At 46.5% G+C, this 963,753-nt stretch overlaps 4 protein-coding genes and 2 pseudogenes across 8 annotated transcripts; 3 read left to right on the forward strand and 3 right to left on the reverse strand.

Annotated features, from left to right (window-relative positions):
• The first annotated feature begins 61,857 nt into the window (after positions 1-61,857).
• Positions 61,858-179,230, forward strand: LOC119956056 (AP-1 complex subunit beta-1). Of its 4 annotated transcripts, XM_038782909.1 has the most exons (24): positions 61,859-62,018; positions 78,577-78,635; positions 91,095-91,200; positions 98,125-98,260; positions 100,935-101,180; positions 112,709-112,899; positions 113,295-113,516; positions 117,184-117,304; positions 120,662-120,757; positions 121,424-121,539; positions 122,963-123,128; positions 123,531-123,629; positions 137,099-137,358; positions 139,164-139,371; positions 140,129-140,149; positions 140,387-140,416; positions 145,654-145,785; positions 148,206-148,351; positions 150,326-150,455; positions 160,074-160,158; positions 170,053-170,139; positions 173,797-173,951; positions 176,896-176,904; positions 178,536-179,230. In XM_038782909.1, exons 2-24 carry the CDS (start codon positions 78,599-78,601, stop codon positions 178,608-178,610), a joined length of 2,874 nt encoding a protein of 957 aa, XP_038638837.1. In that variant the 5' UTR covers positions 61,859-62,018; positions 78,577-78,598; the 3' UTR covers positions 178,611-179,230. The 4 variants fall into 4 exon arrangements, with proteins under 4 accessions (XP_038638922.1, XP_038639095.1, XP_038638837.1 ...); XM_038782994.1 differs by lacking the exon at positions 176,896-176,904 and having other exon boundaries at positions 61,858-62,018; XM_038783078.1 differs by lacking the exon at positions 140,129-140,149.
• Positions 179,231-316,199: 136,969 nt separating this feature from the next.
• gas2l1 (growth arrest-specific 2 like 1) lies at positions 316,200-383,611 on the reverse strand. Its single transcript, XM_038783291.1, has 5 exons — positions 382,716-383,611; positions 342,144-342,251; positions 338,297-338,393; positions 331,615-331,984; positions 316,200-318,698 (listed from the first exon to the last, which is right to left on the reverse strand). The coding sequence occupies exons 1-5, from the start codon at positions 383,331-383,333 to the stop codon at positions 316,889-316,891; spliced, it is 3,003 nt and encodes a 1,000-aa protein (XP_038639219.1). The 5' UTR covers positions 383,334-383,611; the 3' UTR covers positions 316,200-316,888.
• Positions 383,612-423,928: 40,317 nt separating this feature from the next.
• Positions 423,929-453,693, reverse strand: LOC119956457 (annotated as a pseudogene).
• A 154-nt stretch (positions 453,694-453,847) lies between these two features.
• Positions 453,848-507,398, forward strand: LOC119956294 (rhomboid domain-containing protein 3-like). Its single transcript, XM_038783419.1, is given in 6 exon segments — positions 453,848-454,475; positions 487,715-488,095; positions 491,212-491,229; positions 491,232-491,364; positions 504,742-505,167; positions 507,057-507,398. Coding segments are annotated over 6 exon segments (1,302 nt in total). The 5' UTR covers positions 453,848-454,288; the 3' UTR covers positions 507,214-507,398.
• A 432-nt stretch (positions 507,399-507,830) lies between these two features.
• Positions 507,831-949,670, reverse strand: emid1 (EMI domain containing 1). Of its 2 annotated transcripts, XM_038783542.1 has the most exons (14): positions 949,558-949,670; positions 944,317-944,420; positions 718,322-718,408; positions 656,354-656,415; positions 650,966-651,110; positions 603,164-603,235; positions 570,737-570,901; positions 546,730-546,819; positions 542,992-543,044; positions 542,127-542,189; positions 539,113-539,157; positions 527,492-527,536; positions 521,599-521,683; positions 507,831-509,708 (listed from the first exon to the last, which is right to left on the reverse strand). In XM_038783542.1, exons 1-14 carry the CDS (start codon positions 949,578-949,580, stop codon positions 509,578-509,580), a joined length of 1,170 nt encoding a protein of 389 aa, XP_038639470.1. In that variant the 5' UTR covers positions 949,581-949,670; the 3' UTR covers positions 507,831-509,577. The 2 variants fall into 2 exon arrangements, with proteins under 2 accessions (XP_038639470.1, XP_038639558.1); XM_038783630.1 differs by lacking the exon at positions 521,599-521,683.
• On the forward strand, positions 646,088-647,685 carry LOC119956539 (annotated as a pseudogene).
• Positions 949,671-963,753: the final 14,083 nt, after the last annotated feature.

Genomic DNA, 963,753 nt, shown 5'->3' on the forward strand with positions numbered 1-963,753 from the left:
GAATAATGATTTTCATTCCACTTAACAGCAGTCGCAAACTTTGATCACTCTAGCTTGGGACCACCACCCCACCCCACCCCACCCCACCCCACCCCTCCCCTCATCTTCATTCCCAAAACTCAACTGCACACTGGCGCGGGATCTATGTTGGCTAATTTTTCACTAGCAAGCTGCAATGGGGCACCAGTTCACTGACTTGGGTGCAGTGGTCAGGAAAAAATATCCAGTATATATATATATATATTAACTTGTGCATGTTTAATTCAAAGTGCAGTTACATTTATGGAGTTTCTTCTTCAACAGGATCAGCAGAATATTAATACAGATACGGTTTGGTCCAGAATCCATGTATTCAAATTACCTTTTGGCAGATGCTAAACAAATTTAGTTTCAATTCTCCGAACTCCAGCAAAATGCTGTAACAGCAGAAAACGTGCAAAGTCTTGAAACAAAAATCTACATTTGGTGAAGCTGTTGAACTCCCACAGCATGTTCTCATTCGCAGCTCTCCCAGGGAGGAAAAGCGAATGTTGGATAGCCATGATGGTGAGAGATTGAAGCACACTCCTCTCGGCGATTTATACAGTTATTGTGCAATTGTTATTCACCAGCTGAAAAGTGGCTGTTAGAAATTTGGCAGTATTTGCATTGTGCTCCCAAAAAAAAACTTTTCCAGTGCTCTTGAGAAAATTAATGATCATTGACAGATTTGCACCATTCCTGCTTTGAAAGAACAGTTTATGTCTGGAACCTTAAATCATCCCAACTGATGGGGATAACAGTTGCCTCTATTTTTTAGCTAGTTATAAGAGAAATATATGAAGGCAGTCAAAATCCCAGTTCTCATACATCACCACTGTCTTAAATACCAAAGTATGTGTGTCAGCTATGGCTTAATTGATAGAATTCTCCTTTGTGTTGGAAGGTTGTGGGTTTAACTCCCATGCCAGGACTTGGCAGAAAGATCAAAGCTCAGACTCCAGTGCAGAACTGTAAAAGAACCCTTGGCATTATTTCAAAGAAGAGCAGAGTAATTATAGTTATCTTTCAATTAACATCAGAAAACATAATCTGGTCATTATCACATTGCTGCCTAAGGGGCCTTGCCATGCTCAAATTAGCTGCCATGTTTCCTCCACCACAACAGTGCCTATACTTCAAAAATACTTAATTGGGGGCAGCACGGTGGCCTAGTGGTTAGCACAACCGCCTCACGGCGCTGAGGTCCCAGGTTCGATCCCGGCTCTGGGTCACTGTCCGTGTGGAGTTTGCACATTCTCCCCGTGTCTGCGTGGGTTTCGCCCCCACAACCCAAAAATGTGCAGAGTAGGTGGATTGGCCATGCTAAATTGCCCCTTAATCGGAAAAAATAATTGGGTAATCTAAATTTATAAAAAAAAAAAAATACTTAATTGGCTGTTAAGTGCTTTGGGATGTTCTGTGGTGGTGAATAGCCCTATATATCAGGTCTTTTAAAATAAGCTTCTCTTGAAGATATTTGTTCACCGATGAACTATTTACTGATTTACAGCCAAAAACATCGGCCCTTAACCTCCAGTTAGCGGCGGAAAGCCAGGGCCACAGATTCCGAGGAGGAAAAACGCACACTTGCCTGCGCTCAGATATCACAGCAAACCTTCCTCTTGGTGTGGCAGCCTTGGGCCTCTAGCGCAAAAGTCTGCGCAGGCTCCAACACGGTGCAGGAGGCGTGCAGTCCCACCCCCTTCTGACGGCCCTGGTTAGGAACACCCATTGAGGGCAGGTACTTAAGGTGCAGATTTATATTGAAGACAGTAGGCAACGTATTTACAATCATCTATTTGTGTCACAGGTAGGCTTACATTACACTGCAATGAAGTTACTGTGAAAATCCCCAAGTTGCCACACTCCGACGCCTGTTTGGGTACACCGAAGGACAATTCAGAATGCCCAATTCACCTAACAAGCACGTCTTTCGGGACGTGTGGGAGGAAACCGGAGCACCCAGAGGAAACCCAAGCAGACACTGGGAGAGTGTGCAGACTCCGCACAGACAGTGACCCAAGCCGGGAATCGAACCCGGGTCACTGCTGCTGTGAAGCAACAGTGCTAACCTATGTGAAATGTTTAAAAGTCGTAGAAGTTTTTTGGGATTTTTTTTGTTCTTTTATACAGGCATTGATGTTATTTGTTCTTTTGAAGTAGTTTTTTTTGATTATAGGTGATTATTTATAAGTGAACATAGATTTGGTTATTAGTTTTAAATCTGAGAAACTATTTAAATCTGCACTATATTGTTATATAACTTTGCAAGTGGCATGCTTAAAAATGTTCATTTTTTAATTTAGATTATAGTCATAAGATTTTAAAAGTGCGCCAGGGCTTTTTGCTGTCACTGTCCTTGTAACATCTGATATTTTTTTAATTTGTGTTTCTGGAATCATAGATTCACTGCAGTGCAGAAGAAAGCCATTCAGCCCATCCAGTCTGTACCAATGTTCCAAAAGAGCACCCTACTCAGGCCCACGACGCCCCCCCCCCCCCCCCCCCCCCCCCAGCCTCGTAACCTCATCTAACCTTTGGAATCTGCACATCTTTGGACTGTGTTCATAAGTTAATAAGATATAGAAGCAGAATTAGGCCATTCGCCCATCAAGTCTGAACCGCCATCCGATCTTGGCTGATATGTTCCTCATCTGTTACCTACAATGCTACAGACCAAGAGCTGGATTGTAAAATCAGCCAGAGCATCTGTGAGAGGAAAGCGAAGCACCCAGACCAAACAGCAGTGGCACAGTGGTTAGCATTGCTGCCTTGCAGCGCCAGAGACCCAGGTTCAATTCTCGCCTTGGGCGACTGTGGAGTTTGTACGTTCTCACCGTGTCTGCATGGGTTTCCTGTGGGTGCTGCAGTTTCCAAATGGCACCCGTATTATTTTGTTTCTGCCTTGTTTACTTCAATTATTCATTTATAATTATCTCATAATTAAATGTTCTGTTGTGATGTTTTAATACGACATTTGTAGAAGCTTGTAAATTTCAATGGAAAACATTGAACAAAAATTATTTTATAAGTACAAAACTTTGAAACTAGTTAACATTTAACATGTTTAACTTTATCAGCTGCACAATGACATAAACTAACTCGACTTTTACAACTTCCTTGCAGTAAGATGTATTTTCTTACTTAAACACAACGGGTCAATAAAATATGTTTCCACATAATATTACAGAAGCCTGGTCACCCCTCAACAATGGCTAAGATACAGCATCAGACGTGTAACTTTTTTAAAGTTTCAGACTGTGCAGAAAGACCGATTCATTCCAGGAGTGATAATATAAGAATTAGGGCTTGTTTTTTTTTTTATTCACAAAACTTTATTAAAATAAAACAATATTTGAATTTTTACTTCACAGTTCTAACACTAACAGATTACATGCAGTTTCTTGAGCTTAACACTAGTTCCCATTAAAACAACGCTTTGCATGCAAATACAGCTCTTGTTCCATTTACATGTACAGGCAAAGGCAACACTGCATTTTGAAAGAAATCTTTCTTCTCTTGGTGACATCCATTCAGAACCCTTTTCCAAAACTTTCTCTGTGGTATTTTCATGACCTCCTCCATGGCTGCTCACATCCGTCTCTCTGTTCCAAATTAATTCTCTGCCCAACCTTTCAAACGAAGGTCCTTTTCTGAGATGTCCAGACTGGAACTCAACTGTAATGTGGGCTTGATAGCCCACTCCCGTTTACACAAGAGACCAGAGCTCCCATACACTTAGTCCTCCATTGACTGACAAATGGGTTGTCAGACTCTATAATGAGATAATGGTTTGTCAAACAAGGTTGTTCCAAATGAAATGAAATGAAAATTGCTTATTGTCACAAGTAGGCTTCAATTAAAGTTACTGTGAAAATGCCCTAGTCGCCACATTCCGGCACCTGTTCGGGGAGGCTGGTACAGGAATTGAACCGTGCTGCTGGCCTGCCTTGGTCTGCTTTAAAAGCCAGCTATTTAGCCCTGTGCTAAACCAGCCCCATGACAATGGATCTCAAGTGAATCACCTTATGCATTCCCTAATGAGTTCCATTCTGAATGCGCCACATTCTGAATGTGGCTCAGCCAGGTTTGGGCATATCCCTTTGATTCTGCTATTTGCAGTCATTTTTTTCTTTTCAGTCTGTTGTAACCCTAAATTGCCTGCTATATCTTGGACCCCATTTCTAATATCTTCCATAACCTGGACCCCATTTCCGAACCCAAGTTCCTAACATCTCCCTATCATGACAATAAAGACAGCTCTGTCTTTTTGTAAAGGGGAGGGAAGTGGGGGAAAGGGGAGGGAGGGTTTTGACATATCAATTGTTAATTTTACAAGCTCTATGTCTGAAAGCAGCAGCTGCCAGGCGATCTCGAATGGCCCTTGCGTCACCTGGAGCTTGGAATTGTACGTCTGCACCAGGAGGCATGTCTGCATCAGGTTTCACATTACCTTCCTCCAGCTCGTCCATTTCTGGTGGCAAGACATCTTACGGGTGAAGTCTCAGTCCATGCTGAATGGCAAAGTTGTGCAATGCACAACACACTATAACAATGTTTGAGACTATCTCTGGTGCAGACTATAACATACCCCCTGACCTGTGCAGACATTGAAAACGTGATTTCAAAACATTAATTGTCCACTCCACTACTTGCACAGTTGTATCACTCCTGTGCTTCATTGTTGGTCCTCCAGAATGGTATCATAAGCCATGCATTCAATAGGTATCCCTCATCACCCAGTAACCATCATTTAATTCCTTGTGGTATTGTCATGAACCAGTGTAACATTGAGCTTTCAAACACAAATGAGTCATGGGCAATTCCCGGTTGTTTGCATTTACACTGAGGATCCTCGTGTGTGCATCACACACTATCATCACATTTGATCAATGAAACAATGTAATTTCTTGGTGCCTTCAATGCAATATGTGTTCCATCCACTGTCCCGATTACTTTTGGGAAACCAACAATCCTGTAGAAAGACAAAGAGCCATCCGGACTCGAAACGTTAGCTGTTAGACCTGCTGAGATTGTCCAGTATTTTCTGTTTTTGTTTCATGTTCCAGCATCCGCAGCAATTTGCTTTTATCCTGTACAACGTGATGGACCTCTCCTACATCTTCATAGGGGATGTGTCAAAAATAATAAGCTCCAACGCCTTACGATAAACTGCATTCATTACCTGGCGAACGCAAGTCCTCGCAGTTATCTGTGAAATGTTACATGTGTCGCTAATGCCAAGTTGAGAGGACCCAGATGCAAAAACATTCAGCGCTGTTGTGAGTTTAATTTCCACTATTAAGATAGTGCGGCAGTTAGACTTTGGCTTCAGGTCTTCCTTCAACATTTCATAAAGGTGTCCTATTGCTGCCTTGCTGAAGCAGTCAGCTGGCATACATCTGCTCTGACATCATTTCATATGATGTCCTTTGACTGTACATACTTTGGGGGGGGGGGGGGGGGGCGGCAAAGGAGCCCAAGAAGGGAATACCGGCAACCGAGTGTTCAAGGTTCCAACTCCATCTACAGGTTTGTTGACGATACGACCGTAGTGGGCCGGATCTCGAATAACAACGAGTCAGAATACAGGAGGGAGATAGAGAACCTAGTGGAGTGGTGCAGCAACAACAATCTCTCACTCAATGCCAGCAAAACTAAAGAGCTGGTCATTGACTTCAGGAAGCAAAGTACCTGAAGAAGGAGCCGTGCTCCGAAAGCTCGTGTTTGAAACAAACCTGTTGGACTTTAACCTGGTGTTGTAAGACTTCTTACTATACTGTCAGCATCAAAGGGGCCAAGGTGGAGATGGTGAGCAGTTTCAAATTCCTAGGGGTGCACATCTCCAAAAATCTGTCCTGGTCCACCCACGTCAACGCTACCACCAAGAAAGCACAACAGCACCTATACTTCCTCAGGAAACTAAGGAAATTTGGCATGCCCACATTAACCCTTACCAACCTTTACAGATGCATCATAGAAAGCATCCTATCTGGCTGCATCACAGCCTGGTATGGCAACTGCTCGGCCCAGGACTACAAGAAACTTCAGAGAGTCGTGTTCACCGCCCAGTCCATCACACAAACCTGCCTCCCATCCATTGACTCCAGCTACACCTCCTGCTGCCTGGGGAAAGCGGGCAGCATAATCAAAGACCACTCCCACCCGGTTTACTCACTCTTCCAACTTCTTCCATCGGGCAGGAGATACAGAACACGCAAGAACAGACTCAAAAACAGCTTCTTCCCCACTGTCACCAGACTCCTAAATGACCCTCTTATGGACTGACCTCATTAACACTACACCCTGTATGCTTCAACCGATGCCGATGCTTATGTAGTTACATTGTATACCTTATGTTGCCCTATTATGTATTTTCTTTTATTCCCTTTTCTTCCCATGTACTTAATGATCTGTTGAGCTGCTCGCTGAAAAATACTTTTCACTGTACCTCGGTACACGTGACAATAAACAAATTAAATCCAATCCAATCCATCCCACCTTTTGATTGAAGGGACTCAATTCTTCAGGAACATACGTCGGCAAGAGGAAGGCCCAAAAAGGAGCCTGAGAAAGAGATACCCACGACCTAGAGTCCAAGGTTCAATCCCACCTTTTGGAAACTCCTGCCAAGTGAGTGATTGAAGATACGGCTCTAGGATCGGGCACATGAGCCACGCAAGGACCCACTGAACCCATGACCAGTAATACAGAGTATCTTAAGTGGATAATCATACTCGCTAGTAAGTGATCAGCCCATTTGATCTGTTATAGTTCCTTTATTTTTTTTAAAATTTAGAGTACCAAATTATTTTTTTCTAATAAAGGGGCAATTTTAGCGTTGCTAATTCACCTAGCCTGCACATCTTTGGGTTGTGGAGGTGAAAGCCATGCAGACACGGGGAGAATGTGCAAACTCCACACAGGCCGGGATTGAACCCAGGCCCTCAGCACCGTAGGCTGCAGTGTTAACCACTTCACCACCGTGTCGCCCCTCCATTATAGTTCCTTTAAACGAATAACATCCTCATGACAAACCAAAGTAAAAAAGATCTTTCTTTCACTTTCTATGACTTCAAACTCACTTCGTACAGTGAAGTACTTTTTTAATGGAATTAACAGGCTCATGATAAACCAAAGTAAAAAAAAATAAAAATATAACTTCCTTTCACTTTCTTTGCATTTTAGACATATTTATAAACGCTAAACACTAACAATATAAAACTTCAACCAACCAAACAAATGTTTCCTGCCTCTGCTCAATGATCCTGGACCAAGGAAAAAAAAGTGCAAATAAAAAGGTGGAAAAACTTCCCTAACATTAGGGCAGGTCAACCAAGTTGTGATGTCCCTGGATTTTTAATTCAGCAGGTCCAGCATAGTGCGAGTTTAATCTTGTAAAAGAAAAAGGGGGCTGGGAGTTTGAACACCGCACGCTTCTAGCACGCATGCCCATGTGTCCACACTTCCAGGTCGTCACGCTGCTCATTAAGTTGGGGACCCGAAAGGAAGTTATGGGCCAGCGTGGTGCAATAAAAATATAAACTGAAATTTTAAAAGATTAGTTCCCCCTTGAGAAAATATATAGAATAAAAATGATCTGCAAGATCGCTTATATGTCTCAACAGATTTACACCCCGGAAGTATTTTTCTCTCTTATTTTTACAGTTATTCCAATAAAGTCCTATGTTCAGCAGTGTTCTTTTTCCACTCATACAGCAAATTGGCATGTAATAATTGGACCCCAGCTAAACCCCTGCAGAAGACGTGTATAATGGGAGCAAAGACTTGGGTTTGCAATTTGAAGTGTTTGGCTTGATTGATTAGTTGAAAAAATAATGGTGGAGGTATTTGGCAGGCAACTGAACTATTTCTGCTGATTTAACACTCAATTACAATCGAGGCTCCTCGCCAACACACATACTACACCGTAGTGACAGGCAGCTTTCCAGTAATGATCTCATCGTAATCTTCTACAAGGTCACCGCACTGTACCTAAAATCTTTAAGGCTACTGAAAGCAACTGCAGTCACTCATTTATCATTGTAGCTGATGGAATCAGTTGGTAATATTGTGATTCTGATAATCTATCAAAAACAGCAAAAGAATTGGGGTTATAATATTGCTGTTCATGTGCTGGGTAGTTGTAATGTCGGTGACTGGACTGAGTTGACAATTGTATCTTACTAAGCAAAGGCAGCCAGAAATAAAAACAGCAAATGCTGGAAATACTGAGCAGCTCTAGCAGAACAGGGTAGGCAGCTGTGGGGTGTTACCATTGGACCATGAATCCAGAGAACCAGGATAATGCTCTGGGACGCGGGTTTGAATCCCACTATGGCAGACGAATAAAACAATCTGGAGTTCAGTATCTAATGATGACAATAATTAGCTGTCCGAGTGCTAAAGGGCATGACTGCTTGACTGAGTCTGCGTTTTGTGTTGAGGGAACCAACAAGAGAGAAAAACATACTTGACCTCATCCTCACCAACCTGCCTGTTGCAGATACATCTGTCCATGACAGTATTGGTAGGATTCCAAAGATGTGCAAGTTAGCTGGAATGGGCATGCTAAATCACCCTCCGTGTCCAGGGATATGCACGTTAGATTATGGGGATAGGGTGGGAATGGACCTGGGTCAAGTGCTGTTTTGGAGGGTTGGTACATATGTGATGGGCTGAATGGCCTCCTTCTGCACTGTAAGCATTTTATTTTTCTTGAGCGACCACAGTACAGTCTTTGTGGAGACAAAATCCTGTGTTCACTTTGAGGAAACCCTCCATCGTGTTGTGTGGCATTACCAATGTGCTGAATAGGATAGATTTCAAACAGATCCCGCAACTTCAGACTAGGCAACCATGAGGCACTGTGGACCATCAACAGCAGCAGCAGAATTGTACTCAACCACAATTTGTAATCTCACGGCCCAGCACATCCCCCACTCTACCATTATCATTCAGCCAGTGGATCAACCCTGGTTCGACAAAGAGTGGAGTAGGGCATGCTGGGAGCAGCGCCAAACATACCTAAAAATGAGATGGGAAACTGGTGAAGCTACAACACAGGACTACTTACATGCCAAATAACATAAGCAGCAAATGATAGACAGAGCTAACCAATCCCACAACCAATGGATCAAATTTAAGTTCTGCAGTCTTGCCACATCCAGTCGTGAATGGTGGTGGAGAATTAAACAATGAACTGGAGAAGGAGGCTCCACAACTATCTCCATCCTCAATGAAGGGGAGCCAGAACATCAGTGCAAAAGGTGACACTGAGGCATTTGCCACAATCTTCAACCAGAAGCCAGAAGTGCATAGTGGCCCACTCTGGAATTCCCAGCATCACAGATGCCAGTCTTCAGCCTATTCGAGTCATCCCACATGGTATCAAGAAAAAGCTGACGGCATTGGATACTGCAAAGGCTATAGGCCCTGACAATATTCAATAGTACTGAAGTCTTGTGCTCCAGAACCTGTCGCACCCCTAGCCAAGCTGTTTCAGTACAGCTACAACACTGGCATCTACCCAGCAATGTAAACAAATTGCGTCGGTATGTCCTGTACACAAATAGCAGGTCAAATCTATAGGTATGTCAGGAACAAAAGAATGACTAGAGTAAGATTAGGGCCAATCAAGGATAGTAGTGGAAAGTTGTGTGTGGAATCAGAGGAGATAGGGGAAGCGTTAAATGGATATTTTACGTCAGTGTTTACACTGGAGAAAGACAATGTTGTCGAGGAGAATACTCAGGTACAGTCGACCAGGCTCGATGGGATTGAGGTTCACAAGGAGGAGGTGTTAGCAATTTTGGAAAGTGTAAAAACAGATAAGTCCTCTGGGCCAGATGGGATTTATCCTAGGATTCTCTGGGAAGCCACGGAGGAGATTGCTGAGCCTTTGTCCTTGATCTTTATGTCGTCTTTGTCGACAGGAATAGTGCCGGAAGACTGGAGGGTAGCAAATGTTGTCCCCTTGTTCAAGAAGGGGAGTAGAGACAACCCTGGTAATTATAGACCTGTGACCCTTACTTCGGTTGTGGGTAAAATGTTGGAAAAGGTTATAAGAGATAGGGTTTATAATCATCTTGAAAAGAACAAGTTGATTAGCGATACTCAACACGGTTTTGTGAAGGGTAGGTCATGCCTCACAAATTTTATTGAGTTTTTTGAGAAGGTGACCAAACAGGTGATTGAGGGTAAAGTGGTTGGTGTGGTGTATATGGATTTCAGTAAGGCGTTTGATAAGGTTCCCCACGATAGGCTATTGCAGAAAATACGGAAGTATGGGATTGAAGGTGATTTAGCGGTTTGGATCAGTAATTGGCTAGCTGAAAGAAGACAGAGGGTGGTGGTTGATGGCAAATGTTCATCCTGGAGTTCAGTTACTAGTGGTGTACCGCAAGGATCTGTTTTGGGGCCACTGCTGTTCGTCATTTTTATAAATGACCTGAAAGAGGGTGTAGAAGGATGGGTTAGTAAATTTGCAGATGACACGAAGGTCGGTGGAGTTGTGGATAGTGCTGAAGGATGTTATTGGATTCAGAGGGACATAAATAAGCTGCAGAGCTGGGTTGAGAGGTGGCAGATGGAGTTTAATGCAGAAAAGTGTGCGGTGGACAGGAATAGGGTATAGAGGAGCAAAGGAGGGGTATACAGGGGAGGAGGGTAGAGGGAGAGACCGGGGGGGGGGGGGGCACACAGGGAGGGAGAGACCAGGGAGGGGAAAGATAGGGACAAAGGGACAAAAGAGGCCAGAAAAGGAACAGGGCTACAAAGTACCACAACCAAGGGCTCGGAACAAGGAACCGCTGCAAGCACCCACCCAGTACGGTCTGTGGGCAAAGGGGCCCCCCAGAGTGTAGGGGACTACCCGCGTGGCGGACACACAGTGGACGGCCATGGCGGGTGCCCCCAGGACAAGGGGAAACCCCGGAGCGCAGAGACCCGACCGCATGGGGAGAGCAGTGGTAGCGGCCATCCTGGACGGCCCCCTAACAAAGGGAAACCCCGGAGGGCAGGGGCTCGTCCACCAGACAAACATGGTTAATCCCACAGGAATGAGGGGGCAGAAGCCCCCCACCAGGATAATCACCTGGAACGTAAGGGGACTTAACGGCCCAGTGAAGAGATCTAGAGTCCTCACCCACCTCAGAAACATGAGGGCCGACATAGTCTTCCTCCAAGAGACGCATCTGAGGGAGCAGGACCAACTGCGGGTAAGAAAGGGTTGGGTGGGACAAACCTACCATTCCTGCTATGGGACAAGGGCCAGGGGGGTGGCGATACTGATCGGCAAGAGGACAATGTTTAGGGCGACAAAGACGGTTACAGACCCAGGGGGGCGGTATGTCATGGTCAGCGGGGCCCTGGATGGGGCGCCGGTAGTCCTAGTCAACGTGTACGCGCCCAACTGGGACGACACGAGCTTCATCCAAAAGACCATGGCAGAAATCCCGGACATAGCGACGCATCGACTAATCATGGGGGGGACTTCAACTGTGTACAGGATCCAAAGACAGACAGATCAAACCCCAAAACGGGGAAAACCTCAAGCATGGCAAGGGAACTCAGTCACTATATGGAGCAGATGGGAGCAGTAGACCCCTGGAGATTCACCCACCCGGGGGAGAAAGAATTCTCCTTCTTCTCCCCAGTACACAACGTGTTCACCAGAATTGACTTCTTTGTGGTGGGGAAAACGGTGCTTCCAGGGATAGACAAAGTGGAATACTCCGCAATTGTGATATCAGTCCACGCCCCACACTACATGGACGTGCGGCTGGAGACGGGAAGGGCCCAGCGCCCCACATGGAGGTTGGACGGTGCCTTACTAGCTGACAAGGCCTTCAGCGAAAGGATAGCGCGGGCCATAGCGGAATACACGGAGAACAACCAAAACGGGGAGGTATCATCCTCCACGTTCTGGGAAGCGCTTAAGGCCGTACTAAGAGGGGAAATCATTGCCTTCAAAGCGCAAAGAGATAGGGAGGAAAGGGTGGCTGGGCAGAAGCTGGTCGACTCCATACTGGAGGTAGACCGTAAATACTCCGAGGCCCCGACCGTAGAGCTCCTGGCGGAGAGAAAAGAACTACAAAGGAACTTTGACCTGCTCTCCACCAGGAAAGCAGTGCACCAACTCCGCCAGGCGCGCGGGACCCTGTACGAACACGGAGACAAAGCCAGCCGCCTGTTGGCACACCAGCTGAGAAAGCAGGCAGCCACCAGAGAAATTGGGCAAATCAGAGGTACCAGAGGCACGTGGGAAACAGAACCAGAGAGGATTAACAAAACCTTCAAGGCCTTCTACCAAGAGCTGTACACCTCAGAGCCCCCAACGGGGAAGGCTGGGATGAACCGGTTCCTTGATGGACTGGACATACCAGTCATGGGAGAGGGCAGGAAACGGGACCTGGAAGCACCACTAGCACTGGGAGAGATCATGGACAGCATTAGCTCCATGCAGACGGGGAAGGCGCCGGGACCGGACGGATTCCCGGCGGACTTCTACAAAGAATTTGCGACAGCGCTGGCCCCGCACCTGCGGGAGATGTTCACAGACTCGCTAGCTAGGGGCACACTGCCACCCACATTAGCACAGGCCTCAATCTCGCTGATACCTAAGAAAGACAAAGACCCAACGGAATGTGGGTCATACAGACCCATATCTCTGCTGAACGCAGACGCCAAAATACTGGCCAAAATCCTAGCCAAAAGGCTAGAAGACTGTGTACCTGAGGTGGTCACAGAGGACCAGACGGGCTTCGTCAAAGGTAGACAGCTTATCGCGAACATCAGGCGCCTGCTGAACGTGATAATGACCCCCTCCGGGGAGAGAACACAAGAGGTGATCGTCTCCCTGGACGCAGAAAAGGCCTTCGACAGAGTCGCATGGAAATACCTCATTACAGGTACTGGAGCGGTTCGGGCTTGGAACAGGGTTCACCGCGTGGGTAAAGCTCCTATACAACGCCCCCACGGACCAACAATACCAACTCCCAATACTTCCAGCTGCACAGGGGCACCAGACAAGGATGCCCACTGTCCCCACTGCTGTTCGCACTAGCAATCGAACCGCTAGCAATTGCGCTAAGTGCAGCAAAAAATTGGAGGGGGATCCGAAGGGGAGGCAGAGAGCACAGAGTCTCACTCTATGAAGATGATCTGCTCCTCTACATCTCGGACCCACAAAGCAGCATGGACGGAATCATCGTGCTCCTGAAAGAGTTTGGAGCCTTCTCGGGCTACAAACTCAACATGAGCAAAAGCGAGATCTTCACAGTACACCAGCAGGGGGGGGGGGGGGGGGGGGGGCAGCACTAAAGGGGCTGCCGTTCAAACAAGCCCGACATAAATTCCGCTACCTGGGGATCCAAATAGCCCATGACTGGAAAGGGATCCACAAATGGAACCTCACCAGCCTGGCGGAGGAAGTAAAAAAGGACCTGCAAAGATGGAACACACTCCCGCTCTCCCTCGCGGGGAGAGTCCAGACGATCAAAATGAACGTATTGCCCAGGTTCCTCTTCCTGTTTAGATCCATTCCGATCTACATCCCCAAGGCCTTTTCAAAGCGCTGGACAAACATATCATGGCGTTCGTATGGGGGGGTAAAAATGCTAGGATCCCAAAGAAGGTCCTACAGAAAACAAAATCCAGGGGGGGGCTAGCCCTCCCGAATCTACAATTCTACCACTGGGCGGCAACAGCCGAGCGAGTAAGGGGATGGATCCAGGAGCCAGAAGCCGAGTGGGTGCGTGCGGAGAAGGCCTCCTGCATGGGGACCTCCCTCCGGGCCCTCGCCACGGCAGCACTCCCATCCCCACCCAAAAAACACTCCAGCAGCCCAGTGGTGACAGCCACCCTCCAATCCTGGAACCAACTGCGGCAGCAATTTGGCCTGAACAAAATGTCGGACAAGGCTCCCATCTGCAACAACCATAGGTTCAAACCAGCACTGACTGACGCCACCTTCAAAAGGTGGAGGCAGGACGGGGGGACACTGACAGTCAGGGACCTATACACGGACGACAGGATCGCAACACTGGACGAACTGACAGAGAAATTTCGGCTAGCTGGGGGGAACGAGCTACGGTACCTGCAGCTCAAAAACTTCCTACGAAAGGAGACAAGGACGTACCCCCAACCGCCACGACAGACACTACTGGAAGACCTACTGGACGCAAGTATCCTAGAGAAAGGGAACTGTAGCGACGTGTATGACCGACTGGTAGAAAGGGACGACACCGTACTGGACGCAACAAGAAGGAAATGGGAGGACGACCTGGGGATGGAGATAGGGTGGGGACTCTGGAGCGAAGCATTGCATAGGGTCAACTCCACCTCCACGTGCGCAAGGCTCAGCCTGACGCAACTAAAAGTGGTACATAGAGCCCACTTAACGAGAAACCGTATGAGTAGGTTCTTCCCGGAGGTGGAGGACAGATGTGAACGGTGCCAAAGAGGTCCAGCCAATCCCGCCCACATGTTCTGGTCTTGCCCCAGACTTGTGGAGTACTGGACAGCCTTCTTCGAGGCTATGTCCAAAGTGGTGGGGGTGAGGGTGGAGCCATGCCCGATAGTGGCGGTCTTCGGGGTTTCAGACCAGCCAGATCTATTCCTGGGGAGGAGGGCCGACGCCCTTGCCTTTGCCTCCCTGATCGCCCGCCGTAGAATCCTGTTTGGCTGGCGGTCAGCAGCACCGCCCAGAGCTGCAGACTGGCTGTCCGACCTCTCGGATTCTCTCCAAATGGAGAAAATCAAATTCGCCATCCGAGGGTCGGACGACGGCTTCCACAGAACGTGGGAGCCATTCATGCAACTGTTCCGGGACCTGTTTGTGGCCAACGTACAAGAGGAAGAATAGTCGGGGGAAGGTAGCCGGGGGGGGGGGGGGGGGGGGGGGGGGGGTGTACGGGTTCGTTACGGGTTCGTTACGGGGGTTTGATGGCTAGCTAAGGCCCAAAACCAAATTAAATAAATGCCAATAAACATGTTGGGGAATGTAAAATATGTATGCCGGCTAAAGGGGGAGGCCACAGTTATTACTACGAAGATGCTTACCTGTAAATATATATGTTAATTTTTGCGTGTTCTTTTTTTTCTCTCTCTCTAACAATTTGTAATTTGTTCAATATAAAACATGAAAACTGAATAAAAAACATTTATAAAAAAAGAAAAGTGTGCGGTGGTTCACTTTGGAAGGAGTAACAGGAATGCAGAGTACTGGGCTAATGGCAAGATTCTTGGTAGTGTAGATGAAAGAGAGATCTCGGCATCCAGGTACATAAATCCCTGAAAGTTGCCACCCAGGTTAATAGGGCTGTTAAGAAGGCATATAGTGTGCTAGCCTTTATCAGCAGGGGGATTGAGTTTCGGAGCCACAAGGTCATGCTGCAGCTGTTCAAAACTCTGGTGCGGCTGCACCTGGAGTACTGCGTGCAGTTCTGGTCACCACATTATAGGAAGGATGTGGAAGCTTTGGAAAGGGTTCAGAGGAGATTTACTAGGATGTTGCCTGGTATGGAGGGAAGATCTTACGAGGAAAGGCTCAGGGACTTGAGGTTGTTTTCATTACAGAAGAGAAGGCTGAGAGGTGACTTAATAGAGACATATAAGATAGTCAGAGGGTTAGATAGGGTGGACAGTGAGAGTCTTTTTCCTCGGATGGTGATGACCAACACGAGGGGACATAGCTTTAAATTGAGGGGTGGTAGATATAGGACAGATGTCAGAGGCAGTTTATTTACTCAGAGAGTAGTAGGGGTGTGGAACGCCCTGCCTGCAACAGTAATAGACTCACCAAATTTAAGGGCATTTAAGTGGTCACTGGATAGACATATGGATGAAAATGGACTAGTGTAGGTCAGATAGGCTTCAGATGGTTTCACGGGTCGGCGCAACATCGAGGGCCGAAGGGCCCGTACTGCGCTGTAATGTTCTATGATCTATGTTCTAAATCCAACCTGGCTAATTAGCGTATCATCAGCCTACGCTCGATCACCAGAAAAATGATTGAAGGGATCATTAACAGTGCCATCAAGCACCACTTGCTGAGCAATAACCTACTCACTGACACTCAGTTTGGGTTCTGCCAGGGTCACTCAGCTCCTGGTCTCATTTCAAACATGGACAAAAAAGCTGAACGCTAAAGGTGAGGTGAGAGGCCCTTGACATCATTTGGCAGCATTTGACTGAGTATGGCATCCTGAGCCCTACCACAACTAGCGTGAATGGGAATCAGGGGGAAACTCTCTGCTGGACAGTGTTATGCCTAACACAAAGGAAGATGGTTCAGGTTGCTGGAGGTCAGTCATATCAGCTCCAGGAAACCATTGCCGGAGTTCCTGAAGGGAATATTCTACACCCAACCTTTTTCAGCTGCTCCATCAAGGTCAGAAGTGGGGGTGCTTGCGGATGACTGCAACAATTGATTAATACTGAGTTTGCACACTCCACAGAACTATAACTAGTAATCAAGTAATTAATATTAAAGTATTGACTATTTCAACTACACGTGCTAACTGTGCTGTGATCTACCTCTCATACACTCTGCTGTCTAGTCACTCCTGTTTGGAAGAGAGACCAAGATCCTCAAGGTGCTTGTATTTATAGTGGGATCCAGTGGTGCCCTCTAGTGGTTGTGTTACACTGAGATGTAAAATTTAAAAAAAAATTCAGAGTACCCAATTCATTTTTTCCAATTAAGGAGCAATTTAGAGTGGCCAATCCACCTATCCCTGCACATCTTTGGGTTGTGGGAGCGAAACCCATGCAAACACAGGGAGAATGTGCAAATTCCACACGGACAGTGACCCAGAGCCGGAATCGAACCTCGGACTTGGGCGCCATGAGGCAGCAGTGCTAACTATTGCGCCATCGTGTTGTCCTGAGATGTAATAATTAACCCTTCAGTTATCTGTATATACACATATCATTACACCCTCCACACCAAGCTCCACTCCAGCTGAAAACCTATTCACATAAATACTTCATTTTCCCTTTTCATGTTTCCGTTTCATTGTCTTCACCAATCCCTTTAAACATAGGTTCCCCAAATATTAAAAACGTTCATGTTTCTAAATTCTATTTTGGATGAATAAAATTTAAAATGTCTGCCCCTGTTCGCTCACTACACCTGTAAGATGCAAATATTCCTTGCCACCTTTGAACATCTTTTGAAATGCAATAATTACACAACAATTTGAAAACTTAATCCCAAATGTCAACCCACCATAAGGCTGCCTTACAAATGCAAAGAGACAACACCTTTATTCTTTCATTCTTTATACTCCAGATTCCAAAAACCTCTCCTTCAATGAACCCTGGACACACAGTCACAGCTTTTCTCGCTTACATACAATATATGCATGACACACAAAAAAATATGAACTATACACATTGTTTTGTTATGCTCTTGACGTAGCATAAGCTGCTTCCTTGATGTGCACTCTGACAAAGGAAGGTTCAGACTTGGAGATAGCTTTAACACATTTATTAAACTGTTAACAATTCTCCTACTTGGATTCGACTCTCCTGTTAATCCTGCTTTAGCTACTCAGACTCACAAACCAGTCTGCTAAAATCCAGGTGGTGGGTGTGATGTGTTTCAATCAACCCTGTATTCACTCACTAAGAGTCTCCACTGGAAAGAGGAAGATCATGTGTGCTGTGTCCTTTTATATGGGTTGGTGTAATGCCACCCTGTGGTAGTGTTACATCTGTGTGTATCGTGAATGCCCATTGGTCGTGTCCTATCTTCCTGACCTATTGGTTGAATATCTGTGTGTCATGTCTCTGGTGCTCCCTATAGTGTCTATCTAGTCTACGTGTATTTACATTAACCCCTTGTGTATTTACAGTGATGCATATTACTACATCCCCCCTTTTTCCATGTTACATATTTCCTGTACAGTGTTAAAGAAAATTGAACAAAAACAGGTAGATAGGTGATGCTATATACAAGTTATGATAACAGTAATCATTCAACAATAAGTCCAAATCATATGCATGAGTCCAAAATTCATTAATTATTATGGTTGCGTGTCTTTCTTGTTTGGTTGGTGAGGTGGTGATGTTGATGTTGGCATTGCTTTGTAAACGCCGTCAGCGTCCATGTGCGTAAGGAACCAAGAAGTGTTCAAATCACTTTGTTGTCTGATTTGGAGTCTTTTTTTCTTCCGATGCTTGTGGTAGCGATGTATGCAATCTGTGTCGTCCTGCCATGGTATGTCATTGTACTGAGCTGAGCAGTAACAGTGTCCTGCATTTGCAGAGTTGTACCATGTCGTACCAGTCGTAGTTCCAGTGGCTTTGTGTCTGTCGTGCTTGTTGTCGATGCTGTTGCCTTTGGTACGCTTCTTGTTATTGTCTTTGATGTTGTTGTTGTGTTGGTTGGTTTTGTTGCCGTGTTTGCTGCGCTCAAGGACCACACTCTGGATAATACTAGTCCTTCACACAGTTACTCGTGTCAGCGTGCTTTGCAGCGTCTGCTGTTTCCTTGAGCGTGCCGTCACTGAGTTTGTGGCGCTCCCCGTCTGGAGTCATGTCCGGCTTACTTGAATCAGTTTTGGCTTGTCGATTCTTCCCGTCTGGAGTCTGGTCTGTTTCACCTGAGTCAGTTTTGGCTTCTTGATGCTCCACGTCCGGAGTCATAACATTCAGGAATGCATTTGCTTGTGGAGAGGCTCGAGCGAATGAGGTTTGAAGTAACGTGGAGTCACCAGAGTCACCAGTAGTCTCACTGTGATTGTCGAGTGCCTCTGTACACACTAGCTGAGCTCTGTCACATTGCACATCTTGTATAGGAAGTGGGATGCTGTCGTCACTTGTCTCACATACAGTGGGTAGAGCCTCAGTGTCTTCTTGTTGTTCACTTGAGCGTGGTAGACTGTCATCGTCTTCCTGCTGTGCACTTGAGCATGGCAGACTGTCATAGTCTTTCTGTTATTCACTTGAGCGTGGCAGACTTGCATCGTCTGCTGATGGTTGCTCAGAGGAGGTTGCTAGACTCTCATGGTCTTGTTCATGCAAGGACTGCGCTTTGGAGTCTTGCATTCCTTCCACCGTGGAGTCCGTCCACGAGCTCGCTGTGGAGGCTTGTGTCCCTGGAGGCACTTTCTGTGTGGAGTCGTGCATTGATCTCGCTGTAGCATCTTTCATTGCTTTCTATGTGGAGTCGGGGACTCTTCGTGGTGCGTGGACCACTCTCTGTGTGGAGTCGGGGACTCTTCGTGGTGCATGGACCACTCTCTGTGTGGCAGCATGCCGCTCTCTGTGGGCTTGTACCACTCTCTGTCTCTCGGTGTCAGGCCGCAGCATAATCCTGCACTCACGAGTCGGGATGTCATATATGCTGGGCTGAAGATCCTCAAATCCGAAGAACTCGTCGTCGGGGTCTTCAATGTAGAACACGTCTAGTTGCGTTTTGGATTTGGTACTGGGGTAGACACCTCCCAAGGTGAAATCTTCGTCTGAGTCGTTGTCTTCCAAGACCATATCATCACGTTTTGTGTCGGAGCTGGCAATGGGCTCGCGATGTCCAAAGAAGAATTCAAGGTCTGAGTCATAGTCTTCAAGAACTGTATCATCTCTTTGGGCGGTGCTAACTGCTTGTTGCAGGGTTCTGCGGAGTTTACTTTCAGCTACTGGTCGAATTTCAGGCATTGTGATGTCGTTCTAGGTGAAAGAATTGGGTTTTACGGCTTTAAAACTTATTTTTCGTGTTTTGGGACATTTCCCCTTTAAGTGGGCATGGTGCAGGGCCTCTGACGTCACCAAGCGTGTGGCGTAGGTTGTAGGAAACGATTGTGCATGCGCATATTGCTGTTCCTTTACTGGGGGCCTTTTTCACAATTGCGCATGCACGGCTTCTCGCGCATGCGCAAACAGACCTTCCCGTTCTGTGTGCTCTTCACGCAACTGTGCATGTGCGGCACATTTTCCAAGATGGCCGCCAATGAAAACTGCAGATTTCTACAGTGGAAAGCCTACCTTCGCCTCATGGTGAGTTTTGGCGCCTCTTTTACCTTTTCTTCTTGTATGTTCCTCGCAGAATTCTTGGAATTTGTCCAGGACTGCTTGGAAGTTGCTCTTGTTTTGCCCCTTTGAGTATTTGAAGGTCTGGAAGATTTCAGCTGCTTCTGGACCCGCGATGGTAAGTAGAATCTTTATTTTCTCTGCATCCGCCATGCCATCTAGGTCAGACGCTACCAGGTAGATCTCGAATCTCTGCCTGAACGCACACCAGTTTTCACTGAGATTGCCTTGGTACCTGAGCTGCTGTGGAACCGGAATCCCGAACCTCATCTTGCCTGAGTGCTGTCGCTGGTTGTCACTGTTTGCTGAGTTGTAACTATATGGATTTAAACGGGTCACTCCTGGGTACCATGGCTTGTTATGCTCTTGACGTAGCATAAGCTGCTTCCTTAATGTACATTCTGACAAAGGAAGGTTCAGACTTGGAGATAGCTTTAACACATTTATTAAACTGTTAACAATTCTCCTACTTGGATTTGACTCTCCTGTTAATCCTGCTATAGCTAGGGCAGCACGGTGGCCTAGTGGTTAGCACAACCGCCTCACGGCGCTGAGGTCCCAGGTTCGATCCCGGCTCTGGGTCACTGTCTGTGTGGAGTTTGCACATTCTCCCCGTGTCTGCATGGATTTCGCCCCCACAACCCAAAAATGTGCAGAGTATGTGGATTGGCCACGCTAAATTGCCCCTTAATAGAAAAAATAATTGGGTAATCTAAATTTAAAAAAAAAAAAAAAAATCCTGCTGTAGCTACTCAGACTGCCTCACAGCGCCGAGGACCTGGGTTCAATCCCGGCCCCAGGTCACTGCCTGTGTGGAGTTTGCACATTCTCCCCATGTCTGCATGTGTTTCACCCCCACAACCCAAAGACAGTGGCGTGCAGAGGTCTGGTGATGCCCGGGGCAAATCTTGATTGTATGCCCCTAGGACTCAAGTATAAGGCCTAATATACTGAGAAATATTATGAGAAAGGAAAACATTTTGAATATATAAACACAGATGAAACATGAAATAACGCTTTATTCGATTTTAATATAAATCAATCAAATTTATTAAGTTCTTTTCCCCAAATGATACCTCCTGTCACAAAACACCTGAACTACTTCACTTTTTACATCAGCTGTGAGAAATTATTTTTCAATGCTTATTAAAGCCAGGTTGGTCAGTCGCTCCTGTGACATAGAAGACCTCAGATATGTTTTTATTAATTTCAGTTTTGAAAATGACCTTTCACAGCTTGCGACTGAAAATGCGATTGTAAGCAGTAATCTGTACGAAACACACAGCGTCGGAAAGACATCCCTCCCATACTGCAGTAAAGACTCCAGAGCATCTTTAGGATCAGGGGGAACTCTATTCCCTCCAGCTCGAAGGAGCATCACAAAATCAATAATTTTGTCATATAACTGAATTGCAACCACATCATTGTCATAATAATTTGCAAAGTCTGAACATTCCTTTTTTAATTTCTCGCTTTCTTGTTCATCTTCAATCACTCCTGAATTCAAGTTCAGAAGAAAAGAAAATCGGTCACTGAGTCTTTGAAGACGGACACTGCGGTCTTCAATTTCAGTTTTTAATCTGTTCACAATCTCTACCATTACTCTATTCATTTCTTCTTGTGCCGTCAGTCCACTATCTCTTGCTGACTCTCCAGGCATTATTCTTCTTCTCCTTGTTCGTGCAATTGGTATTTCCCAATTTTGACAATATTCATTGGCTAAATCTATTGCATTGTGGATAATTTCATCATTCTTCAAATTCAAGATATGAATAAGTCCTCTCAGATCACAAGAAGCTTCATGGAACCCCATTTTCGGATCCTGCAAACGTTTTGAGACTTTATCCACTGATGATAAAACTGAGTACCAAAAATTTAATAAAGCTATAAACGGGAACTGTTGAATAGAGTTCAGTAGCGATCCTGCATCAAATTTAGTTTCCCTTGAAAATTCTCCTTCCAGCAGGTGTTGAAGGCTTGCAATAACGTTGTCACACTCTTCGTGGATTACTTGCACAGCATCATGGCTGGAACTCCATCTTATGTCACACTGTCTTTTCACAGTCCGAGTGACAAATGATTTTAACACATCCCAACGAGAAGTAGATGAAGAAAAAAAAGTAGAGTTTTTCTAGAATGCCAAAAAATGTAACAACAACAGGTTGCACCTCACTTGCATGGACACAAAGAAGCCAAAATCGCTTCTTTGCAAAAATATGCAAATATCTTCTTTATTTTCTTCACATGGATCATCATCCTGACAACGAGACTGAGGAGAGAGTATTATGTTCTGACCGAGCTGAATCCGTATCAGAAAAATCCTTCTCTGCACCCACATCATCTTTTACTTCTCCAGGTTCTCCTACTTCTTCTTTACTTCTTTTTATCCATGCATCTAATGCCCCTCTTTGATGGGACTCTTCTTCGACTCTGGCCCTCTTTTTTTTCCTGTTCTGTGCTCCACTCGGTTGTACACGAAATACTCGTAACATTTCATTTTCTATCTCAAAAACCGTAAGACGCATGAGAAAATGGGAAGAAAATGGTAAACAATCGGTCAGTTGCAGACGGATAAACCATATTTCATTTCTTTGTTCCTTCGTATCAAATTATTTCACACTGATTCTCCACTGATAATTTTGTGCAATTTATATCATAGACTTGCAAATTAGTGGTATCTGTATTCGAATATTAGCATGTTAAGGAATAAATGTCTCCTATTCTGAGATTAAATGCCATAGCAGTCCTCTGATCATCCAGGCTTCACTCTTACTACATCCCACGTAAATATTTCATTAAATATCCCCAAAAAACCTATAAAAACCGTAGTTGCACCTGTTCTAGAGCTATTCACTGACCCGAGTAGGTAAAAAAACTAATCTAGATGCACAAAAAGCTGAAGAAAAGACGAGTTATGACTCGAGGAAACGCAGGAACGAACAGCCACGTCTGCTTGTTGCTTTTGATGGTTGCACCACGTACATCATGCGCATGCGTGTGGGGGGGATGGGGAGAAGGACCATTTTCTCTAGACAGAAAGGGTACACCATGTTAAAGGAATAAAGGGCTAACAACTGCCTCTGCAGTGTGGTGAGCCTCCAAAAATTGATTTATCACCGCTGAAATTTTAAAATGACTATCTTATTTCCTTCTCTGGGGCAGCACGGTGGCCTAGTGGTTAGCACAACCGCCTCACGGAACTGAGGTCCCAGGTTCGATCCCGGCTCTGGGTCAATGTCCGTGTGGAGTTTGCACATTCTCCCCGTGTCTGTGTTGGTTTCGCCCCCACAACCGAAAAAATGTGCAGAGTAGGTGGATTGGCCACGCTAAATTGCCCCTTAATTGAAAAAAATAATTGGGTAATCTAAATTTTAAAAAAAAATTTAAAAAAAAAAAAAAAAAAAATTTTTTTTTTTTTCCTTCTCTGATTGGATGCCCCCATCCAATGGATGCCCGGGGCCAATGCACCATCGGCCCCCCCCTCTGCACGCCACTGCCCAAAGATGTGCAGCTTAGGTGGATTGGCCACGCTAAATTTCCCTTAATTGGAAAAAAAGAATGGAGTACTCTGAATTTATTTTTTAAAAAGGGTAGGCAGTTGTTCGCCAATGTTTGGAAACTGTTTGATGTTGTTTTGCCCCCTCTTTAGCCCCTAAGCCAGAGGTAGTGATCTCATTAGTTGCGGAAATGGCGTTTGATAGGGTGGAGTGCAATTATTTGTTTGAAATCCTCAGGAGCCTAGATTTATAGCTTGGATCCAGCTCTTGTATAGGTCCCCATCGCCAGCGTTCATAATAATGCTTTGTATGTTCCCTTTTTGGAGGCCATCAATTGGATTGAATTAAATTGATTTTTGGAGCAAGCAAAGAGGTGGTTTTGGGGCTTGCCCCATCCACTCCGTGCCTTGGTTTTGTAACTCTGAGAAAGGAATTAATTGAAAGAAAAATTTATAACACTTGCCTGCTTTTGGCACAGTATGACCCCTTCCTCTGACAAATTGTAATATTGCAGTTAATATCATGCACCTCAGACTAAGCACAGTGTAGGGAATGGCACAAAGTAGTAACCCTACTATCAATCTGTTCAATCTCATCCTGCATAAACACTTGCCGAGTGTGAGGCCGTATACCATCAGCTTGGAAACAAATACTGGCACAACCTTCGGTCTAATACACTCTCAGAAAAAAATGATAGTTTACCTGTTCTTAACTTACCTGTGAGTCAAACAATGTTGCTGATAGCCTGAATTTTGTCTTTGTTGTACTTCTGTGACAGATATACAGTAGATAATATACATCCGTGACAATAAGATTTTGTCATTTTGAGCTCTCTAGGTTTTTGCCTTTTGCAGGCCAGTTGGTGTAAATCATGCTGATGACTCCAGCAATCCCACATAACATTTTTTTTTACCTAAGTCACGCTATAAATAAATCAATACAGTCCAATAAAAATGTAGCAATAGAATCAAATGAGGTCTTCCATCAAATTATTTGACACCACTCTTGTGTCTTAAAAATGATTAAATGTTTTAATAGAGCGGACACACATGTAGTAGAAGCAGAATACTCTAAACATCTCACAATATAAAATTTGTTGTGAGATCTGTGAAAGTTATTCGGTCCACTTTGTGTGGTATAAAATTGTTTTTTCATAGTTTACCATTGAATGTTTCCTATATATGGAGTTGAAAAAAGTGAGACATACTGTTGAAGTTTTTTGTCTTATACTCATTAGGATAGATTCAGAAGAATATCAATTCTAAAGGGAACAATCATTTATACTACATGAGGAGAGAGCCCAATGGATATGACTTTGGACCCGTCATTCAGAACGATGTGCATTTTGTTGATAGTCACACTAGTTAAGGATGACTTCTGGTCCCTTTGTTGGGCTTACAGATATGTATGTTTGGGTTAGCCTTGGAACCTTACAACGCTGCCAAAGATTTATGCTGCATGTGAAAAATCAGCCAAGTTGTTGGGCATCCCACATTATGTGTGTGCTAGATCAGCTAGGCATGTTTTCATTGGACACTGGGTTGTGGTAGGATAGATGGGAGTACAGGAGTTCAAACTCAGCAAATACCTCTTCCTGTTTGATTTGGAATGAAGGCTTACCAAAATTGAAACCATGCGCAGGAATAAGTTCCTCGCTTTCAGAGAGTACTATGTGTTTGGAGGTGTCACTAATTGCGCTGCCAATCTGCTTCGGTGTAAAGTGAGTTTACAGTGCAGGTGTGCTTCAAGTAGGTATTGTTTATGGTGCAGTCATTTATAGCAGAGCAAAAGGATCAAATCGAAAAATAAATTTACACACCTCAGACTATGTGTGGTGTAGGGAATGGCGCAAATTAGTAACCCTACCATCAAACTGTTCAATGTCATCCTGCATAAGTGTGGGACTGTGTCTCACTTTAGTACTATCAGCCAGGAAATTAACACTAGCATGACCTTGGGTCTAATACACTCACAGGAAAATTTGATAGCTGACTTACCTGTGAGTTAAACTATGTTGCTGATACACTGAATTTTGTCTTTGTTGCACTTCTGCCTCCGGTATACAGTCACTTGCACTCACCTGTCCTGATGAGTGCAAGACAAAAAACTTTGTCTGTGTTTGTCTTTTTTCAGCAATGCTCAAATTCTGAGCTCCCAGTCGACTATAGGTGGAGTTATAGAGCAAAATAAAAATAGACTTAATAGAAATCTCAAAAGGATGCCACGTGAAGCAATAGAATGCTTGGAAGAGTCAAATTTAAGTGCCAGTCCTGCTCGAAAATTAATTGCTTGCCTCCTATGGGCCCCTTATATGGTTCTAAGAAATTAGGCAAAGTGTATGATGGAACTGTGCAGTCTGTAGCCGCTGAATAAATATTGGCAGCATTGGAGGTGATTGTGGTAATGAACCAAAAGACGGTTGAGAAGGATGATGAGACAGCATTGAACATGGCTAAAATTCCCAAAATCAAAGCATTGAAAGGAATATTATGCGGAGTTTCAGTTTTCCAGTTCCCTTGACCCTACTCCCACTAAACTGCTGATCACCAACCTTCCTCTTCTGACCCCCATGTTAATCTATATTGTTGGTGGTTCTCTCTCTTCAGGCAAAATCGCACTGTCCTTAAAAACAGCTGTTCAATCTCCAACTTCCCTTTCCTCAGGAAACATCCCAAAATCTGTGCTTTCCTAGAATTCCAGTTTGGCCATGTCACAGTATCAAAACAGCTCTTAACAAAGTCACAAATGACATTCTGTGTGAGTGATGAAGGCAAGGTATCCCACCTTGCCCTTCTTGACCTGTCTGCAGCCTTTGACACAGTTGACCTCCCAATCCTCCTTCAATGTCTTTCTATAGCTGTGTGGTTCAGGTGTCTGAAGGGTTTATTCTCATCTATCTAAGACTAGCCAGAATACCCTGTTGGTGGGCAAGGAGGGGAGGCACAGTGTTACACTGGGGGGGGGGGGGGTTGTTGGGGTGGCGGGAGCAGCCAGGGTCAGCAGGAGTCAGCTGACTTATGGGAGTACAATGAGAGGAGCAATGCAGCTAGGGGGGGCCCTAGCTTAAGGGGGGGGGGGGTGGTGGGTAGTGGGGGGGGGGGGGGGTACCGGGTTGCTGCTGGAAGGGCCGAAGGGGAACTGAGGCTTTTAGGAGGGGTCGGGACGAGGATCTGCCACTGTGGGGAATGGGCCGTGCGGGGGACGCGGGCACGTGGCTGGCCTAGGAAGAGCCATAGAGCTATGGCTGATCGGCGGGGGGGGTGGCAAATAGCCCCCCGATTCGGCTGGTCACCTGGAATGTAAGGAGTCTGAATGGAACGGTCAAGCGGGCCCGGGTGGTCGCGCATCTGAAGGGGCTGAGGGCGGATGTGGCCATGCTACAGGAGACGCACCTTAGGGTGGTGGATCAGGTAAGGTTGAGAAAGGGGTGGGTTGGACAAGTGTTCCATTCGGGGTTAGATTCGAAGAACTGGGGGATGACGATTTTGGTGGGGAAGAGAGTGTCGTTTGTGGCGTCGAGTGTGGTGGCGGATAGCAGTGGCAGATATGTGATGGTAAGCGTTAAGCTCCAGGGGGAGCGGGTGGTGCTGTTTAATGTATATGCCCCGAACTGGGATGATGCGGGCCTCATGCGGCGTATGTTGGGCCGGATTCCAGTCCTTGAGACAGGGGGTTTAATAATGGGAGGGGATTTTAACACAGTGCTGGACCCAGCACTCGATCGCTCTAGGTCCAGGACGGATAAGAGGCCGGCAGCGGCCAAAGTGCTGAGGGGGTTCATGGACCAGATGGGAGGGGTGGATCCTTGGAGATTCATGAGGCCGGGGGTTAGGGAATTTTCATTCTTCTCCCATGTCCACAAGGCTTACTCCCGGATTTACTTTTTTGTTTTGAGCAGGGTGTTGATTCCGAGGGTGGAAGGTGCGGAATACTCGGCGATAGCCATTTCAGACCACGCCCCGCATTGGGTAGATCTAGAGCTGGGGGAGGGGAGGGACCAATGCCCGATGTGGCGGTTAGATGTGGGGCTGCTGTCGGACGAGGAGGCGTGCGGGCGGGTCCGGAGGTGTATAGAGGGGTACCTAGAAATTAACGATAACGGGGAGGTGCAGGTAGGGGTGGTCTGGGAGGCGCTGAAGGCGGTGGTTAAGGGAGAGCTGATCTCCATCAGGGCGCATAGGGAGAGGGGGGAGAAGAGGGAGTGGGAGAGGCTGGTGGAAGAAATGGTGAGGGTGGACAGGTGGTACGCGGAGGTCCTGAGGGAAGGGCTGTTGAGGAAGCGTCGTAGCCTCCAAGCGGAGTTCGATCTATTGACCACCAGGAAGGCGGAGGCGCCGTGGAGGAGGGCACAGGGGGCGGTATACCAATACGGGGAAAAGGTGAGTCGGATGCTGGCGCACCAGCTCCGGAAGCGGGAGGCGGCTAGGGAGATAGGGGGAGTTAGGGATGGAGGAGGGAGTCTGGTACGAAGTGCGAGGGGCATCAACGGGGTCTTCAGGACTTTTTATGAGGAACTATACTGGTCAGTGCCCCCAGTGGAGGAGGGAGGGATGGACAAGCTAAGGTTTCCGAGAGTGGGGGAGGAGCAGGTGGGTGGGTTGGGGGCACCAGTTGGGCTGGAGGAGCTGGTTAACGCAATGGGGAGCATGCAGTCGGAGAAGGCACCGGGACCCGATGGGTTCCCGGTTGAATTCTATAAGAAGTTTTCAGACCTGCTGGGCCCGCTGCTAGTGAGGACCCTTAATGAGGCAAAGGAGGGGGGGGCTCTGCCCCCGACAATGTCCAGGGCGCTGATCTCACTGATTCTGAAGCGGGATAAGGATCCCCTTCAGTGCGGGTCATATAGACCGATTTTGCTCCTGAATGTGGACGTGAAACTGCTAGCGAAGATATTGGCCAGGAGGGTGGAGGACATCTTGCTGCAGGTCATACACGAGGATCAAAATGGGTTTTTGTGAAGGGGCGGCAGTTGAATGTTAATGTACGGAGGCTTCTGTATGTTATAATGATGCCGGCAGTGGATGGGGAGGCGGAGATAGTGGCGGCGATGGATGCGGAGAAGGCCTTTGATAGGTTGGAGTGGGGATACCTGTGGGAGGTGTTGAAAAGGTTCGGGTTTGGAGAGGGATTTATTAGGTGGGTGAGGCTGCTGTATGAAGCCCCGGTGGCAAGTGTGGTTACGAATGGGAGGAGGTCGGAGAATTTTCGACTGTACCGGGGGACGAGGCAGGGGTGCCCCCTGTCTCCCCTGCTGTTTGCGCTGGCGATCGAACCCCTGGCCATGGCGCTGAGGGAGTCGAGGAACTGGAGGCGGATAGTGCCGGGGGGGGGGGGGGGGGGGGGGGGGGAGGAGCATCGACTGTCGTTATACGCAGATGATTTATTGTTGTACGTGGCAGACCCTGTGGAGGGAATGCCGGAGGTGATAAAGATTCTTGGGGAGTTCAGGGACTTCTCCAGGTATAAGCTATATGTGGGGAAGAGTGAGCTGGTGGTAGTGCATCCGGGGGACCAGGAGAGAGGGATTGGGGAGCTCCCACTGAAAAGGGCGGAGAGGAGTTTCAGGTACCTGGGGGTCCAGATAGCCAGGAGCTGAGGGGCCCTGCACAGGCTCAACTGTACGAAGCTGGTGGAGCAGATGGAGGAGGAGTTTAAGAGGTGGGCTGCGTTGCCACTCTCCCTAGCGGGCAGGGTCCAGTCTGTCAAAATGACTGTGCTCCCGAGGTTTCTGTTCCTCTTCCAGTGCCTCCCTATCATGATTCCGAAGGCTTTTTTTAGGAGGGTCAAGAGGAGTATTATGGGGTTTGTGTGGGCGCAGCAGAACCCAAGGGTGAGGAGGGTATTCCTGGAGCGGGGTAGGGATGTGGGGGGTTGGCGTTGCCCAACATATGTGGGTACTACTGGGCCGCCAATATGGCGATGATATGTAGGTGGGTGATGGAGAGGGTGGGGGCGGCATGGAAGAGGATGGAGGTGGCGTCCTGTGTGGGCACGAGCCTGGAGTTACTGGTGACGGCGCCGTTGCCGCTCCCCCCAACAAGATATACTACGGGTCCGGTGGTGGCGGTGATGGAACCATCAATTCACCAGACACGTGTTTCCGATATGAATCTAGGCTTTAATCAACTTACTGCAGAGCCAGCCTGTTACCTATTAGAATTAGAATTAGAACATTACAGCACAGAACAGGCCCTTCGGCCCTCGATGTTGTGCCGAGCAATGATCACCCTACTCAAACCCACGTATCCACCCTATACCCGTAACCCAACAACTCCCCCTTAACCTTACTTTTTAGGACACTACGGGCAATTTAGCATGGCCAATCCACCTAACCCGCACATCTTTGGACTGTGGGAGGAAACCGGAGCACCCGGAGGAAACCCACGCACACACGGGGAGGACGTGCAGACTCCACACAGACAGTGACCCAGCCGGGAACCGAACCTGGGACCCTGGAGCTGTGAAGCATTGATGCTAACCAGTATGCTACCGTGCTGCCCACCTGTTGATGAACTCTGTGAACTGCAGGCTGACTCTGGACAAGGGTATTTCTACAGCAGCACTAGGGGAAGGAGTCATGGGCGGAGCCAAGGGTACAAGCTCCTGAGCATTCCCAGAGCTACTCCCCCTAGTGGTCGGTTAACGCTACTGCGCTTACAATATACAGTGTGAATTTACCATGTTATATTCACCACATTCACCCCCTGCAAAAAAATCAAATCTGGCGGGGGTGGTGGTTTACAAAGTCAGTCTGTCCGGTGGTCGAACTGTCCGCAGTGATCTGCGGAGCACCGGGGTTGCAGCTTCTTGCGGTGGCTGGATGGGTGTTGTGTGCTGGGGTACGATGGCGGACTCCAGGGAGGGTTGTATCCGAGCTTCATACTCTCCTGGTTTGTCCTGGGACTGGGGGCGCTGGGGGCTGACCGGCGTGGGTGCGCGGAACTGGTGGAGCGAGCCCGTGGGCTCGGGAGCGCGAGGGGACGGCAGCATGGGGTGTAGGGTGAGGGGTCCTTCTGTGGGGGTCGAGGGAGCGCTGGATCCGGCGGGTGCCAGATCCCGGAGGGATACAGTGTCCTGACGGGCGTCAGGGAACTCGACGAATGCGTACGGGGGATTGGAGTGGAGCAGGCGCACCTTCTCAACAAGGGGGTTGGTTTTGTGTGCCCTGACGTGTTTCCTCAGAAGTACGGGGCCCGGCCATGCCGGAAGTGAGACCCCCGTGGTAGTGCCCCTGGAAAAAATGAAGAGCCTCTTGTGAGGGGACTGATTGGTCGCTGTGCACAAAAGGGACCTAATAGCATGGAGCGCGTCTGGAAGGACTTCCTGCCACTGGGGGATTTGGAGCTTTCTAGACCGGAGGGTCAGTAGGACGGTCTTCCAGACCGTCGCGTTCTCCCTCTCCACCTGCCCGTTCCCCCTGGGGTAGTAGCTGGTAGTCCTGCTCGAGGCAATGCCCTTGTCGAGCAGGTACTGACGCAGCTCGTCGCTCATGAAGGACGAACCCCGGTCGCTGTGTACGTAGCTGGGGAAACCAAACAGGGTGAAGATGCTATGCAGGGCCCTAATGACTGTGTGGGAGGTCATGTCGGGGCACGGGATAGCAAATGGGAAACAGGAGAACTCATCTATGACGTTTAGAAAGTAAACGTTCTTGTTAGTTGAGGGGAGTGGCCCTTTGAAATTAATCGTGAGGCGTTCAAAGGGCCAAGAAGCCTTGACCAGGTGGGCCCTGTCTGGTCTATAGAAGTGCGGTTTGCACTCCGCACAGATCGGGCATTCCCTGGTGACCGCTTTTACCTCCTCGTTGGAGAAAGGCAGGGTTCGGGCTCTGATGTAGTGGGCGAGCCGGGTGACCCCCGGGTGGCAGAGGTCATTGTGGATGACTTTCAATCGGTCAATCTGCGCGTTGGCGCATGTCCCATAGGGCATCCGGAGGCTCGTTGAGCTTCCCGGGTCGATACTTAATGTCATAATTGTAGGTGGAGAGTTCGATCCTCCACCTCAGAATTTTGTCGTTTTGCCCCTTTGCGAGTTGTCAAACATGAAGGCAACCGATCTTTGGTCGGTGATGAGGGTGAACCTCCTACCTGCGAGGTAGTGCCTCCAGTGACGAATAGCCTCCACAATGGCTTGTGCTTCTTTCTCGACTGAGGAGTGTCGGAGTTCTGAAGCGGAGAGGGTACGGGAGAAAAATGCGACTGGTCTCCCTGCCTGATTTAACGTGGCTGCAAGAGCTACCTCTGAGGCGTCGCTCTCAACCTGAAAGGGAGTGGATTCATCCACCGCCCGCATGACCGCTTTGGCGATGTCCTCCTTGATGCCGTCGAAGGCCTGGCGTGCCTCAGCTGACAGGGGAAATCGTGTGGCCCTAAAGAGTGGGCGGGCTTTGTCCGCATATTGAGGGACCCACTGAGCGTAATAGGAGAAGAAGCTCAAGCACCGTTTGAGGGCCTTGGGGCAATGGGGAAGGGGAAGTTCTAAGAGGGGGCGCATACGGTCCGGGTCTGGGCCCTGGACTCCGTTTTCCACGACATAGCCGAGGATGGCCAGTCTGTTTGTGCGGAAAACGCATTTCTCCTTGTTATAAGTGAGATTCAGTTTCTGTGCCGTCTGGAGAAAACGGTGGAGGTTGGCGTCGTGGTCCTGCTGGTCATAGCCGCAGATGGTGACATTGTCCAAGTACGGAAACGTGGCCCGCAGCCCGTACTGGTCCACCATTCGGTCCATTGCTTGTTGGAACACCGAGACCCCATTAATGATGCCGAAAGGGACCCGGAGGAAATGGAAGAGGCGGCCATCGGCCTCGAATGCCGTGTAGTGGCGGTCCTCCGGGCGGATTGGGAGCTGGTGGTATGCAGACTTCAGATCCACCGTGGAAAAGAGCCGGTACTGGGCGATCTGGTTTACCATGTCTGCAATCCTGGGGAGGGGATACGCGTCGAGGAGCGTAAATCTATTTATGGTCTGACTATAGTCGACAACAATGCTGAATTTTTCCCCGGTCTTAACGACCACCACCTGAGCTCTCCATTGCTGGCCTCTATAATCCCCTCACTGAGAAGCCTTCGGACCTCTGCTCTGATAAATACCCTATCCTGCAGGCTGTACCGCCTGCTACAAGTGGCTACGGGTTTACAGTCCTTTGTGAGATTGGCGAAGACAGGAGGGGGGGGGATTCGCAGCGTAGCGAGGCTGCAGATCGTGAGTGGGGGCAGGGGCCCTCCGAAGCTGAGGGTGAGGCTCTTAAGGTTACATTGGAAGTCTAGTCCTAATAATAGTGGTGCGCAGAGTTCGGGCAAAACGTAGAGTTAGAATTTTGAGTAGCTAGCGCCACTGATTGTGAGAGTCGCGGCGGTGCGCCCCTGGATCTGGATGGAATGGGAGCCTGAAGCGAGCGAGATAGTTTGCCGCGCGGGGAAAACGGGGAGCGAACAGCGCCTTACCAGGTCTGGATGTATGAAGCTCTCTGTGCTCCCGGAGTCGAAGGGGCATGGCGTTTTCTACCCATTGATTTGGACCTCTGCCATCGAATTTCGCAGATGCTTCGGGCGTGATTGGTCCAGAGTGACTGCGCTGAGTTGCGGGTAGTCGGCGGCTCGATCAGCTGTGCTGGAATGGCCCCGTGATGACTGCCCTCTGAGTTCATAGTCGTACTCTTCCGATGAGTTGTCCGAGCGTAGAGGTGCCGGTCGGGCCCATGGATCGCATGTGGCGGGCGGCGAGGAAGATGCGTCAAAGATGGCGGCCCCCATGAGTCGCACGTGGCTGGCCGCGTGGTGGAGGTTTTCCAAGATGGCGGCCCCCATGGATCGCACGTGGCGGGAAGGGGCGGAGTCGGGGCATAGGCCGCAGCATTTCGGGCCCCGCGGGCCTGCGGGAGTGGGGAGCGATTAATTTGTGCCGCTGGGGAGTTGGAAGCTGGGGCCCTTTTAGCAAGGCACACTCTTGCATAGTGGCCTTTCCGCCCGCAGCTGCTGCAGGTCGCGTTGCGGGCCGGGCAGTGCTGCCGCGGGTGCTGATTCTGGCCGCAGAAATGGCAGGCTGGAGCAGCATAGTGGCTGGCTGGAGCGGCGTAGTGTCTGGCTGGGGCAGCATGGTGGCTGGGCGGCCGCGTAGCATAGGCCTGGGGGAGTCGATGGTCGGGGGCCCATGATTGGGTCGCGGGGTCCGTGGGGAACGAGTTAAGGCTGCGGAAGGAGACCTCCATCGTGGTCGCAGCTTCCACAGTCGCTTCTAAGTCTTGGGCCCCCTTTTCCAGCAGCTGTTGGCGCACATAATTAGACCTGAGGCCCGCTACAAAAACATCGCGTACAGCAAGTTCTCTGTGATCGGCCTCGGTAACCGCTTGATAATTACAGTCATTTGACAAGTTATTGAGTTCCTTTAAAAATTCGGCGAATGATTCTGTAGACCACTGGCGGCGAGTCGTGAACACATGGCGTGCGTAAACTTCGTTAATAGGCCTTACATTAATTTTATCGAGAACTGCTAGCGCTGCAGTATATGAACCGGCCGAGTTTAGTTGCGTAGAGATTCTGTGGCTCACCCTCGCGTGCAGTAGACTTAGCTTCTGTTTCTCTGTCGTTTCGGCTGTGCTCGCTTCTGCCAGGTAGGCCTTAAAGCACCGCAACCAGTGGGAGAAGATTTCTTTAGCCTCTGCATCCTGCGGGTCGAGTTCCAGGCGTCCAGGCTTGAGGGCCGATTCCATGATCGATCTTTACTATTCTTAAGTTGATTAAATTGATGGAACCATCAATTCACCAGACACGTGTTTCTGATATGAATCTAGGCTTTAATCAACTTACTTCAGAGCCAGACTGTTACCTGCTGATGTTCTCTCTGTGAACTGCAAACTGACTTTGGACAAGGGTATTTATACAGCAGCACTAGGGGGAGGAGTCATGGGCGGAGCCAAAGGTGAAGCCCTGTGCAAGCTCCTGAGTATTCCCAGAGCTACTCCCCCTAGTGGTCGGGTAACACTACTGCGCTTACAATATACAGTGTGAATCTACCATGTTATATTCACCACAGGTGGCTACCCTCAAAATCTGGGGGCAGTGGAAGTGGCATAGGGGTGAGGTGAAGGCTTCAGTTTGGTCCCCGATACGGTGGAACCAGCGGTTTGTACCAGGGAGGATGGACGGAGGGTTTCTGAGCTGGCACAGGGCAGGTATCAGGCGGATGGGGGACCTCTTTCCCGATGGGAAGTTTGCGACCCTAGAGGAGTTGGAGGGAAGGTTGGGCCTTCCCCCAGGTAACACCTTCAGATACATGCAGGTAAGGGCGTTTGTCAGGCAGCAGGTGGCGGAGTTTCCACTGTTGCCGTCAAGGGGGGTTCAGGACAGGGTGCTCTCGGGACGTGGGTCGGTGAGGTGAGGATTTCGGCAATCTACCAAGTGATGCAGGAGGGGGAGGAGGCCTCGGTGGAAGAGCTGAAAGATGGAATTCCTTGCCCAGTGAAGCAGTTGAGGCTCCTTCATTAAATGTTTTTAAGGTAAAGATAGATAGATTTTTGAAGAATAAAGGGATTAAGGGTTATGGTGTTCGGGCCAGAAAGTGGAGCTGAGTCCACAAAAGATCAGCCATGATCTCATTGAATGGCGGAGCAGGCTCCTAGTCCTACTCCTGCTCCTAGTTCTTATGTTCTTAGGTTCTTATAAGTGGGAGGAGGAGTTGGGAGAGGAGATCGATGAGGGGACATGGGCTCAGCCATGTTTTCAACTTCCTCCAGGGTTATGCTCTTCCCTATCTGTAATCACCACCAGCCCCTTAATCTCCCAAGAAATCTGCACCTATCTAATTCTGGCCTCTTGAATATTCCCAGCCTGAATTGCTCCACCGTTGGTGGCCATATTTTCAGTTGCTCAACTCTAAACTCTGGGGTTCCCTCCTACACCTTTCTACCTCACCTTTCTCCCCTAAAACACTCCGTAAAACCTACATCTTTGCCCAAGCTTGTCATCATCTCCTAGTGTTGATCAGTCATGCTTGCTTTCTAATATTCTTGTGAAGTACCTTGGGATGTTTAATTACATTAAAGGCATCTCATAAATTGTCGTTGTTGAATACAGTTCGACCATCCTTGTTCAGGTGGATTCAGATATTTGAGCCAGTAAAGAAACAGGTCTAAATAAATAACAAGGAAAGATTTCCTCTGTATGGTAAACTTGAATTTTGATGTTGTGCATATAATGTGTGTGTGAAGAGAAGTTAACAAGCTTTCCATTTTGTGTGCTTCCCGTTTTCAGTTCACACCACTGGCTACCAGCAATGCAAAAAAGTGAGCCAAATGTCTAAGTCTCTCAGTCTCCATCCACTGGGCTTCCTTGTGTCACATGGAAACTGGGTCATTTGTGGCCCGAGGCTAAAGCTTCAGAGGAACTCAGAGGAGACTGCTTCTATTAGCTGAGGCATAGAATGTAAGAAGAGGGAGGTTATGATGGAGCTGTATAATACTGTCTTTAGGTCACAGCTCAAGAGTACTATGTGGAGTTCTGGTCACCAGAGTATAGGGGGGATGTGATTGCGCTAGAAAGGGTGCAGAGGAGATTCACCAGGAAGTTCCCTGGGCTGGAGCATTTCAGCTATGAAGAGAGACTGGTGAGGCTGGGGTCTCCACATTGACAATACCCTCCATTGAGGATAACACCTCAACAACAAGGACACCTACATAAGACTGCTGTTCATAGACTACAGCTTCGCCTTCAACACCATTATCCCGACAAGACTAATAACCAATCTTGGACTTGACCCCTCCCTGTGCAGCTGGATACTTGACTTCCTCACCAACAGACCGCAATCTGTCAGGATAGGCAACAGCACCTCCTCCACAATAGTCCTCAACACCGGAGCCCCACAAGGATGTGTGTTCAGTCCTTGACTGTACTCCTTATACACACATGACTGTGTGGCAAGATGTGACTCCAACTCAATCTATAAGTTTGCGGATGACATGACTGTGGTGGGCCATATCTCAAATAATGACAAATCAGCCTACAGGAAGGAGATAAATCACTTGGTTGCATGGTGTACCGAAAACAACCTCTCTCTAAATGTCGGAAAGACCAAGGAACTGATCATCGACTTCAGGAAGCGTAGCACGACACACACTCCCATCTGCATCAATGGCTCCGAAGTGGAGATGGTCGATAGCTTTAGGTTCCTGGGGGTCACCATCGCCAACAGTTTGTCCTGGTCCACTCGCATTGATGCAACAGTCAAGAAATCTCAACAACGTCTCTACTTCCTTCGGAAGCTGAAGAACTTTGGCATGTCTGCATCAACTCTCACACACCTCTACAGATGTGCCATAGAGAGCATCCTATCCAGCTGCATCACAGGTTGGTATAGCAACTGTTCATCCAAGATAGCATGAAACTGCAGAGTGTGGTGAACTCAACTCAACCCATCACACAAGCTTTCCACCCTCACATTGATTCTGTCTACACCTCCCGCTGCCTCAGGAAGGCAGACAGCATTATCAGAGACCCCTCCCACTCAGACATTGCCATCTTCCAGACCCTTCTATCAGGCAGAAGTTACAGAAGGTCTGAAGACCCGCACATCCAGACATAGGAGTAGCTTCTTCCCCACAGCTACAAGACTCCTCAACGACTCCCCCTTGGATTGATCTGTTCCCTGTAAGAACACTATTCAGAATGCCCTATGCTGCTCTTGCACATGCATTTGCTTTGTTTGGCCCCTTGTTCCGCACTGTAACCAATCACTGTTTGTCGATGTACCATTTGTCAATGTACTCTGTTAGTAACTCTGTTTTGTCTACTATGTACGTACTGTGTACTTTCCCTTGAAAAATACTTTTCACTGTACTTCAGTACATGTGACGAAATCAAAAAAATCCATCGGGTTGAGGGGCAGTACCACCATGGTAAATAGGATAGATTTTGAACAGATCTAGAAACTCAAAACTGGGCAACCATGAGACGCTGTGGGCCATCAGCAGCAGTAAAACTGTACTCAGACATATCCCCCACTCTACCATTATCACCACTCCAGGGGATCAACTATGGTTTAATGAAGAATGAGGGAGGGCATGTCAGGAGCAGCACCAGAAATACCTAAAAATGAGGGGTCACCTGGTGAAGCTACAATGAAGGAATACTTGCTTGCCGAATGTAATATATACGGATTATTGTAGTTGTGTTCAATGTCTCTTTCAAAACCGAGTCATGTCTGGGTGCTCCGGTTTCCTCCCACAGTCCAAAGATGTGCAGGTTAGGTGGATTGGCCATGATAAATTGCCCTTAGTGCCCAAAATTGCTCTGAGTGTTGGGTGGGGTTACTGGGTTATGGGAATAGGGTGGAGGTGAGGGCTTGGGTAGGGTGCTCTTTCCAAGAGCCGATGCAGACTCGATGGGCCGAATGGCCTCCTGCTGCACTGTAAATTCTAAGAATTCTATGAATTCTATGTGACATGTGTGATGTCATTGGCTACTTTGCAGGCTTTTGCCCTTAGCCTAATACAGTGAAGACCAATTTGATAAACCTCTATTAAAGTTGCTTTCATGTGTATTAGCAAACTATTTCTTTTGTACTGTTAGTCTAAAGATGCAACAGTTTACAAAAAGAAAACTGGCGACAAGGAACAGATCAGAAAAATGTTTTTTCAAAAAGAAGTGAAATGCCAAACTTGGTCAGGACTTTACAGTCAAAGTAGAAGAGTTGAATTGCTTCAGCAGATCAATCAATCAAGCAGATTAACGGAAGGTCAGAAATTGCACCTGGCATTGGAACTGGTACAGTCTTGGGGCAAAAAGTCAAAGGAAGGGCCTGTACCAATTTTAAATCAGCGATCCAGGGAGTTCAGGCTGCAGAGCTCACCAAGTGCAGTACACTTAGACAGAGGGGTAGCGCGGGGCACAGAACAAAAGATTCTCAACTTACGATGGAAGTTGAGGATGGCACGGTAGCACAATGGTTAGCACCGTTGCTTCACGGCACACCAGGGACCCTGTTCGATTCCTGGCTTGGGTTACTGTCTGTGCGGAGTTTGCACGTTCTCCCTGTGTCTGCGTGGGTTTCCTCCGGGTGCTCCGGTTTCCTCCCACAGGTCCTGAAAGATGTGCAGGTTAGGTGAATTGGACATTCTAATCTCTTCCTCAGTGTACCCGAACAGGTGCTGTTGTGTGGCATTTTCACAGTAACTTCATTGCAGTGTTAATGTAAGCCTACCTGTGTCACTAATAAAGATTATTATTATTAAAGCTGTTTCAACTTTGTTTAAGGACCATTAATTCAAGGGAATTAATTCCAATACCATTGAAAATAGGAAATTCTGGCGCGATGGGCAAATTTGATGAAGACTCAGAACAGGATGTTATACTCAGAAAGATTTGATTATTATATTCCAGCCAATAAAATTTCAGAAGATATTAAGTAAGGTCCCTGCATTCCTAAATACAATTGAAAGCAAAACTTTCAATTTGCTAAGGAGCTTGGTTCAGCCTGAGAAACCTGGGGATAAGACATTACAAGAATTGATAAAATATTAGAAGACCATTGTGCACCAAAGTTGTTAATTATTGCGGAAAGGTTTCGATCTCATCGAGGGAATCAGAAGGGGAAAATATTGCAAAGTTCATCGCAACCCTCAAGCAACTTGAAGAGTTTTGCAAATTTGGCGACTCGTTAGATGACTCAATGAGAGATTGTTTAGTGTGTGGTTTGAAAAATGAGAGCATTCAGTGCAGATTATGGAACAAAATCCAAGTCTGAATGGAGCTCATGGCTAAGGAGGCTTCTGAGCTCAGAGCAAGTACAAGCATCCATAACCTAGCTGCTGGTCAGAAGAGGTTTACCCAGTAACGGGTGTTATCGCTGTGCAAAACAGGTCTTTCACAGTGCAAGGACAGCTAATGTAAAAATTATGGCAGAAATGGCCACACAGCAAGAGCTTGCTGGAGTAAAATAACAGGCTGAAATTCTCCGCCTCACACTGCAGGTAGTAAAGTATCTAGTGAGGCGTAAAATACAGCATTGGCGTAAAACGGATGGGCGGGCGCTGATCCATTTCCGATGCCCCGGACCCCGCTGGCATCGGGAACGAGGTCATTTAGACCCATTTGCATCCAATTACCAGACCAGGCACCATATTCTCTGGGCCCGTGTGTTTCTCCAGTCCTCTAGGCGGGGAATCATGTGGGCAAGAATTACTACAGGTATGGACAAGTGTGGCCCTGACGTGATGGTCCTTAAGAGTAAGGGTAAGGAAACACGGCGGCTGTCCCCATTTCATCCATGGCAGTGGCCTCCAATTCCAGGGCAAACTCTGCACGTTGACTGTGCTGGTCCATTCGAGGGGCACATGTTCATGGTCATTGTATACGCAAGTGGCCTGAGGTCTCCATGAAGTCAACAACCGTGGAACAAACCACTGAGAAACTCGATATGACCTTTGCGAGATTCAGAAAACTAGAGCAAATCGTAAGTGACAATGGGCCATAGTTTACAACCAATGAGTTTGAAGACTAGTTAAAGATGTTTGAAATTCAATATGTGAAGTCAGCACCTTACCACCCATCCATAAATGGTATAGCCTAAAGGTTTGTCCAGTCCTTGAAGCATGCATTGAAAGCTACTGAGGACCAAGGTTCAAATTGCCTTGTGAAGGTTTTTAGCAACATACCAAAATGCAACACATGTGACTACATAAAATTCCCCAGTTTTGCTATTGATGAAAAGAAAGCTGAGGACTACCGAATAATAATAATCTTTAAAGTAGGCTGAAATTAACACTGCAATGAAGTTACTGTGAAAATCCCCTAGTCACTACATTCCGCCGCCTGTTCAATTCATCAGGGGCTGGTTTAGCACAGTGGGCTAAACAGCTGGCTTGTAAAGGCTAGCATCGCGGGTTCAATTCCCGTACGAGCCTCCCCAAACAGGGGCCGGAATGTGGCGACTAGGGGTTTTTCACAGTAACTTCATTTGAAGCCTACTTGTGACAATAAGCGATTTTCATTTCATTTCATTTCATTTATCTAACAGCACGTCTTTCAGGACTTGAGGGAGGAAAGCGGAGCACCCGGAGGAAACCCACGTAGACACGGGGAGAACTTGCAGACTCCACACAGACAGTGACCCAAGCCGGGAATCAAACCCGGGTCCCTGGCGCTGTGAAGCAACGGTGCTAACCAATGTGCTACCGTGCCACCCTTTGGTTTAGAACAGAATCAGAATCCCGGCAGTGCAGAAGGAGGCCATTCGGCCCAACAATTCTGCAATGACCCTTCGAAAGACCACCCTATGTCGGCCCAATCCCTCGCCTTATTCCTGCAACCACACACAAGGGGCAATTGATCATGACCAATCCACCTAGCCTGCACATCTTTTGACTGGGAGGAAACCGGAGCACCCTTAGGAAACCATGCAGACACGCGAAGAACGTGCAGACTCCACACCGACAGTCCCCCAAGGAATCGAACCCGGGGTCCCTGGCGCTATGAGGCAGCAGTGCTAACCACTGTACCACTGTGCCATCCCAAAAATTTAAAAATGTACTCTTGCCAGAGGAGACATCTGACATAGTAGAGCAAAACCAATAGTCTCCGGTCTTTGAGATGAGAAAGTAACTCAAGTAAATGCTCATTTCAACAAGAATAGGTGTTAACGTGCAGCTACACCACTAGTGAGAAGTGGAACCTGTGACAGAGTTAGTTCAGACTGGTCCAATATCCTACACGGTCCAAACGACAGACAAACTCATGTGGAGACGCCATGCGGATCAATTATTGTCAACACGTGTTCATGTGCCAGTGCTAGAAATACCTCAAGAGGTCATGGTCTCCGTTCCATTTGACTGTGTAACTTTTAGTCCATCTACAGAAGCAGAGATTGCATCAGAAGTACCTGCAACTACTAGTCTTCCCTTGGGAAAAGAGACTGGAATATCTTCTAGAGTAGAGCCATCTGCTGGAGATGCTGAAAAAATACATCTGAGATCGAGAATAACTATGAGAGCGATTGAACGGTTACGCTGCGCCCGAATAGCAGCGTTCCCCGGCGCCACATGGCTCAAAGAAGCTGGTGGCCAGTAGAATCCGGGATTCCCTACATCCGGGATCTGCCCAGTTCGCAATGCCTCATGAGATCTAACGTGATCTCACAAGACGTTGTGATGTGAATCCCACCCATTGTGGGCAGTATTATTTTTTGGCTGATCTGCATATTAGAGCCATATAGCTAGTCTCACTGCAATATGCAGTTTCGCGAGGCATTGGTAACTATACCCTTCACCATGGAGACCTCGGGCGAGCGCCATTCAGTACTGTTATCCACAAGTCTCCACAAATGGGGACCAGACGGAATGGCGCTCATGGGGGTCTCTCAGGGAATCGGAGGCCCCCAGCTGCATGCCCTTTGGGAATACCAGGGCACTGCCAGTGTACCAGGTTGACACTGCCAGGGTGCCAGACTGGCACTGCCAAGTGCATAGGTCTCACAATGCCATCTCCAAGGTACTATGCAGGCATTTTTCATGCAGCGGCGATCGGGCTGGGGGTGCCTTGCGTGGGTGTTGGGGTGGCATCAAGGCAGCATTTGACTGAGTGTGGCATCTCAAGCCCTATCACAACTAGAGTGAATGGCAATCGTGAGAAACTCTCTGCTGAAAGGAGCCATACAAAGTAAGATGGTTGTGGTTCTTGGAGGTCAATCGTCTCAGTTCCAGGACATCACTGTTGGAGTTCGTCAGGGTAGTGTCCAGATCCAGCCGTATTCTGCTTCTTCATCAATGACCTTGTTTCCATCATAAGGTTAGATGTGAGGACGCTAAGGGCAGCACGGTGACGCAATGGTTAGCACTGCTGCCTCACAGCACTGAGGACCCGGGTTTAATCCCGGCCTCGGGTCACTGGCCATGTGGAGTTTGCACATTCTCCCTGTGTCTGCATCGGCCTCACCCCCAAAACCCATAGATGTGCAGGGTATGTGGATTGGCTGCACAAAATTGCCCATTAATTGGGGGAAAAAAAGAAGTGGGGATGTTCTCTGATGACTGCACAATGTTCAGCACCATTCATGACACCTCAGACAGTCCATGTTCAAATGCATCTTGACGTGGACAATATCCAAGCTTGGGCTGACAAGCGGCAAGTAACATTCATGCCACACAAGATGACCATCTCCAACAAGGCAGAATCTAACCATCTCCCCTTGATATTCAACGCCATTACCGTCTCTGAATCCTCCACTATCAACATCCTGCGGGTTACCAGAAACTGAACATATCAGCGGCAAGGAATTCTGCGGTGAATAACTCACCTCCTGACTCCCAAAACCTGTCCACTGTCTACTAGGCAGCAGTCAATAGTGCTTTGGAATTCTCCCCACTTGGCTGATGGAGTGCAGCTCCAACAACACTCAGGTTGCTCAATGCTATGCGGGCAAATCAGCATGCAAGGTAATAGTTGGGCCGATCAGGCAGGGAAAGACCTATTAGAGCAGGAACGGGTGGGGATGCAGACTCCAGGAATAGCAGCCGTGGAGGCCGCAGGCAATGCTGATATTGACGTAAGGCAGGTGCAAGAACAAGCACTAGTGGAGGAAAAGGGGAGGTGGAGAAATAACGGGAGATGGATAGGACATAATGGAATATGGAGGAGAGGGGGAAAGATAATAGCGAGGCCGTGCAACAATCCCTGTTAGGCATATACCATGGACAAGCGCACACAGAAAGAGACAATATGATCAAACTATTAAAGGAATGTCGGTGGTGGAAGGGAATGGGCAGGGCTGTGACCAAATTCTGCCAGCGATGCATACACTGCACCCTGGTGGAACCAGGCCGTCCCTGCAAGATAAATGGGAAGTCAGCCCCTGGCCAAAGGGACCAGGGGGAAATTTGCAACTAGATTTTACTGGGCCTTTGCCTTGGGTACAGGGTAGAACATACTGTTTGGTGATTGTAGATCAATTCACCCGGTGGGTGGAAACATTCCCTTATAAGGACGCCACTGCTAGTACCGTGGCTTTGATATTGGCTTTGATATTTGATAATGAAATAATACCAAGGTGGGAGGTGCCCCTCCAATTGGATTCTGACCAAGGGGCCCATTTCACAGGAAAGTCATGAAGCAGGCTTGTAGGGTTTTGGGAATCCGGCAAAGATTCCACATCTCATACCATCATCAAAGCTCGAGAATGCTGGATCGGATGAACCGGACCTTAAAAAATAGCCTAGTCAAAGCGATATTGCAGGAAGGGAATAATTGGGTGTGGGCCCTGCCCGCAATATTGTTGCGACAAAGAGCCGCCCCCGCCCGGGGAACGGGTCTAGCCCCTTTTGAGTTAATGGCAGGAAGAACGATGCGCCTCCCGGTGGAGGTGATAACTGGAGGGGCGGAACTTGCGATAAACAAAGGCACTGTACTCCAATGCATGAACAATCTGGTAAACCGCCTGCATGTCCTTAAGGGTCAGGTAATTGCACAGCAACAGCATACAGATTGGACCAAACTGACTGGAAAGGATACCCCAAAATTACCAACACCAGGAGATAGGGTCACGGTCAAACTCATGATAGGTAAAAAGGACCAGGGTTTGATGGGAGGGACCCTATGCAGTAATCATTGCTGGGCAAACATGTCCCTTGATAGACGAGAAACCCGGTCCGTGGTGGCGGCACTGGACGCAGTTGAAATCATACCCTCATGAGCTGTCCCATAGTCACAAGGATTGAGAGAACCCTCCGGTGGGTCAGCGAACCTAAGGAGCAGGGGGTTGCCACCTGCGGCACTTGTAATGGGAATTATCTGGATTTGTAGTTGGGCCACCAGAGTGGCTCAGGATATGGGACTAAGGCACGGAGAGGATGTATACGAGGAAGGAGTGGCGATGATGTGAATGATGTAATACTAATTGAGCGCCGGAAGGCGTTTGTTTATTCCCACAGGATTCTATTGCTAGCACACCTCGGGATCCTATCTCATCTCTGGTTGCAGCTATCAACATCGACTGCCTCGCCAGGGATGTGGAAGGAGCGGGCATTGCTGAACCAAAGACCAATGATCGCATGTATACTAATGTCACGCGGCTGCGTCGGGATGCTGTTAATGTTATGAGAATTGCAAAGGGGAGGAGTGGTATAGGTTTTTTTTCTGATGGGACTCAGGATGTATGCACAAACAGGACTCTATATGTCCCTGCGGGGCGGCTTATACGAATTACATGCAATTCTGAAATACCTGATCCCTATATCAGTTGGGAATCCAGGATCATGGGAGTTACAGGCGATACAAAAAGCTGGGACGTAGGACCTTTGCCCCCAGGCAGGATGACATTGTTTTTTTAAAATGACCAATCAGAGAACGTTAAATGCCATCGATGGCCCAAATCACCCGATTGTGAAATAGAAAGTTATAGGGGACCGTCTGGAAATTCACTGCACAGATCCCTGCCAGGCACCTAATCGTACTGACAATTATGAAATGATATGTGATAGATTAACAGCTTTGTATCGGGGAAGTGAGGTAGGCAGCCAGTCAACACAGAAGCCCGAGAATCGGGTGGAATATTGTAGGAAGCAAGGACCCCATGGGATACAGGTGGCCTACCACCGCCACTGTGACACCAGCGAGCTCTGGCTCGATTACAACCACGAGTCCAAGGACAACCCCCAAGCCCGACTGTGATGAGCATATCACTAGCCACACTGTGGGACACGGGTTAGTTCTGACCCTCACTGATGAATCGGTGATGATGATGAATCAGTGACGATAGTATCAGGATATGAACATGTAAGAGTTATGATTAATCTCGCCAACTTACACTTACCAGTCTATTGCTATGGTCAAGGATTGTTTGTAGCCTTGGAGAGGGGGATTTTGGACGGGAGTGGAGTGAAAATACGTAAGCGACAATAGAGAAACATAGTGGAACTGAACGCCCTTGACATTGCGGAGATAAGTGAAGAGATTGAGGTTATGAAAAGATAAATGAGAGCTGCGGTTCAGGATATATACCAGGATGCCGAAACGGCTACAGACCTTAGCCAGCAAGTCAATCAGCTTGTGTGAAAGGCACTTAAATAGTTGTAGCCATATCAGACAACAATTCATGAGTTACGTTGTAACAACTATACCAAGCGAGGCATTGTGTGTGAATTGCCTGGGCATAATGTTGTTCTAACCAATTTATCTGAGTCTATTACCATTGGCCGACATGAACTAACTCCATACGGGGATGTGCCCAACGTGGAAGCAGATGACCTTGAGCGAACTGACGATGACCAACGGATTCACCGATACATCCGGAACGGACTTCCATGCGGACTTCTTTGTGAAACAATCCAGGATGCGGGTTTGCTGTTCTACTTCTCACAATGTGGAGATGCCAGCGTTGGACTGGGGTGAGCACAGTAAGAAATCTTACAACACCAGGTTAAAGTCCAACAGGTTAGTTTCAAGCACTAGCTTTCGGAGCACTGCTCCTTCCTCAGGTGAGGAAGGTGATTCACCTGAGGAAGGAGCAGTGTTCCGAAAGCTAGTGTTTGAAACAAACCTGTTGGACTTTAACCTGGTGTTGTAAGACTTCTTACTCTACTTCTCACAGACAATGAATTCACAGCAAATTACTAGTAAGCATAGCTGTCAAGGATTAGGATCAATCATGTGCTGCTTGCAATTCTATTGATTCACCTGAGGAAGGAGCAGTGCTCCGAAAGCTAGTGTTTGAAACAAACCTGTTGGACTTTAACCTGGTGTTTTAAGACTTCTTACTGTGCTCACCCCAGTCCAACGCCGGCATCTCCACTTCATGCAATTCTATTGGGTGAAGTTTAAACATTGCTTGCAATTCTATTGGATAAATTTAAACGTAGCAGCTTCAGGGATTGGATCGCGTCCAACTGGGATGGGCTATTGATTTTTGAAAGTTGTATAAGTACTGTGTTCTGGCATTTGTTCAGCAGAACAGGTCTTTGACAGATATCCAGGTCTGTTCTCCGTGTACACGTAACAAGCTTGATTAAATAGCCATCTTGTCCAGATTGTCGATGTGTATTTTCCTCTCTCTACTGAGTTGAGCCACAGGGAATAACCCCACGTGGAATCTGACTCAATCCACGGGTCTTGAAACCGCTCCTACAATATTGGCTGAGACAGTGACACCCACATCCCTTGAATTAATTTTTTAAAACTGTTTTAATTAACAATTCAGTGCCATCAGCTGTAGTAACAGTTACAGTGCAAATTACACCAGAAGTAGTTCACATTTCTTCTTTAATGCCAGGTCTTTTTTCAAAGTCCTGGAACACTCACAACTTAAAACTGCACCTTGTATATCAGAGGCACCCTGTATAATTAGATCCCCAATACATGGCTTGTATCTCTCACTCAGCATGATCCCCTTTTATTTATGTTTTGTAACTGAATAATTTTGGAATAAAATACATTTTTTTTAAAAATCATTGTAATAGGATATCAAAGATACGCATTCATACGAGGAGTAACACATTTTGGGGACAGGAGCATAAAACCCACAAACATTATTCTGGTTACTATGCCCTGGCTCAGTTGTTTCAATTGATTCCTGAGCAGAATGTTAACCTGGAACCTGGGCAGGAAGGGTATTTGATGAGAACGTCAACATTTCTTCCAGTCTAATAACAGCAAAAGTGAAATCACTTTCTGCACATACATGCATCTAACCTTTACACCATCAAATTCCCAGCCACCACCACTTTGAACTGAAGAGGTTTGGAATCTTGGAATGCTGCTGGACTCAAACTCAACTTAATTCCCTCAATTACCAAGTACTTTCTCCCACCTCCACAATTATTCATCCCCGACACCTCAAAGTCTGTGTCTTACATCTTGAGTTTATCCGAGGAAAGTTAAGCTTTCCTTGCTGACCGAATTTCAATTGCCATAGGTTACCACTCATTCAACATGATGCATCATGCTTCCTCCTCTGCACAAAATCCCACACTTATATCACAAACATCCCTTCCAAATGTCATTCCCTCCACTTTTGTACTAAGTTCAATCAAATTTCTCATTCTTGCTTTCAAGCATCTGTATGCTTGCCTTATCTACCTTAACAATGTCCTGAGCCTTACAGCATGTACTGTCCCCAATTTATTTCATATTGAGATACTGCATGTGCCCAGGTCCACAATTCTGTGCCTTGTTCCTGTCCTCTGGAACTATCTGCCTGATTCTTGCTGTTAGGCTCCAAAGGTAACACTGCAATAAAACTCAAAAGCAAGTCTTGACTTGTTCAACTTCAAGCTTATTGTGCCTCACAATGACACAATGACACCTCCATCAAGACATCCAGTGCCTTCTGAATCCCCATTATATATATATATATATATATATACGGTCTATCAAACAATAAGTGTTGTCTATTAAACAATTAAAACTTCAATTCGAACTTAAGCACTGGGAAACATTAACTCCTTCCAAACAGACCACCCTCTTAAAAAAAAAGAATCTTTGAAGTAAATTACATGGAATGTCCGGCTGTTAGGAGGCCCGGTGAAATGGGTGAGAGTTTTCACAAACTTGAAAAGTAAAAAAACTGATGTGGGGCTGTTGCAGGAAACTCACTTGCGAGTGAAGGACCAGGTAAGGCACCGTAAAGGGTGGGTGAGTCTCTGTTCTATTCGGGCTTTGATAGTAGGGCGCAGGGAGCGGCAGTTCCCATAAACAAAAGAATCTGGTTCCAGATGGAGAAGGTGGTGGAAGATCGGGGGAGAGGTACGTGATGGGTGATGGGAGAGCTGGAGGGTAAATCGGTGGTTTTGGTGAACGCTTATTCACCGAATTGGGACGATGTTGGCTTTCTGAAGAGGAGAATGGTGGTGATCCCGGGCATGAACACACACCCATTGATTCTGTGGGGGACGGACCTGAATATGTGAATATGGGCTTGAACCCAAAAGAGGACTGCTCAAGGCTAAAGTGACATACCCCTTTGTGGGGGGGGGGGGGGGGGGGGGGGGGGGTGCTAAGGTATTGGCGACGTTAATTAAAGAAATGGGGGGGTGGACCCATGGTGATTCTTCCTACCAGGGAGAGAAAATTTTCCTTCTCAGCAGTGCCAAAGGTCTGCTCGCAGATCGACTTTGTTATAATGGGGGCTTTGCTACCAAGGGTAAGGAAAGAGGAGTACTCTGCGATTGTAATTTCCAACCCCGCTCCGCAGCTGGTGAATGTGGTTTTGGAAAGGGGCCTGGCTCACCTACCGGCGTGGAGTTTGGATGTGGGGCTGTTAGCCGACCTGGGGTTTTGTGTAAAGATGGCCGAGGTGTTGGATGATAATGTAGAGTTCAACAGGAATGGGGAGGGTTTGCACGCAGTGTTGTGGGAAGCTCTGAAAGTGGTGACGATGAGAGGGGAGGCGATTGTTTATAAGGCGCAGGTGGATAGGGAAGCGAGGGAGGAATGGAAGCAGTTGGTGGATGAGATATTGGAGGTGGATGGGAAGTATTTGGAGGCTCCTAGCCCAGAACTTTTGGCAAACAGGAATCTGTTGCAGGCAGAGTTTGACCTGCTGTCCATGGATGAGGCAGTGGTTCGTAGACAGATTGTTCCAGCTGCATTTATTGAGGGAGGGTTTCAGAGTGCCCTTGTAGCATTTCCTCTGCCCCCTTAGTGATCAGTTGACATTGCAGAGATTGGAGTAGAGCACTTGTTTCGAGAGTCTTGTGTTGGCATGTGGATGATGTGGGTCGCCTATCGCAGTTGGTTGAGCGTGACCAGTGCCTTGATACTGGGGATAATTGGCCCGGGAGAGGACGCTCATATTGGTACGCCTATCCTGCCAGTGGATTTGCAGGATTTTGCGGAGGCAACGTTGGTGTTATCTCTCCAGTGATTTGAGGTGTCTGTTGTACATTGTCCGTGTTTCTGATGTATACAGGAGGGCAGGGACCAGGGCTGCTCTGTAGACCGTGAACTTGGTGGTGTGTTTGAGGTCTCGATCTGTTCCTCAGGCATCCGAAGGCTGTACTGGCGCATTGGAGGCGATGCTAGATTTTGTCATCAATTTCTGCTCGCACCGAGAGGAGGCTCCAGAGGTATGGAAAATTATCTTTAATTATCTTAAACTTTCAGAGCGCCCTCTGTGTTTGGCGCCTCTTTCGGAGGATGAGAAGAAAAATTTATCTTTGAAGCTGATGTCCCTGTAAGTAAGCAGCTTTAATATCTATCAACTTGCATTCCCAAGCATTTGTGGCCATCAGAGCCAAGAAGATCTTCAAAATGACTTCCATTGCGGCCATGGAGTGATGTTGCATGACCTCCAGGTTTTTCATGTGTTGCTGGTTGGAGGAATTGGTAATCAATACGCCATCCAGATAAACCTCTACCTGTGGTCATCCTCAGAGTTTATTCTCCATCACTTGTTGGAATATGGTACATGCTGAAGAAACCCCGAATGGCAGCCTGGTGTACTCGTACAAACCCCTGTGTGTGTTGATGGTTACATATTTTTGCAAGGCCAGGCCCAGAACTAATTGAAGATAAGCGTGGCCCACAGGGGGCCAGAACGGTTCACGCCACTCCAGCCTCCCTTCCCGGCGCCAAATGGGCAGCGCGCCAACCCGCAAATGTGCGGGGGACTTCTTCAGCCCCGACTCAACATGGCGTCAGTGTTCAGGGGCCAGCCGCGCAGGGAAGTAGGCCCTCGGGGGGGTGGGGGGGAGGACGGCCCGCCAATTGGTGGCCACGATCGCAGTCCAGACCCCATCAGAGGCCCCCCCCGGTGAAGTATCGCTTTTCCCCGCCCCACAGGCCGCATCTCCCGACCCTTCGCGCAGAGTTCCCGCCCGCAGCGACCAGGGGTGAATGGTGCCAGCGGGACTGTGTCGTATCCGCGTGGCCGCTCAGCCCATCCGGGCCAGAGAATCGGCGGTCTCGCTGATTCCAGCGGCCAGCGCCTCGTCAAACGTGCCAGCGCAAATGCCGCCGATTCTGCACACCTCAGAGAATAGTGCACCGGCATCGGGGCGTCGTGGCGCGGTTGCAGCGATTCTCTGGCCCGGCGCGGGGCTCGGCGAATCGCCCCCTTGAGGTCCCAGCACCGATTCCTGTGGCATTCCACTAGCTACAGTTCACCAAACTGAAAACAACCCACTGTTCAATAGCTAATCCTCTATCTATAATGTGTCACCTCCGGCGCCAGTGAGTTACTTGCCACAGACGTCCCAGACTCTTACCTGGTCCTACAGCTGCATATTTACATGGCTTGTCCAGTTCATATTTCGTTCAATATGAAATCCCAGGATATGAAAGGTGATGGATTCAATGATTGTAATAACATTGAATGTCCAGGGGAGATAGTCTACTTTGCACTTGTTCCACATCTCCTCATCCTCAGAATTGAAATACACAGGGTGAGTTCAGTAATTACAGACTGTGTAGGAGACTGAAGAAAGAAAAGAGATATAATGATATACCATCGGCTTTGTTTAAATTAACGGTAGTTAATCAAGCACAATTTTAGAAAGTTTTGGTTACAGAACTGTCAATCATAGAATGGTTATATTACAGAAGGAGGCCCATCATGTTTGTAGCAATTCTCTACTACAGTCCCACCCTCGGGCCTTACCCCAGAGCCCTGCAAATCTTTTCTCTTGAGATAATTAGCCAAGTCCCATTTTAAAAAGATCTTGGTATGAGGGGCAAGGTACTGACATGGAGAGAGGATTGGCCGACTGGCAGAAGGCAGAGAGTGGGGATAAAGGGGTCTTTTTCAGGATGGAGCCGGTGACTAGTGGTGATCCGCAGTGTTCATGTTGGGACTACAGCTATTCACGATACACATTAATGATCTGAAAGAAGGAACTGAGGGCATTGTTGCTAAGTTTGCAGATAATACAAAGATATTGTAAAGGGACAGGTTGTGTTGAGGAAGCAGAGAGGCAGGTTAGGATAGGTTAGGACAGTGGGCAATGGAGTGGCAGATGGAATACAATGTGGAAAAGTGTGAGGTTATGCACTATGGTAGGAAGAATAAAAGCATTTCTAAATGGGAAACGGCTTCAGAAATCAGAAGCACAAAACGATCTTGGAGTCTTAGTTCAGGATTCTCTTAGGGTTTGTGGTGATCGTAGATTTGACTAGATGCAATACAACTGAGCAAACACTAGAGGGAGCACGGGAGAGCTATAAATACACCGGGACAGGAAGTGAGAACACACTTCACGGAAGGCAGAACTCGTAGCAGCACACAGACACAAGCAGGCAGCATTTGAGGTAGCCGTAAGTTAAGCTCTGAAGAGAGAACGAATTCACAATAAAGCATCTTCTCCACATTTGAGACTACGAGCTTTATTAAGACACGAGGAACAACACATGGTACCAGGAGTAGCCTCAGACGCTTACTACAGGACAACTCAGCTGCAGATACAGAAAGAACAAAATGCCATGGAAATCTCTGACTGGACATTCGACTTGGGAAGACATCGCTGATTGGAGGATGTGGCTTGGATACCCACCTCAGCTGGACACGACTGGCAATGTAAGAAATGTCTGGAAAATGTTTCGAGGAACAACACAGGGTTAACCTGCAGATTCAGTTGGCAGTTAAGAAGGCAAATGCAATGTTGGCATTTATGTCAAGAGGGCTAGAGATCAAGAGCAGGGATGTACATCTGAGGCTGTATAAGGCTCTGGTCAGATCCCATTTGGAATATTGTGAGCAGTTTTTGAAACTCACAGAATACTGAGAGGCCTAGATAGAGTGGAAGTGGAGAGGATGTTTCCAGTAGTAGGAAAAGCTAGAACCTGAGGGCACAGCGTCAGACTAAAGGGATGACCCTTTAAAACAGCAATGAGGAGGAATTTCTACAGCCAGAGGGGGTGAATCTGTGGAACTCATTGCCACAGAAGACTGTGGAGGTCATGTCACTGAATGTATTTAATATATAGATAGATTCTTGATTAATGGGGGAGAAGGCAAGAAAATGGGGATGAGAAACATATCAGCCATGATTGAATGGCAGAGCAGACTCGATGGACTGAATGGCCTAATTCTGCTCCTATATCTTATGGTCTAAAAGCTACAATTGAATCCGCCTCCGCAACTCTCAGGTACTTCCAGATCCGATCAAAATAAATATCCCCCTCTTCTATTCTTTTGTTTCTGTTTGAAGGTGATAGGATAGTAAGATTCTGCTAAGGGGGGGAGGGGGGGACCTCTGTCTGGGCCTTGGGGGATTGTTTGTTTGTTTGAGTGTTTGATGTTATTGTGCTGAAAACTTATGTTAAGAGGTGGGGGGAGGGGATCCGGCAGGTGGTAGAATGTTAGGCGCCAGGGGCAAGAGCTGCTGGGCTAGCTGGATAGCTAGTTAATGGAAGCAAAGTGGGGGGAGAGCTGAGGAGAGATGGAGTGGTGGGGGGAGTGGAGTGACGAGTAAGGGACTTTCGGGGGATTGGAGCTGGAGAGTAGAGGGCGGAAGCTGCCGAGGGGCGGACCAAGGGAGGTGCGGGGCATGGGCTACGGGCTGGCCTAGGAAAGGTCATGGCTGATCAACAGGGAGGGGGGGGGCGACCCCCCCCCCCACCAGACTGATTACGTGGAATGTTCGTGGACTGAATGGGCTGGTCAAAAGGGCCCATGTGTTCGCACACATGTTAAAAGCGGACTTGGCCGTGCTACAGGAGACACACTTGAAGCTGGGAGACCAATTCAGATTGAAGAAGGGATGGGTCGGACAGGTGTTCCATTCGGGACTGGACTTTAAAACAAGGGGGATGGCCATCCTGATTAACAAGAGGGTGGCATTTGAGGTGGGGAGGATAGAGGCAGATCCGGGGGGTAGATTTATTATGGTCAGTGGGAAGCTGGCAGTAGTGCTGGTAAATATATACGCCCCAAACTGGGATGATGTAGCGTTTGTCAGGAAGGTGCTGGGAAAGATCCCTGATCTGGACTCGCACCGGCAGGTTATGGGGGGTGACTTCAACGCGGTGCTGGATCCAAGACTATTGTTAGCGGGGGTGGGGAACACTGAGTACTCAGCAATAGTGGTGTCAGACCATGTGTCACATTGGGTAGACCTACGGGCAAGCACGGGAAAGTCTCAGCGCCCACAGTGGAGATTAGATGTCGGCTGCTAGCGGACGATAAGATCTGTGAGCGAGTGAGGGAGGCCATTCGGGGGTACGTATAAAACAATGATACGGAAGAGACCGCGGCGGGAGTGGTTTGTGAGGCATTGAAGGCGGTTATCAGAGGGGAATTTATTTTGATTCAAGCCCATAGGGAGAAAACTGAGCGGGTGGAGCTGGACAGATTGGTAGGAGAAATCTTACAGGTGGACAGGAGGTATGCGGAGTCTCCGAATGAGGAGCTCCTGAGGGAGCGTCAGAGACTCCAAATGGAATTTGGGCTTCTTTCCTCTGGTAAGGCGGAGGGGCAGCTGAGGAGGGCAACAGGGGCAATATATGAATATGGGGAGAAAGCTAGCAGGATGATGGCAGATCAGCTGAGGAAGCAGGAGGCGGCGGGAGAAATAGGGAAACTAAAGGATATGAGAGGGAAGATAGTGATAGATCCGGGGGCGGTTAATGACGTGTTCCGCGAATTTTATAGTTGGTTATATGAGTCAGAACCCCCAGCTGGGGAGGAGGGTATGAATCAATTCCTCGAGAGGTTGGAGTTCCCGAAGGTAGATGAGGAGCTGGTGGAAGACCTGGTGGGCCCAATTTGGCTTGGGGAGGTGGTAGATAGGTTGGGGGCGGTGCATTCGGGTAAGGCCCCGGGACCTGATGGATTCCTAGTGGAATTTTATAAAACGTTCTCTGGGTTACTGGGGCTGCTCCTGCTTAAGGCTTTTAACGAATCTCGGGAGCTGGGAGTACTCCCCCCCAACGCTATCACACGCATCAATTTCTCTCATCCTGAAGCGAGATAAGGACCCGGAGAACTGTGAATCGTACAGAGCAATTTCCCTGCTGAATGTTGTTGCTAAATTGCTGGCAAAGATCTTGGCCACTAGTATAGAAGATTGCATCCCAGAGGTAATCGGGGAGGATCAGATGGGATTTGTGAAGGGCAGGCACCTGACGTCCAATATTAGACGGCTCCTTGATGTCATAATGATGCCAGCGGAGGGGCGCGATGTTGAGGTGGTAGTAGCCATGGACACGGAGCAGGCTTTCGACCGGGTGGAGTGGAAATACCTATGGGACATTTTAGGCAGGTTTGGGTTTGGACAGGGATTTGTGAATTGGGTCCTGCTGTTATACCAGGCTCCAGTGCTAAATGTAAGAAACAACCGAGTCCGGTCAGAGTATTTTAGTCTCTGCAGGGAGACAAGACAGGAATGTCCGCTCTCCCCATTACTGTTTCCTCTGGCCATAGAGCCCTTGGCAATGGCCCTTAGATCATCAAATGCCTGGCGGGGATAGTGAGCGAGTGGGGTGGGGGTGGGGAGAGCACAGAGTCTCTCTATATGCGGGCAATTTGTTGCACTATGTCACAGACCCGGTGGGGGTGTGGCCAGCTAAAATGGTGTCCAGCAAGGAATGATGGGAAAAGTGGTCAAGGGTATGGACAAGCAAGCTACAGGCTGATCAAATAAAACTACAGGCTTTGCAGACTTCAAAAAAATTCACAGCTTGATGCAAATAACATACGTCAAAGGCTATCTCCAAGCCACCAACAGGATCAATGGAGCTGTCTTGTTAATCACAATTATTTACCGCACACAGCGACACCTAACTTCCTTATTTGGAAGGCCCTACATGTTTCCAACACTTTCAAGTATGGCCACTGAGTGCCCACCCCAAAATTGATGTGGCAGCCCCTGATTGGATTTTATCGATCAGACTGATTGAGCTTGTGGTAGTCACCACTACATCGGATCAGCGACAGAAGCACCCTCAGAAGCACAGAAGCTACAGATTCTGTACGCACGGTTGAGCTCCGATATTTTTCCCCTCATCCGGGACGCGCCCAACTATACTGAGGCCATGAATCTCCTGAAAGAGAACTACAGACAGCCGATCAACAATCTCTACGCCAGGCACCACCTGTCCACGTGGCAACAACTCCCCGGTGAGTCATTGGAAGATTTCTGGTGTGCCCTGCACGCCCTGGCGAGGAACTGCGATTGCCATGCAGTTTCGGCTGTTGAACATTCCGAACTCCTAATCAGGGACGCTTTCGTTATGGGCATAGGATCGGCATACATCCGCCAGCACCTCTTAGAAGGGGGTACGCTCGACCTCACGGCGATTAAGAAACTCGCAACCTCGCTAACAGTAGCCTCCCGTAATGTACAAGCGTGCGACCCCGACCCCACCAGCGACCGCCCTCAGCCAACCCCAAGCCTGCACCGCGTAGCAGCCAGCCAACCCCAGGGGGGCCCAAGTGCTATTTTTGCGGGCAAAGCACCCCCGGCAGCACTGCCTGGCACGGAGTGCACTCTGCAAGGCCTGCGGGAAAAAGGGACATTTCGCTGCGGTGTGCCAGGCCCGGTCAATCGCTGCTGTAATCAGTCCCATTGTTCTTGCACCCCCCCCCCAATGTGCGACCCGTGGGCGCCGCAATTTTCACCACCGCAACTCACGTGCGGCCCATGGGCGCTGCCATCTTCCCCTCTTCAGACCTCGTGTGGCCCGTGGGCGTTGCTATCTTCCCCCCATCAGACCTTGTGCGGCCCGTGGGCGCCACCATCTTTAACGCCACCATCTTTGGCGCCATTTTGGACGGCGCCTCATGACTCCTGCTCGTTCGGCACTCATCGCCCGCAACCGCCGCCAACCAGCCCGGGGCCCACCAACACCAGCCGCAGCTCGGATCCATCACTCTCGACCAGTCCCGGCCACACAACCTCGCAACCGCGACGACGACGGTGAAAGTCGATGGCCACGAGACACCTTGCCTTCTCGATACCGGGAGCACGGAGAGCTTCATCCACCCCGATACGGTAAGGCGCTGCTCCCTCGTGGTACACCCCATTACCCAACGAATCTCCCTGGCCTCCAGATCCCACTCCGTGGAGATCCAGGGGTACTGCACCGCCACCCTCACCATCCAGGGCGTAGAGTTCAGCAACCTCCGACTCTATGTCCTCCCCAACCTCTGCGCTGCTGCCTTGCTACTTGGCCTGGATTTCCAGTGCAACCTGCAAAATCGAACTCTGAAATTCAGCGGGCTGGTACCATCCCTTATTGTATGCGGCATCACGACCCTTAAGGTCGACCCACCTTCCCTGTTTGTGAACCTCACCCCAGATTGCAAACCCGTCGCCACCAGGAGCAGATGGTACAGTGCCCAGGACAGGACCTTCATCAGGTCGGAGGTCCAGCGGCTACTGCGGGAAGGCATCATTGAGGCCAGCAACAGCCCCTGGAGAGCCCAAGTGGTAGTTGTAAAGACTGGGGAGAAACGCAGGATGGTCATTGATTACAGTCAGACCATCAATCGGTACACACAACTCGACGCGTACCCCCTCCCACGCATATCTGATATGGTCAATCAGATTGCACAGTACCGGGTCTTCTCTACAGTGGACATGAAATCTGCCTATCACCAGCTCCCCATCTGCCAATAGGCTGCATTTGAAGCAGACGGCCACCTTTACCACTTCCTTAGGATTCCCTTTGGCATCACTAATGGGGTCTCGGTCCTCCAATGGGGAGATGGACTGAATGGTTGACCGGTACGGACTGTGGGCTACCTTCCCGTACCTGGATAACATCACCATCTGTGGCCACGACCAGCAGGACCATGACGCTAACCTCTCCAAATTTCTCCACACCACCAAACTCCTGAACCTAACGTATAACAAAGAGAAGTGCGTGTTCAGCACCAACCGCTTAGCCATCCTCAGCTATGTTGTGCAAAATGGAGTTCTAAGGCCCGACCCCAACCGCATGCCCCCCTCCCCCATTGCCCTAAGGCCCTCAAACGATGCCTGGGGTTCTTCCATTACTATGCCCAGTGGGTCCCTAATTATGCGGACAAGGCCCGCCCACTCATTCATTCCGCAGTTTTCCCCCTGACGGCTGAGGCTCACCAGGGCTTCAACCGTATCAAGACTGACATCGCCAAGGCCACGATGCATGTGATCGATGAGACCCTCCCCTTCCAAGTCGAGAGTGCTGCATCAGACGTTGCTCTGGCTGCCACCCTCAACCAGGCAGGCAGACTTGTGGCATTCTTTTCCCGCACCCTCCACTCCTCTGAAATACGAAAACTCACCACTATTCTTAGAATTCCCCCTATACCAAAAAGGGCCGACATTCTAAGTGGTGAACAGGGATTCTCACTCCCTCACTCCAAAGCAGGCTTCGGTGGGTGCTATTCAGGTCAAACTATATTTTCAAGTTATCCCCCGGTATAATCCATACCTTCACTGAAGATTTCATCTACTTACCACTTAGTAGCATTGATCCTGGGTTCCGCATTACTAAGTAAGTAAAGTAGATTTAGGAATAACCACTGTTTCAGGTTAAATTAAGTTATTTTATTATTATATTTTTTCTTTTAAAAGGTGCAATCACTTTCTTTACAGAAAAGTAAAAAGATCTTGCTTCTGGAGATCCTTCTGGTTAGTTGAAGGGACCTTCAGGCCCAACTTGACAATCAATCTTCTTTTTAAAATCTGGTCTTCTTTAGATGTATTCGCTGGTGAGCTCGGTTGCTATGTCCTATCTTTCCCATGTACCGAGCTGTGAGAGCTGGCTCTGCTAGCTGTCCCCATTCTTCGGGTTTATATTCTCTTTCTCACAGTTATTAAGTTTTTATGACTTTATTGTAAAGTAACTTTATTTCCCTTGGATTGTAAAAGGTACCTTTAATCTGAATTTTTCTAACACAACTAAGTATTCATTTTGGGCATGGCCTCAGCCCTCAGGTCTGATTACATTGTCCTTTGTGATGTTCAAAGTTCCTTTGTGATATTCAAAAATGCTTTGGTTTCAAGAGGTGTTACTTTTAATTCCTATCATTTCTATAGTTTTATTTTCTAATTGTGTCCCCAGCTCATAATTTTGACTTTGATTTTGACTTTAAATTGTTTCTCATAGACTGATAGTCTCCAATTTTCTTTGATTTACCTGGTGTTCGCAGAACTTCACACCTAGAATTGTCACCAAATTCAACTGAACCTCATCCTTTCCTTTCCAGCTGCTTACTAAGAGAGTTAATTTCAATGAAGGTGTGAAATATTGCTTTTAGCTGTATGCTAAAAATCGACTTGGTTATAACTTGAAAGGTTTACATTTATCACTTAGCTCAACTGAAACCCTGATCCATGCTTTTCCAGATGCTTAGTAAGATAGTTACTTTCAATGAAGTTGTGAGCCATTGTTTTTAGCTTCATACAAAAGTCCTGTTTGTTTGGGAGAAGGAATCTGCATTTTATAATCTTGCTCTTTGCAGCTGCTATTAACCCTTTGTGGGATCTTTTCCTGTATCCTCTCATGTTTCTCTCAGACCAGATATTACCAGACTTCCATGTTTCAAATTACACATCTTTCCATATTATCAATTGCACTATCCCGAGGTACATGTGCCAGCGCACAAGTGGACCAGCTCCGGGCCCTACACGATGGTCTCTGTCACCCATGGGTCACCCGGTTCTTTCACTTCATAAAGGCCTGCAACCTACCCTACTCCATTGCGGAAGTCAGGACAGTCACCAAAGACTGCCAGGTCTGCACCGGGTGCAAACTGCACTTCTACCAGCCAGACCGAGCACACCTGTTGAAGGCCTCCCGTCCCTTTGAACACCCCAGCATGGACTTCAAAGGGCCCTGGCTTCCCTCGCCTCCCCCTGAGGGGGTTACAAGATAAGGTGATGCCAAAAACAGTTGGAGAGGGGAGGGTCTCGGAGATATACAAGGAGCTGATGGAGTGGGAAGGGGCCCCTATCAGGGAGGTGAAGAGGAAGTGGGAAGAGGAGCTGGGTGGGGAGATAAAATTCGAGCTGTGGGGAAAAGCCCTGAAGATAGTCAATTCATCCTCCTCGTGTGCCAAACTTAGCTTGATCCAGTTCAAGGTGGTCCACAGGGTCCATATGACAGCCCGGATGAGCAGGTTCTTTGATGAGGTGGAGGACAGATGTAGGCACTGTGGGGTAGCCCGGTTAACCACGTTCATATGTTTTGGGCATGTCTGAAGTTGACGGGATTCTGGCAGGGATTTGCGGACGTTATGTCAGAGGTCCTGGAAGGAAGAGTAACTCCGAGTCCAGATTTGGCAATATTTGGGGTATCGGAAGAACCAGGGGCGAAGGGGGGGAGGGAGGCCAATGTTCTGGCCTTCTCCACCCTTGTGGCCCGGAGACGGATTTTGCTGGGGTGGAAGGACTCGGAGCCCCCGGTCAGGAGTGTGGGCAGCGATATGGCAGGTTTTTCAGTCTGGAGAAAATTAAATTCGCTTTGAGAGGGCCAATTCAAGGGTTCGCCCTGAGTAGGCAGCCGTTCATAGACTACTTAAAGGAAAATTGAACGTCAGCAGTAAAGTCGGGGAGGGGAAGTTGGGGGGGGCGGGGGGGGGGGGGGGGGGGGGGGGGGGGGAGGAAACCAGGAGGCATGGCAATGTTACAATGGGACAGAGAGTACAGTTTACGGCAGCTAGGAAATAGAGCGGGGGGAGTAGGAGGTGTTATTCTATAGGTATTTTTTTTCTCTTTTTCTTTACATGTGGCGGCCCGCTCGTTTGTTTAAGAGATGTTAATGTGTTAAACTGTGAAAATTACAAATGCTTCAATAAAATATTTTCTAAAAAAAAATTCCCCCAGAAATCTGCTTCTTTCAGCAACTCCACAAGTTCAATACGAGCTTGCAAACATGGCCCTCTGTCCGTTAAGACAGAAAGTTGCAGTTGAGAATTGTGGAATTATTTGGAAGTAAGTTTTGTGAAGAATTTTCAGATGCCGTGATATTGTTTTTTGTGAGGCGGGGGTTTCCTGGGGTCTTACAATATTTATCAGTCAACATTAATCAAAAATAGATTATGTGATTTGGTCAGTAGCGGCTTGATGGGCTGAAGGGTCTCTTCTGTACTATTTAATTTTATATTGCATGGCTGTCGAGTGTCTTACTTTGCACAAGTTGGCTGCCTGTATTACACATTTCAAAAATGTACTTCATTGCCTATATAGAAGTGCCTTCTGGTTGTGATGGGGTACTCCATGAATTCTTTTGAATTAGAGATTAAATAAGTGATGCACTGATGTGACCATCAATTCACTCGTGACACGATAGGAAGTAAACTGTGGTTTTAATAGACTTACAACTGAGCCTGCCTGCGACCAGAAGAACTGAGGGCAGACTCACAAGGCTGCAGCGCTTTATACTTCCGGTAGTGGGAGGGGCCATGGGCGGAACCAAGGGTGGAGCCCTGTACAAGCTCCTCATCTCCCCCTGTGGGCAGAGCCGCGCAACCTCTCACAGACAGAGCCCACAAGGACACAATGCTATACAGTGTGAACGCAATACTATACAGTGTGAATTACATGATGTACATTCACCACATGCACTATCAATTACGACGAGAGTGTAATCAAGGCTTTATCACGGAGAGATGTGTAGCCTACCACAGCTGCTGCCGAAATGGCTGCACAGTAGCGTTGTGGATAGCGCAATTCCTTCACAGCTCCAGGGTCCCAGGTTCGATTCCCGGCTTGGGTCACTGTCTGTGCGGAGTCTGCACATCCTCCCCGTGTGTGCGTGGGTTTCCTCCGGGTGCTCCGGTTTCCTCCCACAGTCCAAAGATGTGCAGGTTGGGTGGATTGGCCATGATAAATTGCCCTTAGATCCAAAATTGCCCTTAGTGTTGGGTGGGGTTACTGGGTTATGGGGATAGGGTGGAGGTGTTGACCTCGGGTAGGGTGCTCTTTCCAAGAGCCGGTGCAGACTCAATGGGCCGAGTGGCCTCCTTCTGCACTGTAAATTCTATAAGCTCGGAAAGCCCACACATTTATACTCCGCCGCCTTGTGGGCGGGGCCAGCAGGCAGGAATCTACACCACCCGCCCCCCCCCCCCCCCCGTACCTGTAGTACAGGGACCTTACCGTAATACACCTCATATCTCATATGCGATATATACAATATAACAGTGGTAACTACCACAATAAGCCACTCATGAGGATTATGTGTTGTCTACTTTGGGGAGGACAACAGCAACTGTTGATTTGTGTGGGAAATCTCTTGATCTACGTGAGGTGGTGGGGTTGACAGTGGTGGTGGGGTTGGCAGTGGGTGTGCCAAGCTGCCCACATTCACTTTTGGTGCAAAGCCGCCTGCATTGCACCTGTTGGGGGAGCCAGGGGCCCCGGCCCCTGAGCCGGAAGCTGACCCCGACCTGGTTTGTTTCCGGTGCAGCTGGTGACAGCTCAGCTTGGCGACAGGCGGACATCTTGAAGCTTCAGTTAGCGTGAGGAGGAGGAACAGGGGAAGGAGGGAGTCGATCCGCCGGCCGGGGGCCCCTCTGGACCAGCGACTGGACTCAATTCAAACGACTGAAAGGAGCGGCGCGGTGAGTGCTCTCGCCCGGCTTTCCTGCTGTTAAAATGTGAAGGGCAGAATGTTGTGGCGGAAGCGGGCCGGAAGTTGGGATCTGATGGGCAGCGGGCGGCTCGGCCGTTCACATTCTCCGGGGGGCTGGCGGGCGGCGGAGAGCTGGGCCTCCCGGGGCAGGAACTACCTGGGCCTCCCGGGGCAGGAACTACCTGGGCCTGGCCTTCCCGGACACGCACCTCCCACCCGGCCGGAGCCTGCGACCCTCAGTTTGACCGGGGCAGGTGGAAAGTGTCTGACCCGCCCCCTTCTCTCCTCCAGGCAGAAGTTGACAAGCCTCCGATACAATCTCATCTCTTTTTTAAAAATATGAATCGTGTGTGCTCCCTTAAAAATAAACAGTTTGCATAAGAGTTTAATCCGAGTCCTCTTTCCCCCCCCCCCCCCCCCCCCCATTTCTGAGTCATTACTCAGGGCGCCCTGATTTTGATAAGCCCCTGTTTTGAGAATAAACTTGCATTTAGGTAGCTCCCCCCCCCCCCCCCCCCCCCCGAAGATCTTTGAACGAATGCCTTTTGAAGTGCAGTAACTCATTTAGGAAAACATCGAAGAGAGAGTTCTTGGGCCGAGTGACAGGGTTTGGAGGGGCTGAAGGTCCTTCAACTTTGGAATTCAGGCACCGAGAAAATCGACTGCAGAGTTGTGTTTGCCGTGGGCAGATAGTGAGAGGAAAATTCTGGTCCACTGACCCCTACCTACATCGATCGCTCTTTGGGTATTAGATTCAACTGGTGCCTGCAGCATTACAACATTCCTAGCCTCTCTCAGTTTGGAAATGCTTCATTTTGACTTATCAAAAGTCACCTTTATCATGAAGTTTTAAAAGATGTTCACATTTAATTGGCTCTTATTCTGTTGTGTATGCAGTACTTCAGCTCATCCTTGGCAAAAGCACAGAAATTGGCTGTGAACCATTTTAGTATACTTAACCTGTTTCTGGTGAGTGACTGGAAAGTAAAAGTTGTTCATGTGATAGCTGTGCAATACAAAAAAATGCAGAACTGTAACAAAAGAGCAGGGGGTTTGGACTAATTGGATGGATCTTTCAATGACACAATAGGTTGAATAATTCTGAATGTGGTGTATGATGTTTCAATAATCCAATATTTAATTACATAGAACTTTACAGTACAAAATCAGGCTATTTGACCCAGTAGGTTTCTGCAACTGTTAACGTTCCATAATTTCCACCTAATGACAATTGCTTCACAGCTCCAGGGTCCCAGGTTCGATTCCGGCTTGGGTCACTGTCTGTGCGGAGTCTGCACATCCTCCCTGTGTGTGCGTGGGTTTCCTCCCACAGTCCAAAGATATGCAGGTTAGGTGGATTAGCCATGATAAATTGCCCTTAGTGTTGGGTGGGGTTATGGGGATAGGGTGGAGGTGTTGACCTTGGGTAGGGTGCTCTTTCCAGGAACCGGTGCAGACTCGATGGGCCGAATAACCACCTCCTGCACTGTAAATTCTATGATAATGCATTTTTGCACTTTTTATGGCTTTGTTTGCTTGTGTTGCTATTTTTATTTATTTATTTGTACTCCATGATCCTGTTGTGCCTCTACCCAATTTCGGCTGTTTCCAATGAATATTCTTTGGAAAAGTCTTCCTTATCCTTTCCCCAGAGTGCATCACCTCTCACTTATCTATATTGAAATTAATTTGTTGTTTACATATCCACTCGGGTTGTTAAGTTTGTTTTGTATGTTGTCAGTTTTCCTCAGTATCAACCACATACTCCAACTTGGTGCCGTCTGCAAGTTTTGATATACTTCTGATTCCTGAATCAAAATATTTTTGTAAAATGTGGTTGCCGCAACAATCCATGTGAAACAATACCTCCCACCTTTGTCAGTCTGAGTAACTACTTTTAATCCCTTTTTGCTTTTATAGTCAGCTATCTATCCATTCTGCTTCTTATTCTGAGTCCCATAGGCTCTGACTGTAGTCCAAATCTGCTATCTGGTACCTTGAAGATCTTTTTAAAGTCATCTATGTGCATCTAATGAATTACCTTTTCTGTTACTTTTTTGAAAATATTTTTATTAAGGCATTTATAAATTTTTAACAACAATTTTCAAGAGGAAAAACAATAAAGTAAATAGCACCCACCCAATCATCAACGACACCCAGCCAAGGTGGATTACATACACAGTCCTCCAGTCCCCCTCCCCCACTAACTATTCCTGCCTCAACCAACCCCTCCCTCCCTTAACACCCCCCCCCCCTTTTGTATCTGCTGACAGCTTAATTTTCCGCAAAGAAGTCTATAAATGGCTGCCACCTCCGGATGAACTTTAGCGTCTATCCTCTCAAGGTGAACTTGATCTTCTAGTGATGGGCAAGCTAATGGGGCTAAAGGTAGACAAGTCTCCTGGCCCTGATGGAATGCATCCCAGAGTACTAAAAGCGATGGCTAGGGAAATTGCAAATGCACTAGTGATAATTTACCAAAATTCACTAGACTCTAAGGTGGTCCCGGCCCGGTGGATTGGAAATTAGCAAACGTGACACCATTGTTTAAAAAAGGTAGGCAAAAAGCGGGTAATTATAGGCCAGTTAGCTTAACTTCGGTAGTCGGGAAAATGCTGGAATCTATCATCAAGGAAGAAATAGCGAGGCATCTGGATGGAAATTGTCCCATTGGGCAGACGCAGCGTGGGTTCATAAAGGGCAGGTCATGCCTAACTAATTTAGTGGAATTTTTTGAGGACATTACCAGTGCGGTAGATAATGGGGAGCCAGTGGATGTGGTATATTTGGATTTCAAGAAAGCTTTTGACAAGGTGCCACACAAAAGGTTGCTAAATAAGATAAAGATGCATGGCATTAAGGGTAAAGTAGTAGCATGCATAGATGATTGGTTAAATAATAGAAAGCAAAGATTGGGGATTAATGGGTGTTTCTCTGGTTGGCAATCAGTAGCTAGTGGTGTCCCTCAGGGATCAGTATTGGGTCCACAATTGTTTACAATTTACATAGATGATTTGGAGTTTGTGACCAACTGCAATGTGTCCAAGTTTGCAGATGAAACTAAGATGAGTGGTAAAGCAAAAAGTGCAGAGGATACCGGAAGTCTGCAGTGGGATTTGGATAGGTTAAGTGAATGGGCTAGACTCTGGCAGATGGAATTCGATGCTGACAAATGTGGGGTTATCCATTTTGGAAGGAATAACAGCAAAAGGGATTATTATTTAAATGATAAAATATTAAAACATGCTTTGTGCAGAGAGACCTGGGTGTGCTAGTGCATGAGTCGCAAAAAATTGGTTGACAGGTGCAACAGGTGATTAAGAAGGCAAATGGGGTTTTGTCCTTCAGTGCCAGAGGGATGGAGTTTAAGACTAGGGAGGTTATGCTGCAGTTGTATAAAGTGTTAGTGAGGCCACACCTGGTGTATGGTGTTCAGTTTTGGACTCCTTACCTGAGTAAGGACGTACTGGTGCTGGAGGGTGTGCAGAGGAGATTCACTAGGTTAATCCCAGAGTTGAGGGGGTTGGATTACGAGGAGAGGTTGAGTAGACTGGGACTGTACTCGTTGGAATTTAGAAGGATGCGACGGGACCTTATAGAAGCATATAAATTATGAAGGGAATAGATAGGATAGATGTGGGCAGGTTGTTTCCGTTGGCGGGTGAAAGCAGAACTAGGGGGCATAGCCTCAAAATAAGTGGACGTAGATTTAGGACTGAGTTGAGGAGGAACTTCTTCACCCAAAGGGTTGTGAAACTATGGAATTCCTTGCGTGAAGCAGTTGAGGCTCCTTCATTAAATGTTTTTAAGATAAAGATAGTTTTTTGAAGAATAAAGGGATTAAGGATTATGGTGTTCGAGATGGAAAGTGGAGCTGAGTCCACAAAAGATCAGCTGTGATCTCATTGAATGGCGGAGCAGGCTCGAGGGGCCAGATGGCCTACTCCTGCTCCTAGTTCTTATGTTCCTATTCTTATGTTCCTAGTTCTTACGTTCTCAAGCCTGAGAAACTCGGCCATGTCAGTAACCCATACCCCCGATTTCGAGGGTTTTGAGTCCCTCCGTGCCAATAATATCTGTCTCTGGGCTACCAGGGAGGCAAAGGCCAAACATCAGCCTCTTTCGCCCCTGGACGTCCGGATCGTCCAACACACCAAATATCGGCACCTCTGGATTCAGAACCACCCAACCGTACCTTCAATACTGTGGACGTGACGTGGGAAAATCCTTGCCAGAATCCGCTCGGCTTCGGATATGCCCAAAACATAATTGTGGTGTGCGGGCCCTCCCGCGCACCACCCAAACCACATCTAAAACTGCAGTCAATAAGCAGATCCCCTAACCGCTCGATCCCAGCTCACTGCCACCTCCGAAACCCCCTGCATCCAGACCCCCGGTGCAAACCGATTATTATTATCGTCTACCCCTTCAAAGAACCTGTTCATACAGTCCACAGTCGTATGCGTCCTGTGGGCCACCTTGAATTGTATCAGGCCTGGCACATGACGAGGATGCGTTAACCCTGCTCAGGACATCTTCCCACAATCCCGCCTCTACTTCCTTTTCCGACCCTCCCATTTTCGCGTTACTTCCCCTATTGGGGTTCCCTCCCATTCCATGAGCTCTTTATCAATTTCCGAGACCTTCCCCTCCCCCACTTCCATTTTCAACACTGTCTTATCCTGTATCCCCTGGGACGGTAGCTGTGGAAAGGCCGAAACCTGCCTCCGTGCAAAGTTCCTCAGCTACAGGTAGCGGAACACATTCCCACCAGGCAGCCCAAACTCTTCCTCCAAATCCTCCAAGCACAGAAAACTGCCATCAATAAACAGGTCCCCTAACCGCTCGCTGCCACCTCCGAGACCCCCCATCCAGCCCCCCCCCGTGCAAACCGATGATTGCCACAGATAGGTGTCTATACCGACGCCCCCTCCACTCCCATGTGCTTCCGTGACTGTCCCCACCCACTCAAAGCCGCCACTACCACCGGACTTGTGGAGTACCGGGCCGGCAGGAATGGTGCCGTTACCGGTGCCCCTAAACTTGTGCCCCTACGTGATACCGCTCCCAAACCAACCCGCCCCCCACTATCCACTTTGTGATCTTATCTTATGAACCTTGTTCATCTTGGGTATTCCTTTTTTGAAGTACTGCTTTTCGAACAATCTATCTTTCGATCAATTGATAGTTCGAGAAATGATTTTACGAGCAATTGACTTCGAGCAATTACCTTTCGAGCAGTTGATTTCGAGAAATTTACCTGGAACCATTTGGCTTGGCCAATCCACCTATCCTGCACATCTTTGGGTTGCGGGGTTGAGACACACGCAAACAGTGGCCCAGGGCTGAGATTGTACCCGAATCCTTGGCACCTTGAGGCAGCAGTGCTAACCACTGTGTGTCTTTAACCTTTTGGATTTATTTTAATGTCCTATCCAGCTCATCTATCTTCCTGGTTAAAAACTGAGGATAATGAACTATTCGGAACTTCTTCTGTCTCTGTCTTTATTTAGTCCCGATCACCCATCACTCCTGTACTTACTGACCTACTTTGTCTCCAATTCCAGCAATGCCTCAATTTTAAAATCCTCATCCTATTTGTCCAATTCCTGTGTGTGACCTTACCTTTACCTACTGCTAGCTTCCACCAGCCCTCTGTGATCTTCTGGCCTTTTATGTATCCCCAATTTTAATTGCTCCATTATTTGTAGCTATGCTTTGTTTCCTAAGCCCTAAACTCTTACATTGTTTCTTCAACCTCTCAGCTTCTCTACCTGTATCCTCCTCCAAAATGAAACTTAAACCTATACTGCACAACTTGGTGTCAAATTTAGTTTGATAATGCTCCGGAAGCACCATGGGACATTTACTATGTTAACGGTGGCCTATAAATTGCAAGTTCTTTGAATTTATCTTGTGCATCCCTTAGTGGTTTTATCTTTACCTTAAATTTTGATTGTTATAATAACGATCTTTATTGTCACAAGTAGTCTTAAATTAACACTGCAATGAAGTTACTGTGAAAATCCCTTCGTCGCCAAACTCCGGCGCCTGTTCGGGTACACAGAGGGAGAATTCAGAATGTCCAATTCACCTAACAAGCATATCTTTTGGGACTTCTGGGAGGAAACCGGTGCACCCGGAGTAAACCCATGCAGACACTGGGAGAATGTGCAGACTCCATACAGACAGCGATCCAAGCCGGGAATCGAACCTGGAACCCTGGAGCTGTGAAGCAACAGTGCTAACTACTGTGCTGCATTGCCACCTAATGAAAGTGGAGAGTATAGGCTGTATCTGTAAAATACTTAATTTTATATTTTTTGTCATTTTTGTTTTTTTATTTCCTAACCTCTCCATTTCCTTTTGTCATCTTTTTCTTCAGGGTCTATAAAAATTTTCATCCATTTCAGTTTTTATTCATCCATGGGGATTCATTATTAGCAAGTTCCTTTGTGGGTGTTTGTAGGACATACATCTTCAGAACATTCTTGATCAATTGTCATTCTATCTTGCAATAGTTCCATCCTCAACCCCCTGTAATTAGTTTTTTAAAACCTATCTGTTACATTGGTTTTTGTCTGTCTTGTGTCTCCCTCGATTATTATCGGAAATAGTTTTCCTAGACGGCCGTCTACCCTTATTTCTCTTATGGTTTGATTCCCACTTGTAGACCTTTATGTTGCTGACCTTGGGTACTGGGAAAGAAAGAACATCTCTGTTTCAAACCTCCTCTTTGTCACTGCTGCTTGTTGGTGGAGGTGGTAGAAATCTCCCATGATTATTATTTTATGTCTTTCGCTAATTTCATAAACTTGTTCAAGGCTGTAATAGGTACATTTTTAATCAGTAAGGAATCCAGGGTTATGGGGATAAGGCGGTAAAGTGGAGTGGAGGATTATTATATCTGATCAGTTATGATCTCATTGGATAGTGGAGCAGATTAGATGGGCCATACTTCTCCTACATTTTAATATCTTATTTCTGATGATCTCTTCCACCATTAGGTGGTCTGCAGTTTACTCATATAAGCATAACCCATTTCTTCTTATTCTATGTCTTAATTTGTATGAATTCTGTTTTTTTAATTGTTTTTCTACTGCTCTTTCTGATAGTACAGCTACCTCACCACACATCCTCTTCTCTCTCCTTTTCTAATATATTGTCCTTTCCTAATATATAGTATCCTGCAATATTTAACTGCCAGCTGTGTTCTTTATGTAACCATGCTTCTGTTAGTCCTGCATCTGATTCCTGTCCAAGAATTATTGCCTCCACTTTCCCCAGACACCATGTATGTTGCAGAGCAGCCGGTTTTGTTTATTTTTATCAGTTCTTCTGCTCTCTATACTTATGTTCTATAAATGTATCTGTTCCCTGACTCTTTATCATACAATTTACAGTGCAGAAGGAGGCCATTCAGCCCATCGAGTCTGCACCGGCTCTTGGAAAGAGCACCCTACCCAAGGTTAACAACTCCACCCTATCCCCATAACCCAGTAACCCCACCCAACACTAAGGGCAATTTATCATGGCCAATCCACTTAACCTGCACATCTTTGGACTGTGGGAGGAAACCGGAGCACCCGGAGGAAACCCACGCACACACGGGGAGGATGTGCAGACTCCGCACAGTGACCCAAGCCGGAATTGAACCTGGGACCCTGGAGCTGTGAAGCGATTGTGCTATCCACAATGCTACCGTGCTGCCCTGCTCCTGTTATTCCTTGCCTTCATCTATTCTTTACTCTCAGCGCCTTCATGGTTATATCTTAAGGTTGCTGTTATTTGTACCTTATCTCCTCCCACCTTTGTATATTAATAGTTTCAAGTCTTATCTATATCCTTATTAATCTTTCCTCTGTGACCTTGTCTTATTCTGCCCCAGCTGTATGGATCCTTCTTGTTCCAATGATCCATGAAATGTAATTCTACCTCCCTACACTCTTTCAACCATGCAGTCTCCTATTCTAGTTTCTATCCTGTGCCAGTTCTTACGTGGCCTGGGCAGTACTTTACCTCCCGGGCAATTCTATATTTAATTTAGTTCATAGCCCCTGTTACTCCCTCAGCAGGATCTCCTCCCTGCTCTTTCCTATGTCATTGGTCCTGCAAGAAGAATTTAGGGAACTAGTAGGAGAGTGAAAAGCAGGACCTCAAAGGTTGTAATCTTTGGTTCACACCCAGTCCCATGTGCCAGTGAGGCTTGGAATAGTAGATTAGAGCAGATCAAGGAGTGGCTGAAGAGATGGTGTAGGAGGGAGGACTTCAGATTCCTGGATCACTGTGTCAGTTTCTGCTGGGCAAGTGGTAGAAGTTTCAGTGCAGGAGTATTTTGTTGACAGTGACCATAACTACCGAGGATTTAATGTTGTTATGGAAAGTGACACAGGCTGGACTGGAAAATAGGGTCTTAATTTGGGCCACTTAATAGGATAAGACAGATCTGACCAAAGTCAACTGAGAGCAGTACTTGTAGTAAAATCTACATTAGAGCAGCGGGCTTCACTCAAAAAGGAAATAGAGAGACTACAGAGCCTATATGTTCCTGTAAAGGTGAAGGGTAGCAGCAACATGTTCTGGATGTCAAGGGATATCCAGGGTTGGATAGTGAAACAAAGGGAGGCTTATAGCAGATATCGAGGGCTCAAGACAGCGGAGGCCCTAGAGGAGTATAGAAAATGCAGGGTGTTACATAAAAAGGAAATTAGGCAGCGAAGAGGGGACATAAAAAAACACTGGTTGTCAAAATAAAGTAAAATCCAAAGGTGTTTTTGAAGTATATTAAGGGCAAGAGGTTGACCAGGGAAAGAGTAGGATCTAACGTGGCAATCTGTGTGTGGAGCTAAAAGATGGGGATGTTTTAAATGAGTAGTTTGCATCTGTGTTCACTATGGAGAAGGACAAAGTAGGTGTAGAAATCAGTGAGGGGGAACTATCACGTACTTGAACAAATTAACATTGAGAGGGAGGAAGCAGTAACAGTTTTGGTGAGTTTAAAAGTTGATAAATCCCCAGGGCCAGATGAAATGTATCTCAGGTTTCGGTCGGAGGTAAGGGTGGAGATTGTAGAGACTCTGACAATTTTTAAATCTTCTCTGGCCACAGGAGAGGTGCCAAGGGCTGGAATGATGCAGCTAATGTGGGACTATTATGCAAGAAAGATGGTAGGAATAAACCAGGAAATTACAGGCCAGTGAGTCTAACTTCAGTGGTAGGGAAACTATTGGAAAACATTCTAAGGGACAGAATTAATCCTCACTCGGGGAGGCAAGGATTAATGAAGGATAGTCAGCATGGCTTTGTCAAAGAGAGATCATGGGCTGGATTCACCATCCCGCCGCACCACATTTCTGGTTCAACGCGCTGGCGGGATGCTCCATTAAGCCGTCGGGGAAACCCCTGGGCTGCTGGCAAAACTGAGCATGCCGTCGCCGGAGAATCCAGTCCCATGTCTTACAAATTTGATTGAATTTTTCAAGGAGGTGACTAGATGTATAGATGAGGGTAATGCAGTTGATGTAGCCTGCATGAACTTCAATAAGGCTTTTGACAAGACTGAACAAGAAGGTAAGAGCCCATGGGATCCAGAGCAATTTGGCAAATTGGATCTAAAATTGGCTTTGTGGCAGGAGGCAGAAGATGATGGTCGAAGGTAGTTCTTATGACTAGAAATCTGTGTCCAGTGGTACACCACAGGGATTGGCGCAGGGCCCTTTGCTGTTTGTAGTGAATATCAGAGGTATGATCAGTAAATTGACAGATGACACAAAAATTGAGGGTGTGGTAAGTAGCGAGGAGGAAAGCTTTGAATTATAGGATGATACAGATGTGCTGGTCGGATGGGCAGAACAATGGCAAATGGAATTTAACACTGAAAGTGAGGTAATGCATTTTGGGAGGCAAGGCAAGGGAATATACAATGAATGGTAGGTCCCTAGGAAGTACAATGAATGGTAGGACCCTAGGAAGTACAAAGGTTCAAAGGGACCTTGGTGTGCATGTCCATAGATCCCTGAAGACAGCAGGATAGATAGGTAAGAATACTTGCCTTTATTAGCTGAGGTATAGAATTTAAGAGCAGGGAGGTTACGATGGAGCTGTATAAAATGCTGGTTAGGCATAGCTGGAGTACAGTGTGCAGTTATGGTTGCCACACATTAGGAAGGAAGTGATCGCACTGGAGAGGGTGCAGTGAGAGTCACCAGGATGTTGCCCAAGTTGGAGCATTTCAGCTATGAAGAGAAACTAGATACTGAGGTTGTTTTCTTTGGAGCAGAGAAAGCTGAGGGTGGACCTGATTGAAGTGTGCACATTAATGGGGGGCATAGATAGGGTAGATGGGAAGGAACTTTTATCCTTAGCGGAGGAGTCGATAACCAGGGAGCATAGATTTAAGGTAAGGGGCAGGAGGTTTAGATGGGGTGTGAGGGAAACCCTTTTCTTTTTTCTAAAAATAATTATTCAAATTTTCACAAAATATCAATAACAAAAAATACTAAGAAAATAAATAAATAAATTAACGCCCGTCATTGGCAAAGAACAAATATACACGTCCCTTCAGCCCAAAACAAAGACACGACCCTCCCCCGGGTTGCTGCTGCTGCTGGTCTTTTTTTACTGTTCTGCCAGGAAATCTAGGAATGGTTGCCGCCTCCTGAAGAACCCCTGCACTGATCCCCTTAGGGCAAATTTCACCCCCTCCAATTTAATAAACCCCGCCATATCGTTGATCCAGGCCTCCACGCTTGGGGGCCTCGCATCCTCCCACTGAAGAAGAATCCTCCGCCGGGCTACTAGGGACGCAAAGGCCAGAATGCCGGTCTCTTTCGCCTCCTGCACTCCCGGCTCCTCTGCAACCCCAAATATTGCGAGCCCCCAGACCAGTTTGACCCTGGATCCTACCACCCTCGACACTGTCCTTGCTACGCCCTTCCAAAATTCCCCCAGTGCTGGGCATGCCCAGAACATATGGGCATGGTTTGCTGGGCTCCCTGAGCACCTAATACACCTGTCCTCGCTCCCAAAGAACCAGCTCATCCTTGTCCCGGTCATCTGAGCCCTATGCAGCACCTTAAACTGTATGAGGCTAAGCCTCGCACAAGAAGAGGAGGAGTTCACCCTTCCTAGGGCATTCGCCCACGTCCCCTCCTCACCCAGCTCCTCCTTCCATTTACCCTTCAGCTCCTCCACTGAGGCCTCGTCTACCTCCTGCATCACTTGGTACGTTGCCGAGATCCTCCCCTCTCCAACCCACACCCCCGAGAGCACCCTGTCCTCCTGGACCCCACACGGCGGCAACAGAGGGAACTCCGCCACCTGCCGCCTGACATACACCCTTACCTGCATGTACCTAAAGGTGTTCCCCGGTGGGAGCCCGAACTTCCCTTCCTCACCCAACCTAACAAACTTCCCATCTACAAACGGGTCCCTCAACCTCCTAACACCTGCCCTGTGCCAACTAGGAACCCGCCGTCAATTCTCCCCGGGACAAACTGGTGGTTCCCCCATATCGGGGACCCCATCTAGGCCCCCATCTCCCCCCTGTGCCGTCTCCATTGCCCCCAAATTTTGAAAGTAGCCACCACCACCGGGCTCGTGGTATACCTCGTTGGAGGGAGCGGCAGCGGTGCCGTTACCAGCGCCTCCAGGCTCGTGCCCACACAGGACGCCATTTTCATCCTCTTCCATGCTGCCCCTTCCCCGTCCATCACCCACTTACGCACCATCGCTGCATTGGCAGCCCAATAATATCCACAGAGGTTGGGCAGCGCCAGCCTCCCCTATCCCTGCCCCGCTCCAGGAACATCCTTCTTACCCTCGGGGTCCCGTGCGCCCACACAAACCCCGTAATGCTCCTGTTAACCCGCCTGAAAAAGGCCTTCGGGATAAGGATGGGGAGGCACTGGAACAGGAACAGAAATCTCGGGAGCACCGTACCCGTGACTGATTGCACCCTACCTGCCAGAGACAGCGGCCCATGTCCCATCTCTTAAACTCCTCCTCCATTTGCTCCACCAGCCTTGTGAGGTTAAGCTTATGCAAGGCCCCCCAGCTCCTGGCCACCTGGACCCTCAAGTACCTGAAGCTCCTCTCCGCCCTTTTTAGTGGGAGCCTACCAATCCCCCCCTCCTGATCCTCCGGGTGTAGAATGAACAGCTCGCTCTTCCCCAAGTTGAGCTTGTACCCTGAGAAATCCCCAAATTCCCTGAGAATCCTTATCACCTCCGGCATTCCCCCCACCGGGTCCGCCACATACAACAATAGGTCATCCGCATAGAGCGACACTCGGTGTTCCTCCCCACCCCGCACCAGCCCCCTCCAGTTCCTTGGCTCCCTCAGCGCCATGGCCAGGGGTTCAATTGCCAGCGCAAAAAGCAGGGGGGACAAGGGACACCCCTGCCTCGTCCCTTGGTATAACTTAAAATACTCCGACCTCCTCCTATTCGTGGCCACGCTCGCCATCGGGGCCTCATATAACAGCCTCACCCACCTGACAAACCCCTCCCCAAACCCGAACCATACCAGCACCTCCCACAAGTACCCCCACTCAACCCTATTAAAGGCCTTCTCCGCGTCCAACTCCACCACTATCTCCACCTCCCCTTCTACCGCCGGCATCATTATAACATTCAAGAGCCTCCGTATGTTAGTATTCAGCTGCCTCCCTTTCACGAACCCCGTTTGATCCTCGTGGATAACATGCAGCACACAGTCCTCTTCGCCAACAGCTTGGCGTCTACATTTAAGAGTGAGATCGGCCTGTATGACCCACACTGCAGGAGATCCTTGTCCCGCTTAAGGATCAAAGAAATCAGCGCCCGAGACATCGTCAGAGGCAGAGCCCCCCCTTCCCTTGCCTTGTTGAAGGTCCTAACCAACAGGGGGCCCAACAGGTCTGCATACATCTTATAGAATTCGACCGGGAACCCATCCGGCCCCGGCGCCTTCCCTGACTGCATGCTCCCTATCCCTTTGACCAGCTCCTCCAGCTCAACCGGCGCCCCCAGTCCCTCCACCTGTCCCTCCTCCACCCTCGGGAATCTCAGCCGGTCCAAAAAGTGCCCCATCCCCCCTCCTCCGCTGGGGGTTCGGACCGATACAGTTCCTCATAAAAGTCCCTGAAGACCCCATTAATGTCTACCCCCCTTCGCACCACATTCCCTCCCCTATCCTTAACTCCACCAATCTCCCTGGCCGCATCCCGCTTACGGAGCTGGTGCGCCAGCATCCTGCTCGCCTTTTCCCCATATTCATACACCGCTCCCTGTGCCTTCCTCCACTGAGCTTCCGCCTTTCTGGTAGTCAACAAGTCGAACTTGGCCTGCAGGTTATGTCACTCCCCCAACAATCTCTCCTCCGGAGCCTCCGCGTATCTCCTGTCCACCCTCACCATCTCCCCTACCAGTCTCTCCCTCTCTGCTCTCTCCTCTCCCTGTGGGCTCAAATGTAGATCAACTCCTCCCCCCTAACCACTGCCTTCAGCGCCTCCCAGAACGTCCCCACTCGGACCTCCCCATTGTCATTAGCCTCCAGGTACCTCTCAATACATCCTCGAACCCGCCCGCCCACCTCCTCGTCCGCCAGCAGCCCCACCTCCAAGCACCAAAGCGGGCGCTGGTGTCTCTCCTCCCCCAGCTCGTAGTCCACCCAGTGCGGGGCATGGTCAGAAATGGCTATTGCCGAATACTCAGCATCCTCCACCCTCGCAATCAGCGCCCTACTGATAACGAAAAAATCAATCCGGGAATAGGCCTTATGCACATGGGGAAAGTATGAAAATTCCCTGGCCCTCGGCCTCACAAACCTCCATTGATCCACCCCTCCCATCTGGTCCATAAACCCCCTTAACACCTTAGCCGCCGCTGGCCTCCTACCCGCCCTGGATCTGGATCGATCCAGTGCCGGATCCAGCACCGTGTTAAAATCCCCCCCCCCATTATCGGGCCCCCCGCCTCCAAATCTGGAATCCGGCCCGACATGCGCCGCATGAAACCCGCATCGTCCCAATTCGGGGCGTATACATTGACCACCACCCGCTCCCCCTGCAGCTTGCCGCTTACCATCACAAAGCTCCCGCTGCTGTCTGCCACCACATTCGACGCCTCAAACGACATCCTCTTCCCCGCCAGGATCGCCCCCCCCCCCCGATTTTTTGCATCCAGCCCCGAATGAAACACCTGGCCTACCCATCTCTTCCTCAATCTAACCTGATCCGCCACCTTCAGGTGCGTCTCCTGAAGCATGGCCACATCCGCCTTCAGGTGCGCAAACATGCGGGCCCATTTGACCGGCCCATTCAGTCCCCTGACATTCCAGGTTATCAGCTGGATCAGGAGGCTACCTGCCCCCCTCCCCCACCGACTAGCCATTACCTTTCCTCAGCCCGCCACGTGCACGTGCCCCCCGCTCCTGTTCCCTGCGGCGGCAAACCCCCAATCCCGACCCCCTCTACATACTCCAGCACCTTCTTGGCCGTTCCAGCAGCAACCCGGTACCCCCCCCCCCCCCCCCCCCCCCCCAAAGCCCAAGCTAGGACCCCCCCCCTAGCTGCGTTGCTCCCTCCATTGCACTCCCGCAAGTCAGCTGACCCCGACCACTCCTCCGACCCCTCCCAGCGTTGGGGCTTCCCCTCCTCCCTAGTGTCCACCAGCAAGCTTTCCTCCTCCCCCTCCCGCTCTCAAGCAGGAAAAAGCCCGCTTCCCAGCTCAGGCCCCTCCCCCCTCAGCGCGGGAAAAAGCCCGCGCTTTCCACCTGCCCGACCCCACCTCCTCTAAAGCAGCTCCCTTTACCGGCCCGGTCCTGTCGCGGGACCCCAGCCCCACTTTACACCATCAGCCCCCCACACTGCAGGCCTGCCCCCCCTCCTCGAGCCCATCCAACAAACCCCAGCAGAAAACAGTACCCCACCCGCCTGAAAACAACAAAGAACCAACATTAAACAGAGAACCCCCCCTCAAAATATAACAGTTACATGCAGACCCCCTCACCCAACCCTCAGTTTGAGTCCAACTTCTCGGCCTGCACAAAGGCCCACGCCTCCTCCGGGGACTCAAAGTAAAAGTGTCGGTCCTTGTAGGTGACCCACAAACGCGCCGGCTGCAGCATGCCGAACTTCACTCCCTTCCTGTGCAGCACCGCCTTCGTCCGATTGTACCCGGCCCTCTTCTTTGCCACCTCTGCACTCCAGTCCTGGTAGATCCGTACCACCGCGTTCTCCCACCTACTGCTCCGCTCCTTCTTGGCCCAACTGAGCACACACTCCTGGTCAGCAAACAGGTGGAACCGCACCAGCACCGCCCGTGGCGGCTCATTCAGCTTGGGTCGTCTTGCCAATATTCTGTGGGCCCCCTCTAGCTCCAGGGGCCCCTGAAAGGACCCAGCTCCCATCAGCGAATTTAGCATGATGACCACGTAGGCCCCCATGTCTGACCCCTCCAGCCCTTTCGGATGGCCCAGGGTCCGCAGATTTTTCCGCCTCGACTGGTTCTCCATCTCCTCGAACCTCTCCTGCCATTTTATATGGAGCGCCTCATGCATCACCACCTTCACCACGAGGCCTAAGGTCTCGTCCTCTCTTTCGGATGCTTTTTGTCGGATCTCTCGGATCGCCACCCCCTGGGCCGTCTGGGTCTCCAGCAGGTTGTCAATTGAAGCCTTCAACGGCTCCAGCAGCTCCGCTTTAAGCTTCCTGAAGCAGCGCTAGAGAGTCTCCTGCTGCTCCTGCGCCCACTGCCTCCTGGTCTCCGCCTGCTGCCATCTTGTGCTTCTTCCCTCGCTTCTGCTTTGGCGCTGCAACAACTTTCTTACTCGCCCTACTCCTGGTCCAGGCCATATACTGCTGGGGAAATTTTGCTGACTCCTTCCCACGTCGGGAAACGTCGACAAAGTACCGCTGGGGCCCTAAAAAGAGCCCAAAAGTCCGTTCCTGGCGGGAGCTGCCGAACCTGCGGCTTGGCTCCGCATAGCCGCAACCGGAGGTCCCGGGGAAACCCTTTTCATCCAGAGGGTGGTAGGAATCTGGAACTCATTGCCTGAAAGATCGGTAGAGGCAGGAATCCTCGCAACATTTATGAAGTATTTGATTGAGTACTTGAAATGTCAAAACATACAAGGCTACGGGCCAAGTGCTGGATTAGAGTCGATAGATGCTTAATGCCAGCACGGACACAATGGGCCAAAGGGCCTTTTCCTTGCTGTAAAAAGTCTATGACTCTGACTCCTGATATAAACCATAACATCAGGTCTGCCCCACCTCTAAATTTCCTACAGTAAAATCATTGCTACTTTATGAATTTTGATATGTGCAAGAAAATTAAAGAAGTTCAAAATTGTTACTGGAGCAAGGAATAAAACATTTTACCATAAATTTTAATATTTTTGAATGAATAACTGCAAACTGCTAAAACGCAGGCGAGTTTCAAAAGGAATTTCAGTGCAGGGCCATTGTACCTCAAAACTGATTAATCAGTAACTTCACTTTTTCCTGTTTGGAATATTCATGTTGCTGGTTCAGCAGGAAAATCAACTTTTTTTTTTCTTTTTAGGAAACCTAACCCGAGGATCACCATGACGGATTCAAAGTATTTTACGACAACCAAGAAAGGTAGCAATATTTCTGTCAGTGTCTCTTTTATTTCAGCAAATATAAAATTGTTAAAAAATTATGAACCACAAGTAAACTAATATAGCTTTATAATTTATGCAAACACAAATCTAAATGGAGCAGATTTAAGATTTAGATTATTGATGGGTCAGTCACAGTAACATGTTCAGAATATTCAGATTCTACTGGCTCCCTTCTTCTGTTTTTATTTCCTTCACTGTGAAAGTTTGAAGCTTGAAACTGTTGGGCTATATAAAATACTGTTTGTGGTTGTGGTAGTTTACAAATGGATACAACAGGACGCTTATTGCACTGAAAGAATGTTTCCTGTACAGTCCACATGATGTACACTGACAACTGAAATCTGTTATATATGAAGTCAGTCTGGAGTTGCGCTCAAGCAGGAGTTTTTTCACAGGTACTTGTTTATGTAGTTCTGGCTTGCAGGCGAATACTATATAGACATTGGTGTAGGTAACAGAATTCCTAGTTGAGCTTTTTTGTAATTTAGCAGTGTTCTGCAGACAAAAGGCACCATGCCAAAGCTGGAAGAAGGGATCATTCTCTTAATACGTTTTCAATGTAACTATTTATCATAGCCTAACTAAAAAAACAAATTACAAGGCAGTACAAATTTAGTGAAAAGAGATGATGTGCACAGTTGGAAAGAGTAAGAGAAATATGGTAGGAATGCACAGCCTAAATGAGAAGTGACAACCTCAGCAATCTGCCCGTCGTAGAGATCAGTGAAAGCTTCAGTGGAAAATTTGAGATGGTATTGCACTTGGATAGGATACCCATAATCTCTAGTTCACCCAAGACTTCAGTTGTCATAGCTTTAAATTATGAGGCAGAAGACTTTCAATGGCCAAATGGCCTCCTATACTGTAGGAATTCTATGTAATAGCCTTCTAGCACTATGATGTCTGGCAAAGAACGTAGAAAGGGGTGACACAGTGGTTAGCACTGCTGCCACATAGTGCCTGGGACCAGGGTTTAATTCCAGCCGTGGGTGTCTAACTGTATGGAGTTTGCACATTGTCTCCGTGTTTGCGTGGGTTTCCTCCAGGTGCTCCGGTTTCCTCCCACAGTCCAAAGAAGTGCAGGTTAGGTGGATTGGCTATGCTAAATTGCCCCTTAGTGTCCAAAGATGTGCAGGTTAGGTGAGGTTACGGGGATAGGTTGGGGGAGTGGACCTGGGTAGGATACTTTTCAGAGGGTCAGTGCAGATTCGATGGGCAGAATGGCCTCCTTCTGCATTGCAGGAATTCTATGTTTCTATTCTATGGTGTTCAGTTCTTCCTGCAGGTGATTGTAAATTTCACTCTAAACCGTTTTAAATTTTTACAGAAGTCCTAATGTATCAGTTAACAGATTTAAATGAGATGAACTCGATCTGGGAAGGGTTTTAAAAATGTATCGCTTCCAATAAAGTATATTGAGTTTAAAAAAAAAAAATTTTGAGCACCCAATTCTCTTTATCCAACTAAGGGGAAATTTAGCGTGGCCAATCCACCTACTTTGCACATCTTTTGAGTTGTGGGGGTGATACCCACGCTTGACATTGGGAGAATGCGCAAACTCCATATGGACAGTGACCCTGGGCTGGGATCGAACCTGAGTCCTCAGCGCCGTGAGGCAGCAGTGCTAACCAATGTGCCACCATGCTGCCCATAAAGTATATTGAGTTACTGCTGTAAATTTGGTGCCAATAAAAGTTCAATTTTGTGAAGTGTTCTTTCACATTTTAGTATTATTTTGCCTTTCTTGCATAAAGAATCATCACCCCCATGACATTCAGTGCATCACCATCACTGAATCCCCCACTATTCGCATCCTGGGGCTTACTATTAACCAGAAACTGAACCTGATGAACCATATAAATACTGTGGCTACAAGAGCATGTTGGAGGCTAGTATTCTTGATGCAAATAACTCACCTCTGTCAACTCAATAACTGCCCAAAACTTGACCATCTACTGGCGCAAGTTTGCAGTGTGACCTAACACTGTTCACTTGTCTCGATGAGTGCAGCTCTGACAATACTCAAGGAGCTCAATGCCATTCAGGACAAAGCAGCCCATTTGATTGGCACCCCACCTTAAAGCATTCACTCCCACCACTAACAGCGCACAGTGAAAGCAGTGTGTACCATCTGCAAGATGCACTGCAGGAACTTACTAAAGCTCCTTACACAGCACCTTCCAAGCCCACATCCACCACCATCTAGAAGGACAAGGGCAGCAGATGGATGGGAGCACCACCACCTGAAAGGTCCCCTCCAAGTCTCTCTCACCATCTTGACTTGGAAATATATCTGAAACTTCACCGTCGCTGGGTTAAAATCCTGGAATTCGCCACATGATCTGCAGCGGTTCAAGAAGGGAGCACATCATCACCAAACAGCAAGCAACAGACAGAGCTAAGTGTTTCTACAATTAATGCATCAGATCTAATAATAGAACATAGAATTTACAGTGCAGGAGGAGGCCATTCTGCACACTGAGTCTGCACCGGCCCTTGGAAAGAGCTCTCTACCTAAGCCTACATCTCCACCCTATCCCAGTAACCCCACCTAACCCTTTTTTTTTTAAACCCTTGAGTGCAATTTACCATGGCCAACCCACCTAACCTGCACTTCTTTGGACCGTGGGAGGAAACCGGAGCATCCAGAAGAATCCCGCGCAGACACGGGAGAACGTGTAGACTCAGCACAGACAGTGACCCAAGCGGGAATCGAACCTGGGACCCTGGTGCTGTGAAGCAACAGTGCTAACAACTGTGCTACCATGCCGCCCTAAGCTCTGCAGTCCCGCCACATCCAGTCATGAATGGTGGTGGACAATTAAATTTCCTGGAGGAGGAAGAGGCTCCACAAATATCCTCATCCTCAATGATGGAGGAGCCAGCACATATGTGCAAAAGACAAAGCTGAGACATTCACAAAAATCTTCAGCCAGAAATGCTGAGTGGATAATCCATCTCTGTCTTCTCCTGAAGTCCCCAGGATCATTGATGTCAGTCTTTAGCCAATCACTCCACGTGGTACTAAAGACAGCTAACAGCACTGGACACTGCTAAGGCTATGGGCCCTGGCAATATTCCGGCAATAGTGCTGAAGACTCGTTCTTCAGAACTTGCTGCACCCCTAGCCAAGCTGTTCCAGTACAGCTACAACAGTAGCATCTACCCGGCAATGTGGAAAATTGCCCAAATGTGTCCTGTACACAAGAAACAGGACAAATGTAACCCAGCCTTATCAGTCCACTCTCCATCATCAAAGTGATGGAAGGAGTCAACAGTGCTACCAAATGACACTTAACCGGCAATAACCTGCTCATGGATGCTCAGTTTGGGTTCCTCCAGGGTGACTCAGCTCCTGACCTCATTACAGCCTTGGTTCAAACATGGACAAAAGAGCTGAATTCCAGAGGTGAGGTGAGAGTGACTGCTCTCGACATCAAGGCAGCATTTAACCGAGTGTGGCATCAAGGAGCCCTAGCTAAACTGGAGTCAATGGGAATCAGGGGTGAAACTCTCCGCTGGTTGGAGTCATGTCTGGCACAAAGGAAGATTGTTGTGGTGGTTGGATGTCAATCACCTCAGCTGCCGGAGATCACCCTGCAGGAGTTCCCCAGGGTAGTGTCCTAGGCCCAACCATCTTCAACTGCTTAATCAATGATCTCCCTTCCATCAGAAGGTCGGAATGAGGATGTTTGCGGATGACTGCACAATGTTGAGCACCATTCGCAACTCCTCAGGCAATGAAGCATCCATGTCCAAATGCAGCAAGACATGGACAATATCCAGGCTTGGGCTGACAAGTGGCAAGTTACACTCGTGCCACCAAGTGCCAGGCAATGACCATCTCCTAAAGTGAGGATCCAACCACAGCCCCATGACACTCGATGGCATTACAATCACTGAATCCCCCACAATCAACATCCTGGGGGTTACCATTGAACAGAAACTGAACTGGACTAGCTATATTGATACTGCGGCTACCAGGGCAGGTCAAAGACTAGGAATCCTAAGGTGAGTAACTCACCCCCCCCCCCCCCCCCCCCCCCCCCCCCCCCCCCCCCCAACCAAAGCATGTCTACCATCTACAAGGCTCAAGTCAGGAGTGCAATGGAATACTCTGTCCTTGCCTGGGTGAGTGCAGCTCCAACAGCACTCAAGAAGCTCAACACCATCCAGGCAAAGCAGTCCGCTTGATTGCTCCCCTTTCCACAAGCATTCAAACCCTTCACCACTGACGAACAGTGGCAGCCGTGTATACCATCTACAAGATGCACTGCAGGAACTCACTAAGGGTCCTCAGACAGCACCTTCCAAACCCACATCTACTACCATCCTAGAAGGACAAGGGGAGCAGATACCCGGTAACCCCACCGCCTGGAGGTTCCCGCCTAAGTTACTCACCACTGTTTTGGGCCAGTGTTTAGAGAACACCAGAGTGTATCGTGGAGTTCACCTGACCCACGTTTAATAGATTTTGGTTATGAGATGGGGGGGGGGGGGGGGGGGGCACACAAGGGTCCACTCTACAGGTGTGATGTAACAGAGATCTAAAGTACTTGTAAAACAAAACAATGTTGATTCTATGAATCCAGTTAACATTTTATAAGCACACTGTAAACATCTTAGCAACTATCAACTCAAATACGCCCCCTAAAGAATACAGTACTCTATAAGTAACCCATAATCTTTCCAAGCAACATCCATAATACAATCTTTAACAAAGATAGCAGGTTTAAAATTCTCTACTGAGAGCGGTTATCACTTTTAAATTAGCAAGTGACCGGAAGACTTTCTTTACAGCAAGAGAGATCAGAATTACATCTTGTTTGGCTGGATGCAGCTTCACTCTGAAAACTAAACTAAACACACAATGTAGCTGCCAGCTCAAAAACGAAAGTAAAAACAGACAGCCCAGCTCCACCCACACATTGACATCACTGCAGCTACTTGATAAACACCCATTCCTTAAAGGTACATCCACTAAAGTTATTTGATAAACATTCAAATCTTAAAGGTACTCTCACATGACATCTCCGCCCCAAGAAAAAAAAACCCGTCAACTTCAAGATGGTTTCATTTTTCACCTTTTCATTTTCCTTTAAGAAATATTGACAGTGAATATAGTTTTTTTTTTAACAAAACAAAACACGCAAACATTTATAATATAGTCCATTTTAGTTCTTCTTCCTCCAACTGGAATCCCTCTTGATTTATAGTTTCTTTGGACAAGAAGATCTCTGCACGATCCATCCATTTCTCTACGCCTCAGCATTTTTCTTTAAAGTCAGATACTTTAGTTCAATCCGATCACTGAGCCCTTGTAATTCTCCAACACAGGAGCATTGGTTAACACAGCCTTCAGGCAGACAAATGCCTGTTGACACTCCACTGTCCACTTAAATTTGCTACGCTTCTTTAGCACGTTCGTCAGTGGTGCAACCACGCTACTAGAATTTGGCACAAATATTTAGTAGAATCCACTCATGCCGAGAAATTGCATTATTTCCCTTCGTGTCAAGGGTATTGGAAACTCCGCAATAACTTTTGTTTTCACTTCCCGTGGGACCATTCGACCCTGAATGATTGTATGGCCCAGGAAAGTGACTTGGGATTTCTAAATTCACTTTTGGCTAGGTTTACCACCAAACTCACCTCCTGAAGTTAATCAAATAACTCCATCAGATGTTTTAAATGTTCTTTCCATGTCTGACTGAAAATTCCCAGATTGTCGATGTATACCACACAATTGGGTAATCTTGAAACAATTTTGTTAGTTAAGCATTGAAATGCGGCTGGGGTGTTTTTCATGCCAAATGGCATAACTTCGAATTGGTATATACCATCCGGAGTCACAAAAGCTGAAATCTCCTTTGCCTATTCCGATAAAGGTACCTGCCAGTAACCTTTAAGTAAATCCAGTTTGGAAATAACAGCTGATTGTCCTTCCTTCTCAATGCAATCCTCCAAACGTGGGATAGGATAAGAATCCGTTCTATAACTGCATTAACCTTTCTGTGGTCCACACACAACCGTTGGGTGCAGTCTGGTTTCGGTTTCATCACTATGGGTGAACCCCATTGGCTGCAACCCACTTCAATTATGCCATTTTTAAGCATACTTTCAATTTTTGTGCTAACCTGTGCCAATTGTAAGGGGTTAAGTCCATATGGACGTTGTTTAATTGGAACAGCATTTCCCACATCTACATCATGTATAGCCATTTTAGTAGGTCCCAACTTATCTCCACAAACTTGCCCATGTGATAGCAATAACTCTTTCAGGTCAGTTCTTTTTTCCTCTGGAAGGTAACTCAACAATTTATCACAATTTTCAAGAACATCCTCGTTTTCCAATTTAATTTGAGGAATGTCAAATTCAAAGTCATCTGGATTTGGTTCTTCACTTTGAGTTAGAATCATTAAAACCTCCTCCGTTTGCTCTCTTTCCCTTTCAAACTACCTTTTAAGCATATTCACATGACACGCTCGTTGTGTTTTCCTTCTATCTGGCGTTCTTACCACATAATTCACCTCAATTTCCTTTTAATCTGATAAGATCCACAAAACCTTGCTTTTAAAGGTTCACCTACCACTACTAAAACTTTAATTCCACTGGCAAAACTATGAACTTTGGATTTCTTGTCCGCTACCTATTTCAACACATTTTGCGCAACTTTTAAATGTTATCTAGCCAACTCCCCTGCTCTAATTGATCATTCCCTAAAAAAAATTTTTTAATTTAGAGTACCCAATTAATTTTTTTCAATTAAGGGGCAATTTAGCGTGGCCAATCCACCTATCCTGCACATCTTTTGAGTTGTGGGGGAGAAGCCCACGCAAACACTGGGAGAACGTGCAAACTCCACACGGACAGTGACCCAGAGCCAGGATCGAACCTGGGACCTCGGCGCCATGAGGCAGCAATGATAACCACTGCGCCACCGTGCTGCCCTCGTTCCCTAAAATTTGACACTTAATCCAATAATGTAAGCTCCGACTGCTCACTCATCAATTTTTCCTTAATCAATTTAAGTGGTCTTCTTACTTCATGACCAAACATTAGTTCAAAGCGACTGAATTTGGTTGACTCATTAGGTGTATCCCTAATTGCAAACAGTACGAATGGAATTCCTTTATCCCAATCATCTGGATAATCGTGACAATAAGCCCTCAACATTGTCTTTAATGTCTGATGCCACATTTCTAACACTCCCTGTGATTCTGGATGGTATGCAGTTGATTTAAAAAATTTTATTTCTAAGCTAACCTTTGAATAATCTTGAGGTAAAATTTGATCCTTGATCCGATTGTATTTCTGTGGGTAGTCCATATCTAGTAAAGAATTTAAGTATCTCCTCCGCAATCTTTTTAGCTGTAATATTGCATGCTGGAATGGCCTCTGGAAACCTAGTAGACACCTCCATTATAGTCAAAAGATATTGATTCCCATTTTTCGTTTTAGGAAGCGGTCCTATGCAATCAATTAAGACCCTTGTAAAAGGTTCCTGAAATGCTGGAATTGGTATTAAGGGCGCTGGTTTTATCACTGTTTGAGGTTTCCCTATCACTTGTCATGTGTGACATGATCAACAAAATTTAACTACATCTTTATGTAGTCCAGGTCAATGAAAATGTTTTGGGATTTTAGCTTGAGTTTTCCTTAGTCCCAAATGACCTCCCACTGGTACCACGTGCTACTCGCAACACCTCCTTTCTATTCCCTACCGGCATTACTACTTGATGAACTTCTACCCACTTTTCATCCGCCTGCATATGTAAAGGTCTTACGGTAATAACATTTCTTAAAGGTACATCCATTACAGCTATTTGATAAACACCCATTTCTTAAAGGTATTCTCACATGACACCACCCTGACTTGGAAATTTATTGCTGTTCCTTCACTGTCGCTGGGGCAACATCCTGGAACTCCCTCCCTAACAGCACAATGGGTTACCTATACCTCCAGGAATGCAGCAGTTCAAGAAGGCAACTCACCACCACCTTCTGAAGGGCAACTCGGGATGGGCAATGAATACTGGCCTCGCCAGTGATGGTCATATTCCCCCAAAAAGCTCACATTTGTATTAGCACTTTTCTTGTCCTCAAGACCTCCCCCAAGTACTTTACAGTAGATTAAGTACTTTTTTGGAGTGTAATAGCTATTTTAATGGCAGAAACGCAGCAACCGATTTAAGCATGGTTCCACAAAGAGCAATGAGATAATAACTCGATAATCTGATTTTTAATGGTGTTTGAGGGATAAAGAATGGTCAAGGTACATGGACAGATCTTCTCTGTTCTTTTTTTAAAAGTTGTGCCCTGTAACAATTTTTGAGAAAATCCTACTTTAGCTATAGAATCAGAGGAATTTATATAATTTTAAAAAGAAGGCAGTTTGGCTCCTCATATTTGTGCTGTCCGAAAAAGAACAAGCCACCCTTACAGCACGGTAGCATTGTGGATAGCACAATCACTTCACAGCTCCAGGGTCCCAGGTTCGACTCCGGCTTGGGTCACTGTCTGTGCGGAGTCTGCACATCCTCCCCATGTGTGCGTGGGTTTCCTCCGGGTGCTCCGGTTTCCTCCCACAGTCCAAAGATGTGCAGGTTAGGTGGATTGGCCATGATAAATTGCCCTTAGTGTCCAAAATTGCCCTTAGTGTTGGGTGTGGTTACTGGGTTATGGGGATAGGGTGAAGGTGTTAACCTTGGGTAGGGTGCTCTTTCCAAGAGCCGGGGCAGACTCGATGGGCCGAATGGCCTCCTTCTGCATTGTAAAATTCTATGATAATTCCATTTTCCAGTCTTTGGGCTGTAGTCTTTAAGCGCATACTCATACTTTTTAAATGGAGTGAGGTCCTGCCTCTAGAGGGTCCTGCTATCAGGCAGTGAGTTCCAGATCCCTGCTACCCTCTGGGTGCAAAGATTTCTTTATTTAAAATCTGTGCCCCCAATTATTGACCTCTGCACAGAGAAAAGGCCCTTCTTTCCAATCTATCTTGGCCCTTCATAATTTTATGCCCCTAAATTAAATCTCCTGCCTCCTCCATTGCAAAGAAAAGAATCCCAGTCTTTTCAATCTTTTCTTGCAGCTAAAATGCAACAGACCTGGCAAAATCTCCTGGTCCTCATCACGTGGGATCACGTCCTTCCAGTAATATGACAAGAAATGTATGCAGTTTTATTTGAATGACACCTCAATTCAAGGAACCTTTCCTCAGTGTTGCACAATGTGGCAGTATAGATTTAGTACTAAAGTCTCACAATTTTCTGAGTTGACATATGCTTCTAAATAATTTACTATATATAAATAATAAAATGTTGTATTTTTAATGGTTTTGCAATCGTCTTTCTCCAGTCCCTTTATCCACCATGTAATGCTAGAATGTATCTAAAGTTTCAAGCAAGCTGCTGTGACTGTTGTTCAGTATATGGTGACTAAAGATAAGATTACTACATGCCTATTCCTCCTTCTAATCAGCTACACTTTTATTACGATAACTAAACTATATCGTGCCTGACCCACAATGATTTGGTTTTTACTAAGAAACTGGACTAAGCAGAATTTGACAAACAAATTTTTGATGTGAGCTCCATTGTAGTGGCAATGTTTCCTAATGGACTTAACTAGAGCATCATCACTGTAGTTATGTAGCACATTAGAGCACATACATGCAAGTACAATGTGAGACTTGAATTGAACATTATAATTAGATTGTTGATTTTAATTAGCATGTATTTAAAGGATGTTATGTTTACAAATCCCAGTTCTGTTGGTGCTTACTTTTTCAAATTTGAGATTTGTCTACTGTTGATTGGTTACAAGGTTGTAGTGACATTGATGCCTTCTCCAAAGCATGTTCTTCGGCTCTATTTACATTTTCTCTGAAGGCATTAGTAGGTTCAAGTGATGTATTGTAGTGAATGTTATTCTATCCATACAGGACCCAAGGACAAAGTAGGTTATGGCCTTTCTGTTATGGATATCTCTGAGTGGGGCAAGTTAAAAGATGTGCTCTGGTTTCAAACTTGTGCTGTGTTTCTGATGACAACTTTGGCAACTGCATCGAGATTTTGTAAGCACTGAAAGATTACCAGTATTGAATTACTTTTGGGTTCAGTGCAGGACAGGCCTCGTTGTGCCAGTGGGGTAAAGAAATGTTGGTACCCCTGGGCACCACATTCCACAATGAAGGAGCAGGGGTGGTTGCTGGGGATAGATGGAAAAATTATTCCATCTTCAAGAGAGCACTCAGTCTGTCACTTCTTTCATTTCTTTTACTACATTTTATTTGGCTAATTGAAATTCTGTTGAGCTTTGCATGTGAAAATTGTAAAATCTAATATTATAAACAAGAAAAGTCATTCCAAAAGAATTGTGCTGCAGTTTGCCCCAGTTGAGGTGATTATTATTAGCATTTGCCACTAATTCTATCTCCTTTCTTGGCCATTGTCTCAATATTAACAAGACTATTCATAATCTATCATCTTTGATTCTGAGGTGCATTTTGGATCCATGTACTCTCCATTATAAAGATTGCCTACTTTCACCTCCACAGCATTTTACACCTCTGTCCATCTTTCACTGAAACTCCCATTCTTGCCTATTTCACCTCCAACACATTTCAATGCTTTCTGGCCATTCTTCAACCTCTATAAACATCAGCTCATCCAAAACTCTGCCACTCGTATTTTGCACCAAATCCAAGTGGTCCATTGCTCCTTTTCTTGCTAACCTGCATTGGCTCCTAATCCCCCAGCATCTCTCTATCTCTGTAATGTTCTCTGACCGTAAAACACTGCCCAGCCTTCACACACTCCATTTTCATTTGGGTCTTCACCTGAGTATTGTAACGGTCAAATCAATATTGGTACTAAAGTTGATGGAAGCTTCCTCGTTTTATAATGTATTGACCTGTTCACCAAACTTGAAATGTGGATTGTGTGGAGCAATGGGAAAGCAAATTTTGCTCAACGGAAAAGAAATAGTCATTCATGATAGCCGCAGGCAATGTGCCTGGTAAGCTCTGGCTGGCCTGAAATGTACCGCACAGGCCTTGTTTTGTGATAAATAGTGTGTGCAGCCGCACAAATAATTTAAAGGACTAGAAAAAGCAGATGAATCCAACAACTTCATTTTAAAAGGAAACAGGGTGTGATGAATGTACAAAATATTATATTTTATACTTTATATTTGTGGCAGTAATATTGTTAAAACCCCTGGTTTAAAATACATACAGACTGGGTCTCTACTCAAGCTGTAATTGGAGTCATAAAAGGTGAGATAATCATTCATTCCAACCACTTAGTTGGTTATAGATAAAGGTCTAGTGGAATAGTGTTGTGATTGCTGAAGATTCCCTGGAATGTAGATAATTTATGAGGGATTCTATTATGCTAGCTAAGCAGGACATGCAACTTAGTGGGATACATTTGAAGTCATTAATGGAAGAAGCCAGGTCCGTCTGTCGTTTTGCCATCTGTTCTGGGATTTTAAATTTAATAGCAGTTTTGCCAAATGCTGTTAGGTTGAGCAGAAGTGTACTGAATCCGCTGTTGAAAGGATCTCTTTCCAAAAGTCTCTGCACAGCTAAGCAAGAAACCTGTTCTGTTAACTTTATTTATAAGTGGCAATAGTATTGGCTTGCTTAATTGGAATTAGTAAGAAGTCTTACAACATCAGGTTAAAGTCCAACAGGTTTGTTTCAAACACTAGCTTTCGGAGCGCAGCTCCTTCCTCAGGTCTGAGGAAGGAGCAGTGCTCCGAAAGCCAGTGTTTGAAACAAACCTGTTGAATTTTAACCTGGTGTTGTAAGACTTCTTACTATGCTCACCCCAGTCCAAAGGTGGCATCTCCACATCATAATTGGAATTAGTGGCAGGTGTAGATAGTAAGTTCAAGTTTTTCCTTTTATTTAAGAACTGTTGAACTGATAATTGTAAAGCTATTCCTATGATAATGTGGTTGATTCTGTGTTTAAATTAAAGTTTGTTTTAACATAAATGATGCCTATTGGTTAGAATCATTACTCCAGGGGTGAAGAATTCTTTCCTCACAGTTTTATACATTGAAAAACTGTCGAGGCTCTTGTATGGTACCCTAACAAAAGTTGCGATCTGGTCCGTTTGCCTAACAATGGCCGGGAGTAAACATTTTAATGAAATGTAGCAAAGAATAATTGGCAATCTTCTATGCGATTGCAGGTACAAAATAATTCCAATTGGCTCACGGTAACACTGTTTGTTTGCTTGATTCCATTCAACTTGAAGATGTTGGAAGTTGTTAAATATGCTTAACTTGCTGTGATGTGCTGGTGAATGGCAGTTGGTGAATTTTAAAGTATATATTTCTGGAAAATGAACAGCTACTAAGTATCATGTTGCTATGGCTACAGTAAAACCTCTGTTAAGATAAATTATGCCATAATTTTCTTTAGGAGAAATCTTTGAACTCAAAGCAGAGCTCAACAGTGACAAGAAGGAAAAGAAGAAAGAAGCAGTGAAGAAAGTGATTGCTTCAATGACTGTTGGGAAGGATGTCAGGTATACACAATGTTATATATTTTAGCAATTCTGCATTGTAGGATTGGATGGGAGAAAGTTTCAGTTAGTTCTCGTTGAGATTATGCTAACCTGGGCTATACTTTACAAATTGGGTTTACAGAATGTTTGCATATATGAAGCATTCAGGTCTTAATCTTGCATTTCTTAGCATCAGTATCATGCCCATTCAAAGTTTGCAAAATTCCACTTGTACAGCCCATATGGTGGAATGATAAAATATTATGCAACTTTTTAAAAACTAAATATGCAGCAAATATTTTAAAAATGTTTAATTGTATTTTCATTTTGTTTGTGCACAGGTGACAGTTATGTGAACATATACTGATCCAAAATTATAGTCTCTTTATAACGTGCATCTGTTAAACTTTTTCTATATGCCTAATGGCTGTTGCATCTGATAGTTCTGATGTAATTACTTCTGTTTCAGAATATTGGTGGAATGTTTGAGTTCCCTTCGTCAATATGAGATGTTTTTTAAAATACATTTAGAGTACCCAATTATTTTTTCCCAATTAAGGGGCAATTTAGCATGGCCAATCCACCTACCCTGCACATCTTTGGGTTGTGGGGGTGAGACGCAGACATGGCTACATGGGGAGAATGTACAGACTCCACGCGGACACCGGGGTCCTCAGCGCCGTGAAGCAGCAGTGCTAATCACTGTGCCACCGTGCTGCCCTGGTCAAAATGAGATTTGTATTGGTGACTGTTGAAGAGTTAAGTAGATTATATCTAAATAGGAGAGGTAAGGGCAGCACAGTGGCGCAGTATGTTAGCCCTGTTGCCTCACGGTGCCGAGGTCCCAAGTTCGAACACGGCTCTCGGTCACTGTCCGTGTGGAATTTACACATTCTCCCCGTGTTTGCGTGGGTTTTGCCCCCACAACCGAAAGATGTGCAGGGTAGGTGGATTGGCCGCACTAAATTGCCCCTTAATTGGAAAAAATTAATGGGTATTCTAAATTTATTTTTAAAAATAGGAGAGGTCATAATGTATTGTTGGAACAGTCAAATAAGGAAGTGACAAGATTTTGATCTAGGAATGAGGGAGTTGGAAGGCAGGGAAATAACAATAATCAAGATCAAGCAATAGATGAGGGAGAAATCGATAATATGCAGAAAACAATGAATGAAAGGGCTATGAGTGAAAGGATAAAATGAGGAAGAATAGTTATGATTAGGGAAAAGACTACAAGATTCCTTTGTCAAACAGTGTTCTGTGCTGCTGTATGCTTTTTTAGTAGCTTTCTGAACTCATCCTACTACATTGCTTATGTAAACACCCAAGATTTCTCTTCCTGCACCACCTCAAAAATGTTCTTGTTCTACCTACCAAAGTATATCAATTTACATTTCTGAGCTAAACCTCAACCGTCATGTATGTGCCCATTTCACCAGCCCGTCCACATCTTCCTGCAGCTGTTGTTATCCTCCTCATTGTTTACCATATTTTTAAGATTCATGTCATATGCATTATTTGAAATTTAGCCTTGTATACCCTGATCCAGGTTATTAAATGTATATCAAAGACAGCAGTGGGCCCAACTGCTCTTTTCCATATGCATTATTAACCTCTACTTGGTTATATAAGGCATAATATCAAAGTATGTACATGTCACAAATCTCAGAATTTATACTTTTTGGTAGGGAGAATGAGGAGCGGCAAGATAAATAAAATCGACTTAATAGAGTATAGAAAGAAAAAGCGCGCTCTGGGGATGAGCATAAGCAATTTATTGAAGATGGCGGGACAGGTTGACAAAGCTGTTAAAAAGGCAACAGTTCATCAGTACTCTCTGCTTACTGTCCCTAAACTACATATTCACAAAGCCAATGCACCTTTGAATCCATGAGCTTCAATTTTACTAATCAGTCTATCATCTGGTAATTCATCAAATGCCTTTTGAAAGTCCACATGCACAACACATACTACTCCTTCGTCAATCTTGTCTGTTACTTCATTAAAGAACTCTGTCAAGTTTTGCAGACATGATTTGCCAACAACAAAACCATACTACCCTTTGTTTATTAACCTGCATTTTTCCATTTTATCTTGCAGTATTGTCTTGATGCTTTCCCACCACAGGCATTAGACTGATGGCTGGTAATTGACAGGCTTAACCTTTTACCCCTTTGGGAGCTGGGGAAGCAGTAACTGAGGCGGAGGAGCAGTGAGAGCCAGGAACCAGTAATCAAGACCAGGGAGTGGCATGAGCGAGGGGTCAGTAACTGGGACCTGAAAATGGTGCGAGGGGGACAGTAACCTGAGCTGGGAACAGCATAAATCGGGTCAGCGACCATTACCTCAGGCCAGAGGGCAGCAAGAGCTATACTCTAATATGTAGTATATGAGGCTGGGAGCAGCGGGATCCCAGACCCCAGTATTGAAAGGCTGGGGAGTGGCAAGAGCCAGGAACCAGTAATGGAGGTAAGGGAGTGGCAAGAGCTGGGGCAGTAATGGAGGCTGGAAGAGCTGGGGGCAGTGTCCGAGGAGCTGGGAGAACCAGGGAAGTAACTGATGTCAGGGAGCAGGGAGAGCCTGTGGAGTAACCGAGGTCAGGCAGCAGGGAGAACAAGGGCTGTAATCAAGGCTGAGGAGTGGGGAGAGCTAGGGGCGGTAACTAGGGTCTGAGAGCAAGGCGAGTCGGAAGCGGTAACCAAAGCCAGGAGTAGGGAATGCTGGGGGTAGTAACTGAGGCCAAGGAACACTGTGAGCTGGGAATAGTGACCAAGGCTGGAGTGTAGGTAGAGCTGGAGGCGGTAACTGAGGCCAGGGAGCACGGATAGCCGGTGGTAGTAACAGAGCCACGAGTGTAACTAACGGGGGGCAATAACTGAGGCTGAGGTATAGTGAGAGCTGGAGGCAGTAACCAATGCTGAGGTGCAGGGAGAACTACGGGCAAGTAATTGCAGCTTGTGCAAAGCCTCCACCAAACAAATTACTGACCAATCAAAAAATGCTGATAGATAAAAACTATTGCTACAACACCTTGGGCTAGTGTGCAGTCAATTCCAGCCCCACTTGACCATGAGTCGCAACACAATTGAAAATAACTATTAATTCTTCAAAAATACCCAAGGTCTTTGGCTGTCCAATAATTCTGGTCACCAGGATTGTAAATTTAAACACAATTTTTATTATTAATAATAACCATGATTAACTAGGCAGCAAATGCAACTGGTTAACTATTACCTAATTCCTAACCCCCATTCTTTAACTCGCCCCACCCTCTCTACCGGTAGCACAGTCGTTAGCACTGTTGCTTCACAGCGCCAGGGTCCAGGTTCGATCCCAGCTGGCTCGGAGTCTGCACGTTCTCCCCGTGTCTGCATGGGTTTCTTCCGGGTGCTCTGGTTTCCTCCCACAAGTCCCAAAAGACATGCTGTTAGGTAATTTGGACATTCTGAATTCTCCCTCGTGTACCTGAACGGGCGCCGAAATGTGGCGACTGGGGGCTTTTCACAGTAATTTCATTGCACTGTGAATGTAAGCCTACTTGTGCCAATAAAGATTATTCTTCTATATTACACACACGTGCACAAGCACACATACGACAGACAAACACAGAGGGGAAAGAGGGTGTAAAGAAGAATAATACAAAAAGTAAAAGAATAAAAGTCTCTGTTTCAGATGGACGCTTTCCAGTTTGATTCTTTCAGGGTAGCTTTCAGTTGGATGAGGTCTTTGCTTTCAGTCTGTTATGGTTTTCACTGTAGATTCATCAGCATCTCAAGACTTCTCTGCAGATTCAGAAACAGCAGGCAAGAAACGTTTGTGGAGAGAGAGCAACTCACGACTTCTTCTCTAAGCATCCAAGACCGTTCCTCCTATTTCTGCGCCCTCTGAAAACATCCCACTTGGGATCACTCTCTGTCACCAGGCAGAATAAGGTCTTTGGCCAAATCATTGGCCTCCAGCCAACCAATTAAACCTAATCCCTCTGATCTCTCGGGTGCCAGAAAGTCTGAGTTCATCTGTTCAAAAGCTACATTTTCATAGCACTGTGTATTTTTTGCAACTTTGAGTTCCACACTTCTTGTGCTTGACTTAAAGATATATGTCCATTAAATATCCATGAATCAAAAATGATAATGACAAAGAAATGGGAAATAAGGGGATCAGCAGAAAGGGCCCAGACATTATTACAGATTAGGAGGAGAACACGTCAGAGGACTGATGTTGCACAGTGATCTGTTAAAGCCACACCTTGAATGCCAAATTTAATTTCAAAGTACAAGGAAAACAGCCTAGTTCAGGGAATTACCACAGACAGTTGTGTCTCAAAATCTGGGGAAAAATACATTTTGACCTTGAAGGGTGACTGTAAGCAACCTGGGATGTTTGTAAAGTATGGCATAGAAAATTTAAATCTCAATAGCCTTTTCAGGTTAATGCAGAATGAGCAGATATGAAACCGACAAAAGACAATCTCTGTAAATGTCGAGAAGCACTTGTAAAGGGTGATTAATATCTGTAATGGCCTTACAGCAGGGTGTTGGAGGCAAAGATCTGGAATTCTTAGATTTCTATGCAACATTGAGCTTATTTGTGTTTGGCCTTTGAAAGAATGATCAACAATCGTTCAATGATAAAGTTCATGTATAGTCTACTTTAGATAATCTAGTGCAGGGGTGGGCAAACTTTTCCGTGCAAGGGCCACATTCAGAAATTCACAATTCACAAAGGGCCGCATAGTATATTATGTAAAATAATTACTTCACCCGGTTATGATTCTGGGCGCCTCATATGAGAGGTGGCAAATGGAGTTTAATGTGGAGAAGTGTGAGGTGATTCACTTTGGAAAGAATAACAGGAATGCGGAATATTTGGCTAATGGTAAAATTCTTGGTAGTGTGGATGAGCAGAGGGATCTCGGTGTCCATGTACATAGATCCCTGAAAGTTGCCACCCAGGTTGATAGGGTTGTGAAGAAGGTCTATGGTGTGATGGCCTTTATTGGTAGAGGGATTGAGTTCCGGAGCCATGAGGTCATGTTGCAGTTGTACAAAACTCTAGTACGGCCGCATTTGGAGTATTGCGTACAGTTCTGGTCGCCCCATTATAGGAAGGACGTAGAAGCTTTGGAACGGGTGCAGAGGAGATTTACCAGGATGTTGCCTGGTATGGAGGGAAAATCTTATGAGGAAAGGCTGATGGACTTGAGGTTGTTTTCGTTAGAGAGAAGAAGGTTAAGAGGTGACCTAATAGAGGCATACAAAATGATCAGAGGGTTAGATAGGGTGGACAGCGAGAGCCTTCTCCCGCGGATGGAGGTGGCTATCACGAGGGGACATAGCCTTAAATTGAAGGGTAATAGATATAGGACAGAGGTCAGAGGTGGGTTTTTTACGCAAAGAGTGGTGAGGCCGTGGAATGCCCTACCTGCAACAGTAGTGAACTCGCCAACATTGAGGGCATTTAAAAGTTTATTGGATAAGCATATGGATGATAAGGGCATAGTGTAGGTTAGATGGCCTTTAGTTTTTTTTCCATGTCGGTGCAACATTGAGGGCCGAAGGGCCTGTACTGCGCTGTATCGTTCTATGTTCTATGTTCTATATAGAACATAGAACAGTACAGCACAGAACAGGCCCTTCGGCCCTCGACGTTGTGCCGAGCAATGATCACCCTACTCAAGTCAACGTATCCACCCTATACCAGTAAGTAACCCAACAGCCCCCCCCCCATTAACCTTAAAAAAAAATTTAAAAAAAATTTTTTTTTTTTCTTTTTTTTTTAATGACTTGCTGGGCCGCAGAAATACCTTTGGCGGGCCGTATGCGGCCCGCGGGCCGTAGTTTGCCCACCCCTGATCTAGTGGGTAATTCAATTAAGTGGGGAAAATAAAACTAATCATTTGAACATAGCAATATAAACAAGGCAGCAAAGTGAGATTTTGTTTAAAATTTGAGCTATCGGTTAATCTGCAATTTAAAAATATGGGATGTGGGGGCCATTGGCTAGGCCAGTATTTATTGCCCATTACTAATTGCCCTTGAAAAGGGAGTTTTTGCCAGCTTTGAATTTAAAATTGTACATTATACCATAATGGCACTCTTGATTGCTCATACTGCAGATGATTTTATTAGAATTAGTGTCAATGCTAAACACTTAAGTATATGTATAAATTAAGCTCTTTTGAATCCATAGTGAAAATATAGAATATTTTGTTATGCAGAATTTGTTAGAGGTCTTGGTCCCACAAACGCCTCTTGTTCTTTTGTCCCCTTCACTATTAGAAAATGTATGCACCGTTGATGATTTTGCAAGTTAGTTCCCCCTGCATTTGTGACCAACATTCTGAATTGTATATAAATACAAACTTCAAAAAAAAAAGTTTAAATTAACCCCTGTCGCCAAATGATCATAACTATGGATCATAATATGAACAGCACAATTTGTACTTTGATGCAGGTTTTTAATGACCTAGAACTATGCGATGGAGCTTGTGGATCAATGTTGAGCACATTCTTAATGGCTCTTAATGGCTCATGCGAAAATTCTACTGTTGTAGTTCAAGCACCTTGTTTGGTTTTTAAAATAATTGATTGCGTATGCCTGCTCTCCAAAGATTTCACTGATGAGCAATTGAGCAAACTTTCCAGCATCGAAGGGAACAGAAGAACAATTGGTCCCTTTTGTGGGACAGGGAATTCTATAACAAGTTTTGAAAAATGAAATAATTATGCAACAAAAGCATTTTTAAGTACATAGGTTGATCTCCGGTGTTTAAGTATTATTTAGCTAATTCTATAATGAACATTCTAGAAATGTATTCACATGACCCCAGTGTGATATAAGGATGCAAATTCAATTTTAAATGGCCATTTCTTTAATTTGCCAGAACGGCCCAATGATTTGTGAATTTCTTACTTGTTTCTTACTTTATCTTGTTCTCAATAGTGCCCTCTTTCCTGATGTTGTTAACTGCATGCAGACAGATAACTTGGAGCTGAAGAAGCTGGTGTACCTCTATCTAATGAACTATGCTAAGAGCCAGCCTGATATGGCAATTATGGCTGTCAACACTTTTGTTAAGGTATGTATTTTGATAAATTGTTTCAGATTTTTAAAAACTTATTGTTTTTATTTTTATCTCACATCAAACACACAAAATGATTATGATTGTACAATCATCAGTACTAGTGACAGAAATGTAAAAGAAGCAAACTTTGAATTTGCATGTACAGACATGTTATTAGGCTGGGGTAAGGGTGGGGATGATGGGGGCGGGACACTCGCTCTCGTTGGATTAGTTCATGTGAACAGCATTCCCATTACTGGGATCCACCTTCAAAAGCATAATGCATGTATGATTCTTTCTATCTCAAATAGCTCTTTGCCCTTCGATAACCACGATTCATTGGCTGGGCATCCGGCTTTCAGCTAACTGATGGCTTTAATGGCAGCTATAAGCAAAATTTGCAAAAGATAATATTTTCTCCCTCCCATCCCTGCTGGAATTGTCCCAATTGAGCAGTTTGGGAGTCTGTGAGATGTCCATGTGGAATGCCTTAGTCAAGCCTCCCCGAACAGGTGCCAGAATGTGGCGACTAGGGGCTTTTCACAGTAACTTCATTTGAAGCCTACTTATGACTAGCGATTTTCATTTCATTTTTTCATGTTCTAAATATCCTATCCCAGTATTCCTTTAACTTTGGGCATGACCAGAAAGTGTGTAAGTAATGACCAATTGGTTCCCCACAGCCTCTGCAACAATTGCTTGTATGGGAGGAGCCAACTTTTACAGTAATATGTGGTGTCCTGAAGTACCTGAGTAATGAGATTCCATTTGTATTCTTTCAAGTATCAAGATGGGCCTTAGAACAGATTTCATTCCAGCCTTCCATCGGTATCTCCTGTTCTGGTTCTGCCTCCCATTTCCTATTGGTGTATAAATAATTACTAGTCATCATGGATTGAGTAAAGTCTGATATGTATAGGATATTACTTTTCTCCCAGTGGGAAGGGAGAGAGCTCAGAGAACCTTTAAATCAACAAAGCAAAGCTATTCACCCCACTAAATGGGTCGTTTTGTATAGTAACAAGGAATCTGCAGAGCAAACCTGCCGGTGCTCAGGCCTTCAGCTGCATTGGTGTTCTGACAGCTTAGCGAACTCTCCCATCAAGATGGACACAGGGGTGGCACAGTGGTTAGCACTGGGACTGCGGGGCTGTGGACCCGGGTTCGAATCCCGGCCCTGGGTCACTGTCCCTGTGGAGTTTGCACATTCTCCCTGTGTCTGCGTGGATTCACCCCCACAACTCAAAGATGTGCAGGTTAGGTGGATTGGCCACGCTAAATTTCCCCTTTATTGGGAAAAAACATAATTGGATACTGTAAATTTATTTTAAAAAATAGACGGGCACAGTCGCCTGCGCTTTGCTCCAGTCCACTCGGACTCTCTTCCCTCCATTCCACCCTATTCAAAACTGGCTAAGAACTTCTCAAACATTTCTGAATAAATTTGGGGCTGGTTAGCACAGTGGGCTAAATAGCTGGCTTGTAATGCAGAACAAGGCAGCAATCCTGGTTCAATCCCCGTACCAGCCTTCCCGAACAGGTGCCAGAATGTGGAAGTAACAAAGATGATTGAAGGTAGGGCAGTGGATGTTGTCTACATGGACTTCAGTAAGACCTTTGACAAGGTCCCTCATGGCAGATTGGTACAGAAGGTGATGTCACAGGGATCAGGGGTGGACTGGCAAGATGGATACGGAACTTGCTCGGTCACAGAAGACAGATGGTAGCAGTGGTAGGGTACTTTTCTGAATGGAGGGCTGTGACTAGTGGTGTTCCATAGGGATCAGTGCTGGGGCCTTTGCTGTTCATGGTATATATAAATGATTTGGAGGAAAATGTAACTGGTCTGATTAGTAAGTTTGCGGATGACTCAAAGGTTGGTGGAATTGCGGATAACAATGAGGACTGTCAGAGGATGCAGCAGGATATAGATCAGTTGGATACTTGGGCGGAGAGATGGCAGATGGAGTTTAATCCGGACAAATGTGAGGAATTGCTAGCTACCACATTTCCTTCTGACTTTTTTTCCTCAAAATCAGTGTGTTATGGTGGTTGTGCAGTGCGGGATACCTTCTACTACCTTGCAAAGGTTATTTGTGAATAAGGCGTGAATTAAGTATGCATGTTTGCATGCAGGGGCTGGTTTAGCTCAAGGGGCTGGTTTAGCTCACAAGGCTAAATCACTGGCTTATAAAGCAGACCAAGCAGGCCAGCAGCACGGTTCGATTCCCGTACCAGCCTCCCCGGACAGGCGCCGGAATGTGGCGACTAGGGGCTTTTCACAGTAACTTAATTGAAGTCTACTCGTGACAATAAGCGATTTTCATTTTCATTTCATGTTTTCAGATGGGGGTGTTGGATTGCAGCTACAAGCAGGGATTCTGGTTACTTTACTTTCTGTTTATTCTAGTTAGATTAATTCAGCACGCACAAGGGAATCTGGAACTTTGTGCTTTTGTAGTTAAAGACCAGCTATGCAAGCTGCAAGCCATCAACTGAGTTCAACAAATATATTAATTTTTCAAACTTCCAATATGCAATCTAAGTACTTTCGTTCTCCTCTTAACCTCAGTATCATGCTGAAATGCCATATGTTCTGCATAACTGAATGCAAATATGGATACTGTTTTGATGCAGTGTCTTTCTTTTTTAAAGCTATGATTAAGTTTGTTGGTTGGTTTAATTTCAGGACTGTGAAGATCCCAATCCACTTATTAGAGCGCTGGCAGTAAGAACCATGGGCTGCATCCGTGTAGATAAAATCACAGAGTACCTGTGTGAGCCTCTGCGAAAATGTCTAAAGGATGAAGATCCCTATGTGCGAAAGACTGCTGCTGTCTGTGTAGCTAAACTGCATGATATCAATGCACAGCTGGTCGAGGATCAGGGATTTCTGGACACTCTGAAGGACTTGATATCTGACTCCAATCCAATGGTAAACAAATTATTTAACTTTCTCCCATCATATCTGTAGACATTAATATAAAACCTCTTGCTGACTGGTAAAGGTAGGAATGATATTGTGAATTCATGAGATCAGTAGCTGAACTTTAATCTCATATTAGTATGCAGGTTTTTCCATTCCTTTCGAAATGAAAAAAATGCTGTTGTAGTGAAGTGCAGGATGTAAAGTCAAAGTGCAGAGCACACAGCAGATTAGACGGCATTTGTAAAAAAAGAGAAGAATGTTAATTTTTTTTTGGGTATAATGACCCATTTGGTTTTAATGAAAGGTTATATCTGAAGTGTTAACATTTTGTTATAGATGCTGCAGACTTGACTTACCAGGATTTTTTCACCCGAGATTTCTAGCATCTGTGTTATTTTATTTTTTACAGGCTTTTAGGAGCTTAACTTCATATTCATTCTGCTGATGCAGTCATCTAATTTAACAGACTTTCTTGCTTTGTACCTCCTCCTCAGCTTAAACATTTGGATAGCTGCTGAGCTTTTAATAAATTATAGCTTACTTTTTCCACCAAATAAATTTTTCCAGTGATGTGACTATGTCCATGAGGATGTCAAGTGTTGAAACCAGAAGAGTTTTCAATTTATTGACTTTGCAGTTTCTCCTCTTGTGCCTTTTCAATGTTATTAGTTAACAGGCACTTAAAGTTACTTTATTTACTTATTTTGTAAACTCCACCAGCTGATCTAGTTGAGAAGGCACAATGCAGCACAGATCTGATCTATGTAATATTATTAATGTCACAAGTAGGCTTACATCAGCACTGCAATGAAATACTGTGAAAATCCCCTAGTCACCACACTACAGCACCTGTTCGGGTACACTGAGGGAGAATTCAGAATGTCCAATTCACCTAACAGCACGTCTTTCGGACTTGTTGGAGAAAACCAGAGCACCTGGAGGCAACCCACTCAGACATGGGGAGAACGTGCAGACTCCGCACTGCTGGAATCGAACCTGGGTCCCTACTGCTATGATGCAACAGTGCTAACCACTGTTCTATCGTGTTTCACATATATGCAAATTGGAGGATGTTGTGGGAGAGAGTGCAGCTATTCGGCTATAGTATACTTCAGTCTCTCATTCATGAGTGGTCAGAGGAGATTCTTGGAGTTTTAAAATAAAGCCTTTATTATTAGCTATAGCCACGGCTCCAGGCTCCCTATAATCAAGAATAATAATCTTTATTATTGTCACAAGTAGATCCACATTAACACTGCAATGAAGTTTCTGTGAAAATCCCCCAGTTGCTACACTCCGGCACCTGTTTGGGTACACAGAGGGAGAATTCAGAGTGTCTAATTCACCTAACAAGCATGCCTTTCGGGCCTAATGTAGCCGTGGTCCTTGAATGTAAACAGTCTGAGTTGAAGCATTTGGTTTCTCATCACTGTTTCATTTGTCTTTGAGAATTTAGCAGCCAGCAGCTTGTGATTTTTAGCTTGTATAACTTTTAACCCTTTCAGAGGTGATTCTTTTGTTTAGTGCAGCACTAAAGAAACTGGACAGAAGCTTCCTACTCACCTGATAATGAGGGGAATTTTTTAAATCTTATAATTAATTTAAAGTTTCTAAATTACTGGATGGTAGTGCACTATAAATCAAAAGCTTTGTGAGTTCATGACTTGCAACTTGAGCACAAAATTTAGGGTAACAACTTCAATGCAGTACCGTGGGAAGATTGCATAATCAGAAATACTTGGATGATGCATTGCATTGAGGGCCTGTTGTCAGCTTGTTCGGGGGATGTATTGCAGCATTTAAAAAATAGGTTGTCCCTTGTGTTCAGATTGACATTCAATAGTCAATGCATTACCATCAAAAGCAACATAACCAACCAATCATTGACTTATTTTCCTGCCTGTGGTATTCAGATTGTGTTTAGCCACTTAACTGAACTATATTCAAAAGACATTAATCACCTTTGAAAAAATTGGGATGGCCTGAGGTAATGCTGAAGCTCTGCATAAATGAAAGTTTGTACAAATTGCAGAGCCGTTGGCAATGATCTTTTCGTCCTCGCTGTCAACAAGGGTTGTACCAGAGAATTGGAGAGTGGCGAATGTCGTGCCCCTGTTCAAAAAAGGGAATAGGGATAACCCTGGGAATTACAGGCCAGTTAGTCTTACTTCGGTGGTAGGCAAAGTAATGGAAAGGGTACTGAGGGATAGGATTTCTGAGCATCTGGAAAGGCATTGCTTGATTAGGGATAGTCAGCACGGATTTGTGAGGGGTAGGTCTTGCCTTACAAGTCTTATTGAATTCTTTGAGGAGGTGACCAAGCATGTGGATGAAGGTAAAGCACTGGATGTAGTGTACATGGATTTTAGTAAGGCATTTGATAAGGTTCCCCATGGTAGGCTTATGCAGAAAGTAAGGAGGCATGGGATAGTGGGAAATTTGGCCCGTTGGATAACAAACTGGCTAACCGATAGAAGACAGAGAGTGGTGGTGGATGGCAAATATTCAGCCTGGAGCCCAGTTACCAGTGGCGTACCGCAGGGATCAGTTCTGGGTCCTCTGCTGTTTGTGATTTTCATTAACGACTTGGATGAGGGAGTTGAAGGGTGGGTCAGTAAATTTGCAGATGATACGAAGATTGGTGGAGTTGTGGATAGTGAGGAGGGCTGTTGTCGGCTTCAAAGAGACATAGATAGAATGCAGAGCTGGGCTGAGAAGTGGCAGATGGAGTTTAACCCTGACAAGTGTGAGGTTGTCCATTTTGGAAGGACAAATCTGAATGCGGAATACAGGGTTAATGGTATGGTTCTTGGCAATGTGGAGGAGCAGAGAGATCTTGGGGTCTATGTTCATAGTTCTTTGAAAGTTGCCACTCAAGTGGATAGAGCTGTGAAGAAGGCCTATGGTGTGCTAGCGTTCATTAGCAGAGGGATTGAATTTAAGAGCCGTGAGGTGATGATGCAGCTGTACAAAACCTTGGTCAGGCCTCGTTTGGAGTAGTGTGTGCAGTTCTGGTCACCTCATTTTAGGAAGGATGTGGAAGCTTTGGAAAAGGTGCAAAGGAGATTTACCAGGATGTTGCCTGGAATGGAGAGTAGGTCATACGAGGAAAGGTTGAGGGTGCTAGGCCTTTTCTCATTAGAACGGAGAAGGATGAGGGGCGACTTGATAGAGGTTTATAAGATGATCAGGGGAATAGATAGAGTAGACAGTCAGAGACTTTTTCCCCGGGTGGAACACACCATTACAAGGGGACATAAATTTAAGATAAATGGTGGAAGATATAGAGGGGATGTCAGAGGTAGGTTCTTTACCCAGAGAGTAGTGGGGGCATGGAATGCACTGCCTGTGGTAGTAGTTGAGTCAGAAAAGTTAGGGACCCTAAAGCGGCTATTGGATAGGTACTTGGATTAGGGTAGAATAATGGAGTGTAGGTTAACCTCTTAAGGGCAGCACGGTAGCATTGTGGATAGCACAATTGCTTCACAGCTCCAGGGTCCCAAGTTCGATTTCGACTTGGGTCACTTGTGTGGAGTCTGCACATCCTCCCCGTGACTGCGTGGGTTTCCTCCGGGTACTCCGGTTTCCTCCCACAGTCCAAAGATGTGCAGGTTGTGTGGATTGGCCATGAAAAATTGTCCAAAATTCTATGATTAACCTAGGACAAAAGTTCGGTGCAACATCATGGGCCGAAGGGCCTGTTCTGTGCTGTATTTCTCTATCTATCTATCTCATTGCCTTGTGGGGATTTAAACGGGCAAGATGTCTACCTGATATCCTGATCAGGTTAGACAGGAGAGGAATTAGTAATCTTCAAGTGCCTTTTTATTACTGGACATTTACTTTTGATCAGATTGTCTTCTGGAAAAAAAATAATTATTGATTTAAGACTTTTGAGTGTGAAGCCAATATAAACTACTCAGCATATTCAATTCCCCAAGGTATGTGACTTCAAACGTGCTTATTTAATGACTTGTCCGTACCACCTTTTTCACCACTTGTATTTGATCTCTGTACTAGTGGTATTTGAGGTTAGGTATCGGGTAGCTAACGTGCTCAATAGGTGGCAAAGCGAAAATTAATAGAAAAAATCATTGGGGCTAGCTGTATTTGCATTTTTCCATGCAAAAATGTTTAACTTTTGTTATGAACCCTGCTGTATTCAATGCGGGGGCATCCCAAATTCCAGAAGGGAAACTTGGTTCACCAATTGTTAACTATTCTTTACTTTTTATTTAATTCCAACTTCCTAACACTTTGCCGTTCAATTCTCCTAAACTGTAATCAATGTTAAGCAAACTAAAATATCTTTCAAATTTAGTCAAACCTGCCGTGAATGTACTGCTAATAGAATGGTAATTAACCACATTAATCAGAAAATAATAACGTGGCATACTCGTAGACCTATTTCTTATAAGGCCCCTTGAGGGTGCCCCACCATTCTATGAAAGTATGACTGACCGTTGACCAATTCCACTATTCTGCAGGATTCTCATTTCTCTTAATACCCTTAGGCTCCAAAAATCTATCTATCTCGGCCTTGACTGTGCTCAACGAATGAGCATCTACAGCCTTCTGCTGCAGTGAGTTTCAAAAGCCCATCCTGAATCTATGACCCCAATTCCAGGCTCTTCAGCTGAGCATCTAGCCCCTCAATGTCTACCCTGTCAAGTGCTCTCAGCCTTGTATGTTGCATGTTTCACAGTAGAACAGTGGGTGGCACTGTTGCTTCACAGCTCCAGGGTCCCAGGTTCGATTCCCGGCTTGGGTTACTGTCTGTTTGGCGTCTGCATGTACTCCCTGTGTCTGCCTGGGTTTCCTCCGACTGCTCCGGTTTCCTCCCGCAAGTCCTGAAAGACGTGCTATTTGGACATTCTGAATTTCCCTCCCTGTTCCCGAACAGGCACCGGAATGTGGCAACTAGGGGCTTTTCACAGTAACTTCATTGCAGTGTTAATGTAAGCCTACTTGTGAGAATAAAGATTATTATTGTTATTAGTATACAAGCACTTTCAGAAGAGGACAAGTAAAAAGCCAACAAGCACAGTAAGAACACTGCTGCCTCAGATGGCTGGTTACATCTCAATCCTCTGATCTTTTTACTGAATTATCAGTTTCAGGTGGGTTGCTTTGGGAAGGTTCAAACAAACATTCGTACTCTCCGTCTTCTCTGTATTGTGTGATTTTTTTAAAAATTGCCTCCAAGAAGAAGTCGGGCACACCTTTGAGCAACTAGTTTCAGAGCTACCCCGTCACTCATCAATAAAAGTGCAAATGGCGGGGTTGGAGGGTGAGTGCTGGATGGGGCGCAATGTTTTTTTAAAATTTGATTGACTGTCTCGAATTATTTTCCCAATTTTCCGTTCTTGCCAATAACAGCACATACTGAAACATGGAAGCTGGCTGTTCGCCAGTACATAAACTGATACACTCTTAGCTGGCAGCTCATTTTTCTTGAGAGTCGGTAATTCTAAATGACCTCCAAAGCTGAAGTTTTGGTCTCATTAAAATGAAACGTACTTGGAATGCTAGATCTGCAATGGATTTGAGTTCTAAGTAGACTCCCCGAGCTAACTTTCTTTTTTAATAGTGTAATTTTCTTTTTTAAATGACCATGACTGTCATTTGTTCAACCTATTCAGTTAACTTCATTAAAATTATCTTGCAATTTTGATCTTCTGTCCTAAAACTTATAATTTTTATTAATATGATGAACTGTTAGAAAAGGGAACAATAATTGCACAATATAAATCTTTCTTTCATGAACTTGTGTTTCTATTGATGCATGTGGGTAACCAAGACAAAATACTCAAGACTCAGTCTCCTTAGCATTTTCCCTCTGATAGGTAGTGCCTGTACTGCAGTGGAGGAGGCTACCTATCTCCTCATGCTCACCTAACCTGGCTCAAAGAAACTCTAGTAATACAATGAGGTGGAAGTGTTGTTATTACTTTCTGCCACAAGGTGCTACTATATGATGGAACAGACTAAAATAGTATTCAACCTGCTGCCTTGATACTCCGCAAGAAGGTGGAAAATCAATGGCCAAATGCAATTGTGTTTAGTAAAATAACTGAATGAGGATATTATAAAAATATCATGCCACCTTTTTTCAGAAAAAAATTCTACCTTTTGTTTATGATTCCACAACAATTAAGCAAAATTGTGACTTTTGTTCATAACCAAGTTTTGGAAATCAAAATTGCAGAGATAATTTTTATGAAGCTATTGCCAATAACTCTGGTGCCGCCGTCCAGATTTGTGCTTCCCTGAACTTCCCATGATCAGTATGTTTGTAAGAGGTCTGTGTTTTCTTATCCTCAGCGTGAGTGTCCTAGTTAATTCCAGCAGCAAGCTTTTTGTGAGTTTAAAATTAAACGTTATTTATTACCCCATACTTACAGTTACTAAAATATTTCACACCCATACTCTCAAAGATTGGTTACAGATGAAAATAATATACAGCTTATAAGTACCTCGGTCTCTTTTGTGGTAGGCCCATAGTTTCATAGATGAAGTTGATGCTTTAGTTAAAGAGAAGGTCTTCTAAAACAAAGGATCTGCAGCAGGCTGTGAGATTTCTTATAGTCAAATATCTAGGAGGTTGGTTCTCAAGTGAACTCTAGCCGGAGCAGGTTGGGGAACCCTTCTCTCTGGTGAGGTCTTCCACTTTCAAGATATTGCTATTTATTACCGTGGCTGCTTGGATGAATAGCAGTTAGTTTGATGGCTTTCAGTGGGACACTCCATCTGCAGAACAGCTTCTAGTTAATTTAAAAGCAGACCGGAAACGTGACTATAATCATGTAACCGTTTAAAGTTCAAAGTCCTTTTACCAAACAAAAGGGTGGTGTTGCATGTTGATTCCAAGCATCCTATGTTGTTGTTCGACACCTTGAGTTTCACTCAGGCTAGTTTGGATGAGGGTAACTATCATAATACAATGGAAGATTAATAGGATCTAGTCACATCCAGTTTGCATTCGTTGAGTTGCGATGTCCCCTTTTTCCAGGGGGAATCAGAGTCAGGGCCATGGGAACTCTATAGCCCATTTGTGTTGATTCATCCTTAAACCAAGGGGACGTGTGAATTCCCTGGATGGTTGCAAATACCCATATTTAATTAAATATTTACGGAGGGCACGGTGGCGTAGTGGGTAGCACTGCTGCCTCACAGCGCTGAGGACCAGGGTGCGATCCTGGTCCCAGGTTACTGATGATGTGGAGTTTGCACATTCTCCCTGTGTCTGCGTGCTCCACAAATATCCCACCCCAATCCCATCCTTAAGTGTAGGAGTTCCTCTGGACACTGCCCAGCTATCTTCAGCTATTTCATTGATGATCTTTCTCACATAAGGTTAAAAGCACAGATCTTTACTGCTAATCGCATATGTTTAGTTCCTTTTGAAACTCGTGCTGAGGCAGCCTGTGCTTACATGCAACAAGACGTAAGTGCAACATTCCGGCTTGGACGGATAAGTCACTAGTAACATTTGTGCCACTTAAGTTATTGAATCCCCAATTCTAATTAATTATTGCCAAGAGGTAAATGTGCTGTCCACCAAACAATATAGTGAGTTCAATGTTATCCTTAGTATCCTGTCATCTTATCTGTGCCAATAACTGATAACTCTAAAACATTACTTTGTGGTTATTTGTGTTGAACATAACTGCAGTGTATCTTGTACATTTACTGTAAAGTATGACTTGCACTACCTACCCTTCAAGAATTCTTTAAATAATACAGCATTATAAGCTTGTGATGCTTCAGATAAATTGTTTTCAGATATTTTGAAATGCCTGGATTGTGTACGGAGGCAAGACATTTTTGGTTTTGCGTTATGCTGATGCAGCCTATCTTGGCGTTGTCTTCTGGTACTACATGTTATTGTGCCATCTAAGCTATCAGTCATTCTTCACAACTTCTGAAGTAATCCAGAAACATTAGCTGCACAACAATTTGATAATGAGAATGTATAATTTTATGCTTAGATAATAAAATAAATGGAATTTAATGGGTGCACTGTCAGTATGAAGATAATATTTAAATCTAGATTGCTCCTAAGGAGAAGGTGAACAAGCTTTTTACATAATTCTGAGTTGCGAAGTATTCGGGTTTCCCTGAAGCAAAGTTAGTTTAAACATTTCCATGCTGATGTAGTGACGTTTGTACCCTTTTAAAAATAAATTTAGAGTGCCCATTAATTATTATTTTTCCAATTATGAAGCAATTTGGTGTGGCCAATCCACTTTACCTGCACATTTTTGGATGGTGGGGGTGAAACCCACGCTGACACAGGGAGAATGTGCAAACTCCACACAGACAGTGGCCTGGCGCTGGGATTGAACCCGGGTCCTCAGCGCCGTTAGGCAGTAGTGCTAACCACTGCGCCGCGTGCCACCCTCTTCCTGTAGTACCCTTCCTAAGTTTTGAGCTCCATACTCTGGCCAAAAATGTTTTGAATAGATGTTCTTCGTAAGCTGCCTACAAGAAGCTATTCAAGAGGCCTGGAAGTGCATTACTGGGGGTAGTCTGGAAGGCGTAATAAGGCGTTATCCTTGCAGTAGCTCAGCTTGTTTCTCATGCGGGCTTTCTTTTTTGAATAACAGAATTATTATTTTGAATGCTAGTGATTCATTTCCAGAAGATTTTTCAAGGTGAAGTTTCATAGAATTTCATAGAATCTACAGTGCAGAAGGAGGCCATTCAGCCCATCATGTCCGCACCGACCCTTGGAAAGAGCACCCTACTTAAGCCCCACTCCTCCATCCTAACCCCTTTATGCCCGTAACCCAACCCAACATTTCTGGACACTAAGGGCAATTTAGAATGGCCAATCCACCTGACCTGCACGTCTTTGGACTGTGGGAGGAAACCGGAGCACCCGGAGGAAACCCACGCAGACACTGGGAGAACGTGCAGACTCCACACAGACAGTGACCCAAGCCTGGAATTGAACCTTCGGCCCTGGAACTGCGAAGCAACTGTGCTAACCACTATATGCTACCGTGCTGCCAAGTTACCTCTGCAAGTCTGAAAGCAGTTACTGTTGGATTAGTATCTTTTTTACCTTGAATGCATTAGGTTTAAAACATTACTTAATAACAAGCTGTGCTGGCCTGTATCAAAATCTGTGTAGATTGGTGCCTTTTGCATCATGTTAATGCATTAGGATCGAGTAGGGAATTACTTGATATCAAGCTAACTTGGCCTGTATCAAATGTGATATTTTTTAATGGAATATTTTCTAAATACATGTCATCAAAAATATCGGTTTGATCGTCAACTTTTTTAAACCTGGTTAAAAGTTCAAATCTTTTTACCCCCCAGGTCAAAATGCTGCAGCTATTTTGAAATCTGAGCTTTTTTGTGCTGGTGTTGGTGAGTTAGTTCAAGGGTATAGCCTAAAGTAGATTGAGAGTAAGGCGAGAGCATTAAATAAGAAGATTGACACAGAGAAAAGGAAGAGCAGATTAATCTTAGAAATTATTGTTATTGAAGGAATAAAGTGGGAAGAAATTTTGAAAAACTTTTGCTATAGCAAATAGGGTTTAAATAGGCATAGTGTAATCAGCTAGTTAACCAGTAAGTTAAGCAGTCAATACATTGTGATTCAATGCGGTATACTATTATATTGCAACATAGAGTGGATGATTCAAGAAAGTCTGTGCAGATTCTCATTTTACTGACTTGTGATCTTGCATGAGTAGCCTGGGGATTATACTGAACAGTTTTGTAATGAATTGTGAATAATTTTTAGTTTTGTAAATGTCAAGGATGGAAAAAGAAATCTGACCATGCTTAAAAATATTGAAGTTTATAGTGTTCTGATTAGAGCAAGTTACAACTGCTACCCAGTTGTTCCTTACCACTATGGCTCCAGCATAGCTTTTGACTCGACAGAATGATTCTTCAGTTCTGAAAGCTTTTCTCTTGCTGCAGCTGATTACCATTCATAATATATAACATGCTCATATTTTCAATGTTCCATGAATCAACATGACCTTTAGGTATACATACTTCAGTAAATCTTAAGTTTACATGATTATGGACAAAGCCCTGAACTACATTAGAATTTTATTCAGTTGTTCTTGCAGCAAATAAAATCACCACAAGGAGGGGGGATTGCACAGAACATTTTTTCTGTGAACAGCAAGAACCATCCTGTGCTGTAGTGGTTGATCTATTAAGGGGTGCAATCTATTCATCTTAAACCTTTGTGTGCAGATTAGCTGCTGGAATGTTTTGTAATTTCTTTTCCACTGTGGGTGTGTGGCTGATATTGGTGTTGAAAAGAACATTACCATACTGATGTTTAACCTAGATTTTAGTCATAAATTACTGCTGCTAGTTTGCAAATCTATGATAAGATGGTGACAAACCCTATGTTGCTAGAATTGCAATTCTGTAGCTGGCAGTTTTGCTCATTTTTCCTCTGGAACTTTGTATATTATACATAATGTCTCCTTGGAGCCTAGTATTTAAGTTCACTTGGCTTTTCAAGATGAGAGATTTTTGCTATCCATATCCAGTTGATTAAATTTGTTTGGGAGTGAAGCTTTTGTCATTGTCCACTTATTAGTGCTTTTTTAAAAGTCAGTCTCCGGGTTTCACTGATTTAATACAGCTGAATGGCTTGCTAGACCACTATAGAGGCCAATTAACGGTCAACCACATTGCGGGACTGTAGTCACATGTAGGCCAGACCAGGCGGCATGGTAGCACAGTGGTTAGCACTGTTGCTTCACAGCGCCAGGCACCCGGGTTTGATTCCTGGCTTAGGTCACTTTCAGTGCAGAGTCTACGTGTTCTCCCCGTGTCTGCGTGGGTTTCCTTCAGGTGCTCTGGTTTCCTCCCACAAGTCCCGAAAAACATGCTTGTTAGGTGAATTGGACATTCTGATTTCTCCTTCAGTATTTCCGAACAGGCGACTAGGGGATTTTCGCAGTAACTTCATTGCAGTGTAATATAAGCCTACTTGTGACACTAAAAAAGATTATTATTATTATTATAAGGACATGCACATGTCTGTGGTGGCTGATGTTTCATTCAGTCTACCCTTATTTAGTGCCAAATACTTTAAGCACATATTAAGGTTTTAAATTACCCACTTCTATCCAATAAGCATACTGATGTGACCCATTATATTTAATCACAGAACTTAACATCTACAGGAAATGTATGTTATGCAGAAGATATTGTCATAATCACTGATGCCACAGAACCCAATCTTTTTAAACTGAAAATATCCAAGGATTCTTATTTTTAAATGTCTTGCCCTGTTGTTATATGGAAGAGTTACAATTAAACCTATGATATTTCTTTTGACTTAGATGAATGTTTAATTATTTTAATCCTTTCCCAAATACGATGGTAAACCATTCAATTCAATTATGAACTCTTGTAATTGTGACCAAAAATGTTAAGTCTGGTTTAAATGTCCAAGTGTTGGAACTGCAAAATATTTTCTTTTTAAGTCATTCTGATGTGAATGTGTTCTTTTCACTAAATTGCCCTAACTCTTTGACCTGCAGGTGGTGGCAAATGCTGTGGCAGCTCTCTCAGAGATTGCAGAGTCCCATCCAAATAGCAACTTGTTAGACCTCAACCCTCAGACTATCAATAAACTTTTAACAGCCTTAAATGAATGTACTGAATGGGGACAGATATTTATCCTGGATTGTTTAGCCAATTATAGCCCAAAAGATGACAGAGAGGCTCAAAGGTAAAAAACAGAAGTGGCAACTTGAAATATTTTCTTACCTTACAATAAAATTAGGTGTTATAGCTAATGTCAGATTTAACCATGTAATGATAGAAAGTAAACTTGCATCTGGTAACTATGCTGTTTTTATTCCTCCATAACTGTTTTATATTAATTGAAAAAAAGGTTGCACAAGTTATTTAATTCTTAATAAACAGAATTTGCAACAACAACCTGATTCTTAAAATTTGGGGATCTTATAGACAGTTATTTATCATTTGAAATTTGATTCTTGAGTTAAATTGTTGCTAAAGTTGAAAATATTAATCTTTCATTCCTGGTGTTTCAGAATAATGTACAAAATGTGTTTAAGATGTTGTGGACCTTTAATTTAACCAAAATCTCTTGTCTGATAGCATTTGTGAGCGTGTGACACCACGTTTATCTCATGCTAACTCAGCTGTTGTCCTGTCTGCTGTAAAAGTTCTGATGAAGTTCATGGAAATGTTGTCAAAAGACTTGGATTACTATGGCACTTTGCTGAAGAAACTGGCACCCCCACTAGTAACACTGCTGTCTGCAGAACCCGAGCTTCAATATGTGGCCCTCAGGAACATTAACCTCATTGTACAGAAAAGGTAATGTACTATGCGATTACAGTTGTTGTAGAAAAGGAGTGTTTTTGTAACAAGTCACAAGTTTCCACGAATGCATGTTTTAAATTATTACAACACCAACATTTAAGTGGGGAATCTTACCAGTTTGGCAGTTAACATTTTTCATTTATTGGCTCAAATGTTAGCATTTTCTCCTGAGTCAGAAGGTTTTGGGTTTTAATTCCCACTCCAAAAAAAGTGAATGTTTCATCTCCGTTGACATTTAGTGCAGAATTTAAAGAGCACTGCATTGTCTGAGATGCCATCTATTGGATGAGGCTTTGTCTGTTGTCCAGGTCAATGTAAAAGAACCATTGCATTTTTTTTGAAGATCAGGGGAATTCTATGTTTTTCTGGCTGGTGTTTAATCCTCAACAATTACCAGCAAACACATTTGCTCATTCATCTGATTGCTAGGTGTGGGACCTTGCTGAGTACAAATTTGCTGTTATTCCTACAAAACAATAATTCCACAATAATTCACTGGCTGTGAAGTGCCTTGGGATGGTCTGAGCACATGGAAGATTCCATATGAATGCAACTCCCTTTTTTTTCTTTGTAAAACTATGATTTTACATAATTTCATTCACAGTTGTTTGGCTTACAGTATATTAGTACGTCTTCAAGGTATAAAGCTAATTGACGTACTTGAATTTTGTCTGCGAGTTTTACATAAACTTGTTTGCTATCGTCTACTGCCTGTTTGATTCAAATTTCTACGACAGGATAGTAAGGAAGATGGAACATTTTAAATTGATACAGCCGGAAGTGTTAGATTAGGACACTTAATGCCGCATCTAAATATGCTATTTGTCACCAGAGAATGTTCATTGTTGACGTTACTTTTTAAAATAAATTTAGAGTGCCCAATTCTTTTTTTTCCAATTAAGGGACAATTTAGCATGGCCAATTCAGCTACCATGCACATCATTGGGTTGAGGAGGTAAGACCCACGCAGACACGGGGTAGAATGTGCAAATTCTACACGGATAGTCACTCATGCCAGGATTGAACCCGGGTTCCCAGCACTGTGCCGTCCGCATTGCTCATATTACTGAAATAGAACGTTTAATTTCCCAATACTAAGATTCTGGTTGGGGATCAAGGCTTTTCTGCTCTACAGTTCTACCCACTGATGCAAATACCTCCAGCAAACCTTTCTCTTGAGCCAATTATCCCACTCCAGCCCCCAACTTGACATGGCCCCCATTTGAGGTTCCTAAATCCATAAAGTTGAGAATATGGGTAGCACAAGTGGATAGCGCTGTGGCTTCACAGCTCCAGGGTCCCAGGTTCGATTCCCCACTGGGTCACTGTCTGTCTGCACGTTCTCCCCGTGTCTGCGTGGGTTTCCTCCGGGTGCTCTGGTTTCCTCCCACAGTCCAAAAATGTGCAGGTTAGGTGGATTGGCCATGATAAATTGCCCTTAGTGACCAAAAAGGTTAGGTGGGGTTATTGGGATATGGGAATAGGGTGGAAGTGAGGGCTTAAGTGGGTTGGTGCAGACTCGATGGGCTGAATGGCCTCTTTCTGCACTGTATGTTCTATGTTCTAATATCTGATCCACAACTAATTTAGTCAAATGTCATTTTTCCTGGCTGGACCATGGTCAAGTGCTGCGTTCTCCCCTGCCAAAACATCCACTACCCCAGGATCACCTTGGACAGCAATAGTAACTCACTTCACGAATTGTTTCCTTAAGGTCCCCTTGCCTGCCCTGCACACCATCACCTCCAAAATTAAGTGCAAGGAACTCATGGGCTTCTTTATCATTAAGGTTGAGTCTGTCTCTTTAGTGGTCTTGGCTGTTCCTCCCCGTTCCCACTTCCACAGGTAAAAACTGCTGTATCCTCGCTCTCCTCTCCTCTCTCTCTCTCTCTCTCTCTCTCTCTCTCTCTCTCTCTCTCGCACCCCCATCCCCCTTTAGGCTTGACCCACGCTTTAGCCTTGAGTCTGCCTCTCTCACTTGCATACTCTCTCTTCTCTCGTTCTCTGAGTTCATCGTTCCCAGGGGTACCACTCCCTCTTAAATTAGTAAATTTCCACAAAGCTGCCTGCATTATTACTGCCATCTTTTTCAAAAAAATACTAACCTTGAACCTTCGCTTTGAAAACTACCACTTCCTTTCAGCCCTTGAACTCATTGGCATTCCCCATCTTTCTTATAACCCAATATTGAAATTTTCCAATCTGACCACAGCACCAAAATAGTTCTAACTGAAGTAATCGACATGCCATGATAATGATGCATTATCACGCCTTTACTCTGATAGCAAATGGTTGTGATTTATTTTTTAAACCAATAATGATCTGGTCGAGGATTTTATCCAAGTTTCCCTTAGCACATGCAATGAGGTTTATATAAAATAAATATGCATTTGTACACATGTGACTTAGATCATTTTATGCATTATGCCAACTAGATTGCAAGCTTCTCTCTCAACCTCGCGGCCTGTTGTTTTTACCTGGTCTGTTTACGTGCGACTCAGCAACATGGTTGACACTCCAGCAAGCTACTCAGTTCAAGGGCAATCAGGGATGGGCAATAAATTCTGGCCCAGCCAGTGATGCCCACAGCCCATAAAGAATTTTTGAAAACATTCTGTGAATTGGGCAAATATTAACAAAATATAAAAATTCTTTTTTCTTTGATATTAAACGCCTAAACCTTATATTCCAACTGAAAGGTGACTGCTGATTCCTGACTTACTGTACACGTTTCATTGTGTAGACTTTGTGCACAAGTGACATTCTAATGAAGGCTGCATAGATAAGAATGCAGATTTTTCCTTGGAAGATTGTAAATTGTGCCTATCTTAAATAAATGCAGCAAAATCCTCAAAACAAGAATGTAAGCTGGAGGAGCAGAAATAGACCTTTCAGCCCTTCGAGCCTGCTCCACAAGCCTGTAAAATCATGACTGATCTGCTGTGCTCAATATTCCACTTTTCTTTCTGACCCCATAACCCATGACAATCAAAAATCTGTATCAAACTCAGCCTTGAATATATTCAATGACCCAACCTCCGCATCTCACTGACAGGAGCAAATAACAACCCTCTGAGAGACAAAAACCTACATTAGCTCGGCATCTGAACCAATAGAGGCATGTTCATATTTCAAGGGGGTACCTTGTGAACATCACAATAGATATTTTGATTGGCTCTTATATTAGTTGTTCAACCTAATGCAGTGGTATTCATCTCGAGTGCTAGCATAGATAACTTCAGTTATGGTATAAACTTCAGTTTGGGTACAGCGGGTTGAATTATATAATTTCTCTGACAATTGCATTAGAGATGGTTGGAATTATACAGTGGACTAAGTATACTTTCAAGTTAATACAGTTGGTGACAGTACATATAAACTTGCATAAAATCTTATAGATACCTGGTAATATATCGCTAAGAAAATTCAATGCTGCCCACCGGTTATCTTGCAAAATGATTCACAGTTGCTGCTTGTTTAGATATACTGCAATCTTGAATGATTCCACGGTGTGACATTTCTTTATGCCGTCTACCCTATAAGTGCCATGCATAATTAAATGGTTGTGCTTCATTTCTTAATTGCAGACATGAATTGGAAAATGTTATTCCAAGATTTGGGAATCTAGTAAATGTACTATGATTTCCTTTTTTTTTAACAGGCCTGAGATTCTGAAGCATGAAATGAAGGTTTTCTTTGTAAAATACAATGATCCGATTTATGTGAAACTGGAAAAACTGGACATTATGATTCGCTTGGCTTCTCAAGCCAACATTGCACAGGTTAGTAACTGAAATGCACTGTCTGAATTATGTTAATAATGGAAAATACCTAAAATACTCAGGTCTGGCAGCATCTGTGGAGGGAGAAACGGAGTTAACGATTCAAGTCGATGGTATTCAGTTCTGGTGAAAGGCCATTGAGCTGACAGGTTAACTTTGTTTCTCTCTACAGACATGCTGTAAATTTCCAGCATTTTTTGTTTATTTCAGATTTTAAGCATCTGCAGTATTTTACTTTTTGAATTATGTTAGTGTTCTTGTGTGAAAAAAGAGCCTTCACTAACTGGTCAAGTTGGCCATGCATTATGAGCACTTCATTTTCAAATTCGGTTCACATTAATGCAGCAACTTGTATTTTACTTGCACTTTGGATAATTGTTCAGACTTGGCATGTTGTGTGTATGATTGTTGAAAACGTTGCGAATATACAATAATTTTATTTTGAGTAGAAAGTGATGAGGTTAGAATACTGAATAAATCTAATGCTTTTTATCCCAGTAAATGTTTGAATTGTTTTCTAACTTTGCGCCCCCACACCATTAAAAACAACTATAGATTGTTTTTTTGTTATGTGCTCTGTTGACATATTGGGTTAGTCATGAGCATTGAAATAATTTTCCCAGTAATGTTTACGAGCAATAACTGGTTACATTTGAGTGACCTTTAATTCATATAGGCTTGGCTAGCCTTTTGTTTGCAGAGATGCTGAGCCATCCTTGCAGATAGGGAAAGTTTTATTGTGTTCAAATTGGCATTCGTGTTTGTGTTGTTTTGATGCCATTCGGCCATATCTGGTGAATTAACAGTAAAATTAGACCACGGACACGGAGAAATAGGGTGGCCTGCTAACTTATTTCACTAGGTTTGTTTTATTGTAACCTGTTTATTCATGTTTTTATTGTATTTCATCGAAGACGCCATGCATATTTATACTACTGCTTGGTTTGGGATTTTTGGAATTCAGTGATAAAATACAGCAATTAAAATAGTTTTTTGAATAATTGTGTAATATTTGAGTGAATTTTTGAAGTGACAACCATTTTACAGTTATTTAACAATAAGCTGGCATCTTCTCCCTTTGATAGGGTGGCACGGTGGTGCAGTGGTTAGCACTGTTGCCTCACTGCGCCGAAGACCTGGGTTCGATCCCGGCCCCGGGTCACTGTCCGTGTGGAGTTTGCACATTCTCCCAGTGTCAGTGTGGGTTCCACCCCCACAACCCACAACTGCAGGATAGGTGGATTGGCCAAGTTAAATTATCCCTTAATTAGAAAAAAATGAATTGGGCAGTTTAAATGTTTTTTTAAATCTTCTCCCTTTGATACTCAAGTAGCCTTTTATGAACAGACCCATTCTACCAACAACAGTAGCAAGCTGACAGTTCCACGTCTCTCAAACCGTTATTTTCCAAAATCCCTTCCTGTAATAATTGGGTCTTAATTATTTCACACATTCGTATGCTCTTAAGCCAGGTTGATTTGTGTTGCAATCTTTTCCTCATGAGAAAAATCCTTGTTCAACAAAACACTAGAGTACGTAAATTAATTTAATGGTAGTGTGAACTTGGCAGTTAAGAAATAATTTTTTTAACTTCCAAAAAAACTTTAACTCTGTCGTTTATCACTAAACATTGACAAGCAAATGTTCCTTTTTAAGTTGGGGAAATCCATATGTAGACAACAGAAGTAACAGTGATGTGACCTAATGATCAGGTAACAAAGTTTTTACCTTGTAAAACCTTTGTGCAGCCTTTCACTTGTTTTTTAAACTGGAATTTAAATCTGGCCGTGGCGAGACTAGGGCTGTAACTTGAAGCAGTGGGGCCGTTATCTGGGACATATCACAGAGGCGCTGGGGAACCCCACCTCCCCGGAAGCTCTCAGATAAAGATTGCAAAGCATTGGTTGGAAAGTTTAAATTCCTTCAGGCAATTGCCCTGCACCAGGAACCATCCGAAAATGCGATTTTTGAATTGCAATCCTCTGATGATTCCGACTGTCGTACAGCAGTACTTTAGAACATAGAATATACAGTGCAGAAGTAGGCCATTCGGCCCATCGAGTCTGCATCGACCAACTTAAGCCCCCACTTCCACCCTATCCCCTTTATCCCCATAACCCCTTCTAACCTTTTTGGACACTAAGGGCAATTTAGCATGGCCAATCCACCTAACCTGCAAGTCTTTGGATTGTGGGAGGAAACCGGAGCACCCGGAGGAAACCCACGCAGACACTGGTAGAACGTGCAGACTCCGCACAGACAGTGAGCCAGCAAGGAATCGAACCTGGGACCCTGGCGCTGTGAAGGCTCAGTGCTAGCCACTTGTGCTACCGTGCTGCCCAGAAAAAGGCTGGACAAATTAAAACCACATTTGTAGCCTCTGGTAACTAGTATACTGTTTCCCATCCATCTCACCCTCCCCCTCCCCACCCACTTCCAAAACCCACATGGGAACCCTCCACGCTCCCAAATCTACACACCTGCCGACCACCCCTCAAGTCCTATCTGCTTATGCATATGCATTTACATTCTCCCCAGTTTGTCAAAGTGGCTTGACCTTTAAACCTATCTGGTTCAAAGCAGCTGGTGCTGTAAAAAAATGAGTGTGGCCTGCTTACCTTAAACTGAGCTGTATTTGACTGTAGGTCATGGGAATCTACTGTGCTACACAAATCTTACTGGGCCTGAGATGGAAGGTCAGATGAGATAGCAGCGGTTGGATTTCAAAGTAAATAATTACAAGTGGAATGGCAGTCCAACTCAATTGCCACTACAGGCAAGATACAGGCAGGCTATGTTTTGAAAATGATGCCGGTTACATTAAGACTCATTATACAATCACTCGCTTGATGCAAATTTGGAGATTATGTAATATCCCAATTTAATATAGATATAGAAATGTGCAAATGGAGCACATCCATAGGACCATAGAATTCCTACAGTGCAGGAGAAGGCCATTCGGCCCATCAAGTCTGCACCAACCCTCTGAAAGAGCACCCTACCTAGGCCCACGCCCCAGTCCTATCCCTGCAACCCCACCTAACCTGCACATCTTTGGGCACTAAGAGGCAATTTAGCATTGCCAATCCACCTAACTTGCACCTCTTTGGACTACGGGAGGAAACTCACGCAGGCACAGGGTGAAAGTGCAAACTGCAGTCACCCAAGGCTGGAATTGAACCCGGGTACCTTCATGGTGAGGCAGCAATGCCAACCACTATGCCATCATGCTGGCCCCCATTTTTGACTGTTGCCACAAAATGCCGCAATGCCAGAATGTTGAACTATTGACTCAGTTGGTTAATTATTGCATACAGCTTCTGATTAGCTTATATTAATTACCTCTCCAACTTGCAGGTTTTGGCAGAATTGAAGGAATATGCAACAGAAGTGGATGTTGACTTTGTACGGAAGGCCGTACGCGCAATTGGACGGTGTGCTATTAAAGTTGAGGTAAATAATAAATTAGAAGTATTAATATCTGTGCAGTTGAAAATCTCAAATCCAGTTTGTAATCCAATACTTTCTGAATCAAGAATTTACATGATGCGAAATGGTTTTTGGTTTTCTATCTTTTCAGCAGCCAGGAATAATTTACTGAGACTTGCCAGTTTCATGCCAAGAACTGAATTCAATCATACTAACAGTCCAAAGATGTTAGGTGGAGTTATGGGGATAGGGTGGGGGAAGTGAGCCTAGGTAGAATGCTCTTTTGGAGGGTCGGTGCAGACTAGATGGGCCGAATGGCCTCCTTTTCACTAGGGATTCAATGATGCAATGCCAAGACCTCAAATTGATTGGAATGTAAAATAATACATTAGCACAGTATGAGTTAACTATACTGTTTAGAGAAATAATTGAATGAATGCAGTGGTTTGGCACAGACTACTTATTATATAGCTAATAACTCTGCAAAACCTAGTTAGCACACAATTGCTGTGAACTTTTAATGCAGCTTTAATCCTGTTTGTGGAATTTTAGGAGTATTTTATCGGGGTGGAAGGAGAGAATTAACATTCGTTGTGATGTAAAACACTAACATTAAAATCTGGTAATGGCCTTTTTGATTTGATATAAAACTCTGCAGTACGCACTAACATAATGAATGGTTTGTTGCAGCAATCAGCGGAGCGCTGTGTGAGCACATTACTTGACCTCATTCAAACAAAGGTAAATTACGTTGTTCAGGAAGCCATAATAGTCATCAAGGACATTTTCCGCAAGTACCCAAACAAGTAGGTTACATTTAGTTCTCTTTCTGGTAATATAGCTATTTGATGTCCTTGCATTTTTTCATTTCACCAAGCTCAGAGGCAACATGTGATCATATATTAAGTGTATGTGCATTTCTTGCTGTGTACATATGTCGCCATAGTCGCCATACTCCGATCCCTGTTCGGGTACACTGAGGGAGAATTCAGAATGTCCAATTCACTCAACAAGCACATCTTTCGGGACTTGTGGTAGAAAACCAGAGCACCCGGAGGAAATCCATGCAGACACGGGGAGAACGTGCAGACTCCACACAGACAGTAACCCAAGCCGAGAATTGAATGTGGGACCCTGGTGCTATGTTGCAACAGTGCTAACCACTGTGCCGCCGTTTTGTGCTGTAACAATTCTATGATTCAATTACTCAGTCAAGACTGGTCTTTTTTAATTCCTTGAGTTTAGCATGTTTATCGTACAAATGAGAATGGAGAGAGACTCCACTGTGGTAATGTATAAAATAAATATAGCTGCAAGAAAAGGGAAACTTTCATTGGAAGACAAAAGCACCCTAAGTTTGCAAGTATGCTTGTATTTTATTTTGTTTCCCACCCTTTTGTTTTTCCTTCTTAAACCTTGGGACTCTTTGTTAACACTTGTTTTACACCATTGCCTGATTCCAGAGGAAGGTGGCTTGGTGACATTTTCTCTTCTCTCTTCACCCCATTAGTGGGATAGTTAGCTCACTTGAGCCTTTGAATGCCGTTGGTTGACTTTATCATAGAATTTACAGTGCAGAAGGAGGCCATTCGGCCCATCGGGTCTGCACGTGCTTTATCATAGAATGTACAGTGCAGAAGGAAGCCATTCGGCCCATCGAGTCTGCACCGGCTCTTAGAAAGAGCACCTTGCTTAAGACCACGCATCCGCATAATCCAGTAACCCCACCTAACCTAAGGGCAACTTAGCATGGCCAATCCACCTACCTGCACATCTTTGGACTGTGGGAGGAAACCGGAGCACCCGGAGGAAACCCACGCAGACACTGGGTGAACGTGCAGACTCCACACAGACAGTGACCCAAGCCGGGAATCTTTGAGTCTTTAGCTTTTGTTTGAATAATGTAAAACCTTTAGGTACATTTTAATGCACAATTGTTTGAAATAAGTATGTAAATCTTAGACTGCACAAGCACCACAACTGCATTGCCGTTACAATGATACGAAGAAGATGTAATATAAATTCAGCAATGTCTCCACTAAATCGTACTTCCTTCTCCGGTGTTTGGCTCCTCTTCAATCTGTGTTAAGTTAGGCCCTGACATTATACATTATAACTTGTAAATGAATGTACGTGCTAAAATAGCCAAAGTGTTCCACGGATATGGATTTTAAAAATATATATATATTTGTTGATATCACTGCCTGATGAATCTTGCTTATCGTCAAGGTATGAAAGTGTTATTGCTACACTTTGTGAAAACCTTGATTCACTGGATGAACCAGAAGCACGAGCAGCCATGATCTGGATAGTGGGTGAATATGCAGAAAGAATCGACAATGCTGATGAATTATTAGAGAGCTTCTTGGAAGGATTCCATGACGAAAGCACTCAGGTAAGACATTGGGCTTAGGTTTTCCAATATTCCAAATAAGTGAGTGCCATTTTTAGACCTAAAATGAGGCAACTTCCTCTGACAGTCAGAATTATTTAACGTACCCCATGTTTTAGCATCACCTGCAAACTTGGACAGTTGCTACCGTAGCTCTTCATCCAAATAACTGAATATTACTGAGATTCCAAAGTATTAATAAGGTTTGTTAATTGCTGGTATATACATTTTCTATGTCAGGGTGCTTTGCGATTCATGTGCTATCCACAAGGTTGTTTCGTTTTTGAATACAGCGTACCATTTTCATTTTATTTCTCAGATTGCATCAAATGAAGTCTTGACTGCTGCTTGTCAGGTGAAAAGACTGTCATGAGGAATCATTAATTGTTTTATCTTTTGTGACAGGTTCAACTTCAACTTTTGACAGCTATTGTGAAACTGTTCTTAAAAAAACCGACTGAGACACAGGAACTGGTGCAGCAGGTTCTCAGCTTGGCTACACAGGTTTGTTTACATTTCTCCATTAGTTTAGTAAACCTGACTGGAGATTGGAATGCAGCTGTATATTGTAATCCAATACTGCAGGTTTTTATTTTTGCTGAAAATCTTTTCATAGTACTGTCATGATCTCTGTAGCGACCAAGAACAAAAAAAGAATTTCCCAGTGACTGAGTGAAATTACTAAAGAACAAGATTTTACGTTTTGAGACTTTTACTGTAACAAACAAACTCAAATCAACATAGACCAAACATTACTTGACAAGCAACTGAAGAAAACATACTTCTCCTTTAATGGACACAATCAAAATACTTTGGACCGAGCTCTAGGGCAGTGTAACCGGGGGGTAGCCCAAAGATTCGATGGGGGAATCACTTCCTAGGAAATTGCTGTGCAAACCTTACCTGGGAAGTGCAAACATCTGATGGGCAATTGCTCTGCACTAGGAACCATCCAAAAATGTGATTTAAATTGCAAACTTTGGATGGTTCCGACTTGTCTTCGACCAATAGTTATCCAAAAAATGTTAGAACAATTAAGACCACTTCTGGGTAACTATTGTACAGACCCACAGTGACCCCCCCCCCCCCCCCCCCCCCCCCCCCCCCCACACACTCAGGGCACACAAGTAAGAACCAAGTAGCAATTCCGACTCTGCCACTCCACGGACGTTCAGGCCCTTTATGACATGTTTATACTTTATGCCATGCTCCCATCCGGTAACGTAGTCTTGAAGTTCAAGTTCAAATTCTTTGCAGCTTTTCAACAAGTTCCCTTCCACCTGCCATGCCAGAGCACGTCTTCTAATCTCCTTTCAGTCTTCTGTGCATCCCCAAATGACTTCCAGCAACAAGGTTCACTCTGGCAACTCTTTTTAAATCACAACAAATCTGGCTCTTTGAACAGAGAACTAGCTCCCACTAGTCTCCTATTAGTCTCCTACAAGACAATTTTGTACTCTGCTTTTCACAGCAGCAACTGTTTCTGTCTGCCTTTCTATGTCTCTGTGTCAGCCTCAATTTTTCACCCCAGAAATACATGTTTCCCTTGCCATATACTGTAAGTCAGCACATTGGATCAAGGAGGCAAGTGTAACCGGAAAAAAAACAGAAAAAAAAAATGCACAGGAGCTTAAGACGCCCTCGCAGAGCTAGCTGCAAATGGTATAGTGAGTGACAAATAGAAATGGACCATCCTACAAAACAACTGAGGTGTAAAGCTATTTTCAAGCTAAAAGTCGTAATATTTTGCTAATTCTTCAAATAACTGTGCTGCAGCGAAGGATTTGGTATTTGCAAAAAAAATTGGTGTAAGGATGGAAGGAGGAAGACTCTGCCCTGAAGAAAATGGCAAGAGCAAATATGCTATCCAAAAAGGATCCATTCACTGGCCTGATTTTAAGAAGCATGCATTGGAATAGGTACTCAAATCATTAGAATGTTTACATCCCCACCAGAAATGCAATGCGTAAATACAGTTAAGTGGGCAAAATCAGACAGTTGGTGTAGCCACGTTTTGAACCAAAACAGTCTGGTGTTGAAGTAGGAGACCAAGGTTGCCCAGAGACTACCAAAAGACCTCTGCCAAACATACCAGTTTCCAGGATTCTTCATCAGACAGTGGCAAAAATATGAGTGCCCATTAAGTAACATTGGCAAAATGGATGAAATGCTGATGAATTTTGATATGCCCAGCAGCCAAACTATCAGGTGGAAACAATCAAAAGCAGTTCTAGTGAAAACAGGACATGAGAAAACAAGATTCATGGTGGCACTAGCCTGCATGGCCAACAAAACTAAATTAAAGTTTACGGGAGTTTTCAAACATAAAACCATGCTGATTTCAAGTTCCATACAGGGGATGTTATGCATGTCTGTGACAATGGTTGAATGGTTGATGATGGTGTGAGACGGGTCCTATCCTGGGCCCTTTCCTTCACTGTCAATGGTTTGTTTTGCTCTCACAGCTTTGTGAGAGGCCTTCTGGTCCCCTTGTGTTCTTTCTTGGCATTTCTTTGCCCCCCCCCCTTAAGAATGCAGCCTATTAATGTGGGACAGGGCTTTGGACCTGGTGTAGGAAGGGCGCCTGGCTGTCCTTGGGCTGGCATCTTTCTGTGCTGTAACTTTTCTATGACGCTATGTTCAGATGCCAAATCAAAAGGTACCTACAAAGAAATAGCATCCACTTTGGAGTTACTCATGTGAATCTAATGACCTTAGATCAGCCTTTGGATGCATACCTCAACAAGCTATTCAAAGATTGTGTTCAGGACGAAAATGGAATAGGTGCTCGGTTGACAGGGAAAAAAACCTTCAAGAGTGGAAATATGCACTAAGTGCCATTAGATTAGTTCAGTGAATAGAGAGGACCACATCTGATCCAGAGTGGGATCCTTACAAGATGGCACAGTCAAAGTGATTTGTATTTGATTAACTGCATTGGATATCAAGACAATGAATTTTGAGTTTTAAAATGCTTTAATTGTGGATAACGGTATTTTTGTGCAAGTAATGAATTAATTCAATAATCCATGCCACATTAGTATGAATTATCAGTATTGTTTTTTCATTTATCAAAATGATAACTACCCCACACCTAGTTCACAGTTTATACTTGATTTTATAAGCCGACCCCCATTTTTATGGGAAGGATTTTTGGAAGTTGTCTTGTATGCCACAATCCACAGCAGTTAATTACATGGCATGGTTGGATGTAGGAAAGTTGTATTTAACCACTGAAATGGTATATCTTACCAAAAACCATTTTCCTTTTGTAACAGGACTAGCCAGAGTTCTTCGCTTTCATGTTTTGCATCCTTATAAATTTGAGCTATAGCTTTTGAAAGAACTCTTTTCTTCAAAAGGCTTCCCAAAGTAACAGTGATTTGATAATTTGGTATTGAGGTTCGCTGGTAATTGAGTACATTGTGGTTGTATTTAAATTGATCCAAAGAATCTTTTATTTGATTCTGACTATTTGTTTCAATATGAGAGTGAGATTGACATATAACATCTTTTGTTTATAATTGGAATTGAGCAAGAATTTTTCTGGTTTTGTGCAGATTTATTTTGCATTGACCAATTTGTGTGTATGACTCCACATTGTGAAAATATGTGTGCAAATAGAGTTAGAAACTTAATAAAGGAGTTCAAAATTATGAGGCATTTTAATAAAGTAGATTGGGAGAAACGGTTTCCACTATGTAGTCCGTAAATTGAGCAAAGATTTAGGATAATTGTCAAAGGAATCTATTGGGGGTGGGAGGTCAAGGTGCAGGAAATCAGAAAATTGTTACAATTTTGAATGCATTAATTGAAAGGGTGGTGGAAAGATTCATTGGCACCTTTGAAAGGCAAATTGCATACGTACTCAAAAGGAAAAGCTGGGAGGCTATCGATTGAAACTAATTGGATAACTCTTAAAGGAGCCAGCGTAGACTCAATGGACCAAATGGTAGTCTTCTGTGCTGTATAGCTTAGTGCATTCAATGCTAAATGCTGGATACAAGTTGCAGCTCTGAAAATTCATCCATACTTCTTTGAATGAATGAATTAATTTTGCATTTTTTAACATCTTATCAAGTCTTTCAAGTATCTCATCCTTCACAACCAATATCCTTTGAAGTATAGCCTATATCATGTTGGGATCAGAAAACAACAACAAATTGCAAGCGAACAGACTTCAAGGCACATGCAGTCAGCTGGAGTAAAAGTACTATTGAGCAATTTCCAAAGAAAATCATAGAATTTACAGTGCAGAAGGAGGCCATTCGGCCCATCGAGTCCTCACTGGCTCTTGGAAAGAGCACCCTACCCAAGGTCCACACCTCCACCCTACCCCCATAACCCAGTAACCCCACCCAACACTAAGGGCAATTTTGGACACTAAGGGCAATTTAGCATGGCCAATCCCCAGGACCGGATGGGATCTATCCCAGGTTACTGAGGGAAGCGAGGGACGAAATAGCTGGGGCCTTAACAGATATCTCTGCAGCATCCTTGAGCACGGGTGAGGTCCCGGAGGACTGGAGAATTGCTAATGTTGTCCCTTTGTTTAAGAAGGTTAGCAGGGGTAATCCAGGGAATTATAGACCTGTGAGCTTGATGTCAGTGATAGGCAAACTTTTGGAGAAAATACTGAGGCATAGGATCTATTCACGTTTGGAAGAAAATAGACTTATCAGTGATAGACAGCATGGTTTTGTGCAGGGAAGGTCATGTCTTACAAACCTAATAAAATTCTTTGAGGAAGTGATAAAGTTAATTGATGAGGGAAGGGCTGTAGATGTCATATACATGGACTTCAGTAAGGCGTTTGATAAAGTTTCCCATGGCAGGCTGATGGAAAAAGTGAAGTCGTATGGGGTTCAGGGTGTACTAGCTACATGGATAAAGAACTGGCTGGGCAACAGGAGACAGAGAATAGTGGTGGAAGGGAGTGTCTCAAAATGGAGAAAGGTGACTAGTGGTGTTCCACAGGGATCGTGCTCGAACCACTGTTGTTTGTGATATACATAAATGATCTGGACGAAGGTATAGGTGGTTTGATTAGCAAGTTTGCAGATGATACTAAGATTGGTGGAGTTGCAGATAGCGAGGAGGACTGTCAGAGAATACAGCAAAATATAGATAGATTGGAGAGTTGGGCAAAGAAATGGCAGATGGAGTTCAATCCAGGCAAATGTGAGGTGATGCATTTTGGAAGATCAAATTCAAGAGCGGACTATATGGTCAATGGAAGAGTCCTGGGGAAAATTGATGTACAGCGAGATCTGGGAGTTCAGGTCCATTGTACCCTGAATGTGTCAACGTAGGTTGATAGAGTGGTCAAGAAGGCATACAGCATGCTTGCCTTCATCGGACGGGGTATTGAGTACAAGAGTTGGCAGGTCATGTTACAGTTGTATAGGACTTTGGTTCGGCCACATTTGGAATACTGCGTGCAGTTCTGGTCGACACATTACCAGAAGGATGTGGATGCTTTAGAGAGGGTGCAGAGGAGGTTCACCAGGATGTTGACTGGTATGGAGGGTGCTAGCTATGAAGAAAGGTTGAGTAGATTAGGATTATTTTCGTTGGAAAGACGGAGGTTGAGGGGGAACCTGATTGACGTCTACAAAATTATGAGAGGTATGGACAGGGTGGATAGCAACAAGCTTTTTCCAAGAGTGGGGGTGTCAATTACAAGGGGCCATGATTTCAAGGTGAGAGGGGGAAAGTTTAAGGGAGATGTGCGTGGAAAGTTTTTTACGCAGAGGGTGGTGGGTGCCTGGAACGCTTTGCCAGCGGAGGTGGTAGAGGCGGGCACGATAGCATCATTTAAGATGCTTCTAGATAGATATATGAACGGGCGGGGAACAGAGGGAAGTAGATCCTTGGAAAATAGGCGACAGATTTAGATAAAGGATCTGGATCGGCGCAGGCTGGGAGGGCTGTAGGGCCTGTTCCTGTGCTGTAAATTTCCTTTGTTCTTTGTTTAATCCACCTAACCTGCACATCTTTGGGACTGTGGAAGGAAACCGGAGCACCCGGAGGAAACCCACGCACACACGGGGAGAATGTGCAGTCTCCGCACAGACAGTGACCCACGCCGGGAATCGAACCTGGGACCCTGGAGCTGTGAAGCAATTGTGCTAACCACAATGTTACCGTGCTGCCCAAAATCTTGCAACCAAAAGTCAACAGTATATGAAATAACTACTAATTGAAATGGGCTGAAAGGGAATCCCATGAAATTGAACCAAATATGTTTTCCAAAACTCTATTTGGCCCACAGCTTGGTTCTTCAACTGAGCATCTACTATTGTTTACAATGTGATCGACATAAAATTACAAAATGCACAGCAAAATTATTAAATTTAACTATATTGTTCCTCTGACACATTTTTCAGGCTCGTCTCAAACGTGAGCTGTGTTTGTGGGTGTTCCTAGTACATACATGTAGCTGAAGCTTCTATGGCACAGCACTACAGTTCACAGCACAGTGCGGTTCACATGTATTTGTGCCTCCAACTCTGAGTTTTATGACTCTGACTTTGATGGCAATTTTGACCATTCATAGAGCTAGGATTTGCTGAGTATAAAAATCAACTGTATACCTTTCCCTCACCTGTTGAATGGGTTATTGAATAAGGCTTAACGAGTAGAAAAGTAGAGGCTGAAAATGCCATAATGTACTCCGTACCATTTGCTAATCTTTTTGTAGATCATGCAGAGTTCTTCCAGAGTTGCGTTCCCATTGAATGAACATTTACTGCCAGAATAATAGTTTCTTAATTAATAAAGCAATGACAGTGAATATTTTCTAGATTGCCTCCTTTATTCAATATTTTGGTGACGGATATAGCAATTAAAAGTCAAGTATTGTGTGCCACAATAATAATAATAATCATTTTTTTTATAAATGTTTTTTATTGAGTTTTCATATTTTATATATGACAAATTACAAATTATTAGAGAGAAAAAAAAAGAAAACACAAAAATTTAACATGAATATCTTCATAACAACAATTGCAGCCGCCCCCTTTAGCCAGCATACATATTTTACAATCCCCAATATGGCCGAGGCACATGTTTATAGGCATTTATTTATAGTTTGGTTTTGGGCCTTGGCTTGCCAGCAAACCCCCATAACGAGCCCGTAACCCCCCCCCCCCCAATTCCCGTCCATTTTCCCCTGATTCTTGGCCACCCGACTATTCTTCCTCTTGTACGTTGGCCACAAACGGGTCCCGGAACAGTTGCATGAATGGCTCCCACGTTCTGTGGAAGCCGTCGTCCGACCCTCGGATGGCGAATTTGATTTTCTCCATTTGGAGAGATTCCGAGAGGTCGGACAGCCAGTCTGCAGCTCTGGGCGGTGCTGCTGACCGCCAGCCAAACAGGATTCTACGGCGGGCGATCAGGGAGGCAAAGGCAAGGGCATCCGCCCTCCTCCCCAGGAATAGATCTGGCTGGTCTGAAACCCCGAAGACCGCCACTATCGGGCATGGCTCCACCCTCACCCCACCACTTTGGACATAGCCTCGAAGAAGGCTGTCCAGTACTCCACAAGTCTGGGGCAAGACCAGAACATATGGGCTTGGTTGGCCGGGCCTCTTTGGCACCGCTCACATCTGTCCTCCACCTCCAGGAAGAACCTACTCATACGGTTTCTCGTTAAGTGGGCTTTATGTACCACTTTTAGTTGCGTCAGGCTGAGCCTTGCACATGTGGAGGTGGAGTTGACCCTATGCAGTGCTTCGCTCCAGAGTCCCCACCCTATCTCCATCCCCAGGTCGTCCTCCCGTTTCCTTCTTGTTGCGTCCAGTACGGTGTCGTTCCTATCTACCAGTCGGCCATACATGTCACTGCAGTTTCCTTTCTCTAGGATACTTGCGTCCAGTAGGTCTTCCAGTAGTGTCTGTCGTGGCGGTTGTGGGTACGTCCTTGTCTCCTTTTGTAGGAAGTTTTTGAGCTGCAGGTACCGTAGCTCGTTCCCCCCAGCTAGCTGAAATTTCTCTGTCAGTTCATCCAGTGTTGCGATCCTGTCGTCCGTGTATAGGTCCCTGACTGTCAGTGTCCCCCCCGTCCTGTCTCCACCTTTTGAAGGTGGCGTCAGTCAGTGCTGGTTTGAACCTATGGTTGTTGCAGATGGGAGCCTTGTCCGACATTTTGTACAGGCCAAATTGCTGCCGCAGTTGGTTCCAGGATTGGAGGGTGGCTGTCACCACTGGGCTGCTGGAGTGTTTTTTGGGTGGGGATGGGAGTGCTGCCGTGGTGAGGGCCCGGAGGGAGGTCCCCATGCAGGAGGCCTCCTCCGCACGCACCTACTCGGCTTCTGGCTCCTGGATCCATCCCCTTACTCGCTCGGCTGTTGCCGCCCAGTGGTAGAATTGTAGATTTGGGAGGGCTAGCCCCCCCCTGTATTTTGTTTTTTGTAGGACCTTCTTTGGGATCCTAGCATTTTTACCCCCCCATACGAACGCCATGATAAGTTTGTCCAGCGCTTTGAAAAAGGCCTTGGGGATGTAGATCGGAATGGATATAAACAGGAAGAGGAACCTGGGCAGTACGTTCATTTTGATCGTCTGGACTCTCCCCGCGAGGGAGAGCAGGAGTGTGTTCCATGTTTGCAGGTCCTTTTTAACTTCCTCCGTCAGGCTGGTGAGGTTCCATTTGTGGATCCCTTTCCAGTCATGGGCTATTTGGATCCCCAGGTAACGGAATTTTTGTCGGGCTTGTTTGAACGGCAGCCCCGTGTACTGGGAAGATCTCGCTTTTGCTCATGTTGAGTTTGTAGCCCGAGAAGGCTCCAAACTCTTTCAGGAGCGCGATGATTCCGTCCATGCTGCTTTGTGGGTCCGAGATATAGAGGAGCAGATCATCCGCATAGAGTGAGACTCTGTGCTCTCTACCTCCCCTTCGGATCCCCCTCCAATTTTTTGCTGCCCTGAGCGCAATTGCTAGCGGTTCGATTGCTAGTGCGAACAGCAGCGGGGACAGTGGGCATCCTTGTCTGGTGCCCCTGTGCAGCTGGAAGTATTGGGAGCTGGTATTGTTGGTCCGTACACTCGCCATGGGAGCGTTGTATAGGAGCTTTACCCAAGCGGTGAACCCTGTTCCCAGCCCGAACCGCTCCAGTACCTCTATGAGGTATTTCCATTCGACTCTGTCGAAGGCCTTTTCTGCGTCCAGGGAGACGATCACCTCTTGTGTTCTCTCCCCGGAGGGGGTCATTATCACGTTCAGCAGGCGCCTGATGTTCGCGGTAAGCTGTCTGCCTTTGACGAAGCCCGTCTGGTCCTCTGTGACCACCTCAGGTACACAGTCTTCTAGCCTTTTGGCTAGGATTTTGGCCAGTATTTTGGCGTCTGCGTTCAGCAGAGATATGGGTCTGTATGACCCACATTCCGTTGGGTCTTTGTCTTTCTTAGGTATCAGCGAGATTGAGGCCTGTGCTAATGTGGGTGGCAGTGTGCCCCTAGCTAGCGAGTCTGTGAACATCTCCCGCAGGTGCGGGGCCAGCGCTGTCGCGAATTCTTTGTAGAAGTCCGCCGGGAATCCGTCCGGTCCCGGCGCCTTCCCCGTCTGCATGGAGCTAATGCTCTCCATGATCTCTCCCAGTGCTAGTGGTGCTTCCAGATCCCGTTTTCTGCCCTCTCCCACGACTGGTATGTCCAGTCCATCAAGAAACCGGTTCATCCCAGCCTTCCCCGTTGGGGGCTCTGAGGTGTACAGCTCTTGGTAGAAGGCCTTGAAGGTTTTGTTAATCCTCTCTGGTTCTGTTTCCCACGTGCCTCTGGTACCTCTGATTTGCGCAATTTCTCTGCTGGCTGCCTGCTTTCTCAGCTGGTGTGCCAACAGGCGGCTGGCTTTGTCTCCGTGTTCGTACAGGGCCCCGCGTGCCTGGCGGAGTTGGTGTACTGCTTTCCTGGTGGAGAGCAGGTCAAAGTTCCTTTGTAATTCTTTTCTCTCCGCCAGGAGCTCTACGGTCGGGGCCTCGGAGTATTTACGGTCTACCTCCAGTATGGAGTCGACCAGTTTCTGCCTAGCCACCCTTTCCTCCCTATCTCTTTGCGCTTTGTAGGCAATGATTTCCCCTCTTAGTACGGCCTTAAGCGCTTCCCAGAACGTGGAGGATGAGACCTCCCCGTTTTGGTTGTTCTCCGTGTATTCCGCTATGGCCCGCGCTATCCTTTCGCTGAAGGCCTTGTCAGCTAGTAAGGCACCGTCCAACCTCCATGTGGGGCGCTGGGCCCTTCCCGTCTCCAGCCGCACGTCCATGTAGTGTGGGGCGTGGTCTGATATCACAATTGCGGAGTATTCCACCTTGTCTATCCCTGGAAGCACCGTTTTCCCCACCACAAAGAAGTCAATTCTGGTGTACACGTTGTGTACTGGGGAGAAGAAAGAGAATTCTTTCTCCCCCGGGTGGGTGAATCTCCAGGGGTCCACTGCTCCCATCTGCTCCATATAGTGACTGAGTTCCCTTGCCATGTTTGAGGTTTTCCCCGTTCTGGGGTTTGATCTGTCCGTCTTTGGATCCTGTACACAGTTGAAGTCCCCCCCCCATGATTAGTCGGTGCGTCGCTATGTCCGGGATTTCTGCCATGGTCTTTTGGATGATGCTCGTGTCGTCCCAGTTGGGCGCGTACACGTTGACTAGAACTACCGGCGCCCCATCCAGGGCCCCGCTGACCATGATATACCGCCCCCCCTGGGTCTGTAACCGTCTTTGTCGCCCTAAACATTGTCCTCTTGCCAATCAGGATCGCCACCCCCCTGGCCCTTGTCCCATAACAGGAATGATAGGTTTGTCCCACCCAGCCCTTTCTTACCCGCAGTTGGTCCTGCTCCCTCAGGTGCGTCTCTTGGAGGAAGACTATGTCGGCCCTCATATTTCTGAGGTGGGTGAGGACTCTAGATCTCTTCACTGGGCCGTTAAGTCCCCTTACGTTCCAGGTGACTATCCTGGTGGGGGGCTTCTGCCCCCTCGCTCCTGTGGGATTAACCATATTTGTCCGGTGGACGCGCCCCTGCCCTCTGGGGTTTCCCTTTGTTAGGGGGCCGTCCAGGATGGCCACTATCACTGCTCTCCCCATGCGGTCGGGTCTCTGCGCTCCGGGGTTTCCCCTTGTCCCGGGGGCACCCGCCATGGCCGTCCACTGTGTGTCCGCCACGCGGGTAGTCCCCTGCACTCCGGGGGGCCTCTTCGCTCACAGACCATACTAGGTGGGTGCTTGCAGCGGTTCCCTGTTTCGGGCCCTTGGTTGTGGCACTTTGTGGCCCTGTTCCTTTTCTGGCCTCTTTTGTCCCTTTGTCCCTGCATTTCCCCTCCCTGGTCTCTCGCACCCCGAGTGCCCCCCCCCCCCCCCCCCCCCCGCTCTCTCCCTTTTCACCCCTCCCCTGTATACCCCTCCTTTGCCCCTCTCCCCCTATTCCTGTCCCCATTTGCTCTCCCGTCTTTGATGGGTGATCCCCCCCTCTCCTGCCTGGCGCCTTCCCCCCTGTTGGGGGTGCGCTGCGGCCCTGCTTTGTTGCGTGCCCCCGTCGCTAGCTTTCCTGCTAGCGCAGTGGCTCCCCTCTCGGAGGTTGCTGTCTCACTTCTCCTCTCCCTTCTCCAATACTCCCGTTCCCTCGTGCTGGGGCCTGGCCTCCCACCTGGAGCGGTCCCTTGGGCAGTGGGTTTTTTTTTGTTCTGGGTGTTCCTGCCGGGGGGGAGGGGGCTGGCTTTGCCTCCCCCCCCGTCGGCATGCCGTTTCTCCTTGCCATGGGCCCCTCGTCCCTACCTCCCATGGCGTTTTTCCAGCCCGTGCTCCTCGACGAACCTATTCGCCTCAGCAGGGGCTGTAAAGAAATATTCCTTGTTTTGGTATGTGACCCAGAATTTTGCTGGGTACAGCATACCAAAACGCACTTTGCTTTTGTAGAGAGCTGCTTTCGCTCTGTTGAACTCAGCCCGTCTCTTAGTTGTGTCCGATCCAAGATCCTCGTAGACTCGGATGGCGTGCCCGTTCCATTTGCAGGCTCTATTTTCCTTGGCCCAGCGCAGGATTGTCTCACTATCCCGGTACCGGTGCAGTTTGGCTGTGACTGCTCTCGGTTGTTCCCCTGCCTTGGGCTTCGGGCGCAGTGACCGATGAGCTCTGTCCATTTCCGGTGGGGTGGGAAAAGTGCCCCCCCCCCCCCCCCCCCCCCCCCCCCCCCAACTAAGGAGCCCAGCATCGCAGCCACGAATGTTGTGGGGTTTCTGCCCTTGATCCCCTCTGGCAGGCCCATTATCCTAACATTTTGCCTTCGCGAGCTGTTCTCCTGGTCGTCTACCCTGCCCTTCAGGCTCCCCTGTGTTGCACCCAGTCTCGCCACTTCCCTCTCCAGGGCCGTGACCCGGTCGCTCATGTCGGTCGCTGCTTTCTCCAGCTCTTTAATGGTTGCCTCATGGGCTTCCAGTTTCTCCCCTTGGGCATCCACTTTCTCCTCCAATCTGGTCAGAGCCTGCTTTACCCCTGACATGGCCCTGGCCACTGCTGTCTGTACTGCGGCCTCTCCCTCCGCTTTCAACTCTGCCTTGATTGCCTGCAGCTGCTCCCTCACCACCTCGGCAAAGGCTGCCTTCCAATTCACGCCCCCCTCTAACCCCAGGGGAGAGGGGTACCTGTCTGTCCAGCTCTTTTTGATGCGGCGATACATCCTTCCCGCCGCTTCGTGTGCTGATTCGTTCGCCCGAGCTGGCTTGCCCTTTGCCCCATCTACTTCTGGTGCCCCCTTTCTCTTGGCACCCTTCTGGCATTTTTTTCTCCCCCTTCCCTTTCATCTTTTCTTCTCCCCTTGTTTTTCTTTTCCGCACCCTATTTTTATTTTATTTATTATTATTTTTTTTTTAAATTTATTCCCCCCCCCCCCCCCTTCTTTCCTTTACCCCTTTATTTTATTTATTTATTTCTTAATTATTTTCTCTCCTCCTCCCCGCTTTTATGCAACTCCTCTCCGATGGGCTTACTTTTGCTGGGAGCGAGTGTAAAAAGAGAGAAAATAGTATATACTCCCCCCTTTCTCTTTACCAGTTTTCTTTTGGGTTTTTTTTTAAACAGAAATATAAGTCTTTTTTTTTTGTTTTCTCTGCCCCTTCCTTTCTCCTCACTCACCCAGGAGAGAGAGAGAGAGAGGCTTTTGCCCAGTCCCTTTGTTCTTGCCACGTGGTGGTCGCTGCCGTTTGGGGGGGAGGAGGGTGGTGGGCCGGTGGTCGCTGCCGGTTTGGGGGGGGGGGGGGGGTGTCCCCGCTGCCGCACTTTGCACCCCGCGGCCGCACTTTGCACCCCGCGACCTCCTGGTCGCTGCCTCCGGCTTGGCCCCCCTTTTGGTCCCGCACCGCTCCTGGCCTGCGTTGGGGGGGGGGGGGGGCCTGCCGCTGCCGCACCGCTCCTGGCCTGCGTTGGGAGGGGGGGGGAGGGAGGGCCTGCTGCTGCCGCCGCACCGCTCCTTGCCTGCGTTGGGGGGGGTGGGGTTGGACCTGCCGCCGTCAAGCCCCGCCGCTGCCGCCAAGCCCCGCTGTCGCTGCCGCCAAGCCCCGCTGCCGCCGAGCCCCTCTGTCGCCGCCGCCGAGTCCCTCTGCCGCCGCCACCAAGCCCCGTCGCCGCCGCCACCAAGCCCCGTCGCCGCCGCCACCAAGCCCCGCCACCGCCGCCGATGATCCTCCGCCGACCGGCCTGCCCGGGGGGTCCCTTCCCTGCTCTCTGCCGCTTGCGGGAGCCCCTCTCCCTGCGACCGCTTCGCTCGCCGACCAGAAGGACTATATAATAATCATTTATTGTCACAAGTAGGCTTCAATGAAGTTACTGTGAAAAGCCCCTAGTCGCCACATTCCGGCGCCTGTTCGGGGAGGCCGGTACGGGAATTGAACTTGCGCTGCTGGTCTTGTTCTGCATTACAAGCCATCATTGATCTATACTGTGGGCATATTTACTATTTCAGTGACACCTTTTTTAATATTGCAGGATTCTGACAACCCTGATCTGAGAGACCGTGGCTATATATACTGGCGTCTACTTTCTACAGATCCAGTAGCAGCAAAGGAAGTTGTGTTGGCAGAGAAACCCTTGATTTCAGAAGAAACTGACCTGATTGAACCAACCCTCCTTGATGAATTAATTTGCCACATAGGAACATTGGCTTCTGTGTACCATAAACCACCCAGTGCATTTGTGGAAGGCAGCCGTGGTGTTCAGCACAAGAGACTACCCCCAAGATCCGGATCGTAAGTGAAAGTTCCAACGGCACTATCTGACTCTCCTCCTCCTGTTTCCTCTCTCTCCTCTTCTCCTCCTCTCCTCTCCCTCCCCCCCCCCCCCCCCCCCCCCCCCCCCCCCCCCCCAACCACCACCACCGCCCTTACAATTTCCAGATTTTACTGAGGACAAATTACCGTAACGGCTTCCCCGAACAGGTACCGGAATGTGGCGACTAGGGGCTTTTCACAGTAACTTCATTTGAAGCCTACTTGTGACAATGAGCGATTTTCATTTTCAACAGCAATTCTAGGGGTTTTGGTTCCGCTTTTACGAACCAGACTGATCTTTAAAGTTTGGGGTCGCCTGGGTCACCACTTAACTACAGCTTTTTAATGTGCAAGACCTACTCAATGAAAAAGGCAGCTGTCATATGTGAAATGAAATGAAAATCGCTTATTGTCACGAGTAGGCTTCAATGAAGTTACTGTGAAAAGCCCCTAGTCGCCACATTCCGGCGCCTGTCCGGGGGGGGCTGGTACGGGAATCGAACCGTGCTGCTGGCCTGCTTGGTCTGCTTTAAAAGCCAGCGATTTAGCCTGGTGAGCTAAACCAGCCCCTTGAAATAGCTGAATATGTCAGCTATTCTGTGAAAGAAACCCATCTGATATGTGAAATTTGCCTGACTCACTTATTTTACGAGTAAGTATGAGGGACCTTTAACTGAGAAATGAAGGAGTCATTGTGCACAAACTAAATGATTTGTTTATCAGTAATTTGTTTTCCATTTCAATTTGGGCATTTCCCTTTAACGATTGAGTTTGCCCAATAGTAATGAGAGGGAATCTTTTCCCAAATCTCTCACTTTTTCGAACAAAGCTATAGGTTGGCCCAACGAATGTTTCAAATTCCTTTTGACACTATACTGCTTCTCACTTTTCTCAAACAACCAACTTGAGATCACAAAATTGTGATGGAGAGAAAGCACAAGCCACATGACCAGAGTTGGTCACAGATTCAGACTACTTGGGTGGGATTCTCCCAGCCCCGCACTGGGCTGGAGAATCCCCACGAACGGTGGGGGGAACCTCCGATTTGGCCTGGCCCGCGATTGGGACCCACCGATCGGCGGGTCAGCCTCTGTGGCTGGGGGCCTCCTTTCCTACACGCCAGCCCCTGTAGCCCTGCGCCATGTTGCGTCGGGGCTGGTGCGTTGAAGGAAGCCATTGCGCGTTGGCACCGGCGCCACTGCGCATGTTCTCGTTGGCGCAACTGCACTTGCGCGGCTCCCAGTTCACGCCGGCACCTGCAGCTAGAGCTGCGCGAACCGCTCCAGCGCTGTGCTGGCCCCCTGTAGGGGCCAGAATTAGACGTGGGAGCGGCCCGTTCACGCTGTCGTAAAACACGGAAAACATGGAGAATCCCGCCCCCTATCTTGCCTACCTTTAGACACTGCACTCCATTGCTGTCCAAATCTGCTTTATCATCATCCTCAACAGACAATACTGGACAATCTCAGCAGGCCTGACAACATCTGTTGAGAAAGAAGGAAGCAAATGTTTCAAGTCTGGATGACTCTTTGTCAAAGCTTTGTCATCCAGACTCCCTTCTTTCTCCACAGATGCTGTCAAACCTGCTGTGATTGTCCAGTATTTTCTACTTTTGTTTCAGATTCCAGCATCTGCAGTAATTTGCTTTTATCACTTTCAGAATCATTCGGCTTTTTTGTCCCTTGTCCTCTTTGTGAGGAGTGCAGTAGAACTATAATTACTATTTTTTTAGTAATGCCAAAAGGATGTAAGTAATCCTCATGTCTAATTTCCTCTCATCTCAGAAATGAAAGTACCGAGAGTCCAGATGTTGCCCCGTCAGCTACTGCACAGCCTTCTGAGCAGCAACCAGCCGTAATTCCATCCCAGGGAGACCTGTTGGGTGATCTACTGAATCTAGACCTTGGTCCTCCAGTCAATGTTCCCCCTATCCCCTCATCAACAGTTCAAATGGGAGCCATGGACCTTCTTGGTGGTGGATTGGACAGTTTGGTAGGCAAATAATCATAGGGCTTTAACTGTATTTTAGTTTTCAAGCTTCTTCAGGAATTGTCAGTTCACCTGTCAAAGTTAATTCAAATGTTATGATGCCGGTGTATTTTATTTGGTTGTAGAGCTCAGTCGGGATTTTAGTCCCTTGTCAAATAACATTTTTATGGGGTTTAAAAGCAGAATAACTTTATTTTAAAATTTCCTATATCAAGAAGTATTTTCTTCATCTTAGTATGAAAAATAATATTAATAATATTGTTAATCAGCTTTTATTCATTATTTATGGGGTTTAAAAGCAGAATAACTTTATTTTAAAATTTCCTATATCAAGAAGTATTTTCTTCATCTTAGTATGAAAAATAATATTAATAATATTGTTAATCAGCTTTTATTCATTATTTTGGTGTTGCATTTTGCCTCTTGTCCTCCAATGTTGCCTTAACTAATAGTTGCCTATTGCTTGTAGTACGTTGACATTTAGATTTTAACAATTCTATAATGTCAAGCTGCTTTAATGAGTTACTTCAGAAATTCCACAGATGCACTGAAATATTAAACATTTGACATTGTAGAGTCAGCACTGAATTAATGTTTTATTTTTGGGTTGATATACCTTTAGTTGGTGTAGCTGATGTACGTATACTAATAATGCTGTGTTTTCTTCTTTGAATTTATGCTGTTCCTTTTTTTCACTCTACTTCTGCTTGCATGTGAATGTCCTTGCGTTGCCTCTGTCTTTACGTATTCGTGTCTGGAGATGGGCGATGAGACCGAAGGGGTATGATGCTCTGTCCTTTTGGCTGGTGATTTTTGTTTCCAAGTTAAAGTTGCAGGCTAATTATATTTTATGAATTATGTAATTCCTGATCACAGTAGCAATAATTTGGGCTCATTCGTGAGGGGGGGAATCAACATTTTACATGTTGTAGAGTAAAATTTATACTTTTGTCATTATTATTCAGAATTTACTTTTTGATCTGCAATGTGTAATCAAACTATTTTGTTTTTCTTTTAGCTTGGTGGAGATCTAAGTGGAAGCCCTGCAGTAAGTTGTATATCTAATTCATAAAATATGAAAAATAGTATGTCACATGCCCAGTTTTTTTAAAGAGAGAAAAGATATAATGATTTCATACTTTTGCTTTTGACCTAATTAACTGGAACTAATACACTTTCCACATGTACCCTCACCTGACTACAAATCAAACCAACCAAACTCCTGTTTAAATCGGTACCGCTTCAATCTTAATTATTGGACTTCATGGCTTAAAAGGTTGTTTTTAAAAATAAAAAAGGAAAGCCAGATTGAACTGTAACTGATGTAACTATTGATTCAAGCATGCAGAGCAATTACATATTACACTCTTCAAGAAACGCACACATGCACTTCGGCAGCAAGAACACACAATGCATTGTGCACTGCATTGATGTTCCTTATGAAACAGATCACCTAATTCTCTGAGATTGTGCCACAATGAGATCTGGTAATTTACCTATAATTTTTGAACGTTCATTGCCATTTTAAAGTAGTACCAGGTCAAATTAAATTGGACGAATTCAGTAGGCCATCTGATTTGAGCGATTAGAAAAGCCGATAACCGACTTCCAGTGACGGCGGGCGGGAGGCAGCCGCACAGTGGAGGGCTCCTGCTCAGGAAAAGGAATTTCGGAGTTTTAACGCCCGGTCCCGGGGGCAACGGAGGCTGAGAAGGCTGTAAGAAGGCACAGGGAGGAGAAATGTCCAAGTTTGGGAGAAAAACGGCCGTAAAAAAGGGGGTGAACGGAAGTCCGCCGGGGAGTGAAAAGGTCAGCACAGGAACTGTAAGGAAAGCGGAGGCTGGTGCACCAAGGGTGGTCGCATCGCTCACAGCAGTAGAAATGACCACGGTGATGGCTATGGAACTTTAAAAACCGTTCACAAAACACATGGAAGTAATGAAGAAGGAGATGGGGACAGTATTGAAAGTGCTGGTGGAGGAGGTGATTGCCCCGGTGAGGGCAGCGGTGGAGGTGCAGGAGCAAGGTGAGACACTGAAGGAAGTGGAAGAGGCGTTATCGCAGCACAGTGATCAACTCACCTCGATGGGGAAGGAGGTGCTGAGGGTGATAGAGACCAACAAGGGACTGCGAGCCAAAATGGAAGACCTGTAAAACCGATCCAGGTGACAGAATCTGAGGATTGTGGGTCTGCCCGAAGGGGTGGAAGGCCTGAGGCCGACGGAGTATTTTGCCACGACGTTGGCAAAGCTATTGGGGAAGGGGGGATGATCCCTCCCAATATGAACTGGATCGGACTCATCGGTCGTGGAGGCCTATACCAAAGGCGAGTGAGCCGCCAAGAGTAGAACTCCTGTGTTAGCGTGACGGAGAAATTCCTGTGCTGGGCAAAGCAGAAGCGGGTGGTGCAATGGGCTGGAGCTGGTATACGCATACACCAGGACTTGACGGTGGAGCTGGCAAGGAGGCGGCTGCCTTCAGCCGGGTGAAGAAGGCATTATACATCAGCACGGTGAAGTGCGGCATAGTATGTCCAGCTAAGTTGAGGGTGACCTACAAATCCAAGGGCTTTTATTTTGGGACGGCGGAAGCAGCGGAGGAGTTTGCGAAGGCAGAAGGACTGTGGCATAATAGAGAAATGGTCGTGTACCGATGTAACCTCATGTAACTTTATTTTTTCACTCAGTGTTGGTGTATGTACTAAATGAGTCGACGCTGTATATATTTGGACAAGGGAAGTGATGGGACTTTGATTTGCAATGATGGTTCTTTGGGGCTTGGGTAAGTATGCGGGGGTTGTGTGCTAAAGGAGATTTCTTGGTTTTCCTGGGACCGGGCAAGGGGGATGGAGACCCAGGCGGGGGCCTCCACGTTGGCAGGTTTAAGCCGGCAGTGAATGGGAGTGAGTTGGGGGGAGGGGCTGCGACCATCGGAGCCTGGTAGAACAGGTTTCGGTGAGTTTAGCTGGGGTGAAAAGTTGGGGGAAGGAACCAAGGTTGGGGGGAGGAGTTTACAAGAGGAAGTGGAGGGGAGGAGTCTGGGGGGGGGGGGGGGGTCTACAATTCATGGGTGTCATTCACGGTACTCTTTCGGGGATCAGATGGCATTGAATATTGGGGGGGGGGGGGGGGGGCGGAGAGGTTGGGGGGTGGATTGGCGATTCCTGATTCCTTTTTCCTTTTTTTTCCACCTTGGGAGATTTAGGTTTAGGTTTATTCGATGCTTATATTGTCAGGTGGGTTGTTGTTTGGGGGGTGGTGGGAGGATGGGATCACTGTTGTTAATAAGGGGATTGACATTGTATTCGTTACTGTTTACTGTTTGTTGGTGGGGTGTAAATTCTGAAGAAAATGTGAAAATGGAGAATAAAAATATTTATAAAAAGAAAAGCCGATAACCCAGTCTGACCATTGCTACAGGATCGGTTTTAATTGAAAGAAACTATGTGTGCGATTCAGCGACCGTGTTGCGTGACCGACACGAACCATTTTGAGATTAAGCTGATAACCTATAACAAGTCACGCTGGGTGACTAGCAGGAGCGGGCAAAATCAAGATTTGCGCCCAGCACAAACCATTGTGCGATTCACGTGGCCTGCTCCTACTGGCGACTTCTGGATTTTGCCCAAAAATGGAGAGAACATCTTTGACCCTAATTTGCATGCATTTCAATCTCATTGAAGCGATTGAAGCCGAATACAGCAGCCTCCTAGGGATTACCCGACTCCTCAGTAGGAAGTCAGGCTGACGTCGTTTAGTATCCAGGTCGGGGGTCACTCCTAGGCCAGGGGGTGAGGAGCCTTACTTCTGTAAGGTTTTCAAGCCATCTTTAAATGTTGTGGAGACCCATAACGGGGGCAACCGCAGCAGCCGTCTGTCCTACCAAACTGTTCTCTCATCAATTTCACCCCCTTTGGCTGTGAGCAGCCTCTAGCTTCACAGTTGAAGGCTATTTCAAATGAGAAATAAGCCTTGTTAGTTGTGAGAGCACTTCAAGCTGCAAGTTGTGGTTGCTGCTTCCTGGTGGCTGCAGATGCCTGGCGGCTGTTGTTGCTGTTTCGTTCCTTTTCTGTAGCTGGAAAGAAGTACGATTTTTTTATAAGACATCTGTGTCCTGGAACATCGGGCTCAGGGGGTCATGTGAGTCCAGAAGGCTATCCAGTTTGAGGCAAGACGACGCTGCAGAATCTTGTATGCGACATTATTCCAAATCGGCCACCTGCTAACGCCGTTGCAGAAATGCTTTCACAGATTGCCGATGCTTTTGTTGCTGGTGTGGTGAGTGCTGTATGCAACTGGCACTTCACTGCAGGTAAAACATACTGGGAGGCAAGGTGTTCAACTACACCTTGAGCGCCAGTGGAATATGTGGATGCCAGGATTTGGTTCCGAAGAGATTGGGCCGTGCGGGAGGGCCTGCACAGCTGAAGTTCCTGGATGGAGAATGGCACTGATGACATGTAACAAGTCACATTGATGAACAGATCGTTTTTACAACAAAGTTCTGGACATGATAACACATTTTGAGGGGTGATGCCTTGTGTTTGATTTGTTTTGTGAAAATTAGCTGATATAGTTTTGTATTGGTACCAATATAGAATGGTGACGTGTGGTTATTGTGATATGTGGAATGTTACACAGTTAATTTTCAAATCTTTGGTACTATTGAACGTTTAATAAATAAAATATTCTCAACTCTCTCAAGTGCCTCCATGAAGGCACAGATGCCATGTCCCAAAGGATGATTAGTACACTGCATGTCCAGCAAACCTTGATGCCTGAACAGTGTGCCTGAACCCTAGGAGCATCAGCACCATAGAGCAGGGCTTCACCCCTGAGGATCCTCTCGCAGCCAATGGGCAAATGTCTGGATAAGCACGGTCTCCCTAATGTTCCTGGGAGAGGTCTATGTTTAGGAGCTCCTGATCTGGCCGGGGGCAAGTGTGCACAGCAAGGTTTCCCAGCACAACTGCCTCACTGGATGGCACTCTGAGAGAAGGCGGGACAATCATGCTCGGGGGACTTGAGCATTCGGGATGGAAGCCTTAACGGACTGTAGGTCTCTCTCCTCCAATTTCTTCCGGATAAAACTATGTTTTCTGGTGTGGATCCCGCAGAGGCTGCCTTCACTGTGCTTGTCACAGTTGAGGCAGGCAGGCACCGTAGAAGGCAACAGCAATAACACAGGCTGGAGGTCTGTGTGTGCCTGTGTTCATGTGCAGGGGACTGCAGTACAGGCTGAGGGCACCACTAAGGGAGGCCAGTGATGGCCCAAGATGTACAGACATTGTTGGTCATTCCATGAGCTGACGGACAGCATAAGCGCAGAAGACGCCATCTCAACAGAGAGACAGTGCAGCACCTGTGCCATGTCCTTGAAGGTCACCAGAGCCCTCAACTTATGCCACTGGGTCATTCCAAGGCTCAAGCGAAGACCCGATCTTCTGCCCATGGTGCATCTGTGTGGTGACAGCTGCTCTGTATGCCTGAGCTTCAGGCTACATCAAATTCGACCTGGACCAGGCCCACCAAGGTGCCCAGGCTGAGGATTTGCCGTCATCGGCGGGATGCCCTAGATCCAGGGGTGATTGATGGCACACATGTCGCTCTGCGAGCACTGGGGCATCAAGGAGTGTCCGATATTTACAGGAAGGGGATCCACTTCCTGTATGTTCAGATCGTGTGCAACCACTGCCTCAGAATCATGCATGTGTGTGCCCGCAACCTGGGGGCGTGCGTGACAGGCAAGTCCTGGGGCACTCATCCCCGAGGATGACAGGTTGGCTCGTGGGGGGCAACGGTTACCTGCTGAGGACATGGCTGATGACGCCAGTGTGGAGTCCTGAGACCGAGGCATAGACCCATACAATGAAGCCCACGTTGCCACATGTGCTGTCGATGAGCAGTGCATCAGGCTGCTGAAAATGCAGTTCCGATGCTTTGACCGCGCTGGTGGTGTCCTGCAAAACCAGACTAAACTTTGACGTGTTGAATCGTGCCCTATCTATCTGTATGATGAAATGTATTTTTAAAACATGGTGTTAATTCACTACGTTCACACTCCGTTGTTTCAGTTTCTGCTTTTAGTTACTTGGTTTAATTTCTCTTTAATATATATCACAAAATGTAGCAAATCTAGATTATTTATATTCATTGACATCTATGGCCTAATGAATAATAAACTTGTTTTGTTTTAAAATTGCACACAAATAAAACTAGTAAGCAACAAGTTTTATAATGTATGAAATACAAGATGTAACAAATATGTATTTTATTTTCCATACAGATTGGTGCTGGCTATGGAACTCCTGCAGTCATGCCGACATCCTTAAATGCACCAATTGGAGGTGGCTTAAGTGAACTGTTTGATCTTGGTGGAATGGGCATGCCATCTGGTTCTTTTGTGGCACCTAAAACTGTAAGAATTGTTTATTTGCGTTTCATGTTTTTTCAAGAACAGATTATCCCATCTCCTGACTGCCTAACCGAAGTGCCTTTTGTTGCCCTGATCCCATATCCACACCATTGTCCCCAAGGAAAAGATCTGCCCAGGTGTGACTCTTGATTGTTTTTCTTCCACCTGCAGAGAGATGAAACAGCCTTCACTGGTTACCTTCCCACTCAATCTGGCTTGTATCAAAAACTGAATGTAGCAGGAATCAAATCTGTATTGACCCTTACTCTAAGTGGCTCAACGTGTTAGAACTATAACATTCAGCACTACCACATTACTTTTAACATCTACCCAAATGAATCTGGCTTGCACTACTAGTGACTATCATTGCAGTTGCTACTTTGTATATGCCCAGAGATAACTTTACTACTCTGTTTTACCAATTTCATTCTGTAAAATATTCTAAATACAATATAATGGTGTTTAAAGTATATCAAAATACATCAACATGCTCCATGATGCTAATTGAGAATTTAAAATCTGATGAGGCCATTTAGATTAGAGGATGTAACAGTTATATGTTTGTAACTGGACAAACATTTTTCTTATGACTTGTTAATCTTGCCTTAACATTGCACAATAATGAAGGTGTAAACCAACAAAAATTGGCAATTTGACAGGTTGGGACATTTGGGGCAAGTGAATTGAAAATGGAAGACTCCTGTGCATAGGATTTAGTACCAGCACATTTTGTAACAAATAGCATTTTGCAGCTCAATATAGTGCATTTTCATTTCCATGTAACCATAGAATCCCTACAGTGCAGAAGGAGACCATTCGGCCCATTGAGTCTACACCGACTCTTTGAAAGAGCACCCTACCAAAGCCCACTCACCCGCTCTATCCCTGTAACCCCACCTAACCTGCATATCTTTGGACACTAAGGGGCAATTTTAGCATGCCCAATTCACTTAACATGCACATCTTTGGACTGTAGGAGGAAACCGGAGTACCCGGAGGAATCCCACGCAGACATGGGGAGAATGTGCAAGCTCCACAGTCGCCCAAGTCCAGAATTGAACTCTGGTCCCTGGCGCTGTAATGTGGCAACAAGAACTATGTTTTGTACAGTTGTGGCCCAACTTTCTTTAAATGAGGCAGCACGGTGGTGCAGTGGGTAGCATTGCTGTCACACGGCGCCGAGGTCCCAGGTTTGATCCCGGCCCTGTGTCATGGTCTGTGTGGAGTTTGCACATACTCCCTGTATTTGCGTGGGTTTCGCCCTCACAACCCAAAAGATGTGCACGGTAGGCGGATTGGCCATGCTAAACTTCCCCTTAATTGGAAAAAATTAATTGGGTATTCTAAATGTCTACAGAAAAGCTTCCTTTAAATTACTTTCCTCAGATAGTGCTTCATACCATAGGCTTTATGATACGTGGGGTATCACAACAGATCCAGTTTTGCTCTCCTCCAGACATTCACAACTGTTCCTTTTCAGCAGGGAGCACTTAATAATGACCTAATAATCATGTCATCTTCAACTATATAACCACGATTTTCCGGTACTTCCCACCGGTGGGATCTTCTGGCCTCACCAAAGGTGGCTCTCGGCGGCGGGACGTGCATGCCACGCAAAATGCCGTAGACATCGGTGGGATCAGAAGATCCTGCTGGCAGCTAATGGAGAACTGCCTCCGGCGGCAGAAAACATGCTGCGAGTGGTCAGGAGATCCCATCCTGCGTCTTCCACTCTAGCTGACCTGTTGAAAATAGGCTAGTTTTCTGTAGCAAGCAATTTTTGCATTATTGAGAATCAGTATATTTTATAGTAATCATATTTTTAATCAAACCATTACGCCACTTATTTGAGCACTTCTTACTGGCTTACTAATTAAACATTATTGAGTATGAATTCATGGAGGGCAGCACGGTGGCGCAGTGGGTTAGCACTGCGGCCTCACGGCGCTGGGATCCCAGGTTCGATCCCGGCTCTGGGTCACTGACCATGTGGAGTTTGCACATTCTCCCGTGTTTGCGTGGGTTTTGCCCCCACAACCCAAAAATGTGCAAGTTAGGTGGATTGGCCACGCTAAATTGCCCCTTAATTGGAAAAAATGAATTGGGTGCTCTAAATTTATAAATAAATAAATATGAATAAATATAAATCTAGTAGCTGAAATTAGCCCCATCGTAATCTTACTAAATTTTCCAAAACCCTAGATGCATTTAGTGTTGCTTGATTTGTTTCTCTAGAAAACTAATTTCAGCCTTTAAAAGGCTGTAAAATGCACTGTACAACTTATATTCTTAACATTGACTGGATGACTTTAAGCTTTCTGGAAAACTGGCATGCAACACAATTTAAGATTCTGTGAAATAGTAACGTATTTTCTTGGTTCATTAGGAAACTGTTTTAATTTATAACATTTTTGTTCCACCAGATTTGGTTGCCTGCAGCAAAAGCCAAAGGTCTTGAGATTTCTGGCACATTTTCACGCCGCATGGGCCATATCTATATGGATATCTCTTTGATGAACAAAGCCATGCAAGTAATGACTGACTTTGCAATCCAGTTTAACAGAAATAGGTGAGAATTGAATTCAACTGGAGTTTAAACAGCATTTTTTAATGCAGCAGATAATTTTGCAATATTATCATGCTTGCATGAAACCCTCCCATCATTCAAGCCACCTGTGATGGAAATGTCACATTTATGTACTTTCTTGAGACTAGAATATAAATAAGTAAGATGTGTTGTGATAATGCAGCATTTCTGAGAAATTTATGGGAGGAACTAAATTGCAGTGAGTTGTCAATAGAGCAAAATGTATTCTTCCTTTGAAGAAATTATACTTTTTTAAAAAGAAAAATGGGGATTTCCAACGAGAGAGAATCTCGCCATCTCTCTTTGACATTCAGTGACACTACTGACATTGAATCCCCCACTATCAACATTCTGAGGGTTTACCGTGACCAGAAAATGCTCACCTGTCTGGCAGTAAGGAACCTACCCCAGCCCTAGTGGATAGTGTTTTGCTAAGCATCGCAAACCTGAGAGGTGAGCTACTCATTGCAGAATTCACAGCCTCTGATCTGCTCTTGTATCACAGTATTTGTTTATCTGGTCCAGTTCATTTTCTAATCTCCGCAAACACAAATGATCACATGTCAAATTCTTTCTTCAATTGCTTTCTAGAGGCCAATCTCTCAATTTCTGAGTTTACCTATTTGCCAATGGTGTTGTCCCTTGAAGACTAATTTTGAATTAGAAAACCGCACTCAGGGGAATAATATAGTAGTCTATCTCAGTAATATCATAGCCCAACCGGGAAGAAAATCCCCTTGCAAATGAATCAACCAACAAGATTTAATCATCCATAAGTATTTAAATGCAGTCTAAAAATGTTAAATAATTTTTACTGCAATTATTGTTTATCACTTCAAAGTGGCTAATGGAATGTTATAATTCAGATGTTTGCAGGTTTTAAGCACTTTCAGCAGTCTCTGATGATGATTCCTTCCAAAATTGACAAATGTATGATACTTCAAATCTCTGAGAAGTTGACTGAAGAGACTGTGTAATGAGTTAATCATTTGGTGGTTGTCAAATTTTCTGCAGCTGGGGAAAGCTCAATGTAAACTATTAAGATTGATTCAAGAGTGTTTGTGGAAGCTTGTGCCTTCACTGCTTTTATGTCCATTTTACTTTATTGATGTTTCTAGATTGCCTTTTTCCCTGACTAATTATTTTCTACCTTTCGGTCCATTCATAGATCATAGAATTTAGAGTGCAGAAGGAGGCCATTCGGCCCATCGAGTCTGCAGCAGCCCTTGGAAAGAGCACCCTACTTAAACCCACACCTCCACCCTATCCCCGTAACCCCACCCAACCTTTTTGGACATTATCATGGGCAATCCACCTAATCTGTACATCTTTGGACTGTGGGAGGAAACCGGAGCACCCGGAGGAAACCCACGCAGACACGGGGAGAACGTGCAAACTCCGCACAGACAGTGACCCAAGCCGGGAATCGAATCTGGGACCCTGGAGCTGTGAAGCAACTGTGCTAACCACTGTGCTACCGTGCTGCCCCTTTTACTGCCCCATTTTATTATCATCATTCACCTTCTGCCATTAAACATGTATTTTCCAGGTGTTCATATAGAATTAGAGACGACGCAAAGATTGTGTTTTACACAGCAAATTGTTGTGATCTGTAATTGACTATGAAAGCGTGGTGGAAGTCGACTCAAAAGTAATTTTCAAAAGGAAATTGGATGAACATTTGAAGAGAAAATAATTACAGGGGTATGAGGGAAGCATAGTAAAGTGGTGTTAGTTTGGATAGCTCTAGCAAATAGTCAGCACAGGCATGATGGGCTAAATGACCTGTACTGTATCATTCTACAATTCTATAAATGTATGAAAGATACGTACTTGCAAGCCATGTTATATGATGCCAATATTTTTAAGCCCACATCAGACCACTGAGGAGGATTTAAAAAGCAGCATACGTTTTGCTTTAGTAACTTTGTATTTTCTTGGTTCTTTGTTTCATAGCTTTGGCATGGCACCGGCTGCTCCCCTACAGGTCAATGCCCCACTTGCGCCTAACCAGACAATTGAAGCTTCCCTCCCTCTGAATACAGTTGGTCCAGTTATGAAGATGGATCCCCTCACCAACCTACAGGTCTGAGTTAAACTGAGGTTTTTGGCAACTGCAGATTATTATAACTTCCATTCTTTCCCATCTCTTATTTACACACAACCTGCATTATTTCAGTAAGAATTGAAGGGGAGACTTCTGGTGGCGGCCATGAGGTGAAAGGTCGCACATAAGGTGGCTCTTGCTTGGGGATTTGTTTTTTTTTTACCCATTTAACGGGTGCTGTTTAGGAAGAAAATTGGTGCAGTTTTAGAGTTTTGGTTCCTCCTCCAGAATGTGATATCTGAAGGTTATAATAGAAGGGACAAGTCTAATAAGGGGTCCTTGCCTGACTTGAAGGTCCTCGTGTGGCAAAAGCGGAGAAAATGGCGGAGGCCCCTTTGTCATCATTGCCCTCTCAGTGGACAACTGAGAGACAGGTGGAATTCCTAATGGAGGAGTTAAAGAAACAGAGGCAAGCGGCCTCTGATGACCTGGTGAAGGCGATTGAGGTGGTGGTGGTATCCGTTTGTGTAAGTTTGGACTGGGTGCAACAATGGCTGGAGGCGCAGGGCTCAATGATTCAGAACGTGGAGGAGGAGACAGTCACGAACCATAGTGAATCAAATCGCCTCCTTGGCGGTGTTTCGGGGGGGTGGGGGGGCAGAAGATATTGATGGCCAAGGCCGATGAACTGGAGAATCGCTCCAGACATCAAAATTCGAGGATTGTTGGCCATGCTAGAGGGCACAGAAGGTGCGAGTGCCACGGATTGTGTAGTGAAGATGTTTAAGCAGCTGGTGGGGGAAGGAGGTCTTCTCAAACCCTCACAAAGTAGACTGGACCCCGCCGCTAGTTGCAACGGAAGCCCAGATCTGGGGAACCGCCACAACCAATCATAGTCCAACTCCACAGGTATTTGGATAAGGAAAAGATCCTGAGGTGGTCGAAGGACACTCGAGAATGTAGATGGGAGGGCCATCCTGTCAGAATCTATCAGGACGTTGGGGCAGAACTGGTAAAAAGGCATGCTGGGTTTGATAAGGTTAAGGCGGTTCCTTACAAGAGCAAAGTGCAGTTTGTAGCGATGTACCAGGCTCGCCTTTGAGCCACATTCAGGGACAGGGATCACTATTTCGATACATTGGAGAAGGTGAATGACTTTGTAAAAAAGCATGGACTGGGGGAGAATTGAATGAAGTTGTTGGCAACACCCGAGTGTTGGCTTTTTCTAATATTTCTGTTATTTTGTAGCCTTTTTTCTGGATTATTGGTGATTATTATTGTATTGTTGGAAGTTGTTGGTCGTGTTGGGTGGGGGGGAAGACGAGAGGGTCTGGATGTGGGGGGGTTCTGACTAGATTGTTTGTTATTAAAATTGGGTTCAGATAGGGGCTGTTTGTTGATTCATTGGGTGTATAACTTTGATTTTCCCCCAGGTTTGGGTAGTCCTGCTAGCAGTTATGCTAATTAACAGGAGCAAAGTGAGGGAAAAAGCTGCGGTTGGTTATCTGGAGTGGGGAAGTGATTGTTCTTGGTTTTTTTTGTTCATTTAAGGTAACAGGCCTAGGTGGTTGTATTTTCTTCGTTTGGATAGGGGAATGGGGATTATTGGTAGTTGAGTGGCATGTTTGTTTGATGCTCGAGGGGGGAGTGGGGGGCGGATAGATTGCTGATGATGAAAGTTATGTTGTTGATGTACTGGTTTGAGTGTGGTAGCCCATCTTGGGTGGACCTGGAGCCAATGCGAGGTGGGGCCCTGTCAGATTTCCTTGTTGGTGGGATGTGGCTGATCATGGTAGGGAGGGGTGTCCAGAGGCTCCCATCATGCTAGGTATATGGAAAGTGAGGGGGTTAAATGGGCCAGTTAAAAGGTCTTGTGTTTGCCTATCTAAAGAGTTTGAAGGCAGACATGGTCTTCTTGCTGGAGACACATCTGAAAGTTCGAGATCAGACAAGTCTGTGGAATGGGTGGAAGAGGCAAGTGCGGACTTCATCAAAGGAGTGTTGGAGGCCATCCCTGAGCTTGCCTCTCATCAGTTGATTATCAGGGAGGACTTTAATTGAATGTTAGACTCCAGGCTGAATAGGTCGAGCCCCAAATCCTTTACAGCATCGGGAGTGGCTAAGGAGTTGCGAATGTTCATGGAGCAGATGGGTGGGTTGAACATGTGGAGATTTCGATACCCGAGGGAGAAGGAATTTACCTTCTTTTCGCATGTGCCTGTATTGATTTTTTTGTAGTAGGGAAGTTGTTTTCTTACCGGGATTTTAGGGGCAGGGTACTCAACGATAGTAATATCAGATCATGCCCCACACTATGTGGATATGAGGTTGGAGACAGGTCGCTTTCAGAGACCCCCATGGAGGTTGGACATGGGGCTGCTTGCAGACTAGCGATTTTAGGAGAGGATAGCTTCTGCAATTGGAAATTATGTGGATTTTAATACGAATGAGATTTCACCTTCCACGTTTCAGGAAGCACTGGAGGCGATCATCGGGGGGAGATAATTTCATTTGAGGCTCATAGAGATAAGTCTGGTAAGGTGGAGAGGCAGAGGTTGGTGGATTCCATCCTCAAGGTGAATCATCAATATCCTGCTGCCCCAACGACGGAGTGTTAGCGGAGAGGAAGAAGCGACAGATGGGGTTTGCGTTAGTGTCGATGGGGAAGACGGTGAGCCAGCTTCTTTGTTCAAGGGGGATATTTTACGAGTATGGGAATAAGGCTAGCCAGTTATTGGCTCAACAATGGAGGCATCAGGCAATGCCGCAGGAGCTGGCAGTGTCGCAGGAGCTGAAAGCACTTGGTTTGGAGGAATTTATGAATTGTCTTTGTTCAGTGCATTCAGGGAAGGCACCAGGCCCAAATGGTTTCCCTGTCCATGACTGTGTTGGGACCGCACCTGTTGGACATGTTTAATGATTCTCTGTCCCGGGGGTTGTTACCGGCCATACTGACGCAGGCATTGAGCTCCCTGATCTTGAAAAAAGATAAAGATCCCAAAGGGCGGCACAGTCGTTAGCACTGCTGCCTCACAGCGCCAGGAACCCGGGTTCGATTCTGACCTCCGGTGACGGTGTGGAGTTTGCACATTTTCCCTGTATCTGCATGGGTTCCCTCCGGTGCTGTGGTATCCTCCCACAGTCCAAAAATGTGCTGTTTGGATGGATTGCCTATGTTAAATTGTCCCTTAGGGTTGGGTTGCTGATCGGGCAGCACGGTAGCATGGTGGTTAGCATAAATGCTTCACAGCTCCAGGGTCCCAGGTTCGGTTCCCGGCTGGGTCACTGTCTGTGCGGAGTCTGCACGTCCTCCCCGTGTGTGCGTGGGTTTCCTCCGGGTGCTCCGGTTTCCTCCCACAGTCCAAAGATGTGCGGGTTAGGTGGATTGGCCATGCTAAATTGCCCGTAGTGTACCAAAAAGTAAGGTTGGGTGGGGGGGGGTACGGGTATAGGGTGGGTTTGAGTAGGGTGATCATTGCTCGGCACAACATCGAGGGCCGAAGGGCCTGTTCTGTGCTGTACTGTTCTATGTTCTAATAGTGCAGGGGATTGGGTGAATGTGCCGAATGACTTCCTCCTGCACTGTACGGATTATTTGAGTGTGGGTCATATGGTTCCAGCTTTGTTTTGAATGTAGATGCAGAGTTGCTGGCTATAAGGTGCTGGCAGCCTGGTTGAAGGGATGCCTGCCGGGGATAATTTCTGAAAAGTTTTGTTAAGGGCCGTTAGTTGTTAACTAACATTAGGAGACTGCTGAATGTGGTGCTGTTGCCCTCCTCGGGGGTGGATCCAGAGGTAATCATCTCAATGGACTCTATAAAAAGCATTTGACCGGGTGGAGTGAAGGTATCGTTTTGAGTTATTGGGGTGGTTTGGCTTTGGACCAAATTCATTTTGGGGATTAGGCTTTTGTATAGGGCAACCATTGTGAGCGTCCATACCAATGGATTGAGTTTGGTGTACTTTTGGTTATATAGGGGTACAAGGCAGGGATGGCCACTCTTTGCTTTGGTGATTGAGACGTTGGCCATTGCACTTAGGTAGTCGACTGGGTGGAAGGCTATAGGTAGGGGAGGTAGGGAATATAGGGTGTCCCTGTATGTGGACGATCTGTTGTTATGTCATGGAACCTCTCTCCAATGAGGGTCCTTAAGATGTTTGGTTCCTCCTCTGGATATAGATTGAATGTGGGCAAGAGCAAGGTTTTCCACTGAACCCTCCGGAGATGGGAGCAGATCTGGGGAGGCTACCATTTTGGCTGGCCAGGTCTAGGTTTAGGTATCTGGAAATACGGGTACCTCATGATTGAGCCTTGTTGCATAAGTTCCAGTCTGGGTGGGTGAGCTGGAAGGGAAGTTCAGGCTCCCCCTGGGGAACACCTTTAGGTACATGCAAGTAAGGGTGTTTGTCAGGTGGCAGGTGGCGGGGTTCCCCCTGCTGCCGCCGCGTGGGGTCCAGGAGAGGGTGCTCTCGGGGGTATGGGTTGGAGAGGGGAGGATCTCGGACGTGTACCAGGTGATGCAGGAGGTAGACGAGGCCTCGGTGGAGGAGCTGAAAGATAAATGGGAGGAGGAGCTGGGTGAGGAGATTGAGGAGGGGACGTGGGCGGATGCCCTAGAAAGGGTGAACTCCTCCTCTTCATGTGCGAGGCTTAGCCTCATACAGTTTAAGGTACTGCATAGGGCTCATATGACCGGGACAAGGATGAGCCGTTTTTTTGGGACCGAGGACAGGTGTATTAGGTGCTCAGGGAGCCCAGCAAACCATGTCCACATGTTCTGGGCATGCCCAGCGCTGGGGGAGTTTTGGAAGGGTGTAGCAAGTACGGTATCGAGGGTGGTAGGATCCAGGGTCAATCCAGGCTGGGGACTCGCAATATTTGGGGTTGCAGTGGAGCCAGGAGTGCAGGAGGTGAAAGAGGCCGGTGTTCTGGCCTTTGCGTCCCTAGTAGCCCGGCGGAGGATTCTTCTTCAGTGGAAGGATGCGAGGCCCCCAAGCGTGGAGGCCTGGGTCAACGATATGGCGGGTTTATTAAATTGGAGAGGATGAAATTTGCCCTAAGGGGGTCAGTGCAGGGGTTTTTCAAGAGATGGCAACCATTCCTAGATCTCCTGGCAGAACGGTAAAAACAAAAGGTCAGCAGCAACAGCAACCCGGGGGGGGGGGGGGGGGGGGGGGGGGTGTTGTCTCTTTGTTTTGGGTTGAATATCTGTTTTTTGCCAATGACGGGCGTTAATTTGTTGTTTCTCTTTTGTATTTACGGCGGGGGGGGTTCTGTTTTTTTTTGTTCTTAGAATTTTCTGTTGTTTTCTTTTTTGTGAAAATTTGAAAATTTGAATAAAAATTATTTTTTTTAAAAAGTTCCAGTCTGGTAGGGGAGATGCAGGCAGATTTGAAGATGTGGGATGCCCTCCTATTGTCTTTGGCGGGAAAGGTACAGGCGATTAAGATAAACACTTTACCGAAGTTATTGTTTGTGTTTCAATGTCTTCCAGTTTTTCTTCCAAAGTCTTTTTTCAACAAGTTCATTTTGACTTTTGTTTGGGTGGGTAAGACCACTCCTTGGATTCAAAGGGCTTTCTTGAAGAGGGGTGGGGGGGGGGGGGGGGGGGTGGGGGAGGGGGGAGAGAGAGGTGTTGGCACTAACTAACTTGTTGTATTAGGTTGATACACTGGGTGGCAAATGTTGAGAAAGTGCAGGGGAGGTTTTGGAAGCCAGAGTCGGTATGGGAGTAGATGGAGGCGGCTTCTTGTATAGTTTCGAGCTTGCAGGCACTTGTTACTGCTTCTCTTCGGCTAGGTTCTCTTCGAGCCCAGTGATAATAGCCTCTCTAAAGCACTTTAAATTAGGGTCTATGTCACTACTGGTGCCGATCTGTGGGAACCATAGGTTTGTACCGGCTGGGGTGGTCTTGGCATATAAGATCTGGAAGAGGGAGGGGGTTGAGAGGTTTAGGGATTTGTTCGTGGAGGGTAGGTTTGCTGAACTGGTGGAGTTAGTGGAGAAGTTTCAACTCCCGAGAGGGAATAAGTTTAGGTATTTGCAGGTACAAAACTTGGTAACGAGCTCTGTTCATTTCCTGGGTTGCCAGCAACTTCACTTATGTTTAAGGTGTTGTCTCTTGACGCGATAGGGTAGAGAAGATATCAGACATAGCTGAAGTAAAGGAGAAATGAGAGGAAGAGTTAGGTTTGGTTTTGGGGGCGGGGGTTATCAATCGAGGCTCTGCATAGGTTTAACTCCTGTGTACAAGGTGAAGTTTTATACAGTTTAAAATAGTGCAGAGTGCGCACTTGACCACGGCAGGTATGAGTGGGTTCTTCCTAGGGGTAGAGGTTGATTTGAGCGTTGTTTAAGGGGACCGACGAACCACGCGCACATGTATTGATTTTGCCCTAAGCTGGTTAAGTTCTGGGTTTTCTTCTTTAAAACAATGTTGGAGATTTTGGGAGTTAGAGTGGAGCCATGCCCAATGGTGGCGATCTTTGGAGTGTCGGACGCGGCTGCAGGAGGGGAGGAAGGCTGATGTCTTGGCCCTCGCCTCTCTAATAGCACTGAGGCAAGTCTTGCTCGAATGGAGGACAAAGCTTTGGCTTTGGTGTGCAATTAAGGTCAAACTAATTGTGTAAGTATTGGGACATTGAAAAAATGCAAGCAAAATAATAATTTTAGTGAGGTTATGATGCCAGCGTAAGTTAAGGTTTCAGGCTAGAGATCTATCTGTGGAGTTTGCCTTCAGTGACTCCCAAATGTAGTTGAAAAACTGTGCAATCCCATTAATTTTAGTTTGCACATTTCTTCTGCATAGAGGAGAGGAAGAAAGAAGATACTTTATAATCATAAATTCGAGCTTTAGGTTCATTTAGGTTTTTAGGGTTTGAAGAATACCCTTAATAGTTTGAATGCTTGTCGAAGAGGTACTTTTACTTAAATGACTGTTTGATTCTCTAAAGTGTTTTGAAAGCAGCGCTTAAGTTGATTGCTAATCACTCTTGATGCCAACCTATGGTTAGTGGCCAACTGCCATAATTTATGCTTGGAGCCACATCTTCTAGTATTTAACACTTCTGTATCTGGTGTTATAATTAAAAAAATAGTGCATACCTACATCTTCAACTTAGTGCATTTGCCTGGATCACAAAGTTATGCTGTGACTTTAATACAACTCCATATAATTGCCAACTTTCACAAATATTAAATATAAAAATCACTTGTCAGTTTCACATGCTGTCTGTGTGTGAATCATGGATAGAGAGAAATCAAAACAATTCCAAATTATTTGTGATGTACCTCTGTCCTGCTTAAGGATCTGCTTTTAAGCATGTTTCACTAATCCAGAGTCAAACTAGATTAATAGATTAACTATTAATTGTAGTGTTTCCTAATAGCAGGGTCTGTGCAGCTACTTTTCTTATGACAATCTAGCATTGTCAATGTTTCTGAATTGCTATTATATTCACTGAAGGGCTTGTTGCACCATCTTGGTGAATCTGTACCCTTGTCCTCCTGTACTAGGTGTAAACTGAATAGAAGACAAGGAAGGACCCACCAATCTACCCCATGCAGTAGACATGGGGCAGATTTTGCTGGTGCAAGGTATCTAACAGCATCTACCATTAGACTTGTCCTTGTGCAAATAGCTTTTAAATTTGTTGCATGGCAAGTCAGAAAATGTAAGCTGATAACAGTGAAGTGAGGGAAACCAGGTATTTGGAACCTGAGTGATCAGGGAACACTCCCATGTACCTCAGTGACCAATAAAATTGAAGGATTGGGGAGAAACTGCACAAGTACTGAGATGGAATTGTAGAGTGGATGAATTTACCGTCAAATCTGGTAAATTAATAAAAATAGAGAGGGAAACAAAGATTAGATTAAGAGAGGAAGAAAATATAGAAAGTTTTGAAAATTGACATTTTTCAATTTTAAAATGCTTAATTCCATGAATGCCTAAAGGGATGTGGCCCCACACTTGGTAATTTTCAGTGATAGTGAGATTGGTTGATGGTAACTAGCACTTCTCCCCTCGTAATACGGATACTGCACATGAACTGGCCATGCTTACCCTTCCATGACCAGTTTAGTTCATATATACTTTGCAAATATAGAAACTTCACCCTATTCAGTGCGGCTTAAGGGTGAGGCAGATAGTGACATGACGCTTCTGCAAAGTTAATGGCTGAGTAACAGACTTACACAGCATCCTTGGGGTATTCAACCCCTTGCCTGAAGTTGCTGTACCATTTGTGTATAAATAACAGCAAGCACTGTAACCACAGCACGGTAGCACAGTGATTAGCACAGTTGCTTCACAGGTCCAGGGTCCCAGGTTCGATTCCCGGCTTGGGTCACCTGTCTGTACGGAGTCTACACATTCTCCCCGTGTCTGCGTGGGTTTCCTCCGGGTGTTCTGGTTTCCTCCCACAGTTCAAAGATGTGCAGGTTAGGTGGATTGGCCATGCTAAATTGCCCTTAGTGTCCAAAAAAAAAAGGTTAGGTGGGGTTGTTGGTTCATGGGGATATGGTGGAGGTGTGGGCTTGGGTAGGGTGCTCTTTCGTGTGGGCTGGTGCAAACTCGATGGGCCGAATGGCCTCCTTCTGCACACTAAATTCTATGATTACTGTTGTATTGGCAAAATCTGACCCATAATAACCTTGCACATCATCTTTTCCAACTCTTAGAAATGCTATTTCCAGGCAGAGGAAAAATTATATTCTGTCCAACTCTCCAATACACTCATGTAAGCAGCATGAGGCTACAGTTTCCTGCAATGGAATGTTATCCAAACTGAGTAATGTAAACTCCCAGAGCAGAATACTTTTATTCAAAGATGAAAGTACCATTTTTAGTAGTGCTTGTTTTCAGTTCCATTCAAACTACTCTAAAATTAATGGTTCATACGTAATGTGAAACCACTTTTCACACAACCAGTTTCTATGACAGAATCTTTAATGTAAAACTATATTTAGAATTCTTCCAGGAGAATTATTGTAATTCAAAACAAATTATTAGAATCTGCCAAATGCTGCTTTTGAGGAAATAATTTGAGAGAAAAGAAATAGTGCCTGAGCTTATATCAGTGGTGGGCAACCTGCAGCCCAGGGGCCACATGCGGCCCACCTGGGTTCTCAGTGCAGCCCACAAGACATTTTGTTGACCGTTGCCCATGCGCAGGGTTGCCACATTCCGTTGATTTATGTCCAGCCGTTCTTTTGAAACCTGTGTGAATGAAATGATCCACACATAAAGAAAGGGCAAATGAAGTGAGGTGCGTGCTGATTGCTCACAACATTGACTGTGAAAGCTGTGTGCTTCTTCTGCATCCAAAGTCAAAATATTTATTTTGTTTTTGCCATTTGAAGTTGATATTATTTCTATTATGTAAATGATTAAGCAATTTTTATAACACTTTATGAAATATTTGGTGTGTATTTAACATTATTCACGGGGGGTCATGGTTAGTGCAAAAGCCTGATTTAAGTCTTGTAGCTCACTGGAAGACGACTCATGTGGCCCACTCACTAGCCTAGGTTCCCCATCACTGATCTTTGTAGCGTAGCATTTCTATACAATGACAGTACACATGATACAGGAAAATCGCTATCATTTAAAAGACTTTACTTACCATAAGTGTAATGTTTACTTTTATCAACAGGTTGCAGTAAAGAATAATATTGATGTCTTCTACTTCAGTTGCCTGTACCCAATTAACATGTTGTTTGTGGAAGATGGAAAGATGGGTGAGTGTTTTCAGTAATCCTGGAGCAGTTGCTCAGGATGATTGAAAGAGGGCTTTAATTGGCAGTGGCAAACATTACAAAGATCTTTTGAAGATGGAACAAAACATTGTTTACTTGGGATTGTATATCATGGAATTCTGTGTGCTGTATCTGATATGTAGAAACTGAAAGAATGCAAAACTAGGTTTGAATTTTTGCACATTTCTGGGTCATTATTTCAGTGTACCTTTCATGTTGCGTGTTGCTGATATCTTGTATTGAAAGTTTTATCCCCATTCTATTGTTGTGATCCCTGTGGAGACCAACAAATCAAAAGAATCAAACTTACAGAACAATACCAATAAAAAGCCAAATGGACAGGATTTCACTTTTATTACTTTAATAATCCAACCAAAAATCAACATAAATGAAAGAGGTGAATCACAGCCAATATAATCACGGTCAAGCTATTCTCTCCAACTTCACCTTGATGTTCTGTCTCTTCCTTTCATCACTGATTTGTATGGCATGGATTCTCAAACCATGGTAATCAATTTCCTTTTTCTCAAACCCCTTACATTTTCATCCTCCCTGCTAGGCATCCTGACACACTCTCTTCGCCACTCATTCCTTCCCCTTCTCCTCCTCCTTCAGTTCCTTGACCATTCCAGGGACTGTTAAGGGTGTAGGTTCAGTGGGAGCTGTCACCGACATGATGGGAGATTTTGGGGAGGTGGGGGGGAGCGGGAATTACACAGGCCTGTCAGATTTAATCAGGCAGTCCCCTCAACACTTAAGACACCATGTTCAGCCCCAAAGCCCTTCAAAACTCCATCTTCAGAAAGAATTCCAGTTGAATCCCTTTAAAATAAGAAATTGCTTTTAACTTGACTTTTCTTATCTCTGCTACAAGATACTGCCTTGAGGTTTCTTTCTGTAAACTGACCCACACACAACTCTCCACAGTCTACCTGCACTGCTGGACAATCAACAGCTTCTGAGCTTTTTATGGCCCTGTGTCTTTTTCTGGTTTCAACCAGGTTTAGCTTCACCCAGAAACCCAAGACCACTTCCTCATTTCCCAGAAAACTAAAGTTGCTGTTTCCCTTTCAATTGATGTCTGACAAAAACAAAAAACAAGCTTTGAAATCAGGGTCAGTGCAGCCAACAGAATATTAGACCAGTCATTTGTTCAGACAACAGCTTGCACATGCTTACACTGATGTCTCAAACTGCGGTTTCCAGCACAATATACGCAAAAGTGTTCAGTCCTTTTGAAGATTGCACTCTGATTATGCAGCTTTCCAAGTCTTTTCTCTCTGACGGCACTGTTGTTATTGCAATCAAGTTTGTGAATATCTTTCAATATTTGACATGTTCAAAATGTGTAGGTTAGGTGAATTGGCCATGCTAAATTGTCCCTAGGTGGGGTTACTGGGATAAGGTGGGGGATTGGGCCTAGGTAGGGTGCTCTTTCAGAGGGTCGTGCAGACTCAATGCACTGAATGGCCTCCTTCTACACTGTAGGGATTGTATAATTAATAATAATCGCTTATTGTCACAAGTAGGCTTCAATGAAGTTACTGTGAAAAGCCCATGGTCGCCACATTCCGGCGCCTGTTCCGGGAGGCTGGTATGGGAATTGAACCCGCGCTGCTGGCCTTGTTCTGCATTACAAGCCAGCTGTTCAGCCCACTGTGCTAAACCAGCCCCTTGCTGATTGTATGTACGTTTGTTTTAAATTTGGTTAGAATCAGATAACGCACATCAGTTTATCAATCTTCGCTGACTTTTTGAATCAGCTTTCCACTTGGTCCCATTTTCCTGTTCAATATCTGTACCCTTTTAAATTTTTCTTTCTCATACTTTTATCCATTTTGCTTTAATAAGCTGCAAGGATTCTGCTTCTACTATTGTTTCTAGTTTCCTTTCCTAACAACCCTCTGATTTAAAAAGAAAATTTAGTTCCTTTTTGACCCACTTGGGCCTAATACTTTATTCTTTCAAATTGAGCATGTCAAAATTGTGACCTTACTCACCCTCATTATTGTGACCTTGGCTGTGTGCATAAAATGTAAAATATACAACTTCAAGTATGAGGCAGTCTGGTAGTGTAGCTATATTATTTGGGCAGTACAGTAGCATAGTGGTTAGCACAATTGCTTCACAGCTTCAGGGTCCCAGGTTCGATTCCCGGCTTGGGTCACTGTCTGTGCGGAGTCTGCATGTTCTCCCCTTGCGTGCGTGGGTTTGCTCCGGTTTCCTCCCATAGTCCAATGATGTGCAGGCTAGGTGGATTGGCCATGCTAAATTGCACTTAGTGTTGGGTGGGGTTACTAGGTTATGGGGATAGGGTGGAGGTGTGGACTTGGGTAGGGTGCTCTTTCAAAGAGCCGGTGCAGACTAGATGGGCCGAATGACCTCCTCCTGCACTGTAAATTCTATGATTATAGAAGAGTTCCTGTGGACAGCTTGCTGAAGGGGTATTCATACAAATCTCTGTTCCAGGTGGCTGGGATTGATGCTTGTTGGTCGTTCTGAGTTAGTGTGTTTAACACTCCTCCAATAGAGGCAGTGTGCTTAACACTCGTTTGGCTCTGTTTCTTATTTCTATGCTCTGGAGTCGCCAGGTGCCGTAAGAGACACCGTCACAAGTGCTAAGGTCAAGTTCAAGTCAATAAAGTCATACACCGATTAGTAAGTCCAAAACAATTAGAGTTTATTATAACAATTATAATAAATACTCATGCACACGCTAAAAGACTAACTTACTTCTACTATTAAACGACTAATACTTATCTAAGTAGGAACAAGCAAGGTCAGGGAACAAGGCCTTTGTTCCTTTCTGGTCTGCAACTTCTGTTCGCTAATAGTCGGCAAGAGTATAAGCAATGCCTGGGTCACGTAGCGATCGTCGTTTTGGCACTTACTTATCGATGGCTGCTGCTCAACGGCTGGTGTAAAAGACAGGATCTGGAGGCTGGAGTCGGAGGCCGGAGACAGGAGGCAACAGGAGACAGCAGGAGCCAGCAGGAGCCGGAGACAAAACAGGCCGAACCATGTGCGGGACCTTCTTTTTATAGGTCCCCAGAGGTCCGTGCCCCTTGGGGCGGGCTCTCTCACCTGCTGGGGATCGATTGGGTCTTTCCCAATCGATATGATTCGAACCCCCCTATCCTAGGGTCGTTCCTTGATGGCTGGGGCGGTTCTTAGGGCTTATTGTCCTGGTTTCGTTGGCGCCATCCTGTCTGCTTAGCTATTGAAAAGTATCGATAGATACTTAAATGTATCTATTGTATCTGGGACTGTCCCGGTATCACCTCATTAGTATGCAGATCATTTTCCCATTAACATCGCTGCCTGGACTCTGCAGCTGTGGGGAAACAGGTTTTTGCAAATGTCTGAATGCTGCAAGCTTCTGCAAGCTGTTTGCTCTTTACTGTCCGTTTTTCCCTGCAGTCTTTGCAGTTCTCCATTTTGTATACTGGTGTCCATTTTAGATGGCTACATGCTAAACTTTGAAGCCCCAACATAACCTATTCTACATTTCTAATGTCATATTCATCCAAATATAAAATTGTCAGGATAGAAGTTTGGATGTGATTGGCCTCCAGTCTTTCCCAAGTGTCTATCGTAACTCTTGTTCTCGGACAGTTGAAGATCCTTTTGGAGATCTAAGAAAACATCTTGATAACACGTTTCCTTGCAGTAAGCAAATTCATTTCCTACTATTGACGTTAAGTCTTTAAGATGTAGGAGCAGAAGCACGCCATTTGGCCCATTGAGTCTGCTCTGCCATTCAATGAGATTATGACTGATCTGATAATCCTCAACTCCACTTTCCCACCTTATCCCCATAACCTTTGATTCCTTTACTGATTTAAAATCTGTCAATCTCAGCCTTGAACATACTTAGCGCCCCAACCGCTACAGCCCTCTGCGGTTAAGAATTTGATAGATTCACCACCCTCTGAGAGAAGAAATCCTCCTAATCTCTGTCTGAAATTATTCCTTCTGGTTTTACATTTTCCCACAAGAGTAAATAATCTCTCAGCATCTACTGTCTCAATAAGGTTGCCTCTCATTCTTCTAAATGTCAATGGGTTCAGGCCGAACCCATCCAACATCCCCTCGAAAGGAAATCCGTCCACATGGTGAACCTTCTCTGGACTGCTTCCAATGCCAATATATCTTTCCTTGGATAAGGGGCTAACATTGTTCCCAGTATTGCAGGTGTGATCTAACTAATACCTTGTATAATTTTAGCAAGACTTCCTTATTTTTATACTCCATTCCCTATGAAATAAAGGCGAATATTCCATCTGCTGAAATGGCATGCTAGCTTTTTGTGAGTTATGCACTAGGACCACCAAATCCCTCTGTGCTGCAGCTTTCTGCAGTCTTTCTCCATTCAAATAATATTTAGCTCCTTTATTCTTCCTCCCAAAGGGCATAATACATTCTCCTACATTATATTCGAAATGCCAAGTTTTTGTCTGTCACCTTCCCTGTCCATGCAATGTCTGATCTAATCTTATCCAATTTTCGAAAGAAGGCCTTTGGCACAAAGATCAGAAATGTCTGGAATATGAACAGGAGCTTCAGTAGAATGTCCATCTTCACCACTTAGACCCTCCCTGCCAGAGTTAGGTGAAATGAAATGAAATGAAAATCGCTTATTGTCATAAGTAGGCTTCAAATGAAGTTACTATGAAAAGCCCCTAGTTGTCACATTCCGGCACCTGTTCGGGGAGGCTGGTATGGGAATTGAACCGTGCTGCTGGCCTGCCTTTGTCTGCTTTCAAAGCCAGCGATTTAGCCTTGCAAAGTGTTCCACCTCTTCAGATCCTCCCTAACCTCCTCCACCAGCTTTGTTAGATTCCATTTATGTAGCATCGCCCATTCCCTCGCCACCTGAATCCACAGGTATCTGAACCTGTCTCTGGCCACTTTGAATGGCAACCCCACTAGGTTGGCTCGCCAAACCCAACTTATTCACTGGGAAAACGTCACTTTTCCCTACATTTAGCTTATATCCTGAGAACGCCTCAAACTTCCCCAACAGGCCCATGATCCTCTCCATGCTCTCCATCGGGTCTGAAACATACAATAGTGGGTCGTCCAAGTATAGCAACACCTCTTTGTCCCCTCATAATCACTTGCCACTCTGTCAATCCCCTAAGAGCCATTGCCAGAAGCTCTATCGCTAGTGCAAACCACAGCGGTGACAGCGGGCACCTCTGCCCTGTTTCCCTGTGCAGTTCCAAGTTTTGTGAGCCCATGTCGTTGGTCCGCACACTCGCCTTCGGTGTCACGAATAACAGGCACACCAATGCTGCAAACATCAGCCCAAACCTTCCCAGGACCTCAGACAGGTACCGCCACTCCACCCAGTCACATGCCTTCTCCGTGTCATGGACACCTCTACCCCCGGTACCTGAGCTCTCGACTGGGTCATGACCACATTTAATAGCCCCTGTATATTACTAGAAAGCTTCCTGCCCTTCACGAAATCTGTCTGGTCCTCTCCAACCACCCCCGGCACACATCCTTCCTGCCACCAACTTAGCCAGCACTTTCACATTCATGTTTAACAACGATATGCACAAATGCGACCCACATTCCAATGGGTCATTCCCCTTCTTTGGTATTAATGTGATTGTTGCCTGCATCATCATCTCCGGCAACTCCCCCTTCTACAGCGTCTCATTAAATGCCCCCGAGAGATGTGGCACCAGGTCCATCGCAAACTCCTTATAGAATTCTGGCGGGTAACCATCAGGCCCCGGGGCCTTCCCCACCTTCATACCCCTTATACTGTCCAATACCTCCCTCAGCCCCAAGGGTTCCTCCAGCGCTTGCCTCATCTCTTCCTCAAAATGTGGAAACTCCAGTTAATCTTAAAAACTGTTCCGTGTCCCCTTCTTCATCCCCTGGGACCGCCCTGTACAGCTCCTTATAATAATCCCTAAACGCTTTGTTTATCTTCTCCGGCTCCGACACAACATCCCCTGCCCCAGTCCGTATCTTCAATATTTCCCTGGATGCGGCCTGCCTTCGTAGCTGATGCGCTAACATTCGACTCACTTTTTCCCCGTATTCGTACTGCACCCATTGCCCTATGCATCTGTCCTACCGCCCTTCCTGTCGTCAACTAATCAAATTGCCCCTGCAATTTTTTCCTCCTCGTTAATCCCTCTGTGGTGGCCGCCCTTGAATACTCCCTATCTACGTCAACTCCCTTGTTCATATTCCTCCCTCCTTTCCCTATCCGCATGTGCCTTGAACGAGATAATCTCTCCTCAGACACTGCTTTTAGCAATTCCCAAAATGTTGCCCCCAGCACCTCCACATTTTGGTTCAGTTCTACATAATCTTTAATCACAGCCTGCACTCTATGACAAAACCCTTTATCTGCCAACCCCAAATCGGGCCTCCACCCTGGCCTCTGCTCCCGTACCGATATAAACTGAATCTCCAGCCAATGGGGCGCATTTTCCGAGATTACTATCCCCGCATACTCTGCCCCTCCACCCCAACCAAAACCTCCAAGCTCACCACAAAAATGTTGATTCTTGAATACACCCTATAAACATGTAAGGAAAAGGAATACTCCGTTCCCCTCTTGAAGCGCCGCAATCCATCATGCCCATATTTTCCACAAACCCGCCCAGCTCCTTTGCCATTCGTATCCTACCCTGATGCTTGATCTATCTACCCTCGGCTCTAGGACACAATTAAAATTTCTTCCCATAATCAACTGGTGCGTGGCCAAGTCCAGGATCGCTGCCAGCAACCCCCTCCTAAAACCTACATTGTCCCAATTCAGTGCATATGCATTCACCGGTATCACCGCTGTCCCTTCTAATACCCCATCACATATCTCCCACCCGGGTCCCTCACATCCTTTGCTCTCGCAAACTCCATTTTCTTGCTGATCAAAATACCTACACCCCCTCCCCCCCTGACTTTGAATCAAACCCCGAGTGGAAAACCAGTCCCACCCATCCCTTTCTTAGCCTAACCTGGTCCTTCATGTGGAGGTGCATCTCCTGAAGAAAGACCACCTCCACTTTTAAACTCCTTAGGTGCGTAAAGACCCAAGATCTTTTCACCGGTCCATTGAGCCCTCACATGTTCCATGTTATCAGCAGTGCCGGATCCATTCCCCTCTACCATCCTCCCCTTTCTCCACCCTGACCATGTTTTTTTCTCCAACCTAGCCGCATTGCAGTCTCCCACGGCCACTTCTCTCGGCTTTCTCCTCCACCTCACTTCCGCTCACCAGCATTACCTGCCAGCATGGCAGCTCTTGCCCAAAGGTGCCTTTTTCTGACTCCCCACCCTCGCCTCTTCGTTCTGTGAAGAAGGCTTCCCGCTGACCTCCCCCTGCCCCACCCAAACAAAGGTTCATCTCGAACCACAGGTCACCTTGCCCCAAAAAACGAACAAAAAGAAAAACACGGCCATAGGCCGGGGGTGGGGGGGGGGGGGGGGGGGGGGGCTGGGCTGGGCGGCAGCCGTCCCCTTACAAACCTTTCACCACTGCTACCCTTTGCGACCCGACAGAAAAGAGAACAAAAACCCTCCACATCAGAGGTTTTAAAAAAAAACTCCCTCAACCCCTACTCTACAAGGTATTCTCCATTATTCCAGAGTGCCAGCACCTCCCTCTCTCAAAATTGTTCAGTTCTCCCCCAGTTTATGCTAATTGATAAAGTCATTGGCCGCTTCTGGGGTCTCAAAATAATATTCCCGGCCTTCATACGTCACCCATAGTTTCGCCGGGTAGAGCACCCCAAACATGATCTGCCATTGATATAACACCGGTCCTTGGCTCTGTTGTACCCTGCACGCCATTTTGCCAATTCAGCTCCAATGTCCTGGTATATTCAGACCTTGTTCCCCTCCCATTCGCAGTTCCGCTTCTCCCTGGCCCACTGCAAGATCTTCTCTTTCTCCACAAACTTGTAGAGTCTCACGCTCACAACCCGCAGTGACTCCCCAGCTTTTGGCTTCTGCCTCCGAGAAATGTGCACTCTGTCCACCTCAGGGGCCTTATCCTGCATCCCCTCCGCCACCAGTCCAGCCAGCATCCTCGAAACGTACCAGAGGGTGGTTTAGCACACTGGGCTAAATCGCTGGCTTTTAAAGCAGACCAAGGCAGGCCAGCAGCACGGTTCAATTCCCGTACCAGCCTCCCCGAACAGGCGCCGGAATGTGGCGACTAGGGGCTTTTCACAGTAACTTTATTGAAGCCTACTCGTAACAATAAGCAATTTTCATTTCATTTCATGACACTCGCACCTTCCACACCTTCAGACAGGCCCACTATTCGCAGATTCTGTCTCCTCGACCTGTTTCCACCCTGCTCTTCCACCTTTGCTCTCCATGCCTTGCAAAGGTCACCAGCAGACAAGCACTCCCAAGGGGGAACCTCTCTTTCGACCTTCAGTTACACTTTTCCGTCGAAGTTACACCTGATATCAGATTTAAAAGAGCTCTTTTCTACACCTTCAAGTAGGAACTGCTTTGTGTGCAACCACTCACACCATGGCTGCCACTGAACGTCTGTATTTAATTAATCAGCTGCTTCTTTTATCCATGGATGTGTCACCTCTGATTTGGACAAACCCCTTGTATTGGTGCTAAATCCCTCCATAGCACTAATGTGCCCATTCTTTATATGACCGTGGCTGTTCACTTGTGGAAGGCATTAAAGCTAAGCTTGATCATGTTCCCATCTGACTTCTAAGTGTACTTTCACAGTCCTGCAATTGGCCTCATCACTCTGAAATCTGATACTGTGATAAGGGAATAATCCACACTGGCATGAGAATGTCTGGGTGGAGGTGAAACAGACTGGGGCTTTGCCGATCACTATCAAATAAGCCTCATAATCCTTTCATAATGGTGCAGGCCAAAGAGGCCAAATGACCTACTCCTGTTCCTACCTATTATTTCAGCGTTCCCAGACCTTTTCGTTGAGGTACTAGCAGCTCCTAGCATCTGAGTTTGCACTGGCTTGTGCTTTTAAACAACTTAGATATTGTAAAGCCGTCTAAATGTAGGTTGTCAACTGACTTCAGGGAGAATGTTGTTATGTAATCTGGGCGGCGCGGTGGTTAGCTCTGCTGCCTCGCGGCGCTGAGGACCCGGGTTTTATCCGGGCCCTGGGTCACTGTCCGTGTGGACTTTGCACGTTCTCCCCGTGTCTGCGTGGGTCTCGCCCCCACAACACCAAAAAAAGGTGAATTCGTAGGGTAGGTGAATTGGCCGTGCTAAATTGCCCCTTAATTGGAAAAAGGTAATTGGATACTCTAAATTTAATTTTTTTTTAAATAACCCTTAGATCAGTGCGTACCAAAATTTTTCCCACTGTGGTCCCATTTTGGAGCTTGAAAATTGTCATGCCCTCCCAGTGAGAGTAAGGGGTAGAACTTTGGGAGAGTTTGGGAGGGTTTCTGGGCGAGGTAGGATGGAGCTGAAAAGGAGTGGTGTAGGGTTGATGTGGTGCTGAGAACAGAGTGGGGAAAGGCTGTGAGAATTGGGATGGGATAGCTGTGGGGGAGGTTGGTATGGTGTTGGTGGCATTTTGCAGACTCTGGAGGCAGTGATCAAGCCTCGGAACTGATTTAATTTGGCTATGTCGACCCGACCAAGATCAGAAATAAATCATGCACACACATGGCAAAGGATGTCTGAGCTAATCTTTGGACTGTCCCCATCTCAGTCGCTGCTCCACAGTCACCATTGTTGCCGAGGAGGTGAGGGACCTCATGACTGGAATTGCTAATCACAGCCCACAGTATGGAAACCCCGAGTTAGAATGAGCAGCAACAGAATATTTTTGATAACTGTTGGATCCAATGAGAATCCTGTAGAATCAGTAGCTCCCATTTATTTCCTGTGCAGATCGACAGATCTTTCTGGCAACCTGGAAAGACATTCCAAATGAGAATGAAGTACAATTCCAGATCAAAGACTGCCACCTTAATGCAGGTAAGATATGGATTTATTTTAACATTATGGAATAAATATCAGGTGCTTGGCATCACTAAATTACAGTAATTAAATTATAACTAGGTTGTGACCTGCATTGTCTTCACAATGGAACCAGTTTATTCCGTATATTTTTGTGTTGCTGTCTGTTTGAAAAATAACATCAAAGATCAGCTATCATAGATGCGGAGTTTGCACAATTACTGGACCCACTAGGTTGGAGACCTGAACCACAACTTCTCTGAGAAACGATGCAATATCAAGTGCAGTTTGAAGCAAGTTTCTTGATTGTGCCCAAAGTTCCTTGATGTAACCCAACTGCGTTTTAGTGGAATGATGTTCAAATCCTACTATTTAAATGACTGCACTTGCCTCTTTTGATTTCATAAATTTTCATTTAGGTGTTGTTGTATTTCTGTACATTTAACTGCTTTGTGAAAGCAATATGTCATTCTTACTCAAGAAGAGTCATACGGACTTGAAACATTGGGCACGATTCGTCCAAGAACAAGTGTCATTTTGGGCGAGTTTGGCGGAGTGATTCACGCTAGCATTTTTGTGAGATCCAAACTGGTATTCACCCACATTTAGTCTTTTTTTTTGGAGCTTGGGAAGTTTCTCACCGGTAATTTCCACCCATAGAATTTTATTCAGCAGTGGAGAACTAAACTCACTGGCCAGACTGGCTCCTCATAGATCGGGGTTCCATTTTGAAAGGGTGCTCCAATCTCAGTGAGGTTGAGGGTCCCCTCCACCCAAGGACATGGACCGTTGAACCCCCCCCCCCAATCACTAAATCACTAAAGGTTAGTATGAGGCCCCCGCCCCCTCCTCCACCACCCAGGCATGTGGACATCAGGGCATCACCATGCCCCCTCAAGTGAGCATATCCCGCTATAGGGTCACTGAGGGCCCCCATCTTTAGGACCCCTTTCATCGGCATGGCCCCCCTCAGGCCCTGCCCCGTCCCCACCCACTCATTGGGGGGTTGGGGGGGGGGGGGGGGGGTGCTTCAATGGCCCCCTGAAGTGGCCATCACGTCTGGTCTCCATTTTTGGGGCCAGTGATAATCTGCACCAAATGAGGCCTCACTGGTGCGGCTGGTGATTCCTGGGAGCGGGGAGAATGCAACCTCAAACGGACTGAGCATATTTAGATGAATCATATGAACCCAGCGAGGACGTGATCCAGATCGTGCCGCGTATAGCAAGTCGGGTGACTTGCGATCAGCTTGCCGCCCGGTGCGAAGCCTGTTTTTGGCCTCTCCTGCGATGTACCTGAAGCAATGGCACTGTTGGAAAATCGTGCCCATTTACTCTGTTTTCTTTCACAGATGCTGCCAGACATGCTGAGAATTTCCAGTATATTCTGTTTTGTCATTTTTATTGTCCTTCCAGAAAACTACCAAGGCATCTCTAATGATTTCCAATTTTGTTGAAATGTTATCTCTGTTTTTCTCTCCACAGATGACACCAGATCTGCTAAGTATGCCCAGCGTTTTCTGTTTGTTTCAGATTTCAAACATCCGCAGTATTTTGCTTTGTAATGTTCTATTATGGAATTACAATCTTAAATAACTGCAGAATACTTTAATCTATAGACCTGCATTAACAACAGGGATGTTTTCAAAATTCCTGGTCCGTCTTTGTATCGTCATTGAATTTGGTATTGCTCAGGCCAGTTAAATTTCTGGAGAGAGGGTTGGTTAGTTCTGTTGGCTGTACGGCTGGTTCATGATGCGGAGCGACACTAATAGGCTGAGGCTATTCATAAAGGCCCTTTCTTTTCAACCTTGCCCCTCACCTGAGGTGTGCTGACCCTCAGGTTAAATCATCACAGTCTGTTCTCTCTCAAAAGGAGAGATCTGCCTATGGCCCTCTGGGACTTTGGTGTCTTTGATTTGCAGGAGTGAATTTTTCTTCCCTGTATTGATATGTGCTTTAGGGTATGTTTGTCCTTTGATGATCTTAAATAACACTTTGGGAATTTGAATCTTGAGATTTTTTTTTGTCTATTACTCTTATTCGTGAAAGTTTTAGGCTAGGTTATTTGAAGCAATCAACTTTAATCTGTAACGGCTATTAAATACAAACAACATTTAATCTTGAAAACTACCTCGTAGCAAAGAACCAAAAGGACTCAAAAGGTTAACTCTTTTATCTCCTTACAGATGGGTGCCAGATAGTTGGGTTTTTCCAGCATCCTCTGTTGTTTCAGATACAACTGCAGTGTTTTGCTTATTTTAGTAATCATTCGAGCCTGACGTGTTTACATCCTTTAAATTGAAAGAGTTTCCTTTTAAAATCAAATCTGTACATATTTCCAGCTTTTGCACAGTACAAACCTCCAAATGTGCAAAAACTCTAATGATGTCTTTCAAGGGATTTAATATTATTGAAGCAAAGTGGTTCAGCTGTAACACAGTGCTGCTGAAACCCTATTTTTAAAAATAAATTTAAAGTATCCAATTGATTTTTCTTCCATTTAAGAGGCAATTCAGCGTGGCCAGTCCACTTACCCTGCACATCTTTGGGTTGTGGGGGTGAGACCCATGCAGGCACGGGGAGAATGTGCAAATTCCACATGGACAGTGACCCAGGGCCAGGATCGAACCCGGGTCCTCGGTGCTGTGGGGCAGCAGTGCTAACCAATGTGCCACCGTGCTGCCTCAATGCTGATGAAACCAGCTTTGTTGTATTCTGGGAAGCATCATGCCCTGATCTGTCAATTGAATTAAAAAGTTTCCGTTGAATTGTCATTGGTCAAAATAGAATCATTTATTTTAAGCAATAATGTGAAAAGATGGCTCTCTCTTAATTGGGAAATCCTTAGAGTTGATCTTTATGCTGTGCATTGCACATGAAATATAACTAAAATGGATATATGTGGAAAGTTGATTACCATATACCACAAAGTTTCTGAATTGTTTTAAATTGCTGAGATCAAATTTTTGTTGCTTAAATTAGTAACAATAAATAATGTAGTCTCGATAGATTTAAATGGATTATGTAATAATATGATGGCCTGGGATTTGTATGAGCATGTAAAGCTGCAGTGAAAACATTGCTACAAGTTAACAAATTAATAATTAGACTTCGGAAAACAATCTTGAAAAAAAGTTAGATTTGTATTTAATTGCATCTAATGATATGAATTTTTATGCTTTGGCACAGACTACCTTGATTGAGGGAGCGCACAGGTGGCATGTATCCGCTGTATAAATTGGGTGCAAGGAACTGTTTGAGAGAGTCTTGCGCTTTATATTTTTCTATTCTACTTACTTTTTCTCCCCCCCAGGTTGCCTACTGAAATTAGGGCGTTCAATAACCTGAAGCCTTTAAATTTGCATCTCGTGACTATTCGGTTCATTTATGATATTAGCTACCCACACGTTCAGCAACCTGAAACCATTAAATTTGCATCTTGTGCCTATTGAATTCATTGACAGTGCTACCTACTGACACATTTCTATCAGTTATAAAGGCTTGCGTCAAAAATAGTCTTTAATGCTGATGGCTCAGAGCTCTTCAGTGATAACGTAATAAATACTAATAATGGTGGATGCTGCAAATATGCACACTTGAGTTTGAATAAGAGATTTTATCTCTTTTTTTATTACGTTTGATCGCTGAAAATAATTGTTTTCTAAACTTGCAGATGCCGTCACTAATAAGCTTCAAAGCAATAATATTTTCACTGTTGCGAAGAGGAATGTTGAAGGGCAAGATATGTTATATCAGTCCCTAAAACTGACCAATGGAATCTGGATTTTAGCAGAGCTTAGGATCCAACCAGGCAATCCCAATTACACGGTAAGTGTTAAACAATATCTCCTTTATGCTTTTAAAGCTTTTACTTTATTGTTTAATATTTGAAATTCTTTCTCTTGTGTAATTACACAAAACTATATCAGATAGGTTAAGTGTAGGTATTGTCTTCATTTTGTGATGTGTTGTGTAGAATCTGCTTTTAATGTACTTAATATATAGCAATTTAGTTTATCACCATTCATTTAACAACAGCAAATACAAAATTACATGCCATCAAAGCTTTTTATCTTGCACTCATCCAAACAGATTTGTAAGAATACCAAATCTTAAAGGGAACAACAATTTATACTGAATGAGAGGAGGGTGCTGATTGGTTGGCAAGTCGGCTGTGGTAGAAGTGTTGCCATGCAGAATGCAGCAGAGGACAATTAACTGCCAAGCTTTTGTTTAAATTCAAAGTAGGCTGGTAAATTCTGGTCAAGTCATTGCCATCTGGAATGAACCAGGAAATGACTGTCCCCAAGCTTTCTTTAGTTGAAAAGGTGCAAAATGTGGTCATGTTCTTTCTATTTGTAAAAGACTGGATCCCTGAGCTCTGCTGAATATATGTAGTTCCTGGCACACACAGGTGAGACTCACTGTGCCTGACTGACTATCTTAAATTGGTTGTTCATGTAATACTGGAACACAATCAGGATTACTTAGCAAGTGTTGCCATATCGCTGAGTCACATCTAATGTTGGACACCATGGGCGGAATTCTCCGCAGGGGGCCGAATTCGTGAAGGCTGTCGTGAACTCGGCCGAGGTTCACGACGGCCTCGGAGCCCGCTCCCCGCACCTAATTCACCCCCACCCAGGGGGCTAGGAGCGGGCCTCCGTCTTTCTCGGCAGCGACCTCGTCACGCCGAGAATGTGAAGTCATCCACGCATGCGCGGGTTGCTGGTTCCAACCCGCGCATGCGCGGTGGCCATCTTTCTCCTCAGCCGCCCGGCAAGACGTGGCGGCTTGACCTTGCCGGACGGTGGAGGGGAAAGAGTGCGTCCGTTTTGGACGCTGGCCCGACGATCGGTGGGCACCGATCGTGGGCCTGTCCCCTCCCGAGCACAGTCGCGGTGCTCCCGTCCAAATCGGGCCCCTAGATGCCCCAAATCGGGCCCCTAGATGCCCCAAACGGGTTGCTGTGATGTGGTTGCTGCCGTGGTGAAATGGGCGTGAAGGGCCGGCCCATCGGGCTCGGAGAATCGCCGTTCGCCGTGAAAAACAGTAAGCGGCAATTTTTCCGAGAGGGGGGGAGAATCGCTGGGGGCCCCAGGGACGCGTAAAAAGTGTCGGGAGTCCCTCCCGCGATTCTCCCACGCCATGTGGGGAGCGGAGAATTCTGCCCCATGTTCTGAGTTTTGCAAGCATGGGCTAGTTGAGTACAGTCACTACTTTGCCTATTGCGAATAGACAAAGGGATGTGCTATTTAATATGATCCCCCAGTTGTTGGGCCTGCATACCTGGCATTTCATTGGCACTGAAATTCCTATACCACATTACTCCTTTGTGTGGTAGGCAGAATGTCTTTTTGGCTTGAAGGCAGCTTCCTATTAGTGGAGAATACCACTCATGTTGCCACTGCAAAGAAACAGTGTGAAATGTCTAGCTTGAGCTGTTGCTCAAAATTTTGAGGCACCTTGCACTTCCAAGATAATCTGAAGTAGACTGGTCATTTTTTGGGACCAAACGTGTGGCAGCCCTGGGCCCATTCATGAGTTTGTGCAATACTCAGCAAGCAATGATCTGTCAGCTAATCATTACTCCACAGGATTGCTTTGATGCACCCTATTTTGGCATCAAGCTTGCATGGTGAGCAAATGGCTCGGACCCTATTTATGAGGTTGCCAATGAGGGCAATCTTGTAGCAGGTGGAATTGTACAAATCCTGACAAGTGGGCTTGCGGTAGACTCTCAAAATTTAGAATATGGTGGCCAACCTTTGATGTGAGTCTGCAATTAGACAGCACTTGCTAAATGATCCTGATTGTGCTAAGAATTACACACTCAACCAATTTACGATTATCATATTGGTTCATGGTATGGCTCGCTCACCCATACCAGAAGCTGCATATTTTCACACACATGGCCTTGTCCTTTGCAAAGAGAATGAACATATCCAGGTCTTGTTCCTTTTTCAACTAAGCAAAATCTTGGGGGAAGCCATTCCCTGGTTCACTCCTGGTGGCAGTGTCTTGACCAATCAGAGTTGATCTGCCTGGTTTGAATTTGAACAAAAGCTTGACAGTTAACTGTTCCCTGCTGCGCTTTCCATAGCAATCAGTCAAATTGCCAACAAAGCAGCACTGACTTCTCATGAAGGAGAAATCGTTATTCCCTTTGAAATTTGATATTATTGTGAATCTGTCTGGATGAGTGCAAGACGAAAATCTTTGGCAACATCTTATTTTTCTCAGCAATGCTCCAATTCTGTACTACCAAACAAACATCAAGTACTAATTCTGGAAACCTGTTAACAAGCTACTTGCTTATTGGCAGCTTTACAGACATTCTTCTTTTCACTTGAAGTGGAATACGATGAGTGGAATGTCTCCTATTATAAATTTCACAATTAATTCAGAATAATGTTTCATTCATTCAAGTTGTGATGTCTTGCATAAAATAGTTTTGCTCTCTACTGTACTCCTAAATTGTCCACTGTTTAGAAGTGAATTTATTTACTGTTAAATATTAAACATAGTAATATAATGCACTTTGTTCGTCTAGATTATTTTTGTTGCCTTGTTCTGTAATATGCATCATTGTTTAGTCTTCCCTATGTGTCTGTTCTTAATGTTTTGCACTGTTATGTCCCTACATGCCATTTGTATATTAATCAAGACTAGTTTTTTTCTATTTGTGTTGGGAAAGGCTGTAGTATTTTATAGTTATCTTTTTTTTCCCTTTGTTGCATGCCTGCCATGGTGGTTTTGTCCTACGGGTCAGGATTTGGAGGTTAGCAATTCATTTAATTTTAGTCAGTTGCAAAACTTGCCACTTCCATACTTTGCCCTATGCTTCTGCAGCGTCTATTTTGCTATGCTTTGCTGGCTAGCTTTTTCCTGATGCCTGTTTTCAGTGTCACTGATTCACTATCCCAAGATAACTGAATCAGCCTTGTGCCATCAGCTCCTCAATTAAGTAGCTGATTGGAACTTTAAATAATAAATTATGGGTTTACTTTGGTTCAGACAAGGCTGAAATTACTTTCAGAACTGGTTTCTGGTTTTAGAATCTTTTTTTAGCAATGTGATTTATCATTGCTATAAATTCCAAAGCTACTTGCAAGAGCTTAACTGTGAATTAAGTGTCCTCATTTAAAAATATATTTGTGATCACAGTTTTGTTTGTTTTTTTTCTCACTGAAACCGACAATTCCTCATCATGAGATTAATTGTAAATTTAAAAGGAGATGGAAGCTACAGAGTTATTTTTTTTTAAAGTGGAATTTATATTTTATCTGGCATTGTGGGCTGTTTAGTTTTAGCAAATTGATTACTCCCTTGCTTTTTTTTAATCCAACATGTTTTGCTTACAGCACTCCATGTTTAATTGGCATCAATTTTGGGGAGGGGAAATTAGTACTCGCTCTAGGTGAGCAGCTGAATTTGATGCTATGTGACATGTTGTATAATTAGCTGTTTGAATATTTGTATGAAAAAAAATTGACGTTAATGTTGTAAACCAGAAGCCAGTAGGCAAATTCAGAATGATGAAAAATATTTGCGCCAATAATGCAATCGTGCCATTGCAAGACCCCCCACCCCCTGCCATATGACACTTATTCCAAAGTAATGTTATATAGGGTATGCATATATATGAGGATGAACACCAATTTATTCATTCTTTTCAGTTTTCATGTCTTTTCTGCTTGCTAATTAGAAAAATCACTCTGTTCTGTTTATTGTGTGAAATCCAAAGGAAGATGACAAGCACTTATTGCTTTGTCTCTGATGGAAATCAATGATGTATCAGTAACATTTTACATGAGTGTAAATTGGGTATTTACTATATCCTTTTAAGTAAAAAAATATTTGTTACATAAAACTGCAGCTATGTCTTTCACATATATCTTCGACCTATTCCTTACATGTGGTGGTTCCTGTTGCTGCAACCTTTGCTGATTACAAATTGTATAATTCATACAATGTAATGAAATAGAGTGGTTTTCAGTGGAGGCCTTTATTTGAAGAGGCTGTGTTTCATTACCCGTTTTGAACATTGTCTGCTAGTATGAATGGGCAGTTTACAGTCATCAGTTTCATATTCAATGCGATGCTGGTTTGATCACTGTTAAGTTCATGAAGTACCAGATGGTGTTCTTTTTCAAACTGTTGCCATGGTAAAGGCTAAATTTGTTTAAAGCAGCTTAAGTAATTAAAATCACAATTCTTAGAGGTAATATTTCAATGGCCATATTTTCATAATTAACACATAATGTGATGTCCTCATTGAAAGGACATTTTTCTTAAATTTCTCTAATGTTCAATCTTCAGACAAGCTACAGTGACGAGATACTCTCAGTATAGCTAATCCAGCATGTAACTCTGACCTTACACTGTTGTGCTATTGACTCTTTGTTGCAGTTATCACTGAAATGCAGAGCCCCAGAGGTATCCCAACATGTTTTCCAGGCATACGAAGTAATTTTGAAGAATTGAGCAGTTTAAGGACACAACGCTGGCGGAAGATCCCTGCAGTTGTGGTGTTTATTCAGAAGCCTATAAGCACTGATAATGGACGGAAATTATATATGTGACACACTGGTGTCACTGAAGAAGTTGCATTATTGTGAAGGGTATTTATTATATACTCAAGATCTCAAGAGTATATTGACCCATTAACACTAAAGTCTATTGTATAATCCTAGTATATCTAAATCCATTATTCCATTGATGATGCATTCTAAATACAAAATTCAAATATTTGCTATGTTGATTTGTCTCAAAACCTGGTCATCTGAATGTAATGTAATATCATGACATGGTGAATTGCCTAGTGTGTGAAAAGGCTGTGCTCAATTCACCGCCATTCCAGCTGTTGGGTAATTGTCCTAGTTCGAATTTGTATCTTCTTCATAATGTGTGATGTGACTTAAAAATTTTGTGGTATGACATTTTATGTGTATTTGTACACGAGTAATATGGTTCATGCTGATAATATGCTCTTTGGGTTCCACCATTGCAGCTGATGTCAAGGTGTTGATCAGTGGTCATATCAGAAATAAACTGGACTTGTGGGGAAAAGGTACCCAGGAGACTGATTTGAATGTATAACAAAATGCCATTTTTATTTTACTAGTGTCTCTTTGGCACACTAGCTTTAGTGGATTTAGTGTTTGGTTCAATTTATGATCAATTTTGCTAGGTTAATTTGTTCCCTTAATTTTAAACTATGTTGAACAGCAATTAACATCCTAATTACAAAGTTGAGTAGATTTGCAGAATATAAAAACAGGCTCACAGAAATTATTACAGTGCCATCAATATTTTCAGAAATATATTTGGCTGCTGCTCCTACATATCTGCTGCTGAAGTGAGCAAATGTATGGTAGCTAAATTTGCTAATGACACAAAATAGACAGGAAAGTAAGTTGTCAAGAGTCTACAAAGTGATTCAGATAGATTATGCGGGCAAAAATTTGGCAGATGGAATATAATGTGGGAATCTATGAACTTGTCCACTTCGGCAAGAAGAATAGCAAAGCAGTTTTAAATTAATTTAAGGATGTGGGCGTTGCTGGCTAGATCTGATTCTGGGTCTGTAAGACTCTAGGCGCGATTCTCCGCTCCCCACGCCGGGTGGGAGGATCGCGGGAGGGCCCCCCGACTAATTTCACGACCCCCTGGCGCCCCCCGCGATTCTCTCCCCCCCCCCCCCCCCCGCTCAGACGAATCGCTGCTCGCCGTTTTTTTACGGCGACCGGCGATTCTCCGACCCGGATGGGCCGAGCGGCCTGCCGTTCGCGACCGTTTCACGACGGCGGCAACCACACCTGATCGCTGCCGTCGTGAAATCGCCGTGAGATGCCCTTTTGGGGCTTGTAGGGGGCCTGGTGGGGAATGAGCACCACGACTGTGCTCGGCAGGGGACAGGCCCGCGATCGGTGCCCACCAATCGTCAGGCCGGCGTCTCAATCAGATGCACTATTTCCCCTCCGCCGCCCCGCAAGATCAAGCCGCCATGTGTTGTGGGGCGGCTGAGGGGAAAGACGGCCACCGCGCATGCGCGGGTTCGAGCTGTCAGCCATCGTGGCGTCAGCCGCGCATGCGTGGTTTGGTGCCGGCCAACCTCCGCATGCTGACGTCACATAGGCGCCGCCGTCGCGTCATTCTCGCCGCGCTGCCTTGACGCAAGCGTCAAGGCCCGGCGGCCGAGAATAACGGAGCGCCGCTCCTAGTCCCCCAGGTGGGGGTGAATTTGGTGAGAGGAGCGGGCTCCGAGGCCATCGTGAAACTCGGCCGAGTTCACGACAGCCTTCACGAATTTACCCGGGAGCGGAGAATCGCGCCCTCTGAGTCTGAGACTCTGGGTCTGTACTTGTTGGAATTCAGAAGGATGGGGGGGGGATCTTATTGAAACTTACAGGATACTGAGAGGCCTGGATAGAGTGGACGTGGAGAGGATATTTCCACTAGTAGGAAAAACAAGAACCCAAGGCCACAGCCTCAGACTGAATGGCAATCCTTTAAAACATAAGATGAGGAGGAATTTCTTCAGCCAGAGGGTGGTGAATCTGTGGAACTCTTTGCCACAGAAGAGTGTGGAGGCCAAATCACTGAGTGTCTTTAAGACAAAGATAGCTAGGTTCTTGATTAATAAGGGGTTATGAGGAGAAGGCAGGAGAATGGGGATGAGAAACATATCAGCCATGATTGAATGACTGAGCAGACGTGATGAGCTGAATAGCCCAATTCTGCTCCTATGTCTTTTGGCCTTGAGAAGGTGGTGGTGAGCTGCCTTCTAGGCAGGTACAGCAAGTGATTAGGAAAACAAATGGAATATTGGCATTTATTGCCAGGGGAATAGAACATAAAAGTAAGGATGTTTTACTGTAACTGAGATCATATCTGACCATGTCTCCTTATTTGAAAAATAATATAATTGCAATAGAACTAATTCAGAGAATGTTCACTTGACTTGTTCCAAGGGGGAAGGGCTTATCTTGTGAGGAAAGGTTGAACAGTTTTGGGCCAATGGTGTTGCCGTTTAGAAGAATGAGAGGTGAGCTTATTGAACCGTAAAAGATCCTGAGGGGGTTTGATAATGTGGATACCGTGAGGATGGTTCTCTTGTGGGGGAGACTAGAACAAGGAGATACAATTTTTGTGGACAGCACGGTAGCACAAGTGGATAGCACTGTGGCTTCACAGCGCCAGGGTCCCAGGTTCGATTCCTCGCTGGGTCACTGTCTGTGCGGCGTCTGCACGTTCTCCCTGTGTCTGTGTGGGTTTCCTCCGAGTGCTCCGGTTTCCTCCCACAGTCCAAAGACGGCAGGTTAGGTGGATTGGCCATAATAAATTGCCCTTAGTGACCAAAAAGGTTAGGAGGGGTTCATAGAATCTACAGTGCAGAAGGAGGCCACCCGGCCCATCGAGTCCGCACCGGCCCCCGGAAAGAGCACCCCACCCAAGCCCACAACACCCCATCCCCATAACCCAACAACCCCACTCAACCAACACTGAGGGCAATTTTGGGTTACAGGGATAGAGTGGAAGTGAAGGCTTAAATGGATCGGTGCAGACTCGATGGGCCGAATGGCCTCCTGCTCTATATTCTATTTTCAACATGGATATGAGATTTATTTTCTCTGAGGGTCTTTAGTCTGTGGAAATATCTTCCAGAGAGCAGTAGAAGCTGGGTTATTGAATATAATCAGGCTGAGTTAGACCAATTTTTGATCAACAAGGGAGTTGAGAGTTATGGGGCAGAAAGAAGTGTTGAGGCCACAGTCGAGTCGGCCATGATCTTATTATATGGCAGAGCAGGCTCAGAGGGCTGAATGGCATGCTCTTCCTAATTCTTGTAAGTCACATTAGTACCACTTTGATTAAATATAGTGCAAGTCTTGGTAAAAATTTTATTTTTTAAATCACAAAAGTAAATCACTTCAAAAGCAGTTGAGCTGACTTTAGGTGACTTCAGGGCATGCTGGCCCTAAATCTTTGCTCTTGCATTATATGCGAGCTGGCCTTTTTATTTGAAGCTATGAAAATGATCAGCACGGGGATCTAGCAGAAATATTTCAGAAGAGACACAAACGATCGATCATGTGAGTATTTGTGCATGGTGATGTTTTGGAGTAAAATTGATGGTAAATCAGATCCACGCAAATTTTGGAAGGTGGAGAGAGGAAACCGTGCAACTCATTTTAACAATGAAACATTGTCAAATTGTCAAACTGCTGGTGTGGGTGCTTTGGGCACCGTGGGACAGTATTTGGGCATCGCACTGCAGTGTACATTATTCATTAAAGGACTCTCCCACTTATTGTGGGACAGATTTTCCAGTTGAAGCCTGTAGTAAAAGATAGAAAATATGGAGAAAAATTACAAACCTCACCAGTTTCAATTCTTTCACTTGTACCCGATATGAACTAGAATGGATGAATCTAATGAACCAAATAGCTTTTATCACCTAAAATTACCTTGTGAACTTAAGCACTTAATTTGGAATTCAAAGGTGGAAGACATACTTGGGGAACTGCTGGGTCAAGTCCCTATGCAACTACTATTTCCTTGGGGAGGGAAGCAATATCCTCAAGGTTAGTTGGCCTAAACCTTTCAATTTAACTTAAGGAATTGAGTTTAGTTTATTTTTATAATTGTTACATAGATTTACAGAACAAAATATTTAACCTTGGATATTTTAAATAACAAATCAAGTTAGCTAAGACTGAGTTATTATAAATCTTGAAAATTAAAAGCTTTTGTCAAGCCTTGTCTCAGTGACCTATCCCAATTCTATGTAATGTGCGCTGCATCAAATAAGTTTTACATTGAAGAATATGGAAAGAAAATTAATCTGTTTATGACGATGAAGCAGGGTAGATTGTGTTTCTGCCGGCATTTTATTTCAACCACAGAGAGGACCACGGACGTCAGTCTCAAATTACTGGTATACATGACCAGAACTAGGTTAGATGTTCAGTAGCTCTATTCCCAGAAAATCATGGACCTCTATGCAACAGGTTGGTGACTCAATCAGTGAATGTGAATTTGATAACTTTTAAAATGAAAGCTGGACCAATTTCTGGCTGGAGCAGAGATCACCTCGTACAAAAGGTAGGTGCTATATAACGTTAATCAGGAGTAGAGTTTCAGTCACCTGGAATGAGAAGAGGAATTTTACAGATTTATTTTGCCCTAATTGGTCTGGACCTTTATATTTGCTTCTGTTGTGAGATGGCTTTCAGAGGTTGGGGACTGATTTTATATATTTTGATGCAAAAGGCATCATATGTTAGGAAAATTGGGTAAAACTTTTGGTCTTTTTGTGTCTGTTCTTATTCATATGTTCATAATTGCAGTTGGTGCATTCTGTAATCATGCTCTAGTAGATTTTAATACAGCAGAGTATATGGGCGGCACGGTAGTACAGTGGTTAGCACTGTTGCTTCACAGCGCCAGGGACCCAGGTTCAATTTTCGGCTTGGGTCATTGTCTGTGCGGAGTCTGCACGTTCTCCCCGTGTCTGCGTGGGTTTCCACCGGGTGCTCTGGTTTCCCCCCACAAGTCCTGAAAGAGGTGCTGTTAGGTGAATTGGACATTCTGAATTCTCCATTGGTGTACCCTTACAGATGCCATTGTGTGGCGACTAGGGGTTTTCTAGTAACTTCAGTGCAGTGTTAATTTACCATTGTCCTCTATTGCCTCACTTTCATTATCCAACTTAGGGCTGTACTTGCTTCATTATAGCCTGCAAATCAGAGCAGCACGTTAGCACAGTTGCTTCACAGCTCCAGGGTCCCAGGTTTGATTCCCGGCTTGGGTCACTATGCAGAGTCTGCAAGTTCTCCCTGTGTCTGCGTGGGTTTCCTCCGGGTGCTCCGGTTTCTCCCACAATCCAAAGATGTGCAGGTAAGGTGGATTGGCCATTCTAAATTGCCCTTCGTGTCCAAAAAGTTTAGGTGGGATTACAGGGATAAAGGGGATAGGGTGGAGGCGTGGGGCTTAAATAGGGTGCTCTTTCCAATGGCCAATGCAGACTAGATGGGCCGAATGGCCCCCTTCTGCACTGTAAATTCTATGATTGTAGATCATTTCTAGCACTTTATTTTCCAGCTCCACAGTTACCTCCAGAGTTCACCAAGTATCCTTTCGTTATCATCCTCTACATATCACTTGGTGACAGCAACTAAGTCATTTGGCCGTCTTCTACATGTAGGCTGATGACACCCAATTCTATCACTCAACACCTTTGCTGTCTCTTGTGTTAGCAGACTATCTTCTAACCCTAACCCTAATGTGGCAGCCAATCTTGACTGAGACACCAGTTACTCCAGCCAAAGCTATTGTTTGTGCTCCTCGCCACTCCACACAACTTCCCACTCTCGCCGATTATCTCAGGCTGATCCAGACTAAGGCCTCAGCATCCTATTCAACCTCGATCTGAGCTACCAATCCCATTCCCTTTCCATCATTAAAACTCTACGTCCATTTGTGTGTCCAGCTCCAGCTGAAATGCACATCCAAGATTTGTCACCTCCAGGTGCAACTTTTCAGTTGATCCAACATTCTGTTAGTATCCCCAAGCACCTAGAATTTCTGTCCTCTTCTATTTTATCTGTTATTCCTCCCTTCAGCTATTCAAATACTTTGTGTCCTAAAATACGATGGAGGAAATTAGGAAACAATGTTGAGCCCAAGATACAATTCCAGTCAAATTTCAGTCTTTGATGCTGCATAATCAATCACCAGGGACCCAAACAAAATTGCACTACACTGCAGCAACTTTCAGACTGAAAAAGCTATATTATGTAAGTTGCTTGAATTCTTTAACAATCTAAATTATAACAGTAATTTGGATTTTAAAGGTATGGATTTTAAAACATTAACAAGTAACATCTGCTTTATATTAAAGCACCCTTTACCAATTGTCAATTTAACATAGTACTCCTGGCCTTGATGAAGGATTCAAACCCTATTTCAGGCACCTGAGCAGACATTTAGCCTTACTTTGATTACTGGTCAACTTCTATTTTGGGGCCCTTTCTGTTCCTCCAATTCAATTTTTTTACTACATGCCCAGCACTACTGTCCTTGCTGACCTACATTGGCCCTCAGTTCCCTACTGGCTCCTAATTAAAATTCTCATCCTTGTGTTTAAGTTCCCTCATGGCTTTGCCCCTCCCTAGCTCTGTAACCTTCTAGGTCATGTAAATCTCGCCAACCCCAAATTTTCCATTCTGCTGACTTTAGTCGCCATTTTGCAGCACGGTGATTCCTTAACTGGCTAGGGTGCAAGCCCTGGAATTCCCTTCCTCAGCTGTTCAACCTCCCTTTTGCCCCTTAAATAAATCCTTAAAGACCACCACTTTGACAAAGTACTTGGTTGCCTTTTTGGTATCCGCTTCATTGGGTTGCTGTTGATTTTTGCCTGACAATGCCCATAGCACTATAGGCAGTTTTGTTATGCCACAGGTTGAACCCAAATGCAAGTACTGAAGGTCAGTTGCGCTATCATAGGGCAGGACAGTGGTGCAGTGGGTTAGCCCTGTTGCCTCACGGCGCCGAGGTCCCAGGTTTGATCCTGGCTCTGGGTCACTGTCCGTGTGGAGTTTGCACATTCTCCCCGTGTTTGCGTGGGTTTCGCCCCCACAATCCAAATTTGTGCAGGCTAGGTGGATTGACCATGCAAAATTGCCCCTTGATTGGAAAAAATTGATTGGGTACACTAAATTTTAAATAAATAAATAAGTAGCGCTATCATGTAGATGAGACATCAAATTCAGAAAAGATTCCACGAAGAGCAGAAGAGTCCTGGTAGACAATGATATTGACGATAGATTCACCAGCTATTTATTGCAGTTTATGGAATTTGCTGCGATTGCTTATCACAGTGACTGCAAAGGACCTGCAGGTGAGAAAGGTGATATTTAAATATAAGTTGATTGATTCATTCTTTATAACAGAGATCCACTGTTTCCTGGTCATCATTTTCGTTACCATGCAATAAATAAAGTACACAAGGTTGGACTGCAATCTTCTTTGTGTCTTTTTCTTTCCTGGACCAGGGAGGATTTTAATTTTTGAAACTTACCATCCTATGGCTTTACTTTGAGGTCCATTGAGCCTCAAATCAGACTGGTAGATTTCAGCTCTGCCTAGTGAAAACGTAAGTTTGGGATATTATAGAGTAGAAAGTTTTGGAATTATGAATGAAAAGTCCAGTTTAGTTCATATATACTGTCCCTTTCCTTAAGTACAATGAACTAACAACTCAGTGTAGTTCATGCATTTTACTTTCCATTCATCTCCAATTTCTTGATGAGTGTGCCATAGAAGCATCAAATTAAAGACGCAGGCCATTTAACCCACTGCACCTGTGCTAGTGCCAACTGTTTAACCAGATATCTCTTCCCATTTCTTTTGCATCTTTTTATTCTTCCTTTTCAACGACCTATTCAATTTACTTTTAACAGTCTCTGCAAAATAAACATTTATGGCAAAGCATCTCACAGTTCTTCTACCATCTCGAGTGAGGGAACAAAATTTAACCAGTGTTGGAAATTGTACATTAAATTGGCAACTGATGGAAACATTTTCATTGTTACAACTATATTTCTCATCTACACTAGCAAGAATATGTGTTGCTGTATGTACTCTTGTATTTTAATATTTAATTTAATATTAGTTGCCATGCAGTTAAATGATTGTCAGAAGAAATCTTTCATTCTTACACCAATAAAAGTACAGTTGACTATTAGGCTTGCACTGCAGTAATGGAATTTTACAGTGACGACACCAGTGTACAGTTACTAAATGCTCGAATGATCAGATCATAACCAACATAATTGATTTAGTGCATGTTTAAACATTTACGGATTTTTCCTATATGAGGTTCATCTCAATGACACATCAAGTATGGCTCAACACACCGGCACTTTTGTTTTTAAAAGGATATTTTATTCCAAATGTAAACAACAGCAAAACTACATTCCAACAAAAGTTTTTTTTAAATTTAGAGTACCCAATTATTTTATTGCAATTAAGAGGCAATTTAGATATCCCCCCCCCCCCCCCCCCTCCGGCGATGAACAGCTCCTCAAATATCACCATGAACAGCCTCCGCCGTACTTCAAAGCCCTCTTCTGATTCCCTTAAGGCTAACTTAATATTTTCCAACTGGAGAAACTCATTCAGGTCTTCCAGCCAAGCGGCAACCCACAGTGGTGTATCTGACCTCCAATTCAAAAGGATCCATTGCCGGGTAATCAGAGGCGAAGGCTACAACATCGGCCCCCTTTCCCTCCAACAGCTCTGGTACCTCCAAAACACCAAAGATTGCCACCTTGGGGTCCGGCTGATCCTCGGCCCTCATTATCCTCGATAAGGTCCCAAACGCTGCCCCCCAGAAGCTCTCCAACTTCTCGCAACCCCAAAACGTGAACATGATTCGCAGGCACGCCCTCACATATCACATCAATCCTTTACCCAGGGAAGAACTCACTTATATGAGTACCCTGTGCACCACTTTAAACTGAATCAAGCTCATTCTAGCACAGGAGGAATTTGAGCTCATTCACTACATCGCTTCACACCAGAGCCCCCATCCTATCTTCTTCCCCAACTCCTCCCCCCCCCCCCCCCATTTTCCACTTAATCCTTTCCACTAGCCCCTTGCCCTGCTCTCCAGACACCCGTATATGTCCCGATCCTGCCCTCCCCCACCTCATCTGGGAGCAGCAATTTCTCCAGCAGTGTGTACTCCGGTAGTTGGAACATCGTCTCACCTTTCGTGCAAAGTTTCGCCCCTGCTAGTACCTAAACTCACTCCCCCTTTTCAACTCAAACCTCTCCGCAACTCATCCAATCCAGCAAATTTCCCCTCTGAGAACATATCCCTCACCCGCTCCAACCCCTCCTCCATCCACTGCCGATACAACCCATCCAGATCTCATCAGCCCCCCTCCAGTCAACACCGACATTTTGATTGAATTTAAAGTGTCACCTCAGCTGATGCCAAATCTTAATAGTCGACTCCTCCACTGGACTCCCCGCATATTTACCCGGGGCTAACTGCAACTGGGCCATCACCAGGGCCTTCAAACTTGAGTCCCAACAGGGCTCCTTCTCCAACTTGATCCACTCCGCCCCCCACCACCACCTCACTCCACATTCGCTGCCCAGCAGTAATGCATCAGGTTCGGGAGCACCAACCCTCCTCTCTGCCTCTGTAGCAGGGCCGTCTTCACCCTCGGTACCTTCCCTGCCCACACAAATTCCGAGATCAACACCATTTTCTGCAAAAAGGCATTGGGGAGAAAAATCATGAGGGACTGGAAAACAAACTGGAACCTTGGCAGCACGTTCGTTTATAGCACCTGTACCCTCCCAGCCAATGTCAAGTGCAATGTATCCCACCTTAACCTCTTTCACTAACCCTGTCCAGTTCCACTTTGCATTGTGGCCCACTCGTGTTATCTGAATCCCTAGATACCCAAACCACTCTCTTGCAACCTTAAATGGTACCCCCCCCCCCCCCCCGGTTTGCCCCCTACCGCGAACACCCCACTCTTCCTTACGTTTAACTTGTTAGCCAGAAAAGTTCCGAATCTCTCTGACAAGCCCATAATTCTGCCCATACTTTCCAATGGGTCTGACACAAGCAACAACAGGTCGTCCACATACAGTGATATCCAGTGCTCCCTAACCACCCTCACGATCCCTCGCTACTCAGCCAATGCCTGAAGGGCACTTGACAAGGGCTCGATCGGCAACACAAATAATAATGTTGACAGTAGGCACCCCACCTTGTCTCACTATTCAACCTCAAATACCCCAAACCCGTCTCATTGGTTGGACACTCGCCATGGGGGTCGGGTGGGGGGGGGGGGGGGGGGGGAGGGCGCATACAACAATCAAACCCATGCCACAAATATCAATCTAAACCTAAACCTTCCCTGAACATCAAACTGGAACTTCAACTTGGAAATGCATGATAAAATAGGACTGAGTCACCAGGGCTTCGCCAAGGGCAGGTCATGCCTGACAAATCTATTAAAAGTTATTTGAGGAGTTAACAAGGAAGTTAGACAAAGGAGAACCAGTGGACATGATCTATTTAGGTTTCCAGAAGGCTTTTCACAAGGTGCTGTATAAATAAGTTAAGAGCCCATGGTGTTACGGGTAGGATTCTGGCATGAATAGAAGATTGGCTGACTAGCAGAAGGCAGAGAATGGGGATAAAAGGGGTCTTTTTCAGGCTGGCAGCCAGTGACTAGTGATGTGCCTCGGGTCAGTGTTGGGACCACAACCTTTTACAATATACATTAACGATCTGGAAGAATGAACTAAGGGCACTGTTGCTAAGTTTGCAGATGATACAAAGGTCTGCAGAGGAACAGGAACAGAGGAAGCAGAGAGCTGCAGCAGGACTTGGACAGGTTAGGAGAGTGGGCAAAGTGACAGATGGAATATAATGTGGAAAAGTGTGAGATTATGCACTTTGGTTGGAAGACTGGAGGCGCCGACTATTTTCTAAATGGGAAAGGCTTCGGAAATCAAAAGCACAAAGGGACTTAAGAGAATCTTGAACTAGGATTCCTAAGGTTAACATGCAGGTTCAGTTGGCAGTTAGGAAGGCTAATGCAATGTTGGCATTCATGTTGAGAGGGCTAGAATACAAGAGCAGGAATGATCTTCTGCGGCTGTATAGCACTCTGGTCAGACCCCATTTGGAGTATTGTGAGCATTTTGGACCTTGTATCTAAGGAAGGATATGTTGGCCTTGGAAAGGGTCCAGAGGAGGTTCACAAGAATAATCCCTGGAATTAAGAGTTTGTCATACGAGGAGTGGTTGAGGAGTCTGAGTCTGTACTTGTTGGAATTCAGAAGGATGAGGGGGGGATCTTATTGAAACTTACAGGATACTGAGAGGCCTGGATAGAGTGGACGTGGAGAGGATGTTTCCACTAGTAGGAAAAAACTAGAACCCAAGGCCACAGCCTCAGACTGAAGGGACCACTCTTTAAAACTGAGATGAGGAGGAATTTCTTCAGCCAGAGAGTAGTGAATCTGGAACTCATTGCCACAGAAGGCTGTGGAGGCCAAATCACTGAGTATCTTTAAGACAGCGATAGATAGCAGTGGTTAGCACTGCTGCCTCAAGACGCTGAGGACCAGGGTTCGATCCCGGCCCCTGGTCACTGTCCTTGTGGAGTTTGTACATTTTCCCCGTGTCTGCATGGGTCTCACCACACAACCCAAAGATGTGCAGGGTAGGTGGATTGGCCATGCTAAATTATCCCTTAATTGGGGGAAAAAAAGAATTGGGTACTTTAAATTTTTTTTTTTAAGTACCCAATTCTTTTTTTCCCCCAATTAAGGGGTAATTTAGCATGGCCAATCCACCTGCCCTGCACATCTTTGGGTTGTGTGGTGAGACCCATGCAGTCACTATTTTTAAAGATAGTGATGGATAGATTCTTGATTAATAAGGGGATCAGGGTTCATGGGGAGACGGCAGGAGAATGGGGATGAGAAAAATATACGCCCCGATTGAATGGCGGAGCAGACTCGATGGGCCAAATGGCTTAATTATGCTTTGTCTTATGGCCTAACTCTACCTGGTCAAATGCCTTCTCCATGGCCACAATCACCTCTGTCTCCCAGCCCCCTAACGGGATCATAATTGCATTCAGCAACCACCTAATGTTACTAGAAAGTTACCTCCCGCGGTCTCAGGAACCACCTCTGGGACACACTCCTTCAGCCTACATGCTAACACCTTCGCCAAGACTTTCACATCCATATTTAGCAATGAAATGGGCCTGTAGGACCCACACTCCAGTGGGTCCTCTTTTTTTGGAATCAACAAAATGACACCTGCGCTAATGTAGCCAGCAACTCCCCTTTTCCACCACCTTACTAGACATACCAGGTGGGGGGGGCCAACTCTGTCGCAAACTGCTTGTGAAACTCCACCGGAAAGCAGTCCGGTCCTGGTGCCTACACGACTGCATCCTACAAATCCATCACCTCCCTTACCTCCCTTAACCCCAACGGCTCTTGTAATGCCTGCCTCTTCCCCTCCTCCAGCTCTGAGAACTCCAACTCATCCAGAAACTGCCCCAATAAATAACAGCAAAATTACTGCTGGAATCTGAAACCAAAGAGAAAATGCTGGAAAATCTCAGTAGGTCTGGCAGCATCTGTAGGGAAAGAGCTCACGTTTTGAGTCCAATGACTCTTTGTCAAAACTGCCCCATATGCTCCGCCTCCCCGACCAGCTCAGCCCTATACAACCATTCGTCGAAAGCTGTGAAAACCTAATTTATCCTCTCCAGTTCCAACACCACCTCTCCCATCTCCGCCCTCACCTGCAAAATTTCCCTGGATGCTGCCTGATGCTGCAACTGGTGGGTCAATGTACGACTCACCTTCTCTCTGTACTCAGACTGCATCCCCCTTGCCCTCCGCAGCTGCCCCACTGCTTTACCCATTGTCAACTGATCAAACTGCCCCTACACCAACTTCCTCTCTGCAACAGCTCCTCCGTGGGGGCAGCCGAGAATCTCCTGTCCACCACAACTATCTTGTCCAATAACCCCAGGTGCTCCTGCCTCTTCATCCTATTCCTATGGGCCTTGAATTAAATAATTTCCCCTCAGACACCACGTTCAAGGCCTCCCAAAACGTAGCTACCGACACCTCACCATTCTGGTTGAGCTCCACATAGTTCTTAATCGCCACCCTCATCTTCCCACAAAATTCCTTATCAGACAAAAGTCCTGAGTTCAACCTCCACCCCGGTTTCTGCACCTGTCCCAAACAAAGTCTCACATCTCACCAGTACAGCGCATGGTCTGAGATCACAGCTCCTGCATATTCCACCCCTACTGTCCCCAACAGAACCGCTCGGCTCACCACGAACAAAATCGATCCTGGAATACACCCTATACACATGTGAGAGGAAGGAATACTCCCCTCCTCCAAGTTTCTGAACCTCCACAGATCCACCATCCCCATCCTTTCCATGAACCCTCCCAGCTCTTTTGTCATTCTTGACCTTCCCATTGTCTTAGGACTCATCCTATCCAACCATGGCTCCATTACACAATTAAAATCCCCCCCACCCCCATGATCAACTGGTGAGAGTCCAGGTCCAGAATTGCTCCCAGTAACCTCTTTACAAAACCAACATCGACCCAATTAGGCACAAACAGATTTACCAACACCACCAGCATCCTCTCTAACACCTCACACACTATCAAATACCTACTCTTCTCCACCCCCCCCCCCCCCCCCCCCCATCCCGGTTCCCACACCTCTTTGCCCCTGTAAACCCCATTTTCTTGCTCAATTAAATGGCCACACCTCTTGACCTCAAATCAAACCCCAAGTTAAACACTTGTCCCACCCATCCCTTCCTCAGCTTCGTCTGACCTTTCATCTGGCGATGTCTCTTGCAAGAAAATCAAGCTCTTTTTTTTTTAACAGACAATTTTATTGAGGTATTTTTGGCATTGTAAACAGTAATAATATATATTAGTGTGCAGATACCAATTACAAAAAACATTGTGCAAATAACAGTACCACTCTCGCAGATAGACCCGCCTATTCCTCCCTCCTACTCAACACTATTCTACCCCCTCCCAACCCCCCCAACCCCCGCTGACGATTAGTTCCCCGCGAAGAAGTCGATGAATGGTTTCCACCTCCAGGCAAACCCCGATAGTGATCCTCGTAAGGTGAACTTGATTTTTTTCCAAGCCGAGAAAGCTTGCCATGACCGACAGCCATACTTCGATCCTTGGGGGCTTTGAGTCCCTCCAGGCCAACAGTATTCGTCGCCGGGCTATCAGGGAAGCAAAGGCCACAATGTCGGCCTCTATCCCCTCCTGTACTCCCAGGTCTTCTGACACCCCAAAAACCGCCACCTCTGGACTCATCGCCACCCTTGTTTTCAGTACCCGGGATATGACGTCCGCAAATCCCTGCTAGTATCCCCTGAGTTTTGGACACGTCCAGAACATGTGGACATGGTTCGCTGGTCCTCCCCCACATCTAGCACACTTGTCCTCCAGCCCAAAGAATTTGCTCATCCGGGCCACCGTCATGTGGGCCCGATGAACCACCTTGAACTGAATCAGGCCGAGCCTGTCACATGTTGCGGTTGCATTTACCCTCCTCAGAACGTCTGCCCATAAGCCTCCCTCCAACTCCCCACCAAGCTCCTCCTCCCACTTAAGTTTCAGTTCCTCGGTCCCTGTGTCCTCCGCTCCCATAAGCTCCTTATAAATATCTGAGACTCTCCCCTCTCCTACCTCACCCCTGGAAATTACCCTGTCCTGGATCCCCCTTGGTGGAAGGCGTGGAAAGGACGGGACCTGTCTACGTACCAAATCCCGCACCTGCAAGTACTGAAAGTCATTCCCCTCGCCAACCCGAACTTCCCCTCCAGCGCCCTCATGTTCGCGAAGCTCCCTTCCAGGAACAAGTCGCCCATCCTTCCCACCCCCGCCCTCCGCCACGCTCGAAACCCGCCATCCATCTTCCCCGGGACAAATCGGTGATTGTCACATATTGGGGACCAGACTGACACTCCCACTTCCCCCGCATGCTTCCTCCATTGGCCCCAAATCTGCAAAGTCGCCACCACTATAGGGCTGGTGGAGTACCTGGCCGGCGGGAACGGCAGGGGAGCCGTGACCAGGGCTGCCAAGCTGGTGCCACTGCAAGAAGCAGCCTCCACCCACTCCCAAACCGACCCCGTACCCACCATCGATTTCCTTATGGCTATGTTAGCCGCCCAGTAGTAGTTGCTGAGGTTCGGCAACACCAGCCCCCCCCCTCGCTACGGTTCCGTTCCAGTATCCCCCTCTTTACCCGCGGGGACCTCCCCTCCCAAACAAATCCCAGGATGAATTTATTGATTCTTTTAAAGAAGGACCGCGGAATGAAAATAGGGAGACACTGAAAAATAAACAGGATTCTCGTGAGGATCGTCATCTTCACCGTCTGTACTCTCCCCGCTAGTGACAGCGGGAGTGCATCCCACCTCCGAAACTCGATCCTCATTTGCTCCACCAGCCTGGGCAAGTTCAACTTATGCATCTTACCCCAGTCGCGTGCCACTTGTATCCCTAGCTACCTAAAACTTTCCCCAACCAGCCTAAATGGTAGCTCCCTCAGCCTATTCTCCTGACCCCCTCGCCTGCACCACAAACATCTCGCTTTTTGCCATGTTCAACTTGTAGCCCAAAAACCGGCCAAACTCCCCTAGGATTTCCATAATCCCGTCCATCCCTGCCGCTGGATCTGACACATACAAGAGCAGGTCGTCCGCGTAGAGCAAGACCTTGTGTTCTATCCCCCCTCTGACCATTCCCTTCCATCCCCTCGCCGCTCTCAGAGCAATTGCCAGCGGTTCTATGGCCAACGCAAACAGCAGTGGAGAGAGGGGGCATCCCTGTCTTGTCCTGCGGTGTAGTCTAGATACTCAGATGTCGTCCTGTTCGTCCTTACACTAGCCTCCGGGACCTGATATAGCAGTTTAACCCAGTCCACAAAGCCCTCTCCAAACCCAAACCGTCCCAGCACCTCCCATAAATAGTCCCACTCCACCCGGTCAAAAGCCTTTTCGGCATCCATTGCCACCACTACCTCCACCTCTCTGCCCTCCGGGGGCATCATAATCACATTGAGTAGCCTTCTTAGATTGGCTACTAGCTGCCGGCCCTTAACAAACCCCGTTTGGTCCTCCACAATCACGTCTGGTACGCAGTCTTCAATTCTGGATGCCAGGATCTTGGCCAGCAGTTTAGCGTCTACATTAATCAGGGAGATTGGCCTATAGGACCCACAGACCCCCGGATCCTTATCCTGTTTTAATGTCAGCGAGATGGTGGCTTCGGACATCGTCGGGGGTAGCACCCCATTGTCCCTCGCCTCGTTAAACACCCTAACCAGAACCGGCCCCAGTCTACCCGCAAACGTTTTGAAGAACTCCACTGGATACCCAGCCGGCCCCGGGGCTTTACCCGACTGCATGGCCTTCCGACCCCCCCATTACTTCTTCAGCTCTAATCGGGGCCCCCAGCCCCTCAACCATCCCCCTGCCCAACCTTTGAGAAGGTCAGCCCATCTAAGAAGCGCCTCATTCCCTCCTGCCCCGTGGGGGGTTCCGAGGTATACAGCTTACTGTAAAAGTCCCTGAAAACCCTGTTCGGTCCTGCCAGGTCTCCCACCCAGTTCCCTGCCCCGTCCATTACCGTCCCGATCTCCCTGGCCGCCTCCCTCTTCCTAAGTTGCTGTGCAAGCATTCTGCTGGCTTTCTCCCCATACTCATACACCGCGCCCCTGGCCTTTCTGAGTTGCTCTACGGCCTTCCCAGTGGATAGCGCTCCCAGCTCCGCCTGCAGTCTCCGTCATTCCCTAAGTAGCTCTGCCCTCGGGGAGTCCGCATATTCCCTATCCATCCGTGTCATCTCCTGCACCAGACTGTCCATCTCTGCACTGTCCGTTCTGTCCCTATGGGCTCGGATTGAGATCAGTTCCCCTCTCACCACCGCCTTCAGCACCTCCCAGAGCACCGCTGCTGAGACTTCCCCTGTATCGTTGACCTGCAGGTAGTCCTGCATGCATTTCCCCACTCTCACACACCCTCTCCTCTGCCAACAATACCACCTCTAACCTCCATTGTGGGCGCTGGTAACTTTCTTTGCAGACCTGCAGGTCGACCCAATGTGGAGCATGGTCCGAAATAGTGATCACCGAGTATTCTGTATCCCTCACCCCCTCCAAAAAGTCCCTACTCATAATAAAGAAGTCAATACGAGGATAAACCTTGTGAACATGTGAATAGAACGAGAACTCCTTCCCCGTCGGCAGGCGGATTCTCCAGGGGTCTACCCCCCCGCCCATTTGTTCCATGAACCCTCTCAGTTATCTTGCCATGGCCGGGACCCTACCCGTTCTGGAGCACGACGGTCCAGGTCGGGCTCGAGGACTGTATTAAAGTCCCCATCCATAATCAACTTGTGCGAATCTAAGTCGGGGATTTTCCCCAGCAGCCTTTCGATGAAATCTACATCATCCCAGTTTGGAGCGTAAACATTTACTAGGACCACCTTCACTCCCTCAAGCTTGTCCCGGACCACAAGAAATCTACCACCCACATCCTCAACTGTGCTGTCCGCCTCAAACTTAACCCGTTTGTTAATCATGATCGCGACCCCTCTGGTCTTGGCGTCAAGCCCCAAATGGAACACCTGGCTAACCCAGCCCTTCCGTAATCTAATCTGGTCCGCCTCTTTCAAATGCGTCTCCTGCAGCAACATTACATCCGCCTTCAGAGCCCGTAAGTGCGTGAACACACGTGTCCTCTTGACCGGCCTGTTTAATCCTCTAACATTCCAGGTGATCAGCCTAGTTGGAGGGCACCCTGCGCCCCCCCCCCCTATCCCCCCCCCCCCCCCACCCCCCCCAACGCCGATTAGCCATCCCCCTTCTTGGGCCCACCCCCTGCCCATGTGTCGCACCTCCCCTGGTCCGCCTCTTGGCAGCTCCCACCCCCGACCCCTTCCCTGTTACCTGGTTCAGTTCTCTCCCTTGTCAGCTAACCCCTGCCATATACTGGCTGTATACACACCCCCCATGTCGCTCCCGTTGACTAGCTCAAAGCAGCTAGCCTGGTGGCTCTCAACTCCGGTGCCACCATGTCTCACACCTATTGTCCCCACCCCCCATCAACACCACCTCCCCAGAACAGCCCTGTTTGAGCAATCACTCTGGGACCGAGACAGAGAGAAAACAAACTAAGAACAAACCAACATTCCCAAAAAAAAGAGAACCCGAACAGCCCCCCAGTACCCAACAACTTAAACTTTAACTATCACTTTGGCTTTAACTTTGAAACGTTCAAACAGGCAAACACAAGAACACCCCCAGTTGTAAGTAAAAGAGCATGCCGAACGACATCGCTAACACGAAGGGCAATCTGTGAACAACTGCAGACATCCCTTAGCACACTCTAACTTGAGTCCATGGGTCCTCAGTTCGGCATCAGTCCATGCCCCTTAGCGAAGTCCATCGCTTCCTCCGGGTCGTCAAAATAATGTTGCTGTTCCCGGTATGTGACCCAAAGCCGCGCCGGGAAAAGTAGCCCAAACTTGACCTTTTTAAACAGAATCTCTTTAATTTGTCTGTAGGCTGCCCTCCTTCTGGCCACCTCCTGGCTCAGATCCTGGTAGATGCGCAGGACACTGTTGTTCCATGAGCAGCTCCTCATGCACTTGGCCGCTCCTTGTCCACGAACCTATGGAACCTGACCACCATCGCCCGGGCCCCCCCCCTCACCCGGGCCCCCCACACCCCCCTCGTTGCTGCCTCACCTGCACTCTCTGTGCCCTGTCCAGCTCCAACGGACGCAGGAAGAAATCATCCCCCACCAGCTTCTGAACATATCTGCCACATATGCCGTGGCATCCACTCCCTCGGCCCCCTCCGGGAGCCCAATGATTCTCAGATTCTGCCGGCGAGACCTAATTTCCAGGTCCTCCAGCTTGTCCATCAGCGTTGCTGCTCCTACAAATTACTAATTTCCACGTCCGCTACCGTTTGGAAATCCGCCTACTCCTCCACTGTCTTCGCCAGTGCCTGGATATTCTTATCCTGAGCATCCAGCCTCTGGTCAAGTTGCTCCACCACTTTCTGGAGCGGTTCCAAATTACCCCGCTTCAGTGCTGTGAAGCTCTCTTTCATGACCTGCAGCATATTGTCCAGCGCTGCCTTGACCGTCCTTTCCGTGGTCCGGTCATCGGCCATCTTTCCTCCCACTTGAGCTTCCACACCACCTTTGTTCAGCCCCTTCTTCGCCTGTTTTCGCTCCCTTCTGCTCCTTAAGTCCATACAACTCTGTATGGATTCAGATCTAGAGTGCTATTGTTTTTCACTCCAGTGCTCAAAAGTTCAAAAAGTCGGGGGAAAAGGTCTTAAAGTCAGACTGGAGCGAGAGCCACCAAATGTGCGACTTACTCCCTCATAGCCGCCACCGGAAGTCAAAAATCAAGCTCTTAAGGTGTGCGAACACCTGGGACCTCTTGACTGGCCCATTCAGCCTGCAGAAGTTCCATATCACAATTCTCACCGGAGGCTTATGGATTCACAGATTGCCCTTCGTGTTAGCTCTGCCTTGCCATTTTCGCTAAATAAATATTAGCAAAGGCATCAACACATCCCAAAAATACAACCACTGCAAAAAAAACATCAAACACACAAAAAGCCTCCTGAAAAAAGTAGGGGGGAAGCAATCGCCCTCTTAAAAATTTGCAGCTTCTTAACTTTCCCCCACATAGGCAAACAAGAATAATAACAGAACTCGCCCCGACTTATGAGCCCTGATAAAGTAATTTGCCGCCTCCAGTGTCCCAAAGTAATATTCCCAGCATCATAGGTTACCCAAAGTCTGGCTGGTACAACACCACAAATCGAATCTGTCACCGGTATAGCACTGCCTTGGCCTTGTTGAACCCCACTTGCATCCTGGCCAACTCCGCTCAAATGTCCTGATAAATCCGGACTTGATTTCCCTCTCATTCATAGAACTGTTTCACCCTGGCCCACCTCAGGATATTTCTGGACAATCACTGTCCGCGGTGGCTCCCCCCGCTCTCGGCTTCTGCCTCAAGGGCCTCTGGGGCCCGATCCACTTCTGGGGCCTTATCCAACAACCTCTCCTCCACAAACCTGACCAATGACCTCTTGATGTATTTTGTAGCACTCATTCCCTCCATTCCCTCCGGAAGACCCACAATCCGTGGGTTTTGTCACCTGGATACTTCCTGGTCCTTCACGTTTGACTTGCACGGATCCCCCAGGATCATCACCTCTGCCTCCAAAGGCACAATACAGTCACTCTGGTCAGACACCACCTTCCCCACCTCCTGGATCATCTCCCCGTGTCTCGAGGCACTCTTCCACCCGTTCCAGGGACCTGCAGAGAGGTGCCACCACCCCCTCAATCGCCTTTGACCAGTCGCTCTGCCTTTCCTTCCGTTGCTGCTAAAACTCCTCTTTAATGAAGATCATCAATTGCTCCATCTGCAGCTTTCCCGCCGCCGTCGAACCTTTGCCCCTCTGCCATCTTCATAATTGGCACTGCGCCATGAGTCTCCTCCAACTTTTTCGCCAGGTCTTTCACTGACGGTAGCATGGTAGTGCAGTGGTTAGCACTGCTGCCTCATGGCGCCGAGGACCCGTGTTAGATCCCAGCCCTGGGTCACCGTCTGTGTGGAGTTTGCACATTCTCCCCGTGTTTGCGTGGGTCTCACACCCCCACAACCCAAAGCTGTGCAGGGTAGGTGGATTGGCCACGCTAATTTGCTTCTTAATTGGGGAAAAAAAGAATTGGGCACTTTAAATTTAAAACAAAAAGTCTTCAGCCAGGCCTGATGGCCAGTAAACATGCCTTCCAGGAGAGAACTTCGTCCCCTACACTCTCCGCTCCACTCTCCTGCCAAATCTACCCAAAGCACGAGTGAAAAGGGTCAAACCCCAACCCACCTTCAAACAGGAGCACCCTGTGTGCGACCACTCACTCCATGGCTGCTGCTGGAAGTCCCACACTGGCACTTCTAACAAACTGCTGAAGTGCAATTTGCTTTGATTTTGTGCCCATGATTATCCATGTGCCATATTGATAACCTTGCTTATAATATTAGAGAGGAAGAAAGTAATAAAGGATGGCACAGTGGTTAGCACTATTAGCTCAGCGTCAGAGACCTGGGTCCAATTCCGATCTTGGGTCACTGTCTGTGTGGAGTTTGCACATTCTCCGTGTCTGTGTGGGTTTCCTCCGGGTGCTCCAGTTTCCTCCTACTGTCCAAAGATGTGCAGTTTAGGTGGATTGACCATGCTAAATTATCCCTTAGTGTCCTACGGTTAGGTGGAGTTGTGGATTACAGGGATAGGGTGGGGGCGTGGGCCTCGGTTAGGTGCTCTTTCAGAGGGTCAGTGTAAACTCGATGGGCCGAATGACCTCCTTCTGCACTGTAGGGTTTCTAGGTGCTTCTCTCAAACACTGTGAAGCAGGTGTTAGTGCTGTGAAAGGACTGGAAATAAAGTTTGTGCCTGGGAAACGATGCATGACAAAAAGTGGATTGAGGTATATAGTAGACAAAGTACCTTGTTAAAATCCAGATCAGACAATAACTATTAAATGTACCCTGTGCTGTTATTATACAGTGCCCTAATTCAGCAAGCTGTCCTGTGGCATTTCATAATCCAGAGATTGGAGCCGAGTCGGAAAGAAAATTAAGGATGGTAGTTGAAAAGATGAAACTTTTGGAAGTTGGTGTCAGCCTTGGCTCAGTGCTATCTCAGTTGCATCTGGGTCGCAAAATTGCAGTTTCTAATCCTACTCCAGAGAATTAAGAATATTACTGAGGCTGACACCTTACAACAGTAACATTTTAAACTCTGATGCCTTTGTTTTCTTTTTTCAAATGTTCTCTTCGCTAGGGTGTTGATCAATTGACCATGCTGCGTGTGTGAACTTAGATCAGACATGTTCACATGTCTACATCAGGGGAAGAGAGAAAACATGATGGTGAAACCTAAACGTGCCTGTGCTTAATATCTGCACACACCCAGGAATTTTCCTGAAGGGATAATTCTCCCAGCCCAAAGCTGCTGACATTAATTGTAATATGATTGTAGCATCTCACCTTTTGCTGTGGTTGAGATCAGATAACTTGCCAAAAACCTTTAAGTTCTAAGACCTGTAATGTCCAATTTCATACAACGGCAAGCTTTTGTCAACTGAGCCATTTAGAAAAGAGTTGTGTAACAGTATCGATCACCATTTTTAAGAAGTCAAATATCTTTTAGGAAATATTTGTGGCTTGTGAAAACATTGAAAACTTTGAAAAGAATTGAAATGTTAAAGGTTGTAAACTTTTGTATTGATGTATTAAAAGTTATTAGATAATTAAATGATCAAACCTTGCAATAGAAAGCACCCAACTGAGCTTCCTCTGGCCACTTTCCCTCTTGCACTTGCATAATAGTGGATATTATAAATGCTTGATCAGCATTTGTGGTGGAGATAATAGTCAAAATGCGATTAGGAAATCATCAATATTGAGCACTTTTCTTCAATGGTCTTTTGCTTCTGTATTAGAAAATGTTCTATTTTATTCACATGTGTTTGAATGATTAAAGTATATTTTAACCAATTGGCATGTGTCAAATACATTAATTGCAAACACTTCTATAATTGAAGATTAAGTTATTTTGCACTTTTTAATGGAAGCTATAGTGAAAAGTGTAGAGTGCATATGCATGCTTTATCACATGTTGTAAGACTGATCTGTAATTTGCAATTCTAATCTGCAGGGTGGTTATTATGATTCCAATCCTACACAAATCCATTCATTGCTGGATCAATATGTAAATATGGATTCTTATGTCAAGATTGATTAAATGTCAATGCCTGGTTAAGTGATAGACATCTTTTAAAGCTCCCCCCTTTTCAACACTTGCATATTAATCATTAGCTTGGAATAACTTGAGTAAAACAAACTGCTGGATGATATCACATGAAACTGAACAACTGGGTGTTTGTTTCTGCACTGACTTTTGAATTTAAGAATGTTTGCTTCTAATGTACGGTAATCAAATTTTCTGACGTGCAACCCCTCCATTATTTCATGTGATCCATTAAACTACAGTGGAGCAGTAACTGGACACTGATATAATGGCTTCATCAATTTAACTTTAGTTACTTTGTGGAACTACTCTTGTGCAAATGTAGTCATTGTGTTCTGGCCAGTATAAGAGATGAAATATGTTCTTCCACTTACTCTGATAATTGACCCATTATATTGAAATACATACGATTCACTGAGATCATTGTGTGGAACTGCTAGCATAGTATCACTATTGAAGTACAGTGATCTTTCATTTCCTACTCTCCAGCTCTCTACTTTGTCAAAATTTGAAAATACACCTGGGGGAGGGGCGAATAATTGGACCTCAATTCCTTTAAGTAAGATGAACAACCGCATTTTGAAAGCCAAGTACAACATTCAATGACTTGGTCCTTTGTAACAGCCAACTATGGGGTATTTAAATGAAAGCTAAAAATACATTTTATAATTTTTCTAAACTGATTGTAAATCAGGCCAGTTAGCATAATGCTACTCTTAATTAACTTAACTGCACCTTGTCTTTGTAAAGTTAGAATGTAATATTTTTTCAATAACAAGGAATGACTATTTCCAATTAATCCATATTGGCCTCCCAAAGCTAGTCTCGGTATTTAATAAAACGTGTGCTAATAAAAATGTGGAGACTGTTAACTCGAGCTCCTTGCATTGCAATGTTACTGAAGTAGAATGGAAAACATTGAGAGAAGGCACAAATTGTCAGGTGCTTTAAGGTGAGTGATGTCAAGTGACGTGAAATGGGTCATGTTTCCACTTTTGTGCTGAATATTACTGCAACATACTCTACAAGCAGCCAAGCTGAGTTGCTACTTAATACCATTCACACACAACTGATGGAGAGAACAGGAACTTGTTGTGGTGAATGTAATTCACACTGTATTGTATTGTATGATATTATGTCCTTGTGGGCTCTGCCTGTGAGCCGTTGCGCAGCTCTGCCCATAGGGGGAGATGAGGAGCTTGTACAGGGCTCCACCCTCGGCTCCGCCCATGGCCCCTCCCACTACCGGAAGTATAAAGTGCTGCAGCCATGTGAGCCTGCCCTCAGTTCCTCTGGTCGCAGGCAGGCTCAGTTGTAAGACTATTAAATTGATGTGACCACCAATTCACTCGGAACACGATTGGAAGTAAACTGTGGTTTTAATAGTCTTACAACTGAGCCTGCCTGAGTGACCATCACTTGTTTCATCAATTATTTTAATATTATGTGTGACAGCAACAGGTTATTCAGGACAAACACTACTCTGTCACGGAAGAAACTTGCATGTTTTAAAATACTGGTTGCAGTATTGTAATGCAGATTGGACTGATTTGGTAGTGGTGGTGTTGGGGGGAGGGGAGGTGGGGGGGGGGAGGAGTTGGGGACAAAAGTCCACATGTTGTAAAAGGAGCCAGCATGCTCTGAGCCTCAACTTCTGATCCTTTCCAGCCTTCCCACCAATTTATCTGCCCCAGCACACATTGGTCAGCATTGGATTTAGATTTTGTTTATTGTCACGTGAAACAAAGTACAGTGAAAAGTATTTTTCTGCGAGCAGCTCAACAGATCATTAAGTACATGAAAAGAAAAGGTAATAAAAGAAAACCATAATTGGGAAACACAAGGTACACAATGTAACTACATAAACACTGGCATCGGGTGAAGCATACAGGGGTAGTGTTAATGAGGTCAGTCCATAAGAGGGTCGTTTAGTGGTCTGGTAACAGCGGGGAAGAAGCTGTTTTTGAGTCTGTTCGTGCGTATTCTCAGACTTTTGTGTCTCCTGCCCGATGGAAGTTGGAAGAGGGAGTAAGCCGGGTGGGAGGGGTCTTTGATTATGCTGCCCGCTTTCCCCAGGCAGAGGGAGGTGTAGATGGAGTCAATGAATGGGAGGCGCTTTGTGTGATGGACTGGGTGGTGTTAATGGCTCTCTGAAGTTTCTTGCGGTCCTGGGCCGAGCAGTTGCCATACCAGGCTGTGATGCAGCCAGATAGAATGCTTTCTGTGGTGCATCTGTAAAAGTTGGTAAGAGTTAACGTGGACATGCAGAATTTCCTTAGTTTCCTGAGGAAGTACAGGCAGTGTTGTGCTTTCTTGATGGTAGCGTCGACTTGGGTGGACCAGGACAGATTTTGGAGATGTGTACCCCTAGGAATTTGAAACTGCTAACCATCTCCACCTTGGCCCCGTTGATGCTGACAGGGGTGTGTACAGTACTTTGCTTTCTGAAGTCAATGACCAGCTCTTTAGTTTTGCTGGCATTGAGGGAGAGATTGTTGTCGCTACACCACTCCACTAGGTTCTCTATCTTCCTCCTGTATTCTGACTCGTCGTTATTCGAGATCCGGCCCACTATGGTCGTATCGTAAGCAAACTTGTAGATGGAGTTGGAACCAAATTTTGCCACGCAGTCGTGTGCGTACAGGAAGTATAGTTGGGGGCTAAATACACAGCCTTGTGGGGCCCCAGTATTGAGAACTATTGTGGAGGACATGTTGTTGTTTACTCTTATTGATTGTGGTCTGCGGGTTAGAAAGTCGAGGATACAGTTAGAGTGAGGAGCTAAGTACTAGGTTTTGGAGCTTTGATATAAGCTTGGCTGGGATTATGGTGTTGAAGGCGGAGCTGTGGTCAATAAATGGGAGTCTGATGTAGGAGTCCCTGCTGTTGAGATGCCGCAGGGATGAGTGTGGGGCCAAGGAGATGACGTCTGCTGTGGATTGGTTGTGGCTGTATGCGAATTGCAGTGGATCAAGGCGTTCTGGGAGTATGGAGGTGATACGCTTCATGACCAACCTTTCGAAGCATTTCATTACAACTGAAGTCAGGGCCACCGGGCGGTAGTCATTGAGGCACGTTGCCTAGTTTTCTTTGGCACTGGAAGATGGTCTTCTTCTTGAAGCAGGTAGGGACCTCGGAGAGGAGTAGGGACAGGTTAAAATGTCCACGAATATATCTGCCAGCTGGTCCGCACAGGCTCTTAGTGCATGACCTGGAATCCCATCCGGACCCTTCGTCTTCCGAGGGTTCACTTTCAGGAATGCCAATCTGACTTTGGAAGCTGTGATGGTGGGTATGGGTGTGTTGTGGGCTGCTGGGGCACTCAACAGCGGATCGTTGGTTTCCTGCTCGAACCGAGCATAGAATGCATTGAGTTCATCGATGAGGGGTGCGCTGCTGCTGGAGATAGTGCTCGGCTTTGCTTTGTAACCCGTTATATTGTTTAGGCCTTGCCACAACCGCCTAGAGTCTGTAACGCTAGTCTGTGACTCTAACTTGGTCTGATATTCTCTCTTGGCATCTCAGATGGCTTTGCGGAGGTCTTACCTGGATTTCCTGTATAGGTCAGGGTCGCCTGACTTGAACGCCTCAGACCTGTCCTTCAGGGGCTGGTTTAGCACAGGGCTAAATCGCTGACTTTGAAAGCAGACCAAGGCAGGCCAGCAGCATGGTTCAATTCCCATACCAGCCTCCCCAAACAGGTGCCAGAATGTGGGAACTTGGGGCTTTTCACAGTAACTTCATTTGAAGCCTACTTGTGACAATAAGCGATTTTCATTTTCATTTCAGTAGGGAGTCAGTCATGGTTTGAGCCATGGTTTCAGGTTGGGGAATTTGGCGTGCAGTCATCCACACATTTGCTGATGAAGTCTGTGACGGTGGTGGCATACTCATTTAAGTTGGCCGCTGAATTCTTAAATATGGACCAATCCACCATCTCCAAGCTGTCACGTAGGAGCTCTTCTGTTAACTCGGACCAGCACTGCACAACCTTCTTAGCTGGATTCTCCCGCTTGAGTTTCTGCTTGTATGCCGGGAGAAGGAGCACCGTCTTATGGTCTGATTTCCCAAAGTGCGGTCAGGGGACGGAACGGTAGGCTCCCTTGATTTTTGAATAGCAGTGGTCAAGAGTTTTGTCATCCATGGTGGGACAGGAGATGTGGGACAGGAGGTGGAATTTTGGCAGTACACTCTTGAGGTTGGCCTTGTTGAAGTCTCCGGTCACGATGAACAAGGTCTCCAGGTGTTCTGTTTTGTTGTTGCTTATAACTGTGTACAGTTCGTCCAGCACCACCTTCACTTCTGTCTGGGGTGGGATGTAGACCGCTGTGATAATGGCTGAAGTGAACTCACGTGGAAGATAGTATGGGGCGGCACTTTACGGTCAGGTATTCCAGGTCCGGGGAGCAGTCGGTCACCAGGGTCGCCACATCCAAGCACCAGGAGGAGTTGATGAGGAGACAAACCCCTCCACCTTTTGCTTTGCTGGATAATTATCAACTGCTGGACCTGTGTGTAGCACAGAGACCTGGATTCTCTGTTCCTGAGACAAAGTGTTGATGCTGAAGCAGGATTCATGGACTTCCACAACAGCCAAACGGGCGCCGCACCTGGACCGACTCTGCGACCGTTGAGGTGCTGGCACCAGCGCCACGTGGAACACAATCAATTCAAATGAAAAACAGTGGATGGGGGGGAGGGGGGTTCGCCAGGTCCGTGATTGACACTCGGGAGGCTGAAAAGCTGCAGCTGCATATACCACACTGCACTCCCCACAGACACTCATCCCAGCAACAAGATGGCACCGGTTACGCTGCAACCCATACAGCTGATGGGTCGGCTGGGGCTAGAGGGCACCTGGGGGGTGCCCTGGGAGGACACCTATGTGACCTGTGGCTCTAAATTCACAGTGGGCTGTCAGAGGCATGTGTAGCTGCATGGCTGCCTTTCCGGCTGCAGCAATGGGGTTCCGTGCCTATCCATCCCGATCCCACAGCCCACCACCTGGCCACCACACTGCTACTCCTCCCGGCTCTGATAGAAGCCAGCCAACCATGCCACGATGCCAGTTCCATGATTTTCAGGCATAAGTGAATCCCGCCATTGGCCATCGGGAATGAGAAGAATACCAGGTTGGGCCGGCTAAGGAAATGCAAACGGTGTTTACCGTATGTGCATTCTGGACCGCATTCATGTCGCTGTCAAGGTGACGGAGAGTTGCGATTTGCCGTCAAATCGCCGCCCGCCGCGATTTTGGCGTCAGAACCTATTCTCCGCCTGTAGAAACTGACTATTTTCTAATACACCAGATAGGTAATAGCGTAAATATTAAACCCCAGTTTTTACCCATTTTAAATTAAGGATTTCAGCACTCTCATAACCTCAGGTCATTTTAAAACATAGCTTCAACAGAACTCAGAAACCGCATAATTCATGATAGATTAAAACAGCATTCTTATTCAGCTAACAAATACGTTTGCAAGATAACTAAGCAGTCCAAGGACAGGGCAGGCTCCATGACAACAGCATAGCAATGGTACAGTAACCTAAAGGAGCCATTGTCCTAACAGTCAAGCCAGCAATAATCCAGTTCAAGCCAAATCGCATTCCATAACACATATAAGAATTCATTTATGAAACATTTCAAGTTAATGTTGCACGTTAAAGGCAGACAGCTAACCATCAAATCAAACTTATTTGATTCTAACCCAAACTAATTAGGATTACATAGGGGTGTAGATAGATGGCTAAAGACTGATATGATTTAGTATAACCATGATAGATTGTATGGCCATTTTTCATTCATGAATCATCTATACCTTGATCTAACTTACTCGCTGTCGCTCTATTTTTCATACTTTCACTTTCCAACTCTGACTCTTGAAGTAAATGCAAGCTGTTTTGCCATAAGCAAGAAAATAATTTCTGTATTATTTGAAAGTTATACTGTCTACAAATTGCTTCCCTTTGAGTTCTTTTTCTGGCTGGACTTATTAGAGAGTAAGAGTTAAGTGATTCTCAATTGTAATCAATTGTAATTAACTAGAGTCAATTAGGGCAGCACGGTAGCATGGTGGTTAGCATAAATGCTTCACAGCTCCAGGGTCCCCGGTTCGATTCCCGGCTGGGTCACTGTCTGTGTGGAGTCTGCACGTCCTCCCCCTGTGTGCGTGGGTTTCCTCCGGGTGCTCCGGTTTCCTCCCACAGTCCAAAGATGTGCGGGTTAGGTGGATTGGCCATGCTAAATTGCCCGTAGTGTCCTAAAAAGTAAGGTTGGGGGGGGGGGGGGGTTTGTTGGGTTATGGGTATAGGGTGGATACGTGGGTTTGAGTAGGGTGATCATTGCTCGGCACAACATCGAGGGCCGAAGGGCCTGTTCTGTGCTGTACTGTTCTATGTTCTATGTTCTAGAGTCAATAAAACAATTCTAATTTGCACCCGAGAAGTGTTAACTCAAATTACTACTGAGTTTTAGTGTTCGCAAGTACCACTAGATCCGCATGGTAGATCTCTACACCGCCCAATCTTGTTTCCTGATTTTGGAGTCAGCCAACGGAGAATCCCGCCCCTTGGGCTGTTTAGCACAGGGCTAAATCGCTGGCTTTGAAAGCAGGCCAGCAGCACGGTTCGATTCCTGTAATAGCATCCCCGAACAGGCGCTGGAATGTGGCGACTAGGGGCTTTTCACAGTAACTTCATTTGAAGCCTACTCGTGACAATAAAGCAATTTTCATTTTCATTTGTTTCTCTTGAAAATGAAAAATGAAATAAAAATCGCTTACAAGTAGGCTTCAAAGTTACTGAAGTTACTGTGAAAAACCCCTCGTCGCCACATTCCGGCGCCTGTTCGGGGAGGCTGGTATGGGAATTGAACACGCGCTGCTGGCCTTGATCTGCTTTACAAGCCAGCTATTTAGCCCACTGTGCTAAACCAGCCCCTCAGTTGTACAACTGAAGTGTGTGGGGAGTATCTTAGTTAATTTTCCTTGGTCATCTTGAGGCGGTTTTGGCTTTGTCGTCCTTTTCAAAAGCAAAATACTGTGTGTGCTGGAAATACCTCATCTGAAATAAAAACCAAAGATGCTGGAAATATTCTGCAGGTCTGGCAGTGTTGGTGGAAGAAAAACAGAATTAATGTTTCAATCAATGACCTATTGTTGAATAAATTATGGTAGATTCTCAGGGGAAAACCAGTGGAAACGTTTTCTAACCCTTATAAAGTAACCACATAGGATCTGTATTTTAACTAAACTGTTAAAATCTTATCAGCTTCGGATAAGTAAGATTTCACTTAACACTTCTTATTTGAACAATAAAGCCACATTTCAATTCGTAAGCTAACTCAGCAATAAAAAGGAGAGAAAAAGACGAATGTCACAGGATACGTGCCGGATCATGTCTGATCCAGTAATGGTTTACAATGAGTTATGGGTATACTATTGCTACAACTTGCTTTTTAAACGGAGGTTAATGACCAAACAGTTGCATGCGATTATGAAAAATTAACCATTTGTGAATTGTATTCTAATTCACTGCAAGTAATTACTCGTGATTACTTCATGCACCCTGCTGCCAATGATGCACAAGTAACATTCAAAAATCCAAGGCAACCTCAACTGCAAAATAAAACAGCACTTAAATAGCGGGGGAAAGCTTGTAATACTTAAAAGTGCTCATCAGGGATTAGTTTAAGCCAAGGGCCACAGCTGACTAATAGTTTCTCCCTGTCAAATATCATTTGCAGACTTGTTGAACCCACAATGTGCATAATGATAAGAACATGAATATTAGTTTCCTTAGACATAAGTATGAAGTGCATTTAAATAGAGAATTTCTTGTGGTACGATAAAGATTGTAAACATACATCTGTACTTCCTGAGTAAATTCAACACCCTGAGTAAATCTAACACTCCTCAAACTAAAGGATACCGGCGCTGCAAATGGAACCACACCCGAGGTCAATATAGTTATTTTCCGTAAAGGTGACGGTCCTCCTGAGATTCCTGTTCGTGTTTCAATGTCTCCCCATCTTTATTCTGCGGTGCTTTTTTAAACGGGTCAACAAAGTGATCACTGGCTTTGTTTGCGCGGGCAAGACCCCGCGGGTAAGGAAGGTAATGCTTGAGCGGAGTTGGGGAGAGGGCGGGCTGGCGCTGCCAAATTTTAGTAACTATTACTGGGCAGCGAATATAGCCATGATCAGGAAGTGGGTGGTGGGGGAGCGGTCGGCATGGGAGGGTATGGAGGCGTCTTCATGCAAGGGCACCAGTTTGGGGGTGTTGGTAACTGCGTCTCTGCCGTTACCGCCGGCACGGTACTCCACCAGCCCCGTGGTGGTGGCGGCCCTGAGAATCTGGGGGCAATGGAGGAGACATGTGGGAGCAAAGGGAGCATCGGTCTGGTCCTCAATCTGCGATAATCACTGGTTCGCCCCGGGGAGTATGGATAGGGGGTTCCGGATATGGCAGAGAGCAGGGATTGAGAGGATATGTTTATAGAGGGGAGCTTTCCGAGTACAAGGGCGCTGGAGAAGTTTGGGTTGGCGAGGGGAAACAAATTCAGGTATCTGCAGGTGCGGGACTTCTTACGTAAACAGGTGTCAACCTTCCCGCTCCTACCGCTAAGGGGGATTCAGGACAGGGTAGTTTCCAGAGGGTGGGTAGGAGAAGGGAGCGTCTCTGACATTTATAAGGAACTTATGGGGTCAGAGGAAACGCAGACCGAGGAGCTGAAGCGCATGTGGGAGGAGGAGCTGGGAGGAGAGATAGAGGATGGTTTATGGGCGGACGCATTGAGTAGAGTCAACGTGTCTGCAACATGTGCCAGGTTCAGCCTGATACAATTCAAGGTCGTTCACCGGGCTCACATGACAGTGGCCTGGGTGAGCAGATACTTTGGGGTGGAAGACAGGTGTGCAAAATGTGCGGGAGGACCAGCGAACCATGTCCATGTGGAGTTTGCACATGAAATTAAATGAAATGACATGAAATTCGCTTGTTGTCACGAGTAGGCTTCAATGAAGTTACTGTGTGATGTGACCATCAATTCACTCGGAACACGATTGGAAGTAAACTGTGGTTTTAATAGTCTTACAACTGAGCCTGCCTGCGACCAGAAGAACTGAGGGCAGGCTCACACGGCTGCAGCACTTTATACTTCCGGTAGTGGGAGGGGCCATTGGCGAAGCTATGGGCAGAGCTGAGGGTGGAGCCCTGTACAAGCTCCTTATCTCCCCCTATGGGCAGAGTCGCGCAACGGCTCACAGACCGAGCCCACAAGGACATAATACTATATAATACAATACAGTGTGAATTATAATACAGTATGACTTCACCACATTCACCCCCTGTAAAACAAATCAAGTCCGGCGGGGGTGATGGGTCTACAGGTTGAGCCGGTCCGGTGGCCGAGTCGTCCTTTGGGATCGGCGGAGCACCGGGGTTGCAGCCTCTTTGGGTCGGTGTGGGTATGATGGTGGACTCCGGGGGTATTTCGGTCTGAGCTTCATTCCTGACCGGTGCGATGGGCGAAGGGGGCGCAGAGCGTGGACAGGGAACCTATAGGCACGGGGGCGCAGGGCGTGGGGGGTTGGGTGGGGTGTAGTGTGAGGGGTACTTCGGCGGTGATGGTGGTAGTAGTGGATCCTGCAGGCACCAGGTCCCGGAGGGAAACAGTGTCCCGACGGCCGTCGGGGTATTCAATAAAGGCGTAGTGGGGGTTCGAGTGAAGCAGTAGCACTCTCTCTACTAGCGGGTCCGTTTTGTGTATCCGGATGTGCTTCCGGAGGAGAACCGGGCCAGGTGTCCTCAACCAGGATAGGAGCGAAGCCCCCGCGGTCGTTCGTGAGGGGTCTGGTTGGTGGCGCTGCACAGAAGGGACCTAATTGCATGGAGCGCGTCGGGGAGGACCTCCTGCCAGTGGGAGGTTGGGAGATTCCTGGACCATAGGGTCATTAGGACGGTCTTCCAGACCGTCGCGTTCTCCCTCTCCACCTGCCCGTTCCCCCTGGGGTTGTAGCTGGTACTCCTGCTCGAGGCAATGTCCTTGTCGAGCAGGTACTGACGTATCTCGTCGCTCATGAAGGACGAACCCCTGTCACTGTGTACGTAGCTGGGGAAACCAAACAGGGTGAAGACACTGTGCAGGGCTCTGATGACTGTGTGGGAGGTCATATCGGGGCATGGGATAGCAAAGGGGAAGCGGGAGAATTCGTCGATGACGTTAAGAAAGTACACATTTCGATTGGACGAGGGGAGTTGTCCTTTGAAATTGATGCTCAGACGTTCAAAGGGCCGGGAAGCCTTTACCAGGTGGGCTTTGTCTGGTCTATAGAAGTGCGGTTTACACTCCGCGCAGATCGGGCAATCCCTGGTGATGGCTTTTACCTCCTCGGTGGAGAAAGGCAGATTTCGGGCTTTGACGTACTGGGCGAGCCGGGTGACCCCCAGGTGGCAAAGGTCATTGTGGATAGCCTTCAGGCGGTCGTCTTGCGCGCTGGGGCATTTGCCGCGGGACAGGGCATCTGGGGGCTCGTTGAGCTTCCCCGGTCAATATAGGATATCGTAATCATAGGTGGAGAGTTCGATCCTCCACCGCAAGATTTTATCATTTTTCATTTTGCCCCTTTGCGAGTTGTCAAACATGAAGGCAACCGATCTTTGGTCGGTGATGAGGGTGAACCTCCTACCTGCGAGGTATTGCCTCCAGTGCCGTACGGCTTCCACAATAGCTTGAGCTTCTTTTTCAACTGAGGAGTGTCGAAGTTCAGAAGCGGAGAGGGTCCGGGAGAAGAAAGCTACTGGTCTCCCTGCCTGATTCAGAGTGGCAGCGAGAGCGACCTCTGAGGCGTCGCTCTCCAGCTGGAAGGGGACGGATTCATCCACCGCCCGCATGGCTGCTTTGGCGGTGTCCTCCTTGATGCTGTTGAAGGCCTGGCAGGCCTCAGCTGACAGCGGGAAGAGTGTGGTCTTAAATAGTGGGCGGGCTTTGTCCGCGTACTGGGTGACCCACTGGGCGTAATAGGAGAAAAATCCAAGGCACCTCTTGAGGGCCCTGGGACAAATAAGGAGGGGGAGTTGTAAGAGGGGGCGCATACGGTCCGGGTCGGGGCCCAGGACTCCGTTTTCCATGACATAGCTGAGGATGGCTAGTCTGGTTGTGCGAAAAACGCATTTCTCCTTATTGTAGGTGAGATTGAGTTTCTGGGCGGTTTGGTGAAATCGGTGGAGATTGGCGTTGTGGTCCTGCTGATCATGGCCGCAGATGGTGACATTGTCCAAGTACGGAAACGTGGCCCGCAGCCCGTACTGGTCCACCATTCGGTCCATTGTTCGTTGGAACATCGAGACCCATTCGTGACGCCAAGGGGGACCCGGAGGAAATGGAAGAGGCGGCCATCGGCCTCGAACGCTGTGTAGTGGCGGTCCTCCGGGCGGATTGGGAGCTGGTGGTAAGCAGGCTTCAGATCCACCGTGGAGAATATGCGGTACTGGGCGATCTGATTAACCATGTCTGCAATTCTGGGAAGGGAATACGCATCGAGGTACGTGAACCGGTTAATGGTTTGGCTGTAATCAACCACCATCCGGAACTTTTCCCCGGTCTTTACGACCACCACCTGAGCTCTCCAGGGGCTATTACTGGCCTCTATGACTCCCTCACGTAGGAGCCGCTGGACTTCGGCTCTGATGAATACTCTGTCCTGCAGGCTGTACCGCCTGCTGCGAGTGGCTACTGGTTTACAGTTAGCCGTTAGGTTAGCGAAGAGTGGAGGGGGGTCGATTTTTAGGGTCGCTAAACTGTAAATAGTGAGTTGGGGTAGTGGTCCGCCGAAGCTGAGTGTGAGGCTCTTGAGGTTGCAGTGAAAGTCGAGCCCGAGTAAGAGTGGGGTGCAGAGGTCGGGGAGTACGTACAGCTGGAAATTAGAGTAGCTGGCGCCCTGAATCGTTAGGGTCGCGACGGTACACTTTTGTATGTGGACCGAGTGCGAGCCAGAGGCGAAGGAGATAGTTTGCCGTGCAGGGAAGATAGGGAGCGAACCGCGTGTTACCAGGTCAGGATGTACGAAGCTCTCGGTGCTCCCGGAGTCGAAGAGGCACGGTGTCCTGTACCCGTTGATTCGAACGGACATCACTGAGCTCTGGAGGTGCTTCGGATGCGACTGGTCCAACGTGACTGCGTTGCGTTGCGGGTAGTCGGCGGCTCGATCAGCAGTGCTGGAGTGGCCCCGTGATGACTGTCCGCTGAGGTTGTAGTCGTTGAGGTGAACTTCGGTTGATGACCAAGATGGTGGCCCCCGTTGATCGCACGTGGTGGGTGATGAAGAAGATGGCGTCCAAGATAACCGCCCCCGTGGATCGCACGTGGTGGGCGGCGAGGAAGGTGGTGTCCAAGATGGCGGCTCCCATGACTCGCACGTGGCCGGCCGCGTGGAGGAGGATTGTCAAGATGGCGCCCCCATGAGTCGCACATGTCGGTTGGAGGTGGAGTCGGCATACCCGCTGCAGCATTACGGGGTCTGCGGGCCTGTGAGTTTGGGAGGCGAGTGCTCTGTACTGCGGGGGAGTTAGAAAGTTTCGATTTCGCCAGGCATACTCTGGCATAATGTCCTTTGCGACCACAGCTGCTGCAGGTCGCGTTGCGGGCCGGGCAGTGCTGCCGTAGGTGTTGGGACTGGCCACAAAAATGGCACGCTGGCGCTCCATAGTGAGTGGGTGGCCGCGCGGCGCAGGCCTGGGGCAGTCGCTAGTCGGGGGTCCACGATGGGGTCGCTTGGTCCTCGGGGAATGAGTTTAGACTTCGGAACGCGACCTCCATGGTAGTTGCTAACACTACTGTGTCTTCCAAGTTCTGGGCCCCTTTCTCAAGTAATCGCTGGCGCACATAGTTAGACCTGAGCCCCGCAACGTATACATCAAGGACAGCGAGTTCATATGCTGGGAGGCCGTTACAGCCTGAAAGTTGCAGTCCCAAGCAAGGGCTTTTAAGTCACACAGGAAGTCTTCCAGCGACTAAGCGGAGCGCTGGCGGCGGGTAGTGAAAATGTGCCACGCGTAGACCTCGTTAATCGGCCGCACATACAATCGGTTGGGCATAGCAAGGGCCTGAGTATATGAGGTGGTACAACTGGGTTGCGTAGAGATACGATGGCTCACCCGTGTGTGCAGTAGTCTGAGTTTCTGCTCCTCTGTAGTCTTGGATGTGCTTGATTCAGCCAGGTAGGCCTTGAAACATCGAAGCCAGTGTAGGAAGATTTCCTTCGCCTCAGCAGCCTGCGGGTCGAGTTCTAGTCGATCAGGTTTGAGGGCTGATTCTATAGTAGTTTTCTTCAAGTTTTCTAAGACTATTAAATTGATGTGACCATCAATTCACTCAGAACACAATTGGAAGTAAACTGTGGTTTTAATAGTCTTACAACTGAGCCTGCCTGCGACCAGAAGAACTGAGGGCAGGTTCACATGGCTGCAGCACTTTATACTTCCGGTAGTGGGAGGAGCCATGGGCAGAGCCAAGGGTGGAGCCCTGTACAAGCTCCTCATCTCCCTCTATGGGCAGAGCCGCACAACGGCTCACAGGCAGAGCCCACAAGGATGTAATACTATATAATACAATACAGTGTGAATTACAATACAGTATGAATTTACCACACTGTGAAAAGCCCCTAGTCGCCACATTCCAGCACCTGTCCGGGGATGCTGGTACGGGAATCGAACCGTGCTGCTGGCCTGTTTGGTCTGCTTTAAAAGCCAGCAATTTAGCCCGGTGAGCTAAACCAGCCCCTTGGAGAAAAAAAAAATCGCTTATTGTCACGAGTAGGTTTCAAATTAAGTTACTGTGAAAAGCCCCTAGTCGCCACATTCCGGCACCTGTTTGGAGAGCCTGTTCCGGGAATTGAACCGTGCTGCTGACCTGCTTGGTCTGCTTTCAAAGCCAATGATTTAACCCTGTGCTAAACAGCCCCTGTTTTACATTCTCCCCATGTTTGTGTGGGTTTCGTCCCCACAACCCAAACGTGCAGGGTAGGTGGACTGGCCATGCTAAATTGCCCCTTAATTGGAAAAAATGAATTGGATACTCTAAATTAAAAAAAACAAAACAAGGGTGGCACTGAGTCCAGAGGTGGCGATTTTCGGGGTGTCGGAAGATCCGGGAATCCAGGAGGAGAAAGAGGCAGACGTTCTGGTCTTTGCTTCCCGGGTAGCCCAGATACGGATACTATTAGCTTGGAGGGACTCAAAGCCCCCGAAGTCGGAGACCTGGCTATCGGACATGGCTAGCTTTCTCTGTTTGGAGAAAATCAAGTTCACCTTGAGAGGGTCACTGTTAGGGTTCGCCCGGAGGTGGCAACCGTTCGTCGACTCTTCGCGGAAAATTAATCGTCAGCAGAAGGGGGGGGGGGGGGGGGCTTAGTTTAGCTTTGAGTAGGGGGTTAATAAAGGTGGGACCTGTAAGGGAGGGAGACGGCTTTTGCTCTATGTTTATAGTTTCATGTACAATGTTTATTTTGTTGTTGTTATAATACCAAAAATACCTCAATAAAATGTTTATTAAAAAATATATATAGTTATTTTGCAATTAAGGGGCAATTTAGCGTGGCCAATCCAGGCACATCTTCGGGTCGTGGGGGGTGTGACCCACACAGACACAGAGGATTTGTACAAACTCCACATGAATAGTGACCCGGGGCCAGGATCGAATCCGGGTCCTCCAGGGTCAATATAGTGAAGACCAAATGCAGAATGGTGCACTCTGCACCAAAAATCCAGAATTCCTCTTGGTTCCCAACCTCCAAAGAGCAGTTTGTCGTACCCCTGGGCTATATTTTTCATTTGTGCAGCAACTATTCTGGGTTCTGTTGGGGAGATTACCAATTAATGATGAGATAATCACTGTGTGGGACGGTGGATAATTGGGTACTGGTAAGCAAGCTGAGGCTATCCAGATTTGGAACACTCCAGCAAGCAGGCTAGGGAAAAATTCATTCCAAAGTTGTATTTCATTTTAACTAAAAAAGAAAAGTCCAATAAATCATCCCGTTTCCAAACGTGGCAGTATAATCTGTAGGTTTATTTGACACCCACAACTGTTTAAAGCTTCATATCCAGTTTCTTCAATACTCAGAACAAAAGCAGGTCCAATCCACAGCACCACAACCTACACTATGGGTAGAGCACGGAGGCAGGTCTCAAATCCAACCCCAGGTAGAACAGCGATCAAACCCTGTGCTGTTGGCACCAATTTAATCCATGCCATCCATCCACCCAAAGTTGCAACATTTTTACATGCACGTTGTAATCTGGAGCGATGGTAACCACTCCAATTTTCCTTTCATCACATGGCTGAGCAAGGCTTTATCCCACTCTTACCATCTACCATTGCAGTATATTGGAAACTCAGCCTGTGTAGCTGCGTTATGAATGCATCTTTCTTAGTCACCAAGTCCTGGAGTGCGATTTGAGCCTGGATCCTCTGGCTCCGAGGCAGGGACACTACCTATTGTGCCAGAGGACCTCTAAAATTGTTCGTTTATGGAAACAAACAAGACATTGAAGCACTGAAGACATTGCAAAGAAAAGCAGTCTTAGTCCGGTGGTGCCTCTGGGTCAGAAAGTCCAGCGTTCACAACCAACTCGAGTCTTCAGTTGGCGTTTATGCTCTATGTGAGCTTCTTGCCACCTTCCTTCATTTAACACTATCTGCACATTTTCCCTTTCTTACTCTCCAACTATCCAGCTTCCCCATAAAGGCATCTACGCTATTTGCCTCAACTACTCCATGTGGTAGCAAGTTCAACATTCTAATCATTTTCTGGTAAAAACATTGCTCCTGACTTTATCGGATTTATTTATTGGAATTAGTTTCAGTTGGGATTCTTACAATTTTGAATGGATTATCATAGTAAGTATGCCTAACATTCTAGATATGAAGAAGGAATAAAAAGCACTTGAATGATTTAGTTGATTAAACCAGTGATCTATCTAGACCAAGGAGGTCCTAGGTTCTAGGTCCTAGGTTCATAAAGTCATACAGCGCAGAAAAGGCCCTTCGACCATCGACAATAACTACCCCAAATCAAGCGCTAATCCCACTTGCTAGCACTTGTCCCATATCCCTAAATGTGATGACGTTCAGCTCTTTGTTTGTGTTGAATTATCTGAGAAGACCTACATCTGCCGTCTAGGCCTTTGAATTAAGGATGGGGAAATCCAGTAGGGTTCTCCTTTCTCAGTCCTTCCCATTGATCCCTGCTGTAAATGTACTTATGGAAATTAAGGATAAATCAGCTTTGGTTTGAATGTCTGCCGATTCATGGTGTCATGGGAGAAAAACTTTCCCAGGGTGGAGGTGTCAGTCACTAAGGGGCATAGGTTTAAGGTCCGTGGGCAAAGTTTAGAGGAGATGTGCGAGGCAGGTTTTTTACACAGAGGTTAGTGAGTGCCTGGAACGCGCTGCCTTGGGAGGTTGTGGAAGCAGATACATTAACGGCGTTCAAAAGGCATCTCGACAAATACATGGATAGGATGGCTATGGAGGGATATGGCACAAGGAAGTGCTGAGGGTTTTGGCTCAGGGTGGTATCATGACTGGTACATGTTTGGAGGGCCGAAGGACCTGTTCCTATGCTGTATTGTTCTTTGTTCTTTGTATGAAACTGGAGGGAACCCAATTCTTTGACGGATGTGAGAAATTTTAATATTTTAAAGTTTGTATTTAGTATTTTTGCCGTGTTTACAAAGGGAGAGAATCATCTGATTTTTGCACGGGCAAGGTAACCTCTTGTTTTTATTTTTCCAATTAAGGGGCAATTTAGTATGGCCACTCCACCTACTCTGCACATCTTTGGGTTGTGGGGGTGAGACCCATGCAGACACGGGGAGAATGTGCAAACTCCACACGGACGGTGACCCGCGATTGAATCAGATCCTCGGTGCCCTGAGGCAGCAGTGCTAACAACTGCACCACCGTGCTGTCCTTAAAAGTAACCTTTTGTAACAAGGCACAAGAATGAGGTGTGCTTTTGGATTACAGGTGGCAACATTAATGCGAGGGGCCAGGTTTGTCAGTTGCAAGGGCAGCACGGTGGCGCAGTGGGTTAGCCCTGCTGCCTCACGGCGCCGAGGTCCCAGGTTCGATCCCGGCTCTGGGTCACTGTCCGTGTGGAGTTTGCACATTCTCCCCGTGTTTGCGTGGGTTTTGCCCCCACAACCCAAAGATGTGCAAGGTAGGCGGATAGGCCACACTAAATTGTCCCTTAATTGGAACAAAAAAGAAAAAAAAAAGGTTTGTCAGTTGCTTCTGGAACACCAAGTTGGACAGATGGGGTTTAGTTTGGTTCTAAATCAATAACTCTCTCCCAAAGACTGACTCAAAATTGGCAAATAATACCTAATAATACCTGATTGTTAACATTATTCACTGTAGCTATATCTATGTGGAGGCAGGTTAGAAAACAAGTAAAACGTCGTAAATGTTAAATGTAAGCTATTCCTTTGTTGCTATTGTGTTTTCGATTCTGGCCCCGGGTCTCTGTCTGTGTGGAGTTTGCACATTCTCCCCGTGTTTGCGTGGGTTTCGCCCCCACATCCCAAAGATGTGCAGGGTAGGTGGATTGGCCACGCTAAATTGCCCCTTAATTGGGGGGAAACAAATTGGGTACTCTAAAAGTTTTTAAAGGTGCCTGCTGGCCAATGTTATTACTCCTGTGGCGCAGTAACATTATCTCAATTTTCTAAAATAAAAAATTGGGTTATTTTGGGGGATCCCATAACAAATTGGAGTTTTCATTCTTGGATCAATAACAATTGAGTTCTAGTCCGGGATCTCAACAAGAGTTTGGCGTTCTGGTCCAGACCCCATAATAATTCCCAAAGGTTTGTATCTTGGCTGCTGTCAACGGCTTGAGGAAAAGCATGAGAGGTGTTTAAAAAAAAGTTGATGAAAACATTTTTTAAATGTAAGAAAGTCTTGGCGAGCCTGTGCAATTTCCACATTGCGGACTCCTGGTCACACAATATGCTGACACAATTTAGCCTCCCACATGAAGAAAGGGCTTTTCAGCAAAGGTATCCGGTGGGTGGGTCGTGCCTGTAGAGCTGTACTCTAATATTGTTTAGTGCCTTCAGGCAGGACAAGATAAAATGTGAGGAAATAAAAATGGGCAGAAACACTGACTGACTATATTCCTATTTTTTAATAAATCAAATAACCAATTAAAACTGGCTGACTATATCGATACATAAACCAATCGATTGAATTCAATCTGCACCCCTGGGGCCGACAGCTGTTGCAAATTAGGGCTTTTCCTGTGACATAATAACCTCAACATGTCCAAATAATGCAAAACAGCAGTCAATAAAGCCAATTAAATGCAGAATGACATGGTCAAAGCTGTCGAAGGCAAATTAGAGAAAGCTGCGATCAAGCTGTACAGTGGGATCCTCAGATCAAAAGTTGATTACTGTGAAACGAGGGAGATATTAAAGCCCTGGAGGCAGTGTAAAGAAGGACTTCAAGTGTCAGCCTTGGCTCAATAGTAGCATTCATGCTTCTGAGTCAGAAAGACGTATGTTCAGACTCCACTCAAATCATGTCAGTACATATTCTAGGCTGACACCTCAGTGCAGTGTATAGAGAGGGCTGCATTCTCAGAGGTGCTGTGGGATGAGGTTTTTAAAAATAAATTTAGAGTACCCAATACTTTTTTTCCAATTAAGGGGCAATTTAGCGTGGCCAATCCACCTAACCGGCACATCTTTGGGTTGTGGGGGTGAGACCCACACAGACACGGGGAGAATGGCAGGGGGGGTGGCAACCAGAGCGCTAGTTTAGAAGGTGTAAAAACTGAAGGAGAAATAGAGCACAAAATAAGAGAACAACATCACCCTGTGTGCTCAAACGCAGTGGTTTGAAGTGTATTTGTTTCAACGCCAGCTGTATAGCGGTTAAGGCAGATTAATTTAGAGCACTTATTAGTACTTGAAATTACGATATCGTGGCTATCACAGATACATGGTTAAAGGAAGGGCAGGATTGGCAGCTGAACGTTGGAGGATATAGATGCTTCAGGAGAGATGGAGTGGATGTAAAAGGGGTGGGGGAGTAGCATGACTGGTCAAGGAGAATATTAAAGCCGTACTGCGGGAGAATACCTCGGAGGGCTCATACAATGAGGCAATCTGGGTAGCGCTCAGGAACAGGAAGAGGGCAATCACAATGTTGGGTGTTTATTACAGGCCCCCAACTGCCAGCGAGAGTTAGAGGAGCAGACAGGTAGAAAGATTTTGGATAGCTGCAAAAGTAACAGAGTTGTTATGGTAGGGGATTTTAGTTTCCCTTATATTGACTGGGACTCACTTAGTGCCAGGGGTTTGGATGGGGCAGAGTTTGTATGGTGTATCCAGGAAGGCTTCTTGATGCAATATGTAGTAGTCCAACTGGGGAAGGGACAGTACTGGATCTGGTATTGGGGAATGAGCCTGGACAGGTGGCTGAGGTTTCAGTAGGGGAACATTGTGGGAGTAGTGACCACAATTCTGTACGTTTTAGGGTACTTTTGGACAGGGATGAGGGTAAACTGGGGAAAGGCAAATTACGATAACATTGGACAGGAATTGAAGAATTTGGATTGGGTGCGGCTGTTGGATAATAAATCAATATCGGACGTGTGGGAGTCTTTCAAGTGACAGTTGATTAAGATTCAGGAAAGTCACAGAGTGCTAGAAGGAAGAAACCAGACACCAAATATCGAGGCATTGGGTAACGACCGGCAGAACAGAGGTAAGAGACCCTCTTTACAGTCTGCAGCCGTTTAGAGTCAGTTGACCACTTACGCATCCCTTACAAAAATGTCCGGGTTAATATCGGTCCAAATCCCAGTAACGATGTCTGGAGCGTGATTCTCCGATGCCGCGCCGGAGCGATCTCGCTGTCGTGAACTCCGTCGAGTTTCACGACGGCGCGAAACGGCCCCGATCACGACCACTTCTGGCCCCGGAAATGGGCTAGCATCGGGGCCGCGTGGAACACAGGGGGCATGGCGTGAAACGCGCATCATCAGCGCGCGATGCCCGAATGGCGCCGCGTCTTAAAAGGCGCGATCCGTGCAAGGAAGGACCCGGAGCTGAAGAGGGAGGAAGATAACTGAGCCACGGAGGGCCGCCCCGAGGTTCCATAATACGGACCTGGGTACCCTCCTCGATGAGGTGGAGCAGTACAGGGGCATCCTCTGCCCAAGACGAGGGCATCGCCACCCTCTAGCGCAGTGCGACGGGCCTGGCGTGAGGTGGGCACGGCAGTGAGTGCTGTGGGGCAGACCCCTCGGTCTGGGGAGCAGTGTCGAAAGAGGCTCCACAACCTCGCCAGGGCTGCCAGGGTAAGTGCCAATTTAAATTTCTCCTCCAAAGCTTTCAAGCTGGGAAAGCTCCCGGGCGGAATTCTCCGCTCCCGGGAAAAATCGGGAGGGCGCTCGTGAACTTGGCCGAGTTTCATGACGGCCTCGGAGGCCGCTCTTCGCCCCCTATTCTCCCCTCCCGGCGGGGCTAGGAGCGGCACTCCGTAACTCTCGAGCGCCTATGTGACGCCAGCTGCGCATGCGCAGGTTGGCTGGCTCCAACTCGCGCATGCGCGGCTGATGTCACGACGGCTGATAGCTCGAACTCGCGCATGCGCGGTGGCCTTCTTTCCCCACAGCCGCCCCGCAAGACGGAGCGACTTGATCTTGTGGGGCGGCGGAGGGGAAATAGTGCGGCCGATTGAGACGCCGGCCCGACGATCGGTGGGCACCGATCGCAGGCCTGTCCCCTCCCGAGCACAGTCATGGTGCTCATTCCCCACCCAGGCCCCCTACAAGCCCCAAAACGGGCATCTCACAGCGATTTCACAACGGTAGCAACCAAGTGTGGTTGCCGCCGTCGTGAAACGGTCGTGAATGGCAGGCCGCCTGGCCCATCCGGGTCGGAGAATCGCCGGTCACCGTAAAAAACAGCGAGCGGTGATTCTTCCGAGCGGGGGGGGGGGGGGGGTGGGAGAATCGCGGGGGGCGCCAGGGGGTCGTGAAATTAGTCGGGGGGGGGGCCCTCCCGCAATTCCTCCATGAGGGTGCCTCTGGGTCACAACCATCCCCCCCCCATGTCCCTCATCACCACCACCCCCACTCCCCCCCCGGACACGAGGGGGGGGGGGGGCGAGAGTGAGTGGAGGGGGGTGAACAACGTTGTAACAGACCCACATGAGCGCTGCGACTCCCTGGAGAGATGCCATGGTGTGGCTCCAACTTTCCCCCCACACGGCATTAACGTAGCCTTTAACTGAACGCCCTGATGACACCCGCCTAATTGTGATGCTCTATCCATGCCCCCCCACCCCCCAACAGGACAAGAGGACAAGACTGCTCACAACAACCGGGAGCGTAATAGAACCGGAGGGGGTTCGCCCGTGCTGCACCCCCTAACAGTCTTTGAGCAGAGGGCACTGGACCTCGCTGGGAGATCCGCCACCCGGGAGGTCACGCAATGCGAGGTTGGAGGCGCAGAAGGAGGTGAGACAATGCTGCTTTCCCCCCCCCCCCCCCGAGCCCGTCATCGCCCCCCTCACACTCTGCCCACTGGACCATCCATCCTCTCTCCCCTCACACTCTGCCCACTGGACCACCCATCCTCTCTCCCCTCACACTCTGGCCACTGGACCATCCATCCTCTCTCCCCTCACACTCTGCCCACTGGACCACCCATCCTCTCTCCCCTCACACTCTGCCCACTGGACCACCCATCCTCTCTCCCCTCACACTCTGGCCACTGGACCACCCATCCTCTCTCCCCTCACACTCTGCCCACTGGACCACCCATCCTCTCTCCCCTCACACTCTGCCCACTGGACCACCCATCCTCTCTCCCCTCACACTCTGGCCACTGGACCACCCATCCTCTCTCCCATCACACTCTGCCCACTGGACCACCCATCCTCTCTCCCATCACAGTCTGTCCACTGGACCACCCGTCCTCTCTCCCCTCACACTCTGCCCACTGGACCACCCATCCTCTCTCCCCTCACGCTCTGCCCACTGGACCACCCATCCTCTCTCCCCTCACACTCTGCCCACTGGACCACCCTTCCTTTCTCCCCTCACACTCTGCCCACTGGACCACCCATCCTCTCTCCCCTCACACTCTGCCCACTGGACCACCCATCCTCTCTCCCCTCACACTCTGCCCACTGGCCCACCGTACACCCGGCCGAGTGTGTCTAACGAACCCCATATCATTCTGTTCCCCAGGGCCAGCCGACGAACGTCCAGGGCCGTCTTGTGCCACACAGAGCCGACCATCCGCAACGACACCCGCACCTAGGGTCGCACGCTAGAGGGTGGCAGGAGGTCGGCCAGGAGGGCCATCCTCTAAATCCGGGACTCTGGAGGGGGCCGTACAGAGGACGGACAGTGACGACTATCATGGCTGTGCGTTGCCCGAGGGTCGGGCCGTGAGACAACACAGTCACGGGGACAGGACGGGGTCTGTAGACCTAGACGCACAGAGGACGGCCACGCAGTCAACGGACTCACCCGCTGCGGACCTTTACATGGGCCGCGTGCGTCCTGCGCTGGGCCATGAGTGGGATCAGGACACAACGGACGTACTGACGGACTTGCGGCACTGCTGTCTCCCACACCATCCACCATCCCAGAGACACTGACCTCGGTTGGGCAATTAAGTGATGAGGCTCCTGGGCCACGGTCTCGTGTGCACCACACAGCTGAGCCGGTACAGCAGGTGGAGGTCGGAGCAGCCGAGGGGCTGGACGGTCGGAGGGCAACCCAGGCCCAGCATCCAGCTGGCGGCCAGACGTTTCCCGGGTTCCTGGATTTACTCGACCCACCCGGACACCCAATGCATTTGGAAACCCAGGGACACTATGACAGGATGAGGGCCGTCTTCCAGCAGCTGCAGATGCAGTTGGAGGAGTCCATCCATGTCCAGGAGCAGGGAGTGGTGGCGCTCATCGCAGCCACCCAGGCCGACACCGCACGGGTGGCTTCCGCAGTCGAGGCAATGGGTGAAATGGTTTTGGCCATGGGTCAGGTTCTGCAAGGCATTGGGCTTAATGTGTACGTGTCATCCATGGCCCAGGAGAGGGCTGCCCTCTCACAGGCAGCAATGCGACAGAGCCAAAATGACATTGCCGCCGCGCTACGGGCCCTGGCCGAGTCTCACCAGGCCATGGCCCAGTCCCAGCACGCCATGGCCCAGTCCCAGCACGCCATGGCACAGTCCCAGCACGCCATGGCACAGTCCCAGCACGCCATGGCACAGTCCCAGCACGCCATGGCACAGTCCCAGCAGGCCATGGCACAGTCCCAGCACGCCATGGCACAGTCCCAGCACGCCATGGCACAGTCCCAGCACGCCATGGCACAGTCCCAGCACGCCATGGCACAGTCCCAGCACGCCATGGCACAGTCCCAGCACGCCATGGCACAGTCCCAGCACGCCATGGCACAGTCCCAGCAGGCCATGGCACAGTCCCAGCACGCCATGGCACAGTCCCAGCAGGCCATGGCACAGTCCCAGCACGCCATGGCACAGTCCCAGCAGTCAGTCGCGGAGAGCATCGACCGCCTGACGCACGTGCTGGATGGCGTCGCGCACTCACAGGTTGAGGTCGCACAGTCCCTGGCAGGAATGTCTCACTCCCTGGACTCCGTCTCTGCGAACATTCGGACCCTGGTCGATACCGTTGCAGGCCTCCAGGACTGGCAGCGCCAGGTGTCGGTGGGGCGATAGGGCACGTCTCCGATAGCACCTCCAACCCACAGTGAGGCCCAGGGGACACCGGGCTCCCCGAGGGAGGAGGAGGTTCTGGGGCACGTCCAATTAACTCCATCACAGGGCGTCCCTGACCGCTCGGCCTCCCCCCGTCCTGTCCCTGGCGCATCCAGTGGGCAGCGGGCAGAGCAGGGTGGCACCACGTCATCCAACACGCCTTCCGAGCAGCCTGGCTCATCAAGGCCGGGTCGCCCCAGGAAACGAGTGCCGACGGGGAGCCATGTCGTGGGGCGTGATTCTCAGCAGTCCGCCTCCACTCCCGCTGTACCATCTCGGGATTCACCTAGACGTAGGGCCCGTAAGGCAAGGAAGTTGGACACATAGTAAGTTGGCATGGGTGCAGGGCACAGTTTAGTTGTAGGGGCTAGGGCATCTGTATATAACCTTCACTCTTAAACTCACTGTTGCACCTAACCTGTAAGACTCTGTGCTATCTCTGGTGCCAAGTGGCTCCTGATGGTGACCGACTGTCACTGGGGTTGACAAGTGGTTAAACGTCGGTGCCGGATGTGGAGTCCCTTCTCCCCTCCCCCTCCCACAGTCAGACACCGTAGTCTTCGCCACTCCAACGCCAGCTACCCCATACGGGGACGTGATGGAGTGTCCCTGACGGACGCAGCGACCACCGAGATGGATGGTTCAGCTATTGCCATGGGTCAGACTCTCTCTAACGATTCTGAGCTCACAGCTCATCGCAGAGCGGGCTGTCATCATTCACCATGACACTGATCACACCCGCTGACACAACCATCAATGTAGTGCTATACCGTAGTGCCGCAGTGGTAAGGTGATGAGGAATTGGAGCAGTGTTCACGGAGGGGGGGGGGGGGGGGCTGTGTGCTGTCCGTGTGCACGACTGACGATGCAAGTGGTACTGTTCAGCGATCCCCTCCCACGCGGTGCGTGAACCTTGCGGACACCAATGCGTTACGTGCCCGTTGTCCTCGACAGTGCCGTCGTGCAGCCTCCTGGACATTACCAGCACCTGGGTCGTATCTGTGTCCTGCTTCTCACGCCCCACCCTGCTGCACGCCATCCTCCTCCACCTCCTCCTCCTCATCCTCCTCCTCCTCATCCTCCTCCTCATCTTCCTCCTCTTCGTTAGCGTTAGCACCGCTGCCATCGGCTTCTCCCTCCGACTCCTCCACCAGAGCATCTCCCCTCTGCATCGCGATGTTGTGCAGCGGACAGCAGACCACAACTATGCGATCAACCCTGTCGGGCCGGTACTGCAGGGCCCCTCCGGAGCGGTCCAGGCATCTGAATCTCATCTTCAGCAGGCCAAAGCACCGCTCCACCACACCCCTGGTTGCTGCATGGGCCTCATTGTATAGGGTCTCCGCCATGACCTCAATGGATAACCCCTGTCGCCCAGCAACCAGCCCCTCAGCCGGGGGGTGGCGTCCCTCGAACATTGCGGGAATGAACGACTGCGCAAGAATGTAGGTGTCATGCACACTCCCGGGGAACCTTGCGCACATGTGCATGATCCTCATGTGGGCGTTGCAGACCACCTGGATGCTCATGGAGTATGTGCCCTTCCTGTTTGTGAACACTTCCCTGTTGCCTGCAGGCGAGCGCATGGGGACGTGAACACCATCGATCACTCCCTGGACCATTGGTATCCCGGCCACCTTGGCGAATCCACAGGCTCGTGCTTCTTGATTTGCTCGGTCCTCGGGAAAGGTGATGTAGCGGTCCGCGATGGCGAACATGGCGTTGGTCACGTCCCGGATGCACCTGTGGACTGATGCCTGTGAGATCCCAGATAGGTCCCCGCTCGGAGCCTGGAAGGAACCGTAGCGTAGAGGTTTAGGGCCACCGTCACCTTGACGGATACTGGTATGGCGGGTCCTCCTCCCATTCCACATGGGATGAGGTGCGCCACGAGGTGGCAGATATGTGCGACCGTCTCCCTGCTGAACAGGAGTCTCCTCCTGCAGGTGAGGTCCGGTAGGGCCTCGAATGACATTCGGTCACGGTACACACTCGGCTTTGATGGCCGCCTGTGGCGCCCAGACTCCACCATCAGTGGCTCCTCCTCCTCCCCCCCATCCACTTTGACATCAGTGCCCGCATCCTGTGCCGTCCTCAGTGTTTGGGGGTCAATGTTCCCCTTGGCATCCCCCTGGACATACCGACCATGAGAGCCTGCGGCCTGTACGGCGACGATGGGCCACTCCGCGGCCATTCCCTCTGCTGCTGCAGCTGCCCCTGAATCCACTATGGGATGTCGCTGTGGACGCTGCTGGATGTCCAACTGCAGTGCAGCGGCCCCAACCACTGGGGTGAACATCGCCGTTCGGTTCGAATACATTATGGTCACCTACAGAAGGGTGGTGGGGGGCAGGGAAACGACATGTTAGACGGAGGTTATTCAACATCTCGGCAGCCGCCTGCCACGGGATACCTGTGTGTCCCGGTGGCCTGGTCGCGCTGCTGACACGCGGCCAGCCTAACCCCTGGTCACTTTCTGCGTCCAACGGTCAGTTAAGAACGTCCTCCTCACCGGTGCGTCAGTGGGCTGTACCCATCAGCCACAGGGCAACCAGCGGCCGTGTCCTCGTCACCGTCCTGCCATGGCAGGGCGGCTGAGATGTGTCATCTGCGGATGGACGACCCCCTCCACTCCCTCCCTCTCCCGCTCCCACCTCCACTCCCTCCCTCTCCCCCCTCCCACCTCCACTCCCTCCCTCTCCCCCTCCCACCTCCACTCCCTCCCTCTCCTCTCTCCCCCTCCCACCTCCACTCCCTCCCTCTCCCCCTCCCACCTCCACTCCCTCCCTCTCCCCTCTCCCCCTCCCACCTCCACTCCCTCCCTCTCCCCCTCCCACCTCCACTCCCTCCCTCTCCCCCTCCCACCTCCACTCCCTCCCTCTCCCCCTCCCACCTCCACTCCCTCCCTCTCCCCTTCCCACCTCCACTCCCTCCCTCTCCCCCTCCCACCTCCCCTCCCTCCCTCTCCCCCTCCCACCTCCACTCCCTCCCTCTCCCCCTCCACCTCCACTCCCTCCCTCTCTCCCCTCCCACCTCCATTCCCTCCCTCTCCCCCCCCACCTCCACTCCCTCCCTCTCCCCCTCCCACCTCCACTCCCTCCCTCTCCCCCTCCCACCTCCACTCCCTCCCTCTCCCCCTCCTACCTCCCCTCCCTCCCCTCTCCCCCTCCCACCCTCCACTCCCTCCCTCTCCCCCTCCCACCTCCACTCCCTCCCTCTCCCCCTCCCACCTACACTCCCTCCCTCTCCCCCCCCTCCCACTTCCACTCCCCCCCCCCCCCCCCGCCGTTGGCCGCAGCGTTCTCGGGGAAGCCTTCCCCAGTCTGCGGAGACTCCGGAACAGTCCGCTCACCTCCTTGCTGCTCAGTGTCTCAGGTGATTCTCTGGCTTGCATCGCATTTGATTTCGTCTGATTTCGCCTGTTGGGAGAATCGCGGGAGCGCGTCGGACAGGCGTTGCGTGAATAACTGGCGCCCCTGGTGCTTGATAGTATATATATATATATTATACAGATATATATGTATTGCGATCCCCCCGACTAAAGAATAGTCTGCGACTTGAGGCCCAAGATTCATAAAATATTATTGAAGGAAAAAACATAGGAGTTGAAATAGCGGCTGGAAATCTGCCTACAACTTCTAGGGGCAGCCGAGCCCCACCAGATATTTCTGCAGAAGAAATGTTGCAGATAACAAAGGCTCATACGGTAGCACAGTGGTTGCTTCACAGCACCAGACTCTCATGTTCGATTCCCGGCTTGGGTCACTGTCTGTGCGGAGTCTGCACATACTCCCTGTGTCTGCGTGGGTTGCCTCCGGCTGCTCCGGTTTCCTCCCACAAGTCCCAAAAGAAATGCTGTTAGATAATTTGGACATTCTGAAATTCTCCCTCCGTGTACCCGAATAAGCGCCGGGACGTGACAACTGGGGATTTTTCACAGTAACTTCATTGCAGTGTTAATGTGAGCCTACTTGTGACAATAAAGATTATTATTATTATTATATAGAGCAGCGATTTGACTTGGCTGAAGCCAGTACAGAGATTAAGGAAAAGTGTGGTACCTCCACAGGACAATTGACCTTGGAAGATATTAGAAGGTTCTGAGGAAAAATGACACATATGAAAGACCAACTGAAAGTACTGTGCGAACATATCCAGGTAAGAAATATTGAAGCAGTGGCTTTTGCTACTGCGGGGAGAAAAATGTCAGAAAAAATTTATTTGAGCTGCAGAGAAATATTAGCTTGTATTGTCCTGAGCCAAGATCAGATTATAAACTTGCAGTTTGGAAGTGATCTAATTTGAATTCTTTCAAACAAATTGCAATTAAGTTAACTATTTCAGCAGGCAATTGATTGGTTTTTAAATTGCTCAGAAACTTATGAGTCTAAATTACTCGCTATCAGGTTTAATTGCTGATTTATGGGAACTCAATGACACCAGTTAAAAGCGGCCGTTTATTTTTAAGAATAATATTTTATTCAAGTATTTGAAAATTTTTATAACAATAACAAAAAAATGGCATCAACATGGTAAAATAAACATTTCTCCCTCCAGTCCAATCTTCACACATCTCAACCATACAACAATAATCCGCCCCCCCACTCCCCCCCCCCCCCACCCCCCTCCCCAGAATACTGCATCTGTTGACATTTTTAATTTTCCCCGAGAAAGTCGACGAACGGCTGCCACTTACGGGAGAACACTAACATTGACCCTCTTAAGGCAAACTTTATTTTCTTGAGACCGAAAAACCCAGCCATGTCACTAACCCAGGTCTCTACACTCGGGGGCTTCGAGTCCCTCCACATTAATAAGATCCGTCTCCGGGCTGCCAGGGAAGCAAAGGCCAGGACGTCGGCCTCTTTCACCCCCTGAACTCCCGGATCCTCCGACACTCCAAAGATCGCTACCTCCGGACTCAGCATCACCCATGGTTTTAGCACCGTGAACATTGCTTAAGCAAATCCGTCTCAAAACCCTGTAAGCTTCGGGCATGCCCAAAACATGTGGACATGATTCGCTGGGCTTCCCGCGCACCTCGCACACCTATCCTCTACTCCGAAAAACTTGCTCATCCCAGCCACTGCCATGTGTGCCCTGTGGACTACCTTAAATTGTATCAGGCTAAGCCTGGTGCACGATGAAGAGGTATTAACCCTGCTTATATAGGCCCGCCTCTATCTTGCCTCCTAGCTCGTCCTCCCACTTGTCCTTAAGCTCCTCCACCGGAGTTTCCTCCGCCTCTGAAAGCTCCTGGTTAATATCCGATATATTCCCCTCTCCCACCCAGGTACTGGAAACTACTCTATCCTGTATCCCCCATGGCGGCAGCAGCGGAAAGGCCGGAACCTGTTTTCCCGGGATGTCGCATACCTGCAAATACCTAAAACCATTCCCTGCTGGCAATTTAAATTTCTCCTCCAAATCTTTCAAGCTGGGAAAGCTCCCATCTATAAATAGATCTGCCATCCTTCTAATTCCTGCCCTCTGCCAACTCCGGAACCTGCCATCGAGCCTACCCAGTATAAACTTGTGGTTGTTATAAATCGGGGTCCAAATCGTCCCCCCTCCACTCTCTTATATCTCCTCCACTGCCCTCAGATCCTCAGAGCTGCCACTACCACCGGACTTGTGGAGTATCGGGCCGGCAAGAACGGCAGAGGTGCCGTTACCAATGCTCCCAGACTGGTGTCTTTACATGACGGTGCCTCCATCCACTCCCATGCCGACCCCTCCCCCACTACCCACTTCCTGATCATGGCTATATTAGCTGACCAGTAGTAATTGCAGAAGTTCGGCAGCACCAACCCACCCTCCCCCGACTGCGCTCCAGCAACACTTTCTTCACTCGGGGGGTTTTACCCGCCCACACAAAGCCCCAAATAATCTTATTCACCCGCTTGAAAAAGGCCTCAGGAATGAAGATGAGGACGCACTGAAAGACAAACAGAAATCTGGGAGGACCGTCATTTTCATGGTCGGTATCCTCCCCGCCAGTGATAGCGGGAAATGTCCCATCTCTTAAAGTCCCCTTCCATTTGTTCTACCAACCAAGATAGGTTTAACTTGTGTAGTACCTCCCATTTCCGGGCCACCTGTATTCCCAGATATTGAATGCTCTTCTCTACCATTCTTTTTTTTTAAAATTTAGTGTACCCAATTCATTTCTTCCAATTAAGGGGCAATTTAGCGTGGCCAATCCACCTACCCTGCACATAGTTTCATAGAATTTACAGTGCAGAAGGAGGCCATTCAGCCCATCGTGTCTGCACCATCTCTTGGAAAGAGCACCCTACCCAAGGTCAACACCTCCACCCTACCCCCATAACCCAGTAACCCCACCCAACACTAAGGGCAATTTTGGACACCAATGGCAATTTATCATGGCCAATCCACCTAACCTGCACATCTTTGGACTGTGGGAGGAAACCCACGCACACACGGGGAGGATGTGCAGACTCCGCACAGGATTGAACCTGGGACCTCGGCGTCATGCGGCAGCAATGAAATGAAATGAAAATCGCTTATTGTCACAAGTAGACATCAAATGAAGTTATTGTGAAAAGCCCCTAGTCGCCACATTCCGGCGCCTGTTCAGGGAGGCTGCTACGGGAATTGATCCGTGCTGCTGACCTGCCTTGGTCTGCTTTAAAAGCCAGCGATTTAGCCCTGTGCTAAACCAGCCCCTATGCTAACCACTGTGCCACCGTGCTGCCCTCTCCCGACCATTCTAAGTGGCAGCTCTCCCAGTCTCTTCTCCTGCCCTCTTGCCTGGATAAAGGCAGACGTTTTAAGCATGCTCTGAGGAATTTGAAACAAATGATAGACCTCTGTTAGAGAACAAAGGTTTTGTAGGTCATAACTAGTTTGAGTGAAAATATCTTTGTGATCTGAATTTAAGGATAGGTGATGCTATTAAATCAGATGTTGATGACTGGCTTAAACGAAAAGAGAAAGATAAATGGATCAAATAACAAATTTAAGTGTTATCATACCGCAGAATGGAGTATCTCATTTTAACCAAGAGAGTGTAAGCTTGCAGTCCTTTGTCTCTTTAAAAATCTGTAGCGGGGAGAAGGCTGATGATTAACTTTGTTTGAACTTAACGAGCAAATGAATCTCTGTGTTTTGTTTCTTTACGTGAATGTTCGTAGAGTCATCGTTAAGGTTTATCTTTATGTGGAATTAACCTAGTCTGGAGTTTTTTTAATTACAGACATTCATGGAACGTTACAACAGAAACACAATGACATTGACTTAATTAATTTGTTGTTTTAAAGCATTTTATATGTTTCACTGCTTCTGTATGAATGATATTTCTGCGTGTCTGTTTCAAGTGTTGATGTTTTCTTTAAAAAAAATTTTTTTAGAGTACCCAATTATTATTTTTTTCCAATTAAGGGCCAATTTAGCATGGCCAATCCACCTAACCTGCACATCTTTGGGTTTGTGGGGGTGAAACACATGCAGACACGGGGAGAATGTGAACACTCCAAAGGGACAGTGACACAGGACCGGGATTCGAACTCAGGTCCTCAGCTGTAGTCCCAGTGCTAACCACTGCATTGACGTGCTGCCCTGTGTTGATGCTTTCTGTCATAATTGTAATCTTTGAGCAAACAGTTAACAACACCCGGAGTCATGTTTTTCTGGCCAGAGGTATGATTCCAGGATATTTGTGATCAACATGTGGGAATCTTAATCCGGATACAAATTCACACATGTAAGAGTGAGATAATTTTATTTTAATAGGATTTATTGGAATTTGGGAGATCCAAAATAATTATGGCCAATCTTGTGTTGGATTGATCTTGTGTTAAAACTTCTTGTCAGGTTCAAAAAAAAGAATGATTCCAAACAGAACTGACACAAGAAAGACATTTTAAAAATTCTGAAATCAGAGTGTGAAGTAGAGATGATATTTCTCCTTGGGTCAAAACAAGTGGTGGTGACGTAGTGACGTCCAGTTGAAATCTTTTACTCCACCCCTTGCCTGTTAACAGCTGAAGATGTATTTAGATTTTTACAGGAATTGGGAATTAAAAATTTTAAGTTTGAATTGTTAGATATGTGCCAATTAATTCCGCCCCAAGCACAATGGATCTTTTGCATTTTACTTTATAGGAAACTGCAAAAAGGGGAGCGGCCATTCAGTGAGAAGTTGTAACAGACAGAATAGATGGAGGTCGCATTCACCAGTCTTTGACAAGTCGGAACAACAGAGCCGGCATTGTGTTTACCAGATTTCACTTTCCCCCTTCCACATATATGGCCATAATAATGGGAATCATTACATTGCCATACTGTCCCAACAATATGATGATTATAAGTGACCTGTAGTCTGTTCCGCCAACAGGCAATCAGCAATTGCTATTCAATATAGGAAATCCATATAGAACACCCCTTAGTGCAGTTTCTGATCATGGGAAGATTGAAAATGATCTCAGATGCTAGAAGGGCTCAATGGGAGTGTCTATTACTTAAATGGGTGAGTTACAGTAGTTAAGGACAAGAAGAACAACCAAGTGGGATACATGGATATTGAGGAAAAGAGGGCAGCATGGTGGCCCAATGGTTAGCACTGCTGCCTCGCGGCGCCGAGGTCCCAGGTTCAATCCCGGCTCTGGGTAACTGTTCGTGTGGAACATTCTCCCTGTGTTTGTGTGGGCACACAACTCAAAGATGTGCAGGGTAGGTGGATTGGCCACGCTAAATTGTCCCTTAATTGAAAATAATGAATTGGGTGCTCTAAATTTATGTTATGTGCAGATTGGAATTGAAGAAGTGAGTAGGGCGGGAGAAGAGCGATGAGAAGACCTGTTTGCCGATGGGATAGATTGGATGAATGAAGAGTCAAGAACAGGATGGGCAATAGTTGAACAAGACGGGATGAAAATAAAAGTGGAATCTATTTGACGGGTAATGAGAGCAATGATGATGTAAAAAAAAAATACAGTTTAGCTGGTGTCCATGTACATAAGAACAAAGCCTCTTTTGAAGAAGAAATCTTGCAACTTAAGACAAAGAAGAGATGAACTGGACATTACTAAAAATCTGAAAGCTAACAACACTGTTGTTTGAATTTGGAACAATTCTGCGATGTAGACAGACAATGTAATTTAACAAGTTACGTTAAAAAAAGATGTAATTTAAGACAAAGAACAAGCAATCATAATGTTACTGCCTGGAATTAAATGCAAATATTTGATTTCTATTTTAAACATGAAGGTATTTTATTGGACTGCAAGATTTCTCCAGGGGAAGTTTATCAATTTATCAGCCTCCTCTGGACTTTCCCCTTCATATTAATGCCAGATTGAAATATTCCATTGAATTGCACCCAATATTCCAATTCCCATTTCCTGTTTTGATTTCATGTCTCGATAATCTACCCTCAATTATTTAATCCTAACGCAACCATGAGCCCTACAAATGTCATGAATCATACAAAAGATAGCTAATAGCACCTCCACAGCCCTGTTCAAGATTTCCACCGAAATGCTAGCTATCCGTACTGTGGCCTTGCCAAATCGAATGGCTCTTGATTACATTCTGGCTGAGAGAGGTGAGACATGTGCCCTGATTGGGTCAGAATGTTGTATTTACATTCCAGATAGCTCCAAATAGATCACTGAATTGGCAAAACACATCCAGAAGGAGGTTGAAAAACTTAAGCAAACCAAGTCCAGCACCCTTTGAAGTTGGGCTATTGGGTGGCTAGGGTCCTTGGGAGCCACAGAGGTGCTAGACTTGTTCATGTTCTTTGTAGTCATTTTTGCTATGTATGTTTCATTTCTGATGATCAAATGAATCTGCAAGAGAATGGCAAAAAGCCCTGAAATGGCGCCTCTGTATTTGTTTAGACAAATACCTCCACGGGGTAGAAGCAGTTCTTACTATTAGACCCAAGTACTTGCAACTCTTTAAAGGCTCCCCATTCCAGTGGTGAAGGCTGCTCCTAAACAAAGGAACCATCAAAGGTAACTGTGAATGTGTTCCTCTTGACCTTTATTTCTTTTGTTTTCCTTTCTGCTTTATTTTAATTATATTTCATTCTATTAGGTTTAGAAGAATCAAAAGGAGGTCTGATAGAGTCTAGTTTTATTCATGTGGGAGCTAATTGAATGCATAAAACCATTAAACAAAATATTAAAAGTGTCTTGAATGTGGGAACCGAGTCATTTTCTTATACAATGAATTAACCACTGTATTCAATACTGAAAACAGAGTGTTCCTTGTGTAATCAATTAATCAATTTTAGTTAGGTCTCTGCCTAGCTATGAAACATGGCAAAGCATGAGAAAACATATCCAGTGCTTTAAATTATTTTTATTGCCATTTTTCAATTATTAAAGAGTTACAATTTAATGACTAGTGCACCTGATATGGACATGTTGTACAGTTTCTTATTTACATGCATTTTAACATACATTCACCCTGTCCATCCTTCCCCCTCCCTCCTGTTGGTAATCCCCTCTTCCGCCCTGAGTGTCATACTACTGAGCTCCGTTCCTCTTTTTTCCTTTTTTGTTGTTGTCCTTATGGGTTTGGGTAGAGGAGGGCTCCCTTGGGTTCCCTACTCACCTGCTCTCCCCTTCCTCCTTTGCTCCTCCTTGTTGCATGAATTTTTGTCTGCTCTCCCCTGTCTCTCCCTCTTTCCCTAGTCGCTGTTGGCCTCAAACAGGCCTTGGAACAGCCTGACGAATAGCCTCCACATTTTGTGGAAGCCCTCGTCCAACCCTCAGATGGTGTACTTAATCTTCTCCAGGTGGATAAATTCCAACAAGTCTGCCAGCCAATCTGCTGCTGTGGGTGTTGCTGCCGATAGCCAGCTGAGCAGGATTCTCCGGCGTGTGATTAAGGAAGCAAAAGCCAGGGCGTCAGCCCTCTTCCCCATATATAGTTCTGGCACCAGTATTTTTCCTAAGACTGCGCAAGCAAACGCTAAGCTAGTTTTGATAGGCACCAATCAATCTCAAGTAAAGTCCAGTGTTTGATTGACAAATTACACTCTAAGTAACAGACATTCATTTGAACAAACCAGGAGGGCCCAGCTAAGAATTAGAAGCCAATGAACATAAATGAGGAGTTAAACCAGAGATAAGAATTCCCTTAAAAATAAGACCTTGTGTTTGAGGTTCTTTGTTCCTGAATTCTTGAATCATCTTTCTGTTTGTTTGTGTTTAGTGATTTCTTTTGTGCTTATGCTTTTGCCATGTGCTTGACTTTTATCTGTATTGTTTGATATTTTGTTTCTGAGTTTTATTCAGTTCTTATTCAAGTGTATACCAGCGAGTAACTAACAACAACATCATATTTTTTGACAACTCCATCAGCCGGACTATCGATTCTTTTTAGAAGAGAAAAATAAAAGTCCCTATAGCTGGCCAACAATTATCGTCCAGTGACCACCACCAACAAATATTATCTAGTCCTATCATCTGATTGTCATTTGTGGAAGATTGATGTGTGCACATTGACGATATAACAACGGTGATTAGGAATAGAAATGTACTTGTTTGGCTGTGAGGGATGTTAGGCTGTCTGGTGCTTTTTGATGATGGCTCAGTGGCAAAGAACTGATAAATGATGAAAGACTTGGGAAGACTGGATATTTTGTCAGCCACAGTTCAGTCACGATGTCTTTTCCTCAGGGACAGGAAGTCTTCTCTTCAAGCCCCACTGCAGAACTTCACAGATTCTTGGCTAGTATTTCAGTGCCATACTGACAGTGTGTGACGCTATTCAAGGTGCCGCCTTTTCAATGAGAAACTAAACTAAAGTCTCCATCTGCCCTCTCAGGTGGGTGGAAACGATTCCATGACATTAATCAAAGAGAATTAGGACAGTTCTGCTGAGGATATGCCAAACATTAATCCTTTAACTGTCATTAAAATAGATTACCTGGTCATTGATCTCATTGATTCTTGTGATGAATTGCATGTCAAAATTAGCAGCCACATTTCCTACGTTATAATGGTGTGTCCACTTCAAAAGCAGTTTGCAGGCTCTGAGATACATTGAGGTGCCCTGAAATGCAAGGTGCACATAAATGCAAAGTTATCGATTTATGGCCAACTGGATGAATGGAACACATTATGATGGACAGACATGGAATGCCCCAGATTTGAAACCTGGTTCGTGCTGAATTAGCTGATCACAGCTAAAATAATAAGAATTTACAACTTGATTTAAGCACCAAAGGTCTATTCCGGACCTATGACCGGTGCCTCAAATTGTGATTACATATAGATTAGGAGAGGGCATTCAGCCTGTCATTGCTTACAAGTGAAGCATAATCACTTTAATGGCGACAGAGGCCAGCACCCAGGGAAAAAACAATCACAGAATCTCAGAATTGTTACTCCACAGATGGAGGCCATTTGGCCCATCATGTCTGCTCTGCCACCAAAACAGCATCGTAACTTAGTGCCATTCCCCTGTCTTTTTCCCCGTACCCCTTGACATTGTTTCTATTCAAGTAATCAGCCCATGCCCTCTTGAAGGCCTCAACTGGACCTGCCTCCACCACACGTTCAGGCAGTGCATTCGAATCAGACCTGAACCATTCACTGTGTGAAAAGGTTCTTGTTCTTCGCATCACACTTCCAAAAAAACTTAGAAAATTCTGACAGGATTAGACAGATGGTGGGGGAGTCCAAAACTAGGGGTCATAGTTTGAGGAAAAGGGGTAAACCTTTTAGGACTGAGGTGAGCAGAAATTCCGTCACCCAGAGAATGGTGAATCCGTGGAATACACTACCCCAAAAAGTAGCTGAGGTGAAAACATTGTGTAGTTTGAAGACGGAATTAGATATAGCTCTTGGGGCTAAAGGGATCAAGGGATATGGTGGGGGGGGGGGGGGGGGGGGGGGGGGAGAGACAGGATTAGGGTATTGAACTTGATGATCAGCCATGACCATAATGAATGGTGGAGCAGGCTTGAAGGGCCGAATGGCTTCCTCCTGCTTCTATTTTCTATGTATGTACAGTGTCTTTGTTTGCAAGTCACTTTGAATCGGTGTCCTCTCGTTCTCGATCCTTTTATCTTGGACAGTTATCTTGAAGTCATGACCGACTTGCATACTTCAACTAATATTAAATTATTGGAGTGAATTCTTAGGGACAGAATTTATACCCATTTGGAAACAAATGGACTCATCAGCGGCAGCATAGTTTGTGAAGGAGAGGTTGTGCCTCACTAACTTGATCATGTTTTTTTGAGGAGGTAGTAAAGATGATCGATGAGGGGAGGGCGATGGATGTTGTTTACATGGACTTCAGTAAAGCCTTTGACAAGGTGCCTCATGGCAGACTGGTACAAAAGGTGAAGTCAAACGATTTCAGAGGTGAGGTGGCAAGATGGATAGAGAACTGCCTTGGTCAGAGAAAGGCAGAGGGTAACAATTGAAGAGTGTTTTTCTGAATGGAAGATTGTGACTAGTGATGTTCCACAGGGATTGGTGATGGGGTCTCTGTTGTTGTAGTATACATAAACGATTTGGAGGAAAATGTAGCTGTTCTGATTAGTAAGTTCGCCGATGACACCAAAGTTGGTGGGGTGGCAGATAGTATTTGGGATTATCAGAGGATACAGCAGGACGTAGATAGGTTGGAGACTTGGGCAGAAAAATAGCAAATGGAGTTTAATCCCCCCATAACAGCCGAAAGATGGAGGAATAGATTGGGCGGCAGATCTTGGATCTATGTTGTTGTCATGGGTGACTTCAACTTCCCTAATATTGACTGCAACATCCTTAGTGCAAATGGTTTAGATGGAGCAGATTTTGTCCGATGTGTCCAGGAAGGATTCCTGACTCAATATGTAGATAGGTCAAATAGGGGGAAGGACATATTGGACCAGGGCAGGTGTCAGATGGCTCGGTGGGAGAGCACTTCGGTGACAGTGACCACAAATGAAATGAAATGAAATGACCTTTACAATAGTCATGGAGAGGGATAGGAACAGATAGCATTGGAAGGTATTTAATTGGGGGAGGGGAAATTATACTGCTATTAGACAGGTGCTGAGGAGCATAATTTGGAAACAGATGTTCTCAGGGAAATGCATAACAGTAATGTGGGGGTTGTTTAAGGAGCACTTGCTGCGAGTGCTGGATTGTTTTATCCCACTGAGACAAGGAAGGAATGGTAAGGTGAAGGAGCCTTGGATGACAAGAGAAGTGGAACTTCTAGTCAAGAGGAAGAAGGAAGCTTACGTAAGGTTGAGGAAGCAAGGATCTGGCATGGCTCTAAAGGGTTACAAGGTAGCCAGGAAGGAACTCAAAAATGGACTTAAGAGAGCTAGAAGGGGCATGAAAAAGCCCTGGTGGGAAGGATTAGGGAAAACCACAAGGCGTTCTACACTTATCTGAGAAATAAGAGGATGAACAGAGTGAGAGTAGGGCCGATCAGGGATAGTGGAGGGAACTTGTGCCTTGACTCTGAGGATGTAGGGGAGACCCTAAATGAACAGTTTGTTTCAGTATTCACCAGAGAGAAGGACCTTGTTGCTCAGGAGAACAGCATGAACCAGATTAATAGGCTAGAACAGGTTGATATTAAGAAGAAGGAGGTGCTCGAAATTTTGAAAAAAATCGGAAAAGATAATTCCCCTGGGCCAGATGGGATATATCCATGGTTACTACGGGAAGCGAGGGAGAAGATTGTTGTTCCATTGGCGATGATCTTTGCATCCTCACTCTCCACTGGAGTAGTACCAGATTATTGGAAGGAGGTGAATGTTGTTCCCCTGTTCAAGAAAGTGAATCGGGAAATCCCTGGGATTTACAGACCAGTCAGTCTTACATCTGTGGTGAGCAAAATATTGGAAAGGATTCTGAGAGATAGGGGCTGGGATTCTCCGAGCCTCTGTACCGCAATTGCGCTCAGCGTCGGGGCGGGGAATGGGGTGTCGGGCCAGCGATTGGGTCTGACGCCTTCGCGCGATTCTCCGGCGACCGGAGAATCAGCGTCAGGTGAAAGAGACCCCCGTGGCGATTCTCCGCGGACGATCGGCCGAGTTCCCGCCCGCATGGTACACGTATGGTTCCACCTGGTGGGAGCTCAGAGCCACGGCTGCGGTGGCCGTCCTGGTGGTGGTGGGGGGCGGGGGTCCGGGGGGGGATCCGTCACCGGCGGTAGGGGTCCTCCACGACGGCCAAGCACCCAATCGGGGGCCATCAATCGGTGGGCGCATGCGATCTGGGGGGGACTTACTTCATTGGCAACAGCCCGTTGTGTGGGTCCACCATGTCGGGCGTGTCCGGCGTCGTAGATGGCCACCGTGCGCATGTGTGGACCTACGGCCGGAAGTGCAGGGCCCCGTAACCACAGGTGGAGCTGCGTGGAGCACTCCAGGGTACTGCTAACCCCCTTAAAAATGGAGATTCACTCTGGACTTTTTTCTAGAAAGAGGTCCGGAGTGATTTGTGCCCGTTTTCTTGCGGGCGTATGGACATAGCCCCGTTATTGAAGAATCCCGCCCTGGATTTATGACTATTTAGAAAAACATAGTTTAATTAAAGATAGCCAGTGTGGCTTTGTGAGGAGCAGGTCATGCCTCACAAGCCTCATTGAATTCTTTGAGGATGTGACGAGACACATTGATGAAGGTCAGGCAGTGGATGTGGTGTATATGGACTTCAGTAAGGCATTTGATAAGGTTCTCCATGGTAAGCTCATTCAGAAAGTCAGGGGGCATGGGAAATTTGGCTGTCTGGATACAGAATTGGTTGGCCGAAAGAAGACAGCGGGTGGTAGTGGATGGAAAGTATTCCGCCTGGAGGTCGGTGACCAGTGGTGCCCTTCAGGGATCTGTTCTGAGACCTCTGATCTTTGTGGTTTTTTTATAAATGACTTGGATGAGGAAGTGGAAGGGTGGGTTAGTAAGTTTACCAATGACACGAAGGTTGGTGGAGTTGTAGCTAGTGTCGAGGGCTGTTGCAGGCTACAACAGGATATTGACAAGATGCAGAGCTGGGTTGAGAATTGGCAGATGGAATTCAACCTTAATAAATGTGAAGTGATTCATTTTGGAAGGTTGAATTTGAATGCTGAATACAGGGTTAAAGGCAGGATTCTTGGAAGTGTGGAGGAACAGAGGGCTATTGGGTTCCACGTACATAGATCCCTCAAAGTTGCCACCCAGGTTGATAGGATTGTTAAGAAGGCATATGGTGTGTTGGCTTTCATTAACGGGGATTGAGTTTAAGAGCCACAAGGTTTTGCTGCAGCTTTATAAAACCCTGGTCAGGGTTGGTTTAGCACAGGGATAAACAGCTGGCTTTTAAAGCAGACCAAGGCAGGACAGCAGCACGGTTCAATTCCCATACCAGCCTCCCTGAACAGGCGCCGGAACATGGCGACTAGGGGCTTTTCACAGTAACTTCATTTGAAGCCTACTTGTGACAATAAGCGATTTTCATTTCACTTGGAATATTGTGTCCAGTTCTGGTCGCCTCATTATAGGAAGGATGTGGATGTTTTGGAGAGGGTGCAGAGAAGATTTACCAGGATGCTGCCTGGACTGGAGGACATGTCTTATGAAGAAAGGTTGAGGGAGTTAGGGCTTTTCTCACTGGAGCGAAGAAGGAAGAGAGGTGACTTGATAGAGGTGTATAAGGTGATGAGAGGCATGGATAGAGTGGATCTCCAGAGACTTTTCCCCAGGGTGGAAATGGCTGTCACTAGAGGCATAATTTTAAGGTGATTGGAGGAAGGTATAGGGGAGATGTCAGAGGTGGGTTCTTTACACAGAGAGTTGTGGGTGCGTGGAATGCACTGCCAGCGGAGGTGGTGGAGTCAGAGTCATTAGGGATATTTAAATGACTCTTGGACAGGCACATGGACAGCAGTAAATTGAAGGAGTTTAGGTTAGGTTGATCTTAGATTGGGATAAGTGGTCGGCACAACATCATGGACGAAGGGGCTGTACTGTGCTGTACTGTTCTATGTTCTATGTTCTAATTGTGAGGTAATGCATTTTGGTAGGTCTAAAATAGAGGGGAAATATACTGTAAATGGCAAAACACTTAGGAATATAGAAAATCAGAGAGATCTGTGCGTACAAGTCCACAGATCTTTGAAAGTGGAAAACACAAATGGACAAGGTAGTCAAGAAAGCATATGGAATGCTTGCCTTCATTGGACTGGGCATCGAGTATAAAAACTGGCAATTCATGCTACAGTTGTATAGAACCTCGGTGAGGCCGCACTTGGAATATTGCGCACAATTCTGGTCGCTACACTACCAGACGGATGTGGAGACATTGGAGAGGGTGCAGAAGAGGTTTACCAGGATGTTGCCTGGTCTGGAGGGTGTTAGCTGGGGCTGGTTTAGCACACTGGGCTAAATCGCTGGCTTTTAAAGCAGACTAACGCAAGCCAGCAGCACGGTTCAATTCCTGTACCGGCCTCCCTGAACAGGCGCCGGAATGTGGCGACTAGGGGCTTTTCACAGTAACTTCATTGAAGCCTACTCGTGACAATAAGCGATTTTCATCTTCAATTTCAGAGGGGAAAAAAGCATTTTACTCCAAGTTTGGATATCGCGGAGGAACACTAGTAATGTACAATTTAAATATTGAATCTGCTGTATGGACTCCAGTTATACTTGATAAATGTCCATTCAACTTGGCAGCAATACTGAATGGACTAAACTAAACTGTTATCAATTCTAGAATTATTTATACTTTTTTTTGTTGTTGTGGTGGTTGTGTAAAGTTCCTTTGTTTAATTGGAAGTGATCTGACCTCAGGTTTATAGTGTTTATCCCAATGTCATTCTTAATGTGAGAGAGCACTGAAGAGCAAATCGGAAATATGGAATCTCAATGAGGGCAGCGAGAACCCAAAGAGACCCCTTCCCCCACAAAGCAGCAATTTGAGGAGAGACCATAAGACCATAAAAAATAGCAACAGGAGTAGGCCGTTCGGCCCCTCTAGCCTGCTCCCCCATGTAAAAAGATCAAGGCTGATCCAACATTTCTCACGCCCACTTTCCTGCCCTTCCCCCGTAACCCTTGATTCCCTCACTGATCAAGACCTTGTCAAGCCCTTAACAATACTACATGTTTAATGAGATCACCTCTCATTATTCTAAATTCCAATGAAGGTGAACTTGCTTCCCGAAACCTGCCTCTAGATTTTGATTAAGCAAACACATATGTTTCAAATATCAATTATATCTAAAATTAACAACTAGAATTTGCTTGCTTATCTTGATGCAGAGTCCTTGGGGAGAGAAATCTTTGTTAGGACCAAGCTGAGAACCTTCTGCTAAGCTTAGAACTGTGGACGCAATTCTTTTGTCCAGTCATTTCTTTCCTATTACGTATAAATCTTAAACAATAATGTTATCATGGTATGTTTTCTATTTTTTTTTAGGTAGCAAACACAGATGTATGTGCTAGTTTACACTGTGGTTGGCTTTTATCATGCAGAAAATGTTGCAGACGAAACGAAAGGCTACTGTAAAATACTCTAAGATTGAAGCTCAATTTGAACTACACTATGACTGGCCCCTCCCATTAATTACAACGGCTGCACTCAAAGCATACAGCATTCTTTTGTCCTACATTACAAGATGTGCCTTGATTTGTATAGCCAGGCTCAAATTGTTTCAACATTACATTAGTTCTCTATCTGCAAATGGGTGAAATGACTTTTAAAATCTAATCGCCAGGGGCAGCATGGTGGCGCAGTGGTTATCACTCCTGCCTCATGACAGCAGCACGGTGGCATAGTGGTTACCATTGCTGTCTCACGGTGCCGAGGTCCCAGGTTCGATCCCGGCTCTGGGTCACAGTGCGTGTGGAGTTTGCACATTCTCCCCGTGTCTGCGTGGGTCTAACCCCCACAACCAAAAGATGTGCAGGGTAGGTGGATTTGCCACACTAATAGGAAAAAAAAGAATTGGGTACTCTAAATCTATTTTTAAAAAGAAACAAAATCTATTAGTGAAACAATCAGAAAAAAATCACTAATTTTTAATCACAACACTAGCAGACATACTGATTGTAAGCATTTTAAGCTGGGTTTTAATAATATTACTGCAAAAATCAGAAAACATGACAATTTTCTTAGATCCATCACACCGGTTTATGTCATATGCTTGATTTAACTTGTAATATTGAAAACCGTATTCCCAGCTCCATTCGTGTTTCATTGAGTTGACGAAGGCAAAACTTTTTCAATTGTAAAATATAATATAAAACAAAGAAAGTTAAAATACAAATATATTTTGGAGACTGTGTGTGGGTGTGGGTTATAGAGGAAAGGGAGGTGACGATTGAGGGCAGCATAGTGGCCCAGTGGCTAACATTGCTGACACACATCACCAGCAACCCAGGTTCTATTCCGGCCTTGTGTGCCTGTGTGGAGTTTGCATATACTCCCTGTGTCTGTGTGGGCTTCCTCCGGGTGCTCCTGTTTCTTCCCACAGTGCAAAGATGTGGATTGACCATGATCAATGCGTGCGGTTACAGGGGAATAGGGTGGGAGTGCGCCGAGGTAGAATGCTCTTTTAGAGCAGATTCAATAGGCCTCATGGCCTCCTTCTGTACTGTAGGGATTCTATGGATCTAATCTATGGCTCGAAACAGTGTCGAGGTCATGTGATAAGCGCGCTGTCCAGGACAAGGATATCTGAAAAGTTGAATTCTCATCCAAACTTTAGCCTCCATGGAATGAAAAGTGGGCATTTACTGTAATGCTGGTGGTGCTGTGCCTCATTTCTCTGCAAGAGGTCTTGAAGATTATGGAAGGGTTTGATTGGGTAAATCAAGAGAAGATACTTCAATCTGTGGGAAAGATTGAAAACTAGGAACCATAAATGATAGACAAGTAGGGATGGGCAAGAAGTGCTGGCCTAGCCAGTGACTCCCACAACCCCTGAAAATGTACATTTTTAAAGAGTGGGCCAAATGGCCTGTTTCAGCACTGCACACATGCTGTTCAATCCTATTACATTGGCCAAATTCAATAGGGAATTCAGAAGAAACTTCTGAAATTGTTAGAAATTGGAACTCACTACTACCAGGGGTCACTTAGACAATTGTCATTCAAGGGAAAGCTAAAAAAAACCATGAGGGAGAAAGGAATCGCAGATTATGCTCATAGGATGCGATAGGAGAAGCAAAACATTCGCACATAGCTCTACCCCTATAAGGCCACGAGAAGCAGAAGCACGGAAGAATATTTCCCCTCATCGCCATACACCATCCTGACTTGGAAATGTTACGCCGTCCCTTCACAGTCTCTGGGTCAAAATAGTAGAACTCCCTTCCGAACAGCACTGTGGGTGTATCTACGCCACGTGGACAGCAGCAGTTCAAGAGCTCAGCATCAACTTCACAAGGACAAGTAGGGATGGGCAAGAACAAAGAACAAACAAAGAACAAAGAAAAGTACAGCACAGGAACAGGCCCTTCGGCCCTCCAAGCCTGTGCCGACCACGCTGCCCGTCTAAACTGAATCTTCTACACTTCCGGGGTCTGTATCCCTCTATTCCCATCCTATTCATGTATTTGCCAAGATGCCCCTTAAAACATCACTATCGTCCCTGCTTCCACCACCTGCATCAAGTTCCAGGCACCCACCACCCTCTGTGTGAAAAACTTGCCTCGTACATCTCCTCTAAACCTTGCCCCTCACACCTTAAACCTATGCCCCCTAGTAATTGACCCCTCTACCTGGGAAAAAGTCTCTGACTATCCACCCTGTCTATGCCCCTCATAATTTTGTAGATCTCTATCAGGTCGCCCCACAACTTCCGTTGTTCCAGTGAGAACAAACCGAGTTTATTCAACTGCTCCTCATAGCTAATGTCCTTCATGCCAGGCAACATCCTGGTAAATCTCTTTGCACCCTCTCTAAAATTTCCACATCCTTCTGGTCGTGTGGCGACCAAAATTGAACACTATACTCCAAGTGTGGTGTTTTTGAAAACTCACCACTATTCTTAGAATTCCCCCTATACCAAAAAGGGCCGACATTCTAATTGGTGAACAGGGATTCTCACTCCCTGACTCCGATGCAGGCTTCGGTGGGTGCCATTCAGGTCAAACTATATTTTCAAGTTATCCCCCGGTATAACCCATACCTTCACCGAAGATTTTATCTACTTACCACTTAGTAGCATCAATGTCCTGGGTCCTGCATTGCTAAGTAAGTAAAGTAGACTTTTGGAAAAAAACACTTTTTCAGGTTAAGTTAAGTTACTTTATTATTATATTTTTTCTTTTAAAAGCTGCAAACACTTTCTTTACAGAAAGGTAAAAAGATCTTGCTTCTGGATCCTGCTGGTTGGTTGAAGGGACCTTCAGGCCCACCTTGACAATCAATCTTCTTTAAAGTCTGGTCTTCTTGGGATGTATTCACTGGTTAGCTCTGTTGATGTGTCATGTCGATCCATGTGCTGAGCTATAAGAGTTAACTCTGCTAGCTATCTCTCAGCTGACTCTGACTCCTGTTTAAATTCTAGTCTTCCTTAGATGTATAACTGTTTAACCTCGGCTGCTTGTCTTGTCTTTCCCATGACCGAGCTGTGAGAGCTGAAATATGCTTCTCTCCTCTCTCTGAATTCTCCTCCCCTCCTGTTGCTGTTCTGCTTCTGCTCCCTGGGTTATATTCTCTTTCTACCAATTATTAAGTTTTTAGAGCCTTATTGTAAATTAACTTATTTCACTTTGATTGTTTAAAAAGTATCTTTGATGTAAACATTCTTATACAACTAATTATTCATTTTGGGCATAACCTCACCTCTCAGATCTGATTACATTGTCCTTTGTGATGTTCAAAGTTCCTTTGTTTTCAATAGAGGTGTTACTTTTAATTCTGTGATTTCGAATTGTTTAATTTTCCAATTGTCCCCAGCTCATAACTTTGCCTTTGATTTTGACTTTAAATTATGTTTCTTGTAGAACATAGAACAGTACAGCACAGAACAGGCCCCACGGCCCTCAATGTTGTGCCGAGCCATGACCACCCCATTCAAACCCACGCACCCACCCCACACCCGTAACCCAACAACCCCCCCCCCTTAACCCTACCCCATTTTAGGGCAACTAATTAGGACACTACGGGCAATTTAGCATGGCCAATCCACCTAACCCGCACATCTTTGGACTGTGGGAGGAAACCGGAGCACCCGGAGGAAACCCACGCACACAGGGGGAGGACGTGCAGACTCCACACAGACAGTGACCCAGCCGGAATCGAACCTGGGACCCTGGAGCTGTGAAGCATTTATGCTAACCACCATGCTACCCTGCTGCCCCAAACAGGTTGTCTCTAATTTTCTTTTAATTGACTTGATGTTAGTAGAATTTCACACTTAGAATTGACACCAAATTCGACTGAGCATATCCATCCTTTCCAGCTGTTTACTAAGAGAGTTAATTTCAGTGAAGGTGTGAAACCTTTGCTTTTAACTATATGCTAAAATCCACTTGGTTATGACTTGAAAGACCTGCCTGTTTTAAACATTTGTCACTTAATTCAATTGAAACTCTCATCCATGCTTTTCCAGATAATTCCTAAGATAGTTACATTCAATGAAGGTGTGAGCCATTGTTTTAGCTTATTACATGAATCCTGTGTGTTTGCTAAGCCTGCTTGTGAGAAAGAATCTGCATTTTATAATCCTGCTCTTTGCAGCTGCTAGTAACCTTTTGTGGGATCTTTCCCTGTATCCTCTCAGACCAGATATTGCCAGACTTCCATGTTTCAAATGACACATTGTTCTGTATTTTCAAGAACAGTGGCCTAACTAAAGTTCTATACATCTGCAACATGACTTGCCAATTTTTATACTCAATGCCCCGGCCAATAAAGGCAAGCATGCCGTATGCCTTCTTGACTACCTTCTCCACCTGTGTTGCCCCTTTCAGTGACTTTGGACCTCTACACCTAGATCTGTCTGACTGTCAATACTCTTGAGGGTTCTACCATTCACTGTATATTCCCTACCTGCATTAGACCTTCCAAAATACATTACCTCACATTTGTCCGGATTAACTCCATCTGCCATCTCTCCGCCCAAGTCTCCAAACGATCTAAATCCTGCTGTATCCTCTGACAGTCCTCACCGCTATCCGCAATTCCACCAACTTTTGTGTCGTCTGCAAACTTACTAATCAGACCAGTTACATTTTCCTCCAAATCATTTATATATATATTATGAACAATGGTCCCAGCACTGATCCCTGCGGAACACCACTAGTCACAGCCCTCCAATTAGAAAAGGACCCTTCCATTGCTACTCTCTGCCTTCTATGACCTAGCCAGTTTTGTATCCATCTTGCTCGATCACCTCTGATCCCGTGTGACTTCACCTTTTGTACCAGTCTGCCATGAGCGACCTTGTCAAAGGCCTAACTGAAGTCCATATAGACAACATCCACTGCCCTACCTGCATCAATCATCTTTGTGACCTCCTCGAAAAACTCTATCAAGTTAGTGAGACACGGCCTCCCATTCACAAAACCGTGCTGCCTCTCGCTAATACGTCCATTTGCTTCCAAATGGGAGTAGATCCTGTCTCGAAGAATTATCTCCAGTAATTTCCCTACCACTGATGTAAGGCTCACCGGCCTGTAGTTCCCTGGATTATCCTTGGTGCCCTTCTTAAACAAAGGAATAACATTGGCTACTCTCCAGTCCTCCGGGACATCACGTAAAGACAGTGAGGTTCCAAAGATTTCTGTCAAGGCCTCAGCAATTTGCTCTCTTGCCTCCTTCAGTATTCTGGGGTAGATCCCATCAGGCCCTGGGGACTTATCTACCGTAATAATTTTCAAGATGCCCAAAACCTCTTCTTTTTGGATCTCCATGTGACCCACGCTATCTACACACCCTTCTCCCGACTCAACATCCACTAATTCCTTCTCTTTGGTGAATACTGATGCAAAGTATTCATTTCGTACCTCACCTATTTCCTCTGGCTCCACACATAGATTCCCTTGGCTATCCTTCAGTGGGCCAACCCTTTCCCTGGCTACCCTCTTGCTTTTTATGTATGTGTAAAAAGCCTTGGGATTTTCCTTAACCCTATTTGCCAATGACTTTTCTTCACCCCTTCTAACCCTCCTGACTCCTTGCTTAAGTTCCTTCCTACTTTCCTTATATTCCACACAGGCTTCCTCTGTTCCCAGACTTCTAGCCCTGACAATGCCTCCTTTTTCTTTTTGACGAGGCCTACAATATCTCTCGTCATCCAAGGATCCTGAAATTTGCTGTATTTATCCTTCTTCCTCACAGGAACATGCTAATCCTAAATTCCTTTCAACTGACATTTGAAAACCTCCAACATGTCAAATGTTGATTTACCCTCAAACATCCGCCCCCAATCTATGTTCTTCAGTTCCCGCCTAATATTGTTACAACTAGCCTTCCCCCAATTTAGCACATTCACCCGAGGACCACTCTTATCCTTGTTCACCAGCACTTTACTGAATTGTGGTCACTGTTCCCGAAATGCTCCCCTACTGAAACTTCTACCACCTGGACGGACTCATTCCCCAGTACCAGGTCCAGTACAGCCCCTTCCCTAGTTGGACTATCTATATTGTTTTAAGAAGCCCTCCTGGATGCTCCTTACAAACTCTGCCCTGTCCAAGCCCCTAGCACTAAGTGAGTCCCAGTCAATATTGGGGAAGTTAAAGTCTCCCATCACAACATCCCTGTTGCTTTAACTCCTTTCCAAAATCTGTCTACCTATCTGCTCCTCTATCTTCCACTGGCTTTTGGGTGGTCTGTAGTAAACCCCCAACATTGTGGCTGCACTCTTCTTATTCCTGATCTCTACCCATAATAGCCTCGCTGCCTTCTGAGATGTCCTCCTGCAGTACAGCTGTGGTATTCTCCCTAACCAGTAGCCCAACTTCTCCACCCCTTTTACATTCCTCTCTATCCCACCTGAAACATCTAAATCCTGGAACGTTCAGCTGCCAATCCTGTCCTTCCCTCAACCAGATCTCTGTGATGGCAACAATATCATAGTTCCAAGTACTAATCCAAGCTCTAAGTTCATCTGCCTTACCTGCTTTGCTTCTTGCATTAAAAGATATGCACTTCAGGCCACCAGCCCTGCTATGTTCAGCAACATCTCCCTGTCTGCTCTTCCTTAGAGCCATACTGGCCCTATTCCTAGTTCTCCCTCAATTTCTTTCACCTTCTAACCTATTTCTCCGGTACCCACCCCCCTGCCATACCGTGTGACACTCGCGGCCAGGATATTTATGCCTCTCCAGTTTAGATGCAACCCGTCCTTCTTATACAGGTCACACCTGCCCTGGAAGAGCTCCCAGTTGTCCAGATAACGGAAACCCTCCCCCCTACACCATCTGTTTAGCCACGTGTTTAGCTGCTCTATCTTCCTATTTCTAGCCTCACTGGCATGTGGCACAGGGAGTAATCCTGAAATTACCACCCTAGAGGTCCTGCCTTTTAACTTTCTGCCTAGCTCCCTGAATTCCTGCTGCAGGACCTCATTCCCCTTCCTGCCTATAGCGTTAGTCCCAATATGTACCATGACCTCTGCCTGTTTGCCCTCCCCCTTCAGGATGCCCGCTACCCGTTCTGAGACATCCTGGACCCTGGCACCAGGGAGGCAACATGCCATCCTGGAGTCTCTTTCATGCCCACAGAAGCGCCTATCTGTGCCCCTGACTATAGAGTCCATGACTATTGCTCTCCTGCGCTTTGACCCTCCCTGCTGAACATCAGAGCCAGCCATGGTGCCACTGCTCTGGCTGCTGCTGTTTTCCCCGATCGGCTATTCCCCCCAACAGTATCCAAAGGGGTATACCTGTTCGAGAGGGGGTCAACCACAGGGGATTCCTGCACTGACTGCCTGCCCCTTCTGGTGGTCACCCATCTTTCTTCGTGCACCTTGGGTGTGACCACATCTCTATCACTCCTATCTATGACGCTTTCCGCCACCAGCATAGTCCTAATTGCATCCGATTACTGCTCCAACCGAACCACTCGGTCTGTGAGGAGCTGCCACTGGTTACACGTCCAGCAGATGTAGTCGACCGGAACGCTGGAAGCGTCACAGATCTGCCACATCTCACAGTTGGAGCACTGCACCCCACCGATTGACATTTAAGCACTAATTAATTAATTTAAAATAAACACTTTAATTATTGTTAGATTGAGTTACAAGTAACTATATGGCCCTGACGCTAGATTTGCTGGTGTACCCTTAGCCCCTCCACAATTGATCATGGCTGCACGGTAGCACAGTGGTTAGCACTGTTGTTTCACAGCGCCAGGGTCCTGGGTTCGATTCCCGGCTTGGGTCACATTTGTGCAGAGTCTGCACGTTCTCCCCGTGTCTGCGTGGGTTTCCTCCGGGTGCTCGGATTCCTTCCATAAATCCCGAAGGACGCGCTTGTGAGCTGAATCTGACATTCTGAATTCTCCCTCAGTGTACCCGAAGAGGCGCTGTGGTGTTTTTTTTATTTGTTCATTTGGGCGTTGCAGGCTGTGCCAGCATTTATCGTTCTGCGCTGTATCGTTCTATGTTCTATGTTCTATGTTTCATGGTTATCACTGAACTGTGGTAACTAGGGGACTTTCTCAGTAACTTTGTTGCAGTGTTAATGTAAGCCTACTTGTGACACTTATAAAGATTATTATTCTTATTATGAACTTTCAGGAAGGTGTTTGAACAATGGCAAATTGATTTTGCTGAAATCAGGAATAGTTTAGCCAATTAAAATGCTTCAACGAGCATGTTAAACTGCTTGTCAAACAGCTAACGAGCAGCTTAACCAGCTCAAGTCTTTGAAACCTTGCTGACATAACTATGTAGCATGCAATGTTTGCAGTTAATAGCTCAGTTGAAAGTATAGATGCTTGCTGTGCCACAAGTCCTTAAATGTGCATCTATTAGTAATTCTTCTGTTTTTGTACATAATCCTGTGTTGATGGATTGTTTGTGGGAGTTCTGCATAGAACTCAAAACTACAAATCCACTGACTCCTGGTGCAGGACTATAAATATCATAAAAAGTGACAAGGAAATTACACCTCACAGTAAATAGTGTAATGTGGCAGGTGTACAGTATTTTGCAATGCAATATAAAGAACCCCTAATTAAGTGCATTCCAGTTGAGATTAGAATACCTGAGAAGCCTGGATGTGTTTTTAAAATATTTTTATTGGCATTTGTATTTAAAAACAGAGATCCGTAGACAAAGAACAATACAAGAACAATGGTAATAGAAGTTAACACAATAAAACCGACAAAACATGAGCTGTCCGTGACTGAGGTCCCAGTAATATGTTACATGATTTGCAATAGTGTTCGATAGACAGTATTTTGAAGGCTTCTTCCTGGGGTTCCTACCGCTGTTGCACCCAGCTTTGTCCATATATTTACATACGTTGCTGGAACCCATCCCGCCGGTTATGCCGGTTATCTCTGATTCTCTGGTGCGAGGGGGGCTTCTTTCCCCCCTAAAGTTTTGAGGGAGGGTGGGATGGTCCATTTCCCGATTTAGCCTTTATGGGAGGGGTTTGTGTTCCCTCCTGTGGGAGTCGTCCTCCCCGTTCCTTCTCAACTGGCTATGCTAAATTGCTCTTAAGTGACCACAAAGGTTAGGAGGGGTTATTGGGTTAAGGGGATAGGGTGGAAGTGAGGGCTTAAGTGGGTCGATGCAGACTTGATGGGCCGAATCGTCTTCTGCACTGTATGTTCTGTATGTATGGAAGCTTCCTTCCATCCAGGTGACATTTCCTACCCCCACCATCCTACCCACTTCCCTAACTGTCTCCACCCTCCCCCATCTCCCCAAGTTAACTGCTGGTTGCGAACAGATCCATAAAGAGGCTTGTGAACTTTTTCCATGTGCCATGGGATCTCTCCTTGGACCCTTATTGCAAATTTTATTTTTTCTAATCTCAGTAACTCAGCCTGGTCAGCGAGCCCCTCCGAGGGCCTGGGTGGCGCTGCTGACTTCCAACCTAACAGAAGTCTCTGTCTGGCGATCAGTGAGGTGAAGACCAGGGTGTCTGCCCCCTTTCCCGTCCAGAGCTCTGTGTGGTCTGACACCCCAAAGACCACTACAGTTCTACCTCAACCTTCATCACTCTGGACATAGCCTTGAGGATGACTGTCCTGAACTTCCTGTGTCTCTCAGGACTCAGGGTATGGTTGGCCGAGCCTCCCTGACACCGCTCGCATTTATTCTCCATCTCTGGGAAGAACCCGCTCATGCATGTTTTGGTGAGGTGCGCCCTGTGTACCACCTTGAGCAGCATCAGGTTTAGCCTGGTGCAGGAGGAGGTGGAGTTGATCCTGTGCAGTGCCTTGGATCCAGAGTCCTCCCCCTATCTCCATGCCCATCTCCTCCCCCTATTTCCATCTGGCCTCGTCCAGTGGGGTCCTGACCTTTTCTATGAGTCATCTGTAGATGTCGCCACTCTTGTCATTTCTTAACCAGTCCAGCCCTAACATTGTGTCCAGAAATGTCCGCCCAGGTCTCCGGGGAACGTTTTTGACTCATGAATGTGTTTTTCTCATTTAAAAAAAATTATTGTACGTGAAGACATAAATTGAAAAGACATCCAAGTAATCGAACATGATTTACGAAAGGAATACTCAATCAGCTTCTCCAATATCTTGTTCAGTCATGTGGAATATTAGATTGAAAAGAATGTGCTCTGCTGTTTCTAACACTATGTTGCAACTTGTGGGTCATTATTCTCCTTGGCTTCTCACAGGCCTGGTATACAAACATTAGGTGAAGAACATTCTTATGTATGACCTCACACAGACTTTCATAACAATAGGAAGAACTGTATTGGATTCCATAAGCTGCCTAATCAAGCATTGTCAGTGCAACAAAACTCCGTCAGTGCGTTTTAGCACTGGAATGCTGAATGAGCCTTTACTGTTCAGTTGCAAAGCTAGTTAAACAACTGCCAACTCCCAGAAAGAGTAATTTCTGTACATGTACTGCTCAAGAATTGTTTCTGGGTTTTGAACTTCAAAACCTGAAATCTGAGACAAAGTCAAATACAATCATTCCATGATAATAGCAGATTAAACCTTGGTAGATTTATTAGAATTATAGTAATTCTGTTTGTAATATACTGATTCTGTTCATTCAGTAATGGCAGTTTACTGTGTTCACTGAATTATGTAATGTAATGTTGCTATTCATCTCCACCTTCCCATGTTAAGATAATGCAGTATCACAAAGATGCTTCTGATGGTAACATGATTTTTGCAGATTTGTGACCGGTCTGGGAGTTTTCTCTGCACTCCGTTATTTGTCCCTATTTCCCAACTGTCCTATATGCACTGTTTAAGTCCACCTCTTGTCATAATATACACACAGGTATATGATGGTGCACAGACAGGCAGTGATTGGCACACAGGATGACCAGTGAACACACAGAACACAGCAGCCAATCACCAGACAGGACACGACCACTATAAAACCAGAGGGCACTAGTTTTCCCGCTCTCTTGGGATCCAGCTCCGAGACAGTCAGAGCCCGTGAGCAGCAACTAGAACATACACCATGTGGCAGTAAGATAGTCTGGTCAGGTTAGCCTCAGGTCTCCAGTCAAGTCAGCATAGTGTCAACCCACAGTTAAAGTATGTGTGATAGTTAAGAGTTCAATAAAATCGGGCAGCACGGTGGCCTAGTGGTTAGCACAACCGCCTCACGGCGCTGAGGTCCCAGGTTCGATCCCGGCTCTGGGTCACTGTCCGTGTGGAGTTTGCACATTCTCCCCGTGTCTGCGTGGGTTTCGCCCCCACAACCCAAAAATGTGCAGAGTAGGTGGATTGGCCACGCTAAATTGCCCCCTTAATTGGAAAAAATAATTGGCTAATCTAAATTTAAAAAAAAAAGAGTTCAATAAAATCGAGTTGCATTTCTTCAAGTGTTGGAGGCCTGTCTCTCTCACTGCTGCAGTAAACGCAGTCCTCGCAGACCCAGTTTACCCAACACATCACCTCTCACAGCTTCCCTTCTGCTGGTCTACTTTGATCAGGTGCAATATGTGCAGCCAACAGTGTTTTAAAAGGGAGCAATGTTAGAAGTGAACAAAACCCTCTAATAGTCTGTTCTCCACAAGCTGCAGCACCTACTTTTTAAAAAATAAATTTTTAAAATTTACTACCCAATTTTTTTTTCAAATTATGGGGATATTTAGTGTGGTCAATTCACCTATCCTGCACATTTTTTGGGGTTTTGGGGGTGCGACCCACGCAGACACGGGAAGAATGTGCAAATTCTACATGGCAGTGACCCGGGGCCAGGATCGAACACAGGTCCTCGGTGCCGTGAGGCAGCAGTGCTAACCACTGTGCCACCATGCCACCCCAGCTGCACTTACTATAACCATTTATTCAGTTAATAGATATAACCACAGGAGCAGCATCAATCCCTTTGTACTGCTGCAAAGTTAAACCTTTGTCTGAATCTAGCGCTCAGTGATATCTTTATGCCTCAAGAGCCTTTCACTGAATTCAAGGGCAGGGTTCTCCGGTCGCCGACACCAAAATCGTATTCAGCGATTGGCCGGAGAATCCCCATTTGTGCCGATATTGGGGGCGGTGCTGTTTTTGCGATGATCTGCCGCCTTGAAAATAGCGTACTCGAAGAGTATGCCGCACGTCGTCGGGTCGGCCTCACGACATCACTTGAGCCCACTTCCTGACGCCGTGGACCACTTATTCTTTTTTTTCATGAACCCGCGTGGCGGCTGCGGACTGAGTCCCGCGTCGCCACAGTTGGGAGGAGTCGTTCCACTGGCAGGGGGGGGCTTTAGCGGGGGTTGGGGGCACTGGTGGGGGGTGGTCCAGGGGTGATGAGGGGGGGGTTACTGGGAGCTAGTATGTGGCAGGCCGGGACAGTGCGCAGCCGGTGCCATGTTGCATGGCTTGGCCGCTGCAGGTCACCGGCGTGTGCATGCGTGGCCACGGACCAGGAAATTCTCCGGCCGTATCCCCAGGTAAAGCCCCCCACCAGACGGAGGATCGGTGCAGCTTTTGCGCTGAGTTTTCTGGCGTAAAACGCCACTGTACCCACGCCAGTGTCAGCACTTAGTCTTCAAATTGGACAATCCAGCCCCTTATCTCTACACAAATATCAAACTAATTTCAATACAACATGCAACACCCCTAACCCTTACAGGTTTCCAAGGAGAACCCTAGTTATGACTGTAACATTCTGTAGTCTCCCCTTCCTTCGATATGTATGGTATGTGTTGTCTGTATAGCATGCAAGAAACTCTTCACTGTATACTAATACATGTGACAATAATAAATCAAATCAAAGATTGATGCTGTTAATTGGCCTATGCAGTATGTCTGAGATGATTTTGCAAAGGACGTGAAACTGAAGCTTACACCGATGTTCTCATAGAAAGTTGGTGTCATAGAAAAGTTGGAGTAGAGCTGATGAAGACTTGGATAAGTCTGAGTACATACAGTTAAAAGAAAATGATCTGGCTGATTAATTTCATTCTCAGTGTCAGCACGTTGCTCAGTAGTTATTAACTTAAAGAGAGATTAATATTAATGAAATCAAAGTCTTTACAAGTTTATGCTCTATTCTTAAAAGCAAAAGCTTTAATTCTATAGCAAATATTAATATGCAGCCACGTGGTCTCAACCAATTACAGCTCTCTGACATTCACGGCCTTTTTAAAAATTCATTTACAGGATGTGGGTATCACTGGTTAGGCCAACATTTATTGTGTTGAAGGTCAGGGCTTAGAAACTCCAAAGTGTATTATGAAGCTCACCTGAGCTATAACTTTTATGTTGAATTTGGCTGGGATGAGCCTTCACTTCAAGTGTGATTCATCAGACTTCCTAGGCACTTTTAGCAAAACAAAGTTTATTATAAGAATGTAGTTAACATATATAATACAGTTAGCAAGAAGGTATTCTCAATTACAAACATGAAAAAACACACAACAGCTACAGTAATCTATATATCTCTTATATAACTCTTAATGAATCCTCCTTAATAGCTGTTCCAATTCAATACAAAATCCAATAAACCAAAACCCCTTTCAAGGGCGTGGCCCAGCGCACTGTAATCTCACTTGAATGGGACAGGTCCTTTCCCTGAAATCCAGCCTCCAACCAGCAGATTCAAAATTCCTTCCAGAAAGCAACTTTATCTTTAAAGTACCAAGGCAGTTTGCCGCACACAGTGTGCTTTCAGTTCACTGGAACAGCTTCTAAAATAAAAACAGAGACAAGAGGGAAACACTGTTTTTTTTTCTTCTGCAGTTCCAAAGCAACAAACCAAAACTGAAACCCAAATACTAAACCCCCTCTCACCTGACAGCCACAGCCCAGCTCCTCCCACAAATGACATCACTGAAGCCGTGCTACAAGCCATGTGGTCAAACAAAACCATTCTTAAAGGGGCACTCACATGACAATTGCCCATCCTAGTTGCCCTTCAGAGGGTGGTGCTGAGTTGCCTTCTTGAACCGCTGCAGTCCTTCGGGTGTAGTACACCCACTGTGCTGTTAGAAAGGGAGTTCCAGGATGTTGCCCCAGCGACAGTGAAGGAACAGCGATATATTTCCAAGTCAGGGTGGTGAGTGACTTGGAGGGGAACCCCCAGGTTGTGGTGTCACCGGGTATCTGCTGCTCTTGCCTTTCTAGATGGTAGTGGTCATGGATTTGGAAGGTGCTGACTAAGGAACCTTAGTCAGGTTACTTGGTGAGTTACTGCAGTGCATCTTGTAGATAGTACACATCACTGCCACTGTTCGTCGGTGGTGGAGGGTTTGAATGTTTGTGGAAGGGGGAACAATCAAGCGGACTGCTTTGTCCTGGTTGGTGTTGAGCTTCTTGAGTGTTGTTGGAGCTGCACGCATCCAGGCAAGTCCGGACTTGTGCCTTGTAGATGGTTGACAGGCTTTGGGGGGGGGGTCAGGAGGTGAGTTACTCACCGTAGGATTCCTACCCTTTGACCTGCCCTGGCAGCCACAGTATTAATGTGGTTAGTCCAGTTCGGTTTCTGATCAATGGTAACCCCCAGGATGTTGATTGTGTGGGATTCAGCGATGGTAATGCCATTGAATGTCAAGGGGCGATGGTTAGATCCCCTCTTGTAGGAGATGGTCATTGCCTGACATTTGTGTGGCGCGAATGTAACTTGCCAATTGTCAGTCCAAGCCTGGATATTATCCAGGTCTTGCTGCATTTGGACATGGACTGCTTCATTATCTGGGGAGTCCGGAATGGTGCTAAGCATTGTGCAGTCATCCACAAATCCCCACTTCTGACCTTATGATGGAAGGCAGGTCATTGATGAAGCAGCCGAAGATGGTTGCCTAGGAGTTTAGGGATTGTTAAGTTTAAGAAATTATGCGTTAACAAATTCAGAGACTGCTACTCCCTGTCATATCTAAACATTAATATAAAACAACTTGTAAATCTCCTTAGGATCATTGAAGTTTGCAGTACAAAAAGAAGAGATTTAGTTCATTTTATACGTTTTGTTTAACTTTCTGATACCAAACCAAAACTAGTTATATATTTTATCTCTCCATCGCCAAAATCTGTCTGTTTTATATACTTACTCATTTTTCCTTGAAACATGCAAGTCTCTGCCTCAATTATTCCCAGTGGCAAAGCATTCCATGCTGCAAATCTTCCTACTTGAAGAAATTTCTCCAACAGTCTCTTCTCATTCTATTATTGACTATTTTAAATTAATAGCCCTTTGTCACTGACTCCCCAACTAGTGGAAAGACTGGAGCTGAAAGTGGTCTTGGGCATCTCATGTGGAACGCGATAGTGAAGTAGCAATCAAAGACAATGAGCAAGAACCAGGTAATGGTAAACAGGGCCGGCTCAAGGCACCGGCAACTCGGGCAGTCGCCCGGGGCGCCATGTGCTAGGGGGCGCCAGACTCGGGTCCCGCGCATGCGCAGTTGGGCCGGTGCCAACCAGCGCATGCGCGGTGGCCGCCCTCCCCCGCTGTGGCCGCCCTCCCCCAGGGGAATGGGACAGTTCAGCGCCGACGTTTCAGCGCTGCCGTTTCAGCGCCTGGACGTTTCAGCGTCAAAAATTTCAGCGCCAAAAATTTCAGCTGGCCAGCGCTCATTCATTCACAGGTCACTTTACAAGCGCAACGAGATTAACAGGGGAGCCAAAAAGCTGCAGTGCAAAGGTGGTGACACAGGTATACTTAGTTATAACACTTAGTTATTTGGCCTTTTTTTGGAGTTTTATTACTGTGTGCTAAGTGGTGTGCAGAACCCAGATACAGAAGCCTCACCCCCAAGGTCTGCTTAAATGTCATGTCTGATGCTTTTAAAATTTGCTTCTCTTTAAACATGGGGATAAAAATCCCATGCTCTTTAAACATAGGGGAGAAAAAGCTGAAACTGTCAGTGAGAGTTTTGAAAAACCCTCCGTTGAACTACATGTCATCTGGTGTAGGTTAGAAAACAATTTACCATCTGCTCATGCGGTTTCAATAATCAATAATCAATTATCACTCCCCCCAAGGACTATTATTATGACTGCATCCCGCTCCTTTCATTCTTTTCGTCTCTCTTGAGGGTGTTATTTCTAATCATGGTGCACTCTGTTGGTCGGGTTAGTTTCCCGGGGTCCCCCTGGCTGGGGCTGGAGTGATTATCCTTTTCCTCTTAATATGAATGGGGACAGTACATTTTCCCTGCTGGGACGGGAGAGGTTTGGATTTGGATGGGGTGCAGGTCCAATGATATGGCCAGTATCCTGTTGTCCCTGGTACTTGGGATGTTCCTTCTGGAGGATGCTTATGAGGGGCAGTTCCCCAAGGTCTTGTTTTTCCTGCTGTATGATTTTTTTTTTCTGGTGCTGAAAAGTCCTGGCGCTGAAGCGGCGGCGCTGAAACATACCGCACCCCTCCCCCAGGGCGGCCCCCCCCCCGCGGGTCCGCCCCCCCCCGCCCTCCCCTCGGGTCCGCCCCCCCCGCCCTCCCCCCGGGTCCGCCCCCCCCCCCCCCCCCGCGGGTCCGCCCCCCCCCCAGGCCCCCCCAGGCCCCGCCCCCCTGCCAGGCCCCCCCCTGCCAGGCCCCGCCCTCCCTCCCAGGCCCCGCCCCCCCCAGCCCCCCCCTCCCAGGCCCCCCCCCTCCCAGGCCCCGCCCCCCCTCCCAGGCCCCGCCCCCCCTCCCCAAGGGCGCCGAAGTTCAGCTTGCCCGGGGCGCCAGCAACCCTAGGGCCGGCGCTGATGGTAAAACAAGATGACCATTTCACTATTGGGCAGTTTGCACCATCACCCAAAAACAATTTCAGCCCCAGTCTTTCCAAATTTATCCTATTGGAACATCGTATGATTTCTAAACCTTCTATTCGATCTCATTTAACTTTCTCTGCTCCAGTGAAAATAGTCCCAGCGTCTCTCTTCATTTAAAAAAACAATTTGAATACCGAATTCATTTTTTCCAATTAAGGGGCAATTTAGTGTGGCCAATCCACCTACCCTGCACATCTTTGGGTTGTGGGGGCAAAACTCACACAAACACAGGGAAAATGTGCAAACTCCAAACTGACAGTGACCCAGAGCCGGGATCGAACCTGGGACCTCGGCGCCGTGAGGCAGCAGGGCTAACCCACTGCACCACCGTGCTGCCCCGCGTCTCTCTTAATAATGAATGCTTCCTATCCCAATGAATCTACACAGTGCACTGTCTACAGCTTTAACCTTATTTCTATATGTGCAAACACAAACTACAAACAGTCTTCCAACTGTGTCCTAACCAGTAACTACGTACCATCCTGTGTCCCTGAGCCTGTGAGAGGAAAGATCAGCCAGTATTCTTGAATCTGATTGCTATCTAAGAATGCTTTGCAGGAGTGTGTTACTGGCTTCAGGGTGGGACTAAGCTTGAACTTAGCCAAGGATCGACTTCTCTACACTCCCAGTCCATGTTCACATATATAGCATGGACATGCAGAGAAGGTTTTAGAGAGCTGCTGCAGTGTTTAAAGAACATAATCCTTTAGGACAGAAAGGGTAAAAGGAGAAAATCATAAGGGGAGTAGGACAGAGAGACATTCCATCTGGCATTGGTGTGATATTTGTGTTCCCCTGCCAGTTGCCTTGTGGCTCTCTGATAGCCACTGCCATGCACCACAGAACCTTTTATCATTTAACCTCCCTTGCCCTTCCTCTCAATCACAGACTTTTCATTTTGTTCTCCTTCCCACCTTTCCCATTTTCATTTGTTCAATACATATTACATTTCTAACTTCACCAAGTTCAAATGAAAGGCCACTGACCTGTAGTGTTAGCTCTGTGTCTCGTTCCACAGGAGGCATGGTGAATAGTTAGTACTGCTGCCTCACAGCGCCAGAGACCCAGGTTCAATTCCGGCCTTGGCTGGAGATTGTACGTTCTCCCTGTGGTTTCCTCCGTGTGCTCTGGTTTCCCCCACAGTCCAAAGATGCGCAGGTTAGGTGAATTGGCCATGCTAAATTGCTGTTTAGTGGTCAGAGATGTGCAGGTTAGGTGGCGTTAGGGGGATGGGGAGGGGTGTGGGCCTAGGTTTGTTGCTCTCTCAGCAGTCAATGGGCCAAATGGTCTCCTTCTGCACTTTAGGGATTCTATGGTTCTAGATGCTGCAAGACCTGCTGTGTATTTCCAGCATTTTCTGTTTTAGTTTAAACAGACATGACAAGCCTTTCACAAATCCATGTTGACCCCTGGACCTGTCCAAGTTGTCCGTCACTCACCCCCTGATCCATTAATTTTCCCACAACTGATGTGAAATCTGCAGTTACCTGGTTTCTTCCTTCATCCCTTCTTAAACAATGGAGTGTCACTTGAAATATTTTAATATGAAATGGCACTGCCCATGTGGCACTGCCAGCTGGCAAGGGCACTGTCAGGGAGCCAGGTTGGCACTGCCAAGGTGCCAAGCTGGCATTTTGTATGCACAAGCGATTGGGCTGGCCTGCCATGGGTGGGTATTGGGGAGGAGGGAGGCAAGCTGGGGACCCTCCCATAGTGCACTCGGGCTGGGGGTGGTCGGGGTCGCTTCGGGGGTCTCGGAAATAGCTCCCCTATGTACGAAACGGGGCGATGTGCGGCCACGGCCTTGCATTCCCCGCTGCAGCCCCTGATAGAATGCGAATCGTGTTATACAGCCATGTGTTTCTCGGTGCTGCAAGCGCTGGGATACAAGCAGCTAAATGCGCTCGCTATGGAACTTTGTTCCCAATTAGTTGATACACGCCCAATGACTAAGTATTATTTGATAGTGGTGGGGAAGTCGCTGGCAGAACTGGAGGGAACTCCCTCAAAAACCCACCACAAATGAATTTAGAAACTAATCCAAGGGCAACACGGTGGCGCAGTGGTTAGCACTGGGACTATGGTGCTGAGGACCCGGGTTTGAATCCCAGCTCTGGGTCACTGTCCGTGCGGAGTTTGCACATTCTCCCCATGTCTGCGTGGGTTTCACCCCCACAACCCAAAGATGTGCAGGTTGGTGGATTGGCCAGGCCAAATTGCCCCTTAATTGGAACCGTGAGGCAGAAGTGCTAACCACTGCACCACCATGCTGCTCAGGAATGTATAATAGGGGACAAAGAAATGGCTGAGCAACTGAATACATACTTTGATTCTGTCTTCACAAAAGAGGACACAAATAGGATTTATGCTTATTTAGAAAAACATAGTTTGATTAAAGATAGTCAGCATGGCTTTGTGAGGGGCAGGTCATGCCTCACAAGCTTCATTGAATTCTTTGAGGATGTGACGAGACACATTGATGAAGGTTGGGCAGTGGATGTGGTGTATATGGATTTCAGTAAGGCATTTGATAAGGTTCCCCATGGTAGGCTCGTTCAGAAAGTTAGGGGGCATGGGATACAGGGAAATTTGGATGTCTGGATACAGAATTGGTTGGCCGAAAGAAGACAGTGAGTGGTAGTGGATGGAAAGTATTCTGGCTGGAGGTCGATGACCAGTGGTGTCCCGCAGAGATCTGTTCTGGGACCTCTGCTCTTTGTGGTTTTTTATAAATGACTTGGATGAGGAAGTGGAAGGGTGGGTTAGTAAGTTTACCAATGACACGAAGGTTGGGGGAGTTGTCGACAGTGTCAAGGGCTGTTGCAGGTTACAACAGGACATCGACAGAATGCAGAGCTGGGCTGAGAAGTGGTCGATGGAGTTCAACCTAGATAAATGTGAAGTGATTCATTTTGGCAGGTTGAATTTGAATGCTGAATACAGGGTTAAAGGCAGGATTCTTGGAAGTGTGGAGGGACAGAGGGGTCTTGGGGTCCATGTACATAGATCCCTCAAAGTTGATAGGGTTGTTAAGAAGGCGTATGGTGTGTTGGCTTTCATTAACAGGGGGACTGAGTTTAAGAGCCGCGAGGTTTTGCTGCAGCTTTATAAAACCCTGGTTAGACCACACTTGGAATATTGTGTCCAGTTCTCTTCACCTCATTATAGGAAGGATGTGGATGCTTTGGGGAGGGTGCAGAGGAGATTTACCAGGATGCTGCCTGGACTGGAGGACATGTTTTATGAAGAAAGGTTGAGTCAAGGAAAATTGAACGTCAGCAGTAAGGAAGGGTTGGATAAATGGTGGGGGAGGAAAACAGGCGACATGGCAATGTTAGATAAGGACAGGGAACTTAGTATACGGGTAATTAGGGGATAGGGCGGGTTAGTAGGGGACGTTGTTTACTGTTTTTTGTTTTTTAGGTATTTTGCATGTGTTGGCCCACGCAGTTGTTTAAGAAATGGTCATGTGTTAAACTGTGAAAATTACAAACGCTTCAATTAAATATTTTCTTTAAAAAAATGAAGAAAGGTTGAGGGAGCTCGGGCTTTTCTCACTGGAGCGAAGAAGGAAGAGAGGTGTCTTGATAGAGGTGTACAAGGTAATGAGAGGTATGGATAGAGTGGATAGCCAGGGCGGAAATGGATGTCACTAGGGGACATAATGTTCAGGTGATTGGAGGAAGGTATAGGGGAGATGTCAGGGGTCGGTTCTTTACACAGAGTGGTGGGTGCGTGGAATGCACTGCCAGCAGAGATGGTGGAGTCAGAGCCATTTAGGACATTTAAGCGACTCTTGGACAGGCACATGGACTGCAGTAAATTGAAGGGGTGTACGTTAAGTTGATCTTAGATTAGGATAAATTGTCAGCACAACATCGTGGGCCGAAGGGCCTGTACTGTGCTGTACTGTTCTTTGTTCTATGTTTTAAATACCAGATACCAGAAATGTTGGAGAATGCAAGATTTAGTGAGAGGGAAGAATTGAGGATATGCAATATTAGTCGAAAAATGGTGCTGGGAAAATTGATGGGATTGAAGGCTGATAAATCCCCAGGGCCTGATAATCTACATCCCAGAGTACTTGAGGAAGTGGCTCCGGAAATAGTGGATGCATTTGTGGTCATCTTCCAGGATTCTATAGACTCTGGAGATTGGAGGGTAGCTCATGTCACTCCAATATTCAAAAAGGGAGGTAGAGAGAAAATAGGGAATTATAGACCAGTAAACCTAACATCGGTATTGGGAAAATTCTTAAATCCATTATCAAGAACTTTATAGCAAAGCATTTAGAAAACAATGACAGGATCAGACGGAGTCAGCGTGGATTTATGAAGGGGAAATCATGCTGGACAAATCTATTGGAGTTCTTTAAAGATGTAACTAGTAGAGTTGACAAGTCATTGCGGTATATTTGGACTTTCAGAAAGCATTTGACAAAGTCCCGCATGAGAGATTATCATGCAAATTTCAAGTGCATGGGATTGGGGGAAATGTATTGAGATGGATAGAAAGCTGGTTGGCAGAAAGGAAACAAAGAGGAGGAATTAATGGGTCCTTTTCAAATTGGCAGGCAGCAACTAGTAGGGTGTCACAGGGATCGGTGCTGAAACCCCAGCTATTCACAATATATATGAATGATTTGGATGAGGGAACAAAATGTAACATCTCAAAGTTTGCAGATGATACCAAGTTGGATGGGAGGGTGAACTGTGACAAAGATTCAGAGATCCTACAGCATGATCTGGACAGGTTGGGTGAGTGGGCAAATCAATGGCAAATGCAAGATAATTTGCATTAATGTGAAGTTAATCACTTTGGAAGCAAAAACAAGAAGGCAGATTATTACCTGAATGGCTGTAAATTGGGAGAGGGGAGTGTGCAGTGGGACCTGGGGCTCCTTGTGCACCATTCGCTGAAGGTAAGCATGCAGGTGCAGCAGGCGGCAAAGAAGGCTCATGGTATGTTGGCTTTCATTGCGAGAGGTTTTGAGTACAGAAGCAGGGATGTGTTGCAATTGTACAGTGCCTTGGTGAGGCCACACCTCGAATATTGTGTGCAGTTTTGGTCTCCTTTTCTGAGGAAGGATTTACCAGACTGATTCCAGAAATGGCAGGACTGACGTAGGAGGAGAGATTGACTAGGTTAGGATTGTTCTCGCTGGAGTTCAGACCAATGAGGGGGATCTCATAGAGACTTATAAAATTCTAACAGGACTAGGTAGGGCGGATGCAGGAGGATGTTCTCAATGGTGGGTGTGTCCAGAACCAGGGTCAAAGTCTGAGGATTCGGAGTAGACCATTTAGGACAGAGATGAGGAGACATTTCTTCACCCGAAGAGTGGTGGGCCTGTGGAATTCATTACCATGGGAAGTAGTTGAGACTAAAACATTGAATACACTTAAGAAGTGGCTCGATATTGCACTTGAGGCGAATGGGATCAAGGGCTATGGGGCGAAAATAGGATTAAGCTATTGAGTTGGATGATCAGCCATAATCGTGATGAATGACGGAGCAAGCTCGAAGGGCCAAATGGCCTCCTCCTGCTCCTATCGCCTATGTTTCTATGACCGGGTAGATCCTGAGAGGATGGTTTCTCTTGTTAGAGAGTCTAGGACTAGAGGGCATAATCTCAGAGCAAAGGGGTCAACCAGTTAAGACAGAGATGAGGAGGAATTTCTTCTCTCAGCGGGTAGTGAATCTGTGAAGTTCTTTACCACAGAGAGCTGTAGATGCTGGGTTGTTAAGTATGCTCAAGGCTGAGATAGACATTTTTAATCAGTAAGAGAATCAATGATTATGGGGATAAAACGGGGACAGTGGAGTTGAGAATTATCATTCCAGATCAGTTGTGATGTCATTGAGTGGCAGAGCAGACCCGCTGGGCCAAATGGCATGCTTCTGCTCCCACATCTTATGGTCAGTGCTCAGTTGGAGCAAAACTGAAGAACAAGGACATGTGGAGGAGGGGTAGTGTTGTAGAGGTCTACAGCACAGAATAGGCCATTTGGCCATCGCATCAGCGCCAGTCAAAAACAACCACCTAAGTATTCTAATTCCATTTTCCAACACTTGGCCCATAGCCTTAGAACATAGAACATAGAACAGTACAGCACAGAACAGGCCCTTCGGCCCTCAATGTTGTGCCGAACAATGATCACCCTACTCAAACCCACGTATCCATCCTGTACCCATAACCCAAGAACCCCTTCCCCCCCCCCCCCCCCCAACCTTTACTTTTTAGGACACTACGGGCAATTTAGCATAGCCAATCCACCTAACCCGCACATCTTTGGACTGTGGGAGGAAACCGGAGCACCCGGAGGAAACCCACGCACACACGGGGAGGACGTGCAGACTCCGCACAGACAGTGACCCAGCCGGGAATCGAACCGGGGACCCTGGAGCTGTGAAGCATTTATGCTAACCACCATGCTACCGTGTTGCCCTTGTATGCACAGCTACATATTTCTTCAATGTTATGAGGGTTTCTGCCTCCACCACACTTTCAGGCAGTGAATTCCAGACTCCCACAACCCTCTGGGTGAAAAGATTTTTCTTCTCATCCCCTCTAAACCTCCTGCTCCTTATCTTAAATCTATGCCTGGTCATTGATCCCTCCCCCAAGGGAAAAGTTTCTTCCTGCCCCTCATAATTTTGTACATCCCAATCATGACCACCCCCCCCCCCCCCCCCCCCACCCCCACCCCCACCCCCCCCCCCCCCACCAGTCTCCTCTGCTCCAAGGAAAACAACCCCAATCTATCTAATCTCTCTTCATAGCTCAAACTCTCCAGCCCAAGCAACATCCTGGTAAATCTCCTCTGCATCCTTTCCAGTACTTTCCCATCCCTCCCTATGATGTGGACCCCAGAACTGTACATAATACTCTAGCAGTGACCTTACCAATGATTTATACAGTTCCAGCATAACGTCACTGCTCTTAATCTCTATGCCTCGGCTAATAAAGGCAAGTGTACTTATGGTATGCCTTCTGTTTTAAAAAAATATATTTTAATAACATTTTTCACTTTACAAAATACAAAATAAACAAATCCCTACAAATGGAATACCATTTAAAACCCCTACCCTTGAAAGAAAAGACCCCAAACCACTAACTTCCCCCTACCCCCCCCCCACCCCCCACCCCGACCCACTGACTGTGATGGATTTAAAGATAGAAGACAAAGGTTTCCACCTCCAGTAGGCCCGCGCCCAGATCCCACCCAAGACGGCCACCAATCCTGCCTCTAACACGAGGCAAAGAAAAGCCCTTAGTTCCAGTCCGATCTCTATCCCTCCCCCACAGCATATGCCTTCTTAACCACTGCATCTGCCTGCCCTGCTACCTTAAGGGACTGGTGTACACACACATCAAGGTCCCTCTAAACCTTGGTGCTTCCCAGGGTCCTGCCGTTCATCATGTATTCCCCTTGTCCTGTTTGTCCTGCCCAAGTACATCACCTCACACTTATCCAGACTTAATTCTATTTGCCACTGATCAGCCCATCTGTCCAGCCCATCAGTATCCTCCTGTCATGTAAGGCTATCCTTCTCACTATTTACCACCCCACCAATTTTCATATCATCCGCGAACTTACTGATAAACCTTCCTACATTCATATCTAAATCATTTATATAAACCACAAACTACAAGGGCCCCAGCACCAATCCCTGCAGGACCCCACTAGACAGAGGCTTCCAGTCAGAAGCACACTCCTCAACCATCACCCTCTGCTTCCTGCCACTCAGCCAATTGGCCAAATGTCCTTGGATCCCATGGGCTCTCATCTTTGCTATCAGTTTCCTATGTGGGACCTTACCAGAAGCCTTGCTGAAGTCCAAGTAGACAAAGTCAAATGCATTGCCCTCATCTACACAACTGGTCACCTCTTTGAAAAATTCAATCATGTTGGTCAGGCATGACTGTAATACCTGCTCCAAATGCAGATTAATTCTGTCTCTCAGAATTTCTCCAATAATTTCCCCAGCACTGAGGTTAGACTGACTGTCCTGTAGTTTCCTAGTTTATATCCCCCTCCCTTCTTGAATTATGGTACCACGTTGGCTATCCTCCAGTCCTCTGGCACCTCTCCTGCAGCTGCAGAGGAATTGAAAATTATTGCCAACGCCCCTGTTATTTCCTCCCTTGTCTTATTCAACAAGACAAGGGAACCGTAAAACATGACATTCAAAAAGGAGGGTTCACGATTTAGGGGAAAGTTCACAGTTATTGAAGTTATTGAACTCGATGTTGAGTCCGGAAGGCCAGAGGGCCTCTTTCTCTGCTGTATGACTCTATGCTGTAACATAGATCTTAGCCAGCATTTTCTTTTTTTATTTCAGATTTCCAGCAGCCACAGCATTTTGCTATTAATCTTGAGGATCTCTTGCATTTTCTAGTCAGCAAACATAGTCCTGTCAGCACAAGTGATGCACATGAGGGTTAGGAAGCCAACAAGCAATCCCCTTCATTGGATCCCTAATTTTTTTTTTTAATTAAGGGGCAATTTAATGTGACCAATTCACCTACCCTGCACATCTTTGGGTTGGGGGGGGGGGGGGGGGAGTGAGACCCACGCAGACGCGGGGAGAACGTGCGAACTCCACACGGACAGTGACCCGGGGCCATGATCGAACCCGGGTCCTCGGTGCCGTGAGGCAGCAATGCTAACCACTGTGCCACCCTGCCCCCCCCCCCCCCCCCCCAGGAAAGCTGGAGTGGCTTTTCTAAATAAACCATTGGAGTCATCAAATGTAAGCCAAGCAAAGGGGCAAAATCAATTAGGAACAAAACCATAAACAATTTTTTAAAAATTAAATAATATCAATATTTTATTATAATCTGCAGTTCCTGTAGTGCCCACCAGTCTTGAACAAGTGTTCTTGTGGACACCGTGTGCACCTTCTCCACTTTCACTTTCACCGTTACCTCAGTGATATAAACCATTGTTGTCGGGTGCAAGTCTTGTGATTGTAATCTTTAACACGCGGCATTCATGATTTGATTATAGTTTTATGTGGAGATGCTGGAGCCAACCAGATTGGCATAAGGAGGAAGGAACTACTGTGAGAATCACCACAGGTCTCTCTTGTGGCCATGCTTGTACAAGGAACACAAAAGGTTAGCAAGCAGCCGCAGCAAACAATTAGGAAGCCAAATGGCAGTTTGGCCTTTATTACAAGAAGCCAGTTTCAGAACAGTCTTGTCACAGCCCTGGCAGCACCCAAAGGGAAATTGAACAGAGGAAGAAGTCTCAACTTTATTGTAGAGTTTGATCTTCAATAAGAGGTAGCTATGATAAAAACAATAAACTTGCTAACACCAAGGTGACTGTACGCGCCAAATGTGGGCGGGTGAGCTGTGAGGAAGATGTAGGGTTGCTTCAGTGTCTAACAAATTGAGATGTGGAGATGCCGGCGTTGGACTGGGGTGAGCACAGTAAGAAGTCTTACAACACCAGGTTAAAGTCCAACATGTTTGTTTCAAACACTAGCTTTCGGAGCCCAGCTCCTTCCTCAGGTGAATGGTTATAGATTAGGGGAAGGGGAATATCTAAGGAGACCTGGGTCGTTGAAAGTAAGCATGCAGGTGCAGCAGCCGACGAATAAGGCAAATGGTATGTTGATCTTCATAGTGGGAGTGTTCGAGTACAGGAGCGGGTATGTCTTGCTGCAATTATTCAGGGTCTGGTAGGACCACACCTGGAATGTTGTGTGCAGATTCGGTCTCCTTATCTCGAGGGAGTGCTGTGAAACTTTACCAGACGAGAGACTTCCAGTGGTGGACATGGAGTGAGTTGTCGCACACAGGGCAGCTCCAGCCATTTTTACCCAAAAGCGTGGGAATGTCAACAGGGAAGTGCTGCTGAAGGTGTGGAGAAGTACCTACCGTGAGTGGCATCTCAGACCCGGCAGAAGAAGATTAAAGACCTGGAGGAGACATTTGGTGCAGTAGCAATTGGTAAGATGGCGGAGGGGGGAAGGGTTGTCGCAAGTTGGAAACCCCCAGATGGAGCAGTTGATGGTGTTTATTAGAGAGGAGTTCCGCCAGCAGCAAAAGGAGATGCATGAGGATTGGTCTAAGGCCATCGAGGGGCAGTAGCATCTCTGAAAGGATCAATGGAGAGAGTCGAGAAGTGTCTGGGGCACAGGGGTCGCAGATCCAGGAGAAGGAGAAGGTGATGGCTGATCACAGTGATCAGGTGGTGGCATTGGAGGTGGAGGGGGTGGCTCCTGGGGGGACCTTTGCAAGTTGCTAAAGGTAAAGGAAGAGGAGCATGAGAACCAATCCAGAAGGCAGAACGTGCGCATCGTTGGCATGTCTGAGGGTGTGGAAAGCACAAGTGCCACGAGATATGTCTCAAGGATACTGGCGGGGCTGATGGCGGAGGAGGTGCTGGACAAGGACCCGGAGGTGGACAGGGCGCACTGGTTCCTAAGGCAGAATCCAAAAGCGGGAGAACTGCCATGGACGGTGATTGTGAGGCTCAATAAGTTTGTGGAGAAGGAGAATATCCTGCAGTTGGCCAGGGAGAAGGGGAACTGCGAATGGGAGGGGAACAGGGTCCGAATGTATCAGGAAATAGGAGCGCAGCTGGAGAAAAGGCACGCCGTGTTCAACAAAGCCAAAGCGGTTCTATACCGAAGGCAGATGAAGTCTGGGGTACTGTATCCGGCAAAACTGTGGGAGACTTTTGAAGGCTGGGAGTACTATTTTGAAACTCCAGAGGAAACCAATGACTGGGGTAGAACTGAACGTTGATGGGAGACAAAGGAGCTGGAACAACAGAGATTGGAAAATGTGGGTATTGTAGGGGCCAGAGGGTGGGGGGCCTTTTCTCAGGTGGGGTGAATTTACTTTTGTGATTGTTTGCTAAGGGGCAATAAGTTTGTAAGGGGTAACTGCCCCCCACCCCCCGCCATTTGTGTTTTTTCTTTTAGGAGGGGGTGATCTGTGGTTTTGGATCTGTCTTTGTGGGAAGGGTGGGGTCCATGGGGTGCCAGTTGCACAGACCAAGGAGGAAAGGGTGAGGGGAGGGGGAGGGGTATATAGGAGGAGCCTTCGGGCAGGAGCTGCCAGGCTTGCAGGTAATGCTGGTCGACAGAAGTGAGGTGGGGGAGATGGCCGCGAGGGTTGGCCAAGTTGGGGTGGTGCTAGGGGGAGGGGTTGTGGGGAGAGTAGGGGAGGGGAATGCAACTTGTCAGTGTTGGCGTAGCAATGGGGTCATGGGTGGAGAAGGGGGCCATCTTGAATGGATCTGGTTAAGGCAAAATTAAAGGGGGCAGAATTGAAAAGGGACGATGGCGGGCAGTAGAGGGGAATGGAGGCGCAGGCCTCTGGTAAGGTTCGTAACATGGAATGTACGTGGACTGAACGGCCGGAGAAGAGGTCTCGGGTCTTCGCGAACCTGAGGAGCTTGAAGGCTGGGGTGGTCTTTCTGCAGGTTCAGGAGAGGATTGGTGGGTCGGGTATTTCACTCGGGGTTTGATTCAAAGTCGCAGTGGGTGGCAATCCTGTTGAGCAAAAGGACGGGGTTTGTAGGTGCCAAGGAAATGCGGGACTGAGGGAGGGGGGATACAGGTTAGAGTGATCGGGGTGTTGGAGGGGAAGCTAGTGGTGTTAGTGAATGTTTATGTGCCGCATTGGGACGACGCGGGGTTTGTGAAGGGGTTGCTGGGAACGATACCAAAAGTGGACATGCATCAGTTAATTATGGGGGGGTGATTTTAATTGCGAGCTGGAACCGAGGGTGGACAGGTCGAGCCCTAAGTCAATGGTTGAGGATGGTGAAGGAGATGGAAGAGGTTATGGAAAGGATGGAAATGGTGGATCCGTGGAGGCTTAAGAACCTGGGGGAGAGAGAGTATTCCTTCTCGCAGGTATATAAGGTATAGTCCAGAATTGACTTTTTCATAGTGAGCCGAGTGGTGTTGGTAGGGGTGATGCGGACTGAGTATATGGGAATTGTGATCTCAGACCATGCGCCGCACTGGCTGGAGGTTAGACTTAGCTCGAGGCAGGAGCAGAGGCTGAGATGGAGATTAGATTTTGGGCTTTTAGCGGACAAAGGGTTCTGTGAGAAGGTGCGGTCAGTGATCAGAGACCGTGTGGAGTTGAATCAGAATGAGGAGAATATCGGCAGGCACATTTAAAAAAATAAATTTAGAGTACCCAATTGGTTTTTTTTTCCCAATTAAGGGGCAATTTAACGTGGCCAAGCCCCCTAGCCTGCATATCTTTGGATTGTTGGGGTGAAACCCACGCAGACACGGGGAGATTGTGCAAACTCCACACGGACAGTGACCCAGAGCCGGGATCAAACCTGGGACTTTGGCGCCATGAGGCAGCAGTGCTATCCACTGCACCACCGTGCTGCCCTAACTGGCCTATAGTTAAATGCTTTTAGTTTCCTTCCTTTTTTAAATAAAGGTATTGTATTGGCAGTTTTTCGATCCTCTGGGACTTTTCCCAGATTTAATGGTTGAAATCCATAGAATCCCTACAGTTCAGAAGGAGGCCATTTGGCCCATCGAGCCTGCACTGACCCTCTGAAAGAGTACCTCACCTACGCCCGCTCCCCCCCGCCTCATTCCCGTAACCTACCTAATCTGCACATCTTTGGACTGTGGGGAAACCGGATCACCCAAAGGAAACTCAGGCAGACATGGGTGAACATGCAAACTTCCCACAGTCACCCAAGGGTGGAATTGAACCCCCCGGGTCCCTGGCACTGTGATGCAGCAGTGCAAATCCATGTGCCACCGTTCACTTCTTAAACAATTACTACAGTAGTCCCCCTTTATAACGCGGGTGTTGGGGTCCAAGACCCCCACCCGCGTTGTAACCGAGCCGCGGATATCCATGATGGGGGTTTTAAATTTATTTTAAAATCTATGCTAGCGCTTCCCATTGTGAGTCTGGGGGGGGGGGGGGGGGAGAGGTCAGACCCCCGTAGACTCACAATGGGAAGCGCTAGCATAGATTTTTAAATAAATTTAAAACCCCCATCGTGGATCCAATTAAAATTTCAGCGGCCGGCTCACTTTGATCCGGAGAGAAGCTGCTCTCAGTGAAATAATCAGCCGGCCGCTGAAATTGACACTGCCGGCTGCTGTCGCCCTCCAATCCAACTTTAAAGTTTTAATGTTTCTGATTGGAGGGAGAGAGCAGCCGGCAGTGTCAATTTCTTTTTTTTTCCTCCGGCTTGCCCCCTCTCCCCCCACATCCTCCAACTAGAACCCTCTCCCCCCACACCCTCCGGCTCGCCCCCTCTACCCCCCCAACACCCTCCGGCTCGCCCCCGCAGGGGGGTCTCCCCCACACCCGCAGGGGGGGTCTCCCCCACACCCGCAGGGGGGTCTCCCCCACACCCGCAGGGGGGTCCCCCCCACACCCGCAGGGGGGGTCCCCCCCACACCCGCAGAGGGGGTTCCCCCACACCCGCCCCCCCTCCTCTCCCCCCCCCAACACCCGCCCCCCCTCCTCTCCCCCCCCAACACCCGCCCCCCCTCCTCTCCCCCCCAACACCCGCCCCCCCTCCTCTCCCCCCCAACACCCGCCCCCCCCTCCTCTCCCCCCCAACACCCGCCCCCCCAACACCCGACCCCCCCCCAACACCCCCCCAACACCCGACCCCCCCCAACACCCCCCCCCCAACACCCCCCCCAACACCCCCCCCAACACCTGAACCCCCCCAACACCCGACCCCCCCCAACACCCCCCACCAACACCCGACCCCCCTCCAACACCCGACCCCCCTCCAACACCCGCCCCCCCTCCACTCCCCCCCAACACCCGCCCCCCCCTCCTCTCCCCCCCAACACCCGCCCCCCCTCCACTCCCCCCAACACCCCGCCCCCCCTCCTCTCCCCCCCAACACCCGCCCCCCCTCCACTCCCCCCAACACCCGCCCCCCCCTCCACCCGCCCCCCCTCCACTCCCCCCCAACACCCGCCCCCCCTCCACTCCCCCCCAACACCCGCCCCCCTCCACTCCCCCCCAACACCCGCCCCCCCTCCTCTCCCCCCCAACACCCGACCCCCCCCCAACACCCCCCTCCAACACCCGCCCCCCCTCCACTCCCCCCCAAAACCCGCCCCCCCCTCCACTCCCCCCCAACACCCGCCCCCCCCTCCTCTCCCCCCCAACACCCGCCCCCCCTCCACTCCCCCCCAACACCCGCCCCCCCTCCACTCCCCCCCCAACACCCGCCCCCCCTCCACCCGCCCCCCCTCCACTCCCCCCCAACACCCGCCCCCCCTCCACTCGCCCCCCCTCCACTCGCCCCCCCTCCACTCCCCCCCAACACCCGCCCCCCTCCACCCCCCCCCAACACCCGCCCCCCTCCACTCCCCCCCAACACCCGCCCCCCTCCACTCCCCCCCAACACCCGCCCCCCCCTCTTCTCCCCCCCCAACACCCGCCCCCCCTCTTCTCCCCCCCAACACCCGCCCCCCCTCTTCTCCCCCCCAACACCCGCCCCCCCTCTTCCTCCCCCCCCTCTTCTCCCCCCCCTTCTCCCCCCCTCTTCTCCCCCCTCTTCTCCCCCCCTCTTCTCCCCCCTCTTCTCCCCCCCCTCTTCTCCCCCCCCTCTTCGCCCCCCCCCTCTTCTCCCCCCCCTTCTCCCCCCCCTCTTCTCCCCCCCTCTTCTCCCCCCCCCTCTTCTCCCCCCCCTCTTCTCCCCCCCCACACCCGCCCCCCAACACCCGCCCCCTCCCTTCTCCCCCCCAACACCCGCCCCCTCCCTTCCCCCCCCCCAACACCCGCCCCCTCCCTTCTCCCCCCCCCAACACCCGCCCCCTCCCTTCTCCCCCCCCCAACACCCGCCCCCTCCCTTCTCCCCCCCAACACCCGCCCCCTCCCTTCTCCCCCCCCCCAACACCCGCCCCCTCCCTTCTCCCCCCCCCCAACACCCGCCTTCTCCCTTCTCCCCCCCCCCCCAACACCCGCCCCCCCCTCGGCAGTGTCAATTTCAGCGGCCAGCTGATTGTTTCAGTGAGAGCAGCTTCCCTCTCTGGATCAAAGTGAGCCGGCCGCTGAAATTGACACTGCCCGCTGCTCTCTACCTCCAATCCAACTTTTAAGTTTTAATGTTTCTGATTGGAGGGGAGAGCAGCCGGCAGTGTCAATTTCAGCGGACGGCTCACTTTGATCCGGAGAGGGAAACTGCTCTCTCACTGAAACAATCAGCTGGCCGCTGAAATTGACACTGCCGGCTGCTCTCCCCTCCAATCAGAAACATTAAAACTTAAAAGTTGGATTGGAGGGAGAGAGCAGCGGGCAGTGTCAATTTCAGCGGCCGGCTGATTATTTCAGTGAGAGCAGCTTCCCTCTCCGGAGCCGGCCGCTGAAATTGACACAACTGACAGTTGGGGTCCATCAGCCCCCCCGCGGTATATCGCGAACCGCGGTATTGCGGAGCGCGGTATAACGGGGGACTACTGTACTAGTGCATCCACTATCTCTGTAGCTACTTCCTTTAATATCCTGCGATGCAGCCCATCAGGTCCAGGTGACTTATCGGCCTTTAGCCCCATTAATTTCCCTAGTACCTTTTCCTTATTGTTATTGTATTTATTTCCTTCTCCCTTTTGCCCCTTGACTATTTATTTTGGGAATGTTATTAGTATCTTCCACCGTGAAGACTGACACAAAGTATTTGTGTAATTCCTCTGCCATTTCCTGGTTTCCCATTATTATTTACCCATTAGGGGCCTATGTTCACTTGTTCACTTTGGCCTCTCTCTTTCTTTTTATATATTTAAAGAAGCCCTCACGTTCCATTTTATATTACTTGCTAGTTTACCCTCATTGTTCATCTTCTCCCTCTTAATTGTTTTTGCTCATCTTTTGTTGGTTTTTAAAACTTTCCAATCCTCTGGCTCATCACTAATCTTTGCCACATTATTGGCGGTATTCTCCGCTCCCGGGACTAATAGTCCGCGCCATCATGAACGCCATCGCATTTCACAATGGCGCGAACAGGTCCCGGGCACAATCTATTCTGGCCCCACAGGGGGCCAGCACGGTGCTGGAGTGGTTCACGCCACTCCAGCGTCCCTACATGGCGCCAAATAGGCGCCGTGCCAACCCGCACATGCGCAGTTGGGGGAAGCTCATTCCTGCGCATGAGCAGTTGGGCCGCGCCATCCTGCGCATGCGCGGGAAACCTCTTACGCGCGCTGGCCCCTCACCAATATGATGCTGGTGTTCTGGGGCCAGCCGCAGAAGGAGGTAGGCCCGGGGGGGGGGGGGGGGAGAGAGGCCGGCCCGCCGATCGGTGGGTCCCGATCGCGGGCCAGACCCCATCGGCGGACCCCCCCGGTGAAGGAGCCCCCCCCCCCCCTCTCCTCCCAGCCCACCTGCCCAGCGTTCCCGCACAGTTCCCGCCAACAGCGACCAGAGTGGACATCGCCGGCGGGAACCTGTCATGTTGGAGTGGCCGCTCGGTCCATCTGGGCCGTAGAATCGCCGCTCGCCGTTTGCTGTGATTCTCCGAGCGGCCGCTTGTTTCGGGGGGGTGGGAGAATCCCGTACGGGGGTCGGGGTGGCTTGGCGCGATTCTTGTGGCACTGGTTTCGGGGGGGGTGGGAGAATCGTGTACGGGGGTCGGGGTGGCTTGGCGCGATTCGCGTGGCGCCCTGGCGATTCTCCCACCTGGCGTCGGATGGGGGGGAGAATACTGCCCTATATGTTTTTTCTTTCAATTTAATACTATCCTTCACTTCCTTGGTTAACCATGGTTAATTTATCTCCTTCCCAGAATCCTTCTTCCTCACTGGGAAATATTTTAGTTGTGAGTCATGAACTATTGTCTGCCATTGCTGATCAACTCTCTTTCCTGCTAAACTCCTCTGGCCGTCCACTCCAGCCAACTCTGCCCTCATTCCTTTATAATTACCCTTATTTAAGTTAAAACAGTTGTGGCTGACCCAAGTTTCTCACTCTCGAATTGAATGCTACATTCTACCATGTTACGGTCACTGCTTCCGAGGAGATCTTTCACTCTGAGATTGTTTTTGTAACCTGTCTCATTACACATTACTGAATCCAAAATAACCTGATCTCTGGTTGGATTCACAATATATTGTTCTCGGAAACTGTCCTGAATACAATATAAATTCTTCCTCATAGCTGCACCTGCCAGTTTGATTTTCCCAATCCACATGAAGATTATAGTCACCCATCATTAAAGTACTGCCTTATTTAACATGCCTCTATTATCTCCTGATTTATTCTCAGTCCTACAGTGGAGCCACTGTTTGTGGGGCCTATAGGCTACTCCCATCAGTGTCACCTTCTCCTTGCTATTTCTTACCTCCACCCATATAGATTCTATGTCTTATGATCCAAGATCATTTCTTGCTTTTGTAGTTATTCCATCTCGTACTAACAAAGCTACTCCTGCCCCCACACCCTTTCCTTTCTGCCGGTCCTTACGAAAAGTCACATACCCTCGAATACTTAGTTCCAAGTTTAAAAAATTTAAAAAAAAATTTAGAGTACCTAATTGCTTTTTTCCACTGAAGGGGCAATTTAGCATATTCAATCCTCCTAACCTGCACATCTTTGGGTTGTGGGGGCGAAACGCACGCAAACACAGGGAGAATGTGCAAACTCCACACGGACAGTGACCCAGAGCCGGGATCGAACCTGGGACCTCGACGCCGTGAGACTGCAGTGGTACCACTGTGCTGCCCCTTAGTTCCCAGTTTTGATCTCCCTGTAACCAAGTCTCTGTAATGGATATGAGATCATACCCAGCTACCTCAATTTGTGCTGTTAGTTCATTTATTTTGTGCCAAATGCTACGTGTGTTTCAGTAAAGAACCATTAATTTTGCCCCGTTACCATTTTTTCTCTTTTTGACACTATTTGTTGTTTTTTTAAGTTTGAACACTCTCTCCCTTCCTGTCACACTTCCTCCCACAGTCCAAAGATGTGCAGGTTGGGTGGACCGGCCATGATAAAATTGCCCCTTAGTGTCCAAAACGTTAGGTGTAGCTACTGGATTACGGGGATAGGGTGGGGGGCGTGTGCTTAGAAAGGTGCTCTTTCAGAGGATTGGCGAAGACCCGATGGGCCGAATGGCCTCCTTTTGCACTGTAGGGATTCTATGAACAGTGTCTATTGCGCTATGTATACTAACCCCAACAACATTTCTCTTTTCTCCCCCCCACATGAATGGCTCGCTATACCGTGAAGATATGGTCAGTTTGCTCATCCTCCCTACAGTCCCCACTCTTATACAAACAGGGGGCAAGAATCCTGAACCTATTGGACAAGGGCCAAGGGCAGGGCAGAGGCTGAGGCTCCTGTAGTGCTTCTTCTTGTGTCCCTCTACCTCCTTCACCTGTAGTCACACCCTCCCTTCCCTGACCACTGAACAAATTCAAGGTAGTTACTCTAAGGCATGTGACTGTCTCCTGAAACACAGCTTCCAGGTAACTTTCCCCCTCCCTGATGTGTTGTGATGTGTGAAGCTCAAACTCCAACTCATTAACTCTGTGCCTCGAGCAACCAGCATTTGCTACAAATGTGGTTGCTGTGGACTACAATGGGGTCCACCCACCCCCCTCAAGTGGAAGCTACAACACAACGCCTTGTCCTGCATCCCTATTTTATTTAATTATATTTTCAATTAGTTTCAATTTTACTACGGATCTTTAGTTTTCACACTAACCTTTTCTATCTAGCCTTCAATCTTGAAGTAAGTCTGAATAGACAGAAGAGAGAAATACTCGACTACAGAACACCTACGTGATATTACAAGGGCATGTTCACTCGAGGTTATAGGACTGCTGCAACCGATCTCCCAGCTCCCTGGCCTTGTTCTGCTCCTGCCCCCACTGATACAGCCATACCTCTCTCCCCACTTCCATAAACTCTGACAATTACCTCAACTCCAGAGTCTCACTCATTGCAGCTCATAATTGAGGCCTGTTTTATACTTCAACCTCTCCTGTTTCAGGAACAAGTCTTAGTCAGTTAGTAACTGCCCTAATAAACTTCCCTGGCCTGCTCCAAGAGGATACCTTGTTTTTTTTACTATCCTTAGGCTTGAAAAACTTAAATGTCTACCCTTCAATTGTCAGCAAATTGTGCCAGATTTTATTCTTTTAAACTCCCACACTTACCTCAACTCCAGAGTCTCACTCATTGCAGAATGCACTTTTAAGGCGTTTTACTTCTCGCAGTCTCTCCAGCATTGGATCCAGCATTTTCTTTGATTTCATTGAATTTACAGTGCAAAAAGAGGCCATTTGGCCCATCGAGTCTGCACCAGCACTTGGAAAGAGCACCCTACCTAAGCCCACGCCTCCACCCTATCCCCGTAACCCAGTAACCTCAAGAATCGAACCAGGTGTGCAGCAGTGAAAGCTCTGAATCCTAATCCTAACCACTAGACTACTACGGACTTAGAAAAAACTCCACATGGACAGTGACACAGGGCAGGATCGAACCTGTGACCTCAGCGCTGTGAGGCAGCAGTGCTAACCACTGCGCCACCATGCTTCAGATCCTAAAGGTTGTTTCTCTTGAAAGGGGGGTGGGTTAGATTGTCTTAGAGTTTTCTTCAGTTCTTGCCTGAAGCCACTGACTCATACTCCAAAGGGACCAGTTACCGAAGTAGTTAATATTTATGTATTCCATTACGTTTAGCACTGAGGACATTACAGGGTTCTACATTCCTAAACAATGACTCAGTTGTACTGAACATTATAAAATTCTTCACAAGACCAACCTTGTTCTGCAGCAAAGTGAGTTTTTGTGCCTTTGCCAATGAATTGATCCAGTACTACTTCTGCAACTTCCCAAGTCTGTCAGGAAAAACTGTGCCTCTCTATTGCACCACCAGCAGCTGATCATTTAACAACATTGACAGGAGGCTACAAGTGATAACGCAGATGCACTTTACGTGGGTACATGCAATTGGTGAGAAGGATCTGATAAACTGGGGGACGCAATTTGTTAAAATGCATTTCCGAAAGCAGAAAATCTTGAACACATTCAAATTGTGAAGACTGTCTGGGCTCAAACCCCCTTTCAACACTGGAGAATTGACAATTCAGTGACAAGCTGAGGTAGTGCTTCATTGTTAGAGATGGTGTCTTGCAGATCAAACCTTAAACTATGGTGCCACCTGGCTATATGACCAGAAGACGTAGTAGCAGAAGTAGGCCATGTGACCCATCAGTTCTGCTTACCATTCAACCTGATCATGACTGATCTGATGATAACCCTCAACTCCACTTTCCCATCGTGGGCGGAATTCTCCGACCCCCTGCAGGGTCGGAGAATCGTCCAGGGCCTTCGTAAATCCCGCCCCCGCTGTGGCCTGAATTCTCCACCACCCGGGAATCGGCGGGGGTGGGAATCACGGCGCGCCGGTCGGCTGGTCCCCCGCGCCGGTCAGCGGGCCCCCTGTGGCGATTCTCTGGCCCGCAATGGGCCGAAGTCCCGCCTCTGTCAGGCCTCTCCCGCCGACGTGGTTTAAACCACCTCTGGTGCCGGCGGGAGCAGGAGGCGCGAGTGGGCCCCGGGATCCTAGGGGGGGGGGGGGGGCGCGGGGCGATCTGACCCCGGGGGGTGCCCCCAAGGTGGCCTGGCCCACGATCGAGGCCCACCGATTGGCGGGCGGGCCTGTGCCGTGGGGGCACTCTTTTTCTTCCGCCACCGCCAAGGCCTCCACCATAAGAACATAAGAACTAGGAGCAGGAGTAGGCCATCTGGCCCCTCGAGCCTGCTCCGCCATTCAATGAGATCATGGCTGATCTTTTGTGGACTCAGCTCCACTTTCCGGCCCGAACACCATAACCCTTAATCCCTTTATTCTTCAAAAAACTATCTATCTTTACCTTAAAAACATGTAATGAAGGAGCCTCAACTGCTTCACTGGGCAAGGAATTCCATAGATTCACAACCCTTTGGGTGAAGAAGTTCCTCCTAAACTCAGTCCTAAATCTACTTCCCCTTATTTTGAGGCTATGCCCCCTAGTTCTGCTGTCACCCGCCAGTGGAAACAACCTGCCCGCATCTATCCTATCTATTCCCTTCATAATTTAAAATGTTTCTATAAGATCCCCCCTCATCCTTCTAAATTCCAACGAGTACAGTCAGAGTCTACTCAACCTCTCCTCATAATCCAACCCCTTCAGCTCTGGGATTAACCTAGTGAATCTCCTCTGCACACCCTCCAGCGCCAGTACGTCCTTTCTCAAGTAAGGAGACCAAAACTGAACACAATACTCCAGGTGTGGCCGCACTAACACCTTATACAATTGCAACATAACCTCCCTAGTCTTAAACTCCATCCCTCTAGCAATGAAGGACAAAATTCCATTTGCCTTCTTAATCACCTGTTGCACTTGTAAACCAACCTTCTGTGACTCATGCACTAGCACACCCAAGTCTCTCTGAACAGCGGCATGCTTTAATATTTTATCATTTAAATAATAATCCCGTTTGCTGTTATTCCTACCAAAATGGATAACCTCACATTTGTCAACATTGTATTCCATGGCGGAGGTGGAAGAACCCCCTCCACCGCACATGCGCTGGGGTGACATCAGCGGCCACTGACGCTCTGGCGCATGCGCGGACTCACGCCGACCAGCGAAGGCCTTTCGGCCAGCCCTGATGCCGATCGGCGGGGCGCAAAGGCCGTTGGCGCCGGTCGGAGGAGCGGGAGCCACTCCGGCGCGGGCCTAGCCCCTAAACGTGCGGAGAATTCCGCACCTTTTGGGGAGGCCCGACGCCGGAGTGGTTCTTGCCACTCCGGTATGCCGGGATCCCCCGCCCCACCGGATAGAGGAGAATCCAGGCCCTTATCTCCATAACACTTGATTTCTGTACTGGATAAAAACCTGTCTAACTCAAAACATATTGAATGACCCAGTGTCCCAAAGATGTGCAGGCTAGATGTATTGGCCACACTAAATTGCCCTTAATTGGAAAAAATGAATTGGGTACTCTAAATTTGTGGCCTTGGAGTGTAGCTCAGTGGGATAGCCAGCTGGTTTGTGATGCAGAACATGGCCAACAGCGCGTGTTCAATTCCCTTACCGGCTTACCTGAACAGGCGCTGGAATGTGGCGACTAGGGGCTTTTCACAGTAACTTCATACTTGGGACAATAAAAGGTTATTGTTATTATTTAAATCCAGAATCCCTACAGTGCAGAAGAAGGCCATTCAGTCCATCAAGTCTGCACTCCAAAAGAGAAATCTACCTATCCAGCTCCCCTGCTCGATCCCTGTCACCCCAAGCATTGATCATGGCCTAATAATATTCACCTCATCTGCACATTTGTAGACTGCGAGAGGAAACTGGAACTCCCGGTGGAAAACCACGCAGACAAGGGGAGAACGTGCAAACTCAAGACAGTCACCCAAGAATCAAGCCCGGGTTCCTTGTGCTGAGGCTGCAGTGCTAACCACTGTGCCACCCCTTACTCTGTGATTGTGCCCCCCCACGAGGGGAAACGACCTCTCAGCATCTACCCTGTCAAGCCTCCCGAGAAACCTGTATGTCTCAATAATTCCACCTGTCATTCTTCTAAATTCCAATGAGTACAGACCCAACCTACGGAACCTCTCCTCACAACCATATCCAAGATCAACCTAGTGAATCTTCTCTAGACTCCCTCCAATACCAGTATATCTTTCCTTCGATATAATAATGTAACATCACAAGTAGGCTTACAACACTGCAGTGAAGTTACTGTGAAAAGCCCCTAGTCACCACATTCTGGCGCCTGTTTGAGTACACAAAGGGAGAATTCAGAATGTTCAATTCACCTAACAGCATGTCCTTCGAGCTTGTGGGAGCTTCCGAGCATCCGCAGGGAGAACGTGCAGACTCCACACAGTGACCCAAGCCGGGAATCGAACCTGGAGCCCTGGTGCTGTGACACATAAGTGCTAACCACTGTGCTACCATGCTGCAGGTAAGGGGACCAAAACTGTTCACAATATTCCAGGCATGGCCTAATTAGTGCCTTGTATAGTCTTAGTAAGACTTCCCTATTTTTATACTCCATTACCTTTGAAATGAAGACAAACATTCTATTTGTCTTCCTTATTGCTGAGCCTGCATGCTAGCTTTATGAAATTCATGAGGACCCCAAAATCTCTCAGATTTCTGCAGTCTTTCTCCATTTAAATAATAACCAGCTCCTTTATTCCTCCTACCAAAGTCTTTTTAAAAAAATACAAATATAGAATATCCAATTTTTTATTTTTCCTCAATTAAGGGCAATTTAGCATGACCAATCCACCTACTCTGTACATCTTTTTGGGTTGTGGGGGTGAGACCCACACAGACACGGGGAGAATGTGCAAACTCCACACAGACAGTGACCTGAGGCCGGGATCGAACCAGGGTCCTTGGCTCCTTTAAGTGGCAGTGCTAACCACTGAACCACAGTGCTGCCCTTTCATCCTACTACATTTTTGTGTCATCCTCAAACTTGGTAATAATGCATTCACTTCCCTTGTCCAAGTCATTAACATATATTGTAAATAATTGTGCTCCCAGTGGCACTCCACTAATTCCACATTGCCATCCTGAAAATACCCCTCTTATCCTAATACTCTGTCTTCTATCAGTTACCCAATCTTCTATCTATGCCAATATACAACCCGCAACACAATGGGCTCAAATCTTATTAAGTAGCCCTTTGTGCAGTAAGTTATCGAACGCGTTTTGTAAATCCAAGTATCATAGATTATAGAATTTATGATCTATGAGGAGGCCATATGGCCCATCGAGTCTGCACTGGCCCTTACAAAGAACACCCTACTCAAGCCCACGTATCTACCCTATCCCTGTAACCCCACCCCCCCGCCTTAACCTTGGAATTAAAGGCAATTTAGCATGGTCAATCCACCTAACCTGCACATCTTTGGACTGTGGGAGGAAACCGGAGCACCTGGAGGAAACCCACACAGACACGGGGAGAATGTGCAGACTCCACACAGACAATGACCCAGCTGGGAATCGAACCTGGGACCCTGGAGCTGTGAAGCACCTGTGCTAACCACTATGATACTGTGCTGCCCAATAGATTACATCTATTGGTTCTGCTTATCTATCATGCTTGTTCCCACTTCAAAGAATTCTAATAACTTGGTCGGGCATGATTTCTCCTTCATGAACCCATGCTCACGCTGCTGGTTACATTACGTATTTCTAAACGTTCTGCCATTATATTTTTTATAATGGACTCTAACATTTTCCCAATGACAGAAATTAAGCTAACTGGTCAATAGTTACCTGCGTTTTGTTTCCCTCCCTTTTTGAATAAGGGTGTTAGGTTGGCATTTTTCCAATCCTCTGGGACTTTCCCAGCATTTAAGGGGACTTTCCCAGCATTTAAGAATTCTTGGAAGATTACTACCAGCGCATCCACTATCTCTGTAGCCACTTCCTTTAATATCCTGGGATAGAACCCATCAGGCCCAGGGGACATTGCCTTTAGCACCAATAATTTCCCTGGTACTTTTTCTCATGTGCATTATTGTATGTATTTCCTTCTCCCCTTCATTACATAGCATTTTTGGAATGTTATTAATGTCTTCTCCCACAAATACTAATGCAAAAGTATTTATTTAAATCCTCTGCTATTTCCCTGGTTCCAAGGGGGCTATGTTCACTTTAGCTCTCTTCCTTTTTATATGTTTAAAGAAGCTCTTACTGTCAGCTTTTGTATTATTTGCTCATTTACATAGTTTATCTTCTCCCTCTTTATTATTGTTTTGCTCTTCTTTTGTTTGATTTAAAAATTTTGAATCCTCTGGTGTACCACTAATCTTTGTCCCATTGTATGTTTTTTTATCTGTTTGATATGATCCTTAACTTCCTTGGTTAACCAATGTTGATTGATCCCCTTCCTGGAATCCTTCTTCCTCACTAGCATATGAAAATGAAAATCGCTTATTGTCACGAGTAGGCTTCAATGAAGTTACTGTGAAAAGCCCCTAGTCGCCACATTCCGGCGCCTGTCCGGGGAGGCTGGTACGGGAAACAAACCGTGCTGCTGGCCTGCTTGGTCTGCTTTAAAAGCCAGCGATTTAGCTCAGTGAGCTATATAACAGATGATTCAACAAATCACACAATGCAACAACATTTGAAGAGCTGCAGGAGGTGGTATGGTCAACATTTATCCATGAAGCAATATCAAAAATAAATCAAAATACTTCAGATGCTGGAAAGCGAAAATGAAATCAGAAATATTCGCCAGTTCAGACAGCATTGCAGAAATAAGAAAAGCTGACATTTCAACTCTCCCTGACCTGAGTATTTTCAGCATTTTTTTTTACAAGATCAAAAGTAATTTGCTACTTTTGGGATCCTGCTGTGCATAAAGTGGCTGCTAAGTTTGCACAGAAAGCAAATGTGACCGTGTTCTGAATGCAATTCATTGGCTGTGAACATATTGGGGTGTTGAGGATTTGAAAAGTGCTACAAAACCACCAGTTCTTTATTAACAGTGTGAGGGAACCAGGGCTCGTCTATATTTATTGATATATCAGTTTTTATTTTAAACCTTTTATTATCACAAGTATGAAGTACTGTGAAAAGCCCCTAGTCGCCACATTCCAGCATCTGTTCAGGTAAGCCAGTACAGGAATTGAACCTGCGCTGCTGGCCTTGTTCTGCATCACAAACCGGTTGTCTAGCCCACTGAGCTAAAGTTGACCTTTGCTCCAGTGGGGAGTCAACGGCTTCAGGATAGGAGAGAAAAACAAACAAACAATTTAATACAGATAAAGAATTTAGAAAATTAACATTTGCTACTTTCCATTTATTTAAACAAGGGCACCAAAGCAAGTCTTGATTATCATTGTTGGGAATAAGAGATGATGTGGAGATGCCGGCGTTGGACTGGGGTGAGCACAGTAAGAAGTCTGACAACACCAGGTTAAAGTCCAACATGTTCGTTTCAAACACTAGCTTTCGGAGCACTGCTCCTCATTCACCTGAGGAAGGAGCAGTGCTCCAAAAGCTAGTGTTTGAAACAAACATGTTGGACTTTAACCTGGTGTTGTAAGACTTCTTACCGGGAATAAGAGAGACCTACAAATACAACGCTTCATAAGTGTCCTGATGAAGATGTGGAAATATGGTTACATCGAGGGCTCGGCGTGATACAACTGGCACATTTTACTTCTGTTTCAAGAACTGAGCAGCACGGTGGGGTGAGGCTGCAGACACGTGCTCCTATCCATTTGTACCCAAGGGGCACTGCAGAGAAAAAGGTGCAATGTTAAATTTTGTAATTTCTTCTGTCATGATCGCTTTTTTAGCTTTCCTGGAATTAATAGATCTTACTGTGAACAGGAAAATTGTGGAATATAAAAAAGGGTTTCCTTAACGGAATATATCAGGCATTTTCGGAGTGGGGGTCATGACTCGCAAGTGGGTCACGGGCGGGTGTCGGGAGGGTCGCGGAGCCATCCATCGCATCATTCCTGATCGCGTGAATTCAGGTGCAATGGCTGCAGCAGACGGCTTTTAAAAATGCCGGCTGCGAACGGTTTTTAAAATGCGGGCGCGCTACGCATGCATGCTCGCTCATCAGTGCGCATGCCCAGAGCCCAGAGAGAAACACCACTGGTCCAGGAGAGGATTTAAAAAAAATTTAATTCAGTCTTCCTGCATCTGTCTTGAATATGCTCAATGGCTGAGCCTGTAGAACTCTCTTTGATAGTGAATTTTTGAGATTTTAAAAGATTCACAATACTTTGAGTTAAGTAATTACTCCTCATCTATTCTAAAATCATTGCATTGTAATTTGCAGACTATATCTCCAGGCTGTAAACCACCCACCTGAGGAAAACTTGCATTCTGCATCTGCTCGGTAGAGTCCTGACAGAATAATGCGTTTCAATGCAGTCCGTTCACATTCTTCACTACTCTAGACTATAGAATATAAGGCAAGGCTCACCTCTCACATTAAAGGTAATAGAAAATGGTGGGTCGCGAATGTCGGTCGTCGTGGGTCGCCAAAACCGGCCGGCTTGAATCGCAAAGGTCGGCTGACGTGGGTCGCGAAGGATGGCTGGTTGGTAAAAATGGGTCCTGGGCAAAAAAGTTTGAAAAGCCCTGGAATAGATTCAAATTCAGATTTGCGTCTCTGGCTGGATTTACTGCGAACGTTTGCTGGATCACATTTATCAACATTTTTCAGTAATACTATTTAACACGGTCAATTTTTATAGCTGAGGTTTCCTCCGTTCTTTAATAATTTTCCACATTTCTTGAGCTTTATGGGGGCAAAGAAATGGGCCCCATCAAATTAACTAAATTTGGAAAAATAGGATTTGGAAATAAACTATTTACGCACTGAACCAAACACTATCCAGGGATTGAAAAATCATTGGAGGGGTTTCTGTATGAGGAACAGGAAATCAGGGCCAAACCAATGCATCCATAAACATGTTTCCGCATATACACTGGTGCCAGTCAGCTATACCTCTGAACCTCCATTGCCTCAGGTCTCGAATTTCGCCTCCAATTTCAATTTCCTCCAGTAAAACATCAAGGCGTTCATCACTGCCCCCGCCACTTCATAACCTCGCCATCAATTCCATCCTCCCAACCAGCCCAACCAGACTGCTCGCTATCTCAGCCCAACCAGACTGCTCGCTATCTCAGCCCAACTAGACTGCTCGCTATCTCAAAGAGCAAAGAAAAGTACAGCACAGGAACAGGCCCTTCAGCCCTCCAAGCCTGTGCCGACCATGCTGCCCGTCTAAACTAAAATCTTCTACAGTTCCAGGGTCCGTATCCCTCTATTCCCATCCTTTCATGTATTTGTCGAGATGCCCCTTAAATATCACTATCGTCCCTCCTTATACTACCTCCTCCAGCAGCGAGTTCCAGGCACCCACTACCCTCTGTGTAAAAAACTTGCCTTGTACATTTCCTCTAAACCTTGCCCCTCGCATCTTAAACCTATGCCACCTAGTAATTTACCCCTCCACCCTGGGAAAATGTCTCTGACTATCCACTCTGTCTACGCCCCTCATAATTTTGTAGACCTCTATCAGGTCGCCCCTCAACCTCCTTTGTTCCAGTGAGAACAAACCAAGTTTATTCAACCTCTCCTCATAACTAATACCCTCCATACCAGGCAACATCCTGGTAAATCTCTTCTGCACCCTCTCCAAAGCCTCCACATTCTTCTGGCAGTGTCCTAATCTCAGTGTCCTAATCAATCTCAAAATGAACTTTGTAGCTAACACAGCACAAAGATCCATTTCCATCTCTAATGTCACCCACCTCTATGCTTGCCTCAACCCATCTGCTGATGGCACCGTCATTTGGATTGTCCACATCAGGCTCAACTCAGAGCCAGCCTCCCATCCTTCACATTTCTCTTAGGCTCGACTAACTGTACCTTACCCCACACCCAAGTCATGCTCGCTTACGTTCTATCCTTTTTGAACTACAATCTTTATCACTGGAATATAAGGAATTCACCACCAAGCTCCACAAGCCTGTTCTGCCAGTGAATAGACCTTACCTTCCATTCTCAAATCCCACCTCCAAATCCCTAGGAATTCCTTAGCGTCTAGAAATTCTAGATCAATCTCAGACTTGAATATAATCTGTGGCTGAGCCCTGAGCACTTAGCTCGTAGGGGTAGAGAATGTTCACAACCCTTTTTTTTTAAAATAATTTTTATTAAAATTTTTCAACAACACATTTTCTCCCAACAGTTGAAGTAAACAAGGTGTAAAACTAAACAGAAACAGAAATCCCCCCCAATACAGAGTAATAAATTAATAACTAATAACAATACAAGAAAAAAAAAATAGCAAACACGCCGTTGCAAAAACAAACCCCCTTGACAAATCCCGAACCGCCCCTCACCCCCCCCCCCCCCCCCCCCCCCCCCCCGGTTGCTGCTGAGACTGACCACCCTCTACCTCTCCGCCAGGAAATCAAGAAAAGGCTGCCACCGTCGGAAGAACCCTTGTACCGACCCCCTCAGGGCAATCTTTTTTTTTTTATAAATGTTTTTATTCAGTTTTCATATTTTATATTGAACAAATTACAAATTGTTAGGAGAGAAAAAAAAAACAAACACGCAAAAATTAACATACATATTTACAGGTAAGCATCTTCGTAGTAGTAACTGCGCCCCCCCCCCCCCCCCCCCCTCAACATGTTTATTTAGTTTGGTTTTGGGCCTTAGCTAGCCATCGAACCCCCGTAACGAACCTGTAGCCCCCCCCCCCCCTCCCGCTACCTTCCCCCGACTATTCTTCCTCTTGTACGTTGGCCACAAATAGGTCCCGGAACAGTTGCATGAATGGCTCCCACGTTCTGTGGAAGCCGTCGTCCGACACTCGGATGGCAAATTTGATTTTCTCCATTTGGAGAGATTCCGAGAGGTCGGACAGCCAGTCTGCAGCTCTGGGCGGTGCTGCTGACCGCCAGCCAAACAGGATTCTACGGCGGGCGATCAGGGAGGCAAAGGCAAGGGCGTCCGCCCTCCTCCCCAGGAATAGATCTGGCTGTTCTGAAACCCCGAAGACCGCCACTATCGGGCATGGCTCCACCCTCACTCCCACCACTTTGGACATAACCTCGAAGAAGGCTGTCCAGTACTCCACGAGTCTGGGACAAGACCAGAACATGTGGGCGTGGTTGGCTGGGCCTCTTTGGCACCGTTCACATCTGTCTTCCACCTCCGGGAAGAACCTACTCATACGGGTTCTTGTTAAGTGGGCTCTATGTACCACTTTTAGTTGCGTCAGGCTGAGCCTTGCGCACGTGGAGGTGGAGTTGACCCTATGCAGTGCTTCGCTCCAGAGTCCCCACCCTATCTCCATCCCCAGGTCGTCCTCCCATTTCCTCCTTGTTGCGTCCAGTACGGTGTCGTCCCTATCTACCAGTCGGTCATACATGTCACTACAGTTCCCTTTCTCTAGGATACTTGCGTCCAGTAGGTCTTCCAGTAGTGTCTGTCGTGGCGGTTGTGGGTACGTCCTTGTCTCCTTTCGTAGGAAGTTTTTGAGCTGCAGGTACCGTAGCTCGTTCCCCCCAGCTAGCTGAAATTTCTCTGTCAGTTCGTCCAGTGTTGCGATCCTGTCGTCCGTGTATAGGTCCCTGACTGTCAGTGTCCCCCCGTCCTGCCTCCACCTTTTGAAGGTGGCGTCAGTCAGTGCTGGTGTGAACCTATGGTTGTTGCAGATGGGAGCCCTGTTCGACATTTTGGTCAGGCCAAGTTGCTGCCGCAGTTGGTTCCAGGATTGGAGGGTGGCTGTCACCACTGGGCTGCTGGAGTGTTTTTTGGGTGGGGATGGGAGTGCTGCCGTGGCGAGGGCCCGGAGGGAGGTTCCCATGCAGGAGGCCTCCTCCGCACGCACCCACTCAGCTTCTGGCTCCTGGATCCATCCCCTTACTCGCTCGGCTGTTGCTGCCCAGTGGTAGAATTGTAGATTCGGGAGGGCTAACCCTCCCCTGGTTTTTGTTTTTTGTAAGACCTTCTTTGGGATCCTAGCATTTTTACCCCCCCATACGAACGCCATGATGAGTTTGTCCAGCGCTTTGAAAAAGGCCTTGGGGATGTAGATCGGAATGGATCTAAACAGGAAGAGGAACCTGGGCAGTACGTTCATTTTGATCGTCTGAACTCTCCCCGCGAGGGAGAGCGGGAGTGTGTTCCATCTTTGCAGGTCCTTTTTAACTTCCTCCGTCAGGCTGGTGAGGTTCCATTTGTGGATCCCTTTCCAGTCATGGGCTATTTGGATCCCCAGGTAGCGGAATTTATGTCGGGCTTGTTTGAACGGCAGCCCCTTTAGTGCTGCCCCCCCCCCCCCCCCCCCCCCCCCCTTGCGGGTGTACTGGGAAGATCTCACTTTTGCTCATGTTGAGTTTGTAGCCCGAGAAGGCTCCAAACTCTTTCAGGAGCGCGATGATTCCGTCCATGCTGCTTTGTGGGTCCGAGATATAGAGGAGCAGATCATCCGCATAGAGTGAGACTCTGTGCTCTCTACCTCCCCTTCGGATCCCCCTCCAATTTTTTGCTGCCCTGAGCGCGATTGCTAGCGGTTCAATTGCTAGTGCGAACAGCAGCGGGGACAGTGGGCATCCTTGTCTGGTGCCCCTGTGCAGCTGGAAGTATTGGGAGTTGGTATTGTTCTCAGGGCAATCTTAATCTTCTCCAGCCTGATGAACTCGGCCATGTCATTGATCCAGGCCTCTGGGCTCAGGGGCTCCGCGTCCCTCCACTGTAAGAGAATCCTACGCTGGGCTACTAGAGACGCAAAGGCCAGGATACCGGCCTCTCTCGCCTCCTGCACTCCCGGCTCCGATGCTACGCCAAAGATCGCGAGCCCCCAGCCTGCTTCCACCCTGGAACCGACCACCTTGGACAAGGTCCCCGCCACCCCCTTCCAAAACCCCTCCAATGCCGGACACGCCTAGAACATGTGGGCCTCCCAAACACCTCCCACATCTGTCCTCTCCCCCAAAGAACCGGCTCATTCTGGCCCCAGTCATGTGCGCTCTATGCAGCACCTTCAGCTGAATTAAGCTGAGCCGTGCACAAGAAGAGGACGAATTCACACTCCCCAGGGCATCCACCCATGTCCCATCATCAATCTCTTCCCCTAGCTTCTCCTCCCACTTCGCTTTCAGCTCCTCCACCGAGGCCTCCTCCTTTTCCTGCATCATCAGATAAATCGCCGAGATCCTCCCCTCACCAACCCACATCCCCGAGAGCACCCTATCCTGCACCCCCCTAGGCGGCAGGAGCGGGAACTCTGCCACCTGCCGCTTAACAAACTCCCTGATCTGCATATACCTGAAAGCATTCCCAGGGGTGAGGCCCCACTTCCCCTCCAACTCCACTAAAGTCGCAAACGCTCCATCGGGGAAAAGGTCCCCCATCCGCCTGATGCCTGCCCTATGCCAACTCAAAAACCCACCATCCATTCTCCCTGGTGCAAACCGGTGATTGCCCCGTATCGGGGCGCACACTGAGGCCTTCACTTCCCCCCTGTGCCGCCTCCACTGCCCCCAAATTTTGAGGGACGCCACCACCACCGGACACGTGGAATATCTTGCCGGGGGGAGCGGAAGCGGGGCCATCACCAATGCGCCCAAACTCGTACCCACACAGGACGCCACCTCCAGCCTCTTCCATGCGGCACCCTCCCCCCACAGTACCCACAATACCCACACAGGTTGGGCAGTGCCAAACCGCCTGCCTCCCTTCTTCGCTCCAGGAATACCCTCCTTACTCTCGGGGCCTTCCGCGCCCACACAAACCCCAGAATACTCTTATTCACCCTTTTGAAAAAAGCCTTCGGAATCAATATGGGGAGGCACTGGAAAAGAAACAAAAACCTCGGGAGCACCGTCATTTTAACCGACTGGACCCTGCCTGCCAACGAAAGCAGGTGCAGAAGGATCTAGACAGTTTGGGAGAGTGGTGCAGGAAATGGCTGATGCAATTCAACGTGAGAAAATGTGAGGTCTTGCACTTTGGAAAAAAGAATCCAAGCATAGACTACTTTCTAAACGGTGAGAAAATTCATAAAGCCAAAGTACAAAGGGATCTAGGAGTGCTAGTCGAGGATTCCCTAAAGGTAAACATGCAGGTTGAATCTGTGATTAAGAAAGCGAATGCAATGTTGTCATTTATCTCAAGAGGGTTGGAATATAAAAGCAGCGATGTGCTACTGGGCCTTTATAAGGCTCTGGTTAGGCCCCATTTGGAGTACTGTGTCCAGTTTTGGGCCCCACATCTCAGGAAGGACATACTGGCACTGGAGCGTGTCCAGCGGAGATTCACACGGATGATCCCTGGAATGGCGGGTCTAACATATGATGAACGGCTGAGGATCCTGGGATTGTATTCATTGGAGTTTAGAAGGTTAAGGGGAGATCTAATAGAAACTTACAAGATAATACATGGCTTAGAAAGGGTGGACGCAAAGAAACTGTTTCCGTTAGGCGAGGAGACGAGGACCCGTGGGCACAGCCTTAGAATTAGAGGGGGTAAATTCAGAACAGAAATGCGGAGACATTTCTTTAGCCAGAGAGTGATGGGCCTGTGGAATTCATTGCCGCGGAGTGCAGTGGAGGCCGGGACGCTAAATGGCTTCAAGGCAGAGATAGATAAATTCTTGATGTCGCGAGGAATTAAGGGCTACGGGGAGAATGCTGGTAGGTGGAGTTGAAATGCCCATCAGCCATGATTGAATGGCGGAGTGGACTCGATGGGCCGAATGGCCTTACTTCCACTCCTATGTCTTATGGTCTTATGGAAAGCGGCAGCGCGTCCCACCTCCTGAACTCTTCCTCCATCTGTTCCACCAGCCTCGAAAAGTTAAGCCTGTGCAGGGCTCCCCAGTTCCTAGCTATCTGGAGCCCAAGATATCTAAAGCTCCTCTCCACCCTCTTCAACGGGAGCTCTCCTATCTCCCTCTCCTGGTCCCCCAGGTGCAGCACAAACAGCTCACTCTTCCCCACATTGAGCTTGTAGCCCGAAAAGTTCCCAAGTATCTTCAACATCTCTGGCATCCCCCCAGCTGGATCCGCGACGTACAACAGTAAATCGTCTGCGTACAATGACAACCAGTGCTCCCCCCCCCCCCCCCCCCCCCCCCCGCACAATCCCCCTCCAGTTCTTCGAATCCCTCAGCGCCATGGCCAAGGGCTCAATCGCCAATGAGAAGAGCAGGGGAGACAAGGTGCACCCCTGCCTCGTCTCCCGGGAAAGCCGGAAGTCCTCCGACCTCCTCCCGTTCGTCACCACACTCGCCACCGGGGAGCTGTACAGCAACCTCACCCAGCTGATGAATCCCTCACCAAACCCAAACCTCCTCAGCACTTCCCACAGGTAACTCCACTCCACCCTGTCAAAAGCTTTCTCCGCATAAATCGATGCTACTATTTCTGCCTCCCCAGCCACCGGCCCCATCATCATAACATCAAGAAGCCGCTGTACGTTGACATTCAGCTGCCTCCCCTTCACAAATCCCGTTTGGTCCTCATGGATAACCATCGGGACCACATCTTCCACCCTTCTGGACAGTACCTAGGCTGATTCCGGAGTTGAGGGGGTTATTGTATGAGGAGAGGCTGAGTAGATTGGGATTATATTCACTGGAATTCAGAAGGTTGAGGGGGGATCTAATAGAAACATATAAAATTTTGAAGGGAATGGATAAGATAGAAGTAGAAAGGCTGTTTCCACTGGTAGGTGAAAGTAGGACAAGAGGGCATAGCCTCAAGATTAGGGGGAGCAGATTTAGGACTGAATCAAGGAGGAACTTCTTCACTCAGAGGGTGGTTAAAGTATGGATGCTACTTCATTGAATATATTTAAAGATGGGTAGATGTTTTTTTGAAAAATAAAGGAATTACGGGGTATGGCGAGAATGTCTGTAAGTGGTTCTGAGACCACGAAAAGATCAGACATGATCTTATAGAATGGCGGAGCAGGCTCGAAGGGCCGGACGGTCTACTTCTGCTCCTAGTCCTTATGTTCTTTGCCAACAACTTTGCGTCCACGCTAAGGAGCGAGATCGGCCTATAGGACCCACACTGGAGGGGGTCCTTGTCCCGCTTCAGGATCAAAGAGATGATTGCCCTAGACATCGTCGGGGGCAGAGCCCCCCACCCCCCTCCCTCGCCTTGTTCAGGGTCCTTACAAGCAGCGGGCACAGCAGATCTGAAAACTTCTTGTAAATTTCCGCCGGGAACCCGTCAGGTGCCGGCGCTTTCCCTGTCTGCAGGCTCCCCAGCGCCTCCATCAGCTCCCCCAACTCGATTGGGGCCCCCAGACCCTCCACCCGCTCATCCTCTACTCTTGGGAACTCCAGCCCATCCAGAAAGCGGTCCTTCCTGCCCACCTCCCTAGGGGGCACCGCCTGGTACAGCCCCTTGTAAAAGGATCTGAACACCCCATTGATGTCCCTGCCACCCCACACCAGGTTCCCTCTCGCATCTGTGACTCCCCCTATCTCTCTCGCTGCCTCCCGCTTCCGGAGCTGGTGGGCCAGCATCCAACTTGCCTTCTCCCCGTACTCATATACCGCCCCCTGCGCCCTCCTCCACTGCGCCTCTGCCTTCCGGGTGGCCAATATATCGAACTCCGCTTGCAGACTGCGCCGCTTCCTCAAAAGCCCCTCCTCCGGGACATCCGCATACCTCCTGTCCACCCTTACCATTTCCTCCACCAGACTCTCCCTCTCGATCCTCTCCCCCCTCTCCCTATACGCCCGAATGGATATAAGCTCCCCTCTAACTACTGCCTTTAGCGCTTCCCAGACCACCCCAACTTGCACCTCCCCGTGTCATTAGCTTCCAAATACCCCTCTATACCCCTACAGACCCGGCCACACACTTCCTCCTCTGCCAGAAGCCCCACATCTAACCTCCACAGCGGGCGCTGATCCTTCCCCTCCCCCAGCTCCAGGTCCACCGAATGCGGAGCATGGTCAGATATGGCTATCTCCGAATATCCCCACCACTCTCAGGATTAGCGCCCTGCTGAGAACAAAAAAGTCAATCCGGGAATAAGCCTTGTGAACATGGAAGAAAAAGGAGAACTCCCTACCCTCCGGCTTCAAGAACCTCCAGGGGTCTACCCCTCCCATCTGATCCATGATCCCCCTCAGCACCAAGGCCGCTGCCGGCCTCCTGCCCGTCCTAGACTTCGAGCGATCCAGAGCCGGATCCAGCACCGTATTAAAGTCCCCACCCAGGATCAAACCCCCCGTCTCCAGGTCCGGGATCTGGCTCAGCTAGCGCCGCATGAAGCCCGCATCTTCCCGTTGGGGGCGTACACTTTGACCAGAACCACCCTCTCCCCTTGAAGCCTACCACTCACCATTACATATCTACCTCCACTGTCCGCCACCGCATTAGACGCAACAAACGACAAGCTCTTCCCGACTAAGATCGCCACCCCTCGATTCTTCGCATCGAGCCCTGAGTGAAACACCTGTCCTACCCAGCCTCTTCTCAGCCTCACCTGATCCGCCACCTTAAGGTGCGTCTCCTGGAGTTTGGCTACATCTGCTCCCAGGCCCCTCAGGCGTGCCAAGACCCGGGACCGCTTCACCGGTCCATTCAGCCCCCTCACGTTCCATGTGACCAGCCGAATCTGGGAGGTCTTCCCCCTCTCCCTCTGCGCCGATCAGCGATAGCTCTCCCATGGCTCACCACGTGCCCAGGGAACCTCCCAGGCCCATTCCCCATGGTGGCAGACCCCCCTCCCAGCCCCCCCCTTCACCAGCCGTTTCCCTACGGCCCCTGCAGCAGCAACCCGGTACCACTCCCTATTCCTCCCCCCCCCCCCCCCCCCCCCCGAGCTGTTCGGAACCCTTTTGAGTGAAGACATTTCTCTTCATGTGTCTCGGGACAAGAGATAGGTGTTGTGTTATTCACCCTGGGGTAACACGGACTGCAACACGATGCAGGTAAACGATAAAGCATACAGCAAATGTGGGCGTTGGTTCGATAAGATTTATTGAACTTCTGTAACAAAACACACAGCTGCCTGTGGGTTGACTCTCTACTACTTTAAGTAAACTAACTCTAACTATCTAGACCAGGCTAGCTCTGATCCATGTGTAGAAAGTGTTGATTGATATGTACACCCTGACTGTCACTACAGTTGTCACCAGTGGAAAAGATGTGGAGATGCCGGCGTTGGACTGGGGTGAGCACAGTAAGAAGTCTGACAACACCAGGTTAAAGTCCAACATGTTGTTTCAAACACTAGCTTTCGGAGCACTGCTCCTTCCTTAGGTGAATGGAGGAAGGAGGAGGAATGAGGAAGGAGCAGTGCTCCGAAAGCTAGTGTTTGAAACAAATATGTTGGACTTTAACCTGGTGTTGTAAGACTTCTTACAGTGGAAAAGGGACAGAGTGCTGATGCCTCGTGTGTTTTATATTTGGAAGCCCCCCTCTGGTGTTCAGTCTGGTGATTGGTTATGTTCTGTTCTGTATGTTGATTGGCTCACCTGGGTGTCTGTCATTGCCTGATTTTACTTCATGATGTAACAATAGGAACAAGAGTAGGCCATTCAGCCTATTGAGCCTACTCTACCATTCAATATGGTCATTGCTGATCAGGCACTTCAGTGTCACACACTAACAGGGGACAAAGGAACATAGAACAGCCATGTCAGACAAAGATCCCTAGCTCTATATTGTCCACCCAGGGGAAACAGCCTCTTAGCATCTCCCCTTTGAAACAAGCTATAACTTTGTGCATTTTCAACTCTCGTCATGACTTCTTTGCAGGTTCCACATCGTGAATTCCTACCACAAATATTTTTCCACTTCCCTCACGACTACCCAACAACCAGCATAGAAGAGTTGAGGAACCTGTGAAAGTTTTATTGTTTGTTAAATTCATGGCCTGACCACATACATAAAAGGAAGTTTAAGAATATTTAAATATTGCATGGACCACTCCCCTGTTTGCACAATATAGAAAAGTCAGTTGGTGGACGAACTTCATAACAAATAACTAACTTCAAAACTAATGAAACAAAATGTCCGTGAGGACAGTAAGTAGCAGACCACAAATATCGTGGGACACTCAACAAACTTGAAACTAATAATCTGTTGGCCATTGCAGAACAAAAACAATTCAATGTTATATCTACACATTTGACTATAACCTTTCTTTTTTTCCATTTAAAATACTTTTATTCTCCATTTTCACATTTTCTTCAAAATTTACACCCCACCCACAAGCGGTAAACAGTAACAAATACAAAGTCAATTCCCTTATCAACAACAACGATCCCATCCTCCCTGCACCCTAAACAATGACCCCTCTTGCAATATAAGCATCAAATAAAACAAACCCTCCCACAGCGGGACAATCAAAGGAGGAAAAAAACAGAAAAAAAGTAAAAAGGAATCAGGAATCGCCTATGGTCACCGTTGACCTATAGAGTTCCCCCCCCCCCCCCAACATTCAATGCCATCCAATCCCCGAAAGAGTACCGTACATGACACGAACATATTACGAGCCCTCCCCCCTCCCCTCCACTTCCTTTTACAAAACTCCTCCTGCCAACATCTGTTCCTTCCCCCCAACTTTCCACCCCGGCTAGACTCATCGGGCCCTGTTCTGCCAGGCTCCGATGGCCGCAGCCCCTCACCCCACCTAACTCCCGTTCACTGGCCGGCTTAAACCGGCCAACGTGGTGGCCCCCGCCCGGGTCGCTTTCCCCCTTGCCCGGTCCCAGGAAAACTAAGAACTCCCCTTTAGCACACAGACCCCGCATACACACCCAAGCCTCAAAGAACCATACTTGCAAGCAAAGGTCCCATCTCTTCCCTTGTCCAAGTATATACAACATTAGCTCATTTAGCACATACACCAAACGCAGTGAAAAATACAGTTACATGAGGCTACATCGATACATGTTCACTTCTCAATTCGGCCACAGTCCTTCTGCCTTTGCAAACTCCTCCGCTGCTTCCGCCGTCCCAAAATAAAGATCCTTGGATTTGTAGGTCATACTATGCCGCACTACACCTTGCTGATGTACAGTGCCTTCTTCACCCGGCTGAAGGCAGCCCGCCTCCTCACCTAACCCTAACCATGTAGTCCTAATATATGCGTATACCAGCTCCAGCCCACTGCACCACCCGCTTCTGCTTTGCCCAGTACAGGACCTTCTCCTTCACATTGAACCTACGAAAACACAAAGTTACTACACTTGGCGATTCACTCTCCTTTGGTACAGGCCTCCACGACCGATGAGCCCGATCCAGTTCATATCGGGAGGGGTCATCCCCCTCCCACAATAGCTTCACCAACATCGTGGCAAAATACACAATTGGCCTCGGACCTTACACTCCTTCAGGAAGTGATCCTCAGATTCTGTCGCCTGGATCTGTTTTCCAAGTCATCCATTTTGGCTCGCAGATCCTTGTTGATCTCCATCACCTTCCGCATCTCCTTCCCCATCAAGGTAAGTTGATCACCGTGCTGCAATAATGTCTCTTCCACTTCCTTCAGTGCCGCACCTTGCTCCCGCACCTCCGCCACTGCGCTCAATACCGCCGCCCTCACCGGGGCAGTCGCCGCCTCCACCAGCACTTTCAATACAATCCCCATCTCCTTCCTCATCGCCTCCATGTGTTTTATGAACTGCCTTTCGAGGTCCGCTGCCATCGTCTTAGTCATTTCTTCAGCTGTGGGCAATACGGCCTCCCCTGATGCCCCAGCCTCCACTTTCCTTGCCGTCCCCGCGGTGACCTTTCCACTCCCCGCCGGACTTTCAGCTGCTTTTTTCATGGCCATTTTTTATCTTGTTTTTGACATTTTTCTTCACTGTGCCTTCTCCCTGCTTTTGCCGCCTCTGTAGCCCCTGGGACCGGGCGTTAATCCCCGAAAATGCCGCTCCCGAACGGGAGCCCTCCAATGTGCGGCTGCCACCCGCCTGCCATCACCATAAGTCCGACTATAACCTTTCTTTAAATATTATCAATGTACCTCAAGAATCCATGTCCCATCACTTTAATAGGGGAAAATTGTTGCCAATTTGCACTGGAGACGTCAATAATGTTGCTCTTTTTAACTGGATGCTGATAGTTATTAATGATAATATTGCTTTTCAGAGTCGCCCAGGTATCAAATGATACCACCACAAGGTTTTACCGGATATCGGTTTAATGCAGAGGAACAAGACCTTTGTTCGGATCTTGCATGGCTGGGTCTGGAAAAGTGACTTCGTTTCTGCTGGGCTCATCCGTCTGGTAGCGATCGTTGTTCTTGAACTTGCTTCTGGTCGTGATGCTGCAATTGGTTTTAGGCGTAAGCCGGTGCGCCGGGGCCAAAAGAGACTGAACACATGGCAGTGTCTCTTTTTATCCTTCGGGGGTGTCGTGCTCTTTTGGGCGATCCTTTGGACCCAATAATTCAGTAGGCTTCAATTACTGCCTTCACTTTTAGCCAATAAAGTGGCGGGGCGCGTCCTGGTGGCTGGGCGTGTCCTGAGCGATCATTGACCTTGGCTGTTTGGGCTTCCTGGGTGAAGGGAGTGGCACCGATGAGTCTGTATCTGATACCCGAGTACAAGTCTTTTGTTCTGGGGAAATGAGCCATTAGAATGCAAATCAGCTGGGGATTTCGATCGTGTCTGGTTATCTAGTGGCAAATATACACTTAAGCTCTGAGTTCGTTTGGATCCCGCATTGGCCATAATTCCCGTGATTCTTTGCAAGTGGCCATATTTCCCTTTGTAAGTGGCCATCACAGATGGCTACATCCTGTCCTTTTGATCCTGAACGCGAAGCGTGGTGGATCACACTATTGATCCCTCATCCGTCTTTGGTGTGCCGATTACCCTTGGTCAAGGACAGGCTCTATACTACTCTGTCCTACGTTTTTGGAGCATTTACCTAAGTTGTTAATACATCACACATTCATAAACTCTTAAGGGGCCACTATAAACATTTAATCATTACACATTTAACTTATTTACACAAGGGAACCTCGAACTGTCATTACCTAAGCTACTCTCATGCTGCTGGCAAATAACAAACAGAACTTATGTACAATACAAACATTTTAAACAAAAAGCAGTATCATATCTCTACTTAATCCATTACAATCTTTATTTCATCGGAAAAAAAAGGTTTAAAAGGTTTGTGGGGTTTGTTGGATTCCAAGGAAAGGGACTCGGGAGTGGGTATACCGGGGAGCGGGAGGCTCTTCTTCGCCATTTGCGGAGTCTAGGTGTCTGATCAACACTGCAGAGTATTGCTATTACCAAGAGGGCTTCTATTGTATAGGAGAGGGAATGCCACTTTACAATTTTTTCGCTTCATGTGAGGTGTGGTGTCCGGGCTAGGGGTCTCATATTGTATGGTCATGTCCGGAGCCGCTGTGGTGTGGCGTACAAAGGCTGTCAACACGCGCAACTGTAGGGATCCAATGATGATCATAATGGAGGTCATCACTTCTGTCTTCATCTTCTTGTCTTTTTGTTCTTCATATATTCCTGAGGGTGCAAGCATACTATCTGTTATTACCCTTGGTTAATATCTAATTCTCTTCTGAACTTCAATTACCCATTAGAATCGTCACCATGTTTGACTCCCTCTTTTTTAAAAAATATTCATTTTGGAGGTAAGACATCAGAAAAAAAATATTCTGTTAAAGTGCAAGGAATCTCGCAGCTTGTGGTCAATGCGTAGAGAAGCAAAATTGGTTCCAACCAAGTGTGTTGAACATGTAAATAGCAGTTGGGGTAGCGACCAAAGAGTCGCTGAATGTAAAGAGTTGAGTGCAGAAACCACACGCAAAAAGAACAGATAAGGGGAAATAAAGGCCTGCCAAGGACAGTAAGGAGTGTTCTTTTTATAATATATTTATTCAAATTTTCAACTATTTTCAACAAGACACTCCAAACAGAAAAAGGAATCAAGCACAAAACAAGCAAAAATTATACATGGGAATTCCAACAAAATACAATAACCCCCATTTAACAGATAAACGTGGCAGTAAGGAAAATGGCCCACTCTAATCTAAACAAAAAAGAAAAACTAACCCCCCCACACCTCTTCTTCCCCCCCCCCCCCCCCCCCCCCCCCCCCCGGGTTGCTACTGCTGTTGACCTCCACCTAACGTTCCGCGAGAAAGTCTAGGAACGGTTGCCACTGCCTGAAGAACCCTTCCACAGACCCTCGCAAGGCAAACTTTATCCTTTCCAGCTTGATGAACCCTGCATTATCGGTAATCCAAGCTTCCACGCTTGGGGGCTTCGCGTCCCTCCACATTAGTAGGATCCTCCGCCGGGCTACCAGGGACGCAAAGGCCAGAACACCGGCCTCTTTCGGCTCCTGCACTCTCGGCTCGTCCGATATCCCGAATAATGCTATCCCCCAGCTCGGCTTGACCCGGGTGTTCATCACTTTGGACATAGTCCTTGCAAAGCCCCTCCAGAACCCCTCCAGTGCCGGGCACATCCAGAACATATGGCCGTGATTTGCCGGGCTCCCCAAGCACCTCCCACACCTGTCCTCTACCCCAAAAAACCTACTCATCCTTGCTCCCGTCATATGCGCCCTATGAACAACTTTGAACTGTATTAGGCTGAGCCGGGGGCAGGAGGAGGAGGAAGTAACCCTACTCAGGGCATCAGCCCAGAGATCCTCATCCAGCTCCTCCCCGAGGGCTCTCTCATCTGGGTGGTCTCTTTAATTAGGGTGACTCTTTAATAAGGGTTCTGTGGAGGGTCACTTTCATTAGGGGGGGTCTCTGGGATTCTTTACAAATGGGGGTCTCTTAAATTGGGGGAGTCTCTGGTGGTGGGAGCATGGGGGGGGGGGGTTTGTGTTTTATGTTCCCGCACCTCCTGGTGCACAAGGCAGACTTTCATCTGCTCCAATTGGCAGATTTTTCCTGAAACACTTTGCTAGCCTGACGCCAGAGAACTATAGCTCGAGGGACACCACTCCACATCAAGTATGGCCGACCAGGAGTCGCTCTCGCTCCTACCTCCTGCCATTGGCATAATGGAAGGATTTTGCACATTGATACTTGTTTGGCTGTGTTGTGAACATACATTGCAACAAGATCCTCTGCCGGGCTACTAGGGACGCAAAGGCCAAAACACCGGCCTCTCTCGCCTCCTGCACTCCCGGCTCCACCGCAACACCAAAAATCGCGAGTCCCCAGCCTGGCTTGACCCTGGATCCTACCACCCTCGACACCGTCCTCGCCACCCCCTTCCAGAATTCTTCCAGTGCCGGGCATGCCCTGAACATATGGGCATGGTTCGCTGGACTCCCCGAACACCTGTCTTCGCCCCCAAAGAACCTACTCATCCTAGTCCCGGACATATGGGCCCGGTGCAGCATCTTGAATTGGATGAGGCTAAGCCGCGCACATGAGGAGGAAGAGTTAACCCTCTCCAGGGTATCGCCCATGTCCCATCCTCGATCTGCTCCCCCAGCTCCCCCTCCCACTTAGCCTTTAGCTCCTCTACTGACGCCTCTCCACCTCCTGCATTACCTTTTAGATATCAGATACCTTCCCATCCCCGGCCCAGACCCCCGAAAGCACCCTGACCCTCACCCCCCCTCGCGGGCAGCAAAGGGAATCCCTCCACCTGCCGCCTAGCAAACGCCTTTACCTGCAGGTACCTGAACATGTTCCCCGAGGGGAGCTCAAATTTCTCCTCCAACTCTCCCAGGCTCGCAAACCTCCCGTCAATGAACAGGTCCCTCAGCTTCTTTTTCCATTAGCAGTGGTGGAGGAACCATCTACATAAATTTTTTAAGAGTTATCTGTGATCGGGGGATTCTGTGCTTTACTATCTACACGTGGGTGTAGTGATTTTGGAATAAAGGGTCCTGTGTGTTGTTTGGCTGCAATGATCTGGCACTCATGTGGGGTTCCTTCATACTGTAAATTTTCCACTAAAAATGTGTGGGTCTTTGTCCGTTTAACGTGATGTCCTTTCCTTGTAATAAGTGTCCAGCAAGCTGCTCTGATCTGGCTAACTGAACCGTCCTTTAACCTACGATCTAACGGTAGCTGCATTGGGGTGTGCTCGGTTAAAATTGTTACGGGGTTGAAGCAGGTGTTATATGCGCAGTATTGAACTGCCCAAACGATTGCGAGCAAGTGCCGTTCGCAGGCTGTAAATCCTTGCTCCACTGGATCCAAAACTCGTGAGGCATAGGCTACGGGTTCTAAACGATCATGTCTTTCTTGGAGTAGCACGGCCGATAGAAGTACCGACCACCGACTGAACCCTATGCCATATGGAGAGTGTGGGTCTGGTACCTGCAAAGCGGGGGCTGTACCTAGGGCATGTTTTAATGCATCAATACGGGCAGCACGGTAGCATGGTGGTTAGCATAAATGCTTCACAGCTTCAGGTTCCCAGGTTCGATTCCCGGCTGGGTCACTGTTTGTGCGGAGTCTGCACATCCTCCCCGTGTGTGCGTGGGTTTCCTCCAGGTGCTCCGGTTTCCTCCCACAGTCCAAAGATGTGCGGGTTAGGTGGATTGGCCAGGCTAAATTGCCTTTAGTGTCCTAAAAAATAAGGTTAATGGGAGTTGTTGGGTTACTGGGATAGGTATACGTGGGCTTGAGTAGGGTGATGATTGCTCGGCACAACATCGAGGGCCGAAGGGCCTGTTCTGTGCTGTACTGTTCTAATTCTAATTCTAATAGCATCCGTGTGCTGTGGAAGCCATTCCCATGGGGCGTTCTTTTTAAGGAGCTCGGAAAGTGGGGCTGTCTTCATGGCAAAACCATCTATATGATTCCTACAATACCCAGCTAATCTTAAAAATGACCAGAGTGCAGTGACATTGTGGGGCCGGGGCAATTTAACTATTGATTCAATCCGTTTCTGTTCTATCTCTCTTTTTCCATGATAATGGTGGCTAGGTAAAGGAAGTTTTCTTTTAGGATCTGGGCTTTTTTCAGGTTAACTTTACATCCAATTGAGTGTAGGAGACCTAGTAATTTGGAAAGAGGCTTAATGTGCATGCCTTCCCTTATGTCAGTTTGTAGCAGCAAGTCATCCACATACTGAATGAGGCATTCAGGTCAGGAAAATTTGGATAGTCCGTTTGCCAATTGTCAGTGAAAAATGGAGGGGAAGTTGTGGAAACCTTGAGGAAGGCATGTCCATGTATATTGCTGTCCTTGGAACATGAAGGCGAATTTGTATTGGCAATTCTTATCTAAAGGAATGAACCAAAAGCCACTGCTAATGTCCAGCACAGTAAAGTACTTAGCATGTACTCCCTGCTTTAGCATTGTTTCGGGACTCATGGCAATGGTGGGGGCTGCTAATGGGGTAACTTTATTGATTACTTTATCTCTGTAATCTGTGGTTAGTCTGCATGAACCGTCTGGTTTTCTTACGGGCCAAATTGGGGCCTTGTTTGTTGAGGATACAGGCTGAATTACGCCTTGATCTAGCGAGCTTTGTATTACTTTTGCAATCTCGCCCTCGGCTTACTGTGGGAAACTGTATTGCTTCTGGGGGTTAGGATTGGGACCTGTAATGGTGACCGTTCCTGGAATTTTTCCGCGATCGTGCTTGTGCTGGGCAAAGGATGTTTTCTGACTTCTTAGGACCTCTCTAATTGTCTTATCTGTGGTAATCGCTTGTGGGTCAAACCAATAATCTCCCACTGAGCATATTCTGTGTTCGTAGTCTCCTACTGTAAGTGTGGCAGGGTCTCTTGCTGTTCTGGCCATTTTCCAAACACACTTATTCACGGGGTCAAAGGAAAGGTTGTGTGAGCCCATGAAGTCGATTCCTAAAACGTGCTCTGCTGTTTGGGGCAAATCTACTAAAACAATGGGGTGCTTGGTATTTATGTTTCCGAATTGAATATCTACGGGGGCCGTAATGTATCCCTGCTGTACATGTCCTGTAAATCCACTAAGAGTGATGGTGTCTGTGGTGGGACATTTGTCGCGCTGACACATTGTGGATGAGTTTAAAGTAGTGCGGGACCCTCCTGTGTCCCAAAAGAACTCTACTGGATGTCCCCGGACTGTGTCTGTGACTACTGGTCTGCCTGATTTGTCACGGAGACCCAGGTTGCCGAGTCCGAACACGGTCAATCTGTGCTATTGGTCGCTGCATTATCTGATCGGGTTCTAATGCTATGTACGGGCCTAACATTGTTCCTAGGTGGGGCGTTCGATTGCTGGTTTGGTGGGGGGGGGGGGGGGGGGGGGGGGGGGCATTGCATTCGCAGGCGTAATGTCCCTTTTGTCCACAATTATAGCAACCTCGTGGTGCCTGTGCTCTGGGGTGCTGTCCTTCGTTTCTACCCTCATTTACCCATGCGGGGTGCTGATGTGTCCTGACTGGGTTCATATTCACTTCTGCCTTCTCCTGATCTGCCTTTCTATGTAGGGATTGTTCCCAAGCTCTGGAGTCTCTTTAAAACCCACACTTCATTATGTGTGGTGTCTGCGGGGTCATAATTCACACAGGCTTTTTGACCTGCTTCTCTGGCGTGTGGGCCCATTTGGTTGTGTTGTCATTATCTAAGTGTGCATGGACTAACTCCCAAAGACCGCTTTAAAATGGATCCAAAGGCATCCTGCGTATGCAGTTGGATGCTCTCCCTTCTTTTGTCTACAACGGTTTAGACCTTCTATGGGGTCTCCTCTACTGTAACCAATTGCATTTAAAATAGCTGTCTTCATGTCCTGGAGGCTTCCTCCTCCTACATTCTGTAGGTCTGGTAATGCTGAGCTAACGGATGGGTCAAGGCTCATTACTATAAGCTTCACTTCCTCTGGTTTGTCCAGACCGTCCATAACTGTCTGTTGTCTTACTCGCTCAAAGAAATGATGCAGGTCTGCTGTGGGTTGGAATGGTTCTATTTTGTCGCACGCATCTCTCAATTGTGTGATGGTTAGTGGGGTGGCGTACATGAAATTGGGCTCATCATCAATCGGTGACTTGCGCTGCGTGGTGACTGGATTCATGGGGTTGTGTTCTGCCTGTACAGTCGGTGGTGCGGATGGTTTCCTTTTCGGGGCCTGGGGGCTCTATTCTAATTCTCAGTGTCTTCTACATATCTATGGGCAATTTCATTGACTTCCTGCCAATTGGGACCATTTTCCTGATCTAAATTCGGTCAAAAGGTGTCTCTGAATCCGTTGTGCACTGAGAGCAGTGACTGTAACCTGGCTATGTTGCCTACGTTTGGTGTGATCTACTGAACTCTGCCTTTGTTCCATTGTGGAACTATGGAGTGCTCGTAAAGCTGCCTTCAAATCTGCGTATTGTTTCTTTAACTGTTCTACCTGTTGTTCCGTCTCTTCTCTTACCAAAACTGCGCATTGTGTATGCTGATAGACCTTATTGTCTGGTGTCTGAAAGCTGCTTAGGTGAACTGTACAAGATTGGTGTGCCCATTTGACATCAGCCATCTTGTTGTCTTTAGCTGCTCTCAGAGTTGTGTCATGTGCGAGTACCTTTAAGAAATGGTTGTGTATATAAATATCGGTAGTGAGAGTACGTTTAAGAAATGGGTGTTTACTACTGCAGTGATGTCTGAGAGTGGGTGGAGCTGGGCTGTCTGCCAGCTTTTTACTTTCATTTTTGGCTGTTTGCTGCAGGGTGTGCTTTATTTTTGTTTTCAGTGTTGGAGCTGAAGCCTGACCAAGCAGGTGTACTGCTGTTCTCTCTGCCACGAAAAGACTATCTCTTCATCATTTGGTGAATTCAGAATTATAAATGTTTTCACTAGTGTCTTTAGCCTGATATGCTTCTGTTAAAGGTTTTGTTTTTAAGTCGTATGGATGTTAAAAGGAAAGCTTAAAAGATTACCTAGTGTTGTAGTCTTTGGGGGCTGTATTTGAATTGAAGGTTGCTAAATGTTCACTATGTTTTAAAACGTTCACTATGTTTTAAAAAGGTTAACTTGAATTCATAAAATAAACATGGTTTTGCTTTAAAAAATACTTTTCCATTTCTGTTGTACCACACCTGTAGAGTGGGCCGTGTGCCCCCCATACCACAAGTTGTGGGTCAGGTGAACTCCATGATACACTTTGGGGTTCTCTAAACCCTGGCCCATAACAGTTGCTCATTAACTTTCTCAGTCACTAAAATTTCCCTCACTCTTCTCCTCTTTGGTTGATTAGAGTGCAGGACAGACATATCCCTGTGAACATGAGGGATAGAAATGGCAAGATTAGGGAACCATGGATGAAAAAGGAAAAAGGAAGCATACATAAGATCGAGGCAACTCAAAACTGATGAAGCTTTGGAGGAATATCGGGAAAGTAGGACGAATCTCAAATGCGCAATAAAGAGGGCTAAAAGGGGTCATGAAATATCTTTGGTTAACAGGGTTATGGAAAGTCCCAAAGCCTTTTATTCGTATATAAGGAGCAAGAGGGTAACTAGAGAAAGGATTGGCCCATTCAAAGACAAAAAAAGAGTATTTATGCGTGGAGTCAGAGGAAATGGGTGAGATTCTTAATGAGTATTTTGCATCGGTATTCACAAAGGAGAGGGACAAGACGGATGTTGAGGCTAGGGATGGATGTTTAAATACTCTAGGTCAAGTTGTCATACGGAAGGGGGAAGTTTTGGGTATTCTAAAAGACATTAAAGGTGGACAAGTCTCCAGGACCGGATGGGATCTACCCCAGGTTACTGAGGGAAGCGAGGGTCGAAATAGCTGGGGCCTTAACAGCTATCTTTGCAGCATTCTTGAGCACAGGTGAGGTCCCGGAGGACTGGAGAATTGCTAATGTCGTCCCTTTGTTTAAGAAGGGTAGCAGGGATAATCCAGGGAATTATAGACCTGTGAGCTTGACGTCAGTGGTAGGCAAACTGTTGTAGAAGATACTGAGGGATAGGATCTATTCACATCTGGAAGAAAATAGACTTATCAGTGATAGGCATGGTTTTGTGCAGGGAAGGTCATGTCTTACAAACCTAATAGAATTCTTTGAGGAAGTGATAAAGTTAATTGATGAGGGAAGGGCTGTAGATGTCATATACATGGACTTTAGTAAGGCGTTTGATAAAGTTTCCCATGGCAGGTTGATAGAAAAAGTGAAGTCGTATGGGGTTCAGGGTGTACTAGCTAGATGGATAAAGAACTGGCTGGGCAACAGGAGTCAGAGAGTAGTGGTGGAAGGGAGTGTCTCAAAATGGAGAAGGGTGACTAGTGGTGTTCCACAGGGATCCGTGCTCGGACTACTGTTGTTTGTGATATACATAAATGACCTGGAGGAAGGTATAGGTGGTCTGATTAGCAAGTTTGCAGGTGATACTAAGATTGGTGGAGTTGCAGATAGCGAGGAGGACTGTCGGAGAATACAGCAAAATATAGATAGATTGGAGAGTTGGGCAGAGAAATGGCAGATGGAGTTCAATCCAGGCAAATGCGAGGTGATGCATTTTGGGAGATCAAATTCAAGAGCGGACTATATGGTCAATGGAAGAGTCCTGGGGAAAACTGATGTACAGAGAGATCTGGGAGCTCAGGTCCATTGTACCCTGAAGGTGGCAACGCAGGTTGATAGAGTGGTCAAGAAGGCATACAGCATGCTTGCCTTCATCGGACGGGGTATTGAGTACAAGAGTTGGCAGGTCATGTTACAGTTGTATAGGACTTTGGTTAGGCCACATTTGGAATACTGTGTGCAGTTCTGGTCGCCACATTACCAGAAGGATGTGGATGCTTTAGAGAGGGTGCAGAGGAGGTTCACCAGGATGTTGCCTGGTATAGAGGGTGCTAGCTATGAAGAAAGGTTGAGTAGTTTAGGATTGTTTTTGTTGGAAAGACAGAGGTTGAGGGGGGACCTGATTGAGGTCTACAAAATTATGAGAGATATGGACAGGGTGGATAGCCACAAGCTTTTTGCAAGATTGGGGTGTCAATTACAAGGGGTCACGATTTCAAAGTGAGAGGGGGAAAGTTTAAGGGAGATGTGCGTGGAAAGCTTTTTACACAGAGGGTGGTGGGTGCTGGAACGCTTTGCCAGCGGAGGTGGTAGGGGCGGGCACGATAGCATCATTTAAGAAGCATCTAGACAGGTATATGAATGGGCGGGAACAGAGGGATGTAGACCTCGGAAAATAGGAGACAGGTTTAGATAAAGGATCTGGATCGGAGCAGGCTGGGAGGGCCAAAGGGCCTGTTCCTGTGCTGTAATTTTCTTTGTTCTTTCTCTACAAGGTGTCTGTGGAGCGTCCTTATGATCTCCTCTGTGCTTCGCAATTGTGCCAGACAGGACACGATTGCCATCGGCTTACGAACTGTTCCTACATTCTTTTTATGTATCTCAGTTAGGTTATCCCACCAGGTTTGTCCTATACTACCTGGACCTGACTCTTCATTCAAACAAAACTCTGACCAGAGGGGCCATCCTTTCCTCTTCAAATACTTTCTCAATTCCTCTTCCCATATGGGGCACTGCTCTGCTCTACTTGTTGCTGCGACCTCGGGTTCCTGCGGATTCATTTGCCATTCCATTGCCTTTGCTGCCATTGCTACTAGTATCTCTTTTCCTCGACCGTAAATTTGGGACAGGGGGGAAATAGTGCGGCGATTTGAACAGCGGGTATCGCCCGAGTTATTTTCCGGTTGACAATACTCCCGATAGTTTTACGCAAAATCTAACGAGTTTACCTTATATCCCTGTTAGTATGCATGCAAATTAATACACACTTCCGAATCTTGGAGATTTGATCGATACGGGCCTTACACTGGTGGATTCTTTCACTTTTCCTCAATTGGATTTCTAATTCAAAGTTTTGTGGGTTCTCCCAAAGTGACAAAATCACTTCTCAGTCGAATCCCATCAAAGTTCGCCAATAATGTTGCCAATTCACACCGGAGATGCCAATAATGTTGCTCTTTTTAACTGGATACCAATAGTTATTAATGATAATATTGCTATTTAGAGTCGCCAGTTAATGATACCACCACAAGGCTTTACCAGATATCGATCAAAGACCAAACAACCAGTTAGTCAGTTCAAGTTCAATGATACTTTATTTACACACAAGAATTACTTTGACATGCAACATAAAACACTATGAACTAAATTACACCTAACACTACAACAACCTGTACATAACGTCAGGCACCTGGCTTTATGCAGAGGAACAAGGCCTTTGTTCGGATCTTGCATGGTTGGGTCTGGAGAAGTGACTTTGTTTCTGCTGGGCTCATCCGTCTGGTAGCAATCGTTGGTCTTGAACTTGCTTCTGGTCGTGATGCTGCAATTGGTTTTAGGCATAAGCCGGGGCCAGGAGAGTGCCGGTGCGCCGGGGCCAAAAGAGACTGAACACATGGCAGTGTCTCTTTTTATCCTTCGGACCCAATAGTTCATCAGGCTTCAATTACTGCCTTCGATTTTAGCCAATAAAGGGGCGGGTGCCTTGATGGCTGGGCGTGCCCTGAGCGGTCAGTGACCTTGGCTGTTTGGGCTTCCTGGGTGAAGGGAGTGGCGCCGATGAGTCTGTAGCTGTATCTGATACCCGAGTCCAAGTCTTTTGTTCTGGGGAAATGGGCCATTAGAATGCAAATTGGCTGGGGGTTCAATTGTGTCTGGATATCTACAGGCAAATATGCACTTAAGCTCTTGAGTTCGTCTGGATCCCACATTGGCCATATTTCCTGTGATTCTTTGCAAGTGGCCATATTTCCCTTTGTAAGTGGCCATCCCAGATGGCTACAAAATTAATTAAGATTTTTAAAAAACTGAAAATGCTGAATACCCAGGGCAGATCAGTCAGCATCCATAAAGAGAAGGCAGGTGATATTGTTTAGACATTGCACTGTATCCCCCAAGGTTCTGATGAAGGCATACGTCCAAATCATCCCAACTTGTTTTTCCTCTTTGACTTACAAATTTGCCTCTTTCAGAGATAGCAGAAAACTTCAGACAGGAACCACATCTAATTTCTCTAAAAAAAAGACTTTATTACACTTTATTTTTTAAAATAATACAATTAGGATGTGACATTGCTTTGAAATAAACTACATTTACAAATATTGCAAATTTTTGGTACATGTTCCTTTTCTTCCGTGACATCACCCGATCCCAAATGTCAAGTTTCAAACCGTTTGCATTCTCATTTGTTCCACTCCAAAGGAGGGCAGACCCACACATTGTCCATTGCAAACGCAAACAATTTACATCTGGTGTATGCTCCTTTATATTTAAATGACTAGAAGCATTACCTTAAGGCAAGGGTGGGGGTATAGGCAAGATATTTGTTTTGCAGGACTGTGCATTGCCTTACTATTTACATATGCACTGCACAACATGTTCTCAAGGATTTTATCAAAACTGTGGTAGCATTTTGGTCAGTAACCTTTCTCCAAAATTTCTCATCACTTTTACTGTTTCCCAAAAAGTTATACTCAATTAATAATCTCAGTTAAAGATGTCGGTCCTCTGAATTGTTGCACCATCCCTGCTAAATTTTATTTCCTCTTGTACAGACAGGAGAACCTTATTTCACCAATTATAATTCAGAATAAATGTTTGATTCAAGCCAAGTTTAACTTGCTATAAGCAAATCCCATCTATCCTCAAGACCTTAAAAAAAATGTATTTAAACAAGTCCTGTTATGTACAAAGGATAACCTTTCTTTGTCTTTGCATTACCATTACTGAGCCATTTGTTAAGTCCTTGACAAGACAAAGTAAGGGAAAGCACAGACAGGTCCGGTCTGTCCCACCCTTCACATTTTAGACCTTTTTTACCCTAGTACGGTTAACTTTTTATTTGAATTCTTGAAGTCAGAATGGATTGGTTTCCCAATAATTTATCGAAAGGCGGAGAGGCAAAGGGGAGTGAGTGAGAGAGAATCAGAGGGCAAAGATTCAGAAAGGCAGAATTCTGGCATGAGGAACAATCACTAACAGTCGAGGGAAACAGCAAACACCTGCAAACAAATCTGCACTTTTGTACCATTTTACATGGTAGACTGGATCTGCCAAGCGTCCTTTGCTGTACTATTGTTCATAAAAGCACCTATTTTGTTAGTGCATTCAAGACACCAGCTGCCTTTCTGGAGACAGTGTGCACATCCTGTTGAAATAGTCCAAGATTCATTTCAAGTGCCAAATACTAAATGAAACAACAATCATTATTCATTCATTGACTCGTCCAATGTAGGAATTCCAATCGCAGGCAAAGGATTACAGTTTCTTAATTATTCAACTTTTCAATGCAAGAAGCACTGTGCAAATTAGCGTTCTGATGTGCGATCTCACAAATCTGGCTGCGTTTTCAAGTTCGAAGAAATTAGTGAAGAGTTTATCAGGATTTTGCGGTGTGGTTTAATGTGCCACAATTAATATATACACATCCTAGTGCCAGTGACCCTGAGCAGAACAGCTGTTCACTACAATCAGTGTTTATCAAATTATTCTTTCAAGAGCTAAAAGTTCTTTAAAACACATTTTCCCCAGTTGTAATTGCATAGTTATAACAGCATACTTAATAACAATTTTACACTTTGAGTATATATCATGCCAGAAAAAAAACCAAAATACCCCACAACCAACCCCCTAAATATATGCTTTCCACACTTGAGCCAATATTCCATAAGAATGTCAGTTTTGCATTAGGTTAATACAGTATATACTTAACACTTCACCATGCAAACAATGCTCCTGCAAATAGCAGCAACACGATTAGATCTACAATTAGACACAGCACCTAACATTTTAAAAGGAATGTGTGTCAGTCAATGTGCAGGTTGTATTCAAGCTGTTAATTTGTACAAGAGATTATCTGGAGCTGTGTGAAGTAAAGTCAGTACTAGAGGACAGGTTGTTTCAACAGAAATAATTCATTCATGTTGTAAATTCAAATCCAGAATCAAAATTTATAAATGAGAAAGGGGAGAAATGCCAATGACAGAGTCAGAACTGGTAAATCGGGGGTTTGATTTGGAGATGCAAGCACTAAAACGTAGGGAATTTCTAGGAAAATATCTCCCAATTACCTCATCAGTCTGGCCATGGGACAAACGTTGGAGAAACACCAGCACATGCACGGTTCCATTTACTTCAGACTGCTGTGCGGCAGGCCTATGTTTATCAATAATTTAACAGATCAAAAAAATAATCACAGTTTGCACTAGGCAGTTATTAGGAAAACACCGTGCTAACATATACATTCCCGGAAAATGCCGATAATTTAAAATGTTTCATCCACTGGTGGATGGTAAAGTGGGAATTTGTAAATAATAGCAATAGGGAGAAAATTCAAGCATAAAATAGTGTACAGGAGGCTCACTTAAAGCAGGACAAAGCCCACAAATGTTTAGAAGTTTGCAATTACACCTTGTAATGAATGAATTGGTGATAGTTGATATAGTTTCAGAGATAAAATCAACCCAATCTTTGGTAAACAGCATAAATAAAATCAATGGGTACCTCTGCGGTGACCTAAATTATTAGGAAGTATCTAACGGCGTGCTGATCTCCCTGGTCTTGAGTCACAAGCGTCATTGGTGTTGGGTCCAATTCCGCTTCTTGGCTTGAGTTGGTGCCCAGTCTCCAATCTGCTCAGGCGGGGCAATGCTGAGGCACTGTAGCAACATTTAATCCTGGCACAGGCTTGGGCTTGGAGCATGAACTCGTAGCCGTCCAAGCAATCTAAGCTTGGTCTTTCCTGAAGTTAATGAGTTGAGCATGTCACCATGCAGGCTTTGGGAGCACCAATGCACTGTGACATGAAATGGCAGCACCTGGGTTCATGCCTTTAATGCCCAAATTCTCGACATGAGAAGTGACAGACAGCAGGGCAGCCTCCAGATACTTCCAGGAGGTCACCAAGCCAACCCTGGCTGTACTTGTACACATCCCGGTGGCTGGGCGTAAAAGTGTTTGTTGCGGAAGCAACTGGGAGAAACAAAACATTACAAAAAGGAGAAATCCCCACCCTCCCGAAAACCTGGCAAACCATGTATCATGGAATAGTAAGTTATTGTGACATAAAAATCAGTGTTTAAAATGCTGTGCAGATGTTTCCAGTTGTGACTGACAAAGTGCGCCTATTGCAGAACCATGCTGTGGCCTTAATGAATTGGGAATAATAACCTAAATGAAACAAGCTGCTTTGGGATGGACTAGGAAAGCCTCGCACTTAAAGCAGATCGGTCAAGCACTGAAGAAGTGAGCCATAAACATTGCACAATAAGCCAAGAACTGACTCAAATCCCAATATTCAACATTGCTACGGTGACTGCAATGGAAAGTTTGTTTTCTATTTAAATGAACACCATTAAAATTACTCCTCCAGGAACAGAGAACAATCCAGGGCTAGATATTGAGACAATAGCATTGATTATCTCCTGATTAATACTATTTAGCAGCATAAATCGCACAGAGCCCCACTTCTGCAGGTACTGGGCAAGATACCAGTGCACAATGGGTAAAGTGTTTGGGTAACGTGTAAACAATACATAAGCGTCAGAGCTGTGCCCACCATTACTGTCTCTTTAAAATGGCTAATCCCTTATCTAGGCCTACCCGTAAGGATTTTAATGTTCGTAAGTTCTGTTTAAAGCTCAGTGCTGAATTTACTCTCCGAAGGTCAGGAGCCATTTCCCCAACGAGTTAACAATGGACAATTTGGCAGTAATGGCGATACTTGTTGCTCAGCAAAGCTGTAGTTAAAGTCATTGGATAGTCAGAGCATTCACACTCCAGTCAAAGGCAAAACAATCTCCTCTCTACACTTGTCCTGCCAAAGAACCATTCCGACTTGCGGCAGCACAGACGAAGCAACAGGCCTCGGGTCTGACAAAATAAAATGCCAAAAATAAAAAACCAATGTGGGGGACAAGGAATTAACTTTCAATTCTGTACCCGGTGGAGAGAATTCACTTCACACCAAGCACAAGTGACTAGCTGTGAACTACATGGTGCATTTATTAATGAACTAGAGTTAAATTAGAAACTTGAATGGGCAGATTTGGCTGCTGTTTACCCGCCCCCCCCCCCCCCCCCCCCCCCCCCACAAAATCCGGCTGGGCACATGTCTGGGTCAAAGCACTGGCTGGAGGGGTGGGTTTCTTTCATATTATCTTTTAAATGCAAACATTGATCATTTGATGCAAATCCATCCCAGCTCTCCCTCACTCTCTCACACGCACACAGAACAGGTTCCCAAACAGAACCAAGCAGCTGTCACATATCCAGACAGATTTGCCTAGAATGGTACAAAATGATCCAGGTTCAGACTTTATATTATTTAACAAAAAGGACCAAATACCACCATCCCTTGAACTGACAGAACTCAACACTAACCACAGCTCAATAGTCCTGGTAACAGGTCGACACATAATGTAGAAGAATCCAATATAAATCAGCTATGATCGAGTATCAGCAGTGATCTCTGCCCTGCCTGCTGTGTGCGCTGCAAAACTGAAGATAGGCAGGTAATCTGAAGGCTCTTGTCATCCCAACTATCAATCAATTAATTTCTCCTCTCAAACATTTCCCAATGTAGTACAGGCCGCCAGCCTTTACTTCAATATTCATTATATTGAGAGATTAAGGTTTCAAAGCTTCCTGAAATGCATTCAACCGGAGATGCTTATAATAGTTTGGTTCATTTCAAATCAATACAAGTGCAAAAGCAAAACAAAGATTTTAAAAGCCGTAAACACAAGGGGTTCATTAGTTAGGTTAGACCCAGGAGCCTTCTCCGTGGTTGACAGGTGGTGTTTCCCTTCCATCCGAGGTGGGTGAAGGCAGGAGGTCCTCTCTAGAACTCTGAAGTTCTTCTTTGTGCAAGAGTATTTTCTGCTTCAATTTCCGTCGAGAGTGGCTGCCGTCTTGGAGAGAAATCTGAGGCGACCGTGGGGACTTCAGCCCTGGTCTACAGCTGACTGGTGTGGGGATTTGAGAGGGCCTCCTTTCTGGTCGATTGTCCGTTCGTGGTCGAATCTTGGGACGAAGCTTCATCTTGTAGACAGAGGGCACTCGGTCAGGTTTCTTTAGCCCTTTCTTAGGTCTCATTTGTACAGCAGGTTTGTGGCGGGAATTTAGCTGGACATTAATAGACGACTCACTGGACGTCTCAATGAAGGACCCCTCACTGTTCTCATTCGCTTGATCATCATCCATGTTCAGAGTGGTAATTTTGTCCACTGTATTAAAGTCCTCCTGTTCAGTGTAGGGGGTGTCTCCATTCGGTTCTTCCTCCTGTTCTGCTGGACCGCCCTGGCTGGAGACATTGTGCAGGTCCATCATATAGAATTTCTTTTCAGCCAAAGGACTCGACAGTATAGGCTCCCTTACATTCTCTATAGTTTTTAGAACATTATGACACCCTCCATTCCATTCGGAGCCATCTACAGTGTCCGCCTGACCACATCCTTCCTGGATCTCACTTACCGCTGAATTACAGTCACCGTACGAATGCCCCAGTGGCACTGGTGTCAGTTTTTCTGCATCCTCTTTTTGCCTTTCTCCAAGTTGATTTTGCAGCATATTCACTACATTTATGGATGAAGTAGAGGAGGTTGTGGAGCAGTATGCAGAATCAGGCATCCTCTGCTCTGCTTTTTCCACTGGTTGGGCTGAATTAGTATCGAGAAGCATTATAATGGTCTCATCGCCACCACTCTCTGACATGACCCGCTTTGTATTTGCCAGAAACTCCTGCTCAAAGCTCCTGTACACTTCTTGTTCTTTATTGGGATCGATGCTTTGGGTCAAGTTGAATATTTCCTCTGAGCCACCCGTCTCGGATGAGGGGCTTGGAGGACAGCCATTTGTGTCACTGCAGTCACTGCCATGGGAATCTACACAAACATTTAATGTGTTTCGATTATCATAATGCAACATCTGCGGATTCCTTCTCCCAGTTCTAGAGGATGGCATTGGTTGCCTGCATGACGACGTTTTAGGCACAGGACTAGATGATCTAACGGGCACAGAAGTCTTCCCCTTGGTGACTGCAGAAGTTGAACATTTTGTCTCCGCCTGTGTTGCATGCAAATGATTCAAGGCAAATGGAGCCGGTGATTTGGCTCTAGGCATTCTTTTATTTGGTTTTCCTTTATCGTTCTTTGTTTCATCTGCCCAACCCCAGGAATGAAGCCCCTCCTTCCCTCGGTTGATCATCAGGACTTCATCGCTGTTTTGTGACTTTCCCTTTTTGTTCTGGTTCACCGCCCTGTTGGGCTCTCGGGAAATACGTGCGGTGCCATGGCTCCGCAGAGTTGTGCTCGGGTACTGGCTCTGTCCTTCACATCCTGCACTCGGATCAGATGAGTCACTCTTTCGTCTCATTTGAGCAGTCCTTCTCTTTGAATCTTGTTGTGCCCCATTTCTTTTTATCACATGTTCACCTGCTGTTCTGTTTGTAATCAAAATATCATCATCACTCAAGGCTTTACAAGCAGAAAGTGGTGTTTTCTGTCTTCTCGCCTGCGTGGGGATATTTTCACGGTCACCTGGTTGCCGCCGAGGTGTTGATGATTCTCTTGGCCTAAAATGCACAGAAAACAATTTTATCCAAAGATGATTTAATCTGATATACAACGGGACTGATTAAAATAATAATCAGTTGCACACTTATGCCATTGTTCATGGCAGCAGTTTGACATACTCTCCCAATGTTTCTGTATCCTGCTGGGACAGTCACAACACTAATTTGAAACAATATATAGTTCATATAAAATTAGAAAGATATCCCCCTCAGGTGGCCCACACATTATTCAACAATGAGGTTCAAACAGATGCTTGGGTGAGTGAGCTTTGAAGATGGCCTATTAAAAGGAGTTGGCTGGTTTAGGAAGGAAATTAGAGTACATAACTAGGCAAAAGCTGCAATGGCCGGACAAGGCGAGCCAAAAGAAAATGGGCGGCTTAGGTTTATAGGGGGCTGGACCCGTGGAAGGGAAAGGCTAATAATGAATTAAAATAAAGGATAAAAAGGTGTATCTTCAAGATGAGGGAACAAGGTCTAACGTAGGTCATTCAAGGACAGCCACGATGGATTAGTGGGACATTGCAGGATAAAAAATGGGCAGCAAAAGTTATTAGATTTAGAATTTTGCTATGTAACTGGCCAAACTTTGATCACTTGCAGCCCTTCTATCTATCAGGGCAGCACGGTAGCACAAGTGGATAGCACTGTGGCTTCACAGCGCCAGGGTCCCAGGTTTGATTCCCCTGCTGGGTCACTGTGCGGAGTCTGCACGTTCTCCCAGTGTCGGCGTGGGTTTACTCCGGGTGCTCCGGTTTCCTCCCACAGTCCAAAGACGTGCAGGTAAGGTAGATTGGCCATGATAAATTGCCCTTAGTGACCCAAAAAGTTCGGAGGGGTTATTGGGCTACGGGGATGGGGTGGAGGTGGGGACTTAAGTGGGTCAGTGCAGACTTGATGGGCTGAATGGCCTCCTTCTGCACTGTATGTTCTATGTTCAACCCCGGGAAATAAGAAAACATGAAGTGAGTTATTTAGGAGTTTTGGATGAGCTGAAATTTGGAGGGTGAAGAATGGCAGAGTTAGACGATTACATTTTCCATGAAGCACAAGACTCCAATGCTCCCATTAACTTACATATATGGCATACTGCCCAAAATGACCACCCTTGGCGTTCTGGTTTAAGGTTTAATCACCCAATGAGGCACAGTATATTTCTATTCTCCAGACATGAATTACAGAATCACAGAATACTACAGTGCAGAAGAGGCCTTTCGGCCCATCGAGTCCACACCGACATATGAAAGTCCCTGACCTGCCCACCTAATCCCACTTGCCAGCACTTAAGTCATGATGTGCCAAGTACTCATGAAATTAAAATGAAATGAAATGAAACCAGGTACTTTTTAAAGGATGTGAGGCATCGCGCCTCTACCACCCTCCCAGGTAGTGCATTCCAGACCATCACCATTCTCTGGGTAAAAAAGGCTTTCCTCAAAACCCCCCTAAACCTCCCACCCCTCACTCTGAACTTGTGTCCCCTCGTAACTGACCCTTCAACTGAGGGGAACAGCTGCTCCCTGTCCACACCCCTCATAATCTTGTATGCCTCAATCAGGTCATCCCTCAGTCTTCTCTGCTCCAGCAAAATCAATCAAAGCCGATCCAACCTCTCTTTATAATTTAAATGTTCCTTTCTCGGCAACATCCTGGTGCATCTTCTCTACACCCACTGCAGTGCAATTACATCCTTCCTATAATGTAGCAACCAGAACTGCACACAGTACTCCAGCTATGACCTCACTAAAGTTCCATACAGCTCCATCCTGACCTCCCTGCTTTTGTAATCAATGCCCCGATTGATAAAAGTGAGTGCCCCATATGCCTTTTTCACCACCCTATTAACTTGACCTTCTGCCTTCAGAGATCTATGGACAAACACGCCAAGGACCCTTTGTTCTTCGGAACTTCCCAGTGTCAGTCCTTTCACTGTATACTTCCTTGTTAAATTACTCCTTCCAAAGTGAATCACCTCACACTTTCCGGGGTTAAATTCAATCTGCCACTTATCCACCCATTTGACCATCCTATCTGTAACTTCCTGTAACCCAAGACACTCAATCTCACTGTTAACCATCCGGCCAATCTTTGTGTCATCCGCAAATGTCCTGATCCTAACCCTTTTGTTATCTATGTCATCTCTGGGAGAGAAAAAATCAGTGCAATTATAACTGCTCCCTGTCTTTATCTATAGACATTACATATACACACACACTGCACAATGGGTTGGCCTAACAAGTGGCCATTCTTTCGGAAATAGTGATAAACTGGTAGTACCCATGCAATATTCCATCAGCAAACTTCGCCTGGAGAGGAAGCCAATTGGAAAAAAATGGGAAGAGGAAAAAAGACTACTAAACAGAAACACTTCACCTGATATTCAATATAATAATAATAATAATAATAATATTATTGTCACAAGTATGAAGTCACTGTGAAAAGCCCCTAGTCGCCACATTCCGGCGCGCTGTTCAGGTAAGCTGGGACAGGAACTGAACCCGCGCTGTTGGCCTTGGTCTGCATTACAAACCAGCTGTCTAGGCCACTGAGCTAAATCAGCCCTTTGTACAGAATTCAAATTAAATGGAAAGTCCCATGTTTTTCATGTATGGAACGATCTGTCTGGACTGTACACAGAACAATACCTTTCCACTGTACATCGGTAGACGTGACAATAAATCTAAATCAACAGCTCCAGGAGATCACCGCACTGAAGCAGTACTGATAGCCCATAGCAGTATAACAGAGCTAAACTGTAGGCTCATACCACTGCTCCACACCCTCGGTACTGCCCACACATGACAAAGATACTGTAAATAACTAATCAGAAAATTCAACCACATTTGGTACTGTACTGAGGTAATAGCCAAGGACTGGTGGGCAGGAGGGAACACAAGGCTGGAATTATTAATAAGGTTTTAAAAAATGAGATTCGGTACAAAATAAAAATGAGGCAACTTTGTTGGTATTAATTGTGCTGCTTTCAATTTTGCCACATCTGTCTAACTTAACAAGAGGGAAATACATGATACTCCAAAGTTGTGATGGCTTTACTGGTACCGCAGAGGATCACATTATTAAATGTAAAATCATGCTAATCTTTCATGGGACCACCCTAACAACAAATGAACAGGGTGAAAATCAATGGCAATCAGAAATGAGGTAATCAAAGCAAGATATTTACAGTATATCTGTCACCGGCAACACTCCTACATGAAGGGCAATTCCTCATTTCAAGGAGGGTTTGGTTGTCATGATTGAACGAGCATTTGCCCGATTAACCCCATTGACGTTCTTGCATCTGAAACTACCATGCCCAATAAAGATGGCAATCGATGTAATTTAATAGCTTCAATCTTTCTGAGCACTCAAGGATATTTGATTCACTTATGCAATACAGTACTGTAGAAACTGGTCCGTTTATACTATATGGCAGAACACCACAGTGCAAACTAATTGTGAAAGCAACTGTTGTTCTCCGAACCAGCACTTCAAACATGAGCCATTCCCCTGTCCCCTGAGGGACAGGTCAAACAATATAGTCTTGGCACTGAATTTGGAGATGCTGTCTGCAGCAAACAGAATATAAATGCTGAATTTGGACGAGCAATTAAAATCATTTATTCAAATCTATACCGGGCTCTCAATTGTTACAACTTGCTTTAGGACAATCATTTCCTCAAGTTGGTCTATGGGTCACATGACTATGTTATTGCAGTGGTGACATCAAAGTAACCTCAGTGACCTGAGACCAGTGTCACGCGAGGCCTGCTCTTTACTGCCATTAACAGTTTCACCATGACCAAACATGTAATAATAAAATTATAGATATGGAAGAGCATAACAGCTCCCTTCTTATGATTCACGTCATCATCGGAATCCCTTGATTAAATAACATTACTCACTTCCTGCTACCTAGGATTTTTTTTTAAAAATCCTGTACACAGTATGCAGAACAAAAGTATTGACTGTAACATGACTGTCCTTTTGATCAGATCTGACTGAAGCCTGTTTAAACTGTTTAAGTACGAAACTATATGGCGATGTACTGCAATCACATTATTGGTCTCTTCCTGACTCGTTACAAAATTAAATCTATAATAAAATAAGAAATGCTCTCTTTGTCCAGGAAACCAGGAATGCTTACTTTTTCCTTGGCACGGCCTCTTGTGGACTGCCATTCCCTGCACCATACCTTCAATGTTCAAGGCCCCAAGGTAAGAATTCTGGGAGCGATTCTCCGCTCCGCAGGCCAAGTGCCCGTGCAGTCGTGAACGCCGTCGCGAGGAGGGGGCCTAAATGGTGCTGGAGTGGTACACGCCACGCCAGCGTCCCTACGCGGTTCCAAATGGGCACCGCGCCAACCCACGCAGTTGGGCCGTGCCAACTTGCGCATGCGTGGGGAACTTCTATGCGCGCCGGCCCCGACGCAATATGGCGTGGGTGTTCAGGGGCCGGCCACGGCGGAATGTAGGCCCCGGGGAGGCAGAGGCCTGCCCGCCGATCGGTGGGCCCCGATCGCGGGCCAGACCCCTTCAGAGTACCCCTCCCGGTGAAGGAGACCCCCCTCTCCCCCAACAGGCCGTCCCCCCCGAGCGTTCCCGCAGTGTTCCCGCCGGCAGCGACCTGGGGTGGACGGCGCTGGTGGGACCCTTTCGTGTCGGAGCGGCCGCTCGTCCCATTCGGGCCGGAGAATCGCCACTCGCCTCCGAGCGGCCCGGCACTGGTTTCCGGGGGGGGGGGGGGGGGGGGGGGGGAGGGGAGATCGCGTGTGGGCGTAGGGCGGCGTGGCTCGATTCGCGCGGCACCCCGGCGATTCTCCCACCAGGCATTTTTGGGGGGGGGGGGGGGGGGGGGGGGGGGGGGACAAAGGAGAATACCGCCCATTCTTTCTAAACCTCTCTATCTCTCCCTCTCCTCCTTTAAGAATTACCTCTTTATCAAAGCTTTTGTTCACACATCCTAATACCCTCCGTGTGATCCTAATGATCCCGTGTCAAATTTAGTCAAATTATGCTGCTGTGAAGTGCCTTGGGATGTTTTCCTTTATTAAATGGCACTATTATAAATACATATATGGTACGGTGGTACAGTGATTATAGCACTGCTGCCTCACAACACCAGGGACCCGGGTTCAATTCCAGCCTTGGGTGACCGTCTGTGTGCGAGTCTGCACTTTCTCCCCACGTCCGTGTGGGTTTTCTCCGGGTGCTCCGGTTTCCTCCCACAGTCCAAGCACGTGCAGATTAGGTGTATTGGCCTTGATAAATTGCCCCTTAGTGTCCAGGGATGTGCAGGTTAGGCAAAGTTACGGGGATGGGGCAGGGTGCTCTTTCGAATGTCGGTGCAGATTTGATGGGCCAATTGGCCTTCTTCGGAACTGGAGGGATTCCATATAGCTGTGGATAGTCTTCCACTACTTAAGCCTTCTTCCCCACATAGCATTAGATCAGAAGTAGTTACACCGTGTAAGATTTTGCATGCATGAAAAAGAAATTATCTCAATGCCCATGCCAGGAACAGATTGGAACTTGTTAATTCCCGATACCTGACCGTCAGCAGATAAATTCTTAAAATCATATTTAATCATACAGTTAAATGCAGTCTCATGCAAACCTACACGTGCAAATACTTAACAAGTTCAAACTTGCTGTTCACTGAATCATTTCCAAATCTACAGTCAGATCGCTCTCCAGGATGTTTCCACATTCACATTGCTAGGACTTGGAGATGATGTGTGGCCAGATGGGGTAATGAAGAATGATAATTTCTCATACCAGAGATCGTGCTTTGGAACTCATGAAATCGCTGCAGAATGCCGATTATATTTATATTCAGATTGCTCCTGCACCCCAAAACTGATCCAAGAACCCGGAAAGTTAATCGCTTGCATACAATTATCGTATCATCTACAGTGCAGAAGGAGGCCATTCGGTTCATCAAGTCTGCACCGGCCCTTTGGAAAGAGCACCCCACCCAAGCCCACACCTCCACCCTATCCCCGTAACCCAAACTAATCTTTTTGGACACGAAGGGCAATTTAACATGGCCAATGCACCTAACACATCTTTGGACTGTGGGAGGAAACCAGAGCACCCGGAGGAAACCCACGCACACACGAGGAGAACGTGTGGACTCTGCACAGACAGTGACCCAAGCTGGGAATCGAACCTGGGACCCTGAGGCTGTGAAGGAACTGTGCTAACCACTGTGCTACCATGTCACCCAGCATCAAACCGATAGGAAGGTGAAATAGTGCGACAAGCTGCTTATTTATAATTTCCAAAATCTGCTTAGAAAACAACTTCTTTTAAAATTATGTTAATTCCCGTTTGTTAGTGTTGTGAAATGGAATAATATAAAAATGCTTCCAAGTCAGGTACACCATGATAAGTGGAGTGCCTCCTCCGTATCAACAGCCCATCACATCGGAACCTTAGAAAAGAACCCCCTATTGCAGCAGAATGCCATTTTCCATGTCTCACATTTATTTATTTATAAATTTAGAGTACCCAATTATTCTTTCCAATTAAGGGGCAATTTAGCGTTCCCAATCCACCTAACCTGCACATCTTTGGCGTTATGGGGGCGAAACCCATGCAGACACGGGGAGAATGTGCAAACTCCACACGGACAGTGACCCAGGGCCGGGTTTGAACCCAGGTCCTTGGCGCTATGAGGCAGCAGTGCTAACCACTGCATGACCAAGCCGCCCACATGTCTCACATTTAACACTGACCAAAATTGGCAATTAAGTTGCATAAAAAAAAGAAAAAATGGGTAAGATGTAAAACAAGCTGCCGATTTACTACTGTTCCAAGATAATTTCACCCACTTTTTAAAAAATTCATTTACAGGATGTGGGTATCGCTGCTGGGTCAGAATTTATTGCCCATTCCTAATTTCCCTTGAAAAGGTGGTGGCGAGCTGCGTTCTTGAACCGCTGCAGTCCCCGAGGTTTAGGCACATACATAGCGCTGTTAGGGAGGGAGTTCCAGGGTTTGACCCAGCAAAGTGAAGGAACAGTGATATATTTCCAAGTCAGGATAGTGAGGTGACTTGGAGGGGAACCTCCAACTGGTGGTGTTTCCATGCATCTGTTGCCCTTTTCTTCTAGGATGTTAGTGGGTTTGGAAGATGCTGCCTGAGAAGCTTTAGTGAGTTACCACAGTGCATCTTGTAGATGGTACACACGGCTGCTACTGTGCATCAGTGGTGAAGGGAGTGAATGTCTGTGGAAGGGATATCAATCAAGGGGCTTTGTCCTGGATGGTGTTGAGCTTCTTGAGATTTGGAGCTGCACTCATCCAGGCAAATGGAGAGCATTCCATCACACTCCTGACTTGCGGCTTGTAGAGTCAGATGGTGACATACTTACCGCAGGTGGTTCGGTGGGTAGCATAGTGGTTACCACTGCTGACTCACTGGGCCAGGGACCCGGGTTCAATTCCAACCTTGGGTGATTCTTTTGTGGAGTTTGCATGTTAACCCGTGTCTGTGTGCGTTTCCCCCGGGTGCTCCGGATTCCTCCCACAGTCCAAAGATGTGCAGGTTACGTGGACTGGCCATGATAAAAGTATCCTTCAATTGTCCAGGAATATGCTGTTTAGGTTCTGGGCATTGGGTGGGGAAGTTGCTCTTTCAGAGGGTTGGTGCAGACATGATGGGCCGAATGGGCTCCATGAGAATTCCTAGCCTCTGACCTGCCATTATAGCCACAGTATTTATACGGCTAGTCCAGTTCAGGTTCTAGTCGATCGTAATCCCCAGGGTGTCCATGTCAAATTAAAGAACAGTTCAATGCTATTGGGCTGTGCCCTTTAGAAAGCGGATTAAGACTGCACAAACGGAATTCATATCGGACCCATTGGAGGCGACTTTCATTCCCGTGTGAGGTAGAAAATGTTCAGTTCATTGCACCTCATGAACTGTTAGGATTTTTATTTTACTGAATATTTTCAATTTAAAGTAATGTACTAAAAGGACCTGCTTTTAAAATCAGCCTGAACAGATATAATTGGCTGATGAATAATTCATGCTATTGATCGGAAATGAATTAGCAGAACACTGGATTGGAAGTGCAGCGACAGTGGGGAGGTCAGACTTTGCTTCCATAGGCCGGATGTTTCATGATTTATACTAAGCACCAAGCAGCCAGTAGCTTCTCTATTCTATGAGAAATGATTTCAGAGTCACATTAATCTGAAACTCAGGAGAGGGAAAAAGTGTTTTTAAGTATGTCATACTGCATCAGTAAAACCGGGGAAGTGGTCAACCTCTCAGTACCAAAACCTTCAGCTATCATGCTGCACAGTACATACCAGAAACCCACTTTCAAAACCCATCACCCGTATTTTCACGTCCTCAACTTCGAAATGCGAGGTTATCCGCATTTATAGCAAAAAGAGGAAGGCAGATTATTATTTGAATGGGTGTAAATTGTGAAAGGTGGATACTCGGAGACCTTGATGTCCTCGTGCATCAGTCGCTGAAGGTAAGCACGTAGGTACAGCAGGCAGTAAAGAAGGCAAATGGTGTGTTGGCCTTCATAAGCGAGAGGTTTCGAGTATAGGAGTAGGGATGTTTTACGGCAATTGTATAGGGTACTGTTGAGGCCATATCTGGAGTATTCTGTGCAGTTTTAGTGTCCTTATCTGAGGATGTTCTTGCTATGGAGGGAGTGCAGCGAAGGTTTACCAGGCCGAATCCATGGATGGCATAACTGTCATATGAGGAGAGACTAAATTGGTTAGGATTATATTCATTGGAGTTCACGAGGGTCAGAGGGATCTCAGAAACTTACAAAATTCTAATAGGATTAGACAGGGTAGATTCAGAAAGAAAGTTCCCAATGGTGGTGGAGCCCAGAACTAGGGGTCATAGTTTGAGGATAAGAAGTAAACCTTTTAGGACTGAGGAGAGGAGAAATTTCTTCACCCAGAGTGGTGAATCTGTGGAATTCGCTGCCACAGAAAGGAGTTGAGGCCGAAACGTTGTGTAATGTCAAGGAGGAATTAGATATAACTCTTGGGGCTAAAGAAATTAAGGCATACGAGGGGGAAGGCGGGTTCAGGGTATTGAACTTGATGATCAGCCATGGTCACAACGAATGGTGAAGTAGGCTCGAAGGGCCAAATGGCCTCCTTCTGCTTCTATCTTCTATGTTTCAAAAACATTGTACGCCTACCTGTTGGGTCCCTCAACATTTGCTCAGGTCTCATTTAATGCTTGGGACATTTTACTATATTTAAAGTCCTATATAAATGCAAATTGCTGTTATTTGAGTTAGAGACTCTATTTGTTGAAAACTTCCCTCAATGAAGGAGTTTCGAGTTGCTGAAATCATGTACCTTCTATCAGGAGCTACAATTCTTACTCGGCCATAATGCAGATTCAAGCTGGACGAGTTCAAATAAAGTCGGAAATTTCCAAGCGGAGAATTTGCGAAGGGCATGCCGAGGAACATCCCATTTTAAAGCTGAGTCTGCACTAAGCAAGACGGGTGGGATTCTGCGGCCCCGCTGCAGTGAATGGGGGATTTGGCCGAGTGTCAAATTCTTGGTCCTGGCTGGCAACAGCAGTGGACAGACTCGCAGTGGAGCAACTGGAGACTAAGACGACCATGAATGGCTTTAGCAACTTTGCAGTAGGAAAGAAAATCAGCACCCAGGATTCTGCACTTCTTCCTGATCTAAAATGAAAAAATCCGGCTTGGAATGACATGTAGTTAAGATCAGAAACAGTGCAGAAAGCACACAGATAGAGGCACTGATTGTCTAGGTTCACGCAGGAGGAACGAGTACTTAGGTTAACAGGGCTGCTGGCACCACAATCCATTAAGAATCGACCCCATCAACAGGCACAGTGGTTAGCACTACTGCATCACGGCACTGAGAACCTGGGTTTGATCCCGGCCCGGGTCACTATCCGTGTGGAGTTTGCACATTCTCCCGGTGTTTGCGTTTGTCTCATCCCCACAATCCAAAGATGTGCCGGGCAGGTGAATTGGGCACACTCAATTGGGAAAAAAAAAGAACTGGGTACACTAAATTTAAAATAAACTCTAACCAAATCCAGGGGTAGAACAGTGGCGCAGTGGTTAGCATGGCTGCATCACGGCACCGAGGACCTGGGTTCGATGCCAGCCCACTGTCCGTGTGGAGTTTGAACATTCGCCCAGTGTCTGCGTGGGTCTCACCCCAAAAGATGTGCAGGGTAGGTGGAATGGCCACAATAAATTGCCCCTTAATTGGGAAAAAAAAAATTGGGAACCTCTGACCAAACTCTGTCTTGAACGTCGGCTGAAAAGCATCTTTACATTTTGCGAACAGTAAACTACAGGTCATTCCTTCATCTGAGCTGTCTTTAGTATATTGATGTATCCAGGATGCCTATCCTCTAGTAGGCATGGTGGGAAGGAAGGGAAGGTTAATAGTTGACACTATCATGAACACAATTATCATGCTTAATCCTTTAAAAACAATTGGGTCTTTGTGTCTACTTTTATCACAGGTTGACTTCTTTGCAATTTTTTGAACCTTGTACTGTGATTAAATTATGGCATAGCCTACGTTTGGTACATAAGTAGTGGACTTCGAAACTCATTTGTCAATTTCCATCTGCTAAGACAGATTTGTCAATTTCCATCTGCTAAGACAGACAAGAGAAAATGGTCACAAACAGAAAGCCAATAGTCTGCCCCAGATGAGGGTGGCGATGTGAATTGGTCCTCACTTTCAGACTGGGGTAGAGGCATTTTGATCTACTCCTTTGGGGGAAACAGTCAAGGTCAGGTGGAATGCTGATTTTACACACTCTTACCCTCCTCTGACCTGTAGCATTTTGCCCAACTCAAATTGTGGACAGACAGGTTAGTTTAAAATTACCACTACCCAGGTCCGAAGCAAGATGTACTTGAAGTGCCAAAAAGCATGACTCATACTGTAACTGCACAAAAGTTAAAGATGTTCAATTCTTCAAAGCTACAGCAGGCTTCATTAGTGTGAATAATGCTGGCTCCTTCTGATCAACTGGTTTTCACTTCATCTCAGCTTCTCAAGGGCTGAGGCCCATAATCCAGGCTAATACCAAGGTTGAAAAGAGGGAGAGTAAAATAATCAAGGACCAACTTTTTCTTGCAAGCCAGACAAATGAAAGCATGATTTCAAAGTAATAATATTCATTTTCCAGTAACTTGCATGCAGAGCGATTAATAAACTTTAACTGACTCAAACAATCAGGAAGAAGAACTATAAAAGCCATATTTTCTCTCAGAAGAAATCAAGCAAAAGCACTGGACAACGTGACGCACGTTGTGTAAAGGTCGATGCTGACTGGAGAAATAACTTTTCAACAAAGACATTCAAAGTGGAGCATTGTTGTTTTCTGGCCCTTCAACAGGAAATCAGCAGAAGACTGAGCCCTTAAACCTTGCAGGCTTTGGCCTGATCTAATTCCATTAGCTTGTTCCAGATTGCAAGTGGAGATATTTTTGTTAAACTTAATGACCCTTCGACATCAAGGCTAATGCTCACAATGCCTTCTGATAAATATCAAGTGACAAATCTGTTCCTTTGATCAGGTGCATGCGTAGATATCAGCACTTTCAATTATTGCCTTAACCCGAAAATGAAAGCATTAGCCTCAAACCTTTTGAATGTGCTTATTTATACATTTTACTTTTAAAAAAATATTTAAACCCCTTCAGCAGTATTAATAATACCTCTCCTTGGGGACTTATCAGGAGATAGGGCTCAACCGGTATAGCAAAAGGGACTTTATAATTAGTCCCATTAGTCTAAGGAAACCAAACACAAAAACAGCATTCCTGATGGTTATTTTCCAACTCCTGTTAAAATATATTTTATATATATATACACATTTTTAAAAAAGGGGACAATGATGGCTGCGATGAATCTCCGTGATCTTGCTCACACAGAAAACGGTCACATCGGTGACGTACCAGATCACTGTGTGATCATTCTCGAGGAGTATTTTTGGTGGGGGGGGGGGGGGGGGGGGGATTACCTTGACGGCAATAATCAGGCCAACCAAGATTGGCAACTTTCATCCTCTTAAGTGAAAAGTAGGGTCCACACCAGTTTGATAGAAATCTCTGCTCAGAATGAAACTGGCATTAATTTCAGTCTGAATTACAGGTGACTAATCTCCTAACCAAAGCCTATATTCTGATTTTGTAACTGCTCCACTCCCATGCCACTTCATATATTTTATTGTGGGATATCTCCAATATTCGGTGCCTTACTTAACCAGATAAAATACTTTATACTTCGCTCATCCTATAAGCCACAGACTGCCATCCATAATGAACATATTCAAAAGGTTCATAAGCACGTTGTAGTAAACGTATTGTACTAACCGTTCACCACTGTACTGCATTGTATCACACTGTTGCCCATGTGGGCTCCACCCATGCACCATTGTACTGTACTACACGGAATGTATCATGTTGGTGCCGTTGTGGGCTCCGCCCCCTTGAGGGGAGTTATAAAGAGCAGCTGCCCTGTAGGCGGCTCACTTGCAGAGCAGTCGCAGACAGGCACTAGTTAAATAAAGGGGTATGCCTTGAAGAGCATCTTAAATGATAATAAGAAGTTGCTAGAGGGTAGGGAGGCAATTGGAGAGCTTGGGTGCTGGGTTGCTGAAGACATCGCTGACAATGTTGGAGCCATTACAATTGGGGAGGCACAAGAGGCCAGAATTAGCAATGCTCAAAAAACTCAAGTGGATTACCTGGCTGGAAGGGGTTAGAGATTTTCAAATAAGGGAGAAGAATTTTAAAATTTAGATAGAACTAAACCAAGAGAAAGGGTAGGTCACTATATTTAATAGTTATGTGGGCTTCAAATTTTAGAAGAATCATAGATGTACAATAAAATGTAAATAAAAGAGTTACCTCCCAGGGCTTGAAGGTCTTGGTTTTGACGGATCGTATGATTGGGAAGGTCTTCCTGCAAGCCCGCTTAGTGACTGCGTGGAGCGTTTGTTTACCTCCACTGGTCTACGAGCTGGGTTGATAGATGCATTCTGGTGTCTTGCCGTTGGGTTTTTGCTCTCTGTGTTAGTTGGGCCGATTGGTGTTTGTTTCATAGGTGCCAACTCTGTTGCAGATGGTGTCCTACTGTCCATTTGAACATAATTTTCATGCATTTTCTGAGTGCTTGAGCCTTCAGGATAGTGCCCCGGTCCAGGACTTGGTGTTCTAGAGGTACGTGGACTGGTGCTCAGGCCGGTCTTTGCATGCCTTGATGCTGCCGGGCGGTGTACTGTCAAAATTAAGGGTATGTATATGAATTATGCAATTGTATACATCATAGAAAGTTGAAGGTAGGAGGCCTGTTAGATACGTGCTGGAATAGTCAAGAATAAAAGTAACAAAGGCATGAAAATTATAATTTGAAGCACAGGAAAGTGGCATTTGGCTCAAATGGTTCAAACTAGTGTTTATGCTTTACGCGAATAACCTTCCATCTTTGCAGTTCCAGGGCAAAGCGTAGGGGTAAGTTGTTATTCAGCAATAGAGAGAAAGAAAAAAAAAGAGATTTCTGTTCAACTGTTCCTTGCACAACCCAGGACTGGAGTGGTTAATTTTGATACTTTTAACTACTTCTTCAGCAAGATCAGTTGCCCGTGTGGAGTTTGCACATTCTCCCCATGTCTGTGTGGGTTTCATCCCCACAACCCAAAGATGTTCAGGGTAGGTGGATTAGCCATGCTAAAAAATTGTTGCCTTAATTGGAAAAAACGAATTGGGTATTCTAAATTAAAAACAAAGAACTTCTTTAGCAAGACCAGCAAATATGGCACAGGCAAGGATGTGAACTCAGAATCTTGGGTGCCTTTAGGGCTCAGAGCAGGTGTCTTTGGGGCTGAAATTAAACCTTAACCAGAGTGTAAAACTAGGTGATGTTCACTTCGACCTACATCATTGATAAGGAAGGAAGACACTTCGATCTACATCATTGGTAAGGAAGGAAGACACTTCGATCTACATCATTGGTAAGGAAGACTGGGTCATTTATCTAAACAGACAATCAACCCGTTAATTGTGCACCTCCAAGGGCAGCACGGTGGCGCAGTGGTTAGCCCTGCTGCCTCACGGCACCGAGGTCCCAGGTTCGATCCCGGCTCTGGGTCACTCCCCTTGTGGAGTTTGCATATTCTACCCACGTTTGCGTGGGTTTCGTCTCCACAACCCAAAGATGTGCAGGCTAGGTGGATTGGCCACGCTAAATTGCCCCTTAATTGGAAAAATGAATTGGGTACTCTAATTATTTTTTAAAAAAATTTAAATTGTGCACCTCCATTGAAGTGGAATTTCACCCTTTGTCTCGATCATTATGATGGCACTGACTACATGCATTGTATCGAACAGCAGAAACTAGCTTATGTTTCAAGGACACAACACAATATTGACAAGATAGGTGGTCATGTGGTCTCGCGCACTGGAGTACTCTGTAATCGATGTGTTATCCTCCATGCAAGAGGATATGCATTTTTAGAACGTTTAACAACTGTGATGACCTGATCAATGCACTAATAATAATCTTTATTGTCACATGTAGGCTTACATTAACAGTGCAATGAAGTTACTGTGAAAAGCCCTGAGACGCCACATTCCAGCGTCTGCTCGGGTACACAGAGGGAGAATTCAGAATGTCCAATTCACCTCACAGCAAGTCTTTCGGGACTTGTGAGAGGAAACTGGAGCACCCAAAGGAAACCCACGCAGATACAGGGAGAACGTGCAAACTCCACATAGACAGTGACCCAGCTGGGAATCGAACCTGGGACCCTGGGGCTGTGAAGTCACAGTGCTAACCACTGTACTATTAGAGGTGGCAAGAAGCACGCAGCGATAAATCATACCTGCGTAGCACTGAACACGATTCTGGACTTTAAGGATTTTCTAATTTGCTTCTGCACTTGTGTATCCCCCTAAGTTCAGCACAAAGCAGCAGAGAAGAGTCTTTGCCTCTGGAGCAGTCAGTTATGTACGGCTGAAAACTCAAGGGAAGCAACTGTTCCTCCATTGTTAATACCGAGGATGGAAACCACCTCACTCTGAACACATTCTTTCTGGCTCACTTGGGTTGGGCACAGCTCAGCTTTGAGTCAGGCACCAGCTACCAGGACACAGCCCAGAATAGTTCATGGTAAGCTGCCAAGACTGCAATCTCTTTCATTTGCACTTGTATTTTAATGCAAGCTTGCTCACCCATGAGAATTTGGCAACACTAACTTCTTAGAAGTGTCAGTTCCCTACATGCAGGAGTGGGACGTTGCAATAAAGGTTTTTCCGACCTCCCCAGTAGCATGTATCTCGGTGATAGGGTTAGAGGATTGGTCGTCTCGGTGATTTATGGGAGGATTTTGGAGGAAGATACTGGCTAGGATTCTGCAATATGGTGGCTACGTGTTGATTGATGCCGGCATAAACACCAGAGTGTTTCACGCTGGCGTAACGGGCCTCCTGGCCCATCATGGTGCCGGAGTGCTCCACGCAGCGCTGGCGCCGATGCGCTGCCCTGCACTGCCGATCGCGGGTCTGGCTGTCGTGGAGACCCCCCCCCTCACGGAGTCTGATCCCCCCCGCCCCCCCCCGACCAGGACGGCCACCATGGGCCGCGGGTCTGAACTCCCGGCGGGTGGAACCATGTTAGAACCACGCCGATGGGAACTTGGCCGGTCGACCATGGAGAATCGCCGACTGGCACCGCATCAGCCGCGCACTCGCAACTGGCGGCGATTCTCTGGTTGCTGGAGGATTGCGTCCCGGCGTCGCGGGCCATCTCGGCGTCAACTCCGATTCTCCAAGCTGGCGCAGGCCCGGAGAATCCCGAATGTCTCCGGAGAGGGTTATGGTCAAGTGGGAGGAGGAGTTGTTGATGGTGCAGGTGCGGAAGGATTGGAGTTGGATTTTGTTTATTGTCACGTGTACCTAGGTACAGTGAAAAGTATTTTGCAGCGAACAACTCAACAGATCATTAAGTACAGAGAGCAGGTTGGGCAGAGAGGGGGAAAGAGGCCAAGACTCCAGCCCTCCCACATCTGGGCAAGTTAGCAAAGGAGGACGTGAGCGAGCCAGTGAAGGGTAAGTGAAGAGGGAAGCCATATAATTGTGTGCAATAGTAATAAAAATGCTTCTGTAAATGGTTCTCCATGTCCTGCAGCTCTCGAGTGTCTGCAGATCGTATGCAGCTGTAAAGTTCAGAAAGTCTGGCCACCTCTATGCACTCAATGTCTGTCGCCCATAGTTTACCTTCCTGGCTGTACATCTGGGCTGGGGTGAGGAGTGGTGATGAGGAAGTGGTTGAAGAAAACAAAACAGCAAATTAGGACAAAAAAACAGAGAAAGGCATTCAGAGTTAAAACAAATTAACCCAATGGTCTAACAAATAAAGGTATTAGCCAGCATCGAGACCAGGGTAATACGAAGTTCTATTATTAAGAGGTATTGGGTTACATCTTAGCTGTTGCAGCAATCTGCAACTCCAGGCCAAGAGGAGGGATGACTCAGATCGCATCCCTGATCACAGGCCAGTGACCATTGCAAGGACAGAAACATGTTTAGTTACAATACTCTCCTTAGCCTGATAGATCACTGGCCCTCTCCATCTCGGTTCAACATGAGAAATGGTTATGTAACTGAGGCAGTAACTGAACTGCCAGGAGTCATGGAACAAAGCCAACACGTTCAGGTGAGAGGGTGGAGCAATGGAAAATTCAATTTAATAAAAATGAACAATTAATAGCTCACAATGCTTTCACAATTGCAGTACTACTTGGATTGAAATATCTTCAAAAACATTTTTACTGTTTTCACAAGAGAATATCACTCTAGGGCCAAGGCCTTTGTTTCTAAACGTGCGTCAAGTTATGAAACGGGCAGTTCGACTGTTTCTGTCTCCAAGAATTCCAAGTGAAGAAGCCAAGGCTGCGCGCCCAGGCCCCAGGACAAGTAGAAGCTTAATTACAGGAAATCGCTTGTCAAACCCGATGAGTAATTTGAGTCGAGCTATTCTAGACAGGGGTACACAACCTGGGGATCTCGATCGCCTTTTCACCCAACACCCACACACTTCCTGCAGCAGTCGCTAGATGATTTATCAGGATTGGAAAACCTGGCTGATTTTTCTCTTTCTAATCAAGGCACTTTGGGGTCGAGAATTGAACCCGCGCTGCTAGCGTCGTTGTGCATTACAAGCCAGCTGTTTAGCCCACTGTGCTAAACCGGTAAAGAAGGCTATGTTGATGGGGTTAGATAAAAGGGTTAAGAGGTTTGTGTGGATTATAAACAATGAAATGAGATGGACCTTTTGGGCTAAAAAGGCCAGTTACCGTGTTATAAATACTCTAGTTCTGACGATAGAGCAACAACATGAGGTGTTCTTCAACGCTATCAATATTGATTTATAAAATTAGACCCTTGGAAAAACAGTGGATCCCAGTTGTTTTTTAAAAAATATATCTAGAGTACCCAATTTGATTTTTCCAATTAAGGGACAATTTAGCATGACCACTCCGTCTACCCTGTACATCTGTGTTGGGAGGGTGAGACCCACGCAGACACATGGAGAAGTGCAAACACCACATGGACAGTAACCCGGGACCAGGATCGAACTAGAGTCCTCGGCGCCTTGAGGCAGCAGTGCTAAACACTGCGCTACCGTTCCGCCCCAGGATCCCAATTGTTATTAGTGGTCTGAAGGTTTCCAAATGAACAAATTGCGCTTACATAGTACCATTAACATTGGAAGGCATGGGCACAGAGTCTCGCTGTATGCGGACGACCTGCTTCTGTATGTTTTAGATCCAATTGAGGGAATGGAAGAAATCATGGGACTTTTAGGGGAATTCGGCCGGTTTTCAGGGTATAAGCTTAATATGGGGAAGAGCGAGATGTTTGTGGTCCAGGCGAGTAGTCAGGAGAGGTGACTGGGGGAAACTGCCGTTTGGATTGGCAAGGGGCAGTTTCAGGTACCTAGGTATCCAAGTGGCGTGGCATTGGGACCAGCTACATAATTTAAATTGGTCGGTTGGTGGATCAGATTAAAGATGATTTCCGGAGATGGGATGCGCTCCCGTTGTCTATAGCTGGTAGAGACCAAATGGTGAAAATGACAGTCCTCCCGAGATTCCTGTTTGTATTTCAATGTCTCCCCATCTTCATTGCATGGTCTTTTTAAAGTGGGTCAATAAAGTTATAGCGGGCTTTGTATTGGGAGGTGGGGGGGGGGGGGGGGGGGGGGGGGGGGAGGAGTCCCCGCGAGTGAGGAGGGTAATGCTCGAGTGGAGTCGGGGAGAGGGAGGACTGGCGCTGTCGAACTTCAGCAATTATTACTGGGCGGCTAACATAGCCATGATTAGGAAGTGGCTGGTGGGGGGGGGGTTTGCCCCGGGGAGAATGGATTGGGGGGGGGGGGGTCCCCAATGTGGCGGGGATTGAGAGGATGAAGGACTTTTTATAAAGGGGAGCTTTCCGAATACGAGGGCGCTGGAGGAGAAGTTTGCATTGGCGGGGGAAACGAATTTCAATATCTGCACCTGCGTAGACAGGTACCAGCCTTCTCACTTCTGCCGCTAAGGGGGTTCAGGACAGGGTAGTTTCCAGAGGATGGAGAGGTGAGAGGAGCGTTTCTGACATTTATAAGGAACTTCTGGGATCAGAGGAGGCGCAGACTCAGAAGCTGAAGCGAAATTGGGAGAAGGAGCTGGGGGGAGAGATAGAGGAGGGCCTTTGGGCGGACGCGTTGAGTAGAGTCAACCCAACCGCAACTTGTGCCAGACTCGGCCTGATTCAATTCAAGGTCATTCACCGGGCTCACATGACAGTGGCCCAGATGAGCAGTTTCTTTGGGGTGGAAGATAGGTGTGCAAAATGCGCGGGAGGACTAGCGAACCATGTCCACATGTTCTGGGCATGTCCAAGGCTAAGGGGATTTTGGCAGGGGTTTGCTGACGTCATGTCCAAGGTATTAAAAACAAGGGTGGCATTGAGTCCAGAGGGGGCGATTTTCGGGGTGTTGCAGGATCCGGGAATCCAGGAGGAGAAAGACGTTCTGGCCTTTGCTTGCCTGGTAGCCCGGAGGCGGATATTACTAGCATGGCCCCCGAAGTCGGAGACCTGGCTATCGGACATGGTTAGCTTTCTCTGGCTGGAGAAAATTAAGTTTGCCTTGGAGGTGGCAACCGTTCATCGACTTCTTTGCGGAGAATTAATCCTCAGCAGAAGTGGGGGGGGGGGGGGGGGGGGTTAGGTCAGCGTAGATTAGGGGGTTAATTAATGGTGGGACCTGTGGCGGAGGGAGGTGGTATTTGCACTATGTTTATATTTTTATGTACATAGTTTATATTGCTACTGTTACAATGCCAAAAAATACCTCAATAAAATGTTTATTTAAAAAAATATTGGAAGGCATAAAAGAGTTTGACAAATTTTGCATTCAAAGTAATAGTAAACAAAATGCTGACAAAAACATCAGCTGACTATAGTTACTAACAGGAACTAACGAGGTTTGAAAAAGAAACACGGCGAGATGAGAGGAAGTGGAATCTATCTCGCGGTGCACACTTACAAAACGAAGAGCATCTACAGGGATCGTGTTTGTTCAGGTAATGTTCAAGTGTATCCCACCCTCCTCCGACACGCACCATCACATGATTTCTAAGAACCTGCAGAAATGAAGCAACATGATTGATGTGTGTTGGTACGCAAATGGTTTCTAAACATTCAGATAAGCAGTAATTTGCTTTCTTTATAAATTTAGAGTGCCCAATTTTTTTCCCACAATTAAAGGGCAATTTAGCGTGGCCAATCCACCTATCCTTCACATCTTTGGGTTGTGGGGGCGAGACCCACACCGACACGGGGAGAATGTGCAAGCTCCACACGGACAGTGACCCGGAGCCGGGATCGAACCCGGGTCCTCAGCTCCATGAGGCAGCAGTGCTAACTACTGCACCGCCGTGCCGCCCAGCAGTGCTTTTCTTTAAGTCCTGAGATTTCATAAGTGAGATTGATAGATTGTAGGGTCAAGATCACCTAGAAAAGGGACAAAATAGGCATGCACCTCATTAAGCAAATGATAGTAGGTAGATAGTCATTTGATAGGAGGTAGATAGTCATTTCATACATTTACCATCCTTTAGGCTTCCTGAGCAAACTTGTACTTTTAGTGTTATCCATACAAATATAAAGATATAGCACTGTGTAATGGCTGGAGGATTGGTGACCAAACCCATCACGTGCCTAGCATGAGCAAATTACTCTGGAATTCCAGAATCATAGATTACTCTAGTTTCCTGTGCCCATTCACACCATGGCCTGTTTTGTGTTTCACATCTTCTAGGGACAGTTTGAACTCTTCAGGAGTAACAAGCCTTTCCTCTGACCCCAACCTCTTGATGGTCTTTAGCCCTAGCTAAAACTGACCTTGATGTCCATTTCCTAGGTCATTCCATCGATCAGTTCAACAGCAATGACCAAGGATACATTATTTATTGTTGAACTCTGCTGATTTTGCAATTTGCACTCAAGCAATGGGTTGAAACTCATTTCATGCATTTTTTTTCTTTACTGGGAGAAGATCTGAACCGAGTTCAAACTCGGACGTGAGCTGAAAGGCAAGTATGAGAATTCACTCTCCCACCTTGTTCCTATCAACTCAACTGCTCCCAACCCCACCTAATACTGTAGTTCACCGCACCGCCCTGTTCCTCATCCATCATCCTTGCCACCCAAGTTCGACAAATCTCTGTAATTTGATTTACTTCTGCTTCTTTCCCCTCAGTAACACAAATGTGATTTTGTGTCAATGCTGCATCTTATCTGCAGTGCACACATATTAGCAGTGAAATTAAAACATCAGGAAGATAAAACAAGACCATATCCATTAACACCAAGATTTTATTAATAGTGAATTGAATAAATAGTGAAATAGGAAGAATGGACAAGGTCAAAGGAGTGAATGATAACGGTGGTATTTTCTCTGCTTAAAATGTAAGCCTGACTAATATTTATTTCCTTTAGCTTTCCCAACTTGGAGCTGCAGTTCACACAAAAAAAACATATCTGCAATTGCATTCTGAGAGAAATAGGGAGCTAAATTAAACAAAGGAACAGTCTACCCTCACAGCCCATCTCTTTGACAACACATTATGCTTTGGAATAGACTCAAAGCGAAGTATCAAAAAATTGTTTTCTCTTCAACGCAGCTCTTTGATTCTGTAACCCATAAGAATAATATCTAATGGACGTAATCCCCCTCTCTCCAAATTCCCTGGGTCCACCAAGAGGTCCAGATGTCTCACCCATTGTTAACAACTATTTTCACCATCAACTCTGAGCTGTACGATAATCATAGGTTTATTACCCACCCAAGCTTATTTAGTTTTCCGTTACATTAAAATTGTATTTAGTTTCTGAACCACCATTTATCTACAACATTTTTATCTAAGACTAAAAGTTATATTCTAAAACATATAAATTATGAACTAGATCGTCACAATGCGCTGAATGAAGATGTGATATGATGTCAACCACTCTGACGTAATCAGTTACCGTCACAGAAACAGTGGTGATCGCATCTAAATAACTGTGCAGATGAAGCCCACTCAATCCATTATGACCCAAGCAAGTACCTTGAACTCCCCTATTCTTTTCCCATAGCTTTGAAAATGTATTCCTCCTTCAAGCATTTACTTAGCCAATTCACTTTTGGAAGTTACTTTTGAATCTGCTTTCAGGTAGCGTGCTCCAGATCATTTAAAAAGTAACAAATGGTATTGACATTTTGCTGCTTTGCAGCCCATGGGTGGAATTCAACAGAAAAAATTCTAAGTTCATTTGTGTGGGGGGGGGGGGGGGGGGGGTTGTGTGTGTGTGTTCCAGGAAGTTTCCCTCCGGCTCTGCCGGTGAGTTCCCCACTGTTATCAAACGACACGTAGTCGCTCTTTTAGGCCCTGGGGAGTTTTTCACCAGTTTAGCCCACACTTTGAATTTTGTTTAGCACCAGGGAGCTGAACTCAGATCAGGCGCCATTTTGAAAAGGTACCCCAATCTCCATATATGAGCTTGTGGGCCCCCCACAACCCCCATCCATGGGAAATGTCACTCCCCACACATGGGCACAACCCCCCCACCCCAAGTGAGAGCATGCTCCCCAGAGAGTGCACCCTACCTCCAGGATTGCATCCCCCCCTCAACCTCCCCAGAGGCCCTTACTTAACTGCCATGCATCCCTGCCCACCCCACCCCACCCCTTTAATGGACATGGCCCCCTTTGGGCCCTGATCCTTAGCAGTGCCACAGTGGCACCTGGTCACCCTTGCACTGCCACCCTGGCAGTGCTCCTGCTAGCTTGATAATGCCATCTGTGCACCTTGGCAGTGCCAAGGCAAAGTGCCTGCATTCCATGGGGAGGGGTAGGGAGCCACCATGCACTATTGCTGACTGCCCAGGGGCCTCAGATGGCCGGTGGATCCCGGTAAGAGTGCCTAAGTAGGTTTAAAACCTACTTAGATTGGTCACACCTCTTTTGGGTGTGCTTCAGATTCTGCTGCCACGCAGGACTTGGGTAGATCCAGCAAGGTGAAGGCTGCCAGGAAGCCCGCAAGAGGACTCTCCCGCGATCTACCCGTCGCATTGTGCTCTCGCTCGAGCGCAATATGGCCACAAAATCACGCCCAATGAATTTGATTCCCTATCAGTAACGATTTTGTGCAGAACACAAACTATTTGTATTTTCTAAGTTCAAACATGTCTCAAGTTTGCAAATCTTTTTAGAAAAACATTTGGGGACGTTCAATGGGTGGCTGTTACGGGTCCATTGAAAGATGAACGGTCGCTTCCCTCCTGGCACAGGGAGCTTAGTCACCCTGCTGAGTAGCAGAGTCTTGGAGAGACACAGAAAATGGCTGAAGCAACATTTGTTGGGAAATAGAGGCTCCCCCACAAACAAGTATTCTAAAAATGATTGCCTTTGTGCTTGTTGGGCGTCTTGAACTGAGATTATATTGCAAAATTGACAGAGTCAACCTTTGACTGCCTTTTGTTGCAAAACAAGCTAAGACAAAGTCCGCTGATAAATATCTTTAAATGTTTTTTCATGTGTTGAAGTTAGAATGCACATTCTGCTCCTTGTTATAGTTTTCAGTGTGTTGAGAGTGCAAATTCTCCCTTCCTTCCAATCCTAAATATGTGCCATTTTTACTAATTCTTAACATCCACCTCCCTCAGTGAATAATAGTTTGGCATTATCCACTCTAGGGAGGAAAATTATAATATTTTGACCATCATTGCTGTATAAATTTACAGACTTTGTGTAGTATTGTTACATGCAGTTCCTTCAGGGAGTGCACTTGTGGTCGTTTATTACAACTTTTAAGTACAAAATTGAAATGGTTATAGCATAAAGCTCTTACTCTGATGAAGATCAGTGTGCTGGTCTCACCGACTTTATATTTACCCTCAGATACTTTTGTCATGGGGAACTGAGATGGACAGGTGCAGTAGCCAAGGATCTCACGGACCTGAGAGAGAGGGAGAGAGAAGAACTAGTAATCAAATTAATAAATGCAATTTACCCATTTACATCGAGTGACTCTAATCTTCACGCTGCACTCCTGTATTGTAAAAACCAACAACATCAAGATCTCCTAATTTTCTTTTTAAACACCAATAAAAACATCCTTCACTTATAATGGGTCTTTTCTTACATCATGATGGTATAACCCACATTCTCCGCAACAAGTAATGCGAACAATCTTGCACTCAGTTCCCACCATGTAAAGAATGAAGCCTGAAGGTATTCTGCAGCTCTGTCCATAAGAGAAAAGTAATAATATAAAAACTAAGCTCTTCACATTGCAAAGACCCATTCACAGTAGAAATTAATAGAAAAGTGCTGATGGCATGACGGTGCAGTGGTTAGCACTGCTGCCTCATGCCACCAAGGATCTGGGTTCGATCCTGGCCCCGGGTCACTATCCGTGTGGAGTTTGCACATTCTCCCCAGTATCTGCTTCAAAAGATAAGCACGGTAGGTGGAGTGGCCACGCTAAATTGCCCCTTAATAAAATAAAGAAAAAGGCAAGTTAAGTTTCCTAGCCCAGCAACTGTCCAGTCTTAGTCTGCCCTAGGTGGCTAAGAGGAAAATAAGGAGTGCTTCCTGCACCAGAGAGCTCTTGTGCAGTTCCCAGCAATGAGCGAAGAACAATGTGGGCATGAGCTACAAAATAAGTGCTCGACTGCTCTTTCAGCAGAGGTGATCTGGTGAACAGATGGTGGCAGTAGGATGTGGGGTGGGGGTTGGTTTGGGGCAGTGCGATTATGGGTGAAGATCACGTAAAGAGAACTAGGGGGGAGGAAAGTCAGCATTATAACCTACCAAAAAAAAAGGAAAAATTAAGCCAATTCAGCATGGACTGTTGCACTTATACTGATGACCACACCTAACTGTTTCAAACACAACATACAATGAAAAATCCATGGCATTATGAACATTAGCAAAAGTACATTGCACTTCATTTCTTCAATAAACGCCCATGGAGTGCCCCGACACGCCTCACCCCCAGTTGAAAGGATTAGAGCATTGCCAGAAAAAGTAGCTTTCTGCAGCTTTTGGTTTCAACACCATTGGATGGCCATCGCAGTTTGTCATGCAAAATAGTTTCCAAGGCTTCGGGGAGTGTGTGTAGGAATGGAATGAGGGCAAATGCACAAATCAGCAGGGACGTGGTGCTCCTGTACACAGCCTTTTAATATATACATTTTGCTTTGTCAATATCCATTTGTAAACTGTGTAAACTTTGCTACCGCCAGTTTGTGAAATTCTCACATCATTTGGTATAACGCGGCTGGTGGAAAAATAAACTGTGGTGTCAGCTGAGTACATGCCAGCTGCTGAACAAGTGAGGCAGTGAGCTGTATTGCAGGATTGTTAGAAGCTTCTATCCATTCAAGGCAAAAATGCAAGTTCAGGCAAGAACAGAAGAATTAGTTTCATGACCACAGAACTGAATAGCTCTTCGCACTCTCCGCTGCTTTAATGTCCCTTAAGATGATACCAAATTGGCAATTATGCAGCCCTCTCTATTTTATTACAAGAGTCTGAAAGCAATTTTGATTTTAAAAAATCAAGATATTGTACACACGGGGGCCGCAGAATAGTGATCTGACTCAGATTTCAGATACCTCACATGCAGGCCTCTGGATCTCAGACGGAGATGTCAAATGATTCTCCCCCCCCCCCCCCCCCCCCCCACCCCCCCCCCCCCCCCCCCCCCCCCCCCCCCCCCCCCCCCCCCCCCCCCCCCCCCCCCCCCCCCCCCCCCCCCCCTCCCCCGCCCCGGAGAGAGGAAGGAGAAATTGGAAAGTACAGTCAATAGATTTGCTGTCAGCTGGCTCTCCAGACACACTGACAAGTCAGGCTCCAGTCTACCATATGGGTCTCAGGAGGACACAACACAAAGAAGAACAACACTCAAAATTGTGAAAGATGCAAATAAATTAATATGTCAATCATCTCTGAAGCAGGAGAAATGTTTTGTGATCTTTTGTCTTTCTTGAACAATTTCAACCCAATAGGCCCCAGGTCTGAAGGCCTATACGTCAGCGCTTGAGTTGCTTTTCAGTAACCGCAGAGTCAGCGATGGGTGGAAGATAAACTATTGTGACTCAAAGTGCTGAGCTCTCTACAGAAATTCAAAGTGCCATTTACATATTTTAACAATGCAGCTATAGAAGTCTCATCTGAAACTATTTGTGAATCACGGATTTTGAAAGGCAGGTAAATACTTGCTGAATTGATACACCTGCTGAGACGCTTTTTTCTTCTTCTTTTTTTAAATTAAGGGCCAATTTAGCATGGCCGATCCACCTACCCTGCACATTGTGGTGGGTGACACCCACCCAGACACGTGGAGTATGTGCAAACTCCACACGGACAGCGACTGGGATCGAACCCGGGACCGTGTCGCCGTGAGGCAGTAGTGCTAACCACTGCGCCACCGTGCCACCCTACTTGCTGAGAGACTTAACATTTAAATTTGCCTCGTCATCCCACACAACCCACCGTGTTTGCTAGATCCATTGATGCATGGAGCTGAGGGTCGGGAAGGTTATATTTGTTAATTAGGTGGAGTTAGAATTGGAGACTTTTTTTGAAGTATAGAAAGGGAGTGTCGGTATTGAAGATATTCCAAATGATTTCAAAATAGGACAAGATCATATTATTTAGTTCAAAACATTCCTTCCAGAGTCACATGTGCAACTACAAAAAATCACTCGGGTCTCACCATGAGCCAGCATTATTCTATTTTGTTTCTACCACAAGCATCTGAATTAGTAGCTATGTCAAATCATTGGTCCGGACATGATCTATTGGTCAGGAAAAACAACAGCTAAAATGACAAACTAAGAGCATTTTCTAGACTGGCAGTCTAGGAGGTCTCGTGCCACAGTGGGTAGCATCACTGCCTCGCAGTCAGAAGCTCCTGGTTCGAGCCCTACCCCAGGACTTGATGGCCAAGGAGGGTGCTTTCATGATGTGGTCAAACAGTTGAGTGTCAACCTGCAAACCCTTCCAAACACACCAATGGCTGGTGGTAAGAGTAAGAGAGACTCCTGGTCAGCCACGCTGGATATGGAGTGGTGCCTCTCAAGCTATACGGCCCTGGCGACTGACTAGCGGGAATTACTCACTATGGAATAGATGAAAGTCTGCTTTAGTGCAGCACTAGGTGCGGAAAGATAATTGGATCCAGTGCCGTACAACAGACACATGAGCAAATGTGAGCTCATGGAATAAAAAGGGGCAGGAACAACATGGATACAAAACTGGCTGAGTGACAGGAAATGAGCTCCGGTTAATGGATGAGGTTTGTAGCGAGGTTCCAGTGGGACCCTTGCTTTCCTGAAATATAATAAAACCGGAGATCTTGCTGTTCGGGTCACAATTTCTAAATTTGCGGTTGACACAAAACGTCTCTGTATGCACTGCGTACAGTTCTGGTCGCCACATTACCAAAAGGATGTGGATGCTTTGGAGAAGGTGCAGAGGAGGTTCACAAGGATGTTGCCTGGTATGGAGGACGCTAGCTATGAAGAGAGGTTGAGTAGATTAGGATTATTTTCATTAGAAAGACGGAGGTTGAGGGGGGACCTCATCGAGGTCTACAAAATCACGAGAGGTATAGACAGGGTGGATAGCAAGAAGCTTTTTCCCCCAGGGTGGGGACTCAATTACTAGGGGTCACGAGTTCAAGGTGAGGGGGAAAAGTTTAAGGGAGATATGCGTGGAAAGTTCTTTATGCAGAGGGTGGTGGGTGCCTGGAATGCATTGCCAGCGGAGGTGGTAGAAGCGGGCACGATAGCGTCATTAAAATATATCTAGACAGATACATGAATGGGCAGGGAGCAGAGGGATACAGATCCTTAGAAAATAGGCGACAGTTTTAGATAGAGGATCTGGATCATTGCAGGCTTGGAGGGCCGAAGATCCTGTTCCTGTGCTGTAATCTTTCTTTGTTCTTTGTCTCATTATTCACCTGAATCTTTACCTCAATCATGAGAACGAGCTCCAACAACCAGGGAAACTGGCCAAGCTCAAGAGTGGGGTCAAGGGCAATCCTTTTCTCGTCAGCTTGGATATAGTCTGTCTCTTTCGTAGGGACCATGAATTAGATTCAGTTTGAATTGGTTTTTGGAGCAAACAAGGAGATGGATTAACGGGTGACCTGTCCATTCTGCACATTAGCTTTGTAACTCTTGAGAAAGGAATTGTTTTTTTTTTTAAATCAGGGAAACTGGGCGCTGGTATGAGCCACCGGGGAAGAACCAAAATCTTCAATACAGTTGCTTCATTTCCATCCAGCTTTAGAACATGTAGGAGGCTAGCAACCTCAGGGAGACTTTTTTAAATTAATTTGTAACTTGTTTTCAATTACAAAGCTGGAGTCTCCAGCTGCATGTGGACCATTGTGTGGCTCTTGAATCTGGGAAGAGCAAAATAAAATAAATGTAGATTAGTGCTGACCAGAGGGCACCTAAATGCAAGCTTCTGCTCTGAGGGCGCTGTGGATACACATTAACAGCTTATCCCAGCAGCTGCTACTGTCTGTAAACACAAACTAAACCACATGGTTTGTGATAAACTAGAACTAAAAACACTTCTAAATGACATCTGTGGATTTGAACAGGGATCAGGCCCTGAAGAGGCCAGCACTCTCATAACAGCAATATGCCCCAAACCGGTTGCACCATGTGCTCAGTCAGCTGATGCAGGGTGGGACATGTGAAGGAGCATCACCACATGTGTGTACCTGTGCAGTGGCACTCCTATGCTGCGGAGAAAACCAGGTCGTCCTGTGCTTGCAGTTCACTTCTTCTAGCCATGCAGATTAAAATCTGCTCACTAGCAATAGTTGCCTCAGATGTGAAGTTTAAATGGGTGGGCGAAGGATCATTCAGAGTCACCAATAAATAGGGAAAAAAGGCACTTTCCAAGTCTAGATCACTCCTCATTTATAGTGGGTGGAGTGTTCTGTAGCCAGTTATGTACCTGCTGTTGGCCGGGTTGAGAGAAGTGAACACTGGCACCCTAATGTGTGCGCTCACTGGATACATTAATTCAGCTTTCAGGACCGCTTGTAGTTTAATTTTTATTCTGCCGCTCTTTCAACAACCCAGCCTCCGGGGCCTCCGAATACCTCCTATCTACCTGCAGGATCTTATCCACCAGCCTCACCATCTCAGCCCGCTCCGTCTTGTCCCTATGTGCCTGTATCGATATAAACTCCCCCCGACCGCTGCCATAAGCGCCTCCCATATCGTGGAGGCCGAAACCTCACCCATAACATTAAGCGACCCTCACCCACCTCCTCATCTGCTAACAATCCCACATCCAACCTCCATTGCGGGCACTGCACTGCCCCCCTCCGCTCCACTTGCAAGCCCATCTACTGCAGCACGTGGTCCGAGACCATAATCGATGAACACTCTGAGCAGATCACCCCTGCCAGCAGAGTCTTATCCATCAATGAAGTAGTCGATCCGGGAGTACACCCTATGCACATGGGCGAAGTACCAAAATTCCTTTGCTGTCGGACTCCCAAACCTCCACTGGTCCACTCCCCCCCCCATAAACCCTTTTAACTCCCTTGCCACCGCCGATACCCTCCCCGACCGTGGACTCAACCGGTCCTCCCCCCCCCCCCATTATCACCGGTGGGAGTCCAGGTCCGGAATCTTTCCTAGCACCCGCCTCATGAATTCAACGTCATCCCAATTTGGGGCATAGACGATCACCAGCACCACTGACATCCCCTCCAATTTCTCACTAACCATCACAAACCTTGCCCCCCCCCCCCCCCCCCCCCCCCCCCCTCCCGAATCTGCTACTGGATTCCGAACCTCAAACACTACCCACTTATTTATTAGCACCACTACCCCATGCATCTTCATGTTTAATCCTGAATGATTAGTTTAATTTTTATTAATATCTTTTGCTAGTTATTTAGAATTCCTACAGTGCAGAGGAGACCATTTTGCCCATCGGGTCTGCATCGGCCCTCTGAAAGAGCACCACACCTAGGCCCACTCCCCCACCTCATCCCCAATGAACCTACACATTTTTGAACACTAAGGGACAATTTATCATGGCCAATCCAACTAACCTGCACCTCTCTGGACTGTGGGAGGAAACCAGAGCAGCCGGAGGAAACCCACGCAGACATGGGGAGAAAGTACAAACTCCACACAGTCACCCAAGGCCCGAACCGAACCGGGGTCCCTGGTGCTGTGAGGCAGCAGTGATAACCACTGTGCCACCCCTTTTCTTTCCTGGTTTTCCTCTCCAATATCACCCCAACCCCTTCCTCAAGTAACATACTCTTAGGCCTTTAAGATGCTTCAGGGATGTTAACTAAGAAAAAAAATATTTTGATCGTAAGGAATCATACATTCCACCTGCAGACAAAAAATTTGACAAATCAGCCAGCTTTGGGAATTAAAATTGTGGGTTGATTTTAAGCGCAAACTGATACACATACTCTATGACAGTGCATACATTTACCAATGTCCTGTGTCATCAAGGTGACATTATTTTATAATTTCAATTGGTAAATGGTATATTGTTTTCCATGCAATTTAATATATTTAACAGGCTAATTGGTGTAGAAATTGACAATGAATCACTTTTGTGAAGTCTACAAACATCACTTTCAAATTATAAATTACTCTTTCCAATATCATTAAATTATTTTAGATGTTGGGTCAAATTTTAAACAGTGAACCAGCTCATTACTACAAGATGTTTTAAACAATAAGCAATGTGGGTGTTCATTGTGCCTGCTATAATTACAGCATCAATCATTTACAACTTAAATACGCAAAACCAATTTGCATAGCTAAATACTTGCAAGTCAAAATGAAATTATATTAGCCCTGAGATAGTTTTGAAAGTTGATCATTACTATGCCAGAACTTATAACACTTTCATCAAATTGTCCCATAAACTTTGATCACCATTTCACCTTCTTTCCATTTGCCTTTAAATGCAAAAGCTCTTCAAGCTAAACTCATTCTCATTTTGCACTATCCGATTACACATTCAGCAGGGGGTCAGCTAGCTGGACGGCTGGTTCGTGATGGTTCAATTCCCGGACCATCCCCCTTGCCTGGGATGTGGCCCTCAGGTTAAATCACCACCAGTCACTTCTCAAAGGGGACAGCAACCTCTGATCTTCTGGGACAGTGGCGACACTGACATTTATACATCCAGCTCAGATGTCAAATCTTTTTGATAAGGAATGGCTTGGTCATGATGAGGTTTCATTGCGATCCCTCCCGTGATCCAACTGTTTGCTGACACTCGCTGTCATGTTCATACATCAAATATTGCCACTTAGGTGAGGTACTGGGCTATATCAAGCACCAAGCCCTTCCGAAAGGTAAAGGAGAAAAGGAAAAAAGGGCAGCACGGTGTCACAGTGGTCGGGACTGCCGCCTTACAGCACCAGGGGGGCTAGGTAGCATCAGGGGGGCTAGGTAGGGTGTTCTTGGTCGGGACAGCGCAGAATGGCCTCCTTCTGCCCGGTTGCAATTCTATGGACAACGGAGAATAGCAGTGGCGACTGGCGTGGGAACAGCAGGATAAAAAGTCTGGGGATTGTTAGAGTTGAATAAATATTTAGAAGTGCCACTATCAGTGTGGTGAATATTTCACTTGTAAAGTTCCGACAAGGGTGCGGATTTTCTGCGTTGGTCCAGTTTCCCTTCTGGATCTCAGGCGGGTTTTTAAAAATCCCCATAACCCTTATTTCAATGAGTGAACAGGAACTCCATATACAATCAACACAAGGGGTAGCTGCTCAGTCCCACTATGTGTGCTCTGAAAATGCTCACTTTAAATAATCTTTTATTAACCTTGCTTGGCCTGGTTTGGAAGAATTTGTTTAAAACATTACCACAGGGTGCGTTTCAGCGTTTGTTTGCAATCTGAAGTTTACATCACAAATATGTCACAAGCACTTCTGGCAGGCTCATAAAGGCTCAAAAGAAAAACCGCTTTGTGGTCAAGGAAACCCTATATTGGCACGTCTTAGATACAAAATATTGCTGACTTGACCAGGCATAGTTCATTGGTGATGTACTACCGCAGCCGACCCCGCCTCTCCCCCCCCCCCCCCCCCTCCCCCACACCCTTTCCTTGAGAATTTTGAAGTATGCTCCCACCCATCCTTCTGCCCCTTTGTGGAAGCCAGTCCCAATTCTGGACTGAAGTCAAAAGTGCTGAAAGCATTGGTAAAATGTTCATTTTGTTCAACCCTATAACAAAATAAACACTTAACTGCTGAAATATTACAAACTGTCCCATTTTCAAGAGATTTAGTTCCTTGCTCTTCCCAGTTTACCATGCTTGCTCAAATCAAAAGACTGGCAATCTACTTCCAATTATCTGCCCCAATGTTCATAGGGAAATGGGAACCATCTGCAGAACAACAGCTCCAGAAATAATGGCTGGCACGGTAGCGTAGTGGTTAGCACTGTTGCTTCACAGCGCCAGGGTCCCAGGTTTGATTCCTGGCTTGGGTCTCCGTGCAGAATCCGCACATTCTCCCCGTGTCTGCGTGGGTTTCCGCCGGGTGTTCCGGTTTCCTCCCACGAGTCCCGAAAGACATGCTGCGCGGTTATTTGGACATTTTGAATTCTCCCTCAGTGTACCCAAACAGGATTTTCACAGTAACCTCATTGCAGTGTTACTGTAAGCCTACATGAAATGAAAATCGCTTATTGTCACGAGTAGGCTTCAATGAAGTTAGTGTGAAAGTCCCTAGTCGCCACATTCCGGCGCCTGTCCGGGGAGGCTGGTACGGGAATCGAACCGTGCTGTTGGCCTTCTTGGTCTGCTTTAAAAGCCAGCGATTTAGCTCAGTGAGCTAAACCAGCCCCTCTTGAGGCAATAATAATAGTAATAGTTATTATTATTATTATTATTCCCTCTGCAACATTTCTGCCGTTCCTCCCCCGAATGCAGTTCCTCGCCCACCTACTCACTCTGGAGTCATGGAGACGTCCACTGGCCATCAAGGTGGCCATTCTCTAGTTTACACTGATAGTTGCACAAAATATTCTGTACACAGGATGTGCAAGTTCTCAAATAGTGTAACGAAACACAACCTAATATGGCTGCAAGTTCCAATCAGTTAGTACAACAACACTCCAGACATGCTGGATAGGCATCAGTTACTGTCCATCCGACGACACCCAACGCAATGAAAAGATATCCACAGAAGGCTAGAAAATCTGGTGGCTCAGACGTTAGGTTTGGCCCTTCATGAGGGTGCCTAGGATGGCTGTTCTGTGTCGTTTACAACTGCCTCAAAATGAGATAAAGTATGGAGGTCCACAAGGTCAGGACTTACATTGAGAATTCCGATGACCCTATCCTTCAGGAATCTGGTGTAACCAAAGGTATGTGTCCTGGGGCTCTAAGAAGGGATCACTTTTCTTTTATAATTCCTATGGCTGACAAACATCCTCATTGTTCCTCTTTGGCGCAGGTGCCTGCTCTTGCAATAATAATGAGCTTGACCTCCATGAATAATGCGAGTATTTTGGGGTTATGGGGCTGTTTAGCACACTGGGCTAAATCGCTGGCTTTGAAAGCAGACCAAGGCAGGCCAGCAGCACGGTTTGATTCCCGTAACAGCCTCCCCGAACAGGTGCTGGAATGTGGCGACTAGGGGCTTTTCACAGTAACTTCATTGAAGCCTACTCGTGACAATAAGCAATTTTCATTTTTCATTTCATCATGTTTAGAATGTGGCCTGCTGCAGACTTCTAACCCCAAAATGCCAATTAACAAAAACGTACCCATTGTGAACTTCACCTGTTATAATCACGTCTCAGTGCATACTTCAAGAACCAGTACACAAGTCATCTCAAAGCCTCGGTACAATTTTTAACATGCATCAATTAATGTGCTATTATAATGGGCAGCACGGTAGCATATTGGTTAGCACAATTGCTTCACAGCTCCAGGATCCCAGGTTCGATATCCGGCTTGGGTCACTGTCTGTGCGGAGTCTGCACGTTCTCCCAGTGTGTGCGTGGGTTTCCTTCCACAGTCCAAAGATGTGCAGGTTAGGTGGATTGGCCATGGTAAATTGCCCTTAGTGTCCAAAATTGGGGTTACTGGGTTATGGGGGTAGGATGGAGGTGTGGGCTTGGGTAGGGTGCTCTTTCCGGTGCAGACACGATGGGCCATGGCTTCCTTCTGCACTGTAAATTCTTATGAAATCTATATATACACACTGATATTATTTACCATCAAATTGTGATCATACTGCATTGACAATAGTGCAGGGATCGACAGAGGAAAAAGGGACAGCAATACTTAAAATAACAGCATGCAAAAAAAGTAATCTTGCGCACGTTATAAATGGAAGGAAAACATGAACAAACTGAAATATAGGATATCATATCAGCAATGGGAAATACTATATCATCGCTTTTGAAAACACGAAGATGAAGAGTACAAATCAAACAGGTTCTACTAAAGGGAAAAAAGGATCTAATTCAAGAGAGAAAAGGGAAATTTGGCCAAATCTAAAAAATGGAAATATTTAGTGCATACAGGGAAGATAATTAAATGAATAGTTTAATATCTAGCAAATCTCTTATAAATGGTGATGAGAAAGATTAGGAGGGTTTAAAAGTATTGTAATAAGGCAATGCAAACATTTTCTACAGTTCATATTAACGGTACATGAGGATGGTTATGGAAGAAATTCGGTACTGTAGCCACCTGGGGTGGCCACATCCCGATTCCAAAATAGATACTCACCAAGAGTACAGGAAAAATGGACAGCACTAGAAAAACAAGCAGGTGCAAGGTTTCCTGTGGTTTGGAACTTGCAGAACCCAGACAGAACTGAAACTACAAGCCATTAGCATAGTAATGAGCTATCTCCGGGGACAAAAGAAACATTGAAACAATCGGTACCAGGACAGACTCCCCGGCGCCAGTGGAAGCTAAAACAAAGGCAGGCCAACGGTTACATAGAGCCCGCCCAACGATCAGGGAACGTTATTGGAGAGAATCGATACAAACGATTGGGACATGGTCCAATTAATTGGGAGCAAGTCCAGGGTCCGCCCAGAAGGGCACGAAAGCCTGGGGGCTATAAAGCAGAGTCCCCAAGGTCAGTTCGCTCTCTTATTTTCTCCATCTCCACCTTGGCCTTTGTCTCTCAGCGACGAGAGGCCGCCAAGCACCAGCCAAGTAAGTCTAAGGTCAACGCACGCTACAAGATAGACGCTCCTAGCTACTATTCTATACCAATTCGAAGCCAACAGTATCAGAACCGGACAACGGCCATTGTTCCTCTGACTGAGTGGGCCACTCAAAGTTAAGTATAGGCTTTTAGTAGTAGTTGCAGTTTAGTGAGTAGAGTTTGTGCATGAGTAATAATTGACTGTGTGTAAATAAATGTGCATTGATTTCAAACTTACTAACTGGTGTATCGAGTCATTGATCAGTATTCGGTTTTGAACCTTATGGTGGTATCAGAAAGATACCTGCCGACTCTTGAGCAAAGGTTATTAAAACAGAGCAAATTAAGGGAAAGCATAACGAGCAACAGTACCCAAAATGCTGCTGTATCATAAAATCACAGAATCACTACGGTGCAGAAGGAGGCCATTTGGCCCAGCGAGTCTGCACAAACCCTCTGAAAGAGCACCTTACCCATGTCCACTCCCCCCATGCACCCCGCCCTATCCCTGTAACCAAACCTGCACATCGCAGGACACAAAGGGGGATTTAGCATGGCCAATCCACCCAAACTGCACATTTTTGAACTGTGGGAGAAAACTCAGGAAACCCACGCAGACACGGGGAGAATGTACAAACTCCACACAGTCACAAAAGGATTTATACCTGGGTCCCTGACGCTGTGAGGCTGCAGTGCTAACCACCATGTACAGTGGAAAGTTGCATAAATACTGTGCCTCTATATTTTGAGAGAGGTGGATTTTTTTCCCCCCTATTAAGTGCCAATTTAGTGTGCCCAATCCACCTACCATGCATATCTTTGGGTTATGGTGGTGAAACCTATGCAGACACAGAGAGAATGTACAAACTCCACACGGACAGTGACTCGAGGATAGAATTTTGAAAAAAGTTCTGTGTTATGTAAAATTGTACCAGATGAGTGGAAAACACAGACCCTTTGAAACAGCATCATACTTAGGACCAATCCCCCACTCTATCCCTGTAACCCCACCTAGGGGCAATTTAGCATGACCAATCCACCTAACCTGCACAACTTTGGACTTTGGGAGGAAACCAGAGCACTCGGAGGAAACCCACGCAGACACAGGAAGAAGGTGAAAACTCCACAAAGACAGTCACCCGAGCTCAAAATATAACCCAGATTGCTTACAGATAGCATCCTATCCAGCTGCATCACAGCTTGGGTGTGGCAATTGCTCGGTTCTTGTAAGAAACTACAGAGATTAGTGAACACAGCCGAGTGCATCATGTGAAACCGCCTCCCATCCATTGACTCTATCTACACCTTCCCGCTGCCTTGGGAAAGTGGGCAGCATAATCAAAGACCCCACCCCGGTTATTCTCTCTTCCATCGGGCAGGGGATACAAAAGTCTGGGAACACGCACCAACGGGTTCAAAAACAGCTCGTGTATTTAGGCATGCCCTATGTTTTTTCAAGCATGGAACGATCTGCCTGCACGGTAAATGTGACAATTAATCAAATCTGGCTCTATGAGGCAGCAGTGCTAACCACTATGCCATGCTGCCCCTCCTCACCCTGACCTGGAGATCAAGAGTTGTCCTGCTGCTTTTCTTGACAACCATTGGCCAGCACCTTCTCATTACCTTGCCAGTACTGGTAGTTTTTAGAAACTTATTTGTATTACAGATTGATCATGACTAAAATGCTGTGACTTTAACAACACATTCTTCATTTTAAAGAGGCTATAACTGTGCAATTGAGTTAAAGAAATCTATGGGCAGCACGGTGGCGCAGTGGTTAGCACTGCTGCCTCAAGGCGCCGAGGACCTGGGTTTGATCCCAGCCCCGGGTCACTGTCCGTGTGGAGTTTGCACATTATACCGTGTCTGCGTGGGTCTCACCCCCACAACCCTAAGATGTGCAGGGTAGGTGGATTAGCCATGCTAAAGTGCCCCTTAATTGGAAAAATATTTTTTTTTAAAAGGGAAAAAACATCTATTTTCAGTTTCCCTAACAGCATGCCTAACGCAGACAGGGTAAAGTCTACATTAAACATAGAGAAACTGGGTACAATCCTAAAGCAGTTTGATAACACTCAGTGTCCCGGCAGTCTAGTACTGATTATGCAAGTGGAAGGCTCTTTCTTGCTCACCAAATATTTCTGACACTGCAAATGTCGACACACTTCAGTTTCATAGCTTGGTGACTGTGATCATTCTGTCGGATCACAGATACATTATTTTGTTTGAATAGAACAATGAGCTCTGCTCTGTCACTTCCAGCACACCCGCAGCTTGGGATGAATCACTGCATTTTCCCTCCCTGAATGGAGAGTTTACAAGCTTCGTAATCCTATTCTGTGTTCAGCCTTCCTCTAATACTGAAGAGCTGATAAATCTATTTTAGTCCTAACTTGAACAGCAGCAAGTTCTCTGGCCTGAAGATGTGACGTTCACTACAGCTGGAGCTGAAGGGCAGTGTTTTGCTTCAGGGCTTCAAGCACAATGCAGTGCCCAGCCAGCCATTCTACAAACTTGGTTTCCAGACAATCGTCACTCTTGTTTCTCAGAGAATTCATACTGCAAAGCCAGCATTTCAGCAAACTGTTATGAAACCAGACCCCAGCATGAGTCAACGTCTTTGGGGAGAGAAGGGAGGTGGAAGAAAATAGATGCATACAGATGTTAAAAAATATATACTTTCCTGGATTTTCTTATTTTTAAATTTCATTTTAGAACATCGCTGGACCAGAAAATTGTTTCAAAGGCTGGGTTTTCTTTCTTAAAAAAAAGTTTCCCTCTTGAAATTGATTCAGAAAGATAGAATAAACCGATCAAATGTTCGATAGATAATTAAAACATAAGATTGGTGTATACAGGTGGTTAACTAGTCCTTAGGGGAGCATGGCGGTGCAGTGGTTAGCACCGCTGCCTCACGGTGCCAAGGACCCGGGTCAGTGTCCTTGTGGAGTTTGCACATTTTCCCTGCGTCTGCGTGAGTCTCACCCCCACAAACCAAAAAAAAATGTGCAGGGTAGGTGAATCGGCCACGCGAAAGACCCCTTAATTGAAAAAAAGAATTGGGTACTCTAAATTTATATATTTTTTAAAACTAGTCCCCCAGATTAAAGCAACGGGAACCTTTTTCCACTCACAAGACCTCAAACTGGTCATGGGTCACTTCCCAGCAAGGATGTTGAAAACATCCCCGAAGGTTCAAAACGTTCTGACCAGAGTTTAGATCCACAACTGGGAAATGGTTATGGAACAATAATGAAGCAAGCTCTACTGCTCCTTTCCCTCCCCACAGATAGCACCAAAGTCACTTCAGGACAATTTTGAAAGGCCATAAAACTTGCTGATAAGTTTACAGTTAAGCAAAGCAGCAAGTCTTCCATGTCGTGTTATGGGAGAGAACAAAGGAGTGGGCCAAGTGATGGAGCTTTCAAAGTCCTGGCATAGGCCATGATATGCCAAATTTCCCATGCCTCTACTCCAAATCACATACCCTTCTACTTGCTTACAGAATCAGGATCAGAGAATTGTTATGGATCGACATGACTGGGTGTGCCGTTGTTGGGTGTGTCTGGTAGTCAGATCAATGCTGGGTGAGCCATTTGATTTGATACAGCAAAGTGGCTTGCCAGGGACATTTCAAAGAACAAAGAAACGTACAGCACAGGAACAGGCTCTTTGGGCCTCCCAGCCTGCGCCAACCATGTTGCCTGTCTAAACTAAAATCTGCTACACTTCCAGGGTCTATATCTCTCTATTCTCATCCTATTCATGTATTTGTCAAGATGCCCCTTAAACGTCACTATCATCCCTGCTTCCACCACCTCCTCCGGCAGCGAGTTCCAGGCACCCACCTTGCCTCGTACATCTCCTCTAAACCTTGCCCCTCGCACCTTCAACCTATGCCCCCTAGTAATTGACCCCTCTACCCTGGGGAAAAAGTCTCTGACTATCCACTCTGTCTATGCCCCTCATAATTTTGTAGACCTCTACCAGGTCGCCCCTCAACCTCCGTCGTTCCAGTGAGACAAACCGAGTTTATTCAACCTATCCCCACAGCTAATGCCCTCCATACCAGGCAATATACTGGTAAATCACTTCTGCACCCTCTCTAAAGCCTCCACATCCTTCTGGTCGTGTGGCAACCAGAACTGAATACTATACTCCAAGTGTGGCCTAACTAAGGTTCTGTACAGCTGCAACATGACTTGCCAATTTTTATACTCAATGCCCCAGCCAATGAAGGTAAGCATGCCGTATGCCTTCTTGACTACCTTCTCCACCTGTGTTGCCCCTTTCAGTGACCTGTGGACCTGTACACCTAGATCTCTCTGACTATCAATACTCTTGAGGGTTCTACAATTCACTGTATATTCTCTACCTGCATTAGACCTTCCAAAATGCATTATCTCACATTGCCCGGATTAAACTCCACAATTGATTTGATATCACCCATGTACTTTCCCCACATTCACACTTTATTTCTCAGCTACCTGTCTGTCACAGCAAAACACATTACTCCATTTAAGGGTAACTGAAATCTGCACACAGAACGTGCTCACTCAATAGAATGCACATTCTGTCTTTGTACAGGCACAACAATGCACCTACCCAAATCAAAGCTGCCAATGTTTTTTGACCACGTGCTCATCCACCTCCAAAAAGGCGCATGCACAAGTGTTGGAGTTTAATCAGCTGAAACCAGGTAATGGGTCGCAGGTAAATTTGCCATTGCTCAACCAGGTTCACATTAACAGTTAGGGCCCAGGTTGACAAGGTTATCTGGAGCTGAGCAAATGGAATCCCAAACTCCAGCGATGAGTCTCCCTTTCCAGTTTTCATTAATGAACTAAACTGCTGGTCAATTGTTATCACTACCCTGGAATAATATGGTTCTGCTTGATCAGGTGTCAGGTTATGAACTCTGACACAGACTTTGCTCAATCATAAAACCTCAACCTGAAAGAAAACAAGCTTACCGCTCCCCTCTGCACCCCGCAAACGTCACTAATTGATCAGACATCTGACAAGTGTTGAGTGGAGCCCTTGCCAAGTGCCTAACAGGTTCGAGGTGTTTCCCACAGGTCTATGTTCACCAGGGAGTATTTTAGAATGTCATAATAACTTGTTTTCTGTGAAACGGAGGGAAAATAGTACACGGTAAAGTTCTTTGGAGCTCGTCTCAAAGCTGGAAAACATAATGGAGTTCAAGTGATGGACTGGAAAAATGTTGACATTTGGGTGATTTAGGAATGGCACCATTGCAATTCAGAGGGAAGTTAAGATGTAACTACGTGGCTGTGGATTTGGAGTCACATGTAGGCCAGATCACTTAAGGATGGCGGATTTCCTTCTCTAAAAATGAACATTAGTGAACCAGATGGGTTTTTTTTACGGCAGTAGTTAAAAGTTTTTTATTTACATAGTTTTACATAGAATTTACAGTGCAGAAGGAGGCCATTTGGCCCATCGAGTCTGCACCGGCTCTTGGAAAGAGCACCCTACCCCCTACCCAAGGTCAACACCTCCACCCTATCCCCATAACTCAGCAACCCCACCCAACACTAAGGGCAATTTTGGACACTAAGGGCAATTTATCATGGCCAATCCACCTAACCCGCACATCTTTGGAATCATTAATTCCAACTGCCATGCTGGGGTTTGAACACGTGACCTCATTAAGTCCAGTGACATTACTACTATCCCCCCCCCCCCCCCCCCCCCAAAAGAGCCTAGTAAGCAGGTGGTAGCTGTATTCCTCGAGAAGGTTGATGGAAGTGTTTGCTCTGGCAAACACATCAGTCATCTGTCTAATGCAAAAAAACAGATAATACAGATTTCCCGTGTGGCTTAGAACTGGAGACAAAGTGGTTGAAGGTTGCAGTAGGAAATGCAGTTAGTTGCAGAGATATTAAATCTTTGACAGCCTCCTTGTGCACTGCTCCTCAGAGCTGCAGGCACGTTGAACTGGGTCAATAAATCACTTTGGGAGGATAAAGATTCCTGTGAGCTTGCCTCTTACTTGTTCTTTCTTCTTGCTCTTCCTCTTGCCCACATGAAATTCATCTAATTAACAAGACATCACAATGCAATACAAGCAAAACACCTCCCAAATATCACACCATTTTACTAAAGCGTCTGCGTGGGCTTCCTCCGGGTGCTCCGGTTGCCTCCCACTCGTCCCTAAAGACGGGCTTGTTAGATGAATTAGTTCTCCCTCTGTGTACCCAAACAGGCACTGCTGTGTGGCGACTAGAAGATTTTCACGTAACTTCATTGTAGTGTTAATGTAAGCCTACTTGTGGCACTAATAAAGATTATTATTAATGCAGTTGAGGATGCCTTCAAATACCATGAGAAGTGGTTACCTTCTGGTGTACACTTTTCATGGTTTGTAGGCAGGGCCAGTAACTATTAAAGCAGCACAGGCATACATGGGATGTGGACTGGCTGGGCTAACCTTCATTCCCTTTCTCAATTACCTTAATGAACGTGGTGAACTGCCATCTTTAACCACTGCAGTCCATGTGTTGTAGGAACATCCACAGTGCTTTTGGGAATCGGGTTCTGGGATTTTGTCACAGCAGTGGGGAAGGAACAGCATACATTTCCAAGTCAGGATGGTGCATGACTTGGAGGGGAGCTTACAGGTGGTGGTGCTCCCATGCATTTACTGCCCTTGCCCTAGGTGTTGGAAGTTTGGAGATTTGAAGCTGCCTTGGTAAGTTGCAGAAGTGCCTCTTGAAGATTGCACACACTGTTGCTACTGTGCTTCAGTCGTGGTGAGTGGATTTTGAAGCTGTGGATGGAGTGCCAATAAAAGCGGTTGCTTTGTCCTGGATGGTGTTGAGCTTCTCGAGTTTTGTTGGAGCTGCACTCATCCAGGAAGAGAGTATTCCATCACACTCCTGACTTGCGCCTTGTACATAGTGGACCGGGTTTAGGGAGTCAGGAGGAAAGATACTCACCACAGGATTACTAGCCTTTGATCTACTCTTGTAGCTGCAGTATTTATATGGCTAGTCCAGTTCAGTTTCTGATCAATCAGAAACCTCAGGATGCTGCTTATTGGGGGTTTAGTGATGGCAATGTCATTGACCATCAACAGGTCTTTTTGGCATCACGAGCTTTCGGAATGATTCCAAAGAAATCTGGTGTTGTAAAACTTCTTACTGTGCCCACCCAGTCCAATGCCGGCATCGCCATGGCATTGAATATCAAGGGGAGATAATTAGATTCTCTCTTCTTGGAAATGTTCATTACCTGGCACTTGTGTGCCACTTATTATTATGCATCAGCCCAGGCCTGAATATTGTCCAGGACTTCCTATTTTGGACACAGATTGCTTCAACATGATGGCATCAGAGGTTCCGATTACATCATTTGATCCCAATTAGCATGTTTATGGGTGCCCAAGCCAAGGTCTATCTGAAAATCGGAATGATCAGGCAACCGATCAGTTCTGGGGCTCACGCAACATTGGCCCTCTCCCAAAGAGTGACTAGCTGTAGTTTTGAAAAAGCTTTCCAAACAAACTGAACTAACTTGTTAAAAACAATAAAAACTCATTATCTCCGTTTATTGCTTCATCAGCACTGAAAATCTTACTAGTTAATCCTTTACTGGAGCTCCAGGATATGAAAGATATGATTTGCGCAACGATGACAGTTTTTGAATAATGGCAAGATGGAACTGCTGAATATAATGACCGTTTTAATAAGTTATAAAACTTTAGGTCATTGGGAAAACATTGTGTTGGCATAGACTTGTTTTTAAAAACTTGTCTCCCAAAATTAACTGTCCTCATATAGAATAATCCAATTCCTGGTATTAAGAGTTCTAGTAGTGGACACCCAAATTGGTTACAAATGTAATACGGGAATAGTGTAGATGGGCTTTAGATTGGTTTCACAGGTCGGCACAACATCGAGGGCCGAAGGGCCTGTACTGCGCTGTAATGTTCTATAGCATCATTAATACAGAGCTGTAAATCATTAAAATTCACTCGCATGTGAACTTCACATCCTCATTTTTAAAAAAAGACTCCCATTAGGCCTTTGGCTAAATTATTATTATTTTTTTAAAAATTTAGATTACCCAATTATTTTTTCCAATTAAGGGGCAATTTAGCGTAGCCAATCCACCTACTCTGCACATTTTTGGGTTGTGGGGGCGAAACCCACGCAGACACAGGGAGAATGTGCAAACCCCACACAGACAGTGACCCAGAGCCAGGATCGAACCTGGGACCTCAGCGCCGTGAGGTGGTTGTGCTAACCACTAGGCCATCATGCTGCCCTTTGGCTAAATTATTTGCACCTAAACACATGGCAGACTGAAAATGAAAGTTCTTTTTTGGGTCGCAAACATCTGACTCACATAGCCAAAAATAAAGATAAATCTTGGATTTATTGTAGGCTATAATACCGATTCTGATGACTGGTTTAAATAGTATTCTACTTCCTGATGAGCTATACAGAATTATAATTAACTTGCATGGATGCCTGATTCAAGTGACGAAATGTAATTGCCTCTTATCTCCCAGTTTGCTGGGCTCTGCTCCGGAATGATTCTGTTTATTGTCTTCAAAACGTAATAGCAATAAGTTTAAAAAGTAGAAACTTAGTTGATTTTTATGATGGCACACACTGGGATATGGGTTTGCGGCCTGAACAGAGTGCCCAATATCTCACCCCGTGGTTACTTTCTAGTATAAATCTGATCTAGCCACCTGTGAAGGGCATTGCCCAATCTTGTCCTCACTCAAATCTCCATACATGCTTCCGAAAAACTGGTTTGCAAAAGTGGGGAAACAGCTGTCTTTTCTCTCTCATGGCTCAAACCAAGTGTAGAACCTTAGCTACCATTTTGTTAACCTAGCATATATACTAGAAACTACACTTAGGGGGTTTCTAGGGGCTGGTTTAGCACAGTAGGCTAAACAGCTGGCTTGTAACGCAGAACACGGCAGCAGCGCTGGTTCAATTCCTGTACCGGCCTTCCCGAACAGACGGCAGAATGTGGCGACTAGGGGCTTTTCATAGCAACTTCATTGAAGCCTACGTATGACAATAAGCGATTATTATTTGACCGTATATACTTCTGTATAATTATCAGAGGAGTCATTTGGGAGGCCTCCAGAAATGGGAGAGCTCCTTCCAACATTGAAATGGTTCTGCAGAGATCAATTTAATGTTGAAAATATTTGCAGATGCAGAATAAATGCAAGCGAGGGCAATTTAAACTCAAGTGACCAGATTTAGCGTCTAGCCTCAGGCCATTATCCAACCTCCTCAACAAATGGTTTCTTGGAAAGAGCATAAGCTTTGCTGCAACAACAAAAATAATAGAGCTTACAATAAATAATTCAACGACTGATATCAAAATCTCTGGCATGAATCAAAAGCACAAGAGCATGGGAATTGAGAGACCAGAAAAGTGAACCCACAGTCCACCTATTTTGCCTTCCACCATCCGAATGGAGTTGCTGACTCATCATAGCAATCACTCCCCTCTCCATTCATCAGCAAGAAACTGAAGACAGGAAATGAGGTAAGCCCCAATGGTGGAAGGCCTTGGGAATTATAGGTCCAAAGCTATCGGCTGCTACTCTTACCACACATTGTGTTACTTTGGGATACAGTATTTTAGTAACTTTGGGACAGTGCAAGTTGTATAACAGAGGGATGTCCATTATCACAAATGCCTGACATATTAAATATTGATTTACGGTTGTATAGTGATGAGTATATTTTCCCAACATTTTCTACTTCTAGCAAGAAAGAGCACTTCTAGAGCAGTTTTCCCTTCTCTATATTCACATCCAACTCTTCATTTAAAAATAATGAACACATTGATCAACCTATTCAAATAATTACAATGATTCCCTGTGATGAGCATCCTTGATCGTCAGCAGGATACATGGCAATGAGAACCAAATTAAAAAGCGACAACAAAAAAAGAACATTTAATTAGAACCCTTGTTCTACAAACATCAAGGTACAATATTTAATTGAAACTTATAGCTACGAATTCTACTTGGGCCTCACTGCTAAATCGCTGGCTTTGAAAGCAGGCCAGCAGCACGGTTCGATTCCCGTAACAACCTCCCCGAACAGGCGCCGGAATGTGGCGACTAGGGGCTTTTCACAGTAACTTCATTTGAAGCCTACTCGTGACAATAAGCGATTTTCATTTCATTTTTTTATCACTAAGGCAAACCTCAATTAATTTCAAACTTGTCATTCTTGTAAGGGATTTGTCGGATACAAAATTCAAAAGAGAACACGGCAAAAAGATTGATTATGTGGAGAGAAGAGTGTTTCTGGAGTGACTTGTTGAACCAAAGAAGTTGGGGCAGGTTAGAAATCAGTCAAGATACCATCAATCAGTCCTGCTCGGTCAGCTTCAGTCCAACACTGTATGGGATGTAGCTCCACGGCACCTCCTGCGAACATGATAGCCTTAGGAGTGTCCATAAATATTTTCTTGACTCTTTTCTCAAAACATTTAATTTTGTTTTGCCTAGAATGGACTCTTAATAGTTAACTATGAATGCAAGCGCATCAGTATGGTACTTTGGCTGTGGCCGGTATTGGGGCTACCTATCTGATAGACTAGCCTGAAGATGGGACTATGTCTACTTAAGTTGCACTATTTTCACTTTTAAACAGTTGGACCAATGTGCCACCTTTATAGCTTTAAAAACTGGACAGGTACTTCATACTTTTAAAAAAAAAAAACGACAATTTTCTAACGTTAAGAAATTTGAGCAGTTCTTGAAGCCAGTAGAAACTCGTATCGAGTGTTTGATTGTGCATGGTTGGCACTCTCTTTTTCCCTCACATATCAATGGAAGGAGGTTAGCACTATGGTTCACAGCGCCAGGGTCCCAGGTTCGATTCCCCGCTGGGTTACTGTGGTGATCCACTGTGTTAAATGTGTGCACCTGTATTAGGGGATGTACGGTAGGACCAACACTACAGGTTCGCCGGTAGCCCCTGCCGGCTAGCTCCGCCCACAAGGAGCCGTATAAATATGCATGACCTCCTCCTGATCAGCCATTCTGCCAGCTGCAGTAGGAGGCCACACATCTGACTGTAATAAAGCCACAGTTGTACCAATCTGAGTCTTTCATGCAATTGATAGTGCATCAGTTACTGTCTGTGCAGAGTCCCGCACGTTCTCCCAGTGTCTGCGTGTGTTTCCTCCGTGTGCTCCGGTTTCCTCCCACATGTCCCGAAAGACATGCTATTAGGTAATTTGGATATTGAATTTTCCTGAACAGGCGCCATTATGTGGTGACTAGGGGCTTTTCACAGTAACTTCATTGCAGTGTTAACATAAGCATACTTGTGACAATAAAGATTATTATTAAGGAGGTTGCATCGCTACAATACAAATAGCTCCTATAAAAAGCATCACATTTTATACCAGTAACTGCAATACAACTTCATATCATATTAACCATGCAAATTGATGCATCTTGCAAATTGGTTGAACCTTAATCATTTTGCTCTAATCTTCTGGCAGTCAATAATAAAAAATGTTGATGTATTCACATTGGTCTCTCTTCTTTTAAGTTAATTTAGCTGACAAAAGGAGATGCACAAAAAACTGCACTGAGCAACAAATCTCTCAGCACTTTGATCCTTGGGATAAAAAGCTTTTTTGGCAGCATCTCAAATTTGGCCCTGGCAACAGCAAAGCGTAAGTAAGCATCAAGAAAAAAAACCACCAAAAATACATCAACATTGTTCTTCCTCTTCAATTGTTCCTAGAGCACTTGCGTATGTGGAAACATACCAGACTTCCATTCGGATATCACAGCGTAACGATAGAATGGGCGTACCAGTTTTTATGGCTTAAAATAAAATTGGAAAAACACTGATTAAAAATATATTCTCTTTTGATTGAAAACACAACACAAGCCTTAGAAATTAAACTTATTATGGTCAACAACCGGACACCAAAAGGGCTGACCATAAACAAATCAAAGCAGTCGGGGGTCCAATGCCTGATTAGCCAGTGTGTTATTGAAGGGTTCGGTGTGTATATGTCTGCGGTCATCACCGTAAATGATCAAAGATCCTGCTTCTGTTCACTCTTTAGCCTGACCTAAAGAATGAGTGGTGGCGGTGGCCTTGGTAAAGAGGAATTGGTGAGCGTTACTAATGTTTCGTTTTTAAAGTCAGAAGAAATAGTGTTTCGAGTATAATAAGTAAAGTAAGGTCCATTGTACAGATATAATAGTCTTTAAACTAGTGGAAGAGGAGTAAGTGTAAGTCACGGCAGGGCAGCTTGGGAATGTGAAATGCTCCTTCTGTGCGATGTGGGAAGTCAGGCACACTTCCAGCGTCCAGAGCGACCACGTGTGCAGGCGGTGTCTTCAGCTGCAGCTACTCGGAATCCACATTTCAGATCTGGGCATGTGGCTGGAGTCACTGTGGAGTATCCGCAAGGCTGAGATCTTTGTGGATCGCGCGTACAAGGAGGTGCTCACAACACAAGTAAAGAGTAAGATGGCAGAAAGGGAACAGGTGACCACCAAACAGAGTAAAAACATTAGGCAGGCAGTACAGGAATCCCTTGAATCCATCTCCTTCCTGACAGATATAATGTTTTGAACATTGCTGGGGGAGATGATTTCTCAGGGGAATGCAGCAAGAGCTAAACGTGTGGCACCATGTCTGGCTCCTTGGGGAAGGCTGTGGGGGCTACGGTTACTGAGGGGAGAGAAAGAACGAATGGGAGAGCAATAGTGATAGGGGATTCTTTCATAAGAAAATGAAATGAAAATCACTTATTGTCACAAGTAGGCTTCAATTAAGTTACTGTGAAAAGCCCCTAGTCGCCACATTCCGGCGCCTGTCCGGGGAGGCTGTTACGGGAACATACAGCGCAGGAGGCTATTTGACTCATTGAATCTGCACCGACCCACTTAAGCCCTCACTTCCACCCTATCCCCGTAACCCAATAATCCCATCTAACCTTTTTGGACACTAAGGGCAATTTAGCATGGCCAATCCACCTAACCTGCACGTCTTTGGACTGTGGGAGGAAACCCACGAAGACACGGGGAGAACGTGCAGACTCTGCACAGACAGTGACCCAGCGGGGAATCGAACCTGGGACCCTGGCGCTGTGAAGCCACAGTGCTAGCCACTTGCGCTACCATGCTGCCCTAAGGGGATATTTAAGGAATGAATGTATTCTTTCTGGCACAAAAACACAAGAAATATGGCCCAACCATGTCGTACAAAATAAATTAAGGATAGTATGAGATCCAAAGAGGAGTTATATAAAGTTGCTCGAAAAAGCAGCAAGCCTGAGGAATAGCAGCAGTTTGGAATTCAGCAAAAGTGGACGCACATATTGCTCAAGAGATGTAAAAAAAAATGGAGAGTAAATGTGCAAGGAACATAAAAGCGGACTGTAAAAGCTTCTTTTGGTATGAAAAGATTAGTGCAGACAAACGTAGGTGTTATACAGTCCGATACGGGAGAATCTGTAATAGAGAAAAAGGAAATGGAAATGCAATTAAACAACTACTCTAGATCTTTCTTCATGGAGGAAGACACAAATAACTTCCCAGAAATGCTCGGGAACTATGGATCTAGTGAGAAAGAGGAATTGACGGAGTTATAAAAAAATGTGCTGGAGAAATTAATTGGACTCAAAGCTGATAAATCTCCAGAGTCTGATAATCTACCTCACGGGGTACTGCTAAAGGAGGTGGCCATGGAAATAGTGAATGCATTGATCATCATCTTCCAAAATCCTGTAGAATCTGGAATCGTTCCAGCAGATTGGAGGGTGGAAAATGTAACACCACTATTTTTTTTTTTTTTAAAAGGGAGGGGAGCGAGAAAACTGGGAATTACAGATCAGTTAGTCGAACATCAGAAGTAGGGAAAATGCTGAGTCTATTATAGATTCCGTGGTAACAGGACGCTTAAAATATCAACTCGATTAAACAAAGCCAACATGGATTTGCGAAAGGGAAATCACGTTCGACAAACCTCCTGGAGTTTGAGGACGTAACTAGTGGAATACATGAGAGAACCAGTGTATTTGGATTTTCAGAAAGGTTTCGATAATGACCCACATAAGAGGTTAGTGTGCAAATTAAAGCACATGGGATTGGGGGTAATATACTATACTGGCATGGATTGAGAATTGGTTAGCAGACAGGAAACATCGAATAGGAATAAATGGGTCAAAGTGGCAGGCAGTGAATAATGGGTTCCCCCACAGGGATCAGTGTGTGTGCCCCAATTCACAATATCAGTGATTTGGATGAGGGAACCAAATGTAATATTTCCAATTTTGCTGACGATATGAAATTTGGTGTGAACATGAATGGTGAGGAGGATGTCAAGAAGCTTCATGGTGATTTAGACAAGTTGAATGGGCAGACAAATACATGGCAGAAGCAGTAAAACATGGATAATGCGAAGTTATCAACTTCGGACAGAGAAACAAAATGGCAGAATATTATTTAAATGGTGATAGATTGGGAAATGTTGAAGTACAAAAAGACCTGGGTGCCCTGTATACCAGTCACTGAAAGTAAGCATGCAGGCATGGCAAGCAGGCAAATGGTATGTTGCTCATCATCGCAAGAAAGGTCTCGAGTACAACAGCAAGGATGTCTTATCGGTGCTGTGCAAGGCCTTGGTGAGACCACACCTGGAGTATTTTGTGACGTTTTGGTCTCCTCACCTAAGAAAGAATATACTTGCCATTAAGAGAGTGCAGCGAAGGTTCATCAGAATGGAATACCAGGATTGTCTTAAGAGGAGAGACTGGGTCGACAAGGCCTGAATTCACTGGAGTTTAGAAGAATGAGAGGCCATCTCGTAGAACATACAGTGCAGACGGAGGCCATTCAGCCCATCGGGTCTGCAACGACCCACTTAAGCCCTCACTTCCTCCCTATCCCCGTAGCCCAATAACCCCTCCTAACCTTTATTGGACACTAAGGAACAATTTATCATGGCCAATCCACCTAACTTGCACATCTTTGGACTGTGGGAGGAAACCGGAGCACCCGGAGGAAACCCACGCGGACACGGGAAGAACGTGCAGACTCCGCACAGACAGTGACCCAGCGGGGAATCGAACCTGGGACCCTGGCGCTGTGAAGCCACAGTGCTATCCACTTGTGCAACCGTGCCTCATTGAAATGTAAACAATTCTGACAGGCCTGGACAGACCGGATGCAGGGATGCGGTTTCCCATGGCAGGGAGAGGGTAATAGGACAATGGGTCACAGTTTCAAGATATGGGGTAGGCCATTTAGGGTTGAGATGTGGAGAAGGCCAAGCCGCAGAATATATTGAAGAAGGAAATAGGTAGATGCCGGCACACTTAAAGGCATGATATGATACGGGGAGAGGGTAGTAGGAGTATGGTGTTGAGACAGAAGATCAGCCATGATCATATTGAATGGTGGAGCAGGCTTAGGGACCGAATGGCCTAATCCAGCTCCTATTTTCTATGCTTTTACATTTTCTAGGCAGCTCAATTGGACTGATGGAGATGATGGTAGTTGTTCATCCATGGAACCACACCAGAGGATGAATTAGCACTTTGCACAAAGGTGAAGGAAAAAGAAAGTCTGATTTCAACATGCTAAAAGTCAACGTTATCAACTGAATGCCACCTCCCAAAATTCTAGGATCCTTGCGAAAATAGGCAAGTTAAATAAAAACGTATTCTGCATTAGCACTTTCGGGAGTGAAGTCAAAAGTGATGGAACCATCGTCTGGAGGTTATTTCGTTAGATAGCTTTCACGGCCTTAATGGCATCATAACAGGTGCGTTTATCCAAAACCTTTAAAACTGAAATTAATCCATATGTGTCTAGATTCCAAAGACAAAAATATCTGAAGCAGCTCTGCAGGAAGCGCACTGGAGACAAGAAGCAAGAATTTCAAATTCTACAGGTGCTTTGTTTGTTCAACTTTTCCAATGCAATCAATCCGAAGTATCATTTTACCAACCCCTTATTTCCATTCTGGGTAGAAAGCAATCCTGTGCAAATTACTGGGACGTTCTGAGAACTAAGTGACTCAGATGCAACCTCAATCTGCAAAGCAAATCTTCATTGGTGCATTAGCTGTTCCAAATGCTCCCGACACAATGATCCCCTACACTGGGAAGGTCCAACATCTAACGATGCAGAAATTACCCAATATTTTTTAATTCACTCGCTTGGCCTGTTACAGGTTATGATCTAATATGGTGCTTACTACTGCATCACTTTCATTCGCTTCAGATTCAATCAGCAATGTTGCTGAATGGCCAGACAAAAATAAATAAATTATTTTTAACCTACAAACCTCTTTTTCTGGGTTAGTTCCATTCAGGTTAATAACTCAACCACTGCATTCTTTGAAATTGAACAAGTGTGAAACAGATATTGAAACTTCAATATTAAGTAACATTAGGAGACGAGTAAAGGGAACCAAAACTGCCATGATCCATCAGAAAAAACATTGCATGGAAAGACCCTTCAGCAAAACAATTTTTTTTAAAAACAAAATGCAATAACAAAGCCAACCCAATTCAAATTACAGTTATCCTGGTTCCAGCTGCACTTACTAGTTCACATCCGTGACAGAGGTTAACCTCCTATAATTATATACGCTAAAATTTCTGTACTGCTAATACTGCAAGCAGAGAGAAAATCTCTGAACTATAGACATCGGTTACAATGAATGTCAGCATTGTAATAGATACACATTCTAAAATAGCAGTTCTCCCATGGCTCAGGTGTACTGTTGAAATTTTCCTTCTTCCCATTTCTGCCCATGTTCTTTCCTCCATTCCTGAAGGTGCTCACCAATGACTAGGACATGACGTGCAGGCACTGGATGCCTTCTTGTCCTTCAATCAAGAGGCCATTCTTTGATGCTTAACAGTGAGCCTCGACTTGTTGGTACCATAGACAATAGAAGCAGGAGTAGGTCGTTTGACCCTCCGAGCCTGCTCCGCCATTCATTATGATCATGGCTGATCATCCAACTCAGTAAGAAAGAGCAATAGACCCGAGGTTTGCGAACAGTTTAAAATTCAGCAAAGTAGACCAAGGGATTGATTAAGAAGCGGAAAATACAATTTAAAAGTAAATTAGCGGGAAATATAAAAACTGACTGTGAAAATTTCTATAGGTATGTAAAGAGAAAAAGATTAATAGAAACTAATGTAATAATAAAAGCTTACAGTCAGAAATGGGGGAATTCAAGGGCAGCACGGTGGCACAGTGGTTAGCATTGCTGCCTACGGCGCTGAGGACCCGGGTTAGAATCCCGGCCCTGGGTCACTGTCCGTGTGGAGTTTGCACATTCTCCCCGTGTCAGCGTGGGTTTCACCCCCTCAGCCCAAAGATGTGCAGGATAGGTAGATTGAACACTCTAAATTGCCCCTTAATTGGAAAAAATAATTGGGTACTCTAAATTTTAAAAAAAATGGGGGAATTCATAACGGGAACAAAGTAATGGCTGAGAAACTAAATTCGTCCTTTACTTCTGTCTTCACAAAGGAAAATATGAATAACGTACCAGAAGTTCTGAGACACACAAGTTTTAGTGAGGAGCTGAAGGAAATTAGTACGAGTAAAGAAATGGTTTGGAGGAAATTACTGGGATTGAAGGCAGACAAATCTCCAGGGCCTGATAATCTTCATCCCAGAGTATTTAAGGAAGTGGCCCTAGAAATAGTAGATCCATTGGTGGTCATTTTCCAAATTCTTTGGACTCTGGAATTGTTCCTACAGATTGGAGAGCAATGAATGTAGTGCCACTATTTAAGAAGGGAGGTAGGGCAAAAACGGGAAACTATAGACCAGTGAGCCTAACATCAGTAGTCAGGAAGTTCCTGGAGTCAATTATCAAGGATTTCATAGAACAGCATTTGGAAAGCAGTGGTGTAATCAGACAAAGTCAGCATTGATTTATTAAAGGAAAATCAGGCTTGACAAATCTACTGGAATTCTTTGAAGATGTAACTAGTAGAGTTGACCAAGGAGAACCTGTGGATGTGGTTTATTTAGACTTTCAGAAGGCTTTTGACAAGGTCTCACATGGCAGATTAATATGTAACGTTAAAGTACATGGGATTAAGAGTAGTGACATGAGATGGATAGAAAGCTGGTTAGCAGACAGGAAGCAAAAAGTTGGAATAAATGGGTCTTTTTCTGATTGCGAGATAGTGACTAGTGGGGTACCACAAAGATCTGTGCTAGGACCCTAACTGTTGACATTATATATTAATGATTTGGACAAGGGAACTAAATGCATTGTCTCCAAATTTGCAGGTGATACTATGTTAGGTGGGAGGGTGAACTGTGAGGAGGACACAGAGCAGCTTCAGCAGGATTGGGACAGGCTGAATGAATGGGCACATACATTCTGGATAAATGAGAGATTATCTGCTTCGGTAGCAAAATTATGAAGGCAGATTATTATCTGAATGGGTGTAAATTGAGAGAGGTGGATACTCAGTGAGACCTTGGTGTCCTCGTGCATCAGTCGCTGAAAGTAAGCATGCAGGTACAGCAGGCAGTAAAGAGGCAAATGGTGTGTTGGCCTTCATAGCGAGAGGATTTGAGTACAGGAACAGAGATGTTTTACTGCAATTGTATAAGGCATTGGTGAGGCCACAAATGAAGTATTATGCAGTTTTGGTGTCTTTATCTGAGGAAGGATGTTCTTGCTATGGAGGGAGTGCAGCGAAGGTTTACCAGGCTGATTCCTGGGATGGCAGAACGGTCATACGAGGAGTGATTAATTGGTTAAACAACACGGTGATGCAGTGGTTTGCACTGCTGTCTCACGGCGTGGAGGTCCTGGGTTCGATCCTGGCCCCAGGTCACTGTACAAACTCCCGTGTTCTGTGTGGGTCTCACCCCCACAACCCAAAGATGTGCAGGGTAGGTGGATTGGCCACGCTAAATTGCCTCTTAATTGGAAGAGAGAGAATTGGGTACTCTAAATTTATATTAAGAAAAAGAGAGTGATCTCAGAAACTTAAAAGTTCTAACAGGATTAGACAGGGTAGATTCAGAAAGAATATTCCCAATGGTAGGGGAGTCCAGAACTAGAGGTCATAGTTTGAGGATAAGGGTTCGTCCTTTTAGGACTGAGGTGAGGTGAAATTTCTTCACCCAAAGAGGTGAATCTGTGGAATTTGCTACCACAGAACATTGATGAGGCCAAAATGGTGCTAATTTTAGAAGGAATTAGATATAGCTCATGGGGCTAATGGGATCAAGGGTTATTTGGGGGGGGGGGGGGTGGAATCAGGGTATTGAACTTGATGATCATAATGAATGGTGTGTTATAGGCCAGGGTTTAGAGAACCCCAAATTGTATCATGGAGTTCACCGGACCCACAACTTTTAATAGACTGTGGTATGGGGAGCACACGGCCCACTCTACAGGTGTGGTGCAGCAGAAAAGGACAAGTATTTTTTAAAGCAAAACAATGTTTATTCTATGAATGCAAGTTAGCCTTTTTAAAACAAACATTGAACATCTAAACAACCATTAATTCAAATACAATCCCAAAGACTACAACACTAAGTAACCCTGTAAGCTGTCCTTTTAACATCCAAAAGACTTAACAAACCTTCAAACAGGAGCACATTATGTTTACATTCAATACTGAGAATTTTTACAATTCTGGGTTCACCAAGTGATCCATAGTCTTTGGGTGGCAGAGATCAATCGTACAGCTCTTTTTTAAAATTTCAGATGCAGCTCACTGAAAAACAGACACACCTACACTTTTCTCAAACTGAAACTAAAAAGCAGAAGTAGAGCTCAGCTCCACCTACACTCTAATATCACTCCAGTAACATGAGCAGCTCCATTTCTTAAAGGTACATTTCATAAACATCCATTTCTTAAAAGGTCCTCTCACATGACAGGTGGAACAGGTACGAAGGGCTAAATGGCCTCCTCCTGATTCTGTTTTCTATGTAACGTGTTCCCACTGTTTCCCCATAATTCTTTGAATTTTTTCACCGCAAGTGCTATACCTAACTCCTTCTTGTAAACATAGAAGGTTTTGGCCTCAACTGCTTACTGTGGTAGAGAATTCCACAGGCTCACCACTCTCGAAGACATTTCTCCTCATCTCAGTCCTAAATGGTTTACCCCATACACTTTAGACTGTGACACGTGGTTCTGGACTCCCACACCATTGGAACTTCCATCCACCCTAACTAGTCCAGCTAGAATTGTATAGGTTTCGACGAGATCCCCACCTGAACTCCAGTGAATATAATCCTAACCAGACTCAAACCCTCCTCATATCAGTCCCGCCATCCCAGGAATCAGTCTGGTAAATCTTTACTGCACTCTCTCCATAGCAAGAACATCCTTCCTCAGATATGGAGACCAAAACTGCACACAATATTCCAGGAGTGGTCTTACCAAGGTCCTATATAATTGCAGCAAGACATTCCTGCTCCTCTACGTGAATCCTCTCACTATGAAGGCCAACATACCATTTGTCTTCTTTTCCACCTGTTGCACCTGCATACTTACTTTCAGTGACTGGTGTACAATGACCCCCAGATCTCATTACACATTACAATTTCTCCATCTATATTCAACTGAGGAAGCAGCTGTGCTCCGAAAGCTAGTGATTTGAAACAAACCTGTTGGACTTTAACCTGGTGTTGTAAGACTTCTTACTGTGCTCACCTCAGTCCAACGCCGGCATCTCCCCGTCAAAGTACAGCCATTCATTGAAGCCTACTCGTGACAATAAGCGATTTTCATTTTTCATTTCAATAATCTGTCTTCCTGTTTTTGCTATCAAAGTGGATAACCTCACATTTATCCACATTACACTGCATCTGCCATGCATTTACCCACTCTCTCAATTTGCCCAAATCACCCATGGAAGATCATAGTTGTTCTGCCATATCCTCAACTGATCTCTACACCCACATACTTCCAGATAGAATCGCCACATACGGATCTCCTGGATTAGGTAGGGGAAGCGATCGGTTCTGGTGCTTTCACACCACATGTTTAAGAGCTGAAGCTGGAATGTTCCTGGACTAGATTTTTCACACTGAGGTTTCAACTTTTCTGGGAGAGTTCTTAGAACGCTAATAAAACCATACAACACAGGAGGCCATTGTGTTGTGTCAGCATTTTGAAAGAGCTTTTCAATTAGTGCCACCCTACCTCCCCTCCTTCTGACCCAGAGCCCTCAAGTATTTAGTCAAATCCCTTTTGAAAAAGTTATAACTGAATCTGTTTCTACCGCCCTTTCCAGAGTACACCAAATCAAAACTCAGTGTAAGAAAATTTTCTTCATATCTCACCTTTGGCTCTCCTGTGAATTACTTTAAATCATTTCCTGACCCTTCTGGTAGTGGAAACAGGTTTTCCTTATATACGCCATGAAACATTTATTTTGCCCGTGTTATCTCTAGACTTGACTGCACCTGGCCAGTCTCATTCTACATTCGGTATACGAAGTAATCCAAAACCTTAGTGCCCATGTCCCGTCCACCCATCACTCCTGTGCTAACTCATAACATTAGCTCCAAGCCAAGCAACACTTACACTTTTAAAACGCTCATTGGGCGGCATGGTAGCACAGTGACTTCGTAACGTCAGGGACCCGTGCTCGATTCCCGTTTTGGTCACTGACTGTGCCAAGTCTGCACATTCTCCCCGTGCCTGCGTGGATTTCCTCCGGGTGCTCTAATCTCCTCCCACAAGTCCCGAAAGATGTGCTTGTTAGGAGAATTGAGCATTCTGAATTCTCCCTGTGTGCTGAACAGGTGCCGGAGTGTGGCAACTAGGAGATTTTCACAGTAACTTAACTGCAGTGTTAATGTATACCTGTTCGTGACACTAATAAAGTTTATCCTGGTTTCCAAATTCTTCCATTGCCTTCATTCCACCCCACCACTGTAAATTCCTCCAAATCTGCAGCTCTGCTTCCCGTCCCAGCAATATTTTGCTTTCTGGATTTTAAAATCACACCAACATTGGTGGTCATACTCTTTTGTTTCCTTTCTTTTATAAATTTAGAGTACCCAATTACATTTTTTTTTCCCAATTGAGGGGCAATTTAGCATGGCCCATTCACCTAACCTGCACATCTTTGGGTTGTGGGGGTGAAACCTACGTAGACACGGGGAGAATGTGCAAACTCCACATAGACAGTGACCCAGAGCCGGGATTTGAACCCAAGGTCCTCAGCGCCGTGGGCAGCAGTGCTAATCACTATTCCACCATGCTGCCCCTGGTGGTCATACTCTTAGCTGCCTGGACCCCAAGCTCTGAAATTTCATTGCTTAACCACTCCCCTCTCATCTCACTTTTTGTCATCTGCCCCAAATTCCCTTTGGCTTGGTGTGAAATTGTTTGATTACACACTTGTAAAGGCATAAATACAATTCATTTTAAGGCTAGCAAATTTCAGCTTTTCTAATGCCGCCAGGCAAGTGAAATCTGTCATCCTTGGTACCACGCTCGTAAAACTCCTCTGTGCCAACTCAGAGGGCTTGGTATCCTTCTGAAAAGTTGTGGAGCCCAGAATATTCCAGCTGCATAACTTTTTCACATCAGTATCACACAAGCTATTTTGTGGTCTGCACCGTCAAAAACAGTTTGCATTGTTAGATTAACTTCAATCCTAAGCAATATTGTGACTTTAGTAATTAATGTAACAACGGGGTATCTGCATTGCCAATCGTCTTACGAGATGCCACTTCTCAACATGGCTCATGTTCTGTTGCATCCAAACTCCAGAACGCCCACCAATAAATATGCAAACCAATAGACAAAGCAGCTGCAAATCTTTATTATTCAAATTCCTAATCGCATTTCAATAGGTTCCTCAGTAGAGCAAAGCAAATTGTCCACCTTGATCATATTAAGTCAGTTAAATTTAAGACAAGTTTTTTTTGATCATTTCTATTTTCTTCCAGCTTGAAAAGGTGTTTGAACAAAGAACAGCACAAGAACAGGCCCTTTGGCCCTCCAAGCCTGCAACGACCATGCTGCCCGTCTGAACTAAAAACTGCTACACTTCCAGGGTCTATATTTCTCCATTCCCATCCTATTCACGTATTTGTCAAGATGCCCGTTAAATGTCACTATCGTCCCTGCTTCCACCACTTCCTCCAGCAGCGAGTTCCAGGCACCCACTACCCTCTGTAAAAAAACTTGCCACGCTCCCATGGCGAGTGTACGGACCAACAATACCAACTCCCAATACTTCCAGCTGCACAGGGGCACCAGACAAGGATGCCCACTGTCCCCGCTGCTGTTCGCTCTAGCAATCGAACCGCTAGCAATCGCGCTCAGGGCAGCAAAAAATTGGAGGGGGATCCGAAGGGGAGGTAGAGAGCACAGAGTCTCACTCTATGCGGATGATCTGCTCCTCTATATCTCGGACCCACAAAGCAGCATGGACGGAATCATAGCGCTCCTGAAAGAGTTTGGAGCCTTCTCGGGCTACAAACTCAACATGAGCAAAAGTGAGATCTTCCCAGTACACCCGCAAGGGGGGGGGGGGGGGGGGGGGGGGGGGGGGGGGGGGGGGGGGGGGGGGGCAGCACTAAAGGGCCTGCCGTTCAAACAAGCCCGAAATAAATTCCGCTACCTGGGGATCCAAATAGCCCATGACTGGAAAGGGATCCACAAATGGAACCTCACCAGCCTGACGGAGGAAGTTAAAAAGGACCTGCAAAGATGGAACACACTCCCGCTCTCCCTCGCGGGGAGAGTCCAGACGATCAAAATGAACGTACTGCCCAGGTTCCTTTTCCTGTTTAGATCCATTCCGATCTACATCCCCAAGGCCTTTTTCAAAGCGCTGGACAAACATATCATGGCGTTCGTATGGGGGGGTAAAAATGCTAGGATCCCAAAGAAGGTCATACAAAAAACAAAATCCAGGGGGGGGCTAGCCCTCCCGAATCTACAATTCTACCACTGGGCGGCAACAGCCGAGCGAGTAAGGGGATGGATCCAGGAGCCAGAAGCCGAGTGGGTGCGTGCGGAGGAGGCCTCCTGCATGGGAACCTCCCTCCGGGCCCCTCGCCACGGCAGCACTCCCATCCCCACCCAAAAAACACTCCACCAGCCCAGTGGTGACGGCCACCCTCCAATCCTGGAACCAACTGCGGCAGCAATTTGGCCTGTACAAAATGTCGGACAAGGCTCCCATCTGCAACAACCATAGGTTCACACCAGCACTGACTGACGCCACCTTCAAAAGGTGGAGGCAGGACGGGGGGACACTGACAGTCAAGGACCTATACACGGACGACAGGATCGCAACACTGGACGAAATGACAGAGAAATTTCAGCTAGCTGGGGGGAACGAGCTACGGTACCTGCAGCTCAAAAACTTCCTACGAAAGGAGACAAGGACATACCCACAACCGCCACGACGGACACTACTGGAAGACCTACTGGACGCAAGTATCCTACAGAAAGGGAACTGTAGTGACATGTATGACCGACTGGTAGATAGGGACGACACCGTACTGGACGCAACAAGAAGGAAATGGGAGGACGACCTGGGGATGGAGATAGGGTGGGGACTCTGGAGCGAAGCACTGCATAGGGTCAACTCCACCTCCACATGTGCAAGGCTCAGCCTGACGCAACTAAAAGTGGTACATAGAGCCCACTTAACGAGAAACCGTATGAGTAGGTTCTTCCCGGAGGTGGAGGACAAATGTGAGCGGTGCCAGAGAGGCCCGGCCAACCACGCCCACATGTTCTGGTCTTGCCCCAGACTTGTGGAGTACTGGACAGCCTTCTTCGAGGCTATGTCCAAAGTGGTGGGGGTGAGGGTGGAGCCATGCCCAATAGTGGCGGTCTTCGGGGTTTCAGACCAGCCAGATCTATTCCTGGGGAGGAGGGCGGACGCCCTTGCCTTTGCCTCCCTGATTGCCCGCCGTAGAATCCTGTTTGGCTGGCGGTCAGCAGCACCACCCAGAGCTGCAGACTGGCTGTCCGACCCTCTCGGAATCTCTCCAAATGGAGAAAATCAAATTCGCCATCCGAGGGTCGGACGACGGCTTCCACAGAACGTGGGAGCCATTCATGCAACTGTTCCGGGACCTGTTTGTGGCCAACGTACAGGAGGAAGAATAGTCGGGTGGCCAAGAACCAGGGGAAAATGGACGGGAATCGGGGGAAGGTAGCCGGGGGGAGGGAGGGGGGGGGGGAGGGCTACGGGCTCGGTATGGGGGTTTGATGGCAAGCCAAGGCCCAAAACCAAACTATAAATAAATGCCTATAAACATGTGCCTCGGCCATATTGGGGAATGTAAAATATGTATGCTGGCTAAAGGGGGCGGCCACAATTATTGTTATGAAGATGCTTACCTGTAAATATTCATGTTAAATTTTTGTGTTTTCCTTTTTCTTTTTTTCTCTCTCTCTAATAACTTGTAATTTGTCATATATAAAATATGAAAACTCAATAAAAAAACATTTAAAAAAAAAAACTTGCCTCGTACATCTCCTCTATACCTTGCCCCTCGCACTTTAAACCTATGCCCCCTCGTAATTGACCCCTCTACCCTGGGAAAAAGCCCCTGACTATCCACTCTGTCTATGCCCCTCATAATTTTATAGACCTCTATCAGGTCGCCCCTCAACCTCCGTTGTTCCAGTGAGAACAAACTGAGTTTATTCAACCTATCCTCATAGCTAATGTCCTCCATACCAGGCAACATCCTGGTAAATCACTTCTGCACCCTCTCTAAAGCCTCCACATCCTTCTCATCGTGTGGCGACCAGAACTGAACACTATACTCCAAGTGTGGCCTAACTAAGGTTCTATACAGCTGCAACATGACTTGCCAATTTTTATACTCAATGCCCCAGCCAATGAAGGCAAGCATGCCGTATGCCTTCTTGACAATCTTCTCCACCTGTGTTGCCCCTTTCAGTGACCTGTGGACCTGTACACCAAGATCCCTGACTGTCAATACTCTTGAGGGTTCTACAATTCACTGTATATTCCCTACCTGCATTAGACCTTCCAAAATGCATTCCCTCACATTGCCCGGTTTAAACTCCATAATTGATTTGATATCACCCATGTACTTTCCCCACATTCACACTTTATTTCTCAGCTACCTGTCTGTCACAGCAAAACACATTACTCCATTTAAGGGTAACTGAAATCTGCACACAGAATGTGTTCACTCAATAGAATGCACATTCTTTCTTTGTACAGGCACAACAATGCACCTACCCAAGCCAAAGCTGTCAATGTTTTTTGACCACGTGCAAATCCACCTCCAAAAAGGCGCATGCACAAGTGTTGGAGTTTAATCAGCTGAAACCAGGTAATGGGGCCCCGGTAAATTTGCCATTGCTCAACCAGGTTCACATTAACAGTTAGGGCCCAGGTTGACAAGGTTATCTGGAGCTGAGCAAATGGAATCCCAAACTCCAGCGATGAGTCTCCCTTTCCAGTTTTCATTAATGAACTAAACTGCTGGTCAATTGTTATCGCTACCCTGGAATAATATGGTTCTGCTTGATCAGGTGTCAGGTTATTAACTCTGACACAGACTTTGCTCAATCATAAAACCTCAACCTGAAAGAAAACAAGCTTACCGCTCCCCTCTGCACCCCACAAACATCACTAATTGATCAGACATCTGACAAGTGTTGAGTGGGGCCCTTGCCAAGTGCCTAACAGGTTCGAGGTGTTTCCCACAGGTCTATGTTCACCAGGGAGTATTTTAGAATGTCATAATAACTTGTTTTCTGTGAAACAGAGGGAAAATAGTACACGGTAAAGTTCTTTGGAGCTCGTCTCAAAGCTGGAAAACATAATGGAGTTCAAGTGATGGACTGGAAAAAGGTTGACATTTGGGTGATTTAGGAATGGCACCATTCCAAAAGTGGCTCAAAGGGCAGCACGGTGGCGCAGTGGGTTAGCACTGCTGCCTCATGACACCAAGGTCCCAGGCTCGATCCCGGCTCTGGGTCACTGACCATGTGGAGTTTGCACATTCTCCCCGTGTTTGCGTGGGTTTTGCCCCCACAACCCAAAGATGTGCAGGGTAGGTGGATTGGCCATGTTAAATTGCCCCTTGATTGGAAAAAATGAATTGGGTACTCTAAATTTTTTTTTTTTTTTTTTAAGTGGCTAAAGTTCAATAATTACTTCACTGGCTGTAGAGCCAGTCGTCTTTGTCATGAACGGTGCTAAATAAAGGCAAGTTCTTTCCTTCAGAGGTCGGAGATTAGCCACTACCTTGAAACACAATCATATGCTGTTATTTTTCAACGTCGTACAGCTTGGTATAGGTTCATGGGAAATATTTGGAATGAAATAGTTTACAAAAAAGAGGTAGGAATAAGCAACAACTTAATCCTATAGTTTGGGCTTCAATAAATTGCCACTTTTGCACTGATGTAGAGTTGGGAGGTATGATCATTAAGTTTGTAGATGACATGAAAATTGGTACTGTGGTAAACAGGGAGGAACACAGAACATACAGTGCAGAAGGAGGCCATTCGGCCCATCGAGTCTGCACCGACCCACTTAAGCCCTCGCTTCCATCCTATCCCCCACCCAATGACTCCTCCTAATCGCTTTGGACACTAAGGGCAATTTATCATGGCCAACCCACCCAACCTGCACATCTTTGGACTGTGGGAGGAAAGCGGAGCACCCGGAGGAAACCCACGCAGACATGGGGAGAATGCGCAGACTCCTCACAGACTGTGACCCAGCAGGGAATCAAACCTGGGATCCTGCTGCTGTGAAGCCACAGTGCTAACCACTATGCTACCGTGCTGCCCAAAGGAGGAAGAAAACCTTGGATTACAGGACGATATAGAAAGACTGGTCAGATGGGCAGAACAGTGGTAAATGGAATTTACCGCTGAAAAGTGAGAGGTGATGCATTTTAGGAGGACGAAAAAGGCAAGAGAATACACAATAAATGTTAGAGCAACGAAGGCTCAGGGGGACCTGATTGAATTGTGCAACATTATGTGGGATGGAGATGGGGTAGCTGGAAGAAACCTTTGCCCTTAGTAGAGGGGTCAATAACCAGGTGGCATAGATTTAGGGTAAGGGGCAGGAGATTTAGAGGGGATTTAAGGAAAACCTTTTTCACCCAGAGAGTGGTGGGAATCTGGAACTCGCTGCCTGAAAGGTTGGAACCCTCAATGTTTAAGAAGCATTTAGCGGAGCATCGGAAACACCTCAGCATACAGGGCTGCGGACTGTGCTGGAAGATAGGATTAGATCAGGTAGACGTTGGAGGACAGGATGTGCCTCCTCCTGTACTGCAAATCCCATGACTCTCCTGATTGATATGAAATAAGCTGCAGCATCATTCCAAATCCAAGTCCGGATCAGGCTCTGGAATTCACAGTGGGAGATGGCCACCTGGGAGGGGCTTTCTCAGAGCTGGAGCTTGGAATCCTGGTGTGAATCCAGGATTAGAAATTGCTCAGAGACCCTCCTGCTGTTATACTGCTCAATTGCATCAAACAAATAGCTTCAGGAAGGACAAAGTCATACACGTGTAGATTTTCCACAACATACCAGTAGCACAGATCTTGGCCTCAGTGCCATAACTGTAGTCTAACACAAGTTTGATAAAATCAAACACACATGTTGCCTTACTCAAAAATTAAATTATATACAATTGCCGGATTTAAATGGGCAAATTAGAATGCATGTGCGACTGACCCAAGCTAAAAATGATACATTGAAGATAGCCACATTCTAAATGGGGACCTAAAACAGCCCAATTTCAGGATTGTAGAATGTGTGTTTCACACACAGTCCCCCAGTTACACAGAATAGGGAGCAATACCGGGATCTCATGCACAGTACAACATCACTATTGGTGTTGGATATATTGAATTTTATACTGCAAGGAGAAAAGATTTCACAGTGAAATATCAATACTATGATTAAAATGTAAATGTGGGTGAACGAGGGGCAGCACGGTGGCGCATTGCTGCCTACGGCGCTGAGGACCCAGGTTCGAATCCCGGCCCTGGGTCACTGTCCGTGTGGAGTTTGCACATTTGCCCAGTGTCTGCGGGGGTGTCACCCCCCACAACCCAAATATGTGCAGGGTAGAGGGATTGGCCATGATAAATTGCCCCATAATTGGAATTTTTGTAAATTATAAGGTGCCAGCCCCCTGCCCAGCTGCCCTCACCAAGGACCTACCATGGCATCCAGGTTTTTGAAGTCACACAGCCTCCTCTGGGCTCGGGGGCGGAAAGCCTCCTCCTGGCCGGGCGGCTCCTCCAGCGCCTCCCCGCGGATCTCCTCGTCGATCTCCTCCTCCATCTGGATGAGCGTGGGGGCCAACATGCCGAGCCTGGAGCCGCGCCTGGCCACCTCCAGCAGGCACAGCACGAAGTTCTTCTCGTTCTTGCGGAGGACCAGGTCGTCGGTCTCGAACATGAGGGCGTCGCGCACGGCCAGGTCGCGGCGGCACCAGCCGATGAAGTTGGACACGTTGTCCCGGGCGACGAAGGAGCCGGCCGGCACGTTGCGGGAGGCGAAGACCACCTCGGTGCCGGGGATCCTCATCCTGTCGGCCGCCTCGGGCCACCGGGACACGAAGTCCAGCGCGGCGTGGTTGACATTGTTTGCGTGTTGGCACAGGGCGCATCCAGTCTCCAGGCTCTCCATAAAGTTATCGACGTGGATGTCCAAATCATACAGGGCGTTCAGCCACTCGGCCAGGTCTTCCTTCATGGCGTACAGATACTCCTCACTCGACTTGAAGGGCCGGATGCTCTTACTGACAGCTAGCTGGATGTTACTTTGATTCGCCATCTCTCCTCTTTACTGTCCACTCCCTCCCTCACTCACTCACTCTCAGGTAGCGCCCTGGCTAATTACAGCAGAGCCTAATTCCATCCTGACCCCTCCACCTCCTCCCCTCTACCCTGGACTCACTCACCTGACACTACCCCACCTGCATTTCCTTCCACCACCACCACCCTGCCAGAAGCTAACTCGTCCCGTCAAACCTGCCTGCACAAACAGCCAGCAGATATTTCTCTCCTCCTCCCCTCTCTCCCATTGGCGAGATGCAATCTCTCATGCCCTCCCACTGGAAGTTACAGGCTTCCGGTGACGTTTTTAATTCCATGGAACCCTCCCTCTTTCCCAGATGAACTGGACTCCTGTTTGTATCCCCATCACTTCTGTCCTGGGTTAGGTGCAACGTGGAGACGCCTCTCTCGCCCGACCCCCCCCTCCAAATTCACACCGGCCTCTCCACTAACTGGAATACTGTGCAAAAGTGACCTTTACCAGCCCTAATATCACTCGGCTCAATCAAAGTCCCCATTGGAATTTTTTTTGGGTGGGGTGGAGGGGGAGGGGGCAATCAAAGTGCTCATTGGAAATAATTTTTTTTTAATGGGGTTTAGTTAGTTACACGTACATATTTTGGCTCTGCAGTCTGCAATGATGTAATTCGCTGATCCTGTGCAAATCATTTGCAAAAGTCCCATTACCTCACTGACTGGTCAGGAAGAGTAACAAGACTGCAAATGCCGACCAACACTTAATAGCAGCACTGCGGCACAGCACTTTAATTTCCTGTGTGCCCATTATAAAGTGTGGGTTTTAACAGCAGACACTTTACCAGAGACACAAACTCGGGAGGCTGGGGCTGGGGCTGGGGCTGAGGCTGAGGGGATTTGCGGATATGCAGCATGTCAAGTCAGCCTCCCATTTCCTAGGTATTTCCAGTAATTTTCTGTTCTTATATTTGTTAACCGTAAATTAACTCTTTGGAACCCGTAAATCAAATTACCTCGTGCAAGCAGCGAGGCTGTGAGTCACTGAGTCTGCCTCGCTGACCCTTAAATGGGAGTTGTCTCTGGTGTCCTGGCCAACATTCACCCCTCACCAACACCGCACAGAGAGATTACCCGATCGTTATCGCACCGCTGGGCGCAAAGTGGTCGCTCCGTTTCTTTGGGTGCAACAGCGTCGCCCCTATAAAGCGCTCTGGGGCCGCCCTGTGGTCCCGAAAGGCGCTATATAAATGCAGGTCTTTCCTTCCATTCCTGCTGTATGTCTACGGAAGTGGTTTATGGGGGATGGACAAAGCCCATACTCGGAAAGAAGGCCGAGAAACAGGTGCCGAGGTTTGGAGAATGGACAAATCCATCAGGAGGAACATCAAACAAGAGAAGGGCCGGTCCATCCACGCTGAATGGCGGAACATAGAGAGAAATAGAGAAAGAACAGGATATGTTCAAGTAAATGTTTACCACAAGAACAGGATATTTTCAAGTAAATGTTTAATTACCACTAGATATTCCACACCAGTTTGAAGTTTTGTTGGACTTCCAGTTCTGTCAAAAGTCTAGTCACAAATTAATTCCGTTTCTTTTACCGAGGACCGTTCACAATTTCAATAATGTAATTATATTGCTTTCATGCAAATCCATTAGGGGCTGGAGTGAGGCTCCTCCAACCTGCCTCTCCTGCCTTGTCACACCGTTCAGATTTTTATTTGGGACTAATTTAATAAGTGTCTGTCTTTTTAGAGGAGATGAGTGTTTGGGAAACAGAATTCGGCGACTTTTTAACTCGCAGGACAGTTGAGAATTGGCAATTCTCACGTCGTCTTGTCCGGAGTGCCTGACTGGACAATTGATCAAAGGCTGGAGCAGAGGGGACAACCTGCAGAGTTAGCAGGTCGGTTAAAATAGGAGGGTGTGAGACACACAGGAAGACCCATTACATAGGCAGATTCCGCAGGTCGCCTGTTGAACCTGCTGCTGAAAGGAAGCCCTTGGACCATAAGAAGTAGGCCATGTGGCCCCTCTATCTATCTCAGCCCTAAATATATACAAGGAGTCTGCCCCCACAGCTCTCTGTGGGAAGGAATTCCAAAGACTCACAACCCTCTGAGAGAAGAAATTCCTCCTCAACTCAGTCTCAAATTGGCACCCCTCTATTCTGAGACTATGCCCTTTGATCCTAGACTCTCCCATGAGGGAAAATATCCCCTCAGCATTACCCTGTCGAGCCCCTTAATAATCCGATAAATTTCAATGAGATCACTTCTCATTCTTCTAAAATCCAATGAGTAGAGTCCCAACCTGTTTAACCTTTGCTCAGAAGACAATCCCTCCATACCGGGGTCATTCTACTGAACCTGCTCTGAAACGCCTCCAATGAAATAATATCTTTCCTTAAATAATGGGAACAAAACTGTTCACTCTACTCCAGATGCAGTCTCACCAGTACCTTGTACAGTTGCAACAAGACTTCCGGACTCTTATGCTCCACCCCCCTTGAAATAAGGACCAGCATTCCATGATCCTTCCTGATTACCTGCTGTACCTGTGTGCTAGCTTTGTGCACGAGTACCCCAAAGTCCCTTTGTGATTGCAGCTTTCTGCATTTTCTCTTTCATGGGAGCACGACATCGAGGGGAGAAAGAGGGCAACGAAGGGCTCATTCAGTGGTAGTCTTCACATCATTTCAATGTCATTGTAGGTTGCAACAACTGTTCCAAAACATTAATTCCCAGGGATGCCTTGAAAGCAGTTGTGTTCATGGACAGCCAACCTGCCCCCCCCCCCCCCCCCCCCCCCCCCCATAGTTCTGTAACAACACAGTTCCGAAAAAGAGTCATATTGGACTTGCAGTGGTAACCCCTGTTTCTCTCTCCACCAAGAACTGCTTTGAGTATTTTTTTTCACCCCTGTATTTTATCTCCCATCTCCAGCATCCGCGGTGTTTTATTCTGAACAGTTCGACAGAAGCTTGTCACCGGTTGGGGAGCGGGACCGTGCATGCTGGGGCTACCTGCTCACACATCCAGAAGCGGCAACTTCAATGCCAAGTGTAAGCCAATCGAGGGGAGGGCAGGGAATAACAGGGCAATCGAGCTGGAGAGTCAGCAATGGTCGACAAACAATTGTGCCCCCTAGTGCACTGTTAGCATGTTGCAGTTCAGTGAATCACAAACCAAGGTTCAACCTGTCTGCCTCCTCCTCCGCTTCTCTTCTATATCTCGGCAGTTAAGAGTCAGTTAAAAAACAAACTGCTTTTGTTCAGTGCTTCGATTTCTGCTGCCACGTCTATATGTTTTTTTAAAAGTTACACCTAGTAACATAATCCAGTAACACGACTATGCGAATATTTGTAAATTAAATGCGTTAATGTTGTAAAGAGGCATTTGTGCTTTCGGGGTCCAATCTACGATGTTCGCTCTTCCCTACAGCAGAGGGCAGTTAACTGCAAACTACTGGGACACCACCCTTTATCCATGGCTCCTGGAATCATAGAATTTACAGTGCTATTCGGCCCATCTAGTCTGCACCAGCCCAAGCCCATGCCTCCACACTATCCCCATAACCCAGTAATCCCACCTAACCTTTTTGGACACTAAGGGCAATTTATCGTGGCCAATCCACCTAACCTGCACATCTTTGGACTGTGGGAGGAAACCGGAGCACCCGGAGGAAACCCACGCAGACTCCGCGCAGTGACTCAAGCCAGGAATCGAACCTGGGACCCTGGAGCTGTGAAGCAACTGTGCTAACCACTGTGCTATCGTGCTGCCTTTATCGCAAGGGGAATTGAATTTGGATCAGATGTTAACAATACATCAAGACCTCAGTCATTTGGAGCACTGTGTTTAGCTTCGGGCACCCAATCTCAGGGAAATATATTGGTCTTGCACACATTCAGGAGCATATGAGGGCTTAAAGGGTTACATTCTCAGGATATGTTGCCTCCAACTTGGCTTGAGTTTATGCCAGGATGTCAAAGCGGATAGCCAGCAATGTGGATTAACCCAGCGTGTGGCGCCCATTTATGTCGTCATGATGTGTGATGTGAATATGCCAACGACTGCTCCTCACTGTCCAGGGCGGCACAGTGGCACAGTGGCTAGCACTGCTACCTCACAGCTCCTACGGTCCGGGTTCAATTCCAGCCTTGGGTGACTGTGTGGAGTTTGCACGCTCTCTCCATGTCTGTGTGGGTTTCCTCCGGGTCCACTAGTTTCCTCCCATAATCCAAAGATATGTAGGTTAATTTAAGCGGCTGTGGGCATGGGTTGGGAGAATGGTGGATGCTTTTTCAGAGGGTCGGTGCAGACCTGATGGGCTGAATGGCTTCCTGCACTGTAGGGATTCTATGATTTTTTTTAAAATTTAGAATACCCAATTATTATGTTTTTCCAATTAAGAGGCCTCCCCGGACAGGCGCCGGAATGTGGCGACTAGGGGCTTTTCACAGTAACTTTGTTGAAGTCTACTCGTGACAATAAGCGATTTTCATTTTCATTTCATTTAGAGTGGCCAATCCACCTAACCTGCACATCTTTGGGTTGTGGGGGTGAAACCCACGCAGATATGGGGAGAATGTGCAAACTCCACACGGACCGTGACCCAGGGTCAGGATTCGAACCCAGTTCCTCAGCGCCGCAGTCCCAGTGCTATCCACTGCGCCACATGCCGCCCTTATATGATTCTATGATCAATGTGGCTTTCAAACTTGGTACAATGGCGGCATTCCTTCCAGCCCCCAGAGCCAGCTTTGTCATGTCACAGAATGATATCAGGGTTAAATTATGAAGATTTGCTGAGTGACCTTGGCTTGCATTTCCTTGAGTTATGCGTTGGCATGCACAGAGCTACAGAATGCTTTACAGATTCAAAGAGCCATTACGGTACAGAAGTCGGCCAATTTGCTCATCAGGTCTATGCCAGCTCATTGAGTGTATATAAGTTGAAGGACACAAAGACAATGTGTAGTAAGAGATGTGTGGCTGGGGCGACTGAGAATGGGAAGTGGTAGTGGGTAGGGAGGCAGAGGTTTAGGGAAGGGATCAATAGAAGGGTATTGTGGCAGTGGGGGGGGGGACTAGTGGGAGATCGGACCGAAGAAAGTTGGGAGATTAGGACTGGATGATGGGGTGTAAAGGTGAGAGGCTGATGGGACTGGGACTCGGGGAACAGGCAAGGAGTCTGGCTTTGGGGGCTGGGAGCATTGGGAAGGCAGAAGGGCAAATGTAGTCAGGGGATGATTTAATGGAGGTTTGTGACTGCAAAATGAGGATTTAGGGAAAGAGAGGCAGTCTAGGGAAATGCAGGTCAAAGATATGGGGTGCAATTCTCCAGAATCTGGAAATGCGATTGGGCGGAGAATCGGTTTTGACATCAAAATCGTGCTGGTTTCCCTCCAAACCGCAATTCTCCGGTGCCTCGTCAGCTGCGTCAATGCGTTCCACTCCACGAGTACAGTAAACATGCTTGCCATATCATTAGCGGGTCTGATCCGGTATTCTCCAGTGCCTCTGCAATTCTCTGCCTGACCCGGAAGTAATTCCCAGTGATGAGGTCACTTGTGCTTTTAAAAATCGTGAAACAGGCAACGTTGGTTGCTGAGGGAGAGAGGGATGGAAAGTGTCTAACATCGCCATAGTTTGCTGACAGTCATGCCGCTGGCTGGGGAGGCTTCTGCCAGGGTCGGGGGGGGGGGGGGAGTAGCGGGGTGTGGCCAGGAGGTGGGCTGTGGGGTCGGGTGGATGGGCATGGAACACCATTATCGTGGCCAGCATGGCAGCCATGCACCTACGCATGCCACTGACTGCCCACTGTGAACGTAGGGCCACTGGCCATATGGGTGTCTTCCAGGCCACGCCCCTAGGTGTCCCCTGGCCTCAGCCAACCCATCAGCGGGGTGAGCGTGCACCGCCTCAACAAATGCCATCTTGTTGGCTGGGACGGTGTGTGTGGGGAGTGTAGTGTGTATATGTGGCTGCAGCTTGTTAGCTCCCGAGTGTCAATCACGGACCCAGCAAATTAGGCCCTGTTTCTCATTGGAATCGATTGTGTGCCACATGGCGTTGGTGCTAACCTCTTAACTGTCACTGAATCGGTGCAGGTTCGGTGCCAATTTTGCTGTGGTGGAACTCTACGAATCCTTCCCAGCATCAACACTTAGGGCGGGATTCTCCGATTGCCAACGCCAAAATTGCATTCGGCGATTGGCCGGTGAATCCCTTTTGATGGTGAAATCAAGCATCCGAAACAGCTCCCTCCAAAATGGAGTAATTGCCGCAACAGCCAGCGCCATGTTGTACGGCGCGACCGCTGCAGGTCGCTGCCGTGTGCATGCATGGCCATGGGACCCGGCAATTCTCCATCTGTATCTGCAGGCAAAGCCAGGGGTTTTACGTGGTACGGCTGCTAGCTCCTACTGGGTGGAGCATCGGGTGTGTGTGTGTGTGTGGGGTGGGGGGGGGGGGGGGGGGGGGGGGTGGGCATCGCTGACTTTCTGGTCGTACTACTAGACACATAGCCTCAAAATCAGAGAATCCAGCCCTTAATCTCAGGAACGGAGAATCCCGCCGATGGGCTCCAGGGGAGTTGGGCAGACTGTGAAATGGCAGGGTCCAGAATTAGGCACTAGGGCGAAGGCAGAGACGGAGATTAGGGACTAATTTAAAGGGGTTTGGGATTTGAGTGGTGGGGACGCAGGGGAGAAATTTGTAGATGGGGTGGAAAAAGGCAAGGTGTGATTCAATGTCAGAACCAGGAGCAGCAGCTTCATCTACAAAGTCGTGTGGAAGTAGCTCTGAGAGAGGAGAAGCCAATAAAGATGTGAGGCTGTTACTGAGGGCAGAATCATGTCCACTAGTGGGAAAATGAGTAATAAGAGGACAATGATCTAGGACAGGCATTGTCAAAGTTGGGGGCAGTGGGTCGCAGGCGGGTGTCAGTAGGGTCACGGAGCCATCTGTCGCGGCGCTCCCGATCGCGCAAATCCCCGCGCAACAGCCGCAGCAGCCGGCTTTTAATAACGCCGGCTGCAAGCAGCCTTCAAAATGGCCGCGAACATGTAAAAGAAACGGCGTAAGCGCACCGATGATGGGGCACACATGCGCAGTGCGGCCGCATCTTTTTAACATGGTCTCAGCCTTTTTTTTACAAGTTCAGTGGGATTTTATTCATTTTATTTTATTCATTTATTTTATTCATTTTATTTTTATTTTTTTATTCATTTTATTTTTTTTACAAGTTCGGGGGAATTTTATTTGATAAACTATTATAGGAAAAAAATGCAGAACTTTGGACAGATGGAGACTCCATACTATCCGACAGCGGAAGACTTCACCTTCATCCACCAGGTTCCATCGGAGGAGCATATCCGAGGGCCAAAGGGACCCAAAACCATTTCCTCTATTTTTGAGAGCAGCAAACAAGGTAAGAGAAAATGGTGGGTTGCGAAGGTCAGCTGGCGTGAGTCGCAACGGTGAGGCGGCGTGGGTCGCGAAGGTTGGCCGGGTTGGGTCCTGAAGGTTGGCTGTTTGGTAAAAATGGGTTCCCAGAAAAAAAGTTTGAAAAACACTGATCTAGGATTCTGAATGTACTCGGGGTGCATCGCAAGCTCCAATAATAGAGGAGAAACAGGAGAGCAGGTATTGTCTGTAATGGCCCACAGCAATGCCGTGGAGCTGGGAGGAGCACTCGTGCTCATATACCACAGAAGGGGAAGTAAAATAAACTTTCCCGATCATTTCTTCACTAGCCTCTAGCAGTTTTTTTAAGGATTGCAGTTTTGGTTGCTGTAGAACTGAGAAAACTAGTTGGGACTGGGGTAGCACACACTCCAGCCAGTGCTTCCACATGCAGGTTGGTCCTTAAATAGGTGCCTTCCTTTTCTATTTCAATCGAACCATGGATTAGAATTCCTACAGTGCAGAAGGAGGCCATACGACCCAAAAATGCTGCACCGACCCTCCGAAAGAGCACTCCCCACCTTATCCCCGTAACCTTGCACATTTATCATAGCCAATCCACCTAACCTGCACATCCTTGGAGACTAAGGGGCATTTTAGAATGGCCAATCCATTAAATCTGCATATCTTGGAATTGTGGGAGGAACCCACCCAGAAACGGAGAGAACATGTTAACTCCACACAGTCACCCAAGGCCAGAATTGAACCCAGGTCCTAACCGCTGTGAGGCAGCAGTTCTAACCACTGTGCTGCCTATTAGAGTTTAACTCCAGAGTTAATCATTCAATTTAAATTCCAGGAGCTGCCATGATAGGATTTGAAGCCAGGTTCCCAGAGCATTAGCTCAGGCTTCTGGATTACTAATGCACTGACATTACCGCCATGCCATTGTCTCCCCCATAAAGAGATGCTGAAACACCGCTCCACAAACCAATGACAAGGGTGGGATTCGAACCCTTGCACGCAGAACATAATGGATTTGCAGTCCACTGCCTTACCACTCGGCCACTTTGTTAACCAATGTTGCTTTCCCCCCGGGGATGACACAAACAGAAAGGACCAATATGACAGTGGTCATGCAGATTAGGTGCATGATCTTGTGCCCAGTAATTGTTTCACTTTGAACATAGCGTACACCCCAAAAAATGGCAAAACGTAGAATCCATTTCTGACCCAGTGTATCTAAATAACTTGTGCTGAACGTAGATCATACTAAATACCAGGATGTTGGATCAGGTCTGCTATGCAAATTGGGTTTGTGACCCAGCCAGCGATGTCCACATCCCATGTAAGAATAATAAAACAGTGTGGTTGTAGCCACAAACTATTGAAACTGAAAGAACAAAGAACAATACAGTACAGGAGCCTTCAAGTCTGTGCCAATCATGATGCCTGTCTAAACTAAAACCTTCTGCACTTCCAGGGTCCGTATCCCTATATTCCCATCCTGTTCATGTATTTGTCAAGATGCCTCTTAAACGTTGCTATCGTACCTGCTTCCACCACCTCCCCTGAAACCGAGTTCCAGGCACTCACCATCCTCTCTGTAAATAAAAACATGCCTCGCACATCTCCTCTAAATTTTGCCCATTGCACCTAAAACCTATGTGCGCCAGTAATTGTCTTTTCCACCCTGAGAAAAAGCTCTGACTATCCACTCTGTCCATGCCACTCAGAATTTTGTAAACTTCTATCAGATCTCCCCTGATCTCCACCATTCCAGTGAGAACAAACTGAGTTTATCCAACCTCTCCTCATAGCTAATGCCCTCCAGACCAGGCAACATCCTGGTAAATCGCTTCTGCACCCCCTCTAAAGCCTCCACATCCTTCTGGTAGTGTGGCGATCAGAATTGTACATAATCAAGGTTCTGTACAACTGCAGCATGACTTGCCAATTTTTATACTCACTGCCCTGATCAATGAAGGTAAGCATGCCGTATGTCTTCTTGACTACCCTCTCCACCTGTGTTGCCCCTTTCAGTGATCTGTGGACCTGTATACCCAGATCTCTCTGCTTGTCAATACTCCTAATGGTTCTGCCATTTCCTGTATACATCCCACCTGTATTAGACCTTCCAAAATGCATTGCCAGCAAGAGTAGACATTCCATTTGTGACAGACTAGATTGGGGTTTACTTAAAGAGGAAAGGCTTACATCTTCAACTCTCGGTCCTTTCTCAACTTAACACGTCACCATGATGCTACTAGCCCACAGCAAACCAATTCTGAACAACAGAAATAACATTGAGATGTGCGAGACTAAGTCTCATTCAATTTAAGGTACTGCATAGAGCCCACATGACGGGGACAAGGATGAGTCGGTTTTTCGGGGGTGAAGACAGGTGTATTAGATGTTCGGGAAGCCCTGCGAATCATGCACATATGTTTTGGGCATGTCCGGCACTGGAGGAGTTCTGGAAGGGGGTGGCAGGGACGGTGTCGAGAGTGGTGGGGTCCAGGGTCAAGCCAGGATGGGGACTTGCGATCTTCGGGGTTGGGGTGGAACCGGGGGTACAGGAGGCGAGGGAGGCTGGAATATTAGCCTTTGCGTCCCTGGTGGCTCGGAGGAGGATCCTGATTCAGTGGAGGGACGAAAGGCCTCCGAGTGTTAACACTTGGTTAAACGACATGGCAAACTTCATCCAATTGGAAAGGATCAAATTCGCCCTGAGAGGGTCGGTGCAGGGGTTTTTCAGGTGATGGCAACCCTTCCTAGACCTCTTGGATCAGAGATAGAAACTGAGGCCGTGACAGCAGCAACCCGGGAGGGGAGGGGAGGGCGGGAGGGAGGGGGGAGGAGGGGGGGGGGGGGGAGGGGGGGACAAAGACGAAGGAAGTACGGTAGCGGTGGTGGCACGGGCAAGGCCTGCCCGAGGACGCTGCTAGAAATGATAAGTTGGTCTGACTGTCGGTTCGCCGGCGGGGGGGGGGGGGGGGGGGGGGGGGGTGGGGGGACGCGCGAGTGGGGGGGGGGGACTTTTTCTTTTTCTTGTTAAGTAGGGGGGTTTGACTTTGTTTTGTTATAATTTTAATGTAAATGTAGGGGGGGTTAAAATGTTTGTATTTTGAAAAATTTCTTCAATAAAAATTATTTTAAAAAAAAGAAATAACATTGAGAGTAAGTTTACATAGTTTAAGAGGTGGGGGTCGGAGCAACACAAAATGGTAACGATATAGTAAATTTTGAAAAATGAGGTCAAAGGTCATTGATTTTTACAGAAGAAAATCCAAAACATTTTTATGTCTGGAGTAACATTTCTGATCCAGGATCAGGCGCATACTTGGTAGTTTTAGGGAGCCCAAAACATTGTGGCTTTTTTTGCAACATTTGACGTCATCAACCAAAGAATGCAGTGCTCACCAAACTGTAAAGTGAAGAAAACACTTCGAGCGAGAGGCAGACAAATTAGGAAAAACCTCTTTACTAATATAAAGAATTATTATTATGTAGCAGAGACAAAAATATTAGGAATGTTCAAAATGCAGTTGGATGCTTTAGTGAGAGATGAAGCTTCAAGAACACTGTGCTGGCATACTGTTAACCATGTGATCAGTAATGTTGAAAAGGGCATCCAATAAATCTTTAACCTCTTTCTTTCAACTTCACATCCAGTTGGTGTGTTAGTGTAGATTTTAAAAGGGGTTCTGAGACGATAGGCTGTTAAAATGCTCAGGAGCTAGCTTTGACACTGTTTAGCATTAACTGTAAATAATAAGTACAGCACGGTACCATTGTGGTTAGCACAATTGCTTCACAGCTCCAAGGGTCCCAGGTTCGATTCCGGTTTGGGCTACTGTCTGTGCGGAGTCTGCACATCCTCCCCGTGTGTGCATGGGTTTCCTCCGGGTACTCCGGTTTCCTCCCACAGTCCAAAGATGTGCAGGTTAGGTGGATTGGCCATGATAAATTGCCCTTAGTGCTGGGTGGGGTTACTGGGTTATGGGGATAGGGTTGAGGTGTTAACCTTGGGTAGGGTGCTCTTTTCAGGAGCCGGTGCAGTCTCGATGGGCTGAATGGCCTCCTTCTGCACTGTAAATTCTATGGAAGTTCTTTAACTTTGGTAACTTCGGATTAGTTCAGTAATCTATAAACCTGTCATGCCCAAAATGTTGGGGAGTCAAGCAGGAAACCTGGCGGGCTTTGCCATTCTGGCTTTGAGCGATGAAACACACATGCATTGGCAGCCAAGGGAATGTTTTTAGATTAAAAAGCTGTGAGGCAGTCAAGCAGCACAGGTCTGCCAGAAGGTTGCAGTGTAGACAAGAATAGCCAGAAACGATCTTGCTTAAATTAAGGCAACCCATTGATATAAGTAGGCATGACATGTTCATTATTTTGTTTGTTTGTGTAAAGATAAGGTGTAATGTTTGAATTACTCAAGTCTGACTGTAACTGCTATTCTGTATGTCCACTGTATTTATCAGGTAACCTATCAATTCATACCACGCCTCACAGCACGACAGTATAGTGGTTAGCACAGTTGCTTCACAGCGCCAGGGTCCCAGGTTCGATTCCCGGCTGGGTCACCGTCTGTGCCCAGTCTGCACGTTCTCCCCGTGTCTGCGTGGGTTTCCTCCGGGTGCTCTGGATTACCCCCACAGTCCAAAGATGTGCGACAGTCCATAGATGTGTGGGTTAGGTGGATTGGCCATGCTAAATTACCTTTAGTGTCCAAAAAACGTTAAGTGAGGGTTACTGGGTTACGGGGGTAGGGTAGATATGTGGGCTTCAGTGGGGTGCTCTTTATAGGGGCCGGTACAGACTCGATGGGCTGGGTGGCCTCCTTCTGCACTGTAGATTCTATGATACAACACCAAATATTTGCTCCTCCCTCGGAGAGATTTAAAGAAAGAAACTATGTCAGAAAACTCAAATATCTGGTCCGGTAACAAGTGGATGCTTCACTTATGTCTCTGGATTACATGGTCATGCAATTAGGTAAAAGGCTGTGCAATCAACCCACATAAAATAAAATGCTCATTTTGCTTATGAAAGTGATAGATGGCAGTGAACCTGTAATGAACTCCAATTGGCTTTATTGGTTGGCCAATTGAAGTATGAACTTCCTCAATGACAGCTCATTGAGGGGGCCCATATAATCACCTGTGTAGGTTTTGTGAGCCAGTCTTAAGTTGACTGGACTGCTAGCAGCACTGTTTGTAGCTGCTCCTGTAATATCGTTATTGTAAATAAATATTGGTGTGGTGACGGAACTCCTGCCTCCCGTGGATTACTACAGAACCTGAGAAAATCGCTAAGACTGGCCTTGTTATGTATCAGAGTAACACCATTGGCTGGTGTTTTTTTTAAAGGCATTTTATTCCAAACATACACAATATCAACAAATCACACAGTCCAACAAAACATTTTTAAAAGTTTGTACAATTTTTCCCCTTTCAATCCCTCCCCTCCCTGCAACGAACAGCTCCTCAAATAAAGTAATGAACGGTCTCCACCTCATTTTGAAGCCCTCTTCTGTTTTTTAAAAAAACAGTTCCAATTCAGGGACAATTAGGGCGGCACAGTGGTGCAGTGGTTAGCACTGCTGCCTCACTGCGCCAAGGACCCCGGTTCTTTCTCGGCGTCCAGGGAGATTATTACCTCTGATGTCCTCCCCCCAGATGGGGTCGTTATTACATTCAGCAGGCTGTTATTCGCTGTTAGCTGTCTGCCCTTGACAAACCCGGTCTGATCTTCCGCAATCACCTCTGGCAGGCAGCTCTCCAGGCGCCTCGTCAGTGCTTTTGCCAGGACTTTTGCATCAGTATTTAGGAGAGAGATGGGTCTGTATGATCCACTCTCTGTCGGGTCCTTGTCCTTTTTCCGGAATAATAGGATCAAGGGCAGCAGGGCCCCCTTCGACAGCGAGGTGCTGAACATCTCCCGCAAATACAGGGCCAACGCTGCTGAGAATCCTATGTAAAATTCTACTGGGAACTCATCTGGTCCTGGCATTCCCTGATTGCATGGAATTAATGAATTCCATAATTCTGCCTAGCCTTGTGATGCTTCCAGCCCTTGTTTCCCGTCTTCCCCCACCACTGGTATATCCTTGTTTCCCGTCTTCCCCCACCACCGGTATATCCTTGTTTCCCGTCTTCCCCCACCACTGGTATATCTTTGTTCCCCATCTTCCCCCACCACCGGTATATCCTTGTTTCCCGTCTTCCCCCACCACCGGTATATCCTTGTTCCCCGTCTTCCCCCACCACCGGTATATCCTTGTTTCCCGTCTTCCCCCACCACCGGTATATCCTTGTTTCCCGTCTTCCCCCACCACCGGTATATCCTTGTTTCCCGTCTTCCCCCACCACCGGTATATCCTTGTTTCCCGTCTTCCCCCACCACCGGTATATCCTTGTTTCCCGTCTTCCCCCACCACCGGTATATCCTTGTTTCCCGTCTTCCCCCACCACCGGTATATCCTTGTTTCCCGTCTTCCCCCACCAACGGTATATCCTTGTTTCCCGTCTTCCCCCACCACCGGTATATCCTTGTTTCCCGTCTTCCCCCACCACCGGTATATCCTTGTTTCCCGTCTTCCCCCACCACCGGTATATCCAGTCTGTTGAGGTACTGTTTCATCCCAGAGTCCCCATCTGGGAGTTCGGAGATGGATAACTCTCGGTAAAAGTTTGTAATGGCCTCATTCACCTCTGGGGCCGTGGAGTATCGCCGATCCACCACCTGTATGGAGTCGATCAGCTGCTACTTGGCTGCCCTCTCCTTCCTATCCCTCAGGGCACTATCGACTATGAATTCAGCCTGGATCACTGCCTTCAGTCCCTCCCAAAACGTGGAGGGTGAGACTTCCCCATTCATCAGTGATATAACCGTCGATGACGGGATACCTTTGAGCAGAATTCCCTATTGGCAAGGAGCATTGCATCCAGCCTTCTTGGGGGGTGAGGGTTGGCGTGTTCCTTCTCCAACCTCACGCCTGTGTAATGTGGCATGTGGTCGGAGATTAAATAGCGGAGTATTCCACCTCTGTTACCCCTGGAAGAACCCTTTTCCCTATAACCAAATATCTACGCATGAGTAGGCCTTGTTCACGTGGAAGAGGAATTATTTTTCACTCAGGTGATTGAACCTCCATGGGTCTACCCCTCCCCCCGATCTGCTCAACCCCCCACCCCATCTGCTCAATAATGGCGTTCAATTCTCGTGTCCTGCCTGACATGTTACCTGTCCTGGGATTGGATCTGTCCAATGTCGGGTCCTGTATATATTTTCCAAGACTACCAGGGCCCTTTCCAGGGTCATGCTGACCATCACGTATGCCCCCCCCCCCCACCCGGGGGGCCATCACCATGTTCATCAACGTGAATGGTACAGTTCTGTTGATTAGTATGGCCACCCCCTCTCCCTCTGTCCTGGTATCGAAACATGAATGAACATAAGAACATAAGAACTAGGAGCAGGAGTAGGCCATCTGGCCCCTCGAGCCTGCTCCGCCATTCAATTAGATCATGGCTGATCTTTTGTGGACTCAGCTCCACTTTCCGGCCCGAACACCATAACCCTTAATCCCTTTATTCTTCAAAAACTATCTATCTTTATCTCAAAAACATTTAATGAAGGAGCCTCAACTGCTTCACTGGGCAAGGAATTCCATAGATTCACAACCCTTTGGGTGAAGAAGTTCCTCCTAAACTCAGTCCTAAATCTACTTCCCCTTATTTTGAGGCTATGCCCTCTCGTTCTACTTTCACCCGCCAGTGGAAACAACCTGCCCGTATCTATCCTACTATTCCCTTCATAATTTTATATGTTTCTATAAGATCCCCCCTCATCCTTCCAATGAGTAGAGTCACAGTCTACTCAACCTCTCCTCATAATCCAACCCCTTCAGCTCTGGAATTAACCTCGTGAATCTCCTCTGCACACCCTCCAGTGCCAGTATGTCCTTTCTCAAGTAAGGAGACCAAAAACGGAACACAATACTCCAGGTGTGACCTCACTAACACCTTATACAATTGCAGCATAACCTCCCTAGTGTTAAACTCCATCCCTCTAGCAATGAAGGACAAAATTCCATTTGCCTTCTTAATCACCTGTTGCACCTGTAAACCAACTTCTTGTGACTCATGCACGAGCACACCCAGGTCTCTCTGCACAGCAGCATGTTTTAATATTTTGCCATTTAAATAATAATCCTTTTTGCTGTTAGTCCTACCAAAATGGATAACCTCACATTTGTCAACATTGTATTCCATCTGCCAGACCCTAGCCCATTCACTTAACCTATCCAAATCCCTCTGCAGACTTCCAGTATCCTCTGCACTTTTTGCTTTACCACTCATCTTAGTGTCATCTGCAAACTTGGACAAAGCTCCCCTCAGTCACTGTACCTTGTACTGTCGCCCTTTTTGATTTTTGACTATGTCTTCTCTGCCTTACACTTTCCCCCTTACTGCCTTTTGTTTCTGTCCCTGTTTTACTACCTTCCTACTTCCTGCATTGGTTCCTATCCCCATGCCACATTAGTTTAAACCCACCCCAACACTGCAGCAACCCCCCCCCCCCAGGAAATTGGTTCCAGTCCTAGCCAGGTGCAGACCGTCCGGTTTGTACTGGTCCCACCTTGCCCCAGAACCGGTTCCAATGCCCCAGGAATTTGAATCCCTCCCTCTTGCACCATCACTCGAGCCACGCATTCATCATATCTATCCTGACATTACTACTCTGACTAGCTCGTGGCACTGGTAGCAATCCTGAGATTACTACCTTTGAGGTACTACTTTTTAGTTTAACTCCTAACTCCCTGAATTCAGTTTGTAGGACCTTGTTCCGTTTTTTACCTATATCGTTGGTGCCTATGTGCACCACGACAGCTGGCCGTTCACCTCCCCCCCCCCAGGATGTCCTGCAGCCGCTCCGAGACATCCTTAACCCTTGCACCAGGGAGGCAACATACCATCCTGAAGTTTCGATTGCGTCCGCAGAACCGCCTGTCTATTCCCCTTACAATTGAGTCCCTTATAACTATAGCTCTGCCATTCTTCTTCCTGCCCTGCTGCGCAGCAGAGCCAGCCACAGTGCCATGAACCTGGCTGCTGCTGCCTTCTCCTGGTGAGCCATCTCCCCCAACAGTATCCAAAGCGGTATATCTGTTTTGCAGGGAGATGACCGCAGGGGACACCTGCACTGCCTTCCTACTCTTGCTCTGTCTTTTGGTCACCCATTTTCTATCTCCCTCAGTAACTTTCACCTGCGGTGTGACCAACTTGCTAAACGTGCTATCCACGATGTCCTCAGCATCGCGGATGCTCCAAAGTGAGTCCATCCGCAGCTCCAGAGCCGTCAAGCGGTCTAACAGGAGCTGCAACTGAACACACTTCTTGCACATGAAGGAGCCAGGGACAGTGGATGTGTCCCGGAGCTCCCACATCGCACACGAGGAGCATGACACAGGTCTGTGATCTCCTGCCATGTCTTAAACCTTAGGTTACCTTATTCAACTACAATTCCAAAAAACGAAAGAAAAATAAATAAATTAGACAATAAAAAGAAAAACTACTTACCAGTCACTTACCAGGGTTAAAAAGCACCTCCTCCCCACCCAGCTTCGGATTCCCACCGAGCTTCAAATTCCCAAACTTACTCTTTGCTGTGTCTCACTCTGGCTGTGTAATCTCTGGCTCACTGGGAGAACTCCGAATGAAATGCGACCTCTTCATTGCTGTACTCCCGTACACCAGTCACTCGCTCGTGTTGCAGCTACCCGACTAGTCTGATTCCCCTATTTAATCCCCGTCTACCCTCTGTCTCTCCCTGTACCCCCCCCCTTTCTCCGCGTCTCTGCTTGTGTTCACCCCTGCCCCTCTCGTCTTTTTGCAGCCCACGTTCTGACCATTGCCGTCTATTTTCTGGTAAAACTTGTTGGCTTCCTCTGGGGTGTTAAAGTAATGTTCCTTGCCCTGGTATGTACCCCATAGCTTGGCAGGGTAGATACAGCATGCCAAATCTCATCTCACCTTTGTACAGGGCGGATGTGGGATTGTTGAATTCGGCCCAATGCTTGGCCTGGTCTGCCCCGATATCTTGGTACAAGAGGATGAAATGTCCTTCTCACTTGCACCCTCTCGCACTTTTTGCCCACCTCCGGATCTGATTTTTATCCTGGTACCTGTGGAGCTTTATGATTATTTCCCGCGGAGGGAAGCACGGTGGCGCAGTGGGTTAGCCCTGCAGTCTCACGGCACCGAGGTCCCAGGTTCGATCCCGGCTCTGGGTCACTGTCCGTGTGGAGTTTGCACATTCTCCCCATGTTTACGTGGGTTTCGCCCCCACAACCCAAAGGTGTGCAAGGTAGATGGATTGGCCACGCTAAATTGCCCCTTAATTGGAAAAAATTAATTGGGTACTCTAAATTTAAAAAAAAAAGATTATTTCCCGCGGTGATTTCACTAGGCTGGTGCCGAAGTGACCTGTGGACGCGATCTAACTCCGGAGATTTGGCGAAGCCCTCCTCGCCGACCAGCTTCCTGAGCATCACAGCTACACACCGTCAAGTTCCTCCCCTCCATTCCTTCCGGAAGCCCCACCACTCTCAAATTCTGTCGAGGCAATCTGTTCTCCTGGTCGTTGACTTTGTCTTTCAGCCCCTCCTGGGTTCTGGCCAGGCTTGACGCCTCGGCCTCGAGCGCTGCGATCCAATCCCCTTGGCCTGTGGCAGCCTTCCCGAGGTCTCTTGTCGTCGTCTCCTGGGCCTCTAGCCTCAGCTTCATATTGTCCATCGCCTCCCTCATGGGGGACGTTGCAAAGTCTACTGCCATTTTGACGGCTACCAGGAGGTCTCTTCTCATCTCCTCCCAGTGTCTCTGGAGCTCGGAGGTGATGAAGCCCGTCAGCTTATCCATCAGTGCCTGGGTCTGCGCTGGGAGCTCTGTGGTCCTCTGCTGGGAACCTCTCCGGTTCCATGCCACCACGGCTCTCAGGCTGATGTTTCCCTTCCCTCGTTTTTGCTGGCTTTTCGGTCTGTGCGGCTGACTTTTTCCCATCATACTTGGCAGTGCGGTCGATGAGGGTTAGGCTGGGGGATTGTAGATACATTTGGTGCCTGTTTGCTGCGGTTAAAAGGCCGTAGTCGAAGCTTTTTGTGCGACCACTCAGCTCATGGCCGCCACCGGATGTTCATGGATCAGATCTTGAGTGGCCTCTCTGGTGTCCAATGCTACCTGGTGACATTTTGATTACAAGTTCGAACGTAAAGAACCTAGAAATACTGTTACGACACCCTGGGCGAGTGCGCAGTCAGTTCTAGCCCCACAGACTCTGGAGTCCCAACATAATTGAATGAACCAATAATTTGTGTCTTCCTGAGATCGCTAACCGTCGACTGCTCCAATGAGTTACAGACACCAGATTTATAAGTAAAACATTAATAAACTGTTTTTTAATAACAAGAGGAAAAGATAAATATATAAAGAAATAACAGAACAAAGGTTAGGAGGGGTTACTGGGTTACGGGGATAGGGTGGAAGTGAGGGCTTAAGTGGAGTGGTGCAGACTCAATGGGCCGAATGGCCTCCTTCTGCACTGTATGTTCTATGTAATGGTCTACAAATTTACCGATTCCCAAAATCCCCATCCCACCTTCCACCCAGACACACACAAGGTAAGGTGGAACAGGATCAGAAAAAAAACAGGCATTAAAGGGAGAAGTTTGAGGTGAGTCTTCACTGCTGTGGTTACCGCCTCTGGGAATAGATTTGCTCAAGGAATTTAGATTGGCGCACTTCCGTCACCGGATGGAGCTAGGTACAGGGTGTGGGTGTTCAGGCCAGCACAATACCAATCTCCGGCCACCAGATGGTGCTATCCACAGGACGTTCAGATCACGGCAATTCTGCTCTTTGACCACCAGGTGGAGCTTCCATCTGCCTGTGCAATTACTGGTCTTTACCTGTAGAATTCATCCTTTCACTTGCCTGATTTCTGTGCACAACTCTAGCGGTTTTATCACGGATGCTCTCACCTTGAGCTTCTAATTTGGGCTCTTCCCAGCCCTTCAGACAGTTAGAAGGTTACCGACCTGTAGAAAAACGGCTTGCACTTTCACATTCAAAAAAGCCTCTTTCCCAGTTCTGATGGCTGTCTGTGCCCTTTATTTTTTTTCTTTTCTTCTAAATTTTAGAGTACCCAATTATTTTTTTTCCAATTAAGGAACAATTTAGCGTGGCCGATTCACCTACCCTGTACATTTCTTTAGGTTGTGGGGGTAAGACACACGCAGACACGAGGAGAATGTCTATATTTGCAAATACAATTACGTATTGGCCTAAAAAAATAGGCAATGGTGTGTAGGGAGTGTAGCACAAACATCAGAATAGTCCTGAGTTCATTACTTGTCCTGGTCATTATAAAATCAAATACCATCCAACTTATTGTGTGCAATACCACTCGAAATCTGCTTATATGAGCACTGAAACCATGCATATCCACAACAGGTAACAAATCTGCTTAACTCAGCCTTGAATACATTTAGTGATCCAACCTGGGCCTCTGTGGTTGAGAATTCCAAAGATCTTTCATGAATAAATTTAGAGTACCCAATTCTTTTTTTTCAATTAAGGGTCAATTCAGTATGGTCAATCCACCTACCCTGCACATCTTTCTGTTGTCGGGGTGAGACCCATGCAGACACGGGGAGAATGTGCAAACTCCACACAGTCAGTGACCTGGGGACAGGATCGAACTCGGGTCCTCGGCGCTGTGAGGCAGCAGTGCTAACCACTGCGCCACCATGCCGCTTGACTGTGCTCTTTTAAGTCTCCACAAATTTAGCTAGAATGCCTCTTAAAATTGTCTGGCAAAGAGAGAGAGAGAGACAGGAAGATTGATCACCACCTTCTAGCTGAGCTTCCTTCACAGAACTGAAACAAAAGATGGAACTCTGCCGAAGACCTGCCTCCTTTCTGGAAGTTTCAGACTGGCTCCACCAATCACAGGCAACAATAGGAGAAGGTCGAGAACTCTACATTAACCGATTGGTCACTTGCCAGATCTATAAAATCAACATCACAGGTTCTACCACAGAACCTAAAAGGACATTCTGGCCTGGTCCATTAACACAGGAGGTTTGAGTCGCCATTGAGACTGCAATTTAAACAGAAATCCCAAAGGTTGCAGGAATGTTGTAGCAGCTAACCAAAAGATTGTAGAACAAAGCAGGCAGCAGGATGGGGATAAAAAGGGAACACAGGACGGACAAAACATTTTACAATAATGTCCTAACACTAGTCTTGCAAGGCTGCAAGTGCTTAATCTCAGGGGCGGGAAAGATAAGTGCAATTTGTTAAAAATCTTCTATTTATTATCTTGGACATACCGAGATGATCCTGACAAAGGACCTGAGACGATGTTTGAGATCCTGGATGATCTACTGCAGAACATGATTTGATTAAGGTCATTACTAGGATTATTGAATAACAATGGAAAGTTTGTACCGCACTTAGCAACGAGGCCAAAGCCTTTACATATGTTGCTTTGTAATAAGCAAGCTTGAATCTGTACAGAATATCGTGAGGTTGCTTACCAAATGTCAAAACAAATTACAGGAATTGGCATTATTGGTCTATTATAACCCAAAACTGAAGGTGCAGTTTGTTCGCGACACATCACCCCATGGGGTTGCCGCAGTTGTCTCGCATATAATGCCTTCAGGCAAAGAGCAACCAATAGCTTTTGCTTCCAGGATGTTGACTAGCGCTGAGTCCAATTATACTTAGAAGCTCCCAGCATTGTCTTTGATATTTGAAGGTTCCCACCACTATTTATTTAGCCAACAATTTTCGCTATTGACCGATTTACTCTATTGACCCAACATTGTCCCATATCAACACATTTTGGGCTGCTTTGCTTGCTGTTAGTCAATTACAATGTTAGGTGTTTATCTTGTCAGCACACAATTTTGTCAGCAAATATCATATGTCTGAAAAGTACGCAGATGCTTTGTCTGAATGGCTGCTGCAAGATCAAAAAGATAAGGTCTAATCTGATGAACATTTCAATGACATATTGTCCCTTCTGATGTGAAAAATGTTCTGGTAACGTCTTCTCAGGTGTGAAAGTTTACCCAAACAGATTCAGTGAAGGGGAAGGTGTTGGACATAATTCAAAAGAGCACAGGAAGAATCTAGACCTTAAACACTATTTTACCAGACATCTTGAGTTGACAGTGCAAAATGGAGTATTGTTGTGGGGTATTAGAGTAATTGTTCTGCTCTGCCCTGAATTTGACATAGAATCCTGGAATATAGACATAGACATAGACATAGAACAGTACAGCACAGAACAGGCCCTTCAGCCCTCGATGTTGTGCCGAGCAATGATCACCCTACTCAAACCCACGTATCCACCCTATACCCATAACCCAACAACCCCCCCCTTAACCTTACTTTTAATTACACTACGGGCAATTTAGCATGGCCAATCCACCTAACCCGCACATCTTTGGACTGTGGGAGGAAACCGGAGCACCCGGAGGAAACCCACGCACACACGGGGAGGACGCACAGACTCCACACAGACAGTGACCCAGCCGGGAATCGAACCTGGGACCCTGGAGCTGTGAAGCATTTATGCTAACCACCATGCTACCGTGCTGCCCCTTTAGCTGCGCAAGGGTCATCCTGGTAGTTAGAATGAAGGAGTAGAAGAGAAGCTACTTCTGGTGGCCAGGTTGGATGCCCATATAGATGAAGGTGGGGTGATGCCAATCCTGTGCTGCATTGAGAAAAGTACCCCCATTACAACCTTTGCATTCATGGGAATGACCTATCAGGCCAGGGCAAAGAATCCATGTCAATTATGCGGGATCAGTCGAAGGACATGTTTTTGGTCATGGTTGATGCACCTTCGAAGTGGCCGGAGGTTGCCATGATGAAATTGACAACTATGGAACAGACCATAGAAAGGTTTGACAAGGTATTTGCAAGATTTGGATGACCTGACAACTTGTAAGCAACATCTGCCATATCAAACCTGCCCCCTACCATCCAGCTACCAACAGCTTAGCTGAATATTTTGAACAATCACTCAAGCATGCATCGAGGGATAAAGGCTCTTGACCTAAATGTGTCAATAGCTTTCTTATGACATGTAGAAGCACTGCACATTCCACAACACAAAGCTCATCGGCTATACTGATGTTAAAAAGAAAACGCACACATCTTGACTCCGTCTTCAACCTCAGAGATGGGCAACAACATCAGATGCAAATGGCTAGATTCCATTCACATTAGATTCACATTCCAAAAACAGAGTCTGTTGACCGTGGGGAATGTGTTCTTGCGAGAAACTACATCTCAGGCGGAAAATGGACTCCAGCAATTGTATAACCAAAGCACGTCCGATTTCCTATACTGTGTAAACTGATGATGAATTAATTTGGCGTCGGCAAGCTGACTAATTATTGTCTGCATGTAGCGAGAGTACAGAATCTGTATCAGATGTTTACATCACAGAGAGTATGGACAGCGACATGTCAGACTTGACAACTGCCGAATATGGAACCTGTTAGGACAGAATAATCCACACAACCAGAGACGGTTCCTGAGTTGGTTTCATCAGATGTAACACCGACCAGTGTACAGGACGACACTGTTAGTTCCTCAAAGAGCCAAGTTCCTGAGTGTCGTGTTCTGCCAAAATGAGACAAACACTGTCTTACTAATGTACATATGAATCCGTAACATAGCAATGTTAGTTATGGCATAATGGTTGGATGTATTAAAGTGTTTGATGAAGTGAAAATGCCGGGGAAACTAAAGGAGTAAAGTGGGAGGGGTGGTTATGTATCAGAGTAGCACCCAAGGCTTGTGTAATGTCATGGGTTTCGCAACGGCATCATTGAAGCAGGTTTTGCAGGCTTTGTGGAGTTCACCACTGTACACTGTTTGAGCAGCATCTTCTAAATAAACCCCTTGCACTCGCGTGTGCCAATTTGGATTCTTTCTCTTTGCAGCTACAACAAAAAACATAACAGGCCTGAAATCGTAAGAACCAGACAAAAATGATTTTCATTGGCTTTACTCCAGATATTCCTCATCTACCCAAGTCTAAGTCTACCCAACTCCACTCATTAACTGACCCCTGCTGCTGGTGTAAGAATCCTATGACCAACGGTGCAGTCTGAACTTCCTGGGAAGTTAACCATTCATTTTTCCCACGGTTCAACATGTCCTGTTCAGGGATGATGTTCAACTGACAAAGTAGTCTTTCCTCATGCTTGGCTTTACATCGCAATGGAAACTTAAAAAAAAAACATTTTATTAATGCATTTATAAATTTTTAACAACAATTTCAAGAGGAAAAACAACAAAGTACCACCCACTCAGCCAACAACCACACGCAGCCAACATGGCTCCCATACACAGATCCGCAATCCCCCTCCCCCACTAACTAATCCCACCTCGACCAACCCCCCCTACCTCCCTCCCCCCCCCCCCTTTGTATCTGCTGACAGCTTGGGCGCGATTCTCCGATGTCGCGCCGCATCGGGAAAGCCGTCGTGAACTCGGTCGAGTTCAACGACGGCGCGAAACGGCCCCGATGGCGACCTATTCTGGCCCCGGGAATGGGCTAGCATCGGGGCTGCGTGAAACATGGGGGGGGGGGGGGTGACATCGGAAGCACGCAACGCCCAAATGACGCCGCTCCGCGTCGTAAAAGGGCGCGATCTACGATAACAAAGGAGGGGGGGGGGGAAATGTCGGAGCCACGGAGGGCCGCCCCGAGGTTCCGTGATACGGACCTAGAGACCCTCCTCGATGAGGTGGAGCAGCGCAGGGGCATCATCTGCCCAAGACGAGGGCATCGCCACCCTTCCAGCGTCGTGCGATGGGCCTGGCGTGAGGTGGGCACGGCAGTCAGTGCTGTGGGGCAGACCCCTCGGTCTGGGGCGCAGTGCCGCAAGAAGCTCCACAACCTCACCAGGGCTGCCAGTGTAAGTGCCACGAGGGTGCCCCTGGGTCACAACCATACCCCCCCCACCCCATGTCCCACATCACTCACCCCCCCCGGGCACGAGGGGGAGGGGGAGGGGGGGCAAGAGTGAATGGAGGGTGGTTAACAAAGTTGTCACAGACCCACATGAGCGCTGCAACCCCCTGGAGATGCCATGGTGTAGCTGCAACTTGCCCCCCAACCTGTGCCAATATCTGAACGCCCTGATGATACCTGCCGAATTGTGATGCAATGGTGACCGAGTGTCGCTGGGGTTGACGAGCGGTGAAACTTTGGTGCCGGGTGTGCAGTCCCTTCCTCCCCCCCCCCCCCCCCCCCCCCCTCCCACAGTTGCACACCGTAGTCCTCGGCACTCCGACGCCAGCTACCCCATACGGGGACGTGATGGAGTGTCCCTAATGAACTCAGCGACCACCGAGATGGATGGTTCAGCTATTGCCATGAGTCAGACTCTCTCTAACGATTCTGAGCTCACAGCTCATCGCAGAGCGGGCTGTCATCATTAAACATGGCACTGATCACACCCGCTGACACAGCCATCAATGTCGTGCCGTACTGTTGTGCCGCAGTGGTAAGGGTGATCTCGAAGTGCAGCAGTGTACACGGAGCGGGGGTGCAGGAGAGGGGTAGTGGGAGTTGTGTGCTGTCCATCTGCACGACTGGCAATGCAGGTGGTAGTGGTAGTGTTCAGCGATGCCGTCGCACGCGACGCGTGAATCTTGCTGCCGCCAAGGCGTCGCGTGCCCGCTGTCCTCGCCGGTGCCGTCGTGCAGCCTCCTGGACATCACCAGCACCCGGGTCCTGTCTGCGTGCTGCGACCGACGCACCACCAACCTCCTCCACGTCCTCCTCCTCTGTGTTGGCACCACAGCCAGTGGCTTCTCCCTCCGACTCCTCCACCAGGGCATCTCCCCTCTGCATTGCGATGTTGTGCAGCGCACAGCAGACCACGACAATGCGAGCGACCCTCTCGGGCTGGTACTGCAGGGCCCCTCCGGAGCGGTCCAGGCACCTGAATCTCATCTTCAGAGGACCAAAGCAGCACTTCACCACACCCCTGGTTGCTGCATGGGCCTCATTGTAAAGGGTCTCCGCGTTGGTCTGAGGCCTCCGTATGGGCGTCATCAGCCAAGACCTCAGCGGATAACCCCTGTTGCCCAGCAACCAGCCCCTCAGCCGGGGGGCCGTCCCTCAAACATAGCAGGGATAAATGACTGCGCAAGAATGTACGCATCATACACACTCCCAGGGAACGTTGCGCACACGTGCATGATCTTCATGTGGGGGTCGCATACCACCTGGATGTTCATGGAGTATGTCCCCCTTCTGTTTGTGAACACTTCCCTGTTGCCTGCAGGCGGGCGCATGGGGACGTGAACACAATCAGTCACTCCCTGGACCATCGGTAGCCCGGCCACGTTGGCAAATGCACGAGCTCGTGCATCTTGATTTGCTCGGTCCTCGGGAAAGGTGATGTAGCGGTCAGCGATGGCAAACAGGGCGTCGGTCACATCCCGGATGCACCTGTGGACCGATGCCTGCGATATCCCGGATAGGTCCCCACTCGGAGACTGGAAGGAGCCGGTAGCATAAAAGTTAAGTGCCACCGTCACCTTGATGGCAACCGGTATCGCGGGTCCTCCTCCCGATCCACGTGCGGCGAGGTGCGACACGAGGTGGCAGATATGTGCGACCGTCTCTCTGCTGAACAGGAGTCTCCTCCTGCAGGTGATGTCCGGCAGTGTCTCGAAAGAGATCCGGGCACGGTACACACTAGGCCTCGATTGTCGCCTCTGGTGCCCTGGCTCCACCATCAGTGTGTCCTCCTCCTCCCCCCCCCCCCCCCCCATGCTGTTCGACATCAGTGCCCGCATCCTGTGCCGTCCTCAGTGTTTGGGGGTCAATGTTCCCCTTGGCATCCCCCTGGACATACCGGCCATGAGAGCCTGCGGCCTGTACGGTGACGACGGGCCACTCCGCGGCCATTCCCTCTGCTGCTGCAGCTGCCCCTGAATCCACTATGGGATGTCGCTGTGGACGCTGCTGGATGTCCAACTGCAGTGCAGCGGCCCCAACCACTGCGGTGAACATCGCCGTTCGGTTCGAATACATTATGGTTACCTACAGAAGGGTGGTGGGGGGCAGGGAAACGACATGTTAGACGGAGGTTATTCGACACCTCGGCAGCCGCCTGCCACTGGATACCTGTGTGTCCCGGTGGCCTGGTCGCGCTGCTGACACGCGGCCAGCCTAACCCCTGGTCACTTTCTGCATCCAACGGTCAGTTAACTACGTCCTCCTCACCGGTGCGTCAGTGGGCTGTGCCCATCAGCCACAGGGCAACCAGCGGCCGTGTCCTCGTCACCGTCCTGCCATGGCAGGGCGGCTGAGATGTTGCATCCGGGGGTGGACGACCCACTCCACTCACTCCCTCCCCCCCTCCCACTACTCGCTCCCATCCCCCCTCTCACTACTCCCTCTCCTCCCCCCCCCCCTCCCATACTCGCTCCCTCCCCCCCCTCCCACTACTCCCCTCTCCCCCACTACTCCCTCTCCCCCCTCCCACTACACGCTCCCTCTCCCCCTCCCACTACTCGCTCCCTCTCCCCCGTTCCACTACTCCTTCTCCCCCTCCCACTACTCGTTCCCTCTCCCCCTCCACTACTCCCCTCTCCCCCCCCCACTACTCACTCCCTCTCCCCCACCCACTGCCTCTCCCCCCCACTACTCCCTCACTTTCCCCCCCCACTACTCACTCCCTCTCCCCCTCCCACTACTCCCTCTCCCCCTCCCACTACTCCCTCTCTCCCCCTCCCCACTACTCCCTCTCTCCCCTCCCACTACTCCCTCTCCCCCCCTCCCACTACTCACTCTCTCCCCCTCCCACTACTCCCCTCTCCCCCTCCCAGTACTCGCTCTCCCCCCCTCCCACTACTCCTCTCCCCCCTCCCACTACTCGCTCTCCCCCTCCACTACTCCTCTCCCCCCCTCCCACTACTCGCTCTCCCCCCTCCCACTACTCGCTCTCCCCCCCACTACTCGCTCTCCCCCCATACTCGCTCTTCCCCCCCTCCCACTAGTCGCTCTCTCCCCCCCCTCCCACTAGTCGCTCTCTCCCCCCCCCTCCCCTACTCGCTCTCCCCCCCTCCCACTACTCGCTCTCCCCCCCCTCCCACTACTCGCTCTCTCCCCCCCCCCCCCACTTGCCGCTGCGTTCTCATGGATGCCTTTCCCAGTCTGCGGAGACTCCGGGACGGTCAGCTCACCTCCTCACTGCTCACCGTCAGCCAGCACGTGAACTGGGGTCACGCCGTCGGGACTTCGGCCCATCCAGGCCGGAGAATAGCGGGGGTTCCGGAGAATCGCCATTTTGGGTGCATCGGGCGATTCTCCGGGTTTTTGCGCGCGGAACACGATGGAACAGATTTGGCCGTTTCGGAGAATAGCGGGAGCGCGTTGGACCGGCGGCGCGTGAAACACTGGCGCGGCACGCTATTCTCCCAACTGGCGTGACATCGGAGAATGTCCTTAACTTTCCCTAAAGAAGTCGATAAACGGCTGTCACCTCTGGGCGAACCCCAACGTTGATTCTCTCAGGGCGAACTTGATCTTCTCCAGTCTGAGAAACTCGGCCATGTCACTGACCCATACCCCCGATTGCAGGGGCTCCGAGTCCCTCCACGCCAACAAGATCCATCTCTGGGCTACCAGCTAAGCAAAGGCCAAAATATCAGCCTCTCTCGCCCTCTGGACTCCCGGGTCTTCCGACACACCAAGTATCGGGGACATGACGTCAGCAGACCCCTGCCAGAATCCCCTAAGCTTTGGACATGCCCAAAACATATGGACATGATTTATGCGCCCACCCGCAAACCATCCACACCTATCCTCCTCCCCTTCAAAGAACCTGCTTATTCAGGTTACAGTTATATGCACCCTGTGGACCACCTTCAATTGTATCAGGCTGAGCCTGGCACATGATGAGGACGCGTTAATCCTACTCATGACATCCTCCCACAATCCCACCTTTAATTCCTTGCCCAACTCTTCCTCCCTTTTTTTGCTTTACCTCCTCTATCGGGGTTGCCTCCCAATCCATGTGCTCTTTATAAATTTCTGAGATCTTCCACTCTCCCATTCCCGTTTTCGACCCTGCCTCGTCCTGTATCCCTGGGCCAGTAGGAGCGGAAAGGCCGAAACCTGCCTCCGTGCAAAGTCCCTCACCTGCAGGTAGCGGAACCCATCCCACCAGGCAGCCCAAACTCCTCCTCCAAGTACGGAAAGCTGCTGTCAATAAACCGCTCGATCCCAGCTCGCTGCCGCCTCCGAAACCCCCCATCCAGCCCCCCTGGTGCAAACTGATGATTGCCACAGATAGGTGTCTATACCGATGCTCCCTCCAATCCCATGTGCTTCCGCCACTGTCCCCAACCCCTCAAAGCCGTCACTACCACCGGGCTTGTGGAGTACCGAGCCGGCAAGAACGGCAGATGTGCCGTTACCAGTGCCCCATAACTTATGTCCCAACACGATGCTGCCTCCACCCGTTCCCACACCAACTACCCACTACCTGATCATTGCTATGTTCGCCGCGCAGTAGTAGTTCCTGAAATTCGGTAGGGCCAGTCCGCCCTCCACCCCCCCCCCCCCCCCCCCTCCCCCCAACCTTGCTCCAGCAGCACTTTCTTTACCCGCCCATACGAATCCAGAGATCCCTCCCACCACCTTGAACGCCACCCCCCAAAACTTTTTATTTATAAATTTAGAGTAGCCAATTATTTTTTCCAATTAAGGAGCAATTTCACGTGGTCAATTCACCTACCCTGCACATCGTTTTGGGTTGTGGGGGTGAAACCCATGCAGACACGGGGAGAATGTGCAAACTCCACACGGGCAGTGACCCGGGGCTAGGATGCAAATGGGTCCTCGGCACCGTGAGGTGGCAGTGCTAACCACTGCACCTCCATGCCACCCTTGATGTGCTTCATTTCAATCATCTAAAACTTTATACCTCTTTAAATTCCATTAGCAAATTATGTAATTAAGCCCATTTTATTTAAATGTCACTACTATTTAAAATGTATGGCAAATACAATGAAAGTACAAAGTACCAAAGGGCAGCACAGTGGTTAGCACTGTTGCATCACCGCACCAGGGACCCGGGCTACATTCCAGCCTTGGGTGGATGTCGGTGTGGAGGTTGCACTTTCTCACAGTGCCTGCGTGGGTTTCCTCCGGGTGGTCCAGTTTCCTCCCACAGCCCAAAGTACAGGTTAGGTGGTTTGGCTACGATAAAATTGCCCTTTAGTATCCAGGCATGTGCAGTTTAGGTGGGGATGCATGAATGGGCCTAGGTGGGGTGTTCTTTTGGAGGGTCGGTGCAGACCCGATGGCTGAAGGACCCCTGCTGCACTGTAGAACGTCGATGATTCTACACCAGCATCAATAAATTTGAAATCCCAATGATTATGTTGCGTATTTACAACAAATATACCTCAGCTAACTTAAGCTGACTTTGAAGTAAAGTTGGTTTCTTCGGTAGTTGAAACATTGCTGAAACATTTGAATTAAGTTTAGACTTGGCAATTTTGATACTTTCCACATTTGCATTACGATTGGCATAATGATCCCACCTCTTGTAATTATATAGCATAATTAGCATAATTATATGGCATGTACTGAGCTGGAGAGCAAGACGGTGATCTCAGATGCTGAGCAGGAACATGATGGGGGTGAAAGGCCAAGGAGTCTTGTGGTCAGACTCAGGACATGATTGGAATACCCAAGATTACAGGTCTCTACTTGGACGCCAAGATGCAGTGCAATTGGGAAAAGCAGAGACAACACTGGATTGCTTTTGCCTGACTAGTCTGCTCCAAGATCAGGCTCTGTGCGAACGCAAAGCAGTAACTTTCCTGACAAAATAATGGACTGCACTGAAAAGCCACTTTTCGAAATGATCAGAGTGAGAGATCCAAAATGATGATTCACCATGAAATTGGGAACATTTTACCGAACGAGGGAGGCTGATGAGTGTTATTGAAAATGACTATATCGTGGAGCACTTTGTACTGAAATTAATTCCCAAAGGCTTTACCCCCACTATAATAGTCCATCCCACAGAGAGACAGAGAGAGAAGGAAAGAAGCATGCATAGGATTAAAAATACAAATGAAAAGAAAAATAGTATTTTAATTTCTCCTTAATTTTCATTTCGATGTATTACAGGCATAGGCAAAATAGTAAAAATAAAAAGACAATTAACTCTGTCGATACAAGTTTCAGTTGGACAGTGGTATCTGCTCAGAGAGAGAGAGAGAGACACAGGTTGGAAAAGCCAAGATATACTGCCAGTCTCATGTTCCTTTCTGTAATGACTTAGACCGGGGGCGCGATTCTCCCAAAGGGAGACAAAGTCCCGACGCCGGAGTGAAAACCGGATTGTTTCACTCCGGCGTCGTAGCCCGCTCCCAGCCCCCTATTCTCCCGCCCCCGGGGGGCTAGGAGCGGGGTCGCGCCTTTTACGCGTGCAGGGCCTTGGCGGCGCGTAAATGACGTGGCCGGTGTCGCGTAAATGGCGTCACCAGTGCATACGCAGTTGCCGTCCTGCCAAAGGACCCCGCTCAAGAAGATGGTGGATGGATCTTGCGGGGCAGCAGAGGAAAGGAGGTCCTCCTTTAGAGAGGCCGGCCGGCTGATCGGTGGACCCCGATCGCGGGCCAGACCCCATTGGGCCCCCCCCCCCCCCCAGCGTTCCCGCACAGTTCCCGCCGGCAGCGACCAGGTGCTGGATTCACCGACCAACCCCCCCCCCCCCCCCCCGCCGGGTCGGAGAATCGCCGGGGGCCGGTGTGAATCCCGCCCCCCGCCGTCTCCGGCACCGGATATTCAGCAGGGGTGGGAAACGTGCCGCGCCGGTCGGCAGGCCACCCCCCCCCCCCCACCGATTCTCCGGCCCGCGATGGGCCGAAGTCCCGCTGCTGTAATGCCGGTCCCGCCGGCGTGAATCAAACCACCTCCCTTACCGGCGGGACTGGTGGCACAGGCAGGCTTCGGGGTTCTGGGGGGGCGCACGGGTCGATCTGGCCCTGGGGGGTGCCCCCTCGGTGGCCTGGCCCACGATCGGGGCCCACCGATCGGCGAGCGGGCCTGTGCCGTGGGGTACTCTTTTCCTTCCGTGTCGGCCATAGACTACGTGATGGCCGACGCGGAAGCGACCCGCTCCCCTGCGCATGTGTGGGGATAACGTCAGCGACGCCCCCGCGCATGCGCGGACTTCCTCAGGCCGGCGAAGTCCCTTCGGCCCCGGCTGGCATTGCGCCAAAGGCCTTCCACGGCAGCCGGCGGGACGGGAACCACTCCGGCGCGGGCCTAGCCCCTCAAGGTGAGGGCTTAGCCCCTAAAGGTGCGGAGAAATCCCCCACCATCTGGCCTGGACTTGCGAAATCCTACCAACTGTCCTGGCTTGAGACAATTCACCTCTTTGACCTGGGGTTACCGTTATCTCTGGATCTGTAAAGACTTAATTACCTGCAAATGCTCGCATTCTAAGCATTGTCTGGCATCTTTGAATTTGTCTATATATATATATGTTTCTGGAACATACCTCTTCATTCATCTGAGGAAGGAGCAGTGCTCCGAAAGCCGGCGTTGGACAGGGGTGAGCACAGTAAGAAGTCTTACAACACTAGGTTAAAGCCCAACAGAATTGTTTCAAACACTAGCTGTCGGAGCACTGCTCCGTCCTCAGGTGAGCACCGGCATCAAATAAAGCATACAGGGTGTAGTGTTAATGAGGTTAGGCCATAAGAGGGTCATTTAGGAGTCTGGTAACAGCGGGGTGGAAGTTGTTTTAGAGACTGTTCGTGCGTGTTCTCAGACTTCTGTATCTCCTGCCCGATGGAAGAGGTTGGAAGAGTGAGTAAGCCGGGTGGGAGGGGTCTTTGATTCTGCTGCCCGCTTTCCCCAGGCAGCGGGAGGTGTAGTTGGAGTTAATCGACGGAAGGCAGGTTCGTGTGATGGACTGGGCGGTGTTCACGACTCTGAATTTTCTTGCGGACCTGGGCCGAGCAGTTGCCATACCAGGCTGTGATGCAGCCAGGAAGGAGGCTTTCTATAGTGCGTCTGTAAAAGTTGGTAAGGGTTAATGTGGACATGCCAAATTACCTTAGTTTCCTGAGGAAGTATAGGCACTGTTGTGCTTTCTTGGTGGTGTCAACATGGGTGGACCAGGACAGATTTTTGGAGATGTGCACCCAGGAATTTGTAACTGCTAACCATCTCCACCTCGGCCCCGTTGATGCTGACAGGGGTGTGTACAGTACTTTGCTTCCTGAAGTCAACGACCAGCTCTTTAGTTTTGCTGGCATTGAGGGAGAGATTGTTGTCGCTGCACCACTCCACTAGGTTCTCAATCTCCCTCCTGTATTCTGACTCGTCGTTATTCGAGATCTGGCCCACTAGGGTCATATCACCAGCAAACTTGTAGATGGAGTGGGAACCAAATTTTTCCATGCAGTCGTGTGTGTACAGGGAGTAGGGGGCTAAGTACGCAGCCTTGTGGGGCCCCGATATTGAGAACTATTGTGGAGGTGTTGTTGTTCATTCTTACTGATTGTGGTCTGTTGGTCAGAAAATCGAGGATCCAGTTGCAGAGTGGGGAGCCAAGTCCTAGGTTTTGGAGCTTTGATATGAGCTTGGCTGGGATAATGGTGTTGAAGGCGGAGCTGTAGTCAATAAATAGGAGTCTGATGTAGGAGTCCTTGTTGTCGAGATGCTCTAGGGATGAGTGTAGGGCCAGGGAAACGGTGTCTGCTGTGGACCGGTTGTGACGGTATGCAAATTGCAGTGGATCAAGGCATTCTGGGAGTATGGTGGTGATGCGCTTCATGATCAACCTCACAAAGCACTTCATTATGACTGAAGTCAGGGCCACCTACGGTAGTCATTGAGGCACGTTGCCTGGTTCTTCTTTGGCACCGGTATGATGGTGATCTTCTTGAAGCAGGTGAGGACCTCGGAGTGGAGTAGGTTAAAGATGTCCGCAAACACCTCTGCCAGCTGGTCTGCACAGGCTTTTAGTGCACGACCAGGGGTCCCGTCGCCTTCCGAGGGTTCACTTTCAGGAAGGCCGATCTGACTTCGGAAACTGTGATGGTGGGCATGGGTGAGTTATGGGCTGCTGGGGCACTCGACAGTGGATTGTTGGTTCCCTGCTCGAACCGAGCATAGAATGCATTGAGTTCATCGGGAGGGGTACGCTGCTGCCGGAGATACTGCTCGGCTTCGCTTTGTAGCCTGTTGTGTTGTTTAGTCCTTGCCACAATTGCTGAGTCTGTCTGTGACTCTAGCTTGGTTTGATATTCTCTCTTGGCATCTCGGATGGCTTTGCGAAGGTCATACCTGGATTTCTTGTATGCATTAGTTATGCAAGAATTAGCCTGATAATTGATTCTCAGTTATTCAAAGTTACTTTAAATTGCCCAAACTGCATAAAATGTACCTGAATTAGTCTGACAATGGATTTTCATAGATAGATAACAAAACCAATTTGTATCATTGCAAACTATACTATGGCTGGCCGATTGCATTTAATGTTAATTCAAATATGGAAACCATGATGACAGAATTACAGAAATGAATCTTGATAAACACGCTTGCTGTTGGTGCTGGAGGCGGATCTTATTCTGTTTGTTTTGTCATCAGCATTTAATTTACATCTCGCCAGATGATCAGAAACAGATTTTGCATCACACTAACTTTGACAATGCTTTGCCCACAATTAGTTTTCCAGAAAAATAAAATGTTGCTGCTGTCATTTATAATAGGAATTCAGAATCAGTTAATTTCTCCCAGGTAGTGGTGATTGCTGAATGATCGTACATTATGTGGTACACTGTGCATGCAACAGATGGTGCACAAGTGCGAGGTAATCTGCTGAGGGAGAAACTCAAAAGCACTTAAGTGGCCACGGATGAGCTGTCTGGGGTGGAGATCTGCTCTCCTCCCCCCCCCCCCCCCCCAAAGAGCTTCCAGCCAATCGGAGTCCTGCAGCTGTCCTTTTCAGGTGGCATCAGTTGGCAATGCACCCACCGGAGGCCCAAGATTAGGGATGGACCCAGGCCACAGGTGAGTGAAGGCAGAATGGGACTCACAGGGTTGGAATCGTGAAGAAGGTGGAGGGGTCCACAGCAGAGGCAGGGTGATGGCTTTGAGCACCCCCCCCCCCCCTTCACCCAGATGAGTGAAATCAAGGGTGGGGTGGGGGGGGGTGGGGTGGGGGGGGTGGGGGGGTGGGTGGGGTGGGGGGGGGGGGGGGGTGGGAAGAGTTGTTGGGTTACGGGTATAGGGTGGATACGTGGGTTTGAGTGGGGTGATCATTGCTCGGCACAACATCTAGGGCCGAAGGGCCTGTTCTGTGCTGTACTGTTCTATATCTATGCAGGTGGTTTTCTGGGTGGAGGAGAAAATGAGGACTCAGGGACAGGAGATTCAAAAGTTACACGAGCTGGCGACTGAACGAGAGGAGTCGTCCACTGCAATGGCTTTGGAAATGAGCATACTACAGGTCAGCCAGAAACAACTGCTGGAGTCTTGCAGGCAAAATATCCGAATCGTTGGGCTCCCAGAGCATAAGGAGGGATCAGATGCGGGTACGTATATGGGGAAGATGTTGCAGGAGATGGTCGGGGCCGATGTTGTTTGACAAGCCGCTATAGGTGGACCGGGCACATAGGGTGCTTGCACATAAGCCCCAGGGTCGTCAACCCCCCCCCTCCCCCCCGCCACGTAAGCCCCAGGGTCGTCAGCCCCCCCCTCCCCCCCACCAAAGGGCCATGGTGGTGAGGCTACATCGATTCCTCAACACTGAGCATATCATGAAGTGAGCCAGGCAGATAAAATGGTACATGTCAGAGCCGGGTGTACCAAGATTGGGGACCAGAACTCGCAAAGAGGAGAGCAAGTTTCAACAAAGTTAAGGCGGCCACGTTTGCAAAAGACATTAAATTTGGACTGTGATACCCGGCTCGTCTTTGGGTGACCTACGAGAACCAGGAGCCCTACTTCAACTCTCCAGAAGAGGTGGCTACTTTTAGGAAGGACAATAATCTGTTTTAAGGACTTTTAAATTCAAACTGTGGTGTACGGAGTTTGGGGGAAGGGATAAAGGGAGGGGGGGGGGGAGGAAAGAGAAGAAAAATAGTTGCGTGTTTTGTTTTGTTTAAAATTTCAGTCTTTCTCATTCTGAGTTAAGTCACGATGTTCGGGAAGAAAAGGGTTTTTCTTAACATAAGAACTAGGAGCAGGAGTAGGCCATCTGGCCCCTCGAGCCTGCTCCGCCATTCAATTAGATCATGGCTGATCTTTTGTGGACTCAGCTCCACTTTCCGGCCCGAACACCATAACCCTTAATCCCTTTATTCTTCAAAAAACTATCTATCTTTACCTTAAAAACATGTAATGAAGGAGCCTCAACTGCTTCACTGGGCAAGGAATTCCAGATTCACAACCCTTTGGGTGAAGAAGTTCCTCCTAAACTCAGTCCTAAATCTACTTCCCCTTATTTTGAGGCTATGCCCCCTAGTTCTGCTGTCACCCGCCAGTGGAAACAACCTGCCCGCATCTATCCTATCTATTCCCTTCATAATTTTAAATGTTTCTATAAGGAGGCCACTCGGCCCATCAAGTCTGCACCGGCTCTTGGAAAGAGCACTCTACCCGAGGTCAACACCTCCACCCTATTCCCATAACCCAACCCAACACTAAGAGCAATTTTGGACACTAAGGGCAATTTATCATGGCCAATCAACCTAACCTGCACATCTTTGGACTGTGGGAGGAAACCGGAGCACCCAGAGCGCACACATGGGGAGGATGTGCAGACGGTGAGCCAAGCCGGAATTGAACCTGGGACCCTGGAGCTGTGAAGCAATTGTGCTATCCACAATGCTACCGTGCTGCCCATTTCATTTTGATTTATTGCTTTATGTACTGGATTAGAGAGGAAAAAAACGGTTAAATTGCGACAGGAGGGGGTTCTTTTCTGGAAGAAAGATGGTTGATTCTTGCATGCATAATCCTGCTTAAACTGCTTGAAGCTTCTTCTTTTGTGTTTGATTCTGTTTGAAGGTAATGGGACTGATAAGAATCTGTTCGGGGGGCCCTGCTGCCTGCGCGTTGGGGGGATGGTGTGTTTGCTTTTGGAGATTGTTGTTACTGTGCTGAGTGTTTGTGCTATGTTTTGGGGAGATAGAATCTGGCAGATCTTTTGACGCCAGAGGGTGGGAGCTGATGGGCTAGCTGGACAACCAGTTCACAGGAGCATGGTTGGGGGGGGGGGGGGGGGGGGAGAAAGAAAGAGGAGAGCTGAAGAAAGACGAAGGGGGGGGGGGGGGGGAAAGAGCAGCACTGCTGATGGTTAAGGGACAGCTAGGAGACTGAAAATGGAGATCAGATGGCAGTCGCCGACAAGGGACGGATCAAGTGAGGTGCAGGCGAGGGGAGGGGAGGGGAGGCAAGACCCCCCCCCCCCCCCCCCCCCCCCCCGGTGAAGTGGAATGTTTGTGGACTAAACAGGCCGGTTAAGAGAGCCCATGTGTTCACACACCTGAGACAGTTAATAAAGTGGACGTGGCCCTGTTAAAGGAGACACACCTGAAGCTGGGGGACCAAATTAGATTAAAAGATGAGAAATTGGAGATGGTTAATTTGTGGGTAAGTAAATTTCTAGTCAGATGTCCCAAGTAAAATCAGGCACAAGTTCTCTATCCACATGCTAAACTTATGGTGGATATAAATTAAAACATTAGTTCAAATATTATACCAGTTGCTTTAAACCCAAATCTTAATGCTAGGCAAGTCGTTTGGCATTTCTCTCATGAAAATGAAAATCGCTAGGCTTCAATGAAGTTACTGTGAAAAGCCCCTAGTCGCCACATTCCGGCGCCTGTCCGGGGAGGCTGGTACGGGAATTGAACCGTGCTGCTGGCCTGCTTTAAAAGCCAGCGATTTAGCCTTGTGAGCTAAACCAGCCCCCCATCTACCTCTTCAAAATTTACCTCATTCTTTCACAAATTGCAAAACTAAAGTTTTAATTTCTGAACGCTGCATCAACCAAAATGTAGGTGCTTGGTTGATATATTGGGTAGTTACCAGGTTCTGGAGTGCCCCTAGTTGATCATTTGAGGATGGAGTATTGATCATGGTTTAGTGCTGCCTGAAACAAATCATTCATTTGCATGTCCAGAATCTTCTAATCTTTCAACTAACTTGGAAGGTATTTAATTTTGACAAGATCCCGATGTCCAGTTTTGGACTTCATTGGAAAAAGATAAACTTCAACTCCATGTCCGATCGACCTTTCTACCAATGAGGCTATATGTCCAAGACTAGCTGCTTCCATGACAGGTAAGAGGACAAACCAGTGAATTTCAAAATACATCATGTTGCGATGCCGGCATTGGACTGGGGTGAGCACTTTAACCTGGTGTTGTAAGACTTCTTAAAGTCCAACAGGTTTGTTTCAAATCACTAGCTTTCAGAGCACAGCTCCTTCGCCAGGTGAAAAATACATACATATAGGAAATAGAACCAATGCTGTATACAAAGGCACTATTGCACTCCTTGGGGTGGTGTGTAAGTCACCAACTAGAGGAAGGGATGTAGAGAAACAAATTTGCAAGGAAATTAGAGGTGCAAGAATTATAGAGAGTGATTAGAATGAGGGACTTTAATTACCCAAAGATAAACTGGGTAATTATTTATCCTATGTTCTTCATGTGTGGAACGATCTATCTGGACTACAAAACTTTTCACTCCATCGTGGTACACGTCAATAAATCAAATCAAAACCATGGGTATATTTGGTCAACCTTGGCCTGGCTGCTCATGACTCATTTAACCTGGCCTTCCAGCCATTCTTGCCTCAATTACGAGCACATTGCTGCACACTTCCATCACAACATCAAGGGAATATTGTTAAATTGGAGTCCACCAGGGTTCAGTTACTAAAGATTGATAGCACTTTATAAAAATTCCTCAAACCCATAAAGTGAATAATAAGGGACTATATACATACAATTCTTTCAGATCTTTGGGCTCAGATGGTTGAGCCCACATTTGTCCACAAATAGCAAGTCAAACCCAACCCAACCCATCAGTCTACTCTTGATTATCAGCAAACTGATGGAAGAGGGCGTCACCAGAGCTGTCAAGTCACTTACTCAGAAACAACCTGTGTACTGACACTCACTTGGATTCCATCAGGGCATCTCAGCTCCTGACTGCACAAGTTCAGGGACAAAAGCACTGAACGCAGAAGAGGCAAGACATCAAGGTACAACTGGAATCAGGGGAACATTCTTCAGTGGGTGGAGTCAAACCTAGCACAAAAAGGAAGATAATTGCAGTTGGAGGTCAATCAGTTCCAATACATCACTGCAGGAATTCCTCAGGATAGGCCAAACCCATCTTCAACTGCTTCATTAATGATCTTTCCTTCAGAAATGAACACGTAGCATATAATTGCACAATGTTCCCCATCAGTTTACGTCCATATGCAGCATGACATGGAAAATATTCAGACTTCGAAACCAAAATTCACACAGATTGCCATTGCCTGGCACAAGACAAGCCATCACCCCAGGATATTCAATGGTATGTCTGTCACTGAATCCCCTACTACCAACACCACTGACCAAAAACGGAACTAGTCATATAAATACCTTGGCTACAAGAGCAGTCATGAGACAAGAATCCTGAAGCAAGTAATTCAATTCCTAAAGCCGGTCCACAATCTACAAAGCACAAATCAAGAATGTGATGAAAAACTCTCCACTTGCCTATATGAACCACAGCCCAACCACCCAGGATTGGCATCCCACACACTCCCTCAAACATTGACACACGGCAGCACCAAACCAAGACTCCCTCAACAGCACATTCCAAACCAGTAACCTCAAACCTTGTACGGCAAGGACAATAGGTGCATGGGAACTCCACCACCTGCAGGTTCCCTTCCCAAATCACATTCAACCCAAACTTGGAACTAGATCAGTGTTCCTTCACTCTCACTGGATCAAAAATTCTGGAACACTCCTAAACACCACTGTCGGTGTATGGGTGTACCTATACTATACAGGCTACAACAGTTCAAAGCTGTAGCTCATCACCACCTTCAAGGGCGATTAGGGATGGGCAATAAAATATTGACCTAGCTACACCCCAAGAAAGAAAAGAAAAAAAAGACTTCCAGATCTAAAAGGGAGGTAGAGGTCACTAGGATGAGATGGAATTGTAGACGAGGTGTATCTGCAACTTGGAATTCAGGATTATACCATTAATATTGCCAATTAATCTGTATTTCAAGAGCAGCGTCAGTAGGATACAAAGGATTAAAATTGTTCGCCTCAAGAATGCTGCATGGGATTGATAAACCTAAATTCCACCTGCAAGCAACAACATTGCCCACGACCACATTTTTTTGCTGGTTTCTAGCTGTTCTAAACTATGTGCTGCTTGATTTCTACAAGAACCTCAAAGATTTTGCACTGAAGGCAATACATTTCTTGATGAGCAATCTCTGAAAAATAACACTACATGGATGATTCACTATTTAGTTCTAGAGGCTGGAAAGGAGCTGCTCTGCTGCCAGTTGATTCTCTCTCTCTCTTTCTCCCCCCCAAACATCTCTATAAAAAACACTGACAGGGAGAAAATGCTTATTGGAAAGTTTAACGCAGAATTTATACGCTATTAGACAAGTTTGTGACCTTTAAAATGGCACCGAAAAAAAGCAGCAACTAAAGGAACCAACTTGCATAATGTACGCCAATAATAAAAGGTATGAAAAATAAAGCACTTATTGGCTGAGAAGATGGTGGCGGTGAACAATAAACTACAATACTGTGTGGTGGACCCAAAGAAGGGTCTACTTTTAAAAAAAGGGAATTGATAGGTTTAGGCACGTATCAGCAGTTTGGGAAAAGAGAGAGTGGGGTCAGGGAGAAACTGGGCCAGAATTGAACATCATAATATTTAAGTCAGTGCATCATTTTGTTAATCAAGTGCCATCAAGAACATACCACTAAGACTATTTGTGTAATGCACATTCCTTAAAATTATACACAAGACTAATTGTGCAGCAATGCTCTAGCTCAACTCAGAAGAATTGGAAGTTGAACTCTTTTATTACTTCTGTAAAGTTAGCCAAAACAATACAGGCCAAGGTCGAATCCAGAAACAACAGTACACATTACTGAACTAATCACACCTCAGCCAATAAAGAAAAACTTTATTAATCAAGTTTAATTACTTAGAAAAATAACAGCAATACAGAACTCTAATGGTGAGTGTGTGTATAGGGGGTTTGGAAATGGATCCAGACAGTCAACTTTATATACTGTGTGCCTAGACTACGCGTGGCAAGCATTATTCACAACCATAATGCACATCACCTTTATTATACAACATTCTGCAAATGTAACTGTAAACTTCATAGGCTTTTAAGCAATATTCAACAAATTGTTGTGAAAGGAGAATTTAAACAGTACACCTATGAAGTTCAATCTTAAAAATCAATGTTCCAATAGGCCGTTTACCATAACAAATTATTTTTTTCAGTTGTTATTTTAAAGAGTATCCGTTACGGCAAGCAGAGGTTCAAATAATGACTTATAACCAATGGCTGATGTGCACCGTTTCTGACGAGTGAATCCATAGTTAATTTTGCAACAGTTATCAAGCACTGGAATGTCAAATATTCATTGAAATGACAGATTACCAGTCCATATCGCACTACTGACAAGTTAATATTTCAGATAAAGAAACTAAAAATTGGAATAATTAGATTTAAAAGATAGAGCACAATTTGTCAAGTGTCAGAATATGCCCACATCAATACTCGAGTCAAAGTAAACCTAAATGCTCAACACCATTACTAGTTTTCACAGGTCAAATGTACAGAATATACCTGGGTCAGCAAAACCGACCACTGAAAAGCAGCATTGTATAAAGAATTTACATGGCTACAATGTTGTGTTAATCACTGAAAACTAGCGATCCAATATGCTTTAGGTGACCTATAGATCTGGGTACTCAACTCAGAATACTAAATGCTTTCACATCATGCATTATAAATCAACTGTAAGCATTTCATTTAGCCGGTAACGTTCTCTCAAATATACAGAGTTGCTCATTTTGAGGGGTCAGGGTAATCAAGAATTATCCAGTGTACTTTTGGATTTTCTATAGTAATAACTGCACATGGAATTTGTAAAGAGACTCGTGCAACGATTTTTTTTTTTTTTTAAATAGCCGTTGAACATTTTAATTAAGCCGCAGAAGCTCAGTTCAGTGTTATTCAAAACTTTGCAACTTGTGCACTTACTTCCACCAATGCGGAACGCTATTTCAAGTTACATTGAGCAGAATTTCAGGAAGCCACACTAAACAGAGCGACTCAGCTTTTTATTGCAGTATCACCATAGTATAAACAGAACAAAAGCTATGCACTGTACATTTTTGTTTTGCATGCTCTTCAGGATCTCGTTCACATCATTACATTCACCTTGACAAAAGTAAAAATTAAGCGAAAAGTCACCCTAACATGAAATTTACTTCCTGACTCGGCTATATCCACTGAAAAACTAATACAATACCGAAATATTGCCGTAATGTTGTTGCAAACAACATTATAAATACGGAATTACAAATTTAAAACATTTTTAAAAAATATTTGTTGTAGTAAACAGAAAACCAGATGGGTCATCTACTTCAATATGGTCTCTCCCGACGGTCCTGGCGACGGTCACCCCTAAAAAGAAGACAGGTCATTAACAACTCATTCAAACATAACATTAAGATTGGGCTACTATTGTTTACAGCAATCCTTCACAGCAGATTAAGTGAGTAATTCCCAGTAAAAGGAAATGCCCGTTCTAATTCAATGGTCTGCACACTTGTATTAGGAGTGTTCAAATAGAAGACATTATATAAAGTAGGAATGCACAAATCCCAGCATTTATAAATATTTTAAATGTCAACTTACTTCCTATCCATTTTTCCTGGTCCACCTCTGCCACCTCGAAAGCCCATCAACTCTCCCATGGGGGGACCACCAAGCATGCCTCTTCCACCTCTAAAGCCACCTCGGTCACCACCACGTCCACCACGGAAACCACCCCGGTCACCTCCACGTCCACCGCGGAAACCACCACGATCCATAAGGCGGCCACCTCTCATCATGGGGCCACCCCTTCCACGGTCACCTAGGAAATCAAATCAGACCAAAATGCTCTGATGAAAGATACCCAAATACACAGTGCACAACTTCGGCTGTGAGGGGCGGGGGGAGGAGAGAGAGAGAGAGAGAAAATATTGCATCAAGACAATCGTCAGAAATTGATAAAACAGCCAGCATTGAAGTCTCATGGATTTTCGAAAAGTAAAATGCAATCAAAACAAGCAAAGACTCAGTTGTAGTATATACGATATAAAAGTGAGCCTCCCATTGGGGGTCTAATGCCAACTAGTGCTCATGTGGATCAAAGATATGTGAAATACATATTTCCAGCCATGATTAAATTAACTCACCAGAAGGGAATGGTGGTGGGAGAGGACCATCTGGTTTTGGAGCCTTACACTGGTTACATTCAGTTCGCCAGGCAAAGTTAGAATTCCCGCAAGTTCTAGAAATAAAATACACGAATCAACAATTCAGTAAATTGTAGTATCAAAATTCACCGAACCGTGAAAACTCAAGCCAGACTTACGGGTTAGGGCATCGCCAGTCGCCAGCTCTCTGCTGTGTATTTCCTCCAGAAGGTCCACCACGACCACGTGGACCACCACGACCACTAAATCCTCCTCCACCACGGCCTATGGGTCCTGAAATAAAAGGGCATGATTATACAATATTTACAACCAAATTGCCATTCAATATTCCATAGCTGCTTTAATGGGCATCTAGTTCTAAAAATTGGCTACATTAAATTTAATTTTGTACATAAATTAAACCAGTCATGGTAAATACACAACCCTTCAAAGTAACTTTTATCAGGCTACCACGTTTAATTACAAAAAAAAGGAAATACAAGCTTTTCCCCTCTTAGCCATACAAATGATACACATCATTGACTGGTATTTCAAATTAAAACCACAAGCCTGAGACTACAAATACTAGATAAAGAGATAATTATATTCTGAATTTTCTGCTGCCATTCAATGAGTTCTTGGGGTTCACATTTAAAGTATTTATATTTGAATTATGGCAGCATTAATTTGCAGCCATCCACATTTTTATTTAAAAAGGCAAGGCGATTTAAATGTTACTCTATCGAAAGGTCACATTACCTGAAAAAGATAATAGTATTTTCATGTTGGTGAGGATTTTAATGACGCTGCATACCTTTCAGACATCATTCTATTCTTTACAACCTTGTCTCCCCACAAAGGCCAGAAGTAAAATCAGTACCATTTTGATAGGCGGAGAATGGAGAAAGTGCGTGGTTTCACAACACTTTTATTTTGATTGCTCTGCTAACTGCTACCAAACATTACATTTCTGGCCCAGGAGAATAAAGGGTAGTCAGTGGATCAGGTCCGTAGGGAATCATTTTGGGAATAGAGATCATTGTATCATAAGGTTTAGATTGGCGATGGAAAAGAACAAGGGGCAATTCAGAGTAAAAATACTTAAAGAGGACCAGAGGTGGGTTGGGAAAAGATCTTTTAAGTTGGATTCAAAAATTGGCAGGCAAAACTGCGTAAAAATAGTAGATTGCTCAGGCACAGCCAAGGTACATCTTGAGGGGAAAAAGGAGGGAAACCAAAGCCAGAACTCCCTAGATGATGATAAAGAGTAAGATGAAGCAGAAAAAGGTGTATACGATAATGTATAAAGTGAGAAACAGGATGAACTTAGAAAAAAGAAACGCAAGTCAGAGTACGAGACTGGCAGTTAACATGAAAGGGAAATTACTAGTCTTTTACAGGAACATAGATAGGAGGGGGAGGAAGGATGGAGTGATCAAGAACCAAAATTAATACCAGGCTACATGGCAGGTGTACCAAACGGGTACTTTGCATTTGCCTTCATCAAGCAATATGCTGCCACGGTCATAGTTAAGAGGAGGTTAAGTACTATATGGGTGAAAGATGGATAAAGGAGGAATTAGACTTCTAGGATCCAAATGAATGTGCAAAATGTATTCCGCTTCCTACATTATTGATATTTACACAAAAGGAAAAAGATGCTGCACTGAAATGAACGTTCTTCAAGATGTTGAAAATGGAACAAACAAAGCAAGCATCTACAGTTCAAGGGAGCTACTGACATCCAGGAAATTTGAGGATTAGACTACTCAACGACAGAGGATTAAGTGGAAAAGTGGACATTTGGAATGCGAAGCTCAAAGCAAATATGACTTTTCAAAATGATGGAACTTAGTTGCAACAGAGAAAAGGCGCAGAAAAATACCCGATTATTTAAGGCTTTGAAAATGTCGCACTTGGGAGCATCAGATTGTGTACAGTTTTCCAGCAAATTGCAGACGCCCCATCAATTCAGATCATGTTAAACTAACACCCCATGAGAGGGGGGGGGTTGTGCAGGGAGCTAGACAGCAGTACCGTGATATTGTTTGATGATTTAAAAGGTCCCAAACAGTCTCAGAAGTTTGTTTTTACACTATTGCAAGAAAAAAAAAACGAGATGCCTGACTATCTGCTTCAGCTTTGGTGGTGGTCCTAAACTTGCTTTACTATAGTTCGGCTTAGGGGGTTGTATGAAAAGCCTTCTCCAATTCGACTTGTTGAAGCTTTGCAGAGACATCATGTGCTCACAGTTTAAAAGCCAATGGCCAGGACTTTCTGCTCCTGCTTGCACCGGTGAAAGGAGCAAGACCAAAGTAGCATTTCACGATGATGTGAACGCGTGGTACGATTGTCTACCATCCCCCTACATCAAAATCCATCCACACAGCAAGGCATGAAGCATGACTGGTCTCCAAAGGTGTGCACCTGGCAAACAGTACTTGGAGGGGTGTTCAGGTGTCACTCAAGAGGTATGCCCAGATAGTGCCAGGGACATGCACCTGAGTGAACTGGTTTGTTAGCTGTGCGCTGGGGCAGCTTTAAAAAAAATGTAGTCTTGGATCAAATGTTGGGGGGTTGCTGGCATCAGTGATACATTGGGGGGCCCGCAATTCACCGGGAAGGATGCACAATATCAAACTTCAATTAGAGATCACAAGAGGATCAACAGCTAAAATATGGTCAGCAACTTCTGAAACCAGAGTATTTAAATCTACAATGCTATGAAAGACATCAGTAAAAAAAGTCACATACTTAAGACCACCTTAATGTTAGAAAACACATTGCACAGAAAATAGGAAATGAAGGTTCACATTTAGTTGCAGAAGGCAAAGAGGCCACGAGCCTCTTGGAAGGAGGGAAGGAGCCAATTCCTCCTTCCCTCATCCAATTGGAGCTATGCACTACAAGTAAACTAGAACTTTTCACACCATAAAATACATTTGAATAAAAAAGTAAAATAGTATTACCTGGTCTGTAATGCAGATTCTCACCTCCTCGCCCAGGGGGACCACCACCTCTGCCATCACGGAGAGGAGCACCACTTCGCATGTTATTAAACTGCAATGGTGGTGGTGGCTGTTGCAGTTGTGTTTGTGGCTGCGGTTGCTGTTTCTTTCTGGCCATAGCAACCTTGATTGGGTTGGTGTCAAACTCCTTACCTGAAAGGAACAGACACTATTATCAACAGAAACAAAAAAAAAAGAGGCAAAGTTTGTTTTGGTAGAAAAGACAAAACAAAAGCTTACCATCAAACCATTCTAGAGCAGCCTTAGCAGAAGGAGGATCGTCATATGACACAGTGGCTTCACCCTTGGGTTTTCCAGTCTCTTTGTCAATGTATATGTTGATCATAGGCTGTCCAGTTCGCTTGTTGATCTGAGGGGTAGAGGGACAAAGTTAATGGCTAAACAAAAAAAAAAAAAACAACAAAGCAGGCAGTATTAGTTGACAATACAAACCTTTATAGCACAGTGTTGCTTGAAGAATCCAAAAGCCTTTCTGGAGTTATATTTTCACCCAAACCTTGCACATAAATGGTATCATTCTCCACATCTTCCTGTGGAGCTGCCGCTGGGGTTGGAGTTGGAGCCGGAGCCGGAGCTGGGGGTGGTGGTGGTGGTTCAGCAGCTGCTACTGCAAAAAATGTAAACAATTAAATTTTTAAAAAACTATCTGAAGAAAGGAGACAGCACATCTACTTTACAAAGTGCAGCAATATGCAGCAATGATGACCCCAACTACCGCGCTGAATATGGAGAGCGCCATTCCCATTAAACTTTTAAAACCAGTTACCACTGGGGCCTTCATAGAGCCATTTCAAGGTGGCAGTTAAAAGTCACAGAACTGTGGATCTGGAATCATATAGGGCAAATCAGGTATGGATGGCAAATTTCCTTCCCTAAAGGACATTACTGAACCAGATGGGTTTTTATGACCGCTAGTTTCATGCCCATCATTACGAAGACTAGCTTTTAACCCAAGAGGTTATGAATTGAATTTAAATTGCACCAGCTGCCACTGACATTTGAAGCCGCTTTAGCCTGGGCCTCTGGATTACTAGTCCAGGTGACATTACCACTAACATTCTCTCACATGGACATCGCGAAAGATGGGCGTACCGAAAGGCATGATGTTAGGTAATTTGGGCATTCTGAATTCTCCCTCCATGTACCGAATGTGGTGACCAGGGGTTTTTCACAGTAACTTCATTGCAGTGTTAATGTAAGCCTACTTGTGACAAAGATTTTAAAAAAAAAATTAAAATGCACCTGGCTATTCTGGCCAAGTTAAGTGAGCATTTTGACATGAAAAAGAGCATATTATTTAATCGGTTCTTGCCAGAATCACACGTGCATACATCAACTGTTGCAAGCAAGAGGTGTTCAGAAGAAAGCAATGAATTCCCCAAGTAAGAGTGTGAAGTCAAGCAGCTAGAATCCAGTGAATTGTTGACTGATGTGAAGACCAGCTTTCACATTTGTCTTTGTTCTGGTATATCTTCAAAGCTATTTGGATATAACACTTTATTTGCCTTTATTTGTTCTGTTTGTAGATATAAATATCATATACATATATGTTAGCTAGCATCTCATGGAGGCAATAATCATCCTAAAGCCAGAGACGAGGGGACATGCAGCTTCCATCCCTTCAAGTCACTGCTGTTTGTCATTTTTATAAATGACCTGGAGGAGGGCATAGAAGGATGGGTGAGTAAATTTGCGGATGACACTAAAGTCAGTGGAGTTGTGGACAGTGCGGAAGGATGTTACAGGTTACAGAGGGACATAGATAAGCTGCAGAGCTGGGCTGACAGGTGACAAATGGAGTTAAATGCAGAAAAATGTGAGGTGATTCATTTGGGAAGGAGTAACAGGAATACAGAGTACTGGGCTAATGGTAAGATTCTTGGTAGTGTGGATGAGCAGAGATCTCGGTGTCCAAGTACATAGTACATAGATCCCTGAAAGTTGCCACCCAGGTTGAGGTGGGGTGTTAAGAAGGCGTACGGTGTGTTAGCTTTATTGGTAGAGGGATTGAGGTTTCGGAGCCATGAGGTCATGTTGCAGCTGTAGAAAACTCTGGTGGGTGGAATATTGCACGCAGTTCTGGTCGCTGCATTATAGGAAGGATGTGGAAGCATTGGAAAGGGGTGCAAAGGAGATTGGCAGGATGTTGCCTGGTGTGGAGGGAAGATCTTATGAGAAAGGCTGAGGGACTTGAGGCTGTTTTCGTTAGAGAGAAGGAAGGTTAAGAGGTGACCTTAAATGAGGAGTACAAGATGATCAGAGGATTAGATAGGGTGGACAGTGAGAGCCTTTTTCCTCGGATGGTGATGGCTAGCACGAGGGGACATAGCTTTAAATTGAGGAGAGATAGATATAGGACAGATGTCAAAGGCAAGTTCTTTACTCAAGAGAGTAGAAGGGCTTGGAATGCCCTGCCTACAACAGTAGTGGACTCGCCAACACTAACGCATTCAAATGGCCATTGGATAAACATATGGATGATAAGGCAATAGTTTAGATGAGCTTCAGAATGGTTTCTCAGGTCGGCGCAACATCGAGGGCCTAAGGGCCTGTATTGCGCTGTAATGTTCTATGTCTTGACTATTCGAATATTCATCCCGACTATCCCTCATCCACCACTTTTGCACCCACAGGCTCCCATTCCACTGCGTCACATTGAGAATGCACTGGGTCTCACTACATTTAGCTAAACACTGGGCAGGTAATGGTACAATCCAGTTGCAAGGTCTGCTAACAGAATGTCTCATGATACAAGGTGAATATACAATCCTAAAAAAGGGTTTCAGAAAAAGTGAACCCTTTGTAAATATCTTTTGTTAGAAAAGGTATGGGCCAGTTGAGGAAAGCATTTACCAGAGCACAGAATAGGGTGCAGAACCAGTCAAACAACCTGAACAAACTAAAATTGGATACAATCTTGACCACTTTACTGTGTCGAGATTTACCCACAACAGTCAGTCTAAGGTTTGACAGATTTGGACCCAAATGGCAAAACTGCTAACTTGCAAATATCTTCAGTATTTTTCCGAAATTGACAGCAACATCTAGAGTCTGCACAAATTCAATTATATGAGGAAATCCAAAAGTTGCTGTCAGAGAATTTCCTGTAGGCTGCGGATTTAAGTCCCAATATCCAGTTACCCAACCATTATAAAGATGAAGACAAGGAACAAAACACAAGCACAAAAAGTGATTATGATGATACATCCATCCCATATCCTAATAAGCTATTAAGATCATTACCTGGTTCAGGCTCTGGAGTTTCTTCTACAGCTGTTACTGGATGGGAAGGAAAGAAAGCAAGAACTATATTACTTTGCATTCCACTTACCCACTACCTTTTTACATCTAGATCTAAAGTTAGAGCACCTTTTTGGTTATTCATTCAACCAAGATGCACTGCAAATGCAAGACCACATCACGTGAAATAATCTCCAGTGAAATTTTAAATTAAACAGTTTTACTTTAAAAATAAATTCCCCCATTTAAGTTTTATTTTAAATAATAAACCATTTGTATTTTATACCACTTCAGTTCAGTGGTTATTGGCTTTCTATATTCATTACCAGTATCAGGTAATTTGAAACCCATTTTAATGCAAACCCATCACTCAAGTGATTATTCACTTTATACATCCATAGTCACCACAGTATCAGGTAATTTGAAACCCATTTTAACGCAAACCCATTTTAATGCCAGCAGGTGACACCAGTATATATACATATACGTTGAATTTTGTATACAAGAAAATTTTATTACGCAAAATATTTTTTCCCCACAGACTTCAAACACAAATGTATTTGACTAACCATTTTAATGCTAAAAACTTACCACCAGGCTTACTGAAGCCACCCCGGTCGACACCGCTGCAGGGACAAATATGAAGAAATGAAGTATTCCCTTAAGCCAGTACCTCTTGAGCCTAAGGCTCAATGATGAAACTCGTGCCTCTTTTAAAGCACTGGCTAAGGCCTCTGAAGTTTCACCAGTTTTCATCTGCGAGTTTGCCTTTCTTCATAGTAGTTCTCCTAAAGCTTTCGTACACCCTCCAAAACCATATATACCTTCACTGTTTGACTTGCCAGTAACAGGGTTCTCAACAACTAAAGTTGGTGCATGCAGTTTATAACAGAACTGTTAAGCAACCATTAAAACTATGTTTTACATTACTCTTTAACTTCCAATTAAATTACATATTATTGTATAGAATAAATACCATGTTTACATTACAAGTGTACAATACCATGCTTTTATGTATTACTCCACTTGCATACACCATACATATTTTTTTTTTGTCCATACATATGTAGAAAACGTGTCTAGTCCCACTTTTCAATATGCTGCCGGCTCAGTCAAAATAGTTTAAAGTATTGAAGTGTAAACAAGGCTCTCACTTTGTAACCTGTAGCATATAAATGCGACAAAGCATGTTAACATAGTTTCCATATTCAAGCATTTAAAAATAAATACTGTATTGGCATAATTAAAACTACATTCTAATACTTACCCGGAGACAAGGGAGTGAAAGCAGTATCGTACTGCTTAGGCTCTGTATTATAGTTAAATTCTTCCATAGAAGAACAAACTTGTAACATGTCAAATTGTAAACTGCTCATTGGGCGTTTTAACTGCATCCCCTATAACCCAACCCCCAAGACAAAAAGGTATTGTATACCACGAACCCACCCTTTAAATCACCCAGAATATTTACATAATCAATCCAGGTAAAAATGTATGCCCTTCCATCCCTGCCCCCCAATTTATTTCATGCTCTTACCTAGTTTATTTTTATTTTTAAAAAATCTCCTGCTAACAATGCACTTACTTAAAATAGTTTTATAATTATACTGTTCCCCATAATTTAAAAACAAAAAATCACCATAACTTTAAAAACCAAATCTACTCCCTCACTGAAGGCCCAAGACGGGCAAGGGTTATATTTGTTTTTTTTTTATAAAAGGGCATGCAAGAGAAGGATCAACTCTAACGTCACAATGTGGCACAATCCTTGTATGCCTTTAAAGTTTAATTTTAAGGAGGTGTCCAAAACATAATATCCACTCATAATACACAAACAATTCGCTGAGATGAATTGGGTTTTAACTGATTTTGCCACAGCAGTTTACAAGTTCAATTTACAATGACAGCATGGGAGAATCTCAGATGCAGCCCCCAACGGAATTGATATTTACTTTGGGGCACTAAGTGCAGGCCGAGAGCTTTTCCTGCAAGTTAGGGAGGCAAATGGATGCATCATCAACAACACTTGTGAATCTCCAACTAGTCTAACTCATTGACCAGAGGGTAATTTTTTAAAACCACCATTGTGCATAGGTTCAGAGAGAAAAAAGTAACCACACACTACAAACCAAGATGCACTTGGTTCAAAATTACTTAAGAATCAATTTGTAGAAATAGGTAATTGTACATTGACTAAACATGCGTTCAACAATTCAAGGATACAAAGGGATGTATAGATCTGGATCAGATACTAGAGACCCATAAAGATGGAGATTTAATACAGCTCTGACCAACTTTGTGAAAATTTAGCGAAGGTGTCATTTGCGGTACCACATTTTAATCTAGCTATATCCATTTTTCAGAGCACCAAACCTGCTGACTCAACTTATGTACCGCATGATTTTTATGAATCAAGAGCGAAAAGAAGTTGTTTCATCATGTTCAATAATATCTTTCAAAGCCAGCAGCTCATGTTGGGATACAAATCCACAGATGCTGGAAACCATGTACCTCAGTGAAGTGACCAATTATATGGTGGGGCACAACAGCAGCTTACAAGCTGCACAACCACAAAAAGGGCACTACAGCACAGCCCATTCTGCTCCACAAGTGACATCCATACTTTCCCACAAGGTTTAGGAGCACAAGCTCTAGTTGAGGTTTCCTCCCTCGCTCAGGGAGATGGAGGTTAATTTTAGTGCTCCCACTATTAGTCTGTCCGAGATAAGTTAATTCAGTACCATTGATAAGACCTTTGGGATAGCATCTGGCGTGCTGCTTAGCGACACACTAGGTGTACATTTACTCACAAGTGGTCTTTAAATATAGCCCAGTACGTCACATTTGTATTTAAATATCAATAGTCACCAACATTTCAAATTGGTCTGCTTCAGATATGAGCAGGGTTTTTAGTTGTTAACAAGTATCACCAATGTGGGAAATTAAGCGGTTTTTCCACATGCCCATCGATGGGAGTTTCTTTTTAAATTTGTTGCATTTAACAGAACCAGTGGTTATTAAAATGTATTACACCAAGCTTCCCTTATCGGGAAGGATACCACCAAGACCATCATTTGTGCTTTCATTATAATGCACAGAATTGAGGGATCACAGGCAATGTCAGAGTAAGGCACAGGCAATGCTGCAACTTTGATTTTGTACCTCTGTACATGGAAACAGAGGATACTTACCTTCATTTATTTGAATACTGGATTGGAAACTTTGAGGATTCCTAATTTTGCTGTTTGCGATCGCTTTAGCAGTAATAAATGGGATACACAATGTGTGTGGTGGCACGAGTGCAACAGATTTGAAATAGTTACTCAATCCACTCAAGTGCCAAAACTGCATTGACTGAGGATGCCAAGAGTCACTCAAATACCGTTTAATGGTCGCCAGTATGTTATAATCTAAGTAACATCCAGGTGCCAGGGTCAGTGGAACTAGAGTATGCGTACCCATGGTTGTGCATTATGTGGAATGATTCTCAGTTAAGTGTTCAAGGAAAAATGGTTACCAATTTTCAATAATAAAAGCAGAAACGTGCACAAACTTTTCCTTTGATTGTCTCCCTTTCTGAAAGCAATGGCATGTTGTGGAATAAGGTTCTATAGGTGCCAGCAGCTTTCTGATGCATTACCAAGTGGCCATTCAGAGTTTTGCCAGCAATGTTCTGAGGACTGTTCAAGTAGAGCCTGATTCTCCTCAGATATTTATAGCCCACAGTCCCAGAAGGAGTCCCGAGCAATTGAAATAGCAGAAAATGGAGTCACCGAGTAATTAAATAGGAGTAGAAAACCTGGTCAATATTCCCCCTCTCTCTAGCCTTATAATTTAAGGCCAGTAGCAATATGTTTAACCGAGATTATCTAATTTGGTACAAACCCAAGGATTAAAGACTTATTGGTCTGTAAAACCTCATACCACATTTTACAGTGCATGCACTCAAACCATCAGGGGAGTAAATGCTGGACTATTAAAACATCAGTCCTAAAGTAAATTTCATCCTTTGTGCAGAACAGAAGCTTGGTATTGGCAATTCGGTGGCTCACAACCATTTTAGGCACTTAAGTGAAAAAAGACTGCCCATTTGATACTGGTTTGTGCAGTGATATTACCATGCCTGAATTAGATACATTCTAGTAAACCCTTACTGGCAAGTCCAATTTTTAAGGAAAAAAACCTAGAGAAAAAAAACTCTTTTATTTTCCACTGACCCTGCCTATTACTACAAGGCATATCCCGATAATGCTTTCAGCTCCCTTGTTGATTAATATATAAATACAACGGAGTTTTAAAATGCAAAGACTATAGGGTTTCCATTGCCTATACTTTCTTAGGTAAAAGCACAAAGGATTAGGGCGAAATGGTTTGTTTACATTAATTAGCACATTACTACCACATTTAAAAAAACTACAGTAACTTTCCTGGCAAATGGAAACCCTATTAACTCAAGTCAAGTTAACGTCCAAATGTTGAAGTGAAACCTTTTATCATATTCTCCTATAAAGGAAGCGCAGCAACCAGCTTATTTCTGCATTTGGAGGTTGTTAGCAAGAAAAACAAAACTGGCCACAAGGAGTCCAACTTTCAAAAATTGCTACATCCATTTTAAAAATGAAATGTGGCATATGCCATAATGCAAGAGGCCTATGCTGGCACACAGTAAATAATATTAATTAACATTAAAAATAAACCCGAGCCCCGAATAAAACCAAGTCAATTTAACAAGTATGTAACACTTGTAGCCCACAATTTTGCCACATATTGTTTTATGATTTATGCGCTTCAGAAATTATGCAGAATACCTAGACGGAAGGAACCAAGCATTTCCCCCTTTACAAAATAGGAACTAGATTGATGTAGTTATGTTTGAGAGAAACTCCAATTTCAACATTGTAATAAATGCACACTGCATTCTTGTCTATCTGAAGGTAATAATATTGTTTTTAAATTGGGGAGACAATTAAGTGTCCTTTCGGGATTAAAGGTTTCATTCCCAGAAAAGGCAATGTCTGAATTATGTGGATCAGTGGTTGCTGCACTTTACACCATATTTTAACATATTACAAGTAAAATGTTGAAAAGCAAATTGGATTAGATTCACAAGTTTTTTACCAGTTAAGTATACAAATTTTCTCATTGTAGAAAAACACTTTTAAAAGCGCCAGAAGGCATCCATAATTCAGTCTGAATATTACTTTCTACTCGAGGTGGTAATTAGATTAAGCTTATTGGTAAATTATTCCACAGAGGTTGGACATTGCCTTTGGAAAATTATAACCAGGCTGAAAATTGCAATCATTTTACTTCTGAAAGTTTTAATAAAATTTGAAATAGGCCACTGATCAGATTTTCAAAAATTAATGCATTTATAAGAGATAAAAACAAGATATATTTATTTTACAATTAAAAGCAAGCCTTTAGAAGGGATATCTGGTTCTCAAATGACTGCAACACAAGTAACTGGAACCCAGCCAGTTCTGGAAGGACATTCCTGCTAGGTACTTCAGAAATGCTAAACACTTTCAGCCCAGTATTGTTAATTGTTACTTTGGGTTGATTTTTTTTTTGTATTAATCTTTCTAAAAGAAAGAGGTCATCTTACCCCATGCCACCTCGTCCAGCTGCGACCACCTCTACTGTAACTACTTCCTCTGCTTCCTTGATCATAGCTCCCACGACTTCTGCTCCGGTTGTCAGAGCTACTGGTTGGCGCTCCATAGCTACTCTGGTCTTGTCCGTACCACTCATATTGTTAGTGGATGGCTGCTCCTGCCTGTATGTTGCCTAGGTAACATGAGTAGTTAATTCTTAATGAAATGTCTGCATTCAGACATGCATACAAGTTACTACCCGCCATACAACTTACTTTCCGCTGTTCCAAGATACATTTTTGGAATTTACTTTAATTTTGTATTATTTTACAATATGGTATATGACCAGAAGAGCTTGAATTTTATAAATAGCTATTTTTGGTAATTGTTCATTTTGATCACGCATTTTACACAAATTTAAATTATGTGAAATAACAGAAGTCACTGCCCCCCGGGGCAGCACGGTGGCACAGTGGGTTAGCCCTGGTTGCCTCACGGCGCCAAGGTCCCCAGGTTCGATCCTGGCTCTGGGTCACTGTCCATGTGGAGTTTGCACATTCTCCCCATGTTTACGTTGGTTTCACCCCCACAACCCAAAGATTGGTCGGTGGATTGGCCACGCTAAATGCCCCTCAATTGGAAAAACAATGAATTGTAACAAGTCACGGCTCCCAAAATTTTTTACTAGCAATTGCTGCACTATATGGTATAGATAAGATACCCCCATGGTTATTTCTAAAACTTTAAATTGGACACAGTATTTAAAAATGGCTGAAGCTATGCTTGCCTATGGCCCACAAACAAAGGCCATCTGGGTTTATCCGGTAGTATCAGGAAACTCACAACTTGTTATAGGCAGACAGACACCAATGATACCCTTGTGGGCTGCACAGACCAAGTTCAAAAGGTGATCTGAAATTTCAGAATCCAGGTTGATCAACTATTTATTTGGAAGGACAAAGTGTCCGTTCAATTTGGGGACCCAGATGAGGGTACATGTCTTTAGTTAAAAATGGTGTGGCAGTGGAATCATGTGACATAAACCTCAAGCTTATGAAACAGTAATGTTGTCCTGCAAACTCTTCAGTCTGCAATACATCAAACTAATAGCCATCACAGAAAGTGGGCTCTGCCCCATCTCCCTTGTCTACTGGAGCGCCTGTACCATCGACCACGTGACAGATGGATCTCTGCATACCTATTATGTGAAGTCAACACCACCAGATAACTGAGGCATTGTTGGAAAGGGACATTTTTTTGTCAAAGCTTTTCACACATCAGGACGTTTCACAAGAACACAAATCCAAGGGAGATAGCAAATTTATACTGTACTAGTGTTTAAAAATTTTATTCTCCTTCACATTTTCTCCCAAATTTACACCAAACAATAAACAATAATCAGTAACAAATGTAATGTCAGTCCCCATATCAATAACAACAATCCCATCCTCCCACCAAACCCCCAAACATTGGCCCACATGTTAACATATACAAATTACACAGAAGAATCAAGAATCACCCAGAGTCACCATTAACACATAGTCCCCCTAACCCCAACCCTCCCAGCCCCCTTATTGTTCGATGTGATCCAATTCTCGAAAGTGCATAATGAATAACAACCATGAAATTGTAGAATCCCTCCATCCTTCCCCGCAGTTCAAATTGACCTTTTCAAGCGTCAAGAATTCCAGCAGGTCCCCCCGCCACAACCAGGGCACAGGATGGAGAGGTTGATCTTCACCCTAACAGGATCCGCGTTCGGGGCGTCAAATGAGGTGACGGTACATCTGCCTCTGTGCCCATTTCCAAACCCGGCTGGTCCGACACCCTGAATATGGCCTCCCGAGGGCCCGGTCCAGTTCACGTGCACCACTTTAAGAGATTACCCTAAACACCGTCCAGTATCCTGCAGCTTTGGACAGGACAAAACACATGGACGTGGTTTGTGCCCCCCCCCCCCCACAAACAACATTCACACGTCTTCTACTCCCTCAAAAAGAGCCGTATCATCCTCGCCCTTGTATGGTGCGTTCGATACACCACCTTCAGCTGTATCAGCCCCAACCCTGTACGAGCGTGTTCTATTTGTTAACAAGTGAAATGAAAAAAAGTGAATTATACCAGTTGGTTTTCCAGCCTTTAGAGGAGGATATGTCACTGGACTTTTGATTCTGGACCCATCAAACAATATTTATTTTCTCTAGTCTCTGCGCTTTAAAAATATTTCTCTATTCCTCGAGTGCAAAGGGGGGCAATGGTGCTACCCTCCGTTCCATGTTTGTGTGCAAATGAAACTAACCTTTTGGAGTTCATCCTGGGTTATGCTGTGTTGAATAGAAATTTTAAAATACTGAAATGGAGGGGTTGGGAAGCACTCTAACCGAGGGAAAAGCAACCCAAAAACATCTGTTTACAGATGGGTGGAGAGTGGAGAAATTAGTTTTAAATTAGCCCTCTCCTATCCATAACACTTTCATTGCTGTCCTTGCCATTTCCTGCAAATAGTGACAATTGCTCTAGTCCAGGGGCTGGACAAACTTTTCCGTGCAAGGGCCACATTCAGAAATTCAGAATTCACAAAGGGCCGCATAGTATATTAAGTAAAATAATTAATTCACCCGTTATATTCTGGGCGCCTCAATATAGAACATAGAACAGTGCAGCACAGAACAGGCCCTTCGGCCCACTCTACGTTGTGCCGAGCAATGATCATCCTACTCAAGTCAACGTATCCACCCTATACCAGTAAAGTAACCCAACAGCCCCCCCCATTAACCTTAAAAAAAAAAAAAATTTTTTTTAATTAAAAAAAAAAATTTTTTTTTTTTTAATCATGACTTGGGAGGGCCGCAGAAATACCTTTGGCGGGCCCGCATGCGGCCCGCGGGCCGTAGTTTGCCCACCCCCTGCTATAGTCCTAACCAGGTGTAATAAAATTAAAGTTAAAAATTGAATCTTATTAGTACCATTTTAAAACAGCTAATGAGATACAGAAAGTACTTTCACTTACGGTATTGGCTTTGTTGGCTATAATCAGTCTGCTGTCCATAGCTAGTTGTTGACCAAATCCTGAAGGTGGTTTGCTGCTGGGTGTAGCCCGCCAGTTGGGGAGGCGGTGGTGCATAGCTGCTCCCCTGTTGTCCATAGCTTGTCTGCTGGCTATAGGTACTCTGATCATAGCCAGTTGCTTGAGTGGTGCTACTGTAACTATAAACAAAGTAGGTTTTGGCAAGTGGGTCAGTAACAAGGCCATAATTTTAAATTACTTTCCAAGAACTAATGGGGAAATGAGATTTCAGGGGGGCTACTTAAATTGGGAATGCTTCTCTTGAAAGTATGAAATCATATCCATGGCAATGTCAAAAGAGGCAATTGAGACAAGTGCTTGGAGATTGATTTGCAAGAGAATGGGTAATGATGGATTGCAAAGAGCTGGCACAGCTAGGGTGGGTCAAATGAGCTCCTTCTGTGCTATAACGAGCCACTTGTTTACACATGTAAATTTGTCAGCAAAAAAATTCTATCCACCAATGACACAGCAGATTATCTTGTGTTAAATGACCATTTTCAAGTCCCAATTAGAAGAGTTAACTGTCTATAGGTCACAATCTTACAGCTTCCACAGCCCAGTGTTTTGGGAAAAGAACAACCTGGTTGTTGCATGCTATCTCCTACTGAAAATAGCTCTCATCCAGGGCACGTTACAGATACCCAGGGTGCCCGGATCGAGGTTGAAGCCTTCTATGCAACTCAATTTGATAATACTGGAAAAAATTAATTTCCTAAGAATACAGCAGCTAAAAAACCATTTACCTTGTAGGAGGGAAAGATGGAGGGGCACTGGGAGGCTGAAGAGGGTAAGCCCCATGCACACTCATTTGAGGGTATCCATAATTTGTCTGGCTGTATCCCACACTGGATTGGGCATACCCAGTACTTGGTTGGCTGGTATTCATCCTGCTTTGTAGTATCCTGCGCTCTGAAAGTCAAGTTGGCTAATTAGACAAGATTCATCCACTTTAAATAGTAAAAGACTTTTGCAAAATTAATTAGTTTGTGTCAAAAAAAATGAATATGCAACAACCATCCAGATGCAAACAATTTTTGGCAGGGTTAAAATGTTCACCACTTTATTCCTGGCTACATTAACATTTCGGAGGTCCTTAAACAACAAATCATTTTCTAATTTCTAGCAAAGCTTGCAACAGCAAACTTCTCAACACTTGGAAAAACTGAGCAGAGTTTTGATTTGAGGCAAAATGTTTGTAGTTTCCACCTTATGGCAGTTAAGATCAAGTTAGCCACACCTACATTTTGTACTGAAACTAGCCACTGGTGAATCCACTCTTGTGCTTCCAATAATCAAACACAGGTGAAATTATTTGAATTAATAAAAAGGATACTTTGAACCTTGCATACACCAGTTGTGCTGCATATCTATTTTCAACATTCAAAATGCAAAAACATGATTCACATACATATACAACATTACAAACAAATAATAAGCACAATATAATCAAAACAAGGTATGGAATTAAGCCTTGTGGCCTCACTGGAAAAAATGAAACCACAAAAGGAGGCACATGTGCATAACCCAACAGTGCATTTAAAAAACACTGCAATAGGATACAGGTGATGGCTTCTCTGGGGAGAACAGTCAGAGGCAAGGGGGAGGGCTCAGCAGTACTGAGGTGGTGGGGTAAGGGGCTGTTTGTAGAAGAGCAGGCTGATCAAAAAAAGTAAATCACAAGATATAATTTTTTCAACCAGTAACGCATGATTAATTGCATTCAGATGGTGGGAATATGTGGACGCATTTGTGCTGGACATGCATGGTACGAATAGTAGTTTGAATGTATAATGATCAGGCTCCAATTCTATACTTTGCCACTTGGCTACCGGAATTCTAAGAGGAGATGACATGAGAGCAGACAAGTATTTCTGCAGGTATAATTCTGGGATAATATATTGCATCCTGATACCACTGTACAAACATCACTGAATGGCTGTACAATATTGAAAGGAGAAGAATAGCAGTGTAAAAAGTATGATCAAGTTGTGCAGACAGATTTTGTTAGGTAGGAAGAAGTTCGAGTGCTCCTAGTGCCACAAACAAATAAATATAGAGAGATAATATATCATATAATATATTTTTAATTTAAAGCATCCCAATTGTTTTTTCCTAATTAAGGTGCAATTTAGCTTGCCAAAACCTGCACATGTTTTGGGTTGTGTGGGCGGGACCCACGCAGCACGGGCAGAATGTGCAAACTCCATGGACAGTGAGCGCGGGGCTGGGATCGAACCCTGGTCCTCAGCGCCATGAGAGCACAGCGCTAACCACTGGCAGCCGTAAATGAAATATTAGGAGTAGGGCCCATATTTAGTTTATATTGGGACAAGCATAGAGGCACACAGGGATCTTTCGAATGCATGACCCTTGCAAGATAGTAAGGAGATGAAGGCCGTATATGGGAGGTTATGATGGAACTGTATAAAACACAGGTTAGGTAATAGCTATAGCACAGCACAGGTCACCATCAATAATAATAATCGCTTATTGTCACAAGTAGGCTTCAATGAAGTTACTGTGAAAAGCCCCTAGTCGCCACATTCCGGCACCTGTTCGGGGAGGCCGGTACGGGAAGAGGCGCTGTCATGGGAAGGATGCGATGACACTGGTGGACATCAGGAATGTAACATTTTTGCTATGCGTCGATAGGTTGGAGGCATTTGCTTTGAAAGATAGCTCGATGATTTAATTCAGGTGTACAGAATTAAAAAAGAGGATCAGTGGATATGAAGAGGAGAGATTAGATCAAATTAAACCAGTTTTCACTAGAATTTAGATGGTTATGGGGTGGTCTGACCACAGTATTCAAGATATTAACAGGGGAAGCCAGGATAGATAAAAATTATTTCCACTGGTCAGAGATTCCAAAACTAGAGGGCATAGTCCAAAAATTTGGGCTGGACCGTGTTAGGAAGCAATTCTTCACTCAAAGAGTGTTAGCGGTTTGGATCACTCTCCCATGAACAGCAGTTGAAGCTAGGTCAGTTGTTAATTTTAAATCAGGAGCAAGATTTTTGTTCAGCAAAGATATAAAGGGACATGGGCCAAAGTCAGGCATATGGAGTTAGATTACAGATCAGCCATGATCTCAGTGAATGGCGGGACAGACTCAAGAAGCTGAATAGCTTACTCCTGTTCCTACCCGTAAAAGATACAGAGCAGCATGGTGGCACAGTGGTTAGCACTGCTGCTTCACAGCGCCAGGGTTCCAAGTTCAATTCCGGCCTTAGGTGACAGTCTGGTGGAGTTTGCATGTTCTCCCCATGTCTGCGTTGGTTTCCTCCAGGTGCTCTGGTTTCCTCCCACAGTCCAAAGATGTGTGGGTTAGGTGGATTGACCATGCTAAATTTCCTCTTAATATCCAAGAGTGTACACGTTAGATTAAGGAGTTATCAGGACAGGGCAGGGAAGTGGGCTTGGGTGGAGTGCTCTTTCTATAATAACAATCTTTGTTAGTGTCACAAGTAGGCTTACATTTCATTGCAATGAGGTTACTGTGAAAATCCCCTAGTCACCACACTCCGGGAACACGGAGGGAGAATTCAGACACTCAAATTCACTCAACAAGCACGTCTTTCGGGACTTGTGGGAGGAAACCGGGGCACCCGGAAACCCACTCAAGGGTTCTGTGCAGACTTGATGCTCCGAGTGGCCTCCTGCTCCACTGTGGGGATTCTATTCTATGTAACCTAGGGCATAGATTTAAAGTAATTGGTAGAAAGATTAGAGGACAGTTGAGGATCTCTTTTTTTCTCTCCAAAGAGTGTGATAGGGAATTGGCACTCAATGTCGAAAGGATAATAGGTGCAGAAAATGTCATCGCATTTACAAAGTACTTGGATACACACTTATAAGCACTGCAACCTAATAATAATGTTTATTGTCACCAGTAGGCTGACATTAACACAGCAATAAAATTACTGTGAAAAGCCCCAAATCACCACATTCCGACACCTGTTCGGGTACACGGAGGGATAATTCATAATGTCCAATCCACCTACCAAACTCGTCTGTGGGAGGAAACAGGAGCACCCAGAGGAAACCCACGTAGACATGGGGTGAATGTGCAGACTCTGCAGTGACCCAAGCTGGGAATCAAACCTGGGACCTGGCACTATGAAGCAACAGTGCTCACCACTGTGCTACCATGCCACTCTTGATAATCCATTTAATCCTGCAGACATTAGACTGAAATGGTTGGTTCTTTGACAGATGTCGGCGTAGAAATAGAATTTCTAAGTATACAGCTCCAGTTAGAACTACCAACTGTTGTCTGGCTTCATTTCCTTCCTCCCGTGCTGAAATTTTTAGAACAGTGCAAGATATATACCTGGTAGGTGCAACCGTTGTAGCTGTGTGCTGTCCATATGCAGCATAAGTAGGGCTGCTGCCCATAGGTGGGTTGCTGCCCATACGTAGCTTGAGGGGTGGCAGAAGTGTCCATATCCAGTTGTGCTGTAAGCCTGCACAGGTTGGCTATAAGCTGAGGGGGCAATCGGTGCACTATAACCTATTCAAAAAGTGCAGCAAAAACATTTTTATTTTCTCTGCCATTCAGAATTTACACAATCCATCAAAAACATAATTGAAACAAAACCGGTTTTATGGTATTTTATGCTGTAACACGCAAGTCTACTCATTGAACTACTATTGTGAACTAATTGGATCGAAGTGTGCATCAACGTAAAAACCAGTACTGTACAGTACACCATCCAACATGCAGGCTACACAAATGCAGTCATTTCTCCCCTCTGAACAGAATACAAGACTTGCATTTATATAGTGCCTTCAATATAGTAAAATGTTCCAAAGTGCTTCAGAGGCTGAGGAAGTACATATACCGAGCCCAAGGAGCGATTAGGGTCACATTACCAAAAGCGAAAAAGTGAAAAAAATGTAGGTGTTGACGGTATTCTTCAAAAAGAGAGCAAACAGAGGCTTGGGAAGAGAATTCTAGAACGGAGGCTCAGGTTAGTGAAAGTAGAGCTATCAATGGTGGAATAAGGGACGATGCACATGAGCTGAGTCAAACAGATGGATCCTCTAGTCAATCTTTCATGATAGTGCCTCCCTAATTGCTGGAAACATGTATTATTTCTCTCTAGTAGTTATTTTTCTTGAGCCTATACAATGGCTATTAACAGCAATGGGCCTTCAGCCAAGGAAATGTTGCTCTCCCAAACATTATGTGCATACTTCCAGATCTTAGTGTAGTAATAATCTAGAAATCAATTAGTCTGTGTATTTATCCCATGGATATTGAATAAGCCAAGATAACACATTGTGCTAGACAACATGCCTGCTTTACACAATATTGTACAGTTCTACCTCACTATAGTAAGCATACACTTGAACAGTGAACACTGCACTATTCCCCTGAAGTTTGCAGTACTTAATATCGTTCCGGGTTTCCAGGACGGCACAGTGGTTAGCACTGTTTGCCTCGCCACATCGAGAACACATGGTTCGATCCCGGCTCCGGGTCACTGGTTCCAGCGCAGTACGGAGGTGCAGTGGTTAGCACTGTTGCTCACAGCACCCAGGATCGATCCCGGCCCGGGCCACTCTCCCCATGTCTGCATGGTACTCACTCCCACAACCCCATAAAGATGTAGTTAGGTGAATTGATCACACTAAATTGCCCCTTAATTGGGGAAAAATAATTGGTTACTCTATATTTAAAAAAAAAAAATCCTTCTCGTTTCCAATGGAATAAACAATTATCAATTTTAACTGCAGCAAAAAAAGAAAAGAAAAAATTAACGGTACCTAGAATAGAACTGGTGGAATGGAGGACCTAAACTTTTTCCCAGTATGCCTGCTTAAATTGTGCAGAAATCTCAGTGTAACTATAGATTGTGCTATTCAAATTTGAAATGTTAAGCGCTGTAAAACTATAAAACAAAGGGCCAGTGATTAAGTCTTGCAACTGACGGTGCAAAAGGTAAATTATAAATCTCAAATTAGTCCCTGCGCAAATTATTTTCTCCTGTAGCACAATGGTGCAATGTTAAATAAGTCCAGCGACAACACCGAGCATGCACGTCAAAATGAAGTTTCATATCTTTTGATGTAAAGCAATAATGTGACAAAACAAACACAAATCATGCAACAATGACCAGGCACTCTAACCTGCACTTGTCCCTTCTACCCAAGCATAACAGACAGCAGTGAAAAAAAAAGATACAGGTTCAGAATATCATAAATATCCCTTTCACCTATGAAAGTACAGACAGGAGTTTAAAAAAATATATAAATTATATGACCAAACTTATGTATTATAAACACAGATCAACTCGTACCAGTTTGGGGTTGCCCATATGCAGTAGCATATGCTGTCTGTCCATAAGCTGCAGTTGTCTGCGCTTGAGTGTATGTCGTATCAGTGGGCTGGGTATAGGTTCCATAACTTGGCTGCGCATATGCCTAGTTGCAAATGTTTAGAAAAATAACTTAAGTCAGGTCTGTAGAAGACAAACTATGAAATTGAAGTTAATTGGCAGAATTAAAGATTTATTACTAGGTTAACACATTCATGAGATTGCAAAGCAGTTTTCTTAAAGTCTTACTTGGGTTGTCTGTCCATATGCTTGAGCAGGCTGAGCTGCATAGGTTCCATACCTGTAAAGATGACAGTGGAAGTTTAAAAAAAAACATTTTTTAGATTACCCTAAACAAAGGTTATACTGGCCAATTAGAAACAATTATTTCCCCAAAGATAATGTAATTAGAAAACATGTTCCACCGTTTGTTTAGATTATAACTGATCTTGGCCTTACTTACCCATGTTGATATTATTTTTTTTTTAATTTAGAGTACCTAATTATTTTTTTTCCAATAAGGGGCAATTTAGCGTAGCCAATCCATCTGACCTGCACATTTTTGGTTGTGGGGGTGAAACCACTGGAAGAATGTGCAAACGCCACACGGACAGTGACCCGTGTCCGGGATCAAACCGGGTCCTCAGCGTTGTAGGCAGTAGTGCTAACCACTGCACCACCGTGCTGGCCCCGTTGATATTAAAGTTACAGAACTAATTAAATTAAAATCAATTTGTTTCCCCATGTACCCAATCAAAAACTTTCTCTATACCTGGAGAAAGAAAGGTTTGGTCCGTTACCCAAGATGGAATTTCAAGTGATAGTACGGTAGTACGGTATTAGACAGCTCAATCTACACAGACTGGAGGGCACTGCACCCAGCCCAGAATCTCTGACTACTATCAAAGGGAATGGATTTTTACTATAGGCACAGGATGGCCCAACACTCACATTATCCTCTTCTAACACGTTATCAGCCCATAGAAATGATTGACAGGGCCTGCTGAAATGCAATATAAGTATCTAATGCTAGAGGAATTCAACATTAGGTCAATGATATCACCTCAGTCATGCCTCAGATGCTGGATACCTACTCCCAGTATTGCCAAGTCTTGTCAACTTTGGTCGAAATATTACAACAAGCTCCTTGGAGGCAAAGCTATGCAAGCCAAATGGGTTTGCATTCAATTATTTGAAAGATGGCTGGTATCAGCTATTGGTCCTTGCACCCTATGGTTAGTAAATGGGAGGTAAGAATTCAACGACAGGAAGTGCAACATCTGTTGGAAAACGGATGTGCCATTTAAGTTAAGGACCAGATTCTGCTGTGATTTTCATCAAATACCTGAGACAATATTAAGTTTAGCATCACAAAAAAGGAAGCATTGGAGATCTGGAGCCACCCTCGACCGAAATTCATCAATTAGACTGATCTTTCAGGAAAAAGTATGAACTCGGAATGAAATTGACAAACAAGATATTTTTTGCGTTGTAATGCGATATTTTCTACAAAAAGCCATTTGCTATCTACATACAACAAAATACCACCGAAAGGCTACGACTTACAGTAGGTTTTCAAACTTAACCTTTCAGTAGTAAATTGATGGTTTCTTGATTTGTTTCCCGTACATTTTTCATAAAGCATATTCTATGACCCATAACGTTTTGCTCAGACTAAGTTTTCAAATGAAACAGCAGTAAATATTGGGATGGCAAAATTAATGATTTTCTCTTTGTAACCCGGAGAGCACTTTCAGCGATTTAGTTAGTCACGAGTGGAAGCTAGCATTGAAATTAATGGGAAGATGATGTTGGTACATCAAATTATGCTAAGTTTGAAAATGCCAGCATAAACACAACCCCCCCTTCGGTGTACTAATCTAGTAAACAATTGGTTTTAAATAAACATACATTGATAGTATAGATATTCGATTTTGAAGTAGCACTTACCCTTGTTGAGCTGCAGCTTGAGTGTAGGTGCTATAGTCTACAAAAGAAAGGAGTTCCTCAACTAGTTATACAAAAGTTGATCGAAATAGGTTTCTCATTTTACAATAAGAGATTTTTTGAACTAGGTTTCTCATTTTAGACCAAAAATTGAAATCCATCAACTATTTGCACCAGATGAAATATTATTCCCATTTTATTCAGCAAGATATTACCCGTCAAAATACTATTAACCATCATGAGGTGGTTGGTTGAGCATCCTATAGACAATGCAATATACAGGAACACTTGTAATTCTCACCTTGCCTGAAAAGGGAAGAATAAACAAGAGATAGATACTAGTAGGTTACTTGGATTAGGAGACTGTAATTTTTGACATTTTTAAGTTGCACTGTTTTAAATTGGTTTTGGCATACCTTGGTCATTGCAACACTGGCAATCTGAACAAAACAGTGCCAGAATGGCTAAAATACACAGTTGCCAATGCACAAGATAAAAGTGACCACCTTGGTCCGAAGGTGACACTATGGGAACAATTATATTGTGAACGAGGATACAACCATGTCAGTTGTTTAAAATTTGAAGCTCAGCCTAAAGGTAATGTTGATCCAAGTGCACAAGATCACATGGATTGAGGCCTGACTTTGTTCACCTGTGCTTGCATCGCCAACATGCTGTCACGTACCCACTGAAGACATGGGCTTGAATTGGATCCTCGCTAGTCTCTAAACCAGCCCATTGTCTTAATGACACCATTCAGGAGCTACAGACAACTTGGGAGTAGTAATGCATTCAGCCACATTAAAAAAGAATATTTATTTACTAAAACATTTCAAATGAACTCGCAGCTAAACACATTTTAAATGTCAAATGTGTCAGTGTCAAATATCAATGCTCAGTGTTCGATTGTATTTAACCAATGCCCGGCTCTGGGCCACTGTCCGTGTGGGAATTGCATTCTCCCCGTGTTGCGTCGGTTTCGCCCCACAACCCAAAGATGTGCAGGGTAGGTGGATTGGCTATGCTAAATTGCCCCTATAAAGTGAAAAAAAAGAATAGGGCACTCTAAATTTGTAAAAGATATTTAACCTATGCCTAGGGCAGTACGGCGGCATATTGGCTAGCACTGCTGCCTCACAGCACCGAGGACCCGGGTTCGATTCCGTCCCAGGTCACTGTCCATGTGCAGTTGCACATTCTCCCCATGGTCTCACCCCCACAACCCAACCCAAAAAATGCACACGGCAGGGGAATTGGCCATGCTAAGTTGCCCCTTAAGTGGAAAGAAAATGAATTGGGTACTCTACATTTAAAAGAAAAATAATTTTTTTTTTTTTAAATAAACCAGTGCCGGGTGGATTCCCTTTAAAAATTACTTAATTAACAACTAAGTTACACATTACAACTGCTATACGTTTGAAATGTCAAGAAAAAAAACGACAGGCTTTTTTATTACCAAACTGCTCAATTATACATTTACAAAATATGCTCTGCCTTTCATCATATCAGTTTCTGCATCAAACTCTGTGCACATTTATGGAGTATTTAAATGTTACAAGAGAAAAAGATCAGCAAAAATATATCATGGTGTACATACATTGCAAACTGGTATGATAATTAAGCCCCAATCAACTGTTCCATAAAGAAGTGTATTTTAAAATGCTACGTTTGTACTTGCTATCTCTTCCTCCCACATTGAAGGGGAAAGTTAAGACACAGAAAAGCTAGTAAGTATACAAACTTACATGTATCAAATACTTTCTATCTCCCACATCCTTCAGAAGAACTATATTTCGTATTGCGATATGCATAATAACCGCAGAACGTCTCCTTTGTGTAATCTTTTTATTGAGTTGGAATATCAGAAGCTGTAGCTTTTGGGAGAAAAAAAAATTGCAGGTTTTTAAACCAACAGGGCTTACTGTAATAGATCTCACTTGCTATGTTTTGGTGCCTTCAAAGAAGGGGATTGAGAGTGGATAACCCACGTGCGGCTTTTATTGAGCTATGTTCTAACTTTGACCTCTAGGATTAGCAGTTGCCACTTAGGCCCAGTAAAGCTTTCTTTATTCTGCCAACATGTCAGTCATTCAATAAGATCAATTTAATATCCATTACTATTTGAAATGTTATCAATGACCAAAAATGGTTTCAGGATCAGTATTAACTCACCATGTGTGCTAAAATAAACGAAATATCCAGAATAGAGAATGAATATGCAAGCCCATAATTAAAATTTGCTGGTGTTAAATTTCGATAAAAATACAATAACTCCATTAAGGTATTTGGAAGACTACTTTTCCTTTTGCACGAGCAGCATTCGCTCAACCCTCCACTCCTTTCCACCAAACTCGAGATGCCCCGAGGTATGATAACATTAGCATCAGTTGAATTATGAATTTGTCTAGCAGCATCCCCCAAAATAAACTTAAAGTAAGTTTGTCTGTTTATGGGCAACTGGCCCTTGAGAATTTCAATGGCAGGATACAAAAGGTTAAAAATAAGCCACATGTTAGCATGCAAGGGGAAAGGACATTTGCTTAGGTCTTCACTGTAGGGTATGTGTTTTGAATGATTTTATAGCAATTAAGGTATTGCAAACCGTTACTTTTTAATATACCAAATGTAGGATATGCAAATAAAAAATATACCAGTCAAAAGTTTTCAAATTTATTGAATGACCAGAAGTTGAAGTTATTCAGTCATAAATCTTCCAACAGGCGGCCACAGTGCCCAAGTGACTTCGGTAGTGAATGGCGAAAGGCCCATGTCCATTCGCTGCAAGATTGCCAACGCTTTGATTCGGACTAAAATCATTAGTGTGAACGAGTAACGTTCAGCACAGCACCAAAAAAATATATACGATTTGGGCGAAAATGTCAACGCCCGCTACATCACAAAATCAGAGAGTCAATTTAAATTGTTTTAGCAGACCTGCTGCCCCTTACAGCACCTTTTACACAAAAAACGGCGAGTTTTCAATGCGTGCGCGACTCCATTTTGGCATGGTGCCAACACTTGCTGAAGTCCAATTTTTTAAAAATAAAACAAACCAGCCAAAAAAATATAAAATAAGGCGGCCCACTTAAGTTATTACAGGGGATTTACGAAAATCTGCTTTCAAAAGTTAGAAAATCCAATTGTTTTTTCTCCCCCCCCAAAAAAACTTAAGCGTACTGGACTAGGAGGCAAAAACACAGAAAATTAGTTCAAGTGGCAACATCCTCCAACTAAAAAAAATAAAAATGATTAAAATGCAATGAACTGGTTAATCCTCTCCCAATTCTACCCCAGATAAGTAGGCCTCAACGCTCACGGATTGAAAAAAAAAAGAAAAGCACTTCCGCCCCCTTCTCTCTGGCGGAGAAACTCCGCCTCGGCGGCTCCCCAAGGGCGAGGGCCGGGGACACACTGCCGGAGCGGAGCGGCCCGGCCGGGCTTTGTGGCGCAGCTGCGTTCCGGGGGGTGGGGGTTGGCCGGCTTGCGGGTGGACACATCCACCGCACACGCATAGGCCCCAACCGCCACCCGCCGGCTCCGCGTTTTTCTCCCCCTCCCCCCCACCTCGCCTTCGACACGCGATGTTTGAGGCCTTGGCCCGAATCCCCACCGCGGTGCGTGTGGGGGGAGGGAATTAAAAAAAATAACTCCTCGGGTAATCGGTGCTGGGTGGAAGAGGAAAATAGAGAAGCCGATAGTACAAGAGCCGGCGCCATCGGGACCGTGCGAGGAAGGCCGCCGGCGGGCGCGGGCGGCCGAGCGCCTTTAAATCCGATGCCAACAGTTACAAAGTCCCTCTTACCCGTCGACGCCATCTTCACCGACCTCTGACTGCCGAAACGCGCCTGCGCGGAGCTTCGCCGGACTCGACCACTTATTTGGCGCCTTGCGCAACTCGCGCCGGAAATATTTACAAAAAAATTTTTAAAAAAATAATTCGGGCGATCGCGAAGTTTTTTTAACCCCCCCTCCCCTTTCCTTTTTTTTGGTCTCTCCCAAACGTTTCGGGGGCGGGCTAATGGATTTTTTTGATGGTTCTCCTCCCTGTAATTTTTTTAAAAAATGGAAATAAACTGACGCCGAAGGGAAGCTCGGCCTCTCATCTGCCGATTCGCGGCCGCGGCTTATGCTAATGACCGCGTCCACGTCGCTATTTAAAGGGCGGACGGCGCGCTGACGTCAGAAACGTTACGCGGTAAGCCGTTCGCTGGAACAATGGAGAGAACGGCGGTGCCCTGTTTATGGTTCCGGGATGGAGTCGGTCGGCGATGGAAACGCGGCCATTTTACTCTTCCCCTCGCCGCCGCCCCCCCTCCATTCCGCTGCGCAAGCATTTTCCTCCCTGAATCATGTCACCTTTTTCCACCCCTCCTCCTCTTCATGTTTATCGGGCATTTAACCGTCAGGCGGCTTGTCCCCTCCCCCCAAACGATCACTGGAAATAAACAACCATTCTCTCCCCACCCCCATTTTTTCCCTGGTTGCTTTTACTGATGTCAAATCCGCCCTTAACATCACTATAAATTGGCAGGACGCACAAAGGCGGACGTGTTTTGGCTCGACGCCAGCTTGTGGGGTTATCGCGGGGGGTGAGGAGGCGCCCCGATCTGTGGAAGGCCCGGGTTTGGTCCTCTCTTCTCTACCTCCTCCACTCCGCCAAAGGGAGAGCTGGGGGAAGGCCGCGCAGCCCTCGGGGGTCACCGAGCACCGCCCGTCCATGTCAAGGCCGCCATGCTGAGCCTCCCCGGGACGAGGGGCTGCGGAGAGCGGCTGTGGGCTGGCATCCGAGCGGCTGGCAGCCGGGCCCCAGTGCCGAGCGCCACCGCTGCTTTCCTGAGCCTCGTCCTCTTCTTGTGGCTGATTGGGGCAGAGGAGGCCTTTTGCCTGACAGCCGGTCAGCTGTTCGCTCACCGCCAAGGTAAGAGCATCACTCAAACCCCCCCCTCAAAAAAAATCACATCCTAATCCGAGTTAAACCTCATTATCACAAACTATTTAAAACATTACTGATTTACACGTCCAAAGAGGCTAAAGTTCTGGATCAAGATGTGTGAATCTCGTTCCAATTAAGGTGTAGAAAGGGGACAGACGTCCAAACGTTTCCACCACCGTTCATGTGTGGTGTTTGAAAGAAGCAAATCGTTGAATTTTAGGGATGCAGGTGGTTATAGGGAAAGCCTTTTTACCAAGAAACTTTCCCCTTGGCAGAGGGAAGTCAATAACGGGGGGAGGGGACGGACATAGATTTAGGGTAAGGGGCAGGAGATTCAGTGGGGATTTGAAGAAAAGCTTTTCCAACCAGAGATTGGAGGGAATCTATAACTCACTTCCTGAAAGAGTGGTGGAAAATAGGATTAGAATAGATAAGTGCTTGATGGCCGGCGCAGACACGATGGGCCTTTCTGTGTTGTAAAACTATGAGTCTTGACTAGCATAACTCCCATATCCTCCCCATGCTGATCTAACTCAACATGTACTCGCAGACCTACAGTAGTTGGACTTCAGTCAAATTTCCTGTGTTAATAGTTCAGGTTGTGGCAGAAAGATGGAAATCGCTAACATTTATAAGTCTAAAGATGTTTGTGTCTGTGATACTCTTGCAGAACAACCAGAAACTAATCCTCAATTCTGCTGCAAGACCGTAGCCTGAAATGTTTCCACAGGGTGCCTGGCCTGCTGAGTATTTCTTGTTTTAATTTCCGATTTCCAGAAGTGGTAGTATTTTGCTTTGGCAAAAGCTAATCTCATTGCCCTGTTTCCCCTTTAAAGAATGCCTCACTACAGTTTTGATGTCACGAAGAAGTTGGCAAACAATTACTTCGGGCAGTGTCATAATTTAAGTGCCAGTGGCTGAGTGACAGCGCTCTGACCTCCAAGTAAGGTAGTTCTAATTTCAAACTCCATGGCAGGTTTTGAGTGCCGTGTGCATCAAGTGATGCATTGAAATAAAATTTTATGAAATGTTAATTTTTGAGTCAGACTCTTCAACTGCAGTTAAAAATGGTGAAAAAAGGAGGGTCTCCCCCCCCCCCCCCCCCCCCGCTGTGTAGTGACAAACATTTATTCTTAAACCAACAACAAAAGAAAATACCTAGTAATTCCCATACCAGCCTCCCCGAACAGGCGCCGGAATGTGGCGACTAGGGACTTTTCACAGTAACTTCATTAAAGCCTGCTTGTGACAATAAGCAAGTATTATTATCTGCAATGGGATCATGGTGTACAAATTGATACATGTGCTTATATTACAAAGAAGCATAGAAAATTCCTGCTCCACCATTCAACATAATATTGGCTGATCGTCTACCCATACCTTTGTGGCTACAAATTGTTTCTATTTTTAAAAAATATATATTCGTGACATGGCCTCTGAAGCCTTTTGTTTTGAAAATATTTTATTAAGCCATATAGAATTTTCACAACAGTTTTCAAGAGAAACAATCAACAAAGCAATTGGGGCAGCATGGTAGCATTGTGGATAGCACAATCGCTTCACAGCTCCAGAGTCCCAGGTTCGATTCCGACTTGGGTCACTGTCTGTGTGGAGTCTGCACATCCTCCCCGTGTGTGCGTGGGTTTCCTCCGGGTGCTCCGGTTTCCTCCCACAGTCCAAAGATGTGCAGGTTAGGTGGATTGGCCATGATAAATTGCCCTTAGTGTGTCCAAAATTGCCCTTCGTGTTGGGTGGGGTTACCGGGTTATGGGGATAGGGTGGAGGTGTTAACCTTGGGTAGGGTGCGCTTTCCAGGAGCCGGTGCAGACTCGATGGGCCGAATGGCCTCCTTCTGCACTGTAAATTCTATGATCTTCTATGAAAACAAATAATACCCACCCAACCAACAACCAAACTCAGCCAATGTGGCTAACATTCACAGTTCCCCAGTCCCCCTTCCCCGCTAAGTGTTTCTCACCTCAACCATCCCCCCCATGCCTCTCTCTTTCCCTTTACCTGCCCCCCCCCTTTTTATATCAGCTGACAGCTTAATTTTCCCCAAAGAAGTCGATAAACGGCTGCCTCCGGGCGAACCCTAACATCGATCCCCTCAGGATGAACTTGATCTTCTCCAGTCTGGGAAACCTGGCCATGTCACTTACCCAATCCCTTGATTATAGGGGTTCCGAGTCCCTCCGTCTCTGGGCTACCAGCGAGGTAAAGGCCAGAACATCAGCCTCTCTCGCCCCTGGACTCCTGGGTCTTCCGACACACCACAAATCGGCACCTCTGGACTTGGAACCACCTGTACCTACAATACTGTGGACATGACATCGGCAAATTCTTGCCAAAATCCCATAAGCTTCGGACATGCCCAAAACATGTGGACCTGATTTGCGGGCCCTCTTGCGCACCGCCCACATCTATTCTCCACCCCGTCAAAGAGCCTGCTCATACGGGCCACAGTTATATGCGCCCTGTGGACCACCTTGAATTGTATCAGGCCAAGCCTGGCACACGACGAGGACACGTTAACCCTACTAAGGGCATGCTCCCACAATCCCGCCTCTAATTCCTTGCCCAATTCTACCTCCCATATTTGCTTCACCTCCCCTATCGGGGTTCCCTCCCATTCTATGAGTTCTTTATAAATTTCCGAGACCTTCCCTACTCCCGCTTTTGATATTACCCTATTCTGTATCCCCTGGGATCCCCTGGGATGGAAAGGTCGAGACCTGCCTCTGAACCCATCCCCCCCCCCCCCCCCCCCCCCCCCCCCCCCCCCCCGGCAGCTCAAACACCTCTTCCTAATCCTCCGAGCACAAAAAGCTGCAGTCAATAAACAGGTCCCCTAACCGCTCGATCCCCGCTCGTTGCCACCTCCGAAACCCCCCATCCAGCCCCCCCGGTGCAAACTATGGGTGCCATACCGACGCCCCCTCCTCTCCCATGTGCTTCCGCCGCTGTCCCCACACCCTCAAGGCCGCCACTACCACCGGGCTTGTGGAGTACCGAGACGGCGAGAATGGCAGAGATGCCGTTACCAGTTCCCCTAAACTTGCACCCCTAGTAGGTAGTCGGCATATAGCGAGACGCTGTGCTCCACCCCCCCCCCCCCCCCCCCCACACAATCCCTTGCCAGTCCTTTGACACCACTCTCAACGCCATCGCCAGGGGCTCTATGGCCAAGGCAAACAGCAGTGTGGAGAGTGGACATCCCTGCCTCGCCCACCAGTGCAGCCTAAAATAATCCAAGCTCATTCGGTTTGTCCGCACACTCACCTCCGGTGCCTGGTACAGCAACCGGACCCAGTCCACGAAACCCTACCGCAATCCAAACCGCCCCACGACCTCCCACAAATACTTCCATTCCACCCGATCAAAGGCCTTCTCCACATCCATAGAACATATAGTGCGTAAGGAGGCCATTCGGCCCATCGAGTCTGCACTGACCCACTTAAGCCCTCACTTCCACCCTACGCCGTAACCCAATAACCTCTCCTAACCTTTTTGGTCACTAAGGGCAATTTATTATTGCCAATCCATCCAACCTGAATGTCTTTGGTCTGTGGGAGGAAACCAGAGCACCCGGAGGAAACCCACACAGACACTGGGAGAACGTGCAGACTGCGCGCAGACAGTGACCCAGTGGGGAATCGAACCTGGGACCCTGATGCTGTGAAGCCACAGTGCTAACCACTTGTGCTACCGTGCTGCCCATGGCGACCACCATCTCCCTTCAATTGGAGGGCATCATGATCACGTTTAGAAGCCTTCTGATGTTCACCGTGTTGGTCGTTCTAAGTTAGTGTGTTTAACACTCCTCCAATAGAGGCAGTGTGCTTAACACTCGTTTGGCTCTGTTTCTTATTTCTATGCTCTGGAGTCGCCAGGTGCCGTAAGAGACACCGTCACAAGTGCTAAGGTCAAGTTCAAGTCAATAAAGTCATACACCGATTAGTAAGTCCAAAACAATTAGAGTTTATTATAACAATTATAATAAATACTCATGCACACGCTAAAAGACTAATACTTATCTAAGTAGGAACAAGCAAGGTCAGGGAACAAGGCCTTTGTTCCTTTCTGGTCTGCAACTTCTGTTCGCTAATAGTCGGCAAGAGTACAAGCAATGCCTGGGTCACGTAGCGATCGTTGTTTTGGCACTTACTTATAGATGGCTGCTGCTCAACGGCGGGTGATGAAAGACAGGCGTCTGGAGGCTGGAGTCGGAGGCCGGAGTCGGGATGCAACAGGCAGAACCATGTGCGGGACCTTTTTATAGGTCCTCAGAGGTTCGTGCCCCTTGGGGCGGGCTCTCTCACCTGCTGGGGATCGAGTGGGTCTTTCCCAATCAATATGATTCGAACCCCCCTATCCTAGGGTCGTTCCTTAATGGCTGGGGCGGTTCTTAGAGCTTATTGTCCTGGTTTCGTTGGCGCCATTCTGGCTGGGTAGCTATAGAAAAGTATCAATCGATACTTAAATGTATCTATTGTATCTGGGACTGTCCCGGTATCACCTCATTGGTATGCAGATCGTTTTCCCATTAACATCGCTGCCTGGACTCTGCAGCTGTGGGGAAACCGGTTTTTACGAGTGTCTCACTGTTGAAAGCTTCTGCAAGCTGTTTGTCCTGGACTATGTCCGTTTTTCCCTGCAGTCTTTGCAGTTCTCCATTTTGTATACTGGTGTCCATTTTAGATGGCTACAACCGTTAAATGCCTCCCCTTCACAAACCCCGTCTGGTCCTCCCCGATCACCCCTGGCACACAATCCTCTATTCTCAAAGCCAAGATCTTGGCCAGCACCTTGGCATCTACATTTAGATGGGAGATTGGCCTGTGTGACCCGCAATGGTCCGGGTCCTTATCCCGCTTCAGGGTGAGAGAGATTGAGTCCTGTGACATCGTTGGAGGCAGTACCCCTTGCTCCCTAGCAACATTAAATGTCCTTAACAGCAAGGGCCCCTGCACTCTTGAAAACGTTTTATAAAACTCCACTGGCTACCTATCCGGCCCCGGGGCCTTGCCCGATTGCATCGCCTCCAGCCTCTCCACCACTTCAAACAGCTCGGGGTGCCTATGCTCTTGACTCCGCCAGCTCTTCCTCCACCTTCGGAAACTCCAATCCCTCCAAAAACCGCCTCATCACCCCCACCGGGTTCAAAATCTTATTCCCCCCTCTGTCCTTCACTTTCCCAATCTCCCTCACTGCCTCCCATTTCCTTAGCTGGTGTGCTAACATCCTACTGGCCTTCTCCCCATATTCATACAACGCCCCTCTCATATTTCTCAACTACTCCACTGCCTCCCCTGTGGATAGCAACCCAACTCCATCAGCAGATTCTGCCGCTCCTTCAACAACCCCGCCTCCGGGGTCTCCGAGTACCTCCTGTCCACCTGGACTGGAGAATCTCCCTCACTTAATCTATCCTCCGCCCGCTCCGCCTTCTCCCTGTGTGCCCATATCGAGATAAATTCTTCTCTCACCACTGCCTTAAGCGCCTTCCATACCGTAGCTGCTGAGACCTCGCCCGTATCATTTATCTCCACATACCTCGGAATGGCCTCCCTCACCCACACACACACACCTCCTCCTCCGCTAATAGTCCTACATCTAACCTCCAGTGTTTCCTCTGTTGATCTCTCATCAACCCCATCTCTGCAGCTATTGAGGCAAGCTCCTCCTCGTGCTCTACCACTGCCTCCTTCTGGATCGCCTGGCCCTAGGTCTCTAACCTCATTTCCATGTGGTCAATCCCCGCATTTATCGGTCAGGTCCTTCCAAGTTCTCCTTCCCCTGCTCGGCAAACGTATCGTGGAGGAAGCTCACTAACTGATCTGTCGACCACTGGGCCGGCTAGCTCGGATTCTAACCCTCCGCCATCTTCCCCTGTGTCGCAGGCACCACACCAACCTTCGACTGTTATACCCTACTTTTGCGACCACTTCTGGCCCACAAATCCACACGACTGTGGAATGCTCTCTTCTTCCACCCCTCCTGCACCTTTTACAAACACTCAGCTCCGCCGTTAGCAGGGGAAAAGTCCACCAAGAACGGGAGCCACCAAATTGAAGTTTCTCCTTAGCTCAGTCCTGAATGGCCTACCCCATTTCTTGAAAGTGACCCCTTGTTCTGTACCCCCAGTTAGGGAAACAGCATCCCTGCATCCAGTCTGTCCAACCCTGTCAGAATTTTATACATTTCAATGTGATAGCCTCTCATTCTTCTAACATCCATAATCCAGTGAAATCAGGCCCAGTCAACTCAATCTCTCCTCATAGACAATCATATCATTCTCAAAATTAGTATGGTGAACCTTCACTGCGCTCCCTCTTTGAAAAGTATGTCCTTTCTCAGATGAGGAGATCAAAATGGGACACATAGTCCAGGTGTGGTCTCACTAATGCCCTGTACAGATGCAATAAGACACCCTTGCTCCTGTGCAATGAATTCCAGCATACCATTTGCCATCCTAACCACTTGCTGTATCTGCATGCTTGCTTTCAGTGACTGGTGTACAAGGACATCTAGGTTCCTTTGTAGGTCAATATTTCCCAATCTGTCACCGTTTACATAATATTCTGCCATTCTGTTTTTTCATCCAATATCATGTATTACATTTACCGCGTTCTACTGCATATCTGCCATATATTTGGCCACTCACTCAAATTGTCTAAATCACCCGAACCCTCTTAACATTCTTGTCACCACTCATGTTCCCACCAAGCTTTGTGTCATTAGCAAACTTGGAAATATTACATTTGGTTCCCTCATCCAAATCATTGATTTATATTGTGAATAGCTAGGGCCCAAGCACTGATCCCCATGGGACTTCACGAGTCACCACCTGACACTTAGAAAAATACCCATTTATTGCTGCTCTCTTTGTTTCCTGTCTGCTAACCCATTCTGAATCTATGCCAATATATTACTCCATTCCCATGCGCTCTAATTTTATACCGTAACGTCTTTATGGGCCTTTATAAAAAGCTTTCTGAAAACCCAAATACCCTTTTTCATCCTTGCACCTTCAAAAAAATTGTGTTATGCCTGTCAAACATGATTTGCCTTTCATAAATCCATGTTAACTTTCTAAGTGTCCTGTTACACACTAGCATTGTCTCTACTACTGATGTTAGGCTAACATATCTGTAATTCCCTGCTTTCTTCCTCCTTTTTTAATTAGTTGCGTTACATTTTCCACCCTCCAATCTGCCAGGACTGCTCCAGAATCAACAGAACTTTGGAAGTTGACAATCAACACATCCACCTTTTCCATGGCCATCTCCTTCAGTATTCTGGGATGTAGATTATCAGGCCCTGGGGATACATCGGCTTTTCAGTTCCATTTATTTCTCCAGCACTAGTATTCTAGAAATACTAATTTCCTTCAATTGCTAGTTATTTGTGTCTCCTTCCATGAAAACAGAACTAAAGTCCTTGTTTTATTGCATTGCCATTTTCTTGTTTTCTATTATAAATTTTCCAGTTTCAGACTGTAAGTGACCTACATTTGTCTTCACTAATTGTTTTCTTTTATATACTTATAGAAGCTTTTACGGTTTGCTTTTATGTTTCTCCGCAAGTTTACTCTCATACTCTATATTTATTCCCATTTTAAAAATATTTTGAATACCCAATTCATTTTTTTCCAATTAAGGGGTAATTTAGTGTGGCCAATCCACCTACCCTGCACATCTTTGGGTTGTGAGGGCGAAACCCACGCAAACACATGGAGAATGTGCAAATTCCACACGGAGAGTGATACAGAGCCGGGATCAAACCTGGGACCCCAGTGCTGTGAGGCAGCAATGCTAACCACTGTGCCACTGTGCCGCCCTATTTTCCCCTCTTAATCAATCTCTTTGTCCTCTTGCTGAATACTGAACTTTTTCCATTCTTCAGGCTTGCTACTTTTTCTAGCAACTTTATATGACTCTTCTTTGGATCTAATACTATCCTAAGTTTCTTTTGCAAACCATGGTTGGGCTACTTTTTTGTGTGCCAGAAATGTATGTATTGTATACCCGTTACAATGCATACATTTGTTCCTTAAATATTAGCCATGACAGTCATGCCTTTTAATGAATTTCCCCAATCTATCTTTGACAACAAATGCCTCATACTTGGTAGTTTCCTTTGTTTAGATTTAGGAGACTAAGTTCAGATCGGATTTCTTCACTTTCCATCCAAATGAACAAAGAACAATGCATCACAGGAACAGGCCCATCCGCCCTCCAAGCCTGTACATGTCATGATATAACCCTTGGCCAAAACCCTCCACACTTCGTAGTGCCGTATCCCTATACCAATCCTATCCATGTATTTGTCAAGATGCCTTTTGAACGCTGTTAATGTATCTGCTTCCACAACCTCCCCTGGCAATGCGTTCCAGGCATCCTCTGTGCAAAACATCTGCCTCGTACATCTCCTCTAAACTTGACTTGCCAGTTTTTATACTCAATGCCCCGTCCAATGAAGGCAAGCATTCTGTATGCTTTCTTGACTACCTTGTCCACTTGTGTTGCCACTTTCAAAGATCTGGGGACCTGAATGCCTAGATCTCTCTGACTTTCTATATTCATAAGAGTTTTGCCATTTATGGTATATTTCCCCTCTATATTAGACCTACCAAACTGTATTACCTCACATTTGTCTGAATTAAACTCCATTCGCCATTTCTCTGCCCAAGTCTCCAACTTATCGATGTCCTGCTGTATCTTCTGACAATCCTCAACGCTATATGCCACTCCACCAACCTTGGTGTCATCCACGAACTTACTAATCAGACTTGCTACATTTTCCTCCAAATCGTTTACGGGTACTACAAACAACAGAGGCCCCAGCACAGATCCCTGTGGAACACCACTAGTCACAACCTTCCATTCAGAAAAACACCCTTCTACTGCTACCCTTTGCCTTCTGTGACCGAGCCAGCTCTGTATCCATCTTGCCACCTCACCTGATCACATGTGACTTCACCTTTTGCATCAGTCTGCCATGAGGCACTTTGTCATAGGCTTTACTGAAGTCCATGTAAACCACATCCACCGCCCTCCCCTCATCAATCACCTTTGTCACCTCCTCAAAAAACTCGATCAAGAAGATTTCTATTATGTTATGGTGACTGTTCCCTAAAGGGCCCCACACGACGATATTATTAATTAACCCCATTGAGGATACCATGTTCCCTTGTTGGTTCTTATAGAATCCCCACAGCGCAGAAGGAGGCCATTTGGCCCATCAAGTCTGCACCAATCCTCCGAAAGAGCACCCTACCCAGGGCCACTCCCCTGCCCTATCCCCATAACCACACCTAATCGTTGGACACTAAAGGGCAATTTAGTATGGTCAATCCACCTAATCTGTACATCTTTCGACCTTGGGTTGAAACCGGAGCACCTGGAGGAAACCCATGCATACACAGTGTGAATGTGCAAACACCACACACAGTTACCCAAGATCGGAATTGAACACTGGTCCCTGGCACTGTGAGGCAGCAGTGCTAACCACTCTGCTATCATGCCAGTAACATACTGGTCTAAAATAACACCTCTTACACTCAGGAATTCATCCGCAAAGGTAGAAATTGCAACGGCTTTGATCACAATCTTTCAATGCTCATTGGATGCAAGAGTGCTTCTGGAAGATTGTTAATGTGATACCACTATTCAAGAAAGAGGGAGAGATCTTCCAGAAAATACAGGCAGGCCAGTCAACCAAACATTGGTGGTGGCGAGGTTATTGGAAACCATCATCTATTTGCAAAGTCATGGGTTAATCAAAGAGAGGGGGTCAGGGGATCAGCACAATGGCACAGTAGTTGGCACTGCTGCCTCATGGCGCCGAGGTCCCAGGTTTGATCCCGGCTCTGGGTCACTGTCTGTGTGGAGTTTGCACATTCTCCCCGTGTCTGTGTGGGTTTCGCCCCCACAACCCAAAGATGTGCAGGCTAGGTGGATTGGCCATGGTAAATTGCCCCTTAATTGGAAAAAATGAACTGCGTACTCTAACTTTATTTAAAAAAAAGAGAGAGTAGGGCTTGTGGCACAGTGGTAGTGTCTCTACCTCTGGACTAGAAGCTCTGGGTTCAAGTCCAGCGCAAGACTTGTTGGCCACAGAGGGAGCATTCATAACGTTGATAATCAGTTCAAGAATCCTTGTACCACTTCCCACTATTCCTCAGATGGAAAATAAAAGTGTGTGAGTGTGAAGATAGCATAGATTTGCGAAATGGAATACTTGTCTGAGTAACATGATTGAATTCCATGAGGTAATAAGATAAGGTTTTTATTTCAGTTTGTTCATGGGATGTGAATGGCACTGTCAAGGCCAGCATTTGCAGTGTTAATGTAGGCCTACTTGTGACAATAATAAAGATTATTATTATTTGTTGGCTTTTGAGAAAGTGTTTGAGGTCATAGGTATGGAAGGTGCTGTTGAAGAATCCTTAGCGAGTTCCTGCAATACATCTTGTAGATCGTACACACAATGTGGCCCCATGCACCAGTGTGGAGGGATTGAATGTTTAAGCTAGTGGATGGGGTGCCAATCAAGTGGCCTGCTTTGCCCTGGATGGGAGTGAGCTTGTTGAGTCTTATTGAAGATAAACTCATCCAGGCAAGTGTAGAGTATTCCACCACACTGCCAACTTGTGTCTTGTAGTTGGAGAGGCTTGGGGAGTCAGCTAAGTTACTTGCTGCAGAATACCCATCATCTGACCAGCTTTTGTCGCCACAGCATGATCAGGTTGTGCTGTAGATGTATACAGATACCTCACATTAGGCTTAATAAGATGGAAGACCATGGAATTAAGGGGGAAGTTGGGGTACGGATACAAATTAGCTCAGTAGCGGGAAGCAAATGGATAGATCCATTACTCTTTGCAAATGTTATAAAGAACCTGGACCCGAACACAGGAAGCAGCATTGTTAAGTTTGCAGACAACATCAAGCTTGGCAAATAGATCATAATGATCGCTGAATACTTCAGCATTGCCGACAGGATTATGAAATGGAAAGAAGTTTGACAGAGGGAGTTCAATACAGAGAAGTGTGAAGTGATGCACTTTGGGAGCACAAGTATAGAAAGGCAGTATATTATAAATAACATGCTTTTCAAAAGTGTAAATAAGCAATGAGACCTTGGTGTCCATGTACAGAAATTCTTAAAGATAGCAAGGCAAATTGACACGGTTGTTTAAAAGAAACATGCAGGTTACATGGGTTTATAAGTCGACAAATAGCATATAAAAAGCAAGAAGATTATGCTAGAACTTTAGTGATTTAGTTAGGCCGCTGCAATATCTGGACGCCACATTTCAGGAAAATGGAAATGCCTTGGAAAGAATGTAGGGAGCTATACCAGGGGTGAGGGACTTTCAGTTATCAGAAGTTAGAAAAAATAGGACTATTCTGCTTGAACAGAGAATGTCAAGTTAATGAAAAGTTTTGATTGGAAAAAAAAAAATTCCCTCGTGCAAGTGGGTCAAAAATAATTAAAGTAATTGGAAAACTATTTTGAGGGAAGATGTGGAATTTTTCTTCACAGAGTTGTTGGTATTTGGAAAGCTGTACCCGAAAAGGCTGTGGAAGCTGATTCCGTAAATATATTTATGTAAATTGTGGTTAATGTAAAAATCAATACATATTATATTTCATATTTGTGGCAGTAATGTTCTTAAAATACATGCAGTGTGCCAACTGAAGCTGTAATGAAAGCCGAAAAAAGCAAGGTAATGATTCATTCCAACTATTTTACTTGGTTACAGATAAAGGGCTAATGAAATTGTGTTTTGATTGCTGGCGATTCCCTGGAGTGTAAATAATTTATGACAGAGTGGTGTTTAGTCCTAACTAAGCAGGTCATGAAACCTAGTGGGATACAGATGATGTAATTAATGGGATGAGCCAGGTTTGTCTGTAGTTTTGCAATCTGCTAGGAATATTTTAAGTTGAACAGCAATTTGCTATAGTATTTGAGTTTGACAAGACATAACTATACTAGATCTGCTCTCAAAAGGAATTTTGTCTAAATGTCTCTTCACAGCTAAGCAAGTAACCTGTGTGTTAACTTTATAAGTGGCATTTGAACTGTATTGGGTTGGTAAATTGGAATTAGTGGCAGGTGTAGATAGTAAGTTCAAGCTTTTCTTTTTATTTAAGAACTGTTGAACTGATAATTGTAAAGCTATTTCTTTGATGTAAATGTGGCACATTTTGTGTTTAAATTAAAGTTTGTTTTAACATAAAAGATACTTATTGGTCAGAATCATCACTTCTTGGGTGAAGTATCCTTTCCTCAGTTTTACAAATTAAACAAATTGTTTGGGATTCTTGACTGGTATCCTAACAAATGTTGGGGTCTGTTCCGATGCCCTGACAGGGTGCATGAAGATAATGCACTTACAATATTATGGACAAAAAGCATGGGGGAGGAAACATGACTACTCTTTCAAGGACAACTCAAATTACCTCTCCTGTGCTGCAGGCTTCTATGGTTATAGTGACTATACTTCAAAAATAATAAATCGGCTACAAAGACCTTTTGCGACATCCTGAAGATGTGAATGGTCTAAAGTTGTAAATTCTTTCACTGTCAGTGTAGATAAATGCAGCAGCAAATTTATCATAGCAAAGTTCCACAGACCGTAAATCAATAACCAGACACCTTTTAGTGATGCTTATTGATAGGGGAATGTTGGCAAGGAGAACTACCTCCTGCTTGATTCATGGAATGGAATCTTTTGCTTCATTTTGAATGGGCAGATGACTTTAACATATGACAATGCAACGGTTTCTAAATTCTGCATTGAAGTGTCAAGCCTAGCTTACATGCTCATGCCTATGTACTATAGAGAGCATCATATGTCATTTAAAATACCAATCTGGTGTTTGTAATTTGGGGGAAAGGGAGCAAATTTCTGGAGCTTTGATTTTTGTGGAGGTCTGAGTGCAAAGATCTTTGCCAAATGGTTATTAGGAGAGAAAATAAAGAATTGTACATTGTCAATTGGAACATTAAGGAATCAGGTCATGTCTTGGTCATGAAAGAAATCCAATTCCATTGAATTTTCACCTTTGCTCACCCCTCCCATCCACCCTCCACAGCATTTCCCTCTGATGTACCATTTAATGGCAAAGCTTTCTACCATCCTGTGCTGATCCAAATTCTTCCTGATTATTTCTGCCTTGCTACCCACCCAAAGAACTTCAATTAATCTTGCACCACCTTCCCTTGTTTCCCTGGTTTCTCTCAGGTTTCTCTCATAAGGTCCATGGTAAATGCTACATACTGTGAGGTATACAATACTATTATAGGTCTGATTTTCTGACTCATTGTGAGCAATACCTTTGGGAACTTAAAACAGAAAATACTGGGCAATCTCAACAGGCCTGACAAAGACTCTTTGACAAAGAGTCATCCAAACTTGAAACATTAGCTTCCTTCTCTCCACAGATGCTGTCAGACCTGCTGCGATTGTCCAGTATTTTCTGTTTTTGTTTCAGATTACAGCATCCGCAGTAATTTACTTTTGCCGTTGGGAAATTCACTGGTATTAAATAAAGTGTGTTACATCTTTTGTGCTAAGAATGGTATTTTAAGATCACTGCTAATTATATTTGTTGAATATGATGAAGTAAAATCATCAAATCTTAGGAATGCTCTGCAAAGATGTGTCTTGAAGCTAGATTGGACTTTACACCACAGTCTATAAAAGGACAGTCTAGTTCTGTTTCCCCTTTTTCTCTCATCATTACCTTGTCATTTTTAAATTCAGAAAAATATGTAATCACTCTGCTTAATTGCAATTTAATATTTTTTAAATAAGTGTAATTCATACTTTCTCTCACTGCTGTCATGAGAATGTCACTTTAAGTAATGTTTGGCTGCTCATGTTACTGCAGTGATGTCAGAGTGTGGGTGGAGCTGAGCTCTGGCTCTGCTTTTTAGTTTCACTTTGAAAAAACCTTGGGTGTATGTATATTTTTTGGTTTCATTTCAGTGTTGGAGCTGAAGCCAGACAAAGCAGGTGTACTGTTGTTCTCTCTGCCATGAAAAGGCTATCTCTTGATCATTTCAGAATTCAGAATTATAAATGGAGACGGTCACACACAGTATCTTATGGACAGAGATAAAAAGCAGACTGTTAGATTTGGCAAAAACATTGCAGTTAACATTACCTGACAAAATTCAAAAATATGAGGTAATTATGGCGGTGGCTAAGCATTTAAAGTTGCCTGAGATACAGTTTGACTCATTGGAATTTGGCAAAAATTCAGTTACAAATTAAACAAATGGAACATGAGAAAGAATTAAAGCAGCTTGAATATGAAAGAGATAGAGAGGAAAAAGAAAAGGAGAGATAAGAAAGGAGAAAAGAAAGAATAGCTGTAGCAGAACAAAAAGAACGGGAGATACAGATCAGGGAAAAATATAGAGAGAGTTTGAACTTCAGAAAGCGGCCATCAAACATGACAGTCAATTAAAATTGGCAGACGTAAAGGGAAACGTACAATTGAATGATAGTGATGAGGATAGTGAGAAAGAACGTCATCGTCGAAGGCTTGGTGGGGATCTATTTAAATATGTCCAAGCATTGCCAAGGTTTGACGAGAAGGAGGTGGAGGCCTTTTTCATTTCATTTGAGAAGGTAGCTAAACAAATGAAATGGCCACAGGATATGTGGGTATTACTGATTCAAACAAAGCTGGTAGGTAGGGCTTGTGAAGTGTTTGCATCACTACCGGAGGAGGTATCTGGGGCGTATGAAGAGGTGAAAAAATCCATCTTAGGTGCATATGAACTAGTGCCTAAAGCCTACAGACATAGGTTCAGAAATTTAAGGAAGGAATTTGGTCAAACATACATGAGTTTGAAAGGCTCAAACAGAGTAATTTTGATAGGTGGACAAGGGCTTTGAAAATAGACCAAACGTATGAAGCTCTCAGAGAAATTCTGGTTTTGGAGGAGTTTAAAAATTCAATTCCTGATGTAGTGAGAACTCATGTGGAAGAACAGAGGGTTAAAACTGCGAAATTAGCAGCAGAAATGGCAGATAATTATGAATTAGTTCATAAATCAAAGCTTGGTTTCCGACATCAGTTTCAGCCTGTGAGCGATAGAAACTGGGGACATGAGAAATACTCAAGTGGTAAAGGTAAAGGTGATTTGATGGGAGATAATAAGGAGAATGTACCTCAGACTAAAAAATAAATCCAGGAGGGTGGAAAAGAAATGAAAAGTTTTCACTGTAATAAACTAGGCCATGTAAAGTCACAGTGTTGGTGGTTGAAGAAAAGCACTGGGAAGGCTGATGTGGTAAAACAGGATAAGACAGTGGGGTTTGTTGAAGTGGTAAAGGAAAGCCCAAGTGAAGCGAAGGAGGTGCAAAAGATTGTAGAGCCTGATCAAGAGGTGATTGATAATAAGGTGCCAGATTTCTTTAAAGAATTTACTTGTGTGGGTAAAGTTTACTCGTGTATCAGGAGGAGCAGGTAAAAAAGTCACAATTTTAAGAGATACGGGAGCTAGTCAATCTTTAATGGTAAGAGATGAGGAGTTATGTTGATGGGAAGAATGTTGCCAGAAAAGGTGGTAATATGTGGAATTCAGGGTGAGAGGAGTAGTGTCCCATTATATAAGGTAAGGTTGGAAAGTCCAGTGAAGAGTGATGAAGTGGTAGTAGGAGTAATAGCGAAACTATCTTGTCCAGGAATACAGTTTATTTTGCGTAACTATATAGCTGGATCGCAGGTGAGAGTGATGCCTACTGTGGTTGATAAGCCAGTGGAAAATCAGACAACTGAAGTGTTGAAGGAGGAATATCCTGGGATTTTTTTCGGATTGTGTAGTAACAAGGTCGCAAAGTCACAGGTTAAGACAAGAGGGGAAATGAAAGAGTAAAGAAGAAATTGAAGTGCAATTATCAGAAACGATTTTTGATCAGATGGTTGAAAAAGAACAAGAACAGGTGGGGGATGAGGCGGATATTTTTAGTTCAGGAAAATTGGTGGAGTTACAACAGAAAGATGTAGAAATAAAACGGATGTTTCAGAAAGCATATATGGAAGAGGAATCTAAGTGTATACCAGAGCATTACTACCATAAAAGTAATGTCTTTTTTAATAAATTTAGAGTACCCAATTCATTTTTTCCAATTAAGAGGCAATTTAGCGTGGCCAATCCACCTAGCATGCATATATTTGGGTTGTGGGGGCGAGACCACGCAAACACTGGGAGAATGTGCAAACTCCACACAGACAGTGAGCCGTGAGGCGGCGCTGGGACCTCGGTGCCGTGAGGCGGCGCTGGGACCTCGGTGCCGTGAGGTGGCGCTGGGACCTCGGTGCCGTGAGGCGGCGCTGGGACCTCGGTGCCGTGAGGCGGCGCTGGGACCTCGGTGCCGTGAGGCGGCGCTGGGACCTCGGTGCTGTGAGGCGGCGCTTCCTAAAATGAAAAGTGGGAATCAATATCTTTTGACTATAATGGATGTGTCTACTAGGTTTCCAGAGGCCATTCCAGTACGTAATATTACAGCAAAAAGATTCTGGAGGAGTTACTTAAATTGTTTACTAGATATGGATTACCCACAGCATACAATCGATCAAGGATCAAATTTTATCTTGAGGCTTTTCAAAGAAGTTATGGATAGCTTGGAAATACAATAATTTATATCAACTGCATACCATCCAGAATCACAGGGAGCGGTAGAAAGGTGGCATCAGACATTAAAGACAATGTTGAGGGCTTATTATCACGATTATCAAGAGGATTGGGATAAAGGAATTCCATTCGTGCTGTTTGCAATTAGGGATGCACCTAATTTTTGGTCATGAGGTAAGAGGACCACTTAAATTGATTTTGGAAAAATTGGTGAGTGAGACATCGGAAATTACATTATTGGATTATGTGTCAAATTTTAGGGAACGATTAAATAGAGCAGGTGAATTGGCTAGACAACATTTAAAAGTTGCACAAAATGTGATGAAATGGGTAGCAGACAAGAAATCCACAGTTCGCACTTTTGCTAGTGGAGATCGAGTTTTAGTGTCGTTACCAGTGGTAGGTGAGCCTTTAAAAGCAAGGTTTTGTGGACCTTATCAGATTTAAAGAAAATTACGTCAGGTGAATTATATGGTAAAAACACCAGATAGAAGGAAGACTCACCGAGTGTGTCATGTGAATATGCTTAAAAGGTACTTTGAAAGGGAAGGAGAGAAAAATTAGGAGGTTTTAATGATTCTAACTCAGTGACGAACCAAATCCAGATGACTGTGAATTTGACAGACCTCAAATTAAATTGAAAAACGAGGATGTTCTTAAAAATTGGGATAAATTGTTGAGTTAGTTCAGAGGAAAAACGGGCTGACCTGAAAGAGTTATTGATATCACATGGGCAGGTTTGTGGAGATAAATTGGGAAGTACTAAAATGGCAATACATGATATAGATGTGGGACATGCTGTTCCAATCAAACAACATCCATTTAGACTTAACCCTTTAAAATTGGCACAGGTTAACAAAGAGATTGAGAGTATGCTTAAAAATGGCATAATTGAAGTGGGTTGCAGCCAATGGAGCTCACCCATAGTGATGGTACCTAAACCAGATGGTACCCAACGGTTGTGTGTGGACTATAGAAAGATTAATGCAGTTACAAGAACGGACTCTTATCCTATCCCACGTTTGGAGGATTACATTGAGAAAGTGGGACAATCAGCTTTTATTTCTAAACTGGATTTACTTAAAGGTTACTGGCAGATACCTTTATCAGAAAGGGCAACGGCGATTTCAGCTTTTGTGACTCCAGAAGGTATAAACCAATTCAAAGTTATGCCATTTGGCATGAAAAACGCCCCAGCCACATTTCAGCGGTTAACTGATACAGTAGGTTAAGGATTACCCAATTGTGCGGTGTACATCGACGATCTGGTAATTTTCAGCCAGACATGGAAAGAACATTTAAAACATCTAATGGAGTTATTCGATCGACTTCAGGAGGCGGGTTTGGTGATAAACCTAGCCAAAAGTGAATTTGGAAAAGCCCAAGTCACTTTCCTTGGCCATACAATCGGACAGGGCCGAATGGTCACACGGGATGTGAAAACAAAAGTTACTGGGGAGTTTCCAATACCCTTGACACAACGGGAAATATGCGATTTCTTGGTATGAATGGATTTTACCAGAAATTTATACCAAATTTTAGCACTGTGTAGTCGCTCCACTGACGGACTTGGCGAAGAAACGTCACAAATTTCAGTGGACAGCGGAGTTTCAACAGGCATTTGACTGCCTGAAAGCTGCGATAACCAATGCTCCTGTGTTGGAGAATTACGAGGGACTTTGATCAGATTGAATTAAAGTATCTGACTTTAAAGAGACATGCCGTGGCGTAGAGAAATGGATGGATCGTGCAGAGACCTTCTTGTTCAAAGAATCTGTCAATCAAGCAGGTTCAATTGGAGGAAGAAGAACAAAAAAAGATTGACTATATTATTATACCTGTTTGCGTGTGTTGTGTTTTGAAACGGAAAAGTACATTTACTGTGTGCATTTCTTAAAGGTTAGTGAAAAGGTGAAAAATGAAACCATCTTGAAGTTGATGGTTTATTTTTTTTTCTTGGGGGAGGTGTCATGAGAATTTCAGTTTAAGAAATGTTTGGTTGCTCATGTTACTGCAGTGATGTCAGAGTGTGGGTGGAGCTGAGTTCTGGCTCTGCTTTTTAGTTTCACTTTGAAAAAAGTTTGGGTGTCTGTTTTTTTTGGTTTTGTTTCAGTGTTGGAGCTGAAGCCAGACAAAGCAGGTGTACTGTTCTCTTTGCCATGAAAAAACTATCTCTGGATCATTTGGTGAATTCAGAATTATAAATCGTTTCAGTAATGAATTTAAACCTGATGTGCTTCTGTTAAAAGGTGTTTCTTTTGTCTTCTGGATGTTGTTTGGGAATTTATTAAGGATTACTTAGTGTTGTATTCTTTGGGGGTTGTATTTGAATTAATGGTTGCTAAGATGTTCACTGTATGTTTTTAAAAAGGTTAACTTGAGTTCACAGAATAAACATTGTTTTGCTTTAAAAAATACTTTTCCATTTCTGCTGTACCACACCTGTAGAGTGGGCCGTGTGCTCCCTATACCACAATCTAGTAAAAGTTGTGGGTCAGGTGAACTCCATGATACACTTTGGGGTTCCCTAAACCCTGGCCCAACACATTTCCCCTTGTTTGTTTCTCACTCCTGTTGATGTTGGAGAATGACCTGAACAATTAATTTGTAACTCAGAATTGATTGGAGCCTTTTGAAAGTCGCCCCCCATTAGGTGTTTCCCTGGAGCCACTTGATGGAAAGTGACTTTGGATCAGATTAGGTTTTTGAGATTTCCTTCTGTCTGGAAAACCACAGCAAATCAACTCTGCACTTTAGAATTCTTTCCCAGGACCTCTTCATTTTGTTACCTATATGTGACCATCTCTTCTCCTCCAGCTCAAATCTGATCACTGCACCTTCACTTTTTGAAGCCTCCTGGAAAGGTTTGCTACCTTGAATTATCACTGCAATTTTTTCCTTGTACACTGTGGCTATTATAAATTTATTTTCTTGCTGACACAAATATGAAGTTTGCAAGATTGTTATGTTTTGGCACTGTCTGTTCAGGGTAAAATCCAGTTTTGAATTCTTGGGTGACTTGGTTGTTAAAGAGGATCCAGATTGTCTTGCTGGGAAGATGGTGTGAGATATTCACTTGTAAACAATGGCCAGTGCAGATGTGCTGACAGAGGATAGATTGTTAGTCTCCAAGCCACCAGAGTGGTGTTAGGAATGTCAGGTTTTATGAACAGTTATACTGCCGACTTGGTTCCAGTATAGAATTGAGCTGGGGGTCTAGAGGACAGCTAATTAGCATTTCTACCTGTACAAAAGGCCCATATGATACACATTATGGGCTCAGAGGGGAACAGTCCACAGAAAGCCATTGATTACGTGGTTTTCCTTAAGATATCCCTGAACCTCAAGACAGGTCAATTTGCAAGAATCGGCGGGGGGGAGAAGAAGAGAGTGGAGAGTGACAGAAGCAGCAGGCCTCTATTGTTCACCACGCAGAATGTGGTTAGGAGCTCAAGATTGGATTAAGAGACCAAATTCATAGGATTTAAACAAGGCTGTATAATTTGCTTGGCTTTGGCCAGGGAGAAAAATCTCCCAGGGTAACCTTCACTGTGAAAGTCAGTTCAGGGATTATCTGGTTAGAAAAACAAAATGGAAGCAAGCCATCGCGAGCTGAGAATAGTTTTGGACTGGTCCCTGGAGACTGAAGAGCTCAATTCAGAGACAGACAAAAGTGTTACCGTGGAGGGGTATTTTTGGATTTATAAACATTGAAGGGGGTGGGGTCTTTCCTGTAGTTGAGCATATGATGCCTACTGAGTGTTGCTTTTAGTTTGGTTTGTTGCAGTAAAAGCCTTAAAACTTGAAATATTGTATGATCCTTCCAGTCAGTCACTGGAAATTGAAATATCTTTTTATAAATTATCGATTGCTAAGGGGATCGTAACACAGTCTGAAGATGCTGAATTGTACAGGGGTAGAAAGTGCTGGAAACACTCCGATCAGGAAGCATCTGTGGAGAGAGAAAGCAAGATGTTTCAGGTTGATAGCCTTGGGGTATAACTAGTTACAGGAGTGCACATTCCTTCTGGTACCGTACACTATTGAGTACTCTTGTTTAAACTGGACAGTACATTTTGGCAAGTCATTAGGGAAAGCATCATAGTCAAACCACATGCGACTTTGTGATAGTTTATAACAGATTTTTAGGATGGGTTTAGATCAGCTTCAAACTGTCTGTTGTGCTGTGGTTCATTCAATATCTTTTGGATTAATATTCATATTGCTGCAGAACATGCTGTGAAATATAAAAACTTTCTAATAAACCAGTTTCCAAGTAACCGTCACAAATGCACGTTTTTTAAAATCCAGGAATCTTATTGGAAAGCAAACCAGTATAGAATTTGACCCAAGGTAGGATTGGCACTTGGTACTGATGCACACCATGCTTAAATATTTAATGTATTGTTATATATTATCAAATTTAAAATGAACATTGCGTATAAATTGTTATAATTAACCAAATTAGTGGTTGGAATTGATGGGTAGATTTTGTGAAGTTAAAAACCCAGAGGTGGGAGTGAGAAACATGAAGCAGAGGGAGTTCCAAAGTGTAGGGCTGAGACATCCAAAACTACCACCAATAATGCAGAGAGGCCGATGGAAACACAAGGTTTGGTATAGGCTTATACTTGGAGGTTATGGAGGTGAGATTGGCATGGCTGTGGAAGGATTTAGACGATGAGAATGTTAGAATGGATAGCACAGGGCAGGATACAGGAGGCAGAACATTAGATAGGTAACCTCAACAGTTTATAAGCGTGTTGGAGTAAATTACAATGACCCAATTGCCCTGCTAATAACAAATATACCTTGGATTGAAGTTGGGACTTTCTACATTTACCCATTTGGCTAACCTGGTCTTTGAAGACCTGTCCAAAATCAGAAATCTGCCATGTAGTGTATCATGGGATTTAACCTGTACGAATTCACTGACTGACATACTTTCTTTTTTAAAGAGTGTACTTAGGAAGAATTCATCAGTGATATTCAACCAGTGATAAATCCAGTTATTTTTGTCAGTTCTAACAAACTGACTTTAACTCTAAATTAACTTTATTAATTGACTTTAACTGACTTTAACTCTAAATTAACTCTGTTTCTCTCTCTCAACAGATAGTACCAAGCTTGACATGCTGTGAATTTCCAGCATTTTCTGTTTTTATTTCCGAGTTCCAGCATCTGTAGTATTTTGTTTTTGTCTAAATCTAGTTCTGCCAGTTCCTGGCGAAATCACGCTACATGTTTGGTAGTTTCAGAAGGCATGTTACATGCTTCGTAAAAGATTTTGGAGTAGATTAGGGCTTGTACATTTACAGTGGATTAGCTAAGTGGATTGTGGACTACCTAGATAAAGAAACTTGTGGCAGGGGCCAGCCTAATCTATTTTCCTTGGATTGATTGGTGAGAATGGCCCATGCCATCAAAATAAAACAAACATCTCCTTAAGCGGCACCAGCAATAAAATCCAAATTATAAACCAAACAAAACTAAATAAATTAAATCAAGATATTGTTCCTTGTGTCCACAATGCATTCTAGTCCCTCCAATGCCTAAAGATCGTAGAAGGGTTATCATCTTAATCTGTGAAATTTGTATTCAGGGCGCTGGGCAGAAATGCTTCACAGTGAAGAGGTGTCAATTATTAAGATATTTAATGAATTGTGTTTAAGAAAGCAAATTTTAGAAATAACGGTATGATTGCACCTCCTATCTTCTACAGTTTTGGTGAAAACCTTACGGAGGACAATTCAAATTGAGAGCATAATCAGCACAATTCCCAAGGGAATCATTATTTGGAACTCCCTTTTTCAGTCGACAGACAGGAAATGATTCATTAGATTAATCACAAATTTAAACAAAAATATATTTACAATTACTTTAAATGCAGCGAATATGTGCCAAGAAGCATCTTTTTAGCATCGTCAAACAAAATTTGACACAACATTATAATCTTGTTAGGCCAGGTAACCTAAAGCTTAGCCAAAGATACAGATTTTAAGCATCCATTTAAAAATGAGGACACTAGGGCAGCAAGGTGGCACAGTGGTTAGCATTTTTGCCTGCAGCACTGAGGACCTGGATTCGAATCCCGGCCCTGGGTCACTGTCCGTGTGGAGTTTGCACATTCTCCCCGTGTTTGCGTGGGTTTCGCCCCCACAACCCAAAAGATGTGCAGGTTAGGTGGTTTGGCCACCCTAAATTGCCCCTTAATAGGAAAAAATAATTGGGTACTCTAAATTTTTTTTAAAAAGAGGACTCTGAGAGGTTTCAGGAGAGACTCAAGAGTTCAGGGTCTAGGCAGTTGACGGCACAGTAGTAAAAACAGAAAATGCTGGAAAAGCCCATCGGATCTGGCAGCATCTGTGGAGACAGAAAGAGTTAATGTTTTGAGTCCATATGTTTTGAGTTCATCAGAAGGATGTGCTGGCCTTGGAAAGGGCCTAGAGAGGTTCATAAGAATGATCCCTGGAATGAAGAGCTTGTAGTATGAGGAACGGCTGAGGACTCTGCGGCTGTACTTGTTGGAGTTTAGATGAATGAGAGGGGATCTTATTGAAACTTACAGGATACTGCGTGGCCTGGATAGAGTGGACGTGGAGAGGATGTTTCCACTTGTAGGGAAAACAAGAAGCAGAGGACACAATCTCAGAATAAAGGGACGATCCTTTAAAACAGATGAGAAGGAATTTCTTCAGCCAGAGGGTGGTGAATCTGTGGAATCCTTTGCCGCAGAAGGCTGTGAAGGCCAAATCACCCGAGTGTCTTTAAGCCAGAGATAGATAGGTTCTTGATCAATAAGGGGATCAAGGGTTTGGGGAGAAGGCATGAGAATGGGGATGAGAAAAATATCAGCCATGATTGAAAGGTGGATCAGACTCGATGGGCCGAGTGGTCTAATTCTGCTCCTATGTCTTATGGACTCTTCCATTGAGCTAAAGAGAGGGAGAAATGTGATGGATTTTATACTGTTTGAGACAGGGTGGAGCAAAATACAAGGCATGGGATAGGTGGGAGCGAGAAAAAATTTGACGGAGGTGTCAAATTTGTCCAAAGATGTGCGGGTTAGGTGGATTGGCCATGCTAAATTGCCCGTAGTGTAAGGTTAATGGGGGGATTGTTGGGTTACGGGTATACGGGTTACGTGGGTTTAAGTGGGGTGATCATTGCTCGGCACAACATCGAGGGCCGAAGGGCCTGTTCTGTGCTGTACTGTTCTATGTTCTATGTTCTATGTCATGGGCACAAGACAAAGGGAGGTTTTAGTGTACTGTTGAAGACTAAAAAAAGGTGTTAATACTGGCATGAAGGTAAGATAGCAGAATGTGTTAATAGCAGAAAGTCAGTTCTCTATGAAAGCAAAACTTAAGAACGAGTGACGGGTGGCTTGGGGCGGGGGGAGAGGAGGGCAGGCATTGGGAGAATAAAATTGGATTAAACAAGTGATCAAGATGGAGGAGCGAGTTCACGATCTGAAGCTGTTGGACTCAAATGTTACACTCAGAAAGCTGTAAAGTGCCTAAATGGAAGATGAGGTGTTGTTCCTCCAGTTTGCATTGGCTTCACTAGAACATTGCAGCAGGTCAATGAAGGACATGTGGGCAATGAGAGCACAATGGTGAATTGAAATAGCAAGCAACAGGAAGGTTAGGGTCATGCTTGCGGAACAAGCAAAGTTATTTGGTCTACGTGTGCAATGCACAATAGACCAACGTTGAAAATTGACCATGTGTTAAAGGCAAGAGAATTGGAGGCATGCAGAATTTTTAGAGGTCTCCTGAGTTTTTCATACACAACATTCCAGGTCTCACCAAGGCCCTGTATATAAGTGCAGCATGACATCCCTGCTCTAGTACTCAAATCCTCTCGCCATGAAAGCCAACATACCATTTACCTTCTTTCCCGCCTAAAACACTTGCATATTTACCTTCACTTTAACATTCCTTAAATAACCGCGCAGGCCGACGCACACAAACAATGTCCCCTATCACCCCCGCCCTATTTCCTAATTACCCATGTACTAAGTTCCCTGTCCTTGTCTTACACTACCATGCCTCCCATTTTCTCCCCCACCCCGCCCCCTTACCGCTGACGTTCAATTTTCCTGAAGGAGTCGATGAATGGCTGCCATCCCTGGGCGAACTCCTAGAACATAGAACATAGAACAGTACAGCACAGAACAGGCCCTTCGGCCCTCTCAAGGCAAACTTAATCTTTGCCAGCCTGAGAAACTTTGCCATGCCGGTGACTCACGCTTCCAACTTTGGGGGTTCCGAGTCTCTCCATCCCAGCAAAATCCGTCTTGGGGCCACACGGGAGGAGAAGGCCAGAACATCGGCTCCCTCCCACCCGCCGATCTTCCGATACCCCAAATATTGCCAATTCTGGACACGGAGTCACCCTCCCTTCCAGGATCTCTGACATGACAGTCACAGATCCTTCCCAGAATCCCCTCACCTTTGGGCACGCCCAGAACATATGTACATGATTCGCTGGGTTTACCCCACAGCGTCCGCACCTATCCTCCACTTCCTCAAAAAACTTGCTCATCCGGGCTACCGTCATGTGGGCCCCATGAACCACCTTGAACTGGATCAGGCTAAGTCTGGCACAAGACGAGGATGAATTGACTCTCTTCAAGGCCTTTTCCCATAGTTTAATTCCCAACTCTCCTCCCATCTCCTCTTCCCACTTCCTCTTCACCTCCCTGACAGGGACTCCTTCCCACTCCATCAACTCCTTATATATCTCCAAGACCCTCCCCTTCCCAACTGCCGTTATTGACCTTATCCTGTAGCCCCTCAAGGGGAGGCGAGGAAAGCTTGGAACCTGCCTCCGAACAAAGTCCCGTACCTGTAGGTACCGAAACCCGTTCCCATCCAGCAGCTCATTTGTCCACTTTCAACTTGTCCAAATCACACTGAAGCATCTCTGTATCCTCCCCACAGCTCACCATCCCACCCTGCTTTGTGCCATCTGCAAATTGGGAGATACTACATTTGGTTCCCTCATCTAAATCATTAATATATGTTGTGAATAGCTGGGGTCTCAACACTGATCCCTGCGGATTCCACTAGTCACTGCCTGCCATTTGGAAAAAGACCCGTTATTCTTACTTTTCGTTTCCTATCTGCCAACCAGCTTTCTAACCATCTCAATACACTACACCATCTCAATACACTACACCCTCAATCCCATGCTCTTTAATTTTACAAGCTAATCTCTTACGTGGGACTTTCAAAAGCCTTCTGAAAGTCCAAATAAACCACAACCGCTGACTCTCCGTCAACTCCAGTAGTTACTCCCTTGAAGAATTCCAGTAGATTTGTTGAGCATGATTTCCCTTTTGTAAATCCGTGCTGATTCCGATCCTGCCACTGTTTTCAAGTGCTCTGCTATTAAACTTTTTATAATGGACTCTAGCATTTTCCCTGTTACTGACATCAGGCTGATTGATCTATAATTCCCTGTTTTCTCTCTGCCTCCCTTTTTAAATAGTGTGGTTACATTAATTACCCTCCAATCTGTAGGAACTGTTCCAGAGTCTGTAGAATCTTGGGAAGATGATCACAAATGCATCCACTATTTCCAGGGCCACTTCCTTAAATACTCTGGGATGTATTTAGATTATCAGGTCCTGGAGATTTATTGGCCTTCAATCCCATCTATTTCCCCAACACCATTTCCCGACTAATACTGATTTTGCACTAAAGCCTGCGTTCCCCAACATTTCTGTTATGTCATTTGTATCCTCCTTTGTGAAGACAGAACCAAAGTATTTAGTTAAAAGCAAATTACTGCGGATGCTGGAATCTGAAACAAAAACAGAAAATACTGGACAATCTCAGCAGGTCTGAGCATATAAGGGAGCTAATGTTTTGAGGCTGGATGATTTTGTCAAAGCGGCATTTAGATGGTCAGCCATTTCCTTGTCCCCCATTATAAATGCCCCTGTTTCTGACTGTAAGGGACCTACATTTGTCTTTACTAATCTTTTTCTCTTCACATTCCTACAGAAGCTTTTACCATCAGTTTTTATGCTCCCTGCAAGCTTACTCTTGTATTTTGTTTTCCCCTTTTTACTCAATCCCTTTGTTTTCCTTTGCTGAATTCTAAACTGCTCTCAATCCTCAGGTCTGCTGTTTACTTCAAGCCAATTTGTATGGCTCTTCCTTGGATCTATTCCTGTCTCCAATTTCCCTTAATAATTATAATCTTTTTGCACATTCTCCCCGTGGCTGCGTGGGTTTCACCCCCATAACCCAAAGATATGCAGGTTAGGTGGATCGGCCATGTTAAATTGCCCTTTAATTGGGGAAAAAGAGAAATAATTGGGTACTCTAAATTTATTTTTTTAAAATAATAATAATCTTTATTAGTGTCACAAGTAGGCTTACATTAACACTGCAATGAAGTTACTGTGAAAATCCTCTAGTCACCACATTCCGAAGCGCCTGTTCGGGTGCACAGAGGAAGAATTCAAAATGTCCAATTCACCCAAAAGCACGTCTTTTAGGCCTTGTGGGAGGAAACCGGAGCACCCGGAGGAAACCCACGTAGACACGTGAAGAACATGCCAACTCTGCACAGACAGTGACCCATGCCGGGAATCGAACCTGGGACCCCGGCGCTGTGAAGCAATAGTGTTAACCACTATGCCACCGTGCCGCCCATGTAGTCCATGGTTTGGTCATCTTTCCCGTTTTAGTTTTGCGCCAAACAGGAATGAACAATTGTTGCAGTTCACCCATGTGCTCTTTGAATATTTGCCATTGCTTATCCACAGTCATCCCTTTAAGTAAAGTTTCCCAATCCATCATAGCTAACTTGTACCTCAGGCCATCATAGTTTCCTTTATTTAGATTCAGGATCTTAGTCTCAGAATCAACTAATCACTCTCCATCTTCATGAAGAATTCTATTCATTTTATGGTCGCTAATTCCCAGAGGGCCTCGTACAACTAGATTTCCAATTATTCCTTTCTCATTGCACAATACACAGTCTAGGATGGTCTCGTCTCAAATTGTTCTTCGAAGTATTGGCCCAGAAAACCATCCTGTATAATCTGCAGGAATTCCTCCTCTACGGTATTGTTACTAATTTGATTTGCCCATAATTACAGATGCTCCTTTTGAACATGAGCCTCTATTTTCCTGTTTAATGCCATTCCCAACATCACCACGATAGATTTGGACCTATATAGGTAAGGTAAAGTCGCCGTAGTTCCAGATGACGATAGGCTGGTTTCCCCTTTGAGGGGGAGAGCTGACTGGTGGTGGTTTAACCTGAGGATCACCATACCTCAGGTGAGGGAAGTAGTTGAGAAGGTGGGGCCTTCATGAATACCTCAGCTGGCACAGGAATTGCACCCGTGCTGCTGGCCTCGCTTCTGCATCACGAACCAGCTGTCTAGCCAAGTGAGCTAACCTGGCCCCCAGATCTATATACAATCCCCACTAATGTTTTTGCCCCTTGGTGTTTCTCAGCTCTACCCATACAGATTCCACATTGTCAGAGCCAATATCCTTCTTCACTATTGCGTTAATTTCCCCTTTAACCAGCAGTTCCACTGCCTTTTCCTTTTTGTCTGTCCTTCCCTAAATACTGGATACCTCTGGATGTTCAGTTCCCATTCCTGGTCATCCTGCAGCCATGTCTCCATAATCCCGTCTATTTCATACCCGCTTACAACTATTTGCATGATTATTTCATCCACTTTATTGTAAATGCTTTGTGCGTTAAGTCACAAAGCCTTAAGGTTTGTTTTAAACATTTCTTATCCTGTTCCCATTATTTTTCACTGTGGCCCTGTTTGATTCTGGCCCTTGATTTCTCTGCCTATCGCTTTTCTTATTCCCCTTTCTGTCTTTTGTTCTTGTCTGTGTTTCCCCATCCTCTGACTTCTTGCATAGGTTCCATCCCCCAGCCATTTTAGTTTAAATCCTTTCCAACCACTCCAGCAAGTACTCTCCCTCAGACATCAGTCCCGGTCCTGCCCAGGTGTAACCCGTCCATTTGGCCTGGTCCCACCTCCTGCAGAACCTGTCCCAACATCCCAGGAATCTCAAACCCTCCCCTCGCACCATCTCTTCAGCCACATTCATCTGATGTATCCTACTATTTCTGCTCTGACTAGCACTGGTAATAATCCTGAGATCACTACCTTTTAAGGGCCTACTTTCAGCTTCCTAACTCCCTATTTTCTGCTTTTAGGACCTGATCCTTTTTTAAATTGTTTGTACCAATGTGCACCACGACCACTGTTCACTCTCCGCCTCTAGATTGTCCTGTAGCCACCCTGGGCCATCCTAACACCAGGGAGGCAACAAACCATCCTGGAGTCTTGTTTGCGGCCACCTAAACACCTATCTATTCCCCTTACATTTGAATCCGCTATAACTATTGCATTCCCACACATTTTATTCCTCCGCTACGCAGCAGGGCCAAGCATGGTGCTACAAATTTGCCTGTTGCTGCTTTCCCTTGAGAGGGCCATTCCACCTCAATAGTATTGAAAACGGGGAATACATTCACTGTTCTGCAGGGGAATGGCCACAGAAGAGTCCTGCACTGCTTGCCTAGTCCTCTTGCTTTGCCTGGTGGTCACCTAATCCTTTCCTTCCTGTGGAGTCATAGCCTGCGGTATGACCACCTTCTTATACGTGGTATCCACAATACACTCCACCTCACGGATGCTCCAAAGTGTCCCCAGCCGCCACTCCACCTCTGAAACCTGGGGTCTGGAGCGGCAGCTGGAGGCACTTCCTGCACACATGCTGGCCCCGGGCACTGGAAATGTCCCCGGCTTCCCACATAGAGCAGGATACTCTGTTCCAACTCCGATCGCTCCCCACTCTGAATTTAAAGTAACACAGCAGACACCAGGATTTGAAGCAGGAGTTTTCTGATCTTTCTGCATTGGTGCTAGACCACAGAGTGTGCAATTTACCCACTGAGATATCAAGAAACTTTCGTAAAAGTTTAACTTCTGTTGAAATTGCAGAGGTACGATTGAAACAAACTTCAGAGTCAGTGTGCACCAACCCAAGAGGTACTCTGTATGGAATAACCAGCTATCTGTGTGGAGTAAACCAGCTGAATGTGTGAACTGCAAGTGTCAGTAGTTGAAAGTAAGCTATTTGAAATGGGGACTGAAAACCCAGCACTGTTCTCTTGCTTTTGTGAGCCGTGAATGCCTGTTGTTGAAAGTAAGCCCCTCGAGCACATTACCTTTATAAAAGTCGACCCCTTAACGTTTTACCTTTAAGAAAGAGTCTCAAAAATTCGACTTTTACGTTGATATATACAGTCTTTATTTTTGAGCCCTTGTTACTCATTTTTCTTTTAAGGCCCTCTTTCTCACTTTCTGAACTTTCTGCATGGAATTCCTTTATCCAAGAGGTGCGGTGAGCTTCATATTCTCATCCACTTGCAATGTGGTTCATGACAGGAATTAGATGAGGGTGATCCTGTCAAACATCCCCACCAGATTTCTATTCCCCTCTTGTGTGGAGATGGTTGACTAGTACCATTCAACTCCCAATGGTAGTGCTGTTGATTATAAAATGAAACCAGAACTGTATTGGTGACATCAGTTATAGCACCGTTCATAAAAACGTTGATAAGTTCACTAACAGTACAATGAAGAAAATTAATCAGTTGAGTTAATGATTATTTACATCAAATATAACTTTCTGAACCAAATTCCATTGCAAGATGCACTATGTAAACAGAGGGAACGTGCTTCGGGGTGTTCGTAAGCAAATATTTTAAAGTAAATTAATGTGATGCAGTGTTTGACAATACAGAAATAAGAAGCTTGATGGTTCTAATTGCCTTTAATGGCCTCACAGATTCTATCTTTTTATAATGAATTACAATCATGTGGCTTGAGAGTTAGGATGTTGACACCTCATTACATTGTAAAACTAAAGTAAAAGGCTCTTAGTGCTGGAAATATGAACTAAAAACAGAATATGTTGGCGAACACTGAGGAGACCAAGCAACATCTGTGGCGAGAGGAACCAAGATGATCTGTCACCAGAATGAGAAGTTGTTAAAAGTACACAACTTTTAAGCAAGGAAAGGGCGAGGGGAAGGAAAGCACTGTGGGGAAAGTCTTTCAGAACGTGAAGAGCAGCAGTAGTTAAATGGCAGAAGGGAAAATGATCAGAGGCTCAAGATCATGCTTGTGTGGACCGACTGGAAGTGCCCAGCAAAACAATCACCTTGTCTGCATTTCTGAATATCGCTGAAAAAAAGAGACCTGCGGCTGAAGCTTTTCATCTTACACTCATCAGGACAAACCAAGAATGCCAAGTTTCAAACAACAATTTACACTACAGGAGAAAAGGGTGCTGATTGTTTGGCAAGTCGACTGGCCACGCTGTTGCCATGGAAAAAGCAACAGGGCACTATAGGCTCCCCAAGCTCTCCGATAAATCAAAAAAAATGCAGGGCTTGAACAGGTTCCTATTGTTTGCAGAGAAGCAATGTACATTCATATGCAGGGGCCCATCTAGTGTTAATAAGATGCATATAGGAATAAGGTTGCCAACCCTCCAGAGAACCAGGTATTTGAAGCAGGACTTTTCTGATTTTTCTGCATCGGTGCTAAATCACCTGATGGTGAATCTGCAGATGACATGAGGAAAAGCCTATTTTTACAAAGCAATTGGTTAGAATTTGGAATGCACTGCCTGAGAGTGCAATGGAAATCATGGCTTTGAAATGAGAAATGGATAATTATCTGAAGAGAAGGAAATTGCCGGGCTACAGGAAGAGGATGGAGAGTAGGACTAGTTGAGTTGCTCTTGCAAAAAGCCGGCACAGGCACATTGGTGTGAATGGGCATCTATTGTACTGTAACCATACCATGATTCTGTAGATCTGCCCTCAGTCACTTTGAATTGAAGATTAATTTCCTGCGGATTGCTGCAAGCAGCCTGGGAGGAAAGCCCTGGGGCATTTTAATTTCGTTATAAGCATATTGGATATGGGAAGAAAGGCTGTTTAACTGGATAGAGCATTTGGAGATTCCAGGTCATGTGATGAAACTTCCAGGAATACATCCAACAAAAGTTTACTACCCTGTACAGTAGCAGATGGAGAAAAGGCTTTGACAAAATGCACCTGGGCTATTTTTAATCTGCAGGCAGTTGTTTAACAAACAGTGCTTCAAAGCCAAATCAATTCTCTGTCCAACTCCCACTGACCTCCCTGTTCTTGACCTTCTAAAATGTTCCACTGCAGCTCACAGCAAGCTTAACGATCAGCATATTTTTTTTCTATAATACTTTGCAGCCCTCTGCTTTCAATTTTGACTTTTAGCAACAGTGGTCATGAACTTTCATCTCTTGTAAGGAATTCTGACAACGTGGGGAAGGAGTGGGCTTGGTGCACGAAGCAGATTATTATTGTTGGCCAAGGATGTGGATCATTGACAGGTGAAATGAGTTGAGTTGCACGTCCTCCAGGTTCTAAGTGGTGAAGCAGGATCGAGGGGCTGAATGTTCCAAACATTTAACGAGTTGGCCACACACATTTGAATAAATAACACCAAAGAAACCTCCTTGTTTTTCATAGAATTTACAGTGCAGAAGGAGGTCATTTAGTCCATCGAGTCTGCACCAGCTCTTACAAAGAGCATCCGACTCGAGCCCACGTCTCTACCCTATCCCCCTCTTAACCTTTTTTTTGGACACTAAGGGCAATTTAGCATGGCCAATCCATCTAACCTGCACATGTTTGGACTGTGGGAGGAAACCGGAGCACCCGGAGGAAACCCACGCACACACGGGCAGAACGTGCAGACTCCGCACAGACAGTGATCCAAGCCGGGAATTGAACCTGGGACCCTGGAGCTGTGAAATAATTGTGCTAACCACTATGCTACCGTGCTGTCCCCCTTGTGGCCCGCTGCTTTCTGTTTTTCTTACTGAGCTGCCTGCCCGAATCCAGCCCTCACCATTGCAGCCACCTGCCTTTGCAGCAGGCAGGTAGCTTCCACCTCCTGGGGGTGCTTGGGGCCCCTCATCTGGCCAACTAGACCAGATATTTAAAAGTAGTGCTCTGAGAGCGATGCAGCTGAGGCATGGGATCTGGAATCATTCTAGTGCCAGGGTCCCCCACCCTTGGTCTTAACATTTCTAGGTCAGTAAGATGAAAATTAACCAGGTTTCCCAGTCCTGTTGACTATCCAACCGTACTTTCTGGGAATGTGGATCTTATATGGGGGAGCGTTGGGCAACGCTGCCTGACCCATTGGAGGAGCTGAAATTAAAACAAGCAACATTATTGATATCAGTTTTCCTCCGGAAGCAATTGCTGGAGTATGTGGGTAGCAGCAATAAACTATATCTAATAGTGCCTGGCCAATGTCATACAGTTTTGTTCACAATTTTCTGTACTCTTGTGCAGATAAGTTGTAAGGTGAGCTCTCCTGCAATTATTACTGAAACATATACCTTGGAACAATGATCTATGATCTATGAACAATGCTGGAATGTTAGTAGCTGGCATCAGCAAATTAACTCTCTTCTGTTTTATTCCAACAGTGTACCGTTTACTGACCTACTGTTTTTCCCATGGCAATATCTTTGCTTTGCTCGTCAACATTGCATTGTTAATTGTCTTCAGTAGCCGTCTGGAGCAACAGCTGGGCACCATTCGATACTTCTACCTCTCTGCCCTTTTTGCTGTTTTTTCTGCACTTCTCTATCTTCTTTTGGGCAAACTACTAAGTCTTGATGAAACGCCAGTGTGTGGTTTTACAACCGTTCAATTTGCTATGGTGACACTAAACTGCTGTAGTTCAGAAATGAGAAGGACCGTCGCCGTAGCAGCTGTACCTTGGATACTTCTCCCTGTTGCCTACCTTGTTATCCCGGGTTCATCCGTCCTTCTCCACATCTGTGGCGTTATGGTTGGACTGACCTGTATCCTTTCTGATAATTGCACTAGAATAGGCTAAAACGCTGGTTAACTCCTCAATGGTTCAGTCAGATGTATGCCCAACACTCTGCAAGTTAGATTCACAATCAGCATTTTACAAATTCTATGCAGCCGTTGTGCTAATTAATTTCAATGTAAGAGTAATTTTAATGGTGATTGTTAAACAGCACTGACAGTGTAATAAAATATCCTATGAAACTATGATCTTGGGAATAGGCAGAAAATCAAAATTGTATAGACCTTTTTTCCAAATGTTTCTCCTACACTTTCTGAACCTATTGGTATGAACCTTTGGGACATGGTGTCTGGAATATTTAGACGGTCACAATAAAGGTGCTATGTTCCGGTTAGTTTCAAAATTGATAGATTTTTAATCTAAAAGTTAAGCAACATCAATGACATGTTTTTTAAGAAACAAGTAAATAATCACTTTCCAAAGCTGAATGAGCAACCACTTTGCCTGAATATAGAGATGCACTTTCTTCCTCTCTTTGATACACTTATTCCAATTCCTCTTTAATGTTGTTGCTTTGCTCCAAGAGTGGGAGCATGTGTCCCTCAATGGGGCAGGAATTCCCAGTCCGACAAAATCTATCAAGAGATTACAAGCTAATGCTGGATAAAGTAGCCTTCAGCCCATTGTAAGTCATCTATTCAGAGGCATCTTGAGAATCTATTGCCCAATTGTTTCTGAACTGGTTCCCGCATTTTTTGCCTCTACTATTCTATCTGGAAGTTTATTCCACTTGTTTATCAGTCTCGACCATAAAATTCTTTAATTGATTCAATAATTCTAGTCTGTTGTCATCCAAGACCAAATCAGTAGCATTGGTAACACATCGGAGAAGCTGGGGTTGTTCTTAGAGGTGTTCAAATCTTGAGCGATCTCTGCAGAGCAGATAATGAGAAACTGTTGCCATTGGTGGAAGGGTCAAGAACCATAAGACACCGACATAAGGTGACTGACAAAAAGAACAAATGGTGAGATGAGGAACAACTATTTGACGCAGCGAGTAGTTAGCATCTTGAATGTTGCCGCCGAAGCGTGGTGGAAGCAAATTCAATCAGGGTTTGAAAAAGGGAATTGGATAAGCACCTGACACAAAACCATTTGCAGGCCTTTGGGGCAGGAATAGTGGAGTGGGACTTAGCTGTGCTGCTCTTGAAGCAGGGAACTAACATGGATACGATGAGCCAAATGGCTTCCTCCTGTGTTGTAACCATTCTCTGATTCTATGATAACAGAGGAAATGAGAACTTCGAATGAGAAAGGTGGTAGCCAAAGGGACAACTGTGATCCCTGACCCTTGAGATTGGAAATCCGCTGTTGCGTTTTTGTTTGCCTCAAGAACCGACCAGCTGTAGTACACCTGTCTACTCTGATGGTTATATAGAACATAGAACATAGAACAGTACAGCACAGAACAGGCCCTTCGGCCCTCGATGTTGTGCCGAACAATGATCACCCTACTCAAACCCACGGAACCCGTATACCCATAACCCAACAATCCCCCCATTAACCTTACACTACGGGCAATTTAGCATGGCCAATCCACCTAACCCGCACATCTTTGGACTGTGGGAGGAAACCGGAGCACCCGGAGGAAACCCACGCACACACGGGGAGGACGTGCAGACTCCACACAGACAGTGACCCAGCCGGGAATCGAACCTGGGACCCTGGAGCTGTGAAGCATTGATGCTAACCACCATGCTACCGTGAGGCCCCAATATCTTGAGAGTTTCCCCGTCTCTTCATTACTGGCTGTGCTCTTTATATTCCCCTCATCATGGTCGAATTATTAAGCCTTTTTCTCTGTTAGTTATTGCTGCTATACTTTTGTAAGTTAGACTATGATTTGATATATTAGTTATTTGTTTTTATAACTAATCTATCATTCTACATTTTTATAAAATAAAGGGGGGGCAAAGATCTTTCGGCCAATACAAAAGTGCTAATATATTACATGGGCTTATTAGTGTAATATTAAAAATGTAAATGTCGCCACAGTCCCATAGGCTGCATTCCCTTTGAGAGTTGACTGATGGTGATTTAACCCAAGGGTCACCGAACCTCAGGCGAGAGGCAAAGTAGAGAAGGCAGGGTCTTCATAAATAACTTCAGCTAGTACAGGAATTGAAGCCACACAGTTTGCATCACCCCACATCATGAACTAGCTGTCGAGCTGACTGAGCTAACCAGTCCACTTCTGTAATGTTACCAATTTGGAGAGTGCTTGTAATTTCAAAGTACTGTGCCATGTGTGAATTTTCCGGCAAGATACAGAGGAAATGGAGCCTGGACAGAGTAGATAGGGATACACTGTTCGTACGGGTGGGAAGGATGGAAAATGAAAGGGCGCAGATAGCTAAAGAAGCACCGGAGATATGTGGAGAAACTTTTTCATGCAGCAAATGGTTAAGATCTGGAATGCGTTGCCCGAGAATGGTGGGGACAGGTTCAAGAGGGAATTGGCTTATGACTGAAAAGGAGGAGTGTGTAGGGTTACAGGGAGAAGGCTGGGGTAATGGCATTAATTAATTGCATTGCTCATTCAGAGAGCCAGTGCAGACATGACAGGATGAATCATCTCCTTCTGTTGCTGTAACAATTGTCTGATTAACCCTATGGGATAAAACATGTTATCAAATTACTCGTCTGTGTAGGTTTCCTCCGGGTGCTCCGTTTCCTCCCACGGTCCAAAGATGTGCAGGTTAAGTGGATTGGCCCCTTAGTGTCCAAAAGGTTAGGTGGGGTTACTGGATTATGGAGATAATCTGGAGGCGTGGGCTTGGGTAGGGTGCTCTTTCCAAGGGCCAGTGCAGACTCAATGGGCCAAAGGCCTCCTTCTGCACTGTAAATTCTATGATTCTATATGAATGCTTACTCCTCTAAAATATTTTTTTTTAAAATTTTGTGCATAGGTAAAGAAAATGTTCTGGCTATTGCACTTGTTGGAAATGTTTAAATCCATGCAGTGCAGCTATTCTCATAACTCATTCATGCAAATAAGAGTTATGAATTTGAATGGTTGGAATCTGACACACCTACACATTTTCCTGCTGCTTTCGATATATCCTTGACACTATTTTTATTCAGATAGCTGTAGATTTTTATTTGCCTGGAGTTGTCAAACTCCATGATAGAATCTATTGAGAGGCTGGCTATCTGTAGATTCCTGCAACTTCACTCCTGGATTCCATTTATCTTCTCTTCAGCAAAATACAATCTTCCTGTTAGTAACGTTGAGAGGTGAGCTGAAATTTTTAATTTAGTTATCAGGGCTTTGTGTCAATATATAAGATACAGTTTAAGTTTCTCTGTTCCCTGCTTCATGGTTATCTTTTGTATTAGAATTACCATATGTTAATAATTTGTTTTGACTAGTACTTTGTAACACCTTTTGTAATTTTTTATAGAGGAAATTCACTTGTATTTGAGCTATATTATCCCTGTATTATTGTTGACTGAGAAGGCAGATGGGTAATGTGATCCTAGACCCATGCAAATGTTTTTCAACAGGCTGCAGGCAGGTCTACAAGAGTGACTATAGCTCAGATTGCTCCCAAGGAAGACATGTCTGATGACTCTTTAGAGTAACACGCCTTGAGTTTGGGAGCCTTTTGGCAGTTTTATCTCCACATTACTTTTCCCTGCAACGCTCCTGTCGGTATTGATTGCTAGCCACAGTGTAGTTCTGCGGGTGCTTCATGCACTCTGATAGCTTGCTTAAGTGTGGCTTGACTATGAATATAAGATGATACAATCCCAATCTCATCCTGCCCTTGCTCTCGCACACACTGACTTCCAGCTGAAATCATCTTCCTCAGTAAAGACAGCGCACCAGTCTGAGGATGGACATATTCCGAGGGCCATTAATAGAAACTGCATAGAACATCTTGTGTTTGGAAGAGAAATGCATGAATAGACTGCTTGTACAGTACCGTCTTGTGATGGGTTTGCCTCCCTGGCATTGTAACTCGTACAGTGTTACTTGATTTGGAACTATTAGTATGTTATTTTACTGTTACTGTAGTTTTCAATTATTTCACATTGTATATTTTGTTTGTCTTATGGCACAGTGGTGGCATCCCTACCTCTGGGCCAGAAGCTCCTGGTTCGAGTCCCACTTCAGGACTTGATGGTCATGGAAGGTGTATTTTTAAAAATTAATTTATGGGATGTGGGCATCGCTGGTTAGGCCAGCATTTATTGCCCTTCCCTAGTTGCCCTTCATAATGTGGCCAAACAGGTTGATTGCCAAACTGTAAATCCTTCCAGTACGCCGGATGGCGAACAGTGAGAGTGGGCAATCGGTAAGAGTGGGAGAGTTTCCTGGTCAGCTGCACTGCAGAAGGCAACGGCAAACCACTGCAGTACTTTGACAAACATAACAGTGGACCAATCCAATGGAGGTCAATGGTTGCCAACACCCCCTTAGGGCCTGGTACCTGAAGGTGGAGGAAGTCTTGTTTAAGCTACTATTGTTTATTCTTCACAATGAAACACTACCGATCTCAAAGCTGCACTCATTGCAAAACACAAAAGCATATGACAAATTTGCTACCCAAATATTCTACTTACAAAATGAAACTCAGTTAATGTAAATAACTGTGTGCAAGTTGCTGTCCCATAAATAACTGGCGAACGTAAATGTTTCACCGTCTAAAATTTTTCAACACACTAAAATCTATCTTGTGCCTATTCATGGCTTCTGTCCTGTGAAATGGCTGCTGTGTTTACTCGCATAACTCAAACCACTCTAGGGACTGTAATTCATTGCGGAACACCGCAAACCTGATGGATGGAAATTGGACTATATATGCAATTTAAAAAAAAAAAATTTTTTTTTATCAAAATATATAACAACAAACAGTAAAAGACAACAATAAAATAACATAATAAGCATAACACCCCCAAGACCGTAACAATGCATATATCGAGCCCCCCCCACCCCGCCAAACCCGGTAAACAACAAGAGAACTTGAAAATAAATTAAATGAAATAAACATAGTCAACCCCCCCCCCCCCCCCGGGGTTGCTGCTGCTGCTGACCTAGTTCCCTATCGTTGAGCCAGAAAGTCGAGGAAAGGCTGCCACCGCCTAAAGAACCCTTGTACCGATCCCCTCAGGGCGAATTTGACCTTCTCCAGCTTAATAAAACCCGCCATGTCATTGATCCAGGTCTCCACGCTTGGGGGTCTCGCATCCTTCCACTGCAGCAAGATCCTTCGCCGGGCTACTGGGGACACAAAGGCCAAAACACCGGCCTCTCTTGCCTCCTGCTCTCCCGTCTCCACCGCAACCCCAAAAATTGCGAGTCCCCAGCTTGGCTTGACCCTGGATCCTACCATCCTCGCCACCCCCTTCCAGAATTCCTCCAGTGCCGGGCATGCCCAGAACATATGGGCATGGTTCGCTGGACTCCCCGAACACCTGACACACCTGTTTTCACCCCCAAAGAACTTACTCATCCTAGTCCCGGACATATGGGCCCGGTGCAGCACATTGAATTGGATGAGGCTAAGCCGCACACATGAGGAGGAAGAGTTAACCCTCTCCAGGGCATCCGCCCATGTCCCATCCTCGATCTGCTCCCACAGCTCCCCCTCCCACTTAGCCTTTAGCTCCTCTACTGACTCCTCCTCCACGTCCAGCATTACCTTGTAGATATCAGATACCTTCCCCTCCCCGACCCAGACCCCCGAAAGCACCCTGTCCCTCACCCCCCTCGCGGGCAGCAAAGGGAATCCCTCCACCTCCCGCCTAGCAAACGCCTTTACCTGCAGGTACCTGAACATGTTCCCCGAGGGGAGCTCAAATTTCTCCTCCAACTCTCCCAGGCTCGCAAACCTCCCGTCAATGAACAGGTCCCTCAACTTTCTGATGCCCGCCCTGTGCCACCCCAGGAACCCCCCATCAATGTTCCCCGGGACGAACCGATGGTTCCCCCTTAGTGGAGCCTCCATCGAGCCCCCCATGTCGCCTCCACTGCCCCCAAATCTTGAGGGCAGCCGCCACCACCAGGCTCATGGTATACCTCGTAGGAGGGAGCGGCAATGGCGCCGTTACCAGGGCCCCCAGGCTTGTGCCTCCACAGGACGCCATCTCCAACCTTTTCCATGCTGCCCCCGCCACCTCCATCATCCACTTGCGCACCATCGACACATTGGCCGCCCAATAATACCCCGAGAGGTTGGGTAACGCCAGCCCCCCACCATCTCTGCCCCGCTCCAAGAAGACCCTCTTCACCCTCGGGATCCCATGCGCCCAACCAAAGCTCACGATGCTGCTAGTTACCCTCCTAAAAAAGGCCCTAGGGATAAGGATAGGCAGACACTGAAACAGGAACAAGAACCTCGGGAGCACCGTCATTTTGATGGACTGCACTCTACCCGCCAGCGACAGCGGCACCATGTCCCACTTTTAAATTCCTCCTCCATCTGCTCCACAAGCCTGGTAAAATTAAGCTTATGAAGAGTCCCCCAACTCCTGGCCACCTGCACCCCCAGGTACCTAAAACTCTTCACTGCCCTCTTAAACAGGAGCCTACCAATTCCCTCCTCCTGATCACCCGGGTGCACTACAAACACCTCGCTCTTACCCAGATTCAGCTTATAGCCCGAGAAGCCCCCAAACTCAGCCAACATCTCCATCACCCCCGGCATTCCCCCCACTGGGTCCGCCACATACAGCAGCAGATCGTCCGCATACAGCGATACCCGATGTTCCTCCCCACCCCGCACCAGACCCCTCCACCTCCCCAACTCCCTCAACGCCATAGCCAGAGGTTCAATTGCCAGTGCAAAAAGCAAGGGGGACAGGGGGCACCCCTGCCTGGTCCCACGGTAGAGCCTGAAGTACTCTCACCTCCTTCCATTAGTAGCTACACTCGCCATCGGGGCCTCATAAAGCAACCTCACCCATTTGATGAACCCCTCCCCAAATCCAAACCTCTCCAGCACCTCCCACAGGTACCCCCACTCAACTCTATCAAAGGCCTTCTCTGCATCTAGCGCCACCACTATCTCCGCCTCCCCTTCAACCGCCGGCATCATAATAACATTTAACAACCTCTGCACATTCATGTTAAGCTGCCTTCCCTTGACAAATCCTGTCTGATCCTCATGTATCACCCGTGTCATACAGTCCTCTATCCTGGTGGCCAGGAACTTCGCCAGCAACTTAGCGTCCACATTGAGGAGCGAGATTGGCCTGTATGATCCACACTGCAGGGGGTCCTTATCCCACTTCAGGATCAAAGAAATCAGCGCCCGTGACATCGTCGGGGGCAAAGCACCCCCCCCCCCCCCCCCCCCCCCCCATGCCTCATTGAAGGCTCGCACCAACAGGGGGCCCACCAGGTCCGCATACCTTTTATAAAATTCCACCGGGAACCCATCCGGCCCCGGCGCCTTCCCTGACTGCATTTGGCCAATCCCCCTGACTAGCTCCTCGAACTCAATCGGCGCCCCCAGCCCCTCCACCAGCTCCTCCTGCACCTTTGGGAAACGTAGCCTGTTCAGAAAGCTCTCCATCCCCCCCCCCCCCCCCCCCCCCCCCCCAACAGTGGCTCCGACCGGTACAGTTCCTCGTAAAAGTCCCTAAAGACCCCGTTCACCTCTGCCCCCTTCCGCACCACATTCCCACCCTTATCCATCACTCCACCAATTTCCCTAGCCACATCCCGCCTGTGGAGCTGATGCGCCAGCATCCTGCTCGCCTTCTCCCCATACTCATAAACCGCGCCTTGCGCCTTCCTCCACTGTGTCTCCACCTTTCTGGTGGTCAGCAAGTCGAACTTGGCCTGCAAACTACGCCGTTCCCCCAACAATCCCTCCTCCGGGCCCTCGCGTACCTCCTATCCACATCTAGGAGCTGCCCCACCAGTCTCTCCCTCTCCCTCACTCCCTCCTTTCCCTATGGGCCCGGATGGAAATCAGCTCCCCCCGGATCACTGCCTTCAGAGCCTCCCAAACCACCCCCACCCGGACCTCCCCTGTATCGTTGGCCTCAAGGTACCCCTCAATACTTCCCCGGACCCTCCTACACACCTCCTCATCAGCCAGCAACCCCACGTCCAGACGCCACAGCGGGCGCTGGTCCCGCACCTCCCCTATCTCCAGATCGACCCAGTGCGGAGCATGGTCTTAAATTGCTATGGCCGAATACTCGGCATCCTCCACCCTTGGGATCAATCCCCTGCTGAGAACGAAAAAATCTATTCGGGAGTAAACCCTTTGCACATGGGAGAAAAAGGAATACTCCCACGTCCTCCCAAACCTCCAGGGATCCACCCCTCCCATCTGGTCCATAAACCCCCTCAGCACCTTGGCCGCCGCCGGCCTCCTACCCGTCCTTGAACTGGACCGGTCTAGTGGGGGATCCAGCACCGTGTTAAAGTCTCCCCCCATGATCAGGCCCCCCGTCTCCAGGTCCAGAATGCGGCCCAACATACGCCTCATAAAGCCAGCGTCATCCCAATTCGGGGCATACACGTTTACCAGCACCACCTTCTCTCCCTGCAGCCTACCCTTCACCATAACAAACCTGCCCTCCTTGTCCGCCACCACCTCAGACGCCTCGAACGCCACCCTCTTCCCCACCAGAATCGCCACCCCCCAGTTCTTCGCATATAACCCTGAATGGAAAACGTGCCCCACCCACCCCTTCCTCAGACCAACCTGGTCCGCCACCTTCAGGTGGGTCTCCTGGAGCATAGCCACGTCTGCCTTCAACCCATTCAAATGAGAAAATACCCTAGCCCGCTTAACCGGCCCATTCAGCCCCCTCACGTTCCAGGTGGTCAGCCGGATCAGAGGACACCCCGCCCCCCTCCCCCGCCGACTAGCCATAGCCCATCGACTGCTTGCCCCAGGCCAGCAAACCCCGCCCGACCCGTTCCCCATGACGATAGTGCTTCCCCTCCACCCCCCCCCGGCCCACACCAGCTCCTGCCTGGCCATTCCAGCAGCAACCCGGTATCTCTTTCCCCCCCCCCCCCCCCCCCAAGGCTAGGACCCCTCCTAGCCGCGACGCACCCTCCATGGTACTTCCGTGAGCCAGCTGACTTCTGCTGACACCGGCAACTCCCGCCGAAACCCGACCCCTCCCGACATGGGGTCATCCCCCCTCCTGCCACTCTTCCTTGGCACCGCTCCAGCGCGGGGAAAAAACCAGTAGAGACCACGCCCCCACCGCCAGCTCCACCCCTCCTGCCCCGCAGCGTGGGAAACCAGAGGAATGCCCGCGCCTTCACACTGCCCCACCCCACCCTTCTGACGCAGCTCCTAAATACCAGCTCCACCCCATCCCCCAGCCCCGTACAGAAAAAAAACAAACCCCCAACATCCCCTGCATAACACAAAGCCATACCCAACAGAACCACCCGGAAAGAGAGCAAGAACCAGCATAGAAAAAAGTATCAAAATTACAACAATAGTAACAGCAAAAACAGCAACAACAGTAGTACACAAGACCCCGCAGCCCCCAAACCCTAGTTTAGGTCCAGCTTCTCTGCCTGCACAAAGGCCCACGCCTCCTCCGGGGACTCGGAAGTAGTAATGCCAGCCCTTATATGTTACCCACAGACGTGCAGGCTGCAGCATTCCAAATTTAACCTGCTTGTTATGAAGCACCGCCTTCGTCCGGTTAAACCCGGTTCGCCGCTTAGCCACCTCCGCACTCCAGTCCTGGTAGATTCGCACTACCGAGTTCTCCCACTTGCTGCTCTTCTCCTTCTTGGCCCAGCGCAGCACACACTCCCGGTCACTGAATCGATGGAATTCAATTCGATGGGGCGATGAACCAGCACCGCCCGCGGGGGTTCATTCGCCTTGGGCCTCCTGGCCAGCACTCTGTGGGCTCCCTTCAGCACCAGGGGCAGATGGAAAGACCCCACCCCCACCAACGAATTCAGCATCGTGGCCACATAGGACGGCAGATCCGACCCCTCCAGCCCCTCCGCAAGCCCCAGGAACCTCAAATTCTTCCGCCTCGTGCGTAAGTCCAGCTCCTCCAAGCAGTCTTGCCACTTTTTGTGAAGTGCCTCGTGCATCTCCACCTTTCCCACGAGGACCACGGCCTCCTCCTCCCGATCAGCGGCCGGCTGCTGCAACTCCTGAATGGCTACTCCCTGGGTTGTCTGGGTCTCAAGCAGCTTGCTGGTAGTCGCCTTCAGGGAGTCCAGCAACACACTTCAGCTCCGCAAAACAGTGCAGGAGAGCAGCTTGCTGCTCCTGCGCCCACTGCCTCCAATCCTCGGGTGCTCCGCCGGCCGCCATTTTGTCCTTCTTCCCCCGCTTTTTCTGGGGAGCTGCTGCCGCCTTTTTCTTTGCCCTACTCCGGGTGAGCACCATAAATCCCGGGGAATATTCCTCCAAGCACCTTCCCCCACCGGGAATCGTCAAAACAGCGCCGTTTGGGGCCCTAAAAGGGGCCCGAAAGTCCTTTGATAGCGGGAGCTGCCGAACGTGCGGCTTAGCTCCGCATCACCGCAACCGGAAGTCCATCACCGCAACCGGAAGTCATATATGCAACTCTGAGTTCTAATTTTGTATTATTTTTTATGTGTAGTTTGCGTTTATTTTTCTTTGAAAAAATTGGGAACTTGATCAACACCTTCTTAAAAACGCGACAATTTATTAAATTTGTAAAATTGGACATTTTGGCAAAAAAGTTAAGCTGAAGACAACAGCCATTTGGCAGCATCATGTGGAGGTAATTAGATCCACAAATCTTACACCGAATTTGCAAATCAGATTAAGAGAACAAATTGCAAGCAATGACATGCCGATGTAGCATGGTCACAATACAGAAAGGTTATTTGAAGGTTCAGCTACATTATCAGATAGGGTATCCCGCCATGGTTAAAAGCTGCTGATTGTGCTCAGCCTGGTTTGTGACACGGTGCATGCTCCACCAAGCAGCGAAGCACTGTTTGTTTATCTGCTCTTCTTAAAAAGACTTATCCCCAAATAGAACAAGAGATTAAAAATAGCTTATACTTTAGAGAAGTAATCATAACGGACACCACAGTAGTTCAACACATTACTGTGTACTTTGGCCAGTTCTCATTGCCTTGAGGACATATTAGGCAATGGGACAAAGAGCTGACGTGTGTCTCCAAATTCCTTGAACCAAAGTCAGGAGCAGCAACTCTAGAATTTTACGCGCTTTATACAAACATTTCCCCCATCCCTTTGATGCTGACTGGCTCTGTCTCTTGATGAAGGCATTTTGAATTCCTGCATTAAAAAGGGAACATAATAGATAATGTTAAAAACTTTGGCGTCACTATGGAGAGATTTATGATATCGAAAATAACAAAGATTTGAGTTTATCTGCAGTCAAAAATACCTGAAGAATTATTCTTTTCACTTTGTAGTGCCACTTCAATGACATGTTGCAGGGGATTGTCAGCAAGGGGTGCGCAACCATGGAACACTTCCTACTTCATAGAACCATAGAATCCCTATAATGCAGAAGGCCATTCGACCCATCGAGTCTGTACCATCCCTCCGAACGAGCACCTGAACCTAGTTTCTCCCCCTCTATTCCCATAACCCCACCTAACCATTGAAAATCAATTATTGTCACACGTAGGCTTCAAATGGAGTTACTGTGAAAAGCCCCTGGTTGCCACATTCCGGCACCTGTTCGGGGAGGCTGGTACGGGACGGTAAGGGGCAATTCAGCATGGCTAATCCACCTAGCCACATCTTTGGCCTGTGGAGGTAAACCGGAGTACCCGGAATAAACCCACACAGACACGGGGAGAAAGTGCAAGCTCCACTCAGTAACCCAAGGTCGAAATCAAACCCGGGTCCCTGGTTCTTCTGTAATTTGCGGGTTGCCCCAGGGTCTTCAACCCAAATAATAATCTAAATAAAGCGCTTTAAACGGAGAGAAAAAATCACTCCCAATTAATAAATAAACCATATTAAATGCAAATATTTTTGTGCAGAATGTCCCCTCTGGTGTCCACCTGTTGCGGAAGGCCTGGAGCACACTGGTGGACACCATGTGCTCTTTTTCCTGGGTCACCGGTGCCCGGTTATACCTGTGGAAGAAAGGTAGGCTGTCGGAGCTATAACTCCATTAGCTGTCTCAAATTTGGACCTGGGAAGGCCATTTTTAAATTTTGTTTAGTTTTTATAAATTTAGAGTACCCAATTATTATTTTTTTCCAATTAGGGAGCAATTTAACGTGGCCAATCCACCTAACTTGCACATCTTTGTGTTGTGGGGGTGAAACCCACGGAGACATGGGGAGAATGTGCAAACTTCACACGGACAGTGACCCAGGGCCGGGATTCGAACCCAGGTCCTCAGCGCCACAGTCCCAGTGCTATCCTCTGCGCCACATGCTGCCCTGGGGGAAGGTCATCTTGACCATGCCCAGGAGAGGCCCATAAAGCGGACATCCCTCCCCTGCAGCAGGTGGCTAAAGGTCAGGAGTGCGAGCCTACCGTATGCTGCCTGGTTTGATAACCTCTCTACGGACAGTCCTGTCTATAGTTCCTACCTCATGATAATGTTTTCTCTTGGATGTGGACTGTGTGCTTCAGGCAGAAATTCCAGATTTATGGGATGAGGAATTGCCAGTCAAGAAAGCATATGGAATGCTTGCCTTCATTGGACGGGGCATCGAGTATAAAAACTGGCAAGTCGTGCTACAGTTGTATAGAACCTTGGCAAGGCCACACTTGGAATATTGCGCACAATTCTGGTTGCCACACTACCAGAAGGATGTGGAGGCTTTGGAGAGGGTGCAGAGGAGTTTTACCAGAATGTTGCCTGATCTGGAGGGCGTTACCTATGTGGAGAGGCTGAATAGTCTCTTTACTGTTTTCATACAATGTTGACAAATGTGAGGTTATCCATTTTGGTAGGAATAACATCAAAAGGGATTATAATTTTAAAATATTAAAAACGCTGCTCTGCAGAGGGACCTGGGTGTCCTCGTGCATGAGTCGCAAAAAGTTGGTTTACAGGTGATTAAGAAGGCAAATGGAGTTTTGTCCTTCATTGTTAGAGCGATGGAGTTTAAGACTAGAGAGGTTATGCTGCAACTGTATAAGGTGTTACTGAGGCCACACCTGGGGTATTGTGTTTTAGTTTTGGTCTCCTTACCTGAGAAAGGACGTACTGGCGCTGGAGGGTGTGCAGAGGGGATTCACTAGGTTAATCAGAGTTGAAGGGGTTGGAGTACGAGGAGAACATAGAACATAAGTTGAGTAGACTGGGACTCTGTTGGAATTTAGAAGGATGTGGGGGGATCTTATAGAAACATATAAAATTATGAAGGGAATAGATAGGATAGATGCGGGCAGGTTGTTTCCACGGGCGGGTGAAAGCAGAACTGGGGGGCATAGCCTCAAAATAAGGGGAAGTAGATTTAGGACTGAGATATGAGGAACTTCTTCACCTAAAGGGTTGTGAATCTATGGAATTCCCTGCCCAGTGAAGCAGTTGAGGCTCCTTCATTAAATGTTTTCAAGATAGATTTTTTGAGGAATAAAGGGTTCGGATGGGAAAGTGGAGCTGAGTCCACAAAAAGATCAGCCATGATCTCATTGAATGGTGGAGCAGGCTTGAAGGGCCAGATGGCCTACTCCTGCTCCTAGTTCTTATTAGAAAGACTGAGGTTGAGGGGTAACCTGATAGACGTCTACAAGATTATGAGTGGCCTGGAGTGCATGGGCAGGCACTCTTTCCCAGGGGGGAGGGGTCAGTCACCAGGGGGCATAGGTTTACGGTCCGTGTTGCAAAGTTTAGAGGAGATGTGCGAGGCAGGTATTTTACGCAGAGAGTGGCGAGTGCCTGGAAAGCGTTGACAAAGGAAGTTGTGGAAGCAGATCCATTAACGGCGTTCAAAAAGCATCTTGACAAACATATAGATAGGATGGGTATAGAGGGATAGGCACAAGGATGTGCTGAGGGTTTTGGCAAAGGTTGGTATCATGACCGGTCAAAGCTTTGGGGGCCGAAGGGCCTGTTCCTGTGCTGTATTGTTCTGTGCCATTTGTGGCATAGAATTTGGTCCTAGATTGGAGCAGCAGAATCAAGTATGGGTGCCACTGAGAAGAGAATCCATGAACTTCCCAGGGTATCCTTAGAGCTGCAACTCACAGTTTCACTTTAATAGCTGAGCTGATTTTCTGCTTCTAGAAAGTGAAAAGTGCCATTGGCACCATCATTTTGAGAATTATTGGAATGCATTTTGGACCTCTGATAGTGGCAAATAAACATTTTAACTCAGTAAAACAAATTCCAAGTTATTTCCTCTTGTTAGACTACTGAGCAATTGGAATAGCTAGACTGTCCAAATTTTGCAATGAACTTGGAGTTGAGAACCTGCACGTATATCAAAGTCTGTGTCGTTTCAAAAAAACAAATAGAACATAGAAAAATACAGCACAGAACAGGCCCTTCGGCCCACGATGTTGTGCCGAACCTTTGTCCTAGATTAAGAACAGTTCAGAACTGAGACTAATTCCAGCATACTTAAAATCGAACAACTCAGTAAGGAGGACATGGCCCAGGAAGGCTTTGCAATCTGCATAGGTCAGTACCATATTGGACAGTAGATCTTAGTTACATTTAGAAAGGGGTAGCACAGGAAGAGTACATTCAGCCTATAATGCTTTCCTTTTCTTTCCCTGTAAATGTTGCTGATTCATAACTAATTCCTAGTTTGAAAGTCATTAACTCTTTCCACTACCTTTCAGGCAGAGCATTCTGGATCATCACATCTCTCTGTTTCTTTTGTCAATTATCTCTAATCTGTGCCTCTGGTTACCAACTCTACTACCAGTGGAAACAGTTTCTCCTTATTTGTTCCACCAAAGCCCTTCATAATATTGAGTACCTTTTTGCAACTTTTCTTAATCTTCTTTGCTGTAATGAAAACAATGCCAGTTTCTCTAGTTTCTCCATATCATTGATGTTCCCTATCTCTAGTATTCCAGTAAATCTCCCCTGCACCTTCCCCAAGACCTTGATATCCTTCCTAAAACGTGGTGCCCAGAATTAGACCTAACCTGGGATTGAAAACATTCTTTATGTCTCGATGTATAAAGTTGAGGATCTCGTATGTTTTTAACATCTTTTCAATATGTCATGTCACCTTCAAAGATTTGCAGAGAGAACCTCCAAGTCTATCCCGCATCACCCTTAAAATCGTGCTATTTAGTTTATGTTATCTCTACTCCACCTTTGGACTAAAATTAATCACTTCACAATTCTGTGTCAAGTTTTCCGTACCATATCTGACAATTTTACCAGTCAATATTCTACTGATTGTGAACTGTAGACTATCATCCAAGGAGTGGCAATCACAGTTGGATCACCACCATGCTCCTTTTTTTTTAACCTTGCACAGGTGCCCTACATTTTTACCCCAGGACTTCTGAAATGGTATTCTTCAGAAATGTAGAGCGTACATGTTTTGGGAGTCATTCTTCATAGTACAGGATTGTCGACGGAAGCCAAACCACGCCCCCTTTTTACAGCACTAGCTGCAATATTTTGCCAAGTCTTCCTTAACAAACGTAGTGAAATGTTTTGAGATATTAACTAGCTTTCCACTGTGATAATGAATGAGAGTGAGTGAGGTAGGTAGGTGGGGTGGCAGGGTAGCTTAGTGGTTAGTACAATTGCTTCACAACTCCAGGGTCCCAGGTTCGATTCCTGCCTTGGGTCACTGTCTGTGCGGAGTCTGCACGTTCTCCCCGTGTGTGTGTGGGTTTCCTCCGGGTGCTCTGGTTTCCTCCCACAGTCCAAAGATGTGCAGGTTAGGTGGATTGGCCATGCTAAATTGCCCTTAGTGTCCAAAATTGTCCTTAGTGTTGGGTGTGGTTACTGGATTATGGGGATAGGGTGGAGGCAGTGGGCTTGGGTGGGGTGCTCTTTCCAAGAGATGTTGCAGACTCGATGGGCCGAATGGCCTCCTTCTGCACTGTAAATTCTATTCTATGGCAGAGTGCCAGCTGGGTAGGGTGGAAGTGTGGTGAGGTTGGGTTAGGGGGAGTCAGAGGTTTGAGGGGGGATTGGAGGGTCAGGAAGGAGATGGATGGTAATGATCCCGTAGCGCACCTCGGGAAGGGTATGAGGGGTGGGGTGTCTGGGGTAGGACTATTCAGAATCGATAGTTCTGGGCCTATATTTCCAAATTTTGTGCCATTTGCAAACTTTGAAACTATGACCTCTATACCCGAGTACAGGTCATTAATATATATCAGAAAGAACAATGGCCCTAATACTAAGCCAAGGGGGACACTATTGTTTACCCCCCTTCAGTCTGATAAACAATTGCTGACCACTACCCAGCTTTTTTGCTCTTGCCCCTTTCATATCTGTGCTATCTCTACCCCTTTAGCCCCTTGGACTTCAACTTTACGAACAAGGTTAATATAAACTATAATATTTCAAGGCCTCTAATTTATCTAATAATTAGTAGATTAGTACCCAGTCTTGCCTGTGAGCTTAAAGTGTTCTACTAATATAGTTTTCAACACGTTTATGTTTGATCTGTGAATTATGACTAAATATTTCAGTTTTGGCTCGACCGTTATTAATATTTTCAAAAAGGTTGTACCATCCACCATGTCGCAATCACATTTGCAGATTTCATCCTGTGACAGAGGCCTATGATACTCACCAATTTTCAATGGCTCACTCAACGGCTGCCCCTGTTGACTTTGCAACAAGAGAAAGCAATAGCTACAATATTGAGATGGATTCTCAGTGGACTGGAACCTCCAACCAGACGTTGCCGGTTTCACAGCCTCACAGTGGATCTGCACACAACAATTATTTACAAGGTGACCTGTACAGCCAATATGATTTTACACATCCCAGACAAGTGGACCCAAACTCTCATCTCTCTGAATTTTATCACATGAATCCGGATAATATTTATTCTGCTGCTGCTTGTGGCCTTCTCACGGATGAGGACCTTTTTCATGCTGGTGTTGTCGCCTCCTTGCAAGAATCTGGAATCCGGCAGAGCAGTAAATTGGAAATACCTAAATCTTCAGTCTCTTCACTCCGGTAGGTAACTGACAATAAAAGATTATTAGGCACTTAGTAAATACAATTTACCAAAAATGTTTTAGAAAATCCTGGGCGGGATTCTCTGTTCTGCCAGCCGTGTTTTCTGGCGCTGTGCACCCCCGCCTGCAGCGGGATTCTCCGTTTCCCCCCAGCGGGCCAATGGGGTTTCCTATTGTGCCCATCCCCTTGCCGTCGGGAAACTCGTGGGCGTGGGTGCGCTGTCGATGGACCAGAGGATCCCGCCGATGAACAATTCCGCTGCCTAAGTTTCGGAAGGATTAACAAGCAGTTAAATTCAGTTGCCTGCAATTACTGTTATCGAGTCCTGAAATTACATGTCCACAGAAATAGTTTCCAATCCAATCTCTTAACAGCAGGCTTCCAAAAATGGTTCGAATCACATTTAATCCAAAAATGGTTGGAATCACATTCAAAATACCCATTGGCATCCTCACTATCATCTATGCTGTCAGTGTCATCTCCCTCATAATGCTGATGGTCACTGTTGTTACAGCAGTTTAGAACAAACCAATATCAAATAGGACACTTTGTAGACTTTTTGCAAGAGGCCACCAGATATGTCCTGGCAGCGGAACTAAGAGAATCCCAATGGTCTTCTCGATGAGAGGTTTAGTGCAGCCCTGGATCTAATTGTGCTGTAATTGGCTGAGCATAGCTCATGAATCCTCTCAAAAATGTGCTTGTTAATGGTTTGTCTTTGTCGCTAAGCAGACAGCCTTTCATTATACAGGGCTATGGCTCACAGAGGGTAGATTTAACTTTGGTTTAAAGTGGGTAACATTGAATTAGCCAGCCATTTTCCACAACTCATTCTCTTTTCTACTGAATTCCGTGGAAGAGAAATTCAAGGGGATTATATAATAGACCGCCAATTGCACAGGATAATGGTAAGTCCACATTATTTGGTCTTATTTTGGTCACCTTAAGAAAGAATGTACTTGCTTTCAAGGGAGTGCAGTGAAGGCTACTAGATTGATTCCTGGAATGAGCTCATTGTCCTACAAGAGGAGATTGAATAGACTAGGGTGGCATGGTAACACAGTGGTTAGCAATGTTGGTTCACAGTGCCAGGGACCTGGGTTCGATTCCCAGCTTGGGTCGCTGTCTTTGTGGACTCTTCCCATCTACGCGGGTTTCCTCCAACAAGTCCCGAAAGACATGCTTGTTAGGTAAACTGGACATTCTGAATTCTCCCTCCGTGTACCTGAACAGGCCCTGTTGTGTGGCAACTAGAGGATTTTCACAGTAACTTCATTGCAATGTAACGTAAACCTACTTGTGACACTAATAAAGATTATTATTATTATTATTCCTCAGAGTTTAGAAGAATGAAGTGATCTCACTGAGATGTGTGAACTTCTTAAAGAACATGACAGGGTGGACACTGGGAGGGGACCATAGTCTCAGGATAAGGATTGGGCTGTTTTGGACACAAAAGGGTTATGAATCTTGGGAATTCTCTGCCGCAGGCAGCTTGGATGCTTAGTTGTTGAATATATTTCAAGTGAGAGATTGACATTTTTGGATACTCAGGGAATCAAGGGAGTTGAGATGGTTCAGGAACGTGTTGCAGAAGCAGAGAATAAACCATAATCTTATTGAATGATGGACAGCCTTGAGGGCTCAAATGATCTGTTCCATTCAATATCATCTATTTTAAACCAACAGCCTAAGTAAAAAAAAATAACCCTGTTATGTCCATGTGATGAGCTGCCTCGTCGATCATTCTGTTGAAAAATGACTGCAACTTTCTCAATGGATTTCATGAGTGGAACTATAATTAGAATACCATTTCCCATGTACTACACATAATCCTTTATGCAATACAGTACTTAACATTTGCTTTCATTCTCTCTCTCGCTCAGGCTACAACAATTAAAACAGATGGGCTTTTCAACAGAAAAGGCTGTTTTAGCGCTGGCAGCATCAGGAAAGGTAGAGGGTGCCATTAACCTCCTTGTGGAAGATCAAGTTGGAGAGGATGCTGTTGTGACTGCAAATATGAAACCGATATCTAAGTGAATGTTACTGGCACTGCTAAATAATACCCCCCGCCAAAGCAAATGACTTTATAGGGTCCTCAAAGCAGATATCAATACAGCCATTCAATGCTACTTTGAATGGGTCAGAAAAATTAAATATCAACACAGTTCAATCCATTTTTGTACATTTGCATTTATGTACCAATAAAATTGTTCCTTAAATTTCCGTGCCCAGTGGTCATTTTTCAACAATATATTTCCGGAATGATCAATAATATTTGTATACGTTGAAAGGAATGCTGGACAAGCTGGTACGGTTTTGATGTTTTGAAATCTGTTCTCTACCTGGCTGTGCCAAGTGTGAAGTATTTGGCATGAAGCCTGTCATAAAGTGAAATACATATATTTCTAAAGCATTTCTGTACAGCCAAGCGCTAAAATTGTATCTTATTGTAAGTTTGGAATGATGTGAAAAGTCATGGAGATTATGAATAAACATTATTAACAAAATTAATTCAAACTGGTTCCTACAAAAGTGTAATAGCTTAAACCTGTAACCAACTTTGGTCACATGAGTGACTTTTACATTTCTTTTTGTCTTTATACAGCAATAAAATATTTTTAAAATTAAAGCAAAGCATCAAAACAAATAGGTCATAAGACTTAATTTACCTTTTAATGACACATGTCTCATGGTTGGTATAAAACAGTGCTCTGTATTGAAAATTAAGTACGCCCTTTAAGACTGTATATGAAAACACAATGTTACCAAAGTTGTACATCGTAAATATACTTAAGTGAATACTTTTGCGAGCAACCTGCATTAAAAGCCCATATTCAAGATACAGAATCTGTAGATAAACAAATAGCAAACTGAAATCAGAAACACATGTTGTCTTAATTATAATATTAAACATTGCATACTGAGCACCATTAAGACACACACATAATTCTGTTACAGCCCAAAATGACTGTAATTGAAATGCTACCTTCAAGTACAAACTCAGAGATATCTGCACATAAATACTTTATATTTTCATGCTTTGATGGTAAAATGTCCTGTTTATTTTGATCCAGAATTTTAAGTTGCAGTCCTCTGTTGTCTTGTGACTTTTAAATTGGATGTGCAATTAGTCAACATTGTTTTTGTTGATTTGCTATCTATTTTAATGTATGCCCTTTAAAGCTACAAAATACAGTTTCTAATAAGAGTTACAAATGTTAAGGAATTACTGGTATGTAATGTTCAAATGTAATAGAAAAAGGCAGTGTTTGTTGGGATTAATATTTTTGAGTAATGCATGGATCATTTCAATATGCTACAAAACAACATTTCTAAATTACATTTAATCCGACCATAGGAAAACAGCTTCAATGGTTCACTGAAAATAAGATTTGCTTTACTATCCCTTATTGCTGTTACCATAAATGTAAGAGAATCAGTAAAGTAGCTCTAATATAATTTAAAGAGACAGGATCCCATTTGATAAACTTCTCCCAGGCTTTCATTCCAGCTTTCAAGAATGCATTAAAATGCAAACCATTGCCAGCTTTAATTCAAAAGGTGGGCTTTAAACGTGTACCTTCCAATGCAACCATGCTATTTGCAAAGTAACAAGGCTGCTTTCCTTGATCTTTTAAGACACCTTCCAAAAATGAGAGAGAAATTAAAAATTTAAATCTCTTGTAATTGTTTCTTCCCTTTGATCTAAAATTATTTACATTCCAATTAAGTAATAATTACTGGCAAACCTACTTCAAATCAAAAAAACACAAGTAGAAAGACCCTGAGTACACAGAGATTGTTAGATTCATAAAATGGAATGGAGCCAGTATTCTGTCATAAATGGTGATCATTTTGGAGAGAACGATATGGAAGGAGGTGACCAAGGGAGAGTGTCTCATTAAACAATTATTTTGTTTCATGTAATACCACTACATTATCTTTAGAAATACATCATGTAGACTGATGGCAATAGTATGGTTATACAGCATTTTCGAAAAAGTAATCTACTTGTGATAAAAAGTAAATGCAAAGTAAACACTTTCACAAATATATGAGAGTGGCTGCCTTATGAAATATTCACCAGAGGCTAAATTTATGTAAAAAAACACAGAATAGTAATCAAATGGTGACACATTTTGTGACGTCTCTACCAGATCTCTGAGATTCCCATTAAGAAAGCAGCCTAAAACACAAGTTATTTTCAGCACGGATAGAGCAAAATGCTCGCAGTTGGACGAGGCACGTCCAGTTGGTCCAGTGATGTATTACGCACAGGACAAAATAAACGCTTTATGAACAATTCCAGTGGTTTGGTAATCTGCTTACCCCAGTATACCACATGTTTTTTCAGGAAGGCACCACACCGTTTACATTTGTTGACATTAACATTGTCCTGAATCATTTCTCTCCAGTTTTATGTGCAAGCCTGTGTGAGATAATCTTGTAGGCTGCAAAGCTGCCTCTCTTGCCTCTGAAGAAATTTGGAGGTACAGTCGCGTAGGGATCTACTCCAGATCCATGATCAGGTTCTGTTATGATGAAGACAACATAGTAAATTGAGTTGGGCAGGAACTTGGGCAGAAAGGAAAGTACTGTTTAAAAAACACAAGAGAGAGCCAATTTGTTGAATCTCAGCGTTACATTTTCAATTCAATCGTAGCAGCATCAGATGAAGTTATTTATGTGAAGCACACTGGTTGAAGAATGGAGTTTGAATTGTATGTTCAGAATATTGACCATTAAAGCACAGCATTTTACGAGGTGTAATTTAATTGTCGGAATTTGAAATGCCTAGGCTGGAAATGACTGTGAACAATATTTATGTATGCGTTAATGTACAATATTCCTCAGCTATTTTAATGATTGTTTTTGCACCTCAATGTAAACGGGTTAACACTCCAATTAAAATAGCAGAGAGAAATTTGATGTGAATGCAAAAAAGCATTCCCATGGTCACAACAATCACAATCATTTTCAGACTATCTTCAGAATTCTGAGAGCTGAATTAAAACACATTAAAATTATTTCATGCAGGACTTGCAGTCAGTTCCTGTCTTCTGGTGTTTCTCAAGAATTTAGTATTGATAAAGCTTGTAGAAATAAGAGGAAATTATTAGGGCAGATTTGAAAATTCCAGGTTTGCCACAATTGAGTGGAATTAGTCTGAAACTTTAAACATCGAAAGATGAGGTGGCTTGACTAGCCTGTTTAATTGCTGCACACTTAAGTCAAAGCAAATACTTGTGTTGTTTCTCTCAATTTTAATACAGGGTATAATTCTGACAGAAAAAGAGTGATATTTTCAGGTTGTACATTTCATCAGATTTAGGGAATTGGGGACCAAACAAATTTCTAATTTTAAAAAAGAATATTCTTTATATACTCTTTATCAATTAGCCCTTTCCAGTTGACTTTTATGAAAGGCAACAGCCCCCTCAGTTTTAGTGTATATATTATGGTTTTGGCAATTAACAACAGTGCACGAGTTATTGTATCAGGAAAAAAAATGACTTGTGACTTTTTAGGTTCGATCAAGTAAATCTATTACAATAAAAATAAAAAATACTAGAATACCCAGCGCCTGAAAAAAGGATTTGGTTAATGTTTGGCTGGAGCCTTAAAATACACCGATGAAATCCTTTTAGGGTTGACCAGAACAAAGGGGTTATGCATCAAATGTATTTGCAATGTGGGCAGCACAGTAGCACAGTGGTTAGCACAGTTGCTTCACAGCTCCAGGGTCCCAGATTCGATTCCTGTCTCGGGTCACTGATCGATGGGGAGTCTGCGCATTCTTCCCGTGGGTTTCCTCCGGGTGCTCCAGTTTCCTCCCACAGTCTAAAGATGTGCAGGCTAGGTGGATTGGGTTATGATAAATTGCCCTTTGTGTCCAAAAAGGTTGGATTGGGTTATGTGGATAGGGTGGAGACATGGGCTTAAATGGGGTGCTCTTTCCAAGGGCTTGTGCAGACACGATGGGCCAAATGGCCTCCTTCTACCCTGTAAATTCTATGATTCTATAAATTACATAAGAGATTAGTGTGTAAAATGAAAGCGTATGGGACTGGAGGTAGTGTATTGAGATGAATAGAAAACTGGTTGGTAGACAGAAAACAAAGAGTAAACAGTAACTAGTGGGATACTGAAGGGATCAGTGCTAGGACACCAGCTATTCGCAATGATTTAGATGAGGGAACTAAATGTAATATCTCTAAATTTGCAGATGACTAAATACTGGCATAGAAGTTGAGGGCCAGTGTCAACTCGACAGCCACCGGGAGCAGGTGTCCTCCTCCTAACCCTCGCAGTTCCAGGTACATCGCCACCAGGCACAGGTGTCGCACGGTTTCTTTAGTGAGCCAGAGCCAAGAATGGCACACGTGGGGCTGGATTCTCCTCACCCCGATGCCGAAATCGCGGCCGGCATCAAGGCAGAAATACATTTCCCCACATGGAATCGGGACCGGAGCCAGTTCCCCGATTCTCCGGGCCCCGATAAACGACGCGTATCCCCTACCTGTAACCTTCGCTGGAGGCCCGCCCCGCCATTCTCCGCCCCCGACCGGCTGAAATCCCGACAGCGTGGATCTAACATGGTCCTGTTGGTACGGACTGAGTCTGTAGCCGCCCTGGTCGGGGGCGGGCCAATCGGAGGGCACTATGTTTAAGGTCCAACTCTACAGTCTGAGTCTGCCATGGAGCATGGCGCAGCCGCTGGAGGCTGCCGTCGTGCGCATGTGCGACCTCTGATCTGGAAATGCAGGGGCCCTTATATACAGCAAAAGCTGCTAGTTTCACGCTGGTTCACTGCTAGCCCCATGCAGGGCTAGGAATATGTGGCCCTTTCTCGACAGTTTTTCTGGCGTGAAAGTCCACAGTTCTTACGACAGCGTGGGTACATAGTCCCAAAAACAGAGAATCCAGCCCATGGTCTGGGAGCTTCTTGAAGGACAAGCACCGACCGTATTAACGTGGCCAGATGCGGTTTCACCTTCACACCTCCTCCTCGGACGGCTGGCTCTTGTGCCTCACCAGCTGGGCCCTGCTGTTCTGGGGCAGGCTCCTGTCGTGCAGCATCTTCCCTGGACTAGCCTTGGTGCTTATGCAGCCATGCATCTGCGACAGCAGCAACGGCCAGGTTGATGGCTAGCCTCGCTGGCTGGGTTCCAACATCAATTTTGTTGCGGGGGAGGGGGGTGGCGAAAGAGTCAAAGACTGTCACCAAGCAGTTAGACTCACTTAAATATGCCAGTGCCGATGCTCCCGAGGCCCAGGAACAAATGCCCATGCCTGGGAGACCTTGCCACAGTCCTGTTTAGTACTGGTGCACACAAACATGGACTAATCATGTGGTGTCTCCCAGACCGTTGGAGGTCCCTGGATGTTCGGACTCTGGGCAGTGCCCCTGCCAGCCCAACAGTGCCACCTGGGCACACTGGAGGCATTCGCTGCAGGCACCAAGAAACACCCCGGTAAACACGCCCAAAACGGGACTTTTTTCCCGTTCAATCACGCCTGCAATCTCAGAGCAGAGCAAGAACATGTGAGGATGACCATGAGAAAGAAGGTTTATGTTTTTGGCTCCTTCTGGATTGGCACCAGAGATAATGGCAACATCTTGCAGCATGTCATCCACTGTTGTGTAAGGAGGTCACTCACTCTCTATTCAAGAAAAGCTAACTATGTTTCATTCATGCATGCCAGAGACAAGCTGACGGAATGAACATGCGACTTCGCTGGGACGGCAAGCTTCCTGTGGTGCAGTAAACTGGTGCCTGCATGCCCATTGCTTTACAAGTGCCACATCTCAACTCTACCCTACAGTGAAAGCTAAACCTAACGGGACTCCAGATGATTTGCGACTAAAGGCAGTGAATCCTGCTATCCTGACAGCCTCCATTTTGGAACAGTTCATTGACCTGGCTCCATTTGGGCCACCATGGCAAATCATAGACTGATTTCACATCAATGAAATGAAAATTGCTTACTGTCACGAGTAGGCTTCAATGAAGTTACTGTGAAAAGCCCCTAGTCGCCACATTCCGGCGCCTGTCCGGGGAGGCTGGTACGGGAATCGAACCGTGCTGCTGGCCTGCTTGGTCTGCTTTAAAAGCCAGCGATTTAGCCGAGTGAGCTAAACCAGCCCCTGGTATCAGTAAGCAAATCGCACACATGCACAGCTTGCGTGCAATGGAAACCATGCTGCCACATGACATGTGGCCTAGAAGGCCTGGCAGTAGATTGCACCACCAAAACTCGGGTGGCAGCAGTCTGGTTAAATTGGCTGACCAGCATCAGCAAGGGCACTGGCGGAAAAATGCCACCTCCTTGAGAGAGGACATCAGGCTCATGCTCCATGGAAACACTGTCATTCCCACGGGTCCAAAGCATCCCAGCAATCCAAATAAACTCTTAGAGGTCACATTGGTGGACTGCCATGGCAGCCCATAAGCTACTTTGTAATCCACAGCCATGAAGACAATAGTCTGAGTTTGCATGGCAGCATTCAGATGTTGGGTGGCTGCTGCTTGTGCTGCAATGGATGCTGCACCATTGGCCGTAAAGTGCTGTGTCATGGTTGGGTTTGTGAGTATGTGAATGGAGTCTACCTCCATGTGGAAATGATGGGATCCAATCACTGCACAAAGCTCCTTTTAGTTTGATGCCAGACCCACTCCTTGGCGCTGACTGCAGGCTTTCAGGTAGACTTCCTAATACATCAAGCATTTTGCTGCACACACCCATCAGCGTTCTTTCTGTAGTTTGTCTCATTGAAGTCCCCATCTAAGTCCGCAAAAGTGGAACCTATGGTCAATCTATCACTCTGGCAAGCTGGAGCGTGTGTGATCTGTTCCCCCGTGTGCTGTTTGCAGCTCACTCGTGCCCAATGTCTCGGCAGGTGCAGATATCAATCCCCTCCCTAAGATACGTGTAGTTTCAGTATTTAATCTGGCGGCTGAGATTGTGAAGTCAAGCGAAGGTGATGTGTCTTCTTCATCAGTCTCAGATTGGTGCTTCTCTACTGCCTGGTCAGGTTGCCCCTCTTGGGTATCTGAAAGAGAAAGGTTCAAAGGTAGAATTGTGGTGCTGGGAGGGGAAAAGCGAAAGGTGCAGCTTTATACCATCTGCAGCTTGTACATTAGAAGAGTGTCGGAAATAGGGGGAAATGGGATGTGAGAAGGAGGATTATACAGAAGGATACCACCATCTTCAATGGTTTTAGCCCTGCCAATGTCACTGCCACAGCCTCAGCAATGGTTTTTTGAATAATGGGCAACACCATCTACTTCATGGGGTTTAGCACATACATGGCCCTGTCTCCCATCTAGTTTTCTCCAACTACTTCTGCTAAATCACCCTTTTCATGCAAGGGTGAGGGATGGTGTGTTTAGTGAGTGTTGTGTGGCCTGGCTGGTTGACGTAGTTGAATAGCTGAGAGTCTGTGCAATCTGCGAGATGTGGGTGTGAGGCTTGCATCAGCGCCATGTGTCTGTGAGGGTGAGGTGAAGCATATGAATGGTGGGCTCGAGTCCCAGTTGGTAGGAATCGTTGGTAGGTGAGTTAAGGGGCTTTAGTAAATTGAGCAATGTCTGAAACTTTTGGTAGAGTTGATCGAATATGGCAATCAAGGACGCATTCTCTGATCTTGACCACCCATGAGAGGTCATTGAATTTCTTGCGGCACTGCATCCAGTTCCTTGTGGTTTGATTCCAGACACTGGCCTCCATAGCTATCTGCTCCTGCTGCCCTTCGACTGTGTGCCTGGAGGCACCCCTTTCCCCACTGTAGGGCATCTCCTCTTCCTTTCTACATCCTCATCCAACATCATCCATATTCGATCCAGTGCAGAGTTTGAAAGCCTTGCAGCCCTCTCTCTCCCACATTGTACCATTCCGCACTCTTTTCCAGGTCAGATTCTCTTCAACCATAACTTGCAGCATCTGCTCCAGCCACAGTGCACCTCCCCTATTCAGTAGTGCAGGCTCGGTTGAACTGGTTCTAGCCACTCATGATTTTGGGCCCTCTGCTTATGCGTCCCTGGCAATTAGGCCATTCAAATGGAGAGACAGCTTGCTGGCTGTGGACCAGTCATGCATGACGATCTTTACTCCTATTTTTTGGGTCTATCCAATTTAGCCCGCTTGTGCTCAGATAGCAATGGGGATGGGAGCAGCAACAGCTAGGGTCTTCTCAGGACAAAGCAAAGCAAAGGAAGTCTCCAAACCAAAATAAATCAGTTATTTTTTGAGGTAGACTGACATTTTGATAGATGAGCAGTTTTGAAATGCCGGCATCTGCGACAGCAGAGAGAGAAATATTGTTACTTCTGTAGAACAGATCATTTCACTTTAACGTGTTCCGCACATTGTGAAGAGAGGGACAGAAAGAAAGAAAACATGAAGAAAATGCATTTGGGTGTAAAGTTAGAACTTGGCAAAGAGCGTAAACAATTGAGTTGAGAGTCAGTAACCATTTTGCTGAACTCTTGTTTTAAATTCAAAGTACCCAATTCTTTTTTTTCCAATTAAGGGGCAATTTAAAACATAGCACAGAGAACATACAGTGCAGAAGGAGGTCATTCGGCCCATCGAGTCTGCATCGACTCACTTAAGCCCTCATATCCCCGTAACCCAAAAACCCCTCCTAACCTTTATGGCCACTAAGGGCAATTTATCATGGTCAATCCACCTAACTTGCACGTCTTTGGACTGTGGGAGGAAACCGGAGCACCCGGAGGAAAGCCACGCAGACACGGGGAGAACGTGCAGACTCCGCACAGACAGTGACCCAAGCCGGGAATCAAACCTGGGACCCTGGCGCTGTGAAGCCACAGTGCTATCCACTTGTGCTACCATGCTGCATTTAGCATGGTCAATCTACCTACCCTGCAAATCTTATGGATTGTGGGGGTGAGACCCACGCAGACACGGGGAAAATATGCATTTTGCTGAACACTATGATAATTCAGTATTAGATTTATCGCAGGTTTTACAGTGTTATGGAGATAACAAGAATTGAGAGGATGTTTAAAAAATGCTAAATGCAGTACCTGACAACTCTACATATGACTGAAATGCTGCTGCCTTTGCTGGATTAAAATTTACAAAACCTATTTAATAAATTCACTCATCAAGAAATAATTTGGCCTTTTATTATTGTTACTTATTACCAATAATGAAAATATTTACACACTTAAAGTCAAACCATTTCATAGAATGTAATGTTGAGCTCAGCCTCTTGTGGATACTTGAGGCTTTAATTTTTGAGATGAATCCATATCACATGAACAATATCATTAATATGTAATTATATGCAGAAATGCAGGGCAGACCTATCAGACGATGGACCACCCAAAGAGTCGACAGCAGACAACGCATCTCTGCCTATCATAGCAACCTCACAGTCATTTTAGATACAGAGGAGTATGATTTGGCTGGAGACCAGACTTGCACCCCTTACTCAGGAAAATGTCCAGCCTCTGAAAGCTACTCGCCAATCATATTGGCCTTAATGTGGAAAGGGAGCTATTGAGGGAGGCAACCTCCCTTCCCGCCCGACGCCCGAGCTGGGTGGCCCACCGGGCCTCCTCACTGTCCCCGAACACTTCCTGCCAGCCTCACAAGCTCAGCCAATGGGACGTAGCCCTTAAATGGCCAATAATTGCTCACTTAAGACCCACCCCGCCCTCGCTTTAAGGCAACATGATGGTGTAGCAGTCATGTCACTGAACTAGGAATCCAGAGGCCCAGGCTAATACTGTGGGGATATGAGGTCAAATCCCACTGTGGCAGGCACTGGAATTTAAATTCAGTTGACAAAATCTGGAACGATAATCTCTGTAATAGTGACCGAGAAACTATCATTGATTGTTGTAAAAATCCATCAGGTTCATGAATGACTTTCAGGGATGGAAATCTGTCATCCTTCCCTGGTCTGGCCTACCTGTGACTCCAGATCCACAGCAATGTTGTCATCTGGAATGGCCTGGTTGGCAAGCCATTCAGTTCAAGGGCAACAAATTAGGAAGGGCAATAAAGGGGCCAGTGATTCCCAGATCCAATGAAAGAATAAAATAAAAATTGGAACGAGTGGTCATGGGCCTTGACCGGCCCACATACAATTGTGGACAGTTTTGCATAACAAATGTACATATTCCTTGCATAAATTAAACTGGGCCAGTCAAGCATTACAATACCGTGTAGGTATCTTGAGAAGACTTTACGTATTTTATTTTAAAATGCACAGCAGGTATTTTATTGTATTAAAATTAGTGTTTTCTCTTACTGGGCCTTTATAGACTATGCAACTTGAGCAAACACTTTCCCATTTCGTCTAGGCTGTGTTTTAGTAATATCACAACATTTTTCACCACTTACCTAAATAGTTTTAAACCATTATAAATTATTTGGCAATTATAATTATGATATGCCCAACATTAAACATCATCATATTTCTCTGTCACCAATATATTCTTTGACTAAATTTAAAGGTATATCTGAAAGATTATGTGGAGCAGTTTTAAATGGTAAAATAAAGATGACAGCAGATAAAACTAAGAAACATGAGTTCTGTTTAATATTTAATAAATAGACATTTGGTATTGCATAACTTGGGAGTATTACCAAAAAAAGATGTCGTTGAAGCTTTTGGTCTTGCCCTCATCAGGACAATCGCAATGTCAGAGGAAACAACAACTTTATACTGTACGAAAAGAGAGTGCTGATTGGTTGCCATGTAGACTGTTATTGATAAGAGGTGTTGACATGGAGAGTGCACCAGTTAATGGTGACTGACAGTTAACTGTCAATCATTGTTTAAAAATTTAAGCCAGGAAGCTTGACTGATTGGTCAATGCACTTCCCTGAGGAATGAACCAGCGAATGTCTATCGCTTATTTTGTTTGACGGAAACACGGGTAGCACAGTGGATAGCATTGTGGCTTCACAGCGACAGGGTCCCAGGTTCGATTCCCCGCTGGGTCACTGTCTGTGCGGAGTCTGCACTTCTCCCCGTGTTTGCGTGGGTTTCCTCCGGGTGCTCCGGTTTCCTCCCACAGTCCAAAGACGTGCAGGTTGGGTGGTTTGGGCATACTAAATTGCCCTTAGTATCCAAAACGTTTAGGAGGGGTTATTGGGTTATGGAGATAGGGTGGAAGTGAGGGCTTAAGTGGGTCGGTGCAGACACGATGGGCCGAATGGCCTCCTTCTGCACTGTATGTTCTATGTAATCTATCTATGTAAAAACAGGCACAACGTGTGTACATGTTCTTTCTGTCTGCAAAAAATAGGGCCCTGTGTATTAATATATGTAGCATGTATCAAACAGCATGTCCCTTCCGCTGTTCGATAAATGACAAGTTACAGACTACTCAACCACTCCATTCTTGGAAAACTCAAAACACAGTGTCCAACATTAGATTTGATTCCGTGATTGGACGACATTTACTAAATAATCCTCAAATTGTGCTAAAATTACATTGACAACCAAATTAAGATCGACAGTTGGACTCACAATGTGGTACATTTGAGTGTACTCGGAGCTACAATATATAATACACAGGACCCTGTTCTTTGTAGACAGAAGGAACATATACACAGGTTGTGCCTATTACACCTAAACAAAATAAATGACAGCCATTTTCTGGTTCATCCCTCAGGGCAATGCCTTGACCAATCAGAGTCAAGCTGCCTGTTTTAAACTTTCAGACCATGCTAGACAGTTAACTGTCAGTCATTATTAACTAGTGCATCCTCCATGGCAATGCCTTTACCAATGAGAATCCACTTGAGAATCAATCAGCACTCTCTTCTCATACTGTATAAAGTTGTTGTTTCCCTGACATTGGTATTCTTGTGATTGCTGCTCTGATGAGTGCAAAATGAAAAGTTTTGACAACTTTTTTCGGTGATACGTAATATTTAATACTGCCACAGCATTATTAAATACTGTCTATTTTTTGATTTGCAACATGTGACTACATTTTAATTTTAGTCAGATATTAATTTTGAGTCTATGTGCTTTTGTACTGCAACTCAAATTTACAAAGGAAATTGTGAAAGAATTAATGATTTACTTGTTGGTAGAAGTCAATGCAGCAGGTTCTTTATACAGAGAATGCACATTGAGTACTGAGGCCTTGTGTAAAATAAACTGTCATGTAGCTTGGTAATTTATATAGTTTAAATTGTTAAAGAAGCACTGACTATAATTTTTGTGTATTAATGGTACAAAAACACTCCCGAGTCGTATTTACAATCGCAAGTTACAAGTCAATCTCAGTCAATGGAATGGCTATAGGATAAGTGTAAAAGATGAGGCAAAGCAAGGGGTAGGCATCCCAAAGAAGTGGCGCTGAAGAGCATAAAGGGGCAAATTACTCCACTGGAACACATATTCCAATTTCATGTTTTGCAAGATATGTTTGGAGATTTTATAAAATATATATATATTTCTTTAATTTTAGAGTGCCCAATTATTTTTTCCAATTGAGGGGCAATTTAACGTGGCCAATCCACCTATCTTGCACATCTTTGGGTTGTGGGGGTGAAACCCACGCAGACACGGGGAGAACGTGCAAACTCCACACGGATAGTGACCCAGGGCCGGGATTCGAACCCAGGTCCTCAGCGCCGCAGGCAACAATGCTAACCATTGTGCCACCGTGCTGCCCTAAATATATATATTTTTACCATTTATTCTCTCTTCACTTAAATGTTCCTGGGATATAGTTAAGAGGGCCAGTAGTTATTGTTCAATACCTTTGTTGCAGCTGTTATTTTGTTACGCCATTTTCTCCTCCATTATTCAATTTTAACCTCATGACCTACTTCTGAAGCCAAGAAACTCCACAGTGTGGTGTGGTTCCAAGATGCCACCAGAAGCCAACCATACTTTTCCCAAGTAGCCATTTTCATGTTTACATCCAGGTGGTGTCAAAAGGCTAATCAACCACAGTCACAGAGCTATATTTCCCCAACAACGATGGTTTGATAGCAACTGTGAACAGATGATCATTCTCCAGTGACCTCCTGCATATGAGAATACCAATTAACACGGGATTGATTTCCCATTTACCTAGGCTGTTGATGTCCCTTTGGATTATTACACATTGGCTACCACACCCAATTTGATATCACCACACTTGGATTATATTCCATCTTCAAAGTCATTTAACAACAGCAGCTCCAATATGGTTTCCTGTGGCTTGTGAATGATGACAGTCCAGTCCTCTCTGTTGTACATATTATTCTATAATATAACATTTTCCCACTGCATTGTCACCTTTCTCACTTATGTCACATGCTCCTGACATGTTTTATTTAAAATAAATGCCAGTTACATCGTGGAGATCTGTGCTGAATATACTTTGGGAACTGTGAAACGGAAGAAAGCTTTTTGTAAGATGGTATGATAATTTCAAGCTGATTTTCGCCTTAATTTTGTCACTGACAGGATCATTTTTGTAAGAATTACATAGAATCCTTCCGTTACCTGAAGATCATCAGAAATGTAATTGAAATATCACAGTAATAAAACAAGTATAACAAAATATAACTCCTCATCGCTTCTAACAGCATCTGTGGAGGATTGTTCAGTTGTAACAAAATGTTTGGGGCCATTTGCCGTCACAAACACTGCAACTTTTAATGGTTGACCACTTGGTTACCTGGCCACACGATGGCTTCCAGTAAGGTTACCCTTCTAGCCAGAACTTCTAATTCAGCTTGAAGATCTTGGAACATCTGCCAACTAACAGCCTGGTAGAGATTAAAAACAGCAACAGAAAATGTTTTGTACCCCAGTTAAAAAAATAGTTATGATCAGGACTTGGGAACCAGGCCAAACCATGTTTGTATTAATTCATCGTGGCAAATATACCTGTTTATTTAACACTCAAGGAAAAAAAGTCCAATTTTATTAAGCAGCGGTTTGTAAGCTTTTGGAAATTGACTCAACTGCAAATAAAACCAGTATCATCAGCTGGTACTTTTTTTGGAGATTATTTGCAGGTTTTCCATTGTGAATTTCAAATCATTTTAATATTTCGATTGAAGTACAATGCAGGAGATTATTTTGGAGTGTATCATGGACTTTCCTAGTTCCCTTCGTTGCAGTGTCTGGGTATTTGGTTAACCCCATACACACATAAATAACAGTGTTATAGTAAGGATTTGTACCGGGAACTGGACATCACACTCAGACACACAATAAAAAACATTGTTTGTCAACATGGTGCAAGCATCTTTTGATTTAAGTCCAACTCTTTCCCTACACCAGATGTGACTTACCCAATCCAAACTAGAAGCAATTGTTGCAAGCAAAGTTGAGATTTAAACTCTAGACTTTTTCATGTTCTGTTGTGTGGCTGGTTGTGCCTGACCATACGGTGCAAACATCTTTCTATTCCCTTTACTCACCATGAATACCAATCATAGTCTCCAAGATTAATACCCTCTCTGCTAAAATCTTCAAAGCTTCCCGGATTTGGTGTATACCTTCCCCCTGTGGAAGACAGATACAGCCATCAAGGGAAATGCCAGCAACTGACTTGCTGTCATATCCTCCTTTGTTTTTGGTAGGGATTTGGCCTCAATTTCAGCATTCCACATGAATGACCAAAACAAAGGCAGGAGCATGCAGGTTCCATCTCAGTCTCTAAACTGCAAACATTTAGGTATTACTTTTAGGTAGTCGTTGCAATGCATTCATCCGGAGCTCAGACATTTAATAGAACACTTTCAAACAAGCTAGCTAGGAACATTTTTCTTTAAAATTATTCACTAGGCGGAATGCAAACGTTAACATTCAAACCATTTACTTTGGGTTTAGGCTTTGGTGCGTTTTTCATTTTAGTACAGATGCAACTTATATCTTAAATAACGGCATATCATCATTACTTGAAAAGCTGTACAAGGCAGGGTGCGAAAGGCGGACAGATCAGCATGCTGATATTTCTCTGTTTAATGAAGCAGCCAGATGCAAACGATTAGTCAGGCGACACACACAACACGGTAAGTCATGCAACAAGACAACATCAATGGAGGACAGTTTTAATGACATTTCCACAGCTGTATCCCCTTCCCGCTGCATGAGGAACAGGTAAATGAAGCACCTGGCACATTTATAACACGTTTAGAAGACTGACAAAATTTGAATTGTTATTAAACATCGTTTTAAGTGAAGCATTCAGCTTCATATAGAAAAACATCCAAAAATGGTTTTCAACAATCATGTTTTGATTAATATGATTTTTTTTTGAATCATCGAAATGTATTCAGTCAGAAAGGTTTGGAATAAACATGCAGAATTCATTGAACAAACTTATTAACTGTAATCAATGAATCTAGAAACCATGTTTGTAGCCATGATTAGGAAATATATTTCTGAGTTGTAAAATATCATGCACTAATATCAATAGCTTCACAACAGCACCACCAGGAACACAATGACCATTATGTGACCACGGCAGTTTCTTTCACACAACAAAAGAATCATAAATTTCAATTTCAAATGGAGCGATTACAGAATTTTAAAAAATGAAATGAAGAGTTCAGTGATGGGACAATACACTCTCAAAACACCAGCATCAAACCCCGCCCAAAGAAAATAGCCAAGGCATCCCACCAGATTTTACAGAATTGGAAAATACATTAAATATATTGAGGAAGGTTTGGTATTTAAAATGTTTCTCCAATGGCTAGATTTGATAAAAACAATGAAGTTAATTACTGAGTAAGTCATTAGGTTAACAAAAGACAGAACCAGCACACTCAAGTTAGTAAAAAAATGACTTGCTCATGCATGGTTTGGTAACCCTCCTCCTTCGTTTGTTGCCTATTCCCATAAAATTGTTCTGACACTACAGAAGATGAAAGCGTAGGTTGATGACTTGCTTCCAAGGCTTCCACCAAATGCTGCTGGGAGGTGTTGGAGGACGGTGGAGGTAACTATTTCTCCACGTTCATTCTTGTTTGGCACTAACATAGGTGGTTTTGCAAACAATGCAGAGGGTTACAAAATACCTCAGGAGGCCACAGAAAGGTAGAATAGGCAGAAAGGTAGCAGTTGCAATTTAATGTGGGATATTTTGGTCGCAGGAATAGGAGCTTTCACTTATTAGAGACATTGAAGTATGTTGACAGACAGAGGGGCTGGGAGGTACAAATACACAGGCATCCACAATTGGCCTTTCTCCTACATTCCTAACCTGATGCCAGGGAACGGAATTGAAATTTGGCTGGGTTGCAGATATTTCTGTTTCAGCTTTCCTTGGCGGGTTGGGTGTGGCGGGGGGGGGGTTGTTGTTGTTAGTGGTGGGGATCCCAGCAATCTCACCCCCTCACAAGGAGGACCAAATAGTTTCTCTGGTATCACTGGCTTCCCTGATCAGGCAAGCACCCAAGATGTTTGGCCATGGTAGTCCTGGAGTCCATCAGTAATAATAAAGTAAGGTGAATTCCGTTGATCGGACATAACCAAGGTCATGGGCCAAAATCACAAGTGGGCACATCCTGGAACTTACACCTGGCTGTCACCCAGCGAACTTTCAGGGCTAGAGGCCTGACTGTAAAGTGATAAGTCCACTATAAAAGAGACAATGAGCATTTCTGGGTTTACCAAAAGGGGAGTAGAGTACAAGCATAAATGATCAGAAAACTGTGTGCCATGATTCAAGTCTATGATATGTGCTGTTACTGGGCAAGGCTCCCAGTCAGCAGACAAAAAAAGACTACACATGGCGTCAAGCCCCGATGGCATAAGAAGGCCTCCTGGAGAGAGAGATTGAGTGGTGACCTTATAAAGTTGTAGTGCACAAAAGCATTAATCCTGAGCAGAGTTTCAGGATAAGCCATAACAGTCACAGAAGGGATTCAAGTACAAACCAGTGAAGGACAAGTTGTTGTGAAAGGGGGAATCAAGGACTGGAAGCAGGGGTTGCAGAGTGCCTCTACCCTCCCCCCCCCACCCCCTCCCCCACCCAACTCCCACCCCCACCCCACCCCCAGGCACCGTCAGAAGGCACAAGTGAGCAGTGCAATCCCATTTTAATCCCCAAGCCCTCACCAAGTAATGGTGGGCTCAGGGATAATAGGTGTCACTGGTTCATTAATGAGCCTAATCAACACCCTGCCACCGATGGCCAGGAATCCCATGTCAGCCCCTTCTGCCTTTCCACTTAATTGGGGGAGATTTTGTCACCACCAAGAGACTGATGCAGGGCCTCTCCCATGATTAAGTAAGCCCAGCTGCCATGTTTCCCGCCACAATGGGCTGCATTAAATCTAGCCCAATATTTCAGGAAGGTGCTCTTAAGTTAAATAACAATCAATACTTGGGAGTTGTCTTCCAGTTCGAGCATTAGGGCCAAAAGCCCTATTGTCATTCAAGAGCAGATAAATTCTGAAATGGGATCAACGGGAAGGAGCCACGAGACTATGGAAGGATAGGCTAGACAAGTTCATGTGACATCTCTCATCTGTACTTATCTTTTATGGTCTTCATCTTTTGTGCAGTTTGAGGCCAGGGCAGAGACCAAACTCTGCAGCTCTGTTGCCACTTTCACACCAATGCATGAACATGGAAGTATCATTACAATCACAACCTTAGATGACAAAACCACTTCAGAATTACGTACATTCAGTCAGCTTGCAGTCATGCGAAATGTGTTTCATGATTTACTAAGGAAGGTGAAGATCTGGCCAGTGAGAAGCACCCAAAACCTGGCCAGCTTGACACTGACACGTGTAAAAGCAATTCCACCCACTTTGGGCTGCACTTGACATCTACTGACCGCTACCATCGATGCCAAAAGATTTCATTCATATTCATTCCTAGCTAACACTTTTCCAGGAAACTACAACAAGAACTTAAGTCACTAATGTCTTAAATTCACAATTATCCCATGTCTGTGCTATTTTGAAATCTATATTGCCCAGTAGTTACCCATTTTGTGACAAACTCTTATTGCCATTCAACCCACTTGCAACTAATTCTCATCTAACTGTCACCAATAATTCACAAGTGAGCTAGCCTTAGGTAGATACGGAACTAGAACTGGTTTGGGTGGAGGGTTACATGCTGATGTTGGGTTACAGTTGTGCTGCACCATGAACTGCTAAGATCCAGGGTTGCGCCCATTCCTCAGATGGTGAGTTCCCACCCTCAATTGCACATGTAGGGAGGGGTGCTGAGCAATGGATAGGCATTTCCTTCAGGTCAACAGAAGACTGGAATCCAGTCACACCAAGGCATTATCATACACTTTCTGTTGTCTGGCATTGCAAAGGAGTGGAAACTATTTTCCATCTCGTGACTGTGAAAGGAGTATGGGAGACTTTGGGGAAAACAAAAGATAAGTCAGTTTCTGTACTCAGGCCGAACGCAGTATGAAGCTATCTCAGCACAATCATTCAATATCAGAAACTCTGTAAAATAACTCGCGTGCCGAACAGAACACTGCTAAATTAAAAGCTTGCATCCAGAAAGGAATTAGCTGAAGTTTTGTAACATAAAGTGGACTTATGCAAAAATGAAACATGCTTTTTCAATACAATTTATATTCCTATGCAATCAAACTTTTGGTAGCTTGTTACACTCATTAGCTTGTACGAAAGCCAGAACAGATCAGTACTGGCATATAAATTGATATTAGTAAAACATGGAACACAAGATACACACGCACACACATACACACAAAACAACTGGCTCAGTTATTCATGCTTTACACATCTGTAACAGAACCGTGTCCCTTTTATAAGTTTTCTTAAGAAAAATCTAATAATAAAGCCCTCTCTTACTTGTGTTCATGAAATATGCTCAAAACATTTTTAATTCTTTTTAATACAATGCATTGGTATATCAGAATTTGCTATAATTCGTAATTTTGGTTCAGGTATCAAAGTATGATTAAAATTAAACTTAACAGAGACCAGGCTTAAATGATTGTATTCTTTTGCTGGGAAACTGATAAAAGGAAGACGTTAATGAGTAATTTGATTCTTTTAAACTTTGCACTTAGATAAACAAACAAAAGGACCACAAACTGTTTAACACAAAAAGTGAACAAACTTACTCAGTAATTTTTCCTGTTGATTCATGAAATAAATCATTTTTAACTTTGTAAAATAGAAGACAAAATATCTTTCATAAATCCACGTCAACAATTCACTGATTTTGTCGGAGAATTTTTGTACATCAGCAAGAATTGCTTCAGGACCGTGAACGCTTTATGTAAACAAAGCCAGCATTTGAGTTTGAAGCCAAGGTCCATGTCTTACCGGGTGTTATTTTGGGTGTTGTATTATCGTGATAAATTGTGGACAAAGTTGGCATGTTTAATATGGGCTACAATGTCGCTTTAAATGCTTTTGTGTGCCCAAGCAGCCAGCTTCTGTGCTGGTAAAAGATGGCACGCCCTTGCCACCTTGCAGATCGAGGTGAATATTTTATTTTAGAACAACTGCGAACCTGTATGATGAGCCCTATATGGCCTGAGCACTTTTGCTTCCTTTAGCATTTCTTTTGTGTGGAAATTAAGTCACATTGTGATGCACAAGCCCACGCCACCCACAATCTAACTTTATTTTTGTTGGCGAAATAAATCCCTTTTGCAGGGACTTGAAGACAAAAAAAAAATCCATAACTCTTTGCACATCAGCAATGCTCCTTGAGCAACAATGCTAGCTTGTTCCGTTGTTCTAATCTTAAAAATACAAAATTGCTGGTGAGTGGGCTGTGGAGGCCAAAAAGCAGAACGTTGGCATTCTTTGCCAGTAATTAAGTTTTGTGCCCCCAGAAATATCTAAAATTGGACCCAAAATATCTTTCTGATGACGTGATAGAATATTTTTGCTGTATAGTTGAGGTAAGCGTACGGAAGGTGAAAACATTATTTAGAAAAAAAAAAAATTTAGAGTACCCAATTATTTTTTCCAATTAAGGGGCAATTTAGTGTGGCCAATTCACCTATCCTGCACATCTGTTGGGTTGTGGGGGCGAAACCCACGCAAACACGGGGAGAATGTACAAACTCCACACGGACAGTGACCCAGGGCCGGGATTCGAACCCGGGTCCTCAGCACCGCAGGCAACAATGCTAACCACTGTGCCACCGTGCTGCCTGTGAAAACATTATTTGACAGAAGGAAAAAATATTAGCAAATCAAAATTATTTTAAAATAGAACATGTTTACTTTAGCAGGCTGCTGGATCAACTAAGTTTCACAAATTTCTTTCAGATATGTGCAAGTTTAAACAGACTATTGCTTATCTCTTGACAGAATTACAATCCAGTATGGATTTGGAGCTTACCGGCTGTCCTTTATTTCCAGGTCCTCCCTTTATTCCTGGTTCCCCCTAAAAAAAAATTACACAATATTAAAGTATCAATCTCTTCAGGCATAAGGGACAGTTCTGATTTTATTTGCAAAGATCTGAATTTGAATCATTTCATGGATTCATGGAACACGCTGTTTTATAAATGACAGACATAGCACGTGTTCCTGGCCTCTGAACTGCTCAGTAGGCAAATGCTCTACCTCACGTTGTACTGAATCATATTGACTGGTAGCTTCCAGGTTAATTATTTAGCCCATGTTCAGTTCTCTGATTCAGATAATGCAAGAGGCAATGCTAAAGTGGCCATGGAACCCAAAGCTTGGATCAGGCCAGGCCAGGACTAAAGCCAGGTAACCAATGGGAGGGAGAGGAGGCCTAAGCTATGCCGTATTCTACCATTTTTGTTGCTATCTCACGCCTGCAGACATGGCGATAGGCAGGAACAGGGGTAGACAAGACGGAATGAAGCTGGCAACCTGGACCTTGAGAACTAATAGAATCATCAAACCAGTTTTAATAGAGAAGGAGGCCATTTGGCCAGTCATGGCAGGGCCGCTTCTCCACAAGACCAATCAGCTAGCCGCACATCCTGGCCTTTACCCGTCGCCCTGCAATTTTCTCTCTTCAGTTACTAATCCAATTCTCTTTTGAAAGCCCTAACAGTAACTTCCCCCACCACACCCTTAGGCAGGACATTCCAGTTCCTGAATGTTTGTTGCGTCAAAAAAGATTTTCTTCCTGTCACTGGTTTATCTCAATGGGCTAAATCGCTGGCTTTTAAAGCAGACCAAGCAGGCCAGCAGCACGGTTCGATTCCCGTACCAGCCTCCCCGGACAGGCGCCGGAATGTGGCGACTAGGGGCTTTTCACAGTAACTTCATTGAAGCCTACTCGTGACAATAAGCGATTTTCATTTCATTTGATTTCTTGACTCTTCTATCAAACGCCTTAAATCGGTACCTTCTGGTTGTCAACCCCTCTACTAATGGTAACAGTTTCCCTCCAAGTACTCTGTTTAGCCTCCTCATTTTTTTTTTAAAGTTTAGGACATTGAGTTCATTGAGTACAAAAATGGAAATTCAAAACCGATAACTGGAGAAACATCTTGACACAAATGTTCATAAAACTCACTGTGGTGATTGTCTCTTTAAAGGCAACACAAAAGAGCCTTGTTCCGCACTGTAACCAATCACTATTTCTTGATGCACCACTGTCAATGTACTCTTGTCGATTATTCTTTTGTCTACTATGTATGTACTGTGTACGTTCCCTTGGCCGCAGAAAAATGCTTTTCACTGTACTTCGGTACATATGACAATAAATATCAATAAATAAATAAGGGTCATCTGTCTTGGGGGACCAACTAGGACTCAGAGTGGGTAATCACCCCGGGGGGTGGAGCCCTCTCTGGGCAGACGACATGAAGTTTGTGAAAGTGCATCATTACATCTGGCAAAAAGGATGCAATTATCATGAAAGTGCCTCTGGCCTGACACCTGTGAGTATTCTGTTTTAATCAACATCAGAAAAAAGAGGAGTACTCATCCAAATGCATCTCATAGAATCATATAATCCCTGCAGTGCAGAAGGAGGCCATTCGGCCCATCGAGTCTGCACCGGCCCTCCAAAAGAGCCCTCTATCCATGTCCACTCCCCCATCCACCCTATCCCTGCAACAACCTGCACATCTGTGGACATTGAGGGGCAATTTACCATGGCCAATACACCAAACCCGCACATCTTTGGACTCTGGGAGGAAACCAGAGAACCTGGAGGAAACCCACGCAGACATGGGGAGAACTTGCAAACTCCACACAGACAGTCACCCAAGTCCAGAATCGAACCCAGGTCGCTGGTGCTGTGAGACAGTGTTTTTTTAATTCTCCATTTTCGCATTTTCCTCCAATTTTTACACCCCACCCACAAACTGTAAATGGTAACAAATACAAAATCAATCCCCTTAACAGTAACAACGATCCCATCCTCCCACCACCCCAAACAACGGCCCACCTGTCAATATATGCATCCAATAAAACAAACCCTCCCACGGTGGAAACAAAGCGAGGAGGACTGTCAGAGAATACAGCAAAATATAGATAGATTGGAGAGTTGGGCAGAGAAATGGCAGATGGAGTTCAATCCAGGCAATTGTGAGGTGATGCATTTTGGAAGATCTAATTCAAGAGTGGACTATATGGTCAATGGAAGAGTCCTGGGGAAAAGTGATGTACAGAGAGATCTGGGCGTTCAGGTCCATTGTACCCTGAAGATGGCAATGCAGGTTGATAGAGTGGTCAAGAAGGCATACAGCATGCTTGCCTTCATCGGCTGGAGTATTGAGTACAAGAGTCGGCAGGTCATGTTACAGTTGTATAGGACTTTGGTTAGGCCACATTTGGAATACTGCGTGCAGTTCTGGTCGCCACATTACCAGAAGGATGTGGATGCTTTAGAGAGGGTGCAGAGGAGGTTCACCAGGATGTTGCCCAGTATGGAGTGTGCTAGCTATGAAGAAAGGTTGAGTAGATTAGGATTGTTTTCGTTGGAAAGACGGAGGTTGAGGGGGGACCTGATTGAGATTACAAAATTATGAGACGTATGGACAGGGTGGATAGCAACGCGCTTTTTCCCAGATTGGGGGTGTCAATTACAAGGGGTCACAATTTCAAGGTGAGAGGGGGAAAGTTTAAGGGAGATGTGCGTGGAAAGTTTTTTACGCAGAGGGTGGTGGGTGACTGGAACGCTTTGCCAGCGGAGATGGTAGAGGCGGGCACAATGGCATCATTTAAGATGCATCTAGACAGATATATGAACGGGCGGGGAACAGGGGGAAGTAGACCTTGGAAAATAGGAGACAGGTTTAGATAAAGGATCTGGATCGGCGCAGGCTGGGAGGGCCGAAGGGCCTGTTCCTGTGCTGTAATTTTCATTGTCCTTGTTCTTTGTTCTTAAAAAGCAAAGGAGAAAAAGAAGAAAGGAGTCCGGGACCGCTCATAGTCACCATAGAGTTCCCCCCCCCCCCCCCCCCAAGCCACTCAACACTGTCCAACCTCTGAAAGAGTGCCGTACATGATACCCAAGAGTTGTAAACCCCCCCTCCTTCCCAACACTTCTCGTCCACTGCCTCTTGTAAAACTCCTTCCCACAACCTCGGTTCCTTCCCCTACAACTTTCCACCCCGGCTAGACCACTTGGACCCTGTCCTGCCAGGCTCCTCCCCCCCAACTCACACCCGTTCACTGGCCGGCATAGACCGGCCAGCGTGGAGGCCCCCGCCCGGGTCCCTTTCCACCTTGCCCGACCCTAGGAAAGCCCAAAAATTCCCCTTTTAGCGCACAAACCCCGCATATCCACCTACACCCTAAAGAGCCCTCACTTCGAGTGCAAGTCCCCCCACTTCCCTTGTCCAAATATATACAACACCGGCTCCTTTAGCCCATACACCCGCATGCAGTGAAACAAACAAACAAAAAAAAAAGAAAATACAGTCATGAGGTTACATCGGCACATGGTCATTTCTCAATTTCTCAGTTCTGCCACAGTCCTTCTGCCTTCGCAAACTCCTCCGCTGCCTCCGCCATTCCAAAATAAAAGTCCCTGAGCTTGCAATTCACCCTCAGCTTCGCTGGAGATACAATGCCGCACTGCATCTTGCTAATGTACAGTGCGCCCTCTTCACCCGGTTGAGAGCAGCCCGCCTCCTCGCCAGCTCCACCGTAAAGTCCTGGTATACAGGTATACCAGCTCCAGCCCACTGCACCACCCGCTTCTGCTTAGCCCAGCACAGGACCTTCTCCTTCACACTGTACCTATGGAAGCACAGAGCCACTACCCTTGGCGGCTCACTCGCCTTTGGTACAGGCCTCCATGACCGATGAGTCCGATCCAGTTCATATCGGGAGGGATCCTCCCCCTCCCCCAATAGTTTCGCCAGCATCGCAGCAACATACTCAGTTGGTCTCGGCCCTTCAACTCCTTCGGGCAGCCCCATAATCCCCAAATTCTGTCGCCTGGACCTGTTTTCTAGGTCTTCCATTTTGCCTCGCAGTTCCTTGTTAATCTCCATCACCTTCCGCATCTCCTTCCCCAACGAGGTAAGTTGATCACCGTGCTGCAGTAATATCTCCTCCACTTCCTTCAGCGCCTCCCCTTGCTCCCGCACCTCCGCCACTGCACTCGTCACCGCCGTCGCCACCGGGGAAATTGCCTCCTCCACCAGCAGACTCAAAACCTCCCTCATCTCCTTCCTCATTGTCTCCATGTATTTTGTAAACTGCCATTCGAAATTCCGCAGCCATTACCTTAGTTATTTCTTCAGCCGTAAGCAATGCAGCCTCCCCTGATGCTCCAGCCGCCATTTTCCTTGGTGACCCTGCGGTGACCTTTCCACTCCCCGACGAACTTTCAACTGTTTTCACAGCCGTTTTCTTACTGGACCTCGACATATCCCTTCCCTGTACTTTCTCCTGGCCTTCACCGCCTTCGTTGCCCCTAGGACCGGGCGTCAATCCCCGACAATGCCGTTCCCAAACGGGAGCCCTCCAACGCGTGGCTGCCTCCCGCCCACCGTTACCGGAAGTCAGCCGTCACCGCTTCTTCAATGGCCTTGGTGAGATCTTTTCACAGTTGTTCCCTCTGCTGCTAGAATTCAGCTTTCATAAAGGCCCTCAAGTCAGCTTGAGGCCTTTAAGCTCACCCTTCCCCTGCCTGCTTGCTGGAAGAGGTTTTTGTCTCTGCTGTAGCTTCAGCCAAATCTTTCACTGTTTCTGCGGGTCTGATAACCAAGAAACATACCATTCCTGGGGGAAAGCACTCCTCCAACATTCACCTATGCCTTTACATCAAAATTCCACCCTGTATTGCTTAAAAAAGAACTCTTTTCTGTATCCTTGGGCAGGAGCTGCCTTTTGTGGGACCACTTACTCCATGGTGCACACCGGAAGCCCCCGTGAGGCAGTGTTAACGATTGTGCCACTCTCTTTGGAGGAATAGACCCATTTCCGATATTGAGATATTGACAGACCCTGAGGGATAGAAACAGCAGACCAAGCAGAGAAGTTCTGAAGTTTTAAAAAGAAGACAAGTTAACCAGTTTGAAAACAACAGCCCCATTGGACCTTGAGTCCCACAGAAATTGACAAAAAAACTTGGCACGTCAAAAAGGAATTAAAAAACTGACCCTCCAAACGGCCAGACGAAAAAAACCACAGAGATCACGAAAAGGGCTTTCCATCAGTAAAAGTCACATTTTATATGTTCAAAAAAGAACAGGCAGGTCTGGGCCAAAACTTCAAAAGCGCAGGAAAACAGCTCAGTTTTTAAAAAAAATGTTTTTATTCTCCATTTTCACATTTTCCTCCAATAGTTACACCCCACCCACAGACAGTAAACGGTAACAAATACAAAATTAATCCCATTAACAGTAACAACGATCCCATCCTCCCACCACCCCAAACAACGGCCCACCTGTCAATACATGCATCCAATAAAACAAACCCTCCCACGGTGGAAACAAAAAACAAAGGGAAAAAAAGTAGTCCGGGACCGCCCATGGTCACCCTAGAGTCTACTTCCCCCCCCCCCCCACGCTGTCCAACCTCTGAAAGAGTACCGTACGTGATACCCAAGAGTTGTAAACCCCACTCCCCTCCCCTCCAACTCCTCCCGCCCACTGCCTCTTGCAAAACTCCTCCCCTCAACCTCGGTTCCTAACCCCCAACTTTCCACCCCGGCTAGACCACTCGAACCCTGTTCTGCCAGGTTCCGATGGTGGCAGTCCCTCCCCCCACCTCACTCCCGTTCACTGGCCAGCTTAAACCGGCCAGCGCGGAGGCCCCCGCCCGGGTCCCTTTCCCCCTTGCCCGGCCCCAGAAAAGCCCAGAAATCCCCTTTTAGCATACAGACCCCGCATATCCACCTACACCCCAAAGAGCCCTCACTTCGAGTGGAAGTCCTATCACTTCCCTTGTCCAAATATATACAACATTGGCTCCTGTAGCCCATACACCCGCACACAGTGAAACAAACAAACAAAAAAAGAAGAAAATACAGTTATGAGGTTACATCGGCACGTGGCCATTTCTCAATTTCTCAGTTCTGCCACAGTCCTTCTGCCTTCGCAAACTCCTCTGCTGCCTCCGCCATTCCAAAATAAAAGTCGTTGAGCTTATAAGTCACCCTCAGCTTCGCTGGATATACAATGCCGCACGGCACCTTGCTAATGTGCAGTACACTCTTCACCCAGTTGAAAGCAGTCCGCCTCCTCGCCAGCTCCACCGTAAAGTCCTGGTATACAGGTATACCAGCTCCAGCCCACTGCACCACCAGCTTCTGCTTGGCCAAGGACAGGACCTTCTCCTTCACACTGTACCTACGGAAGCACAAAGTCACTACTCTTGGCGGCTCACTCACCTTTGGTACAGGCCTCCACGACCGATGAGCCCAATCCAGTTCATATCAGGAGAGATCCTCCCCTGCCCCAATAGCTTCGCCAGCATAGCGGCAAAATACTCCGTCGGCCTCGGCCCTTCAACTCCTTCGGGCAGCCCCACAAGGTCTCAAATTCGGTCACCTGGATTTATTTTCCAGGTCTTCCAATTTTCCTCGCAGATCCTTGTTCACCTCCAACACCTTCCGCATCTCCTTCCCCATCGAGGTAAGTTGATCACCGTGCTGCAACACCCGATTCCTCCACTTCCTTCAGCGCCTCCCTTTGCGCCCGCACCTCCGCCACTGCCCTCGACACCGCTGTCGTCACCGGGGAAATCGCCTCCTCCACCAGCACACTCAAAACCTCCCTCATCTCCTTCCTCATCGCCTCCAAGTGCTTTGTAAACTGCCTTTCGAATTCTGCAGCCATCACCTTGGTTATTTCTTCAGCCTTAAGCAATGCGGCCTCCCCTGGTGCTCCAGCCTCCTTTTTCCCTGGTGACCCCATGGTGACCTCTCCACTCCCCGACGGGCCCTCAGCTGTTTTTTTAACGGCCGTTTCCTTACTGACCCTTGACATCGTCTTCTGCTGTGCCTCCTCTGCGCCTTCTCTGTGCCTTTGACACCTCCGTGGACCCTGGGACCGGGCTTAAAGCCCCGAAAATGCCGTTCCGAACGGGAGCCCTCCGTTGCGCGACCGCCTCCCACCCGCCGTCACCGGAAGTCCTTTTTTAAAAAATGACAATCTTAAAGTGGCAATGCATTTAAAGTGATAATGCACTTAAAACAGCAACCACACCAAGGAACAAATGGTTATGGACATGAAAATTGTAGAAGACCCCAAATAGAGGGCAACTCTCAAAAAAGGTCCCTAAGCAATGAAGGCCTCAAGGAAGAGACCTCAGAGGAAGCAAGGAAGTCCTCAACGAGGAGGCAATGAATACCTGAAAGAGGCAACCACGAAGACCCCAGGAGGACAACAAAAGACACCACAAGAAAGGCAATCAGAGAATGACAGAATGGAAACAAGTCAGCACTTTGTCAGAAACAGACCTAACCAACAGGGAAGCCAAAAGGGTTTGGCGGAAGTTAAGATAAGTAGAAATGAAGGTTGCATTTCTGAAATGTATATGTCTAATCAGAACCTGATGGATTCTAGTCAAAAGGAAAGCTAAAATTAACAACTTCCAAAGGAACTAGGAAATATTGAATATAAAGAGGAATCAGCAAAAAGAATTAAAACTCTAGTGAAGATATTGCAACAGCCAGATGAAATGACTGACAGCTAATTTGAAGCAAAGTTGCAAAAATTTACAAAATGAAGTTAGGAACAGGGAGAAACTAATGAGGCATTGTAGAATAAGCTGTGATCCATGGGGAAAAAACAAATAGAAAATAAGAATAAGTTTAGTGAAGAATTGAATCAAAGAATATTAGCATGAAGAAGGAAGCTTGAGAAGAGAAATTAATTGAAGAGGCATTCAAATTGACAGCAGAAACAGCAATTCAGACAGAGAAAGAAACTGAGATTATGTGCCAGAACAAGATTGCTCCAAATCATCACCTTAATAGAAAAGCACAAGAACCAATATGATAAAATGGTCGAGGAAAAAGACGCTGCATTGAAATGCTGGAAAGAGAAGAAACTTGGGTCGTGGATCAAGTTAGATCACCAAAATTATTGTCCCTGAGACTGGACCCTTGTCATGCCAAGTAGCCATGGGGAGACAGATCGCTCGGGAACACGTGGGCTACTTAAGGAGTAGAGAGACATTCAAACATTCACTGTTGCCATCAAGAAATGTTTTAAAATCCATAAACACTGAAGTATCCGATCAATCTTTTATCGACACAACTAATGTCTCAGTGGAAGCAAATACTGCTGAAACGTCTGCACCAGAAAGGTTACCCGTTATGCAGTTCCTGTTAATGTCAATCCTGTGGGAGCAACTCAGATAACAGCATTAGGAGAAACAAAAAAAACCCTCAAAGACTCAACTTCCAATTGCCCAACTCATAAATATATTGTTCAGGACTGAGCAACTTAGTATTGAAGATTGTATAAAGGAGTTAAAGGCGGAGGGATGTGGTGATTGTCCCTTTAAGGGCAACACAGCGAGTAAGAGCCACCTGGCTTGTGGGACCAATTGGGACTCAAGAGTGGGTCATCATGCCAGGGATTGGAGCCCTCTGTTAGGCATAAGACATGCAGGGAAATGCAGTCCAGTTTTTCTTATCAATAAATCCGTTTCTGTTTCTCATGAAATCTGTGAAAGTGCATCGTACGTCTACCAAAGAAAAGTAAGAGAAGAAATTTGAGGCTAATTTAAAATGCAATTAAATGCCATGAATAGCAAGTTAATGTAGTGGAGGAATGTGCTTTGGTGAAGAATCATCCCTGACTTTTCTTACATTCTCTTAGAAATTTCGACATTTTGGTGCGGTGAGGGGGAGGAGGCGGTGAGGGATAAGAGCACCTATCACCCTTTGGGCCAGGCCTATTAGTAGACAGCAAGTGCCAATGGACTTGTTCCTATGGGTGGGAATCTCAACCCAGCCCCAATCCTGTCAAGAGTGACATTTGGAGAGTGACCCAAGATTGGGAGTCCTAGTTGATTTTACCATTCCTCAATGGTAATCTGTCGCACAGCTGTCCTTGCGGAAATTAATTACCTCAGTATCAGCACATCTGGCACTTTCCTGGCCTGTATAAACTTCTGCCAGTTTAAATTCTTGCTCGTTATCTATTTCACTTTCAGCATTTTTCATTTTGTAAAATTATCCACTTTGATATTCACGTTATTTCTGTTTCTCTCCATTACAACAATAGAGTTGTATTTTGTTCCTACATTATTCTTTATGTTCATTTAATTTTTCTCTTTTGTTGTGCTCACATTAATGTCTCTTTATAGTAAAAATGACTCAGCCAGCTACAGTCACAAAATACCATTCGCCTCTCTTGGATTTCACCGACACTACAGCTAATGGCAGGCAGCACTTTCTATGATGTCTGTACCATGCTGAACCTCAAACCAGTGCAAGCACTTAATAATAATAATCTTTTATTGTCACAATTGTGAAGTTACTGAGAAAAGCCCCTAGTTGCCACATTCCGGTGCCTGTCCGGATAAGCCGGTACGGGAATTGAACCCACGCTGCTGGCCTTGTTCTGCAATACAAACCAGCTGTCTAGCCCACTTGCTGCATTATCATTGAACAGGCACCCACAGCTTCTTCCCAAGTGATGCTGTTGAATATTAACCAGTTTGTGGTGCTGTACACTCCAATCAGGGGTAGCAAATTCCTAATAGCTAAATGACCTTGGAAGGTTTGAGGGTGAAAGATGAAAAATTGCACAAAGCTTTCACCGGGACGAGGGATGGATATTATTCCTACTTAACTGAAAAAAGTAAGATCGTGGGTATATGTAAGCAAATCACTGAAGTTGGTAGAGCAAGCTGATAAAGCAGTTAAAAGCAGTGATCCTAGGCTTTCTAAATAGAGATTTGGGCCAAATGTTCCCCAGGATGGAGAATCTCTCTTGTTGTGGCAATAGTGGCTGAAAATCATAAGTTCCACCCCTAAACATGGCACTTAATTTTGTGAGGATACATTTTGTGCATGCATGGTTTACAGAGGCAGCTGGCCTTTAAAATCATCAGCTATATCCACTGGTGAAATTTTGGTAGATCAGAAGTGTGAAACCCAAAGTGTGCTGATTGGGCCGAGTAAGAGCAGGTCTAAATCTTGCGATTTGTTTGGATTGGCAGGTACCCCTTTGGAGATGTAAGGTATCTCTTTGAACGTGATGCCAGAACACCTTTGAGGGGAGGTCAGGTGCCCTTTGGGATTGATGAAAGACATAGAAAGTGCATAAACACACTGATGCCTCTGAAAATCACGCAGTGACATTTAAAAGTCCTGACCTTTAAATCTTTGAAACAATATCTGTAGTATGCTGTTTCATTCTGCTGAAACGTCTGCGGGCTTCCATTACTGGAGTAGTGCTGCATATGTGATTTCACAACCATCTTTACCATAGTAGGGTGCCATTTCTGTTTGATTGACAGCTACAAATGGTTACAGACTCTGATGTGGGACTATGAATTCCAAGGCTTGTCATAAGGGATTGAGCACTTGAATGAAATGTTTGTTCTTATAAGGTTTTACTTAATTGAACGAATGTAAACGTAGCAAACATATTTTTATGGATGGGTCTTTCTTTTCAATACAGTGACGTCCGCAAAAGATACTTAGAACTCTTATTTATTCAAATGTATTTTATCCCATCTCTACATAGAGCCTGAGGTCTGCACATGATGGATACGGGGCTGGTTTAGCTCACTCAGCTAAATCGCTGGCTTTTAAAGCAGACCAAGCAGGCCAGCAGCACAGTTCGATTCCCGTACCAGCCTACCCGGACAGGCGCCGGAATGTGGCGACTAGGAGCTTTTCACAGTAACTTCATTGAAGCCTACTCGTGACAATAAGCGATTTTCATTTTCATAGAAGAATTGGATTGGTAGATGGAGGGGCAAAGTATGGTGGGTGGGGGCATGAGTTGACACTAGATTACCATAGTGGCTATAATGGACTAGGAGGGTGGGTGCATGATGGCATAGGAATTACAAAAATCCGTGGCGGAGGGTGGAGGGACATAGGTTGGTATAAGGAAGGGTATGATGGGTTCTGGGGGTGGCATGAACGTGATGCCAGGACACCTTTGGGGGTGGGATCATGTGCCCTTTGGGATTGATGAAAGAAGACATAGAAAGTGCATAAACACATTGTTGCCCTTTTCTACCCTGCCTTGCAATTGCCTCACTCTCTCGATCACTGCCCTCTCCCGGATCACTTCCCTCTCTTCTCAGTTCCCTCATCCTCCTTTCCAGTAGCAGCGATCCTCTCCCACTCCCCAGAAATCTGCAGTTCACTTCTTCAATGATAGTAAGCGCAACTGGATGAATCTCAAGCCTTTCCAATCCAGTAGTAGGAGTGTTCCCTCCATGGCAAGATGAAAATTTTCCCCACATTTGTTTCAGGTAACAGAATCATTACAGCTCGACATATACAAACCTTTTAACTTGATCAAAAAATAATTGAAATAAGTACATTCATTCAGTCATCAAAAGTTGAGATGTGTGAAAACCGGTCGCACGACTTACTGTTTCTCCTCTGAGACCTCTTTCTCCAGGATAGCCCGATGGGCCCTAATTGAGATAAAAACAGAAATGTTCATACTGTAGCCATTATGGAGTTACAAGATACTCTTTTAGAATTAACTTCTGAATCAGAAGATGGCAGAAATTAGTCTCAGAAACACATGACTATTTTAAAAAATAAATTTAGTGTACCCAATTATTTTTTTTCCAATTAAGGGGCAATTTAGCGCGGCCAATCCACCTAACCTGCATATCATTGGATTGTGGGGGTGAAACCCACGCAGACACGGGGAGAATGTACAACCTGTCTTGTTATGCTCTAAGTGTGGCATAAGCGAATTCCTTGTGGTGCACTTGACAAAGGAAGGTTCAGACGTGGAGATAACTTCAACACGTTTATTAAACTATACACACTTCTATTACTCGCGTTCGACACTACTGCTAATCCTACTATAGCTACCCAGACTGACTAACCGGTCTGCTACAATCCATGCGGTGGGATTGATATTGAAATTAACCCTGTGTCTGTACTCACTGTCTCCACTGGAAAGAGGCAGATCATGTGTGTGGTGTCCTTTATATATGAGTTGGTGTAATGCCCTCCTGTGGTCGTGTCACCTCTGTGTGTATCGTGAATGCCCATTGGTCGTGTCCTATCTAACTGATCTATTGGTTGAGTGTGCGTGTGTGATGTCTCTGGTGCTCCCTCTAGTGTCTAGCTAGTCTACATGTATTTACATTAACCCCTTGTGTATTTACAGTGATGCACATCACCACACAAACTCCACACGGATTGTGACCCAGGGCCGGGATTCAAACCCGGGTCCTCAGCGCCGTAGTCCCAGTGCTAACCACTGCGCCACATTCCGCCCACCACACATGACTATTTGATGAGAAAGAGAAAAGCGCAGTAAACCTTTTGGACTGAAACTTTCTTGAAAACAAATGGGATACTGCATCTTTTCCTTTGCAATCGGCACTTAGTAAATTGATGGCAATGTGTGGCATTGTCAATGTGCGTTTTCAACCCCATAAATGTGCAGAGTTCCTGGCAGGATCTTTACTGAAGTATGTAATTGATACAGTACTGGATAATTCTACAGAAGCTCTGCAATCACAAATCATGCTTAACAGTATACAGCTAAAAGCAGACACAGTGGGCTGATAACCAACCAGCAATTGTCTGCCCCCGCCAAGATGGTCCAAATCATGTTTCCTGGCTTTACTTTGCTCACTGGTTTATTTTATTTTATTTTAGAGTACCCAATTATTTTTTTCCAATTAAGGGGCAATTTAGTGTGACCAATCCACCTACTCTGCACATTTTTGGGTTGTGGGGGCAAAACCCACGCAGACACGGGGAGAATGTGCAAACTCCACATGGACAGTGACCCAGAGCCGGGATCGAACCTGGGACCTCAGCGCCGTGAGGCAGCTGTGCTAACCACTAGGCCACCGTGCTGCCTTTGCCCACTGGTTTTATTCCTTTCGAGAAGTGTCTCCGCAGGAACAGTGTCAGTAGTGTCAGATGCAGACTTGTGCTTTCTGCTGTCAACACTTGTTACGAACATGACCCATAAAGCTGACACAGGCAGTAACAGCTGCTGCCTCAAGATTGCATGAAAGGACTTTGCCTTTGGTTAACATTTGTTAATTGTTGTTAATTTCAGCATTCAAAAAGAGCAGCTCGCTTTTAATTCTTTACACTGGTTTTCATTCATTTTGTCCACAGATCTTTACTTTTAAAAAGGATTCTTTGGGATGTAGACATTTATCGTCCATGCCTAGTTAGCCTTGAGAAAGTCTTTTTGTGGCGTTTCATCCCCCCCTCCCCAATACAGTTGGAAAAAATAACCCTGCAACTGCCAACCGAAGGACAGTGAAAGAACAGTGATGAATTGGAGGCAATGGTGTTTCCATAGACACGGGTTGTGGAGGTGCTGCAGAAGAATCCTTGGCATTTGGCGTATAGGTTACTGGTGGGTAAGTGCCACTTGGTAGCACTGTCACACACTTCCCATCACTTTGCGAATGATTATCGGTAGACTGATGGAGCAGTAATTGGCTGGATTGGATTTGGCCTGTACATGAACGAGATTACACTTAGTTGGCAGATGTCAGTTTTGGAGAGGTACTGAAACAGCATAGTTAGATATTGCTAGCTCTGGAGCACTATAGCCACAAAGTTGTTGGGACCCATAGTCTTTAACCAATTCAATTCATTCCATGCAATCTCATGTGGTGTCCAGTGCACTCGGCAGTTTCGTGATATCAAGTGGAGTGATTCAAGATGGCTGAAAACTTGACATCAATGATGCTGGGGTCCTGAGGAGGAGGCTGAGATGAATCATCCACTTGGCACTTCTGGCTGAAGATGAATGTAAGTGCTTCAGCCTCATCTTTAGTTCTCATGTTCTGGGCTTCATTATTATTAATATTGGGGATGTTCGAGGGGCTTCCTCCTACAATTTGTTGCTGAACTTTCCACATCATTCATGCCTGATGCGACGGGTTTGCAGAACCCTGACCTGATGTGGTGTTTTAGGTGAGCTAAGATCAGATTCCTTCGTCATGAAATCACTGTGGAAGCTGCCTGTGGATGACTTTGCCCAATGGCCAGCACACAGGTGAAATAGAGAGTGGGCCAAGGACAGATCCGTGTGGCACTCCACAAGTGATGGTGCAGCCGTGGGAAGAGATATCATTCCTCGAAATTCGCGTCTACAATTCGATGGGCAAGTGTGAAACCTATGGTAGAGTGGAGATCAAAAATAATGCAGAATCATGGGAAATTGAGGGTTGGATAAATCATTTGGCCCGGCAAACTTTCTTTTAATTAATTGCAATTCCACCGTTAAGACAATATTCGTCATGAACTGTTTATAGTATTTGCTTCCATGATTCTCATCTCACAAATGTAGCTAAAATAAACTACACTTTGGCCTTGTAAGTCATTCTAACATTCTAGAGCATCAAACATGTCCAACTCCAACCTCATAAACATGTTTGCAACTTACTCTGTCTCCTTTGTCACCTTTAGGTCCTTCTAGTCCTGTCAAGCCAGGCCGACCAGTTAATCCCTGTGCAAAATAAAGTATATTTTTGTTTAGAAAAGTGAAACCTGCGTTTTCAAATACAGTGGGCAGGATTCTCTCAGACCAGGGCCAGGCCGGAGAATTGACGCGACCGGCGCACATCGCGCCATCCCGCCGGGACGCGATTCCACGCAGAGCAGAGAATCGGCGGCAGTGTGGTCGGAGCGGCGCCGGCTGGGGGGGCGCTCTATGTGACCCCCCCCCCGCTGATTCTGGGCCGAGCGGCGGTAACAAAAATCCTGAGTCCTGCCGGTGTCGTTCTAACCTGCTCCTAGCCAGCGGGACCTCGGCGTGGAAGGGTCGGGGGGCGGCCTGTGGTGGGAGGTGGGGGGGTCCAACCCCGGGGGGGGGCCTCCATTGTGGCCTGGCCCGCGATCGGGGCCCACCCATCGGCGGACCGGCCTCTCGGGCTGGAGGCCTCCTTTCTTCCGCGCCGGCCCCGACGCCAAATGGCATGGGGCTAAAGGGAGTTGTCGCGTTGGCGCCGGTGCCACTGCGCATGCGCGGACATCGCAGCGCCCAGTTGACGCCGGGATCAGCAGCTTGAGTGGCGTGATCGCTCCGGTGCTGTGCTGGCCCCCTGTAGGGGCCAGAATTGCTGATCCTGAGGCCATGTTGACGCCTTCGGGACTCATATTTTATGAATCTATGGAAGTAAAGCCTGAAGGAACACCAAAGAAAATAATAAGTACTAACGTGGACACAAAGGTGTGTACTGTGAAACCTGAATAATTTTCTCTATCACAATCACATGTATTATTTGTACTCCATTATTGCAATGACTTACATCTTTTCCCGGAGGCCCAGGTGGTCCAATAGGTCCTTGTTGACCAGGTGAACCTAAAAGGTTTCAACAAAATACTGCGTTCAATATGTGTCAATGTCCACTTGATTCAAAACCCTCTAATTATTAACTACCAGATAATGATGATATAGAGATCTCTCAGAGGAGGAGTAAATCAGAAACAATTGGTCGAATTTAATGGGGTGCCGTGGTTCCCGCTAATCCAAGCTAAAAGGTTAGGTGCACGACCAGGCTGGAGATGGGACAGAAAGTCCCGCCTGAGAGAGTGGCCAGCCAATTAGAGGCTAGCAGCTCTCAATGTACCAATAGTGCCAGTGGGAGCACTGCTGGGACTGCACTTGGGTGAGCTGCAGTGGATTGCACTTTTGACCGGGTTTGGGAGTTGGCAAGGCAGATGGGGCTAGGGGTCGAAAAGACACGAGGGTAAGACAATTGGTGGGGGACATACACATTGGAGGGTGGCAGTGGGAGCCCTCCAATGGACTCAATGGGTTGATTAAAGAGAGACAACCTGATCACCACCACACACAAGGAAACCCCTGGCTGACTGTGAATGTTGGCCTTTCCAACCCACCCCCCAACTAGTGGCCCGGCTGCCTGTGCCACTTCTGCCACTGGTATAATTGCAGTGAGGGCAGAGTCGGGCAGGGAGGTTGTGGATTTACCGTGCACCCTATCTTCAAACCCTTTGGCAGGAGGGCGTCAGTCCAGCCCACTGGATCCAATTGCATCTCTGTGCAAGGAATTCAAAAGGGTTATAAATTCTGCCCATGCTCTTCAATACTCATCCAAATTTGATGGAGCACCAATGCACCAATGCAGATACAGGCCATGCCATGTCCCTCCTCTCTGTCTTGCCTCCTTGCCGTTGACCCACCTGTATGGGTCAGGCTCTATATTGGGGTTTCTGGAATTCTGGTTCTCTCTCTTCATTGAGCTCTTCAAAACACTTCAGTACTTCCCCACAGAATGCCATAATAGGGTTTACTTCGCAAGTATGACACAGTTATAATTTATGAGGACATTACTGCCAAGGCCAACATTTATTGCTATTGAGAAGAGCTCAAAAAAACAGGAGTCAAGGATAAATCCTTTTCCATAAAATGATTGCAAAATTTGTTTTCCTCCCGATTTTTTTTAATAGATCTTTCCAGAATTGCAGATCAATATAAGAATGTAAAGCTCTGCTGTTCCAATGTCAATTTTGATGTCACGAGAGTGCTGTGTAGGGATTTTGTGTCCTGCAGAATTTAGTAATTTCATAGATTTCATAGATTTTACAGTGCAGGAGGCCATTTGGCCCATTGAGTCTATACTGGCCCCTGAAAGAACACCCTACCTAAGCCCACGCCTCCACCTTATTCCCGTAACCCAGCAACCACGCCTAACTTTTTGGACAGTACAGAGCAATTTAGTGTGACCAATCCACCTAACCCGCACATCCTTGGACTGTGGGAGGAACCGGAGCACCCGGAGGAAACCCACGCAGACACGGTGAGAACATGCAGACTCCACACAGACAGTGACCCAAGTCGGGAATCGAACCCAGCTCCCTGGCACTGTGAAGCAACAGTGCTAACCACTGTGCTACAGTGCCGCCCAATTCTAGGCCTGATTTCTCTGGTTGATGCTGACTCAACGTTTGATGGTATAGCAATCAGGAGTCACGCTGATGAATGCACCCATGTTGACTTCCATGTTTATCGGAGCTCCATCCAATGCTACCTGTCCTGGACACTTGCACTGGATATTCTGGTGCTTCAGATCTGATCAACCTGGTGCTATTTGACAGCCATTTGCAGTAACTGCTGTTTCTTCCAGCAAGCCTTTTCACCGTTACGGCTCTTTCAAAAAGCCTTGGTAAGATAATGCTTCTTCTTGCAGCTGTCGCACTGTCTTCAGGAATGGACAATTGCGTGCCCAATATTGGCCTAAGCAGTGGTAACAGGACGTTCTAGTACCTCTCCTACTCCTAACTACCTTTGCTGGGTCCTTCGGTTTACTCAGCTTCAGTTTCTTTACTTAAGCGGACCACTGGCAGTTAACTTTGCCTTCTCTCGCTGTCAATCCTGTTCGACAATCTGTGTCGAATGTTAACTTTGGCAATACCAGCAAGTTACTACAAATGCGTTCAGTTTTTAAAGTGCGCATACATCTGCCCCACAATGCTGCCCCTTGAAATTTTGCAAACGTTACATGGGACGGGCAGCTTTTTCAAAGCCAAAATGAAGTTGGATTCCTGGTTCCAAACCGTTAGCTTTCCACAATCTCGAATAGCTTGGGATGTTTGTGCTGCTCAAGTTTACGCGTAATATCCGACAGCTTTCTGCCTCTTGGCTTAGCAGGGCCCAGCAAATTCTTGAGTGTTTCATTCACCTCTGTGTCTGCTTTCAGTCTGAAATATCGCCCTTTTCCTTTCGCCTGCTGCCTGATTAACAGCTGGATAATTAGGAACATCGAGGATATTATTAGCAGTGAAGTACATGTCTAGCCGCTCCACCTACACACCGCAATTCTCTCGGTCCTGACGATACTCTTCCAGTCATCCAGTAATACTTGTTGATGCAGCAACCGTCAAAGTTTTGTCCACCCACGTGTGCAAACTCCTTTTTCTGTTTGACTAGATTTTAAAACCTATTTCTCAGCAAAAGTAAACTCAAGTTTCCTACTGGTTTGCTGGAAGCGTCTCCAATCTAAATTTGACTGATGAGAGGAAGTCCACAATCCCACGTCGACACCAGACTGTGATTTTTAAAATTCACCTACAGGACTTGGACCTTGCTGGCTAGGCCAGCATTTATTGGCCATCCCTAATTGCCCTTAAGAAGGTGGCGGTGAGCTGTTTTTGTGAGTTGCCGCTGTCTACGTAGGTGCCCCCACAGTGCTATCTTTAAAGGACGGAAATGAGATAATGTGCAGTGCACGGAGTTCAAAGTATACCGCTGAAAACTAGTCTATTCTGGTTCGATTATACGTACACATATACACAGATGGCCACAAGAGGGTGCCATTACAGTTTTCTTTCCCACTCCAATTTTATTTTGCTTTTCTTTTGTCCCTCTTATTATCATAGAATTTACAGTGCAGAAGGAGCCATTCGGCCCATCGAGTCTGCACCGGCTCTTGGAAAGAGCATCCTACCCAAGGTCAACACCTCCCCTTATCCCAATAACCCGGTAACCCCACCCAACACTAAGGGCAATTTTGGACACTAAGGGCAATTTATCATGGCCAATCCACCTAACTTGCACATCTTTGGACTGTGGGAGGAAACCGGAGCACCCGGAGGAAACCCACGCACACACGGGGAGGATGTGCAGACTCCGCACAGACAGTGATCCAAGCCGGAATCGAACCTGGGACCCTGGAGCTGTGAAGCAATTGTGCTATCCACAATGCTACCGTGCTGCCCTCTTGGCAAGTAAATACCTCCGGCCCAAGCTCCCGCTAAGTGGGCCATTGGAAAATGTACAAGTACTGCTCAGATGACCATCCTCCTCCAGTCTGAAGGTTTCCCTGTGGGGAAGTAACCACTGAAAGATGTAGCCAGCGTCAGACACTTGCTGCACGGTGAAATAAACCGTGCCCATTAACATGACAACTACCACCCCTTAATATTTAAAATATGGACAATTGTGGATCAAGTGATATAAATTCATAGATGTGGTGGATTGCTCAATAAAAAAATCTAAAATTAAGCCTCTTCAGTGTAAAACTTACCAATAGGCCCCACTGGTCCAGGTGGCCCTGGAGGTCCACGGACACCAGTTACAACTGTGTCTGTGAAGGTATTTGACAACACGGAATCACCTGTAGCAAAGAAAATATTGTCACTATCACAGACAATAAGATCTGGATCATTATTTGTCACTTCAACAAAAAGGCATTTTACTAACATCTGTTGAAGCTCGATCACAAATTTGATCTGGACAATGTGAAAACAGCAAATGCATTGTATTTGCCCTCTCACGATATCTCCCTTTCTTTGTTCCTTGCCCTTGTCATCATTCTTCATTACAGGTCGAGACAGAGGGTGCTGGCAGATGATTCCAAAGTGGGGCAGCAGTCAGCAGAAAAATAAAAATTCTGCTCGGGTTTCTCTATCAGCAAGAGACGGGGAGACCATTTTACAGCTGAGGTCAACTCAGTACAGACATTGGATTTGAGTTTGGGTTTCCCAATTAAACTTGCCAACTGAGTCATTAAGACTGAACAATTATAGATATAAATGGGTAGAGTTGTCACAGGCACCTGCCTTACCATTGTTACTTCAGCAGAATTCAGTGGCTTGGGTCACTGTCTGTACGGAGTCTGCACATTCTCCCCGAGTCTGCGTGGGTTTCCTCCGGGTGCTCCGGTTTCCTCCCACAGTCCAAAGATGTGCAGGGTTAAGTGGATTGGCCATGCTAAATTGCCCTTAGTGTCCAAAAAGGTTGGGCTAGGTGGGGTTACAGGGCTAGGGTGGAGGTGTGGGGATAGGATGAAGTTGTGTGCTTAGGTAGGATGCTCTTTCCAAGGGCCGGTGCAGACTTGATGGGCTGAATGGCCTCCTTCTGCACTGTTCATTCTATGAATTCCGGGAGAAATGGTATAAATGGATGTTTACGATGGTTCTCCAGGGCTTCTGATGACCTCTGCCAACAGTATGGAAACAGAGCAGGACAATCGTTGCAGAATGTGTACCACACAATGTCAAGGTAGCTCAGCATGATTTTCTTCAAGGATTTTTAATACACCAGGACACATGAATGATGGGCTGAATTTTAGTTTTGGGGTCCAGGTTTACTAATTTTAACCCACCCCTCCTCAGCATCACTTCAGCACCCATGACCCAACACAATTTCCAAGACTTTCCAATTAAGGATGGTCCAGCCCTGAGAGATCCCACTGGGAGAGTTGGGAGCTGCCACTGAAGATAAGAAAGAGGGCACCTCAAGATAGCGGTGCACTCTGAAGACATTCTGATAAAGGTGAAAATTATACTGCCCATAGCTACCTGGTCGCTGCTTTGGAGGGGGAACCGTTCCACAGGGCACATCTCCAAATTTGCAGATGGCACCAAGTTGGGTGGGAGGGTGAGCTGTGAGGAGGATACAGAGATCCTCCAGCCTGATTTGGACAAGTTGAGTGAGTGGGCAAATAAATGGCAGGTGCAGCATAATTTGGAAAACTACGAAGTTATCCACTTTGGTAGCAAAAACAAGGCAGCAGACTATTATCTGAATGGCCATAAATTAGCAGAGGGTGGGGCAGCATGTGGTGCAATGGTTAGCACTGGGACTGCGACGCTGAGGACCTGGGTTCGAATCCCAGCCCTGGGTCACTATCCGTGTGGAGTTTGCACATTCTCCCCGTGTCTGCGTGGGTTTCACCCCCACAACCCAAAGATGTGCAGGTTAGGTGGATTGGCCACACTAAACTGCCCTTTAATTGGAGAAAAAATAATTGGGTACTCTAAATTTATATTATAAAAATTAAATAAATTAGGAGAGGGGAACCTGCAATGAGACCTGGGTATCCTCGTACACTAGTCACTGAAGGTAAGGATGCAGATAGAGCAGGTGGTAAAGAAGGCTAATGGTACGCTGGCCTTCATTGCGAGAGGATTCGAGTACAGGAGCAGGGATGTCTTGCTGCAATTATACAGGGCCTCGGTGAGGCGACACCTGGAATATTGTGTGCAGTTTTGTTCACCTTATCTGAGGAAGGATATTGAAGCTATAGAGTGAGTGCAGCAAAGGTTTACCAGACTGATTCCTGGGATGGCACGACTGACGTACAAAGAGCGATTGAATCGGTTAGGATTGTATTTGCTGGAGTTCAGAAGAATGAGAGGGGGATCTCGTAGAAACCTATAAAATTCTAACAGGACCGAACAGGGTAGATGCGAGAAGGATGTTCCCGATGGTGGGTGTGTCCAGAACCAGGGGCCACAGTCTGAGGATACGGGGTAGACCATTTAGGACGGGGTAGACCATTTAGGACAGAGATGAGGAGAGATTTCTTCACCCAGAGAATGATCGGCCTGTGGAATTTTTTACCACAGGAAGTAGTTGAGTCCAAAACATTGTATGGTTTCAAGAAACAGATGTCACACTTAGGGCAAAGGATGATCAGCCATGATCATAATGAATGCCGGAGTGGGCCGAATGGCCTCCTCTTGCTCCTATTTTTTTCTATGTTTCTAAAATGTAGGCTGCAGAAGGTGGAGGGAATGGCAAGTCATCATTAGCCCCCTACCCTGAACCAGGGTTTCCCAAGTTGGTCTGGGGGCAGGAAAATATTAGCAAACTGGCATGCCAGCTGGAGATAGGAAATTGTGGCTCAGCCTGACTCCTCCAGAGATTGAAAATTTTGCACAGAGTCACAAAGCAGTACATTTATTATTTTTTTTCTGTGACTGACAAAGAGTCAAACATTGACTTGCCACCAGAGGGCAACATGCTTCGTTCAATGTTGGATCCATTTTCATGAGTTCTAATATAGGACACGTCTGACAGGACACTTTAAATTTAGCGTAAACTGCAAGAACATTAATAACACTGCACAAAATAATGAGAAGCAATAACACAGTGCGATTTTCATAAAAGAATAGAATATTACAACCCGTTCATCCATAAAATCAGCGCCAGTACTTTTCTCCACACTCATACTTTTTAATAACATTTATTTCAAGCTATCTCTATCCCTTTAAAAGTGCATGTGAACACCCCTTCAACAAGACTCATAGCACATAAGGTCGCACTTCTCTCTCTCTCTGTATAAAGTTTTATTTTGTCACCGCTTCCTTAACTCCCTTTTCTGGTTGTGGGCAATAATCTCTACTGGGATGTCCCAATGTCCTGTTGTTCTAGAAGTTCGGTAGAAATCAGGGTTCCTCGGGTGGATGTAGCTGTTACAAGGGGGCATAACTATAAGATTCGAGGTGGGAGATATAAGAGGGATGTCCGAGGTAGGTTCTTTACTCAGAGTGGTTAGGGTGTGGAATGGACTGCCTGCTGTGATAGTGGAGTCGGACACTTTAGGAACTTTCAAGTGGTTATTGGATAGGCACATGGAGCACACCAGAATGACAGGGAGTGGGATAGCTTGATCTTGGTTTCCGACAATGCTCAACACAACATCGAGGGCCAAAGGGCCTGTTCTGTGCTGTACTGTTCTATGTTCCATGTTCTATGTTCCATGTTCCATGTTCTATGAACTGTACTTGGGATAATCACCACCTGTGGGGGTTCTGCCCCATCTGCTGCTAAAGTTATAGGCCGGGATTCACTGATACCGCGGCCAAGTGTTGATGCCGGCGTCAAAACTGGCACGTGAGACGCCGGCGTCAATGGGCCTCCAGGCCCAGCAATTCCCCTGTCCTTTGGGGGCTAGAATGACGGCGGAGTGCTGTGCGCTGCTCCGGCATGGAAAGCCGGCCCTACATGGGTGGCGCAGGTCGCGCATTGGCGCGACCGCCGTCTCCGCGCCGAGTCTGCACCGGCTCCTGAAAAGAGCACCCTACCCAAGGTCAACACCTCCACCCTATCCCCATAACCCAGTAACCCCACCCAACACTAAGGGCAATTTTGGACACTAAGGGCAATTTATCATGGCCAATCCACCTAACCTGCACATCTTTGGGAGGAAACCGGAGCACCCGGAGGAAACCCACGCACACACGGGGAGGATGTGCAGACCACAGACAGTGACCCATGCCAGAATCGAACCTGGGACCCTGGAGCTGTGAAGCGATTGTGCTATCCACAATGCTACCGTGCTGCCACTCCGGCGTCGGAGGCCACTCCTCGCCCCCTATTCTCCCACCCCCAGGGGGCTAGGAGCGGCGCTACGTCAATTTTGCGTGGCGGGCCTTGGCCGCATAAATGACGCGGCCGCCGGCGCTTAAATGACGTCACCCGCGCATGCGTGGTTGCCGTCCTCCCCGCGGGCGCCCCGCAAGACATGGAGGATTGATCTTGCGGGGTGGCGGGGGAAAAAGAGTGCGTCCTTTAGAGACGCCGGCCTGCCGATCGGTGGGCACCGATCGCGGGCCAGACCCTTCCTGAGCACCCCTCTGGTGTTCGATCCTCCCTCCCCACCCCCACAGGCCGCACACGCAGCGTTCGCGCACTGTTCACGCCGGCAGCGACCAGGTGTGGTTAGCGCCGGCGTGAACCGGTCGGATTGGGCAGGCCGCTCGGCCCATCTGGGCCGGAGAATCGCCACTCGACCGTTACAAATGGCGAGCGGCTATTCTCTGAGCGGCCTGTCGTAAAACTCGGCACGCCGCTTTGGGGGGGGGGGGGGTGGGAGAATCATGTGCGGGTGCCAGGGCGGCGTGGCGGGAATCGCCCGGCACTCCCACGATTCTCCCAGCCGCCGTGGGGGTCGGAGAATCGCGCCCTCTATTCACAATACTCAAGAGTGTATTTGTTGGTCAGAGGTAGCCTAACCCAGGCATTTTCTTTTTTTTTAAATTTAGGTTACCTAATTATCATTTTTCCAATTAAGGGGCAATTTAGTGTGGCCAATTCACCTAATCGGCACATCTTTGGGTTGTGGGGGTGAAACCCACGCAGACACGGGGAGAATGTGCAAACTCCACACGGACAGTGATCCAGGGCCGGGATTTGAACCCGGGTCCTCAGCGGCGTGAGGCAGCAATGCTAACCACTGTGCTATGTGCCGCCCTTACCCAGGCATTTTCAAAGTGGGGATCGCGACCTTGAGTGGGTCACGGGCGGGTGTCGAGAGGGTCGCGGAGCCATCCATTGGGGCGTTCCCGATCGCGTGAATTCAGCCGCAATGGCCGCAGCAGACGGCTTTTAAAAATGCCGGCTGCGAGCGGTTTTAAAAATGCCGGCTGTGAGCGGTTTTAAAAATGACGGCTGCGACTGGTTTTAAAAATGTGGGCGCGCTATGCATGCATGCTCGCTCATCAGTGCGCATGCCCAGAGCTCAGAGAGAAGAAACACCGCCTGCTCCTGATGTCAGCATGCTGATCCAGGAGAGGATTTAAAAAAATTTTTATTCAGTCTTCCTGCATCTGTCTTGAATATGCTCAATGGCTGAGCCTGCAGAACTCTCTTTGATAGTGAATTTTAGAGATTTAAAAAGATTCACAATACTTTGAGTTAAGTAATTACTCCTCATCTATGTCTAAAATCGTTGCATTGTAATTTGCAGACTATATCTCCAGGCTGTAAACCACCCATCTGAGGAAAACTTGCGTTCTGCATCTGCACGGTAGAGTCCTGAGAGAATAATGCCCGTTTCAATGCGGTCAGTTCTCATTCTTCACTACTCTAGACTATAGAATATAAGCCTAGGCTCACCTCTCACATTAAAGGTAATAGAAAATGGTGGGTCGTGAATGTCGGCCGGCTTGAATCGCAAAGGTCGGTCGGCGTGGGTCGCGAAGGATGGCTGGTTGGTAAAAATGCGTCCTGGGCAAAAAAGTTTGAAAAGCCCTGGCCTAACCCATGGCTATTAAAGGGACCAGGGTTCAAATCCAAATCTTTGTTGGTATGCTGACTTAAACCAGTGGATGCCTATCACAACCACTGGGAAAGGCTTTGCCTTTGCTTTAAAAATGTTCTCCTCGGGGCTGCACGAGGCACAGTGGTTAGCATTGCTGCCTGCGGTGCTGAGAACCCGGGTTCGATACCTGGCCCTGGGTCACTTTCCGTGTGGAGTTTGCACATTCTCCCAGTGCCTGCAATGGTTTCACCCCCACAACCCAAAGATGTGCAGATTAGGTGGATTGGCCACATTAAATTGCCCCTTAATTGGAAAAAAATTACTTGGGTACTCTAAACTTATATAAAAAAAAGGAATAAAAATATTCTCCTGAGGAGAGGAGTCAACAGCCTTCAGTTATCTTCATGCCATGAAGTAAATGGGGATGTACGTACTTAAGCCTTGAGATCCTCGTTTCACAACAACAGAAACACGCAATTCTCAGACAAGTAGGAGCTACCTTTTTATAAGAATTAATTTTTGAAATCATTTTGAGGTGGTCCAGGTTGAGCACCCCTGATTCAAAATGCTTGGGGCTGAGAATGTCTCAGATTTCAGAATTTTTCCAATTTTTGAATACCTGTATAGGTATAGTTGTGAAATGTCACATAGCCAGTGGAACCCGGGTGAACACCACTAGAAACATGTGGGGCGCGATTCTCCCGAGTCACGAAGACTCGGGAAGCTGGCGTCAAAAACGGGCGGGTTTGACGCCAGCCTCCGCCTCCCCGACCGGGAACCGATTCAGCTCCCCGGTCGGGGCTAGCATCGCGCGGCCGTGACCTCCGGCATAGCGGGCTTAACGAATTTTGTTAAGCCCGCTAGCCAGAGTTAGCGACGGCTGACGCGTCAGATGACGTCAGCCGCGCCTGCGCGGATTGGACGACTCCAACCCGCGTATGTGCGGATGACGTCATCACGCATATGCTTGAAACCCGCGCATGCGCGGGCCGGTATGCCCCTCAGCCGCCCTGCGAATGGATACAGCGGGGCAGCGGAAGGATAAAGAGTGCGCGGGGTAGGTACCCGCTGCCCGCAATCGGTGCCCACCGATCGCGGGCCCATGGCACCCTTGGCACGGCTGTGGTACTGCCGTGCCAATCGGTGCCATGTTTCCCCAGATCGGGACTTTACGGCCGTTTTTACGAATGGTCAGACCAGGTGTGTTTTACGTTCATAAAAACGGTCGTAAAGGCCTTGGAAATCGGCCCATCGGCCAGGGGTGAATCGCTGCTCGCCGTAAAAAAACGGCGGGCAGCGATTCATGTCGGGAGGCGGGCGTGGGGGGGGGGGGGGGGGGGGGAGAATAGCGGGAGGGCGTCGGACCAGCGTGGCCGTAAAAATTTACGCCGCCCGCTATTCTCCGCCCCGTCGTGAGTGCGGAGAATTCCGCCCGTTATTTTTGGTGCTAGGATAAAAGTGTTGGTTTCAGAACTTTTTGCATTTTGAAATTTTGAATAAGGAGTGTTCACCCTGTCTAATTATTCATTGAAAGGCACTGTGTGAATGATTGAAAGGTGCGTAATTATACCCAAGAAATGGAAGTTAAATTTTTAATGCTGAACAAACCTGCCTCTGGTCACATTGCTGAGTTCAGCATAAGAAGATCAGTATGCACCCCATTGAACATTATAAAACTGTTCAATTTTTGGATCTGGATCATCTAGCTGTTGATCAAATTTCTCATGAACTGCCCCAGTAAATATAAAACAACTGAAGTAAGTGCTTACAGGCTTTTCTGCTTGCAGTTCAGCTGCTACATTGAGGGACTGGGCAGCAGATGGTGCTAGGAGTACAGTGCTTTCAAATCGTGATCAAGGCTTTCTTAGAACCAACACATATTTTTGTTCTGTGATTCTGTTCATTTATTTTCCCTGTTTGATGACGCTCCACACTTCGTAAGAAATGACTCTTATCATGGGAACAATTCCTGACCTACTTATTTAATGCTTCTTTGTGTAACTTAAGGTGAAGGATGAAATATTTGGGGAAGGAACCATTTTTCCACATTCCGCACAGTATCAGTTTAAAGGCGAGTACAGCATGGACACATGACAGAGCTCCTTTTACACAGTACCAACAATAGGCCTTCAACGTCTCCGAAATCTTATTGTGTGTTAATTTCATTTCCCACACCAATCGGTCTTGTGCTTGCTGAGTTAATGCCAAAGGAGGGCCACTGGGTCCACAGTCACTAACAGCTGTCCCCACACCACAAAGGTGAAATGAAATGAAATGAAAATCGCTTATTGTCACAAGTAGGCTTCAAATGAAGTTATTGTGAAAAGCCCCTAGTCGCCACATTCCAGCGCCTGTTCGGGGAGGCTGTTACCGGAATCGAACCGTGCTGCTGGCCTGCCTTGGTCTGCTTTCAAAGCCAGCGATTTAGCCCTGTGCCAAGGTAGGTGGATTGGACACGCTAAATTGTGCCTTAATTGGAAAAAATGAATTGGGTACTCTAAAGTGAAAACAAAAGGAATGATCAAATGTATCTTATGTGATCTCCACAGTTAGCATAAGGTGAAGAGACTTTTATCCCATTCCTTTGAACCTTATAATTGAACACTGCACCTCACACTTCACATTGGAGTTTGACAAAGAATAACAGTGGGCAGGATTCTCCGGTCGCTGAAATCACGTTCGTCAATCAGCCGGAGTTCCCAGTTTGTGCTGCAATCGGGGCGGCGCCGCTTTTGCGATGCTCCGCCCCTTCAAAAATGGAGATCCTGGGCAGTACGCCGTGCGCCGCCGGGACGGCCTCAGGAATTCACCTGAGGCTCTCCCCCGATGCTCCGGAAATAATTTTACCTGCAGTAAAGCAGAAGTATCATTGAAATAAAACTGGCCTGGCAACAAAAATACAGAGGATAGTCTCAAATGACCCGTGGTTTGGCAAAACGAAAAGGAAGGACACAAATAGGACATTAAAAGACCAAGCTGGAATTCTCTGGGATGTTGCGATTCTCTGTTCCCACCGGCAGCGCACTCTCGGCAGTGGGTTTCCCGACGGCAGGGGTTGGCTCCAATTGGAAATCCCATTGACAAGCGGCAGGAGTATAGAATCCCACCGCCAGCAAACGGCGTGTGCCGAGAAACCGGCGGCTGGCAGCCCAGAGAATCTACCCCAAATTTATTAAAAGACTTATTTTTTTTATATACACATTTAGCGTAGCCAATTATTTTTCTTTTTAAATTAAGGGGCAATTTATCGTGGCCAATCCACCTAACCAGCACATCTTTGGGTTGTGGGGGTGAAACCCACAAAGACACGGGGAGAATGTGCAAACTCCACGCAGACAGTGACCCAGGGCCGGGATTCGAACCCAGGTCCTCAGCGCCGCAGTCCCAGTGCTAGCCACTGTGCCACATGCCGCCCTTAAAGACTTGTATTTTTAACATGAAAACATTGAACTGCATTGGGAACATTAATACATTTTAAAAAATAAATTTACAGTACCCAATTCAGTTTTTCCAATTAAGGGGCAATTTTAGCGTGGCCAATCCACCTACCTCACACATCTTTGGGTTGTGGGGGCGAAACCCATGCAAACACGGGGAGAATGTGCAAACTCCATACGGACAGTGACCCAGAGCCGGGATCGAACCTGGGACCTCGGCGCCGTGATGCAGCAGGGCTAACCCACTGCACCACCGTGCTGCCCGGAACATTAATAAATGTGACCCACTTAGAAGATACTCCTTACTTTAAAATGAATATTTGTATTTCACTAATATAGCAAGAAATGATTTTAAGCAAAACGGCAAGTGACATGCCTTTGGGCCTGATTATTGACTGGTGACCCAAAATGCAGTTATGGAGGAGAGGAATGGTGTCCTCCTATGTAAAATAATCACTGAGGTTTCAATATATATCTAGATGAGGCACCATTTCACAATCCCAGTGCTGACTGGGGTGAATATTGCAGAACAAAAACTCAAATCCTCTCATGCAGCTTAAGTTGGATAAAGGATTGACCTTGCCGCGTTCATTTCAAATGTTGTTTTCCTTTTATTTAGTTACAGGATGTGGGCATCACTGGCATGCTAGTATTTATTGTCCATCCCTAACTGCCCCTGAGAAGGTGGTGTGAGCTGCCTTCTTGAACTTCAGCAGTTTGTGTCCTGTAAACAATGCTGTAAAGGAAGAAGGAAGGGGTGGGGGTGTGGGGTGATGTTTGCGGGATTGGATTTCAGTCACAATCCAAACACAAAAAGATTTAAATTGAGAACAAATATTACAAATATATTCCTTTTAGAAAACAGCAGATGGCACTAACTTTTGTTCCCCCCCCACCCTTCCGCATGGATTAAATTCAGAAAATTGGTGGAGATATTTCCTTTTATGTACTGCTACGAGCTAAAATATGAAATAACCTCAAACCAAAAGTCTTGTTCCAATTCTTGACATTCTTGAGCTTGTAATGAGAGATTTAAATAAAACCAGTACGATGCACATCCGTGTAGCGTTTAATAGCTTAATTCCTGAAATTTCTTTTTTGAAAAGAAGGCTTGAAATAAGCATACGTTGTCAATAATGGAATTTTGAGAAGCGAGTAAATGTTATTTGCAGATATTTTCTGTTCACTGAAAGTTCCAATAATCACCAGGCTCTATAGAGACTGATAAGTACTTAGTGACAGCGTTTATCAGCACTTGATGGAAAGCAATGTGCTCAATTTTACCATTGATGGCAGACACACAAATATAAACTAATAAAGCACACTCTCCCGCACATTTAGACACACACCAAGACTGAATTGAAGTGGCCTCTTTCTCAATCCCCCTGCAATTGGCTTCACAATTGCTCATTTGAAAGCTTGTTCTATATACTAGCAAAGCCAAATGGTGCAAAATGTGGAAGGAAGATAAACAAAGTCATGCCTTCAACAATGTGCAGTATTGCTTAAGATTCTGAAGCACTTTGGCAAAACGGAACTTCATATAAGCCAATTATGCTTCTTGTGGGACTGTAAAAAAGAGTTTTTCAGCTAGCTTTTTTATGATAAATGAGAAGGGTGAGGAAAACAATTTCCTTCCTGTTTAGTTTAATCAGCTTCAAATGTAATTAAATCTACTGGCTACCATACAATGGCCAGGAACTTTAGTGAACAGCTGAGTGTCAGCTGAGCTGACATGTTTGGCACAAATACCTTACCACCCACAGACTTGGCTAACAACACTCTCTCCATGACAGCAAGTCAGATTCCTTTATTCTCACAGTGGCATCAGACAGAAAGCTTCATTTCGCTCTCTCAAATCCAGCTACTGCTAACCACTGCGGTGCCCTTTTTGTATTGAGAAGAGTCAGCAAGATCTATTTATTGCTACAGTTCTGATATCATACCTTAAGCCATAATGTCTCCTTCAAGGATTAAAGCTCTCAGTTTTATTTCCTTTGACTGACCAAGAAATGTTACTGAACAATTCGCTTCCTAGCTTTCAATTATCAGTTTTCAATTCAATAGCTAATCCGAATTAATGGGTTAACCAGACTCTGCATTTTTGTTTAATGTGATCTCCAGTGTGTAAAGGCTCATATCACTGACTGTACACTGACCTATGGATAGCAAGTTATATTTACAAATTTCTTCCTTTCAGATTGTAGTGGGTACACTGAGTTCCCATTCTCCCTGCCCGTTCTTTTAACAAGTAAAATAGGTGGGTTAAAATAAAATTATTGCCCATTCCACACTGTTGCAATTTTAATTCAAATCAATCAAATCAACTTTTGTTTTACATTTTGCCAGTTCTACTATCAAATATTTATCACTGTAAAGTTACTGTACTAGTAGCCAGCAGCTTCTTACTCGTATGTTTGATCCAATACACCAGTAAGTTTTAAACAGTCTACAGGCAATTTTAACCCATAAAAGTCACTGCTTGAAGTCCCACCGTCTTCCCACAGGTTTAGGTTTCAACTCACTCTTCTGAGTAGGCATGAGAGATGCAGACTGCGCATCTATTTTAGCCAGAGAGCTGCGTGAGGGAACACTTCTGGCTTTCCCATAGGTGGACCAACGTTGCAGGAATTGGGAGTCACTAAGTGTCCCAAAATGTTAAGGAGTGGCTGCTCTTCTTCCTCCAGGCCACACAAGAGGGGTTAGGTCACTCCTGCCCCAAGCCTTTCCCTCCCAGCCACTTGTCACTTCACAGCCTCTTGCCACTGGCACATCGCTCCTGCCCACTGCCCAGCTGTTGCTCATTGCCAGTTTTGGGTGGGATCCAGAAAGGCCTATGCAGAGGAAATCTCTCAGCTAAAATCTCCTGGGTCTCACGCTGCTGAGATCTGGCCAGTTTGGCCCATCACTTGGATGAATATCACTTAAAATTAAAAATCAGGATTAGTTGGTGCATCAGCCTAATTAATATTAAAGATGGTCAGGATTAACCACAACATGTGGTGCTTGCTGGAGGAGGAAAAGGTTATTTAGTCTTAAAAAACATTCTTTATCTTGCAGATGTAATCTGTGCATTAGCAGCATTCTGCAAGAATGTGACTCATTAAATTACACAACATAACTTTTGTTTCATTCAATGATTTAAAGTATCACTCTTCTAAACAACCATTTATTTTAATGCCTGATACTAAATGACCACAAATCAATTTATTTCCAGAAATGAGCTAAGTGATTAAAACACAAATTTCTCCGCCTCCTTTGCTTGCTGACCTGTTCACAGGTTTGCCACTTTGTCTAAGTGACTGTTGCTCTTGTGCAAACCAAGGCAGCAAGAATCAGATGGAGGGGCCAAAGGCAGGACTGCCAGATCCTGCCCTGTCCTAATCTTTATAGGAGATGATTACGATATGAAACATTCAACCGCAAAGAGTTATCACTTTTTTATTACTTTATCTGAGTTACAAAGCCAGAGCTCAGAGTGTGGACAGGGGCAAACACCTAATCCAGCTCCTTGCCTGCTCCAAAAAACAATTCAAATTGAATCCAATTCATAGTCCCCTCAAGAGAGACACCAGATTCAGGCATTACACCTGACCTCGCGCTCATCTTAGCCAAAAGGCCGAGGAGCGATGAGTCATCAATTATTTTTAAAAGGGAATTCGATAGCTGACTTGAAAGGAGAAATATCAAAGAGGATTGGGAACAAGTAAGAAAGTGGGTTAGCCTAGAGGGGGCGCGATTCTCCATTAACCAAAATCGGGAAAGGTGATTGGGCGGAGAATTGGTTCCGATGCCAAAATCGCAGCAGGTGCCGCTTTGCCGCTAAATCGCAATGCTCCACCACCGCAACAGCAACATGTTCTGGAACACATGTACAGTAGACACCGTTTGCATATCATTAGCGGGCCCAACCCAGTATTCTCCGGAGCCTCTGCGTTTCTCTGCCTCCAGTGGGCCAAGTTCCCAATGGCGTGGTTCACTTGTGCTGGCCCCAGCTGACCCATCAGCTGTATGGGTGCGCTCCAGCACAACTCTTTTTGGCTTGGGTAAATGTGTCTGGGGAGTGTAATGTGTATATGCGGCTGCAGCTTGTCGGCCTCCCGAGTGTCGATCACTGAGCCGGCGAATCGGGCACCGTTTTTCATTGGAATTGATTGTGTTCCACCCGGCACCGGTACTAGCCCCCAAACGGTAGTGGAATCTGTCCAGGTGTGGTGCCAGTTTTTCTGTCGTAAAAGTCCACGGATTCTGGGTTGGCATCAACACTAGTCTTAGAAACGGAGAACCCCGCCCCTGGCCTGGCTTGAATATCCCAGTGCCCTTCATTGGAGTCACAGTTTTCTAAGATTGAACCTGGTCTGCATGCCTCAATCACATGCACTTACTTTAACCAGGCTATTGTAGAACTGAATGCTGTATTTGATCAAAGCAAAGGGATACTAAGAAAGGAGCATATATACGTATTATATAATTTTAGATATATATATAATAAATTTAGAGTACCCAATTATTTTTTTCAAATTAAGGGGCAATTTAGCGTGGCCAGTCCACCTAACCTGCACATCTTTGGGTTGTGGGAAACCCACGTAGACACGGGGAGAACGTGCAAACTCCACACAAGCAGTGACCCGGGCCGGGATTTGAACCTGGGTCCTCGGCGCCGTAGACAGCAGTGCTAACCACTGTGCCACATGCTGTCCTCATAGATAATATATTATATAGATACATTTACAAAAGTTGTCTATTACAGTTTCGTATGTGCTGATTTTTGTCTTTAAAGTTGCGGGCCACTATTTTCCTCTCCATTATGTTTTGCATCTTGACCACAAGAGGGCATGAGAAGATTTGTAACTGCCGAATTGTGATCGTTCATTTAATAGAAACACAGAACTGCACACAACAACTCCAGGGAACCCGATGATTCAGCAGCAAAGAATTAAGCGTGAAACTGAACCAAACTGGGTAGGAATTGGTTCTCACGCCCATTTTCCAAGCAAACGCGATGACTTCTGCACTCAAACCACCCCCCCCCCCCCCCCCCCCCGACACCAAGTTGCCTATGGACAAATTTCAGGCATCTGGGGCAGCCACCTAAAAGAAGCTTGAGGCTCCTTCCATGCGAGAATAAAGGCCCTGGCACATTTTTAGGATCCCTCTGAGAAACTGGGCGGCTCCGCTCAGGTTTTCTTGGCATGGATGTGGTCCAGAAAATAGTTTGTCACCAATACAGCCAGCTAATTATTAGGCCAATACATTGAGCCAGGAGGAGCAGGAGTGTCAGTCTTGGCCCCACAGTGCTCATGATCACTCACTGCTGTTCTGCAATTAACACCCCTTTTCCTCCTCTTGGCTTGGATGAGGCTTGTTGCTGGTGAGGAAAATGGCACAATATTAATCAATAGGGAATTTATGAGATGCCTTAGAACTGTGCAAGTAACTGAACTGAGTACCCAATTTCGGATGAGCCTTGGGTCATGTGATGTGGCTGTCACTGGCTGGGCCAGCATTTATTCCCCATTCCTGAGGGCATTTAAGGGTCAGCCACATTGCTGTGGGTCTGGAGTCACATATAGACTAGATCAAGTAAGGACAACAGACTTCCTTCCCTAAAGGACATTAGTGAACCAGATGGGTTTTTACGACAATCGACAATGGTCATTAATTCCAGATTTTTATTGAATTCAAATTTTACCGTCTGCCATGGTGCATTCAAACCCTGGTCCCCAGAGCATTATTACCCTGGGTCTCTGAATTACTAGTCCAGTGACATTACCACTATGCCACTGTCTCCCCTTGTTACTTATGTGCCAAAAAATATGTGTTTACCAAATTTCTACCTCAAATTCTCTCTATCGAAGTGAATATATTGCAACAGACAAATAGCCCAATACCTTCGCACCATAGAAACAACAAAGAACCAAGAGCACTTCTTGGCAGCCCACCGCCTCAGGAGAGGATAGTTTGTTCCTAGATGGTCACCTCTGTGCCAAATATGATCTTGCTTGGGAGGAAGACAGGGGGTTGAGAAGGTGCACAATTTGCTGGCCCCTGTGCAAGAGTACTTTTAGAAAATAATTCACAACCAACTGTCTCCACATACTACAGAAGGTGACTTCTGCTTGGAAGCTTGGGGTTTGGCCCTTTCCACCTGGTTAATGGGCACTTTGTTTGTAAAAAGTGCAGAGTAAGTGGAGGGAGTTGGTTTCTCCTCCAAAGTGGAATGTCGGCAGGTTACGGCACGCAGTAAAAGTCGACTAAATCCTTGGCTCAAGAGATGGAGGATCTGTGCGGTGCAGCAACTGAGAGTATGGCAGAGTTGGGAGCGTCGCCATCGCCTACCCACTGCGTGGGGAGCAGTTGTTGGAGTTTATCAAGGAGGGTGTTTCAGCAGCTTCGGAAAGAGTTGGAAGAGGATTAGTCCAGTGCAATTGAGGAAGCAGTAGCCCCTCTTCGTGGGGCGGCATGGTGACACAGTGGTTAGCACTGTTGTCTCACATCGCCAGTGTCACAGGTTTGATTCTGACCTCAGGTGACTGTGCGGAGTCTGCACGTTCTCCCCGTTTTTGCGTGGGTTTCCTACGGGTACTCTGGTTTCCTCCCATAGCCCAAAGATGTGCCGGTTGGGTAAATGAGCCAAATTAACTAAATTGCCCAAAGTTAGGTGGGGTTACGGGGCTAGGAGTGGGGGATTGGGCATAGGTAGGATGCTCTATCGGAGCAAGTGCCGATGCAGACTCAATGGGCCGAATGGCCTCCTTCTGCACAGTAGAGATTCTATGATTTTATAACTACCCTTGAGGTGGCTGCATTGGGGAAGGGACTGATGCACACCTCATTCTCGCTCTGTTCTGTGCTCTGTGGGCTGTTCCCAGGAACGCACACCAAGATAAACATCAACTGCTGCTGGAGGACCATCAGGTCAGTGAAAGACGTTCTTTGGCTTGCCCAAAACTTTACATACTCACACATTTTAAGGTCCAGAACTATGTGTTGAGAGACACATGAAAGCTTGGAGCAGCTGCTATAAAAGGCTCAATGGAGAAAGCCCAAGTCTAAGGCCCTCCTGCCATTGTACATCATGGAGATAGTATAAAATATCCATGGAAGTATGCACCAGAGAGTATTTGACATGAAATGTAAATATATATTGTAAATATAATCTGTAATGTCACTTTACAAAATGTCAAATTTGAACTGTTACTTAATGGACTTTTGCAGATTTTATGTAAAAGATATATTTTTGGAGATAAAATAAATTCAGCGCTGTATCAAATCTGGTTTTCAAAGATTTGGAGGAGGGGTCTGTTCACACCTCTGCATACTTGGTACCCTCCTCAGTCTTTAATTTAAATGTTTTGAGATCAGTGATTCACCCCTCCCCAATATCTGAACATTTAAATTTGTAACTTTACAAACAGTTCCACACAATGCATGCATCGAGATGTATGGAGAGCTTTTTCCTCCCTCCTCCTCTCTTTCACATAGGCCAGTTAAAATACCAGCCAGGTAGCAGCCAAGTTGAAATCTGAACTGAGAGTCCCAGAGGACCAAAGGCTGCTGTCCTTTTTGAGAGCTGGCTGGTGGTGATTTAACCTGAGGGTCACCACACCTCAGGCAAGGGGCAAGGTTGAGACAGCGGGAACTTCATGGATAACTTCAGCCGGAACAGGAATTGAACCCGCGCTGTTGGCATGGCTTCACATCACAAACCAGCCATCCATCTAAGATCAGTAGCCACTCTGTATCGGAATGCTTCAAAAATAACTGGTGTTGTAGTGATTGGTAGCAATGTGGCGCCATCATTATTAAGTTCAGTTAGAATTGAAGGCAAGGGCAGCACGGTGGCCTAGTGGTTAGCACTGCGGCCTCATGGCACCGAGGTCCCAGGTTCGATCCCGGCTCTGGGTCACTGTCCGTGTGGAGTTTACACATTCTCCCCGTGTTTGCATGGGTTTCGCCCCCACAACCCAAAAGATGTGCAAGCTAGGTGGATTGAACACGCTAAATTGCCCCTTAATTGAAAAAAATTAATTGGTTACTCTAAATTTTTTAAAAAAAATAATTGAAGGCAAATACATGCATGATGCTAAACAGGGATTTTTTTATCAACATACATTGATTTCAACCCTGTTGGACTTTAACGTGGTGTTGTAAGACTTCTTACTGTGCTCACCCCAGTCCGATGCCGGCATCTCCACATCATTGATTTCAACGGCACTGCCGATAATGTAAACATTTTCAGTTACAGCATTAACCATATAATTTTAGCTGACATACAGAAATGTTCTTATTTGTTCATGGGGTGTGGGTGTCTCTGGCTAGGCCAGCATTTAGTACCAACCCTAACTGCCCTTGAGATGGTGGTGATGAGCTGCTTTCTTGAACCATTGCAGTTCGTGTGGTGTAGGTACACCCACAATGCTGTTAGGGAGGGAGTTCCAGGATTGTTGACACAATGACAGTGGGGAAAGGGTGATAACAGTTCCAAGTCAGGATAGTGTTGGGCATGCAAGGAGATCTGCAGGTGGTGGTGTTCTCATGTATGTGCTGCCTTTGTCCTTTTAGGTGGTACAGGCCATGGGTGCGATTCTCCGCTGACCACGCCGGTTGGGAGAATAGCGGGAGGGCCTCCCAATATTTTTTGCGCCCTCCCGCTATTCTCCCCCCCCCTCGCCCGACCCACGTCATGAATCGCCGCTCGCCGTTTTTTACGGCGAGCGGCGATTCTCCGCGGCCGATGGGCCGAGCGGCCGGGCCTTTACGCCTGTTTTTTCACGGCAGCAAACACACCTGCTTGCTGCCGTCGTAAAAACGGGTTCTGGATGCCCGTTTGGAGCATTCAGAGGCCCGTTTGGGGCGGGAGCACCACCGTTGTGCTCAGGAGGGGACAGGCCCGCGATCGGTGCCCACCGATCGTCGGGCCTGCGTCCAAAAGGGACGCACTATTTCCCCTCCGCCGCCCGACAAGATCAAGCTGCCACATCTTGTCGGGCGGCGGTGAAGAGATGCGAAACCGCGCATGCGCGGGTTCCGTCAATGGCGTGATGACGTCACCCGCGCATGCGCGGGTTGGAGCCGGCTTGGTGCGTGGCCTTAACGACGGTCATTAAGGCGCGACACCGTGATTCCCGGGGTCCCGCTCCTAGCTCCGATGGGGGGGAGAATCGGGTCCCGGGAACGGGCGTGAAGGCTGCCGTGAAACACGGCCAGTTTCACGGCAGCCTTTACGACTCTCCGCATTTGCGGAGAATCTCGCCCCATAGGTTTGGAAGGTGCTGGCGAAGAAGTCTTGGCGAGTTGTTGCAGTGCATCTTGCACATGGTAGACACACTGCTGCTGCTGTGCATCGGTGGTGGGGGGAATAAATGTTTGAAATGGTGGTTAATTGCTTTAAAAGGCAATTAACTACACTGAATTTCCCCCAAAACACAGTGACAATTGAATATGTGTGTGCAGGGATTGTACAACAAGCATGGGTGAGGTAGAATTATAAAAATGTTAACCCAAAGCCAGTTAGATCCCAGAGATGTGTGAGCACATGTTTACAGATGATGATCCATCAGTGGCCTATTTTGCAGGCACAGAATATTCATTATTTTGCATGCGGAGACAAGTTGTAGTAATTTAATTAAGTGAATTTGTCTGTGACTCTGCGTGTTCACCAGCTTTGAAACAAAGCAGCTTGAAGTCTTGCATCTGGCTTTGACTTACAAGGTGCTTACCTGGTCCACTATCAAAAGGATTCATAATAAATGTGAATATCTGGTTCAAATTACAATGGGACTCTAGTCAAGTGAGAGGGAAGGTGAGGTTTAGGTTGTAATCACCAATGATAGGGAGTTGTTTGGTGCAGGCGCTGCCAGAAGAGAGGCGGGATGATACCTTGGTGAGGGAGTTGATGTGAGGTTTGGTCGGTGGGGACGGGCAGGATGTATGTGGTGAAAACAGGAATTCTACAAAATTGTAGAAGAGACTGCTTTTGGACAGGAAAATGCTTCAAGGAGTAGGTGTCAGAGAAAGAGGTGGTGGGGTGAAGGTGAAACTTGGCAAAAAGATTGTATCACTAATAAATGATTTAGAATGGTGAAAGCTATAGCCAAGTTTGGAGCTGGGGGGCGTCTGTTCCTCGCTGAGAGCCAAATTATGAGAGAACCATCCACAAAGGTAGCATTTTCTTGCTCATAGGCTGGTGGTAAAGAACCCTCTGGCTAATGCGACTTCACCTTTTCTCTAAAACATATACAACAGAGCACTTTACTGCATGACCAAGTTCATTAATTGTGATCCAAGAATCATTGGACATTTAGACTATTTCTTCTCACACGAGGCAAAATCAATCAGTTCTACACATACACTCACATTACGCGAAACAGAAAAGAGAAATCATACGACATTCCAGCAGAATCACATCTGAACAGTTTTCCCATCTTTCAGATAGAGGGCGAGATCTTCCGGCTGTACACAACGGCGGGATGTCCCGGTCCCTCCGACAGTGCACCCCCTCCGCGGGTTCCCAGTCACATGGGGTGGATTCAATGGAAAATCCCATCGACAGCAGTGGGACCAGAAGATGCCGCTGCCGTTGGCTAACGCAGGCTGCCTCCCGCCGCTGGCAAATAGGCCCTGGGGGAGGCCAGAGAATCTTACCCAGATGTATCTCAATCGTCCATTTGCTTCAAAGTTTCATACAAATGAGGTTTTATTTTATCAGCCTGGAGCACATCAAGAACTTCAGCATGTGTTTGTAACAGAAACCAATGGGTGTTGCCTGAGAAATACTTTCGATTAGCAACAGTATATCCTTACACTGACGTCAACATGAGACAGTGAACGATAAAAGAGGAGGAAGATCATGACGTTGAGAAGGAAAAGGGAGAAGGAGGAATGGAACTTATCCTTTCAGTGATTTTGTGGTTGACGAGGGTGAGGAGAAGGATGATGAGAGAGAGGTCATTGAGGAGGCGGCACGGTAGCACAGTGGTTAGCACTGTTGCTTCACAGCGCCAGGGTCCCGGGTCCGATTCCCGTCTTGGGACACTGTCTGTGCGGAGTCTGCATGCACGTTCTCCCCGTGTCGGCATGGGTTTCATCCGGGTGCTCCAGTTTCCTTCCATAAGTCCCGAAAGATCTGCTGTTAGGTGATTTAGACATTCTGAATTCATCCTCTGTGTACCCGAACAGGTGCCGGAATGTGGTGACAAGCAGCATTTAAAAAAAGAAAATAAATAAATTTAGAGTACCCAATTCATTTTTTCCAATTAAGGGGTAATTTAGCGTGGCCAGTCCATCTACTCTGCATATCTTTGGGTTGTGGGGGCGAAACCCACACAAACACGGGGAGAATGTGCAAACTCCACATGGAGAGTGATCCAGAGCCAGGATCGAACCTGGGATCTCGGCGCCGTGAGGCAGCAGTGCTAACCACTGCGCCGCCGTGCTGCCCTCTGACTAGGGGCTTTTCATAGTAACTTCACTGCAGTATTAATATAAGCCTACTTGTGACACTAATGAAGATTATTAATGCTTGAGTGGTCAATTCCCCCCTACCCTGTGCATTATTCATCGGTCATGCAGCTCCAGAACATGGTTATAATGATCAGCCTTTACTTGGTGTTGCTTGCAAACTCTTTCAATTAGGTTCTGTGGCCAAAGTTTAATTGTTGTTTAGTGAAGGAAGGTTACAGAACATCAGGGGTTTGCATCTGGCCCCGTGTCAAAGTAAAATCAAAATGACTATATCGTTAAAATGCTTCTTGTTTTGAAGAGTAAATAGATTACTGGTTTTAAACGTTTTATGAAATGGCAGGGTTTGATTATAAGAATGTACTTCAACTAGTGGAATAATTTGAATAGTGTGACGAAAACAAAAGTTACAATAATCAGAATCCATCGAATAGTTATGGCATCTACTCACTATATTGAATACAATGGGCTGGATTCTCTGCCGGCGGGATGCTCCGTTTTGCCGGCAGCCCGGGTGTGGGGCTGCTCCACAATGGGAAACCCCATTGACCGGCCGGCATAACGGAGCATCCTGCCGGCGGGGTGAAATAGAAATGTGGCGCGGTGGGGCAGAGAACCCAGCCCAATATCTCAACCCAGAAAACAACAAGATCACAACATACTAAAAAAATATAAAAAACTGATACAAAATTGACACTTTACCAACTTTGCTGAGACTCAATTATTTCTGGGCCAGAAACCGGATCAGATGTCTTTTTTAGTCTATATGGTTCTGTATTAAACTGTGCGGTGCATTTATAAAGGCAGTCAGCAAGAGTGTCAGATGTTAAGATACATTCGTAAAATAAGGTGAGTATGAAGCTTTAACCCGAACTGGTTGTGAATTAGTTATGAAAATTTGAAGTTTGAACAAAGCATGATAGTGCATATGAGTAATTGCCTGTCACAGTTGTAGTTAACAATTAACATTTAGCAAAAAGTAATTTACTGTTAAATTAATATGTTGTGAACAGATGAAAATGAAAATGAAATGAAAATCGCTTATTGTCACGAGTAGGCTTCAATGAAGTTACTGTGAAAAGCCCCTAGTCGCCACATTCCGGCGCCTGTCCGGGGAGGCTGGTACGGGAATCGAACCGTGCTGCTGGCCTGCTTTAAAAGCCAGCGATTTAGCTCAGTGAGCTAAACCAGCCCCTGGTTGGGTGGAGGAAGTGTCTTCACTCAGTTAGCAGAGAGTAGATCACGTTATATATACCTGTTCCCGTTGCCAAGTGATGATCTGGAGAACATGAATTACATTGGTCCTAATATTTACCGGAAGGTGTGGAGGGTGCAAAAGAGGCTGACAACAGCGGACGATTTTGGTTTTGGACTGGTGCTGGCCAAATTGATGGCTTAGCCCATCATGGCTTAGCTGGTGACATAATTCTGCAGTCAGGGATCTTTGGACGATTGCTGTTTTGGATTTAAATATGTTAATATATTAACGAACAAAACATCACAAATCTTTGCCCTGTAAAATGACAGTGGCTGCACGGTGGCACCGTGGTGAGCACTGCTGCGTCATAGAGCCAGGGACCAACTTTCGATTCCAGTCTTTCGTGACTGTGTGGAGTTTGAACTTTCTCCTCGTGTCTGTGTGGATTTCCCCCGGGTGCTCCGATTTCCTCCCACAGTCCAAAGATGTGAAGGTTAGGTGGCTTGGCTGAGCTAACTTGCCCCTTAGTGTCCGAGGATGTACAGGTTAGATGGATTGGTCATGATCAATGCGCATGGTTACAGGGATGCGGTGGGGGACTGGACCTGGGGGGAGTGCTTTTTTGGAGGGTCAGTGCAGACTCAATGGGCCAAATGGCCTTCTCACCTTTGGGGAGACCTGACGCCGGAGTGGTTAGCACTACTCCGCTACGCCGGGACACCCCGCCCCACCGGGTAGGGGAGAATTTTGCCCCGGATCGTTTATCTCTCTCCCCAACTCTCTCATTATTACTGCCAGTGGGTAGTGGGGAAAGTTGCTACCAATGGCAGTCATCAATGCATGAATGTCTTTTAGTTCCTTGATATGCAATGGGTATTTTCCTAATCATAAGTTCATTAATCAATTTGAAATGGAAATAAGAAATCCCAAGATTATGGGGCGAGATTCTCCAATAAGGGGCTATGTCCCCATGCCCGTGAAAAAACTTGTGCAAATCACTCTGGACTTACCTGGAGAATTCTTGATTTGCAGGGGGCTAGCAGGGCCCCAGAGTAGTCCTCGCATCTCTGGCTGCCGATAAGGGGCTCTGCACTTCCGGTCGGGGGTTCGCACATGTGCACAGTGGTCGGCCCCACGCGACATGGCCGACCCACAATGTGGAACGGCACCGAAAACATAGGGCCCATCCCCCCCAGATTGCGCGCTCCCACGGATTGGTGGCCCCTGATCGGTAGCCTGGCGGTCCTGGAGGCCCCCCCCCCCCCCGGCGAATGATTCCCCCGTCCCCGCACCAGTCCACAGCCGTCACGTCGAGTTCCTGACGGGTGGAACTATGAGAGAACCACGTCGTCGGGAACTCGGCCAGCTGCACTCGGTGAATCGCCACGTGGGCCTCTTTCAATGGCCCCGACCGGCGTCACCTCGACCGCACGTGCGCGATTGGTGGGACCGACACCGACCTCGGGTTTGATGCCCATTCTCCGTCCCTGCGCCGATCGGGATTTCGGCCCGGAGAATCCCGCCCATGATATTTGCTTTGTATGGGAATGCATTCAATGATCAAAGCGAAAGGTATTACCTTTGTCACCATTTATTGTCATCAAGAGCTCCCAGATCAAATAGAACACAGCCGCATGTGCAGATTAAAACACTCCCTGATTTGTGCAACAATCTCATCCTCTGAATTGTCCATAAATGTGCTAATGTACATTTTTTCACTTCCTAATTAACCACCATTACATGCTTTTTGAATGATTGCCGTGCCTTGCATAAAGCATTATTGAACGTAATGAGATTTTGTACTGAGGATCGATGCCCACGAGGAACGGAGTCAAAATGAACAAATTTGCATCACGTGAGACTGGGAATACCGGCAGAATTTGCCAAGATCATGGAGGTGATTCGGATGAGCCGGCATATAGTTGCCGATGTACAGCAAGTGGGTAAAACAGTCTCTCGGCTAAATACCGGAAACAAAAATCACCAAAACAGAATTTGACCTGTTTCAGGTTATCCATAAAATCACCAGAAAATGATTAGCTGCAACTTTAATAAATCAAACGAAACCAACCATTGATTCTTTACAAGCCGGATTGTTCGGATTGGATGTAAGGCTAAAATATGTGACGACCGTGAAGAATGGCAACTTATAACTTATACTTGCCATTGTTAGTCGATGTGTATCCAAGGTCAACTGATCCAGGATAAGGAATGTCAGCACGTGGTGGGCCTGCAGGTCCAGGTGGTCCTGGGGGACCGGGGGGACCTGGTAAACCTCTCCCGCCAGGAAGACCTGCTGCTCCAGTCGGACCCAGAAATCCCGGCGAACCTGACAAATCAACACAATAAAATGCATCAGGTGGTCAACGCCAAAGGGCTAGCTCAATATTCCATTTTAACTTTTGATAACTGATGGCAAACTCCATACATATTAGAAGCACCAACAATTTGGAGAGCAAGCATCAACATTTCTGAATGTTGTACTGTTGAATGCACATAGTAACCAGCGAACAGATATTAAATTCCACACACAGTTCGACCATTTATTTAACTTGCATCATAAGGTACAACCCCAGCAACCCTAACTTGGAAAACTATCTAACTGTTGTTCATCATATCTTCCCAGGAAGATGCAAACTGTTTCCTATACTTGCAGAAACTGAAACCTCTTGCACCAAAGCAGATTGTCCTGCTCATTCACACATTCATTTGTTGTCTGTCAAACTATGCTATGTAGAAATTAGCTGCCATGTTTGCTTACAGCACAACAGTAGTTTATTTTTGTATGTCCTAAGGACATCACGGGAAGCTATATAAATGCAACTGCTTTCTTCCTCATGATATAACGGGAGAAAGGTCTAAAATGAGAATAAACTTGAAGCATGTGAAGATGAATGAGAATTCTATACACAGGACCCTGAAACTTTGACCTTGCACTTCTAATCTCCTGCGGTGACTACAGAGAGCAGCGTCACTCCAAAATGGTGTAAACCAATATAAGCCAGCTATTTTCTCTGGGGAGTCTGCCAATCGCCTGCTGAAGTTACAGCAGCAAATTGGGAGAATGCTGATAGTAGTTTAAGGCCAGTTTGTGCATGACTTTAGGACGTAATTATTCTTCAGGCATTCAAACAATTCTTGTTTCTCATTTCATCAGTTAACGCTTTGAATGTTGCACTCTGTCAGCGGGCATTCAGCTCTCTGAAGGATGATTTTCCAAGTGCTCACAGATCTAACATCCTCCAGATCTGATGAGCAGGATCGTCCGGCAAGATGGATCTCTTTAATAGCAACATATAATGTTCTTCAATTACACTCATGTACAGTGTACTTCATCGTTAGGATAATCGCAATTAGGAATGGCTCTTTCTATTCACTGATGCCAGTGAAAAAGTCAGCATGCAAAACAATTTCTCCAATATTAAGGTGCTGCTAGCCAATTGAACCTTTATTACTGATGGGTATACATTACAGGCAGCAAAATATACTTATCACAGCAGGAAGTTTTTAACGCTATATTAAAGGGTCAAAGTGGCATAAATTTCTAAAAGGAAAAGAAACATGGAAAATCAATTAACACTTATTAAAATTCATCTTCCTTGACTGGCATAAATCCATTACACCTGTTAAAACAAAATATTTATATAGGTATAATTTTTCAATTCAGCAGGATGAATGATCTAATTGAAGCTACTTACATCTGCAACACTATATTAAATAAGCAATGGATTCCATTCAAGTTCTCTCACATCAAAGCAGCAGGGGCCACCAGATAGTCTCATTTTTTTGACTGTCAGGCAGCTGCTGATGGAGACGTGACTATTGGGAAACTGTTTTTATTTTTGTGTTATTGCAGCTGTTGGAGGTGTCACAATATCTGGCTCAAATCTTTCGGATCTAGTCCCCACTGTCAGTATGATCTGAAACCCTTGCTCTACATAGCCCTTTGGGGTCAGTGACCATATCACAAGAGCCGATGCCCCATTTTAAATAAACAGCGGCAGTAGTTAAGCAAAGGAAGGGAGTCTTATGTTGCTTTTATTGAGTACATCTGAAAAGTACCATCTATCCCAGACAAACACATTTGTATTAATAACATAATTCTCTGGGGTCAAAAATAACTCGGCAATGAAAACAATACATGGCACAAGTATAAAGAAAGATTTTGCTTCCCTGCTGTTCATTAAAATGAAGTCCAATGAAGCATTGTCAGGGAGAGTTGGATTACAGTAATGCTGGATCACTGGATCCAGTCCAATGATGCTCAGAGCATGGCTTCTATAACAGAGGCTGAAAATGTTATCAACTTCCATCAGTAGTGTAATGTTTACATTACTTAGCATGATTCATGTTCATTCTCAATTTCTAAGCTCTCACCCACAAATAACAGCTCTTATTGGAGAGCTTGTTCTCTTTACACTCAGAACCTTAACTGTACGTCTTTAGCATGTGAAATGAAAACTGAAATCAAAATTGCTTATTGTCACAAGTAAGCTTCAAATGAAGTTACTGTGAAAAGCCCCTAGTCGCCACATTCCGGTGCCTATTCAGGGAGGCTGGTCCAGGAATTGAACCGTGCTGCTGGCCTGCCTTGATCTGCTTTAAAAGCCAGCGATTTAGCCTTGTGCTAAACTAGCCCCTTAGTGTGTGGCACAATATGACTTAGGACATGATATTTTAAATTCACTACAGGAGCAATATTTTCATTAAAACATTTTTTTTTAGAGTACCCAATTAAAGGGCAATTTGGTGTGGCCAATCCACCTAGCCTGCACATCCTTGGGTTGTGGGGGGGTGGGGAGGGGGGGGGGGGGGGGGGGTGGGTAGGGGGGGGGGGGGGGTGGCGAGTCCCACGCAGACATGGGGAGAATGTACAAACTCCACACGGATAGTGACCCGGGGCCAGGATCGAACCCGGGTCCTCGGCGCTGTGAGGCAGCAGTGCCAGCCCTGTGCCACCGTGCTGCCCTGCAATACTTTAATTTCTGAAGAACATTGATAATATTGCACAAAATTCTCTGCCCCATGCCCACGCCAACGCAAATCGCGATCAGGCAGAGAAGCGAGCATCTAGTCAAAATTACAGTGCGCGCCCAGCGCCAATTCGAGCACCATGTTCTGGTCCCTTGCTGGTGGTGATGACGAGGTTTGTGCCCAGTGCCGGTGGTGGCATACAAAACCAGCGTTTGCATGCATTTATATGTGATTAGCGGGTTGGATACGGGTTTGACCCACCTTTCCTTGATGCTCCGCTCCTCTCAGGCAGAGGTCTTGGAGGCGTGAAGTATTGAAAAATGTGGACAGCGTGCCGTGGCTGCGGATGGGTAGCAAAAGCACCTAAACACTATTAAAGTCTGTTGGGTGGGATAGCTGCCCGGCCACGGGCTGTAGCTGGTAGTGACATGGTTCCAAGTCTGTGAATTTTGGGTGCTCCCTTCGGGATCAGGGTGTACTGGTTCAGACCGACATGGCTGCCGCCTGTCTTTTAAACGCACCCCTTTGGTGCTTCTTACATGCTCCTGGCTGCTCACACTGCAGAGTGCTGCCTGTGTCCTTTAACACACAGACGGCCTCCGGGCATCTGGGAGCTGACCCAGGCCACCCGTCTGGACACCCTTATACCCAAGCTGTATCATCAAGGGCCAAGCTCAAACAGGAGTGTTGGCACTCCTCAGAAGCACTGCCTGATCGCAGAGGAAGCAGGGTATCAGCAGTGCTCACCGCAACCAGGGGACACCTGCACCGCAGCCTTTGGAACCCTCCCTGGTTCTCTGCCCCCACACCTCTGGATCATAAGGTGTTTCCTCCTGGTGAGACTGGCAGCGTGACCGCCTCTGCCACCTCCTCCCCAGGCAATGTTCAGGAGAGCAGGCTTGAGTCTGCAATCCATCCTGGGGAAGACGGTGTCCCTCCACTCCTCATTGGCATGGAGCTGTGGGTTCGAACCCGGGTCCTCAGCGCCATAGTCCCAGTGCTAACCACGGTGCTGTGTTGTTCCTCGTGTCTTAATAAAGCTCGTAGTCTCAAAGGTGGAGAAGATGCTTTATTGTGAATTTGTTCTGTCTTCACAGCTTAACTTACGGCTACCTCAAATGCTGCCTGCTTGTGTCTGTGTCCTGCTACCAGTTCTGCCTTCCGTGAAGTGTGTCCTCACTTCCTGTCCCGGTGTATTTATAGCTCTCCTGTGCTCCCTCTAGTGCTTGCTCAGTTGTATTGCATCTACTCAGATCTACAATCACCACAGGTGCCACGTGCCCCCCTTTGTTTAGTTTTTTGCAAGCAGGTCTGTGAACCAGCTGTTTATTCACAGGGTCACTTTGATCATAAAGGATCATTAAAAAATGCTTGATAAAACATGGCAAGCAGACTGATCCCCTCATTAAAGGACAGACCAATAGAGATGCAGTGGGAAACATGTAAGGGGATATTTCAGAATTCACAGGATTCCAAGAAGTAAGAAGAAATGGAAGGGATGGACCCACCATTCATGGTCAACTAGGAAGGATAACGGATCCCGGCCCTGGGTCACTGTCCGTGTGGAGTTTGCATATTCTCCCCATGTCTGCGTGTGTTTCACCCACATAACCCAAAAGATGTGCAGGTTAGGTGGATTGGCCACGCTAAATTGCCCCTTAATTGGGTACTCTAAAAATAAATTTAAACTAGGAAGGTTAACGGTCGCATCAAACTTAGAGGAAAAGCAAATAATTGAACGAAGCCAGATAGATCAGAAGATTGGACAAAACATAAGGCACAGCAAAGGATGACTAAAAGATTAATACGAAGGGAAAATTAAGAGTATGAGTGAAAGCTAGCCCGAAACAGATAGCAAGAGTTTTTATAAGTATATAAAAAAAGAGTTAACAATGTGAGTGTTAGTCCTATAGAAAATGTGTCTGGAGAATTGATAATGGAAAACAAGGAGATGGCAGTTGAATTGAACGGGTGTTTTGTATCAGTTTTCAGTGTCGAGGATACGACTAACATCCTGGAAGCAGCTATACATCAGGAAATGGAAGGGAGGGAGGAACTCAGGAAAATTACAGTCACCAGAGAAGTGATACTGAGAAAATTCTTGAAACTGCAGGCTGACAAAAGCCCAGGCCCTGATGGACTTTATTCTAGAGCCTTAAAAGAAGTATCTACTGGTCTGATTAGTAAGTTTGCAGATGACACAAAGGTTGGTGGAATGGCAGATAGCGTTGAGAACTGTCAGAGGATACAGCAGGATTTAGATCGTTTGGAGACTTGGGTGGAGAGATGGCAGATGGAGTTTAATCCGGACAAATGTGAGGTAATGCATTTTGGAAGGTCTAATGCAGGTAGGGAATATACAGTGAATGGTAGAACCCTAAAGAGTGGTTGAGGGGCGACCTGATAGAAGTCTACAAAATTAAGAGGGCCATAGAAGAGTGGATAGTCAGAGGCTTTTCCCCAGGGTAGAGGGGTCAATTATTAGGGGCATAGGTTTAAGGTGCGAGGGGCAAGGTTTAGAGTCGATGTACGAGGCAAGTTTTTTTACACAGAGGGTAGTGGGTGCCTGGAACCCGCTGCCAGAGGAGGTGGTGGACGCAGGGACGATAGTGACATTTAAGGGGCATCTTAACAAATGGGAATAGAGGGATACAGACCCAGGAAGTGTAGAAGATTGTAGTTTAGTCAGGCAGCATGGTCGGCATGGGCTTGGAGGGCCGAAGGGCCTGTTCCTGTGCTGTACTTTTCTTTGTTCTTTGTTCTATCTAGTGAGATAGTTGATGCATTGGTTTTAATTTTCCACAACTCCCTAGATTTGGGGAAAATCCCATTCGGAAGCTAGAAAATGTAACTATTATTCAAAAAGGGAGGGAGACAGAGAGCAGGAAACTACAGACCAGTTAGCTTAACATCTGTTATGGGGAAAATGTTAGAAGCTATTATTAAAGAAGTGATAGCAGGGCACTTGAATAAACAGAAGGTAATCAGGCAGAGTCAACATGTGTATGTGAAAGGGAAATCATGTTTAACCAACTTACAGTTGGTTATGTGCTGTGGATAATGGAAAACCAGTGGATGTATTGTACTTAGATTTCCAGAAGGCATTTGATAAAGAGCCACATCAAAGGTTACTGCAGAAAATAAAAGCTCATGTTATAAGGGTAACATATTGGCTTGGATAGAAGATTGACTGACTAACTGGATGTGGAGATGCCGGCGTTGGACTGGGGTGAGCACAGTGAGAAGTCTTACAACACCAGGTTACAGTCCAACAGGTTGGACTTCCGGTGGCGGCGATGTCCGAGTGAGCCGCACATTCGGCGGGCGTTTAGGGGCTGATTCCCAGCGATAGCGGGACCACGGACCTGAAGGAAGGCGGCAGCAAAAGTGCTGAGGAGCGGGCTGCGGCACATGGAACAGCGGGAGTCCAGGAGGCAGAAGAAAAAAGAGAAAAAGGGACAGAGGCAAGGACCTGAAGAAACTTACCTGGAACCTAAGATGGCGGACACATGGACCAGGAGGTGGCTCGGCAGCGAGCAGCCTTTAAGAATGTCAAGGAGAGGGCAGCACGGTGGCCTAGTGGTTAGCACAACCGCCTCACGGCGCTGAGGTCCCAGGATCGATCCCGGCTCTGGGTCACTGTCCGTGTGGAGTTTGCACATTCTCCCCGTGTCTGCGTGGGTTTCGCCCCCATAACCCAAAAATGTGCAGAGTAGGTGGATTGGCCACGCTAAATTGCCCCTTAATTGGAAAAAATAATTGGCTAATCTAAATTTTAAAAAAAAAGAATGTCAAGGAGGTGCTGTTCAAGAAGCACGTGGAGTTTGGTCTGCTGTTCTCGGCTCGCCTATGGGTCACGCACCAGGGTCAACACCACTACTTCTCCGAGCCTGAAGAAGCGATGGACTTTGCGAGGGATCGGGGCTGGTCCCGAAAAGAGGCTCCACGGACGTGAATTAGGGCCCGAGGACTACCGTCGGAAGGTACGCCGAGTGGGCCTGGACTGCTGTTCAACGGTTTGCTGGGTCAAAGGTGTCAAGTGGAACATTTGGGACTCTTTCCTTTGTTCATGGACCTTGGTTTGGGGTTTTTTTTATTGTTTGTTTTTTCTCTTATGTTTTTGTTTTTTCCGCTTTTTTCTGTTTTTACCTTTTTGGGCGGATTTGTACTTTTTGTGCAGCTCGCGGAGGACACTGGAGCCGGCACGGTGACGAAGGGGGGCCGGTCAGCAAGGGGGGCCAAGGACATGGGTTGGGGGTTTTTTTGTTTTTGTTTTTGTTTTTTTTGTTTTGTTGATGTCCATGCCTTCCTGTGCCAGTGAGTTTGCTCCAGTGGGTTGGAGAGGGGGGTGGGGCGCCGGGGAGTGGGGAGGAGGACGGGGAAACAATGGGAATGAGACAGGAGGGCGCCGGAGTGTTGAGTCACCGGGCTAGCAGATTGGCTAGTCAAGGGAGTCAGGTGGGGGGGAGATCACAGCCAGTGGATGGCAGGGGTGGGGGTATCGGGGGATGTGGTTGGGGGGGGGGGGGTGGGGTTGCTCTGCTGACGTGGGAGGGACTTGAAATAGGCACTGGAAAGGAGGTCGAGGGTGGAGGCAGCCAACGGGCGGGCCAGGAATGGCGTGACGCACGGGCCGGGGGCCGGCCCGAGAAAGGCTATGGCTGACCAGCGTGGTGGGGGGGGGGGGTTGTGCCCCCCGACCAGGCTGATCACCTGGAACATCAGGGGACTGAATGGACCGGTTAAGAGGGCGCGGGTGTTCGCGCACTTGCGGGCTCTGAAGGCGGACGTAATTATGTTGCAGGAGACACATCTGAAAGTGTCTGACCAGACCAGGCTAAGGAAGGGCTGGATTAGCCAGGTCTTCCACTCGGACTTGGACTCGAAGGCAGAGGGGTGGCAATCATGATCAACAAGCGGGTACAATTTGAGGCGGAGGGCATAGCCGCAGACAGTGGGGGGCAGATACCTGATGGTACAGGGCAGACTGGAGGGGAGAAGAGTGGTGCTGGTGAATATATGTGCCCCGAACTGGGATGACGTGGACTTCATTAAAAGAGTGCTGGGGAAGATCCTGGACCTGGACTCTCGCAGGCTAATAATGGGGGGGGACTTTAACATGGTCCTTGATCCGCGCTGGATCGGTCGTGTCCCAGAACGGGTAGACTCCCAGCAATGGCAAGGGAGCTGAAAGGGTTTATGGAGCAAATGGGGGCAGTGGACCCCTGGAGAGATAGACAGCCAACAGGAAGGGGCTACTCGTTTTACTCGCACGTCCATAAAGTATATTCCAGGATAGATTTCTTTGTACTAAGCAGGGATTGTATAGGGGAGGTAAAGAACACGGAATATTCGGCAATTACTATCTCAGACCATGCCCTGCTTTGGGTAGACCTGCAGTTCGGGGGGGCAAGCTACCAACGCCCGCAATGGAGGCTAGACGTGGGACTGCTGTCGGAGGAGGGGATCTGTGAGAGGCTTCGGAGGTGTATGCAAAATTACTTGCAGGTGAATGACACGGGGGAGGTCTCAGCGGCGACCCTGTGGGAGGCGCTAAAGGCAGTAGTGCGGGGGGGGCTGATTTCAATTGGGGCCCACAGAGCCAAGGCAGACAGGGCAGAGATGGATAGATTGGTCAGGGAAATGGGTCGGATAGATGAAGAGCATGCGGAGTCCCCGGAGGAGGTTTTACTCAGGGAGAGGCAGAGACTACAGGCGGAACTGGGGGCACTATCCACGAGTAGGGCCGTGGAACAGCTTAGGAAGGCGAGGGGAGTGGTGTACGAGCATGGGGAAAAGGCTAGCAGACTGTTAGCGCAACAACTCAGGAGGAAGGAGGCGGCCAGGGAAATAGGTAGAGTGATGGATGGGGAGGGGCGCAAAGTGGAGGACCCGGCAGGATTGAATAAGGTATTCCGGAACTTCTATCGCAAGCTGTATACTTCGGAGCCGCCGGAAGAACCGGAGGAGATGAAAAGGTTTCTGGACGGGTTAACTTTCCCAACAGTAGGTGGGGGGCGAGTGGATGAGCTGGGGGCCCCGATTAGAGTGGAGGAGGTATTGGGGGGCCTAGGGAGGTTATGCTGCAATTGTATAAGGTGTTAGTGAGGCCACACCTGGAGTATTGAGTTCAGTTTTGGTCTCCTTACTTGAGAAAGGACGTACTGGCACTGGAGGGTGTGCAGAGGAGATTCACTAGGTTAATCCCAGAGCTGAAGGGGTTGGGTTATGAGGAGAGGTTGAGTAGAGTGGGACTGTACTCGTTGGAATTTAGAAGGATGAGGGGGGATCTTATAGAAACATTTAAAATTATGAAGGGAATAGATAGGATAGATGCGGGCAGGTTGTTTCCACTGGCGGGTGAAAGCAGAACTAGGGGACATAGCCTCAAAATAAGGGGAAGTAGATTTAGGACTGAGTTTAGGAGGAACTTCTTCACCCAAAGGGTTGTGAATCTATGGAATTCCTTGCCCAGTGAAGCAGTTGAGGCTCCTTCATTACATGTTTTTAAGGTAAAGGTAGATAGTTTTTTGAAGAATAAAGGGATTAAGGGTTATGGTGTTCGGGCCGGAAAGTGGAGCTGAGTCCACAAAAGATCAGCCATGATCTCATTGAATGGCGGAGCAGGCTCGAGGGGCCAGATGGCCTACTCCTGCTCCTAGTTCTTATGTTCTTAAAGGCCATGCAGTCGGGGAAAGCCCCTGGGCCGGATGGATACCCAGTAGAGTTCTATAGGAAGTTTTCTGAGTTGGTGGGCCCGGTCTTGGCGAGGGTTTTCAATGAGGCAAGGGACAGAGGGACCCTGCCGCCGACAATGCCGCAAGCAACTATATCACTGATATTGAAGCGGGGTAAAGACCCGGAGGCGTGCGGGTCCTGCAGGCCAATCTCCCTGATTAATGTTGACGCCAAGCTCCTGGTAAAGGTACTGCCGGTTAGAATGGAGGACTGCGTACCGGAGGTGATTGGGGAGGACCAAACTGGGTTCGTGAAAGGTAGGCAGCTGGCTGCCAACCTGAGAAGATTACTTAATGTGATAATGATGCCCCCGGCGGGCAGGGAGGTGGAGGTAGTGGTGGCGATGGACGCCGAGAAGGCCTTTGACCGGGTGGAGTGGGACTATCTATGGGAGGTGCTCGGACGGTTTGGGTTCGGGGAGGGATTGGTGGATTGGATCAAATGATTATATCAGGCCCCGAGGGCCAGCGTCAGGACCAACAGAGAAGTGTCGGAGTACTTCAGGTTGTACTGAGGGACCAGACAGGGCTGCCCGCTCTCCCCGCTGCTGTTTGCGCTGGCCATAGAGCCGCTGGCGATTGCGCTGAGAGCCGCAGAGGGATGGAAGGGGATGGTGAGGGGCGGGGTTGAACACAGGGTTTCTCTTTATGCAGACGACCTGCTCCTGTACGTGTCGGACCCAGTGGCCGAGATGGGAAGTATACTGGGAATGTTGAGGAAGTTCGGCCGGTTTTCAGGATACAAATTAAATACGGCCAAGAGTGAAATGTTTGTGGTACAGGCAAGGGGCCAGGAGAACAGATTGAGAGGGCTACCGTTTAGGCTGGTTGAGGAAAATTTCCGGTATTTGGGAATCCAGGTGGCACGAGACTGGGGCAGGCTGCACAAGTTAAATTTGGCCAGGGTGGTGGAGCAAATGAAGGGAGAGTTTCGGAGATGGGATGCACTCCCACTGTCGCTGGCAGGGAGGGTGCAGACTGTAAAGATGACAATCCTCCCTAGATTTCTGTTTGTTTTTCAGTGCCTCCCGATCTTTGTCCCACAGTCCTTCTTCAAAAGAGTTAACAGGTGATCATGATCTTTGTCTGGGCGGGAAAATCCCCGCGGGTGAAGGCGGCGATGCTGGAGAGGAACCGCAGAGAGGGAGGGCTGGCTTTGCCGAGTCTGATTAATTATTACTGGGCGGCCAACATCGCTATGATAAGGAAGTGGATGGTGGGTACGGGGTCTATCTGGGAGCGGGTGGAGGTGGCTTCGTGCAGGGGCTCCAGCTTGGCAGCCCTGGTCACGGCTCCTCTACCGCTGCCGCCGGCCAAGTACTCCACCAGCCCGGTAGTGGTGGCGACCCTGCGGATATGGGGCCAGTGGAGGAGGCATGTAGGGGAGACAGGGGCGTCGGTTTGGGCGCCAATCTGTGACAACCATCGGTTTGCCCCCGGGAGTATGGATGGGGGGTTTTGAGTATGGCGGCGGGCGGGGGTGGGAAGGGTGGGCGATATGTTCCTGGAAGGGAGCTTTGCGAGTTTGAGGAGCTTGGAGGAGAAATTTGTGCTGGTAAGGGGAAATTATTTTAGGTACCTACAGTTGCGGGACTTTGTTCGTAGACAGGTCCCATCTTTCCCACGTCTCCCGCCAATGGGGATCCAAGACAGAATAGTCTCTAGAAGGGAAGAAGGGGAGGATAGAGTCTCGGGTATATATAAGGTGCTCATGAGGGAGGAAGGGTCCCAGACGGAGGAACTGAAACTTAAATGGGAGGAGGAGCTAGGCGGGGAAATGGAGGACGGGCTGTGGGCAGAAGCCCTGAGTAGGGTGAATTCGACCGCAACATGTGCCAGGCTCGGCCTGATTCAATTTAAGGTCGTTCACCGGGCCCATATGACGGTGGCTCGGATGAGCAAATTCTTTGGGATAGAGGACAAATGCGCTAGGTGTGCGGGAGGACCAGCGAACCACGGTCACATGTTTTGGGCATGCCCTAAGCTTAGGGGATACTGGGAGGGATTTGCGGGCGTCATGTCCCGGGTGCTAAAAACAAGGGTGGCGATGGGTCCAGGGGTGGCAATTTTTGGGGTTTCGGAAGACCCGGGAGTCCAGGGGGAGAAAGAGGCCGATGGTTTGGCCTTTGCTTCCCTGATAGCCTGGCGACGAATACTATTGGCGTGGAGGGACTCAAAGCTCCCGAAGACTGAGTTGTGGCTTGCGGACATGTCGAATTTCCTGGGTATGGAAAAAATTAAGTTTGCCTTGAGGGGGTCTGTACAGGGGTTCGCCCAGAGGTGGCAACCATTTATTGACTTCTTTGCGGGAGAGTGAGCATCAGCAGGGGGTGGGGGGGGGGGGGGGGGGTAGAGTAGAGTAGAGTAGGAGGGATAAAATGGTGGGTAGTACCGGTGGGAGAGGAGCGGGCTTGTGCAGTATGTTACGATTGAAGTATTGAAAGTACATGGATGTTTGCACATTTTTGCCTTTTTTGCTTTCTTTCTGTTGATGTCTGTAACTGTTTACAAAGCCAAAAACTACCTCAATAAAATTGTTTATTAAAAAAAAAGTCCAACAGGTTTGTTTCAAACACTATCTTTCGGAGCACTGGTCCGATTCACCTGAGGAAGGAGCGGTGCTCCGAAAACTCGTGTTTGAAACAAACCTGTTGGACTTTAACCTGGTGTTGTAAGACTTCTTACTGACTAACTGGAAGCAGAGATTTGGCATAAATGGGTGTTTTTCAGGTTGGCAAGATGTAATGAGTTGTGTGCCACAGGGATCAGTGTTGGCACCTCAATTGCTTACAATTTATATAAATTGACTTGGATACAGGGATTATTGTCGAGTTTGATGATAACACTCGTAAATGTAAGTTGTGAAGGGGACATAAGGAGGCTACAGAAAGCTATAAATGGGTAAAGTAAGTGAGCAAAGATCTGACAAATGAAATGTAATGTGGGAAAATGTTAAATTGTCCATTTTGGCAGGAAGAATAAAAAAGAAGCATATTATCTAAATGGTGAGAGATTGCAGAGTACGGAGGTGCAGAGGGATCTGGGTGTCTTAGTGCATGAATCATAAAAAGGAAGAGCGGCATTGTGGCTAGCACTGCTGCCGCACGACACTGAGGACCCGGGTTCGATCCCTGCTCCGGGTCATTGTCCGTGTGAAGTTTGCACATTCTTCCCCTGTCTCCATGGGTCTCACCCTCACAATCCAAAAATATGTGCAAGCTAGGTGGATTGGCCACGCTAAATTGTCCCTTAATTGGAAAAAATAATTGGATGCTCTAATTTTTAAAAAAATGCATCACACAATGTCTAGTATGCAGTAATTGGGAAAGCTAATAGAATGTTATGATTTTTTGCAAAGGGAATTGAACACAAAATTAGGGAGATTATGCTTCAGTTGTACAGGGCACTAATGAGACCGCATTTGGAGTACTGTGTGTAGTATTAGTCACCTATTTAAGGAAGAATGTAAACATATTGGAAATAGTTCAGAGAAGGATTACTAGACTAATAGCTGGAATGGGTGAGTTGTTGTATGAGGAAAGTTTGGACAGGCTAGGCTTGTATCCATTGGAGCTTAAAAGAGTAAGAGGTAACTTGTTTGAAACATATAAAGATCCTGAGGAGTATTGACAGAGTGGATGTGGGGAGCATAGATTATCATAGAATTTACAGTGCAGAAGGAGGTCATTCGGCCCATCGAGCCTGCACCGGCTCTTGGAAAGAGCACCCTACCCAAGGTTAACACCTCCACCCTATCCCCATAACCCAGTAACCCCTCCCAACACTAAGGGCAATTTTGGGCACTAAGGGCAATTTATCATGGCCAATCCACCTAACCTGCACATCTTTGGACTGTGGGAGGAAACCGGAGCACCCGGAGGAAACCCACGCACACACTGGGAGAATGTGCAGACTCCGCACAGACAGTGATCCAAGCCGGAATTGAACCTGGGACCCTGGAGCTGTGAAGCAATTGTGCTATCCACAATGCTACCGTGCTGCCCATGTTTCCTCTTGTGGGAGAACCTAGAACCAAACACCATTGTTGAAAAATAAGGGGTCACCGATTTAAAATGGAGATGAGGTGAAATATGTTCAATCGGAGGGCCGTGAGTCTTTGAAATTCTCTTCCTGAAAAGGCCGGGGAAAGAGGGGGCTGGATTCTCCGCTGTCGGGATGCTCCGTTTTGCTGGCAGCCCGGGGGTTTCCCGATGGCGTGGGACTGCCCCACAATGGGAAACCCCATTGACCAGCTGGCAAAACGGAGCATCCCGCCGGCGTGCTGAACCAGAAATCTGGCGTGGCGGGACGGAGAATCCAGCCCAGAGTCTTTGAATCGTTTTAATGCAGGGATGGACAGATTCTTAGTAAGCTAGGGTCTGATAGGTTATTAGGGGTAGATGGGGGGGGCAGATTTGAGATTACTATCAGATCAGCTAAGATCTTATTAAATGCCCCTCGAGGGGCGGAATGGCAAACTCCTGTTCCTTGTTCATATGTTCAAACAAATTAAAATTGGAACAAAAAAGTCATTCACTGAAGTCAATTTCAAACAAACTGTCAGGAATTTAACAAATATCTTGAAACTATAGTAAACCCCAAAATGAAAATCAGCCCATTAGCAAGCTTGTGCACAGAACGACAATTCTTTGACAATTAACCCAATGCCTTCTTTACTTTAACTGAACTCATGGCTGCATAAGAAATGAATAAACCTTCTTCAAATATATCAAGTGGAAAGTGCTTATGTAACTGGATTTGATGACTTACAGATAAGTGATAAATGCATATTCAAAGAAGCAAAGAAGATTTCTGGATGAGAACATGTGAATATTGAAAACAGTATGAATGAAATAAATGTTGCATGTAATTAAAGCCCGCAGCAATCTCCCTGTGACAGGACTTGGCAATGGCATTCCAAAGCAAACAAAACTGATGGATGGTGCACAGATTTAATTGTTTCTTTTTAACAGGCACTCTGTCATCAAAATACTTGCAATCTTAATGCTTTGGCTCACATCCTGCAGTGTTTAACAAAGGAAATAAATATATAATAGAAATGTGTGGAATTCTTGATGATTGTTAAATACTCCCAGAGTGGGCCTTCAACATTTTTGAAGGGCTTCAGTCCAGAATTCACGGTGAAATATAAATAACCAGTTTGCAAGGTGTCCGCTGGGAGAAACTATTTCTATGTCGGTGAAAAGGGGTTAATGGATGAAAGAATGAATTTATATCCACAGTTCCTTCATTCTCTAACGAGCAACTTTCTTGCTGTCTCCCAAGTTTCCCTTCGATTTATCCTCTTACGCTAAAGATGGTAACATGACTCGATGGGTGCTAGCCACCTCCCAAATCACTCAAGCATTCATTCTTCAGACCCTGGATGATGAATACTGGCTCAAAATTTGTCTGAAGGCACGTACCAGAGTTGAACCTAACTCATCAGTGACACACTTTTTCAGCAAGAGTTCTCAGACAATGATAAGGAGCAGAACCACAGCAAACATTATCCATTTCTATCCTGGAGGAGCCAGTAGCCCCACACACACACTCAAAGCTACCCCAGCACTGATTCGCAAATTCAGCGAAGGAGGAACCAAACAAGAGAGTTCGACTTCCCTGGCCTCTATTACTCAATATCACAAAAACATGATGCATTATCCGTGAGCCAAGAAGCATGTAATTAGTACTAACATTTACTTAACACGCAAGTTCATTCTCTACGGTGCAATTTATTTTAACTGACGCCAAATCAAAAGCTTAACTTCAAACGTATATCCTACCATTGCCCAGTGTTTGGGGCCTCAGACAACTATTGAGATAATTGTTATGGACATGACACACAAAAACACATTGGGCGCGATTCTCCGCACTCAGGAGAATAGCGGGCGGCGCAAATTTTCATGGTGACGCTGGTCCGACGCCCTCCCGCTATTCTCCGAACTCCGCACAAACTACACGTCGGCATTCCCGGCAAAGGCCTCGAACGCGCCCCCGACACGACCAGAATTGCTACTTATTGGCCCCTCGCTATTCTCCAGCCCGGATGGGCCGAAGTCCCGACGTCATCACGCAATGTTTTCACGCCGGCCAACACACCTGCTTTTCAAGTTCGTCAACCAGTCGTGCTGGCTGACGAGAGCTTCGAGTAGGTGAGCGCACCGCTCAGCGCACTGCTGGAGTCTGGCCACCACGGGGAAGGCATCCCCCGAGAACGGGAGGGGGGTCCAGAGCGGGGGGGAGTGGGGGAGACTGAGGGGGGAGTGTGGGAGACTGAGGGGGGAGTGGGGGAGACTGAGGGGAGGAGTGTGGGAGACTGAGGGGAGGAGTGTGGGAGACGGAGGGGGGAGTGGGGGAGACGGAGGGGGGAGTGGGGGAGACTGAGGGGGGAGTGTGGGAGACGGAGGGGGGGAGTGTGGGAGACGGAGGGGGGAGTGGGGGAGACTGAGGGGGGAGTGGGGGAGACGGAGGGGGGGGAGTGGGGGAGACTGAGGGTGGAGTGGGGGAGATGATGGGGGGAGAGTGGGAGACGGAGGGGGGAGTGTGGGAGATGGAGAGGGGAGTGGGGGAGACTGAGGGGGGAGTGTGGGAGACTGAGGGGGGAGTTGGGGAGACTGAGGGGGGGAGTGTGGGAGGCGGAGGGGGGAGTGGGGGAGACTGAGGGGGGAGTGTGGGAGACGGAGGGGGGAGTTGGGGAGACTGAGGGTGGAGTGGGGGAGACGGAGGGGGGAGTGTGGGAGACGGAGGGGGGAGTGTGGGAGATGGAGAGGGGAGTGTGGGAGACGGAGGGGGGGAGTGGGGGAGACTGAGGGGGGAGTAGGGGAGACGGAGGGGGGGAGTGTGGGAGACGGAGGGGGGAGTGGGGGAGACTGAGGGGGAGTGGGGGAGACGGAGGGGGGGGAGTGGGGGAGACTGAGGGTGGAGTGGGGGAGATGATGGGGGGAGAGTGGGAGACGGAGGGGGGAGTGTGGGAGATGGAGAGGGGAGTGGGGGAGACTGAGGGGGGAGTGTGGGAGACTGAGGGGGGAGTTGGGGAGACTGAGGGGGGGAGTTGGGGAGACTGAGGGGGGGAGTGTGGGAGGCGGAGGGGGGAGTGGGGGAGACTGAGGGGGGAGTGTGGGAGACGGAGGGGGGAGTTGGGGAGACTGAGGGTGGAGTGGGGGAGACGGAGGGGGGAGTGTGGGAGACGGAGGGGGGAGTGTGGGAGATGGAGAGGGGAGTGTGGGAGACGGAGGGGGGGAGTGGGGGAGACTGAGGGGGGAGTAGGGGAGACGGAGGGGGGGAGTGTGGGAGACGGAGGGGGAAGTTTAGGGGCTGGTTTAGCTCACTCGGCTAAATCACTGGCTTTTAAAGCAGACCAAGCAGGCCAGCAGCACGGTTCGATTCCCGTACCAGCCTCCCCGGACAGGCGCCGGAATGTGGCGACTAGGGGCTTTTCACAGTAACTTCATTGAAGCCTACTCGTGACAATAAGCGATTTTCATTTTCATTTCATTTTCAAGTGGGGGAGACTGAGGGGGGGAGTGGGGGAGACGGAGGGGGGGAGTGTGGGAGACGGAGGGGGGAGTGGGGGAGACTGAGGGGGGGAGTGTGGGAGAAGGAGGGGGGAGTGGGGGAGACGGAGGGGGGAGTGGGGGAGACTGAGGGGGGAGTGGGAGTGAGGGGGGTAGGGACAGGGTGAGCGAGTGACCCGTCCAACCCCGGTTACAAAATGTCTGCCACCATGCCATGGCGTACCGGTCACGAGGACACGGCCGCTGGTTGCCCTGTGGCTTACGGCCACAGGCCACTGACGCACCGGTGAGGGGGACGTAGTTAACTGCCCGTTGGATGCAGAAAGTGACCTGGAGTTAGGCTGCCCGCGTGTCAGCAGCGCGACCAGGCCACCGGGACACACAGGTATCCCATAGCTGGCGGCTGTCGAGGTGTCGACTAACCTCCGTCTAACATGTCCCGTTTCTCTGCCCCCCACCACCCTTCTGTAGGTTAGCACGATGCATGGGAACAGAACGGCTATGTTCTGCGCAGTGGTTGGGGCCGCTCTACTGGATTTGGAGATGCAGCAGCATCCGCAGCCACAACCTGCAGTGGATGCAGGGCCAGCTGCAGCAGCAGAGGGATGGGCCGAGGAGTTGCCAATCGTCGAGCAGCATGGGGGGGAGGAGGAGGAGGAGGAGGAGAGAGTGAGGGTGCAGCCACGGCACCAGAGGCGACGACCAAGGCCGAGGGTGTACCGTGTCCGGATCTCTTTCCTAACAATGACGGACATCACCTGCAGGAGGAGACTCCGGCTGAGTAGGCGGACGGTGATACATATCTGTAACCTTGTGGTGCACCTCACCCCACGTGGAACGGGGGGAGGACACGCGATCCCGGTTGCCATCAAGGTGACGGTCGCACTTAACTTTTATGCGACCGGCTCCTTCCAGTCTCCGAGCGGGGACCTCTCCGGGATCTCCCAGTCATCGGTCCACAGGTGCATCCGGGATGTGACCGACGCCCGCTATGCCATCGCCGATCGCTACATCACCTTTCCCGACGACCGAGCAACTCAAGTCTCATGAGCTCGTGGATTTGCCAGCATGGCCGGGATACCGATGGTGCAGGGGTCAATCGATTGTGTTCACGTCCCCATGCGCCCGCCTGCAGGGGACAGGGAGGTGTTCACAAACAGAGGGGGACATACTCCATGAATATCCAGGTGGTATGCGACCCCTACATGAGGATCATGAACGTCTGTGCAAGGTTCCCAGGGAGTGTGCATGACTCCTACATACTGGCGCAGTCATACATCCCTGCGATGTTTGAGGGGCGTCCCCCCCCGGCTGAGGGGCTGGTTGCTAGGCGACAGGGGTTATCCGCTGAGGTCTTGGCTGATGACGCCTATACGGAGGCCTCAGACCAATGCGGAAACACGATACAACGAGGCCCATGCAGCAACCAGGGGTGTGGTGGAGCGCTGCCTTGGCCTCCTGAAGATGAGATTCAGGTGCCTGGACCGCTCCGGAGGGGCCCTGCAGTACCAGGCCGACAGGGTCGCTCGCATTGTTGTGGTCTGCTGTGCGCTGCACAACATCGCGATGCAGAGGGGAGATGACCTGCTGCAGGAGGCGGAGGGAGAAGCTAGTGGCAGTGGTGTCAGCACTGAGGAGGAGGAGGAGGAGGAGTAGGAGGAGGAGGAGAGGGTGGAGGAGGAGGAGGCTGGCGGAGTGGCGGGCGCAGCACGCAGACACGACCCAGGTGCTGGTGATGTCCAGGAGGCGGCACGACGGACCCGGCAAGGACGGCGACACGCGACGCTTTGGTGGCAGCACGGTTCACGCGTCGTATGCGACGTCCCCGCTGAACACCAAACCACCACCTGCATCGCTAGTCGTGCAGAGGGTCAACACACAACTGCCACCACCACAGCGCCCCCCCCCCCCCCCCCCCCCTCTCAGTGTACACTGCTCCACTTCGACATCACCCTTACCACTGGGTCCAGACGGTATGGTACAACATCGATGTCTGTGTCAGCGGGTGTGATCAGTGCCATGTGGAATGATGACAGCCCGCTCTGCGAAGAGCTGTGAGCTCAGAATCGTTAGAGAGACTCTGACCCACGGCAATAGCTGAACCATCCACCTTTGTGGCCACTGAGATCTTCACGGACACTCCATCACATGCCCGCGTGGGCTAGCTGTGGGAGGGGGTGGGGGGGAAGGGACTGCAAACCCAGCACCGAAGTTTCACCGCTCGTCAACCCCAGCGACACTCGGTCACCATCACGATTCCTGTGGCTGTGGAACAATCACACGGTATTACAAGTAAGGTGGAACAGTGCGTTTAATGTGAACAAACATTTACAGGTGCCCTAGCCCCTACAACTAAACTGTGCCCTTCACCCGTGCCAACTTATTCAGTGTCTCTCTTTGTTGCCTTACGGGCCCTACCACTACGTCTAAGTGATTCCCCAGATGATACAGCAGGAGTGGAGGAGGACTGCTGCGAATCGCCCCCTTCGACTAGTTTCTCCTTCGGCAAGCGTTTCCTGGGGCAACCCGGCCTTGATGGGCCAGGCTGCTCTGTGGGCGTCTCGGGTGACGTTGTGCCACCCTGCTCTGCCTGCTGCCCACCCAATGCACCAGGGATGGGACGGGGGGAGGCCGAGAATTCCGGGACGTCCCGTGATGGAGTTGATGGGACAGACCCCGAAACCTCCTCCTCCCTCGGGGAGCCCGGTGGCCCCCGGGCCTCACTGTGGGACAGAGGTGCAAGCGGGGAGGTGCCCCGTCGCGCCACCGACACCTGGCGCTGCCAGTCCTGGAGGCCTGCAACGGTATCCACCAGGATCCGAAGGTTTGGAGAGATGGAGTCCAGGGAGTTAGACATTCCCGCCAGGGACTGTGCGATCTCAACCTGTGAGTGCACGACGCCATCCAGCACATGTGTCAGGCGGTTGATGCTCTCCGCGACTGACTGCTGGGACTGTCTGTGCCATCGACTGCTGTGACTGTGCCATGGCGTGCTGCGACTGGGCCATGACCAGCTGAGACTCGGCCAAGGCCCGCAGCGCGCCAGCAATGTCGTTTTGGCTCTGGCGCATTGCTGCCTGTGAGAGGGCAACCCTGTCCAGGGCCGAGGATGACGCGTGCACATTAAGCCCAACGCCTTGCATAACCTGACCCATGGCCGAAACCGTTTCAGCCATTGCCTCCACCGTGGATGCCACCCGTGTGGTGTCGGCCTGGGTTGCTGCCATGAGCGGCACCACTCCCTGCTCGTGGACGCGGTTCGACTCCTCTAACAGCGTCTGCAGAGTCTGGAAGATAGCCCTCATCCCATCATTGTGTCCCTGGGTTTCTTGATGCATCGGCTGTGCGGGTGGGTTGAGAAAGTCCAGGAACTCCGAAAACGTCTGGGAACCAGCTGCATGCTGGGCCTGGCCTGGCCTCCGCCAGTCCGGGCCCTCGGCTGCTCTGACCTCCACCTGCTGTACCTGCTCAGCTGTGATGTGTGACCCAGGAGCTTCATCACTAAATAGGCCAACCAGGGTGAGTGTCTCTGGGATGGTGGATGGTGTGGGAGATAGCTGTGCCGCAAGCTCGAGGTCGTCTTGGGTTGATGCCTCCTCAAAGTCATCGGCCCGCTGAGAGGCCGCAGGGCGTTCGCGGGCCATTTCTTTATCTAGCGGTGTCGCCGCCCTCTGGGCGTCCTGCTCCACAGATTCGGTTGGGGAGGATGGGACTCCCCGCTGATCGGGCACCCTCTGTCGTGCGGCCCCGGGTGAGGTGGGGGCAGATGCCTGTGTCCGTCTGGAGCCAGACAGCCCTGGTCGTTCGGCATCACGTCCTAGGGAAGAGAATGAAACGGGTTATTTAGATTCGCTCGGCTGGGCGCTGGACGGTCCCAGTGGGCAGGGTGTGAAGGGACAGAGGATGGGGGAGGTGTCCAAGTGGGCAGGGTGTGAAGGGACAGAGGATGAGGGAGGTGTCCCAGTGAGCAGGGTGTGTGAAGGGACAGCGGATGGGGGAGGTATCCCAGTGGGCAGGGTGTGTGAAGGGACAGAGGATGGGGGAGGTATCCCAGTGGGCAGAGTGTGTGAAGGGACAGAGGATGGGGGAGGGGGGGTGTTTGTCATGCAGGGTTGTCTCACTTGTTGCAGCTCCGCCAACCTCGCATTGCGCGATCTCCAGAGTGGCAGATCCACCAACAAGGTCCAAGGCCCTCTGCTCAAACGTGGTGAGGGGGTGCAGGATGGGCGAACCCCCTCCCGTCTTGTTCCGCTCATGGGTGTTGTGAGCGGTCTTGTCCTGTTGGGGGAGGGGGCATAGGTAGATCATTACAATGCGGCAGGTATCAGCAGTCCGTTCAGATACTGGCACAGTTTGGGGGTCAAGTTGTAATAAGACCATTGCATCTCTCCACGGGGGCCAGAGCGCTGGGTCTGTGACAACTTTGTGAACCACCCTCAACTCACTCTGACCCAAACCCCCTCCACCCCCCGTTCCGGGGGGGAGGTGGGTGATTAAGTAAAGGGGGGGGGAGGGATGGTTGTGACCCGGGGGCACCCTCTTGGCACTTACCCTGGCAGCCCTGGTGAGGTCGTGCATCTTCTTCCGACATTGGTCAGCTGAGCGAGGGGTCTGCCCCACAGCATTGACGGCAGCAGCAACCTCACGCCAGGCCTGGCGCACCTCGCTGGCAGAGTGGCGATGCCCTCTACGCGGGCAGATGATGCCCCTCCTCTGCTCGATGGATTGGAGCAGCATCTCAACATCAGCCTCCACGAATCGCGGGGCTGCTCTCCTCAGCTCCGACACCCTGGCCTAGTTTCTGTGCTCGCCCGCACCTTTTTACGGCGTCGGGCGGCGTCACGTGGGTGTGTTCATAGCGTCGCCGCGGTCCTGCGTCATCGCGCACGTGATTGACGCGGCTCCATTCCTAGCCCATTTCCCGGACGTGAATACCTCGGGAAATGGGCCGTGTCGGGCTGTCGCAAAACGCGGCCGTTTTCACGGCCAACTTCGCGATTTTCCGCGGGTGCGGAGAATCGCGCCCATTGAATAACATTGAAATTAGTACAGAGGCACAAGCTACTCAATCTACATTAGTGATTACCCTCCTCACACAAGGCGGCACGGTAGCACAGTGGTTAGCACTGCCGCCTCACAGCTCCAGGGACCTGGGTTTGATCCCGACTTTGGGTAATTGTCTGTGTAGAGTTAATACAATCTCCCCGTGTCTGTGTGGGTTTCCTCTGGGTTCTCCAGTTTCCCCCCATAGTCCAAAGATGTGCAGGCTAGGTGGATTGGCCATACTAAATTTCCCCTTAGGGTGGGGTTGCAGGAATAGGGTGGGGGATTGGGCCTAGGTAGGGTGCTCTTTCAAAGGGTCGATGCAGACTTGATGGGCCGAATGGCCTCCTTTTGCACCGTAGGGATTCTATTCTTTTTTTAAAGTAAATTTAGAGTATCCAATTAATTTGTCCCAATTAAGGGCCACTTTAGTGTGGCCAATTCACCTATCTTTTGAGTTGCGGGGGGTGACACCCCTCTGATTCTATTCTATGATACACAATAGTCCTAGTCCCACATGCCTTTGTTCCCCTTTCCTTGAACTACTTGTCTAACTTAATCTTCACTTGGTTTCAAGCATCAATTCTGGGAGCATTCCATAGCCTTACAAAACTTACATGGGTGAATTACTGTCAACACCCCCCACTCCTAATGATGCTGATGAACAATGGAGAGCTGCCAGTCTCTGAGTGAATCTATAAATGGTCACTTCCCGCGAGACATGTTTTCATTGTGTCACATAAGTTACTAAAGAGACTCACGTCTTGATTTTGTGGGTTTCTATTCAAAAATATTTTAAAATCCTTCATAAAGGGGGCTTCTAGTGACTATGAATTTGAATATTAAATACCATTTTCAAAAATATTGCAATGTCACTTTCAGGTAGATTTCACGTTTTACTCATCTCATTGCTGTGAAAAGCACATCAACATATTCCAGCGATTCCATCAACTCAAGAAATCTAGTCCTTATGAATTAAATTTCAAAACATCACCATCGATAAACAGAACTACTTAACTATTATGCAAGAGATCATGCATTAAAAATCCAGGTTTGCCTGCCACTTACATCCATTTTCTTCACTGAACCCAATGAGCGATGGCCAGTCAGAAGCAACACCATGTGACCGCAAAGAAGCTTCATCCAACTGAACTTTTAAAAAAAATTTGGAGTCCCCAATTCATTTTTTCCATTTAAGGAGCAATTTAGCGTGGCCAATCCACCTACCGTGCACATCTTTGGATTGTGGGAGCGAAACCCACGCAATCAAGAGGAGAATGTTCAAACTCCACACGGATGGTGACTGTGGTGAACCACTGTTATTGTAGTTCCACTGTTGTTCCACTGTTACTTACAGCTCTGTATATATTCTCTGTTACTGTTTGTTCCATTGTTACTCACTGTGTTATATATTGTTCTTCCGTGGCTCCGCCCCACTAGGTGCTCTTCTTCAACTTGCCTCGTGTGTAATTGATGGTGCATCAATTTAATACTCTAAGGGAGTTTGCACATTCTCCCCGTGTTTGCGTGGGTTTCGCCCCCACAACCCAAAAGATGTGCAGGCTAGGTGAATTGACCACGCTAAATTGCCCCTTAATTGGGAAAATGAATTGGGGACTCTAAATTTAAAAAAAATTTAATACTCTAAGATAGTATGATGGATAAGTCACTCAAGCCTGAGCGACTGAACCTGGACTCAGAGGCAGCCAACGCCACCACGATCTTCCAGCATTGACTAAGCTGTTTCAAGGCCGACCTCGACTCTTCCACTGACGCCGTCTCAGGGGAGCACAAGCTTCGGGTCCCCAATGCCCAGGTGAGCCACTGAATATTTACCCTCATCAGAGACGCGGCCACGTACGACGAGGCGATTACACTCCTCAAAGGACATTACGTGAGGGCGGTAAACGAGGTGTATGCCCGGCATCTCCTCGCCATGAGGCGTCAGCGCCCAGGAGAATCTTTGGCCGAGTTCCTGTGTGACCTGCGGGTACTCTCCCGGAATTGTAACTGCCAGGCAGTAACGGCAGTTCAACATACCGAGCTCCTGATCCGGGATGCCTATGTGGCCGGCGTTAGGTCTGACTACATCTGTCTGCGCCTGCTCGAAGGGGGTACCCTCGACCTAAACGACACGGTATGGCTCACGAACTCCCTGGAAGTGGCCTTCCAGAATATGATGCCTTCATGCCCGACCACGCGGCATTCTCGTGGGCATCCTGGGCGCAGCCATCACCCGATCCGGGGGTGTCACAAGCCTGTGCTGCGCGGCAGCATGCCAACTCCAGGGGGCCGTCCTGCTACTTCTGCGGCCAGTGTCAGCACTCCAGACAACGCTGCCCAGCTCGGAACGCGACCTGCAGCGAGTGCGGTAAGAAGGGCCACTTTGCAAAAGTCTGCCAGGCCCGGCCTAAAACGTCCAAATCCCGCCGCGTGGTATCTTGCCTGTCGGGACCGTCCCCTTCTAATGCGTCATCCGCCTCGTTCGACCCGTGGAGTCCCCCATCTCCAAAGCGACCCGCCTCGTGCGACCCGTGGAGTCTGCCATCGTGTTCGCCATCTCCGACACGACCCGCCACGTGCGACTCATCGGGGCAGCCATCTTGGCCACCACCTTCTACGTGACCCGCCACGTGTGACTCGTGGGGGGTACCATCTTGGGTGCCATCTTCGACGCCACCTGCCGCGTGGTATCTTGCCTGTCGGGACCGCCCCCTTCTAATGCGTCATCCGCCTCGTTCGATCCGTGGAGTCCGCCATCTTGTTCGCCATCTCCAAAGCGACTCGCCTTGTGCGACCTGTGAAGTCCGCCATCTTGTTCGCCATCTCCGACACGACCCGCCAGGTGCGACTCGTGGGGGCCGCCATCTTGAACGCCACCCGCTACCAGCGACCAGACCAGCCACCTTCCGCAGCTCACCTCTGGCACCCTCGACCAGTCCCGGCCCCGTCATCTCAAGAACTCCATGATGACCGTCCGGATCAACGGGCACGAGAAGACCTGCTTATTCGACTCTGGGAGCACGGACAGCTTCGTCCATCCGGATAGAGTAAGGCGCTGCTCCCTCCGAATTTTTTCTGCGTCCCAGACAATCTCCCTGGCTTCCGGATCACACTCTGTTGAGGTCCGGGGTACTGTGTCGCAGCTCTTGCGATATGTGGCGTAGAGTACGTTAACTTTAAACTCTACGTCCTCCCCTATCTCTGCGCTCCCGTTTTATTAGGCCTAGACTTCCAATGCCATCTCCGAAGCCTGACCTTAAAGCTCGGTGGACCCCTGCCCCCTCTCACCGTCTGCAGCCTCGCAACCTTAAGGTCGCCCCATCCCTGCTCTTCGCTAACCTCACCCCGGACTGTAAGCCCGTCGCCACCAGGAGCAGACGATGCAATGCCCGGGACAAGGCCTTTATCAGGTCGGGGGTCCAGCGACTCCTGTGGGAAGGGATCACAGAGGCTAGTACCAGCCCAAGTGGTGGTCGTCAAGACTGGGGAGAAGCTCCGGATGGTCGTTGACGACAGTCAGACGATCAACTGGTAGACGCAGCTCGATGCGTACCCACTCCCCTGCATATCTGACATGGTCAACCAGATTGCGCAGTACCGAGTCTTCTCCACGGTACACTTGAAGCCCGCATACCACCAGATCTCTATCCGCCCGGAGAACCGCCAATACACTGCCTTCGAGGCAGATGGGCGCCTCTACCACTTCCTCAGGGTCCCCTTCGGCGTCACCAATGGGGTCTCGGTCTTCCAACGGGAGATGGGCCGACTGGTTGACCAGTATGGGGTGCGGTCCACGTTCCCGTATCTGGATAATGTCACCATCTGCGGCTATGACCAGCAGGACCATGACGCTAACCTCCAGCTTTTCCTTCACACTGCCAAGCTCCTTAATCTTACGTATAATAAGGCGAAGTGCGTTTTCCGCATGACCTGCTTAGCCATTCTCGGCTACGTTGTGGAAAACGGAGTCCTAGGGCCCGATCCCCACCGCATGCGCCCCCTCCTGCAACTTCCCCTTCCCCACTGCCCCAAGGCCCTGAAGAGATGCCTGGGGTTCTTCTCGTACTATGCCCAGTGGGTCCCCAACTATGCGGACAAGACCCGTCCACTCATCAAATCCACTATTTTTCCCGTCGGCTGAGGCCTGCCTAGCCTTTAACTGCATCAAGGCAGACATTGCCAAGGCCACGATGCACACTGTGGACGAGTCCATCCCATTCCAGGTGGAGAGCGATGCGTATGATTTTGCCCTGGGCGCTACCCTCAATTAGGCAGGCTGAGCCGTGGCCTTCTTTTCCCGTACCCGCCAGGGCTCCGAAATTCGACATTCCACGTCGAGAAAGAGGCCCAAGCCATTGTGGAAGCTGTGAGACATTGGAGGCATTACCTGGCTGGCAGGTGATTCACTCTCCTCACTGACTAACGGTCGGTAGCCTTCACGTTCAATAATACACAGCAGGGCAAGTTCAAGAATTACAAGATTCTGAGGTGGAGGATCAAACTCTCCACCTACAATTACGGCATCTTGTATCGTCCTGGGAAGCTCAATGAGCCCCCAGATGCCCTGTCCCGTAGTACAATAGGCCGACATCGAGCCCTCCACAATGACCTGTGACCCGGGGGTCACCCGTTTCTTTCACTTTGTCAAGGCCGCAACCTGCCTTACTCCATTGAGGAGGTCAGGACCATGACCAGGGATTGCTAGGTCTGCGCGGAGTGCAAACTGCACTTCTATCGGTCAGACAGAGCGCACCTGGTGAAGGCTTCCTGCCCCTTTGAGCGCCTTAGTATCGACTTCAAAGGGCCTCTCCCCTCCACCGACCGTAACGTGTACTTCCTCAACATCATTGATGAGTACTCCCGTTTCCCCTTTGCCATCCCATGCCCTGACATGACCTCGGCCACTATCATCAAGGCCCTGCACAGCCTCTTCACCTTGTTCGGTTTCCCCACCTACATCCACAGCGATTAGGGCTCTTCGTCCATGAGTGATGAGCTGCGTCAGTTCCCGCTCAGCAAGGGCATCACCTCAAGCAGGACTACCAGCTACAACCCCCGGGGAAACGGACAGGTGGAGAGGGAGACCGCGACGGTCTGGAAGGCCGTCCTCCTGGCCCTACGGTTTAGAAGTCTCCCAGTCTCCCGCTGGCAGGAGGTCCTTCCCAATGCGCTCCACTCTATCTCCACTCCACTCCACTTGGGGGCAGCACGGTAGCATGGTGGTTAGCATAAATGCTTCACAGCTCCAGGGTCCCAGGTTCGATTCCCGGCTGGGTCACTGTCTGTGCGGAGTCTGCACGTCCTCCCCGTGTGTGCGTGGGTTTCCTCCGGGTGCTCCGGTTTCCTCCCACAGTCCAAAGATGTGCGGGTTAGGTGGATTGGCCATGCTAAATTGCCCTTAGTGTCCTAAAAAGTAAGGTTAATGGGGGGGGGGGGGGGGGGGGGGGGGGTTGTTGGGTTACTGGTATAGGATGGATACGTTGGCTTGTAGGGTGATCATTGCTCGGCACAACATCGAGGGACGAAGGGCCTGTTCTGTGCTGTACTGTTCTATGTTCTATCTGGTTGCTTCTGTGTACTGCCACCAACAAGACTCCTTACGAGCGTATGTTTGCCTTCCCCAGGAAGTCCACCTCAGGGGTCTCGCTCCCGGCCTGGCTGACAGCCACAGGGCCTGTCCTCCTCCGGAAGCATGTGAGGAACCACAAAACCGATCCCCTGGTTGAGTGGGTTATGCTTCTCCACGATAACTCACAATATGCCTACGTGGCACATCAGGGCGGGCGGCAGGACACAGTCTCCCTCCGGGACCTGGCACCCGCTGGTTCCCCACCCAACCCTCCACCGTCTACATCCATTACCATCGCCCCCGCGCCTACACCGTCTCCCTCTCTGTCGACGCTTCCGGAAGAAAAGAAGAGGACAACAGGCTCCCGTTGTCGCAGGTCTCAACACCAGTGCCTACACCACAGCCGGGACTGAGGAGATCACGGTGGACGGTTAAAGCTCCTGATAGACTTAATCTATAAGTTTGCTTCACTACCGCTGGACTTTTTTTTAAACAGGGAGTAAATGTGGTGAACCACTGTTCTTGTGGTTCCACTGTTACTTACAGCTCTGTATATTCTCTGTTACTGTTTGTTCCATTGTTACTCACTGTGTTATATATTGTTCTTCCGTGGCTCCGCCCCGCTGGGTGTTCTTCTACAACTTGCCTCGTGTGTAATTGATGGTGCATCAGTGACCCAGAGCCGGGATCGAACCTGGGACTTCGGCGCTGTGAGGCAGCGATGCTAACCACTGTGTCACCATGCTGCCCTTTCATCCAACTGAACTGACAATGTCCAGGAATCTGGATGATGTCAGGATATAATAGGTGACTGAGAAGTCCTCAACCACCTGTCTGGAGGATGATCGGTAATATAAGCATAATGTTGGACAGAGCTCAAAACAATCATACACCCTGGGGACTTTTCATTTCCACACACTATGAATCAGGATTTACTGCGATGTAGGATCTTAGAATGTGACAGCGGGGGAATTGGAGCCATCAAGTCAATGGTTAAATGCCACGCAAACCACCAAATCTCAGATTGGTGCTCATTCACGATATCCTTGAGTAAATCCCTGCTCCACCTTCCTTCATCCCACCATCGGTGCTCAAGCATTCAGCTGTCTTAACCCGTTATAACCCCCACGAGCACTATGGGGAAACAATCATTGATCTCCCTGTGCTTCCTCATGAGTTATTATAACCACTAAACTCTGGAATTCTTTCCCTAAATCTTTCAGGCAGTCCACCTTTAAGATGCCCAGAAAACCTACTTCTTTGGTTATACTCTTCTAATATCTCCTTCTTTGGCTCCCTATTAATTTTTTTAATTTATGTTCCTCATGAGGTTATTTAATATGTTAAAGACACTATATAAACACTAGTCATTCTTGGTATTTTTCAAGCAACTATCTTCCTCCCTTCCAAAAGAATTTATGCATTCTGCTTCAATAATGGCTTGTAGCAAAGAATTCCAAATTTCAACCATGATCTGTGTAAAGTTCCAATCTATCCTTTAATTCCTTTTGGGTTTAACTTTCTAGGGTTTACAGTGGAAAACTACCTAAGATTTCCAGCCTCTGCAGTATTTTGGTTTTATTTAAGGGCCACGATTCTCCGCTCCCCACGCCGGGGGGGGGGGGGGGGGGGGGGGGAGAATCGCGGGAGGGCCGGGCGAATCACGCTACGCCACCCTGGCATCCACCACGATTCTCCCACCCCACCCAAAATGGTGTGTCGCGTTTTGTGACACGCCGCTTGGAGAATTTTTCCCGCTAACCGGCGATTCTCCGGCCCGGTTCACGCCGGCGGCAACCACACCTGGTCGCTGCCGGCGTGAACATCGCGTGACAGGTAAGTGTGGGGCCTGTGGGGGGCGGAAAGAGGATCGAGCACCACGGGCGTGCTCGTGAGGTGACTGGCCCGCGATCGGTGCCCACCGATCGTCGGGCCGGCGTCTCTAAGAGACGCACTCTTTCCCCTCCGCCGCCCCGCAAGATCCTTGCGGGGCAGCGTAGGGGAAGACGGCAACCTGCGCATGTGCGGGTTGGAGCTGGCCAACCTGCGCATGCGCGGCTGACGACACTTAGGCGCCGCCGGCCACGTCATTCTCGGCGCGCCGCTTTGACACAAGCGTCAAGGCCCAGCGCCCGAGATTCGCGCCACGCCGCTCCTAGCCCCCCCGGGAGGAGAGAATAGGGGGCGAGGAGCAGCCTCCGATGCCGGAGTGAAACACTCCGGGCGGAATTCTCCGCAAGGCCCGCGCCGTTGTGAAACCCAGAGAGGTTCACGATTGCGTCGGAGGCCGTTCTTTGCCCCCTATTCCTCCCCCCGTCGGGGGGCTAGGAGGGCCGTGCCGTAAATCTCGGCCGAGGGGCCTTGTCGCTGGCGTCAAGGCCCGGCGTGCCGAGAATGACGCGGCCGGAGCACCTAATGACGTCAGCCGCGCAAGCACAGGTTGGCCGGCTCCAACCCGCGCATGCGGGGCTGACGTCACGACGGCTCAAACCTACGCATGCGCGGTTGCCGTCTTCCCCTCCGCTGTCCCGCAAGACGTGGCGGCTTGATCTTGCGGAGCAGCAGAGGGGAAAGAGTGTGTCACTTTGAGACGCCGGCCCGACGATCGGTGGGTACCAATCGCGGGCCAGTCCCCTCCCGAGCATGGCCGTGGTGCTCACTCCCCTCTCTGCCCCCCACAAGGCACAAAACAGCTTTTGGCGCCATGTTAATGCCGGCAGCGACCAAGTGTGGTTGCCGCCGGCATGAATCGGTCGGGAACGGCAGGCCGCTCGGCCCATCTGGGTCGGCGAATCGCAGGTCGCCGTGAAAAAACGGCGGCCCGCGATTCTCCGAGCGGCGTGTCGCAAAACGCGACACGCCATTTTGGGACGGGGTGGGAAAATTACAGGGGGTGCCAGAGCAGCCCTCCCGCGATTCTCCCACCCGGCCTGGGAGCGGAGCATCGCGCCCTCTGGGTTTCACTCCGGCGTCGGCAGTTAGTCTCCCTTTGGGAGAATTGCGCCCAAGGTTTTCTATTGTCGGTTCATTGAAAGACAGAACCGACGAACCTGCATTTTAATGTCACTTTTCATGATCAAGAGATGAACATCAGAGCTCAGGGCTGTAATGTTGTTTGATTGGGCTGATGTTGAATCTTTTTCTTTATAAATTTAGATTACCCAATTCATTTTTTCCAACTAAGGGGCAATTTAGAGTGGCCAATTCACCTAAGCTGCACATCTTTGGGTTGTGGGGGCGAAACCCACGCAAACACGGGGAGAATGTGCAAATTCCACACAGACAGTGACCCAGAGCCGGGATCGAACCTGGGACCTCGGTGCCGTGAGGCAGCAGGGCTAACCCACTGCACCACCGTGCTGCCCTGGCTGATGTTGAATCTTGAAATTGTAGTGTGAACAAACTACATTAGACTTTGCTTGGCAAACAAAGTTATTTGTGACTAACACTAAACTAACAAATTACTAAAATGCCTTAGATTAGTACAGTTGGAAATAATGATCTAACTAACTTACACTAAGATACTACAGAGCTGCTCTAATATGTGACTGCTACAAACTCCTTACTAACACCTTCTCCTGGAACACATGGGGCTGGATTCTCCGTCCCACAGCACCAGGTTTCTGGTTCAGCAGGCCTGCAGGATGCTCCATTACGCCAGCTGGCCAATGGTATTTCCCATTGTGGGGCAGCCCCACCCCGTCGGGAAACCCCCCCTCCCCCCGGCTGCCGGCAAAATGGAGCATCCCGACAGCGGAGAATCCAGCCCATGGTGTGTCTGGGTCACTTGTCTGCATACTCACACCACCTGGTGGTCAGATGCTGGAGCTACAACAGTTATACATATATTCTTATTTACACACAGATGACAATACAGATGACAATCTACTTATCATCACATGGTTCGTTCGGCGCCTCAAGCCTGCTCTGCTATTGTACAAGACCATGGCTAATCTGATTGTGGCCTCAACGCCACATTTCGCCTACACCCAATATTCCTTGAGTTGAATACGCAAAGGGCTGGTTTCAAGTGTGTGTCCTGGATACCTATTTTCTTCCAACACCAATATCGTAGGTGGCATACTTCAAGCTCAAAGGGAAAATGTTCTTCATGCCCACCATCTTGGCGGCTGTGGTGTTCCTTTAGTGAGTGAAATCAAGCATAGCACCATCCAATTTCTAGGCCAAAAATATTCACCCAGTTTAGGTTTTTTTCCTCTTACATTAATACTGTATCTCAGGCATCATTGTTGCCTTCGTACACTCTGGCTTGGCTTGGATGCATTTTCCCTGATTCTAGATGTTAATAGCAACTAGCCCTTTTCTCTAGATATCTATTACTACCATGTTGGGAACAAGCAAAGGTTAGATGACATTAATTGCTGCTGCTGCTCAGAGAATAAGCTTTATAAATCTCCAACCCCTCTGAAATTGATGAAGGAAAAATGGCAACCCAGAATAAGAGAGAGATAAAAAGTGGAAAATTAGGAAATGGAAAAAAACACAGAACAGGTGCAGAAACAAAGAACAAACAGCTTGAAATCTTGAAATGTAAAGAAAATGCAGCATCAAACAAATTACAAATTAAATAAAAAAGGAAAGCAGAAAGATTGCATTGATTTGAAGAGATTAGGAAAACAGTGCCAAGAAAATGTAAATCGAGTTTCAAAAGAATGAATCACCAGGACAAAGGTAAGTAGCATGAATTAATCATTTGAAAAAGAAGGCATGAGGTGTGATCTACTAACCTGGTGGTCCCATAGCTCCTTTTGTTCCTGGTATTCCAGATGAACCACGCATGCCTGGATCACCCCTTGGACCTGGAAGGGTTAATATGGGTAAAGACAACATTTTTAATAACAGACAACAGAAGGATGAAAAAGCTTCAGAGAATTAGAAAGCGATTAATACTTCACGGAAGCAATAAAAATGTCTACTTTATTTCAAAACAACACTGATCCTGCTAACGCAAGATGGCCATGCAAGATTGCCATCAATCCCTATCTGCACATGTGTACATATTCATGCATGCACAGACGCATCACAAGATGGCGTGCAAGATGGCCACTGATACTTGCCTGCGCATACACATTAACCAATTAACCAAACGTGTCAACAATGATGTAATTTGCAGAAGACACAGTGGGATGGGTTCTCCGATTCTGTGGCTAAGTACCGATGCTGGCATGGGAACTGTGGCGTTTTATGACAGCAAAATCGGCGGTGAACCCTCACTGATTCCGGGACTGGTAAGGGGCTAGCAGCGGCGCTGGGTAGAATTCACAGCTCCCGCGCCAACAATGGCCAGAGAATGGCTGGGTCCGTGGCCGCAGGTCGACCACGCGCGGACCTGACCTGCCAGATAGTTTCTCACTAGACCGCCCTCACCACCCTCGGACCACTCCCCACCAGTCCACCCCAATCCTCCCCGAAGCCCCCCAGCCAGCGGGACGCTCCACCCCCGACTGTGGCGGCGCTGGACACAGTTCACAGCCGCCACATGTGGTCACGAAAACTGAGAGCACAAGTGAACCGCGCCGTTGTGAACTCGGCCCGAGGAGGAGGGCCTTCAGGTAACGTCCTGAAGCTGTCTCAACGACGTGCAGCGTACTCCCCAATGGTGCCTTTTTGGAGGGGGCAGAGCATTTGAAAACAGGTGCCGCCCTGATTCGGTCGTAAAAAGGGGTTATCCGCCTGATCGGCGATTATGAAATTGGCGTCAACAAGCGGAGAATCTCGTCCAGTGCTTCTGGATCTTACTCGGATCCTGAAGCCGTTCACACAGTATCTGAGCCCCGTGATGTGTCTGTAGGCAGGACCCGGCCTCACTGCAGTTTCCAGAAATCGGGACAGACGGGGAGGGTGACAACCACAATTCCATTTGCAGCTCCGTGGCTTGATCCAGGTGACAGAAATGGATTAAAGGGAGGAGGCACTGGAGCAGGAGATACTGGAATGGGGGAAAGCTATGTTAAAGAATTATAAAGAAGCGCCTTCCCTTTAGCAAAACGTGTTAACTTGATGCTGCCAGTGCTGCAATGCATGCACCAGGTTGTATCACTGTGCATGCACCCTGCTGAACATTGTCCTGTGTAAAGATGCTGCTGTGCTAACTGCAAATTAGCATTAGCGGCAAAGGCAACCTTATTGGATTGCACATCGAGAAAGAAATGTAGGGCATGATTCTAAACCTCGTTGTGCAGTCACTTGAGCGCAACGTGGCCGGTGAATCCCGGGAGAGGTCTGCAGCGAGCCTCCCGACAGGTTCCGTGCCTCCCGGGATTCTCCGAAATCCCGCGCGGTATCGGAGTCAGAACCCATCTCAAATGGCCTTTTCCCCATATCATTTGATACCTTTGACTAAACAAACACCTATCAATCTCAGCTTTAAAATTAACGATTGATTTAGCATTAAATGTCATTTGCAGAGAGAAGAGAGGCTTCTGAACTTCTACGTCCTTTGCATGAAGTAGATTTTCTAGCAGTCTCTCCTGACCGACCTTAATCTCACTATAGCAATTGAAATTCATCTGTACTTGACCACTGATCAGCTGTAGCTCCATATAAATCACTGCTTTCTAGCGAAGTGGATTACGAGGAAAGGATAATAAAAGCCAGCAAGGTTAAAACTGTTAATGAGTTGGTAATCTTGAGTTCCCCCGGATGCCACGGGTTTAAAACTGTCCATAATGTTCAGAGGTCTGATATTTTCATGGGGCTTGCTGAAGATTTATGAATTCGGCAGTGAACAGATACAATCAGAGACAGCACTCAGCTGCAAGAAAATGATCCAAAACCGGCATATGGCCAGAGCTTGGAATTAATTTGCAAGGCAGCAGATGCAATAGATTTCTGGAATGTTCCCTTGGGCGACATATGACAAATTCTCAAAGGAAGAAAGTGAAATCTCCCGACCAACAATATAATGAATTATGCATTCGCACATTCTGAAATGTGTATAAATATTTATATATATATTAGAAATATATATATATATATATATATAGAGAGAGAGAGAGAGAGGGAAAATTATTAACACATATTGAAATCCATAAATCATTCACAATACAACCTTGATTGTTTACACCCCCGTTATCCACAAACATTTATCTCGGAGTTGAGGCAGATTCAGGATATTAGCACTAAAATTATGGGCTGGAAGGGCAGCACGGTGGCGCAGTGGGTTAGCCCTGCAGTCTCACGGCGCCGAGGTCCAAGGTTTGACCCCGGCTCTGGGTCACTGTCCATGTGGAGTTTGCACATTCTCCCCGTGTTTGCGTGGGTTTCACCCCCACAACCCAAAAGGATGTACAGGCTAGGTGGATTGAACACACTAAATTGCCTCTTAATTGGAAAAAATGAATTGGATACTCTAACTTTTAAAAAAAATTATGGGCTGGATTCCCCGGCCTTCCAGCCGCGTGTTACTCAACAGCAGGAGGCAGCACGCCATTGGCTGGCTCTGAGATTCTTTGCTACCGCTACTGTTGATGATTTACATTGAAGCCACACCACGTTGCGAGGGAACCGGCGGGCGGCGATGTGCTGCCGCCAGGGGGTCCACAGAATCCGGCCTATATCTTTATTGTGAATGGCCAGTGTCAGGGCATGACATTTAAAGGGGTCATTGAAATGTAGCCAAGGCTTTTCTGTCAGTTTTGTACCTGCAAATTGATCAAACACCTGCGGAACAGGACACTTGACAACCAATTCAGGCCACATTGAGTCATCAAAATGTCATGGCCTTAAAATAACTGATTCAGGGGCAGCATGGTGGTGCAGTGGTTAGCACTGCAGCCTCATGATGCCGAGGTCCCAGGTTCGATCCTGGCTCTGGGACATTGTCCATGCAGAGTTTGCACATTCTCCCCGTGCTGCATGGGTTTCGCCCCCACAACCCAAAGATATGCAAGGTAGGAGGATTGGTCATGCTAAATTGCCCCTTAATTGCAAAAAATGAATTGGGCACTCTATAATTTTTTTTAAAAATAAGTAAAAATAACCAATTCCAATTTCATGTCCCAGCCAATTCTCCAGCGATGTGGGGACTCTTGCTCTTGTGGAAACTTTGAACAGCTGGTCTACTTCACTGCCATGTACTGTGGCCTAAACCACTCTGAAAATGACTGCTCTTCCTGAACTTTGTCAACACACAGGTACCAAGAACAAAGAAAAGTACAGCACAGGAACAGGCCCTTTGGCCCTCCAAGCCTGTGCCGACCATGCTGCCCGTCTAAACTAAAATCTTCTGCACTTCCCAGGTCTGTATCCCTTTATTCCCATCCTACTCATGTATTTGTCAAGATGCCCCTTAAATGTCACTATCGTCCCTGCTTCGACCACCTCCTCCGGCAGCAAGTTCCAGGCACCCACTACCCCCTGTGTAAAAAAACTTGCCTCGTAGATCGCCTCTAAACCTTGCCCCTCGCACCTTAAACCTATGCCCCTAGTAATTGACATCCTTCTGGTAGTGTGGCGACCAGAATTGAACACTATACTCCAAGTGTGGCCTAACTAAGGTTCTATACATCTGCAACATGACTTGCCAATTTTTATACTCAATGCCCCGGCCAATGAAGGCAAGCATGCCGTATGCCTTCTTGACTACCTTCTCCACTTGCGTTGCCGCTTTCAGTGACCTGGGGACCTGTACACCTAGATCTCTCTGACGGTCAATGCTCTTGGGGATTCTGCCATTCACTGTATATTCCCCACCTGCATTAGACCTTTGTCTGGATTAAACTCCATTTGCCATATCTCTGCCTAAGTCTCCAAACGATCTAAATCCTGCTGTATCCTCTGACAGTCCTCATCGCTATCCGCAATTCCACCAACCTTTGTGTCATCCGCAAATTTACTAATCAGACCAGTTACAGTTTCCTCCAAATCATTTATATATACTACGAACAGCAAAGGTCCCAGCACTGATCCCTGTGGAACACCACTAGTCACAGCCCTCCAATCAGAAAAGCACCCTTCCATTGCTACTCTCTACCTTCTATAACTTAGCCAGTTCTGTATCCATCTTGCCAGCTCACCCCTGATCCCGTGTGACTTCACCTTTTGTACCAGTCTGCCATGACGGACCTTGTCAAAGGCCTTACTGAAGTTCATATAGACAACATCCACTGCCCTACCTGCATCAATCATCTTTGTGACCTCCTCGAAAAACTCTATCAAGTTAGTGAGACATAACCTCCCCTTCACAAAACCGTGCTGCCTCTCACTAATACATCCATTTGCTTCCAAATGGGAGTAGATCCTGTCTCGAAGAATTCTCTCCAGTAATTTCCCTACCACTGACATGAGGCTCACCGACCTGTCGCTGCCTGGATTATCCTTGCTACTCTTCTTAAACAAAGGAACAGTATTGGCTATTCTCCAGTCCTCCAGGACATCACCTGAAGACAGTGAGGATCCAAAGATTTCTGTCAAGGCCTCAGCAATTTCCTCTCTAGCCTCCTTCAGTATTCTGGGGTAGATCCCATCAGGCCCTGGGGATTTATCTACCTTAATATTTTTCAAGACGCCCAACACCTCATCTTTTTGGATCTCAATGTGATCCAGGCTATCTACATACCCTTTTCCAGACTCAATATCCGCCAATTCCTTCTCTTTGAATACTGATACAAAGTATTCATTTGGTACTCCACCCATTTCCTTTGGCTCCACACATAGATTCTCTCCCCTGTCCCTCAGTGGGCCAACCCTTTCCCTGGCTACCCTCTTGCTTTTTATCGACGTGTAAAAAGCCTTGGGATTTTCCTTAACCCTATTTGCCAATGTCTTTTTGTGACCCCTTTTAGCCCTCCTGACTCCTTGCTTAAGTTCTTTCCCACTTTCCTTATACTCCACACAGGCTTCGTCTGTTCCCAGCCTTCTAGCCCTGACAAATGCCTCCTTTTTCTTTTTGACGAGGCCTACAATATCTCTCGTCATACAAGATTCCCAAAATTTCCCGTATTTATCCTTCCTCCGCACAGGAACATGCCGGTCCTGAATTTCTTTCAACTGACATTTGAAAGCCTCCCACATGTCAGATGTTGATTTACCCTCAAACATTTGCCCCCAATCTCGGTTCTTCAGTTCCCGCCTAATATTGTTACAATTAGCCTTCCCCCAATTTAGCACATTCAACCTCGGACCACTCTTATCCTTGTTCACCAGCATTTTAAATCTTACTGAGTTGTGGTCACAGTTCCCGAAATGCTCCCCCACTGAAACTTCTACCACCTGGCCGGGCTCATTCCCCAATACCAGGTCCAGTATAGCCACTTCCCTAGTTGGACTATCTACATATTGTTTTAAGAAGCCCTCCTGGATGCTCCTTACAAACTCTGCCCCATCCAAGCCCCTAGCACTAAGTGAGTCCCAGTCAATACTGGGGAACTTAAAGTCTCCCATTGTCTACCATGATGACAAAATAGTTTGCTTTGACTTGGATGTCAATTGAGAGGCAATAAATCTTACAAAATAACCCTTACGTTTTTACAGTAGGAATTCAGCAGGATCCTAGGAAATGTTCTGGGTAATGCAGGGATCCTGGGAAACGTTCTCGGTATTGCAGCTTACAGTGTTCCAAATTACCAGTGCAGAGCCTACAATCCCACAAAAGAATACCCTCTTGATCTCGACTCTGCCGTGAAGGCCAGATGCTCTGCAGAACAGGGGAGGAATAACTGGAGGACAAATCACATTGGACCACTCTTCTTAGCGGTTAATACAAAAGCATGGTTGGTGGCACTCCCCTCTTATCTGGATACATTACACAAAATAAGAAGACAATGCAGGAATAGAAAATACAGGAAGGCTTCCGGTTGCGGCTATGACCAGCTAAGTCGCACGTTTGGCTGCTCCTGTTAGGAAGGTGTTTTCGGGCCGATTGGAGGGCCCCTAACGGCGCTGGAACGGCAATTCCCGGTGGGGGAAGGTTCCCAGAGGAGAGCCCCGAAAAATTTATGGTCGTCACCCGAGGTGGGGCAGGAAAAAAAGTGGCAGCAGCTCCCCGAAAAAAGCGGGGGAAGAAATCCAAAATGGCGGCCGGCGGCGCACCCGAGGACTGGAGGAAATGGGCGGAGGAGCAGCAGGCCGTTCTCCTGCGCTTCTTCACGGAGCTGAAAGTGGAGCTGCTGGAGTCGATGAACGCGACGACCACCAGGCTGATGGGGGCACAGGCGACCCAAGAGGCGTCAATTCGGGAGCTGCAGCAGGAGATGACTGTGAGGGAGGAGGAGGCCACGGTCCTCGTGGGAAAGGTGGAGGTGCACGAGGCACTCCACCTGAGATGGCAAAACCGATTGGAGGAGATGGATACCCGCATGAGGCGGAAAAACCTGAGGATCCTGGGCCTGGCAGAAGGGCTGGAGGGGTCGGACCTCCAGGGGTATGTGGCAGAAATGCTGGGCTCACTGATGGGGGTAGGGGCCGTCCCTTCGCCCCTGGAATTGGAGGAGGCCTACAGAGTAATGGCCAGGAAGCCGAGAGCAAACGAACCCCGAGGGCGGTGCTGGTTCGGTTCCAGCGATTCAGTGACCGGGAGAGGGTGCTGAGGTGGGCCAAGAGAGAGAGGAGCAGCAAATGGGAGAACTCGACGGTGAGGATCTTTCAGGACTGGAGTGCGGAGGTGGCAAAGCGGCGGGCCCGGTTCAACCGGACGAAGGCGGTGCTGCATGCCAAGAGAATCAGATTCGGGATGCTGCAGCCAGCGCGCTTGTGGGTGACCTATAAGGACCAGCACCACTATTTCGAGTCCCCGGAGGAGGCGTGGGCCTTTGTCCAGGAAGAAAAGCTGGACTCGAACTAGAACCAGGGGATACTTGGCGGTCGTTGCCGCTCTGGTACTTTAAGCTGGACACGTGGCTTTCTTTTGGTTGGATTTTCACTTGGCCGTATCTTTTGGACCCTTTTTGTTCTCTATACCAGTTTTTTCTCTCTTTTTTCTGTTATTTATAATGTTATGTTGGGAGGGCGGGGTGGGGGGGGGGGGAGTGCCGGGGGTATGTGTTTCTTGTGGGGTTTTTGGGTGTTTTGTATGTATCGGTGTGAGATCGGGGATGGGGGTGGAACTGAAGATGGAGGGGCGGGGAGGGGCAGGGCGAAAGCGCGGGCTTTCCTCTGGTTTCCCGCGCACGGGGCAGAGGAGGGTGGGGGGTGGGAGTAAGGGGCGTGGTCAGCAATGGCTCCCTTTCCCGCGCTGGAGCGGGGTCAAGGAGGGGTGGTAAGGGGGGGGGACGTCCCCCCATGCCGGGAGGAGCCGGAGTGTGGCAGGGGCAGCCGGGTCAGCGTAAACCAGCTGACTTACGGAAGTACTATGGAGGGTGCATCGCGGCTAGGAAGGGTCCTAGCCTGGGGGGGGAGGGGGGTGGGGGGGGGGGGGGAGGGGGAGGGGGGAAGGGGGGGGCCACCGGGTTGCTGCTGAAAGGCCAGGGAGGAGAAGTTGAGGACTGGAGGGGTGGGGGGGGGGGGGGGGGGGGGGGGGGGGGGCGCCATCGCCATGGGGAGCGGATCAGAAGGGGAGGGCTGACTCGGGGCGAGCAGGTGACAGGATATGGCTAGTCGGCAGGGGAAAGGGGCGGGCTGCCCTTCGACCCGGCTGATCACTTGGAATGTGAGGGGGCTGAATGGGCCGGTCAAGAGAACGAGAGTAATCTCGCATTTGAAGGGACTGAAGGCGGATGTAGCAATGCTACAAGAGACCCATTTGAAGGCCTGAGAAGGGGGTGGGTGGGACAGGTGTTCCACTCAGGACTGGACGTAAAGAACCGAGGGGTGGCGATCCTGGTAGGGAAGAGGGTGTCGTTCGTGGCGGCGGAGGTGGTGGCGGATAAAGAGGGTAGATATGTCATGGTGAAGGGTAGGCTGCAGGGGGAGAAAGTGGTGATGGTTAACGTGTATGCCCCGAACTGGGACGACGCTGGCTTCATGAGGCGCCTACTGGGCCTCATTCCGGACCTGGAGGCAGGGGGCCTGATCATGGGGGGGGACTTCAACACAGTGCTGGACCCCGTGTTGGACAGATCAAGTTCAAGGACGAGTAGGAGGCCGGCAGCGGCAGAAGTGTTAAAGGGGTTTATGGAGCAGATGGGAGGGGTGGACCCCTGGAGGTTTGGGAGGCCGAGGGCGAGGGAGTATTCCTTTTTCTCCCATGTCCACAGAGTCTATTCTAGAATTGACTTTTTTGTATTGAGCAGGGGACTGATCCCGAAAGTACGGGAAGTGGAGTACTCGGCCATAGCGGTCTCAGACCACGCGCCACACTGGGTAGATTTGGAAATGGGGGAGGTGCGAGACCAGCGTCCGCTGTGGCGCCTGGATGTGGGGTTGCTGGCGGATGAGGAGGTGTATAAGAGGGCCCGGAAGAGCATTGTAAGATATCTGGACATTAATGACACGGGGGAGGTGCAGGTGGGGATGGTATGGGAGGCCCTGAAGGCGGTGATCCGGGGGGAGCTGATCTCCATACGGGCACATAGGGAAAGGAGGGAGAGACAGGAGAGGGAGAGGCTGGTGGGGGAGCTTCTGGACGTGGATAGGAAATATGCGGAGGCACCAGAGGAGGGGCTGCTGGGGGAACGGCGTAGTTTGCAGGCTAAGTTTGACCTGTTGACCACCAGAAAGGCGGAGACACAGTGGAGAAGGGCGCAGGGCGCGATTTATGAGTATGGGGAGAAGGCGAGTAGGATGCTGGCGCATCAGCTCCGAAAGCGGGATGCGGCTAGAGAAATTGGGGGAGTGAGGGAGAGGGGTGGGAACATAGTACAGAAGGGGCCAGAAGTAAATGGGGTTTTCAGAGACTTCTATAAGGAGCTGTATCGGTCAGAGCCGCCGACGAGGGGAGGGGGGATGGAGGGCTTCTTGAACAAACTGAGGTTCCCCAAGGTCCAAGAGGAGCTGGTAGAGGGGCTGGGGGCGCAGATAGGGTTAGAGGAGCTAGTCAAGGGGATTGGGCATATGCAGTCGGGGAAGGCGCCGGGGCCAGACGGGTTCCCGGTGGAATTTTACAAAAAATATGCGGATCTGGTGGGCCCTGTGCTGGTGCGAGCCTTCAACGAGGCATGGGAGGGGGGGGCTCTGCCCCCGACAATGTCGCAGGCACTGATCTCTCTGATCTTGAAGCGGGACAAGGACCCCGTGCAGTGTGGGTCATATAGGCCTATCTCGCTCCTGAATGTGGACGCCAAGCTGCTGGCAAAGATCCTGGCTACCAGGATAGAGGATTGTGTGCCAGGGGTGATACACGAGGACCAGACGGGTTTTGTGAAAGGGCGGCAGCTTAATACGAACGTGCGGAGACTGCTAAACGTCATCATGATGCCGGCAGTGGAGGGGGAGGCGGAGATAGTGGTGGCATTGGACGCGGAGAAAGCATTTGATAGGGTGGAGTGGAAGTACCTGTGGGAGACGCTGGAACGGTTTGGATTTGGGGAGGGATTTATTAAATGGGTGAAGCTGCTCTATTCGGCCCCGACGGCAAGTGTAGTGACGAATGGTAGGAGATCGGAGTACTTTGGGCTCCACCGGGGGACCAGACAGGGGTGCCCCTTGTCCCCCCTGCTCTTCGCACTGGCAATTGAACCGTTGGCGATGGCACTGAGGGGCTCAGGGGGGTGGAGAGGGCTGACAAGGGGCGGGGCGGAGCACTGGGTATCGCTATACGCGGACGACCTGCTGCTATACGTGGCAGACCCAGAAGGGGGAATGCCGGAGGTGATGGAACTGCTAGCAGAATTCGGGGACTTTTCGGGGTACAAGCTAAACTTGGGTAAGAGTGAGGTATTTGTGATACACCCAGGGGACCAGGAAGAGGGAATCGGGAGACTCCCGTTTAAGAGAGCAGGAAAGAGTTTTAGATATTTAGGGGTGCAGGTGGCAAGGAACTGGGGGACTCTCCACAAGTTGAACTTCTCGAGGCTGGTGGAACAGATGGAGGAGGAATTTAAAAGGTGGGACATGGTGCCGCTGTCGCTGGCGGGCAGAGTGCAGTCCGTTAAAATGACGGTCCTCCCGAGGTTTTTGTTTTTATTTCAGTGCTTGCCCATCTTCCTCCCTAGGGCCTTCTTCAAAAAGGTGACGAGCAGCATCATGAGCTACGTGTGGGCGCACGGCACCCCAAGGGTGAGGAGGGTCTTCTTGGAGCGGAGTAGGGAGAGTGGAGGGCTGGCATTACCCAACCTTTCGGGGTATTACTGGGCGGCTAATGTATCGATGGTGCGCAAGTGGATGATGGAAGGGGAGGGGGCAGCTTGGAAACGAATGGAGAGGGCGTCCTGTGGCAACATAAGCCTGGGGGCCCTAGTAACGGCGCCATGGCCGCTCCCTCCCACGAGGTACACCACGAGCCCGGTGGTGGCGGCCACCCTCAAGATCTGGGGGCAGTGGAGGCGACACAGGGGGGAAGTGGGAGGTCTGATGGAGGCACCGTTAAGAGGGAACCATAGATTCATCCCGGGGAACATGGACGAGGGATTCCAGAGCTGGCACAGGGTGGGCATCAGGCAGCTGAAGGATCTGTTTGTAGATGGGAGGTTTGCGAGCCTGAGAGAGCTGGAGGAGAAATTCGGGCTCCCCCCGGGAAACGTGTTTAGACATTTGCAGGTGAAGGCATTTGCTAGACGCCAGGTGGAAGGGTTCCCCTTGCTCCCCAGCAGGGGGGCGAGCGATAGGGTGCTCTCGGGGGTCTGGGTCGGAGGGGGGAGGATATCGGACATATACAAAGTAATGCAGGAGGCTGAGGAGGCATCAGTAGAGGAGCTGAAAGCCAAATGGGAGGGGGAGCTGGGAGAGCAGATAGAGGATGGGACATGGGCTGATGCCCTGGAGAGGGTTAATTCTTCCTCCTCGTGTGCGAGGCTTAGCCTCATTCAATTTAAGGTGCTACACAGAGCCCATATGACGGGGACAAGGATGAGTCGGTTCTTTGGGGGTGAGGACAGATGTGTCAGGTGTTCGGGAAGTCCAGCGAACCATGTCCATATGTTTTGGGCATGTCCGGCACTGGAGGAGTTCTGGAAGGGGGTGGCAAGGACGGTGTCGAGGGTGGTGGGATCCAGGGTCAAACCAGGATGGGGACTAGCGATTTTTGGGGTTGGGGTGGAGCCGGGGGTACAGGAGGCGAGAGAGGCCGGAGTACTGGCCTTTGCGTCCCTAGTTGCGCGAAGAAGGATACTGATAGTGGAAGGACGCGAGGCCTCCAAGCGTGGAAACTTGGATTAATGACATGGCAAGCTTTATCCAGTTGGAAAGGGTCAAATTCGCCCTGAGAGGGTCGATACAAGGGTTCTTCAGGCGGTGGCAGCCTTTCCTCGACTTTTTGGCTCAAAGATAGGGTGCAGAGGTCGCAGCAGCAGCAACCCGGGGGGGGGGGGGGGGGGGGGGGGGGGGGAGGGGGGGTGGCAACAACGGGTGTGGTGGGTTATTTAAGGTTGTAATGCGGGCAAATTTGTTCGCAGTTCATGTTTGATGTTAATTGTTGCATTGTTTGTTTTTGGGGGGGAGCGAGGGGGGGAGGTACAGCGCGCGCGGGGGGCCGGGCGGGGGGGGATATTTGTTAAGTGGGAATATTTTGTAATAGTCTATGGTTAGGTGGGGTAAATATTTTCATGTAAAAAATCTCTTCAATAAAAATTATTTTAAAAAAAAGGAATAGAAAATACAGGGCGCGATTCTCCGAGCCCCGTGCTGGGCCGGAGAATCGCCGCAACTGCGCCACGCCACCCCGACGCCAGTGCCCGAGGTGCGCAGAATTGGCGCCATTTGCGCCGGCGCGTTTGACGCTGCGCTGGCCGTGGGCCGCTGGAATCGCTGGGGCCGCCGATTCTCTGGCCTGGATAGGCCGAGCGGCCACGCGGAAATGGCAGGGTCCCGCCAGCGCCATTCACCCCTGGTCGCTGCCGGCGGGAACTCTCCGCGAAGCGTCGGGGGGCGGCATCTGGGGCGGGGGAAAGCGCTCCTTCACCAGGGGGTGGGGGTGGGGGGTGGTTGGGGCTCACCGATTGGTGGGCCGGCCTCTCCACCCCCGGGCCTACTTTCTTCCACTTCCGGCCCCTGAACCCCCATACCATGTTGCGTCGGGGCCGGAGCGTTGAAGAAATCCTCCGTGCATGCGCGGCCCAACTGCGCATGCGCGGTTGGCACGCCGCCCATTTGGTGCCGGGAAGGGAGGCTGGAGAGGCGTGAACCGCTGGCCCCCAGTAGGGGACAGAATCAGTCGTACCTGCGCCCGTTTCGCACCGTTGTGAAACGCGACGGCGTTCACGACGGCGCAAACACTTAATCTCTGTTTTGGAGAATCGCCCGCAATAAATTCTAATAATAGGGACAAGCAAAGAAGTAATATTTGCAAGAGGAAGCCAGCTCATCTATCTACATATAACAAGCTGAGCTTGGTAATCGGCATATACTTTTCCATAAGATCATAGAATCCCTACAGTTGGGCAGGAGGTCGTTCGGCCCATATTACCTGCACCAAGCCTTTGCAAGAGCAAATCCCCCGCCTTATCCCTGCAGCCCCACCTAACCGGCATATCCTTGGACAGTAAGGGGCAATTTAGCATGGTCAATCCACCTAACCTGCAGTTCTTTGGACTGTGGGAGGACCAGGACAAAACCAACGCAAACACGGAGAGAATGTTCAAACTCTACACACTCACCCGAGGTCGGAATCAAATCCGGGTCCTTGGTGCAGCGAGGGACAATTTTTTTGTACTTGCAACATGATTACACAGTTTTATGATGTAAGACATTGAATTCTAGCATTGCACTTCATACAAACACTTGATATTTTTCTAAAGTAGTTGACTTCTCTTGGTGAGCATCGTGATAGAACATAGAACATAGAATTTACAGTGCAGAAGGAGGCCATTTGGCCCATCGAGTCTGCATTGGCCCTTGGAATGAGCACCTCACTTAAGCCCCACACCTCCACCCTAGCCCCGTAACCCTATTAACCCCACTTAACCTTATTGGACACCAAGGGCAATTTTGCACAGCCAATCCATCTAACCTGTACATCTTTGGACTGTGGGAGGAAACCGGAGCACCCGGAGGAAACCCATGCAGACACAGGGAGAACGTGCAGACTCCGCACAGACAGTGACCCAAGCCGGGAATCGAACCTGGATGATCATTAATTTTGGTAGATGCTGCATAGACAGTCTCAGAATATAACATATGATATTGAAGTTACAATATATAAATTAAGTTATGCAGTGCATTTTATTTTACATACACTCATTCAGCCTTTGAAATACCATATTGGCCTGTCATTTTACCATCCTCCGAATACTTTTTCATTCAACACCTTCTCTCCCTCTCTTTAACTTCACCAAAGGGAACATTCTTTTCTCACAAGCCTAAACTCTGACTGTGTGAGGCACCCATGGCAGGTTTGATCCTGTTCTTAAGGTAGCATACCACACAAACACTTTATAGCAGGGCTCACTGAACAGTAAGTGGGAACCTGGATGAATTTTTCTCTTCACTCATTCAAAGGCAATCGTAGCACCTCAGTGGCTAAAATCAGCTAACTCAGCAAACCAGTGATTAAACTCAACATTTTCTTGATGCATATGGCTCACTACTAGATCTAGTGCCATAGTCTTTCATAATGCCACGATGGAAGCTAACCCATTTCACAAAATTAAAGTGATAAAAGATATTATCATGTAAGACTGTGACTTGAAAGATGAAAGCAACTCTTGAAGTCACACAATAAGAAAATACATGCAATAAGTAGACCCTAAAATACTGTGCATTATGTATGGAGGGGAGGAGGGGTGCGGGGGGAGCTGGGGGGGTGGTGAGGGGGAGAAAAATCATGAAATTAATTGCAAGTCCCTGATTTAAAATGTTATAGGAAAGCCACTTTCCTGCACGAGGTACTTGCCAAAATATTTGATATTTTGCCTTCTTCAAGAAAACACGTGAACGTTTTCTGAAACCTTCAAACATGGAGGAAACCGAACTTCCGGTGATGGGGATGTGCTGAGAAGTCACACATCAGATGGCTCCCCTCCAACAAACCCGAAAAATAGGCTCTTTTCGTCCGAAAAAGCTTGCTGACACCATAAAAAATACCTGCACACCACTGCCAACAACACGACAAGAGGAAAATGCCAAATAGCAGCCTTTCCAGAGGATGTGTGGAAACCAGGGGTGGGAAAAGCCTGGACAAACGACCGAGCCATCCGAAGCACGAGGCGGCGAAACTGGGACCTCACCAGAATGAGAGGGACCGGCCCGCCCATCCCACACTGCACCCAGCCAAGCTCTGGGTCACGTTCCAAGGCAGGGAGCACTTCTTCACACCCCCTGTAGATACGGACAAGTTCACCTCGGAGAACGAACTTTGGAAGCGGCAGCAGGGACGGTGATGAAGAGCTTGTAGGAAGTGACTCTTCGTGTCTATTATCTACTTTCTGAATTGCCAACTGTGAACCACCAGGACTGCCTCGTTCTGGGGATGAGGGGGGAAAGAGAGGAAGGTAGGAATGAGGGCAGCAAACGCAGAAGGTGAGGGGGGTGGTGACTGGGGTTGGGGGGTAGGGCAAGAAGGAAAATGGGAAGACGAGCAGGGGAACCAGCTGGAATCGAAAATCTACTGGGGAATGAAAAACAGGAAACTGTAACCACTATTGCAAACAATGCAAGCCGACTGATGTAAATTAAAGAAACAGACCGATGTTTAAATATTTTACTTCATCCTTTGTCGCCTTATATATGTCAACGCTTATCCTTGTTTTGTATACTACAAAATCTCAATAAAAACACTTATTAAAAAATGGAGCTCCGTTAGCCAATGGAGATATTTCTCTCACCAAATTTGCTACAGAGAAGTCTAGATAGAGGGCACCAACAGAGAGGCTGGAAAACAAAACACTTCCCTCACAGCTGGAGGTATTTAGGGAGATGTGGATTGAAAACACAAAATGAATTAAAAAGTAAAACTAGATTACTGCAGGATGACTATTTTTCTTAAAATATATCCTCAGAGAGGGAATTCTGATATTTGATTTTTCCATGTATGGGTTTACATACCAACCATGCCAGGAGATCCACCTTTTCCTCTTTCACCAGGCGGATCTGTGCAACATTTGATTTCAGTTTTAATATGGAAAATTACTTTGCCAAAAATAGTGAACTTAATATAAAACGTCTGAGCCGATCCTATGGAAGCATCTTAAGACAACAGAATTGCGGCACTCTATAAAAAACAACAACCTCGCTCAAAGACTCGACTTATAATTGTCCCACTCATGTACAGAGGGCTGGATTCTCCGATCCTGCGGCTATGTCCGCAGGAACCATCTGGTCTTACGACCAGAAAGTCGCTGCCACCCCTGCACCCGGTGGGGGCTAGCAGCCGTGCAGCGTAAAGCCTTACCTGCGGATACGGCTACAGAATAACCGGATCCGTGGCCGCACATGTGCATGGCAGCGGCCGCACTGTGCAACATGGTGCCGGCTGCGCACGGACCCGACCTGCCAAAAACTGTCCCAGACCACCCGCCACCAGTCCCCGCAGCCCCCCCCCCCCACCCCCCACAGCCCCCCCCCCCTCCCCCCGCCAGCGGAACGGCTGGTTCCTGACTGTGGCGGCACTGGACTCAGTTTGCAGCCACCACGCAAGGTCCCCAAATGTTGTGAGCACACGCAAGTGACGCCGTTGGGGCTCGGCCCATCGGGGGCGGAGCATCGAGGGAGGGCCTCAGGTGACGTCCTGAGGCCGTCCATATGGTGTGCAGCGTACCCCCTGCGGATGCAGTTTATGATGGGGCGGAGCATCACAAAAGTGGCGCTGCCCCTGATTCCCGCATTTACGTGCATTCTCCGGCCGATCACCGAACGCGATATCGGCGATTGGAGAATCCTGCCCATAATGTTTAGTTAATATTTAGGACTGAGTGAATTAGTTGAAGATTGGATAAAAGACTTAAAGGGGGAGAGATGTGGTGATTATCCCTTTAAGGGCAACACAGCGGCGTAAGGGTCACCTGGCCTGGGTGGCTAATCGGGACTCAGAAGTGCGGAATCACCCCAGTGGGGGGAGAGGCTCCTAGAGAGACATTTTGATGGCTGGTTACAGCCATGAGGCTGCTGTACAATTCTTATTAATAAACATCTTTTGAGTTCACTAATGAAGACTGTGAAAGTGCATCTTGACAGTGTTAAAAGCTGAAACCCTCAATCTTTGAAGAAACACTTGGAGGTACACATGATGTGCCATACTCTACAAGGTTCTGGGTCCGAGCTAGAAAGTGGGATTCGGCTGGGTCGCCATTTGATGGCTGGCATGAATATGACCAAATGGCCTCCTTCCATGCTCGAAGTTTCCATGATTGATCAGGATCAAATAGATAAATCTCTTGCACCGAGAAAGGTTTAATAAATTCAAAGGGTTGCTACAAAACTAAAACTAAATCAGTCAATGCCACATTATTGGTGAATCTTGTCCGATGTAATCTTTAGTAATTAACTTTGGAAAATAATTCTTTGTAAATAATGGCATCACCAAGACTTCCCAGGTCAGATGGAGACTTATATGAAGTCAGGAGCAAAGATGTGGGCTGAAATCTTCCATCCTCGTTTGTGGATGGGATTTTCCGGTGCCACTGCCAGTTGATGGAACTTTGGGCATATTGTCCGCTTTCGCTTGCAATGGGTCTGGCCATGGACAAGACTGGAGAATCTCGCCCATGGATGAAACAAACATTGCATAAGCAAAACATTTCAATGTTCACATCACAATACTCTTCCTCTCACGCACACACAGTCAGCCACATCAAACTTGTATTCCATGTTCAGTTTACTCGTGTAGTTTACTGCTGCCTCACAGCGCTGAGGACCCTGGTTCGATCCCGGCCCTGGGTCACTGTCCGTGGGGAGTTTGCACATTCTCCCCTTGTCTGGGTAAGTTTTGCCTTCACAACCCAAAGATATGCAGGTTAGGTGGATTGGCCACGCTAAATTGCCCCTCAATTGGAAAAAAAATAATTGTGTACTCTGAATTTATTTTAAAAAGTTTACTCATGCTTAGCTTTTATTTTCTTGTTTATTAATTGTATGTCTGGAGTTTCTACATGATGAGCTGTATTCAATTAGTAATCTCTTAAAAGGCAGACTCCAAATTCTGGCACTGCAGCCTCTCATTAAGCTGAGAGTTGTTCCATTAACATGAACATTGAGAGCCTCGGAAAGTGACAATATTGGGCAGGGTGCCTGAGTGGGACGCTTCAGAGAGGAAATTGATGCCAGATTCAGAAACACATTAAAATCAATCAGTTCTAATTTCCCATGCATCAAGAAGCTGAAGTGATTATAGACAAATTAAATCAGTAGATTTCAACATGCATGGACTGCTGCTGATACATTTGCTGCCAATGCCTGCACACTGTGAGGTTGCGCAATATCCTTTGTATTTACACATTGTGAACCAATCTTTAACAAACGTGCTTGGTCGTGAATTACTAATGTGTATAAAGAAATTGCCCATGTACTGTAATTGTCTGCTTAATGAAGAACCAAAGTATTGGCCACTCTGGATTGGAATATAGGCCTGGAATGGGGGCTTGGTTGTGTGTGTGTGGGTGGGGAGCAGAATCTGCAAGAGTACCTGCATTGCATTCCCTACTTTGGAGATGGGAAGTGTGCAATGCAGGAATCGCACCTGCTAGTGGCTTCCAAGCAATAAGGCTCATTGAAGAGTCACCTAAAGCCAATTATCCTTGATCTCATCGGAATTTAGTGGTGGCTTGGGGATTCTCCCAAACTTACAGGGTTTTCCAGTGCGGACCGGAGGCCACACGGCAAACCCAGTGGAGTTTGTCGGAGGTCTCGTGCGGTGAGGTCCCGCACTCGTCAGCACTTTGTGCCCCATCGAGGGATCTGGCATCAGGAAGATGGGGGTGGGGGGGGGGGGGGGGGGGGTTATAAGGTTATAACCTACATGAGGCCCACGGGACTGGGCCAATATGGCTCCCCGTGACTCTCGTGGAATATGAACTACCCAACTGAGGGGCGGAGCTCCCTCATCAGCGGGGAACAAACCTGGCCCGAGTTGTTGGCTGGGCACGGGGATCCCTTCGGAGAGAGTTTTCATACTTTGTTCATTATAACCTTTTTGTTTCCTTACGCTCCCCTGTCGTCGCTTCCTTAAACTCAACAGGGGGGGCTGAACCCTGACCTTTCCCCCAATTCCCCTCCTCCATCTTCCTTATTGTTGGGAGTGCCCCCAAGTCACTAGAACTAAATTCAGCCCATCAGATTAGTACACAGTGATACAAAGGGGATTGACCCATATTTGTTCAAATAGTGTGGCCTTGCACACTTAACTCATTTGTGATGCCAGCTGAAAGGATGTCGTGGGAGGGTCAAGCCTCGAAATGCATAACTTCATTGCAGTGCTAATGTAAGTCTACTTGTGACAATAATAAAGATTATTACTAAGTGTACAACAATAATAATATATAATAGTTCTCACCAGAACGAGGAGTATTTAAACAATATAACATTGTGAGAAAGGCCTGAAAAGGGGCGGCTGTTCTGCACTGGAATAAAAGGCTTTTCTCCATGCTGTCGAAATGGTTTCCTCATGAATTGTTTGCATGACAGTGTAACTGGCTTTTGCCTGAACAATGACAAGTTAAGGGTGATGTTTAATCCTATCAGACATGCACCAGTTTAACATTTTCACCTCTTCAATTAGAAGCCTCAGATGTACATGAAGTAATCTTCCCACAAGGCTAATCCATGCAATGTAAACATATGGGACTATATTATGTTTGTAGTACAAAATAATGGGCTGTGGAATGGGGGTAGATTGAAAACATAACTCCACCATGATTATATAAATCTCCAAAACATAACATTGAAAACGTCTGCTCTTTTTACATCTAAACAAAATGTATTACTCACAGAAAGTCTTGAAGTGGCACAAAAGTAAATTATCCTGGCTAATCATCCTCTCCCCTTTGCAATTCACATTCCTTTTATATGTATTTAACTGCTTTAATATAATTAATAAGAGCACACAATTTAGAATGCACGTTGGGCGAACATCTCCTGATCCGCCCAAAGCAGGTTTGGTGGCGGGCAAGAGCGGGGAATCTAGCGGGAGCCAAAAAGTCAGGATCCACCGGTGTAAAATCATGTCGCAATTCTCCCAATGGCAGATTACTGGTGGGTCAGACTTCCCACTGGTCAGTGATGTGAACGCCATTTGCAGTCATTCGCATCTATTGAACGTTCATTAAAACAACTGACTGACGGTGTCCCATCAGGCCTTCCAATTTTGCATCACGCCAGCAGAACATTACATCAGTCTAAACATGATTGATAAAGAGTAGCATCTACAACGTGGTCCTCAGCTCGCAAGAGACTTGAGGTAAGTGCAACAAAGCCTTTCTGCCATAGTGCTGCACTGCTCGTGAGGCACTGTTCACCACTTTGCTGGACAGACTGGTTCCTATCCTCTATCATCATTGACAGCACCTTTCTGTTGGACGCATGGACCCTCCTGCGCTACCAAGCACAGTGCCTGGGCTTGTGGACCACAGGGCTCTCCTCCCTCCTGCAATATCTATATGGACAGCTACAGGAATTACACAGCCAACGCAACAAAGGTCCGAAGACTCACAATGGCTGGCTGAGACGCAAGGGAGTGGGTGATGAAGATGAACAATGGAAGGCATAGGGAAGATTTGGGGGAGGGAGCTGGCAAGGCGTGCTGGGTTCGTCTTCAAGGCAGCCTGCAACCAAATACAGCACCAGAGAGTTTGAGCAAAGCTCAAAAAAATGCTCCAGTGACTGGAGTCACACAGGAAGAAAATTGTTGGAGACTAATGATTGCAGCCCCAGGGTATTAAAGCAGGAGGCCCTCAAAGAGGTGTTCACAGCACCACCATTGCCAGTAGCCCTATCACAATATCAGGAGGAGAGCAGTTTTCTAACTATTGTGCAGCTATCAGGTCCATTTGTTGGTAATGAAGCAGCTACGCTGGCAGGTGACAGGCTCTGGCTAGCAGCATGTCTTGGATTGATGAGTATTAGTTAATGACAATCTTGAACCGGGACCTTCAATGGCACACCTCCCACCGCCAATGTCTTTGGGTGTCGCCATCGAACAAACATTGGATTAGCCAAATCGACAATATATAACTATAACAAAAAGCTCAACTCCTGACCCTCAAAGCCTGTCCAACATTTACCAGATCCACAAAGGAATATGGTGGAATACTCACTATTTTTCCAGATGGGTATAGCTCGACAAAACTTCAAAACACATATCCATTTAGAATATAGCAGTTTGCTTGATAGATGCCCTTGCCAACAGGCTCAATGGGCTGATTTTAATCCAAACGATGGAGGTCTCGCCCCGTTGGTTGGGGAGCCAGCGAGAGCCCTCCATCGCCTCCTTTGGGGAAAGCCCACATATTGAATGCAAATCAGGCAATTGGAGGATTTTCTCTGGGATCAAGGACCCTTGGGCGAGAAATCTGGTCCCCGTGAGAGATGGCAGCCAATCAGAGGCTGGTGGCTGCCCACGGCAGGTAACATCAGCAGCAACGGTGGCAATTGCCAGCAAAGAACCCACCAGAGGCCTAGCATCAGCGTGGCACACAAGACACGTGTGAGTGAGGGAGGGTTAGGGGTCACAGGGAGGGGTTATTGTCTAGGGGGAGCGCAGGTGGTCGGAAGAAAGGATAACGGTTTGCTTTCCCCAATATTAGCCCCCTCGATCAGGCACTGAATGGCTCACAAAGTGGGGGCCTCCCTGGGAGTCCACAAGCAAACCTGACAGGATGTTGCTCTTTGAGCTTCTCACATAGTGCACCCACCGCCTGCAGCTGATTGAATACAAACAGCGGTGGGATAAGGCCCTTCAGTGGGCATCAATTGCCGACTTACGGGTGCCAATTGGCAGTTGGGGGAGGCGGGGAGAGGATGTCTACAAACCGTCCCCAAGGATTGCCGCAGAAATATCCATGGTCTCCATTCTTCAACCTAACCTTGGTGCAACTGTCTGACTGATGCAGTGAACATCCTACATGAGGGACCCCCGATGAGGACTCTGTTTATGAGGATGTCCACTGGCAAACAAGCTGTTCAATGCATTCAACCATTAGGTCAGGTTGTCGGCAGTGTTTTCCACAAAAGGTTTTTGTGTCTTTATGTATAACAAAACACACTCAACACAGGCCATTTTTCAGTCTATCATGCTTTATTTTTATCACATAAAAGCACTTCAACATATTTTTTATTAACTTGGGTCCACCATATCAATTATTTACAGTAATCTAAAGCCAACTGTCGTTCCTATGTCAAACAGAAGCATATGTGAATATATCTCCCAGTCTGATGCTGCCCACAGATAGTTAGACAAGCTTGTCCACTCGCATTCCTATGACAGATGAAATCAATTTAACTTATAGACATTCCTCCCTAAAGATCAATGCAAAAACGTGGGACTTCAACAAACACAACATGGCATTTCTGGATATTCGCCACAGCCCAGCAGCCTAATCAGTCTAGCAATGCAGATATTAAAAACATCAGTGTTTCCATTAAATTATTAAATCCAATCTTTCAGGTGGTGTTATTTTTTTTAGCAGCACATTTTACCACTTCTGCTGTCAAATAAAAAATAAACAAAGTAATAATAAAAATCCAGCTAAGCTTTTGAAGATCATTTTTATTGGAAAGTCACAAGTCCCATCCTTTGCCAAGAAGTCACAGAGAAAGTTAATCTGCTCGGAAGCATCCAAGAGTCGCAATCTTGCCAAAGAATGCAATCCTGATCCCAAGTGAGTCATCTTTTTTTATAAGGAAGTGTGCCACCAGCTCACATTTATTACAAGCACATGCTGCAACTCCAGCTCATTGTCACTGACCTGGTGCTCAGCTCATCATACTGGACTGCTCTGTGTGTTCTTTGCCCATCATTATTGCACAGAATTGCGGGAGTAAAAGAACTAGGAGTCAGAAATATGGGACCAGATTCATCCGCCCCCCACCTGCCGCATGATTGCCACAGGCGGGACGCGGACCATGTAAAGGTCCACTGATCGCCGGCGGGAGTTTCCGGTCGCCGGGCGGGCAGGGCCGTAAAATCCCACCCATGCTGTTTGTTAACCGAGAATCATTGAATCCCTACAATGCAAAAGGAGGCCATTCGGCCCATCAAATCTACACCAACCTAAAACCACGCCTCCACCCTATCCCCGGAACCCAATTTAATATTTTGGACACTAAGGGACAATTTTGCTTCACCAATCCATCAAACCTGCACGTCTTTGGGAGGAAACTAGGAGTAAACCCATGCTGACATGGGGAGAATGTGCAAACTCCAGACCGTCACCCAAGGCTGGAATTGAACCCTGGCCCTGATGCTGTGAGGCAGCAGTGCTAACCATGTGCTGTCCGGACCTATTGATATCTTTTAAATAAAATTAACTCTGACCATCAGAGAGAATAAAGATCACCTCATTGATTAACCTAGAAATTGAAACTCCATGATTTGATTTGATTTGATTTATTGTCACGTACAATACTGTGATATAGTGAAAAGTATTGTTTTGTGTACAGTCCAGACAGATAGTTCCATATGTGAAAAAACATAGAACATACATACACAATGGCCAGGATTCTCTGGCGCGTCTGCCCGGTGACAGGAGAATCCCGCCTGAGGTCAATGGATTTCTCCATTGTACGCGGCTCACCCCAGCCGTTCTTGCAGTGGGCAGGGCGGGAGAATTGAGCTCAATGTAAATACACAGACACAGGCATCGGGTGACGCATATGGAGTTCAGTACTACACAGCAGATCCAGCTTCTCCCTCTCAAACTGCAGGGTAAATTCTATCATATTGTGGTCACTGCCCCCTATGGGTTGTTTCACCTTAAGTTCCCTCTTGTGTGGATGTAAAAGATTCAACAGCACTATACAAAGAAGAGCAGGGGAGTTCTGAATAGGTGTCCTGACAAATATTTCTCTCCCAGCCCAACATAATTAAAACAGCTAAAAGGTCATTATCACATTGCTGTGAGCAAATTGGTTGCTGCATTTATCTACTTAATAACAGTGATTCACTTCAGAAACACTCCAGTCGCTACAGAGAGTAAATTTAAGGAGGAGTTAAGACAGATTTTGAATTAGCAATGGGTTGAAGAGTTACGGAGAATAGGCAGGACAGAGGAGTTGATGCCATGATGAGATCAGCCATGACTGTATTGAACAGTAGAGCAGGCTCGAGAGGCAAAATTGCCTACCCCTTATGTTCAAAGAAAGAACTAGTCTATCTAATTCCACCTTCCAGCTCTTGGTCTGTAGCCATGTAGCTACCTCAGCACTTCAAGCACAAATCTGGTGTCCTTGGTGAATAAATGATTGACGATTAAGGGGATCAGGGTTTATGGGGAGAAGGCAGGAGAACGGGGATGAGAAACGTATCAGTCACGATCAAATGGCAGAGCAGACTCGATGGGCCAAATGGCCTAATTCTGCTCCTATATCTTATGGTTTTATAATTCACTTTGTGTCATCCTGAAGTTCTGGAAGACATTAATTAAATGCAAGTCTTTCCTTTATTTCTTCCTTCAAGTTAATAAAATGAAATAGACATTTGCAAAGTTGCTCACTGCTAGTTTAACAGATTTTTATTCTGACCTTACCCACCTCTCCATTCATCATCTGATGGTAACTTTCACTGGGACCTGGCTCTGTGGGCATCTTGCACACGGGGCAATACATCTAAAGCTGATACTGTCCTCAATTGACATCCACACACATGAGGTTTTCAGTGTGCACCACTTAATGACGATCAGTGGGGGTGAGCATGGAGTGCTGTGTGAGGGAGTAACCCTGGCTGTCATTAACCATTCCCCTGATTTCAGGAGGCTGGGCCAATTTTGCTTCTTTATCACATGCTCAGCTGCATGGAACCCATTCCATGCACAAACTATTCTAATGCTCAGTAGTCCTTAGTAAGGTCCTTGGGAGGTGGTGGCATAGCGGTATTGTCACTTATAATCCACAGACCCAGGGTAATGCTCTAGGGTCCTGAGTTCGAATCCCACCTCAGCAGATGGTGAAATTTGAATTCAATAAAAATCTGGAATTAATAGTATAATAGTGGCCATAAAAGCATTGCTGATTGTCATAAAAACCCATCTGGTTCACCCATCCTTCAGGGAAGGAAATCGGCCTTCCTTATCTGGTTTGGCCTACATGCCATTCCAGACTGCCCCCCCCCCCTTTGAAGTGACGTAGCAAGTCACTCAGTTCAAGGGCAATTAGGGAGGGGAAACAAATGCTGGCCCAGCCAGTGGCATCCTCATCCTAAGAACAAATAAAAAAAATAATAGAATCTGGTACAGCAGCCCATTGCCCTCGCATCATTTGAGAACCAGCCAAGCATCATTTTAACTACTGACTCCCTTTATCAGCTCTGTCTCCAGTCACTGTAGCTTGTACTTTTGCGTGCCAATCCAGACTATTGATTTGAAAGTATCCGACCGTGAAAGTTGTTCCTTTCTGTAATGAGTTTCATTAATACGTCCAGGACATGACTCGGCCCATCTGGGATTGATACTATTGGCAGCTACCCTGAGGTTCGATTTCACTCTGTCTGATTAAGGCAACACAGAACTCTGCGAGTTAACAGTTTTAAACGTCACACCGCCACCAAAAGCATTTCCTTCACCGCGCAGCATGTTCTCCAGACGGTTTTGGTTTCTTAACTGAAGGCGATGGAGAGGGCGATGCTACAACAGGAAATTCTATGATCAGTAGAATTCTAACCCCCATCAAGGTACAATAATGAGAATAGAATCGTATTGAGCTAGAGAATTAGATCCGATTTTACCCCCTCCTCTGCTTTGATGAGAATGGAGCATGCCAGGGGTTAAACCCACAACAATGCATTGAATTTGTGCCACGTATTGTGTTAACAGACATGTTTTAATCAGCATTGGGGGCCGGTTTAGTTCAGTTGGTTAGACAGCTGGTTCATGATGCAGAGCGATACGCCAAAGCGCGGGTTCAATTCCTGTACCGGCAGAGCTTCTTCATGAAGGCCCCGCCTCCTTGACCTTTCCCCTTGCCTGAAGGGTGATCCCCAGGTTAAACCACCACCAGTCAGCTCTCCCCCTCAAAGGGGAAAGACTAATGCGACTTGACTTTACTTTGGACAGCATTCCAGGCCCTTCCCCCACCCTGGTAGGCAAGGGCCTCACTGAGTTCAAAATTCAGGATCTAATGACTCAGAGGTTGGGTTTATTTTGTCTCACACATTGCCAAGGATGCCAGGTGTTAAAGGGCAGCAGGCACAGAAGTTGGTAAGTCGACTTTTATCTGACTTTAAGGTTTGTTTGCTGGCCAGGAATATTTTGCAATGAAATTTTTCCTGGCTGAGGTATTCCTCGACCCCACCATGACTGTTTGTGATTTCTCAGGTTTGTTGATTTGTCAGGGCTTGAATGAAACATGGGTATTCCTGAGGGAAAAGTAATGAATGTACCTCATCTGAAATCAGGATTCACATACCATCTGCCCTTGGTTTGGAACCTGATGTTATCTCCGCAGGGAGTGTATTACTGATTGAAGGCCATCATTGCAACTCAGCAATCAACAAACTAACTGTCTAGGTAGTCATGAAGTATGATTCTTCTGCACTTGTGTTCAAACCATTTATCCCCACTTCTGCGAATGTCTCCAAATCTACAGCCCTCTGTCTGAGCTAATGTTTTGAGTCTGGATGACACTTTGTTGTGGGAGGGCGTGGTGCAGTGGGGCTGGATAGAGGCCAGCAATAGATAGAGATTCGCTGGCCCTTTATCCAGCTCCACTGCTCCACCCCCTTCCCACAAAAGTATAAATCTGACCCTATTTACAGCTCTCTCCAGCTTTGACAAAGAGTCATCCAGACTCAAAAAGTTAGCTCCTTTCCGTCTCCACAGATGCCGTCAGACGTGCTGTTCTTATTTCAGATTCCAGCATCCGCAGTAATATGCTTTTATCTACAGCCCTCTGAGATCTCTGTGCCCCTCCAACTCTGGCCTCTCGCACATCCCCCTTCCCTTGACCTCATCACTGGCAGTGCCTTCAGGCACCGAGTCCCCAGATTCTGCAATACCCTCCCTCGACCTCTCTGCCTCTCCATATCTCTCTCCTTCTTTTTGAGATCCTCCTTAAAACTTACCTCCTCAACCAAACTTTTGGTCGTCTATCCTAATGTCTCCTCCTTTGGCTCGGTGTCAAATTTTCTTTGATTATGTTGCGTCTCAGTGCCTTGGGATGTTTAAGCACATGAAAGGCATTATGTAAAATGCAAGTTGTTGGCGTTAGGGCAGGTTCCTTCACCTGCACTGAGGAGTAGCTGTCAGGCTAATTCATCAGAATGTACGAGTGAATGAGCTGTGATTCCCATTTCGCTTCTACTTCAAAAGAATTTCACAGATGGAGTCTCTCAAGCCAAAAAGAAACAGAAACTGCTGGACTGCTTGATCTCTTGACAAAATGTATATATATCTTCTCTCATTTGAAAACAGTACAAGAGAAACTGTGGTGATTTCGAGGTGATAATTAACACCCAAGTGATATCAAATGGTGATGCTGTAATTATGGAAAAAGGGTTACTGTTTGTCGTACAACTGCACAGTTTACTATGAAAACATAACAAAATTAAAGCCCTTCCTGTATATCAGCTGACAGGATCCAATTGATTTGGGAAGATCAACAGATTTTGTATTTCCTGCCAAATTCCTCTGCTTGTTTCTGGTGCTTTACATTCTGTTCCTCAAGAAGAGGCCGTCTTTGTAAAAATAGCTCCTCGTTAAACCATGTCAAGGTCATATTTAATCAAAACGAAAACTCTATTTCAAAACTAAAATAAAAATGAACTGGTGAGCCAGTGGATTGATTTATTAACAAGGTGCATCACTGAACAGTCAGATTTGGAAACCTCCGGCGGCCAAATTTCCGATCCTGGCTAACTTGTCATGAAAAGGCGCAGATCAGGGGGCGGCACGGTGAAGCGGTGGTTAGCACTGCTGCTTCATGGCGCTGTGGACTGGGGTTTCGATCCTAGCCCTGGGTCATTGTTTGTGTGGAGTTTGCACATTCTCCCCGTGTCTGCTTGGGTCTCACCCTCACAACCCAAAGATGTGGAGGCTAGGTGGATTGGCCACGCTAAATTGTCCCTTAATTGGAAAAAAAAAGAGGCAGATCATAGAATTTCCAGTGCAGGAGGCCATTCGGCCCATCGAGTCTGCACTGGGCCTTGGAAAGAGCACCCTACTTAAGTCCATGCCTCCATCCTATCCCCGAACCCAGTAACCCCACGTAAACTTTTTGGACACTAAGGGAAATTTAGCGTGGCCAATTCATCTAACTTGCACATCTTTGGACTGTGGGAGGAAACCGGAGCACCCGGAGGAAACCCAGGCAGACATGAGGAGAAAGTGCAGACTCCGCACAGACAGTGTCCCAAGCTGGGAATCGAACCTGGGACCCTGGAGCTGTGAAGCAACTGTGCTAACCACTGGCAACTCACCACCATCTTCCAAGCAGCTTACCCCCATCTTCCCAAGGTCAATTAGGGATGGGCAATAAATCCTGGCCTACCCAGTGACGCTCACATCCTGTCACCTGTCGCTGAATTTTTATATTCAAGGGAGACAGGAAACTGGTGGAAAAATCACCCTTGAAAATTGTACAGCAGTACATATTTACAGGTGTAAATATATAAATGTCACCACAGTCCCAGAGGGGCACAGGCTGCTCTCCTCTTTGAGAGCTGACCAGTGGTGATTTAACCTGAGGGTCGTCACACCTCAGGCAAGGGTCAAGGTTGAGTGGGCAGGGCCTTCATGGATAACCTCAGCTGGTGTGGGAATTGACCCGTGCTGTTGGCATCACTCCACATCATGAACCCGCCATCCAGCCAACTGAGCTCAAGAAAATCTACAATAAAGATAGGGAATGGACAAGTAAAACTGCAAAAGACTGGAGAACCTATTTTAAACGTGACCTAGATTTCTGTTACTGACAGGATGCACAACAGTTACCTTCATAGATGTTGATGTTGAAAAGAGTAAAGCTCAATTACAGTCAGAAAATAGCTTATTTCAAGTAAAATAAACAATGGATGCCCACGGCACGGGCCCCATACAAACTCTGTACACACAGAGTGTAGAAACAGAAGGGCAATAAACAAACATTTACAAATACAAGAAGGAGAAAATTATTAGCAAGAGAGTGAAAGATAGACTAAGCTGCCACATTGGGGGCGATACTGAATTGCAAAGATTTGCCCTGACGACGAGACCCTAAGTGAGAAGAGTTCTGCAGGTGGCCTTCCAGATCCCTGGCCGTAACTTAAGAGCCAAAGCAACAGACCCCACAGATAAATGGTATCAATTGCTGAAAACAGACTAAATTTTCCGAGACCTTCCACAGGGCTCCCACCAAGGTTAATGTGGGAGAAGCCTCACGGAACAATTTCTGACTCAAGGATAAATTGCCGGCGTTTGCTTCCAGCTAGATAACAATTGCGGCCAGTAATTCAGAACTGTATAGCACATATTGGGGTTATGGTTTTGGGAAAGGAAGGAAATAATACTGGTGATGTGCAAAAAATGATACATCTCGGTGGGATGACAGTGTTACACTGCAATCTTCATCATAATAAAGAAAAGTAATGGAATTGTACTTGGCAGCAATACAAAGGGCCGACTGGATACTGGACGTTCTCCCTATTGCACTCATTTCTCACAGGTCTGGAAAAGCAAACCATGAACCAACACAACGCCAGCCCTTGGGGTTCAGTCTCTGTTAAAACTCAAGATTTTTGCAGCTGCCTTTACTGCGATCATATTTGTTATCCTGTCCATTCCCCACCTCCCCCACTTTCCTGTGAAGTTAAATTACATGAGGGATTTAGGCAGCTGTTAACATGAGGCCCTCTGCAAGTTTCTGACACCTTGGGAAAGACAATTAAGGGGCAGCACGGTGGCGCAGTGGGTTAGCCCTGCTGTCTCATGGCGCCAAGGTCCCAGGTTTGATCCCGGCTCTGGGTCACTGTCCATGTGGAGTTTGCATCTTCTCCCCTGTGTTTGCGTGGGTTTCGCTCCCACAACCCAAAGATGTGAAGGGTAGGTGGATTGGCCATGCTAAATTGCCCCTTAATTGGAAAAATGAATTCGGCATTCTAAACTTATCTTAAAAAAAGGGGAATGACAATTACAGGTGATCTGACAGGCAGGAAAGTAATAGTTCAATAGTAGTTTTTTTTACAGCTAGGGCTGAAGTTTCATCCCACCTACCTGGTGAAAACAGAAAGTTGCTTTAAAAATGGCAAACAATTGACCCACTACCTTGTCACTGCTTCCACTGTCGTCATGACGGCGGCAATTGGAACATGCTGCTGGGTGGCCATAGCAACCTCTGGTTTTAGCTCCATTGCAAATGACAAAACCAAGCTCCTGAAATATCAACAGGGCCCCAAATTGCTGTTTCTCGCCTAGTCTGGCCAGAGCCTACACCATGCAAGCTTATAACCAGCATCAGTGTACAATGCAACAGAAGGGGACCCAAAAGGTCTTCCATTTTTGGAGGACAGGGAAGAGCAAGCGAGCTCTGAATTTTACCCTCCAATTGCCCCCGTCCTCCACAAACCCCAACACTTCCCAAGATTACCGCTTCCTTTTTATTATGAAAATATTTTTACTGGTATTTCAAATAACAGTTACAGAGTAAACAGGGAAAGAAGAGAAAAAAAACCTGGGTATCGAACATTGATATGATATTGGTTTGAAGGGCCAGCCTTGGGTCCCTTCTTGTCACTATAGCCATGACTGGGGCTCTAACGCTGAATAGTATTTACAACAGTGTTCAACATTCAGAACAGCCTGTCCGGTTTCACCAAGGTCACTGTTATTTCTCATTTCCCTCTTCTGTAACCTGGTATATTTGGAGTCTCCAACCTCGTTTGTCTGTAGCCTTCACTCTGTTGGTGAGGGGAGCCTTAGTCTTTAGTCCTTTGAGAGGGGGTGGGTCTGCATGTTACCCCTGTTTCTCCCCATATTGGGGAGGCCTGTGCTCCCTCCAATAGATAGCTCACCTCCTCCTTCCTTCCCTATTCTCCTCTAGCTCTCCTCTCTCTGGGTGACAATCCCAATCGCCCCCTTCCCTCCCTCACTAACTCCTCCTATGCTAGCTAGCTACCCCCCCCCCCCCCCCCCCCCCCGCTCCCGCAAATTTGCTCCCTCTTATTTCGAATTTGGCTTTCTCAGGAATTTGGCCAAGTCTGAGAGCCATTATGAGGCCCGTGGCGGTGCTGCCGATTTCCACCCTAGCAGAAGTCTCCACCTGGCGATCAGTGAGGTGAAGGCTCGGGCATCCGCCTCTTTTCCTGTCCAGAGCTCTGGGTGCTCTGATACCCCGAAGACCGTCACAGACCGACATGGCTCCATTTCGACTCCCACCACCTTAGACATAGCCTCGAAGAAGGCCGAACAGAACTCGCTGAATCTGGGGCTTGACCAGAAATTGTTGGTGTGGCTGGCCGAACTCCTCCGGCACCTTTTGCACTCATTCTCCACCTCCGGGAAGACCCCACGTGTGCGTGTCTTGCTAAGGTATGCTCTCTGAACCACCTTGAACTGCATCAGGCTTAGCCCAGCGCAGGAGGAGGTGGAGTTGAAAATGAAAATGAAAAATGAAAATCACTTATTGTCACAAGTAGGTTTCAAATGAAGTTACTGTGAAAAGCCCCTAGTCGCCACATTCCGGCGCCTGTTCGGGGAGGCTGGTACGGGAATTGAACCATGCTGCTTGCCTGCCTTGGTCTGCTTTCAAAGTCAGCGATTTAGCCCTGTGTTAAACCAGCCTCAGTTGACTCTGTGCAGTCCCTCGATCCAGATTCCTCCCCTTATCTCTGTGCCCAGTTCCTCTCCCCACTTTCGTCTGGTCCCACCCAGTGGAGTCCTAACCTTTTCCATGAGTCTCCTGTAAGTCTTTACAAAGAATACCACGTCTCCTGGTCCTGTCGAGGTACCTGGTGCTGTTGGTTTCCCTGTTACTCCAGTTTGTGTCCACAATCTACTGGTCCAATGCAAATGAGGCCCAGCCCTCAAATTCAACCAGTGGCTTGTAGTCCAGACCACTTGGTGTCCAATCAGTGCATTCTGCCAGTTAGGCTCATGGACACCACTCTTGACACAAAAATCACCCCTCAATTTCAGACTTGAATTGGAGTTAATTTTTATACATTATCAGTTTGGGTTACATTTTGACAAACCCAATAACATACTGAAGACCCAACAGATCGCTTCAACACCGATCCCCAATCTTTACCTATTCAATTGAAAATCTGAAGTATCATCCTCCTTCCTGGCCGAATGAAATAAGAAATGGTAAGATTCACCGTTTCTTTTTGACGGCTGCAGCTAGGGAGAATAATAGGGTTCATTGCTAACCTACATTCCTAGTTGAGTGCTGTAGCTGAAGGGAGTTACAGCACAGTAACCCCGAGTCTTCCATCTGCACTCCCGTCGAGTGTGGCTCCTTGCTGGGAGAGAAGGATTAGAGAATGATCATATGTTCTCTCTTAACCTCTCAATGTGGGCCAGGACCCACAGGGAGCATACTGTACAGAATTAGTACATTTGTTCCTGATCTGATCCGAGAGATGCCAAATCGCTGCATGCTGAGCTTTAAAACAAAGTCATCATCCACTCCACTTGTAGCAAGCAACACATTCAAGGTTGAAAGTTTGCCACATAACGAAGGCCAGTGGGCTAAGCTGTTCTGCAGAAATATTTGCAAGGGCCAGATGGCAGCAAATCTGATTTCACATCTCACCTCAAAATTGGAAAGGGTGTGGAAAGTAAAGAAGTTTTGCCCCAAAATTTATTTGGAATGGCGTAAGGGTCAGGTAACAGGTAGATTCATTGGGATTGGATAAGGATACAATGGAATAAGCAAGAGTCTTTTTCTTCTGCAGGTACAGTCATTGGGAGATCATGACCGCCTTTATTTCATTATCACTTGAAATGATGACAATCATAAAAAAGTGCAAGAGATGAAAGGAAACCTGCAGGATAATAGTTGGATAGTAATTCTAATTTGTACCTTAAACTTCAATCAAAGTATATATTTAAATTATTAGCGTTTTCTGTCAACTGATTGATTGAACTTCAGGAAATAATTTGAACCTCAGCCACTCAGCGAGGGTAACTGCCTGGATCTGATCTTCAGCAGGTAGACAATAAAGCAGCCACCCAACAGGATGAATCCCATCAAAGGAACAAATGAAAATTGGCCCTTCCAATTGTATGGGATTTTGAGATTGGCCAGAGAGAAACTACAAACTAGTGTTAGCTGTGGCTCAGCTGGTCACACTCTTGCCTCTCGAGTCTTAGGTTAGTGTCCAAAAGGTTAGGTGGGGTTATGGGGTTACTGGGATAGGGTGAAGCCATGGGCTTAAGTAGGGTGCTCTTTCCAAGGGCCAGTGCAGACTTGATCAGCCGTAAAGGCAAGAGTTGTCTCTCATCAGGCCTCCTCATTCTGATGCTGAGTATCTAAATCAGGCTCTGAGCGCTTTTGAACAAAGACTCCCCGCGGGAAACCCAATAGGGCCCGCTTCTTGGGCTTCCTGTGTGGCAACTGCCCCACCCACTGTTGGCTCAACACCACTGGTGGTGGGAATAGGCCCCTAAGGGAGCAGTAATTACCTATTTAAAAGTCTCAGTTGATAGTGAGGCAAGGAAGGCCATTCCTGGGACTGAATCGAGGTGGGAGTAGGAAGACAGAACCCTAACACCTGATTAAATGCACTCTGCCACCAAACTAACCTCAGGGAGCACGTTAGATTCTACCCATCCTGTGTTCTTTTTTTAATTTCGAGTACCCAATTCATTTTTTCAATTAAGGGGCAATTTAGCGTGGCCACTCCACCTACCCTGCATATCTTTGGGTTGTGGGAGTGAAATTCACGCAAACACTGAGTGAATGTGCAAACTCCACACGGACGGTGACCCAGAACCTGGGACCTCGGTGCCGTGAGGCAGCAGGGCTAACCCACTGCGCCACCGTGCTGCCCTTACCCATTCTGTGCTCTGTTTGCTTTGCAAAGCCCACCATAGTTCATACTTATCGAAGTTTGCATAGCTTCTTGGGAGATTACTGAAATTGCAGACTGGCTTGTTTGTTTTAAAATAAACTCTAGAGATCACCAGTAATACAAATTGAACATTGCATATGTTATTCAAAGTCAGCCGTCACATCTCTGTAAGAGACTGTAATTGTATATTTTTCATATCATCCACACATGTGCAATCCTACACTGAACTCCATGCCAAGAATGTGGAAACGAGCAGGGCAAAAGCATTTGGAAGAGAGTGATGTTTGCCTGCTGAAAAGTGGAAGTGAAATACTTTGGGGACGTTGGAAAGAGAGAGGGAAGGGAATTTAAGTGCATGAGAACAAAAGGGAAGTCAAAGATGGAAAAATGCCATCCAGACCATTGAAACTCATCCTTCTCGTAGCTCAGCTTTGCCCGCTACATTCTGAATGATTCAAATATTTTGCTTCCACTACTTTCACTCTAATCCAGAAATAATGCAAAGAAAGTCGAACTGTTGACTGGAAATTCCCTATTTTATCAGTCAAAAAGGCGTCAGTCACCTATGGGAAGCACACACTTGAGGCACTATTGAGTTCACGCCTGTAGTAGCTTACCCTGGCATGTATCATTGCTTCCATCAGAGGATAAAAAAACAGGGGGAAAACTGGTTGAGGAGGAGGTCAGAAAGAGTGCTCAACTGGGACAGACGCACTCTTATTAATATTAGCTCACCCCATCATTGGGCAGCTTTATTGAACGGCGTTTGAATCAGTGGGCGGAATTCTCCGGTTGTTGGGATTCACTTTTCCTGCTGGCAGCGCAGCCCTGCCCGTGGGTTTCACGGTGTCATGGGGAAGTTAGAATGGGAAATCCCGGGGGGTAGAGTAGAGTAGGGGGATATTGAGGCAAATCTGTGCCTGAACAGAGCTGTGGTTTCCATTATGTTTAATTTGTGTCTTGACTTCTTTTTTTTTTGTACTGTACAATGTCACTTTTTCTATATACCGAAAGTACCAAATAAAATTGTTTGTTAAAAAAAAAAGAATGGGAAATCCCATTGTCAAGCGGTGAGAAGATTCTGTCGCCAGAGAATGGCACACGGCTCAGAAACGTGTGGCTAGGTGACCGGAGAATCCCGCCCAGTATCTCAGTGATCTTCATGATTCTGATCTTCATGGACCGAGGGCCAGAGTGCTGTTAGAACTGGCAAATTATCAACTATGCCTACAAATATTACCAACAATTTCAGAACTATCATAATTACAAGCAAAATAGGGCAGCTTGGTGGCACAGTAGTTAGCACTGCTGCCTCATGGTGCCGAGGTCCCAGGTTCGATCCTGGCTCTTGGTCACTTTCCATGTGGAGTTTGCACATTCTCCCAGTGTTTGTGTGGGTTTCACCCCCACGACCCAAAGATGTACAGGGTAGGTGAATTGGCCACGCTAAATTGCCCCTTAATTGGAAAAAATGAATTGGGTGCTCTAAATTTATTTGAGAAAACGAGAAAAATAATAGCTCCAAGCAAAATCAGTACCTTACAATTGTAATCGGTTTCTGCCTAGGCTGCTTACATTATTCTACAATCATCTGCTTACAATTTGGAGGAGCAAATGTGTAGTTCTCACAACAGTTCTCTCTTGTGAATAACCCATTGATGATTGCTCAAATATATTCTATCTCACTGAGTGATTGTGTGCAGCACATTTCAGTTTGTGCATGCAGAAAGAATGAAGCTGTAATATTGGTGGTAGGATGGGTGAAGGGTCATTGGGGCAGGAATTGGTATTTGTTGCATCCATTTTCTAGACAGAAAAAAGGAACATTATGGCAGGTTTAGCAGTGGGCCAACCCATTCCTACTCTAAGTATGCATTTGGACACTGCTAAATTCAAGCCCCTTTTTCAGAACATCCGAAACAGGCATTCGTCATTTTCAATGTTTGCTGAGGTACGTCAAGTGGCAGAGCACTCTTACTGTGTTTATGAGGCCTGAGGCCCAAACTTGTGTAGGCCTCCAGTCTCATGGCTTGATTCATGCACTCATTGGGCATCACTGAGGCTGGGCCTAAAAAAGGGTCCAGATGAATTTCAACCACATTATGCCACAAGCTTCCTTAGCTTATGTTGCTCCTGAGGTATAGGATTGCATGTACATCATGATTTTGTCTTGTCTTAGCATAATTCCAGCCAGTCTCCTCATTGTACACAACACATATATTTTTGGCCATTGAACATGAGTAAGTAAGCATTAATCTTAAATGATCGCTTTATAAATTCCAGCAAAATACCTCAGATTTTTGAAAATGACCTTGGCAAAACTGTTGGATTATTATGACTATTTATCCCAATATTAGAGTGGTCATGTTGGTTTTAACTTATGCAACATGCTTTATTCTCAACCTCAGCGAAGAATAATTTCCCATTTTTATAAAGAGGCTAAACTTGAAGAGGAAATTTCTTGGAGAGTGAGACAATTTCCAGACGTTCACAACTGGGGTAATTCTACAATAAATGCACATGTTTATGAAAGATCTTTTACAGATAAGGCATACTGAGTCCACTTAATCAAGCACTTGGGCTCTGCTTGCATTAAAACTACAAAATGGCTTTGATCAGCAGTAATATTATAGTTTGTGCTAACACTGCAAAGAGGCAGCCAAAAGAAAATCAGGCCAAAAGTGTGGTAGCAGTCTGCAGTGAAATCGAAACTCAGTGTCGGGACTAGACAGAGAGCACATTCTATTCTTCAGCAATTCTACATTAATGCCAGATCCACTTAATGCTGTAAACACAGTTCTAATCCCCACTGATGCCTCACCTTTCACAACTGTTATTTGTATTTGTAGGATTAATAAATTAAGAAGAAGCATTGTGTGCACTTTCAAAACAAAAACAAAAAAATCACATGGAACTGATAAATTCATTTTTTTAAAACCACAAATTGCACCCTTGTAAAGTAAGGGAAGTTCCTATTATACTCAGAGGCTTGGCAATCTGACTCAACCATTACATGGGAATGGTCCAGCAATGGCTTTTTACTAGCTGTACTTAAAATGGTTTTGGCATGCGGATGGAGCTACAGTTCACTCATTACAGGAGAATCCTGGAAACAAGGCAGATTTGTTTGCTTAGAAATGCAGTGAACACTGAAACGTAAATCAGACGGAGCACCAGTGGTCGAAAAAAGATGCTAAAACTTTGAATTGTCTATGCTCATTATGTCTACATAGTGAACGTATTTCAGTTCTATTGAGGATGTATAAAGCTTTGATAGCAAACTCGTATGCGGTATTACATCATTCCCACTGTAATAGTAGGAATGAATGTAGTCTAGAGTTTATTGAATTTTAAATAGCTGTGCTAATATTTTTTTCTACCATGTAATAAAATGGCTTCCATTAAAATCCATGGATTATTTCTAAAAGAAAAAGAAATGCAGTGAACATCCACCCACCATGTTGAGCATGCAGCTTGAAAGGTTGCCAGCTAAGGTCTGAACACGTGGTAACAGGCACAATGGGCCAGTTTTTCACAGAGTCCAGAAGACTTTGCGGGCCTTTAGAAATGGCAGGCAGGACCTGGAAGTTCACAGCCCCATTTCTGCCACATCCCATTTTTGCAGGGGGAGGAGGGCGAGCATGAATCTCGCAGGCAGGAAATCCAAACTCAGGAGGGCCATTTGAACTTTGTGCTGAGTCGAACAGACCCCATTTTCGCTGTTCCAAGAGCCTTAATCCACAGTGTGGGTGTCACAAATTGATGGAGTAGATGTAAATGTTCTTGAAGGGCAGATAAAGCCTGTTTAGATACCATGAATTGAAGTTAATTTTTAAATCCCCAGCTCTTAAAATTTGAAAAGAAAAACAGGCTTATAAAACATGGTCTGCTGGACTGCTATGATGGCAGCAAAACTGGTCATTTCAAATATCGGAAGAAGCTCATTTGTTCTGTGAAGAGATGGAAATGCCCTTCAACAAGAATTTTTCAGCTAATTGCAACTGCACCGTTTTTTGAGCAGAAGATACCTTATGACCCAGGGAATAAGATTTTTATTCCACTTGTGAGGTGACCTGATAACTCATGATTAATGAACCTGCAAGTAAGTTCTTGTTAGAGACATGAGGATGATATATATAAGCTCCAAACTTCTACATTCTTTCATCCATTATCATTAATTGCGGCAGAGTGGGATTTCTGCCAACCCCGCACATGGAATATTGTGTACAATTCTGCTCGCCATACTACCCAGAAGGATGTGGAGGCTTTGGAGAGGGTGCAGAGGAGCTTACCAGGATGTTGCCTATTCTGGAGGGAATTAGCTATGCAGAGAGGCTGAATAGACTAGGACTGTTTTCATTAGAACGATGGAGGTTGAGGGGCAACCTGGTAGAGGTCCACAAGATTATGAGGGACATGGATAGAGTAGATGGGCAAGCACTCTTTCCCATGGTGAAGGGGTCAGTCATGAGGGGGGATAGGTTTAAGGTCCGTGGGGCAAAGTTTAGAGGAGATGTGCAAGGCAGGTTTTTTACACAGAGGATGGTGAGTGCCTGGAATGTTTTGCCAGGAGAGGTTTAACGGTAACAGATACATTAACAGTGTAAAAAAGGCACCTGGACAAATACGTGGACAGGATGGCTATAGAGGGATACGGCACTAGCAAGTGTTGAGGGCTTTGGCCAAGGGTGGTATCATGACTGATACAGGCTTGGAGGGCCGAAGGGCCTGTTCCTGTGCTGTATTATTCTTTGTTCTTTGATCAGACATGATCATGATGAATGGTGGAGCAGGCTCGAAGGGCTGAATGGCCTCCTCCCGCTTCTACTTTCTATGTTTCTGTTTCTATTTCAGTGACACCTGACAAATAGTAAGAGAAGACAACAATGTTTTTCAATTTTTTAATAAACCAATGCAAAATGGTTTGCTGGGGAAAATGTTTCAGTTGGCATTCATCAGATGGGTTCATAAAACAAAAATCAACCCAGTTGGTTTTTGTGAAAGCTATTTAACATTCGTGCCAAATTAAGAAACTGTGTTGTACTTCTTAAAATGTAAACTTCTTTTGGCGTCTCCTCTGAACATAACTCAAACTCAAGGTGACAGATTGCTATAAGTGAAGTAAAAGCAGACTGAGCTTTGTGTTTATGGCATCGAACCCTTTTGCTGAACATAAAACCAGTGTAAAATAATATTTGCTGTTGTTCCTGCGGTTGCAGCATGAGGTAATACGACGAGTCAGAGTTAAATCACAATGGTAATTTATTTACAAAGGGAGAACTTTATATAGTCAGATCATCAGGACTAGTACCCCCCCCTCTGATGACCCCTTTTGTAAGAGGTAACAGTTGTAGAGAAAACAAAACTTATTTTATTTAACACGCAAACTATTATGTACAGCTCCAGTAGTTCCCTACTGGGTCTTTGCTAGTCAGTGTCTGGCTGACCCTATTTTTACAAAGGCACATGAACTGTGTTAAAGGTCCCCCGATCCCTTATCGGGGGGGAGCTCGTATTCTGCAAGCTCCACGGTGCAGTGGATCATCCCTACCCCGTGATACCTGTGCCAGTTATAACAATCCCCCACTACCCAGGTCGCGCCCTGGCACTCGATAGGCCCAGGTTCACACACTCCGTTCCCATGGGTTCCGGGCAGGTCGTGTGGCCCATGAAAGATTGCCTCTTTAAAGGGGTCACACTGTTACATTCTTCCCCCCTTAGGTTTACTTACAATTACACAAAAAACTCTTAATTACAATAATGCACAGCTGTACAGAATTCTCAGTAAGGGAACTGATGGGAAAAGTTCATAATATCAGTCTCTCAGCGGACTTTTAGACTCCTGCCGAGCACTGCACCTCTAACCGGTTCCTCCATACTTGAGTCACCAGAGTCCCCATCAGTGGCTGACATTCTTACAGTTTCCGATGATGAGCTACCACCCTTCTCAACTCCTTCTATTGACACACAATACATTCCATCTAAGTAGGGCTGCAAGTAGGCCTGATTTGCTCTGACTTATCAAAATGCCAGCCAGCTAGAACCATCCTTTTTACCTTCGATAAAACCGGGTCCCTGTCAGTCCATGTCTCGATTTGGGGCGACAAAATGTGCAGAGTGTCCAGGAAATTCAGAGCAAGTATGATCTCCTGCGGAATGGGAGGCACAGCTACCATTTGTGGAAGCGGAAATCGGCCTTAAAGCATCGGCATTTGAGATCTGCGTACCGGGTCTGTGTTGGAAAGTATAATAATACGCAGTCAGGCAGCACGGTGGCACTGCTGCCTCACGGCACTGAGGTCCCAGGTTCAATTAAGGCTCTGGGTCACTGTCCGTGTGGAGTTTGCACATTCTCACCGTGTTTGCATGGGTTTCGCCCCCACAACCCAAACATGTGCAGGGTAGGTGGATTGGCCATGCTAAATTGCCCCTTAATTGGAAAAAATTAATTGGGTACTGTAAATTAGTAAAAATAATAATAAATTAATAATACGCAGTCAACATCTTTGTACTTTGGCTGATGTAATCAGCGGAACCGGTTTATCCTCGAGAAAGATCAAAAGGAAAGGATTACGGTGCAAGGTTTCAACATATGGTGGAATTTCTTGATGGCATATATGACTGCCAAACGCTTTATCTATCTGTGAATACTTCCTCTCAGCATCTGACAAGGTTCTGGAAGCAAAGGCGACAAGCCACTCCACATTGCCTTCCATCTTATGGGAAAGTACTGCCCCTATGCCACAAGTTAATCCATCATACATCACCATTGTGGTTTTGTCTGGGTTAAGGTGGACAAGTAAGTTTCCCGATTGTCGGGCACGTTTCAATTGGGCAAAAGATTTTCTCTGGGAATCTTCCCACTTCCATCGCTGGTGCAAGGGTGCCACAATTGTAGACGGTTAAAAATGGACATAATAATTGATCATTCCTAAAAAGAACTTCAACTCGCTCAAATTCTTTGGTGCCAAAACCCCTTTTGTCACTTTTGTCTTGCCCTCGAGTGGATGTGAGATTCTTGCATCAACTTTGAAACCTAAATCTGTGACCTCATCGCCCTGAAACTTGTACTTTTGTGTTTCAGGTGCATACTGGCTTCTCTGAAACCCCTGCGGACTTCTTCTAAACTGGCACTGTGCTCTTCGGGTGTTGCCCCCATCACTAAGACATCATCCAGATACGCAACAATTTTTGGGATCCCTTTGGCTCTCCATCGTGCGCCGAAATATAGCAGGGGCAGACGAAATATCAAAGGGCAACTTTATATAATGGAATAAGCCTTTGTGTGTGATTATGGTGACGAATGTCTTAGATTCTTCCTCCAACTCAAGCCTCTGGTACGCATGACTTCAATCCACTGTAGTGTACTTGGGGCTATCTGCCAATTTCACGTAAAGGTCCTCTATGGGCAGCATAGTAGCAGAGTGGGTAGCACTGTTGCTTCACAGCTCCAGGGTCCCAGGTTTGATTCCCGGCTTGGGTCACTGTTTGTGCGGAGTCTGCAAGTTCTCCCTGTGTCTTTGTGGGTTTCCTCCGGGTGCTCCAGTTTCCTCCCACAAGTTCCTAAAGACGTGCTGTTAGGTAATTTGGACATTCTGAATTCTCCCTCTGTGTAACCAAACAGGCACCGGAATGTGGCGACTAGGGGCTTTTCACAGTAAATTCATTGCGGTGTTAATGTAAGCCTACTTGTGACAATAAAGATTATTATCCAAGGAATCTATCTACTTTAGCAGCTCTGTCCACAGTCATCTTGTAATCACCGCAAATCCTTCCTGTGCAGTCTGGCTTTAACACTGGAACTATTGGTGCTGCCCATTCTGAAAACTGTACCGATGTAATTATCCTCGGGTCTCCCAGACATTTCAATTCCACTTCAACTTTTTGGGACAGAGCACAAGGCACTGGTTTGCCTCAAAGAATTTTGCTGTTGCTTCAGGGCCGATGTACACTTTGGCCATCACCCATTTTATGCACCCCAACTCTCTTTGAAAAACCTCCTGGTACTTACACAGAAGTTTCTGGAAAACCCCATCCATGATGCTGAATATCTCCAGCCAATTTTGTCTGCTTTTCTTCAGTCAATCTCACCTATGAGTCTCTGACCTTTTACTACAAATAAGGGTAACTGGGCTGACTGGTGCTGAAATGATACCGGTGTTGACTTTGTGCCCATTATCTTCAGAGTCTCCCTTGTATTGGTGGCTAAAGTGGTCGATGTACTGCTGAGATTCAGAGTTACAGCCCTCCCAATAGTTACTTATATGTCTGCTCTCCTGCAACCGTGACAGCAGCACCTGTATAGACCTCCATATTTAATGGATGGCAGTTAACAATACAGACTTTTTTGATGCGGGATTTTTTGTTAACTTCACCAGCGGTTTAGCTCACCAGGCTAAATCGCTGGCTTTTAAAGCAGACCAAGCAGGCCAGCAGCACGGTTCGATTCCCGTACCAGCCTCCCCAGACAGGCGCCGGAATGTGGCGACTAGGGGCTTTTCACAGTAACTTCATTGAAGCCTACTCGTGACAATAAGCAATTTTCATTTCATTTTCATTTTCATGTTGAGCTTATAAACGTTGGTCTTCTCTTCCGGGTCTTTCACAAGCTTATTCACTGGGGTCAACGAAACATCCAGTTTGTACATGACCTTTTCTATTGCATTTGAAGCAAATTAACTCTTCACATTTGCATCTGTCCACAATAATAACAAGCCTCTAGACCCCATGACTGATGGTCTCTCTTACTTTTCTCAGGCTACATTGCACCCTTACTATGGGTGTTTCAAGTGGCCGCCATTTCCCGCCATAACTGATTTACCTCATTTTGCACACCTTGCAGTTCAAAAGCACTTTGTTCAGCGCATTCGTCGCTTGAGCCAATTTGACTGCCTTGTCTAAGGATATTCTAGCTTCTGCCAGCAACTTCTTCTGAATATTTAATATTTGATACCGCAAACGAAACGGTCACATAATGTATCACTGAGAGATGGACCGAATTTGCAGTGTTCAGCCATCTGTCGAAGCCTGGCCACAAAAACAATACTGTTTTTCCAGGGCTCCTAATGGCTGAATGGAATTTAGAGTGCTGCATTATTTATTTACTTTTCAAAATAAATATAGTGTGCCCAATTCATTTTTTCCAATTAAGGGGCAATTTAGCGTGGCCAATCCACCTACCCTGAACATCACTGGGTTGTGGGGGTGAAACCCACGCGATCACAGGGAGAATGTGCAAACTCCACACAGACAGTGACCCAGAGCCGGGATCGAACCTGGGACCTCGGCGCCGTGAGGCAGTAATGCTTTTTAAAAAAATAAATTTATAGTACCCAATTCATTTTTTTAAATTAAGGGGCAATTTATCGAGGCCAATCCACCTATATTGTACATCTTTGGGTTGTGGGGGCGAAACCCACGCAGACACCGGGAGAATGTGCAAACTCCACACGGACAGTGACCCAGTGCTGGGATTGAACCTGGGACCTCGGCGCTGTGAGGCAGCAGGGTTAACCCACTGCGCCACCGTGCTGCCCTCCAACAATGCTAACCACTGCACCACCGTGCTGCCCTATAGTGCTGAATTATAATAGAGGGATTGAGCTAGAGATTTCTCACAGTGACTCCTTGTTGTCAGCTTGTAAGAGACCAAGCATTGACGCTGAATCAAATTAATTCTTATTCCTGGGAGGAAGATTTGAAAGAAGCAAAGATGAAAAAATGTGTGAGAGCCTCAGTATCCATTTTGGCCAGGCTGGAGTCCAGATTGGAAATGACTGCTGGGAGCATTACTGTTTGGAACATGGCATCCAGCCTGATGCACAGATGCCCAGTAACAAGACCATTGGAGGTGGAGATGATTCCTTCAACACCTTCTTCTATGAGACACGAGCAGGCAAACATATTCCATGAGCTGTGGATTTACAATGCCAGCAGCTCGTGTTCAATTCCCGTACCAGCCTCCCCGAACAGGCGCTGTAAATGGTGATTAGGGGCTTTTCACAGCAACTTCATTGAAGCCTACTTGTGACAATAAGCAATTATTATTATTATTTAGCTGTCATAGATGAGGTTCGTCCTGGTATTTACTGCCAGCTGTTCCACCCCGAGCAGCTCATCACTGGGAAGGAGGATGCAGCCAACAACTATGCCAGTGGTCATTATGCAATTGGCAAGGAGATCATTGACCTGGTTCTGGACGAAATCAGTAAACATGCTGCACCAATGCACAGGTCTCTAGGGTTTTCTGTTCTTCCACAGCTTTGCTGGGCACTGGCTCTGGTTTTATATCCCTGCTGATGGAGCGTCTCTCCATTGAGTATGGCAAGAAATCCAAGCTTGAACTCTCCATCCACACTACAACTCTATCCTGGCCATTCACACCACCCTGGAGCACTCTGATTATATTTTCATGACTGACAATGAAGCCATCTACCACATCTGCAGACAAAACCTAGACAATGAACGGCCAACTTACACCAACCTGAACTGTCTCATTACCCAGATGGTGTCCTCTATCATTGCCTCCCCCCACTTTGATGATGCCCTGAATGTCGATCTGACCGAGTTCCAGACCAACTTGGTGCCATGCCCCTGTACCCACTTCCCACTGGCGACTTATGCGCCAGTTATCTTGGCTGAGAAAGTCTACCATGAGCAGCTGACAGTAGCACAGATAGCCAATGCTTGCTTTGAGCCATCTAACCAGATGGTCAAATGTGACCCCTGCCATGGCAAGTACATTGCCTGCTGTCTCCTTTACCATGGTGACATGGTGCCAAAAGATGTCAATGTAGCTGTTGCTACTATTAAAACTAAAGGTACCATCCAATTTGTGGATTGGTGTCCAACTGGATTCAAGGTTGTTATCAACTACCAGCCTCCCACTGTGGTACCTGGAGGTGACCTGGCCAAGGTCCAGCAGACTGTGTGTATGCTGAGCAACACCACAGCTGTTGCTGAAGCTTGAGCTCGCCTGGACCACAAGTTTAACCTGATGTAGGCCAAGCGCGCTGTTGTTCACTGGTATGTTGGTGAGGGTATGGGGAAGGTGTGTTCTCAGAGGCCTGTGATGACATGGCTGCTCTGGAGAAAGATTATGAAGAATTTGGTGCTAACAGTGCTGAGGTTGATGAGAAAGGAGAGGGGTATTAAATTTGAATAAATTTAATGTTGCCCTGTTTGTTTCCTTTATCTGTATTCTAATTCTGTGCCATACTTTTCTCCTGTGAAACATCAGTTAATAAAGCTTGGTTTTCAACATTAAAAAATAAATAATAATAATGGAAGGTTTGTAGTGGTACCTGCCTAGTTGCACTAGTCGATCAAAGGATTTGGTATCTGGAGCCTCAGGGATGCTAGGCTTCTCATGGGTTATAAGTTTGTAGGCCGCAAACGGTGAGTAATATAACTTTTTGCTCGTCTTCTTCCGTGATTGCATTGGCAGTGAAAAAGTATCGGAGCCTTTTGATATTTGGTCCCAACTTTCAACCTCCAGATCGAATGGATCGATTTTCCCGCTGAGTGGAATAGCTATTCGACTATGGTAGATTCTTTAACTTTTTGCAGCACACCAGGAGGACACTATTCCCCCCCTATCAAAAGTTACCGACTTTTTCTTTTTGACTGGTCTGATTTATTCTTGTCGCCAATGCACAAGGCAATAAGACGAGGCAGAGTTAAATCACAACGGCGATTTATTAACAAAGGAAGAATTTTGTATGTAAAGGTTATCAGAACCCCAGCATAGGACTAGTCTCCCCCCCCCCCCCCCCCCCCCCCAAGCCCGTGCTTAGTCTGATGGGGCTGTTTAGCACACAGCTAAATCGCTGGCTTTGAAAGCAGACCAAGCAGGCCAGCAGCATGGTTCGATTCCCGTAACAGCCTGCCCAAACAGGCGCCGGAATGTGGCGACTAGGGGCTTTTCACAGTAACTTCATTTGAAGCCTACTCGTGACAATAAGCGATTTTCATTTTCATCCCCTGCTATCTGGGTCCGCACGCCATCATTAGTAGGCCCGCTTGGTTCCAATGGGTCACGTGACCACAAAGGATTGTTCCTTAAAGGGGCCATGCTGTTACACCTGCCGTTTAGGTGCTCGCACGATTTTTGAACTAAAAATATTTTTTTATAAACGTAAAAATATATTTTTCCAATTAAAGGGCAATTTAGTGTGGCCAATCCACCTACACTGCACATCATTGGGTTCTGGGGTGAGACCCATGCAGACATGGTGAGAATGTTGAAACTCCACACGGACAGTGACCCGGACCCGGGATCGAACTCGGGTCCTTGGTGCCATGAGGAAGCAGTACTAACCACTGAGCCACTGCGCTGCACCTTAAACTAAAAAAAACTGTTTTTGATGCATTCGATTGGGTCTTTCTAGGCCTGATAAAGCATACCTGAAGAAAAAATTATTTTTGCCCCATAAGATTGTATGATATTTGCTCCAATAAGATAGTTGGTCCATTGGATGTTTGAATAAAGTATCCAACCGGGTATTTCCTATGTTTTTGGTGACAAGACCGAACTGCAGTGCTAATGAGAAGAGAGTTGGTTTTCTGCATCGCAATTAATATTTTTTCCCAAAAATTAATTGTTCCAACATGAATTTTCAAGGCAGAAGGTGAAGATGACACAGTATGAATTTTTCAAAAATGTTGTTGCAGCGTGACACTGGGGAACATCAACAACATTGCAAGCGGCAGACAAGCCTAAACTGCTTGATGCAAAAAAATCAAAAGGAAATGCAACATGACATAACTAAAAATGTTACTTCAGCTGTCTTCCTTTACTTCACGAGGTTCAACCTTAAAAATAAGAACACAAAACATTTTTTTCTCTTGCTGTTGATGGCGAATTATCAATAGGGGTGTTTATTTCTGCCATAGCTACAGTGCCACCAGAAGCATATAATTCTCATACGGTCCCATTCTCCTTGAAACAGTATAATAATAATAATCTTTTATTGTCACAAGTAGGCTTACATTAACACTGCAATGCAGTTACTGTGAAAAGCCCCTAGTCGCCACATTCCGGCGCCTGTTTGGGTACGCGGAGAGAGAATTCAGAATTCCTGGCTGGTACGGGAATTGAACCCGTGCTGCTGGCCTTGTTCTGCATCGCAAACCAGCTGTCTAGCCGACTGAGCGAAACCAGCCCCATGATATATCAGTATACAGAATTCATTATACTTTCTCCAAAATCACACGGAATGACTCCAATTTGAAATGGATAGCATGCATCCACAAACCACAGAAATACCACAAATGACGCAACCATTATTCAATGAGCGAAACACATGAAGTTATTCCAGAGTTTCAAATGACAAGCTTGCACGTATCTTGGGACACAAAACCAATATTGCAAAATTGAATAGCGGAGTTACCCAATTTTCTCAGAAACTGACAAATATGATTGAAGAAGTGACTTAGCAGAAACCATTATGGATTGACCTAATCAAGTTACCTTCAGAGGCAGCATTATAGTATTCCTCCATTGAATCTAGGCTTTTCCTGTCCTTTCCCCACACTCCTCCAATATTTTTTCTGTCAGAATTTATATACATTTCACTTTATGAAATTACAATGGCTTCTGTTTCCATAAGTTTTCTAATAAGATATCCTGTGTCCTCAAAGTCTCTTTGTAAAATAAATCCCCTGATCTCTTACTTTTGTTCTTTTGCGAATGATATTTGATTTCATCCCAATTACGACACATTCACCGTAGAAAAACATTTATTCTATTTAGCTTATCAAAACCCTTAGTACATAATTTTGAATGCTTTCCCTCAAATTCCCTTTGGCCCTCGTGTGTTCTGATGAAAATATTTTAGTTTCTTTTGTCTCTCCTCATAAGTAGAGCATCACTTCCTTGGTATCATCTTGGTGAATCTCTTCTGCCCCCTTCTCCATGATGTTTTAAAATAAGCTGGTCATCAGAAATGCAGCTCAAGCATTTCATTGCTATATAATCTACTGTTAGCTAAAGTAAAAATTTATATTCATATACTTTAGTAACTTGAGGAAGCGGCAAAAATTGAACATTCGTTTATTTTAACTATGTACAGCGTTCTGCATAAAACACCATCTCGCTCCCAGTAATATCCTTGCTGGGAGGATTGGTCTGTCTCGGCCCTGTTTTGGGCCGGTTTTTGTATTAGTACTTTACAAGCTCGTACTCCATGAGTCACACGGGAAGATCAATGATGGTTTCCCCGTGGTCCTCATGGGGGTTATGTCATAAACCAAAGATTATTGCTTGTACTCTCACTTAATTGGGTTGTGCAATGTATGACCGAGAGAGGGTTGTCCAACAAATTACTGCCGTCAAAACTGTTAATCTGAATGAAACATGTGGGAGATTTAGTCCACAAGATCTACATTGTTTTCTTTATAAAAGAAAATATGGATACGTTTTTGTGTTACTGACCTTTTGGTCCCCGAGCTCCAGGCAAGCCTCGTACAGCTGGGGCGCCTCGGAGTTTAACCGTATCTTCAGCTGCTCCTTTAAATGTAAGGTGTCCACGGTTTGTCAACAGAGAGCTGACCGGCTCTGCAGCTGCCAATAAAGCCACCTGTAGTACAAGCACAAGCACAGTGTTTACAAATACTAGTTACAAAATTCCACCATCAGGAAAACTTGAAAAGGGAACCAGAATTGAAATAAATGTAAGGGCTTGTAGTAAACATATACATAGACCATTTAGTTTTAACGTGTACCATCTACAAGATGCACTGCAGTAACTAGCCAAGATTCCTTTTACAGCATCTTCCAAACCCACAACTACCATCTAGAACAGGGGTGGGCAAACTTTTCCGTGCAAGGGCCACATTCAAAAATTCACAATTCACAAAGGGCCGCATAGTATATTAAGTAAAATAATTACTTCACCCGGTTATGATTCTGGGCGCCTCATATAGAACATAGAACAGTACAGCACAGAACAGGCCCTTCGGCCCTCGACGTTGTGCCGAGCAATGATCACCCTACTCAAGTCAATGTATCCACCCTATACCAGTAAGTAACCCAACAGCCCGCCTCCATTAACCTTAAAAAAAATTAAAAAAAAAAAAAAAAAAAATTTTAAAAAAAAATTTTTTTTTTTTTTTTTAATGACTTGGCGGGCCGCAGAAATACCTTTGGCGGGCCGCATGCGGCCCGCGGGCCGTAGTTTGCCCACCCCTGATCTAGAAGGACAAGAGAAGCAGATACCTGGGAATCCCACCACCTGGAGATTCCCCTCCAAGTCACTCACTACCCTGACCTGGAACTATATCGTCATTCCTTCACTGTCGCTGGGGCAACATCCTGGAACTCTCTCCGTAACAGCACAGTGGGTGTACCTATACCTCAAGGACTGCTGAGGTTCAAGAAGGCAGCTCACCACCACCTTCTGAAGGGCAACATAGGGATGGGAAATAAATGCTGGTCTAACCAGCAACACCCACATTCCGTAAATGAATTTTTAAAAATGTACATCTTTTCATTTAGGAACAAAAATAGGGACACTCCGAATGGGGTTTGAATTTCTTACTGTTGGCATACATGGGTTAAAATTGTGAAATAAAAATTTAGCCTACCATCCCAAGATGAAGCATAGCAAAAGCTCAACATGTTTGAACTAGCATTTTACTCCACACGAACCTTCTAGTCTGATCCCACTTTCCTCCTCATCTCCAAAACGTTTCTGAACATTCATCTCTTTCAAACAATTGTACAAATGCTTTCAAAATAATTTATGGACTCTGCATTAATAAATTATGCATGGTAGAGAATTCCACATTCGAACCGCCTGTGAGAATTTGTTTTTCTCGCCCTGCGCCCACTAATTCAGGTGCCTTGAGCTTTACAATTTTTTTTTAAAATTTAGAGCACCCAATTATTTTTTCCAATTAAGGGGCAATTTAGAGTGGCCAATCTACCTATCCTGCACATCTTTGGGTTGTGGGGGTGAAACCCACGCAGACACGGGGAGAATGTGCAAACTCCACACGGACAGTGACCCAGGGTCGGGATTCAAACCCGGGTCCTCAGCGCCGTAGGCAGCAATGCTAACCACTGTGCCACCGTGCTGCCTTGTGCTTGACAATTCACAGGTTTCTTTCATCTATCTGGTCAGGCGTCAAGCATCAACATGTCTCGCAAGGACAGTTCGCCAACACCTGAAACAAATACTTATTCTTCGTATGTTGAGCTCCATTGGTGTTTAACAGGCTAACATCTCTGGCCACTATTGGGACACCACAGCCAAGATTATTCTTGCCCTCACATATCATCTGAATCATAAAGCTAGGGTAAAGGTAGATCTCATCTTCCCCTCACCCAAGAGAAGCGGGGCCCCGCCTTTGTGGGACTAGAGCTTTTGATATTATGGAATAACTTACAGGAAAGTGGATTACTTGACCTTGTCTCAATGAAAGTATAAAACATTTTATAAAGTAAAAACTTCTTTGGGATCGCCATGGCATGTTTCACTGCCCACCCCCCACCCCCAGTAGATGCCGTGGGTCATTTAAATTGCCATTCACTTTGGCAGCACAATGAGATCTTGCCAAGCAGGAGGAGCTGTAAAATCCAGCCATCGTGTAGATTCTTTCAAGATTTAGGTGCTAAAATAAGCCAAGGGACATCAAGAAAGTAATGATCAAACATACAACTATATCATTAGATTTGAGTCCAAAACAGTGATTAGATGTCAACCTGGACTGCACTTGACCAAAATGTCCTTTGCAGATCAAGGGTGAACAATAGGGTTGGTGCAGACTCAATGAGTTGAATGGCCTCCTTCTGTGCTGTTGGGATTCTATGAAATACTGAAACATAAAGAGCAATCCATCCGAATGGGAACAGAGTCCTGTAGTGCGCACTGTTAGCCAGCTGTTTCCCAGTGCTCAGAGCGCTGAGAAGCACCTCGCTATCTAGCGCCCATCCGGACAGATCAGGGGCCTCAATGGGGAGCTCCCTGCGGAGGCTACACTTAGCCTTGTACTCTGTACTGAGGAGCTCCGCTTGTTGTAACTCCTCCGTGCAGCGAGAGTTTGGAAAGCCATTTGTAAATGGTGCCCTGATCTCTTAAACTCCCGATCTGAACCCCGAACACCCTCAAAGACCCAACACACAATAAGGAGTCCCTGAGGACAAACTGGGAAATTTGCCGATATCCTTGATGATTCTTGCTATCGGAAAGGCCATGGTGCCTACATTAATTGATTTGCCCTCAACCAGTGTGGGAGTTATCGCCTGCATTCTCTGCAGTTAAAAAAATTAAGCAATTAATGCAAAATATTACCCCAGGCTTCTCTTAAGCAAGTTTCAAAATTAATTTGCAAGAACACTTAACACCTGTGTGAAGCATCCCAGTCCATTACCATGTGAAAGAAGCAGCATAGTACACGGAACGGATCTGTTCCTCCATTCTTCTACTTCATAGATTTTCAGAAGAAATTCCACAACCGTATCACTGTGTTTAGTACCTTCAGTGTGGCCTACTGGCTTATCACAAACAATTGGCAGTGCACACAATTTACATGTTACGTTAATCCCTCAAGTTATTTAATTGTTTTGCAAAAATTGTTGATTGGGATCTAGAATTCTCCTCCCTGTTTCCAGAATTTAAACACGGTTAGAACAGATTATAATCATCAAAAACAGCTTCCCCGTCACCTCGGCAACCTTTAGGAATGAGCAGCAAAATATCCATATCCCATGGAAAAAATTGAGAAATAAAACAGCAATTAAAAATGGTGACAAACCATTGGGATTTATTTCTAGTGGGTATATATTCAAAAGTCGTTCTGTTAAACCTGCCTAGGATTATGGTCAGGCTGCATTTAGAATACTGAACACAGTTCTCATCTCTGTTATATTTTAAAAATGCATAGAAACACTGGTAAACTTGCAAAAAAGATTTACAAGGATTATACCAGCTGAAAGGTTCCAGCTATGGCGAAAGATTGATTAGATTGGGCCTTTTTCCATTGAAAAGGGAAGAATTGGAGGTGATTGAATAGAGGTCTTTAAAATCACGAAGGGATTCAACAAGGTAGCTGTAAACAGAATGTTCCCGTATGTGGGTGAATTTAAAACTATGGGTTGGATTTTATGATTCCCCCACTGCTGTACTTGGAGGCAGGGCAGCTTGTAAAATAAACTGGGTGGCCCTCCTACCCCCGGCATTACAGTGAGCAGGGAAGGTGATATCAAGAATCTTAGATTAGATTTATTGTCATGTGTACCGAGGTACAGTGAAAAGTATTGTTCTGTGTACACGCAAGTCAGATCTTTCCATACATGTAAAACATAGGACATACGATAAATACAAAATGTAAATACATAGACATAGGCTGAAGCATACGGAGTGTAGTGCTGCTCAGTACAGAAGATGCGTGGAAAGATCAGTTCAGTCCATAAGAGGGTCATTCAGGAGTCTGCTAACAGCAGGGAAGCTATTTTTGAACCTGTTGGTGCGTGTTCTCAGACTTTTATATCTCTTGCCGATGGAAGAGGTTGGAAGAAAGAATATCTCGGATGGGAGGGGTTTTTGATTATGCTGTCTGCATAATCCCAAGGCAGTGGGAGATATAGACAGAGTCAATGGATGGGAGGCGGATTTGTGACTGTAGCTTCTTACGGTCTTGGGCTGAGCAGTTGCCATACCAAGCTGTGATGCAGCCAGATAGGATGCTTTCTGTGATGTATCTGTAAACATTGGTAAGACTCAATGTGGACTTGCTGAAGTTCCTCAGTTTCCAGAGGAAGTATAGACATTGTTGTGCTTTCAGAGTTGTAGCGTTGTTGTGGGTGGACCAGGACAGATTGTTGGTGATGTGCACACCTAGGAACCATCTCTACCTCAGCACCATTGGTGCAGACAGGGATGTGTACAATACATCGCTTACCCACCTTTAGGCCTATTGAGAGCCAATGAACGGCCACTTAATGTTTCATTTATGCACGGCAAGGGGGGGGGGGGGGGGGGAACAGATAGGTAGGCCAGGCCTTTCATGCACAGGTAATGTTGGGCAGGAAGGGGGAGAATACTCCCTCCTTTTGGCAGAGGGGATGGGTCTTCCACTCACTCTAAAACAATTAAGGCTGCTCCCAGCCTGGGTAAAATCACTGTGGGGGCAGCTGGGTTTCGGGTGGGTGGGCTGACGATCAAAGTTTTAGCCAGGTTTTGTAGTCCCTTGTGAAATCCCACCCCCATGGCTGTAAGTACAAGATCGTTCTAATGAGCTCAATAGCGAAATGAAGAGGCATTTGTTCCCTCAGAGGGAGAACTCCCACCTCCAGAAAGTGGTTGAGGCAAGCAGCTTAGATGCTTTCAAAGCAAACCAGACGGGGTAGGCAAATGAAAAGCGAATGAAAAGATATGTTGATGAGCCCAGATGAGGCAGATGGAAAGGTGTACATGTGCAGACTACTTGGTTCCAATGGCCCGTGTCTATAATTTCAAACATCTTGGAATTCAATAATTTAATATTTTTGGGGCAGCACGGTAGCATAGTGGTTAGCACAGTTCCTTCACAGCTCCAGGGTCCCAGGTTCGATTCATGGCTTAGGTCACTGTCTATGCAGTGTCTGCACGTTCTCCCCGTGTCTGCGTGGTTTCCTCCGGGTGCTCCGGTTTCCTCCCACAGTCCAAAGATGTGTACGGTTAGGTGGATTGGTCATGCTAAATTGCCCTTAGGTTAGGTGGGTTACTGGGTGGAGGTGTGGGCTTAAGTAGGATGCTCTTTCCAAGAGCTGGTGCGGACTCGGTGGGCCGAAAGGCCTCCTTCTGCACTGTAAATTCTATGAATCTATGAATAAACATACCTTAGCCTCCAGTGTCCCCAAGCGGTCTGTCAGCTGAGAAATTTTAGTGCAGTTCAAACAATCTGCAAGAGAAAAGCTTTTCAATCACAATTTGAAGTATTTTTTTCAATGACAAAACAAACAAACATAGGAAGTGGATTATTCTGTGAAAAATCAATAAAAGCCATGCCTTGCTATGCAGCAATGAATAACACTTCAAGTTACTCTTTAACTTGATTTGAATTACATTCGAAACCCCCAGTCAAATCATGATTCAGATTTTGCAGTTAGCAGTGAAGCGTCGGCACTCGCCACTGACCTTGAAGGGAGCTGTGCACAAGTTTGAATCTGTCGCCAAGACCAGGGGATCTTCAGGCAACCAGCAACAGTGATGGCATCAAACACGGTAAACAGCCAACCGCGTTGAAGTATTCTCACAGACAGTAAACTGCGGAGCAAAACCACTCAATTTTTCACTTTTAAATGAAATATTTGCAGAGAGTAAAATATATGATTGTGCCATGTAACAAGTGGTCAAAATAGAAATTGTGAATGTTTCTGTTGCGAGGGAGACATTTGACGTTCCACAAATATCAAATTAGCTTTCCAGATGCAGTAAGATTGTTGAACAATAATAAAGAACTGTGGTGATCCATTATAAACCGAATTACACCTCATTCAACAAGGTGTGAGCTCTCAGGGGTTTTTACAATAAGACTGTGGTGGGATTTTCCAGCCATTCCCGCTGATTTGATCCTCTGGTCCCGCTGAGAACAACCCCCCTCTAGGGGTTCCCCGGTGATGGAGGATCCTGCCACCAGCCAATGGCGGGTTGCCTCTGCTGCCCGCAAAACATGCTGCGTGGAGAGGGGGGGGGGGGGGGGGGGGGGGGGAAAGAGCTAGTTTCTATCAGAAATAAAAACAGAAAATGCTGGAAATACACTATAGTTCCAGTAGAATCTGTGGAGAGAGAGAATTAATATTTCAGTTTAAGCATCTTTCTTTCTTCAGACCCTGTTTTTATTTCAGGTTTCCAGCATCCACTGTATTTTGCTTTTGCTCTAGTTTCCATCAGCTGAGTGGTTTCTACTTGATTGCAATCTGGGATGACTTCAATGACTCATCCTGTCGGGGACTGTAGAATCATTGACAGCTATCTCTGGATTTACGCATTTAACTGCTCTGTGCAGACTTCTAGAAGTTGTTGTCCGAAATAAAACTGGCCTGTATTTTGCGGTCGAATTGGTGGTGGAACTGTCCGCAATCACTGTTCTTGCTCTGGCAAAATCCAGGCCAATGTTATGCCTGTTCTGCATTACTTTAGTTCGATTCCATGAAGTCTGCTAACCAAGTGAACCATTGGGGACATGAAGTGTTCTCCCAAAGTTCACTGCTCCAGTTAAGAAACAAAGAACTTAAGTTCCATATTAATTGCTTCATGGTTCCAAAACACAAAAGTTGAACGTAATGTTCTTACAGTACCTGTTATGCACACGTAGCAAGATGGGCTGATTTAATTTTCTCTTTAATCAGGCTCCTGAACTAGAACCTGATTGCAAAATCTTATCCCTCGTCATGCAAACAAGCAAACCATTTGCAGCAACATTCACCTCCGCCAGGAGCCAACTGTGATGAGCCAACAGTTTAATTAAAACAGAGGGGGGCAGAAGCAAGTTTGAGTTCAGTTGCAGTCCAGTCAACTTAAAATGCTGCATTCTCAACGCTGATTTAAAGAACACACTAACTATTTCCCGCAATGAATCAGAGAAAAAGGTGAGAGTGAGGAGATTAAGTCACTGTACAGCGATTAAGCACTTTGACCGGAGGCACAATTTTCCTTTGATTTTCATTCTTTTTGTCCTTGTGGAATAAAATATTTAGGATTTACTGCAAACTTACAATTTACTGTCAACTCAATTACAGGAATATTATTTTATTAAGTTGTGCACGCAGTCAGATAATGAATTATTTCCCTGTCTTAGAGTTTGCTGTAAATAGATTTGGTTCCATTAATCTTTACTTCAACACATCACTTCCTGCAGGTTACACCCAGGCATTTTCCACTTGGCTGGAGATGGAGAAACATGATGAAGTCGAGATGTTGGGTCACCGTTTCTTGTCTTTTTTTGGATAAATTTAGAGTGCCCAATTCATTTTTTCCAAGTTAGCGTGGCCAATCCATCTAACCTGCACATCTTTGGGTTGTGGGGGTGAAACCCACGCAGACACGGGGAGAATGTGCAAACTCCACACAGCACCGTTCCTTGTTAACATTACACTAATAATTCATCTGGTCATTTATGAGGAACAAGCAGAGTAAATTGCCATGTAAACTGCCACATTGTTATGAAGAACCAAACATGGTTCACTTAATAATCTTCAGATAAAGAAAGCTGCCATCCCTGCCTCGTTTGGTTGATACCAGACTTCAGACTCACATCACATGGGCTGACTCTGACTCGATGGGCCAAATTGCCTCCTTCTGCAGTGTATGTTCTATGTTTCGCTGGGACTTGCCTAACAAACCATTCAACTGCATTAGAGATGGGCAATAAACACGTCCTTGCCTGCATCATCCTCATCACAAAGGCAAATTTGGAAGAAAAATCAATGGAGATTACAATATGGTGAGAACACACAAAAATCCAGAGAGAAGAAATAGCTATTCAGCCTATTAGTCTCATCCCAAGGTTATTCGGCCATGAACTTTCCTTTCAAACCACTTGCTGATGTCCAATATTCAGAGTAATTTGAGAGTTGCTTGCCTTTCTTCCTTTGAAACAGACCAGGCAGTACGATGAATATTTCGTCCCCCAGCTCAACTACTCAACATGTTCTGCTCTGTCTCCCAGCTTAAAGATGTCAGTTTACCCAGAATTAACTACTTTCTCTGCAAATTTGCTCCACACATCCACTAGCCTTTGGGGAGATGGGCTCCTACAATTTGCATACATGTTTTCTAGCCCCACGTTCAGTGTTGAAGTTAACTACTTTTCCTGCCCTATCCTCGTCTATAGCTTTCATGATTTTAAAGACCTGAATCACGTTCCCCACGCATTATGCATTTAGATGTTCGAGCCTCAAATTTCAAATGCCTCACATCATCCCCAGCAATTTTTTTGATCCCTTTTTAATGAATCTAAATCCTTTCGAAAGTAGTGGAAAAATATCATGTGCTAGAAATCCAGTGATGGACTCACCATTAGCCTGCCTTGCAATGAAAGCTTTTTCCTCAGATGCACACAGTTCCTGATTTATGTTACTAGTAACAGATTCACATGAATGGGAGTCTCAGGGCGGGATTCTCCGTTTCGCAGACAAAGGGCGGGATTATCCGGCCGCGTCCGCCCGGCGACTGGAGAATCTGGCCCGAGGTCAATGGACTTCTCCATTGTCTGCGTCTTGCCTGTGGCGTTCTTGCAGTGGGCGGGGCAGAAGAATCCAGCCCTAAGTGTTAATGCCGGGACAGAATCGGCGGACTTCTACGACAGCAAAATTAGACCCAGTACCAGAGCAAATCTTGAATTGTTGATGGGCTAGCACCAGCACCATGCGGATAATGAGCGATCCCAATGAAAAATGGTGTCGGATTCACCGGGGTCAGGATTGGCACTCAGGAGGCTGACAAGCTGCAGCTGCATATTAGCACTCCACTCCCTAAACACACACATCCCTGCGAACAAGATGGCACTGGTTACGCTGGAGCATGCCCATCCCGTTGATGGGTTGGTTGGGACCACTGGATTCCTAAGGGGGTGGCCTGGTTTGTGTGTGTGGGGGGGGGGGACACCCATATGACACATCACTAATGGTGCTCTGTGTCTGTCAACCCCTATCCCACCGCCCACCTCCTGGCCATCTCGGCTACTCCCCACAGCCCTCGCAGAGACCTCTCGGCCAGCAGCACAACTGTCAACAAACTATGGTGATGTTGGACACTTTTCGTACCCCCTCCCTCTCCCTCAGGCACGGTAGTACAGTGGGTAATACAGTTGCTTCACAGTGCCAGGGTCCTAGAGTCGATTCCTGGCCTGGGACACTGTCTGTGCGGAGTCAGCACTTTCTCCCCGTGTCTGCGTGGGATTCCTCCGGGTGCTCCGGTTTCCTCCCACAAGTCCCGAAAGATGTGGGGCTGGATTCTCCATTATTGGGTCTATGTCCCCACACCGGCGTCAAAACAGTAGAGTTTTACGCCTGAAAGTCCTGGATTAAAGGGACACAAATTCCCAGCCCTGCAGGGGGCTAGCAGGGACCCGGAGTAAATCTCGCAGCTTTTGCTGCAGATTCAGCCCCCCACACTTCCGGGTTGGAAACCGTGCAGACGCACGGTGGCGGCTTCCAGCGGCCGCGCCGTGCTCCAAGGCGGACTCGGACTGTGGAGCTAGACCCACAAAAGAGAGCCCCGATCGGCCGCACGCCCGACCCTCAACCCCTGCACAAACATTCCCCGGCCACCTATAAGGCCTCCCCGGCCTCTGATCCGTCCGCCCCCGACCAGGGCAGCCATTGACTGAGTCTGCAGCCGCCACACGGGTATCCAGACCAGCTGGAGCAGGTTAGTTTGACGATAAAGGGAAAATATTTCTTACAGTGGTTGACTATTATTAACACTGGTTAGAGGTGCAAAAGCTACATGGCCTCACCTCTGAGGGTGTCATTATCTCCTTGAAGAGGATGTTCTCCACATATGGCATTCCTGATGTTGTCATCTCTGATTACAGACCACAATTTACCAACGAGTGTGTCAATCCTTCACAAAGTCGCATGGATTTGAGCATGCCACAAGCAACCTGCAATACCAAAATCTAATGGAGAAGCTGAACCAGGATTGTGTATAGTCAAAACCCTCTTGAAGAAGAAAGACAACTTTGCGCTTGTGCTGCTTCATTATTGCTGGACACTGTTATGTAGTGAGTTTGCCCCGTGTGAGTTTCTAATGGGACGCAAGCTAAAGACCCAACTTCCTTTCCACCAAACGTCATGGTGAAAGACCACGATAGAGTTCGGAAGAAACATACCAAGCAAATGGTTAAACAGAGTCACAGGGTTCAAGGTCTTCCAATTCTTGGAAGGGGAGACAGTGTATGAATCAGAGAACACAAGATGTAGGAGCAGAAGTATCGAGTCAGCTCTGCCATTCAATGAGAACATGATTGGTCTGACCAGAGCTGTGAAATTGAGAAGTTAAAAGAACCAAGATCGTATCTGGTCAAGACATAGTTATGTATCAGTGGGCGGAACGGTGACACAGTGGTTAGCACCGATGCCTCACAGCGTCAGGGACGCAAACTCGATTCTGGACTTGGGTCACTGTCTGTGCGGAGTCTGCACCTTCTCCCCGTCTCTGCGTGGGTTTCCTTCGGGTGCTCCGGTTTCATTACCCATGATCAATGTGCGAGGTTACGTGGGTAGGGCGAGGAAGTGGGCCTAGGTAAAGTGCTTTTTTGGAGGTTCAGTGCAGACTCGATGGGCAGAATGGCCTCCTTATGCACTGTAGGGATTCAATGGCTCTTTCAGTCTGGCATCATTCGAAGGAACAGCTCTACCCTAATCACAAAAGATTGGTAAATTCAAGTTCAGTTATTCTCTGCAGAACTGAAAAATCAGCGAAGTGAGATTCTTCCGGGGCCGCTACCTGATATTATTCCAGTGAGTGCATCCCTGCTTTCTGAAATAGATGCTTACAGTGCTGCACACATCATGAGCACTTGGCGTTCCAATGTTATTCCACTGCTGCGAAATGTTCCATCTTTTCCAATTGTTGTGCTTCTGCGATTTCACAATTCATCCCTCCAGGCTTGTCCTGAAATCCGAGGGCATTTCTCCATAGGGAAATTTTCACAAGAGTTTTTTCCCATTTCTTTTGAATATTTACTTATTTACTGGTTAGAAAACTATTGGAGATATCATAGATTTCATAGTACGATAAAAATATTTACTGATTTTTAAGAACTATATTCTCCCTTTTTTGCCATAAGGCAGTTATTCATGCTGTGAGCGGTTATTTACGTGCTGGCAACCCACTAGAACAATGCTTAAATTGTCCTCTTGTTTGCGTAAGTCTTGACAGTGAGGTCCAGTAGGTTATTCAACCATGGGCGATGCAACCTCTAATTTTTTAGTAGTGTGCAGGCAATTTGTTTAAATGCGTGCGCCCTTTTATGTTGATCTTGTTTGGCCTGTACAAGAATTGTTGCATAATCATGCAGCTTAAAGGGAATATTGATCAGAGTGTGGAAGGGGTTGGATGTGTCCTTAGTGTCTAATTGTTGATCTGGAGGGCAGCATGGTGGCGCAGTCGGTTAGCCCTGCAGCCTGCTGAGGTCCCAGGTTCAATCCCAGCTCTGGGTCACTGTCAATGTGGAGTTTGCACATTCTCCCCGTGTTTGCGTGGGTTTCACCCCCACAACCCAAAGATGTGCCGGTTAGGTGGATTGGCCACGCTAAATTGCCGCTTAATTAGAAATAATCAATTGGGTACTCTAAATTTATTTTAAAAAAACGTATGCCAAGGTGCAGTATTATCTCACTTTGCTCAGATCAGGTGCTTCAGCCCAAAACCGGGATGAGAATTTGTAACGTCGTAGCCTGTATGCATAGTAAAACGCTGCACATTACATTATTCCATGGAGTTTTCTGAATCACAAATTCCTTACCTTTCTTATTTTCTCTACCAAACACAAACAAACACGGCTTTCGCTCAAGACCTCCATGGACAGCGATGGAAAACTCACTTTCAGCCTATTATTGGTGGCAGGGCTTCTATTCAGCGTGGGGTTTTGACCTCGATCTGTCAATGTAAATCCTGTTTCCGAGTTCTGAATCAAAGGAGGCATTAATGAGATCCCCCCTCTGAGGCAGGAATCACGCTGGTACTGAATCAGATACACGTGGAAACTTGCCAGTCTAAACTGGCAAAAGATATTTTACTGCTTTCCTCTGGCCAGCTACAGTTCTCGTCTTCACCTTGCCGTACAGTGCGTGTGGTTCACTGCGTATCTTTCAGACAAAGGTGCAATGTGTCTTTTTCCATTTCTCCCAGTTTTATCCCCTGCTCAGAAAACATCGACTCCTTGCTGGAATGTACGGGCTGCGAGATCCCTTTTGTTAATCCCCCAAGTGGTTGCTCTTTACATTCAAGTAAGGGAGCGTTGACAGCCTATTCAATTTTATAGCCAGCAAAACTGTGTCCAATCCTAACTTCACTCAACACCCTACACAGATGCGCTTCCAAAAAAAAACACTGGACTGTTTTCTCGTCTGTAACCAAAGTTAGCTGTAACCGTTCCACCACTGCATCATTAAATGAGATCAAACTGGCCCAATGACTGCATGGCTAGGATTGTGTGCCAGCGACGGATCTTCTCTTCTCACTGGTGGAAGTCTCGATGTAGCTCCTGTGGGTGAGGTGCAATACTACTTTAAGTGCCGATAGGCACATAACAGGTAATTGTCAGGCATTCCATAGGATTTAGGATCCTGGGGGAGGGGCGCGGGAGGGGGTGCGGACAGAAACCTGCTCCCCTCCTCCCAAGAACTGCCAGCCAATATCAGGCCTGAGGCTCTCCATTGCCCAACAGTGGCATCGCGATTGGTGGCTGCTGCCAATGATGCTTCAAGGCCCAGCCCAAGCATTGCCACAGGATCCCTGGACATTGGGGTGCGGAGTGGAGTGGGGATCATGGAGTGGAAAGTGAGACACTGGAGGGGCAGACTATGGGAACTGGGGGCAAGGGCAGAGGGGCTGCTTGCCCCGACCTCCCCTTCTCAATGCCGGGTTACTCTATCAGGCACAGAGTGCCTGAAACCCCCCACCCCAAACCCCCACCCCCTCCCCCCAACCCACAATCAACTGCCTCCCTCCCAAAAATATGACCCAAGCAAACCCAACAAGAGCTTGATTGGCATCTTGTGGGCAGGATTCCCGCATCGGGCCGTTCTCACTCCCAACTTCCTCGCAGCAGGAAGACATCGCGGGTACGCCCACTCAATTTTCCTGCCTCCCCCCTGACATAATATACACCAGTGTATCATGGTGCAGACACACACTGATGGACACACACAGGGACCAATCAACATGTACAAACACCGCAGCCAATCACCAGTTAGAATACACACACACTATAAAGGCAGAGGGCACCACGGTTCCCGCTCATTCTGGGTGCTGCCTCTGAGTGTAACAAGAACTCATCCAGCCCAGCACAGACTTACAACACGTGCTGAGACAATCAACTGGTTCGGACAAGGCTTAGGTCTCTAGTTTAAGTTAGCATCATTTAGACCCACAGTCATCGTGTGTTAGTTAGTTAGAAGTAGTTAATAAAATTGAGTTGAACCTTCATCAGTGTTGGAAGTGTCTGTTCATCTCTCAAGTCTACACTAGCCAACACTTCACCCCCAACCATCAGATGGAGTATAACATGGGTAAATGTGAATTTGTCCACTTCGGGAGAAAGAGTAGAAAAGCGGTATAGTTCTATTGGAGAAAGATTACAGAACTCGGTGGTGGATAGGGACCTGGGTGTCCTGGGTGTACATGAATGAAATAAAATTAGTATGCAGGTACAGCAAGAGGAATGGAGTATAAAATAAGGAATTTTTACTGTAGCCATACAAGGCCTTGGTAAGACCACATCTGGAATACTGTGTAGTTTTGGTCTCCTTATTAGAAAAAATATTTAATTGCATTACAGAGAAAGCAGTTCAGAGAAGGTTCAGTCGACTCATGCCTGAGATGAAGAATTTATCTTATCTGCACTGTAAATTCTACGATTCTATGATCCTAATCCAGAGTCCCTACAGTGTAGATGGAGGCCATTCAGCCCATTGAGTTTGCACCAACCAGCTGAAAGAGCACCCTACCTAAGCCCACACCTTTTAAAAAAATATTTTTTACTCTCCTTCTTTTTCACATTTTCTCCCAAATTTACACCCACCAACAATAAACAATAATCAGCAACAAATATGTCATTCCCCATATCAATAACAACGATCCCATCCTCCCACCAAACCCCAAACATTAGCCCGCATGTTCACATAAACAAGTAACAAAAAGGAATCAGGAATCACCCAGTCACCCTTAATACACACAGTCCCCCTCCCCCCAACCCTCCCATCCATCCCCCCAACTAATGTTCGATGTTATCCAGTTCTTGAAAGTGCATGATGAATAATGCCCATGATTTGTAGAACCCCTCCATCCTTTCCCTCAGTTCAAACTTAACCTTCTCAAGAGTCAAGAATTCCAACAGGTCCTCCCACCACGTTCATATGTTTTGGTCCTGTCCAAAGCTAGAGAATTACTGGAAGGAGGTTTTTAGGGTAATGTCAGGGCACAGAGTGGAGAGGCTGCTCTCCATCCCAACAAAATCTGCCATTGGGCGATCAATGAGGCGAAGGCTACGATATCTGCCTCCGCACCCGTTTCCAACCCTGGCTGGTTCGACACCCCGAATATGGCCTCCCGGGGACCCGGGTCCAGTTTCATGTGCACCACCTTGGAAACTACCCTAAAAACCTCCTTCCAGTAATCCTCTAGCATTGGACAGGACCAAAACATATGAACGTGGTAAGCCCACACCTTCACCCTATCTCTGTAACCCCACCTAACCGTTACATCTTTGAACACTAAGGGGTATATTAGCATGGCCAATCCACCCAACCTGCACAATTTGGACTGTCGGAGCACCTGGAGGAAACCCTGGAGGAAACCCACGCAGACACGTGCAAACTCCAGACAGAGTCACCGTAGGCTGGAATTGAAACCGTGTCCCTGGCACTGTGAGGCAGCAGTACTAACCACTGTGCCACCATACCGCCTAGAAAGATTAACTGGTTGGACCTGTATACATTTCTCAGCGAGTTGTTAGTCTGTGGAGTTTTCTTCCCCTGAAAGTAGTGGAGGCTCAGTCTTTAAATTGAATCAAAGCAAAGCTGGAGACCAGGGACTCGAGAGTTATGATGGGATGCAGACAGGAAAGTGGAGCTGAGACAATTGCCAGGTCAGAAATAGCCATATCGAATGGGCTCAGAAGGGCCAAATGGCCTACTCCTCCTCCCACATTCCTAAGAAATGCAGTCTCTATTATTTTGCAGGCAAACCTAACAGTCAATGCGCACATAAAAGGAGACAAATGACTAGCTAATTTGTCTTGCTTATGAATCACTGCTGGCCAGGAAAATCTCCTCTGTTCATTTTTGAATAGCACCAAGGGATTTTATTTTTACATTCACATGAGCCCACAGACATGGACTCAATTAATGTCATATCTGAAAAGCAGCGGGCTGGATTCTCTGCTCCCTCAGCCACGTGTTTCTCAGTGGCACGTCATTCCCTGGCTGCAGGATTCTAGTCTCCTTCGGCTTGTCAATGCGATTCTCATTGGAGCCACCCCATGCCGCTGGGAAATGAATGAAAAAATGAAATGAAAATCGCTTATTGTTACAATTAGGCTTCAAATGAAGTTACTGTGAAAAGCCCCCAGTCGCCACATTCCGGCGCCTGTTCGGGGAGGCTGGTACGGGAATTGAACCTACTGGGCTGCCTTGGTCTGCTTTAAAAGCCAGCTCTGTAGCCCTGTGCTAAACCAGCCCCTATGTAGGTGCGCTGCCAACGGGAAAGTGAATTGGACCGGCCGGAGAATTCTGGCCAGCACCTCTAACCGTGCAGCAGTCTCTCACTAGTGCAGTACAGGGAAGCTTGAAAAAGCTCAGGGAAAAAGGTGTAAGCACTGAGCCAAGCTGTCTCTTAAGAAATCTGACTTAAGCTGTATGTGTCTTTACAGGAACAGGTGGGACCCAGAATCTCATTGAGAATGGTCATTCCTCACATTTGAGTTGCGACATTGAGTGCCAGTCAAGTATTCAATCATAGACCATCAAAGCTGCGCCCAATTTGCCTCCTTATACTGCTCTTTCCAGTAGTTGACACTGAAGATTTAGGAATAGGATCTCTCCACAATTATTCCCCAAGCTGGCCTGGATGCCAAGTGTTGTCCCCGGCACGTAACTCAGCAAAGTGCAGGGATTAAAGCTTGAATCTTCCAACACTGTAGGGTTCAACAGCACATTCCATTTCCACTGATACAATGTGGGAAGCCTACTTTGAACGTTAACATTTGTACCTGACAATTAATGCGGACTCAGTAATTTTATTTAATCAACCTATTTTGGACAGCAATAAACATGCAAATGAGAACCTTAAACCTTTTGAGAGTACATGCCTATATTTAGAAGGGAAATAGGACCTGTCCAGGGAACTATAGACCAATCAGAGTTTGGAAAACTAATTGAATCTCTGCTTAAGGAGAAAATAGGAAAACAGCTAGAAATCAAAAACATTATAATGAAATGAAATGAAAATGAAAATCGCTTATTGTCACAAGTAGGCTTCAAATGAAAAGCCCCTAGTCGCCACATTCCGGCGCTTGTTCGGGGAGGCTGGTACAGGAATAGTCAACATGGATTTCCAAAGGGAATGTCTTGCTTGCCCAATCTCATGATAACTATAGAATGCAGACAAGGGTAATGTATCTAGATTTCCAAAAAGCCTTTGATAAAGTACCACATAATAGCCCAATGATAGGGTTGCCAATTGTGATTAAATTTATTCCTAAAGGTTCCCAATTACGATCAACTATATTCCTGGAGGCTGCCGCCGGTAATCAGATTTACTCTTGGAGGTTTCATCACATGACTTGTCCCCCCAGACAATCATCGGTCAACTTATCCAGCCTTATGACGCACTGGGCTGGATTCTCCTCCGTCAATGTGCTGACACCAACGGAGGGCCTGTGGGCAAATCGGCACCTCACCCGCACTGATTCCGCTACCGGTGAGGGGCTAGCACCGGCGCCGCGTGAAACACCTGCAAAACGTGCGGAAAATGGTTGGAGAATCATGGGTCCGTGCTGGACATGCGCAAAGCTGACAAGCTGCAACCACGCGTACGCCTATACCCCTCACACACGCACCGATTGCGCCGGAAAAGATGACGGCAATTGTGCTGCACCACGTACCCGTCCACCCAACCCCATAGCCCTCCACCTGGTCACTACTCCCCCAGCTCTGGCAGAAGCCCCACCGGCCAGCGTCATGGCTCTCGGCGGAGTGTGGCGCGCTGGACACTGCCTGCATGCCATCTCTCTCTCTCCGCAGCCGCCACACCAGGCTCACGACCGCTGAGACCACATGTGGCCCGCGCCGTCGGGAACTTGGTCCATCGGAGGCAGAGCATTGCGGGTGGGCCTGCAAATGTTATTCAAACGGGGTTGAAATGCGCGTGTCTCAATGACGCTGATTTGTAGGGGGCGGAGCATCGTCAAACTGGCGCCTGCCGCAATTTCAGCATCAGGAGCCATTCTTCGCCGAATCGCTGTTTCTGATTTTGGCTTCGGGGAACGGAGAATCCCGCCCAATGCTTTCCTATGAAAATTGGAAAAAGACTCATTGCCCAATTGGCTTGACGGTCAGTCAAAAGATCCACCCCCTCCCTCCCTATTTTCAATATTTCTATATCTGGCAAAGAGAAATATTCAAATAAATTAATTTTTTAAAGATCCTTTTTCAATGTCTCGATGATTTTCCTCCAGGATCGCACACAGCCGGGTCCTGGCCATTGATCTTCAATTCCTGGAGACTCTGGGCCAATCCTGGATGGTTGGCATGAGCGTGTGGAGTCAGGGGACAAGTAGCTAATGGGTAAACTGGCTGAGTGAAAAGCAGACTGTAGAGTGTAGGAGCGAAGGTTAGCTATTCAGGGTGGCAATGCATTGGAAGTGGGTCCCACAAGGATTAGTGCTGGAAACACTGTTGTTCTGAATTAATATAAATCATTTGGACTTTGGAATAAAAAGCAACATTCCGAAAGTTGCAGAGGGCAACAAATTGGAAAGGATAGTCATCACTGAGGACTACAACAAATTAAAAGAGGTCTTTAATAAACTTGAGAGTTATTACAATGTGATAAACAAAACAAGATGGATAATAATGGAAAGCAAGGATGTAAATGGGGCAGAGGATAAGAGACCTGAGAACACAAATACACTATCACTAAAAATTGTGATGCATGTTAATAAGGTCACAACAAAAGCAAACCAAGCACTACAATTTATTTAAATTTATTTACTGAAAAGTAGAGGTCATGCTGAACTTGTAGCGAATCTTGGTAAGACCACACTTGGGAGCACTGTGTGCAGTTCTGCTCACTATTATAAGGAGGCACTGGAAAGGGGTCCAAATAAAGACTTACAAGGAGAACACGAGAAGGTTATACCCATCAGAAGCTGAGGGTTAACGTGATAATGGTTTTGAAAGGTTTTGACAGAGGAGACAAAGAGAGAATGTTCCACTCATTGGAAAGAGCGAAACTAGAGATCATCAATATAAGATCGCCATGTTTAAGAAATCTGATGGGATTTCAGAAGAAATGTCTTTACCTAGAGAGTAGTGAGATTGTGGAAGTCCCTACCATAGGGAGTAACTTGAGGTTACTAAAATTGATTGATTGACTGATTTATTGTCACATGTGCAGTGAAAAGTATTTTTCTGCGGTCAAGGAAACGTACACAGTACGTTTGCAGTAGACAAAAAGAATAATTGCCAAAGTACATCAACAAATAGTGATTGGTTACAGTGCGGAACAAGGGCTAAACAAAGCAAATACATGAGCAAGAGCAGCATAGGGCGTCGCGAATAATGTTCTTACAGGGAACAGATCAGTCCGAGGGAGAGTCGTTGAGGAGTCTAGTAATGACCAGACAATCTGTTCTTGTGATGTTAATTGAGGGATAAATATTGGTCAGGACACCAAGGATAATTGCCCTCCTCTTGTTTGAAATAATGCAACCTGATCTTTTACACCTACCGGGCAGGAAGATGAGAATTCTGGTTTAATGTCATTTCAAAGACAGCATCCCCGACAGTACAGCACTCCCTCAGCACTCCCTCAATATTGCACTGGAGAGTCAGCCTTGATTTTTGTGCTCAAATCCCCAAGTGGGACTTAAACCTGGAACTTTCCTGGAATCTTGTGACTCACATCGGACCCCTACAGTGCAGAAGGAGGCCATTCGGCTGATCGAATTCTGTACCAACCCTCAGAAAGAGCCCCCACCCTAGCCCCGTAACCTAAACTAACCTTTTGGACATCAGGGGGCAACTTAGCGTGGCCAATCAACCTAACCTGCACATCTTTGGACTGTGGGAGGAAACCGGAGCATCTCGGAGGAAACCCACGCAGACACGGGGAGAAAGTGCAAACTCCACACAGTCACCCGAGATGGGAATCGAACCCGGGTCCCTGGCGCTGTGAAGCAGCAGTGCTAACCACTGTGCCATTGTGTCGGCCTCAGGGCTTAGGAGGTGAAGTGCTACCAAATGAGCCACATTTAAATGGGAAGCGAGGTAAGCATTTGGGGAGAATAGAGGGTTATGTTTACAGAGTTAGATGAGAAAAGATAGGTAGAGGTTCGAGAGGAGCATAGATATGGCCATGGACTGATTGAACGCTATGTGCTGTGTACATGTAATTCTACAGAAGAGCCAGTGATTTGAGCATCATGCCAGGGCGCAGTGTCAAGCCACTTGAGTTTCACTACAAAAGCAGTATAACCCAAGTTTTAAAAATTCATAATTGGTTCAATAAAAATGTGTTTACTTTTACCGCCCGCCCTTCTGAAAATATCACTTGGATAGATACGAACAAACTAACAAAAAAATTGGCTCCTCGAGTCTTCTCTGCCATTTAATAAGATCATGTCTGATCTGATTGTGGCCTCAACTCCATATTACCACCCAACCCTGACAAACGTTTACTCCTTTGTTAATAAAGAATCTACCTCTGCCTTTAAAATATTCAATGACCCTACCTCCAACACCCTCTGGGGAAGAGAGTTCCAAAGACTCATGATCCTCAGAGAAAATAATCTCCTAATCTCGGTCTTAATTGGGAGAACCCTTATTTTTAAATTGTGACCTCTAGTTCCAGTCTCACCCACAAGAGGAAGCAACCTTTCAACATCCACCCTATCAAGTCCCCACAGGATGTTTCTTATTTGTTTCAATAAGATCCCCTCTCATTCTTCTAAACTTCAACAGATACAGGCCCAGTTTGTTCAATCTTCCCTCATAAAATAACCACTCTCAATCCCATCCCAGGCATCAGTCGAATGAATCTTCTCTGTACTGCTTTTAACACATTTACATCCTTTGTTAAGTAAACAGTACTCCACATGCGCTCTCACCAATACCCTATAGCAAAACATTCTGGCTGGGTTTTTATGTTGCCTGGTGCCGAAATCATGTTCAGCGATCGGGCGGAGAATGGGCTCCGGCACCGAAATCGGGGCCAGCTCCAGTTTGCTGTCGGTCAGCCATGCTCCGCCCCCTCTGAAATGGCGTCATCAAGCAGCGCACCACCGCAACAGCATTGGCGCATCATCGGCCTACACTCCCGCGACGCTCCACCTTCGATGGGCCGAATTCCCGACTGCGCGGGATAGGTGTGGTCTCAGCCATGCAGGAACCCAGTGTGGCTGCTGTGGACTGCATCCACCGGCGCCACACTCGGCCAGGGATCTGTGCTGCTGGCTGGGGGAGGGGGCTTCTGCAAGGACTCGGGGGAGGGGGGGCAGTGCGCTGTGGGGTCGCGGATGGTGGGTTGGGTCCGCGCAAGGCCGGCACCATGTTGTACGGCACAACCGTTGTGCATGTGCGCATGTGCGACCCAGTTCCCGACCATTCTCCAGTTGTTTTCGGCACGGGAGGCGGGAGTTTCACCCGGTGCCGGTGCTAACCCCTCACTGATCCCGGAATCGGTGAGGGTTTCACGCCGATTTCTCCACTGAAACGGAGAATCCAGCTCCTTTAGTACGATATTCCATTCCTCTTGCAGTAAACAGCAACCTTCCATTGCCTTCCATTTGCCTACACTTGCTGTACCTACAAACTAACTTTTTGTGATTCATGCACCACTACATCCGGGTTCTTTTGTACCACCAAATTCTGCAATCTCCCTCCATTCAAATAGGCTCCTTTTCTATTCTTCCTGCCAAAGTGGACAAGTTCATATTTTCCCTCATTGTTCTCGATGTGCCAAATCTTTACCCACTCACTAGACCTCATAGCTGTCTGCAAACTCTACCTCCTCTTGACAATTTACTTTCCTACCTATCTTTGTGCCTGAGCTAATACTCTATCTGTGTTAATACATTGCCCCTATACCATGCGCTTGTATATTGCATCATACCCTTTGATGGGGCACCTTGTTAAAAACACCTTCTGAAAATTTAAGTATGGCACATCCACAGGTTCCCCTTAATCTGCACTAGTTGTTACTTCCTCAAAGAACGCCAATAAATTAGTCAAACAGGATTTCTCTTTCACAAAACCATGTTGATTCTGCCGAATTGTATCGAGATTTTCTAAGTATCCTGCTATACACCACCCCCCCTCCCCCCCCCCCCCCCCCCCACCCCGGAATAACAGAATGCAACAAGTTCCCCAGGACAGATGTTAAGCTAACTAGCTTGCAGATTCATGCTTTTTGTGTTGGTGCATTTCTAAGGGCAGGTGAATATGCGTGGGTGGTCCTCAGGGGATCCGACCACGGGGGGTGGGGGGGGGGGGGGGGGGGGGGGGGGGGGGGGAGCCCCCACGGTGGCCTGGCCCGCGATTGGGGCCCACCGATCTGCGGACGGGCTTGTTCCGTGGGGGCACTTCTTCCTTGCCCCCCAGCCTTGATGTATAATCCGTGTGCGAGTGGCGGCGGCTACGATTTCCACGTAAAGATCGATTCTCCGCCCCCCGCGCCAAACGCGATTTTGGAACTGGGCTGCGGAGAATCCCGCCCCTGAACTGAATTGGAAAAGAACAAATTGCAGTAACGGCAGATCAGTCCAGATTACTTTGGAATCTATTCCTGCTCAACATTCCTGGTGATTCTCTCAGTTCAATGTAAATCGCCAGCAGACTCTAGCAGAATGTGGCACAGCATTGGAAAATATTGCCACAGCCTGGATATAACCATTCAGCACTACGCACAGTTGCAAATCAAGATAGAGAAAGCGCCACCTCTTGTTCTGCCGTAGACCTATAGCAGAAACCCATTATCGTGCGTAAATGGGTTTCCACTGAATAACTGAGAGGCATGCTCAGGAAAACCTGTTATAGTGTTTCCCATTCACTCAAATAATTTACTTATGATTGACATGGGTAATATCAGTCACTTCACATTAAACAATAAGGATCATATTCCATTCTCTTACAAAGTACGGAGGATATTTAATAATCTTTCAAGTTGAATTTGTCCACGTATCTCTAGTTATATTTTTTTTTAGTTTCAGGTTTTAATCAGTTACAACAGATACAGAACAAAGAATCCCTGCACGTCCAAGATAAATATTGGTTTACAGGTCATATGCATTTCTTCAAATATTGCAGTTGTCTTCTGCTTATTAAAAGCAGATTGTTAGATAGATGTCAGCCTGACCTTCTTACGAAGGACCCACTTTGTAACAAATTTTAACAGTTATGTCAGATGTACAGAGTTCCAGCATTTGCTGAACCACACAGAATCAGAGTCCCTACAGTGCAGAAGGAGGCCCTTTGACCCATTGAGTCTGCACAGACCCTCTGAAAGAGCATCCTATGTGGGCCCACTCCCCACAACTTCGTGGGCAGCATGGTAGCACAGTGTGTAGCACTGTTGCTTCACAGCTCCAGAGTCCCAGTTTCGATTCCCGGCTTGGGTCACTGTCTGTGTGGAGTCTGCACACCGTGTTCTCACCGTGTCTGCGTGGGTTTCCTCCGGGTGCTCCGGTTTCCTCCCACAAGTCCCGAAAGACGTGCTGTTCGGTAATTTGGACATTCTGAATTCTCCCTCTGTGTTCCCGAACAGAAGCCGGAATGTGGCGACTGGTGACTTTTTACAGTAACTTCATTGCAGTGTTAATGTAAGCCTACATGTGACAATAAAGATTATTATTATTAAACTCCACCTAATTATTGGACATTAAGGGGTAATTTGTATGGCCAATCCACCTAACGTGTACATCTTTGGACTGTGAGTGAGAACTGCAGCATCCGGATGAAACCCACACAGGCAGGGGGAGAAAGTGCAAACTCCACAGTCACCCAAGGTTGGATTTGAACCCGGGTCCCTGGCGCTGTGAGGCAACAGTGCTAACCACTGTGTCCCCGTGCCAACCCTGCTGCTCAGCTGGCTTCAAATCATTGGACACCATTTTATTGTATTTGTACATAAATAGTATTACACAATTGAAATTTTACAGAGAGTGCGCTGTGTAAATGTTCAGTAATAGGTTGCATCTAAAGTGTTTTCTTTCAGTTATTGCTGCAGCCATTACAGTCACATTTATCTCGAGTCTGACCAGTATAAAGAGAACCAAAATCTCATTAGGTATTCTTTTTTAAATAAATTTAGAGTACCCAATTATTTTTTTTTTCCAATTTAGCATGGCCAATCCACCTAACCTGCACACCTTTGGGTTGTGGGGGCGAAACTCACGCAAACATGGGGAGAATGTGCAAACTCCACACGGTTCATTATGTATTCTAATTTTAGAATTTTAGTATGCGACCATTCGGTAGGCACCGTATGGATCCATTCTTCCAGCGACAGGTAACTTAAGTTTGCAATCAATTAGGAATATAAATTGAATAGATTGGATCAAAACTATGGACCAAGTGGTCACGTGAGATTGCAATATTATTGTGGGGCAGCAGTGGTTAGCACTGCTGCCTCATGGCGGCGAGGACCCGGGTTCGATCCTGGCCCCAGGTCACGTGGCGAGAATGTGGGGGTTATTCCCGGGAGTGCAGGCAGGACACAAGTGTTGCAGACAGCTGTGGAGCTCAGGAATAAACTGTTTTGGTGGAAGGCCTTGATGTCGGTGATTTAAGGAACCCATAGCGTTCTACAAAAAACACAACTAAATCTCTGCACTGTTAAAAGAAGCTAGTTTGCAGCTTTCGATGATTTCAATGTCGGAAGAAAAGATTGAGCCAGAAAGTTTCCAGGTCACTTAGACTCCAGGTCACACTGAAACTGGGTGAACTCTCCGAGTCGCAACCACAGCTCGACATTAAAAGGGTGGTGCAATTTCCATATTAAACATAATCCCAAGTAGCCAGCGAGTGGCCAATATTTCTTTATGTGCCATTTTGTGTGGCTGTTTAATCAAGAAGAGAATAAATCAACTGAATAGCTGTGATACAGCTTTCTGACTTGACATGGCAGTCACCCAGCAGGCTGTCACTGACAGGAGGAATCTCAAGTTTTCTATTACGTGGGAGGGGCTGAAGTAGCTTTAATGGATTTTCCTTCGAACTGCGTGGGGCAAAGCGTAAATCATTCAAACTGAAAGAGATTTTCTGACCAATGACACCTCCTTTAAATGTAACAGAGTGCAGAAAATTTCGGAACACAACATTGCAAAGCAAATCTGGGGATTAAATTGAAATAATTTCTATTCAGACATTTTATTCATAAGTCACGATATATTTCCGAAGTCATACAAATACTTTCTATTAAACAAAGCATTCATTGTTTAGATATAGATATTATTAAGGGGCAGCACGGTGGCGCAGTGGTTAGCACTGCTGACCCGGGTTCGGTCCCGGTCCCGGGTCACTGTCCGTGTGTAGTTTACACTTTCTCTCCGCGTCTGCGTGGGTCTCAACCCCACAACCCAAAAAGATGTGCAGGGTAGGCGAATTGGCCATGCTAAATTGCTCTTTAATTGGAAAAAAAGAATTGGGTACTCCAGAATTCAAAAATTAAATAAACATTATTGAAACATTAACTTAACTTCTTTGGAAGCTAGGGTACAAGGCAACATTCTCCAAAAGGGTTTCAGCTGTAAAGCTCAGTGCACATTTCCTGTCACGAATGATACAGACTATTTTTCATATGTTTTCATTTTTATCACCAGACAAGTGATATGCCAGGAAACAGATCAACTTACTTTTCATCTATTCAGATCAATGTCTGTTAGAAGTAATGTCCAAACTCTTGAATAAATCTCTTTACTTTGATGACAAAGATGAACTCAGAATGACAATAGAAAACAGTTTTCAGGAAGCAAATAACTGGCCTTTATTCTTGAATCAAATCCAAAGATGATGCCATCCTAGTTTAGGTCAATATTATGGAATTCAGAACAACGGCGAGAAAATGCTAATAGGTTCCGATTGTAAAGCTGACCATTGTTGTAAATCTGGAGAAAGAGATTTGCATCAGGATGCAGAACTTGATATCCCATTTGAAAAGATATGGGAATGTTAACAACCAGGTTAAGTCTGACAGAAAGTTTAACTGATATGATTGTCAAGATGTATTACAGAGGTTTGTTTAATCAGATAAGATTAAATATAAGGAGCTCACCTCCCGACTCCCCAAAGCCTGTCCACCATCTCTACAAGGCGCAGGTCTGGAGTGTGATGGAACTTACCTTGATGATGCAGCTCCAGTAACCCTCAAGGGCAAAGCAGCCCCCTTAACTCACACCGCATCCCTCACATTAAACATTCACTCCCTTCACCACCGATGCACAGTGACAGCAGTGTGTACCATCTGCAATACGCACCGCAGCAAGCCTCCAAAACCTGTGACCTCTGCCACCTGGATGGACAAGGGTAGCAGATGCATGGAAACACCACCACTTATAAATTCCTCTTCGGATTATACACCATCCTGACTTGGAACTATATTGCCATTCTTTTACTGTTGCTGGGTCAAAATCCTGGAACTCGCTTCCTAGCAGCACTGTGTGGGTACCTACACCACATGGACTGCTGCGGTTCAAGGCAGCGGCTCGCCACAACCTTCTCAAGGGCAATTGCAAAAGGGTAGTGAATAATAGCCTAGCCACTGTCGCCCTCATCCCATGAAAGAATTAAAAAAACAAGTTAATCTGTCAAGATCATAATGTGGCTCATTCATAACTGCTGGAAGTGACATGGAACCATGGAATCCCTGCAGTGCAGAAGGAGGCCATTCAGCCTGTTGAGTCTGCACCGACCCTCTGAAACAGCACGCTACCCAAGTCCATGCACCCTACCTATCCCCTTAACCCCATAGCTCCACCTAACCTGCACACCTTTGGACAGTAGGAAGAAACTGGAGCACCCGGAGGAAACACACACATTAATGGGGAGAAAGTGCAATCTCCACACAGACAGTCACCAGAGGCCGGAATTGAACCCGGGTCCCTCGTGCTGTGAGGCAGCAGTGCTAACCATTGTGCCACCGTGCTGCCCAATACATCATACATACATCATTTGCATGGACCCATCATCTGCAAACAGAAGGAATGTGTTCCAGCCTTGAGCCTTTTAAAAATTAACCAGGAGCTTGGGGAGCCTATAGATTTCCGTTGCTTTCTCCATGGCAATGCATCAGCCAATCAGAGTCGACTTGTCAACCAATTAGCACCCTTTTCTCCTGTAGTATAAATTATTGCGATGGTTTGAAATTTCACATTTGTCCTGATGAGTGCAACTTGAAAAGATTTGGCAACATGTCCAACAGCTCCAGGGTCCAGGTTCGGTTCCCGGCTGGGTCACTGTCTGTGCGGAGTCTGCACGTCCTCCCCGTGTGTGCGTGGGTTTCCTCCGGGTGCTCCGGTTTCCTCCCACAGTCCAAAGATGTGCGGGTTAGGTGGATTGGCCATGCTAAATTGCCCATAGTGTCCTAAAAAAAAGTAAGGTTAAGGGGGGGGGGGGGTTATTGGGTTACGGGTATAGGGTGGATACGTGGGTTTGAGTAGGGTGATCATTGCTCGGCACAACATCGAGGGCTGAAGGGCCTGTTTTGTGCTGTACTGTTCTATGTTCTATGTTCTATGTCTCTTTTTTCAGCAATATTCAATTTCTGTACTACTAAGCGACTGATTGAAAAATCACTTGCTAATTTCAGCCAAACAAAATGATTTCAAACCAGTCCTTGTACTCTCAACAGGACTCTTTAAATATTTGTCATTTGAAAGGAGGACCCGACATCATCTATTGTGAAGACGTATTAAGGAAATGTGGAATTTTAACTCCTGGCCTAAAGAGGCAAACTGACAGGAATTTGTCAGATTTTTCTTTTCCTTCTTTCATGTGGTGTGGGCGCCATTGCCAAGGCCAGCTTTTGTTGCCTAGATCCATAATTGGGCCATTTCAGGGCAGTAATTACGAGCCAACCACATTGCTGTGGGTCTGGAGTCATGTGTAGGGCAGACCAGGTAGGGACTGCAGATTACCTTCCCTAAAGGACATTAGTGAACCAGATAGTTTAAAAAAAATAATAAATCAACAGTAGTTTCACTGTCTCCATTACAGAAACTAGTTTTGAATTCCAGAGTTATTAATTCAATTTAAATTCCACCAGCTGCCATGGTGGGGTTTGAACCCAGGTTCCCAGAGCATTAGCCCGGGTGTCTGGATTACTCGTCCACTGCCATTACCACCACACCAACATCTTCCCCATAAATTTCTACCCTCCTTCACAACTCATCATTTCCAGTTTGCACCCAAAATGGAGGGTTCAGGCACTCAGTCAGCTCCCCAAGTCTCAGATATGGATGTTCCAGTGACTCAGATCAGCTCCCCAAGTCTCAGATATGGATGTTCCAGTGACTCAGATCAGCTCCCCAAGTCTCAGATATGGATGTTCCAGTGACTCAGATCAGGTCTCGTGAGGGATCAAATCAACCCCACAGCTGGGGGGCAGCAGGGTGGTGCAGTGGTTACTCCCGGCGCCAAGGACCCAGGTTCAGTCCCGCCCGGGGTCGCTGTCGATGTGGAGTTTGCGTGTTCTCCCCATGTCTGCGTAGGTCTCGCCCCCGCAACCCAAGGGATGTGCAGGGTGGGTGGATTGGCCACGCTGGATTGCCCCTTAATTGGAAAAAAATAATTGGGTACTCTTAAATTTATATTTTTAAAAAACCCCACAGCTATCCAATGTAGACAACCCTTAAATATTCTTCCATTGGGTGGCTACTTATCACTTTCCAATTTAACTGGAAGAGTAAAGTATAACCGAGGACTGAATTATGGTGTGTTAACATTGTAGGTCAATTAGGAGGCAAAATTATATTTATACTTAGCAATGAAAATCATCCAAATCATACATGCTATGCAGTGCCTGCCGACACCCTGCCTACCCAGGTGAAGTTTCTTTTGCCAGGGCAAATGTGGACACTTTGCAGTGTAAACCACAAACGGATTGCCTTTCAACAACATGCAAGTTGTTAACTTTTGCAAATTATGGAAGGAAATTGCGAGGAGGCACTGAGCTAGTAATCCAGAGATCCAGAGTAGTGCTCTGGAGACCTGGGTCTGGATCCCCCAAGGGCAGTTGGTAGAATTTGAATTCCACAAAAATCAGGAATTAAAAATCCAATGACAACCATCGTTGATTGTCACAAAAACCCATCTGGTTTATTAATGTCCTTTCGGAAGGTAATCTGCCGTCCTTACCTGGTCTGGCCTACACGTTACTCCAGAGCCACAGCTGTGTGGTTGACTCTTAATTACTGCCCTGAAATGGCCCAATTATGGATAGGCAACAAATGCTGGTCTTGCCAGTGAAGCCCACACCCCCATGAAAGAAGGAAGAGAAAAATCTGACAAATTTCCGTCAGTGGAGGTGTGGGCTGAGGTGAGGCTGCCTTTTCCAGGGGCCGGTGCAGACTCGATGGGCCCAATGGCCTCCTTTTGCACTGTAAATTCTATGTAATTCTATATGAAGGGAGGCAAATACAGAACTGAAGTGACCCAGAAAAGCTTACTCTTTAAAAAAAAACACATGTGCCACCATTTCCTTAGCTGCGTCAGATCAATTCCATAATGGTCTGTTTACACTCCCATTGAATTTGAAAATAAGTCAGGGGTAACCACTACCTTTCTCAGAGAAGTAAATCACTAAGTTAAAAGGGAGCAATTTTGTACCGTGAGATCATCACTGCTGGATTAACATTGGCTATTTGCATCAATTTTATGAACAAAAAAAAAATCACTTTAGCTCATTAAATTAGTGCCAGACATTTCAGGACTGAAATTAGGAAATATTTCTGTACACAAAGTGCGATAGAGGTTTGGAGCAACTTCTGCAAATGGCAATTGATGTTAAATTGACTGTAAATGTCAAATTGGAGAATGACAGATTTTTGTTAACTAAAGGGATCCAGGGATATGGGGCAAAGGCGGATAAACCTGCAGATCAGGCTTGATCTCACTGAATAGTGGCCAGGCTCAAGGGGCTAAATGGCTGAATCCTGTTCCTAATGCTCCTCAGTGTGGTTTCACCTGAACAGTATTATTAATACTGGCAATGTGCACTGCTGTAAACCAGTGCCTCCATCTGCACTCAAAAGGAAGGGAAGGTTATAAAAACACATTTAATTAAAAGACTATTGGCAAATATGCAATTTTGGGGTAAGGGCCAATAACCGTTACACAAACTGACCTTTTGGTTTCATGTCTACTACCCTTTCTAAGTAACTTGAAGTACAGTCACCCAAGGGGAAGATTTCACTAACATAGATGCATCCAATGCAGCTGATTATGCTGCTGAATGGTTTTCTTATCTGAGAGTTTAAGCAACCATAGTTCAGAACATTAATATAAATACAAACAATCCGACCTGTCATGGATGCATTATGGGAAGCAAGACATTGACCTGAGGCGGGATTCTCCAGTCACCGGGCGGACGCGGCCGGAGAATCTCCATTCTCGGCGTTTCGCCAGCGGCGTTCATGCGGCCAATCCAGCCCAATGTCAAAATGAAATTCACTCTTAGTCAAATCCCTTTGTTAAAAGGAAGCAATTTTGCACCGTGAGATCATCACTACTGGATCAACATTGGATCACCGTGAACTCTCGTCACATTTTACTGCCATTAATCAAAAGTTATTTTTGGCCTAAGAAATTTTAAATAATCAGGTAGTTTGAATTAGGTGACTAATTAAAGAGTGGATGCTATGGATTTACTAAACAAGAGAGAGGAGCCACTTTCATTTTATTTGATGAGACAAGGTTTAATTAATCGCACCATCTAGTCTCCTCCAATTAAATTATGTTTCAACGTGCTGACTGCAGCTTTAACCAGTGCACGATAATGACCAGTGCACACTACACACATCATCAAATAAGTCTCCAGCACTTTTTCTTTTGTTCAGAAAACATCCTTAAGCCTTGGCTCTGATGTCATTTTTAATATTAGCTCAAATTGGCCAAGATGCCATCTGGAAACGCGCTGAGCTTAAGGCAATTTTGTGCAGTCATTATCTAAAACATCAAAAGAGTTGATCATGTTCGCAGCATGCAGGTGAAAGATTCCAGATCGCAACAGCTGTAAATTTTAAGTGCGGCAGTAAACTTTCTGTTAAAGGTCTCTGTCTGTTTCCCTACTTCCTCCTTAATTGAAAGATCCAGACATGTAACCAGCTAGATGCTGCCAAAATATCCGTTCTCATTTAAAAACAGAAAATGCTGGAAACACGCAGAATGTCAGGCAGCATCTGTGGAGAGGAAAACAGAGTTAATGTCGCAGGTTGATGTCCTTTCATTGGAACTGAAGGTTGTTCCAAATTAGCAGATTTTAAGCCAGCACAGGGCCAGGGAAAAGCAGGGCAGGCAGCACTGGCTGAGATACCACTAGTCTTGTAATGGACTAATAATGTCGGCCACGTTGCCGGTAGGAGCGGATCCATACTGTGTTGTTCCTCGTGTCTTAATAAAGCTCGTAGTCTCAAATGTGGAGAAGATGCTTTATTGTGAATTTGTTCTCTCTTCAGAGCTTAACATACGGCTACCTCAAGTGCTGCCTGCCTGCCTGCCTGCCTGCCTGCTTGTGTGTCTGTGTCCTGCTACAAGTTCTGCCTTCCGTGAAGTGTGTCCTCACTTCCTGTCCCGGTGTATTTATATGGCACCGGAAGCCGCGCATGCGCAGACGCAATTTGTAGTTCTTTGCTTGCCCGAGACTGCAAAATGTGCTCCGACGCCATTTTATCGCGGTTTTCAGCGTTTTTTCTTTCTAAAAGTTGTAAGTTACCTTTTCTTTCCGATCTGGACTGGATTTCAGCGTTTTGGCTTTGTGAAAAATTCATGTTATTTCTTCTTTTTGATCTGTCCTTTTCATTCGCGATTTTGTGTTCTTTTCGTGATTTTTTAAGTTTGGCATCACTCAGTCTCTGTGCAGTTTGGCCTCTGAGCATGCCTTGCTGTTCAAATTCCTTACAGTACTCTTCGAATTTGTTTAGTATCGTTTGTAAGCTGTTTCTGTCTTCACCTTTTGAGTATTTAAATCCATTATAAACTTTCCTAGCTTCATGTCCTTCGATGAACATTGCTATTTTAATTTCGTCTGAGGCTGCTGCTGCATCATTTGCTATGATACCTAAATCGAACCATTGTTTAAACATTTTCCAGACATTTCTTACATTTCCAGTCGTGTCCAGCTGAAGTGGGTATCCAAGGCACATCCTCCCATCAGAAATGCCTTCCCAAGTCGAATGTCCAGTAGGAGATTTCCATGCCATTTTTCTTTCTGTGTCTGCAGCTGAGTTGTCCTGTAGTAAGCGTCTGAAGCCACTGCTGGTACCATGTGTTGTTCCTCGTGTCTTAATAAAGCTCGTAGTCTCAAATGTGGAGAAGATGCTTTATTGTGAATTCGTTCTCTCTTCAGAGCTTAACATACGGCTACCTCAAGTGCTGCCTGCCTGCCTGCTTGTGTGTCTGTGTCCTGCTACAGGTTCTGCCTTCCGTGAAGTGTGTCCTCACTTCCTGTCCCGGTGTATTTATATGGCTCTCCCGTGCTCCCTCTAGTGTTTGCTCAGTTGTATTGCATCTAGTTAACTTGTGATCACCACATCCCCCTTTTTCTCTTTACATATTTTCTGTACATCGTTAAAGAAAATTGTACATCCTGTCCCGGTGTATTTATAGCTCTCCCTCTAGTGTTTGCTCAGTTGTATTGTATCTAGTCAATCTACGATCACCACACATACATGCCGGTTAAATCGTGGGAAAAGCCGAAAACAGGATCGGCGCCGACCGCGGGTCAGTCTGTAATCTAACTGGTCCTCTCCCGTTAGTGGGATCCAGATCCTGCCTGGAAACAGCGCAAAGCCAGTTTCCGCCAATTAAGGGCAATCTCTCATTAGCGAGATGGAAGCCCGATCTAACAGCCTCCTGTGATCTAGCCGGCTCCCCAGTGAGTGGCACACGGGTGCTGTTTGGAACTCCAGTGAGTGGCACACGGGTGCCGTTTGGCACTCCAGTGAGTGGCACACGGGTGCCGTTTGACACTCCTATTTAAAATAGGAACCTTGCGCAATGGCTGCTAAGGGGATCGGAGGAGGTGAGTAGCCGAGGAGCAATGGGGCTGCTGCCCTAGTGCTGGGGGGGATGTGGGTGGGCTGGGAGGCATTGGGTGGTGGTCACCCTGGGCTGTGTGGGGGTGAGGCGCTCAGTGCCCATGGGTCCTAATGGCCATTCCCCTTAAAGTCTATAAATCTATATCGGGGGCAACTACAGCCTCTGCCTGCCTAACCTACCAAACACATCCAGGACAGAGCCCTTTACCTGCTTATATGCTGACAGTCACTTCAACTCCCTTTGACTGTGAGCAGCCTCTAGCTGCACAGCTGAAGGCTATTGCTAATAAGGAATTGGCATTGTTTGTTATACGGGAGCATTTCACAGCTGCAGATTGTGTTTGCTTTTTGCTCCTGCTGGTGGCTGCAGATGCCTGGTGGCTGCTGTTGATTCCTTCCTTTTCTGTAGCCGGAAAGAAGGAACATTTTTTCTAAGACACCTGGGTCCTGGAACACCGAGCTCAGGGGGACGTATGTGGCCAGAAGGCAATCTGGTTTGAAGAATATTCTGCAGGACTGTTGCACATGGTTAGTCCAAATGGGCTACCTGCCAACGCTGTTGAAGAAATGCTTTCACAGATTGCTGATCCTTTTGTTGCTGGTGTGGCGAGTGTTGCATGTAACTGGCGTGTCACTGGTAGGTCAAACACACGGGAAGTCACGGATGTTCAACTGCAGCTTGAGCGCCAGTGGAATATGTGGATGCCAGGATTTGGTTGTGGTGAGATTGGGTTGTGTCGGAAAGCTGTGGCTCTTGGATGGAGAATGGCACTGATACATGGAACAAGTAATGCATTGATGGACAGATCATTTCTCTGCCAAGATTCTGGACATGATAACACATTCTCGGGCTTATCCTCCATTTCTGTTGAGGGACTTCAGAGGGGTGATAATGTGTGTTTGATTTTGTGAGAATGTGCTGATGTAGCTCTGTATTTGTACCAATGCGGAACAGCGATGTTTCCTTATTGTTTAATGGTTAGTGCAATATATAGAATGTTATGTAGTTGATTTTCAAATGTTTGTACTGTTGACTGTTTCGTAACAAAATATTCTCAAGTGCATACCCGTGGGTTCACATGCCATGTCGCCAATGAGTGTTATTGCCTATCATTCCAATCAAACTGTGATGCCTGGACACTTTACCTGAACCTTGGGGGTGACAACACCACAGAGGCAGCAGCCAACAATCAAAGACCCAACAGCTGGGCTGCAGCCTGAGGGTGAGTGCGTGTGGATCAGGGACACCTACCTGAGCACAGTCCCCCGAGGGTGCCAGGTGGGGGTCTGGGGTTGAGGGACTCCCGCTGTGGCCGGCCTTCTGGCATAACTCACTTGCTGGATGGCACTCAGAGAAGGCGGAACCCATGAGGGCGGGAGGTCTTGGAGGATTTGAGGGCTCTAACTGACTGCCGGTCTCTCTCCTTCTCAAATTCCTTACAGATACAGCAATATCTGTATGACCCCGCACTGTTGACCCCGCAGCAGCGGCCCTCGTGGTGCTGGTGGTAGCCCAGGCAGCCAGGTGCCAGAGAAGGCGGTGGCAGCAATGTCGACGGAAGCTTGAGGCGGCAGCCCATGTGCAGGAGGCCGCCGCCCTTCCATGAAGATCCGGCCACCCATCAGGCCAGGGAGGGTCCCAGAGGGGGACATTGGTGAGGGCCTAAGGTGGACAGGCTTACACCTGGTGTACACGCTGGTCGCTTGAGAAGATGTCAGATAGCACGTGCCGCAGGGCACTTCATCTCAGCAAACAGGTTGTGCGACACCTCATAGAATGTTAAATGCAGAAGGAGGCCATTTGGCCCATTGAATCTACACCGACCCTTGGAAAGAGCCCTACTTAAGCTCATACCTCTACACTATCCCCATAACCCAGCAACCGCACTTAATCCAAGATATAATAGTTATAATTAGTAGATATAGTGTTAGTGAGTGTAGTTTAATTCTTACATGTATGTCTGCTATTCAGAATAAGTGTTGAACTCACATTTAGTAGTGTTAATAAAATTAGTTTAGTTCTTCAAAAGAGCTTTGTGTATCTTTGTGATCACTAAGCCTTCCATCCATGAAACCCCTCACAAAGATCATCACAAGGGAGTGCCCCTTAGTAACAGGAAGGGGTTCCACTTCCTGAAGGATCAATTTGTGTGTGACCACCACCTCTGGATCATGTACGTGTGTGCATGTTACCCAGGGAGTGTGCACAACAGCTACATCCTGGGACACTCAAAGATCCCCAGCATCTTTGGGGACCACCCTTGGATGATGGATTGGCTCTTTGGGGACAAGGGGCATCTGCTGAGGTCCTGGCTGGTGACACCAGTGTGGAGGCCAGTGACTGATGCTGAGACCCGATATAATGAGGCCCATGTTGCCAGCCATGCTGTCATTGAGGGGTGCATCAGGCTGCTCAAAATGTGGTTTTGATGTCTGGACAGCTCTGGTGGGCAGATCCCAGGAGGGGATGGCAGCGACACTCCGGCGGGTGCATAGCCGATTTGAGGAGTCCCAGAAGTTACGTGCATCTGCCTGTACACCCCTCAAAGGGTCTCCCACTTTGTGGTGGTCTTCTGTGCCTTTCATAACCTGATATATCAGCGGGGCGATGTGCTGGAGGAGGAGGAGCTGGAGGACGAGCCCGGGGAGGACCCCAGGTACAGCCGGAGGATGGAGGATAGGCGGCAGCGAGGGCCCGGCATGCCCAGAGGGCCAGGGAGATCCTCATCCTCGCCCACTTCTCATAGGATGAGGCTTTGTTCGTCATCTCAGTCCCTCTCCCCTTTCCGCTCACCCGCTTCCACCCCGCTCCCAGGGTCTGTGTAACATCATGCCGGGGGGATGGGCCTGTGTCGGCGCTGTCAGTGGGTCAATATACAAGGCAGGAAACTGATGATAATCTGCTTTGAGGTAAGCTCAGGTGCTTCCCAGTCTATGCCAAAGTCTGACTGCTGTCTGTCTGCTGACAGCACTCTCACACCACGTTGGCTTCAGTGCCATGCATTGTTGCCACCATCTCCTGCGCACGAAACCTCTGGGACTCCTCCAATTGGCTATGCACACGCCGGAGTGTCGCTGCCATCCCCTCCTGGGATCTGCCTCAGCTCTGGGATAACCTTGCCCATAGGCTCGACATCTGACCAGGACCCGGGGCACATGCCGGAGTGTCGCTGCCATCCCCTCCTGGGATCTGCCTCAGTTCTGGGATAACCTTGTCCATAGGCTCGGCATCTGACCGGGGGGGGGGGGGGGGGGGGGGGGGGGGGGGGCATCCTGGATGGCCCGGCCCCATTGTACACAGATCCTGCAGGAGAATGGGCATGTGGTCAGTGGTCAATGAGACGAAGAAATCATTTTATCATTTGATATGAACAACTCACTTGGGAGAGGTTATCTGGGTGAAGGGGCAGTGGCTCCTCACCTCTGTGACGCAGGCCAACCTCGCTGCTGGTAACTGCTCTGACATTGGCCATCCTCGTGATCCCCAGGGCTGTTCCTCATAAGGGGTGAGGACTCTAATATACGTAACCCTCCTCCTGTCTAGGCCCTTTCCCGCCTGTTATGGGCTACCGTCTCCTGCAGGAACAGAGAGGGGGCATTGTGAGCTGCACGTTTGATGCATCGGGGTGGGTCTATGGCAAGTGGTATGTGTTGGCTCCATTCCTGGGCATGGAGGTGCTGTGTTGGTGGGTGTCAGGGGGTGTTGTGGCATGAGCACGGTACTGTTCTGGGGGAAGGGTGGGGGTGGAGGCACTAGCCGGTGACTTGTTGGGAGTGGGGGAAGAAGGTGGGCGATGATCATGGGTGTGGGGCATGGGATCAGTGCCAGGGGGATGTTATTCACTTACCCTCAGAGCCTGGTGGAGGTTGTTTGTCTTCTTACGGCATCGGTCAATGTTCGTCCAGTGACGCTGCCCAAACTGGCTCCCACGTGGCATTGGCGGACCCGGTCCTCTGAACCCCTTGTGGGAACAGGGTGTCCATCTCACCTCCACGGTGTCCAAACGCCTGGCTAGACCGGCATCCCTGTAGCATGGAGAAGGTCTATGTGGTCATGGCTGCGAGCTGAGTGGAGTGTGTTCCGAGGGAATGTTTCTCAGCAGCTCTTCCTTGTCCATGGGGAGCTACCAGGCGATGCCTGGGCAAATCAGCTGGCAGGATCGCCAGCTCCAGCGTGGACCCCCGGGGGTCTCGCCAGCCCGGCTGTCAGGAAGCACCTGGGAAGAGCTGCCCGCTCGCTATGGCACTTAGAACTTTTCCCGTTAAATCACGCCCATCATTATTAATGGGAGCAAGTGATACACTGCGTTACTTGCAAACTATCTTTCTCGGACAATTCGTGAGAGGAGGAGAATTCCTGAGAATGAAGGCCCAACAAATCTTCCATTTATGCAAAAAGGTCTTTGCATCTGACCATGCACAGGGAGCGGAAACCCTATTCAGGGCACCGTGATTCTCGACAGTTCACAAAACAATGCAACGTGGACACCAACAATTGCATCGTCAGCTCCACAATTAGGTTACAGAAAATCAGCTCCCTTTCGGGAGCCAGCCTCCAGCAGTTCCTTAGTCAGGCAGAGAAAGGCTGTGAAGGGAGAATGTTTCTACCCTGGGAAAGCAGAAAGGTATTCTGTTGAATAAGGTAATGGACCAAAGTGGGATAAAATCATGTTCTCTTTATATTGCATCACTGTGAATTTAACTTGTACAAATATGGCTGCATTTGTTACTCCATGCAGCCAAACATATTGTAGAATGAAGCAGCTCACAAGTCAAACCCAAAACTTTGCCTCATCCACAGTTCACTTGGTCCATCATTGGAGAGTTTGATGATGACTACCTGTGTATTACACAGAAATCTGACACAGACCACAGCGAGTTTGATACTTACTTTTCTGGGTCCTGCCAACATACAAATAGTTGGGGTATTGTGTGCAGTTTTGGTGTCCTTATCTGAGGAAGGGTGTTGGTTTGCATTTGAGGGAGTGCAGCAAAGGTTTACCAGACTGATTCCTGTGATGGCGGGACTGTCATATAAGGCGAGACTAAGTCGGTTACGATTATATTAATTGAAGTCTCAAAGAGTAAGGGGGAATCCCATAGAAAACGTAGAAAATTCTAATCGTATTAGACAGGGTAGATTGAGGAAGAATGTTCCCGATGGCGGGGGAGCCCAGAACTAAGGGATAATAGTTCGGGGATAAGCAGTAAGCCTTTTAGGACTGAGGTGAGGAGACATTTCTTCACCCAGCTAGTGGTGAATCAACTACAAAAAGTAGTTGAGGTGAAAACATTGTGTCATTTCAAGAAGGAATTAGATGTAGATCTTGGGGCTAAAGGGATCAAGGGATATGGAGGCGTTGGGGGATGGGGGGGGGGGGCGGTGAGGCGAGATCAGGCTATTGAACTTGATGATCAGCCATGATTATAATGAATGGCAGAACAGGCTTGGAGTGCTGAATGGCCTCCTCCTGCTTCTATATTCTATTTATGCCTCTATGCAAATAGATGACTACAACGCAGTGCAGTACTGAGGGTGGCTCAGAGTTGCTGAGATGTCTCATTGAGGCTGCATCTCCCCTCTCGGGCGGCTGTTAAAGCTTCCATGCTGCTATGTGGAAGAATAGCTGGAAATTCTCTTTGGCATCCTGACCAATACTTATCCCTCAACCAACATCCCTAAAAACAGATCGCCCGACCATTGCTGTTGGACAGATACCAAGTTGTGAGTAAATGAGAACATAAGATACAGGAGCACGTGTAGGCCATACAGCTCCAAGCCTGCTCCACCATCCAATAATAAATGGCTCAAAATCGACATCAACTTCACTTTCCTTCCCTTCCCCAAGATACATAGAATCACTACAGTACAGAAGGAGGCCATTCGGCCCATTGAGTCTCTACCGAGACTCTACCGACTCTCCAAAAGAGCACCCTACCTCGGCCCACTCCCCTTCCCTGTCCCCATAGAACCGCCTAACCGGCACATCCTTGGACACTAAGGGGCAATTTACAATGGTCAATCCACCTAACCTGCACATCTTTGGACTGTGGGAGGAAACCAGAGCAGCCGGAGGAAACCCACGCACACACGGGGAGAAAGTGCACACTCCACACAGGCAGTCACCCAAGGCTGGAATCGAACTTGGGTCCCTGACGCTGTGAGGCAGCAGTGCTAACCACTGTGCCACCATGTTGCCTATTTGCTCGATTCCTTTAAGGCCCAAAAAATCTATCAATCCCAGATACTCTGAAGTAGAGGATTCCAAAGATTCACAAGCCTCAGAGTGAAAACGTTTCTCTGCATCTCGATCCTTAATGACTCACTCCTTATCCTGAAACAAGGACCCTCGAGTTTCAGAATTTTTAGCCATGGAAAAGCAACCTTTCAGATCTGCCCCATCAAGCACTCCCAGGAACTTTATATGTTTCAATGAGACCACCAATCAATCCAGACCTGTTCTACTCAATCTCTCCTCATAGGATAGTTCTCTCATTCACTGAATAAATCTACTGAAATTTTATTGTAACCCATAAAGTCAAGGATAGTGTTCCTTATATAAGGTAACCAAAACTGTACACAATATATCAGGCGTGGTTCCACCAGGGCCCTATATAATTGGATCCAGACTTCATTGGCTGGACTCTCCGATTCTGGGGCGATGTCCCCACGCCGGCATGGGAACGGTGGTGTTTTATGCCATAAAAACTGGCTCAAAATGGCCACCGATTTGCTGCTTTGTTGGGTCTAGCTGCCGATACGCCCCGGAGAATTGCAGGGTCCGTGACAGCACATGCACACGGTGGTAGCTTGTAGCTAATAATGTTCCTGCCCTGCCCCAACTCTGGGGGCGCTGGACTGGGTCCGCAGCTGCCACGCCGAGTTCCCAACGGGTGCGACCACAGGTGTCCCACGCCGACGGGGATTCGGCCGGTCGGGGGGCAGACCATCGCGGGGCGGGCCTCAGACAATGTCCTGAGACCATCATTACGTGGCATGGCGGCTTTGGAAGGGGCGGAGCATCCTGATAGCAGCGCCGTCACCGATTTGGTCGGAAACTTGGAATCCAGCCCCATTCCTCTATAAGCCAGAACTCTGGCTGCAAAAGTGACCTATTGCCCTCTGAATTGCTTGCTGCACTTGCTTGCTAGCTTTCTGTCATTTCTGTACAAAGGCATCCAAATGGATTCAGTCAAAATTACTCCTTTTGGCTGTTGGCATAGTTCAATTATATAACGAACCAAGCTACAATTCGAAAATTTACAATTGGATGAGACAGATGGCATTATTATATTTTCAAAGACCAGGCTAAGTATGGAGAAACAATTAAAAGCAAAAATGCTGCGGAATCTGGAGATCTGAAGTGAAAGTGCTGGAAAAACCCAGCAGGTCTGACAGCATCTGTGGAGAGAGAAACAACCGGGTTAACACTTCAAATCCAATGTGATTCTTCTTCAGAAGTCCCGAAGGAGGAGTCATGCTGGACTCAAAACTTTAACTCTTGTTTTTGTCTCCATAGATGCTGTCAGGCCTGCTGCGTTTTCCCAGCACTTTCTGATTTGATTATGGCAATTAACCTGCACTGATTAACCTAAAACGCTTTCAGAATTAAACTGCTTTCCCTTCAAGAGAATGTCCTCCCGGATATATGCTTTTGTGGATATAAAGAATAACTGTTTCACAATTGAAGGATCACACCTGCCTTTTGTTTCTCGAGTGGTTTCAAGAGAATTACACTCATCTGTTCATGTTTGTCTCACCTTGACCTTCTTTTTGAAGTAAAAATAGTTTTAGCTCGAGGGCTTAGTTGAAAATCCACTGAAATTCATTGTACACGTTGCATTAAAATTATTTTCAAAAATACACAAACTGAAATATTATTAGAGAGCAAGAGGCAATTAGAAGTTTGTTGTTTTTTTTGTTTTTTTTTTTTTGTTCTTTTTCTCTCCTAACAATTTGTAATTTGTTCAACATAAATATGAAAACTGAATAAAAACATTTATAAAAAATAAAAAAAGAGGCAATTAGAATCTCATTTGGGAGCGGGGAGAAGGGGAGGGGTGATGCTAGGGGAATATTTTCCTTGGTTTGTTCAAACTCTACTGAGGCACCCAAGTCCATCGAGCACACTAAATATTTTCTTTTTTTAATAAATTTAGAATACCCAATTATTTTTTCCAATTAAGGGGCAATTTAGAGTGGCCAATCTACCTATCCTGCACATCTTTGGGTTGTGGGGGTGAAACCCACGCAGACACGGGGAGAATGTGCAAACTCCACACGGACAGTGACCCAGGGCCGGGATTCGAACCCGGGTCCTCAGCGCCGTAAGGCAGCAATGCTAACCATTGTGCCACCGTGCTGCCCTGAGCACACTAAATATGTTCAGGTTCTGAGGTTTACCCTAAGCTAACAAAATGAATCAAAATCTGGGCTAAAGTATCAACGTTCGGACCAGTTAAGGTTTTCAAATAAATCAGTTCAATGGAGTTACTCATGTTACAGTTCCATTTAATCATGTCATTCCAAAGTATGTAATTATCTACTGTCTTATGTAACAATCTTTAGTCTGGGCATTAGGAGCGTTAGTTTAGGCTAAAAAAAAGGTTTCAAGTTTTATTTCTTTTAGTGACACATTATGCCAACTGGACTGATTGTCTTAAAAATTCCTTAGCTGGAAACACGTTACAATAATAATCTTTATTAATCTCACAAGTAGGCTTACATTAACACTGCAGTGAAAATCCCCTAGTCGCCACACTCTGGTGCCTGTTTGGGTACACTGAGGGAGAATTTAGAATATCCAAATCACCGAACAAGCACGTCTTTCAGGACTTGTGGGAGGAAACCAGAGCACCCGGAGGAAACCCATGCAGACATTGGGAGAGCTCTGCACAGACAGTGACCCAAGCTGGGAATCGAACTTGGGTCCCTGGCACTGTGAAGCAACAGTGCTAACCACTGTGCTGCCATGCCACCTGAAAACATGCAATCACAATCTTCCAATTATAATTCTAACCCTGGTTTCAACTGAATATTCAGTGATAATGTTGTTGCTGGCACTGCCGTGTTTTTTTATATTTATATGCCAGCATCGTTTCTCAGGTTTTCCCTACCCCACATTCCATTCTCGTCCTGCTCCCTGCTCTTTAAGGCTTCCCCTCCCCAGAGCTGTTCCCTGCTCCCTCCTATCTCAAGACTTTCTCTCCCTGAAACACATTCCCAAGCTCGCCCCACTCCCTCAAGTTTTCCCAAAAGCAGCTTACCTGAAAACAAATGCTTTACTTGATGCCATTTCCGATGGATACTTGGGGGAGGGGGGGGGGGAGGAATCACAGTATGAGTAAATTGAAACCATTGGTGGTCACATACTAAAAACGATGAAACATGCTTACATCGCAACAAGTAATTTCGTAAACAGGCCGGTGAAACAAACAATCACATTGCAGGGATCATGAGATTGCACGCCTGGTTTTCATATTATTTTATGATTTTTGTTGGCAGTTGATTTTAAACTAAGTTGCATCCTATTGGTTTGGAAAACAACAGCAATGTTCTACTTTGAATTGCTTTCAGACCTTTGCAAAGGGATTTTGTCTCAGTTTGGTTTAATGTTCTGAAATCAACTATGAAATTAAGTTTGGTGTTTTTACAGGAAAAAGGTCAAAAAAGCGAATTGGCAGTGCTAACCTTGGCAAGAAAAATAATCTCACTGGGGGTCCAAGGAGCTGAAAAATATTTAGCTCTCTGGGTTCCTTGAAAGGTTACTGTGTGCTGTCTACAGTTAGTTCCGATGTTCTGGGGTTTTGCTCGATTACCTTTGAAAAGCAAAGAGGACTTTCCCAGGGGATTAAATATGCCTAGCTGAGCCAAGTGGAAGGCAGATAGGCGAACGGGATAGTTGGATTGAAGCTATGGTTCTTGTGTAGCTCTTCTCACATTGGTAGCTGGAGTATTACATCATGATCTGTGTATCTTAGAAATATGGTAAGGAACAATGTTGTCGCTGATCCTGTTCTGCCATCCCATTGGATCACAGCCGATTTGTATCATCTCCATTTACTCAGATTGGTTCCATATCCCTTCCTTACCCAACAACACTTAGCTATCTCAATTTTTAAGATTTCAGTTGACCTCGCCTCAACAGCGGCATGGTAGCACAGTAGTTAGCACTGTTGCTTCACAGCAGCAGGGTCCCAGGTTCGATTCCAGGCTTGGGTCACTGCCTGTGCGGAGTCTGCACGTTCTCCCCGTGTCTGCATGGACTTCCTTAAGGTGCTCCGGTTTCCTCCCACAAGTCCCGAAAGACATGCTTGTTAGGTGAATCAGGCATTCTGAATTCTCCCTCTGTGTACCCGAACAGGCGCCGGAGTATAGCGACAAGGGGATTTTCACAGTAACTTCATTGCAGTGTTAATGTAAGCCGACTTGTGACACTAATCAAGTTTATTATTATTATTATTATTAACAGCTTTTGGGGAAAGAGCTCATAGTTATAAAGTGGGCTGAGACCATTAGGGGTTTACACATGAGGATGTGAAGTTTTATTGTTGAGCCAATGGGGGAATCAGGAGCCAATTTAGGTCAGTGAGCACAGGAGGAGTGGAAATTGCTGCAGGATTTGGATGAGCTGAAGGCCATCAATGGCAGTATAGGAGGCCAGTCAAGAAAGTATTCGATAGATGAGACTGTAAATACCAAAAATATGGAGAAGGACTTTGTCAACTCATTAACTGAGGCAGGTGTAGAGACAAGACCCTATTGTCGTCATTTCTAGGCCCTTAACTCAAAGTGTGGGAATCATTATGGAGGAGACACCAAGGCTCTTGAAGGGCAGGGCAGGTCAGTACCCAATTCACTTTTTCCAATTCAGGGGCAATTTAACGTGGCCAATCCACCTACCTTGCACATCTTTGGGTTGTGGGGGTGAAACCCACGCAAACACGGGGAGAATGTGCAAACTCCACACCGACAGTGGACCAGAGCCGGGATCAAACCTGGGACCTCGGCACCGTGAAGCAGCAGTACCACTGCACCACCGTGCTGCCCGAGAAGGTCCGTTTAAATGTCATGTTCTGATAATATTTAAATGCCTAACTCTTCAAAAACAATTTTCAAACAAAAAATAATTAGGCTGCAGCTGTCAGTTAGGGTAAAAACAAAACACACGCTGCTGAAGTGCATTACTTGACAGTCCATCTGGCATAGTTTAGAAAAAGCAATTGCCATCCATTCCTGCAGTTTCAATAGACTTAGTTGTTGACATTTCCCACGGGCTGCTATTACAGCTCATCCCAATGTGAATGCTTGGCTGAGTTTCAAATGGACTAACACACGTATCTCCATGGGTGGCTGAGTTCACATTCTTATTGACAGTTTAATGAAGCCATTAAACGATTAGCTGTCTTTGATGCGGTTACTGAATGGACGTTTGTTTTTATAACAAATTGCTCAATTGAGGGGATATAAAATCCATGAATGGGTCTCATCAAGGGTGTGCAAGTGAGAGCACCATGAAATTGCTAGAAACATTATTCATTTCCCCATGACTCCTGAGATCTGCACACAGTGGATTCAGGTGAGTGGCTATGGAGGTGGCATGGATGTATGAGGTGGTATGGAGGTGTCATGGAGCATGCATGGCGGTGCGAAGTAGAATGGAGGAGTGGGGTGAGGGATGAAGGAGAGAGGGTTTCACAGCCTTTTATAAACTGGCCTTCTTACCAGCCTGCCTCAGTACTCGGTACCATCTGCGGCCACCTCTGAATTGCATCCAGAGGCGACAGGTCCAACTCAATCACGCTTCTGTCTCACTCAAGTGGAAATTCCTTTTATAATAAGGCGGGTCTTTCAAGTCGGAATCATTCCTGACTCAAGCTATCTGTCTTAGTATCATGAATCCGGTCCAAACCCTCCAATTTGACAGGCTCAGTTGTCATGTACGCCAACTAAGTTTTCAACAATGTAAGCAGAGATGGTCTTATGCTGTAACTGAGATGTTTAATGTAAACAGGGTATAAATATGGCCGTGATTCTCCTGAATAAAAATAAAGTGCTGCCGCCTGCCGGAAAACCAGAGTTTTACGTTGCCGCTGACGACGCAGCTGAGCTGGGATTCAGTGCCACCTAGGAATGTTTTTGGAGAGGGATGGGATTTGCGTTGGCCTTGTGGGGGGCTGGGCCGTGAAACACGCTGACAGATCCCACTCCTCGAGGTCGGGAGCCATTTTTAAATGCAAGGCACCTCCCCTGATCACTGGCAAGGACCCTCACCCCCAATCGCTGGCAAGGGCCCCCCAATGGCTGGCCAGGACACCCTTCAGGACCCGCCCCTCCGGCCCCCCCTCCTCCCAGTCTCCTCTTTCAGGCCTTGCCCCTTGGCAGTGCCAAACTGACACCGTGAACTTCAAGGAGGGGGGGGAGACATCAAAGGGTTCCAACTGATCAGAGGGAAGACTTATAACTACAACCTGAGATGCTGAAAGACAGTTTCACGGTTTTCAAAGCTACAGAGGGAACACCTGCCACACGATCTTCATCCCGAGAAATACCTGAGACATGCTGGGGGCATCCCAAGAGGCCTGGGAGTCGGCTTCCTGTCTGATAATTACATACAAATGAATGCAATTAAGGCGTAAACATGTTCTTGCCCGATCTGAACGAGAACCCAATGGGGAGGGGGGGGGGGGGGTGAAATTCTCCGTTTGGGAGATTAAGGGCACGATCTTCCCAAAATGGAACAATGTCCCCCCTGCGAGCCTGTTTAGCTGCGTGTTTCCCTGCACTTGCAGTGCCAAGAGACACATGGCTTTCGCGCTACTCGCATTGAATAAGGGGCCTGAACGAGGGCCGCACATAGCCCCGTTTTTACAAAAGGGAGCTCCACTCGCCCCAACTGCACGTTTTAGCGAGAGAGTGGGACGCCATTTCTAAATGGCGTCCCGTTCTCTTGGGGCCCACAAAAAAAAATCCCTGACCTCCCCCCAGCCGGAATACAACACCTCCACACCGCCCCCAACATCCACGGTGGGCAGCCCCAGCCGAATCGCGCGCAAGCGCATAAAATGCCAGCTTGCCAAAACTGGCACCCTAGCAGTGCCAAACCTGACACCCTGGCAGTGCCACCTGGGCACTACCAGGGCGCCAGGCTGGGACTGCCAAGGTGCCATCTCCACCTCGGCACCACTGATGCAGACATTGATGTGTTAACAATACATTACTTCCTGAAGTCAATGATCAGCTCCTTAGCTTTGCTGACATTGAGGGAGAGATTGTTATTACACCACTCCACTAGGTTTTCTACCACCCTCCTGTACTCTGACTCATCGTTGCTCAAGATCAAACCCACTGCGGTTGTGTCGTCAGCAAACTTGTAGATGGAGTTGGAGCCAAATTTTGCCACACAGTCGTGTATGTATAGGGAATATAGCCGGGGGCTAAGTACACAGCTCTTGTGGGGCCCCCGATATTGAAGACTATCCTGGAGGAGGTGTTGTTGTTTATTCTTACTGATTGTGGTCGATGGGTTAGGAAGTCGAGGATCCAGTTGCAGAGTGAGGAGCGAAGTCCTCGGTTTTGGAGCTTTGATATGAGCTTGGCTGGGATTATGGTGTTGAAGGAGGAGCTGTAGTTAATGAACAGGAGTCTGATGTAGGAGACCTTGTTGTCGAGATGCTCCAGGGATGAATGTATGGCCAGGTGATGAAGTCTGCTGTGGACCGGTTGTAGCGGTAAGGGAATTGCAGTGGATCAAGGCATTCTGGGAGTTGATGTGTCCTCATGACCAATGTCTCGAAGCAATTCATAATGATCGATGTCAAGGCCTTCGGACGGTAATCATTGAGGCACGTTGCCAGGTTTTTCTTTGGTACCGGTAAGATAGTGGTCTTCTTGAAGTAGGTGGAAACCTCGGAATGGAGTAGGGAGAGGTTGAAGATGTCCGCAAACACATCTGCCAGTTGGTCTGTGCAGGATTTGAGTGCATAACCAGGGACCCTGTCAGGTGACTCCAGATCCACAGCAATGCTCTCAGGGATAGACATTAAATGCTGGGCCAGCCAGCGATGCCCATACCCCGTGAACAAATAAAATAAAAAAGCTTTTTTAAATGGCAGAGAAAACTTGTATGGAGCAGTCGTCACAGCCGTGCACTGGATTTTCCTTGATCTCAAGTATATCTGCATTTAAACAATTGCTACTCATTGTGCATGAATATGTTGCATTTTGCAATGTCATTCCCTTCTTGTTTAACTAATACTTAAGAGTGCCAAAGTAAGATTTAGAAATATAAATAAGAAGCTGAAAACAAGTGCAAGAATGTATTTTGTGACCCAACTCAGAAGAAATTTGGGTCTTTAGCATTTATTACTTCAATCACCAATGGCAGCAGTTTGTATGATTGATGAGATGAAGCGCAGCAACTTGCCAAAGTTTCTCCCACAGCACATCTGAAAACCGGTTAGCCAATGAGGGTGGCAGTTAAATGAGAATGTTACCATCGCCAAGTTCACCTCCAAGTCCCCCAACCATTCTGGTTTGGAAATATATCTCCGTTCCTTCATTGTCACTGGGTCAAATTCCTGGGCGTCTCTGCAAAACAGCGCCGTATGAAAACTTTCAGCTCACAGCTACAGAGGTTCAAGAAGGCAACTCACCACCACCCTCGCAAAGACAATAAATGCTGGCCCTGCCAGCGATGCAAACCTTCTGCAAGCGGGTTCCAAAAATAATAGTTTCTGGTTAAAGTCTGCTAGTGGCTGGAAAACATACGAGCAAAGGTTTCCCAAATATTATCAATTAACTTGCCAGTGTTTAGTTTAAGTACTGCACTGTTACTGTGCAGTACAATTCAGAAATGTCCAAATAAGCAGATGACAGCAGAGTAAATATTTCTTCAAAATATACAGATGTGTAGAGTGTTAACGTCATCCTTTAAGACCCTTTTAGAAAGAGCTAAGTAGAACACCAATAAGAATAGAAGCAAGACATTCTGCCCCTCGAGTCTGTTCTGTCATTCAATGAGAACATGACTGATCTGTATCATAACTCCACCCACCCACCTTGGCTCCATATCCTTTAATATCTTTGGTCTGGGGGGGTGGAGGCAATGGTGTAGTGGTATTGTCACTGGACTGGTAATCCAGGGATCCAGCATCTGTTCTGGGAACCTGGGTTCAAATACCGTCAAAACAGATGATGATTTTTAATTCAATAAAAATCTCAAATTAAAAGTCTAATGATGACCATGAAACCATTGCCGATTGTCACAAAAAACCATTAGGTTCACTAATGTCCTTTAGGGAAGGAAATCTGCCATCCTTAACTTGCCTACGTGCGATTCCAGCAATGCGGCGGACTCTTAAATGGTCTAGCAAGCCATAGTGATTAGCACTGTTGCTTCACAGTGCCAGGGACCCCCGGGTTCGATTCCCGGCTTGGGTCACTGTCTATGTGGAGTCTGCACATTCTCCCCGTGTCTGCGTGGGTTTCCTCCGGGTTCCTTCCACAAATCCCGAAAGATGTGCTTGTTAGATGAATTAGACATTCTGAATTCTCCATCAGTGTACCCGGACAGGCGCCGGAATGTGGCGACTATGGGCTTTATACAGTAACTTCATTACAGTGTTAATGTAAGCCTACTTGTGACATTAATACAGATTATTGTTATTTAACGCCCACATCCCATGCAAGAATTAAAAAATAATAATGCATTGATCTCAAATATTAAATTATTAACTGAACTAGCATCTATTCCTTTTTGTTATAGAGAGTTCCACACATTACCATGCTTTGTGTGAACAAGCATTTATGAACTTCTGGCTGAACTCTGTTTTTGAGGTTGTGTTCCCCTGTCCTAGACTTGCCCCATCTGCAGAAAGAGTTTTTTTCAATCTAGCCTGTCCATCCTTCACAAAATCCTAAACACCTCAAGCCAGGAATATAAGCCTTCTTGTAATCCCTGCTCGTATTCTAACCCTTCCTGTCCTGTAATTCTCATGAATCTGCACTTGATTCCTTCCAAGGCCAATATCTATTTCATTTAAAAAATTTTTTTTTAGAGTACCCAATTATTTTCTTTTTACAATTAAGGGGCAATTTAGCGTGGCTAATGCACCTATCCTGCACATCTTTTGGGTTTTGGGGGTGAAACCCATGCAGACATAGGGAGAACATGCAAACTCCACACGGACAGCACGGTACCACAGTGGTTAGCACAGTTGCTTCACAGCTCCAGGGTCCCAGATTCGATTCCCAGCTTGGGTCACTGTCTGTGCGGAGTCTGCATGTTCTCCTCATGTCTGCCTGGGTTTTCTACGGGTGCCCCGGTTTCCTCCCACAGTCCAAACATGTGCAGGTTAGGTGATAAATTGGGCCATGATAAATTGCCCTCAGTGACCAAAAAGGGTAGGTGGGGTTACTGGGTTCTGGAGATAGGGTGGAGGCGTGGGCTTAAGTGGGGTGCTCTTTCCAAGAGCCAGTGCAGACTCGATGGGCCAAATGGCCTCCTTCTGCACTGTAAATTATATTATATATGACAGTGACCCAGGGCCGGGATTCGAACCCGGGTCCTCAGCGCTGTAGGCAGCAATGCTAACCACTGTGCTGCCATGCTGGCCAATATCTATTTTCTAAGGTGCACTTCCTCGAACTGTACACAGTACTCCAGACGCGGTCCAACCAAGGTTCTATATAGCTGTAGTAAAACTTCCTTTCCTTTGTATTCCAGCCATATTGTTCTAAAGCCAAACATTCCATTCACCTTTTTGGTTATTTTGATACCTGGCTACATTTCAATATTCTGTGTGCAAATATCACTGGACCACCACTGTTCCTAGCTTTTTACCAAACACTATTATTATTAACCGCTAAACGTCAATGCAGTTGCCTCCTTTGCATCAGCTCTCAGTTGTTCTCATATTAACCTTTTACAGCTTGTCCTGGGATATTTTTGCATCAGTGCAAAGTGGTTTTAAAGGTGAATCATTGCACTGCCACAATATAATTCGCAGCCATGCCAACTGCAGAAAGGTACGTTTTCCAGCTGAGATAGTTTGATGCTGCTCTGGACTTTAGCAGCTGAGTGCGATACACTCCCAGGCTGGTCCAAAGCACATTTTAGCAGCACCCAGGCAATCCATTGAAACCTCTGGGCATTTTCTTCGTTCAATTTGGAACCGTTATTTAAAAGAAAAACAGTAGGAGATTGCCAAACAGCTGCCTGCTCTCTCATGCATTAAAAATGAACCACCCAAGGAGCAAAGCTCACACGGATGGAGTTCTGTTGTGACTAAGAGGTGCTGTCCACAGTGAGGTTTTGTTGTGCTGCGTGAACACTACAGCGTCTCGTGACCAGTAGCTGTGTGGCTTAATTGTGGTCTGAAAACAAGGCTGGAGGCTCAAGAATGAACCTAGGAAGGGCTGGAATATGAATAGAGGAAGAACCGAGACCAGAAGAAAGGGCAGCAGCCAGAATGTTCAGTTACCCATGTGACTTCCCTTTTCTTTCTCTAATATGCCTGCTTGCTACTCGCATTACTGAAGAAATCACAGTGCATCGGGGCGAAGTGTTTACGGGAATATTTTCTTCCGATTGGACTAAATCTCCCTCTTAGTGCCGAGGTCCTGCCCAGGTCAAGGGCTTGCAGACTAATTTCGTCTGCACAGTTTCCTTTTCCAGTGAACCGCAGAAGTTGAAAATACAACCAGGGATCCAGTCCAACGACTGTTAACCACTTTTTCAGCTGTTAGCAAGTTCAAGAGCATTGAGAAGGAGAAAAAAAGAACAGTAGTTCCCTCTGAATGTGAAATTATGTTGTATCCTCCGAATATCCTATAGAAGTCCATTTTTGATTTGCTATAATTGGATGAAGGCCGTTCAGTGTCTGCTTCTTAGATAGGTCACCCTTCACTTCATTTAAGTTGATCAGCAAGTGCTAAATGGAAAAAAAACCACTCACAAAAGGGCAGGAAGGCCCAGTTTAAAATGCAGATGGAGAAAACCTCAGTTGGTAACATGTGCAAAGTAAATCTTTGCCAAGTTACTGTAAATGGCTCATTATGTGAATTTGGCACAAATTGTATAACCTGGCCCATGTTTCCTTCTCTGCCCCCAGCCAGCATCCAGGTTGAACCACACTGTTCACTACCTCCCTGTTCTAAAAATTGAGGGTATCCCATTTAAGACAGATGTTGCTTTCTCAGAGGATCATTAGTATTTGAAATTCTCTTCCACGGAAAGCAGCAAGGGTTGGGCAATTGAGTATATTCGAGGTTAAGATGGACAGATGTTTGATGTTCAAGGATTAGAGTGTTTAATAAGAATAATAATCTTTATTAGTGTCACAATTAGGCTTACATTAACACTGCAATGAAGTTACTGTGAAAATCCCCTAGTCGCCACACTCTGGCACCTGTTTGGGTACACGGAGGGAGAATTCAGAATGCCCAATTCATCTAACAAGCATGTCTTTCGGGACTTGTGGGAGGAAATTGGAGAACCTGGAGGTAACTTTAGTTTGATCCCTGGTTCAGCTTCCAAGTCCTAGTCTCATCATCACCAAGGCTACCTTCCTCCACCTCTGTTCAGACCCCACATTTCTACTCCTCCCTCAGCCCATCTACTGCTCAAATTCTTATCCATGCCTTTTGGTACAGCTAAGTTTTCACACATCAATCTTTGCCTTTTAAAATTTTTTTTACAGTACCCAATTATTTTTTTCCAATTAAGGAGCAATTTTAGTGTGGCCAATCCACCTACCCTGTGCATCCTTGGGTTGCGGGGGTGAAACCCACACAGACATGGGAGAATGTGCATACTCGACCCGGACAGTGACCTGGGGCTGAGATCGAACCCAGGTCGTCAGCGCTGTAGGCAGCAGTGCTAACTACTGCGCCACCCTGTCTATGCTGACCTAAAATTTTGAATTTGCATCGTCATGTGTATGACCTCATTATCTCCACCCTCCTCTAGCCAACCAACTGAGAATTCTATGTTCCTCCAACATTGACCTTCTGTTCATCTCCCAATCCCTGCTTTCCACCATTTCATTGAAATGTATAAAATGTTGACGGAGTTAGACAGACTGGATGCAGGGATGTTCTTCCCTCTGGCTGGGCAGGGTGGGGGTCAAGAATAAGGCATCACTGTCTCAGGATATGGGGTAGGTCACTTAGGACTGAGATGAGGAGAAACCTCTTCACTCAGATGGTGCTGGACCTGTGGAATTCTCTACCAGAATTGGCCGTGGAGGCCAAGACACTGAAATGTACTTAAGAAGAAAATTTCTAGAGATTAAAGGCATTAAGGGGTATGGGGAGAGAGTGGGGATATGGCACTGAGATAGAGGGTCAGCCATGATCATATTGAATGGCGGCGCAGGCTCGAGGGGACGAATGGACTACACCTGCTTCTACTTTCCATGCTTCTATGTTTCTACCGGTAGCCACAACTTCAGCGGTCTAGGCTTTACCCTCTTGAACACCCCCCACCCCCCAGCTCTCGTCACCTCCTCCTCCTTAAAGACCTTTTGTTTTGACCAAGCATTTTACTTCCTCTCCTAATTGCCCCTTCCTTGACTGGGTGCCCGGTTCGGACTGATAGAAAAAACATGCACAAAAGCACTATGTTCAAGTTGCTACATAACTGCAAGTTGCTGCTATTTGTGTAAAATCATCTCTCAGTCTGCAACACATGAAACGTTTTACAAAATCAGTTCACAGAAACCTTTTTTTTTATTGCCCAACGCTAATTGCCCTTGAGGGGCAGTTAAGAGTCAACCATGTTGCTGTGGATCCGGAGTTACATGTAGGACAGACCATGTAAGGTTGGCAGATTTCCTTCCCTAAAGGAGATTAGTGAAACAGATGGGTTTTTACAACAATCGACAATGATTTCATGGTCCTCATTCGACTTTTAAATCCAGATTTTGATTGAATTCATATGTCACCATCTGCAGTGGCGGGATTTGAACCTGGGTCACCAGTGCATTATCCTGGGTCTCTGGCCTATTGGTCCAGTGACAATACCACTATGCCACCACCTCCCCATTCCCTGGTCCCACAGGGTTCCTGGCGGCATGGGTGGTTTCAATGGGAATTTCCATTGACAGTGGCGAGAACAGAAAATCCTGCTGCCAGTGTGTGGCGTGCCGTTGCAGAGTAGGTGGATTGGCCACGCTAAATTGCCCCTTAATTGAAAAAAAATGAATTGAGTATTCTAAATTTATATTTTAAAAAATGATTGAAGAACAGACAAGTAGGGATAATTCACCCTTCATTTCCCCATCTAAAAAGGTCAGGTGTTTGCTTAATTTTCACCAATAAGGGCAATAATATTACAAAGGAGCTAAAATATTGACAAGTTCAATACAAATTGAGAGCACTTGTACGAGCAGTGGGAGCATAGGGCTCCTCCGTAAAACAATTGTGTGTTTTCACTCCTCTAAGAACCAATGTGTAAACTCACATTCTAAGGATGAAAAACATTCATCATTATTCCCACTGATCACAGTTCTCACGTAAAAATCACTGGAATCATGGAATGGAACCCCGAAGGCATAATGAAGATAACTTTCATCTTCCCAGCAGCTGATTGCGCAACCTACTGTCACCTACTGAATAGGTAGGAAGTTGCCTGCCGGAATTTAAATGTTGGCCTCATTTCTGGAGCAACAGGCCAATTTAGGACTCTGTAGGAGGAGGGTGGGGGTGGGGAGGTTCCTTGGGGTCATGGGTTAAGTTCCGGCCATGTTAGGTCAAGGAGGAAAGCCACCTTTGGATACTCTCTGGGTTAGAGACTAGGTCAGGAGGAAGGAGAAAACCTCCTCGGATCGCAAATGGGCAGCATGGGAGTCAGTAGGGAGCAGCCCAATGTTAATATTCCTCAGGCAGGTGAGGTTGTGGAAAACACTGCCACAGATCACTTGCCTTGAAGACAAAATTAGGAGGAGCCATAATATAGGTAAATGTAGCCCTGAATAAACATGAATAATTATTCTAAAAACAAAATGCTTCCATGGATGAGTTCCAGTGGGACAGGAAGATCCTGCAGATGGGAACAGCCAAAGAATTTCAGCCACAGTGCCCATCAATTATCATCAAAATATCCCAAAGCCTTGGGTGGCATGTGGCGCAGTGGTTATCAGTGAGACTACGGCGCTGAGGAACCTGGTTTGAATCCCGGCCCTGGGTCACTGGCCGTGTGGAGTTTGCACATTCTCCCCGTGTCTGTGTGGGTTTCACCCCCACAACCCAAATATGTGCATGTTAGGTGGATTGGCCACGCTAGATTGCCCCTTAATTGGAAAAAAAAAAATTGGGTACTCTAAAATAACTCTAAAATAAAAAATATCCCAAAGCCACAGAGCCCACATGACGGTCTCGCGGATCAGCCAATTCTATTTGGGGATGGAAGATCGGTGTGGGCAATGTGCGGGGTGGGGAGGCGAACCGTGTACCTCTATTTTGGACGTGTCCAAGGTTGAGGGGTTTTCGGATGTGATGTCCGAAATTCTGGGCATAGAAGTGGCCCCGAGTCCAGAGGTGGAGAAATTTGGAGCGTCAGAAAGTTCAGCTTTTGTATTCTTGTGCGTTTTGTATATATGATAAATGCCTTCAATAAAAATATTTCTAATAAAAATGAACTCCCCAAAGCATATAACATCCAATGTAATACTTTTGAAGTGTATAAAAATGCAGAAGCCTATTCAAACATTGCATGGGCCTTCAAAAAGCATCAAGAGACCAGTAAATGCTAATGGATTACTATCAAACCTCCAGCAGAATTAGGATATTTGATTCTAAAGTTGCTGCTTCATTATCAGACGCATCACTGCGTTATAAAGTGAAACGTTCTGCTACCTCACGGCACTGAGGATCCGGGTTCGATCCCGGCCCTGGGTCACCGTCCGTGTGGAGTTTGCACATTCTCCCAGTGTCTGTGTAAGTCTCACCCCCACAACCCAAAGATGTGCAGGATAGGTGGATTGGCCAACGCTAAATTGACGCTTAATTGAGTACTTTAAATTTATTTTTAAAAATAAAGTTAAACATTGTGACAAGGAAGGCAGTAAAGTTATTAACACATTACACATTCAGATTACACCCATGGTAATAAAATCCTGACTTTTGGAGTTGTTGCTTCATCAGACATATTCGCAGGTTTTTATTTTGAAGGTACTCCCACATCACTGTGAACAGCATTTCCTCTGTTTCAGTGTGTGGTCTGCGAGATAACTATTTCGAACAAAACTCTCTACTGGGTACGTGTTGCACTACAGTTCAGAAAACAGTTTACGAGAACCATTCTTTAATTAGAAGGATTTGTACCTAAAACGTGACGCTTGTCCATCAGAATAGACAAAGATTGCCTCTTCTCCGCAGTTTCAGCCCTCAAAACGTCAACAAAAAAAAAAAATCAGAGGTCAGACTTACTGCGTAGAATAATTATTCAACCTTGTGTCAAAACCTGGCTTCAATAGGGTTGCTTGGAGGTCCAGAGAACAAGGAAAAGGATATTACGCACAGCAGGAATATCCTGGATGCTCAGTCACCAAGGTTAGACCCTGACAAAAGCAATTGACTGTCAAACAGGGCAGCATATGAATGGGGAAGCAGATTTCGATTGGTGGGCGATGAACTCAGTCGTGGGGGCATTTGCTATTCTTATACAGGACCAGACCTGGAGAAACTAGCATCAGGAAGGAAAGGCACATGGTGAACAATAAGGAAAGATGGTTCTTCATTCAAACATGGTTTATAGAATAACCTTCGATCAGAAAATTATCCATCAAATTAAACATCTTGTGTTGGAAACAATGTCCCACTGTGTTAGTTTACCTACTAACATAGTACATCAGCACATCAGGTCTAATTTGGGAACTGCACTTAATGATCCATACCTTTCAAGAAAAAATGTTACAGCTTCTGATTCTCGTGGCATGTGACCTCTTTATTTACAATGGAGCAGCAATCAATCATTTGCAGATAGGAATCAGCAGGAAGAACGGAACTAACAAGAGCTGTACCTCATCACCCAAAACAGAAAACCATCCTGCTCCTGCTACCTCCCATTCTCAACAATGAATTCTTACCGTGGCCCCCTTTAACAGCCCCTCACACCGTGGAAAATAAGTGTTTTAATTTACGATAGGTAAGGCCGACTTCTAAATGAAACCACACAATTCACGGAAGTCATTTCTGAGCTGAACAAAATTGTTCTGCAAAATAATGAATTATCATTTAATGATACAATATGCTTAGTACGAAGTAACCCCCAATACAATTTTTCTGCCAGTACTGAAATTAGCAAGTTCCCACACACAAATACTGAGGTTATCCTATGGGAGACAGCCTCGCATTCCATCTGTCATTAATCAAGAATCATGGAAAATATATATTGGCCGGGATTCTCCGGTCAGCGGGATTCTCTGTTCCCGCCAGCAGCGCACCCCCGCCCACGGGCTTCCCAGTGGTGTGGGGTAGTTTCAATGGGCAATCTCATTGACAAGTGCTCGGCTGAGAAAGACGCGAGTGGGGAACTGGAGAATCCCACCCATTATCTCCATCGGAACGTCACGTTTCCAAACCTATACTGTCGTGTACATTTGTGAAACTGAGCCATGTGCTGTACATTTCTAATTTCATTACTTGCAAGCCTCACTAATAAAATATTATTCCTTCTAGTACAGTAAATAAGACAATAAGAAATTAAAGCTGAAAAGAGCAGTAATTCACTGTTCTTTCAGGCTTATATTTCCCATTTGTCGATTTCTTTGTTCTCATGCTTGCTAAGTGATCACTTTCACTGGTGTCGTATTACCAGATATTCTTTGGCCTGATGACACCGCAATTATTTCGAATAAATTGCTCATGTTATCATCACATTATGGATCAGGGTGTAATTTTAAGCAAAAATCTGATGAATGTGCAACTTAGAGCTAATGTCAAATCTTATCAAACAACATAGGGCAGCATTCACAATAGTCATGTCTTCAAAGAAAGGATTTTGCAAATAAACAAGGTGGTGCTGTCGAGGTAAAGTTGTGGAATTTAATGCTTCCCCAGAGTCGGCCTTGGTTGTTGGGTTGGGGGAGGTGGGGGTATCAGAAAAGTGGGTAGGAAATTTCAGGGCGGAGTCCCATCCCCTTCCTGACTCCTCTCCTTGATTAGGTTCATGGGCAAACACAGATGAAGATGGCCTTTCTGCCCAGAGGCCCCAAAAGGAGCACTAAGGGCCTCATCCTCACCACCACTGATATTCTACCTGCGAAGGGTGAGGGACACAGGTCATTTGAGCAACCCACCAGGTAAACCCTGGCTGGTATGCCTGCAGCCTAGTGGGGGTCCATTCCATCTTGTGCAGTCCATGAGAAAACTGCCAGTGGTAAGGGCCACTTATTTGTGAAGATCCCCCACTTGCCCTTCAAACTAATCCCCCATTGACCAGCGCCTCCCTGACTGGCACCTGGGCAGTGATTCTGCCAGACATGTCTTTCCTGCAGGATTCTGTATTCCCGGGTGATTGCAGTACTGGCAGTGGCCACCTCTCCCGGTGGTTCTGCTGGTACTAGAAAGCTGCCGGACTTTGATTGACCAGCAGCTCTCAGAGGCAGGGGGCGGGATTCTCCCATCCCACGGCAGAGTGTCCATGCTGTCGTAAACGCCGTCGCATTTTACGACGGCGTGAACAGGATGCTGCCAGGAGTAATTCTGGCCCCTATAGAGGGCCAGCAGGGTGCTGGAGCGGTTCATGCCGCTCCAGCTGCTGATTCCGGCATGAACTGGGCACCACGGGATCTGCGCATGTGTAGTGGCAACGGCGCCAACGTGCGCATGCCCAGTGGCGCCGGCACCAATGCCACATTTGCAGTGCCGTCCTTCAACGTGCCGGCCCCGACACAACATGGCGCAGGAGTACAGGGGCCGGCGCAAAGGAAAAGAGGTCAGGGGACAGAGAGGCCGGTCCGCCGATTGGTGGGCCCCGATCGCAGGTTAGGCCGTTCCGGAGGCTCCACCCCCCCCCCCCTCCCCGCCGTGGTCCGAGCCCCCTCCTCCATCCACAGGCCACCACTCGATCCTTGCACGCAGAGTTCCCGCCGGCTGCGAGCGGGTGCGGACGGTGCCGGTGGGACTCAGAGTCTTAACTGTGGCCGCTCGGCCCATCCTGGGCCCAGAATTGGCAGACCGGCCGCGTAGAGCGGCCCCCGACCGGCGCCGAGCCAAACACACCGGTGCCAATGCCGCCGATTCTCCACTCTGCGGAGAATCGCGTGCCGGCATCGGGGCCCCGTGGCCCGGTTGTGGGGATTCTCCGGCCCGACCCCGGGCTGAGAGCATCCCGCCCAGGATGTCCACAATCAAAATGCTGAGAACCCCCTTGCCAACCTAATTTGCATTAAATCGTGTTGTTGGGGCGGCTCGGAATGGCTGGAAAACCATTGAATTCTGCCCACGGTCTACTTGGATCTGTCCTCATCACTGCATAGACTACAAACCAGAGTTGGCTAAGAATTCCACCTATTTGACCAGGTTTATAGATTCGAGCAGCACTCTAATACCCAGGTACAATATAGCACAGTACGAAGGGAGTGCTTTGTCTGATAATTGGGTGAGACATTAAACTGCTTGTTTCAGTGGTTGAAACACTGCTGCTCTTTCTCCGAGAAGCACTTTCTGATGTTTTATTCAACTCTTGTCTTTCAATTTACACCACCCCAAAAACAATTATCTGGTTATTCATCACATTTTTGTCAGCAAGGTTTTGATATGAAATTGGCGACTGTGCAACAACACTGACTGATTTTTTTTTAGAAAATTTGTTTTTATTGGGTAGGAAGCGCAACAGGAGACCCTGAGAGACATGATAATGCATTGTACAAGAATCCATAGAACCCCTACAGAGCAGAAGGAGGCCATTTGGCCCATCAAGTCTGCACCGACCCTCCGAAAGAGCATCCTACCTCTGGTGGATTATTTCACATCATTTGAAAAGCTACTTTGTTTCTACTTTGGTCGAAGGAGCTGCAGATTGATGGATAAACATGTGCTGCCAGCATGGAAATCCAAGGCCACAATTTCTTGCAATAGCTTCAGCAGTAAAACCACATCAGTGACTTTCCTCCACCATCTAATATTGTTGTAATGAAATGTATGCGTAGTTAATGGTAATCACAGCATACCCCTATATCATCCTTCACACTAAGTAGATTTGGTGATAAATCGAACGGATGGCATTCGTTGAGAATTTAAAAGGTTGTACTAATGTTTTGAATTGGGATTTTGCCACTTTATGTCGATTTCCATAACTTTTGCAAATCTGGGATGAGGGTTGCCAACTGTGATTAAATGGAGATTTCATCACATGATCTGTCTCCAGGCATTTGGCGACCAACGCCAAATAGTTTTCCTTCCCCAATTGGAAAGCAAAAGGATTCATTACATAATAGGATGGTGCCTGACCATCGGCCAAACAACCTTTTCAAACTCCCCCCCCCCCCTCACCACCACCACCCCAAAATCTGGTAAAGAGAAATTGTCACAAAAAAAAAGACCCTAAACATTTTGTAATACACCCTATGATTTTCCTTCAGAGTTGCACACAACACTGTCCTGGACATTGATCTTCTGTTCTGCAACCCTACCTGGGACGCAGACTGGTTTGCAAGGGATTTGAAACCTTTCATCTTACTTGTGAAGTATTTGATGTGTGGGAAGTCACTGACTTCTATTTAAATGGAACACTGCATGTTGCTGGTGAGATTTATGTAGCTGAAGAGCAATAAAACGGCAGGAATTATGAGAGATACCGGTATACATTTGCGATATTTTGTATCACTTATGAATGTAGGATGATTCAGTCAGTCTGTGAAAATCTCATGGCATCGTTTTCAGCTCAGTATGAACGAGCCAAAATGCTATCCTGTTTCAACCGCGCAGATTACATTGTTAGTTATATTGTTGTAGATAAATGTGTGGTAAGTAACAGAAAGCTCTTGCAGTACTTGTGGTACACAATATAAAACTGAGATATAGTTAAGGTACTTCAATGCAAAGTTAAAACATCACAATTTCCGCTGATAAAAAATAAATTGGAACGGCTGAACTCGTCTTGGCCAAAGGCCTTTGGTATCATGTTACTTGGCCCATATGACTCCTCAGATCAGCAAGTACAATGAGTGTTTTGAGCAATAACCTGTTAAGTTTTTGGGGCATAATAGTTCATTCCTAACCTGCGCTACCATTTTTATATGCATACAATGCACACACCCACCACAAGCACTACACTGCACACATATAATACACAAAGTACGCCACCCAACAAACCAACCAACAATGCATAAATTGTTGATAAACCAGGGGCTTGTTTAGCTCACCAGGCTAAATTGCTGGCGTTTAAAGCATACCAAGCAGGCCAGCAGCACGGTTCAATTCCCGTACCAGGCTCCCCGGACAGATGCCAGAATGTGGCGACTAGGGGCTTTTCACAGTAACTTCATTGAAGCCTACTCGTGACAATAAGCAATTTTCATTTCATTTTCATATAATTCCAGCAGAGATCACCGGACAGTTAACAGAGTTGTTCTCCCCCCCCCCCCCCCCCCCCCCCCCGGCAGTTGGTACATTCTCTCCTCCCCCGGCTAAGGCCGATTGAAATACTTCCAACAGCGTTCCTTAATCAAAGAGCCGGATTTACCAACCAGCCCGCCGCATGTTTTTCGGCAGCGGACGTAGCCCGCCAGCAGGATTTACTGAGCCCGCCGTTGTCAAAGGGATTTCCCGGTGACAGTATGTAATCCAACACATTTCTCCCTCTCTTCAGTTCTGAAGAAATCAGATGGACTCGAAACATTTTCTGTCCCTACAGATGCTGTCAGCCAGACCTGCTGAGTTTTTCCAACATTCACTGTTCTTGCCACTGTTCAAGAAGTTCTTTGTAACATTTTATTTTTGCTACATAAACTTTGGCTGTCAACTGTAAGGTACAAATTGGCCAGGGTAGGGTTAGAATGGACAAAGAAAGGCTTCAGTAATGCAATGGTAGTCTGCTGCTAAAATTGGAATTATGGTTTGTTCTTGGACGTATTGTGAATTTTATTCGCCATAAACTTGTGCGAGATTTATTTTCTGGCATGGTTTGATATGACATTATGTATCAATAGTGGAAAATGTTCCAGCTTTACCTTGAACTGCTCCCAAAAATATAGCTTTAATAAGCTGTGGGAAATGGGCTGACCCCACTACAGAATACAAAGTAAAATGTCCGTCTCTTGGATCATTGCTGGAGCCTTTACTCAAATGTGCACAAACTACATTCCAGAATCAAAATGTTCGATTCAACCAATTTGTCAATGAATATTAAGGAGGAATTAAAGATGAAAGAACCCAAGCACTTACATAAAAATGTTTTCCCTGATCTTATGTTACTTTTCCAACCCTTTGTAAAATACTCTTCATTGGTAGGGCTGAGTGTCTTATTCTCCCCCTGTTCTCAGTGATTTCCCGTGACCTATGAACTCTGGCATACCCGCTTCGCAAGATATTGTCCCGGATTTCCAGATTTCACGAGAGGAGGTTTTTCTCCCCGTGATCTTTGTACTCTATAATTGGTTTTATGCCATGTGACTGTCTTGTCCCAGATTTCCCAATGACGACTCATCTGTCGGTGTTCACTGCCATTACTCCTCAGAAATTGACGTTAACTTATGGAGTTTTAAAGTGCTAATCCAGAATTGCTTTCAATGATTTCACTCTTCTGCAGGGGGTGTACTGTTGAACAATCTTTGCTCCCCGCAGAATGCAATCAATTAGAAATCATTGAACAGATGAGTTCTTCCATTCCTGCACTCTTAGTATCACTGTAAAAAAAACCCTCGACAACGTTACACCATGTTGAATGAGGTGCAACTGGGGTTTTAACAGCATATTAAGTTTGTAATTATAACTGATTAGCCTCACTGGCCCTGAAAGAGTAGTTTTCTAGTATCTGAAAGCAAAATTTCTCCATTATGATGAAACATTTTAGAAATGTGAAATTACTTTTAAAACGTTTCTTATATTATTATTCCTACCTTAATCACATGGGTTGGATTATTTATTTTTAAAATAAATTTAGAGTACCCAATTAATTTTTTCCAATTAAGGCGCAATTTAGCGTGGCCAATCCACTTACTATGCACATCTTTGGGTTGTGGGGTGAAACCCATGCAAACAGGGGGAGAATGTGCAAACTCCACACAGACAGGGACCCAGAGCCGGGATCGAACCTGGGAGGCAGCAGGGCTCATGGGTTGGATTATAAGCACCGACCCCCTCTTATAAAGTACAAGGATTGGCAAGCCTAGTACTTTCCTGCCCATCTTCGGGATGTCCCTCATAATACAATAGGCGGGTGGGCACTGAAATTAGCAGCCTGCCTGCCATTTCTTTTTTTTTCAAATATTTTTATTGAAATATCCCCCCCCCCTCACCACCACCACCACCACCACCACCACCACCTCAGAAAGCTGCTACTGCGGACATTTAAAATTAAATTTCCCCAAGAAAGTCGACGAACGACTGCCCTAACATTGATCCTCTTAAGGCAAACTTTATTTTCTCAAGGCTGGGAAATCCAGCCATGTCACTAAGCCAGGTCTCTACACCCGGGGGCTTCGAGTCCCTCCACAATAACAGGATCCGTCTCCGGGCTACCAGGGAGGCAAAGGCCACAACGTCGGCTTCTTTCCCTCCCTGAACTCCCGGGTCTTCCAATACTCCAAAGATCACCACCTCTGGACTCGGCACCACCCGTGTTCCTAGCACCTTGAACATTGCCCTGGCAAACCCCTGCCAGAACCCCTCAAGCTTCAAGCATGCGCAAAACATATGGACATGGTTTGCTGGCTTCCCCGCACACCTCGTACATTTGTCTTCTACCCTGAAAAACTGCCTTATCCTCGCCGCCGTCATGTGTGCCCAGTGAACCACTTTAAAATGTATTAGACTGGGGCAGCACGGTGGCCTAGTGGTTAGCACAACCCCCTCATGGCGCTGAGGCCCGAGGTTCGATCCCGGCTCTGGGTCACTGTCTGTGTGGAATTTGCACATTCTCCCCGCGTCTGCGTGGGTTTCGCCACCACAACCCAAAAATGTGCAGAGTAGGTGGATTGGCCACGCTAAATTGCCCCTTAATTGGAAAAAATAATTGGCTAATCTAAATTTATTTTAAAAAATGTATTAGACTGAGCCTGACACATGATGAGGAGAAATTGACCCTACTTAGGGCTTCCACCCATAGTCCCGGCTCTAACTCCTCCTCCCACTTGCCTTTAAGCTCTTCCACCAGGGTTTCCTCCACCTCCAACAGCTCCTGGTAGATATCCAACACCATCTCCTCCCCCACCCAGGTACCGGACACTACTCTATCCTGTATCCCCCGTGGCAGCAGCAGCGGGAAGGCCACCACCTGCTCCCTCAGGAAGATCCGCACTTGTAAATACCTAAAGCTGTTCCTTGGCGGCAATTTAAACTTGTCCTCCAGCGCCTGCAGGCTGGGAAAGCTCCCATCTATAAACAGGTCACCTATTAGGGGCTGTTTAGCACACTGGGCTAACTCGCTGGCTTTGAAAGCAGACCAAGGCAGGCCAGCAGCATGGTTCGATTCCCGTAATAGCCTCCCCGAACAGGCGCCGGAATGTGGCGACTAGGGGCTTTTCACAGTAACTTCATTGAAGCCTACTCGTGACAATAAGCGATTTTCATTTCATTTTCATTTCCTTCTTATACCCGCCCACTGCCAGCTCTGGAACCCGCTGTCCATCCTACCCGGCAGCGGGAGCACGTCCCATCTTTTAAAGTCCCCTTCTATTTGTTCCACCAGTCGGGTCAGATTAAACGTATGCAACAAATCCCACTTCTGGGCCACCTGTATACCCAGGTAATGAAAGCTCTTCTCTACCCTCCTCAGCGGCAGCTCTCTCAGTTTCTTCTCCTGTCCTTTTGCCTGGATTACAAACAACTCGCTCTTCCCAACGTTCAATTTATACCCCGAGAAACTGCCAAATTCCCTTAAGATCCGCCCCCATGACCTCCCCCATCCCCTCCAGTGGGTCCGAAATATACAGGAGATCATCCGCATAGAGCGAGACCTGATGCTCCACCCCCCCCCCCACCCCCAAGACCAGCCCCTGCCAGTTCCTTGAAGCTCTCAGTGCGATGGCCAGCGGCTCAATGGCTAGAGCAAATAATAACGGGGAAAGGGGACACCCTTGCCTCGTACCTTGGTGCAATTTTTTTTTTTGTTTTAAAAAAAATAAATTTAGAGTACCCAATTAATTTTTTCCAATAAGGGGCAATTTAACATGGCCAATCCACCTAGCCTGCACATCTTTGGGTTGTGGGGGTGAAATCCGTGCAAACACGGGGAGAATGTGCAAACTCCACACGAACAGTCACCCAGAGCCGGGATCGAACCTGGGACCTCGGCGCCGTGAGGTAGCAGGGCTAACCTACTGTGCCACCGTGCTGCCCTCCCCGGTGCAATTTAAAATATTCCGACCTAAGATGGTCCGTGCACATGCTTGCCACAGGCGCCTGGTACAGCAATCCACCGGATAAAGCCCTCACCAAACCCAAACCTATCCAGCGCCTCCCACAGGAACTCCCACTCCACCCGATCAAAAGCTTTCTCTGCATCCATCGCCTCCACAACCACTGTTTCCTCCCCTTCCCAGAGCATCATAACAATATTTAAAAGCCTCCGCACCTTAGCATTAAGTTGCCTGCCCTTAACAAATCCAGCGTGGTCTTCCCCTATCACCCCCGGGACACAATCCTCTATCCTCGTGTCTAAGATCTTAACCAATAGCTTGGCATCACATTTAGCAACAAGATTGGCCTGTAAGACCCACGCTGTTCAGGGTCCTTATCCTGTTTCAGAATAAATGAGATTGAGGCGTGTGACATTATAGGGGGGAGGATTCCCTTCTCTCTCACCTCATTAAAGGTCGTCATCAATAGTGGGCTCAACACCTCCGAAAATTGTTTTAAAAGTTCCACCGGGAAGCCATCCGGCCCCGGAGCTTTGCCTGACTGCATGCCCTCCAGCCCCTTAATAATTTCTTCTATATCGATCGGTGCCCCCAGACCCTCCTCCACCCTCAGGGACCTCAACTGGTCCAGAAATTGCCTCATCCCTTCCACACCCGCCGGGGGTTTCAACTCATATAGTTTGCTGTAAAATTCCTTAAAAACTTCATTCACCCCCCTTCGGGTCGGAGACCAAGCTGCCCTCCTTATTCTTTACTCCCACAATCTCCCTGGCCGCCACTCTCTTCCTAAGCTGCTGCGCCAGCATCCTGCTCGCCTTCTCCCCATATTCATACACCGCACCCTTAACCTTCCTCAACTGTTCTACCGCTTTCCCTGTGGTCAACAAACTCCGCCTGAAGCTTGCACCGCTCCCTCAGGAGTCCCGCGTCCGGGGCCTCCGCGTATTTCCTATCCACCCGGAGTAACTCCTCCACCAATCTCTCCCTCTCCGCCCTTTCCCTCTTTTCTCTATGGGACCGGATCGATATAAATTCCCCTCTAATAACTGCCTTCAGGGCTTCCCAGACCGTCGCTGCTGAAACCTACCCCGTGTCGTTTGTTTCCAAATAATTCTGGATACTCTTACTCACCCGCCCGCAAACCACCTCGTCTGCTAACCCCATGTCCAGTCTCCACAGCGGACGCTGCCCTCTCTCCTCCCCAAGCCCCAAATCTACCCAGTGCGGGGCATGATCTGAAACTATAATCACCGAGTATTCCGTCCATGTCACCTTTGGGATCAACGCCCTGCCCAGAACAAAAAAATCAATACGGCAATAAACTTTGTGGACGTGGGAGAAAAATGAAAACTTTACCCTCGGCCGTGTAAACCTCCAGAGGTCTACACCCCCCATCTGTTCCATAAAGCCCTTCAGCTCCCTTGCCGCAGCCGGCCTCTTCCCTGTCCTGGATTTTGAGCGATCCAATTCAGTTCAATGACTGTATTAAAGTCCCCTCCCATTACCAAGTTGCGTGACTCCAGGTCCGGGATTTTGCCTAACACGCGCCTCATAAAATCCACATCATCCCAGTTCGGGGCGTCGACATTCACGAGCACCACTCGGACCCCCTCCAGCTTCCCACTCACCATGATATACCTACCCCCTTTATTAGCCACTAGTCTCCCAGCCTCAAATGCCACTTGGTTGCTGATCAGAATTGCTACCCCCTGGTCTTAGAGTCCAGGCCTGAGTGGAACACCTGACCCACCCAACCCTTCCTTAATCCCATTTGGTCTGTGACCTTCAGATGTGTCTCCTGGAGCATTGCCACGTCTGCCTGTAGTCCATCACCCTTTCTTGGCCAGCTCCGAGCCCACGCCTCCTTATTGATGCTAACTCCACCGAATTATTTCATAAAGTCCACAAAAATCTGGGACAAAAAGGTCCGAAAGTCCGATTCAGGCGGGAGCTATCTAATGTGCGACCTACTCCTCCATGGCAGCCACCGGAAGTTGCCTGCCATTTCTAAATAAATAATTAAGAATGAATTGAGCTGGTTGCCAAGCCAATTAACCCGGATAAAGTGCTGCCCATGCCATAGTACAGTTTTTTTAAGCAAGCTTTATAAAAGGTGGGAAGGAATGGGCAGGGAGGGGTACATCCTTTGGGTGGTGTTCTTCTGCTCATCAGTGGCACTCACTCCTCCAAGATGATATCCCTCCCCCTTTTATTCCTTCCCATCTGGCCTCCATAACCTACCATTCCATCCTCCTCCTGGATTGCTCGATCCCCTTCCACCCTAAAATTACAGGAGCTACCTCGCTCTAGATGTCAACGCTCTTCCTTGCTGAGGCGACTAGGGGCTTTTCACAATAACTTCATTTGAAGCCTACTTGTGACAATAAGCGATTTTCATTTCATTTCATTACTGCTAGGGCTGCTTGAGCTGCTGACCAATCAGGTTGGCTGGCAACCTTCAAAGGCTGGATTACTCCCACTCTCTGCTTGTTTTGCCCACCAGGTGCTTTGGGTGTTGGTCGATTCTTGCAACATGGGAGAGCAATGTGGTTTTCCCCAATCCCACCCTCCCCCCGATGAAATACAGCCCCACATGTATGTCCCAATCATTTATTTCACCATCTGCAAAATTTAAAAATTAAACATGAAATAATTCAGATGTCTTATCTTCCTGGTGTGCTGCCCGTGAGAATACTTCAATGTGATTGGCTGCTTACCATCCATGCCGACATCACTCTTGCTGGAAGTCTAGGGATCTCCTTGACTTGGAGCCAGGCACAAGATAGCATCAGGAAAGAGGAAATCTGTACTGCCGAGAGTGTTTAGGCTTTGTGGCAACTTTCTTTGAGGTCAACAGCGAGAATTGATGCTTCACCACTGGACTGTAATGTCCAGCCCATTTTCTCCACAACATGCTTTAGGTTAGGAACAAACAGGAACATAACGAAAATGGCACTGTTTTTAATTGAGTAACTATTCCCTTTCACCCAAACCAGAAAGCAAACAATTTGGTGCAATCACCAAATCCTGGTAGCAATCCAATTGTGACTAATATCTTCAAGTTGTGTTAAATTCTTACTTGAAAGGTCTCCTGCTTTTGTGTGTAATCTGCGAATGTGAGAGATCTGCCGACCGCCATCCAGAGCTTCCAGGAAATTTCCAGTCTCTGAAATAAAACAAAACATAGGCGTTAACATCCAAGTGTCTCCCTTGAGAAGTGGCAAGTTTTTTTCCCCAAGTTTGAACTAAAATAAACATTACATTTTTGCATGAAAAATACAACCTTTTACAAAATTTCCATGGTTAATTATAAATTTATTTTTATAAATTTAGAGTGCCCAATTCTATTTTTCCAATTAAGGGGCAATTTAGCATGGCCAATCCATCTACCCTGCACATCATTTTGGGTGTGAGGGTGAGACCCACACAGACATGGGGAGAATGTACAAACACCACATGGTCAGTGACCCAGGGCCGGGATCGAACCAGAGTCCTTGGTGCAGTGAGGCAGCAGTGCTAACCACTGCGCCACCATGCCACCCTAAAATTGCCATGTTTATACAGCATCAGGTAATGCCCTTTGATACAAAATGCAATTGTCTTCACAACCTACACTGGCATTATTCAGTCAATAAATTAGTTCACTGCTGGAATCACAATTTTAACTTCATAGGCATGTACAACTGCCTGGCATAGTTGAAAGGAAGGAAAATGGCTTTGGGAGAAAATTTGGCCTCGGATGCAACTGATTTCTGGGCACTACACAGGGTGTTTGAACAAAGAAGCTTGCACAGTGGTAATCTGTGTTCAAAGCCATCAGAACATTAGGCCTACTGAATTAGATGCCAATGTACCAGTTTACCCAAACAGGTGTCGGAATGTGGCGACTAGGGGCTTGCCACAGTAACTTCGTATTGTGACAAGATTATTATTATTATTATTATTAATGACTCCCAAATGTCCAGGACACACCACTCAAACAAGTGTTAGACCTCTTGAATCGATTCATTGGCCGCTTTAGAACTCCACTCCCAATTTGGCAGGAATTGGGTCTGCTGCCACCTAACCAATGGTCTTCAAATGGACTGCTGGAAATCTACAAGAAAATGGTGCATCATTTTTTAAAAGCTGGATCCCCTCCCACCCTAAAATCACAGGAGCTACCTCACCCCAGATGGCATCGTCCTTTTTTGACCACAGATGAGTCTGAGGCGAGTGGATAAAGAGAAACTGGTTTTATTGCAGAGTAATAATACATACAATAGTCTTCAAATCCCAGACAGGTCTGAGGTGTTGGATCCAAGTGTGGCCGACTTTTATATTAACGGCCATTACCCTATCCATGGGCTCCCCGCCCCTCAGTACCTCAGTACCTCAGGGCCTCGTACCCAACAAGGCTCACAGGGAGACTAATTCATCCAACCCCATCAGGCTAGTGCAGGTTATAATACTAACCTCAATGTGGAGCCAGGAGGAGCTTTTCAACCTGTGGGGTCTCTGCATGCATTAGGCTTGTCACAATCTCCCCCCTCACCAAATCCTTCACATCTACTGCACCCAGGACCAACCTGTGGGTTGGGTAATTTTGCAAAGGCCCCCAGAATGGTGAACTGTATCCAATTAATGTCTGGAGCTTGTTGGCTTTATGAAAATGAACCTTAAATTTCTCCACTTGCCGGAGTTCCTCAGTGCAGGATACGTGGCTCAGTGCAGCCTCAGTGGGGATCAGTGATCTTCGATAGCGGGGTCGTGCCTGGCACTTGTAGTGCCGGGCACGACCCCTCGATTACCGCCCACAAAGGACTTAATTATTTTTTAGTTAAACTGCGCCCGTCGTGTATTTAATCTAAAAAGGACTAATTTTCCATTGAAAGACCAGCAATCCATACAGGTTATCTCTCATATGCTGAAGAATATATTAAATGAAAATTTTCCTATCTTCATTATAATATCTTGTAGCTTTTCATGTTTTTCTATTATTTGGATCAGTTGCTGTTATCCCTCAGGTTGCAATGCACTCTTTAGCAGCTTGAACGATATACAGTTAACAAATCTGCAATGACATAATGCCTTTAATATAGACAACCATGTCAAGATGCTTCACAAAGATACATAAGACAAGAGACCTCAAACAGTTTTACGTCACAATCTGCCAAAGTGGAAATGGACAATTTAAGGTCAACCCCGATCGAACTAATCAAGGTCTTATGGAGTTCACCCAGCACCAACAGATGAGTCTCGGCCATTACTCGGAGTTTGTGGAATGCTTTACCCATGATAACAGGTCACGACTCTTCATCTGTTAAAAGGTATTCAGAATCATTGGTAGCCGGCCCACAATATCTCAAACGGGACATTCATTGCATGGGACCCCAAGCCGGCAGTCTAAACTCAGAGGTCTGCCACTCCATCCCCACTCCACCCCTGCCTCCCCACAACAATGTGAGAGTGCAGATGACTACCTAGAACAGTGAGGGCAACCTGGGTTAGCACGTGAGCCGCATGAGTGGCCGCCCTTCATCTCAGTGAGCCACAAGATTGAAATCAGAATTGTTCACTAACCACGACCCCATGAATAAGATTAAATACATCTAATACATGCCAAATATTTTATAATAAGTTATAGAAAATGCTTAATCAGTTATATATTAATAGAGCTATCAACTTCAAATGGTAAAAACAAAATAAATATTTATACTTTAGACACAGAGGGCTTACAAGGCTCTCACAGCCAATGTTGTGAGCAATTAGCACGCAGCTCACATCACTTGCCTTTGCTTAACATGCATATCACTTCAGTCATTCCGATAGGGACATAACTATGGATGGAAATCAGTGGAATGCGGCAACTCTGCACCTGGGCAATGGGCAACAAAATGTCTGGGGGCCACACTCAGAACCAAGATGGACCGCATGTGGGCCCCGGGCCACAGGTTGCCCCTCCACTGACCCAGCACCTTTCTGTGAGGTAGATCAATACCTTGGTTCATGATATGGAAAACGTAGTTTTGACCTCAACGCATCCGATGCCTCAAATCACCTGTCAGAATATGGCTGAGTCAGGCAGATAACCCCATCCACTCTGGCAAGTCCCCACTCTGCCTGCACAACTTGATAATATTTATCTCTGCATAGCTAACCTTTACAGTTATTGAACTTCTCTTCATTAAGATACTTTTTGAAGCCAGCCTCAGGCTCCCAAGTGTGATGTAAATGCAAGTTGCGGTGAAATAGAAGTACGCATAAGATACAACATAGAAGTTGCAGGCACAACTAGGCAATTTTAATATTTAACTCTACATGTGGAGCAGTTCCATGATTGGCATGGTAGCACAGTGGTTAGCACTGCTGCTTCACAGCACCAGGGACCCAGGTTTGATTCCCAGCTTAGGTCACTAATCTTACATTAACACTGCAATGAAGTTACTGTGAAAATCCCCTAGTGGCCACATTCCGGCGCCTGTTCGGGTACACTGAGGGGGAATTCAGAATGTCCAAGTCACCCAACAGCACGTCTTTCGGGACTTGTGGGAGGAAATAGGGGCGCCTGGAGAAAACCCACGCAGACACGGGGAGCTGGGAATCGAACCCGGGTCCCTCGCGCTGTGAAGCAACAACGCTAACCACTCTGATTGGATAGAGTATGACTCCAAAGGCAATTCAGACTCTGCATCATGCATTGGTACAATCAAACCTTGGGCATAGCGCACAATTTCAGCTTTGTAACCGGGCAGTAATCTCCAGATATTGAAGGCAGCAAAGAAAATGGAAAAGGGATACCTGGCTGAAGGCATCTGAGTTCTGATGAGAGGTTGAACAACCTAGGATTACTTGTTGTGAAAGGAGGCTCAGAAGTATTCACTATTTTTAATGGTGCGGTATGTTGAACCTCAATAATATATTTAATTCTGTCACAATCTTCAGAACACGAGAGGATGGGCTCAACTTAAGAGAAGGAAGGTGCGCTGTTCATATTCAACCAATGGTAAGTATGTGGATATAGAAACATTTTTTTTGCAGGTTGTGGGAAACGCTGGAAAGACCAGCATTATTTTCCATCCAGAATTACCCTCAAGAAGGTGCTTCTGGTGACCTGCCCAATTGCAAATGTCTGAGTCGCTTGCAGGGCCATTTAAAAGGACAGTTTATGAGCCAACTGTTATGTGCCAGGGTTTAGAGAACCCCAAAGTGTATCATGGAGTTCACCTGACCCACAACTTTGAATAGATTGTTGTTATGGGGAGCACAAGGGTCTACTTTACAGGTGTGATGCAACAGAGATCTAAAGTAGTTTTAAAAACAAAACTAATGTTTATTCATTAATCTAGTTAACACTTTATAAACCCACAGTAAACATCCTAACAACTATCAACACCAATAATCCCCACAGATACAATATTCTGCAAGTAACCCTCAATCTTTCCTTGCAACACACATAAGACAAACACCCCCTTTAACACAGACATCAGGTTTAAATTCTCTACTGAGAGCAGTTATCACTTTTAAATTAGCAAGTGATTTGAAGACATTCCTTTCATGCAGAAAGAAATCAGAATTACACCTGGTTTTGATGAATGCAGCTCCCAATCTGCAAAACAAAACTAAACATACCCTGTAGCTGCTATGTCAAAGCAAAAGTGAAAGACAGCCAGCCCAGCTCCACCCACACTCTGACACCACTGCAGCTATTTGATAAACACCCATTTTTAAAGGTGCATGTACTACAGCTATTTGATAAACACCCATTTCCTAACTGTACTCTCACATGACACAACCATATTGCTGTGGGTCTAGAGCCAAATATAGGCCATTCAAGTAAACACAACAGATATTTTTTTCCACCACCACCTGCAAGTTTCCCTCCAAGCCACACACCATCCCCATCTTGGAACTACATCACTGATCCTTCACTCACAGTCCCCTTCCAAACAGCACTGTGGGCGTAACGGCGTTGCCAAAGACCAGAGGAGATGCTGGAGCAGGCTGCAGTTGAAGGTTGAAAAAAGCAGCATGAGACTATTTGGAAACGTTGCTCAGTGTTCAGATTCTGAAGGTGGAAAAGTAAAGCACAGTAGCACATTGTCTTGACAGTACATCACCATGCTGTGCCGGAAAACGGGAAGGAGCAGGTTTGGGCTGGCGGTTCCCCATGAAGGGAAGTGGCGGCTTTCAGAAGAGCTGAGCAGAGAAGCAGAGGACCAGCCCGTCAATCCAGCTTATCATTATTCACCTTCTAATTGCTCGTTACACAGCCAGGTTTCCCTGCAGTCTTCAGAATCAAGAAATGTGAGCCAGCGGTGGTGGTGGTGTGGGGGGGGGGGGGGGGGGGGGGGGGTGTAGGGGTTGAAAGAAATTAAATATTCAGCTGGGAAAGGTGCAGGTCAAATAAATATTTGAAGACCATCATGAGCCAATTATACTGTCACTTGTCAAAAAAAAATCAATTTAGAAAACGCTTAACGCAAAGAAAACACAACTCTCTGAACCGAGGTGTTTGAGCCCAGAAGCCCTGTAAACTGTTCTTCATAAACTGAAATAACATAGCTACAGAAGTACATCTGCAATTTATATTTAGTCTAAATGAGACACCCCGCTGTGCAGTATATAGAACGTCTGTGAACCATTCAGGTACCCGTTTTGAATGGAAGCAGAGCGAAAGCAAAAAAAGGTGATTTAACAAGCTGCCAGTTTACAGCTGACTGACCAAACACAGCCATTGTGCAGTTTTTACAACATTCACATTCTGCTTCCCGAACTGGTGCAGACAAGCCATTACTGTACCAGTTCTCCACCTCACTGGCTTCCACCTCACAACAAACAAAACTCCCGCTTTTGTGCTTTATAATTAGCATCGATTATGTGGCTCTGATATTGTTCCAAATTAAACAAAAGTGACATCCAATAATAATTAAATTCACATAAAACAATATTGTCCGTGTTAACTGACGATAAAGATTTAGTGGCTGGTAGCACGTTTAGTGAGGGGATAGAGTTGCAGCATAGTAGCCATGAGGCAGAAAGGTGCACAATTCCCTTTCCTTTCATGTTACTGTCGAGGCACGGCTCAGAATTCGCTGATACTGATTAATAGCTGAAAAACAGGTTAAGTGCCTGTTTAAAATCCTTGCGATCAAGAGATCCTGGGCATTTGGAAATGTTTTAAACCTCACTAGATACAGGTACGACATGCTACATGTACAACCATGATAATTGTAGAGACAGGAGACAGGCAAGAGTAACTGATTCGGGTGGTGGTAATCCGTGGTGTCTTTGCCCTTCGAAACATTGCATAGTTGTTTTTTCAAAACAATGAAAGTCAATTTTGGCAGACTATAGATATAATGTAATTTGTACCATGATGGATTGAAATAATATGGTCACCTGGCCATCTCTGTTAGTAAGAAAGGATTCAGAAGGCTTGCAGACTGTACATTGATTGTACATTGAAGCAGGGACGATAGTGACGTCTAAGGGGCCTCTTGACAAATACATGAATAGGATGGAAGAGGGATATGGACCCCGGAAGTGCAGAAGATTTTAGTTTCGATGGGCAGCATGGTCGGCACAGGCTTGAAGGGCCAGTTCCTGTGCTATACTTTTCTTTGTTGTTTTAAAGTATCCAATTAATTTTTTCCAATTAAGGGGCAATTTAGCATGGCAATCCACCTACTCTGCACATCAAACATGGAGAGATTGTGCAAACTCCACGCAGATAGTGACCCAGAGCCGGGATCGAACCTGGGACCTCGGCGCCGTGAGACAACAGGGCTAACCCACTGCGTCACCGTGCTGCCCTGACTAATTTTTAAAACTTTGGTGGGCTTAGGTTTCTGCATCAAGACAATCAGACCTAGAAAGGAAAAGCTTATTGTTAGCAAAACAGTGTTACAATTTTTGAGATTTTTGTATTCGGACTAACAAAACAACTCAGACTTTATGGCCTGAATTTTCCAGACTTTGACACTGATGGGATCCTCTGGTCCTGTGGACATGAACGGAGATTTCAATGACTTGTCAGATTTGTGGCAGGAGGGGTGGAATATTTCATTAAATGTTACTTTCCACTTCAATGATATTAGCTTTGCCATTATCCATATGGTCAAAAACATTAAATGTTTGTTGCACTGCGTAAGTAAATGACAGCCAGTCCCATACAGTGTGCAGAGGAAGAAAACTAACTGTTCACCTTGTGGAATGTGAGTGAGGCTTAATCTCAATTCTTAGCTGGAATGACAGGAGGGAGCGGAAGCCTGAAAATTGCCGAGCTTGAAATGAGTGAAAGAATCTATAGTGGTCCTCACCAGGTCTTGTGGCAAAGAAAGCAACCAGCATGAAAGCAACATTAGGTGCAAGTATTGAAAAGCAACCAGAACAAGGGTATAAGATAAGAATAGTCAAGACATGGTAAACTAAAATTTGACCTTGGAGAAAAGCTGGAGCTGAAAAGAATTAAACAAAGTTTCCAGAAGACTAATGATTGCTCCCTATAGAAGTAAAGAACTAAGATATTGTAACATATGAGAGAATTCTTGGGGGATCTAAGGGACTGGCATTCGTGTGTGCAAACTATACTGTTAACTCAATTGTGTCTGCTTTTAATAATTTGCTTTATACACAAAAATGTGTGTTTTTCTTTTAAAGTGAAATCTTGTGGCATAGTTCTATTGGTTAAAGCAAGATGTTCGAATTTCACATTTACATGTTAATGGACCCTAACTGGATTGCAACAACTGGGAAATTATGCTTTATTATGATTTAGTGATTGGAAGTTAAGCACTGAAATAATTAGAGATGGATGAAATCAATAGTTAGGTCAATTTCTGTCATATCCCACCAGATTTACAAAACAGGCAGGACAGATTGAGAAAGGCCACATATGTCCGTTCAGCCAACTCTCTCCAATAAATCACACACCATTTAACAACGAGATTCTCGGCAAAGTAGTCAGACGCTTTTAAATTTAGATTTGTGGGCAGCACGGTCGTGCAGTGGTTAGCATTGCAGTCTCACGGCGCCGAGGTCCCAGGTTCGATCCCGGCTCTGGGTCACTGTCCGTGTGGAGTTTGCACATTCTCCCCGTGTTTGCGTGGGTTTCTCCCCCACAACACAAAGATGTGCAGGGTAGGTGGATTGAACACTCTAAACTGCCCCTTAATTGGAAAAAATGAATTGGGTACTCTTAATTTAAAAAAAAATAGATTTGAACTTTTCTGAGTACTCAGTTTTCCCAAAGTAAATCAATCCGAAGGCTATCAACTTAATGTTACTGAAGGTTTGGCAAATAGTGACGAGGATTATTAAACCTTTCAGGAAGACACGATAGATAGAATTGGCAGATCGTGAGCATTTGATGTAGCTGAGAGTATTTTGTGAGGAAAGATAACCCAAGAAAAACATTTAATGAAAAGACTCGGGGTGTTGATTAATCAAGAGATTAAAGCTTTGAAAGACATTTTTAAAAAGACAAAGCAATTTTATTTGGTATTGTATCCCAAAGTAAATAATTAATAATGTTACTATTTAAGTAGTGGCGCCCCTCAAGCTATGTAAACCAATTGTCTTTTTCTAATGGAGAGATGCCTGTGGTCCTTTGTGGACTATGGCTAATTTTTTACTTCCATATCTTCAAACTCTTCTCTTGGAAGATGGTGTGAAGTAGTTGCTACAGATGCAGGACTTTATAAGACAGTTATGTTAAAATAAATGTCTCCTTTACTTTAAACGGAATCAGAACATTCTGGGCAGAGGGATGGTGAGCTCACACTAAGGCTCTGTCTGGAGACAGGCTTATGTGATCTGGTTATCATGGGGAAACAAACCCAAATAGAAGTAAGTATTATTTTTCACACCTTGACAGAAAGGGAGAGACAGCAGTTTTTTGAACACAGAGACAGAAAGGATTTCCGGGGCAGCACGGTGGCCTAGTGGTTAGCACAACCGTCTCACGGCGCTGAGGTCCCATGTTCGATCCCGGCTCTGGGTCACTGTCCGTGTGGAGTTTGCACATTCTCCCCGTGTCTGCGTGGGTTTCGCCCCCACAACCCAAAAATGTGCAGAGTAGGTGGATTGGCCATGCTAAATTGCCCCTTAATAGAAAAAATAATTGGGTAATCTAAATTTATATTTTAAAAAAAGAAAGGATTTCCGGCTGTGTGGCAAAATAGCAGCTTCTGTTGTGAAGAGGAGGGGGAAATAATAATAATAATAATCATCTTTATTGTCACGAGTAGGCTTACATTGCAATGAAGTTACTTGAAAAGCCCATAGACGCCACTTTTCGGCACCTGTTCGGGTAGACAGAGGGAGAATTCAGAATGTCCAAATTACCTAACAGCACGTCTTTTGGGACTAAGTGGGAGGAAACCTGAGAACCTGGAGGAAACCCATGTAGACACGGAGAGAACATGCAGACACTGCACAGACAGTGACCCGGCCGGGAATCAAACCTGTGCTAACCACTGTGCTACCTCCTGTATCTGTGTTAACAACTTGGCAGAATCCTTATTGAAGTTGGTTTTCTATTCGAAAGGAAGGGAACAGTGTTACCAGGTCTTTGATATTTAAGGAACAAGAAGATGATGATGTGGGCCTTGCTGGTGAAAGTCAATGCTGAGATATTCCAGTTGAGCAGTTGAGTGGAATAAGTTTAAAAGAACATCGGAAGATTTGAACGGGCGTGGCAGGAAGAAGTGAGCAGCTGAAAAGTGGAACCACCGTGCAATTTAAATCCTGTATTGCTACCCATCTGCCAGAAGTGTGGTGCACAGCAAAAGTAGTTGAAAGAAGAACCTCAACTGAGTTAATTAGTTAATGGGAAAGTAACTTTTCTTTAGTTTGATCTATCAATTGCCTGTTAAGTAACTTTGAGGCTATGTTAGTTTTAATTTTTTTGTTACAGTGAAGGTCTTAAAAGGTGAAATCCTGTCCTTTGATTACTTTAGTCGATCACCAGGAAATTCGTCTTTCTTTTAAAAAACGTTATTGGTCTCTATGGGGATTGTAACATAGTGAAAGAATTCACAGATTAATTGACAATCTGAAAGGCCCCAACTTGAATGTCCTTCCAGCGCCATAACAATCAATACAGGAGCCAATAGGGAGGTTCCTCTTTACAGCAGAGAGGGGAGGTGTGTGTTATGCACTCCCAGAACCCATATGATGAGGCGGATACCACCATTAAGTCAAATGGCAAATTGGTACGATTGTTTAGATTGCAATTAAGATTTCGAACCTACCATTCCAGAAAGGTAGTAAAGCAATAGAGAGTATTCAGTATAGATATATCAGGATAATTTTTTAAAAACTAAATTTAGAGTACCCAATTCATTTTTTCCAATTAAGGGGCAATTTAGTGTGGCCAATCCACCTACCCTGCACATCTTTGGGTTGTGGGGTGAAACCCACGAAAACACGGGGAGAATGTGCAAACTCCACATGGACAGTGACCCAGAGCCGGGATCGAACCTGGGACCTCGGCGCTGTGAGGCAGCTGGGCTAACCCACTGCGCCACCGTGCTGCTCGATACATCAGGATAATGCCTGCAATGAGCAACTATAGTTGTGAGAAGAGATTTGAAATACTGAGAGATGATCTTGTCTCATTACCACGTTGACTTTCTTTAGGAATGCAGTGATGGTGAGACAAAAATATATTTTTCAAATTTAGTCACTCGCATGCCCCATGAAGAGTGTCCATAGGGCAGCATGGTGGTGCAGTGGGTTAGCCCTGCTGCCTCACGGCGCTGAGGTCCCAGGTTCGATCCCGGCTCTGGGTCACTGTCCGTGTGGAGTTTGCACATTCTCCCTGTGTTTGCGTGGGTTTCACCCCCACAACCCAAAGATGTGCAGGGTAGGTGAATTGGCCATGCTAAAATTGCCCCTTAATTGGAAAAAATTAATTGGGTATTCCAAATTGTTTTTAAAATGAAGAGCGTCCATTTTAATCGGATTTGGCATTGATTTAGATTGTCTGTACTTCGGCTGGAAATGTTCACAAATGACTCTCAGTGTCTCAGACCAATATATCTGAACATCTTCATCACAAAAATCATCAAAACAAATGCAGAAAGAGACAAATATTGGCAAATAAAGTAAGTTTATATTATTTTTTCCGCTGATGCCCTTTTGATCTGCTTGTAATGATTTCTACTGCTAATTATTAATCGAGTCAGCCAACCCGAATTAGACACCTGCACCTAAACAGATAACCTTTATTTTGAGAAGAGATCATTTAAAGGGACACAGCATGAAAATAAACAGTAAAATACTTCCTGGAGCTCCCTGGAAGGCTCTGAACGTTTGTCTAATGAGTAAATGAGCTGTTGAGATTGGGAATATCCTATGTTTGATTTCTAAAGAGGGGTAAGTGGAAAGGGATGAAGAAACAAAACCATCAGCCAGGCTTTGTTGTCAGAATTGCTATCAAGCAGGCCCTGATGCAAGTGGTACTGGAATCACATGTGGGGAAATCAGGATTCGGATTGGCTGCCGATCATCTTCCTATCTAACACACTTCATTTGGTGACCTCATCCACAGACTGTTTGCTGACTCACAGGTCAAACTCACCATCAGCTCCATTGACCACTCCACTGCCCCTCTGGTCAGACCACTTGCCTGGACATTCAGTCCTGGATGCGCTATAGGTTACTTCAATTAAATATTGGGATGGGGTGTCGCACAGTACTCGACTCTGAACTAACTTCTGACCCTATATCATCTCCTTCACAAAGGCTACAGCCTCCATTTCTGTAGCACTGTCTACATCTGATCCTCGCTCAACCCGTCTGCTGCTGAAGTGCTTATCCATAACTTAGATGCTTCTGCACTCAATTTCCCCAATGCTGTCCCTTCCTCCTGCTCATCATTCATATCTTCTATGCTCCATAAACATCAGCTCATCCAAACCTCTGCCGCGTGCATCATATACCTCATTACGTCCAGTTCAATCATTATCCCTTTCCTCATGACTTACATTGTCGCCTAGTGTTCCAATGTCTCTAATTCATTTGGACCCCTTCATGGCCTCACCACTCTCCTTCTCTGTAGCCTCCTGCAACCGACATTCCTATTTCCCCTCTTCTCATTTTATTCATTTTTATATGCTGCCCGTCGTATCGCTGCACATTTGGCAGCCATGCCTCCAGTTGCCTTGGTTTCGCCCACATTGATGGAACCATCAATTCACTAGACACGTGTTTCCGATGTGAATCTAGGCTTTAATCGACTTACTTCAGAGCCAGCCTGTTACCTGTCGATGAACTCGTAGTGAACTCAGGCTGACTCTGGACACGGGTATTTATACAGCTGCACTAGGGGGAGGAGTCGTGGGCGGAGCCAAGGGTGGAGCCCAGTACAAGTTCCTGAGTGCTCCCAGCGCTACTCCCCCCAGTGGTAGGATAGCGCTACTGCGCTTACAAAGACAGTGTGAATTACATATATACATATATATTACATTCACCACACACCCCACCACTGTAAACCCCACCACTTCTCCACTATTTCTTCATTTAAAATATCCCTTAAAACCCACCTCTTTGCACAAGCTTTTCATCATTCCTCTTAATATCAACTTACAGGTAGTGTGTCTCAAAACCAACAATCTCAGGACAGAGCCTGGGCCAGTTTTTAGAACTTGAGAAATTGGGAATAAAAATTGGAACGCCTTAATTCAGTGAATCGGGGATACATGAAAACCAAGTGATATGTGTGCAAAACTCTTCAGGCTAATGGCCACTGTCTCTGAGGTCATTAATTCACTTCTCACACGTTGGATTCAATAACTCTTTCAGCCTCCCCCAACTTCACCACATCAGGTCACTGTTTAAAATGAGAAAAGGTCAATCAACCTGAAATTATGTTAAAACAGTTGTAACTGAAACAAACATTGTGACTGAAATGTGTTTTTTAAAGTTCACACAAGATTGTACAGTTCTCTTTAATAAGTCACTTTGCGTTGACTTGGACCAGCTACAAGAAGATAACCAGTGCCCAGTTTTTGGGAATCAACTGCACCATTTCAATTTAAGGCTTCTATTTGGATGGCCTTCATGGCATCAAAGCTCAATAGTATAGCAAATATAGGTATACATCCTGATCCCAAGTACCATACATAGCTAAAAGTTGTACCTCATTGGATTCTGGAAGAGTCTTGTTCTTCCTGGATGGGTTTATCCATCTCTGACCACTTGGAGCGTGGGAGAAATGACAGGTCCGCGAAACCGTGCCTGATACATCGAATCCCCGAGCTTTTCCATGATGGGTCAGCTGGGGTCAGCGGCCACGAGGCCACTGATGTTATCTGTGAGTGTATCCTCAGTTCCTCAGTTCGTGGCAGTGTATAGTTTCCAAACATCAGGGGAGAAATTCTCCAACCCCCCCCCCCCCCCCCAGCAGGGTTGGAGAATCGCCTGGGACCGGTGAAAATACCGCCCCCGCCGTGGCCGGAATTCTCCGCCACCCGGGAATTGGCGGGGGCAGGAATCGCGCCCCGCCGATCGGCATGCCCCCCGCGGCGATTCTCCGGCCTGCGATGGGCCGAAGTCCCGCTGCTGAGAGGCCTCTCCTGCCGCCGTGGTTTCAACCACCTCTGGTGGCGGCGGGATTGGCGGCGTGAGCGTGTCCCCGGGGTCCTTGGGAAGGGCGCAGCGCGATAAGGACCCCGGGTTTGTGCCCCCACGGTGGCCAGGCCCGTGATCGGGGCCCACCGATCGGCGGGTGGGCCAGTGCCGTGGGAGCACTCTTTTTCTTCCGCCGCCGCCACGGCCTCCACCATGGCGGAGGTGGAAGAGAACCCCCCTACTGCGCATGCGCCGGTGGTGACGTCAGCGACAGCTGACACACCGGCGCAAGCGCGAACCGGCGAAGGCCTTTCGGCCAGCCCCGACGCTGGTCGGTAGGCGTCAAAGGCCATTGGTGCCGGTTTTGGCACCAGTCGGCGTAGCGCCAACCACTCCGGCGCGGGCCTAGCCCCGAAAGGTATGGAGAATTCCGCACCTTTGGGGAGGCCCGATACCGGAGTGGTTGGCACCACTCCGCTACGCCGGGACCCCCCGCACTTCTGGGTAGGGGAGAATCCCGACCCAGGTGCGTGCCACCTGGCCAATGCAGCAACACATGAACAAGCCCATAGGTTTATTTCACTCATTTAAAATTCTTGCAAGGCCTTCGTTTTTTTTATTACTTTATCAGAGTTACAAAGCCAGAGCTCAGAGTGTGGACAGGGGCAAACCCCTAATTCAGTTTCTTGCCTGCTCCAAAAAACAATTTAAATTGAATCCATTCGTGGTCCCCACAAGACAGACATACCAGATCCAGGCATTACACCTGACCTCATGCTCATCCTAGCCAAAAGGCCAAGAAGCGATTTGCATGGCCTTCCTAAGGAGGATCTGGTTTAGCACAGTGGGCTAAATAGTTGGCATGCAATGCAGAACAATGCCAGCAGCGCGGGTTCAATTCCCGTACCGGCCTCCCCGAACAGCCGCCGGAATGTGACGACTCGGGGCTTTTCACAGAAACTTCATTGAAGCCTACTTGTGTGACAATAACCAATTATTATTAAGGAAACAGTCCGGTGGTCGGACACTGCTGACTTTTATGGATAGCCAGATTTGATGTACTGTTCCTGCATTGGATTCAACAGTTGCTTTTCATGATTACGCTTCTGTGAAGCACATTGGGTTGTTTCTCGTTTTAACTACGTTTGTCACGAAGCCCGCTGATGCTATCTGCGAGTGTATCCTCAGTTCGTGGGGGTGTATAGTTTTATTGTGTTTTGGTGTGAGGAGACAAATGAAACCTCAGTGAGAATAAACAGCCCAGTTGATGGGTAGCAATTATTAAAGACTATTTATTAAAGTAAAGAAAAGACAAATATACACAAACAGAATTACTCTAATCTCATGCAATTAAGATGTATGAATTACTAATCACACACATATCACACACACAGTTTCTATAGAATGTACCCCTGGTTGCACAATATATCTGCGAAACCTGCACATTGTAAGACTTCCCCTGTTCCCCAAACAACATCCAAATTGAATTGCCAGCTACAGTTACCACACAAGGATGGTGCTCAGAGTAATCTTGTTTGTGTGTATTTAGCTTTTCTTTACTTTATCCTCACTGGGAACTGTCTTTTTCCTGGGCCAACGAAGATATTTTAAAACTGCTGCTACAAAGGTTTTCTGCACTGCCTTAGCTCAATAACTTGGAAGCTTGTTTGTTGTAAACCTGGCCTTCAGCCTTGGTGGCTGGATTCTGGCCTGACCGCTTTCTGAGACTGCTAGATGGTAAATGCCTCGCTTGGCTTCTCAGTGTCTGGACAATTATACCTTTGTTGTTCTTTGATTATGTCTTTTATGTATGTGACTGTAGGCCTCTATCAACATCCTTGACTACACATTAACATATGTATGTCTTATGGACCTTCCCAATCGTCTATAATCTGTTCCTCCTCCGTAAACTATTAACACTTCTGGGTGGCACTGTGACGCAGTGGTTACCACTGCTGCCTCATGGCGCCGAGGAGCCGGGTTCGATTCCAGCCCCAGGTCACTGTCCGTGTAGAGTTTGCACATTCTCCCCGTGTCTGCGTGGGTCTCACCCCCAGAACCCAAAAATGTGCATGGTAGGTGGATTGACCAGGCTAAACTACTCAGTTATTCACACTTGATTATTATCTAAACTGCAGTTCTAACCTCGTTACCGGGAGAGATGCATACCAATTGAGGCCCTTTGAACATTGTCTACTTCTGTCTCCTTGCAGATTCATGACTGTGCTATTTAAATTCAAGGCAGTTGTTATAATGCCAGGCAGCTGTCAGTACCTGTGAAGTTGGATCCCAGTGTGAGGCAGGAAAAGGAGGAAAACCCGGGAGGAAGGTTCTTTCCCACAATTTCTAACACCCACCTTGGCGTTCTATCTTACTTCAGTATCTAGTGTATAACAACAGTCTCTACACATCTTCTGTTAAGCTCTATTAAATCTGAAGTATAAATAACGAACAGGATCTCACCATCTGGACACCAGCAAAAGGGAGGTTTAAAGCACAAAGCTTCAGTTGCAGTAAATAGAGAAAGAAACAGTCATTGTGCCAGAGTTCTTTATTGCTAGAATTCTTCCGGGAATAGTTACATTCTCTTTTTGCATAATTTTCCCAATGGTATAAGAATTTTAGGACTAAGTAGCCACAAGATATTTGAAACAAATTGGCATCTTGTTCAAAGTAGCTTTTATCCCCCTTCCTCATAAAATAAACTTGCATTGGGCTTATTTTGAGGGTCTTTGGAACTTTTATGTTTTTTTTTAATGCATAAATTGCACCAAGGGCGGATTTTCTTGATTGAATGGAAATTTACTTCAGCCATTCAGTGGCTTGATTAAATCAGAGAAATAGGAGCCCAAAGCCGATTAACTTTGAAGTATTTCACGATATACAATCAATGCAATAGAAAATAAATTCAAAAGCCCCTTCATCAATATGTACCAATAGAATCTTGATGTTTTTGTATAAGAGTATTTAAAGGCACATTCATCTCTGTAACTTTCCACCTCCCTTCAAACTCTGGTCCTTTATCTCTTGTGCCTCTGCATCCCCCTCCATCCCCCCGAACTTTAACTACTAGGCCCTGTTCTCTATTGTTCCTTCCTTAATCCCCTCCACCTCTCTGACTTCCTTGAAGATCATCTGTAAATCCCATTTCACTGACCAAATTTGTGGTTCTCCTTATATCTCCTTTTTTTTTGTCTCAGCCTCTTCTGAACTTGTGCTTCTTTGATTCGGGGCATTTTTCGAGATCAAATGCACAGCACAAATGCAACTGGTCTGGCCTGACTTAAAATAACTTTAGAAGTCCAACAATAAACTCAACATCTAAATAGGCTTGCTATCACAAACAGATTAAAATCTGTTGAAATGATAAGCAGTACTTTTTTACACAATGAAGGAACTAAAATGTTGAATACACTAATGGATGCCTCTATTGAAAATGTTGCGATTAACGTTGATGGCATAGATTCCACAAAGGATAACATTATCCAAATCACTTTTGGTTCTACTTCAAATTCTGCCTCATTAAAGCACTCAATTGGTCAAAATAACCAAAGAGTTTGGATAGGCCATTGCTAAAGGCCAGTGAAAGAATGGTGCTTGTAGTTGTCTCCTCTGCAAGGTGGATAACGCACATCTTTGGATATTCAAATGTAACCATGGGGTGTAACAGAACTCGGACATAGTGTTTGTCCATGGAGTAGGAAAACAAGATTAACATACCATAAACTACCAAAATCAAAACTGTTGATTATTTTGAAAACACGGCACGATTCATGTTCAAAATCTTCGCATCAGCTGCATTGGCTTTGCTTACGCACAGCGCAAAGCACAGTATCCAACAGGTCAGAACAAACAGAAAATAATTATAACTATTATAAATCTGCTTGCAAACCAGTTTTAAATTTCCTACATTAAACGGGCATACACTTGTAATATACCCAGGGATCAGAAGTAAATCAGAGCATCTATTGTCTGAAGATCACACAAAAACACATTAATTGAACACAGATAACACAGAAGGAAGCCAAACCCAAAATTCATTAGACCGTAGTTGGTTAACGATGGGAAAAAATGCGAAAACCCCTCAAAATAGCTGTGCATTAAAAAAAATGAAAGCTTCCCTAGAGTGCCAAATTCATTAAATTAGGCAGCTCTTTGTTTAATAGTTGGTTATAACAAAAGTTTCTGACAACATCAGATTCTCATTAGGTTACAGAAACTCAATGTTAACAGTTGAGGGGGGCTAAATGCAGTATACTATTAAAACCTTCAGTTGTTAATATGCGAGCCTTTCTATAGTTCAAAGTAAATCACATTCATCCAATTACTGTCCACCTTTTGGACAAATCTACATTTCAATATCAAGGGACTTCAATGAAACCAACTTCTTTAGGAGTTTGCAAATGAACACAATACATACAAGTTCACTTACCCAGCGCTATATTCCCATACAAGCGACTAACACAAATCTGAGCACATCCTCAGATTTTACAACAGCGTTATTGACTACTTCAGTTTAAAAGCCCTGCCGCATCCTACAATACACAGAATGGAATTTAAATGCGGGATGTCTTATATTTTCCACTGCACTGCTCCAATCTAATTCCTTATGATGCATAAATCAGTCCTGATCAAATTTAGCAAACTACTGGCAAAATGTGGTTGAAATTCCTTCTGGGAGTACAAATGCCAAACATGCTCCAATCTGTGTGCAGGACAATGTGTGTTTCTCTCTCTCTCTAAATCATCTGGTTAGAAAACAATTGGAACACTGTATGTTGGATATTCTCATAAGCAGCTAGGGGGGAATCCTGAGAAAATGGCTCGAAATAAGATAAAAGCTTTGCAGAAAAGGAGACTCCAATATGTTCGCGCTCCCACGGTGAATACACACCAGGGTCAAACAGCAGCACTTTTCTTGATTTCATGCAGCAGATGGAGCTAAGAGCTGGAAAATGTGAAACTGGCTGAGTTGATCCTATAGAGAGTCCATATTCCATAACATGAGAATGCTTTCCCAGGGGAGCTAAGATTTGGATCCGATCGCTGCATCATTATTGCAAGAGTTTACCCCAGGCCAATGAAAATATATGTTTAAGGCATCAACTCCCAATGGCTTTCACAGTAAATTATATTGCTTTACTTTGATAAATATTTCAAGTGTTTGGACGGGATTCCTGGCCCATAATCTACTTCCCCAGTGAAACATACAGTCGTCTAGGCAATGCCCATGTTATTAAGCAGAAGTGGATGGCTAGAAACCCAAATTGGGTTTCGGGTATGATGTTGTCAATTGATTCAATTAAACTTTACTTCCATAATTCATCTCAAGAGTTTGTAATATTACATTATCCTGCTGGGTAGCTGCTGCTTTGCCCTCTGTCAAGTCAAAACGACGTTGGCCAGACAGTGCATCAAACATTAATGTAATATTCTCTGGCAGGAAGGAAGGTGGTTTAAAGTGCGTCTACTTCAATGCCAGGAGCATCCAGAATAAGGTGGGTGAGCTTGCGGCATGGGTTAGTACCTGTGGCCATTTCGGAGACATGGATAGAGCAGGGAGAGGAATGGTTGTTGCAGGTGCCAGGGTTTAGATATTTCAGTAAGCTCAGGGAAGGTGGTAAGAGAGGGGGAGGGGTGGCATTGTTAGTCAAGGACAGTATTACGGTGGCTGAGAGGATGTTTGATGAGGACTCGTCTACTGAGGTAGTATGGGCTGAGTTAAGAAACAGGAAAGGAGAGGTCACCCTGTTAGGGGTTTTCTATAGGCCTCCGAAAAGTTCCAGAGATGTAGAGGAAAGGATTGCAAAGGTGATTCTGGATAGGAGCGAAAGTAACAGGGTAGTTGTTATAGGGGACTTTAACTTTCCAAATATTGACTGGAAACACTATAGTTCGAGTACTTTAGATGGGTCCGTTTTTGTCCCATGTGTGCAGGCGGGTTTTCTGACGCAGTATGTAGATAGGCCAACGAGAGGCGAGGCCGTATTGGATTTGGTACTGGGTAATTGGAGGTAGGTGAGCACTTTGGTGATAGTGACCACAATTCAATTATGTTCACTTTGGTGATGGAAAGGGATAGGTATATACCGCAAGGCAAGAGTCATATCTGGGGGAAAGGCAATTATGATGCGATAAGGCAAGACTTAGGATGCATCGGCTGGAGAGGAAAACTGCAGGGGATGGGCACAATGGAAATGTGGAGCCTGTTCAAGGAACAGCTACTGCGTGTCCTTGATAAGTATGTACCTGTCAGGCAGGGAGGAAGTGGTTGAGCGAGGGAACCGTGGTTTACTAAAGTAGTTGAATCACTTGTCAAGAGGAAGAGGGAGGCTTATGTAAAGATGAGACGTGAAGGTTCAGTTAGGGTGCTCGAGAGTTACAAGTTAGCTAGGAAGGATCTAAAGAGAGAGCTAAGAAGAGCCAGGAGGGGACATGAGAAGACTTTGGCAGGTAGGATCAAGGATAACCCTAAAGCTTTCTATAGATATGTCAGGAATAAAAGAATGACTAGGGTAAGAGTAGGGCCAGTCAAGGAAAGTAGTGGGAAGTTGTGCGTGGAGTCCGAGGAGATAGGAGAGGTGCTAAATGAGTATTTTTCATCCATATTCACACAGGAAAAAGACAATGTTGTCGAGGAGAATACTGAGATACAGGCTACGAGACTAGAAGGGCTTGAGGTACATAAGGAGGAGGTGTTAGCAATTCTGTAAAGTGTTAAAATAGATAAGTCCCCTGGGCCGGATGGGATTTATCCTAGGATTCTCTGGAAGCTAAGGAGGAGATTGCTGAGCCTTTGGCTTTGACGTTTAAGTCATCTTTGTCTTCAGGAATAGTGCCAGAAGATTGGAGGATAGCAAATGTTGTCCCCTTGTTCAGAAAGGGGAGTAGAGATAACCCCGGTAACTATAGACCAGTGAGCCTTACTTCTGTTGTGGGCAAAGTCTTGGAAAGGTTTATAAGAGATAGGATGTATAATCATCTGGAAAGGAATAATTTGATTCAAGATAGTCAACATGGTTTTGTGAAGGGTAGGTTGTGCCTCACAAACCTTATTGAGTTCTTCGAGAAGGTGACCAAAAGGTGGATGAGGGTAAAGCAGTTGATGTGGTGTATATGGATTTCAGTAAAGCGTTTGATAACGTTCCCCACGGTAGGCTATTGCAGAAAATACGGATGCATGGGATTCAGGGTGATTTAGCAGTTTGGATCAGAAACTGGCTAGCTGGAAGAAGACAAAGGGTGGTGGTTGGTAGGGAATATTCAGTAGTGAACACGCCAACATTGAGGGCATTTAAAAGTTTATTGGATAAGCATATGGATGATAAGGGCATAGTGTAGGTTAGATGGCCTTTAGTTTTTTTCCATGTCGGTGCAACATCGAGGGCCGAAGGGCCTGTACTGCGCTATATCGTTCTATGTTCTATGGTGTCCAGTTACTAGTGGTGTACCACAAGGATCTGTTTTGGGGTCACTGCTGTTTGTCATTTTTATAAATGACCTGGAGGAGGGCGCAGAAGGATGGGTGAGTAAATTTGCAGATGACACTAAAGTCAGTGGAGTTGTGGACAGTGCAGGAGGATATTACAAGTTACAGAGGGACATAGATAAGCTGCAGAGCTGGGCTGACAGGTGGCAAATGGAGTTTAATGCAGAAAAGTGTGAGGTGATTCATTTTGGAAGGAATAACAGAAAGGCAGAGTACTGGGCTAATGGTAAGATTCTTGGTAGTGTGGATGAGCAGAGAGATCTCGGTGTCCATGTCCATAGATCCCTGAAAGTTGTCACCCAGGTTGAGAGGGTTGTTAAGAAGGCGTACGGTGTGTTAGCTTTTATTGGTAGAGGAATTGGGTTTCGGAGCCATGAGGTCATGTTGCAGTTGTACAAAACCCTGGTGTGGCCGCATTTGGAGTATTGCGTGCAGTTCTGGTCGCCGCATTATAGGAAGGATGTGGAAGCATTGGAAAGGGGGATCGCCCGGGGCCGGCGTAAATCCCACCCCCGCCGTGGCCGGAATTCACCGCCACCCGGGAATCGGCGGGAGCGGGAATCACGCCCCGCCGGTCGGCGTGCCCCCTGCGGCGATTATTCAGCCCGCGATGGGCCGAAGTTCCGCCGCTGTCAGGCCTTTCCCGCTGACGTGGTTCAAACCACCTCTGTGCGAGCGGGCCCCCGGGGTCCTGGGGGGGGGCCACGGGGCCATCGGACCCCGGGGGGTGCCCCCACGGTGGCCTGGCCCGCGATCAGGGCCCACCGATCGGCGGGCGGGCCAGTGCCGCGGCAGCACTCTTTTTCTTCCACCACCGCCACGGCCTCCACCATGGCGGAGGCGGAAGAGACCCCCTCCACCACACATGCGCCGGTGATGACGTCAGCGGCCGCTGACGCTCCGGTGTATGCGCGGACTCACGCCGACCCCGATGCCGATCGGCGTAGCGCCAAAGGCCGTTGGCGCCAGTTTTGGCGCCAGTCGGCGGAGCGGGAACCACTCCGGCGCGGGCCTAGCACCTTTAGGGAGGGCTGACACCAGAGTGGTTGGCGCCACTCCGCTACTCCGGGACCCCCCGCCCCGTCGGGTAAGGGAGAATTTCGCCCTGATCTGGGTGTCCTGGGATGGAGAATTCTGCCACAAACTCATCCAATTCTGGCCTCCTGAGTATTTTCAACTTTGATGGTGATGCCTTCAATTGTCGAGGCAATTCCCTCCAGACACATCTCTCCCCACCTCTACCTCACCTACCTCTTTGACCAAGCTTCTAGTCACCTGACCTAATATTGCCTTATTTGTCACATCTTGTTTTATAACACCCTTGTGAATTGCAGTTTTTATTACATTAAGGATGCATTACAAATACAAGTTATTGTTGTAAACATGCACAAAGTGTCATGAACTCTTATCTGAGTCTTTCGCACATCATATTCGGCAAGGACTTCTTTAAAATGCAGACTTAGAACACCTTTGTCAGACAGGTCCCCGTCTGCAACGCTTCCAGCTGCAATATTTTTCCAAAACTTTCCATGTTGCTCAAACTTTTTTAAGGATCTGGGATATTCTGCACATTGAATGGGAGCGTGGAAAATTCATCCCCTACCATTGATGGAATGGAATTTATTCTTTTGAGTGTCAAGGAAACCAAAGTTTTCAAACTATAGAATCATAGAATGCTTCCAGCACAGAGGGAGGGTGGCCATTTTTATTCCGAAGGTGAGGAAAATCAAAATTGCGTCATTCCCATTTCTCCAAGACAGCTCCTTTAAAATATTCAATGTTGGTTCCTGTTAGGAACAAGATACATTTGCCAGGAATTTTAAACAAATAAAATCTCAGTGGAATTCACCTTTGCTCAGCTATTAATTGATCACAGACCTGACACTCTGTCCAGGGATGCAGTGCGTCTAAACCATATGTTATTAAGTAGAGAAATCTATAAAACACAACACAGATGGGTAGTAGCTAATCTTGGCGTCAACACAGTATTCAACTAAGTATGGCACCAAGGAGCTCTAGCAAGCCTGAGGTCAATAGGGTTCAAAGGGAAAACTCGACAGTGCCTCAACTCATATCTGACACAAAGTAAAAAGGCAAGAGTTCCTCAGGGACATGTCACGAGCCCAATCATCTTCAGTTTCTTCAACAATGGCCTTCTCTCTGTCAGAAGGTCAGGGGTGGAGCTGTTTGCTGATGATTCCACAGTGTTTGACTACATTCACAACTCCGACAGTAATGCAGCAGTACATTGTCAGCCTAGAGGAGGAACCTGCATATCATCTACGCTTGGGCTGACAGGTCGTTGGCAACTTCCATACCACATTATTACAGGGTAATGAATACCTTGAAAAAAAGCCCAACCACCAACCTCTGATCTTCATTGGATCACTACCAAGTCTGCCATCAAAATCTTGGCATGATGAATGACCAATAGTTTGATGAGATCAACCCTGAAGGGATGGTTGGATAATTTTCAATGATCGATTCAGCTCCTGACCATCTATGTTTCTACATAGACTATCTAAATAGCTCAAGTTAGGGGTAACCCAGGTCTGCAGCAGCAATATGCAGAACTAGCTGCTAGGAAGTTTGCTGACAACCACAGGTGATGGGACGTTGAGCTTGCAGCAAGATAGACTATTCACAACCACTAAAGCTTGCTGCATTCATTCAATAAGATCACAATTGGTTTATACCCTAATTCCTTGCACCTGCCTACAAAGTTACCTCACAGCATCTTGGAGCTGGCAATTAGAGGAGGTCCTGTGGCAAGTATCTCTGCTTCTGAGCCAGGTGCTCCAGGTTTGAGTTGCACCCTCAGGACTTGATGGCCAAGGAAGATACGTTTGTAATGCGGCTAAACAGGTTGAGTATCAACCCGAAAATCCGTCCCAATGACAGGCAGTAAGAGCGGGAAAGATTCCTGGTCAGTCATATGATGCAAAGATTGTTGGAGCCTCTACTATCACTATCCGGAGCTCCAGACTACAACATGCATGTAAACAGTGTGGATTGCTACAGCAACTCAAACTCTGAGTGAATGGAGGAAAGTTTGCTGGAGTTAAGGGCCGACAACAAGCTGAAAATTATGCAACCAGATATTTATACCACTATTGCTCTTTCATAGAATCACAGAATAGCATAGCACAGAAAGAGGCCACTCTGCCCATTGGGTTTCTGCAGGCACCTTTGAACGCCAATCCAGTTCGTCCCACTTCCTATATACCAGCAATTCTTATCTCCTTCAAATATTGAATACGGGTGAATGCAATCCCTGCTCTCTTACAGAAGGCACCTCCAGCTGCTTTCTCAGCTGTATAAGACTCTGGTCAGATACCATTTGGAATATTGTGAGCTGTTTTGGGCTCCGTATCTAAGGAAGGATGTGCTGGCCTTGGAAAGATTCCAGAGTAGGTTCACAGGAATGATCCCTGGAATGAAGAGTTTGCCATATGAGGAACGGTTGAGGACTCTGGGTCTGTACTCGTTGGCGTTTAGAAGGATGAGGAGGGGATCTTATTGAAACTTACAGGATACTGCAAGGCCTGGATAGAGTGGACGTGGAGAGGATGTTTCCACTTGTTGGAAAAACTAGAAGCAGAGGACACCATCTCAGACTAAAGGGACGATTTTGTAAAACAGACATGAGGAGGAATTTCCTCAGCCAGAGGGTGGTGAATCTGTGGAACACTTTAACGCAGAAAGTTGTGGAGGCCAAATCACGGAGTGTATTTAAGGCAGAGATAGATATGTTCTTGGTAAATAAGGGGATCAGGGGTTATGGGGAGAAGGCAGGAGAATGGGGATGAGAAAAATATCAGCCCTTATTGAACGGCGGAGCAGGCTCGAAGGGCCCAGTGGCCTAATTCTGCTCCTATGTCTTATAGTATTAAATAAATCCGAACCAGAATTGCAAGCTCTCTAACTAATTTCAATGAATAAGTTGCGTGACATCCTTATTTATTAACACAGAAGGTTTAGGATTAAAACTCTCAGACTGAACAAGTAGCTGCCAATTAGCTGAAAACGTGTTGCTTAGTGATATAGTATCCAAAGTAACTGATTTCAATCTTACTTACACCAATGAGTATCAAAATGAAGGGAGAACTGGCTTGCAGTCACTGACCAAAGCCTGAACCGTGTCTCCTGACAGTTTTACCCGGCATAAGCAATGCCTTGATTTCCCAAGACTGAGGCCGGAATTCTCTGGCCATTGCAATTCACTTTTCCCGCCGGCCGCACATCCTCGCCCAAGGGTTTCCCGGCGGTGTGGTGTGGCTTCAATGGGAAATCCAATTGACGAGCGGCGGGAAGGTAGAATCCCGTCGCCAGCGAATGGCGTGCCGCTGAGAAACACGCGGATGGGGGACTGGAGAATCCCGCCCGCAGTTTTGCCATCATACCCCTTTGTGCAGTGCACCCATATTTTGACTCAGTATCCCATCAGCTCTAAGTGGTAATAGAATTCAACTAACACACAGGCCTCTTCCTCATTATATTCCGAGTGAATAAGAACATTTGCGGCAGGTTGGCCTGCAGTTTTCCACAGGAAATTTCACTTCTCCCGAAGGATACGGCAGACAATGGAAACTGGTCACACGTGGCACTGTTCACAGTGCCAGGGACCCCAGTTCGGTTCTGGCCTTGGGTGTCTGGCTGTGTGGAGTTTGCACGTTCTCCTCACGTTTGCGTGGGTTTCCTGTGGGAGCTCCGGTTTCCTCCCACGGTCCAAACATGTGCAGGTTAGGAAGATTGGCCATGCTAAAATTGCCCCTTCGTATCGAGATATTGGGTGGGGCTTCTGGGATAGGGTAGGGAAGCGGGTCTTGGTGGGGTGCTCTTTCAGAGGACCTGAATGGCCTCCTTCTGCACTGTAGGAATTCTATGATTTGGTTCTGAGTTTCATGAAATGCTAATTCGTTGAAGTTTCTTAAAACAAATGTGCAGTGGATGATGTCGTAGAAGTTATCACAAGAAAAGGTTTTGCCGTTGGACGGAATTATAACTACTTTTAAAACGCTGCTCCATGTTCTGATAGATGTCAAGAACATTTGGCCATGAAATTCTGTGGGGGTTTTCCTTGTCTTTTTCTGTAATTTTGGCCGCACAACGGAACCTCAAGAGTACCAATGCAAACAGCTGAAAATAGCCATTTAGACCATTTCCCCGGGTGTCTGTCCAGTCTCCCGCCAAAACTGCAGCAGAAAAACATCTGCAGGGTTTCCAGACTTCAATTCCTGGTACAGTTTCACGTCTTGTGCATCGACAAAGACAGAATACAGCAAATTTATCGCGAGCGATGCATCCCAGCCCCAATTCTGTATTACTGAGTGAAAGGCCTCTGGCGCACGCCCAAAGACTCTCTGCTCTCTCATGGATTCCGGTCAGTGAGAGTTCTCCGGGGTAGACAATGAGCAGAGATGGGAAAAGGGAGTTTGTGATAGCTTGTATCTTTTTAAGTACTCCCTACCTCCTGGATCAAAACAAGTGAGCCAGAGACAAGGAAGTTCTGGATTCACAGCTCAGAAGTACTGCCTGGCAAAAGGAGGAAAAAAATAACTAGACGATAAGATTGAAGTAAAAAAGTAAATTAAATTAAATACCAGTTTCCCTCCCTCATTATTTTCCATGGCAACCACATTTTTCTAGGATTACCTTTTTGTTCAGTCTAACTACAGTGGCCTGGAAATTAGGCTGGCCTCACCAACTTTATCCAGTTTTTTAAGCTGATTACCATTCACCCATAACATTTATATGGGTTTTATGGCCAAGTAATTTCATAGTCTAACGGCATAAGTACTTTTTCCCTTCAGGACAATGTTCCTGCTGCACAAGTCTGTTGCTTTACTCAACATAAATCACACAGCTGGTGTGAGAAGCAAAACACCATTTGCACATTTATTAATAACCTGGAAGTAATGCTGGTAGCACTTCAACTTGAGTCATTAACTTCAGTGTTTTTAATTTCAGAAATAAAGCTGCAGAATTGGGAGTGCTATAAAATGGGAAAATAATTGAATGGTTTATTGCAACGCTTTTCGTTTAATGAGTAGGAAATCCTTACTCATTCCACAAATCTGCATAACAGGCAGGAGAGTTCTGAGTTCATGTACAGGTAACGTTTCACTCAGACTGGTTTGCTGTAACAATTGAAACTTGATTTTGATTAAGGAATCCTCGCTATTCCTATTTAGAGTAAGGACTAGTTATCCGAACAGTCTAGATTTGACAATAACTTGGCCCATATTCAGTAAGGAAAGCAAAGGCAATCACAAGTCTTTCTTCAGAATTTGACTGGGGAAGATTTTATATTGAAGTCCATTACCTAGCCTAAACAAGAGAAGCACAATTGAATCGGGTTCCATCAGTTCCGCTTGTCACTCCTTGTTAAGAGTGCTCAAAACCATTTTGGACCTCAGTCTCTGAAGGAGTCCAATATGACAAAGATTAAATAGTCCAACAGTATGATGGCTGCTGGCCATTCAGATCTCAAGGACCTGCATTCAGAAATATTTGTAGCAGTGTCTGCTCAGCTACCAGGTCGAGAAACTTGTATAGAAACGGAACTATACACAACGGATTCAATGGACAAATTTCCAAGTTTATTTATGGCAGGTTTTTCAGGGAGTTTTCTGCCGGTTCTGCCAGCAAGCTCCCCACCGCTATCCAATGACACTTAGGGCGTGATCCTCCGGCCTCGTTGCTGGTGAATAGCGGGAGAGGACAAAACTAGAACCGTGTCGGGCAACAGTTTGCGATGCAATCAAGTTCAGTGTTTTTCAAACTTTTGTTCCGGGGACCCATTTTTACCAACCGGCCAACCTTCGGGACCTAACCCAGCCGATCTTCACGACCCATGTCGGCCGACCTTCGCGACCCACGGTGCATCGTGCCCAAAGCACATGATGTCAATGTTCGGGGGGGGGGGGGGGGGGGGGGGGGGGTCATGATCTGCTCTCTGCCTCCCTTCAAGCAGGAAGATTACATAGAATTTTAAAAAAATCTTCTGCATCTCCGATTGCGCAAATTTACGAGCAACAGCTTTTAAAAGACACTTAAAAATTGATAAAGCTTCCAAATATGACCTGCAGGCATTTTGTTTTGGAATTTTTAAAATTCAAAATAAAAAAAGTTGACATCTCTTGGTTGAAGAAACCATCGTTGGATCACTCACCATTCTTGGAGTAAGACTCTTCCACTTCATCAGCATCAAAGTTCAGAAAGCAACCAATCACATCATTCTCCCCGACCTTTTTGCAGCCGGCTTTTAACAATGCCGGCTGTGAACGGCCTTCAAAAAGGCTGCGACCAGATTTTTAAAAATGCAGCCGCATTGCGCATGCGTGCCCGCTCATCGGTACCGGCGCATGCGCCTGCGACCCACCCACGGGTCACGCCCCCGAATTTGACAATGCCTGATCTAGTTCACATTGGGCAACTAATTGGAAAGCTATTTACATCAAGCTGATGATGTTTTTTAAAGCTAGCCATTATCACACCATTTTATGACACTTCAGCCCATCATACCTGTGCTAACGATTGGAGCTTGCCCATCAATTCTGGCTCCTTATACTTACATCATGTTAAAAAATCATGGACTCCGCCATTACACTGATAATTAAATATTTTAAGCCATTAACTGTTACTGGTTTCAACTGCCTTCAAATATACCAGATTAAAGTCCAACAGGTTTGATTCAAACAAAGGAACTGCCCTCCGAAAGCTCGTGTTTGAATCAAACCTGTTGGACTTTAACCTGGTGTTGTAAGACTTCTTACTGTGCTCACCCCAGTCCAACGCCAGCATCTCCACATCATTTCAAATATACATCATTGATTGTGAAATTCAAGAACCATCTTTCATAGAATTCACAGTGCAGAAGTTGGCCATTCGGCCCATCGAGTCTACACCGGCTCTTGGAAAGAGCACCCTACCCAAGGTCAACACCTCCACCCTATCCCCATAACCGAGTAACCCCACCCAACACTAAGGTCAATTTTGGACACTAAGGGCAATTTATCATGGCCAATCCACCTAACCTGCATATCTTTGCACTGTGGGAGGAAACCAGAGCACCCAGAGGAAACCCATGCACACACGGGGAGGACGTGCAGACTCCGCACAGACAGTGACCCAAGCCGGAATCGAACCTGGGACCCTGTAGCTGTGAAGCAATTATGCTATCCACAGTGCTACCGTGAGTTTCTAGATCTGATGAAATAGGTTTTTTTCGAAAAGCTAGCACAGAACACAATCACCAATAACAAGCAGGTTAGAAAATCGTTTTTTCAAATATTGCAAATAGGTAATTTTTAAAAAACATCATCAGTTTTTAGTACCGTTTAGTACCGTAAATAGTACCGTTGAAATCTATTTCAACTGGCATTAATTTGGATATTTACAGAGGCCTACTGGGAAATACGGGATACAATGGCTGGGATTTTCCATGTGCCTTGTGGCGTGTTTCACAGCAGCGGAGGGCGCCTGTCATTGGCCGGCAGTGGGGTTTCCCGTTCTATGCACCATTCCCCCCCCCCCCCACCCCCCCCCGCCACCAGGAAACCCATGGCGGGAGTTCGCCCTTGACCAGACTGGAAGATTGTGCTGATGAGAATGGCCAGGAAAATTCAGGTCCATGTATCAATTAAAGTACTTGTACCACACATGTATGTTTATTACCTGCAAACCTCCACTCTTAAATGTTACACATGCTGTGGAACAGATAGTGCAATATAGAACCCCACTCCCTGTGCCTGGACCCCGATATAGTAATTTGCTAATGGTTGACAATATTTTCATTCTTCGTCTACGATGTCATAAAATCCGTCCAACATATTTTGCTTAATGTCTTTGAGTAGGATTGCACACAACCTCTAAGAGTTGATACCCGGGAACTCAAAAATCTAAACTGGTCAGTCAGCCGTACAATAGCATCAAAGCAGCCTGTTAACGATAGATTTAATCAAAACCGATTGTATTTCTCAAAATCCCGAAGAATGTAGAAGATCTGGTACAAATTTAACTGTACAGATTTGTTGCAAAAAATGACTTCATGAGCTGACCTTAAAGTTTGCACACATGTGGTTTGATCAGTTTGTCCCTCCAGATAAATGAAACCCATTGCTGGGCTGTCTCAAATCAACTTACATTTATATAACACCTTTAACGTAGCAAAATGTCCCAAAGACCAATTCTCTATATAAGTACTAGAGCAATTAAAGCAACCTAATGCATGGTCATGAATCACAGTTTAAATTGGTTTTACAATATAAACATGTTAATACCACAGGAATATTGAATTATACAGGTTAAACAAGGATCAAATGCAAAATAAAGCCTATCTTCCATTTTTCACCAGACATAATTTTAGTTGTCAAATACCTGGAGGAATGGTGGCTTAACAGCAAAACCTGCGAGTAGTGTTGAACATAATAACTCACGAGCAACAGCTGCAAGTGGCAACTTGATTGAGTGTATGCCTCAACTGTAACACATCAAATTAGTGCCCAAAGAACAAGGGGGAAAAAATACATTAACTTACAGAGCACTTTATGAATGCAAATTTTAAAACAGGATTTGTGGAAAGTATTCAATTCATTATTCGAAGGCAGATATTAACCCATTTAAAATAAATCCTCACACTGAAATATTGTCGACTGGAAAATTTACCCAAAGCATTTTAGTTTCAAATAGTTACTTGTTGAATCACATTGCTGTTATTTTGACAAGTCTGGCAGCCATTTTGCACACGCTAAACAGCAAAATGTGGTGATATGCATCACTGTATATACACAAGGGGTTAATGTAAATATACTACAACTAAGTAAACACTAGAGGGAGCACCAGAGACGTCATGACATGCAGACATACAGCTAATGAACACATAGATTAGGACACGACCAATGGGCAATCAAGACACCCAGAGGTGACACTACCACAAGGGGGCATTACAAAACCCATGTAAGCGGCCTGATGCCAAGAGGGTGGTCCACGCACCACGAAGAGTCCCCGACTCCGCACAGAGAGCGATGAAAGACTCCACAGCGAGACCACTGCACGACTCCACACAGGGAATGATGCCAGACTCCACAGAGAGAGGGATACAAGCCTCCACAGCGAGCTTGTTGACAGACTCCACGATGGAAGCAATGCAAGACTCCAGAGTGCAGTCCTTGCATGAACAAGACCATGAAGGTCTAGCAACTTTATCTGAGCAACCAGCAGCAGACGATGCAAGTCTGCCACGCTCAAGTGCACAGCAAGACGACTATGACAGTCTACCATGCTCACGTGAACAACAACAAGACTATGACAGTCTACCCAGATTATTTGAGCCACCAGAAGAAGACTCTGACAGTCTACCCAGCTCATCTAACTGACAAGAAGACACTGAAGGTCTACCCACTGTATGTGCGACAAGTGACAGAGGCTTCACAATTCCCATACAAGATGTGCAACATCTCAGCGAGACTGACTGATCTCAGCTAGCATGTACAGAACCACTCGACAATCAAAGTGAGGCTACTAGTGACTCCAGTGACACCACGTTAATTCAACCTCATCTACTTTGGGTTATGGTGTTCGGGCCGGAAAGCGGAGCCGAGTCCACAAAAGATCAGCCATGATCTCATTGAACGGCGGAGCAGGCTCGAATGGCCAGATGGTCTACTCCTGCTCCTAGTTCTAGTTCTTATGTACTCGAGCTTCTCCACAAGAACCTGAAATGACTCCAGATGGTGAGCATCAAGAAACCAAAGGTGATTCAGGTGAACCAGAAAGGGCTCCAGACGGGGGGCATCGACAAGCCAAAGATTTTTTTTTTTTTTTTTATAAATTTAGATTACCCAATTATTTTTTCCAATTAAAGGGCAATTTAGCGTGGCCAATCCACCTACTCTGCACATTTTTGGGTTGTGGGGGCGAAACCCACGCAGACACGGGGAGAATGTACAAACTCCACACAGACAGTGACCCAGAGCCAGGATCGAACCTGGGACCTCAGCGCCGTGAGGCGGTTGTGCTAACCACTAGGCCACCGTGCTGCCCTAGACAAGCCAAAGATGATCCCAGTGAACCGGACATGACTCAAGATGGGGAGTGCCGAGGAATCAGGGGCGCGATTCTCCGCTGCCCTCGACAGGTCGGAGAATAGCGGGAGGGCCTTCCCGACAATTTTCACGTCCTCCTGCTATTCTCCCCCCCCCCCCCCCCCCCCCCCCCCCCCACCCTCCGGCCGCCCCCGACACGAATCGCTGCTCACCGTTTTTTACGGCGAACAGCAATTCTCCGCAGGCCGATGGGCCGAATACCGCGGAGTTTACGGCCGCGATCACACCTACTTTCAGCGTTCGTGAAAACGGTCGCAAAGTGCCCATCCCGGACAACCATGGCACTGATTGGTGCCATGGGTGGCATGGGCCTGCGATCGGTGGGCACCGATCGCGGGCAGCAGGGTCCGATACCCGCGCAGTATTTGTTCTTCCGCCGCCCCGCAGGATCAGTCCGCGGGCCGGCTGAGGGGCATGACGGCTCGCGCATGCGCGGGTTTGACGCGTCTGCGTGATGACGTCATCCGCGCATGCGCGGTTTGGAGCCGTCCAACCAGCGCATGCGCGGCTGATACCATCATGCGCGTCCGCCGCCATGACTCTTGGCGGGCGGAGTTAGCGACGTTCGCTAACTCCGTGTCGCTGTGATTCCCCCGGCCCCGATACTAGCCCCGCCTGGGGGGGGGGGGGAGAATCGGGTCCCGGGACGGAGCTCCGAGGCTGGCGTGAAACACAGCCAGTTTCACGCCAGCCTTCACGGCACGCCGGATTTGCGGAGAATCGCGCCCCAGAGAGGGCACGCTCAATGAAACAGCAGATGCCACAAACGACACTGACACAAGATCTTTGTGAAGGACTCGAATTCTCAACTCAGTGTGGTCATTAAGCGCAACAAACACAACAAAACCTACAAAAACAACAACACAGATAACAACAAGAAGTGTACCAAAGGCACCAATGTCAACCACAAGCACGACAAAACCAATAACATTGGATCAACGACTGGTACGACATGGGCAGCACGGTAGCATGTTGGTTAGCACAATTGCTTCACAGCTCCAGGGTCCCAGGTTCGATTCCCGGCTTGGGTCACTGTCTGTGCGGAGTCTGCGCGTTCTCCCCGTCTCTGCATGGGTTGTCTCCGGGTGCTCCGGTTTCCTCCCACAGTCCAAAGATGTGCAGGTTAGGTGGATTGGTCATGCTAAATTGCCCTTAGTGTCCAAAATTGCCCTTAGTGTTGGGTGGGGTTCCTGGGTTATGGGGATAGGGTGGGGGTGTGGGCTTGGGTAGGGTGCTCTTTCCAAGAGCCGGTACAGACTTGATCAGCCGAATGGCCTCCTTCTGCACTGTAAATTCTATGAATTCTATGATACAACTCTGCCAATGCAGGACACTGTGACAGCACAGCTCAAGACAATGGCAAGTGTGCAGACATACTATGGCATGATAACGCATCTTCCGAAATCAAGTTTGCTCCACTACAAACAAGCAGACCAGCTTTCAAGGCAACTGACATGCGGCAGCAATACCGCAAACATGGACACCAGTCCAGGTCAGACAGGAAAGGTGACATCAAGAATCACCACCACAAGCATTGAAAAAAAGAGTCCAAATCAGACAACAAAGTGATTTGACTTCTTGGTTCCTTAAGCACAGGGACACTGATGGCGTTCACAAGGAAATGACAACATCAACATCGACACTTCAATAACAAAACAAGAAAGCCACTCGACCATATAAGTTCATGAACTTTGGACTCATAACTATTATTTGGTATTGTATAATCATCACTGTCATCATGATTTGTACATGTCATCACTTATCTACCTATTTTGTTCAATTTTCTTTCACCAAGTACAGAAAATCTGTAACACGAAAAAAGGGGGGATGTGATGATATGCATCACTGTATATACACAAGGAGTTAATGTAAATACACTACAACTAAGTAAACACTAGAGGGAGCACCAGAGACGTCATGACATGCAGACATACAGCTAATGAACACATAGAATAGGACACGACCAATGGGCAGTCAAGACAGTCCGAGGTGACACTACCACAAGGGGGCATTACAAAACCCATATATAAAAGAACAGGGTACACATGCTCTTTCTCTTTCCACAGGTGACACTTACAGAGTAGGACAGGGGCCGATCAGAAGCATCACACCCACTACGTGGCTTAGAGCAGACTGGTTAGTTAGACTGTGTTACTATAGCAAGATTAGCATGAGAGTCAAACTCATAGAGAACTGTGCTAATGGTTCAATAAATCACATTGAACCTACTTCAAAGTCTGGAGTATATTTTGGTCAAAGCTGCATCGAGTTGCAGCCTGTGTTATCCCAGAGTACATAACGCATCACAGAGAAATGATCCATTAGCCTGGTTTTGGTTAATGATAGAATATTAGCCAGGTCACTGGAAGAATATGTTGCTTTTGTTCAAATAATACTTGAACATCCAGCTAACATTCACTGCAACAGGTAGATGGGGCCCAGGCTTAACTTCATCAAAATGTTAAGCAGCACCAACAACCATGCAGAAATCCTGCGTTGAACTGCCAAGTTTCGAGGCCCTACCTTTCGAAGCTTGTGAAGAAAAAAACAAATTTAATGCAAAAATGGTGTTTCAAACCCTAAACATAATATAAAGAGAAAAAAAATACTGGATAATCTCAGCAGGTCTGACAGCATCTGTGGAGAGAAAAGAGAGCTAACGTTTCGAGTCTGGATGACCCTTTGTCAAAGTTAAATAACTTTGTCAAAGTTAAATATAATAGACTAGTTGGCTCGGTAATAATCTCATTGTACAGGTGGAGCATCCCTTATCCGAAATTCCGAAAACTGAAAAATGCCAAAATCCGCACCTTTTTTTCGAGCTCGCCGCACATGCGCAGTTCCCAACGTTCCGAAATCCGAAACACACTTCAGCCCCAAGTATTTCGGATAAGGGATTTTCAAACTGTACTGAAAATATACGCCCAAGTAATTTTAGAGAAAAGCTCATTGATATTGGGAGGGATTTGCCGACTAACCCACCACGTGTCTTTTGGCAGGGGATGCGGCCGGGAAAACCATGCTCCGTCATGGGATTGGAATATCCTGCCGGCATGAATAGCCGGTAGATCACACTCATTGTTACCTTTGAGATTTGTTCCTATACTTCCATGTGTGTTCAGAATAAAAGGCTGTTTCTATAAGCAGACCTACCAATTTGACAGTTGGATTGCTACATCTCTTGGCGCTGCTTTTATTCCCTCACTCTCAGATACCATCTCTCTGACATTCCACCTTTCTAACTATGCCATTCTTGCCCACTATTCTCTCATTCCTCTTTTAATCTTTTTCCATTACCTATTTCCTCTCCAACCATTCAGTCTCTTATTTCGATCTTTCTTTTCCCATTTCTTATTTCCTCACTCTCTCAGCTGTTTCTGTCTCTCATTCCCTCCCCTCATCTCTCTTCCTTCGGGGGCTGAGGGATATCTGTTAAGAGGATAGATTGGAGAAGCTGGGTTTTGAGTCCTCGGAGCAGAAAATGTGGAAAGGCATGCTCAAAATGATGAGGAGTCTAGACAGGGCAGATCAAATTAAACTGTTCCCATTGGCAGAACTGTCGAGAACAAAAAGAGGCAAGATTTAAGGTGGATGATAAAAAAAACAAAGGCAACATGCTGAAAACTTCTTTCCAAAGGAAGTGATTATGATCTGGAATGCACTGTCCAAAAAGGGTAGCGGAGACAAAATAAATTGCTGCTTTCAAAAAGTACCCAAAGGGAAATAAACTTTGAGGATTATGAGGAAAGAGCAGGGCCATTGGGACTGGCTAAGTTGCTGTTCTAGAAAGCTGGCACAGACTCGATGGGTCGAACAGCCTCCTTCTGTAACCAGCCCAGGATTTCACTGCCTCTCCTGGTCTCTCTCTTTCATTTGCTTTGTCTACATATTTCTCATTCGGGTCACTGTCCGTGTGGAGTTTGCACATTCTCCCCATGTCTGCGTGGGTCTCAACCCCCGCAACCCAAAGATGTGCTGGTTAGGTGCATTGGCCATGCTAAATTGCCCCCTCATTGGAATTTGGAAAAAAAAAATGAATTGTTCATAATGCTGACAGGGATATAATCCCACTTGGATCTTCAGAGACTGAATGCCTGCATGTCTTCCATTCTCCGACTGCTCCATTGCTTTTCACTTAGCAGGCCATGGTACCTAGGATGTGTTGGGTACCATTACACTCCAGCATTTCATCAGAAAACTTGCAACGTCAGTGAACTTTACATCATTAATGATCTCACGCAAACTGGCAGTGGCTTGTATTTCTTTGGCTTCTTTCTGCAGATTGGAAGGCAATAGCTTACGGTGTGTGTGAGAGAGGGAGTGTGATTATAGATCACACTATACAGGAGGAATGTGCAGACAACAGCATCTAAGCAAGAAACAGCACTTCCCTCATAGAAAGTCACATGTGGCCCAGATGTTACTTGACCATCGCAGCCAGGGTTGTACACACATGCCAAACTGGAACACTAGCAAAATGTAGCAGCTGAAAAACAGCCCTGCAGAAAACCTCATGACACATGAAGATGACTGAATGTCCTAAAACTGCAGATGCAAATGCTTAGGTCGGAACTTAAGCTGTGTTGTACCCAATATTGGTACAGCATAAAAGCCTAGTTTGCAGCGAAGGTTAATATAGAACTTAATGAAGGCAAATTAGTGCATAAATTATGAGGTATCTGGCCACACCCGAATTTTAATTTATTTTGGACACACCATGATTTGACTTTCTTTTTTTTTAATTCAGATTACCCAATTATTTTTTCCAATTAAGGGGCAATTTAGCGTGGCCAATCCACCTACTCTGCATAAGGGTTGTGGGGGCGAAACCCACACAGATACGGGGAGAATGTGCAAACTCCACATGGACAGTGACCCAGAGCCGGGATAGAACCTGGGACCTCAGCGCCGTGAGGCAGCTGTGCTAACCACTAGGCCACCGTGCTGCCCTCTGATTTGACTTTCTTTTTTTTTTAATATAATTTTTATTGGAATTTTTTACAGAAAATATAAAACATAACGACAAACAATGAAATGCAACAAAATAACCCATAATAACTGTGACACCCCCAGACCGTATCGGCGCATGTATCACATCCCCCACCCCCCCCCCCCCCCCCCAACCCTAATGAACAACAAAAGAACTTAAAAAAATATTAAAATTAAATAAACAAACATCGTCATTGTCGGCCCCCCCCCCTTTTCCCTCCCCTTTTCCCTCCCCTTTTCCCTCCCCGGGTTGCTGCTGCTACTGTCCCAGTACCCTATCGTTGAGCCAGAAAGTCGAGAAAAGGCTGCCACCGCCTAAAGAACCCTTGTACCAACCCTCTCAGGGTGAATTTGACCTTCTCTAGCCTAATGAAACCCGCCATGTCATTGATCCAGGTCTCCACGCTTGGGGGCCTCGCATCCTTCCATTGTAGCAAGATCCTTCGCCGGGCTACTAGGGACGCAAAGGCCAGCACACCGGCCTCTTTCGCCTCCTGCACTCCCGGCTCCACCCCAACCCCAAAAATCGCGAGTCCCCATCCTGGCTTGACCCTGGATCCCACCACCCTCGACACCGTCCTCGCCACCCCCTTCCAGAACTCCTCCAGTGCCGGGCATGCCCAGAACATATGGGCATGGTTCGCTGGACTCCCCGAGCACCTGACACACCTGTCCTCACCCCCAAAGAACCTACTCATCCTCGTCCCAGTCATGTGGGCCCGGTGCAGCACCTTGAATTGGATGAGGCTAAGCCGCGCACACGAGGAGGAAGAATTAACCCTCTCCAGGGCATCAGCCCATGTCCCGTCTTCGATCTGTTCCCCCAGTTCCCCCTCCCACTTCGTTTTCAGCTCCTCTACTGACGCCTCCTCCACCTCCTGCATAACCTTGTAGATATCAGATATCTTCCCCTCTCCGACCCAGACCCCCGAAAGCACCCTGTCGCTCACCCCCCTCGCGGGAAGCGAAGGGAATCCCTCCACCTGCCGCCTAGCAAATGCCTTTACCTGCAGATACCTGAACATGTTCCCCGGGGGGAGCCCAAATTTCTCCTCCAACTCCCCCAGGCTCGCAAACCTCCCATCAATAAACAGGTCCCTCAGCTGTCTGATGCCCGCTCTGTGCCAACCCTGAAATCCCCATCAATGTTCCCTGGGACGAACCTATGGTTCCCCCTTAACGGAGCCTCCATCGAGCCCCCCACTTCTCCCCTATGTCGCCTCCACTGCCCCCAAATCTTGAGGGTAGCCGCCACCACCGGACTCGTGGTATACCTCGTAGGAGGGAACGGCCACGGCGCCGTTACCAGGGCCCCCAGGCTTGTATCGCCACAGGACGCCCTCTCCATCCGTTTCCATGCTGCCCCCTCCCCCTCCATTACCCACTTGCGCACCATCGACACATTGGCCGCCCAATAATACCCCGAGAGATTGGGTAACGCCAGCCCCCCCACCATCTCTACCCCGCTCCAAGAAGACCCTCTTCACCCTCGGGGTCCCATGCGCCCAAACAAAGCTCATGATGCTGCTAGTCACCCTTCTAAAAAAGGCCCTAGGGATAAAGATGGGCAAACACTGAAAAAGGAACAAGAACCTCGGGAGGACCGTCATTTTGACGGACTGCACTCTACCCGCCAACGATAGCGGCACCATGTCCCACCTTTTAAATTCCTCTTCCATCTGCTCCACCAGCCTGGTAAAATTAAGCTTATGGAGAGTCCCCCAACTCCTGGCCACCTGCACCCCCAGGTATCTGAAACTCTTCACTGCCCTCTTAAATGGGAGTCTCCCAATTCCCTCCTCCTGATCACCCGGGTGTACTACAAATACCTCACTCTTGCCTAAATTTAACTTATCTGATTTGACTTTCTTTTTTTTTTTATATAATTTTTATTGGAATTTTTTACAGAAAATATAAAACATAACGACAAACAATGAAATGCAACAAAATAATCCATAATAACTGTGACACCCCCAGACCGTATCGGCGCATGTATCACATCCCCCCCCCCCCCCCAACCCTAATGAACAACAAAAGAACTTAAAAAAATATTAAAATTAAATAAACAAACATCGTCATTGTCGGCCCCCCCCTTTTCCGTCCCCTTTTCCCTCCCCGGGTTGCTGCTGCTGCTGTCCCCGTACCCTATCGTTGAGCCAGAAAGTCGAGAAAAGGCTGCCACCGCCTAAAGAACCCTTGTACCGACCCTCTCAGGGCGAATTTGACCTTCTCTAGCTTAATGAAACCCGCCATGTCATTGATCCAGGTCTCCACGCTTGGGGGCCTCGCATCCTTCCATTGTAGCAAGATCCTTCGCCGGGCTACTAGGGACGCAAAGGCCAGCACACCGGCCTCTTTCGCCTCCTGCACTCCCGGCTCCACCCCAACCCCAAAAATCGCGAGTCCCCATCCTGGCTTGACCCTGGATCCCACCACCCTCGACACCGTCCTCGCCACCCCCTTCCAGAACTCCTCCAGTGCCGGGCATGCCCAGAACATATGGGCATGGTTCGATGGACTCCCCGAGCACCTGACACACCTGTCCTCACCCCCAAAGAACCTACTCATCCTCGTCCCAGTCATGTGGGCCCGGTGCAGCACCTTGAATTGGATGAGGCTAAGCCGCGCACACGAGGAGGAAGAATTAACCCTCTCCAGGGCATCAGCCCATGTCCCGTCTTCGATCTGTTCCCCCAGTTCCCCCTCCCACTTCGTTTTCAGCTCCTCTACTGACGCCTCCTCTGCCTCCTGCACAACCTTGTAGATATCAGATATCTTCCCCTCTCCGACCCAGACCCCCGAAAGCACCCTGTCGCTCACCCCCCTCGCGGGAAGCGAAGGGAATCCCTCCACCTGCCGCCTAGCAAATGCCTTTACCTGCAGATACCTGAACATGTTCCCCGGGGGGAGCCCAAATTTCTCCTCCAACTCCCCCAGGCTCGCAAACCTCCCATCAATAAACAGGTCCCTCAGCTGTCTGATGCCCGCTCTGTGCCAACCCTGAAATCCCCCATCAATGTTCCCCGGGATGAACCTATGGTTCCCCCTTAACGGAGCCTCCATCGAGCCCCCCACTTCTCCCCTATGTCGCCTCCACTGCCCCCAAATCTTGAGGGTAGCCGCCACCACCGGACTCGTGGTATACCTCGTAGGAGGGAACGGCCACGGCGCCGTTACCAGGGCCCCCAGGCTTGTATCGCCACAGGACGCCCTCTCCATCCGTTTCCATGCTGCCCCCTCCCCCTCCATTACCCACTTGCGCACCATCGACACATTGGCCGCCCAATAATACCCCGAGAGATTGGGTAACGCCAGCCCCCCACCATCTCTACCTCGCTCCAAGAAGACCCTCTTCACCCTCGGGGTCCCATGCGCCCAAACAAAGCTCATAATGCTGCTAGTCACCCTTCTAAAAAAGGCCCTAGGGATAAAGATGGGCAAACACTGAAAAAGGAACAAGAACCTCGGGAGGACCGTCATTTTGACGGACTGCACTCTACCCGCCAACGATAGCGGCACCATGTCCCACCTTTTAAATTCCTCTTCCATCTGCTCCACCAGCCTGGTAAAATTAAGCTTATGGAGAGTCCCCCAACTCCTGGCCACCTGCACCCCCAGGTATCTGAAACTCTTCACTGCCCTCTTAAATGGGAGTCTCCCAATTCCCTCCTCCTGATCACCCGGGTGTACTACAAATACCTCACTCTTGCCTAAATTTAACTTATCTGATTTGACTTTCTAAGGCACACCTCATTTCTTCTCGAAGGGTTAAAGAAACCTTGGACTTGATCTAACGGCCTTGCTGCGCCCAACTTGGGATGCAGCGAGGCAGGTTAATCTTGCAAAAGACTCCTCATGAGATTGGCGGAGCTCATTATGCCTCACGATCTGGATCCCGCCCATATTTTGCATATTTAAGTGCAGGCCTGGACACGATGGATAGCGAGCAGCTGTTCCACTTTGTTGAAGGGTCAGTTACGAGAGGACATAAGTTCAAGGTGAGGGGCGGAAGTTTAGGAAGAATTTGAAGGAAATCCTTTTAACCCAGAGGGTGGTGACGGTCTGGAATGTACTGCCTGGGAGGGCGGTAGAGGGGAGTTGCCTCACATCCTTTAAATCAGGGGTGGGCAAACTACGGCCCGCGGGCCGCATGCGGCCCGCCAAAGGTATTTCTGCGGCCCACCAAGTCATTAAAAAAAAAAAAAAAAAAATTTTTCTAAAAAAAAGAATTTTTTTTTTTTTAATTTTTTTTTTAAAGGTTAATGGGTGGGGGGGCTGTTGGATTACTTACTGGTATAGGGTGGATACGTTGACTTGAGTAGGGTGATCATTGCTTGGCACAACGTCGAGGGCCGAAGGGCCTGTTCTGTGCTGTACTGTTCTATGTTCTATATGAGGCGCCCAGAATCATAACCGGGTGAAGTAATTATTTTACTTAATATACTATGCGGCCCTTTGTGAATTGTGAATTTCTGAATGCGGCCCTTGCACGGAAAAGTTTGCCCACCCCTGCTTTAAATAGTACCTGGATGTGGCAGCATGGTGGTGCAGTGGTTAGCAATGCTGCCTCACGGCGCTGAGGTCCCAGGTTCGATCCCGGCTCTGGGTCACTGTCCGTGTGGAGTTTGCACATTCTCCCCATGTTTACGTGGGTTTCGCCCCCACAACCCAAAGATGTGCAAGGTAGGTGGATTGGCCACGCTAAATTGCCCCTTAATGGGAAAATTAATTAATTGGGAGTTCTAAATTTATTTTTTGAAAAGTACCTGGATGAGTAATTGGCATGTCATAACATTTAAGGCTATAAGCCACGTGCTGGCAAATGGGATTTGGTAGGTGTTATTCATGCGTCTGTGCAGACTTGATGGGCCGAAGGACCTCTTCGGCGCTGTATTATTCGGTGATTCTGATTATGTGAAATATATTTGTGTCGGAGTTACCTAAGGCACAGGATCTAACAATCTCGCCTGGGAGGCGCCGAGCGAACACCGTTTAAAACTGCTTTCCACAGCAGTGGACCAAACGCACCGTGAGGGGGGGTATCCTAGGAGGTCGGAGACTCCTGGATGGCTGGGCTCTGGGCAGGGGGTATCCTGGCAGTGCCACCCGTGTGCCCAGGTGGCACTGGGATGCCAGGTGGCATCGAGTCCATGAAGGAGATTGGGCCGGGGGGGGTTTCATGCCCTTATGGTGTAGGGGAGGCGGATGTGGGCCTTGAGGGCCCCTAATTAGTAAGTTTGGGGTCTGGAATCTGTGGTTGGGGGGGGGGGGGGGGGGGGGGGGGGGGGGGGGGTCCAGAAATGGCACCATTTTCTTTTCCTGCACTGGCGAGCTGAGCTTGTTAGTGCAGGAAATGAGCTTAAGTGCAGTCTCGGTGGGGTGTTCCTCGCTGAGGCCCATCCAATAGCCTGGTCGTTCACGGCGCTGCCGCTGCCGGAAAACACCCGCCTGAACGCGGCCAAAATGGGACTGTTTCATTTCCATTAAATCGTGGCCCTTAAGTGTGACAATGGGGCAGCATGGTGGTTGGCACTGCTGCCTCACAGTGCCAAAGACTCGGGTTTGATCCCGGCCCCGGGTCACTGTGCGTGTGAAACCTGCACATTCTCGCAGTGTTTGCGTGGGTCTTACCCCCACAATGCAGATATGTGCAGCGTAGGTGGATTGGCCACACTAAATTTCCCCTTAATTGGACAAATGTAAAAAAAAAGTATAACAAGAATGGCGATGGTTTGGACATCAGTGCAATTTTGCAGGCAAAACAGTCCATTAAAAATGAAAATCGCTTATTGTCACGAGTAGGCTTCAATGAAGTTGCTGTGAAAAGCCCCTAGTCGCCACATTCCGGCGCCTGTCCGGGGAGGCTGGTACGGGAATCGAACCGTGCTGCTGGCCTGCTTGGTCTGCTTTAAAAGCCAACGATTTAGCCTTGTGAGCTAAACCAGCCCCTGACGGGCTGACGGAAAACAGCCGGCAGATAGGAGGGAAAATATGGCGGGTAGTACCGGTGGGAGAGGAGCGGGCTTGTGCAATATGTTATGATTGAAGTATTGAAAGTACATGGATATTGCACATTTTTGCCTTTTTTTGCTTTCTTTCTGATGATGTCTGTAACTGTTTATAAAGCCAAAAACTACCTCAATAAAATTGTTTCCAAAAAAAAAATCTGCCGGCAGAATGTCCTCTCACCCCTCCACATCTGGAACTCTCTCCTTGCCGATGTGACATCACGTTGGCGAGGTTTACAGCTGCTTTTTAGAAAAATGGGAACCATATGAAGGGAACCCACCGGGGCCACATAGATTAGGATAACTCCGGGGGTCTCTCTGGGGATCTCCATTGGGGAAGGTTCCCTCTAATAGTCGTGGAGTGCAGAAGGGGAAGGGGTGTTGTCTCCTTGTGTCTGTTTGGGGGGAGGGGAGCTGCTTGTCTGTGGTTGGGGAGAGGGGGGCGGTCTCCATGTCCTGGCTGCTGGCTTCGTCCTGCCCCAACGTGCCAGCATGGGCCAGATTTATTCTGCAGAGTTCAGGATTATCTGGAGAGAAGGTTTTCTCGCCTCAGCTAGCACTCGGCACAGAATGGAAAATTCAGTCTTTAATAAATGCTTTCTAGTTCCATACATCACTGAACGGAAATACCTGTAACCACGATTCTCATTTCAAAACTTTTTTACCTAAAAGTTGGTGCTCAGCCGACAACAGAACAATAGTCAGTGCAAAGCACCGTCAACTTTGCCCTGTAATTGATCTGATTGCTTGTGGCAACTTTCAGTTGTGTGTTTTAACTGATCTGATTGGTTCATATCAATTACAAAGTTACTGTTTCTTGTGAAACACTAACGAACTGCCAAATGGTTGAAATTTTGTCTGGTAGCTTACAGAGCCGATGGTTTGGATGTATTAATAACCCTGTACTGAATAACAGGGGGTGGCTTAAGCCAATTACCATCTGATTTGAAGGGAAAAGAGCCAACAACCATGTTATGCTATTGTCATTTCTAATATATCTAAGTGAATGAGTGAAAAAGGGTTTTCGTTGAACTGAACCAAAGATCAATATGTTATGTTATGGTAAGTTACTTGGTGTTAGTGCTGGTAACCACTGTGATGTTCTTAGATTTTGCTTTCAATTATGGAGGGGATAGGGCAGCACGGTGGCGCAGTGGGTTAGCCCTGCAGCCTCACTGCGCTGAGGTCCCGGCTCTGGGTCACTGTCCGTGTGGAGTTTGCACATTCTCCCTGTGTTTGCGTGGGTTTCGCCCCCACAACCCAAAGATGTGCAGGCTAGGTGGATTGGCCACGCTAAATTGCCCCTTAATTGGAAAAAATGAATTGGGTACTCTAAATTTATTTTTTAAAAAGGAAAAAAAAATTATGGAGGGGATGTGCATCAGTTGGCAGAAGTATTGCCACATGCCTCTTCATTTTCATGTATTTAATGAGGAAGAAAAATCTAAGGCCTGCATTTCACTTTAAATATTTGATCAATCATTAATGGACTGTGTGAATCAGTTGATTAATGACATTGTGGTTGAGCATTAGAATTTGAATTATTGATGCAACACCAATGTTCCAATCCTGCGTAAATGATCAGATTGCAAGGAAAATACAATTGAGAGCCTTTGAGATCCACTTGACGATGTCGTTTTGCTGGCATTCTCTTTTTTTTAAAATAATTTTTATTGAAATTTTTACAAAATATAAACATCTCAACTCTATTAACAAAACAACTGCGGTAACACCCCAAGAACAATACCCACCCCAACTTCAAAAGCAACTACACACAAAAGAAAAAAACCCCAAAAGAACACCCAAACAACAAAAGGGAAAGAGATAACACCTGCCACATCCAACAAACCCATGTACACAGTTCTCTCTCCCACCGATCCAACCCCCCCCCCCCCCCTCCCCCCCCGGGTTGCTGCTGCTGCCAGCCTATTTCCCTACCGTTCCGCCAGGAAGTCGAGGAAAGGCTGCCACCGTCTAAAGAACCCTTGTACTGATCCCCTCAGGGCAAATTTCACCTTCTCCAATTTAATGAACCCCGCCATATCAGTGACCCAGGCCTCCACGCTTGGGGGCCTCGCATCCTTCCATTGGAGCAAGATCCTCCGCCGGGCTACTAGGGACGCAAAGACCAGAACACCGACCTCTTTCGCCTCCTGCACTCCCGGCTCCACTGCAACCCCAAAAATTGCGAGTCCCCAGCCTGGCTTGACCCTGGATCCCACCACCCTCGACACCGTCCTTGCTACCCCCTTCCAAAACTCCCCCAGCACTGGGCACGCCCAAAACATATGGGCGTGGTTCACTGGGCTCCCCGAGCACCTAGCACACCTGTCCTTCCCACCGAAAAACCTACTCATCCTCGTCCCAGTCATGTGGGCCCTATGCAGCACCTTGAACTGTATGAAGCTAAGCCTCGCACAGGAAGAGGCAGAATTCACTCTCTCCAGGGCATCCGCCAACGTCCCCTCCTCAATCTCCTCACCCAGCTCCTCTTCCCATTTACCCTTCAGTTCCTCCACCGAGGCCTCGTCTACCTCCTGCATTACCCGGTATATGTCCGAAATCGTCCCTCCTCCAACCCACACCCCCGAGAGCAACCGATCCCGCACCCCTCGTGGGGGCAGCAAGGGGAACCCCTCCACCTGCTGCCTGGCAAACGCCCTCACCTGCATGTACCTAAACATGTTCCCCGGGGGGAGCCCAAACTTCCCCTCTAACTCCCCCAAGCTCGCGAACCTCCCCTCCACAAACAGGTCCCTCAACCTCCTAACCCCTGCCCTGTGCCAGCCCAGAAATCCGCCATCAATGCTCCCTGGGACAAACTGATGGTTCCCCCGTATCGGGGCCTCCATCGAGCCCCCCATTTCTCTCCTGTGCCATCTCCATTGTCCACAAATTTTGAGGGTAGCCGCCACCACCGGGCTCGTGGTATACCTCGTTGGAGGGAGCGGCAACGGCGCCGTTACCAGCGCCACCAGGCTCGTGCCCACACATGACGCCGCCTCCATCCTCTTCCATGCTGCCCCTTCCTCGTCCATTACCCACTTACGCACCATCGCTGCGTTGGCAGCCCAATAATACCCACAGAGGTTGGGAAACGCCAGCCCCCCCCCCTATCCCTGCCGGGTTCCAGGAACACTCTTCTCACTCTCGGAGTCCCATGCGCCCACACAAATCCCGTGATACTCCTGTTGACCCTCCTAAAAAAGGCCTTCGGGATAAGGATGGGGAGGCACTGGAACAGGAACAAAAACCTCGGGAGCACCGTCGTCTTAACGTACTGCACCCTCCCCGCCAGTGACAGCGGTAACATATCCCACCTCTTAAACTCCTCCTCCATCTGCTCCACTAACCTTGTGAGGTTGAGCTTGTGCAGGGCCCCCCAACTCCCAGCCACCTGGACCCCTAGGTACCTAAAGCTCTTCCCTGCCTGCTTCAATGGGAGCCTACCAATCCCCTCCTCTTGATCCCCCAGATGCACCACAAACAAATCACTCTTGCCCAGGTTCAACTTATACCCAGAGAAACCCCCGAATTCACTAAGAATCCTCATCACCTCCGGTATCCCCCCCACCGGGTCCGCCACATACAGCAACAGGTCGTCCGCATACAGCGACACTCGATGCTCCTCCCCACCCCGCACCAGGCCCCTCCAGTTCCCTGACTCCCTCAATGCCATGGCCAGGGGCTCAATTGCCAACGCGAAGAGCAAGGGGGACAGGGGGCACCCCTGTCTCGTCTCCCGGTACAGCCGAAAGTACTCCGACCTCCTCCTATTTGTGGCTACACTCGCCATCGGGGCCTCGTAGAGCAGCCTCACCCACCGGATAAACCCCTCCCCAAACCCAAACCTCTCCAGCACCTCCCACAAATACTCCCACTCAACCCTATCAAAGGCCTTCTCCGCATCCATTGCCACCACTATCTCCGCCTCCCCTTCCATGGCCGGCATCATAATGACATTGAGGAGCCTTCGCACGTTCGCATTCAACTGCCTTCCCTTCACAAACCCCGTCTGGTCCTCGTGAATGACCTCGGGCACGCAATCCTCTATTCTAGTGGCCAGGATCTTTGCCAGCAGCTTAGCGTCGGCGTTTAGCAGCGAAATCGGCCTATATGACCCGCACTGCAGAGGGTCCTTGTCCCGCTTCAGGATCAAGGAAATCAGCGCCCGTGACATAGTTGGGGGCAAAGCCCCCCCCCCCCCTCCCTTGCCTCGTTAAAGGTCCGGACCAACAGGGGGCCCAACAGGTCCAAATACCTTTTATAAAATTCCGCCGGAAACCCGTCCGGCCCCGGCGCCTTCCCCGACTGCATGCTCCCTATCCCTTTGACCACCTCCTCCAGTTCGATCGGCACCCCCAGTCCCTCCACCTGCTCCTCCTCCACCCTCAGGAATCGCAGCTTGTCCAAGAAGCGCCCCATTCCACCCCCCTCCACCGGGGGTTCAGACTGGTACAGTTCCCCATAGAAGTCTCTGACGACCCCATTAACATCTACTCCCCTCCGCACCACCTTCCCAGCCTCATCCGTCACTCCCCCAATCTCCCTGGCCACGTCCCGCTTTCGGAGCTGGTGTGCCAGCATCCTGCTCGCCTTCTCCCCATACTCATACACCGCCCCCTGTGCTTTCCTCCACTGAGCTTCCGCCTTTCTGGTAGTCAATAGGTCGAATCTGGCCTGAAGGCTACGCCTCTCCCCCAGCAATCCCTCCTCTGGAGCCTCCGCATATCTCCTATCCACCCGCACCATCTCCCCTATCAGTCTCTCCCTCTCCCTCTGCTCCCCACTCTCCCTATGGGCTTGGATGGAGATCAATTCCCCCCTCATCACCGCCTTCAATGCCTCCCAGACCCAACACCTTAGCCGCCGCCGGCCTCCTACCCGTCCGGGACTTGGATCGATCCAATGGGGGATCCAGTACTGTGTTGAAGACCCCCCCCATGATCAGGCCCCCCAGCTCCAGGGTCCGGAATGCGGCCCAACATACGCCGCATAAACCCCGCATCGTCCCAATTTGGGGCGTAAACATTCACCAACACCACCCGCTCCCCCTGCAGCTTACCACTCACCATCACATATCTCCCGCCACTGTCAGCCACCACATTTAACGCCTCAAACGTCACCTTCTTCCCCACCAGGATCGCCACCCCCCTACTCTTCTCATCCAGCCCTGAGTGAAATACTTGGCCCACCCATCCCTTCCTCAGCCGAACCTGGTCCGCCACTTTCAGGTGTGTCTCCTGGAACATGGCCACATCCGCCTTCAGCCCCTTCAGGTGCGCAAATACCCGGGCCCGTTTGACCGGCCCATTCAGCCCCCTCACATTCCAGGTTATCAGCCGGGTCAGAGGGCTCCCTGCCCCCCTCCCCTGCCGGTTAGCCATACCCCATCCCTTGCCCACCACTGGCCAGCGTCCCCCCCTCTGCCAGTTTCCCACGCCGGCAACTCCCCCCCTCCAGCACCCCCTGCGTCCTCCAGCACCTTCCTGACCGTTTCAGCAGCAACCCGGTATCCCCCGGCTAGGACCCCTCCTAGCCGCGACCCTCCCTCCATAGCACTCCCGTGAGCCAGCTAACTTCTGCTGACCCCGGCGACTCCCGCCCTACCTCCGACTCCTCCCACGTGGGACTACCCCTCCTCCCATTATGCCCGTCAATGGGTCCTCCCCCCCCCCCCCCCGCTCTTGCGCGGGAAAAGTAAATAGCCAGCAACGACCTGCGCTTCTCAGCCCTGACCCCGCCCCCACCATCTCCCAGCATGGGAAACCCGCAGAAAGCCCGCGCTTTCGCCCTGCCCGGCCCCGTCTCCTCCAGGGTTACTCCCATTGTCAGTCCCCCCCACCAGCTCCCCGAACTCCCCGTTTACCCCCCTGCCCGAGCCCGTCCACCAGACCCCTACAGAAAAATCCATATAGAAAAGACAAATCGACATCACCCCACCCACCCTAAGGCCAACCCCACATCTTACATTAAACCAAGCAAATACAAATACAGTATTATACAGCATCCCCCATCTTAGACACTCAGTTTGAGTCCAATTTCTCGGCCTGCACAAAGGCCCACGCCTCCTCCGGGGACTCAAAGTAATGGTGCTGGTCCTTATAGGTGACCCACAGACGCGCCGGCTGCAACATGCCAAACTTCACACTCCGTCTGTGGAGCACCGCCTTCGTCCGGTTAAACCCGGCCCTCCGCCTCGCCACCTCCGCACTCCAGTCCTGGAAGATCCGCACCTCCGTGTTCTCCCTCTTGCTGCTCCGCTCCTTCTTGGCCCACCGGAGCACACACTCACGATCCACAAACCTATGAAACCGCACCAACACCGCCCGTGGCGGCTCGTCCGGCTTGGGCCTCCTAACCAGAATTCTGTGGGCCCCCTCCAACTCCAGGGGCCCCTGGAAGGACCCAGCCCCCATCAGCGAGTTTAACATAACCGCCACATAGGCCGCCATGTCCGACCCCTCCAGCCCCTCCGTGAGGCCCAGGATCCGCAAATTCTTCCTCCTCGACCGGTTGTCCAGCTCCTCGAACCGCTCCTGCCATCTTTTATGGAGCGCCTCGTGCATCTCCACCTTCCCTGCCACGGCCACGGCCTCATCCTCCCTTTCAGAGGCCTGCTGCTGCAGCTCCCGGATCGCAGCCCCCTGGGCTGTCTGGGTCTCCATCAGCTCCCTGTTGGTTACCTTCAGCGACTCCAGCAGCTCCAACTTAAGCTCCTGGAAGCAGCGCAGCAGAGTCGCCTGCTGCTCCTGAGCCCACTGCCTCAGCTCCTCAAGGCCTCCGCCGGCTGCCATTTTGTCTTCCTTCCCCCGCTTTATCAGGGGTGCTTTCTCCGTTTTTCTCCTTACCCCACTCCTGGTCCGGACCATAGGACCGTTGGGGTCAACTCTTGACCTCTTCCCACGTTGGGATTTGCCGCCACAGCTCCGTTGGGGGCCCTGAAAAGAGCCCCAAAGTCCGTTCTCAGCGGGAGCTGCCAAATGTGCGGCTTAGCTCCGCATTGCCGCCACCGGAAGTCCCGTTTTGCTGGCATTCTCAAAAGCCAACAGTGTTTCTACAGCAACACTCTAAACAATGCCCCAGGGCGCAAGCCATCCTTTCTCTAACCAAGTGTGACTCAAGTACAGTGATGCTGACCTGCACAGACCTTCCTCAGCCATTGATGTCGCTAGGGGCAGCATGGTAGCATGGTGGTTAGCATAAATGCTTCACAGCTCCAGGGTCCTAGGTTCGATTCCCGGCTGGGTCACTGTCTGTGCGGAGTCTGCACGTCCTCCCCGTGTGTGCGTGGGTTTCCTCCGGGTGCTCCGGTTTCCTCCCACAGTCCAAAGATGTGCGGGTTAGGTGGATTGGCCATGCTAAATTGCCCGTAGTATCCTAAAAAGTAAGGTTAAAGGGGGGGTTGTTGGGTTACGGGTATAGGGTGGATACGTGGGTTTGAGTAGGGTGATCATTGCTCGGCACTACATCGAGGGCCGAAGGGCCTGTTCTGTGCTGTACTGTTCTATTCTATGAATGTCTATTGGCCAGAAATTAAGTGGTAAATTGTGACTACACATCAATGGGTTCAGTTAGTGTCGGCCTCATCTCTTAGTTAGAAGATTACGAGTTTAAGACCACAATGGGGTTGATCACATGATGTAGGTTAATATTGAAGTGTCACATGGTCATTCTTTGGATGAGGCGTTAAACCAAGAACCTAGCTCTAGTTCTTTAGGTGAACATTAAAGCTGCCTTAACACTCGTGTGCAAAATGGCTGCTGTGTTTTCCAGTGAAAGTCCTTAAAATAATTCATTACATGAAGCAACAGGGGCAATTGAGAGATTTTGGGAAAAGAACCAGAGGGAAGATGAGGAGATGTTTTTATGCAATGTGCTGTGATCCGGAATGCCTTCCTGAAACAGTCTCAATGATAACGGTAATAACTTGCATAGGACATGTCCAGCTGGGGATGATTGTTTCCCTGTGCTCATTGGTGCTGCAAGCTCCCTCCTATGAGTGGGTAGCTTATTAGCACTAATGTTCAGCCAATGTGGGGCTGACGAGGAAGGAAGGAGGGCCTGGTGAAGTGTACCAGTCCTCGTGTAGGTAATGTTGTTTGCTGAATAAAAAGACTTCTAAATAAACTTGTCAGACTCCTCTCACTTTACTGAAGTAGTTTACAACAGGGAATTGTATATACTCAAAAGGAAATATTTCTGGGCCACAGGGGAAGGGCAGATAAGGGACTACTTGGAAAGTTGTTTCAAAATGAGGGCATTTTTACAACGGGCCAAATGGCCTCTTTCTGTGTTGTAAGACTCTGTGTGATTAGGCATTATAATAAGTATAAGTTTTACACCATTTTGTTCCTGTGTTGTAAATGGGGTAGAATCCTGAAGCCCAGGAGTAAATGAAATGCAACATTAGTAGAAAATGGAATTCCAGGGCGAACGTTCTTCAACATCTAATCAAATCTCAAAAGTGAACGGAGGAGTTAAAAGAATTAGTGTAACCTCGGAAGAAGCTGACAAAAGCCAAGACATAGTCCAAAAAAGTGTAGATTAAAAAACATACCCACTAGATGACCATACGGTACGGTATGCATGGTAGCATTGTGGATAGCACAATCGCTTCACAGCTCCAGGGTCCCAGGTTCGATTCCGGCTTGGGTCACTGTCTGTGCGGAGTCTGCACATCCTCCCCGTGTGTGCGTGAGTTTCCTCCGGGTGCTCCGGTTTCCTCCCACAGTCCAAAGATGTGGAGATTAGGTGGATTGACCATGATAAATTGCCCTTAGTGTCCAAAATTGCCCTTAGTGTTGGGTGGGGTTACTGGGTTATGGGGATAGGGTGGAGGTGTTAACCTTGGGTAGGGTGCTCCTTCCAGGAGCCGGTGCAGACTCGATGGGCCAAATGGCCTCCTTCTGCACTGTAAATTCTATGATAAGCAATGGGAAGGAAAATGGCGGAACCAGAGCTGGCAAGGTAGAATTGTGAGGGAATGAGGTTCCTTTAAGTTTGTTTAGTGTTGAACTTTGTTTATTCAATGCAGAAATTGGGAGCTTACAGAACAAAACTTCACGAAACACAGAACATACCATGTGCGAGAAAAGTGTCCAAAATGTATTGGATAAGTGTGCCCACTAATGCTTTTGAGAACTGGACCCCAAATTAGGGCTCAAGGGGTTAAAGCCGACTTCAGAACTACTACGACTGAGCTACTAATACACTGAACAAATGAATCATCTTTTCTCCTGAGTTGATACATATGGAAGGAATTATCTTGAAAACTTATTTTACTTAATTTAAGTATGCAAACGGCCAGCATGTAAATCCTGCAGTGGGAGAACAAATTACACGAGATTTGAACAAGATCTAAGTACTATGATGCCCTGGTTGACTTCCCGTGGGACTCTCTAAACAGCGCAATTTAGATGAAGGAGGTAACTCAAGTCTCGTTAGGTACAGTATCAGACCAAACACTACGATTTATCTTTGCAATTCTTGGTCAAATTCCATGACTGTAACATGATAATTACAAATGCATGTTGGCATGTGACTTTAACTGCAGACGTAAATATGAGAAACACATTGTCCGAACCTTGGCATGTGACAGTCTGTTCAGCTTCTTAAGGAAACAGGTGCATTATGAAAGAAATATTTTGGAAGGCTTCTGCAGTGTGGGAGCTAATCACAAGGTTCAGCATTAAAATCAATTAAGTTTATCCTTAATTGTGCTGAGAATGATGTTTCACCTTTTACTGAATTTTGTAAGCTTCCTTCGACAGACTTCAGTTTTCTTTCCACCAATTCAGATTAATTATTAACTTTTCTTATTCCACCATTATAGTTGCATGATTAAAAAGTCATCTGATTCCAAACCTGACAAAGAATTTCCTGATCTGGCTTGTTGTCTGTTCTGTTTAATAACTAAATCATAACACAGATTTTTTTTTCCTTGCCAGTTTTAACCATCAACTTTCTTTGCCCGTTGACAATTAACTGGGATATGATTTGATGATGCCAAATGCCTCGACTATGTGCCATTTACACCAAGCGTTGTCCATGGATAAGATGGTGGCATCACAGCAAATCTAAATTCAGTCCTCCGGTTCACTTCCAAAGTTGCTGGATAACGATTAAGATGGCGTTAACAAATCCTACTGGCAGCCTAACTCGGTAGATTCAATGTCAACTCTGGGATAGTAAGTACCAGCACCACATTCTTTACCTGATTGGTTCCTCATGTCCAAGAAATGATTGGCCTCTCAGGCAAAACTCTGTGCCCATGACAGGCTCTGGCAGTCCTGTGCAGACACCTGGACCACAGCTACATTCCACGTGGAGCCAAGACGGTCTTACTCCGCATCTTCATAGCAATAACCTGCCTCGTTTCATTTTGGATGATCAGAGACTCTTGATAAATCCAGCCAATTGTTGCCACCTTAATTCAGGAGAATGGCACAACCCCTTAACTGGTCCAGCTTAGAATAACACAACACAGGATAACCCATGGTTTTGTACGATTCAACTACTCACTGAAGAGACTTAATGAGTCATGAGGACAACCATTACAATGTACTTTGTCGACCGCCAAATACTTATCAGTCAGCCAGATGGACCAGCACACTGCCACATAGAGCTGGATTCTCCCAAAATGGGACTATGTTCCTGATGTGTTATCTGTGTTGGCCTAACATCGACTGCAACTGGATGCAGTAAAATGAGAAACAGGCTTCTGACACAAGAGATGGTCCAACACTGTTTTATTGAACCTGCTGATTGCTGTACATAATCTGCTGTGGGTTGACAATCTATCTAACTGATAACCTCCTACTGGCTTGACCAGACTAGCTCTCTACCACATGGTGATGATGTTCATTGGCCTGCGCATTGTGACTATCTCCCTAGCCGTGTCCTGTGAGAGAGAGAGAGAGAGCCTTAATGCCCTGTGGGCTTTATAGTGGTGGTGTCCTGTCCGGTGATTGGTTGTTCTGTGTTGTGTGTGTTCATTGGCTATCCTGTGTGTCAATCACTGGCTGTCTGCATCTCATGATAACATGGGTGGATATTATGACAGTTCCCACACCGACGTAAAAACGCTGGCATTTTACTCTAAAGATTCCTGGGAAAAAGTGGAGCCGGTTCAATGACCTGCAGGGGGCTAGCAGGGACCCAGAGTGATTCACGCAGCTTTAGCTGCGGATACGGGCCCCCACACTTCTGGGGCGGGATTCTCCGAGCCCACGCCGGGTCAGAGAATTGGTGGGGGCGTGGGAAATTCCCACCATGCCGCTATGACGCCGGGCTGCGATTCTCCAGCATGGAGACGGCCACAACGCATATGTGCCGCCGCGGAGACGGCAACCACGCGCATGCGCAAGTCGTCGCGCGCATGCATGGGCCCGTGCCGGCCGTGCAGGGCCGCCTTTCGGCGCTGAAGCAGCGCGCAGCACTCCAGCGCCATGCTAGCCCCCTGAACACTGGTGAATTACTGGGCCAGGAGGCCCATTGACGTCGGAGTACACCACTCTGGTGTTTACGCCGCCATCAGCACTTGGCCGGGATTTCGGAGAATCCCGGCCCTGGTCTCCAGACGCCGCACTGAGCACCATGGCGGACTCAGACCACGGGGGCAGACACAGAAATTAGAGCCCCCCCGATCGGCCACGCGCCCGAAGATCTGACCGTGTTGATCTGTCCCCGACCGCCCATAAGGTCCCCCTGGTGTCTGAACACGCACACCCCCACCAGCGGCCACGGACTGAGTCTGCAGCTGCCATGTGAGCATCCTGACCGGCAATAGATTCGTTCCACGCTGTCGGGAACTCGGCCAGTCGGGAGCGGAGGATCACTGGGCTGGCCTCTGGCATTGGGCCCCCAACCGCGTGGAGTACTCCGCGATCCCTCCAAATCACCCTGAATCGCCGGACCGACGCCGAGCCCGATTTCGTCGTGAACCTGATTTCGGCGCAGGGCTGCGGAGAATCCAGCCATTGGTTCATGTTTGTTGTCTGAGCTTCAATTGTTAGGGCAAAGTCCCCACTGGGAATAAGTTAAAAAACTATTTTTTTAAAATGTGGAAACAGCACCACAGGCCACGATTGTACAATTCCCAACAGCAAGATACAGAATCCTGATAAAAAATTGATGATGTTCACAAATGGCAGCGGCATTTGTACAAAGTGCATGGTTCTGAAAGTTTGTTCCCACTGACAGCATGCACCAGTCTCAGCATCCAGTTATGGTACAAGACTTTGGCTGGAATACTGAAACAATTCTGTGATCCTGATTTTGTCATTTTTATGAAGGCAGGATCAGAGGGGTGGGGGTGTGGGGGGGGGGGGGGTTTGCCAGGGCTATGGGCCTGCATGCAGCAGCTCACCCATCCAAGTCATTCAGGGCCATTTAAGTACAATGAAAGGAGGCCAGCTGAATTTTTTCAGCTTCCTGCAGGCGAAGGGGGCCTGTTTAGCCAGCTGGAGGCAGTCTCCTGGTGTCAGAATGAAGAGCCAGCACCATCGACAGGCCTGGACGCCCTGCAGCCCACACTCCTCACCCCAACCCTCCCAACCTCCAGCTACAAATGCCGATTCTTTTGTTTAAAAGCAAAGCATTTGGAGAAAGCATCTATTTGGAAGCACGCTCTCTCTTCCTCATCTTACTTAGCAGTGTGCTGCCCCTTTCAAGCTGAAAGGTCTCTGATTGTTCAGGAGTGATGAATTGGCCACCCCGGGGAAAATCATAATGGGTGATTTCTTACACACTGATCCATATTTGAGCTGATAGCGGGATTCAGAAGCTTGCAGAGAAGGTCCAGCTCATGGACTGTACAATGCATCTCTCGTGTGAAGGTAATTAACCAGGTTTTGAATTCAACTGAGGTAGCTAATTGCTAGTTAGATTTTTTTCAATTATTATTAGATTGATGAGGAAGAGAAGCAAATGTTTGGCCCAGTTTTAATGCTACAATTCCAATTCCATCACCATTGTGATACTATTATTGGTTTTACAGAATTTACAGTGCAGAAGGAAGCCACTCGGCCCATCAAGTCTGCGACGGCCCTTGGAAAGAGCACCCTACTTAAGCCCACACCTCCACCCTATTCCCGTAACCCAGTACCCCCAACTAAACTTTTGGACACCATAAGGGGCAATTTTGCATGGCCAATTCACCTAACCTGCACCTCTTTGGCTATGGGAAGAAACCAGAGCACCCAGGGGAAACCCAAGCCGACACGGGGAGAAAGTGTGAACTTCACATAGACAATCACCCGAGGCCGGAATTGAACCAGGGTCCCTGGAGCTATGAGGCAGCAGTGCTAACCGCAGTGTCACCAAGCAAACTATCACAGTCACCTAAAATTATAAAAGGGTGCTGAGGCACAACATTCATCAATCTCAAACTAGAATGCTGTAATTAGTTTGCAAATCTGTACTTTAAAAAAATCTTTTTAGCTTACACATATCATTTTTGCTGGAACATTGCAATAAGGCCATAAGATATAGGAGCAGAATTAGGCCATTTGGCTCATCGAGCCTGCTCTGCCATTCAATCACGGTTGATGATATGTTTCTTGTCCTCATTCTCTTGCCTTCTCTCCGTAAGCTCTAAGCCCCTTATCAATCAAGAACATATCTATCTCGTTCTTAAAGGCACTCAGTGACTTGGCTTCCACAGCCTAGAATAGAAGTCTATCCTATGCTCATTCCTTCCTTCTACAGACACGTTTTATCATAATTCATTTTTTTGAATGTGAGTGCCACCAAGTCCAGCATTTTGTTACCTATCCCTAATTGCCTTACCGTCGCCTTCTTGAGCCACAGAAGTGCATTTTGTACAGATTCACCCCCAATTCTGATGGTGTCACACATGCATCGCTGCCACGTGTAGTGCCAGTGTTCTTTTTGGAAGTCATTAATTTTCACCTCTTTCTTGCTTAGGCTTTGTCACAACACTCCTCTCTCCGCATTGTTCTGGGAATGTCGGTGCTCCTCTCCCAGTTGTTATGCAAATCCCGACAACAAGGACACCTACGTAAGACTATGTAAGGGTTGGGGGGAGGAGTGTGGGCTGCAGGGCTTCCAAGCCTGTCTGTGGTGCTGGCTCTCCATTCTGGCACCAGGAGACTGCCTCCAGGTGGTTAAACTGGCCCCCATCACCTTCATAAACTACAGCTCTGCCTTCAACACAATTATCCCGATAAGACTACTAACCAAACTCTGCAATCTTGGACTTGACCCCTCCTGTGCAGCTGGATCCTTGACTTCCTCATCAACAGACCACAATCTGCCAGCAGAGGCAACAGCACCCCCTCCACAATAGACCTCAACACCAGGGCCCCGCCAAGGATGTGTGTTTAGTCCTCTACTGTACTCCCTATACACACATGACTGTGTGGCAAAATTTAACTCCAACTCAACCTATAAGTTTGTGATGGGACGACTTTGCTTGGCCATATCTCAAACAACGACGAATCAGACTGCAGAGGGAGATAGATCACTTGGTTGCATGGTGCACTGAAAACAACCTCTCTCTAAATGTCGGAAAGACCAAGGAACTGATCATCGACGTAAGGAAGCATAGCACAACACACATTCCCGTCTGCATCATGCCTCTGAAGTGCAGATGTCGATAGCTTTACGTTCCTGGGGGTCACCAGCACCAACATTCTTGTACTGGTCCACTCATGTTGATGCAACAGTCAAGAAAGCCCAACAATGTCTCCTACGGAAACTAAAGAAATTCAGCATGTCTGCATCGACTCTCACAAACTTCTACAGATGTGCCATAAAGAGCATCCTATCTGGCTGCATCACAGCCTGGTATGGCAACTGCTCGGTCCAAGACCGCAAGGAACTGCAGAGTGTGGTGAACTCAGCCCAATGCATCACACAAGCTTGCCACCCTCCCATTGATTCTGTCTACATATCCCGCTGCCTCAGGAAGGCAGACAGCATCATCAGAGACCCTTCCCACTCAGGCTTTGCCTTCTTCCAGACCCTTCCATCAGGCAGAAGGTACAGAAGTCTGAAGACCAACACATCCAGACATAGGAACAGCTACAAGACTCCTTAATGACTCCCCCTTGGACTGATCTGTTCCCTGTAAGAACACTATTCATGACGCCCTATGCTGCTCTTGCTCATGTATTTGCTTTGTTTGGCCCCTTGTTCTGCACTGTAACTAATCACTGTTTGTCAATGTACTCTGTTGATTATTCTTTTGTCTACTATGTACGTACTGTGTACGTTCCCTTGGCCGCAGAAAAATACTTTTCACTGCACTCCCGTACATGTGATAATAAATCAAATCAAATCAAATCTTGGCACTTACCTTCCCTCCCTTTTTGTTCTTCTCCAGGCCCTCTCCCCACCACACCAATTACATTTCTAACTTCTCCCAGTTCTGGTCGAAGCTCACAGACTTGAATCATCAACTTGGTTTCTATTTCAACAGATGCTGCTGAGTATTTCCAGCATTTCTGTTTTTACTTCATTATTAACTTGGATTAACTTAACATGCTCTAACTCATCTTTTAGATGAGAAACAATGGGAGGAGCCTCGAATGGCCAATCAACACCAGCGTGGACTGGTGGGGTGGGATTGACTGGTTGGACCAAATGTAATAATCCCACAAAACTGTTCTGGAGACTATTTAATTGAAAGGATACAAATTAGCATTTTAATTTCAATTGAAAAGGTGCAACTTTGAGATGTTTGAAATACGCAATGTTTCCAGGTTACTTTGCACAGTAACATTTTGTTGCAATTCAGCAGCAAATATTCGACATTGTCATCTTAATATTTTAAAGAGATTAGCTGGATGTCCAATTGTGAATAACTCCATCTGTGAACATCTGGGAAAAACAGCGTTGCCCTGAAAAAAATTGCTCTTGAAAATTGAAAATATTTAGTCCGCAAATATGTATATTTCTCGAAATAGAAATTCTATTTTTAGAATTCTAGAAATAGAATCGTTCCATTCTACAATATAAACATTTATTATTCTATAACATATTTCTTTAATTGTTTCACTTTGAAATTGTTTCACTATCTAAAGGCTCAACGATAGCCTAGAGTCAGAAAAGGAGCGTAAACATGCATACAGGTTTGCTTATTCTCTTTTTTGTGCTCGCCCAACTGCTGATCAACAGGTGCAGATTTAATTAGAATTGAGTGTAGATCAGCAAATCAGATTTTAAATTATATTGGATGTTTGTGGCCATTTATATGTGACTAAGTAGCATTTGTTCTGTTAAGGGAAAAGGCAAATACAATAAAAGCAAAATACTGCAGATGCTGGAAATCTGAAATAAAAACCGAAAATCCTGCAAAAGCTCTGACTGTTTTTGTCTGAGGTAAATGCATTGACTGGTTAATATTGTCTCTAGATTTGAATATTTTTATAATCAAAAAGAATATAACATGGTGGAAGTCATTCTTCAGACATGCAGTATTGGTCACTGACACATTCGATAATAGACAGTTCAGAGAAGAACCACAAGACCGATTGAGAGCATCATCAGACAACTTAGTCACGTGGAATGACTGGTGAAAAGCTGGGTTTTTCAGTCGTGCGAGGAGCGGAGGGAACTTCTGAGATACACTGAAGATGTAAATATTAGCAGCTCCCTCTTGCCTGGCCCACACACATCCCTGGAGAACCTCAACAACAAGGACACCTACGTTAGACTCCTGTTCATTGACTGCAGCTCCGCTTTCAACACCATAATCCCAGCCAAGCTCATAACCAAACTCCAAAACCTCAGAGACTCGGCTCTTCCCTCTGCAACTGGATCCTCGACTTCCTGACCCACAGACTGCAATCAGTAAGGATAAACAACGACACCTCCTCCACGATAGTCCTCAATAGCAGGGCCCCGCAAGGCTGCGTACTTAGCCCCCTACTCTACTCCCTGTACACACAGGACTGTGTGACAAAATTCAGCTCCAACTCCATCTGCAAGTATGCTGATGACATGACAATAGTGGGTCGGATGTCAAATAATGACGAGTCAGTGTACAGGAGGGCAGGAGGGAGATTGAGAACTTAGTGGAGGGGTGTTTAGGCAACAATCTCTCCCTCAATGTCAGCAAAACAAAGGAGCTGGCCATTGACTTCAGGAAGCGAATTGTCTGTATCAATGGTGCCATGGTGGAGATGGTTGACAGCTTCAATTTCCTTGCTGTAAACATCCAACAATATATCCTGGTCCACCCACGTCGACGCTACGACCATGAAAGCACAACAGCACCTATATTTACTCAGGAAAATTAAGGAAATTTGCCATGTACACAATGACTCTTACCAACAATAGATGTACCATAGAAAGCATCCTATCTGGCTGCATCACAGCCTGGTATGGCAACTACTCAGCCCAAGACCATAAGAAATTACAGAGAGTCGTGAACACAACCCAGTCCACCCGCACACCCACCTCCCATCCATTGATTCTGTCTACACCTCCTGCTGCCTTGGGAAAGCAGGCAGCATAATCAAAGACCCCTCCCACCTGGTTATTCTCTCTTCCAACCTCTTCCATCGGGCAGGACATACAAAAGTTTGAGAACACACACTAACAAATTCAAAAACAGATTCAAAAACAGCTCCTTCCCTGCTGTTACCAGACTCCTGAATGATACTCTTATGGACTGAACTGATCTCTCTACACACCTTCTCTACGACAATCAACAATGGTTTCATGGACATCATTAACTTTTTAATTCTAGATTTTTATTGAATTCAAATCTCACCATCTGAAGTGGCGGAATTTGAACCTGGAACCCCGGAGTACTCTGGATTACTAGTCCAGTGACAATACCACATGCTACCACCTCCCTAATATATCTATGTATTTACATTGTGTACTTATCGTATGTCCTATGTATTCAAGTATGGAACGATCGGCCTGGACTGTACGTAGAACAATACTTTTCACTGTACTTCGGTACACTTGATGATAAATAAATCAAATCAAATCAAACTCAGAGAAGGTTTAACAGACTAACACCGGGAATGGGCAGGTTGTCTTGTGAGGAAAGATTGGTCAGGTTAGGTTCGTATCCACTTGAGTTTAGAAGAGTAAGAAACCTTTAAGGTCCTGAGGGGTATTAACAGGGTGGATTTGGAGAGGACGTTTCCTCTTGTCGGAGAACCTAGCACTAGGGGTTACTGTTTAAAAATAAGGGATCTCTCATTCAAGGCAGAGGCGAGGAACATTTTCTTTCCCTCAGAGAATTGTGAGTGTCAAACTCTCTTCCCCAAAGGGCAGTGGAAGCAGAATCATCTTTGGATATTTTAAAGGCAGAACGAGATAGTATTTCAAATTAAGCAATGACAGTGAGTCAATGGGACATGGGTTTAAACGAGAGAAAGGCAAATTTTTTTTTTTTATAAATTTAGATTAGCCAATTATTTTTTCCAATTAAGGGGCAATTTAGCGTGGCCAATCCACCTACTCTGCACATTTTTGGGTTGTGGGGGCGAAACCCACGCAGACACGGGGAGAACGTGCAAACTCCACACGGACAGTGACCCAGAGCCGGGATCGAACCTGGGACCTCAGCGCCGTGAGGCGGTTGTGCTAACCACTAGGCCACCGTGCTGCCCTGAGAAAGGCAAATTTAGATTAAAATCAAGAACTTCACATTCGCACATTTGAAGAACATCTGGGTAGTGTGATGAAGGCTATTTGGAGTGCGGCTGGATGCTGTGATAAGGGGACTGTAGGTATTTTCTGGATAGATAAACTAGGATGGGCCACATGGCCCTCCTTATCTATGGAAACATAGAATTTACCGTGCAGAAGGAGGCCATTCGGCCCATCGAGTCTGCACCGGCCCTTGGAAAGAGCATCCTACCTAAGCCCACATCTCCACTCTATGCCGCTGTTCAGAGAGACTTGGATGTGCTAGTGCATGAGTCACAGAAGGTTGGTTTACAAGTGCAAGTACAAGTACAAGTGCAACAGGTGATTAAGAAGGCTTTTGTCCTTCATTGCTAGAGGGATGGAGTTTAAGACTAGGGAGGTTATGTTGCAATTGTATAAGGTGTTAGTGCAGCCACACCTGGAGTATTGTGTTCAGTTTTGGTCTCCTTACTTGAGAAAGGACGTACTGGCGCTGGAGGGTGTGTAGAGGAGATTCACTAGGTTAATCCCAGAGCTGAAGGGGTTGGATTATGAGGAGAGGTTGAGTAGACTGGGACTGTACTCGTTGGAATTTAGAAGGATGAGGGGGGATCTTATAGAAACATTTAAAATTATGAAGGGAATAGATAGGATAGATGCGGGCAGGTTGTTTCCACTGGCGGGTGACAGCAGAACTAGGGGACATAGCCTCAAAATAAGGGGAAGTAGATTTAGGACTGAGTTTAGGAGGAACTTCTTCACCCAAAGGGTTGTGAATCTATGGAATTCCTTGCCCAGTGAAGCAGTTGAGGCTCCTTCATTACATGTTTTTAAGGTAAAGATAGATAGTTTTTTGAAGAATAAAGGGATTAAGAGTTATGGTGTTCGGGCCGGAAAGTGGAGCTGAGTCCACAAAAGATCAGCGATGATCTAATTGAATGGCGGAGCAGGCTCGAGGGGCCAGATGGCCTACTCCTGCTCCTAGTTCTTATGTTCTTATTATGTTCTTATGTTTATCCCCGTAATCCAGTAACCCCCTAACCTTTGTGGACAGTTAAGGGCAATTTTTTTTAGCATGTCCAATCCATCGAACCTGCACATCTTTGGACTGTGGGAGGAAACCGGGGCACCCGGAGGAAACCCACGCAGACACAAGGAGAACGTGCAGACTCCGCGCAGACTGTGACCCAAGCCGGTAATCAAAACAGGGACCCTGGAGCTGTGAAGCAACTGTGCTAACCACTGTGTTACCATGCCGTGATGTCTGTCATGTGATCATGAACCCAGCGAACAAAGCACTTTGAGGCAAGTGGGAGTTTTCTCGAGGTCTACGGAGCAGACTCTGGTTGTGAAGCAGATGTGCAAGAAGGAACAGGAAGAAAATTCAATAAAGTCTACTTCTTCAAAAAACGGCATATAATTTAGTTGCAATGCAAGACAACAAACTGCATGACAGTGAAACAATCTTGGAAAATAATTACTGCAAAGAAAAAGCTGTAAATCTGAAATAAGGGAGCAACTCTTGGAAAAAGCTGTAAATCTGAAATGAGAGAGCAACTGCTGGAATTGCACATGATGTCCATCAGCGTATGCAATGAAAAAGAGTCAGACTTTCCTCTTCGTTGGCATGAATACAACGAAGGATACACACACAAAACTTGCACACAAAATTTCCAAAGCGTTCCTTTCTTTTTACAGATGTGGTTTGACCCACTGAGGATTTGCTACGTTCCTTGCTTTTATGTCTCAGCGTTAGAAAAGTAAAAATTTAAAACAGATCATGGCATTGTTCTCATTAAAAAAGGAAATAATAATTCTTGCTACACTGCCCACATGCCACGAAGGAATTTCAAAAAGGGTGCCAGTTATACTTGGTTAGAGACTGTGATCTTTCTGGCCTTGCTGAAGTACATTAGTTATGGGGAGAAGGCAGGAGAATGGTGATGAGAAAAATATCAGCCATGATCGAATGGCAGAGAGGACTCGATGTTGGCTGAGTGACCTAATTCTGCTCCTATGTCTGATGGCCTTATAGTCACTATATCACTCAGGGATCCAGAGGCAGTACATCACATGGCAGCCCCAATACTAATACATTAGGTTTCAAATATGCACACTTGCTTTAAGAAATGCAACACCGATTGGCTTAATCCACCAACTAAACACGAGGTCAATTGTGACCGTACTGTATGAAGCTCCACTGCTGCTTCCTGACATTCCCAACAATCTCCTGCAAGGAAGCTAAACAATTCTTTAGATCAGTGCGAAGTTATCCAAATATCTCCCAGCAGATACAGTATGAAGACGTTCAAAATCCTCCCAAGGAAAAGTTCCATGAAATAAGGGTGCAACAATAACCTCAATTTCTGTAGTTACTGACAAAAACGCAAACAAATTCTTCTCTTCCGCGCACATCAATCATAACCGCACAATATGCATCTCAATGTTTCCCAGTTTCTGTGATCTATTTTTTTTACTGTGATTAAATAATCTGGATTGAATTAATTCAGGCAAATGTCGCAATTTAGGCTCTCTCTCAGAACTTCATACTTTTGGTGAAGTGTCTGCAAGCATCCAGAGTCACCTATACACTAAAGCTTCCACTGCAATCTAGCATGAATGCAATTACATACCGCAGGACTGAAATTGATGCTTTACTGTGGGATTGCCAACAAGAAACTGCAAGGTTGCACTCCATATTCTCCTAAACACCTCAAAATGTGCGTGGCAATCATTACATACCAGATTAAAGCAATAGTCAGATTTAATTACAAGTGAGGTAATTATGTACAAGCAGGAAATACTAGGGACCAAGCAGTATGATACTTTATTTGACCCATATACATACATGCCTTCTTCACCGCACAATTGCAGCACTCCCACAAGGCTCACCACCACTTTCTCAGCAGCAACTACAAATGGGCAATAAATGCCTGCCTTGCCAGTAATACCAACAAGCAGAACATGAATTAAAATGTCAAAACTGCTCCAAAACAATGACTGAATGTATACACTTGGCAGTTATTCTTGACCTGATCAATACATAACTTTATGGTATAGGCCAACCTGAGGTTGCAGCTAGTCCGTGAAAGAAAATACAATTACGTGTACCTCGTATGCATCATAATCAATACATTATTAATCGCAATGTGATTTACTTCACAAACATCCTTGTGTAATATGATAGAACATAGAACAGTACAGCACAGAACAGGCCCTTCGGCCCTCGATGTTGTGCCGAGCAATGATCACCCTACTCAAACCCACGTATCCACCCTATACCCGTAACCCAAACAACCCCCCCTTAACCTTACTTTTTTTAGGACACTACGGGCAATTTAGCATGGCCAATCCACCTAACCCGCACATCTTTGGACTGTGGGAGGAAACCGGAGCACCCGGAGGAAACCCACGCACACACGAGGAGGACGTGCAGACTCCGCACAGTGACCCAGCCGGGAACCGAACCTGGGACCCTGGAGCTGTGAAGCATTTACGCTAACCACCATGCTACCGTGCTGCCCTATGTATCCGCAATGTATTTGTGAATGTCCATCATAAACTATTAAAAATAGCTGTGTTTAATACCCATTGATATAGAAATTGGGTGGGCAGGACGGTGGTGCAGTGGTTAGCACTGCTGCCTCACGGCGCTGAGATCCCAGGTTCAATCCCAGCCCCAGGTCACTTTCCGTGTGGAGTTTGCACATTCTCCCCGTGTTTGCGTGGGTTTCGGCCCCACAACCCAAAGATGTGCAGGGTAGGTGGATTGGCCACGCTAAATTGTCGCTTGATGCGACCATCAATTCATGCGAGACAGAGAGTTGAAGTGAACAGTGGCTTTAATCGACTAGCCATGATGTGGAGATGCCGGCGTTGGACTGGGGTGAGCACAGTAAGACGTCTTACAACACCAGGTTAAAGTTCAACAGGTTTGTTTCAAACACTAGCTTTCGGAGCACTGCTCCTTACTCAGGTGAATTATTGGAGATAACCAGTCTATCCACAATAAGCACAGCAGGCCTGGTCATTATTTACAGATATGAATCACTCGCTTCTTCTTCCCAGTAAGACAACCTGGACTCCTCTTTAAACTTTAACAAACAAACCACCCAAGTCTGATGCTGGGGGATCCCTCGGGGGATGTGGGCTTGGTCAGGGGGTTAATGCGTTCCAGGTTGGGGATTGCCCCTGGTCCGGGGAGATGGGTGTTGAGGGCTTCTCGTCTGTGAGGCCTTCAAGTCGTCTTTAAATATTGTGGATACCCAGAACAGGGGCAACTACACCTGCTGCCTGTCTGTCCTACCAAACACTTCCAGGACAGAGCCCTGTTCTTGGTTCTATGCTGAAGTCACTTTAACTCCCTTTGACTGTGAGCTGCCTTGAGCTTCAGAGCGAGTGCCCTCATGGACTTGGCACCCTGTGGAGGAGGAGGACACCCACTATCAGCGGCAGTGAAGGTCATCGCAGCCTGAAACTTTATGCCACTGGTTCATTCCAAGACTCAGCGGGGAACTATCCATCATTTCACAAGCTATAGCCCAAAGTGCATCTGTGAGGTCACGGATACCCTGTGTTCCCAGGCATCAGACAATATCAACTTTGAGGTGGACCAAGCCCACCAAGCTGCCTGGCCTGCAGGATTCTCTTCCATTGCTGGGATGCCCCAGGTCCAGGAAATTTGATGGCAAGCACGTCGCCTTGTGCACACTGGGGCATCAGGGAGCGCCCTCCATTAACAGGAAGAGGTTCCACTCTGAATGTTCAACTCATGTGTGACCAGCACTTACCAGGCAGTCTGCATGACAGCTAAATCTTGGGAAACCCGGAGATCCCCGGTATCTTCGAGGACCAGCTCAGGATGACGTGTTGGCTCCTGGGGGATGAACGGTACCCGCCGAGGTCCTGTCCTGGCTGATGGCGCCAGTGCAGAGGCCGGATACCGAAGTGGAGACCTGCTACAACAAGGCCCATGTTGCCACAGATGCGGTCATCGTGTGGTGCATTTGACTGCTCAAAATGCAGTTGCAATGCAGTGCAGTACACCCCCCCCCCCCCCCCCCCCCCCCCCCCCCCCCAGAGGATCTCTGTTTTGTGGCGGTCTGCTATGCCCTCCCACAATCTGCCAAAGCAGCGGGGCGACGTACTGGAGGAGTAGGAGGAGGGGGCACATGCAGCCTTGTCTGAGGTGGAGGAGGTGGCAAACCAGGAGGAATGGTGGACCAGCCTGGGCAGAACCTGTAGGAGGAGTGGGATGATGGAGGACAGCGGGCGGCAAGGGTCTGGCGTGTAGGACCCGGGAGGCCCTCATCCTTGCCCACTTCTCATAGGACGAGGTTTTGTCCATCAGCTCATCCCCTTCCACCCCATTCCCCTCCTTGTTCCCATTCTGCTTGTTCCCCCCATTCCCTGACCCTCCCACCCCCCTTGCCCGCGCCCCCCCCCCCCCCCCCCCCCCCCCCCCCCATTCCCAACCATTTCCCGGCTCTCTCATTTCCTGACCCACCTTCCCTCCCCCCGGACTGCAAACTATTGTGTTTGATGCACTATCAATGACCACAGAAGCGAGGTTGTAGTCCGAACTGAAGGCTTTAATAGACAAGATGTTTCCCCCAGCAGCTCAGGTACAGAAAGGAAGCTGTGGGGAACACACGGACTATTATACCCTGCCTTACTGGGCGGAGCTAACATACAATTCTAACTAATGGGTGACTAGTGTTACATACCATCGGGCCAATGAGCAGCGAGCCTTCTCCACCAATGGTGTCTCAGCATTGCTAGGTACCTAGTCATACTACCACAGTGTTCCACCCATGAGTCTGTGTAATATGACCCCAGGTGATTGGCCTGTATTGACACTGACTGTGGCTCACTATGAATGATGATCATTGGTTTGGATTGGATTTGTTTATTGTCACATGTACCGAGGTACAGTGAAAAGTATTGTTCTGCATGCAGCTCCGATAGATCATTCCATACATGAAAAGAAAATACACAATAGGGCAAACATAAAATAAATAATGTAAATACATAGACACAGGCATTGGGTGAAGCATTCAGGAGTGTAGAAAGATGTGGGAAGTGATCAGATCAGTCCATAAGAGAGTAATTTAGGAGTCTGGCAACAGCGGGGAAGAAGCTGTTTTTTAATCTGTTAGTACGTGTTCTTAGACTTTTGTATCTCCTGCCCAATGGAAGCCCTATCACTTGCGGTGAGGTGAACTCTCGTGCTCCTCAAATTATGCCTAAAACAAGTAAGTAAGCTGGCTCACTAAAGGGACACAGCACATAGAATCAGAATCCCAAAAGTGCAGGAGGCAGCCATATGGCACATTGAGTCTGCGCTGAGTCTCCGAACGAGCAGTCTACCCAGGCCCACTCCCCCACCTATCCCTGTAACCCCATCTAACCTGCACATCTTTGTGGACTGCGGGCGGAAACCAGAGCACACAGAGGAAACCCACGCAGACATGGAAAGAACGTGCAAACTCTACACAGTCACCCAAGGTCGGAATTGAACCAGGGTCCCTGGCGTGGTGAAGCAGCAGTGCTAACCACTGTGCCATCGGTTATTATTTTTTCAATAAGAGATGTATGATTCAGTAAAGGAAGTGGGATATGTTTATACTGTTATTTGATACGGTCACTTGCTACCTGTCAAATAAAGCAGCTAAACAGTTTACATCATTTCAATGCTGAACACATGTGTCTGACAGACACTTGGACTGTTTATAGGAATAACCACTGCACCCAAGAGGATAGCTCAGGCAGACTCCAACCTAGGACCAGCTGAACTATAGTATGGTGAGTAATCTATAGATGCCTGATGAACATTTATACTGGATCTACACATAACCCTTTCCAAACTGTTTGTCAGAAATGAATGACTTGGCAAGTCAGATGCCTTGAAAAGAATGTTAGATAGAGGACTAAACATCAGACAGTTTTTGTACAGATTAATTTGACCATTATCATTATCAGATCAGCTTCAGTTTGGCTTCATACGTACCCTCTGGCTACTTTTTAAACTTAATAATGTTCCCCCATTAAACAAGCAACCCTGGAGCTTTAGGAAAATAGGCAATGTAACAATTGCTTTGATCACTTTCTTTGATCCTGTAGATTTGCAACAAGTAAACAGGTCTGGTCTTACACAAAGGAGTTCAGAAATCAGATTGATAATCATTTACAGGGTTTACCAATCCATGGCATTATATATTTGAGTTAATCAACATTCCTTTGCAATACCTTTAGAGCTACTCCAGCAAGAATACATGTTGATAGAGAAAACAATGCTTGTGTGGGACTCACAATAAGGCAGCAAATGACATAAGTGGTATCAAAGGATGGCAGATTACATCTATTAAGTGCCTCCAGGTCAGCCATTTATTCTGGTGTCCTATTTGTGCTCATGCTTCAAGTAGAGGTCAATCCAATTTAAACACTATAACCCAAGTTGGGCACTAGAATCACATTTGTAACCTCATCTGCTTTAATTATAATCCTCGCAGTCCCTTCTGTTAGTTACTGTTTCACATACCTTGCAAAATGGAGCATTTTGTTTGTTTGTGATGGGCAGGTAAAGTGGTATTCAGCTTCTGTGAAGGTTACACTAAGCAGAATACAGTTTGTTGGCTTTCAGCTGCCAATTATTGTTCCTTTACAGCAGAGAACTGCATAATTGCAATGTAGTGCAGCCACCTGAAACACAGGAAGTTGGGATATGTGTGTGTGGGGGGGGTGTTGACAGGTTTTAGCCACAACTCGAGGTCCTTTGTTATAATAGAGTAGAAAATCAACCTCAAAAGGATGCCTTATGAATGAATTAGGTATCAGACAATTATTCAGGCCTCGCTGGCTGACACCTAAAACACAAACTCACATCCACATAGGCCAGGCAGTGTAAATCAGCTTGCTAAGTCACCGTGTAAATGAGCAGCGTAACTAGGTCTCAGCAGCTAAATTGATACCGTAAAGCAGAGCAAATGCTTGATCTGTCAGGAATTCTCAAATGGTCGCTGCCAGCAAAGGTACCATTTATTCATTGGTGTGGTGACGTACGCAATTTGGTCCCAGAAAACATAGAAGGTGGTGTTAATTAAAACATTATTGGCTGCTTATCAGGCTACCATTATCCAGGATAAAGATGGAATGGAAAAATAGAGTGTTGTAACTTTTGCTTGTGCATCAGGACACTTTGAGAGTGATGGGGTCACAATGTACTAGGCTTGCTGCCCTGACACAACCATTGCAAATCCACTATCACAAGGCAATGTTTATTCAGCTTCTGTCACAGAAATTACATTAGATGGGAAAAATTACAAAAAAGCTAGGAAACAACAGCTCATTGTCCGTAGATTTTTTTTTAAACATAAATTTAGCGTACCCAATTATTTTTCTTTTCCAATTAAGGGGCAATTTAGCGTGGCCAATCCACCTAACCAGGGTTGTGGGGGTGAAACCCATGCAGACACGGGGAGAATTTGCAAACTCCACACGGACAGTGACCCAGGGCCGGGATTCAAACCCGGGTCCTCAGCGCCATAGCCCCAGTGCTAACCGCTGCGCCACATGCCGCCCACATTGTCTGTAGCTGCTGGATGTCAAGTTTGGCTCACAAGGGCAGCACGGTGGCACAGTGGTCAGCACTGCTGCCTCACGGCACCGAGGTCCCAGGTTCGATCCTGGCTCTGGGCCACTGTCTGTGTGAGTTTGCACATGCTCCCCGTGTTTGCGTGGGTTTCGCCCCCACAATCCAAAAGATGTGCAGGCTAGGTGGATTGGCCACGCTAAATTGTCCCTTAATTTGAAAAAAATAATTGGGTACTCTAAATTTTTTTTTAAAGTTTGGCACACAAGGAAATGTTCTTTATTCCAATTTTTCAGCCATTTTTCTTTTTTAAAAATTCCCTCAAAGGGGAATGGTGAATGGCTGGTCTCAAATTCCCGGGGAGAAAGCGATCTTCCAGGAATGGCTGGTCTTCATTTATGACTCTGCCTAAGAAATGGTGGCAGGCACAACTACCACAGTGAAATGCCAAGACCATATACCCTCCCATGATGCCCACATCTAACTACCTTTCTGGGGTAGAGGGAAGGAATAATCAGTATAATAATTCAAGGATGGGCGGCCACCAAATTTAGTAACTAAACAAACGATTTATTCTAAGGACTAAATTATGTACGGAATATACGAAATGTGCTACTGACGACTTTGACTCCAGTCCCAGGCTGGCTTGGAAAACCCATGCGCTCAGGATTAGTGTTCTCCAGCCCGATCGGGTCACATAAGCCCTGTGAAACCTTGCCCTGGTAAAAGGCACACACTATTACAATCGGATAACATTTGGAATTGGGAACTTTGGGAGAACTTTCCCCAGATCTATCCCAAGGAAGCTGTGATAGATTGCCGCGCCCCCACCAGCTGGAGGCTCCCAATTTGACACTTAACTGGTCCTATGATGTATTGCGATTGCCACTTTCTTTTAATATGGCAACGGTCTTCATTTTGATACCAAGCAAAGTTTTTAAGTCTTATCCTGTTGCTGAACAGTCAAGATCAGCTTCCTCAGTGTTGTAGCCTGAAAATCAAGACTGGGAGCATCCTTGGCTGAATGGATGAAAAAAAAACAGAGGTGTGCAAAACAAGCAAAACAAGTGCAGCATGGTAGCACAGTGGCTAGCACTGTGGCTTCACAGAGCCAGGGTCCCAGGTTCGATTCCCCCCTGGGTCACTGTCTGTGCAGAGTCTGCACGTTCTCCCCGTGTCTGCATGGGTTTCCTCCGGGTGCTCTGGTTTCCTCCCACAGTCTAAAGACGTGCAGGTTAGATGGATTGGCTATGATAAATTGCCCTTAGTGACCAAAAAGGTTAGGAGGGGTTATTGAGTTACGGGGATAGGGTGGAAGTCAGGGCTTAAGTGGGTTGGTGCAGACTCGATGGGCCCCTTGGCCTCCTTCTGCACTGTATGTTCTATGTAAACGGTGAATACTCTATTCTTTGCTTTATACTACAATCCAGTGGTATGTGGCCTATGTCAGACATGCTCTGGCAAGTAAGCCAGTGGTAGGCAACCTGCAGCCAGGTGCCACATGCCGTCCACCTGGGTTCTGAATATGGCCCATGGGACATTTTGTTGGCTGTTACCCAGGCGCAGGGTTGCCACATTCCACTGTTTTCTGCCCACCTAATTGTTTTCATCCTGGGAAGCAAGGACAAGTGAAGTGAGATGCCTACTGATTGCTCGTAACATTGCCTGTGAGAGCCAGATTCTCCATCTGCTCCCGATGTGTAGTGTAAATATTTCTTTTGTTTTTACCATTTAAAGTTGTTTGCAGTTCAAAATTAAATTAGCTGCAGGAGACAGAGGGTGGTGACAGACGGCTGCTTCAGTGACTGGAAGCCAGTGTCCAGTGGTGTACCACAGGGATCTGTGCTGGGCCCCCTATTGTTTGTCATTTATATAAACGATATAGATGACTATGTGGGGGGTAGGATCAGTAAGTTTGCAGATGACACAAAGATTGCCCGTATGGTTAATAGTGAGGTTGAGTGTCTTAGGTTACAGGAAGATATGGGAGAGATGGTCAAATGGGCAGAAAAGTGGCAGATGGAATTTAACCCTGAAAAGTTTGAGGTGTTACAGTTTGGAAAGAGTAATGTGACAAGGAAGTATTCAATGAATGGCACAAAACTGGGAAGTTCCAAGGTACAAAGGGACCTTGGCGTATTTGTCCTTAGATCTCTGAAGGCAGAAGGGCAGGTTAATAGGGTGGTGAAAAAGACATATGGGACATTTGCTTTTATCAATCAAGGCATAGATTACAAAAGCAGGGAGGTCACGTTGGAGTTGTATAGAACTTTGGTGAGGCCACAGGTTGCAATTACTGTTGCAATTTTGGTCGCCACATTATAGGAAGGATGCGATTGCACTGGAGGGGGTGCAGAGGGTATTCACCAGGATGTTGCCTGGGATGAAACATTTAAGCTATGAAGAGAGGTTAGATAGGTTTGGGGTTGTTTTTGCTGGAGCAGAGAAGACTGAGCAGTGATCTGATTGAGGTGTACAAGATTATGAGGGGCATGGACAGGGTGAATAGTGAGCAGCTGCCCCCCTTAGTTGAAGGGTCAGTTACAAGGGGACACAAGTTCAAGGTGAGGGACAGGAGGTTTAGGGCGGATTTGAGGTAAAACGTTTTTACCCAGAGGATGGTGACGGTCTGGGATGCACTGCCTGGGAGGGTTGCCTTACATCATTTAACAAGTACTGGATGGACATTGGCATGTCATAACATTCCAGGCTGTGGGCCAAGATCTGGCAAATGAGATTAGGTAGGAAGGTGCTTTTCATGCGTTGGTGCAGACTTGATGGGCCGAAGGGCCTCTTCTTCACTGTGTTATTCTGGGATTCTGTGATTAAAATAGAAATGATTAAGCTTTTTCTATAACTTGTCATGAAATATTCGGCATGTTTTCAATCTCATTCGTAGAGTCGTGGTTAATAAAAAGCCCGTTTTCAATCCTGCGGCCTCCTGAGAAGGAGGAGGCCCACTCATGCGGCCCACTCACTGGCCTAGGTTGCCTGTCACTGAAGTAAGCTGATAATATGCTTTGGGTCTCATGCTTCATTGACTTGCACTTTAACTAATGAAGCAGAACATCAGCTATAGCTATTACTGCCAACAACACTTGTGCACTTCTGAAAATTCTGGCCAGAAATTGGATGGTTGAAGGTTTGGTGCCACACGCATAGCAACAGGATGACTTCAGCCCTTCATTGGCAAAGTCACACCAATATTACTTTTTCCATGCTGACAGCTTCATTTCCTTGTTGAGTGCAAAGACGTAACGTTCTGAAATCAGACTACCGGGGTGGTCTGCAGACCTACATCTGATCATGATAGCATCACAAGGCTGCCATATGCCTTGTCAACTTAAGCCTATTGTATACAAAGGGATCAAGTTATTTTGATCAGCATGGTCTGAATTAACTTGGAACAGATTACTGAATTTACTGCTGTCTGTGCAGCAGATCAGCTACCACTTGTACAGTGGCAAATAAAAAGTGTAAAAGCTGCACTTAACAATGCGGAACTCTAATTCGCACAGACATCTGTGGCTCTATTTATTGAAGCTGAGTGAAATGTAAGACAATTTCCTGCAGGGGAAGAGATAGCCGCCATTTTCGATTTGATGAAACGCTGGATTCAATTTGAATAATGACGAGATTATTCTGAATAAAGTTGAAACAAGACAGATAGCTTGGGCTTTGTGATCCCTGGTCAAACCCTGCACAGTACCATGTTACAGTTCAGACTGACTCTTCATATTTTTACTTGTGCTCTACACAAATGTCAGTTTCCACCAAGACCTTGCTTCCTCTGAAGTAAAACCTCATTTTTCATTGCAAGGCTGGGATAACATGCCTCAGGCCTCCCATTTTAACGATTTACACCTGAAATCGTATGGGATATATGGGGTCAGCGGCGAACCATGCCATTGTGGTGCTTTCTGAGGTGACGCTCTCACAGCTTTGAGGTTCTGGCTGGGAACCTTGCCCATCACTTTTGACAAATAAATTTAGAGTACCCAATTCTTTTTTTTCCAATTAAAGGGCAATTCAGAGCGGCCGATCCGCCTACCCTGCACATCTTTAGGTTGTAGGGGTGAGACCCACGCAGGCACGGGGAGTACGTGTCAACTCCACATGGACAATGACCCAGGGCCGGGATCGAACCCGGGGACCTCTGCGCCATGTGGCAGCAGTGCTAGCCACTGCGCCACCGTGCTGCCCAGCGTTGCCCATTATGAGCCCTTTGGAGATTCAAACATTTCAAATAGCTGTCAGAAAATTGTGCGTCCAAACATTTATCGCCATCTTCAGCAGGAGAGGCTGCTTTCTAGGAGTACAAAGTTGGATAGTGAGCCTTTTATCTTTGCATCATTATCCTTGCAGTGTTAGCCGAACTATATTTGAATGACCTGCCAACCCGCAACAGGATAAACGCTGCAAACATTGGACCAGTTTCCAGAATCAGGCCGCCAGCATTACTCCTGGTATAAGTGATCAAATAATAATCAGTCTTCTGGTTCAGTGCTAAACATATCACCACTTTTCCAAACATCAACTACACTCAGTAATTACAACAACCACATTTGTCAGTTTCAGCAGGACCCTTCCCTGTCTGGGAATAGATTACAAGTCCATCTTGAGCTAATTTAGAACCACAAGATTACAACTCAATCAGTACGCTTCATTAAATAGAGTACAGAGAGGGGTCAAAGTTAATCTACCTTTACCCAACAACAACTGCAATCCTCTTTCTCTCTGCTGCTGGCGTGCCCTCCTGCAGATTACCTGTCAACAACTCAAATGAAACGTCCTCTGGTTATTCGACAAACATTTCTGCTCACTTTGAAGACTCAGGCTAGACTCATTTTTGCCAGCAAAAAGCTACATGCAACATGGCTGGTCTATCTTCTCTCAGAGGAGAGCACTACCTTGTTTAACATATTATACCCAACTGTATCCAGCGCAGCTTTCTACGCAATTTTATCCCGCTTCCTTGGGTGCACTTACATCTGCTGGTGTACTGTTTTGAGGGGATAGTTCCCTAGTAGCTATCCCAGTTCTCACTTTCCATACCTGTGCCTAGATAGTGAGCAATAGCAGACTACATAGCCTCAAAATAAGGGGAAGTAGATTTAGGACTGAGTTTAGGAGGAACTTCTTCACCCAAAGGGTTGTGAATCTATGGAATTCCTTGCCCAGTGAAGCAGTTGAGGCTCCTTCATTAAATGTTTTTAAGGTAAAGATAGATAGTTTTTTGAAGAATAAAGGGATTAAGGGTTATGGTGTTCGGGCCGGAAAGTGGAGCTGAGTCCACAAAAGATCAGCCATGATCTCATTGAATGGCGGAGCAGGCTCGAGGGGCCAGATGGCCCACTCCTGCTCCTAGTTCTTATGTTCTTATGTTCTTATTTGACCGTGATTGCTATTGCAGCCAAGTGCAAACCTCCTCATCCTCCATCATCCTTCTGCATGCCTTTTAGCAGGCCTGGATATAGTGCAACTCCAACATTCAAGAATCCTGACACCATCCAGAATAAAGTAGCTTGCTTGGTTGGTACCCCCATCCACCATCTTCACTATCCATTCTTTCCATCACCAATGCACAGTGGCAGGAGTGTGCACCATCTACGAGATACACTGTGACTACTCAGCGGGATTCCTTTGACAGCATCTTGCAACCTCTGACATCTAGAAGGACCAGGGCAGCAGATGCACGAGAACACCACCATCTGGAAGTTCCCCTCCAAGCCACTCACCACCCTGACTTGGAAATTCCTTCACTGTTGCTGGGTCAAAATCCTGGAACTCCTCTCGCCCATACAGCACATCAACTACAAACAGTTCAAGGCGACGGCTCACCACCACCTTCTCAAAGGTAATTAGGAATGGGCAATAAACGCTGGCCTGGCCAGTGATCACCCTTGAAAGTAAAAGCCACTCTTGACAGTGCTGAAGATGATGATGACAGGGAAACCAAGCCAGCCTGGTTTCTCACTACTTACAGCTATTCACTGACCCTTGCTGGAAATCTCATGTATAAATTTTAGGCGGGGATATGATGGGTGTCATTTAAACATTCACTGTCTAGACTCAACTATGAAGTTTCACAGCCAAATTTTGGACTCATATTCCAAAAAGAACCACTGCAATAAGTAGAGAAGGAAATAATACTTGAAGTAAAACCAAATCAATCTGTCATCGTAAATTTAAATTATTAATATTATTGAACACATTAACATGAAACAATCTTTGTGCATGCAAAGTCATAAAACTGTGTTTTCCTCTTAATTCTTTCATGGGATGTGGGGATCGGTGGTAAGGTCAAGGGAGGCAGTGGCGAAATGGAATCGTTACTGGGCCCTGGGTAATGCTCTGGGGACCCAGCTTCGAATCCCACCACAGCAGATAGACAGCTGACTGCAGGGGTCAAGGTCTCTTTCTTCCCTTCTTTTTTAAAAATAAATTTAGAGTACCCAATTATTTTTCAATTAAGGGGCAATTCACCTACCCTGCACATCTTCGAGCTTTGGGGTTGAGACCCACGCAGACACAGGTAGAATGTGCAAACTCCATACGAACAGTGACCCGGGACCGGGATTGAGCTTGGGTCCTCAGCATCTTGAGGCGGCAATGCTAACTACTACACCACCGTGCCGCCCCCAAGGTCTCTTTCTATAAGTTACACTTAACAGAGGGTTCCAGGAACTGACAATATTGTAGACCGTTTAAACTGAGAATAAGGGAGTTGGTTTTAGCAATATAAATCTGGCAAGCTGACCATGAACGTCAGCTCTCGAGAATATCCACATTAACATGGAACCAAACATACCTGGGGGAAAGGCCAACCAGCCTGACTGTAACATGGTTGCCAGTCACCTGTAATTGTTTGTAGTATAAAAGGCACCACTTCATGTATTAGTCCATGTGGTCAAAGTTTTTTTAATGAATTTAATGAATTTAGACTACCCAATTTTGTTTTCCAATTAAGGGGCAATTTAGCATGGCCAATCCACCTAGCCTGCACATCCATCTGGTCGAAGTTAATAAACCTTCGAGTGCAACAGATTAGGGTCAATTCTACTTTTCTTTGAAGACCACGAATACGCAGCGTGTTGGAAGATAACCTTGCAAGACAAGTGAGCAGGGAAGCCTGGTTTTCTTCACTCCCACTGCCGTCAATGTGAATGTTTGGAAGCCGACCGAGGCATCCTTGGGGCAATCAGCCAGTGGTCTGAGATGAGGATGTCCACGTTTGCAGGGTTGATTTCCCAGTAACAACTAGGTTTCATTGATGCTGGTACTCTGACCTTATTTACCACATAGGGGCTGGTTTAGCACAGTGGACTAAACAGCTGGCTTGTAATGCAAAACAAGGCCAGCAGCGCGGGTTCAATTCCTGTACCGGCCTCCAGGCGCTGGAATGTGGCGGCTAGGGGCTTTTCACAGTAACTTCATTGAAGCCTACTTGTGACAATAAGCGATTATTATTATTTATTTGGTTGATGGGTTGGAACCTCGGATGTAAATTACTAACAAATATCAAGAAATAAACAATAAATCTGATCAAAGATCATAGATCAAAGTACAATTCATTTGATAGCCCTGTGTCAGAAGCTCCTGAGCCAGTCTAAAGAGAGTGCTGGTCACATCACATCCGTTCCTGATTCCTTTCTCGCTGAAAGCCCAGGCTTTTCAACATGAGCTAGTGGACAATAACCAGGAAGGAGAACAGACTGGTTAATTTGGTTTTCAATGCTTGGTCTGTCGCATCCACTATAGACTAAGTTAACTGTGTGAATCACTACTGTGCTGAGTGACCTGCCCAATCACTAAGCGGCGATGTTGATTGGAATTAACCACATGCGTTAATATGTTAGAACGCATTCATGGGGGATCTTTGATTGTCTTATTCCATTAAAAGATGCTGGAATAGGGGCAGCACGGTGGCACAGTGGTTAGCATTGCTGCCTACGGCGCTGAGGACCTGGGTTCGAATCCCGGCCTTGGGTCACTGTCTGTAAGGAGTTTGCACATTCTTCCCGTGTCTGCGTGGGTCTCGCCCCCACAGCCCAAAGATGTGCAGAGTAGGTGGATTGGCCATATTAAATTGCCCCTTAATTGGAAAAAATAATTGGGTACTCTAAATTTATTTTAAAAAAAGATGCTGGAATAACCTTAAATTGGTCCAGTGATATGAGATGCGATTCAGCGGCCTCATCGCACCCAGCTCAAAATATGTGGGGCGGGATTCTCCCCTACCCGGCGGGGCGGGGGGGGGGTCCCGGCGGGACAGAGTGGCGTGAATCCTCCGCACCTTCAGGCGCTAGGCCCGCCCCGGAGTGGTTTGCACCCTGCCGGCCGGCGGGAAAGGGGCTTGGCGCCATGCCAACCGGCGGCGAAGGGCCTCCGCCGGCCGGCACGACTCGGTCAATGCACGGAAGCGCCAACCCCGTGCATGCGCAGAGGGCTTTGCTTCCGCACCGGGAATGGCGGAGAACCACAGACTCTGGTGCGGAAGGATAGAGTGCCCCCAAGGCACAGCCCCGCCCGCGGATCGGTGGGCCCCGATCGCGGGCCAGGCCGTGGGGGCACCTGCCGGAGCCAGATCCCCCCCCCCCCCACTAAGCCCACCAAGAACCCCGGAGTTCGCCCGCGGCGCCAGGTCCCGCCGGTAAGCGACCTACTCTAATTTACGTCAGTAGGGCTGGCAAAGAACAGGCCGGAGAATTCGGGCGGCCCCGGGGCCCATTGAGTCGCGCCGGTCCCCGCCATTCTCCGAGGGGGGGCGACGCGATTCATGCAGGGGCAATTTTTGGGGGGGCGGGAGAATTTGGAGGACGGCGGCGGCGGGATTCACGCCGACCCCCGGCGATTCCCCAACCCGGCGGGAAGTTGGAGAATCCCGCCAATGGAATCTCATGAGACGTTGCAATCTGGATCTTGTACTCTTGGGGCCTGATCCAGATCTGAATATTTAAATGAAAAGAATTGCATTCGGCACCCAGGACTCAACAAACGTGGACCAATCATAACGGCACCTGGAGAGCTCTCCCAGGCCATTGGCGACACACAGGTGTTCATGGACAGAGCAGGATGGCACCCTGGCACTCCCACTGGCACCCAGGCACTTTGGTACTGCCAGCTTGGCACTGGTGCTGCCACCCGGGCACCCTGGCAATGCCTGGGTAGCACTGCTAGGGTACCTGGGTGGCATTACCAGTGTTTCAGGCTGGCAGTGCCAGTGTTTCTGGGTGCTAGGGGTTGGATGGGGCTGGGTGGGGGGGGGGCCTTGCCAGGCAGAGGGGGGGTGGTCCCAGGGGTCTCCCCAAGGTTGTGGGGGGGAACCTGAAATCGGGGCAGCTGGTCAAAATGGCAGCCAAGGTCACCAGAAGGAAATCACGCTAAATGCAGCCTCAGAGGAGATAATCTCCCTGAGGCCAAAAAATACGGCAAAGTGCCATTGATTCACGGGGTCTTTGCCGGCACAGCAGCCGCTGAGAGGTAACCCGCTAAACGAGCCATTCAGCGGATTTTACCATAGTCCTCTGAATCGTGTCCATGTGCCCTTTTCCAGCAAATTAAATCAACTGTCAATCGATTAAACCAAATAGTTTTATTGCAAAGTAATAATATGCAGGATATTCTTCAGAACCCAGGCCGGGTCTGAAGTGCTGGGTTCAAATCTGGTCGACTTTTATATCAGTGTCCATTTCCCTGGGCATGGGCTCCCCGCGCCTCAGCGGGGGACCACATACTCAACAAAGCTCGCGGGGAGACTTATTGATCCAGCCTCGTAGGTCTCGTGCAGGTTATAACAATTTACTAAACTATTGTTTTAAAGTTTAAAATAATATTCCATCAGTACCTCTGCCACATTAAAATTTAAGTCCCTCGGGTCACCAGAGAAAGCATGTTACCTTTTTGACTGTGCACGCACTATGACAGAAAGACATGAAAGCACCAGCCTCCTCTAATGTAGAGTGTTTGAATCTCTGTAGATATGTGCCTACACTGGGGAGCAGTTTACAAATTATTTCTCTGTTCATACAATGTCCTTCAAAGTATAATAGGACACATGTGGAAGGAATTACTAAAACCTTCCCGCAGCCATTTACAGTGAATGGCAAAGGAACAAGCTGCTTTTTTCATTCTCTTAAGTCAAATGAAATACGCAAGTTGAGTTTCAGAGACATGTTTCCCAGCTGTGCACACATGTTCTTTCAATTAATAAAAGGATACGTTTTCTTTTCCCAGAAATGAGAGGCTTACAGTTAGGCGTGCAATGCCTTTCCACTAGTCACAAAATGTGTTTTGCAAAAACCATCAAGCTGTAGAAGACATGCTGTTTCAGATTTGTGGTCCTTTCAGTAGTGGATGGGAAAGCAAATACGTGGCAGATGACTATTGGTTGGTCTGAATATAATGGTTCCGAGGACCAATAAAGGAAAAATATAGATTTTTACTTGGCTACACCACATGGGAACATCACTACCTCAAGGAAGTTTCCATCCAAGCCACTCACTATCACGACTTTGAAATATAATCGCCGGTACCGGTGAGGGGCTAACGTTGGTGCTGCGTGAACCACCCACAGATCGTGTGGAAAATGGCCGGAGAATGGCCGGGTCCCAGGCAGCGCATGACGGCCTGCACCGTTCGTGTCATAAAACATGGCACGGCCGAGCTGAACTCTACCCCGCCCACCTCGACCCCACAGCCCACCCACTGGCCAACCCCCACCAGTCCCCTCAGCCAGAGCAGAAGCCCCCCTGGCCAGTGGCACAGATCCTGGACGAGTGTGGTGGCGCTGGAGACAGTCCGCAGCCGGCAAGCCAGGTTCCCGACAGCTGGGACCACACGTGGCCCCTGCCGTCGGGACCTCGGCCCATCGGGGGCGGAGCATCGCGGGTGGGCCGGCCGATGACGCGCAAAGGGCCTTGCGACTGCGTGCAGCATGCGTCTCGATGCTGCTGGTTTGCAGGTGGTGGAGCATCGCAAACCCGGCGGCAAGCCGCCGCCTGCGTCAATTCCAGCCTAACGCCAATCCCGATTTCGGCATCGGGCTACGGAAAATCCAGTCCAATTCCTCAAATTGTCTACTTTCCAGGATATCTCCAGCAATCATAACAAAATTCCATCAGACCTCTCTTTGTAAACAAGAACATGGTTGGAATGAATGAAGAACTCACTTTTATGACATCTTAATTGCGCCTTTTGCAGCCATAGCGTCTGGTTACCTTAACATAGACTCTTTAATGTTACTGAAACAGATATATATACGTGAACTCAGGCATTTGAAAACATACAGCAACAGATATAAAAATACAAACTATATACCAATTCCTTACATTCATCACAGAGATGGACAATGAATGTTGGCCGAGCCAGCAGAGCCCACATCCCTTGAATTATTTTTATTTTTTATTTATTTTTTTAAAATTTAGAGTCGCCAATTATTTTTTTTAACCAATTAAGGGGCAATTTAGTGTGGCCAATCCACCTACTCTGCACATCATTGGGTTGTGGGGGTGAAACCCACGCAGACACAGGGAGAATGAACACGGACAATGAGCCAGGGCCAGGATTCGAACCCGGGTCCTCAGTGGCGCAGCCCCAGTGCTATCCACTGCGCCACATGCCGCCCAAATTATTATTTTTTTTAATTCAGCAGAAGTTCTGGAGGGCTGCAATGATTGTGGAACCAAAATGCATTATGGTTCTGTCATCTTGCCTCAGTGAGGCAAAATGGAATAAAATATCACAAATTCAGTCAACACATTCATTCTTGACATCAAAAAATATGAAGTCAGCTTGCACTTCCTGTCTGCATCGCTACTCCTTATTGCCATATTTTTAAAATCATACTTGTTGCATCAACCTTTGCCATTAAAGCAGGGGAATGAGACTGATGAGGCAGCTTGTTCAAAGGGCTGGTACAATCATGATGGGCAACACGGTAGCTCAAGTCGTTAGCACTGTGGCTTCACAGCGCCAGGGTCCCAGGTTCGATTCCCTGCTGGGTCACTGTCTGTGCGGAGTCTGCACGTTCTCTCCGTTTCCTCTGGGTGCTCCGGTTTCCTCCCACAGTCCAAAGACATGCAGGTTAGGTGGATTGGCAATGATAAATTGCCCTCAGTGACCAAAAAGGTTTGGAGGGGTTATTGGGTTACGTAGGGATACGGTGGAAGTGAGGGCTTAAGTGGGTCGGTGCAGACTCGATGGGCCAAGTGGCCTCCTTCTGCACTGTATGTTCTCTGTTCTAAATGGCCTCCATCTCTGTGTAAGTTTTATGAATCTATAATTATGAATTTCCATGTCTGCACTTTTCTTTGCCCATTTAAAGTGGTCACATCTGTTGCACAATTAGCAGGGAATTTCTGATTTGCTCATCCTAATTTCAGAACTTTTTTTTATCTTACTTTCCCCTCTTTGGTGAGGGAGTCAGCTCACTGCACTTTCCTGGTTTCAAGTGGGAGATAGCCGAAGGCAGGAACAGATTAGTTTGCTTTATTCAAGCCTCTTTTATGAAACAAATACCATTCCAAGGTATTGTGGGGAAGTAAATATGCAATATATTCACAGGTAGATTATTTTAATTTCAGAATTGGATTGTTGAAGATTGTACAAGGTTTCATACATTGCCATAGAATTCTAGAACATTTTTTGTGGAAAAATGCTTTCTGATTTTCCTCCTAAATGGCCGAGTTCTAATTTTAAGATTACGCCCCCTCATTCTTGCTTCGCCATCAGAGGAAATGGTTTCTTTGGATCTCTCGTTTGTATCGATTCCTTTGCCAAACAGTCTTGGAAGTTCATTGGCCTACTTCTGCATCGTATCTGAACACTTAAACATTTTAAGCATATTCATCAGATTGCCTCTCAACCTTCAATTATCAATAAAGTCACAAGCTAAACTTATGCAATCTATTCACATATTATAACCCATGAAAGCCTGGGATCATTCTGGCACTCTCTTCTCAGCTCTATCCATCCTGAAGGGCTGTGCCCAGAAACAAACACAATACTCAGAAGGAGGACTGATCAAGGCTGTAGAACTTGTGAAACCATGCTTTATGAAACATTACATCATGACTTTAATATCTGGAAACCCCATTGTTAGGAGTGGCATGGTGGCACAATGGCCAGCACTGCTGCCTCACTGTGTAAGAGACCCAGGTTTAATTCTGGCCTTGGGAGACTGTCTGTGTGGTGTTTGCATGGGTTTCCTCCGGGTGCTCCGCTTTTCTGTCAGTCCAACGAACGTTATGTGGATTGGCCATGCTAAATTGCCCATTAGTGTCCAAAGATGTGCAGATTAGGTGGGGTTACTCGATGGGCCAAATGGCCTCCTTCTGCGCTATACGGGTTCTATTTTAAAAAAAAACTAAACTACATGCAAAGTTCTTGAGATCACAGTCAAAGATGACTGCTCATTTGCATTACTGCATCTTCTACATTCCAAGGCCATTACGTGGAGCCAACCTGTGTGCAAAGGCTTACCAAAAACAAGGATTATGAATGGCAGCCATCTCTTATCCAATTAGCAAGGCATCCAGACATTCACCTGGGTACTCAACTGGGTAGAAACAAAACATTTGACATAATCACTTGACCATTGGGACCCTGGCTGTGAAAGGCATTCACAGCCTTGATCTAATCATGTTACACCTGGAATACACTAGCCATGACCATAATTTGGGTTACTGGGTAGTTGCTGGGTGGGTGAGGGTCATATGACAATTCAATCTTTTTGATTTTAAGCACCTGTGCAGACCAGGACAAGTGGCTGCGACAATGAATGGGCAAGACCGTGAATGGGTCCCCTCCCTCTCTCTCAATCCAATTTGCAAGTTTTGAATCCTCTTTGCTGATTTTGAATATCCAGAGATTTTTTAAAAAATCAATCCTGCAGCTCTTCTGTTTTCAGGAGAACAGATAAATTGTCCATCTACGTCTCATAAACCAACCCTTTTGAGATAAAGACCAGCATTTCATTTGTCTTTTGACAACTCAATGGTTTGTCTACAAGGGAGTCCCAAATCTCTTTGCTCCTATACAAGTTCAGCTACCTCACTTTTGTGAAGATACTCAGAATTTGACATTCCTAGGCCCAGCGTTATATGGCCTTACAAATGCTCACATTCTTCCACTATCATATAGTACAGCCGCATGTACAGCCAAGATCAGCACTCTGGTCCGGAGTTGGATGGGAGGGGGATTTTGTACTGTAGGTGCCCGTCAGAAGAGATGGGAGACACAGTGCGGAGAACCCATCATATTGAGTGATTCAGTTGATTCACCTCTTCTCTTTTCAAAGTTTTTCCTTTTTATTAGTCCGTTCTCCTGACTTGTTATTGAAGAATCATCACAATTGGCAGCCTTCCGTCTCTTCAAATGGTGGTTTGCACCGTGGTGGTCAACTCTTTGTGTTCAACATCACCTGGTGTGATCTGGAGCCCCACTCTGGCACGGCAGTCTACTCGATACTTGCTGCAGAGAAAGACACTGGGCCAAGAAAGTGGAGGACTTTCGGACCTCTGTTTTCTCTGGGCACTATCCTTGCATCTTCCAATGCTCCCCCAGTCAGTCTTCAGGGGGTCAGGAACATCAGCGATCATCAGAATTGTCCGCCATCTTTAAATCTTGTTTGCAGCACATTGAGGAATGGTTGTATGTATTTACGCACTAACAATCCTCAATGCCTCCCCACACTGCTATACCTATATTTCCTTACTTTCTCAAGCCCATTAATCACTTACACATCCATCCCAGACCATTTAAACTAAAATAACATGCTCCCACAAACCGTTGTCCTATCTACAATAACCAAAGAGACGAATAATCTACTTTTGTATTTAAAAAGCCTTGCATTTACAGAGCACCTTTCATAACTTCAGGACATCTTAAAGTGCTTTGCAACCAATTAAGTGCTTCTGAAAGGTAGTCACTGGTGTCTGTCGGAAATACGACAACTGATCTACACACGAGGTCCCACAAACACAAAATCATAGAATCATAGAATTTAGAGTGCAGAAGGAGGCCATTCGGCCCATTGAGTCTGCACGGGCCCTTGGAAAGAACCCACACCTGTAACCTATCCCCGGAACCCAGTAAACCCACCCAACCTTTTTGGACACTAAGGGCAATTTATCATGGCCAATCCACCTAACCTGCACATCTTTGGACTGTGTGAGGAAACCGGAGCACCCGGAGGAAACCCACGCACACACGGGGAGAATGTGCAGACTCTGCACAGACAGTGACCCGAGCTGGGAATTGAACCTGGGACCCTGGAGCTGTGAAGCAACTGTGCTAACCACTATGCTACCGTTGCAATGACCAGCTAATCTGTTTCAATGATATCAATGGAGGGATAAATGTTATTTTTTTTTAATGTATTTTATTCCAAACATATTCAAAAATACAGAAACATAAATAATCTGGGGAACATTCTCCCCAACTCACAATTTTACAGTCTGTACAAGCTTGTCCCTGTTTTCCCCCAGCCAGGCCACCATCCACAGTGGCGTTGTTGACCACCGTTCCAGCAAAATTCTTCACCAGGCAACTAGAGAGGTGAAGGCCACGACAACGGCCTTCCTCCCATCCATCAGTCCCGGCATTTCCGATACCCCAAAAATCGCCTTCACAGCCTTCTACGGCAAAGAGTTCCACAGATTCACCACCCTCTGTCTGAAGAAATTCCTCCTCATCTCTGTTTTAAAGGATCGTCCCTTTAGTCTGGTTCTAGTTTCTTCTACAAGTCCCGAAAGACGTGCTTTTCGGTAATTTGGGCATTCTGAAATCTCCCTCTCGGTACCCGAACAGGTGCCGGAAATGGCGAGTGGATTTTCGCAGTAACACTGCAAAGAGGTTACTATGAAAAGCTCCAAGTCGCCACACTCTGGCGCCTGAGTACACATGACTCGGGCGAGGATGAGTGGGTTCCTCCAGGGGGGTGGCAGACGAGTGTGAGAAATGTGCGCAAGGACTAGCAAACCGTGCGCACATGTTTTGAGGGTAGGAGAAACTAGAACCAGACTAAAGGGACGATCCTTTAAAACAGAGATGAGGAGAAATTTCCTCAGCCAGAGGGTGGTGAATCTGTGAAACTCTTTTTTCTTCTTCTTTTTTTTAATATAAATTTAGAGCACCCAAATATTTTTTTCCAATTAAGGGGCAATTTAGCGTGTTCAATCCACCTACCGTGCACATCTTTGGGTTGTGGGGGTGAAACCCACGCAAACACGGGGAGAACGTGCAAACTCCACACGGACAGTGACCCAGAGCCGGGATCAAACCTGGGACCTCGGCGCCGTGAGAGTGCAGTGCTACCACTGCGCCACCGTGCTGCCCTCAACTGTGGAACTCTTTGCCGTAGAAGGCTGTGGAGGCCAAATCACTGAGTGTCTTTAAGACAGAGATAGATAGGTTCTTGATCAATAAGGGGATCAGGTGTTATGGAGAGAAGGCAGGAGAATGGGGATGAGAAAATTTCAGCCATGATTGAATGGTGGAGCAGACTCAATGGGCCGAGTGGCCTAATTCTGCTCCTCTGCCTTATGGTCTTATGGACTTGTGGGAGGAAACCGGAGCACCCAGAGGAAACCCAGGCGGACACAGGGAGAACGTGCAGACTCCGCACAGATTGCACGTTCTCCTTGTGTTTGCCTGGGTTTCCTCCGGCTGCTCCGTTGTGACAATAATAAAGATTCTTATTCTTATTCTTCTGTGTACCACCTTGAACTGTATCCCACCTCCTAAAGTCTTCCTTTATCTCCTTCACCAACTTTGCTATGTTCCATTTGTGCAATGTCGTCCACTCCCCGTCACCTGAATCCCCAGACAACTAAACCTAACCCTGGCTACCCTAAATGGCAAACCCTCCGAAATTAGCCCCTGACACACCTCATTCACCGCAACACGTCGCTTTCCCCACATTCAACTTATAACCCGAGAGAGTCCCAAACCTTTCTAATAAGCTTATAATCCTCCCCATACTCGCCAGCGGGTCTGACACATGTAACAGCAGGTTGTCTGCGTACAATGACACCCAGTGCCTCCTGCTCCCTACTTCCACTCCTAATACCCGACCACTCTGCTGACCCCCTAATCGCTAAGGGCTCTATCGCCAGCGCAAACAGCAGCGGTAACAGTGGATACCCCGCCTTGCTTCACTATGCAACCTGAAACTCCGTAAGCTTATCTCATTGGTCCAAACACTCGCCACCGGAGTCACGTATAGCAGACGCACCCATGCCGCAAACCCAAACCTTTCCAGGACCTCGAACAGATGTTGCCACACCACCCAATCAAATGCCTTCTTCGCATCCATAGACACCACCACCTCCAGTGCCCGTCCTCTCAACAGGGTCATGATCACATTCAATCGTCGCCTTATATTACTCAAGATATGCCTACCCTTCACAAAGCCCACTTGATCCTCTGCAACCACCCCTGGAATGCATCCTTCCCTCTTCCTCACCTCTAACATCGCAACCCTTTCACGTCTGTTTTCAGCAGTGATATAGGCCTGTATGACTCACGTTCTAATGGGTCTTCCCTTTCTTTGATATTAACATAATCGCCGCTTGTGTCAATGTCTCCAGCAAACCGGGGCCTTTCCCAAATTCATCGCTCTTATGCTTTCTATTACCTCTCCCAACCTTAAAGACTCCTCTAACGCCTCATCCAGCCCATTCAAAAAACGCCCCATATCCCCTTCCCCCCCACCCCTCCCGGCTCCCTAAAAGTCTAATTTATCCTCCCCCTACCCTGTCCGTAGCCTTAGGATTTCCCTCGACACGGCCTACCTCCATACTGATTGGCTAGCATGCAGCTCGCCTTCTCTCCATATTCATACTGCACTCCCCTTCCCATCGGTAACTGCCAACAGCCCTTCCCGTCGTCAGCTTATCGAACTGACCCTGTAATTATTTTTTTAAAATTTAGAGTACCCAATTATTTTTTTTCCAATTAAGATGCAATTTATCGTGGCCAATCCACCTAAGCAGCACATCTTTGGGTTGTGGGGTTGAAACCCACACAGACACGGGGAGAATGTGCAAACACCACACGGACAGTGACCCAGGGCCAGGATTCGAACCCGAGTCCTCAGCGCCGCAGTCCCAGTGCTAACCACTGCGCCACTGCGCTGCCCTCTGCCCCTGTAACTTCTTTCTCTTCGCCAATCGCTCCACGGTGGGGGCCCTTGAATACTCCCTATCCACCTCGACTATCTTGCCCAATAATCGTTTGTACTCCTCTCTCCTTTTCCTATCTCTCTGTGCCTTGAACGAGAATATCCCCGACACACCACCTTCAATGCCTCCCAGAATATGGCCATTAATACCTCTCTATTTTGGTTCAACTCCATGTACTCCTTAATCACCGACCGCACCTTATCGCAGAACCCCCTGTCCGCTAACAGCCCCGAGCCTAACCTCCATCCCGGCCTCTGCTCCCGTCCTGAGCTCAGTCGAACCTCAAGCCAGTGCAGCACGTGCTCCGAGATTACAATCCCCGCGTACTCTGCCCCCTCCAGCCCCGCCACATGGCTCACAACAAAAAAAAAATTGATTATGGAGTATACCTTGTACACATGTAAGAAGAAGGAGTGCTCCCTCTCCTCCAGGTTCTTAAATCTCCATGGGTCCACCATACCCATCCTTTCCATAAACCCTCCCAGCTCCTTCATCATCTGCAGCCTTCCCATTGACATGGTGCGCCAGCACACAATTAAGGTCCCCGTCATGATCAACTGATGTGTGGCCAAGTCTAGAATTGCTCCCAGTAGCCCCTTCACACACCTCACATCATCCCAATTCAGTGTATATACGTTCACCAACACCACCCGTGTTCCCTCCAACACCCCGCTCACCATCACGTCTCTCACCAGGTCCTGCACTTCCTTGGGGGGGGGGGGGGGGGGGGGGCGGGGGAATAAATATTAGCCACAACACAAATCTAATACACCATTTCCTGTCCATCAGGCTTCTTTGTCACACTTCCAGTGTCAATATTACACTTCAAAGTAAAGTATAAAGAAACAAGGAACTCTCCAGGCATATAAAACACTGGAGCCAAAATGTCTCCAGAATCTTAATTGCCATCTGATATGAACTTGCCCAGTGTTTACATAACAGCAGCAACTCCTTAATTGACCTGCATATAAACTTTGCTTTAATATAAATTTAAAGTACCCAATTTATTTTTTTCCAATTAAGGGGCAATTTAGCGTGGCCAATCCACCTCGCCGGCACATTTTTGGGTTGTGGGAGCGAAACCCACGCAAACACGGGGAGAATGTGCAAACTCCACACGGACAGTGACCCAGAGCCGGGATCAAACCTGGACCTCAGCGCCGTGAGGCTGCAGGGCTAACCCACTGTGCCACCGTGCTGCCCTTACCTACATATAAACTTAATGTTTACATAAAAGCAATTAATAATTTATAGCCTGAAGGGAACAGATACCTATATTTCAAAATAAGAATAATGCATTGGGTTTGGCACTATCATGTTCCTGGCCTTCATAAAACAATACACCTTCTGATTTACATCCACAGAGTTACAGGTGATTAACTATTAAAAACTTTACACGCGACTTCCGGTTGCGGTGATGCGGGGCTATGCCGCAAGTTCGGTAGCTCCCACTATTTTTGGTCTTTTGGGCTCTTTTGAGGGCCCGTAGCAGTGCTGGTTGGACTTTTCCCCTGGTGGGAACACATCCACTGCGCTTATCTGCCGCTCTATGGACTGGACCAGGAGCGGAGCGGTCACAAAATCGGCTTTGGAGCAGAGAAAGGTGCGAGGCAGGAAAAGCAAGATGGCGGCGGGCGGGGAACCAGCAGCGTGGCAGCAGTGGGGGCAGGAGCAGCAGGAGCTGCTTCAGCGCTGCTTTGGAGAGCTGAAGGCTGAGATCCTGGAACCGTTTAAGGCCTCGCTGGATGTGGTGATAACCACTGTAGATATGCGCACTTGCAGTAGGGGGATGTATGGCTGTACCTGTAATACAGGTTCCTCCGGTAAGCCCCTGCCGGCTAGCTCCGCCCACAGGGAGCTTGTGTATAAATATGCGTGTGAGTCACTCAGACCCTAGTCTACAGTTGCAGCCGGAGGAATAGCATCACACAGCAATAAAGCTTCGATTGTACTTGCCTCTCGTCTTTGAGTGCAATTGTTAGCACCACAATTTATTGCTGTGTGATTTTCCGTTCAACATGGACTCAGAATCAAGCCTGACCGTCTGTAGCTGGATCCGCAGACGCCTCATGCCAGGAAAGACTTCGTTCACTGGCTTGCAGTCTTCGAGGCCTACATCTCTTCAGTGGACCCTCCCCCGACGGAGCTCAAAATAAACAACTCCTCTACTCAAGACTTAGCTCCAGTGTCTTTCCGCTAATTCGAGATGCGCCTGACTACACCAGAGCTATGGGACTGCTCAAGGAGAACTATGCACAGTCGACGAACACCCTGTTTGCGAGACATCTACTCTCTACTCGCGTCCAGCAGCCAGGTGAGTCGATTGAGGACTTCTGGAGGGCCATTATACCTCTGGTACGAGACTGCGACTGCCGGGCCCTCACAATCACGGAACACTCTGACTTACTCATGCGGGATGCCTTTGTTACAGGCATTGCATCGGACCCCATCCGGCAACGACTGCTGGAATGGGCTGCCCTCGACCTCGCGGCCACAAAGACTCTGGCGCTTTCCATGACGGCCGCCTCCCGTAGTGCGCGATCTTACTCCGCTAGCCACTCGGCACACCCGTCCTACCCCTCGTGGACCCCGCAAACAGCCCCCCAGGCCCACCCGTCCTACCCCTCGTGGACCCCGCAACCGCCCCCCCCCCCCCCAGCAGCAGCCCCAGCGGACTATGCCTGCGCTGCTCGCCGCACCGTGCTCCCTGGGGGTCCCCACTGTTACTTCTGCAGTCAGCAGAACCACCCCTGCCAACGCTGCCCGGCCCGCACAGGAACTGCAAAACTTGTGGCAAGAAAGGTCACTTTGCAGCGGTGTGCCGCTATAGCGCCCCCATTCCCCCCCTCGCCTCAGCCGATCGCACAATGGGCCCTGCCGTCCGCTTCCCCCGACCCCACGTGCGATCAGTGGGTGCCGCCATCTTTCACCGCCCCCGCCATGTGCGCTCTATGGGCGCCGCCATCTTCATCCCCCACCGCCATGTCCGTTCCATGGGCGCCGCCATCGTCTCCCACACAGGTACTCCAGACGCCGCCATTTTGTCCTCCCCGGGACGGGGCCACGGGACATGGGTCGCTACCGCTCCTCGTCAGAATCATCTGACTCGACTGCCGATCGCCCGTTACTCGCCTCCGTTACGCTCGACCAGTCGCGTCCTCGCAACCTGGCACCCTCTTCCACAACGGTGCTGGTCAACGGCCACGTGACCTCCTGCCTCATCAACTCCGGGAGCACCGAGAGCTTCGTCCATCCGGACACGGTAAGGCACTATTCCCTTGCGGTCCATCCTGCCAACCGGCAGATCTCTCTCGCCTCCGGTTCCTACTTTGTCCCGATCCGGGATTTCTGCCTGGTTAAACTTACTGTACAGGGCATGGAATTCGACCGTTTCCGTCCGTACATTCTCCCCACTCTCTGCGCATCACTCTTACTAGGCCTGGATTTCCAGTGCAATCTCCAGAGCCTCACCCTCAAATTCGGCGGACCCCTACCTCCCCTCACCGTTTGCGGCCTCGCGACCCTCAAGGTTGAGCCTCCCTCCCTCTTTGCCAATCTGACCGCAGATTGCAAGCCCGTCGCCACCAGGAGCAGGCGGTACAGCACCCAGGACAAGGCCTTCATCAGGTCCGAAGTCCAGCGGCTGCTTTGGGAGGGTATTATCGAGGCCAGCAACAGTCCTTGGAGAGCCGTGGTGGTAGTGGTTAAGACCAGGGAGAAGCACAGGATGGTCGTGGACTACAGCCAGACCATCAACCGGTACACGCAGCTTGACGCGTACCCCCTCCCCGGCATTTCTGATATGGTCAATCAGATTGCACAGTACCGGGTCTTCTCTACTATTGACCTGAAATCCGCCTACCACCAGCTCCCCATCCGTAAATCGGACCGTCCCTACACTGCCTTCGAGGCAGACGGTCATCTGTACCAATTTCTTAGGGTTCACTTCGGCGACACGAATGGATTCTCGGTATTTCAACGAGAAATGGACCGAATGGTTGACCGGTACGGACTGTAGGCCACCTTCCCGTACCTCGACAATGTCACCATCTGCGGCCATGACCAGCAGGACCATTACGCCAACCTTTCTAAATTCCTCCACACCGCATCTCTCCTTAATCTCACATACAGCAAGGAGAAGTGCGTGTTCCGAAGCGGTGTGGCACTGGAGGCATTACCTGGCCGGCGGGAGATTCACTCTCCTCACTGACCAACGGTCGGTAGCCTTCATGTTCAGTAACACGCAGCGGGGCAAGATCATAGAACATAGAACATAGAACACTACAGCGCAGTACGGGCCCTTCGGCCCTCGATGTTGCGCCGACCTGTGAAACCATCTGAAGCCTATCTGACCTACACTATTCCATATTCATCCATATGTCTATCCAGTGACCACTTAAATACCCTTAAAGTTGGCGAGTCTACTACTATTGCAGGCAGGGCGTTCCACACCCCTACTACTCTCTGAGTAAAGAAACTGCCTCTGACATCTGTCCTATATCTCTCACCCCTCAATTTAAAGCTATGTCCCCTCGTGTTGGTCATCACCATCCGAGGAAAAAGACTCTCACTGTCCACCCTATCTAACCCTCTGACTATCTTATATGTCTCTATTAAGTCACCTCTCAGCCTTCTCCTCTCTAACGAAAACAACCTCAATTCCCTGAGCCTTTCCTCGTAAGACCTTCCCTCCATACCAGGCAACATCCTAGTAAATCTCCTCTGAACCCTTTCCAAAGCTTCCACATCCTTCCTATAATGTGGTGACCAGAACTGCACGCAGTACTCCAGGTGTGGCCGCACCAGAGTTATGTACAGCTGCAGCATGACCTTGTGGTTCCGAAACTCAATCCCCCTGCTTATAAAGGCTAGCACACCATATGCCTTCTTAACAGCCCTATTAACCTGGGTGGCAACTTTCAGGGATTTATGTACCTGGATGCCGAGATCTCTCTGTTCATCTACACTACCAAGAATCTTGCCATTAGCCCAGTACTCTGCATTCCTGTTACTCCTTCCAAAGTGAACCACCTCACACTTTTCCGCATTAAACTCCATCTGCCACCTCTCAGCCCAGCTCTGCAGCTTATCTATGTCCCTCTGTATCCTATAACATCCTTCAGCAGTATCCACAACTCCACCGACCTTCGTGTCATCTGCAAATTTACTAACCCATCCTTCTGCACCCTCTTCCAGGTCATTTATAAAAATGACAAACAGCAGTGGCCCCAAAACAGATCCTTGCGGTACACCACTAGTAACTGAACTCCAGGATGAACATTTGCCATCAACCACCACCCTCTGTCTTCTTTCAGCTAGCCAATTACTGATCCAAACCGCTAAATTACCTTCAATTCCATACTTCCTTATTTTCTGCAATAGCCTACCGTGGGGAACCTTATCAAACGCCTTACTGAAATCCATATACACCACATCAACAGCTTTACCCTGATCCACCTGTTTGGTCACCTTCTCAAAAAACTCAATAAGGTTTGTGAGACATGACCTACCCTTCACAAAACCGTGTTGAGTATCGCTAATCAACTTGTTCTTTTCAAGATGATTATAAACCCTATCTCTTATAACCTTTTCCAACATTTTACCCACAACCGAAGTAAGGCTCACAGGTCTATAATTACCAGGGTTGTCTCTACTCCCCTTCTTGAACAAGGGGACAACATTTGCTATCCTCCAGTCTTCCGGCACTATTCCTGTCGACAAAGACGACATAAAGATCAAGAACAAAGGCTCAGCAATCTCCTCCCTGGCTTCCCAGAGAATCCTAGGATAAATCCCATCTGGCCCAGGGGACTTATCTATTTTGACATTTTCTAAAATTGCTAACACCTCCTCCTTTTGAACCTCAATTCCATCTAGCCTGGTCGACTGAACCTGAGTGTTCTCCTCGACAACATTGTCTTTCTCCAGTGTAAACACTGACGAAAAATATCCATTTAATGCTTCCCCTATCTCCTCTGATTCCACACACAACTTTCCACTACTATCCTTGATTGGCCCTAATCTTACTCGAGTCATTCGACTCAAGAATGACAAAATCTTGCGGTGGAGAATCGAGCTCTCCACCTTTAACTACGAGATCTTGTATCGCCCCGGCAAGGTCAACGAACCCCCAGACGCCCTCTCCCGAGGTACATGTGCCAGCACACAAGTGAACCAGCTCCGTGCCTTGCACGAGAGCCTTTGCCATCCGGGGGTCACTCGCTTTTACCATCTAATCAAAGCTCGCAATCTGCCCTACTCCGTCGAGGAAGTATGGACAGTCACCAGAGACTGCCACGTCTGTGCCGAGTGCAAGCCGCACTTCTACCGGCCAGATCGCACGCGCCTGGTGAAAGCGTCCCACCACTTTGAACGCCTCAGCGTGGACTTCAAAGGGCCCCTCCCGTCCACCGGCCGCAACACCTACATCCTTAGTGTGGTCGATGAATTTTATAGGTTCCCCTTCGCCATCCCATGCCCAGATATGACGTCTGCCACCATCATCAATTCCCTGGATTCCATTTTCGCTCTGTTCGGTTTTCCCGACTACATCCACAGTGACAGGGGATCCTCGTTCATGAGTGATGAGCTGCGTCAGTTCCTGCTCAGCAGGGGTATCGCCTCCAGCAGGACGACCAGCTACAACCCCCGGGGAAACGGGCAGGTAGAGAGGGAGAATGGGATGATATGGAGGGCCGTCCAGCTGGCCCTATGGTCCAGGAACCTCCCAGCCGCTCGCTGGCAGCAGGCCCACCCCAAAGCGCTCCATTCCATTAGGTCACTACTGTGCACCACAACTAACAGTACACCCCATGAACGTGTTTTTGCCTTCCCTAGGAAGTCTACATCCGGGGTGTCGCTCCCGACTTGGCTCACCAGTACGGGCCCAGTCATTCTCCGTAGGCATGTCCGGCACCACAAGGCGGAACCCCTGCTGGACAAAGTACGCCTTCTCCACGGCAACCCTCAGTATGCCTACGTGGAGTTCCCCGACGGCCGCCAGGACACAGTCTCGCTCTGGGACCTGGCTCCCTCAGGTGCCGATCCCATGCCCACGCCCCTTTCTCCCCCCGCGCCACCCTCCTTTTCCCCGGCGCCCCCGTATTCGTCCCCACCAGGTCCATCCCTCGTCCCCCTGCCCACACTGGAGGACACGGAAGATTTCGGCTCGCTCTCGGAGTCACCCCACCAGCAGCCAGCACCAACACCAGCAGCACCTGCACCATCACTGCCATCACCGCCTGGGCCGACGTCGTCGCCACCACAGCTACACCGATCACAGCGGAACGTTCGACTACCGATTCAGCTCAACCTGTAACCTGCTAACCGGATGGACTCTTGGTTTTCTTTGTTTGAACCCTTTTGTAAATATATCATCCGTTGTATTATAGTTATACATCACCCCCGCCGGACTCATTTTTTTTACAGGGGGTGAATGTGGTGATAACCACTGTAGATATGCGTACTTGCAGTAGGGGGATGTAATACAGGTTCCTCCGGTAAGCCCCTGCCGGCTAGCTCCGCCCACAGGGAGCTTGTGTATAAATATGCATGTGAGTCACTCAGACCCTATTCTACAGTTGCAGCCGGAGGAATAGCATCACACAGCAATAAAGCCTCAATTCTACATGTCTCTCGTCTTTGAGTGTAATTGTTAGCGCCACACTGGACAAGCTCATGGCGACTCAGACGGCTCAGGGTGCAGAGATCCGAGAGCTATGGCAAAAGGCCTCGGAGAGCGAGGATGAACTCCTGGGCCTGACAGTGAAGGTGGAGTCGCACCCGTTCCCGTCAGAAGAACCTGCGGATTCTGGGCCTCCCGGAGGGGCTGGAAGGTTCGGATTTGGGGGCCTACATGGCTGTGATGCGGGGTCGTTCCAGGGACCCATGGAGCTGGAGGGTGCCCATCGAGTGCTGTTGAGGAAGCCCAGGCCGAACGAGCCGCCTAGGGTGGTGTTGGTCCGTTTTCACTGCTTCGTTGACCGTGAGTGTGTGCTGAGATTTTTTTACATAGAATTTACAGTGCAGAAGGAGGCCATTCGGCCCATCGAGTCTGCACCAGCTCCTGGAAAGAGCACCCCACCCAAGGCTAACACCTCCACCCTATCCCCATAACCCAGTAACCGCACTCAACACAAAGGGCAATTTTGGACACAGATGGGCGAAGAAGGAAAGGAGCAGCAAGTGGGAGAATGCAGAGATTAGGATCTATCAGGACTGGAGCGCGGAGGTGGCGAAGAGAAGGGCTGGTTTCAATCGGGCGAAGGGAGTGCTTCACAGGAAGGGGGTGAAGTTTGGCCTGCTACAGCCGGGTCACTTACAAGGATCGCCAGCTCCACTTCGATTCTCCGGAGGAGGCCTGGGCCTTTGTCCAGGCAGAGAAGCTGGACTCGAACTGAGGACTGGGGGGCTGGGGAATGATGTACACAGTCCGGAGGCTTTGTCCTCCTTGGTATCCTTTCGTTTTTATTGGTTGTGTTTGATGATGCCTTTTTGCTTTTCTGCTTTTTCGCTTTTTGGGGTGTTATTTATTTATTTGGGTGCTTTTTTGTTTCTTCACTGGTGGAGGGCTGGGGAGCTGTTCGCGATCCCGCTGGGTCATGTGCCCGTCTTTTTCCCACGTGTTGGGTCGGGGGGAGCGGGGTTTGGGATGGAAGCGCGGGTTTTCTTCCCGCGCTGGAGGAGCAGTGGGCGGGGTCGGCACTGGGAGGGTGGAATGGTGGTTGCGTTGCATCGGGGGGAAGTACGATGGAAGGGGTTACGCAGCTAGGGGGGGCCCTAGCTTTGGGGGGGGGGGCTTGAGGGGGGGAATAGGGGGGGTATCGGGTTGCTGCTGCAGGGGCCGAAGGGGAACTGCTGGTGATGTGGGAGGTTGGGAGGGGGGTCTGCCACCGTGGGGAACAGGCCTGGGGGGTTCTGCGGGCACGCGGTGAGCCGAGGGAGAGCTATGGCTGACCGGCGCAGAGGGAGGGGGAAGACCCCCCCCGATTCGGCTGGTCACATGGAACGTGAGGGGCTGGATGGACCGGTGAAGCGGTCCCGGGTCTTGGCGCATTCGAAGGGGCTGGGAGCGGACGTGGCTATGCTCCAGGAGACGCACTTTAAGATGGCGGATCAGGTGAGGCTGAGAAGAGGCTGGGTGGGGCAGGTGTTTCACTCGGGGTTGGATGCGAAGAATCGAGGGGTGGCGATTTTAGTTGGCAAGAACCTGTCGTTTGTGGCGTCGAGTGTGGTGGCGGACAGTGGAGGTAGATATGTAATGGTGAGTGGTAGGCTTCAAGGGGAGCGGGTGGTTCTGGTTAATGTGTACGCCCCCAACTGGGACGATGCGGGCTTCATGCGGCAAATGTTGAGTCGGATCCCGGACCTGAAGACGGGGGGCTTGATCTTGGGAGGGGATTTTAACACTGTATTGGATCCGGCTCTGGATCGTTCGAGGTCAAGGACGGGCAAGAGGCCAGCGCCGTCGGTGCTGAGGGGGTTCATGGATCAGATGGGAGGGGTAGACCCTTGGAGGTGTTTGAGGCCGGGAGGTAGGGAGTTTTCCTTTTTCTCCCATGTTCACAAGGCTTATTCCCGGATTGACCTTTTTGTCCTCAGCAGGGCGCTAATCCCGAGAGTGGTGGGGGCGGAGTATTCGGCGATAGTCATATCTTTTTTAAAATAAATTTAGAATACCCAATTCATCTTCTCCAATTAAGGGGCAATTTAGTGTGGCCAATCCACCTACCCTGCACATCTTTGGGTTGTGGGGGCGAAACCCACGCAGACACGGGGAGAATGTGCAAATTCCACACGGACAGTGACCCAGAGCCGGAATCGAACCTGGAACCTCAGCGCCGTGAGGCAGCAGGGCTGACCCACTGTGCCACCGTGCTGCCCGCGATAGTCATATCTGACCATGCTCCGCATTCGGTGGACCTGGAGGTGGGGGAGGGGATGGATCAGCGCCCGCTGTGGAGGTTAGATGTAGGGCTTCTGGCAGAGGAGGAAGTATGTGGGCGGGTCCGTAGGGGTATAGAGGGGTATTTGGAAGCATGTAGCACGGTAGCATTGTGGATAGCACAATGGCTTCACAGCTCCAGGGTCCCAGGTTCGATTCCGGCTTGGGTCACTGTCTGTGCGGAGTCTGCACATCCTCCCCGTGTGTGCGTGGGTTTCCTCTGGGTGCTCCGGTTTCCTCCCACAGTCCAAAGATGTGCAGGTTAGGTGGATTGGCCATGCTAAATTGCCCATAGTGTCCAAAATTGCCCTTAGTGTTGGGTGGGGTTACTGGGTTATTGGGATAGGGGGAGGTGTTGACCTTGGGTAGGGTGCTCTTTCCAAGAGCCGGTGCAGATGGGCCGAATGGCCTCCTTCTGCACTGTAAATTCTATGATCTATGATTAATGACAACGGGGAGGTGCAAGTTGGGGTGGTCTGGGAAGCGCTGAAGGCGGTGGTTAGAGGGGAGCTGATATCTATTCGGGCGCACAGGGAGAGGGCGGAGAGGGAGAGGTTGGTGGAAGAAATGGTAAGGGTGGGCAGGAGGTATGCAGATGTCCCAGAAGAGGGGCTTTTGAGAAGCGTCACAGTCTCCAAGCGGAGTTCGATATGCTGACCACCCGGAAGGTGGAGGCGCAGTGGAGGAGGGCACAGGGGGCGGTATATGAGTACGGGAAGACGGCAAGTCGGATGCTGGCCCACCAGCTCCGGAAGCGGGAGGCAGCGAGAGAGATAGGGGGAGCCACAGATGCGGGAGGGAACCTGGTGCGGAGTGGTAGGGATATTAATGGGGTGTTCAGATCCTTTTACGAGGGGCTGTACCGGTCGGTGCCGCCTCGGGAGGTGGGCGGGATGGACCACTTTCTGGATAAGCTGGAGTTCCCAAGGGTGGAGGAAGAGCGGGTAGAGGGTCTGGGGGCCCCAATCGAGTTGGGGGAGCTGATGGAGGCGCTGGGGAGCATGCAGACAGGGAAAGCACCGGGACCTGACGGGTTCCCGGTGGAGTTTTATAAGACGTTCTCAGACCTGCTGGGCCCGCTGCTAGTGAGGACCCTGAATGAGGCGGGGGGGGGGGGGGGGGGGTGCTTTGCCCCCGATGATGTCTAGAGCAATAATCTCACTGATCCTGAAGCGGGATAAGGACCCCCTCCAGTGTGGGTCTCACAGGCCGATCTCGTTCCTCAACGTGGACGCAAAGTTGTTGGCTAAGATACTGTCCAGGATGGTGATGTGGAGATGCTGGCGTTGGACTGGGGTGAGCACAGTAAGAAGTCTTACAACACCAGGTTAAAGTCCAACAGGTTTGTTTCAAACACGAAGGAACTGCGCTCCGAAAGCTCGTGTTTGAAACAAACCTGTTGGACTTTAACCTGGTGTTGTAAGAATTCTTACTGTCCAGGAGGGTGGAAGATGTGGTCCCGATGGTTATCCGTGAAGACCAAATGGGGTTTGTGAAGAAGAGGCAGCTGAATGTCAATGTACGACGGCTGCTGAATGTCATGATGATGGCGTCGGCGGATGGGGAGACGGAAATAGTAGCATCGATGGATGTGGAGAAAGCTTTTGACAGGGTGGAGTGGAGCTACCTGTGGGAAGTGCTGAAGAGGTTTGGGTTTGGTGAGGGATTCATTAGCTGGGTGAGGCTGCTGTATAGCACCCCGGTAGCGAGTGTGGTGACGAACGGGAGGAGGTCGGAGGACTTTTGCCTGTCCCGGGGGACGAGGCAGGAGTGCCCCTTGTCTCCCCTGCTCTTCGCGTTAGCGATTAAGCCCTTGGCCATGGCGCTGAGGGATTCGAAGAACTGGAAGGGGATTGTGCGGGGGGGGGGAGAAGCACCGGTTGTCACTGTACGCAGATGATTTGCTGTTGTACATCGCGGAACCGGCGGGGGGGGATGCCAGAGGTGTTGAAGATACTTGCGGAGTTTGGGGATTTTTCAGGCTATAAGCTCAATGTGGGGAAGAGTGAGCTGTTTGTGCTGCACTTGGGGGACCAGGAGAGGGAGATAGGAGAACTCCCGTTGAAGAGGGCGGAGAGGAGCTTTAGATATCTTGGGGTCCAGATAGCTAGGAGCTGGGGGGCCCTGCATAGGCTAAACTTTCGAGGCTGGTGGAACAGATGGAGGAGGAGTTTATGAGGTGGGATGCGCTGCCACTCTCTTTGGTCATGATGTGGAGATGCCGGCGTTGGACTGGGGTGAGCACAGTAAAAGTCTACAACACCAGGTTAAAGTCCACAGGTTTGTTTCAAACACGAGCTTTCGGAGCACGGCTCCTTCTTCAGGTGAATGGAAAGGCTTGTTCCAGAAATGTTTATATAGACACAGTCAGAGATGCCCCGGAATGCGAGCACCGCAGGCAATCAAATCATCAAAGATGCAGAGAGAGAGGTAACTCCAGGTTAAAGAGGGTGAATTGTCCCAAGCCAGTTCAGTCGGTAGGCCTCTGCAAGTCCAGCTTGTTGGTGGGGGCCGAATGTAATGCGACCATGAATCCCAGATCCCGGTTGAGTCCGCATTCATGCGTGCGGAACTTAGCTATAAGTTTTTGCTCAGCAATTTTGCGTTTGTCGCGTCTCCTGAAGGCCTCCTTGTAGAATGCTGACCCGGAGATTCAGAGGCTGAATGTCCTTGACTGCTGAAGTGTTCCCCAACTGGAAGGGAACAGTCCTGCCTGTTGATAGTCGCACGATGCCCGTTTATTCGTTGTCGCAGTGTCTGCATGGTCTCGCCAATGTACCACGCTTCGGGACATCCTTTCCTGCAGCGTATGAGGTAGACTACATTGTCGAGTCGCACGAGTATGCGCCGCGTACCTGGTGGGTGGTGTTTCCACGTGTAATGGTGGTGTCCATGTCGATGCTCTGGCATGTCTTGCAGAGATTACCCTGGCAGGGTTTTGTGGTGTTGTGGTTGCTGTTCTGAAGGCTGGGTAATTTGCTGCAAACAATGGTTTGTTTGAGGTTGCGCGGTTGTTTGAAGGCCAGTAGTGGGGGTGTGGGATGACCTTGGCAAGATGTCCATCCTCGCTGATTGATGTGTTGGAGGCTGCGAAGAAGATGTCGTAGTTTCTCCGCCCCAGGAAAGTACTGGACGACGAAGGGTACTCTGTCAGTGGTGTCCCGTGTTTTGTCTTCTGAGGAGGTCGGTGCGGTTTTTTGCTGTGGCGCGGTGGAACTGTCGATCAATGAGTCGAGCGCCATATCCCGTTCGTACGAGGGCATCTTTCAGCATCTGTAGGTGTCTGTTGCGCTCTCCTTGTCTGAGCAGATCCTGTGTATACGGAGGGCTTGTCCATAGGGGATGGCTTCTTTAATGTGTTCGGGTTGAAGCTGGAGAAGTGGAGCATCGTGAGATTATCTGTGGGCTTGCGGTAAAGCGAGGTGCTGAGGTGACCGTCCTTGATGGAGACGAGTGTGTCCAAGAATGGAACTGAATTTGGAGAATAGTCCATGGTGAGTTTGATGGTGGGATGGAACTTATTGATGTCATCGTGTAGTCGTTTCAGTGATGTCTCGCCGTGGGTCCCAAAGGACAAAAAATGCGGCGCATACTCGTGCGACTCGACCAATGTAGTCTACCTCATACGCTGCAGGAAAGGATGTCCCGAAGCGTGGTACATTGGCGAGACCATGCAGACACTGCGACAACGAATAAACGGGCATCGTGCGACTATCAACAGGCAGGACTGTTCCCTTCCAGTTGGGGAACACTTCAGCAGTCAAGGACATTCAGCCTCTGATCTCCGGGTCAGCATTCTACAAGGAGGCCTTTCAGGAGACGCGACAACGCAAAATTGCTGAGCAAAAACTTATAGCTAAGTTCCGCACGCATGAATGCGGACTCAACCGGGATCTGGGATTCATGTCGCATTACTTCGGCCCCCACCAACAAGCCTGGACTTGCAGAGGCCTACCGACTGAACTGGCTTGGGACAATTCACACCTCTTTAACCTGGAGTTACCTCTCTCTCTGCTCTTTGATGATTTGATTGCCTGCAGGTGCTCGCATTCCGGGGCATCTCTGACTGTGTCTATATAAACATTTCTGGAACAAGCCTTTCCATTCACCTGAAGAAGGAGCCGTGCTCCGAAAGCTCGTGTTTGAAACAAACCTGTTGGACTTTAACCTGGTGTTGTAAGACTTCTTACTGTACTCTCTTTGGTGGGTAGGGTCCAGTCAGTTAAGATGATGGTGCTCCTGAGGTTTTTGTTTCTCTCCCAGTGCCTCCCCATATTGATTCCGAAGGCTTTTTTTTAAGAGGGTTAATAAGAGTATTCTGGGGTAGTGTGGGCGCGGAAGACCCAGAGAGTGAGGAGGGTATTCCTGGAGCGAGGCAGGGAGGTAGGCGGGTTGGCGTTTCCCAGCTTGTGTGGGTATTACTGGGCTGCGAATGTGGCAATGATCCGCAGGTGGGTGATGGAGGGGAGGGTGCCGCATGGAAGTGGTTGGAGGTGGCGTCCTGTGTGGGTACGAGTTTGGAGGCATTGGTGACGGCCCCGCTCCCACTCCCCCTGGCAAGATACTCTATGAGTCCAGTAGTGGTGGCTTCCCTCAAAATTTGGGGGCAGTGGAGGCAGCATAGGGGGGAAGTGAAGGCCTCAGTGTGGGCCCCGATAAGGGGCAATCACCGGTTTGCACCAGGGAGAATAGATGGTGGGTTTTTGAGTTGGCATAGGGTAGGCATCAGGTGGATGGGGGACCTTTTCCTCGATGGGAAGTTTGCGACTTTCAAGGAGTTGGTGGGGAAGTGGGGTCCCTCCCCGGGGAACAATTTAGATATTTGCAGATTAGGGCGTTTGTTAAGCGGCAGGTGGCGGAGTTTCCGCTCCTCCTGCCTAGGGGGGTGCAGGATAGGGTGCTCTCGGATAGGGGACGTGGGTCGGTGAGGGTAGGATCTCGGCAATCTATCAGGTGATGCAGGAGGAGGAGGAGGCCTCGGTGGAAGAGCTGAAAGTGAAGTGGGAGGAGGAGCTAGGGGAGGAGATCGACGAGGGGACGTGGGCAGACGCCCTGGGGAGGGTGAACTCGTCCTCTTCTTGCTCACGGCTCAGCTTAATTCAGCTGAAGGTGCTGCAGAGGGCACACATGACTGGGGCCAGGATGAGCCGGTTCTTTGGGGGAGAGGACAGATGTGGGAGGTGCTCGGGAGGCCCGGCGAACCACACCCACGTGTTCTGGGCGTGTTCGGCGTTGGAGGGGTTTTTGAAGGGGGTGGCGGGGACCTTGTCCAAGATGGTCGGCTGCAGGGTGGAACCAGGCTGGGGGTTCGTGATCTTTGGGGTCGCATTGGAGCCGGGAATGCAGGAGGCGAGAGAGGCCGGTATCCTGGCCTTTGCGTCTCTAGTAGCCCGGCGTAAGATTCTTTTACAGTGGAGGGACGCGAAGCCCCCGAGCCTGGAGGCCTGGATTAACGACATGGCCGGGTTCATCAGGCTGGAGAAGGTCAAGTTTGCCCTGAGGGGGTCGGTACAAGGGTTCTTCCGGCGGTGGCAGCCCTTTCTCGATTTTCTGGCGGAGGGTTAGAGGATGGTCAATCTCAGCAGCAACCCGGGGGGGGTAGGGGTCTGTTAAGGGGGTTTGTTTTTGCGGACTGTTTGTTTGCTACTTTCTTCTTTTTTGTATTGTTATTAATTTATTGCTTTGTATTGGGGGAGGGGGGTCCTTCTCTCTGTTTATTTCTATACCTTGTTTATTTTATTGTTGGGAGAAAATTTGTTGTTGAAAGATTTGAATACAAATTATTTAAATAAAAACTTTCCATGCGTTTATTGTCAGTCACAGTTCAGGTAACAGTCATGTTGTCAAAAGTACAAGCTTTGTGGGTGAGGATATTGAGGCTGGCAATTAAATCCATCCTTTGTGGAAGTCAATTAAAAGTCTGCAGATCTTCTGGCGAGTTCCTGGAGAGTTTTCCTGTACATTGCAAATAACTGCCTTTGTTGTCCTTTCTTGCAAGTGTGGCAACTCATTACAGCGATTTAAGGCCTGGAGGATGGAGAAGGGGGACGATTGCTTAATTCCCCCATCAATCGCGGCTGGGACCTACCCTACCACCAACCCATTAGCTGGCACAAGTGATGTCACTATTCATTCAGTTCACTTTACAACAATAAAAGGAACACACAACTATACTTCTAGCAAATAAATAGCGCATTGACCTGGGGATTCCGAGGGCCAAGCATCAATGCAAGAATGGAACTTAAATAAATTAGCAATCAAGGGAGACTGACAAGGTCAGAAGTACTTGCAGCCGTTCATTTAATTAAGGGGGCAAGGCCAGGGCACAGTTTTTCCATTTAAACAGCTCCAGGTAGTTCAAGGACTCAGCTAGTTCTTGAAAACAGGACTGCTGAAGATAAAGAGGGGAACAGGTCAAGCTTCTCATTTATCAGAAGCACTTGCTGATGTGCTGCTGGTACTAATCGAAGAGAAACATTGCATTATTTGAATACCAAGGTAGACACCATAATTTGCTGCAGACCACCCCTGTGGAATGAAGAGGAGGAAAACTGGGAAGAGGATGAAGATATGGAAGAAGAGAAAAATAAAAGGACACAAGAAAGAGGAGTATAATGTATCATAACACCATTCTTGACCTCAGGAAACCTCCAAGTACACTTCTGTCGGAGGGGAATATACTTCAGTCAGGGGGGGAGGGTACACTTCTGTTGGGGGATACACTTCTGTCGATGGGGGGGGGGGAGTACACTTCTGTCGGGGGGGGAGTACACTTCTGTCGGGGGGGGGAGTACACTTCTGTTGGGGGGGGGGAGTACACTTCTGTCGGTGGGGAGGGGGAGTACACTTCTGTCGGGGGGGGGGGAGTACACTTCTGTCGGGGGGGGAGTACACTTTCTGTCGGGGGGGTAGTACACTTCTGTCGGGGGGGGGGAGTACACTTCTGTCGGGGGGGGGAGTACACTTCTGTCGGTGGGGGGGAGTACACTTCTGTCGGTGGGGGGGGGAGTACACTTCTGTTGGGGGGGGGAGTACACTTCTGTCGGTGGGGGGGGAGTACACTTCCTGTCGGTGGGGGGGGAGTACACTTCTGTCGGTGGGGGGGGAGTACACTTCTGTTGGGGGGGAGTACACTTCTGTCGGTGGGGGGGGGGAGTACACTTCTGTCGGTGGGGGGGGAGTACACTTCTGTCGGGGGGGGAGTACACTTCTGTCAGTGGGGGGGGAGTACACTTCTGTCGGGGGGGGAGTACACTTCTGTCGGTGGGGGGGGAGTACACTTCTGTCGGGGGGGTACACTTCTGTCAGTGGGGGGGGAGTACACTTCTGTCGGGGGGGAAGTACACTTCTGTCGGGGGGGGTACACTTCTGTCAGTGGGGGGGGAGTACACTTCTGTCAGTGGGGGGGGGAGTACACTTCTGTCGGGGGGGGGAGTACACTTCTGTCGGGGGGGGAGTACACTTCTGTCGGGGGGGAGTACACTTCTGTCGGGGGGGGGGAGTACACTTCTGTTGGGGGGAGTACACCTCTGTCGGGGGGGTACACTTCTGTCGGGGGGGAGTACACTCTGTTGGGGGGGGAGTACACCTCTGTCGGGGGGGGTACACTTCTGTCGGTGCACCTCTGTCGGGGGGGGGAGTACACTTCTGTCGGTGGGGGGGGGGAGTACACTTCTGTCGGGGGGGGGAGTACACTTCTGCCGGGGGGGAGTACACTTCTGTCGGTGGGGGGGGAGTACACTTCTGTTGGGGGGGGGAGTACACTTCTGTCGGGGGGGGGAGTACACTTCTGTCGGTGGGGGGGGGGGGAGTACACTTCTGTCGGGGGGGGAGTACACTTCTGTTAGGGGGGGGAGTACACTTCTGTCGGGGGGGAGTACACTTCTGTCGGGGGGGGGGAGTACACTTCTGTCGGGGGGGGGAGTACACTTCTGTCGGGGGGGGGAGTACACTTCTGTCGGGGGGGAGTACACTTCTGTCGGGGGGGGGTACACTTCTGTTGGGGGGGAGTACACTTCTGTCGGGGGGGGGAGTACACTTCTGTCGGGGGGGGAGTACACTTCTGTTGGGGGGGGAGTACACCTCTGTCGGGGGGGGGGGTACACTTCTGTCGGTGCACCTCTGTCGGGGGGGGGGGGGGAAGTACACTTTGATATGAGGACTTTGTGCGGAGACAGGAATTGACCTTTCCGCACCTTCTGCCTCAGGGGCTACAGGATAAGGTAGTGTCGAAACAGGGGAAGGTATCGTAAATATATAAGGATCTAATGGACTGGGAGGGAGCCCCGATAGGGGAGGTGAAGTGGAAGTGGGAGGCAGAGTTGGGTGGGGAGTTGGAGGCTGGGTTATGGGAGGATGCCCTGAGGAGAGTCCATGCATCCTCATTGTATGTCGGGCTTAGCCTTACACAATTTAAAGTGGTCCACAGGGCACGTATGACTGTGGCCTGGATGAGCAGGTTTTTTGAAGGGGGTGGAGGATAGGCGTGGGAGGTGTGCGGGTGGACCTGTGAATCATGTCCATATGGTTTGGGCATGTCCGAAAATTGGGGGGTTCTGATAGTGGTTTGCAGACTGTTCTGAAAGTAAGGGTGGTCCCTAGACCAGAGGTGGCGCTATTTGGTATGTCAGAAGACTCGGGAGCCCAGGGCACCGAGAGAGGCCTCGGTGGTAGCCCGGAGACAGATCTTGCCAGCATGGAGAGAGTCGGAGCCTCTGAAGTCGGGGCTGTGGGTTCGTGACACGGCTGGGTTTCTCAGGCTTGAGAACATTAAAGGGGCTCGAAGCTAGTGTTTGCCCGGAGGTGGCAGCCATTTAAGCGGTCAGCAGGGGGCGGGGTTACAAATGGGAGGCAGGGGGAGTTGGGCAAGGGGGGGTAGGTTGGTGGGGAATTGTTGCTGGGGTAAGCCATGTTGGCTGGGGATTTGTTTGGTGTGTGGTTGTTCATTGTACTAAATCTTATAATATAAATGTCTCAATAAAATATTTTTTTTTTTAAAAAGAGAAACTAAAAGTTTTTTTTCTCATAGCAGAATGTCTAGTGTGGCACAGCTTGGTCTAGTGGAAGATCTAAGGCGGAACTTTCCTTTTTTGCCTAATTGCTGGATAAGGCGAGTAAAAAGCAGTGCGAAGCAATCTAGCTGCATAGCCGGCTTCCCTCGCTAAATATTCCGGCACTTGAGAGAAAAAAAATGTTGGAGTACAACGGTGTGAGAGCCTGCCCAGGAGGCAACGTCAGCTTTCCAGAGATCGGGGGTACCACGTGCTAAAAATTAAAACGTAGAAAATGCCCACTGGCACAGGAGCCACACCCCCCCCTCCACCACCACCCCTCGACCATGGAGCTCCCCCCATGGTTCAGGCTGTTCAGGCATGATTCTCTCTCCTCTGGGGCTGTACTTACTGTCGTGTTATTCACTCTGGGGTAACACGGACTGCAGCTGGATATAGTTGTACTGGAAAGCAGACACCAAACTTAGACGTTGGTTCAATATGATTTTTTTTTTAAATTTAGAGTACCCAATTAATTTTTTCCAATTAAGGGGCAATTTAGTGTGGCCAATCCACCTACACTTCACATCTTTGGGTTGGGGCGAAACCCACGCAAACACGGGGAGAATGTGCAAACTCCACACGGACAGTGACCCAGAGCCGGGATCGAACCTGGGACCTCGGCGCCGTGAGGCAGCAGGGCTAACCCACTGCGCCACCGTGCTGCCCTTCAATATGATTTATTGAACTTCTGAAACAGTGCACACAGTTTGCTGTGGGTTGACACTCTACTACTCTAAGAGTGCTAACTGTAACTAACTAGACCAGACTAGCTCTGAGCCACGTGTAGAAGGTGCTAACTGATATATACACCCTGACTGTCACTACAGTTGTCACCAGTGGAAAGAGACGGAGTGCTGATGCCTCGTGTGTTTTATAGTAGGAAACCCCCCCTCTAGTGTTCTGTCTGGTGATTGGTTGTGTTCTGTCCTGTGTGTTGATTGGCTAACCTGGGTGTCTGTCACTGCCTGTCTTTACCTCATTATGTGCATGAGTGCATATCATGACACTTACCTGTACGCCCGGCCGTGGTCTCTTCACCTGATTCACATTACTCCACTCCTGTCATAATCAAAATCCCAATGTGTGGAGTCGAGAAGTGGGGAAACCCGATAATGAGATTTGAATGTCTTTAAAATGAAGTTTCTGGGCAGCACGGTGGCGCAGTGGTAGCACTGCAGTCTCACGGTGCCAAGGTCCCAGGTTCGATCCCAGCTCTGGGTCACTGTCTGTGTGGAGTTTCCACATTCTCCCTGTGTTTGCGTGGCTTTCGCCCCCACAACCCAATGATGTGCAAGGTAGGTGGATTGAACACCCTAAAACTGCCTCTTAATTGGAAAAAATGAATTGGGTACTCTAAATTTTAAAAAAAGTAAATAAATAAATAAAATGAAGTTTCCATCCTTCGTGGGTGGTAACCTCATTATGTGAATGGCAAGGACTATCGCGATGCGAGATCTTGCCCGTGAGGTTCTTGTTTTTTGGCCTCCTGTGAGATTTTGTACCCATGTTGCCATTTGAAAAAAAATGAAAATCGCTTATTGTCACGAGTAGGCTTCAATGAAGTTACTGTGAAAAGCCCCTAGTCGCCACATTCCGGCGCCTGTTCGGGGAGGCTGGTACGGGAATCGAACCGTGCTGCTGGCCTGCTTGGTCTGCTTTAAAAGCCAGCGATTTAGCCCAGTGAGCTAAACCAGCCCCATTTGCGCTCACACTATCCCAGCCTTACACTTACAGCTCAGTTTGATAGATGGGACCATTGCAAGGATTTTCTTTAAACTCCTGCTTCAGCTAATCCGCATTAAAATTCTTCCCCGTGTGCCACATCAGTTCGGAATTTTTGACGATTAGATTAAATTAGATCCACAAATATAATGAGAGGTTTGACATCAAGCATTTAACGATATGCATTCAGCATAGAACACAAGAAAACAAATTATGGGCAAACCACTATCAGAGTCATATCTACGAATGATTCTATTGTGTGCAGATGCAGTTGCTAAACATCCTACCTGCATTATATGATGTAAAAGTATTGCTATGCATCTGATAAACATATCTTCCAACTATTCAAACATTAAGCGACTAAATAGAAGAATGTTTACACTGCCCTCCCACAGAAATAAAATATTAAGATTATTCAGTATTGTAGCCTTGAGGCTTTCCAATAAAAATGTTTAGCTCGCTCTCTCTCAGTAGTCCAGCTGGTTAAGCGAGTGAAGAGCTGAGCTACGCAGACCAAGAGGGCATCTGGTTTGATTACCAATGTATGCTGAGTTACATCTTCTCAACGAGAATAGTGACAAGGTTGCTACATTTCCTCTCAAGGTTAGTGGTGGAGAGAAAAGGAGAGGTCGGGGCTCTCACTCCAGGTTACGAGCCCCTGCCCTGTGTATGTTGTGTATGGAAGCTGGATCAATACTCCATGAATGCTTCCATCGTTCTATATGATTGGCACCCCCATCCCCCCACCCCCGCTTTCTTTCATGAAAATCCTGTAGAATTGTCCACCCCACATGTCAGCATTTACCAAGAACTTGCTTTCCTCCCTCCAAATCTAGCCATGATTTGAACCAATTCTGACCACTGCACTCTGTAGACAGGAATTCTCCTGAGAGTCCAATCACTTCAAATCAGAAACACTATTTGACATTTGAATGAGGAGATGGGGGTGGGTTTGGGTTGGAATGGATAGCAATGAAGGGGAGCGATTGAGAAGTCAGGAAATCAGAGGGGAATAGATGGCCCACGTGGAAAGAGAGAAGGGGAAATAGAGATGTTAATCAAGAGGAGCGAGAACAGAAGGAATATGTTGACCAATGTAACCCCCATGAGACCCATGGGGATGACCCGATCGATCTCCCCGTGGGACTTGTGGAATCCAAGCTCCCTGCTGAGGGGTGAAGGCCCAACTGTGGGGCTCGTTAATTTCACACAATAAAAGCCGGCCCAGAAGGGAACCGGCAGCTTCAGATGGTCACGACAGGGACTAGTTCTGCTCTTTACCGCTGTGTGGTTTAACTTGGTGTTAAAAAATAAACTTCTTGGACATACATTTCCGGGAGGCCTCGTGATCGCTAATTCAACAAAGGGGAAGAAGGAGAGTGTAAGCATGAACTGAAGGAGAAGAAGAGTGTCACCTTGAATGGGTGAAGTGTACCATCCTGAACTAGCTTGGAGTAGAGAAAATAATGCTGGATCAAATTGAGCATGGTTTTGGGGGGTGGAGTGCAAAGAAAAGTAGCAGGGGACCTCACAGTCGTAATCTCTGGATTATTCCCAGGTCCATGTGCTAGTGAGGACAGATGTAGGAGGAGATTGCAGGTTAGTGTGTGGCTGGAGATATGGAGGGAGGACTTCAAATTTGTGGGCAATGAGGCCAGTTTTGTGACGGGAGGGATCTGTTTGAGATGGGCGGGTTACACCTGGATACAGTTGGGACCAATAGGTTGTTAACTGGTGCTGTGCTGGGGTTGGGCTTGACCTCATTCAGCAGGGGGTTGGAAACCTAAATTTAAGTAGAAATAATTTGCATAAGGGTGGGGAGGGAAGTTAGTATTCGGAATCATACATAATTCAATGGGATCCATGTTAGAATTGATGTGTGTGTGTGTGCACAAGAACAGGATGACTTGATGCTTAGCATTCCTTGCTTTCAGAAAGATATGGAAGGATATTAAAAGGAGTAGCAGTGTGTTGATGATGAAAAAAGCACAATGCTAGAAAGAAAAAAATGTCTTTGAGGCTTTAAAGGCAAAATCTATTTGGTTGGTGTTGAGAAAACTAAAAGAGTTAACACACTGCTTTGTGTATTTTACAGGCCACTAAATAGTGGGCAGGAATTAGAGAAGCAGATTTGCAAAGGCGTTGCGAAGCGGCGCCAAAACTATAGAGCAGTTACAATGGGAGATTGTAATTACCCGAAGTTGAACAGGGCAGTTGTGTTTTTGGGCAAAGAAGAGGAATTTCTGAAATATGTTCAGGAAAATTTCCTTGATCGGGTCTATTTCCTGACAAAAAGGAGTTATTGGCAGATCTAGTCCCACGGAATAAAGTGGATTAAGTGGAGAATGTTGCAATCAGGGGAGCATTTTGGGAATAGCGATCATAGAATTGTAAGGTTTGATTATGAAGAAGGATGAAGAGCAACTTAATATAAAAGTAGTTACCTGGAGGAGGGCTAATTTCAGTACATTGAGGATGATCTGGCATTTGTAAATTAGAGTCAAAGACTGGCAAAATGGAGCAATGAGGCGGGTTGCCGTATAGCCCAATCCCAGGGATTCCCATGAAGCGGCAGGAATGTTTGACCTCTTCAGGGATGCTTTGAGGATATCCCTAAAATGTTTCTGTCACCTTCCTGAGAGTGTCTTGCCAGAACTGAGTTTGGAATAGAAGAGTTTCTTTGGGAGTCTGGTGTCAGACATATGGACAACATGTCCTGCCCAGCAGAGCTGGTTCTGAGAAATTAGTACCTCGATGCTGGGCAAGTTGACTTGGGGGAGTGGAACATTGGTGTTCAGCTATCTTTCTGGTCACTGGAGTTGGAGGATCATGCATTGGCACTGCTAGTGGTACATCTCCATGACTTTGAGCTGCCTGCTGTAGGTTGTTCAAGTTTTGATAAACCAATGTCCTCTTCTAACCAACTCACAGAATACCTTCCCCTACTGACCAAGATCAATGGCGAGATTGTGGAAATGAAAAGGAGTACAGTGTCATTGAAAACAAGGGATGAAGTGCCTCTGTAAACACGTACAGGTCTTGGTATATGGAAGTGAGTTGCTGAGGCAACTTTAGGGAGGTGATCTGGTTTGACTGCTTAGAATCCAGATGTCACTGTTTCCTTTTTTTGATGACCAATTTGTATCAATTGTGAAATGTCAAAGTCATTGAAATTAACAAATGTGCAGTATTCAGAAGCAAAATTCTAAAGCAGTATTCTGGAGAAGCATGTGACCATTACGTTTGGCTCTTCAACATTTGCCATTTCACCTCCGTGTCCCCCCACCCCCTCCCCCCTCCCGTTGCCATCATATATCTATGCTCATTTTCTCTCCGACACAAGTAAAAGGAATGTTGGATATAAACGCAGCTTAAATTACACAGCTATCTGTTTTCACATGTCGCAGGCTGATCATCAGATCATTCTCGAGTGGTCATTGTTTAAGGCTGTGTTAGTTTCCTTGAAATTGTGTGTCATTTTACCCTAGTTTTCTAGGTTAACGTTTTTTTTAAATAAAAGAGAATGGCCACTTTTCACCTTGGAATCTTCCCCAGCTGTGAGTCAATGCCTTCGGGTGAGGGAGAGAGCACAAAGTCACATTTTTATGTTCAACTTTTAAACATTTTCTGCATACAAGTTAGATCAGCTATGTGTGACTAATTCTAGGACTCCCTCGCATTCTCAAGTTGTGACATACAATGAAATCTAAATTGACTACATGGCAGAGTCTGTTTCTTTGCATTGTCCAAAATGGCTCCTTTGTCCAAAATATACACATTTGAGAACAATGTCAAATGCTCAATAAGACAATAATATTTAATTGAACATGATGCAAAGGAAAGGCTCTCCATCCTGCCAGCTATCCAACAATCCACCATCAAGAACATGATTAGATAGTTGCATCAAGGCAAGCGGTGATGTCTCCTCTCCAAAACCTGGCAAAATTGTCTTCTTACCTTGCTTTGCACTCAAAGAATAATACATTGTACAAATTCTTACTGAGGGCAATGGCTCTCAACTGTCATATGTGAACATAACATGAAAAATACAGATCCATTAAAAAGGACTAAACTACTGTGATTCCCTTAGGAGTGAGGATGAAGTCATGTACAGAAACAGATCAAGGAAATTAATGACAGACACAAACAATTGCCATGACTTTCTAATAATTGGTGTGATAATACACACCCTCCCCTAATTGGCAGGCTAAAAAGGAAATCTAGCACACTTTCATTGTTACGTTCAGAAAATAATAATAATAATTTTTATTGTCACAAGTAGGCTTACATTAACACTGCAATGAAGTTACTGTGAAAAGCCCCTAGTCGCCACATTCCGGCGTCTGTTCGGATACACAGGGGGAGAATTCAGAATGTCCAATTCACCTAACAAGCACGTCTTTCGGGACTTGTGGGAGGAAACCGGAGCACCCGGAGGAAATCCACGCAGACACGGGGAGAACATGCAAACTCAGCACAGACAGTCACCCAAGCCGGGAATCGAACCTGGGAGCCTGGCACTGTGAAGCAACAGTGCCAACCACTGTGCAGTGACGAAATGGTTGGCTTTGCTTTCTCCAAATTCTCACATTTGCCTGTAAGATCAATGGAATCAGCCCCCTCTTGTCGTAGGTCTTCATTTCTTCTCCTCAAGATTTTCATTTCCTGGCAGAGCTGCGTACTTGAACTAGTTAGTGGTAATCGTTTATTTAAAAGTCTCAATGGCGAGTTAGAGATATGGCTAACTGATCACAGCCAAACCTCACCAGATTCTCAATGCCAAACACACACGCCCAATCACGAATGGGAACACCCTCACGAGTTTGTCCTCGCCAGCCCAGTGTGCTACTGCGCATTGTGGTCACTGCTACCGCATCACCAACTATCAGCACAGGCTGGGATTTTACTCCACGGCTATCAGGACCTATATGGCTCAGCTACTCACAAACTAAAGAAACTGAGCCATCAGGCGAGATACATGATTAATTGCCATGCATTTTAACTCGGTGGAAACAGTAAAAGCACTTGTTTATTTTTGGATAAGTAAAAACAGGCAGAACAGCTGTGGTGCAATAGAATTCAAGCAGCTGTGGTGTTAACATTTTGAAGGGATCGACTTTTAAAAAAATTACTTAAATAATAATTACTCTGTTGTACTGTGTTTTAACAGAGCTTTGAAACATAAGTGTTGGCTACCTACACATTTATAAATCAAGATAAAGCCACGGGTCTGTTTTACAGGTACTCGATTTCCCCAACGATTCAGGGAGTGGATTGTTAGTGCACTGCTAAGCTGTGAATGGAGTTGCGGTGTCATCTTCCCTCCACCAATTTTGAAGGAGGCTCTTTACACCACCCACAGACCATTTAGCAGGGCTCACCTCCAATCTCCTTTCCTTGTGATACCTGAATGTGCAACTCCTGGTCGGTAAACTGAGGCAGTAAACAGTGGAATTAAATGATAGATTAAGGCAGTTAAGCAAGAAAGGGTGACCTTGGTGCTCCGAAGGCTTGTTTAGCTGCCCTCGGTCCAAATTGAACTCACATAAAGGCATGCAGATTACATGGTTTACACATTACTGGGCTCATGTGCCCGCTTAACAATTAATGGTATTAAGAACAAAGGCACCAGAAGGCAGGGATTTACTTCCTATTCACTCAAACTGGCAGAGCTATGTCTGATTCCAATGTAATCATTACTGATCCACAATAGGATTTAGCCCTACATGGGTAAAATGAAAACTATCTTAAATGAGCTAGTTTGGCATTTCAACAAATGGACTATTGTGATCAGAAGAGTAGAACAAGTCTTATTTTACCATTTTTGTGCAAGGATATTTGGTTTAACAAAGAGAGGGGAGAGGTTTACACCTTTTTGGCACCAAATACATATATTCCAAAGTCTTGCAACCAGCAAGAACTAAGATCCAGATTATATAAAGAAGTCACTGCCAAGGTGCAGAGTATAATGAAAAGTAATACTGTGGAAAAAAAAGTTATTAAAGGTACTTTTAAAAATTGCTCCAGAACCATGGTCCAGCCCTAAACAAAATATGCGCATTCCAATATCACATGGAAAAAACTAGTAGAAAATTTTACAATAGGTTTTTTAAAAGTACAGTCTAATGATGTAGTGGGAAGCTTTAACCCTGCCCCGCTGGGCAGGAATGGTGTGTAGGAGGGGGGTAAACTTGGGTAAGGTCACTCACAGGCCCAAGGTCTCTCCATTCCCATGCAATGTCATTTTTTTCTTTGTCAAATTTTATGTTAGGGAAACTCCCAGTCTAGGCATTGCTTCCCCTGTTTGAAAAGTTGCATCAGCCCTTCTCCTCAAATGTGAGCACTCTATCTCAACTCCTTGCAGACTACTGCCTCATTTACAACCTCACATTCCACTCCAACACCCTTAAACATTGTGAGACAACCCATATCAGTGCCCATCACTCTCGGACGCGATTGAACGGAAAACATTTCAGGCGGGTTTGGCTGGAAGTTTCTGTCAGTGAGTTCCCCACCCACACAGAGTCATTGTTAGTCATTAACAAGGCTCTCCGGGCTAGCTCACACTGGGCATCCCCAGACCCGATCATTGCAGCGCATAAATGCCAGTTTAGCACATTGGCACTGCCACCCTGGCAGTGTCCCCACCAGCTGGCAGTGCCACCTGAATGCCATGGCAGTGCCAGGTTGGCATCCAGGTGGCACCAGCAGTGCCACCCTGCTCAGAGGGCAAGCACCCAGGGGTCTTTGATCCCCTGGGAAACCCCCACGACTGTCGTTCCTCCGTACTGAACGGCACTTACTTGAGGTCTCCAAGATGAAGGGGATAGATCCCATTGCTTTGGTTACCTTAGGGAACTGCATATTAAAGTGAGGCTAGCTGTCTGGCTCCAATATGCAGATTTGCCAAAATGTGATCCGGCCACAATGGGCAGGCTTCACATCACAACCTCTCGCGAGATCGCTTTAGATCTCACGAGGCATGCTGAGCAGGGTAGATCCCGCGAGTGGGGTCTCCCGGCATTTACCGGCCGGGTTGCGCCGCAGCGCGCTGCTTTCCAGGCACAGCGTGGCCGGTAGATCACACCCATTTTTTCCATCACTGAACCCGCTGGCCAGCCCAGTTACTCTGAGATCGGGCCACAATTTTGAAATTTGCCCATATCTCCAAGTGGGCTTGGGGGTCCCCCACACTCCCCACCCACGGGCATTATGCCACCCCCAAGGACCCGTCTATGGCGTCACTGAGAGCCCCCCTTTTCAGGCCTTCACATGCCCTTTTCGGAGGCCCCCCTCCCTTTCACGGTCTTCACGCTTCACCCCCTCAATCTTCCGGAGGCCCCTGCATACCTGCCTTTCACCCCCTCATCCTTCGTACCACCCCTTCATTCCTTCTTTCATGGGCATGGCACCCTTCAGGTCCTGACCCTTGGCAGTGTTACCCTGGCACACCAGTCACCCTGGAATTGCTACCCTCGCATCCTGAAGTGTTACATGGGCACATTGGTAGTGCCAGGGTAGCAGTGCCAAGGTGTCAGCCTAGCAGTGCCAAGGTGCCTGGGTGCAGTAGGAGAGACAGGGTGCCAACCTGCCCTGCCCCTGACCAACCAGGAGCCTCCAATAGCCTGGGAGATCCTGTGATGCCATTCTACCTGGTCCACGTTTGTGTGGACCAATACTAATCGATTGGGTTCTCCTTGGGGAGGCCGATAGATGTCTGGAGCTGGTTAGATCTGGCGTCAGCACAGTTAAGTGCCCACTTAACTGTGTGAGACAGATTCTCACCTATTGTGGCAGGACCCAGATCGCGACGTCTCTCGAAGTGTATCGGAAGGCCTCTCCCGGCATTTACCGGCCACGTCCCGCTCCGATTCCGGTGGACCATGACCGGTAGATCGCGCCCCTAGAGTCTGGCATCTCCCCATTTACTCTTTCCGTTCATCCTTCGACAACCCCAAGTTCCAGACAACATTCTCAGTGACATGCGACCATAATGTGCTTCTCCCCACCCACTAACATCCCTTCCCCCAACTCACCGCAATCTTTGGTACTATTGTCCACGCCATCCTCATCCAATACTGCTGCTAATTCTCCATATTGGTAAAATTGTCCAATAAAGACCAATAAAGTAACACGAGCAACAATCCATCTAAAGTAGGCCGCTCATTCCCAAACTTCTCCTCTGTCTCCTGATAATGAGGTTTAGTGTCCCGAACATGGGCGAGAGCCGCTGGGAAGGCTGGAACCGGTTCAGCGATGGTGGGACTGTAGCCCCGGTGGTACATTATAGGGAGAGATCGAGGGAAGCTGTCCGGATCGTGGAGTGGAATGAGCGATGAGACCGGAGAGCTGCTCGAGCATTTCTCCAAACACCAGTACTGAGCCAAGGGGGCCAACTTCAAGGGAATTGGACCAGCTCTTCCTCTTCAATGCTAAACATTGGGCACAAAGAAAAACAACAGGCTGCAGCTGGATTTTAATAGTTTTGTTTTTATAGTTTTGAAAAATGTTTCCAAGATGGCTTCTATCTGAAATGAAAAATGAAATGAAAATTGCTCATTGTCACAAGTAGGTTTCAAATGAAGTTACTGTGAAAAGCCCCTAGTCGCCACATTCCGGCGCCTGTTCGGGTAGGCTGGTACAGGAATTGAACCGTGCTGCTGGCCTGCCTTGGTCTGTTTTCAAAGCCAGCGATTTAGCCCAGTTTGCTAAACTATCTGTGAGCTCTCCCCTGCAGATCCTCTTTCGACACCTTTTATTTAAATTTTTTTTTTATAAATTTAGATTACCCAATTATTTTTTCCAATTAAGGGGCAATTTAGCGTGGCCAATCCACCTACTCTGCACATTTTTGGGTTGTGGGGGCAAAACCCACGCAGACACGGGGAGAATGTGCAAACTCCACACGGACAGTGACCCAGAGCCGGGATCGAACCTGGGACCTCAGCGCCGTGAGGCGGTTGTGCTAACCACTAGGCCACCATGCTGCCCTTTCGACACCTTTTATAACCGTTATTATAGTATGTTCTATAATTATTACAATATGTTCTATGTATTCACGTATGGAGCGACTTGCCAGGACTCTAAGCAGAACAATACATTTCACTATGCCTCAGTACACGAGACAATAAATAAATCAATCAATTAATCAATCAGAAACCTGTACAACTGATGGGAGGCACAGTTCGATCCTGGCCCCGTATCACTGTCCATGTGAAGTTTGCACATTCTATTCCATAGGCGGCGCAGTGAAGTGGTTAGCACTGCTGCCTCACGGCACCGAGAACCTGGGTTCGATCCCGGCTCAGGGTCACTGTCCATGTGGGGTTTTCACATTCTATTCCATGGGTGACGCGGTGGTGAAGTGGTTAGCACAGCTGTCTCACGGCGCCGAGGACCTGGGTTCAATCCCGGCTCCGGGTCACTGTCCGTGTGGGGTTTTCACATTCCCCCCGTGTCTGCGTGGGTCTCACCCTCTCAATCTAAAGATGTGCAGGGTAGGTGAATTGACCACGCTAAATTGCCCCTTAATTGGAAAAAGAAATTGAGTACTCTGAAAAAAAAATGTTTTAAATATAGAAACAAATTTTGTGCAAATGTGCACATTCTCCATGTGCAAGCTTGTACAGGGATTGTGATCAGGGTATTCAACAAATGGAATGGGAAGAGGTTGCAAGGGGGAGCAGACACAGACAAGTTCTCTTCTCTTACTGAGGGTAATAGCTGACTTTTTCTTGCCAACCTGAGAATATGGAGTTTTGTTTTTAAAAGTGCCCCCAAAAATCAGCACAGGTAAGTGTTGAACCTGGGACCAACCTTTGTCGTACTGCATTACACTGTACCAATTAGCTGTTGAACCATATCAACACATGGTTATGTTTTAAAATTGAAGACATCCTCATACCATTCAAATTAAATCAACTGAAATCAGGCATTTATCCACCAAGGAGAACTTAACACAAGTTATTTAAAACCTGAGAAATATTTTCAATAAGTTGACTAAATTACACCTCACTGTCCTCAAAGAGGTTACTAACACAGCCACGCAACAAGCAGAGTTCACTACAGTCCTCGGAGATCTCGGCTCTGGATTTGGCCTCTTGAATATCCCCTGTTTTAATAGCCCCATGGCAGGGATCATGCTTTGAGCTGCCTCAGCCCCAGGCTCTGGAGTTTCCTCCCTAAGCCTCTCGGCCTCTCTCTCTTTTTTCTCCTTTTTCCCTAAACCACCTCTTGACTAAGGTCTTGGCCATCCATCCTAATATCTCATTACATGGCTCAGTGTCAAATTTTGTTTGATAACATTCAAGCTGCAGAAATACAAGCTGTTGTTGTTTAGCACTATTGCTGAATTAGTGGAATGTAAATGCTCCCTTCTTACTCTCCAAGCATCTCCAGTTCAACCTTATATGTCCTTGCCTGGTGTCACAGGCAATTTAAAAGACCAGTCAGCAGCAGATTTATAAATGGATGAAGTGAAACAACAAATGTGTTTTTGTCTTGACTTGATTATTTTTTTTTTAAAGATGCATAAATGAAATCAAATTCTGCCTCTCCCAATCACTTCATTCAAGACCTTCACTGGACTGCAAATAAAAGAGAATCCAGATCACGAAAGAATCAATAGCTGATTAAAGCTATTTGTTAGATGCTTCACCTTAAATAATCTTTATTATCACAAGTAGGCTTTCATTAACACTGCAATGAAGTTACTGTGAAAAGCCCCTAGTCGCCACATTCCACCGTCTGTTCGGGTACACAGAGGGAGAATTCAGAATTCTCAGCTGGTCCGGGACTTGAACCTTGATAGATGCACTCAGGGGAAAGCTAGATAAGTAAAGTCGCCAGAGTCCCAGATGCCCTTTTGAGTGGGGAGAAGTTGGCTGCTGGCGGTTTAACCTGAGGGTCACCGCACCTCAGGCGAGAGGCAAGGTTGGGAAGGCGGGGCCTTCATGAATAACCTCAGCCAATACGGGAATTCAACCCGTACTGCTGGCCTTACTCTGCATCACAAACCAGCTGTTTAGCCAACTGAGCTAAACCAACCCCCAAAAGCAGGGCATGCTAGATAAGTATGTGCTGGAGGAAAGAATAAACGGCTGAATACAAGGAATATTAGATGCAGGCGGGAGGTGTGGCACACAAACACTTCCATCAATCAGTGGAGCCAAATGACCCATTTCTGCGCTGTAAGCCCAATGTAAATCCGATTGATTGAAAAAAAAAAGCAGGCTGCAAACGTTGCCACAAGTTCAGGCACATTTCCGAAGAATTATGAAGTGAGAAAAATGAGGATAGAATAAATAATACATGAGAAGAATTTTAAATCATTCTGCAGGCAAAGCCCTTGAAGAGACATGTCATTGCAAAGCATTTCATTTAACGGAGGTAATTCCTTAATGACGATTACCCCTGTCCACTAATTTACCAGCAGATGGGAGATCAGCCAATCATTACTTTGCTCCATTTGCAAAGAATTCAGTTTAAAGACCAACTTTAAAGCATATATTACTCACATTACCGTAGGGGAATTACAATGTCAGTTACCAGCAGTGACGACTGCTCCATACAAGTTTTCTCTGCCATTTAAAAAAGCTTTTTTCTTTTATTCGTTCAGGGGGTATGGGCATCGCTGGCTGGCCCAGCATTATCCCTGAAAGCATTGCTGTGGATCTGGAGCCACCTGGCAAGGCCCCTGGTCATGACTCAGATCCTGCATGGACCAACTGGCAGATGTGTTCACGGGCATCTTCAACCTCTCACTACTCCGTTCCACGATTCCCACCTGCTTCAAGAAGACCACCATCATCATACCATTGCAAAAGAAGAACCAGGCAATGTGCCTCAATGACTAATGTCCATTGGCCTTGACATCTATTATTATTTTTTTTAAATAAATGTAGAGTACCCAATTCATTTTTTACAATTAAGGGGCAATTTAGCATGGCCAATCCACCTATCCTGCACATTTTTGGGTTGTGGGGGCGAAACCCACGCAAGATCGAACCTGGGACCTCGGTGCCACGAGGCAGCAGACCTAACCCACCGTGCCACCGTGGTGCCCGACATCTATTATTATGAAGTGCTTTGAGAGGTTAGTCATCCACAATAGTTCTCAATTCTGGAACCCTGAAAGGCAATGTACTTAACCCCCTACTATACTCCCTATGCACACAGGACTGTGCGGGAAAATGCAGCTCGAACTCCATATACAAGTTTGCTGATGACACGACCGCAGTGGGTTGGATCTCAAACAATGATGAGTCAAAGTACAGGAGCGAGGTAGAGAACCTAGTGGAGTGGTGCAACGACAACAATTTCTCCCTCAATGACAGCAAAACTAAGGAGCTGGTCATCGACTTCAGGAAGCAAAGTGTCGTCCACGTCCTTGTCTGTATCAATGGTGCCGAAATGGAGATGGTTGACAGCTTCAAATTCTGAGGTGTGAACATCACTAACAAGCTGTCCTGGTCCACCCACGTAGATGCCACAACCAAGAAAGCACAACAGCACCTATACATCCTCAGAAAATTAAGGAAGTTCGGCATCGCCATATTGACTCTGACCAATTTTTACAGATGCACCACAGAAAGCATCCTATCTGGTTGCATCACAGCCTGGCATGACAATTGCTCAGCCCAAAATCTTAAGAAATTACAGAGAGTCGTGAATAAGCCCAAGTACATCACGTGAAACCGCCTCGCATCCATTGATTCTGTCTACACCTCCCGCTGCCGTGGGAAAATGGGCAGCATAATCAAAGACCCCTCCCACCCAGGTTATTCTCTCTTCAAACCTCTTCCAACAGGCAGAAGATACAAATGTTTGAGAACCAGACTCCTGAATGGCCTTCTTATGGACTGAACTGATCTTTCTACACATCCTCTCTACAGTTGTAACACTATTTACCATATACTTCACCCTCTGTCTATGTTTATATTTTCATTATGTATCCTCATGTATCTATCATCTATTCTATGCTTTCATGTATGGAGCGATCTGCCTGGACTGTATGCAGAACAATACTGTTCACAGAATCTCGGTAGACGTGACAATAGATCCAAATCTAATCTAATCAAATCTAAACTCCCAAATTGATTTATTGAATTCCAAACAAATGAGCAATTCTCTATATCTCTATGATCAAGTACAAGGTACTGAGAACAGGAGCAAACACAGCTAATTAAAGTCATGGCACCTGACTTCTCCTTGATACTATGAAGATTTGGAGAAGTAAAATACCAGCAAAAGGAGGCCAAGTGGAACAGTCCTCAAATTTTCCGTTTTTCTTTTGGAAGACCTGGTGTGAGGAGGATGGAATCTCTTCAAAGTAATATGGCCGACATGTGTGATTCAATACAAACATGTTTCTTTTTAGAAATTTAGAGTACCCAATTCTTTTTCCAATTAAGGAGCAATTTAGTGCGGCCAATTCACCTACCCTGCACATCTTTGGGTTGTGGGGGAGTGATACCCACGCAGAAACGGGGAGAATGTGCAAACTCCACACGGATAGTGACCTGGGGTCGGGATCGAACCTGGGTCCTCAGCGCCGTGAGGCAGCAATGCTAACTACTGCACCACCGTGCTGCCCCACAATGCAAACATGTTAAACTGCTGGCCCCTTCCTCCATAATGGAGTATACAGCTGCCCGATGAAGTACCCAGCTCCCCACCACACTCCCATCCCTCCAACTCCAGGTGGTGGGGGGGGCCCAAAGCCTGCCGCCAAAACTGGGGGCAACCCTGTTGATCCAATCTCCAGGAGATCTGAGGGATTCATGTCTCTAATTGACAGCCGAGACTCCCAGCTCAACAGGGGACATTTAATTACTGCACTCTCTCCAGGTGTGGTGGAAATCCCGCCGTCCTCTGAAGAGCTGCCATCTAATCAGAGGCCAGCGGCTCCCCACAACTGGCATCACCGGTGGGAGCGGTGGATGCTCCCGGTGATACACTTAGATCTTCACCAGGCAATCCTGGAGAACGTTAAGTGAGGGCGGAGAAGGGGGACACAGGGAGGGGGTCGCCGGTGAAGGGGGAAAGTGAGGGAGATTGTATGCAAAGGCGGGGGCCAGTCGGGGGGATGGGAGCTCTCAGTAGGCATCCCCCTTCTGATATTGGGTCCCTCAATCACGCACAAAGTGCTTTTGAACAAGTGATTCATCTAATTAAGCCACTGACAAATCCTGAAGAGTTTATTTGTAAGTTTCCATGCAAGGTGAGACTCCAGTGAATCCCAGCAGCAGGGGGATAAGGTCCTTAAGTGGGCAATAATTGCCCCATGAGGGCATCAATTATGTTCTGAGCGGGAAGCCTGCCAAAACCATCCGGACCTTAAACGGAGGGGACGTTGACGATGCCCCGCCTTGTACCCTTGACCCTGATCAAACAGCCCACCCCATTGCCTAGAACTCAGTTGTCTGGGATGGGGACGGGGAGACGGGGGGTGGGGAGGCAATCCCTTTTCGACATCTGGTGAGCGATTTGAATCTTTTCACATCCTTGGGATGGGCCGTTCAACCCAATCAGGAGCTGCCAGGTTCAGATTTTATCCTGTTTTCCGAAGCTCCCAAGCAGGCAGCAAAGCCACCCTGCCCAAGTGGAAGAAGAGTTCATTTAGACGGGCATGCCCACCTGCATTTACACACCACCGCTAATGAGGCACAGCACCCCAGGGTGCTCCTGTCGGGAGCAATAACAAAATTTGACACCTCCGCTTTGGCTAACCTGGAGGAAAGCCACAGGAGATTCATTAGCATACATAAATACTTCAGGATGTGTAAGAAACACCACTCAATTAAAACAGGTGCTCTTGGAAATTTCATCCAGCAAGCATCGCTACAGAACAGAGAGAAAGGTCAAAATCTGGAACACTGGGGGAGAATTTGGGATCCTAATGTGAAAAGGATTAAAGAGCAAACCACAAAAAATCACCCATTGCAACCATACTGCTTATCAGGGCTATTGTACAGCTCCGATATACCGAGGGGGCATCATCAGGTTAATAAACCTGGAAAAAGGCAATGCCAGACAAAGCTACACAGACTCCAGGGTTTGTTTATTCTTTCAAGGGATGTGGGCATCGCTAACGAGGCCAGCATTGGTTCCACATCCCTAATTGCCCTTGAACTGAGTGGCTTTTTGGGAAATTTCAGAGGGAGTTTAAGAGCCAACCACATTGTTGTGTCTGGAGTCACAGAAAATCATAAAAAGTTTACAGCTTAGAAAGAGGTCTGGGTTCTGGACTACTGGCCCAGACATTCAATCTATGCCTCAAGTGAGAATGGACATGGGGCGGAGTTCTCCCATGCCGCGCTGTATGGGAGAATCGCCATTATCGCCACTTTTTCCCGCGGCGCCGGTCCGACTCCGGCAGGCAATTCTCCAAGGAGCGGAGAATCAACGCCATTTGCGCCGGCGTGGCGCAGGTCGTGGGCCGCTGTCCGCGGCCGGGCCGCCGATAATCCGGCCTTGATGGGCCAAGCGGCCGTGCAGAAACGGCAGTCTCGCCAGCACCGTTCACGCCTGCTCACAGCCGGTGGGAACTCTGCGCATAGTCGGGTGGGGCGGCCTGTGGGGCGGGGAAAAGTGCTCCTTCACTGGGGGGGGGCCTCTAATGGGGTCTGGCCCGTGATCGAGGCCCACCGATCGGGGGGCCGGCCTCTCCAGCCCCATTTTATTACGCGGCAGGCCCCTGAACCGCCACACCATGTTGCGTTGGGGCTGGTGCGTTGAGGAAGTCCCCCGCGCATTCGCAGGTTGGCACGGCCCAACTGCGCATGCGTGGGTTGGCGTGGCGCCCAGTTGGCGCCGGGAAGGGAGGCTGGTGCGGTGTGAACCGCTCCAGCGCAGTGCTGGCCCCCTGTGGAGGCCAGAATCGGTAGTGCCCGCGCCCGTTTCGTGCCGTCGTGAAAGGCGACGGCGTTCCCGATGGCACGAACACTCTGCCTCCATTTTGGAGAATCCCACCCATTGTCTTTTGTTTTCAGTCCAATCTGTGCAAACAGCCCAGTTTCTTTCTCCCTCTCCTGTTCTTACTGTTCTTCCCCTTTCTTTCAATCTCCACATTTGTACTGCTGACCTTCATTCCACAACACACCAGGTCAAAACACTGCCCTTGTTCCCAGATTTTCCATATGTTTTCATCACCTTGCCCCACGGAAGCCCCTATCTAAATATTGTTGCAGCAGACTGCAGTGATGGTTTCAATGATAGATTTGGAAGAGAGGTTCAAGTGGAGCACAAACAGCTGCATGAACTAGATGGGCCGACTGGCCTGTTTCCATGCAATTCCATTTTATCCTATGCTTTAAAGGATAAAATGATTGAGTGAGATTGTTGTGGAAATTTTATATTGTAAGACAGTCCTGTTAAGTGCATGGCAATGGCCAAAACCCTCCAGCAGCAAGACTTGGATAGAAGTCACAGTGGTGTGCTTAATAAGCTCTGAATACAGATTGTCCATCGTCTCCACAGATACTGACTAACCTGCCATCTGCCTTTGTTTGTAGCATTTGTACTAAATACAGTGTTATATCACCATGCCCAAATGTTGCATATGTTCCTTGCACAAAATTATTTTTCAACAGAGAGATGTACTGTACAATGCCAATGCTAATATTTTTAAACTTCATGGTAGTGATGAAAATACTAATTACTTCAAGTTTTGCACTGGGTAGGTTTGCCCATGAGGGCTTCATTACCCTTACAGCAGAAAGCTAGATAGGAACAGTGGAAGTGGAAGAGGCCACTCAGCCCCTCTAGCCTGTTCCGCCATTCAATGAGATTATGGCTGATCGGTGACCTAACTCCATCTCTGTAATTAACACCTTTGGTAAACATAAATCGATCAATCTCAGTTTTACAATTAACCACTGATCGTGCATCAAATGCCGTTTGCGGTAGAGGGTTGCAAACGTCGACCACCCTTTGTATGTCCATGTTTCCCCTAATTTCTCCGCAGGAAAGTCTGGCTCTCATTTTTACATGTTGCCACTCCCTGATCACTCCAACAAGTGGAAATAGTTTCTCTCTATCTACCCCATCTGTTTCCCTTAATAGAATAATCCCCTCGTTAATCAGTCGGTGAAATGGTAATGGATCTTATTCTCGATCTATTACATGGGAAATGGTATGAAGTAAAATCTGTACTGTATCATCTACCTCTTTCCTGCAAGCATCGGCCAGCTACACTAATATCACTTTATGTGGCTCAGTTGAAATTTTGCTCTGTAACGCTCCTGTGAGGTGACTTACGATTGCTTTATTATATTAAGAGTTGCAATGTAAATAACGGCAGCAGTTGCATTTTTTCATGATTGACGAACCCGATGTGGCTTTTTAAACCTGAATCAAAAGTATTCACTCTTTCGCAAGTCTCGACCTTTTGAAATCAAAAACATCAAGCAAGAGAAAGCATCACCTTCTCTAGATTGCAATAAAGTTTCTTTTTGTCATAAATTAATCTTCTGGTTAGTTCTGGTCTCGTTTGTGCCTATTATGATGATCCAAATATCAAAACCATGCAGTTTATGATTTCCCACAAGGGAAAGTGAGACTGATCACAGAAACAACCCATCAAAACTTTTGAGTCGTTGATTGCTGAAGTGCCTCGGAGCTAAAGCTGATTAAATGATGGTGAGCAATTCAAGAACTCAAGTCACCACTGGAGCCTCTACTGTGAGACAGCGTCATCTCATTAATGACAACCATGAGCCAGATAATATAACAAATGCAGTAAAACTCCCTGTCATGGTATGCAGACATGCAGATATACAGACAGGCACAGACAGGCAGCTAATGAACACAGAGAACAGGACATGACCAATGAGCAAGCAGGACACTCAGAGGTGGTATCTCACTATAAAAGGCACGAGGCACTCACACTCCGCCTCTTTCCACCGATGAACATCTACAGAATCAATCAGGGTGTAGGTACAGTATCACACCTCCAGCATGTGGCTAAGAGCTCGTCTGGTTCAGTCAGACAGAGTAACCACACTTAGGTTAGCAGAGAGTCGCACTCATAGAGAACTGTGCTAACTGTGCTACTGGTTTAATAAATCAGTTTGAACTAACTTCAAGGTCTGGAGTATCTTTTGGTTGAAAATGAAATGAAATGAAAATGAAAATCGCTTATTGTCACAAGTAGGCTTCAAATGAAGTTACTGTGAAAAGCCCCTAGTCGCCATATTCCGGCGCCTGTTCGGGGAGGCTGGTATGGGAATTGAACCGTGCTGCTGGCCTGCCTTGGTCTGCTTTAAAAGCCAGCAATTTAGCCCTGTGCTAAACCAGCCCCTTGCTGGCTCATGGTTGTCATTAATGAGATGACGCTGTCTCACAGTAGAGGCTCCAGTGCTGACTTGAGTTCTTGAATTGCTCACCATCATTTAATCAGCTTTGGCTCCGAGGCACTTCAGCAATAAACGACTCAAAAGTTTTGGTGGGTTGTTCGGTGGTCTGTCTCACTTTCCCTTGTGGGGAATCATGAATTACAAGGTTTGCATATTTGGTTAAGGCTGCATCCAGTTGTAGCCTGTGTTATCCCAGAGTATATCACACATCATGCTACCAGGAGACTGCTTAATCCAGGTGGTTTACCTCAGTCCATTCCGTGATGACCAGTGAATGTATCCTAGCACCATGGAGAAGATTCAGGCACCTCACCAGCTCAGGACCTCCAGCAATCTCAGTGGCAACTGGCAGACATTCAAGCAAAAGTTTCTGCTGTACATCGAAGCTTCTGACCTTGTGGGTGCGTCTGATGCAAGGAAGATCGGGGTTCTTCTCTCAACAGCGGGTGATCAGGCCATCGACCTCTTTCATGCGAATAGTCGTGACTACGTGTTGATTATTGACTATTTCTCCAACTACCCTCCCTGAAGTCGTGAAGCTCTCAGACTTCACATCTCAAACTGTCATCAAGGTCTGTAAGGAGACATTCTCCAGGCATGGTATCCCACTCACTGTCATGAGTGACAATGGCCCATGCTTCAACAGCCACAAGTGGTCTATGTTTGCCAAGTCATAGCATTTCAAACATGTCACTTCCAGCCCACACTATCCGTAGTCCAATGGGAAAGTTGAGAAAGGGGTGCACATAGTGAAACAGCTCATCTGCAAGGCCGGGGATTCTGCTTCTGACATCTACCTCGCGCTGCTTGCGAACAGGGCGACCCCACTGTCCACTGGCATGTCGCTGGCTCAACTCCTGATGAACAGGGACCTGCGGACGACACTTCTAGCCATACACTTGCCCAACCTGGATCACCTCCCGGTGCTGCAGAAGGTGCAGCAGCTCCAAAATCAGCAAAAGCAGGGCCATGATGCTCATGCCACCGATTTGCCCGTGTTATCCCCAGCAGACACTGCCAGGATCAAGATACCGGATGGTGGCTGGTCTGCTTCAGCTATCATTGTTTGACAGGCTGCGCCCCGCTCGTATGTTGTACGTATGGCTGATGCGATGAAACAGACGGGCACCGCGCAAAGTTGCCTGCCCGCAACCGCCTTCTTCTCCGTTTCCGTCTGTTGTTTTGCCACCTCCTGATACCTCGAACTACGAGGCAACCAGTCAGGCTTCCATCCCGCCTGTCAAGGCACCGTCGTCCCCACCACCACCTCTCCGGCGGTCGACAAGGATCAGACGCAAGCCCCAAAGACTGGATTTATGAACATTTGTTTTGTTTGCTATGATCTGTTTTCTCACATTTTCACAGCTGTCTTCACATGTAAATACGTTCCCATATGCCACCGCTTGTAAAGATGTTAATATATGCCACCACATGTAAGTACGTTCCCATATGCCAACAAAACATTAACAAAAAGGGGAAATGTCATGATATGCAAACATGCAGATAATGATATACAGACAGGCACAGACAGGCAGCTAATGAACACAGAGAACAGGACATGACCAATGAGCAGGCAGGACACTCAGGGGTAGTATCTCACTATAAAAGGCACGAGGCACTCACACTCCACCTCTTTCCACTGATGAACATCTACAGAGTGAGTCAGGGTGTATGTACAGTATCACACCTCCAGCACGTGGCTAAGAGCTAGTCTGGTTCAGTCAGAGTAACCACAATTAGGTTAGCAGAGAGTCAAACTCATAGAGCTATCAGTGCTAACTGTGCTACTGGTTAGCCCCCAAAGCATTAGTGTTTGTTGTACCTCCCAGAGTTTTTACTCATCTCAGTTACTGTTCCCATTAACCGAACACAGAAAATACTTTCCAGTTATTTTGCTCTGCCCTCCATCTCATTTCACAGAATCTCTGCAGTGCAGGAGGAGGCCATTCAGCTCAGAGTCTGCACAGACCCTCCAGAACAGCATCCCAAACTAGGCCCACGCCGCCACCCTATCCCCATAACCCCAACTGACCTTTGGGCACGATGGGGCAATTTTGCGTGGTCAATCCACCTAACCTGTGCATCTTTGGACACTAAGGGGCAATTTTGCATGGCCAATCCATCTAACCTGCATATCTTTGGACTACGGGAGGAAACCGGAGGAAACCCACGCAGACACGGGAAGAATGTGCAAACTCTATGCAGTCACCCAAGGTCGGAATTGAACCTGGGTCCCTGGTGCTGTGAGGCAGCTAACCATTGTGCCACCGTGTCGATGATCTCATGCACAATGTGAACAACTTGCGGCGGGATTTACCGACCACCCCACCGTGTGTTTTTCGGCGATGGAGGCAGCCCGCCAGCAGGATTTCCCGTTGACAGAACCCATTGTCGCCGGGAAATCTGTGCGCCGGTGAGGGACCAGAATTTGCAGCCAGCGTGAACAGCTGGTAAATCCAACCCAAGATGAATGTATGATAATAATAATCTTTATTGTCACAAGTAGGCTTACATTAACACTGCAATGAAGTTACTGTGAAAAGCCCCTAGTCGCCACATTCTGGGGCCTGTTCGGGTACATGGAGGGAGAATTCAGAATGTCCAAATTCATCGTACAAGCATGTCTTTTGGGACTTGTGGGAGGAAACCGGAGCACCCGGAGGAAACCCACGCACACACGGGGAGAGCGTGCAGACTCCGCACAGACAGTGACCCAAGTCGGGAATCGAACCTGGAACCCTAGTGCAGTGAAGCAACAGTGCTAACCACCAGTGTTAAAGTACTGTGTGGCAATTAGTTAAAATGTAACTATAAAAACAACAAAGAAATGTAATGATCACACAACGGAGTCAGGTGTCAGCATCCACAAATACATTGAAATGTATTCATTCCAATCATTAAAATGTAGGAGGATACACAGTCAATACTCAAATCTAACAGGTTTCTGTAAAACTTCAGGAACGCACCAAAATAAATAATCCCATTTACTCCTCCATTCTCTTTGCTTCATCCTCTTATCTTTCATTGTCCAGCTTCTTTTTAATCCTCATTCAGTCATCAAGAATGAAGCAGCTGCAGTGGACGAGATTACCCAATTTCCAGAGCAGGAGAATAGGTATCAAAGCTAAAGGTGTAATGCTTTAGAGAATTATGTGTTTCCTGTTTCGATATTATCTCTGTGGTTCAGGGTTCAAAGTATGAAACCTGCCCCATACTTTTGTCTAGTGTGTGCACCATTTGTAACTGATAGCAAGTTTCCAGCCTTTCTGTTTAGCCTTCCCCTCCCCTTCTTCCAAACATATTGAATGACTGATGAGACGATTACGAACAATTGGATGATTGTAGGTAACACGACCCATTAAGTGTTGGGCCATGACCCTCGTGTGTCCTGCTAAATCTGCTCTTTAATCAGAGATACCTGAATGGGCCGAGGAGAAGGTGATTACTGTACAGCAGCTGAGATTCCTTAAAAAAAGGTAAAAATGCTCAGCTGCCTATTGCAAAGTGATCAGAGCAGATTTCACAGCCAGATAAGAAGTCTAGCTTGAACAGCAATACAAACAACCAGAATGATTTATTCCTGCTCCATGTTACTGCATTGCAGTTATGAGAAACAGTGATTGGGGTTTTTGATACACTAGATTAGAAGCTGCTCATTTGCAATCTGCATGAAACAAAGGTAGATCCAAATGGCTGTGGAGCGCGTGGTTTGTTTGCACTGTGAGAACCATTCCACTTTGCAGCCACTCATATGTACTGGGGCTGTGTCACAGAAGCCCAGAACTGCCCTCCTGCCAAGGATAGCCCTCCATCTTCCTCTGTTTCCAATATTTATTTACTCCAAAAGAAAGATGCAATGGTCTCTGCCTTAATTATTCCCCATGGCAAAACATTTCCAGCAATGACATTATTCTAGCCACATTCTTTGCACTCAGTCACTCTCTAAAATCGACGTTCTCGCAGAAATTCCTTTGCAAATGAAAGAAAATACCCTTTACCTAAAGCCCTTCAAAAGTGTCCCAAACATCTATAATTTGTCAGTAATATGATCAATGGGCAGCACGGTGGCGCAGTGGTTAGCGCTGCTGCCTCACTGCGCTGAGGACCCAGGTTCGATCTTGGTCCCGGGTCACTGTCTGTGTAGAATTTGCACATCCTCTCCGTGTCTGCGAGGGTCACACGCCCACAACACAAAAAATATGTGCAGGTTAGGTGAATTGGTCATACTAAATTACCCCTTAATTGGAAAAAGAAATAATAATATGATCTATGCTATGGGTTCCAATTTAGCTTACAAATGAAGTTTACCATAACTATCTGGCCCACAGTTACCTTGCTTATCCTCTCCCCCATTTCTTGGAACATTGTTACTTGGCCATCCCTGCCATGTACATCTTTCAATTGGATTGACAATTTGTGGGCTAAACCTTTCTCTTTCGCACAGCAGAAAGCCCTTAGCTGCGTTTGATGTGGTGAGGAACAGTCAATCATAGCAAGAGTGTTTCTTAACATTGTGAGTAACATCAAAGCAGGGTACATGAGATCCATTGAAGCGTCAAGGGAAAGATAGATCAACGATCCACCAAGCGCCTGTCAATCACTGGCTAATGCAATGTGAAATTGAATGGGTTGAAGTGTACTAACAAGTTTGAGGAATGCAGCAATCGCTTTGCTCTATTTAAAGCTCCTTCTGGGGATCTATCAAAGACCAACGATGGTGTTTCTTTCATAGAGTATGTAAGGGGGCCAATACCGTTGTTAAGTTTGGTAAAACCGTAGTAGTTTACCACCCCTAAAAGTGCGTGTGGGGGCAGGCACTGCCTTTATCACCTAGAACTAGGTCTTCCACAGGGTGTAATCCTTGTGAATCTGCATGGTTCCCAAGGTAGGATGCCTCTGGGCTTGAAAGATGCACTTTGCTTTCTTGAGGTGAACTCCAGCCTCTAAGGATATCATCAAGGTATAGTATAACCCGCGGTAGCACCTGTAGCAAACTCTTCATTGTCCTTTGGAATACTGCACACCAATAGGCAGCCACATGTACTGGAATAAGTCTTTGTTTTTGTTTATCGTGATATAGGCGTGGGACGCATCATCTAATCGAGTTGCTGGTTCGCGTGACTCATATCCAGCTTTATGTAAGATTGACCTCCTGTCAGCTTTGCATATAGGTCTTCAATTCTCGGGATTGGATATTTACCCAGCTTGGTGGCCTGATTCACTGTTAGTTTATAATCGCCGCAAATGCGGATGGTCTTGTTCAGTTTCAATACAGGGACTATAGGTGCTGCCCATTCAGAGAAGTGAAATAGCTGGATAATACACAATTCTTCCAACATGTTTAACTCAGTATCCACTTTGTCTCATAAGGTAAATGGCACCAGTCTAGCCCTAGATAATCAGATTTGAAAACAGGGGTATGAATTTTAAAAAATGAGGAGCTGCCAGACCAAGAACTAAAACTAAAATAAGTCAGTGAGCGCAGGGCCGATGGGTGAAAAGATCAAGGTGAACAGGATTTGGTGCAAGTTAGGGTGCAGACAGAAGAGTTTTAGATGAGCTCAGGTTTAGCCAGTGTCCGAGGCGGGAGACTGGAAAGGACAGAACAGTCACATTCGCATTGCCTTTTCAAATAGAGCAAAATGTCTTGAGGCATTTTACAGAGGTGTCAGGAAGAAAGTTGTTTCGCTTTTCAAAAGTCAGAAAGAAAATTTGTCAAAAAGTATTTATCGTGAAGAGAACCACAAGTTCATCTTTAAAGAATGCACAAACGACTTTAGTAATTAAATCAGTTCTCCCCCCCCCCCCCCCCCCCCCCCCCCCCCATCAACCCTACTGCCAATAGATTTTGCCCTTCAACTTTATCATGCTGTCTGCTGGATAAATTTGCATTAGTGTTGAGTGCTTTGGAGGAGTCTGGAACCTATTTCCTTTGTTTGCTGAAGACGATGAGAAACAGAAAAAAATTAAGAGGTTAAAAGATGTACATTAACATTGATTTAAGTAATCGGCCTTCTTGCACATTCTCCCCGTGTTTGCGTGGGTCTCACCCCCATAACCCAAAGATGTGCAGGCTAGGTGGATTGGCCACGCTAAATTGCTCCTTAATTGGGGAAAAAAAGCAATTGGGTACACTAAATTTAAAAAAAGTTATCTGCCTTGGAAAAGACAGTGTCTTGGAAATGTATTTTCTTGTTCAATATTTAACAAGAAAATTTGATATGTAGGAGGTTGTTTTTTTGCACCTGTTCAAAGTGCATCACTTTACTGATGCTGCAGTTTTCACAATGATCCTGTGTGCATTGCTTCAGCTGAACAAACATTTTCAGGGTTGAAAGACTGAAGACAGTCCCTCTGACTTCTGCCCTTCCTACGTTTTTAGGGCTAAATGAATATCTCACTTACAAAGTACTTGGCACAACTACAATCTTCAGAATGTTGGGAGTATCAATATTGACATTGCATCCCTTACACTATTGTTGTTTGTTCACTAGTCTGATGAAATCGCTGCCTTACACTGTTGGGTGCCAAAGGAATATTTTGGAATTAAAAGTCGACGGATTAACGAAAGGCGCTGGTGCGGAGGTGAAGATTTGTATGTTTAGTTTACAACCTGTGCTATTTCCTGTGCAGACCTTGCTTTCAAGAGCATTATTGACCCATTCAAGGATTATGCTTGCTATTTCTGCTGTCTGAAAAGGTGACGGTGTGGGCATTGACTGCTGTTGCGGAGATAACTTTCCTGTTTCTGCAAATACATCACAGCTGTCAGCAAAAAATATTAAGGATTGTAATCTCAACTAACTGTTTTCACTCATTCTCCTTCAGTCTGCACATTAGCATTTTTATAGATCAGGGAGTGTAGATAGAAGCATGACATTATGGTGCAATATTGATAATTAACTGATTGCGCAAAACAATGGCAAATTAATTTTGAATGTAGGCATACGAGAGGTTATCCACTTTCGACCTCAAAAGGATAGACGAGGATATTTCTAAATGGTGAGACGCTAAAAACAGTGGAGGTCCAAAGCGACTTGGAAGGCCCAGGTACGCAGTCATTAAAACAGGTACAGAAGATAATCAGAAAGGGTAATAGAAGGCCAACCTTTATATCCAAAGGACAATTATGTCAATGGGATAACGTTATGCTTCAGCTGCACACTGTCTGGGTTAGACCTCTCCTGGAATACTATGAGTAGTTCCGTGCACCAAACCTGAGGAAGGACTCATCACCTCCCATTAAGTTCCCCCCTCTGTTTTCTGTCGTTCAGCCAATTTCCCAACCAGGTCAATAATTTGCCTTCAATTCTATAGCCTGCTCCTTTAGCGAACTGGTTATTATTAAAAGGGTGGGGGGAAGCAGAGTGGCTCAGCTGGGAGAACTCTCACCTTTTGCGTTACATGCAAGGTACCAGGTACAACTCCCACTACAGGGCTTGAGGACAAACAATAAAGGCTGGTGCTCCAGTCCCACACCTTCCAAGGTGCCACCTTTTGGATGAGATGTTAAACTGATGCCCGCCTGCCTGCAAAAGATCCCAGGACACTATTTCAAAGAAGAGCACAGAGGTTATTCCCAGTGTCTTGGAAATATTTAGCTCTCAGCCAACATTAGCTGATTAAATTGCTGTTTGTGGGAGGGAGTACAAACTGGCCGCCATGTTTCCAACATCATAACAGTGACCACAGTTCAAGGGTACATCCATTGATTGTAAGTGTTTATGAGACATCCACTGGTCGTCATAGGTGCTATATAAATAAAAGTCTTCCTTTTTTAGTTTCTAATGAGGACTTCATTAAATGCCTTCTAGAAGTCTACATAAATAATGTTGATAGAGACATTCCTGGTCCAGACATGAAGTCATGTCTTCACACAAACCTTGATGAGCTCTGACCTACCCTTCACAAAGCAAAGATGGCTCCCTCTGACCAGCTGAGAATGTTCAAGGTGTTCGGCCACCTTATCCTTAATTATTGATTCTCGTAATTTACCAACAATAGACATTAAGCATATGGTCTAAAATTCCCTTGCTCTCCTCTCTCATCTTTATAAGAGAGTGACATGTACAATTTTCCAATCCAAAGGAATGATTCGCAAACCTAAAGACCTTTGGGGATTATGGTTAGGACATTTCCAATTTTCTACCAGTTTCTTCTGAAATCTTGGACTGGAAACCTCTGCTCCTGGGCCCTTGTCACTCTTTATTGCGATTAACAATTACAATATAATAACTACAACTAAAACACTAGACCAAGGAAACACTAAACTCTAATATTTTTCTTTAGAAAAACTTCTCATATTAAACTGTTTAACAGCAACTTATTGCATCCAGCTGAGTCCCCACATGCTGCTTATGTTAATAATTTGGATGTAGTTATAGGTCAGGTGTGAAATTCACAGGGAGTAACCCGCTTCCTGACACACTAAAGCCAGCCCATCATCTATAAGGCACGTGTCAGGAGTGTGATGGAATGCTTGACACTTGCCTGGAGGAGTTAAGTTCCAACAACACCCAAGACACCATCCAAGACATAGCAACCCACTTGATCCCACCCACCACCTTAATGTTCATTCCCGACAGTGGCACACAGTGGCAGCAATGTGTACCATCTACAAGATGCACTGCTGCAACTCACCAAGCCTTCATAGGTAGCACCTTCCAAACCCATGAGGCAGGATTCTCCGTCCTGCTGCACCGGTTTTCTGGTGCGGCATGCCCTCACCGGCAGTGGGATTCTACGTCCCACCAGCTGGTCAATGGGATTTCCCATTGTAGGCAGCCCCATGCCATTGGGAAAACCCTGGCCATGGGTGCACTGCTGACGCAATGGAGAATCCCGACTGCGGAGAATCCAGCCCATGATCTTTATCACCTAGAAGAACAAGGGCACCAGTTGCTTGGCAACACCACCATCTGCAAGTTCTCCTCCAAGCCGCACACCATCCGGATTTGGAAATACATGACCATTCCTTCACTGTCCCTGGGTCAAAATCTTGGTACTCCCTCCCTAACAGCACTGTGGGTGTACCTACACCACGTGGACAGCAGAAGTTCAAGAGGGGGGCGCCATCACTACCTTCTTTAATGCCGGCTTTGCCAGTGATGCTCACATCACCGGAACAAATAGAAACTGTTGACATTTGATGTTTCCATGTGAGACAGTTTTGGTTTGAATGGCAGCTGAGTGTAAGCAGCTAATCAGCAGCCGGTATGTCAATATATGGTGTTCAAAATTAGAATTGTTTTAGGTTGCAAAGTCTTCCAAACACCATTGGTTTGCAACGTTAACCTCTCTCCCGCCCTTCATGCGAAAACATTTTGAGCCCCAAGTTAGAATCAAGTTCTGCTCAATGCAAGCATCAACATCAATATCTCATCCTTCTCCTGGGCACAGCTCAGATTTTAGCTACATCCACACTTTCAAACTGTACGTAAGTGGGAGTAGGAAATCTTTTGGATCTTTTACAACCTTTGTTTTTTGTAAATGTCTTTGTGCCTCTGTTGACTTAGGTTGGATGATTTTTGCTGACTGTATGACACCAGTGGCCTCTTTTTCAGTTTCCACTAAGAATCCACACCCAAATATCACCCTGTCCGCAGTCTCCAAAAGGTGGCAACTGGCCTGCTGCTTTCCAGCAGGAAGTTTGTTTCTACTGACCCTTCTAGAAAAATCTGTTTTCCTTTCAGGTTTCCAACATCAGCAGGAGTTCGCTTTTTAACTATTCTGCAAAGCCAGTTCATGGAAGTGTCAAGAACAGTGGCATTATTTAATCCCTGTACATTTCAAAATTTGCACACATTTGAGCAATGGTACCAAATCCATGAGAATTAAAGAATGGCAAATTAATGAAGGTTAGAAAATTGCTGCCACCTGACGGACCACCAGAAGTGTTTTACAATATATTTATTCCAACAGTTGAAAATGAAGGTTATTAGGTGATGGCAAAGGAGACCAAATAGAGCATTACATTCAGATATCGGCATGGTAGCACAGTCATTAGCACTGTTGCATCATAGCTCGAGGGTCCCAGGTTTGATTCACGGCTGGGTCACTGTCTGTGTGGAGTCTGCACGTTCTCCCTGTGTCTGTGTGGGTTTCCTCCGGGTGCTCCGGTTTCCTCCCACAGTCCAAAGATGTGCAGGGTTAGGTGGATTGGCTGTGCTAAATTGCCCTTAGTGTCCAATCCAAAAATGTTGTGTGGCATTACGGGGATAGGGTGGAGGTCTGGGCTTAGTGCTCTTTCCAAGGGCAGGTGAAGACGTGATGGGCCAAATGGCCTCCTCTGCACTGTAAATTCTATGAAATATTATAACACTGCATCACATATTGTCATGTGAGAGTACCTTTAAGAACTGGGTGTTTATCAAATAGCTGTAGTGGATGTAAATTTAAGAAATGGGTGTTTATAAAATAGCTGCAGTGATATCAGAGTGTGGGTGGAGCTGGGCTGGCTATCTTTCACTTTCGTTTTTGAGCAGGCAGCTACAGTGTGTTTTAGTTTCATTTTCAGAACTGGATAGCTGCAGGCAAAGAAAGCAGCTGTATGATGATCTCTCTCTGCAAACTACAGATTGTTTTCAGCTCATCTGAGAATTTCAAAGTAATACCTGTTTCTGTAGAGAATTTAAACCTGCTGTCTTTCTTTGAAAGGGTTTAATATATGGATGTTGTAAAGTTCCTATACAACGCTCCCATGGCGAGTGTACGGACCAACAATACCAATTCCCAATACTTCCAGCTGCACAGGGGCACCAGATAAGGATGCCCACTGTCCCCGCTGCTGTTCGCACTAGCAATCGAACCGCTAGCAATCGCGCTCAGGGCAGCAAAAAATTGGAGGGGGATCCGAAGGGGAGGCAGAGAGCACAGAGTTTCACTCTATGCAGATGATCTGCTCCTCTACATCTCGGACCCACAAAGCAGCATGGACGGAATCATCGCGCTCCTGAAAGAGTTTGGAGCCTTCTCGGGCTACAAACTCAACATGAGCAAAAGCGAGATCTTCCCGGTACACCAGCAAGGGGGGGAGGGGGGGGGGGGGGGCAGCACTAAAGGGGCTGCCGTTCAAACAAGCCCGACATAAATTCCGCTACCTGGGGATCCAAATAGCCCATGACTGGAAAGGGATCCACAAATGGAACCTCACCAGCCTGACGGAGGAAGTAAAAAAGGACCTGCAAAGATGGAACACACTCCCACTCTCCCTCGCGGGGAGAGTCCAGACCATCAAAATGAACGTACTGCCCAGGTTCCTCTTCCTGTTTAGATACATTCCGATCTACATCCCCAAGGCCTTCTTCAAAGTGCTGGACAAAGTTATCATGGCGTTCGTACGGGGGGGGGGGGGTAAAAATGCTAGGATCCCAAAGAAGGTCCTACAAAAAACAAAATCCAGGGGGGGGCTAGCTCTCCCGAATCTACAATTCTACCACTGGGCAGCAACAGCCGAGCGAGTAAGGGGATGGATCCAGGAGCCAGAAGCCGAGTGGGTGCGTGCGGAGGAGCCCTCCTGCATGGGGACCTCCCTCCGGGCCCTCGCCACGGCAGCACTCCCATCCCCACCCAAAAAACACTCCAGCAGCCCAGTGGTGACAGCCACCCTCCAATCCTGGAACCAACTGCGGCAGCAATTTGGCCTGACCAAAATGTCGGACAAGGCTCCCATCTGCAACAACCATAGGTTCACAACAGCACTGACTGACGCCACCTTCAAAAGGTGGAGGCAGGACGGGGGGACACTGACAGTCAGGGACCTATACACAGACGACAGGATCACAACACTGGACGAACTGACAGTGAAATTTCGGCTAGCTGGGGGGAACGAGCTGCGGTACCTCCAGCTCAAAAACTTCCTACGAAAGGAGACAAGGACGTACCCACAACCGCCATGACAGACACTACTGGAAGACCTACTGGACGCAAGTATCCTAGAGAAAGGGAACTGTAGCGACTTGTATGACCGACTGGTAGAAAGGGACGACACCGTACTGGACGCAACAAGAAGGAAATGGGAGGACGACCTGGGGATGGAGATAGGGTGGGGACTCTGGAGCGAAGCACTACATAGGGTCAACTCCACTTCCACGTGCGCAAGGCTCAGCCTGACGCAAGTAAATGTGGTACATAGAGCCCACTTAACAAGAAACCGTATGAGCAGGTTCTTCCCGGAGGTGGAGGACAGATGTGAACGGTGCCAAAGAGGCCTGGCCAACCACGCCCACATGTTCTGGTCTTGCCCCAGACTTGTGGAGTACTGGACAGCCTTCTTCGAGGCTATGTCCAAAGTGGTGGGGGTGAGGGTGGAGCCATGCCCGATAGTGGCGGTCTTCGGGGTTTCAGACCAGCCAGATCTATTCCTGGGGAGGAGGGCGGACGCCCTTGCCTTTGCCTCCCTGATCGCCCGTCGTAGAATCCTGTTTGGCTGGCGGTCAGCAGCACCGCCCAGAGCTGCAGACTGGCTGTCCGACCTCTCGGAATCTCTCCAAATGGAGAAAATCAAATTCGCCATCCGAGGGTCGGACGACGGCTTCCACAGAACGTGGGAGCCATTCATGCAATTGTTCCGGGACCTGTTTGTGGCCAACGAACAAGAGGAAGAATAGTCGGGTGGCCAAGAATCAGGGGAAAATGGATGGGAATCGGGGGAAGGTTGCCGGGGGGGGGGGGGGGCTACGGGTTCGTTATGGGGGTTTGATGGCTAGCTAAGGCCCAAAACCAAACTGTAAATAAATGCCTATAAACATGTGCCTCGGCCATATTGGGGAATGTAAAATATGTATGCCGGCTAAAGGGGGGAGGCCACAGTTATTATTACGAAGATGCTTACCTGTAAATATATATGTTAATTTTTGCGTGTTCTTTTTTTTTCTCTCTCTCTAACAATTTGTAATTTGTTCAATATAAAACATGAAAACTGAATAAAAAACATTTATTTAAAAAAATATATGGATGTTATTAGGAAAGTTATGAAGGGTTACTTGTCGAATATTGTACCTGTGGGGATTATTGGTGTTGATAGTTGTTAAGATGTTCCCTGAGGGATTATAAAGTGTTTTTTTTAAATTTAGGGTGCCCAATTCATTTTTTCCAATTAAGGGGCAATTTAGCATGGCCAATCTACCTATCCTGCACATCTTTGGGTTGTGGGGGCGAAACCCACACAGACACGGGAGAATGTGCAAGCTCCACACAGACAGCGACCCAGAATCGAATCTGGGGCCTTGGCGCCGTGAGGCAGCAGGGCTAACCCACTGCGCCACTGTGCTGCCCTCGGGTTTATAAAGTGTTAACTGGATTTATAAATAAATATAATTTTGTTTTAAAAGTACTTTCGATCTCTGTTGCATCACACTTGTGAAGTAGGCTCTTGTGCTCCCCATAACCAGAATCTATTAAAGATTGTGGGTCAGGTGAACTCCATGATACACTTTGGGGTTCTCTAAACCCTGGCCTATAACAAATATACATTTAATAATAATAATCTTTTTATTGTCAGAAGTAGGCTAACATTAACATTGCAATGAAGTTACTGTGAAAAGTCCCAAGTCGCCACATTCCGGCATCTGTTCGAGTACAGAGGGAAAACTCAGAATGTTCACTTGACCTAAGAGCACATCTTTCGGGACTTGTGGGAGGAACCCAGAGCACCCAGAAGAAACCGACACAGACATGGGGAGAACATCCAGACTCCACAGATAGCGATCCAAGCCAGAAATCGAACCTGGGACCCTGGAGCTGTGAAGCAACAGTGCTACCCACTATGCTACCACGCTGCCCATTTTCTAAGGAGATCACAAAGCAGTTGATGGTGTTGGTGAAGGGAACAATGTGCTCTGGGATCTTCAACAGGTGTCTATGTGAACCACCAGTACAGTCACAACTGGGACCTCAGTTTAGCGTCTTGTCTGAAGGACACACTTCCATCAATGTATTATTGCTCCCTCAGTCACTGAATTGATCTGTCGGCTTAGAGAATGAGCCTGAGTCCTGGATCGTGGATTAAACCCAACCTTCTGAATCAAGAGGTGTGCTATTAACTGAGTCAAGGTAATTCCTAAAGGGGTGTTATCTTCAATGAGGCATTGTTAGTCAAAGAATCCCATCATCAGCAATCCATCAATAATTTGGTGAATACAAACCATGTTTTAAAACTGCAAGTGAAGAAGCACCATGGCCAGGACTGAAGGGGCCATGAATGCAGAATCCATTTCCCAGGCCCATACAGTGATTTGGTTTGATTTAATTTATTATTGTCACATGTATTAGTATACAGTGAAAAGTATTGTTTCTTGCACACTGTACAAACAATGCATACCGTACATAAGGAAGAAGAGGCTGCAGAATATAATGTTACAGTTACAGCAAGGTGTAGAGAAAAGATCAACTTAATACGAGGTAGGTCCATTCAAAAGTCTGATAGCAGTAGGGAAGAAGCTGTTCTTGAGTCGATTGGTACGTGACCTCAAACTTTGGTATCTTTTTCCTGACGGAAGAAGGTGGAAGAGAGTATGTCCAGGGTCCTTAATTATGCTGGCTGCCTTTCTGAGGCAGCGGGAATTATAGATAAGAGTCAATGGATGGGAGGCTGGTTTGTGTGATGGATTGGGCTACATTCACAACCTTTTGTAGTTTCCTGCGGTCTTGGACAGAGCAGGCTCTATGCCAAGCTGTGATACAATAAGAAAGAATGTTTTCTATGGTGCATCTGTAGAGGTTGGTGAGGGTCGTAGCTGGCATGCCAAAGTTCCTTAGTCTTCTGAGAAAGTAGAGTCGTTGGTGGGCTTTCTTAACTATACTGTCGGCATGGGGGGACCAGGACAGGCTGTTGGTGATCTATACACCTAAAACTTGAAGCTCTCGACCCTTTCTACTTTGTTCCCTTTGATGTAGACAGGGTATGTTCTCCACTATGCTTCCTGACGTCGATGACAATCTCCTTCGTTTTGTTGACATTGAGGGAGAGATTATTGTTGTCGCACTAGTTCACCAGATTCTCTATCTCATTCCTGTACTCTGTCTCGTCATTGTTTGAAATCCGAACCACTACGGTGGTGTCATCAACAAATTTGAAAATCGAGTTGGAGGAGAATTTGACCACACAGTCATAGGTGTATAAGGAGTATAGTAGGGGGCTGAGGACACAGCCTTGTGGGGCACGGTGTTGAGGATGATCATGGAGGAGCTGTTGTTGCCTATCTTTACTGATTGTGGCCTGTGGGTTAGAAAGTTCAGGTCCAGTGAGGGAGGAGCTGAAGCCAAGGCCACGGAGTTTGGAGATGAGTTTCGTAGGCATGATGGTGTTGAAGGCTGGTTTATAGGGGCTGGTTTAGCTCACTCAGCTAAATCGCTGGCTTTTAAAGCAGACCAAGCAGGCCAGCAGCACGGTTCGATTCCCGTACCAGCCTCCCCGGACAGGCGCCGGAATGTGGCGACTAGGGGCTTTTCACAGTAACTTCATTGAAGCCTACTCGTGACAATAAGCGATTTTCATTTTTTCATTTTCGAAGGCTGAGCTGTAGTGAATAAATAGGAGTCTGATATAGGTGTCTTTGTTATCTAGGTGTTCCATGGTAGAGTGCAGGGCCATGGAGATGGCTTCTGCTGTGGACCTATTGTAGCGGTAGGCGAACTGCAGTGGATCAAGGCAATCCGGGAGGCTGGAGTTGATTCGTGCCATGACTAACCTATCGAAGCACTTCATGATGATGGATGTCAGAGCCACTGGGCAATAGTCATTAAGGCACGCTGCTTGACTTTTTTTTGGTACAGGGATGATGGTCGTCTTCTTGAAGCAGCTAGGGACCTCAGATTGTTGTAAAGAGAGGTTGAAAATGGCTGTGAATACCCCCGCCAGCTGATCCGTGCAAGACCTGAGTGCTCGTCTGGGTACCCCATCCGGGCCAGTGGGTTTCCGTGGGTTGACTTTCGAGAAGGCTGCTCTGACGTCTGCAGTGGTGATCTCAGATGCAAGTTCATCCGCGGCTTCTGGGGTGGAGAGCTCGCTCTCGCTGACTTCTTGCTCAAAGCAGGCATAGAATACGTTGAGCTCATCAGGGAGGGATGCGTTGAAGCCGATGATTTTACATGCCTTCATCTTGTAGCCCATTATTTCTTGCAGACCTTGCCATAGTCGGTGGGGGTCGTGTGGCTAGCCTGGGACTCGAGCTTGGCATCGAGTCCCATGCTATCTTTAGGCATCTTTGATGGATTTCTTCAGATCACGGTAGCATTGTGGATAGCACAATCGCTTCACAGCTCCAGGGTCCCAGGTTCGATTCCGGCTTGGGTCACTGTCTGTGCGGAGTCTGCACATCCTCCCTGTGTGTGCGTGGGTTTCCTCTGGGTTCTCCGGTTTCCTCCCACAGTCCAAAGATGGGCAGGTTAGGTGGATTGGCCATGATAAATTGCCCTTAGTGTCCAAAATTGCCCTTAGTGTTGGGTGGGGTTACTGGGTTATGGGGATAGGGTGGAGGTGTTGACCGTGGGTAGGATGCTCTTTCCAAGAGCCGGTGCAGACTCGATGGGCCGAATGGCCTCCTTCTGCACTGTAAATTCTATGTAAAAAAAAATATCTGGCTTTCTTGTAGAGATCAGGGCCACCTGACTTGAATGCCTCAGACCTAGACTCCAGCAAGCAGTGGATATCCCTGTTCATCCAGGGTTTCCGGTTGGGAAACACGTGGATTTGCTTCTTTGGCACACACTCTTCTACACACTTACTAATGAAGTCAGTTACTGTAGTGGCGTACTCGTTCAGGCTGGTCGCAGAGTTTTAAAATACTGACCAGTCCACTGACTCTAAGCAGTCCCATAGGAGATCTTCCGATTCCTCAGACCAACAATGCACGACTTTCTTTGACGGATTCTCCCGCTTCAGTTTCTGCTTATAAGCCGGGAGCAGGAGCACAGTCTTGTGGTCAGATTTGCCAAAGTGTGGGTGGGCGATAGAGCGGGAGGCAGGTTTGATATTTGTGTAGCAATGGTCCAGGATGTTTGGGCCTTTGGTGGAACAGGTGACGTGTTGGTGGTAACTTGGTAGTATGCTCTTGAGGTTGGCCTGATTGAAGTCCCCAATTACAATGAACAAAGCCTCGGGATGTCTCGTTGCAAGGCTATTTGTTGTGGTAAATATTTCATCCAGTGCAATTTTCACGTTCGCATGGGGTGGGATGTAATCTGCCGTCAGGATAACGAAGCTGAACTCTCGCAGAAGGTAGATGGGGGGCATTTTAGCATCAGGTATTCTAGGTCCAGGGAGCAGAAACTCGCCAGTGTTGCTACATCTGGGCACCAGGAGGTGTTGATTAGGAGGCAGAGCCCACCTCCCCTTGCCTTGCCTGAGGCCACCATACGGTCCATTCGGTGGATTGAGAAGTCCTCTGGTTGTAGGGCAAAGTCCGGTGAAGCAGGAGTGAGCCATGTCTCTGTGAAACAGAGCACATAGCAGTCCCTCAGTTCTCTTTGAAAAGTGAGTCTGGCTTTAAGTTCGTCTAGCTTGTTTTCTAGAGATTGGACATTAGCTAGGAGTAAGCCAGGCAGGGGGGCTTTGGGGCCGCGTTGTTTCACTCTCACCTGCATGCCTGCACGTTTTCCACGCTTCCTGGAGTGACTGCTTCTTTTCGAGCCTGGGAGATGGTGAGCGTATGCAGTGTTAAGGGAATAGTTGTGTCCAATGAGGTTATTCACTCTGGTCGGTATGTGGATGGAGGATTTGTTGCCTTGCTTGCGGTTCCTGTGTCGGTCGGTGGGTCTGTGCGGTCGAGCGTTCCGGGTCGCTGTCGGGCTATGGTTTGTCTTCACAGATTGGTGGATGTCCAGACCACGCTCCGGCGTGGATGGAGTGAAGGTCGGTAAGTGGATGACGTCTCTGGGATCGCGGATGAGGCGATGGCCAGGTCCGTATGTTGGGATCCGCAGGGTCCTTTCCAGATCGCGGTCTTCCTTCAGAGGACAGAGGACGGAGTGATGGACATAATAGGCTCACTATCATGAATGTTGCTTCATTTAACCTGGAGACAGGGTGTGAGAAAAAGGTGGACGTAGGGTATCAATTCCCTAAACCTCAAAATTTAATTTTCTTTTTTAAAATACCCTCTGGTGGAGCAAACCACATAATAGAAAAAAGCATACAGTTTCTTCAACTTAAACTGCAGCATTCCTCAAATGTTATAATCCTATCAATCTCAAATAGCCGTCACAACCAAACAATCATTTGGGTGTTTCAGTTAACTTAAGATACATGAAGCTGGATTCTCCGTCAACGGGATCCTCTGTTTCGCTGGCAGTGGATTCACGCCTGCGGATTTCCCAATGGCGTGGGAAACCCCATCAGCCGGCTACCTGGACAGAAAATCCCGCTGTCGGCGGGAGCGCACCACAACAAATCCCACCCATGATCTTTACTCACTTACCTTACTGGTACCTTACTGGAAATCTGGGACCAATGTTTAGCATCAATAAACAAGGAGGATCTGGCCTTCAAAATACAAAGCTAGCCCATGGATTTTACAATTTTCTTCTATTCCTTGCTGAACTGTACTCCTTTTGTATATTATTGGCCACCCCATCTTTCCATCAACATTGCCCTAGGAGCCATCCTTCCCGAGTGTGTCTAGATAGTGGGTGTTGACAGATTATCTGAACATTAAAACTGAGTCTAAAGCTGTCTGTACTTGATATCTGTATAATGGGTTTGTTAGTGAGAGTCACTAAGGAATATTCAGAAACAGGGCCCCTATTTATTACCAGAGCCATTGACACAGTGTTTCATTTTGTTTTATTCTTCATGGGATGGGGATGTCGATGTTGACTGCCATTTATTGCCCATCCCTAGTTTGCCCTTGAGGGGGCATTTAAGACTCAACCACATTGCTGTGGATTTGGAGTCACATGTAGGCCAGACCGGGTAAGATTTCCTTGAAATCCATTTTTATGAATTTCAGCCATTAATAAAAGGACATGTGGCCACCTAAAATGGCCACCCGCAAAGATCGATAGGAAAAATGGCCAAAGACAGAACACAGACAGGCTGCAGCTTTTGTATATCTGCAAGCTGCAGCCCAGACTTTGCAGAAACTAACACAGGTAAAAGGCAATTAAAAGGCCATCCCAGGACAATGGGCTCCAGGTAGAAACTGACAATAAGTGGCAGACTTGGTGGCGTCTGGTTTCCTTATTTGGGAAGGCCTACATGCCTTGGACATTAACGGCCATGGCTGACCAAGAACCGCCCTGCCATCAAGGTGCCAACCCTTAATTGGTTGGGATTGATCAGGGTGATCGATTGATTGGACATATACCAGGGACCGCCCAAAATGCGTGAAACTTTCGCGCATGGTGGGCTGCGCAGCCCACCACTCTCTCTCTCAACTGCAGCATTCGACTGACGACAACAACGGTGACCCCTTCACCAGCCAAGAAGAAGACCATCCACGCCATCCACAGAGGGACCAGAGCCAAGGACACACATGACCAGTAACATACTTCCAGACAACAGGATTCCAGATAAGGAGTGTATCTGCTCTGTACTTGCCAGTCACCTGGAAGTTAAATTAAAGGTATTTCTTGTGTGTTAGCTTAAAGTTCAATTTGCATGTGTGTGTGATTGATTAACATTAACTTTGTTTGTGTGAAATAAAGTATTCCTGTATTAGGTAACGTGTGGTTATTTGTCCATTGTATACGGGTGAAAGACACACTGTAGTTTAGAAGGTATAACAGACATAACTTCAAATTTTGCAAATCATGCAGTTGGAACTCAACATTCTTTATGTGAGTAAATTCAGTAAAGACAGCCTTAAGTCAACCAAATATGAACCCTGATTTCTTATATTGTAACTACACTTTAAAATATTTCACTGACTGTGAAGCGATTCAACATTGCCCAAGGTAATTTTAAAAAACTGTTCCTGGGATGTGCACGTCGGCTGGCTGTGCCAGGATTTATTGCCCATCCCTAATTGTCCTTCAACTGAGTTGATTGCTAGGCCATTTCAGAGCGCAGTTTAAAGCCAACCACATTGCTGGGGTCCCTCGTCATGTGTAGGCCAGACCAGGTAAGGACGGCAGATTTCCTTCCCTAAAAGGACATTAGTGAGCCAGACGGGTTTTTACAACAATGGACAATGGTTTCATGGTCACCATTAAACTTTTAATTCCAGATCTGGTGTGATTTGAACCAGGCTCCCCAAGGTCTCTGGATTGTTAGTCCAGTGACAATACCACTACACCATTGCCTCCCCGTGAAAGGTACAATATAATTACCAGTTCCTAATTTCTTTAAAAACTCATTACTTTACTAACATAGTGACACAGAACATTGATATCTCGTACTTTACTGTGGGGATGTACCTTCCTAGAAGTTAGCTGGTTTTTACAGGTTGAACAAACAAAACCAAAAAAAAACAGATAATAGCCATTGCCATTCATCGCCTAGCAACCACTGGCAAAAGTCCGCAATCAGCTTTTCCGCCTGCAGACACTTCAATGGTCACAGGCAGTTTTCTGTCTTTTATGTTTTAGCAACAACAATAGCAACATTTATTTTTCCAACACCAGCCGATTGCTACTCTATTTCTTAATTTATCAATGAATCTCATCAACTGTGAGCACCCATCAAGAATTAGGACGTGCAATGCACCTCATTTTGTAACTATTTAAAAAAATAAATTTAGAGTACCCAATTCATTTTTCCAATTAAGGGGCAATTTTAACATGGCCAATCCACCTACCCTGCAAACACAGGGAGAATGTGAAAACTTCACATGGACAGTGACCCAGGAACGGGACTCGAACCCGGGTCCTCAACGCCGCAGTCTCAGTGCTAACCACTGCGCCACATGCCGCCCCGATTTGCCATTCTTTCATCCACGTGGATTTGGTACCATTGTTCAAATGTGTGCAAGGTGTGAAATGCACAGGGATTAAATAATGGGAATTGAACCTGGAACCCTGGCACTGTGAAGCAACAGTGCTAACCAGTGGTTCAGAAAGGTGGCTCACCAACACCTTAAGGATCATCAGGGTGAGGGCGGCCCGGGTCACTGTCCATGTGGAGTTTGACATTCTCCCTGTGTCTGCGTGGGTCTCACCCCCACAACGCAAAGGCTGGGTGGATTGGTCACACTAAGTTCCCCCTTAATTGGAAAAAGGATAATCAGGGTGATAAATACTGGCCTCATCACAATGTCCCCACCCTGTGAGTGAATAAAAAGAAAATTAAAGATCAAGATCTTTTGTATTAAAAGTAAAAGCTAGTAATTGTATTAAACTTGTTGTATTAAACTTGTTGTATTAAACTTGTATTAAATATTCTATTGTACACTCAATTGTAATACTCTATCATATTAAATTTATGCACAGTAGCATAAGTGGCTAGCACTGTTGCATCACAGCGCCAGGGTCCCAGGTTCAATTCCCCACTGGGTCACTGGCTGTGCGGAGTCTGCACGTTATCCCTGTGTCTGCGTGAGTTTCCTCCGGGTGCTCCGGTTTCCTGCCACTGTGATAGGTGGATTAGCCATGATAAATTGGCCATAGTGACCAAAAAGGTTAGGAGTGGTTATAGGGTTACGTGAATAGGGTGAAAGTGATGGTTTAAGTGGGTCGGTGCAGACTCGATAGGCCAAATGGCCTCCTTCTGCACTGTATGTTCTATGTTCTATGCTGGTAAGAGTTCCAAGCAATTGGATAGTAGTTTTAGTACTCATTCAAGATTGTAATTTAGCACAATTCTGGTGTCCAAGATAAAAAGCTGGTTTTGTACAACAAGTGATTATTTATTGACGCTTGCTGACAACGGAACATGATATTGCAATAGTGGCGCTGAAAGTAAAACCAAAAAGTAATTAGAACATAAACCAGAAGTTCCCAAATATCCACAACGTGTTCATTCGAGTGCTGCAGGGTTTGGGGAGTTATGCGTTGGCCACTATCACATTTGTAATAAAAATAATTGACAGATTTTCACATTTTATACTAGTAGGGTATTCTACTGCCAAGGCAACATAAACAATGCATTATATAAAATGTCAGAAGGTCCTAAATGAAAAAGGAGAAGGGAAATCCAATGCTGCTTAGCAATTTTTGAAATGTGAGCTCTTTAAAAGGATTAGTTGAAAGCCACCAGCTATGTCTTCGGCAGTTATATTATACTTTGCGAAACAAGGCCGGCAGTTGCCACTTGGTGGGTCAGTCTCCATGAACTGTGCTCTAGTTTATGACCCAGTGGGAAGAGGATGGGGGGAAGCTCAGAGACAGCTTCCACAGCTCGTATCAGGAGTAGAAATCAAGACTATGTTTATTAGGAACTTAAAGCATAGGTGATTAAACAATGGACTAGCTCACCCCTCAACACATCAAGTATGCACCGGCCCTTGGAAAGAGCACCCTACTCAAGCCCACGCCTCCACCCTATCCATAACCCAGTAACCCAATCCAACCTTTTTGGACACAAAGGGCAATTTAGCATACCCAATCCACCTAACCTGCATATCTTTGGACTGTGGGAGGAAACCGCAGCACCCGGAGGAAACCCATGCAGACACGGAGAGAAGTTGCAGACTCAGCACAGAGAGTGGCGAAGCCGCGAATCAAACCTGGGACCCTGGAGCTGTGAAGCAACTGTGCGAACCACTGTGCTACCATGCTGCCCCATGCTGCTGGAACTACACTCATTTAGGCACGTGGAGAGTATTCCATCACACTGCTGACTAGTGCCTTGTAGATGTTGGACAGGCTTTGGGGAGTCAAGAGGTGAGTCACTCACCACAGGATCCCTAGCCTCTGACCTGCTCTTGAAGACACTATTTATATGGCAGGTCCAGTTCAATTTCTGGTCAATGTTGGCAGTGATATTGATTGTGGGGGATTCAGCAATGGCAATGCTGAGTGTGAAGGAATGGTTAGATTCTCTTGTGTTGGAGATGGGTTTCCTGACACAGCATGTAGATAGGCCAACATGAGGCGAGGCCACATTGGTTTTGGTACTGGGTAATGAACCAGGACAAGTGTTAGATTTGGAGGTAGGTGAGTACTTTGGTGATAGTGACCACAATTCAGTTATGTTTACTTTAGTGATGGAAAGGGATAGGTATATACCGCAGGGCAAGAGTTATAGCTGGGGGAAAGGCAATTATGATGCGATGAGGCAAGACGTAGGATGCATAGGATGGGGAAAGAAACTGCAGGGGATGGGCACAATTGAAATGTGGAGCTCGTTCAAGGAACAGCAACTGTGTGTCCTTGATAAGTATGTACCTGTCAGGCAACGAGGAAGTGGTCAAGCGAGGGAACCGTGGTTTACTAAAGTAGTTGAATCACTTGTCAAGAGGAAGAGGAGGCTTATGTAAAGATGAGACGTGAAGGTTCAGTTAGGGCGCTCGAGAGTTACAAGTTAGCTATGTAGGACCTAAAGAGAGAGTTATAAAGAGCCAGGAGGGGACATGAGAGGTCTTTGGCAGGTAGGGTCAAGGATAACCCTAAAGCTTTCTATAGGCATGTCAGGAATAAAAGAATGACTAGGCTAAGAGTAGGGCCAGTCAAGGACAGTAGTGGGAAGTTGTGCGTGGAGTCCGAAGCGATAGGAGAGGTGCTAAATGAATATTTTTCGTCAGTAATCACGCAGGAAAAAGACAATGTTGTTGAGGAGAATACTGAGATACAGGCTACTAGGCTAGAAGGGCTTGAGGTTCATAAGGAGGAGGTGTTAGCAATTCTGGAAAGTGTGAAAATAGATAAGTCCCCTAGGCCGGATGGGATTTATCCTAGGATTCTCTGGGAAGCTAGGGAGGAGATTGCTGAGCCTTTGGCTTTGATTTTTATGTCGTCACTGTCTACAGGAATAGTGCCAGAAGATGGTGGATAGAAAATGTTGTCCCCTTGTTCAAGAAGGGGAGGAGAGACAACCCCAGTAACTATAGACCAGTGAGCCTTACTTCTGATGTGGGCAAAGCCTTGGAAAGGTGAGAAGAGATAGAATTTATAATCATCTAGAAAGGAATAATTTGATTAGGGATAGTCAACACGGTTTTGTGAAGGGTAGGTCGTGCCTCACAAACCTTATTGAGTTCTTTGAGAAAGTGACCAAACAGGTGGACGAGGGTAAAGCAATTGATGTGGTGTATATGGATTTCAGTAAAGCGTTTGATAAGGTTCCCCACGGTAGGCTATTGCAGAAAATACGGAGGCATCAGATTCAGGGTGATTTAGCAGTTTGGATCAGAAATTGGCTAACTGTAAGAAGACAGAGGGTGGTGGTTGATGGGAAATGTTCACCCTGGAGTTCAGTTACTAGTAGTGTACCACAAGGACCTGTTTTGGGGCCACTGCTGTTTGTCATTTTTATAAATGACCTGGTGGAGGGCGTAGAAGGATGGGTGAGTAAATTTGCAGATGACACTAAAGTCGGTGGAGTTGTGGACAGTGTGGAAGAATGTTGCAGGTTACAGAGGGACATAGATAAGCCGCAGAACTGGGCTGAGAGGTGGCAAATGGAGTTTAATGCAGTAAAGTGTGAGGCGATTCATTTGGGAAGGAGTAACAGGAATACAGAGCACTGGGCTAATGGTAAGATTCTTGGTAGTGTGGATGAGCAGAGAGATCTCGGTGTCCATGTACATAGATCCCTGAAAGTTGCCACCCAGGTTGATGGGGTTGTTAAGAAGGCGTACAGTGTGTTAGCTTTTATTGGTAGAGGGATTGAGTTTCGGAGCCATGAGGTCATGTTGCAGCTGTACAAAACTCTGGTGCGGCCATATTTGGAGTATTGCGTGCAGTTCTGGTCGCCGCCTTATAGGAAGAATGTGGAAGCATTGGAAAAGGCGCAGAGGAGATTTACCAGGCTGTTGCCTGGCATGGAAGGAAGATCTTATGAGGAAAGGCTGAGGGACTTAAGGCTGTTTTTGTTAGAGAGAAGAAGGTTAAGAGGTGACTTAAAGGACAGATGTCACAGGTAGGTTCTTTACTCAGAGAGTAGTAAGGGCTTGGAATGCCCTGCCTGCAACAGTAGTGGACTCGCCAACATTAAGGGCATTTAAATGGTCATTGGATAAACATATGGATGATAAGGGAATAGTGTAGATGGGCTTTAGAGTGGTTTCACAGGTCGACGCAACATCGAGGGCCGAAGGGCCTGTACTGCGCTGTCATGTTCTATGTTCTATGATCATTGCCTGGCACTTGTGTGGCATGAATGTAACTTGCCCCTTCTCAGCCCAAGCCTGGATATTGTCCAGGTCTTGCTGCAGAAGGGTATGGACAGATCCAGTATCTGAGGAGTTTGTGAATAGTTTTGAACATTGTGCAATCATCAGGGAACATCCTCATTTCTGACCTTATGATGAAGAGGTCAGTGATGAAGCAGTTGTGCATCACTACCCAAAGGAGTTCCTGCAGTAATCCCTGGGATGACTGACCTCCAACAACCACGACCATCTTCCTTTGTGATAGGTATGACTCCAACGAGTGGAGAGTTGTCCCCGGTTCTTATTGGGTCATATTTTGCTCGACTTCCTTGATGCCACACTCATTCAAATTCTGTATTGATGCAAAGGGCCACTCGCACCTCACCTCTGGAATTCAACTCTTTTGTCCATGTTGTTATGACGAGTTGAGTTGGAGTAATGCCACCAAAACAGTCAGATTAGTAGAGTTATTTCAAGGCATCAATGGAACCTTGTTGTGCACAAATTGGTTGCTAAGTTTTTCTACCTAACGATAGGCCTCAGCACATTTATTTAATTGCCTGCAAGGCACTTTGGGATGTCCTGGGAATGTGAAAGGCATCAGGAACCTGGAAGGTTGTTACCTCCTTGTGCCGTTTAAGTTTATTTTGTAAAATTGCAGAGGGATTTGCCGAGAAGATAGTGATAACCATTTGAATATTGAAAAATGCTTAAATTGTTTCTGCGAGTTCAAATGGTTGATATTTGAGGTTCAGAGCAAGACAAAAACATTGAATGCTTTACCAGGAAAATCATAGCCTTCAATGCAAAGAAATTTCAATAGTTGCATCCACAGTTAATGGGATGCAACAGTCTTGGAGAATTTAATACAGTAATGGGCTCGGGCCAAAACAGTTTGAGAACTACTGACTTAACTGTGCAGCTTGACGTATTGCTTTCTGCTCATTGCCTCCAGCTATTTGAGTATTCCATCTGCCCACTGTTCTCAATTGAGGAAAATAGTCTGTATGCAAACTGGGCAGATTTATTGCAGGCAGTAATCGGACTGCTGTTCAGAGAAAAATCCAGGTCTTCATGACCCAGACCTGAGCACATTAATTTGAGCTTCAGTTCAAACAACATGGTCCTATAATGGCTAATGTTATTTTGCTACATTATCAGACGGAATCCAAATTCTATGAGGGAAGACCGTCATCCTCTGCATTTTAAGCATATTGTAGACTGCCCAATATGAATTACATTCACTGTCCGTGTGGAGTTCGCATATTCTCCCCGTGTTTGCATAGGTTTCGCCCCCACAACCCAAAAATGTGCAGGGTAGGTGAATTGGCCATGCTAAATTGCCCCTTAATTGGAAAAAATGAATTGGGTATTATAAATTTATTTTTTTTAAATGAATTACGTTCACCATTCATTACATTTTTTGTGGTCCATAGATTTTTCAAGGCCTTTGCCCGTCAACTTCGTCATTGGGAATCCAAAACAGCACAGCAGCCTCCACAGGACATCAGGGCAAGCAACAATATGTCTCATCAACCAATCAGATTGACGTGTTCTTACTGAGACGCACAGGGCAGAATCTGATGCCCTCCCTAGAGGTGGGTTTGGTGCCAGAGAGCATTTATTTGGGCAGGACGATGGCAGATAGGGCCCTACAACTTCCCATCTCTTCTTTGATTAATTGTAGCCATTAAATGTATAATTAATTAGGGCAGCACGGTGGCTCAGTGGATAGCACAGCTTGCCTCACGGCGCCGAGGTCCCAGCTTCGATCCCGGCCCTGGATCACTGTCTGTGTGGAGTTTGCACATTCTCCCCCTGTTTGCGACGGTTTCGCCCACACAACCCAAAGATGTGCAGGGTGGGTGGATTGGCCACGCTAAATTGCCCCTTAATTGGAAAAAAATGAAATGTGTAATTAATTCAACCTACAGCAGGTGGTGGACTCGCTAGGCAGGAGGCCTGATAAGCAAACCCTACCGGGGGTTTGCAAGCTTCCAGAAGCATCCGTCATGATCGAGGAACCTGGCATCAGATAGGTTGGGGGGGGGGGGGGGGGGGGGGTGTGTACGGAGGCTAGCCCTGTGCCCTGATTGCCTACTATCGCTTGCCATTACTGCCACCTCCCCCCCTCCCCCAAGAACCCCATCCAGCCACCATTCCTCACCTGTAGCCTGGGTTGCTCAGTAATGCTAGACCCTAGCAGGGTGCAGTGTCAGCACTGTGTCCCTGGTAGCACTTCTGAGCAATGAGCAGAAGCCCTTGGGATGGTGGGGCAAGGAGATTTTGATTTCAGTGGGCCGTCCTAAACGTAGGCAAGGTGAGGCTCCCACTTGCTCTCCAGCAAGCCAATAAGGTCCCCGTCGCCTACATTAAACGCTGTCCGCAGACGCAGAATTAGATGTGTAAATTTAAATGTTGAATATAATGTAAAAAAAAGTATAGAGAAAGCGAATTAGAGTAAAGAAAGATGAGATTATGAAAGAACAAAGACACGAAAAGAGGAAAAGAATTTTGCTTTCAACATTTAATTGAAAATCTTCAATAATAATTAAACTCCAGTCGTGAACTTTGTGGCATTAAGAGACCTCCACCGCTCTGTGTGTGAAAATGTTCTTCCAGATTCACTGACAAATTATTTTGCTGTAATTTTAGGATTGTTTCACGAATTGGAACCCTTTCACTTTACTATTAATTAGGTTGCTGGGCATGACTGCGGACAATAAGCTGAATAGACTGGTTCCCTCCAAAACTTGCACTGTCAGTTTATGCAACAAACTGAGCATGCGCAGTAGCGATGGGGGGGAATTTATGCAACTCTCTCAAGGCATGTTTAGAGGTGGGGGGGGGAGCATTTAATCAGTCAGGAGGATGGTGTGTGAGCACCTAGCCCGTCTGCCTCTTCCAAAATTAAGTGCAGGGCGGAAATGCCCATGGTCGGATTCCCACCAAGCTGCAAATTGAGGTCCTTAATCAGGCAATTAATGACTACTTTAGTGCCTCATCCTCTGGTATTAACCGAACGGCAGGTGGGTCTGTCGCCACTCGGGGAGAACCAGCAAACATGTGCGGGCTGCATATGGCGACAGGGGGCAGACTTGCGGGAGGAGTTCCTCATTCAAAGACACTCAGTGCCTGATTGAAGGACCAGTTATTTGGAAATCGGGGGTGGAGGGGTGGGTAAGTGGCACAGCTGGAACCAAAGCTTTCCTTTCCTGCTAACTCCCCCTCCCACCTCCCCATCCCGTGAAATCCCACTTTCCATGATTTACTATGACCGGAGTCAGTCCTTGTTCCTGGGCCTTCAATGGCTATTGTTCCTGCAGGGGGTCTGATTGTTTCGCTGACCTCCGATTGGCCAGCAGCTCCTGGTGGGCAAGAGTTCTGATCCTGGGATCCTTCCCTCCTGGAAAGAGGCACTTAATAGCAGCGGGCCTTCCTGGAGGAGGCCACGTGTCTCTCTCTCTCACTAGCATTCCAGCTGGCGGTCAAGACACCCGCAGCCGCCATAAAATTCCCCCCACCCCCAAGTATTAATGTTGCTATTTCACACACTCAGGGCTGTGCTGCATTATCAAGTCCTAATTAATAACTTGTTGGAATGAGCATTCCCAGACCTGCAAAAGATGACAACATCCCAGTCCTTTATCTTTTAGTTTACACATGTAGCCAGCATCTTATACTTGGGCAAGCAGCCAATGTTAGGCAAGCAGCCAATGTTCCCGACTAGAGAGTGACAAATTAATGGGTCACACAGCTGCAGAATTTGTTATAAAGTATAGAGCAACGCTTTGATTTCTCATCTGGGTTTGCATTTTGACTCTCGAGAGGGGAGGTTGGTTAACTCCACTGGTCAGATGGTTTGACTGTGGTGCAGAATGAAGTCGAGTATAGTTTTTGGGGCCTGTCTTCTCGCCTTGCCCCATGGTGATAACATGGCACAAGATGTGATTCACAACCCTCGGGCAATAAGGCTTTTACATAGAGAGAGAGAGAGGGGTTGAGAAGAAGGTCATCATGAACACTACACCCAGGATCATGGTGGTTGAGACCTAATGCAAGCAGATGGCAATTCTAATGTCTGCATGTGTGTGTGTGAAAGAATTATAACTGAAGTACTGATTCAACATGCCAGCTGTTTCTGGGAGCTCCTGTAGTTTACACAGGCTCATCGAGAGAAATAACCTGTGACGCACCCCCTCCACTGCCCCCACCCAAGCCAAAATCAAGCAGTGCCAATACTACCTTCAGATATTAGTGGGGTTGGTTCCTGCACAAGCTTTTAATGCCATACTACATGTTGCCGTGCAACCCCCTCCCCCGCACCCCTGCAACCCCCTGCTTCCTGCTCTACAATTGTCTTCATGACGTATGGCAGCCGATCTGGGAAGAATTCTTACCGTTAAATTCCTCACTCTCGGAACAGTTCAGAGCAACTCTTCGGATGACTTCACAGAGAGTGGAAATTTTAGCGTTGGAACATGGCCAAACCGAGGAGCAACTGATCGGAAAGAGGGTGTGGAGGGGGGAACGGGGACAATCCAGAGATGAAAGGGGACATTTCAGAGTGTGAGCGTTTGTGTGTTTCGGGAGATGGGGAATAAAGATGTTGTCGGTGGAGGCAAGGTGGATGAAAATGAAAATTTTAAAAGGGCGGCATATCAAATGAACAATCTCAACCCCAGATTTCGACTCACCTGGGTGAAATCTCATCAGGTGGCAGAGGTGGCTTTGGCGGGTGGGAGTTTCGGGAAGTTAGGCGTCAGGTTAGCTGCCCAATGTGTTCCCGCCTCTGCTCAGTTGCTGCAGGCAAGCTGCCATTAGATCGGGCACAGCCTGCTGCTCCCTGGAGGCACACAGTCAATTAGGGAATGCAGCCAATCTGCAAGCAGCTTCCCGAAGCCAGCTGGGCCTTTGCTCAGGCTCGTGTCAGCTACTGGCTGGTCTGGGGCCCACAGGACTCTCCTATCAATCCACCAAAGCAGCGAATCTCTGGGACAGGGCAGCTAGATTTGTGGCCATAAGCAATCTTTTGAAGGGGATTTCCCCCACCACACTGATGGCGCTGACAGCTATGGTAATTTATTTTGAAACCTCCATCGCATTTTGTGAATACCCAATTCTGAGCCACTCTCATGGTCCCCCTATCTGCTGTGCAGTCTAGGATTACCAAACAGGCAGTGCAGGAGTCCGCCGAGTCCATCTCACTCATTAACCAGGTCTGCACCGCTGGGCACTGGGCCAACGAACTGCTAAATCCAACTGAGGGGGAAGCATTGTTAAAAACCTCGGCGAACCTCCCAACACCTGCCTGCGACCCACCAGTGGGCTGCAACCCCGAGTTTGAAAATAACTAATTTAGGGTGAGTCCAGGCAGTGAATGCCAACAGGCTACTTGAGCCTGATTTTTTTTTCTAACCCACTTGTAGACTTCAAGCCAAATTCACAAGCTGATAATCTCCACCCTATGTTAAGGGCATTAAGATCAATTGTAGAACATCAGCTAACCCAACGCACACTTGGAGCAGGATCTTTCCACCGAGGCTTCAGGACTGTGACCTCAAGAGTTAAGTGGGGGCTCAGAAGAGATTTTCCGCTCAGTGGAGAATTAAAGGAGGGCATGCTTGCCAGTCAATGGAGTACAGCGGGTGGGGCCTTGCAAGCTGCACGGACAATCAGAAGCCCTCTAGCACTGAAGAAGCAGCAGGCTGCCTCTTCATGTAAATAAGGAGGGGACACCTCCATTTTGAGGTTTCCTGTCCATAACCTTCTGAAGTTTTAAACTAAAAAACAGACCGAGTGTCCAGGCCACTGTTATGGGGAAACCCTGAGGGCAGCCTGTTGCTGCAGCTAAAACTAGGCAGACAAGGAGAGTTTCTGACCAAACAGGTGGATGAGGGTAAAGCAGTTGATGTGGTGTATATGGATTTCAGTAAAGTGTTTGATAAGGTTCCCCATGGTAGGCTATTCCAGAAAATACGGAGGCATGGGATTCAGGGCGATTTAGCAGTTTGGATCAGAAATTGGCTAGCTGGAAGAAGACAGAGGGCGGTGGCTGATGGGAAATGTTCAGACTGGAGACCAGTTACTAGTGGTGTACCACAAGGATCTGTTTTGGGGCCACTGCTGTTTGTCATTTTTATAAATGACCTGGAGGAGGGCGTAGAAGGATGGGTGAGTAAATTTGCAGATGACACTAAAGTCGGTGGAGTTGTGGACAGTGCGGAAGGATGTTACAAGTTACAGAGGGACATAGATAAGCTGCAGAGCTGGGCTAAGAGGTGGCAAATGGAGTTTAATGCAGAAAAGTGTGAGGTGATTCATTTTGGAAGGAATAACAGGAAGACAGAGTACTGGACTAATGGTAAAATTCTTGGTAGTGTGGATGAGCAGAGAGATCTCGGTGCCAATGTACATAGATCCCTGAAAGTTGCCACCCAGGTTGAGAGAATTGTTAAGAAGGTGTACGGTGTGTTAGCTTTTATTGGTAGAGGGATTGAGTTTCGGAGCCATGAGGTCATGTTGCAGCTGTACAAAACTCTGGTGCAGCCGCATTTGGAGTATTCCGTGCAATTCTGGTCGCCGCATTACAGGAAGGATGTGGAAGCATTGGAAAGGATGCAGAGGAGATTTACCAGGATGTTGCCTGGTATGGAGGGAAGATCTTATGAGGGAAGGCTGAGGGACTTGAGGCTGTTTTCATTAGAGAGAAGAAGGTTAAGAGGTGACTTAATTGAGGCATACAAGATGATCAGAGGATTAGCTAGGATGGACAGTGAGCCTTTTTCCTCGGATGGTGATGACTAGCACGAGGGGACATAGCTTTCAATTGAGAGGAGATAGATATAGGACAGATGTCATAGGTAGGTTCTTTACTCAGAGAGTAGTAAGGGCGTGGAATGCCCTGCCTGCAACAGTAGTGGACTCGCCAACACTAAGGCAGTCAAATGGTCATTGGATAAACATATGGATGATAAGGGAATAGTGTAGATGGGCTTTAGAGTGGTTTCACAGGTCGACGCAACATTGAGGGCCTAAGGACCTGTACTGTGCTGTAATTTTCTATGTTCTATGTTTCTCAGCCTTCCTGGACTGCAGACCCCTTGGTCTGCCATCAGGCCACTCCCCAATGCCTCCAGTTGCCCAGAGGCTGACTGGGAAATTTCAGCAGCCTCTGATGTTGGGCCCTAATCTGGACCTTTAAGCAGCCTAAAATGGTTACCTGCTTCTTGCGGGCAGGAATCCCTGCTGCTCTCTACATCCTGCCACCAGGAAAATGACCTGGGGCTCGGAGGATGCCAGGAAATGGCCTGAAGTGGGATGAAATTCTGCACCTGCCTGCAAGCTCCCCCATCGGGGCCTAAAAATTCAACACTTAGTATCAAACCTAAGTTCTGGTACATGTAGCTCAGTGACTCACTTGATAGACTCACTGAGTCCAAGGAGGACATGATTAAAGGTGGCAACGTTTATATTGTAGATACCGGTTGGGATTTATTCAAAACAAATCAGAGTCCATTCAAGTGTTGGGAATGACCCTGCTATCTAACAGCACTTTGTTGCTATTTAGACCCCCGGCAGGGAAGCAGGGAAGACCCCCCCCCCCCCCCCCCCCCCCCCCCCCGGCCCCACAAGGCCGGACAGTGTCATCTCCTGCACCCCACCTCACATGGGCCCGATCCCCGGCGCATGCGAAATGCCAGTCTGGCACTGCCAACCTGGGCCCCCTGGCAGTGCCACCCTGACAATGTGGCAACAGTGCCAATGTGCCCAGATGGCACCAGCAGTGCCAGGCTGCCACAGTGCCGCCCTGAGTTAAATGAGCTATTAAACTCTTTTAACTATGCAAGTCTGGATCCCACTTGTTCAGGGCGGGATCCAGGTTGCAACATCTTGCAAGATCTCGTTGGATCTCGCGCGGTGTAACGACCGTCGGGAATCCCAGGAGAGGCCTCTCCCAATTCCGGCGGGTCATGGCCTATTAATCATGCCCACCATTACCACAATGTCTCCTATCGTAAAGCAGCACAAATTGCATTGCATAGAGGAATATCCACAAATGCTCATACATCTCACTTTGCTTTCCTGCAGCCACTGAACATTTGCTAAAACATGAGATCTCTGAGACTTGTTTCATTTCTGAACGAAAAAACACAGAAACGACAGTTGCTATGCGAACACGAGGCATGCGTGAACGTGCATTAACCGTTCATTCCAGTGGCCCCCAGGGAACTGCTAGTAGGTCAGAGTAACTTACTTCTGAAATGCAAATAGTCTGTAAATGGTCCCCAAAGAGGAGTACATTTCAGTTTGGTAAACAAAAGCCAAGTATAAATTGCTTCTGAAAAGAGGGGGTGGAGGGGAAAATCCAAAAAGCCCAGGACAAAATCTCCGTGACCTTTGCTAACAGCATGGTCACCACGGCAACGGATTTAAGGGCCTACTTTTTGGTACTGGGTAGTAAGTCATTGACACACCAGAGAATTTATTGACACACCTCATTGTGAAGGTCACTGGCAGCAGTATAATATGCAGAGGAATTAAACAATGTAGGACTTGGGTAATGATCTATCCAAAGTCTAATCCTGAATTAACTACTTCAGCTGTACAAGTGCCAGCTCAAAGGATAATTTAATGTTCCTGAGGTCTTGTGTTGAGAGCAGGTTTTCTTCCTTAGTAGGTGTTAGAAATTCGCTTTGTTAAATGAGACTCAGAACAAGTGGTCGCTATGAACATTAGGCATTTGATTCTTGAACTTTAACTGCAGCAGCTCCTCAGGAGAGTTGCACTATCAGATTTTGCTTTTCCTCATCAGGCCACATTTATTTTCCTTGCAATTCTTTTAATTAAGTGACCAGACAAAATAAAAGTTTAAAACTCTTATTTTGGCTACAGTAAATTGGAGGAGACAGCGATTTGACTCCTGCTCAATATAGTTAACATTGTGTACTATAAAACTTGATTGGTTTCTTTATTCACAATGCCCAGTGGGGTTTTACTGTGCATTTTAATCTCTGCCTCAGTAATCAAAGCATTTGTTGTGTAAATTTATCATGTCTGAAATCTTACCAGCATGGAAGCAGTTTAGTCTGTAATGTCAAGACCTTCTCCTGCGCTACTGACTAAACGCTCAACTGAGGAATTTTGTAGCAAAGAACAGAGTTAAAATAAATCAAGTAAGGGTATCAACTATGACAAGAAAGAAAAAGAGGAAAGAAAATAATTTACATTTGTGACGTCTTTAATGATCTCGGATCGTCCCAAAACACTTCGTTATCAAAAATTATAAATTGCATGTTATTCAGATTTTTAGGTCCAATCTAACAAAAAATGGAGCTTCTGCACTTCCATTGCTACCTCCAATGTGCATGCTCTGCTCATTTCTTTCATATCTTCGCCATTATATTTACCGGTGTGATTTTCACTTTGCGGCTTGGGCAAGCAAATGTAAAAAAAAATACTTGTGAAATGAGGAGTAACTACAGCTATTTGGCAACAGGCATCAACATCCAGAACACACACACAATGACACCTGCTAACCACTTGTGCCTCTCACAGATTGGCTTCTTCAGCCATCAGCAAAAATACACCATTTAAAGGTTACCCCCATTCCCAATGGATTTGATTTGCTGCAGTCCATCATCCTATGCAGATGAAAGGATGCTGACTTGTGAAATGTAATCGCTGTTCCCATGTAGGAAATGCGCCGGCCAATTGCACACAGCATGGTTCCATAAACAGCAATGGGATAAATAATTAGATATCCTTGCTTTTCATAAGTTGGTTGAGGTATAAATGTTGGCCTGTAAACTAAGGCAACTGCTCCTTTTTGGACTGGGGTGTGGTAACTTTTTTTCCAATTAAGGAGCAATTTAGCGTGGCCAATCCACCTAACCTGCACAACTTTGGGGGTGAAATCCACGCACTCAAGGGGCGAATGTGCAAACTCCACACGAACAGTGACCCAGGGCGCAGATTTGAACCCGGGTCCTCAGTGCTGCAGCCCCAATGCTAACCACTGTGCCACATGCCGCCTGAAGGGATGTGGGAACTTTTAGAACTGCCAGAGACAAAGGGTGGGCCTCCATTTAGCTTTACATCCAAAAGAGAAATCTCTGGCAGTGCCGTACTCCCTCAGTACTGCACAGGAGCGCTAGCCGAGATCATAGAATTTATAGTGCAAAAGGAGGCCATTCGGGCTATCGAGTCTACACTGGCCCTTGGAAAGAGCACCCTACTTAAGCCCACGCCTCTACCCAATCCCCGATCCCCGTGACCCAGTAATCCGACCTAACCTTTTGGATACTAAGGGGCAATTTATCATGGCCAATCCATCTAACCTGCGCATCTTTGGACTGTGGGAGGAAACCGGAACACCCGGAGGAAACCCACGCAAACACAGGGAGAACTTGCAGACTCCACACAGACAGTGACCCAAGCCGAGAATCGAACCTGGGACCCTGGAGCTGTGAAGCATTTGTGCTAGCCACTGTGCTACTGTGCCGCTCTGAAAACATGGTGGACACAATCTCCAGAATGGAATTTGGACTTGTGTGGAGTTTTCACATTCTCCCACGTCTGCGTGGGTTTCACCCCCACAACCCAAAGATATGCAGGGTAGATGGATTGACCACACTAAATTGCCCCTTAACTGTGGAAAAAAAATAATTGGGTATTCTAAATTTATAATAAAAAAATTTCAGGAAGACAGATTAGCTGTCCATTATCACATTGTGTGCAAATTAGCTGCAGTATTCCCTACATTACAACATTGACTACACTTCAGAAATACAAGCATTTTGTTGGTTATAAAAAGCAATACGGAGTCCTGCGGTCATGAATGGCGCTATGTAAATGCAAGTCCATCTTGGATTGACTCACCATTGGAGATGAACTTTTAAAGCAATTCTTCAATCCGAACAGCTAAGGTCAAGAACCAGGTGACATTGCCTGCATTCCTCTATAATGGTGATGCACTGCAGTGCTCCAATGCAGTACACCACTGCACCATAACTAGAATAGTTGCTGCATAATTTACACTGTTTTCCCCTTACATTGGTATTCTTGAGAAGTGGACTGATGAGTGCAAGATGAGAAGCTTTGACATGCCACCATTTTGCAGCCAAACTCTAGTTCTGTACTGTGTGTACCATTAACTCCCTCCATTTGTAATGCTGCTTCTGCAATGTAATTCAGGTCAGGTCTGAATAATTGCAAAATGGCTGAGAATATCATCTCTGCTGCCCTACAAAACCAAACAGGCAATTTGCCTTTGTTTTAATTCAGATCCAAAGTCCTCAATAAGTATACACGGCCTTTGCAGGAATGAACAGTCCTGCAAGTTTGCAACTAAATTTACACCCTTGAAAGTATGCAGATAAGTTCAGTATAATGGTGAATGGAACAAAGTCAAAGATAACTTGGGAGAGAAATTTAGAGCCGCGGCAGATGACATCTGATCTTTATCCGTTTAACTAGAAAATCCTTATTTTACGCTCGAAGCTGACTAATGTGCTGAGGTGCTGTGGTGGTTGGAAACAATGCCATTTCCAATGAAAGAAATGTTCGATCACACATCACAACCAGTTCAAATAGACTTAAAGTTTGCTTGGATAACACAGAGTTTACATTACATGCCTGAAGGATGGGTTTGATTGATAAAAGAACGCCTTTAATGAAATGGATCAGAAGGTCAGCTTCTGCATTAATGCCACCCAAGGCTTAGTTAAAACAGGCAGGTGGGAGAACTTGTTTCATATTCTGAGAAGGTTTGAGAGAAATGAAACCCACCCCATGGAATAAAGAGATTTTGTGTTTTGTTATTTGAACATTATAATATCCATTAAGGTCAATACTCTCAAGCGACGTTTATTTCATATCAAATTCATTGTGGAACATATATGTAAAAATCACATAATTCTTAATTCTTCAATGTTTTATATTTGGTTGGCAATATGTTGAATGAACCTTTGAATAGGTGGCCAGGGAAATTTGTTTCCTTGCAAAAACACAGATTCCCCTTTTCATCTCGTTTCATTATCAGGCCAGTCCAGTCAAGTATAATAAGTTGTGGGTGGGATTTTCAGGCTCTTCCCACTGGTGAGATCTTCTGGTCCCGTCAATGTCGCCCCCCCAAAGGCGGTTTCCTCAGTGGTGGGATGGGCGAGTCAATCCAAATGCCATCGGCATTGGCGGGAACGGAAAATCCGACCGGTGGCTGATGACACATAGTCACCGCCACCAGAAAACATGCCGCGTGGGGCGGGGGGGGGGGGGGGGGGGGGGGGCACAGAAAGTCCCGCCCTTTATCTTGTGATGTCTCAATATAATTAAGTATCTGTATTTTAATGCTGCTATCAAGGTGTTTTATAACCCCATATTCCAGAAATTGTGGGTGAGCCTCTATCTTCTGGGTTCCTCTGGATGTCTTGGCTATTGGTGCACCATGCGCAGTGGTACTGACAACATTAATCAAGGTCCAGAATCAATTTTCCATTTGTGTTCAATCTATTATCAGTTTGGATGGGAGGCAGGATAATCAATTACTCTCTTCCAGATAGCAAAATAAATCGCGATAACTACCAAGATTCCCACTTTCAGGATGCAGGAAATCAGGAATGGCAGGATGAAGATCAGTTATGGCACCCCTCATGATCAAGTACTTTACTTGCACTCATTGGGTGAAGCTGAATGAAGGTGATGGGGGTCTCACACTCAGCTGGAGCTTGAGTCACCTCTTTTGGTGAAGGCCCTCTGAATTAAGTGCCAAATGGGCAGTGAGAGGTCTCCCCCAGGATCATGGACTCAGGGGTCGAAGCCGTGTTTCCCAAGAACTGCCGGCCAATCATCTGGTAACGTACCCAGACAAGGGGCCTAGGTAAATGATGGCAAGAGGGGCCGAGCAGAGGGAGGCAGCAAGTGCATGGGAGTGGCTCTCTCTTCCTCAATCGGACCTATGAAGCAGGGACCCTCCCTGGAAGCCTGCAAGCAACCCCAACAAGGTTTGTTTTATGGGTTTCCTGCAGAGTGCGTCCCCGTCCGCTGTGGCGGGAAGGCCATCCACAAGCTTTCCTGCCACCGACTTAATCTGGGAAGAGGCGGGAATCTGGCGGTTTCTCCTTCCACTGCCCTCCTGCCCAATTAAATGTCCGTTGTCACCAAACTCACCACGGGATGGGCATTACGTTCCACCCAACATAAGAAGGGGGTGGCTGATCATCGTTCCAGTTCAACAAAGAGTTAACATTTGCAGTATTCAACTTTTTGCGCCTCCTTTTTCACCCGCACACACATGCAGGTTCACAAAATCCAGGAAAGGTATACCTGTGACAGGCTCTTAACACTGCAATACAACAAAATTGTGGTCAAACCCACTGCTCCTTAATATCAAATTTAACATCTGCCTTCCAAGGTTCTACCTCAAGTATTTTCTTAAAATCTTTATAAATGGAATGGCATATGGTAATGGAGCTTAAGGCAGCAATTTATTTTACTTTCTAGTTGCAAGCCTTGAGGAAGAGGGAAAAAGGCAGGGAAGCGGGCAACAGAGCAGGAAGACCTTAGTAGAAATAAAAAGTAAACCTTTTTATGGCGAGAAATTGGATATAATAGAAATACACACAGTATGTCTGCCAGAGAAATTTTCCAACGTAAACCACAGAATTCAGTAGATGAAGGACAAATGAGAAGATTCAATCGAACATTTTCACTTGTGTTCAGAGTAAAAGCAGTGGTAAAATTGGTATCACATTTATTTGTGCAATGCATGGTCCCACGATAATGAAGGAACAACACCAAATTAACAATTTTGGGGTATTCCAGCCAGACAGTAACTAATTGAAGGATCTCTCCTGGGTTAACAAATTTGGGAAACCTCAGAAAATCACAGAATAATATTGCAGAAGAGGCCCTTTGGCCATCGAGTCTGCACCGATGTATGAAAAACACATGACCTGCCTACCTAATCCCATTTGCCAGCACTTGGCCAATAGCCTTGAATGTTATGACGTGCCAAGTGCTCATCCAGGTACTTTTTAAAGGATGTGAGGCAACCCGCCCCTACCATCCTCCCAAGCAGTGGGTGGCATGGTAGCACAGTGGTTAGCATTGTTGCTTCACATCGCCAGGGTCCTGGGTTCGATTCCTGGCTTGGGTCACTGTCTGTGCACATTCTCCCCATTTCTGCGTGGGTTTCCTCCGGATGCTTTGGTTTCCTCCCACATGTCCCAAAAGGCGTGCTGTTAGGTCATTTGGACATTCTGAATTCTCCCTCAGTACGAAAGGCGTGCTGTTAGGTAATTTGGACACTCTGAATTCTCCCTCAGTGCAACCTGAACAGGCGCCGGAATGTGGCGACTAGGGGATTTTCACAGTAACTTCACTGCAGTGCTAATGTAAGACAATAATAACGATTATTAGATTATCCAGACCGTCACCACCCTCTGGGTAAAAATGTTTTTTCTCAAATCCACCCTAAGCCTCCTGCCCCTCACCTTGAACTTGTGTCCCCTTATAATCGACCCTTCAACTAAGGGGAACAGCTGCTCCTTATCCACCTTGTCCATGCCCCTTATAATCTTGTACACTTCAATCAGGTCACCCCTCAGTCTTCTCTGTTCCAGCAAAAACAACCCACTCCTATCCAATCTCTCTTGGTAATTTAAATATTCTGTCCCAGGCAAGATCCTGGTGAATCGCCTCTGCATCTCCTCCAATGCAATCACATCCTTCCTATAATGTGGCGACCAGAACAGCACACAGTTCTCCAGCTGTGGCCTCACCAAAGTTCAATACAACTCCATCATGACCTCCCTGCTTTTGTAATCTATATCTCTCTCAATTGATAACGGCGAGTGTCCCATACGCCCTTTTCACCACCCTATTAACTTGCTCTCCTTCTGCCTCACAATGGGGGGGGGGGGGGGGGGGGGGGGGGGGGTTTATCAATGGATGGCAGATGTCAGAGGCTTCCCAACACAATGGTTGCAAGGTGTTTGTGGGGTGTCAAAACGGGGAAAAGAAAGACTCGAGTTTCTATAGCGACTTTCGTGACCGTCTTATAGCACTTTACAGCCAAGCGAAGTACCTTTGAAGCGTAATCACTGTTGTAACGTAGGAAACATGGGTGTCAAGCTGCGCACAGGAAACTCCCGGAAACAGCAATGATAATTAAATAATTATTATTTATACCCTGTTTGGAAAGAACATCAAAGATGGACTCACTAATTATTTTCACCTTTCATCTAACTGTCATTTTAAAAATTTATGTCAATAATTAAAACATAGCATTTAAACTAACGGTTTTCCCAAATTGTTTTTGTGGGAAAATTATCAAAAAATCCTAAACAAAAAAGGTGCCAATTAGGAAAATTATAACTTTCTTTTCTCCAAAAAGAAATTACAATTCAAAGTCACTTCAAAATAAGTAAGAAAATGAGTACCAAGGACTTAATCGTGCACAAATAATGCTAATGTGGTTCTAAATGTCAAATTGCAGGAGAGGCCAAAATCAAGAACCACGCTGGGCGCCGATCTGTTTGTGATCTAACAGGTCCGCTCCCGTCGGTGAGATCAGGATTCTGCCGTAGCGTGACGAGAAACCAATAATCGCCACTTAAGACCAATCTCCATACAATTAACCGGAGCAACCCCCTATCTAATGGCCCCCCCGTGATCTAACAGCCTCCCCAGCACGTGGTCACGCGGGCACCCATTAGTACTCCTTTTTAAAAATGTGAAGCTGGCAGAAGGGCTGCTGTGGGGACCCGAGGAGGTGAGTAGCCATTTTCACTCACGGGCAAAGAGCCCAGGGGCACTGGGGTTACTGCCCCGGTGCTCAGAGGGTGGTGGTGGTGCCTCCGGGGTGCCCTATTAGGGTGGGCTGGCTTGGGAGGTGGGATGGCCGCCCATGGCCTAGGCAGGCCTGGGCTGGGGTGGGGGAGGGGGGAGATGGGTGTCTCAGCGCCCTCGGATCCACCATACCAAACCTTGGGCCGTGCGGTCTCATTCCAGGGTAACCCCACCCTCAAGCTCGTCTGCCCCGCTGACCACCCATAACTCACACTGACTGCAGAGGCTATTGTTAATGTGGACTTGGCAACCGTAGTTAAGCAAGCATTTCACACATTCCAGGTAGATCACCGTGGGTGGGCGTGTCATGTAACATGTGGGAGTTATTGCCTAGTATCCCAATCAAACCATAATGCCTGGACACTTTGCCTGAACACTGCGCAAAGCAACTCCACGGACGCAGCAGCCAACATCCAAACACCCAGGGACTGCGCCCCATCACCGGGGACATTTCCCTGACCAGAGGGTGGGTGAGGGTACTGAGGAGCAGACCGATGCCCGATTCAGGTAATGTTATGTGCAGATGTCTGACATACAGGATCTGGGGTCCCGGTGAACAAGGGCCCCAACTGTGGCCAGGGGTGCATGGGCTGTGCGTTTCCGATGTGGGGGAGTGATGGAGCAATGGGGGGACTGGAGGGTCCCGGGTGTAAGACACCACTGGTGGTCAATCTCATACCCTCTTCAATTCCTTACTGTATGGATGTAATCTTGGACCCCGCGGAAGCTGCCCTCGTGATGCTCCTGGCAGGCTAGACGGTAGAGAAGGCGGCAGCAGCGGCGACAGAGGCTCGAGGCGGGGGCCCACGAGCAGGGCGCGTCCCACACCCCACGGACCCGGCCGTTCAACAGGCCAGGGAGCGACCCAGAGGTGGAGGCCCGTGACAGCCCAAGGTGTCGCTGGTCATTCTAACAAATGACAGATAGCATTTGCCACAGGAGGCTCCCCCTCAACAAGGGGATGGTGCGGCACCTGTGCCATGTTCTCGTGGACTTGGCACCACATGGAGGAGGAGGATACCTGCTCCCGGTGGCCGTCAAGGTCACCGCAGCCCTGAGCTTTTACTCAGGATCATTCCAGGGCTCGAGCAGGAACTTGTGCAGCATCTTACAAGCTACAGCCCACAAGTGCATCCGTGTGGTCGGACATCCCTGGCCTTTTCGAGGACCACCTCAGGATGGCAGTTATCTCTTGGGATGTAACAGGTACCCGCTGAGGACCTCACTGATGACGCCAGTATGGAGGCTGGTGACCAATGCGGAGACTGATACGATGAGGCCCATGTGGCTTTCATTCAATGGGACATTGGACTCATCAAGATGCTGTTCCGATGGCTTTACTCTCTGGTGGTGCACTGCAGTAACCCCACCCATAGAGGACCGTCCACTTTGTGGTGGTCTTCTGTGTCCTCCACAATCTGGTACAGCAGCAGGGGGACATGGTGGAATGGGAGGAACAGGTGTGCACCTCCGAGGAGGAGGACAAGGTCCAGGAGTGGCTGGAGGACGAGCCTGCGGAGGACCCTCAGGGCCAGCCGGAAGATGGGGGACGGGACGAAGCGGTGAGGGCCCGGCCTGCCCGGAGGGTCAGCGAGGCTCTGATCCTGGCCCTCTTCACATAGGACGTGGTCTTCTCCCTCTCCACAGGTCCCCAACTGCCACAATCCCCTGATGATGCCCACCCCTCGCAAACACCTCCCCATCCCTTGCCTCCCGCTCCACAATGCACCCAAACCCTCTTACCCCTCTCCTCCTCAGTGCCCTCTCAGAGATCTTCCAACTGCTTAGCCTTCTGGGCTCTACTCCTACATCTGGGTGTGTCCCCAGGATGCACCTCCGAGGAGGAGGACTAGGTCGAGGAGGCGCTGGATCAGGAGGGGTTGGAGGACTCAACAGAGGGCCCCAGCGGACTTGCCGTCGGCCCATGCCCCATTGTGCCACCCTGTTCTGGGTGCCGACACCGAGACATGCTGTTGTCAGTGGGGTGGGTCTCGGGGGAGTGTGGTGGGTCTCGGGGGAGCGTGTGGCCACCGTCGCCACTCCATAGGGTGGTCCTGGGTTGGCAACCAGTGCCCCCTCCTCCCAGTCAGTGCCCATATGGCCCTGGGGTTCACCTCGGGATGGAAGGGCAGCTGGATCAGGCCCCAGCTGCCCCTGCATCATGTGGCTCTGTCAGCCCTGGCAGCTCCCCAATGTCTGCACCATGGTGTTGATGCCCTCGGCAATGCTCCTCAGTGACCGGGACACAGCGCCCTGGCAATGCCCACCTGCGACTGGAACATGTCCTCCAGTGACCAGGACATGCTCTGCAGCACCTCGGCTTTGCCCACCTGAGACTGTGGCATGTCCTGCAGCGGCTCAGCTATGCCCACATGGGACTGGGAGACCTCCCCTAGCGACCGGGACGTGCTCTGGAGGGTCTCAGCAATGCCCACCTGAGAGTGGGACATGCTCCGCAGCACCTCATCAAGGTCCACCTAGTACTAGGTCACGTCCCCCAGCGACTGATACATGTTGTCGAGGTGCTCAGACATGGCCGCCACCGACTGAGCCACGCCTCGGACACCTCTGCTCTTTCTGCCTGACACCCTAACAGTGTTGGCTTTGGTGCCACACATTGCTGGTGCCATCTCCTGCGCCAATAGCCTCTGGGACGCTTCCAGTCGGCTATGGACTTGCTGGTGTGTTGCTGACATCATCCTCTGAATATCACGGCCACACCCTATTGACTGCATCAGTGTAATGACTTAGACCAGGCCTTTGATATTGGCCAATTGGAATACGAGTTCCCTGATTAGTGGGCCAATCAGGGAACCTCTTCTTTGTATATAACAGGGAGTGTCAGATCCTCTGCACTCCCAGTGTAGACAGCAAGCTGAATACACATGGTCTCACTGCTGTTGGCTTTGTTGATAAAAGGGATTTCTGCCTCCATGGACTTATTACAATCTTGCTCCAGGTAAACCTGGTCCAGAGGCTCAGCATCTGACTGGGAGCCGGCTGGGACCTGGGACCCAGCAGACCTCTGACAGCTGTCTCGCCTGGGTGTTCCTGCCTCCACCTGATGTGGACCAGTAACTGTGTGGTGCTCAGCAGAACGTGCCCCAGAAGCCTGTCCAGTTCGTGACCCACCGAGGTGTGTGTCTCTGCGCTGGTGGAGGGTGGGGATGACAGCTGTGGAAGGGATGGGTCATTCTGTATGGCGTTAACAACTCACATGTAACAGGTCATCTGGGTGAGGCGAGTGGATCCTCACCTCTGCGCCATACGCCAACCTCAGATGGTGACAGATCTGTCCTCGGCCACCCCCACGACCTTCAGGGCTCGTTCCTCGAAGTGGGTGAGGACACTGATGTCTGGCACCCCATCACCCATCTGGGCCCTCTCCCGTCTGTTGTGGGCCAACCTCTCCTGCGGGGTAAGGGAGGGGGCATTGTTAGCCGACCCACCTGTGTAGCCCGGTGGAGGTCGTTGATCTTCTTCCGGCACTGGGTCCCGGTCCTCCTGGACACACTCTCCGAGCTGACAGCCGCTGCCACTTCCTCCCAGGTGTCACTGGCTGCCCTGTGGCTGACCCTCCAAGATCCTCGGGGAACAGGACATCGCGTCTGGCCTCGACCAGTGATTCGTTCAGTTCGGGACCCCTGAATCGTGGGGCTGGTCTTTTCGGTGGCGTGGCTGGGGGGGGGGGGGGGGGGGGGGCTGATCAGCGCGGCCCTGGAAAATCAGTCAGCGGGAGCATCATTGGCAGCGTGAAGCCCGTGGGACCTGGGTACGTGGACTAATTAACGTATTCCAGTGGTGACGGCCTCGCCAGGCTGAGTGTCGGGAAGCTCGCAGCAGTTCTCGCTCGCTACCACACTGAAACATTTCCATTGAATGACGCCATTAAATATATATATATTTTAAATTTAGAGTACCCAATTCATTTTTTCCAATTAAGGAACAATTTAGTGTGGCCAGTCCACCCAGCCTGCACATTTTTGGGTTGTGGTTGCGTGTGTTTCGCCCCCACAACCCAAAGATGTGCAGGCTAGGTGGATTGGCCAGGCTAAATTGCCCCTTAACTGGAAAAAAATGAATTGGGTACTCTAAATTTTTTTTAAAATTTGGGTTGTGGGGGTGAAACCCACGCGAAACACAGGCAGAATGTGCAAACTCCACATGGACAGTGACCCAGAGCCGAGATCAAACCTGGGACCGTGGCGCTGCGAGGCAGCAGGGCTAACCCACTGTGCCACCTTGCTGCCACCCTTAAATAATTAAACTAAACATAACCTTCATCTTCAGCTCTGTGGTTGGCATCTCCAAGACCCAACAAGTCTTGGGCTTCCCGTGCATGCACCAGCTGGGAAAGAACGGCACACGCGTGGTTTCGATTTCTTATGTTGGTCAGGCCCATGCACATGACCAACGGGACTTGGAGCTGAAGATAAAGGTTCCATGTGACTGCACAAAGAGCGAAAATTCAAGAGACAGGGAGATGTTTAAAAAGGCAGGAGAGAGGACAGGGAGAAGTTAAAAATAAAGTTCCCAGTAAGGGAAGAAGACAGAGAAAATAAGAGGAGTGCCTCAAAATCTTTTATTTATAAAAGTTTGGGAACTACTGCTCTGGAGCATCAAAACCAATTGCAGCAATCCAGTTGAGATCAGCTAAGTCAGCACAGTCCAGGGATCAAAATGGGGATCTTTTATTAGTCAAGATCCAGTCCTTTATCCCACAGGACAATCCAGGAAGCCCCCAGCAGGAATATTTTTCGACGTAACTTGAGTACCAATGATTTTCAATGAGTGTGGAAAACTCCCGATCCTAAAACTTTAAATCAAAAGTTCCCCAAATAACATATCAAGTGATTGGGACAATTGCCAAGAATTTCCAGCATGTCAATTATTTGAGCTGTCCTTCTCCAACAGCATTAACACAACAACCTTTGTGAATCGTCTCTTACATTTTGGCAGGAGCCCCTTAGATGTAGCCTGTGGAGATCAGTGTCAAACTTTTAGTTCAATTTGCAAAGACAGAATTTTCAGAAAAAGATTTGCTCTCCCTTTTGTGTCCGTTTAGAATGAGAAATAATTCATCATTTAAAAGAAGCTTGGTATGGAGCTAAATAACTATACAATAACAGCAACATGGCTTAACTGGAACTTAATCAAGTCTTGACATTGCCGTCTTTAGCCTGGAACAACAGCCCATTGTAACATTTTTGCATTGCATCCAGTAAAACATAGAATGCATAATTCAGGAAATGCTAAATCAGTTCTGTGCTTTATTCTTTTTTTGTGTGCCTGCTTACATCGGCGCTTGAACAAGGTCATATATCAGAGGATGTAAATTGGGTGACCCCGCTGTGAATTCTTTCACATTTAAAAAAAAAAAATTGCTCGGCATAATCATGCCTATTAGGGAGCTATCACTAGACAAAAAATCATCCCTTCTCTTTGCTTTGAAATTGCTCAGCGAATTATCATTTCAATCGCAAGTAAAGATTTAACATTTGGAACTATATTCGCAGACTTGATCCATTAAAAAGTGAAAATGCAATCTAAAATTCCAATCAAAAACAGTGAATTTTGTGTTTTAAGAACAAAAGCTGGATAAATAAACACTGGTCTACACAGACTAATAAATTGAAATAAAAAAGATCGGGGCTTCAACTAATTAAAGTAAATGCTGAACCTACTGCCAAATATTCTCAGTACCCTGGCATCAAGCTCTGGTGTGCTGTTAAACCCACATTTGCTAAATGGCTAACCCACTAATTATCATTGACAGTGGGAAATAACATTCTTACGAATGCACTTGCAAAATTATCCTTTGTCAGCTTTGCCAAATGTTATTGTGCTCTTTGGATTTATTTCCCCCCATGATGAAATTCAGCCAGAGGTGTTTGGAAATAACCCTGGCTGGCCGATTTTACCTTCAGCTTCTCTGTCGAACAGCAAAAGATGCCCGGCTACTGTTGGGATTTATTCTGGGACCTGAAATGGAAAAGCATTTCGAGGCAAGGTTAACTTCAAACATGGGACAGGACGGCACAGTGATGCAGTGGTTAGCACTGCTGCCCGGGTTCGATTCCGGCCCCGGGTCACTGTCCGCGTGGAGTTTGCACATTCTCCCCGTGTCTGCGTGGGTCTCACTCCCACAACCCAAAGATGTGCAGGGTAGAGGGATTGGCCACGCTAAATTGCCCCTTAATTGGGAGAAAAAGAATTGGATACACTAAATTTATTTCGTTAAAACTTCGATCTTGGGATATCTTTACAACTTCAGACTTTTATTGAACCATTTTCTCACTCAATGAGATCTGACAAGCGGATCCCATTCGTTCTCATGTGCAAGCCAACCTTATCTCAAATTCTGCCATCATTAGAGATGAGCAAGAATTAGTTAGCAATCTGTCGGTAAGGAAACATCTTGCAAAACATTGGCCAGAGTCTGATCAAATTTAGGGGAGGAAGTTGGGAAGGAAGTAGGGAGAGTCACAAATGACTAAATCTCCATTCAACATTGACAGCCTCACTTTAGAGGTCATCGTCTACAGCTTCAAATACCATGGATTAACAATTACCAGCAACCTGTCCCTTGATGCCGAAATCAACACCGGAATTGCCAAGGTCACAGCTGTCGTGCCAAAGTTGAGAAGTTAAATGTGGACGAACAACAAGCTAACCAAAAATACAAAGATCCGTGTGCACCAGGCATGTGTTGTCAGCACCCTCTTTACAGGAGTGAGGCGTGGACAACTTATGCAAGCAAAGAAAAGCGGCTGCACAGCTTCCACTTCTGCTGCCCCAGATGAACGTTAGGGATCTCCTGGAAAAACAAGGTACCAAATATGGAAATACACTACTAGTCGGCCTGGATGATGCCTAGCATGTTTGTCCTCTTCTGTCAGTGGCAACTCTGTTGACTGGGTCATGTAAGCCAAACGGACAACAGCCACATCTCCAAATACATGCTCTATGGTAAGGTTGCTACTGGCATGAGATCAATAGGTTGCCCACGCCTGCTATACAAGGACATCTGCAAGGAGACATCAAGTTGACCAGGATCAGAGTCGAAGTATGGGAATACCTCGCTACTGAATAAAATGCCTGGAGACAAGCAGTCAGGACAAAAGAAATGACCGGAAGATGGCAAATAAATATGGAAGGAAAAAACACATCAGTCGACCTCAGGCCAATGCTATCTTTCTGCGCCAGCTGTGGAAGTGACTGCCACTCAGTGACTGCCTCTGACATACATCCTGGGCGGAGTCAGTCATCTCCCTCAGATGGACGGATGTCATCATGGTGGAATTTAACATGATGTGTCAGGGACTGATCACAGTAAACTGAGCCAAGTTGTCAATGGGTCAACCTATAAACAGAGAGTGTTCAAAAATGTATTTGGTGTGATACAAAACTAGTACACGCCATGAATAGGCAAAGGCTTCATCTCTGTTGCTAAGCACAGGCAAAATACAAGAAGTAAAAGAGACTACCCAAATGCAAGGAAAAGCTGAAATCCAGAAGATTGGAAGAGCTATCAAAAACAATAAAAGGATAGAAAAAAAGTATTAAAAGTTGCAATATGGAACATGGAAAAGTATTGTGAGGGATTTCAAGGCTAACTGTTTTTCACAACACATTGAGAAAAGAATGATGTATGAGATTCTGGCCCATGAAAGAAAAAACAGACAAAGGTGAAACTAGAAAATTAGAAATAATGGAATAGCTGATTTATTAAATGAATACTGTGTATCAACCTTTGCAATAGAGGAAGAAGAGAAAATATCGGTAGCAAATGGGGAGCTATAAATAAGTTCTGGTGAGGAATTTATTGGATTTACTACAAGTTTAAAAAATGATGATGGAGAAAATAATCGGACTTAAGTTAGACCCGATGTTGCCTTTCATACCTTGGATGGAAACCAAGTGAGGAAATAAGAGTCATAATTTCCCTCAAGGGCGGCTTGGTGGCGCAGTGGTTAGCACTACTGTCTCACAGCGCTGAGGACTCGGGTTCGATCCCGGCACACGATCACTGTCCATGTGGAGTTTGCACATTATCCCAGTGTCTGTGTGGGTCTTTGTTTAAATTTAGAGTACCCAATTCATTTTTTCCAATTAAGGGGCAATTTAGAGTGGCCAATCCACCTACCCTGCACATCTTTGGGTTGTGGGGGCGAAATCCACGCAACACAGGAAGAATGTGCAAACTCCACACGGACAGTGACCCAGAGCCGGGATCAAACCTGGGACCTCGGCGCCGTGAGGCAGCAATGCTATCCACTGCGCCACCGCGCTGCACCGTCTGCGTGGGTCTGACCCCCAAAACCCAAAGATGTGCAGGATAGGTGGATTGACCATGCTAAAATTTCCCCTTAATTGGCCTTTTCCAGGCTGGGCTGTGTCTTGTATATTTGCATGAAATAATTTAATATCATTAAATGTAAAATAATTTAATATCATTAAATGTAAAATCATTCATTATTTGACAAAAAGGACATTCAGATGGGGAGGCATACAGTGGGGGGGGGGGGGGGGGGGGCGGCACGGTGGCACAGTGATTAGTACTGCTGCTTCACAGCGCCAGGGACCCAGGTTCGATTCCCGGCTCGGTCACTGCCTGTGCAGAGTCTGCACATTCTCCCCGTGTCTGCGTGGGTTTCCTCCAGGTTCTCCGGTTTCCTCCCACAAGTCCCGAAAGACGTGCTTGTTAGGTGAGTTGGACAGTCTGAATTCTCCTCAGTTTTCCCGAACAGGCGCCGGAGTGAGGCGACTCGGGGATTCTCACAGTAACTTCATTGCAGTGTTAATGTAAGCCAATCAATGTGTTTTTGTGATGTTGATTCAGGAATAAATATTGGCTGGGACACCAGAGATAACTCCCCTGCTCTTCTTCACATCCCGCTTTGCAGGCGGATGGGGGAATCGGTTTAACAGCTCATCCAAAAGGCAACACCTCCAACAGTGCAACACCACCTAAGTACTGCACTAGAGCATCAACCTCAATTTTCTTGTACACAAGCCCTGGACGAGGACTTGAACCCAGAACCTTGTGGCTAAGAAGAGCACTACCTGATTTAGCATAGAGTATTTAAAAAAAATATTTCTCGAGAACGCCATTCCTCAATCGCCTCCTTCTGAACCCGAAAAGACCAGTTTACCCAGCTCTTCCTTGTATCTCAATTTGCTGATAGTTAAAAGTTTAGTCTTGTGTCTCTTCCCTGAGGTACTGCCATATATCTGTCTCTTTGTGATCATGTAGTTCTGACCAAAGTATTAAACAGTCTGAGCACGAGCATGGCTTTCTCTGACTTATCATTTCCTGTTCTGGCTACGCAGTTCAACACTCGATTTGGCTTTGTTGATATTTCTCTACAGTGACGGAATGTGTTGAATGTTAACTCTACCAGGGCCTCTGGATCGCTTTCAACTTCACCATTAGCTATTTTGACACACAAGCATTTACCCATTTTATTTCTCCCTATGGAGGAAGAGAGAGAAAAAGTGAGGAAAGAAAGTGAAAAGGAGGCCAAGATTTTGAGTGGGCTGGAGCATTTCAGCTGTGAAGAGAGACTGGATAGGCTGGGGTCTTTTCCTTCGAGTCGAGAAGGTTGAGGGGGAGACCTGATTATAAAATTATGAGGGGCATATATAGGGTAGATAGGAAGGAACTTTTTCCCTTCACGGAGGGGTCAATGCCCCCCATAGATATAATGTAGGTGTAGAGGGAATGTGAGTTAAGGTAAGGGACAGGAATTTGAGAAGGGATGTGAGAAAATACATTTTCACCCAGAGTGTGTAGTGATATTCAGATGTCAATATACATGATCAATGTATCTAAATGCAGTAGTCATTTCAACACTAAGATGTCTCACAGTCAAATACTATAAGTACCGGATTCCCGCTCTTTTTAGTTAGTTAGAGAGTGTGATCCAGAACAGTGAACAAGCAACACATAGAATCATAGAATTTACAGTGCGGAAGGAGGCCATTTGGCCATCGAGTCTGCACCGGCTCTTGGAAAGAGCACCCTATTTAACCCCAAATCTCCACCCTATCCCGTAACCCAGCATCCCCACCTAGCCTAAGGGCAATTTAGCCTGGCCAATCCACCTAACCTGCACATCTTTGGACCGTGGGAGGAAACCGGAGCACCCGGAGGAAACCCACGCAGACACGGGGAGAACGTGCAGACTCCACACAGACAGTGACCCAAGCCGGGGATCAAACCTGCGACCCTGGAGCTGTGAAGCAACTGTGCTAATCACTGAGCTACTGTGCTGCCCCTCTAGAAAAGCTAGAGTGTGAGAAGTTAGAACTAGTTTGTTATAATAGTGTATAGTTATATAGTCATCTGTATTGTACTTTATTTCTTTATAGTTTAGTATCGAGTAAAAGGACTCGGTTTATTATTTTATTACTCATTAAATAGTTCATCTTTCAACAAGAAGACTTTTGGGTCATTTTACCATCCTGGTGGATTCAAGAGTAATATATATATTATAGATAAGTCATTATTTAAAATATAACAGAGGGTGGTTGGAATCTGAAACTCACTGCCGGAAAGGGTGGTAGAGGTGGGAATCCTCACAACCTTTAGGAAGTATTTAGATGAGTATTTGAAATGCCATGGCATACAAGGCTAGGGGACAAGTGCTGGAAAATGGGATTCAAGTGAATAGGTGCTCGATGGCAAACGCGGGCATGATAGGTCAAAGGGTCTCTTTACGTGCTGTAAAAGCCCAATGACTGGATATCAAAAATAAAATCCCTATACACACACGACTGTGTGGCAAAATTTGGCTCCAACTCCATCTACAAGTTTGCTGATGACACGACCGTAGTGAGTCAGATCGCAAAGAACGAGGAGTTAGAGTACAGGAGAGAAATAGAGAACCTAGTGGAGTGGTGTAACTACAACAATCTCTTCCTCAATGTCAGCAAAATTAAGGAGCTGGTCATTGACTTTAGGAAGCAAAGTATCCTACACACCCCTGTCTGCATCAACGGGGCCGAGGTTGACAGCTTCAAATTCCTAGGTGTGCACATCAACAACAATCTGTCCTGGTCCACCCACGTAGAGGCTACGACCAAGAAAGCACTACAGCACCTATTCTTCCTCAGGAAACTAAGGAAATTCGGCACGTCTACATTGACTCTTACCAATTTTTACAGATGTACCATATAAAGCATCCTATCTGGCTGCATCACAGCCTAGATTGGCAACTGCTTGACTGAAGACCGTAAGAAACTACAGAGAGTCGTGAACCCAGCCAAATCCATCATGCGAAACCACCTCCCAGCCATCGACTCTATCTACACCTCCTTGGGAAAGACACCTCCCACCCGGGTTATTCTCTCTTCCAACCTCTTCCATTCGGCAGCAGATACAAAGGTCTGAGAACACGCACGAACAGATTCGAAAACAGCTTGTTCCCTGCTGTTACCAGACCCCCAAATGCCCCTCTTATGGACTGAACCGATCTCTTCACACATCTTCTCTACTGAGTAGTACAGTAATACACTCTGTAGGCTTCACCTGATGCCTGTGCATTTATGTGTGACCTATGTTTTTTCATGTATGGAACGATCTGTCTGGATTGTACGCAGAACAATACTTTTCACTGTCTCTTGGTATACGTGACAATAAATCAAGTCAAATTAAATTTAGGGTTGGCAGCAAGTATAGACGGCAGTGGAGGCAGTGAGGGATGCAATGTCTTCCTTTGTTAGAAACAATATGGAAGATCATCATCCAGTTCCAGATACATAAAGTAAGTGTGCAATTCCACACCTACACAGTCCGAACTTGGTTTAACTTTGAAGACAAAATTCAGATCATGGACAACAAAAATGAAATTATGGGCTGGACTTTTAGCCTCCACTGCCGGCGGGATTGAAGGCAGCTGGGAACTAAAAGTAATTCTAGAATATTCTTGGATGTGGAATGGTGGTGGTGGGCGGAGGAGGGGGGGGGGGGGGGGGCGCACTTAAGGCCAAAGGAAGCCAACTGAGATTTTCCAGTCTGGCTCCAGATCTCTGCAGGCAGCGGGGGCCAGTTTACATACCTTGAAGTGGCTTCCAATTGGCAGAGGTGGTGGAAGTGGGAGGTGTGGAGCCAAAACTCCAGGCAGTTCTGACTGTCCACCCTGTCTACTTGGGCTCCATGGCAGTATGTGGTTGCCCTACAGAATGTTTCCCCCACTCCACAACCTCCCTGGCTCCACTCTTAGAGATGGTCTGGCTGCAAAGCTGATTTTTCAGATTTAAAATGTTTTAATTGTTGGACAGAGGGGGCCTCCATTGCAAAGCGCCCTCTCCCTCATGTATACTCCATCACATCCTGCTGCTGTTTTCAAGCAGGCATGTCTTGGACTGACCCTCCAGCTTTGTGAACCCACCCACTGCCTTAATTGGACACCCGGCCTTTGTTCATTAATGGGCGGCACTGAGGAAAATCGCAACAAGTCACTCACTGTCTCCCACACAGTGTGGGCAATTAAAGAGGACAGAGGGCAATTATGTGGCTCTGAAGTCACATACAGGAATGACAGGTGTCCTTCTCTATTTAGTGAGCCAGAGAGTTTCATGGTCATCGCTACTGATGCTAGCTTTCTATTTAATTGACCAAATTCAAATTAAAATTTCTCAGCAGCCGGGGTGGATTTGAACTCAATGGGTGGAATGCTCGCATGCCCCTGCTGGTGGGTGGGTGGTAAGAATTCAACGGGAGGCCCAAAAATAAGTTTAATGCCGTTATGAATTTCCCGCGGGATTTTCCACTGGTGTCCGTTATGGCCAATGGGAAATCCCGCTGGAGGCTGGTGTGAAAGCAATTTGCATCCCATTAATAGGATGGGGGTGAAGACCATCCAAAATCCCCTTCCCCCATGCCCAATTCTCCGCAATTCCAGCAGGAAAACACGCAGGTCCAGAACATGTTTGCAACAATGTGGTGTTCAGAAGTTGGGACTTACCTTAAGGCGGCCTGGAGCTGCCTCCAGAGTTTGTGATGAAGGCCGCAATCAACCCTGTACCCTGGTACACCACAGCAGTGCATTGGGGTTGGGGCGAGAGCATCAACAGGTGGATCTTTCAGGTTCAGTGTTCAGTATCGTCCAGCCTCAAGAGTGTTCCCGGAGATCCATCTTTTTTCTTCACCAGTGACTCAGTGATGTTGGGCGCCTATGACGTCCGGATATGGCTAAGGGATACATGCCATCATGCCCTCCCAACCGTGGAAGATGGCGCAAAACACCCGATGCATAATTAATGCGGTTGGGGTCGGAAGGTGGGGGGGGAGGGGGGGGGGGGGGTTACGGGTATAGGGTGGATATGTGGGTTTGAGTAGGGTGATCATGGCTCGCAGAACATCGAGGGCCGAAGGGCCTGTTCTGTGCTGTACTGTTCTATGTTCTATTACTGCAGGAATGTTCACTCCAAGTTGTCCTGTTTCCCGAAAGTTCCCATGCAGGCCCTGCACTATTTGGCCCCTTTCATTTTCTGTACATGGCTGGGGGAAAATATTTTATGGGCCACACACTTCAACAAATTACCTGCACACTGGAGTCCAAATATTCATTTGACAAGAAGCTAAACACAAGTTGCCATTAGGTTAATTCCCATCAACTGGAACCACTTCCATGATGATGTTCCAACCCGCCTTCTCACACTCCACTATTTGTCGAAGGTACTGCACATGGAGTTCTAGCACACCGAGAAGAACCTGGTTAGCAACCCTGTTACCATGGTGCCACTGTCACACTGGGTTGAAATTATTTAAAAATTTTTTTTTTAAAGCTTTCCAATTAAGAGGCAACTTAGCGTGGCCAATCAATTTACCCTGCACATCTTTGGCTTGTGGGGGTGAGACCCATGCAACTCCACACGGACAGTGACTTGGGGCCGAGATCGAACCCTGGTCCTCAACGCCATGAGGCAGCAGTGCCAACCACTGCGTCACCATGCCGTCCCGGCTGAAATTCTTTAATATCAAAATGGAGTCACTCTGCGAGGTCATTTCTTCAGTCGAGCCTGGCCTCTTAGTGCAGAAGAGGACCATGTGAGCAGGCAAGAGGAAGTTCTACAGAAAAACACTCACCAATAGCAAAAGAAAATCTTGATGATCAAAGGGGTGTTTTGACATCAAGGCACCACTACTCCCTTTGAGTGACCCATGTCCTATCATGCCTATAATTTAAGTGGAACTTACATTCATATTGTGCCTTTAATGTAGTAAAATGTTCCATGGCACTTCACAGGAAATTGCTGAGACAATATCTGACACCGAGACCCGAACACAGAGATATTGGCAGAGTTAAATCAAAGAGGTCGGATTTCAGGGGCTTTGGAAAGGATGGGAGATAGAGAACTAATAATAATAATTGCTTATTGTTACAAGTAGGCTTCAATGAAGTTACTGTGAAAAGCCCCTCGTCGTCACATTCCGGCGCCTGTTCAGGGAGGCTGGTACGGGAATTGAACCCGCGCTGCTGGCCTTGTTCTGCATTACAAGCCAGCTGTTTAGCCCACTGTGCTAAACCAGCCTGGAGAGGTTTCAGGAGGGAATTTCATTATTTTAGGGCCCAGGTTGCTAAATGCAAAATGAGTAAATAGTGGAATGATTAAAATCAAGAAGCCAGAACCGTAGGGGAGATGCAACATTTAAAAAAAAAACTCCCTAAACTTAATGTTAAAAGATGCTTCTTTACTACGAAAGTATTTTTTTTCCCTCTGCCAGAGAACCTTCAGGCAGCTGAAAGATAATAAAGAACTAGTAAGAGCTGGACCTTCTGATTTCTGATGTTGGGTCCATCAGCAAAGTGCACAAAATAACTATTTTACCTCAATAAAATGTCACTCGGAAGAAAGAGCTTGTAGTTGTACTCAATATTTTTGCGCCAGAATGAAAAAGTGCCTGTCGTCTACCTCAGAAGTTTTGACTAGAATATAACTGAGATGGATGAGGAAATTGCTAGATCCAGCAAATGTTAAGAGATGAAGTCCAATGGGGAATAAGTGGAGCATGTGTGGTCCGTCAGAAAGAAAGCAGGTGTGCCTGCATACATGTATGGGTGCTTCCGTGGATACATGCATGTATTTTTTAAAAATTCTTCCATGGGATGTGGGCAATACTGATAAGGCTAGCATTTGTTGCCCATTCCCAATTGCCCTTGAAAGGAGTTGCTCGCTTAGCCATTTCAGAGGCCAATTAAAAGTCAATCGCACTCCTGTGGGTCAGTAAACGTGTGTAGGCTCTAACCAGGTTACAATGGCAGATTTATTTCCCCAGAGAATATTAGTGAACCGGGTAGGTTTTTATTTGATCACTAGTGGTTCAATTATATTACCACCATGTCACCATCCCGCCATGGTGCATATATGTGTACGCATGTGTGAGCCATTTGCTGAGTAATCTGGATCTCCAGAATTCCCTCTTTCCCATCTTGAAAACTTAGAATATGAGGGGGGAAAAATTATTAGCTGCAGGCCACTCATGGGCTATAGAACAGTAGCCGCATTATTTTGGTAAATCTACAAAAATAGCACAGAATTACTTTCATAATCTATTACATCCGCCAACCAACTGGAAGGAAATGACATCCAGGTCCACAAGGAAACATAACCAAGCTCAGAGTCAAAGAAGTTGAGACAATGGACCGAGTGTTGCCAATTAGCTGACAGCACGAATAATCTCCCAGAAAATTACAACTTGTTAAATACATATCACAGCTAAGGGTGGGGTAGCAAATTCTTTTGTTTGGCTTCTTTGCAATTCAAGGGAAAATCATTTCAGAGCAGTTTCCTTCGACCAGTTTACTAATTAACCAATCTGAATAAAGATAAATATATGGCTGAGTAGATGAGGCTCAGATATGTGCCTTTGAGGAACCAAGAGTCTGCAATCTGATCTCTGATGATGAATGTGGTCTTTTCCTGTTCTAAAGGATCCCAGTTAATTCATTTAGGCAACAACAGGCCCCATTTATTCAGGTTAACAATGTAACAAAGATGTACAAATTGACAATCTTAATCAAGGAAAGCTGGTTATGTGGGTAGAAGGAGGAGTTTCGAATTAATCTTTATTCAGCAGTGTAAAGGGAATTACATTCTGCATCACTGCGGTTTGCGATTTAGGCATTTTTGGCAAAATATAAATCTCTAATAGAAAACTAACATGTAGTATAAATATCAGCATCCTGTTTATCGTGCTTTAGTCCTCTACTAGCTTGAATAATATTATTGTTGACTGTAATAAGAAAGGCATTTACTTAGAGAAATATGACCGTGCCAAAATCTAGCTAACCAATGTACAGAACATACTAGATTTAAGTTTTGTTTTAAACCTGCAAAAGTTATCAAACATAAACACTATATTTAAAAGTGTTTTATATATTTTCTGGACAACCATAACCAATTCTACTAGATCAAGTTTTCTTCATCCAGACTATAGAATCTAGATGCAAGCGACTTCAGACTGACCTTTGCCCCCATTTTTCATGACACTACTGTACGCATCTGATAAGATCCAGAGAATGCAAAAGGCTCCATTCACACTTCAGTGATCAAAAACAAGAGGCCATCGATGCATTCTGCACCGAGCGAGAATTTGTTTTCAAAAATCGACTTAACAAGGATACAGAGTTAATTAAACCTCTCCGTCTGTTAACATTCTAATAATGACCTAATTTGTAACAGGCTCCAGTTGGTACCTCAAAGCCCTTGAGACTCTTGGCTGAAGGAAATCAATCCCTCCTGAGATGTTCTCTCATGTAACTCTCGTTAAACAGCCAGTTTCACGTCAACCAATTCTGCTGCTGCTATCTGGTAAGGCTAAACATATGTATAAGCCAAGTATGTTGTAGCTGGAATGTCAATGGAGTTCTCATTGAGGAAATGGTGTGAAAAATATCTTTGGAAGATTTCAGTTAGGATTTTCACACTGTGCCCACTAAATATCATACTCTCAATTTTGGCGATGCTAAAGACAGAAAACAGATTATCAGATTTGTACCGGCATCATAGAATAATAGAACCATACAGTGCAGAAGGAGGCCAGTCGGCCCATCTAGTCTGCGAAAGAGCACCCCACCCAGGCCCACGTTCACTCTATCCCTGTAACCCCACCTAACGTTTTGGACACCAAGGGGAAATTTAGAATGGCCAATCCACCTAACCTGCACATCTTTGGACCGTGGGAGGAATCTGCAGCACCCGGAGCAAAACCCACGCAGCACCGGAAAATGTGTAACCCGACACAGTCACCCAAGGCCGGAATCGAACCTGGATCCCTAGTGCTGTGATGCAGCAGTGCTAACCACTGTGCACCATGCCGCCTCGCCTCCCCCCATCCATGTGAACTCTTTTTTTGTTTGTGCTTGTGACGGTGTTTGGAATAAAACATATAAAACTCTTCACCCAATGGAATTCCCGTGGAGATGTTGCATTTTCCTAAATGAATTTAGAGTACCCAATTTTGTTTTTCCAATTAAGGGGCAATTTGGCGTGGCCAATCTACCTACCCTGCCCATCTTTTGGGTTGTGGGCGTGAGACCCACGCAGACACTGGAAGAATGTGTAAACTCCACACAGACTGTGACCCTGGGCCTGGATTAAACCTGGGCCCTCAGCGTTGTGAGGCAGCAGCGCTAAACACTGCACCATCGTGCCACCTATGTTGCATTTTCAAACAAAATTGTTGTCAACTTACTGAATTGTCCTCATTGCAAAAAGTATCCCTCAGCACCATCTGTGATTGTATTTTGTTTACAAGAAAACCTTGCGAGAGTGATGGAGCATTTACTCACTGAAGAGCCAATATGTTTGATCCTCAGTGAATTCCTCATTCTATAATGGGACTATAAAGGCACACCGAAAGATTTGAGTAACAGCTAATTGTTATCTTTCTGTTCAATGTACAAGGAGAGTGAAGTGGCTGGCATCAACAGAACCCTTTGATCCTGATAAGCAGACACAAAAGAAAAGCTTCAGCATCAGATTACTGTTGCTTCAAAACTGCTAAAGGCAATAAGGGTATTAGCCTTAGAAAACGCAGGGCAGCACGGTGACGCAATAGTTAGCACTGCTGCATCATGGCGCTGAGATCCCAGGTTTGATCCCAGCTCTGGGTCATTGTCCATGTGGAGTTTGCACATTCTCCCCGTGTTTGCGTGGGTTTTGCAACCACAACACAAAGATGTGCAGGCTAGGGGGACTGGCCATACTAAATTGTCCCTTAATTGGAAAAATGAATTGGATACTCTTAAGTTATTTAAAAAAAAAGAAAATGCAGCAAATGCATTGGATTAAGAGGCTTTTTTTGTTTAAAAAGCAAACACATGGATTGATGCCTGTATAATTTGGTGAAGCTTTTTCCTGCCTTTGGAGCTCTCTAAGTAAAATTGTAAGTATGATATTTGGTGGGCACAGTGTGAAAATCCTAACTGAAATCTTCAAAAGATTTTTCAAAATACTATTTCCTCAATGGACACTCCATTGACAAACTTGGTTGCAAGTGCAACCATTCAACATACTTGGTTTCTACATATCTTTAGCCTTACCAAATACAAGGTAAAGTTCCATAGTCCCAGATGACCATAGGCTGCTTTCCCCATTGAGGGGGAGAACTGACTGGTGGTTATTTAACCCGAGGATCACCACAGCTTGGGTGAGGGGCAAGGTTGAGAAGGCGGGGCCTTCATGGGTAATCTTACCAAATATGCAGCAACATAATTGGTTGACGTGTCATCTCGGCGATCTATGGGAGGATTTTGGAGGAAGATTATGGCGTCTCTGGAGGAGTTTAGGGCCAAGTGGGAGGAGGAGCTCGGAGTGGCACTGGAGGATGGGTTGTGCTGTGAGATGCTGCAGAGGGTGAATGCCTCAACCTCATGTTGTTAAAAGTAGAACATAGAGCACACCTGACAAAGTCGAGGATGAGCCGGTTGTTTGAAGGTGTGGCGGATACTTGTGAGGAGTATGGGAGGGGCCCAGCCAATCACGCGCATATGTTCTGGTCCTGCCCCAAGTTGGAGAAAGTTTGAAGGTCGTTCTTGAGCACCATGTTGGCGGTCTTGATAGGGTGGCACGGTGGCGCAGAGGTTAGCACTGTAGCCTCACGGCGCCGAGGACCCGGGTCCAATCCTGGCCCTAGGTCCCTGTCTGTGTTGAGTTTATACATTCTCCACATGGTCTTGCACGTGGAGCCCAGTGTCCTGGGGCCATATTTAGGGGTCAGACTTGCAGACCTGCAGACGGGAGTGGGGGCAACTGTTTTAACCTTCGCCTCGCTGATCGCTCACAGGCGGGTCTTGTTGGGGTGGAGGTCAGTAGCTCCACCCTGTGCCTCGGTGTGGGTGGGGGATCTAATGGGGTTTTTGTATCTGGAAAAGGTGAAATTTGCTTTTGGAAGTGGGGGGGTGGCGGGGGGGAGGTGAGTGAGGGGTCCCACAAGAGATGGGGGTTGTTTGTACTGCATTTCAGGGAGCTGGTTACTGTCAGTTGTTAGGATGGGGTATTTGGTTTAGGGTAATGGGGGGGTTATGGGTTAGTGTTGTTTTTTCTTTACTATGTTGTGTGTTTTAAACATGTTGAAATATCAAAAACCTGAATAAAGAATTGGTCAAAATGAAACCGTGAAACCGGCTGTTTAATGCTCCCTTAGTCTTGCTTAACTCTTAAAATCTCACTGTCAGCTTCAAAACTCACTATCATTAACCCACTCCAGCTTCCCTCCCCATCTCTCATCTTCTCATTCACTTGGGTGAATTTTTTTTTTTAGAATTAGAACAGTACAGCACAGAACAGGCCCTTCGGCCCTCGATGTTGTGCCGAGCAATGATCACCCTACTCTAGCCCACGTATCCACCCTATACCAGTAACCCAACAACCCCCATTAACCTTATTTTTTAGGACACTAAGGGCAATTTAGCCTGGCCAATCCACCTAACCCGCACATCTTTGGACTGTGGGAGGAAACCGGAGCACCCGGAGGAAACCCACGCACACACGGGGAGGACGTGCAGACTCCGCACAGACAGTGACCCAGCCGGGAATCGAACCTGGGACCCTGGAGCTGTGAAGCATTGATGCTAACCACCATGCTACCGTGCTGCCCTTTAGACCAATGACCAATGACCAATTTAGGTCATTTCCTTCTTAAATCATTAGAATCATTACTCTTTAGCTTTCATTACTCTTAGAATCATTACTGCCGCTAGTTTTCAGTGTTTCCATATTGTACCAAGGTTCAGTATTAATGAATAGCTCGTGCATGTGTATAAGGAAGAGTCTGTGCCTTTGGAAAACAGAACGTAAACCTTTGAATTGAGGAGTAAAATATTCATAATTCGAGTTTTAAACAAAACTTGCCTCCGTTATCATTTCATCATGGAGTGAAGAGGTGTTACAGGAGGAAAAATGTCCAATTACAATTATTCAGAAAGTTTGCCTCATATAAATGCACAGTTTATGGTTTCAGTAACCGATCATAGGGTATTAACAATTTCATTGCAAAAGTATACTAAATCCTTTAATTTTGTTTTGAACAATAACTTAGAAACCCGGATAATTATGTGCATACAAACCAACCCTTTCACAAAACACAGTGTGAATGGATCTAAGGCATTCTACAAACTGGAGTCTAGCCTCGAAATAGCATTTTAAAAGCTTGGGTGGAACAGGATTGGGCATAATAACCTCAGTGACAGACTTTGTCACCAAGGAGAAATTAGCTGCAAGTTATGAATTGAAATGGGTTAAAAGAGCAGTATCATTTTGCCAAGAATGGAATGTGCCAGCAGTAGAATGGAGAATCTTCAAATTTCTCCACTAAATTTGAAGAAAGGCAGATGAAGCTGGTTAGATACAAAGCAGAAGAATTTCCTCTTCCTTTTTCGAAAGCTCAAAGGCTGATTCGAGATGCAATAAGAAATCTTCTCGAGGAGGATGAAAGATTGACACAGATTCTGTGTTTAACCATGGGAATTAAAAAGTACAAGAGGAGGAAGTTAAGCTATTAGAAACGATGGCCATAGGTGAAGGGCGCAATTCTCCGGCCTTGTTACGTTCTGGCTCAAGCAAAATGAGGCCGGTGAACAGCGGGAGCAGCCAAAAACGAGAACTGCGTCAGTTTGCAATGCAGCCGGCCGCTCCTGTCGTCGAAATCGGGATCTCACTGTAGCGTAGCAAGAAACCAATTATCACCACTTAAGCCCCATTTCCATACAATTAACGGGAACGACCCCTTCCAGCGGCCTCCTGTCACTTGTCGGCCTCCCTAGCAAGTGGTCAAGCTGGCTAGGGAGTACCCCTTTTTAAAAACGTGAACATGGCAGAAGGGCTTCTATGGGGAGCCGAGAGGGTGAGTAGCCATCTTTGCTCACAGGCAAACAGCCGGGGGAACGGGGCGTGCTTCCCGTGCTCAGCCAGGGTGGATCAGCATGGGAGTGTGGGGGGATTGGGGGGGGGGGGGGGGGGGGGGGGGGAGGCGCTGGTTGGGCAACCGCTCGCAACACTAACATGCCAGCCCCTGGAGTGTGTGTACCCATTCCGGGTGCAACCTTTATCCCTGCCCACCTGCCCCACTGACCACCCATAACCCCCGCCGACTGCCAAGACCTCTGGCTGTGTGGCTGAAAGCTATTGCTAATAGGAAATTGGCAATTGTAGTTAAGTGAGCACTTTGCACAACCCAAGTGGATTCCCGTGGATGCCTTGATTCCTGGACACTGTATCTGATCACTGTGGGAGGAAATGCTTTTTTAAAATTTAGAATACCCAAAAAAAAAATTTCCAATTAAGGGGCAATTTAGCATGGCCAATCCACCTAACCTGCACATCTTTGGGTTGTGGGTGTGAAACCCATGGAGACGGGAGTGTCCAAACTCCACATGGACAGTGACCCAGGGCCGGGTTTCGAACCCGGATCCTCAGTTTTGCAGTCCCAGTGCTAACCACTGCGCCACATGCTGCCCCATGGGAAGCAATACTACACAGACAGCAGCCAACATCCGAACACCCAGGGGATTAGACACAGCTCTGGGGATATGTCCATGACTGGAGGGAGGGTACCACGGGGAGGGGGAGATGCCTGGAGAGATGCGCCAAGGGTTCGAAGGTCAGTCCGCATTGTGGGAAGAAAGTGACAGAGGTGTCATAATGGTTGTACACAAGGGTGTTTAATGTTTAGACAATTCCTACAAGCCCCCCCATCCTCCATGCCCTCAGTCATCCTCGATGTGCTTGGCCTCCCTAGCTCTACCGTTACGTCTAGGTGTCTCTCCAGGACGCACATCAAAAGTGGAGGCAGTCAACTGTTTACCTCATTCTGTGGCCTTCAATGCCATGGTGGGCTCCAGGGCCGGAGGACGTCGACTTGTTGGCGGCACATGCACAGCCCTTCTGCCCTGTCCCGTGTGCTAGCCTCATAAGACGGGTGAAACTCGGGGGAGCTGATGGCCACTCCATGGGACGGGTCTGGATTGGCACTCAGTGCCCCCTCCTCCCAGTCATAGAATCATAGAATTTACAGTGCAGAAGGAGGCCATTCAGCCCATCAAGTCTGCATTGGTAAGAGCCTATCTAAGCTCACACATCCACCCTCCCCGCAACCCAGTAACCCTACCTAACCAGTGCCCACAGGGCCCTGGGGTTCACCTTGGGATGTAGGGGCAGCTGGTTCGAGTTCCGGCTAACCCTGCATCAGCTTGCTCGGCCAGCTCTGGCGGTTTCTCATAGTCTGTACCATTGTGTTGACACTGTCGGCGATGTTCCTCAGTGGCTGGGACATGCCATGCAACACCTCGGCCATTTCCATCTGAAAGTGGGACACATTCCGCAGAACCTCATCAAGGTCAGCCTGGTACTGGGTGACATCCCCCAGCGAGGGAGACATTCTGCCGAGACCCTCAGCAATGGCCGTCACCAACTGCGGGATGTCTCGGACACCTTCACTAATGGCGCCGATGCCGCGCTCCAGGCTTTCTACTGCGGTCGTCACCCTAGCAGTGTTGGCCGCGATGCCACGCATTGTCAGTGATATCTCCTACCCCCATAGCCTCTGGGACACCTCCAAGCGGCTATAGATCTGCTGGTGTGACGCTGACATCTCCCTCTGAATGTCACGACCACTCCCTAACGTCTCCATCAGCTCCAGGTAATCCTGTTGCATGAAGAGTTGTGGTGTGTATGCTACCATGTGGGCGGACAGGTCATGGGGGTGGGGGGTGCGGGGGGGGGGGGGGGGGGGGGGGGAGGTCTACTCACTCGTGCTGCCTGGTGTAGGTCATTGACCTTCTTCCTGCACTGCTGGCCAGTCATTATGATCACACTCCCGGTACTCACGGCTGCTGCCACCTCGACCTAGGCAACACTGGCAACCCTATGGCTGACCCTCCAGGACCCATGGGGGAACAGGACATCCCTCTTGGCCTCCACGGCGTCTGGGAGCCTCCCTTGGTCAGCGTCCCCTAATCTTGGGCCTGGGCTCCTCAGCGCCATTGTTGCAAGGTGGCTGAGGTAGGCTGAGCAAGTGCAGCTTAAGTACTGCTCAACGTTGTCAACGGGGGCCTGGCGGACGCAGTGCCGGCAAATCGGCTGGAGAGCCTTCACTTGCGGCGGGAAGCCCATGGGGCCTCGTTAAGTGGACCAATTAACGGTAAATAGCGTTGCTGGCCTCACTGGACCGAGCGCCAGGAAGCGCGTGACAATTCCCACTCGCTACAACACTTAGAAATCTTTCTGGAGAATCGTGGACAAAGAATTAGTGCAGTGAAGAGTCAAGACCTCACACTGGATAATTTTATGTATAATTACCCTCATAGCTATTTCTAAAATTTTAAAAACTGGATCAAGACCTTCTAAAATGGTTAAAGCTTTGACTATTTGTGACCCTCAAACAAAATAAGTTAGTTACCATGGCATGATCAGGGAAACCTTTACCTCATTATCTCTGAAGGGGCACTAATGACCCCCTTTGGGCTGCAGAGAACAATTTCCAGCTTAGCTATACAAACGTCATCTGCATTTCATAAATCAGGCTGGTCAACGTGAGCCTAGTCATCTGCTCGGACAAAGGACCCCGCAACCTATCTTTCTGGTCTTGATAGTTGGGAAATTTTAAAACCTCAAGGATCCAGACAGACAAAGGGACACAAATCCTTTGTCACAGTCAGAGTGGAGAGTTGGGAGTCATATCGCATGGACCTAGCTTGTAGAGCCAATGTGGAACAGCAAATTTCAGTCTGACATTTTATCATCTACGAGCATTCTGCCTCCATCTACACTGTTTCTGCTGGAACTGCTGTGCCATCACCTGCAAGACGGATTTATCTCCACATGCCTATCTCACCATATGAAGTCAAAGGCCACTGAAAAAGTGAATTATACAGCATCAGTTTCAGTCTGTCAACCTCTGTGAAGGAATACTTCACTGGCCTTTGATTATGAACCCACGTGAAACAATAATTCTTTCCTTGGGAGTCTTTGCCCTGCAAATCTTTCTTTTTCTCTACCCCTCTTTTAGTGCACGAGTGCACAGGGGGCTATGTGTGGTTACCCCCCCCCCCCCCCCCCCCCCCCCCCCCTGCCATGTTTGAGTGGTTTATCCTATCGCAATTTTACTGTGGGGTAATTGATAGAAATTGGATCGTACCAAAACTAAGGGTTTGGGAAATACGCCAATGCTATTGGAGGGGGAAGCAAATCAAAAACACATTTCGGTTTCTGAACGGGTTGCAAAGGGAGAAATCAGGGCTGTTTAAATTTGGCTCCCCACCCCTTTCCAATCTATAACAGTAACAGGAAATAATTGGTAGAATTCCAAATGGTGAAGAAACAACATCCCGATGACACACAAACATAGACGTTTACAGCACAGAAGGTGGCCATTTGGCCCATCGTGTCCATGCCGGTGAACAGAGTTTTGGCCACACTAATTCTATTTTCCAGCGCTTGGCCCATAGCTCTGGAGGTTACGACAGCGCAAGTGTCACACATCCTGAATGCTGCCCAGAATCTTTCAAACATTCTCCCATATTTAAATTGTGCCAGAGGACTTTGAGGTCGCTGCCTTAACACTTTGGATGAACAATAGATTAAGCATTAACATCTGTAGTGCCTAAGCTTCCAGAGGCCAAAATACTGGATAAAATTAATTTTCAGCAAGTACGGATTTACAAAAGAAATTACAGCTGATGGACTGGAGAAGCAGGGGGCTCTTTTCATTGGAAGAGAAAAGCTCAAGAGGAAATCAAAAAGAGGTATTCTAAACAATGAAAGATTTTAGCAAGCAACATCGAGGGCCGAAGGGCCCGTACTGCGCTGTAATGTTCTATGTTCTAAGGTAAATAGGCAAAACTCTATTTCTATTGGTTGGAGAGTCAGAAACCAGACAGCACAAAGGATCGTCATCAAAAGATTAAAGGGAGAGGCCGGGATATATTTTTTTAAAAACAGAATTGTTAGGACATTAGACATCGTAGGAGAATTAATGGAAGAGAATTAGTAATAGTTTTTAAAAGAGAAGTAGATCAGTATTTGAAACAGTAACCATTGCAAAAAGATGAGAGCAAAAAAAGCACAGGAGCAGGAATAAGTGGGGAGAGAGCATAATGTACTAAATGGTGTCCTCTGCTGTAAAGGTCTAACATTCTACTTACTGCCAGTTCCTTCTCCCGATTACAGTGGAAGCAATTATCCAGTCCTGTTCCACTTCTTAAGAACAAGAGACCACTCAGCCCTTCAAGCCTGTTCCACCATTCAATTAGATCATGGCTGATCTGTACCTTAGCTCCATAGTCTTGTGGATAGTTCCACCATCCTCAGCACCTTTGCTTAACAAAATCAGTCAGGAAAATCTCCCAAATCCCTTTGTTTTTCCAAGATGTTTATTCAAATCAGCAGTGGCTAGTTGTTATCACTAATGCACCCTCAAATGCAATTACTCAATTGCATCAGTAATGTTTATTGGTGGGAGGTTTGCGGGCCTGGGGGAACTGGAAGATAAATTTGGGCTTCCCCAAGGGAACATGTTCAGATACTTGCGGGTAAAGGCGTTTACTCGGTGACAGGTAGAGGGATTCCCTTTGCTGCCCTCGTGGGGGACGATGGAGAGTGCTTTGTAGTTTCTATTATGTAACTTGATATTGTGTTAATTTGCGTTGTTGTTAATATGCTGTGTTGTTCATGGAGGTGGGGGCGAACGTTTATGATTGCCAATATTATTGTTATTTTTGGTATTTTATTATGGTTCGTTGTTGTTGTATAAATTCAAAATTTTTCAATAAAAATTATTTTTTAAAAAACTAATGCACCCTCAATTAAAACCAAATGCCAAGGCATGCTGAACAGCAATGAGGTCCATCTGTGATAACAGGACATTAAGGTACAGTGACCACTTCAGTAATCATGGCCCCCTTCATTCTCAAAAAGGCAACGAGTGCACATTTCATACGAATCTGACAATACCCACATTTCATTTGGGCTGTAGTGAGAATAGGCCTAATGCCCGTCTCATTAGAAGGGAAATGTGACAGAAGTCACCCTGAACAAGTCTTGCACAGTGGCTATTAACCAGTTAAAGTGACATGTGCTCCATAGAAGGTTGGCTTTCTGCCTGCATGGCAAGAGTATGCTCGGCATGAGGAGATGGTTTAAAAAAAAGTAAGAAACTTACCTTGCTAAAATAAAGAAATAAATATCACATTTAAGGCTTACCCCTCATATGAACATAACCAGATGTTGATTACAAGATTAAAAAAGTCTGTGGGTACAACTTTAAAGAAAATTTAAAGAATTATAATTAGATGGAACATCCTCATGTTTTATCTACCAGATTGATTTATATTATATTTAAATAACGATTGTTGATCTAAAACCCAGGGGGTTTGCTTGAAAGAGTTGCTAAGGCAGACTTTTGTAAAGGAGATGAATTAACACCAGTTGAAATGTTTTTACAGCTGATGCACAAATCTTCAGCTCTTTCATAGGCCCAGTAATTCTCTGATCCACAATTGCCTATAATATCAGTTTAAACAAATACAAGACTACCAAAAAATATGCTAATTATTGCTGTGGCTGATTTGTATGGGGGAGGTACAGTATACTCTTTTACCAGATTATCTGTTGCAAGTAACATTCTGATAAATAGAAAGTATTTTGTATACAAAGATAGGAAAGTCTTGCCCAAAGTGTGAAAGCCAGATGTACAGTTTTATAGATTTCCAAACCGACTACTGCCAATAAATATTTACAACTGGAAACCTAACAATCGTCGAAGGAAAATGTCACAAAGCTTCCCTCAAAAAAGTACATATTTCTCCGCAAGAAAGCAAAACACAACATTTGCCACAAATCAACATGCACAGCAAATAAAAATTGAAACCTAGGACAGGGAACATTAGCAGTTATACGGAAAATTGGCTACTGTCCCAACCAACTAAATTAAGTTACTGTGCTCGCATCTTTACATAAATCACTGTACAGATAAGCAAACCAGCCAAGACACCAAAAGATCATTTACCCATGGGACTGCAGATAATGCATTAATGGTTTAAACACCAGCATCTGTCTCTCGACTTTGAGCTCCTTTATCTCCAGGCTGAAATAGCACCATTCTTCATCATTAAGAGTAGTTCATTCATGGATAATGGAACAGGTTTTGTTTTAAAATTGAAGCAAGTTTATTTTAGCAAGAGTGTCCTGTGTAAACAAATTATTCTTTGTGTAACAGTAAAACTATACCCAAAAGAACTTTACGAAGACCCTATTTTGTTCCACTATTTTTTCTGAGGCATAAGCATTTGCCTATATATGTACTGCCTGCCTCTTTGTTTAAATATGAAGGATGTAGGGGAAGTTTGTTTGTAGATGTTTACATACAATTTCACAGCACCATATAGTGCAGGAGACCATTCAGCCCATTGTGTCCTGTTGCTTCTTTGAAAGAGCTATCCAAGTATTCTTATTCCACAATCTTTCACCCATAATCATGCCAATCATGCCTTTTTAAGTATATGTTCAACTTATTTTTGAAAGTGACAGCGCATTCCAGACCATAAAAATTTACCAAGTGAAAAATATTCTCACCCCCCACTTCCCCACTAAATTCTTATCTTAAATCTGTGGCCGCGATTCTCCACGCTGGGTGGGAGAATCGCGGGAGGGCCGGGCGACTCACGACATGCCGCCCTGCCAGTCAGCATGTATAATGAATTCTAATGGTTTATTTACAAATTGTATTTACACAGTCTTTCACAATGTTATCACCACCAGCTCCAGGAAGTATGCGGGCTGCAAAAGCTCGCACTCTTAACCAAGAACCCATGTGCTCGATTCCCAGTGGTGATGGGGTCACATGACCATTGCGATGTACACACCTGAAAGGGGCCAGCTACTACAGTCTCCAAGACATGTCATCCTCATATAAATTTGCAGCAGGTACTTTGGTCAACACCCTAGGTCACACAGAATCAAGCATTTCAACAGGGGGGAAGCAAAATATCTTGCGAGCGAAGAATGAAACTTGTTTTGTATGGGAATGAGGCACCCTCAATTACGAAGCGAGAGTGAGGTCGGTAATCAAAAGGCTTTAATCTGCAGAGAACAGGACAGCATTCAAGAGAAGTGTGCTCGCTACATGGAACCTTATCCTATATACCGTTTCCTGGGGGCGTAGCCAGAGGCAGAGTCCCCCAGGGTTCCAAGCCTCTTAAAGGGGCAAGGTATTAAAGGTCAGGTACCGTTTACGGCAGTTATTAATACCGTTCATCACAGGGAAGAAATCTCTTTAATGGACAAGCGATCTCCTTATTTACTCATTGTTGTATAAAATGACAAATGGAGAATGTGTAAGCTGTTTTTTTGGTCAATATGGGGCAAACCAGTATTCCAGTCTGTAAGTTTTACAAAAGCAAGTAAGTATATGGAATTCATGCCTGTAGGCATTTAAACATTGGATCATGAGCCTAAATCCAACAACGCAATGGGACTGTGGCTGTTTCTGTGTTAACTCAAATCTAACTCCCTCTCCCCACCCCCCTCCCCATTGCAGAAACTAGCCTGGAGCATTAATAGAGAAAAAAAACATTCATTTTATAAAAGGACAACAGAAGAAAACATTTTTGCTCAACATCTAAATGTTCCTTCTGTGTTATTAGTGCCACTACATTCAGATAGGTCAAACATACAAAGGATTTTCACGGGTATACTTTTAATTGCTTGCAAGGAAGCTGGCCAATCTGAAGCATTTAGGTTGGACTCATTGTTAAAATGTTAAAAACGTGTCAGCACAAATTTTTAAAAAGCACTACTGTGTAAGACAGCAAATACAATAATAAGCTTAAATTCACTGTCCCAAGATTCCCCGCCTCAAAACTCTTCTTTCCAATATATGACAGCTGAATGCCCTCCCTCCCAAGGATGACCAAAATTTTATAGGAGTAGCAAATTCCATTGGAAATGATACAGTTCGTGATCAGGCTGGGAATGCTCCAACTGATCGTGCAAAATATATCGCAAGAACCAATCGTATCCAACTGGCCCCCGCAAGAATTAATCTGCAGATGTACTTGCACATACCTACATAACTTTCCGGATACAAGACATGAAGACAAAACACAGATTATAGAAGGATGTGTTTCAAATTTTATGCAACTGAGCTTGCGGGGGAGAAAACACACTTTTTAATGGATTTTCAAAACTAGCCGATACACTAACTGAACGTCAAGAAATAGACATGGACATTAAACGCTCGTCAACCAGGATAAATGCCAAGGACAAGGCACACCGTGTCAAGGTGAAACCGTAGTCAAGCCAGATCAACTCTAATCAGTTATTATTACTGCATTGCAAATTATTCCCATACTGCTCTTTTCCCAAAAAGGCAAAGATGATTTCCGGAGCTATGAGACATCAAGTTGCAGATCTCTGTAAAAACAACAAAATGCACTGACTCAAGTACATATTCACAAAAACATAGCCAGTCAAAATATCATAATGTGCATTAAGTTACTGAGACTGAATTTACTGTCCAGTTAGTAACTCTGGAGACGGGGTTGCAAATTTATTTTCTATATTGAACAGCACTCCATCAATCTGTGCCCCTTTCACTTCAAACATCATGGTTCATGTCGAGGCTGACACTTCCTTGCAGCTCTGAGAGAGTGCTGCATTGCCAGCGGTGCCATCTTTCAGATGAGACTTCAAACCTGACCCTGTCTGCCTATTCAAGCGAATGTAAAGGATTCAATGGGCGAAATTAAACTCCCTAACCGCTGACAATTACTGGTTCCTTAAATAAATAAATGAATGGCTGCCACCTTCGGTAGAACCCTCTCGTGGGGTACTTAACCTTCTCCAAATGTAAAAAAGACATGAGGTCACCCAACCAAGCTGAGGCACTAGGCAGAGTAGGAGTCCTCCATCCAAGCAGAACTCATCTCCGGGCTATCAACGAGGTAGAGGCGAGGACTTCCACCTTCACCCCAGACTAAAGCACCGACAAGCCGACACCCCAAATATGGCCACCAGCGGACATGGAACCAAATCTACACCGTGTATCTCCAACATGCTGTTGAAGAAAGAGGCCCAAAAGCTTGCCAACTTGGGCCAGGGCCAGAACATGTGTGTATGATTAGTCGGATCCTGAGAGCGGTGCTGAAAAGCAAGGAGAGAGAACATGATACCATCGCTTCTAAATAGCATATTCAAAATTAAACCAACTGCATATAATTTACATTGGTGGTTTAGAGGTAGAACTCTCGCCTGCCACGTGGGAGATGCAGGGTCAATTCCCAAACTTCTTTGGCCGGCTTGGTGGCACAGTGGTTAGCACTGCTGCCTCACAGTGCCCGAGACTCCAGTTTGCTTCCGGCCTCGGGCAGCTGTGTGTAGAAGTGTTCTCCCCGTGGCTGCGTGGGTTTCCTCCAGGTGCTCCAGTTTCCTCCCACAGTTCAAATATGTGCAGGTTAGGTGGATTGGCCGTGATCAATGCGCAGGCTACATGGATAGGGTGGGGGGATTCGACCAGGTAGAGTGCTCATTCAGAGGATTGGTGCAGGCTCAATGGGCCAAATAGCCTCCTTCTGCATTGCAGAGATTCTATGTCAAACATTGTGCATTTCTAAACCAGGTATCAGACTTTCAGAAAGCCAGAAATGAATCAAGCCATCATCTCAGTGCACATTTGACTAATTTCTTCATCCTTTTGAATGATTTTTTTCCCACAAAGGAGGTAGAATTAAAAAAAGGCTTTAACCTGAAAAAATAGGAATCTTCAATATAAAATATGCCGATGATATTTATGAGCAATGATCTACCAATATCATTCATTTTCATTTTGCACTCCATTACTGACCATTAATTGTGCGCGAATCATTGTGAATGTAATAGCAAAATTCTAAACAATATTGCTGAGTGGTTCTGAAGACAGCCACAGTAATGACTGATTCAAAAAATACTAACGGCAAGAGATCATCATGTCGAGACAGAGAGTGAGCAAGTTCAGCCAATTTATTTTGTAGCTTGACATGATCACCTCTATTCACTGCCCCCATTGAAACACACCCCCTGCATCTCTGCCAAGGCTTTATACTTTTATAAACCCTCTGGGAGATCCTTACGATTAACAATTAAGGGCAGCACGGTGGTGCAGTGGGTTAGCCCTGCTGCCTCACGGCGCCGAGGTCCCAGGTTCGATCTCGGCTCTGGGTCACTGTCCGTGCGGAGTTTGCACATTCTCCCCATGTTTGCGTGGGTTTCGCCCCCACAACCCAAAGATGTGCAGGCTAGGTGGATTGGCCACGCTAAATTGCACGTTAATTGGAAAAAAATTAATTTGGTACTCTAAATTTATTTTTTAAAAATGATTGACAATTAAATTAACAAACTTCCACACGCTAAACAGGGTGCAGTAAGTACAGAATCAAGCAACTTCAAACAATATTCTTCATGAAAGAAAAAGCATACAACAACAATTAAAAGTATTAACTACATAATTGATGTTTTTGCATCTTGAGAAATGAAATAAAAATGTGAACAGTAACGAGTTGGAGTAAAATAATTGAGCATGTCTAGATTGGTAGCCATCCAAAAGTAATATTTGGAAGTTCTCCAATTTTCCTCATGGCCCCAGGTGTCCTTTCCTGCAAATTCCTAATTCCCTGTTCTCAGCCTAAACTGCTTATTATTGGCTACTTTCCCCAAATTTGAAGCTGCTGTCAGGTACGATGGAAATTGAACACAAAAGAACCAGAAGAGTGAAAAAAGGTGCCTGATCAGTTATTCCACTGACTGTCGCTTGCAAATTTACTCAATTTCTAAAACTCTCCTGAATTATTCCTTAGCTTGGCTCCGCACACAGCTCATTCACTGCGCGTCGACCAATGTGGCCTTGCGATGCCAACAGCCTGTCAGAGGTCATACTGTAACAATTGACGTCAACTCTGCCAATTCCCGCAAACTCTCAGCCCTCCTGCAGAGATACTGCACCTACAGCTGCTCTTAGAAACACCTTCCCAACAGGTAGAAGTGTTGGCTCGTGTAGACTTGAGAGATGAACAGACACTTCCAACACTGATGAAGGTTCAACTCAGTTTTATTAACTAACTTCTAACTAACTAACACACGATGACTGTGTGTCTAAATGATGCTAACTTAAACTAGAGACCTAAGCCTTGTCCAAACCAGTTGATTCTCTCAGCACGTGTTGTAAGTCTGTGCTGGGCTGGATGAGTTCTTGTTACACTGAGAGGCAGCACCCAGAATGAGCGGGAACCGTGGTGCCCTCTGCCTTTATAGTGTGTGTTAACTAACTGGTGATTGGCTGCAGTGTTTGTACATGTTGATTGGTCCCTGTGTGTGTCCATCAGTGTGTGTCTGCACCATGATATACTGGTGTATATTATGACAGCATCTTCTATAATATTTGATAGAACTTTCATGATTATATCTCATCAGCACAGATATTGAGAAATTTGGCAGATGGATATCGACAGTCTGACTTTGCATTAATAACGCCTGCTAGTGTGCGCGGGGGGGGGGGGGGGGGGGGGGGGGGGGAGGGGGGGGGGGTACTGTTCTTTCTGTACTTTGTAAAAAAAATTATTCTGTCTTTTTGTTGTTGATATTATGCAAAAAATTGAATAAAAATTATTTAAAAAAAAATATAACGCCTGCTAGTGTTAAACTACCAAAGTGCATAGCTCCAATACCTTTTTTTAAAAAAATTGCTTCATTAAGTGACATGCTTGTATAAATATCATCCAAGGAAATAGCCTCTCCTTCTATACAGTGCGCTAATATCGTTTGGCAATCAACAAAATATATAGACGTTTTGGTGCTTGGTAAAAGTTTTGCCACTTGAGTAATTTCAATGCTTACCAGCTTCCAATGTTCCATGACCACACACACAATATACTCCCCTCCGCATGAACAGGACTGGAGTTGGGCCGGGGTTCACACATGAAGGGCATGGGGAGCGTGTTGGAGGATGAGGGGTTGAGGCTTGTTTACTTATTTTGGGCGGCACAGTGGTTAGCACTGCTGCCTCGCAGAGCCAGTGAGCCAGGTTTGATTCCAATATTGGGTGGCTCTTTGTCTGGAGTTTACTACTTCTCCCAGTGTCTGTGGGGCTTTCCTTCGGGTGCTCCAGTTTCCTCCCACAGTCCAAAGATGTGCAGGTGGATTGGCCACGCTAATTTGCTTATTTGTGTCCAAAGATTCGGTGGGGTTACGTGGATTGGGTCGGGGAGTGGGCCGAAGTATTATGCTCTTTCGGAGGGTGGGTGCAGACCTGATGGGCTGAATGGCCTCCTTCTGCACAGTAGGGATTCTATGATTTAAAAGAAAAAACTTAAACGCAATGATGGAGCACAGAAGCAGGGCCTGCGACCAGCCCACCTCATGTTCAGCAGCCTCTACACCCATTCCATCCGACTCCTATATCAGTAACCAGCCCCCCCACCCTCCCCCCCCTCCCGCCCCCCCCTCCCCGCTCCAAAACAAACCCACAGATGACCATTTTTAAAGATCTGCAGCCGGATTCTCCGTAAGCTGCGCGATGGCCCGACGTCAAAAAATGGCATGAACCACTCCGACTTCCAGGGGCGAGGTGGATGCCAGAGGGGCTGGCGCCAGCCGGTGCCGTAGGGACTGCGCCAAAGGGCCGGCATGCCAACATCACAAAAACAGGTTACCTGTTGCTGGTTGTGGGAGTTTGTGCATCGGTCGGCTGATGTGTGTTTCCTACATTAGAACAGTAATTATAACATTCTCCCCCTGTCTGCATGGGTATCACCCCCACAACCCAAAAGATGTGCAGGGTAGGCAGATTGGCCACGCTAAATTGCTCCTTCATTGGAAATGTATTTTTAAAACAGTAATTATATTTTAAAAAGGTATTTCATTGGCTGTAAAGCACTTTTGAACATCGAGTGGTCATGAATGATGCTATATAAATGCAAGCTTTTATTTTTATGGCTTAAGAGAGGGGACCAGTACAAAAATCACCTCCTTCAATTTAACCAAGGTTCAAGATAGAATTCAGTTATCTTTTCCCTGGACAGTTAATATCCTGTTCTATAGATGAGGATTATGAATAGCAATGCCGGATTACAACTGAACAAATTGAACAGGAGAATTCAACTGACAAAATTCACAAGGAGGGGAAGTAATTTCAATCGTAATAACTACTTGTTCAACTTTTGAAACCATTTACTCAAGTTTGTGGAGCTGATGCAGATTTATTTTTTCTACCTTTTGCTCTTTCAACGTGAGTGGAGATTACCCATTTAAAAAAAATAAATTTAGAAACCCAATTATTTTTTCCAATTAAGGGGCAATTTAGCATGGCCAATCCTCCTATCCTGCACATATTTGGGTTGTGGGCTGAAACCCACACAGACACGGGGAGAACGTGCAAACTCCACACGGACAGTGACCCAGGGCCAGGATTCGAACCCGGGTCCTCAGCGCCGGAGGCAGCAATGCTAACCACTGTGCTGCCCTACAAATGTCCATTCTACTGACACGATCATCACTGCATTAAAAGATGACATTTGTGATCCCTTTGAAAGACACAATTTATTTTGCACTTATGTTGATTAATGGAAAATAAAATACTAACCATTTAATGTCAATTTTCTTGTCCCTGTACGTTTGCGCCATGCAGAAAATCTTGCTTCCTTGACAGAAAATTCCATTGTGTTGCTGATCAAAGTTTCACAAACCTATTATAGCAGATGGCAAAACACAGCACTTGGCAATGTCGTGGGTTATCGATTCCCAAGGCACTTTGGAAGAATGCTTTCATCATGGGTAGTCTAGTCAATTGTGGTTTGGGAGCGGAAGAAAAAGATGCAATTTGTGATAGTGACATTTTCCTCCAACATCTAGTGTTGGTGGGGGGTGTAAATAGATTGGACAATGTATCCAGTCTGGCCTCCTGACTTAGAATGGTGGCTGCAGCTGTCACAAGTATATCAGTGTCGATGAAACCACTCAATTTTCTTTGCGTCCTCGGCATAAGACTTACACTTCACCAAGGAACACTTTGCCAAGTGGTGCACTGGAAATGTGACTACCAGGTCATGGTTACACCGTCAGCTGAATCGGAAGAGTGGTTCTAAGTATACGTATTAAAACACAATTATCAAGAGCTATGGACTATTTTGATGAGGAATCTTTAACAAGTAGACTTGGAAGCCACATTTGAAGCGGGAATTGGACAGGTACGAGTCAAGTTAGGGGTGAAATCCACCTGACCCCAGCAGCCCAAGGCCTGTGGCACTCAAGAGGCCTCGATTGTCTACCTCTGGTCCGTTAACCAACATGACCCTGCCTGAAATGGCAGCGTTGGGTGACAGGAGGCTTAGGCCCAAAATGAAAGGAGCAGTTCTCAACATTCTGGTCACGTCTTAAAGCGGTGGTTTAGATTAGAGATGATCTTGTGGTTGAGGGTTGGGATGGGGGGTCTGTCAACGTATCAATTACACTGTATAACAGTTAAGTTGTTAAGCCAACTGTATTGTTAAAGACAGGTGACATGACGGGCACTGGCTCACCTATAAATGGACACAACTGTGCCCGGTAGGCACCACAGAGACTGGGTTGTTTCACTGGCCCCTTTGTGACTCTGTTTATTTTGATGCAGTTGGCCTTTAAGGGGCTGCCTTTTATTTTGTCCCTTAGCTTGTTAATTTGGTTGCCTCTGTTTATTTGATAAACTACCGAGATAGTCTGTCACCCGTCACTCTGCTGAGCTGTGTCAAGAATAAACTTGCTTGAGATAAAAGACTCATTCTTCCATCTTATACAATTATTGGAATTAACGGGGGGGGGGGGGGGGGGGGGGGATGAACCTGGGGGCAGGGAAGGCCTAAACATACTTGCACTCCTGGCCCCAAAAAGAAAATATAAAGAGCCGAGAAATGTACTAATTTGACCCGATTCTGACCCCCAACTGCTCTTCCCGCTAACTTCACCGAACAGATTCTCTGCTCGGCCTCCAGCTAGAATCGCAGTCAAACCTGACAATGCTTCCACCAAATGGGAAATGTTAAAAGTTTCCCCTATGGTCAATGATAAACTGCCGATGTTTGTGTTAAAGTAGTAAGGGAGTGAACCACCCCAATGTAAATAAGCAATAAAAGTCAGTGCAAGCAGAGAACGTGCCTCATAAACCCACTGGCACAGTTTTTCGAGGCTGAATGACCTATTCTCAAAAATAATAACTATCGGCAGACATTGGGTCAAATTGTATCAATATTTGAATTTCAAACCTTGAAATACAAAATGACATGCAACAATTTTATAACTTGCATTTCAGTTTTATTTAAATGTCTGACAATGTTATAAGTGACAAAAGATGATTCTTCTGTTGTCAAAATTTAAGTTTAACGAACTTGTTCAAAATAATTCTTCAGTGCAAAGCACATGTACCCAATTTTTTTTTCCAATTAAGGGGAAATTTAGCCTGCTCAATCTACCTACCCTGCACATCTTTGGGTTTTGGGGGGCAGCACGGTGGCACAGTGGTTAGCATTTCTGCCTCACGGCGTCAAAGTCTCAGGTTTGATCCCGGCTCTGGGTCACTGTCCGTGTGGATGGTAGCCATGATGTAGAGATTCACCCCCCACCATCTGGCCTGGACTTGCAAAATCCTACCAACTGTCCTGGCTTGAGACAATTCACACCTCTTTAACCTGGGATTACCCCCTATCTCTGGATCTGCAATGATGATGATTACCCGCAAATGCTCGCATTCCAAGCATTGTCTGGCATCTCTGACTTTGTCTGTATAAATGTTTCTGGAACATACCTCTCCATTCACCTGAGGAAGGAGCTGCGCTCCGAAAGCTCGTGTTTGAAACAAACCTGTTGGACTTTAACTTGGTGTTGTAAGACTTCTTACTGTCCGTGTGGAGTTGCACATTCTCCCCGTGTCTGCATGGGTTTCGCCCTCACAACCCAAAGATGTGCAGGGTAGGTGGATTGGCCACGCTAAATTGCCCCTGAATTGAAAAAAATTTATTGGGGGGCGAGACCCACGCAGACACGAGGAGAATGTGCAAACTCCACATGGACAGTGACCCGGGGCCGGGATCGAACCCAGGTCCTCAGCGCCGTGAGGCAGCAGGGCTAACCACTGCACCACCATGCCGCCCTATAAGTTAATTTATATGTCTATTCTCGGCAACAATAATGTGAAATGAAAATCATTTCTCTTTTCATAGGGCAGTGTGAAGACAGTATGAAAAGAAAATCCAGCAACACTTTTGGCCTTCCTTATATAGCTGCAAAGGGTCGAAAGATTACAGCATAATTAAAGATTTCGATTTATTGTTGTCCAATGATTACATTTAGTTAACTTCGAGATGTTTCAACCAAAATTATATTCAATGTGCAGAGCAGTAAATTTGACAGGCTTCTTGCCAGCTGGACTATGGCTAACATAACCAATTTTACAGTGCCTGTAATTATCCAAGTCAGAAACAGATAGGGATCTCATTGACACCGCACTACAGATGGTTTCAGGCTGTCTGATGGGATAAAGACAACAAAGGCAGTGTTTCCAACATTTCAAAAGAGACAAAATACACACACTAGTTCATTGTCTTCTTTGCCATTAGATTTACAGTGGAATACCACAGCAGTTCAAAATTTATTAGCACAGTAAATAGTGTAACATTTTAAAGGGGCTATGAAATTGTGAAGTGAGCCCTTGCTTTATTACAACTTTTTTTTTTGTACTGATGGAACTGAAAAGTAACAGCGGCAGGATGTTATTAGAGGAATTAGAGGAAAGATAGTGCTGGATTTTGTACTGCTAAGCCTACAAGCAGGTTGGGAAGCGTGGGTTGGACAAAAAACATTCACTATGACTAAATGGCACTGCCACCCAGACACCCTGACAGTGCCATCTGAGACCACTGGCAGTGCCACCCTGTGTGGCAGGGCACTGCCAGGGTGCCCGTGCTGGGATTCTGGCCAGGTGGTGTCCTACTCTTATGAGGTGGGGTGAGGGGTGTCTGAGGATCCCCTGACAAGTCGGGGAGGGGGGGCACAAAATGGAGCTGAGATAGTAGGCCAGGCATGATTTACCAAAAAGTGGAGTAGGGTCGAGAAGTTGCATGACCCACTCTTGCTCCTATTTCTAACGCTCTTTAAAATCAAGAATGCAGTGCAGCACTGCACAACCCTCCCAAGGAGGAGAAGAATAAAACCAGGCACGGTTAACTCAGGCCGCTCTAGTGCCAAGAAGAAAGGGAATTTGAAAAGAGCGCTGATGGCAATGTTCTCAATTAAATTGTAACGGGCTGCGAGCAAGATATTGGAGGTGATGGATACTGAAAGAGCGGTGTAGAGAAGAGAAAATAAGTGTTTGGCAGAAAAACGAAACCAACCTGCTTGGAATCAGTGGCAACTCATTAAGTTTGAATTTAGAGAAGATAATGTGGGTATGAGTGTCGACTGAACTAACAAGAATGACACAATTGTAAAGAGGTGTTAGCCGTTGACAAGAATTGTGAAATACAAAGAAATTTGGTCTTTGAAAAACTGAACGCACCAACCTGTCTTTGCTCCATTAAAGGAGTATGGAGATACGTCAATTTATCATTTCACTGAAAGAGAACTAGAGGTTTTGTTCTCTGAGGGCATACAGTCTGAAGGACATTGAGAAATGTAGAGTGCAGTCATCAACAAAAGAATGGATAGGTTGGATAATGAGTGGAAGAGGTCATCAATATTAAAGAGAAACTGAGCAGGGGCAAGGACAAAGCCTCGGGGAAATCCTTGAATTAATTGACGGAGTCAGAGGATGAAACACTATCAATTACAGCACAGTGATTTGAGAGGAAATTGCCCAACTTTAGTGGGAGGTCAGTCGATGGTAACTTGCTTAGAAGTTCAAGATGCTAAACTCTTTGGAGATGTTCAAGGCAATGATAGGTGATCCATCAAAGACATAATTCACAGCAACTTCCACAAAATAAGCAACAGAATTACCAGTGGGACAAGTTCTTGAGACCATTTATAAAAGTCAGAATTTTCAAGATGAATAAATAATGGAAGTTGTCAGCAGCTTTCATACCTTTAGGATGTAGAAGAGCAAAAAGGTGACAGGTTTAAACGGCAGGAGACAACTTTTCTCGGATACGGAAAGCAACCCAATTCCTATGTAATAGGAATGATGGACTATAGGTAAGAGATGCAAGAAATGGTGTAAGGAAAGAGGGACATACTTGGAGCACAGTCTGGAGAACAAAATTTTGACCGGAGATTTTACTGGAGACAAGAGAGTTCTTGTAGAGATACATTTGATGGTGATCATAATGATAGACAGAGTTGAGCTATGGAACAAGATCAGAATTGAACAAGAAAAGGGGGCCGTGGAGGCCAGAAAGTGAACTACAGTACCACCAGGTCAGAAAGGAGCATTCATTAAAGGCACAGCATTTCTAAATGACAGAGAAGGATTCAATACTGCAGCAGCAAGAATGCATCAGTTGATGCCCATTCAACAAAGTTGTATTCAGAGCTCTGATAATTGATCTCGATGGGTCATAAACAGGGATGAAGTTAGCAAAATATTCAGGCTGACTCAGGCATCGGGCAGGTGCGATAAGCAGAATTGTTAACATGCAGCAGAAACAGCAGGCGTGGTTAACCCAAGATGGGGGAAGAGAAAAGACCGTGGGCAGCACGGTGGCATAGTGGTTAGCACAGTTTCTTCGCATCTCTAGGGTCCCAGGTTCGATTCCCGGCTGGGTCACCATCTGTGCAGAGTCTGCACATTCTCCCCATGTCTGCGTGGGTTTCCTCCGGGTGCTCCGGTTTCCTCCCACAGTCCAAAGATGTGCGGGTTAGGTGGATTGGCCATGCTAAATTGCCCATAGTGTCCTAATAAAAGTAAGGTTAAGGGGGGGTTGTTGGGTTACGGTTATAGGGTGGATACGTGGGTTTGAGTAGGGTGATCATGGCTCGGCACAACATTGAGGGCCGAAGGGCCTGTTCTGTGCTGTACTGTTCTATGTTCTATGTGCAGGTTAGGTGAATTGGCCATGCTAAATTGCCCTTAGTGTCCAAAAAGGTTAAGTGTGGGGTTATGGTGATCGGGTAGATAAGTGGGCTTGAGCAGGGTGGTCTTTGTAAGGGCCGGTGCAGACTCGCTGGGCCCAATGGTCTCCTTCTGCAGTGTAAATGCTGTGATCTATGATCTACTTGCAGCCCTTCACTCCAGCAGGTATATTGGTTACTTCATTACCACAGTTAGGAGGAGGATTAGAAAAGAGAAGCAGCAGCTGGACTGGATAAAAGCAGAAAAGAATCCTCCAACACTCTCTCAATGAATTGTCTTACGGTGCCAAATTGCTGGCACATTCTTACCATGGTTTGAAATGTATAGGCATAACAGGATGGCAAATCCCTCGCCTGTGTGTTTTTAACAGAATACAATAAGTGTTCTGTATATTATGTAATGAGATGCTTTGCAATCATGGATGTATAATTCAATTTCTATTTAACCACTGCATTGCTCCTCCAAACGGCAGGGGGAAAATAATTGTTTTGAGAGCCAGGGGTCATTCATTCTTCAATAAATTAAAAATCCAGTGCATAATTTATACTTTCACAAAGGTTTTATGAGTGTGGTGTGATTCTTGTTCTTGTGCAAGGGATCATTCAGAACTCAACTACTGGTTGTAAACACTGGATTTATGGTACATTGTGGGCTACCACCATCTCTTTACCCCAGAAATGTTCCCATGTTTTAGTTTAATGTGCTTTCCAGTAAAATCATACTGCTTTGCTGAATTTTGCATTTTACGTTCATGCAATTTATTTTTCTAGCATTGCGTTTTTCATTCCACACGTTCCGTCCCTATTTCCCCCTATTTCTTCAGAAGCTACTTCTCTGTTTCTTTCAACTCACCCTCCAATCGCGTAGTTCTGAACTGCTTGGAAATAAGCTGTCCAGTTCCTCCCATTAATGACATCATGTTACCAAGCTGAAATCTAAATTAACTCCACAGGGAATCCCCTTAATGCAAATAAAACTCCATTATCCCAAGCTTTTTACGATGCATTAATTGCACCTCTGGCTCCCAAAACCTTTCAAACCAGGATTCCTTAATAACACTATTGCAGTCATGCACATGCTAACCCAGGCTTTTACCCCTTCTTACTGCACCAAATATCGAGAATACAATATATCTGAAATTCCTACATTCATCACAGTCCGCAGAACAATACCCATGATTACTAGTCCAGTGACAAAACCACTGGGCCTCTGCCGTTTTGAAAACTGTATACATTTGTGAAGCAAAAGGGTGGGGAAAGATGTATTACAATCAAACTTTATATTGTTATGGGCGAGGACTCAGGAAATTCCAAAATATATCATGGAGTTCACCTGACTGACAACTGTTTATTGATTTTGGTTATGATGAGCACAAGAGCCTGCCATTCAGCGGTGTTATTCAACAGAGGTCTTAGGCGCTTTTAATCAATAAAACAAACTTTATTCTCTGAATTTAGTTATCATTTTTATAAACACACACAGTAAGCATTTTTATCAACTACAAACATGAAGACCCCACACAGCTCCAGTAATCTATGTATAACCCTTAATGAATTCCAATTTAATAACAAAATACAAGTAAAAACCAGTACCCCCTTTTCATGCGGCACTCGAGACTTCGTATTAAGGGCAGCACGGTGGCGCAGTGGTTAGCATTGTTGCCTCACAACACCGAGGTCCCAGGTTCGATCCCGACTCTGGGTCACTGTCCATGTGGAGTTTCCACATTCTCCCCGTATTTGCGTGCGTTTCGCTCCCACTACCCAAAGATGTGTAGGGTAGGTGGATTGGCCACGCTAAATTGCCCCTTAATTGGAAAAATTGAATTGGGTACTCTAAATGTATAAAAAAAAGACTTTGTATTGATACTCTTGTTTCCTTTCCAAACAGCAGGTTTGAATTCGTTCCAGAAAGCAACTATCTCTTTTAAGTTATCAAGCAGTCTGGAAACAGCTTTTAAAATGAGGATAGAGAAACCCTTCTTTTCAGCGAAAGTGAAACTCAGAGCCACAGCCAGCTCCCAACCCAAAATGAAAGTTAAAACTCACAGAGCCACAGCTCAGCTCCACCCATACAATGAAATCACTGAAGCCATGTGATAAGACAAAAACCTTTCTTAAAGGGACACTCCGATGACAATGTTTAATAAATGTTTTTTATCTTGTTGTTAAAAAATTAGTTAGCAGTCCTGTGACTCTGTTCCTCCAAGTTTTCTAAAAAATGTAAAAGTTATGATCTTTTGAGTGACCGTTCCATTCTGGGACTTTCCTGTCTAATAGTAACAGCAACTAGAATTTAACAACTTATGGGCATGACATGTTCCACTGTAATAGAAAGGGTGTTAAGGCAAAGAAAGGGTTAATGTGTGACTGGTCCACATAGTGATGTGAAGAGCCACATGATGGCAGACGGAGCATCTGTAGGGAGCCCACATCTATACAAGGCTGTACCTTGGAGATGTACACAGCTATGGGTCACCAATAAACAGCTTATGTTCAAACATAGAAGCCTCCAGACCTCTTAAATGAGACATGAAACTATACAACATGGTGGCAATGAACACTGGGCCCAAAATCCCAGAGAAACTCGAGAAGGAACACAGAATCTCAAAGCACAAAAAGCTAAAGAAACGGATGCCTGACCTGGGTGAAGGGCACCTAAATTGAAGACACAAACGGAGGTCACCTAAACTAAAAGCTCCATTGCAGGCATGAAGGTTGAAGGACCCCACTCAGGCATATGGTGATCAAACACAGGGTCAAAAGGACCTAGCTAGATCATAAGAGGCTGAGAATTATTTTTTGAAAAGAAAGGAAAAAAAGCTTGAAAGATAGCAAACGATTTCTACTGTACAGATGGAAAGCCAGACCCGATTGGATGCAGAGCACCTGGCCAGATTGCAAAATGTTGAGCAAAATTTAAAAGAAGAAAAAAGGCTGAAAGTCAGAAGAAGAATCCACTGTACATATGACATGAAGAAACTGAGTGAACGTGGAGTCAAGGGACCTGGCCGGACCGCAAAAAGGGCAGTGAGCAACATCCAGTGGAAAGGCAGAAATGTCCTTTTAAAATAGGCAGCAATCAAAAATAATCTTCCATTTGATTCCCCGGCTTAAAAAAGCAAGCAGCTGACCCAAACGTTGTTTTGAAGGTTTCCCGCAGAGTTAATAACTCAAAAGAAAGGGCCCTGTCAGCAAAATGGGGACCTGTGAAAGGCAACCAGCACAGGATTACCAAGATGGAGAAACAAGTGGCAGCTGTGGGACCATCCTGAAGAAGAAAAACAAATTTAAAGAAGCACTTACTTTATTCTTTTTTAAATGGGGTGGGAGGGGGTGTGGGAATAGTGCATTGAAACTAAATTCAGGCTAAGGCAAGGGCTAACCCAGACCCATAATTGTGCGTCTTGGAGAATACATTTTTTGAGATGACATTTTTCTTCTTCTTTCTTTTAGAAATTTAGTGTACCCAATTAGTTTTTTTTCCAATTAAGGGGCAAATTAAGGTTCAATCCACCTCCCTTGCACATCTTTGGGTTCTGGGGGCGAAACCCACGCAGACACGGGGAGAATTTGCAAACTCCACATGGACAGTGACCCAGAGCCAGGATTGAACCTGGGACCTCAGCATCGTGATATTGAGAATTATCACAGCATGAAGAAATGAAGATTGTCTTGAAGAGCGGAACAATGTTGCGTACACTCTGTTGAATAAAGACAAAGAAATCGAGCTTCGCAAAGAAAAGGAAAACCTCTTGAAGGACCTTCGCACGCTAAAAGGATTCCTTAGGCCAAAAGGTTTGTTCCTCTGGAAAATTACAAAAAGAAGAAAAATGAATTGAATGTTACTCCAAAGGAACTGATGAACCAGTTAGCAGAGAAGTGGCAGCAATGCTCAATGTTCCAGGAGGAAGCCAAAGTCAAGAGCGACAAGGAAAAAAACTGAAGCGCCAAAGAACCAGCTGAATAACACCATAAGACATAGGAGCAGAATTCAGCCATTCGGCCCATCGAGTCTGCTCCGCCATTCAATCAAGGCTGGTCTGGAAAAAGCCATCGAGATGTTCAAGCTGCGATTGGATAATGAAACCATGAGTCGCACAATTAAAACTGAAACAAGTTGAGACTTCACAGGACACAGACCTGGACAACAGTAAAACCAAAACGAGTGTCGGGCCAAAACCCTGCAGCAGGCGGAGAAAGAAATGACAGAAATAAAATTGGAAAGTCTGGTGTTGAAGCTCAAGGGACTAGAAGTAAAATCATTGGATGCCTCAAATGTACGGAGTTGTTGAAAAATGACATGGTTGAAATGAAAGAAATGAAAGTCAGGGACCGAGAAGGTAAAGAAAATGTTGAACAATTGCAAGAAGCGGAAGTCCTTACAAAGGAGTGGAAATTGCAGAAATGCAATAACAGAATGGGAAGGAAAGCAGCCTGGGATTAGGTTCGGTTTAGGTGAAACTGTTCAGTGTAGTGAACTAACCTTCATGTACATGAGTTTGCTGATGCAAAACTGGAACTTGATTAACTTCAAGCATCTAGTAAGCATCGTGAGAAGTAAAGATGATTGTATTGTAAATATATTTGGCTGAGGACAGGGGGGTGGGGGTAGGCATAGTATAAAAGTGTTCAGGGACACAAAGGGGCAATGAGAGACTAGAAAACAGTACCACCCACGTAGTGATGTAGAGCAGTGTTCTTCAAACTCTTTCCGGGGACCCATTTTTACCAACCGGCCAACCATCTGGACCCAACCAGGCCGACCTTAGGGACCCAACGCGGCCGACCTTCGCGACCCACGCCGGCCGACCTTCGCGACCCACGCTGGCTGACGTGAGTGACCCACCATTTTCTCTTACCTTGTTTGCTGCTGATAAAAATGGAGGTAATGGCTTTGGATCCCTTTGACCCTCGTACATGGTCCTCCAATGGAACCTGTTGGATGAAGGTGAAGCCTTCCTGTGTCGGAAAGTATGTAGTCTCCATCTGTCCAAAGTTCTGCATTTTTTTCCTGTAAACCTTTATCAAATAAAATCCCCCCAAACTTGTAAAAAAAAAATGTAATAAAATAAATGAAAAAATAAACATTAAATGAAGAAAATAAATGAATAAAATGAATAACCCCCCCCTCCCCGAACTTGAAACAAAAAGCTGCGACCGTTTGAAAAAATAACGGCAAGCACTGCACATGCGCGCCGATGATCGTGCGCGCATGTGCAATGTGGCCGACTTTTTCTACATGTTTGTGGCCATTTTAACGGCCGCTTGCAGCCGGTGTTTTTAAAAGCCGGCTGTTGCGCAGGGATTTGCGCGATCGGGAGCGCCGCGAAGGACGGCTTCGCGACCCTCCCGACACCCACCCGCGACCCACCCGCGGGGCGCGCCCCCGACTTTGAAGAACACTGATGTAGAGAGTCACGTGATGGGGGACTGTGAAGTCTCGAGGGAGCCAGGCTGGAGACATGTAGGGCTGCACTTTGGAAGCGTGTGCAGTTATGGGTTAACAATAAACCATATGCACAACCATACAAGCTTCCAGACCTCTTTATGAGATAACAAGCAACCTTATAACACACTACTCTTTGGAATTTTGCCAGGGACTAGTTAACTAAGAAAGAAAGACTTGCAGTTATAAAGTGGTTTTCACAACCTCAGAATGTCCTAAAGCGCTAAACCGTACTGCCAATCGAGTACTTTGGAATCATAGTCACTGTTACAATACGGGAAACGTGGCAGGCAATTTGGGCACAAGAGGCTCCCACAAACAGCAATGTGCTAATGACCAGATGTTGCATGCTGTATAACTATGGGCTGGCACACCAGGGAGAACTGCCTTGCTCTTCTTCCAAATGGTGTCGTAGGATCACGGGTCCCTATTTTAACAACTCATCTGAAGAACGATACCTCCAACAGTGCAGGACAAATTCAGCACAGTGCTGAAGGAGAGCATTACTCTCTGGACTATCAGGTAGGATTTGAACCCAGGACCGTAGGTTTAGAGGCAGTAGTGTTACACACTGAGCCATGGCTTGAACACAGGTCATGCCCAAACTTTCCATACAGGAATTTTCCAATCAAGCTGCCACAAAGGTGCAGTGGAAAGACAAAATAGTTCAGAGCAAAGGAGCTAGAATGTTAGTAAGGGCTTGAAAACAGATCCATACAACTCCTCATCTGAGTGACAGCATGTGAACTCTGGACAATAAAATGCTAAACTGCTGACTTGTTAATAATATTGCTCAGCAAGGAATAACAATTGAAAGTTGAGTCACAACTTTCCCATTGTATATTTGACAAGAAAAGTATAAGACAGAATAAAGCTTTACTTAAAGGCTTTAACTCAACACAGCAACTGGGAGCTACAGTATGTTAAGTGAGTATTCACCCTGTTTATTGCACCTTTGCAGAACAAATTTCTGCTAACAAATCTTCAAACAAAAGCGGCAGCATATATAGATTTCTCACATGTGTAAAATTAGTATTCCCACCCACAGTTCCCTATTTAATTAGGAACTGAGAACAAATTCAAGGTTGCCACGAATTATCTACATTCCCATGGCTTTATGCATTTGAAAATGGTGGAAAGGATCTGTTCTGTTATCACTCCCACCCAATGGATGTATATGAAGCCACATCAAGTGCACTGTTTGGGTTTTGGTTCAGACAGGAACCTTCTTCTTCCCAGAGGGAAATTCCACCAAGGGCGATGCCGAGTTATTTTCTTACCACCCACTTTCCAGATGAAAGGATCATCTAACAAAGTCGAAATAGTAGTTATGTGTAGAATGAAGAGCTCAAATGAAAAACTGCTCAGTGTTGGTGATAGATACACTGTGAAAGCTGGCACTGGCTAACAAAATGAAATAAACTTGAAGTGAATGTATTTGTTGTGTCTATTGAGTCCCAAATGTCTTTCATGCTTTGCAGAACACAACTTCCACTTTTCCATTACTTACAAACATATAGAAATTTAACACGAGAGTTAGTAAATTAACAAGGACATATCAACACAATAACTGACCTCTATTAAGTTGCCAGGCTATTACAAGTCATCTGTGGTAGTTTTAGAAAAGAAATGTTTTATGATTTAATATATTCAAGTTAAAACCCACACTGCAAAATGTTAATAGTTAGAAGGTTCTGCCGAACAGACCATCCATCCTCCTCCCACATTAATAACTATATGTCTCAATTAACACAAATGATAAGCTATCATTTGAGCATTTTTTTAAACTAAAAGTTGTAATTTGAAATACATTTCTCCTGGCCACTGCCACCAAAGGCTTCTTATGCAAACCCCTTTGTGGGATTCCTCTGCATTTGCTATTAATTTCAAGCAATCAATTGAAGCATAATACGTTGTAGGATACACTGTTAAACGAACCTAAGCATTTCTTTCGATTTTTCTCACCCCAAGCACGGTTTTTACCTTGGGCGGGATTCTGCGACCTGGCGTTGCCGGGGGACGGTGTGAATCCTGCCCCGCCGCTCCGACGGCATTTTTTGGGCGGGGGCAATGGCCCCCCATGGCGATTCTCTGGGCCCCGATGGGCCGAGTGGCCGCCCATTTTCGGCCGGTTCCGCCGGCGTGAAATGGACACGGTCCATACCGGCGGGACCTGGCTCTGAGGGCGGCGTGCAGAGACCTCGCGGGGGCACGGGGGGATCAGGCCTTGGGGGTGGGGTGGAGGGGGAGGGGTCACGGTGGCCTGGCCCGTGATCGGGGCCCACCAATCTGCTGGTGGGCTTGTGCCGTGGGGCACTCTTTCCCTCCTCGCCGGCTTCTGTAAGGCTCCAGGATGGCCGGCGCGGAGAGGAAACCCCCTGCGCATGCGCAGGGATCATGGCAGCAGTTCTGCGCATGCGCCAGAACACGCTGGCGCTCCTGCGCATGCGCCAACTCACGCCAGCTGGCGGAGGCCCTTCCCGAGGTGCCAACCATTCCAGCACCGGCCTAGCCCCCAGAAGTGCGGACCTTCTGGGCAGCCCGACGCCGGAGTGGTTCACGCCACACTTTGGCGCCGGTACAGCCCGCTCCGCTGATTGGGGAGAATCCCGGCTCTTGTTTTCTCAACAGAAAAGATCATAATAATAGATCATCTTTATTATTGTCACAAGTAAGCTTACATTAACACTACAATGAAGTGACTGTGAAAAGCCCCAAGTCGCCACATTCCGGCCCCTGTTCGGGTACACTGAGGGAGAATTCAGAATGTCCAATTCACCTAACATGCACATCTTTCGGGACTTGTGGGAGGAAACCGGAGCACCCGGAGGAAACCCACGCAGACACGGGGAGAACGTGCAGACTCCGCACAGACAGCGAACCAAGTGGGAATCGAACAGCAGCAGTGCTAACTATTGTGCTATTGTGCCGCCCATCAAGGTCAAGCAACCAGTTCCCAACATTGCAACTTTGAGCCTGTTTCTAGGTGATGCACAAGTGTATTTTTACTGAGAACAATTCTTTCAATGCTTCTTCTTCTAGGTATTGCCTTGTAATATCTCAGCTGATATATGAAATTCATGAGTATAAGAGATGCAGACAAGGAACCCATGCCTGCCAATAGGTGGCACCATCCACAGGTACCATATTACTTGGGAACGACAAGTTCCTCTGAATATTTCCCATTCACCTTAGCAGTTATGACATAGTGGGGATTTTCATTATAACTTTAATATTTAATAACCATTGGAAATTTTACAAAGGCAGAGTGTTTTGTTGGAAGATATTTGAGGGACAATCTATCAAAGGTCCAAACCTGTAGCATCCTTTTAATAATGATTCAAACATTTCCAATCCAGGTCAACATAGTCTCAAGTTAAGAACAGGATGTAAAACTGACTGTGTTCTTTCCAAAACAATACAGGCAGTCTTCAACTTTACGTCATTAGAGTTATGATGAATGGCACTTACAACACTTAGAAATTGACCCCACATTTTGACTTTCGGACGCTGAGCCAGCACGTGCAGACATGTGCATTGACGTTCTGGGACGCCCATCCATATGACAGGACAGGTCAAACCCTCTGTCTTAGGTTGAAAATGAGTGCTTTATTCTATTACATTTCATTGGCACAACCATTGCAATTTTGATGCATTTTATTACACTTATGTTGTATTTACTATGTGCTCACACTCGCAGAATATCAAGATTAAACAGGCAACTGACAGCGACTGATGGCTTCATTATACTCCCACAAGGAACTTGGGTGCTAAGGCATGCTGTCATCAACAGTCGCTTCAGCATCTTGGCAGTGCAAGAGCTCAGAGCATTTAACACCACTGGGAACCCCTGGTATGATTTCCAGCCTTAGTTCACCAATCAATCATTCTTTTCTACTGTCGCTCCCATTTTATGACGCGCCAACGTGCAACATGGTTTTCAGGAACCAATTGCGACTTAAGTCAGAGGACTGCCGGTATAGCAGTCCTGAAACCAATCACCCTGCAATTGAACTATCAACACTGTGTTTTAAAACCTAAGTTTGGAAGGGCGGCACGATGGCACATGGTTAGCACTGCTGCCTCATTAGCACCAGGGACCTGGTTTCGATTCCAGCCTTGGGTGACTGTGTGTGAAGTTTACACGTTCTCCCCGTGTCTGTGTGGGTTTCCCCAGTGCTCCAATTTCCTCCTGTTATTACCCCCCTTGGGCGCCAAGGACTGTGCTCCATTCGATTTTCCCCTTACACAGCTGAGTACAAACCCCCCCCCCCCCCCCCCCCCCCCCCCCCGATACGGGGAAACTACTCTTATGTACAAACCCTAACCTGGGTGCAGGTATAGGAGGGTAGTCCTTCGGGAAGAGGAGAAGTAGTTTTCGTGATTCTGTGTATACTGTAATAAACCAGTTGTTCATTTCTATCCTACCGTATGTTCCTGTTGTCTTTCCCATTTGGGTTCTACACCTCCCTCAGTCCAAAGATGTTCAGGTTAGGTGGGATTACAGTGATAGGATGCTCTTTTGGAGGGTCATTGCAAACGCAAATGCCCTCATTCTGCACTGTAGGAATTCTATGGTTCTACGGCAGTGGGTGACATAACATAACTCACTTTCTCTCTGGAGCTTGTGCTCAAAACCAGCACAGATAAGCCAGTGACAGTCTTCCTCTGCTGTCTCGTAGAGTCCTGTGTGAAGAGTTGAAGCGGGGCCAACACGGTTATGAGTGTGCAGCGGGGATGGAGGGGTGGGGGGTGGGGTGGAGGGGGGGGGGGGAATGTTCAAGTTACTGGGGGGGGGGGGGAATGTTCAAGTTACTATTTGTGTGCAAACTGACAAGTAGCTAAATATCTTTTCAAATCTGAATTGAATTTCTCTCCAGAAAGTTAATTCTGCTCATTAGAACTTTACTCTCATACAGCTGACCTTATACACAGTCCTACTGATAAAACATACTAGGGTTTGGCAGGTTCTTATTAGTGGTGGCAGGTAAAGTAACTTTAGTCACTGGTCTCAGAAACATAAACTAACCTTCACACTGGTCTTGTCAGACAACATAAATAAATCAAATTCAACATATCAGAACAGATATAAAGTGCAAATATGTAAAATGCAAAGAAATAATTATTTCAGTAACAATCAAATCATCTGTTAATGATTACATAATCATAGAATAGTTTTACTGGCATAGTACAGAGTCTGAAATATCACAATAATGTTTTTAATTTAAAAAAAAAACTTTATTACGCTTTTATAGTTCTAGAAGTTCATTTTTTACATTCCTTTTTTTAACCAAAGTTTTCAGTCCTCCACCTTGGGAAGGCTTTTGACACCTTGCTAGGGTTGAATTCAGTGTGACCTGTGGCATCATGTGTAAGATACTCATTGTTCATGCTTTACCCTGGATGGCAGAAGTGCCAAGCATAAATCAGACCCCTTCAATGTCCAGCATCCACGATTGGCACTGCACAGTGACTGCGAATGTGAAACCTGCCCAATTTTTACCTCCATAACCTAGGAATTCCCAGCCTAATTGTAACACCCAGCTAACTGCGGAGATCTCATCCAAGGTGGTGTGTGAAAGTTCCTGATTTGTACAATTCAGCTGTTAAAGGCGGGGAGTGGCTGAACTATTAGGGGAGCCTTTTAGGGTTCTGTTAGCCTTTTAAATCCTAAAGCTGGATCGTAACTCAGAACACATCCAGTCACTACTAAACTTGACCATATTGGGGCTGGTTTAGCACAGTGGGCTAAACAGCTGGCTTGTAATACAGAACAAGGCAACAGTGAGGGTTCAATTCCTGTGCCGGCCTCCCCGAACAGACGCCAGAATGTGGCGACTAGGGGCTTTTCACAGTAACTCCATTGAAGCCTACTTGGGACAATAAGCGATTATTATTTATTTATTTTAAAAAAAAATTTAGACTACCCAATTATTTTTCCAATTAAGGGGCAATTTAGTGTGGCCAATTTACCTATCCTACACATCTTTGGGTTGTGGGGGTGAAACCCACGCAGACAAGGAGAGAATGTGCAAACTCAACACGGACAGTGATCCAGGGCCGGGATTCGAACCTGGGTCCTCAGCGCCGTAGGCAGCAATGCTAACAATTGTGCCACCGTGCTGTCCAAGCGATTATTATTATTATCATATAGACTGGGAGCTTGCTAACGACTTGCATAAAGCAAGATTAACAATGATGAAACTTCAATATTTGAGCACATGATCTAGTCATAGAGTTACTGTCGATTCCAGAAATCCACCACACTTCAGGCAATGCATCTGCTTTGCAAACTTTGCTGTTTATTTTGATAGCTTTCTGAACTCCAGTTAATAAAGCAAACCATGCAGATAAAGGGAAAGTAATTGTTATAAAAACATACAGATTCTATATAGATATGTCTGCTACACAAACTTGTACTTAAGAAAACAGATTTGTATCAAATAAATTTCACAAACAGTTTCAGTAATCCATGTAAATGCTTTTACTCCTGAACCAGAGTAAAGGGTTCTGCTGTGAAAAGGCTGACCCTTCTTGCATAAGCCTAACAGGTTTTTCTGTGCGCTATCAAATGAAGAAGGCCAAAAATTCAAATCACCAAAATATGTTGTTTAATATTTTGGTATTAAGTGACAAACTATTATTGCGAGCTGAAGCAATAACAGCCCAAAGAATTTAATTGCACGATTATAAATGTGCAGTTAAACTGAAGTTATGTGGTGCAATTAAACAATGTGGTAGATGTTTATCATATTTAAGAGCAAGAACGTTTCCAAAACTTTAATTAATATATTTTGCAGGTTGTAGCGGGAGATCGATTTTAACCCCCCAAAAAATCTTATATATGGGCCACAAATGTGTCTATAGGAAGAAACTTCATTGGCCTTTAGTTGAGAATCTCACAACAAAGTAGATAATACAAACCAACTGAATAAATTCTGCAAACTAAACATCTATCACAAAAATATGGAAGTGTAATTATTTCAAAAACAAATATAATTGAAATTGGTTGCAGGCAGAATTACTTGAAGAAATAGTGCATTACAATAAGCTTGAACGAACAACCGATTCATGCAAGTAAAGGAATGGGTTTAACATGTGTATGGCACACATTTACTCCACACTTTTACTTTCATAAATCAAGTATCCGTCTTGCAAATTGGGCAGGGATTTGCAGTCAGTGGCAAAGCCACAATGTTCTCAAATGGGAAGCAGAGTTGGGAGGGGAGATGAATTGGGGAGTATGGAGTGAGGCACTGCGAAGGGTAAACGGGACCTCCTCTTGTGCAAGGATGAGCCTGATGCACTTCAAGGTGGTGCACAGGGTGCATATGACTCGGGCGAGAATGAGTGGTTCTTTCAGGGGGGAGCAGATGAATGTGAGAGCTGTGGCCGGGGGCCAGCGAATCACGCGCACATGCTTTGGGGTTATGAAAAATTGGGAAGATTCTGCGCGGGAGTGTTTGCGGTCTTAGCCAGGATAGTGGAGGAGGAGGTGAACACGGACCCTTTGGTGGCGATATTTGTGGTTTCAGAGAAGTCGGAGCTCATGGAGAGAAGGAAGGCCGATGTCATGGCCTTTGCCTCTCTGATTGCATGGTGGCGAATGTTGTTGGAGTGGCGGTCGGCATCACCATCGGGGGTAGCCACATGGTTGGGTGAACTGTACGACTTCTTGGGGTTGGAAAAGATTAAGTATGCGTTAAGAGGCTCAGCAGGGGAGTTTGAGAAAAGGTTGGAGATGTTTGTGACCGTGTTTGAGGAGCTGTTCGTTCGTCGGGGGTGGGGGGGGGGGGGGGGGGTGAAAAAGGGGAAACATCTGAAACATCTGTACAGACTGTATAGGTGATTGTTGGGAAGTATGTTTCCCAGGGCGTTTTTTGGCTGTAATCTTCTTCAATACATGATTGTAATAAAATACATTTTAAAAAGCCACAATGTTCATCATTGACCTTGGCTGCAAATATCTAGCATTTGCTGTAGCGTGGAAATGCCCCTTCCCAATGTCAGTTTAAATATGGCGTCGTCAAGAGAACACCCATGCTTTTAGCAACAGTAATGCCTTTCACCAGGGTGAGTAGCCAGTCTTATTGGAGTATTCTCACAGACAGAAAATCAGGGAGTCCACTGAAACCATTCACTTTTAAAAGTTACAGATGGTCTGTGTTGTTGTAATTATGCACCTAGTGCAACCGAATTACCTCTCATTCAACTAGGTGTAATCTTTTTAAGGGTTGTTTCTAATGAGACAAAGAGTACAAAGGTGGACGTTTTTGTCAGTTCAATGATTTCAAATTGATTACAGTATGACAGGTCATCAACAGCACACCCTAAAAGGTTGACAGCAACTTCTAGATTTCCATTTAGCTGCGTTTGTGCAGTCTCCCAAAGTTGCTGTCAGTTTCAGAGGAGTAAAAATCTGCAAAATCAGATTGTAATTAATTTTGTGGCAAATAACAATTCGGGCAGCATTGTTTCACATCTTAAAGAACCTTAGGGCGACTGGGTAATGTTCTGAACCAAATTAAAAGTGGAATTCATGATTAGAGAAAGGTATTTGCCTCTTTTCTCAAAACATTGTGAAAAATCTTTTAAAATGTTTTTCCAATTAAGGGGCAATTGGGGGTGAGACCCATGCAGACACGGGAGAATATGCAAACTCCACACGGACAGTAATCCGGGGTCGGTATCGAACCTGTATCCTTGGCGCTGTGAGGCAGCAGAGCAAACCACTGCACCACAGTGCTGCCTGTGAAAATTCTTATAGCATATGCATTCTTATAGCATATGCATTGTAGGAATAAACTATTGTCTATAAGGTGTCGAATAGTACCACAATTTACCCAAAACTACACAGATTGTGAAGGATCATGAAAGCACTCCCACTTATGAATTTGTATTTTGCATTGAAATCGTACCTCTTCTGTATTTAAAAGAACATTTTGCTTTAATGCCATTTCAAGCCAGTTATCTTGAAATAAAGACACAGCATTTTCTTTATCAGCTTCCTGATAAATAAGCGGCACTGATCCATAAACAAATTCAAACACTGACCACTATTTTATAACCTACAAACCAAGATGCCCGAGGTGCTGTGAGCAAAAAATGTGTCAGATTTGGGGCTATTTTATTTGTGAAAGCAAAGCTCAGTTTCCACACATGGCCTCTGACATTTGAGTTGATTACAACTAAGCTCCACTGAGCATAAGCTGAAGACCTCGGCACACTTACAAACTAACAAAAGGGGGCAGGCAAGGCTCCAAGTCAGTAGAGGTCAGTTGCAGAGCCTTGCAATCTGGAATAAAGGACCTTGCAGCCAACTTCCAACACAGACTGTGTTTCTGCTATTACGTCTTATGCTTAAAGTTTATTTCAAGCATGCTCCACTGCTGCTTATCGAGCAGGTACCCACAAGTGCGAGAAGGTAATTCTCAGCAACATCTTTTTTAAATAAATTTGAGTACCCAGTTATTTTTTTCCAATTTCGGGGACATTTAGAGTGGTCAATCCACCTACTCTGCAAATCTTTGGGTTGTGGGGGTGAGACCCACGCAGACACGGTGAGAATGTGCAAACTCCACACGGATAGTGACCCGGGGCCAGGATCGAATCCGGGGCCTCAGCGCCCTGAGGCAGCAGTGCTAACCACTGCATCACCGCGCTGCCCCAATTCTCACCCACATCTAAGGAAGCAAAATGTGTACTTTGGTGTGCTTAGTTAGTCAGCGAAATGGGTATGGTTGCTATGCCATTATCATACCATGCCCCCACATTGTGCTTGCAATTCACATTTGCCCAAGATTGCTCTTTTCTTCAGCTTTGATAAAGGCTCCTGACAAGCTAAAATGCCTCCACCTCTGCCAGGTGTCATGAATCCATCTAGAGACAGCAATAGACAGTATTCAAAGGGCCTCAATTGATCTCCCGGTAACGAGGTTTGGAACGGCAAGTTAGATAATAATCAAGTATGAATAGCACATTCTCTTATTACCCTCTCCGTATTGGACATAACCAATGTAATTGTTTCTCCGGCACCCAAATATATATTCCCCCCCCCCCCACCCCCACAACCTACTTATGTGTTAAAAATAATATTGCTACCTGCACAGAGTTGCTGTTGTTGATCTAGTGCACAATATCCTACCAGTTTTTTTTCTTTAGTTTTCTTCTCTTCTAGAGATATAAATTTTATTCTGTGTACATAACTGTACATACTTTGTTCAAAAACCCAATAAAAAACATTTATAAATAAAAGTGTGAATAGCTTATTGAGGAGAAACAGATTATATTGGAAGTTCCTGAGATACACATATGTTATTAGAGAGTCAAGGAGGTTGATGGGGGCAGGCAGCCCAATATGCAGAAGGCATAATCAAAGAACAACAAAGGTATAATTGCCCAGACCCTGAGAAGCCAGGAGAGGCAGTTACCATCTAGCAGTCTCAGAAAGCGGACACGCCTTTTTCCAGTCACCAAGCCTCAAGCCCAAATTGACAGCAAACAAGGTTCTAAGTCTTAGATCCAAGGAGATGCAGAAAATCTTCATAACAGCAATTTTAAAATACCTCCCCGGAACAGGAAAAAAAGACAGGCACCAGGAAAAAGGGACAGTTCCCGGATTTGAGTATCGTCCCTGTATGGTGTGGTAACTATATCTGGTTATTCAATTTGGACATTGATTGGGGAACAGGAGAAGTCTCACAGAGTTCAGATATCGTAGATGTATTTTGTAATAAGGGACTCAATAATTCTATAGAAACTGTGTGTACGTTTAGTAATTCATAAATCTTAATTGTGTGAGAGTAGAGTAGTCCTGTTTGTGTGTACTGGTCTTCACTTTAATAAATATTCTTTAGTAATTGTTATCTGACAACTGGGCTGATTATTCTCACTGTGGTTTCACTTGTCTGCTCACATCAAAACAAAATAGAACTATGCACCCCACAAACTGGTGTTCCGAGTTGGGATAACATCAGCGGCTTTGTGACACAGGTGATAATATATCTTTTAAGGTGCCTGCGTCCTCTTAGATTTCACCTGTATCACAATTTATCTGAAGCTAGCTCCCTGTGCATGGCCAGTACTACTGCGAATGATTAGGAAAGGCTTCCTGACCCAGGAAACCTGTTTCCTCTCAGAGTACAACACATCTGGTGAAAATCTTACCAGAATGGAGGCACCATCCAGAAATCCACCCGAATAAAGTGCCAACTTACTTCAGTCTGGTATTAAATGAATGCTGAGTGCATTAATTAGTTTGTTCAAGAACAAATTTGTTTTCGCTCAACAATCTGATACAGTATTAGAAAGTCACTTTTGGAAGGAGGTATAATATTGCACTGGTTGGCTTCATCGGCACAAAGGCAGACGTCACCCATTCAAGTTAGTGACACAGGTCTCACCTTCTTCACAGCTGCTCCCTCTGAACCCAACACAGCATTTCCATTCCACTGCTGTCACCGTTTTGTAAGTCAGTCTGTAAGTTGGTCGGATTATCGCCCTGTAGCTGGAAAGTGCAAAAAAAACAATCCATAAGTTAAGAATATAAAAAAGTTGGGGGGGGAAGGGAGGGGGGGGGGGGGGGCTCGCACATGCTGGCCATCCTCCAGCTGTGACTATGCATATTTTCTCACACACCTGCCCAATGGCACATGAGCAACGACTTCCAGGTTTTAAAGTCTCAATTTTACATCAACAGATTGCATTTATATATAACATCTTTAATTGTAGTAAAACATCCTCAAGGTCCTTCAAAGGAGCATAATTGAGCAACATTTGACACAGAGTCACATAAGCTTGGTCAAAGAGGTCGGTCCTGAGGAATTAATTAAGAGAAGCGAGAGAGGTTGTGATGCAAAAAGGTTTAGGGGGGGGAGGGAATTGTAGATGTGCTGAGATCACATGAAATCCAAGTTATTTCTCCCTTCACATGAATCAGATTGTCGGTTTACAATCATTATCATATAAGGTGTTTATTCTAACCATTTAATATGCTAATAAACCGCAGTATACATCATCAAAGTGATCCAATGTCATGTGATCTTGCTCTCTCTTGTTGAACCTCATGGCAAAATGGACTGACAGGAAATTATTTCTCAACAGATAATGGCTGGAATTCTCCAGTTGTTGAGTTTCACTTTTCCCACTGGCAGTGCACCCCCCTCCCCACCCCTCATTGACAAGTGGCGGGAAGAGAGAATCCAGCCGCCAGCGAACAACGTACGCTGAGGACCCCGGGCCAATGCTTTCCTTACCTCAGCAAATATTCTGTGCTGGATTCTGCGTCCCGCCACACCAGATTTCTGGTTCAGCACGCCGGTGGGATGCTCCGTTTCGCCAGCTGGTCAATGGGGTTTCCCATTGTGGAGCAGCCCCACGCCGTCGGGAAACCCCTGGGCTGCCGGCAAAACGGAACATCCCAACGGCGGAGAATCCAGCCCTCCCTGTGTTAGCACAAGACCAAGATTGTTACATAATGGCAGCGAGTGAAACTAGCAGCATGGAAAAGTCTCTGCCATTACTGAAGAGTTTTCTGTAAAATAGGTTGCAGATCTCAGGCAGACAGAAGCATGGCTGAATTAGTGCTAAAGATTTAATAGATATTGCACTGCATTGGGCCTCGTTGGGCCAAGCATCGGATCTCATGGTGAAATGAAGCACAGAGCGGGGCATTACGCTATTGTATGAGATGGACGGCTGTACAGATTATATCCTAGTCAAACAAGGGATAAACAAAGAAAAAGATACTTACAATGAAGTAATAAAAACATTCAATGCCTACTTCAACCCATGAGAGGATACCATTGTCAAGTGGGCATAATTTAAAAACATACCCATTGACAAGGGAAAAATATTGATACATTTATCAATGATCTGTATAGATGTGCAGAGAACAATGAATATGGCAGCTTAGAAGACGAACTGATCAAGGACAGAATCGTTGTTGAGAGTCTTGGATGAAGTCTTGTCTGATCATTTGCAGGCGAGATGGTTCAGCCTGAGCAAAGGCAATTCAACAGAGTGGACAAGCTGAGGTCAGGAAACAGAAATAAATCTGTGATTAGGGATGGCAGGGAGAATCATATTGGGGCTGGTTTAGCACAGTGGGTTAAAACAGCTGGCTTGTAATGCAGAACAATGCCAGCAACGCGGGTTCAATTCCCATACCGGCCTCCCCGAACAGGCGCTGGAATGTGACGATGAGGGGCTTTTCACAGTAACTTCATTGAAGCATATTTGTGACAATAAGCGATTATTATATTATTCCCAAAATGTCTGACGCAGTGGAGTATGTTAAACTTAAAAGCAGAGAGCTGGCCGTGCAAAGCAGGGGAGGCTGTCAGTGCTTCCATCAAAGATGCCAGCCAACATGTGCTGGGAAGAAAAACAAGTGTGAAAATTGTCCGGCCAAAGTGGGGAAATGCCATTTTTTTGCAGAAAGAAGGATCACTTCTGAGCTCTGGGTTGCAGCCGGGCAGAAGCAATCAGAGTGCTGATATCCTAGCGACGGGAAACAAGATGTGCTTCAAGTTAGTCACAGGTGCAGCAGTTTTTGTTCATTATGATCCTAAACCATTGTTGGAGCAACGTTCTCCTCAGCTGTCATGCAAGAAAACTACACGAGCAGGAGGAGCAGAACTCAGGTCACAGGACAATGAAACCCTTCAATATAGAATGAGAAATTTGGGGGCAGCAGGGTAGCATGGTGGTTAGCATAAATGCTTCACAGCTCCAGGGTCCCAGGTTCGATTCCCGGCTGGGTCACTGTCTGTGTGGAGTCTGCACGTCCTCCCGCTGTGTGCGTGGGTTTCCTCCGGGTGCTCCGGTTTCCTCCCACAGTCCAAAGATGTGCGGGTTAGGTGGATTGGCCATGCTAAATTGCCCGTAGTGTCCTAATAAAAGTAAGGTTAAGGGGGGGGTTGTTGGGTTACGGGTATAGGGTGGATACGTGGGTTTGAGTAGGGTGATCATGGCTCAGCACAACATTGAGGGCCGTAGGGCCTGTTCTGTGCTGTACTGTTCTATGTTCTAAAAAACACAGGAACCTTACACGTGATCCTGAACCAGAGCTGTTCATTCTTAAGCAGGAAAGTCTGGCTTAACTTGCATCTGATTAGCAGTGTAGAGGAACTCCTCGGCATCACATCAGTGCCAGAAATCTTCCGGAGATTAATTTCAAGCATCCTCAAAGGAATGGCTGGAATTGTACTTTACATGGATGATCTTCTGATCCATGGATCCATTCAGACAGGACGTGACACTAGACTGCGAGCTTACTACAACACCTACAGGAAACAAGGCTTACACTGAACAACAAAATGCAAGTTTATGCAGCATGTACAAACTAATGAACTGGATAAGGTGAGGGAGAAAGAGGATGAGTATTGCTCCAGCCAGATTTAGAACTATGACAACCGTCACTAAGTGTGCAGTCTACCAGATCTCCAACTAGGACAGCTCTGAGACCACGTTCACTATGGACACGCCACACTCATCCAAACAGATAATGGTATGAACAGAACTGACCGTCACTGGTTGCCATGTAGAAGCAGTCATCTAGCAAATCATACAAACCAGACATGTTGCATTCACCTGTTAGCCCAAATGCCAACCAAACTAGTGAACCCAATTCATCTATTAATTCTCCTTCTGCCGGGCAGCACGGTGGCACAGTGGCGAGCATTGTTGCCACCCGGGTTTGAATCCCGGCCCTGGGTTACTGTCCGTGTGGAGTTTGCACATTCTCCCCGTGTCTGCATGGGTTTTGCTCCCACAACCCAAAAGATGTGCAGGATAGGTGGACTGGCCACGCTAAACTGCCCCTTAATTGGAAAAAATAAATGAAATGAAAATGAAAATCGCTTATTGTCACGAGTAGGCTTCAATTAAGTTACTGTGAAAAGCCCCTAGTCGCCAAATTCCGGCGCCTGTCCGGGGAGCTGGTACGGGAATCAAACCGTGCTGCTGGCCTGCTAGGTCTGCTTTAAAAGCCAGCGATTTAGCTGAGTGAGCTAAACAACCAAATTGAGTACTCTAAATTTATATATTTTTTAAAAATTATAATTAAAAAAAATTTAAATTTTAAAAAAATTTCCTTCTGGCCAGCAGCGTCTGAGAAATCATCTGCAGGACTCAAGTCCACAGTCTCTTCCAAAGGAGGTGAGGACTCGTTCTTTTAGTCTAATTTGCCACAGCGGTTTTTCCTATAAAGTAGAAATTGAAGTCACAGACTTGGGGGAGATCTGGTATAAGGTATTAATTCTAACTGAGATCTGCTAATGAGACACAATACCTCATCAGAGGAAGTGATGCAATGTCACATAATCCTGCTCTCTCTTGTTGAACCTCATGGCCAGATGAAGCCACATCAAGTTGTTTCTTAATAAAGATGAACAGACTCTGTAAATATCCTGTGTCAGCACAAAAGATCGAAAGTTTTGTGTTCATCAATTGTTTTTTTTTAATTTAGAGTACCCAATTCATTTTTTCCAATTATGGGGCAATTTAGAGTGTTCAATTCACCTAGCCTGCACATCTTTGGGTTGTGGGAGGGCGGCATGTGTCGCAGTGGTTAGCACTGGGACTGCGGCGCCGAGGACCGGGGTTCGAAACCCGGCCCTGGGTCACTGTCCGTGTGGAGTTTGCACATTCTCCCTATGTCTGCGTGGGTTTCACCCCTACAACATAAAGGTGTGCAGGTTAGGTGGATTGGCCACACTAAATTGCCCCTTAATTGGAAAAAAAAATTATTGGGTACTCTAAATTTAAAAAAGATCTTTGGGTTGTGGGGGCGAAACCCACGCAGACACAGGGAGAATGTGCAAACTCCACATGGACAGTGACCCAGAACCGGGATCAAACCTGGGACCTCGACGCTGTGAGACAGCAGTGCTAACCACTGTGCCACCATGCTGCCCTGTGTTCATCAATTGTAATCAGCCTTGCAACCCCCACATTCCCTGACCATCAACATCCTGGCACTGGCATTGATTGGAAACTCAGCTGGACCAGCCGCGTAAATACTGCAGTGACTAAAACAGGCTGGGTATTAAACAGAGCGACTCAGTTCCCAACTCCACACGTTTCACAGTGCAAGTCAGGAGCGTGATGTATTTCCAGAATTGCTAAGGACACCCTCAGTTCGTTTTACGCCAAAATTAAAAATAACTTTCACATCATTATGGCAGACTACTTAACAGGTGCAAAGGTGATTCTGGGCAGCTAGATATCACAATAGCATTGTTGATGACATTGTAGATATTCCAGGGTCAAATTGATATGTCTAACATAGTAGGCACCAAGCACGGTGGGGCCATGGTAACACAGTGGTTAGCACTGTTGTTTCACAGCGCCAGGGTCCCAGGTTCGATTCCCGCTTGGACCACTGGCTGTGCGTAGTCTGCATGTTCTTCCCGTGTCTGCGTGGGTTTCCTCCGGGTGCTCCGGTTTCCTCCCACACGTCCCGAAAGACGTGCTTGTTAGGTGAATTAAACATTCTGAATTCTCCCTCAGAGTACCCGAACAGGAGTCAGAGTGTGGTGACTGGGGGGTTTTCATGGTAGCAGTGTTAATGTAAGCCTACTTGTGACAATAATAAAGATTATTATTATAATGATTATTATTAGTAGATAGTGTATTCTCACCTGATACCACCAGGGCAGCCCATTGGCCATCTGCAGCTCTGATATACTCTCTGCACATATGTTCCATTCTGTACTTGGCAGGATACTGTTTTCGTTGCAGTGTATGGACACCAATTCCTTAATAAAAAGAACATAAATTGCAATGGTTAAAACAGAATTAACTTAACCCAAATCATGAAAGAGTGTAACAATCAAACAAGAGTTCTGATGAAGGACCATCTGAGATGTTAAATCATTAGAATAGAATAGAATAGAATCATAGTATCACTACAGTGCAGAAGGAGGCCATTCGGCCCATCGAGTCTGCATCGACCCTCTGAAAAGAGCACCCTACCTAGGTTCACGACTGACCCTATTCCCGTAACCCAATAACCCCACCTAACCTTTTAGACACCAAGGGGCAATTTAACATGGCCAATCCACCTAACCTGCTCATCTTTGGTTCAAATTGGCCTGCTAACCCATGGAAAAGGGACAACACTGACAGCGCCGAGAATCCAATCGCAACCTATAAAATTCTAACAGGACCAAACAGCGGAGATGTAGGAAAGGTGCCCCTGGTGGTGGGGGTGCCCAGGGGCGGCGGTCTGAGGACACAGGGTGGACCATTTAGAATCGAGATGAGGAGAAATTTCTTCACTCAAGAGAGTGGTCGGCCTGTGGAATTTGCTACCACAGGAAGTAGTTGAGGCCTAAAGAGTGTATGTTTTCAAGAAGCAGTTAGATATAGCACTTGGGTTGTTCACTAAGTTGCTGTGTATTTCCAGCCTTCTGGTTTCTAGATTGTAGGAGACCCAAAATGCACGTCAGGATCCTGCAAAGTCGCAACCTGCTGACCATCATGGGAATTTCCCAGAAGTTTGAACTTACAGCAGGCCCTCTGAAAAGGTCTTTATGACTTTGTTGAATCCTTACTTACCTGGTTAGTTACCCAGGAAATGTTTGACAGAAAAGTCCTGGGTAACAATACAGCTGACCCCCCAGAGTCTTTTGATAGTCTGTCTACAGGATGCTTTAAACATCTATTAACCTTTAAACTGGTCAGTGCCTCATGGGGATCACAAGCCAAGACCCTAAGGACCTTTGGTTTTGCCATCATGTACTCAACGGCAAACACTGCAACCCAGTATGGTATCAATCTTCCCAGACCAAATATCAATGTGCTCAATCAACTCATCAATGTGCGTCATCACTGGTAGTCTTCGACCAACTCACCTCCCCTGGCTCCCAGTCCTGACCAACATTGCCACTCGCTGCTCCCACCTGCCCCTCACACATCATGAGACTAATTGCAACAGGCAAGCTACTGGAGAAGGTCTACAGTAATGTTCTATGTTCTATAGTGTGGAGGGACTCTAGAGGGGTTTCACAGGAAGGCTCAACATCGAGGGCCAAAGGGCCCATAGTGCGCTGTAATGTTCTATGTTTTATGTACTCCACCCAAGCCTGCCCTTATTAAATGGCTCCCTGAACCTGGACAACCTCAACCCGGGTTAGCGGCAGCTAACCTGGACGAGTATTCAACCACCGTCACAGACTTTATCAGTCAGTGTGTCGAGGACTGTGTACCAAAGACAATACGGGTGTTCCCCAATCGGAAACCCTGGGTCAGCCAAAGGGTTCACTCCCTACTGAAGTCCCAGATAGAGGCGTTCAAGTCTGACAACCCTGACCTATATAAGAAATCCAGATACGATGTACGGAAAGCCATCAGGGACACCAAAAGACAATACCACATCAAATTAGAGTTCCAGGCCAATGACACAAACCAAGATGTCTATGGCAGGGCTTACAGGAGATCACAGGCTATAAAGTAAGGCCAGGTGGAATCTCTGGGGCTGCAGCATCCCTCCCTGATGAACTGAACAAGTTCTTTGCCCGCTTTGAACAATCAGCCAATACATCTGTGCCACCCACCCCAACAGCCTTGGACACACCCATACCCACTATTACAGTCTCGGAGGTAAAAGCTGCCTTCTTGAAAGTAAACCCTTGGAAAGCGACGGGCCCCGACGGAGTTCCTGGACGAGCAGTCAAGAGCCTGTGCTGACCAGTTGGCGAGTGTATTCACAGATATCTTCAACACTTCACTTCTCCGCTCCGAGGTCCCTACCTGTTTCAAGAAGACCACCATAATACCAATACCAAAGATGCCTCAATGACTACCGACTGGGGCAGCACGGTGGCCTAGTGGTTAGCACAACCGCCTCACGGCGCTGAGGTCCCAGGTTCGATCCCGGCTCTGGGTCACTGTCCGTGTGGAGTTTGCACATTCTCCCCGTGTCTGCGTGGGTTTCCCCCCCACAACCCAAAAAAAAAAAATGTGCAGAGTAGGTGGATTGGCCACGCTAAATTGCCCCTTAATTGGAAAAAATAATTGGGTAATCTAAATTTATTTTTAAAAATGACTACCGACTGGTGACCCTGACTTGTGTAATCATGATATGGTGATGTCGGCGTTGGACTGGGGTGAGCACAGTAAGAAGTCTTACAACACCAGTTTAATATCCAACAGGTTTGTATCGAATCACTAGCTTTCGGAGCGCAGCACCTTCATCATGTGAATGAAGAGGTGGGTTCCAGAAACATATATATAGACAAAGTTAAAGATGCAAGACGATACTTTGAATGTGAGTCTTTGGAGGTAATTAAGTCTTTACAGGTCCAGACGGAGCAACTGGAGAGAGGGATAATCGTAGGTTAAAGAGGTGCGAATTGTCTCAAGCCAGGATAGATGGTAGGATTTCGCAAACCCAGACCAGATGGAGGGGGGTGAATGTAATGCAACATGAATCTAAGGTCCCAGTGGAGGCCGTACACATGTGTGTGGAACTTGGCTATAAGCTCCTGCTCGGCGATTCTGCGTTGTTGCGCAGCTTTCAGGACAGCTTTCACTCCAGCTCCACCTCCAAAATAGGCCCCAGCTTCTCCTCCCATTTGGCCCTCACCCCTTCCACGAGACCAGAACCTCCCCAAAATCCGTCCATATATGCCAGACATACAACCCTCTTCCGACCCCACATATGATATATCCTCCAAGGTTGATGGTGGCACCAACTGGAATGTTGGGAACGTCCATCAAACAAAATTTCATACCTGGAGGTACCTCAACATTTCCGAACCCGAGATCCTGACTTTCTCTTTCAGCTCCTCCAGGCTGGCAAACCACTTTGCCAGGAATAAATCACTTACTCTACGACTGACTAAACTCGAAGGTGGGTTTAAAAAATTCCCTTTAACCACTGACATGGCTATCGTTGGCTTGGTCACCATGCAAACGTTAAATTTTTTTATTTTTTTAAATTAATTTTGGGTGCCTAATTTATTTTTTTCCAATTGAGGGGCAATTTAGCGTGACCAATCCACCTATCCTGCACATCTTTGGGTTGTGGGGGCGAAACCCACACAGACACGGGGAGAATGTGCAAACTCCACACGGACAGTGACCTAGAGCCAGGATCGAACCTGGGACCTCGGCACCGTGAGGCAGCAGTGCTAACTCACTGCGCCACTGTGCTACCCCCTCAAATGTTAAATAAATAAACATTTTGGTAATATCATGTTCCATCATTATCAGATTTGTTTACATTAAAAAAAACATTCGCAAAGGTTTTGCCTATCACTTAATTTATCAATTTGTTTTGTAATTGTGCTGTTCCCTCTACATGGCTTGCAACATGGGCCTACCTTTGGGTTATTGGCAATTGGTTTCTATCCCATCAGTGAAGTTATTAACCTCAGTAGCTTGCCTTTTGCAATTAGTCTCATGAAGTGTGGGGGCACGCGGCAGCGGAAAGCAGCAATGTTGGTGAGGACTGGGACCAGGGGACTGGGAGTGTGGGCGGCAAGGTAACACAGTGGTTAGCACAGTTGATTCACAGCTCCGGGGTCCCAGGTTCCATTCCCGGCTTGGGTCACTGTTTCGAATCGGGGTCTCAGCTTGGGTTTCCTCTGGGCGCTCCGGTTTCCCCCCACAGTCCAAAGACGTGCAGGTTAGACGGATTGACCATGGTAAATTGCCCTTAGTGTCCAAAAGGGTTAGGTGGTGTTACGGGGATAGGGTGGAGGTGTGGGCTTAAGTAGGGTGCTCTTTCCGAGGACCGGTACCGACTCGATGGGCCAAATGGCCTCTGATGTGTTAGGTACTCTGGATCTGTGGAGACTGCGTTTACCTGAGCAGTAACATAGACAGGCTACCAACACTTGTAATAGTACAACAGTATTTTATTAAGCTAAGAACTGTTGAACACACTTGCACTGTGGGTCAGCACTATGTTAGATTAACTGAAGACCTATGCCTATCCTGACCAGTCTAAACTGTTAGCACATGGTGAAGGTTTGTGCTACTACCTGCGAGCTCTGTCCTTCTCAGAGGCTGCATCCCGAATGAGCGGGAAAACCAGTGCCCTCTGGCTTTATAGTGAGCGTGACCTAACTGGTGATTGGCTGCTGTGTTGTGTGTGTTGATTGGTCTTGCAGTGTGTCAGTCAGTGTGTGGCTCTACACCATTATACAGTAGTCCCCCTTTATAACGCGGGTGTTGGGGTCCAAGACAGCCACCCGCGTTGCAACCGAGCCGCGGATATCCACGATGGGGGTTTTAAATTTATTTTAAAATCTATGCTAGCGCTTCCCATTGAGGGTCTACGGGGGCCGGGGGGAGAGGTCAGACCCCCGTAGACTCACAATGGGAAGCGCTAGCATAGATTTTAAAATAAATTTTAAACCCCCATCGTGGATCTAATTAAAACAGTGTCAATTTCAGCGGCCGGCTCACTTTGATCCGGAGAGGGAAGCTGCTCTCTCACTGAAACAATCAGCCGGCCGCTGAAATTGACATTGCCGGCTGCTCTCTCCCTCCAATCAGAAACATTAAAACTTAAAAGTTGGATTGGAGGGAGAGAGCAGCCGGCAGTGTCAATTTCAGCGGCCGGCTGATTGTTTCAGTGAGAGCAGCTTCCCTCTCCGGATCAAAGTGAGCCGGCCGCTTAAATTGACACAACTGACAGTTGGGGTCCATAAGCCCCCCCGCGGTATATCGCGAACCGCGGTATCGCGGAGCGCGGTATAACGGGGGACTACTGTATACTGATGTGTATATTATGACAGCCTCCTTCTGCACTGTAAATTCTATGATTCTATGATCACAGATCCTTGCGGAACACCATGCACCACATCCCAAACCACATCCCAACAGTTAGAGTAACTGCCCATTAACCTCACCATCTGTCACTCAGCCAATTTCCTAATAAAGTTAATAAGTTGACTTCATTAGCACAAGCTTCAACTTTAGCTAACAGTCTCATGACTTTATCACCCAGAGCCATTTCCTGTTCACTACTTTAGTAAAATCTTCAAAAGTTCAGTTGGGTTCATCAGCAATGACCTCCCCTTTATAAATCCATCCTGGCTTGCTCAGATCAGCTGAAATATTTCATGGTGTACAGTTACCCTACCTGTAATTATAGAGTCCAGTACTCCCCGACAATAGACACGAGGCATATACCCTATAATTCTTTCACCTTTCTGATATAGTGGACTGATATGGACAATTTTCCAATCCAAAGGAACTGTTCCTTGAAGAAGAACTTTAGCAGCTTGTTGTTTGGACATTACTCTTTGCCAGAGGTGTGGAGATTATGGGTCAAGGTTTGGTTGGCATTGCCAGGCTGAACAGCGCCAGCTCACGTGAGGGGGTAAGAGAGGGGCAGCAGACTTTAAATCCCACTCATCATACAGGGGTTCAAACTCGCTCTCTCCTCCCCTCCCTCCCGAGAAATCACCATGAGGGTGAGGTTTTAAGAGTACCATGGCACATTTGGCCTGAACTCCAGAAAAGTCATGTTCAGGACATTTATTTGCCGTCCCTTGTCACCAAAATATTTGGCTGGACTTTGCAATTATAGTGATGACAGACCAGCTATCCATCCTGGCCATTACCATTCAATACCTTACTGTCTGCATCATTGTTAAATTCTGAAATCCAGAAGATGTTGTCAATGATCCCCATCCTGCGATAAAGAGGTTGATAGGGCAGTATATGGAGTTTCAATGGCCATTTGATACAGTGCCACACAGACCGTTGAGCAAATTCTAGCAGGAATAAAAGGGAAAGTAGGCACCTGGATAAGAAATTGGCCGAGTGACAAGAAACAGAAAGCAGTGATAAATGGTTGTTTTTCAGTTGCAGGAAGGTCTGTAGTGGAGTTCCCCAGGGGTCAGTGTTGGGATCTTGCTCTTTCTGATATAGCTGGTTTGTCATCTATAATTGCAAAGTCCAGGCAAATACTTTGGTAACAAGGGACAGCAAATAAATGTCCTGAACGTGTCTTTTCTGGAGTCCAGGCCAAATGTGCCAGGGTACTCTTAAAACTCTTTCTGTTATACTGTATATATATTCATGACCTATTCTTTGGTGTTCAGGGCATGATTTTAAAATTTGCAGATGATACGAAGATTGGAAATGTTGTCAACTGTGAGGGATTGTTGATGGATTGGGCAGACAAGTGGCAGACGAAGGTCAAGAAAGAGACGCATCAGGCAGCACGGTGGTGCAGTGGTTAGCACCGCTGCCTCACGGCGCCGAGGTCCCAGGTTCGATCCCGGCTCTGGGTCACTGTCCGTGTGAAGTTTGCATATTCTCCCCTTGTCCGCGTGGGTTTCACCCCCACAATTGAAAGATGTGCAGGGTAGGTGGATTGGCCACGCTAAATTGTCCCTTAATTAGAAAAAATTAATTGGGTACTCTAAATTTATTGAGATGCATGAGGTGATTCATTTCCACAGGAAGAAAGTATAAAGTAAAAGGAGAAACTCTAAAGGAGGTGCAGGTACAGAGGGACCTTGGTGTATATGTACATGAGTCATTGAAGGTGACAGGGCAGGTTGAGAGACCACTTGATATTTGATAAAGCATATTGTATCTTCAGCTTTAATAGGAGGGACATTATGCTTTTTTAAAATAATCTTTATTGTCACAAGTAGGCTTACATTAACACTGCCATGGGGTTTGTGGGAGGAAACCGGGGCACCCAGAGGAAGCCCACGCAGACAGAGGGTGAACATGCAGACTCCACACAGGCAGTTACCCAAGTCGGAAATCGAACTTGGGACCCTGGAGCTGTGAAACAAAAAATGCTCACCACTGTGCTACTGTTCAAGTAAGAAGTCTTGAACTGGGGCTGGTTTAGCTCACTTGGCTAAATCACTGGCTTTTAAAGCAGACCAAGGCAGGCCAGCAGCACGGTTCGATCCCCGGACAGGCGCCGGAATGTGGCGACTAGGGGCTTTTCACAGTAACTTCATTGAAGCCTACTCGTGACAATAAGCATTTTTCATTTCACCAGGTTAAAATCCAAAAGTTTTATTTCAAATCACTAGCTTTCCTTCCTGAGGTGAATGTAGAGGTAGGTTCCAGAAACATATATATTGACAAAGTCAGAGATGTTCTTTTGGTCTGATTAGCAAGTTTGCAGATGATACTAAGATTGGTGGAGTTGCAGATAGCGAGGCGGACTGTCAGAGAATACAGCAAAATATAGATAGATTGGAGAGTTGGGCAGAGAAATGGCAGATGGAGTTCAATCCAGCCAAATGCGAGGTGATGCATTTTGGAAGATCTAACTCAAGAGCAGACTATATGGTCAAATGAAGAGTCCTGGGGAAAATTGTTTTACAGAGAGATCTGGGAGTTCAGGTCCATTGTACCCTGAAGGTGGCAACGCAGGGCGATAGAGTGTTCAAGAAGGCATACAACATGCTTGCCTTCATCGGACGGGGTATTGAGTACAAGAGTCGGCCAGCCATGTTACAGTTGTATCGGACTTTGGTTAGGCCACATTTGGAATACTGCGTACAGTTCTGGTCGCCACATTACCAGAAGGATGTGGATGCTTTAGAAAGGGTGCAGAGGAGGTTCACCAGGATGTTGCCTGGTATGGAGGGTGCTAGCAATGAAGAAAGGTTGAGTAGATTAGGATTGTTTTCATTGGAAAGACGGAGGTTGAGGGGGGACCTGATTGAGGTCTACAAAATTATGAGAGGTATGGACAGGGTGGATAGCAACAAGCTTTTTCCAAGAGTGGAGTTGTCAATTACAAGGGGTCACGATTTCAAGGTGAGAGGGGGAAAGTTTAAGGGAGATGTGTGTGGAATGTTTTTTACCCAGAAGGTGGTGGGTGCCTGGAATGCTATGCCAGCAGAGGTAGTAGAGGCGGGCACGATAGCATCATTTTTTAAAAATAAATTTAGGTTACCCAATTATTTTTTCCAATTAAGGGGCAATTTAGCGTGGCCAATCCACCTACTCTGCACATTTTTGGGTTGTGGGGGTGAAACCCACGCAGACACAGGGAGAATGTGCAAACTCCACACGGACAGTGACCCAGACGATAGCATCATTTAAGATGCATCTGGACAGATATATGAACGGGTGGGGAACAGAGAGAAGTAGATCCTTGGAAAATAGACAACAGGTTTAGATAAAGGATCTGGATCGGCGCAGGCTGGGAGGGCCGAAGGGCCTGTTCCTGTGCTGTAATTTTCTTTGTCTTTGTTCTTTGATACTTAGAATGCGAACATTTGTGGGTAATTAAGTCTTTACAGAACCAGAGAGAGGGGTAACCCCAGGTTAATGAGGTGTGAATTGTCTCAAGCCAGGACAGTTGGTTGAATTTCGCAAGCCCAGGCCAGATGGTGGGGGGTGAATGTAATGCGACATGAATCCCAGGTCCCGGTTGAGGCCGTACTCTTGTGTGCGGAACTTGGCTATAAGTTTCTGCTTGGCGATTGTGCGTTGTCACGCATCCTGAAGGCCGCCTTGGAGAATGCTTACCCGGAGATCAGAGGCTGAATGCCCTTGACTGCTGAAGCGTTCCTGTAATGTTTCTGTACCTGGAAGGGTAAAACCTATAGTTGCATTCATGGGGGGAAAAGTGTTTGTATGTGCAGGGGTTGATTTCAATTCTAATTGTGATTCTATTGTGCTTAGAGGGACCTACAGCGTGAAGAGCAAATAAACCAACAGTGGTTGCTTAGCAACTGGGCCCTTGTAAGTTACATAAACTTTTAAGTTTAATTAGCTCTAATTGATAGCAGTTGAAGTTAGGAAGTGAGAAAGATGGCAGCTCTCTCAGCTCTGCTCGAAGCAGTTGGTTTTAGAAGGCTAAAGAGCGAACCTGTCTCTCAGCCTGGTTAGCAGAAAAGCCATACTATGGAGTAATGGTTAAGGAGGGAGATAGAGAACCTGGTGGAGTGGTGTAACAACAACAATTTCTCCCTCAATATCAACAAAACTAAAGAGCTGGTCATTGACTTCAGGAAGTAAAGTATCGTACACACCCCTGTCAGCATCAATGGGGCCGAGGTGGAGATGGCTGACAGCTTCAAATTCCTAGGTGTGCACATCACCAAAATTCTGTCCTGGCTCACCCACGTCGAGGCTACCACCAAGAAAGCACAACAGCACAATCAGGAAACTAAGGAAACCTGGCACTGACTCTTAGGGGCACCATAGTAAGCATCCTATCGGGCTGCATCACAGCCTGGAATGGCAACTGCTTGGCCCAAGAAACTTCGGAGAGCCGTGAACACCACCCAGTCCATCACATGAAACCGCCTCCCACCCATTGACTCTATCTACACCTCCCACTGCATTGGGAAAGCGGGCAGCATAATCAAAGAACCCCCCCCCCCCCCCGACCATCCGGCTTACTCACTCTTCTTCTCCCATTGGGCAGGAGATACAAGAGTCTGAGAACACACACAAACAGATTCCAAAACAGCTTCTTCCCCGCTGTTACCAGACTCCGAAACAATCCTCCTATGGACTGACCTGATTAATACTACACTCCTATATCACCCGATGCCGGTGTCTATGTATTTACATTGTGTACCTTTTGTTGCCCGATTATGTATTTTTCTTTTCATGTACTAAATGATCTTTTGAAGCTGCAAGCAGGAAAATACTTGTCTTTGTTCCTCGGTACATGTAACAATAAACAAATCCAATCCAATCCAAAAGTTGCTGGAAACCTAAAGTCCAACTCATTTTTTTTTGTATTTTTATTCTCCTCCTTTTTTACATTTTCACCCAAATGTGCGCCAAGGTCCTAGGTTCGATCGCGGCTCTGGGTCACTGTCCAAGTGGAGTTTGCACATTCTCCCCGTGTTTGTGTGGGTTTCACCCCCAGAACCCAAAGATGTGCAGGGTAGGTGGATTGGCCACCCTAAATTGCCCTTAATTGGAAAAAAATGAATTGGGTACACTAAATTTATAAAAATAAAGAAGATCACTATTAAATGTTTTTTCTTGTTGTTAAAACTAATTAGCTGTAATGTTCCTGCACGTTTTATTTCTAAAAAAAAAGTGAAAGTTGCGGTCTTTTGAGCAGGGTTCTATTCTGGGATCTTCCCGTCCAGTTATAACATCAACTGGAATTGTGACAGTATTCAAAGAATTTGGATTGCTATCTGAAAAAGTAGGCACGGTTACGGTGATAAGGCAGGAAGAATGCTAGTACAGGGTTGATGGGCTGAATCCCACTCCTCTGCACTGTACAGATTCTGTGAAATCAGCAGAATTTTAAATGAATTCTTATAGCACTTAAGGTTTCTTTTGGTGCTGTTGCAATGCTGCAGTTAATGTTCCCCATAAAATGATGACCAGTTAACCTATTTTTGGTTAGCGTTGTTTGTGGAAGAATTGTTTTGTTTTTTTTTAAATTTAGAGTACCCAATTCATTTTTACAATTAAGGGGCAATTTAGCGTGGCCAATCCACCTACCCTGCACATCTTTGGGTCGTGGGGGCGAAACCCACGCAAACACGGGGAGAATGTGCAAACTCCACACGGACAGTGACCCAGAGCCGGGATCGAACCTGGGACCTCAGCGTCGTGAGGCAGCAGGGCTAACCCACTGTGCCACCATGCTGCCCTTGTGGAAGAATTGTTGACCAGCCCACCAAAATACCTCACTGCTTTTTTCCTTTCCAGATTTCAATGAATTGCTCAAATTTTGGAATGGGATAGGAATCCACAACCCTCTAGCCCAGAGGTCACACACTGAGCAAGATTGATACGTGGCACCGTCCTCTGGAATTAATTTCCCTGTTTCGCTGCCTATTATGCGCTCCTAAAAGGTGTGAGTTCTTTCACATTGTGCCAGGCACTACTGCAACAGCAGGAGCCTACACGGTGGGAGTGGAATTTGGTCATGCATGTTATTGGAGAGAGTCCAACCCTCCTTGGGGCTAGTAGACTGGCGCCAATAATGAATGGGAAGGAAGCCACTTACACCGAATGTTCTGACTTCCTCCAAATGTCTCAGCCTTGGGGGGGGGGGGGGGGGGGGGGGGGGGGGGGGTCCTGAGCACAAAGTGTGGGTACTCCTAATTTCCCAGACAAAACTCAATGTGTTGCTTTATTCTTATGACACCACCCTCCCCACCAACAACCATCACCCCACCAATGTAACAGCAGAACTGAAATGGAAAAATAAAATTTATTTAATAAAGTACAAAGTATCCTGTTTGGCCACCACATTTCCCAACAAAACATCCGTGCCAATATTTCAATAGTAATTATTTGGCTGTGAAGTGTTTTGGACCATCCTGTGAGTAGGAAATGCTATATAAATGCAAGCTCTTTATAGAAGTTCCATTTACGCTAGCTATTTTTGGAACGAAGAGCGTTGTACAATAAATGTGGCTCTGAGATCTTTGCCAATATTTAGTGGTTTAGGGGCAGCACGGTAGCATAGTGGTTAGCACAAATGCTTCACAGCTCCAGGGTTCCAGGTTCGATTCCCGGCTTGGGTCACTGTCTGTGTGGAGTCTGCAGGTTCTCCCCGTGTGTGCGTGGGTTTCCTCCGGGTGCTCCGGTTTCCTCCCACAGTCCAAAGATGTGCAGGTTAGGTGGATTGGCCATGCTAAATTGCCCTTAGCGTCCAAATTGCCTTTAGTGTTCGGTGGGGTTACTGGGTTATAGGGATAGGGTGGAAGTATGGGTTTGGGTAGGGTGCTCTTTCCAAGAGCCGGTGCAGACTCGATGGGCTGAATGGCCTCCTTCTACACTGTAAATTCTATGTCTATTCTGCCCATGAGCATTCAGCAAAGTAATTTCCACCCCTCCTCTCCTGACTTGCTATGACCGTCCGCCCAAGTGGTCATTCTTCATCAGAGATATTGTGGTGTCCGAAAGCTATTTGACACTGAGGGCATCATAGTAAAGGCCAGCCTGTCCCAACTGGACATCTACAAAGGCGTAACTTATGAGGGATAGCAACAAGGGTGACTAACGACAGAACAATTTGCATCTATATTGTGGCTTTAATCTGACACGATGTCGCCAGCCACTTCACAGGAGCTTTATAAAGCAAACTTTGGTACATAGCCACATAATGAGATATTATGGCAGAACGTCATATGTTTGGTCAAAGAGGTAGGCTTTAAACAGCGCCCTAAAGGATGAAAGTCAGGTAGAGAGATGGAAAAGTGTAGGAAGGTGTGGGTCACTGAATCAACAATCACCAATACTGGAGCAATTCAAATCTGGGATGTTAAAGCATTCAGAATTAAAGAAGTACAGATTTCTCATGGGCCGAGGCTACAGCGGGATTTGAAAATAAGGATGAGAATTCTTTTAAATCGAGGCATTGCTTAACCAGGAGCCAGTACAGGCAGTGGGCAGAGGGGTGATGGACAGACAGGACTTGATGCAAACAAGGACACAGGCCTGGTTGAACATTCCATTTTCCTGGCCCAGGCTTCTGAGGCAAGTTAAATTGCCAAATGCTGCTATGGCCGAGATCAGTTAATGCAACAAATACCAGGAAAGATCTTTTTGGACCTTCTGATCTTTATGGTTTAGCCTTAAAAGCAATAGGTTATTATAACTCTAATACAATTGTTTTCCCCTATTCACACCATGCACATCTGAAATAACACATCACAAAGTCCCAGATTGAAAGATGTGACATGGTCATACTGATAATAGGCAAACCCAAGATCATTTTTACAACTACTTTCTGGGGGCTGCCTTCCCCTCACCCTCTGGTCTTGGACAAGCTGAAAAATCCTGACTGCTGTCCCACCCTCAGAAATGCACCAGGGCATAGACAGAACGGGGCGTCTGACCAAAAAATGGCATTTTAACCACCATAAAACTTTCAAAAGAGGAGAAATCGATTAAGACGAATTTGAACACATAGTAAAAAAAATAACAAGGTAAATCACAATATAAATAGAAGTTGGGAGTCACGATTTTCTGAAAATAAACATCAAGGTGAGGAATAATATAATCCTTGACTCGGGGTATGTAGTCCGTGTCACTGGGCGAGTTAGTCTTACTTGTCATAGAATCCTGACAGTGCAGAAGGAGGCCATTCGGCCCATAGAGTGTGCATGACCTTCTGAAAGAGCACTCTACCTAGGTCCACTCCACCGATCATCCTATCCTATCCCGTAACCCCGTCTAACCTTCACACCCCTGGAATGTTGGAAGAATCTGGAGCACCAGGAGGAAACCCACACAGACAGGGGAGAACATACAAACTCCAAACAGTCACCCCAGGCCGAACTCGAACCCTGGTCCCTGGCACTGTGAGGCAGCATTCCTAGAACATTTGTAGCAATATTTTTGTATTGTCCCCATTAAAAGGAATGCAAGGTGCAAATTTAAAGTTTTGCAAATTTCCATTTATTGATGGGGCGACACTGTAGCACAGTGGTCAGCACTGTTGATTCACAGCTCCAGGGTCCCAGGCTCGATTCCTGGCTTGGATCACTGTATGTGTGGAGTTTGTATAGTCTCCCCGTGCCTGCGTAGGTTTCCTCCGGGTGCTCCAGTTTCCGCCCACAGTCCAAAGATGTGCAGGTTAGGTGGATTGGCCATGCTAAATTTTCTTGTTATAAATTTAGATTACCCAATTATTTTTTCCAATTAAGGGGCAACTTAGCGTGACCAATCCACCTACTCTGCACATCTGTGGGTTGTGGGGGCGAAACCCACGCAGACAAGGGAGGAATGTACAAACTCCACACGGGCAGTGACCCAGAGCCGGGATCGAACCTGGGACCTCAGCGCCGTGAGGCAGCTGTGCTAACCACTAGGCCACCGTGCTGCCCACGGCCATGCTAAATTGCCCTCAGTGTCCAAAAAGGTTTGGTGGGGTTACTGGGTTATAGTGGAGGCTGTGG

This window comes from Scyliorhinus canicula, chromosome 1 (genome assembly GCF_902713615.1).
Source record: "Scyliorhinus canicula chromosome 1, sScyCan1.1, whole genome shotgun sequence".
In the NCBI taxonomy this organism is placed as follows: domain Eukaryota; kingdom Metazoa; phylum Chordata; class Chondrichthyes; order Carcharhiniformes; family Scyliorhinidae; genus Scyliorhinus; species Scyliorhinus canicula.

Coding starts and splice junctions, on each gene's coding strand:
- LOC119956056 (XM_038782909.1), top strand. CDS start 78,599: ATGACGGATTCAAAGTATTTTACGACAACCAAGAAAG. Junction 137,359..139,163: donor CTACCCCCAAGATCCGGATC/GTAAGTGAAAGT, acceptor CTCTCATCTCAG/AAATGAAAGTACCGAGAGTC. Junction 139,372..140,128: donor GTGGTGGATTGGACAGTTTG/GTAGGCAAATAA, acceptor TCGTGTCTGGAG/ATGGGCGATGAGACCGAAGG.
- gas2l1 (XM_038783291.1), bottom strand. CDS start 383,333: ATGGCGAATCAAAGTAACATCCAGCTAGCTGTCAGTAAGAGCATCCGG. Junction 331,985..338,296: donor CTGTAGATGCTCTTCGTTTT/GTAAGTGTGCAC, acceptor TAATTTTGACAG/TACACCGCCCGGCAGCATCA. Junction 318,699..331,614: donor AGACCTTCAAGCCCTGGGAG/GTAACTCTTTTA, acceptor TGTGCATTTTAG/GCCAAGAGAATCATCAACAC.
- emid1 (XM_038783542.1), bottom strand. CDS start 949,580: ATGGGCTGCCCTGGTGGTATCAG. Junction 718,409..944,316: donor AGGGAGCAGCTGTGAAGAAG/GTGAGACCTGTG, acceptor GTTTTATTTCAG/AGACTGGAAATTTCCTGGAA. Junction 656,416..718,321: donor AAAAGCAGGAGACCTTTCAA/GTAAGAATTTAA, acceptor TTTCTCTTGCAG/ATTGTTTGAACTGCACTAAA.